At 45.2% G+C, this 1,146,598-nt stretch overlaps 30 protein-coding genes, 1 long non-coding RNA gene, 6 other non-coding genes and 5 pseudogenes across 90 annotated transcripts; 20 read left to right on the top strand and 22 right to left on the bottom strand.

Annotated features, from left to right (window-relative positions):
• The first annotated feature begins 19,096 nt into the window (after positions 1-19,096).
• Positions 19,097-53,017, top strand: LOC122699965 (olfactory receptor 7A17-like). 3 transcript variants are annotated; one of them, XM_043912464.1, is made up of 2 exons: positions 19,097-19,268; positions 31,141-33,616. In XM_043912464.1, exon 2 carries the CDS (start codon positions 31,154-31,156, stop codon positions 32,162-32,164), a length of 1,011 nt encoding a protein of 336 aa, XP_043768399.1. In that variant the 5' UTR covers positions 19,097-19,268; positions 31,141-31,153; the 3' UTR covers positions 32,165-33,616. The 3 variants fall into 3 exon arrangements, with proteins under 3 accessions (XP_043768399.1, XP_043768398.1, XP_043768400.1); XM_043912463.1 differs by having other exon boundaries at positions 31,138-33,616; XM_043912465.1 differs by lacking the exon at positions 31,141-33,616 and adding an exon at positions 52,033-53,017 and having other exon boundaries at positions 19,147-19,268.
• A 9,206-nt stretch (positions 53,018-62,223) lies between these two features.
• LOC122700750 (olfactory receptor 7A17-like) lies at positions 62,224-63,189 on the bottom strand. The gene has a single exon (XM_043913808.1). The coding sequence runs from the start codon at positions 63,187-63,189 to the stop codon at positions 62,224-62,226; it is 966 nt and encodes a 321-aa protein (XP_043769743.1).
• A 19,793-nt stretch (positions 63,190-82,982) lies between these two features.
• On the bottom strand, positions 82,983-89,895 carry LOC122700749 (vomeronasal type-2 receptor 116-like). Its single transcript, XM_043913807.1, is given in 5 exon segments — positions 82,983-83,156; positions 83,158-83,197; positions 83,199-83,901; positions 87,744-87,890; positions 89,772-89,895. Coding segments are annotated over 5 exon segments (1,188 nt in total).
• A 19,939-nt stretch (positions 89,896-109,834) lies between these two features.
• Positions 109,835-110,872, bottom strand: LOC122700748 (olfactory receptor 7A17-like). The gene has a single exon (XM_043913806.1). It carries the CDS (start codon positions 110,870-110,872, stop codon positions 109,835-109,837), a length of 1,038 nt encoding a protein of 345 aa, XP_043769741.1.
• Positions 110,873-125,859: 14,987 nt separating this feature from the next.
• On the top strand, positions 125,860-127,240 carry LOC122700937 (annotated as a pseudogene).
• Positions 127,241-132,207: 4,967 nt separating this feature from the next.
• PROP1 (PROP paired-like homeobox 1) lies at positions 132,208-136,196 on the bottom strand. Its single transcript, XM_043913961.1, has 4 exons — positions 135,700-136,196; positions 134,296-134,528; positions 132,984-133,343; positions 132,208-132,303 (listed from the first exon to the last, which is right to left on the bottom strand). Exons 1-3 carry the CDS (start codon positions 135,806-135,808, stop codon positions 133,005-133,007), a joined length of 681 nt encoding a protein of 226 aa, XP_043769896.1. The 5' UTR covers positions 135,809-136,196; the 3' UTR covers positions 132,208-132,303; positions 132,984-133,004.
• Positions 136,197-157,633: 21,437 nt separating this feature from the next.
• On the bottom strand, positions 157,634-157,952 carry LOC122699964 (small nuclear ribonucleoprotein E-like). Its single transcript, XM_043912462.1, has one exon. It carries the CDS (start codon positions 157,910-157,912, stop codon positions 157,634-157,636), a length of 279 nt encoding a protein of 92 aa, XP_043768397.1. The 5' UTR covers positions 157,913-157,952.
• A 9-nt stretch (positions 157,953-157,961) lies between these two features.
• LOC122701071 lies at positions 157,962-158,068 on the bottom strand. The gene has a single exon (XR_006342921.1). It is a non-coding gene; the product is annotated as a U6 spliceosomal RNA (small nuclear RNA).
• Positions 158,069-160,093: 2,025 nt separating this feature from the next.
• On the top strand, positions 160,094-184,833 carry ZNF354A (zinc finger protein 354A). 5 transcript variants are annotated; one of them, XM_043912459.1, is made up of 5 exons: positions 160,094-160,274; positions 161,287-161,374; positions 165,470-165,596; positions 166,534-166,629; positions 182,701-184,833. In XM_043912459.1, the coding sequence occupies exons 2-5, from the start codon at positions 161,342-161,344 to the stop codon at positions 184,263-184,265; spliced, it is 1,821 nt and encodes a 606-aa protein (XP_043768394.1). In that variant the 5' UTR covers positions 160,094-160,274; positions 161,287-161,341; the 3' UTR covers positions 184,266-184,833. The 5 variants fall into 5 exon arrangements, with proteins under 5 accessions (XP_043768394.1, XP_043768392.1, XP_043768395.1 ...); XM_043912457.1 differs by having other exon boundaries at positions 160,109-160,274; positions 160,521-161,374; XM_043912458.1 differs by lacking the exon at positions 160,094-160,274 and adding an exon at positions 160,281-160,706.
• Positions 184,834-193,811: 8,978 nt separating this feature from the next.
• On the top strand, positions 193,812-194,725 carry LOC122700747 (annotated as a pseudogene).
• A 20,495-nt stretch (positions 194,726-215,220) lies between these two features.
• On the top strand, positions 215,221-236,990 carry CLK4 (CDC like kinase 4). 4 transcript variants are annotated; one of them, XM_043912451.1, is made up of 14 exons: positions 215,227-215,385; positions 218,421-218,581; positions 219,382-219,448; positions 223,443-223,665; positions 224,758-224,848; positions 225,250-225,316; positions 228,706-228,822; positions 228,913-229,079; positions 229,283-229,377; positions 229,628-229,757; positions 232,539-232,621; positions 235,518-235,597; positions 236,313-236,403; positions 236,492-236,990. In XM_043912451.1, the coding sequence occupies exons 2-14, from the start codon at positions 218,479-218,481 to the stop codon at positions 236,630-236,632; spliced, it is 1,455 nt and encodes a 484-aa protein (XP_043768386.1). In that variant the 5' UTR covers positions 215,227-215,385; positions 218,421-218,478; the 3' UTR covers positions 236,633-236,990. The 4 variants fall into 4 exon arrangements, with proteins under 4 accessions (XP_043768388.1, XP_043768386.1, XP_043768389.1 ...); XM_043912453.1 differs by lacking the exon at positions 219,382-219,448 and having other exon boundaries at positions 215,221-215,385; XM_043912454.1 differs by lacking the exons at positions 215,227-215,385; positions 219,382-219,448 and adding an exon at positions 222,306-222,364 and having other exon boundaries at positions 218,443-218,581.
• Positions 219,760-219,831, bottom strand: TRNAA-UGC. Its single transcript has one exon. It is a non-coding gene; the product is annotated as a tRNA-Ala (tRNA).
• Positions 236,991-256,616: 19,626 nt separating the features above from the next.
• On the top strand, positions 256,617-639,233 carry COL23A1 (collagen type XXIII alpha 1 chain). Of its 2 annotated transcripts, XM_043912438.1 has the most exons (27): positions 256,617-257,109; positions 284,916-284,982; positions 570,429-570,473; positions 591,504-591,511; positions 593,134-593,160; positions 613,139-613,165; positions 614,585-614,611; positions 615,962-615,988; positions 620,083-620,199; positions 621,203-621,238; positions 621,649-621,675; positions 623,347-623,400; positions 624,360-624,404; positions 625,828-625,905; positions 627,963-628,016; positions 628,624-628,668; positions 629,499-629,588; positions 630,356-630,418; positions 630,715-630,771; positions 631,037-631,063; positions 632,002-632,064; positions 632,149-632,202; positions 632,385-632,411; positions 635,262-635,315; positions 635,585-635,671; positions 637,587-637,625; positions 638,066-639,233. In XM_043912438.1, the coding sequence occupies exons 1-27, from the start codon at positions 256,813-256,815 to the stop codon at positions 638,066-638,068; spliced, it is 1,545 nt and encodes a 514-aa protein (XP_043768373.1). In that variant the 5' UTR covers positions 256,617-256,812; the 3' UTR covers positions 638,069-639,233. The 2 variants fall into 2 exon arrangements, with proteins under 2 accessions (XP_043768373.1, XP_043768374.1); XM_043912439.1 differs by lacking the exon at positions 623,347-623,400.
• On the top strand, positions 417,205-417,311 carry LOC122701073. The gene has a single exon (XR_006342923.1). It is a non-coding gene; the product is annotated as a U6 spliceosomal RNA (small nuclear RNA).
• On the top strand, positions 419,416-420,477 carry LOC122699958 (EKC/KEOPS complex subunit TPRKB). Of its 2 annotated transcripts, XM_043912449.1 has the most exons (3): positions 419,416-419,521; positions 419,802-419,804; positions 419,887-420,477. In XM_043912449.1, exon 3 carries the CDS (start codon positions 419,906-419,908, stop codon positions 420,431-420,433), a length of 528 nt encoding a protein of 175 aa, XP_043768384.1. In that variant the 5' UTR covers positions 419,416-419,521; positions 419,802-419,804; positions 419,887-419,905; the 3' UTR covers positions 420,434-420,477. The 2 variants fall into 2 exon arrangements, with proteins under 2 accessions (XP_043768384.1, XP_043768385.1); XM_043912450.1 differs by lacking the exon at positions 419,802-419,804.
• A 290-nt stretch (positions 639,234-639,523) lies between the features above and the next one.
• Positions 639,524-639,595, top strand: TRNAE-UUC. Its single transcript has one exon. It is a non-coding gene; the product is annotated as a tRNA-Glu (tRNA).
• Positions 639,596-643,983: 4,388 nt separating this feature from the next.
• PHYKPL (5-phosphohydroxy-L-lysine phospho-lyase) lies at positions 643,984-669,215 on the top strand. Of its 6 annotated transcripts, none has more exons than XM_043912443.1 (14): positions 643,984-644,216; positions 644,405-644,509; positions 645,011-645,129; positions 646,431-646,590; positions 649,257-649,331; positions 649,976-650,063; positions 650,141-650,257; positions 651,747-651,829; positions 652,081-652,306; positions 665,368-665,522; positions 665,927-666,016; positions 667,825-667,874; positions 668,469-668,547; positions 668,979-669,215. In XM_043912443.1, the coding sequence occupies exons 1-13, from the start codon at positions 644,074-644,076 to the stop codon at positions 668,516-668,518; spliced, it is 1,461 nt and encodes a 486-aa protein (XP_043768378.1). In that variant the 5' UTR covers positions 643,984-644,073; the 3' UTR covers positions 668,519-668,547; positions 668,979-669,215. The 6 variants fall into 6 exon arrangements, with proteins under 6 accessions (XP_043768378.1, XP_043768377.1, XP_043768376.1 ...); XM_043912441.1 differs by having other exon boundaries at positions 644,008-644,216; positions 645,014-645,129; positions 667,744-667,874; XM_043912440.1 differs by having other exon boundaries at positions 644,011-644,216; positions 667,744-667,874.
• A 106-nt stretch (positions 669,216-669,321) lies between these two features.
• Positions 669,322-676,014, bottom strand: HNRNPAB (heterogeneous nuclear ribonucleoprotein A/B). 2 transcript variants are annotated; one of them, XM_043912446.1, is made up of 8 exons: positions 675,292-676,014; positions 674,986-675,216; positions 674,087-674,255; positions 673,242-673,400; positions 672,945-673,076; positions 670,990-671,107; positions 670,197-670,337; positions 669,322-669,932 (listed from the first exon to the last, which is right to left on the bottom strand). In XM_043912446.1, exons 2-8 carry the CDS (start codon positions 675,192-675,194, stop codon positions 669,862-669,864), a joined length of 999 nt encoding a protein of 332 aa, XP_043768381.1. In that variant the 5' UTR covers positions 675,195-675,216; positions 675,292-676,014; the 3' UTR covers positions 669,322-669,861. The 2 variants fall into 2 exon arrangements, with proteins under 2 accessions (XP_043768381.1, XP_043768383.1); XM_043912448.1 differs by lacking the exon at positions 670,197-670,337.
• Positions 676,015-691,628: 15,614 nt separating this feature from the next.
• Positions 691,629-705,955, bottom strand: LOC122699952. Of its 2 annotated transcripts, none has more exons than XR_006342708.1 (3): positions 705,499-705,955; positions 697,450-697,600; positions 691,629-692,059 (listed from the first exon to the last, which is right to left on the bottom strand). It is a non-coding gene; the product is annotated as an uncharacterized LOC122699952 (long non-coding RNA). The 2 variants fall into 2 exon arrangements; XR_006342707.1 differs by lacking the exon at positions 691,629-692,059 and adding an exon at positions 695,373-695,996.
• Positions 705,956-706,233: 278 nt separating this feature from the next.
• Positions 706,234-710,202, top strand: NHP2 (NHP2 ribonucleoprotein). 2 transcript variants are annotated; one of them, XM_043912435.1, is made up of 5 exons: positions 706,237-706,462; positions 706,546-706,615; positions 706,881-706,939; positions 709,098-709,203; positions 709,825-710,202. In XM_043912435.1, exons 1-5 carry the CDS (start codon positions 706,449-706,451, stop codon positions 709,948-709,950), a joined length of 375 nt encoding a protein of 124 aa, XP_043768370.1. In that variant the 5' UTR covers positions 706,237-706,448; the 3' UTR covers positions 709,951-710,202. The 2 variants fall into 2 exon arrangements, with proteins under 2 accessions (XP_043768369.1, XP_043768370.1); XM_043912434.1 differs by lacking the exon at positions 706,881-706,939 and having other exon boundaries at positions 706,234-706,462.
• Positions 710,203-711,081: 879 nt separating this feature from the next.
• RMND5B (required for meiotic nuclear division 5 homolog B) lies at positions 711,082-728,390 on the bottom strand. Of its 6 annotated transcripts, XM_043912429.1 has the most exons (11): positions 728,258-728,390; positions 727,982-728,102; positions 723,744-723,891; positions 717,051-717,196; positions 716,778-716,918; positions 714,475-714,575; positions 714,126-714,292; positions 713,466-713,631; positions 711,958-712,060; positions 711,712-711,866; positions 711,082-711,624 (listed from the first exon to the last, which is right to left on the bottom strand). In XM_043912429.1, exons 3-11 carry the CDS (start codon positions 723,880-723,882, stop codon positions 711,561-711,563), a joined length of 1,182 nt encoding a protein of 393 aa, XP_043768364.1. In that variant the 5' UTR covers positions 723,883-723,891; positions 727,982-728,102; positions 728,258-728,390; the 3' UTR covers positions 711,082-711,560. The 6 variants fall into 6 exon arrangements, with proteins under 6 accessions (XP_043768364.1, XP_043768365.1, XP_043768366.1 ...); XM_043912430.1 differs by lacking the exon at positions 727,982-728,102 and having other exon boundaries at positions 728,258-728,376; XM_043912431.1 differs by lacking the exon at positions 727,982-728,102 and having other exon boundaries at positions 728,228-728,292.
• On the bottom strand, positions 721,234-723,733 carry LOC122699951 (annotated as a pseudogene).
• A 3,095-nt stretch (positions 728,391-731,485) lies between the features above and the next one.
• N4BP3 (NEDD4 binding protein 3) lies at positions 731,486-743,531 on the bottom strand. 2 transcript variants are annotated; one of them, XM_043912425.1, is made up of 5 exons: positions 743,393-743,531; positions 737,605-737,955; positions 736,863-737,390; positions 736,162-736,416; positions 731,486-736,036 (listed from the first exon to the last, which is right to left on the bottom strand). In XM_043912425.1, the coding sequence occupies exons 2-5, from the start codon at positions 737,923-737,925 to the stop codon at positions 735,509-735,511; spliced, it is 1,632 nt and encodes a 543-aa protein (XP_043768360.1). In that variant the 5' UTR covers positions 737,926-737,955; positions 743,393-743,531; the 3' UTR covers positions 731,486-735,508. The 2 variants fall into 2 exon arrangements, with proteins under 2 accessions (XP_043768360.1, XP_043768362.1); XM_043912427.1 differs by having other exon boundaries at positions 737,605-737,952.
• A 73,087-nt stretch (positions 743,532-816,618) lies between these two features.
• B4GALT7 (beta-1,4-galactosyltransferase 7) lies at positions 816,619-825,430 on the bottom strand. 6 transcript variants are annotated; one of them, XM_043912419.1, is made up of 7 exons: positions 825,254-825,423; positions 823,355-823,510; positions 821,312-821,674; positions 819,420-819,663; positions 818,261-818,344; positions 817,903-818,007; positions 816,619-817,312 (listed from the first exon to the last, which is right to left on the bottom strand). In XM_043912419.1, exons 1-7 carry the CDS (start codon positions 825,301-825,303, stop codon positions 817,157-817,159), a joined length of 1,158 nt encoding a protein of 385 aa, XP_043768354.1. In that variant the 5' UTR covers positions 825,304-825,423; the 3' UTR covers positions 816,619-817,156. The 6 variants fall into 6 exon arrangements, with proteins under 6 accessions (XP_043768354.1, XP_043768355.1, XP_043768357.1 ...); XM_043912420.1 differs by having other exon boundaries at positions 819,420-819,645; positions 825,254-825,420; XM_043912422.1 differs by lacking the exon at positions 817,903-818,007 and having other exon boundaries at positions 825,254-825,427.
• A 5,110-nt stretch (positions 825,431-830,540) lies between these two features.
• On the bottom strand, positions 830,541-834,228 carry LOC122699944 (transmembrane emp24 domain-containing protein 9). Its single transcript, XM_043912418.1, has 5 exons — positions 834,011-834,228; positions 833,737-833,837; positions 832,839-832,964; positions 832,336-832,482; positions 830,541-831,367 (listed from the first exon to the last, which is right to left on the bottom strand). The coding sequence occupies exons 1-5, from the start codon at positions 834,192-834,194 to the stop codon at positions 831,218-831,220; spliced, it is 708 nt and encodes a 235-aa protein (XP_043768353.1). The 5' UTR covers positions 834,195-834,228; the 3' UTR covers positions 830,541-831,217.
• Positions 834,229-842,688: 8,460 nt separating this feature from the next.
• On the bottom strand, positions 842,689-843,698 carry LOC122700746 (annotated as a pseudogene).
• Positions 843,699-859,781: 16,083 nt separating this feature from the next.
• LOC122699942 (transmembrane emp24 domain-containing protein 9-like) lies at positions 859,782-863,179 on the top strand. Its single transcript, XM_043912416.1, has 5 exons — positions 859,782-860,039; positions 860,420-860,520; positions 860,878-861,003; positions 861,559-861,705; positions 861,836-863,179. Exons 2-5 carry the CDS (start codon positions 860,452-860,454, stop codon positions 861,983-861,985), a joined length of 492 nt encoding a protein of 163 aa, XP_043768351.1. The 5' UTR covers positions 859,782-860,039; positions 860,420-860,451; the 3' UTR covers positions 861,986-863,179.
• Positions 863,180-897,498: 34,319 nt separating this feature from the next.
• FAM193B (family with sequence similarity 193 member B) lies at positions 897,499-928,173 on the top strand. Of its 10 annotated transcripts, none has more exons than XM_043912409.1 (11): positions 897,663-897,800; positions 903,726-903,786; positions 911,439-912,025; positions 912,480-912,711; positions 913,799-914,186; positions 916,565-916,766; positions 917,681-917,920; positions 923,920-924,940; positions 925,091-925,166; positions 925,886-925,983; positions 927,780-928,173. In XM_043912409.1, the coding sequence occupies exons 3-10, from the start codon at positions 911,711-911,713 to the stop codon at positions 925,980-925,982; spliced, it is 2,571 nt and encodes an 856-aa protein (XP_043768344.1). In that variant the 5' UTR covers positions 897,663-897,800; positions 903,726-903,786; positions 911,439-911,710; the 3' UTR covers position 925,983; positions 927,780-928,173. The 10 variants fall into 10 exon arrangements, with proteins under 10 accessions (XP_043768342.1, XP_043768341.1, XP_043768348.1 ...); XM_043912411.1 differs by lacking the exon at positions 903,726-903,786 and adding an exon at positions 898,700-898,891 and having other exon boundaries at positions 897,674-897,800; positions 911,439-911,544; XM_043912408.1 differs by lacking the exon at positions 897,663-897,800 and adding an exon at positions 898,154-898,891.
• Positions 928,174-932,392: 4,219 nt separating this feature from the next.
• DDX41 (DEAD-box helicase 41) lies at positions 932,393-938,108 on the top strand. Its single transcript, XM_043912405.1, has 17 exons — positions 932,393-932,540; positions 932,623-932,733; positions 933,010-933,169; positions 933,250-933,324; positions 933,453-933,513; positions 933,637-933,773; positions 934,556-934,628; positions 934,731-934,884; positions 934,967-935,103; positions 935,911-936,073; positions 936,220-936,351; positions 936,601-936,672; positions 936,778-936,874; positions 937,012-937,161; positions 937,246-937,317; positions 937,432-937,542; positions 937,718-938,108. The coding sequence occupies exons 1-17, from the start codon at positions 932,514-932,516 to the stop codon at positions 937,852-937,854; spliced, it is 1,869 nt and encodes a 622-aa protein (XP_043768340.1). The 5' UTR covers positions 932,393-932,513; the 3' UTR covers positions 937,855-938,108.
• Positions 938,109-939,233: 1,125 nt separating this feature from the next.
• DOK3 (docking protein 3) lies at positions 939,234-944,959 on the top strand. 2 transcript variants are annotated; one of them, XM_043912404.1, is made up of 6 exons: positions 939,234-939,362; positions 940,058-940,169; positions 941,449-941,754; positions 943,606-943,705; positions 943,821-943,993; positions 944,094-944,959. In XM_043912404.1, exons 2-6 carry the CDS (start codon positions 940,104-940,106, stop codon positions 944,772-944,774), a joined length of 1,326 nt encoding a protein of 441 aa, XP_043768339.1. In that variant the 5' UTR covers positions 939,234-939,362; positions 940,058-940,103; the 3' UTR covers positions 944,775-944,959. The 2 variants fall into 2 exon arrangements, with proteins under 2 accessions (XP_043768339.1, XP_043768338.1); XM_043912403.1 differs by having other exon boundaries at positions 941,449-941,769.
• A 7,886-nt stretch (positions 944,960-952,845) lies between these two features.
• Positions 952,846-973,704, top strand: PDLIM7 (PDZ and LIM domain 7). 3 transcript variants are annotated; one of them, XM_043912399.1, is made up of 13 exons: positions 952,846-952,954; positions 953,922-954,027; positions 957,880-958,031; positions 958,113-958,143; positions 958,624-958,742; positions 959,389-959,525; positions 959,674-959,710; positions 960,647-960,708; positions 960,857-961,094; positions 962,173-962,353; positions 972,857-972,977; positions 973,094-973,209; positions 973,364-973,704. In XM_043912399.1, the coding sequence occupies exons 2-13, from the start codon at positions 953,932-953,934 to the stop codon at positions 973,448-973,450; spliced, it is 1,377 nt and encodes a 458-aa protein (XP_043768334.1). In that variant the 5' UTR covers positions 952,846-952,954; positions 953,922-953,931; the 3' UTR covers positions 973,451-973,704. The 3 variants fall into 3 exon arrangements, with proteins under 3 accessions (XP_043768334.1, XP_043768335.1, XP_043768336.1); XM_043912400.1 differs by lacking the exon at positions 958,624-958,742 and adding an exon at positions 959,114-959,130 and having other exon boundaries at positions 952,877-952,954; XM_043912401.1 differs by lacking the exons at positions 960,647-960,708; positions 960,857-961,094; positions 962,173-962,353; ... (1 more) ...; positions 973,094-973,209; positions 973,364-973,704 and adding an exon at positions 959,897-960,256 and having other exon boundaries at positions 952,877-952,954.
• Positions 965,265-965,841, bottom strand: LOC122699934 (annotated as a pseudogene).
• Positions 973,705-980,574: 6,870 nt separating the features above from the next.
• Positions 980,575-994,771, top strand: DBN1 (drebrin 1). Its single transcript, XM_043912394.1, has 14 exons — positions 980,575-980,823; positions 985,385-985,440; positions 986,023-986,135; positions 986,291-986,365; positions 986,446-986,592; positions 986,729-986,806; positions 987,011-987,162; positions 987,246-987,309; positions 990,609-990,668; positions 990,758-990,881; positions 992,108-992,278; positions 992,633-993,315; positions 993,618-993,720; positions 993,890-994,771. The coding sequence occupies exons 1-14, from the start codon at positions 980,738-980,740 to the stop codon at positions 993,958-993,960; spliced, it is 1,983 nt and encodes a 660-aa protein (XP_043768329.1). The 5' UTR covers positions 980,575-980,737; the 3' UTR covers positions 993,961-994,771.
• A 254-nt stretch (positions 994,772-995,025) lies between these two features.
• On the bottom strand, positions 995,026-1,005,157 carry PRR7 (proline rich 7, synaptic). 4 transcript variants are annotated; one of them, XM_043912395.1, is made up of 4 exons: positions 1,004,416-1,004,627; positions 1,002,979-1,003,095; positions 995,810-996,466; positions 995,026-995,596 (listed from the first exon to the last, which is right to left on the bottom strand). In XM_043912395.1, the coding sequence occupies exons 3-4, from the start codon at positions 996,219-996,221 to the stop codon at positions 995,199-995,201; spliced, it is 810 nt and encodes a 269-aa protein (XP_043768330.1). In that variant the 5' UTR covers positions 996,222-996,466; positions 1,002,979-1,003,095; positions 1,004,416-1,004,627; the 3' UTR covers positions 995,026-995,198. The 4 variants fall into 4 exon arrangements, with proteins under 4 accessions (XP_043768330.1, XP_043768333.1, XP_043768331.1 ...); XM_043912398.1 differs by lacking the exons at positions 1,002,979-1,003,095; positions 1,004,416-1,004,627 and adding an exon at positions 1,004,707-1,005,157; XM_043912396.1 differs by lacking the exon at positions 1,002,979-1,003,095.
• A 3,329-nt stretch (positions 1,005,158-1,008,486) lies between these two features.
• GRK6 (G protein-coupled receptor kinase 6) lies at positions 1,008,487-1,023,560 on the bottom strand. Of its 3 annotated transcripts, none has more exons than XM_043912391.1 (16): positions 1,023,326-1,023,560; positions 1,019,348-1,019,443; positions 1,018,299-1,018,411; positions 1,018,093-1,018,170; positions 1,017,708-1,017,808; positions 1,017,279-1,017,371; positions 1,017,110-1,017,173; positions 1,016,830-1,016,970; positions 1,016,353-1,016,543; positions 1,015,651-1,015,688; positions 1,015,471-1,015,560; positions 1,014,267-1,014,475; positions 1,014,032-1,014,169; positions 1,010,497-1,010,634; positions 1,010,276-1,010,410; positions 1,008,487-1,009,595 (listed from the first exon to the last, which is right to left on the bottom strand). In XM_043912391.1, the coding sequence occupies exons 1-16, from the start codon at positions 1,023,375-1,023,377 to the stop codon at positions 1,009,524-1,009,526; spliced, it is 1,749 nt and encodes a 582-aa protein (XP_043768326.1). In that variant the 5' UTR covers positions 1,023,378-1,023,560; the 3' UTR covers positions 1,008,487-1,009,523. The 3 variants fall into 3 exon arrangements, with proteins under 3 accessions (XP_043768326.1, XP_043768328.1, XP_043768327.1); XM_043912392.1 differs by lacking the exon at positions 1,008,487-1,009,595 and adding an exon at positions 1,009,604-1,010,084; XM_043912393.1 differs by lacking the exon at positions 1,023,326-1,023,560 and having other exon boundaries at positions 1,008,487-1,009,597; positions 1,018,299-1,018,517.
• A 198-nt stretch (positions 1,023,561-1,023,758) lies between these two features.
• Positions 1,023,759-1,045,305, top strand: F12 (coagulation factor XII). Of its 5 annotated transcripts, none has more exons than XM_043912386.1 (16): positions 1,023,880-1,023,895; positions 1,035,123-1,035,321; positions 1,036,899-1,037,027; positions 1,037,394-1,037,451; positions 1,040,558-1,040,657; positions 1,041,632-1,041,702; positions 1,041,987-1,042,097; positions 1,042,220-1,042,351; positions 1,042,501-1,042,605; positions 1,042,767-1,042,938; positions 1,043,040-1,043,224; positions 1,043,323-1,043,554; positions 1,043,805-1,043,941; positions 1,044,037-1,044,186; positions 1,044,745-1,044,890; positions 1,044,980-1,045,305. In XM_043912386.1, exons 3-16 carry the CDS (start codon positions 1,036,971-1,036,973, stop codon positions 1,045,145-1,045,147), a joined length of 1,824 nt encoding a protein of 607 aa, XP_043768321.1. In that variant the 5' UTR covers positions 1,023,880-1,023,895; positions 1,035,123-1,035,321; positions 1,036,899-1,036,970; the 3' UTR covers positions 1,045,148-1,045,305. The 5 variants fall into 5 exon arrangements, with proteins under 5 accessions (XP_043768322.1, XP_043768321.1, XP_043768320.1 ...); XM_043912385.1 differs by lacking the exon at positions 1,023,880-1,023,895 and adding an exon at positions 1,027,050-1,027,195; XM_043912387.1 differs by lacking the exon at positions 1,035,123-1,035,321 and having other exon boundaries at positions 1,023,759-1,023,895.
• Positions 1,045,306-1,047,760: 2,455 nt separating this feature from the next.
• Positions 1,047,761-1,048,571, top strand: PFN3 (profilin 3). Its single transcript, XM_043912384.1, has one exon. It carries the CDS (start codon positions 1,048,115-1,048,117, stop codon positions 1,048,526-1,048,528), a length of 414 nt encoding a protein of 137 aa, XP_043768319.1. The 5' UTR covers positions 1,047,761-1,048,114; the 3' UTR covers positions 1,048,529-1,048,571.
• A 1,215-nt stretch (positions 1,048,572-1,049,786) lies between these two features.
• On the bottom strand, positions 1,049,787-1,062,667 carry SLC34A1 (solute carrier family 34 member 1). Of its 2 annotated transcripts, XM_043912381.1 has the most exons (14): positions 1,062,598-1,062,667; positions 1,061,914-1,061,992; positions 1,061,541-1,061,669; positions 1,061,242-1,061,391; positions 1,061,029-1,061,157; positions 1,060,814-1,060,957; positions 1,059,770-1,059,881; positions 1,059,453-1,059,648; positions 1,059,275-1,059,370; positions 1,053,468-1,053,537; positions 1,053,044-1,053,211; positions 1,051,697-1,051,813; positions 1,051,473-1,051,597; positions 1,049,787-1,050,773 (listed from the first exon to the last, which is right to left on the bottom strand). In XM_043912381.1, the coding sequence occupies exons 3-14, from the start codon at positions 1,061,647-1,061,649 to the stop codon at positions 1,050,270-1,050,272; spliced, it is 1,920 nt and encodes a 639-aa protein (XP_043768316.1). In that variant the 5' UTR covers positions 1,061,650-1,061,669; positions 1,061,914-1,061,992; positions 1,062,598-1,062,667; the 3' UTR covers positions 1,049,787-1,050,269. The 2 variants fall into 2 exon arrangements, with proteins under 2 accessions (XP_043768316.1, XP_043768317.1); XM_043912382.1 differs by lacking the exon at positions 1,059,275-1,059,370.
• Positions 1,062,668-1,074,588: 11,921 nt separating this feature from the next.
• Positions 1,074,589-1,088,497, bottom strand: RGS14 (regulator of G protein signaling 14). 2 transcript variants are annotated; one of them, XM_043912379.1, is made up of 15 exons: positions 1,088,302-1,088,497; positions 1,081,084-1,081,105; positions 1,080,717-1,080,895; positions 1,080,282-1,080,374; positions 1,080,050-1,080,193; positions 1,079,546-1,079,689; positions 1,079,327-1,079,429; positions 1,078,865-1,078,977; positions 1,078,220-1,078,423; positions 1,076,443-1,076,519; positions 1,076,078-1,076,204; positions 1,075,919-1,076,000; positions 1,075,773-1,075,819; positions 1,075,580-1,075,694; positions 1,074,589-1,075,294 (listed from the first exon to the last, which is right to left on the bottom strand). In XM_043912379.1, the coding sequence occupies exons 1-15, from the start codon at positions 1,088,344-1,088,346 to the stop codon at positions 1,075,092-1,075,094; spliced, it is 1,698 nt and encodes a 565-aa protein (XP_043768314.1). In that variant the 5' UTR covers positions 1,088,347-1,088,497; the 3' UTR covers positions 1,074,589-1,075,091. The 2 variants fall into 2 exon arrangements, with proteins under 2 accessions (XP_043768314.1, XP_043768315.1); XM_043912380.1 differs by lacking the exon at positions 1,080,717-1,080,895 and having other exon boundaries at positions 1,088,302-1,088,491.
• On the bottom strand, positions 1,084,233-1,084,339 carry LOC122701097. The gene has a single exon (XR_006342946.1). It is a non-coding gene; the product is annotated as a U6 spliceosomal RNA (small nuclear RNA).
• A 5,902-nt stretch (positions 1,088,498-1,094,399) lies between the features above and the next one.
• LMAN2 (lectin, mannose binding 2) lies at positions 1,094,400-1,113,261 on the top strand. The gene is made up of 8 exons (XM_043912378.1): positions 1,094,400-1,094,801; positions 1,094,969-1,095,087; positions 1,107,390-1,107,507; positions 1,108,145-1,108,224; positions 1,108,368-1,108,529; positions 1,108,618-1,108,732; positions 1,111,294-1,111,413; positions 1,112,599-1,113,261. The coding sequence occupies exons 1-8, from the start codon at positions 1,094,597-1,094,599 to the stop codon at positions 1,112,757-1,112,759; spliced, it is 1,080 nt and encodes a 359-aa protein (XP_043768313.1). The 5' UTR covers positions 1,094,400-1,094,596; the 3' UTR covers positions 1,112,760-1,113,261.
• A 25,426-nt stretch (positions 1,113,262-1,138,687) lies between these two features.
• Positions 1,138,688-1,138,794, bottom strand: LOC122701112. Its single transcript, XR_006342960.1, has one exon. It is a non-coding gene; the product is annotated as a U6 spliceosomal RNA (small nuclear RNA).
• Between the last annotated feature and the right edge of the window lie 7,804 nt (positions 1,138,795-1,146,598).

The following is a 1,146,598-nucleotide window of genomic DNA, read 5'->3' as shown; positions in this document are numbered from 1 at the left end:
TCAGGGATGCCATGGGGATGTTGCTAGCGTGCACAGCTCTGTGCTTTTGTGTCATCATTTGTGTAGTTTTGTGGGTCTTTGTGAAGCACTGAGACACTTCCATAGTCAAGGCCAATAACCGGGCTCTCAGTTATGTCCTACTCATCTCCCTTCTCCTGTGTTTTCTCTGTTTACTACTCTTCATCGGCTGTCCCAACACAGCCACCTTTGACAAAGTGCGTTTGAAGATGTATGCACTATGGCTGTTGCCACTGCTTTAGCCAAAACTCTTATCATGATTCTGGCATTCAAGGTCATGAAACCAGGAAGAACCATGAGGCAGTTACTTGTCACAAAAGCTTCTAACTATGCCATTCCCATCTGCTCCCTTATCCAGGTGATTATATGTGGATTCTGGCTGGGAACTTCTCCACCTTTCATTGAGATAGACATGCTTTCTCATCCCAAGGAGCTCATTATTGTGTATATCAAGGGCTCAGTCACAGCCTTTCCCTGTGTGCTGGGATGCTTGGGTTCTGTAGCCCTGGGGAGCTTCTCCTTGGCTTTTCTGGCCTGGAACTTGCCCGACAGCTTCAGTGAAGCCAAGTTTCTGACTTTCAGCCTGCAGGTGTTCTGCTGTGTCTGGGTCACCTTCCTCCCTGTCTACCACAGCACTGAGGGCAAGGTCATGGTGGCTGCGGAGATTTTCTCCACTTTGGCCCCCAGTGCTGGGCTATTAGGTTGTATCTTTGTCCCAAAGTGCTACATTATTCTTATAAGACTTGATGAGAACTCTTTGAAAGCTTTAAGGAATAAAATGGTTTTTAAAGGAAATAGGCATTGAGATTTTTGTCCCATAAGTCTCTATCAGAGTTTTGGCTTTAAAACAAAAATAATATTATATGTCTATTTATTCAGATATTAGTAACTATCAAACTGCTCTATTTACAAAGGAATTCTGTCTTCTGTTTTTAGAAGTCTCTGTATTCCATGACCCTCAGTCATCATGACACATTTAGATATTCTCAGATTAACGGTTATTCTCAAAATTTTGCTATTGAATCCAGTCATTTCTTGGGCTTCCCTCATAGCTCAGTTGGTAAAGAATCTGCCTGCAATGCAGGAGACCAGGGTTCACTTCCTGGATGAGGAAGATCCCCTGGAGAAGGAAATGGCAACCCACTCCAGTATTCTTGCCTGGAGAATCCCATGGACAGAGGAACCTGGCAGGCTACAATCCATGAGGTCAAGAGTTGGACATGATTTAGCGACTAAACCACCATTTCTTCCATTGTTAAGTATACACTGAGCACATCCTTATTGTTTTAGCCAATTCTCTATTCCAGAAATCTTTTTTATAAATACATTTTTATAGTTTAATATATTTTTGTGGATTATTATATAATAGCTTGGAAGAGTGCCTGGTTACACCCATTCAAGCCAGAGTGCAGTGTGCATGCCCAGGGCTGCAAACACAATCAGAAAAGATCTGAGAAGACACTAGACTTACATTTCTGGCATATTTTGGGGTTCCATGCAACAAGGAGTGGAGTGTATGCAGCAGCTGCGGGTGGTCTGGCTTAGAGTTTAAGAGCACCCAAGTTTAGAAGCAAGCTGCAAAGACTAATAGAGTTAGTTTTTGGTGTGGTCATTGTTGTTGTTTAATGTGTTCTTTTGGGATCCTTGCATCCAAAGAAATCTCTCTCAGTCATTGACTGCTGTGATAATGAAAAAAGATATTTCAGTGATCATTCATCTCTAAGAACATAGTCTTTCTAAACAAACTTGAAAGTTCACTAAACCAAAGGACAATTGTGCTCATAAAAACTCCAAACAGCAAAAACCATGGAAGCAGAGGGTAATTCTAATGTTCACAATTTCCTCATTGTTGTATGCAAAATTCCAGTTTGCAACACAAAATTGCAAGCAATAGGAAGAGAGAAGAAAGCATAGCCTGTTTTTTTCTTTTATGAAGCAAAACAGAAATTGACAGAAACTCTCAGAGGTTAAAGCATCTGCCTGCAATGCGGGACACCTGGGTTCGATCCCTGGGTCGGGAAGATCCCCTGGAGAAGGAAATGGTAACCCACTCCAGTATTCTTGCCTGGAGAATCCCACGGACGGAGGAGCCTGGTGGGCTACATTAGTCCATGGGGTTGCAAAGAGTCGGACACGATTGAGTGACTTCACTTTCACATCCAAAAAGAAGTACACACATTGGACTATGAGACAAAGGCTTTAAAACAACTGTCTTATGTATGCTCAAAGTGCTAGAAGAAACCAAGGACAAAAAATTAGAAAAAATAAAGAGCCCTGCCTCTTGACCTGGGCCGTGGTAGGAGGCTTGGCTGTGGGGCTCTGAGCCACAGTCCCCACTCAGGTCAACATCCCACTGTCCTGATTGCTCTAGATTACAGTAAATTTTGGAATGAGAAAGTGTATATGATTTTGCAAGGTCCCATTCTGCTGAGGCTACTGTGTATGTGATCCCTGATGTTTAACTGAGCATTATCACAACCCTTGGAGCATATTGCCTGCTGGTGGAGAAAAGAGTCGCTCAAGGCAAGAAGACCCAGAGACAGCAAAGCAAAGGAGGTGCCTGTTCCCTAGAAGTGACAGCCCTGCCTGACTAATTGACTTGCAGTAAACCCAGTTGTCCAGAAACGTCTTGATGTATTCTGAATTACATTTTGTGTATGGTGTGAGAGATCAAGCCCTGAGCCTTTGGAGTGGGAGCACTGACTCCAAGACCCTAAACTACCAGAGAACTAACCCTCAGGAGTATCAGTTAGTGAAAACTCACACAAAAGAAACCACTTGAATACAAGACTCAACATCACCCAACCACCAATAGCACCCTGTGCAGAATGCCTCATCTAAACAACGAACAAGACAAAAGTACAAACCCAATCATCAGCATACATGATTACCACCTCACTCAGCCTTGCCCATCAGAGAAAAAACAAACAAACAAACAAAAACTCAGCACATATCTCACCCTATATGAAGTTTACACAAATCACTGGATCAAACTTAGGAGGGCAGAAATCAAAAGGAAGAAAGAATTCAACCTTGAAGCCTGGGAAAAGGAGACCTCAAACACAATAAGTTAAAAAAAAATAATGAAAAGGCAGAGAAATACCACACAAATGAAGGAACAAACTAGAAAGACAGAAGTCCAAATAAATGAAGAGGAAATAGGCAAACTACCTGAAAAAGAATTCAGAATAATGAGAGTAAAGATGATCAAAAACCTTGAAAACAAAATGGATAAAATGCAAGAATCAATTAATAAAAACATAGAAGTATTAAAGAATAAACATACAGAGACAAGCAACATAATTACTGAAATTACAAAATGCTCTAGAAGAAATTAATAGTAGAATATCTGAAGCAGAAAAACAAATCAGTGAGCTGGAAGATAAAATGGTGGAAATGACTTCATAAGAGCAGAATAAAGTAAAAAGAATGAAAAGAACTGAGGATAGCCTTAGAGACCTCAGGGACAATATCAAATGCACCAACATTCAAATTATAGGGGTCCCAGAAGAAGAGAAAAAGTAAGGGTATGAGAAAAATTTTGAAGAGATAATAGTTGAAAATTTCTCCAACATGGAAAAGGATAGTCAGTCAAGTCCAGGAGGCACAAAGAGTCCCATACAGGATAAACCCAAGGAGAAACACACCAAGACACATACTAATGAAACTAACAAAGACTAAGCACAAAGAAAGAATATTAAAAGCAGCAAGGGAGAAGCAACAAGTAACACACATGGGAAACCCCATATGCTTAACAGCTGATCTTTCAGCAGAAACTCTGCAGGCCAGAAGGGAATGGCAGGATACATTTAAAGTACTGAAAGGGAAAAATCTACAATGAAGATTACTGTTCCCGGCAAGGATCTCATTCAAAATTGATGGAGAAATAAAAAGCTTTTCAGACGAGCAAAAGTTAAGAGAATTCAGCACCACCAAACCAGCTTTACAACAAACGTTAAAGGGGCTTATACAGTCAAGAAATACAAGAGAAGGAAAAAGATCTACAAAATTAACCCCAAACTATTAAGAAAATGGCAATAGGAACATATATATCAATAGTTACTTTAAATGTTAATGGATTAAATGCTCCAACCAAAAGACACAGACTGGCTGAATGGATACAAAAACAAGACCCATATATATGCTGTCTACAAGAAACCCACTTCAGACCTCAAGACATGTACAGACTGAAAGTGAGAGGATGGGAAAATATATTCCCATGCAAATGGGAGGCAAAAGAAAGCTGGAGTGGCAATCCTCATATCAGACAAAATAGACCTTAAAATAAGGAAGATTACAGGAGAAGAACACTGCATAATGATCAGGGGGTCAATTCAAGAGGAAGATGTAAGAATTGTAAATATCTATGCACTCAACATAGGAGCACCTCAATACATAAGACAAACACTAACAGACAAAAAAGGAGAAATTGACAGCAACACAATAATAGTAGGTGACTTTAACACCCCACTCACACCCATGGACAGATCATCAAAGCAGAAAATTAACAAGGAAACACAAGTCTTAAATGATATATTAGATGAGATGGATCTTATTGATATCTTCAGGATATTCCAACCAAATGAAGAAGAATACACCTTCTTCTCAAGTGCACATGAAACATTCTCCAGGATAGACCATTTCTTGGGTCACAAATCAAACCTCAGTAAACTTAAGAGAATTGAAATAATATCAAGCATCTTCTCCAACCACAATGCTATGACACTAGGTATAAATTACATGGAAAAAAACCTGTAAGAAACACAAACACATGGAGATTAAACAACACATTTCTAAATAACCCATGGGTTACTGAAGAAATCAAAAGGAAAATCAAAAAATTTCTGGAAACAAATGAAAATGAAAACATGACAACTCAAAACCTTTGGTATGCAGCAAAAGAGGGAAGTTTAAAGTAATACCATCCTACCTGAAGAAACAAGAAAAACATTGAATAGACAACCTAACTTTACACCTAAAACAACTGGAAAAAGAAAAACAAAAAAAACCCCAAAATTAGTAGAAGGAAAGAAATCATAAAGATCCAAGCAGAAATAAATGAAAAAGAAATGAAAAAAATAGTAAAAATTAATAAAACTAAAAGCTTGTTGTTTGAGCAGATAAACAAAATTGACAAACTTTTAGCCAGACTCATCAGGGAAAAAAGAGAGAAGAATCAAATGAACAAAATTAGAAATGAAAAAGGAGACGTTACAGCAATGCAGAAATACAAAGGATTATAAGGGACTATTATGAACAACTATATGGCAATAAAATGGATAACCTGGAAGAAATGGACAGATTCTTAGAAAAGTTCAATCTTCCAAGAATGAACGAGGAACAAGTAGAAATTATGAACAACCCAATTACATCACCGAAACTGAAGCTGTGATCAAAAATCTCCCAAAACCAAATGTTTTGGGAGACATGTCCTGAGACATCTCCCAGGGCCAGATGTCTCCACAAGAGAATTCTATCAAACTTTTAGAGAAGAGCTAATGTCTATCCTTCTAAAACTCTTTCAAAAAATTTCAGAGGAAGGAACACTTCCAAACTCATTCTATGAGGCCACCATCACCGTGATACCAAAACCAGACAAAGAAAACACAAAAAAGGAAAGCTACAGGCCAATACCACTGATGAACATAGAAGCAAAAATCCTCAACAAAATTTTAGCAAACAGAATTCAGCAACACATCAAAAAGCTCATACACCATAATCAAGTTGGGTTTACTCCAGGAATGCAAGGATTCTTTAATATATACACAAAAATCAATCAATGTGATACACCATATTAACAAGTTGAAAGATAAAAATCATATGATCATCTCAATAAATACAGAAAAAACCTTTGACAAAATTCAGCACCCATTTATGATGAACACTCTACCAAAAATGGAAATGGAAGGAACCTAACTCAACATAGTAAAGGCCATATATGATAAGCCTACAGCAAATATTATTCTCAATGGTGAAAAACTGAAAGCATTCCCCCTAAGATCAGGAACAAGACAAGGGTGTCCACTTTCATCTCTGTTGTTCAACATAGTTCTGGAAGTCCTAGCTTCAGCAATCATTGAAGAAAAAGAAATAAAAGGAATCCAGATCAGAAAAGAAGTAAAGGCTCTCACTGTTTGCAGACGACATGATACTGTATATAGAAAACCCTAAAGGTAGTATCAGAAAATTACTAGAGCTAATCAGTGAATTTAGCAAAGCTGCAGGATACAAAATCAATACACAGAAGTCACTTGATTACTAACAATGAAAAATCAGAAAGAGAAATTAAAGGATAAATCCCATTCACCACTGCAACAAAAATAATTAAAAAGAATTAAATATCTAGGAATAAACTTACCTAAGGATGAGGGAGACTAAAGAACTGTACACAGAAATTTACAAGACACTAATGAGAGAAATCAAAGATGACATAAACAGATGGAGAGATATTCTATGTTCCTGGGTAGGAAGAATCAATATTGTGAAAATGACTATACTACCAAACATAATCTACAGATTCAATGAGATCCCGATCAAATTACCAATGGCATTTTTCACTAGAACTAGAATCAAAAATTTCACAATTCATATGGAAACACAAAAGACCCCGAATAGCCAAAGCAGTCTTGAGAAAGAAGAATGGAGCTGGAGGAATTAACCTTTCTGACTTCAGATTATACCACAAAGCTACAGTCATCAAGACAATATGGTACTGGCACAAAAACAGAACTATAGACAAATGGAACAAGACAGAAAGCCTGGAAATAAACCCATGCACCTATGGGTAACTTATTTTTGACAAAGGGGGCAAGAATATAAAATGGGGCAAAGACAGCCTCTTCAATAAATGGTGCTGGGAAGACTGGACAGCTACATGTAAAAGAATGAAATTAGAACACTTCCTAACACCGTACACAAAGATAAACTAAAAATGGATTAAAGACTTAAATGTAAGACTAGAAACTGTAAAACTCTTAGAGGAAAACATAGGCAGAACATTCAATGACATAAATCAAAGCAAGATCCTCTGTGACCACCTCTTAGAGTAATGGAAATAAAAAAAAAGTACACAAGTGGGACCTGCAGGTCAGGAAGCAACAGTTAGAACTGGACATGGAATAACAGACTGGTTCCAAATAGGAAAAGGAGTATGTCAAGGCTGTATGTTGTCACCCTGCTTATTTAACTTATATGCCGAGTACATCATGAGAAAAGCTGGGCTGGAGGAAGCACCAGCTGGAGTCAAGATTGCTGGGAGAAATATCAATAACCTCAGATATGCAGATGAAGCCACCCTTATGGCAGAAAGTGAAGAACTAAAGAGCCTCTTGATGAAAGTGAAAGAGGAGAGTGAAAAAGTTGGCTTAAAATTCAACATTCAGAAAACTAAGATCATGGTATCTGGTCCCATCACTTCATGGCAAATAGATGGGGAAACAGTGGAAACAGTGGCTGACTTTATTTTTCTGGGCTCCAAAATCACTGCAGATGGTGATTGCAGCCATGAAATTAAAAGACACTTACTCCTTGGAAGGAAAGTTATGACCAACCTAGATAGCATATTAGAAAGCAGAGACATTACTTAGCCAATAAAGGTCCGTCTAGTCAAGGCTATGGTTTTTCCAGTGGTCATGTATGGATGTGAGAGTTGGGCTATAAAGAAAGCTGAGTGCAGAAGTATTGATGCTTTTGAACCGTGGTGTTGGAGAAGACTCTTGATAGTCCCTTGGACTGGAAGGAGATCCAACCAGTCCATCCTAAAGGAGATCAGTCCTGGGTGTTCATTGGAAGGACTGATGTTGAAGCTGAAATTCCAATACTTTGGCCACCTGATGCGAAGAGCTGACTCATTGAAAAAGACTCTTATGCTGGGAAAGATTGAGGGCAGGAGGAGAATGGGACGACAGAAGATGAGATGGTTGGATGGCATCACCCATTCGATTGACGTGGATTTGGGTGGACTCCAGAAGTTGGTGATGGACAGGGTGGCCTGGCGTGCTGCGGTTCATAGGGTTGCAAAGAGTCAGACACGACTGAGTGACTGAACTGAACTGAACACAAGTGGGACCTGATTAAACTTACACGCTTTTGCACAGTAAAGGAAAAGACAACCCTCAGAATGGGAGAAAATAATAGCAAGTGAAACAATTAACAAATGATTAATTTCCAAGCTATACAAGCAGCTCATACAACTCAATACCAGAAAAACAAACAACCCAATAAAAATGTGGGGAAAAGACCTAAACAGACATTTCTCCAAAGAAGATGTGCAGACAGCTAATGAACACCTCAAAAGATGCTCAACATCACTCATTATTAGAGAAGTGCAAATCAAAACCACAATGAGATATCACCTCACACCAGTCAAAATAGCCATCATCAAAAAGTTTACAAACAGTAAACGCTGGAGGAGGTGTGGAGAAAAGGGAATGCTCTTGCACTATTGGTGAGAATGTAAATTGATAGAGCTACTATGGAAGATTGTATGGAGATTCCTTAAAAAACTAGGAATAAACCACCATATGACCCAGTAATCCCACTCCTAGGCATATACCCTGAGGAAATCAAAATTGAAAAAGACACAAGTATCCCATTGTTCATTGCAGCAGTATTTACAATATCTAGAACATGGAAGCAACCCAGATGTCCTTCGATAGATGAGTAGATAAAGAAGTTGTGGTACATAAACACAATGAAATAATACTCAGTCATAAAAAGAACACATCTAAGTCAGTTCTGATGAGGTGGATGAACCTAGAACCTGTTATATAGAGTGAAGTGAGTCAAAAAGAGAAAGATAAATATCATATTCTAACACATATATATGGAATCTAGAAGAATAGTACTGAAGAACTTATTTACAGGGCAGCAATGGAGAAACAGACATAGAGAATAGACTTATGGACCTGGGGAGAGGGTGAGATGTAGGGAAAGAGTAACATGGAAACTTACATTGCCATAAGTAAAATAGATAGCCAACAGGAATTTGCTGTGTGGCTTAGGAAACTCAAACAAGGGCTCTGTATCAACCTAGAGGAGTGGGATGGGGAGGGAGATGGGAGGTTCAAAAAGGAGGGGATATATGCATACCTATGGCTGATTCATGTTGAAGTTTGACAGAAAACAACAATATTCTGTAAAGTAATTATCCTTCAATTAAAAAAACAAATTAAAAAGAAAAAAACAGAAAAAAAATGCATCTTTTACAGGTAGCATATAGTTGAATATGACTTTTATACATAGTCTGACATTCTTTGCTGTTTAGTTGAAATAAATATTTCATTTACATTTTTTAAAAAAGAAAATAAAGAAAAATGATGTCAACGGTACTGAGAATATCTATGAAGAAACAAAAAAAGAAGAAACAAAAAGAAACAGAGTGTCACTTCTTCCTCCCACCTCCAGCCTTAAGCAATCACTAATCCACTTTCTGTCTCTACAGATTTGCTCTATTTAACATTTCATATAAATGGAATCATATAATATTGGATTTTTTTTACTAGCTTCTTTCACTTAGTCTATTGTCTTCAAGGTTCATCCATACTGCAGTGTTTGTCCCTTTATGTCTTTTATGAGTGAACAATATACAATGTACAGATATATCCCATTTTGTTTGCCCATTGTTTGAGCTGCTGTAGTCCACGTTTTGCTGGTTCCACTTTCACCTTCTCTGGACCAAGATCAGTGTCTCCTGTTCTCTCTCTTAATCACTGCCATCAAGTCCTCTCAGATCTGCTTAAAATGCCAACTCTTCTCAGTGGGATCCTTGACAAAACACCTACTAGGGGTCCTTAAAGCTGGCGTCTGCGTTCACCTAGACGGCAACTCCCTGTGGTCATCTAGCTGACTGCCAAGTCTAACATGCTTTGTGGCATCAACAACTATAAAATAAATTATTAGAGTAGAAGGGCTTCCCTGGTGGCTCAGATTGTAAAACATCTGCCTGCAATGCAGGAGACCTGAATTCAATCCCTGAGTTGGGAGATCCCCTGGAGGAGGGCACGGCAACCCATTCCAGTGTTCTTGCCTGGAGAATCCCCACAGACAGAGGAGCCTGGGTTCACAAAGAGTCAGACACAACTGAGCGACTAAGCACAGCACATTAGAGTGGAAATCCCAGGGCAGGTGGCATGCATGGTCTCCAGTGCTTCCTCTTTGTATAAGTTAAAGTATGCAGGGCCCTCTAGAACCTATCATCCACCCTTTCAGTTTCTCAGCTGCTGAGCCTCTATCTTATGTTTTAGGAGTTTCCCCACTTAATGGTCTTGGGAAGAAATAACACAATCTTCCCTGAAAATAGCAGATGCTTCCATTTGCAGCCTCCCCACTACACTTCTGGAATCAGATATACTCATACAGACTCTGAATCTGGACGTAGAAACAAGAAACTTGAAATCGAGCAACAGCTAATAGAATCTACCTCAGTGGGGCTCTGAGCTCAATTTCCTGTCCTCCTAAATGCTACAGGAGAGATTTTAAAAAAACAACAACAACCCTCTATTACACACAGCTAAGAACCTGAAATAACAGAGCCTTGTGTTGGTGTTGGAAGGCGCAAATGACCCTGTGCAGGCATCCATTTTGCATTCATGCCTTGGTTTGAGATGATGGAGGAATTTTCCCAGACTCCCACATCATTGGTCACTGTCATTCTCAATGGCCTTCCGCACGTTTTGAATCCCACAGGCTTAGTGAAAGTCGGATGCTACATCCGCTCCCTAACCCCACATGGTTCAGTCCCTGCTGGTGGACATCAGTGTGGACACAGCAAGGTGTTCAAACCTGGATGGTCCAGGGTTTCTCTGTCTAGTCAAGTGCTTGTATGTGAGCAGTGGTTGTTCAAATTCACTTCCTTTCATTGCTGTATCAGAATATACATTGCCAACATTGTGGCTATTACATTAAACTTTAAAAAAGTTTCCAATACGCTACATGAAAAAGGAATCTCTATGTTTTACTTCATATTTTTCTTCTCAGAAATGGATTTGGAAATTCTCTTATATTAAGAAAAGTGTTTATTTCCTATGAACCTTTTGTTCTTGGCATTTGCCCATTTTGTCAATGGTTTGTTGTTTTTTTCCTTCAGTTGGTAAAAGTGTGGTTGTAGCTGTTTAGGGCATCCAGAATTCATGGCTAGGATTGCCACAACTTAGAAGGTCTCCTTTCCCCCTTTATTTTGCTCATCTCCCCTCTCTACCCTTCTCCACCTTGTTTCTGGCTCCAACCTTCCTTTTCCACAAATGCCTATTTGAGCAGAAGATGTTCTTAGGGATATCTGAAAATGCAGCAGATCAGAAGGGTTTGCTGAGGCAGGAAATGCTGGGGGAGGGTTCATTTCCTGAGCTCCAGCGACTTCCTGGGGAATGGGAGCTTGAAGCATCTGCTGACTTGTCAAGACTGCTGTTGTCTTCCTTATTCTGAGCCTGGGGTCCTCAACATTTTACAGGGCAGGGAACAATTGGCTTGATGGGGCTTTATCTACTCACTTAAATTGAGGACAGACATATCCATATTGCAAGAGGAGGTTGAAGAGTTACCAGCTGGGGTTTAGCAGCTTTTTTGATAAAGGAGTTACCAAAGGGTCAGTCATCTCTTCTGTAGAGAAGGGCTTGATACACTTGCATCCTGGGCCTCATCCTCATTTATCTTGAAAGTTCTGCTTGCTGTTGCTTCTATTAACTCTTATTTTGTAAAAATGAGAAAGGAGGAGGTTTTCTGGGCATCTGTTTGACTCTTACGTTGGAGAACCTGTTGGGTTGCCTGTTGAGACTTTTGTGGGAGACTAGGAATATTCTTTGCTCAGGACACTCTAATATGTAGTCTTTGGAAGCCAAGGGAGGAAGCTGCAGTTTATGTTGGGTGAGAATGTGTGGCATTTGTGGGATGTCCTTTCTTCCTTATTGTGCAGGGGTTTTTAAGTTGATCTTTGGTATTTCCATCTTGTCTATTCTTGGAAGCCTATAGGCAATTGTTTACTGATTGTTCCAACATCTGATGGGACCAACAGTCTGGGATTCCTGTTTCCCTGGTACTGGACAATTCATTTCTGCCTGTTGCCCCCAGTTTTCAAGTGTTTTATAATTTTATATATGAAAAAGCTTATTGTAATGATAGAATTAGAATGGAATACAGAGGAAAAAAGAATACTAAATCTTAAGGTCAAAATATTGCAATCTACTACAAAAATATTATGTAACTGCATACTTGTATTTGATTGAATTTATTTGAAAAAATTCCAAAAAAGTTGTTTTCTGAATTTTAATAATTAAAAATATATATATTCATATACCTTCTCAAGGCTAAGCCATGAGTGAATATTTATTAGCATATAGCATTAGAGTTCACATTTGTCTTTCTTCATTGAATATTCCATTTAGTGAGAAAATAATATAAATTAAATTGATAGTAATACACACACAACTTGTTTGAGACTCTCTTCCTTTCCTACTTCAGACTGGGAAGTTTTCAGACAAGCATGGCAGGCTTCCTTGTGCTTCACTTTCTCCGAGGGTATGCTCAAATTCTTTTCCGCTGAGTTGGTGATGTTATCTAATCATCTCAATCTCTGCCACCCCTTTCTCATTTTGCCTTCAATCTTTCCCAGTATCAGGGTCTTTTCCAGTGAGTTGACTCTTCACTTCAGGTAGTCAAAGTATTGGAGCTTCAGCTTCAGCATCAGTCTTTCAAACGGATATTTACAGCTGATTTCCTTTAGGATGACTGGTTTGATCTCCTTGCCGTCCAAGGGACTCTCAGGAGTATTCTCCAGCACCACAATTCAAAAGCATCAATTCTTCAGTGCTCAGCCTTCTTTATGGTACAACTCCCATATCCTTACATGACTACTGGAAAAATCATAGCTTTGACTATACGGACCTTTGTCAGAAAAGTGATGTCCCTGACAAATGTTTAATATGCTTTCTAGGTTCATCATAACTTTTCCTTCAAGGAGGAAGAGTCTTAATTTTGTGGCTGCAGTCACCATCTACAGTGACTTTGGAGCCACACAAAATAAAATCTATCACTGTTTCCACTTTTTCCCTACAAATTTTCCATGAAGTGATGGAGCCAGATGTCATGATCTTAATTTTTTGAATGTTGAATTTTAAGCCAGTTTTTTTTTACTCATATCTTTCACCCTCATCAATAGGCTCTTTATTCCTCCTTGCTTTCTGCCATTAGAGTGGTACCATCTGCATATCTGAGGTTTTGATATTTCTCCCAGCAACCTTGATTCCATCTTGTGAGTTACCCAGCCTGACATTTTGCAGGATGTACCCTTCATGTCAGTTTAAAGAGCAGGTAGACAATATACAGCCTTGACATACTCCTTACCCAATTTGGAACCAGTTCACTGTTTCACATCCATTTCTAACTATTGCTTTTTGACTTGCATACAAGGTTTCTCAGGAGATGAGAAAAATGGTCTAGTATTCCCATCTCCTTAAGAATTTTCCACAATTTGTTGTGTTCCACACAGTCAAAGATTTTAGCTTAGTTAATGAAGCAGAAGTAGATGTTTTTTATCTTTCTCTTGCTTATTCTACTATCCAACAGATGTTGGCAATTTGATCCTTGGTTCCTCTGCATTTTCTAAATCCAGCTTGTACATCTGGAAGTTTTCAGTTCATCTACTTTGAAAACCTAGCTTGAAAGAATTTGAGCATTGCTTTGCTAGGATGTGAAATGAGCACAGTTGTATGGTAGTTTGAACATTCTTTGGCATTGCCTTTCTTTGAGATTGGAATGAAAACTGACTTTTCCAGTTCTGTGGCCACTGCTAAATTTCCCAAATTTTCTGGCATATTGGGTGCAGCACTTTAACAGCATCAACATTTAGGATTTTTCAATAGCTCAACTGGAATTCTATCACCTCCACTAGTTTTGTTCATAGTAAGATTTCCTCGTAATTCTTCCTAAGGCCCTCACACTCCTGGATGTCTGGCTCAAGGTGAGTGACCACACCATCATAGTTACCTGGACCTTTTTTATATAGTTCTGTGTATTCTTGCCACCACTTCTTAATCTCTCCTGTTTCTGTTAGGTCCTTACTGTTTCTGTCCTTTATGGTGCCCATCTTTGTGTGAAAGTTCCCTTGGTATCTCTAATTTTCTTAAAGAGATCTCTAGTCTTTCCCCTTTTATTGTTCTCCTTTACTTCTTTGCATTGTTTACTTAAGAAGACTTTCTTATCTCTCCTTGCTATTCTCTAGAACTCTATACCCATTGGAGTACATCTTTCCCTTTCTCCTTTGCCTTTTGCTTCTCTTTTTTTCTCAGCTATTTGTAAGGCCTCCTCAGACAACCAGTTTGCCTTCTTGTATTTATTTTTCTTGGGGATGGTTTTGGTCACCGCCTCCCATACAATGTTATGAACCACCATCCATAGCTCTTCAGGCACTCTATCAGATTTAATCCCTTGAATTGGTTTGTCTCCTTCACTGTATAGTCATAAGAGATTTGGTTTAGGTCATACCTGAATGGCCTAGTGGTTTTCCCTACTTTCTTCCATTTAAGCCTGAATTTTGCAACAAGGATCTCATGATCTGAGCCAGAGTCAGCTCCAGATCTTGTTTATGCTGACTGTATAGCACTTCATCTTCTGCTGCAAAGAGTAGAATCACTGTGATTTCGGTATTGACCATCTGGAGATGACCATGTGTAGAATTGTCTCTCGTGTTGTTAGAAAATGGTGTTTGCTATGACCAGTGTGTTCTCTCAACAAAACTCTGATAACCATTCCCCTGCTTCATTTTGTACTCCAGGCCAAACTTGTCTGATGCTCCAGGTATTTCTTGACTTCCTACTTTTGCATTCCAATCTCCTATGATGAAAATAATGTCTTTTTTTTTTTTTTTTTTGGTGTTAGTTCTAAAAGGTCTTGCAGGTCTTCATAGAACCATTCAACTTCAGTTTCTTCTGGATTAATGGTTGGAACATAGGCTTGGATTACTGTGATTTGGAATGGTTTGCCTTGGAAATGAACTGAGATCATGATGACATTTTTGAAGCTGTACCCAAGTAGTGCATTTCAGACTCTTTTGTTGTCTATGAGGGCTACTCCATTTCTTCTAAGGGATTCTTGCCCACAGTAGTAGATATAATGACATCTGAATTAAATTTGCCCTTTCCCATACATTTTAGTTCACTGATTCCTAAAATATATTAATATTTACTCTTGCTGTCTCTTGCTTGACCAAGTCCAATTTACCTTGATACATGAACCTAACATGCCAGGTTCCTATGCAATATTGTTCTTTACAACATCGAACTTTACTTTTACCACTAGACACATCCACAACTGAGTGTTTTTTTCTACTCTGATCCAGGCTGTTTATTTTTTCTGGGACTAATTCTCTGCCCCTCCCCAGTACCATATTGGATACCTACTGACCTGGGTGGCTAACCTTCCAGTGTCATATTGTTTTGCTTTTTTCATTCTATTCATGGTGTTCTTGGGGCGGTACTAAAGTGATTTTCCATTCCCTTCTGTAGTGGGCCACATTTTGCCAGAACTCTCCACCATGACCCATCTGTCTTGGTTCACCCTGCATGGAATGGTTCATAGCTTCATTGAGTTACACAAGGCTGTGACCCATGTGATCATTTTGGTTAACTTTCTGTGATTGTGCTTTTTATTCTGGAGGCTGTGGAATTATAGGACTTGCTTCTTCTGTCTGCCCTCTGATGGATGAGGATAAGAGCTTCCTGTGCAGGCTTCCTGATAGGAAGGATTGGTTGTGGGAAAAACTGAGTCTTGCTCTGGTGGGCAGGGCCATGCTCAGTAAATCTTTTATCCAATTATCTGCTGACTGGTGGGACTGTGCTTCTTTCCTGTTAGTTGTTTGTCCTGAGGCAATCCAATCCTGGAGTCTACAGGCTCTATGGTAGGGCTACTGGCGACCTCCAAAAGGACTTATGCCAACAATCATCTCCCAGGGCTGCTGCTGGCAATGCCCCTGTCCCCAAGGCGGCCAATGCCATCCCATGCTTCTGTAGGAGACCCTGAAACACTCACAGGTAGTCTTGCTCAGTCTCTTGTGGGGTGACTACTCCTTTCCCCTGGGTCCTGGTACACACAAGGTTTTGTTTGTGCCTTCTAAGAGTCTCTGTTTCCCCCAGTACTGTGGAAGTTCTATAATCAAATCCACTGTCCAGCAAAGCTACCATATGATCCAGCAATACCTCTTCTGGGCACATACCCTGACAAAACCATAATTCAAAAAGACACTTTTCGTTTCAGCACTATTTACAATAGCCAGGTCCTGGAAGAAACCTAGATATCCATATCCATTGACAGATGAATATAAAGAAGTTGTAATATATATATGGATACATATGTGTGTATATATACATATATGTATACACACAATAGAATATTACTCAGCCATATAAAGGAACACATTTGAGTCAGTTCTAATGAGGTGGGTGAGCCTAGATACTGTTACACAGGGTGAAGTAGGTCTGTGGGTAGCCTTTTGCTGATGATTGGTTGCGTGTTCTTGTTTTGCTTGTTGTTTGACTGAGGCATCCAGTGCTGGGTGTTTCAGGCAGTTGGGTGGTGCTAGAACTTGGATTCAGGCTGAGGACTTCATGGGATTTGTCACTGATTAATACTCCCTAGTATCAGAAGTCCTAGGTGATCTAATATCCTGGACTCAGCACTCCCACCCCAGAGGCTCATGTCTGACTTCTGGTCAGGGAACCAAGATCCCACAAGCTGTTTTTTATGGCAATAAAGGGGGTTGAAGCAAAAAACACTCCCTCCCCCCACCCCACAAAAGAAACAAACAACAACAACAAAAATAAGAAATAAGAAACGAACCTAGACAAATGGTAAAAGCAAAATCAGAGAAATAGAAACAAAAACAAAGGAATATACACATACACAAATACAAACAAAACCAAAACAGACCAAAGGAAACCAAGTCCAAGAGAGTGACCTGGCAAGAAAAGGAAACTAAACAATTAGTGAACCAATTAAAAGAAAAATAAAAAGAAAATAAGACCAGAGTCGAATTCCATATAAGGAATAAAGCAAAGAAAACAAAACAAATAAACACCCAAAAGCTCCACACCCTGTGCATGACACAACAGTAGCACCCTGCTTCCAAAGCTGCATGGCTTTCCTCCAAAGGCACTCACGGCCATGGACTTCCTCCCTCCCATTCCCCTGGGCTGTCTCCTCACAGTCAGCAGTAGTTCTAGCCCTATGTTTGCACTCCAATCACCAAGCTCCAGCTACCAGCCACCATCCTTTCTGATGGACTCACATCCCTGTCCAGGGTACACAGTTTCAGTTTTTAACATTGAATATAATGTTGGCTATGGTTTCATCATATATGGCTTTCATTATGTGAGGTGTCTTATACCTACTTTGTTGAGCATTTTCATTATAAATGTTTAGTTTTTCAAAAGTTTTTCTGCATCTATTCAGATGATCCTATGATTTTTATTCTTCCCTTTGTTAACTAGAAGTATCACATTTTTCCTTCCGTGGATATTTAACCATCCTTGTATCTCTGGGGTAAATCTCAGTTGGTCATGATGTACAATTCTTTTAACATGTTGTTGAATTTGTTTCAGTAGTATTTTGTTGAGGATTTTTGCATTTATTTTCATTGGTACAATTTATCTGTCATTTCCTTTTTTGTGGTGTCCTTGTCTGGTTGAATAATGAAGTTATAAAATTCTTAGAAATGAATGAATTAAAAATGATATGCAAACCTGAATTTTCACTAGAAGATCTAAAACTACCTCCATCTGACTTGCACAGGTCCACAGCCTTGCTACTCAAAAAGGGGTCCACAGGTTAAAACCTGTATCATCAACATCACCCAGGAAATTCTTTTGATTTTCAGAATAAGTGGGCCTTCCAGGTCCTGATGATTCAGAACCTGCATTGCAACTACAACCATGGGTGTTACCTATGCATGTTGAAATTGAACAAATTCTGGTTTTCTCACCTTCTCATGTTGACAGTTGGGACTAGATAGTTATTTGTATTAGGTATTGTTGGGGTTCAGCAGCATTCCTTCAAACACTGATGAATATCCCCAGGGGCAATATAATCTCTGATTGAGAACATTGGCCTGCAGTTTGGGCTTCCCAGGTGATGCTAGTGGTAAAGAACCTGCCTGCCAATGCAGGAGACAAAAAAAAAAAACGTGAGTTCAATCCCTAAGTCAGGAAGATCCCCTGGAGACGAGCATGGCAACTCACTCCAATAGTCTTGCTTGAAGAATCTTAGGGAGAGAGGAGCCTGGGGGCTAAAGTCCATAGGGTCGCAAAGAGTTGGACACAACTGATGCAACTTAGCACGTACACACGGCCTACAGCTTGAAAAATGGAAGTATCCAGACAGAATTCCAATTAAGGCCATTTCCTTACTCAGTTTGAACCTTTAGGTGGATCATTAAATTCCCTTAAACACATTATTGCAATGTGGGACATATAGGATAAACTTTTCTAAAAGTTATGTCAGGCAATGCCTGTAAGACACAACTCTCAGGTTAAATAGCATTGAAAGGTCTGCATATATTTTTATAATTAAGGAATATCTTATAGTGAGTGACTAAATGATGGCTCTTAACTTGTGATTTGGTATGAAATCCCTAGTTTTTTGAACAAATGTGTTAGGAAGCCATTGAATGTGATGCCAAGGTTAAATATCAGATGAACACAGTTCTCCCTCTTGTTGAAAAGGGAAGAATAATTTTCTGAAGCTAAAAAGGTTGTGTACCAACCACTAATTAGTCTTTAACAGATCTAAGAGACTTAGTCCTGATAGGTTCTTTAGTCTCATTCTTTGGAGAAAATACTAATTAAGGATTGAGATAAGGTGTTCATAGTTAGATCTGAAAAACAAAGACAAGCAGTAATAAAAACTGGATTCACTTGACCTCTAACCTGACCTCTTGGGATCAGAGAATCATTTGGAAAAAGTTGCCTTTTGGTTTTTTTCTAGAGGCCCAGAGGGAAAACAGGTACTTAGAAGTTGTAGTAACTGGAAGAAAATGTGCTTAATAAGCAGGCAAGGAGAGTTATTAATGTCTCCTTTGTTGCTTTCCCTTAGTGTTTGCATCCCTAAGCTGGAGAAGACATGATATTTGTTTCCTAAGTCTGGATCAGGATTCGGTGCTTTAATACTCTGCAGTCTTGTCTGGTGACAGAGCTTCGGTCTTCATCATCAACAATCCAAGAATTAATTCAACTTTCACAAGCAATCTGCCTCTCAGAAACCCCATCTAGGTAAGTCTGAGAACACAAGAAGTGCTCCATAAAAGATTCAGAGAAAAGGAAACTTGAGAACTTTTATCTAAAGTCAAATGAAAGCCTAATCAGCCTAGCCCAGAGATGAGATATTACTGTTTTTGTATTCATGATTAACTAATCATATATAATTGATTTATTTAATTTGTTAATAAGGATGTGTCTGTTTGACTCTACAATGCAAGCTGACAAGTGATGGGAACAGAGGTCCAATTCGATGACATTGTAAATAAGTGAGATAAAATAGTTCCAGTAAAATTAAAACATATATGAGTTCTACTGTTCAGAGAAGGAGGCAAGTGTAATATATGTAGAAGACTATGCAGCAAATTATGACTATTATTTTTTAGTTTCTAAGTTGGGAAACATGGGAAACATTTAAGCATGTTCTGTATTCACTTAAAAGATCCAGACCAAAAGAGGTAGATATTACTGCAACAGCAGTTTATGAGAATCTATTTCAGAGTATCTTCTCTCATGCTGTGTATTCATATGAAAAGACGTATTTAATAAGTCTGAGGAGGAATATTAAATACTTTTCCTTTGCAGTAATTTCATTACTAGCAAGTCTGCATTTTGGAGAAGGGATTGTTACTACATATTTACATTCTCTATTGCAAATGGAATGTTAAAGACATTTGCCCAGTTTATATACAAAGGTCTGAGTTTTTAAATACTGTTTTTTATTCCACATCTAAAGAAAAAAAACATTTTCCACTAACTTTGCTGTTTGACATCAATTCTTATATATATACACATGTGTATTGGGGTAATGTGTGAAAATATATATATTTTGTTTAATTAGCTCTATTAGTCAATCATGTCATATTCTCCCTTATTACATTTCATACAGGGAAACTTTTTCTATATCCTCTGTTGTAATAACAACCTCTATATATGTTACATTCTTATTTCACATCGGTTTTTCCATATTAGTAGCTTTTTGACTTTTGTGATTAGATGTTTTCATGATAGCAATCATCTTCTCCCCTCTTGTGGAAGACATTCTTTTGCATTCAGATAACTACTGCTTTTTTTTCATAAGCATATTGGAATTGCTTATCTTTTCACTGATAGGAAGTATAACTTTAGATACTGTTTCTTCTGCTTTTCAAAAATTGTACCTTTATATATATATTTCTTATTTGCAGGTCTTTGCCATTATAATCTTTAACTAGAGACCCATATGATGTGATTAAAATTTTATTTTATACATCTTATTCCATAAGTCAGTCTTAAGATTTTTATTAAATATCATTTAATACAATTGTGTGAAACCACTAGTCTTTTCCTGGTTGTATTTTCCTTGCAATTGTTTTTATTTTATGGATTTTTATTTCTTTAATATTTTTTCTGTATAAATGCACACACTTCAAAAACACAAAATGGAACAAAATATGAAGTCCCTGCTCATTTGGATCTTAAATCATAATGGAAAAGGCCTATTACAATAATCTAAATGAATGAATGTGATAGACTTTCCTCAGAGATAAATCATGTTTAAAAAGATAGATTTTCATGGCCTGTGTAGGAGGTGCATGATGTAGAGAGGCCTCTGCATGTTGGACAAGGAACAGAACCAGATCTAGAGTTTACACATCAGAAATAGCAAGAGATCAAAGCCAAAGTTCAGTAATAACACAGAAAATAATGTCACAAGGAAAAATGAAAGAAGGGTCAGCACATCTGCTATTGCACAATACTTTTAAAAATCTGTGGTCAAATAAGCATGGATAGATACAGGAATCACAGTTAGATCAGGAGAATGAGGCAGATCCCATGGTGAGGCAACTAAAGCAATAAAAGTTCAGACTGTTGTTTCTTGAGAGTGAGGTGATTTCAGTACCCACACGGCTACCTGTTCTTTCTGCAACCAGGCTCCTCCATCAGGCTTTTCATTCATGCGGCTTCCTCCTCATTAGCAGGACTTCCCTTTCAAGCTATTCTTGCCTTTACTGCAGGGGGTTCTAGACGTTTTTGACTATGTATCAAATCCATGCCTTTATATTGTGATCCAGAATGCGTGTGTGCTAAGTCACTTCAGTCATGTCTGACTCTTTGCGACCTATGGACCCTAGCCCACCAGGCTCCTCTATCCATGGGATTCTCCAGGCAAGAATACTGGGGTGGGTTGCCATGCCCTTCTCCAGGGAATCTTCCCAACCCAGGGATCAAACCAATGTCTCTTACATCTCCTGTATTGGAAGGCGGGTTCTTTACCACTGGGCTTCCCAAGTGAGCACCACCTGGAAAGCCCATGATCCAGGATGCACGTTCACAAAAACATTGAAGAATAAAACACAAGCACATACATGAACACTCACACACAACTGAACAATGCACCATGAAACAATTTTGCATGGAGTTTTACTATGTCTTCCCTGATAGCTCAGTTGGTAAAGAGTCTGCCTGCAATGCAGGAAACCAGGTTGAATCCCGCGGAAGGGAAGCTCCCCTGGAGAAGGAAATGGCAACCGACTCCAGTGTTCTTGCCTGGAGAATTCCTCGGACAGAGGAGCCTAGTGGGCTGCAGTTCATGGGGTTACAAAAAGTTGGACACAACTGAGTAACTAACACTTTCACTTACTATGTATAATGCTCCCTGAGTTTTTTACTCCATTCTATTGAATTCTTAGAAACCAGAGTCTGAAACCCTAATGGGTCTCAATGTTAGAATGTGGAAAACATTCCTCTGATGTATTCTGTACTCCTATGTTAGTACATTTGGCTCTCTGTATCTTTGGGTTCTACATCTGTGGATTCATCCAACTACAGATTAGAAATAGCCAAAAAACATCCAGAGAGTTCCAAAAAGTAAACATGAATTTGAGATACACCACTATGATAAACTTTGCTGTTCATTACATCCCAATGGACTATTTTATACAGCTGGAAGTTTGCACTTTTTAACTCCCTTACCCATTTTGCTCCTCAATCTTCTCTGGAGACCACCAATATTTTTTCTGTTTCTATCATTATGTTTTCTGTTTGTTTGGTCTGGGATTTTGTTGTTATTTTAAGATTCCACATGTAAATGATATTATGCAGTGTCTGTCTTTCTCTGTCTGACCTTTTCATTTAACATAAAACAGTCAAGGTCCATCCATGCTATCACAAAAAGCAATATTTCATTACTTTTTATGGCCAAATTAAAAAGGCATAGCTTCTTTATTCATTCATCCATTGATGAGAATTGTATTAAATCAGAAGGTTGTTTTGGGTAACAAACATTTTAATAATATTCATTATTTCAATTATAAGCAGGGTATGTCTTTCCATTTATTTGTGTCTTCTTCAATTTCTTTCATCAATGTCTTACACTTTTCGGAGTACAGGTATTATGCCTCCCCAGTTAAATTTATTCTTAGGTGGTTTTTTTTTTTTTGATGCAACTGTAAAAGGGATTATTTCTTAATTTCTATTTTGATAGTTTGTGATCAATGTATAGAAATGCAGCAGGTTTGCAACTGATTTTCTCTTCTGCATTTTGTTGAATTCATTTATGTTTAACAGTTTTTGGTGGCACCTAGAATTTTATAAACATAAAGTTATTTCATCTATAAATGATTACAATTTTATGTCTTCTTTCCAATTTAAAGGCATTTTATCTATTCCTTGCACTATTTCTTTGGTTGGAACTTCAAATACTATTTTGAATAAAAACAGCAAAAGAAAAGACAATATATAGGTTTGAAAAATTATAAAACTTAAATATAAGGGGTTAGTATAAAAATGCATAAAGAACTCATATAACCCAATAGATAAAAAATAATAACTTGGGCTTCCAGTTCAAGATGGTGGAGTAGAAGGACATGTGCTCATCTCCTCCTTCAAGAGCACCAAAATCACAACTAGCTGTTGAACAACCATCAACAGGAGGATGCTGGGACCTACCAAAAAAGATACCCCACATCCAAGGACAAAGAAGAAACCATAGTGAGATGGTAGGAGGGGCACAATCATGATAAAATCAAATTCCATACCCACCAGGTATACTGGAGAACAATAGTACCAAAGAAGTTCTCCCACTGTTGTGAAGATTCTGAACCACATGTCAGGCTTCCAGCCTCGGGATCCAACAAAGGGACTGGGACTTCCCAGGGAATCTGACCTTGAAGGCCAGTGGGATTTGATTACATGACTTTCACAGGACTGGGGGAAACAGAGACTCCAGTCTTGGAGGGCACAAATAAAACCTTGCATGCAGCAAGACTTAGAGGAAAGGAGCAGTGACTCCACAGGAGACTGAACCAAAACTATCTGCTGGGGTTGGAGGGTCTCCTGTGGAGGTGTGGTTCAGCAGGGGCTTACCGCAGGGATGCGGGCACGGGCAGCAGAAGTCTGGGAAGGCCCCGCTGGTGTAAACCATAGAGCCCATAGACCTGAGGACTGGGTAACCCCAGGTCAAAAAAGAACCAGGGAGGGTGTACAACCCACCCATCAGCAGATGATTGGATGTAAGTTTTACTGAACAAGGCCCTGCCCACCAGAGCAAGACCCAGTCTTTCCCACCACCAGTCCCTCCCATCAGGAAACTTACACAAGCTTCTTAACCTCCTCTATCAGAGGGCAGACAGAAGAAGCAAGAAGAAGCACAGTCCCACAGCAATTAAAACAAAAACCACATTGCAGAAAGTTATGTCCCAGATGAAGGGAAAAGATAAAACCCCAGAAAAACAACTAAATGAAGTGGAGATAGGCAACCTTCCAGTAAAAGAATTCAGAATAATGATAATGAAGATGATTCAAGATATCAGAAAAAGAATGGAGGCAAATATTGAGAAGATGCAAGAAATGTTTACCAAAGACCTAGAAGAACTAAAGAACAAACAAACAGAGATGAATAATACACTAGAAGGAATCAATAGCAGAATAACTGAGTCAGAAGAATGGATCAATGACATGGAGTACAGAATGGTGGAAATCACTGCCTCAGAACAGAATATAGAAAAAAGAATGAAAAGAAATAAAGACAGCCTAAGAGATTTTGGGGACAACATTAAATGCACCGACATTCACATTGTCAGTTTCTCAGAGGAGATGACAGAAAGAAAGGACCTGAGAAAATATTTGAAGAGATAGTAGCTGAAAACTTCCTGAACACGGGAAATGAAAGAGTCTACCAAGTCCAGGAAGCGCAGAGAGTCCCAGGAAGGATAAACCCAAGGAGGAACAACCTGAGACACATTGTAATCAAACTGGACAAAATTAAAGACAGATAAAATATTAAAAACACAAGGGAAAAATGACAAATAACATACAAGGGAACGTCCATCAGGCTATCAGAGCATTTCTCAACAGAAACTCTACAAGCCAGAAGGGAATGGCATGATATATTTAAAGTGATGAAAGGGAAGAAACTACAACCAAGAATACTCTACACAGCAAGACTCTCCTTCAGATTTCATGGAGAAATCAAAAGTTTGCAGAAGAGCAAAAGCTAAGAGAATTCTGTACCAGCAAACCAACTTTACAACAAATACTAAAAGAACTTCTCTGGGCAGGAAACAAGAGGAGGAAAAGACCTACCTACAGAAATAAACCAAAACAATTAAGAAAATGGTAATAGGATCATACATATTGATAATTACCTTAAATGGTAATTGGGTCAAATCAACCAAAAGATATAGACCGGCTGAGCAGATGAAAACGTGCATTTATGCACTTCCACTTACCTCATCACTCTGCTTGACTCCCCAAATTGTATGTAATTATTTTATATTGTTTTATGTTGTTAGGTTAATCATGTTCCTATTATGGCTTGCAACTGTAATTATCTTTTATTTTTTGTGAGGCTATTGATTGTGAAAACTGAGGAGCATCTTTCTTTATTATGATTGTGTAACTATTATTCATTTAATATCATTGTATCGTGATTGGTCAACAGAAAAATAACAGAATTCTTTATCACCAAAGCTACCATTTAATAGAAAAACCTGTAATCACTTTTTAAAATCCATATGTATATCAGAAATATCTTGGAAGTTTTTGAAAAATACAAATTCCCAGGGTATTGCTTTTTTTCTCCATATCTCCATATATATTGCTAATTAGCAGTCATGTTTAAAAATAGCTGGACTATATGAGGATCTTTTACTTTTATCTAGTTTGTTTCCCTTTTTCTATTTCATATTCAGTGCTCCCATTTAATTTATGTTTTCCAATTTCTCCATCTCTTTGTTTTTATATTTTTAGGTTCTTTCTCAAGACTATCAAGCATAATAGAAAAGGTTTTATATACATATATATATAATACATATAATATACATTTTTTAGAAAACATATGAATTTTTGCCTAACTAAAATATTTATGACATTTTTATTCCACTTGTTTGACTTAGTATGAATAGAATGCTAGATTTCTAATTTAAAAAAATATACAATAAACAACAAAGGTTTACTGTATAGCACAGGGAACTATAGTCCATACCTTGTAATACCCTATAATGGAAAACAATTTCAAAAATAATATATGTGTATATATATAACCAAGTCACACACACACACAAAAAAAACCCTCTACTTTTTGAAATTAAGTAACGTTTGTCTTTTTGCCAGTTTTTCTAAACATCCTGTGGGCATCTAATAACAATGTATGAGACACAAAATTTTAAAAATATTTGTATAGGATACAAGATAAATAGAAATAAAAATCTTTTGTATTTAAATTATTAATGACATCATTCAAGATGCTCCTGTTCTTATTTTTCTGTACTTGATAAAATATTCTCAGAGAAATGTGAATATGTCTCACTATGATTATATATTTTTTTCTTTTCCCTTGCATTTCTTCTAATTTTTGCTTTATTTATCTTTGTTTCTTTGTTGTTAGGTGTCTAATGGTTTATGATGTCTATTTTCTTTGTGAATTTTACCTTTTATCACTAAAAATATTCATCTTTGTTTCATTTTAAAATGAATAAATAAATTTAATTTTTAAATGTTATGAGGAATGGAGATACATTTTTGATGGAAAAATAGGACAAAAATTTGTCATGAAGTAAAACTGGTTATTTGAGAATGGGAAAAAGGAAAACCAGGACAAAATTATAGAGGAATTTGGAAAGGAAATCTTGGGGGAAAGTGTATGCTTTTTCAAATTGACTAAGATTAAAGTATACTTAGTTTTAAAATGTTGATAATCATAAGGTTTAATATCAAAAGTAAACTGATGCAATATTAGAATTTTATTTTCTCTGTTGGAAGAGCAAGTTTTGTTGGATTTTTTAATCTGTTCTTAATAAGAAACTGTAAACAAAAGTACTTTTTTTTGTTTTTTGCCTTTTAAGTGATGTCAAAAAACAAAAAATTCTGTGTTTTAGCAAAACAAAACTCAATTTTAAAATGGGCAAAGGACTTGATTAGACATTTTTCCAAGGAAGATATATGAAACTCCAAAAAGTACATGAAAAAATGTTCAACATCACTAGTTATTAGGGAAATTAAAACTCAGAGATAGCACCTCACATTGTTTTGAATGGTCATCTTCAAGAAAGTATAGTTTAAAAATGTGAGCTTGTGCGTGGGTTAAAGGGAACCCTTGTGCACCTTTAGTGAGACTGTAAATTCTAACAAGCACGATACTGTGGCAAACAGTGTGGAGGACCCTCAAAATATTAAAAGTAGAAATAATATATGATCCAGCAGCTCTAATCCTGGGAAAATATCTAAGGAAACAAAAACACTCTCCTAAAATAAATCTGCACCCTTATGTTCATGGCAACATTATTCACAATAGCCAAGACATGGAAAACAACCTGAGTGTCTATGGATGGATGAATAGATAAAGAGTTTGAGATGCATGTATACAGTGGAATACCACTTAGTCAGAAAAAACTAAGAAATTTGATGATTTATGTCAGCATGACTGGACCACAAAGTTATTATACTAAGTGAAAGAATTCAAACAGAGAAGACAAATACTGTATGATATTACTCATACATGGAAATGTAAAAAATTGAAAAAAACATAGAAAAAGAAAATAGACTTTTGGATATCAGAAGTAGAGGGTTGAGGCTGGGGAAAATGAAAAGGTTGTCAAAAGACACAAACTTCCAGATATGAGAAGTTATTGGCAGGTGGATTTTTTACCACTGAACTACAAGGGAAATCCCAGTTCCCAATACATGTAAACTAAATCTTCATGTTGTGCACCTTAAACTTATTCAGTGATGCATGTCAATTATTTTTCAATGAAACTAGAAAAAATGAACAGTTCTTACCATGAATTTTTTAAGTGGTGAGAGTAGACACCCTTGCTTTTCTTGTTCTTGATCATCATAAAAGAAAAGCTTTCTGTTTTTCTTCATTGAATATGGCATTAGCTGTGGGATTATGATATATGGCCTGTATTATGTTGAGGTTTGTTCTTTCTTTACCCAATTTGTTAAGAGTTTTTATAATAAAGGATGTTGAATTTTGTCAAATGCTCTTTCTGCATCAATTGATATGAACATAATGATTTTTAATCTTCACTTTATTAATATAGTTTATCACATTGATTGAGTCACAGATATTGAAACATGCTTGCATCCTTGGAATAAGTCCCATTTGATTATGATATATGGTCCTTTTTATGTGTTCTTGAATTAAGTTTGATAATATTATATTGAGTTTTTTTGCATCTATCTTCATCAGGGATATTGGTCTGTAATTTTCTTTTCTTGTGGATCACTTGTCTGGTTTTGGTATTAGGAAAAGTTGGCTTCATCAAGTAAGTTTAGAAGAGTTTTTTCCTCACCTATTTTTGAATACTTTGTGAAGATTCATATTAATTCTTTTTAATATGTGATAGAATTCACCAGTAAAGCCATCTTTTCCTGAGAAAATTTTTTGTTGGGAGATTATTTCTCACTGATTCAATCTCATTAGTAATTGACCTATTTCTCACTGATTCAATCTCCTTAGGAGTAACTGATCTCTTCAGATTTTTCCTTTCATAATGATTTAGTTTTGGTAAATTATATTTTTCTAAAAATTTATCTGCTTTTCTCTAGATTGTCCAGTTCGTTCACATATAATTGTTCATAAAGGTCTTTTATAATTCTTTGTATTTCTCTGGTATCAGTTATAATATCTCTTATTTCTGATTTTATTTATTTGAGTCCTAGGCATTCCCTCTGCCAAGCACACACAGACACACACACACATAAATTTTCATCTCCCTCCCTCCCTTACTTGAAGTCACTTTTCAAATATCATCTTGTTTTCAGGTCTTGCATAAATACCCATAAAAATTAACTGTACTATTCACTCACTCATGTTCACGTGCTTTCCCTTTCTTCATAACACCTATCCCATCTGAAATGGTACATACTTTTCTTATTTGCTTACCACTACCAGGTGGCTCAGGCGTCCCAGGTAGCTCAAATAGTAAAGAATCTGCCTGCAATGTAGGAGACCTAGGTTCAATTCCTGAGTAGGGAAAATCCCTTGAAGAAGGGCATGGCAACCCACTCCAGTATTCTTGCCTGGAGAATTCCAAGGACAGAGGAGCCTGGTGGGCTACAGTCCACGCGGTTGCAAACAGTCAGACAGAACTGAGCACACACACAACTTTATCATTTGTTTAAAAAATTTTTGTCCATTTTTCTCCATCATTGAAATGTAGGGATTTTTGCCTTTCAGCACACTAAGCTATTGCCTAGACAATAAGTTAAACATGGTCAGATCTCAGTTTACATCCCTGAAATGCACGAATAATTTCTCATTAAAACTACAGAATACATGACCTCTTAGGGGTGAAATGGAGGAACGCAAAGTCAATGTCCAAGGTGGCAGAGAAAATGCAATAAAAAAAGCAGATCCATATGCAAAATATTAAAACAATTTTCTTGACTACAAAACAACTGTAACATTTTAATTGTGTATGGAATACTGTCAGTCAGTCAGTTCAGTTGCTCAGTTGTGTCTGACACTTAGTGACCCCATAGGCTGCAGCACGCCAGGCCTCCCTGTCCATTACCAACTCCTGGAGCTTACTCAAACTCATGTCCATTGAGTTGGTAATACCATCCAACCGTCTCATCCTCTGTTGGCCCCTTCTTCTCCGGCCTTCAATCTTTCCCAACATCAGAGTCTTTTCTAATGAGTCAGCTCTTCACATGATGTGGCCAAAGTATCAGAGTTTCAGCTTCAGCATCAGTCCTTCCAATGAATATTCAGGACTGATTTCCTTTAGGATGGACTGGTAGGATCTCCTTGCAGTCCAAGGGACTCTCAAGAGTCTTCCCCAACACCACAGTTCAAAAGCATCAATTCTTTGGTGCTCAGCTTTCTTTATAGTCCAATTCTCAAATCCATACATGACTATTGAAAGAATCATAGCTTTGACTAGATGGACCTTTGTTGGCAAAGTAATGTCTCTGCTTTTTAACATGATGTCTAGGTTGGTCATAACTTTTCTTTCAGGGAGCAAGTGTCTTTTAATTTCATGGTTGCAGTCACCATCTGCAGTGATTTTGGAGCCCCCCGCCAAAAAAGTTTGTCACTGTTTCCATTGTTTCCCCACCTATTTGCCATGAAGTGATGGGACCGGATGCTATGATCTTAGTTTTGAATATTGGGTTTTAGACCAACTTTTCCCACTCTCCTCTTTCACTTTCATCAAGAGGCTTTAGTTCCTCTTCACTTTCTGCCATGAGGGTGGTGTCATCTGCATATCTGAGGTTATTGATATTTCTCCCAGCAATCTTGATTCTAGCTTGTGCCTCTTCCAGCCTGACATTTCACATGATGTACTCTGCATATAAGCGTCTTTTAATTTCATGGCTGCAATCACCATCTGCAGTGATTTTGGAGCCCAGAAAAATAAAGTCTGACACTGTTTCCACTGTTTCCCCATCGATTTGCCATGAAGTGATGGGACCAGATACCATGATCTTAGTTTTCTGAATGTTGAACTTTAAACCAACTTTTTCACTCACCTCTTTCACTTTCATCAAGAGGCTCTTTAGTTCTTCTTCCCTTTCTGCCATAAGGGTGGTTTCATCTGCCTATCTGAGGTTATTGATATTTCTCCTGGCAATCTTGATTCCAGCTTGTGCTTCCTCCAGCCCAGCGTTTCTCATGATGTACTCTGCATAGAAGTTAAATAAGCAGGGTGACAATATACAGCCTTGACATACTCCTTTCCCAATTTGGAACCAGTCTGTTGTTCCATGTCCAGTTCTAACTGTTGCTTCTTGGCCTGCATACAGATTTCTCAGGAGGCAGGTCAGGTGGTCTGGTATTCCCATCTCTTTCAGAATTTTCCACAGTTTTCTGTGATCCACAGTCAAAGGCTTTGGAGTAGTCAATAAAGCAGAAATAGATGTTTTTCTGTAATTCTCTTACTTTTTCTATGATCTAACAGATGTTGGCAACTTGATCTCTGGTTCCTCTGCCCTTTCTAAATCCAGCTTGAATATCTGGAAGTTCATGGTTCACGTACTGTTGAAGCCTGGCTTGGAGAATTTTGAGCATTACTTTACTAGCATGTGAGATGAGAGCAATTTTGTGGTAGTTTGGACATTCTTTGGGATTGACTTTCTTTGGGATTGGAATGAAAACTGACCTCTTCCAGTCCTGTGGCCACTGCTGAGTTTTCCAAGTTTGCTGGCATATTGACTGCAGCACTTTCACAGCATTATCTTTTAGGATTTGAAATATCTCAACTAGAATTCCATCACATCCACTAGCTTTATTCGTAGTGATGCTTCCTAAAGCCCACTTGACTTTGCATTCCAGAATGTCTGGCACACCATCATGGTTATCTGGTTCATGAAGATCTTTTTTTGTATAGATACAAGTAATTTATGTAATACAAGTTTGTGTGAATATTAGTAATATTGTTTCCTTCTTTCCTAGAAGTTGCTTCAACCACATGGAACCACGTAATGATACACAAATTTCAGAATTTCTCCTTCTGGGATTTTCAGAGGAACCAGAACTGCAGCCCCTCATATTTGGGCTTTTCCTCTCCATGTACCTGATCACTGTGTTTGGAAACCTGCTCATCATCCTGCTTGTCAGCTCAGACTCCCACCTCCACACCCCCATGTACTTCTTCCTCTCCAATCTGTCTTTTGTAGACATCTGCTTCACCTCCACCACCATCCCAAAGATGCTGTGGAACATCAAAACTCAGAGCAAAGTTATAACCTATGAAGGTTGCATCACACAAATTTATTTTTTCATACTCTCTGCAGTATTGGACATCTTTCTCTTGACTGTAATGGCCTATGACCGGTTTGTGGCCATCTGCCACCCCCTGTATTACACAGTCATTATGAACCCCCGGCTCTGTGTACTGCTGGTTGTGATGTCCTGGATAGTGTGTATATTGAATTCCTTGTTACAAAGTTTAATGTTGTTGAGGCTTTCCTTTTGCACAGATGTGAAAGTCCCCAACTTTTTTTGTGACCTCAGTCAAATGATCCAACTTGCCTGTTCTGACACATTTCTTAATAACATGGTGATGTATTTTGCAAGTGTCCTGTGGGGTGGTGGTCCCCTGGCTGGTATCATTTACTCTTACTCTAAGATAGTTTCCTCTATACATAAAATCTCATCATCTCAAGGGAAGTATAAAGCATTTACTACATGTGCATCTCACCTCTTAATTGTCTCCTTATTTTTTTGTACAAGCCTAGGAGTGTACCTTAGCTCTGCTGCTACCCACGGCTCACAGTCAAGTACAACAGCCTCCGTGATGTACACTGCAGTCACACCCATGCTGAACCCCTTCATCTATAGTCTGAGGAACAAAGACATAAAGGGGGCTATGAAGAGATTCTTTGTGATGGAAAGTCTTAAAAGGCCAATTATTCTGGGTCTGGAGAGGTGCCCATGGCTTAAGGGATCAAAGCTTCAGTCAGTAGTTGTGATTCTTTAACCAGATTGTGAAAGTAGATCTTCCTCTTATTAATTTTCTGGAATTTTCATTTTTTCAGCTATTCTATGTAATTTAGTTAGTCATTTTATTAAGCTACCTTCTCTCTCAGATATTCAACAGCTTTCCCCTCTTTTTTTCTAAAATATTCCCAAACTTTGATATTAAAAATTGGACGTTCCCATATTCCCATTTACTCATGCAACTACTTGGATTTACTAAGAACAATGTCTTATCAAATGACTAATATCACCCCATGTAATGTGTCTTTAGTTTTACTAAAAAAGGAATCATCAGATATCACTCCAAAGGAAAAACATGACAAACATGGAAGCTAAGCCATCTTTGTAAGATTATAGGAGAGAAAAATCTGAGATCATAGCTTTTCACTTCTGTGTCCAACATTCCTTGTATATCAGATCCTTAACTGGTATTCCTGATATTGTAGACTTTAAAATACAAGTGTGTTTTACAACAGGTCATTGGGTTTATTTTCCTAATTAGGATTTTGTCTTCTTATCAGCCTCTATGTCCACATTACCTACCATAGTCACTGGCAAAGCTGATTATTGCGTACACGTCTGCCAGTGTAGTCTACACAGAAACACAAATTGCAACACAAATTGATTTAAACACAAATTTACTTAATATCACCTTAGAGTCAGAAATGATCTTGAATATAACAAAGTAACTTTTAAAATATACTTTGTATTATTATTTATGACATTTGTTTTCAAGCTGTGCATCTACTCATTGCAGTCTGGAATACTAGTGTCAATGTATAAAGAGGGACCTACTCACTGAAATGAAGGATTGATTAATCTGCTTTATGTTTTATTATTGAATTATCTTACTCTTCCTACTTGAAAACTCAAGGTGAGCCTATAACTATGACTTTTCCCATTGGTCTTAATGAAACATCTCATCAATTCTAAATGTTGTCATAAACAAAAAGAGCAGTGAATGGACATCATCCACTATATATCTCTCATATACAAATGAATTTCTTCAATTTGCAAGATCAAAACTGATTCATAAGAACATGACTTCCTGCTTAGACCTAAGATTCAGGTTTGGCAATTTTTGTACACAAACACATATGTCCTTGCAAACTTTCCTGAATATTAGGAAAGGAACATCAATGAAGTCACTTTTTAATATATTTGTGTGGGAAAAAACAACTTGGATAAGAGAGTAATCAGAAATGCTTTCTTCAAATCTCAGAACATGTGTGAAAAAAAAATGGTGAAAAATAAGAAGCAGTAGATTATTAGCTTTGCCCTCAGTATCATTCACTTTGATTATTACATTTGCCAGCAGGCTTCATAACCAGTTACCCTACAATAAAATGGTAAAATATAATGCATTTATTATCAAATGAGATGGTATGTTTTGGAGTTGTTTCAAGTTCTACTAGGTTTCTCATGAGTCTGTAATTAGCTGTCAGTCTCTCTATATGTTTCTAAGGTTCATCTATGATCCAGTAGTTGGCTGTAGTGCTTTTGTATTTTAAACTAAATTGTGAACAGTTCATTCATTCCTCAGTTCAGTTCAGTCATTCAGTCATGTCTGACTCTTTCAACCCCATGGACTGCAGAACACTAGGCTTCCCTGTCCATTACAAACTCCCAGAAGTAAAAGTGAAGTGAAAGTGAAAGTCGTTCAGTCGTGTCTGACTCTTTGCAACCCCATGGACTATGCAGTTCATGGAATTCTCCAGACCAGAATATTGGAGTGGGTAGCCTTTCCCTTCTCCAGGGGTTCTTCCCAACCCAGGCATCAAACCCTGGTCTCCCTCATTGCAGGCGGATTCTTTACCAGCTGAGCCACCAGGGAAGCCCAAGAATACTCGTGTGGGTAGCCTATCCCTTCTCCAGGGGATCTTCCCAACCCAGGAATCTAACCCAAGTCTCCTGCATTGCAAGCAGATTCTTTACCAACTGAGCTATCAGGGAAGCCCACAAACTCCTGGAGCTTGCTCAAACTCATGTCCATTCAGTCAGTGATACCATTCAACCATCTCATCCTCTGTCATCCCCTTCTCCTGTCTTCAATCTTTCCCAGCATCAGGGTCTTTTCTATATCTAGGTTAATATAGTTTACAGAAGAAAATGAGTTTATCAAATGTAAATTGCCTTAATTTATTCCACTGCTCCTAGTCATTATAATGCTTTCCTTTCTTCCCAGTTAGAAGACATATCTCTCACATTTATTCAGGGTGACTCAGCTACCTGTACTCTAGGTCTGACCCTGAGTCATGCATCATTAGAGATTTTCTTTTTTTAACTATTTTATTGGGACTATAACAGGTAATAAATTGAATATATTAAAAATGCACAAGCAATAGAGGAAGTAGAGGGATTAATAAGATGGCAGTATAGAAATTTCCATGTCTGTCCCCTCTAAGAAACATCAAATAAAAAGAACTATCCATCCACCAAAATACCTTCACAGGAGCAAGGGATTCCAAGTGAGACATTACAGCACTTTGATGAAGCAAGATAATTTTTAAAAGATGCATTGAATAAGGTAGGAAGGAAGGACAATGTCACGTTACTGCTGTCACACATACCTCAAGTCTAGGCATCTCAGTATGGAGAGAGAAACCTCCAAGTGGGAAAAGAAGAGTGAAGTGAGCACCTGAATTCACCTCAGACTCATTTCAGGCACATCCTAGTGCCAGGCTACCTCCCCAAAGTCTAGATCTCAGACAAATCACTGCACTCACAAGTTCCCGGCTCACCCCAACACCCAGCTGGAGCACATGGTCTCAGTATCCACACAGGCTCCTGCAGACACAGTCCATGCAGGCTCCTAAAGACACAGGCTTGTGGCCCAACCAAGTAGCCTTGCCCCTGAGATCTAACTTTCAGTCTTGGCATGGCACCAACACAGCATATAGCTCCCTAGCCTTAGGCAAACTCCCTTGAACTAAAGAGCTTGCCTTCACCAGGACAAGGCCAGCCTCTACCTTCTAAGATGTCAAACCCTTCACATGAGTCCCTGGCACCTGGATGACACAACCTGTACCAAGAATCCATGCCCAGTCACACAGAACTATATGGTATGTTCATCACCACAGACTCAGGTGCCAAGACCACCTCAGTGATTCCAAGATCCAGACCTTGCTCCTTGTGGTTCAGACACTGTACCAGACCCCAGGGAACCAAGAACCAGGCCAACCACTTATTCAAGCTCCAAGCCTGCCCTCTCAAGGACTCCAGAAGCACCTTCACCTTTGGACACCACCAGAGAGCCCACACAGTATCTTTGGTAGGTTTGCTGTAGAAGTGCTTTGTATGCAGACTAAATTGTGAAGAAATGAAATATCTGAACCAACAAATAAAGAGTAAGGAAAATGAATCAGTGACCTAAACTTCTCAACAACAACAAAATTAAGGACCCAATGACTTCACTGGTGAATTCTACGAAAAATTTAAAGAACAATTAACACCAATTCTCAAGTTCTACTAAATGATTTAAGTGGAGGAAACACTCCCAAATTTATTTTACAAGGCCAGAATTACCCTTATACCAAAGCCAGATAAAGATACTACAGGGAGAAAAAATGACAAGCTAATATCCCTAATTAATAAAGATACATACATTATAAAAAAAAAGATACACACACTGAAACAACTAAGAGGCAAAATAAAAGCTAAAAGATAAAACAAACATGATAAGCTTAATAGATGCAGGAAAAAAACTGGCAAATTTAGCTTTCTGTCATGAAACAAACTCTCAATAAATTTTATATAGACGATTTATACCTCAAAATAACAAAGACCATATATGACAAGTCATAGTTAACATCACACTCAACAGCAAAAGGTTAAAAATTCTCTCTCTAAGATGAAGAATAAAACAAGGTTACTACTCCCACCACTCCACTTCAGCATAGCACTACAAGTCCTAGCTAGGCCAACCAGACAAGAAAAAGAATTAAAAGCTATCTGAAACCAAAAGGAAGGAATAAAGTTGTCTCTGATTGAAGATGATATCATCTTATATATAAATACCTAAATACTCCACCAAAAAGAACTGTTAGAAATAGTAAACAAACTAAGTTTTGTACACAAAGTTAACCTACAAAATCAGCTGCATTATGCACAGCAAAAGAAACAATCAACTAAATGAGGAGTCAACTGACAATAGAAGAAAATGTTTTTAAACCTTATATCTGATAATGAATTAATATTCAAAATATATCAGGAAATACCGCAACTCAGTGGAAAAATGCAATCCAGTTAGAAAAGATCTGAATAGACATTTTCCAAAAAATGACATACATGTGACAATAGGAACATGAAAAGATCTCAACTTTGCCAACTGTTAGGTAAATACAAATCAAAATCACTATGAGATATCACTTTACATCTTTTAGAATGGCTCTTATAAAAAAAGAGGAGATAAATATTGTTGGTGATGAGGTAGAGAAAAGTGAAGCCTTGTGCACTACTGATGGGAAGCAAAAGTGGTACAGTCACTATGAGAGTGAGTATGGTGTTCCACAAAACGTGAAAAAATAATACTACTATATGATCCTGCATAACGCTTTTGGGTATATATCCAAAGAAGATGTGATGAATACTGGGAGTTAGACCTATAAATGGATGGAGAGTTCATAGAAAAGGAGTAACAAAAACTGAATTGACTTTACATCTGAACTGGTCTCTTGGGAACAGAAAATCAATAAGGAAAATTTCCTTGCCATCCATACCACTGTCACTCAAGGAAGGCATGTACTTGTAAGTTGGAGTAACAAGAGGGAAATTGCCAAATAGACAGATATAAAGAGATAAATTCTCTGCTGAGATTGGACTGGATGAGACACTGTTGTTTCTTTTGGGGTTCTAAGCCTGACTTAAGGACCAGTTGAGTCAAAACTCCTTCCTTCTTTCCAGGGAAAGATTTCAACCTCCATTATCAACTATTCAGGGAGGAATTTGTGTTTTCTCCCAGAGGTTGTATTCTTAGAGGTCACAACCAGGTGGGTCTGAAAACCCATGAACACTGTAGGAGTAGGTCTGAATGAAATCCAAGAATGTTTCCTTGAGGTTACTTGAGAGTTATTCCTGATTAAACTGGAGCCTGAGAATTACTGTGGTTGTTTGCTTGCTTGCCTCACATATTAACTGATGTATTTATCTCTGATGTCCAAAGAGAACTGAATATTTTACTCAGCATTGCAGAGTCTGTGTTGAAAATTAAATGGACGCTAGATTAGAAGAGGTAATGGGAGGGGTGAAGTGATTCCAGTAAAAGTAGAACATAAATTCAAGGACCTTTGCAATTAACTGGAATAAAGAAATATCCTTATTAGCTAAGGAGAGATACACAGTGAAGTGATAAGATTTTTCAGTTTTAAGGTGGTATATATTTGACTGGTGCATACTTACATATTAATAAGGAAACCCAGACCAAGGAATGCTTGAAAATATACTCTTGCGACAGCATTTCTTGAGACACACCTCTCAAGACATACATCTCAGTGTGGGTGTTCACATCAAAGGAAATTATGTAGTATATGAAAAGATTCAAGGTAACAATGTCTACTTTCCAGTTATTTTGTTATCTGTGAAGCCAAATATAGTTATGGGTTTGTCAGATACATACTTTCTCCATTGTAAATTGTAAATAGGAGTACTTTCCTTTTATATAGTAAGATCATAGTGTTTTTATTCCCAAATTTTCCATTTATTAAAAAGATAAGAGCTTTTTGCTGTGTTGTTTAAGCCAACTGGCTGTTTTGCATTTGGTTAATTTATGTATGCAAGGGTTTCTTGTTGATGAAAGGAATACTAATTTTCTAGAGATATTGGGAGATATTCCTGTCACAAGTCAGTATTTTGGAAGTCCATGGGACCTAGTAAATACAGGTAATCAGTGTCAGGTTTGGAAGAAACATTAACTCAAGGTTTGGATAAGATGCAAGGAAGTGAGACCTGTGGAAGTCAAGAGAAGGCATGGAGAAGGAAGAATAAAGACTGGATTCACCTGACTTCTAATCTGCTCTTCTGGGAACAGAGAATCAACAGGAATCATTTTCTTTGTGTTCAGACCAGTGTTCCCACAGGGATTTGTGTGCTCAGAAGTGGGAATAACAATGGCAACAGTGCCTAATGAGCAGCCTAGGGAGCTATAACTACCTCCACTACAGCCCCAGTGTGTGAATCCCTGCTCCCGGTACTGGAAAGACAGATGCTGCATTTGGAGTCCTTATTGTGGCTCACACACCAATATTTTATTCCTTCCTACTGGCTTATTTGGGAACAGAACTTCAGTCTCCATCATCAAACACCCAGAGAGAATTTCAGACGTCCATACAGAGATTCTTCTGTTAGAGACAGTATCCAGGTATATCTGAGAACTCAGTAGATGTGTGAAGAAAGGTGCAGAAAGAAACGAACCTGAAAACTTTAACCTAAGGTCACCTGAGAGCCCAACAACCCTAGCCCTGAGATGAGAGACTGTGTCTTTTGCTAGGTAGGCTAATTAATCTACAATTAATGTATTTAATATGCCAAAAAGAGAAGTGTCTTTTGAACTCAGAAATACAAGGATCACTATTATACTTTAAATACAAGTATCACTGGGTTTTCCTGGTGGCTCAGATGGTAAATAATCTGCCTGCAATGCAGGAGACCTGGGTTTGATCCCTGGGTTGGGAAGATCCCCTGGAGGAGGGCATGGCAACCCACTCCAGTATTCTTGCCTGGAGAATCCCCTTGGACAGAGGAGCCTGGTGGGCTGCACTCCATAGGGTCACAAAGAGTCAAACACGACTGAGCGACTAAGCACAGTACCCCACAGCACAAGGGTCACTGTTATAACTAATTGTGGGGAATGAAGTTTAGTTAATGAGAATGAAGAAGGAATGGAAGCATAAACTGGTTCCAGTAAAATTAAAACATATCTGAGGAAGTTTGCAGTTAAGGGGAGTGGCAAACTAGAGTTTTAAGTTTGGAGACTTGTGCAGTGAACCGCATTTTTAAAATGTTTAAGATAGGATGAATTTGAGTCATATTTGTGTGTTTATTGGAAAGACTCAGACTAAGGGAGATGGATATTAGTTTGCAACATCAGTTCCAAAGACAAAGAATTCATGGTTGTCTCACATATTTGTTATTCATATGGGAAAAAAATTGTGCTTAATATGAAAAAGTGTTATGCTAACAAGCTTTACAATTATTTCACTGTTTAGAGGTGGGGAAGCAATGGTGACATTTGAAGGGTAGAAGAAAAAAATCAGGCACATCTCAGCAACAGTGATAACCTTTCATTTAATACCAGAAAGGAACTTTTCTGAGATTTTTACATACATTGAATAAATCTGTCAAGTGCCTCCAGACAATGGGTACTACTTTGCTTACTATTTAAAGGAAATTAGTCTACAGCAATACCATCCAAAATGCACCTGATCTCTTCTGATCTCAGAAGCTAAGCGGGGTCAGGACTGGTTAGTACTTGGATGATGGGAGACCACTTGGGAATACTGATTTCTATAGGCTTAAAAATGAATAAATAAAAGAGAATATTAGCACTTACAATGGTTCAGTTGGCTCCCTATGGACAAGCAACTAGTATGTGGTAGATTCAAAATTCAAAACTCAGTTTTCTGATGCCCAAAATTTTACCCATAATACCATTTAAAATCTTTCACGTTTTCATCTTTAAAAAATGTTCACTGGTTGTTATGTTTTATATATTTTCTGTTGTGAATTGAGAGTTTATTTTCTAATAGCGTTTATCTAATGGAAAGTTTAATCAGTAAAATGTCATAACATTCTAAAATATTGTTTCTCTAGATAATAAATTGTGAGTTTTTTCCCCCTTCTTTTATTAGGTATTCTGGACATTAAGGGGATATGGTTTGGTAATGGTTCCAAACTGAGTTTGGAATGCTGCCAGAACCAGAAAAGAGTCTATCTCATCATAATCTCGCAAAATTACCTTAGTATTCTAGATTATTTTATCCCTGATGTATAGATCTCTCCTCTTACTCTCCATTTAAATTTTTTTTTATGTTTCCTTAAATACTAGACATAAAATGGGCATATAAATACGGATCTTCATGTTTATACGTCCTTGAGAGAATTATCATTTGGTCAGTTCAGTTCAGTTCAGTCGCTCAGTTATATCTGACTCTTTGTGACTCCATGGACTGCAGCACGCCAGGCTTCCCTGTCCATCACCAACTCCCAAAGCTTGCTCAAACTCATGTCCATCAAGTCAATGATGCCATCCAACCATCTCATCCTCTGTTGTCCCCTTCTCCTCCTGCCTTCAATCTTCAATCAGTTGGTATTACTTGCTGTTTCCATGTAATTTTTAATTGAAATGATATTGATTTATCACATTATGAAGTATTCATATACAATATTTTATTTTGAGTTCTACAGCGTATTTACCACCAAAATGTTAGTTTCCAACCATAACCACATAGTTGTCCCTGTTTATCAAATTTACCTCCCCTCTCCCCCTCTAACTATTCTATTTCTCTATATCTGTTTCTTTTTATGTGAATTTTGTTTGCTTATTTATTTAAGGTTTTTTCTTTTTTATATACCACACATGACTAAAATCATAGGGTGTTTGTCTTTTTGCATCTGACTTATTTCCTTCCATCATAACCTTGAGGTCCAGATGGGCATTTGTCAAAAATGTTTTCTTCTTTTATTTTAGCCATGCCATATTCCATTGTAGATACATGCCACATTCTTTTTTCCTGTCTTATTTATTTATTTATTTTAAATTGAAGGATAATTGCTTTATAGCATTGTGTTGGTTTCTGCCAAATGTCAACATGAACCAGCCATAGGTATATCTATGCCCCGTCCTTTTGAACCTCCCTCCCCCATCCCCATCCCACCCATCTAGGTTATTATAGAGCCCCAGTTTGAGCTTCCTGTGTCTTACAGCAAATTCTCATTGGTTATCTATTTTATGTATGGTAATGTATGTTTCCATGTTAATCTCTTCATATGTCCAACCCTACCTTTCCTTCCCCGCCGTGTCCATAAAACTGTTCTCTATACCTGTGTCTCTACAGCCCCCCTACAAATAATTTCATCAGTACCGTTACTGGTTCCATATATATGCATTAGTATATGATACTTGTTTTCCCTTCTGACTTACTTCACTCTGTATAAAAGGCTCTAGGTTCATTTACCTCATTAGAACTGACTCAAATACATTCTTTTTTATAGCTGAGTAATATTCCATCGTGTATATGTACCACAGCTTCTTTATCCCTTCGTCTGTCAGTGGACATCTAAGTTGCTTCCATGTCCTAGCTATTGTAAATAGTTCTGCAATGAACATGGGGGTACATGCATTTTTTTTGTTTTGTTTAGTTTTTTCAATTTTGGTTTCCTCAGGGTATATGTTTCAGGGATTGCTGGGCCATAGGGTAGTTTTATTCCAAGTTTCTAAAGGAATCTTCATACTATCTTCTGTACTGGCTGCATCAATTTACATTCCCACCAACAGTATTAAAGGGTTCCCTTTTCTCCACACCCACTCCAGTATTTATTGTTTGTAGATTTTTTGAGGATGGCCATTCTGAACAGGTGCGAGGTGATATCTTATTGTTTTGATTTTCATTTCTCTATTAATAAGCCTGATACTGAGCATCTTTTCATATGTTTATTAGCCATCTGTATGTCTTTGGAGAAATGTCTGTTTAGGTCCTTTTCCCAATTTTAATTGGATTGTTTGTTTTTCTGGTATTGATTTGTATGAGCTGCTTGTATATTTTGGAAATTAATCCTTTGTCAATTGTTTCATTTGCTATTATTTTCTCTAACTCTGGGGGTTGTCTTTTCACCTTGTTTATAATTTTCTTTGCTGTGCAAAGCTTTTAAGTTTATTTTTGTTTTTATTTCCATTACTTTAGGAGGTGGGTCATAGAGAATCTTGCTTTGTTTTATGTCATTGAGTGTTCTGCATATGTTTTCCTCTAAGAATTTTATAGTTTCTAGTCTTACATTTAGGTCTTTAATCTATTTTTAGTTTATCTTTGTGTGTGGTGTTAAGAAGTGTTCTAATTTCATTCTTTTTCACGCAACTGTCCAGTTTTCCCAGCAGCACTTATCAAAGAGACTATCTTTGTCCCGTTGTATATTCTTTCCTCCTTTGTCAGAAATACGGTACCCACAGATGTGGGGGTTTATCTCTGGAATTTCTATCTTGTTCCATTGGTCTGTATCTTTGTTTTTGTGCCAGCACCATACTGTCTTGATGACTGTAACTTTGTAGCATAGTCTGAAATCTGGATGGTTGATGCTTCAAGTTCCACTCTTCTTTCTCAAGATTGCAATGGCTATTCTGGGTCTTTTGTGTTTTCATATGTACTGTGAGACTTTCTGTTCTAGTTCTGTGAAAAATGCCATCGGTAATTTGATAGGGACCACACTGAACCTGAAGATTGCATTTGGTCGTCATTTCACAATGTAGATTCTTCCAACCCAGGAATACGGCATATCTCTCCATTTGCTGATGTCTGCTTTGATTTCTTTCATCGGTGTGTTATAGTTTTCTGTACAAAGCTCTTTTGTCTCCTCAGGTTTATTCCTAGATATTTTACTCTTTTTATTGCAATGGTGAATGAGATTGATTCCTTAATTTCTCTTTCTTATTTTTCATTGTTAGTGTACAGGAATGCAAGTGATTTCTGTGTGTTGATTTGTATTCTCCAAATTTGCTAAATTCACTGATTAGCTCTAGTAATTTTCTGATAGTATCTTTAGGGTTTTCTATGTATAGTATCCTGTCATCTGCAAAGAGAGAGTTTTACTTCTTTTCCATTCTTAATTCCTTTTATTCCTTTTTCTTCTCTGATTGCCTTGCTAAGATTTCCAAAGCTATGTTGAACAATAGTGGTGAGAGTGGGCACTCTTGTCTTGTTCCTGATCTTAGAGAAAATGCTTTCAGCTTTTCACCATTGAGAATAATGTTTGCTGTGGATTTGTCCTATATGGCCTTTTTATTATGTTGAGGGAGTTTCCTTCTATGCCCATTCTGAAGAGTTGTTTTTATCATAAACTACCATACAATTGCACTCATCTCACATGCTAGTAAAGTAATGCTCAAAATTCTCCAAGCCAGGCTTCAGCAATACATGAACCATGAACTTCCAGATGTTCAAGTTGGTTTTAGAAAAGGCAGAGGAACCAGAGATCAAATTTTACAGAAGGCTTTTTCTACACCTATTGAGATTATCATATGGCTTTTATCTTTCACATCGATTTGCATATATTGAAAAATCTTTGCATTCTTGGGGTAAATCTGACTTGATCATGGTGTATGATCTTATGTGTTGTTGAATTCTGTTTGCTAGAAATTTGTTTTGGATTTTTGCATCTATGTTCTTCAGTGATATTGGCCTGTAATTTTCTTCTTCTGTGTTATCTTTGTCAGTTTTGTATTACAGTGTGGTGTCCTCATATAATGAGTTTGGAAGTGTTCCTTCCTCTGCAGTTTCTTAAGAGTTTTACAAGGACAGGCATTAGCTCTTCTCTAAATGTTTGATAGAATTCATCTGTGAAGCCATCTGGCCCTGGGCTTTTGTGGGTTTTTTTGGAGATTTTTTTATCACAGTTTTTATTTCACTGCTTGTAATTGGCTTGTTCATAATTTCTATTTCTTCCTGGTTCAGTCTTGGAAGATTAAACTTTTCTAAAAATCTGTCCATTTCTTCCAGGTTGTTCATTTTATTGGCATATAGTTGTTCATAATAATCTTTTATGATCCTTTGTATTTCTGTGTTGTCTGTTGTAGCCTCGCCTTTTTTATTTCTAACTTTATTGATTTGATTCTTCTCTTTTTTTCTTGATGAGTCTGGCTAAAGGTTTGTCAATTTTCTTTATCTTCTCAAAGAACCGGCTTTTAGTTTTATTAATCGTTACTATTGTTTCCTTCATTTCTTTTTCTTTTGTTTCTCCTTTAATATTTATGATTTCTTTCCATCTGCTAACTTTGGGATTTTTTTTGTTCCTCTTTTTCTAGTTGTTTTAGATGTAAAGTTAGGTTATACATTCAATGTTTTTCTTGTTTCTTGACAGGATTGTATTGCTATAAATGTCCCTCTTAGAACTGACTTTGCTGCATCCCATAGGATTTGAGTTGTGTTTTCATTGTTATTTTGTTTCCAGGATTTTTTAAATTTCCCTTTTGTTTTTTTTAGTAACCTATTCATTATTTGGAAACATATTGTTTAATCTCCATGTGTTTGTGTTTTTTACAGTTGTTTTCCCCTGTAATTGATACCTAGTCTCATAGTGTTGTGGTCAGAAAAGATGTTTGATACAATTTCAGTTTTCTTAAATTTACTGAGGTTTGATTTATGACCCAAGATGTGGTATATCATGGAGAATGTTCCATGTGCACTTGAAAATAAAGTGTATTCTTCTGCATTTGGGTGATATGTCCAGAAGATATCAATTAGATTCATCTGGTCTAATGTGTCATTTAATGCTTGTGTTTCCTTACTTTCTGTTTTGATGATCTATTCATTGATGTAAGTGAGGCATTAAAGTCCCCTACTATTATTGTGTTACTTTCAATTTCTCCTTTTATGTCTGTTAGTGTTAGTCTCATGTATTGAGGTACTCCTGTATTGGGTGCACAAATATTTATAATTTCTATGTCTTCCTCTTGGACTGATAGCTTGATCATTATGCAGTGTCCTTCCTTATCTCTTATAATATTATTTACTTTAAGGTCAGTTTTGTCTGATATGAAGATTGCTATTCCAGCTTTCTTTTGATTTCCATTTGCTTGTAATATCTTCTTTCATCCTCTCACATTCAGTCTGTATGTGTCTCTAGGTCTGAAGTGGGTCTCTTGTAGACAGCATATATCATATGTTCTTGTGTTTGTATCCATTCAGCCAGTTTTTGTCTTTTGGTTGGGCCATTTAATTCATTTACATTTAAAGTGATGGTTGACAAATATGTTATTATTGTCATTTTCTTAATTGTTTGGGGTTTATCTCTGTAGGTCTTTCCTTCTCTTGTGAATCCTGTCTATATGACTCCCTTCAACATTTGTTGTAAAGCTGGTTTGGTGGTACTAAATTCTCTTAACTTTTTCTTGTCTGTAAAGTTTTTTATTTCTTTATCAGTTATGAATGAGGTCCTTGCCAGATACAGTAATCTTGGTTGTAGATTTTCTCCTTTCGGTACTTTAAGTATATTTTTTCATTCTCTTTTGGCCAGCCAGTAGAATATCTGCTGAAAGATTTGCCATTAATCATATGGGGTTTCCCTTGTATGTTACATGTTGCTTTTCCCTTGCTGCTTTTAATATTCTTTCTTTGTGTTTAGTCTTTGCTAGTTTGATTAGTATGTGTTTTGGCATGTTTCTCCTTGAGTTTATCTTTATGGGACTCTCTATGCTTATTGGACTTGATTGGCTATTTCCTGTCCCATATTTGGGATATTTTTTACTATAATCACTTCAAAAATTTTCTCAGACCCTTTCTTTTCCTCTTCTTCTTCTGAACTCCTATAATTCAAATGTTGGTGCGTTTAATATAGTCCCAGAGGTCCCTGAGACTATCCACAGTTCTCTTCATTCTTTTTCCTTTATTCTGCTCTTTGGCAGTTATTCCCACCATTCTATCTTCCAGCTCACTTCTCTGTCCTTCTGCCTCAGATATTCTGCTATTTATCTTTTCCAGAGTACTTTCAATTTCAGTAACTGTATTTTCTGTCTGTTTATTTCTTCTAGGTCTTTGTTAAATGTGTTAATTGATCCTTGCATTTTCTCCATTCTATTTTTGAGGTTTTGGGTCACCCTTACTATCATTACTCTGAATTATTTTTCAGGTAGCCTCCCTGTTTCCTCTTTGTTTATTTGGTCTTGTGGGTTTCTAGCTTTTTCCTTCATTTGCACAATATTTCTCCGCCTGTTTTTTTTTTTAAACATTGCATTTGAGGTCTCCTTATCCCAGGCTTTGAGGCTGAATTTCTTCTACCTTTTGATTTCTGCCCTTGGTGGATAAGGGTGGTCCCTTGGTTTGTGTCGGCTTTGTGTTGGGTGTGACTTGTGCTTATGTTCTTGTGGGAGGAGGTGAGTTGTTGTTGGGTTTTGTTGTTTTGTTTTCCCCATCTGAGGGGCAGGGCTGTGTGAGGTGGTCATCCTGTCTGCTGATGACTGGGTTTGTGTTTTTATTTTGTTTGTTGTTTGGGTGAGGCATCCTGCAGGGAGTCCTGGTGGAAGTTGGATAATGCTGGTTCTTATATACAGGTGGAGGCCTTTGTGGGAATTTTCACTAATTAATACTCCCTGGGATTAGTAGTTCTCTGGCAGTCTAGGGTCTTGGAGTCACTCCTCTCACTCCAAAAACTCAGGGCCTGGCTTCTGGCCATGGAATGGAGATTCAACAGGTGGTTTGTTATGGCATTAAAGGGGATTAAAACAAACACACCAAAACAAAAACAAGAAACAAAAGATGAACCCCAGACAAATGGCAAATACTAAGTCAGGCAAATAATAACAGAAATAATGGAATATACACACATAAACAAAACCAAACAGTTAAAAAAATAAGAAGTACAACAGATTGACTTGGCAAGCAAAGGAAACCAAAATTGATATCAGCTAGTTAAAAACAAAACTAACTAAAGGACAAACTGGAAAACAAAACCAAAGCAGGTGCCAACTGGGGAATAAAGCAATGAAAACAAAAACTAACCAACATAGTGTGAAAAAGAAAGAAAAGGGAAAAAAGAAAGACTAGAAAAGCAAAATTAAATAGAGGTAGATAAAGAAAATGTGTATATATTAAGGAATAACTACAATGGGAAAGTAACAATAATAAAAGCAAACAAAAGAATAAATATAAAATAATAATAATAAATTTAAAATATTTAGAAATTTAAAAATAAAAACCCCATAGAACTGCAAAAGGCCAAGATAGAGGCAGAAGTATATAAAAGAAATAAAAAGTGTGACTAAAAAAGTTCTCAAAAGCTTAAATAGCTTTAATAGTACTAATAAAATAAACTACAGCAGCAGTGAGAAAAAAAAAATGAAAAAGGAAAGAAAACACCAGTAGCAACGACAGAACAAGTCAAAATATAATAATAGATGTTTTTCTTGAATCTCAGTTGTCAGCATCCTTTCCCTTGCTGTGAATCACAGTCCACCTCATCTCCCTCAATTGCCCTCCAATACTGGGCTGGTCTTGGACCAGTGTGGGGACAGCTCAGACTCTAATCTGGTTTTACTCCTGTGTGTTCTTGCCTCCAATGTTCACAGCTGCCAGAGCCAGTGCATTTTCTTTTGTGGAAACTGTCATTGTCCTTGTATGTATTCCATAGACAGAGTCTGCTTAGTCGACTGTGTGGATTGAATCTGCAGCTTATACAGCTGGTGGGAAGATTTAGGGTCATCTTGCTCAGCCACACTCCCCCTGGGTTTCAATTGTCATTTTATCTTCACCTCTGCAGGTGAGTTTTCCACAGGCTTTGCTTCTGAGGCTGCCCTGCTGGACCCCTGCCCCATGTGAGGACCAGGCATGGGGGTGGCACAGCTGTTTGGACTGCAGCAGCCCTGGCAGCACCAGGCACGCAGAGGAGCCAGCAGCTAGGGCAGCAGGAGTTACAGTGCTCTTAGGGTATTTCTAGCCTCTGGAATTTCTGCCCCAGTAGAGACCAAGCATAGAGGTGGTACGGTTGTTTGGATCATCAATGCCAGGTGTGCAAAGGCACAGGTGGCTTTGTCAAGGCACATTGTCAAGGAGATATGGCACTATTAGGGTGTTTTTGTGTGTGTGTGTGTGTGTGTGTGTGTGTGTGTGTGTTTTCCCCGCTAGCCTCTGGCAACTCTGCCCCAAGAGTGGAGGTGTTGTAGCTGCTTGGATCACGGGGACTCTGGCAGCGCTAAGCGTGCAGGGACACCAACTGCCTCAGCCACAGGAGCTATGGCCCTATCAGAGGATTTTTCTAGCCTCTGGCAGCTGGAAATCAGAGGGCCTCTTCGGCTGATCCTTCTTTGTTGCTAGGCCCATTCAGGGACTTAAAGTGTCCTTCTGTGGCTGGGGTTCTTATCAGCTGTTTGGCGCATCAGGCACTTAAATCCCCTCCCCCTGGGGGCCTTGTCTTTTGCTCTGGGGTCTTTCTCTATTGTTCAGCTGCTGGTGCTGGCCCAAAGGGGAGAAAGAGGCTACAGTGATGGCTCCACCCCCTACACATGACTCAGCAGTATCGCTTGACCTTCATGGCTGCTGGATTTTCCTCCAAAGATACTTCCCTCTGTGATCTCCTCCTTCACATCCCGTTGGGCCATCCACCCTGCAGTCAATAGCAGACGTCGCCCTGGGATTGCTCTCTGATCTGTACACTCCAGCTCCCAACCACTGTGCTTTCTAAGGGACTTGCATCCTTGTCTGAGGTAAGTACGGCTGCAACAAGGATGGTCTGTGTGATTCTCATTCCATTCAGACTGTCACAGAACAGCCGCTTCACTCTCCACCAGCCTCAAATGTTTCTCCTCCTTCCCAAACAGTTGCCACGATGTGGGGATCTGACCTCCTGCTTCAGTTCCCCCAACCCCCAGGTGCAGGTGCAGTTCTGCTCACTCTCCTCTTTTCCTCCCATTTCCTTCATCCTACCAAATTTTGTGTGGTGCTATGTATTCTTTTCTGGTGGTCAAGTATTCGTGCCCATTCTCAGCTGGTGTTCTGCAAGATCTTCTGTGTTTGAAGGTATATTCCTGATGTAACTGTGAAGAGAGATGTACTCCACCTCCACCTTCTCTGCCTTCTTGTTCTCTCATGTCACATCTTCTTTACCCATTCATCTATCAATACACACTTAGGCTGCTTCCATATCTTGGCTATTGTAATAATGCTATAACTAACATTGACATGCATATATCTTTTCAAATTAGTGTTTGAGGGTTTTTTTTTGAGGGATGGAGGGAGGCATAAATACCCAAAAATAGAATTGCTAAATGATATGGTAGCTTATTTTTAAAACCTGAGAAACCTCCATAACATTTTTATTGTGACACCACTGATTTACATTCCTGCCAGTAGTGCATAAGGTTTATCTTTTCTCCCCATTCTCTTCAGTACTTGTTATGTCTTGTCTTTTTGATAACAGCCATTCTCATGGGCCTGGAGTGATAGCCTGTGTTTTCTTCCAGAAGTTTTATGGTTTCTCAGGTCTAATTATAAAAATTTAATCCACTCTGAGTTGAATTTTTATACTTTTTGGTGCAATTTTAAATAGGATGATATTCTTAATTTATTTTCCTTTTAGTTCACAGTCACTGTATAGAAATACAATTTTATATATTGATTTTATATCCTCTAACTTCATTGTATTTATTTCTAATGGTTTTAGGGTTTTCTACACATAAAATCATGTTATCTGCAAATAGTGATGATTTTACATTTTCCTTTCTAATTCAAATGTCTTTTATTTATTTTATTGCTCGAGTGCTCTGGTCAGGATTCCAATACTATCCTGAATAAAATTGGGGAAAGTGGGCATGTTTGTTATGTTCCTGACCTAAGATAGCTAGCATTCAGTATTTCAACACTGATTCAGATGTTAGCAGTGGGTTTGTCATAAATGACTTTTATTATGTTGAGGTATATTCCTTCTATATTCACTTTATTGAAAGCTTTTATCATAAAAGGTTATTGAAATTTTAACACTCTTCTAACATCTGCATCTTTTCTGCATCAATATGGAGTTATATATGGTATTTATTCTTCATTAGTTTATCATGGATTTTCATGCTAACTACTTTTCAGATGTTAGACCATCCTTGCATCCCAGGAACAAATCCCACTTAATAATGGTGTGTGGTCCTTTTAATGTATGTTTTTATTCAGTTGCTAGTATTTTGTTGAGACTTTTTGCTCTACATTTATCAGAAATAATGGACTATAATTTTCTTGTTTTCCTTGTTGTCATGGTCTCATTTTGGTATCAGGATAAAGTTGGCCTCACAAAATTCATAAGGATGGTCTTCTCTCTTTTAACTTTTTGGAAGAATTGGGGGAGGATAGGTATTAAATCTTCTTTGAATGTTCTGTAGAATTCATGCCTGAAGCTGTCTCATCCTGGATCTTTCATTTGGGGGAACTTTTTGATTACTGCTTTAATAACTGTACTAATAATTGGTCTACTCAGATTTTCTCTACCTTCAGTCTATAGTTGTGTGATTCTAAAGATTTTGTTTATTTTTTCTAGGTTGCCTGATTTGTTGGCTTATAGTTGTTCATAATAGTCTCATAAACCTTTGTATTTCTACTGTATTTATTGCTATTTCTGCTCTTTTATCGCTGATTTTTTTAAAATATGGATCGTTTTTGAAGTCTTTATTGAATTTGTTACAATATTGATTCTGTTTTTATGTTTTGGTTTTTTCGCCACAAGGCATATGGGATCTTAACTCCATGACCAGGTATTTAGCCCATATCCTCTGCACAGGAAATCAAAATCTCAACCACTGGACCACCAAGGAAGTCCCTATTTCTGATTCTATTAATCAGAGACTTATTTTTTCTTTTTTGTTAGTTAGTCCAATAAAGCTTTTGTCAATTTTGTTTATCTTTTCAAAGACCCAGCTTGATTGAACCAAATCATTGATTTTTTCCCATCCTCTTTGTAGTTTTCATTTCATTTATTTCTGCTTTGATTTTTCTTATGTTCTTTCTTTTACTAACTTTTGGCTCTTTGCTCCTTTTCTATTTCCTTTAGATGTAAAGTTAGATTGTTTGTTTAGATCTTTCTTGTTTCTTTTGGTAGGTAAGGATTACTATACAGTTCTCTCTTATTACTAAGTTTGTTTTATCACAATGATTTAAGTATGTCATACATTCATTTTTATTTGTATACATAAATTTTATGACTCCTTTGATTTGTAATATTCCAATCATTAAGTAGCATGTTGTTTAATATACATATATTTATGATTTTTCCAACTTTTTCTTATAGTTGATTTATAGTTTCATACCATTGTGATCAGAAAATGCCTGATATAATTTCAACCTTCTAAATTTATTAAGACTTGTATTGTTTCCCAACACATGGTCTATTCTTGAGAAAGGTCCATTTGCACTTGAGAAGAATGTGTCCTTCAGACCCAATGTTTCATATAAGGCTACTATTTCCTATTGACTTTATGTTTCAAAGATCTATTCACTATGTAAGCAGGGTGTTAAAATCCACTACTCTTCTTGTGTTGCTGTCAGCTTTCTCCATTTAGATCTCAAAAACTGCCTTATACATGTCAGTTTCTCTGTTTTAGATGCAGATATATTAATAACTAACATTAGCTTTATAACTTTGTCTTCATCATTTTTAGGTCTTCCTGAGTTCTCAGTAATAAATAACACCCTCATTCACTCTTTTTATACCTGTTTTTCTATCTTCATGTATGTCACTATGTCACATGATATGCAATATTTATTTGCTTATATTTTTCAGTCATTGTATCATTTGCCTTTTGTTTCTCACAATCTTATGCCTAGAAAATGGCCAGTACTCACTATATGTTCCTCAAAGGCATAAAATATTTCTCATTGCAACTGTTTAATGCATGATTCCTCGGGAGAAAGTCTGAAAATTTTCTCCATATAACAATCTATCTAGGACTACTTTAGGACTTTAAATATCTTTTCCTATTCAGTCTGTATATTTCCTACTCAGTCTGTACAGACTTTCCTACAAGTCTGTATATTTCCTCCCTCTCTAACAGAATTCCTAGTCAGAGATGTTGCAAAACAGCTCTTAAATGTTTTATATGTATTTACTTTATATATACATGGTTTAAAATATACGTTGTAGCATTTTAAATAATAATACTTATTTGTGCAAAATTATGTATGTATTTTTTATTCGTAGTCATCAACACCAGCACATGGTACCAGGAAATGATACACAAAATTCAGGATTTCTTCTTCAGGGTTTATCGGTGGAACCAGAACTGCAACCATTCATATTTGGAATGTTCCTCTCCATGTATCTGATCACTGTGTTTGGAAATCTGCTCATCATCCTGGCTGTCAGTTCAGACTCTCATCTTCACACCCCCATGTACTTCTTCATCTCCAACTTGTCCTTTGTTGACATATGTTTCACTACCACAACAATCCTAAAGATGTTAATAAATATACAGATCCAGAGCAAAGTTATATCCTATGGAGGGTGCATCACCCAGATGTATTTTTACATGCTGTTTGCAGCACTGGATGATTTTCTGCTGACTGTGATGGCCTATGACCGCTTCTTGGCCATCTGCCACCCCCTGCACTACACGGTCATCATGAGCCCCCGACTCTGTGGACTGCTGGTGCTGGTGTGCTGGCTCATTAGTGCTCTGTTTTCCTTGTTAGAAAGCTTGCTGGTGTTACAGCTGTCCTTCTGTACAGACTTGGAAATCCCCCACTTTTTCTGTGAAATCAAACAGGTTGTACTACTTGCCTGTTGCGACACTTTCCTTAGTGATGTTTTTATGTATTTTACATCAGTGCTGTTGGGGGGTGGCCCCCTGGCTGGTATTCTTTACTCTTACTCTAAGATAGTGTTCTCCATACGTGGAATCTCATCACCTCAGGGGAAATATAAAGCGTTTTCCACCTGTGTATCGCACCTCTCAGTTGTCTTCTTATATTATTGTTCAAGCCTAGGAGTGTACCTTAGCTCTACTGGTGCCCACAGCTCATACTCAAGTGCAACAGCCTCGGTGATGTACACTGTGGTCACACCCATGCTGAACCCCTTCATCTACAGTCTAAGAAATAAAGACATAAAAAGCGCTCTGAAAAGATTCTTTCAGATGGCAGTTATAAAAAGGAAAATTGTTCTGGATCTGAAGAATCATCCTTGAAGAACGATGCAAAACCTTAAAACAAGGAATCCCTGTCGTTTGATCAGATTCTGTGTGCTGAACTTGCTGTTTGTATTAATTTCTTTAAATTTCCATTTCTTTGATTTGAACACTTTAGACAATTTGTATACTCACTATTTTAAGTTTCTGCCTCTATCTGCTGATTTTTTGTTCATTTTCTTTTGTCCATTTCCCTACTTTTCCATTTTTATTTGTGCATTTTCCTATGTTCACAAAGTTTTTTCTCAGCCTTGGAGAAGAAAAACTTGGAAATTTTGATTAATTTTGTGGTACAACATGGGTTAATTAAAGATTTTTCTCAAATGATATTTATTATCCTGAATGATTTTAGAAGAACTATAAAAGCTGGAAAATGAGTAATAAAATTTCAGTAAGTACATACATATCAATAGTTACTTTAAGTGACAATGAAATAAATGATTCAATAAAGAGACATAAGGTAGCTGAGTGGATAAAAAAGCAAAGCCCATCTATATGCTGGGCTTCCCAGGTGGTGCAGTAGTAAAGAAACTGCTTGCCAATACAGGAAATGTGGAAAATGTGAGTTCAATCCCTGGGTTGGGAAGATCACCTAGAGGAGGAAGTGGCAACCCACTCCAGTATTCTTGCCTAAAAAATTTCACGGCCAGAAGAGCCAGGCAGGCTGCAGTCCATGGGGTCACAAAGAGTCAGATATGACTGAGCGACTTAGCACACATGTATACTGCATACAAGAGACTAACTTCAGACTAAATTTTCACAAAGAATGAATGTAAGGGAATGGAATGTAAGGGAATGTAAGGGAATGGAAAAGGTATTTTATGTATATGAACATTATAAGAAAGGGGGGTTGCAATATTCATACCAGAAAAAATAGACTTTAAAGAAAATTTGTCTTTATTGCATAAGACAAAGGGCATTACATAATATGAAAGGAATCAACATAAGAAGAGTACATACTAAAAATATTTGCTAACATATATATACCTAGGGCTTCCCTTGTGGCTCAGCTGGTAAAGAATCTGCCTGCAATTCAGGAGACCTGGGTTTGATCCTTGGGTTGGGAAGATCCCCTGGAGAAGGGAAAGGCTACCCACTCCAGTATTCTGGCTTGGAGAATTCCATGGACTGTAAAGTCATGGGGATGCAAAGAGTGAGCGACTTTCACTTTGTATACCTAAGATAAGAGAAACTAAAGGATAAAGCAAATATTCACTTATATGAAGGGAAACAGCAATAATACAAGAACAACAGAAAATGTTAACAACTCCTCTTCATCAATGGACTGATCATCTAGACAGCAAATCACTAAGGAAACAGTGGTCTTAAATGACATTAGAATAGTTGTACTTAATAAATATATAAAGAACATTAAATAAAAAAAAACACATTTTTTTACAGTGCTTATGGAGTATACTCCAGGGTAGATCACATGATAACCCAGGTAACAAGTCTTCTTAATCTTAAAAGTATAGAAACTGCATTATGCATTTTTGGAGCACAGTGGTATGAAACCAGAAAGCAACTATAGGAAACAAAATGAGAAAAACACAAACCTATGGCAACTAAAAAGCATATAATTAAAAATCTAATGAGAAAATGAAGAAATCAAAGAGGAAATCAGGAAATATTTCTCCAAAAAAAAAAAAAACCTGAAAATGAGAGCACAAATTTCCAAAATATAAGTGATACAGCAAAAACTTATAAGAGTGATTTTAATACCAACACAAGTGTACCTCAAGGAATAAGGATATTCTCATATAAATCACCTAAGTTACCATCCAAAGGAATTAGGAAAAGTAGAACAAAGAAAGCTCAGAGTCAGTAGAAGGAAATAGTGGTAGAAACTAAATGAAATACAGACCAAAAATTGAAAAGATCAGTAAAATTGAGAGCTTGATTTTTATAAAGAATAACCAAAATTGGCAAGCCTTCAGCCAGGCTCAATAAGGGAAAAAAGAAATAGGGAAAAGAAGAAGTAAAACCATCACTGTTTGCAGATGCCATAATACTATACTACCAGAAAATGACTAGAATTTACCAAACAATGTGGTGATGCAAAGTTAATACACAGAAATATCTTGCATTCCTATATAATCCTTTACTTCAGAAGAAAAGAGAAAAAAAAAAGTAGCTGGAGGAATTGGGTTCTCTGATTTCAGAGTAGACTACAAAGCTACAGTAATCAAAAGAGTATGGTGGTATCACAAAACAGAAATATAGATCAATGAAGTGGGATTTAAAGCCTGAACCAGGTGCTTCTGGTAAACTAATCTATGAAAAAGGAAGCAAGAATATACAATGGAGAAAAGATGGTCTCTTCAAAAAGTCGTGCTGGGAAAACTGGACATCTTCATGTATAATTAGAAACATTACCTTGACACCCCAAGAATTCTTATTTTGAAGGTGATACTGGAAATATGGCTTCCCAGATGGCTCAGTGGTAAAGAATTTGCCTGCAATGCAGAAGACCTGTGTTCAATCCCTGGGCCTAGAAGATCCCCTGAAGAAGGAAATGGCAACTGGATCCAGTATTCTTGCCTGGAGAATCCCATAGATAGAGGAGCCTGGTGGGCTACAGTCCATGGGATCACAGGAGTCAGACATGACTTAGTGACTAAACCACCACCACCTAACACCATACACAAAAACAAACTATAAATAGGTTAAATACTTAAATGTAAGGCCAGATACTATAAAAAATCTTAGAGGGAAGCATAGGCAGAACACTCTCTGACATAAACCACAATAAGATCTTTTTAGATTCATCTTCTAGAGTAACGAAAATAAAAACAAAAATAAATAGGATCTAATTAAACTTTAAAACTTTTGAACATCAAAGGAGACCATAAAGAAAACAAAACAGCCAAGCTCAGAATGGGAGAAAATATTTACACACAAAGCAGTTTGTAAGGGATTAATCTCCAAAATATACAAAGAGCATATGCAGCTCAATTAAAAAAGAACCCAATCAAAAAATGGTCAGAAGACATAAATAGACATTTCTGCAATGAAGACAAACAGATGGCTAAAAAGCACATGAAAAAATGCTCAACATCACTAATTATTAGAGAAATGCAAATCAAAGCTACGATGAGATATCACCTCACACTGGTTGGAATGGCTATCATCAAAAAAATCTACAAACAGTAAATGATAGCGAGGGTGAGGAGAAAATGGAACCTTGCTATACCATAGGTGGGAATAGAAACTGATATAGGCAATATGAACTGTGTGAAGCTTCCCTGAAAAACTAAAAATATAACTATTGTATGACCCAGCAATCCCATTCATGGGTATATATCTGAAGAAAACCATGTTTCAAAAAGATATTTGTATCCAAAAGTTCATTGCAGCACTGTTTGCAATAGCCAGGACTTAAAAGTAACCTAAATGTCCATCAACGTGCTTCCCAGGTGGCACAGTGGTAAAGAATCAACCTGCCAATACAGGAGACATAAGAGACGTGTGTTCAGCTCCTTGGTTTGGAAGATCCCCTGGAGTAGGAAGTGGCAACACACTCCAGTATTCTTGCCTAAAAGGTTCCATGGTCAGAGGAGTCTGATGGCTACAGTCTATGGGGTCACAAAGAATCAGACATGACTAAGCAACTGAACACATACACATTGAAATGTTCATCAACAGAGGAATGGATAACAAAATTGGTACATGTATACATGGAATACTACTCAGCCAAAAAAGGAACAAATTTGAGTCAACTGTGGTGAGGTAGATGAGCTCAGATCTTGTTATATAGAATTAAGTAACTCAGAAAGACAAAAACAAATATCATATATTAATGCATATACATGGGATCTTAAGAAATGATATTGATGAACCTATCTGCAGGGAAGGAATGAAGATGCAGACATAGAGAATGGACTTGTGGACACAGTGGGGGTAGGAGAGGGTGGGGCAAATTGTGAATGTAGCACTGACATGCATACACTATTATGTGTAAAATAGATAGCTAGTGGGAAGATGCTACGCATATTTTTTGAAAATTTCCTTCCTGACAGGAAATGACTCTTTTAGGTCTCTTGTTCCTTATCTATAAATAGGGAAATTCCACCTATGTAATAGAATTGGTGTATTAAGTAAGAGTAGCTGTGACTAAGTCCCAGGTATGCATTTACTTAGCTCAATGTGACATCAGAGGACCCTAAGGCCAGCAAGTCCAGCATTGCCCTGCCACCAGGACAGGGAATTGTGATCTCTCAGGGACGTCTTCTCCCAGGAATCACACATGGAGAAGGATACTTGAGAATCCACTGATCTAGCCTGTGTTGTACTCAGGGACATACATTTGACACCTCACATCGCTGGATCATAGGAAAAGCAAGAAAGTTCCAGAAAAACATCTATTTCTGCTTTATTGACTATGCCAAAGCCTTTGACTGTGTGGATCACAATAAACTGTGGAAAATTCTGAAAGAGGTGGGAATACCAGACCACCTGACCTGACTCTTGAGAAACCTGTATGCAGGTCAGGAAGCAACAATCAGAACTGGACATGGAACAACAGACTGGAACAACAGACTGGTTCATGGGGTCACAGAGTTGGACACAACTGAGTGACTGAACTGAACTGAACTAATGTCAAAGAATGTTATGCTTATGTTCTCTTCTAGGATTTTGTGTGTGTGTGTGTGTGAGGGCTTACCTTTAGAACTTTAAGCTATTATGCGTTTGTTTTTGTATATGGTTTGAGGGAATGTTTTAATCTTATATTTTTACATGTCACTGTCCAGTTTTCCCAGCACCGTTTGTTGAAAAAAATTGTATTTTGTTATCTCCTTTGTCTTTAATTGAGTATAGATGTGTTGTTTTATTTCTGGACTCTTTATTCTGTTCTATGATATGTATCAGATTTGTTGGGTCAGTATCATGCTTTTAGATTTCTGTAGCTTTGTTGTAGTCTAGTCAGGAAGGGTGATAACCCCAGCTTTATTCTTTTTTCTCAGGATTGCTTCATCAATTCATTCTTTTGTGATCCCGTATGAATTTTAAGATTATTTTCCCTAGTTCTGTGAAAAACATACTGGATACTTTGATAGGGATTGCATTATATCTGGATATTCTTTAGGTTTTTTGACACTTTAATAATATTAATTCTTTCAATCCTTATCAAAATGCTCATGACATTCACAGAACTAGAACAAATAATTCTAAAATTTATGTGGAACTACAAAAGATACAGAAGCTGAATATCATTCAACCACTAGAAAGAATGAATATCTTACCACTTACAACAAAATGGGTGAATTTTAGGGCATTAAGCTAAGTGAAATTATCAGAGAGAAAAAGATATATACTATATGATCTCACTATTTAGTCAAATGAAAACAAAAACAAGACACCCAAGCATATGGAGTTACAGAACAGATTGTTGCCTGAGCTGGGAGGTAGAGATTGAGCAAACATGGATGAATATTGTCCAAAAAAAGTACAAATTTCAGTTATAAAATGAATAAGTCATGGAGATATAATGTACAACATGGGACTATAATTAATGTAATTGTACCTTATATTTTAATGTAGCCAGGAGAGGGAATCTTGCAAATTCTTATCATGTGAAAAAAATGTAACCATGTATGGTAATGACTGCTAACTTGATTTATTGTAGTGATTCAGTTCAGTTCAGTTCAGTCACTCAGTCATGTCCAACTCCTTGTGACGCCATGAACCACAGCACACCAGGCCTCCCTGTGCATCACCAACTCCCGGAGTCTACCCAAAGCCATGTCCATTGAGTTGGTGATGCCATCCAACCATCTCATCCTCTGTTGTCCCCTTCTCCTCCTGCCCTCAATCTTTCCCAGCATCAGGGTCTTTCCAAATGAGTCAGCTCTTCGCATCAAGTGGCCAAAGTATTGGAGTTTCAGCTTCATCATCAGTCCTTCCTACGAACACCCAGGACTGATCTCCTTTAGGATGGACTGGTTGGATCTCCTTGCAGTCCAAGGGACTCTCAAGAGTCTTCTCCAACACCATAGTTCAAAAGCATCAGTTCTTCGGTGCTCAGCTTTCTTTATAGTTCAGCTCTCACATCCATACATGACCACTGGAAAAACCATAGCCTTGACTAGACGGACCTTTGCTGACAAAGTGATGTCTCTGCCTTTTAATATGCTGTCTAGGTTGGTCATAACTTTCCTTCCAAGGAGGAAGCGTCTTTTAATCTCATGGCTTCAATCACCATCTGCAGTGATTTTGGAGCCCAGAAAAATAAAGTCAACCACTCTTTCCCCGTCTATTTGCCATGAAGTGATGGGACCAGATGCCATGATCTTAGTTTTCTGAATGTTGAGCTTTAAGCCAAACTTTTTCACTCTCCTCTTTCACTTTCATCAAGAGGCTCTTTAGTTCTTCTTCACTTTCTGCCATAAGGGTGGTGTCATCTGCATATCTGAGGTTATTGATATTTCTTCCAGCAACCTTGATTCCAGCTTGTGCTTCCTCCAGCCCAGCATTTCTCATGATGTACTCTGCATAGAAGTTAAATAAGCAAGGTGACAATATACAGCCTTGACATACTCCGTTTCCTATTTGGAACCAGTCTGTTGTTCCATGTCCAGTTCTAACTGTTGCTTCCTGACCTGCATACAGGTTTCTCAAGAGACAGGTCAGGTGGCCTGGTATGCCCATCTCTTTCAGAATTTTCCACAGTTTATTGTGATTCACACAGTCAAAGGCTTTGGCATAGTCAATAAAGCAGAAATAGATGTTTTTCTGGAACTCTCTTGCTTTTCGATGATCCAATGGATGTTGGCAATTTGATCTCCGGTTCCTCTGCCTTTTCTAAAACCAGCTTGAACATCTGGAAGTTCACGGTTCACGTATTGCTGAAGCCTGGCTTGGAGAATTTTAAGCATCACTTTACTAGCATGTGAGATGGGTGCAATTGTGTGGTAGTTTGAACATTCTTTGGCATTGCCTTTCTTTGGGATTGGAATGAAAACTGACCTTTTCCAGTCCTGTGGCCACTGCTGAGTTTTCCAAATTTGCTGCCATATGGAGTACTGCACTTTCACAGCATTATCTTTCAGGATTTGAAATAGCTCAACTGGAATTCCATCTCCTCCACTAGCTTTGTTCGAAGTGTTGCTTCGTAAGGGCCCATTTGACTTCACATTCCAGGATGTCTGACTCTAGATGAGTGATCAAACCATCATGATTATCTGGGTCATGAAGATCTTTTTGGTACAGTTCTTCTGTGTATTCTTGCCACCTCTTCTTAATATCTTCTGCTTCTATTAAGTCCCTACCATTTCTGTCCTTTATTGATCCCATCTTTGCATGAAATGTTCCCTTGGTATCTCTAATTTTCTTGAAGAGATCTCTAGTCTTTCCCATTTGATTGTTTTCCTCTATTTCTTGCATTGATCGCTGAGGAAGGCTTTCTTATCTCTCCTTGCTATTCTTTGGAACTCTGCATTCAAATGGGTATATCTTTCCTTTTTCTCCTTTGCTTTTCGCTTCTTTCCTTTTCACAGCTATTTGTAAGGCCTCCTCAGACAGCCATTTTGCTTTTTTGCATTTCTTTTTCTTGGGGATGGTCTTGATTCCTGTCTCTTGTACAATGTCACGAACCTCCGTCCATAGTCCATCAGGCACTCTGTCTATCAGATCTAGTCCCTTAAATCTATTTCTCACTTCCACTGTATGGTCACAAGGGATTTGATTTAGGTCATACCTGAATGGTCTAGTGGTTTTCTCCACTTTCTTCAATTTCAGTCTGAATTTGGCAATAAGGAGTTCATGATGTGAGCCATAGTCAGTTCCTGGTCTTGTTTTTGTTGACTGTATAGAGCTTCTCCATCTTTGGCTGAAAAGAATATAATCAATCTGATTTCAGTGTTGACCATCTGGTGATGTCCATGTGTAGAGTCTTCTCTTGTGTTGTTGGAAGAGGGTATTTGCTATGACCAGTGTGTTCTCTTGGCAGAACTCTATTAGCCTTTGCCCTGCTTCATTCCATACTCTAAGGCCAAATTTGCCTGTTACTCCAGGTGTTTCTTGACTTCCTACTTTTGCATTACAGTCCCCTATAATGAAAAGGACATCTTTTTTGGGTGTTTGTTCTAGAAGGTCTTGTAGATCTTCATAGAACCGTTCAACTTCACCTTCTTCAGCATTACTGGTAGTGATTAGTTTGTGATATATATGAATATCAAAAAATGACTATTGTATACCTGAAACTAATGTAATGTCATGTCATTTACATTTCAATTAAAACAACAAGTAGTACAACACAAGTGCTATTTCAGCCAAAACATTGTCTCAGATCAGAATCCCCAGACCAGAGGCAAGTTACCCAGGGTCTCCTAGCCTATAGCATCGTTGTCAGTAGGCTGATACTGAAAGGGGACCATGACACAGTTCCCATTATCTGAAAGAGCAGTTAAAGTAGTGATGTAAAGAGTAACAATCCCAAAGTGAAAAGTGTGGTTTCATATTTTCTCATGCAATATTACAGAAATTATTTATTTTTAAATTTTATTAGAGTATAGTTTCTTTACAATGTTGTGTTAGTTTTTGCTGTACAGCGAAGCAAATCAGCTATATGTAGACATGTATCCTCTCTTTTTTGAATTTCCTTACTATTTAGGCCACCACAGAGCATTGAGTAAGGTTTCCTGTGCTATACAGTAGGTTCTTCTCTATTTTATACATTGTAGTTTGTTATGTGTTTCAATCCCATTCTTCCAATTTATCCCACCCCCCATTCCTCCCTTGGTGTCCATGTGTTTGTTGTCCACATCTGTGTCTCGATTTCTATTTGCAAGGCATAAATGGTTTTAGATACCAAGTATAGTTTTATTTATATGAGAAAGATGACTCACAATTATTCTTTCAGGAAAGCTAGGAAAAACTGTGTGGCATGATATCTGTCATTTAAAAAAAATATTTTCAAAAAACCCACGTTGCTTCATGAGGATATGGAAATTTCCAAATATTTATAATCCAAAATTGAAAAAAAAAATTGAGAGTGGGATACATGAAAATAAAGCAAAAGAAAAGCTACCTATATATCAGACAGTGCAGAGAGCTTGATAAAGTGAGTTACTGAAACTGCATAGAAGAGTGGAATTAAAAAAAATAGAAATCCCAGGAAATATATGGAAGCAAATCCTATTCCACACTGATCAAAAACAAACAAACAAAAAAGTCAGTTTCTTGTTCCAAACACTTGAATCCTACAATCAAGGGCATTTCTTCACCTCTGGGACAGTTGTCCACTTTATACCTATTATTCTATACATTCTCTTCAGAGCCCCTTTTATGTCTTTGTTCCTCAGACTGTAGATGAAGGGGTTCAGCATGGGTGTGACAACACTGTACATCATCGAGGCTACTGCACTTGAATGTGAGCTGTGGGTAGCAGCAGAGATCAGGTACACTCCTAGGACTGAAGAATAAAACAGGGAGACAACTGAGAGGTGAGACGCACAGGTGGAAAATGCTTTATACTTACCCTGAGCCGATGAGATGCTACATATGGAGGACACTATCTTAGAGTATGAGTAGAGGATTCCAGCTAGGGGACCACCAGCCAGCAACCCGGTGGAAAAATACAGCACAGTGTCATTAAGGAAAGTGTCAGAACAGGCAAGTTTGACCATCTGATTGAGATCGCAGAAAAAATGGGGGATTTCCAAGTCTGTGTAGGACAGTCGCAACACCAGGAAGCTTTGTAATAAGGAATTTAAGACACTCAAGGTCCAGGACGCCAGCACCAGCTGTCCACAGAGCCGAGGGTTCATGATGACCATGTACTGCAGGGGGTGGCAAATAGCCAAAAAGCGATCATAGGCCATCACAGCCAGAAGAAAGTTGTCCCAGCCTCCAAAGAGTGTGGAAAAGTACATCTGGGTGATGCAATCTGCATAAGTTATAACATTGCTCTTTGTGTGTATATTCACCAGCATCTTTGGGATAGTAATGGAGGTGAAACAGATGTCTACAAAGGACAAGTTGGAGAGGAAGAAGTACATGGGGGTGTGGAGGTGGGAGTCTGAGCTGACAGCCAGGATGAGGAGCAGATTTCCAAACACAGTGATCAGGTACATGGATAGGAAAAGTCCAAATATGAGGGGCTGCAATTCTGGTTCATCTGATAATCCCAGAAGAAGAAAATTTGAAAACCGGGTATCATTCCCTGGTCCCATGTGATGATGGTGACAGCTAGGAATGAAAAATTTAAAATAACATAATTAAATGTTAGGAGACAGAGCATTTGTAACATGTTACAGTTAGAGTACTACATGAAGGGGAAGAGCAAGTATAAAAAAGAATGGGATGGGTGTGTTATATTAACTGGGAGCTCAGGAAGATCTAAAAACAAAGTGACATTTGAACAGAGACTTCAAGGCAAACTTGAGTGGAAGACAGGAGGTTATCTGGATAAGCATGTGCTCTGCAGTGGATGATCCAGTGCAAAAGTCCTGAGGAAGTTGCTTGTTTCAGATGTTCCAGGCTCAAAATGTTCCAGTGTGATGAGCAATGAGCAAGAAGCAGAGTGGTGAGAAAGGGGTCAGAGAGGGTTGGGGAAAGAGACAGCCTCCCATTTGCTACTGAGCCTTCAGGACACTGGCAGTCCCTTTTTTCATATTCTGTTCCTTACACTTTACTAATTTTGATTTCAAGGAATCTTATAAATATACATAGATCCCCTCCTTATCTTCATGTGTTGGATAGCATTATGTCATCTGCCTTTTAAGGGTCACTTTAGGATATATGTGGCTTCCCTGGTGGCTCAGAGGGCAAAGTGTCTGCCTACAATGCAGGAGACCAGGTTCCATCCCTGGGTCGGGAAGATCCTCTGGAGAAGGAAATGGCAACCCACTCCAGTACTCTTGCCTGGAAAATCCCATGGATGGAGAAGCCTGGTAGGCTACAGTCCATAGGGTCGCGAAGAGTCAGACATGACTGAGCGACTTTACGTTCTTACTTTTAGAATATATGGGGTCAAGTACCCAGCTCTCAGATCTGCTTATCACCCACATAACAGACACACACAAAACAGAACACACTGTGACCTTTTGGGAGCATGTTACTACTGGCCTCTTCTCACCCTCCAGGCACAAAATTAGCAAAGAAATGATATAAATCAAGCCTGCAACATCTAATTATCTTAACCCTAAAGAATAAAGAGTTCAAATTCCAGCTTGTGAACTTCCCCTGAACATGCGAATTTGGTGCTCTATTTTTAATATGACCGTTTTCTGTCCTGCATTTAAATAAGTGTAAAAAATGAATTTGGTGCTCAGGGCTGGTGCACTGGGAAGACCCAGAGGGATGGGATGGGGAGGGAGGTGGGAGGGGGGATCGCGATGGGGAACATATATAAATCCATGGCTGATTCATGTCAATGTATGGCAAAAACCACTACAATATTGTAAAGTAATTAGCCTCCAACTAATAAAAATAAATGGAAAAAAAATGAATTTAAAACAGAGACAATGGAAAGAAATGGATGTGGGATGGAAAAATCTGTGATTAGCTTAGGTGGGCCCTGAGAGGTTATAGAGAAGAGATAGCTTCCTTGATTCTAGCATCATTACAACCCCAGGTATACCTCCTTGATTCCCAGAATAACTAGTAAAGCAGCAAAAAGCAATTTACCCTAAAGAGGGAGGAATCATATTTACAGTGTCGAAACATCTTAATGAATGAACATCCACTCTAAATATAAGCAAATGAAATAAATGCACAATTTACAAAAGAAATACAAAACATATGAAAATACTGGAAATTTTAAAGATGACACATTAAAAGACTTTTCTGAATGATATTAAGTATAAGATTCTGGAACCAGTAACTAAATCCTGAAACTTGGATCTACCACATAATGGCTATTTGAAAACATTTAGGGAGACAACTGATCTATTCGAAATGTTTATGTTCTCATACAAATAGTTGGCATAATGATGTCCAACCTCCTCAAGTGGTTGATAGATTTAGTCAACATATGTAAAACGTTCAGCATAGGTCCTTCCTGTTAGTGTATGAATGGTAATAACTAGTGATTACTTTCTTTGCATAGTTGCTCATGTGTCCATATGAATAGTTGTGTGTTTGCATGTGCACACATGATTGACTATTACATAAAAAACATGTTTACTGTGGGACACGCTCAAAAAATTTGGAATCCAGCACATTAAAAGAAAAATCATAGCAAATGAAGAAACAGACAAAGGATTAATCTCAAAAATATACAAGCAACTCCTGCAGCTCAATTCCAGAAAAATAAATGACCCAATCAAAAAATGGGCCAGAGAACTAAACAGACATTTCTCCAAAGAAGACATACAGATAGCTAACAAACACATGAAAAGGTGCTCAACATCACTCATTATTAGAGAAATGCAAATCAAAACCACAATGAGGTACCATTACACACCAGTCAGGATGGCTGCTATCCAAAAGTCTACAAGCAATAAATGCTGGAGAGGCTGTGGAGAAAAGGGAACCCTCTTACACTGTTGGTGGGAATGCAAACTAGTACAGCCACTATGGAAAACAGTGTGGAGATTCCTTAAAAAACTGGAAATAGAACTGCCATATGACCCAGCAATACCACTTCTGGGCATACACACTGAGGAAACCAGATCTGAAAGAGACACATGCACCCCAATGTTCATCGCAGCACTGTTTATAATAGCCAGGACATGGAAGCAACCTAGATGCCCATCAGCAGATGAATGGATAAGGAAGCTGTGGTACATATACACCATGGAATTTTACTCAGCCGTCAAAAAGAATTCATTTGAACCAGTCCTAATGAGATGGATGAAACTGGAGCCCCTTATACAGAGTGAAGTAAGCCAGAAAGATAAAGAACATTACAGCATACTAACACATATATATGGAATTTAGAAAGATGGTAACGATAACCCTATATGCAAAATGGAAAAAGAGACACAGAAATACAGAACAGACTTTTGAACTCTGTGGGAGAAGGTGAGGGTGGGATGTTTCAAAAGAACAGCATGTATACTATCTATGGTGAAACAGATCACCAGCCTAGGTGGGATGCATGAGACAAGTGCTCCGGCCTGGTGCACTGGGAAGACCCAGAGGAATCGGGTGGAGAGGGAGATGGGAGGGGGGATCGGGATGGGGAATAAGTGTAAATCTATGGCTGATTCATATCAATGTATGACAAAACCCACTGAAATGTTGTGAAGTAATTAGCCTCCAACTAATAAAAAAATTAAAAAATAAAAAAAAAATAAATAAATAAAGTAGGGGATAAATAAATAAAAAAAAAAAGAAAAGAAAAATCAGTGTTAAAAGAAAGCCAGTTTTTGCTAATGAAGGAAATGCAATACGAATGAAGAGCCTGTCAAAAGAGGCAGGTTGCAAAGAGAAAGGCAGTCAGAGAATGTTAAAGTGACCTCAGACTCAGGGGACCACACACTGGCTGCTCCACTTGCTTCATCGCAGTATCCACCTCAGATCCTCAGTCTGACTGCTGTCCCTATACCTATTCTGTGTTCATCTGACCACTCTTCCTTTTTGTATGTCCCAGTAGTGGGTGAGCCTAGCTCTTCTCCCATTTTTCTTTGTAGGGTTCTTTCCTTTCTTATTTTGATGCTTGGGCTTTGATTCCATTTCTGATAAATCCAGTGGGTGCTAGTCCTTGTTCTGTTCCTCGTCCCACATGCAATGACTTCCCTAGACCGTACTCTATAAAATCCTGTGTATTCCTTGGCAATCTATCCCCTTTCTTTATGATATTTTTTTTCCTGTCTACCTTATGTCATACAATGCAAGCATTTACTTCATTGCTCTTTACTTTATCCATTGTAACATATTGTCTAAATAAGTAGGTACCTCACCCACATTGTTCACTTCTATGTTTTCACAAAGGTATGTATTTCTGTAGCAACAAATGTTAAGAAAATGAGAACTTATTTAATAAAAAGTATGGTCAGGAGAATAGAACTATGTAAATAATAGTACATTTAAATTTCTGTATTAAAAATACTGAGTAAATATCTAATACTAACATCTGAAATTGTATATATTAACAATAAATTACTCACACCAACATGGGTCTGTAATTTAAGATGAAATAAAATCTTGGAAATAAAAGAATAGGAAAATAACATTTTTAATACATAGTGGAGAAAGCAGTATCTAAAGTTACAGTTACATCCTACATATAAATGAACTCTATCGTGTTCATTTTAAAAAAATGAGATCATTAGTTGAATACAAAAGAATGTGTTCTGCATCCTGAGAGAAATGTATATATTTTCAGATATACATCTAATCACAAAACATGAAAGTATTGTGTTAGAGATAATTGTGAAATTAGATTGCAATATGCATAAAAACTATTCCTTACTACTTAGGATGCAGATAAACTTCAATGTTTAAAAACAATGAGAGGAATGCAATATGATTGACTGATAGATTTGACTACACATAATTTATAAACTTTCATACAACCCCACAGATATATCTATAAACACATACAATAATTAAATGGCATACAGCAAACTTGGTGGGAAATGCAAACATTATGAAATAATGTAATGAAAGAAACAGATTTCACAATACGAAAGCAAACTATTTGCAAAGACAATTGCATATACAAAGGAAATAGCTAACTAAGGCAAAATATATTTAGCCCCCCAGGTAATTAAATAATTGCAAAGAAATAGTCTTTGGTATACACTTCTGTGTATATTAAACATAGTTTTTCTGGCAATGTAAACCTAGGCGGCGATACTGTGAAATATGTCTCAAGAACTGCCATTGCAATATAGTATATACTTCCTTGGGGCTGGATCATCCTCATAAACAGGGAACATGTTCAAATACAGCCCATCTGTAAAAGCTTCACTGCCCACGCCTCCAAATCTGATGCTTTGTTTTCCTATTCCCCTAAACTGCAAAATTTCTCAGAATGTTCTAACTTTACTGGAACCACTTTATGCTTCCCATTCCTTCTTCATTCTCATCCAACTGGAATTGCATTCCCATCACTTAATTCTCAACAATGGTCCTTGTATTACTGACTCCTCAGACACTTCTCCTTTTAAAATATTAATATTAAACTTACCAATTTAAAATGTTAGTCAATTTAAAATGTGGCTATTTCTCAGCTCTGAATTAGGCTGGCTATGCTCTCAGGTGACTTTATGTAAAGTCATCCATTTACATTCTCTTGGAATTTTTCCTTAATTTTCTATAGGGCTGTCAAGCTCATCTGGATGGAGTCTCTGAGTGGAAGGTCTTAATGTAGAATTACCATTCCTCTTTGGATGACTGATGATTTTAAGACTGAAGCTCTGTCTTCAGGCAGAATAGCAGGAAGAAGTGAAGCATAGGTACTCGAGTCCAGTGGAGAAATTTACAACTCTCTCTGTCTCCTTATTAGTCACTGTTTCCATGGTTACTCCCACCACTGAGCACATCATTATCCTTCGGGACACAGATATGGACAGAAGAAAAATTTTTTTCTACTGAGTCTCTGTTCCCAGGAGATCAGGGCAGAAAGGTGAATCCGTGTTTCATTAATAATTCTCCATGTTCCTGTTTTCTAGAGGTCTAACTGCATTGCACCTTATCATAATCTCTAGTTAACTGTGTCCCCAAATCTAAGATTGAGGAACTTCTTTGAGTAGATCTCATGGGCGAGCAAAATATTTTTTTGGTGGGAACATCTCCTAAGTTCTCTAGAAAGTTGCTATTCTCCTTTTGGCAAGGGAGAGGGCTGTGTTCCTTTGCTATAAATACATGGGTCCCATAATCCTTGGCTTAATGAGGCTTTTGACAGTTCAACTAGGAAACTTATGCTTGGAATACTTATTAAAATTTGTCATTCAGTGCTCCATTTAAAAATGTTAAAGATGTATTTAGATCTTTTTACTCACTGTGCAGTGAGCTTAAATTAAACTCTTTATATAGATTGTCTTCATATTTTTTTCACAAAAGTTTATCATCTGATATCTATACTATTACATGGCAAGAATACACAGAAGAATTATACAAAAAAGATCTTCATGACACAGGTGACCATAATGGTCTGATCACTGGACTAGAGCCAGACATCTTAGAATGTGAAGCCAAGTAGGCCTTAGGAAGCATCACTATGAACAAAGCTAGCGGAGGTGATGGAATTCCAGTTGAGCTATTTCAAATCCTAAAAGATGATGCTGTGAAAGTGCTATACTCAATATGCCAGCAAATTTGGAAAACTCAGCAGTGGCCACAGGACTGGAAAAGTCAGTTTTCATTCCAATCCCAAAGAAAGGCAATGCCAAAGAATGCTCAAAATACTGCATAATTGCACTTATCTCACACATTAGCAAAGTAATGCTCAAAATTCTCCAAGCTGGGCTTCAACAGTACATGAACTGTGAACTTCCAGTTGTTCCAGCTGGCTTTAGAAAAGACAGAGGAACCAGAGATCAAATTTCCAACATCCATTGGATCATCAAGAAAGCAAGAGAGTTCCAGAAAATCATCTATTTCTGCTTTATTGACTACACCAAAGCCTTTGACTGTGTGGATCACAACAAACTGTGAAAAACTTTTCAAGAGATGGGAACACCAGGCCATCTGACCTGCCTCTTGAGAAATCTGTATGCAGATCAGGAAGCAACAGTTAGAACTGGACATGGAACAGTAGACTGGTTCCAAATTGGGAAAGGAGTATGTCAAGGCTATATATTGTCACCCTGCTTATTTAACTTATATGCAGAGTACATCATTCAAAATGCCAGGCTGGATGAATCACAAACTGGAATCAAGATTGCTGAGAGAAATATCAATAACCTCAGATATGCAAATGACACCACCCTTATGGCAGAAAGCGAAGAACTAAAGAGCTTGTTGATGAAGGTGAAAGAGGAGAGTGAAAAAGTTGACTTAAAGCTCAACATTCAGAAACCTAAGATCATGGCATGTGGTCCCATCACTTCATGGCAAATAGACAGGGAAACAATGGAAACAGTGAGAGACTTTATTTTGGGGGGCTCCAAAATCACTACAGATGGTAATTGCAGCCATGAAATTAAAAGACACTTGCTCCTTGGAAGAAAAGTTATGGCCAACCTAGACAGCATATTGAAAAGCAGAGACAACAGTTTGCCAACAAAGGTCTGTCTAGCCAAAGCTATGGTTTTTCCAGTAGTCATGTATGGATGTGAGAGTTGGACTATAAAGAAAGCTGAGCGCAGAAGTATTGATTTTTTTGAACTGTGGTGTTGGAGAAGACTCTTGAGAGTCCCTTGGACTGCAAGGAGATCCAACCAGTCCATCCTAAAGGAGATCAGTCCTGGGTGTTCATCGGAAGGTCTGATGCTGAAGCTGAAACTCCAATACTTTGGCCACCTGATGCGAAGAACTGACTCATTTGAAAAGACCCTGATGCTGGGAAAGATTGAAAGCAGGAGGAGAAGAGGACGAGGATGAGATGGTTGGGTGGCATCACCAACTCAATGGATGTGAGTTTAAGCAAGCTCCGGGAGTGAGGGAAGCCTGGCATGCTACAGTCCATTGGGTTGCAAAGAGTCGGACGTGACTGAGTGACTGAACTGAATTGATACTATTATGTACCTTATTCTACAGTTGCAGAAATGGGGCTTGGAAGGGGGAAGAGATCTGCCCAAAGTTATGAACTGAGTAAGGGATGAGCTTTGATTGCAACTCCATCCATGATTTTTCAGTTCTCATGCTCTTGGCCAGTGGGTCTCAGCCGGGCTGATTTTGCTTCTAAGGAGCACCCTCACTCTGGGGAGAGGCCGGGTGTCACAACTGGGGAGTGCTACTGCCACCTGGTGGGTGGGAGCCAGGGATGCTGCTAGTTCATTTCGGTTCAGGCCCTCAGTCATGTCCGACTCTTTGGACATGATTCCATACAAAATTTAGAATTGCTTTTTTTTATTTCTATGAACAGTGCTATTATAACTTTGATATGGATTGCATTGAAGCTATATATTCTTTGAGTAGTATGAATATTTAAACAATATTAATTCTTCTGATCATTGAACATATGACATTGTTCCATTTCTTTGAGCCTTCTTCAATATCTTTCATGAATGTCTCAAAGTTTTAAGAGTATATAAACTTCTGGATTAAAATGATTTCTAAGTGTATTTTCTTTGTTTTCTTAATTTATTTCTTAGATTGTTCATTGTTGGTGTATGCAAATACAACCAATTTCCACATATTGAATTTCTACCCTGCAACTTTATCAATTCTAATGATTTTTGAAGATACATTCAGGGTGTCCTGTATATAATACCATATCATCACAATCAGGGAAAATTTTACATCTTCATTTCCCAATATGCATGTCTTTATTTTATTGCTTAATTACCCTATGAATGTCAGTAATACGTTGAATAGGTGTAGTGGGAGTGGATATTCTTGTTTTATTTCTAATCATAAAGTAAAACCTTTCAATATTTCACTGTTCAGTATGATATTAGCTGTGGGCTTGTCATATATGGTCTTTTTAATGTTGAGGTACATTTTGTTGCTGTACTCACTTTGACAGAATTGTCAAGAAGGGATGCTGAATTTTGTCAAATATATATTAATGTTGCATATTACATTTATGGATTTGCTTATGTTAACCCATCCTTGTATAGAGATAAATCCCATGTGATCATGGCATATGATCATTTTAATGTGCTGTTGAATTCAGTTTAGCACTGTTGCATTTAGAATTTTATAGTGTATTTAATCAGGACATTGGCTTGTGGTTTTCTCTTGATTTTCTTCTTTAAATGTTAAAAATAGATTTATTGATAAGATAGATAAAGAAGGTTGGTAACTCCATGGATGGGTGGCCAGTTTTCTGCATCCACCCTGGAATGTGTCAAAGCCTGAGCCGAGTGGATGCTTCAGCCAAACTTCAAAGCTTGTCTGGAAGACACAGCAGAGGCTCAGACATGAAGCAGTGTCTAACTGGGGCCTTGGCACATATTACTGGTGCCTATATAGGCTTCACATCAGAAGCAACCCCAATCTCTGAATGCGACCAGACACCACAGACCACACCCTACCCATGCCAATATTCCACAGAGGTTCCACTTCTCTGGTTTTGCAACCCCACATCATGGCAAGAAGAGTAGACCTGATGTGAGAGATATAGGAGGCGCATACCCAAAGATGCTTCTGAGCAGGGTATTTACCATTAGTGGTACTTACACAGACGGCACATCAGAACACTGGATCTCAGGCAGAGTTCATGTACCAGTGCAGATCGATTGTCCCTCTTGCTCCAGCACTGCTCACCTCTGGGGACAATGTACTGGTTCTGGAAAGGATGGCATACACTTAAGGAGAACAGAGTCAGCTCGGAACTGACCCTCAGGGCTTCTCCTCCAGAAACTTGGAACCCAGCCCTGCCTTCTGTCCTATTAGACCAGTAGTGGCCACTAAGCAAAGAGAAGCCGTATCTCACACCTGTCTTCATCTCTAACCTCTTCACCTCCAGCTCCACCTCCTATCATAATGTTCACTACTGGAACAGCCTGAGGAAAGACATGAGTTGTGATAACATCAAATCCAGCTCTTTCACTAAAGCCAATGGGCACACAATAACTGTATATGGATACTCCCACAAAAGACCACTTCAAAACTGCAAGAAGTAACTGTGGAATATAATTTCATAAGGACAGAGAAAGTTAAGCAAAGTGAAAAGACAAGGAATTTAACTCAATTGCAACAGCAAGAGAATAGCCCTGAAAACAAAATTTTAAAAAACCTAATGAAACAGAAATGAACAATTTACTGGATCAAGAAATCAATGCATTAGTAGTAAAACTGCTAACTAATTAAGGAAATAACTTATGAACACAGTGATAATTTTACATACAACTAGAAAATACTGGAAATGAAACTAGTCAGGACTGAAAAATACAATAAATAAAATTAACAACAACAACTATTAAATTAACTTTTCAGGTAAAAATGCATAAGTTATCTGGAATATAGACTAATGAAAATCAACCATTCAGCTAGCAAAGAGAAAAGTAAATTAAAAATGATACTAGCTTGAGGGATCTATGGGACTACATTAAGAATACCAACATATACATAATTTGGTGGTCCCGTGAGGAGATGTGAGAGAGGGAAGGGGGAAGGGGGTCAAACTGTACTAATATTTGATAAAATTATGACTGAAAACATTCCAAAGGTAAATAAGGAAGCAGATATTCAGATACTGGAATCAAAGAGAGTCCCAAAACAATGACAGCAACCAGACGGACACCAAGATGTATCAATTGAAATGACAAAATTAAAGACATAGGTTTCTAAATACAAATATATATATAATTATTTGTATTTTTATATTTGTGTTTTTTATATTTGTGATATATATATATATATCAAGCTTCCCTGGTGGCTCAGATGGTAAATATGTGTATATATTTTGCAGAAATGTTGCACACAAGAAGGGGGTGGTATGATATGTTTAATGTGTTAAGAGGGAAAAACCTGGAACTAAACTAAAATTTACTCAGCAAGATTATCATGTAGAATTGAAGAAGAGATAAAAAAAATTTCAAACAAGCAAAGACTAAAAGAGTTTATCAATAGTAAATCTACCCTAAAAATAAATGTAAAACTGAAAGCATTTCCTCTAAAATCAGGAACATGATAAGGATGTCCACATTTGCCACTGTTATGCAACATAGATTTGGAAGTCCTAGCCACAGCAATAAGAGAAACAAAAGAAATAAAAGGAATCCAAATTGGAAAAGAAGTAAAACTGTCACTGTTTGCAGATGACATGATACTATACATAAAAAATCCTAAAGATGCCACCAGAAAACCACTAGAGCTAATCTATGAATCTGGTAAAGTTGTAGAAAAAAAAAATAATACACAGAAATCTCTTGCATTGCTATACACTAAGAACAAAAGATTAGAAAGAGAAATTAAGGAGACAATCCCATTTACTATTGCAACAAAAAGAATAAAATACCTGGGAATAAACCTACCTATGGAGACAAAAGAACTGTACTCAGAAAACTATAAGATACTGATGAAAGAAATCAAAGACAACACAAACAAACAGATATGCTATGTTCTTGGATTGGAAGAATTAGTATTGTGAACATGACTGTACTACCTAAAGCCATCTATATATTCAGTGCAATCCTTGTCAAATTACCAAATGGCATGTTTTCACAGAACTAGAAAAAAAATTGCAGTTTTTATGGAAAAACAAAATCAATATTGAGAAAGAAAAACAGAGGTGGAGAAATCAGGCTCCCTAATTTCAGACCACTCTATAAAGCTACAGTAATCGAGACAGCATGTAACTGGCATACAAAAAGAAATATAGATCAACAGAACGGGAAAGTCTAGCGATAAACCCAGACATCTTTGGTCACTTAACCCATGACAAAGGGTGCAAGAATATGCAATAGAGAAAAGACAGTCTCTTCAAAAAGTGGTGCTGGGAAAACTGGACAGCTACTTGAAAAAGAATAAAATTAGAACACTCCCTAATACCATACAGAAAACTAAACTCAAAATAGAGGCATAATATGAAAACATTTATTATTAAGATGAGTTTTAACACTGCAATATCTAACTTATACAAAATAAAAGTAAACAAAACTGGGAGCAAATATCATAATTTACTCCTTGCCATTCTAGGCAGTTATTTTGATATTTAAAGATGGTAGTCATGATTACTTTGTTTGTAAAGTTTATTTCGGATAATTATATTAAAATGCGATTGCATTGAGGTTCACATGCAGTAGGTAGGAGATTGGAAGACATATTTTTTTTGCATATGTTGTGACCCCGAATCACATGACAAAACAAATATTCAGGCTCTCTAGTGAACCTTTTATGATTGTGATGATATACACCATGAACAGCATGAAAAGGCAAAAAGATATGACACTGAAAGATGAAGCTCCCTACATCCCCAGATTTGTCAGTGTCCAATATGCTCCTGAAGAAGAGCAGAGAAATAGCTCCAAAAAGAATGAAGAGGCTGAGTCAAAGCAGAAATGACGTGCAGGTGTGGATGTGTCTGGTGGTGGAAGTAAAGTCCAATGCTGTAAAGAGAAAAACTGCATAAAAGCCTGGAATGCTAGGTGCATGAATCAAGATAAATTGGATGTGGTCAAACAGGAGATGGCAAGAGTGAACATCAACATTTTTAGGATTCAGTGAATTAAGATGGACAGGAATTGGAGAAATTAATTCAGATGACCATTATATTTACTATTGTGGGCAAGAATCCCTTAAAAGAAATGGAGTAGTCCTCATAGTCAACAAAAGAGTCCAAAATGCACTTCTTGGGAACAATCTCAAAACTGACAGAGTGATTTCAGTTCGTTTCCAAGGCAAACCATTCAATATCACAGTAATCCAAGTCTATGACCCAGCCACTAATGCTAAAGAAGTTGAAGGTGAACAGTGCTACAAGACCTTCTAGAACTAACATCAAAAAAAGATGTCCTTTTCATCAAACAGGACTGGAATGCAAACGTAGGATGTTAAGAGACAGAATGATTTCAGTTCGTTTCCAAGGCAAACCATTCAATATCACAGTAATCCAAGTCTATGACCCAGCCACTAATGCTAAAGAAGTTGAAGGTGAACAGACCTACAAAACCTTCTAGAACTAACATCAAAAAAAGATGTCCTTTTCATCAAACAGGACTGGAATGCAAACGTAGGATGTTAAGAGACACTTGGAGTAACAAGCAAGTCTGGCCTTAGACTACAAAATGAAGCAGGGCAAAGGCTAACAGAGTTTTGCAAAGAGAAGAGCAAACACCCTCTTCCAACAGCACAAGAGACAAATTTACACATGGACATCACCAGATTGATTATATTCTTTGCAACCAAAGATGGAGAAGCTCTATACAGTGAGCAAAAATGAGACCAGGAACTGAATGGCTCAGATCATGAGCTCCTTATTGCAAAATTCAAACTTAAATTTAAGAAAGTAGGGAAAATCACTAGGCCATTCAGGTATGACCTAAATCAAATGACTTATGATTATACAGTGGATATGACAAATATATATTTGACAAATATATATTTGACAAATATATATTAAATGACAAATATATTCAAGGGATTAGATCTGATAGATAGAGTGCCTGAAGAACTGTGGACAGAGGTTCGAGACACTGTACAGGAGGCAGTGACCAAAACCACCCCCGAGAAAAAGAAATGCAACAAGGAAAATGGCTGTCTGATGACAGCTGTTACAGATAACTAAGAAGACAGGCAAAAGGCAAAGGGAAAAAAGGAGAGATATACCAATCTGAATGCAGAGTTCCAAAGAATAGCAAGGAGAGATAAGAAAGGCTCCCTAAGTGAACAATGCAAAGAAATAGAGGAAAACAATAAAATGGAAAAAAAACTAGATACCTCTTCAAGTTAATTAGAGATACCAAGGGAAAATTTCATGCAAAAGTGGGCAAAATAAAGGACAGAAACTGCTTGGATGTAACAGAAACTTAAGATATTAAGGAGAGATGGCAAGAATACTCGGAAGAACTGTATAGAAAAAGGTCTTAATGACACAGATAAACACTATGGTGTGGTCACACACTTACAGCCAGATATCCTGGAGTATGAAGTCAAGTGGGCCCTAGGAAGCATTACTAGGAACAAAGCTAGTGTGGGTAATGGAATTCCTGCTGAGCTATTTCAATTCTTAAAAGATGATGTGGTTCAAGTGCTGCACTCAATATACCAGCAAATTTGGAAAACTCAACAGTGGCAACAGGACTGGAAAAGGTCAGTTTCCTTCCAATCTCAAAGAAGGGCAAGGTCAAAGAATGTTCAAATTACAACACAATTGAGTTCCTGTCACATGCTAGCAAGGTAATGCTCAAAATCCTTAAGCTAGGCTTCAACAATACTTGAGCCAAGATGTATGTACAAGCTGGATTTAGAACAGGCAAAAGGAACCAGATATCAAATTGTCAACATCCATTGGATCATAGAAAAAGCAAGAGAGTTCCAGATAAACTTCTGCTTCATTGACTATGCTAAAGCCTTTGACCGTGTGGATCACAACAAACTGTGGAAAATTCTTCAAGAGATGGGAATAAAAACCACTTTACCTGTCTCCTGAGAAACCTCTATGCAGGTCAAGAAGCAACAGTTAGAACCAGACATGAAACAACAGACTGGTTCCAAGTTGGAAAAAGAGTACGTCAAGGCTGTGTATTGTCACCCTGCTTATTTAATTTCTATGCAGGGTACATCATGCAAAATGCCAGGCTGGATGAAGCATAAGCTGGAATCAAGATTACTGGGAAAAATATCAATAACCTCAGATATGCAGATGAGACTGCCCTTACGGCAGAAAGCAAAGAGGAACTAAGGAGCCTCTTGATGAAGGTGAAGGTGGAGAGTGAAAAAGTTGGTTTAAAACTCAACACTCAAAAAACTAAGATCATGGCATCTGGTTTCATCACTTCATGACAATAGATGGGGAAAATATGGAAAGAGTGACAGACTTTATATTCTTGGGCTCCAAAATCACTGTATATGGGGTCTGCAAGCAGGAAATTAAAAGCTACTTGCTCCTGGGAGGAAAAGCTATGATGAAACTAGACAGGATGTTAAAAAGCAGAGACATCACTTTGCCTGCAAATGTCCATATAGTCAAAACTATGGTTTTTTCAGTAATCATATATGGATTTGAGAGTTGGTCCATAAAGAAGGCTGAGTGTCGAAGAATGGGTGCTTTTGAATTGTGGTGCTGGAGAAGATTCTTGAGAGTTCCATGGACAATAAGGAGATCAAACCAGTCAATCCTAAATGAAATCAACCTGAATATTCATTGAAAGGACTGATGTTGAAACTGAAACTCCAATACTCTGGCCACCTGATGCAAAGAGCTGACTTATTGGAAAAGACCCTGATGCTGGGAAAGACTGAAGGTAGGAAGAGAAGGGAGTGACAGGATGAGATGATTGGATGGCATCACCAACTCAGTGGACATGAATTTGTGCAAACTCTGGAAGATAGCGAAGGACAGAGAAGCTTGACATGCTGCAGTACGTGGGGTCACAAAGACACAGACTTGACTGAGCGATTGAATGACAAATACATATGTAGGTACATACAGACTTAACCCTTGAACAACACAAGGTTTAGGAAAACGGACTCTCTGCATAGTCAAAAACCCTCATGTAACTTTTGGTCATTTCTCTATATCCACTTATTCAGCCAAACCTATTAAAATAGTACAAACTTCCATAATTGTCATGTATGCTTTTATATGGGTAATGCAACTCATAGTTTTTCTTTTAGGAAAGCAAAAGAAAATTACTTGAGATAACATATGTTACTGAGAACTAATACTTTTAATAAATGAAGTTCTCATTAAAGAAATGGAATTTCCAAACGTTTCTAATCCAAAGTTAGGAAAATTCTGAAGCGTTATTCTTCAGTCACTTAGTCGTGTGACTTAGTTTTCTGCCTCTCATTTTCTGCCACTAGAGTGGTTGTGGTGTGACTTAGTTTTCTGCCTCTTCATTTGCTGCCACTAGAGTGGTTGTGGTCGTGGTTGTTGTGGTTGCTGTTGTTGCCGTCCAGTCCCTCAGTCGTGTCTGACTCCTTGCGACTCCATGATCAGCAGCAGGTCAGGCTTCTCTGTCTTTCCATTGTATGGATTCTATCAAACTGATGTTAAGACCGGACCTTGGTCACTTTGGTCTGTTCATGCCTAAGAATCACTATGCAAAGAATGAAATTTTTGCAGCTGAGGTAGTTGTCGTTACCAAAGGGAAATTGATCCAGATTCTGAAATAAACATGAGGAGGCCTACGTCTGCAATCAAGAGATTCCTGAGGACTTTCTTAGTATTAGCATGTCCTGTGACTAAAATCAATTGACATCTACAAGAAAACAATCCAAGCAGGACCACGAATGGTCAGACCCTCAGGAATAAAGTTTAGGGTTATCCAACCAGATGAAGAACCAGGACCAGCTGACAAGCTTGCTGAGGGTGAAGGGAATAGAAATGGGTAATAGAGATAAAGTAGTTATAAATACCAGTGAGAAAAGGTGACCACTGTATAAAACATGTATTTGGTTGTTATGAGTATTTCTTTTATTCTGTTTTGAATAAGTTAGAGTGCATTTATGATATACATGTATCTACTGATGTAGACCATTATCCTAAACATGGGGCCCTTCTTGTTGACTATCAGTGCATTTCGACAATTAAAAGTCCAAAGATGCAATAAATTGTCCCTCCTCTGCCATAGTTGTACCCACAAGACTTGGTCAATACAGCTTCGTGCCATCTCCACTCTCAAGGAGACTCTCAGTCCTTCAGGAAAGGTCCTTCAGATCCACTTTCTTCTCCTTGCTTTGGATTAGCCCAGGAACCTGGCATTCACTTTCCCTTTGGAGTGAAAGTGCTTCTTTACCAACTGCCCTTTAGCAAGCTACTGTCTTGGATATGGCTGGCTAAGTCAGGTAGGACCCGGGATGCTAGGAACTAGGGTGTCTCTTCAGCTGCTGACTATACTGAAAAGGCCTCCTTGGGAGAGTCCTGCCTGTTGTGTTTCTTATGATACAACCTTACAGGACAGTAAGGTCCTGTATGAGAACAGTGTGGAGTCAGTATTCACTTTGAACTTTGCCCCTAGGATTCCCCTAGAGAAATGACTGGTAAATGGAGACCTTTTGGGTAGAAGGGAGGACTCAGTCAAGTGAGCTGAGAATAGCTCATCCTCTCAGTAGAGTCTGTCCTTGTCCAGAGAATAAGAGCCCAGCTGGGTGATGCTGTGGATCTGTCTGCTCAGCTCATGGAACATCTGTTTTGTAGGCAGAAAGAATTGCTGGGAAGCTACCTATAGATGTAGAGGATGCCCACCCCTGTCTTCAAGCCATTTTCACTGACCTGGGTAAGGATATGTTGACCTTTGGGGATAAAGTCCACTTGGTACCTCTCCATCTTTGGTCACCGTGCACATCATGTCCTGTGTTTCAGCATTGTTAAACAGTTTTCACTTTCTCCACCTAGTCATATAGTCTCAGCCTGGGATCTCTGAACATGCAGTCACTTCTGTCTGAATGTTTCTCCTTCTCTCCTTATTTCGGTAATTTCTGATCATCCTTCACATCTCCACTTACATGCCTCCTACTGCTCCTCCTCCAAGAACTCTTTCAGCCTGGGTCAGGGGCCTATTCTGGTTCTCACAATGCCCCAAGCTTGTCCCATTATAGCCTTCGTTACTTTATTTGTGACCATGTATTATTTGTCCCTGTTTCCTCCACATGCTGATTCCATGAGGTCAGAGAATGGGACAATCTAGTTCATCATAGTCCTGTCCAACTCCTAGCACATAGTACATTGCTGGCTCCATGTAAAAACCAAAGTTCTAATGAATGGATAAGCCAAATGTGGTACCTCCTCAAAGTGAAACGTTTCCAGACTTTCAAAGACAGAAATTCAGACACATGCCACAATACAGGTGAACCTTGAGGACAATATGCTAAATGAAATAGACCATTCACAAAATAACAAATACAGGATAATTTGACCTTCCAAAAATACTCAAGTATCTAGACACCAGTAGTTAAATGATGGTTTCCAATATATGGGGATAGATGGAAATGGACAGCTGTTGTTTAATGGACACAGAATTTCAGTTTTACACTTTCTAGAGATAGGTTGCAAAATAATATGAATATATTTAACACTACTCAACTTTACATTTAAAAATAATTCCATTCATAAGTTTTATGTGACATATTTTATCACAATCTAAAAATTCAGTTCAGTTCAGTCGCTCAGTCGTGTCCGACTCTTTGCGACCCCATGCACTACATCACGCCAGACCTCCCTGTCCATCACAAACTCCCGGAGTCCACCCAAAGCCATGTCCATTGAGTCAGTGATACCATCCAACCATCTCATCCTCTGTTGGCCCCTGCTCCTCCTGCCCTCAATCTTTCCCAGCATCACGGTCTTTTCCAATGCGTCAGCTCTTCGCATCAGGTGGACAAAATATTGGAGTTTCAGCTTCAGCATCAGTCCTTCCAATGAACACCCAGGACTGATCTCCTTTAGGATGGACTGGTTGGATCTCCTTGCACTCCAAGGGACTCTCAAGAGTCTTCTCCAACACCACAGTTCAAAAGCATCAATTCTTCGGCACTCAAGTTTCTTTATAGTCCAACTCTCACATCCATACATGACTACTGGAAAAACCATAGCCTTGACTAGACGGACCTTTGTTGCTAAGTAATGTCTCTGCTTTTTAAAATGCTGTCTAGGTTGGTCATAACTTTTCTTCCAATGAGCAAGTGTCTTTTAATTTCATAGCTGAAGTCACCATCTGCAGTGATTTTAGAGCCCAGAAAAATAAAGTCTGACACTGTTTCCACCGTTTCCCCATCTATTTGCCATGAAGTGATGGGACCAGATACCATGATCTTAGTTTTCTGAATGTTGAACTTTAAACCAACTTTTTCACTCACCTCTTTCACTTTCATCAAGAGGCTCTTTAGTTCTTCTTCACTTTCTGCCATAAGGGTGGTGTCATTTGCATATCTGAGGTTATTGATATTTCTCCTGGCAATCTTGATTCCAGCTTGGGCTTCCTCCAGCCCAGCGTTTCTCATGATGTACTCTGCATAGAAGTTAAATAAGCAGGGTGACAATATACAGCCTTGACATACTCCTTTTCCTATTTGGAACCAGTCTGTTGTTCCATGTCTAGTTCTAACTATTGCTTCCTGACCTGCATATGGATTTCTCAAGAGGCAGCTCAGTTGGTCTGGTATTCCCATCTCCTTCAGAATTTTCCACAGTTTATTGTGATCCACCCAGTCAAAGGCTTTGGCATAGTCAATAAAGCAGAAATAGATGCTTTTCTGAAACTCTCTTGCTTTTTCGATGATCAAGCAGATGTTGACAATTTGATCTCTGGCTTCTCTGCCCTTTCTAAAACCAGCTTGAACACCTGGAAGTTCATGGCACAGTTCAGTTCATGTATTGCTGAAGCCTGGCTTGGAGAATTTTGAGCATTACTTTACTAGCATGTGAGATGAGTGCAATTGTGTAATAGTTTGAGCATTCTTTGGCATTGCCTTTCTTTGGGATTGGAATGAAAGGTGACCTTTTCCAGTCCTGTGCCCACTGCTGAGTTTTCCAAATTTGCTGGAAAATTGAGTGCAGCACTTTCACAGGATCATCTTTCAGGATTTGAAATAGCTCAACTGGAATTCCATCACCTCCCGCAGCTTTGTTCTTAGTGATGCTTCCTAAGGCCCACTTGACTTCACATTCTAGGATGTCTGGCTCTAGGTGAGTGATCACAATACTGAGGGGGTGAAAAAAGTTGTTCCAGAAACAAATTCATATATCCATAAAATTTGGTATATAGTGAAGTTACCAATTCAAGTAAGTTAGAAAAAGATGATTTAAAATGATGGAGAACCCATTTCAGTTTGCAAAAATTGACTACTGTATTCAGAAAAGAAATAAAATTAACCAAAATAAAATTGTAAACTATAAGATTTCAAATAAATCATGGGAAAGTCAAGTGTAGTGTAAATTATTTACCCAAGCATACTTTGACCCTTACTGCAAGTCTATAAACACAAACAGAAAAGACACAAGAAAGATTAATCTGAAATTTTCTTAGGTCTAAAAAGAGCTTTCTAAGGTACAGAATTGGCCTAAGTTACAAGGATATGCTTATTGTATACCTAATGATGAAGGAAATAGCTAGATTTAATAGCAAAAGCCTTGAAAACAGATAATAATTTGACACAGAACACTTATCTGTGAGTCTGGATGGCTGAGGGTAGTTTTACAAATATATTCTTAAAAACAGAGCGAATTCTTGAACAAATAGAAATAAGGCAATTTTGATGGTTCCTAATATCTGAATGAATAAACATATATTAATACTATTCTGTTTCTGACATTTTTGTTCAAAGACAAAATTGTGATAGAAACTTATGAGATAAAACCTCAGTGCCTATTTCTCTTAAAATCTACTTCATTCCTGAAACCTTTCAAAGAGTTCTTCTCAGGTCTTATAAGAATGATATAGCACTTTGGGACAAAGATACAGCTTAGAAGCCCAGCACTGGAGGCCAAGATGGAGAAGATCTCCACAGCCACCATGACCTTGCCCTTGGTGCTTGTGGTAGACTGGGAGAAAGGTGACCCAGATACTGCAGAACCAACAGGCTGAAAGTCAGGAACTTGGCTTCATTGAAGGTGTCAGGCAGGTTCCCGGCCAGAAAAGCCAAGGAGAAAGTCCCCAGGGCTAAGGAGCCCAGGTATCCCAGGACACAGTAGAAGGCAGTGACTGAGCCCTTCTTGCACATGATAGTGAGCTCTTTGGGGTCAGAATGAGTGTCCATCCCAAGGAATGGAGGAGAGGTTCCCAGCCAGGCTCCACAGATAATCACTCGGATCAGGGAGCACATGGGAATGACATAGTTAGAGGCTCCTGTTACCAGCAGTCGCCTCATGGTTCTTCCTGGTGTCCTGGCCTTAAATACCAGAATTATAGTCAAGGTTTTGGCCGGAACAGTAGCAACAGCTACAGTGAACACAGCTCTAAAGGTGATTTGTTGGAGGATGCAGGTGGCTGTGTTGGGACAGCCAATGAAGAGTAAGGAGCAGAAGAAGCACAGGAGGAGGGAGATGAGCAGGACATAGCTGAGAGCCCAGTTATTGGCCTTGACTATGGGAGTGTCTCGGTGCTTCACAAAGATCCACAAAACCTCAGCTGTGATGACACCAAAGCACAGAGCCATGCAGGCCAGTGACATCCCCAAGAAATCCTTGAAGGCCAGGAAGGTTAAAACTTTTGGGAGGCAGCGATTCCTCTCACTGTTTGGATACTCTTGAGCTGGACACTGGACACACTGCTCTGCATCTGGGGAGAAAGCAGACTCAGTATTTATTTTCAGAATTTGTTCTTTTTCCCCATCACCTTTCCTGTCACTATATGTGCTGGTAACCCCTGATGTTACTGTTAGACACCTGAAGTTTAGATTCTATTCCTGAGCAAGTCACAATGCTTTTGGGTGCAGATAAGGCCAAATTCATGTAAATTTAATCTTCAGCATGTGTAGAGGTCAGGATGGATGATCCGTGCTCAGTCAATGTCACCAAATTCCTTACTATTTTCTCTATTATCCCTAGTGTACAGGCAACAAAATTGAAAAATAACAGAAAAATTTCACTTCATCCAAATTAAAACTTTTGTGAGTCAAAATCCCACATCAAGGGAATGAAGGGGCAACAAAGCAAACGTAAGAAAATATGTGTAAATCTTCATTTAAGGGATTATATCCTCAATAAATGAAGAATTTCTATAACCTCACATAAATAACAAACAATACAAACCAATTAAAAATGAACACAGAACTTGTGTATACATGTCTCCAAAGAAGCTATATATACATGAAAGAATGTTCATCAATACTACATGTTACAAAATGCAAAGCAAAACAGTGAGACACCGTTCTGGACCCATTAGGATGACTATTATTTTAAAAATAATTTTCAAAATGTCAGGTGTTGAGCACTGTAGCCTTTGTACATTGCTGGTGGTAGTGTTAATGACGCAGCTGTAATGGAAAACTGTTGGGAGTTCCTCAGAAAACTAAACATGGGAGAGCATCAAGGTAGGGAAACAGAAGGAAGTGGAGCTCACTTGGACCTGTGAACACATCATGAATACATGTAAGATAGTTTTTATTGGAAACAAACTGGAAACAAGTAGAAAATATTCTTATAAAAGTAAAACTGCAAGAAAGACCCACACAGACTCAGAAGTGGAAGAGAAGCTATCAAGTCAGGCCAACAGTCCTAGAGCCAACAAGAAAGAAGAGGAGGATCACACAGGCTCAGAAATCCTCCCTGGGGAGTGAATAGGTCAAAGTACATCTTGGGTGTTCCAGTTCTGGAGTCCAACACTGGACTGGGGGCAAGTGTTCACTAGGCTGGTTGGAAAAGCAGTGAGACTGAGAGTGAGTCTGTAAGAAACCTAGATTCTGCTCATGAAGAGTGCGCTATATACACACACACTCTTCCAATCTCATGGAAAAAGGCAGAGGAAGCACGCTGAAATTTTCTGGGATTCTGGCTAGTTTCTCACAATTGTTCCACTGCTTCCAATCCCAACTCATGTGCCAGTTATGGCCCTTTTTGCTCCACAGTGCAGCTCCATTGTAGGATAAGACTGCTACAGATGTGGAAATGGGGAAAAACCAGCTTGAAACTGGCACAAAATCTAATCTGGATGATGCCACTAATTACAAATATTAATGGTAAGCAGCAGAGTGAAAGCATCAGGAACTGTGACCGGTCTTCCTGGACTGCAAGTGCACACACGCCTGAACACAATGGATACCTGTTTCATCCCTTTTTGTTTCAGCACCGCCCCTCTCAGGGGCAAAAGTGCCAACATGGAAAGAGGTAAGAGCAAACTTAGAGCAAACAGAATCACTTAGAATCAAACCTCAGTGCTTCTACTCCAGACATTTTGGCCTGACCCGATCCCCACTTGGGTAGTGTGGATCACTGAACAGAAAAGGAGACCCTGCTTATAAAGGACTCTATTTTTAATTCCTCAGTCTTCTGCCCCACCTCCTACAACAGTGAGAGCTGCCAGCATCCCCTGAGAAGAAGATAAGAATACTGCTCACTTCTGATCCAGTTCCTCCACCAAAGCCATTGGGTACATGTAGACTTCTATAGATGCTCTAATGCACAATGGCATCTGTTCAAGACAAGAATAGTCATCTGTTTCATCTAATTTCACATAGGCAGAGAAAGTTAAGCAACATGGGAATAGTCTCAAATAAAAGAACACCAACAACAAAAGAAACATTTGTTAAACTGACAAAGGAGCACTTAAATATATGAATCAAATATTAACATGCATCAAGGGAGAAATTGACAATGACAGTATATTAGGGGAACTGAACAACCTACGCACTTCAATGGAGAGATCATCCAGGTCAATAAGCAAATAATGCCCTTAAAAAACACATTGGATCAGACTTAAAATCTATCTACAGGACATTTCATCCAAAAACAAAAGAGTACACCTTCAATTTAAGTGTCCATAACATGTTTCTGGGCTTCCTGGGTGCCACTAGTGATAAAGAATCTGCCTGCCAACGCAGGAGATGCAAGAGACATGGGTTCAGTCCCTGGGTCTGGAAGATCCCCTGGAGGAGGAAATGGCAACCTGTTCCAGTATTCTTGTCTGGAATATTCCATGGTCAGAGGACACTGGCAGACTATAGTCCATGGGGTCGCAGAGAGTCAGACATGACCGAGCAACTAAGCACAAGCATGTTTCTGGACCAGATGACGTAATAGGCCACAAGTCTCAGCTATTTTAAGAGGATCAAAATTATGTCAAGGACTTTTTTGACCTCAATGGTATGGATCTACAAATCAGAAGGAAAAGATAGGGATCATGGATTAAAAGATATAAACTACTAAGTATAAAATAATCTACAAGAATATATTGCTCAACAAAGGGAATAACATAATCAATAATTTATATTGTTTATAAACTATATATATATATTTTTATATATATATAAACTATAATCAATAGTTTATAATAACTTAAATTGAGTATCATCTATAAAATAGTTAATCACTATATGGTATACCTGGAGCTAACATAACAATTATACATCAATTAAAAATGTAATAATCAGAAAAATTTTATCATAGAAATGCTATATAATTGAGCAAATCCCCTTCTCTGTCTATACTCAAAGGAACTGAAAGCAGTAACATGAATAGGTACTTAAACAATGTTCTTAGCACCAACACTTAAAATAGTCAAAAGATAAAAGCAATCCAAATGTCCTTAATGGACAAATGGATAAATAAAATGTGGTATATTCATGCAATGAACCATTGGTCAGTCTTAAAAAGAATGCATTTTCTGACACAGGCTACAATGTGGGTAAATCTTGAAAATATTAGCCTAAGTAAAAGAAGTCAGGCTACAAAGGGGAAATACAAAATGATCCTACCCAAGTGATGTAATTGGAGTCTTCAAGCTCATAGACCCTAGGAGAGGGGGTAAGTGAGAGTAACTGTTTCAAAGGAACAGAAATTAAGTTAGATATAATGAGTTCTCCAGAGGAATAGTGGAGATGATTGCACAACAATGCAAATGGATTTAAGGTCCCTCAATTGTAATCATAAGAATGCTTTGAATGTTAATTTTTAAAAGTATTTATTTGACTGTGCTGGGTCTTTTTTGCTGCCTGGGCCTTTCTCTATTTGTGGTGAGCAGGGTCTACTCTCTAGCTGTGGTGCATGGGCTTCTCATTGCAGCATCTTCTCTTATGGCGTAGCACAGGCTCTAGAGTGTTCAGACTTCAGTAGATGAGGTACAGGGGCTCAGTAGTTGTGGCTCCAGACTTTAGATCACGGGCTCAGTAGTTGTGATGCATACGTTTACTTGCCCCATGGTATGTAGGATTTTCCGAGACCAATGTCTTCTGCATTGACCTGTGTCTTCTGCATTGACAGGGGGATTTTTAGTCACTGATCCAGCAGGGAAGTTCCAGTAAATTTTATATTATGTATAGTATACCATAATAAAAACAAATAGTACAAAAGAATAAATAAATGTGTGAAGAGATTGGTTCATGACTCCTTTATCAATGCCTTCACTTTCCTTTTCACTGGAAAAAAAAAGTGGAGTTATCATAGGGTAATTAAACATTTTTATACCTGTGTGGTTGGAAATGTGTCTCTCTGGGCAAAAAGCACAAATACAGCAACAAAAAGGCCTTCCTTCTTGTGGAATTTTCCTATATCCTGAAATGCAACTCTGGCTACAGAAAGATTTAGGTATCTGAAAGGAAAAATAGAGAGTCACTGGTCATAATTCTGCACATGATTAGGTGCTATCAGAGGACATCTATATTTCTCCCAGAAGAAGAAAGGATGTCTCACTTTCTACTACATTGCTGTGTGTGCTCCCTCCTCCCTGCTTGGTTGATATCATCTAGACATCTAAGTGTGGGTTATGAGGTTTGTGTTACCTGTCTTTCTTTTGAAACATTTATGCAGATAGCCAAAATTTTATAAAATTATTTCATGGCTTTTATTTCATACACTCCTGGCAACATACCTTGTTTTCCTCTTGTTTAACCACCTCACCCCAAAATTCGATCAAGGCACATAGTCATGTTTTCATGATACTGAAAATTTATGTGCAGAAAAAATATTTTACTATACTCCCATACTTGGCTGCATAGAAGGCTGTAGGTTTGAGATAAAAGTACCTAATAATGTGAAAAGCTACCACCTTACTAAAAGTAGCTTCAAGAAACAATAAATGTATGGTATGAAGAGGCAAAGTTTTAGTATGTGTGGGGAAATGAAGATTATGATCCAATTCTGCATGCCTGATCCAAGTATTGCAGTTTTATCCAGAAATAACACATTACTCTAAAGGCATAAATCATTGCTTTATTAATCAACAAAATATTACTGTGGAATTTTCAACTAAAATGAAAGGAAATCATGTTCAAAGTTTTGATGTACATAATAGAATTGTTCAATGATCAAAGGACATGAAAATGACCTAAGGAATGCATGAAAGTGAAAGTGAAGTTGCTCAGTCGTGTCCGACTCTTTGCGACCCCATGGACTGTAGCCTACCAGGCTTCTCCGTCCATGGGATTTTCCAGGCAAGTGTACTGGAGTGGGTTGCCATTTCCTTCTCCAGAGGATCTTCCAGTCCCAGGGATCAAACCCAGGTCTCCCTCATTGTAGGCAGACACTTTTCCCTCTGAGCCAGCAGGGAATGCACAAATGGAATTTTAAAAAATAGTTGAATACTTAATCTACATGTGATTATTTAAACATAAGTAGGACTTTCACAATACATAAATAAGGCTCAGAGTTCCCACTACATCCACGACCTTTATTCATTGCACTCACTCAACTGCTGTATGAATACATATGCTGAAATTTGAAATAACCGTCTGTACAAACATGCTTATTTTAGACAGTGGCTCATATTGTGTGTAAGATTACTTAGTATGAAGTCTAGACATTGCATTCAAAGAGTAAATATAGGAAATTACGTTGTGTTTGCACACACAACCCACAGAGCTGAGGTGTCAGGCACAGTCATTGCCCACTAGGCACTCTGGTGTGAAGCAGTAGGCACAATGCCTCAGCATGGAGTACCCTGTGAATGAGTGAAACTAGATCAGGCACAAAGGCAAAAGATGAGAGAGGTGGCTGAAGATGGTGAAGAGGGATGGTGTTCACCTATCCTTATGAAAACACCAAAATCACAAATGACTGCTGAAAAATCATCAAAAAAAAAAAAAAAAAAAAAAAAAAGGAAAACCACTGGAACCTGCTAAAAAAGATACCTTACATCCAAAGCAAAAAAGAAGCCACAGCAAGATGCTAGGAGGAGCACAATTGTAAAATCTAATCCCATATCTGTTGGATGAACTACCCACAAACTGGAAAAGCATCGTACCACAGAAGTTCTCCCACAGGATTGAAACTCCTGAGCCCTATATCAGACTTTCCAGCCTGGGGATCTGGCAACGGGAGGAGAAGGCCAGAGAGAACCTGCCTTTGCCGGCCGGTGGGGTTTGATCACAGGAATTCCACAGGACTAGGAGAAACAGAGACTTTAGTCTTGAAGGATGCACACAAGGTTTTTGTGCACCTGAACCCAGAGTGGGGGTGGGTGGACAGTGAACTTGTAAGAGAATGGGCCAAACAGACCTGCTAGTATTGGCAAGTCTCCTGCAGAGGTGAGAGTAGCTATGGCTGATTGCAGGGACAAAGACCCCAGCAGCAGCAATTCTGATGAATACTCATTGGCATGAGCCCTCCCAGAGGCTGCCATTAGCTCCACCCAACCGTCTATATATTCCAGTGCTGAGATGCCCCAGCCAAATAATCAATAGGGCAGGAACACAGCTCCATCTTTCTTAAAGTCCTCCTAAGCATGACCCTGCCCACCAGAGGGACACAACCCAGCTCCACTCACCAGTGAAGTTTCTCCCCAGGAACCCAGCACAAACTTCTTAGATGGCTTCATCCAGCAGAGAGCAAACAGAAGCAAGAAGAAATAGTACCCTGAGACTTGCAGAATGGAAACTGGAGTCACAGGAAGACAAAATGAGATGGCAGAGAGATATGTGCCAGATGAAAGAACAAGATTGATAACCTACTGCAAAAAGAGTCCAGAATAATGATAGTGAAAGTAATCAGAGATTTCAACAAAAGAATGGAGGCAAGGATTGAGAAGATGCAAGAAATGTTCAATAATGACCTAAAAGAACTGACAAACAAAACAAACCAACAGAGTTGAACAGTAAGATAATAGAAATAAAAAATACACTAGAAAAAACCAATAGCACAAATATTAAGGGAGAATGGAAGGGTTACCTGGAAGACACTGCCACAGAACAGAAAAAAGAATGAAAACAAATGGGGACAGACTAAGAGACCTCTGAGACATTAAATGAACCAATATTTGCATTATAAAAGTCCCAGAAGGAAAACAGAGATAGAAAGGTCCAAAGAAAATATTTGAATAAATAATAGCTGAAAATTTCCTGAATATAGGAAAGGAAACATTCACCCAAGTCTAGGAGGCACAGAGAGAGTCCCGGGAAGGATAAGCTCAAGGAGCAACACATAGAGACACACAGGAATCAAACTGACAAAATTTAAAATCAATGAAAAAAATTTTAAAGTGACACAAAGAAGGCAGAAAATAACATACAAGGAAACTCACATAAGATAATCAGTTTATTTATCAGCAGAAACTATACATGGCAGAAGAGAATATTTAAAGACATGAAAGGGAAGAACCTACAACCAAGAATACTCTACTTAACAAGAATTTCTTTCAGATTCAACAGACAAATCAAAAGTGTTACAGACAAGCAAAAGCTAAAATAATTCAATGCCACCAGAACAGCATTGTAACAAATGCTAAAGAAAATTGTCTGAGCAAAAAAAACAAAAAAAAAGCCACACCTCGAAACAGGAAAATTAGTAAGGGAAAAACTTACAGGTAAAGGCAAACATGGGCTTCTCAGGTGGTTCAGTGTAAAGAATCTGTCTGCCAATACAAGAGATGCAGGCTCAATCCCTGGGTTGGGAAGATCCCCTGGAGAAAGAAATGGCAACCCACTCCAGTGTTCTTGCCTGGGAATCCCATGGACAGAGGAACCTGGCAGACTACACTCCATGAGGTTGCAAAAAGGTCAGATATGATTTGTGGACTAAACAACAAAGGCAAACATACAGTAATGGTAGGAAATCACTCTCAAATATGATATCAAAACCAGCAACTGTGAGAAGAGCACAAATACAGGGTGTTTAAAATGCATTTGAAATTAAAATACCAGCAATTTGAGAGTCTTGTTTAAACGTAGACTGCTATATCAAAACCAACTGGTAACAACAAAACTAAAATCTACAATAGATACAACACACACAAAAGAATAAAGAATCCAAGCATGATACTAAAGTTAGTTACCAAATACAAGAGCAGAGAATAAAACAGAAAGAGATGAAAAAAGGCTACGAAAGCAAATCCTAAATAATCACCAAAATGGCAATAGAAACATACATATCAATAATTATCTTTGGATTAAGTGCTCCATGCAAAAGAGGTAGACTGGCTGAATGGACCTGTATATGTGCTGTGAACAAGAGATGCATTTCCAATCTAGGGACATGTAAAGATTGAAAGTAAGGGGATGAAAAAGGCTATATAATGTAAATGGAAAACAAAAGAAAGCTGGAGTAGCAATACTCATATCTGATGAAACAGAATTTAGAATAGAGACTGCTAAAAGAGACAAAGACACTAAATAATGATCAAGGGATCAATGCAAGAACATATGACAATTGTAAATATATATGCACCCAACAAAAAAGCACCTTAATATATAAGGCAAATACTAATAGCCATAAAAAGGAGATATTGAAAACAGCACAACACTATTTGGGAACTTTAACACCCCATTTCTGCAATGGACAGGTCATCCAGACAGAAAATCAATAAGGGAACACAGGTTTTAAATGACACTCTACACCAGATGGACTTAACTGACATTTACTGAGCATTCCATCCAAAAGCAGCAGAATACATATTCTGCTCAGTGCACATGGAACATTCTCTCGGACTGATCCCATGATGAGACACAAAGTGAACTCACAGAAAATTTAAGAAATTGGAAATCATATCAAGTATCTTTTCTGAACACAACACTATGAGATACGAAATCAATTAAAAGCAAAAAATAGTAACAAACACATGGAGACTAAACAATATGCTACTAAACAACCAATGAATTACTGAAAAAATCAAAGAGAATATCAAAAATACCTACAGAAAGTTAATGTGATAGCACAGCTATTCAAATCTTATAAAACTCAGCAAAAGCAATTCCAAGAGGAAAGTTTATAACAATACCATCTTATCTCAGGAAACAAGAAAAGTCACAAACAACCTAACCTTACACCTCAAGCAACTCTACAAGAAGATCAAACAAAACCAAGTTAGCAGAAAGAAAGAAACTATAAATATCAGAGCAGAAGTAAATGAGATAGAGATGAAGAAAACAATAGAAAAGATGAATGAAACTGAAACCTGGTTCTTTGAAAAGATAACAAAACTGACAAACCTTTAGCCAAACTCATCAACAAAAAGGGGAGAAGGCTCAAAGCAATAAAATTAGTAATGAAAAAGAGAAGTTACAACAGACAACACAAAAATAAAAAAGATCATAGAGACTAATACAAGCAACTAAATGCCAATAAAATGGACAATCTGGAAGAAATGGACAACTTCTTAAAAGGTACAATCTTCCATGACTAAACCAGGAAAAAAATAGAAAATATGAACAGACCAATCACAAGTAATGAAGTTGAAAGAGGGATTAAAATTTTTTCAACAAACAAAAGTCCAGGGCCAGATGGCTTCACAGGTGAATTCTATCAAACATATAGAAAAGAGCTATTACCAACCTTTCTCAAACTCTTCCCTAAAATTCCAGAGGAAGGAATACTCCCAAGCTCATTCTATGAGGCTACCATACCAAACCATACCATACCAGGCTACCTGATACCAAAACTAGGCAAAAATGTCACACAAAAAGAAAATTATAAGCCAATATTTCTGATGGACACAGACACAGCAATATACTAACAAAATGAATGCAATGATACATTAAAAGGGTCATACACAATGATCAAGTGAAATTTATCTCAGAAATCAGGGATTCTTTGGTATATGCAAATAAATTAATGATATACCATATGAACAAAGTGAAGAATAGAGACTTTATAATCTCAATAAATGGAGAAAAAATATTTTGACATAATTACATCTGTTTATGCTTTTAAAAAACTCTCCAGAAAGTGGGGATAGAGGGAAGATTTTGTGTGTGTGTGCTCAGTTGTGTCCAACTTTTTGTGACTATGGACTGTAGTCTACCAGACTGCTCTGTTCATGGAATTTTCCAGACAAGAATACTAGAGTGTGTTGCCATACCCTCCTCCATGGGATCTTCCCAACCTAGGGATCAAATCTGTGTCTCCTGTGTCTACTGCTCTGGCAGGCAGATTCTTTACCATGGAGCCACCTGGGAAACCAGATGGAACATATCTCAATATAATAAAAGCCACATATGACAAACCTACAGCTAACATTATACTCAATGGTGAAAAGCTGAAATCATTTCCTTAATGATTAGGAATAAGACAAGGATGTCAACTCTCTTCCTTTTTTTCCAAAATAATTTTGGAAGTCCTAGCCACAGCAATCATAGAAGAAACAAAAAAAAAAAGTATTTCATATTGGAAAAGAAGAAATAAAACTGTCAATGATTGCAAATGACATGTAAAATACAAAAAAATATCCTAAAGATGCTACCAGAAAACTACTGGGGCTCATCAATGAATTTTGTAAAGTAGCAAGATGCAAATTAATACACAGAAGTCTGTTGTATTTCTAGATACTAGCAATGAAAGATCAGAAAGAGAAATTAAAGAAACAGTTACATTTATCACCTCATCAAGAAGAATGAAATATCTAAGAATAAAACTATCTTAGGATAGAAAATACCCATACTCAAAAATCTATAAGACACTAATGAAAGAAATAGAAAATGAAACAAACAGATGGAAAGATATACCATGTTCATGGATTGGAAGAATCAATATTATTAAAATGACTATATCACCCAAAGCAACATACAGTCAATGCATTTTCTATCAAATTGCCAATGATGTTTTCATAGTACTAGAACAAACAAATCTTAAAATTTGTATGGATATACAAAAGACACTGAATAGTCAAATCAATCTTGAGAAAGAAAAATGGAGCTGGAGGAATCAGGTTCTCTGACTTTAGACTCTATTGCAAAACTAATGTCATCAAAACAGTATGGTACTTTCACAAAAAGAGACAAGCATAGCAAATAAACAGAATAAAAAGACCAGAAATAAACCCACCTACCTATGCTCAATTCATCTACAATGAATGAGGCAAGACAATACAATGGAAGAAAGACAACCTCTACAATAAATAGTGTTGGAAATACTGGATGGCTATATGCAAAAAAAAAATTAAATTAGAACATTCATTAACACCATACACAAAAATAAACCCAAAATATATTAAGGACCTAAATATAAAACTGGATACTATAAAACTCTTAGAAGAGGGGCTTCTTTGTAGTCCGGGGGCTAAAACTTACATATGGGCCACAATGTATGGGGCCCAAGTTCAATCCCTAGTTGGGAAACTAGATCCCACATACTGCAACTGAAAATTCCACCTGTCACAGTTAAAAATCCCACATGTTGCAATGAAGATCAAAGATCCTATGTGCCACAACTAAAGATCCAGCATGGTGGATAATAAATAAATAAATAATTATAATAAACTTTTAGAGGATATCATAGGCAGACACACTTTGATATAAATCACAGCAATATCTTCTTCAATCTGTTTTCTAGAGTAATGAAAATTAAAACAGATACAAACCAGTCAGACCTAACAAAACTCAAAAGCTTTTGCACAGCAAATAAACCATAAACAAAACAAAAGGCAACCCACAGAATGAAAAAACAGTTGTAAATTATATGGACAAAAGGGATCACCCTCCAAAATTTACAAACAGCTCATGCAGCTCAATATCAAACCAAACAAACAATCCAGTCAAAAAGGGGACAAAAGACCTACATAGACATTTCTCCAAAGAAAAAGAACAGATGAGCAGAAAGTACATGGAAAAGGTGCTCAATGTTGCAAATTATTAGAGAAATGCAAATCAAAACTACAGGGATATATCACCTCACACCAGTCAGAATGGCCATCATTGAAAAACACGTAAATAGTAAATGCTGGAGAGCATGTATCTAAAAGAAAAGCCTTTTAAACAAATGGTGGGCATGTAAATTGGTAGAGCCACTATGGAGTATAGTACTGAAGTTCCTTATAAAACTAAAAATAGAGCTAACATATGATCCAGTAATTTCACTCCTACACATATATATGAAAAAAACATGGTTGCAAAGGATACATGGACCCTACTGTTCATTGCACCACTGTTTACAATAGCCAAGACATGGAATGAACATAAATGACCACTGAAAGATGAAAAGATAAACAAACTGTGGTACATATATAAAATAAAATATTGCTCAACCATTAAAAAGAATAAAACGATGGCATCTACACCAACATGGATGAACTTGGAGATTACCATACTAAGTAATGTAAATTCGACAAAGACAAATATCATAATATCACTCGTATGTGGAATCTAACAAATGATACAAATGAACATATTTACAGAACAGAAAAAAAAATACAAACTTTGAAAACAAATTTATGTTTACCAGGGGGAAGGGTGGAAGTGAGAGATAAATTGGGAGTTTTGGATGAAATGTTCCACTACTATCCTTGCAATTAATGAACAAGGACCTACTGTATAGCACAGGGAATTCTGCTCAATATTCTGTAATAACCCAAATGAGAAAATAATTTTAAAAAGGATACAGGTTTATGTATAACTGAATCACTTTAAATACCTGAAGTCAACACAATATTATTAATAAACTATATTATTAATAAACTATTAATAAACTATTATTAATAAAATATACAATAAACATTAAAAATTAAGAAATGTAAAATAAATTTTAAAAAAGAGTGAATTTAGTGCTCAGTTCAATTGATGCACACTTCATCTCATATGAGGATTCCATTCTAGTATATTTACAATGCAGAGTTCTAAAGAATAGCAAGGAGAGATAAGAAAGCCTTCCTCAGTGATCAATGCAAAGAAATAGAGGAAAACAATAGAATGGGAAAAACTAGAGATCTCTTCAAGAAAATTAGAGATACCAAGGGAACATTTCATGCAAAGATAGGTTCAATAAAGGACAGAAATTGTAGGGACCTAAAAGAAGCAGAAGAGATTAAGAAGAGGTGGCAAGAATACACAGAAGAACTGTACAAAAAAGATCTTCACAACCCAGATAATCACAATGGTATGATCACTCACACTCACCTAGAGCCAGACATCCTGGAATGTGAAGTCAAGTGGGCCTTAGGAAGCATCACTACAAACAAAGTTAGTGGAGATGACGGAATTCCAGTTGAGCTATTTCAAATCCTGAAAAATGATGCTGTGAAAGTGCTGCACTCAAAGTGCCAGCAAATTTGGAAAACTCAGCAGTGCCCACAGGACTGGAAAAGGTCAGGTTTCATTCCAATCCCCAAGAAAGGCAATCCCAAAGAATGCTCAAACTACCACATAATTGCACTCCTCTCACATGCTAGTAAAGTAATGCTCAAAATTCTCCAAGCCAGACTTCAGCAATACGTGAACCGTGAACTTCCAGATGTTCAAGCTGGTTTTAGAAAAGGCAGAGGAACCAGAGATCAAATTGCCAACATCCATTGGATCATCGAAAAAGCAAGAGAGTTCCAGAAAAACATCTACTTCTCTCCAACCAGTTCTCCTGAAGCTGGAAGAACCAGGACACAAAGTTGGATATTGAAAAATTGATTTCTGTTCCATTCCAGGAACAAATCTAAATGTATTCATTTTATGTAAATTTTAGCCAGTAGAATTAAACAAGGCTTTTGAAGACAAAAGAAGAGAAAAAGTATGATACGGTACTTGTCACAGCACTCAAAGGCAGAAAGAACAGAAAACTATAACTTCTCCAAAACATTTCAGCTAGAGATCAGATGAATTCTTTAAAAACTGTTCCAGGAAAAAGAAAAATATGTAATATTTTCTAAATCATTCTGTGCAGCTAGCATTACCTTAATAAAAATAAGACAAGAAAATTGGAAGAATATAATACTACAGACAAATGTCTTTTTATACATCTTCACATCGATTATATATACATATATATAGGTATATGTGTGTATATGCATGTAAACAGTATAATTTTCCTGAGATTATTCTAGAAATAAAAGGCTGTGCTACCACTGAAAAATCAACATAATTTACCATATTAGCAAAATAAAGCAAGAAAACCTGATCATCTGAATGCATGCAGATCAAGTGTGGCAAATACTCTCAAATCCTTAACTAATAAAACCTTAGCAAACTAGGAGCAGAGGGAACTACCTCAAATTGATAAACCACATCTTCTAAAGATTCCTTTCTTACATCCTATTTTATAGGAGTATGGTGATATACTAAGCAAATACTAACAGATAACAAGGGAGAAATAGACAACAAGTCAATGTCAATAGAGACATCAATATCCCATTTTCAACAGTGAATAGATCTTTCAGACAGATAATCCATTAGGAAACTAAGTAAAAGAAGCCACTCAAAAATATATTAATAATAACTATATATTACATAAATATTTATATGAAATACCAGAACAATAAAACACTTAGAGAGAGTAGGTTGCTGACCAGGATTGGGAGGAGAGGAATATGGGAATAGACTGATGATAAGTGTAGAATTTCATGTTGGGGTAATACTCATGTTCTAAGATAGTAGGGATGGATGCACAAATCTGTGAAAACAAAAAGCCAATGAATTGTACACTGTAAAAGGCTTAATTTTAAATTAGGGGAATTATATCTCAATAAAACATTGATTTAAAAATTCAATACAGATGTATACACATAAATTCTTGACTTTGATGAAACATGAAACAAAAGTAGAAAAATAAAAGATTTAACTACAAAAATGGGAGCATTTTCATAATTCTCCATTCCGCCCCAGGATTAAACGGCAAGAAAGAAACTGTGATAAATTACTGTGAAGGGCTCAGACAAGTACTACATAAAGCATTTTATAAATTAATAAGCAAAAGACCAGCACCTCAGTAGAGATTATTAAAGACAAAGGCTGTGAACAAACACATAATTTGACAAATGCGTTCAATAGTCTAAAATCAAAGGCAACAATACCGAGATTTTAACAAGCAAAAATGTGCACATTAATATGAAGGCCTTAGATTTTGTGCCTCGAAGGTGAAGCAGAGAGAATATTCAATTTGGCAAGAATGACGACCCTGCCCTCTGCTGGCTGCATTGTGAAGTGCTAGTTTCGCAGCAGGTTTCTTGATAACACATACATACCAAACGCTGTATGAAAGTGCATGGGTCTTGACCCAACAATTTGAACTTATTGAAATCACAGAACTGTTCCAAGTTTATTAGGAAGAATTAATAACCCCTTATTTATTATTGCATAAAATTAATGACAATGGCTTAATATTCCACATCTATATGAAATCACATTTGTAGATTTTAAACAATAATGTAAAAATCCATTTGCCCATGTTAAATAATGTTTATGATAATTTTTATGTTTAAGAAACAGTTTACAGAATCATGTTGACAGTATATACCCATGTAATAACCCACACAGTTTAGAAAAACATTCTAGAGTTGTCAATCACATGATACCTGTAGCTCTTAAGCCCAGAGTGGAAATGTGCAGAAAGATTCCTGCTTGCTGCTCAGAAGGAAGGCAGTAAAATTTGACCTCTAGCCTTGTGACATCACTAAAAACTCTCACCCCTCCCCGCCCGCCACAGACCTCATAGACAAAACAGGTTCCCTCTTCCCCCCACAATGCCTGAGATCAGAGAGTTTCCCTCATTCCTTGTTAGCCCTTCCTACCATCCTAACCCTGGTAGAGGGAAAAGAATCAGTAGCTTTCACAAAACTAGAAAATGTACACGCATGAAACAATTTCTATAAAACACTGCAATTCATGTTTTGGTACAAGATACAGAAGCACACCGAGAGGAAAGAAAACATGACATGAGACAGCTGGAAGGGACAAAGATGGGGCAGACAGAGGTCAACCCGCAGACGAGAGAAAAGGTCAGAGCCCTCCAGTGCAGGACACCTGCACAGATGATTGGGTTTAAGACAGTTCCAAAAAGAACTAGTAAGGAAGCATAGTACATAGGTTCTAAATACCTCCTCACTCTTCTGAGGACACAGGCATGTTGAGAAATGTCGCAGAAGCACTGTTTACCCTTTCACTCAACACATCATGAACAGAACACAGGCTGCTTGATGAAAACCACCTTTCAAGCTTCTGTATTATAAATCAACCACAGACATACATTTCACAAAAGTAGACAAAGTCCAGATTTTAAGGCAGTGGGTTTTTTTTTTTTTTTTTTTTTTTTTTGGAGAGGTTAAGGATATGTATAAAAATGAAGGGGTTTGACTCTCTCTGAAATATTAGTGAGTTTTCTACTCTTGGCTTTTCGAATAATGAGCTGAATATCACACTCCTGATGGGATTTGATTAATGATCTTTAGGGGAGTTCTATTTTTACGGTGGTGAATCCAAGACACTTAGGGTCTCTCTAGGACAGTACGTTTCAGCAGTGTCTGTTAATAGTGAGCATTCAGGCTGAGCCAGTTTCTCCTAAGTGTGGCCAGGGTGATCAGTGTCACAAAAGCATTGTGTGCCTCAGCCTAAGGGTCCTAACAATGGGAGGGGTTGGGGGTCAGCAGTCTCACTGATTCTAAGACCTCCAGGAACTAAACGTGGATATTCTGCTGATGGAATGAACAGGATAAATGCATAATTCACTTCTCTGTCTTGAACAGAGGAAGGAGGGAAAAAAATTTCACAGACAAAGAAGCAATAGAACACTCAGAATCCCATTGGTCTATATTTCTGCCACTTCTGTGCACCACTGAGATCATTTTCAAGGGGATGAAACACACACACATTTGTATGTGCAAACAAGAACTTACGTAATGGTTGTCACTTCTTCTGGTCTGAGCACAAAAGACAGCTGGAATATTTTTGCTTTCTGGCCTAAAGAATACAAGAGGAGAAACCCACCCACCATCAGATCCCCATCTCTGCAGACACTTGGCTTCTGGTGTTGTAAACACCTTCTTTATACGTCTCACAGGCAGTGTGTAAAGGGCTCAGGATTCAGAAAGCATGGCAGGGTCAGCCCAGCGGAGATAAAACCTGTGTCTAAACCAGCTGAGGAGAATCTGGATCACGGAGCAAGTCTGCAGGCTCTGCCCTCAGAACGGAACACTTTTCCTCACCAGCACCACAGCACATGCCCACTAACACTCGTCTCTGAGCCCGGGGAAACACTCCAGGACATGTGCGGGCTGACGTGTGGGACGGGGGCACAGTTAGAATCATAAAGGAGGTATTTACGAAGGAGTCACGGTGCTGACACCTCACCCCCAGTGTCACTGTGAGCGGAGCAGCCTGGCTTCCTCTTTTTACCGGTTCATATCAGCCTCATGGAGGACCACCGGGGAGGCCCCTGTCCTGGGGCTCTGCGCCTGTCGCCTCCAACCTGGTGGAAAACAATGAGCATAAACATGTCTTTCCTCTAACCTCTGTGATTTCATCATAGCGTGTGACTCTCAAACGTCACCGCTTAGGGGCAGAGAGTTAGGGCTGGAGCGAACAAGCCCATCCTGACACTGAGACTTTTGTCATCTTCTGTTCAGGACTGATTTCCTCACAAAGAGCCCATGGTTGTTGTGAAACCACTGCTTTAAGGGACTTGGCAGGGTTAGGAAAATCTGGTCTGGAATCAACGTGGAACTTTTTCGCATAATACTGATTTTTAGTAAAAGGTAAAATTAATCATCAATTTCAGATCATGATATATGTAACTAAGAAGCCACTTTATCTCAAATAAAATTTTATTTCAAATCTATCTTATAAACAACTTAATTTTACATGTTAAGAAATTATGAAAAATAAGGAAAACTAAATTCAGATCTATCACATACAGTGAAATAATATAGATTAGAGGGAGATAAAATAGAGGAGAGAAAAACAATATAAAAATCAATGAACGGTTCTTTGCAAAGATCCACAAGAATGACAAAACTTTAAATAGATTGCTAAGAAAAAAGGCAGAAGATTCAACTACTCAAAATAAGAAACGAATGTTGTGAGCATTACTGCTAAAATAATAGAAACAAAGAATTCAAAGAGAACATTTTGTACGACTGCACATCAGCAGATTAGATAATCCAGACAAAAGGAACGAATTCCTGAAATGTTCCAACCAAGACTGAATCAAGAAGAAATAGAAAATCTGAATAGATCTATAATTAGTAAGACAATTGAATCAGTAATCCAAAAATTCCAATAAAGAACAGTGCCACATAGTTTCACTGTTGCATTCTACTAAACATAAAAATTAGTTAATAATCATCATTCTCAAATGCTTCTCAAAAATTGAAGAGACGGGCACTCTCTCTAACTCACTTCATGAGGCCAGTATTACTCTTCTACCAAAACCAGAAGAAAACAATACGAAAAAATAAAACAATAGATGGATACACTCATGAATAATAATAGAAATATCTTCAGCACATACTAGCTAGCTGAATGCAGCAGCACATTAAATGGATTGTGAAAAATAACCAAATGAGATTTATTCCTGGAATATAAAGATGGTCAGATTGATTACATTCTTTGCATCTAAAGATGGAGAAGCTCTATACAGTCAGCAAAAACAAGACCAAGAGCTGACTGTGGCTCACATCATGAACCCCTTATTGCCAAATTCAGACTGAAATTGAAGAAAGTAGGGATAACCACTAGACCATTCAGGTATGACCTAAATCAAATCCCTAACAATTATACAGTGGAAGTGAGAAATGGATTTAAGGGACTAGATCTGATAGACAGAGTGCCTGATGAACTATGGACGGAGATTCATGACATTGTAAAGGAGACAGGGATCAAGACCATCCCCAAGAAAAAGAAATGCAAAAAGCAAAATGGCTGTCTGAGGAGGACTTACAAATAGCTGTGAAAAGAAGAGAAGCCAAAAGCAAAGGAGAAAAGGAAGGATATACCCATTTGAATGCAGAGTTCCAAAGAATAGCAAGGAGAGATAAGAAAGCCTTCCTCAGTGATCAATGCAAAGAAATAGAGGAAAACAATAGAATAGGAAAGACTAGAGATATCATCAAGAAAATTAGAGATACCAATGGAACATTTCATGCAAAGATGGGCTCAACAAAGGACAGAAATGGTATGGACCTAACAGAAGCAGAAGATATTAAGAAGAGGTGGCAAGAATACACAGAAGAACTGTACAAAAAAGATCTTCACGACCCAGATAATCACGATGGTGTGATCACTCACCTAGAGCCAGACATCCTGGAATGTGAATTCAATTGGGCCTTAGGAAGCATCACTACAAACAAAGCTAGTGGAGGTGATGGCTATTTGAAATAGCCAGTTGAGCTATTTCAAATCCTAAAAGATGATGCTGTGAAAGTGCTGCACTCAATATGTCAGCAAATTTGGAAAACTCAGCAGTGGCCACAGGACTGGAAAAGGTCCGTTTTCATTCCGATTCCTAAGAAAGTCAATGCCAAAGAATACTCAAACTACTGCACAATTGCACTCATCTCACACGATAGTAAAGTAATGCTCAAAATTCTTCAAGCCAGGCTTCAACAATACATGAACCACGAACTTCCAGATGTTCAAGCTGGTTTTAGAAAAGGCAGAGGAACCAGAGATCAAATTCCCAACATCCACTGGATCATTGAAAAATCAAGAGAGTTCCAGAAAAAAAAAATCTATTTTTGCTTTATTGATTATGCCAAAGCCTTTGACTGTGTGGATCACAATAACCTGTGGAAAATTCTGAAAGAAATGGGAATCCCAGACCACCTGACCTGCCTCTTGAGAAACCTATATACAGGTCAAGAAGCAACAGTTAGAACTGGACATGGAACAACAGACTGGTTCCAAATCGGGAAAGGAGTACGTCAAGGCTATATATTGTCGCCCTGCATATTTAACTTGTATGCAGAGTACATCATGAGAAATGCTGGGCTGGATGAAGCACAAGCTGGAATCAAGATTGCCGGGAGAAATATCAATAACCTCAGATATGCAGATGACACCACCCTTATGGCAGAAAGTGAAGAAGAACTAAAGAGCCTCTTGATGAAAGTGAAAGAGGAGAGTGAAAAAGTTGGCTTAAAGCTCAACATTCAGAAAACTAAGATCATGGCATCTGGTCCCATCACTTCATGGCAAATAGATGGAGAAACAGTGGAAACAGTGGCAGACTTTATTTTGGGGGCTCCAAAATCACTGCAGATAGTGACTGCAGCCATGAAATAAAAAGACGCTTCCTCCTTGGAAGAAAAGTTATGACCAACCTAGACAGCATATTAAAAAGCAGAGACATTACTTTGTCAACAAAGGTCTGCGTAGTCATGGCTATGGTTTTTCCAGTAGTCATGTATGGATGTGAGAGGTGGACTATAAAGAAAGCTGAGTGCCGAAGAATTGACGCTTTTGAACTGTGGTGTTGGAGAAGACTCTTTTTTTTTTTTTTTTTCATTTATTTTTATTAGTTGGAGGCTAATTACTTTACAATATTGTGATGGTTTTTGCCATACGAGAGCCCTTGGACTGCAAGGAGATCCAACTAGTCCATCCTAAAGGAGATCAGTCCTGGGTGTTCATTGGAAGGGCTGATGTTGAAGCTGAAACTCCAATACTTTGGCCACCTGATCGAAGAACTGACTCATTGGAAAAGACCCCAATGCTGGGGGAAATTGAAGGCAGGAGGAGAAGGGGACGACAGAGGATGAGATGATTGGATGGCATCACCGACTCAATGGACATGGGTCTGACTAAACTCCGGGAGTTGGTGACAGACAGGGAAGCCTGGCGTGCTGCAGTCCATGGGGTCACAAAGAATCGGACACGACTAAGCGACTGAACTGAACTGAAAGATGGTCCAATATATGGAAAGAAATAAATGTAATAGCTAAGAGTAAAACACTGATGCCCTTTCAGAGAAAGATGCCTGCTTTTGCCATTTCTACTCCACATAGTGTAGGAGGACCCTGCTAGAGAAAATAGACAAGAAAAAAGATATGAAAAAAACTATATTAAAAAAGAAGCAAAAAATGATCCCCGTTCACAGATGAAATGGTTTAACATGTAGAAACCCTCAGATTACACACAGACACAGACAGAGACACACAATAACCAATGCACACATTTTGACTTACTGGGGAAATTCAGCAAAGTTGCACAATACAAAATCAATACACCTAAGTTATTGTGCTTCTACTTGCTCATGAAGAACAGTTCAAAAAGGAATAAAAGTTCTTAGCAATAAACTTAAGCAGTGAGGCAAAACTGTACTATCATTCAATGTGGAAGGGACAGACTTTTTTCAACAAATTACATTGAGTAAAGTGAAAAGTGAAGGTAAGATAGGTATTTTTAATTCAAAATGAGATCCAAGACGGAGTCCTTTCCTTGGGATGAGAACAATCCCTGGGATGATCAGTCCTTTCAATTTGGCCAATGAAAGGGCAGTGTTTTGTTTTCTCTGGGAGAGACATTCATCCTGGATACAGATTTCCATTTCCTGCATGCGATGCTTCCAGGTGTGTTAACAGTCGTCATGGTGTCCCAAACACACTGCACAGGAAATGAAGTGTGACAGTGAGCACCTGCTCATGAAATTCACTGGTCCTTCCCTTTTCCAACCATCCTGAAGCAGGTGGCCCAACACAACAGTGGAATGGGCTTTTGAGGACAGAGAGTCTGTGTCCCCTGGGTGGAGATTCCCTGTAGGGATGGTGCACTGTTCTTTGGGGAGGTGCAAAATTTCTAAATCATCATCCTTTATAAGGCCCTGATTTCTCCCATAACCAGGACTCAAGGGTCCAGGACACAAACAACGAGTCTGTCCCATTACAGACATGGTTACCTTTGTGAACATATATTATTTGTCCCTGTTCTCTCCACATGCTGACCTACACAAAGTCAGGAAATCTAGTTCACCTTTGTCCTAATGTACCCCAGCAGCTAGCATATTGCCTGCTCTGTGTAAAAACCAAAGTTCTAATGAATGGGTAAACCAAATGTGGTACATCCACACAGTGGAATGTTTCTAGGCTTTCAAAGAAGGAAATTCAGATACATGCCACAATAAAGATGAACCTTAAGGATATTATACTAAGTGAAATAGGCTAGTCACAAAATAACAAATACAGATAACTTCGTTTATATGGCCTACCCAGAATAATCAAGTATTTAGAGACAGAAAGCAGAATGGAGGCTTCCAGCATTTGGGGGGTTTTTATGGAAATAGAGAGCTGTTGCTTAATGGACATAAAATTTCAGTTTTGCACATTCTCAAGATTGGTTGCACAACAATGTGAATATATTTAACACTACTGAACTGTACACTTAAAAATATTTCCAATTATGAGTTTTACTTGACCTATATTTTACCATAATTTAAAACTCAACTTCCCCCAAGACTCTCCTTGATGTAGACCTGCTGATTGTCTGGAATCTCATCTCCTCTCTCTCTTGCCCTCTCTTGGCTCAGCCACACTAGCTTTCTCACTGCTAATTGAACATATCAAGCTCATTCCCATGCCAGGATCTTTACCCATGCTGTTCACTCTGTCTAGAATAATTTTCATGCCCAAATCCTTATTGCCAAACTGGGACACAGGGCAGAGGTCACCTGCACAAAGGGGTACCCCAGACCTCTGGGTAAAGCTGCTTTTCCCATCTCTCTTTATTGATGCTCTTACTGCTTTTGAAATCACTTTATTTAGACATTTATTCTCCTGTAAGGTGTCTGCTGTCCATGCTAGAATAGGGTAGCGGCACTGCCTGATTTGTCATTGTTGATTCCTACCACCTGTGTCAACTGAATGAAAATATAAATGGAAAAGTGCTTCACAAATAAAAACAGTTCACACACTGACTGGGAGAAGTGAAACTCAGTGGGTACAGACTTTCTGCTCAGGGTGATAAAAAGTTTTGGAACTGGTGATGAGGGGGCTTCCCAGGCAGCTATAGTAGTAAAGAACCCACCTGCCAATGCAGGAGATATAAGAGACCAGGTTCAATCTCTGAGTCAGGAAGATCCCCTGGAGGAGAGCACGACAACCCACCCACTTCAGTACTCTTGCCTGGAGAATCCCGTGGGCAGAGGAGCCAGATGTCATGATTTTAGTTTTTTTAATATTGAGCTTTAAGCTGACTTTTTCACTCTTTTTTTTTCTTTTTATTTTTTTATTGAAAAATAATTGCTTTACAGAATTTTTCTGTTTTCTGTCAAACCTCAACATAAATCAGCCATAGGTATACATATGTCTCCTTCCCTTTGAACCTCCCTCCCACCTCCCTCCCCCTCCCACCCCTCTGGGTTGATACAGAGCCCCTGTTTGAGTTTCCTGAGCCATACAGCAAATTCCTGTTGGCTATCTATTTTACATATGGTAGTGTAAGCTTCCGTGTTACTCTTTCCATATATCTCATCTTCTCCTCCCCTCTCCCCATGTCCATAAATCTATTCTCTATGCCTGTTTCTCCATTGCTGCTCTGTAAATAAGTTCTTCAGTACCATTCTTCTAGATTCCATATATATATGTTAGAATACAATATTTATCTTTCTCTTTCTGATACACTTCACTCTGTATAATAGGTTCTAGATTCAACCACCTCATCAGAACTGACTCAAATGTGTTCCTTTTTATGGCTGAGTAATAATTCTTTGCATATATATACCACAACCTATTTATCCATTCATCTGTCAATGGACATCTAGGTTGCTTCCATGTTATAGCTATTGTAAATAGTGCTGCAATGAACAATAGGATACATGTGTCTTTTTCAATTTTGGTTTCCTCAGGGTATATGCCTGAGGAGTGGGATTGCTGGATCATATGTTGGTCTTATTCCTAGCTTTTTAAGGAATCTCCATACCATTTTCCACAGTGGCTGTATCAATTTACATTCCCACCAATAGTGCAAGAGTGTTCCCTTTCCTCCACACCCTCTTCAGCATTTATTGTTTGTAGACTTTTTGATGATGGCCATTCTGACTTATTTAATTTATATGCAGACTACATCATGAGAAACACTGGGCTGGATGAAGCACAAGCTGGAATCAAGATTGCTGGGAGAAATATCAATAACCTCAGATATGCAGATGACACCACCCTTATGGCAGAAAGCAAAGAAGAACTAAAGAGCCTCTTGATGAAAGTAAAAGAGGAGAGTGAAAAAGTTGGCTTAAAACTCAACATTCAGAAAACTAAGATCAAAGCATCTGGTCTCATCACTTCACGGCAAATAGATGCGGAAACAGTGGAAACAGTGATAGACTTTATTTTTGGGGCTCCAAAATCACTGCAGATGGTGACTTCAGCTATGAAATTAAAAGACACTTGCTCATTGGAAGAAAAGTTATGACTAACCTAGACAGCATATTAAAAAGTAGAGACATTACTTTGCCAACAAAGGTCTGTCTAGTCAAGGCTATGGTTTTTCCAGTAGTCATGTATGGAAGTGAGAGTTGGACTATAAAGAAAGCTGAGTGCCGGAGAATTGATGCTTTTGAACTGCAGTGTTGGAGAAGACTCTTGAAAGTCCCTTGGACTGCAATGCTAAATCCCCTGGACCAGTCCATCCTAAAGGAAATCAGTCCTGAATATTCGTTAAAAGGACTGATATTGAAGCTGAAACTCCAATACTTTGGCCACCTAATGCAAAGAACCGACTCATTTGAAAACACCCTGATGCTGGGAAATACTGAAGGCGGGAGGAGAAGGGGATGACAGAAGATGAGATGGTTGGATGGCAACAATGACTCAATGGACATGAGTTTGAGTAAACTCTGGGAGTTGGTGATGGACAGGGAGGCCTGGCGTGCTGTGGTCCAAGGGGCTGCAGAGTCGGACACAACTGAGCAACTGAACTGAACTGACTGAGACCTGTGTTGGTATTAAAAAAACTCATAACAGTTTTGTTGCACCCTATAGATTTTGGGAAGTTGTGCTCTCATTTTAATTTTTTTAACTATTTCCTGATTTCCTCTTTGCTTTCTTCATTTACTCATTAGTTTGGGTTTTTATGGTGTTGTTACTTAGTTATATGGTGTTTTTTTAGTTATATGTTTGTGTTTTTCTCATTTTATTTCCTATAATTGATTTCTGGTTTCATACCTTTGTGCTCCAAAAATGTAAAAAGCAATTTCTATACTTTTAAATTTGAGGCTTGTTTATTGGGCTATCATGTGATCTACCCTGGAGTATATATTCCATGTACACTATAAAAATATGTGTCATGTTATTTTTCTGAATTGAATCTCCTGTATGTATTTATTAAGTACAACTATTCTAATGTATCATTCAAGGCCACTGTTGATCTTCTGTCTAGATGATCAGTCCATTGATATAAATGGGATGTTAACATTTCCTGTTGTTTTTGTATTATTGTCAATGTCTCCCTTTATATAAGTCAATATTTGCTTTATCCTTTAGTTTCTCTTATCCTAGGCACATATATACTAGCAAATATATATATATATTAGTTTATACTCTTCTTGTGTTGATTCCTTTCACATTATATAATACCCTTGTTTGTCTCATGTAATAAAGATAAATTTGTTTTGAAGTCTATTTTGTTTGATATGGATACTGAAACCCCTCTTTTTTATAATATTCATATGCATAAAATATATTTTTGCAGTCCCTTACATTTATTCTTTGTGAAAAATTCAGCTCTGAAGTTAGTCTCTTATATAAAGCATATATGTGTGGGCTCAGTCACTCAGTAATGTCTAACTCTTTGCAACCCCATGAACTTTTTAGCGCACCAGGCTCTTTTGTCCATGAATTTTTCTGACAAGAATCCTGGAGCAGGTTGCCATTTCCTTTTCCAGTTGATTTTCCCAACCCAGGGATCTAAGCCACATCTCTTACATTTCCTGCGTTGGCAGGTGGATTCTTTACCTCTGCACCACTTGAGAAGCCCCAGCATTTATATGGGTTTTGTTTTCTTATCCTCTCAGCCACCCCGTGTCTCCTTATTGAATCATTTACTCCATTGGCAATTAAAGAAATTATTGATACATATGTAATTTTAAACATTTTATTACTCACTTTTCAGTTTTTTGGATAACATATGTCATTTGAGAAAAATTATTTTTAAGTAATCCATGTTGTACCAATTAATCAAAATTTCCAAGTCTTTCTTCTCTAAGGCTGGGAACAACTTTGTGAAAGTAGGAAAATATACAAATGAAAATGGAAAAATAGGGAAATGGACAAAAGAAATGAACAGAAAAAAATTCATTAGAGAGGAAAACTTCAACAGGTGAGTATACAAATTGTTTAAAGTGTTGAAGTCAAAGAAATGGAAATTTTAAGAAATTAACAGAAGGAGCAAATTCAACATTCAGAATCTGATCACAGAATAGGAATCTCTTGTTTTAAGGCTTTGAGTCCTTCTTCAAGGACACTTCTGCAGACTCAGAATGATTTTCCTTTTTTTAACTGCCATCTGAATGAACCCTTTCAGAGCCCTCTTTATGTCCTTATTTCTCAGGCTGTAGATGAAGGGGTTCAGCATGGGTGTGACCACAGTGTACATCACCGAGGCTGTTGCACTTGAGTGGGAGCTGTGGGTAGCAGCAGAGCTAAGGTACACGCCTAGGCTTGAGCAATAATATAAGAAGACAACTAAAAGGTGAGACACACAGGTGGAAAACGCTTTATATTTCCCCTGAGGTGATGAGATTCCACGTGTGGAGAACAGTATCTTAGAGTAAGAGTAAAGAATACCAGCCAGGGGAGCAGCACCCAACAGCACTGATGTAAAATACATAAAAACATCACTAAGGAAAGTGTCGCAACAGGCAAGTAGTACAACCTGTTTGATTTCACAGAAAAAGTGGGGGATTTCCAAGTCTGTACAGAAGGACAGCTGTAACACCAGTAAGCTTTCTAACAAGGAAAGCAGGGCACTAATGAGCCAGCACACCAGCACCAGCAGTCCACAGAGCCGGGGGCTCATGATGACCGTGTAGTGCAGGGGGTGGCAGATGGCCAAGAAGCGGTCATAGGCCATCACAGTCAGCAGAAAATCATCCAGTGCTGCAAAGAGTATGTAAAAATACATCTGGGTGATGCACCCTCCATAGGATATAGCTTTATTCTGGATCTGTATATTTATTAACATCTTTAGGATTGTTGTGGTAGTGAAACAGATGTCAACAAAGGACAAGTTGGAGATGAAGAAGTACATGGGGGTGTGAAGATGAGAGTCTGAACTGACAGCCAGGATGATGGGCAGATTTCCAAACACAGTGATCAGATACATGGAGAGGAACATTCCAAATATGAATGGTTGCAGTTCTGGTTCCACTGATAAACCCTGAAGAAGAAATCCTGAATTTTGTGTATCATTTCCTGGTACCATGTGCTGGTGTTGATGACTAGGAATAAAAAAAAATGCATATATGAATTTGCACAGATGGATATTATTCATTTGAAATGCTACAATGTATAAAGTAAGTATATGTATATGCATATAATATATATACACATACATACATGTATTGTCTGACTCCTCATATTTAATGGATGTTCTGTGACATCTCTGACTAGGAATTCTGTTAAAAAGAGGGGAAATATATAGACTTGAGTGGGAAAAAATATCTAAAGTTCTCAGGTGATCCTGGATTATTATGTGGAGAAATGTTTCAGACTTTCTCTCAAGGAATCATGCATTAAACAATTTTAATGAGAAATATTTTCATGCATTTGAGGAACATATGGTGAGTACTGACCATTTTCTAGGTTTAAGATGCTGAGAAACAGAAGCCAAAAGATATAAGGACAGTGAAAATGTATAAGAAAATAAGTATCATATATCATGTGACATAGTGACATATGTGAAGAAAGAAAAACAAGTATAAAAACAATGGATGAGGGTTTATCTATTACTGAGAGTTCAGGAAGATCTAAATATGATGAAGACAAAATTACAAAGTTGATAACAGTTATTAATATATATGCATCTAAAATAGAGGAACTGACATGTATAGTGCAGTTATTGAGACCTAATGGAGAAAAGCGACAGCAACACAATCATAGTAGAGGATTTTAATACCCTGCTGGCCACAATGAATAGATCATTGGAACATAAAGTTAACAGGAAACAATAGTCTTATATGAAACATTGGATCTGAAGGACATGATAGATTTTGTACAGAACATTCCATCCAAATACACATTCTTCTCAGGTGCAAAGCTTGGAAACTAGGCTTCTCAAGAAGCTTCCAAGTCTACTCTTGGAAGCTTCTCAAGAGTAGACCATATGTTGGAAAACACTACAAATCTTAACACATTTAGACAACTGAAATTATATCAAGCATTTTCTGATCATGATGGTATGAGACTACAAATCAACTATAAGGAAAAGCTGGAAATATATATGCACATGAAACAACATGCTACTTAACAGCATTTAGAATATTACAAATCAAACAAGTCATAATATTTATGCATATAAATGAAAATATGACATACTTAAATCTTTTTGATAAAAGTAGTAATAAGAGGGAATGTTACAGTAATTCCTACCTACCTCAAGAAACAAGGAAGATCTAAACAATCAAACTTTACATCTAAAGGCAATAGAAAAAGAAGAACAAAGAACCAAAAGTCAGTGAAAGAAAGAACATAGTAAAAGTCAGAACAGAAATACATGAAATGAAAATGAGTAAGATGATGGGGAAAAATCAATGATTTGGTTCAATCAAGCTGGTTCTTTGGAAAGATAAACAAAGGCAGACAAAACTTTACTAGATTCATTAAGAGAAAAGAAAAAAAAAAGAGTCTCTGATTAAAATCAGAAATAGGGACTTCCCTAGTGGTCCAGTGGTAGAGACTTTCCCTTCCTGTGCAGAGGGTACAGATTCAATGCTTGGTCATGGAACTAAGATCCCATATGCTTTGTGGCCAAAAAAACAAAACATAAAAACAGAAGCAATATTGTAACAAATTCAATAAAAACTTTAAAAACAATCTGCATCAAAAAAATCAGAAATAAAAGAACAGAAATAGCAATAAATACACTATAAGTACAAAGGATTATGAGACTATTATGAACAGCTATAAGCCAACAAATTGGGCAAACTAGAAAAAATAAGATCTTAGACTCACACAACTATAAACTGAAGGTATATAAAGTTTGAATAGACCAATTATTAGTACAGGTATTAAAGCAGTAATCAAAAAGCTCCTTAAAAATGAAAGGTTTAGGATAATAATTTCAAGGGTGAATTCTACAAAACATTCAAAGATTTAATACTTATCCTCACCAAATTCTTCCCAAAAAATTAAAGGAGAGAAGATCATCCTTACTAATTTTATGAGGCCAAATTTACCCTTTTGCAAAACCGGACCATGAAAACAAGGAAAATACGAAAATTATAGTCCACTATATCTGATAAATGTAGAGCCAAAAGTCTCAACAAAATATTAGTAACTGAATACAACAATACCTTTAAAGGACTAAACACCATATCAAGTGAGGTTTGTTCCTGGGATGCAAGGACAGTATAACATCTTAAAGGTAATCAACATGAAAAACCATGAGAAACTAATGAAAAACAAATATCATATGATCAACTCAACAGATGCAGAAAAGATGATGATGTTGAAAGGGTGTTCAAAAATTCAATACCCCTTTATGATAAAAACTCTCAATAAAGTGAATATAGAAAGAATGTACCTCAGCATAATAAAAGTCATCTATGACAAACCCACTGCTAACATCAGAATCAATGCTGAAGTACTAAGTGCTGGTTCCCTAAGGTCAGGAAGGTGACAAAAATGCCCACTCTCCCCATCTTTATTCAGGATAGTCTTGGAGTCCTAATCAGAGCACTCAGCAAAAAAATAAATAAAAGACAACTGAATTAGGAAGGAAAAAGTAAAACTATCACTATTTGCAGATAACATGATTTTATTTGTAGAAAACCCTAAAACCATTAGAAATAATAAATATGGTGACATTATGGCGTATAAAATCAACATATAAAATTTTGTTTCTATACACTAACTGTGAACTAAAAGGAAAATAAATTAAGAATACCATCCTATTTAAAACTGCAACAAAATGTTATAAAAAATAAACTCAGAATAGATTAAATTCTTGAATATTAGACATGATAAACCATAAAACTTCTGGAAGAAAACACAGACTATCACCTCAGGTCCATTAGAATGGCTATTACCAAAAAAAAAAAACAAGAAATAACAAGTTTTGAAAAGACTGGGGAGAAAAGGTAAACCTTATACAGTATTGGTGGGAATGTAAATTGGTGGTGCCACTATGAAAAATAGCATGGAGGTTTCTCAAATTTTAAAAATAAAACTACCGCATCATTTAGCAATTCTACTTCTGGATATTTATGCCCCTCCTCCCCAAAAAACCCTCAAACACTAATTTGAAAAGATATATGCATGCCAATATTAACTACAGCATTATTTACAATAGCCAAGATATGGAAGCAACCTGAGTGTGTATTGACAGATGAATGGATAAAAAAAATGTGGTATGTATCTACAATGGAGTATTGCTTGGCTAAAATAAAAGAAAAACTACTGACATTTTTTTTTACAAAGGTCCATCTAGACCTCGAGGGTATGATGGAAGGAAATAAGTCAGAGGCAAAAAGACAGATACCATATGATTTCAGCCATGTGTGGTATATAAGAAAAAAAAATTAAATAAGTGAACAAACCAATTCACATAAAAAGAAACACTTAGATATAGAGAACAGAATAGTTCCCAGAGGAGAGAGGAGGGGGAGGTAAAATGAATAAAGATGAACAACTATGTGGTGATAGTTGGGAACTAATATTTTGGTAGTGAATACAGTGTAGTAGAACTCGAAATATAATGTTGTATATGTAAAAACTACATAATGTTATAAACCAATGTCACTTCAATTAAAAAAGAATGTAGAAATAGTACACAATTCCAATTGATAATTCTCTCAAGGACATGTCAACATGAAGATCTATATTTATATGCCCATTTTATGTCTAGTATTTAAGGAAACATAAAAAAGATTCAAAAATGGAAAGTGAAAGAAGAGATCTACACATCAGAGATAAAATGATCTAGAATGCTCAGGTAGTTTCTGAGAGATTATGATGAGAGTTACTCTTTTCTGGTTCTGGCAGCATTCCAAACTATATCCCCTAAATGCATAGAAGACCTAATAAAAGGAGGAAAAAAACTCACAATTTATTCTTCAGAGAAACAAGGAATATTTTATAACGTTATGACCTTTTATTGATTAAATATTCTGTTAGATAAATTCACCTAGGAAATAAATTCTCAATTTACAGCAGAAAATATACAAGGTAAAATAACTATTGAACATTTTTAAAGATGAAAGATGAAAATATGAGAGATTTTTTAAATGGTATTATATGCAAATTTGGGGTATCAGAAAACTGAGCGTTGAATCCTGGATCTACCACATGCTAATTGCTTTTCCATGAGAAGCCAACTGAACCACTGTAAGTGTTGATATTTTCTTTTCTTTATTTACTTTTAAGCCTACAGCACCCAGTATTCCCAGGTGGTTTCCCATCATCCAAGTACCAACCAGTCCTAACCCTGCTTAGCTTCTGAGATCATAAAAGGTCAGGTGCATTTCGTATGGTATTGCTGTTGACTAACAATTCTCTTTCAAATAGTAAGCAGAACAATATTTGACTTTCTGTTAAACTTCTTACACTCTCAGGAAACTTAACCATAAAATACTCCTGTGTACAGCCCAACCCTGAACACTGCTGTTTCGATTATGAGTATTATATCTTTGACCAAAGAGTTTGGTGGTTTTGAGTTCACATATTTACCTAAATGATATATTAATGATCACTTATGCAAAACACATTCTGTATGCTAACATTATAAAATAAAGTTCCATTAAAAATATAGATTTGGGGCTTCCCTGATGGCTCAGGGGTAAAGAATCTGCTTGCCAATGCAGAAGACACAGTTTCAATCCCTCGTCTGGGAAGACATCCCACATGCCATGGAGCAACTAAACCTATGCCCACAACTATTGAGCCTGTGCTCTAGAGCTCAGAAACCGCAACTGCTCAGGCCATGAGCTGCGACTACCGAAGCCTGCGGGCCCTGGAGCCAGTGCTCTGCAACAAGAGAACTCACTGCAGTGAGAAGCCCGCATACCCGCAGTTAGAGAGTAGCCCCTGCTCACCACAACTGGAGAAAAGCCCGCACAGCAATGAGGAACCATAAATAGTGAGCAGAGTAGTATCCATTGTCTGGAGGTGCTTGACATATGTATTCAATGTACGTAAAAATCTCAGAATAGTTCCCTTCTGGCAATAAATGAAAGGTATTCAACTGTTGATGAGATGGGCCTGATTTTTTTCTTCTGCCTTTCAAATGTCACCATTGCTTCCCCACCTCTAGACAGTGAAATGATTGTAAAGCTTGTTAGCATACCACTTTTTTTCATATTAAGTACAATTTGTTTCCCATATGAATAACTAATTTTTGGGTGCTCCAAAATCACTGCATATGGTGACTGAAGCCATGAAATTAAAAGACACTTGCTCCTTGGAAGAAAAGTTATGACCAACCTAGACAGCATATTTAAAAGCAGAGATGTTACTTTGCCAACAAAGGTCCATCTAGTCGAAGCTGTGGTTTTTCCAGTAGTCATGTATGGATGTGAGAGTTGGACTATAAAGAAAACTGAGCACTGAAGAATTGATGCTACTGAACTGTGGCATTGGAGAAGACTCTTGAGAGTCCCTTGGACTGACAGGAGATCCAACCGTTCAATCCTAAAGGAATTAAGTCGTGAATATTCAGTCCTGAATATTCACTAATGCTGGAGCTGAAGCTACAATACTTTGGCCACCTGATGTGAAGAACTGACTCATTGGAAAAGATCATGATGCTGGGAAAGATTGAAGGCAGGAGGAGAAGGGGCCGACAGAAGATGAGATGGCTGGATGGCATCACTGAGTCAATGGACATGAGTATGAGCAAGCTCTGGGAGTTGGTGATGGACAGGGAAGCCTGGCGTGCTGCAGTCCATGGGGTAGCAAAGAGTTGGACACAACTGAGCAACTAAACTAAACTGAACTGAACTGAGACAACTGTGAATTCTTTGCCTTAGGAACTGATGTTGCAAACTACTTCATCTCCCTTAGTCTGAGTCTTTCTAATAAACACACAAACATATTCAATTTCATCCCATCTTAAATATTTAAAAAGTGACTTCAATACAGTGCACAAGTCTTCAAACTTAATACTCTAGTTTATAATTCCCCTTAACTGTAAACCTCCTCAACTGTGTTCTAATTTTACTGGAACCATTTTATGCTTCCTTTCCTTCTTCATCCTCATTAAACTGAACTTCCTTCCCAGCTATTAGTTATAACAGTGACCCTCATATTTCTGAGTTGAAAAGACATTTCTTTTTTAGGTATATATACATACATATACATATATAGATATATATATATATGTATATATATAGATATATATATATATATAAATTAATTGTAGATGAATTAGTCTACCTAACAAAGAAACATGACAATCTCTCATCTCAGGGCTAGGGTTGTTTGGGTCTCAGGTGAACTTAGGTAAAAATTTTCAGGTCCACTTCCCTCTGAACCTTTCTTCACATACCTACTGAGTTCTCAGATGTACCTGGGTAATGTCTGTAACAGGAGAATCTCTGTGCAGATGTCTGAATTACTCTCTGGGTAATTAATGATGGAAGTTGAAGCTCTGTTCCCAAACAGGCCAATAGGAAGGACTAAAACATTGGTTTCTGAGCTGCAATAGGGACTCCAAATGCAACAACCAAGTCCTTCCAGTACCACGGATTTACACATTGTGGGGCTGTAGTAGAAATAGTTATAGCTCCCTAGGATGCTCATTAGGCACTGTTTCCATTGTTACTCCCATCTCCGAGCACATGAATTCCCTGTGGAAACACTGGTGTGAACGCAAAGAAAATGATTCCTGTTCATTCTCTGTTCCCAGGAGATCAGATTAGAAGTCAGGTGAATCTAGTCTTTATTCTTCCTTCTCCATGAACTCTCCTGCATTCCACAGGTTTCAGCTCTTTACAGCTTATTGAGAGAATTAATTCGTATGTAGATTGATAAGGAGTCTGGCACCCTCGAGGAGTTGAAAGGGGTCCAGCGGAGATAAGAACAAACTTTTTTTCTACATTTCTGCCTCTTAGTCACACAAGACATTTTTTTCTTAAACTCTGAGTTGTTATGGCAACAAACTACTTCTTCTAAAACTAACTTTCTTTAAGCCCAGAGCTATTGATTATACAACAAAATAACTCATCTTGCTCAGTTCAGTTCAGTCGCTCAGTCGTGTCCAACTCTTTGTGACCCCATGAATCACATCACGCCGGGCCTCCCTGTCCATCACCAACTCCCGGAGTTTACTCAAACTCATGTTCATCGAGTCGGTGATGCCATCCAGCCATCTCATCGTCCCCTTCTCCTCCTGCCCCCAATCCCTCCCAGCATCATGGTCTTTTCCAATGAGTTAACTCTTCTCATGAGGTGGCCAAAATATTGGAGTTTCAGCTTCAGCATCAGTCCTTCCAATGAACACCCAGGACTGATCTCCTTTAGGATGGACTGGTTGGATCTTCTTGCAGTCCAATGGACTCTCAAGAGTCTTCTCCAACACCACAGTTCAAAAGCATCAATTCTTTGGCACTCAGCTTTCTTCACAGTCCAACTCTCACATTCATACATGACCACTGGAAAAACCATAGCCTTGACTAGACAGACCTTTGTTGGCAAAGTAATGTCTCTGCTTTTTAATATGCTATCTAGGTTGGTCATAACTTTCCTTCCAAGAGTAAGCGTTTTTTCATTTCATGGCTGCAATCACCATCTGCAGTGATTTTGGAGCCTCAAAAAGTAAAGTCTGACACTGCTTCCACTGTTTCCCATGTATTTGCCATGAAGTGATGGGACCAGATGCCATGATCTTAGTTTTCTGAATGTTGAGCTTTAAGCCAACTTTTTCACTCCCCTCTTTCACTTTCATCATGGGTATGTTTTTTCTTAAGCTGCATACTAATGATTATATAACAACAATGTATCTTGCTTGAGAACATGTTTCTCCTTAAGAACCTTCTGACTAATTCTGTTACCTTAAAATGTATGTCCTGGGTGTGGGTCTGGTAAGACCTTGCCAACCTTGAGGCATTCTTTTGATCTATTGTTAGTAACCAATTAAAAAAACTATATAGCTCCCTTGCTAAAGACTAGTGATGGGGCACTCTGCCCTCTTCTGATGTCTATGTTAGAAGCATTCTCTATCCCTTCTTCACTAGTAAAGCTTTTGCCATATGAAGCTCTGAGTGACTGAAGCCTCGTCTCTGGTCCTGTAGCAAAATTCTCTCCTTTGCAGATCACAAATCTGACACAATTCACCATTATCATTATCCCAACCTTCAGTTACTGTTTCTTCCAAATCCGAGACTGATGACCTGTGTTTACTAGGTCCCATGAACTTCCAAAATATTGACTTGTGACAGGGATATCTCGCAATATCTCTAGAAAATTAGTATTCCTCTCCTCAACAAGAAACCTATGCGCACATAAATTAACCAAATATAAAACACCCAGTTGGTTAAAACAATAAAACAAAAAACTCTTTATCTTTTTAACAAATGGAAAAATGGGAATAAAAACACTATGACCTCACTATACAAAAGGAAAGGACTCCTAGAGACAATTTACAGTGGAGAAAATATGTATCTAACAAACCCAAAAATACATTCAGCTTCACAGATAACAAAATAAATGGAAAGTAAACATATTATACAATTTCCTTTCATGTGAACACCCACAATGAGATGTGTGTCTTGAGAGGTGTGTCTCAAGAACTGTTGTTGCAAGAATACATTTTCAGGCATTCCTTGGACTGGGTTTTCCTCGTTAATATGTAAACAGTCAAATATGCGCTGTCTTAAAGCTAAAAAGAAATCTCATCACTTCACTGTGTATCTCTCCTCAGCTAAAAGGATATTTCTCTATTCCAGTTAATTGCAAATGTCCTTGAACTTATATTCTACTTTTACTGAAATCACTGCACCCCTACCATTCACTCTTCTAATCCGGCTTCCATTCAACTTTCAACATTGACCCTGCATTGCAGAGGAAAATATTCCATTCTCTTTGGGCATAATAAATAAATATATTAGTTAATTAATGAGGCAATCAAGCAAAAAGCCACAATAATTTTCATGCTCGAGGTTAGGCAGGAATGGATCTCAAATGACCTCAGGTAAACATTCTTGGATATCATTTTCTCTGACCCAGTCCTATAGCATCTATGGGCTCTCGGACTCACCTGGTAAGCAGAGACTTGACTTTGCTGACAAAGGTCTGTGTAGTCAAAGCTATGGCTTTTCCAGTAGTCATGTACGGATATGAGAGTTGGACCATAAACAAGGCTGAGCACCAAAGAACTGATGCTTTCAAACTGTGATGTTGGAGAAGACTTCTGAGAGTCCCTTGGGTTCCAAGGAGATCAAACCAGTTTCCTAAAGGAAATCAACCCTAAATATTCATTGGAAGGACTGATGCTAAAGCTGAAGTGCCAATACTTTGGCCACCTGATGCAAATAGCTGACTCATTGGAAGAGACCCTGATGCTGGGAAAGATTGAAGGCAGGAGGAGAAGGGGACGACAGAGGACAAGATGGCTGTTTGGTGTTACCAACTTGATGGACATGAGTTTGAGCAAACTTTGGGAGATGGTGAAGGACAGAGAAGCCTGGTATGCTGCAGCCCATGAGGTCTGCAAAAAGTTGCACACGACTGTGCAACTGAATAACAGCAACACACTTTTTATTAATCTGTTATTCTTAAGGTTTACAAATTTTCCTTCCATATATTGTCTTTTCTCTTGCTGCTTTTATTCAAAATAGTATTGGAAGTTCTAGTCAGAGAAATGGTGCAAGGAAAAGATAAAATATCTTTAAATTGGAAGGAAGAAGTAAAACTGTAACCAGGTATAGATAACATAATTTTATGTTTAGAAAATGCTAGATACCACCAAAAAATTGTTAAACATGAATGAAGTCAACAATGTGCAGAACAGAAAATCAGTTGCAAACCTGTTGCACTTCTATACATTAGCTACAAACTATCAAAATAGAAATTAAGAAATAATCCCTTTTACAATTACATCAAAAAAATTAAATACCTAGGAATATATTTAACTGGGGAGGCATAAGATTTGTACAATAAAATTATAAGATATTGATGAATGAAATTGAAGGAGACACAAATTAATGGAAAGATATACCCTGCTCATAGCTGAAAGAATGAATACTATTTAAATGTCCATATTACCCAAAGAGCAATGGGCGATATGAGATCTCTAGTCTGCCTGTTTATGTTTATGTACACATTGTATATGAGTTATCTCTACTTCTAAAAAGTAATATCAAAATTAAGACCACAGAAAGAGAAAAGTGTGGCCACAATATCCTTTAGACCCCAGAGAAAATTGGCTAAGACAAAATTTCTTTTGCAATTACAAACCAGTTCTTTTTGCATATGCAATTAAAAACAGCTAGCTTGTTGAAAACATGCCTAGAAAAAAACCTTAACATTAACTCTTATGATGTCCTTAAGATACACAGCCCACCTTGCCTGATATTTAAACATCCCGCCAAAAAACAGAGGAAGTAGGTCTGGCTTACAGGTGACTGTTTTTGAATGGAAAAAGATACAGAAAGTTAAAAAAAAGGGGGGGGGGCTTGTGAAAAGTGGAACCCAAAGGAAAGAATTTTGTCCATGGTACAAGTTTTCTTGAGATGTTGAACTTTGCCTGTGAAACCTTCCATTGTTATTTTGGCTAAGTGAATAACATTTAAATCAAACAGTCAAGGCTATGGGAGATCCAAGACAGCTACTTGGCTTTTCCCAGCCCCCTGACAAACCTCATTTTTATTTGATGGGATAAAGCCTTCCCTGATCAAGAGGTTAACACCCTCACAATAAAAAAAAATTTTTTTTACTCATGTTCAGGCCACTATTGATATAACAAGATGAGGTCCCCTCATGTTATCAATCAATAATACCTGCCCTAACCTTGGCCATAAAAAATATTTTCCACTATTACTCAAGTTCAATCAGAGCAACAAACAAAATTTCAACCAAGGAGTAAAATCTCCCACAGTTATGGGATGGATTTAGTTAACATTAGGCTATAGTAATTTAAACTTAAAGGCTCTTCTATACTGGGAACAAATCATACTAAGGATAATCAGTCTAGTAACACTAGAAAATAGTGTGGGTGCCTTATGGACAATACCAATATATAGTTTCCCTAAGAAATAAGGATTGGTATAGAACAAACTAAGTCAGATGACTTGGGTATATACTGGAATATACTGGGCTACACCTAATGGAAGTTCTTTATGGAAGTTCTTTACTTATGACCTTACTATTACTGCTAGCTACATATATTGCCTGTTTCATAAAGGGTTGTCCCTTACCTTATCAAGTGTGTGACTGAGCCACTGATAAAATGATAATATACAATTAATATGAGATCAATGATTGTAACAGTGTAACTCTAGATATGAGAAGAAACAACAAAAGGGAATATCTTCCTGGACCACAAGAGACCAGTAAGTACAAGCAGTCCAGAGAATTTTGAATACTCTTTTATGGCCTATTCTAGTAACAGCACATTGAGTGGCCTGTCAATGAAATCTTCACAAGACCTGGGAATGACCATTCCTAGCACCATGGGACAAAATGGTCATGTAATGCCCCCAAGCCAATGCCCCCATCAGATTCATGACCTTGAAGGGGCTCTGCCAATTAGAAATCAGCACTTGCCATCTGTCTTTACAAAGTTTAAATCATGGCCACTGAAGCAGCTCACCTTCAGTACTCCCTGAAAGGAATTCAGTGTGGAAATTAGGAATGAGGCACTCTGTGCTCTGGAAAAACTGCCTGAAAAGGTCTTCAGATAGTTAGACACTTTCAGGAGATTTTTATGAGCCCTGATTCTTGCATCTTCTCATACCTAGAGAGACACTAACATCGTCGACAGGGACAGTTGTTTTGGCTACTAAGGAAAAATCACAATTAAAGTCAAAATAGAGTAGCTATGAAAATCAGTAGGTGACACTATGGTGTGATTTCAGACAAGTCCTTGTTTTGTTAAGAACTTGAGTTTTCTGAGCTGTGTCAGACTTAAGATGCCATCAGACATTCTAAAAACAAAATCTGCCAGCAGCAGGTGACTACAACCTTATTTTTAAAAGGTCTTTTCTTGTAACTGTTATATATTTTAACAATGAAATTGCTCTAGATCATATGTTGGGGGGAAAAATGCATAATGACCCATAGCCACATTAAAGGTTAAGACCTACTTAGATAAACCTAGATAACTGGCTACCTGGCTACAAGTCTTCTCCAAGTGTTAAATATAAATTAAGATTCAGACTTAAATCTTAGGCTTAACTTTCTCTATTTTGTCTATTAATGTTCAGGTTGCCATTCCTTCAATTACTTCTGAGTCCAAATGGCTCCATTCCTTTGGAGAGGATGACCCAAGCACTGACCCTACCTGGACCACAATCAAAATTGTCACCAAACATAACTTGGTTCTTATTCTCTCTTTGACCCCTAGTTACAATAACTCTTTTACTGATTTATAACCTCTGTTTTTTAAAAAATATCTGTTAAGTTTTATCTCCCTCAGATGACAACACATTTACATCAAGATAATCATGATGCAGAAAGAAAATCCATGCCCCCAAAAGATTACAGCTATTCCTCTGAACAGATCCTGCAGGAATATCCACAAAAGTCACTCTGGGAACCCTTAATAAAACAAGGTGAAAGCTCTGTGACCCTAACTAAGTAGGGTCTATGAGCAGAAGACTGTCCATCTGTCTTTCATAACCTCAATTAAGATTTCTTGGGGTTCACGTCTCTCAAGGAATACTTGAAGTAGGAGATAGATGGGCCAGTGGGCTGAACTGCTGGTGATTGTCAAACAAAGCAAAACTGAAGTTTTGTCCTCAGACAGATAAGAACAACACCTAGTTCCCTTCCTCCAGTGATAATGGAGGGAATACACTGACAGGGGGGATTTTGCTGCAGTGAAAAGGGAAAAAGAGGAATGAGTTTTTCCCTTTCCTGAGAACAAAGAAGATAAAGAGAACAGTAAGCAGGCCTGAACATTCCCCGTGTTTTACTTACCTACTCCTAATTCTGAATGTCTGTAACTAAGCTTGCTTTTCTGCCCCTTAACTCTGCGGAAGCTACAGTTCACATTTTTCCCTTTAACTGTGTGCTAAATACATCCCCTATCTGGTGTTTACCTTTACAACACCCTTCCCCTTGTAGTTACATATCAGAAAGAAGGCCTCAAAGCTACTAAATGGCCACACTCAATTACTGGGTTACTGACACCAGTTTATGACTGTCTTTGAAACAATGCAAGAGGAAGAAATCAAGATCCTATCACCTTTATTCCCCATCACAGACTCCTGACTGCAAGTCCTTGCCTTATATAAGCCCTTAGACTCCTCATGAAGGTGGGGGTGGGGGGCACAGTTCTTGAGGCAAGAGCCTACTGTGTTCCCCTGTCTGCCAGTTGAGAATTAAAGCCACCTTTCTGTTTCCTCCAAACTTTGTCTCTGTATTTTTTCATTCGGCTTCAGTGGGCAGAGAAGGCCAAGATTTTGGTCAGTGACAATTTCTGAAGAAGAAATTTGGAAAACCCTGAAGCTAACTGACAAAATTCAAAAGAGATAGAGTCTTGGAGCTTCTCTTGTTACTGGGACTTTGATTTCAGCTATTGTTTCTAGTGTAGAAAAGAGTGAGCATTTTAATCACAGGAGAATTTGAAAAAAAAAAAAAAACCTGACAAATAGCAGGAGGATTTGGCTAGGAGGAGCCCCTGTGGGGAAAATCCACCCAGTACAGTCTTAGAGCCTGGCACTGGGACCCCTACTCTGGACCCAATGCTTTGAGGGCCCTCTTTGGTCCTCATCCAACTGCTCCTGTCTCCACCAGGTGAGAAGCTCTTGAGGTCCATGGAGCTTGCCACGTTGAGCCCTGGCTCCTTCTCCCTTAGATGCCATACCTAGGTCCCCTGTACCATGATTCCCTGCCCTAATGGCACTGATCTTGCTTCCTGGGTCTACAAGAGCTATTCCTAGATGTTATCCTCTGAAGTGCAGCTGAGCCAAAACAGGGAGATGTTGACTGAAAGAGGACGCTGTTTGCTCTGGTGGATGGTGGAGACTGCACCTAGATGTGCAGTATGGGAACTTGACTGAACTGGAGAAGTCTCTCATACAGGAGGGAATAGGGTCTAGGTGGAGACAGCACAAGCTGTAATCAAGATTTCTGGGAGAAATATCAATAACCTCCAATATTCAGATGACACCACTTTTATAGCAGAAAGCAAGGAGGAACTAAAGAGACTCTTGATGAAGGTGAAAGAGGAGAGTGAAAAAGCTGGCTTGAAACTCAACATTCAGAAAATGAAGATCATGGCATCCAGTCCCATCATTTCAAGACAAATAGATGGGGAAAGAATGGAAATAGTGACAGACTTTATTTTCTGGGGCCCCCAAATCACTGTGGATGGTGACTGTGTTACTGAGTCCAGGCTTGCTCTATTCACTGCAAGACAGGCCAGTGAATCCAAGGGATGAGGTGTTGAGGCAAGGAAAATGACTTGAATCAAGAAGCTAGCAGACCAAGACAGCAGGTTAGTGCCTCAAAATAACCATCTTATTGGGGTCTGGATGCCAGGTTCTTTTATGCCAGAGAGAAAGAAGCAATGAGGAAGTAAAGTCAAAAGGCAGAATAGAGAGTGAGAGGCCGTGGGGAAGTAAACTGAAAGGGTCTTCAGTCTTCCAAAACATCTCCAAGAGAATGGCCAGCCTTTGGAAGGGGTGTGTTCATCTCTCCTGTTCACAGGTGGGCAGGGACAAACTATCTCTCCATGAGCTGAGCAGTGGCATTTTAGTTTACAGTCAAGCAGAGAGGCAGAGTCCTCCAGACAAGCCATTGATGGTGACCTGGAGAGAACTGTTTCTGTGTTGGGGGTGGGAGGGTTGGTATGGTGCGAGGGGAGGAGCCAGGTTATATAGAAGCTTGCAAAAAAGGGCATGTAATCCGAATATTAAAAGATTAATTAAGAAAAACTATAACTGGGAAGGGTTTTGAATTCATCCTGGCTTTGCTTCTGTGACTTTATCCCTTAGCTTGTCGCTTTTATTACTGTAGGCATACAAAACGGCCTACCTCAGGGAGATAGCCTGACCCTGCCTACCTGGGGTTTCCCAGGTGACTCTGTGGTAAAGAATCCACCTACCAGCTTTTTCTCAAGGACACAGGTGTTGTGAAAACCATCATTAAACCTAAGTGAAAATGGGAAAGGAAAAGACCCACATCAACATCACTGTCATTGGGCACGTAGATTCAGGGAAGTCTACCACGACTGGCCATCTGATCTACAGATGTGGCGGGATCGACAAGAGAACAATTGAAACGTTCGAGAAGGAGGCTGCCGAGATGGGAAAGGTTCTTCAAGTATGCCTGGGTCTTGGAGAAACTGAAAGCTAAACGTGAGCATGGTATCACCACTGATATATGCCTGTGGAAATCTGAGACCAGCAAGTACCATGCTACCATCTTTGATGCCCCAGGACACAGAGACTTCATCAAAAACATGATTACAGGCACATCCCAGGCTGACTGTGCTCTCCTGATTGTTGCTGCTGAGGTTGGTGAATTTGAAGCCAGTATCTCCAAGAACGGGCAGACCCACGAGCATGCCCTTCTGGCTTATACTCTGGGTGTGAAACAACTAATTGTTGGAGTTAACAAAATGGATTCCACGGAGCCACCCTACAGCCAGAAGAGATACAAGGAAATTGTCAAGGAAGTCAGCGCCTACATTAAGAAAATGGGCTACAACCCTGACACAGTAGCATTTGTGCCAATTTCTGGCTGGAATGGTGACAACATGCTGGAGCCAAGTGTTAACATGTGTGGTTCAAGGGATGGAAATTCACCCATAAGGACAGCATTGCTAGTGGAACCACCCTGCTTGAAGCTCTGGATTGCATCCTCCCACCAATTCAACCAGCTGACAAATCCTTGTGTTTGCCCTCCCAGGATGTGTATAAAATTGGTGGTATTGGTACTGTCCTTGTGGGTCGAGTGGAGACTGGTGTTCTCAAACCTGGCATGGTGGTCACCTTTGCTCCAGTCAATGTAACAACCAAAGTGAAGTCTGTAGAAATGCACCATGAAGCATTGAGAGAAGCCCTTCCTGGGGACAATGTGGGCTTCAATGTCAAGGACGTGTCTGTCAAAGATGTTCATCGTGACAAAGTGGCTGGTGACAGCAAAAAGGGACCCACCAATGGAAGCAGCTGGCTTCACAGCTCAGATGATTATTTTGAACCATCCAGGCCAAATCAGTGCTGGGTATGCACCTGTGCTGGATTGTCACACAGCTCACATTGCTTGCAAGTTTGCTGAGCTGAAGGAGAAGATTGACCATCATTCTGGGAAAAAGCCGGAAGATGGCCCTAATTCTTGAAATCTGGTGTTGCTGCCATCATTGATATGGTTCCTGGTAAGCCCATGTGTGTCAAGACCTTCTCTAACTATCCTCTTCCGGGCTGTTTTGCTGTGCGTGACATGAGAGATGGTCGCTGTGGGTGTCATCAAAGCAGTGGACAAGAAGGCAGCTGGAGCTGGCAAAGTCACCAATTCTACCCAGAAAGCTCAGGTTAAATGAGTATTATCCCCAATACCTGCCACCCCAGTCTTAATCAATGGTGGAAGAACAGTCTCAGAACTGTTTGTCTCAATTGGCCATTTAAGTTTAATAGTAAAATACTGGTTAATTATAACAATGCATCTTCCTTCAGAAGGAAAGGAGAATGTTTTGTGCACTGTATGTTTTGTGTGTGGCAGTTTATTAGTTTTTAAAATCAGTGCTTTCTAAAGAAAACAACTTGATCAAAAATCTGTCACAGAATTTGAGACCCATTAAAAAATGTATGAGGAAAAAAAATCCACCTACCAAAGCAGGAAACACAGGAGATGTGGGTTCAGTCCCCGGGTTGGGAAGATCCCCTTGGAGAAGGATATGGCAACCCACTCCAGTATTCTTGCCTGGAAAATCCCATGGACAGAGGAGACTGGCAGACTGCAGTCCATGGGGTCTCAAACAGTCAGAGACAACTGAGCATGCCTGTTCAACTCAGCCCACCAGTGAACAAAATAAAACTAACATATCCCCCTGCCTGAGGCTTGCAGCTCTAGAAGATACTTGCAAGAATTGAATGGTCTTTTTACTTTGTTTCCTCACCTCCTCTATCTCTGATCCATAAAAGAACCTGGCATCCAGGCCCCAACAAGGTGGGTTTTTTGAGCCTTATTTTGAGCCACTAGCCTGCCGTCTTCTTGGTCAACCAGTTCCCAGAATAAAGTGCCTTCTTTATCTCAACACCTCGTCCCTAGGATTTATTGGTCTATCCTGGGGTGAGCAAAGCAAACTTGGACTCAGTAACAAAACCAGATCTCTCGTGTTAAGGGATTTAGCACTCTGATGCTTAAGCTGAAGCTCCAATACTTTGGCCACATGATGCGAAGAGCCGACTCATTAGCAAAGACCCTGATGCTGGGAAAGATTGAGGGCAGGAGGAGAAGGGGACAGCAGAGGATGAGATGTTTGAATGGCATCACCAATTCAATGGACATGAGTTTGAGTAAGCTCTGGGAGATGGTGAAGGACAGGGAAGTCTGGCATGCTGCAGTCACAGAGAGTTGGACACAACTAAACGTATGGGAAAATGCAAGTGTCCAGGTTTACTGAAATCATTTCTTTCATATGTATCTCAGCTATCTGGAACCAAGTCCTGCTTTTTGATTGTTCTCATCCTTAATTCCTCATTTACCATAAGGGGTAGTGGGCATGGCAGTTGGCTGCCTCTTATGTTTCTCACACCCTACCCTAGGTCCTCAGCCCTGGCTGATGGCTGCCAGATAGCTGGTATTGTTTCACCTGGGCTCAGAAATTTACATTTGGAAGGCTGGAATCCCTGATGACTGTGGCATGGCTTTTTTATTAGTATAGCAGAAAATATTTTATTTCACAAAAATATTTCATTTCACAACCAGCAAGAGGCGAAAAGTGAGGGGGACCCCAGGTACATGCCAATGCTTGTATGATCCTGGAAAGCTACCAAGAGACCCAACTCTGGAGTACAGAACCAAGAATAGATTTTAAAACCATCAGTTCAGTTCAGTTCAGTTCAGTTGCTCAGTCCTGTCTGACTCTGTGACCCCATGGACTGTAGCACACCAGGCTTCCCTGTCCATCATCAACTCCCGGAGCTTGCTCAAACTCGTGTCCATCAAGTCAGTGATGCCATCCAACTATCTCATCCTCTCTCAGCCCCTTATCCTCCCACCTTCTATCTTTCCCAGCATCAGGGTCTTTTCCATTGAGTCAGTTCTTTGCATCAGGTGGCCAAAGTATTGGAGTTTCAGCTTCAGCATCAGTCCTTCCAATGAATATTCAGGACTGATTTCCTTTAGGATGGACTGGTTGGGTCTCCAAGGGCCTCTCAAGAGTCTTCTCCAATACCACAGTTCAAAAGTATCAATTCTTCAGCGCTCAGCTTTCTTTACAGTCCAACTCTCATTTCCATACATGACCACTTTACTGACTAGATGGACCTTTGTCAGTAAAGTAAGGTCCCTGCTTTTTGGTATGCTGTCATAGCTCTTCTTCCAAGGAGCAAGCACCTTTTAATTTCATGGCTGCAGTCACCATCTGCAGTGATTTTGGAGTCCAAGAAAATAAAGTCTGTCACTGTTTCCATTGTTTCCCCATTTATTTTCCATGAAGTAATGGGACCGGGTGCCATGATCTTAGTTTTTTGAATGTTTCTTATAGACATGTACATAAATCCCATCCCCTAGAGGGTCAGTTGACTTTCCTCCTCAACCAGGAGACAATTTTGCCTCCATTTACACATTGATTTCACTATTTCTTATCTATAATTATGTTTGTTCTTTGTCCTATGAATTGGCTTTGACATCTTTGTTATTCTTTGCCTTATTAACAATGAGTCAAATAAAATTTTCATATCTATGAGAGTCATGATTTTACCTTTTTTTTGAGAATTATCTTTTAATGAGACAACTGCAGTGACGTTTGTGGTGATAAAACAAAACAAAGTATCAAATCAACTGTGAGTCTCAAATGACAGGTGAGTGGTTAAGTGGCTCATAAAACTGCCAGTTAATGGAATGAAAACAGTAAAATCTATGTGATCCACTTGAAAGATGTTTTTATATCTATATCCACTTGTGGTAGGATCTCATTTTTATTTTTAAAAAGGAAAAAATTAGTGTGTGTATATCTATGTATTTTTCTATGAGTAAATTAAGTTGTGGACAGAAACACACTACTAATGTTGTTTATCTCATGTTGAGTTGAGTTTGCTTAACATGAGGCTTTGTGATTAATCCAGTTAATATATATAAATATATATTCAAGGTAATATATATTCATATATATAATATATATGTCTTATATATATATAAATCTTTCGAGTTAACTGTTACAAACAGCATACTTAACTTTTGTAATTTATAAAACTCCTACTCAGGTTCTTTTTATGGTATATGGGATCCAGAAAAATGGTACTGATGAAACTATTTGCAGGACAAGAATAGAGACTCAGACATAGAGAACAGACTTATGGACACAGATGGGGAAAGAGGGTGGGACAAATTGAGAGACTAGCTTTGAAATATGTAAATTACCATATGTAAAATAGATAGATGATGGGAGGTTGCTCTACAGCACAGGGAGATCAATCTGGTGTCTGTGACAAACTCGAGGGGTGTGGTGGGCTAGGAGGTGGGAGGGAGGTTTAAGAGGGAAGGAACATATGTACACCTATGGCTGGTCCATGTTGATGTCTGGCAGAGCCCAACACAACATTTTAAAGCACTTATCCTCCAGTTAAAAATAAATAAGTAAATAAAAAGATTTGTTTTATGAAAAAATACCCAGAAGTTTCCTGAGGGACATAAGAAAAGGCTGGAAAAAAATGACAAGATTCACCTTGTATTTGAATAAGAAAATTTAACATTTTAGAGATATCAATAATCCTTACAATGTTTGATAATTAAGACGCTATGTAACTGATACCAGAATAGAGAAGCTAATTGGTGGAAAAGAATTAGGAGTCTACAACTGCCCCATATGAGAACTTAGTATGTGGAAAAACATTTTTACAAACCTGTGTTAGACTATTAAATAAATTATTTTGGAAAAACCAGTTAGCTGATTGAGGGGAAGTTAGATGACTATTTTACTGCACAAACTAAAATAAATTTAAGATGATTCAAGGCATAATATTTTGATCCAAATAATGAGGAAAATATGGGTGAAGCCAGGAAAAATAAGGGGAGATCTCTCACCTGTGGTTCCTGAAACACTAATAAAAGATGACTAGATCAGTACACAAATATACAAATAACTCAGAGAAGCAATGCAGAAGAGAAAAAAAAAGTAAATTGTCAATAAACATGAAACTATATTCAATTTTCACTAGCAATTGATTAATGAAAACTGAAAAAAATAACCAGCAAGGAAACATCACTGTCAGGGAACAAATTTTCCAAAATGATCAATATCAATCATTTTTGATACTGATACTGATATTTTGAGAGGCATGCAAATCAGCATTATCTTTCTGGAAGGCAGTCTGGCCCAAGGGGATAATTACATGGAAATGGAATTGTACATCACAGAGGTTTTGACATTTTTTGTGTAATATCAATACATATAAAAAACTGTAAAAAAAAAATCCCTAGAGGCTTGTTTACTCAGAATTCTTCTATGGACCTACCAATAAGTGAGGTAGGCCTACATTTAAATAAATTATGAGTATAATAAGTACCTTATAAGCAATAAGGTATGTAAATGACATCACCAACTAGACCACACCATGTTTCTGTTGGGAGAGCTCAGACTAAAGCAATTCACCGGGAATGACCTCTTATGAGCCTCAAGACTCATGGATTGCTAATGGAAAAGTTTGCCCTTAATCAAATTGTTCCTTCTCTATCAGAAGCTGAAACTGACCCTCTCTAAAACTGAGTTCCTTTTTGTGAGTTTGTGATTAATCTCTCTATTCAAAACTTTATTTACTTTTATTCTGACCTCAGTCGTGTGTCAACCAAACACTAATCAATCAGAATCAGACAACTAAAATTGATGTTGTTTATAACATTGTTAATGTACTAAAATTGCTGTTGTAGGTATTACTATTAACACACAAACTCAGGTTTGTTTCTCCAGAGCAGGATAAGCTCACAAATGCCCCAGGCATGGACCACCTGACTAGAGAATCATAAACTAGAGATACTCTTATTTCCACAACTATGATTAAGAGATGTCACAGAAATGTCACAAGATGATGATTAATCTCAACTTATTTGTTCTTCTCCTTTAAAAACACCCCAAACTCAAAGACCAAGTTGGAGTGGATCTGACTTGCCTTCCATTCTCTTGCTTGGAGCCCTGCAATAAAACCTTACTTTGCTGTAAAAATTCACTGTCAGAGTTTGGCTTTCTGTGCCACAAGAGCCTTTGTTCAATAACAAAACCACATGCAATTGACTTAAAAGCTAGGTTGAAAGTAACATTGAAGACTGTTACAGGCTAAGTATGTGTTATATCAGTTATTATTTATTTATTGTTTATAACACATTGGATAGCTATTCTTGTATTATCAGATGTGCAAGGCCTGTTGGAAGTGGGAAAGACTGGACCTAAGGGAACCAAGAAGGAGGATTAATTAGAAAATGTGGGCCAGTAAAAGCAAAGTGTCTGCTGAAATAGAAAGGAGAGGAATAAATTCAGGAGCTATTTTCAGAATGAGTGCGTGCTAAGTCCCTTCAGTCATGTCTGACTCTGCAACCCCATGGACTGTAGCCTACCAGGCTCTTCTATCAATGGGTTTCTCCAGGCAAGAATACTGAAGTGGGTTGCCTTTCCCTTCTCCAGGATTTTCAGAATAGAATGAACAAACGTTAATGACAGCTTTGGGTGGTAGTGATGGGGAAGGGATGTATAAGTAGACTTATACGTCAAATGCCTTACTGAAATCAGCTAGAAACAACAGGGATAAAGGTTCTCAGCTGTGATCTCAATGAGTGAAACCCACAAAGTTCTATATCCTACAACCATTTCCATTCATCAGCAGCAACCGTTGCTTCCCTCAATTCCACCCTTCCACTAGTCACCTACACTGGGGTTTTTTACCTACATCTTCCAGTAGTTTCACCTCCTTAAATTTACTCAGTCACCTCAGTGAGACTTCATCATAATCTCCCATTCCTACATTCCCAATCTATGTACTGCCCCTCACCATATTTTTACTTCACCCTTAGAAGGAAAAGAAATCACCCAGTTTTCTCTGTTTTGTGAGGGTCACAGATTGGGAAATTACCTTATCAGTACTTGTTTAACTTTAGTTCCAGGACTTTGGTGGCTCAAGGTTGAGGGGAAGCATGGGTGGGGCTGGAGGGCAGGGCAGATGACCAGCAGGGGTTGGGTGCAAGTTGGGGTACCAGTCTTCAGACTGGTAGGGTCGAGGAAAGGAACTACCTGTGGAGGGCTGAGATGGAAGAGCATGGTTGTAGGGGTGAGGGAAGCAGGTCATTGGGGGAGGTGGTGTTGGGTAGGAGTAGGGACAAGAAGGGGGCTCGGGCAAGAAACCAGAGAAGGTGGCAGGAGACAGGTGGGCCAGTGGCTGGAGCAGTGACCGCTCTTGCTTCCTCTGCTTAGCTCTGCGGTTCTGGAACCAGACCTGAAGAGGGGGAAGAAGAGCCACATCAGAGCCTCTCTCTCAAACAGGTGGCATTATCACATGCACCCTCTCTCCTTGAAGTCTGAAGGTACAGAGCATAAAATTCCCCCACATTCCCAGAGGAGGCAAAGCTCTTGCAAAAGGTATAACTGAGCCAGGCCTAGTGACAAAGTGAGACCACACCATTCCTCCAGTCCATGTCTAAATTTGCCCTGCTTCAATTTTGGGTGAGTAAGAAATGTCAACTTCCAACAGGAAAGAGACAAACATGACAAAATGACATTTCCCTTCCCCAGAGAATGGGAAACTTCCTCTAGGGTTATTCGAGTTTAAGACTATGGATGAGTTTAATTGTCATAGACCAGGTTGGCTTTAGGATATAGTTTATTCTAAAATTAAGATTCCTAAGATATGGTTTCCCTGGTGGCTCAGATGGTAAATGATCTGCCTGCATTGCAGAAGACCTGGGTTCAATCTCAGGGTCAAGAAGATCCACTGGAGAAGGAAATGGCAACCCACTCCAGTATTCTTGCCTGGAGAATGCCATGGATGGGCTACAGTCCATAGGGTTGCAAGGAGTCAGACACAGCTGAGCAACTAACACACATACTCAAGATATGGTTAGAAATAAGGGAATATCAGGCTGATCAAGTTTCAAGGCCATGGTTAGAGACAAGGTTACATATGTGTAGGAATGGTTAGGACTGAAATTCTACTATTCAGATCACTATTAAGGTTGGGGGTCGATACTGGGGGTTGATGTTGGAATTCAAGTTAGATTAGGTTAGTGCCAGGGTTAAACTCAAGTGACATTCCTGGTACAGATGAGGTTACCTTGCCTGTTGGATAAGACTCTGTTATAATGCCCTGAGAATTTATGCCCCAGTAGTTCCCAAGCACTGAATCTGCATTTCTTCCTGGGGGGTGGAGGCGCGGAATTCTGGGCCATCACCTGGATTCTGGCCTCACTGAGGCCCGTGTCCTGAGCGAGACTTTCTCGTGCCCAAATGTCAGGGTACTGGTTCCTCCCAAAAGCTGACTCCAGCTGTTCCAACTGCCCTGGACTGAAGGTGGTGCGGTGACGGCGCCGGGAGTGTGGCCGACCCCTCTGTCCTCCTTGTGGGGAAAGCTTTGGTCTTCCCACTCTTAGACTAGAGAGGTTCCGGTAAGGCCGAGTGTTCATGTCTGAGGAGGAGAGGGGAGGGAGAGGTTGCTGCCGCAGAGCCCCATCCATCCATCCCAGACCACATATGCTGGAATCCCCAGAGTCTACTCGAGCCCAGTGTGTTGCTCATACACTCTGCCCCAACCAGAAATTCTTCAGCTTTCAGAAGCAGCTGAATCTATCTCAGCCTTGGCTCCACTTTGTTTCTGAGTCCCCTAACTCAGGCTGCCATCTCCAGATGAGGTCCACACCTCAGATTTATTTGTCCTGGGCATTCACGCTCTTTCTGCCTCACTTCTGCACCCTATGCCCCCTTCCTATTACATTCCCCCAGATGTGCCCGGATATAACGCATGCCCCTCCACAGCCTTCCACCTCTCTGAGTATACATACCACCTTCCTGGATCTTACCCTATGTACCTTATGTTCACTTTGACACCCTAACAAATTGCCCAGGTCTCTAAGACCCCTATTACTTGCTCCCTGCTCTCATGGCTCACATGCAACTTAAAACTTTATATTGTTCCCGTCCTATACCCTTCACTTGGGAAGATGAAACATCCCTCCCCCTTCTGCTCAGATGCACCCTCCCCGTTCATGCATTTCATCTTCTCCCCTATCCCAGTCCTGGCCCGGCCACCAGGCTGCAGGAACCTGAGCTCGTGGGAAAGGCTTGCCTCTTCTCCCTACAGGCTTACTAAGCCCCCACACTAATTAGTCTGAGAGCCAGTCAGGGAAGAGAGAACAGGAGCAAAAGGAAACACCTGGAAGGCACTCACTGAAAAAAAGATGTCTGGAGTGAAGATCCCATCCCCGTGGGGATCCAGGAGGTGGTCCCCACCTGGTGCTCAATGTCCACCTCAGCCCCCTACTCTACTCAGATCCAAAGCTCTGGTCCCTCCAGCTCTCTTCCTCAGAGAAGGCTATGCAGTCGGTGAACTCCAAGGTCAGGAATGAGGAGACATATTTCAGTTCTGCCTCTGCCTCCTCCTCAGGGCAGGACCTCAGTGACCCGACTCTGTAAAGCGTAAAGTTGTACCTCCCCGTGTCTTCTAAGGTTCCCTTATTTTTAACATTCTAGGATTCTGGTTTTCTATTTCTCCTCTTCATCTTCCTCATGGCAAACAGTTACCCCATGGAGCCCACACACCAGCTGCTTCCTCAGGAACACCACCCAAAAGATTCACTCACCCACTGAGGAGGTCACAGTCTCAGCGGCTGGGTAGCCCTCAGGCCACAGGCTGCTGCAAACTTGCTCCTTCGTTTGCTTACCCTGCTCACTTCTCCCTTCTGCATCCATGGCTCACAAAAGAGACTAAAGACAGTCCAGTCCTGTGTCCTCAAGTCTCTGATTCTGAATCAGTCTTTCTAAGTTTCTGTTCCCCTCTATGCCTGGTATCTTAATTGTTCTCCCTCTATTTATACCTCTTTCTGTATCTCTCTCCCTAGGTAAATATAAACATAGATATAGATAGATATCTCTGTCTTTCTCCCTCTCTCCTTTTTTCTAACTTTTGTTTCTAATTTTCCATTCCCTCACTTAAGTATGATCTCATTCTCTCTGTCTTGCCCTCACTCTTTTTTCTGTTTTAGTCTCCACTTTTCTCTCCCTACCCTTTCTCTCTGGGATGCCGTTCTCTCCCTTTGCTCTCAGCTGCCTACTTTCCCAGCTTGCAATCCCACACTACCTCTTTTCTCCCTGAGTCTTGGAGGAGTGACCTCCTCCTCACCCCTGTGGGCCCATCCAATCACTGCCTGGTCACCAAAACCCCCATCATCAAGGGAGGATCACAAGCCGGATGAGAGAAGGTGCTCTGTTGGAGGGTCCAGGGACTGGGGCCAAGAGCTCATATTCCCAGAAGGCCAAATTCTTTTGTCCTTTTAAATCCCCTCCTGGGAGCAGACAGGGGAAGAAGGAGAAAATGCATTTTGCCTGAGACCCCTCCTCAGAACCCCATCATGAGAAGGGAGAGGGGGTACAAATGGGGGCCAGGAGTAGGGCCTGCCTGGTATCTCATTATGCAGGTGATTCCCAAAGACTTCTTTCTAGGAAACTAAAAAGTTAAAAGACACAAGCACATTCTGATCCCTCCTAGATAACTTGATTCTCGGAATACTCTGGACACCCCCTCAGAACAACGTAAAGCATAGAATGAGTCTTCTGGCCAACCATAGTTCTCAAGTAGTCTCTGCTTTCCTTTCCCATATGTCACCTCCTTATTCACCCAGAACCCCCCAGGACTCCCTTAACTTCCAAGGTTGCCCAGAACTTCAGAGTACCCTGACCCTGAAGAGCGTCTGAATTCCAGGTACATCCTGATTCTCCCAGACCCCAAAACTCTGCAGAAGGCTGACATTCTGATTCTTCAAGGAAACCCTGACACACCCAGCCTCCCTGAACAGTCAGGACACCCTGACACCTGCAATAGTCTGCTTCTTGAGATTACTTAGCTCCGGGAAGTACATTCTGACATCCCTAGGACATTCTGACCCTTTAAAGACGACTCTAGGGTCCTCTAGGACACACTGAAGCCTAGAACATTTCACCTCTAGTAGGAGATAATCCCTGTCACCCGCCATGAAGTTTCGAAATCTCAGTATAGACTGAATCCATGAGAATACCTTATTAGTCTTGGAACACACTGTACCCATAGGATCCCCAATGTCATGCTAATCCTCCAAGCATATCCTTTAAAATCACAATTCAATTCAGAAAACATGGTAATCTTCTAGGATCCTTAAGATTACAATATGATCCAGGGATCAGAATAATAAGCAGCACACGAAAGCTTGTTAGAAATGCAAATTCGGGAACCCCACTTGAGTCCTACTGAATCAGAATCTTCACTGTAACAAGATCCCCAGGAGAACTGACTGTACAATTGTCTTCATTAGCTCTGGCTGCCATAACAAAATACCAAAAGATGGTGGTTAAAACAATAGATTTCCATTTCTCACATTTCCAGAGTCTGAGAAATCCAAGACTAAGGTGCTAGCTGATTCAGGTCCTGAGAGCCCTTTTCCTGGATTGCAGACAGCCACTTTCTGTATCTTCACAAGATGGAAAACTCAGTCCTGGTTTCCCTTCTTCTTCTTATAAAGATACTTATCTCATCTTGTGGTCTCACCCTCATGATCTCTCTCAACCCTAATCACCTCCCATAGGCCCACCTCCCAATATCATTATACCATATTGGGTTTAGGGCTTTAATATAAGAGCTGACTGCTGGGAGAAATATCAATAACCTTAGATATGCAGATGATACCACCCTTATGGAAGAAGGTGAAGAAGAACTAAAGAGCCTCTTGATTAAAGTGAAAGAGGAGAGTGAAAATGTTGACTTAAAACTCAACATTCAGAAAACTAAAATCACAGCATCTGGTCCCATCACTTCATGGCAAATAGATGGGGAAACAATGGAAACAGTGAGAGATTTTATTTTGGGGGGCTCCAAAATTACTGCAGATGGTGACTGTAGCCATGAAATTAAAAAATGCTTGCTCCTTGGAAGAAAAGTTATGACCAACCTAGACAGCATATTGAAAAGCAGAGACATTACTTTGCCAACAAAGGTCTGTCTAGTCAAGGCTATGGTTTTCCCAGTGGTCATGTATGGATGTGAGAGTTGGACTGCGAAGAAAGCTGAGCACCGAAGAATTGACGCTTTTGAACTGTGGTGTTGGAGAAGACTCTTGAGAGTCCCTTGGACTGCAAGGAGATCCAACCAGTCCATCCTAAAGGAGATCAGTCCTGGGTGTTCATTGGAGGGACTGATGCTGAAGCTGAAACTCCAATACTTTGACCACCTGATGTGAAGAACTGACTCCTTGGAAAAGACCCTGATGCTGGGAAAGATTGAAGGCAGAAGGAGAAGGGGACAACAGAGGATAAGACGGTTGGATGGCATTACTGACTCAAAGGACATGAGTTTGAGTAAACTCCAGGAGTTGGTGATGGACAGGGAGGCCATGTGGTTGCAAAGAGTTGGACACAACTGAGCAACTGAACTGAACTGAACTGAACTGAGAGGAGACACAAACATTCAACTCATAACAACATGATAGTCGAGAAGCAGTGGTCCAAGATGTGAAACTTCTCCCCCAACCCCAGAATATACTATGACCTCCTAGAGAAACCTGAGCCCCATGGCAGCTGAACCTCCCAAGATTCTTGTAGCTAACTTGGACCCACAAGCGGACACTGAATTCCGATACTCTCGCTGCCTCAAGAGACCCTAATCTTATAAGGAAACTCAGATTAGCCATACAGAGCAGCCTGATGATCCCAGGATACTCAGATGTTACAAAGAAATGCTACTACCCTGTTTCCCAAGGACACTGAGACATTACAGGTTTGACAACCAGAATACCATTATCTCTTAAGAGGCTGGGATGCCGAGAAGAGTTGGTTTTCCAGGGCATACTGTTTCTACTTCCAACCCTGACCTTCAAGGAAGACTGATACCCAGGATACTCTCACCGTACAAGAGGCAGGATGGTGTGATGGGGAAGAATACAGGTACTGGAGCCAGACTGCCCCAAGTTCTAATATTTACTAGCTATGTGATCCCAGGCTAGGCTCATTCCTTATATCTCTGCACCTCAGCTTTATCATCTAGGATTAATAATACAATCAATTCTCTTTATGAGAGGTAGTTATATTCAATGAAGTCATGATAAACACTTAATCAGTGAATACTGAACCACTGCTATTAGGAGAAATAGGTTCCTATGAACCTCTGCTTACACTGTTATTGGTCAACCAATCAATACATAACCTTGTTGTATGTGTGTTTCTGTTTAAAGACACCTTACTTAATATATATTTTGTAAATTCATTAACATTGAGCTGACAGCCAACAGCACTGTACCTGGTGCCTGAACAAACATTATTTTCTCCATTAAACACATCATGGCCTTCCTGCACTTAGGAACAGTAGATATCATTGCAACACCATGCTTGGGAGCCATTTTGAATCGAAAAAGTGAGAGACTTCCAGAAAAACATCTGTTTCTGATTTACTGACTACGCCAAAGCCTTTGACTGTGTGGATCACAATAAACTGTGGAAAATTCTGAAAGAGATGGGAATAACAGACCACCTGACCTGCCCCTTGAGAAACCTGTATGCAGGTCAGGAAGCAACATTTAGAACTGGACATGGAACAACTGACTGGTTCCAAATAGGAAAAGAAGTACGTCAAGGCTATATATTGTCACCCTGCATATTTAACTTCTATGCAGAGTACATCATGAGAAATGCTGGGCTGGATGAAGCACAAGCTGGAATCAAGATTGCTGGGAGAAATATCAATAACCTCAGATATGCAGATGAAACCACCCTTATGGCAGAAAGTGAAGAAGAACTAAAGAGCCTCTTGATGAAAGTGAAAGAGGAGAGTGAAAAAATTGGCTTAAAGTTCAACATTCAGAAAACTAAGATCATGGCATCTGGTCCCATCACTTCATGGCAAATAGATGGGGAAACGTGGCTGACTTTATTTTGGGGGCTCCAAAAGCACTGCAGATGGTGATTGCAGCAATGAAACTAAAAGACGCTTACTCCTCGGAAGGAAAGTTATGACCAACCTAGACAGCATTTTAAAAAGCAGAGACATTACTTTGTCAACAAAGGTCCGTCTAGTCAAGGCTATGGTTTTTCCAGTGGTCATGTATGGATGTGAGAGTTGTACTATAAAGAAAGCTGAGCGCCGAAGAATTGATGCTTTTGAACTGTGGTGTTGGAGAAGACTCCTGAGAGTCCATTGGACTGCAAGGAGATCCAACCAGTCCATCCTAAAGGAGATCAGTCCTGGGTGTTCATTGGAAGGACTGATGCTGAAGCTGAAACTCCAATACTTTGGCCACCTGATGGGAAGAGCTGACTCATTTGGAAAGACCCTGATGCTGGGAAAGATTGAGGGCAGGAGGAGAAGGGGACAACAGAGGATGAAATGGTTGGATGGCATCACCGACTCAATAGACATGAGTTTGAGTGGACTCCAGGAGTTGGTGATGGACAGGGAGGCCATGCCACAGTTCATGGGGTTGCAAAGAGTTGGACATGACTGACTGACTGAACTGAACTGTAGCCTGTAGTGTTTTCTAGAGAAATCAGCTGATAGTCTTATAGGGGTTCACTTGTAATTAACTGTCTAATTTTCTCTTGCTGCCTTTAGGATTCTTTCTTTAATAGTTAGTTACCTTTATTACACATATTGTATCCTGGTGTAGGTCTTTTGGGGTTCATCTTGTTTGGGACCCTATGTGCTTCCTGTATTTGGATATGTTCCTTCTTTAGGTCTGGGAAACTTTTAGTCATAAAATCTTTAAATATATTTTCAATCCCCTTTTCTCTTTATTCTCCTTCTGGAATTCCTATTATGCTTAGCTTGGCTTGTTTTATATTATCCCATAGGTCTCTTACATTGCTTTTGTGTTTTCTTTTTTTAAAATTTGGCTCTCTGCTTCTTTGATTAGGCAATTTCCATTAGCCTATCTTCCAGGTCTCTTATCCTTTCTTCTGCATTGTTCATTCGGCTATTCATTGCTTTGAGCTCAGTTTTCATCTTGGAAAATGAATTTTCTAATTTTTTTGGCTTCCTCTTACAGTTTCTAGTTCCTTTTTTACAGTAATCTGCATTTTTTTTCAATAGCCTTTCTTAATTCCTTCAGGATTTTCATTACCTCTCCTTAGGAGTGTTTGTTAGACTGTCAGTGTTTGTTAGACTGAGTTTGTTAGACAGTGTTTGTCAGTGTTTGTTAGACTGAAGAGTTCTGTTTCACTGCTCGGGGAATTTTCTTGATCTTTTGACTGAGAGTGCATCCTCTGCTTCTTCATTTTGTTTGTATTTCTCTTATTGTGTGAGTTTAGGAGAAACAACTAGCTACTGAAATCTTGGAGGGCTATTTATAAGTGAGAGCATCCCTGTGTGGCTGGTGTGGGTCTAATATTTTTTTGGCATGAGGGCTGTTTTTGGTTTGGACACTTGCTGTGTCTTGCCTCAGCATGTGCTGGCTGATATCCCCTCAATAGGGGGCATGCAGGTATGAAGGCATACAGCTTATGCAGGTTCTCAGGAAGGGAGGGGCTGAGGCTGGCTCCCAGGCATGAGTCACTCTGCAGCAGCAGTGGTAGTGGTGGCAGATCACGCATGTGGTTGGCACCAGGCTGCAGGGCCCGTGGCAGCAGTGACAGGCCGTGTTGGCTCCCAGGAAGGTGGGGCAGTGGCCTGCAACACTCATAGGAGCCTTGGTAGTGGCACTGGCAGTGATCCACATCCACCTCTGGAGCTAAGATGGCACCTGCTCCTGAAGCACATGTTGGCATGCCCTGCCACCTGCAAGCAACTGGAGAAAATGGCTCTTATGGCAGGCCCACCCCTACTTGAGAGTCCCTCAATGGTCCCTTGTCTCCCTGGCCAGGCCCAGGCTTCTCCCCATACTCCCTCAGCTGTGGTGCATGACACCCTAGCTCCCTCAGGCTGTTTTCATGTACCTAACCCCAGTCTACTCCCCAGGGTTTGAGCTCCAAAGCCCAAGCCTCAATATCCAGTCCCCACCCAGCGCAGTGAGCCAGCGGACAAGTGTCTCAGAGTAATGAGTGTCGGTTGGCACTGACCCTTTGTGTAAATCTCTCTCTGCTTTGCCCTCTGCACACTTGTTTCTGTGCTCTTCGCTGAGGCTCCAAAACTCCCCCTCCATTCCTTATTCTCACCAGTGAGGGGACTTCTCAATGTGTGGAAACCTTTCCTCTTTTACAACTCCCTCCCAGAGAGGCATTTTGCTGTGAAACTAACACTGATCTAAAAAAACCAAGATCTATTAAAAACATTGGTAAAATTAACACTAAAGCTAACTAAAAAAACAAACAAAAAAAATGTTGGTTTGGACAAGAAGATGAAATATCCAATTTAAAACATACTAAGTTTGAGGCAAAAAACAAAACAAAACTAACACAGCACCAAAATCCACTCTCACCTTGTCTACTGCTTAAAGAGATCAAGCCCTGAGCCTTTGGAGTGGGAGCACTGACTCCAAGACCCTAGACTACCAGAGAACTAACCCTAGTGAGTATCAAGTACTGAGGATTCACACAAAGAAAGCCACTTGAATACTACACCTGGCATCACCCAAAGACCAGTAGCACCCTTTCCAGGACACCTACTCTAAACAACAAACAAAACAAAAAATACAAACCCAATCATCAGCAGGCAGGATTACCACTTCGCTTAGCCTTGCCCATCAGAGGAAAAACAAACAAAAACTCAGCACAAATCTCATCCTATATGAAACTTACACAAACCACTGGATCAACCTTAGGAGGGCAGAAATCAAAAGAAAGAAAGGGTTCAACGTTGAAACCTGGGAAAAGGAGACCTCAAACACAATAAGTTAAAAAAAAAAAACAACAAAAGGCAGAGAAATACTACACAAATGAAGGAACAAAGTAGAAAGACAGAAGTCCAAATAAATGAAGAGAAAATAGGCAAACTACCTGAAAAAGAATTCAGAATAATGAGAGTAAAGATGATCAAAAACCTTGAAAACAAAATGGAGAAAATTCAAGAATCAATTAACAAAGACCTAGAAGAATTAAAGAATAAACATACAGAGACAAACAACACAATTACTGAAATTAAAAATACTCCAGAAGGAATCAATAGTGGAATATCTGAAGCAGAAGAATGAATCAGTGAGCTGGAAGAAAAAATGATGGAAATAACTTCAGAAGAGCAGAATAAAGTAAAAAGAATGAAAAGAACTGAGGATCATCTCAGAGACCTCTGGGACAATATCAAATGCACCAACATTATGAGAAAATTTCTGAAGCGATTATAGTTGAAAATTTCACAACATGGAAAGGGAAATAGTCAATCAAGTCCAAGAAACACAAAAAGTCCCATACAGGATAAACCCAAGGAGAAACATGCCAAGACACATACTAATCAAACTAACAAAGACTAAACACAAAGAAAGAATACTAAAAGCAGCAAGGGAGAAGCAACAAGTAACATACAAGGGAAACGCCATACACTTAACAGCTGATCTTTCAGCAGAAACTCCACAGACCAGAAGGGAATGGCAGGACATATTTAAAGTACTGAAAGGGAAAAACCTACAACCAAGATTATTGTACCCGACAATGATCTCATTCAAAATTGATGGAGAAATAAGCTTTTCAGACAAGCAAAAGTTAAGAGAATTCAGCACCACCAAGCCAGCTTTACAGCAAATGTTAAAGGGGCTTATATAGTCAAGAAATACAAGAGAAGGAAAAAGATCTACAAAATCAACCCCAAACAATTAAGAAAATGGCAATAGGAACATATATATCAATAATTACTTTAAATGTAAATGGATTAAATGCCTCAACCAAAAGACACAGACTGGCTGAATGGATAAAAAACAAGATCCATATATATGCTGTTTGCAAGAAGCCCACTTCAGACCTAAAGACACATATAGACTGAAAGTGAGAGGATGAAAAAATACATTCTATGCAAATGGGAAGCAAAAGAAAGCCAGAGTAGCAATCCTCATTCAGACAAAATAGGGCTTAAAATAAAGAAGATTACAAGAGATGAGGAAGGACACTACATAATGATCAAGGGATCAATCCAAGAGGAAGACACAAAATTGTAAATATCTATGTACCCAACATAGGAGCCCCTTTATACATAAGACAAACACTAACAGACATAAAAAGGGAAATTGACAGTAACACAATAATAGTAGGAGACTTTACCACCCCACTCACAGCAATGGACAGATCATCAAAACAGAAAATTAATAAGGAAACACAAGTCTTAAATGAGGCATTAGATGAGATGGATCTCACTAGTATCTTCAAGACATTACATCCAAATGCAGAAGAATACACCTTCCTCTCAAGTGCACATGGAACATTTTCCAGGATGGACAACATCTTGGGTCACAAATCAAACCTGAGTAAATTTAAGAAAATTGAAATCATATCAAGCATCTTCTCTGACCACAACACTATGAGACTAGGTATCAGTTACAAGAAAAAAACTGTAAGAAACACAAACACATGGAGATTAAACAACATGTTTATAAACAACCAACAGGATATTGAAGAAATAAAAAGGGAAATAAAAAAATTTCTAGAAACAAATGACAATGGAAACACGACAACTCAAAACCTATGGGATGCAGCAAAAGCAGTTCTAAGAAGGAAGTTTATAGCAATACAATCGTACCTCAAGAAATAAGAAAAACAACCTAACTTTACACCTAAAACAACTAGAAAAAGAAGAAGAAAAACAATAGCAAGAAACACCAAAATTAGTAGAAGGAAAGAAATCATAAAGATCTGAGCAGAGATAAATGAAAAAGAAATGAAAGAAACAATAGTAAAGACTAATAAAACTAAAAGCTGTTACTTTGAGAAGATAAACAAAATAGGCAAATCTTTAGCCAAACTCATCAAGAAAAAAGAGAGAAGAATCAAATCAACAAAATTAGAAATGAACAAGGAGAGGTTACAACAGTCAAAGCAGAAATACAAAGGATTATAAGAGACCCAGAGGAATCGGGTGGAGAGGGAGGTGGGAGCAGGGATCGGTATGGGGAATACGTGTAAATCCATGGCTGATTCATATCAATGTATGACAAAACCCACTGAAATGTAAAAAAAAAAAAAGAGAGAGAGACTATTATGAACAACTGTATGGCAATAAAATGGATAACCTGGAAGAAATGGACAGATTCTTAGAAAAGTTCAATCTTATGAGACTTAACTAGGAAAAAATGGAAATTATGGAAAAACCCAATTACAAGCTCTGAAATTGAAGCTGTGATCAAAAATCTCCCCAAAAACAAAAGCCTAGGACCAGACGGCTTCACGGGAGAATTCTGTCAAACACTTAGAGTAGAGCTAATGCCTCTCCTTCTAAAATTCTTTCAAAAAATTGCAGAGGAAAGAACACTTCCAAATACTTCCCCATTCTATGAGGCCACCATCACCCTGATACCAAAACCAAATACAACACAAAAAAGAAAACTACAGGCCAATATCATTGATGAACATAGATGCAAAAATCCTCAACAAAATTTTATCAAATGGAATTCAGCAACAAATCAGAAAACGCATACACCATGATTAAACTGGGTTTATTCCAAGAATGCAAGGATTCTTCAATATATGCAAATCAATCCATGTGATACATCATATTAACAAATTGTAAGATAAAAACCATATGATAATCTCAATAGATGCAGAAAAAGCCTTTGACAAAATTCAGCACCCATTTCTGATTAAAACTCTTCAAAAAAATGGGGAAGGAACCTACCTCAACATAGTAAAGGCCATATATGATAAGCCTACCACAAACATTATTTTCAATGGTGAAATACTGAAAGCATTCCCCTAAGATCAGGAACAAGACAAGGGTGTTCACGTTCACCACTGTTATTCAACATAGTTCTGAAAGTACTAGCTACAGCAATCAGAGAAGAAAAAGAAATAAAAGGAATCCAGATCATAAAAGAAATAAAGCTATCACTGTTTGCAGGTGACACGATACTGTACATAGAAAACCCTAAAGACAGCATCAGAAAATTACTAGAGCTAATCAGTGAATTTAGCAAAGTTTCAGGATACAAAATCAATACACAGAAATCACTTGCACCTCTATATACTAACAATGAAAAATCAGAAAGAGAAATTAAAGAATCAATCCATTCACCATTGCAATAAAGACAATTAAATATCTAGGAATATGGCTTCTCTGATAGCTCAGTTGGTAAAGAATCCGCCTGCAATGCAGGAGACCTGGGTTTGATCTCTGGGTTGGGAACGGCTACCCGCTCCAGTATTATGGCCTGGAGAATTCCATCGACTGTATAGTCCATGGGGTCACAAATAGTTGGACATGACTAAGTGACTTACTCACTTAAACTTACCTAAGGAGACAAAAGAACTGTACACAGAAAATTATAAGACACTGATGAAAGAAATCAAAGACAACATAAACAGATGGATAGATATTCTATGTTCCTGGGTAGGAAGAATCAATATTGTGAAAATGACTATACTACCAAATGCAATCTACAGAGTCAATGCAATCACTATCAAATTACCAATGGCATTTTCACAGAACTAGAACAAAAAATTTCACAATTCATATGGAAACACAAAAGACCCCAAATAGCCAAAGCAGTCTTGAGAAAGAAGAATGGAGCTGGAGGAATCAACCTTCCTGACTTCAGGTTGTACTGCAAAGCTAATGTCATCAAGGCAGCATGGTACTGGCACAAAAGCAGAAATATAGAGTAATGGAACAAGATAGAAAGCCCAGAAATAAACCTATGCATCTATGGGTACCTTATTTTTGACAAAGGAGGCAAGAATATACAGTGGGGGAAAGACAGCCTCTTCAATAAACGGTGCTGGGAAAACTGGACAGCTATGTGTAAAAGAATGAAATTAGAACACTTCCTAACACCATACACAAAGATAAACTGAAAATGGATTAAAGGCCCAAATGTAAGACCAGAAACTATAAAACTCTTAGAGGAAAACATATGCAGAACACTCAATGACATAAATCAAAACAAGATCCTCTATGACCCACCTCCTAGAGTAACAGAAATAAAAACAAAAGTAAACAAGTGGGACCTGGTTAAACTTAAAAACTTTTGCACAGCAAAGGAAAAGACAACCCTCAGAATGGGAGAAAATAATAGCAAGTGAAACAACTGACAAAGGATTAATTTCCAAAATATACAAGCAGCTCATACAACTCAATGCCAGAAAAACAAACAACCCAATCAAAAACTGGGTAGAAGACCTAAACAGACAGTTCTCCAATAGAGACCTACAGATGGCTAATAAACACATGAAAAGATACTGAACATCACTCATTAATAGAGAAAGGCAAATCAAAGCTACAATGAGATATCACCTAACACCAGTAAGAGTGGCCATCATCAAAAAGTCTACAAATGATAAATACTGGAGAGGATGTGAAGAAAAGGGAACCCTCTTGCACTGTTGGTGGGAATGTAAATTGATACAGCCACAGTGGAAGACGGTATGGAGATTCCTTAAAAAACTAGGAATAAAACCACCATATGACCCAGCAATCCCACTCCTAATCATATACTATGAGGAAACCAAATTTGAAAAAGACACATGTATCCCATTGTTCATTGCAGCACTATTTACAATAGCTAGAACATGGAAGCAACCTAGATGTCCATCGACAGATGAATGGATAAAGAAGTTGTGATATGTATACACAATGGAATATTACTCATAAAAAGGAACACATTTGAGTCAGTTCTGATGAGGTTGATGAACCTAGAACCTATTATACAGTATGAAGTGAGTCAGAAAGAGAAGGATAAATATCATATTCTAATGCACATATACAGAATATAGAAAAATGGTACTGAAGAATTTATTTGCATGGAAGCAGTGGAGAAACAGACATAGAGAATAGACTTATGGACATGGGAAGGGGGGAGGGGAGGATGAGATGTATGGAAAGAGTAACATGGAAACTTACATTACCATATGTAAAATAGATAGCCAAAGGGAATTTGCTGTATGGCTCAAGAAACTCAAACAGGAGCTCTGTATCAACCTAGAGGGGTGGGATAGGGAGGGAGACAGGAGGGGATTACAAAAAAGAGGGGATATATGTATACCTATGGCTGATTCATGTTGTGGTTTGACAGAAAACAACAAAATTCTATAAAGCAATTATCCCTCAGTTAAAAAAAAAATTTTTTTTAATTACTGAGTTTGAGATACCTAAAAGAGACACTTGTTGAAGGATGAAAATGATACTGATAATTCTGTCAATTAACATTGTGTTTGGTGTGTTAAATACTGTTATACTATTATTTGCTAGAAATTTTCCTATAAAAATATTATGGATACTAAATATTATTTTGATTAAAAAATCACCTAATTATTTAATAAGTAAATTGGTTGTCAGTGGCTCATTTTACAGTATAAGTCCTGCTAACCAAGTATATACTAACTTGTCTTCTTTTCTGTATTAAAAAAGCTAACAAGCGCATTATTGTACTTTTGTAAGTTTTGTAAGATGTTGACACTGGTGAAACATTAAAGTATACACAGGACCTCTGTGTGATATTTCTGATAATTGCATGTGAATCAATAATTATCTCAAAGCACAGTTTAATTATAAAAACAACCAAAGAATTAGGGGATAGGTTATAGGTAATAAGCTCAGGGAATCTTTTCTCTTTCTCTGATGAAGGAATTTGACCTTGGATTAGCATTCTATTAATAGCTCTATTCCCCTGGTAACCAACCAAGAAGTATGTCTACTGTTTCTTTCTAATCAATCTTTTTTTTTTTCTAATCAATCTTATTTATGGTTCTGATTGCCTTGGTAACCTGTTCAAAAGAGTCATCAGTTGAATAATGAGGCAACATTGCTTAAGATAAAAATGACTCTTGATTGGCAAAGTGTATTTAGATTAGGTAAGTCTCTTGCAGGATCCCTGGAAACTAAGCTATGCTCATAGGTTGTTACAAGATACATTCGATTTGATGGGGCCTAGGGCTTCAAAGCCATCATGAGTCTTGCTTCCTTGTACTTGAGCTATCCCCTGAAACATCCAAGGAGACAGTTACTGAACAGCTGTATGCACTTTGAAAAGACTATTCCCACTGAATGGAAATGTCTGACAAATACCAGCTGGCACATTCTGCTCCTTGTATCTATTCAAAACATATGTGGAACAATAAAGTGGTGTGAAGTCAGCTGAAATTATGGCTGCTGGGCCAGAAGAGGTGTCTGGATACTTGGTCAGGATAATGGCCCTAAAATTACACCTATCTAACCTTAACTATATATTCTTGGATAGAAGATATAAGATCTAAACTTTTCTGTATGTTAAGCTGTATGGGTACATTTACTAATCATAATTATCAACCTTTCCTATTGGGATAGAGAATGCTCACTTCAGCCAAGAGACTGTTTCTCAGATTTGTCCTTCTGTGTGGGCTCATTTTTACCTGGTGTCTGGAGGCCTTTAGAACACACAGAATCACATGCCTTATGAGCATACTGCTTTGGGCACAGGAAGAAATCTGTAAAGGGTATCTTGAAATCTTTACAAAATATATGCTATGGTACCAAGAGATTAACATGCCACAGTTTGCTGCTACTTGATGTTTGCTAAACAAGTTATTGTCACTTGATTTTTGTTAATGAAGGGAACTCAGACTCTATGAATTTTTCTTCTTTAAAATATTATTCTTGTATCAAAAAAAGGTAGCTAAGGTTTCAACAAACGCTGCCACTCATAGGTTACTAGAGGTGATTTAAGACTAGAATTGTTAGTTGATTTTGCACCACTAAGTCACATTTCTTGGGCTGGTGTATTGCTGAGCTGAGAAATGAAAGAAAGTATTAATGTAATGTCATCAATAACCTGAATGAGAACAGAAAAAGTGTGGATTACTTGTCAGAACTTGATCAAGTGTAAATGTTTCAAAATATGTGCACCTTAAACCAACCAATAATTTTTGCTGAAGCTCCAGTATTTTGGTCATCTATGCGAACAGCTGACTCACTAGAAAAGTCCCTGATGCTGGAAAAGCTTGAGGGCAAAAGGCAAAGAGGGTGTCAGAGAATGAGATGGCTGGATGGCATCACCAATACAATGGACATGAACTTGAGTAAACTTTGGGAGATGGTGAGGGACAGAGAGGCCTGGTGTGCTGCAGTCCATGGGGTCATGAAGAGTCAGACATAACTGGGTGACAACAACAACAATAGGACAAGATTAGATTTGTATTTCAAAGTTATTAACTGGTATAGGTATAAGGCAGAAAGCAAAGAGGAACTAAAGAGCCTCTTGATGAAGGTGAAAGAGAAAAGGTGAAAAAATTCGCTTAAAACTCAACGTTCAAAAAAACTAAGATCATGGCATCCAGTCCCATCACTTCATGGCAAATAGATGGGGAAACAATGGAAACAGTGACAACTCTATTTTCTTGGGCTGCAAAATCACCATGGATGGTGACTGCAGCCATGAAATTAAAAGACACTTTCCCTTTGGAAGAAAAGTTATGACAAATCTAGACAGCATATTAAAAAGCAGAGACATCACTTTGCCAAAAAAGGTTCGTCTAGTAAAACTATGGTTTTTCCAGTAGTCATGTACGGATGTGAGAGTTGGACCATAAAGAAGGCTGAATGACAAAAAAACTGATGCTTTCAAACTGTGGTGTTGAAGAAGACTCTGGAGAGTCCCTTGGACTTCAAGGAGATCAAACCAGACAATCCTAAAGAAAATCCAGTCTGAATATCCATTGGAAGGACTGATGCTGAAGCTGAAGCTCCAGTACTTTGGCCACCTGATGCCAAGAGCCAACTCATTTGAAAAGACCCTGATGCTGGGAAAGATTGAAGGCAGGAGGAGAAGGGGATGACAGAGGTTGAGGTGGTTGGGTGGCATCACCAACTAAATGGACATGAGTTTGAGCAAGCTCCAGATGATGAAGAAGAGGGAAGCCTGGTGTACTGCAGTCCATGGGGTCACAAAGAGCCAGACAGGACTGAGTGACTGAACAACAATAGGTATAATGATATACAGTACTGATTACAGATATATGTTGTTATGTTATAGGCAATTCAATAATTAAACCTTATATAGAAAAATTTTAAAGATGATGCAAGGATTGGAACCATGAGGATGATGGGCAGTGTGATCCCTAAAGTCTACTGATAGAATGAGCAGGGTGCTGCCAACTGGGGTCATCTGAAGACACAGGCTATGCTCAGGCACACAGCTGAGCAATGATGAACATAGCATATAATGAGAATGTAGAGTCTCTGCTCAGGATAAATTTCTTAACACCATGAAATAACTGAACTGAGTTGATAAGTTTTGATATCAATTTTTATCAATCTGAGTTAGAAACAATTCAGCCAGGCCTTTCAGAGGAATTCCCTACCTACATAACCATTGTTTGACACAACTAAATTTACCAGGGGAAGTTTAAGAGCAGCTAAATTAAGTTAATGTGATCAAAAGACTAAGGGACAGTTTATGTTTATACAGCATCTAGAGGTTTAATAAAATTTAATTTATGGCTGGGAAAATAAGAAAAATAGCTCTAATGGAGCACATTCCACATCACTGCAATTCCTATCTCCCCTCAGACCTGCTTGTATCCTTTGGTACCAAATAAATCATATTTCACAAAGTCCTTGAAAACTGCGATTGTGACTTCAAAGAGACTTGAGCAGATATTTCACAAAAGAACATATAAAAATGGCCCATGAGCACCTGAAAAGGGGCTCAAATCATAAGTCTTCAGGGAAATGCAAATTACAAATACAATGAGATGCCATTAATACTCAATAAAAAGGCAAAAACAAAAGAGATGACAGTACCAAGCATTGGTGAACTTGTGGGACAAGTGGAACTCTCCTACATTGCTCCTGGATGTATAAAATGATACAATCACTTTAGGAAAATATTTAATAGTTTGTTTTAAAGTTAAACATTCCCTATTGTTATATTCTAAATGTCTATGTCCCCCCCAAATTCATATGTTGAAGTCCTAACCCCAATGGGATGGGATTTGAAGATGAAGCCTTTGGGAAGTAATTAGGGTTTAGATGAAGTCATGAGGGTGGGGCCCTCATGATGGGATTAGAGCTTTTATAAGAAAAGACACTAGACAGCTTGCTCTCTTTCTCTTTCCTACACTCACAAAGAAGAGGTCACATGGCAACAGCCCTCAAGCCACGAGAAGAGGCCTCAGAATAAATCCACCATGCTAATGCCTCAATCTTAGACTTCTCAGATCAGAACTCCCCAGGACTTTGTAGCCTCCAGAACTGTAAGAAATAAATTTCTGTTTTTTAAAGCACTCAGTCTGTGGTATTTTGTTATGGCAGCCCAAACACAGTAATACCCCTACCCCACAATCAGTTGTTCTGGTCTTAGGTATTTACTCAAGAGAAATAAAAGAATGCCCACCAAAATATCTGTGATCCAATGTTCATGGCAGCTTTATTCATAATAAGTTGTTATTGTTGCTGTTCAGTCACTAAGTTGTGTCTGACTCTTTGTGAACACCAGGGCTGTATCTCGCCAGGCTCCTCTGTCCTCCAGTATGTCCCAGTTCAGTTCAGTTCAGTTCAGTCGCTCAGTCGTGTCTGACTCTTTGAAACCCCATGAACTGCAGCACACCAGGCTTCCCTGTCCATCACCAACTCCCGGAGTCCACCCAAACCCATGTCCATCAAGTCGGTAATGTCATCCAACCATCTCATCCACTGTTGTCCCCTTCTCCTCCTGCCCTCAATCTTTCCCAGCATCAGGGTCTTTTCTAATGAGTCAGCTCTACCAATCAGGTGGCCAAAGTACTGGAGTTTTAGCTTCAACATCAGTCCTTCCAATGAACACCCAGGACTCATCTCCTTTAGGGTGGACTGGTTGGATCTCCTTGCACTCCAAGGGACTCTCAAGAGTCTTCTCCAACACCACAGTTCAAAAGCATCAATTCTTCAGTGCTCAGCTTTCTTTATAGTCCAACTCTCACATCCATACATGACCACTGGAAAAACCATAGCCTTGACTAGATGGACCTTTATTGGCTAAGTAATGTTTCTGCTTTTTAATATGCTATCTAGGTTGGTCACAACTTTCCTTTCAAGGAGTAAGTGCCTTTTAGTTTCATTGCTGCAATCACCATCTACAGTGATTTTGGAGCCCAGAAAAATAAAGTCAGCCAATGTTTCCCTATCTATTTGCCAAGAAGTGATGGGACCAGATGCCATGATCTTAGTTTTCTGAATGTTGAGCTTTAAGCCAATTTTTTCACTCTCCTCTTTCACTTTCATCAAGAGGCTCTTTAGTTCTTCTTCACTTTCTGCCATAAGGGTGGTTTCATCTGCATATCTGACGTTATTGACATTTCTCCCTGCAATCTTGATTCCAGCTTGTGCTTCATCCAGCCCAGCATTTCTCATGATGTACTCTGCATAGAAGTTAAATAAGCAGGGTGACAATATACAGCCTTGACGTACTTCTTTTCCTATTTGGAACCAGTCAGTTGTTCCATGTCCAGTTCTAAATGTTGCTTCCTGACCTGCATATAGGTTTCTCAAGGGGCAGGTCAGCTGGTCTTGTATTCCCATCTCTTTCAGAATTTTCCACAGTTTATTGTGAACCACACAATCAAGGCTTTGGCATAGCCAATAATGTCTATGTGTATGTCCCAGAGTTTGCTCAAATTTACATCCACTGAGTCAGTGGTGCTACCTAACCATCTCATCCTCTGCCACTCCCTTCTCCTTCTGCCTTCAATCTTGCCAAGCATCAGGGTCTTTTCCATTGAGTCGGCTCTTTGCTTCAGGGGGCCAAAGTACTGGAACTTCAGCTTCAGCATAAAGCCTTCCAATGAATATTCAAGGCTGATTTCCTTTAGGATTGACTGGTTTGATCTCCCTGCAGTCCAAGGGACTTTCAAGAGTCTTCTCCAGCACCACAATCTGAAAGCAATCCAAATGTCCATCAACAGATGAATGAATAAACATTGTACATTTGTGCAATAAAATACTATACACTAATAAAAAGAAATATCAATACACAGACAAAATTATACAAAAGAATTAAATTCAAATTAATTAAATAAAATTAATACAAAAGAATTAATTTCATAAATATCATGTTGAGGGAAAGAAATTAGACACAAAAAAGTACATACTACATGGTTCCATTTATATCAAGTTTTAGAACTGGCAAGACTAATTTACAGCAAAAGATATCAGAACAGTGTTTGCTTCTGGGTGGGTCATTTTGAGTGGGAAGTAGTTTGAAGGAACTTCCTGGGATGATGAGAATGTTCTATGTTTTACCTGGGGTCAAACAAATTTATCAACATTTATGAAAATGTACATGTAAAAATCTGCATTTAAAAAAGAGAACAGATAAACTAAGAAGTATCATTAACATGACTGCTGAAAGTTGCTGCTTTGGCTAGTTTGTGATATTGTGATTTATAAAACAAATATATATATACACATGATCTTCTTCCATTTTCCCAAAACCCTTAGGATTTCCTAAGTGATAAGAGTGATAATCAAATCCCGCTGACCTTCAAAGTCAGATTCACTGGGGATTCCCAGTCTCTTTCCCAGATCCCCAGGTTGGGAAGTCTGTTGTGGGGCCTAGAACTTTCCCAGCAGTGCAAGAACCTCTTTGGTATAACTGTTCTCCAGTTTGTGGATCATCTGCCTGGCGGCTCTACAGTAGGGCTAATGACGAACTCCCCCAAGAGGAGTTATGCGAGAACACCACACCTCCCAGGATTGCTGCTGTCCGTGTCTCTGTCCCCACAGCAGGCCACTGCTGACCCATGCCTCCACAGGAGACCCTCAAACACTCACAGGCAGGTCTGGTTCAATTTCTCGTGGGGGTCACCTCTCCTTTCCCCGGATCCTGGTGTGCACAAGGTTTTGTTTTTGCCTCCAAGAGTCTCTGGCAGGTATGAGGGTTGATTTTAACAGGACTGTGCCCCTCCCACAGTCTCATTTCGGCTTCTCCTTTGTCCTTGGATGTGGAGTGTCTTTTTTTTCAGTGGGTTCCAACATCCTCCTGTCAATAGTTGTGTTGCAGGGAGGAAGCCAATTCTGACTCCATGTTGGAAATTGTTTCTTTGACTTGCTTTTCACTGCTTTTATTATTATAGTTCATATTCAATGGCTTGCCTGGAGGCCCCTGCCTCTCTGCTTGACTGTAAACTAAAGTTCAGCTCATGGAGACAGTTTGTCCCTGACCACCTATGAATACAGGAGATTAACACACCCCTTCCAAAGGCTGGACATTCCCTTGGAGATGTTTTGGAAGACTGAAGACCATTTCACTTTACTTCCCCCACTGCCTCTCCCTCTCTATTTTCCCTTTTGACTCCAGTTCCTCATTGCTTCTTTCTCTCTGATCTATAAAAGAACCTGGTATCCAGACCCCAATAAGATGGTTATTTTGAGGTGCTAGCCTGCCATCTTCTCAGTCTGCCAGCTCCCCGACTAAAGTCATTTTCCTTGCCTCAGCACCTCCTCGCTCAGATTCACTGGCCTGTCATGCAGCAAGCAGAGTGAGCTTGGACTCAGTAACAGCTGTTCAGTAGCTAGTTGCGATTTTGGTGTTCTTGCAGAGAAGATGAGCACACATCCTTCTACTCCTCATACTGTGGACAGTGACTCCAGCCACGAAATTAAAAGTGGTGTTGCAGAAGACCTTTCAGAGTTCCTTGGACTGCAAAGAGATCCAACCAGTCAATCCTAAAAGAAATCAATCCTGAATATTCATTGGAAGGGCTGATATTAAAGCTGAAGTTCCAACACTTTGGCCACCTGATGTGAAGAGCCGACTCATTGGAAAAGACCATGATACTGGGAAAGATTGAAGGCAGGAGGAGAAGGGGGTGACAGAGGATGAAATGGTTGGATGGCATCACTGACTCAATGGACATGAGTTTGAGAAAACTTCGGGAGACAGTGAAGGACAGGGGAGCCTGGTGTGCTGCAGTCCATGGGGTGGAAAAGAGTCAGACATGACTGAGTGAGTGAACAGCAACAACAAAAAAGAGTGATAAATGTGTCTTTTGATAGCCATAACACCCCCTTTTCAACCACACCAGACTTTATGTTCTGGTGCTTCTCTGGTGGTTCAGATGATAAAGAATCTGCCTGCAATGTGGGAGACCCAGGTTTGATCCCTGGGTTGGGAAGATCCCCTAGAGAAGGAAATGGCAACCCACTCTAGTATTCTTGCCTGGAAAACCCCAAGGACAGAGTAGCCTGGTGGGCTATAGTCCATGGGGTTGTAAAGAGTCAGACACAACTGAGCAACAGCAGCAGACCTTATGTTAATGAGGTAATTTCTGGAAAACACCTAAGGATGGGGGCTAACTGCCAGAGAACAAAACGCTATTAGAGGGTTGAAAGTAGCCCCACCCCATTCTCAGGGGAGGGAAGAGGGGCTGGAGATTGAGTTCAATCACCAATGACCAATGATTCAATCAATTATGCCTATGGAATGAAAGCTCTGTAACATCTCAAAATGACTAGGGTTCAGAGAGTGAATCTGTGGAGGTGCTGGAAAAGTGGTCCTCAGAGACAGCAAGAAATCTCTGCATCCTTTCCCCATACCTCATCCTATGAATCTCTCCCATCAGGCTGTTTCTGAGTAATACCCTTTTATAATAAACCAGTTAGTAAGTAAAATGGCTTTCCCAAATTCTGTGAGCTGCTCTAGCAAATTAATCAAACTGGAGGAGGGGGCGAAGAAACTTCTGATTTACAGCCAGTATGTTAGAGCCACAAATAACAACCTAAACTTGAGATTAGTGTCTGAATTGGGGCTGGGGCTTGGGATGTGGGACAGTGTTGTGGGACTGAAGCCTTAACTTGTGGCATCTGATGCCATCTCCTGGTAAATTCAGTTCAGTTCAGTCGCTCAGTCATGTCCGACTCTTTGCAACTGAACTGCAGGACTCCAGGCTTCCCTATGCATCACCAACTCCCGGAGCTTGCTCAAAACCAGATCTATCAAGTCGGTGATGCCATCCAGCCATCTCATCCTCTGTCGTCCCCTTCTCCTCCTGCCTTGAACCTTTCCCAGCATCAATGTCTTTTCCAAGGAGTCAGTTCTTCACATCAGCTGGCCAAAGTATTGGAGTTTCAGCGTCAACATTAGTCCTTCCAATGAATATTCAGGACTGATTTCCTTTGGGATGGACTGGTTGGATCGCCTTGCAGTCCAAGGGACTCTCAAGAGTCTTCTCCAACACCACAGTTCAAAAGCATCAGTTCTTTGGCACTCATCTTTCTTTATAGTCCAACTCTCACTTCCAGACATGACTACTGGAAAAACCATAGCTTTGACTAGACAGAACTTTGTTGGTAAAGTAATGTCTCTGCTTTTTATTTATTTATTTATTTTGATAAAAACAGTCCCACAGCATTTATTGCCATCTGGTAATAACATAAGGGTGAGCAGAACAATATGAATACAAGTTTTAGAACTACATCTCTAACAAAAGACACCTAAAAAACGCAACGGTATTGCCAATTTCTCACTTCATCTATCACTTCTAGTTGGAGACACTTTGGAGCAGAATGATGTTATCTCCTTTTAGCATGATCCGACCCAGTTGTTTTCTTGACTTTGTTTTAGAATGAATCTCTTCTGCATCATCTAATACAAGGTTCATATACTCATCAAAACCAATGATACAGCCTTCTATCCGCATAGTCACTTGCTCATAAAGCCACATCTGAATCCGTGATCTATTTTGCAAGTATCTGAAGATGAGATTGATGGGCTGCACCATCACCTTCTGCACCTTCTGGCCCTGGCCCCGGTACGCCATGCTGGACACTCAGAAGCACCACACTACTCCACACTGTCTCTCAGAAAGCAAAAATATGGAACGCTTCACGAATTTGCGTGTCATCCTTGCGCGGGGGCCATGCTAATCTTCTCTGTATCGTTCCAATTTTAGTATATGTGCTGCCGAAGCGAGCACTGTCTCTGCTTTTTAATATGCTGTCTAGGTTGGTCCTAGCTTTTCTTCCAAGGAGCAAGCGTCTTTTAATTTCATGGCTGCAGTCACCATCTGCAGTGATTCTGGAGCCCAAGAAAATAAAGTCTGTCAGTGTTTTCATTGTTTCTCCATCTATTTGCCATGGAGTGATGGCACTGGACATCATGATCTTAGTTTTTTGAATGCTGAGTTTTAAGCCATCTTTTCACCCGCCTCTTCCACATTCATCAAGAGGTTCTTTGGTTCCTCTTCACTTTCTGCCATAAGCATAGTGTCATCTGTGTATCTGAGGTTATTGATATTTCTCCCAGCAATCTTGATTCCAGCTTGTGCTTCATCCAGCCCAGCATTTCTCATGATGTACTCTACAGACTCTTTGTGACCCCATGGACTGTAGCCTTCCAGGCTCCTCTGTTGATTGAGTTTACAGCTTGGTGGGTGTTATTAAAAAAAAAAAAAGACAGGTCTGACATTTAACTTCCTCTCCTGTAGATGAATATTGAGCAGAGCTGAAGACAAAGTTGACATCAATGAGTAAGCTCATTATGGTTCTCTGGTTGGCATACATTTAGAAATATTTTTCACATCATCTCTTGCAGAAGAACAATGCTTGCTTTTAAAAAAAAAACTGGGTATGTGCCATTTTAAGCACTCAATATTGTCTTTATCAGAGCCCTCATTGTTTTGTTCTCACCATTCACTCTTTCCCAAAAGCAGTGCATTATTCGACAGTTTGTTGGCTAGATGAAAAGTGAAGTGAGGTGAAAGTTGCCCAGTCATATCCGACTCTTTATGACCCCATGGACTATACAGTCCATGGAATTCTCCAGGCCAGAATACTGGAGTGGGTAGCCTTTCCCTTCTCCAGGGGATCTTCCCAACCTGGGGATCAAATCCAGGTTTCCCACATTGCAGGCGGATTCTTTACCAGCTGAGCCACAAAAGAAGCCCAAGAATACTGGAGTGGGTAGCCTATTCCCTTCTCCAGTAGATCTTCCTGACCTAGGAATTGAACCAGGGTCTCCTGAATTGCAGGTGGATTCTTTACCAACTGAGCTATCAGGGAAGCCCCAACTAGATGAGAAGGCACTATTGAATTACCACCATTACCAAACTGTTGAAGTATCTGGTTCCAGAGCCTGCTTAGGGCCTGCTGCTGCTGCTGCTAAGCCACTTCAGTTGTGTCCGACTCTGTGCAACCGCACAGACGGCAGCCCACCAGGTTCCTCCGTCCCTAGGATTCTCCAGGCAAGAACACTGGAGTGGGTTGCCATTTCCTTCTCCAATGCATGAAAGCGAAAAGTGAAAGTGAAGTCGCTCAGTCATGTCCGACTCTTAGGGACCCCATGGACTGCAGCCTACCAGGCTCCTCCATCCATGGGATTTTCCAGGCAAGAGTACTGGAGTGGGGTGCCATCACCTTCTCCTGCTTAAGACCTGTAAACCCCGTTTTTAAGAGAAACATGACTGAAGACAGGGAAGTCCCATATGTAGGATCTTTCAGTAATCAGGGAAGAAGTCTTCCTAGAAAAGATTCATTTCAGTATTCCTAGATTGTGGAACTCCAGAGAGTTTAACACCATTGGGCACTGCATAATTTTAAGAGTCCTCTAGTGACTGGGAAGAGGGCTGTTTGAAGAGAATTAAAAGAGAAGAGGACCTTCCTTGCTCAGGAGAACAATGGAAACTGCAGCCTAGACATTAATTCCCTTACAGCTAATTAAATAGGTTTGTTCTTTGCGGTGGTCTACTTGACCTGACTATCATTTACACAGATGCAGAGCTACAAGACACTGTCCTCGATGAACGTCCGTTTCCTCTCAGAAGAACAAGGAACCCAGGAGTCAGCAGCCCATAGAGCGCGACGACGAATAGGGGTCTGGGTCTGGGCGAGTGAGGAGCTCAACGGGGCCTCTCCTCGCAGACAAGGGCAGCGAACTACACGTCCCAGCATCCTTGGGTTCTCGCGTGAACTACATTTCCCAGAGGGGTATAGCGACAGCCCCTGCCCCGCCCCTCCTGTACCTACTTGGGGTGCCTGGCTTCTGCAGCTGGCGTGAGCAGCCGCCTGGCCTGAGGTTGGCCCAGGCAGCACCTCGGGCGAGTCCAAACCCGAAGCTGCTGTCAGGCTGTGGCAATTCCGGAGCCTCCCGCCTGCAGCCCACGGAACCCCAGAGGCCTCGGTGAGGTGAGCGGCGGAGGGTCGGCGGGATGCGGGAGGGAAGACCCGGCCTCGGGAGGATGCGGCGTCGGGGCGCCAGACACAGGCCCAGCATGAGCGAGCTGGGCCTTTGTGGGCGCCAGCGGGCCGAGGGCCGGGCATCCGGGCTCCGTCCACCTCACGCCACCGCCTCCCACAGACGTGCCCTGAACGCCACAAGTCGGACACTTCTTCCCTTTTGGCCGGGCTCAGCCATCCTTCTGCTTCCTCCAGATAGGTTCCCAGCGCGCTACCTGCCTGGCTCCTTCCGGCGTTTGAATTGCTCTGGGCCGGCAGTGAACGTGAGAAAATAATTTCCTTCCCCTACCGTCGCCGCTGCTCTCCCTAGTGACAGGCTTGTTTTGCCTGAGAAGTGAATCGCCGGCTTCCCCCAGTGGCAGAATCAGGACTGGAATCCAGGTCTCTGGTTGTCTGTACCTCGTTTCTCAAGACAGCAGCCTCCTCCGCTATAGGAGAACTGATACTTTCCCTTTCCAAAGCAGTTTTCTCTAAAAATCTGGACATTGTTTCCTTGCAAGGAGGAGGACGAATTGGGTGGGAAGACTCGAAGTGCAGAAAAGTTGTCACATATGCACGCAGGGAGTTTAGAGCAGATGCCAGCCTCCCTGGCTGTGTGGACTGGGGCAAGTTGCTCCCACTCTGCCCTCAGTTTCCTGATCCATAAAATGGGGGCTGACAGTGTCAACCGTGCTCAGTAATGCACGTAGTGCCTGGCACTTAATGAGGCTCAAGGAGTTGCTGCTGCTGCTGCTGCTGACTGAATCCTAGGACGTTTTTCACTGAGCCAGGGAAAGAGCTGGGCCTGGAACAGGATGACCCAGCCCTTCTGTCTGGTCCTGTCTACCCCTGGCTGCTTCTGACTTCCTTCTCTGAGGGCACTTGGCATCATTCTCAGGGAGTGTAAATGATTCAGAGCTGCTGATTCAGAGGGGTGGAAAACAGAAGGGGCTTCCTCCTGGCTCGCTTTGTCTTCCCTCAGATCTGGCCTCTGGAGACTTCACCCATCCTCAGGGGACACTACCCAGAAAGAAGACATGGCTACTGAACAGAGGGAAGCAAGGTCTCAGGTGAGTTCATTGTCCTCTCAAGTCTTAGGGACAGGTGGGGTTTTTCACCCTCAAAGTAAAATTCTGTACCCAGTACAGTTTTCGCCAGGATTTGGAGCTCAAGTCCTTTTCTCTTGAAAGAACTCTTACACTGGTGGATGATGGGTTCTGTAGAGAATATTTGCCTTCCCGCTCCCCACCCCACCCTCCCCCCTCCATGTCTAGTGTTTCTCTTTTTTTTTTACCCCTAATAGGTGCTCTTTTAGTCATTAACCTCAACTTACTGTATGATTACTGGTTTGAGAAGTAAGATACCACATGTCTTACACCACTTGGGGTCAGAACAAACAAACATACACCCTTGGCAGAGTTCCTTCCTGACATACTGCCTTTGCTCACTCATGTCCCCCTCCCTACCCTTGGCCAGAATGCTTTTCTTTTTCTTTCCACCCCTGAGAATCCTCATGATACTTTCCAAGGCTTTGCCCAGTCCATAGTTTTTCATTTTTTCTCCTTCTTAACTTTCTGGATCATGTAGCTTGTTTCCATCACTGCCTTGAAAACTGCTCTTGACCTGCCGTTTTCATCTTTATGCTGTGAAAGTGAGAGTGGGACCCCATCCCGCTGAGCTAGTGTGCAAATAAAGGATAACCATGTGGGAGGGGACGTAGATGAAGTAGTCTCTTGACTCCAAGAGTAGAGAGAAGACTCCTCAGGAAGCAGCAGTGAGAGTTCCATAGGATATTGGTAGTGGAGAGCAGGGTATACAGTGATTACTGAGTGGTTCTTTTGAGCCGGATGGCCAGGTTTGTGCCCATCTTCTCTGTTGCTGTTAATGTGCCTCAGTTTCTTCACCTGTGTAAAGAAAACATCCATGCCTACCTCCTAGCATAGATGAGAGGATCCTGGGAATTAGTGCGTGGAAAAAGTTTTGATCAGGGCCAGGCGCATAGTAGATATTCAGTATGTGATGGTTGTGGCGGCTGAATGATATTAATATAATATATGATACTATTATTGTTGGTAGATAGAAATGACTGTACAGTGTTCGTCTTTTACTCATCCTCATCTAACCATAATAGGTAATGTTACTAGGGAATATGCCGAGGGCTTTAGCTTTATTCTCACTGTTATAGCAAAGTAGAAGTTATTACCGGGGTTGCCACTGAGGCTCAACAAAGTCAGGTAATCTGAAATCAAACCCAGGTTCTAAGTTTTCATGTTGGTTATCGTCCAGTCATTCCTCTTTTACCTCTTTTCAGAACACAGGGCAAGCCTAACCCCCAAGTTACCAGAGCTGTCTGCAATGGGATATTGTATATTTTCTGAACCCATGAAATGTGGTGGTTGATCTTCTGCAGCTATGGCTAGTACCTGCCTTTGCACATTTGGGTTGCTTTCTTCTAAGGCTTTCACATTCCATTCCAGTAAAGCCAAGCTGCTCTCTTGCCCCAAATCTTCTCTGTCCCTGTGTATGAGTCCTATATGACATTTCTCCCTGACCTCACCTGCTGTATGTACATCAGTCCTGTGTGGACATGTGTATAAAATTCAGTGACAGGACGTTTAAGACTAGAGAGTGAATATACCCACCAAGTGCTGGGTTAAAAGACAACTTCAGTTACTGTCTTGTCTCTGCCATGGATAAAGTAGTATGTGCCCTGGATCTTATGTTCCTCATCTCTAAAATGAGGATTAAACTAGGAAATGGTATATAGTCTTGTCCAGCAACACTTTTTTCTTTCATTGCTCAAATTATTCATGCATTTTTCCTGTCTACCAATTGGATTGTTACTTCTTTTGAGGGCAGAGATCATTTCTTATATCCCTCCCCTGTGCCAATAAATTATCTTATTATATGGCACTGCATGTTAATGTTAAAAAATTCAGAAAATAAAAAATACATATATAAAAAAGAAAGTAAAATCACTCTTACGCCAGCATCCCCTGGACAAAATAATGGTCATTCCTTTGGTATGCAGCCTTCAGAATAATTTTCTATATACCTTTATTTATTTATTATTTATGTACGTATATATGTGTGTATTTTTCTTTTCTTTGCATTGTTCACTTAAGAAGACTTTCTTTTCTCTCCTTGCTATTCTCTGGACTTCTGCATTCAGCTGGGTATATTTTTCGCTTTCTCCTTTGCCTTTCACTTCTCTTCTTTTCTCACATTTGTAAGGCCTCCTCAGACAACCACTTTGCCTTCTTGCATTTCTTTTTCTCGGGGATGGTTTTAGTCGCCCCCTCCTGTACAATGTTATGAACCTCCGTCCATAGTTCTTCAGGCACTATCTACCAGATCTAATCTCTTTTAGTTTTTCATTGTGATAATATATACATAAGATTAAATTTACCACTTTAACCATTTTTGAGTATATAATTCATTGACATTAAATAACATTCACATTGTTGTGTTACATCATTACTGTTTATCTTCACTGTATGGATTATCTCATTTATTTCTTAACCCTGTGAGGTAGGCTTTGAGAGGAAGTTTTGCAGAGTGGTTAAGTATGAAGCCTTTGATGTTCCCTGGATTGGAATTCTATCTCTACCACTGACCAGCTGTGATATTGTGACTTATAATATGAAGTATATATTAGGTCTTTGTCCTTGTTTCTGGCACATAATTTCCCAAACCCTTGTGATTTTCTAAGTGATTAGTAATAAATGATTTTTATCCCTGAAATTACTTCAGAGCAATGAAGGCAAAATGGATGTGCTTTGTTATTCATAACAAGGCCTTTCATTCACACCAGAGTTAATTTGGTGACTTTTGGACCCCACCTAAAGATGGGGACTCGTTGCCAGGGAAGCTTGATTAAAGGGTTGGAGCTTTCAGTCCTGCCCCCTATACCCATGTTACCCACCCACCACCACCCTAAGAGATGAAAGTTGAATCAGTTGCTAATGGTCAGTTATTTAATCAATCATGCCTATGTAATGAACCCTCATAAAAATCCAAAAGGGTTCAGAGTTCTTCCAGGCTGGTGAACATTTAACGAGTCAGAGAGAATGGCAAATCCATAGTGCACCCCTTTCCTGTACATCTCTTTCATCTACCAGTTCCTGAGTTACATTCTTTTTATCATAAACCAGTAATCTAGTAAGTAAATGTTTTCCTGAGTTCTGTGAGCCACTCTGGCAAATTAATCAAACCTTAGGAGAGGGCTGTGGAAACCTCCAGTTTATAGCCAGTCATTCAGAAACACGGGTAACAACCTGGACTTGTGATTGACATGGAAGGGGGGCCAGTGTTGTGGTACTGAGCCTTTAAGCTGTGGATCTGACACTACCCTCAGTGTCAGAATTGAGTACCAGCAGGTGTTGCACAATTGCCTGGTGTATGGAAAACCCCCCACATCTGGTGTCAAAAGTGAAATAGTACTGTGTTAAGGGTCAAAGAGACTTACAAGAGGAGTGATTTTGCCTTCATACCAGCTGTGTGACTTGGATAAATTTCTCCTTTGCTTTCTCATGTGTAAAGGGGAGATAATTTCATAGGGTTGTTGTGAAGACAAAGATTTACACTAAAGATTAATATAAAGCTCTAAGAATAGTACTTGGCCTGAAAAAAGCTTTCGATAAATGATAGGTGTTTTACTTTCCATTGTTACTGTCTTCAAATTTCAGGGAGCACAAATATAGCGCCTTAAGTTATGTAAACTAATCCCTCTCAGTGATTATTTCTGTTTCCATTTCTTTGCTGTTAGTAGGACGATGATAAACATCCATTTATGTACATTTTTGTCCACTGTTCATTATCAAACAAATACAGTAATTGGAGCATTAAAGAATATGCACATTTTAAAGCTTGTAATGTGTGTTATCAAATCGCCATCAGAAAGATTATTCTAATTAACACTCCCACTAATGGCATTAATACCTCCACACATCTTTTGTAGTGGTTAACAGGGCCTGGTTCATACTTCATGCTACTCAGTATATATTTGTCACAGGTCAGTTGTTCATTGAACAAATGACCTGGAAGTTTCACAACCCAGAATAGTATAGAAGCATTTCATGGTAGCGCATCTACTACCCACTGCCACCTTTTTCACCCTGTGTGATGGGTGGTCCTGGCTGAGCTGGGATGGCTTGTCTCTACAGGTGTCAGTGACGTTCGAAGATGTGGCTGTGCTCTTTACACGGGATGAGTGGAGAAAGCTGGCTCCTCCTCAGAGAAACTTGTACCAAGATGTGATGCTGGAGAATTATAGTAATCTTGTCTCATTGGGTAAGGAAATTTCCCCTGTAGATACAGAATTCAGAAATCTGGATACCTCAGTACCTGATTCCCTGGATAAAAGCCCTGGGTCATTTAAAAACTTTATCTGAGTTTTTTTTTTTTGTCTTTTTGCCTTAGCACTGTACAAACTGGATCTCCATAAATAAATCAGAAAAACTTTTTCCCCCTCATAGGCATGGAATTGCCCCATGGATGGGACAGTCTACAGAGCTGCACATTAGAAATTCCCTCATTATAGGCACTTCCCTCATTTTCCCTCTAAGACTGAGCTATGATGTGTTTGCTCATCTCTTAACAGAGCATCCCTCAACCCTCTTCTTTGACCCAACACTTGCTTTTCTCAATTATCTTTTACGGGGGTCAGCAAACTTTTTCTTTAAAGGGCCAAGGAGTAAGTATTTTAGGTTTTGTGGGCCATATATGGTCTCTGTAACATACTCTTTTTTTTTTTCAACCGTTCTTTGCTCAAGAACCATACATAAACAGATGGTAGTCTAGACTTGGCATATGAGACCCATAGTTTGCTGATTGCTGCCATCTTTCAAAGGGGTCAGATAGTGTTTTCTCATTTTAAACAAGCTTCTTGATACATAATCCTTTGCATAGATGCCTGTTACAAATGTTAATTTAGTCTGTATATGTAACATGCATTTAACAGTGTATGCATATTCCCTCTTGTATAGGAAACTGTTTTTCCGTATTAATCAAGGCTGCACATTTATCACGCCTCACTGACATACAACTAAATGTTGCATTGTCCCTTGCCTTTACCCTAACATACCCCCTCACATCATGGGGTCACAATTTAAGCACCCCACAGAAGTTCTTTGTATCATCCTTTGAGTTTTCTACTCAGATTTCAGATTCTTTTTTGCGTCAAGGCAAAATCAAGTCTTTCTGTTTTCTTTTTTTGCTCTATGAGCAGGACTCCTATTTCCCAAACCCAAAGTGATCTCCCTGTTGCAGCAAGGAGAAGATCCCTGGAAGGTAGAGAAAGAAAGCCCTGGAGGCACCTCTCTAGGTGAGTGGGTGGGGAATCTCTGCAGGCAGCAGTCTGGTAAATGAGTGGGTGTGTGACGAAGATGTTGGTCAGGGAAGTTTTTCTGGCTTCTCAGTGCTCAAGAAGTGGTAGAGAAGGGATGCTAAGGCCCCCATTTGCAAGCTTCCTCTTTTTCTCTGATACTTCACAGGTGACTCTCTCAGGATCTTTTTTCTTACTCTTTCCTGTTGGTTCAGAGGAGAGCTGCATTTTCAAGTATTCATTCAGCAAGCTTAGTGTATTGAAGGAACTGCAGCAGATTCATTCTGACCGAAGCCCAGGGTCATGGGAAAAGAAAGAGATGAGGAAGGAAATAGATTAGAAAGCCAGGTGGGGGTCACACTATGAAGCGCTTTGGTTCAGTTCTTAGGGATGGGAGCTGTCCATGGTTGACTGGAAAAAACTCAAGGATTTTAAACTGAAGAATTATATGGTCCTTGATATTCTAGAAAACATGGCCTCAGTCTGAGATACTATAGATAACCTTCAGTAAAATCATACCTAAAGAAGCCAAGCACACCTACACTGACAACACCACAGTCATAAAGAAGGAGCACTGGTGGAGGCAGAGCTCCAAGGCATGTAAGGGACTAAAAAGCAAATTGTGGAGCACGATTATGACATGTCACCATTTATGTCTAGAGAAACTTACATGTATGTTTGTTGGTATGCATACTAGGTGTGTAAGTCCTGAGAGAAAAGTCAGGGGACACCTAACCTGGTAACCAGTTCCATTTGGATTAGGATTGAGAATGGGCATGATGAAAAGTGACTTTATTTACATGTAATATAATTAAAGTTTTCACAGAGAATGTATTAATTAAGTCCTTATTTTGTAATTTGAATTTAATAAGAATAGTCACTTCAAAAACATTGTTGGGCTTAGATTTCAAGTGAGGAGAAACTAGAGGTGGGAACCTTCTGGAGATTATTGCATAATGTAAGCAAGACATTACCTAGAAGGCACATGCAGTGGGTTCGGAAGGAAAAAATAGGGGCCCCTTTTTTTAAAGATATAGGACAAGTTTGGTGTGGGATGGGTTTCACTTGAGATGTGAGCAAAATATGGGTACAGGCTACCCGTAAACAGCTGTAGAAGAATTTATGGGTTGGAACTGAACAGGGAGGTCAGGGAGGCGTCAGTGCAAAGGTGGCATTTGAAGCCTTGAGCTGAGCAGATAAAGGAATAGAGGAGCAGACAAGAGTCCCAGGAACCCTCAGTGTTTATGAGATGGATTAAGAGGGAAGAATCTGTGATTGAGCCTGAGAAGAAGTCACCAGCAGATGGACTGCAGGACAGGCCATATCCATCCCTAAAGCCCACACACCTTTAGGAGAATGCTTTCTTCCTAAGGTGAGATCATACAAGGTGAGATCTTTTGAGGTGGAGACCACACTTTTTCTTTGTTTATATTTTTTAACTGTCATTTGGGAGAAATACACTAATTTTGTCGGAATTTCTGGAGACCACCACAGAGTAAACAGAGAACTCAGGCAGCGAGAAACCAGTGGAGAGTTAGGAAGAATGTCAGTCCCTCTGTCAGGTATGGGCTGAGTCTGGCATGAAAGGTCAGAGGAAGAAAAGGAAGAATTGTTCCCTTTCCCTTCACCTCAGGAGACTCTGATCCATGAGTCCCCCTTCCTGAGTGAAGTATTAGTTGGATTAAACTGAATAGAAAGTATGACTGGAGTCCAGAGCTGTCCAGAGAGACCCCAAGGCCACCTAGCAGAGATGTGGCGTCCTTCTCAGGTTTGGGAAATTGAAGGAAAACGCTGGGTGTCTGGAGGAAGTAAAGACGTCAGAGCCAACCAGCGTGTGCATTTCTCTTGACGCAGTGAACTTCCTCTCTTTGGTCGAAGGTGACAGTCAGACGGGGTGTCCTGGGGGTGCTGGCATGCGCTGTGTCCTCCTGCACCCCTGGCGAATCCCCCATCTTCCTGGGCTAAACTACCCTCGGAACAATTTCATTCCAAGAGGAACTCACTTCCCAGTGTGCTCAGGTGAAGGACCTGGATGTTCTTGGAAGCACTTCGATTATTAACTCTAGACCAGAGCCAAAAACCAACCCTTTAAACAACCAGTGACAGAAAAGCTTATGCTTCCAAGGTAGGACTCCTAGGATCTTTAATTGCCTCCAAATATGTTTTTTAAAATATTATTTCCACTTCAAAACTACTCACAAATAGGAAAAACAAACAAAAAGGGAAAACAAACTGTCATCCCTAGATCCATATGTTTTATATTGAGAGATAGGAGGGAATGGCTCAAAAGGTACACAACTCATCTGAGTCTCGTACTTAAGAAATGAGTCCAAAGTCTATAATCAGTTTTCTGGAATATTATGTATATTATATGTGTGTATATGTATATAATTGTTCAGTTGCTCAGTCGTGTCTGACTCTCTGTGACTTCATGGTCTGCAGCATACCAGGCTCCTCTGTCCTCCACTATCTCCCAGAGTTTCCTCAAACTCATGTCCATTGAATCAGTGATGCCATCCAACCGTCTCATCCTCTGCCACCCCCTTCTCCTATCCCTGCAGTCTTTCTCAGCATCAGGGTCTTTTCCATTGAGTCAGCTCTTTGCATCAGGTGGCCAAAGTATTGGAGCTTCAGCTTCAGCATCAATCCTTCCAGTGAATATTCAGGGTTGATTTACTTTAGGATTGACTAGTTTGATCTCCTTGCAGTCCAAGGGACTCTGAAGAGTTTTCTCCAACACCACAGTTTGAAAGCATTAATTCTTTGGTGCTCAGCCTTCTTTATGGTCCAACTTTCACATCCATACATGACTACTGGAAAAACCGTAGCTTTGACTATATGGGCTCTTTTGGGGAAAGATATCTCTGTTTTCTAGGTTTGTCATAGCTTTCCTTTCAGGGAGCAGTCTCATTAGATTGTTGCTTTAGCATGCAGTGGTTTATATGGCATGCATATCGTTTATAAATATATATATATAAACCAGGAATAATGTGATTAAATCAACTTGAACATCTCATGAGTTTGGTTTACACCCAATGTAAAAACATTCTTTAATTCAAAAATTTAAAAACCCAATGATGATTTGGGTAAACAATTCCCTCCAGTGAGAAAGTGCTTTTCTTTGTCTTTCTCTCTTCCTTTGTTGTATTTATGCGAGAATTCAGGGCAGACTGAACCTGGCAGGATGGTCAGCTGAGCAGTCACTTGTGGGCTGCCTTCAACTTGCTGAGATTTGTTGGAGCTGCATCTGCACAGAGAGTAGGGATCTTTTTCTAATTTGCAGAGAAGTGCTGTAGGGGATATACCAGCAATCTAATGAAATAGCATGCAGTAGTTTTAAACAGCAGATTTCTTACAAGGTGAAATGTGTTTAACATGTTTAAGTTAGTCTTGTTCTTTCCCCCTGCCTTCCCCTCCTGCCACCAACATCTTTTTTTCCTTGTAGCTGCTAGAATGGTCTATTTAAAATGTAGATCAGGTTATCTCACTCTGATGCCCAAAGCCTCTAGTGGCTTCTGCCACATGGAACACAATATAAAGCCCCCAGCATGGCCCTCAGAGGCCTTTGTGGTCTGGTTCTGGCTACCTTTTCACCTTCATCTCTTTCCTCTCTGCCCTTTATTGGAGAACTCTAATCACCCTGGTCTCCTTATAGTTTGTCAGGCAGGCCAAATAGGCTCCCACCGCAGGGCCTCTGCACTTGCTTTTTCCTCTCCTGGACCATTTTTCTTCCTGGCAGCCAGGAGCCCATATGACTCACTTCCTTGCACTATACAGGTTTCTGCTCAGTTGGCACTTTATCAATTAGTCACAGCTCATCTGGACATGGTCTTTTGTCCTCCACATTCTTTATTCCTTCACCATGCTTTATTTTCTCTGAGTACTCGTCACTGCAAAATAGTACATATTTATTTATTATCTGCTCTTACTCTGGATTGTAAGTTCCCTTATGCTGGATTGTCTGTTTATTTGTTCCCACCTCCTCAGTACCTAAAGTAGTGCTTGGTTAGAGTGAGCTTCCAGTTAGTGAATGCATGAGTGACTTGGTCAGGTAGTGGTGACAGAGCTAGAAAAAAGGGAACCAATTTCAGAGGTATTTGGCAGATGAAAGCAGCAGGACTTAGAGATGGATCAGATATAGAAGATAGAAGAGATGGAGTTGTCAAGGATGCTTCACTTGGTTTGTGGCCTGTTCTGAGATGGACAATGATATCATTCACTGAGATAGTGGTGCTAGGAGATCAGATTTGGGGGTTAGTATAAATATGGTTTTAGATGAATTAAATTGAATTGTCTTTTGGTTGATCCAGTTATTCAAGTGAAGATGTCAAATAGCCTGTTAGGTTTAGAGTTCCATCCCTCACAATATAAACTGAGCATTAAATGTGAAGACTCTGTCACTAAAAGATAGTTGAAGCATTGCTTGAGTTTGAGTTAACCTGTAGAGTGGATTCAGGGTACAGCAAGAGCAAGAAAGAGGACAGGACTCAATCCAGAGAAACTCTGGCGTTTCATGGCTAGGTAGAGAGAAATGAACCTGTAGGGATGCTAAAGTGTACTACAGACTAGTGTCATTGAAGTCAAGGCTTATAAAGGACGGTATCAGTAGGGTAGGGAAAATTAAATGAATTTGAGACTTACTTAGATGTTAGAAGAAACAAGCCTTGGTAATCGATTAACTGAGAGAGAAGTATGAAGGGTGCCTTTTAAAGTTTTGATTCAGAACTGGTGCCATTTATAGGTTATACAGGTTGGAGGGAGGGAATAGTCATAAATTCAGTTTTAGGCATGTTGAATTTGAGCTGTCTTTGAGACATCTAATTGCTGTTTTGAGTTGGAAGTTGTATAATTAGGTATGGAGAGTAGCGAAGTCTTGCCTAGAATGTTTGTAGATGAACCTGGCCTGTGGAAAGGGTACCGAGTGGAAAGAATTGGGGGCCTAGGACTGAACCCTGCAGAACTCCAAGGATTAAAGATCAGGTAGAGGAGAAGGAGTGCACAAAGGAGACTGAAAAGCTGCAAAGGAAATTGAGGCTGGTGGACCATGAGAAGAATGTGGAGGCGAGCTCAGGCAGAGAACTCCAGCAGCTGCTTACTGTAGCTTAGGCAAAGAACTTCTCAATGAAAAGGAGGAGTCACTATTGGATGCTGCTAAAATGTAAGTTAGGCGAGGACTGAAGAGCACATCTTGGTTTTATCACATGGAGGTCATCGTTGCCTTAAAGAGAGTGGTGGTAAGAATAGAAGCCAAAAATGAGCCCGTGAGAGGTGCATGAGGAAATGAACACATGTGGGATACTGTAGAAGGTGAGATGTGATGAGAAGGCAGCAGCAGCAGCTGGCAGAGCTCTTATTTGCAAATATAAATACATATTTCTTTTTTTCCTTTGTCCACTCCAATTATATTATACAGCATACGTTATTCTACCCGTTTCACTTGGTATATATTGAAGCTCTGTGCATGTCATTTCATAGAGAGCTTTCTCACTTAAGGAATAGTTCTGTGGTCTTCAGCTGACTCTCTTCCAGGCAGAAGAGGTGGTTTTGGATTGTATGTGGCTTTGTGTAATGTTAACCCAGTTAATCCAACTGTCCATCAGAGAAATCTGCTTTAATAAACTGGGTACATTCTCACCAAGAAATTCTTTGCAACTGTAAAAAGGAATGAGGGGAGATCTCTGTAAATTCCATTGTGAGATGATAATATTACTAAGCAAGGAAAAGTGCAGATAGCAAAGAAAAGAGGAGATACCAAAAAAGAAAAAGTGTGTATTTGCTTGTATTTAAAAAAAAAAAAAGAAAAGCCAAAAAAAAAAAAAAATGAAAGCAGATCAATAAAGAACCCAGCTGCCAATGGGTTGGGAAGATCCCCTGGAGGAAGGCATGGCAACCCACTCCAGTATCTTGCCTGGAAAATCCTATGGACCAAGGAGCCTGGCGAGCTACAGTTCATAGGGTTGCAACAAGTCAGACATGACTGAAGTTACTTAGGATGCACACACATATCAATAGAAAAGGTTACCTGTAAGGTGAAAGAAGAAAAACAAAAAGGATTAAGAGAATGCTGCTGCTGCTGCTAAGTCACTTCAGTCGTGTCCGACTCTGTGTGACCCCATAGACGGCAGCCCACCAGGCTCCCCTGTCCCTGGGATTCTCCAGGCAAAAACACTGGAGTGGTTTGCCATTTCCTTCTCCAATGCATGAAAGTGAAAAGTGAAAGTGAAGTCGCTCAGTCGTGTCCGACTCTTAGCGACCCCATGGACTGCAGCCTACTGGGCTGCTCCGTCAATGGGATTTTCCAGGCAAGAGTACTGGAGTGGGATGCCATTGCCCTCTCCAGATTAAGAGAATAAGGATAGAATTAAATAAAACTGGAAAAGTGTTCCATAAATATTGAAAGCAAAATGAAACAAATGACCCTAATAGTATATCATATTGTTGGCTTAGTCACATAGAAAAGAATTATCTCAATTGCCTTTAAATCACAGCAGTTTAAATAAAGATCCTTAGTGGTTTAGATCAATATTATGATTTATAATAAAAAATATATATTTGGTGCATGAGTGCTCAGTTGTGTCCAAAACCCCATGGACTGCAGCACACCATACTCCTCTATCCATGGAATTTTCCAGGCAAGAATACTAGAGTGGGTTGCCTTTTCCTACTCCAGGGGATCTTCCTGACCCAGGGATCAAACCTGTGTCTTCTGCATTGTCAGGAGGATTCTTTACCCCTGATCCTCCTGAGTACAGTTCTTAAAATCCATGGCTGATTCATATCAATGTATGGCAAAAACCACTACAATCTTGTAAAGTAATTAGCCTCCAACTAATATAAATAAATGAAAAAAATAAACAATTTTTTAAAAAAAAATGGTCTATAAGTTATTCTATGACACACCTTAGCTTTTTTGTTCTTGAGGCTTTTTGTTGCTAAATAACATGGGATGTGGGAAGAAAAGAGGCAAGCGGATGGTCTCTTGGTGTGGTCCCAATTGTGTCGACTGTATTCCTGGTAGGGAGCTTTGTAGTTTCTGTTACGATGTCCTTCAAAATAAATCAAGCTTAATATCTGTTGGGTCCAGATGGTACCTGTAAAAATAATCTTGTTTTCAATTCTGACTTAATTTTTAATAAAAGTTCAATAGGAATGCCATCTGTCTCAAAATTAAAAAAAAAAAAAAAACCCTGGGAAATCCTAGGTGATGAGAGCCCCAAAGGTGTCTTTGTTATGTTAATGATGTTTCTCTTGGACCCTGCCTTACAATGGGATTTGGTTTCCAGGACCAGTCATGTGATGAAAGGGTTGAAACTTTTAATACCACACCAGGGAGGGGAGGGGGCCTAGAGGTTGAACTGGTTGCCAGTGGCCAATGATTTAATTAATCATGCCCATGTAATAAAGCCTCCATAAAACCTCAAAAGGACAGATTCAGAAAGCTCCTGAGTTTCTGAACATGTGGAGATTTGGGGAGAGTGATTCACTTGGGGAGGGCCTAGAAATTTCATGCCCTTTCCCCATACATTGCCCTGTACATCTGTTCCATCTGGTTTTTCTCAAGGTATATCCTCTTATAATTAACTGGTGATCTAGTAAGCAAAAGTGAGTTATGAGCCACTATAGCAAATTAATCAAACCTAAGAAGGGGGTCATGGGAACTTTTGATTTGTAGCCAATTGATCAGAAGTATAGATGATAACCTGGGCTTGTGACAGATGTCTAAACGAGGCAGGGGGAAGTCTTATAGAACTGAGCCCATAACCTGTGGGATGTGATACTATCTCTAGTTTTTAGTAGAAAATGTCAACTCACTCCAGTATTCCTGCCTGGGAAATTCCATGGACAGAGGAGCCTGGTGGGCTATGGCCCATGGGGTCACAAAGAGTTGGATATGACTAAGCATGCATACTAGGTATTACAGATAATGTTAGAGTTGGATTGTAGGACACCCAGTTGGTATCCAAGAATTGCTTATTGATGTTTTAACCATCCCTGAGAAGCACATTGGAACTGAGTGAGGAACATTTACTATCTTACAGGCAAAAATAAGTTCAAACAATTATGTTGATTTTGGTGGATATAGTAAAAGTATGTGGTTGTGTTTACAAGTGGAATTTTATATTTGATAAATGTGTTCTGAAATATTGATAAAATGATATAATAGGGCATTAGCATACTTTAGCATACTCTAATGGAAGAGATATAAGGGAGTTATTTTGGGTTTGCCAAAAAGTTCATTTGAGCTTTTCCATAACATCTTACAGAAAAACCTGAGTGAACTTTTTGGCTTTCTCAGCCTGTTCCAACAAAGTACCACAATTGTGTGGCTTTAAGCAAAGAAATTTATTGTCTCACAGTTTCGTGGGACCATGCTTTCTCTGAAACTCCAGATAGGGTTCTTCCTTGCCTCTCCCTACCTTCTCGTGGTGACGAGCAGTCCTTGTTCCTTGGGTTACAGCTGCATCACTCCAGTCTATGCTTCTGTTGTTATTTGGTGTTCCCAGGGGTATCTTGACATGATCTTTGTGTGCTTGCCTGTGTCCAGATTTCCCTATTATAAAGACACCAGTCATGTTAGATCCCACCGTAATCACCTCATCTTAACTTGATTGAATCTGTGAAGTTACTATTACCAAATAAGGTCATATTCTGAGTTACTGGGAATTAGGACTTCAACACATCTTTTTGGTGATACAATTCAACCCATAACAAGGTAATAAATGTAACAGCATTAGTAATTGTTGATGCTGGCTTGGCCATTCATTGTACAACTCACTCTACTTTTGTACATGTTAAACATTTTCTGTAATACGAAGCTTTAAAAATTAGAATTACAAACACAAAATTTTTAAAACAGCATTTCTCTTTTTCATCAACATATAATCATTATGGAATACATTTTCAGGTGTGTAGTTCTATCCCCATTGTGGTGTTATGTATAATTCTCAGCAAATAGCTCCCTCAGTTCTCTGACTGTGGAAAGTCTTGAGACTGCAAATGCATGTGACATTTTTATAGGAATAATTTTGAATCTGACCACCTGTAGAATAAGGCGGGAAAGGATATAGGTCTGAAAAGTTGACTTGGGTTCAAAGATTTTAATGCTGCCTTTAGTCTTCACACTACCCTATCCATCTAATCTATGGCTAAGCCTTTAAAATCCCATTTTAGACATTTCTTCCCCAAACTTTTGACCACACCTGTATGCCTTCCCTCCTTGCGCTCACTACTATCTGAGGGTAGTTTGGATGCTGTTCTAAGCCCACATTTGTATCCATTTCTGTCTTGTGTTTTTGTTGTATAAATTATCACATTGCAATGTGATTGCCTACTCCTTTTTTCTCTCTAATGCAAAACAGTGAACTCCTTAAAGAAGTTAACTGTTTCTTTTCATTACCAGATCTGGAATGTCTTGTGGATCATGTAACTAGGATAGAGCCTAACATATTGTAGGTGCCTTTTAAATATTTGAAGAATGAGTTAAATACAGTACAATCAATGCTTTTTGAAATAAGAGTTCTGTATAGAAAGAAGGTTAAATTTGGTAGGAAGTAATATTGGAAAGGTGAGAAACAGATCAAAGGATTAAATTGAAGGTCAATAGCAATAGTCACTATAGAGTAAGAAGGTCCCGAACTTGGATGTATTAATGATGGTTGTTAGAAACATCTTAGTGATACAATTTAAGGGAATTTGATGACTGACTAGACATGGAATGCAGGAGAGAGAAGGTTCTGAGATCAAACTAAGAATTTATGGCAAAGGAGCTGAGGAGGTTATGATATAATTCAGAGCTAGGAAACACAGAAAGAAAAGTTTGAAAGAAATGTACTGGTTTCAGATTTGGACAAACTGAATTTGAAGAAAAATACACAAATGGAAAATCTAGCAGGCAACTGGAAATAACTCTCTAAAGTGTTTTAAGAGTTAGTATAGTCATTGACATCGGAGGTATGGGAGTGGATGAAATCACGTGGGAAGAGAAGATTGAAGAGAGACTCACAGAGATTCATAAGCACCGAGAGAAGAGAATCTAGACCTAACGACAGGTTTTAGTTGGGGTGGTAGTCATTGACAAAATCACCTGGTCTCTAAACTTCTGACTGAAGTTATAGCCTTGTTTATGACATAACTCAGGCTCAGGCTTGATTCTGAGAAGAGCAAAAGTTGAACTGCACTTATGGAGACACCTCTGTGGACTTACCAGAAACTTTAAACAGATCACAGGGAAGAGTTAGGATGTCCACAATCCGGGACTCATGTCCCCTTCAACACGCAACATGAATTTTGGACTACGCTATTGGCACTTGAAGTAGAGTGAAATGAGTTTCCCGTTATTGGTATGGAACCTTGTAGCTGTAATTACTTCCATTAAAAAATTAAAACTGCCCAAATCCTGTTTCTCTATTCTCCTTTAAACAAAACTTTTCAAAAGCATTTCTATACTTGATGTTTCTCCCAGTGTTTCTGTGCACTCCAGTGGGGCTTTATTCCTGTTCCATGAAAAGTAGTTCCATGAAAAGTCTCCATCTTGGCACAATCAGGGTTAAGTTTTTAGTTCTCAACAAACACAGTCCACTAGCAATTCCAGTTCTGTTAATAGGTGATAAGAATGCAGTCACCATATACTTCTACCTTCTTTCTCACCTACTTAACTACAGGAACCTCATAATCTTCCCTGTTTCCTGCTTCTACTTGTGTGTCAACACTGTTCTCTACACAGTAGCCAACTTGAGTGAGGATGTAATTGCCTGTGACTTCCCAGCATACACAGAATAAAATTCCAGAGTCCTTACATGACCTGTTAGGCCTTATATGACTTGCCTCTACCTATTGCTTCAATATTATTTACCATTTTCTCTCTTGCTCAATGCACTCTAGTAGCCACACAGCCTCTTTGCTGTATCTCAGAAGTCACCACACTTTGATATTTGCTGTTTCCTTCACCTAGGAAGCTCTTGCTTCACACATCCATATGGTTGTTATTTATTTACTTATTATTTGTTACACCTTCCCATGCACACACACACACACACAAACACAAAACCAAGGTAAAAGCTCCTTAAAGACTGAAATTCTTAGTCATCACATTCTCTACATTCCCTAGAACTTTACCTGGCCCCTAGTAGGCACTTAAGTATTTGGGAATGGAAAGGATGTCTGCAGCATATGCAAAGATAACACACACACACACAAAAACAAAAATGTAGGGCTCTGGAAATTGCATATAGTTCAGCATACCTGGCAGGAAGCCAGGGAAAGGAGATGAGTTCCAAGCTGAACAAAGGTTAGATCATCACATACTTTGTTCACCCTGTTAAGTACTCTATACCTTATAAGTTGAAGATAAGTTGGACAATCTTAAGTTTGCAGCATGGTAAAATGAGAATTTTAGAAAGATTAGTCTGTTACAGTGTGGAGACTGAATTGGCAGAGAGCAAGACTATACAAAAAAATCTTCATGAACCAGATAACCATGATGCTATAATCACTCACCTAGAGCCAGACATCCTGGAATGAGAATTCAAGTGGGCCTTAGGAAGCATCACTACAAACAAAGCTACTGGATGTGATGGAATCTCAACTGAGCTATTTCAAATCCTAAAAGATGATGCTGTGAAAGTGCTGCACTCAATATGCCAGCAAATGTAGAAAACTCAGCAGTGGCCACAGGACTGGAAAAGGTCAGTTTTCATTCCAGTCCCTATGAACAGCATTGCCAAAGAATGTTCACACTACCACACAATTACACTCATCTCACACGCCAGCAAAGTAATGCTCAAAATTCTCCAAGCCAGACTTCAACAGTATGTGAACCATGAGCTTCCAGATGTTCAAGCTGGATTTTAGAAAAGGCAGAGGAACAAGAGATCAAATTGTCAACATCAGGTGGCTCATCGAAAAAGCAAGAGAGTTCCAGAAAAACATCTATTTCTGCTTTATTTACTACATCAAAGCCTTTGACTGTGTGGATCACAACAAACTGTGGAAAGTTCTTCAAGAGATGGGCATACCAGATCACCTTACCTGCCTCCTGAGAAATCTGTATGCAGGTCAAGAAGCAACAGTACCAGACATGGAACAATGAACTGGTTCCAAATTGGGAAAGGAGTACGTCAAGGCTGTATATTGTCACCCTGCTGATTTAACTTATATGCAGAGTACATCATGTGAAATGCTGGGCTGGATGAAGCACAAGCTCGAGTCAAGATTGCCAGGAGAAATATCAATAACCTCAGATACACAGATGACACCACCCTTATGGCAGAAAGAGAAGAAGAATGAAAGTGAAAGAGGAGAATGAAAAAGTTGGCTTAAAACTCAGCATTCTAAAAACCAAGATCATGGCATCCAGTCCCATCACTTCATGGCAAATAGATGGGGAAACAATGGAAACGGTGAGAGACTTCATTTTGGGGGGCTCCAAAATCACTGCAGGAGGAGAAGGGGACGACAGAGGATGAGATGGCTGGATGGCATCACCGACTCGATGGACATGAGTTTGAGTAAACTCCGGGAGTTGGTGATGGACAGGGAGGCCTGGCGTGCTGCGATTCATGGGGTCACAAAGAGTTGGACACGACTGAGTGACTGAACTGAACTGAACTGAACTGAAAATCACTGCAGATGGTGACTGCAGCCATGAAATTAAAAGATGCTTGCTTCTTCGAAGAAAAGCTGTGACCAACCTAGACAGCATATTAAAAAGCAGAGACCTTTGCTGACAAAGGTTTGTCTAGTCAAAGCTATGGTTTTTCTAATAGTCATGTATGGATGTGAGAGTTGGACTCTAAAGAAAGCTGAGCCCTGAAGAATTGATGCTTTTGAACTGTGGTGTTGGAGAAGACTCTTGAGAGTCCCTTGGACTGCAAGGAGATCCAACCAGTCCATCCTAAAGGAGATCAGTCCTGGGTGTTCATTGGAAGGACTGATGCGGAAGCTGAAACTCCAATACTTTGGCCACCTGATGGGAAGAACTGACTCATTAGAAAAGACCCTGATGCTGGGGAAGATTGAAGGCAGGAGGAGAAGGGGACAACAGAGGATGAGACGGGTGAATGGCATCACCAACTCAATGGACATGAGTTTGAGCAAGCTCCAGGAGTTGGTGATGGACAGGGAAGCCTGGTGTGCTGCAGTCCACAGAATCACACAGAGTTGGACACGACTGAGCGACTGAACTGACTGAAGTCTAGAGGTGGTGATAGTTGTTGTTAAGTTGACCAATTGTGTCCAACTCTTTTGCAACCCCATGGACTGTAGCCTGTCAGGATCCTCTGTCCAAGGGATTTCCCAGGCAAAAATACTGAAGTAGGTTGCCATTTCCTCCAGAGGATCTTCCCAACCCAGGGATCGAACCCACATCTCCTGTATTAGCAGGCGGACTCTTTACCACTGAGCCACCAGAATTAGGAGACTATGGTAGAACATTAAAGCGTGAGAAGCAGAGTACCATTTAGGTACCCGAGTTCAGTGCTCAAGAGCTCTAGTAAACTTGTCGGTCATAAAACAGCAGTCTTTACATACAGGCCTACATAAAGGTATAGGTCTCTAGCGAAGGCAGGATCTCTAACTTTACATTATAACTGACAATCCACAATTTTGGAATCTTTCTTTTTCCCGGCACATGTAGCCTGCAACCAATGACTGGTGTTCACAGGGAAAGTACTCCAGTTTTATGACTGCCTCCCACTCTTCTACCCAAATAATGTTATTGTAAGTTGATCATTTAGTGAGATTTAGATGGACAAGGAACTTGGAAGGTATTAACAGAAAATTTTAAAAAAAACAAAAAAACAAAAAACCTCCTCTTTCCGTAACAGTAAATAGGAAAGATGAGAGAGATTTTGAAACAGCATAAAGATTTTGTGATTGGCTAAGTGAAAAGAAGCTATTACACTAAATACACACTGTGTGCTTTTCCAGAAGATGTGGTCCCTAATTGAATGAATGATTTATTGATATTTAGTTTTTTTTTTTTTAATGAGTGTTATTCTCACTTGCCCTGCATGGCAAATACCAGTGCCTTGAAAAATAGGAAAAGAAATAGTAAAGATGGGTGCATATAAAATTAGTCAAAGAGAATGTGTAGAGTGAAGGGAAAAAATCCCAAACTCTAGAGAAAGCAATTTTTAAAGGGGGAATAGAAGAAGTTACCCATGAAGGAAACTGAGAAGTTAACTCTGGTAGAAGAAAAGACAAAAGCAAAATATATTATGTTCACCAAGCAGAGACAATCTGTACACAGATTATGAATGTCAAGTAGAAATGTCAAAATACAGTAAGATGCAGAGGAACCCTTAAAATGGTTACTGTAACTCAGGAGAAAATAAATAACTATATGTATACTTGTTCCCCTGGCAAATTTTAATATTCAATTAATTGCATCCTTACCCAATTAAAATTTATTTAACTTAATGCTGTTCTTTACCATGTTATCATGTTAGCCCTTTTTACCTTTTTTATATTTGATCTTTGACTCTTTTATATGTTGCTTGCATAGCCTCTCTTGCTTGATGCATTAGCAAGGTTACTTTCCTATCTTGCAACCTTTGGTTTCAGGCCTACCTGTTGTTACCTCAGTAGATTAATCTAATTCCTTCCTGTTTGAAGTGGCTCTGAGACTCCTCATTACTTGTGTAATGTACTGTCCTGGAGGCAACTGCTACAAGTGTTTGAATCATGTGTGTGTGTGTGTGTGTGAAATTAATATATAAGTAATTGAAAGTATTTGACATTGTTCAAAAATTTATATATAAATTGTTGAGGAAGATTAGTAAAACATTTTGTATATAATTCAGATGCCATTAGGAGGATCTTCAGGTTAAAAGGGCATGCTGTCTGCTTGCAAAGAATATTTAGGATAGAAAAGAAAAGTGAAATATATTTAGATATAGGTAGATAGATAGGTGTAATTACATGTGTAGAATATATATATATGTTTTTTAATACTGTGATGAGTGCCTATAATAAGAGGAATGGACTGTGTAAACTCACAGTACCCCTGTGTTCACTATTTACAATAGCTCGGACATGGAAGCAACCTAGATATCCATCGACAGATGAATGGATAAAGAAGTTGTGGTACATATACATAATGAAATACTACTCAGCCATAAAAGGAATGCATTTGAGTTTGTTCTTATGAGGTGGATGAACCTAGAGCCTATTATACAGAATGAAGTAAATCTGAAAGGAAAAACAAATTTCATAATTAATGCATATATATGGAATCTAGAAAAATGATACTAATGAACCTATTGTCAAGGCAAGAAGAGAGATGCAGACATAGAGAACAGACTTTGGACACAGCAGGGGAAGGAGAAGGTGGGACAAATTGAGAGAGTAGCATTAACATATGTAAATTACCATGTGTAAAATAGCCAGTGGGAAGTTGCTGTAGGCACAGGGAGCTCAACCTGGTGCTCTGACAACCTAGAGGAGTGGGATGGGGTGGGAGTTGGGGAGGAGGTTCAAGAGGGAGGGGACATGTGGGTACTTACGGCTGATTCATGTTGTTGTATGGCAGAAGCCAACACTATTGTAAAGCAGTTATACTCCAATTAAAAATAAATATTATTATTTTCTACAAAACAATTAGAAACACTCAGTTAACTTTTGAATGGATTCTGAATGATACAAAGGAATTTGGCATGAGGGAAAAGGGATGAAGACTTTCCAGATTATGAATGATTATACAAATAAGAGAAATGTCAAGAAGATAATTTAAAATTCTGTCATGGGCTTTGGACTCTCATCCCAGACTGCCATTTTCAATTTATGGTTCCTCTTTTAATCCTTCTTCTCCATTTTTCCATTAACTGATTCTCCTGGTCACTCTTACACTCACCCTCTTTAAATGGGTTTGTTTAATCTTTTCTCCACTCTCTTGTTCTCAGCTTGTGTTGTCTTATTTCTCTGTACTGCTTAATTAAATCTCCTAAGTTTTTCTTATTATCTTTTGGCCAAATAATGAGACCTTATTTGAATACCATAAATATTCAGTCTATACATTTAGTAGCCAAATGCTGTATCACATGAAACATTTTCAGTTTTTTCTTTCCTCTCCAGGATGGAAGAACAGTTATAAAACCACAAAGTCAACTCAAACACAAGGTCACTCATTTCAGGAACTGATAATGAAAAGATCCAAAAGGAGTGGACCCGGGGACTTCAAATCAGAAAAACCCTGCAGATATGAAGGCAGATTAGAGAAAAAGCAGGAGAAAAAAGAAAGTTTACAGATAGTTTCAGTCACTCACAAAAAAATCCTCACTATAGAGAGGAAACATAAAAATACTCAATTTGGCCAAAATTTGAGCCCAAAGTCAGTCTTTTTTAGGCAACAGGTGATCCCAAGAGAAAAAACCCCAACAAAATGTGAAATACAAGAAAAGAGCTTCAAACAAAATTTCAGTTTATTTAATCAACAAAAAACCAACACAGCTGGGAAACGTTATAAATGTAGTATGTGTGAGAAAACTTTCATTAATACTTCATCCCTTCGTAAACATGAGAAAAACCACAGTGGAGAGAAATTATTTAAATGTAAAGACTGTTCAAAAGCCTTTAACCAAAGTTCAGCACTTATTCAACATCAAATAACTCATACTGGAGAGAAACCCTATATATGTAAAGAATGTGGGAAAGCCTTCACTCTCAGTACCTCCCTTTATAAACACTTAAGAACACATACTGTGGAGAAATCCTATAGATGTAAAGAATGTGGTAAATCCTTCAGCAGAAGATCAGGCCTTTTTATACATCAGAAAATCCATGCTGGAGAAAACCCCTATAAATATAATCCAGGTAGGAAGGCATCTAGTTGCGGTACATCCCTTCCTGGATGTCAGAGAATTCATTCCAGAAAAAAGTCCTACTTATGTAATGAATGTGGTAATACCTTTAAGTCTAGCTCATCCCTTCGTTATCATCAGAGAATTCACACAGGAGAGAAACCTTTTAAATGTAGTGAGTGTGGGAGAGCCTTCAGTCAGAGTGCATCTCTTATTCAACATGAAAGAATTCACACTGGAGAAAAGCCTTACAGATGTAATGAATGTGGAAAAGGCTTCACTTCTATTTCACGACTTAATAGACACCGAATAATTCATACTGGTGAGAAGTTTTATAATTGTAATGAATGTGGTAAAGCCTTAAGTTCCCACTCAACACTTATTATTCATGAAAGAATTCATACTGGAGAGAAACCATGTAAATGTAAAGTGTGTGGGAAAGCCTTCAGACAAAGTTCAGCTCTCATTCAACATCAGAGAATGCACACTGGAGAAAGACCCTATAAATGCAATGAGTGTGGAAAAACATTCAGATGTAACTCATCCCTTAGTAATCATCAGAGAATTCACACAGGAGAGAAACCATATCGATGTGAAGAATGTGGGATATCTTTTGGCCAAAGTTCAGCTCTTATTCAGCATCGGCGGATTCATACAGGAGAGAAACCCTTCAAATGTAATACATGTGGGAAAACTTTTAGACAAAGCTCATCACGTATTGCCCATCAGAGAATTCATACTGGAGAGAAACCCTATGAATGTAATACATGCGGGAAACTTTTCAATCACAGATCATCCCTTACTAATCATTATAAAATTCATATTGAAGAGAACCCCTAGGAAGTAGATATGCATGTGTGAAGTTCTGAAACCAAAGCTCACCAGAATACATGAGAGTGATGTAATAAATGTAATGGATATGAAAAGCCTTTCTATAGTTTAGTCCTCATCAGATAATAAATCCTAAGGACAAACCTATGTAATGCATATTGAGGAAGCCTGTCAGACAGTAGTAATAACCTAAAATGAAGAATCCCTGACTGGAGACATTGACTTTGGGCATTTGTAAACTAATTGTTCTCTCTACAGCAGTGTAGACTACCTGTCATATGTAATTGTTACAAGCATCTGGGTGATGAGGGGAGGTGTGCACTGGATTTCCCATTGAAATAAATGTTAATGCTTTTTTAAATAACTTGACATTGTTATGTATGCTATTATATGTAATAGCATATAACAGATGTGGTTAAAGAAATTATACATTTTTAGAAAAAAGGACCAAATAAAAGATAAAAATGAACTGTAAACTACCTCTCAATTTCTGGGGTTAGTCCTTTTCCTGAGTTGCTGTCAAACTTTGTGCATGGATTTCATTTAAAAATAGAAATAAAAGTCTGTTCTCTTCTTCTTTTGTTCTTCTAGTAATTGCTATAAATTTCAAATTTTCTACTCAGAATTTTTTTTCTTTTTTTGCTCTGAATTAATTTATTACGAAAGTATACTTGCTAAATACTGTGAGCTGTAATCTTAGGGATATTAAATGGAAAAATGAGCAGTTTTCAAAGCTATTTAAAGTATTTAATACAGTATTGAAAAAAAAAAGTAATACAGTATTGAAAGTTATTAAATGTTTAATATATATGTATTTAATAATATAGATTCTAATATCACACCAGAAAGGCCTGTCAAAAGTAGTTTAATGAATCTAGCATATATGCCAAAATGTTGAAAGGTACATTGATCACGTCATGAAATAGAGTATGTTTTTCCTTCTTGGTGTTTTTAGTATCAAAACAATTTCAGGAAAACAAAAGGAATAATTATGAACAACTCAGTGGTTTGTTTTTCTCCTAGCCTTGGGGCAGGTACTGTATTGCACACTGGAAACTTCAATAAAAAAGTCACAGACCTTTAAGAAGCTATGAATGAAGTAAAGGGAATAGAGTTGAGGAGCTATCAGATGAGTAAAGCAAATTATGTCAGTGTATACAAGTGTGGTTGTTTTAGCAGGCAAATAGATTGTGAAAATATTTTGCAGTGCAAGAACATTGTAGCAATTTGGACATGAAGAAAGAGATTGAACCTAACTAAGGAAGCCTGATTACATCAGAGAAAGTTTTCCAGAAGCAACGATCCCTGAGTCAGGTTTTGAAAGAATAATAAGAGCTCTCCAGAGGTTGAGATAAGCCTTCCAAATAAGAGGAAAGGTAGAGGTGGTTAATACTGTGACATCTCTCTGGAAATTGAAGTATAAAACTAATGATCAGGAGAATGGCAGATGTTAGTTTGAGTAGAAGGCAAGAGACCAGATAACAAAAGCCCTATTTGCCATGCAAGGAAGTTTAGATTTTATCCTGAAACTGATAGTCAGTTAAAAATGTTAAGCAAGGGACATTGTTTTGGCAACAGTGTGTGGAGAATGTATTTAGAATTTATTAAAGCTGTGTAGACTGATGCCTGGAAATCTGAGCTATGATAATTCAAGTGATAGATAAATCAAGAGTCCAAACTAAAACAGGAACAGCTCATTTGGAGAATAGGATACAATATAGTAAAACAAATAAGATGGTCTTCAGAAGCAAATAAATGAGGTTGGTGAGTGAGAAGAAGGCTAAGAAGACAAGTAAGTTTGACAGGTATCCTGTATATAGTGAATATGTCTTGTATGGACTGATTTTGAATTGCATCTTGTGTTGATTTTTTTTAAGTTGCCCTTAATGTAATTAAGTTGCATTTTTTTTCCTGGTAATGAAAATTGAGCAGTTAGAGCTGTATTTCTGTTTCAATAATTGGCATTTAAATTACTTAAATAGCAATGCTAGCTGAAAACTGTACCTCCCCAGATCTGAACAATTCTTTATAGTCTCTCCTATATTTTTGGCTGAGAAAAGACCAAAGTTGGAGGGTTAGGTGTTGGGGGTGGGGTATGTGCTAAGCTTAGTCACATCTGACTCTTTGCAACCCCATGGATTGTAGTCCACCAGGCTCCTCTGTCCATGGGGATTCTCCAGACAAGAATACTGCAGTGGATTGCCATACCCTCCTTCAGGGGTCTTCCCAGCCCAGGGATCAAATCCAGGTCTCCCACATTGCAGGCGGATTCTTTACTGTCTGAGCCGCCAGGGAAGCCCGGGGGGTGGGGTGGGAGAAGGTAACTGAGAATTGAAAGTCTTCTTTTCCATGTTAAAGAAAAGACGTTTTTTGGTCATGGTCTCAAGTTGTAAGCAAGTAATCACCATTAATTAGAGATTACTTTAGATCAGTACACATCCTCTAAAAAGCAGCAGCAGTGACCCCTGCATCTGACAGTTAGCAAGTTAATGAGACTCCAGCTTCTGAAAGTCAGCCTATCATTTACTATCCCATGCCTCTAAACAAGTCAGTCATCAAATGCCTCAGTTCAGTAACTATATTTCTAAAAGTATGCCAGTCAATAACAGCTTTATTCTAGTGATCACACTAACACAACTGAAAGACTGTCATTCCATAAACACTCCTGCTTCTGAAAATCCACCAGTCCTTGGACCAAGCTTCCCAAAACCTTGTATAAGATCAGCTGTGGCTTTCATTGAGAGGTTGTTCCTTGCAGATACAGCTCTCCCTTGCAGCCATACATGAAGTTCATTTTTTCTGCAGCACATACCAAAGTTCAGTTTATTGTTAGGTTGCAACTACTTCAACAGTTCAACCCCAATTTACTGTTACAAATTTAGCTTCATGAGTGACAAATACATTAATGATGCTATGAGACTATCAAATTCAATATTTTCAATTTCTGTGGTGTTTGCTAGCATATATTTTTTATTTGTGTATTTGAATCTTGAATGCAAATATAGATTTGTGATTAACTTTCAGAGCATTGGTTATCTATTAAATGAGAGAAAAGTCCTTTTGAAACTTTTTTTGCAGTATGAAACTGTTCATTCAATACAAAAAAATGATAGAAAGTCAGTTATAAACCAGTATCTATTAACAGCTAAACCTAAGAGATATGTGGTTCCTCAGCTATTAAAAAAAATACATTTTCTAATTAAAACAAATTCAGATGAAAATAATCACAGCAGAAGTTGTAAGATTGTTCACATTGTGTATCATCATGATCATCCTTTTTAGCACAGATAACTGGTCAAACATACCAGGAATATTTTCTGATTCTAAAATTGAAAGGAAATTTTAAGTGCCAGGATAAAATGCTACAATAATAAAAAATGTAATAGCTCTATTTACTATTACAGAGATTATTAAAGATCTAAAATACCTCATTTTTTAAAAACATAGCCCAAGGTGCAGGTAATCACAATATCAGAAAAAAATTCCCTTTCGTTGTATGTTTTTCCTCATGAAAAAGCCTTGCTTAGAAGGCTGCTGCTCACTTAATGAGTTAATGAGAAGTGTACTGCTTTCCTAGCGATAATACAAATGCAAATTTCGGTGTATATGCAGAAGTGCAAACAATTTAAAGTTGAATCAAAGTGTAGTGGATTCTATGCAAGGTGTTGGCTATTCTGCACACAATTCTGCACTTTTGCATAATTCTGCACAGACAACATCTGACATTCTATTGACCGCAGAGTAATTATTGTGAAACTGTTGCATTACTTGAGCATTTGAGGAGTTAAAGAATTTTTGTGACTTTGCTTGTATTTTATAATCTTCAATTTTCTGGCATTCAGAAACTTGTTTGGTCTTGCTTTTTCAGCTTCTATGCTGTGAACAGTTTGAAAATGATTACTCACATTCTTACAAGAAGAATAAGTTGGACAGGCTGAAAACCAATGACTTTCCTTTTATCTTCCTGAGAACTGAGGTTGCTGGGCAAATTGCAACACTCGTATGCAAATCTGGTATGACAGGCATACTTGTATTCCAGAGAAATACAGCCAAGATCTGCTTACCTGGAACAGAAACTACAGGAACCACAAAATGTTAGAAATATTAATTGCTTATTTTGATAAATTGCCGGGTCTCCCGCATTGTAGAGCCACCAGGGAAGTCCAAATGTGGACTGTCTTGAGAGTGAGAAATTCCTTGGGGGCTACAGTCTTAGGATGTCATCCACATTTCCACTGCCATTAGATTCAGAAACTCTGATGGATTTGCATGGTGGAGACCTGAGAAATACTCCCTCAGTGCTCTAAGAGATGAAGGATAACCATTGTGAAACACATCTAGAGTTCACCAAAAATGTCTACTCTCCTGGGGAAAAAAGTTTACCAGAGTCTTATGCTAGCTGAGATAAGGTCATTCCTCCTACTTTAGCCCCATCGAACCTTGCTGTCTCACTAAGGAGGAGAAAAAAACAAACAAACATGGAGTTGGGGGTGGGGGGGTTATTCGAGGAAAAATATTAGGAATGATGCAATCAGAGGAGAGAGCACAGGGCAAGGAGCTTGGGAGAAAGCTGTAGCACTGGATAAATATTTGTCCTAGATAGTCCCACTAAGACTGAGATTTAATTGGAAAATTATAGACTCCTCCACTACACCCTGACCCCCACCCCAGAACTTGCCGCCACACCAGCAACTCTAGATTACAGCAGAAAGAGCTACAAGATACAGACTCTCTTTGAGGAGTGTTCCGCTTATAATGTGGGAGACCTGGGTCCAACCCCTGGGTTGGGAAGATCCCCTGGAGAAGGAAAAGGCTACCCACTCCAGTATTCTGGCCTGGAGAATTCCATGGACTATATAGTCCACGGGGTCACAAAGAGTCGGACATAGCTGAGCGACTTTCACTTTCACTTCAGGAGTGTTCAGTGTTTTGTCAATAGTGGAGACAAAGACAAGGATACTAGAGGAATTTGAAGACTCTGGCAGCTATGGTTGCCCAACTCCTAGCCAGGAAGTGAAGTGAAGTCGCTCAGTCATGTCCGACTCTTTGTGACCCCATGGACTGTAGCCTACCAGGCTCCTCCATCCATGGGATTTTCCAGGCAAGAATACTGGAGTGGGTTGCCATTTCCTTCTCCAGGGGATCTTCCTGACCCAGGGATCGAACCCAGGTCTCCCACACTGTGGGCAGATGCTTTAACCTCTGAGCCACCAGGGACCAAGTTAACATAAATCTGGGATAAAAAACTATGACCATGTGGGATTTATCCCAGAAATTGAGGATATGTACAACATAAGAAAATCAATCAATATAATGCACTGCACTAGTAGAATGAAGGCAACACACACACACACACAACCATCTTGATGCGGGAAAAACATTTCACAAAATTCAGTAACCTTTCATGATAAAATTACTGAGCAAACCAGGAATAGAAGGAAATTTCCTTAACATTATAAAGTACTTTAATGAAAAATCCACAGCTAATCTCATATTGAAGAGTGAAAAACTGACAGCTTTCCCCCTAAGATTAGGAACAAACAAGGATGCTTGATTTTGCCACTTTTATTCAAGACTGTACTGGAAGTTGTAGTCAGAGCAATTAGGCAAGGAAAAGAAATGAAAGGCATTCAAACTATAAAGCAAGAATTTTCTCAATTTTCAAATGACAGAGCTTTATATATAGAAATCCAAACAACCATCAAAAATCAGTTAGAACTTTTATGGAGAAGGAAATGGCAACCCACTCCAGTATTCTTGCCTGGAAAAGTCCATGGACAGAGGAGCCTGGCGGGCTGCAGTCCATGGGGTCACATGACTGAGCATGTGTGCACGAGGGTGGAGGGAGATGGGTTGGTAGCAATAAACTGATAGAACTAAAAAAAAAAAAAAACAGAATTTTTTAATGAGTTTACAGTGTTTCAGGATACAAGACCAGCATGTAAAAATCAGTTTTATTTCTACATGCAAGTAATAGAAAATATAAAAGGAAAATTCATGTACAATAGCATCAAAGAGGATAATGTATTTAAGGAGAAATTTAACCAAGTAAGTCCAAGACTTATACAATGAAAACTACAAAGCATTGCTGAAATATATTAAAGAAGGCCTAGATGTAAATAAATGGAAAGAACATTTGATATTCATGAACAAGAAGACATAATATTGTTAAAATAACAATACTACCAAAATGATCTACAAATTCAATGCAATCATTATCAAAATTCCAATAGCCTTTCTGCAGAAGTAGAAAAGCAGATCCTAAAATTCATGTGCAATTGCAAGGGATCCCGTACAGTGGAAACAATCTGGAAGAAGAACACATCTAGAAGAACATTTCCCAGGTTCAAAACTTACTACAAGGCTACAGTATCAAAACAGTGTGGTATTGGCATGTAGAAATATATATAGTTTAATGGAATCAAATTGAGAGTCTACAAAAAAAATTGTAAAATTGATTTTTTACAAGAGTAAAAAGACTGTTCAGTGGGGAAAATAATCTCATCAATGGCTAATGCTGAGACTACTGAATATCCACATGCAAAAAAAAAAATTGATTCTGGACACCTACTTCACACAACATACAAAAACTAACTCTGAATGAATCAAAACCTAAATGTAGTGCTAAAAGTATTTTTAAAAACTATAAAATTCTTAGAAGAAAACATAGGTGAAAATCTGCATGACCTCGAATTAGGCAACATTTTCTTAGATATGACACAAAACACAAGCAAAGAAAATGTCAATAAATTGAACATCATTGAAATTAAGACGTGTATCGAAAGACACTAGCAAGAGAATTAAAAGGGCATCTCATAGAATGGAAGAGGATATTTGCAAATATTTTCTAAAAGCCTCAAGTCTGAAATTTTTTTTAAAAAATTCATAATGCAACACAATTCAATTAAAAAACACAATGCAATTAAAAGGGGGGCAAAGTAATTGAATAGACATTTCCCTAAGGAAAATATACAAACAGCCAATAACCAAATGAAAAGATGTTCAACATCATTAATCATAATGCAAGAAATGCAAGTCAAAACCACAACGAGATATATCAGATCCATTATGTGATATAATAAATCCAAAAATACCACATGGCTATTTTTTAATAACAGATGTTGGTAAGGATGTGAAGAAATTGAACCCTTGTGCATAAATGATGGAATGTTAAATGGTGCTGCTGCTGTTGAAAACAGTTTAGTGATGTTAAATACAGAATTACCATAGACCAAGAAATTCAACTCCTAAGTATATACCCAAGAAAACTGAAAACAATTGTTTACACAAAAACCTGTTCACAATATTGTTCAAAGAAGCACTATTCACAATAGCCAAAAGATGGAAACAACTCAAGTATCTATCACTCGGTGAATGGATAAATAAAATGTAGTATATCCATACAGTGAAATATTATTCAGCAATAAAAAGGAATAAAATGTAGATATAAGCCAACACATGGATGAACCTTGTAAACAGTATGCTAAGTGAAGGAAGTCAGACACAAAGGTTGTGCATTGTATGACTCCATTTATGCAAAATATCCACAATAGGCAAGCCAAGAGACAGTAAATTACTGGTTTCCATGGGCTGGAGAACAGATGAATGGGGAGTGACTGCTTAATGGGTACAAGATTTTCTTTGGGGGATGATAAAAATGTTCTGAAGCTAAGTAATGGTGAGGGTTGCACAAAAGTGGTTGTACTAAATATCACTGAATTGTATGGACTAAAAACTAATAGACTGCCAGTTATTTCACCACAAAAATTGAGTTTATTCAACAGAGAATTACAATTCAGGGTCTGCAAGCACGGCAAATCACAGGCAAGTCCCCCAAACAGCAAAAGAAGTAGAACTCAAACATTGTCTGCTTCAGTTCTGAGAAATCTTTACTTTCAGGTCACCTAATGATATGCAGGTCCAGTTAGGGTAGGAATTTTAGAGTCTCCAGTAAGACTGGGTTGTTGTTTGGTCCAAGCCAGAGCATTCTCTCTTTTTTTTTTAATTAATTTTTAATTAAAGAATAATTGCTTTACAATATTGTGTTCATTTCTGCCATACAACAATGTGGATCAGCCATAAGTATACATAAATCCCCTCCCTCTTAAGCTTCTCTCCCGTGCTCCCCTCCCCAACCCCCAGGACATCACAGAGCACTGGGCTGAGCAGAGCATTCTTTTTTTATCAAAACAATTATTGAATTTCCAATCTTGTTTTTCCTTTCCTGAGGCCAATTGTTGAACTTCTCTGGGCCAGTTTTCCTAAGTTATCATTTGGGGAAATACCCTTTTGGACCATGACAGAGGTTCAGCTGCTATCGGTCCCTTTAAGAGAAGCATTCCTTGTGGAAATGTCAATAAGATAAATTTCCCTTAGCTTCTAGAGCATTAAGTTTAGAATGACCCGAAATCCTAAGAGCTAAATTGGCAGGTAAAAGTATTGCATCTAATAACACCTAAACATAAGGGCCATTTCAAATTTTACTTCAGCTAGAAGTAAGCCATGACACATTTACAACATTCCAAAATAATAAGCTACAAAAACATACAGAAGTTTGTCTATATGAGAGAAACTTGAAATACATTTTCAGCAGAAGCTGACTAATCTGAGAAAACCTTGCAATTAATGTTTGTTTGGGGTTTGGGGATACTTAAGGACACCATAAAACCTATCTGGAACTAGGTATAGCTTTTGTTCTGATATCAGATGCCCTAAATATCAAACCTGGGTTTGGGCAAACTACAATTTTCCTTGACAACCTCGTGTCCCTTTAATGCTAAAAGCTCCAGCAAGTGGATACTGTCTTCCTGTGACGAGGCCTGAGGACAGCAAAAAGCAAATCATCCACATACTGCAACAAAATAGAATTTCTGGGAACTTTATATTATCTAGATCAGCCTTGAGGATTTGTGAGAAATAAGAACTCTCAGTAAAACCCTGAGGCATTACTGTACAGGTGAACTGGTTTTGTACCAAGGTGAAGGCAAAAATGATACACAATAGTCCATCAACTGAAATACTAAAAAATGCACTACATAAATTGAATTACAGTGGAACATTTATATCCAGTGGGAATGGATGTTAGTAAAGTATGAGGGTTAAGAACAACAGGGTGTGGAGGGATAACGACATTGTTTTTTGTTCTGAGGTCCCCAGCAAACCTCCACCCTCAGCCCTCAGGTTTTCTCATTAGTAAAATAGGGGTATTACAGGAACTATTGCAAGAAATGGGTCTTTGAGACTTGTAATGTCCTATCATGGGCTTTATGCCATGAAAGGATTCTTTACTTATAGGATATTGATTAATTCTGGGGAGAGGTTTTAAGGGATCTATTTGCTCCTCCGTCCATGGGATTATCCAGGCAAGAATACTGGAGTGGGTTGCCATTTCCTTCTCCAGGGGATCTTCCCAACCCAGGGATCGAACCCAGGTCTCCCGCATTGCAGGCAGACGCTTTAACCTCTGAGCCACCAGGGAAGCCCAATTTGAATCAATGGCTAGTACACTGTGAATTTTGTCAATATCAATTAGTGATTTTGTCTATAAGGAGGGTAGTAGTTGGTTTAATAAAGATAAATGATCAGTGTTTCCAGAATCAGCTCAGAGACAGAGCTGATAAAAGATGTCAAAAAGGAGAGCCAGCGGGTGGTGGCCCTTGCTGGGGACCCGCCAGTGACCCAAGGGGACAGAAGTGGCTCTTAGTCCAGCACATGCATATTGAGGCAAGTTAAAGGATTTAATATGAAGCTTAGAAGCAGATAATGCCAGAAAGCAAGCAGTAGTTGGTATACATTTAGTGAGTGGGGCAGCATTTCCTTCTCCCACTGCTGCTGAGATGGCAGAAATTAGTCGAATTCAGTAGGAAATGGAATACACCAAAGGTCAGTAAGTGAGGGTCCTGGAAAAATGAACGATAGCACCAACAAATGCTGACCTGGAACAAGGATTCCAAGAAGGAGTTTCAAATGCTAGTGTGATTATGCAGGTTCCAGAGAGAACTGTAGCAGGAAATAATGAACATTCCATTTTCAAGACCAGCAGATTTCAAGACCAGACCTTACACAGTCAACTCCCTTTAAGCCTATGGCACTAAAAACACCACCTCCCGGGCTTACCCTAAGTGAAAGACCACTAGATTTTCTGGGTAGAGAAGGACCTCCTCTATCCCCTCAAAATGAAGAAATCCATGCAGTTGTCAGGCTAAAAATAAAGCTCTCTATGAGTGAAAATGCTATTCACCAAAATGGACAGCTGGTTAGAACTGACTACATGTATGGCTTTTCAAATATATATGCAATGATTGAAGGTACTTAAGGAGCCATGACAGTTGTCGATACAGCATCAATAAGACTACAGATAAACTAAATAGACGTCTGCAGCTTCTGGAAGAGGAGAACGAAGAACATGCTAAAAAGAAATGGCCATGTATTCAATTACTGTAGCATTCTGGCTCTGGTTTTGCCACTAGAGGTAACCTCAACTCAGAAATGTTGTCTCAATAGCTGGAAATATAAAGAATTTGCAGACTTTAAAAAAAAAAAAAAAAAAAACAGATGTCAAAGAGTCACTTAATTCATCTGGTTGGCTGCTTTGATGACTATTGTCAAATTCCAGAATTATTTTCCCTTTTCAGAAGAAAGCAGTTTCAGCATGATATTACTTTAAGAAGAATTATCAGCGTAATATATGAAAGCGGGCAGAGGAACTAAGGAGAAAAGAGTGTGTGTCTCTCAAAGGGCCCAAACAAAAGGGAATCAGTTTACAGACAGGAATCTCTTGTGAATATCATTAGAGATCCCCATTATTTGAACTCAAGGCAGGGACTGCTTTATAGTAGTGGGGTTGAGCATCAAGAGTGGCTCAGATGGACTAGGAGAGATCCATCTCAAATGTGGAGGAATGGTTCTCCAAGCTGATTAAGAGGGAGGATTGAGAAAAGCCCCTACAGTTCCCTGGAGCCCCACAACTGGGAATTGGGAAGAAGTTAGAAAGCCCAGTTAGAGGGCTGATGGTGACTGAAGTGCTTGAGTCTGTTAACAATCTCTTTTCCAGTGTCCTCTTTGCACTAATAACAGAAGCTAGGAAGGTTTTTGTTTCTTTTAGTAAGCTTTTTTTGCTGAAATTTAAGATTAAGAATTTAGGCAGTTTTCCTTTTAGGTGACTCATCCAGAGTGTGAGAGAGCTAGTTTATCAGATTAACTAAATCTGGAGTGGACAGTTTCCCATTACACCCTGTTCCTTTTTACTAGATCCTTGTTCAGACCATTAATAATCAGAGTTAAGTGAAAAAGCATCACCAGTGTTATGAAGAGGATGATGAAGCAAGATCTATAAAAACCTTGATGTCAGACCCTGAATTTTCGTTTACTGCCTCTGTGCCCTGATTCAGGTCATTTTAAGCTTTTGAATCCACATTTCCTCACCCCTAAAATGGTATAAACTCTCACCCTCCAAAACATATAGTGCTGTCATAAGGATTAAGTGAAGTAATATAATACAACATGAGGTTACTAAAAAGTGCCACACAGATGTATTACACTTTCTTTTGAATGTATTTTTCATAAAGTTTTCCCAAAAAGCAAAAAGGACGAAAAATCCTGCAACTTATTGCCTGCATTTCTTCAGTGCCTTGCCTAGTGCTAATAGATGTGGTGAGTTATTAATGTGGAGGGAGATTTAATGTGAAATTTTTATATTAAAACATTAAACTTTTGTAATGATGACATTTTAAAAAAAGAAGAACTTGGCAGTGTTTGTATTGATAATAGACATTCTGAGCTGTGTCTATTCATTAAAATAAAATTTTCCAAGAAAAAAAAAAATCAGAGTTAAATCTACATGAGTGGGATCAACATCTGAAAGAAGACCAGAATTTTCTTTAAAAATAACCCAAAGTTGATTATAATAGCAATGAACAGACTCATCAGATGTTTGTATGTAAGCATGAGTTTTGTTCCTTTATTCCAATCATTAAGCTTTGGAAAAGTGCTAGGAATTGCCCAATGAAGTCATCTAGGGATTTCTTGGGCCTGATGGTACAAGTTAGAAGGTTGCTCTCCTGGTTTAATTCTAGAGACCTTTCAGGACTTTCCCAATCAGAAATTTTCATTCAATGCTGGAAATGGCCTTCACCAACAAGCATGGAGTCGCTAAGAGTCTGACATGACTGAGCAACTTCACTTTCACTTTTCATTTCATGCGTTGGAGAAGGAAATGGCAACCCAGTCCAGTGTTCTTGCCTGGATAATCCCAGGGACAGGGGAGCCTGGTGGGCTTCCATCTATGGGGTCGCACAGAGTTGGACACGACTAAAGCGACTTAGCAGGAGCAGCAGCAGCAACAAGCTTATGATCTAACTGATATAGATCAAAGAAACAAGATTGATTGGTAAGATTGATATATTAAATTCCTTAGCAAATCTGCAAGGATCTTTGTTTACTTTGGGAAATACTTTGAATAATGCTTGCAGTTCAGTTTTAGTCCAAAGAATATAAAAATTTAAGAGTTTTGCCTCTGGATTCTCAGAAGGCTTACTTGATTCAAAGGGACAGGTTCTGAGGGGTTCAGAAGAAAATGGGATGAGGAGAGCTTCAGGAGGAAAGGGAAGCTCATTGAGAGAATTAGTGTGGGGAAACTGAGGGTACAGAGGAGGAATAGGCAGTGTAAAGGGGGAAGGAAAAAGGTGACTCTGGAGGCAGGGTCTGAGCACAAGTGCCCAGAAGAGGGGAGCAAGATAGTACTAGAGGCAGAGCCTGAGACAAAGAGGCTGGGGAAGAACGTGAGTCTTCAGGAGCTATTTTATCGTTCTTTAATCATTTGTTTGCCTCAGTTGATCTTAAAAATCTTATTTCGCAGAGAGGCAATTTCAGAACACCTGATCACCACCCTACGCTGAGTCACTTGCCCCTTCCAACATAAACACAAGGCTCTATCATTTCAGGTTCTTAGCTGTGTGCAATAGAGGGTTGCACTTTGTTTGTTTGTTTTCATCTCTCCTGTAGCATTTAGGAGGACAGGAAATTGAGCTCAGAGCCCCACTGAGGTAGATTCTATTAGCTGTTGCTCGATTTCAAGTTTCTTGTTTCTATGTCCAGATTCAGAGTCTACATGAGTATATCTGATTCCAGAAGTGCAGTGAAGAGGCTGCAAATGGAAGCATCTGTTATTTTCTGGAAGATTTTGTATTATTTCTTCCCAAGACCATAAAGTGCATAAACTCCTAAAACATAAGATAAAGGCCCAGACATCAGAAACTGAAAGGATGGATGATGGGTTCCAGAGGGCCCTGCATACTTCAACTTATACAAAGAGGAGTCACTAGAGACCATGCATGCCATCTGCCCTGGGATTTCCACTCTAATGTGCTGTACTTATTCGCTCAGTTGTGTCTGACTCTTTGTGAACCCATGGACTGTAGCCTACCAGGCTCGGCTCCTCTGTCCATGGGGATTCTCCAGGCAAGAACACTGGAATGGGTTGCCGTGCCCTCCTCCAGGGGATCTCCCAACCCAGGGATTGAACTCAGGTCTCCTGCATTGCAGGCAGATGTTTTACAATCTGAGCCACCAGGGAAGCCCTTCCACTCTAATAGTTTATTTTACAGTTGTTGATGCCACAAAGCATGTGTTCGACTCGACAGTCAGCTAGATGACCACAGGGAGTTGCCGTCTAGGTGAAAGCAGACGCCAGCTTTAAGGGCCCCTAGTAGGTGTTTTGTCAAGGATCCCACTGAGAAGAGTTGGCATTTTAAGCAGATCTGAGAGGACTGGATGGCAGTGAATAAGACAGAGAACAGGAGACATTGATCTTGGTCCAGAGAAGGTGAAAGTGGAACCAGCAAAACGTGGACTACAGCAGCTTAAACGATGGGTAAACAAAATGTGATATATCCATACATTGTATATTGTTCACTCATAAAAGACATAAAGGGACAAACACTGCAGTATGGTTGAACCTTGAAGACATTAGGCTAAGTGAAAGAAGCTAGTCAAAAATAATCCAATATTATATGATTCCATTTATATGAAATGTTAAATAGAGCAAATCTGTAGAGACAGAAAGTGGATTAGTGATTGTTTAAGGCTGGAGGTGGGAGAAAGAAGTGACACTCCATTTCTTTCTTTTTGTTTTTTGTTTCTTTATAGATATTCTCAGTATGTTAAGTATCATTTTTCATTTTTTTAATGTAAATGAAATATTTATTTCAACTAAACAGCAAAGAATGTCAGACTACATATAAAAGCCATATTCAACTATATGCTACCAATAAAAGATGCACTTTTTTCTTTTTATTTTTTATTGAAGGATAACTGCTTTACAGAATTTTGTTGTTTTCTGTCAAACCTCAGTATGAGTCAGCCATAGGTATACATATATCCCCTCCCCTTTGAACCTCCCTCCCGTCTCCCTCCCCATCCCCCTCCTCTAGGTTGATACAGAGCCCCTGTTTGAGTTTCCTGAGCCATACAGCAAATTCCTGTTGGCTGTCTATTTCACATACGGTAATGTAAGTTTCCATGTTACTCTTTCCCTACATCTCACCCTCTCCTCCCCACTCCCCATGTCCACAAATCTATTCTCTATGTCTGTTTCTCCACTGCTGCCCTGTAAACAGATTCTTCAGTACCATTTTTAGGATTCTGTATATATGCGTTAGAATATGATATTTATCTTTCTTTCTGACTTACTTCACTCCGTGTAATAGATTCTAGGTTTATCCACCTCATTAGAACTGACTCAAAGGTGTTTCGTTTTGTGGCTGAGTAATATTCTATTGTGTTTATGTACCACAGCTTCTTTATCATTCATCTGTCGATGGACATCTAGGTTGCTTCCATGTCCTAGCTATTGTAAATAGTGTTGCAATGAACAATGGGATACATGTGTCTCTTCCAGTTTTGGTTTCCTCACAGGGTATATGCCTAGGAGTGGAATTGCTGGGTCATATGGTGGTTTTATTCCTAGTTTTTAAAGGAATCTCCATACCATCTTCCATAGTGGCTGTATCAATTTATATTCCCACCAACAGTGCAAGAGCATTCCCTTTTCTCCAGGGAAGTTTAAATCATTTGTAAGAGGGCAGTCTTCCATGTCTTTGTTTTTCTCTGCCCAATCAACCTGCTTTGTTCTTTGACTCAGGGCCCTTCCCTCTGTGCTTGCACATCCTTTAGCCAAGAAGGATTTTCGCACAAGGGCCTTTGGGAAGTTAGTAAAACTTATTATGGTTTGGCATCCCCTCCCTTTTTGACCCCACAGAACCTTTCTGCACATGTACAGTCAAGGTCTCCCTAACCCCAAAGATGAGAAATACGTGACCTCTTGATCTTTTACCCAGGCAGTGCTTAATCCCTCTCTGTCCCTGTCATTATTGTTATCTTAAAGTGTCCACAGGAGACAAAGTCCAGCTATTTACCCTGTTCTTGTTGTTATTTCTATCCTGAAGTATAAACAGGAGGTTGGCTGTAAACTTCTGATCTGGAGCCCATCTATACCCTGCCTCAAGAAATATGAAAAGGAGGCTAGTTGTAAATGTCTGGCCTGGAGCCCATCTATCTCCTGCCTCAAATCTACACAGACATGCACATGAGGAAGGACCACAGTTTTAAAACATAAAATCCAGGGTCCCTGTGGTTGAGGGGGGCAGGGGCAAATGCTCCTTCAAAATATTTAGATAACTGGGATCCTATTTCCCAGAAGTTTTTCTCTAGAGTAGAAGGACAATTTACAAAAAGCCCTAACAGCTCAAAAACCCTGCAGGCATTAACACCAGCCAGTTTCAAGGGCACAGCCCAGTCCTGAAAGACTCAGGCTGAAAGCTTAACAGCACAGATCAAATAGAAGAGTCCCTGTTCCAAAAGGAATCAAGCTGAAAGTGAGGGAATTCCAGTTGGAACAGCTTGATTTCAAGTCAGGTCAATGTGCCAAAAGAGTACTTGAAGATGAACAAGGCTTTAATCAGAAAAGATAAAACCTTAATATAGATTCTGAATAAAACCTGGAGATCTGCAAAGCAAAGGGGGCAACTCAGATCCAGGAGAAAGACTTAACCTTCAAACCCCAGGGTCCCTAAGAAAAGCATCAAGCATCAGTGAGCTCATTATTGGTATCACACCTGTTTGAGCACCCACCTTCCAGTTGTTGGAGGTCTCCTCTGGATCCCTATGTGGGCCAAAAATGCTGACCTTAAATAGACTGACAGTTATTTCTCCAGCAAAAATGGGTTTGTTCATGATCATCAAAGAATTGCAATTTGGCATCAGCAACCACGGCAAGCCACATGCAATCTTTTGCAATAAAGAGAGAACTTATTTATGGGGATAGGGAGTGAAGGAAAGAGTTCAAACTATAGTAGCTTCTCATTGATTGCACTGTAACCATCTTTCATTGACTGAGCTCTTGCCAGGAAGAAAGTCTTTCTTCACCTTCCACTATGGTTGTAGGGTGTTAGGGCTCCCCCTTCTGGCCTCCTGGCTCCATTTTTATCAACAGTTGAGATTTCTGTGTATTAATTTTTACAGGCATCATCTTTTGATTGAGCATTACTAGGTCTTCTCAATCCTGAACCGGTCAGTTGTTCTATACAAGGTTCTAACTGTTGCTTCCTGACCCGCATACAAAAACTAAAGAACCTCTTGATGAGGGTGAAGGAGGAGAGTGGAAAAAGCTGGCTTAAAACTCAACATTCAAAAAACTGAGATCATGGCATCTGGTCCCATCACTTCATAGCAGATAGAAGGGGAAACGGTGGAAGCAATGACAGATTTCCTCTTCTTTGGCTCTAAAATCACTTTGGAATAGTGACTGCAGCCATGAAATTAGAAGACCATTGCTTCCTGGAAGGAAAGTTATAACAAACTTAGACAGTGTGTTAAAAAGCAGACATCACTTTGCTGACAAAGGTCCATGTAGTCAAGGCTATGGTCTTTCCAGTAGTCATATACAGATATGAGAGCTGGGCCATAAAGAAGGCAGAGCACCAAAGAATTGATGCTTTCGAACTGTGGTGCTGGAGAAGACTCTTAAAAGTCCCTTGGACAGTAAGGAGATCAAACCAGTCAATCTTAAAGGAAATCAACCCTGAATACTCTTCGGAAGGACTGATGCTGAAGCTGAAGCTCCAGTACTTTGGCCACCTGATGTGAAGAGCCAACTCGCTGGAAAAGACCCTGCTGCTGGGAAAGGTTGAAGGCAGAAGGAAAAGATGGCATCAGAGGATGAGATGGTTGGATGGCATCACCGATTCAAGGGACATGAACTGGGGCAAAGTCCTGGGAGATGGTGAGAGAGAGGGAAGCCTGGTGCACTGCAGTCCATGAGGCCTCAAAGAATCGGAAAAGACTCAGCAACTGAACAACAACTGTTCCTCCTGGCAAATTTGCAGCAGGTGTTCCTTCCTTCACAGTTTCTTTGACAATATAACATAGATACATGTTAGTATCTCTATGTCTCTTTCATCACTTTCTGCACATGTCCTAGGAGATATTTATCAGAAAGAAAGCACTTCTCCTCTGTGCAGACACTACTTTCACAAGTCTTCACCTTAAGCAACTTTTACATTATTCACACATATGCGCGCACGCATACACACACATCACTTTATTTTCACTTCTCTAGTAATAAAAATACAAGGCAAAAAATATGAGAATTGCGTCCCTTGTCCAATATTGCTTTCTAGGAGGAGATTATGAGTTTTGTGAGAACTCATTTGACTGTGTGGCCAACTTAGGGCTCCATTCACTAGTCCTTAAGGTGAAATATCCTTCAAGAATGTCAAGACCTTTGGGCTTGTTTGGGAAACCCCAGGTGATGCATGGGGCTCTGCCAGACCCCTTGGTTGTGCGCTAAGGACATGCTGGTAGGCCACTTGGGCAGGTGTGGTCACTGGCATCACATCAAGATGTGACTGCAGCACTCCCGCCTGGGCTCAGTGGCCTTCCCCATGGGACCTACTCATTGTGCCCTGAAGATGCCCAGGGGCTCCAGATGTCCCAAAGGTGCCGCGTCCTTCAGCGGCTCTCCAGAGATCAGGCGGAAGAAGCAGACCCAAACTCATCAAGGGCTCTAGGGGCTGGCCCTGGGGTTTTCATCTAAGGGCAGGGGGCTTCCTGAGGTGGAGTGACCCTAACCCTCATTAATCCTCTCTCCATCCCCCATCTGCCACAGGATGCTAGCAATAACATCGCACTGTGTTATTATATGTTATAGCACTATGTTATAGCAATAACATCGCATAGAAGTCTCCAGGAGTCTCAGTGGAATACCATGATGCTCTGTTTGCATGGTGACCCAGAGGTCAAGGGCATCTGTCACCCCACATTCCCCCCAGAAACTAATCAGAGGAGTCAGTGTGTCCCAGCTTTTAGAATGTGCTCAGGAGCATCTGACTTATGCGCATAATTTCCTCTGACTATCTCGTACAAAGGAAAGAGTATATTTATAACTGACATATAAGGCCCTTGGTCAACAGTGTCTTCTCTGGATATGCTTCTATTGATCAATTTACTCTTGTTTTGTTGGGACTGAAGTATTTCGCTTTTGAACTAAGGCAAATGCTGTCAACTTTTTTTAAAATTTGTATATTATAACTCATAGGAAGAAGGTTATCACCCCCAAAATAACCACTGAATTTGGGGAAAGAATTTACTCGTCCATTTTTTTTTTAACTAATTTCAGGGAAAAAAATAAGACAGGACTATAATTTTTTTAATCTTCATTGCACTTTTGCCTCTAAATTTCTTCCTATACATCAACAGGGCATCTTCATTCCACCTCAGGATCTAAGCATATAATATCCCCTGTCCTTGGAATGTTCTCCAAAAAGAAAGTTTTGGGGGGTCAACTTGTTTGTTTTTTTAAATTTTTACTCGAGTGTGGTCAGGAAGATGCCCTGGAGGAGGAAATGGCAACCCACTGCAGTATTCTTGCCTGGAGAATCCCACGGACAGAGGAGCCTGGCGGGCTACAGTCCATAGGGTCCCAAAGAGTCGGACATGACTGAAGCGTCTTAGCACACATGCAGTTGATTTACAATGTTGTGTTAGTTTCAGGTGTACAACAAAGTGAGTCATTTATACATATATCCATTTATTGTTTAGATTATTTTCCTATATACTCCCATTACAGAGTATCGAGTAGAGTTCTCTGTGCTATGCACTAGGTCCTTATTAGTTATCTATTTTATGTAATGTAGTGTGTATTTTTCAATCCCAGTTTCCCAAATTACCCCTCCCCCACCCTTGGTGACCAAAGTTTGTTTCTACATCTGTGACTCTATTTCTGCTTTGTAAATAAGTTCTTTTGTAACATATTTTAGATTCCACATATAAACAGTACCACATGATATTTGTCTTGCTCTGTCTGACTTACTTCACTCAGTATGACAATCTCTAGGGGCATCCATCAGAGAAGGCAATGGCACCCCACTCCAGTACCCTTGCCTGGAAAATCTCATGGACAGAGGAGCCTGGTAGGCTGCAGCCCATGGGGTTGCTGAGTCAGACACGACTGAGCGACTTCACTTTCACTTTTCACTTTCATGCATTGGAGAAGGAAATGGCAACCCACTCCAGTGTTCTTGCCTGGAGAATCCCAGGGACGGCAGAGCCTGGCAGGCTGCCATCTATGGGGTTGCAGAGTCGGACACGACTGAAGCGACTTAGCAGCAGCAGCAACAGCAGCAGGGGCATCCATGTTGCTGCAAATGGCATTATTTCAATCTTTTCATGTCTGAATATTAATAATATTAAAATGTACCAATTTACATTCCCTCCAACAGCATAGGAGGATTCCCTCCTCTCCACATCCTCCTCAGGATTTATTGTTTGTGGATTTTTTGATGATATCCATTTTGACTGGTGTGAGGTGATATCTCGTTGTAGTTTTGATTTGCATTTCTCTAATAATTAGTGATGCTGAGCATCTTTTCATGTGACTTTGGCCTTCTCTATGGCTTCTTTGGAGAAATGTCTATTTAGGTTTTCCACCCATTTTTTCATTGGGTTGTTTGTTTTCATGATGTTAAGTCTCATAAGCTGTTTGTAAATTTTGGAGTCACATCAGTTCAGTTCAGTTCAATTGCTCAGTCAAGTCTGACTCTTTGTGACCCCATGGACTGAAGCATGCCAGCCTTCTCGGTCCATCACCAACTCCCAGAGCCTGCTCAAACTCATGTCCATCAAGTCAGTGATGCCATTCAACCATCTCATCCTCTGTTGTCCCCTTCTCCTGCCTTCAATCTTTCCCAGCATAAGGGTCTTATCAAGTGAGTTGGTTCTTCACATCAGGTGGCCAAAGTATTGGAGTTTCAGCTTCAGCATCAGTCCTTCCAATGAATATTCAGGACTGATCTCCTTTAGGATGGACTGGTTGGGTCTCCTTGCAATCCAAGGGACTCTCAAGAGTCTTCTCCAACACCACAGTTCAAAAGCATCAGTTCTTCAGTGCTCAGCTTTCTTTATGGTCCAACTCTCACATCCATACATGAAACACTGGATAAACTATAGCTTTGACTAGACTGACCTTTGTTGGCAAAGTAATGTCTCTGCTTTTTGATATGCTGTCTAGGTTCATCATAGCTTTTCTTCCAAGGAACAAACATCTTTTAAAGAATTTCATGGCTGCAGTCACCATCTGCAGTGATTTTGGAGCCCAAGAAAATAAAATCTGTCACTGTTTCTAGTCACATCATTTGAAATTATTTTCTTCCAGTCTGTGGGTTGTCTTTTCATTTTGTTTAGTTTCCTTTGCTGTGCAAAAGCTTTTGAGTTTAAGTAGATCCTATTTGTTTATTTTTGTTTTTATTTCCACTATTCTGGGAGAAAGATTGAAAAGCATATTGCTGCGAACTATGTCAGAGAGTGTTGTGCCTATGTTTTCCTCTAGGAGTTTTATAGTGTCCCGTCTCACATATAAGTCTTTAATCTAGTTGAAGCTTATTTTTGTGTAAGCTGTTAAAGAATGATCTAATATCATTTTTTACATGTAGCTGTTCAATTTTGCCAGCACCGTTTGTTGAAGAGACGATCTCCAATATTGTGTAGTCTTGCCTTCCTGTCCTAATTTAATTGGCCATAGAGCATGGATTTATTTCTGAGCTTTCTATCCTGTTCCATCAATCTATATTTGTTTTTGTGCCAGTACTATACTGTTTTGACAGTCTCTTCAACAAGAGGTGCTGTGAAAACTGGACAGCTACATGGAAAAGAATGAACTTAGAACACTTTGTGACACCACACACAAAGGTAAACTCAAAATGGATTCAAGATCTAAATGTAAGACCAGAAACTATAAAACTCTTAGAGGAAAACATAAGCAGAACACTCTCTGACATAAATCACAGCAATATCCTCTATGATCCACCTCCTAAAGAAATTAAAAAATAAACATATGGGACCTAATTAAACTTAAAAGCTTTTGCACAACTAAGGAAACTATAAGAAAAGTGAGAAGACAACTCTCAGAATGGGAGAAAATAATAGCAAATGAAACAACTGACAAAGAATTAATCTTCAAAATACATAAGCAGCTCAATATCAGAAAAACAATCAAAAAGTGGGCAGAAGACCTAAACGACATTTCTCCAGAGAAGACATACAGATGGCTAATAAATACATGGAAAGATGCTCAACATTATTAGAGAAATGCAAATCAAAATCACAATGAGGTATCATCTTACAGTGGTCAGAATGGCCGTCATCAAAAAGTCAACAAACAATAAATGCTGGATAGCGAGTGGAGAAAAGGGAACCCTCTTACACTGTTGGTAGGAATGCACACTGATACAGCCACTATGGAGAACAGTGTGGAGATTTTTTAAAAACTAGGAATAAAACTCCCATGTGACCCAGCAATCCCCTACTGGACATATACCCTGAGGAAACCAGAATTGAAAAAAGACACATGTACCCCAGTGTTCATTGCAGCACTATTTACAATAGCTAGGACATGGAAGCAACCTAGATGTCCATTGGCAGATGAATGGATAAGGAAGTTGTGGTGCATATATACAATAGGGTATTACGTAGCTATAAAAAATGAATGCATTTGAGTCAGTTCTAAGGAGGTGGATGAACCTAGAGCCTATTATACAGAGTGAAGTAAGTCAGAAAGAGAAACACAAATATCATATATTAATGCATATATGTGGAATCTAGAAAGATGGTACTTATGATCCAACATGCAGGACAGCAAAGAAGACACAAGCATTAAGAATAGACTTTTGGACACAATGGGAGAAGGAGAGGGTGGGATGATTTGAGAGAACAGTATTGAAGCATATGCATTACCATATGTAAAACAGATAGCCAGTGGGAGTCTGACATATGACCTACTGAACCCAAAGCTGGTGCTGGGTGACAACCTGGAGCGTGGGGTGGAGAGAGAGGTGAGAGGGGTGTTCAGGAGGGAAGGGACACTTGTATGCCTGTGACTGATTCATGTTGATGTATAGCAAAAACCATTACAATACTGTAAAGTAATTATCCTCCAATTAAAGTAAATAAAATTCTAAAAATTATATAGCTTAAAATATTCAAGAAAAAAAAAATAGTGAGGAGAATAGGTCAAGTGCCAAGGTCTCAGATGCCAGCCAAGAGCCAACCCGAAAGTAGGTCCTTCTGAAAAGAGCAGCTTCAGGCCTGCTATGTTAACACTTTTTTGCACATTGGTCTACTTAGTTTTCTATTACTGAGCTTGTTTTAATAGTTTATATTTATCTGGAAAATAATCTTTGGCTTGGACTTTTATGTTAACTGTTATATTGTTGTCCGTTAAATTCCATTTTTGCTCCTCATGTTGTATGTGTCTCATTCCTAAAAATCACTCCAGTGTAAAGCTTACTTGTTAGTCTTTCCAAAGAAAAAGATCTTAGTTTTATTCTTTGACTTAATTTTTTGTTTTTCTTTAACCTGTGCTTTGTCTGTATTGATTACTTCGTGTTTTACTTTGCTAGTTCTCTCTCTTATACAGTTGAACACTAAATTGAAATAAATACAAAACTGTAAAACCCATTAACGACTTTTACAGCAAAAAAAATTTTTTTAAAGAGCTGTCCTCTCATTGATGACATTGTTAAAAAAAACAAAAACAATGAAGTCACCAAAAAAAAGCCCAAAAAAGTACTGTTAAATACACTGTGAAAAAGGCACTTCTTTATAGTATGCAAGCTGGAACAAGAAGGCAGAGCATTGCCTTGCTTGACTTCAGGTGGGAATGTACACATTGATAGAGAAATCTTTTTGCTGCTGTGCTCACGTCCATGAATGAGCGTGAAGGCACAATGAAGATTGATTTGGGAGGAGAAGGGGGCGACAGAGGATAAGATGGTTGGATGGCATCATTGACTCAATGGACATGAGTTTGAGCAAACTCCCAGAGATAGTGAAGGACAGGGAACCCTGCCATGTTGTAATCCACAGGATCGCAAAGAGTCAGACATGACTGAGCAACTGAAAAATAACAACAAATAAATTTTAATGAGAAGCAAAGCTTGCAAATGCATAATCCCCACAAATAATGAGGATTGGTTATATACAAATATTTATTGGTATTTATTGGACATTTCCCCACAGTATACTGCAAAGAAAAGTTACAACATGAAACAAATAAAACTGGAACTTTGTTGCTTTACAAACAGGAATAAAGCAAAGATGTCCCTTATCATTCCTTCCTAGAAAGAGGAAGTGGTGAAATAGAACAAAGAACACAGCCCTTGGATCTAGGAAAAAACTCTCACTGGTGGTGAATTCAGATGAGATTCAAATAAGAGGTCAAACACTAGCTTATGCAGTAGCAGGAAGCACTTGAATAGTATAGGGGCAATAGCAATTATAAGAATTATTGAGTTATCTGCCTTTGGCTTCCCTGATGGCTCAGAGGGTAAAGAATCTGCCTGCAATGCCAGAGACCTGGGATCAATCCCTGGGTTAGAAAGATCCAGGGAGAAGGAAAATGACTACCCACTCCAGTATTCTTGCCTGGAGAATTCTATGGACAGAGGAGCCTAGCAGGCTACCTTCCAAAGAATCACAAAGAGTCAGATACAACTGAGTGACTAACACAACAAAATGACTTTGGTTAGCTGTTTTAAAAGCTTTAAAAAAGGAAAACGACAAGGTCAGCTAGCTGTCAACTATAGAGTCAGCTGCCTCCTGTAGCCACAGGGAAGATTGTGTTGAAAATTAGACACAGGATCTAATTTTAAGGGCAACAAAGCTACAGAGTAAATTGAGTGCATAGCCTAAATGGTCTTCGACTCTAAAGATCAGAATTCTGAGAAGCACATCTCTAGTGTATTTAATACATTGCCCTTCCAATCTGTTCTCAAATCTTTATTTAAATATATATGTATCCTTGAAAATATGTAGTGTGGTTGGTGTTTTTAAAAATCTGCCTAAATGGGATTGTGTTATAAATTACATTTTCTTCTTCACTCAACATTAAGTTTTTAGGTCTATTTGTAAATCAAGTTCACTGCTTTTAACTAATACACAGTATACATCCATTTTACTTATCTATTCCCCTAGTAATGGACATCTACATTGTTTCCAATTTTTTCTGCCTATCACAAAATGTCAAAATATCTTCACATACATGTCCGTATGGGGTTAAATGAGACTTCCAGTGGAGTTCTGGCTCATCTTCACGTGACCAACTTCTCTTCTTTCAGTTCAGTTCAGTCGCTCAGTCATGTCCGACTCTTTGCAACCCCATAAATCACAGCACGCCAGGCCTCCCTGTCCATCACCAACTCCTGGAGTTTACTCAAACCCATGTCCATCGAGTCGGTGATACCATCCAGCCATCTCATCCTCTGTTGTCCCCTTCTCCTCCTGCCCCCAATCCCTCCCAGCATCAGGGTCTTTTCCAATGAGTCAACTCTTTGCATGAGGTGGACAAAGTACTGGAGTTTCAGCTTCAGCATCAGTCCTTCCAAAGATCACCCAGGACTCATCCCCTTTAGGATGGACTGGTTGGATCTCCTTGCAGTCCAAGGGACTCTCAAGAGTCTTCTCCAACACCACAGTTTAAAAGTATCAATTTTTTGGCGCTCAGCTTTCTTCACAGTCCAACTCTCACATTCATACATGACCACTGGAAAAACCATAACCTTGACTAGATGGACCTTTGTTGGCAAAGTAACGTCTTTGCTTTTTAATATGCTGTCTAGGTTGGTCATAAGTTTCCTTCCAAGGAGTAAGCGTCTTTTAATTTCATGGCTGCAATCACCATCTGCAGTGATTTTGGAGCCCCCAAAAATGAAGTCTGACACTGTTTCCACTGTTTCCCCATCTATTTCCCATGAAGTGATGGGACCAGATGCCATGATGTTAGAATGTGGAGCTTTAAGCCAACTTTTTCACTCTCCTCTTTCACTTTCATCAAGAGGCTTTTTAGTTCCTCCTCAGTTTCTGCCATAAGGGTGGTGCCATCTGCATATCTGAAGTTATTGATATTTCTCCTGGCAATCCTGATTCCAGCTTGTGCTTCTTCCAGCCCAGCTTTTCTCATGATGTACTCTGCATATAAGTTAAATAAGCAGGGTGACAATATACAACTTTGATGTACACCTTTTCCTATTTGGAATCAGTCTGTTGTTCCCCGTCCAGTTCTAACTGTTGCTTCCTGACCTGCATACAGGTTTCTCTTCTTTAGCCCTAAACTAAATGTCATATCTGCCAAGAACACCTCTCTTACCATCCTACGTCTAGCAAGCCCTTCTCAGATATTCTTTTGGTTTCTAGTTTGTTTTCTTCATAAGAAATATAAAGTGTTGAAATATTTGTTTCCTTTTATTTTTTTTTCTTTCCCCAGTGGAACCTGAACTCTAAAAAGGCAGTTACTTTGATCTTGTGTGCTTTTTGCATCCTCAGCACCTAGGACAGTATTTGGTATAAGTCGGTGCCCAATAAACATTTTATGAATGAATGAAGGCAGAAAGAATGACTAGAAAAAGGGAGAACACTCTTGAGAGAAAATGTGAGGATGATCCTAAGGAACTTGGCCAGTTGAGTCCTAAGGAGCTAAAAGCCAATAAGAAATTATCTGTGATGAGAAATGATTGGCACCTTCAGAACTAACTGAATTCTGATACTAAAATGTAAGTTCTTTTTGTTTCTGCACTGTACCTACCCAAGTATCCTCAAAATTTTAAGCCTATTCCTCATAAAAGCTACATAGTCTTTAGAAAACCAAGAAGAGGAGGTCTGTGTCAATACTTGGTACAAAATGTTATGAAGCAACGATAGCTACTGCAGATAATATAGTATACAGGAACTGAGGGATAGAGCCAGGAATGGGAATTTAGAGAGGTGACAGGAAGCTCCAGAGAAGTTAACACCCTCTCTAGAAATCATCAGAATACTCTGAAGGATACTATACTTCCTACAATTACATAAAATAGGAACTTGATACTCATACACTAAAATAAAAGATAAACCCAGAAGATTTGGAAACAAATATATGTATTACATGTTTTCATATACTTGTATAGGATTCTACAGTATTCTTAAGAAGTTTAGAATGTAAGTAAGTGTATTTTCCCTTCAATGGTTTCCCTGGATAGTTGACAGTTGAGACTATTGGTAGCATGTGTTGACAAACTAATTTACTAACTTAGGTCCAAAGCCCTTTCATATAGAAGTAGTGAAAACTGACAATAAGATTGGAAAGATCAGTCCATCCTATTTCTAACACAACCTCTGAATTAAATCATTCCTAGCACTCCTCCATTCCACACCTCATATACACACTGCAAAGTGCACTGTGTATCGGGGGATGTTTCTGACAGTGTTTGATGGGGCTGGATCCTGCTTCACAGTGTGCTGTGTGAATATCCTCACAACCAATCTCAGGAAATATTGGAGAAACCTGGGATGTTATCCATCTTCAGCAGCATGGGATGCACGGGAGACCCTTTGTGACCTGCTGCTGAACTGTGACTATGGCACCCTGAGATCTTTGATGACCTTGATGTGCGGATGATAAACTCACTCATTGTTTCATCATGAGGAGCCTTCGATGATATATCATCTTGAAAGGTATTTTTTTAAGGCAAACTCCCTTGGTCTCGCTGAAAGATGGACTCAGCCAGTTTTCCCTAATGGCTAAGTAAAGTAAGTTGCTATGTATCAATACTTTGCTATATGATTTGAAGCAGTCAGTAGAATGGGTTAAACACAAGAGCTTTGGAGCAAGTAAAGCCTGAGATTGAACCTTGGTTCTGGTACTTGATAACTGTGAATGCAAGCCTGTAACCAATGATCACTTTATAGAGCTATTAAGGTTATTAAATGAGATCATGTATACCAAGTGGTTAGCACATAAATGAGTATAAACGATAGCTAAAAGCACACAAAAATGTATAATTAAATATAAATTATCAGTAATAACAACTTAGAAATTATAAACCCATAAAGGTTTACACCTTTGAAAAGGTTTCTCCAAAAAAATGACAAGCTTTTGTTAAACTTAATTTACATTACAACACAGACTTTTACTCTGGAATTCTGCTTTCAGAGATGACTTTTACTCTAGAACTCTGCTTTTCCTATGCCTGAAGTTAAACCTGTAGAATATCTATGCTAGAATATACAATAAGAATATTCCTCTGGTTGCTCTTCAAAACTAAGATTTTCTTTACATATGGCTTACCTTAAGGTTTTCTTAAGACATACTTGTTCTTGTATTGAGATGAAGATACCAGATTAGACAGTTTTTTCTGGTATTAGTAGTCGTTGGTATTTAGTCGCCAAATCATGACTGACTCTCTTGTGACCCCATGGACTGTAAGCCCACCAAAGGCCTCTGTCCATGGGATTTCCGAGGCAAAAATACTGGAGCGGGTTGCCATTCTCCAGGGGACCTTCCCAACCCAGGAATTGAACCTGTGTCTCTTGCATTAGCATGCAGATTCTTTACCACCAAGCCACCAGGGACACCCTGGTGTTTGTAGTAGATTCCGAGAAATTTAGACAGATTTTTGTCATTAATTCCTCTAACTCAAGGTGTTCATTTTCCAGGAAACTGACTTAATACAAAGAGTTAAGATGTCACATAAGATTATTAAGTCAACTAGCACAGGAATTTGGGGAATTTCAAACTTTGATTTAATTCAACTTAACTCAGTTGAGCAAAACAGTCAAAAGCAGCTTTCATAAGCAACCTACAAATATGTACCAAGTTGTAGCCACTAAGACACCAAAGATAATATAAATTAGGTTTCTATCTCCATTCAAAGCACATAAGCTGCAGAGAGTAACTAGGAGCACCATGCATGTAATAAGAGAAATGCTACTCACTGGACATTCTCAGCCTCCTCCTGATCACAACACACTTTCAAATATTAGGCCTTAATATTTAAGTGGCACACAAATTTAAATACTCAAAATGACACTAAAGCAAGACAGCAACAACTACAAAACACAATCTACTACTGGGTAATGTTTTGTGAGGTCTATTTATCACTCTGTTGGTGTCCTTCCCACTTGGCTGTCTTTTAACTTCATATTGCTGTTTGAGCAAAACTGTGCACTTTCCTGATCCTCATGAGACAAAGATCTTTCATGCTCCAGCAAAAACAGGAAGTTTTCTTTGCTGCCAGCTTAATTTATGCCTCTGTATGCCTCAAGCTGAGTCCGACTTTACCTTGCAAGATGGCCCAGTCTACTCAGCTAAGCATCCTAACTGATAGATGTTCTTGAAACAGTAAGTATAATCAGTTGTAGAACCAATACATTTCACTCTATGCGCAAAACTGGTCAGCATATTTTGATGGCTCCAGGCACACCAGTGTGCCTTGGCCAACTGTTTGAGGGCTTCATCTATAACTGGAGTAGTCAAGAAGAGGGAGATGAGTGGGAACTAATGCAGTCGGGGACAGCATCTTAGAGACAGACATCGAAGGATGGCTGGGATTTAAAATTGTAAACGCAGAAATGGTGGCTATTCCAGGTGAGGAGAATAAAGTTGTCTGTTTCATTCTACAGCATAGCAAATTTTCACTTCCAATTTTCCAATTGTCTTTTCAACTTCACTTCTTCACTTCTTGACATGGGATACAATCTCCATAACAATTCAGTTTATCCAAAGTGGGTGGCACGTTTTCTATGATATTAGATCATGAAATGACAGTGCCCTCCTTTCACCTAACAAGGTACAAACCCATGTTCTATTTGGTTTAAGCCCACCACAGTCCCAACTCTGCCCTCTCAAATTTGATTTCTGACTTTTTCTTTTATTCATCTGTTTGTCAGAACACAAAATCGTCTTGACACTTTTCAGCACCAACCCTTCCTGCCGCTTCTCTAGCCTCTGTCACTGTCAGTCTTTTTCTCATTTAACCCCTTCTCTCCTTTAATCTGGGCTTCCTGGACTTCCCACGTGGTGCTGGTGGAAAAAACCTGCCTGCCAATGCAGAAGATGTAAGAGACAGGCGTTTGATCCCTGGATTGGGAAGAGCCCCTGGAGGAGTTGTTCAGTCACTAAGTTAGTTGTGTCTGACTCTTTGTGACCCCGTGGACTGCAACATGCCAGGCTACCCTCTCCTTCACTATCTCCTGGAGTTTGCTCTATTTCACATCTGTTGAGTCGGTGATGCTATCTAACCATCTCATCCTCTGCCACCCCCTTATCCTTTTGCCTTCAATCCTTCCCAGCATCAGGGTCTTTTCCAATAAGTTGGCTCTTCCAATCAGGTGGCCAAAGTACTGAAGCTTCAGCTTCAGCATCAGTCCTTCTAATGAATACTGGAGTAGGAAATGGCAACCCACTCCAGTACTCTTGCCTGGAAAACCCCATGGACAGAAGACTCTGTCAGGCTACAGTCCATGGAGTTGCAAAGAGTCAGACACCACTTAGCGACTGAGCACACATATCCTTACTCCTACCCGTTCTTACTACCTTACTCTGACACCAAGCTCTTGGTTCTCTCCTTCTGATCATTCCTTTTCAGGCTTTTTTCATGTCCCATAAGTGCTCCCCGGGGCTCAAATTTTGACTCTCTCTTTTTTTTCTCTCGCTCTTCTTACTTAAAGCTCACAATGGGAAACTGTCCAGGGATTCTTACAACTGTGAAATCCCTTATTTTAACTGGGCTCACTAGCTCTTATACATTATTTTGCCTTGGTTGAATAAAACCCACAGGGGTAAATAAGAAAAACTTTGTTAGGGAAACTTCAGTTACCAAATCTGCTCAGGAAGCAGCTAAGAAGTCTCAACTGAAACTTCTCTTTTTGTTGCTGTTTCTCTCAGGCGTACAGGCCTTAAAAAGATAAGCACCTCTGAGCTTATTTCCTAGGCTATCCTCTAAACTATCGGAATCCATTTTTAGACAAGAAGTTGCAAGCAGGCTCAACTACACTATCCCCAGCACCAGTCTGGACCTGGTAGAGAGCCGATTTGGGGCTTGTCTCTTGCGTGATGATTGTGCCTGAGTTGAGGGATTGAGGGCGGGAGGAGAAGGGGACGACAGAGGATGAGACGGTTGGATGGCATCACCGATTCAATGGACATGAGTTTGAGTAAACTTCGGGAGTTGGTGATGGACAGGGAGGCCTGGCGTGCTGCGATTCATGGGGTCGCAAAGAGTCGGACACGACTGAGCGACTGAACTGAACTGAACTGAACTGAGGTCCTCCAGTAGGCGGAAGGCAGGCAGCCAAAGTGCCATGGTGCAGCCCACTTGGGCAGAAGGGCAGGAAACGGAGCCATCGTTGGCTCTGCTGAGAGGTGCTGCATTCAGAATAACTCCTCCCATAGCTGCAGACAGGCGCCACAAGCTTAGGGCGTTTCCTCCCAGTTTGACCCAGGTGCTCCCAGAACGAAAACAATCTAGGGCGCAGCCTCAACCAAAGCAGGTCTCGGGGCGGGGACTGCTTGGCCGGGACAACTGCGTAGTGGAGGGCGGGGCCAGCCCTGACGACATGTGGAACCCCGCCCTCAGGGGTGGGGCGGGAGCGCGCGAGCTCTGTCACGCAGGCGCGTTCGCCTGGTGTGGGCGGTGCTAGAGGTTGCGGGGGGTTGTAGGGAGACGGCGCTGCCGCCATTTTGTGGGGTGTTTGTCGCAGCTACTGGAGAGAGAAGACGGCGGTTTGCCGACAGTTCTCGGCCAAAGGGCCTTTTGTTTTTGCGGAGGTAAGGCTTCGGGCAGTGTGTTCTGGGCTGGGCGGCTTCCCAGTTTTGTAAGTCTCGAAGCCAGGTGTGGGAAAAACGACGGGATTCGGGGCCTCGGCGACCGGGGTGGGTTTGGGACACAGCTCTGCTTGTGACATTTAAAACCTAAAGTTGCCCAGGCGTCATAGTAGATTTAAAATATAAGGGATAAAAGGCCTCGGCTCTGCCGCTAGCTTTTTTCAGAGAACCCAGGCCTCTCGCATCATGGCTACTTAGGCCGTGCTTCGTCCGCCGGTCAGAGTGAGGACCTGTCTGGAACCCTTCTAGAACCGCCTGTAGCAAGTGTACTCCTAGGTCAAGCCTTCCTCAGGATGCCTGGCCTCAGCTGTTTGTAGCATTCGGGGATTTTCCGGGGTCAAATCTCTTGAGTGCGCCAAAGGCCCTGGCCAGGTGCCCTGGCGGATAGGCTGGGGCTGTGGACTGGGCGTCCGAGGAACTGCAAGTCTGCGAGTCCAGGTGGTGGGATTTAGCTCGTGCTTATGAGGTTTAAATACGGAGAGATCCATCCTTTGTGCAGACTGTTTTTAAAGTGGAGCATGTCATTACTGGAGCAGATCTGCATTTCTGATGCTTTTGAATCACACTGTCCTTGATTACTGAAGCAACCGTGATATGCTTATCCTGTCCTTAGGAAACAACACTCCAGACTGACCGGGTCAATCTCCTGGTCTCATTTTTTAGATATCTTTGCTGGTGCTCCATACATAAACCTTCAGGCTTCTTGTTATCAGGTACAGCCCTCTTGGAGCCATCTAATCATAACTTTAACCTTTATAGGTATTTTAAAGCCATATATATAGATATAAAATTGTTGGGTAAAATAGAGTGTTAAAAGGCAGTAGAGAATCAGGTTTCCAAGACGGATATAAGCATATCTGATGTTTTTTGTATTTGGTGTTTTTATTGGAAGCTGTCTGATGATTCTAACATGTAGAATTCTTTATTAATTATAGAGGTAATGCAATAATTCTAGGGGGTGGGTTTTTTTTTTTGGTGTGTGTGTATGTGAAGGAACTTAATTTGTGTAACCTGGGTCTGGGATTCTTTTCTTGGCCTCCTGAGAAAATTTTTCTGAACAGTAGTGAAGGAGGGCTTCCTAACAGATGAATTAAAATGAAAGTAGTGAACTTGGCTAGAGAAATAAAAAACTTTGGCTCTCCCAAGACTCTTATTTTAATATTTGCACACTGATAACTGGTTATATAAGAATTGTTTTGTTCACAGGTGAGCTAGTTATGGGTGGCTGACAGTAGAAGGAAAAAAGCTGAAGCAGACATGTTTTGCAAAAACTATGTATTAGTCATAATAATAAGCATCAATCATCAGATGGGATTTTGCTTGGTATGATTTAAGAATGCTTAACTAAGCAATTTTAAAGTTACTATGTGATTAAAATACAATTGGGGGGTAATCAAAAGGTCAGAAGAATTCCACTAGAAATACAATTCTTTTTATGGCTTTTCTGATGGTCATTTTTGCTCCTTAATTTGTACTTTGGTTTATGTCAGTTTCCCATAATCAAATGACCTATGAATATGTCATAGGTCATATTCGAATGCTCACTTAACCAATTTCCAGTACCTTGACTAATGTTTGAGTTTTTGTTTGACTTAACCAGTGCCTTTGTCTTCCTTTTTTAAAGCATGCTAAAAGAGAAGCTACATATGAGAAGTATGTTTGATGGGCATAGCGTTAGAATCAGCAAGAGAAGGGAGTTAAAAGATCTGGATATTAGTGGCTTCAGGCTCTGATGGCATGTTACTTATATTTTCTTAGGGAATACCTCTCAGGAGATGCCTCATTTCAAAATCTTTTTTAAACCATTTGAAATCATGTAGGTTTTGTTACTTGAATTCATTTCTTGTTACTGAGCCATCTGGTCAAACTGAGGGAGGTTAACTAAGCTGGCTTTGCTCCAGTTTACCTTTTTTGCAGCTCCTTGCTGGGTTGTGAAACTCACGGCCTTCAACACATTTTGGACACCTGTTAAAAACGAAGCTGCTTTGTGAAAGAGCTAAGATGTGGAGAGGCAGATAGGGATGACTTGTTAGAACACAGATCCTGAAAAACCTAATGAAGTTTGTAGGTTGCTGTCGGATTTCGGTGTGACCATATTCATCCTTACAGGTTCATTTTCTTAGTCACGCCAGATCTACAACAGATAACATTTAATTTTAAGAAGGCTGCAGGATGATCTGAAAATAAACTTGTGGTTAGAGGAAATGAGTTCATAAAATGACTTTTTATTGCTCTTCAGGTTCTCAGTTGAATACTGTGTTCTATTCACACCCTGAGTTCTATTCAAAGCTGAGAGTCATTCTCTCAAGATTTAGAGAATGGAACTCTTGAGTGTTTGAGAAAAAGGATCTTCATTAGTGGTTCTTTACCTTTAAAACAAAGTCACCTCCTATGTTAGTATCCCTAAGTATTTCTCTGACTGCAGTTATTTGTGTTACAATGTTTTGCTAAAGGTGCGTGATACTTGGTGATACTTGTTTTAAACTAGCTCACCTTTAAAGTTAACATCAATAACTTATAGTTTGATAATAGCAGTAATTTAAGGGGTTAGTAGTAATTTACCATAGGAAAAAGGTAAGCTTCCCAGGTGGCGCAGTGGTAAAGAATCCGCCTGCCAAGACAGGAGACACGAGAAATACTCCAAGCCTGAATCCTGACTCTTTATTTTTAAAATAGCAGTTGGCGAATGTTAGTTGAAGACATGCACCAAACTGAGAATTTATCCAGAAGAATTGAATTAAGGTCTCACAGTGTTATCATTTAGTACCAGGATCTGTGTGCCACTTAGAACCTATCATCTGACAGACCGGTGGGATAGTGCCCCCATGCCTTGGGAAACATTATCTGCAAACATTTTAGAACCTCTACGACCCAATGTCTTGGGTGTTTTTGTATTTAATCAATATTAATGTAAAGTACTGTATTTACTAAACAAGCCATCTGTGATTCCACAGCTCACTTTTCATTTCCATTAACAGATGCGGCATTCCAAAAGAACTCACTGCCCTGATTGGGATAGCAGAGAAAGCTGGGGACATGAAAGCTACAATGGAAGTCACAAACGGAAGAGGAGATCCCACAGCAGTACGCAAGAGAACAGATATTGTAAACCACATCACCAGTTTAAAGAATCTGATTGGTAAATTACTCTTGAACTAGTACCATTTTAACACAAAGAGTTTAAATGATTTGCCATTAGCTTGTATAGCTTTCATCTGTCAAATTGTTTTTATAAATCCGTCAACAAATACTCATTCAGAAAACATTTCCTGAGTGCCTGTTATATGCTAGACATTACTGTGAGTAGAACAGAGTTTCTGCCTCATGTATCCATTTGGGACCTGTGGGAGATAGTTGACCGAGTCTTGCTGCCAGGAAGGTAGTTGTGTGAAACGAGACACCAAAGTGGTAATAGGACACACACGAGTGAAGTGAGTGATTAAAGGACCAGCAGGTGCCTTCAGTTTGTATGTGAATACTAGGCAGATGTGTACATTGGGCACTTATTAGAGCTCCACAAATGAGAGAGAGTGAAGGGTGGGGAGAGTTATCCAGATTAGAAAAATAGTGTGCCCTATGAGAATGTTAACATGCTTTGGGGATTAGTTGCTTATACTCTATTGAAGATAAGACCAGGGAATATATTTGGGATTTTTCAAAGCTTGGCTGTTTTAAGAACCATTCCTTTGCGTAGGCAGTAGCCAGTAATTTAGGGAAGGGCCGCAATAAAAATTCCAGATGGCATGTGTTCTGTTTTAGTGTATTTTTACCAGTGTAAAATTTGGAGGTAATACATTTATGTAGAATTGGAGGAATTTTGTAAAGTTCCTAAACGATTAAACAAAGCCTAGGTGAGTAGTTTCTTTCATTTTGTCCTCCATTAATTTCCCTTTCTCATTTGTTTTTGTTGGTTCTATGTTTTCTCCTTGTTTTGTGCAGATGTTCCATTGGGACTGTTTGCCAGATTGCTTTCTAAATTAGCCAGCTGGGGTTACTTTAAAAAACAGTATGTAATTTTTTTCCTTTTCCATGCTAAAACAGACTTGTTCTGCAGAACAGTGAGCTTGTTGGTAATCAGTGCAGACTAATCATTCTTAACATGCTATTGTATGAAGAGAAAAGAGAATCTCTGCCAGGATTTCAATGACCTGAGCTAAATTAATGTACTATAGAGGATATTTGTATCCTATATTAAAATAAATACAAAATACTCTGTAAGGCATAATGTCATAATACTAATTATTCATAAGTTTATTATGCATTGTATAGGTGAAAAAGAACTCGTATGATTGACGAACAGTTCATTTATGTTATAAAAGGAGATGCCGGGGAGCGAACCCGGGGCCTCATACATGCAAAGCATGTGCTCTGCCATTGAGCTACATCCCCAGCCCTTTATTATGCATTGTGTAGGTAAAAAAGAACTCTTATGATTGATGAACAGTTCATTTATGTTATAATTAACTGTATAAACATGATTGTCCAATAACCGCTAGACTAATAGTTTCTTCTTGGCACCAGAGATGTCTGGTGGTAATTACTCCCTATAATCTGGAGTAGTCTAATAGTCTTTTTAAGATTCAAAACTTTACGAGTGTTTTTTAATAAAAATATTGAAAAAATGAAAAATACAGAAGCATATAAAGGTAATCTTGGTAGGATGCTAATCTCCCATTATTTGGAAGTAAAATTATTTCTGATTATTTTTAAAAATACCTATGGGTACAAATCTTTGCCTCTGATATTTCTTGGAAATAGATTCTAAGAAGAGGCAGGACAGTTTAGAGTGTGAACTCTTAGAAGACTCTTGCTACATATTCATTTATTTTTCCAGAAAGTTTGTACCAAGTTATATTCCCTACAACTTGTTTCTTCATTCTCTCATCAGTCTTGGTTATTTTGAAATGCCAAGAATAGTGTTTTGTTATAATTTGAATTTTTAAATTTCTGTTGAGTTTGTCCTCTGTCATATATTTACTGACCACTTGAACATTACTTTTTTTGATTGTAGTTCATTTTGAACATTATTTTGGTATTCTTAGCCTTTTTTTCTATAAAAGTGTATTTTCCTTACTGATTTATAAGCAGTTTTATTGTATATGAGTTATCGTACCTTTTTTCACATATATTGTGAAGTGTCTTATTTTCCTGATTTGTAAGTAGCCTGTGAATTGCCCATTTTCTACAGGCTTGATAGGTTAATTATGCACAGGAAAATTGATGTAGCTGTGAACGCTGACTTTGTATCCTTAAATGTCTTCCTGTAACATAGAGCTGTCGTCGTGTAGTCGCTAAATTGTGTCTGCACTCTTCTGACTGCAGCCCTCCAGGCCCCTCTGTCCATGGTATTTCCCAGGCAGGAATACTGGAGGGGTTGCCATTTCCTTCTCCAGGGTATCTTCCCAACTTGGGGATCGAACCTGTGTCTCCTGCATTGGCAGAGGGATTCTTTATTGCTGAGCCTCCAGGGAAGTCCCTATAACCTAAGAGTATCAAGCCTTACACGAGTGATTCTCAAACTGTAGTGTGAATAGGATCACCTTGGAGGTATGTTTAAAATGCATATTACCAGCTTATTCAGTGAGCCTCACCTGAGACCAGAGATCTTCATTTTTAATAATTCAGTATTTTGATATTGTTAATAAACAAACCATCCTCTGAGAACACTGTTTTAAGCTCTTCAGGCTGGCATGCAAGATTCTGGATGATCTGTTCCCGGCTTATTTGCTTATGCATCCCTATTTGAAAATTGGTCTTGCTGAAATTATTTCCTAAGTAGTATGTAGACAAACTCATCTCTGAGCCACTGTGGTGAAAGTGCTCTATAAATATAAGATGGTAATATGCCATTTTTCTCCCCTCTCATTTCTTCTACTTTTTACTTTGTCCAAATTCTGATTTCCCTTTAAGATGCAACTCTTCCCTTTTTCCTGAGATTTTCCATGACCATTTTAAGCATTTTGAGATTTTTTTTCCCCTCTGTGACCCTAAGCACTCATATACAGGCTTTTGGCATTTCTTGCATTGTTGAGTCATTATTTGTTGGCAGAGATTTTTGCCTCATATATATTTTTTATCTCCCACAGGACCTGTGTGGAAATAAAAAGGAATGAGCATAGCCTCATTAGTCTTGACTATTTTGAAGAACTGTAGTGAAATATTCACTGGGTGATTAGTGAATATTTTTAAAAATGAAATCAAATCTATTCATCCTGTTCACTCTGTCCATGTAGCCTTTATAATTCTGTAGATTTTGTTCATGTAATCTTTCTAAGCTTTGGTTGTTACAGGTTGAAGAAGTCCTCAGCTTTTTGGTTTATTCTCATGGTATTACTTCACCCTGTGTTTGTTATTCTGAAGATTATGGTTATCAGCAGCTCTAATCTCATGCACCAGTCCAGCTAAAGATAATTAGTGTTAGTTTTTTTCTGATAAATTTTAGCCTTTTATGGGAAGGATGCCTTCCAGAATTAAACAGGTGCCCTTCAGAGTATAGTAATGTCTAGCTTGATGTAAATCCCATATGGTTCCAAGCAACTGATAGATCTAAAGTCTTACCCTAACATCCTGAGTTGTTTCTCCAGTGGCTAGAACTTAAGGCTGACACTGGAGAAAGGGGAAAAGGGGTTTCTGCATCTCCCCAGCCTGGATTTGATGCCAGCCCTGTTGAGTAGGAGTTTTAGAGATGCTTCTCCTTCTACTTCTGCCTAAACCAGCTCCCCTGTGAAAAAGAATGACAGCATATTCTGGGGAAAAGAAACCTATTGGTGAGGGCAATCTAGTCAACATCTGTCACTCCATTGCTTGTTAGGATTATTTTAGCTGATGTGTCTGACTGGGCAGGTGTCCCCTCTCTCCCTCAGTGCTCCATGTGCATCCCTCTTGAAGCTTCACACTCTGTTGAAGAGGACTCTCATCCCAGGTAGAGGGGGGTCGGGAAACTGGGCCAATTGAATGTGTGTCTTTTTCTTTCCATCAGATCAAGGCTGCTTAACTGAAATCCATTGACTTCCTGAGGTCCATGGCCTCTGAAATTTCTCACCAAGTTTTGTTTATGCATTTTTGCATTTCTTATGGGACAGGGTCCATATCTTTTATCAGATTTTCAAAGGGATCTGTAGATTCGGAAGTTAAGCACTGTGGTACCAGGTGATGCTATTTTCCCTGAATTATTGTTTATTTCTCAAGCAGGAATGACAGGAAATTCGAAATGCACAGGGAAGTAGGGGGTTGGGTAAAACCAAGGCAAGCAATTACAAGATCTTTTCCCCATTTACGAGGAATATATTTTAGATATCTTTGGCACATGAAGCAGCCTTCAAAAACTGTGTTGTCTATTTCTCAGAGGATATAGGAAGCTCGAAATAAAGAGGAGAGATGGGATAGGTGAGGTGTAAAATTGGCTCACACAATAGTATTTACAATGTGCTCTTCAACCATAGCAAATTATTTCCCTTCTAGGGATCTCAGTTTAGCCATGTAATATGAAAGAACTGAAATATATTTGATTCCTTTTATCTCTGATTCAGCTTTCTTGAGAGAATTCTCTGTGCCAGAGAAATCTAAAATTCACTTACATTAAGAAAAGAATCCTTTTTTGCCTGTCTCATATTGTGTGTAGTTCTGAAAAAAGGAAGAGAGCTTAGTTACAGATGTGTATATCCTAAGATTGATGAATTTCAGAAGAGCAGTTTTGTGAATTTTCTATGGTCTTGTCTTTGACCAGAAGATAAAGGGACTCTTTAAGTAAGCACTGAATATGTTGAATGATTTGACTCCAACTTTATTTCTTGATAGCAGTATATAGTAGTAGAAATATATGAACACATTTACTTGTTGGTTAAAGTAAAATTATTTAGGTTTTATGAATTAAGTATAAATCGATCCATCAGTTTGTACTTTTTTCTTTTATTGAGTTAGCTGTTTAAACCAGCAATACTTTTTAACCATATTATTCTAGAATGAAGAGTGTAATTTTTAATACTTTAATGTGTTTGCAGTCATTATTTAGAAGCAAGGTCCTTGAATGAGAGAGATTATCGGGACCGGAGATACATTGATGAATACAGAAATGACTACTGCGAAAGATATGTTCCTAGACATTATCACAGAGACGTTGAAAGCAGTTATCGAATCCACTGCAGTAAATCTTCAGTCCGAAGCAGGAGAAGCAGTCCTAAAAGGAAGCGTAATAGACACTGTTCAAGTCATCAGTCACATTCGGTATGATTAATTTTGTTTTTATTTTGGGTGGATACTTAACTTGTGTGTAAAAGCTCTTACTGGGCCAGTAAGTTTGGAAAAGTTTATAATACTGTATGAATATAATTGTGTTTAAATTACTTGAATCCTTAAAGGAAGTATCAAAATTCTTACAACTAATCTGTATTTATTGATAGTTAGCTCTCATTTACCTACATTTACTCATTTTCTGTAGACCAGATCATGAGTTTCTTCATATTAATATTAAAAGTATTTTTATGCTTTATAACAATCTTATGAAAAGAAAAGGCACCCATCTTTTCTTTCATCGCAAATTTTTTTTCTAAAAGAAACCTGTTTCCCAATACTTGGAAACAAATGTAGACAGTTGCACTGGTGGATACTTAATCCTGAATATAACACAGTCCCATAGCACAGTGCATCATCCTTGCAACTAGTTACCTTGGAGTTCTGAAAGTGGGTGCCGAATGGGAAATTAAGTGTCCAAAAAGCCCGTTCTTTTTTTTTAATTCACATATCTTCACTTGTTTGATAAGTAAATTGAGTTAATTATTTTCCTTCCCTAATTTTCTTCAATAGAACTAGCATTGATTAGATTGAACATTGAAATTAACTAGCCTTTATTTTCCCCTTATATTTTAATCATGTATGTTTAAAAATAAGTTAAATAATAAATTTGTTGAACTAATATTGACATTTCAAAACATTTTTCTGACAAACTAGACATCCCAACTCACAGCATATGCTGTTTTATAACGAGATTAATAGATCATGACATTTGCATTCTTTAAATTTCAGACTTCAATTAAGTCAGTATTTTAAAGAGACAATTGTGTTGTTTTTTTCTATTGCCACTTTAAGTATCTTATCTGAAAATCTGTTCCTTGCCATGTTTTTCTTCTGTAACATAAACTGTGCCCTGTGAATTTCTGGGGACTGAATTTGAAATTGCTCCTGCCAACTGTTCGTGGCCTGGTGCTTATCTGAATGCCTGAATATCTCCCCGCTGAATGAATTGCGTATTCTGCCCTGAATTCACTCTGATATATTGATTGGCTGGACGATCTTGGTGCTGCCCACTTGCCGTTCCAGAAGAGCCACCGAAGGAAAAGATCCAGGAGTATAGAGGATGATGAGGAGGGTCACCTGATCTGTCAAAGTGGAGACGTTCTAAGAGCAAGATGTATAGAATATTTTTCAACACTTTTTAAACTTTGCAGACAGAATAATCTTTTTAAGAATAGTTTGTCAGCGGGGGGCTAAAGAACTCTTCATTGCTTTTTTGTTTTGTTTTTCGTGGGTTTGTTTGTTGTTCTTTTGTATTTCTTCTTTTCTATAGAGTTTAAATATTTCTACTCTAAAGTTCCAAAATAATCAGTGGAATTTGAGATTAGAGCAAGAAAGATAGCTCTGTCTGAATTGTTTTTGTAACAGCTGAAAATAAAATAATTTTGAGTGCTGAAACCTTAGTTATGCTTTGATAGAGATCATTTGAAAATATTCCACACTTAAGCATTCATTGTTTGAATAACTGATAATTTGTACTCAGGTACTTATACTTCTTTCTCCCCCCCCTCACTTTAGATGAAATCGTGGACACTTTGGGTGAAGGGGCCTTTGGCAAAGTTGTAGAATGCATTGATCATGGCATGTAAGTTTGTTGTTTTTTCTTTTTGGAATATTCTAATATTTTTGGTGGGGAAGGATCATAATTTGGATGAAATTGAATTTAACTGGTAGCTGTGTGTTTCCTGGGAGGTGTAAGTATTCAAAATTTCTTTAACTGTGTATGATTTATTTACCATGAATGTGAATTTTGATCAGGAATGTTGAAAATTTTTATCAGATGGAGTCGATTGAAATTAAAGTGTGTTCCAGTGAAGAGTTTCTCAGAACGTAGGCCCTTAGCTTTCTAAAAAAGATATGGAGTGCTTTACCCTACTTCTGAATTGCAGAGACAATAAACCATGGCTAATCTTGGTTCAAAAACCTTTATTTCCAAAAGATATTTGCACGTTACGGTCAGCTTCTTAAACTATGAAGAAATTACTTAAAGCCTACAGAATAAAGTTCAGATTGAGTTATACTAACCTTTTTGTTACTTGATCCTCTCTGCTTCACTTTTCATGTTTTGCTCTAAAATCTCTATTCTGTGGTTGCAAGTTTTTTTGTAAGTGAAACTCTTAAAACTATTGAGTGAAAAGTGCACATTTTAAAATTGACATCTAACTTTGTCATCATAAAATAGTTGAGGGTATAATTTCCAGCTTATTGTAAGGGTTGATTTTTCTTTTTTTAGTAAACATGTATCCTTATGTTTAGGGGAATGTAAGTGCAATAGCTTCATACTTCCTGTCATCCACGAACAAACTTTTCTTGACTACTTAGAAATGCTTTTTCCTTGAACTTATTTTTACTCCACTTTTCATAAAGAACATATTCCTAAATGTCTTGTTTTATTACCCTTTTCTCTCTACCACAAAAATGTGAACATAAAGTAACATTTTAAGATATTTTGAAATACTTTGACTTAGTGAAAGTGTTAGTCACTCAGTTGTGTCCGACTGTTTGTGACCCAGTGGAGTGTAACCCACCAGGCTCCTCTGTCCCTGGAATTCTCCAGGTCAGGAATACTGGAGTGGGTATCCTTTCTCTTCTCCAGAGGCTCTTCCCAGGGATCCAACCCAAGTCTCCTGCATTGCAGACCAATTCTTTACCATCTAAGCCATCGGGGAAACCCCACTTTGACTTATCAAGGTTGCTAAAATAGTCCAAAGAATTCCCATGTATTCTTCACCCAGATTGCACAAATGTTAACATTTTATAGTATTTTTTATTCTCTATATTTTCATATTATATGTATTTTCAAATTTTGTCTACTAATTTGCAGGTTAGATTCAGATTTCACTAGTTGTCCCATTAAAATTTTCTTAAAATATCTTGAGATTCCAAGACTTAAGTATTTGAGACATTCCAATTAATAGTATTCAATTTGATCAAGTACACAAATATCTGTTACAAATTTTGATACTAGACCTAAAATGGGTTTCATAAGGTGTCTCAGTGGTAAAGAATCTGCCTGCAATACAGGAGACCTGGGTTTGATCCTTGGGAGGGGAAGATCCCCTGGAGGAGGAAATGGCAACCCACTCCAGTATTCTTGCCTGGAAAATCCCATGGACAGAGGAGCCTGGCGGGCTATAGTCCATGGGGTTGCAAAGAGACAGACACAGCTAAGCAGTCACCACGCATGGTTACTATAGTAACATTAGCTAACACTGTTACCCATCTTTCATTTTTATAGCTATTAGCCCTTAGAAAACTTGGCTGTACAATTAAACAGATGAGACAAGAAGTTTTGTCACAGCAGTTTTATAGTAATTCTTTTTTTTAATTCATTTATTTTTAATTGACGGATAATTGCATTACAATGTTGTGTCGGTTTCTTCCATACATCATCATGGATCAACCATAAGTATATATAATGTCTTTTCCCTCTTGAACGTCCCTCCCCATCCCACCCTCCTAGGTTGTCACAGAGATCCCGCTCTGAGTTCCCTGGGTCACACAGCAAATTCCCTCTGGCTCTCTGTTTTACATATGGTAGTGTATATGTTTCCATGCTAAATACAGTAATTCTTTTCAGCCTTGAGATATATGCCATGCATCATAGGTTTTATGATCATCAAAATAATTTTTGAATGATTTACCAGCCTATAACTTCATTGCGGCCTTCTTAAGCGAATTGGAAAGATTTGCTATCCAGCCACTAGAAAAATTTGTTTGCCTCAAAGGTTTTGTTTTTTTTTTTTTTTGGACAGCCTAGGGCACATACCTTGCCATATTAATTTTCACATCCATGAGGTTTTCTTTTCTAACATGAAAAGGCTATAGTGAAGAAAACAGGTTTGAATGCTTGCTTGTCTTCAAGAAGCTCAGCTTTAGGAAAGAGGACAAAAGGAAGTTTCATATTTGGAAACCTTTTTCCTGAAAATCATTCAGAGCTGTATCTTTTGGTGGGGTGGGTGGGCCTCCTCACGTGGCTTGTAAGATCTCAGTTCATCATCAGGAATCATACCTGAATCCACAGCAGTAAAAGCCTGTGTCTTAACCAGTTGACCACCACTTCCCTCTAGACTTTGTAGGAAGTATCCCTTGGTGGCTCAGTTGGTAAAGAATCTGCCTGCAGTGTAGGAGACTGTTTGCAGTGCAGACCTGGTTCAGTCCCTCGGTCAGGAAGATCCCCTGCAGGAGGGCATGGCAACCCATTCCAGTATTCTTGCCTGGAGAATCCCGTGAACAGAGGAGCTTGATGGGCTCTGGTCCATAGGGTCACAAAGAGTTGGACACGACTGAAGCAACCTAGCACACGCATGCACATGGAAGCCCCAGTCTAAAGCACACTGCCCTGGATTGTAGCTGTTCCTACCTGGCGGCATCCGTGAATGAACTAAACATGTTTTCCGCTTCACGGCTTAACGATGGTGTCGCCTCTGCTGGGATTTTCTCCCAAATCTAATGGATAGACAGTTGTCTCTCAGGGCTCAGTTGTGTGTCTCCTCTTTTCTGAAGATGTCTCAACCCCCCTAACCCCAGTCATTAGGTTCTTTGTTCTGTCTACTCCATATCAAGCACTTTTAACCTTCAGAATATGTTGTTTGTGTCTGTCTTTTCCATTAAACTGAGATACATAGGACAAGCCCTTTTTAATCACTAATATCTGTGCACCACCTGTCACAGTCAGTCTATCTTAGTGAATGACCAAATGCTTTCAGCAGTAGAATACTCTATTCAAGGTTTATATTTTTATCTTTCTTCTCCAAAAGGGGAAAAAAATCTCAGTAAATTTAAACTTTTGGAAACAAATATTAGCATTCACACGTATTAAGAGAATCATCACTCCACATAAAGTGAATTTTGTTAAAAATGTTTTGAAAAAATATTAATATAGAGCTGCTATAATATGCCCTGTAAGATTATTTTAGGACACATGTCTTCAACCACATCCTCTACATTTATCATTTTCATTTTATTTTTAAGGGATGGCATACATGTAGCAGTGAAAATTGTAAAAAACGTGGGACGATATCGTGAAGCAGCTCGTTCAGAAATTCAAGTGTTAGAGCATTTAAATAGTACTGATCCCAATAGTGTCTTGTAAGTATAAACTTGGAACTGTGGTCATCACGTTACATGAAATAATCAGAGTTCTACAAACTGAATCATTTTTATTTTGATCTGTTGTAGCCGATGTGTCCAGATGCTAGAATGGTTTGATCATCATGGTCATGTTTGTATTGTGTTTGAACTTTTGGGACTTAGTACCTATGATTTCATTAAGGAAAATAGCTTTCTGCCATTTCAAATTGACCACATCAGGCAAATGGCATATCAGATCTGCCAGTCAATAAATTGTAAGTACACTTTGTTAAATTTTTAAATACCAATAAAAGTTTTTATTATATAAGTAACATCAAAGCATTGTCACTAAAACTGCACGTATTACAAGTAAAGATGAAACCGCTTTTGGTTCCTACGTCTATCACCAATCCTCCCTTCCCCCAGTATAGATTAAATTTGTCAGTGAAACTAATAATGTCTTTTTGTTCTTTTGTAGTTTTGCATCATAATAAATTAACCCATACAGATCTGAAGCCTGAAAATATTTTATTTGTGAAGTCTGACTATGTAGTCAAATACAATTCTAAAATGGTAAGTTAAAGACTTGTTTTAATTTTGGTAGTTATCTTTAAAATTAATTTAGCTTGATATGATGCTTGGATGAGAAATTTTACCTCTAAGACTTATTATATCCTGGTGTTTAACCCAAAAAGGGTAATCCTTTGCCTTTCTCATGGGGTTATATTGAAAATCAAAAAGGCAGTTCTTTGGCAAGCCTTTTGGAATAGTGCTGTAAAGTATTTTATATATTGATCTTTGTGTTTACTCAACTGTTTTCTAGAAACGTGATGAACGCACACTGAAAAACACAGATATCAAAGTTGTTGACTTTGGAAGTGCAACATACGATGATGAACATCATAGTACTTTGGTATCTACACGCCATTACAGAGCTCCAGAGGTCATTTTGGGTCAGTAGACACCAGACTTCCTAATACTTGAATTGAAAAAGATATTTTTGTTCTCTGTAGCTTCTATTGTAGGGGGCCAGGTAGTGGGTGGATAGCTGTGATTTTCTTAGCAGTGTACAGAAAATGTTTTCTGTTTCCATAAAAGCTGTCTGGTCATTGCTATAATTATTTTTCCTGAGTGGGAATAATATGATACCATCTGTAAAGGTATTCCAAGTGGTCGTTATTTTTGAACAAGTCAGTCTTACGTGATCATAAGAGAACAAGTTCTGTTGGCTTAATTACATCGTAGTGTCTTTTTTGAACTGATGTGAACACCTATTTTTGTCTCATCACTAAAGCTTGGTGCTGATGAAAATGCTGAAGAGCTAGTGGGCAGACATTTGTATGCAGGGTGGATGATAAGAGGGAGCTTAGGGAAAGAGCATCTTGTGCCTCAAAATTTAGAAGTTAGCCACCAGGTCATGTTGATAGAGCAGGGAAGTCAAAGACGGCTTTGAGGGGCTTGGAGACAGTGGGAAAATTCAGATCGGGTGATACTGGGAGACATAATAGTTAAATGGAATAACCATAATACATGGCTGAATGTAAGTTTCAACTGAGGTTGGATAGTAAAAACATTTTCATGGAATCAGTCTTTTCCACTTTTTACGTTTTTGTCCAAGAAGACTGGTAGTTCAGAATAGGAGTATGAAATCAAACTAATGATGTTTATCTAGAGTAGAGGATTGCTAAAAGGGTAAGGAAATTAAGAATGTTCTATAGTACTAGCCAGTAGAACGTTCCATGATGATAGAAGTGTTTTATCCGCACTGTCCAATATGGTAGCCGTTAGTAGCTATAAGTAGACTACTGTGTACTTTAGAGTATGGCCAATTAATTTAAATTTTAGATTTAAATAGCCACGTGTAGTTAGTGGCTACTACATAGGACAGTGCAGGTTTAGAGCATGTCTTCAAATTGAGGTTGATGTTACTAGGATTTCTGCCTAGTGTGGTCTGAAAGAATCTGCTTCTGTTGCAGTAGTTCAGAAAGTATGTTTATGGTTGAGGACTGAAGGCTGCAATGAAGGTAAGAGAAAAGAGTGTGGAAAGAGATGTGGATGGAGAGGTATTTTGAGAGCTTAAAAAGAGTAAACTTGCTGGAACTTCCCCAGCGGTCCAGTGGTTAAGATTCTGCTCTTCTACCGCAATGGGTGTAGGAAACTAAGATCTTGCGTGCTGTGCAGTGCAGCCAAAAAAATTAAGAGAGATAACTTGCTGTGTTTTATCAATTTTAAGAAGCAGATTTTCTCCCACATGTTAAAATGTGGGAGAACATAAAACAATGGCATTTTTTTCTTTGTTATTGGTACGTAAAACGGCAGTGTATCTTACACTCAGTTAATGGCCTTTTCCTAGGTTGGGTAAGATATAGTGATTCTTGGTATTAATACAGTCCCATGGGTTGCCAGGCTGGAAATAGTTGATATAAATCCGAAACCGGGGTTCTTGGTCTTTAGGAGAAGAAATGAAGAGATGGGAAGATTAGAAGCATTCATTATGTGTTTGTGTGAAGTGTTACTCCTGAAGATAAAGGCAGAATTAGGTTGAAGAGGAAGATGTAAGAGGAAGACAGTTGATCTTACGTCTTGGGTGTTGGTAATAAACAGAAGTTGGGAAATTCCAGTAAAACTGAATGATGTGAAATTCCAAAGAGTGTTGGAGCTAACCCATAACAGAATGAGATGATGTACAGTGGTATGCTACAGAAGGTTACAGTCATTTGCGAGAAAGCTGAACTGGGAGAAAGGAGTGGTTGGAAAAGAAAACTTTCATCTTAGGTTGAAGCTCTTAATCATTTGCAAATTTTTTATGTGTTACTGTAAGTAGAAACAGGCTCCATCTTCCATTTGTTCAAATGATACGCCCTGTGAGGGTTAACAAAAATGACTAAATCATAAGTTCCTTGCATATATCGTTTCTTCCTTTGTCTTTAAATTCAGTGATATTACTGGAAGAAATTGAAATGTCTTTTAAAGTAGGTTTTCTTTGTACATTATTGTTGTATTAAATATTTAAACTTTGAAAGATTAAAACATCTGTGTGGTTTCCTCTTTTCTAATTAAATATAGACTTAAGGCTAGGTGTCTTTTTCTTTTTTGAATAATATTACTATTGAGAGTTCTGAAGGAGAAAGTATAATATAGATCATGTATAAACAATCTGAAAGTACATATATAAATAGCTCTGTGTGAACTTTTAAATATGTAATTCTGCTTATAGGTGCTTAGAATATCTAATATCTATTATATCTGTATCTATTATACTGTCTTACAATTCCTACATAATTTATGTGGTACAATATTTCTTTTAATGGAAACAAGAAACTCAGATATCAAGCTGACAATTGATAGGGGGTTAGTAATTATATTCTGAGGATAATTGTTGATCTGTATTTGTGTTAATAAAATGTAAAATTTCATAGAACAGCCATGAACTGGATATAACAGAGTTCCTCTTTGCACAAGCAATTAAAAAGACTGTGAAACATTTCCTAGTCCCTCTTGTTTTACATAGAAAGCCTCTTCCCCTAGGTTAAAATACTCTAATTTGATAACGAGGATATGGAGGACTCAAAGGATACTGAATATGTTTGATATAAAACTAAAAACTTAAGCTGTGGATTTACTATCATTCTTCTAAATAGGCTATATAAAGAGAGCACCCACATAGGAAAGGATTTAGTGTATTGACAGTTAAATTGTTGCATAATAAAATGTTTGGTTTTGTTTTTAAATAGCTTTAGGTTGGTCTCAGCCTTGTGATGTTTGGAGCATAGGTTGCATTCTTATTGAATATTACCTTGGTTTCACAGTCTTTCAGGTATGTATTTACTAAATGTTATTTACTAATTCTTTGCTTTATGTATATATGTATGTATTTTTGGCTGCACTGGGTCTTCATTGCTATGCACAGGCTTTCTCTAGTTATGGTGAGCAAGGGTTCCTCTCGTTCCACTGCACTATAAGGAGCTTTAAATGTTACAGGCCTATTGAAGTTTTGGTTTCTCTTTTGAAAAGTTGCCATTGTGTGTCATTATTTTTAAGATTAAAATTTGCATATGCAAAATAGTCATCCTTTAAAACCATAATGGAATGAAATACTACTCTCAGTGAATGGTCATAATTCATTCTGCGTGTGATTGAAGATTTTAAACATATGGTTCGTATTGAATATGAAAAACATGGTTCATGTGAATGTAATCCATTTTTGTGTGTGTGTGACATGCTTTCATGAATTTATATTAGTGTAACTATGGTCAGTTTTCATTCAGTTCTGGTTATGTTGCACTTGTTTTTTAAAGGAATTCAGAAACAGTATGTTGTATTAAGCATCTGTGACACTTTTAGGCACATTTCTAAGCACTACGTGTACAAAAATGAAAAGACAGTATCGCTGTCCTCAAGGAAGTCATACACAAGATAGATAATGCGAGAACTGTTAAGAGTATAATGTGATATTTGTTAAAATGGAACAGTGTAAAAAGTGTGGTGGAAACCCAGAAACAGTGAACAGTTAAGTTTCCTTAGAGAAGGCATCACTGAGGAGTAGAGAATTTAATCCATGGCATAAGGAGGAGGAGAAGTTTGTCATAAAGTTAGAGTGTGTGTGTGATGGCCATATCAGGAAGAAGAAATTGTGTTCATAAATGCAGCGGGCATACAGGAAGGTACTCTAGTTGAAGAAGAATGAATAGTGCTATTAAGTGTTTTGGATAAGTAGAAAACTAGTGTCAGTAGGCAAGTGCTGACACTTGCAGTGTACTTGTTTGCCATTTGTTTTATCCTACAAGTCGGTTCAGTCCCTCAGTCATGTCCAACTCTGCAACCCCATGGACTGCAGCATGCCAGACTTCCCTGCCTTCCTGAAGCTTATTCAAATCCATGTGTATTGAGTCGGTGATAGAATTCAACCATCTCATCCTTTATTGTCCCCTTCTGCCTCCAGTCTTTCCCAGTATCAGGGTCTTTTCCAGTGAGTCAGTGCTTCACTGATCCTACAAGTCAGTGGTTTCCAGATACAGACTGGTCTAAAATGAAAATGATTTTGTAGAGTTGCCATTCTGGCTTTCAAGTAGAAATTATCCCTCCTTGTTTTTTGTTGTTTGGTTTTTTGTGGGTTTTTTTAGAATTAAAATGTCCCTTTTATGAGATGATAATAGTTATTTATTTTTTAAAAAATAAAAGTCCTCACTTGGCAAAGTAAAAGGGTGAAAATGTTATTTAGGTCTCCACATTTTTTCCTCATAATTTTACTTAATGTCTGAAAGCTCAAACTCTTGAAAGCTTCAAGTGGTGTAACCATTGAAGAACTTGAAATAGGGTTGTAATATGATCAAAGTATGTTCTGGGCAGGGTGAGGGCTGTTAGGGAGTTCCTGGCTAATTCTGTCAAGGTTGATTTGAGGTTATGACAGTGCAGGATGAGGAGGAAACTGTGATGAATTAAGTCATTTAGGTGGCTGTTGCAGAATGCATGTGTTTACTACTGTGGGACACCTCATGCTCTTGTCCGATCTGTAGCGATCTTGTTAAAAGTACTCTAGATAAGTTTGATTTCTAGGAAGTAGCTATTGCATCATTCCTAGGAGGTGGTATCTGATTTTGTGGTAGTAAGCTGTAGGGTCAAGGAAGAAGTTGAGCACAGTGCATGCTTTCTTCATTCTGACACAAAAAATTTTTCAAATGGTTTTATGATTATAAATCACTGGGATCTTAAGCATGGATTATTAGCTTTGGTTTGACATTCGGTTTATATTTGGATATCACCCTCCAAAATGTCTTCAGCTAAGGTGCTTTGTGAAGATATGGAGCTTGTATTATTTATTCCTGTCATGAATTAAGAATATCATTTTGAAAGCAGTGTGCTAGGCACAGTAGTTAATGGGTTTAAAAAGCATTGTTCACAGACTGCTCTCCAGAGCAGAGGTTGGCAAACTGTATCCTGCCTGATGCCTGTTTTAAACAATGAAAAAGAATATGTGATAAAGACCATTTTGTGACCATCCAAGCCTAAAATATTTGCTTTCTGGTCCTTTATAGAAAAATTGCCAGCCTCTGCTCAAGGAGTGTATGATTTCAGCTGTCAGTTTAACAGTTTATTCTACTTTAGCAAAAACTCTTACTAGGTAATTTAAAAATAAAACATTTTCACTTGGGTTCATAGCTCAAGTTTCCTCATTTATGAACTACATAATATTGAGCTAGTATCTTAACCTCTCTGAAAGTCATGTTCCAACATACTTAGCTCTGGGTTGTAAGAATTACTGGGATGGTCTAGGATTAGGAAGTGTTAACAGGGGCGCTGTCCACTCAGTAAATGGAGGTTAGTTAAGCAACTGATAAAATGGGACAGATTTTTGGTAATCTTCCCCACGCATCTTAAACACTGCAATAAATATAAATAAGGAAAAACTGTTCAGTTTTACATTAAACAAATTATTCAAACTTTGTAAGTCAACTCTACGTCAATAAAATACATTTTAAAAACCTGTTCAGCATCTGCTATACAGCCCTTACTGATCCAATTCGGAAAGACTTCAATTTTACTGGGTTTGCATTAAATAACACAGCTCATTGAGTTACAGTCCTCTGAAGTGAAGTGTACTATAAGTTGTATAATTGTCTAACCTGGTCCTTTTATGGAAGCACTGTTTTGTTTCCCTTTGTTGCATGTAGAGAAATGGAAAGTGCTAAGTTTCTTTTTCCTACTTTTTTTAGACTCATGATAGTAAAGAGCACCTGGCAATGATGGAACGAATATTAGGACCCATACCAACACACATGATTCAGAAAACAAGGTATGTTTTTTTAAGATTAAAGCCCTTGGGTACGTACAATGGCCTTATTCAAACTACAGAAAATCCATCTTTGTTTATTATCGCTTATTCCAAAAACTTGTAGATTGTGGGTTTTTTTCATGAAGTTTTTTGAAAAGTAATGCAGTGTTTACTTTGTGATCTAGTTAATAAAATGGTGTTTTTATACTCAGGCTAAACTTTTCATAAATGTTTTCCTAGGTCAATACAAAAATAATACATAGCGTAGTAAAAAGACCTTGATTTTGGAGTCATGTCAGTCTTAAGTTTGAATTCCACACTTTTGCTAACTAGCTGTATGTCTTTGGACAAGATACTATATAAGAGGTTTCAAAACAGCTTTACCACAAGTCACCCATGGAATTGTTAAAGATTTGCAGCCTCATTCCAGATCTAATGACATTAGAATTTACACAAATGGTTATAAGAACCTGTTTTTAAAGCTGGCATTGTTATATGTGTGGTTATTTGGGACAACTTAGGTGGGATACTAAAACCTTATAGGGTACAAGATAAGAAAGATACCATTCAAGATATCTGATAAGTAATTTTTGTTGAGATTTTTAGAAATTGTGTGCTTAAGTACATATAGAGAGCTGCTTATGGTTCAAGTTTCTGTCTGTTACCCCTGTTCTCTGGTGAGGACAGGGTAAGCATGTGAATCTTTTAAACTAACTGAGACTTCTCTTTCCTATAGAAAACGCAAGTATTTTCATCATAATCAGCTAGATTGGGATGAACATAGTTCTGCTGGTAGATATGTTAGGAGACGCTGTAAACCGTTGAAGGTAAGAAAAAAAAGAATTAAGTTTTTTTTTTTTTTTTAACTTTTAACTATTTTTTAATGTCCTTCTTTAACATCATTTTTCTCCTCAGGAATTTATGCTTTGTCATGATGAAGAACATGAGAAACTGTTTGACCTAGTTCGAAGAATGTTAGAATATGATCCAGTGAAAAGAATTACTTTGGATGAAGCATTGCAGCATCCTTTCTTTGACTTATTAAAAAAGAAATGAAATGGAAATCAGTGGTCTTACTATACTTCTCTAGAAGAGATTACTTAAGACTGTGTCAGTCAACTCAACATTCTAATATTTTTGTAAACATTAAATTATTTTGTACATTTAAGTGTAAATACTGTATGTTTTGTATCAATAGCATAATTACCTTATTAAGCAAACATGGTCTTGATAATGAAATATAAAAGCTAAAATTAATTTTCCTTTTTTGAGATTAATTACCATTTTTAAAAACTTTTGGAATACCCTTTGTGTCCAGTGATAATTGTGATTGATCTTGTGTTTTGTACATGAAAGTTGACTCTTTGAAGTGATTTTTTTTTTTTCTGAGTAAAAGGAACTCTTGACTACTTCATTCTTAAATGACTTTACCTCACACTTTTAATTTTTTTTTCTGTAGTATTGAACAGGTAATAAGTGTTGTTAACTCTAGGTAGGCAGGCATTAGAAACCAGATCCCATAGGAAATGTTCGCTGTTGAAATTTCATTAAATTTTAAGTACTGTGTTCTGTTTCCTTGGGTGATGTCAGTGGTGGTAAGTAGCATGGAAAGATAACAACTTGTGCATTGTGATAGGTTAAGGAAAGCACAACACACTTCAGTTAAGATTAAATGGGAAGTTAGCCTGGAAAGCCCTATTTTCCAATGGCTATATCACAAACATAGTAATAGACTTTCTGATTACTGAGGTTTTCAATGCCAAATCTTCAGGTGTTGAAATTGTCTAGTATCTATTTCCTTATCATATGAAGTATAAATACTTACACCTCAGCCTATGAGACTTTAAGGTTATTATTAAGCAGCTTATATTTATGTTAATCTTCATTGGAAAAAAGATGATTTGAATGGAAAACACTTGGATAAGAAAACTGCAGTTTTCAGACCCTCATTGGCTAATATGACCTTTTTGTTTGCCTGGAAGTATTTTTCCTTATTATTACCTATTTCACACTAAAAACTATATGGTAAATGTTAGTTTTTAAAAAAAAAAGCTGTTGATCAGTCTGCAAGGCAAAAATGTTTTTTGTTGTAGAATTCATGATTGATTATCTGGATACAGGTTTTTTGTTAAAGGTATCCCCATTTCTGAAGTGCATTACCAAAGATTTGAGTTTTATCGCTTTTGAACATCAAGTGCATGTAAGTTTTAGCATGACAAATAGTGAAACCAAGGTGGGTTTCTGTATGGAATCCCCTGGCAGCATTTGCACATACAGTAGAGATAAGTTCCTGAAGTTGGCTAGAAATTTTAAAGTGCTGAAATAAATTTTGGCAAAGCATCACTGCATAAGTTATGTTAAGTCCTCTGATGCAGTCCACATGTAATTGAACTATGTCATATGTAATAAGGTTTCTTAAAGGTGCATTTGATGAAAAGGTTTTTCCTGAACACAGTTATAGAGATTAAGGAGTCAGCCATCCTTTATTTTCCTCTCCATTTCCATACTGCTTATGCCGGTGAACTACCTAAGCATCCAACCTTTCCCTACAAGTACTTCCAAGTTCCCAAATTAATGTTTACATTCTCCCCTATCAGAAACTCAAATTTATTTAGCTGATACCAGGATATAGGAGGGAAGGGAAAAAATCGCATTATTTCTTACTAATAAGTTAATGATTGCTAATTCCTTTCCTTTCTGAAAAACGTTTGCATTCTTTACTAAAGGGTACTTGCTAGTGTCTAGGCCTAATTCATGGAAGTTTAGGAATTAAAGTGAAACTTCAGTGAATTAGGTAGAAAAAGTTAAGTGGTGTGAGGATGGTACTTTTATTACATGAGTGTCTACTAATTTTTCCTGTCTTCTGGAAACTTTCCTTTTTTTTTTTTTGGCTTTGCTGAGTCTTTTTTGTGGTGCATCGTGTGGGGTATTGCTGCCAAGGTAGCTCAGTGATAAAGAATCCATCTGCCAATGCAGGAGACGCAAGTTCAGTCCCTGGGTCAGAAAGATCCACTGGAAGAGGAAACAGCAACCCACTCCAGTATTCTTGCCAGGAAAATCCTATGGATAGAGGAGCCTGATGGACTACAGTCCATGGGGTCACCAGAGTCAGACATGACTTGGTGACTGAGCACACACATGTGGGATCTTACTAGGTTGGTGCAAACTTAGTTTCAGACCATGAATTGTAAATCTTTTTAACTAGGTTCAAACACATCATTATTAATCAAAATAGAAACCATTATTATCAACATGTTTTTACCAATGAGAAATAAGTTTGTTTATTCCTATAAAGTAAAGATCCATGCTTTGGCATTCAGTAAATTTTTGGAACGCATTTTCCCTGCAAAAAGCTGTTGAGATGCTTAAGTCATTTGGCAAGAGGTCAGGTGAATGTGGTGGGTGAGGCAAACTTGGTGACCCAGTTTGTTTAACTTTTTGAAAATGTTGGTTATGTGATGTGCAGTCGGGTGTTGTCATGGAGAAGAACTGGACCTGTTGACCAGTACCTGCTGCAGGCATTGCGGTTTTCAGTGCCTCTCAATTTGCTTAGCATGCTTCTCAGGTATAATGGTTTCACCGGGATTCAGAAAGCTGTAGTGGGTCAAATGGACAACAGAGCACCAAACAGTGACCATGACCATTTTTTGGTGCAAGTTTGGCTTTGGGAAGTGCTTTGGAGCTTCTTGGTCCCAACTACTGAGCTGGTCATCGCTGGTTGTTGGGTGTATAAAATCCACTTTTCATTGCACATAACGATATAAATGAGAAATGGTCCTTTGTTCATACGATAAGAATTTTTTTGACTTTCTTGTCAGCTAGAGAGGCACCCACTTAACAGTTTTTTCACTTTTCCAATTTGTTCAGATTCTGAACAACCACAGAATGGTTGACTTTGAGTTCTTTGACAGCTTCTCATGTAATTGAGAATCAATTTTGAGCATCAGCTTTGCTGATTGCTGTCAGTTGGTCATTGTCAACTTGCAATGGCTGGCCACTGCACTCCTCATCTTCAAGGTTCTTGTCTTTGCAAATGATGTTGCAAGTTGTCTCAGCTGTTTTATGACCCATTTTGAACTCGAATAAGAGAATTACTCAATTTTCCTTTTTGTCTAACATCTCCCTAGTCTAAATATAAACAGCAAGTATTGTCATTAGAAAAACAAAGCGACGACTGCACATTAAAATGATGTATAGCATAACCCTATTTAAGAATGTATTTCAGTATCAAAGCAAAGATCAACAATGCAAAACCACAATTACTTTTGCACCAACCCAACAGTTCCCCGGCCAGAGATCCCATGTTCCCAGTATTAGAAGGTGGATTACCACGTTCCTACTCTTAATTGCCTTTTTCCTTGTACTTCTGAACTCATTTTCCGAAAGCACCAGGTTTTTATTTGAAAGTGTTGGGAGCGTCAGGACTAATGGGAGAGGTTTAGAGAATGGCCAGTGTATAAATATGCATCTTTTGTAAAAGCATTTTCCCTAATGATTTGATGTCTCATAATTTAGTATTTCTAGAAATCTCATTGACATCAAACTTGGCTTTAAAAGTGCAGTGAAATATTTTATTTCCATTGTTAAATGTGCTACTGCTTATTTTCTGAGGTCTTGCCCACAGTTAGATACTGTGGTCACCTGAATTAAATTCACCCATTCCTATCCATTTTAGTTCTCTGATTTCTAAAATGTCAATGCTCAGTCTTGCCATCTCCTGTTTGACCACATCCAGATTACCTTGATTGATGAACCTAACATTTCAGGTTCCTAAGCAATATTGTTCCTTATTTCACTGGACTTTACCTTCACGACCAGACAACATCCACAACTGGGCGTTGTTCCCGCTTTGACTCATCCTCTTCATTCTGGAGATACTAGTAATTGCCCTCCACTCTTCCCCAGTAGTATATTGGACACCTACTGACCTGGGGTGCTCATCTTTGAGTGTTGTATCTTTTTGCCTTTTCATACTGTTCATGGGGTTCTCAAAGCAAGAATACTGAAGTTGTTTGCCATTCCCTTCTCCAGTGGACCACATTTTGTCAGGCCCTGACTAGCAGGCACATGTCCTTCAGCTGCTCCACATAGCTGGATGACATGTCTGGCATCCTGGGTGTCCCACTGTTGGTCCTTGTTGAGTGTGTAAACCTTCACCAGCTGTTGGATGTTGATCACTGTGCTGCCTGGGGGCTGAGGCAGAGGCCCTGCTGGAGTCACAGGGAAGGGGGTCCAGGGAAGTCTCAAGCTGGTGTTGGAGGATGCCCAGGAGTGGACGGTCCCTGCCATCACTGCTGCCACTGGCCACCCTGGGGCCGATATGCTGCCCAGGACAGAGGGTGCCCTGGCCTCTCCACTGCCCATACTCTGCATTTAAGTTAAATAGAGAAACAATATACAGCTTTGACATACTCCTTTCCTAATTTTGAAACAGTCTGTTGTTCCATGTCCGGTTCTAACTGTTGCTTCTTGGTGTGCATATAAGCTTCTCAGATGATAGGTAAAGTGATCTTGTATTCACATGCCTTTGAGAAGTTTCCTCAGTTTTTTGTGATCCAAACAGTGCAAGGCTTTAGCGTAGTCAATGAAGCAGATGTAGATGTTTTTCTGGAATTCCCTTGCCTTTTCTATGATACATGTGTTGGCAGTTTGACCTCTGGTTCCTCTGCCTTTTCTAAACCCAGTTTGTACATCTGGAAGTTCTCGGTTCACATACTGCTGAAGTCTAGCCTGAAGGATTTTGAGCATTACTTTGCTAGCATGTGAAATGAACACAACAGTACAATAGTTTGAAGATTCTTTGGCATTGCCCTTTGGGATTGGGATGAAAACAGCTTTTCAAGTCCTGTGGTCATTGCTGAGTTTTCCCGATTGCTGGCATATTGATTGCAGCACTTTAACCATCATCTTTTAGGATTTTAAATAGCTTAGCTGGAATTCTATCACCTCCACTAGCTTTGTTCTAAGTGATGATTCCTATGGCCCACTTGTTTTCTCACTCCAGAATGTCTGGCTCTAGGTGAGTGATAACACCATCATGGTTATCTGGGTTATTAAGATGTTTTTTGTATGGTTCTTCTGTATAATCTTGCCACCTCTTGTTAATCTCTTCTGCTTCTGTTGGTTCAGTCGCTCAGTTGTGTCCGACTCTTTGCGACCCCATGAATTGCAGCACGCCAGGCCTCCTTGTCCATCACCAACTCCCGGAGTTTACTCAAACTCATGCCCATCGAGTCGGTGATGCCATTCAGCCATCTCATCCTCTGTTGTCCCCTTCTCTGCCCCCAATCCCTCCCAGCATCAGGGTCTTTTCCAATGAGTCAACTGTTTGCATCAGGTGGCCAAAGTACTGGAGTTTCAGCTTCAACATCAGTCCTTCCAATGAACACCCAGGACTGATCTCCTTTAGGATGGACTGGTTGGATCTCCTTGCAGTCCAAGGGACTCTCAAGAGTCTTCTCCAACACCACGGTTCAAAAGCACCGATTTTTCAGCACTCAGCTTTCTTTATAGTTCAACTCTCACATCCATACATGACCACTGGAAAAACCATAGCCATGACTAGATGAACCTTTGTTGGCAAAGTAATGTCTCTGCTTTTTAATGTGCTGTCTAGGTTGGTCATAACTTTCCTTCCTGCTTCTGTTAGGTCCTTGCCATTTCTCCCCTTTATTGTGCCCATCTTTGTATGAAATGCTCTCTTGGTATCTCTATTTTTTTTTTTTTTTTTTTGAAGTGGTCTAGGTTTTCCTATTCTTTCTCTTTGCATTGTTCACTTAGGAAGGCTTTTTTATCTCTCTTTGCTGTTCTTTGGAACTGTGCATTTATCTGTGTATATCTTTCCCTTTCTCCTTTGCTCTTTGCTTCTCCTTTTTTCTAAGCCATGTGTAAGGCCTCCTCAGACATCTGTTTTTCATTTTTCATTTTTCTTTGGGATAGTTCTGGTCACCACCTTCTGTACATTGTTACCAATCTCTGTCCATAGTTCTTCAGGCACTCTATCAGATCTAATCCCTTGAATATATTTGTCACTTCCACTGTATCATCATAAGGAATTTTACTTAGGACCTGAATGGCCTAGTGGTTTTCCCTACTTTCTTCAATTTAAGTCTGAATTTTGCAATAGGAGCTCATGACCTGAGCCACCGTCATCTCCAGGTCTTGTTTTTGCTGACTGTGTAGAGTTTCTCCATCTTCAACTGCAAAGAATATAATCAATCTGATTTTGGTGTTGACCATCTGGTACTCTCCATGTGTAGAGTCATCTAGAAGAGGGTGTTTGCTGTGATTAATGTGTTCTTAGCAAAACTCTGTTAGCCTTTGCCCTGCTTCTTTATGTATTCCAAGGCCAAACTTAACCTGTTAACTCCAGGTATCTCTTTACTTCCTACTTTTGCATTCCAATCCCCTATGATGTAAAGGACATCTTTTTTTGTTGTTAATTCTAGAAGGTCTTGTAGATTTCATAGCATCATTCAACTTCAGCTTCTTTGGCATTAGTGGCTGGGGTATATAGACTTGGATTACTGTGATGTTGAATTATTTTCATTGGAAATGAATTGAGATCATTCTGTCATTTTTGAGACTGCACCCAGGTACTGCATTTTGGACTCTGTTGACTGTGGCAGCTACTCCATTTCTGTGGCAAAGGGATTCTTTGCCACAGTAGTAGATATAATCATCTAAATTAAATTCACCCATTCCCATTCATTTTAGTTCACTGATTCCTAAAGTGTCGATATTCAGTCTTCCCATTTCCTGTTTGACTACATCCAATTTACCTTGATTCATGGACCTAACATAACATTTCAGGTCCTATGCATCAGACTTTCACCAGCAGACACATCCACAACTGGGCATCGTTTCTGCATTGGCTCATCCTCTTCATTCTTTCTAGAGTTATTTCTCTGCTCTTTCCCTGTAGTATATTGGACACCTACCTACCTTTGGGGCTCATCTTCCACTGTCAAATCTTTTTGCCTTTTCATACCGTTCGTGGGGTCTTCAAGGTAAGAATACTGAAGTGGTTTGCCATTCCCTTCTCCAGTTGACCACATTTTGTCAGAACTCTTCACCATGTCCTTGCCATCTTGGGTAGCCCTGCAAGGCATAGCTCATAGTTTCACTGAATTACATGGTGCTGTGATCCAAGTGATCATGTGTCTCTTGTAGCAGTCTTTATTTTAAGGTCTATTTTAGCTGATAGGGGTATTGCTACTCTTATCTTTCTTTTGATTTCCATTTGCATGGAATCTTTTTCTTGCCCCTCACTTTTAGTCTGTATGTATCCCTAGATGTGAACTGGCTCTCTTCTAGATAGCATATATACGGTTCTTGTTTCACATCCATTCAGCCAGTCTGTGTCTTTTGGTTGGAGCATTAATCCATTTTCATTTAAGGTAATTATTGTTATGTATTGGAACTTCTTAGATGTCACTAGCAGTAAAGAACCCGCCTGCCAATGCTGGAGATGTAAAAGATGCGGGTTTGATCACAGGGTTGGGGAGATCCCCTGCAGGAGGGCATGGCAACCCACTCCATTATTCTTGCCTGGAGAATCCCATGGTCAGAGGAAAGTGACGGGCTACAGTCCATAGGGTCGCAAAGAGCCAGACACAGATGAAGTGACTTAGCATGCACGCCTGCATACTGATATCTATTATCCTATTACCATTTCTTACTGTTTCAGGTTTGTTTTTGTAGGTCTTTTCCTTACCTTGTATTTCCTGCCTAGAGAAGTTCCTTTAACATTTGTTGTAAAGCTGGTTTGGTGATACTAAATTCTCTTAACTTTTGCTTGCCTGTAAAGCTTTTAATTTCTCTGTTGAATCTGAATGATATCCTTGCTAGGTAGAGTAATCTTTGTAGTAGGTTTTTTCGTTTCATCACTTTAAATATATCCTGCCTCTGCCTTCTGGCCTGCAGAGTTTCTGCTGAAAAATCAACTGATAACCTTATGAGTAGTCCCTTGTAAGTTATTTATTGCTTTCCCCTTGCTGCTTTTAATGTTTTTTCTTTGTGTTTAATTTTTGTTAGTTTGATTAATACGTGTCTTGGCGTGTTTCTCCTTGGGTTTATCCTATGTGAGACTCTCTGGACTTCCTGAACTTGGATGGGTATTTCTGTTCCCATGGTAGGGAAGTTTTCATCTATGATCTCCTCAAATATCTTCTAATATACTTTTTCTTTTCTCCTCCTGGGATCCCTATTATTTGAATGTTGGTGTGCTTACTGTTGTCCCAGAGGTCTCCAAGAGTATTTTCATTTCTTTTCATTTTTGTCCCTTTATTCTGCTCTGCTTTTTTCCACCATTCTTATCCTTTCTTCTGCCTCAGTTATTCTGCTAATGCATTTTGCTAGTGTATTTCTGCCTCAGTTATTTTGCTAGTGTATTCCTCTAGTGTATTTTTTTTATTTCAGTTATTGTGGTGTTCATTGCTGATTGTTTGTTCTTTAGTTTTTCAAGGTCTTTGTTAAAAATTTGTTGTATCTTCTTGATCCAGGCCTCCATTTTCTTTATCTCTGCCTCCATTCTATTTCTGATATTTGGGATCATCTTTACTATCATTACTCCGAATTCTTTTTCAGGTAGACTGCCTATTTCCCCTTATTTGCTTGGGGTTGTGGGGTTTTACCCTGTTCCTTCATCTGCTGCATATTTCTCTATCTTCTCATTTTGTTTGGGGTCTCATTTCTGCAGGCTGCAGGGTTATGGTTCTTACTTGTGTCTGCCCCCTGTGGGTGTGGTTGTACCATTGCCTTCTTTAGACTTCCTGGTGGGGGGACTGTGCCTCTCTTGTGGTGGGTGGAGCTGGATCTTATCCCTCTGATGATCAGTGCTGGATCCAGTGGTGTGTTTTTGGCTGTCTGTGAACCTAGTATGGCTTTAGGCAGCTTGTCTGCTAATGGGTGGGTTTGTGTTATTGTTTTACTAGTTGTTTGGCATGAGTCATCCAGCACTGGCGCTTGCTGGCCATTTGGTGGAGCCAGGTCTTAGTGTAGCGATGGAAGCCTCTGGGAGAGCACTCACAAATATTCCAAGAGGTCTGGAGTTCTCTGGTGGTTCAAAGCCCTGGACTCAGGTCTCCCACCTCAGTGGCTCAGGCCCAACCCCTGCCTGGAGCATCAAGACCCCACAAGCCACATGGCACAGAAGGAGAGGAAAAAAAGAAAAAAACAAAAACCAACCAACCAACAAGAAACGGACAAAACTCTGACAAATGGTGAAAGCAAAATTAAACATACAAAAACACATAAAGAAAGGCAATTTCACACTCACAAAAAAGAAAAAAGAGGCAACAAAAAAGAGAGCAATCAAATCAACAAACAAACCCATAAATGAAAACAAACACAAAACCAAGAGCAAATCAAATGCAGAAAGCAAACTAGAAAAAGGCAAAGAAAGCATAGGCTGTGGGGATACTGGTCGGCACTGATCTCTTTGCAGAATTCTCTCTGCTTTGCCTTCTGCATACCTGTTGCTACAGTCTCCAAACTCTCCACTGTTCCTGCCAGTGAGGGGGCTTCCTAGTGTGGGGAAAATTTTCCTCCTTCACAGCTCCTTCCCAAAAGCACAAATCTTGTCCCAATTCCTTCCTATCTTGTTATGTGGACATGAGCTTGCCTTTTTGGAAGTCTGAGGTCTGCCAGAGCTCAGTAGGTGTTCTGTAGGACTTGTTCCACTTGCAGATGTATTTTTGATGTATTTGTGGGGAGGAAGGTGATCACGTCTTACTCCTCTGCCATTTTGAAGGGACCCCTAAGTTACTTTAAAGTAATTGTGCTTCCTTACTTGGAATTACTTAGGGGTAGTATCTATGTTACAGGGTGATTAAAAACATCTAGAAGATTACCTGGCTTTTAGTAGTCTCACTAGTAAATAGCAGTTATGTACTTTGTTTTATGCTTTAACCCAGGTTACTTCATTAAAAAAAAAAAATTCCCAATAATGTTGGTTGTTCCTCTTTGTGGCACCAGGTATGACAAAGCTATCAAGAATTCTGCTTTTGACTCCCTAGTATAGTTGTTTTTATTGTGACATTCCATTGAAATTGAAGGGGGAATAGAATTTTCAAAGAAAAAAATTTTTAACCCATCAAGAATGTCTACTATTCAGATACATTTTCTAACATTCACTCCTTACGTGGATTCAGTTTGTTTTTAAATGTAGTTCTGGAGAGAAGTTATATATAATTAAAGACTTTAATGTAGGTTTAATTATAAAGAGCTGAAACCACCCTAAATATCCTTTGAGGCAGGCACCTCATAGCCTAGATCCTATTAACAGCAGTTACATGTAATGAGGTTAGTTAAAGATTAACTGTAGATCTGGAGGAGTTCCCATGCATAGCCCCCCTTAGTGATTTTAAATGTTTCCCATTACAAATATAAGTGAAAAAAGTTTTTTAACTTAAAAAATCAGTGCTACTTTTTAAAATCATGAGGTTTGAAATTTATTTTTATTGAAGTATGGTTGGTTTACGAGTGTGTTAGTTTCAAGTACACAGCAAAATGATTTGGCAATATATGTATGGGTATATGTTTTATTTTCAGATTCTCTTCCATTATAGATTATTATAAGATATCAAATGTAGTTCCCAGTGCTATACAGTAGGTCCTTGTTGTTTATTGTATATGCAGTAGTTTGTATCTGTTAATCCCAAAGTTCTAGTTTATCCCTACCTCCCTTTCCCCTTTGGTAATCATAAGTTTGTTTTCTATGTCTGTGAGTCTATTTCTGTTTTGTACATAAGTTCATTTGTATCATCTTTTTAGATTCCACATGTGATATATTCGTCTTTGCCTGAGTTAGTCAATAATCTCTAGATCCATCCACATTGCTGCCAATGGCACTGTTTCATTCCCTTTTTATGGCTGAGTAATATTCCATTGTGGACATATGCGTATGTGTGTGTGTATCTTTATCCACTCATCTATTGATGTACACTCAGGTTGCTTTCATGTTTGGGCTATTGTAGATAGTGCCACTATGAACATTGGGGTGCCTGTATCTTTTTTAATTAGAATTATAATTTTCGTTGTTCCTTCATATTTGCCCAGGAGTGAATGGGATTGCTGGATCAAATGGTAGTTCTATTTTTACTTTTTTGAGAAACTTTGATATGTTTTTCATAGTGGCTACACCAAATTACATTCCTAGCAGCAGTGTAGGAGGGTTCCTTTTTCTCCACACCCTCTCCAGCATTTATTTTTTGTAAACTTTTTGATGATGGCCGTTCTAAATGGGGGAGCTGATAAATCAGTAGTTTTGATTTGTGTTTCTCTACTAATTAGCAATATTGAACATTTTTTGTATGCCTGTTGAACATCTGGATATCTTCTTTGGAAAAATGTCTCTTTAGGTCTTCTGCCCAGTTTTTGACTGTTTAAAAAAAAATATATATATATATATATAGAGAGAGAGAGAGAGAGAGAGAGCACTGTATGAACTATTTGTACATTTTGGAAATTAAGCTTTTGTTAATCACATTGTTTGTAAACATTTTCTCCCAGGCTGTATGTTGTTCTTTCATTTTTTAATAGTTTCCTTTGCTGTGAAAATGCTTATAAGCTTGATTAGGTCCCATTTGTTTATTTGTGCTTTTATTTCTTTTGCCTTAGGAGGCTGACTAATGCTATTATTCCTGTAAAAGAACATTTTGCCTGTGTTCTCTTCTAGGAGTTCTATGGTGCCATGCCTTATATTTAAGTCCTTAAGCTATTTTGAGTTCATTATTGTGTATGATGTGAGGGAGTGTTCTAACTTCATTAATTTACATGTGGCTGACTGTCCAGCTTTTCAATACTACTTACTAAAGAGACTGTCTTTTCTCCCTTGTAAACTCTTCTCTCCTTTGTGAAAGGTTAATTGAAAAGTTCAGTTCAGTTCAGTCGCTCGGTTGTGTCCTGCTCTTTGCGACTCCATGAATTGCAGCATGCCAGGCCTCCCTGTCCACCAACTCCCGGAGTTTACTCAAACCCATGTCCATCGAGTCGGTGATGCCATCCAACCATCTCATCCTCTGTTGTCCCCTTCTCCTCCTGCCCCCAAATCCCTCCCAGCATCAGGGTCTTTTCTAATGAGTCAACTCTTTGCATCAGGTGGCCAAAGTACTGGAGTTTCAGCTTCAGCATCAGTCCTTCCAATGAACACCCAGGACTGATCTCCTTTAGGACGGACTGGTTGGATCTCCTTGCAGTCCAAGGGACTCTCAAGAGTCTTCTCCAACATCAACATCCAATTGATGTTCAAAAGCATCAATTTTTTGGCCATAAGTGGGTTTATTTCTGGATTCTCTATTCTGTTCCATTGATCCATATGTCTTTTTGTGCCACGACCACACTATTTTGATTACTGTAATTTTGTATTATTGTCTGAATTCTGGGAGGGTTTATTTTTTTTTATTCAGGATGCTTTGGCAAGTCTGTGTCTTTTATGGTTCTATCTAAATTTTAGGATCATTTGTTCTACTTCTGTGAAAAATGTCATGGGTAATCTGAAAGGGATTGCATTAAATCTATAAATTGGTTTGGATAGTATGGCCATTTTAATGATATTAATTCTTCCAATTCAAGAACATGAGATATATTTCCATGTCTCTGAATCCTTCAATTTTTTTTATCATTTACATAGTTCACAGAGAATAAGTCTTTCACCTCTTTGGTCAGATTTATTCCTAGGTTTTTTTTTTTATGTGATTATAAAACATTATTTTTACTTACTTTTCTGATATGTCAACCCTAGTGTAAAGAAATGCAATAAATTTCTGTATGTTAATCATATATCCCGTTACATTGCTGAATTAGTTCATCAGTTCTAATAATTTTTGTGTGGCATTTTTATGGTTTTCTATATAGAATATCATGCTACCTGCTTATAATGAAAATTTTACCTCTTCCTTTCCAATTTGGATGCCTTTTTAAAAAGAAATCCAGTGCTTTTAAAAACTGCTGGATTTACTCTTGACTAAAGGCAGCATAGGTAGGTACAGTTTTGAGAATAAGAACAAGCCTAAATGATTAGAGTGTGTCATTAATAGAGAAGTTTTAATTTTAAAAGATGTTGCTATTTTTTATGTTTTTCAATTTTTTTAGAAACATTCAAATTATTTTGTGTATCCTCTATAGTCATAGTTCAGTTCAGTTCAGTTCACTCACTCAGTCGTGTCCAACTCTTTGCAACCCCATGGACTGTAGCACACCAGGCCTCCCTGTCCATCACCAACTCCCAGAGTTTACTCAAACTCATGTCCATTGAGTCGGTGATGCCATCCAACCATCTCATCCTCTGTTGTCCCCTTCTCCTCCTGCCCTCAATCTTTCCCAGCATCAGGATCTTTTCAAATGAGTCAGCTCTTCACATCAGGTGGCCAAAGTATTGGAGTTTCAGCTTCAACATCAGTCCTTCCAATGAACATTCAAGACTGATCTCCTTTAGAATGGACTGGTTGGATCTCCTTGCAGTCCAAGGGACTCTCAAGAGTCTTCTCTAATACCACAGTTCAAAAGCATCAATTCTTCAGTGCTCAGCTTTCTTTATAGTCCAACTCTCACATCCATACATGACTGTTGGAAAAACCATAGCCTTGACTAGACGGACCTTTGTTGGCAAAGTAATAGTAATATAGCCATAGTAATCCAAGTCTATGCCCCAAACACTAATGCCAAAGAAGCTGAAGATGACCATTTCTATGAAGACCTATAACACCTTCCAGAACTAACACCCCAAAAAAAAAAAAAAATGTCCATTCATCATAGGGGATTTTCCAATTTGCTGTCATATTGACTGCAGCACTTTAACAGCATCATCTTTTAGGATTTTAAATAGCTCAGCTGGAATTCCATCATCTCCATTAGCTTTGTTTGCAGTAATGCTTGTAAGGCCCACTTGACTTCATACTCCAGGATGTCTGACTCAGGTGAGTGACCCCACCATCGTGGTTATCTGGGTCATTAAAACCTTTTTTGTATAGTTCTTCTGTGTATTCTTGACAGCTCTTCTTAGTCTCTTCTGCTTCTGTTAGGTCCCTACCATTTCTGTCCTTTATTGTGCTGCCCAGCCTTGCATGAAATGTTCCTTTGATATCTCCAATTTTCTTGAAGAGGTCTCTAGGTTTTCCCATTCTATTGCTTTCCTCTATTTCTTTGCATTGTTCATTGAAAAGGTCATTTTATCTCTCCTTGCTATTCTCTGGAACTCTGCATTCAGGTGGGTACATCTTTCGCTTCCTCCCTTGCCTTTTCTTCTTTTCTCTGCTATTTAAAAAGCCTGCTCAAAAAAAAAAAAAAAAAAAAAAGCCTGCTCAGACAACCACTTTGCCTTCTTGAATTTATTTTTCTTTGGGATGGTTTTGGTCACTGCCTTCTCTCCAGTGTTACAAACCTCCATCCCTAATTCTTTCAGGCACTCTGTCTACCAGATCGAATCCCTGAATCTATTCATCACCTCTACTGTAAAATCATGGGATTTGATTTAGGTCATATCTGAATGGCCTAGTATTTTTTCCTACTTTCTTCAAATTAAGCCTGAATTTTGCAAACAGGATCTCATGATCTCAGTTACAGTCAGCTCCAGGTCTTATTTTTGCTTACTGTATAGAGCTTCTCCATCTTTGGTCACAAAGAATATAATCAGTCTGATTTCGGTATTGACCGTCTGGTGCTGTCCGTGTGTAGAATCGTCTCTCGTGTTGTGGAGGAGGATGTTTGCTATGATCAGTATGTTCCCTTGACAAAACTATTAGCTCTTCCCTGCTTCATTTTGTGCTCTAAGGCCAGACTTGCCTGTTATTCCAGGTTATTCCGTTATTATTCTCTTGACTTCCTACTTTTGCATTCCTGTTCCTATCCTGGGCTTTATACTATTTTTGCCATACATTTTACTTGGCCATACGTTAAAACCCCACAATACATTGCTATTTTGCCTTAAGCCTTCTATTATTTTTTAAAGAGATAATAGATGTTCTTTTTTTTTTCTCATTTTTCAGTCTTTTTCCTCTGTTTCATTTTGGATAGTTTCTATTGTTATAGTTTCAAGTTCATTAATCTTCTGCAGTGTCTGCTCTGCCTTTAATCCCATTCAGTTTATTTTTCACGTCAAGTGTTGTCATTTTAACCTCTAAATTAGATCTTTTAACAAAAATCTTTTGTGTCTCCTAAACATCTTCAATCTCTCCTATTTCCTTGAACATATGGAATACTGATATAACTTTTAATATCCTTGCTATCATCTTTTCATTTCTGAGCTTGCATTGCTTTTTATCATATCATGGGTCATATTTTCTTGCTTATTTGTGTGCCTGGTGATTGTGGCTTTTTGTTTTACCTCCTTGGATGCTGGGTATTTTTATATTTACTTGAGCTTTATTATGCAACATGATTAAATTACTTGAATCATTTTGATCCTTTCAGGTTTGTGGCCTGAGCTCTGTTAGACAGGATCAGAGCAGCGTTTAGTCTAAGGCTAGTTTATCCCCACTATTGATGCAAAATCTTTTGAGTACTTTACCCATTGCCCTCTGAATTGTCAGGTTTCCCATGCTGGTTGGTGAGAAGAAGAGCTATTCCTGGCCAGTGTGAGCTGTAGGGTTTGCTTCCTCTCTAATTAGAGTCTCATCCTTCTTCGTGGTTCTGTCCTGGCCCCAGTAGTTTCCTCACAAATGTGATGATCTCAGATGGAGACTTCTCTGTCTACAGCTCTGCTCTCCAGTCTTTTACCCTGCAAATTCTGACTGCCTCCGCGTCTCTGGACTTGCAGCTCTTTCACCTTAGAGTGACTGTGCCTAACTTCCCCTCCCTGCACTGTCACCTGAGAGCATCTCTCCAGACAGTAAGCTGGGACAATCCTTGGGCTCACTTCACTTTCCACCCCCATCTCCCAAGGATCACTGTCCTTCATTGTGGTCACTGTCCAGTATCTTGAAAACTGCCATTTCATACAGTTTCTCTAGTTTTCTAGTTTCAGATAGAGTAAATTTAGTCCTGGTTGGTATATCCATTTTACAAACTAGAAAATTGAAGGTCTGAAACACTAAGTAGCTGTGAGCTATTAGTGGAGCCAGAACTGGAATCTAGGCATTATAAGGCATTATACACCAAGACCTGGTGCTTTTCCCACAATGTCGTGCTGCCTTTTCTAAGTAGCAATTTCCTTATGTAATTGAAGTTTACCCCTTTAAGCCTTAAAGTTTAAGCTAAGCCATTTTTTGTTGGAAAAAATTAAAAAATGATTAAGTATTCCCTGCCTTCTTAAACCTCTTCCAAGGTGGCGCTAGTGGTAAAGAACCCACCTGCCAATGCAGAAGACCCAAGAGGTTCTGGTTCGATTCCTGGGTTGGGAAGATCTCCTGGAAAAGGGCATAGCAACCCACTCCAGTATTCATGCCCGGAGAATCCCATGGACAGAGGAGCCTTCTTAAAAAGAGCATTTTGAACATATTTGAATCTCTACATTATTAATATTAGTTACAATTTTCTGTCATGGTTATCAACCCTATCCGACCTAAGCAATCCCTTTTTAATGAAATAGTTAATTGGTTTAATAGTTAATCCCTTTTATCCTGAAGCATCTGGACCCTTGACAATCACCAGGCTGGGACTGCTGCACTTGCTGCAATTGTGATGGGCAAAGAAGTGCTAGCAGGTCCCTCACTTCCCCGACTGTACTAAAATGGCCCTCCTCTCCCTGCTGATGAGGGTCAGTTACCCCTGTGTTCAGGTCCCTGGACACAGAGTTCAAAGTGCCCTGGGGGGCAGCCATAGCTTATAGTTGAATGGACTCTCGCTGTGGGCCCTGGCAAGTGTAACCCTCTTGAGAAGTAGGACCTTCAACCCCGTAGGGCCCAGCTTTGTGAGGACAGCAAGGGTAACCCCACCACCACCACTGTGAGTCATGGGGAGTAACAGTGAATGGGGCTACTCTTGCTTCTATCCCTTGGTTCCTAGACCCACATATTATTGAGAAAGAAGCATCATGAGAGGTCCCTCATTTAACGCATATCCCACATTCTGAAAAATGGCAGTGCAGTCTTTTAGTGTATTGACTCTGAATACTATGAGTTGGTGCTTCACTTGTGCCTTCAAAAGGTACTTCTGGTGTTCTGTGAGGCTGGCTGCTTCTGGCTGGTGCAGGATGTAACATATAATATAACTAGTGGGTTCCATGGTAATGGGCTCACTCCCACACTTACTTTGCCGTAAAGTGTGTTTCCTGGTTGGATGCTATGTTATATAGGATACTTGTGGATTGCGGAGTCTATATAGATAGTAGTGCTGGCTGAGGCTCTGCAAACAGGGAACACAAGCCCTTACCTAGAAGAGCTATCCATCCCTGTGAGGAACAAATTGCTGGCCCTTTTGGGATGAAGGGAGTCTGAAGTACTTGATTTGCCACCAAGTAGCCAGTTGGTCTCTCTGAGGATTAGTGCCTATCGCTGACAGGTTAGCCATTTCAGAGGCAAGAGTAGCTAGACTGACCTTGGTAATCTATATGCACGTTAGGGAATGCAGTGGATTCCCATCCCCCAGATCTTCCCTCCACCACTCTGACTCAGCTCTCTGCCCTTAGGAGGCTGACCTCTTTGTCACCGCATCATCTGGGCTCCCCTGCCCTGTAGGTTTGATCACTGGGAGGCCCAGCAGATCAGAGAGTAAGAGGAGAGATTATCTCCTAGCTTCTTATCTTCCAAGTCTTGGTTTTGCAGACCTGTCAAAGGACACACCTCCTCTTGAGCAGACCTTTGTTTAGCTCTGAGCATTCACAGGATTCCAACAACAGTTCCCTCTTCTCACTTCAGCGAGAAATAGTCATGGCCTCCAACTGTTTATACTCCAGAATGCTTCTTTCACATCCCCTGTCGGCTTCACTTAATCTGCCCCACCATATAAACAGTCTCTACAATCAAACTATCTTCAGTTTGAATACTGTCTCTTCCTTCCAGGGTCCTAACTGACATAAGATAGAGTATTTTCTTCCTTACCTTTTAAAATGATGTGTAGACAGTAAACATATTTTCACCTTTCCTTAATTCACTTGACAAATATTTGCCAGATCCTGCACTGTTCTTTGAGAAAACAGTGGCGAACAAGACAAAGGGGCAACTTTGTCTTGTTAATAGAGGTAACTTCAAACAGTGATAAATGATTCCCCTGAGTAATCCTTCTGAAGACTGTGAGTGAAGCTTCCTTAGATTGGACAATGTGGATAGGTCTTTCGGAGATAATAAGGTTTAAGGACCTGAGGACCTTATCCTAAAGGAGGAGCTTGCTCAAAGATCCTAGAGCAGGGTATTCCAGAAAGTGAGGCAGTAGGCAAGGACAAAGGCCAAAGGAACCAATGAGCTTGGCTTTTTTGATACACAGAAGCTTCTGGAATATAGTGAACAATACATGCAGGTGATGGGCAATTTGCCTATGTGTTTGTAGCAAGAACGAAGTGCCAACTTATAATATGGTGTTGACCTCTTTTCAAAGAAGACAGTCCAGTTTGCTGAGCAAATACTTTTCAGGCTACTTATTGGGCATATACTAGATTTTAGCAAGACCTCTGTCGAACGACTCAACTGTAACCCCAAGTCACCTAAGGTCACAGCTATGAAGTTGCAGGGGTGAGGTGCCAACCATTTTTGTTTTACTCCAATCTCAGAGGTACTTTTCTCCTCCAAGTTAAGGGAGTAAGGAGGAACATGTCAGCTGAAGGTCCTCAGCAGTTTTAAGAGCTTTGTAATGTGTCCAAAGAAGCTAATAAATCCGAAGATACCCAGAGAGGGAGCAGGAAGATACAGAGGTCCTTTTTTTGTTTTTTTCCAAAAACCACTGTGTATTTGCCCAAATTACAAAGATCCAAGTTAGTCTGTTGTTTTTATTTGAGTATTACTGGAGTCAGTGGGAGACTATGTAGGACCCATTTTAGGATATAATATGCCAAGTAGGAATTTGAGCCAGCAGAGAATGCGCCTGACTTCAGTCTTGCCCCCCTTTCTTAAAAAAGACTGTTCCAGCGGCTTGGTTATCATTCAGGTTTTCCTACTTTAACCACGTGTTAAATAATATACAGAATCACAGTATGGCTTAAATGTGGTACATATTAGATGATTATTTTTGGCCATATTGTGTTTCCATTGGGCTTCACTGGTGGCTCAGATAGTAAAAAATCTGCCAGCAATGCTGGAGACTTGGGTTCAATCCCTGGGTTGGGAAGAACCCCTGGAGAAGGACATGGCAACCCACGCCAGTATTCTTGCCTGGAGAACTCCATGGACAGAGGAACCTGGTGGGCTACCAGTCCGTGGGACCGCAGAGGCGGACACGACTGAGCGACTAACGCGTTCTTGTGCTTCCATTACAGAATGAAGCTATCAGCTCATCAAAAGTTGGAATTCTTTTCCCCTATCTTTTGCACTTGTTAAAAGTCTCAATTTTCTCAAAGGAAAGCCTTTACCTAGGTCAGTAATTGTAAGCCTTATTACAATGGTCTGGCACATAATAAATGGTGAGGGTATTAAAGATTCTTAGACTCACTCCTCCGCCAGACGCAATCCCGATTAACTGCGTCTGTGTGAATGCACAAGAGGTCCCTTTCCGCCACCAAACGGCGCTAGGACACCATCCAGAAACGATTCACCAAGTTAGCCCTAGGGTTTAAAGTTTTGAACTCTTTAAAAAAGTGTCAGATAGGTTAATTCACAAGTTGAGGGGAATCTTCCCAAGAAATTAGTGATGACGCAGCCAGCGGTGGGCTGCTGAAGGCGCTCTCAGCCTCCGGGTGCATCTCAGACCTCTTGGAATTTTGCAGCTGGAACTCGGGCTGGGGAGTCGCAGACGTGCGGGAGCGGCAGTGGGTGCAGCCCGACGGCGAGAGCAGGTAAGGGCAGAGGTGCGTGCTGAGCGCCCTGGGCTCGCCGGGCGCGCTCGGGGGGTGCTCGGAGTAGCGGGCTTCCTTCCCGCCCCCGCCCCCTCGCCGCGCCGGGCCGCCGGGGCCGCTCCTCCCCTGGGTGGGTCCCGGCTCCTTTTCTGGCAGGGTCTATTTGCATAGAGGAAACTGCCCAAAGTGGCCGCTGTGGAGGAGCTGGCAGCGGGGAAGGGGGTGTGCGCCGCGGTCCAGCAGCTGCCCAGAGGCCGCGTCCCGCGCCCGGCCGACCTCGTGCCTCGGGCTCTCCCGACAGTTCCCACACGCTCAGCCCGCGTCCCCGGGCTCTGTGCACCGCCGGTTCCGAGAGCTCACGCCTGACGAACGCGCCATGAGTCCAGGCCGGCGCGCCTGCGAGGACGAGCGGAACGGAGAGCCGGCTGGCGGCGGCGGCGGCGGCGGACCGGTGAGCCCGGCGACTGGAGCGCGGGCCTGGGCGGTGAGCGCGCTGTGCCTGCTGCTCTCCGCGAGTTCGGCGGTCGCCTGCCTGCTGCTGGGCGTCCAGGCGGCCGCGCTGCAGGGCCGGGTGGCGGCCCTCGAGGAAGAGCGGGAGCTGCTGTGGCGCGCGGGGACCCCCGACGCCTTGGCCGCCTGGGCCGAGCCGCGGCTGGAGCGCCTGTTGCGTGAGGTAGGGCGCGGCGTGCCGGCCGGGAGCCGTGGCGCTGGGGAGGGGTCGCCCGCCAGCGGTGAGCGCCCGAGTGCGTCCCGGCAGGCTGCACGGGGAAGGGTCGGAGGCGACCGAGGCTGGGGTGCAGGCGGCCGAGTGATCGGTCCTACAGTTCCCGCCCCAGCCTCAGGGTCGGCTTGCGGGAAAAACAAGCTTAGAAGGACTGTTTCGGGGACAAGCAGGGGGAGGAAGAGGAAAGACTGCGGACTTTGAAGTAACAGATCTAGGGGCGAGTTTCCACGGGTGTGCGCGCTTGGACCGATGGCTTCCCGTCTGCGTTAAGCGCCTGCCCTCTTACCTGTGCCGGGATAATGAAGATGTCTGGTGACTCTTGTCACTGGTAGCAGCTGCTGTCCCCAGCGCTGATATATTTGCAGAGGTGTGGGGCCTCCAGCAGACCAGAGGTCTCCTGGTGGCGGGAAACCTGTGTCAGACCCGGGCCAGGGTCCTTGGAGGGACATGGTCAATTCAGCCTGCCCTGTCCACCCTCTGACCCGTCAGCAAAGTGTTTCGGAGCAGCTCCATCTTGGGGGTGCTGTGCTGTGCCTGGGGCTCCTTGAGCTCTGTGCGCACTCAGCGCAATGGAGACTTGTGGGGACGCCAGCCTCAGCTTGGCAGGGTGGGAGGAAGGAAAAACAGGGCCAGAAAACCCAGATTCTAGTTTGGGTTGACTCCATCTGGGCGATGCCACCTGGGCATTGTGGACACAGCAGATCTTGAGTTTCCTTGCTAGAAGTATGATATGAGATTCTGTGACACTTCTGTTAGGGTTGCTGCTATACTCTTCAAAGCAGAAGTCACATTTGGGACTTCAAACTTGCACCCATCATGTTGATCAAAACCACCTTCTGTGCAGCGGGGCACCTCCCAAAAGAATGGTGGTGATAGACTGGCTGGCGCACCCCTGGCTGTGCTGTCTTCCGTTGCCCGAGCCAGCCTCTACTTCCTAGGAAAGGCAGCTAACCGGATATCCCCAGCATACTCCCCAAAGTGTTAGTTGCTCAGCCCTGTCCCACTCTTTGTGACCCCATGGACTGTAGCCTGCTAGGTTCCTCTGTCCTTGAGATTTCCCAGTCAAGAATACTGAAGTGGGTTGCCATGTCTTTCTCCAGGGCATCTTACCCACCCAGGGATCAAACCCTGGTCTCCCACATTGCAGGCAGATTCTTTACCATCTGAGCCACCGAGGAAGCCCTCAAAGGACATCCTTAACTATAGTGTGAAAAGCACTACAAAGTTTCAAGGTAGAGGAGAGGAAGGGTAGGCTTGTTACTGTGGAGTCCCCTGAATTGTGCTCAGCTGTGATCTTTATTAATGAGCTGTGTATCCATTGTTGAGTTGATTCGAGTTCTTTAAAGAGAGCGGGAGAAGACTGCAGCATGCCTTCTTGATCACCATACCTATTTCTTAGTCATTTTAAGCCAGTATTACATCTCTTCTAGCTTGGTTTTGGACAAAATTGCTCCTTCATGAAATGATTTTCTACGTTTCTCCTGAAAGTGCCTGTAGACTTCAGAAATCTTTCTGGAGCACTGCTGGCAACTCCTGGCGTTGGTTTCATAGTTGCAGCCCATTATCTTTTAGCAAATCCTTAGAGACCAGGGTTTTGAACTGATTTATGGAAGGCTAGTAAAATTTCTACCTGTTAATGCAATAATCATGGCTGTTCTTTCGAATAGGGGGCCCCTCTCACTTAGTAAAAAATAAGCTATTAAGTTTGATTGAGTACATCAGAAATCCCGGTAAAACTTTTTATGAGGAACTTGCAAATTCTGTCCATTCCAACAGGGAGGAGGGTCCTAGGAAAGCAGCCACCGCTGAGAAGTGTGGATTCTTAAGTCCTGAACTACACAGATCATAGGAAAGACTGTAGTTGTTCCATCCTGCTTCCAAGGAGTTATGGGCAGAGTATTCCATCTCTGCCTCTCTCCACCACCACCCCCTTTTCTCTTCTTCAATAGTAAGGTGAAGGAAAAATTTCAAATCCTGGGATTTTCCGTTGAAATTTGCTATTCCATTCTGCAGGCTATGCCTTTAGTATAGGACACATCTCAACTAACCAGACTTGATGTGGAGGAGTCTCTACTTGGAGCATCTGAGATGCCATACTACGAGTGTAGTCGGGGTTGAGCTTCTGGCTGTTTGTGTGTCCCTGTGAAACGGGATCTCTTTCCCAGGGCACCAGGCTATTCCTTCTAGCCATTCTTCTCACAGATGTCGCTGGATGGGAAATGTACACAGCCTGGACAGTGACCCTGAGAGCCCCTGGCTGAGATGAGGGGACTGTGGGAAGTGCATAGTGGGAGTTGGTAATTGGCTTTAAATAGATCTGAATATAACTTAAAAAAAAAAAACTGTTCAATATGAAGGACAAATAAATGATGAACTGAAAAATCTCTTAAAGAAAGCACATTTGTACTTGAATATGTTTTTCAGTTCTAATTGTTCTCAGGAAGCATCCTTTCAGCCTGTGCTGAAGTGGTTGTGTATGTGAGGGTGCCTGCAGCTTGTCCTTTTACCAACAAGCTTGTTTTCAGAGAAGAGAAATCCTTGCCAACTATACACAACTTTCATGTCAGAAAAATAAAAATAAGCCGCCAAAGCCACTGTTAACATGGAACCCACTGTCTTTGTTCCCTTGGGAACGGAACCCTGAAATAACTTCTTTGGGACTGATTGATGTGCCTGATAACATAAATACAGAAGCTACAAAAAAGAATATTCATGATAACTCATGATTATTAAAGACCCTTCCCATGGTATGAAATAAATGGTTTTCAGAAAATAAGCAAGACTTTGGAGCAAGAGTCCTTAACAGTGTATCTTCAGTATGACCCCAAAATATAAATGCAAAACAAGCATCTGATATGATGCTTTTTAAGTGCTTTAAATAGCTTGCCTCAGTAATCAAACCGTCCCATTAGTTATACCTAAAGTATTACAAAAGCTTAAATTTTAGAGTAAATAAAACAGCTGCTGCTATACCACAGTAAAAATCTTAATGCAAGGATTAAAGAAACATTTAGTATTACAAGAAACTATTCCCAGCTTACAATGGATTTGTTGTTGGCTCTTGGTCTTCCCTTGTCCAGACCAATCAGTTTGAGAATAAGAAAAACCCAAAGACTCAGGGTAAAATTCAAGCCCTTTCCTTCACTACCCTCAACTATATATATATATATTAGTAAAGTTAGCATAAAACCCAGAATCAAATGGAGCTTTTTGGCCTCTGTGGCAGCTTATCACTTGTCAGGATTGCTCTGTGGTACACACTTAAAAATGCCAGTTTTTAAATCCCATGGGTCAACTGGAAATGGTATATAAATCATAGCTACATTTATTTCCTTGACATTTCCTGGTTTCCAAACCAAAAAAAGTTTCTTTCCACTTACTTCCTGGCATGTTCATTTTATCTCTCCACTTTTTTTTTTTTCCCCTTTTTGCAACAGTTTAGGAGAGCTTTATAATAACAGCAGCTTGTTTAGAACAAGCCAACTGTCAGGGTATTCCTTTCACAAAAATATTTTGAAATTGTTGAACTGGACTTTTATACATTGGCTTTAAAGATTTACAGCATCACTCCTGAAGTTGGGGATCTATAAGCTGAATGAATTTATACCAGCAGGCCGAGAAGGGTAGATGATAAATGGGATTTCAGTCCCACAATTTACTAGTCCTGGCATCTAACCTCTTCAACTTCCTGAGCTCCAGCTTCCTCTTTCCTAATATGATGGCCACAACTACCTATGCAGTGATGCGCAAATAAGGTAATGTAAAGTGTTGGTCAGTAAGCCTTTTGATGGCAAGTACCAGAATACCCTTGTGGCTCAGCTGGTAAAGAATCCGCCTGCGATGAGGGAGACCTGGGTTTGATCCCTGGGTTGGGAAGATCCCCTGGAGAAGGGAAAGGCTACCCACTACGGTATTCTGGCTGGAGAATTCCATGGACTGTATAGTCCATGGGGGTCGAAAGGAGCTGGACATGACTGAGCGACTTTCACTTTCACCAAAATACCGAAGTGTGATCCCTTAAATAATACAGTTGTTGAATTCGCTTGCATAACCAGAGGAGCCTGAAAGTCAGGCTTCAGACCTTGGGTCAGTTCCATGACCTGGCCATGCCTGGGTTCTAGGTTATTATCTGCCATTCTCTTGGCCTTTCTTCATGGTCACAAGATGGCTGCTGCAGCCCCAAGCATGTGTCTTCACAAAAGAACAGCCAAGGTAGAAGGGAAGAGAGCAAGAAAAAGCCATCTTCTCAAGAGACTTTCTCCTTTATTTGAGTCAGGGAAATTTCCTTATAGCCACCAGCCAGAATCGGGACCAGTGACCACCATCATCCTGTCAAGGGTAATGGGGTTGCCACAGGAGACTTTGGCCAAGTTTGGTACATCCTCTGAGTCTGGGCATGTTGCCAGTGGAAGAAAATTGTAGCTTTGTGTGGAAGGGAGCCTAGGACTGGCGATTAGGGAGCAACTAACAGTGGCAGGTGGGTGCTCTAGACTGTTGCCCTAGAGGAGGACAAGAGTGGGGGTAGGGGAGGGGAAAGTCATCAAACTGCGGTACCGCAGTTTTCGTAACCATGTCCTCTTCACTGCTGCACACTTTGGGAACACTCTCCAGCCGCAAAATTTCTGTTTCCTTCAAGGTCCTGCTTTCCAGCTCTGCCTCTAGCCATAGTCAAAGGCAAGGTTGATAGTTTGGGATTCTCTCTGGCACAGTCCTATGCTTTGTAGTTTGTGATCTTGAATCCTCAAGCGCCTGCTGTTCTGATCCCAAAATGACTGGCTGGAGTGGCTGGGGATGGCACTCTAGGGTCCTGCTTTCCAACTCTTTCCACATCATGGCACACACAAAAAATGATGACACCTGCACATTACCGGGCAGTTAGTGGAAGAGGTTCCTCGGGCTGGAGGGAACTGTCCTAGCAGCTCTGAGGACCGAGGAGATCAGTAAACCTGAATCCATATGTGGTGCCTTGTACCCATCAGGTATGCCCAGACAGCTCTGCTTCCCCTCCTCACCCCAACCCCAACTATAGGCCCCCTTAGTTTTTTTCAACATCCATATCTCACCATGACCTCCAGATCCCCTTCTAAAGTGTGTACAGTTACAATCATGGTCCCCAGAGCAGGATGTTTCTTTACCTTCACTGAGCATCATCTCATTAGGTTCCACCTTTCTAGTTGTCTTGGATCCTTATTCTATCAAATGGCAATGTGACAGGACCCTGACTCTCAATTAAAAAGGGAATTCATTGGCTGGAGTAACTGAAATGTCCAGGAAATGTCTGCTCAGGCACAGTAAGAGGTGCCTTGATTTTGTGTTTCTCTGTGTTGGCTCTGTATTTGTCAGAGATGCCCTTACTCTTCCCATGAAATGGCAGAGCAGCTGTCAGCAGCTCCAAGTCCATGTCCTCAGTGTTAGAGTTTCTCTTTCCCAATAGTTCCCCTGAATCACTCCAGTGGTCAATATGGTTTGCCTGAACTGGTCACTGAGATGAGCCAGGCAGCCTCTCTGATCACAGGGTCTGGGGGTGGGGGGATGGGATGTGCACCCGTGCACATCTGTGTATACTCCACTGGAGCTGAAAGGACTGGGGGTGGAGGATGGTCCCTAAAGGACAATTTGGAGTGTTGTTATTAGAAGAAGAGGAAGAAGGCATGGGGCCAGTCAGATCAAGTAGATGATCATCCAAGGAATAACAAGAGAGGGGCTTGGGCAACAAGCTGGAGCCACATACTGGAGAAATTCTTCCTCAATTACTTGACATCCAGCTAAAGGATTTTCGATCAAATGGGATAGGCTGTAGGTTGGTAGTTATTTGTTCTGTAGGTGTTTATGTATATTGATAAATTGGGGTTTATCTATGGTTGTATCAAAATCTGTGTATCTCTGAATATAGTATGCTTACAAAATGTGAGCTTAACAAGTTATAGGATAACTTTAAATCTTAAAACTTCCCCCACAACAGCATCATGAGTTTTGGAAGGCAGAGGTTATTGTCCTTGTTTTACAAGGGAGGAATGTCACTGAGAGGAAGGCCAGGACCTGTTCTGGGCACACCGGCCAGGCCTAGGCTCTCTTAGGGCAGCAGAAGTCTTTGGCAGGAGGAGTGATGAGGGAGGGTGCATCTTCTCCGCCCTTGGTATGAGGTTCATGTCCAGCTGAGGGCAGTCAGGACCACCTGCTCCCAGGGCCCACCTTCCTCAGCCCACTTCCATCCGCTTCCCAGGGAGTATTCTTCCCATAGGAGTGTACATGTGAGGAAGGAGGCTGCTCTCTGTCCTGGTTGAGGAGTGTTGGGGTGCCCTGAGTCTCGGTGACCTGGAGCAGTGAGGCCAGGAGGTTGCTCAGCTTTGCCTGGTGCTGTGGGTGATGGTGGCCTTGAGGGGCCTGAGTCTGAAGAGGAGGTACTCTGGACAAGAAATCAGAAGTCCAGTGTCTTTCATATGTTCAAGCTGCTGTTACAAAACTGGATGGCTTAAACAACAGATACTTATTTCTCACAGTTGCGGAGGCTAGGAAGTCCAGAATCAAGGTATCAGCAGGTTTGGTGTCTGGTGAGGACCTGCTTCCTGGTTCATAGATAGCTGTCTTCTCACTTTGTCCTCTTAGGGCAGACAGAAGGGCTGAGGGAGCTCTCTAGGGTCTCTTTTTTTGTTGTTTTTCGGTCGATAAGTTGTGTCTGACTCTTTGCAACCCTGTAGACTGTAGCCCTTGCTTGCAAGGTCCAATGCTGTAAAGAGCAATATTGCTTAGGAACCTGGAATGTTAGGTCCATGAATCAAGGCAAATTGGAAGTGATCAAACAGGAGATGGCAAGAGTGAATGTCGGCATTCTAGGAATCAGCGAACTAAAATGGACTGGAATGGGTGAATTTAACTCAGATGACCATTATACCTACTACTGTGGGCAGGAATCCCTTAGAAGAAATGGAATAGCCATCATAGTCAACAAAAGAGTCCAAAATGCAGTACTTGGATGCAATCTCAAAAACGACAGAATGATCTCTGTTCGTTTCTAAGGCAAACCATTCAATATCACAGTAATCCAAGCCTATGCCCCAACCAGTAATGCTGAAGAAGCCGAAGTTGAACGGTTCTATGAAGACCTACAAAACCTTTTAGAACTAACACCCAAAAAAGATGTCCTTTTCATTATGGGGGACTGGAATGCAAAAGTAGTATGTCAAGAAACACCTAGAGTAACAGGCAAATTTGGCCTTGGAGTACAGAATGAAGCGGGGCAAAGGCTAATAGAGTTTTGCCAAGAGAACACACTGGTCATAGCAAACACCCTCTTCCAACAACACAAGAGAAGACTCTACACATGGACATCACCAGATGGGCAACACCGAAATCAGATTGATTATATTCTTTGCAGCCAAAGATAGAGAAGCTCTATACAGTCAGCAAAAACAAGGCCAGGAGTTGACTGTGGCTCAGATCATGAACTCCTTATTGCCAAATTCAGACCTAAACTGAAGAGAGTAGGGATAACCACTAGACCATTCAGGTATGACCTAAATCAAATCCCTTATGAATATACAGTGGAAGTGAGAAATAGATTTAAGGGACTAGATCTGATAGACAGAGAGCCTGATGAACTATGGACGGAGGTTTGTGACATTGTACAGGAGACAGGGATCAAGACAATCCCCATGGAAAAGAAATGCAAAAAGGCAAAATGGTTGTCTTAGGAGGCCTTACAAATAGCTGTGAAAAGAAGAGAAGCAAAAAGCAAAGGAGAAAAGGAAAGATATTCCCATTTGAATGCAGAGTTCCAAAGAATAGCCAGGAGAGATAAGAAAGCCTTCCTCAGCGATCAATGCAAAGAAATAGAGGAAAACAACAGAATGGGAAAGACTAGAGATCTCTTTAAGAAAATTAGAGATACCAAGGGAACATTTCATTCAAAAATGGGTTCAATAAAGGACAGAAATGGTATGGACCTAACAGAAGCAGAAGATATTAAGAAGAGGTGGCAAGAATATACAGAAGAACTGTACAAAAAAGATCTTCATGACCCAGATAATCACAATGGTATGATCACTCACCTAGAGCCAGACATCCTGGAATGTGAAGTCAAGTGGGTCTTAGAAAGCATCACTACGAACAAAGCTAGTGGATGTGATGGAATTCCAGTTGAGCTATTTCAAATCCTGAAAGATGATGCTGTGAAAGTGCTGCACTCAATATGCCAGCAAATTTGAAAAACTTAGCAGTGGCCACAGGACTGAAAAAGGTCCGTTTTCATTCCAATCCCTAAGAAAGGCAATCCCAAAGAATGCTCAGACTACTGCACAATTGCACTTATCTCACACGCTAGTAAAGTAATGCTCAAAATTCTCCAAGCCAGGCTTCAGCAATACATGAACCGAGAACTTCCAGATGTTCAAGCTGGTTTTAGAAAAGGCAGAGGAACCAGAGAGCAAATTGCCAATATCTGCTGGATCATCGAAAAAGCAAAAGAGTTCCAGAAAAACATCTATTTCTGCTTTATTGACTACGCCAAAGCCTTCGACTGTGTGGATCACAATAAACTGTGGAAAATTCTGTAGGAGATGGGAATACCAGATCACCTGACCTGCCTCTTGAGAAACCTGTATGCAGGTCAGGAAGCAACAGTTAGAACAGAACATGGAACAACAGACTGGTTCCAAATAGGAAAAAGAGTACGTCAAGGCTGTATATTGTCACCCTGCTTATTTAACTTCTATGCAGAGTACATCATGAGAAACGCTGGGCTGGAAGAAGCACAAGCTGGAATTGAGATTGCTGGGAGAAATATCAATAACCTCAGATATGCAGATGAAACCACCCTTATGGCAGAAAGTGAAGAGGAATTAAAAAGCCTCTTGATGAAAGTGAAAGAGGAGAGTTAAAAAGTTGGCTTAAAGCTCAACATTCAGAAAACCAAGATCATGGCATCTGGTCCCATCGCCTCATGGGAAATAGATGGGGAGACAGTGGAAACAGTGTCAGACTTTATTTTTGGGGGCTCCAAAATCACTGCAAATGGTGAGTGCAGCCATGAAATTAAAAGACGCTTACTCCTTGGAAGGAAAGTTATGACCAACCTAGATAGCATTTTAAAAAGCAGAGACATTACTTTGCCAACAAAGGTCCGTCTAGTCAAGGCTATGGTTTTTCCAGTGGTCATGTATGGATGTGAGAGTTGGACTGTGAAGAAAGCTGAGCACCGAAAACTTGATGCTTTTGAACTATGGTGTTGGAGAAGACTCTTGAGAGTCCCTTGGACTGCAAGGAGATCCAACCAGTCCGTCCTAAAGGAGATAAGTCCTGGGTGTTCATTGGAAGGACTGATGCTGAAGCTGAAACTCCAATACTTTGGCCACCTGATACGAAGAGTTGACTCATTTGAAAAGATCCTGATGCTGGGAGGGATTGGGGGCAGGAGGAGAAGGGGACGACAGAGGATGAGATGGCTGGATGGCATCACCGACTTGATGGGCATGAGTTTGAGTAAACTCCGGGAGTTTGTGATGGAAGGGAGGCCTGGCATGCTGTGATTCATGGGGTTGCAAAGAGTCGGACATGACTGAGCGACTGAACTGAACTGAACTGAGACTGTAGCCCACCAGGCTCCTCTGTCCATGGGATTCTCCAGGCAAGAATACTGCAGTGGGTGGCCATTTCCTACTCCAGGGGATCCTCCTGACTCAGGAATGGAAGCTGCATCTTCTGTATTGGCAGACTGATTCTTTACCACTGAGACACCTGGGATGCTGGTGTCTCTTTTATAAGCATACTAATTCCATTTGTAAGGGCTCCACTCCCATGTCCTAACCCCCTCTCAAAGCCCCCATCTCCTAATACCATCATATTGGGGATTAGGTTTCAACACATGAATTGCAGGGAGTGAGGGGCACAAACATTCAGTTTATAGCAGCCTCTACCACCTGCTGGCTGTGTGGCCCAGGCTGCTCCAGAATCTCAGTTCTCTACGCATGAGGTGGGGCTGAGAGCACTGCTCAAACTGTGGGGAGGGGCCATGGTGATTCAGGGAGAGAAGGGAGGGCTGGACAGAATATTTTGTGCAGCCCAGGGTGAGCTCTGAGCCTTGAATCTCACTGTTCTTACATGTCAAGGCCCCACAGAGCTTTGGTGTAATCCTGTACCTTCAGGGAGCCTTCTTTTTCACCACAGATTTCTACACATTTCCCCCTTTTCCCCTATAATTCTGACTCCTGACCCCCACTAGAAATTGTTAGGTATTGGTGGGAGATATGGTTCTTTCATACCCTTTTCTCTTTGCTCAGGAACTTCTCAACTCATCCTCCCTTAGGATGTTAGACCCAGTGTTGGGAATTAGCATGCTTGCTTGGCAACCCTTCCCCTTTCTCCTTTTTTAAAAAATTTAAATAACCAAGGTGTATGCTAGTCTAACATGGTTAATATTATTGATGATCCCACCACCCTAAAACAAGGACTATGTAACCTTTTGCGTGATTTTCTCCAGCCTTGTTTGGATGTACAGATTCATAGATCTCTAAGTGTGCACACCATTTACACCTTGCCTCTGTGTATTTCAACCTTTTTATCAAAAACGTTTTTCCAAGTGCTATGCAGTCCTTGTGGTCATGTTTCATGACCACATAGGATTTCATAGGTGGAATCTGCATCCCTCTATTAACACGACATCTAGGGCAGTTCACACCTTTGTTGGTACAGTACGGCTGATGGTTTTGTGGGGAAGACTTCTTACTTCTATTGTTTTTCATGATACAGAGCAACTGCCTAAAAAGGATCATTTTTAGGGCTTTGTATTTTGTCTTGATTTTGGAACATCCAAGTTTGTCCACGACATACATGTTTATCCTCCTATGGAATTCCCAAACTGTTAAATGATTTTGTTATATCAAATTTAAATCAAATTGTTAAATCAGGCTTTGAGTTTTAGGATGGGAAAAGTGGATTCAATCTCTCTTTCGGTTGAGCTTTTATGTCAGTTAGGTCTGTTGTTGAAAGCAAAAGCAAAAAGCAAATGATAAAGAAGTCTGAAAATAAGATTTGGAAGAACTCTGAAGATTTCATTTCAGAATTAGGCTCATTTGTTGATTTGGTGCAGAATCCTCCTTAAGCAGTTTTGTGGAGCCGAGCACTGCACTCCGTCTGCAATGCAATTTCTAGTTCTGTGAACAAATGTAACAGTGTCAACTTCTCCATAGGCCACACAGGACCTCCAGCTCTTCTCCAATAGATTTTCTTTATGTGTAGGATCAGGATTAATCTTTAACTGTTGACACAGGCATTTAGAAAGCAGCCCCTTCATCATTTCTGGAAACATATTTCAGTACTAAGCACCAACCATTGGGAGAAAAAAATAAGTTTGCAGATATAATTTTTAAAAAATACGATGTCTGCCCTACCAGATTTTATTTTATCTTATTATTTATTTTGGCTCAGATGATAAAGAATCCACCTGCAATGTGGAAGACCTAGGTTTGATCCCTGGGTCGGGAAGATCCCCGGAGGAGGGCATGGCAACCCACTCCAGTATTCTTGCCTGGAGAATCCCATGAACAGAGAAGCCTGGTGAGCTACAGTCTATGGGATTGCAAAGAGCTGGACACAACTGAGTGACTAAGCACAGATTATTTATTTTTGGCCATACTGCGTGACTTGTGGGATCTTAGTTCCCTGACCAGGATTGAACCCAGACCCTCAGTGATGAAAGCTCAGAGTCCTAACCACTGGACTGCCAGAGAATTCCTTGCAGATATAGTTTTAAAGAAAGGCATGTCTGTGTACTCCTGAGGCTACAGGGGAAATGGTTAAGGGCCTTCCGGTATACACCTTGGACCGAAGTTCACATATCTGTTCTTGTGGTATTTCTTTTTATTTTATTTATTTATTTTTTTTTTTTTCTTGTGGTATTTCTTAACAACCCCATCCCAACCCCTGCTAGACAGGCTTCACTCTCCCAGAAGGGGCAGTGACCAGCCCGAGGTGGGGCTGGCAGTGTACACCCAAGCCTGGATGACCTGACTGAGTCCCAGCTCTGCAGCCTCACGGCAGCCCCCCATGGAAACAGTACCTTAGCTTTTCCTGTCAGTGTGGACATCCTCTGCAGGTGTTTGATGTGTAGAGCGGCAGGGAATACTTCAGCTTTAAGCAGAACTGGGTTCACATCTGAGTTCTGCCATTTCCCAGCTGTGTTGTTGTTGTTTAGTCTCTGAGTTGTATCCAACTCTTTTGCAACCCCATGGACTGTAGCCCATCTGGCTCCTCTGTCCATGGGATTTCCCAGGCAAGAATATTGGAATGGGTTGCCATTTCCTTCTCCCGGGGCTCTTCCTGACCCAAGGATCAAACCAGCATGTCCTGCTGTGGCAGGCAGACACCTTACCACTGAGCCGCCAGGGAAGCCCCCCAGATGTGCAGACTTGGGTAAATGGTTGTTTTTCCAAACCTCAGCTTGCTCATCTACTAAATGGGGATTATTGTATTTGCCTCATAAGGTTTCTGTGGGGATTAAACCAGTTGATATGTCTGAAGAGCTCAACACATCATATACATCCTGAAAATGGTTCTTTTCGTTGGAATACTTTCTTTGACTGAATCCAGAAGGAATGTCTTTGTCTGCTAATTGAACAGGAGGTCCTGTGGTTACAAGCATGATCTTAAGATCTTTTTACCACTGGGGTTCTGCCATCCTGTTAAGGACACACAGAAGAGAAAAAGGTATCAACATGTCCAGTCTCTGAGTCAGTGATGTGAAATGTGACTTGGTTGTTGAAGAAAAGCAGACTGCATTAGTTTCATAGCCCCATTTTTTTTGTCTCTCATTTGAGCAAAATGAGATTTTTCCATTTAAATTAAAAATTTCAGTTTTTATCACAATAAAAATATAATGATTGATGAAAATTATTAGATGGATTTTCATTGTGAAAGGACTCTCAAGTAGCCAATAAGTTTGCTTTAATTAATTAGTTAGTTGCTTTAGTTAGTAAGTCTGCTTTCATGAATATGCAGTATGGCACAAGTACTCCAAATGCTCATGATTAAACCAATGAGTTAAGAGGCCTCACACATATCTGTTTCAATTCATATTGGTAAATGAGAAAACCTTTATTTTTCTGATGTAGCCACAAAATTGGAGACGCAGGAGTACCATCCAATAGGTAATGTGAACTTTTAAAACAGAATTTGCTTCCAACTTTATGTTGTGAAATAAATCATAAAGTAGTTGGAAAGAATTCTGGTGTTTTCAGAAGACAATTTAAATACATTGTATCGATACTTAACTAGGGCCTCCAAGGAGGATCATCATGCAAAAACCAGGGTCTGTCCATTTACTTAACTGTGCTTTTTTGTGTGATGTATGGGGTGTTAGCATCTTGTGTTCACACCCATCTTTTGGTTCAGATGAATGAAGGACAAGTTTACGCAGCACTGGGATTAGTGTGTGTGTGTGTGTGTGTGTGTGTGTGAGGGTGAGTGTGTGTGTGTGTGTGAGGGCGAGCCAGTGCAGACTGGGAGAGCCTGAGAGTGTGCATGCATATGGGTGTGTATGTGTGTATGAGCAAGTATGCACACATGTGAGCATGAGGCCTGTGTGTGTATACATGTGAGTACACATATGTACCTAAGTATGTACATGAATGTGAGTGTGTGCATGTGTGGGGGTATGTATGAGCGTGTGTATACACATATGCAGATGTTATGTTGTCTCACTGATCATGCCTACTACGCCAGTTTTCTTGCGATATCTCACTGTGCACACTGTTCGCTGAACCCAGGGTAGGCAAGGTGAGAACAGGGAAGCTGGAAGAAAACTCGAAGAGCCGTAGGAACTGCAGGCATGTTTATTTTCTCTGGGTTGGCAAAGCAGTCGTAGCAGCAGATATAACATGACCTCTCATAACATAACCTCTTCTAAAACAACATCCCCAGGGCTTTCCAGGTGGAACTTATATATGCTTACAGAACAAAAGTGGCCAAGCAAGTATCTCATATCACACGTGTAGTGCTATAAATCATCTCATCTGTTACATAATCATTATTCACAAAACACGGGGCAAGAGCAAGAGGATGTGGGGCGAGAGAGCCTGACCACGCCATCTTGGCTCATTTGCTTTTTTCCTACATATGTGTGCACGGGAGCTGGGAAGGAAGTGGGAAGGACGAGACCAACTTAACCTCTTGCCTCCCCACAGAAGTCGTCCCACCTGGAAGCCTGGCACAACTCAAGCCATTGCTTCAGAGCTGGGAGACCTGGGTTTGAGCCTGGAGCTACCTCTAAACTGACCACAGTGTCCTGGGACAAATTAGTCAACCTTTCCAAGCCTCAGCTTCCTCCTCTGGAAAAAGGGTGATGGTGTCTGCTTCACTACATTTCTAGGAGAATGCAGTAAGGCCCCTTCCCCGGACTTCCCTGGGTGGCGAGGGGCCAGCCCTGCCCTCCTTACCTACTCCCCGCATGGCTGATCCTGGCCACAGGGCTGCCAGGACTGCTAACATCAGTGTCACATCCTTCCTGGGGACAGTTCCTCCTCCTCCTTCCAGCTCCTGTGATGAAGCTCACACCTTAGGAGTGGCCAGGAATGAGTTGAGCCGGAAGGAGCACCATAGTATCCCTCACTCAGCCCAGCCAATCCAGGTTCTGCTGCGGATGTCTTCGTGGGCTTTTGTTTAATTAGTGCTCCCTGAGTCCATGCTCCAGACGGGTCTGGCTACTGATCATTCTGCCCATTCCTCTTCTTGAATATGCTCAAAGGTGTCTCCCTTCCCTCACCCCCATCAGCCCTCAGTGCCTCTCACGCCTGTGGGCTCCTAAGGTGAAAACGTCTCAATCTGCCTGGCAGTCAGTCCCTTTCAGCCTACTCACCGCCTCCTCTCACTGCAGTGCCCTTGGGGACAGTGAGGAAGTGGGGTGGGGTAGGGGCAGGGGTAAGTGAGGGGACCCCATCTGTTTTAGTGTACTGGGCGCTGCCCTAACAAATTACCACAGCCAGGGTGGCTGAAACAACAGATGTTTCTTTTTTCATCATTCTGAAGGCTAGAAGTCTGAGATCCACGTGTCAGCAGGCTAGTTCGTCCTGAGGCCTCTCTCCTTGGATGGCCATCTTCTCCCTGGTCCTCACACGGTCCTCCTTCTGTGTGTATATGTGTCTGAATCTCCTCTTCTTAAGAGGACACCGGTCATATTGGATCAGGGCCCACTATAATAACCTCATTTTAACTTATCTCTTTAAAAACCCCATCACAAATGCAGACACACTCTGAAGGACTGGGGGTTAGGACTGCAGCACATGAACTTTGGCAGGGGACATGATTCAACCCACCATCTAATTAGACTTAACACATCAAGAAATGCCAGATGTTCACTGTGGACAGGATCAAGAGGGCAGGGGTCAGCAAGAACAGGTGGAACCCAGTGTGGGGATTAAAGCAGGCCTGACATGGAGCTGGCCTGTGGTGTGGAGAAGGCTTGGAGGCCCCACATGGGAGCAGCCTGAGTGCTCTCTTCAACATGTCAGAAGCCATGATGGAGGGAATTCCCTGGTTCAGTGGCTAGGACTCCACATTCTCACTGCCAAGGGCCCAGGTTCGTTCCCTGGTTGGGGAACTAAAGACTCCACAAGTCACACAGTGTGGCTAGAAAGAAAAAGAAAAAGAAAGCCATGATGGAAATTGTTCATCCCCTTCACATAGCTCACATAGTTGGTGGGATTTCTTTCTGTCACGCTGGTGTAATGAACCTTAGAAGAGGGGTTCTGATGGGAAGTGATGTGTGTGTCTTTGAAAAATATTGAATGGGAACATGAATTAACGACTACTGGAGACTTGCATTTTGTTTGCAGACCACACCTTTCAAAACACACTTACGCATTTTGGGACTGAACAAGGACCCTTAAGGAAATGTTTGCCGATGTGGTTTATAAGAGTCATTCAGCATGCCAATGGAAGTCACCCATTAAACTCACATTCTTTAGAGAAAAGTTTCTGAGCTCCTGCCAAATGCCTGGGTTGGGCTAGATGTTCTCATTTTCTTTACCTGGCTCTGCTGGGATGTTTACCTGGCACTGTGGTGGAAGCTGAGGCTCGGGGTGGTGAACGGATGCCTCCTGAGCCCAGGATTCCTGCCCCGCCAGCCAGCCAAGCCCACGGGAGCCAAGGGCCTGGGCATCCTTGTCCTCTGGCCTTTGTTAGGTTATATGTGACATATAATGAACTTCATATATTTGAAATGTGTAATTTGCTACATTTTGACACATGTGTACACCTGTACATCTCCACAGTCAAGATAGTGAACATGCCCAAGCCCGTGACCCTCAAAACTTTTTCCTCTTTCTTCCTTGAATTCTGTCCCTTCCATTCTTTCCCACCTGCCACCCAGGTATTGCTGATTTCTTTTCACAATTGATTAGTTTTCCTTTTTGTAAGATTTTTATATGAATGGAATCATACAGTATGCATTCTTTGGGGGTGGGGAGGGAAATCTGGTTTCTTTCACTCAGTATGATTATTGACTCTTGGATACTTTTGCATACATTGTTTGTTCATTCTTTTCCGTTAACTATTATTATATGGATTTACCACAACTTTTTAATCCTTTCACCTGTGAGTGCATATTTGGATTATTTCACTTGGAGGCTGTTACAAATAAAGCAGCTATGAACATTCATGTACAGGTCTTTGTATGGAGTATACGTTAATTTCTCTTGGGTATAAATACCTTGGAGTAGAATGGTTCATTGTCTGATAGATGTGTGATTAACTTTTTAAGAAACTACCAAACTCTTGTTCAAAACCATCTTGTCATTTTACATTCCTACCAGCAGTATATGTAAGTTTCATTTGTTCATATAGTATGTCTTTTCTGGGGGGTGCTTTTAAGACTCTTTTTATCCCTGGTTTTAAGGAATCCAATTATGTGATGCCTTAGTGTCTTTTCCTTCATGTCTGTTTTGCCTAAGTTTCATTAAGATTCTTGAATCTGTGAGTTTATAGTTTTCATCAAAATTTGAAAAATTTCTTCGCCATTTCTTCTTCAGATGCTTTTTTCTCCTCTACTTTATGGAACTCCAATTACACACATATAAGGCCACTTGAATCCAAAAGTTCACTGACATACTTTCTTTTTAAAATAATTCTTTCTCTCTGTGTTCACTTTGGATAGTTTCTATTACTGTTTACTAATATTTTCCTCTGCAATGTTTAATCTTCCATTAATCCTTTCTGTCTTCTTTTCCATCTCAGACTTCATAGTGTTCATCTCTAGAATTTCAGTTTAGGTTGTTTATTATCTTTGATGTCTCCACTTAACTTTTTGAACATAGACCACACAGTTCCAATCCTTGTTTTAAGGTCTTTGTGTGCTATGGCAGTTGTGGGTCATTCTCAATTAACTGATTTTTTTCTCCTTACTATGGGGCCTGTTTTTCCTGCTGAAAATTTATTATATGCCAGACATTATGAGTTTTACCTGTCTAGGTGCTGGATATTTTTATTTTTCTATCAATATTCATGAGCTTTGTTAGGTCATAATTGTTACTTGGAAATAGTTGAATCTTTGGGGGTTTTGTTTTTAAGATCCATTAGGTGGAGTCAGAGCTATATTTAGTGTAGAGTTGATTATCCCTTACCCCTGAGGCAGGACCCTTCTTGGTACCCTGCTCAATGGCATAACTGGTGCTCTTCCCAGCCCCGTGTGAGAGCTGGGCACTGTTCCCGCTAATCCTTTCCTTGCCTCAGGTTGTTTCTTCACACACATGTGCCCTCTGCTGAATACCCAGTGAAGATGCTTGATGGCTTCCATGGTTTTCTGTATGCAGCTCTCACCTACCAGGCCCTTTGTTCTGCAAACTCTAGCTACCTTGGTATCCCTGGACTCCTAGCTGCCAGCTTCCACCTGTATCTCTTCTTCTTGTGCCACAGCCTAGAAAACTCTTTCCAGGCAGGAAGCCAGAGTAGTTTTTTTTTCCTGTGTCTTTGAGGATCATTCGCCTTCCTTGCTTTATGTTAATATCTTCAAAACCATTGCTTCATTTTTTTGTTTGTGGGATTTTTTTCTATTGTTGTTGTTTGGATTTTTGACATTGGTTTAGGCAGGAAGGTAAATCTAATCATTCCTACTCCATCTTGCCTAGAAGAAGAAAACCGTGATATAGCCTTAAAGATTTTTTAGAATAATTTTAGATTGTGTGTAGAAACATTGTGGGCTTCCCTGATAGCTCAGTTGGTCATCTGCCTGCAATGCAGGAGACCTGGGTTCAACTTCTGGGTCAGGAGGATCCCCTGGAGAAGGAAATAGCAACCCATTCCAGTATTCTTGCCTGGAGAATCCCATGGACAGAGGAGCATGGCAGGCTATAGTCCACAGGATTACAAGAGTTGGACACGACTTAGTGACTAAACCACCACCAGAAACATTGTACGTGCATACATAACCACAGTGCATGCATGCTAAGTCACTTTAGTTGTGTCCGACTCTGCAACCCTATGGATTGTAGCCCACCAAGCTCCTCTCTCCATGAGATTCTCCAGGCAAGAATACTGGAGTGGGTTGCCATGCCCTCCTCCAGGGGATCTTCTCAACCCAGAGACTGAACCCACATCTTTTATGTCTCCTCCATTGGCAGGTGGTTTCTTTATCACTAGCACTACTTGGAAATCCCACATAACCATAGTACATTTGTCAAAAGTAAAAAATTAAATGTGATGCAATACTCTGGAAGGCAGAATTCTAAGATTGCTCCTAAGATTACCATTCCTTGTTGTACGCACTTTGTATAATTCCCTCCCCAGGAGTGTAGGCAGAACCTGTGATTATGATGATAAAATTGAGTTACTCAACCTATGATTGAGTTACTAATCAGTTAACTGGGTTAATTTAAAAGTTTATCCTTGGTGGGTCTGAGTTAATTTAATTAGGTGAGTCCTTAAAAAAGATTGGACCCTTCCCTAAAGCATGAGAGGGTTTGTGGACAGGACCACATGGCAAGAACTAGCAGCAAGGACTGGAGGCCTCAGATCACAAGGAACCACATGAACTTGAAAGAGGACCCAGAGGTGCAGAAACACTGAGATGGCACATTGATTTTAGCCTTTTGAGACCCTGAGCGGAGAACCAAGTTCATCTGTGTCTAGACTTCTGATCTCATAAACTATTAAGATAGTAAATTTTTGTTGTTTCAAAAACTTCTGATTTGGTGGAAATTTGTTATGCAACCATGGAAAATGAATATGATTGCTATTAACTAAAAAGAACCAGATCAAATTCATGAGTAACAATAACCTACTATTCATCTAGAAAGATCTCAATAAAAACGAATGTGAAAAATGAAAGACTCATGTGAGGGCCAGCATGAAGCCATGGACCTCTCCCATCACCTCCAGTTGTCAGGGTGCTTGTCACACTCTCATACTGTGGTTCAGTTGGAGATAGTTAGAATTCTGATCAAGAATGGATTGATTTTATGAGAATATATTTGCAAATCATATATATGATGAGGATATAGTATCCAAATATGTAAAGAACTCTTATAGCTAAACAATAGACAAACAACCCAATTTAAAAATGGACAAGCAGCTTGAACAGACATTTCTTCAAACAAGATATGCAGATAGTCATCAAGCACATGGAAAGGTGCTCAGCATCATTAGTCATTAGGGAAATGAAAAGTCAAACCCATAATGAGATACCATTTCACATCCATTAGGATCTGTTAGTGAGGACGGATCTTCATACACCGCTGGTGGGAATGTCAACTGGTTCAACCACTGTGGAAAATTTTGGTGGGTCTTCAAATTGTTAAATATGGAGTTACTATATGACCCAGCAATTCCACTCTTAGATATACACGCAAAAGAATTTTAAAGGATTCAAACAGTATATGCACATAAATTTATGTTCAGAGCAGCACTTCTGACAATAGCCAGAAGGTAGAAACAGCCTACATGATCATCACAGAATATGTGGGTAAACAAACTGTGGTATGTATATACAAATGTAGTACTATAGTACTATTAAGCTGTAAAAGGAATGAAGTACTGACACATGATACAAAGTGAATGAATCTGAAAAACGTTTTGGTAAGTGAAAGAAGCCAGACACAAGAGGTTATGTGTTGTGTGATTCTGTTTATGTGAAATATCAAAATTAGGTCAGTCCATAGACATGGAAAGCAGATTGGTGACTAAGAGGAGGGAGGAAAGGGAAGCTACTGCTTGATGGGTACAGGATTTCCTTTTGGAGTAATGGTAATATGTTGGAACTAGATGGAACTCCATAAAAGGGGTGGTGGCCCAACATCATGAATTCCCTAAAGGCTACTTAATTTTTCACTTTAAAATGGTTAACTTTATGCTATGTGAGTTTTGTCTTAATTTTTAAAAAAGAATAATCTGTTATAGAAAATAGCAAAGTTATATTCTAATCAGTGGTGAGTGAAAGTCGCTCAGTTGTGTCCAACTCTTTGTGACCCCATGGACTATACAGCCCATGGAGTTCTCCAGGCCAGAATACTGGAGTCGGTAGCCATTCCCTTCTCCAGGGGATCTTCCCAACCCAAGGATTGAACCCAAGTCTCCCACACTGCAGGTGGATTCTTTACCAGCTGAGCCGTAATCAGTGGCAAGTGACTGTAATTCTGCTACCCATTTTTTTAAAAGTCTTTATTGAATTTGTTACAATATTGCTTCTATTGTTAACATTCTGTTTTTTGGCCCTGAGGCATGTGGGATCTTAGAATCTTAGCTCCCCGACCAGGGAGTCAACCTGCACCTCCTGTATTGCAAGATGAAGTCTTAACCACTGGACCACCAAGGATCAGTACCCATTTTTTAAGTGAACCACAGATTGCATTTAGATCTTCTCACCAGTTGTTCTTCTAATGTTCTTTTCCTATTCCAGGATCTCATCCAGGAGACCACGTTGCATTTAGTTGTCTTATCTTTTCTGATCTATGACACCTGCTCAGTCTTTTCTTGCTTTTTATGACTTTGACAATTTGAAGGCATATCGGTCAGGTATTGTGTAGAATGTTGCTCAGTTTGGGCTAGTGTGATGCTTCTCATGATTGGACTGAGTTCTCAGTGTTTGGGGAAATACCAATCGGGTGGATTGCCACTGTCATGACATCATGTCAGTGGCCTGTGATGTCAACATGACCCATCACTGTTGACATTAACCTTGATCACTTGATTAAAGTGGTATATGCTAGATTTCTCCATTATAAAGTTACTGTTTTCCTTTTCCTACTCTACGTTTTGGACGTAAGTTCCTAAGTCCAGGCCATACTCAAGGAGAGGAGAATTTAGCTCTACCTCCTGGGGACAGAAGTATCTACATATATTACTTAGAATTCTTCTGTAAGAAAGATTTGTCTCTTTCCCCTATTTGTTTATTTATCCAGTCATTTATATCAGTATGGACTCATGGGTATTTAATTTTTTATTTAGATTTTAATTCAATACTACGTCATTTATTTTGTGGCTTAACTTGTTCCAGCTTTGGCCATTCTGAATTCTTTCACTTTCTCTTGTTTCTTTGATGTACCTGCCCTACCCACCCTTAAAGCATTTCCTTATTTTTTGATACTACAAGATACTCCAGGCTTATCTTATATTTTTCCTGCCCTGGCTCTAGAAACAGTCTCCAAGGAGACTCCAAGGAGTCATGGTTCTTTTCATTGGAGAATGGTGTTTAGAAACCAAGATCTGGGTGCTGAATGTGCTTATTGCTACTAGGGTGTCATTGGTTGTAGGTCTTCTCTGCAGACAGCAAAGGCACAAAGAATACATGTATACTCTTTTATATTCACATAACTGTAATTATTTCTCTATGCATCTGTGTGCATAACATAAGCATGACCTCATAGTGATGTCTCTGACTAATCCAGCACCACACCGTTCATTTTAGCTTTCCCCCTTTGCTTATTTATAACTTCTTTCTCGGACAGTGAGAAACCTGACTCTCATTACCCATAGTTTACTTATTTGCTCAACTCCAATATATATGCATAGTGATTTCAAAATTGCCACCCTATACCCCTGTGTGAAACAATTATACCTACCAGAGTATTGCCTTTATGGGCAGTTCCTTTGGTCTTCAGCCCATAGTTCTCAATTGAAACACTGTTTTGCAAAGTGACTTAGGTCAGCTGCACGTTTTTCCCAATGACTTTCAGTGAGGTTATATCATGTAATTTTAATATAGTTACATTAATTTGTCTCAGCCTGCATTCCATCCTGGACTTTTTCAACATCCTAGTCAATTTTTTAAAAATTTGTATCCATTAAAGTTTCCTCTTTGTGATGTATGGTCCAATAGTTTTTGACAAATGCATGGAGTATATCCGTCATCCCAGCACCATACAGAACAGTTCTCTCACCTCACAGCTCCTCCATGAGTCTCTTTGTGCTTCATTCCTCCTGCTCCCTCAACCTTTGGCAACTATTGACCTAGTTTCTGTCTCTGTCATTTTGTATGGCTTGGATTTTTTATAGAAACTCTTTTTTACTAGACATGAAAAGTGCTTGTAAACAGAGGTTGTCTTACTTTGTGATTGAAGTTAGTTGATACCAGGAGTCAAGTCCAGTCCTGACGCCTACATTCCTCTGAGTCTTAATTTTCTCATCTGTAAATGAGTCTAAAACTTGTCCTATCTTCATGGGGTTCTTGGGAGGACTCAGTAAGATAACAGTTGTAGGGCACAGTACCTGGCACATAATAAGTAATCAATAAACTTGATGGTAATAATACTTTATATTTGTTACCTTATCATCACCAAAATCATCATGACCATGGTGGAATGTTAAAAAAGACTGTTAAAGAGGCCAGGATATGCTGCTGTCTTGAGTTGCTGGTGGTTATAAGAATGTACCCATGGGCCCTTCCCTACAGGGGTGGAAGGAAGGCAGAGAGGATGTGACTATAGCAGGGCATTGATCTTCTGCAAGCCTTCCTCTGGTGTTTGTGGAGCCTGTGTGTTTTATCAGGGTTGATCCTGAAATTAGGGCTTCCTGAGAAGACGGAATCATGTCTGTCACTCAAAAATTGCCCTAGGCAAGCAAATTTTAGGGCTTCGTTTTGGCTTTTCTCCTCCCCAGGATTTTTTTTTTTTCCACTTAGAAGATATTACAACGTGGAAAAAACTTTTTAAAAAGTAAATCACCGTGATCCTTACACCCAAGTGGGTAGATGTTTTGGTAGTTGCTGCCGTCCCATGGCTGCATTTTTACACAGATGTAAACATTATTTATTGTATCATGAACATTTTTCTGTGTTGCTACATAGTCTTCCTAATGATTTTTCATGAAGATATGACAGTTTCATGAAGGGGATTCATCATCCTTCACTAAAATATACCCACTGTTTTGCAGTGCAGCAAATCATGAATATAATTTTTTTGCTCCTAATGATTAATTTCCTTGGGATATACTTCCTAGAGTAGGAATTTTCTGTCAAAGGATAGGAATGCCTTTGTGGCTTTATTTGTAGCATTTTGCAGAAATAAATCATGTAATCCCTTTTGTATATTAATCTTTATTTCATCAAAAGGCAGCTGTTCAGGGGTGTGATCAAATAACTGATGAAGTGTTTGAGACTAATGCTTCAATAGATCACCGATAAATTTTACCATCTGAAAATTTGGAAACCATGATTTTCCCTGATTAGTTTTCTCCCAACTCTCACCACCCCTTCCCCCAACGCCAAGTTGTCCTCAGTTCTTTTGGAGGGAACTCCCAAAGTCTTGAGTCTTTTCTCAGAAATTCATTCTTTATTTACTTTTGGAGTTAGGACTTGTTTGCATATGTAAAACCAAGACCATATTGTTGGCAGATGCTGGGGTACATATAAAAAGTTGAGGCTTTTGAGTCATTTTTACAAAACAGGACACAAAAGATTTTCTCAGGAATTTTAAAAAAAGGTATTGAAATAAAGATTATGGGATTGGGTTTCTAATACAGACATTTCACTTTTATGTTCCTAGTCAGGTTGTTTCAACTCCAGAATTAGGGACTCTAAAATGAGGAAAGAGTAGAGGACTAAGAGATAAAATTTTGCAGATTCATCATCTAATCCAGAAAAACAAATACACAGAAGGAGTTAGAAAAAATAACAAAACAAAAACTCAATCAGTTATTTATGATCCCATCTACTAGCCTTAACAATACATTTTTCCCCCCTCTCTTCAATAGGCTTCTGTTTAGTTTTTGTCTGAAGATAAGAGTAGCTTAAAAGAAATTGTGTTTCCTATCAGCATTTGATAAAGTCTCCTTCCCGTTGGGGAGCTGCCCAGATGTGATGGCACTTGTTGAAAGCGAATTGTGTTTTAGCATTAAATGCTTTTGTTACTGGAAAAAAAAAAAAGAAACTGGTGTAATTTCTAGTCTTTCTAGAAATGATAAAAACAGATGAGAGCTTCTGGTTCAAATTGAGTTTAGCTTAAACTAAAAGGCTGGATTATTTATCCAAGTGAATTTTGAAATCTGTAATAGTACCTGCAAGTACAGTGAGGGGAAAGTGAGTTCTGAGGTCCTGATCTTGTGCCTGCATCAGGGCAGCTTCTGTAGCATTCCAGTTCAGTGAGGATGGGCGTGGCCGGGATGCTTCGGAGTCCAGGGCACGTGGTGAGCTGGGGGTGGGAGTGGCATCTGCTGCTGCTGGTGGTGTCGCTTACCTGGTAGGAGACTGTGACAGCCTTGGGGAGACCTCTTTAGGTTCTCCGCCACCCCGGGCTGCTCTTAGGGTGGCTCTGAGCCAGGTGGGCGGTTCTAGGCAGAGGGCCTCAGGTTTGAGCAGGAGTGAGTGACAGGCGGGAGTCTGGAGCTGAGAACCTGGGGCTAAGAGGCCTAGCCAAGTTCCGATTTCTGGGATAAGCCAAGGCCTTTGGTTGGTGGCAGGGAGGGGATGGCACTTAAAAAGGTGTGGGGATGATAGAGAAGTGTTGTCGTGGTACTGCTTTCACAAACACCTCTATCATGGGGTTCATAATCGTACATCCTCCAGTTCTCTAAAACCTTGACCTTAACTCCAGCTCTTGCCAGTCAGTCTTTGTGGCCCATCTGGAAAGTGAGGGCGAGGCTAGTATGTTAGAGTGGAGGTGGAACTTGAAAAGTGCTTTGTAGCAACCAGAGCCTACCCTGATTATGTTTTTTATCTCAGGCTCCTGGTGCTGGCCTGTTCAGCCCCATTTATTGATTGACTGATGGCTGTGCCACATGGCTTGCAGCATCTTAGTTCCCTAACCAGGGACTGAACCCAAGCCCTCAGCAGTGAAAGTGAGGAGTCCTAACTGCTGGACTTTCAGGGAGTTCCCTGTTTAGCCCCTTCTTATGTGAAATTTCCAGGCCTGGTGGTCAAGGGCTCAAGACTGAGAGTGCCTTTCTTACTTCCTCTAAAACAGTGGTTTAAAAATTACATTTTAGTTTGTGTGCTGTGCTATTTTCCAGGTCTTTGTACTTGCATTTTTTAATTTTTTTTTTTTTTTTTTGCATTTTTTAATTTTTATTGTTGAGAAAAATTACATTTTAAGGTCTGAACCTTCAGTAACCCTTTTAGTGGTGGTATGCATTTTTAACTCAAGTTAACAATTTGGAATTTGCTTTGCTTTATGTTTAGGAAGTTATTTTGTTTTGTTTTGTTTTCTCCCCAAGAAAAAGGTTAATACTTTGTATATTCTTGTCAAGACTCAAGTCTTGGCTAGTTTTGGGATTATGAGTCAATTGCTTCACTCCCCTAAATCCAGATATGGGATTGGGGATTAATTTCTTAATTTTTTCAAGCTTGTGTCGCCTGTCTGTGAAGCAGGGACAATAATTCAGTCCTCACACCAGGTGATGATTAAGCCAGGGCTGTACTGTGAGTTGTCATAGTAGCAGAGCTGTGACTTTTGACTACATGTCTATGGTAATTCTTTTCCCTTCAGCCAAATCTAGCACAGGGCTGGGCGTGTGTAGAGATTCTTATTAAACTGTACTAAACCAGATTTCCTAGGCCAAGGTAAGAAAGAAGGAAAATATCATCAGGTTGCATTGAGCCTAAGCCAGTGGGTCTGAAGCCTATGGGCTAGAGGGGCTGCAGCCAAGGGGGCTCTGGGGCTCCTTGAGGTTCAATAGGGGTGGTCTCTCGATCAGAGATAGCTATTAGGAGTAAGCTTTTTTAAAATTTATTTATTTTTAGCTGAAGGATAATTGCTTTACAATATTGTATTGGTTTCTGCCATAAAGCAACATGAATCAGTCATGGGTACACATATGTCCCCTCACTCATGAAACTCCCTCCCACCCCCTTTCACCCCCCTAGGGTGTTACAGAGCCTGGTTTGAGTTCCTTGCGTCATACAGCGAATTCCCATTGGCTGTCTCTTTTCCATAGGGTAGTGTATATGTTTCCATACTCTCTCCATTCATCCCACCCTCTCCTTCCTCTCCACGTCCCGCATCCATAAGTCTGTTCTCTATGTTGCGTTTCCACTGCTACCCTGCGAATAGGTTCATCAGTACTATCTTTCTAGATTCCATATATATGCATTAATATACAACATTTGTTTTTCTCTTTCTATCTTACTTCACCCTGTATAATAGGCTATAGGCTCATCCATCTCATTAGAACTGACTCAGATGTGTTCCCTTTAATGGCTGGGTAATATTCCATCATATATATGTATCATAGCTTCCTTATCCATTCATCTGTCGATGGACATCTAGGTTGCTTCCATATCCTAGCTATTGTAAATAGTTCTGCAATGAACATTGGGGTACATGTGTCTTTTTCAATTTTAGTTTCCTCAGCGTATATGCCTAGTAGTGGGATTGCTGGGTCATATGGTAGTTTTATTCGTACTTTTTAAAGGAGTCTTCATATGGTCTTCCATAGTGGCTGTATCAATTTACATTTCCACCAAGAATCAATATTGAAAATGACTCTAATACTAAATGCAATCTACAGATTCAGTGCAATCCCTATCAAATTACCAATGGCATTTTTCACAGAACTAGAACAACAAATTTCACAGTTAGTATGGAAACACAAGAGACCCTGAATTGCCAAAGCAATCTTGAGAAAGAAGAATGGAGCTGGAGGAATCAACCTTCCTGACTTCAGACTATACTACAAAGCTACAGTCATCAAGATAGTATGGTATTAGCACAAAAGCAAAAATATAGGCCAATGGAACAAGATAGAAAGTCCAGAGATAAATCTGTACACCTGTGGGTACCTTATCTTTGATAAAGGAGACAAGAATATACAATGCAGAAAAGATAGTCTCTTCAGTAAGTGGTGCTGGGAGAACTAGACAGCTTTGGTGTAAAAGAATGAAATTAGAACACTTCCTAATACCATACACAAAGATACCCTAAAAGTGGATTAATTAAGGTGAATGAATTTAGATTAAGACTTAATGTAAGACCAGAAACTATAAAACTCTTACAGAAGTAAGCTTTGATTGGCCCTACCTGGCCTCCCTCTGCTCTGCCCTCCTGTCTTCATACCAGGGACTGCAGGTCCCTTTGTCATTCCCAGATTTATATTTGAAAATGTTACAAAGCAGAAACCTGCCACTTTCTATTCAAGGACTCCCAAGTAATTGCTCAGTGTTTATTTCTGTTTCTCCTCCCATTCTAAACCTGCCTATAGAATTTAATGATCCTTTAAAAACCGTTCTTGAGAGCACCAGCACCAACATTATAGATCTTTCACATATTGGCTTTTGCTGATTTTTCCACTTCTACCCCATGTCGTCCGAAACTCATCCTTATTTTTCCCCCCTTTTCTTCCTGATTCAGAAGTTGGAGGGACCAGTCAAGCTCCGGACAGTTCGAGAAGCACCAACAGACTGTGTCTGCCCCCCAGGTAAGTGGATGTTCAATCCTTGCTGGCTCCTGACTTCTAGAGACATGGCCTTCTCTCTCCTGTCTGCTCAAAACTGCCAAAGCCATGGTCAAGAGAATCATCTCAGGTTTCAAGCTATCTATGGTACCTTGTGGATCATCCTTTCTTCCTATATCTTCAGTGGTAGGTGTGTCATAAATATTCAGGCAAAATTAACTGACTTGGGTAGATAAGGACAGTGGTATTGGTGGAGGAGCTAAAACTCTTTGAGATGACTAATATTAAAGGCTCAAATGCTGGGAAAGTAGCAGCTATCCCTCTTTAAAGATGGAGGAAAAAAAGATGGAGAAACAAGCATGAACCATCCACACAGTGTTAACGTTGTGTTTTTGGCTCTGTTTCAAACATAAGGGGGAAGACAGATGGAATAATGGTACAGGAAGAGGAAAGGAGCTGTGAACATGATCTGATTTGTTCAAATAATCATGTCTCTTGGATTTTGGTGGTATAGACCAGGGTGGCTGTGACTAGAATTGAGATTTGTTGGTTCTTAGTCCATGTGACTCAAATCCCGATCCATATTGGGTCTTCTGGTTGTCCTCAGTAGAGCTCTGTACATATTATGATTGAGAATTTAGGGTGTAGTCTCAGCCCCGCTGTTTTTAGGGCTTAAACTTACCCTCTCATAGAACAGTGTATAATGCTAGTGAGTGAGTGAAAAATCATAACATTTCCCAGACATCTCACCATGCCGGACAAGGTGAGAGAACACAGGAGCTGAACCCAGGCGCCCTGTTCCTTGCTATCATGCCTTCCATTAAACAAATTGCCAGGCATTTCTGAAGCCATTTCACCTGGTCCAGAAACTAAGCTTACTGATGGTTGTTATCTCCAGGTTGGGAGATGCCCTGAGATTTGTACAAAGGTGGACCTGTGCTGTGGAAATTCAGTCTCTGGGGACCCAGTGGGAGTTGAGCTTGAGCTAGCCTTTGATAGGAACTCTGAGAAGGAAATGGCAATCCACTCCAGTATTCTTGCCTGGAAAATCCCGTGGACAGAGGAGCCTTTCAGGCTACAGTCCATGGGGTCTCAAAGAGTCAGACACCACTGAGCGACTTCACTTTCACTTTCTTTCTGTGGTTTTAATAGGATGGAAAAGGACATGATAAGTAATGACATCATGAGCAGATCAGGAAGTCAGAAGTTGCAATTCAGTGGGGGAAAAGACTTCAGTTCCATCAATGAATTTCTGGCTGATCTGCAAAATGTATAAAATAATCCCTTTTGTTCCTTCCCTGTTCTGAGTATTGTATGGATGTGAAATCATGTGAATTATGTAGATGAGATTTTTAAAAACTAGGAGTCACTGGGAATTCCCTGGTGATCCAGTGGTTAAGACTCAGCACTCTTACTGCTAAGGGCCTAGGTTCAATCCCTGGTTGGGGAACTAAAAGCTCACAAGCTGAGCAGTGTGGCCGAAAACAAACAAACAAACCTGGGAGTCACAATGCATTTATGAAACATGAAATCAGTTATGTGGGTTGTAGCCAGTGTTCTGAAATTTTGAACTAGCAGAGATTGGAATAAAAATATTGAAGTTTTTGTTTCAGCTATTTATATTTGCAGTTGCCAATGTTAAATGGGTTCCTTGCTGTGGGTTGCTGACTCAAAGTTTGAAAATCATCGATACAGATGCTAGATGGAGAGGGAGAAGGGAGGCAGTGAGGGGACTTGGAGCGCCCAAATATATCCAAACCAGGTCCAAATCTTGGTCAGCCATTCACTGTTTGTATTAGCAAATGATTCCAATACTGGAGTGGGCTCTGCAGGCTTTTTTGATGTTGTGGAGGAAATACAGGTCAAAGGCCAGGACGTGGAGACAGTCTTGTGTCCTGTCTTGCCTCAGGGCTCCTGACCCATCAGGAAGGTCTCTTGTATGAGCATGGAGGCTGAAAGCCTGGTCAGAACCGTAGTGACCTGCCCTCTCCGGTCATCACTGTTCTGTCATTCACTGTCCGAGGGGCTTGTGTCTATAACCAGGCCATCCTGGCCGGTGAGGTCAGCACAGCCCAGGGGGTGTGGCATCACAGCCTGTGTCAGGCCCCAGTGCACACCCATGTCCACATCTGCTTTTTCTCTCCTGTCATCTTGAGCTGGAGGATTGATCTGAGCCCTTCAGACTAGAACCTTTTATCAGTGTGAAACCCCATAGGCTAGCACATTCTCCTCTGCCATAAGAAGCACAAAGACTGTTTCCTCCAGTACCAGAAGCTTAACTCATTCCCTTTCTCTCTGGCTCTGATCTGCCCTCCAGAATTTTGGCATCTGGACGCGGAGACCACCCTCTGTAACTTGGATCCCCATCTCATTTGAGATGCCCACGGATCCCCCGGGCCCAGTTCCTTCCCACGGCCCAGGGGACAGTGTAGTCTTTTGTCAGATCCTAGGATGCAGCAGGCAGATAAGCCAGACCAGAGAAGGGGGCGGCTCTTCTGTGTGTATTGCCCATTGTGAAGTGGGTGCTCGGGGAGCTCTGAGGCTGAAAGGAGGGGTAGGCTTTGGGCTGGAAGGTCAAGATTCTTCTCTTACTGGAGTCAGTGGTGGGATGAGAGGCTGAACTGTGCTCTGAACTAGCCCTGTGACCTCAGGCAAGTAAGAGGCCCTTGAACTCTTTGTCTATAAAACAATATAGCTAAGGTTGAATTGTGTCCCCCCAGAAGATATGTCCCAATCCTAACCCCTGATCCTTGTAAATGCGACCTTACATGGAAATAGGGTCATTGCAGACCTAATTAAGGATCTTGGGATGAGGTCATCCAGGATTTAGAGTAGGCCCCCAAACCAATGACGCGTGTTCTTATAAGACACAGAGATTTAAGCGATTTGAGACACAGAAACACCCAGAGGAGAAGTCCATGGGAAGATGGAGGCAGAGGCCAGAGTGATGCTTCTGCAAGCCCAGGAAAACCCAGGATTGTCAGCAGCCACAGAAACTGGAGAGAAGCATGGATGCAGTTCTCCCTCAGAGCTTTCAGAAGGAAATAGCCCTGCCAACACCCTGGTTTTAGACTTCTGACCTCCAGAACTGTGAGAGAATAGGTTTCTGTCATATTAAGTCATCTCGTTTGTGGTCATTAGTTGCGGCAGCCTCAGGAAACTAAAATAAATGGGACTATTAATCACTCTAATTATGAAGTTGCTGAGATGATCAAAATGTAAGGGACACAGGAGCTTCCTGCACCACCAGGTGTGAATCAGGTGTGTGGGGCTGCATCAGGAGCCCCCTGATGCTGCTGTTTCTCATACACCTGCCCCAGAAGAGACTTCTCTTCCTTCAGCAGAGAGTGCCAAGCTGTAGATTCATGTGGCTTACCCGTGTCCCTGGGGATTCCAGTATCTTCTTTTCTTATATTACTTATGTACTTAAATGTTTTCAAATGTGTTTAAAGTTTTAAAATATTCATTTTTGAATAGGAAAATAATATGTGTACTACAAGTACTACAAAAGATTACATGTGAAAAATAATTCTCCTCCCCCTTTCTGCCCTGTTTCTCCTGCTCCCCTTTCCAGGGACCCATTACCCATTTGCTGAGGTCCTTTTGAGCAGTCCTTTCCAATAGAACTTTCTGTGATGATGGAAATGTTCTTTCTCTCTGCTAATATAGCAGCTACTGCTAGCCACGTGGGGCTATCAAACACCTGAAATGTGGCTACTATAAACGAACTGAATTTAAAATTTTTGTTTTAGAATGGATAAACAAGGTCCTAATGTATAGCATTATAAATAAGCCATGATGGAAAAGAATATAAAAAAAGAATGTATGTGTGTGTGTAACTGAGTCACTTTACTATACAATAGAGATGAGCACAACATTGTAAATCGATTGTACTTAAATTTTACAAAAGCTTGTTTAATCTTAAGTTGCCATGTGTGACTGGTTGCTATAGAGTTGGACAGCTCAGTTTTTGAGGTCATTTAGATCCATTGCCATGAGTAGCTCCCCTCTTGGCTTCACGCAAATATGTTGTGTGTTGCCTTCTCGGTTTGCAGCTTCCCTCTGAGATGGTCTGAATCAGTCAGTCCATGGATCAGAGAGCAGTGCTGCCCATGCTGGGTTGAATGAGGAATCCTGTCAGGCTGTTGGGCAGTCCTGTGAGGTACCTGGCCTGTCCTCCACCCCAAGGACATTTGAGTTGTTTCCCATCCTGTGTTCTTACAGACCGCCCTTCAAGGAAGTGTTGGTGGGAAGGAGGCCTGTTGTCTTGCCCTGTCCCCTACCTTCCTCTCGCTCTGTACTGAAAAGCCATCACAAGAGAGGAACTGCTCCAGGGCTTTAGGTCGCGGGGCTGAAAGGACAGGAGCCCTCAGTCTGTTCTGGGAGCTCCCTTCCCAGAGCAGCAATTCTGGAATGTTGCAGGAAGGGCAGTGGCAAGGGGTGGCCCCAGAGTCGGCTCTGTGGGAGACTTGGGCACCACCTGGCCCCCACTGTGCTGTGAACACGTGAGCATCCCAACGGATGGGTCGGGACTGGCACCCTAGAGCCTGAGAGGCCCGGATTTGACCCTAGACTCTGCCACTTCAACGGCTGCCCTGTGGGTATGGCCTGCACCTCCTGGACATATGGGCCATACTGGTGTAAAAGCTCCTTGCATTAACTAACTCTTTTAATTATGTTTAAAATGAAGAAACAAAGAGGAAACATATTAGCTCATACGACTGGAATGGAGAGGTTAGAGATAGAGTAGAGGTCAGGTATATCTGGGTTCAGGGGTTTCTCTCCATCTCTCAGCTCTTCCCTGTGTCATTTTCAGACACCATCTCCTTGGGGTGAGAAGGTGGCCACTAGTGGCCCTGGCGGTGGATCAGACCTTCTGAGCAACCCCAGCAGGTAGAGCACTCCCCATTCTCAAAGATGGCAGTGTTGAGGAATGGGAAGTGTTATGGGCTGAATTGTATCCTCCTCAAATTCATATGTTCAAGTGCTTACCCCCCCAACCACCCCCCAACAGTACCTCTTAAAATATGACTGGATTTGAGATGGCGGTCTTTAAAGAAGCAGATAAGATAAAGTGCGGCCATTAGGGTGGGCCCTCATCCACTAGGACTGGTGTCCCTGTAAGAAGAGGTTGGGGCACAGACATTTGCAGAAGGAAGATGACAGGAAGTCAGGGAGAAGATAGCCATCTACAAGCCAAGGAGAGAAGCCTCAGCAGAAACCAACCGTGCTGACTCCTTAATGTCTGACTTAAAACTTTCAGAATTGTGAGAAAATAGATTTCTGTGGTTTAAGTCACCCAAACTGTGGTACTTAGTTTTGATAGCCCAAGCAGACTAATACAGGGAGTTATTGTTGCTGACTGGGCTTCCCAGGTGGAGACAGTGGTAAAGAACCCACGCCTGCCAATGCAGGAGATGGAAGAGTGGCAGGTTCAGTCCCTGGGTCAGGAAGACCCCTGCTGGAGGAGGGCAAAGCAACCCACTCCAGTGTTCTTGCCTGGAGAATCCTATGGACAGAGGAGCTGGTGGGCTATGGTTCATGGGGTCACAAAGAGTCAGACACGACTGAAGTGACTTAGCATGCATTGTTGCTGGGTATGGAGTTTACATTTGGAAAGATGGAAAAGTTCTGGAAAATGGATAGTGGTGATGGTTATACAACACTGTGAATGCATTAAATGCCATGAAATTGTGCACTTTTAAGTGGTTAAAATAGTTATTTAAACTTTGTCTATACTTTACCATGATTAAAGAAAGAAGTCCCAGAGTTGATCCTGATTTGCTGGCCTGGGGCAGAGGCCTCTCCCTGAACTAATGCTGTGCCTGGAGAATGGGACACATTGATTGGCCAGGTGTGGGTCATGTGACCTTTCTTTGACCTGGGGGCAGACTGGTGTGGGGGAGGGTTGACACTACCACAGTCATGTGGGCGAAACTGGGAAAGGGTGGTTACCTCAAGGAGAATTAGGGTGCTGTTCTCAGAAAAAGAGAAAAGGGGTGTAGCTGGGTAGACACAAGTAATAGATAACCACATTAGTCCTGCTTCTGGGGGCAGCTGGCCAGACGTGTCCAGGAGCTCCTCAGCAGGGACCCTAGGTCTGACAAGGGATTTGCCTCTCCTTCAAGCACGTGAGTCTTGTCCCTCTGTTGAACTGGTCCAACAAACAGTGAGGCTCAGTGATCAAACACTTGAATTTTGGACCCAGACTGCCTGATGTAAATTCTTTGTCCCTTACCAACTCCATGACTTCCTGTTGCTTCAGTTTTTCATTCTGTGAAGTGGGGTTTCTAATAGTACCTACCTCATGGAATCATGCAGGACTGAATGAGCTTGTAGAGAGTTTGTAACAGAGCCTGGCACTGCTTCCTGAAAGTGAGTTGGTGGTTAGGAATCCAGATCCCTTACCCCCAGGCCAGGCCAGATCCACTGTGTGCAGACTCTTACCTTCCTGATTTTCACTGAAGTCAGTCAGGACTGAAAGATAGGGAGAAGGCGATTCAGAGTTGGCGGTTGGCTGGGAATATTCTAGAGGGAAACAACAAAGGCCTGGCAGACTTTCTTGGCATGTCCTTCTGAGACACAGTGAGAAAATGCTAGTGACAGAGCCCAGAAGTAGGGAACTGGAAAGGAAAAGAAAACCTGTAGCCCATGAACTCTTGTCAGCCACTAATGGCGTATGAAAGACCTCATCGTGCCAAACATGGAGCTCTGTACAGTTTGCACTGGTTTTTAACTGGGCTCAACCTGCCCTGGAGAGTGTTAGGAACTTTTCAGAAAAACAGTTAATAGTTTTCATTTCCTTTTTGTGCCTTTTTGTGTCCTTGCATAATATCCCAAAGATATAGCATGTGGTTTCCAAATGACAGGCACTGCTTTTGTAGTGTACGGTGACTTTCCAGAAATTAATAAGCAGATTAATCAGAGTTAGAAATTGGCTGGTCTGTGAAAATGTTTGGAAGTTTGAGCAGAGGAATGAAACTGCTTAGGAGAGCATGAAGTTCAATGGGGAAGTGATACAAAACCTGATACATTTTATGGCAAATGTCACATAGCGGAACATAAATGGTCAGAGTTACTCTGTTCAGCCTGTTTACTATATTAGTTGCTTTAGGAATTTGCTTATTGTACTTTGAAGCAAAAAGTTGCTATCCCCTTTGAGTTATTTATTATTTGTAGAATTTTAAAAATGATACTTTTTTTAACTTCTTAAATCCTCATTGACTTGTGTTTATGGTAAAACTAAGTAGCTTAATGGCAGTTTATCCCACTATTCACACTGTACAAAGTTGAAGAAGATAATTTGTGTGTCTGATTTTTTTTTTTTCGCCAGAATTCCCTGGAGAATTCATTCATTTGTTCATTCATTCATCTCTCTCTACCCCCAATTTTGTGTTTGTCCTATGGATGATATTGACTGAGATTGTTAGAGGGCTTGCAGACCCAGTTGTTAGAGGAAAAAAGTCCCAGAAAAAAGAAGGGAGAGATCACCTCAGATCAAGGAGACCTGGGGGAGAGACGAGAGTTGGGCAGGGTTTTGAAGACTTGTTGGCATCTTAGCCATCTCGGATTGGGGACACATTCCACAAGGTCTGGCACCTGAGCAGAGGCAGAGGGGAGCTCTGGGAGTGTCAGGGAACTCTGGTTGGAAGGTAGTGAGGGTGGGTCTTGATTATGGAGGGATATGGGCTTCGTTCCATGGGAGACAGTTGAAGGTGTGTCAGTAGAGTCCAACTTTAAGAGGAGGACTATAGAAACAGCATGGTGGATGAACTGGATTGCATCACCCACTGAGAGGGTGCTCAGGATGAGGCTGGTCTTGTCTTGCTGCCTAACGCATCCCCTGAGCCTAGAACAGTGCTGGAGTATGAAAGAGGGATGATAAATATCTGCTGAATGACTCCCCTGGAGGAGAGGTCATGAGAACTTGAATGAGGGCCATGAGAGTTGATGACAGGGAACAGCTGTGAGAGGCACTGGGCCATGTGGTGGACAGAGCTCACAAGCAGGATGGATGGGCACTGGAGGGAACAAAGATACCCAAAGCCTCAAGCCCGGGGGAGGGAGATATCCTGAACAGAAACAGGAAATCCCCAAAGAGGGATTTAGAAGGGAAGATGATAACTGTAGTTTTAGACAGTGATCTTATGAAACCAATCTGTCAACCCACTGATGGATGGAAGAAAATAATTAGAAGTCTTCTCTTAAGGCATTGTCTAGCCACTTTGAACCTATTAATTATAAAATATACTGTGTCCTATAAATAAAGGTCTTGAGGTCTAGCTATGTATTGACCATTGGGATTTGAAGATTTTTCTGTGACCACTAGAGGGAGCCCACTATATTCATTAAATTCTATAGAAATCTAATAGGATTTTTTAGAAGGATAATTAATGTTTTAAAAAATATATTAGAAAGTACACAAAACTCAAACCAAGGACAGTGAAATGCAAAGTTAACCTTTCATTCTGGTGTCTTTTTCCTACTAAAATGGAAGATCGTTGAGAATTTTCCAGATTCCAGAATTGAATGGTGTGTTGTTGATTTCAGGTGATGTTGATTATGTAAGTGGTAAAATAGCCACTAGCAGACATATTCCTGAAATAGTTGTCCCATTCACCCAACATTTATTGAACACGTCTTGTTTAAACCCAGTAGAGACTTGCTGAAGCTGTGGGAAGATGAGCCTGCACGTGTCTTGGCCATCTTGGTCAACTCCATGCCAACTGTTGGGTGACAGGTGCAACTCTTCACTCTGTGAGGTGTCATATAACTTTGTACATTTGGGATTATTAAATGTCTCACATATCAAGAGCTACACACATGGTGGGACTGCCTTTTCCCAGGGGTAAGTTGAATGCAGTCATAATATTTCATTTCTTAGCTGTCTTCTTATGCCAAAGTATATTCCACATGGATTGAAGACTTAACTGTGAAAAATAAAACCATGGAGGGCAAGACAAAAATACAGTGGGTCACTTTTAAAAATTGTGAAGTGGAACTAGACTTTATAAGCACGGTCCTGAAGTCAGAAACCACAAAGCAGCAGTTTTCAACCAGGGACGACTTAGCCTTTGGAGGATTTTGACAGTGTTTAGAGACATTTTTTTATTTGTCTCAACTTGAAGGGTGTTTCTGGCATCTAGTGGGTAGAGGACAGGGAGGCTGCTGAACATTCTACAATGTACTGGAGAGCCCCCAACACAAAGAATTATCCCACCCAAATGTCAGTGCTTCCAATGTGGAAAAACTCTGCTATAGAATAAATGTTTTCTTAAATGTTTTAAGCTTAAAAGCTTAAATTTTCTGTCTAGAAAGAAGATTCCACCTTAAAGTTTAAAGATAAATGGTAAGTTGAAAAAAAATCAGCTTATATAACAGACACATTGTTACTATTCATGAGCTATAAAGTGCTTTTGCAAAAGAATAAGGAAAAGCCAAATATCTTAGTGGAAAAATGGACAAAGGATATGAGTAGGGAGTTCCTAGTAGGAAAAATACAAATGCTGGCACTTTCCTTCAGTGACTGCTTCTGGAGAACGTGTTCTGCCCTGGGCCCTGGAAAAGATGGTCCACACCATGAATAATTGAGGAAATATATAGTAAAATGAGACGTTAGTTTTCACTGATCAGATTGATAATGTTTATTTGTTTCAATCTTTCTGGAGGACAGTTTGGCATATAAATGACATTTTTAAAAGCACAAACTTTTCCCAAGCATTTCCACTTCTAGTTTCAGTATATAAACTGACCCCTGTGCACAGGTGATGTTTATCAGAGCATCACTTATGGTAGCAAAAATGTAGAGAATAACATACATAGCCCTTTATAGGGGAAAGATACCCACAATATTTCAAGAATGGGGAGAAAACTGATAATATCACAGTGTGAGCAGTGATGATCATTGAGTGATTAGATTTGAGCATCCATTATAATCATAATCATCCAGCATAATCAGGAACAAAAAGCAAAACAGCTGAAAGGTATTCATTCAAAAAGCAAAAACAGAGTTTGTTTCTGGCCCTGGGCTAGTCACAGGCCTGTCCAAATGTGTTACTGGGTCACACCCATCCTGCCTACCTCATCGTGTGCTGCGGTTGTCTCCTCGACCCAGGGACTGAACCCAGGTCTCCTGCATTGCTGGCGGATTCTTACCAGCTGAGCCACCAGGGAAGCCTAAGAATACTGGAGTGGGTAGCCTATCCCTTCTCCAGGGGATCTTCCCGACCCAGGACTTGAATTGAGGTCTCCTGCATTGCAGGCAGATTCTTTACTGGTTGAGCTACCAGGGAAGCACCCTGGGAGAGCAGCCCCTGTCTTAATTAATGTCTATGGTCCACACAGCAAGATACCTGGAATATCACAGGTGCACCAGTGGTGTTTGTGTTTAATAAATATTATATTACTAAAGGATCTATTAAAGCTGAAAAGTGTGCGTAGACACTGGTTAATATAGACACACATGGGGAGTGATGCACAGTTCCTCTTCTGGTGTGAGACAGATTTGGAGCTGAGTCCTGGATCTGCCATTTAGTTCTGAATGACCTTGGGCATGTTATTTAAACTCTCTGTGCTTCAGTTAGCCACTTTTTCATATTGATACCATAATCCTAAACTTAGAAGGTCGTTATTTGTTATTTTATTTATTCTTCATTCAAATGTACTTACCATGTTAGATTTTGAGGACACAGCGGTGAGCAAGACAAAGTCTGTGCCACATAAAATTTACATCCCAAGTGTCATGGATGGGGTGGAGGAGACAGACAAATGGAAACAGATAAACTTACAGATGAATGAGATAATTCTGAATTGTGATGAGAGCTATGGAGGCATGGACCAGGTGCTTTAGTAGAGGGTGCAGGTGGGTGCTGGTGTTGAGATTTTCTACTTTAGAAAGGGAGGTCAGGGAGGCCTCTCTGAGGAGGGAACATTGATGCCAAGATCTGCATAAGGAGAAGAAGCCAGGCATCCTAAGATATCCCAAGGCCCTAAGAACAGTGATTTGGTTCTTAAGTATCCAAAAGTTTGGGGTGTCTTCTGGGGATAGGGAGGGGGTCAGTGTTTGAAGCAGGCAGGGATGGGCATGGTGAGATAATGCAGTAGATGTGTCTGACCCTCTTGGCCACAGAGAGTGTATATTTCATCCAAAAAGAGTGGGAAATCATTGCTGGGTTGAAATAGAGAAGGGACATTGTGCAGTTTATGTTTTGAAAAGCTCAGGCTGATACAGAAGGGAGAATGGTCTTGGAGGCGTGCCTGTGAGGAAAGTAGGAGCAGAGGAAGTGGGGAACCTACAGGGAAGTTATTGCAATTGTCCAGACCAGATGAGGGCACAGTGGTGGTGATGGGAAGACACAGATGGAGTTGATGTGGATTTTGGAGACTACACTGACAGGACTCAGTAAGGGGGAGTGATTGGATGACTCCCAGCTTTTGGATGACACCCGAAATTTTTGGTCAACTCAGTGGTGCCATTTGCTTTAAAAGGGGTGATCAGAATGAGGACTCTGTTCAGATCTGTTCACTTTGATGTGACTAGTGGACACCTTAGAGGAGATGCACAGTCAGCTCCTGGATTAAATGACACAACAACGGTGGAGGCAGCAGCAGAGGGCCTCACTTTGAGTGGGCATGTGTCACGGTGTTTTGACTCTGAGCACACATGTATACATGTGAAGATGGCCTGGGCTGCAGTGTTGTCTTGGCCTGAAGTCTGGAAGATGTCTTTATTCCTTACTGTATTAGTCAGGGTTCTCCTAGGAAACAGAACCAATAGGAGATGTATATCTATCTATCTGTTTACTGGCCTGCCTACCTACCTACCTATGTAAAGAGACTTGTGTGTTGTTTTTTTTTTTTAATTTATTTTTAATGGAAGGATAATTGCTTTACAATATTGTGTTGGGTTCTGCCATACATCAACATGAGTCAGCCATAAGTATACATGTGTCCCCTCCCTCTTGACCCTCCCTCCCCGCTCCCACCCCTTCTCACCCCTCTAGGTTGTTACAGAGCCCTGGTTTGAGTTCCCTGAGTCATATAGCAAATTCCCATTGACTATCTGTTTTATATAGTGTAGTGTATATGTTACTATGCTCCTCTCTCCATTCGTCCCACCCTCTGCTTCCTCCCCACAGCCCGTGTTCACAAGTCTATTCTCTATGTCTGCAGAGAGACTTAAGTAACTGGTTTATATGATTATAGAGGTTGCCAAGTCCAAAATCTCTAGGGTAAGTTAGCAAGCTGGAGGCTCAGGAGAGCTGATGTTCCAGTTAGAATCCTAAGGATTCTCTCTTCTTTGAGAATTCTCTCTTTTAGTTCCATTCAGACCTTCACCTGGTCAAATGAGACCCACTCACATTATGGAGGGCAATCTGCTTTACTCTAAGTCCTCTTGTTTGAATGTTTATATCATCCAAAACTATCCTCATGGAGAAACACCCAGAATAATGTTTGGTCACATATCTAGGCACTGTGCATTCTTCCTCTTCTCTCTCTCTAGCCAATTAGTTCACTTATCCTGCTTCCCATGCATTTAGGATCAAGTATGCAATCCATAACTTGGCATTTGTGAATCTGATTCTTGCTTCCCTCTCTAGACCCATCTCTCAAATTGTATCACCTTCCTAAGCCTGTCTCTAAATCATGTCATTCACTTGGAACCTGCTTATCATTCCTTTGCTTGAAATGTCTCCCCTCCTAGCTTTTTACTGGAAGAATCCATATTCATTCCTCATGGACCAGCTTTGATCTTCCCTCTTCTGGGAACCTTCTTCATCTTCTAAGCAGAATTAATTGCCCCCTCCTCATGCGAAGTGTTGACTCTTTGGAAAAGACCCTGATGCTGGGAGGGATTGGGGGCAGGAGGAGAAGGGGACAACAGAGGATGAGATGGCTGGATGGCATCACCGACTCGATGGGCTTCAGTTTGAGCAAACTCCGGGAGTTTGTGATGGACAGGGAGGCCTAGCGTGCTGCAATTCATGGGGTCGCAAAGAGTCGGACACGACTGAACGACTGAACTAACTAACTAACTAACTGTGATGTGACCATACTCTGGGGACCCCCTCAAACAATTCCATATTGTAGTTGGGGTCGCTTCACTTACCTGTCACCACTGCTGCCCCAGCCTGTGAAACTCTAAAAGGTGCTATATTCCATCTTCCCCTCACTCCTGCTACCCCCAAGATCATAATAGATCTTCCACTGAGTGTTAGATGGGGGTGGGGGAGGGGAGGAAGGCCAGACGCTGCTTTTACTATGGGAACATACAGAATTCAGCTCATATTATAAATACATTTAGGTGATTTGTGGAGTGACAGCAACAAGTCTGTTAGAGAACTGTTACAGAGAAGGGGTAATAAAAATCTATAAATAAAGCTGCCGCAGCCAACAATATCCTTCTTGAATTCCTCACTGTCCAGGAACCAGGCCATCCTGTCTCAGTGTCTGTGGGGAAGCCCATTGATGGGATGTCCACCCTCTTCTTATTTGTAGACTTTATCCTGACTCTCTTTCAGTTTTTCTCATGCTTTCACCACGTGACTTTTTATCTTGCTTATCTTAGGCTTAACTCTAGCCAGGGTGCTCTGCTGAGTTCTGAGTTGGCCCCAGGGGCCAATGATTGGATGACTAAAGTTATCTGCATTTTGGTTGGGTGCTGGCCAGTGTCCCTTACCCCTGAGTCAGATCCGGTCCTGCCGGCTTGCCTTGGGTACTTGCCATTCTGTGTTAGAAATCTATTCCCTACAGGGAAAGAGTTCGAGAATCTCCCTGAGAAGCTAACGTTCCTTGTACATTCTGTCCCAATCCCCAGATTGCCTAAATAGAGCAAGCTTTGGAAACTGTGTAGACTCAGGCATTCCCAGCCTCCTCCCAAGGTTGGAAGGCCTAACCTCTGAACACATATGTCTCCATGAATTTCTTCTCTGTCCTTTGGCCACTGAGCCTCTCCCCTTTCCCTCTTGTGGCTTCACCCTAGCTTGGAACCCCACTCCCCCATGTACCATCCTAAAGCTCGGACATACACAGCCTTCTGGAGGTAACACAGGCATGCTCTGCCATGAACCTGGCACCGGTTGGCCTCAGCTTGCCTTCCGTCCTGGTGGGGCTGATTGAAGTGGGTGGCATGGACAGAAAGAACCACCCTTGCTGAATTGTACAAATAGGATTAGCTGTGGCTGAAACCCATGGAAATGTTCCTCTTTCCCTTGGTCTCTTAGTTTGGCTCGCTCTGTCCCACTCTGCTGCTTGCATCCTTATTTCTGTCCCTTTATAAACTTGTCTCAGGAGCTGGGCCCTGGGGTGAGCCCCCAGACCTGACCGACCGTGGGAGAGGCAGCTTCAGAGGGTAAATAACCAGCCTTGCAGGGTCTGTGCCGTTCTGGGGAATAGAGATGGGGGACGGAGGCTGGATGGGTGGTGAAAGAGATCGTGTTCTCTGATCAGTAGCAACAGAAATCAACACAAACAGATCCAAAAAGAAAGTATCGGAAGAAGGGCAGGAGCTCACAGAAATGAAATGTGTGCTGAGGAAGGAGGCTGGGAAAGGACAGGATTCAGGGCAGCTCTGGGAATCCAGCCAGCGGGAACAGAGGGGCAGGACCCTGGGGAGTAAGAGGTGTCTTGGATGTGTCTGTATCGACTGTCTTTTTGGTTTATCACAATGCCTGAGGTTCAGGGTCTCAGGATAGAGAGCCCTCCTGGGCAGCCCTGACTCCTGTGTCCAGCCCTCTACCTGGGGCTTCCAGATCAGGGTTGAGAGGTGAGGGCACCTCCCCAAAGGTGCCAGCGTGCTGCACAGAGTAGGGGCGGGGAGTCTGGGTTTGATGCAGGTAGACTTGGCTGTGAATGCCAGCTGTGGCCGCCCACTGCCTCTGTGAACTCAGGTAAGTGATCTGATTCTTCAAACTCTCCATCTCCTTGTGTGTAAGATGGGGGAAATCTCAGGTACCTCGGGGGTTTGTGCTGAGGCTATACCGAGACAAGTGTATGTGGGCGTGCTTGGCATACCCTAGGCATCTCGTCATGTCTGTTCATCTATCCCTAGGGAAAGGAGTCTGTGGTCCCCAGGGGGTGAGAGGCAGACACAGACCGTTATTATAGGGCAGGGGGCACTTAGTAAGTAAAGCCAGCTCTTTCCTTTTGTTGTTTCCTCCACAAAAAAGAAAGACATTTTTGCTTAGATTCCTGGTTCATTTAGTGTCAGAATCCTCCAGCAAACCATCTGCTCAAAGATGGAGGAAGAACAACTCCTGGCTCCTCCAGGAGCCCTTGCACTTGGGGTTCCTTCTGTTGCCTTGTAGATGGTCAGCAGGCGTCTTGGTAAAGTCTTTTTCTCTTGGCTGGCCCTAAGTTTCCTTCCCGATCCACCAAAGGCTCTTCTTCCCTGCTCCACTGTTCCTTTTTCTTTTCTTTTTATTCACTGTTCTTTTTCATTTTTGTTTTGTCCTGCTTTTAGAAATAGGATGAAGGCTTCTCACAAGGTGGTGATTTTCTTGACACGATCACACTTGAGGTGCCTGTTGTCTGGTCATTTCTTTAGAAGTAGGCTGTATGGTCCACTAGCAGGGGAGCACAGGAAGGAGTTCAGAGCACTGGAGGCTGAGGCTCTGAAGGCAATGGGGACTCTAAGGAGCAGCCCAGAAAACAAAGGACGGTGTTGAGGAAGGGCTGACTCCCCCATCGGAAGTACACACTCCTCCCTTCGTGGGGCATTGTGAAAAATGTACTTTTAAAATGCAGAGATGAGACCATATGTGTCCTTGGGTGGGTGGGGGCAGTGGATGACCTGTAGGCAGAGCAGAGAACGGGCTGTGCCACCCTCAGAAGGACTGGACGGTGACTTTACCCCTGGGTGTCACCCCCATCCTTGTCACTGCCTGCCCCACAGGTGGGGGTAAAGACGGACTGTGTCTTTACCCAAGTGCTTGCAGAAGGGTCAGCTGTGCCTGGGAGCAGAGGATTTATTAGCTATGACCGTGGGCTCACAGTGCCCTGTGGGAAGGGGGCATGATCTAGCCATGGATCTTGATACTTTCTCTCTGTGTGTGGAAGGGTGGGAGGCTCTAAGAGGACAGGGGACTGCCTCTGAGAAAGGCCAGGAGCAGCTGCCCAAGAGCGACCTCCCCCTCCCCTACATGACCCCCAAGGCAGAACTTGGGCTTAATTTCTAGGAGGTCAAGGTAGTACCTTCAGATCACCCCATGGCTGTTTGCTCCCTAAAGTGCACACCCTCTCCTCTTGCCCCCACCGCCACCCCCTTGGGATCCAGGAGCTCCATCAGGAGCTGGAGGTGGAGGGTCTGTGAGGGTCTAGTTCTGCTACCTTGGGCACTCACCCTTCACTGCTGGGGGTGGTGTGTAAAGAGCAGGGAGGTCTGTGTGTGAAGAGGGTGGGGCTTGGGGGTGAGGTGATAGACTCAGGAGGATTATTGAGAAAAGCTCATTTCCTACCTAGAACATACCATTTTCTTCTTCCTGAAGGTCCTCACCTCCCCAAAGAGGCCGCCTTCTAGGCTTCTTTCATTTTTTAAAAATTATTATTATACAAGCAAGCTACCTTTTTAAAATTTACAAGCAAGCTACCTTTTTAAAATTATCCTATTCTCTCCCTCCCCCAGAAAAGTCTCTCTTGTATCCCCATCTCACTACCCTATCCAATCCCAAGCCCTATATGTATATGTTTGACCAGTTTAGTTTGCATTCTGGAGACCTTTTTCTGTGCTTCAACAAATAACATACATTTAAATTCTTACAGAAATAAAATAATGTGAGGTATTCTGTACATTTTTTAACTTCACGTTATGAGGGTACCATTCCCTATTGGTCCAACCTGAATGGGCTCCAGGGGTCCACAGACCATTCTTCATGGAGACCCATTCAACCAAACACCAGGATGAGACTCAAGGTGCCTGCTGTGGTTCTCAGCCCACTCCTCCCACTCTTCACCTGAGCTCTGATCTTTTTTTTTTTCCCCTCCCTCTGCCTTTCTGGCCTTTTTACACATTTCCTTTCATACCAATTGTTTTCACTCTTTCCTGTGTAAAAGTCTCTCTGTATGTTTCCCGCTGCTCCTGGCCTTTCTGTCGTTTCTCCCGGTCAGTTCACCTGAAGCTATGGTCACAAGCGGGCAAGCGCAGGAGCTTCTGCGGGAGGTGCTAGAAAGGTAGTGAATCCCCTCACATTTAATACTGTGTCCCTGCAACCATTAAGAGCTTTTGTTACTATAACATCAACATGTCTGTACATCTGATGTCTGCCTCATTATTTGTTTTAACTTTTTGTCAAATAGAAGTTACTACAGGCTCGAGCGCATAGCCTGGAGCTTGATGAATTTCCACAGCCAAAACTTATCTGTGTCCAGGTCCACAAATATGATCTGTTCTCCAGAGATCCCCAGCTACCTGTTTCTCACATAATAGACTAGCTTTGCCTACTTTTGAATTTTATGTGGATAGAATCACACGTTGTAGATTCTTTTGTGTCTTTAGTTGAGCGTTATAAGGTTTATCTATGTTGCTGCATGTAGTGGTGGATTGCTCATTTATTTATTCATTGTATTATTGTTGGGCATTTGGGTTTGTTTCCAGTTTGGGGCTATTATGGGCAGTGCTGTTTTGAGCAATAGTGTGTGTGTTTTGGGGGAACATATGTATGCATTTCTGTTGCCTGGCATCTTATAGTGGCATTGCTGGGCATAAAGTATACAGATGTTAAATTTTAGTAACTAGTTCCACGTCATTTTCCAAAGAAGGTGATCGTTCTGCCAAGGGTGTTTGAGAATTCCTGAATTCCAGGTGAGCGACTGAATAGCAATAACCGCTACATCCTTGCCAACACTTAGCATTTTCTGTTTTGTTTCAGCTATCCTGGTGGCTGTGCATGTCTGGATCTGAACTGCCTTTTCTGTTCCATTATCCTGTTTGTCTATCCATGAGTAGTTAACACCTTATTTTAACTACCAGCGTTTTGCTGTTGGTATCAGGTGGTATTTTGTGCAGAACTGCCTTTGCTGTTCTTGTTGCTCAGTCGCTAAATCATGTCCTACTCTTTGTGTCCCCATGGGCTGCAGCACACCAGGCTCCTCTATCCTTCACCATCTCCCAGAGTTTGCTCAAATTCATGTCCATTGAGTCAGTGATGCTATCTAACCATCTCATCCTCTGCCGCCTTCTCCTTTCGCCTTCAATCTTTCCCAGCATCAGGGTTTTTTCAAATGAGCTGGCTCTTCATATCAGGTGCCCAAAGTATTGGAGCTTCAGCATCAGCATTTGTTATTTTTAGGCCTTTGCATTTTCATATAAGTTTTACAACCCGTTTGTGACTTTGTGTTAAAACAATGACAATAAAAACCCCAACCCTGCGGTAGCTTTGAATGAGATTCATTGAATCTTGATAATAATTTAGAAAGAAATGACATCTTCACAATAACAAGGCCTTCAATTTATGAGCATAGTGTATTGTTCTGTGTATTTGGTCTTTAATTTTATTTGACAGTATTTTCAAGTTTTTAGTGTAGAGGTCTTGTACATATTTTATTAGCTTTATTCCTAGGAATTTAATGGTTTTTCTAGATGCTATTTTAAAAAATAATATTTTAAGATTTGCTTTTCATGTTCTCTTATTTTCAGTGTTCTTGCCACTTCAGTTTTTAACTCTGATAGTTTAATAGTCTTTGAGATTTTCTGTGTATTTTCTGTTATGTCATCAATAAGTAGAATTTTATTTTTATTCCTATTCTTATATCTTTATTTACTTTACTCATTGCTTTGGCTAGGACCTTCAGTGTGCTGAAGAGAATTATTACCAATTCCATTGCAGTCATCCTGGTTTTATAACTGAAGTCAGAAGAAGCATTAAGTATGACCATTGCTTTAGGTTTTTGTAGATATTGATCAAATCAAAGAAATTCTCTTAGTTTGCTGAGAGGTTATTTTTTAAACGTTATGATTTGATATTAAGACTTGTCAGGTGGTATTTCTATATTCAGGAGACAATCTTATGATATTTTCTCTCTATTTTCTATCAAAACACTGAATTACAATGATTGATTTTAGAATGTTAACTGCCTTTGCATTCCCAGAATAAACCCCACATAGATGGTCTCTATTATTTTCATATGTTGCTGGATTCAACATTTTGTTTAGAGATTTTTGCATCTGTCTTCATAGAGAGATGGTCTGTGATTTTCCTTTCAGGTTGTCAGGTTTGGCTATCAAGGTTATGCTGGTCTCATAAAATGAGTTAGAAAATGTTACCATATTACCTGAAAGAATTTGTGTAAGATTTAGTGTTGCTTCTCTTTTCAATGTTTAGAAGAAATTACTAGTGAAAAATCCAGACCTAGGATTTTTGTTAGGTTTTAAATAATTTAATTAAATTGTTTTAATAGCTATAGGACTCTGCTTTATTTTTTTTAAAGAACATTCTTTATAAACAATATTTATTTCTTTCTTTGGCTGCATTGGACCTTAGTTGTGGCACGCAGGGTCTTTGTTGTGTCAGGCAAGCTCAGTAGTCATGGTGCACGGGCTTAGGTGCTCCTGTGGCATGTGGAATCTTAGTTCCCTGACCAGGGATCGAACGTGCATCCCTGGCATAGCAAGGGGGATTCTTAACCACTGGACCACCAGGGAAATCCTCTGCTTCATTTTTAATAACAAGTTTACTAAGATATAATTTATATACTGTATGATTTGTGTATTTAAAGTGTACAATTCAGTGATCTTTTTAGTATATGCACAGAATTGTGCAAATATCACCACAATCATTTTTAGAATCATTTTTGGAGCATTACTCCACTTGTAAATCCAGTTTCCTTTAGCCATCATGTTCTAATCCCTCTATCAGTCCTAGCCCCTGGCAACCTCTCATCTACTTTCTCTCTCTTTCTATTTGCCTACTTTAGGCATTTCGTATAAATGTGGCCTTTTATGTCTGGCTTCTTTCACTTTGCATATTGATTTCCAGGTTTACCCAGTGGCGTGTGTCAGTACTTCGTTACTTTTTATGGCTGAGTAATACTCTGTTGTATGGATATACTGCATTTTGTTTATCCATTCATCTACTGATGGACTTTGGATTACCACTGTTTGGCTATTGCGAATAAAACTGGTATGAACATTTGTGAACAAGATTTTGTGGGTACACATGTTTTCGTTTCTCTTGGTTATATACTTAGGAGTGGAACTGGTGACTCATGTGCTTCATTATATTTTATTGCTAAACCATAATATGGAGATACCAAAGTATATTTAGCAACTACTTTATTGATGGTCATTTAGATGTTTTCATTTTGCTGTTAATCAGTGCTTCAGGCAATGTTACTCAAAATGTGGTTTGTGGATGGGTGCCAGCCTTTGAAATGTTAGTTACAGATCTGTAACAAGATTTGGCTAGAAACTGAGAATGTTTGGAAACTTTTATTGTCTTTTAACCAGTAATTTTATGTCAGTTGAATCTAAAAATTTAAAAAATGGCCAATACTTTTATGGGTTTGGTTTTTAAATTTTTATTTTGTACATCATTTTTATCATATTTCACAAAAGTACTCAGTCAGTTCAGTCACTCAGTTGTGTTCGACTCCTTACAACCCCATGGATTGCAGCACACCAGGCCTCCATGTTCATCACCAACTCCCAGAGTTTACTCAAACTCATGTCCATTGAGTCGGTGATACCATCCAACCATCTCATCCTCTGTCATCCCCTTCTCCTCTCACCTTCAATCTTTCCCAGCATCAGGGTCTTTTCAAATGAGTCAGTTCTTCCCATCAGGTGGCCAAAGTATTGGAATTTCAGCTTCAGCATCAGTCCTTCCAATGAATATTCAGGACTGATTTCCTTTAGGATAGACTGGTTGGATCTCCTTGCTGTCCAAGGGACTCTCAAGTCTTCTCCAACACTGCAGTTCCAAAGCATCAATTCTTCAGTGCTCAGCTTTCTTTATAGTCCAACTCTCACATCCATACATGACTACTGGAAAGGTAATAGCTTTCACTAGACAGACCTTTGTTGGCAAAGTAATGTCTCTTCTTTTTAATATACTGTCTAGGTTGGTCATAACTTTTCTTCCAAGAAGCAAGTGTCTTTTAATTTCACGGCTGCGTCACCATCTGCAGTGATTTTGGAGCCGCAAAAAAAAAAAAAAAAATAGTCTGTCACTGCTTCCACTGGTGTTCCATCTATTTGCCATGAAGCGATGGTAACAGATGCCGTGATCTTAGCTTTCTGAATGTTGAGTTTTAAGCCAACTTTTTCACTTTCCTCTTTCACTTTCATCAAGAGGCTCTTTAGTTCTTCGCTCTCTGCCGTAAGGGTGGTGTCATCTGCATATCTGAGTTTATTGATACTTCTCCCAGCAATCTTGATTCCAGCTTGTGCTTCATCCACCCCAGCGTTTCTCATGATGTACTCTGCATATAAGTTAAATAAGCAGGGTGACAATATACAGCCTTGATGTACTCCTTTCCCTATTTGGAACCAGTCTGTTGTTCCATGTCCAGTTCCAACTGTTTCTTCCTGACCTACATACAGATTTCTCAAGAAGCAGATCAGGTGATCTGGTATTCCTGTCTCTTGAAGAATTTTCGACAGTTTGTTGTGATCCACACAGTCAAAGGCTTTGGCATAGTCAATAAAGCAGAAGTAGATGTTTTTCTGGAACTCTCTTGCTTTTTTCAATGATCCAGTGGATATTGGTAATTTGATATCTGGTTCCTCTGCCTTTTCTAAATCCAGCTTGAACATCTGGAATTTTATGGTTCATGTACTGTTGAAGCCTGGCTTGGAGAATTTTGAGCATTACTTTGCTAGCTTGTGAGATGAGTGCAATTGTGTGGTAGTTTGAGCATTCTTTGGCATTGCCTTTTTTGGGGGGTTGGAATGAAAACTGACCTTTTCCCATCCTGTGACCACTGCTGAGTTTTCCAAATTTGCTGGCATAATGAGTGTAACACTTTCACAGCATCATCTTTTAAAGATTTGAAATAGCTCAGCTGGAATTCCATCACCTCCACTATCTTTGTTCATGGTGATGCTTCCTAAGGCCCACTTGACTTCACATACCAGGATGTTTGGCCCTAAGTGAGTTATACCATCGTGATTATCTGGGTCATGAAGATCTTTTTTGTATAGTTCTTCTGTGTATTCTTGCCACCTCTTCTTAATATCTTCTGCTTCTGTTAGGTCCATACCATTTCTGTCCTTTATTGAGCCCATCTTTGAATGAAATGTTCCCTTGGTATTTCTAATTTTCTTGAAGAGATCTCTAGTCTTTCCTATTCTATTGTTTTTCTCTGTTTCTCTGCATTGGTCACTGAGGAAGTCTTTTATCTCTCCTTGCTATTCTTTGGAACTCTGCATTCAAATGGGCACATCTTTCCTTTTCTCCTTTGCCTTTCACTTCTCTTCTTTTCACAGCTATTTGTAAGGCCCCTTCAGACAACCATTTTGTCTTTTTGCATTTCTTTTTGTCTTGGTGATGGTCTTGATCCCTGCCTCCTGTACAGTGTCACGAACCTCCATCCGTAGTTCTTCAGGGACTCTATCAGATCTAATCCCTTGAATGTATTTCTCACTTCCACTGTATATTCATAAGGGATTTGATTTAGGTCATACCTGAATGATATGGTTTTCCCTAGTGGTTTCCCTAGTGGTTTTCCCTACTTTCTTCCATTTAAGTCTGAATTTGGCAATAAGGAGTTCATGATCTCAGTATTGGTCCCTGACAAACTGGAAGTTAGAATAAAAAACACAGCTGGCCCTCTACCACAGGTGGAAGGTACACCTGCTTATCCATGTATGTTTCTGTTGGAATGATGGGCTGAGGCTACAATGAGAAGAACAAGCTCTCTGGGATTCATTTGTGAGGAGGAAGGGGAGCTCCTCACCTCAGTTCCTCTGCGTGAGTGAGGATGATAAATTGTAAAAACAGATAAATAGATAAACAAAATGTAGCATATACATGTGATGCAATAGTATTCGAGTTAAAGAGAAAGGAAATTCTGATGTGTGCTACCACGTGGATGAACCTGGAGGACATTACACTAATAAGGTAAGCCAGCCACAATAGGACAAATACTATGATTCCACCTAAATAAGGTCCCTATAGCAGGCAAAGTTATAGAGGCAGAGAGTAGAATGTTGGGTTCCAGGGGTTGGCACAGGGGAGGAGGAGGGAAAATGACAAGTTGTTTAATGCAGCGGTCCCCAACCTTTTTGGCACCAAGGACCAGTTTCATGGAGGAGAGTTTGTCCATAGACCGAGGTGGAGGGTATGGTTTCAGGATGATTCAAGCACATTGCATTTATTGTGCACTTTATTTCTATTATTATTATATCACAACTGTACCTCAGATCATCAGGCATTAGATCCCAGAGGTTGGGGAACCCCAGTTTAATGGATACAGAGTTTCAGTTTGGGATGATGAAAGAGTTCTGAAGATGGATGGTGGTGATGGTTACATAACAGTGTAAATGTATGCAATGCCCCTGAAGTATACACTTAAAAATAGTAAGTTTCCCATTACATATATTTTCATACTATGACAAAAAAATGTTTTATTTTTATGGGCTCTGAGCCTCTTAGTTCTTCAATCACCATGATAGTCACTGTAGGATAAGGGAGTTAGAGAAGGTGAGGTTCAGAAAAAGAATGAGACCAGCCTTTACAGGAACAGATCACCTTTAATGTGGCAAGAAGGGGCAGCAGTCAGATTAGTGAGCTGCTGCACTAACCCAAGAAGAGAGTAAGTGTATATAGGCATGTATGTGGAAATCTACTGTCTTAAGGGGGCCTGTTCTTCTCCAAGGTTGTTTGGATTAGTTATCTCTTAAATGGCTGGGGCAAGGAATTCTGGAGATCGGCCAGAGGCTGGCACCAGCTGGGAGCTGGGCGTAATCAACCTTAATGCCCATTTTTTCCTTCCGGTGAGAGCTCTTTGTTTTGCATAGAATGGTGGGGAGGACCCAGAGGGGAGTTTTAACTCCAGGTTATTTTGAACCGTGTAACTTTCCTTCAGTCACAATCTCATTTACCCTTACAACTCCTAATGAGGTGGGAATTTCCCCATTTACAGACAGGAAAAATTAGTTTCAGAGTGGGTAAGTGATTTGCTCCAGTGATGCAGGGGTAAGTGAGAGAGTACCAGAAAGGCTTCTAACCTGTTACCTCATTGTCTTGGTCTGCTCAGGCTGCAGTGACAAAGTACCATAGACTGGGTGGCTTAAAAAACATAAATCTACTTCTCACAGTTCTGAAAGTCCAAAATCAGAGTACCAGTATGGTCGAGTTCTGGTGAAGACCCTCATCCTGGCTTGCAGACAGCTGCCTTGCTATGTGCTCACATGGTGGAGAGAGAGAGAGAGAGAGTTCAGTCCCTTCCTCTTCTTTTAAGGGCACTAATCCCATAATGAGGGTCCCACCCTCTTGAACTCATCTAAAGGTAATCACCTCCCAAAGGCTCCACTTCTGTATACCATCCCACATTGAAGGTTAGGGCTTCAACATATAAATTTGGGGGAGATACAAACATTCAGTCCACAATACCTACTCACTTGTGTGTGGCCCTGGGCAAGTCCCTGCAATGCCTTGAGCCTCAGTTTTCCCATCTGTAAAATGGGGACGGTAGTAGCCAGACCACTCTTATGGGGGTCACCACATGACTCAAGTGAAGTGACAGGTGCAGCTTTGTAAAGTGCAGCCTGAGGAGCTTAGACTTGTCTGAGATCAGCTTGAGTTTGTGTTTCCAGAGCTTTTTTCTCAGAACACCTTGGAGGCCCTGTTAGCTGAATGCATGTGGCACAAGGTGCTCTTGCTTCTCCATCTCTATAAGGCCACTCCTAAAATGGGCCCTTTCCATTCCCATGTTTTTTAGATTAAGGCAGTCACAAAGTAAGCCATCTCCCAGGGCTCCAGACATTGGAGTTTCCTGTTAATGACTGATTATTTTTGAAGAGATAATATTAAATCACAGCCAGGTAAATAGCTTCAGCCAAAAATGTGCCTGCTGTAAAACCCCCAGTCAAAACTCTCAGCTTTTTAATTCCACATGGAGTGATCTCCGGCCTTGACTGGGGCAGGACCTGCAATGGGGGTCTCTCTCTGAGTGAGCCCACCCATGTCAGCAGCCGACTATGTGCATGGTCATGGGTGTGTGGGGTGTGGCAACACTTATTGGGAGCCTCCCTATTCTGTTTGTTAGTTCAGGTCTGTGTAATCTGTCCAGTCACATCTCTGAGGGCTTTGGCAGCCCAGGTCAGTCTGGTGTTGTAGCACAATGACTGCATGACTAAGAAGCAGCAGGCACCTTTTTTTTTTTTAATTCTTCTCTGGCCAGAGGGAGTGTGTAGAATGCCAGGAAAGGCTTGGCTCAGCTTAGAAGGCTGAGGGTGAGTGAGGGCCAGCTTGCTGTGAATAGAGGAGCATTTCTGGCAGCAAGTAGGGTAGTAGGGAGCTCTCAACTTAACCCCTTGACTTACAGCTCAGCTACAGAGTTTTTGGCAACAGTAGCAAAATAAGTTGGAAGCACCACAGTAGCAATTTTCAATCCAGTGGAGTTCGAAAGCCAATGTTATCAGTTAGGCATGCATTTGGCTGCAGATAACAGAAATCCTCACTTAAATGCCTGAGGATTTATTTTCCTTGTGTGATAATTCCGGAGGCAGGCAGTCCAGGGCTAGTGTGGCTCCTCAGGGATGTTTCCGGAACCCAGGCTCATTTTATCCCTCCATCCCTCCATCCTTCGTGGCAGGCCTTCATCTTCACAGAGAGGTCAGGGAGAGGAGTCGGAATGGGTATTGTGTCAGCCCTGGGCTGACAGTGCAAAGAGCACTCTACTTGCAATCCAGAGAGCTGGGCCCATGTCCTAACCTGGTCACCTTGGGTCTTCTGGGCACTTTCATCTTCTGGACTTTTTCCCCCTTTTAAGATGGACAAGTTGAACTATATTACCTCTCAAGTCTCGTCCATCTTGTTCCAGTTATCTATCTGTGGCTTTTATAAGCCACCTCAAAACCTTACAGCTTACGATGTCTATTTTGCTCATGAATCTTCAGTTTAGGTAGGGCTCAGCAAGGACAGATGACCTCTGCTCCACTCAGTGCTGGCCAGGGGTGTCTGTCAGAAGTACTGAGTATTGTCTGGGACCGCAGCTGGAGCTTGGCCAAATCATCTGCTCCTGGCCTTCCAAGTGGCTGCTTGGCTTCATCACCACATGGTTACTGGATTCTAAGGATGAGTGTCCTGAGAAAGAAGCCAGGAGAGGCTGAGTGGCTTTTTCTAACTGGCCCGGAAAGTCATGGAAAATCACTTCTGCATTCTCTTCTTCAGAGGTAAATCACTAAGGGCAACCCCTGTTCAAGAGATGTAGAAGTAGACAGAAGTCTACAGATTTAAAACCATCATGCACCTGTAGGTTTCAGATTCAGTGTTCCTCTTTTTTTGTGTGTGCTTACTCTCACTATTCTAGAATACAAGAGAGGATGCTTCTCAGTGCAAGGATGGCAGGTAAACTCTCAAAAGGTTTTGCTAGTCTTGGACCACTTTGAAAAGCCCTGGCCTGACCCCACTGGGACCAAGACTTGGACTTCCATCAATCTTAAAAGTAAATGATACCTGGTTCATTTGGAGAGTTCCAAAAAGACCATCCCAGTTGACTCCTGGAAACAGAAGTCTTGAGAATACTTATCCAGCAGCATTTGAAAGTGAATAGTATGATAACAGTTCATCAACTCACTTTCACTGACCATTTCTCAAGTGCCCAGCACTCAGGCCTGAGAGCTAGCCCCATCCCTTGCAAATTTGTAGTTTTGTTGGGGTGACAGACCTCTAGGGACTCCTCCATGTAGCTAAGTCAGCTATATCTGCTTTCAGTTTGTGTCCCCAGTGTCTACCCTGGGCTTACCATAGAGGTGGCATGGGTTACAGTATTGGTCAGTGGCAGAAACCTGACTCAGAATTGTAGTTAAACAACAAAAACAAGAATTTTGTTTGTTTTTTGGGGGTTTGTATAACTGGAGAGACTAGAGTAGATCTCTGACTTCAGGCATATATGGCTCCCAGGACTACAGTGATGACGTTAAAAACCTTTCCTCTTAAAACAAAAAACAAAAAACACCTTTCTAACCTGTGTATTAGACAGTTACTCTGGTGGCTCCCAGTGAACCAAGTTTCCTAATATTCATGCTATGTGTAGCTCCCTCCAACACTCAGTCTGAGCTTGGATATGCAGTTTGTTTTGGCCAATTGGACGTTAGCAGGTGTAGTACAAGTAGAAGCTTAATGAACTGCTTGCACACTGGGGCTGAGCTTCTTGGAACCTAGCCACCTAGCTGTGAAGAAGCTCAAGGCTAGACTATTGAAGGATGAAGGGCCACGTGGAAAGAGACCTTGAAGGATGAGGCCATCACAGACATTCTAGCCATCTCAGACAGGCTCTCAACTGAATGCAGCCTCATCAGTGACCTCAGCTGTCACTGTGGTAACAAAACTGCTCATCTCAACCCAGTTAATCCAGAGAATCATGAGAAATAATAAACAATGTATTAGGATACTAAGTTTGGGATCATGTTGTTATGTGGCCATAGGTAAAACTATTACATCCTAAGTGTTGGCAAGACAGCTGCCAACAGCCCCAGGCTCATAAGTCCCAGTGGACCTAGAGTACCTCTTTTCCGTGGGATTGACTTATTTAACTAATAGAAGTTGCTGCTTATCTTGGAACCAGTCACTTTGGCCAGGAGGTGAAGACCAGGCCACAGATATGTACCCATCCTTGTACCAAGTGGAGGGTTGGGTCAGTCCTACCCAACCCATGAGCTGGGATAAGGTAGGGAAGGGAGAAAAGTGAGGCTGTTGTAACTAGAAAGTGGGAGAGTTGAGACTTAATAGTCAGAAACCTCCACAGGGAGTGCATTAAATTGGTGAAGAGGTGAATAAATAATCATGAGTGTGGCTTTAGTTGATGAAGAATTTTAAAAAATTTTTTATTTGGAGGAAGATTGCTTTACATTATTGTGTTGATTTCTGTTGTACAACAACATGAATCAGCCACACATGCATGCATATTAAGTTGCTTCAGTCATGTCCAACTCTTTGCGACCCTGTGGATTGTAGCCCAACAGGCTCCTCTGTCCTTGGGACTTCCCAGGCAAGAACACTGAAGTGGGTTGCCATTTCCTCCTCCATGGGATCTTCCCAACCCAGGGATCAAACCCACATCTCTTTTGTCTCCTGCTTTGGCAAGCAGGTTCTTGGACCACTAGTGCCACCTGGGAAGCCTGAATCAGCCATAAGGATACATATATCCCCTCCCTCTTGAACCTCCCTCCCACCCACCTCCCCCATCCCACCCCTCTAGGTTGTCACAGAGCACTGGGCCGAGCTCTCTGTGTTATACAACAACTTCCCACTAGCTATCTGTTTTACATGCGGTAATATATATTTTCAATGCTACTCTCTCAGTTCATCCTACCCTCTCCTTCCCCTGCTGTGTCCATGAGCCTATTTTCTATGTCTGCATCTCTATTCCTACCCTGCAAACAGGTTCATCAGTACCATTTTTCTAGACTCTGTTTATATGTGTTGTGTTTCTCTTTCTGACTTCACTCTGTATAACAGGTTCTAGGTTCATCCACCTCAGTTCAACTGACTCGAATTCATTCATTTTTATGGCTGAGTAATATTCCATTATATACATGTACCACATCTTTATCCATTCATCTGTCAATGGACATCTAGCTTGTTTCCATGTCCTGTTGTAAGGACATGGAAATAGTGCTGCAATGAACATTGGGGTACATGTGTCTTTTTGAACTATGGTTTCCTCAGGGTATGTGCCTGTTAGTGGGATTGATGGGTCATATGTTAATTTTATTCCTAGTTTTTTAAGGAATCTCCATACTGTTCTCCATAGTGGCTGTGTCACTTTACATTCCCACCAACAACGCAAAAGGGTTCCCTTTTCTCCACATTCTCTCCAGCATTTATTGTTTGTAGATTTTTTGATGATGGCCATTCTGACTCGTATGAGGCGATACCTCACTGTGGTTTTGATTTATATTTCTCTATTAATGAGCATTATTGAGCAACTTTTCATGTGTTTATTGGCAACCTGTATGTCCTTTTTGGTGAAATATCTATTTAGGTCTTCTGCCTATTTTTTGATTGGGCTGTTTGTTTTTCTGATAATAAGCTGCATGAGCTGCTTGTGTATTTTGGAGATTAATCCTTTGTCAGTTATTTCATTTGCAGTTATTTTCTCCCATTCTGAGAGTTGTCTTTTCATCTTGTTACAGTTTCCTTTGCTTTGAAATTGCTTTTAAGTTTAATTAGGTCTCATTTGTTTATTTTTGTTTTTATTTCCATTACTCTAGGAGGTGGGTCAAAGAATGTTCTGCCTATGTTTTCCTCTAAAAGTTTTATATTTCTGGCCTTACATTTAGGTCTTTAATCCATTTTGAGTTTATCTTTGTGCGTGGTGTTAAGAAGTATTTTAAGTTCACTCTTTTTCATATAAATGTCCAGTTTTCCCAGAACCACTTTTTGAAGAGGCTATCTTTTCTCTATTGTATATTCTTGTCTCTGATAAGGTACCCATAGGTACATGGGTTTACCTCTGGGCTTTCTGTCTTGTTACATTGATCTATATTTCTGTTTTTGTGCCAGTACCATACTGTCTTGGTGACTGTAGCTTTGTAGTATAGTATAAAGTCGAGAAAATTTATTCTTCCAGCTTCATTTTTCTTTCTCAAGATTGCTCTGGCTATTCAGGGTCTTTTGTGTTTCCTTACAAATTTTGAAATCTGTTGTTCTTATTCTGTGAAAAATGCCATTGGTCATTTGATTGGGATTGCATTGAATCTGTAGATTGCTTTGGGTAGTATAGTCATTTTCACAGTATTCATTCTTTCAATCCAAGAACATGGTGTATCTCTCTATCTGCTTGTGTCATCTTTGATTTCTTTCATCAGTGGCCTATAGTTTTCTGCATACAGGTCTTTTTTCTCTTTAGGTAGGTTTATTTCTAGGCATTTTATTCTTTTTGTTGCACTGGTGAAAGGGATTGTTTCCTTAATTTCTCTTTCTGATTTTTTCCTTGTTCATGTATAGATTTGCAAGGGATTTCTCTTTATTCATTATGTAGGGGAGGAATTTTTTTTTTCATTTATTTTTATTAGTTGGAGGCTAATTACTTTACAATATTGTAGTGGTTTTTGCCCTACATTGACATGAATCAGCCATGGATTTACATGTGTTCCCCATCCTGAACCCCCCTCCCACCTCCCTCCCCATCCCATCCCTCTGGGTCATCCCAGTGCACCAGCCCTGAGCACTTGTTTCATGCATCCAGCCTGGACTGGCGATCTGTTTCACACTTGATAATATATATGTTTCGATGCTGTTCTCTCAGATCATCCCACCCTCGCCTTCTCCCATAGAGTCCAAATGTCTGTTCTATACATCTGTGTCTCTTTTTCTGTCTTGCATATAGGGTTATCGTTACCAACTTTCCAAATTCCATATATATGCGTTAGTATACTGTATTGGTGTTTATCTTTCTGGCTTACTTCACTCTGTATAATGGGCTCCAGTTTCATCCATCTCATTAGAACTGATTCAAATGAATTCTTTTTAATGGCTGAGTAATAGTCCATTGGGTATATGTACCACAACTTTCTTATCCATTCGTCTGCCAATGGACATCTAGGTTGCTTCCATGTCCTGGCTATTATAAACAGTGCTGTGATGAACATTGAGGTGCACGTGTCTCTTACAGATCTAGTTTCCTCGGTGTGTATGCCCAGGAGTGGTATTGCTGGGTCATATGGCAGTTCTAATTCCAGTTTTTTAAGAAATCTCCAAACTGTTCTCCATAGTGGCTGTACTAGTTTGCATTCCCACCAACAGTGTAAGAGGGTTCCCTTTTCTCCACACCCTCTCCAGCATTTATTGCTTGTAGACTTTTGCATGGCAGCCATTCTGACTGGCGTGTAATGGTACCTCATTGTGGTTTTGATTTGCATTTCTCCGATAATGAGTGATGTTGAGCATCTTTTCATGTGCAAGGGTTTCTAAGTGGTAGGCAAGCTGAGAGGTAGAACAGGAGGTAAAAAAAGGCCCAGAGTAGGAATTAAAGCTCTGGGTAAGTGACAGCTGGATGGATGCCGGACAAATCATGCACTGCCCACTGAGCTGACCGGATGTCTTAGCTGAAAGCTGTTGTGTTTGCTGAGACTTCAAATATGTCATAGACTTTTCCTCCTGAATGGAAACTTCACTTGTATTTTAAGAAAAAAAGTGTCCAGGTGTTTCTGATTTATTTACACCTAAATCATTTGTGTGTGTGTGTGTATGTGTGTGTGTGTGGTGTGAATGTGGGGAGCTATTTAATGTCCAAGAACTCCTAAAAATGTTTAGTTTTGGCACTTGCCATTTCAGACTGTTTATCTGAGGAGTGAGAGGCTACATTTGACTGGGATCAAGCTTCCTTCAGCTGTCCCAGGCTTGCGGCAGGAACCTGCTTGAGGTCTCAGTGTCCAGGCTGCCCAAGAGGCCGAGCAGGGGCTCTGAGCAACAGCTTGCAGCTAGCAGGCAGCTGGCCCCAGGAGAGACCTCCGAGAGTGCCCTAAAGCAGGTTGCAGCCTACTGAGGGGACACAGCTGTCTCAGCTCTTCAGAGACTGGGCAACCCCGCCCCCCACCTCAGCCCAGCTGGTCACCAGAGAATGAGGACAGTTTGTACCCAGTGATGTGCCCAGCGTTAAGTTTGTTACATACCATCCGGCCAGGCCAGCCGCCTCCCGGAAATAGAAACGAGCAGGATCTGTTCTTATAGAAGGTAGAGGTGCACCCCAGGGGCCTGTTAGAGCTGGCAGGCACCCAGGAACAGGAGAGGAGGGGTCGGGTACTTATCTCAGGAGAGTTGGACCCATGGAGAGGGCCACGGCTGCTCCTCATAACGGGAGCCAGGAGGATGGGAGAGACCGATGCCAAGAGACACATCTCAGGGCGAGTGACATTCAGATCAGTGCTGGGGCTTCCTCCTGGCTGCTGTTGCTTATCTTGCCCACACCCCCCACCACTGTACTTGCCCCCTGTTCCCTGACCCTGCTGTCCATACCCCTCTGGCTGCACCTCTGATGACCAACACCCCCACCTTTTCCAATTTGGCTTTGACCCTGCAACTCTAGAGGCCCTTGGCATGGCTCAGCTTCTGGACCCAGTCCCTCCCTCTCTGCCTGGCCCTCAATGTCCCTAGCAGTCTCTGCATGCTGGGGAACTCAGATGAACAAGGCCAGTTTTCTGGATGACAGCAATGTGAGGATGATTGATGATTTTAATTATTTAATACAATAAATTAAATACATTATTTAATACAATAAACAGAGTCCAGGAAGCAGCAGAACGGAATCTTTCTTGAACTCTCACAGCACCCATTTATCCACCAGGCATCTAGGCAGCAGAGGCATGTGGCTGAGGGAGCACTGGACAGCCGCTCTGAGTCTGAGCCCACATTTTGGGGTTCAAGCCCTTTGTGGCCAGCCTGACACCCCTGTATCAAAGTCCCCCAAGCTCAGCAATGGAAGCACCCCATCGAAGACTCATCAGCTGGTCCCTCACTGTCCCCCAAACCTCCATGCTTGCATCAGGACTCCTTTTATTGCAGCTGATGGGAGCATAGCTCAAAGTGGCTTAAGCCTCAAAGGAACGGTTGGGAGCTCTAGGGGATTCTGGATTCAGGAGCAGTTGATATCCTTGTGGTGGGTTTGCCTGTCTTTCTGCTCTGTGTTCCCATGTTGGGTTCATTCTCAGGTGGTCTCTTCTCCTGTGAGGGTGGAAACAGCCCCTGCCAGCTCCCGCATCGTACTAGCTCTTCTGCTCCAGTGATGCAAAGGACTTCCCCTGGTCTAGCCACAGCTGTGTGTCCCCCAGATCTGTTACTGTAGTTGAGAGAATGTGGAGATTTTCTTAGTCAGGTCTGGATCATATGCCCACCCTCGAGTCAGGGATAGGATCAGTATCACCTACACCCATGTGGGCTGAGTGCGGCAAAGGGTTGGCTTTCCAGAGGAACTTGGGATGCTAGTAAAAGAATGAGAGGGACACTGGGAAGGCAAAAGCCACAGATGCCCAAACCCAGACTCCAATGCCCAAACCCATCTGGGTACCTTTCTTTCCCATCCCCCAGCCCTGAATCTGCCCTCTACCCCTTCTCCTCTAGGTTCTCCCAAGCTCACCCCCTCTAGGAAGTCATCTCTGATTTATAGATTGAATAGGCAGTGTATATGAAAATGATGCCTAGCAGAGTGCTGGACTCACAAACATCAACCAAATATGAGTCAGTGAATGAATGCATGAATGGTCAGTTAGTTCCTGAGCCACACAACTTGTAGGTCTCTAGACAAGGAAATCCTGTGAGAAAAGAAAACCCTATTTCATGGTATGGAGGAAGCCTCAGCATAGACAGCTGGACCAGAGCCAGCCCATGGCTACATGCCCTAGGCTAGGAAGTCTAGAAGGTGGGAAGTTCTGCAAAAGGATCAGCAAGTATGGTCAGCAATCCGCTGATGGTCAGGTAGCCCCATCTTGTGGAGAGGAGAAGTCTGGTAGGGTCTGTGAGCTGATCAGGTCAAGGCCAACCATCATGTTGATGTTTGCCTGTGCTGGGCAGCACCGCATCTGTCCCCTCTTCTTATGGTGAGAGAATCCTGGTTTTCCTGGGGCAAACGCCCTTCTCTAGTCCCAGGCTATGGCTTGAGGGTAGGCTGACCCCACCATCTGGTAATTAGCACATGACCCACTCACCCCCGAAGAGGCAGATTTCAGACTTTTTCTGCACACTTTGGCATAGAGAGTGTCTTTTCCTGCTGAGGTTGCATAGGTGGTAGAATGCAGTCCTGGAGCCACAGGGGGCCACAGTATGGATAGCACACACACATGCCTGCCATAAATAAAGCCAACATAAAGAAACTAGAGCTGAGAGATGGGGAAGGAAAGTCCTGTTGAAGTCACTGGAGCACCTGGATCCTGCTGTACCTATATCTTTGTCGATTTTTTCAGTTAAAAAGAAGCAATGTGTTCTTTGTTTTTAAAGTTAATTTGATCCTATTCTGACCTTTGACAATAAAAGTCCTGACCGCTATACTACCCTACTGAAAGAAATTGTTCTGCAGAGATCCCAGCCATATGACACAGAATCAGTTTCCATATTGATATTCACTTCCATGAGTAGTTGTGTTTTGAGGTCCTTGTTGGAGGTCATGCAAAGAAATGGTCATAGAGGGGAAAGTAGGCGAGGTTCTCAGGAAATCGATAATACAGTGAATGAAAGCTGTGTTCAGAGCCCACGTACCAGAAACTGTCTCATTCTCAGTAACAGCACAGTGTCCTGTTGTGGCTCGGTCCCAGCGGCATCGGAATCTGGAACGTGTGTTGACCACATTGAGAAAAGTTTCCTTCCCATTATTCATCATTCAGGGTCTCATTTTGTTTTTTTCTGGGTATGCTCGTGCATATTTCACATGAGCTGTTGGTTCAGTAATGGAAATAATTACATGCACTGATAAAGCATGGCAGCAAATGAAAGAGAATGATATAAAAGCACCGCCCTCATGCTTCCATGGACCCAGAAGATGAGACTTTCCATCCGTGGTTAAACAGGAACAGAGCTTTGGAGCTGCTCTTCTCAGGCCACTTCCAGGGACACATCTTCAGCTCTGGGTCACATAGATTGCTGGGGACTTGCCCACACCATGCAGTTTTTTTCTAATTCATGTCTGGACCTAGATAGGAAGCTGTCCTAAGGATATTCAATATAGGGCAGGGGTTCACAGCTCATTAAGGAAACTGTGCCAGGATTGTAATGTACTTGTGTCCAAGGGTTCAAGATGGACCTTCTTATTCTCAGAAGAGAGTAGGGGTCGGGGTGGAGGCTGCAGAATAAGAGGAAGGAGGCCGTTTGGCAGAAGTAATCAGTGGTCCCTGTGAACCGACTCTGGTCACCGGACAGTGAGCATGTATCAGTGTTTAGTGCCTGCCTGGATGCTGCCTTGTGGTGTCCGCGATGTCATCAAAAGCCCCATCCTGCTCTCCAGCACTGCCCCCTTGTCCTCAAATATTAACTCATCACCTCCCTTTGGGTACATTCTTTCTCCAAAGACTCCTGGACACAGCTCATGGCCTGAGATGGCTCAGAGTCATCCATCCCTGCTGGATGACTGAGGTTCGGATTTGTTCAGCCTTCAAACCATCTCTCAGACACCTGGTGAAGGTGGCGAGGGCTTTCTTGGTCCTGGTGTAGACTACTGAGACCAAACTGCTATCCCTGTTACAATACGTCCAACTGGAATTCATGTGGGCTAGATAAATACATCTTAATTTATGATGAGGAAAAACCTATTCCATGTTTGATTGTTTTCCAAACGCAGTAACTTGCCTGGTTACTTTTTCTCTTTCTCTTCTCTCTTGATCCCAAATTACAGAAAGAAAATATCCAGGTCATGTTTCCAAATTTCATTTCATAACTGGAAACACATTTTAGGTCTCAAAAGGCAAAAGACACCTTCATCTAGTTAACTCTGAGACTTTTAAATGTTTATACAACAGGAAGCCATGTAACTGTTTTCTTTTTTATAAGCAAAGTAGGAGAATTGTTACTTGCCAAGATTTCCTATTCTTTTTTAAAAAAAATTCTTTTACTGAAGTAAAACACATTTTTCACTTTAACAATTTCAAGGTCTACAATTCAGCAGCATTAATTATAATGGTGTGAAGCCATCACCACGTTTTATTCCCAAAACTTTCTCATTACGCCAAGCAGAATCTTTGTAACTGTTTAGCAATAACTCTCCATTTCCTTCCATCCCAGGTCCTGGTATAACTACTTTCTTTCTCTGTGAATTTGCCTAGTCTCTCTATTTCATATAAATGGCCTTTTGCATCTGGCTTTTTTCACTTAGTGTTTCCAAGGTTCAGCCATGTTTGAGAATGAGTCAGTACTTCATTCCTTTTTATGACAGAGTAATATTCCATTGTACGTATATACCACATTTTGTATATGCATTCATCAATCAATGGACATTTGAACCTCATCATTCTTAAGTTTTGGTCTTAAACAGTTATGAGGAGTAAATTTAATATCAACATTTTATTACTATAAAGTCTTCATTCATAATACCACTTGGACTGTTGTATAGAATTAAATGGAACTAACATTTGTTGATTGCCTTCTCTAAACCAGTCTCTGTGCAGGGCCATGCACATAGTGTCATCTCATTTAATCCTCACAAACAAGGTATGAAGGAGATGTTATCACCCCATTTTGAAGATGAAAACACTGAAGCCCAGAGATGATAAGGGACTTCTTAAGGTCATGTAGCTAGTGGGTGGCTGAGCTGAACTTTGAGTTGGTTCCCCTCACTCCCTGCTGTTAAAGTGATGCTTTCAATATGCCTGCAAATTTGGAAAACTCAGCAGTGGCCACAGGACTGGAAAAGATCAGTTTTCATTCCAACTCCAAAGAAGGGTAATGCCAAAGAATGTTCAAACTACTGCACAATTGCACTCATCTCACAGACTAGCAAAGTAATGCTCAAAATTCTTCAAGGTAGGCTTCAACAGTACGTGGACTGAGAACTTCCAGATGTTCAAGTTGGATTTAGAAAAGGCAGAGGAACCAGAGATTAAATTGCCAACATCTGCTGGATCATAGAAAAAGCAAGAGAATTCCAGAAAAACATCTACATCTGCTTCATTGAATATGCTAAAGCCTTTGACTATGTGGATCACAACAAACTGTGGAACATTCTTAGAGATATGGGAATACCAGACCATCTTAGTTGCCTCCTGAGAAATCTGTAGGCAGGTCAAGAAGCAATAGTTAGAACCGGACATGGAACAATAGACTGGTTCCAAACCGGGAAAGGAGTATATCAAGGCTGTATATTGTCACCTTGCTTATTTAACTTCTGTGCAGAGTACATCATGCAAAATGCTGGACTAAATGAAGCACAAGCTGGAATCAAGATTGCCGGGAGAAATATCAGTAACCTCAGATATGGAGATGACACCACCCTTATGGCAGAAAGTTAAGAGGAACTAAAGAGACTGTTGATGAAAGTGAAAGAGGAGAGGGAAAAAGTTGGCTTAAAACTCAACATTCAAAAAACTAATATCATGGCATCCAGTCCTATCACTTCATGGCAAATAGATGGGGAAAAAGTAGAAACAGTGACAGACTTTATTTCCTTGGGCTTCAAAATCACTACAGATGGTGATTGCAGCCATGAAATTAAAAGACACTTGTTCCTTGGATGAAATGCTATGACAAACCTAGACAGCATATTAAAAAACAGAGACATTACTTTACTGACAAAGGTCTGTCTAGTCAAGGCTATGGTTTTTCCAGTAGTCATGTATGGATGTGAGAGCTGGACCACAAAGAAAGCTGAGCACCAAAGAATTGGTGCTTTTGAATTGTGGTGTTGGAGAACTCTTGAGAGTCCCTGGGACAACAAGGAGATCCAACCGGTCCATCCTAAAGGAAATCAGTCCTGAATATTCATTGGAAGGACAGATGCTGAAGCTGAAACTCCAATACTTTGGCCACCTGATGTGAAAAGCCTACTTATTGGAAAAGACCCTGATGCTGGGATAGATTGAAGGCAGGAGGAGAAGGGGACGATAGAGGATGAGATGGTTGGATGGCATCACTGATTCAATGGACACGACTTTGAGCAAGCTCTGGGAGTTGGTGATGGACAGGGAAGCCTGGCATGCTGCAGTCCATGAAGTCACAAAGAGTCAGACATGACTGAGCGACTGAACTGAACTGAATTCTTCTCACTCCTAAATCCACATATTCCCATCCTGTCTGTCCTTTTTTATTAACCATGGGTACAAATTGGTTCATGCCATTTTTTCACACTTAGAGATGTGACAAAGGTGCCTTCTTCCCAAATGCATCAACAGAACCTCAAGCCCTGGTCGAAAATGACCCAGATTTTTCCTTTGGCCTTAGAGTTTCCCTTATCAGCTCTTAGTGATGAAGGAGAATATGTAGGAATCACATAAATACTGTTGTTAGGGAGGTGTTGGGGGAGTTTGGAGGGGACCTTTGAGTAACTAATATATCTATTTGCATTGCAATTGGGGAACCAAAGACCAGCTACCTCACTGAGCTCTCTGATCTGGTAGAAAAATCAAGGACTATCCAAGTCAACAAATCAAGGACTTGTTGGTCACACATCAATTCTCTCCCTTTCCTTTTCTCCCTCTCTTCCCATTACCCATCTATCCACCCATCCACCCATCTGTGAATCCATGCATTTATCCATCTACCCATCCACCCACCCCTCCATCCATACATACATCCAGTCATCTATCCATTCATCTCTTCACTTATCCATCCATCTATCCACTTATCCATCCATTCATCTAGATAATATTTGTTGTAGGCCTGATAGATGCTAGCTGCTGTTCTAGGTTCTTGGATATAGCAGTGGATAGTACCAATAACCAATGAGATAAACATACTTCAATAGAGGATGGATCCAACTAGTGTATGACAGAAACCAACACAACATTGTAAAGCAATTGTCCTCCAATTAAAAATAAATTTTAAAAAGGTCAGGAAACTTTATTTTAAAATCCCGATTCCTGACTACGCTTGGAAAAAATGCAAGACCAGGCTGCCCTAGGGCCCAATTTGCTATATTGCAAGTGCCGACCAGAGCTATGTAGCCCTGTGTAGAGCATTGACCTCTCGTTCATCACAGCCCTGGCTACTGCCTGTTGCCTTGTACCTGGATAATAGTGCGTGCCTGACCTGAGAGGGCTTTGGGTCTGTGCCCCCAACTAGAACTGGATTTGCAGCAGCCGCTGCCTTGCTTCACAGTCTGCCCTAGCCTGAGACCTGGGCTTTGTTCCAACACATTCTGCCCCTGAACTTGCCATCCCCTCATCTGAAAACTAAGGGTTGAGGGGGGTTGGTGAAGATGATAAAGGATCTGTAGACTGTAACATGCTGTTTAAAAGAATGGGCTGCTGTTGCTGAGAGCCTGAGCCTCTGGAAGAGAGGGAGAGAAAGGAACCTGGTTAACAGGCTGGGTGTTGGACTTAACAGGCTCTCTTGTTAGTTGAGGTAAACCACTGGTTGGCATCCTTCCTGCACATTGCTTATTGCTGTCAGCGGTGGGCACGTGGTCCTGTTGCTCCTTCCAGACCCACGTATGGACAGGCCTCAGGGAGCTTCTCACCCTTCCCACTGAGTCTTTGATTCTGAGATGTTGGCATTTGTCACTCCTTTCCCACTGGCAAAGGGTGCAGGTTTGCTTTTATCCACTCACTCATTCATACTGCAAATCTCTATTAAGCACTTATTCTAGACATAAGAATAAGATGGGCAGTAGTGGAATAAGATTGACAACTATTAAAGGGCTTACCTTTCCCCAGGAAGAAATGACTGTACATCCTGCCATGCCCCGCTGCACTTCTCTAGCTGTTCTTTGGCTGGGGGGTTAGATGGATAGATGGGACAGTGGGGGTGTTGCTGAAGCTCTCCATCAACTGGAATCTCTGCCCCAGGTGGGTCCTGGCCCCAGGCTCAACTGCTTGCCATCACGGCCTCCTTAAGTTATGAGCATTGATGAGGGGACACGCCCACTAGAGCCGTGCCTGGAGGCTCCTCTGTGCACAGTACTAGATTGTTTGCAGATGCACAGCCGGGATGTTTCAGCTTTGTGTACAGGAAGACCCCCCTCATCAATTACACAGCACGTCATAATCCCTCATTCTTCTACTTAATGCTAATATTTAGCCCTGGCTTAAGTTTGAAGTGTAGGGACACCTGGAGGGCATGATAGGCATGTCCCTGACCTCATGGAACATTTAGGGAAGACTGGAGGAACATTCAATCCAGGCCTGAGGTGCCAGGGCGCTTTTGAAGGGAAGTGACGCCTAAGTTAAGAAGCATAAGTAGGAATTGGGAAAGTAGACCATAAAAGTCTTCTCTAACCTGGAGTGTTCAAGGATATGAGTTCAGTCAGTATGGTTAGAAAGTGGAGTTTGTATATATGAAGGTTGGGGGAGGTGGGGGCAAGAAGACAGGCAGGAGCAGTGATGCTTGAAAGGAATGAGACTAGAAAGAGGGTTAATCGGCATTTAGATTATTTAGTGTTTGTACCATGTTCAGGAGGTTTGAACTTATCCTAGAAGCTAGGGAGACCCATGGGAGTTGTCAGTCGGAATGCGTTGAGCTCTTTGGCATTCTAATTGGGTGAGGATGGATTTGAGGGCCCAGACCTTGGGCAGCAGCTGGTGGGTGAGCTGGGAAGCTGCTCAGGAGTATGGGGTGAGAAGAGTAGATAGTAGCTGATTCTTCTCCTGGTGCTTAGGAGTAGAATTGCTTGGGGCTTGAGCTTCATTAGCTGTGAGAGGGGAGGGAGGGAGGAGCATGGGCAGGCTCTTGAGTTGCTGGTCTGAGTGGCTGTAAGGAACAGGAAGTTGGAACAGGTTGGGTGGAGAGAGGCTTGTCCAGGTGGAACATCACAGTGGAGGTGCCCAGGATCTGTTTCTCAGGCTCTGGATTGACAAAAAAAAAATCAGGGAGGAGGTGGGATCTCTCAAGAGGGCTCTACAGAGAGAGAAGAGGAGAGGGCTTGTCATGCAGCCTGTGGAGTGCACCCAGATGAAGGGAAAGATATAGGAAGAGAGGAGGCAGCAGACAGAAGCAGGGTGGCACCACGCTCCAAAGTGTGGCCACTGGGTTCAGCAACAGAGAGATCATTTTAGAACTTGGTGGGTTATTTTGGGGGGCAGTGGACTGAGGAATGAGTGGGAGGTACAGAGGAGAGGAGGAGGTGAGACCAAATGGGCAGCACCTGGGAGGGGCATGGGGCACTGGGAGGTGCTCCCCGAGGGAAGGGGTGTTAGCGTGGTGGACAGCAGAGCAGCCAGGAGAGCATGGGAGACCAGAGGGTTGAAGCGAGTACAGTATTGAGGACCCTGAAGAGGTAGGAGGAGGTGGGGATCAAGACCAGGAGGAAGGACAGGTGAGGGTTGGAAGACTGAGAATGTTGCCCCTGTGGCTTCTGTTTCCTTGATGAAGGGGGAGGTGTGCTGAATGCCTCAGAATGAGGAAGAGTCACAAAGTTGAGGAGACTGGAGCTGAATGTATGAGGAGAGTGGATTCTAGGCGTTCAAGGGCTGTGGATGATTTGTGGGTCTGGTGTGCCTTCCTTCACCACCGCCTCCTAGTCTGGCTGCTTAGGGCTCCCCACCCCTGAAAAGAAAAGCAATGATTCTGGACCAGAGCTGCTCCTGGGCTGACCCTGCCTAGCAGGGTCACAGCAGGTATTGACTTGAGCGTGGTCCCATCCCCACCCAGGTAGGCAAGCTGCAGAAGGAGCCTGTGTGGGCCTGAAGGCTAGAAACTGGGGGCTGTTGCCGGGCACATAGAGAAGCGGAAGAGGCCATGAGCAATGTGGCTTCCAGAGGAAAGTCCCCTGTAGCAGATGTGCCCAGGAGGGCTGGCTGGGAGCTGAGCCTGGCCGTTCCTCCTCCACATCTGCAGCTCAGCTGCTCCAAGAAGCTTGAGCAGCACATAGCTCTCGGGTATCCATTAGAATAGGCAGCAACTTTCTTCTGCATGGAGAAGTTTTGCTCAAAGAGAATGATTTTATTTTCATTGGACTCTGGGGGGGAATAAATCTAAAAATTAGCCTTGGCAGAAAACACAAATGGAAATTGGTCCTTTTACTCAGCTTTGTGCCTAATTATTAAGCCATGCTCTGAAAATCCTAAGCAATAATTGAATTTATAGCCAGTGTTATGCATTTGTAGGTGAGAGTAACCTGTGCCCTGTGAGGAACTGGGATTCTGAGGCTGGGAAAATGTGACCAGTCCCTAGAATGTGATGTTTTTCCTCCCATACGTGTCAATGACAAATGTGGATTTTCTGTGTTGGCCCACACCTTGAATTCCCAAAGTGTCCCCTTTGTATGTTGCTGGGAGTAGCAGGCTGCTGTGTCAGCCTCCCCACTGGGCTGAGTCCCAGGTCGTTTCATGTCGTGGCTTCAGGCCTTATGGGCCCAGGATGTGGCACTGAGTGTGGTGGTGGATTTGGGATCAGTGGATCATTGGATGAACTAATGAACATATTAAAAAAAAAATCTCTGGGCCCCTCAAAGAGAACCACAGACTACAGGGTTTGTTTCATGCCGGCTTCCAACCCCTCAGTCTACGCCGTGTGCTGTCACCAGAATAGTCTTCCCAATGAAACCCTGCCTTCAGAGCTTCTTCCTTTCCTCAGAACCTTCAGTGCCTCCTTGTTTCTTCAGCATCAAGTCGATGGGTCTCAGCCTGGCACACCTCTGGAGCCTCTGGGCCAGCCAGGATGGGTTCCACCCTGCCCTCCAAACACACCTGCTTCCTCTACCTCTGTGTCTTTATCCCCAGGTCCTTGTACCCAGACCACCCTTACTCAGACAGCATGGAATTAAAGGCATAGGCTGTGCGTGAAGAATATCTGCATTCAGAATGTAAAATGGTGCAGCTGCTCTGGAAAACAGTATGGAGGTTCTTCAAAGAATGAAAAACACAACAACCTTATGATCCAGTAATTCCACTTCTGGCAGTTCCATATACCCACAAAAGATTGAAAGCAGAGACATGAAGAGATATTTGTACCCTGGTGTTCAGAGCAGTGTTTTTCACAATAGCCTAAGGGTGAAAGCAACCCAAGTGTCCATGTATGGATGAATGGATATGCAATGGAATACTATTCAGCTTTCAAGAAAGTTCTGAAGATGCCACAATGTGATGAACCTTGAGTACACTATGTTGAGTGAAATAAGCCAGTCACAGAAGGACAAATACTGTGTGATTCCTTTTATATGAGGTTCCTAGAGTAGTCACATTCTTTGAGAAAAAATGTAGAAAGCTGATTGCCAGGAAGTGGGGAAGAAAAAAATAGAGAGTTATTGTTTGAGTATAGAGTTTCACTTTTGCAAGATGAAAAGAATTCTGGAAACGGGTAGTGGTGCTGGTTTCACAATAGTATGAATGCTACTGAACTGTATACTTTAAACTCGCTAAAATTTTTTGTTATATATATTGTTACCTCGATTTACAAGAATAACTTTTGCAAAAAAAATGGAAGACGATTGAGAAAGGTAAGTCAGAGATGCGCACTATGAAAAGGACTCCACCGCTGGTGCTGGCTTTGAAAATGGAGGAAGGAGACTCTGAGCCCAGGAATGCAGCAGCCTCTGGAGGCTGGGATCCACCCTCGTTTCACATCCAGAGAGAAAGAAATGGAGGACCTCAGTCCTATACCCACTGGAACTCAATTTTGCCAACAACCCGAATGATCAGAAAGGAGATTCTCCTCTAGAGCCTCCAGGAGGGAACCTAGCTTTCTGACATCTTGGGTTTAGTCTGATGAGACCTGTACTTGACTTCTGACCTACAGAACTCTTAGGGTAATTAGTTTGTGTTGTTTTAAGCCAGATAGGGGCAGGGGGAGACTATTTGGGTTGGAATCATGGCTCTATCACTTTCCAGCTGTGTGGTCTTGGTCGTTTCTTAAGCGCTGTGCTTCAGATTCTTTATGGGATAGGGATACCTAAGAGTACTGGGAAATTTAAATGAGTTAATAGAGGTAGTGCTTAGTGCAGTGCCTGGCATCACAGTAAACCAACACATGTTGCTGTTGTTATTGTTGCCACCACAGTCATCAACTCCCTTGGGTTCTGTCAATTGCTTCCATTCTTCATGGTTAACCTATGCCCATCTTGCCCTCTGAAATGAGGGAGTTTACTACATACTGGCATCTTGTCTTCTTTCTTTCTCTCTGTCCCTCTTGGGTATGCAGTTCCTCTCCAGCTTGAACTCCTGAAGCACAGTGTACTCTTTTTCCATCCTCTTTACACTGGATGTGGTGCAGGGCAGTGAGCACTGAGCTCCAAGTACTAACCCAGATCTGCCTTCGACCGGCTATATGGAGGGAAACATGAATCAAGAATGGGGGGAATGGATGAGAAAATTCATGTGATCATGACATGAACAGAGCAGGCACAGGTCAATCAATGTTAGTCCCATCAGATCTGGGTGCAGGTACTCAATGAGTGCTCAGCTATCCCAGCGGAAGCCCCACAGCCTGCTGGAGCTGTGGTGAAGGGGAGAAGGAGGCATCTCCGTGGGGGTTTGCAGCTGCAGCAGAGCTAAGAGTAACCCCTTTGCTCCTCTCCAGTCACAAGACTTCTCATCCTCTCTGAGCTGAGACACTGTGTGAGGGATTGCCACCTCCCCCACCCCCCTGCCCCTAGCAGTTCATTTTAGAGCCTGGGCCAGGCTGCTACACCTTTGGTGCATACTGGCATGTTCCAGGAGTCTTTATGTTGATCCCTTTCCCCTGCCAATCTTTGTGCATAGGTCTCTCCCCTCAGGGATAGGAGACGTGTTAATTCGCCATTTATACCCAGGAAGTACTGGGTTAAGAAAAGTCCACAAATAATATTCTCTTTCTCCAACTGGATATCCTATACATGGTACGTGCATATCTTTATCTAGCTATATAGTCTTTCCTCACAAAGCAGAATCATACAGTAAATATTATTGCTTAAATATTGATAGCTCAGTATTCCATGACCATATCTTTATGTGATTGAGTATACTTCTACAGCTTTATTATTGCTGAGTAAGATTCCATTGCAAGCCTGTGTGAAAACTTATGTACCAGTCTTCTACCATTGAACACTTAGGCTTTTTCCAGTTTCCCTCTTATAACTCATACCTGAACATCCCTGTACATTCACATTTGCTCTTCTATCTAAATTCCTTTTGACAGATTCCCCCAAATGGATTTGCTGGGTCAAATGATATGCCAATTTTTATAGCTTCTGTTACACAAAATTGAGCTATCACTGGCCATGTCAGTATAGACTCCCACTAGGATATATGAGTGTCCATCTTCATCGATCAATGAATGGCATCAATTTAAATTTGTTCTCGTTTTAAAAATTGGTAGGATAGGGCAGAGTGGAAGGATGTGTGCTCATCTTCTCTTGCAAGAGCACCAAAATTAACTAGCTGTTAAACAATCATTGACAGGAAGACACTGGAACCCACATAAAAAAGATACCCCACATCCAGAGACAAAGAGGAAGCCACAATGAGATGAGAAAGGGCACAAAGATGATAAAATCAAATCCCATACCTTCTGGGTGGGTGATCCACAATCTGGAGAACAATAATACTAAAGAAGTTCTCCCACTGTTGTGAAGGTTCTGAGCCTCATGTCAGGCTTCCCAGGCTGGGGATCTGGCAAAGGGACTGGGAATCCCCAGGGAACTTGACTTTGGAGTCCAGTGGGATTTGATTGCAAGACTTTCACAGGACTAGGGGAAACAGAGACTCCACTCTTGGAGGGCACAAACAAAATCTTCTATGTGCCAAGACCCAGGGGAAAGGATCAGTGGCCCCACAAGAGACTGAGCCAGCCCTACCTGCTAGTGTTGGAGGGTCTCCTGTGGAGGTGAGGGTTGGCAGTGGCTTGCCATGGGTACAAGGTTACTGGGAGCAGTTGTGCTGGTGGGGCCCCTTGGTGTAAGTCCTCTTGGAGGTTACCAGTAACCCTACCATAGAGCCTGTAGACCCCAGGGCTGGGTCACCTCAGGCCAAACAACTAACAGCGAGGGAACACAGCCCCACCTACTGGCAGATAACTGGATTAAAGTGTTGCTGAGCATGGCCTTGCCCACCAGAGGAAGACCCAGTTTTTCTGACCACCAGTCCTTCCAGCAGAAAGCTTATATAGGCCTCTTAGATAGCCTCTTCCACCAGAGGGCAGACAGAAGAAGCAAGAAGAACTACAATCCAACAGTCACCAGTACAAAACCCACAATCACAGAAAGTTAAACACAATGAAAAGGCAAAGGATTACATCCCCGATGAAGGAACAAAATAAAACCCCAGAAAAACAACTAAATGAAGTGGAGATAGGCAACCTTCCAGAAAAAGAATTTAGAATAGTGATAGTGAAGATGATCCAGGATCTTGGAAAAAGAATGGAGGAGATGCAAGAAATGTTTTCCAAGGACCTAGAAGAACTAAAAAACAAAAAGAGATGAACAACACACTAGAAGGTCTCAACAGCAAAATAACTGAGGCAGAAGAACGGATAAGTGATCTGGAGGACAGAATGGTGGAAACCACTGCTGCAGAAGAGAGTATAGAAAAAATAATGATTAAAAATGAAGATAACCTAAAAAAAAAAAAAAAATGAAGATAACCTAAGAGACCTCTGGGACAACATTAAATACACCAACATTCACATTATAAGGGTCCCAGAGGAGAAGAGAAGGAGAAATGACCCGAGAAAATATTTGAATAAATAATAGTTGAAAACTTTCCTAACATGGGAAAGGAAATAGTCAACCAAGTTCAGGAAGCACAGAGTCCCAGGCAGGATAAACCCAAGGAGAAACATACTGAGACACATACTAATCAAAATGATGAAAACTAAAGACAAAGATAAAATATTAAAAGCAACAAGGGAAGAATGACAGATGACATACAAGGGAATTCCCGTAAGGTTATCAGCTGATTTCTCAACAGAAACTCTACAAGCCAGAGGAAATGGCACCATATATTTAGAGTGATGAAAGGAAAGAACCTACAACCAAGAATACTCTACCCAGCAAGATTTCCATTCAGACTTCAGAAATCAAAAGTTTTCCAGATAAGCAAAAGTTAAAAGAATTCAGCACCACCAAACCAGCTTTACAATAAATATTAAAGGAATGTCTCTGCAGTAGGTAGGAAACACAATGGAAGGAAAAGACCTACAAAAATAACCCCAAACAGTTAAGAACCGGTAATAGGATCATACATATCAATAATTACCTTAAATGTAAATGGATTAAATGCACCAACCAAAAGACATAGACTGGCTGGGTGGATGAGAACCTGTGCATATATGTACTTCCACTTACCACATCACTCTACTTACTTAACCTCCCAAATTGTATGTAATTATATTGTTAGATTAATCATGTTTCCATTATGGCTTACAATTGTAATTACCTTTTATTTTTTATCTGGTTATTGACTGTGAAAACTGATAAACATCTTTTATGATTGTGATTGTTGTTGTTCAGTCATTCAGTTGTGTCTGACCCTTTGTGACCCCATGGACTGCAGCACACCAGGCTTCCCTATCCTTCACCATCTCCCGGAATTTGCTCAAACTCATGTCCATCAAGTCAGTGTTGCCATCCAACCATCTCATCCTCTGTCGTCCCCTTCTCCTTTTGCCTTCAATCTTTCCCAGCATCAGGGTCTTTTCCAGTGAGTTGGCTCTTCGCATCAGGTGGCCAAAGTATTGGAGCTTCAGCTTTAGCATCAGTTCTTCCAGTGAATATTCAGGACTGATTTCCTTTAGGATGGACTGGTTTGATTTCCTTTCAGGCCAAAGGACTCTCAAGAGTCTTCTCCAACACCACAGTTCAAAAGCACCAATTCTTCAGTGCTCAGACTTCTTTATGGTTCAACTATTGTGATTTTGAAACTATTGTTCACTTAATAACATTGTATCATAATTAGTCAACAGAAAATAACAGAATTCTATATTACTAAAACTATCATTTAATAGAAAAACTTGCAGTCACTTTTTAAAATCCAGATGCGTAACAATTATCTTGGAATTTTTTGAAAAATACAAATGCCCAGGTATTGCTGTTCTTATCCAAAGCTCCAGATATGTTTCTAATGAACAACCATGTTTTAATTTAAAATCAACTGGACTAAATGATGATCTTTTACTTTTATCTAGTTTGTTTCCCTTTTTTATTTCATATTCAGTCCTCCATTTCATTTAGTTTATGTTTTCCAATTTCTCTGTCTCTTATTATTGTTGTTTCTCAGGCCTTTATCAACCATAGTAGAAACTCTTTTCTATACATATGTGTGTGTATGTGTGTATGTGTGTGTGGTGGGGGGGCGGATAGGACTTCTCTGGTGTCTCAGATGGTGAAGAATCTGCCTGCAATGCAGGAGATCCAGGTTCCATCCCTGGGTTGAAAAGATCCCCTGGAGAAGGAGAAAGTGGGGCTACCCACCCCAGTATTCTTGCCTAGAGAATTCCAGACAGAGGAGCCTGGCAGGCTACATTCCAGGGGGTCGCAAAGAGTCAAACATAACTGAGTGACTAACAGTTTCACTTTTATATATATACATATACATACATATATATATAGAGAGAGAGAATGTATAATAAAATATATATATTTAAGAAAATTTATGAATTCTTGCCTACCCAAAAAAATTATGATATTTTGATCCCACTTGTTGATTTAATATGAATAGAATGTTAGATTTCTAATTTATATTCACTCTAAACTTGATGTAGTTTCATGTATTTTGGCATCTAGTATTACTGCTAAAAGTCTAGAAAATTTATTATCTTAGTGATTTTAAAAAAATTTGAATGAGGTTTGAAACTTCTAATCTAAGTCTGAGGATATAATGAAATACTATGTTATAAAAAAAATCAGGCAATTAACAAGTGACTGCAAGGAGATCCAACTAGTCAATCCTGAAGGAAATCAGTCCTGAATATTCATTGGAAGGACTGATGCTGAAGCTGAAACTCCAATACTTCGGCCACCTGAGGCGAAGAACTGAGTCACTGGAAAAGACCCTGATGCTGGGAAAGATTGAAGGTGGGAGGAGAAGGGGACAACAAAGGATAGGATGGTTGGATGGCATCACCGACTCAGTGGACATGAGTTTGAGTAAGCTCCGGAAGTTGGTGATGGACAGGGAAGCCTGGCATGCTGCAGTCCACAGGGTCACAAAGAGTTGGACACGACTGAGTGACTGAACTGACCTGACAGTATTAATTAAAGTACAGATTTTGTTCGAATTGCACAAAATTTTATGCTAGTGTCCATTACTTGTTTTTATATCTTATTCAAGACTCCATATTGTATTTAATTGCATCGAGCAGCTTCAGCTGCATGCAACAAATTCTGGGAAATTGTCTTTTCATTTTTTTCTATTACAAATATTTTCTAATTTTCTTCTTAAATAGACCCAGCATTTAAAACTGGACATTTAACTTCCATAAACATGGGATTTTGTTTAAGTATCTCTAATATTAATTTCTAATTTTGATACTAAACTCTCACTTAAATGCTTTCTTCTCTGCAGTCACCCTCTGTGTTTTTCTCAGTCTAACTTTATTGAGACTTTCAGTGGCTAAGTTGAAGATCTCTCTTGTTAAATGTCACATTGCATTTGAAAATATGTGGGTTATTTTCAAATATCTTTTGATATTGCTTTCTAACACAATTCTGCAGTATAGAACAGACTCTGCATATTTTCAATACTTTTTGACCATGAAATTTTTGCATCTTGTTTTATATCCCTGGGTGTATTCCAGTGTCTCCTGGTTTATGGGAACTTGAATAGAACTTGTATCCTACTGTTATGTGAAAATTGTATAAGTCTTAATTATGTTGAATTGGTTCACAGTGCTTTTCAGGTCTGTTATATCCTTCTGCTTCTCTATATATTCATTCTATTAATTTTTGAGTTTGCTATTGAAACTCCTAAAAATCTTAATTTATCTACTTAAAAAATAATTGGTGCACTGGGAAGACCCAGAGGAGTCGGGTGGAGAGGGAGGTGGGAGGGGGGATCAGGATGGGGAATAAGTGTAAATCTATGGCTGATTCATATCAATGTACGAAAAAACCCACTGAAATGTTGTAAAGTAATTAGCCTCCAACTAATAAAAATATTTAAAAAAATAAATAAATAAAAAAAATAATTGTAATATATAGTGGAATTATGTGTAACCTTGTTCTGTATTTTCCAAGTCTCCTGTAAATATGTTATCATACTTAAATAATTTTAAAAAATAAAAATTAAAAAATTGATAGGATATAGTCAATGTCTGAGATAACATATTTTTTTAAAACATTTTATTTTGTATTGGAATATAGCCAGTTAGCGATGTTGTGCTAGTTTGAGGTGAACGGCAAAGGGACTCAGCCATACATATACATGTATCCATTCTCCCCCAAACTCATCTCCCATCCAGGCTGCCACATAGCATTGAGCAGAGTTCCAGGTGCAATACAATAGGTCTTAGTTAGTTATCCATTAAAATATAGTAGTGTGTACATGTCCATCCCAAACTCCCTAACCCTCCCTTCCCCACATCCTTCCCTGGCAACCATAAGTTCATTCTACATAAGTCTGTGAGTCTGTTTCTGCTTTTAGTGGTCTGTTTTAGATCTTTCTTGTCTACTGCTGTGTCCCAGGTGCTTAGGAGAGTGTCCAGCACATAGAAGGTCCCAGTGTTTGTTGTTGTTCAGTCACTGAGTCATGTCTGACTCTTTGTGACCCCATGGACTATACAGTCCATGGAATTCTCCAGGCCAGAATACTGGAGTGGGTAGCCTTTCCCTTCTCCAGGGATCTTTCCAACTCAGGGGTCGAACCCAGGTCTCCCACATTGCAGGCAGACTCTTTACCCACTGAGCCACAGGGGAAGCCCAAGAATACTGGAGTGGGTAGCCTATCCCTTCTCCAGCGGATCTTCCCAACCCTGCATTGCAGATGGACTCTTTACCAACTGAGCTATCAGGGAAGCCCTGTGGACATTTAGGTTGCTTCTAAATCTTGGCTATAAACACTGCTTCAGTGAATGTTGGGGTGCACATATCTTTCAGACCATAGTTTTCTCTGGATATATGCCCAAGAGTGGGATTGCAGGGTCATATGGTAGCACTATATTTAGTTTTTTGAGGAACCTCCATATTATTCTCCGTAGTGGCTGCACCAATTTACATTCCCACCATCAGTGCAGGAGGGTTCCCTTCTCTCCACACCCTCTCTAGCATTTATTGTTTGTGGATTTTTTGATGATGGCCATTCTGACTGTTGTGAGGTGATCTCATTGTAGTTTTGATTTTCATTTCTCTAATTGTTAGTGAGATTTCTCCTAGCGGTCTTGATTCCATCTTGTGCTTCATCCAGCCTGGCATTTCGCCTGATGTACTCTGCATATGAGTTAAATAAGCAGAGTGACAATATACAGCCTTGACTTACTCTTTTCCAAATTTTGAACCAGTCCATTGGTCCATGTCTGGTTCTGTTGCTTCCTGACCTGCAAATGATCCTATTAGGTTAGGGTTAGGGTAATGATCCTATTACCATTTTCTTATTTGTTTTGGGTTTATTTTTGTAGGTCTTTTCTTTCTCTTATGTTTCCTGCCCAAAGAAGTTCCTTTAGCATTTGTTATAAAGCTGGTTTGGTGGTGCTGAATCTCTTTTAACTTTTGCTTACCTATAAAGCTTTTGATTTCTCATCAAATCTGAACAAGAGTCTTGCTGGGTAGAGTATTCTTGGTTGTAGGTTCTTCCCTTTCATCACTTTAAATATATCATGGCATTCCCTTCTGACATGTAGCTTCTGTTAAGAAATCAGCTGATAACCTTATGGGAGTTTGCTTGTATGTTATTTGTCATTTTTCCCTTGTTGCTTTTGATAGTTTGTCTTTGTCTTTAATTTTTGTCCGTTTGATTACTATGCCTCTCAGTGTGTTCCTCCTTAGGTTTATACTGCCTGGAACTCTCTGTGCTTCCTGGACTTGGTTGACTATTTCCTTTCCCATGCTGAGAAGGTTTCAATTATTATCTCTTCAAATATTTTCTTGAGTACTTTCTCTCTTCTTCTTCTGGGGCCCCATATTGGGAATGTTGATGTGTTTAATGTTATCCCAGAGGTCTCTTAGGTGATTTTCATTTCTTTTCATTCTTTTTCTATATTCTGTTTTGTGGCAGTGATCTCCATCTGTCTCCCAGGTCACTTACCTGTTCTTCTGTCTCAGTTATTCTGTTAGTTATTCCTCCTAGTGTATTGTTCATCTCTGTTTGTTTGTCATTTAGTTCTTCTAGGTCTTTGGGAAACATTTCTTGCATCTTTTCCTTTCTTTTTCCAAGATCATGGATAGTCTTCACTACCATTATTCTGAATTCTTTTTCTGGAAGGTTACCTGTCCCCATTTCATTTAGTTGTTTTTCTGGGGTTTTATCTTGTTCCTTCATCAGGGATATAATCCTTTGCCTTTTCATTGTGGTTAACTTTCTGTGATTGTGGTTTTTGTACTGGTGGCTGCTGGATTGTAGTTCTTGCTTTTTCTGTCTGCCCTCTGGTGGACGAGGCTAAGAGGTTTGTATAAGCTTGCTGCTGGAAGGGACTGGTGGTCAGAAAAACTGGGTCTTTCTCTGGTGGGCAAGGCTGTGCTTAGTAAAACTTTAATCTGATTGTCTTCTAATAGTGGGACTGCGCTCCCTCCCTGTTAGCTGTTTGGCCTGAGGTGACCCAGCCCTGGAGTTTACAGGCTCTATGATAGGGCTAATGACATCCTTCAGTAGGGCTCATGCCAATGGGCACATCCCAGAACTCCCGGGTGTGCCCTAGACCCTACAATGGACCACTGCCTCTCCAGCCCTCTGCAGGGACCTGCCAACACGAGGAGGTAGGTTTGGTTCAGTCTCTTATGAGGTCACTTCTCCTTTCCCCTACGCCCTGATACACACAAGATTTTTTGTCCGCCTTCTAAAAGTGGAGTCTCTGTTTCCTCCTATCCTGTGGCACTCCTGCAGTCAAATCCTGCTGGCCTTCAAAGTCAGATTCCTTGGGAATCCCTAGTCCCCTTTTGCTGGATCCCCAGCCGGCAAGCCTGATGTGGGACTCAGAACCTTTACAAAACTGGGAGAAGTTCTCTGGTATTATTGTTCTCCTATCTGTGGGTCACCCACCCAGGGAGTATGGGATTTGATTTTATCGTGACTGTACCCCCTGCTACCATCCCATTGTGGTTTCTCCTTTGTATTTGGGTGTGGCACATCTTTGGTGAGTTCCAGCATCCTCCCGTTGGTGGTGGTTCAACAGCAAATTGCAGTTTCTGGTCTGTCACAGGAGATGCGCACATGTCTTTCTACTCTGCCATCTTGAACCAATTCACCAGTGATAACATATATTCATCATTGCCCTATCACAGGAACCTTCAAAAATTTTCTCCCCTCATTTAATTTCTCCCTATGAGGAAAGCATGAATATCCCCATTATAGGCTCAGGGAGGAGGCTCAGGAACCTCTCAGGGAGCATGTAGATTGGGGTCACTGTAGATCAGGGGACAATGGGTCACCAGCCTGGATAACTGGGCCCCAGGACTTACTACTACTATCAGCATATGAGGGAAGTGAACTGGGGCTCCCTATGAGTGAAGTGTGAAAGAAAGGGTTGGTACATGGGCTAAAAAAATTTTTTAATCTTTTCATCCTTTAATGAGTACACATTTCACTGGCAGTGTACAAATAGAGTTTTATTTTAGTGGGGATTGAGGGAAGAATGAATGATAACCTCGTTCAAGATGGTAATTTTCAGCCTTGAGATCTTTTGCTCTGTAGCTACTGAGAATTTCTTGATGCTGAGGCTTTGGTTATTAATTCTGATATGCATCACTGTCAGATTCCACATAATGGCATTGTGGATGAACCTGCAAAGAAAAGTTGAGCTTTGATCTATTCCTGAGTGAATCCTTCCACAGTGATCTTGATGTCACTATAAGAAGCTCATTTTTTTATTTAATGAAAAGTTGCCAGAATGAAAAATTTTGGAAAAAAATGAGTACAGGAAATTAAACCCATTCTCACCATCTTAAAATACCATTTCTAATTTTTTGTTCCTTCCTTTTTCATTCTTATTTGCATATATTAGTTATAATCAATAGCATATGTTATTTTCTATTCCAGTTTTCTTACCTAATATTGAATAAACATTTCCCTATGTTTGAAAACAGCCTTCCTAATTATTTTAAATGGCTCAATGGTAGTTCATCAAATGGAGATATACCAATTATCTAATGTTTGACTTTTATATATCATGTCCCAGTTTTGCTCTCATTTTTTGCTTTCTTACAAATAAACTCTTGCTTTTGCTTTATTAAAATAAAGGAGTGGGTTTTCTGAAAACATCATTTTGCTCCATAATATATATTGCCAATATGTTTTCTGTAAAGACTGTGTCATTGTAAACTACAAAGTTTACATTGTAGTGTGTGAGTACCAGTTGTAGCACTATCTCTTCACCATTGAGTATTGTTATTTAAAATAAAAAAAAAAGTTTCCTTTTTAATATCTCAGAAAAAATATAGGCTTATTTATGCTCATTTTAAAGATTGATAACTATAGTATATTCTCATTACTAATTGTAGGGACTTGAAAGCTATACTTAGAGCACATTCTTGGTGAAAATGATTATGTATTTAAGTCTCTCCTATGTGTAGGGAACCAAATGATGAACAATAAAGCATGTGGAAGTCATGGTCTTTGCTCTCTAGGAACTTTCCAGGAGCTGTCTACATCCTCAGTTTCTGAAAAGATATTCAGTTCAATAAAAAAGTTCAATAAGAATACATGATACATGGTTTAAACAGTGGCCCAAGAAGAAAACAGGCAAGCTGTCACTAAGCCGATGATAAATCATCTTGCTAATGCTCTAGAGATGGGTCATTTAAGGCATTCAGAGGGTGGTTCAGGTTGTAGTGGTCAAAGAAAACAGTATGCTTGGGATGGAGTGGGACATGGTGGGATTGTGCTGCTCCTTAAATAATGGTTAGTATCCTGTGGCCAGAGTAGAAAGGTCAGAGCATTTCAGCAGTGGTCTGAAGGTGGGAAAGTGCAAGATAAGTAAAGTCAGGGCTGACAGTGGGCTTAAAGGTCACCCAGAGCACCACTTCTCAAGCTTCCTTCAGCCATACTCAGCTGAGGGTCTTGTTAAAATGCAGGTTCTGATTCAGTATGTTACAGGGAAGGGCCAATATTGACTCCATGTTGGGTCTGTTTCTTTGACTTTAACCTTTGGTTTTCTTTGTTTTTCTTATTATAATCATTCATAATGGACCTTCCTCAAAGAACCCTGCCCCTCTGCCTGAATGTTAGATGAAAGTGCCTTTGTTCAGCTCTCAGAGAGACAATCTGACCCTACCTACCTGTGAATGGTTGCTGAAAAGAAGAAATTAGCATATCCCCTCCCCAAGGCTAGCCATTCCAGGAGATATTTGCAAAATTTATGACCTTTTTACTTGACTTCTTCACCTTCTCCTCCTCTCTGTTCTATAAAAGAACCTGGTATCCAAAACTGGAAAGATAGTTATTTTTCAGACACTAGTCTGCATTTTCTCAGTCAACCAGCTTTCCAAATAAAGTTGTATTCCTTGTCTCAACACCTTGTCTCTCAGATTTATTGGCATGTCATGCAACGAGCAGAGTGACCTTGGACTCAGTAACAAGTAAGTTGAGCATGGTGTCAGATTCTGCATTATTCACAAGCTCCCAGGGACTGCTACAGCCCATCCATTGAGCACCAGTGATCTACACCAATCCTTTTCTTTTAAAGATGGAGAAACTGAGTCCAACTGCAACAAGATTATAAACAATTTGAGCTAGAACTCAGGATTTATTTAGGAAATATTAGGATGTAATGTTGGAACTGATTAAGAAAAATAAAGGTTATTTATAGCATATGTTCTCAATGCCATGTACTTGACAGACTTTTATCTCACTTTCTCCTCATGACACTTTTACATAATAAATAGTTTGGTTTTTATTTTCAAGAAAGAAAACTGAGCTTTTGACAGCCAAAACAGTTTGCCCAAAGTCAAATTAGTATCCTTTCAGATCATTCCAGCACTACATCCATGACCTTTTATTAGCACCTTCACTGCCATCAAAGGTATTAAAGTATTTGCATCAGGCACTGTGACTATTTTACTTTGGCTCCACTTTACCATTTGAAACATTATTCATTTATTTATTTATTTTTATTGATGTATAGTTGATTTACAATGTTGTATTATTTTCTGGTATAAGCAAAGTGACTCATATATATTTTTTTCATATCCTTTTCCATTATGGTTTATTACAGGATATTGAATATAGTTTCCTGTGCTATACAGTAAGGTCTTGTTGTTTATCCATTTTATATGTAATAGTTTGTATCTGCCAACCCAAAACTCCCAATCTATCCCTCACCTACCTACTTCCCCCTTGGCAACCACAAGTCTGTTCTCTGTGTCTGTGAGACTGTTCTGTGAAACATTTTAAAGTAACTTTCATTTATGGAAAGATGAAGGAGAGATACTTTTTCCTATTCTTCCTGCTAAGAACAACTAAAAGCCATGGACATTAAATAAGAAGCCAACATAAGATGACTGGTATGGTGGCAAGAAGATGGGACCTCAGGACACAATAAATGATAGTGGAGAACTCCCAATAAAAGCCTACTTCTACTAGCCAGAGGAACAGGAAAGTCGCAGCCTTGCAAGAGAGAAAAGTTTAGATGATAACTGCTGGATTCCAGCCAATTGATGTCAGTGGAGGCTCCCTGAGGAGAAGCCCCACCCAGCCAGAATGGGATCAGTAGAAGCTGAATGGGGAGATGAAACTCCCACTCCCAACCCACAAGTACCAAGGAGACTATCCCCGCTTCAGGTCTCAACAGAGGGCAGGTGAGGAACCTGGAGTCTACTCCCTCCTGGCAGTAATGAAAAGGTATCTCTTCTCCTGCTAGAGTGCTATCAGAGGAGTCAGCTGAAACAGAAGATTTACATATCTAACTCATGTAGAATGTTTTGTAAAGAATCTCATTTACATAGGATCTCATAATTCTATGTAAGATTTACATAGAATCTCATAATATAATACTCAAAATATATGGTTTTCAGTGGCAATGACTCATCATAACAGTGGAGCAGGAAATGGCTACCTACTCCAGTGTTTTTGCCTGTAGAGTCCTGTGGACGGAGGAGCCTGCTGGGCTGCTGTCCATGGGGTCGCATAGAGTCAGACACGACTGAAGCAACTTAGCATGCATGTATGAATTGGAGAAGGAAATGGCAACCCAGTCCAGTATTCTTGCCTGAAGATTCCCAGGGACAGAGAAGCCTGGTGGGCTGCCATCTATGGGGTTGCACAGAGTCAGACATGACTGAAGCGACTTAGAAAGCAGCAGCAGCATAACAAAAGAAGGAAAATTATAACCTAAATAGAAAAAGCCAATCAATGCTCACAAGTATAAAGATGGCAGAGATGTTAGAATTATCTGCAATGACTACTAAAGCAGCCATCATAAAAATGCTTCAGTGAGCAGTTATGCTTGAAACAAAGGGAAAAAAATAGAGTTTCAAAAAAAAAAAAAATAGAAGAGATAAAGAAAAACAAAATGGAGATTTTAGAACTGAAGATTCAGAAACCAAAATAAAAAACTCAGTCGATGGTATCAACAGCAGGATGGGGCTAACAGAAGAAAGAATCAGTGAACAGGGAGATAGAGTAATAGAAAGTGCACAACCTAAACATCAGAGAAAACAGAGCAAAACAAAAGTGAACAGAGCTTTAGGGACTTGTGAAATTACCACAAAAGATCTATCATTTGTGTTTTTGGAGTCCCTGAAGGAGAGGGGAAAGAGGGCAAGTTGAAAATTACTCAACAAAATAATGCCTGAAAACTTCCAAATTTGGCAAAAGACATAAATCCACAGTTTCAAGAAACTAAGCAAATCCCAAATAGGATAAACCCATAGAAATCCACACCAAGACACGATTTTCTGAAATCTCATGAAAGAAACAATCTTGAAAGCAATCAGGGAGAAGCAACACCTTACCTAAAGGAAGAATACAATTTGAATGACAGTATATTTCTCATCAGAAACCATGGAGGCTAGAAGCAGGTGGCATAATAATTTCCAAGTGCTGAAATAAAAGCATTGTTTTAACCCAGAACCTGTGAAGGGGAATCAAGATGTTCTCAGATGAAATGAAAACTAAGAGAATTTGTCACCAGCAGACCTACCCTAAATGTATAGCTAAAGGAAAATTTCTTAAAGGAAAGAAAGGAAATATTAAAAGAGGAATCTTGGAACATCAGGAAAGAAGACCAACAGAATGAGTAAAAATATTTTTCTTCTCCTCTTGTATTTTCTAAGTGTGATAGTTGAAACAAAAATATTACACTGTTTGATGTGGTTTTAAATGTGTGTAGGGGAAATAATTAAGGTAATTATAAGTGGAGGAGGGTAAAGGAACTTAACAGGATGTAAGGTTTCTAACTATATGTCATCAAACTGCTTAATGATAACTGTAATAAGTTATGTTTGTATGATGTCATACCTAGAACAACCACTAAAAAAAAACTATACAAATTGACATATCAAAACCAGTAGAGATATATCAAAATGGAATTCCAAAAAGGTGTTCACAAGAAGACAGGAAAGTAAAACAGAGTGATTAAAATTAAAAAACTATACAAATTGACATATCAAAACCAGTAGAGATATATCAAAATGGAATTCCAAAAAGGTGTCCAAAAGAAGACAGGAAAGTAAAACAGAGTGATTAAAATTAAAAGTACACACTTAAACCCTAACAAAAAAAGATCTTCATGACCCAGATAATCACGATGGTGTGATCACTCACCTAGAGCCAGACATCCTGGAATGTGAAGTCAAGTGGGTCTTGGGAAGCATCACTATGAACAAAGCTAGTGGAGGTGATGGAATTCCAGTTGAGCTACTTCAAATCCTGAAAAATGACACTGTGAAAGTGCTGCACTCAATATGCCAGCAAATATGGAAAACTCATCAGTGGCCACAGGACTGGAAAAGATCAGTTTTCATTCCAATCCCAAAGAAAGACAATGCCAAAGAATGCTCAAACTACCGCACAATTGCACTCATCTCACATGCTAGTAAAGTAATGCTTAAAATTCTCCAAGTGAGGCTTCAGCAATACATGAACCATGAACTTTCAGATGTTCAAGCTGGTTTTAAAAAAGGTAGAGGAACCAGAGATCAAATCGCCAACATCTGATGGATCATCGAAAAAGCAAGAGAGTTCCAGAAAAACATCTATTTCTGCTTTATTGACTATGCCAAAGTCTTTGACTGTGTGGATCACAATAAACTGTGGAAAATTCTGAAAGAGACGGGAATACCAGATCATCTGACCCACTTCTTGAGAAATCTGTATGCAGATCAGGAAGCAACAGTTAGAACTGGACATGGAACAACAGACTGGTTCCAAATAGGAAAAGGAGTACGTCAAGGCTGTCACCCTGCTTATTTAACTTATATTCAGAGTACATCATGAGAAACGCTGGGCTGACAGTGTAGTATTTTTGTTTCAACTATCACACTTAGAAAATACAAGCTGGAATCAAGATTTCCGGGAAAAATATCAATAACCTCAGATATGCAGATGACACCACCCTTATGGCAGAAAGTGAAGAGGAACTAAAGAGCCTCTTGATGAAAGTGAAAGAGGAAAGTGAAAAAGTTGGCTTAAAGCTCAACATTCAGAAAACTAAGATCATGGCATCTGGTCCCATCACTTCATGGCAAATAGATGGGGAAACAGTGGAAACAGTGACTGGCTTTATTTTTCTGTGCTTCAAAATCACTGCAGATGGTGACTGCAGCCATGAAATTAAAAGACGCTTACTCCTTGGAAGAAAAGTTATCACCAAACTAGACAGCATATTAAAAAGCAGAGACATTACTTTGCCAACAAAGGTCCATCTAGTCAAGGCTATGGTTTTTCCAGTGGTCATGTATGGAAGTGAGAGTTGGACTATAACGAAAGCTGAGCACCGAAGAATTGATGCTTTTGAACTGTGGTGTTGGAGAAGACTCTTGAGAGTCCCTTGGACTGCAAGGAGATCCAACCAGTCCATCCTAAAGGAAATCAGTCCTGGGTGTTCATTGGAAGGACTGATGTTGAAGCTGAAACTCCAATACTTTGGCCACCTCATGCGAAGAGCTGACTCATTGGAAAAGACCCTGATGCTGGGAAAGATTGAGGTCAGGAGAAGCAGGGGACAACAGAGGATGAGGTGGTTGGATGACATCATCAATTCGATGGCCATGGGTTTGGGTGGACTCTGGGAGTTGGTGATGGACAGAGAGACCTGGTGTGCTGCAGTTCATGGGGTCTCAAGGAGTCAGACACGACTGAGCAACTGAACTGAACTGAAGCCCTAACATAAGTAATTACACTAAATATAAATGTAAATATTCTAAATACACCAATCTCTTTTAAGAGATTATCAGAGTGGATTAAAAAAAAGTATGATCGAACTCTAAGCCACCTACATAAATTCTCTTAAAATATATGAGGATAGGTAGGTTGAAAGCAAAAGGATGGGAAAATATATGTCATGTAAACATTGATCAAAAGAAAGCATTAACTATATAAATATTAGATAAAGTTCCAAAGGAAATTATCAGAGACAAAGAGAGACATTATATAATGATAAAAGGGTTTATCGACCAAAAAGAGCCAAAAAATCCTGAATATGTATTCTCCAAAGACTAGAGCTAGTTTTTGTGAAGCAAAAACTAAGAACTGAAAGGAGAGCTAGACCAGTCTACACTTACTGTTGTAGAGGGGTAGTGTGAGGAAGATCCTTATGATGACGAAACATTTCTGTATTTTGAGTGCAGTGATAGCAACACTAATCCACATCTGTGATAAAATGACAAAGAAGTGTACACACACAGTGCATCAATGTCAACTTCTTGGCTTTGATATTGCACTATAGTTAAGAGTAAAAAGCTTCACTTGTAGCTCAGTTGGTAAAGAGTTTGCCTGCAATGCAGGAGACCCGGGTTCAATCCCTGGGTCGGGAAGATTCCCCTGGAGAAGGAAATGGCAACCCACTCCAGTATTCTTGCTTGGAGAATCCCATGGACAGAGGAGCCTGGAAGACTACAGTCTATGGGGTCACAAGAATCAGACATGACTGAGCGACTCACTGCACACATAGTTAAAGGCTTTAGGGTAGTCAGTGAAGCAGAAGTAAATATTTTATGGGCTTCCCTGATAGCTCAGTTGGTAAAGAACATGCCTACAATGCAGGAGACCGTGGTTTGATTCCTGGGTCAGGAAGATCTGCTGCAGAAGGGATAGGCTGCCCACTCCAGTATTCTTGGGCTTCAGAAACCAAAGTGACAATGTAACAGGCAGGACTGTGGAGGGAAGTGGAGGCCTCAGGATAAAAGGCAAATAAATGCTGGTTAAGGCTGCACTTGGCAATGGAGCATTGCCTGTGATGGTCATGGACAGTGTTCCCCAACTTGCATCTGGGGAGGCTCCGATACCACCACCAACTCATTTGCATGCTGTTATCTGATTTCTGACATCACCTGGCTGACAGTTGTCCAAGTGAGATTCCCAGCCCTTCCTCAAGATCTAGAACTCAGCCTTCTAGTTTGGAAGTTGGGTTTGCTCTGATGATGGATGTCAGCCCACAGATGACCTTCCTTTAGTTAAAGCTACAAAAGAGGCTACATTTCCTTAGAATCTTCCCACACGATTTTCTCTCTCCTGGAGAGTCTTTCCTCATCCCTCTAGTAACTAAGCCTCAGGCATCAGGCCTCCTCTGTCTATCTGGCGTTCTTAATGTAAATGAGAACCCAATTCAAACTTGCCTAGTCAGAAAAGGACTTTTTTTCAGCCCACTTAACTGAAATCCCCAGTGTCCAAGAGACAATGTTGAGAATCTGTCCTTCTCCACCTCTTAGCTCTGATTTCTTCACATTCTCCCTTGCCATGTATTGGCCCCTGGCAGTTCCAGGCTTACATTCAATGAGATTGACATTCTGGTGGAAACGGAGAGAGCCTCTTTTCTAATAGTTCCTGGTGAGCTCTAGGGCTGACCCTCATTGGTTGTGCTGGGTCTTGTGCCTATTCTTGAGTCAATCATTGAGACCCTGGAAGGTCAGGCCTGGATCATGTGCTAACCTAGGAGACAGGGTTTGTTGCAACTCCATGTGTTGAGAAAGGAAGCCTGGGTTGTGGTTTCCATAGGAAAGGGGTGGGTGGGATGGGCAAACCAGCTATCATGGACAGCCTTTCTGATCTCCACTATTGTCCAGTAACACTTGTTCTTATACCTCTGGTAGCACTCAATGCATTAGGCAGCTAAAAATTTACATTTCTCTATCTTCTTCCAGACAGTGAACTTTTAAAGCCCTAGACTACAAGCAATTAAAACAGAATAGAACAAAAGGAACAGCAAACATTTATTGACTGTTCACTAAGTGCGAGGCTCTGTGCTGGGTATTTTAAATCATGTTGACTCATTTTGAACTGTGAGCTAGATACTATTATTATTCCCATTTTACAGATGAGGAGCCTGAGGTTTGGAATATTAAGTGACCCTCTCGCTGATGAGAGACAGAGGGTTCAAAATTGAGCCTTTTAAAAAGAATGAAGTCATACATGAACAAGGCTATAATTTGCAACACTGTTTGCAAAGCTGAAGGTGGGGAATCTCCCAAGAAGTCCCCCAAAGGGAACTGATTGGACCAGCTGTGGTACATCTGCACAGAGGTGTAGTGTAGAGCTGTGAGAGGTAATGAGGGGGTCTGTGTCGCTGTGAAGGTATTGTCAGGATACGTTGCTAGCTGACCAGGAAAAGACAGGATATAGAAGTGTGTATATAGTATGCTGCCTTTCATATAAGCAAAAGGGAGATAAATATGTATATGGGCTTCCCTGGTAGCTCACCTGTTAAAGAATCCGTCTGCAATGCAGGAGACCTTGGTTCGATTCCTGGGTCGGGAAGAGAAGGGATAGGCTATTCATCCCAGTATTCTTGGGTTCCCCTGGTGGCTCAGACGGTAAAGAATCCGCCTGCATTACGGGAGACCTGGGTTCAATCCCTGGTTTGGGAAAATCACCTGGAGGAGGGCATGACAACCCACTGCAGTATTCTTGCCTGATCCCCATGGACAGAGGAGCCTGAGGGGATTACAGTCCATGGGGTCGCAACGAGTTGGACATGACTGAGTGACTAAGCACAGTCCAGCACACACACACACACACACACACACACATGTATACACACACACATATATACATATTTGCTTGTATTTTGAAATAGAAGCAATAGAAGAACAACCCACAGTTTTACAAACCAAGCAAGGTACGATGCTTCATAAGTTGGCTTTGGAGCCATGTAAACATTTTACATAACTGAAAACTAAATGAAACCAAAAGAGAATGAAAACCATCCCTTAACATCAAAAACACATTGAGACAAATGATCCTGATAGCATAACTTCACAGAGAATTGTTTCAAGTGACTTTGAAACACAGTAGTTTGTGTATTACAAGTGGGACAAAGAGACAAAAAGAACCACAAACACACACACAAAACCTGCATTCTATGTCTTGCTGTTGGTAATAAAAATGGTATTGTTTTTTGAAGCTATTATATATACAAATATACGTATTTTAACCTTAAGTAATTATATTAATGTCTTGGGGAACCAAGGCATTTGTTGTAAGAGAAGGGATGCAAAAATCTTGGAAATTAAGTAAAGTCTTGTCGTCATAATAAGATTTAGAAACAGCAGTGTGAAGTACTTTCTGTATTCCATAAGTAATTGTGTTAATGTCTTCAGGAGCAGCTGCAGCCCCACACAAGGCCTCCTGCCTGAATCAGACCTTCCTTGCAGCTGAGCCTCATTTCTCCCACAGGCCTATGCATTTATCGTCATTCATGATTGTTTGGGCCAATGTTCACTGGATGGACGGGAGTGAAAATTTCCATGGCTTCTGTGGCTCTAAAGTCTGTTTGGAGGACGTGCCGTGGGGCCCTTGGATTTCCTGATGAAGTCCCCTGAGTATAGGCACCAGCTGCCCCTCTTGTGTGGAGGCTGCAGTGGTGTGGGGCACCCAGGAACCTGTGGCCTCAAAGAGCTGTCAGGAAACCACAGGCTGGAAACCACCCTCACCAAGGACTGGAAACACACCCAGGTTGAGCCTTGACTGCCAGGACAGGCTTCAGCCCTGAGGAGTGGCAGACCTGGTCAAGGAGTTGTTGCTGTTTTCTTTATCTTTCTTTGTTTATTTACTTGTTCAATCTGATTTCTCAAATCCTTCAGCAGATCTGGCTTTCTGGGTGCAGTGCTGGTGGGTATGTCCCATCAGAAGCCTCACTCAGGGTCTGAAGGCCCTGGCAGCCATGGATTTGACGGGCTGGCTTACCTGTGGTTACTCAGCACTGTGGAGACTTAGGACAGGGTCACAGCCTGCCAGGCTTCCTGGCCTCTTGTATTCTTCTCTCAGCAGGTGCCCATGCCCTTGTTGGCAAACTCAGTCTGGCATAGATCCTTCTATGGCTCTCGTTCCAATGATTGGACACCCCATCCCTGAGTCCTGGCCCCACCCTGAGCCCCACTCTGGTTGTAGCATGACGCTCCTGGGCCTCAGTCACTGTTTAGATCATCTGCTGATTACCCTAGTGTTATATGTTGACCTGTGTCCTCCTTTGGGATTAACGTGTTGAAATCTTAATCCTCAGACCCATAAATGGGACCTTATTTAGAAATAGGGCCTTTGTAGGTGATCAAGATGAGGTCAATAGGGTGGGCCCTAATGTATGTATGCCTGTGTCCTTATAGAAGGGGAGAAATTTGGACTCACACACACACAGGGAGAACATCATGTGAAGGTGAAGGCAGAGATCAGGGTGACTCATCTACAAGCCGAGAAGCACCAAAGCTCACTGCAGCTGACCACCAGAAGCTGGGAGGGAAGCCCAGGACAGAGTCAACTCACAGAAGGACCCACCCCTGCTAACAGGGTGATCTTGGATTCCAGCCTCCAGGACTCTGAGAGAAGACACTTTTTGTTGTTTAAGCCACCCAGTCAGTGGTACTTTGTTATGACAGCCCAAGAAAGTGAATAAACTTAGTAAGGAGATCACCAAATGGTGGCCATCACATATTCATGAGGCCTGCTTCTTGTTTTAGAAAGCTTTGAGCCAACACTTATAAATCTGTCAATCTCACATAATATTCAGTTTCCCTTGAAAAATCAGAGCAACTCTGGCCATTCTGATTCAAAAAATCTGTCAAGTCTAGGCCATTCCTGCTTAGTCACAGCTCACTGGACAGAGTCCCCCTTGGTCGGCCACAGATCCTACAGTCAACTCAATGCGTGTTGGCGCACATGTGTAATATAGACAAGGCGTTTCAGCCCCACCCCCTGGATGCGTTTGCTTCACTCAGCAGGTGACTGGCCTGGCCGCATGAAATATCTTGAGTTTCTGATCTTTGCTCCAGTACCTCCAGGACAGGGACTGCACCTCCTCCTTTTCCCACCCCCGCCCCCAGTCCACTTCTCTGTAGGAGAAATGGCAGCTATCACTGCCACCCACTGAGATTCCAGCCTATCGCCTATGCCCGCACCCCCTAACCCTGTACTTTTTGCTCCATCTGGGAGGCAACCCTTCTCCCTGCATGGACCCCACCCAGTGCTGTCCCCATCCCCCCAGCTCCTGTGTCCCTGCTGCTCCTGGGAGCTGCCCCACCACGGGTAGCCTGTTGGCTTACAGGTCAGCGCTCATGGCCCCACACCACTGTGGGTGGTCATGTGGGCCTACTGTGTCCCAGACCCAACAGTTGGTCCTTTCACCAAAGGGAGATTTGTAAACATTCTTTTAAAACTCAAGAGTAGTAAACTGACCTGTCTGTCCAACTTAGCAATTTCTCTTACACTTTTACTCTTCCTGCTCCAACCCAAAACTATCTGAAGGGAGGGATAGGATGGGAAGTTGTAGAATACATAAATCAAAGAAAGATATGAATCGTTTTATCCTTCCAATGAAAAGATTCTAGGTATCAAGTATATATTCAGCACTCCAGTCAGTATCATCCTGAAATGTCTTTGCTGAGATGAGATGTTTTATTTTTTTATCTTTTCAATTGTGATGTTTGATTGCATGCAAATGACAATGCCTGCATTATAAAGCATAGTTATAAAGCGTAATAATATAATTAACACCTGAGAACCTGTTTCCTACATCAAGAGTCAGAGCACAAAGGAACCCCCTTTGTGCTAGCCCATTCCTGCCCAGCCTACCTCAGGCAGTTGTTATCCTGAATTTTACCATTCCCTGTTCCCTTCTTTTTCTGAACTCCTTATTTTGGAAATAATTTCACATTTCCAGAAAATTTAAGAAAGTAAAAAGAGTACAAAGAACACCATTAGCCTATACCCTTGATTCACCTATCATTAACATTTTACCCTGTTTTCTTTATCATTTGATCTCATTCTCTTTCTCCTTACCTGTCCCCCCTCCCAACACACACACACACACACACACACACACACACACAGTTTTTGCGGGGAACCATTTGAGACTATCACATTATGTCACTCTGAAATACTTCAGTGTGTATTTGTTTTCCAACAGTAAGAATATTCTATTACTTAAACATTGCAGTTTTATTAACCTCATAGCATTTTTCGCCTCCAGTACTAGATGTACAATAGCTGTGTCTCCTCAGCATTGTTTAAACAGGAAACATTTCCTCAGACTTTCTTTTGTTACTGTGGACCATGTTGCTGGGAACATCCCTGGACATCTGTTGGCACATGTGTGAGAATTTCTTTAGAGTTTACCTGGAAGTGGAGTTGCTAGATCATCAACTGTGGAATGTTCAGCTTTTCAAGAAAATTTCAAGCTGTTTTCCAAAGTGGATGTGGTCACTGATGCTGTACTGTCAATGAGTAAGAGTTCCTGTAGACTTTTAATTTTTTGGTCATGTAGTGTATACAGTGTGTGTGAATTTGTTTTAATTAGCACTTTTCTGATTACTAATGGTGTTGAGCATTTTTTCATATTTTTCGAGCATATGTGTGCCATTTCCTGTGAAATAGCAACAATACCACCACTTGTTTACAACTTTCAAGGAACAACAAAAAGCCCTGGGCCTTGTATATAAAACAATTCTAAAGAAAATTTAAGAGAGACTATTTTAAGCAAACACATAATTTAATCATAAAGCAGCCTAGTGAAATAGGTGCTATTTTCTATAAAAATAGGTATTTAAAATAGGTATTCTCTTTTCTGGGCTTTCCTGGTGGCTCAGTGGTATAGAATCTGCAATGTGGGAGATACAGGAGACACTGGTTCAATTCCTGGGTCAGGAAGATCCCCTGGAGGAGGGAATGGCAACCCACTCCAGTATTCTTGCCTGAAGCAACCCATGGACAGAGGAGCCTGTCGAGCTACAGTCCATGAGGTCGCAAAGAGTCAGACACAACGGAAGCAACTGAACACGCAAGCATTTTCTTTTCTCTTCATGTATTTTTGCCCATTTTCCCGTCAGGTTGTTTGTTTTATAATCCTTGATTCCTTTTTCACTTCTGTTTTAGCTGACTTTCTCTGACACCGCCCGGGCAGGGGAAGGGGAGTAAAGTTGGAAGACAGACACCCCCCTCCTCTGCCTCTCTTGACACTCCAGGGGTCTCCCTCTGACTGCTGGGCTCAGTGGGAGTTCCAGTGCCCAATGTGGGCTCCAGCAATACCCCTGGTGGGGCTCGTCACTGATCTGCTCGGGTGAATGTCCTGGTTCCCCTCTTGGCCTTCTCTGCCTCCACGCCTGCAGCGGTGTCAGTGCGTTCTCACACGGAGCCTTTTGAGGCTTGAATCTAGGCTCCGCACTCAGCCCTCAACGGCAGCGGTAAGCGTAGTCAGTTTTTCCTGTGTGGTTTGGCTGAAGTAGAGAGGAGTTGTCTAAAAGTCTTGACAGAATGCCCTTTTCCTGGTCCTTTGGCTGCAGAGAGCAGGTTTCTGTTTGAGGCTCTTTTGACCTGTGCCCCTTGCTGGCATCTCCAGTTCCAAGTCTGGGATCTATGAGACAAAAAGAAAACTCACCAGCATGTCGTTCCTTGGGTCTTCCTTCTTCTTTTCACTGTTAGAGACGTCTTGTGTTTTCTCTAGAACTGTTTTATATATAAGGCCCAGGGCTTTTTGTTGTTCTTTCTGGAAGAAATAGTAAAAACCATATCCACTCCATCTTCCTAGAAGTGGAATCCTTATTAACTTGCAAGGGTTCTTTATGTATTCTGAATACTGATTCTTAGTCGAGGAGTTTGACACTCCTTCTTTATTGAAAATATTTTCTCAGTTTGTGGGCTTTTTAAAACATTTCTTTATGATGCTATTGGCATCTGTTTTGTCAGATGTCCTTGATTTCAGTGTAATTTCACTTATCAATCTTTTCTTTGTTGTTTTTAGGTTAGTATTTTGTTTCTTGTTTAAGAAATAATACTTATCCCAAATTTAGAAAGATAATCTTTCATAGTGCCTTATAAACTTCTTAATGTTTTTATTTCTCATTTAAACTCTTAATCCACCTGGAATTGGTTTTGGTATATGTATGTTTTGGGGTAAGGACCCAATTTCACATTTTTAAACAGCCTCATTGAAGTATAAACTGATGTACAATAAAGAACGCATATTTAAAGTGTACATTTGAATACGTTTTGATATATATACATGAACACTGTGAAACCATCTCCACAATGGAGAAAATGAACATATCCATCACTCCAGAAGTTTTTTCCTGCCCCTTTATAATCCTTTCTCTCTCTACCTTCCCATCTTTCCTCTAGCCCTAGGCAATTTCTGACTGGCTTTCTTTTACTCTAAATTAGAATGAATTTGTGAGGTTTTTATATAAATGTAGCCATACAGTCCATACTATTTTTGTTTGGTTCGGTTTCTTTCATTCAGTATAATTATCTTCTTATAAGGTATCAATAGTTCTTTTTTTATTGATGAGTACTATTCTATTGTATGTCTGTAATACACTTTGTTTATCCATCCACTTGTTGATGGACATTCTGAGACTGTTTCAAATCTGCTGTGTACATTTGTATACAAGTCTTTATATGGAATATGCTTTCCTTTCTGTAAGGTGTAAGTATCTTGGAGTAGAACAGCTAGTCATATGAAAGACGTATGATTAACTTTTTAAGAAACTACAAAACTGTTTTCCAAAGTTTTGCATTTCTACCAGCAGTGTATGAAAGTTCCATTTGCTCCACTCTTTTCTCATTTTAGCCATTCTAACAGTGGTGCAGTGATATCCCACTGTTAGTTTAGTTTGCATTTCCCTAATGACTAATGATACTGAACATCTTTCTATGTACTTTTATATAATTTTCACTTAAATCAATATTTAATGTTATTAAATCTGTTCCAGTGTTGTTTATAGTTCAGAATGTGTTCTGGTTTCTTTTTGTTTTGCTTGAAGTTAATATTTGCTTGGGGTTTGTATTTGCTTCATTTGTGTGTGTGTTTATTCCTAATTCTTCCCACATTGTTACCCGATGGCATTCCCTTTTTGTCTTATTCTTTGAGTCTCATGTCTTTTTATTTTTGCTCTTATTTCCTTGCTTTGGTGGAGCATATCCTCCAGGAGTTTCATCAGGTTAAATAGTGGTATGGTGGTGAGAAGCATAACAATGAACACATCTCATAACACTGTTCCAGTCTGGACTGATTGCCCTTTATGTTTGGTAACTCTCATTATCTCCAGATGCTTTGTCTTTAATTTGGAGAGTTACTTATTTTTTTCTGTGTTACATTTTCTATTTTCTGTATTTCATGTCTATGTCCTTCTTAATTTACCCTCTTATTTTGGTGGAGATTAACCTTCATACAGCAGGATCCTCTATGACCCACCTCCCAGAATATTGGAAATAAAAGCAAAACTAAACAAATGGGACCTAATGAAACTTAAAAGCTTTTGCACAACAAAGGAAACTATAAGCAAGGTGAAAAGACAGCCCTCAGACTGGGAGAAAATAATAGCAAATGAAGCAACAGACAAAGGATTAATCTCAAAAATATACAAGCAACTCCTGAAGCTCAATTCCAGAAAAATAAATGACCCAATCAAAAAATGGGCCAAAGAACTAAACAGACATTTCTCCAAAGAAGACATACAGATGGCTAACAAACACATGAAAAGATGCTCAACATCACTCATTATCAGAGAAATGCAAATCAAAACCACAATGAGGTACCATTACACGCCAGTCAGGATGGCTGCTATCCAAAAGTCTACAAGCAATAAATGCTGGAGAGGGTGTGGAGGAAAGGGAACCCTCTTACACTGTTGGTGGGAATGCAAACTAGTACAGCCACTATGGAGAACAGTGTGGAGATTTCTTAAAAAACTGGAAATAGAACTGCCACATGACCCAGCAATCCCACTTCTGGGCATACACACTGAGGAAACCAGATCTGAAAGAGACACGTGCACCCCAATGTTCATCGCAGCACTGTTTATAATAGCCAGGACATGGAAGCAACCTAGATGTCCATCAGCAGACGAATGGATAAGGAAGCTGTGGTACATATACACCATGGAATATTACTCAGCCATTAAAAAGAATTCATTTGAATCAGTTCTAATGAGATGGATGAAACTGGAGCCCATTATACAGAGTGAAGTAAGCCAGAAAGATAAAGACCAATACAGTATACTAACGCATATATATGGAATTTAGAAAGATGGTAACGATAACCCTATATGCAAAACAGAAAAAGAGACACAGAAGTACAGAACAGACTTTTGGACTCTGTGGGAGAAGGCGAGGGTGGGATATTTTGAGAGAACAGCATCGAAACATGTATATTATCTAGGGTGAAACAGATTGCCAGTCCAGGTTGGATGCATGAGACAAGTGCTCGGGCCTGGTGCACTGGGAAGACCCAGAGGAATTGGGTGGAGAGGGAGGTGGGAGGGGGGATCGGGATGGGGAATACATGTAAATCCATGGCTGATTCATGTCAATGTATGACAGAAACCACTACAATATTGTAATTAGCCTCCAACTAATAAAAATAAATGGGAAAAAAAAGTAAAAATATTTGACATCTCTTATGTCTGCAAATATTATTTTATTTTGACATTTCATGGGTAATTTGACTGGATATAGAATTCTAGACTAGAAAGCATATGCCTTCAGAATTTTGAATGAATCACTTCATACCTTCTTGCTTTCAGTGTTGTTGAGAAATTTAAACTTGCGTGGTTTTCTCTCTTTCCTCAGTGTTCTAAAAGGGCTTATTATGCTGGGTACTTAGTGGATTGGAAATTTGTGTTTTTTGGTTCTGGGATTTTATTTTATTTTATTTTAGAGGATGACTTCCTCTTCCCCTTGTTTCTCTCTCTCTCTTTTTTCTTGAACTCTTATTATTTGGATGTTAGACTGCCTTCTAAGTTGCTTATCTTTACTATTCTACTTTCAATATCTTTTTATTTTTGCTTTATTTTCTAGGATGTTAACTCTATCTTTCAACACTTTTAATGAGTTTTTTTTTACTGTCAATTTAGATGTCTTAAAATTTTTTTTACTGGAATATAATTGCTTTCCAATATTGTTAGTTTCTGCTGTAGTGTTGTAAATCAGCCATGTGTATACATGCATGCCCCTTTTGAGCCTCCCTCCTTCCCCCCATTCCTCCCATCCAGGTCTCAGGGAGCACTCAGCCGATCTCCCTGTGCTGTGATATGCAGCAGCTTTTCATCGTCTGTCTGACACGTGGGAGTGTGTATATGTGTCAGTGCTGCTCTCAGTTTGTCCCCCCGCCCTCTCCTGCTGTGTCCACGGGTCCCTTCTCTACATCCACACCTCTATTCCCGCCCTGCAAATAGGCTTATCAGTACCACTTTTCTAGATTCCACATATATACAATAACATAGGGTATTTGTTTTTCTTTTTCTGACTTATTTCACTCTGTATGACAGGCTCTAGGTTCATCCACATCAACTGACTCAATTTCATCCCTTTTTATGGCTGAATAATATTCCATGGTACCGTATCTTCTTTATCCACTCATCTGTTGATGACATCTAGGCATCTTCTATGTCCCAGCTATTGTAAACAGTGCTGCTATGAACATTGGGATACATGTGCCTTTTTGAGGTGTGATTTTCTCAGGGTATATGCACAGTAGTGGGATTGCTGGGTCATATGGTAGTTTTATTCCTAGTTTTTAAAGGAATCTCCATACTCTTCTCCATAGTGGCTCTACCAATTGACATTCCCACCAACAGTGTAAGAAGGTTCCCTTTTCTCCACACCTTCTCCAGCATTTACTGTAGATTTTTTTGATAATGGCCATTCTGGCCAGTGTGAAGTGATACCTCACTGTAGTTTTGATTTGCATGTCTCTGATAATTAGTGATGTTGAGCATCTTTTCATGTGCCTCTTAGCCATGTGTATATCTTTTTTGGAGAGATGTCTATCTAGATCTTCTGCCCATTTTTTGATTGGATTATTTGGTTTTTTGATATTGAGCTCCATAAGCTGCTTGTATATTTTGGAGATTAATCAAAGAGTGTTTTCCTCTAAGAGTTTTTCATCCCCTTACATTTAGGTCTTTAATCCATTTTGAGTTTATTTTTGTGTATGGTGTTAGGTAGTGCCCTAATTCATTTGTTTTAATTCTATTTATGCTTTTAATTTTAAAAAGCTCTTTTTATTATAAACATTTTAATTTTCAAATAGATTATAGCTTACAGAAAAATTGCAAAGATAGTATAGAGAGTTCCCATATACCCCACACATAGTTTACCCTATTTTAACATCTTACATTACAAGGGTACATTTGTTCACTTAATGAACCAATACTGATACATTATTAATTAAATTCCAATCTTTATTCACATTTCCTTAATTTTTACCTAATGGCCTTTTTCTGTTACAGGATCCCCTGCAGGATACCATATTACAGGGGTCTACAACCCCTGAACCAAGGACCGGTACCTATTAGGAACCGGGCCACACAGCAGGAGGTGAGGGTAGATTACTGAGCAAAGTTTCATCTGTATTTACAGCCACTCCCCGTCACTCGCATTACATCTGAGCTCTACCTCCTGTCAGGTCAGCGGCAGGATTAGATTCTCTTAGGACTGGGAACTCTACTGTGAACTGCACATGTGAGGGATCTAGGTTGCATGCTCCTAATGAGAATTTAATGCCTGGTCACCTAAGGTAGAGCTGAGGAGATGATGCTTGCACTAGGGAGTGACTGCAAATACAGATTATCATTAACAGAGAGGTTTGATTGCACAGAGACCATTATAAATCAGTCACTTGCAGACTCATATCAAAACCTGGTCAATGAGTGGCAAGTGGAAATTAAGCTGCATCCAGTGGCAGGCTTTGTAGTGGCAAGTGAGTTGATGTACTTCAATTGTACAGGCATCTGGTATAGGTGCATCAGGTGTCAGAATCCGACACTTATTTTGGCCCATTCAAGTTCCACCCATTATTTTATTGACCTCTTCTATCTGTGCCTCTGTCCCACTCCATGCACTTGTCTCAGTCACAGTAAGTTAACCTGTGGTAAGCCCACAGGTTAACCCTAGACAAAATAAGTAAGAAATAAATGTCCCTGGGGAGCTTCTTTGAAAAGGGGGTAAGACCCAGTGAGACAGCAGAAGACTCCCCAAGACTGCCAACAAAAAGAAAGCTGCATTGAAAAGAAAATACTGACTCCTGCTTAAACTATGGCTTCACTGCAACAGGTGATTCACATTCTTCTTCATGCCAGTTTTGTATATTATGTGGCAACCAGCTATCCAATGAAGCAATGAAACCTTCAAATTGCTTCGCCACATGGAGACTAAGCACCCTGCATTAAAAGACAAGCTTTTAGAGTTTTTAAAAAAAAAAAAAAAAACCATGAAGAACAGAGCAGTTATTGAAGACCACTACTTCATCAAATATGTATGCACTGAGAGCATTGTTCTTAATGGCTAACAACATTGCTAATGCTAAAAAAGCCCTTTTCTATTGGTGAAGAGTTGATCCTGTCTGCTACTTAAAATTTGTCGTGAACTTTTAGGAGAGACTGCAGTTCAAAGGGTGGCACGTGTTCCTCTTTCGGCTAGCACCGTAACTAGATAAATTGTTGAAATAGCAGAGGATATTGAGGCACGGTTAGGATTAATGAGCCACCACGGTACACAATCCAGGTTGACAAGTCTACCAGTGTTGACAGCAAAGCAACAGTGCTTGTTTTTGTGTGATCTATTTTTCAAGAAGATGTGCATGAGGATGCGTTATGTGCACTTTTATTGCCAACCAGCACCACAGTTGCAGAACTGTTCAAGTCATTGAATGATTACATATCAGGAAAACTGGGCTGGTCATTTTGTGTTGTATTTACATGGACAAAGCAGCTACCATGACTGGACTAATGAGGTCAAAGACATTGCTTCTCTGTTAATATATGATATTTGTTTTTCTCTTCCTGACAAATTGAGAAAGTAGCATTGACATATATATACTATCATATGTAAAATAGATAACTAATGGGAAGCAGGTATATAACACAGGGGGCCCAGCCTGGCACTCTATGATAACCTGGATGCATGGAATGGGGCGGGGGTGGGGGGTGGGGAGGGAGGCTCAGGAAGGAGGGCATATATATGTATAATTGTGACTGATTGAGGTATGAAAGAGACCACCACAACATTGTAAAGCAATTATCCTCCAATTAAAAAATAGAGATCACTTCTGTATGTTAGTCTACACATTATGTCATCCATAAATGTTGGCTAATAAAAAAAAAAATGCCACCTGAACTTAACAACGTTTTGCAGGATGTAATTAAAATTATCAACTACATTAGTGTACATGCCCTTAACTCACATCTGTTCTCTCAGCTCTGTGAGAAGATGGATGCAGAGCACACATGTCTCCTCTTATACACAGAAGTAAGATGGCCTTCTAAAGTAGATCACTAACCAGAGTTTGAGTTATGAGAGCCACTCCAGAGATTTCTTCTAGAAAAAGTCACCACTAGCAGCACATTTCAGTGACACAGAGTGCATCACAGAACTTGCTTACTTGTGTGACATATTCAACCCCCTCAGTAAACTCAGGGTGTCATTTCAGAGAATGACAGCTATGTACAAGTCAGCAAATAAACTGGCTGCATTCAAAGGCAAACTGGAGTAATGGGGGCTATGAACGAACTTTGGGATTTTTGACATGTTTCAAGCATTAGCAGAGATTTTGAAAGACACTGAGTCATGGCATTCTTTTCCTAGCTGGTGCATGATCATCTATCTAAGCTTTCAAAAGAGTTTGAGCATTACTTGCCAACCACAAAAGACACCCCAACTGGAAAGGAATAGATCGGCAACCCATCTGTGAAGAAGCCAGGTGAATTGACTTTGTCCATGCTGGAAGAGGTCCAACTGCTTGAGATTGCAAATGACAGTGGCCTTAAAAGTGTGTCTGACACGACTTCAAATCTCCATACGTTCTGGAGTACAGTCAAGGTGGAATATCCTGAGATTGCCACAAAAGCACTGAAAAGCCGGCTTCCATTTCCAAAATACTGTCTTTGTGAAGCAGTGACAGTGACCAAAATGAGATTATGAGATTACGGAATAGACTGGACATAAACAGCACACTTTGGCTGTCACTGTCTTCCCATCACCCCCAAATGGGACAGTCTAGTTGGAGGAAAACAAGCTCAGGGCTCCCACTGATTCTGCATTATGGTTAGTTGTATAATTACTTCATTATATATCACAATGTAATGATAATAGAAATAAGGTGCACAGTAAACGTAATGTGCTTGAATCATCCTGAAACCATCCTCCCCAACCGGTCCATGGGAAAACTGTCTTCCATGAAACTGGTCTCTGGTGCCAAAAAGGTTGGGGACAGCTGCTGTGTTATATTCAGCTGTCATGTCACCTCAGGCTCCTCTTGTCTGTGACAGTTTCTTAGACTTTCCTCATTTTTGATGACTTTGAAAGTTTTGAAGAGTAATGGTCATGTATTTTATAGAATGTCCCTCAACTTGGATTTGTTTGTTTTCCTAATGGTTGGACTTGGGTTATGGATTTTTAGAAGGGAGACCACAGAGGTAAAGTTCCATTCTCATCACATTATATCAAGGGTACATGCTATTGATATAACTTCTTTTTGTTAATCTTGATTATTTGTTTGAGGCAATGTGTCTGGCTTACCCACTGCAACGTTATTCTTTTTTCCCCTTTCCATAGAAAGAGCTCTCTTTATTCCATAATTTTAAAAATAGCATCTTGTCCCTGTTTTGTGGACATTTTTCTTATCTCTCTGAGAGTGTTGATGTTTGTTTTGAAGTGTTTTGTTGTTGTTTTGTTAGTATTTGTCAAATATCTTTTCCCAGTTTTTTGCTTTTAATGTTTCCATGTCCTTATGTTTTAGGCAATATATGTTTTCTCAGTTTTTTGCTTTTAATATTTCCATGTCCTTATGTTTTCAGCATGTCTCTTATAAACAGAACATATTAATTAGTTGGATTTTTTATTATCCAGCTATCCATCTGTTTCTTTTAACTAATGAGTTTTGTCTACTTATTTACATAGTGATTTTTTATATAATTGGACTTGTTTCTTTGATCTTCTTAAAAGTTTTCTAATTGTTTCCCTTTTTCTAGACTTTTTTTTCCTTTTTCTAGATTTTTTTATTTCTCACGTTTTGTTTCATTATTTGTTTTGTTGTCTATATTCTCTTTTTTTATATGTTTCCTTTCTATCAGTCTATAACATGCACACTCTACTACTGTGCTTCTCATTTTTCTTATCAAAGTAAACTTAATAAGTAGTAAGATGCACATATTTTAAGTATATGGCTTGATATTTTTACTGAACACACAATTTTAGACCATCATTTTTTTTTTAACACTTCGAAGATATTTCATTGGCTGGCTTCCAATGTTTGTGTTGAAAATTTTTTCTGCTGTCACTCTATTAGTCATTCTTTTAAAGGTGAATTGCCTTTCCTATGCAGATACTTTTGAGATCTTCTCTTGCCTTTGGTCTTGTGTAGTTTCAATGTACCTAGGTGTGGATCTCTTTTTATTTGCCTTTACTTGGAATATGTTTTATATCCTAGAGTTGTGGATTTTTTTTTCCTATTGGACCCTAGGAAATTCATAGACATTATCTTTTTTTTTTTATTAACATTATCTTTTAAAAATAGAAGAAGTGAAACTCTCACTGTTTGCAGATGACATGATCTTCTACATAGAAAACCCTAAAGACTCTACCAGAAAATTACTAGAGCTAATCAATGAATATAGTAAAGTTGCAGGATATAAAATTAACACACAGAAATCCCTTGCATTCCTATATACTAACAATGAAAAAACAGAAAGAGAAATTAAAGAAACAATACCATTCACCATTGAAACAAAAAGAATAAAATACTTAGGAGTATATCTACCTAAAGAAACAAAAGACCTATACATAGGAAACTATAAAACACTGATGAAAGAAATCAAAGAGGACACAAACAGATGGAGAAACATACCGTGTTCATGGATTGGAAGAATCAATATTGTCAAAATGGCTATTCTACCTAAAGCAATCTATAGATTCAATGCAATCCCTATCAAGTTACCAACGGTATTTTTCACAGAACTAGACCAAAGAATTTCACAATTTGTATGGAAATACAAAAAACCTCGAATAGCCAAAGTAATCTTGAGAAAGAAGAATGGAACTGGAGGAATCAACCTGCCTGACTTCAGACTCTACTACAAAGCCACAGTCATCAAGACAGTATGGTACTGGCACAGAGACAGAAATATAGATCAATGGAACAGAATAGAAAGCCCAGAGATAAATCCACGGACCTATGGACACCTTATCTTTGACAAAGGAGGCAAGGATATACAATGGAAAAAAGACAACCTCTTTAACAAGTGGTGCTGGGATAACTGGTCAACCACTTGTAAAAGAATGAAACTAGAACACTTTCTAACACCATACACAAAAATAAACTCAAAATGGATTAAAGATCTAAATGTAAGACCAGAAACTATAAAACTCCTAGAGGAGAACATAGGCAAAACACTCTCTGACATAAATCACAGCAAGATCCTCTATGACCCACCTCCCAGAATATTGGAAATAAAAGCAAAACTAAACAAATGGGACCTAATGAAACTTAAAAGCTTTTGCACTACAAAGGAAACTATAAGTAAGGTGAAAAGACAGCCCTCAGATTGGGAGAAAATAATAGCAAATGAAGAAACAGACAAAGGATTAATCTCAAAAATATACAAGCAACTCCTGCAGCTCAATTCCAGAAAAATAAATGACCCAATCAAAAAATGGGCCAAAGAACTAAACAGACATTTCTCCAAAGAAGACATACAGATGGCTAACAAACACATGAAAAGACGCTCAACATCACTCATTATTAGAGAAATGCAAATCAAAACCACAATGAGGTACCATTACACGCCAGTCAGGATGGCTGCTATCCAAAAGTCTACAAGCAATAAATGCTGGAGAGGCTGTGGAGAAAAGGGAACCCTCTTACACTGTTGGTGGGAATGCAAACTAGTACAGCCGCTATGGAAAACAGTGTGGAGATTTCTTAAAAAACTGGAAATAGAACTGCCACATGACCCAGCAATCCCACTTCTGGGCATACACACTGAGGAAACCAGATCTGAAAGAGACACGTGCACCCCAATGTTCATCACAGCACTATTTATAATAGCCAGGACATGGAAGCAACCTAGATGTCCATCAGCAGATGAATGGATAAGGAAGCTGTGGTACATATACACCATGGAATATTACTCAGCCATTAAAAAGAATTCATTTGAATCAGTTCTAATGAGATGGATGAAACTGGAGCCCATTATACAGAGTGAAGTAAGCCAGAAAGATAAAGAACATTACAGCATACTAACACATATATATGGAATTTAGAAAGATGGTAACGATAACCCTATATGCAAAACAGAAAAAGAGACACAGAAATACAGAACAGACTTTTGAACTCTGTGGGAGAATATGAGGGTGGGATATTTCAAAAGAACAGCATGTATACTATTTATGGTGAAACAGATCACCAGCCCAGGTGGGATGCATGAGACAAGTGCTCGGGCCTGGTGCACTGGGAAGACCCAGAGGAATCGGGTGGAGAGGGAGGTGGGAGGGGGGATCGGGATGGGGAATACGTGTAAATCTATGGCTGATTCATATCAATGTATGACAAAAAATATATATATATATATATATATGGTACTTCCCTGACAAAAAAAAAAAAATATTTTCTCTTCTCCATTTTTTCTGTTCTTTCTTTTGAGGATTCATTCTGTTCTCCACATCTCTTAATTTCTCATTTGTACTCAAAGCCTGTCTTACTCTGTTGCATTCTTGGTGGTGTATTTTGTATGTATTCCAGTTTATTAATTCTCTCTTCAAAAGCATCTTTGACGTATCTATTGAATTTTTTATTACAACCATTATATTTTCATATGTAGAAGCTACACTCCCCCCTACAATTTCTGTTAATTCCTCATAGTCTTGATGCCAAAAGCTCAGCTTCTCTGTACACTGATGCTGAACTAAATCTCAGAAACAGAGTTTTGAGGAAAGTAGAAAAGGGTAGCTTTATTACTTTGCCAGGCAGAGGGGGACACAGAGGGCTCCTGCCTTGAAAAACTATATGTCCCCCAACCCAGGAGGATTTGATAAGGAGTTTTATAACAATACTTCCCAAAGGTGAGATTACTGGCAAGATTAGGGTGTGTACAGAGTCTCAGGATCTCCTAATCCTTTTTTTTTTCTTTTTAATATTTATTATTATTTTTATTTATTTTTTTGCCTATGCCAGGTCTCAGTTGCGGGACACAGGATCTTCAGTCTTTGTTGCAGCATGCTGGATCTTTAGTTGCAGCATGTGGATCCTAGTTCCCTGACTAGGGATTAAACCCAGGCCCCCTGCTTTGGGAGCATGGTGCCTTAGCCAGTGGACTACCAGGGAAGACCCAGGGTCCCCTGATCTTGATGAGCTTCTCTAGTCTTTTTAATCTTGCTTCAAGTGGTTTCTTAACTGCTTCTCTCTTAATTAGCAACTGTTTGAATCTACCCTTTGAACTCAGGGAAGGTCGCGGAGGCTGGAGTATTGCCTACAAGAAAATGGGGGATAAAAAAAAATAGGCCTCCATACCCAGGAACCTCACAGGGCCCCACTTGGTTTCACTGTTTCCCCCTTTGCCTGGCAAAGTAATGAAGCTATCCTTTTCTACTTCACTCAAAACTCTGTCTCTGAGATTCTGAAACTGTGCAACTCAGATTGGGACTTAAGCCAATGTTTAAATTGATATGACACACATGGTCTCAGGACTTAATGAAGCTCAGGTTCTTGATGGTCTCATTGCAGAAAGAATTCAGTGAGAGACGAAGTGATAGGTAAGAAGTGGATTTATTTAGAGAAGACCACACTCCACAGGCAGAGTGTGGGCCATCCCAGAAGGTGAGAGGAACTGAAATATGGTGTGGTTAGTTTTTATGGTCTGGGTAATTTCATAGGCTCCCTTCGTGGATCATAGCAATGTTGTGGTGAAGGTGCTTGAGTAATTCAATCAAGCTGTTAAAATAAGCCATGCCATGCCGGGCCACCCAAGACAGACAGGATCACGGTGAAGAGTGGTGATGAAACGTGGTCCACTGAAAGAGGAAATGGCGAACCACTGGAGAACCCCATGAACAGTAAGAAAAGACAAAAAATACAACACTGGAAAATGAGCATCCCAGGTCAGAAGGCATCCAATATGCTACTGGGAAAGAGCTGAGGGCAATTACTTATAGCTCCAAGCAGCTGGGCCAAAGCGAAAATGATGCTCAGTTGCGGATGTGTCAGATGGTGAAAGTTAAGTTTGATGCTATAGAACAGTATTGCATAGGAACCTGGAATGTTGGGTCCATGAATCAAGGTAAATTGGACGTAATCAAGCAGGAGATGGCAAAATTGAACAATGATATTTTAGGAATCAGTGAGCTAAAATGGACAGAAATGGGTGAATTTAATTCAGATGACCACTATATCTACTACTGTGGGCAAGAATTCCTTAGAAGAAATGGAGCAGCCCTCATAGTTAACAGAAGAGTCTAAAATGCAATATTAGATGCAACCTCAAAAATGACAGAATGATCTCAATTTGTTTCCAAGGCAAACCACCATTCAACATCACAGTAATCCAAGTCTATGCCCTAACCACTGATGCCACAGAAGCCAAAGTTGACTGGTTCTATGAAGACCTACAAGACCTGCTAGAATTAACACCAAAAAAGATGTCCTTTTCATCATAGGAGATTGAAATGCAGAAGTAGGAAGTCAGGTGATACCTGGGGATAAAAGGCAAGTTTGGCCTTGGAGTACAAAATGAAGCAGGGCAAAGGCTAAACAAGTTGTGTCAAAGGAAAATGCTGGTCAAATCAAACACCCTTTTCTAACAACACAAGCATGGACATCACCAGATGGTCAATACCGAAATCAGATTGATAATATTCTTTGCAGTCAAAGATGGAGAAGCTCTATTCAGTCAGCAAAAAACAAGACCTAGAGCTGACTGTGGCTCAGATCATGAGCTCCTTATTGAAAAATTAAAGTTTAAATTGAAGAAAGTAGGGAAAACCACTAGACCATTCAGGTATGACCTAAATCAAATCCTATATGATTATACAGTGGAGGTGATAAATAGATTCAAGGGATTAGATCGGATAGACAGAGTGCCTGAAGAACTATGGATGGAGGTTTGTGACATTGTACAGAAGGCAGTGAGCAAAACCATCCCAAAGAAAAAGAAATGCAAAAAGACAAAGTGATTGTCTAAGGAGGCTTTACAAATAGCTGAGAAAAGAGGAGATGCAAAAGGCAAAGGAGAAAGGGAAATATATACCCAACTGAGTGCAGAGTTTCAGAGAATAGCAAGGAGAGATAAGATAGCTTTCTTAAATTAACAATGTAAAGAAATAGAGGAAATCAATAGAATGGGAAAGACTAGAGTTCTCTTCAAGAAAACTGAAGATATCAAGGGAACATTTCATTTAAATTTGGGCATAATAAAGGACAGAAACGGTATGGACCTAACAGAAGCAGAAGATGTTAAGAAGCGGTGGCAAGAATACACAGAAGAGCTATACAAAAAGTGTTTGAATAACTAAGATAACCACAATAGTGTGGTCACTCACCTAGAGCCAGAATCCTGGAGTGTGAAGTCAAGTGGACCTTAGGAAGCATTACTATGATCAAAGCTGGTGGAAGTGATGAAATTCCAGCCAAGCCATTTAAAATCCTAAAAGATGATGCTGTGAAAGTGCTGCACTCAATATGTCAGCAAATTTGGAAAACTTGGCAGTGGCCATAGGACTGGAAAAAGTCATTTTTCATTCTAATCCCAAACAAGGGCAAAGACAAAGAATGTCCAAACTACTGTACAGTTGCACCCATCTCATATGCTAGCAAGGTAATGCTCAAAATCCTCAAGCTAGGCTTCAGCAATATGTGAATCAAGAACTTCCAGATGTACAAGCTGGAACCAGAGGTCAAATTACCAACATCTGTTGGATCATAGAAAAAGTCAAGAGAATTCCAGAAAAACATCTACTTCTGCTTCATTGACTATGCTAAAGCCTTTGACTGTGTGGATCCCAACAAACTATGGAAAATTCTTAAAAAGATAGGAATACCAGACCATCTTACCTGCCTCCTGAGAAACCTGTATGCAAGTCAAGAAGCAACAGTTAGAACCGGACATGGAACAATGGACTGGTTCAAAATTGGGAAACAAGTACGACAAGGCTGTATATTGTCACCCTGCTGATTAACTTATATGCAGAGTACATCATGTGAAATGCCCGGCTGGATGAATCATAGCTGAAATCAAGCTGCCCAGAGATATAGCAACAACCTCACATATGCAGATGATACCACTCTAATGACAGAAAGTGGAGAGTAGCTAAGGAGCCTCTTGGTGAGGATGAAAGAAGAGAGTGAAAAAACTGGCTTAAAGCTCAACATTCAAAAAACAAAGATCATGGCATCTGGTCCCATCACTTCATGGCTCATAGATGGGGAAAGAATGGAAACAGTGACAGACTTTGTTTTCTTAAAGGGTTCCAAAATCACTGCAGACAGTGACTGCAGCCATGAAATTAAAAGATGCTTGCTCCTTGGAAGGAAAGCTATGACAAACCTAGACAGCATATTAAAAAATAGAGACATCACTTTGCCATATAATCAAAGCCATGATTTTTCCAGTAGTCATGTACAGATTAAGAGTTGGACCATAAAGAAGACTGAGCACTGAAGAATTGATGCTTTTGAGCTGTGGTGCTAAGGAGACTCTTGAGAGTCCCTTGGACTGCAAGGAAATCAAACCAATCGATCCTGAAGGAAATCAATGCTGAATATTCATTGGAAAGACTGTCGCTGAAGCTGAAGCCCAATACTTTGGCCACCTGATATGAAGAGCCAACTCAATGGGCATTAGCTGGAGCAAACTCCAGGAGATAGTGAAGTACAGGGAAGCCTGGCATGCTGCAGTCCATGGGGTTGTAAAGAGTCGGACATGACTTAGCAACTGAACAATGAACAGTAGCAACCAATATGATATTGTTGGAATTTTAGGAATCCATTTTTATATAGTTCAAAACTTTTTTGAAGGTCCAATTACCAGAGGCCTATGGTAAATTCTGTATCACCTGCCAAAGTCCTCTTCACCCATTTCATTTATTTACACATGTCTGTTGGATGTTCATTTGAGCCAACTCATTGGAAAAGACCCTGATGCTGGGAAAGATTGAGGGCAGGAGGAGAAGAGGGCGATGGAGGATGAGATAATTGGATGACATCATCAAAACAATGGACATGAGTTTGAGCAAAGGCAATAGCAAAGGACAGGGAAGACTGGCTTGCTGCAGTCCATTGGGTCACAGAATGTCAGACACCACTGAGTGACTGAACAACAATTGGTTGCTCACTGTTCTTACTTTGCTAAGGGCTGTGGATCCATGGGGTCAATGTTTGACATCTTAAAGATACCCCATTTATTACAGACTCTTTACAAATACATTCTGTCACCCATTGAAAAGAAATAAAGCATCACTTCTGGCCCCCTGATGCTTGGACTTTGAGAAGCTAGACATATAAGCAGCCATAATGTCACATGGTCATTATTAGTAGTCTCCTGCAAAAGGTCCATGGGATGGGAGGCAAGAAGCTTTGCCTACGTTAGGAAGGACTTCACAGAGAGGAATCCGGAGCTGACCTGGAGTGAGAACTGGTCCTTGTTCCTTTGATAAAGTCCTCTTCTTTTGTTTGGTGTTTTTGCTTTGCTTTAATATAGTTTTCATTATATTAAACAGAATGAAAACAAGCTCCCTTTGAAAATCTCTTACCTAGCACAGGATTGTGCCAGGATATAAAGTGTTCTGTAATACAAGGAAGCAAGTGGGCATTGCTGAGTCTGTAATCTTTTTCCTTTTGTGTGCATACTGACTGCAGTATAAAAGTTTCCTTTTAAAGGCAAGCCCCATTGCTCAGTGCTGCTTACCACTTTGTGGAGTAGATGGTCAAGTTGGAATTGAAACCCACAAACAAATCAAACTGAACCTAATATTGGAAAGAGAGACCCAAACCAAAACAAAATCAGAGGAAAATAAAACAAGCAAGGGAGGGATCTGTATGCATAGAGATAAAAGCTAAACTTTTCTGAATATGCCTTGTGGTTTTTAGATTTGACTTTGGAAACATGTAAATATTTAAACATATAAAAAGCTAAATGATTTTTGAAAACCAGACCTCATACTTCTTATTTTTTCACATGTGTCTTCCCACTTTAAGTGGTAGTCAATCAAGCTACCAGAGGGGGAGATATGAACAGAGAGAATCTACAAGTTCCTTGTCTTGAGATAGTTTATTCCTGTGCAGCCCCTTGTTCCTTGGAGCTGAATTTCAGTAGCATCTCACTGGGGATGCTGTCCAAGCACATGGTCCCACCCTTTGGAGAGTCTTTTTATTAAAAAAAAATAATTTTTGTTTCATGGGACAGTTAATACCTTTGCTAATAAATTCCTATAAAATTATCTCCCTAATAATACATTTTGAAGGAGAATTATGTTAAATAACATGTAAATGAGTAACTCTAAGTGTCTTGATAGCTCAGAATTGATACTTTACAAGCCTTACCAATGTGCCAAAATGGTTATTAGTGACCTGTTTATTGGCCCTATTCACTTTTTTGTGTGTATGGTAGAATGTACATAACACACAAGAGACCTAAGAGATGTGGATTCAACCCCTAGGTCAGGAACATCCTCTGGAGGAGGACATGGCAACTCACTCCAATGTTCTTGCCTGGAGAATCTCATGGATACAGGAGCCTGGTGGGCTACAGTCCATAGGGTTGTGCAGAGTCGGTCACAACTGATGCGACTCAGCATGCATGCACACATGTACATAACATAAAATTTACCTTTTTAACCATTTTTAAGTGTACAGTTCAGTGGCATCAAGTACATGTACATTGTGCAACTATCCCCACTATCCATGTCTAGAACTTTCTCATGTTCCCCAACTGAAACTCTGAATCCACTAAATAATAGCTTCCTCATTCTCTCCCAGGCCCTGACAACCACTATCCTACTTTCTGTGTCTTTGAATTTGACTACTCTATGTACTTCATGTAAGTGGAATCATACAGTATCTGGGTTATTTTGTAAGCACATTAGCATAGTGTCTTCAAGGTTCAATCATATTGTAGATGTATCAGAATTTCGTTCCTTTTTATGGCGATATAATATCCCATTCTATGTACTATAAATTGAATGTTTGTGTCCTCCTAAAATTCTTATGTTGAAATTCTAATCCCCAAGGTGATGGTATTGGAAGTGGAGCCTTTGGGAGGTGATTGGGTCATGAGGGCAGAGCCCTCATGAATGGGATTAGTGCTCTCATAAAAGAGGTTAGAGCTCTCTCTTGCCTCTTCTGCCATATGAGGATATAAGAAGTCAGCAGTCTACAACACAAGGAGGACTCTCACCAGAACCTGATCGTGTAAGCACCTTGATCTGGAACTCTGAGCAGTAAATTTCTGCTAATTATAAGCCACTCAGAATGAACTAAGTGATGTTCATATAGCATCCTAAATGGACTAAAACAACATGTATATACAACATTTTATTTATCCATTCATATTTTGAGATTGTTTCCACCTTTTGACTATTGTGAATAATGCTGCCATGAACATTGGTGTAAATGTGTCTGTTTTGAGTCCCTGTTTCCTTTGCTATATAGCTAAGAATGGAATTTCTGGGTCATGTGGTAATTCTACGTTTAACTTTTTGAGTAACTGCCAAACTGTTTTCCACAGTAGCTGCATTGCTTTTTACATTCCGAGCAGTTCTGATTTCCCCATATCTACACCAATACTTGTTATTTTCCTTTTTTAAACAAAAAATCATAGCCACACTAACAAGTGTGACATGGTATCTCATTGTGATTTTGATTTGCGTTTCACTAGTGACTAATGATTTTGAGCATCATTTCATGTGCCTAACAGAACATTTGTATATCTTCTTTGGAGAAATACCTATTCAGGTCTTGTGCATTTTACCTTGTGTTTCTTGTTAAGTTTTAGGATTTCTTTATACATTGTGGATATTAATCACTTATCAAATATATTATTTGCAAATATTTTCTCATATTAATAAGGTTGTCTTTTCACTGTATTGACTGTATCCTCTGATGCACAGAAATTTTTCATTTTGATGAAATCTGGTTAATTTTTTCGTTTCTTGCCTCTGCTGTTGGTGTTATATCCAAGAAATCATTACCAAACCCAATGTCATGAAAAATTTCCTGTGCATTCTTCTAAGAGTTTTATACTTTTAACTCTTATTCTTAGGTCTTTGATCCGTATTGAGTTAATTTTTGTATAGCGGTCACATGCACTTTTGATGTTAAGAATGTTTATGAATATCCCTGGCATCTTATACAAGATGAAATTACACATTCACATCATTGTTGCTAGACACCAGGATGTTATCTGTGATAAATAGAAACTTTGACTTTTACCTTGGGAATTTCCACTGTGAAATTACCTTTTGCATTTGAATGCATTTGTTGAATGCAAAATAACTGAGACCCTGCTGCTGATTGCATTGCAGAACTGATTGCATTGCAGTACAAAGACGTACCATTCAAAGCAGGAGACTGAAAATCCCTGAAGAGTGTTCACAGTGTTTTTATTTATTTATTTTTTTTTACAGAACAGACTTTTGGACCGGGTGTTTTTAAATGAGTTGCAGTGGTGTGGCAGGGGTCTTGGAATGGAGTGGTGTACATCCAGTTCAGGAGCTCCGGAAACGGGGCTGTGGGCCAGGGTCCAGCTGGTTGAGCATTCCCTCAGCCTCCTGGGGAAACTACAGTGAGGGGCCTGGGGTGGCCAGTGGACCCAGGACAACAGGAATCATTCTGGAACCTGCCCCATCTGAGATAGTGAAAGTCACTCAGTCGTGTCTGACTCTGCGACCCCACAGACTATATAGTTCCTGTAATTCTCCAGGCAAGAATACTGGAGTGGGTAGCCTTTCCTTTTTCCAGGGGATGTTCCCGACCCAGGGATCGAACCCAGGTCTCCCACATTGCAGGCAGATTCTTTACCAGCTGAGCTACAAGGGAAGCCCAAGAATACTGGAGTGGGTAGCCTATCCCTTCTCTAGCAGATCTTCCTGACCCAGGAATCGAACCAGTAAATACAGTTTAATTTGGTTTAGAGAATAATCTTAGAATCCCCTGATCAAGCCACCCCTCTAGCTTCAACAATTATCATCAATTTGATCTGGCTTCATCTATCATCTCTACCTGTTTCTTTCTGGAGTATTTTAAGCAAATCCCAGACACCTTATATTTCACTTGCAGGTACTTCATTGTGCATTTCTCAAGATTGGAATTTTTCCCCCTTATAACCACAATACCATTATCACACCTAAAATTAACATGAATCTTGAATATCATATAATTTCAATCCAAGTTCAGATTTCTCTACTTTTCCTAAATGATATATCATCAGACTCCCTCTGGATACTTCCTAGGAACTGGTTTCACATCCTCTGGCCTGAAGGAGCCAGAATTCTTCCTGTAGTGTAATAGAGTTGAAAGTGAAAGTGAAAGTCACTTAGTCGTGTCCAACTCTTTGCAGCTCCATGGACTATACAGTCCATGGAATTCTCCAGGCCAGAATACTGGAGTGGGTAGGCTTTCCCATCTCCAGGGGGTCTTCCCAACCCAGGAATTGAACCCAGGTCTCCCACATTGCAGGCAGATTATTTACCAGCTGAGCCACAGGGGAAGACCTATGAGTTGAAGACATCTGTTTTATGTTGTATGAAACATACATATTGTATGTTGTATGAAAACACCTATTATTTGTTGTTGTGTGTTGGGGGGAGATGGCCATGGGGTAAACTGGTGTCCCCAGTGATAGGACAAGTGAGGCTACCTGTAGGGGAACAAAGAAGAAAGGGGAGCCGGCAGTCAGCTGCTGTTGCTGCTGAGTCGCTTCAGTCGTGTCCAACTCTGTGCGACCCCATAGACGGCAGCCCACCAGGCTCCGCCGTCCCTGGGATTCTCCAGGCAAGAACACTGGAGTGGGTTGCCATTGCCTTCTCTGAGCAGCTAGCTAGACGTGTGTATGTCTGTGGTTAGGAGCAAGGGCTTGGGATAAAACAACCTGTGTTCAGGTCCTGGCACCCATCCCCAACACCTGTTTGACCTTGGGCAGGTGGTTTTATCTCTATGAACCTCCATTTCTTCAGTTATAAAATAGGGATAATGAGTACTTGCTTCATCCTAAATAAAGCGCGTAAAGGACCTGGACAGTGCTGTTAAAGAATTCAGTGCAGGTTGATTGTTGTCATCAACAGTGCCATCACTGTCATCCTTATTGGGGTGATCATTATTATCCTGGTGAAGATCATGGGCCACTAAAGTTCCCCTACCATGGCCCAGGAAAACCAGGGTTACAAGGAAGCCCAGGGTTTTGAAGAGTGGTCCCTCTTGGAAGACCAGTGGCATTTTGATGCCCAGAATGGTGTCCACATCCAGAAATTCTGGCAGAGTCTCTGTGCCAGCTTGCATTTTGGGACCCTGGCATCTCTATGCTCTTGTTCTCTGGGGAAGGCTCTTAAAGTCTTTTCCACATCAAGGGGACAAAATGGAAGGCACTGATATCTTCAAAGGGTCATGTTACCTTCTTTTGTAGCTATTTCTCTTTCAACCCAAGTATATCTAGCTTCAAAGATAAAACAACTGGCCTTGGCTCTCCTTCCCAAATATTAATTAAAAATATTTATTTGGTTCTTCCAAACAGTCTCTCCATGGACATAGGAAGGGAGGGAATTGGCACAGGAAATATTTGCCACCCAGACAGGACCCATGCTGGGACATCCCACCCAGATACTCCCCGTGCAGTGGGACTTGATGCTGGTATGGAGGATACTAGAAAGAAAGAGCAACTTCCAAGTAAAACGGACCAGAGCTAGGAAAAAACAGATAATAAATAAATAGTATGTAGATTATATAAGAAACAACAGCTATTGTTCTGAATCTGGAAGCCATTCCTCCTGCAGTAGTCAGACACATAGCCCAGGGGAACAATTGTTCCAGTTAGCCTAGAATAATCCTGGTTTGTTTCCCTCATGTCCCAAACCTTCACTGAATTCTCCTGACCCCCTCAGGCACTTGGCAACCACTGGTTCTTCTGGCTAAACCCTGGGATCTTCCCATCTCACATGTACACTTCCTGAACAGGGCTCAGAAATAGCTTTCATCTTTAACGCCCCAGTGTGGTTCAGTGGGGCCTGCCAGGGTGCCCAAGGCACCATCTGGCCCTACTGGGTTGAACCCTACCAGATTCCCAGCCCTGGCTGCTTTCCCGAACCTGCTCCCCCCAAGGCTAGAGCCTCTTCTCTTCAGCTCCATGCCCTGTGTGCCCAGTTATGTTCTTACTCTGAGGCCTCCCAACCAAAATGAGGTGGCTCCCCTCGTAATTGTCACCTACCTTCTTGTGTTTAGTTCTCTCTGGGCCTCAGTTTCCTCATCTGTGAAATGGGGATGGTCATTCCTGTCTCAGAGTACTGCCATGAGCTTCAGCGTGGCAAGCTTCACCCTATAGAATCAATATCCATAACAGTCCTACTGTGTAAAGCAAATTTCTTGTCTTGTTGTACTTCAAAACATTTTTCTCCACCGTATTTTATGTTCTTTTGGGAAGAGATGGAAGAAAGGAGGGATATGTTGACAGTTGTAAACATACATGTTTTCACTTGAAGAGGGTTCAAGCTGTTTTGCATTTCTCAGAGGAGCCTTCAGATGATGCATGTCCTTCAAGGTCTTTGCTTCCCAATTAGGCAACACACACAGTGATTTACCACCCCTCCTTTTGAGGCCAAATTGTCTAAAAGACCCAGTGGCGCCTAATGAGGAGCATAAGAGATACTCCTTTGAGAACAGTTCTGCTTACACTGTCTGCTTTTCATTTAAACAAGTCATTTGTTTGCAGGCAAGATGGATTGCTGGGTTACAGGGGTGACTCAGTACCCTGCGTGAGTATTGGTAACACTGGAAGATTCTACTCATTTGTGTTTGCTTTGAGCTTGCCCAGCCATTCTGCTTCTGCCAAAGAATTGATGCCTTTCCTCAAGCCCCAGTCACTGTTTCTCCTGCTCAGAGCTTTATTATCAAAGATGACTTCATGGTTTGGCTGTTTTCTGAAACTTTGGGTTGCCTAGAAAACAATTTCTTCCAGTAAATGAAAGTAAAAGTGCTTAAAAGTAATGTCAACAGCCACGGTCACTCAGCCTTTTTTGGCCTTTGCTATTTAGAAGGTGCAGTTGCTTAGAGAATTATTGCTTAGAAAATCCAAACACTAGTCCTGATAGGAAAGAGGCACAGATATTTTGTTAACTTCACTATAGCAAATGAAAGTCACTCAGTTGTGCCCAACTCTTTGTAACCCCATGGACTATAGCCTCCCAGGTTCCTCTGTCCGTGGAATTCTCCAGGTCAAAATACTGGAGTGGGTTGCCATTCCCTTCTCCAGGGGATCTTCCCAACCCAGGGATCGAACCCAGGTCTCCCACATTGCAGGTGGATTCTTTATTGTCTGAGCCACCAGGGAAGCCTGCTATATGGAAGGGCAGACTGAGACTCAGAGGAGTTGGGTGACACAGATAGAAAGTAACAAAGCTAGAACTAGAATCCTGACTTTTTGATTGGTGGTTTAGTCACTAAGTTGTGTCTATCTAACTCTTGCAATCCCATGTACTGTAGCCCACCAGGCTCCTCTGTCCATGGGATTTTCCAGGCAAGAATACTGGAGTGGTTTGCCATTTCTGGGCTTCCCTGGTGGCTCAGATGGTAAAGAATCCACCTGGAATGTAGGAGACCTGTGTTCAATCCCTGGGTTGGGAAGATCCCCTGAAGAAGGGATAGGCTACCGATTCCAGTATTCTGGCCTGGAGAAAAATGATACAGAAGACTTTTTAATACCTTGAGTTCAAATCCTGGTCCTATCTTGGTATTTAGGACCTTAGAGAAATAGTCATTTGAACTCTAGTTTCCTAATCTGTTTAACAGAGAAATTAATAATGCCAGCATTGAAAGGAGGTTTAGATGTTGTACATACAAAGTTCCTAGAATGGCTGGCACAACCACATGGGCCCTGCCCCTCTGCCTTTTTTCTTGCTAAGTCGGTGGCAAAGAGGCAACCCTGCTCAGCTTGTTGACAGGTGCACACTAGGCACAAACGAAGCATTCTTGCAATTTACTGGTAGTTACAGTACTGGGAGTAGAATATGGGTGGGGCAGGAAGAATCCTAAAATAGCCCCAAGAGTCCCACCTCTGGTGTAAAGCTCTTTATCCTCTGCTGTTGAGTGTGGGCAGAAACTGTAAGTATGATGGGATATTACTCCTGGGATTATGCCACATTAAGATCAGTTCAGTTCAGTTCAGTCCTCAGTCGTGTCCAACTCCTTGCGACCCCATGAATCGCAGCACTCTAGGCCTCCCTGTCCATCACCAGCTCCCGAAGTTTACTCAAACTCATGCCCATCGAGTCGGTGATGCCATCCAGCCATCTCATCCTCTGTTGTCCCCTTCTCCTCCTGCCCCCAATCCCTCCCAGCATCAGGGTCTTTTCCAATGAGTGAACTCTTTGCATGAGGTGGCCAAAGTACTGGAGTTTCAGCTTCAGCATCAGGACTATTGCAGATGTGATTAAGGTTACTAATAAACTGAGTTTGAATTAATCAAAAGGGAGATTATCCAAGTGCATCTGACCTAATCACAGACTTCTTCAATTTGGATCTAGAAGTCAGAGACAGAAGTCAGGGGATTTGAAGTAGGAGAGACTTTCGTAGAGGCCACATGGCTAGGAACTGTGTGTGGCCTCTAGCAACAGCAGTGGATCCTGGCCAACAACAAATGACAAATGAGGACCTCTACCCTACAACTTCAAGGAACTGATATCTGCCAACATCAGCATGAGCTTGAAAGAGGCCCTCAAGCTCCAAAAAGGAACATAACCCTACCAGCACTGTGATGTCAACCCTCCCAGAGCTTGCAGATCCTGAACATAGTGCCCTGAACATATCAATGACCTGCAGAGAGCAGCAATGGAGACAGACATTGAGAACAGACTTTATGGACACAGCTGTGATGGGGAGAAGGAGAGGGTGGGAGGTATGGAGAAAGTACATGGAAACGTGTATTTCCATATGTAAAGTAGATAGCCAAGGGGAATTTGCTATATGCCTCAGAGAACTCAAGCCAGTGCTCTGTGACAACCTAGAAGGGTGGGATGGGGAGGCAGGTGGGAGGGGTGTTCAAGTGGGAGGGGACGTGGGTAAACCTATGGTTAATTCATGTTGATGTTTGGTAGAAACCAGTGCGATACTGTAAAGCAATTATCTTTCAATTAAAAATAAATAAATCAAAAAAGAAAAAAAATGATCTGCAGAAACTGTGAGTTAAAGTTTTAAGTTGTCAAGTATGTGGTAATTTGTTTTCAGTAATGGAAAAGTAATACTACAGGCAAGGCTGCTGCAGGGTGACCATATTAGTTATCTGTGGATGCAAACAAATTACCACAAAACTTTAGTGGCTTAAACCACAAACATTTATTATCTCACAGTTTCTGAGAGTTAGGAATGCAGGTTAATTGGGTGTCTCTGCCTCAAGGTCCCAGATGTCTTCTGGCTCATTCTTTCACTTCATTTATGTCTCTGCTCCAATGACACTTCCTTCAAGAGACCTTCCCCAACTTGCCAGCGCCCGTCACTCTCTGTCTCCCATATAGTCACATAACTTTTTTCATGATACTTGTTGTAGGATAAATTGTATTCCCCATATATATGTGTTAGTATATGATAGTTTTTATCTTTCTTACTTCACTTTGTATAACAGACTCTAGGTTTGTCCACCTCAGTTCCACTGACTCAAATTCAGTCCCTTTTATGGCTGAGTAATAGTCCATTATAAATACGTACCACAACTTCTTTATCCATTCATCTGTCGATGGACATCTAGGTTGCTTCCATGTCCTGGATGTTGTAAACAGTGCTGCAGTGAACATCAGGGTACATGGCCACCGCAAGGGAGGGAAAGGGTGGGATGAATTGAGAGAGCAGCATTGAAATATATACACTACCAGATGTGAAATAGATAGATAGTGGGAAGTTGCTACGTAACACAGGGAGCTCAGCCTGGTGCTCTGTGACAACCTAGAGGAGTGGGACAGAGGCTCAAGAGGGAGGGGATATATGTATATTTATATCTGATTCACATTGTTGTGGGCTTTCCTGGTGGCTCAGTGATAAAGAATCGTCTGCACTGTGGGAGCTGCAGGAGATGCAGATTCGATCCCTGTGTTAGGAAGATCCCCTGGAGGAGGGCATGGCAACCCACTGCAGTATTCTTGCCCGGAGAATCCCATGGACAGACAAGCTTGGCAGGTCAGACCATAGGATCGCAAAGTCAGACACAACTGAAGTGACTTAGCACACACACTCGCATGTTGTTCTATGATAGAAACCGATACAACATTGTAAAGCAACTATCCTCCAATTAAAAGAATTTATATCCCCCGCTACAAAGATATGTTGGAGCCCTAGCTGAGAATGTGTCCTTATTTGGAAACAGCATCTTTGTGGATGTAAGCAAGTTACGAGGTCATGTTGGGTTGCGTTAGGATAGGCCCTAACCTTAAGACTGGTGTCCATACAAAAGGAGGGAATCTTAAACACACGAGCACATGGGGAAAACATCATGTGGCAAGTGAGGCAGAGATTGAAATGGTGCATCTACAGGTCAAGGAGTGCCAAGGGTTGTTGGCAACCACCAGACGCGAGGAGGGAGGCAAGGAATGATTCTCCTCTAGGGTTTTCAGAAGGCCCTACTGACCCCCTGATTTTAGGCTTCTGGCCTCCAGAGCTCTGAGACAATAAATCTCTGTTATTTTAGCCATCAAACTGCGGGTATCTGTTACAGCAGCCACAGGATATTAATATAGTGCTCATCATTATTTTCTATCTATCTGTCTATCTAGTTTATGGTTTATAGTTTATAGCCTATATTCCCCACTGGCATGTAGTTTCTTGGGAGCAGTTGACTTTCTTTTGTCCCAGTGGAATCCCTCTGGACCTAAATCAGAATTTAATAAAAATGTGCTGAGTGAACTGATGAATACTTATTTAGTTAAAAAAAAAAATAGTGTCTATGATATAAATCCTCTCTATGCCACATTCTTCTACAGTTAGAAAGATTAAGAAAGATCAGTGGCAAGTTCCATTGATCTGTTTCAATATGAATATTCTATTTTTTACTTCTCACAGGGGAAGAGAAGATACTGAATCTTTAAGAAAAAGAATATTTTCAATAAAAACATCAGACATGAAATCCAATAAAACAATCATTTATTATGAATAAGATAAAGGAATAGAACCATTTAGAATTTATTTTTTGTGTAGTCTACTGTAATATTACCATAAACATTTTATAAACTAAATTTCACTGCCTGCTTTTAGAGCAGGTCATAGTTTCATTGAAAATAAGAAAAAGGAAGAGTAACTCTTAAAGTTAATTAGGAAAGAAATTAAAACAAAATTCTGACTTTTGAGGGGGCTCCTTTGAAAATCTGATGAAAGCTAAGGCCTTAGACAAAAGTGCCCATTCATGTAAAATCTCACATGTAATTTCAGGGTTTGAGAATTTGCTGAAGCCAAGTTCTGAAGAATTTATCAAAGCAAGTTCATGTTCTTGACTGGAACTGACTCCAATCCTTTTGCTGAGGTCCAGTTTCCTTTGGCCGGGGGTGAGATGGGGCTGGTGCCTACACATCAAAGCTGAGCATCATTTCTTTAAGTGCTAGTGAAATAAAAGTGATTAGATCTCATTAAGGAAATGAAGTTATTTAAATGCAAAATGAATGAGTAACCTTGTGTGGCTGTTCAGCATCTTTCTTTCAAAGCTCTCAAGGCACTTATTTTTTTAAACAATTATAAAACAAAACCCTGTAAGGGATGCTGAATAACACTGTAAGGGTCATGAGAGGGCCACTCAGTGAGGTTTTGGGACGGGCAAGGGTATTTTTAATCAGTTGCAGGCTTGATCCTTCAGAGGTGAGTGTCAGAAAGCACAGGAAAAACAATACCAGTTTTTGGGTCAGACTCCAAATCGCAGCTCTCCCATTGACTAGCTGTGTGCCCTCAAATGAGTTATTTAAGCACCCTGAGCCTCCTTTTTTCCATCTATATAAGGTGAGAATAACACTTACTGTAAGGGCTGTGGTGGAAATTAGGAGTTATACATTACAAGCACCTGCTCTGTGAATGGTAGCTATTACTGCTGCTACTGTTATTAATATTGACAAATACCTTACATTTTGTGATGTATATCCCGTATCTGGCTGTGTATCAGAAATATCTATGAAGCATTTAGGAAAAATTCCCAGGCCCCACCCAAGAACTATTGATTGAATGAGACTTTCTTAGGTTAGTGCTCAGGGTAGGCAAGCTGAGTAAGTTTAAGATTGCCTGGTTTGAATAATTTTGGCAGGCTCTGGGCTAAAGGGATGATCCTGGCCCTCTAGTACCTGGCCGTGAGGTGATTTAGGGCAGGGGAAATATTGGCTTAGTGTGTGAGCCAATAAGAGGTGGTAACAGGTATGGCCTTTAGATTGGTTGGTTTGCATATGAGAAGTATGCTGGAGGCAAGCTGTTTGCTATCTTTGGGAATTAGCAAACACTGAGAGGGGTAGTCTCTCCCTATTCAGCAAAGCATCAGATGTCACAGCATCATAAAATATCAAAAAAAAAAAATAAGTAAGTCTATGTGGAAGGAAGATGTGGGGACAGCTGCAGCATGGTACAGCTGGGAATGAATGGAACTATAGGCTTTGAGGGTGTGAGGAGGGGCTCTTGGGCTTTCCCAGGCATTGACTGCAGACCTCAGACTGGCTTCTCCTAGATGGGTTTTTGGATTGGGCAGCTACTCCAGGAGGTCCCAGAGCAGAGGCTCAGCTCCTTAGAATGGGGGTGTCTAGGTCCAGTGTTCTGAGGGAAGAACCACTTTCTTTCAGTGAGAATTCTGTGAGAATCCAGATGATTCCAGGCAGTAGGTACCCAGGAACACTGGGGACATTTCTGGATTTTCTGCCAAGTGGGGTGGTTCTGTAGCATGAGCCAGACCTTGTCTTTGATCCACATTGCGGTGTCTATCCTCCTCCCTGTCTTGCTAATCCATGTTCTTTTTTCCCCTCTGGTCTATCAATGAGCTTAGATTTAGACCTTCCCCATCCTTCCCCCAGCGTCCCCTGCTGTTCCATACTCTGGGCTTGCTCTGACTTCCGGATTCTGGCTCTGGGTGGGAAGCTGGAGCCTTGATGGCCTGGGCACAGGGGTAGGGGTGGGGGTGGGTGGGGCTGCCCAGATCTGTGGTTTTGCATGACTCTTCTAGGCAGGCTCTAGAGTCAGGAAGACAGTACTAATTAATGGGCTGGCTTTGCAGGGATCCATAATCACAGGAGCCCAAGCCCTCTTGGCTGGCCCGTGAACACTGGCTCCTGGCTAAAGAAGAGAGGTGAGGCTAGGTAAGAGCTAAGAGGTCCAAAATAGCTGCGCTAGAGGAGGAAGGATTGTGAAAGCCTGGATTGTCAGCTCAAAGCAAGCTACGGTACTGAAGAGAGGACTGAGGAAGGGCTGAGCCAGCAGTTGATCAACCAAGTATGCATGCGTGCTAAGTCACTTCAGTCGTGTCCGACTTATTGCAACCTCATGGACTGTAGCCCACCAGGATCCTCTGTCCATGGGATTCTCCAGGCAAGAATACTGCAGTGGGTACCATGCCCTCTTCTGAGGGATCTTCCCTACCCAGGGATCAAACCTGCACCTTTTACATCTGCATTGGCGGGCAGGTTCTTTACCACTAGGACCACCTGGGAAGCCCTGATCAACCAAGACTTCCTGTTAATTTATGAGTGTGGCCTGACAACTGCTGTGTGTTTGTCAGGCAGATGTCCCATGCCAAACCTCCAGTCTCTTGAAGTGGAGGGGTTGAAGTCTTTGGCATGTGAAGGGTAAGTTTCAGAGTGGTTCAGCTGCTTGGAGTAACCACTTGCCCTATTACACAAACTGGGCGAGGTGGGGGGGCACATTTTTAAATGAATGGCCCTTATTGTGGTGATTGCTATCAGAAAGGCCAGTGAGAGGAGATACCTAAGAAAAATAAAACCATGTTAGTGTGATGAAAGCCCCATTTGGACCTCTGCATAAGGGGCTGGGAGGACGAAATGCTGGTGGCCCATCCTTGCTTTTAGGACTAGAAGGCCCTGTCCATCCTAGGACTTTCAGGAGGGGACATGCCCTCTCTTCCGTGACTCTGTCTGCTTATCACCAGTTTCCACCAGTGTGGCTAGGAGACTCCTTGACTGGGCATCTTGACTGCTATGTTGACAAGCAGGGGCTCTCTGAAGAGGGCAGCAGATGACAGGATACTCCAGGTCTATTAGAGATGCTGACAGACACAATCGTGAGTCCCAGCTACCTGCCTCACACTCTCCTCCCTCAGGGGCATGGAGCTAACTGGAGCCTTTCTCAAGGATCTGGAGTACCGAGTGTCCCATTTCCTATTCCTGGAACTGATGCTCCTTCAGAATGTATGTATAGAATGTATTCAATGTGTAGAATGTGATAGGGCTTGTGAAACAAGATCTCAGAGAAAGGCATGAATACTGCCCAGGCAGACTAGGCTGGGATCAAAGAGGGATGGGCAGAATGGAGGGAGCCTGCTCCTGAGCAGTGTCCCAAAGATAAGGGCCTTTCTGATCATGTTTAAGCTGAGAATGTATCCGCTTCTGGGCATACGCTCAAAGGACTTAAAAGCAGGAACTCAAACAGATGCTTGTACACCCATACTCACAGCAGCGTTATTCACAACAGCCAAAAGGTGGAAACAACCCGTGTCCATCGAGGGATGAGTGGATAAGCAAAAGGTGATCTATTCATACAATGTAAAATATTTAACCTTAAAACAGGAAGGAAACTTCAGCATATGCCACAACATGGATAAACCTTGAAGACATTACCTTAAGTTAAATAAGCTGGTCACAAAAGGACAAGCATTGTATGAGTCCACTTATATGAGGTCCCTGGAGTAGTCAAATTAATAGAGACAGAAAGTAGAATGAGGTTGCCAGGGGTGGGAGTGGAGAGAGAAAGGGGAGTTACTGTTTAATGGGGACAGAGTTTCAGTTTTGCAAGATGAAAAGATTCAAGATGCTGGTGATAGTTGCCCAACAATGTAAATATACTTAACATCATCAAACTGCGCTTAATAATGGTTAGAATGGTAACTTTTATGTTCTGTATATTTTTACCATGATAACAATGTTTTTTAAGTTGGGAATTTATAAATTAAACATCAGGTCCTGTCCCCAGGCACACCTTGAATGGGTACTGTAGGCTCCACTACCCCTGCCCTTCCCTCTGAGCTGCCTCCCAGGCAGAGGGGTCAGGTCTGTCTGGGCTGCAGAGGAGCCTGGAGACCTGAGGGGGTTGAGCATGGGCGCTGATAAGCTCTTACCTCTGCGCCCAGCCCCACAGTCAGCATCTCCGCCTCATCTGGTCCTGCTGGCCACCCCAGCTTCCCAACTCAGGGGGTCAGCGGTGGTAGGGGTATGGTGCATGAGGTGAATCAAGTTCAAGGACAGTTTTGGAGGCTTTCACAGAGGAGGGGGGCAGCGTGGGAAACAGTCTTTGAAGCTTGAGGCCAAGAACTACAAGGTCTCTCACAGTCAGGTAATACTATTCCTCTCCCACCTTGTCTCTTGCTGTTGAGGCCAGGAAAGGATTAAAGTGAGATGATGCTCTCAAGTCCTGAGGGCAGTGCCTGACCCCCAGGAAGCCTTCGGTAAAGGGGAGTTGCGGTTGTCTTTGGTATCCTTGCACTCACCATCATCTGCACCGGTTTCCCCCTCACCCCTTGAGCTCTGTCCATTTCCTCCACAAACACACAGTCACTCCTGCAGGCCCCCACCTTTGCCAGCTATAGCAACTTCTCCCAAAACAAGGGTTGTGCACTCCCGGGAGAGGATGTGATGGGATGCACACACAGGGCATTAGGTAACATCATCTCACTTTGGAGAATGTTGCCCTGCTCTGCTTCTTTCTAGAGGATGTTGAGGAGAAAGGCTCATGCTGGTGCTGGTGTATCCTCGACACCTCACGAGCTCTCACTGGTTCCCTTTTGTCCCAAATGAAGAGCGTGGGCCTCAGACTCTGAGACTCCAGCAAGCTGCAGTGTCTGGTTATAATTTAATAACTTCCTTTCCTTGTATTTACTTTTAGGGTTTCTCTCTTATTTTGGCAAATGGAACTGGTTTTCTATTTACTGTAGTATATAACATTTACTTTTAAAATATTTTTGAGTGGGGAAAAAAAAGCATGTATCAGATTAAAGAGAAATATTAAATCAGTAATAGAAGAAGCTTGTAACTCTGGCAGGAATGGGGGGTTGCAGAGCGGGGGGCACCCTAGGGAGTTTCTATATCTCCTCCCAGTGCTTGCTCAAAGGTAACCTCTTTCCTCTGTAGTTTTCCCTGATGTTCTACCCTCCCTACAAGTAAGACAGTGCAAATAGCAGCCGATGTTCATGGCACATGCCACACTATATGGAACTTGAGTCTTTGCAGGTGTAAAGAATACACTTCCTAAGACAGGGAACGTGGCAGGGCCATCACTGGGTCCTCAGCCTCCAGCTCAGAGCCGGCCCAGAGCAGACGTAAGAGAGTGTTTGTCACTTCAAGACTCCCGGCTGACAGGGGTGGAAGGGTCTCCTTGTAGGAACAGGGACCTGTCAGACCCCTGTGTTTCTGTAAGGTGAGATCAGCATTCCCAGACCTCTCTCTTTTTCCCAAAGACTCTCTTGGTCCAGGCAACAGAAATCCCTGTTCGTGACTCTAAAGACATCAGTTTAAGAAGGGAACAAGGAGTTCCCTGTGAGAGTGAGGTAACTGAAACTCAAGGAAAGGACTCCAACTCAGTCTCCAAATCAGGATTACTTTAGTCCTTTAGTCCTTGTGTCTCAACTCACCTTTTTGTGCACTTCTTCTACTTAATCTTATAGTAACAACAGTAGTATGATCCTATGCCATTTTCTGTTTTATAGATATATTTTGCATGTATTTTTAAATTTTTCTTCCAAATAAGCCCCTGATGGAGGGAATGTTATCCCCATTTTACAGCTGGGAAAGCTGAGGCTAGCTTGCCACACTGTCGTGCAGCTAGAAAAGGGACCCACTCTGCCTTCCTCCAATTCCCACCCTTGTTCATCCTGCTCCCCGGCCTCCAGGAGCTATGTTATCAGCTAACCTTCCAACAACGCTGCACCATACCTGGCCTCGGCTAGTGGGGTTACAGTTGTTCTGGCGGCCCCTCTCAGGTAGCAGAAATTGTTATGGACTCCATACAGACACACACTCAGTTCCAAATGAATGATGGTGGTGGCTCTGACTTTTTCCAGTGTGGCCAAGAGGCAGCAGGTGCAGGGTTACCACTCCCAGCTGCAAGGACCCAGGAAACAGCAAAGTGCCCTTGGACTGTGGCAGGATCCAGAATGAGGGGCCCCTGACATCTGGGCCAGGGACAAGGGTGTGGCTTCATCATGCCAGAGGCCCCTGGAAAGCACGAAGCCTGGCACACCCCGGCCAGTCTTGGTTTTCCGCAGCTGTGTTTGAAAGTACTGGGATGCTCAGAGTGATCATACAAAGAAAGGTCAGCTCTTTCTTTTGTGGAAGCTATAGAAAAAGAAAAAAACTCAGCTTTAAAAAGCAAGCTACTGCAACAGCTGCTCCTCCTCCCACTAACAGCCAGCATACTGACATGTCCGCTCATCTCACCTCCACAGCAGCCCACGTGTCCTATTCATATTCTATTTAGTTGCTCAATCATGTCTGACTCTTTGCAAGCCCATGGACTATAGCCCTCCAGGCTCCTCTGTCCATGGAATTCTCTAGGCAAGAATACTGAAGTGGGCTTCCATTCTCTTCTTCAGGGCATCTTCCCAATCTGGGATTGAACCCAGGTCTTCTGCATTACAGGCAAGCTCTTTACCATTTGAACCACCAGGGAAGCCATTCATGTTGTATTTTAGAAATGTGGACACAGGCAAAGCAAGAGAAGAGATGGAGAGGAGTTTAGAAGGAGGGCCAGGCAGCCCTTGGGGACAGTTGATGATGGTAGTGACTTCATGGCTTGAAACTCGTCGCTTGGAAGGCAGATGAGTTTCATCTTTGAGATAGGGGCCACAGTGGAGCAACTGGGAGGCCTGAGAAGTGGGTTGGTGTGGACTTGTAAGAGCCTTTCTCCAAGATTTTCTGGTGTTTTGTTTTTTGAAGTGTGCATCGCACATGAAGGTCTGTCTGGAGTTGATCAGGAAGCTGGACTGTTTCCAAGGTCACCACGGTACCCATGTTAGTCACTGGTTAATATTTAATATCACACAGGGGGACAAATCCTACGTGATCCCATTTGTATTAGGAATCTAAAATAGTCAAACTCATCAAAGCACAGAGTGGTTGGCAGGAGCTAGAAGGAGGGGGAAATGAGGAGGTGATGGCTGAAAAGTGTGAAGTTACAGTTATGCAAGGTAACTTACAGTTATGCAAGCTAAGTAAGTTCTGGAGATCTACTGCCCCACACAGTGCCTGTAGCTCAGTACCATGTGGTATACTGTAATTGTGCTAGGTAGGTAGATCATGTGTTCAGTGTTCTTATCTCTCACACACTAATAATAAAGAGAGCAAGAGGAGACTTTTGGAGGTGTCGCATCTTCTTTTGGCATAGTTGTCGTGGTTTCACAGATGTTAAGTGATAGTCACTCAGTCGTGTCTGACTCTCTGCGACCCCATGGACTGTAGCCCACCAGGCTCCTCTGTCCATGGAGATTCTCCAGGCAAGAATACTGAAGTGGGTTGTCATTCCCTTCTCCAGAGGATCTTCCCGACCCAGGGATCGAACCTGAGTCTCCTGCCCTGAAGGCAGATTCTTTACTGTCTGAGCTACCAGGAAAGCCCTACGTATGCTCACCTCCAAAATCAATTTACACGTTAAATATACACAGCTTTTTGTATATCATTTATATCTACAAAATGTGGCTTTAAAAATATATTTACTATCACAGGTCTCCCTACTTTCAACACTCCAAATCCCCCATAACACTCCCTAGATAAATGTTCGATGTTATCACATTGCCCTCTTCCACCCATTTCCTGTGAGAATGTGGACTCCAGGAGGGCAAGACTCCCTGCGGTTTTGTTCACTGCTGTGTCCCCAGCACGAAGGGGCTCAGAACCTGTGAGAATATGCTACAGGGTCCAGAAGGCGCACCCAGGCCAAAGCAGGCCTCTTCTCCAGCCCCAGGTGGACTGTGTGGAGCCGTACCCACAGGCCGGGCTCGGCCCTGGAGCACAGCAGGCTTGCTAGGAGCCCGGTGTCGGGGGTTATCTGCAGCTGTGTGAAGAATGCTTTTAAACCTGTGCCTGGGTTCCTGACCTTTTAAGAGAGAAAACAGATGCATTGTTTAACCCCTTCTTGCACGTGAAGGGCCCTATCATCTGGGGTTTTAGGAAGTGGGGTCAAGCTAGAGAATCTCTGGCCTCTGGGCCCCAAGGATTAATGAGAGCCTGGTGTTCCCAGGACCTGAATCGGGTGAGTCTCAGCGCTCTCAGCAGGATTTCTGAGGCCAGTCTCCTCAGAAGCCTGCGGCCTATCAGGGTCCTGATTAACAGAAGGCAATGCTTGTTTCCTGATGGATTCAAGGTACACATTGTGCAAGGTCGTAAAGGTGGGAGTAGTGTTTTCTTTTCATTTTTATTGGAGTGTAGTTGATTTACAATGTTGTGTTAGTTTCAGGTGGAAAGCTAAGTGAATCAGTTATGTGTTTATATATATTCACTTTTTTAAAAAGATACTTTCCCCGTATAGGCCATTACAGAATATTGAGTAGAGTTCCCTGTGCTATACAGTAGGTTCTTATTAGTTATCTGTTTTATACAGAGTAATATATATATATATATGGGCTTTCCAGGTGGCATTAATTGGTAAAGAATCCACCTGCCAATGCAGGCAGAGACCCAAGAGACGTGGGTTCAATCCCTGGGTCAGGAAGATCCTCTGAAGGAGGAAATGGCAATCTACTCCAGTATTCTTGCCTGGAGAATTCCATGGACAGAGGAGCCTGGCAGGCGACAGTCCATGGAGTCACAAAGAGTCGGACACAGCTGAGTGACTGAGCACATTGTACTTAAGTCAATCCCAGTCTCACAGTTTATTCTGTCCCTCTTTCTTATACCTGGTGACCTTAGGTTTGTTTTCTACATCCATGACTGTACTTCTGTTTTGTAAATAAGTTCATTTGTACCCTATTTTTAGATTCAAAATATAAGCTATATCACATGATATTTGTGTTTCTGTGTCTGACGTTTCACTCAGTATGAAGGTCTCTAGGCCCATCCCTGTTGCTGCAAATGGTGTTATTTTGTTCTTTCTTATGGCTAAGTAATATTCCATTGTATATATGCACCACATCGTCTTTGTCCATTCCTCATGTTGATGGGCATTTCCATGTCCTGGCTATTGGAAAGAAGAGATGTTTTCTTTTGCCACCAGGAGGTCAGATGCACTCCATACCACCTGTGTCCGGGCTTTGGATATGCTTTCCAAATCTCATTAACATTTAGGACTCTATTCAGAGTCACTTCTTCACTCATGTTAACAATAATGCATTAAATATGTGGCCCACACTGTCATTTATGAAGCATTTTCACAGGGGAAATGCAACACATGGTGTTTTGGAAGGAGATTGAGGTTAGAGCTGAAGACTTTTCCTCAAATACTGGTGCTGCTGTGTGACCTTGGTCTGTTCTCTTAACCTCTCTGAGCTATGCTTCCTCGTCTATAAAACTTGCTGCACAGAGTTGCTATAATGTCTTGGTCACATGGGGGATCTACAGGACATGGTGTTTTAAAGCACTGGAAGTAACAGTTTAAAAATATGGGAGATTTCCCTTAAAAATCCCATTTGCTATGTCCTTCAATAAGTGGGAGGCTCTAGCAGCACAGCCGATACTCCCGCTTTTCCACAGTTAAGGCTGAGTGACAACCAAAGCCTTCACATATAACCCAGGAGGAACAGTGCCTTGTAACTGGTGATGTGGTGTAATCACACATTACACTGAGAAGATACTAGTTCTGAAAAGGATACATGAACATGGAAGCAACCCAGTGTTCCTCGGTGGATGAATGGATAAACAAAATACGGTCTGTGCAGACAACGGAGGGTTGTGTGTGTGTGCTCACTCGTGTCTGACTCTTTGTGACCCCGTGGACTGTAGCCTGCTAGGCTCCTCTGTCCATGGAATTTCCCAGGCAAGAATACAGGAGTGGGTTGCCATTGCCTCCTCTATGGATTTTCCCCACCCAGGGATCAAACTCATGTCTCCTGCGTTTCCTGCATTGCAGGCAGATTCTTTACTGCTGAGCCATCGGGGAAGCCCACAATGGAATATTGTTCAGCCTTAAAAAGAAGGAAATTCTAACACATTCTACAACACAGATGAACCTACAGGACAACGTGTGAAGTGAAATAAACCAGTCACAAAAAAACTGGTATCATGTAATCCCACTTATATGAGGTACCTGGTTGTCAAACTCATGGAGACAAAAAATAGAATGGTGGTTCCCAGGGGCTAGGGGAGGGGCAAAAGGGAGTTATTGCTTAATGGGTAAGGAGTTTCACTTTGAGATGATGAAAAAGTTCTGGAGATGGATGGTGGTGAGGGTTGCAGAACAGTGTAAATGTACCCAGTGCCGCTGAGCTGTGCACTTAAAATGGTTAAGATGGTCAATTTTATGTTATGTGTATGTTCCCACAATAGAAGATGGGGGGATACTTGAACATGATTTGTTAGTTGATGCCCTTAGACTGGGATGTCACTTTCAGCTCCTCAGCCTGCAGCCTTGCCCAGGCCAGTTGTTGGAAACCCTGTGCAACTACAGACATGCTTCTCTCCCTGACCTCTCCATAACCAGGCTGGTTTCCCAACGAGCGAGGCCTCCTGCTATTTATGCCACGTGGCCCAGGCAGGCCAAAGGGCCCGTACCTGCACAGTGTCCAAGGCCGCACGGGAAGGACCAGATGTTTGAGCTCTTCCTTGTTTATAAACGAAATGTCTGTTCTCATCCAGACCCTCTGTGTTTACACGACAGTAGGGGTTGGGGGTAGCTGTGTGCATTTGGGAAGCATCTCTGGGCAAGTGCTCCAAGGCACTCACCGCTCACTGTTTAGCTGTGGAACCTTATAGGAATTCATCCCATAGAGAAGGGAATGGCTACCCGCTCCAGTATTCTTTTTTTTTTTTTCCTTTCATTTATTTTAATTAGTTGGAGGCTAATTACTTTACAATATTGTAGTGGTTTTTGTCATACACTGACATGAATCAGCCATGGATTTACATGTATTCCCCATCCCGACCCCCCCTCCCACCTCCCTCTCCATCCCATCCCCAGTGCACCAGACCCGAGCACTTGTCTCATGCATCCAACCTGGGCTGGTGATCTGTTTCACCCTAGATAATATACATGTTTCGATGCTGTTCTCTCGAAACATCCCACCCTGGCCTTCTCCCACAGAGTCCAAAAGTCTGTTCTGTACATCTGTGTCTCTTTTTCTGTTTTGCATATAGGGTTATTGTTACCATCTTTCTAAATTCCATATATATGCGTTAGTATGCTGTATTGGTCTTTATCTTTCTGGCTTACTATTCTTGCATAGAGAATCCCCATGGACAGAGAAGCCTGGCGGGCTGCAGCCCATGGGGTCACAAAGAGTCAGACATGACTGAGCGACTAACGCACAGAGGAGTTCATGTCTTCTCTTACCTGTTTCTTCATCTGTGAAACAGAGAAACTGACCTCAGAGGGCACTGTCTCAGGGAACGTTTGCAAAGCACTGATAACAGCAGGCAGCAGGAAGCTCTCAGGACATGTTCATTAGTGTTATTCCGCCCCCTCTTTTCCTGACTTTTTTCCCTTCTTGTTTCTGCTGCCTCTTTCCAAACACAATAGCAGTTTTACTCAGCCTCCGGCAACAGTTCAGGAAAAGAAAGCCAAATCCGTGGACATCTTGGGCTCTGTGAGAAAATAAACTCATCTGTACACATTTAATGAATAGCAGAGTTTTTAAAAACACTTAGAATTCAGAATGTTTGTTTATTCTTCGGTGGTGCAGAAAGAAATCTGTCTTTCCCTCACATATTACCTAGCCTGCTGTAAAAAAAATCCTTGTCATGACTAAAAGGTGTGTGGCTCTCAAAATCACTGGAATCCCCACAGCAAAACAGCCCATCAGAGCGGCTAAAGTTCAATTACACTTAAAAAAATATTTCCCTTTATTTAGCTGTGCAGTGAGGCATGAAATTGCACCTAACCATTCACTTGCTAGGCCTTTTGAACATTTCATTCTTCCTAGCATTTGGGCAAGGTATTTGGGACTAGCCTTCAGCTGGTTCTGCTTTGCTAGTTATTCCAAATAAATAGCAAATGCTCCTTCCTTTTTCTCTCCTTTTTCTGCAGTTGTCTACTGTTCATAAATGTTCACTAATTTTCACACCAATTTCCATTTTGGCTCTAGTTATGAAGAGGGATCCGTGGGGATGTTTGTTAATGAAAAATCTGGGAAATTTGATTTGGGAACCATTCTTTTTATATAAGCATTTAATTGTTGAAAGGATCTGACGTGTAATTTGTAGTTAAATTTGTTAAATCCTGCAAGGTTTTGATTTTTGTTTTTGCTGTTCCAGTAAGGCAGAGTCAAAATTAAGTTAAAAAATTTTCCAACTTTGTGTTTGGCTTGGTTTTATGTTTTCATCAGCTGTTATGGATGGGGGATATTGAATAGCACAACAATAGTAATTTAGGGATTTCAGAGCTCGATGGGGATGATTTATAGAAACCTAAAGTTCTTAACATAATATTTTGTTAAAAATGTTTCCTCTTATTGTGCCTGATTTAATACAGATTCTTCTCTTTTGTTCTCTATGTCTTTAAATGGCTGAAATAAGTTAAATGCATACAGGTTTATCTTACCCTCAAATGCAAAGATAAAAGGAATCAATATGAAAAACTCCCTGTAAGTTATATCAATGACAGAAGAATGTTGAATTTTCATTACTGACCCGGGTAAATGCCTCAGCTGCTTTTGTTTAAAAGCTTTGCTGGGGATTGGACCTGATTGCTGCGGGGGAAACCTCTGACTTAACCTCCTGGAGACCCAATGCCATCTGTGAAATGGTAGTAATAAAAGGAGAGTTAAATTATGTGGAAATGTTTACCGTGCCTGGCAGAGAGCAAGTGTTGGATAGATGACTGCTTTTATCATAATTCCTTCCATAATGTTGAATAAGCTCCTACTATGTTCCTGGAGCTACGCTAGGTGCCAGGAATATAGTGCTGAGCAAACTCACCCATTCAAAACTCAATTTGTAGGACTGTGTCTGATTGCTTAGGCAGGAACTTTTGGAGCAACTTCTTCTTTCTTTTTAACTGGAGGATAATTGCATTACAATATTGTGTTAGTTTCCGCAGTTCAACAACCTGAATCATGTAAATGTATCCCCTCTCTGTTGAGCCTCCCGCAGCGCTAGGTCATCACAAAGCACCGAAAGTTTCTTTCAAATATAACTTGTCCATATCTCCCCCTGAGGTTTCTCCTGAAGTCCTGCCTTGACTGGTTTAGAATTCTCTCTGTGTGTTTTCTAGTTTGCATTCCTGCTATCCTGAATAGGAAAAAAAAGGACAACAAATATCCTAGTGCTTATTGAGACCACGCAGTGTGGTGGTTGCGGAGACTGCTTCACACTCATACCCTTATTGCTTCCTCTCACAAACTGCCTATGAGGAAAATACCATTGTCTTCCTCAAGTTACCAAAGTGGTGAAGCGATTGCCCGAGCTTGAAGGAATTTCTGGATGGGGCACCTCTGTATAAACTTTTGCAGGTGGCTACTCAGGTGTCTCCAAAGTAGAGAAATGGTTTAAAATATCCCAAAGCATTCCCACAGTTGTCCGAGCTAGTAAAAGTTGGTTCATGTTTTTCCGGAGAGCAGTACTCATTCACCTTGCCACCAAACAGCCCCTTCCCTGGGTGGAATCCAGGCCCAGTGCCTGCTAGAGCCCGGCTGGGGAAAGCAAGAGGCACAGAGTTGTGGCTTGCCCCTTGGCCCCTTCCACCCAGACCCTCTTCTCTGCCCTGGGAGCTTTGCCACTGCTGCCCCTTGTGGTGTAAAGTCATTACAGTCAGGAGAGGTGACCAGGAGATGGCCTGCCCATTTCTCAACAGTGACCAGCCTGAAAACACACGCTGCACCTCTCTGGAGGGTCCTTTTGGCTGTCGTGTCAGGGAAAGTGACCGGCCCCCTAGGGGCAAGGCAGCACCAGGAATTCAGCTCTGGGCAGCAGCCAGTTCCCACCCTGCACAGTCACACAGAAGGTACCCGGCCCTGCTGCCAAGACGGTGAAGTGGCTTGTTTCTGCTTGCCAGCCTTCGTTAAAGAAGGGCTCTCTTAAAGGTGATACCATTCGGACTTTCCCATGAGAATTTCTCCTGTTTATTTCCTGAAGTTTAAAAAAAAAGTGCTGGTATGAACGGAGATGTCCCACCCACAGGCCCCCAAAAACTCAAATATCCCAAAATAGAGGGAAGGATTCCAGGAGCTCTTGTGTATCTGTCTCCAGTGCCAGTGGACTGCAAACATACCCACAAGGTCTGGGATTTACTTTTCATCCCCCATAGGTCCTAAACACATATGGCTGGTAAAGCTGATAAGACCTTTTTTAAAATATGAAGGACAAAAAAATTTTTCCCAGGCGAGCAAAAGTATAAGGCCAGAAAAAGAAAATGGGTTTTATGGATATGTCTATTTCCATTGGAACACAAGGCAGCTAGGTAGGGGGTAGATATTTGTTAGACTAGATGGCAGAGCATTTTGGAAACTAGGCTTTTGCAACATTTTGAATCTTCAAGTGGGGAGATCAGCCACACACAATGAACATCCTTTACTGTGTCACCCTCTCACAGAGCCTCTTCTGATGCCTCAAATTATGTTTTCTCCTTGGAATTAGCAGGTTATTAGAGTTGGTTTTTTTCATTGAACAGAACTTTCCTTACAGGTTTTGTGCGTGTTAGCATGGACCTACTGCCTGGTGCTGTTCTGTCCCTGTGGGCGTCAGGCCCCTGCTGGGCCCCGGGCTGGGGCCAGCTCTCCCCTGCTGGGAGGGGCACTGCTATGCTCATCTTTGTAAAGGATTTTTTTCTGCTTGGCTAGTTTTCCCTTGATGTAAAAAATTGTGGGCTCTGTAAAACCTTCTCAGCCTGAGAAAGGTGCTTCTGTATTAGGTCTGCTGTACAATGTTTATGTTATTAAGTCTGGGATTCTCTCTCTGCACAGAAAAAAATCTCTGGGTTCATGGCAGTTCCAGAGACTGTTGGAATTGGTTAGGCCAAAGCAGAAATAAACACCCTATGAACATAATAAATTTGCTTTCCCAGATAAATTCCAAGTTAAATGCTTTTAAAAATATATTTCTATAATTATAAAGGAAGGCCTCCTGACTGCAGAAAACTGAAAATATAAGGAAGTAAAAACCACCCATTACATCACTATAAAGAGAGAAGACTTGTTATTAACTTTATGTTGAATTTTTTTCTTCTTGCTTCCGAATTCTTTATGTGTGACAACACTGTTAGTTCTGTGGGTTTGTCCATCATATCATGAGCATTTCTCCATGTCACTAAATCATTTTGAGAAAAATCTCATTTAAAATGTTTCTTAAATCTTTTATTTTAGAAAATTTCAAACATTTTACATATGTAGAGAAACTAGTATGAACCCCCAGGTGCCAATCAGCTGGTTTCGGCAATTATAAAATCATAATCAGTCTTGTTTCATCTAGACCTATGAACCACTTGGGATGTTTGGAAGCAAATTGCAGGCATCATATCATTTTCTGGGTATCTTGGTATAAATATTTAAAAGTCAAGGGCATTTTTAAAAAACAGAACCAAAATACTATTCATTATACCTAAAAATTTCTTAAGTTAAAAGTGCTTAAAACCAATTAAATATCCAATTGGTGTTCAAGTTTCCACAATTGTTTCATAGTTTTTTAATAGTTTGACTCGGGATCCAAATAAGTTTCATCTATTGTGAGTGGTTAATGACTCTAAGTCTCTTTTAGTCTATAGGATCTGCCTTCTCTTTCATTTATTCCTTTCAATTTATTATTGAAGGAATTGGTCATTTGTCCTGTAGTTTCCCACTGTCAGGATTTTGATGGTTGCATTCCTGCAGTATCATTTAAAATGTTCCTTTGCCCCTGTATTTCCTGTAAATTGATGAGTAGATCTAGAGGCTCGATAGGATTCGGGTTTGTTTTGAGGTAAGAATACTAAGTGGTGCTGTGTGCTCCCACCAAGAAGCATTGGGTGAATGTGTTTCTTTTGTGATGTGAATAGTCATTGGTGATTATTGCCTAGATCTATTATTTTGTTAGGGACGTGTAAAATGGTAATATTCTAATTCTGCTATTTTTCTTTATTATCCAGAATACTTCTATGAAGACAAACTGCTTGATTACACTGTGGTAGAGTTCACTTAACAACAGGATGTTTTATTTTTTCCCAGTTGCTTACCAGTTTTCATAATATTGAGTTGGTTCCCTAGCGCCCTCCAAAGGTGACCACTGAATTTTATTTTCAGTCCAATATGACCACATGCACTTAAGCATAATTGGTGTATTTTAATCCATTGCACTTTTTTTTTTTGCACTAAAAAACTCAGCCTATTATTCTATTCTTTTTTTTTTTTTATTGTAGCAGTTTTTGCCATATATTGACATGAATCAGCCATGGATTTACATGTATTCCCCATCCCGATCCCCCCTCCCACCTCCCTCTCCACCCGATTCCTCTGGGTCTTCCCAGTGCACCAGGCCCGAGCACTTGTCTCATGCATCCAGCCTGGGCTGGTGATCTGTTTCACCCTAGATAATATACATGTTTCGATGCTGTTCTCTCAAAACATCCCACCCTCGCCTTCTCCCACAGAGTCCAAAAGTCTGTTCTGTACTTCTGTGTCTCTTTTTCTGTTTTGCATATAGGGTTATCGTTACCATCTTTCTAAATTCCATATATATGCGTTAGTATGCTGTATTGGTCTTTATCTTTCTGGCTTACTTCCTTCTGTATGCTGGGCTCCAGTTTCATCCATCTCATTAGAACTGATTCAAATGAATTCTTTTTAATGGCTGAGTAATATTCCATGGTGTATATGTACCACAGCTTCCTTATCCATTCGTCTGCTGATGGGCATCTAGGTTGCTTCCATGTCCTGGCTAGTATAACCAGTGCTGCGATGAACATTGGGGTGCACGTGTCTCTTTCAGATCTGGTTTCCTCGGTGTGTATGCCCAGAAGTGGGATTGCTGGGTCATATGGCAGTTCTATTTCCAGTTTTTTAAGAAATCTCCACACTGTTTTCCATAGCGGCTGTACTAGTTAGCATTCCCACCAACAGTGTAAGAGGGTTCCCTTTTCTCCACACCCTCTTCAGCATTTATTGCTTGTAGACTTTTGGATAGCAACCATCCTGACTGGCGTGTAATGGTACCTCATTGTGGTTTTGATTTGCATTTCTCTGATAATGAGTGATGTGGAGCATCTTTTCATGTGTTTGTTAGCCATCTGTATGTCTTCTTTGGAGAAATGTCTGTTTAGTTCTTTGGCCCATTTTTTGATTGGGTCATTTATTTTTCTGGAATTGAGCTGCAGGAGTTGCTTGTATATTTTTGAGATTAATCCTTTGTCTGTTGCTTCATTTGCTATTATTTTCTCCCAATCTGAGGGCTGTCTTTTCACCTTACTTATAGTTTCCTTTGTTGTGCAAAAGCTTTTAAGTTTCATTAGGTCCCATTTGTTTATTTTTGCTTTTATTTCCAATATTCTGGGAGGTGAGTCATAGAGGATCCTGCTGTGATTTATGTCGGAGAGTATTTTGCCTATGTTCTCCTCTAGGAGTTTTATAGTCTCTGGTCTTACATTTAGATCTTTAATCCATTTTGAGTTTATTTTTGTGTATGGTGTTAGAAAGTGTTCTAGTTTCATTCTTTTACAAGTGGTTGACCAGTTTTCCCAGCACCACTTGTTAAAGAGGTTGTCTTTTCTCCATTGTATATTCTTGCCTCCTTTGTCAAAGATAAGGTGTCCATAGGTTCGTGGATTTATCTCTGGGTTTTCTATTCTGTTCCATTGATCTATATTTCTGTCTTTGTGCCAATACCATACTGTCTTGATGACTACATTGGACTTATTTTTATTGATGCCTGATGGGACCCTATCTTTAGTCAAAGGGAAGCTCTTCAAGTTGAGTCATGAATCCTTTTGTTATGACCCTTATAGTTTCTGATAGTTTATTTGCTCTTACTGTGACCGTGCCCAGACTCATCTTATATATTCCTTTGATTAGGAAATATATAGAGATCATAATCTGGGTGTTGTGAGTAGCTATTGATTAGTCGTTTCTTTTTAGGCCTTGTCAGTGGAAAGAGCTAGAAAATGTTTATCTGTTTCTAAGATAAAATGTACCCTGAGCACATGTTGCTAATTCCAGTTTAAATTCAGGGCTAAAAGTTTGTATTTATTTAAATTTATTTTTTATTGAGGTAACATTGATTTACAACATTACAAAAATTTTCTTGTGCATTATATTTCTACTTCTGTATACACTACAGTGTGCTCACCACCAAAAATTCAGTCACCATTGTCACCATACAATTGATCTCTTTTCCCATTTTGCCCTCCTCCTTCCCTTACCCTGTGGTAGCCACTACTCTCTTCTCTGTATCTACATTGTTTGTTTTTGTTTGGTTTGGTTTGTTCATTCATTTGGGTTTTGTTTGTTTATTTATTAAATATGATCTTCTTCTTATGCTGAAAAATCTGCCTCTCAACAACACACACCAAATTCACTTGTTTATCCTATGATACACATACCAATATACATACAATACATACACATAGAACAGTCTCAGAATTACAGTGTCACACTGCCTCCAACAATAGGATTACTAAACACATTTTTTAGCATCTCTTTTGGACCTTAAGGAAAATCTTTCTGATGGGGGCATGGTAGTTCGTATTTGATGTAGAAATTTCTCTCCTTGTGGACATTAGGCTTGCCTTCAAATTTTTGCTACTATAAAGAATGCTGTGATAAACATCCTTGCCTTTGTCTTTTATTTCTAATCAGTTCTTTAGGCCAGACTTTAAGGAGTGACATGAGACAGTCAAGGGTAGTGGACATGTCTAAGCGCCCCCTGCCCTGCCCTCCACCTCCCTGGCCACATAGTTCCCAGAGCCTTTTTCAAAACCATCTGTGCTTGGAAGAACCTGCATCCCTGCACCCTGATCAACATTTTTCATTACTATTAATAACTAATGTTATTATTATTTACCAAACAGATCAAAAACAGGGTACCTTGTGGTTAATGGTTTTTTTACTATTATCAGTCATATATTTATTTCACAGCTATAGTTCTATTTTGATTTGTCTTTGGGGTGAGAAGTCCAGTTTAAGTGTTTTTTTCCCTATTGATTTGCAACATTTTGGGGGGACCCACACCGCATGGCATGTGGTATCTTAGTTCCCCGGCCAGGGACTGAACCCTCACCCCTGCATCGGAAGCACAGGGTCAACCACTGGACCTCCAGGGAAGTCCCAATTTGCAAGGTATTTTTAATATCTTAAGGACAACTATCCTTTGCTGTTTGTGACAAATATTCTTCTCACTTGACATTTGACTTTCAATTTTACGGGGAGGGTTGATGTTATAAAATTTGAAAATCTTAAAAAAAAAAAAATTTGAAAATCTTAAGTAACCAAATTTGTTGATCTGTTTCTTCCACTGCTTTTATACTTAGAGAGTCCCACCTGATATTAGTTAACTATTTACCTCTTTTTCCTTCAAGTTTATGTAATACTTCATGTATTTTTCCACCTTTATTGTTTCTTTCCCCTTATTTTAAAAGGAATACTTGTTTACTATAAAGGACGGGATGGGATGGGAGGGAGGCCCCTCAAAGAGGGAGGGGATAATATATATATGCCTGTGGGTGAGTCACTTCATTATACAGCAGAAACTAACACACTATTGTAAAGCAGTTATATCCCAGTAAAATTTTTTTTTTAATTTTTAAAAAAGGAAATAAAGAAGGTGTGGTCTCTGCACCTGAAAAAAAAGCTTATGGGAAATATGGAAGTCTTATTTATTTTTATTCTTAACTACTTTTTAAATCTGTAATTTATTATGGTACACAATGTGAGGAGAAGATCTACCTTGAGGATCTTCCCAATAACTAGTTATCTCAAAGCCATTTGCTGAGCAGCCTGTTTTTCTCTTGAATTGTACAAGAAATTATTTGGTACATGAACACCTTTTTTTCCAAAATATGTACCCCTTCCAATTTGTTTTAATTCCTATGGTTAGGTAATATTCCTTAACAGTTCATATCACTTTATTGTTATTTTTCTTTTTCAAAAACACTTTAGCCAATTCTTGTCTGTTTATTCTTTTAAATACACATGAAATTATTTTTGTCAAGTTATACCAATGACAAACTGATTGGAATGGCTTTAAATGGGGTTTGGGCTTTCTTCTGATGGGTGTGCTGAACTGGGGTGAGTTTCGGACAAGGGAGTGATGTTGGGGTCTGTTTCCCATGGCTCCTCTGATCTGACACTCTGTGGGGCATGGGCAGGAGGTGCCACAGCTTTCCAGGAGAAAGATGCTAGTCTGGAATGACACAGAGGAAGTACCTTAAAGAGATAATAAGGAGCGGGATGACATTGTGCTTGGGTGTGAAGACTGGAGCAGAAGGAAACCTAGGATTATCCCTTAATCTCCCATTTGGTCAACTGGGTAAATCATGGTGCTTTTTACCAAGACAGAATTAATGGCTCTAAGTTTCTGCACTTTTGCTACTTGAGAAAAAATGGACTACGTGCTCTGGGCATGTGTATGTGTCGGTGTTTATCCAGATAGTGAAGTGATATTATTCTTTTCACTTAGGAGGAACTGAGGCTCACGTTGGTAAATGACATACTCTTGGTCAGACAGGGTGTATGTGGTGGTCCTGAGATTCACACCCTATTGGATCTGCCAAAGTTGAGGCTGATCCTCATACACAGAGTAAACATTGTCTGGCCCCTCCCAGCATCTCTCTGTGCCAGACTCTCTTTTACCCAAAGAGACACTAAGCAGAAAAGGTCTAGAGCAAGCGCTTGGTCTTCTTTGTCACCCTTACATCGATGGACTCAATAAAGGATTGCTCAGTCTGGATTGTGCATCCCCAACAGATTTCTTAAAGTCCTAACCCTCCCTACTTCAGAATGTGACCTTATTTGGAAATAGAGCCATTGTTGATGTACTGTAATTGGTTAAGATGAGGTCATAATGAAGTAGGTGGACCTTTAGTCCACTATGACTGATGTCCTTCTAATAAGAGAGATGACAGCCAGGGAGAATGCCTTGTGATGACAGAGGCAGATACCGGAGTGATTCCTGCCTTCATAGGAGGGAGGATGTGTTGTCTATAGTTATCCTGTGAGTTGGGAAGAAGGGAATTCTGATGCTGAGTCCCTGCTGGGAGCCAGCTTCTTAGTCCTTAGCAAGTTTGCTCATCTGAGCCTCACCATTCTGTAAAAAGGGTATTATTATCTCCATTTTACAGATGAGGAAACTGAGGCCTACAGACATTAAATGTCTCACCCAAAGGCCAGCCTTCTACTTCTTCCTGGCTACACTCAGCTGAGTACCTCTGCCCATCTGTCATTGCTGGGGGGCTGTGGGGATCCGGCTGTCACACAGGTGTGTTTCAGCTGACAACGTGCAGGCCTATGGGCTAGGTTATTAGTACATTTGATAATCATAAAGAAAGTGGTCATTTTGTTCACTTTTTGATCTGAGCTGCTTTTTATAGGCTTTTAAATTTAGAAATTGGTTTGAATGAAGTACTATCATGAGCTTTTTAATTTCATGTCAGTAATTCTCAAACATTGCCTGAGTTTGTTAACCCAGTATTTGAGGTGGGATGGGTGTGGGGGGAGAGGAGAGGAAGGGGGGAGGGCTGTGTGTAGAAAAAAAAAAAAGCCCTTTCAACTTCATCTGTGATCACTTTTCAGGGCTGCTACTTAACTACCCAAATGTTGAGTCTGAATGTAATAATTACTGTGCTCCATTTTGTGAAGAGAGAAAGAAAGCTTGCAAAAGCAAAAATAAATGTCTCCTTATTCTGAGAGTGTGATACTTGAACTCTATGAAATGACTTTATTCTGTATTTACCTGGGCACAAATAGTTACTATACCCCCATTCCTAAACAGAAGCTCCTGAAATATTGGGGGTGATTTTTTCTTTTATTTTAATATCTTTCATTCAACACACGCATGACAGGGAGTGGCCTCCGAGCGTCAGTATGGAATCATGGTGAGAGACAAGACAGACTCCTTGGATCTAAATCCCTACTCTGGCACTACCAGAGGAAAAGAAAGTGGCTGTGGGCAAATCATTTCCCTTCACTGTGCCTCAGTTTCATCATCTGTGAAATGGGAATAAAATCAGTCAGCAGCAGCATCTTGAGGCTGAACTTTCATCTTCATCATGGCCAACTGGTTGAAAAAATGAACTGGTCTCTAATAAATATATTGTGGACCACTCTTAAGAATCCTCTTAGCTCTGTGCTCTGGGATTCTATCAAAGTTGAAATTTTTTAATTAAGGAGCGGATTTTACGTCCAACTAGAACTTGGGTGCCTGAGGATGAATATTGCAATTAACAAACAATTGGAAAAAGATTCCAGATCCACATAGCACTTATAACAGTACCATGTACATAAAAAGTACCCAGAAAGTGAGTGGTTCAGTGAGATAAGAAAAGAAGTGCTACAGTATGTTTGTTTTTTAATGGCTGAAAAAATTTAGTAGGTCAAAAAATGTTGAGGTATGTAGGATGTACTGTGTATGGTGTTGTCCAGGTGTGTGGTTATCTTCCCCACAGAACACTGGTGCTTTAGTTTTATTGTATATGCCTCCAGAGATATTTTACACATATAAAAGCATATATTAGTATGTATCTCTTTTCCCACTTTTCTGCAACATGGGAACACATAGCTCATGCTGCTCTGCACCTGTTTCCTTCATTTAACAATATTGGAGATATTTCTCTACTAGTATGTAAAGAGCTTCCTCATTCAGTTTTCTAACTGTATAGTATTTCTTTGCATGGATGTGCCCTACTAGCTTTAGCCAGTCCCCTATTTATAGATGTTTAAGTGTGTCTGCTTGCTTGCTTTTACAAAAAATACCTTGAAATAAATTCATGTATCCATCGTTTCCCATTCATAATATATGCATCTGAGTAATTTTAGTGGATATCAGGGGTCAAGGACACACACATATTACTGATCTTGCTGGATGTTAATAAGTTGCCTATTATCAAGGATGCACCATTTTACACTCCTGGTTTTACCCTTGCTTCAGTGTATTATCAGTGTGCTATGAATCTGGGCCATTCTCAAGAGTTAAAACTAGTATCTCAGGGAAGTTTTTTTTTTTTTTTTTTTTTTTTTTTTTTTTCAGGGAAGTTTTAATTTGCAGCACTCTTATTTTGGGTGAAGTTGAACATCATTTCCTTTCTGTAAATTGTGTCATTGTAGCTTTTGTTTCTATTAGATTATTGGGCTTTTTCCTAACAATTTGTGGGAGGTCTTTGTGGATGAGGGAAATAAGCTCTTTGTTAAATGAGTTGAATATATTTCTTCTCTGTGTGTCATTACTATTTTGATTTTGCTTATGTTAGTATTTTGGTCTCTAAACATTCTTATTTTTATAAACAGTCATCCTACTTTATCCCCAGGTTCTCTTTACATGATTTCAGTTACCTGAGGACTTCCAAAGTCTGAAATATTAAATGGAAACTTCCACAAATAAACAATTTATAAGTTTTATGTTGTGTGCTGTTGTGAACAGCATGATGAAATCACACTGTCCCATTCCATCCCATCCAGGACGTGAATCATCCTTCTGTCCAGCATATCCCACCTATTAGTCACTCAGTAGCCACTTATCAGATCAGATCTCACTATCACAGTGCATGAGTTCAACTAACCCTTATTTTACTTATTTATGGCCCCAAAGTACAAGAGTTGTGATGCTGATAATTTAGATATACCAAAGAATAGTTGTAAAGTACTTCCTTTGAGTGAAAGGTGAAAACTTCTCAATTTAAGAAGGAAAGCAAAAAATGTATGATTGTATCCTGAGATTGCTGAGATCTACAGTAAGAATGAATCTTTTATCCATGAAATTGTGAAGAAGAAAAAAGAAATTTGTGCTAGTTTTGCTTTCGCACCTCAGACTACAAAAGTTATGATCACTGTGTCTGCTAAATGCCTCGTTTAAGATGGAAAAGGCATTAAATTTGTACATGAAGATATTTGGGGAGAGAAAGAGACCATATTCACATAAGTTTCATTACAGTAATTATTGTAATTGTTCTATTTTATTATAAGTTATTGTTGTTAGCTTCTTATTATGCTTAATTCATAAAGTAAACTTTATTGTAGATATGCATATATAGGGAAAAATATGGATACACAGTTTGGTACCATCCTAGGTTTCAGGCACCCACTGTGGGTCTTGAAATTTATCCTGCACAGAAATAACAAGGGGAAAACTATAGTCCATTTTATAAATTCTATTTTTTATATTTTTATTGTATTCCATTGATCTTTCTATTCGTGTGTCAATGCTAGATTTAATTATCATGATTTTATTATACATTTTAATATATGATGGGATGGTGCTCATGTGCTTAGTTGCTCAGCATTGTCTGACTCTTTGCAACCCCATGAGCTACAGCCCACCAGGCTCCTCTGTCCGTGGGGCTTCTGCAGTGGTTCAAGTCTTCTTTTGTATCTCTTAGAAGATTTAAGATTCTTCATGTACATATTGTAAATTTCTTATTAAATCTATTCCTAGGTATCTTGTATTTTCAAATAGGATGGGATAGAATAGAATAGAATTAAGATCTTTTCTGTCATTATCTCTTCTAACTTGGTTATTTTAACATAGGAAAGCTATTTCAGTTCAGTTCAGTTCAGTCGCTCAGTCGTGTCCGACTCTTTGCGACCCCATGAATCTCAGCACACCAGGCCTCTCTGTCCATCACAAACTCCTGGAGTTTACTCAAACTCATGCCCATCGAGTCAGTGATGCCTTCCAGCCATCTCATCCTCTGTCGTCCCCTTCTCCTCCTGCCCCCAATCCCTCCCAGCATCAGGGTCTTTTCCAATGAGTCAACTCTTAGCATGAGGTGGCCAAAGTATTGGAGTTTCAGCTTCAGCATCAGTCCCTCCAATGAACACCAGGACTGATCTCCTTAAGGATGGACTGGTTGGATTTCCTCGCAGTTTTATATTAAATTTCTATGTCACCATATTATTGGATTCTTTCATTGTTTCTGATTCTCTTGGGATTTCTAAATAAGCAATTATATTGAGAATCAGAGTTTTGAACTAAAACTTGGATAGTGAAGGAAAATAGATACGAATTATACTGATTTAACAAGAAAATTGGAATTTGGGAATTACGTGAACTGATGTTTCTCCTTTGGGAGAGTGTATTTTGAAAACACCAATTCTTAAAACATAAATAGCCATTCAATAGATTTAAAGGTTTCCCTTTTTTCTTCTTTTTAATAGAAAACCTTGGTTTGAAAATGAAGTCAATGTAGAAGTTGAAATTTCAGTTCTGATAGGATTTAGTTTTAATCAAATAGAGATCTATAATTCCTTATACTATTTGTGGCTCAGAAATTCTGACCTTGAAGTGGTATGCTCTTAAAAATAACCAGGTAGAGAGAAAAAATAACTCACTTAGAGCAAGTGAGTACCCAGCACAGGGTAATAGGAAGAGCCCAAAATTGAAAGTTTAAACACTTGAGTTCACGCCATGGCTCTGTCAACAGTTCATTGCAGTGTTGTCCACCTCGTTGGGCGTCAGTTTCCTAATCTATTAAATAGGACTGATGATAACTGTCTAATAGAGTTATTGTGAAAGAGCAGATGAAATCATGTATATTGAGAGCATCTAGCACACTGCATGGCATATGTCTTATATACAACAAATGGTGGCTATTATTAATAATACATATATTAAAGTCATCCTTGATGTGTTAAAGATACAGATCAGGCTGCTACAACATAGACTACTAAATACTATAGTTATGAAAATGTGTTTTCTGCTTGTGTAACAACACGAGCAATGGTACATTGGCACCAAGGTACTGTGCACCCAGGTTCTCATTGTACTGAGCCTCTACCACTCTCCACACATGGTGTCATCCCACGGTCCCAGAAGACTGCTGCAGCTCTCATCATGCCTGATCACTCAGCCTGCAGGAAGTGAGAACGAGAAGGCCGGGTGCACACACTTCCTCTTTAAGATCATGCCCAGGGAACTGCTCACGTGACTTCTGCTCACATGCCATTGGCCATACACTAATCACATGGCCACTCCTAACTGCAAGGGAAACTGGGAAATGTAGGGTTTATGCCCTTCTAAAATAAACACTGGGGACAACTAGCAATTGGAGCCATACTTGGTATATGAAAATGACACTTCCCACATATCACCAGATATCCCTGTGTCTGAGCCCATTTGTGACCTACTTTGGTGTTGGGGTGGGGGCTGGTAACAGGTGCGAAAAGGCTCAGGATCTGGTGTCATGCCTTATTTAACTGTAGGGTCATGAAGGTATATAACTACCATATCCAAATCAGCCTTGCCTATTCTCTGGGACTTGCTTTGGGACGTTGCCTTTTCATGGTAAGTGGATCTTATAGTGATGAGGCAAAACCTAGACTCAGCATCTTTTTTTTAAATAAACTTTATTTTGTTTGGTTTCTTTGGTTGTGCTGGGTCTTCATCACTGTGCAGGGCTTTCTCTTGTTGCAGAGAGCAGGGGCTACTCTCTAGTTGCGGTGCGCAGGCTTCTCATTGCAGTGGCTCCCCTTGTTGCAGAGCACAGGCTCTAGGGCCCGAGGGCTTCAGTAGTTGCAGCTCCTGGGCTGTTGAGCACAGGCTCAATAGTTGTGGCTCACCAGCTTAGTTGCTTCACAGCATGTGGGATCTTCCTGGACCAGAGATCGAACCCATGTCTCCTGCATTGGCAGGTGGATTCTTTACCACTGAGCCACCAGGAAAGTGCTCAGTCATCTTCATATTTGCTAAGATGTGGTAGACACTATTGGTAGAGGTTGAACCTTGATTGTTTTTGCTACCATCTCAGTGCATGGACAGTGCCAGACACACAGTAGAGGCCTGTACATGTTGATTGATGACAACTAGGCTGATTCTAATGAAAGGATCATTTGGACACAAACAATGCACCTCGGTTCACATTATTTGCTTAATAGCTCTGGATGTGATCATGTGCCAATGCTTTTATCTCAGGAGTTGTAGAAGAGAGTGCTTTATGTATCAATTTTCTTATTAAGACCAGACAACAAAACCTTCCCTGTCTCTCAGACCACTTCTCTAATTAGGAAAAGTAGTAACTAAAAAGATGAGGAGGAGTGGGGGAGGTAAGGCATCTTTCCACTTTGAAAGCTGTATTTAGACTGGGACCGTTGTGCCTGTAATTATCCTGTCTGAGCTGACTTTAATAAGCATTATTTTTAATGCTTTCCTCTCAAAGGGAAAAAAGTGATTTTTGCATCCAAGTATATAAAACAGCTTTATTCACTAAGCTTGAAAGACATAGTCATCACTGTTCGATCTGTAGAGACTCTGAGCCAGAAACCTCGTATCAGAGCCTTGGCCAGAAGGTAAGAGTTGATTGCTTTCAAGGAATCACAGGATTCAGGCTGGCTCAGGTCCTCCTCCTCTTCCCATGACCATCTCCCAGTGGTAGACATGTGGGAAAACAGTGCTGGGTTCAAGGCAGGCAGGATCAGCCTCTTGAGAACCTGACATATAAACCATGTCCTCTTTCTGGGTTTAAGGCATCACCATCTGCTCACTGCCCCAGCTAGAAACCTGGGTCAATCCCTTTAACCCTGCATTCCAAGGGTCCCTACCAGGCTAATCAACACCCTCCCTACCTTACTTCAGACCCTTCACATTCTCCTGCTTCCATCACATTTTCTATCTTGCCACCTAACTTACCTCTTCTTTTTCTTCTCTTCAATAAACAGTTTTGTAAAAAGAATAAAAGTAATATGACTACATTTGAAAAACAGAGAAAAGTAAGAAACAATCTTGTATAATACTACATCATAAAAGCTATCATCAACTTTTATAACATTTCCTTGTAGTATTTTATTTATTTATTTAAACCACACTGTGACATGTAGGATCTTAGTTCCCCACCCAGGGATCAAACCCACACCGTCCTGCATTGGAAGCAGAGTCTTAACCACTGGACCACCATGGAAGTCCCTATTTCTAGTATTTTTTAATCATAAGCATAATTATTCTTATAATTTTAATTATAGTTTATAAACAGCCTTTTATCTCAATGGGTTCCAAAGCCTTTTCCACAAACTTCTAGCCAATTCTCTAGACATATCATTTTTTATTTTATGACTCTCCTATTATGAGATACTTTGGTGGGCTTCTAATTTTTCATATTTACAAATAGCTCTGCAGTGAACATTTTTATTTGCATATGCATAACCTTTTCAGTGTTTGAATTATTTATTTGTGATAGATTCACCAGTTCAAAGGAAATGAAGTTTTTAATATTGCAGAATTGATGTTCAGAAGTTGTACACCAATTTGTAATGCCATAAACAGTGTTTAAAAACTTTTAATACCTATGAGTATCATGATTTTCTGAATTTTTGTTGTTGTAAAAAAAGGTAAAATTATCCATGGAAAAAATTTGTTTTATTCTTATTGGAAAAAGTAATACATAGTTGTATAAAATGAGAGAAGCCAAAAGAAAACTAAACTCAGCTATAATTTTTCCCTCAGTGAACCATAAACACTGGTAATATTATGGTCTGTATTCTATCTGAAGTTTTAAGCAAATGTGTATATGATTTCTTTTGCTTTCATTCTTTCTTTTCATTTCCCTTTTTTTACATTAACTAGAAATATTTTCCACATAGCAGTTTTATGCTATGTTAACTTTTTAGGACATTAAATATTGTTTTCACACAATTCCCCATTTTTGGAAATGTATATTATTTTCAATTTTCTGCCATCTTAAATAATATTGTATGACCATATTTATAACTGAATCTTTACACATTTTAAACAAATGAATAGATAAAGAAGTTGTGGGCATTTATACAATGGAATATTACTCGGCCATAAAAAGGAACAAATTTGAGTCAGGTTGCAGTGAGGTGGATGAACCTAGAGCCTCTTATACAGAGTGAAGTAAGTCAGAAAGAGAAAAGCAAGTATCATATATTCATGCATATATGTGGAATCTAGAAAAGTAGTATCGATGAACATAGTAGAGAATGGACTTGTGGACACAGTTGTGGAAGCTGAGGGTGGGACGAATTAAAGTACCATTGACATATACACACTATCATATGTAAAACAGATAGTGGGGAGTTGCTAAATAACACAGGAAGCCCAGCCTGTGATGACCTAGAGGGGTGGGATGCGGGGGGAAGGGAGGGAGGTTCAGGAGGAAAGGACTATATACATATATACATACATATATATATGTAATATATTTATAAATATATAATTATGACTGATTTCTGTTGTTGTACAGCAGAAACAAACATAAAATTGTAAAGCGCTTTTCCACCAATTAAAAAATAAATAATTTTTTTTTTAATGGAAAAAAAGACTCTTGTTTGTAAGTACTCTGTCTGACTTGTGTCTTCTGCACTGGATATTTATTACAATGTTAACAAAGATATACACTGGAAAACTTTTAGGTAAAAACCTGTCTTGTTTGACTTGTAATTCATGTAATTAAAGAGGCAAAGTCTTTTTCATATGTTTATTGGACAGTTGTACTTCCTTTGGAATTGTTTATTTGTTACTTTCTTAAATTTTCCACCGGATATTTTAACTCTTTCTTATTTTGCAAAATAATTTTCAATTTTTAAACCGCCTTCCAATTTTATTTATTCTGGTTTAACTTTTTTGTTTATTTGTGGGGTTTTTTTAATTTTAAATCTTGTTCTTCATGACACCTAAGTTTATTGTCATATCCTGGAAAGGTCTTTTGCCTCTCAACATCACAAATATTTTCTTCTAGTACTTCAAAATTTTAATTTTTTACACTTAAATCTTTAAACTCTCTATACTTCATCTAGCCAGATGCTGAATGTGGATTATAATCTTTTCTTCTCCAAATAGGTAGTGAGGCGTTCCAAATGGTAATGTCATAGAGGTCAATAGCTGGTTACTTTAAATGTCATCTCTTTTCAAATTAATATGTACATTTTGTATAATTTCCATCAATCTTAATGAGATATTTTGGGAATTTGACAAAATGAGTCTAAATTTTATCTAGGAGAATAAATATTTTAAGAACAACCAAGAAAATTTTAAAAGGAAAAAGTTTCAAAAGGAGGGATTTTAGGTTATCAGATAGTAATTTATATTATAAAGATATAATAATGAAAATGAAAGTGTGTAATCAGTATAAGAACAGTCAAATCAATGAAACAATAGAAATTTCAGAAACTCAAGAACATAGAATTTAGTATAATTTAGTATAGCGTATCATTAAGAGTGGGACATCCCTGATGGATCAGATGGTAAAGAATCTATCTGCAATGTAGGAGACCTGGATTCGATACCTGGGTTGGAAAAATCCCCTGTAGAAGGGAATGGCTACCTACTCCAGTATTCTTGCCCAGAGAATTCCACGGACTGGCAGGACTACAGCCCATGGAGTTGCAAAGAGTCAGACATGACTTAGCAAGTAACATTTTCACTTTTCACTTTAATCATTAGAGTAAAATAGTTCAGATCAGCGAGAAAAGAAAGGATTGCTTTCATATTGAAACTTCATCCTTACAATTCTAGAATGAATAAGATTTGGACACCATGTATTATTCTTTTAGTCTGTGTTTAAATTGGATAGTCGATGTTTTATTTAGGACATTAGGTGCCACTAATAAGTGACACTGATCCATATAGCTATAAAGTTTGGGTGTCAGAACTGAACCTGATATTGCTAATCATCCTCCTCCCTCCCCCACTTGCCAGGAATCCAGACTCATTATATCTCCTGCATTTCACAAAGCTATCTGTGCCCTCATTTTCCACTGCACTTCCCTGGGCTCCCCACTTCCACTTAGACTTCTGCCCCACCTATTGTCCTAATAGCCACATGGACTTTTTTTTACATAAAATGTCTATTGAGTTTTAGAATCAGAAGTGTAAGTTGCTTAATTAGCTCTTAAAATATTAATATTGAGGTGAAATACACACAAAAGCTACCGCTGTAACTGTTTTAAAGTGTACGATTCAGTGGCATTAAGTATATCCACAATATTGTGCAACCATCACCATTATCTAGTTCCAGAACTTTTTTAATACCCCAAATGGAGATTGCATGCTTATGAAGCAGTCACTTCCCATTCTCCCCTACCTCCAGCCTCTGTAACCACTCATCTGCTCTTTGTCCCTATGGATCTGATCCACTCTGGATAGTTCATATAAATGGAATCATACAGTACACAGTCTTGTGTGACTAGCTTATTATTTAGCATAATGTTTGCAAGATTCATCCATGCTATAGCATATATCTGTACTTCATTCTTTTATGACTGAATAATATCCCATTGTATGCATATATCACATTTTCTTTATCCATTCATCCATCAGTGAATGTTTGGGTTAATTCTACTTTTTGGCTATTGTGATAAAGCTGCTATGGACATTTGTGTACAAGTATTTGCTTGAGTATCTGTTTTCAAACAGTGGATCTGTTTTTGATGGAAGAATGGAGTTGCTGAGTCATTGGTAATTTTATATTTAGCTTATTGAGGAACTGCCAAACTATTTTTCAAAGCAGCGGATTCATTTTACATTCCTACCATCAATGTGTGTATGAATGTTCCAGTTGACTCTACATCTTTTTCAACACTTACTATTTTCCTTTTAAAAAAATTATGGTCACCCCAGTGGTTTTGAAGTGATATCTCATTCTTTGGATTTGTATTTCACTGATGACTAATAATGTTGAGCAGTTTTTCATGTTTTTTTTGACAATTTGTATATCTTCTTTGGAGATAATCAAATTCTTTGCCTATCTTTTAATTGGGTTATTTTTCTTTTTTTGTTGAGTTGTGAAAGTTTTTTATACATTCTGAATACTACACTCTTACAAGACAAATGATTTACAAATATTCTCTCTCATTCTGTGGGTTGTGTTTTCACTCTCTTGACAGTATCCTTTGATGCACAAAAGTCTTAATTTTGATGAAGTCTAATTCATCTATTTTTTTCTTTGGTTACTCATTCTTTAGATGTCATATTTAAGAAGCCACTGCCAGATTCAAATAGTTACTGTTTAGAGGAGTGACGGAATGCAGAAACAATGAAAAGGTAGTCAAGAAACAATGGTGCAATGATGGGAAGGGTCCTGGTTCCTCCTCAAGGGATATACATAACAATCTGATACAAATTTCTGAGTTCTTCTACAGGACCTAAGGCCCCCACTTAGGTGGAGGATGGTAACTTCAGGCTGAGCACAAGCACTTGGACCCCAGACTATTTGGTACCACAGGCTGATGATTGAGATTCCTGTTATTTCCCTACCAACCAATCAGAGGAAGGTCACACACCCTGCAGACCTCACCTCAGATTTTGCCTATAAAACTCATTCCCTGAAAATGATCAGAGAGTTTGGGTTTTTTGAACATTAGCTGCCCTGGCCTCCTTGTCTGGTGCCTTACAATAAACACTGCACATTCCTTCAAAAAAAAAGAAACCTTTGCCAAATCCAAGGTTTAAAAAATCTCCCCTGTTTTCTGCTAAATTTAGCTCTTAAATTTAAATCTTTGATCCTTTTTGAGTTAATTTTTGCATATGATGTGAGGTAAGGGTGCAGAAGGAAATGACAACCCACTTCAGTATTCTTGCCTGGGAAATCCCATGGACAGAGGAGCCTGGCGGTCTGCAGTCCATGGGTCCACAAAGAGTCAGACATGATTGAAGTGACTAAGCATGCATATGTGAGGTAAGAGTCCAGCTTCATTCTTTTGCTTGTGTATATCCAGTTCATCTGCTCCATAGGCAGAATGTGGTCCATCTCAAAAAGTGAGAGCAGCCCTAAAATATGGGGTGGTTAGTTTTTATGAGCTCAGTAATTTTATAGGCTAATACATGGAAGGATTATTCTAGCTATTTTGGAGAAGGGGCAAGGATTTCCATGATTTGGGCTACCACACACTTTTTGACCTTTTATAGTTAGCCTCAGAACTGTCATGGTACCTATGGGATGTCATTTAGCTTGTTAATGTATTAAAATGAGCTTATAATAAGGCTCGAAGTCTGCTGAAAGTCTAATCTTCTACCATCTTGGGTGTAATCAGTTGTGTTTTATCCACAGTGGTTCTACCATTCTTCTAAAGGTTGTGCCCTACCCATTTCCTTCCTGTTTCAACTTGAGGTCTCCTCAAGCCCATAGAACTCTTTATTGCCCCAGGGCCTTTGCACATGCTCTTCCCTCCACCTCCCATATCTCTTCTTGTTGCATGTCAGCTAGTTAAGTGTGACTCATCTGTTGGGGAGCCTTACCTAAATCATCAACCTACATATAGTAGTTAGGTTTCCTCTGGTTATTCTCTTTCATAGTTCTTTGAAGTTTCTTGATAGAAGTGACCTCTGTTATAACTAATTATTGATGTGGAGCCCAGCTGGCTCCTACCGGGGCCTTGGGGAGGAGTAGCCTGGTGTGCTGCAGTCCATGGGGTTGCAAAGAGTCAGACACGACGGAGAGACTGAACAACAACAAGGGTGTTGTAACTAATTATTGATATGACTTTTGGTTTATTCTTGCTTTTCCCATGGACTTTTGGTATCATGATGGTAGGTGCCATGTCTGTCTTTAGTTCACCACTAAAACCTCTGCCTGGCCAGGTGTCTTTCACATGATAGACATTTGGTCAATATTTACCAAAAGTATGAAGGATGATAGTAGCTAGTACATAGAACTAGGAAGATTTCTATATTTCTTAAGATGTAAGAAAGGTTAGAGTAATTTAAAATTGTCTATTCCTTAAATGGCTTAAGCAACATGCTTAAAACCTTAATTGAACCCCAGACTGGCCAATTTTCATAATACTTATTTTTCTTTTAAAAATGTTTTTTAAATGCTGGAGAGGGTATGGAGAAAAGGGAATGTTTATGGGAATGTAAGTTGGTGCAGTCACTGTGGAAAACAGTATGGAGGTTCCTCAGGAAACGAAAAATAGAATTACCATATGATCTAGCAATCCCGTATCCAGACAAAACTGTAAGTCAAAGATACATGCACCCCTGTATTCATAGCAGCACTATTCATGATAGCCAAGATAGGAAACAACCTAAATGCCCATTGACGGATGAAATGGATAAAGAAGACGTGGTACATATATACAGTGAAGCTTTACTCAGCCATAAAAAGTAACGGAATAATGCCATTTGCAGCAACATGAATAAAACTAGAGATGATCATACTAAGTGAAGTAAATCAGAAAGAGAAAGACAAATATCACATGGTATCACTTATATGTGGAATGTAAAATATGACACAAATGAACCTATCTATGGAACAGAAACAGAATCAGGGACATAGAAAATAGACTGGTGGTTACCGAGAAGGAGGGAGTTGGATTGGGAGAGGGTTGGACTGGGAGTTTGGAATTCGCAGATGCAAGGTGTTGTATAAAGGATGGATAAACAACAACGTCCTACTGTATAGCACAGGGAGCTATATTTAGTATCCTGTGATAAACCATAATGGAAAGGAATATGAAAAAGAATGTGTGTGTATATATATATAACTGAGTCACTTTGCTGTACAGTTGTAATTAACACAACATTGTAATTCAGTTATACTTTAATAAAAAATAAATTTTAAAAAATGGTTTTTGAGTTGTATGTGGTATTCTACATTTTCCTGTCTCTCATACCTCTAACTTTCACTGTTAAGTATAGTGATTTTACTCTGTTTATTCTTAAATAGGCTTTCCAAATATATATATGGTTTATTTATGTGCAATTGAAGCTTTGATTTTTCTTTTGGACCTAAGCATTTTAATAGGTTTTTTTAAAATTATAAACTCTTTTTACATTTAAACTTTTACTATTTACTTTTAGTTGTAGAGCCTAATGGTCAGCCTATATCCTTTCTGATATTGGAGCTATATTGTAACTTAATATATGGCCACCTATAAAAAATACATTATGTTCAGATACGGAGAAATATCAATTCATTAGTTTTCTGAAAATCTCAAGATAGATCTCTTATTAATTTTACCTGGTTCTCAGTGAGACTTTTTGAGTTTAAGACTCAATTTCTTTCATAGTTATTTTCCTATGTTCTTTCCTGAAATTTCTATTTTGAATCTGTGTAGGCAATACATTTTCTCTCCATGTCTCTTTTTTTTTTAAATAAGAGGCAAATAAGATGAGGCAGTAAGACATTACAGTTTACTGAACGTAAGGCAAATTATTTAAGCTCTCTGCCCAATTCTCCATCTGTAACATCGGGATAGAAGAGTACCTACATCATGTGAGGATTAAAGGAGATAAAGTATCATTTGTGGTTTGTCTCCGAGAAGCAGCCATACTTGGCTGGTGCTTGTATCTCCAATTCAAAGCAAGAGTCATATGGGCCTGGGACCCAGAGTGGAGACCAACATTTCATGAAACTGAAATATCTTCATGTCCTCTCTGACTAAACTGAGTTCAGCTGGTGAAGAAGGTGGGATGGAGATATGGTTGTTGGGTAGATGTTTGAACTTGGTTGGCAGTCTTTTTCAGAAGGCACCTTATATATCTAGTATATATGGGTATCATGAGAGACTTTTTCACCTGACTATTAATTCATCATCAGTCCAGATGTGATAAATAAGGGACATTCTGCTTATACTACGCCCATGACATTCACCTCACTGTTGAGAAACAAGACATGGGTAGTTTGTAATGATTTGTCCTTAAGGATGCACAGCACTTCCAGGACTCACCACTGTCTGGCTTCAGGAGTTTTGTGTCTGCTGGGTTTGTTCACTTTGCAACCCACCCAGCCATCTCTAGCTGTATATCCTCCTTCCTCAGCATCACCTATGAGTCAAGAGTAGAGATAAATGATGAAGCCTGTGAGTGGAGTTGCTCTTTTCTTAGAGACCCAATAGGTAAAAAACTTGCTACTCTCATGTTCTTGTTCTGGGGCTAGGTCACTGGAAGTTAGTTTTAGTGGTAAGTTTCCTGGATGATGTATAAGAAAGCCCATGACTACGCTGAAACCTGGCAAGAGGAATTTTTTACAACTGGTGCACATGCAGAGAAGCACGATCATTTGTTTGACTGATTCATTGTTGGCTTTTTGCTGTGTGCCATCACCATGCTGAACTTGGTGTGGGTTAAAAGATAAATTAGAGACTGCTACTGAAGCAGGGGGAATACTGGATATGAAGTTAGGAGACCTAGGTGGGAGGAAGATAAGCCTCTTAATTTTTCTACCCTCTAGTTTTCTTTACTGTAAAATGAGAATAATAATATCTACTTTCTCATGCTGTTGTGAAAATTAGATAAGATGATGTATATGAACTTGAATGGTGCCTGGAATTTAGTGGGCATTCAGAACACCTGAGTTGATTGAATAAAAAGAAACCCAAACCCTCATGGGGAGATAGCACACATTTGGACAACTTTATTACATGGTAGAAAGTAGATGCTGTGCTTAAAAATTTCTGACCATGTAAGATTGGTTCAGTGTGCTAAAATCAATCAATGAAATCCACTATGTTAACAACTAAATAAGAAAAATCACAATTTTATCAATGGATGCAGAAACAGAATTTTATAAAATTCAACATTCATTCACAATAAAAACTCTTAACAAACTAGAAGAGAAGTAGAAAGAGACTCTCAGAAATAGAAATGCCTTTAACCTGAAACCAGAGGTAGATCTCAAAAGCTGTTATTCCATTTGCATGTCATTCTGGAAAAGGCAAAACTTGTAATGATAGATCAGTGGTCTTCAGGGTTAGGGATCAGGGGCTAGAATAACTGATAAAGAGCATCTGCCAAAATCTGCAACTAACATCATACCACATGGTGAAAAGTTGAATGCTTTCTCCTATAATCAGACAGAGAGCATTCCTATTCATTATTGTACTGAAAGTCCTAGCAAGTGCAATAAAGTAAGAAAGAGTAATTGGAAGCATTCAAGCTGGAAAGGAGGAAATAAATTTATCTATACTCATATAAGACATGATTGGCTACGTAGAAAATCTAAAGAACTATCAATAAAAAGCTCTTGGAACTAATAAATGAGCTATACTATGGGATATAAGGTAAACACTAAAAAAAAATTGGAAACTGAAATTTAACATGCGGCCCACTTATAATACTGTCTCCTATTTTAGACATAAATATAACAAAATATCTGCTGAAAACTATAAAATGTTAATGAAATAAGTCAAAGAAAGACTAAATAAGTGGGGAGACTTACCTGATTCATAAACTGAAAGATTCAGTATTCGCTATCAATTCTCCCCCAATTGATCTATAGATATAATGTAATCCCGATCAAAATCCAATTAAGATTCCTTATAGTGCTCGCTTCGGCAGCACATATACTAAAATTGGAATGATACAGAGAAGATTAGTATGGCCCCTGCGCAAGGATGACACGCAAATTCGTGAAGCGTTCCATATTTTTACCAGAAACTTTTATAAAACTCCTAGAGGAGAACATAGGCAAAACACTCTCCGACATAAATCACAGCAAGATCCTCTATGACCCACCTCCCAGAATATTGGAAATAAAAGCAAAACTAAACAAATGGGACCTAATGAAACTTAAAAGCTTTTGCACTACAAAGGAAACTATAAGCAAGGTGAAAAGACAGCCCTCAGATTGGGAGAAAATAATAGCAAATGAAGAAACAGACAAAGGATTAATCTCAAAAATATACAAGCAACTCCTGAAGCTCAATTCCAGAAAAATAAATGACCCAATTCAAAAATGGGCCAAAGAACTAAACAGACATTTCTCCAAAGAAGACATACAGATGGCTAACAAACACATGAAAAGATGCTCAACGTCACTCATTATCAGAGAAATGCAAATCAAAACCACAATGAGGTACCATTACACGCCAGTCAGGATGGCTGCCATGCAAAAGTCTACAAGCAATAAATGCTGGAGAGGGTGTGGAGAAAAGGGAACCCTCTTACACTGTTGGTGGGAATGCAAACTAGTACAGCCGCTATGGAAAACAGTGTGGAGATTTCTTAAAAAACTGGAAATAGAACTGCCATATGACCCAGCAATCCCACTTCTGGGCATACACACTGAGGAAACCAGATCTGAAAGAGACACGTGCACCCCAATGTTCATCGCAGCACTGTTTATAATAGCCAGGACATGGAAGCAACCTAGATGCCCATCAGCAGATGAATGGATAAGGAAGCTGTGGTACATATACACCATGGAATATTACTCAGCCATTAAAAAGAATTCATTTGAACCAGTCCTAATGAGATGGATGAAACTGGAGCCCCTTATACAGAGTGAAGTAAGCCAGAAAGATAAAGAACATTACAGCATACTAACGCATATATATGGAATTTAGAAAGATGGTAACGATAACCCTATATGCAAAACAGAAAAAGAGACACAGAAATACAGAACAGACTTTTGAACTCTGTGGGAGAATGGGAGGGTGGGATATTTCAAAAGAACAGCATGTATACTATCTATCGTGAAAGAGATCCCCAGCCCAGGTGGGATGCATGAGACAAGTGCTCGGGCCTGGTGCACTGGGAAGACCCAGAGGAATCGGGTGGAGAGGGAGGTGGGAGGGGGGATCGGGATGGGGAATACGTGTAAATCTATGGCTGATTCATATCAATGTATGACAAAACCCACTGAAATGTTGTGAAGTAATTAGCCTCCAACTAATAAAAAATTAAAAAAAAAAAGATTCCTTATAGATATCAAAATCTGTATTCTAAAATTCATATGGGAAGGCAAAGGAACTAGAATAGTGAAAACAGTTTTGAAAAAGAAGGACAAATTTGGAGGAAACCAATCACGACAAGGTAATATTGGCAAAAGGATAGTCACATTGATCAATGGAAGAGCATAGAGAACCCAGAGACAGACTCAGGCAAATAGAGGTAACAAATTTTTGGCAAAAGGACAAAGGCAATTCTTTGAAGCAAGGACAGTGGTTTCAATAGTGGTTCTGGAATAGTTGAACTTACATATGCAAAAAAAGTGCCTCCCATACTAAACCTCAGACCATATCCAAATATTAAAATGGATCAGAGGTATAAATACCAAGCGTAAAACTTAAAACTCTGAGAAGAAACCATCAGAGAAAATCTTCACGATCTTGGATTAGGCAGAGAGCTCTTAGAGATGACAAAAGTGCAATCCGTTTTTTAAAAAACAGTAAATTGAACATAAGCCAAATGTAAAACTTCTGTTCTGCGAAAATGAAAGTCGCTCCGTCGTGTCTGACTCTTTGTGACCCCCTGGACTATACAGTCCATGGAATTCTCCAGGCCAGAATACTGGAGTGGATAGCCTTTCCCTTCTCCAGGGGATCTTCCCAACCCAGGGATCAAACCCAGTCTCCTGCACTGCAGGCAGATTCCTTTCCAGCTGAGCCACCAGGGAAGCCCTCTGTTCTGTGAAGAACTTCCTAAATAGAATGAGAGGACAGCCCAAACACTGGGAGAAAATACCTGCAAATCATATAATGAACAAAGGCGTTGTATCCAGACTATTCAAAGTACTCTCAAAATTTGAGTACTCCCGGCGCCACAGCGCTGGCCGGGTCGGGTGGGAACTGGAGAGCAGTGGTTTTCCAGATGATACCTGTGATTCCCCGCGCCCTCCTTTATCGAGCGTTTGCCAAGGTCGGGTCCGGGGATGCAGCCCGGCAGTGATCGGCTCAGCCTCCCTTCGAGGGCGGACGATGAGCCTGAGACTCGCCAAAGTTGTAACAGAGAAGCTCGTAGAATAGGAGACTAGTCCTGGGGTCCTGGGAGCGCTGCAGGGCAAGACTTGGTGTACATTTTGAAAAGATCGCTTTGACTCCCGGGTGGAGGTTGGATGACAGGAGGGAAGGAATTGTGAGGCGACTTCTTCTAGGAGGTCACCGCTGTTGAGAGAAGGTGGCCAACGGCGGTGGCAGAGTAGGTATGGGAGAGAATTGGACCCTTCAAAATGATACTTAAAAATTGAAAAGAGTTTTGCTTAAGATATGGGATTTGAGCGGGAGCATCCTGCTTATCTATGAAATGCAGTTAACACATCAGCTGGACCTATTTCCTGAATACAGCGTGACCCTTCTGTTATTTAAAGATGTAAAAAATGCTGCGGGCTTGAGAAAAAAGGCCATGGAAGGTGCCATTGATGGCTCATTAATAAACCCTACAGTGATTGTTGATCCATTTCAGATAATTGTGGCCGCAAACAAAGCAGTTCACCTCTACAAACTGGGGAAGATGAAGACAAGAACTCTATCCACTGAAGTTATTTTCAATCTTTCCCCAAATAACAATATTTCAGAGGCCTTGAAAAAATTTGGTATCTCAGCAAATGATACTTCAGTTTTGATTGCTTATATTGAAGAGGGTGAAAAACAAATAAATCAAGAATACCTAATATCTCAGGTAGAAGGTCATCAGGTTCCTCTGAAAAATCTCCCTGAAATAACAAATATTACAGAAGTCAAAAAGGTATATAAACTATCTAAACAAGAAGAAAGTATTGGAACATTATTGGATGGTATAATTTGTAGAATGTCAACAAAAGATGTTTTGTGAAATGACAAATATTAAAAAATTTTCAGCTTTTATAAAAAAAAAAAAAAAGTACTCTCAAAATTCAACAATAAGAGAACAAAGAACCTGATTAAAAATAGGCAAAAGTTGTTAATCCCTGGAAGTCCAGTAGTTGAGACTCTGAGCTCTCACTGCTGAGGGCCTGGGTTCAATCTCTGGTTGGGGAACTAAAATCCCACAAGCCTCATGGAGCAGTCAATAAATAAATAAGCAAAAGTTATATGGAAGACAAATAAACCCATGGAAAGATGCTTGACATCATAAGTCATAAGGAAAATTCAAATTAAGACCACATTAGATACCACTATACACCTATTAGAGTAGCTAGAAAAATACCAACAACGCCAAGTGGACAAGGATGTACAGCACCTAGAATTCTCCTGCTTTGCTAATGAGAATGATAATGGTTGAAAGTTTCTTAGGGAGGTAAACTTATTCTTGGCAAATGATTTAGCAATACTACTCCCGGGCATTTATCCCAAAGAAATGAAAACATATGCTTACACAAAATCCTACATATGAATATGTACAATAGCATTATCTATAATCACCAAAAATTGGGAAAAAACTCAAATGTCCTTCAGTGGGTGAATGGATTAAAAAAAAACAAAAAACTTGTACATTCAAATAATGGTATATTACTCAGCAATGAAAAAGGAACAAACTATTAATGCATGTAATAACTTGGATGAATCTTAAATATACTAAGTGAAGGAAACTAGTTTCAAAAGGTTATATACTGTATGATTTCATTTATTAATATGTCACATCCGGCAAAAGGAAAATGGTAGTAATGGGGAACAGACCAGTGGTCACCAGGAGTTAGGGGTAAGGGATGGTCTGACTGCAAAAGAATTGCGTGAGGGAATTTTGGGGTTTTGATGGAAATGATCGTCCTTTGTCCTATGTGTTAGTCGCTCAGTCATGTCCAACTCTGCAACCCCATGGACTGTAGCCCACCACGCTCCTCTGTCCATGGAATTCTCCAGGCAAGAATACTAGAGTGAGTAGCCATTCCCTTCTCCAGGGGATCTTTCTGACCCAGGAGTCGAACTCGGGTCTCCTGCATTGCAGGCAGATTCTTTACCACTGAGCCACCTGGGAAGCCCTCCTTTATCCTAGAGTGAAGTCACTCAGTCATGTCCGATTCTTTGCAACCCTATTGCCTGTAGCCTGCCAGGCTCCTCCACCCATGAGATTTTCCAGGCAAGAATACTGGAGTGGGTTGCCATTTCCTTCTGCAGGGGATCTTCCCAACCCAGGGATCGAACCCACACTGCAGGCAGCCTCTTTACCGTCTGAGCCACCAGGGAAGCCCCCCTTTATCCTATAAGCAGTAGCAATTACTTACAAGAATTACAAGAATCAATGCATGTCTTAAAATTCATAGAACTGTACAGTCAAAAGTTTTTATTGTGTTTTAACTTTTTAAAACTCTGGCCAGAATCTGAACAAAGAGAAGGCAGGTGGCCATAGAGCATTGGCCCCTACGTGTCTGGTGTTGAATCACCTTCCTTAGGAAGGGGGTTCAAGTTTGGTAGCATGCTCAAGACTCTCAAATTTCAGCTCCCTTTAAATGCAGGGTTCGTTTGCTACCTCGAACCAAAATGGCTCATGGTAAGTGTTTTCACATGGGTACCATTTCTGTGCCTCTGATGGGTTTCAGGGAAACGCTGTAGGTGGGTTGGGGTGCAGACATGCAGATGAGCTTTCTCTGACTGAGGACTGCAGGCCACACAGGCCTGAGTGAATGCAGTGGCACAGATGGGACTGCACTGGGACCACACAGATGCACAACCTGCTTCAAATCTTTCAGAGCCAGAAATTCCCGGCAACTAAGAGGAAACAGAGAGGCAGCCTGGGGTGCTGGAAATATCACTGGCCTGGAGACAAGGGAAGGTTTGGTGAGACAGTGGGCTGGGTAACGAAAGGGATGCAGGAAGTCAGGCCTAGGTTCCCTGTGCCCAGTAACGGCCAGAGCTGTTCCACTATGATTCTTTTATAGACTGGACCTCTGCAAGATGTCTTCTATTTAAAGAGCAGCTCTCTACTGCTTTAAACAAGGTTTAATCACTACAGGGGGCTTCCCTGGTAGCTCAGCTGGTAAAGAATCTGCCTTCAATGCAGGAGACCTGGGTTCGATCCCCAGGTTGGGAAGATCTCCTGGAGGAGGACATGGCAACCCACTCCAGGATTCTTGCCTGGAGAATCCCCATGGGCAGAGGAGTCTGGTGGCTACAGTAGGACATGACTGAGTGATTAAGCATAATCACTGCAGGACCAAATGGTCTCTAAGATTCCTTAGTCGACTGAGTGACTAAGCACAATCACTACAGGACCAGATGATCTCTAAGATTCCTTAGTCGACTGAGTGACTAAGCACAATCACTACAGGACCAGATGATCTCTAAGATTCCTTAGTCGACTGAGTGACTAAGCACAATCACTACAGGACCAGATGATCTCTAAGATTCCTTAGGTGCCTTATGATTCCCTGTGCCAGCAAGAAGTGAGCTGTGGCTCCCCCCGCTGTGGGCGGTGGCCCCAGCTCCTAATGAGGGAGAGATACAGGCCTAGGAATTCCAGATTCATGAGAGCTTCACTCTGGAAAATTGCTTTTGATGTGCCTGGGGGTAGGAAGTATCTCGAATGAAGCTCCAAATAATTTAAATGTGATGACATTTTAAGTTGTGTGGAGGGGAGGGTAATCTTAAAGAATGTTCCCATCCAAGTTTGCAAACCTGTTGTACAAACAAGTCAAATGCAATTTTCTTCATGGAATTACCAGCACATAGTACCTTATACTTTTGTGCTTGAGATAAGCTTCTTCCTCTTTTCTGACCACACACAGCCCCCAGGCTTTCATAAGACAAAGACAGACTGAGTTCAGACTCTTTTCCCATTAATTTTGGGGGTTTGGGCCAAGGAGAAGAGAGAAAGCAAGGGCCAACCTGGGTGGATGGATGAGGCTGCAGGACTTGCCATCAGTTGGATGACCCTGAAGACAGGCCAATAGGTGGGGTGGTGGGGGCGAGGGAGTCAGGTTGAAAGTCAAAGACCTGGCCAAACAGGTGGGGATTCAGGACAGAGAAACTGAGGCATGAGCTTATTGATGGACCCTCTGCCTAGTCATGCTCTGGCTACAAAGTCCACTTTCTTTTGTGAAGCCCAAATCCTTCCATTATGGATGATTTGGGGCCCCTGTCAAACATTTGATGGGTTTCCTTTGTCACTGCCATGCACTGGGGCAGGTTGACGCCCAAAATCTGGGCAAAGAGTGTCACATGTTAAACCTAAGGACAGGGAAGAAGACTTTGTGACAATGCTGAATCTGCCAGCCCTGTATTATCAGTTAGAGGTTCCTTGGCAATTTTTTGGTTTGTTTCTAAAGCATTTTTGAACCCTCTATACATCAGGAGTTAAATGAGATCTTCTGTGCCCCACACCATTAAGACCAAGAGGAAGCACTTATAAACTCCCCCTCACCCCAGGTCTCATGAGGTCTTTGTGAGCTAGGGTCAGAGCTCACTTTCATGGGTGAGACCTTGTGACCCTGCTCTCAGAGGGCCCCCTCTTTGGTGTAATGCTCTGTTATCATTAAATTCATAAGAGTTTTTGAATGAGGGGACCCAAATTTTCATTTTGCACCAGACTCTGCAAATTAGGTAGCCAGTGTTGCCAGGCGTTTTAGGTCTGAATTATTGCTATTACATTTTAATTTTTATGTTGTATGTCTTAACTGTCAAAAGTGTACTTGAAAATTATAGTCAGTCTTACAACTCAGATGTACAGTGATTATTTGAACTTCTTACCTAACTTGCTGCCTAACTATAGGAGAAGGTGTACTGTGAGCTAACAAATAACTTTTAAAAATCCATGTGTGGGTTGTGGTCATGGAAAAAAATATAAGACACAAATGGATATATAATTGAGTTTGGGGGAGATTTTTACATTCACACGAAACCACTCTTTCGTTGAGCAGACACTAGATTGGGTGACTTTTGGGTTCCAACCCCGTGCTGAAGAAGGGACTACAGAGAGACATAGCGCAACGCCTGCCCTCAAGGAACTCCCTGTCTAATTAAGCGTTTTTCAGACTTTTTAAACATCAACAGAGAGTATGGAAAAGCCAGGTAGTCCACATTCAGAAAAGGTGAAACAATAGTTTCATAGGGCTTACTACTCACAGTGCATTCTATTTTTTATTCTGTTTCTTTTTTTTTTTTAAATGCTGGTTGTACCACATGAAGTTGATTTCACAACCCATTAGCCTAAGTTTTAAAAGCATTGCTGTGGGACTTCGCTGGTGGTCCAGTAGTTAAGACTCCATGCTTCAGATGCAGGGGGTGTGGAGAACTAAGATCCGCATGCCATGTGGTGCGGCAAAAAAGTTCTTTAATTTTTAATAAAAATAAAAAATAAAAGCACTGCCATAATGGGAAAGATTAATGTGTAAGCAAATATTTTGATAATAGGTAAGGGTGATGTGGACTTCTCAAATGAGTGTTATTTGCTCTGAGTCCTGAAGGATAAGGAGTTTTCCAGGGTGAGAAGGTGGCTGTGGAAATGAGAAATTCCAGACCCAGGGGCCATGTCTGTGACTGAAGAAAGGTAAGCATTCCACGGGGCGTGAGTACCTGGGAGTTGTCCTGGAAAGGAGCGTATAGGGAGGCTCAGCATGCCAGGCAAGGAGCTCCTCCACTATCCTGTGTAAGCTATCGGAAGACTTTTAAAAACAGTTTTATTTGAAGTATCATTTATACATCATAAAATTCACCCATTCTAAGTGTACAGTTTCTTGATTTTTAGTAAATTTATACAGCTGTGCAGCCACCTCCATGATCCAGTTTTAAGACCTTTCCATCAGTCCAGAGATTTCCCTTGCTCCCATTTCCAGTCAATCCCCAATCCTACCTCCAACCCCAGGCACCACTGATCTGCTTTTTGTCTCTATAGATCTATCTTTTCTAGAAATTTCATACAAATTCATACATTACATGATGTTTTGTGTCTAGTTTCTTTCCCATGACATCATGTTTCTGAGATTTATCTGTGTTGTTGTATGTATTAGCATTCCACTGATGGGATATACTGCAGTTTATCCATCGGCCAATTGATGGACATTCGGATTGCTTCCAGTTTGGGGCACTGTGAGCCTTTGCATCCAAGTCTTTGTGTGGACATTTGTTTTCATTTCTCTGGGGCAATCCTAGGAGTTGAATTATTGCCACAATGGCTTCTGCAGTGGCTGCACCATTTCACATTCCCATCAGCAACCTCCACGGGTTCCAAGAGTCTCCATGTCTGCTGGGGGTTGTGAGCAGAGAAGAGAAAGGATGGGGATTGCATTTAAAGAGATTGCTCCAGCTGCAGGGTGGTGGTTAACTGGGAGGGAGAGGGAGGGGGCTGAGGCAGAGGCAAAGGGAGAAATCAAGGACTTGGGCTCAAACTAAGGCTGTGGGTGCTTAGAGAGGAGAGATGCACCTGATGGGGCCAGGAGTCAAAAGGACAGGAGCCACAGAGCACTTCTCCTACTGGCTCCATGTCACACAGTTAATAAGAGGGAGAGAGAAGGTAGTGACCTGAAAGCGAAATTTGCAACTAGACTGAAACGATGGTGCTGAAGCCCATCTCAGGTTCCATCAAGAAAGTTGGGCTCAGCAGTCACATCCCTCAGGACTGTTCACAAATCCTTTGAAGGAAGTGGTTTCCAGCCCTGGATTCCATCTGAATCACCTGGGAAACTCTAAAATCTGCTGACTGGTCCTGGTGATCGTCATGGGTGCAGCCAGGACATAGAAAAGTTTAAAGATCCCAGGTGAGCGCAGTGTGGACCTGAGTGAGCACCACCCTCCAAGGCAAGTTCACCGACTCTGGTACACATGCTGTTAACCCCGGGGAGTTTCACAAGCTGCAGATGCCTGGGTCTTATCCAGAACTTTTGGTATAATTGGCAAAGGGTGACCACCAGAACTTAAAAATCTCCACAGGTGATCATATTGTGAGGCCACGTTTGAGAACCGCTGCTCAAGGCAGTTTGTTTGGAACCAAGAGTCAATTCCGAGCAGATGCTTCAATGCCAGCATTTCCTATGTGTGTTCTTGATTCTCTTGGATTTCAGAAGTAGATCAAGAAATCTTTTTTTTTTTCTTTTGAAATGCACAGATCACTTTTCCAAAGCAATTTTATAGTACATGTTGTTAAAAAAATAAAATCAGATTCCAGTGTACATGTTCTATAAATCCATCTGGTTTACATATTATAGTTACAAATACAGTTACCAAAAGAATTTAAAGATGTCTGTGGGTAAGGAACCATCATGTTAGCTATGTATTGCCTGCTCTGTGCTCTATACAGCACATGTATACATAAACACACATCAGACGCTTATGATGAACTGAGTAACTATAGGTAAAACAGTTTATTTTGCCAGGATCCCAGATCATAATGGAAAGCTCATTTATGCATACTTTTCTGGCCTAAGTATTTTCAGACAGTAAATTAAATAAACAAAAATGATGGCTTGTACCTTTTAGTTCCTCCAGGTGTTTGGCACTTGTGCATTTCTACCCATGAAACTCAAGTATCTTTTAACTCTTAACAGCAGTAACTTAATAAAGAGGCTGGTTTTATTTTTTTAAGCTGGGGTGTTTTACCAAATGCCCTGCATATTAAGTTCTCTGGGTACTGTTTGCAGTCTTCAAACTTAATGCCTTAATCCCTTGGTGTGGTCCAGAGCAGAGTCTCAGGGGGAGGCAAGTGCCACAGAGGAGCCTTGCCTCTGCTTCTTTTCGGCCCTGGGATTATGACACACAGGCTAAGGTTTTTTGAGTCCTGACCAGAAGCCTTGGGTCAATTTTAGGTCAACTTCAGTGTTTATTCCCTGTGGCCATCAGGGACCTCTAAGCCTATAGTGGGCACATAGACCTGTTCCCCCAGGCATAAGCGGAGGCCTACCCCACCATTCTCCCTCTCCCTGGGTCCACTTTCTCTGTGACCTCAGGTCTACGTCAGTTTCTTGACTTCTGCATCTTGAACAATGGAAATGATCCTGAGCCTGGCCTCAGAGGGGGCTGATGAGTAATGGAGAGCACAGGGTCTCTGCTAGGGGGACCCAAATGGGACAGTGGCATCCTCAGGGCCTGTTTCCTTGGAACTCAGAGCAGCACCAGGGCTATAGGCTCAGAGGATGGATTCCCTAATCAGGGGCTGGCCCCCACCGCCACCCTACCACACCTTTACTCCTCCACTAGGCAGTCTCACGGGTGGGGCCTGTACCGGATCCAGGCTGACATGGATGAGGACCAGCTGATGGTGCCCTCCAGCTCCTGTGCTCCTTTCCTCTCACCGCTCCCCTCTGCCCAGGCCTGTTTCACCCAAAGTAGAGCATAAAAAGTCAGAAGGTGATTCTGATCACACCACCACCCCACCTCCTACCAGGAATGAGATGAAAGACCAAGAGTGTGGTCCACTGACGTGGCGGCGATTGTACTGTCTCAACATTGTACCTGGAGACAAACATCCCAAGTTCAAGTACCCTTTCTATCACTTCAGAGCTCTGTGATTCTTGGGGGGCAGACAGCTGGGAAAAATTGGAGTTTTCATGGCGATGAGGCTCCAAGAGTACTGTCAACTGCATAGGCTAGACTGACCCTGATTCTACTACCTTCTGCTATGCAGCTTTGACTGACAAAGTGTATACTTCCTTTGCAAAATGGGGGTATCTCCCCTCAAATATTAAATGAGTGGAACCCATCAGGAGTTTAGCACACTTTCCAGACAGTTAAGCACCTGATCATGTGAGCTGTTGGTTCTGTGCCCTATACAGTGCCCTGTGAGGTGAGCAGGGCTCATCTCTGGGTTCCCACCCTCTTAGCTCAGTATGGACGGCTTAACTGTGTCACCAGAGGCCGCACAATGACACCATGAGAAAAGCAGCAGCTCACCCACCATCCTGATGCTTTTGTTCTGAGGCATTCCTGGTGAAACCTTGATTGTGGTACAATTTGGGGAAAGCACGTGGGGCGTTTCCAGGTGGTTTTCAGCTGAGATGGTGTTCTGTGCATCCTGTGAAACAGCATCACCACCCCGCCTGCCCCTCTGCCCCTGCTCTTCCTGCCCTTCCAGCCACCCTGATCCCCCCGGTCTTCTGTCCTCAGTCTCCCTGCCTCAGCCTTGGCCTCGGGCGTCTCTGGCAGACTCCCAGTTTACCACCCTGCCTCTGTCTCCGTCTCTCCACACTGTCGACACGGCTAAACACCAGGCACGTGAGTTTGGGACTCAGAATCCCCCTCCTGAGATGGCATTCAAGGCCATTGGCTTCCTCACCTGGTTTCTTTGCTGGATGCTCTTGGTGCCCTCTCTTTCCACTCTTGCCAACCTCTGAATGCCCTGCCCTGAGCCCTGGTGTGTCCACTGAGGCTCAGTTAAAATGTTACCAGTTACCAGCTCTATGAAGTCAACCCTGGATGCCCAGGAAGAATTAAACTGGCCCTCTCTGCCCTCCCATAATGCTTGGCACATTGTGATGCTGTGATAATGGCCAGTATGGCTGCCTCTCCCGCTGTTTTGTGAACCTACCCAGTATCCTGTTATTAACAAATACAACAATAAAAAGAATGACAGTCAGCATATTCCATGCTAACTAGGTGGCATTGTGCTAAGCGATTTTCATACGAGATCTGATGAATTCCCCTGAAGCAAGGCCAGGAAGTTGCGGGAGGCTAAGGGGAGCCTTTTCTATGGCCACCCCCAAAACATACCATCTAAGTAAAAACAGTGCTCTTCCATGCAACTGAGACTTCAAAAACAGCTCCCACCTCACCACCCTGAAACCAGATTGCCTCCCTTCCCTATGCTTTTCCTAATGAGAAATTCTGGAATGCCAGGGCCTAGGCGATAGGTCCTATTATTGTCCAGTCTTAGAGATGAGGAAACTGAGTCTTAGAGAGCTGAAATCCCCGCCCCCAGGTCACAAGGCAGAGCCAGAACTGGAATCCCACGTGTCAGCCACCATAAACCTGTAGTTAAAATCAGGGGCCTCAACTGCCTTTCTGTGTGCCCAGCTCTGGGCTCGGCTCCAGGCATAGCTTTGCTGAGTTGAGGTTTGAACTTGGGACTCCTGAACCATCTCACATACAGTTGAAGGTCACTTCTGGTCCCAGTGGAGACCCTCTGTTCCCTGGGCTCCATGTATGCAAATGACCGATTCAGAGTGAACTTTGGCCAAGGAGGTAATTCAGCTCCAATCTCTTGTCCTTACCCCTTTCCACTTCATCTGCTGATTACAAGGGAAGAGGAAAAAAATATAATACATGCCTCCCCTAGGGGTCCAGAGCTGCAGGATCTGGTTCCAGAAAGAGAAAGTTTATTAGCTGTCAAAGAAATTTCTCTGTGACCCCAAAGTAATTTCCCCAGAGAGACACAAATCTCCAGAAGCCAAGAAGAGATGAAAAGATTATCGCTCATCCTGCTGGGCTAGCGGCCCCTGATTCCGGCGCCATTCAGAGTCTGGATTGGTGCCTACCCCCTCCCTCAACCTCAGAGGCTCCTGGGAAACTTGGGTTCTACAGAGCCAGCTGCAGGGTCAGTTGTGGGGTGCCCTGTGTGAGCCTTACTTTGAGCGCAGAGACAGACATGACAGGTCGGGCAGGGCACTCTGCACTTCAGAAGGGAATCATGGCCTCTCAGGAAGGGCTTGGAGCTTCGAATTCAGACTGGGTTTGATTCCACCTCTATTAAATTCTAACTCCGTGGTCCTGAGAAAATTATATCCACTCTCCACCATCAGCCCAGGCCTCAGTTTCCTGGGCTGTGAAATGGACATGTGGGAGAGGTGCCCGGTCTCTCTGGGAGCACAATTCTCCTTCTCAACAGCACCGTCACCGAAGTCCCCTGCCCAGAACTGCCCACATGATGGACAAGGTGAGGTCACCAGACTGAGGTCCTGGGACATGTCCCCAGAGGGAGCAGTTACTCCAGGCTGAGGCTCAGCCCAGGCTGGTCTCTGGGCTTGGCAGCCTCCGCTACCCTTGGCCAGCCTCACCATTTTACAGATGAGGAGTGAAGTTCCATTCCCACCAGACACACAGCCACGACATGTTCCAAGTCAGGTCCAATCATTTCTCCCAACCCCACTGCGGGGTCTATCTTGGTGGGACCACGTGTGGCCACAGCATCTGTCTAGAGAGGAGCCACTTGGGGCCACTGAGAGTGTGTTGAGGAGATGCCAGAAAAGCAGCAGAGTAGGCAGATCATGTTCCACCACTTTCCTGTGGTGTAGCTTAGAGCATGAGTGCTTGACCTTGGGCACAGTGCTTAGCCTCTGTCAACCTTGATTTCCCCATCTGTAAAGTTTCCCTGGTGGCTCAGATGGTAAAGAATCCGCCTGCAATGTGGGACACCTGGGTTTAATCACTGGGTTGGGAAGATACCCTGGAGAAAGGAATAGCAACCCACTCCAGTATTCTTGCCAGAAGAATCCCATGGACAGAGGAGCCTGGCAGGCTACATACAGTCCAGGGGGTCGCAAAGAGTCGGACACAACTGAGCAACTAACACTTTCTTTTCACTTTCAAAGCAGAGATAATAATATTACCTGCCTCCTGGGGGTGTTGGGAGGGTGTATTTGTATACTCGGGCTGCCGTAACAAAATAGCACAGACTGGGTGGCTCAAACAACATAAATTTATTATATCGCAGCTCTAGAGGCTGGGCATCCAAGATCAAGGTGTTAGCAGGTTCAGTTCCTTCTGAGGCCTCTCTCTTTGCCTGAAGATGGCCACCTTCTCCCTGTGATTTCACATGGTGTTCCCTCTGTGATTGTCTGTGTCCTGATCTCCACTTCTTATAAGAACAACAGTCATTGGATGAAGGACCACCTTAATAACCTCATTTTAACGATTGCCTCTTGATTGGCCCTATCTCCGAATACAGTCAAATTCTGAAGTTCTAAGGGGTGGGATTATCACTGTATGAATTTGGGGCAACACAGTTCAGCCCATAACAAAGGGTTAAAAGAGGGACAGTATGGTATGTGAAAAATAAATAGGTGGTCTTTGTCCCTGGTTCCTGGTACACAGCTCTTAAAACCCTTGGAATATCCAGTGTTAAAAGTCTTTTGTGGGACTTCCCTGAAGTTCAAAGGGTGAAGAATCTGCCTGCAATGCAGGAGACCAGGGTTCAATCCCTGAGTTGGAAGATCCCCTGGAGAAGGGAATGGCAATCCACTCCAGTATTCTTGCCTGGAGAATCCCATGGACAGAGAAGCCTGGCAGGCTACAGTATGTGAGGTCACAAAGAGACACGACTGAGTGATTAACGTGTGCACACACACTCGTGCACACACACACACATACACGTCTTCTATATGCTAATAAGATGATTGGTGGATGAGGGGGCCCTTCCCTAGCTTTGGGATGGAGACCGGTAGCTCCAAAGCCCAAACCAGGATTACAGGTTTGGAATTTCAACTTAGCACTTCCTTCACCTCTGGGGAGGGGAGAGGGGGCCGGAAGTTGTGTGCAGTCAACTTGATCAATCTGGCCTGTGTAATGAAACCTAAACTACAAACCAAGGCTGTTTCAGGTTCAGAGAGCCTCTGGATTGGTGAACGTATCTACGTGCCAGGAGAGTGGTACACCCCAACTGCATGGGACAGAAGCTCCTGCACTCAGGCCTTCCCAGACCCTTCCACATGTATAACCTCTTCATCTGGCTATTCATGCAGACCCTTATGGTAAACCAGTGAACATAAGTAAAGTGGCTTCCTGAATTCTGTAAGCCACTCTAGCAAATCATCAAAGCTTGAGGGTGGGTCATGGGGACCCCCAGTTTATAGCCAGTCAGCCAGAAGTACGGGTGGCCCAGTACTTATGACTGGTGTCTGAAGAGGGGGCAGTCTTGTGGATCAGAGCCTTTGAACCTGTGGGGTCTGTGTGCTAACTGCAGTTCAAGTTCATGTCTGAATTTGATTGAGTTGAATTGTGGTACACCCAGTTGATGTTGGAAAGTTAGAGAAGAATTAGAAAAGACACCATAGTTTTGGTGTCAGAAGGGCAAAAACCTCTCAGTAAAAGAAAAACCAGTAAGCTTGAGTTTTGATGGTCTCAGCAGTTCAGAGCTCTAGTGGGGGTTGGAGGGTGATGGTCCTTAAGGTTTGAGTTGGCTGGTGAAGGTGAGGGGAGCTCTGAGGGGCACTCGCAACCAGTGCAAAGAGGGTAAGGGCCCTAAACAGAGCAACTGAATAGCTGCAATGGGAGTCTGTGCCTGGGACAGAGCTGGCAGAGCAGGAGAGAAGCTAGGTGCACACAGCCAGGAGAGTTGCTCAGGCCTCAGATCTGCCAGTGGGATGGAGGCACTTGCTGTCCCCTGTCCACAAGACTTGCCTGCTCTCTTCTTGCTGCTTCTGCCCAGCATCCCCTCCTTCCCGGCATGAATCTCTTTAGTGGGAGGGTGACACGGGCATCACTGGGTCCAAATCTATGGACCCAGCTCTGGGTGTTGGAGACTCAGTACATGACTGTGCCTGTTTACAGTCAGCCTGTTCCTTCTCTGCTCTGATCATAGAATGACTGGGCCCTGAAGACTGTGTTCCCCTGCCTCTGGGGTCTTCTGAATTCCTGCTAGGCTTGGCCAAAGAGAGTGCAGGAAGAAGGTTAGAGGATGGGAGAAGAGAAACCGCCTGCCTCCCTCCCCGCCATGGGCTGCACTGCCTGCTGCAGCTCCAGCTTTTGTTGGCGACCTCAGTCCCTGGGCTCCAGTAACACACACCCCTCTCATTTGTCATGCTCATTTAGGGGTGCTAGTAGCTTCCCGCTGTAAACTTTGGGTTATTTTAAATGTCGTCTCTTTGGCTTCTCCACTTCTCTAACACCTGTGTAACTGGCTCCGTGCATTGTATTCCCTCTGTTGTAAATACTTGTACTGGGTTTCACTTTTCTTCATTAGATCCTGTCTACATAAGTATCAGAACTTTGTTCTGAAGCCTTCAGAATAAAAGGAAAGTGTTCTAGAAGTTGCTTTGAACGTATTAACAGTGATTAATGGCAACCGGAGTCCTAAACACTCAAGGAAATGCCAGTTTTTTATTCCGTGACCTTAAAAGCACATTGTAAAAACCCCTTTCTTTTTCAGCAGGACTTTTAACTTCTTATGTTTCTAATCAGAATTTGTAAATCATTTCTTATTTCTTATGGATTCCTGATTGATTTCTGTTCTCTCCCTAGAGAAAGTTTAGGTAAAAGATTTTTCTCCCCATCCCATGTTTATTTTACTTAGCTGAGGTTATCACAGACAACTTTGATATAATCCTTCTCAAAGTGAGATGTTTTCATGGCTGGCAACTTGCAGCAATTCAAGAAGGGTCTGTATAAGTTTTCTGTGGTTGCTGTCATGAATTACCACAAACTTGGTGGCTTCAAACATCATACATTTATTCTCTTAAAGTTGTGGAGGCCAGAAGTTCAAAATGAGTCTTACCCTAAAATCAAGGGTCAGAAGAACTGGTTCCTTCTACAAGGGACAATCTGTTCCTTGTTTATCCTAGCTTCTGGGGGCCACCAGCATTCCCTGGCTTGTGACCACATTAGTTCGGTCTCTGCTCTGTGGTCATATCGCCTTCTCCTCTTCCAAGTCTAATTTCTCTTTGCTCCCTTCTTATAAGCACACTTGTAGCTCATGTGTGTGTGACCCACAACCTGGATCTCACAGCCTGGCACAGAGCAGACAGTCGGGGAACATGAATTGTTTTGACTCAACCAAGCAGATAACCTTGTTCTCATTTCATCAGAATACCCTAGTTCCCAAGTTGCCATTCAAAAGAATCATGTAAATTATGTTGGTTTTCTTTCTCAACATCCTACCTGGTGGTTGAGAATGAGCCCCAGTATTCCCTGCACACTCACATGTGTGTGTGTTTATTACATGTGTACACACATGGACCTTTCCTACAAGGTGGACTAGTCAGGGGGTTGACAGCTCCCAGGAATAAAGTTTACCTTTTTAAACTTCTAATATTTATTTATCTATTGGCCACACAATGAAGCTTTCAGGGTCTGAGTTCCTGAACCAGGGGTTGAACCGGGACCCAGCACTGGAAGCTTGGAGTCCTAACCACTGGACCACCAGGGAACTCCCAAGTTCACCTTTTGAGAAAACAAAACTACTCTTCTTTCCCTCATCTTCCCAGGGCCATTTTGTCCTTTCCAGGGAACAACCATTCACATCCTTGGGAAATCAGAACCCACTTCTGGAATTCTTGGCAACCGGTGGCAGAATTCCAGTGGGTGGAGGTCATGAAACTTTGGCCCGTGGGGATATCACCTGTGTGATATCACCTGTGTCTTTGTTAACAGCTTGCAAGGAAGAAATTCCTCATGGGGTGTGATTACTTATTCCCAGCAGGAGGAGAATTAAGACACAAGCTCTCAGGAGATAGGAAATGAATGTACAGTTGAGATAATGCAGTACACTTTGGATTAAGCAACCTACATTCAGACTTCAGGATTCAAAGTGACCGTTCTACCAATGAATATTTAACTCTTTTAAAATTCAGCATGGTGGCAAACCATTGCACACATGTCTTTCTGGGTAGAGGTCTAACCTTTCTGTGGAGAGGCCTGACCTCTGGCTGACCTCCCTGACTGAACAACACCTAGGAGAGGACACAAGGTATGAAAGCTGACTCTCTAGCCTGCCTGGACAAGGAATGTGGAAGGGCAATACCAGCAGAAGGAAGGGCATGGCCAGTGGGGACAGACTGAACCTGAGCTCTTGCTGTGCCTTGGAAGGGCCAAGCGGGTAGTAGTGTTAGAGCCAGGCCACAGGCCACAAGGAAGAAGTAGAACCACCCCTCCCAGTGAAACCCTCTCACAAGAGGCTGAGACACTTAGCTCCCAGAAGGAGCCATGGGGAGCCATGGCAGATAGAGTAGGGAGGAAGGGACAAGGTCAGGGCCCCAAGCTCAAAAAGTCCCTCTGTCATCAGTTTAGAAACATGCTGGGGGAGACAGTTAGGGGTCTTTGCGGGGTCCAGTCAAGAGACCATATGGCCTCACCAAGAAGATGGAGCCTTCGATAGGAACTCTGGGTCACCCCTCACATAAGTGCCCCATGGGCCTGGATTACCATGAAACTCAGATCAAGGGGGGCTTCACTGGTGGCTCAGTGATAAAGAATCCGCCTGTCAATTCTAGAGACACAGGTTCAGTTCCTGGGTCAGGAAGATCCCCTGGAGAAGGAAACAGCAACTAACTCCAGTATTCTTACCTGGGAAATCCCCTGGACAGAGGAGCCTGACAGGCTACAGTTCATGGAACTGCAAAGAGTCCAATATGAATGAACGACAACAGCAGATCAAGGGAGCAGAGGAAAAGAGAGAAAAAGAGAGGAAAGGCACTGTACTCTTGGGGTGTTGAAGTGGGGAGCTGTGGTGTGGTGGCAGGAGTGTGGGCCTAAGACAAGCAGACCTAGTCACCCAGCTGCCCTTTGTTTTCTGAGATGCATCACTATGCCTTCCTTATCTTCCCTGGTGGCTCAGATGCTAAAGAATCTGCCTGCAATGTGGGAGACCCAGGTTCGATCTCTAGGTTGGGAAGATCCCCTGGAGAAGGAAATGGCAACCCACTCCAGTATTCTTGCCTGGAAAATCCCATTGACAAAGGAGCCTGGTGAGCTACAATCCGTGGGGTCACAAAGAGTCAGACACAACTGAGCAACTAACACACACACGTGCGCGTGCACACATACACACACTCTGCCTTCTGGCGGGGCTTAGACCCACCCACCTACCCACACCCCACCGTCTCTAGAGTGGGGATGACACCCACCTCCCAAGGCTGTAATTGGCAGGTGTCCGGTCCAGGCCAATGCTCCTGCATATTTGCTTGTTCCTCTCAGTCTCCCTCCCACACCAGGGTCAGGAAGCAAGGTTGTGCACCTCGACAAATACCAGTGAGAAGGATGCTGGCCTGTGTGGGAGTAGGGTGCAGCAGGGTCTCAGGAAGCCAACCAAGGGGCTGCTGCACATACATGCTGGCCCTCGAGAGCCCTGGATGAGGGAAAGGAGTTGGTTGGGCAGCGACGCAGATGCAGCAGCAACCCCCTCCCTCACCAGAACACCTGAGGCCTGGAGCTGATGGGCTTATGGCTTCTGCTTCCACAGCCCCCATCTTGGCAGCAGAAGGGTTAAAATCCAGATGCTGGGCCTTGTTTAGGAACAAAAATGTGGCACTGAAGTGAACTGCTGCAGGCACAGAGAGTGACAGTGTCCTGGAGGAACAAGAGACAGCCTGTCCTCAGCCCAGCTCAGCCCTCACACACAATCCGGGTGCTGACATAAGGAGATCAGGAGAAATAGCTGCTGTCCTGGTTCAAGGCCTGCTGCCAGCCTCGAGAAACCATCCAGTAGGCCAGGCTGTGGTGTTCAGCTGTAGGTCCAGTTTTGTGTTCAGCTTTTATATTATTGCTCCATGTAATTAGGTTTGATTGCTTTATGTTTTGGAAAAATAATGAGAAACATGCAGTCTTACGAGACTCATCTCGTCCTGGTCCCACAGTGTCCGACTGGTTAAAGTGGTTTTTGTTTTATAATTTTATTTATTTATTTCTGGCTATGCCGGATTTTCTCTAGTTGTGGCAAGTGAGAGCTACTCTCTAGTTGTGGTACACGGGCTTCTTTTTGCCATGGCTTCTCTTGTTGCAGAGTACAGACTCTAGGGTGCATGGGCCTCAGTAGTTGGGGCTTCCAGGCTCTAGAGCACAGACTCAATAGTTGCAGCACACGGGTTTCGTTGCTCTGTGGTTTGTGGGATCTTCCTGGATCAGGGATCAAACCTGTGTCTGCTGCATTGGCAGACGGATTCTTTACCACTGAGCAACCAGGAAAGCCATGGTTGAGATTTTTAAGAAAAGTATTTTAAATGTTTTTGGTTGAGGATGGCTTCTTAACATTCTTCTTCTTTCAATTTAAAAAGCAGAAGAGCTGGCACAGGTTCCCTCAGCTTTTGGCCGAGGTGGCCAGCCTTGGCAGCTGCCCAGGCACCTTCTTGCTTGGATGGAAGTTGGGTTGGGCAGTCAGAGGCCTCCCTCCCATCAATGCCTCAAGGAGCCAGGAGTGGAAGACTTGGTCACTTTGCCAGCTCAGCGTTGTTCACTTGAAGATCTGGTTGTGCCTTCCTGAAAGGTTTGCAGTGACACTTCCCCTCCTCACCAAAATCATTCCTCTGAGCCTTGAGGCTACAGGACCTTCAGCCTTGCTTGCTCTGATGTCTGGTTCTGATGAGGACAGTACTTCCCTCTCTCTGGTGATGGGGTCAAGAGGAAAGGGCCCTGGATTGGAGTCACAATGTCTGAGTTCAGTTCTCTTATTAATCAGTTGTGATGCAGATCACTACCTGGAGTGATCCAGGTAATGATCCAGCTACCCCTGCCCTTAGCCTCTTTTTTGGGCTTCCCTGGTGGCTCGGATGGTAAAGAATCTACCTGCAATGCAGGAGACCCAGGTTCAATCCCTGAGTTGGGAAGAGCCTCTGGAGTAGGAAATGACAACCCACTCCAGTATTCTTGCCCGGAGAATTCCCTGGGGCAAGTAGCCTGGCAGGCTACAGTCTATAGGGTCACAAAAAGTCAGACACGACCAAGCGTCTAACACTTTTACTTTTTAGTCTGTTTACCGGAAAAATGAACTCAATGGCACAACTCCATGGGGCACCTAGAGGATGCAAATAATTTAGTGAAAACACAGGTAGGGACCTCCCTCCATGCTGGTCCCTCATCCCCCTAGCACGATGGGACTTGATTGCACTGTGCGGGGTACCACGTCCTGTCTTTGGTCCCGGTGGTTCTGGGGCAAACTCCAGAGGAAACAGGGCTTGAGGAGGCCGCAGGAAGGTCTTGGAGCAGACTACTTTGGGATGTTCAGCTCCCAGCATACAGCAAGGGTGGCCGTGTAAATGTTAGCACAGTGTTGGTGGTGGTCTGGATTTCAGCCATTCTAATCGGTGTGCAATGATTTCTCGTTTTAATTTGCATTCCCCTGCTTATATATGATGTGGAACATCGTTTTATGTGCTTATTTGTCATTTAGTGTATCTTCCTTGAAGTGTCTATTAAGGTCTTTGCCTGCTTGCTTAGTCAGTCGTGTTCGACTCGGTGACCCTTCGGAACGTAGCCCACCAGGCTCCCCTGCCCGTGAGATTTCACAGGCAAGAATACTGGAATGGGTTGCCATATCCTTCTCCAGTTAAGATCTTTACCCATCTTTTAATTGGATTGTTTGTTTTCTTACTGTTGAGTTTTAAGAGGGGTTTGTAGATTTGGGGTAACAGTGTTTTTCTTTTTAATTTTTTTTTTGTCTTCACTCGGTCGTCATTGCTTTTGCTTGGACTTCCCCTAGTTTGCTCTTCCTTGCAATGCATGAGCTTCTCATTTCAGTGGCTTCTGTTGCAGATCGCAAGCTCTAGGTACATGGGCTTTAAGAGTTGCAGGATGTGAGCTTAGTAGCTTTGGCACACAAGCTTAGTTGCCCGGCAGCATGTGGTATCTTCCTGGACCAGGGATCAAGCCAATGTCCCCTGCATTGGCAGGTAGATTCTTATCCGCTGTGCCACCGGGGAAGTCTGGTAACAGTGTTTTATCCAAGGTGTCTTGCAAATATTTTCTCCCAGTTTGTGGCTTGTCTGACAGTCTAAATCGTTGTTTTAGATCCTGCCCAGTAGAGAAACTGACAGAGTCACATGCTGACCGCTTTTGACAGTGGGCAAAAGTAAGGGATGTGTCCGAGCAAGACCAGGATCTGTGCCCTGATTTCAGCACTGAGTGTGACAGGAAATGCAAGCCAGGTCAGTGCTCAACAGAGTGTTCTTAGGGTGGGCACATGAGAACACCACGGCCCCAGGCATTTCTCACAGGGAAGCTATTAAAACTGGTATTTATGAAGATGAGGACACAATGTGGGAAAATGTGAGTCACCAGATAATGTAGCAGAGAACACAGGCCCCAGAAAGGCATGAGCTGCAATGAAAACTCCAGGAGTTATGTGCGTGAGATCATAGACTAGAAGGGAAAGCACCAAGAGTTCTGTTGGGTCCATGGACTTGAAGGTGAATTTTTCTCTTTTCCATTTTCCAAAGGAAGGATAATGGTCTAATATCATTGTTTATAACAATAACTTTTAATGAATATCTATTTATTTTTAATTGGAAGATAATTGCTTTACAATGTTGTGTTACTTCTGCCATATAATAAATAACATGAATCAGCCATAAGTATACATATTTTTCCTCCCTCTTGAGCCTCCCTCACAGCCACCCCAACCCCCATCCCACACCTCTAGGTCATCACAGAGCACAAGGCTGAGCTCCCTGTGTTATACAGAAACTTCTCACTAGCTATCTGATTTACACATGGTAGTGTATATATGTCAATGCTACACTCTTGATTTGTTCCCCCCTCTTCCCCAGCTATGTCCACAAGTCCATTCTCTAAGCTGCATCTCTATTCTTGCCCTGCAAATAGGTTCATCAGTACCATTTTTCTAGATTCCATATATATATATGTATATGTATATATATACACACACATATATATCTGTGTGTTAATATATGATATTTATTTTTCCCTTTTTGACTTACTTCACTCTGTATAACAGGTTCTGGGTTCATCCACCTCAGGTCCTCTTTGGAGAAATGTCTCTTTAGGTCTTTCAACCATTTTTTGATTGGCTTGTTTGTTTTTCTGATATTGAGCTGTATGAGCTGCTTATACAGTTTGGAGATTAATCCTTTGTCAATTGTTTCATTTGCAATTATTTTATCACATTCTGAAGGTTATATTTTCATCTTGTTTATTGTTTCCTTTGCTATGCAAAATCTTTTAAGTTTAATTAGGTTGCATTTGTTTATTTTTATTTCCATTATTCTAGAGATGGTCAAAGAGGATCTTGCTGTGATTTATGTCAAGAGTGTTCTGCCTGTGTTTTCCTCTAAGAGGTTTATAGTTTCTGGCCTTATATTTAGGTCTTTAATCCATTTTGAGTTTATTTTTGTGTATGGTGTTAGGAAGTATTCTAATTTCATTCTTTTATATATAACTGTCTACTTTTCCCAGCACCACTTACTAAAGAGGCTGTCTTTTCTCTCCATTGTATATTCTTGCCTCCTTTGTCAAAGAAAAGCTGCCCATAGGTGTGTGGGTTTATTTCTGGGCTTTCTTTCTTGTTCCATTGATTTATATTTCTGTTTTTGTGCAAGTGCTATACTGACTTGATTACCGTAGTTTTATAGTATAGTCTGAAGTCAGGAAGGTTGATTTCTCCAGCTCTGTTTTTCTTTCTCAAGATTGCTTTGGCTAGTCAGAGTCTTTTGTGTTTCCATACAAATTATAAAATTTTTTGTTCTAGTTCTGTGAAAAATGCCATTAGTTATTTGACAGGGATTGCACTGAATCTGTAGATTGCTTTGGGTAGAATAGTCATTTTCCCAATATTGACTCTTCAAATCCAAGAACATGGTATATTTCTCCATCTATATGTGTTGTCTTTGATTTCTTTCATCAGTGTCTTATTGTTTTCTGCATACAGGTCTTTTGTCTCCTTAGATAGGTTTATTCTAGATATTTTATTCTTTTTGTTGCAATGGTGAATAGATTTGTTTTCTTAATTTCACTTTCTGATTTTTCATTGTTACTGTATAGGAATGCAAGGGATTTCTGTTTATTAATTTTCTATCCTGCAACTTTACTAAATTCATTAATTAGCTCTAGAAATTTTCTGGTGATATCTTTAGGGTTTTCTATGTATAAGATTATCTGCAAACAGTGAGGTTTTACTTCTTTTCCAAACTGGATTACTTTTATTTCTTTTTCTTCTCAGATTGCCATGGCTAGGACTTCCAAAAGTATGTTGAATAATAGTGGTGAGTATGGGCACTTTGTCTTGTTCCTGATCTCAGAGGAGATGCTTTCAGTCTTTACCATTGAGAATAACGTTTGCTGTGAATTTGCTGTATATGGCCTTTATTATGTTGAGGTAGGTTCCTTCTGTGCCCATTTTCTGGAGAGGTTTTGGGTTTTTTTTTAATATCATAAATGAGTGTTGAATTTTGTCAAAAGATTTTCTGCATCTATTGAGTATATCATATAGTTTCTAACTTTCAATTTGTTAATATGGTGCATCACATTAATTCGAATGTTGGTACATTTACTATGGTCCCAGAGGTCTCTTGAGACTGGCCTCAACTCTTTTCATCCTTTTTTCTTTATTGTGCTCTTCAGCAGTTATCTTCCAGCTCAATTATCCATTTTCTGCCTCAGTTATTCTGCTATTGATTTCTTCTGGATTATTTTTAATTTCAGTAATTGTGTTGTTTGTCACTGCTTGTTTATTCTGTATTTCTTCTAGGTCCTTGTTAAATGTTTTAAATGATGTTTGCATTTTCCCCTTACTATTTTCAAGATTTGGGATCATTTTTAACATAATTACTCTGAATTCTCTTTCAGGTAGCTTGCCTATTTTCTCTTTGTTTATTCGGTCTTGTGGTTTTTACCTTGTTCCTTTGTCTGCATGATATTTCTCTGACATTTCATTTTTGTCTAACTTACTGTGTTTGAGGTTTCCTTTCACCAGGCTGTAGGGTTGCAGTTCTTGCTTCTGGTCTCTGCCCCTAGTGGGTGAGGCTGGTCTTGTGACTTGTGTAGGCTTCATGTTGGGAGGGGCTAGTGCCTGCATTCTGGTGGGAGAAAGTGAGTTTTTTTCCTTCTGGTGGCCAAGGCCGTGTAAGGTGGTGTATTTTGTGGTGTCTGTGGGCAGCCTGACTGCAGATGGTTGGGTCTGTGTTCCTGTCTGGCTTGTTGGGTGGTGTATCCAGCACTGGGTGCTGTAGACAGTTGGGTGATGCTGGGTCCTGGATTTGGGTGGACGCCTTTGTGGGAGTTCACATTGATTAATACTCTCCCAGGGTCAGGAGTTCTCTGGCGGTCTAGCATCTGGACTCTGTGCTCCCATTCCAGAGGCTCAGGCCCAACTTCTGGTTGGGGAACCAAGACCCGCCCTCTGAAGCCATTTGTCATGGCAATAAAGAGGGATTAAAACAAACACACACATGCACACACAAAAAAATGAAACCCAGACAAATGGTAAAAGCAAAATCAGGCAAGCAGAAACAAAACAAAGGAACATACATACACATTCATACAAACACACTAAAGAAACCAGAACAGACTAAAGAAAACAAAGTACAAGAGTGACCCAGTGAACAAAAGAAACCAAAAAAATGATATCAACCAGTTAAAGCAAACTAACTAAAAGAGAAAACAAAACCAAAGGAGAGTGCTGAGGAATAAAGCAATGAAAACAAAACAAACAAAAATGGTGGAAAAGTTAGAAAAGTAAAGTTAAAATAGAAGTACATTAAAAAGATCTATATATATTGAAAAACAACAAAAAAGAACCAAAAATTTTTAAAAAAACAAAACAAAGGATAAAAAACACAAACCAGCAGAAAGTCAAATAAAAGTATTAATAGAAATATATAAAAAATTAAAAAGTGTGATTTTAAAAATCCCCAATGCCTAAATAGAAATTTATGATAATAAATACAATAACTACAACTGAGAAAAAAAGAGAAAAGGAAAAGAAAAAAACAGAACAAAATAAACATAAAAAAATAATAACAAATATTTTCCTGCAGTATCAACTGTCAGTGTCCTTGCCCCCACTGTGAGCTACAGTCCACCTCCACCTGCCTCGGAGGCCCTCCAGTGCTGGGGAGGGCTGGTGTCGGGACCTGCTGTAGGGACAGCTCAGACTCTAATCTGGCCCTACTCCTGCATGTGCTTACCTCCCATGTCCACAACTTCCAGAGCTAAAGTGTTTTCATTTGTGGGTACATTGATAGTCCTTTTATACATTCCATAGACCCAGAGCCTACCTAGTTGATCATGTGGACTTAATCTGCAGCTTGTGCAGCTGATGGAAGATTTTCGATCCTCTTCCTTAGTTGCTGTGACCCTGGAGCTTAACTGTGGTTTTATTCCCACCTCTGTGTAGGGGCCTTCCACAGGAGTCTCCTCTGGAGGCTGCCCTGGAGGACGTGGGTCTGCCTCAGTAAGGACAGGACATGGAGGTGGCAGGGCTGCTTGGATCATGGGGACGCTGGTGGCACGTGGTGCACAGGGAAGCCGGTGGCCACGAGCCGGGAAATATGGCTCTATTAGAGTCTTTTCTAGCCTCTGGCGGTTGGCACTCAAAGGGCCACCCTGGCTGGTCCTTCTCTATTATGTATCTGCCAGTCCCAGCACGTGAGGAGAGAAAGGCTACGATGGTGAGTCCATCCCCTGTATGTGACTCAGCAGTAGCACCCCGCTTCCTTGCTGAGTTTTCCTCCAAAGGCATTCCCTGCTGTGAATTTCCTCACTCCTGTTCCCTCGAGCCGTCTCCTGCAGTCAACAGCAGTCTTTCCCCAGAATTGCTCTCCAGTCTCCACGCTCCATGGAGAAGGAAATGGTAACCCACTCCAGTATTCTTGGCTGGAGAATGCCATGGATGGAGGAGCCTGGTGGGCTGCCATCTATGGGGTCACACAGAGTCGTACATGACTGAAGCGACTTAGCAGCAGCAACAGCAGCTCCACGCTCCTGCTCCCAGCTACCCTGCACATCAGTGGACACGTATCACTGTCCAGGGTATGTAGGGCCTTGGCACGGATTGTCTGTGTGGTTCTCACTCTATTCAGACTATCACAGATCAGCTGCCTCACCCTCCGACAGCCTCAGATGCTTCCCTTCCATCCCAACCAATTTCACCAGATGCAGGAATCTCTCCCCTCCTCCAGCCCCCCAACACCTGGGCACAGGTCTGGTCCTGCTGGCTCTCCTCCTCCTTCTCCCTTCCTTCTTTCGTCCTACCCAATTACGCGTGGATTCATATAATCCTTTCCAGTGGTCAGGGACTTCTGCCAGTATTTAGCCGGTGTTCTGTGAGAGCTGTTGTATCTGTACATGTATTCTTGATGCATTTGTGGGGAGAGATATGCTCCACATCCGCCTACTTTTCCACCACCTTGTCTGAAGTCACATCAGTCCTGTCCGACTCTCTGCAACCTTCTGAACCATAGCTCTCCAAGCTCTTCTGTCCATGGGATTTTCCAGGCAAAAATACTGGAGTGGGTTGCCATTTCCTTCTCCAGGGGATCTTCCCAACCCAGGGATCAAACCTGCATCTCTTAAGTCTTGGGCATTGGTGGGCAGATTCTTTACCACTAGCACCACCTGGAAAGCCCCCGGGACAACTATTTATTTAAAACAACTGATTCCTGAAGCTTCTGCTGCCATTCTTGACCACGCTAACCATGAGTTCTACAGTGGCATTGAGGGAAGAGCCAGGAATGGGAGCTCCCCCTAGCTGTAACCCCATGCTCTGGAAAGAATAGAGAAAGGAATTCCTGCCCTTGAACTGTGGGGCCTCCCTGGGGGTGTATTCAGGGAAACAGGAAGTAGGTGGGGGGAGCTGGTTTCTTGCCCTCTGTCACCTGTGACCACTGTGACACTGTGCTTTCAGGGCAGAAATGTCTCATGCTTTCTCAGTTGGCTGATATCAAAGCATCTTTCCAAATAAAAGCTGAGGCCAGATAACAAACCAGTAATTGGAGGCATGCACTGATGGTGGCTCCTGTGTTTTTTAAAATTGAAGATGACCCCCCCCCACGCAATAATTCAGTGTGTTTCATCTCAGCTCCTCCAAGGCTGCCTACAGACCCACACTCTACATTAATTGAGCACCCATTGCATGCCAGACACATGCTAACTGTTTCCACGGCTGTCATATCATTTGATTTCCACCCATCTCAAAACAGCCTGTGGTGTCAATGTGAATATCGCTATTTTACAAATGAGGAAATTGAAACAAGCAGTAAGACTGGAAAAGACTACCCCTTTGCACAGCTTTAAACTTTACAGAGAGCTTCATTTTTTTCTCTCCTGGTTTTCTCAATGATCCTGCCAGAAATTCATTGGAATCCCTACTCTACAAAGGAGGAAACTGAGGATTAGAAAGAAGGGGCCCCAAGGCAAATAAGTAGTAAGTAAAGATAGACTCCAGAGAAGGGCATGGCAACTCACCCCAGTATTCTTGCCGGGAGAATCGCATGGACAGAGGAGCCTGGCAGGCTGCAGTCCATGGGGTCACAAAGAGTCAGACACGACTGAAGTGACTTAGCACACACACACGAAGACAGACTCACACCGCCCCAGTTGGTTTCCATTTCTGCTTCTTTCTACCCTGACACTACTTCCTGAGAAGGAAGTAAAGGCAGGACCCCTCTTTGGTTTCCTCAAATGAGAAGGGTACCTTAGGTTGTTTGCTGAAGCCTTCGCACTGTACATTTTTACACCTCAGTTCTCATTGACTCCTCGAGATGACCTGTGAGAGTGGACCAGGGAAGAGACTACAATCTGTGTTTTACAGATGTTGTGTCTGAAACTCAGAGGATACATAACTTGCATCTAGCTGGCAGTATTAGAACCAGACCCATAACTATAACCACTCAGATTTAACTGAGGAATTATTATTTTAAGGAAGAAATTCAAGGACCCTTAATCCTGACCTGTAGAACACCAAGTGACTACAACCACCTAGATAGTTCAGTTCCGAGAGTTATTAGAATGTCTTGTCCTTGCCCTAACACTGACTCCAGAGAAGAACATTAAATGTTCTCTCTCCAATTGATGTGTACTGCCTCTTCCAAGGCAGTGACAAAGCAGAGAACACAACTGGGACCTGGATCAAAGGGTTTTCCCTGAAGCCTCGCTGTTCTGTCTGTGTCCAGTGGAACAAGCACTCACCATGGGCGAGCGGGCCAGATTTTAGATTCACAGGACATTTCCTGCCCAGTGCAGTGAAGCTGCTTTAACAAGCAGTTTCATGGCCTTTGTCTTGGAGAGGATTGTAGAATTGCTTTGGCATGTAACACAGGGGAAGCCACTGTGAGTGAATCAATGAATGCACGATGCTGAAACTAACATTTGTTTGCCTGCAGTGAGGCTGCGTGATTTAGTTCCAGGCCACCACCTTGCAGCAGAGAGTGAGCAGGACATTCCTCCAACTATGATGTCATCACTGCTGCAGACAGGAGAAGGCTGTGGTTTCTGATATTTAGCTGTGTGATGGGTTAAGGAAGCCACTGAGCTCTGCCAAGCCTCAGTGCTGCTGCTGCTGCTAAGTCGCTTCAGTCGTGTCCGATTCTGTGCGACCCCATAGATGGCAGCCCACCAGGCTCCCCTGTCCCTGGAATTCTCCAGGCAAGAACACTGGAGTGGGTTGCCATTGCCCTCTCCGGCCAAGCCTCAGTGTCCTCATGTAAAATGGGCTTTTCCCACCTCTTGGTCCTCAGCCCTCCTAATTATCTGCTCGATCAGGAGGGTGGGAGCGCCAGCTACACCCTTCCCTGAATCTCAGTCTCTGCCGTTCACAGACATCTCTGCTCGGAAGGAACGAGCATCCTGACCTTAATATCCTGAGCGTGATCGTGATACATAGAGCCAGGTGCCCACCCTGCTGGCAGCCTTCACTGCCCCAGTCTCTTTGTGGTACAATAAGGACAGTAAATGTCCCTAAAGGATCACTGTACTAGGTGAGCACCAAATGAAGGGAGGGAACATGCTAGGGCTTTCATGTGTTTATGGTTGCATTTTTATGTAGAATCATCATTTAATTATAAATACTACAAGTGCTGTTTCATGTCATGATGACATACTCAGGCAAGGGCTGAAGGACAAAGAGCAAACACACCTAGAAATGCAGAAAGTCCATATTCCCAGCATCTTGGTAACCATTAGGGTGATGACAAGACACACAAGCTTGTCAGGGATGAGTTAGCGGGATTTGCGGGGGGTGTTAACACGTCCTGCTCAACCACCTCCCAGGAGCTGTGACTTGGTATGCCTACCAGGTGGGCCACACTTGGGCACAGCCAGCCTCTGAATGGTCCATGTGGCCACTGCCTGCTGGCTATTCTGTCCCTAGGTTCCCAGAGCTGAATGTCTCCTCCAACTTGATTTTTGCCTCTAGTTGCTTAGGAGACTGTTGCTCTCAAGCCTGTTTTTTTGTTTGTTTGTTTGTTTGCTTGTTTTTGTTTTTGTTCTTTCGGCCTTTTTTTAGCAAAAGTTGATACCGCTTTGGAGCAAGTGCAGCTGGGAAGTAATGTTTCCATGGGGGAGGGGAGACCTTTGTACCTGGAAGATGTCTAGTGTTTGACAGTCCCTTCAGACAGCGCTGTTCTTCACAGAGCTGGGAACTGTCCCCCCCTTGGAGCACCAGCAGCTCACATGTTACACAAATGCTGTATGCTTCTAAATCTTGGTGGAGACGTGGGGATGGGGTTAGCTAGCTTTTTATACAAACTTAGGACTGGGGAGCGTGGAGAGCCCTGAGATCAAGCCCAGGTCCTTATTGTACAAGAGAGACAGACCTGGAGGGAAGGGGTGAGTCCACAGTCACCTACAAGGAGCTGTCTGCTCAAGACAAGCCCCTGGCAGCCCCTGCACCATCTTTGTGCTGTCTCTCCACTGTCCTCAGCTTCAGACTTGCCCCCAGTCTGTCCCACTAATGCAGTGAGCCTCACATCCTACTAACCAAGGGCAGCTGGGGGGGGCCTCTGCAGAAGCCTGTGACACCAGGGGAGGGGTCATCTCATGCTGAGACTTTAATTCATCATCAAATTCAGCTCCCAGAGCAGATGTAACTATCTGCATTTTATAGAGGAGGAAGCAAAGCTCAGAAAGACTGAGTGATCTAAGCTAGACCACACAGCTAGTAAAGGCTTGGGAATCCAGACCCTTCCAATGTCCATTCAGCCGACTCTCCAACATGTTTATTCTTCTATAGAAAAACATTTTCCTCATGGAACATACTCATTAGTCAGGCAGTATCTGTAAGATCATGACTGTTGTTACTGAACACTGTGGAAATTTTTAACACTTACAGAACCTTTTTCTCAGCCTAAACTACTTATTCAGCAGATAGTGTTTTCAGCTTCCCAGTAAACAAAGAACACTAGTTATCGTCTCCTGGGTTGAGAGTCTGTGACTGCCCTCTGGGGGAGGGGAATTCTGTTTTTATTTCTGCTTCCATGGGGCTTTTTCCTTGAGACTGGAATTCTGTCTCATGTCCTAAAAATAAAGTGAAAACAGCGAGGGCCCTCTGAGTTCAGCCCTCCCCACAGGGGGCATGACAACCCCCAGAAGAGCCCAGTGTTTCCCATTTTGGGGGACGTTCTTTGCCCTTTTGAGGCCCAGAGCCCACGTTCCCCTTGTGCTGTAGCCAAACAGGAAGTAACATCTCACAGCAGGAAAGAAGGAATTAGGACCTGTTCTGTACGAAGCTGTATGCTTCTTGTTTAATCTGCACCACAGCCCCATATACATACATACATACATACATTCTGTCACTTCAGTCATGTCCGACTCTTGCAACCCCATGGACTGTAGCCCACCAGGCTCCTCTGTCCATGGGATTCTCCAGACAAGAACACTGGAGTGGGTAGCCATGCCCTTCTCCAGGGGATCCTCCCAACCCAGGGATCTAACTCACATCTCTTATGCCTCTGAATTGGCAGGCAGGTACTTTACCAGTAGCGCCACCTGGGACAGCCCCACAGAAGTGCTTTATTATCCCTGTTTCACAGAGAAGGAAACTGAGAAATATGACATTATTCCCCTCCAGTAGAGCGGCTGTAAGTGATGGACTGGGACATACACTCAACCTTGCTGACAGTTGGACTCTTTGTTGAGCCCTTCCCTGAGTCTGCAAGCAAGGCAGGGAGAAAGGGCTGAGACCCTCCAACCCCGGGGATCCGGCCGGTGCATTGAGGGAGGCAGCAGAGCACCAGAGGCAGTGCTGAGTCTGGGTCCTGCTGCCTGGGTTCAAATCTAGCTCTGCAATTTACAGCCCTGTTCTTGGCCTGTTGCTTATCTCCTGATACTTTCCTTCTCAACCTACAATAATAGTAATAATAATACTTACCTCATAGATTAAAAGAGATAACTCAGGTTAATGGTGCCTAGCACAGTGCCTGGCACAGAACAGATTTTCAGTAATTATTTATGTGTTAGGATCAATGACTTAAAGAGATGAGAATACCAGACCACCTTACCTGCCTCCTTCAAAACCTGTATGCAGGTCAAGAAGCAACAGTTAGAACTGGACATGGAACAATGGGCTGGTTCCAAATTGGGAAAGGAGTACAGCAAGGCTGTATATTGTCACCTTGCTTATATAACTTATATGCAGAGTACATCATGCGAAATGCCAGACTGGATGAAGCACAAGCTGGAATCAAGATTGCCGGGAGAAATATCAATAACCTCATATATACAGATGACACCACCCTTATGGCAGAAAGTGAACAGGAACTAAAGAGCCTCTTAATGAAGGTGAGAAAGGAAAGTGAAAAAACTAGCTTAAAACTCAGCATTCAAAAAACGAAGATCATGGCATCAGGTCCCATCACTTCATGGCAAATAGATGGGGAATCAATGAAACGGTGAGAGACTTTATTTTCTTGGGCTCCAAAATCACTGCAGATAGTGACTGCAGCCATGAAATTAAAAGACGCTTGCTCGTTGGAAGAAAAGATATGACAAACCTAGGCAGCATATTAAAGAGCAGAGACTTTAACTTTGCCAAGAAAGGTCCATCTAGTCAAAGCTATGGTTTTTTCACTAGTCATGTACAGATGTGAGAGTTGGACCATAAGGAAAGCTGAGTGCTGAAGAATTGATGCTTTTGAACTGTGGTGTTGGAGAAGACTCTTGAGAGTCCCTTGGCCTGCAAGGAGATCAAACCAGTCAATTCTAAAGGAAATCAGTCCTGAATATTCATTGGAGGGTCTGCTGCTGAGACTGAAGCATACTTCGGCCACCTGATGTGAAGAGCCGACTCACTGGAAAAGACCCTGATGCTGGGAAAGATTGTAGGCAGGAGGAGAAGGAGACGACAGTGGATGAGACGGTTGGATGGCATCACCGACTCAATGGACATGAGTTTGAGCAAGCTCTGGGAGATGGTGAAGGACAGGGAAGCCTGGCATGCTACAAAAAGTCGGACATGACTGAGTGAGTGAACAGCAACAACGAATCAGTGACTTCAGCCTTGGCATTGAATGGTTGGAAACTTGCCTCACTCAGCTCTGCTGGTCTCCCCTTGTCCTGGGGCAGTGGCCCATGGTGTGGCCTTGGCCAAGTTGAACACCACAGGCATTGCCACTCACTTTAAAAACTAATGCTGAGACCTGGATGGAAGGAGTCAAAGATCACGCAGTGTGGGGGCAACTGTGTTCTCTTCTGTCCTTTTACATTTTCTTGAGCATCTACTATGGGTCAGACATCATTCTGACCACTAAGTAGTAAATGAGGCAACAGGGTCTTTGCTCTCCTGAGCTTACATCCTAGAGAGAAGAGGCAGGGTATAAATCTACAGTTTCATGATCTAGTCTTTGCAGAATACCTGGGTCTCTACAGTCCTGCTAAAACTGAAGCCGTGTGGTTTCCTGTCTCTGACCAAAGATTCAGGGCCTGGCTGCCTCCAGACCCAGATAAGAAAAGACTGATAAATGTGTCTGAGGCTTGTTTTCAGATTCTTTCTCTGATTTTCTCATCTCCATCCTACTGCCCCCAGAAGGCCTGAGTGGGACATGAGGTTAGAATCAGCATTAAAAGTGAGTCTTTGTGGGGCTGGAGGACTGGCTGAAGAGTTAGCTAGCTGACCAGTATCCCAGCCGCAGTGGGTTTAAGTAGAGTTAAGGGTTGAAGTAGGAGGCCTTGCCTAGGGGCAGCAGGTTGGACCAGGCAACCAGGGGCAAGACCACTCAGACTGGAGGCGTATGGCTGAAATGTGCACAGGGGCTAATTCCAGTTTCTCGTTAAAGGGGCCACAAGGTCAGTCTGACCAGGAGGGCAAAATTTAGGTAAGGGCTCTAGTCCATGGAGGAACTTTAACAGGGCAAGAAAGTTAAGACTGGAGCTCAGACAAGAAAATTGAGCTAACTTAATAATTATCATGATCATGATGTTAGTAATAATAATAGCCAACCCTTACTAAATGCATAAGACCCTCGTACTTTATGTGTTCTAGCTCATCTAGTCGTCACAACCCTCTGAGTACATGCTATCATTGTTCACAGTTTTCAAAGTATGACATAAAGACACAGAGAAGTTAAGTAACTTAACCGAGTCACACAGCTTCCTGACTGACAGAGCTAAGACTCTAACCCAGTGAGGACATGGGGGCCAGGCCCTCCAGACACTGGGTCCTCCACACAGGACTGACTTCCTGCAGTCCTACTTGCTGGCAGCCTAAGCCTGTTTCCCTGGGGCTGATTCTAGTATTAGAGAGCAGCCTTGACAGAGAAACCCAAGACTGAAACATGAAGCCAAATAAATAACAGGACCTGAATAAATGTTTGTTAATTGAACTGGAAGGGGAAAATGCCATTTTCTTTGGGCCCCAGTCAGATGTTGTTGCTGCAGCCCAGGTTCAGAATGTCCTTGTTTCTGCGGGTAGTTTGTTATCTTTATCCTTAGGGTAGAGAAAAGCCACATCTGTTCCGCTAATGAACCCAGTCTCCTTGGCCTGGATGAGGGGGGCAGCAAAGGGGCAGGGGCCTAACTCCCTATAAAAACCATCTAATCAAAAAAAAAAAAGAAACCATCTAATCAGATGCTGGTGTTTCTGGGCATCCTTTCAAATGTCCCTTTATCATCGAGGCTTCGATTTCCCTCTGATACAGACCCCATGGTTTTCTGCTGTATAAGGATATCTCACTGGGGGAATGTAGGGTAGAGTGAGGGAGCAGTGCTATGGTTTTCTCCCAGATGAAGAATCCAGAAAGTTGCGTGCCTGGTTTGAAAGTGCTAGTCACTCAGCCATGTCTTGATTCTTTGCAACCCTATGAACTGTAACCTACCAGACTCCTCTGTTCATGGCATTCTCCAGGCAAGAATACTGGAGTGGGTAGCCATTTCCTTCTCCAACAGATCTTCCTGACCCAGGGATCGAAGCTGGGTCTCCTGCATTGCAGGCAGATTCTTTATCGACTGAGCCACCAGGGAAACCCATAAAAATATTGGCAGTAACTAAAAGGTTTTCATAGCAAGGAGACAGAATTTCTCAGCATTGATCCAAAGGCAACAGTTAGTAGGATCAAGCCCTCATAGTTAGATTGTGCATGTGTATGTGTGTGTCTTTGTGTTGTGTGCATCTGTGTATATGTGTCTGTCTGCACTCTCTTATGGGCTTCCCAGGTGGTGCTAGTGGTAAAGAACCCACCTGCCAATGCAGGAGAAATGAGAGATGCAAGTTCGCTCGCTGGGTCAGGAAGATCCCCTGGAGGAGGGCATGGCAACTCATTCCCGTGTTCTTGCCTGGAGAATCCCATGGACAGAGGAGCCTGGTGGGCTACAGTCCATAGGGTCACAAAGAGTCAGACGTGACTGAGCACGCACACACATACTCTCTTATGGTGTACAGGTGCCATGGGTATGATTGTATTTAGGCTGTTTGTGTGCATCCATGTCTTATGAACCACTGAGCAACTGAACAACAACAATTTATATTCAGTGAGCGAATGAATGCATGAATGAGTAAATCGGGGGGGGGCGTCTAGACTGAGTGGGGAGAATGGCATCAAGGCACCTGATGCTTAATTCCATGACCTGGCAAATTGCCTCTGAACCTCTATTCACAGTCCACAGCTGAGGGACCTTGGTATACCCTGTTTCCTTGCCACCCTTCCACCCACCTGTTGGCTGTGACATCCCCCACTCCCTGAAATTTCACTCTGGCCCTGTCTAGCACCCTTGTCTCTGCAGCAGGGCCCGCCTCTTGCAGTCCTGCCTTTGAGGAGCTCACAGTCTAATTGTCCCTCAGAAGTTTTGGCACAGATGTGGCATCATGGCGTCTGCTGACTGGCCACCTCACTGACCACCCACAAGGCCCCTCTCTCTTTGTGGAGACAGAGATGGGTTCAGAATGGAACTATCTTTAAATTTTCACCCCAAGACCTTCCCAGCAGCAGTGAACACACCTCATGCAAGCAGTGGATTTGTTTACAGTGTGTCTGAGAGGAATATGCATCCTCCTGGCTGTAGAGACTTTAGCTGAGAGTAGAGATGTTTGTGGAGGTAAGATCTAAACAGAGCAGGTGCCTCATGGAAGGAGGGGGAAGGCAGGACAGGTGGTGATCCAGAAGAGATTGGCCCTGAGCGGGGCAGAGCTGAGTAAGCCTGCAGCCTGAACGCTGAGTCTGTGGGACACATGACTGCTTGTAGACATGCACCTCATTTGGAACCCTGAATATTCATTGGAAGGACTGATGTTGAAGCTCCAATACTCTGGTCACCTGATGCCAAGTGCCTACTCACTGGAAAAGACTCTGATGCTGGGAAAGATTGAAAGGCAGGAGGAGAAGGGGATGACAGAGGATGAGATGGTTGGATGGCACCACTGACTCAATGGACATGAATGTGAGCAAACTCCAGGAGATGGTGAAGGACAGGGAAGCCTGGCATGCTGCAGTCCATGGGGTCGCAAAGAGTTGGACATCACTGAGCAACTAAACAATAGCAACTGGTTCAGCACCATGGACTTGGGGTCTTCAGCCCCCCACTGCCGACACAAACCACGTCACTCACCCTGCAAGGAAAGCTCATACTCCCCGCCCCGACCTACATACCACATAACCAACTAAATGAGGACCTCAATCAGGGAAAAGTGTGTATAACTGTTCCAAGCAGATGTCAGCATCACTGACCGGATTTTAACTTCTTCCGAGAGGGTCAGAGGCTGAATCCAAGTAGCTCTGCTCCCTGCGGGGGAGCAGAGAAAGTGGGCAGATTCTTCAACCACCAGCCCTCATCTTTTCTTGGGAGCCAAGAAACAAATCAGCCACATCTGAATTTTGGATTCCAGAAGGCTGACCCTCCCCTCACACACCACGCCACGTGGGTGGGCTCAGTAATGTTGTTTGTCTTCAGGCAGGGTCGTGGGCTATGGATTGCAGCTGCCTTAGCTGTGTTGGGGGTGTCTGAGAAGTGGACCCAAAACAGGGGGTTCTGTGTTTCTGATTCCCTGTTTCCACGTAGACATTTACCTGCCATTTGAGGAAGCAGGAAGTTGGAAGGGAAATTGTCTAGTTCTGCTTCTTCTTTTTTTTAAGAGTGTGTGTGTGTGTGTGTGTGTGTGTGTGTGTGTTATTCGTTCAGTCATGTCTGACTCTCTGCAGTCCCTTGGGCTGTAACCCACCAGGCTCCTCTGTCCACGGGATTCTCCAGGCAAGAATACTGGAGTGAGTTGCCATTCATTCCCTTCTCCGAGGGATCTTCCCGACCCAGGGATAGTTAGTAGTTAATGTCAGAGTCTGAGCACTCTCCCAGGCCCCCTCCTGGGTGGTGGTGTTGCAGAGCATAGTTCCTGCCCTCGGAGAGCTCACGCTCCCGTAGATAAATCACATGGTCGATGCTCATCTGATAGCAGTGCTGTGGCTGTGGGGGTAGCCAAAGCCACGTGATGCTGGCCCAGCACAGGAAGGTTGTCTCCACACATGAAATCCACAGAGACATCCGTGTGGCAGCCGGAGGCCCAGGACCCCTACCTCAGTACAAGTGGTGTCTTCCCATTATCTGGCCCAGGCCCGCATGTTCAGTGCCCTCCTAGTTACCCCAGTTTGAACTCCAGGCTCAGAGCAGACATAGAAAAGCTGTCACAAATACAAGTGGAATAGGATGGGATCTAAGGAGTTCCTACACATATTGTCTGTTGGTGGAAACAACCTAGATCAACTAAAGAGGAAATCCCCACCCCAACCCCCATAATAAAGCAATAGTATAGAGTTTATACAACAACAGGGCTTCCCAGGTGGCACTAGTGATAAAGAACTCACCTGCCAAATGCAGGAGACATAAGGGACATGAGTTCGATCCCTGGGTCGGGAAGATCCCCCGGAAGAGGGCTTGGTAACCCACTCCAATATTCTTGCCTGGAAAATCCCCTGGACAGAGGAGCCTGGCGAGCTACAGTCCATGGGGTCACAAAGAGTCGGACACAACTGAAGCCACTTAGCTTGCTCGCACACTTAACATGCTTTAAATTTCTTGTTGGGCTACGGTTGACTCATTACTCGTCTTTTTCAGAATTATCAAAGCTATTTTATGTGTTTTCTCCACACAAACCCTAATATTATTTTAAGTTACAAAGTAAGATTATAGATATGGTTGCTGATACCTTATCAATTTTATAGATTAATTTAAGGAGCATAAGCATCTTTCCATATTGAGTATCTGTTTAGCTCTCTAAGTCCAAGAATGCTTTCCATCATGCTTGCATTGTCAATATCCCTCAGTAGAGTCATTTTAGGTTTTCTTCCTATAGATCCTTTGAGTTCTTGTTGAGTTTAGTCTCCAGTGTTTTATCCTTTTCTTGTAGCTGTTATATAAATGGAACACTTTTCCATTATGCCTTCTAACTGGCTATTATTTGTATATGGGAATGCCATTCATTTTTTCAATATATTCTATTTATTTTTATGAAGTATAGTTGATTTACAGTGTCATGTTAGTTTCTGAGGTATAGCACAGTGATTCAATTTTACATATATATTATATATCTATTTATATATATATAATTTTTTAGATTATTTTCTCATGAGTTATTTTAAGATACTGGATATAGTTCCCTGTGCTATACAGTAGGTCCTCATTGGTTATCTGTTTTATATACAGCAGTGTGTAATAGTTAATCCCAACCTCCTAATTTATCCCTAGCCCTGCCTTCCCCTTTGGTAACCATAAGCTTATTTTCTATGTCTATGAGTCTATTTCTGTTTTGTAGATAAGTTCATTTGTATCTTTTCTTTTTAGATTTCACATATAAGTGATATCGTAAGATTTGTCTTTCTCTGCCATTCATTTTTATGTATTAAACATATATCCATCTACTTTAGTATACTCTATCAGTATTTCTAGCGGTTTTTAGTTTGTTGTCATGCACCTGAGGTATCAAAGCATACCATGTGTAAATAATTGTATTTTTCGTGCTCTACTCCAACATAGCATCCCTTCCTTTCTTGTGGCCTTCCAGAAAGCTGTTCAGTACAAGTGGAGGTGGCGTGTCCTCGCCTCGTTCCTCACTTTAATGGGGGTGCCTTGAGTGTTTCAGCATTAGGTGTGGTAACATGGTGGACTGTAGTTTGTGACACTATTTTTTTTTAATATCACAGGGGAAAGGACTCATCTGTTTCTATCTTTATCACAATGTAATAAGCCAGGCATGAATAACAAAAGTGTTTAGACATATAAAAACTTTGCCATCTGGAGATGTTAAAACACTCTCTTAAATAACTATTGGGTCAGAAAGAAAATACAAAAATTGAATCACAGTGTGTTTAGAGAGTAATCTAAACAAGAATGGAGCTGTATTAATCAGAAGTCTTAGAACATGTAACAACTTAAACTAGCTTGAGTAAAAGGGGGAATTTACTGACTCACAAAACCAAGTAGCAGGAACATCAGGGTGCAGGTGGCTTCAGAGTATGGCTGTGATTCATCCGTCATGATTTTCCAGAACAAACACAGAACCGAATATGCCGCAGACCGTACAAGCCCTTCTGGCCCCAGGGCTGCTGGTGGCCTGCGGTGCCTGTGAGGGAGGTCGAGACAGGCTCTCAGGGATGCTCGAGTGTTGAGCTGTGAGCGGGACCGCTGAGACAGAGGTATCTGGTGCAGGAGCAGCGTGGGGGATGTGGTATCAGTCAATAGTGGAAGGACCAGGCTTTGTGAATGATTTCCTTTTCTTTTCTAAACGAAAGCAAAATCAAGGGTAGCAGCATAGTGGCCTCATTCTCACACCCGCCTCGTCCTTCTATGTTTTCCTGAGTAGGAGAGGGAGGAGAGAGTTATAGCCGGTGCCCGCAGGGGAATGCAGAGGGTGTGGGCCCAGGTCGGCATGTGAACCCCGAGAGCCTCCCCGCCCTCAATGTCATGTGAGCATCTGCCTCTCTGTGGGACAGAGGAAGCCAAGGGTCTTGTTCCCAGTGATCTCCGTGTCCCTTGTAGCATCAATTTATTAAGTGCTTACTGTGTGCAGTAGGGATCAGGGATCACGGGAGTCAATGGAGGGGCCAGTCTGGGCTCACTTCATGGCCCTTCCTTTACCCCATACTCCCACCATAAATAATGACTTGTATTTCCCCAAACAATTCTTGTTATTTCATACCTCAGTGCCTTTGTATATGTTGTTCTTTCTACCTGAAATGACCTTTTCTTCCTGGCAAACCCCTCCTCCTCACAGACTAAGCTGAAGAGTCTCTTCTTCCATGAAGTGTACCATATCTCCCAAAGCTGATTTCTCTCTCCTGCGGCCACCACGGACCTGGTGCCCATCTCTACTCACTGCCCACACTGCAGCCACCTCCATGTCCCTTACTGGACCATGGCCCTTCCTTGTTAAGTGGAATAAATGAATGAATGATGATGGTGATCATTATGACCTAGCTCATTACGAAGGTGCCAACACCCAGCAGTGTGGCCACTCCTTCTGATGGGCATGGTATCCCAGGGGGTGTCTGGGAGAGAACCCCAGAACTGGAGGTGGACCTTGCTTGGCACACAGTAGGCTCTCAGTGAATGACTGCTATATCTTTCAGTTCTGACTGCTTAGCAAGCGAATGGTGGCAAGGTGAGTAGAGGGCCTTGAGAAGACACAGTACAGACACCCCAATCTGAGCCTCTGTCTTCTTTGCCTTTCTGTCTCCTGGAATCTCACCAAAGGCAAGAAAAGACCCTTTGAATTTCCCTTTAGGAAATTCTCTTGTTCTTTGAGACTTTCATTGTGAGAAGTAGCACAAGCCTGTGGTTTCAAGGCCTCAATGGCAGCCTCCCACATCTGTCACTTTCTGAGTTGCCCCAAAAGGCTGGAAGGCACCTTCAGATCTGTGCATTTTTCCACAGAAGTGTTTGTTCTTTTCTTTCCCTCGCCCTCACATTGTCTTTCCTGGAAAATGTTGCAGATGTTGGGCAAAGTTGGCACAAGGAAGGATCTTCAAACAATGACTGCACATTTCAGAGGCATCCCAGCCAGGAATCAGAGGGACCACTAGGGCCCTAAGGCTTCTCTGTCTTGGCTTTTGTTTCCAGTGGGCATACCTGATGCTCAGGCCTTGTGTCTGAAAGTAGCATTTTGCTCACTGTGAATATGGCGTACTGTGAAAAGCTGTTGGGCCTCTGGAAGCAGATGACCCAGACTCCAGGGCCTGTGCCTCTCACTGGTGAGTGAACCTCACCTATAAAATGGGAAGGATAATCCTACTCTCAAAGGGATGTTGCAAATGGGGACAGTGCATTTAAACTCTCCAAGGGGAGGAGGGAGAAGCTATATTTGTTAGCACCCATCTGTATATAAGGGAGGCACATGACGTGGTAGGTCAGAGCCTGGGTTCAGTGTGGCTCAGCCATTACTAGCTGAGAGACCTTGGGCAAGTGATTTCTCCACTCTGGGTATAAGTGTCCTCCTCACTATGTTGGGGGTAACATAAGGATTAAGTGAGATAATACTTAAAAAGCTGTGAAGACCATGTCTGGCACACAGTAATAGTTTGATGTGTCTCTGATTTATAGAAGATCTAAGTTATAGTTTTCATTCATTCACTCACTTCCTACTATTGTAATTATTCTATTACTTAGGACTGGCAATTAGTGGATACTTAATGGATTTAAAAAACAAAGGCAACTGACAATTGCAAGTTTAGCAAGGATGTGGACCACCTAGAACTCTCATAGACTGCCAGTGGGGATGCACAATATTTGGGGGATGCAAAATAGTTCAGCTACTTTGGAAAAGAGTTTTGGAAGGCAGTGTCTCACAAAGATAAACTTCCACTTCTCATATGACTCCACAATCCTACACTTAAGTATTTACCCAAGAAGAATAAAAGTTTATGTTCACACAGAAATCTGTATGAAAACATTTGTAGCATATTACTCATAATCATCCAAAATTAGAAATGACCCAAATGCCCCTCAAATGAAAACTGGAAAAACAAACTGTGGTATATCCATATAATGGAATCTCATCCAGCAATAAAAAAGGAACACACTATTGGTACATGCAATATTATCAGTTTAGTTCAGTCACTCAGTTGTGTCCGACTCTTTGTGACCCCATGGACTGCATCACACCAGGCCTCCCTGTCCATCACCAGTTCCCGGAGTTTACTCAAACTCATGTCCATCGAGTCGGTGATGCCATCCAACCATCTCATCCTCTATCGTCCCCTTCTCTTCCTACCTTCAATCTTTCCCATTAGGGTCTTTTCTAATGAGTCAGTTCTTCCCATCACATGACCAAAGTATTGGAGTTTCAGCTTCTGCATCAGTCCTTCCAATATTCAGGACTGATTTCCTTTAGGAAGGACTGGTTGGATCTCCTTGCAGTCCAAGGGACTCTCCAAGAGTCTTCTCCAACACCACAGTTCAAAAGCATCAATTCTTCAGCGCTCAGCTTTCTTTATAGTCCAACTCTCACATCCATACATGACTACTGAGAAAACCATAGCCTTGACTAGATGGACATTTGTTGGCAAAGTAATGTCTCTGTTTTTTAATATGCTGTCTAGGTTGGTCATAAGTTTTCTTCCAAGAAGAAAGTGTCTTTTAATTTCATGGCTGTAGTCACCATCTGCAGTGATTTTGGAGCCCAGAAAAATAAAGTCTGCCACTGTTTCCACTGTTCCTCCATCTATTTGCCATGAAGTGATGGAACCAGATGCCATGATCTTTGTTTTCTGAATGTTGAGCTTTAAGCCAACTTCTTCACTCTCCTCTTTCACTTTCATCAAGAGGCTCTTTAGTTCTTCTTCACTTCTGCCATAAAGGTTGTGTCATCTGCATATCTGAGGTTACTGATATTTCTCCCAGCCATCTTGATTCCAGCTTGTGCTTCCTCCAGCCCAGCATTTCTCATGATGTACTCTGCATATAAGTTAAATCAGCACGGTGACAATATACAGCCTTGATGTACTCCTTTCCTATTTGGAACCAGTCTGTTGTTCCATGTCCAGTTCTAACTGTTCTAATGCAACATTATGGCTAATCTCAAATACACTATGCTAAAATAAGGAAGCTGGACTCAGGAAGGAGAGGATGGAATGTATGGAGAGAGTAACATGGAAACTTACATTACCATATGAATAATAGATAGCCAATGGGAATTTGTTCTATGACTCAGGGAATGCAAACCAGGGCTATGTAACAATGTAGAGGGGTGGGATGGGGAGGGACGTGGGAGGGAGGTTCAAGAGGAAGAGGACATGTGTATACCTATGGCTGATTCATGTTGATATTAAGCAGAAACCAACACACACAATTCTGTAAAGCAATTATCATGCAATTTAAAAATAAGTAAATGTTTAAAAAATAAAATAAAATCCTACAGACTATGTCCTGTATGCTTCCATTTATATGACATTCTATAAAAGGCAGATGGTAGGGACATAATTGAAAGTAGGGACTCAAACAGATACTTGTTCACCCATGTTCATAGCAGCATGACTTATAATATTGAAAAGGTGGAAACAATCCAGATGTCCACCAATAAATGAATGGATTGACAAAATGTGGTCTATCATTACAACAGAATATTACTCAGCCTTTAAAAGGAAGGAAATTCTGACACATGCTACAACATGGATGAACCTTAATGATATTCTATGAAACAAGCCAGACACAAAAAGACAATCACTGTATGACTCCACTTGATGAAGGTGAAAGAGGAGAGTGAAAAAGCTGGCTTAAAACTCAACATTCAAAAAATGAAGATCACGGCATCCAGTCCCATCACTTCATGGCAAATAGATAGGGAAGCAATGGAAACAGTGACAGGCTTTCTTTTCTTGGGCTCCAAAATCACTGCAGATGGTGACTGAAACCACAAAATTAAAAGACGCTTGCTCCTTGGAAGAAAAGATATGCCCAAGCTACACAGCATATTAAAAACAGAGACATTACTTTGCCGACAAAGTTGTGTCTAGTCAAAACTATGGTTTTTCCAGTAGTCATGTATGAACATGAGAGTTGGACCATAAAGAAGGCTGAATGTGGAAGAATTGATGCTTTTGAACTGTGGTGTTGGAAAAGACTTTTGAGAGTCCCTTGGACTGCAAGGAGATCAAACCAGTCCATCCTAAAGGAAATCAGTCCTGAATATTCACTGGAAGGACTGATGCTGAAGCTGAAACTCCAATACTTCGGCTACTTGATGCAAAGAACTAATTCATTGGAAAAGACCTTACTGCTGGGAAAGATTGAAGACGGGAGGAGAAGGGGATGACATAGGATGAGATGGTTGGATGGCATCACCAACTCAATGGACATGAGTTTAAGCAAGCTCCAGGAGTTGGTGATGGACAGGGAAGCCTGGTGTGCTGCAGTCCATGGGATCACAAAGTGTCAGACACGACTGAGCAGCTGAACTGAACTGTATGATTCTACTTATATAAAGTTCCTAGAAGAGTCAAATTCATAGAGACAATTCCTGGCGGTTGCCAGAAGCTGAAGAGTAGGAATGAGGAGTTATTGTTTAATAGGAACAGAATTTCTGTGTGGGTTGATGAAAATGTTCTGGAAATAGGCTATAGTAATGGTTACACAGCATTATGAATATACTTAATGCCATTGAATTATACACTTAAAAACAGTTAAAATGGTAAGTTCTATGTTATGCATATTTTACCAGTTTAAAAAAAAAAAAAAGGGATGGAGAGGGAGGTGGGAGGGGGGATCGGGATGGGGAACACATGTAAATCCATGGCTGATTCATGTCAATGTATGGCAAAAACCACTACAATATTGTAAAGTAATTAGCCTCCAACTGATAAAAATAAATGGAAAAAAAGAAAAATTTTTAAAAAGAAAAAAAAAAAACTAGGGACAGAGAACACTGGTGATTGCCAGGGATTAAGGGCGAGAGGTAGGGTAGGATAAGGGAATTTGGGGGATGATGGAGGTATTTTGTGCCTTTACTGTCATTGTGGTCATGTGACTGTTCATTAGTCAAGAGAACTGTACACCAAAAGAATGAATTTTACTCCATGTAAATTTAAAATTAAATTTTAAAGAAGACCAGAGTCCTGCCAACTGAGCTCTGGCTCTTCATGCTGGTTCATTCAGCAAGCAAACATTTAGTAACTCCACCTGTGCCTTGGCAGAGCGCTAGGAACATGTGTCCCCTGAACCCCAGGGATGGGCGTGGAGCCCTACCCCTAGGGGTAGATCCTGAGACAGCTGAGCAGGAAGAGATGAGAACAATGCATCTTAGTATCATTTTGATAAAAATCACACCACTAAGTTTTCCCCTGGAGGCCAGTTCTGAAATCTGGTGGCCCTGCATGTTTTACTATCATTTTTTAGATAAGTATGTTTATACAGCCGCCCTTCACATCTGCCTCCTTTTGACGCTCTAGTTTTAAAAACCATCTCTGGCTTTTGTTTGGATTTGTTTTTTTAAAACTAGGAAAACAGCCCATGTTTTGGGGGCTTTCCATGAGCCTCCTGGACCTTTCCCAAGGCAAAGGCTGAGGTTTTGTCCCCCAGGCCACTGTGTTCAGCCTGCTGTCAGCTGCTCCCTCCCATGTTCCCAGAGATCAGATAAAAGAGAGAGTTCAATTACAAGTGAGGGAGGCTGGCTTCAACAAAACAGAGAAAGTGCTGACTCATGAAACTTAAAGGCCCAGGCTGGGCTAGCTTCAGTCATGGCTGGATCCAGTAGATAATTAGTGTCTTTAGGATTCTCTGTCTCTGTCTTTTCCTCCTTCTCTCTCCCAGAGTCCTGGCCCTTCCTTTAACTCCCAGCCTCTTTCCTCTGTACCGACCACTCACAGCCACAGCTCCTCAGTTAGGCTCTAGGGAAACTGACCGCACTCCCTGTGGTCATTTTCCTTTCATGATTTTCCTCATGAGAAGCGATTTGTCAGGGTCTGTTTGGATGTCGGCATCCATGCACATAACAAGGGAACATGTCCGCCTGCTTATGCCTAGTGTGTGTCCATCACTTGCACAAGGACCTCCCTTCCTCTTCAAAGTCTCAGCCCAGCATAGCACTAAATTAAATCCACAAGCACCAGAGCCCCCATGCCACCCTGTGGAGACCGTCCAAGCCCACTTCTTCAGATCCTGAACAACATTCCAGAGAGTGACACAGAAATTGTGTCTCCATTTCTTTTTCATCCATCTATTTAACAGACCTTGCAGGAATGTCCACTATATTCCAGGCTGCGTGGGACCCAGGAGTGAAGGTGAAAAGGTTACTCCCTGCCCTGAGACCATGGTCTAAAGAGAGACAGATCTGCAGAAAAAAGCATGTTCAGGAGATCCTATTATGTAAGGACACTGGGGCCCAGAAAAAGGCCTTTTATTTCCATAGAAAAAAGTGAAATAGAAAGCCGAAATAAATTCATTTTTATAATATCTCATATTTAACTATGTTGAAGTTATAATTTCAACTGTTTGAGAATTTTTTAATGAGAAAAGAATTTTTTCTTTTTGGTTGAGTTTTACCAAAAAAGTTACATGAAAGCACAGTAAGTTTTTTTTGCAATTGAATGTCACAGCATGTCAATAAAGAGAATCACTCCCAAATCAGTCTTCAAGGGCTGCTATAATCAGTTTTCCCATAAGTCTTTCTCAATTTTCTTTTTACCTGAATCTCGCTCTTTTGAAGCGGCCATCATGTCCTTTTCCTTGGCTTGTTTCTCTGCTTCGGTCATTACCAGGCTGACTTGTCCAGAGCCAGCCCCGTCTGTGGACGTGTGATCCCAGCAGTCCTCCAACATCATGGCCATCAACTCCATGAAAGTCTGCACCTTTTAACAAGGTTTGCATTTCCTCTTGCAATGTACTTACATCGTATGATTTACAGTCACAGATAACCACTTCAAACAGCAGGTACATTTACAGCAAATAGACATCGCCCAGACACAGCCTAACAAAGACAGAGACAGAATGAGTGGGCCCAGGAGCTGGTGCTACCAGGCAGGTGTGCCTGACAGGGGATGAGCTTATAAGTGATCTGCACGGTTCTCACTGTTCCTGTGTTGTGGTATTTCGGCTTCTGTCTGTGAAGCCGCAGATATTGGATGGTCATGTGAGGACCTGCACAGTGCCTGAGAATGTTTTTTCTCCTGCAACATAAATCTGATCCACTGCAGCCTTTAGCTACTTACACCCCTGCCCAATCTCAATTCTCTAAGACCCGTTCAGTGAGGCCCCAAGGCAAGTGTGAGCTCCTAGCACAGCCCACAAGCCTTCCATAAGCTGCCCAACTTGGCCAGTCCTGTTTCTTACTGTTTCCCCATTTGGTTTATGGTGGTTCACATCTCAGTGGTTTCAGTCACACGTTCCCCTCTCCTTGAACACCGCCCCCCTTGACTCCTTTGACAGTCTTCTCCTCCTTCCAGATCCCCCCACCAAGGATCTCTTCCTCCATGAATCCTCCCTGCCCACCCTGGCAGGGCTGATTCTTCCTTCCTGTGGTTCCCACAGGCCTGGTTGTCACCACTGCCCTTGAAGGACATCTTCCTCCTTCACCAGACTCCTTGTGCCCAGGGCAAAATGCAGAATATTTATTCAATTAAAATGAAAACAGGGAGAAGTAAAAATATTCATATTTTGTACCCATGAATAGGTTTAGCATTTGAGCCTTAAAGTCTTTCCCAGGGGCCAGAGCAATAAGGGTCAGTGGGTCCCCTCTTCCCCCATGGGGTGTTGTGGTCTCCAGCCTAGGGTGCCCATACCTATGTGAACATCAGCGTCACCAGGAGCCAGTAAAACGCAGGTCCCTGGACACCTCTCCTAAAGGTTGTCCTTCAACCTGTCTGGGGTGGGGCTTAGGAGTCTGCATTTCTTGTTTTCTTTTTCTTAAATTAAGGTATAGTTGATAATGTACATGTTTCATTGCTATTCTCTCAAATCATCCCACCCTCGCCTTCTCCCACTGAGTCCAAAAATCTGTGTCTCCTATGCTGCCCTGAATGTGGGATCATCAATATCATCTTTCTAAATTCCATATGTATTTTTCTTTCTCTTTCTGATTTATTTCACTCTGTATAATAGACTCCAGGTTCAGCCACCTCATTAGAACTGACTCAAACATGTTCCTGTTTCTAACAGAGTAATATCCCATTGAAATATGTACATTACCATATGTAAAGTAGATGACCAGTGCAAGTTCAGTGTGTGAAGCAGGGCGCCCAAGCCAGTGCTCGGGGACAACCCAGAGAGGGAGGTGGGAGTGGGGTTCATGATGTGGGGGACACATGTATACCTATGGCCAATTCATGTTGATGTGTTGCAAAAACCATCAGAATACTGTAAAGTAATTATTCTCCAATTAAAATAAATTAATTAAAAATACTTTTTAAAAGATATAGTAGATTTTTCAGTATTATGTAAGTTTCAAGTGTACAACATAATTGATTCACAATTTTTAAAGGTTATACTCCATTTATAGTTATTATAAAATATATTGGCTGTATCCCCTGTGCTATTCAGTATATCCTTGTAGCTTATTTATTTTACACATAGTAGTTTATACCTTTTAATCCTCCATCCCTGTCTTGCCTCTCCCCGCTTCCCTTTCCCTACTGGTTAACACTAGTTTGCTTTCTATATCTGTGAGTCTGTTTCTTTTTTTTTATATTCACTAGTTGTTTTATTTTTTAGATTCCACGTGTAAGTGATAACATACAGTATTTATCTTTCTCTGTGTGACTTATTTCACTAGGATAATATCGTCCAGGCCCATCCATGTTGTTGCAAATGGCAAAATTTCATTCTTTTTATAGCTGAGTAATATTCAAAATATTCCAAAACAAATTAGAAATTAGCATTTCATATACCACATCTTCTTTATCCATTTGTCTATTGGATACTTAGTTTGCTTCCATATCTTTACTATTGTAAATAATTCTGCTATGAACATTGGGATGCATGTATCTTTTTGAACTAGGGTTTCTATTTTTTTCTGCTGTATACTCAGGAGTGAAATTGCTGGATCATATGGTAGTTCTATTTTTAGTTTTTAAGAAACCTCCACACTTTTCCACAGTGGCTGTGTCAAATTACATTCCTACAAGCACCATGGAAGGGTTCCCTTTTCTTCCACATCCTCCCCAAATTTGTTATTTGTGGTCTCTTTGATGATAGCCATTCTAACAGGTGTGAGGTGATATCTCATTGTGGTTTTTATTTGCGTTTCTTTGATGATTAGCAATGTGGAGCATTTTTCATGTGCCTGTTGGCCATCTTCTATGGAAAAATATCTGTTCAGATCTTCTACCCATTTTTAATCAGTTTTTTAAAAATATTGAGTTGTATGAGCTATTTATGTAATTTGGATATTAATCCCTTAATCAGTCATGTCATTTGCAATATTTTCTCCCATTCAGTGGGTTGTCTCTTCATTTGGTTGATGGTTTCCTTTGCCTTGCAAAGCTTTTAAGTTTGATTAGATCCAATTTGTTCATTTTTGCTTTTGTTTCCTATGCCATAGAAGACAGATGCAAAAAAATACTGTTCAATTTATATCAAAGAATGTTCCACCTATGTTCTCTTCTAGGGGGTTTTATGGTTTCCATTCTTACATTTAGGTCTTTAATCCATTTTGAGTTTATTTTTGTATATGTTATAAGAAAATATTCTAATTTCATTCTTTTATATGAAACCCCTCACAAGGGTTTCCCTTGTGGTTTCCCTTGTTGGTAAAGAATCTGCCTGCAATGCGGGAGACCGGAGTTCGATCCCTGGGTTGGGAAGATCCCCTGGAGAAGGGAAAGGCTACCCACTCCATTATTCTGGCCTGGAGTTCTTACATTTAGGTCTTTAATCCATTTTGAGTTTATTTTTGTATATGTCATAAGGAAATGTTCTAATTTCATCCTTTTATATTTAGCTATTCAGTTTACCCAACACGTATTAAAGAGACTATCTTTCCTCATGGTATATTCTTGCCTCTTTTGTCATGATTAATTAACCATAAATGTGTAGGTTTATCTCTGGGTTCACTGTGCTGTTCCATTGGTCTATGGGTCTGTTTTTGTGCCAGTACCATGCTGTTTTGATGACTGTAGCTTTGTAATACAGTCTAGGAGTCTGCACTTCTTAATAAACCATGCCAAGAGGTGAAGCAACTTAATCTGGTTTAGACCTATCAGGGTGAGTCAGTGGCCTCCAGTGTACGCTAGTACTGTCGAGTGACTTAACTGTGCTCATTTCCTGGAGCTGCTGAAACAAATTGCCATAAACTTGATGGCTTAAAACAAGGCAAATTTATTCTCTTGCAGTTCTAAAGGGTTAGACAGGCCTTGAGGGGTTAAAATCAAGGTGTCAGCAGGACTGGTTCCTTCTGGGGGCTCTAGAGGAGAATTTTAGAAGCTGCCTGCATTCCTTGGCCTATGGCTTCATCACCTCAGTCTTGACTCTGTCCTCATATCACCTTCTCCTTTCTGACCTCCTGCTTCCTTCTCATAAGGACCCTTGTGATTACACTGGGTCCACTTGGATAATCCAGCATATATTGGTGGATCATGGTGTCATGATATTTAATTTAATCACACCTGCAAAGTCCCTGTAGGTATTTTTGTAGGTATTCCTTTCTCAGTACTGCCACAACAAAGTACCACAAACTTGGTGGCTCAAAACAGCAAAAAGGTGTTTTCTCCACTCTTGAGACCAGAAGTCTGAAATCAAGCTATAGGCAGGGCCATGTTCCCTCCAAAGGCTCCTGGGAAGAATCCTCCCTGGCCTCTTCCTAGCTTCTAGTAGTTGCTAGCAATCTTTAGCTTTCCTGGTTTGTCACTCTTCACGTGAAAAACTGAGATTCAGAGATAGTCCTTGATCTGCCCAGGGTCATGTTCTATGAATGGCCAAACCCTGTCTTGAACTGGGTCTTGAGTCCCTAGGTGGTCCTGCCAGCGGGACCATGTGCTGCAGAAGCTCTGCCCACTCCTTCCTGGTGCCTGCGTGTGCAGCTGGCTGGGGCAGGGCGGGCTGGTCTCACAAATTCTCCACTCATGTGACAGGTGGCCCCAAGGGCTGTTCGCTGAGTGAACACCAGAGAAACCCCAGATGCTCAGCTGTCCTGGTTCTTTGAAATCCACGCCAAACCACATTGAGGGGAGAGAGCCTCGCAGGGGAGCCTGGGAGGTGGAGCTGAGAGCTCAGCGCAGCCTGGTGGGCTTCAGTCCTGCTGACTCGCTCAGCCCTTGCCCAGCACCCAGGGGCTTGAAATTCAAGCCCTACTGCTGTGCAGCTTGCAATGCAGGGAATCCCTTCTTCTCTCCAGGTTGTAGCCTGAGAGAGTAATGCTGCCAGCACTCCCCTCTTCTTGTCAAGATGGGCACAGGAAACTGGAGCTGACCTTTGAGCAAGAAACTCTAGTTCAGGTTCATTTCTGGTTTCCCTAAAGATGTGACCCTTCAGGCCACATGGACACCTGTGGCCTTGAACAACCTGGACACCACATTCAGGACAGCACACCAAGGCTTTGGAAATGAATTAATTTATTGGGGTATAATATCAACCAGTCTTTTAAATAGTTTTATTAGCTGGAGATCTTTGGGAACTGGAGCTAGGAGAGGGTGAGTAGAAGCCAGCCTTGGCCTTCCCAGGGGCAGAGAAGCATGCAACAGAATACAGATTTGCTATAGGCAGTTGACTCAGCAGCATGTGCCAGGTGCCTGTTCTGTGCCAGCCCTGAGCTAAGCACAGGGCACAGGGTGAACCCTGCACAGGGCCTGTCTCTGGGCATCTCCGAGCCTCGCAGTTCAGAAGACATGGCCAGGTAGTGGTTGTAGACTCTTGCGGGCGTCAGAAGGCTTGGGCCACCTCCCTGTCTGTCTCAGCCCTGGGGATATCCTTGTCCTCAAGCAGATCCTACCCCTTCTCTGTTCCAACCTTGGAGTCCCCACTCCTACCTTCCAAGACTTGGATGTCTTTCACTCCAAGTGTTAATGAGCTGTGGCCATACCATGCACCTGCTGCCTTGGAATAAAGGGGTTATGTTCTGTCCCTCCTTCCTCACTGACCATAGTGGGCAGGATGATGATGGGTCCTCCCCACTCCTCAGTGCCCGGGAGACAGTGGTTAAAAAAAGGAAGAAAGTCTTAATTGATAATTGTTATCAATTCACTTCCCCACACATTGCACTTCATCATTGGTTGGTGCCAGGACTTCTTTTGAGCCAAATGTTTTATGCACATCCAGCAAGTCATTGAACAATATCGTTTGAATTAGAGGACCATGAATTTGAGCTGTTTTCCATCATATGCCTACTGTGGGTGGGTGCTCAGGCTCCTCTCCTCTCTGAGCCTTGATTTCCTCTGTAAAACACAGATGCCTCAGCAGATGATTTCAAGCATCTCATGCCACGAGAGGATGGAGGACAAGGCACTGGAAAACCTTCTGGATGGCCTACCAGGAGGAGGTGGGGGTGGGGTGGGGGGCTGTTACACTTGTAGCATGGTGCCCAGACTCTCTGGAAGTGGTTTTCTTGTGTTCAGACACTGCTGGCACTCACTTAACCCACATCTGCATTTCCTTTCTTGCATGAACACATGGTTGTTCTCCCGGGGCCTCTTCATCAGAGATGGCATCTTCTACTGAACCATCCATGCAGCTGTGTGTGAGAGGTCGCTCACTAACATGCAGATGCAAATATAAAAAGCTGCAGGTGGGTGACCTGGCCTGGGAGCTGCTGTTGGGCTGAGATGGCTGCAGGTGAGAATGCCCTGGCATGCTGCTATCCTGGGTGTGCACACTCTTTACCCCTCTGTGGTCCAGTTCACTTTGCACCAGCTCACCCTGGGCTCCTGTGCTTATCGACAGCTTCTCCATGCAGCTTCTTATCAGCCGTATTATTCCGTTAGAAGCTATCTTGACTTCTGATCTGGAGTGTGCTGAGGCCACACTGCTTTGAGCCAGGCCATGCTTCCATTAGAACTTCCCTCATAGCTCAGTTGGTAAAGAGTCTGCCTGCAATGCAGGAGACCTGGGTTCAATTCCTGGGTGAGGAAGATCCTCTGGAGAAGAAAATGGCAATCCACTCCAGTATTCTTGCCTGGAAAATCCCATGGACAGAGGAGCCTAGCAGGCTGCAGTCCATGGGATCACAAGAGTCAGACATGACTTCGCAACTAAACCACCACCATTGAAGCTGAAACTCCAATACTTTGGCCACCTGATGCGAAGAACTGACTCCTTGGAAAAGTCCCTGATGCTGGGAAAGATTGAAGGCAGGAGGAGAAGGGGACAACAGAGGATGAGATGGTTGGATGGCATCACTGACTCTATGGACATGAGTTTGAGTAAGCTCCAGGAGTTGGTGATGGACAGGGAGGCCTGGCGTGCTGCAGTCCATGGGGTCGCAAAGAGTCAGACACGACTAAGTGACTGAACTGAACTGATGCTTCCTTTGCCAAATCGGTATCACTTTAGTTCTCTGAGACTAAAGCTCTCCAAATACAACTTTTTCTCCAAACCTTACTCATTTGCAGCAGGAAACCTTTTTCAAAAAAGTATCTAGGTCCAGGATGGCCTTCCTGAAATAAATGAAAAGCCAAATAATCAGGCACAGGACCTCAGTCCTCTGTCCCAGTACAGACAGGCAGATCCCCATGGATCACCCTGTCTCATGAGGACAGTGGTTCCTTAGTCCTGCCCGGGGCCATATCTTGGCAGTCATCCTCTTATGGGCTAAGTGATCTGGTTCCAGGGACAGGTGGGAGAAGCAGGTGATCTGCTTCTTAAATGCATGGGGATCAGGGATGGAGGTCCTGAATGGGGTGATTTGGCTTCTCCCCACTTTTTTCAGGAAGGCCAGCCAGAACTGCTCTGACTGTGCTAGTATCAGCTGTGCTGTCTGACCCGTGCTCCATCATCCTATGCTCATGTATCACAGTAAGAAGGCAGAGAACATGTAGTTTCCATTCCTTTGTGCTTCTGCCTGTATTTGTTTATGTTCTGACAATCATCGATGGCCTCTGCCTGTGAGCAATCCCGTCTGGGGTTTGTTTGTTTGCTGTAAGATGTGTCCCATAGATGTAGTTTCTTCCATATTTTACAATAAGGATGGAAATGCAGGAGGTTTGCTCTTGGAAATATAGAAGATGAATGTGCCTTGAGACTCCTGAGGGGCAGAGCATGATGCCATCTCCATGCTGGCCTAGCGTTTCGGGTAGGTTTTGTCGTGTGACAACCTTATAGAGATTTATTTTACTTACTATAAAATTCACCACTGAAAGTATACACTTTAGTGGTTTTTAGTATATTCAGAGAGTTGTGTATCCATCACCACAATAAATTTTAGAACAGCTCATCAATTTGAGGGAAAATCCCCTGGAAGAGGGCATGGCAATTCACTCCAGTATTCTTGCCTAGAGAATCCCATGGACAGAGGAGCCTGGCGGGCTACAGTCCATGGGGTCGCAAAGAGTCAGACGTGATTGAAGCAACTTAGCATCAACTTGAAAAGAAAGCCCATACCCATTAGTTGTCACCCACCATTTTCCCAGAAACCCCTTAGCCGTAGGCAATCACTGTTCTTTATAGATCTCTCTGCTCTGAACTTTCATGTGAATGGAATCATATCATCAAAGGTCTTTGTGACTGGCTCCTTTCCCTTAGTGTGTTTTCAGAGATAATCCATGTTATAGTGTGTATCAGTACTTATTCCTTTTTATTTCCAAATAATAATCCATTGTATGGGTAGACCACCTTTTATTTATCCATTCATCATTTGATGGACATTTGGCTTGATCCTACATTTTGACTATTATGAGTAATGTTGCTTTTTGTGTACAGGTTTTTGTAAGTACATATGTTTCATTTCTCTTGGGTAATTACCTAGGAGTGGAATTGCTGGATCATGTAGCAGTCTATTTTTAACCATTTGAGAAATTACCATACTGTTCTGAGAAGTTGCTGCACCATTTTACATTCTCACAAGCAGTATCTGAGGGCTCCAATTTCTCGCCAACATTTGTTATTATCTTTCTTTTTGATTCTAGCCATCCTGGTGGTTTTGAAGTGGTGTCCTTTGATTTGCATTTTCCTGATGACTGATAATTTGAACATCTTTAATATGCTTATTGGCCATTTGTTTATCTTCTTTAGAGAAATGTCTGTTCAGGTCTTTAGCCCATTTTTTAATTGAGCTATTTGTGTTTTTACTGAGTTGTATGGGTTCTTTATATATAATCAATATAGGTTAGTGTGTTGCTTTTTCACTTTCTTGATGCTATTTTTTTTTAATAACACCAAAAACATTTTGTCTTGGGGCATAGCCAATTAACAATATTGTGATAGTTTCAGATGAACAGTGAAGGGACTCAGCCGTACATATACATGCATGCATTCTCCCCCACACCCCACCTCCCATCCAGGCTGGCACATAACATTGAACAGGGTTCCATGTGCTATACAATAGATATTCATTGGTTATCCATTTTAAATATAGCAGTGGGTACATGACCTTTCCAAAGTCCATAACTATTCTTTCCCTACTGGCAACTATGAGTTCGTTTTCTAATTGCCTAATCCAAGGTCATAAAAAATTGTGCCTGTTTTATAATAGGATTTGTATACTTTTAGCTCTCATATTTAGGTCTCTGATCCATTATGAGTTACTATTCTGCATGTTTTGTGAGGTGGGTGTCTTTTGCATTTGGATATCTGGTTGTACCAGGCTCGTTTGTTGAAAAAATGGCTTTTCCCCATTTGATTTTCTTGGCACACTTCTCAGAACAAACAGGTTTTAAGAGCCTTATTGAGTGTAGAATGGCAGCCACCACGACATGGCCCGTGGGCAGCCTGGTGTCCGCGTAGCACTGGGAGACCTTACAGGGCCCTCTGATGAGCTGTCTCTGCCTCATTAAGACCTTTACACTTCGGGGTGGGAGCAGAGTGGGGTCTGGGCTGGAGGAAGACCCTTGGGAGGGGAGTTAGTTAGAATGGATGGTGTCATGTTGTCTCTGACATGGCTACACCTTTGTGCCTGGAAAGGACACACTTGGTGACCAGGGAATGCCGCACCATGCCTAAAGAGCACCAACAGGTGGCCTGCTGCAGAGCTGGTGCCTCATTGCTCCTCACCACCCTCCTTAAGCTGGTCATAGCTAAAATGACCATGTGCTATATATATATATATATACACACTATACTGGGACAGTCCCAATTTATGCCTATTCTTCCCAAATAATGATTAATCACTCTTTTTCTCTTAAAATACCTTGGTTTGAATGATAAACTATACAGTCACCCTAGTCATAGAGCAAGGGCTTCTAGTGCAAATGCCTTTGTGATTAACCCAGATAGACAGCTTACCGGTGTCCTGGCCCAGGCTGTTGGCTCTGCTTCAGAAAGTATGTACCTGGAACCCAAGATTGGCCTTTGTATCCTCTAGTAGCACCAACAGGGAGAACTGTGAGCTTGCACCTCAAAGTCTGCAAAGTCTCAGCAGATGTGGTCTGGATCCCACATATCTACCCATGAGTACAAAGGCTAGCAGGACTGACAGCCTCTGCAGGCTCCTGCAGCTGAGAAGCCTTCTCTGGGAGCGTTCAAGATTAACCCAGATGCAGAGCTTACCGATGTCCTGATCCAGGCTGCTGGCTTGGCATCAGAAAGCATCAGAAGGGCCAAATATGGCTGTCCCTGCCCACGCCACCTGTGTGTGCCCGACCCATCCTTGCAGGTGTGGTTTGCTTTGTTTATTCACACCTTCCTTGGGTTCCCCATGGCTTCAAGGAGAAGACACATGTCTTGAAGCTCTGTGTCACTCACCTGTCCCTAAATGATGAATAAGACACCTTGGGAGGAACCCTCAGACTAAGATGGGAAGGACACTTGCACATAGGAGGGAATGTGGTTTTTGTTTGTTTGCTTTTTCACTAGGTCGACTCTTTTATTTTACTTTATTTTCATTTTCTTAATGAATTTTTTAATTGATATATAGTTGACATATAGCATTGTACTAGTTTTAGTGTATAGCATGATTTGATATGTGTATATATTGTGAAGTGATTTCTACAGTAAGTTTAGTTAATATCACCACACACAGTTACAAAAAAATTTTCGTGTGTGTGATGAGAACTTTTAAGATCTACTCTCTTAAAACTTTCCAATAGCCAATACAGTATGGTTAACTATAGTCACCATGCACATTACTTGTACATTACATCCCTAGGATTTATTTATTTTATAACTGGAAGTTTGTACCTTTTGAAACCTTTTACCCATTTTGCCCACTCCCCACCCCCCAGAATACTGTTGTATACACACACTTAACTGATGCAAACTCAGACATAACTAAGCAAAAAGGAAAAAAGTGCAGATGGAGTAGGGAAAAAATAGAGGCAAGTAATTTAAGCACTGCTAGCAGGTCCCTTTTGTGGGGAAGGATGAGAATCTACAGTCCACACAAGGGACATCAGCTCCTTGGACCCCATGTGAACATCTGACCATCTGAATGAACGCTAAAGTTGTCATACAGCTTGTCCTTTAAATGCAGATTAAAGAGTCACTGTGACTGCAAGCAAATGTCACTGCGAGCCCTGACTCTGTGTAACTGTCACACTGGGAGAAAGTGTAGCAAAATCCCAATACAGAAAGGGAGTGGGGAAGGGCTTCCTGAAGGACATGACCAGGGAGCTCTGTTGGGAGGAGGAGTGGAAAGGAGGAGGGAGGGAGCCTGGTGGAGCTTTCAGGCAGCAGAAATATCCTAAAGCAAGTACTGAAGTTGTGCAGGAGTGGTGGGGGGGCGGGGGGTGGGAAAGGTGAGACCAGGCTATGCAGACTTCAATTGCCTTTATAAGAAATGTGAGTTTTAGCCTTTATTAGTTAGTGATTCCCAAATCAGTGTCCTTGGAACACATATGCTGCTGGGACAAAGGATTCCACTGTCACACACGTTTGGGAAATCTCACATACAACCCCCCCCACCTACCCAAATCCCCACCTTGGAGAGTTGCAAGGAATGTTAGCGTACTAAAGAACCTGAGAAGTCTTGCAGTAAACACTCTTTTTGACTGATTACTCAGGACTTCCTTTAAACCATCCTGTAGCCTTTGTGCTCCAAAGGAAGTACAGCTCAGGCAGTAGGGAGCCAGTGCAGATTTCAGCGCAAGGGCGTGACAAGATCAGATGCCAGTGACGGGGGTGGATGGCTGGTTTGTGCTGTAGGCAGAGAGAACCCTGGGCGCTAGTCGCTGGTTAAGTCAGAGGTTCATCTCAGTAGCTACCTCAGTGTCTGGGAAAGACCCAGAAAGAGTCAACCACAGAGAGCGGCAGAGACAAACAAGAAGGCAGAAGCCACCTTCCAGGCACCGCTGATGCCTCCCTCCTCATGCAGCTTCAGCGGCCACAGCCCCCTGCAATCTTCGGAGGACGTGGAAAGAACAGTTGAAGACTTTCTACAGCCGATGTGTGTTTATGTTCCACAAGTGCAGGTCATGTATCCTGAGCTCTTCTCCTGAAGTTTCCAGGGAACACCTGTTCCCAACAGGGCGCATCTGCCTTTCTTCACTTTTCAAGAATAGGGAAAACATAGGATCAAAAGTGATACATACCCGTGCCACCCCAAGTCCTAAAAATTCTTTTTTTTTAATGTATTTTTTAATTGGAGGAAAATTGCCTTACAGTGTTGTGTTAGTGTTTGCCATCCAACAATGCAAATCAGCCATAATTATACATCTATCACCTCCTTCTTGGGCCTCCATCCCCTCCCCACATCCCACCCCTCTGGATCATCAGAGTGCCAGGTTAGACTCCCTGTGTTATATAGCAACTTCTAACCAGCTGTCTATCTAACACATAGAAGTGGATATATGTCGATATTACTTTCTCCATTCGTCCCAATCTTTCCTTCCCCTACAAGTCGATTCTGTATGTCTGCATCTCCATTCCTCTCCTGCAAATAAATTCATCAATACCATTTTTCTACATTCCATATATAAGGTTAACGTACTATATTTGTTTTTCTGTTTCTGAATTACTTCACTCTGTATAACAGGCTTTAGGTTCATCCATTTCACTACAACTGGCTCAGACTCGTTCTTTTTTATGGCTGAGTAATATTCCATTGTATATATGTACCACATCTTCTTTATCCATTCATCTGTTAATGGACATCTAGGTTGCTTTCATGTCCTAGCAATTGTAAATAGTACTGCTATGAATGTTGGGGTGCATTGTGCTAAGTCACTTCAGTCATGTCTGACTCTCTGCAACCCTGTGGATTGTAGCCTGCCAGGCTCCTCTGTCCATGGGATTCTCCAGGCACGAATACTGAAGTGGATTGCCATGCCATCCTCAGTGATCAAACCCATGATGCTTCAGTCTCCTGCATTGGCAAGGGGTTTCTTTTCAACTAACACCACCTGGAAAGCCAAATATTGGGGTACACATGTCTTTTTCAATTATGGTTTTCTCAGGGTATATGCCCAGTAGTGGGATTGTTGGGTCATATGATAGTTTTAGAAGCTTCCCAGGTGGTGCTAGTGGTAAAGAACCCACCTGCCAGTGCAGAAGATGGGGAGATGTGGGTTCAATCCCTGGGTTGGGAAGATCCCTGGAGAAGGGTATGGCAACCCACTCTAGTATTCTTGCCTGGAGAATCCCATGGACAGAGGAGCCTTGTGGGCTACAGTTCATAGCATCACAAAAAATTGAACATGACTGGAGTGACTTAGCACACACGCATGTACACATGATAGTTTTATTTCTAGTTTGGTTTTTTTTTTTTTGATTCCTAGTTTTTTAAGGAATCTCCATACTGTTCTCCATAGTAGCTGTATAAATTTACATTCCCACCCACAATGCAACCTTTCTCCACAGACTCTCCAGCATTTATTGTTTGTAGATTTTTTTGATGATGACCATTCTGACTGGTGTAAGGCGTTACCTCATTGTAGTTTTAATTTGCATTTCTCTAATAATGAGCAATGTTGAGCATCTTTTCATGTGTTTATTAGCCATCTCTATGTCTTCTTTGGAGAAATATTGTTTAGGTCTTCTGCCTATTTTTTGATTGGGTTGTTTGTTTTTCTGATATTGAGCTATGTGAGCTGCTTATACACTTTGGAGATTAATTCTTTGTCAGTTGTTTCATTTGCAATTATTTTCTCCTATTCTGAAGGTTGTCTTTTCATCTTTATTGCTTCCTTTGCTGTGCAAAATTATTTAAGTTTAATTAGGTCCCATTTGTTTGTTTTTATTTCCATTACTCTAGGAGATGAGTCAAAGAGGATCTTGCTGTCATTTATGTCAAAGAGTATACTGTTTATATTTTCCTCTAAAAGTTTTATAGTTTCTGGCTTTACATTTAGGTCTTTAATCTGTTTTGAGTTTATTTTTGTGTATGGTGTTAGGAAGTGTTCTAGCTTCATTCTTTTACATGTTGCTGTCCAGTTTTCCCAGCACCACTTATTGAAGAGGCTGTCTTTTCTCCATTGTATATTCTTGCCTCATTTGTCAAAGATAAGGTACCTATAAGTGCGTGGGTTTATCTCTGGGCTTTCTATCTTGTTCCATTGGTCTGTATTTCTGTTTTTGTGCCAGTACCATACTATCTCAATGACTGTAGCTTTGTAGTATATATAGTCTGAAGTCAGAAGGGTTGATTCCTCCAACTCCATTTTTCTTTCTCAAGATTGCTTTGGCTATTTGGGGTCTTTTGTGTTTTGATATAAATTTTGAAATTTGTTGTTCTAGTTCTGTGAAAAATACCATTGGTAGTTTAATAGGGATTGCATTAAATCTGTAGATTGCTTTGAGTAGTATAGTCGTTTTCACAATATTGATTCTTCCAACCCAAGAACATGATATATCTCTCCATCTGTTTGTGTTGTCTTTGATCTCTTTCATCAGTGTCTTATAGTTTTCTGCATATAGGTCTTTTGTCTCCTTAGATAGGTTTATTCCCAGACATTTTAAATGTCTTTTTTTGCAATGGTGAATGGGATTGTTTTCTTAACCTCTCTTTCTGATTTTTCATTGTTAGTGTATAGGGATGCAAGGAATTTCTATTAATTTTATATCCTGTGACTTTACTATGCTCATTGATTAACTCTAGTAATTTTCTGCTGGCATTTTTAAGGTTTTCTATATATAGTATCATGTCATCTGCAAACAATGAGAGTTTTACTTCTTCTTTTCCAATCTGGATTCTTTTTTATGTCTTTTTCTTCTCTGATTGCTGTGGCTAGGACTTCCAAAACTATGTTGAATAACACTAGTGATTACCATGTTAACAAACTGAAAGATTAAAAAAAAAAAATGATCATCTCGATAGATACATCAAAAGCTTTTGACAAAATTCAACACCCATTTATGATTTTTTAAAAAACTCTCCAGAAAGTAGACCTAGAAGGAACATACCTCAAAATAATAAACCCATATATGATAAACCCACAGCAAACATTATTCTCAACAATGAAAAACTGAAAACATTTCCTCTAAGATCAGGAACGAGACAAGGGTGCCCACTCTAGCCCTTAAATTCTTATGTGGAGTGGAGAACTGAACTTCCCATGGGATTATCAGAACACTAAAAATACTTCTTGCATTTTAACTAGACATGCCTGTTGGCAGGCGACTCACATTTCAGAAATAATTGCCCATAAGACATGTTTCAAGCCAGGGAACATGTGAGCCTTTGAGACAGGGAATGGAATATTCAGTTGTAACTTACAGATCCTCACAAGCTGCCTCATAGAGGTTTGTACCATGCAGAGAAGTGGGTTTGGTAGGAGGGTGGGAGTGCGCAGAATAAAGGTGTGGGTGGGGGTGGGTGAGACCACGAAGAGGCTTTATACATTATTCTGCTTCCATTTAATGTTTTCTGTTCACAATCATGGCAATTTTTGTCAATGCTGCTCTGGCTCTGAAATCCCAGGAGAAATCCTTAAAGGCAGTTTGCTTACAGCTCATTGTTTTCTATTTTTCTGTTTCTACAAGGCCTCCAAGGGTCTCCACAGATCTGCTTTCTTCCCTGGGTGTGAAAACAGGGAGAGAGAGGGGCAGGACACTCAGCTGGAATGCCACAGGGCTGGGATGGTTCCACATGGCCGGCAGGGAGAACTCAGACTCACTCCCCCATTCAGTCATTCACCACGTGTGTATCGAATGTGACATTTGGCCTGAATTTTGTATTTATGTTTGTGATAAAAGAACAGTGATGGGCCTCTGGGAGTCCTTGGTCCAGGAGGGGAGTCTGATGAGTAAGCCTCAAGATACAGTCCATGCGAGGAGCTGCACGACAGGACTGTGTGCCCAGGGCACTGAGCATAGCAGGCGATTCCTGATCCCACCTGGGGAGGTCGTGGGCAATAGGCAGAGCAGGGCTGATTCTGGAACTGAGATTTGAGGAGAGAGGTAGGAGTGTGCGTGGGCAGGCTTTGATGGGAGTGTTCGAGGTAGAGGAATCTGGGTGTGCAAATGCATGCAAATTTAGATGAGCACAGTGTCTAGGGGTGCTGTGAGTGGTTTGGTTTGACCAGAGCTTGAAATGTGAAGGTTATGTGAAAGATGATTTGGGGAGTCTGGGCCCAGGGAGTTGGGGGCTTGATGACCAGACTAAGGAGTGTGGCTTTTGTCCAGGAGGCTGTCTATGGAGAGCCATTAAAGGTTTTTGAGTGGGGTGGTCATGACTATCAGTGTCAAGCTGGATAAAACGAAAGAGAAAAGAGGAACTAGGGTGATGCCGGCTCCAAAAAGGGAAAGGGGAAGCCTCCACTATAAGCGGAGGAATCAGGATAATGTGGAAGCCTTGGCAGCAGGAGGTTCGGAGCAGAGATGGGCACCAGAGCTAAAGTTTAAGGGCAAAACCAAGGTCACATGGGAACATTTTGATGGTGTAATAATGAAAGCTACTTCGATGTCTGAAGGGGGAATGGCCAAGTAAATTATAAGGGGAAGTATGGAGCTGTTAAATGTTATGCAAAAGAAGGCTGTCTCAAAAAAATTTTTTTTAATAAACTTAAATTTTTGGTGGTGTGCACACTGTAGTGCATACAGTACAAATTAAAATTAAAGAGAAAAAAAAAACCACAATCCTACATGCAGGACAGCAAAGAAGACACAGATGTAAAGAAAGACTTTTGGACTCAGTGGGGGAAGGCAAGGGTGGGACAATTTGACAGAATAGCATTGAAACATGTGCATTACCATATGTAAAACAGACGACCAGTACAAGTTCCATTCATGAAGCAGGGGACCCAAAGCCAGTGCTCTGAAACAACCCAGAGGGACAGGACGGAGAGGGAGATGGAAAGGGGTTCAGGATGGGGGGGACACATATACCTATGGCCGATTCATGTTAATGTATGGCTAAAACCATCACAATATTGTAAAGTAATTATTCTCCAATTAAAATAATTAATTTTAAAACATTAAAATAAAACAAACAAGAACAAGGCTGTCTCATTCACAGCCGTATGGACTGTGGGTCTCACTGTCTCCTGGGCTGTCCCCACCCAGGAACTGAGCCACAGCCCCTCCTTCTCCTGGAGCCCATGGTTTCCTCCCAGAGTCTTCTGATGGCTCAGGAGTTGGGGGAGATGGCACAGTCTTCTGCCCCACTGATGCTTTCCTTCCCTGGGGCATGGGTGCCCCAGGCCTCAGTGAACTGTGAAGGCAGGAATTTCAGGACAGGAATCAGATCCCCACTTTATCAAACATCATTCCTCCATGCATGCCCATAGGTCTTCATGTCAACAGGCTGGAAACAGATATCCAAAAATGGAAATATTTATGCTAGGTTGATGGGATTGTGGGTAGGTCTTATTTTTAAAATTTCCTGGAATTGATGAGATTGTGGGTAGGTCTTATTCTTAAAATTTCCTGGAATAGTATATTGCCTTTTCAATAATAGTATTGAAAAAAAATTCACATATACAAAAAGTCCTGGATGGGTACAAATGCAGATTTGTACAAATTACATACCCACCCACACAAGCTTTCATTTTTCCAGCTGTCATTAATGTAGCTATGAAGTTGTAAATAATGCATGTCTTGCTTTGATACTAGATGGTCAGGACACATGGATTTTCATTTCCCAAGAAAAGTCAGGTTTATTATGAATGTAGGAGAAATTGATAAGATATTATATGCAATCCAGGCTGAAATGGACTGAGTACATCTCTTAAAAATCTTGGCAGCTGACGCAGACATTCTGAGCCTGCATTCCCAGTTTTATCATCCATACCATTGAAGGCGGGTGTGGTGAGCCAGGCTCTGGCCTCTGGGAAGTGGTCACATTGGGTTTGCTGTTCCCTCCATCAGTTTACTCTGGGAACACAGGTGTGAACCAAGAAGTTACAGCAGATTCTTTGTGTAGAGTCCACAGATAGCAGACCACCCATCTGTGGAAAGCTTCAAAGGAAGGGCCAAAGAGTAACTTCCCAGTTGGAATGCTGTGGAGTGGGCCCATACTGCTCTCAAAAGGGCAGGAAGAACGTGGCCATCCAGGCTTTGTGACCACCATTAGGGTGGAGGCAGGCAAGCCTCCTGGAGGCCCAAGAGCCTGGGACTCATGCCCCTCAGAGGAGTAACTGAGGCAGAACTAGCACAAATATTTCCATTTTTGATCATCTGCTTCCAGCCTGTTGACATGAAGATGTATGGGCATGGGCAGAGGGATGATGGTTGATGATGTGGGGGTCTGCTTCTCACCCTGATCTTGCTGCGCTCTCTAGGTCACCAAGACCTGAAGCACCTATGCCCCAGGGAAGGGAGGCTTCAGCAGCGCAGATGGGTCCCCCATCACCTCCCACCCAGTTCTTGGGTAGGGAAACCCTTGGGAGAGTGGGACCCACACTCCGTAAGGTCGTGGGTGAAACAGGAGCTGCTGCTGTGAAGGTCTTCAGGGAAGACCCCCGCCCCATCTCGACCAGTTGTTGCCAAGCTATGGGCACATGTCCAGCCACCAGCAGACTGTCCCAGAGGTCCCACCCCTGTCAGAACCTGCTTTAGTCTCTAGGGGTGGAACCTCTGTCAGAGGATGAGGTGGACACGTCAGTCATCCTGGTTTCATTTGGGGCTCAGAGCCATCCATGTGGCCTCCATTAGGCTGAGGGCTTAGGGGACCAAGAGAGGTTGAAATTGGTCTTTGAAAAGCTGTGGCCTTGTTTATGACCTGGACAAACATCTCTAGGATTTCCTGAGGCTTCATCTCATGTCAAGATGGAGGAGCCACAAGCTCATGAAAGTTGTTTTATGAGAGAACAGCCAGGTCAGGCGGAGGTAGTAAGGGGGCTGAGTTTGAAGACACATGAAATGGTTAACATGGTAGGTCTGCAATCATGAGCTTGGTGTCTTTGATGTGTCCAAGTTGACACCCCTCTCGTCACTAATAATGACTGTTATTTCTAAAAAAATAAACACCTTCCTCTCAACCCTGGCCTCTGGGTCTTCTCACTGGTCAGCCTCATTTTATGAATCACTCCCTTTTGGAAATGAAGAGCATCTGCAGAGAGGTGAGATCTTCCCCTGGGGACATCTTAAAGTGGCATTTAATACATTCACAGAGTTGTACAACCATCACCACTACATTGTTCCAGACCTTTTTCATCTCCCTGAAGGGAAATTCAGCTCTTACTTCCCATGCCCACCCCCACCCCCCAGCCCCCGGGAGCCACTACTGTGCCTTTGTCTCTGTGGATTTATCTATTCTGGACATTTAATATAAATGGATTCATACAATACGTGACCCTTCGTGTCTGTCTCCTTTCACCTAGCATAATGTTTTGGAGGTTCATCCATGGTATAGCCTGAATGAACACCTCATTCCTTTTTATAGCTGAACAATATTCTACTGGATGAACAGACCACATTTTGTTTGTCCACTCATCAATTGAGAGACATTGGGTTATTTCTACTTCTTGGCTCTTGTGAGTAATGCTGCAGTGATCATTCATCTACAATGTTTTTTGTTCTCGGTTTGTTTTTCAAAGATAACAGTTTATGAAGCAGTAAATGGATTTACAAGGTTTCCTTGGTGGCTCAGTGGTAGACTCTGCCTGCCAATATAGGAGACGTGGGTTCAATCCCTGGGTCGGGAAGAATCCCCTGGAGAAGGAAATGGCAAGCCACTCCAGTGTTCTTGCCTGAGAAATCCAGCCTGGTGGGCTACGGTCCATGGGGTCACAAAAGAGTCAGACACAACTTAGCAACTACACAACAACAACAAAAATGGATTTACACAGATGATTTCATTTAACCTCAGGGAACCCTACCAGGTAGGTCCCATAATGATCTCCATTGTACAATGAGAAAACTAAAGTACAAAGAAATTAAATTAAGTTGTCCAAGATCACATGGCTGACGGGCAAGACATCAGTACTGAAGTGAGGTTGGTCCCAGCACCTCCTACCACTGAGGCCTTTAATTCATGGCTCCAATGCGCCAACAGTTTGGGGGTTGCCCCCACGTCACATGTACAGCATGCCTCAGCCTGAGAGTGGTCCAAGCTGACCTCTCCTCTGACCCAGAAGAGCAACCAGGAGATGTGAAAGACTCTACCAAATCCTTCCTCGAGAAGTCAGGGGTGGATTCATGTGGCCACTCACCCTCACCCAAGCTGTGAGGAGAAAGCCTTGTTCTACCTCCAGGCTGAAGGCCCAGGTTTCCACAGAAAGTCCTGGGGCCCAAGGTCACAGCTGAGTGAGAACTTCTGAAATCCCCAGCCCACCTCCCAAGAAAGAACAGGAGCTGACAGAGTCCCTGGAGGACAAGGTAGCCACCAGCCCATGCAGAGTCTTGGGCCTGCAGAGACAGGGCAGGGAGCAGCTGAAGCTAGGGAACAAACCAGGCTTGAGCCCTCTATGTGACTTTGTCCTGGGTTTACTGACACAGACAAAAATGAGGTTAGGACTGGGCCCTTGTTTGGGAAATTCTAATCGGATGGGACAGGGGTGAGGCATGACCGGTCCCTATGGGACAAGCTGGTTCCAGCTGGAGCAGAGCATCAGGCCTAGAGCATGCGTGTGTGCTAAGTCGCTTCAGTCACGTCCGACTCTGTGCGACCCTATGGACTGTAGCCTGCCAGGCTTCTCTGTCCATGGAGTTCTAGAGCAGTAGTTCTCAGTGTGGTCCTCAGGCCAATGGCAGCAGCAACATTGCCTGGGAAGGTTCCAAAAATTAGAAATGGAAATTATCAGGCTCCATCCAGACGTAGCTTGGAGGTGGGGGTTGGGTTGAGGGAGCAGCAATGTGTCTGTGAACAAGCTGCCACGTGACGCTGCTGACACGTCTCAAGTCTGAGAACCCTGCACCAGAGGCCAATGGTCCTGATGACAGAGACCCTCCCTGCCCCTGCCAGTTTTTCAGGGGCCAGGCCAGAGACTGAGGCCAGCTGTCTGCTCTCAGCTCACCACTTCCCACGTCTGCACTTAGGGGTGCCTCTATCTCCTCCCCTTCAGCTTCCCTCCCCCACTCCTTGCAGACCCTAATTGCTGACTGGATTCACTTTACTTCCCAACCAGCAGAAGAGTAAGGCTGTCCTAAATCACAGCTGGACTGGAGTAGCTACGGGTTAGGGGGGCTTTTAGAAGGGGTCAGTGGGAAGAGTGTGGTCACAACAGTAGAAGCCAGGCTGGACTTCTCCATCTGCAGTCCCACCTGAGTCCTTGGGTCTGGGCTCTGGTTTCCACATCCCTGTGGCTTAAGAACACGCTGGTACCTTGGATGGGGGTAGTTCCCTTGAACTCAGTGAAGCCCAGAGAATACTGGCAAAGCCCCTCCCCACAGTCTCCCTTCCTATAGTCACCAGTGGAGCATCTGTGCCCCTGCCTCCCCCAGAGGTCAGGTCCTCCTCAGGGTCCTGACCTCCTCAGGGTCAGGTCTTCCCCGACCCCCTGCTCCTGTTAGGCCCTATCATGTGAGAGGAGGCAGAAGATGGGTTCCCAACTCTACCCTTGTTCTACTGTTATGACATAAACTTGAGGCCTGTACAGGATTCCCAAAAGAACCAATTTGAAAACAAACCTGGAAGTTGACCTTTTTTTTTTCCTGAGCTTTTCATCCCCACCCTAATAACCTGACTTTCCCTCTAGACAATGTAGATGCCTTTGATCAGGAGGCAGGGTGCTCTCTGGCCCCAAACGGCTGATGCTGTGGCTCTGTCCCTGCCAGCTCTGTGACTTTGAGCAGACAGCCCAGTCTCTCTGGGCTTCAGCCTCTCACTTTAGAAATCACAGTCCCACAGGGACTGTGCCAGAACCATCTTCTCCAGAAAGACTCCAGGGTAGTGTGAAGCCCCAAAATAGACATTTCTATGTTGGTCAGACCATGTCATGAGGAGAGTCAGGGTCAAGACTGCTGCTCTTAGGAAGTCCCTGGTTTCTTTATAGGAGAGAATATGCCAATTTAATCAAAGCAATCCAGGCCAGGGCACCCTTCTTTTGGTTAGTGCTGGACAGATGTAATACCATGGTCATTGCACTTTCTGGGCAGTATAAGGAACTTTCCAGGTAATTATTAACCCAGCCACTCCCTTCATATACCCCTTTAGGTGCTAATTTCCCAGTAGGAGGGCCTTCACCATGTCTTTCTGGGGGCAGCCAGGGGAGCCTGCTGGGTGCCCTTCCTGCCTACCTAGAGGAGGTGGGGACAGAGTGAGCTGGCAGCTCCCACTTCATGCAGCCTCCATACTTCCCTAAGTCCTGGCGAGAGCTGAGTGTTGACTTTACTGTCTTCTCCCTGGAGATGAAAGGAGCCTGTGAAAGCCACTTGCTATTTCTTCTCCTTCATGGATCACAGCTTTGTCGTGGTGAAGGGGCTTGTGTAACTCAATGAAGCTATGAGCCATGCCATGCAGGGTAATCCAAGATGGACAGGTCATAGTGAAGAGTTCTGACAAAAAGTGGTCCACTGGAGTAGCAGATAGAAACCCACTCCAGTATTGTTGCCTGGAGAATCCCATGGACAGAGGAGCCTGGTGGGCTACAGTTCATGGGGTTGCAAAGAGTCAGTCATGACTGAGCATGCATGCACACATATACATATTATTTTATATTTTATACACATAGACACATAAATATACACATATATACATTTTATTCAATACACTTTGGCAATGAATGTCAAAGTCCACCTTTATGCTTCCGTGATCTCTGTCCCCTCAGGTTCCACTATTACCAGATTTGTGTGGGTGCAGTGCAGGCCTTTTCCTATACATTTATATACACATGTGTGCACAGTGCGTGTAGAGAGCTTTATTTAGTATTTTTCCACTTTTTTCACTTTTCTAATGTCAGTGCCTAGAAAAGTGCCTAACTTACTAGATACTTTGCAATTTTTTTGTTACACAATTAAATTATTTTTTTTTAACTTACCTCTATGTCTTTGAGATCTTTCTGTGTTTTGTTTTTGACTGCCAGACAGATGTACAGTAATTTAATCAAACTTACCCTAGTACAGTTCACAATCTGTTATCGCACCCCTTGGGACTTGATGTGTCAGAATTCAAAACCGTTCTACAATAGAAGGTGGTGTCAGACATGTTCGAGGCAGTCCCCGTAACCAGATACATTAACATTTCTGCAATGAAATGAATAAATATGCCCCCAAAGTGGAATAAATTAAGTCTCTAAACAGCCTCACATAAAGTCAGACTTAGCTCTAGATCAATCTGCAACTGACGATAGTCCCTCTGCTTAAAGCTTCTGGGACTCAAAGTAGGACAAGGAGTGTGGGCTTTGGCACGGAGGCCCTTGTTGGGCAAACACAGCTGAGACAGGATGCCACTCACCTCCCACTCCTTGGTCTCACGGTCTCTGTTCTCCCGGCCTCTGGGAGCTGGCAGTGAGGGGAGGGCAGGGAGGGGAGTGCAGTGTGGGGGCTGGAGAGGACAGCTACTGCAGGCCTCTCCCAGCCCCACCCCGCCCCAAGACAGATTTGCTTACTCTCATCTTCTACACAGGGACTTCTCCATCTCCATGACTGCCTTTTCCCTCCTGGATTGCCATTAACTTCAGCTTTAACCCTTTCTTTGGCACTGTTCTTACCACTTGGATCTGGCAGGAATTTACCAAAAACCTTTGCGTTATCACAGGGTGTTTCCCAGACCCCCACTTCTTGTGCTCTGCCTCTGCTCAGCCATCTTCCACATGCTTCTCAGACACAGGTACAAAGGTGGTCTTTTCCTACTCGATGAGACTCACTTACCATGGGGCAGCAACAGCGCCATTCAGGGGCAGATGAATACCCTGAAACTGGAGCAGATAGGCTGTTTGGATACAGGTACGCATTCTGGGAGAGGGGATGCTCCATGGAATTAGTTAACCCCTTGGAGGGTTAACATCGAGGATACTGGGTAAAGCCCTTCTCACTTGATCCTAGCCTGCCTCTCCAGTGTCTTCTCTGGCCCCGTGTGATGGGCCCCGTGTGATGGGCCCGGGACTCCTGCTACGTGCACAGCATCGCTCACCATCCCCTAGAACCATCCTCTCCTCTCTGCAGTGTGCTCAGTCGCTCAGTCATGTCCGACTCTTTGAAACCCCGTGGACTGTAGCCCACCAGGCTCCTTTGTCCATGGAATTTTCCAGACAAGACACTGGAGTGGGTTGCCACACCCTCCTCCAGAGCTCTTCCTATCCCAGGGATTGAACCAGCGTCTCCTGTGTCTCCTACATTGGCAAGCAAATTCTTTACCACTGTGCCACCTGGGAAGCCCCCTCTCCTCTCCACCTTTGCATAGATGATTTCCTCAGCTCTGGCTGCCCTTCCTCCTGTTCTGCCCGCCTGCCCTCCGTCCATCCCTACCATAGCTGCATCAGAGTCTCTCTCCCATCACAGGATGGGATCTGCTGCCAGTGAGAGATGAACAGCATGGGGACTGCTGTCTCCAGGAGACTGGTGGCCTGGCCTTGGAGAATGTAAGGCTGCTGTGGAGGTGGGGTGTGTTGGGGAAATGTACTCCGGGAAGTAAGGTGGTAGAATCCTAGGCCCAGATGGTGGGTTTCAGGTGAAGGAGAGGAGGGTATCTAAGAACGGGGATTTCTGGCTTCACTGTGACTTGCCTTGAGCAAGTGTGGTTAAACCGACTTCAAGACTGCCCAGTGGGTGCTTTGGGGTTCCTTCTCAGCAACTATGGGGTAAGTCATTTGGAGATAGGGCAGGACAGAATTTGGCTTCTTAAACACCATGAGGTCCATCCCCTCCACGCTAGAAGCTAACCAGGCCAAGTGTTGAGTCTGGCAGATATAAAACAGTAGCCCGTTACAGGACACTGTTTATTCACATTACAGTGATAGCAACTCTACTGTAGGACCGATACACCATCGTCCTGCCCTGCCCAATGCTGACGCAGACGTCACCCTGGGAAGGCGCCCGCGTCTTACCATCAGTCCTGTTCAGCTTCCTTCCAGATCCCATAAAATAGGCTTTGGGACAGTTGAGTGTGTCCTTGAGCCATCCCACCTCGAGTGACCCCCATCCGAGGACTGATTAGATAGTCAGGTTACTGCAACTCTTGGCCTGCCAGATGGAGCAAGGGCCCTTTCCACAGCGTGATGGCTTCTACAGGGAAGATAAAAGTGGCGGGTTTGCTTTGAGGATGTCCTGAGAGAGTGCCCGTTGATGTTTCCCTACCACTCCCCATCCTGGGAAGTCCTAATTTAGCTTCCTGCGCACTCTTTTCATCCATGGGTGCTTATCTCGTAGAAGTAAACAGGACGTGACTTATACATTGGGAGGAGGGGAGGGGCTCAGTTGCATCTATAAGGCTGGAAACCCCTTTCTATAAATAAACATTCACTAGCCACAGGCCCTTGAGCAAGTCCCACAACCTTTCTGAGCCTCCATCTCCTTTCTATTAAGTGGAAATAAAAGGCCAAACATGCAGAATCACTTCAAAGTAGTGAAGGGGTAATGAAAGTATGTAATGAAAGCATCTAACTCAATGCCTGTTTCATAAAGAGCAGCTGTCATCTCGTCTCTGCTTTTAGGAGTCCAGTGGCACCTCTGCAACATAGAGGGGGGTCAGTCCTTGCACAGGCAGCCCTGGACTCCTCCCCAATGCCCTTTGCCAGCTGGGAGGGTGGGGTGGGACTGGGAGGGGGGGGGGGGCTAGGGAGGTTATTTCACCTCTTCCAGCCTTTGTTTCCTCATCTGAGAAGTGGGAATAATAAAACCTACTTCTTGGAGATGTCGTGAAAACAAAACTCTCTGCTTTTCACCAAATGTTTATCAAGTGCCTGCCAATTCAGCAAGAGGATACATAAATTAACAAAACAAATAAAAATCCCTGACCTGGTGGAGCTCCCATTTAGCAGGAAAGTGAAAATGTAGTCACTCAGTCGTGTCCAACTCTTTGTGACCCTCATGGACTATGGCCCTCCAGGCTCCTCTGTTCATGGAATTCTCCAGGCAAGAATACTGGAGTGGGTAGCCATTCCCTTCTCCAGAGGATCTTCCCGACCCAGAGATCGAACCCAGGTCACCCACATGGCAGGCAGCTTCTTTACAATCTGAGCCACCAGGGAAGCCCATGCAGACAATAAATAAGCACTAGAATGAGTTCATTGCGTAGTATTTTAGAAGATGACATGTGCTATGGAAAAGAGCAGATAGAGGAAGGCAAGCGGGACGTGGAACATACATTTCCCACCAACAGGATGTGTCGTCCATTTCTCCGTAAGCCACCAATGCTTGTTATTATCTGACGTCTTGGTTCTAGCCACCCTAGGGCTGGGGGTGGTACCCACTGTGGGTTCACCTAACAGGTTTTCAGTGCTTGCTAAGGCCAGAGGCTGTCAACACCTTCAGTGCCTTCACCCACCCAGCCCTGCAAGGAGATGCTTCTCCCAGCCCCACCTTCCAGATGAGGAAACTGAGGCATAGATCAGTCACAGGGGGAAGAGCTGGGATGCAAACCCAGGAGGTCTGGTTCTGGCCATGCCCAGAAACCTCACAGTGCAGTGGGAAGCATGTCACGAACTGCTGGCCACAGGGTAACTCCATAGGTGCCCTGGCACAGGAATGCAGGAAAACCTGAGCGGACAATGAGACATCAAGGGAGAAAAGGGGTGATGGTGGAAGTGGGCCTGGAAGGGCGAGTAGGAGTGTGTCCAGTGGAGAGAGGTGACTGGAAGAAGACTGCAGGAGCAGAGGGGTGTGCAGAGACTGGGAAGAGCAGAGGTCTGGTTCAGGTGATCAGGTGGCGAGACCCTGGCCACCTCCTCCTTACAGCCCTTACTAGTCTGTCCTCCACTTCAGCAGAATATCTTTAGATCAAATATTTCAGTTCTGGTAGAAGCCAGTGTGTGCTGGAAAATTACAGCCTCCAGGGCCCACTTGATTAAAGTTAAGTGAACAAATTATTTGAAGACCTCCTGGCATGTGGCATAACAGCTACCATGGTGGCTCAGGTGGTAAAGAGTCTGCCTGCCGTGTGGGAGACCTGGGTTCGATCCCTGGATCGGGAAGATCCCCTGGAGAGGGGAATGGCAACCCACTCCAGTATTCTTGCCTGGAGAATCCCCATGGACAGAGGAAGCTGGCAGGCTACAGTCCGTGGGATCACAGAGAGTCTGGCATGACTTAGCGACTGCACTTGAATTGACTTGGCATATGGAGGGCTCAAACATGCAAATCCAACCTAAGCTAACCCCTCCGTATTGCAACCAACAGAAAATCAAGACAGATGGTATCTAGCGCTGGCGTTCTAACCACCCTCCTGCCCCAAAGTGCTTCCGTAGTCCCTGGAGTGAGTGAGGGCGAGAAGGAGGGGATTCACCCCTACGTGAGCAACAGATCAGCCCCGAGCAGGCCATGCCTCTTCCCAGCTGAGCGTGCTGCTCGGGCATGTTTGAAGGTAACTCTGACTGCTCTGCTTTTACCCCAAGTGGTGACTTTAGTACTCACCCATCCTGTGGGAGGGCCCCCAGCAGAACAAGGTAAGAAATATTTGTGGGGATTGTGCCTTGAAATGGATTTTGTCCCAATTGATCTCATATGACCAAACTATGGAGCTTAATACCTACAGGGCTACCTCCAGTGGGTGGCAGTTGTGTTGGGACTCGCAGACTCAGGTCTACCACACCCAGGTGCAGAGTGAGGGTCCCGCCCCTGAGAAGTGGCCTGAGTCCTACTGCTCAGGTGCAGGCAGGCTTTCACATCAGGCTTTCATCTCATCCCCACAGCAACCCCATGCATTCATCTCATGCCCACAGCATCCCCTGTCTAGTTGTTGTTGCTGTGCTCATTTTATAACTGAGAAAACCAAGACTAGGAGAGATGCCCAACCCACCCCATCTCCACCCCTGGGGGTGGTGGTGCCTGAGAGTACAAAGCCAGCTGATGAGTGGTAGCCCTGATGTTCCAATTGAGACAGAAGTTTAGAGGATCTTTAAAGCCTTCATTTCTTTCCAAGGAGGTTGATTTCTTGCTGCTACGGTAGTCTTCAGTTCTCCTAAGAAATCCGAAGTTCCTTGCAGTCCTCGTAGCTCCTGTTTCCCATCCCATCCTCTCCACCAGCCCACCCCCCACCAAACTCACCACTGATCTTTTACTCCTGTAGATGCTGCTCTGGTTTCTTAGTCACATTTTCCCCCTTTGGCATCATTTGTCCTTCCTCCTTCATTTCCTCTTGGCTGTATATTTCTGTTTAATAAGGCCAGGGCTAACTCTGGCACCAGAATCAGCAACTAAACCCTTTGCCTAAAAGCTTTAATTAGAAACAGAAAACTGGAGGAAATCGCTCTCCTGCCAAGTCTGTAAATTACACCAGGGCTCACAGCCAAATCAGGTTTGTGCTGGGAACTTGGAATGTTCAGCGCTACTTCTCTCGGGAGCCACACTCACCCTCAATGCTTCCTGGGCCTGGTGGAGCCACCCCCTCCTCCCCAGTACCCACCTTCACCCTCCTGAATCAGTCCCCATCCTCAGAGGGTTAGCCTCTGCTGCCTCATCAACTTATTTCTTAAAGAGGAACCAGAAATCCTGAGCTGTATGCAAAATTGCCTTTTAACTCTGGGCAATGAATTCACATGTTTTTAAAACTCTCTGCAGGCCAGACAAAAATATGTCTGTGTGCTATCACTGCACAACTTCTAATCAAAAAATTTTACTGGATTTCCTAGTGTAAAGTTGGTCAGATTTATGTTTGTTTTTTTCCCCAAAATCCTTCCTAACCAACATATTAGATCTTCAAAACTATAGTTATAGAGTTTAAGCTAAATCAGAAGGATTTAACCCTGGTTAATAATAGCTATAAAATTAACACTTAGAAGTATTTTCGGGCTCAGACTCACAGTTGGATATAATGGTGTGAGACTCCATGGTGTGCTGGGGTGGAGTGGGAGCTGGCTTTGTGTGGAGAGGACATTAGAGGTTCAGCTGGGGGCCAGGAGATGGGCTCAGAGATGAGAGGCAGGGAAGATGTTTCCACTTTGGTAGAAAATCGACCACCCAAAAGGGACCCCGGAATTCGGGCTCTCCCTTGAGAGGCAAGTGGGTAACAGAGCACTGAGTCCGGCCAAGGTGGGGATGCCAGGGTCAGCCCATCCTGAAAGCCAGGGATGGTGCCTCAGTAGGAGGCTTGAGCTACTCGTGTAGCCCAGGGTCAGCCTGGTCAGGCTGATGTCACCGAACTCAGCCAAGGAGCTGGGCAGCTGAATCCCTGGAGACCCACCTGCAGGTAGAAAAATAAGGCCCACAACTCATGTCTCTTTCACCTGTCCTCCCTGCTCGGCATCCCTTAATATAAAGGTCTTAGAGTACATGGACCGGTGATGCAGACTTGGGCACATCATTTTGCCCATCTCAGCCTATAAACAGGAGATGTGGCACCTGTCTTGGTTTGGGGGCTGCTGGCTGGTGATGCTGCTTCAACCCACTTAGGATAAGGAAGTACAGACACTGGGATATGTGTTTCAGGTTCTGACTCCTCCTCATTAAGTCTGCACAGAGCATTGCCTTTGAGACTTTAAACATGAAGAGAAAAAAATCATGCTCAGGGTCTAAAGCCTGCTTCTACACACTCCTGTGGGGCGGGTGGGGTGGGGGTGGTGGTGATGGGGATGTCTTTTTAGCATTTTCCTGTGCACCCTTCATGATTCCTTTAGCTCAGCGCTGCCCAACAGATGAGAACTGTGCCCAAGGGTCACTGTGTTCATCACAGGGATGTCGATACAGGATCCTACTGTGGGGACAGTTGGCTTCAATTTGGTCCCGGCCTCAGGGCTAGGACTAGCTGTGCTAGGTTGCTGGCTGGTTTTTCTGCTATGTATGTTGTAAATGGTTTCAAGTGCTGAGTTTCCATATCGACTTCACTCTGTAAATTGGGACCCGTGTCTCAAAAGGGTAATCCTTACAGAACCACAGCACATGAGCAGTCCTTCGTTTCCCTTTCTTCTCCCCACTCCCACCCATCTGTGTTACCACTCCCAACGCCAGGTTGTACCAGTCTGGGTTTGCTGCACTGAAGAGCAGTCCCTGTGTGCCGGGGGGAACGTGTGTCTGCCAGCAGGAATCTGTTAGCAGGCAAGGCCACGTCAGAGGAGAAGCATGTTCATGACCTTACAGCCCAGGAACAATAAAAAAGAATCTAGTATCCAAATAAACAGGTCCAATGCACCAGGTCTCCCTGGAGGAACTTCATCACCTCCGTGATGCTTGCTGGTTGCACTCCTTCAGAGGAGTATGGCTTCTGACGGCCCAGCCTGGTCCTGCTGCTCCCCTGCGCAAAACACTAGACCCTCTCTGCCCAGCCTGTGGGATTACCCCTCCTTAGCCTGCTATCCTGGCAAGGTACATTTGATTTCCCATCCTGCCTTTTTCACACCACAAGTTATAGACAAAAATGAGTTGATCCAGCCTTACCTGCTTCTGTGTGTGTGTGTGTGCTCAGTCATGTCCAGCTCATTGCAATCCCACCAGCTGAAGCCCACCACGCTCCTGTGTCCATGGGATTTTCCAGGCAAGAATACTGAAGTGGCTTGCCGTCTCCTCCTCCAGGGGATCTTCCCAACCCAGGGATCAAACTGGTATCTCCTGTGTCTCCTGCACTGCAGGCAGATTCTTTACCACCAAGCCACCAGGGAAGCCCCACCTGCTTCCATATCTTGTCTCCAACTGTCTCTATGGCTGCTCTTTGCCTACCCTCTCAGCAAATCTAAGACTTTCTCACCCTCAAAGCCCTGCTCCAGTATTGTCTTCTTGATAAAGCCTTCCCTGAGCCCCTCTGTGCAAAAACAAAGCCCGCTGACCCCATGAATTTCCTTGGCACATTGTGGCATCTCCCTCAGAGCAGTTCTCCTACATGCACAGCCCGCCGCCTGGCCTGGCCCTGAGCTCCTCGGAGCTGGGAGTGCCTGGCTCTCGCCCATCTCACTCCCTGCAGTGCCCAGGTCAGCTGAGGCCCCAGGAGGGTGGTGAGTGTACCCCTGAGAAGCCCTGAAGCCCTGAAGACTAGCATTCAGGTGTACCTCTACCTGCAGGTGCCCCAGAATGGCTTCTAAATTGGGGAACAAGAAGTCCCCCAAAGTGGGAAAAGGAGGCATTTGGATAAGGCGAAAGAAAGGAAAGACATGGTTGTGTGATGACAGCCTACATTTGTTCAGAGCCAGGATAGGATGAGTCCTCTGGAGCCTGCTGGGCCCCCAACCCCCCAACACTTGGGGGCTTCCAGCTTGTGTTATACAGAAAGATCTCATATCCAGCTCTGAGTCTCCTCCCTTCCACGTGGTGGTGAGACCAGGTGCACTAGCCCACAAAGGAGCACACCTCATCTACAGTGGGCTCAGAGCTCAATGTGCGTGTGCAGAAAACTTGATTTCAAAGTATAGACTGCTTCAGGAAAATGGGGGTCAGCTCATGTTTTCTGTGATCTGGCTGATAAGCCCACCATGCCCCCTCCCTGCTACAGAGGAGAAGCAAGGCACACAGAGGGGTGACCTGCTCAAGGCCAAGCGCCCCTGTGAGACTCGGAGCTCCTGTCAGCTCAGTTACAGAAAATGCACTGCAGTGCCGCAGCCCACATCTGGACATCATCAAGCAACTTGGAGCCAATGCCATCGGTCGTTTCCAAGCAGATGGAGATAGTGCTGATTTATATTCCAGCGGTACCCTCGGATAATGATTTGGCCATAGGAAAAAATTTGACCTGACCACAACTGAATTTTGTCTAATAGCAAATGGCCAGTTCAACAGTCAGACTGGGCTTCCCTGGTGGCTCAGCGGTAAAACAATCTGCCTAAAAAAAAAATAAAATAACACAATAATTAAAACAATCTGCCTACAATGCAGGAGATGCAGGTTTGATCCCTGGGTTGAGAAGATCCCCTAGTGCAGGGCATAGCAACCCACTCCAATATTCTTGCCTGGCGAATCCCATGGACAGAGGAGCCTGGCGGGCTGCAATCCCTCGGGTCACAAAGAGTCAGACTTGACTGAAGTGACTTAACACGCACATATGCACAGCAGTCAGACTAAAACTATTCTGAGAAGGGTCTTAAACACACACTGTGTAAAATTCAGTTTCAGCAAACAGTCGCCAAGTGCCCATTCCATTCCAGACATGGATGAGATGCTTTCTGGTCTGGAAAGCATGGCTCAGCTTTGGCCAGGAAAGCTGGCACACAAAGTATGGATGCAAATTGGATCTCCTAGGCTGTGGAGGAGGGTGAGATCTGCTCCCTAGTTGGAGGAAAGAGCCAGAAAAGTCTTTATGGAAGGCATGATTTCTGCTCTGAGCCTAAACAATAGATATGATGTTGACAAGTACAGAGATGGGCAAGGAGGAGGGAAGTGCTTCCAGGAAGGTGGGAGCAGCTCTGAGTGGCCACACTGTGGGTCAGGGCAGGATGCTGTTCAGTTCTAGGTGAAGCTGAAGTGGTTGGGGGTCAGCTAGAGAGATATGGGCACTTGTTCTAGTTGCAGTGTTGGGTTTTTGAGGAGGGGTGCTCTGAAAGCACTCTCCTGAGGGCAGGGTGGAAAGTGGCTGAAGGGTTCAGATGGGTTGCGAGTACAGAGGAGGCTGTGGACAAAAGTATATGTGACAAAAGATGGGGCCAAGTGGGGCCAACTCAGTAGGTGAGGAGGAGGGCCAGCAGAGGGGTGGAAGCTGGATGGAGCTGAATGAGCTCAGAGTAGAGGTGACCTCGTGCCTTAGAGGATGGAGGAGGTGATATCAGTCTGTCACAAGGTGCTGAGGAAACCCTGGGCACAGGCAGGAACTTCCCTCTTCTCCAGACAGTTGGGCTGGGTTGGGAGCAGCCCCTGCAGCCAGCAGAGCCCCTGAGTGACCATCTGGGCCCAGATGGGAAGGAAGAGATAAATCAGGCCCAGCTCTGTTGTGGGGACTCACAGGGAAGATGAGTCTTCAACAGATGGGCTACCCACTCTGGGGCTTCCCAAGTGGCCCAGTGATAAAGAATCCACCTGCCAAGGCAGGAGACAAAAGAGACATGGGTTCTACCCCTGCTTCAGGAAGACCCCCTGGAGAAGGGGTAGGCTACCCATTCCAGTATTCTTGGCCTTCCGTGGTGGTTCAGATGGTAAAGAATCTGCCTGCAATGTGGAAGACCTGTGTTCGATCCCTGAGTTGGAAAGATCCCCTGGAGGAGAACATAGCAACTCTCCAGTATTCTTGCCTGGAGAATCCCCGTGGACTGGTAGGTTACAGTCCATGGGATCACAAAGAGTCAGACACAACTGAGTGACTAAGCATGCACACACGTACCCAGTATTTTCCAGTATTCTTGCCTGGAAAATTCCACAGAGGAGCCTGGTGGTCTGTGATCTCAAAGAGTCAGTCACAACTGAGTGACTGAGCATGGGTGCACACACAAACACACACACCACACACACACACTGATGGAAGGAGGGAAAACAGTGCCAGATGATGCCTGTCACTGAAAGGATCATCTTGCAGGCTTTAAGGAATGACCCAGCTGGTGAGAGTGTGGGCAGGGTTTGAACCCAGTGCGTCTGCCTCCAAAGCTCTTGCTGCCCTGACCACTGCCCTTCTTGCCTCGGTCCTTGACCCAGCCTGAGAGGACCCAGGCTCTGCCCTCAGTGAGCTCCCAGTGTGGCAGGAAGACCATTACCAGGCAGAGTGGGGAGAAGGTGATGTCAGAGCTGGGCTCAGAGAATAAGGAAGAGAAAGGGTCAGGAAACAGAAGGGTCTATTGCTGTCAGGCAGGGAAAAGATCACCAAATACTCCGGTGGGCCGAACTCAGGTCATGTGGTAGAGTCTGGGAAGCAGTTAGGTGGGCCCAAGACAGTCCTTAATACCTCCCAAGAGACATGTATGGGCTTTCCTGGTAGCTCAACTGGTAAAGAATCTGCCTGCAATGCAGGAGACCTTGGTTCAGTTCCTGGGCTGGGAAGATCCCCCGGAGAAGGGGTAGGTTCCCACCCCAGTATTCTGGGGCTTCCCTGGCGGTTCAGACAGGAAAGAGGCTGAAATGCCGGAGACCTGGGTACCATTCAGATGGTAAAGAGCCTGCAGTGAGGGAGACCTGGGTTCAATCCCTTGGTCAGGAAGATCCCCTGGAGAAGGGCATGGCAACCCACTCCGGTATTCTTACCTGGAGAATCCCCATGGACAGAGGAGCCTGGCGGGCTGCCATCCATACAAGTCACAAAAAGAGTCAGACGTGACTCTTAGACACGACTAAGAGCCTAAGACACGTGCTTAGACATGACTGAGCGACTAAGCACAGCACAGCACAAGAGGCATGTATGTGGTCAAGAGGACACAGGAGGGCTTGGGTGAAGAGGAAGGCACCATGTGAGTATGAGGGGAAGAAGGGGGCCAGTGGGAAGCTAAGCCAGAGATGGTGAAGCCTGGGCCTCTCAGGAAGGCCCCCAGGATGCCCCCACACTACACATCAAAGTATAGCCTCCTTCGCCCACACTCTCTGCTTGCACAGGGTTTCCTGTGAGCAGCTGGGGCTGGATCTTGGATGAAGTCCCAAGAAAACAATTTTGCTTATTGAAACAACAACACAGTAACATTGCAAAGCCCACCCCCAAAGAGAAATTGTAAAAAGATCATTATGGCCCCTACTGTTTATTGCTTCATTGATTTATCTGTTTATACATATGTTTATTGGCCTGACTGGATGGTCCCTGTTGCTTAATAAGCCCAGGCTGTATTTACGAGGGTTGTGGAAGTAAAGCAGCCCCTAGCTCAGGCTCCCAAGCCCTTAGTCAGCACAAGGTAATGGAAATACTAGGCTGGGCCCCTGGGCACGCTCTATGAGCTTACCCTGGAACCCTAGCGGTTGGTGCCTTGTGCCAGGTGCCAACTACCCTGTGGGGGTGGGGGGCTCCCAATGAGGCTCATCATCAGAATCTTAGCACCTGGGGGTTCTTTTTATAGATACAAGTGCCTGAGATCCACCCCAAACCTCATGGCTCAGTCTCTGGGATGGAGACAGGAAAAGCCCTCCAGGTGATGCTGCCAGTTAAGGTGCAACCGCTGGACTGGGTGATTTCCAAGGCTCCCCTTTCTAGAACCAGAATCTAGCATTTCTCAGTGTTGGAGATGGAAGGGCTGGATGAAGGAGACATAGACTGTGAGGAACCACCCTGACCCTTAGCACTGCCAGGTGAAGGGGCCCTTGCATTTCAGGGGCAAGGCTGTGGTCTCTCCACACAGGGAGCGCCCTTGTGAGCTTCCTTCACCGTTAGCTCACCATCCTGGGGACCTGGAGCTGCTGTCCCACAAACCAAAAGATTCATATCCTGCAAATTAGGAAAGTCGATGTCAAGATGTTTGAAGGAGAAAAAAAAAGAGCTTCTCCCACGGGATGGAGGATGCACGAACTTACTTCTCAGACTTAGAAAGGGTGTGTGTGTATAGACAGGAGGAAGAGGAGCAGGGCCAGGGCCCAGGAAAAAACAGGCCCAGGGATGGCAAAAATGTGCAGAAGAGCACGCTTGGCTTTTTAAAATCTGTTCGGCATAAGGAGAAGAAAGGGGAGCCAGACATGTGGCCAGAACGCCACGATGTGGCTTTAACAGGCAGCAGTGAGAGCAAATGATGGCTCGGGTCCTGTGTTCCTGCTTCTACTCCAGGTAGAGTGAGGGGGGCAGTTGTACGAAGCTCTGTCACATATCACATGCCAAAAGCATTTGCTGGGTCTCATTGCATGAATTTGAGTCTCTAGATCCAGGCGAATTGTGCCTGGAGCACAGGCAGAACTTGCCAGTGTGATTGTAGAAATATGGCCTTGGCTTTAAGGGAGAATAGAAGACAGGATGTAACATCGGAACTGTCCTGTTTTCAGAAGGGGGATTTCTAGAAAGCCCAGGTGGCTGAGCCAGACAGGGACCTGGGGCTGCTGTCTCAAGCAGATGAGGAAGCAAAGGGCCCATGAGCCCTGTGGCCAGTGGACAGTGAGCCTCAGTGCCCACCAGGTACAAGCCATTCACCGAGCTAGTCTTCTGCACGACCTCAGGTCAGGGGAGTGTTTAATTTCGGTGCCTTTGGACTTCAGATGGGTTGACAAAATGCCCAGTCTTTTTATCTGAGAACTAGTCATTCGGATTAGAGTCAAGCTAGGAGTGTAGCTGGTTGGTTAATAGTCACAGTAGTCTAATCAGAACATGAGTTGTCCATAAGAGGACTCAATAAATGCTGAATGAATGAATGAATGAGTGGGCCACTGTCAACCAGGAGGCAGTTTTCTTCTTTTGGACTATAGCTTCATACTTAGGCCTAAACTGTTCATGGTTTTTGATAACTTGGAAACATAAAATGTGTCCAGTGACCACATTTGCAGATGACAGGAGAATGATAGTAACTATAGCAGAGGACAGAATTAAAATTTACTAAAGCCTTGATAAACTATAAATGGTAGTTCAGTTCAGTCATGTACAACTCTTTGCGATCCCATGGACTACAGCATGCCAGGCTTCACTGACCATCACCAACTCCCAGAGTTTGCTCAAACTCATGTCCATCAAGTCGATAATGCCATCCAACCATCTCATCCTCTTGACACCCCCTTCTCCTCCTGCCTTCAATCTTTCCCAGCATCACGGTCTTTTCTAAAGAGTCAGTTCGTCTCATCAGGTGGCCAAAGTATTAGAGCTTCAGCTTCAGCATCAGTCCTTCCAGTGAATATTCAGGACTGATTTACTTTAGGATTGACTGGTTTGATCTCCTTGCAGGCCAAAGGACTCTCAAGAGTTTTCTCCAACACCACAGCTCAAAACATCAATTCTTCGACACTCAACTTTCTTTATGGCCCAACTCTCACATCCAAACATGACTACTGGGAAAACCATAGCTTTGACTAGACACACCTTTGTCGGCAAAGTAATGTCTCTGCTTTTTAATATGCTGTCTAGGTTGGTCATAGCTTTTCTTCCAAGGAGCAAGTGTCTATTAATTTCATGGCTGCAGTCACCATCTGCAGTGATTTTGGAGCCCAAGAAAATAAAGTCTGTCACTGTTTCCATTGTTTCCCCATCTATTTGCCATGAAGTGATGGGACTGGATCTTAGTTTTCTGAATGTTGAGTTTTAAGCCAACTTTTCCGCTATTCTCTTTCACTTTCATCAAGAGGCTCTTTAGTTCCTCTTCACTTTCTGCCATAAGGGTGGTCATCTGCATATCTGAAGTTATTGATATTTCTCTAGCTTGTGCTTCATCCAGCCCAGCATTTCTCATGAAGTACTCTGCATAGAAGTTAAATAAGCTGAGTGACAATATACAGCCTTGACATACTCCTTTCCCAATTTGGAACCAGTCTGTTGTTCCATGTCCAGTTCTAACTGTTGCTTCTTGACCTGCATACAGGTTTCTCAGGAGGCAGGTATGATGGTCTGGTATTCTCATCTCTTTAAGAATTTTCCACAGTTTGTTGTGATCCACACAGTCAAAGGCTTTAGCACAGTCAGTGAAGCAGAAGATGTTTTTCCGGAATTCTCTACCTTTTTATATGATCCAGTGAATGTTGGCAATTTGATCTCTGGTTCCTCTGCCTTTACTAAAACCAGCTTGAACATCTGGAAGTTCTCAGTTCATGTACTGTTGAAGCATAGCTTGGAAAATTTTGAGCATTACTTTGCTAGCGTGAGCATTACTTTGCTAGAGATGAGTGCAATCATGCAATGGTTTGAACATAATGGTTTGTATCATAATGGTAGGTAATGGACTAATTTTGTTTATGAATGTGAGACAGTTGTGCCATGTGGGCCCCCCTAAAACTCCACCTACCTATTAGGATATGTTTTGTGGCCTGTCACAATAAATCTGACTCAAACTGGTTTAAGCCAAGAGAGAAAAAGAAGATGCATCACTGGTTTGACTTCAGTAGGATGGGTCTGGGTGCTCCCCTGGTGACATCAGAATGCCTTTGTCTCCAGTGCTTGGGTCGGTTTTGCTCTGTGCTGGCTTCTTCTTCAGAAAGTGGGGCCCTCAAAGCTCACTCCTCACTCCTTTCTTGTAGCTCAACCAAAGAGAGTCTCTTTCCCAACAGCAGAAGTCCCATGACTAAGTCTCCTTGGTGGCAAGTCCATCTCTGAGTCAATCACTGCGGCCAGAAAGACAAGAATGTGCTGATAGACCAAGCCACAGTTACATACCAGAAGCCAGGGTACCTGTCGGGGGTCAAGACTTACCAAACCCACTGAACTGAGAGGAGGGAAGAGGGATGGTTCTCCAAGGAAAATTGAGATGCTAAAGGCAAAAGAAGAGAGAAAAGCAGACCAGGCAGCCCCTTGTGAGGTTATCCAGGGCTTAACCTGGATTCTGTGGGCTCAGGTTTCAGTGGGTACTCCCACCTCAGGTTTACCTTCAGGTTGGGACCCCATCACTGAGGCTTCCTATCCTCTTTCTGGCCCTGGGTCGATGGTTAAGCTGGGATTCAAGCCCTTATCCATCTGTCTCCAAATTCAGGTTCCCTCCATTCCCTTAGTCTCTGGATAGGAAAGGGACAGGTGTGTTCCTACCTGCTGGCCCCCAGTCGGGGACAGGGGGATCAGCTCTGAGGCTCGCCCAGAGACTCCTGGCTGGCAGGTGTAGAAGGGGCACTCAGGCATGCTTCCTGCCACATGTCCCTGCAAACCTGCCGTGTGTCAACCGGAAGAAGCTGGACCTAGGAGCTTCCTCACTGTCAGTAATAATGGCCTCACATCCTAAGGGAGGAAGAGAGAAACCTTTGTGTAAATATCAAAACTCCTTTATCTCCCACTCAGTATTTTCTAGGCAGTGCCTGTGGCCCTCTGTCTTATTTCAGCCTGTGGTTTGCAGAGAGAGGTCCAGAGTGATGCAGGGGGAAGACTTCAGAGGGAGGGCAGGAGTCAGGATATGGCACCTGCCTGGCTGTCAGCCAGCTGTGGGACCCATACCGGTCAGCTAGTCTCTCTGGACCTCACTGTCCTCATCTGTAGAAGGGGACAGTAAGAGCTTGTGCATAAGCGTGAACATACATACATATGTGAAAGCGTCTGTCTTTGAGGTGACTGTGTGCCTGAAGAGGATGAAGGTCCCGCACAGAATGGGTGACCCTAGGAACGGAGAGAGGAGCAGCTTGGAGAGATAGCAGAAACAGGCATGCTCAGCGTGGAGTTTCCAGAGGAGGCTGCAGGAAGAAATAGGCCTTGCAGGCAGGTGTGTGAGGGAGACGAGGATGAGGGGCCAAGGTTTGGGTTGAGGGCGGAGATGGGGAGAAGAGCCTCAGAGGAGGGAGACAGAACCTGTAGAGGAGTGGCAAGGACATGTAAGATGAATGAGAAACCAAGGATATTTGTTTATACATCCCTCAGGCCATGTGCTGTGCTGTGCTTAGTCACTCAGTCACGTCCAACTCTTACAACCCCATGGACTGGAGCCCGCTAGTGCCATCTGGGCTTCCCAGGTGGCGCTAGTGGTAAAGAAACCACCTGCCGATACAGGAGACGTAACAGATACAGGTTCTATCCCTGTGTTGGGAAGATCTCCTGCCCACTCCAGTATTCTTGCCTGGAGAATTCCCGTGGACAGAGGAGCCTGGTGGGCTACAGTCCATGAGGTCACAAAGAGTTGGACACGACTGAAACGACTGATCACATGGGCCATGTGTGCGCAGGTTTACACCAGGGCATTTTCAGGGCAAGTTTTGCTGAGCAGGGGCACAAGAGCATTATTAATTCAGTATCAAAGGCACCAACTCTGTATCAGAAAGCCCTTCTTCAAATCTTGCAGTCCTTCCAGTTGGCCCAAGAGTTTGGTCAGTTTGGTCCTACTGTATCTTTAACATCCCTTTAACACTTGTTAATCTCCCTTTTTGCAGAGAACAGACTTCAGGCTAAGTGCTTTCAGGCAAGGGTTTTGGCTAAAATGTGTTGCACTGTGTAGCTTTCATTGTATTTTTTTTTTAACTGTAACCATTCTATGGCATGGGAGACTGGTTTTCCTTTTGTGGAAGAGATAGAATTTCATTTCCAAATCTACTTGCTTAAATAAGAATAATTAGTGTAAAAAATAAGGTAAAAAAGATGGCGCAAGAATGATGAAAGATCTAGAAACAGTCTCTCACAGAAGCTCGCAGCAGTCTTTGCTTGGATATGGCAAAAATGGGACCAAATTATGTCCTGGAGAGGTTCAGTGCCAGTCTTGTTTACGGACTCTGAAGCTGAATGTCAGAAACTCATTCCATTGTCCTTGACTAGCTTGTTGACCTAATAAAGACCATAGAACTTGTTCTTGCTCAAGCCCCCAAGTGCATGTTTTTTCTCTCATCATATTTGCTCTGGTGGCCAATTTCCAGCCCACGGACCTAGAACATCTGTAGCGCTTTGAGGTTACTGGTTCCCCCAAAGGATTTCACTGCAGAAACCCAGCAGTCAATGGAAACACCTACCCTCAGTATGACGAGGACACCATTTCCTGAACAGCTCCATGGATCGGGCACTGAGTGCCAATTTCTAATATGTTTCTCATTTGATCCTCTCGACAACCCAGCTAGGTAGGTATTATCATTATGCCCATTTTTAGGGTCGGAAAACTGAAGCTCAGAGAGGTGCTTATCTGGAGTTACAGAGCTAGCACACTGTGTGAGGGATTCCGGTTTTGCAGGCATCCTCACGCTCTTTGCCTGGCGGTGTGTAGCCTTTGCCCAAGGCTCACTCCACGCAGGACCTCAGCCCTGCTAAGTGAGGCCCAGCCAGGCTCCGTAGGAGGGCATGTTTTCACAGGTGGAAGAATCTGTGTGTTCGTCATCCCTTCGTAACTGCCAGCACTTTAAACTGACCTGTCCCCACTGAGGAAGATTTTGCAACCTGATAAAGAAATGTATAGTAGTAATGTTAGTTGCTCAGTTGTCTTGGACTCTTTGGGACCCCAAGAACTGTAACCTGCCAGGCTCCTCTGTCCATGGGATTCTCCTGGCAAGAATACTGGAGTGGGTTGCCATTTCCCCCTCCAGAGGATCTTCCCCACCCAGGGATCAAACCCAAGTCTCCTGCATTACAGGCAGATTCTTCCCTGAGCCACCAGGGGAAGTGGCAACCCACTCCAGCATTCTTGCCTGGAGAATCCCAGGGACGGGGGAGCCTGGTGGGCTGCTGTCTATGGAGTCGCACAGAGTCAGACACGACTGAAGCGACTTAGCAGCGGCAGCAGCATCCTTGTTCCACCGTCCATGAAGTCCACAATGATTGACATTTCCTAACCAGAAATACCTACTCTTGGTCTAACAAAGAATTTGAGGCCATTTTTGGCAGAATGGGGGCTTCTCTGGTGGCTCAGACAGTAAAGCGTCTGCCTGCAATGCAGGAGACCTGGGTTCGATCCCTGGGTTGGAGAAGGAAATGGCAACCCACTCCAGTACTCTTGCCTGGAAAATTCTGTGGATGGAGGAGCCTGACAGTCACAAAGACTCATGACTGAGCGACTTCACTTTCTTTCTTTCTGGCAGGATGGGCTCTCAGGGAGTCGTGATTTGCATGTCAGAGGGCTGGCATCCCAGGGCATTTGGGCAGTTTATGAGGACCACCAAAGAGAACTGTGGAACTGGAGCTGTCGCCGTAGCCCTGTGATCTTGAAGGCATGCCTGCATGTCTCACAGGAGGCCCCAGTCTCACAAAAAGCTCTTCTGCTTCCATAACTTCACCCTTAACCCCACCCCTGCTCCCTGAGATCCTTCTCTTCAGCCCACCTGCTCTTCCTCCAGCTCCCCTGCTCCCGCTCCCTCCACCCCTTGAGGAAAAAGCTTCATTTCTGCAAAGCATTCTAGCCCTGTTCCGTGTTCTCTCCAGAAATCAGCTGAGCCACTGGTGGAAGCTGAGGCTTACAGAGGTTAAGTGGTTACCCAAGGTCACACTAATAATTACTGCAGTGTCAGCATCAAAGCCAGGTCTGACCTAGAAAACCCACACTTCTCTACCTGCCCACAGCTACACCCTCTGCACCATCTGTCCCTTCAGTCTTCCAGACCAGATCAGAAGTCTTTATTAGAACGATATGACATCTCTCCTGGAACAAAACACAGTGAATTTTAAACATAGTTATATAAAGATAATGAAATCATAAATTATTTTCTCCCTTTATTTAAAATTTTTTTTACTGGAATTTTATAAAGAAGCATTTTAAAATATATTATACATGTAGCTCTTTTATATGTGTGTGGGTTTTTACACATATATTAAGTTTGACATGGGTGTGTCATGTTTCAACATACACACATTCACATATTTTAAACTTGACGTGGTATTTAGCAAAATAAAAACTAAGAATTTCAGCGGATGGGTAGATTATTTTATGTTGGGGGCTAACATTTTGAAACTGAGGGGAATATTTACCATTAGCAGAACTCTAGCCTAAAGTCAAGGGCGGCCTCTGAAAGGTGCCTGCCCTTGTGGTATCATTCAGAGAAAATTCCAAAATATATCTTCCTTTAAAGAACTCGCTAAAGAGTTTCCTCAGCAGACAGTTAAAACCTCAAAGGCACACAGTTCCTCAGAGTGTGGGATTCCCAGCAAGACCACCATCTCTCCCTGGCCTGAGCCTGCCTGACCTCGTTTCATTGTAAATGCTCTCAGAGACAGTCTGCAGCCACACCGCCCAGCGCCTGGGGGCACGGGCCTGCTTCTGCCCCCTCCAAGCTCAGAAGTGGTCAATCTTTTATAAAAAGCATAGACAAGGCATTCTTCCAAGGGCCAGGCCGGGCCAGATGAGGAAGCCTGTGAGAAGGGAAGGTCACATCAGAGGGGACATGTCACCTGGGACTTCAGAGAGTGGATTTCTCCGCAGGCAGACCTCCCAACCAGGGAGGGAACTCGAGCTTAATGCAATCAGGGACTGGAATAGCAAAAGGGAACGGGCAGTGTCTTGAAAAGGGAATTAAATCATTTCCTTCATTCAGACAATAATTTGATTCAAAGCATTAAAAAAAAAAATTAACAAACCCAACCTGTTTTATCAAGCACTTACTAGCGTCAAGTTCAATGCTAGTTTTTTAAATTATTTTATTTATTTTTGGTTATGCTGGGTTTCTGTTGCTATGCAGGCTTTTCTGTAGTTACAGCAACCAGGGGCTACTCTCCATTTGTGGTGTGCAGGCTTCTCATTGCAGTGGCTTCTCTTGTTGCGAAGCACAGGCTCTAGGACATGCGGGCTTCAGTTGCAGCATGTGGGCTGAGTAGTTGTGGCTCATGGGCTTAGCTTCTCCATGGCAAGTGGCATTTTCCTGGATCAGGGATCAAACCCGAGTCCCCTGCATTGGCAGGCTGATTATTCACCACTGAGCCACCAGGGAAGCCCTAGATTGTTTTCTATACACAGTATCTCGGATTAGCTGAAGAAGCAAGCACAAGTATCCTGGTTTGGCCAGAACTGAAAGAGATACACATACCCCAATGTTCATCGCAGCACTGTTTACAACAGCTAGGACGTGGAAGCAACCTAGATGTCCATCGGCAGATGAATGGATAAGGAAGTTGTGTACATATACACAGTGGAATATTACTTAGCCACAAAAAGGAACGTTTTGAGTCAGTTCTAATGAGGTGGATACAGAGTGAAGTAAGTCAGAAAAAGAAAGACAAATACTGTATATTAACACATATATATGAAATTTAGAAAGACAGTACCAATGATCCTACAGGCAGGGCAGCAAAGGAGATACAGATGTAAAGAACAGACTTTTGGAGAAGGCAAGGGTGGAGTGATTTGAGAGAATAGCACTGAAAAATGTGCATCACCATGTGTAAAATAGATGACCAGTGCAAGTTCCATGCATGCAACAGGGCACCCAAAGCCAGTGCTCTAGGACAACCCAGAGGGATAGGGTGGGGAGGAAGGTGAGGGGGGAGTTCAGGATGGTGGGCCACATGTATACCTGTGGCCGATTCATGTTGATGTGTGGCAAAAAGATTCACAATATTGTAAAGTAATTATCCTCCAATTAAAATAAATTAATTTTTTAAAATAAAATTTTTTTAAAGTATCCTGGTTTGAAAACGGAGGCTCAGAGAGGCTAGGTGGACAGAGGACTGGGCCTTAGCCAGCACCAGAACCTGAGGCTGGAAGCCCAAGCTCTTTCTCCTGCTCTGTAGCCAGTCCACAGGCCAGGCACAGTTCTGGAGGCTGAGATCACAAGGTGAGGGAGGTGAGTTCCTGATTTACTACAGACCTTTCTCCATAAGAAGACAAAAAGAAACATTTTTTAAAAAATTGTTTTTAACAAAAAGAGAAATTGGTTTTGTCTGACTTTGGACTTAAACAGTCAGCTGTCAGTACCCTGTGTGAAAGGCTAAATAGAAGTTTGGGTCAGCAAAGTAAACTTCTTGAGTGTCTCAAACAGACCCTGAAGGCAGTATACCACTCTCTCAGCTCTAAGCTGAAGGAAACAGCCTTAAGGCAAGTGTCCAACTCTGACTGGATGTGCAGTGTGAGCTCAGCCATGTCATTTCTCTTTCTAGACCTCTGTTTCCCCAACTAGAAAATGAAGGGAGCAAATAGTCCAAATGTTCCATTAGGTGGAATGTGATTTCTAGCCAGGTGGTGAGTTCCCCAGCATAAGAAGTAAGCAAAAATAGGCTGAAGAGCCATGATGGAAAGGAAGTTGTATTAGACTCCATTAAACTGGCCTCATGAATGGGGCCAATTCTGAAGTGTATCTCTGGCACAAAGTCTGCTGTTTGACAACATGTGTGTATGTGTTAGTCGCTCAGTCGTGTCCGACTCTTTGCAACCCCATGGACACAAAGTCTCCTCTGTCCATGGAATTCTCCAGGCAGGAACTCGGAAGTGGGTTGCCATTCCTTTCTCCAGGGGATCTTCCTGACCAAGAGATCGAACACAGATCTCGAACTGCAGACAGTTTCTTTACCATCTGAGCTACAAGGGAAGCCTGACAACATAATAGATGCTAAGTAAACGTTGGATGAATAGACACACTTCCTGCTTAGTGGGAGGTTGACACTAGATGGCCATGAAGGTCCTTCCCGCCTGAGATCGCTGACTTCCTTGCCATTCTCCCAGAAGTCCTGACTCACACAGCTTCTCCCTAATATCTTAAAGTGGAGGCTTGGACTGGAAACACTGGGCTCCATGTGAGATGTTCCCAAGACTTGTCATGAAGGCTTGGAGGTGAACTTCCTGAAGATTAAACAAGGCAGTGGGTACCAAGTGTCAGGCATGTAGTAATCACTGGGGAGTTTTAGCTGCCACTGCTCATGTTGCAGGAGGTAGAGGGAAGTGGGGGAGGTGAAGGTGATGATGGGGAGGGAGGAAGAAGATGATGGTGGGGACCATGGCTCACGCACGCTCTGATGGGAGGCAGGTAGCCCAGTTCTCTTTCTGGTGGTCTCCATGTCAGGGCCTGTACCTGAAGGAGCAGGGCATGTACTTGTTACTGAATTGCTCCTCTGCACCCTGTGAATGCCTGCAAACTTGAAGGGCAGCTTCAGTGGAATGGACACTTGAGCTCTGAGTCTGTAGATTTGTGTTGCATGCTGGGTCAGCACTGACTTTTTGGTGTGACTTGAGCAAAGTCATCTAACCTCCCTGACCTTCTATTGTCTGCACCCAGTTATTATCAGCTTTATTGCAGGAGCCTAGAGGGGAGGCCTGCAACTCTAGACTATACACTATACCATGCCTGAGACAGCAAATAAAGCCCCATCTTTAACACTGCTGGAAAAGGCCCTCATCATTTGGAACCTTAACTGGGCACACCTTTCCTCCATGGTTCGTATCACTGCAGTCCGTCTCTAGACTCAGTGGGGCTCACAGAGCCTGTGGAAAGTGGCCGCCTTCTCTGCTACAGGATCACCCACTCATGTATTTCCTACATGCACACCAAACCACACAGAAAAATGCCCCTCTTTCAGAAAAGCTATGTGTGCTTTACATACTGTTCTGCACCTGGACTTTTAAAAAAATGGCTTTATTAAGACATAATTCACATACCATACAATCCACTCAAAATGTACCATCAACTCAAAGTGCATGGATTTTAGTCTATTCACACAATTGTGCAACACATAACCACAGTCAATTTTAGAACTTTTCATCACCCCAAAAAGAAGGCCTGGACCCATTAGTCACTGCCCACCCCCACCTTTAGGAAACCCCTAATCCACTTTCTATCTCTATAGATTTGCTAGTTCTGGACACTTCATATAATCATAATCACACAATATGTAGAGTTTTGTGCTGCTCCTTTCATCCAGCATGTTTTCAAAGTTAATCCATGTTGTAGTATGTTCAGGTACCTTGCTGTTAATACTTCAGGGTAAGTTGGAAACATCCCTTATCAGAACATATAAATCTGCCTCATTCTTTTGATTTTATTGTAGTAATTTTCGTAGGCAAGATATTTATAATTCAAGATTCCAATGGTATAAAAAGGTATTCAGGGAGGAAAGTCCTTATACCTCTGTCCTATAGCAACCCTTCCCTACTCATTTCTCATGTATTCTGTTAAAGGTGTTTTTGACCCATCTAAACAAACACATGTATAAATACAGTCTTTTCCAGGTCTTTTTTAACTCAGTGGTAATAACAAAACACACATTGTTTTGTCCCTTGTTTCTACTTAATAGAATATCTGAGATGTTTTTGTCTCTTAGAGCTTCCTCATTCTTGGTTGATTATTTCCTTTCCCATGTTAGGGATGGCTCAGTGACCTTCCCAGGTGGTTCAATGCATAAAGAATCAGTCTGCAAATGCAAGAGACTCAAGAGATGTGGGTTCAGTCCCTGGAACAGGAAGATCCTCTGGAGGAGGAAATCGCAACCCATTCCAGTATTCTTGCCTGGAGACTCCCATGGACTGAGGAGCCTGGCAGGCTGTGGCCCATAGGGTCTCAAAGAGGCAGACAACTGAGCATGCATGCCTGTTAGGGAAGTTTTCAGCTATTATCTCTTCCAATATTTCCTCAGGTCCTTTCTCTCTCTATTCTCTTTCTGGGACCCCAATAATGTGACTATTCATGCATTTAATGTCCCAGAGGTCTCTTAGGCTGTCTTCAGTTCTTTTCATTCTTTTTTCTATATTCTATTCTGTGACCGTGATTTCCACTATTCTGTCTCCAGGTCGTTTATCCATGCTTCTGCATCAGTTATTCTGCTGTGGATTCCTTCTAGTGTACTATTCATCTCTGTTTGTTTGTTCCTTAGTTCTTGTAGGTCTTTGGTAAACATTTCTTGCAATCTACTCAGTCTTTGCCTCCATTCTGTTTCCGAGATCCTTAATTATATTTACTATCATTATTCTGAATTCGTCTTCTGGAAAGTTGCCTATCTCCACATCATTTAGTTGTTTTTCTGGGATTTTTATCTTGTTCCTTCATCTGGGACTTAACTTTGTGCTTTTTCACGCTGATTAACTTTCTGTAACATGGTTTTGTTTTATTCACTGTGGGACTGTGGTTCTTTTTGCTTCTTCTGTCTGCCCTCTAATGGAGGAGGCTAAGAGGCTTGTGTAAGCTTTCTGATGAGAGGGACTGGTGGTGGGAAAAACTGGGTCTTCCTCTGGTGGGTAGAGCCTTGCTCACTAAAACTTTAATTCAATTATCTGCTGATGGTTGAACTCCCTCCCTGGTAGTTTTTTGGCTTGAGGCGACCCAGCCCTACAAGATCTCTATGGTCTACAAGGGCTCTATGGTCTGGTTAATGGCGACCTCCAAGAGGGTTTATGCCAAAGGGAATGTTCTCAGACAACTGCTGCCAAACCCCCATCCCTGTGGTGAGACTCTGCTGACCCACACCTCCAAGGAGACCCTCCAACACTAGCAGGTAGTTTTGGTTCAGTTTCCTGTGCAGTCAACTTCTCCTATCATCTGAGTCAAGGTTTTGTTTGTGCTCTCCAAGACTGAAGTCTGTTCCCCTAGTCCTGTGGAAATCTTGTAATCAAATTCTGGCCTTGAAGGTCAGATTCCCCGGGGATTTCTTGTCCCTTTGTCCGGCTCCCAGTCCCTTTTCCCAGGCTGGGAAGCCTGATATGGGGTCCCAAACCTTCACAACAATGGGAGGACTGCTTTGGTTTTATTGTTTCCAGTTCGTGGGTCACCCATCCAGCAGTTAAGGGATTTGATTTTATTGTGATTGTGTCCCTCCTGCTGAAACCTTTACCACAACAGATTGGGACTTGAACCCATGTGCTGGGACTCAAAACTAGCCAAAACCCAGTTTGGGACTTGAACCCATGTAGCTGAGACTCGAACCCAGCCAAAACCCTGCTTGTTACTTGAACCCACGTGGCTGGGACTCAAACCCAGCCAAAACCCATGGTGCCTGGTTTCATGAACTAGTGAAGCTCAGGTTCTTGATGTCTCATCACAGAAAAACTACAGTGAGACAAAGTGATAGGTAAAAAGTGGATTTATTCAGATTCAGAGAGAAGCGCACTCCACAGAGTGTGGGCCATTGCAGAGGGCAAGTGCGGCTGCAGAATGTGGCGTGGTGAGTTGTTATAGGCTGGGTAATTTCATATGCTAATGAGTGGGAGGATTACTCCAACTATTTGGGGGAGTGAAAGTGACGGTGAAAATCACTCAGTTATGTCCAACTCTTTGCGAACCCATAGACTATATGGTCCATGGAATTCTCCATTTTCTCCATAGTGGAGTGGGTAGCCTTTCCCTTCTCCAGGGAGTATTCCCAACCCAGGAATCGAACCCAGGTCTCCCACATTGCAGGCGGATTCTTTACCAGCTGAGCCACAAGGGAAGCCCAAGAATACTGGAGTGGGTAGCCTATCCCTTCTCCAGGGGATCTTCCTGACCCAGGAATTGAACCACAGTCTCCTGCATTGCAGATAGATTCTTTACCAACTGAGCTATCAGGAAAGCCCTGATTTTGGGGAAGGGGTGGAGATTTCCAGGATTTGGGCCACCACCCACCCCTTGGTCTTTTGACAGTGCTTTGGAACTGTCATGGCACCTCTGGGTGTGTCATTTCACTTGCTGATTGAAGATCAAGGTCTAGTCTTGTCTGCCATCTTGGTCCCATTTGATTCTAATCAGCTTATGTTGTGTCCTCGGGCTATGTCATTCTTTCAGAAGTTGTGCCTTGCCTCTTTCCCTTCTGTTACACTACCATCTCACTGTGGCTTCTTCTTTGTCTTTGGATGTAGGGTATCTTTTTTTGATAGGTTGATGGTTATTTGACAGCTAGTTAGGATTTTGGTGCTCTCACAGGAGGAGATGAGTGACCATCCTTCTACTCCGCCATCTTGAACCCACAGAGCTTCCTCATTCTTTTGAATGCCTGCATTCAACAGTGTGCATGCTGGTGACTATATTTGAGCAATTAATTCCTAGAAGTGGGATTGCTGGATTAAAATGTTTTGAAGAGAGTGCTGATCCACTTCAGCATCCACCCCCTTCTTTCTCATTGCTTCTCCAGGCCCTACCAGCCTGCTACTGTTTCACTGTATGTCATTCTAAGAGATGAGAAACAACATCCCAATAGAGTTTTAATATGCAATTCTCTTTGAGGGTTGAGCATTTTTTTCATATGTTTCAAAGAAACTTCTGTTTCATTCTCAATGAATGGCCTGATCCTATCCTGGATCCATTTTTCTGTTGAGTTGGTTCATCTTATTGATTAGCTTTAAGGAAATTTTCATATGAGTTGGAAATATTTTCTCAGTTTTATACTATTTCTTTGTGTTTGTTTTTTCATTTTCCTTTTGTGTCATGCAAAAAAATTTTAATGTAGTCAAATTTATCAGCTTTCTATTGTATGGCTTCTAAAGATTGTGTCGTATGCAAGAGTCTTCTCAAATCAGAGAAGATAAAAGAAATTTATGGCTCCTTTTAGTACTTCTATGGCTTCATTTCACTTCATTCTTTTTAAAGGCTACATGGAGTTTCAGTGTATGAGTATGTCATAATTTACTTCACCATTCTTCTGTTATTGGGCATGTGGCTTGTTTCCAATCTTTTCCTATTAAACGTGATGCTGCTGTGAATCCCCTCCTACATCATACTCTGGTGCACATGTGGAATATCTGAGGAGGCATTCCTAAAAGTAGAATTGCTAGATCAAAGAGTATATGCATTTTAGATTTTGAAACATATTGCCAAATTACTTTCCAAAGAGACTGTCCTGTATTCCTTCTTTCAGTTGTTTAGGAGAGGGACTTGCCGCTCTTTTTCTTAATGGGAAACATCTTCGTTTATTTTCTTCTCAAAATATTCAGTGCAGGGATGATGGACAAGGAGACATGCTGGAATGTTCAGAGACCTTCCTCAGCAGGCTGCACTAGTGAGTGTGTTTGTCTTATCCTGATGCCTGCTGGGCAGCCTGTGGCTCAAAAAAAAAAAAAAAGCCAAATATATACATGTCTTAAAACAATTATCCTTCGATTAAAAATACGTACATTTAAAAGAAGAAGAAAAAATAGTCTTTAAAAGATTTTAGCATAAATTGTCTATTTTTGGGGGGGGGGGGTTGGTTCAGGATGGGGAACACATGTAAATCCATGGCTGATTCATGTCAATGTATGGCAAAAACCACTACAATATTGTAAAGTAATTAGCCTCCAACTAATAAAAATAAATGGAAAAAAATAAAAAATTGTCTATTGGGCCACAAGAAACTCCATGCTCCTTCTCTCTTAGCTGGATGCTGCCTTCCTCTCTTTCTGGAAGAGAAAGTTAAGAGGTTTATCTTCATACTGTATTGAAGACAGAAGTTTGAAAGAGTTGCGCATCCATGTTTTAACTTTAATTAAAAGCCTTCTTGGTATCGAATTAGTATTCATTATTTACATTTTAAGAACAATCATTCTAAATACTTGAGGCCATTAGGGTTTTGTCTCATCCCCTCCTCCTTCATCTTCAGTCTCTTTAGCATAACCTGTTGTGTCATTTCAGTTCAGTTCAGTTCAGTTCAGTTGCTCAGTCATGTCCGACTCTTTGCGACCCCGTGAATCGCAGCATGCCAGGCCTCTCTGTCCATCACCAACTCCCAGAGTTTACCCAAACTCATGTCCATCGAGTCAGTGATGCCATCCAGCCATCTCATCCTCTGTCATCCCCTTCTCCTCCTGCCCCCAATCCCTCCCAGCATCAGGGTCTTTTCCAATGAGTCAACTCTTCGCATGAGGTGGCCAAAGTGTTGGAGTTTCAGCTTCAGCATCAGTCCTTCCAATGAACACCCAGGATTGATCTCCTTTAGGATGGACTGGTTGGATCTCCTTGCAGTCCAAGGGACTCTCAAGAGTCTTCTCCAACACCACAGTTCAAAAGCATCAATTCTTCAGTGCTCAGCTTTCTTCATTGTCCAACTCTCACATCCATACATGACCACTGGAAAAACCATAGCCTTGACTAGATGGACCTTTGTTGGCAAAGTAATGTCTCTGCTTTTTAATATGCTATCTAGGTTGGTCATAACTTTCCTTCCAAGGAGTGAGCATCTTTTAATTTCATTAAAAGAAATGTTGGGTTATTAGCTGATGTCTATTTTTATTTGTTAAATTTGAATAATAGCATTTCCATCTTGCTAATTGAAAAGGTAGCCACTGTCTCTCTTTTCATTTAAGAGAGAAACAACCCAAAGCAAGAAGGTGTTTTTACAGCTGTGCTCCTAGCTCTGCAAACTTGATCAAGTCATCAAAGTCCTTTGGCTTCTTTGCTCAGAGTGAGGATGGTGAAGATGATGGGCTGCCTGGAAAGTGAGAGGGAAAGCGTGGGTGAAAGTATCTAACTTAGGGCCCACGTTATCAGTCTGCTCAGGCTGCCATTCCAAAATACCACAGACTGAGGGCTTAAATGCAGAAATTTATTTTTTCACATTCTAGAGGCTAGAAATCCAAGAACAAGATGTCATCAGAGTTGGGGCCTGCTGAGAGCACCTTCTTGCTGGGTCCTCATGTGATGGAGAAAGAGAGAGAGATCTGTTATCTCTGTCTCTTTTTATATGCACACCAGTTTTATCAGATTAGGGTCCCACCTTTATGACCTCCAGTAACCTTAATTTGGGCTTCCCTGGTGGCTCAGTAGGTAAAGAATCTGCCTGTAATGCAGGAGACCAGGGTTCAATCCCTGGGTCGGAAAAATCCCCTGGGGGAAGAAATGGGAACCCACTCCAGTATTCTTGCCTGGAGAATCCCATGGACAGAGGAGCCTGTCCATAGGGTCGCAAAGAGTCAGACACGACTCAGTGACTAACACTTTGAACCTTAATTACCTCCCTGAAGGCCCACTGGGGTAAGGCTTCAATGTATAAATTGGGGGATGGAGTAGGGGACACAATTTTTTCCCTAACATCCTGGGACACAAAATGCAGCCCACAGGCTGAGCATCATGAAATCAGCATCTCCCCCACTGAGATAAAATCCACAGTCCCCATAATGAGCCCAAGTCTGGCTCCTGACTGTGCTGCCAGCCTCATGCCTCCCCTACGCTGTGAATACACCACTTTCTCTCAGATGCACCCTCAGACCACGTGCTCCCCTGCTTTGGGCTCCTACATGTATCCCTCACCTCCATATCCTCTCATCATCCAAACCCTACACAGTCTTCCTGACCCCCGAGACCTGGTCAGGCCCCAGGCTACCCACCTTGAGAGCCCCATGCACGTCCTCCTGAGCCCCACTTGTATCATCTGGAATGGCTTTCCACTGAGCTAAGTTCCCTGAGCAGAAGCCTGCTAAGATGTCTCCAGCAATCCACAGAGGCTGGCGCAAAGTAGACACTCAGGCTGTGCTTGCTGTCAGACCACCTGCTCTGTATACAGACGTTATTGCTCATTTAAAGACTCACTTCGCTGATGGCAGAAATCGTAGTTCTTCCCCCCTCGTCTTAAACTGCTGGTTAACTGTTGGCACCAGAGCTGAGAGCTGTCCTTCCTCAGTCCTTATCACACTTTGTTTCTCCTCCCCTCCTTCTTTGCCTGGAGTCAGACGCCTCCTTGTCCCACCTCTGCAGCCGACTGTGTGGCTCTCTCTTGGTTTGTTACTAAGCAATACAACGCCACACAGGCAGCTGGTTCCTGAGACTCCAGCCTGGTGAGACAAGAGGTCACTTCTACACCAAACCGTCAGACAGGTGATGGAGTGTCAAAGCACCTTGGTCCTCTTGGCACCCCAGAGGACATCCCCAGCTGGCTTTGTCACAGTCTGGAGAGGAGGCTCCTGCCCCTGTGGTGTGATTGTGAAAGGGGCTACTGTGGCCACTCACATGTTTTTAAAAAATGCAGGATGGACACAACTGAGCCCATGGCCAAGGAGTACAGCTTGAGTGCCGGAGGAAAGGCCTGAGCCCTGGGCAGGTGCCCTCGGACAAGAAATGAGCCACCCTCGGTCAAAGTCACAGAGCCAGAGCGGGCAGGCTATGCACAGGCCAAGGGAGAAAGGGATGGCAGGTGGCCCACCCAGCTCTCCCTCTCTACATCCAGTCATGTTTTCTGCCTGTTCCATCCCACCCCGTGCTGGGTGCTAGGACACTGTGCTGGCCACGATCCTCTTTCACACATCAGCCCAGCAAATCTGTGAGTACTTGCTGTGTGCCAGATACTGTGATGGTTCTGAGCTCCCAGGAGCTCTCCCTGGGGGAGCCAGTGATATCCAAACATCAAGGACTGTGATGGAGAAATAGCCTTCAGAGCAAGGTCGGTCCAGGAACAAGGAGGAACAGAGGGGCAGGACCAGGAAGGCTTCCTGGAGGAGGTGACATGAGCACTCTGCCCTGAGGCATGGGTCAAAGCCAGCTAAGTGAGGAAGTTCTCATGGTCACTGTAGGCAGGGGAATAATGGGGCCCAGACCTAGTCTCTGGGGGTTCAGCCAGCTCTGCTTATGGAGAGCTTAAGTTAGCTCTGCTAACCTGATCGTGGAGGTGCCTGGGGAGGAGGATCAGAGAGCCTGAGGACCAAGAAGGCCAAGAGACGAGCTTAGAACCATGTCCCTGTGTACGCATACTTCACTGGGCTGTGGAAGCCTTTCCCAACTTACACTCTCTCCAGCTCTGAAAGAGAGAAAAACCCAGGGGGAAGTGGAGGCTTACCCCCATCAGGGCCCCTGCAAGGGGCTTGTCTCCACCACGCCACACCCACTAGTGAGACACCCCAACCAAAGAGGAGGAACCAGGTGTCCAGGTTGGGGCTGGAAAGGCAGGAGAAGGACTCAGTCACTCATTCATGCATGCAGTCAACAATCCCGCATCCCTGTGAGGCTTGCCTGCTACAGCAGAGAGATTGAAATAAAAAAAAACAGCCTCTAGTGACATCTGATGCCCATGGTGCTGGGGAGAAAAATAAGGGCAAGAGAGAGAGAGGAAATGGCAGACCAGGCGTGGAGTGAGAGGTTGGGGTGATAAGGGCTGCTAGGTACCACTTTTTTTTTGCTGCCAGTTCCATCATGACCTTAATAAAGTGAGAAAGGAAGCCAGTCCCAGCATCTCCATCATCACTGGTTAGTCGCCTACTGGGCCTTTGTCTCCCACTAGCTCAGCTGGTAAAGAATCTGCTTGCAATGCGGGAGACCTGGGTTCGATTTCTGGGTTGGGAAGATCTCCTGGAGGAAGGGCATGACAACCTACTCCAGTATTCCTGCCTGGAGAATCCCACGGACAGAGAAGCCTGGTGGGCTATGGTCCATGGGGTCGCAAAGAGTCGGACACGACTGCATGACTAAGCACAGCACAGTCCCAAAGAGTGAGAGACTTCCCTCCACCCCAGCCCGTCTTTTGGTCTGGTTGCCCCCAGCTCCCCCCAGCCCCACCACCACCCAACTGCCTGTCCCCTCTGCTGTTTCTCTGCTCCCAACTCATCATGGATTTTTACCTTGGGAAAAAAAAAAAAAAAAACCCAAGCATGGAAATCTCTTAATACAAACCAGATGAAGGGAGCTGGTAAAAATGTTTTTCTCCGCATCAATCACTCTGGCCCTTGCTGTGCTGAGAATTTGGTAAACCCTCATCAGAGCTCCTACCAAGAATCCCTTCCAGACTTTGCCTGACGAGACACCAGAAACAATGCCGCCTTCTGTGAGTTCAGGGCAGCACCTTTGCACGCGTGCTCACCCCCACTCCCACTTGGATCCAGGTAGGATTTGGGGGTCAGCCTGTCCTACTGGTGATGTCACGGGAGGGAGCTGACCCTCTGCAGAGGAGAGCTGCAGCGTGGAGTTGGGCCTCCCTCCCACCCGCAGTTGGTGACCCCATGGTCGCTCCCCTCACCCTCAAGCCCTATGCAGTGCCTGATAAGGGGTCAGAGATATGAAAGGCTGGGTTTAGGGCAGGTGGCCAGCAGGTCCTGGGATCTCTAGGAAGCCCTTCCTCAGTTAAGCCTAGGAGTGCAGGAGCCGTCAAGCATCCACAAGGGCTGGTCCTGGAAGGGGAGCCTGCAGACCTTCTCCCACTGTTCTCTCCTAGGGCAGAGAGCTCAGCCCAGAAGCCAAGAAGCCATATTTTTTAAAATGAGATATAATTCACACAACATAAAATTCACCATTTTAAAGTGTTACGATTCAGTGGGTTTCAGTGTACTTACAGTGCTTGCTACCATCTCCAGCCTGATTCTAGAACATGTCCATCACCACAAATAGAAACCCTAGCAGTCACTTCCAACCCCTCTTCCTATGACTCCCAGCAACCACTGTTTCTGTCTTTGTAAATCCAGAGTCCTATTCTGGACATTTCATATAGATGGAATCATGCAATGTGTGGCCTTTTATGCCTGGTTTCTTTCACTTAGCTTAATGTTTCCAAGTCTCATCCATGGCTACTTTAATTAAAGTTCAATGAAATTTAAAGTGTAGTTCTTTAGCTGAGTTGGCCACAGTTCAAGTGCTAAATAGCCAACATGTGGCTTTTGGCTTCCACATGGGGCAAACATGTTTGGCAAACGTGTCCGTCATCACAGAAAGTTCTCTGGGGCCGCGCTGCTCCATGGTGCCCTCAGCAGACAGTGAAGACAGTGAGGAGCAACCGGGGATGTGAACAAGATCCACCTCTCAGGTCCCTAAAGGTCACAGTGGGATCCACCAATGAATTTTGCTTTATTTCAAAAACTGATGAAAATCATGCCTTACAGGGAAGCAGCTCTCAAGCCAATCCAACACTATTTTTCTTGGCTTTCTGCCAGAGTTCTATCAGCCCAATGTGGGAGTCTGCCTATCTGAAGCCATCAGAGGCTCTGACTGGCCGCTGCAAATGACTGATTAATAATGATGGGAAAACAAGTTAACTGTTACTATGTAAACGCAACTTGGGACACATGATCTTTTGGAGGGGAAGGAGAATAATAAAAAGGACCCTTGTGTGATTTTACCATCTAGAGGCAAACATTATTAGCATTCTAGTTAATGGTCTCAAGATTCAGATTTAGGGGAGCATGTGAGGGTATACACATAGACATATGCATAAATGTATGATATTAAAATGTGTATATATTTGTGTTTCATTTTAAAAGGTCAATTTGTATACACAATTTAAACACACAAAACACTCCTGCCAACTTACAATGATCTTTCTAAGTAGAAATTTAGGGCATTTCCAGATGCAATACTATATCATTACCCAATAAAACCAATTCCTCCAAGTTCATTTCTATTTAACCATTTCTGAAAGCTCAAGTGATGACACAGGGCAAATAAAAGCAATTCATAGCTGTTTTGAACTTTTGGAGAAGAGAGAAATCTTGGTCAAAAACATGCTTTTTAAAAAAAAAAAAAAAGCATTTTGTAATGGAAAAACTCAAATGTTTGCAAAAGTAGACAGGAATAGCATAATGAACTCCCACGGACCAAATCCAGCTCCAATGAATTTCAGATCTACCCCATCCATCCCCTTCTCTTCATTACTTCAATTTATGGCTTAACTGTCTGTCTTGTAAAAAGCCTTAGCTGGATTTTGTATTTTATCCAATCAGCTGTCTGCCATTTTTACTGAGAAGTTTATGGTTTCAGCTTGCCTCTGCTTTTTCTATGCTTCTTTGTTAATCCTTTCTTTTTCCTAAATAAAAATTGTAATCCATATGTGCCTCTGTCAAGACAAAAACTTTCCTGCACCCTCATGTCCCCGATGTCCCCTCCACCTAATTCCCATCATGTTGTGATTCCTCTGTTTTTGTTCTTGGTCTTAGCTAATTAGGTAGCAGGGTGGGGGGACCAGCAGACTTTAGGGGATCTGACCACCCCTTAGTCACCTTCCTTGGGTTTGTCTCTTGTCTGAGTTCTTCCTCCAGTATGTTTTCCCATGAGGGCCTTTGTGTGACAGACCATCTAGGGCCTTCTGTGTTTGAGACTGCCCTGGTCATCTTCTCAAACTTGGATGCTAGTTTGACTGGATGTAAAATTTCCAGGTTCAAAGTTCAGTACTTAGAGCTTCGATACTCATGGCGATTCCCAAAACCATTGATCCTTTATCATCTTACCGGCAATGCCGCTCTCGGAAAACAGGGTGCCAGTCTCTGTTTTGTCCCTTTATCACTCGCTCTGCTCTCTCTGGAGAATTTTAGGCCTCTCTCTGTCTCTAATAGTCTCCAGTTTCTGGAGACTGCCACAAGTTGAAGCATGAATTTTCTCTTAACTCTATTTAGTGTTCTGTGGACTTTTGCAATTCGAGCGCTTTCATCTTTAATTCTGGAAATCTATCTCTATTACTTCCCCTCTGTTTTAATCATTTCCTCCTACAGCTACTATTGGTGGTCTATATATTATATATTAATAAAAATTGATTTCTTATTTAATAAGAGTACATATAAATGGAAAGGGGCTTGCAAAGAAAGGGTCGAGAAATGTTGGTATATCACAGCCATCTTCTCTTTTTAAAATAAATAAATGTTCCCAAGAGCCTGGTCTATCCTCACCTTGTGCTGGCTCTGTGTGGGGCTTTTCTCATTATCACTCTCATGAGCCTCTCACAGTAGGTCCTGCTTTGCAGACAAAGAGAATACAACACTAGGAGGTGAAGGGCCTGTCTAAGGTCACACAGTTGGACATGGGCAGTGTTGGGGAAATACCTCTATCTCTGACTCCATCAGCAGAGCTCTTTGATCGGCAGGGGACTGTCAGAGTTGCTGAACTGCTTCTGCTGAAGGCTGCTGGGTATCATTCTGGTTCCCCCATGACCCAAAATGAAGGGACATTTGCAAGAGAGCAGTGACTCTCACCTGGAGCTCTGTGGCAGGTCTGGGATGAGGCATACTCTCTCTCTAACCAGGTTACAGCTCACTTTGTGAAATCTCTGACAGCAAGGACCCTGCTCCTTGGGCCACACGACCTCTCCAATATTTGTCCCCCTGAGCCTGTTTCTCCTGGTCTCACCATCCTTGTCCCAACTGGTGAGCAGGTGGCCTCCCAGGATGACATGCATCTCTGCCGCATTTCTGATCATGCCAGCCCAGGCCCATTCAGCCTGGCAGGGCATGCAGGCCTCCTTGTATGTCTGCAAGTGCCCTGGGCAGAGGCACAGATTGCTGCTCTAGGTTGAGTGATGCTGCCTTGCCCGTGTGCCACTGGCTGGAGAATCTGAGGCTACCTGCTGGGCTTGTCCACTTACTCTACCCAAGCTTTTGCAAGTAAAGACACAATGCAATGAAACTGCACATTAAACTTTTAATGTGGGAACTACCACCCCCTCCCCAGACCTCTTCTGTCCCAGATCAGCTGCTCCTGTTGGACATACTTGGCACCACACCACACGTGTTGCATGGGGCACATTATGTGCTCACACCCTCTGGCTCATATATCTGGTTCATAAACCTCAGCTCCCAGAGGCAACCATGTGGGCATCATAGGCCAGTGTTGGTTTTTGTGTCTTTTTTTTTTTCAATTTATTTATTTTTAATTGGAGGATAATCACTTTACAATATTGTATTGGTCTCTGCCATACATCAGCAAGAATCAGCCATAGGTATACATGTGTCCCCTCCCTCCTGAACCTTCTTGCCACCTCCCACCCCATCCCACCCCTCTAGGTTGTCACAGAGCCCCTGATTGTAACTCCCTGCATCACACAGGAGATTTCCACTGCCTATCTATTTTACATATGGTAATGTATATGTTTCCATGCTACTCCCTCAATTCATCCATCTGTTTTCTGTGTCTATGTCTTCTTTCCTTTCCTGCAAATAGGTTTATCAGTACCATCTTTCTAGATTCCCTATATATGCATTAATATATTTGTTTTCTCTTTCTAACTTACTTCACTCTGTACAACAGGCTCTAGGTTCCTCCCCCTCATTAGGACTGACTCAAATGTGTTCTTTTTTATAGCTGAGCGATATTCTTTTGTGTATATGTACCACAATTTCTTTATCCATTCATCTGTCAATGGACATCTATTAATAGGTTGCTTCCATGTCCCAGCTGTTGTAAATAGTGCTGCAACGAACATGGGTTACATGTGTCTCTTTCAATTATGGTTTTCTCAGGGTATATGCCAACAAATAGGATTGTTGAATCATATGGAGATTAATCCTTTGTCAGTTGTTTCATTTGCAATTATTTTCTTCCATTCTGAGGATTGTCTTTTCATCTTGTTTATTGTTTCCTTTGCTGTGCAAAAACTTTTATGTTAAATTAAGTCCCATTTATTTTTGTTTTTATTTCCATTACTTTAGGAGGGAGGTAAGTCAAAGAAGACCTTGCTGTGATGTACGTCAAATAGTGTACAGCCTATGTTTTCTTCTAAGAGCTTTATAGTTTCTGGTCTTACATTTAAGTATTTTATCCATTTTGAGTTTATTTTGTGTATGGTGTTAAGAAGTGTTCTAGTTTCATTTTTTATATATAACTGTCCAATTTTCCCAGCACCACTTAGTGAAGAGGCTGTCTTTTCTCCACTGTCTATACTTGCCTCATTTGTCACAGATAAGATGCCCATGGGTGTGTGGGTTTATCTCTGAACTTTCTATCTTGTTCCACTGGTCTATATTTCTGTTTTAGTGCCAGAACTGTACTGTCTTGAGGACTGTAGCTTTGTAGTATAATCTGAAGTCAGGAAGGTTGATTCCTCCAGCTCAATTTTTCTTTCTCAAGACTGCTTTGGCTATTCCAGGTCTTTTGTGTTTCCATGCAAATTATGAAATTTTTTGTTCTAGTTCTGTGAAAAATACCATTAGTAGTGTAATAGGGATTGCATTGAATCTGTAGATTCCTTTGGTTATATAGTCATTTTCACAGTATTGATTCTTCCAACCCAAGAACTTGGTCTATCTCTCCATCTGTTTGTGTCATCTTTGATTTCCTTCATCAGTGTCTTACAGTTTTCTGCATACAGGTCTTTTGTCTCTTTAGGTAGGTTTATTCCTAGGTATTTTATTCTTTTTGTTGCAGTGGTGAATGGGATTGTTTCATTAACTTCTCTCTGATTTTTCATTGTTAGCATATAGGAATGCCAGGGATTTCTGTGTATTAATTTTATATCCTGCAACTTTACTGTATTCACTGATTAGCTCTAGTAATTTTCTGGTGGCATCTTTAAGGTTTTCTGTGTTTATTATCATGTCATCTGCAAACAGTGAGACTTTTACTTCCTCTTTTCTAATCTAGATTCTTTTTATTTCTTTTTCTTCTCTGCTTGCCGTGACTAGGACTTTGAAAACTATGTTGAATAATAATGGTGAGCACCCTTGGCTGCTTCTTGATCTTAGAGGAAATGCTTTCAGTTTTTCACTGTTGAGAATAATGTTTGCTGTGGGTGAAGTGAAGTCACTCAGTTGTGTCCGACTCTTTGTGACCCCGTGGACTGTAGCCCACCAGGCTCCTCCATCCATGGGATTCTCCAGGTGAGAATACTGGAGTGGATTGCCATTTCCTTCTCCGGATCTTCCCGACCCAGGGATTGAACCCAGGTCTCCCGCATTGCAAGCAGATGCTTTAACCTCTGAGCCACCAGGGAAGCCCGTGGATTGTCATATATGGCCTTTATTATGCTGAAGTAGGTCCTTCTGTGTCAGGCCTGTATTGTTAACCAATACTGATTAGGCGCCTACTGTGTGCTGGGCACAGGTCTGAGCCCTGGGGAAATAATAACAAAACAGATAGCAATCCTTGCAGTATTCTGTTGGGGAAGATAGGGAGTCAAGAAGATTTCAATATGCCAGAAAGTTGGTGCGTTATAAAAAAAAAAAAAGAAAGAAAGAAAGAGCAGCCTGGAGTGTTGGGGTGGCAGAGTAAGGAAGATGTGACAGTTTTCAATGAGAAGAGTGACATTTGAGAAAAGAAGTGAAGGAAGTGATGGAGTTTTCCAGGTGACCGTCTAGAAGAAAAATATTCCAGGCAGCAGGAGCACTGAGTGCAGAGATCATGAGGTAGGAGATGATGCCTTGTTTGGAAGAGCCGCACAGAAACTAATGTGCTAGAGGTGAGTGAGACAGGAAGCAAATGGTGGCAGATGACGTCAGGGGATAACAGAGGCCCAGACCACTCAGGAGTTCAAATGGAGAGGGATTGGCCTGTGGTCACTCAGGCAAGCCACATGTGGGGACCCAGCATCAATACTCCTGATCTCCCCCAGCCTCCACTACCAAGAGCCTGGAGCAAAGCCCAAGGCACAGCTTTGCATGAAAAAACTTGTCTTTGTCAGCTGTCTTGTGTTTACGTGCAGATTTTGAAAACCAAATGCGGGCTCTGTGGCACAGGAAGGCAGAGGCTTGTAAGTGCTCTATAGCACTGATTCAAACAGGAGCCTGGGAGAGGGGTCAATGGTCCTTGAGCAACTGCAAGGGCCCGCAGGAGGTCTCGACTCAGGGCAGATAAGGGCTGTTTTCAGGGGGAAGCAGGAATTGTCTTCTGTCCTCTCTGGAAAGATCAGCATGGAACAAGGAGTAGAGAGATGGGATCGGCCCTGCGCACCATCCATGTGGCCTGAGGGAGCACAGCCCAAGTATCTCAGCACAAGGGACTTAGCTTCCTTGTCATCAGAATGAAGGAAAAGAGCTGTTTGGTGTTTGGTGAGAGGTCTAGTGTGACCTGAATCCAGACTTTCATCTCAGCTCCCCTGACCAGTGCACATTAACTCTGGGTGCTTTATTTCACAGTCCTTTTCCAAAAAAAGAACAATGATGGTGTGACTTTTTAAACAGAAGATGGGAGCATCATGTAGGAAAAGCTGGGCCTGTCCACCTCTGTCCTGGAGACCAGACTCACTCCATTCACCTGGGTGAGACTCACAATTATACCATGCTGTTTGTCAGGCCAGGAACCTTGTAGATAGTCCCTGTGCTCTTGGCCACACACATCAGCTCCTCCTAGGAGAATCTGCAGCCTTGCCCCAGATCTCTGCCCCTAGACCTGTATTATAACAAGATCCCCAGGTGAGTTTGAGAAGCCATGACCTAAAGGATGGGGAAGGGGAGGGGGAGCAACCCTGACTGCAGCCAAAAGCTGACCTATTGCTAGAGTTGGATGTATTGAGTGGGCTTCTTCCTGCCTCCAAGCCAAAAGTGGGAGTGAAAGTTAACTGCCCAGATGACCAGCTTTCATTACCTATTGTATTACTTCCGCTCTAGAGACACCAATAAGGCTGTTCTGACACACACACACCTTTTGGAAAGCTGTCTGTTATTCTCATGTGGGTGTATTTTGGTGATGCTGGTCAGAGAGGTGTCCTAATTCTCAACCAGGCCCATCCTCGCCTCAAGCTCCAATCCCATCTTCTCCCACCCATCCATTCATCTTGCATCCATGCAGCCAGGCCTTCTCCTGAGACATCCCAGTGACTAGACTGTGCCCTAGGGATATGAGTAACCAAAATATATGACCTCTGCCTTCCCAGGGGGCAGGTACAAAGTAAGTCATTGTTACAAAGTCATGTTTTAGGTGGGATCTTTATTCTAAAGTCATTACAGAAGGCAAAAATTATGCATAGTCCAAATTCTTCTGAAAATCCCTCAGGCTACCCATAAGAAGCTAGAATGCACCTCTCTCCGAAACTCTACAGAGCCAAGTGTTCGCTCCAGTGCTAGGGGAAAAAAATGATAAAAACTTTTTAAAAAAAGAACAGCTTGAACTTGCATTCAGGAGCCCTTGAGTACTAGAAAGTCCTTAGCCACCAAACTCAGGACCGGAGCACATACCTCACCCCACACAAGGCCCACAAAGGAGCAGGCAGACTCACATCCCCAGCTTGTGTTGACTCCAGGGCATAAGTGAAGCTTTGGTATTTAAATCATTACATCTCTTGTCTATCCCCAAACATGCCTAGTTGGCTGTGAATCAGTGAGAATGCTGTCCGTGGCACAACCAGGGACACCGAGCCAGGGACATCATTCACATAGCCTGCACCTTCCATTCTTACCTCCGTACCAGATCAGCTGGACAGACTAGGTAGACCTGTGCACACTTTACATATGTGGGAGCTGAGGCCCAGAGAGGGCAACATCAAGGCTTGGCTGAGAAACTCATCATGGCATTGACCGCCTATGTGTCAGGGCAGGATCTGAGACTGTATTAACAGGAGCATAATACCTTCAACAAGGAAGGGGGTTATTCTGCTCCCCTGTGAAGCTTGCCCTGAGGACTCAATTCTGGGAGCCATGGTGTAGAGGGAAGGATGCTATTCGATGGGGCAGGGCTAGAAGAAGGCTTCCAGGATGGCAGAGGGTTAAGGAACGCACATCTCCTAGAGATGCAGAACTAGGGTTGTGGCTTTGCATGTCAATTCGCAGCCTTTGCGAGGGGTGGTTGAGTTCGTTCTGGATGATCCCTAGGGATCATCTAGGATTTAAACGCATGGTTTCCACTAGACACAAGCGACTGTTTCATCTGGTGTTGGTGCACACTCCGGAGCAACCGGCTCTGGAAGGAGCAAGCCTATTGCTCTGTCTCCTTAAGGGGTTGAATGCTGCTTCAAGCAGTACATCTTCCTCAGGCTTTCCAAGAGGATTTCAGCCCTGGCTGGTTTGGCCTGACTCGCTACCTCTGGACCTAGGCCACTGCACTGCGCCGTTCAGGGAAGCCCACCCTTGGTGTGAGTAACAGGCTGGAGGTGGGAGGACAGTGCCTCTGTGTCTGAGGCACATCTGGATGCTGGATTCACCTTTCTTATCTCCCTGCACCTCCCAGTGTCATAGAAATTCAGCTCAGAGTGACCAGCTGAGGTCTCACTGACCCCTGGGGTGAGTCTGACTTTCTCCCTGTGTTCTCTGTACTATCCAGCTGCCTCCAGGGTGGGGTGCAAAGAAGCTTTGGGAGTACTGAGGGTTCAGGGTGTAGAAAGTCATAGTTAAGAGCATGGCCCCTGGAGAGAGACTGCCTGGGTGGAACCCCATCCCTCCCCTGTTCACCTCTACCTGGAATAGCCAGACATACACCTGGACCACACACCTGCAGACTTTGAGCCCAAGGTACAGGACCCCGAGTACTTCATTCAATCTCCCCAACCCTCAGTTTCCTCGATGATAACAGGGGGATAATGGTTCCTACTTGGAATTGTCTCGAAGCCTGCATGCAGTGATCCACACAAAGCACCTAGCATGATGCCCGCCATGTGGTATCTGCTCAATGAATACCAGGTACCCTAATTATCATTGTTATTATTTTGACCCCTCCACGACCCCATGAACCTCTTTTCATCACGGAAAACTAATGGTCAACAGTGAATGATGCTTTTGTCCCCAGAGGAAGCAGGTTGGTGAAGCAGCCCCCCCCCCTGCTCAGAGAAGGCACCTCCAATTCTCGGGTGCTGCGGATAGCCCTGCAGTGCCCCCTACCCCAGAACACCCCCACACCCCAGTGCCATTCCCACCCTACAGAGCCCACGTATCTCAGAGTGGAGACTCATGGTTCTGGAAGGAGGCAACTCCGCTCCCTCTCATTCTGGAGCTTGGAGAGCCTGGCAGCCAGCCCAGCTTGTGGAAGGGTCTCACATGTTTGAATTCACTTCGTTTTATGGAACTAATTTTAAAAATGGGGAGAGGTGATGTCTGGGCTTTGCCATTAGAGCCTGCCTCCAGTTTGAAAAAGTGGGAGAAACCTGTTCACATACAAAACACGCCTCCTGGGGGCTGGCAGGGAGTCAGGTGGTCAGGGAGCCCTTTTCCCCACACACCCATCTCTCCACACTCAGACCCCTCTGAGAAGGGCAGCCCCCCACAGGCTGCACCCAGCAAGCTGCTGATTTCCCGATGTTCTCTGAGCCTCCCTCCCTGGAAAATCGAGCTCCTCTCTGTCTGAACCAGGACAGAGGGAAGAGATCTGAGTTCTTCCTGTATCTGCTGTTCTGAGCCACTGGCTTTCCTGGAGAAGCATTTTTATTCTTTACAAGTGAAAACCATCCCTCAGGAAAACAGAGGGATTGGAAAACCAGCTGCACCAAAGCTGCACTTGTTTTGACTTTGCTTTTTTTCCCCTTCTACCCTCTTAGCCTAACCAGTTCCCCACTTCTCCCTGTTTAATTCTGGTTTATTTTTAAAAGCATCATTAGAGATGAAACAGAGGCTGTACTGCCAGAAGCAAGATGATCTATTAGCTGGATTCTCTCTTTTTAACATTAAAGTGAAATTCACCTAACCCAGAATCAGCCAATTTAAGTGAATAATTCAGTAGGATTTAGTAAAATCAATGTCATGTAACTATCATTCCTATTCAGTTCAAAAACATTTCAGCACTCCAAAAGGAAATCCTATACCTGTTAACAATCGCTCCTCACCCCCCATTCCCACTCTCTGGCCAATACTAATCTACTTTCCATCTTTAGATTTGCCTATTCTGGGTATTTCATGTAAGGGAAATCATACAATATGTGGCCATTTGTGTCTGGCTTCAGCAAGCTCTTTTCAAGGTTCATCCACATTGTACTATGTATTGGTACTTCATTCCTATAGCTGAATAATATCCCATTGTGGATTTGTAACATTTTATCCATTCATCCATTGATAGACATTTGGATTTTTTTCACCTTTTGGCTATTGTGAATAATACTGCTATGAACATTCGTGTAGAAACAGTTATTTGAATGCTAGTTTTAAGTTATTTCAGCTTCCCTGGTGGCTCAGAGGTTAAAGTATCTGCCTGCAATGTGGGAGACCTGGGTTCGATCCCTGGGTCGGGAAGATCCCCTGGAGAAGGAAATGGCAACCCACTCCAGTACTCTTGCCTGGAGAATCCCATGGATGGAGGAGCCTGGAGAGCTACATTAGTCCATGGGTTTGCAAAGAGTCGGACATGACTGAGCAACTTCACTTCGCTTTCACTTTCACTTTCAGTTATTTGGTCTATATACCTAGGAATGAAATTGCTGGGTTTTATGGTTACTCTATGTTTAACTTTTTTAGGAACAGCTGGATTATTTTAGATGTTACTGAACACCTAGTGTGCATTCTAGCCTGCTGTTGGCTGAATGTATTATGTCCCCTCAGAATTCATATGTTGAAATCCTAACCTCCAAAGTAATGGTATTAGAATGTGGGGCCTTTGGGAAGCAATTAGGTGGTGGGGGTGACGCCCTCATAAGTGGGATTAGTGCCCTTATAGGAGAGCCTAGAGAGCTTCCTCACCCCTTCTGTCTGCCCTGTGAAGACACAGCAGAAGACAGCTGTCTGTGAACCAGGAAGGAAGCTCTCACCAACACTCAATCTGCTAGCACTTTGGTCCTGAACTTCCCAGCCTTCAGACCATGAGAAACAAATTTCTGTTGTTTATGAGCCACCTAATCTATGATATCTTTCTTATAACAGTTCAAACAGACTAAAACACAGCCTGTATCAAGCCCTGACTTCCCCTTCCCCTCCTCAGAGCACCAAGACTCTGTGCCTCTCTGTTTATCCTACTCATGTCACAGAGCGCTTTTTTCCTCATTAACCTACCAGCTCATATAGGGCAACACAAAACCCGAAACCAGGCGCCAGGCACAGCCACCTAAGAAGCTAGCAATAGATCAAAGTTAGTTGCACACCCTGAATCATTTGGAATTCTTTGCAAAGACATGGTGGATTAATTATAACTCACATATGATGTGCAAACTAGCATTTTGCAATAACTTTGCAAATTACCACAGTGTCCAAACATTGATTCTAAGCCCTCTTTGCTTCTTGCAGACCCTCCCTCCTGATTTGTCAGTCTGTACTGACAACAGGCTGAGCAGAAACTCCTTTTTGAGCTTACTTCTTCCCTCTAGGGAGATACTGAAGCTGCCATTTCATATATGGCTGGAAGCTTTGGCAAATTCTGGCATGAGGGCCTCTATACGTTAAATGTAGACCTTACCATTTGTCCTGGCTCAGAGGTTCAGGAGGGCATAACCAGTGTGTGCTCAAGTATATCCAGCTCATGCAATAAGCACGAGTCATGATCAGCAGCTGCTGCTGCCTTTATTTTTGTCTTCCTTGGTCCTTACATCTGCTCAAGGGGAACGTTCTCCCCCAGGCACTGGATGAAACCTCCATTATGCCCCCACAAAATTCCTAGTCACCAAGGGGTAGCAGAAAGTTCTTCCGTCGCTTTAAGTCTAACAGCACAGTTTTGATTTGGAAATTATGCTATCTCTTTAAAATAATTATGAATTTTATTCAAAGGTCTGAGTGGGTAAGAGGTTCAAAATGGGGCATTCCTGTGAAATCCGACCTTGTGTTTAATTAGAAAACTTTTTGCTTCTGGAAGCCCCTTTTGGTTGGTGCACAGTGGCTGGCCTTCAACAATCAGAAACCTTGCCTTTTCATCTCACTCCATCTGTCTTTAGTCGTGACCAGCTCTAGGTTTGGCACAGGGCCTTCCCACCAGCCAAGTCCCCTTGCCTTAGGGGCCACCATCTCCATCTATTGAGGGAACAATTTTTGCCTTGAAGAAAATTGGGACTGTGCCCAGGCTGATCCAGGCCCAGGGTGTGGGGAAGGAAGTCCACTGCCCTGGGAGTCCCAGCACCATCTCTTACTACATGTGTGACCTCAAGACAGCCTCGTCTTTGGGCTCCATCTCCTTATCTGAAAATGAATAATAAATTAGTGATAGTATCTGCACCTCCTAAGAGTTTGAAAGACCACAGGAGACAGCATATGAAATACCAGCACTGCCATAGATGCTCGGTTCCTGTCATCCATGAGGTTCATTGTTGTCCAAGTATAGAGGAGGGTTAAGGTCGAGGGCCAGTAGTGCTTTTCTAGGGCAGTTCCCCCCCGCCCCTACCTTCAGATTTCCCACTTTCAAGAGAAAGCTCAACATAGGAAAAGCACTCCCAGGGCGCCATGTATGTAGTGCTCCCCAGCTATAGGCTCTCGTGTGCAGGTGGCAATCACGAAGCCACATCCCATGAAATGCTGAGCTGGACGTGTTCCCAGGAGCTTGACTCTATTCAGGGCAGGATATGTGGAAAGTGGGCCAGTCCTCCTGATGGCTACCCTCTGGCCCCACAGCCAAGAGTCATTTCTCTTGGAAAGAGGGCAGGACAGGCATCAGGGCCATGGCCAAGCACACACCTTAGGGAGGTCACTTCACCACTCTGAGCCTGGGTTTCTGTAAAATGGGCATGAGACCAACATCAGGCATCATTGTGAGGCTTCCCTGAGATATGGGCACACCCTGCACTCTTCCAGGCAAAAAGCTGGAGCTTCGTAACTGTGAGGTGAACCTAGTTAGAGTTGGATGAACTGAAATGCATCGCCCCACTCAGGAGGACAGGAGGAAGGCAAATCTGCAGTTAGAGAGGGAGGCGAGGGATGGAACAAGGCCACCCATACTGCAGCCTGAAGGCGTGCAGTGGAGGACAGGCACAGGCCATGTGCTTGCCCAGCTCCTCCCCAGAGGAGAAAGGGAAACTCTCTCCTCAAAGTGTGCATATGTTTCCAAGCTCTGGAAGGAGGGCTGGCCAGGGGCTCACTCATTGGACAGTGAAGCCAGTTGAACCCCACACACCCCATTTCACTAGGATGGAGACGCCCTGAGACCTGAGAATCAGCCCATCTCCTTAGGGGACCACACAGGCTTCCTCTAAAGGTGGACAAGCTCCTGGCACTGGTCTAGGGACACAGAGGCCCTGGTGATTCTCTTGGAGTGAGAAACTTCAGTATGAAAGGACATAGAAGCCTTTCATCATCTGAAAGCTCCCACTTTCAGAAGTGGGAGCCCCAAGACTGAATATCTGGGATTCAAGAGATGGGAATACATTTCACAAAGGATTGACCATTGGGATGATCTTAGAGGATATGTAGGTGTTTTGTCAGGTGGGAGAATAAGGAAAGAAATGAGGCATAGGGTAAGGGGTCTGTGCATGCAGCTGTGGGGGAGGGCAGGAAAGGAGTGGGTGGGAGGAAATGAGGTTGGATTTATGTAAAATGCCATAATAAAGAGCTGAAGCTTGATCCTATGGTCACAAAGGGGCAACCACAGGCCAAACTCACATTGAAAGGTGTTGTTTCTGTGGCTTTTTTGTTTTTGACTCTCATTGTGTTTGCAAAATGATTAAAGATATGGGACGTCCTAATTGCAGCCTTCTCTTAGAAAATGGAAGGATCTAGAAACAGTCTGTTGTGACTACATAGTAGTCACCCCCTTAGAGAATACTTTCTCCCGTGTGCCCCAGTCCCCACTACCTCTTCTTGAGCTCAGGCCCTGCAGTTGACTGTCAGTCCCCACTTATTCTGTAGCTTGCACTTTCTTTTCTCGTAGTAAAGAAAGCCTTCTTTGAATCAAACATAAACCAAAATGGCAGCCTTGTGATATTTGCTACATGAGTTCTATTTAATCTGTATAACCTGCTTATTCTGTAGGCAGAAGATTTTGAAACTCTGCCAGGGAGTCCTTGGAGGAGTTTGTCAGGATTCGTGGTTGCAGACAACAGAATCCACTCCCAGCTAATTTAAGAAGAAAGGAAAAAGATTTATTAAGGGATACAAAGCCCTAGGTGCAGGAGCTTCTGAGAATGGGTCCCTGCATCACTTCTCTGAACCAGCCTACCAGGAGCACTCCCAGCAGATCAGGAAGCTTCCTCAAGGCTGCTGGCTTAGAATCACACTACTTCTACCTGAAGATTGGAAGCCCTGATCCCTGCTTCCATCTTCACCTAACTCAGCTCTGAGTCAAGTGGATCTGAGTGTAGAATGTAGATGTCACCTACCCTTAGCCCTAAGAAAGCAGAGAAGTTTCCGATCAATGTTGGAAAGTTGGGTTTATGTTCTGGAAAAGCATCTAAATATGAGGAGGTGACCAGAAGGTTTAGAGCAGCCACAAATGACCATTGACCACTCCAGGCTCTGGGGAAGGGGGTAGCTTTGGTATCTGGGAGGTCACCCAACTGGGACCTAGCCAACCCACCCCTCTTGCATCATGGGGTGGTCTTGGAACTTCACACCACTTTGGCTCCTGGGTTCCCAAACACAAAGGCACTCTTCAAAGAGATGACTCCTTCCAGCCTTCTGACGTTCCAGAGTCCAGGGTGGTCCCTGGCAGGCCAACTGGTTAGCCTCCTGGCAGCTGTACCCACCCTCCTGGCCAAGTGCCTTTGCCTGGCTTTCACATGCCTTCTTCTAGCCTAGTCCTGCCCCTGCCAGTCAGGCAACTGTGTCACCCTCTCAGAACTCTTTGTTCTCTTCATGGATTCAGAGAAGGATTCTGACAGCTTGGAGCCTGGCTCTGCTCTTCCTAGCAGCTGATAACAGATGAGATTAAAAGATGAAAAACCATGCAAATGTCTGAAATTGCAAAACCAAGTGTATTTGTCCACACTTCTGAGCCTGTGGCATTTGTGCCCACATGCCCTCCTGCTGGCAGCTGTCTCTGTCCTCAGAGCCCTGCCTTGATGATCCTGCCCAATGTGGTGGCACCATAACCTGCTCCAGAAGACGCTGATTCCTGCAGGCTGCTTGTAGAGCCTGGGGGGCACATTGAGCTCCACATCTCAGCCCCTGGCAGGCAGAGCAACATTTTCACTTTCATCACCAAGTGCCAGGCCTGTGCTCAGTGTACAGTACTCCAGGTCTTGCACAAGCTTCACAAGTTAAGAAGGTAGGTGCCATGTAATCCCGGGTTTACAGACGGGAAACTGAGCCTCAGGGAGAATAGGTGACCTACCCAGGGCCACTCAGCTTGTGAGTGGCAGAACTAGGATTCAGTCCAGGTTTGCTTGGCTTCAAAGTCTCCACCCACAACTACTGCACTTTGTTCTACAACCACTATCTCTGCAAGATAAGCCCAGAAGCAGCATTTCTGCCTTTCACAAGGTTCTTTTGACCAGGAAACATTCATCAGAGTTCTTAGCCACACAGAGTTACCCCAAGCTGGCCAAGCCAGTACCAGACCTGTATCCAGGCCTGATAGGCCTCTGTCAGCTTGTGATGTGGGGCGAGTTACTTCTCTGCAGGCTTCCATTTTCTTATTTCATTCACACAACTAATGTTTCTGAATTCTACTCTATGCCAAGCACTAGGAAATAAGAGAGACAAGATCTGTCCTGTGGAGGAACTTACATTCTGGCAGGAAGAAGGTCTGTGTGGTTAATTGGGGGTAGGGGGATTTGAAATGAGGTCAAAGATGTGGTGACCACCAGCAGATCTGACAGTGTGCTTAGGCCAGGGCAGGGTGGCGGGTTTTGACCCCAGTGCAGAGGAGGACTTGGGGCACTTGAGCAGGAGAAGAACATGCCCTAAGTGACGCAAAAGGCGTGAATAACACTGCACAAGGTGGCTCTGAGGATTGAAGAAATAGAAGATCAAAGCTCTCAGAAATACACAGGGGGTGGGTGGGGGAGGTCAATGCTTCATAAATGAGAGGTGGGCCTTTAAAAATGGGCAGGAAGTCAGGAGTCCCTAGGCCCTTCTCCCACAGGCCCTGCTGAAAGAGGACAGCTGTACTTGGGTCCCAGAGTCTCTGCAATGCTTGCAGGAACCATATCTCCCATCAAACACTTGCCTTCCTGGAACTAACCAGCAGGAGGAATTGCACAGGCCTCAAGTTCCTGGAACTCACCATGTCACATGTGGGCAGCCTTTCATTTGAGCCTCAAAAGTGTTAATTGTTCAGTCATATCCGACTCTTTGCAACCCTAGGGACTGTAGCCCACCAGGCTCCTCCGTCCATGGGATTCTCCAGGTAAAAATACTAAAGTGGGTTGCCATGCCCTCCTCCATGGGATCTTCTGACCCAGGGATCAAACCCGGGGTCTCCTACATTGCAAGCAGATTCTTTACCATTCGAGTTACCAGGGAAGCCAAGCCCCATTTGAGCCTCATCCTGTGTCCAAATGTGAGTGGACTAAGATTGAAAGGGACAGGGAAGGTCTCCGGGGGCAGGCATGACTCAGGGTCAATGAAGGCCTCATGTGGTGCCTTTTTGGACTTTTGTTGGCTCTTATCATGGCCACAAAATAGCAGCCTCTCCCAGTAGGGAACTGGGGAGGCTTGGCTGCTTTGCGGGGTACGCTGTTGACTCCCTCCTTGCTGTCAGGAGGAGCCTAAAGCCTGGAGGGGCCAAGGCTGGCTCGCTCCATCTGTTGAGATTCAGCTGGAATTGAGGCTTCGTTCAGTTGTCTTAGAAATGGAAGCTGACTCTGATGGATTCTAAAGTCAGACACAGCAGATTTCCATCTTGGCTGAGTCATCCACAGAAGAAATCAAATAGAGTAGTTTTCACCTGGGAATAAATTTATTTCACAAAATTCAGAAATCATCTTGGCAGTGAACCTTCAGGCAGGTTTGAGGAGACTAGGAACAGAAAATCCAACTGACACTTAAAACCTGAAATTGGCCACCTGGAGGAGGGCTTTCCAACTGACGAAAAAGCTGACAGTGCTTGTTGGCTGGGAAGCCTGAAATCTGATCCGGGACCCCCAAGACCAGAGTCTCCAGGCTCCTACATACTCTTTGGCTCTTGTTGTCCTCAAGCCATATTCAGGCCCACCTGTCTGCCTTGCAAAACCATCCTGCTCTTTCCAACTGAGTCTCTTACCAGGGTTAGTGAGGCCCCATCCTCTACCCACTGCTTTGCTGCAGGAGGTGCCTGCCTATCCCCCTGCTCCCAGCCCTCTAGTGGCCTCTGAACATGAGCATCCAAGTCAATACTCATTGTCAGGCCCTGCACAGCCCAAGGTGGGTGAGCACCTGGAAGTTTGTAAGCTCAGCCAGTGCCCAGATGATTCTCCCATTTGAGAACCACTAGCCTGAAGAATCGTAGAAGGCAATGGCACCCCGCTCCAGTACTCTTGCCTGGAAAATCCCCTGGATGGAGGAGCCTGGTGGGCTGTAGTCCATGAGGTCGCCAAGAGTCGGACACGACTGAGCGACTTCACTTTCACTTTTCACTTTCATGCACTGGAGAAGGAAATGGCAACCCACTCCAGTGTTCTTGCCTGGAAAATCCCAGGGACAGGGGAGCCTGCTGGGCTGCCATCTATGGGGTCGCATAGAGTCGGACACGACTGAAGCGACTTAGCAGCAGCAGCAGCAGAAGCAGCCTGAAAAATAAAATACAGATTCCTTCTGATTGGGCTCTGCAGATATTTACATCAGTGCTTCTCAGACTGTGGTTTTAGAACAACAGCATCAGCATCACTTGGGGATTTTTAGAATTTCAAATTCTCAAACTTACTAAATCAGAGATTCTGAGGGTAAGACCCAGCCATCTGTTATAAGATCTCTTAAGGTGATTCCAATGGGGGTGCAGAGTTGAGGCCCTGTTACCTCCCCTCACTGCAGACCCTTTGTACCTGCTGTTCCTCCAGCCTGAAATGTTTTCCACTCTGCCCAGTCAACTCTGAGCATCCCTCTGACCTTATCTCAAGGAGAGGTTTCTCAAAGAAGCCCAGACCTTCCAGACCAGATCGTGTTCTCTTATCATGTACTGTAAGAGGTCCCTGTACTTTTCCTGCATAGCAATTGTTGTTCAATAGCTAACTCGTATCCGACTCTTTGTGACCCCATGGACTGCAGCATGCCAGGCTTCCCTGTCCTTCACTATCTCCCTGAGTTTGCTCAAACTCACGTCCATTGAGTCAGTGATACCATCCAACAATCTCATCTTCTGTTGTCCCCTTCTCCTGCCCTCAATCTTTTCCAGGATCAGGGTCTTTTCCAATCAGTCTGCTCTTCACATCAGGTGGCCAAAGTATTGGAGCTTCAGCTTCAGCATCAGTCCTTCCAGTGAATATTCAGGGTTTATTTCCTTTAGGATTGACTGGTTTGATCTCCTTCCAGTCCAAGGGACTGTCAAGAGTCTTCTCATAGCACTTACCAGTTTGTAATTTTGTATATTATTTGACCAGTGCCTGTCTCTCTTACTAGTCTAATGATGGTAGAGACTGTGCTATCTTATTTCCATTTTATGCCCAGTTCCTGGCATAGCACCTGGCCAATAGTGGGGTTCTGTTGGTAATTATCACCTTCCTCTAAATAACTTGAGTATCCTGCAACTTCTTGATATTTCAGTTTTAGGCATTATCTATTAGAAATCCAAAGTTTTCCTCTTTTTTCAGTCCTTTCTGTGAAACCTGCTATTTCTCTCCCAGTATTTTCAGAATCATCTGTTGAACCTCAGAGTTTTGAAATTTCCTTTGTATGAAACCTGCTATTTCTCTGTGGGCGTTTTCAGAATCATCTGTTGAATCTCAGAGTTTTGACATTTCAAGATGAAGTACCTTAGCAAGGTCTATTTTCTTTTTTATTATTAATAATTTTATTGGACTATAATTGTTTTACAATGTTGTGTTGGAGTCAGTGATGCTGTTTAATCATCTCACTGTGCCCCCTTCTCCTCCTGCCTTCAATCTTTCCCAGCATCAGGGTCTTTTCCAGTGAACTGGCTCTTCACATCAGGTGGCCAAAATATTGGAGCTTCAGCTTCAGCATCAGTCCTTCCAATGAATATTCAGGGTTGATTTCCTTTAAGACTAACAGGTTTGATCTCCTTGCAGTCCAAGGGACTCTCAAAAGCACAATTCAAAATTATCAATTCTTCAGCTCTCAGCCTTCTTTATGGTCCAACTCTCACATCTCTACATGACTATAGCTTTGACTATATGGACCTTTGTCGGCAAAGTGATGTCTCTGCTTTTTAATACACTGTCTAGGTTTGTCATAGCTTTCCTTCCAAAGAGCAAGCATCCTTTCATTTCATGGCTGCAATCACTGTCCACAGTGATTTTGGAGCCCAAGAAAATAAAATCTGTCACTGCCTCCACTTTTTCCCCTTTTATTTGCCATGAAGTGATGGGCCCAGATGCCATGATCTTAATTTTTTGAATGCTGAGTTTTAAGCCAGCTTTTTCACTCTCTCCTTTCACCCTCAACAGGAGGCTCTTGGTTCCTCTTCCCTTTTTGCCATTAGAGTTTCCACTGTACAGCAGAGTGAATCAGCTGTATGTTTACATATATCCCCTTTTTTGGATTTCCTTCCCGTTTAGCTCACCGCGGAGCATTGAGTTCCCTATGCTATACAGTAGGTTCTCCTTAGTTATCTATTTTATGTATCATATCAACAGTGTATATATGTCAGTCCCAATCTCCCAATTCATCCCACCCTCCCCTTCCCCTGCCCCTGGATCCATTTATTTGTTCTCTATGTCTGTCTTTCTATTTCTGCTTTGCAAATAAGATCATCTATATCATTTTTCTAGATTCTCCATATATGATTTAATATGCAATATTCGTTTTTCTCTTTCTGTTTTACTTCACTCTGTGTGACAGTATCTCTAGGTCCATGCACGTCTCTACAAATGGCATGATTTTGTTCCTTTTTTGGCTGAGTATCAGTCCATTGTATATAGGTACCACATCTTCTTATCCATTTCTCTGTTGATGAACATTTAGGTTGCTTCCATGTCCTGGCTGGGCTTCCCAGGTGGCTCAGTGATAAAGAATCCACCTGTCAATGCAGCAGCTACAGGAGACTCACGTTTGATCCCTGGGTTGAGAAGATCCCCTGGAGTAGGCAATAGCAACACTCCAGCATTTTTGTCTGGAGAATCCCGTGGACAGAGGAGCCTGGCGGGCTACAGTCCTTGGGTCGCAAAGAGTCAGACAGACACCACTGAGCATGCATGCCATGTCCTGTCTATTGTAAATAGTGCTGCAGTAAACACAGGAGCACAGGTATCTTTCAGAATTATGATTTTTTTCAGGGTATATGCCCAAGAGTGGGATTGCTGGGTCATATGATAGTTCTATTTTTAGTTTTTTAAGGAACCTCCAAACTCTTCTCCATAGTGGCTATAACAATTTACACCAAGAGTGTAAAAGTGTTCTCTTTTTCCACACCCTCTCCAGCATTTATTGTTTGTAGATTTTTTGATATTGGCCATTCTGACTGGTTTAAGGTGATACCTCATTGCAGTTTGGATTCACATTTCTCTAATAATTAGTGATGTTGATCATCTTTTCATGTGTTTCTTGGTCATCTGTAGATCTTCTTTGGAAAAATGACTATTAGGTCTTCCGCCCATTTTTTGATTGGGTTGTTGTATATATATATATATAGTATATATATATATGTATATATATGTTCTGCATATATATATGTTGTGTATATATATTGTTCTGCATATATATATGTTGTGTATATATATGTTCTGCATATATATATGTTGTGTATATATATTGTATATATATATAGAGAGAGAGAGAGTACACACATAGAGAGAGCTGCATGAGCTATTTATATATGTTGGAGATTATTCCCTTATCAGTTGCTTTGTTTGCAATTATTTTCTCACATTCTGAGGTTTGTCTTTTTAAGGTTTCCTTTGCTATGCAAAATGTTTTAAGTTTACAGGTCCCATTTGTTTATTTTTGTTTTTGTTTTCATTTGTATAGGAAGTCAGTCAAAAAAGATCCTGCTATGATTTATGTAAAAGAATGTTTTCCTCTAAAAGTCTGGCCTTACATTTAAGTCATTAATCAATTTTGAGTTTATTTTTGTGTATAGTATTAGGAAGTGTTCTAGTTTCATTATTTTACATGTATCTGTCCAGTTTCCCCAGCACCACTTATTGAAGAGACTGTCTTTTCTCCATTATATATTCTTGCTTCATTTGTCATAGATTAGGTGAGCATAGGTGGGTTTATTTCTGGGCTTTCTATTCTATTCCAATGATCTACATTTATGTTTTTGTGCCAGTACTATACTGTCTTGATTACTGTTGCTTTGTAGTAGAGTCTGAAGTCAGGGAGCCTAATCCCTCCAGCTCTGTTATTTTTTAAGATTGCTTTGGCTATTCAGAGTTTTTAGTGTTTCCATACAACTTGTAAAAATTCTTAATCCTAATTCTTTGGAAAATGCCATTGGTAATTCAATAGGGATTGCATTGAATTTGTAGATTGCTTTGGGTGGTATATTTTCACAGTATTGATTCTTCCAATCCAAGAACATGGTATATCTCTCCATTTGTTTATGTCATCTTTGATTTCTTTCATCATTATCTTATAGTTTTCTGTATACAAATCTTTTGTCTCCTTGGAAAAAAAAAAGTGTTAATCAGCCAGTTGTGTCCATCTCTTTGTGACACCATGGACTGTAGCCCCCCAGGCTCCTCTGTCCATGGAATTCTCCAGGCAAGAATACTGGAGTGAGTAGCCATCCCTTTCTCCAGGGGATCTTCCCAACCCAGGGATCCAACCCAGGCCTCCTGCTTTGCAGGCAGATTCTTTACCATCTGAACCACCAGGGAAGCCCTTTGTCTTCTTAGATAGGTTTATTCCTCAGTATTTTATTCTTTTTGATGCAATGGTAAATGAGACTGTTTCCTTAATTTCTCTTTCTGATCTTTTGTTGTTAGTATATAGGAATGCAAGAGATTTCTGTGTTAATTTTACAACCTGCAGCTTTAATAAATTCATTGATTAGCTCTAGTAGTGTCCTGGTGGAATCTTTGGTATTTTCTATGTATAATATCATGCCATGTGCAAACAGGGACAGTTTTACTTCTGCTTTTCTAATTAAGATTTCTTTTTCTTCTCTGATTGCTATGGCTAGAACTTCCAAAACTATGTTGAATAATAGTGGCAAGAGTGGACACCCTTGTTTTGTTCCCTATCTTAGAGGAAATGCTTTCAGTTTTCCACTATCCAGAATGATGTTTACTGTGGGTTTTTTATGTATAGCTTTTTTGTATGGTTCTAATTTATTTATTTTTTAATTGAAGGATAATTACTTTACAGAATTTTGTTGTTTTCTGCCAACCATCAACAAGAATCAGTCATAGGTATACATATGTCCCCTCCCTCCTGAACCTCCCTCCCATCTCCCTCCCCATCCATCCCAACCCTCTAGGTTGTTACAGAGCCCGTGTTCCAGTTCCCTGAGCCATACAGCAAATTCCCATTGGCTATCTATTTTACATATGGTATTGTAAGTTTCCATGTTACTCTCTCCATACACCTCGCCCTCTCCTCCCCTCTCCCCATGTGTCTGTTTTTCCATTGCTACCCTTCAAATAAATTCATCAGTACCATCTTTCTAGATCCATATATGTGTTAGTATACGATATTTACATTTCTCTTTCTGTCTTACTTCACTCCATGTAATAGGCTCTAGGTTCGTCCACCTCATTAGAACTGACTCAAATGCATTCCTTTTTAGGTAATGTTCCTTTGTATACATGTACCACAGCTTCTTTATCCATTCATCTGTCGATGGATGTCTAGGTTGCTTCCAAGTTCTATCTATTGTAAATAGTGCTGTAATGAACAATGGGGTACATGTGCCTTTTTCCATTTTGGTTTCCTCAGGGTATATGCCTAGTAGTGGGATTGCTGGGCCATATTGTGGCTTTATTCCTAGTTTTTTAAGGAATCTTCATACCATCTTCCATGGTGGCTGTATCAATTTACCTTCCCATCAGCAATGCAAGAGAGTTCCCTTTTCTCCACACCCTCTTCAGCATTTATTGTTTGTAGACTTTTTGATGATGGCCATTCTGACTGGTGTGAGGTGGTATCTCATTATAGTTTTGATTTGCATTTCTCTAATTATGAGCGATGTTGAGCATCTTTTCATGTGTTTGTTAACCATCTATTGTCTTCTTTGGAGAAATGTCTGTTTAGGTCTTTTTCCCACTCTTTGATTGGGCTGTTTGCTTTTCTGGTATAGAATTGTATGAGCTGCTTATATGTTTTAGAAATTAATTCTTTGTCAGTGTTTCCTTTGCTATTATTTTCTCCCATTCTGGAGGTAGTCTTTTTACCTTGTTTATTGTTTCCTTTGCTGGGCAAAGGCTTTTAAGTTTAATTAGGTCCCATTTGTTTATTTTTGTTTTTATTTCCATTATCTAGGAGGTGGGTCATAGAGGATCTTGCTTTGATTTATGTCATCGAGTGTTCTGCCTATGTTTTCCTCTAAGAGTTTTATTGTTTCTAGTCTTACATTTAGGTCTTTAATCCATTTTGAGTTTATCTTTGTGTATGCTGTTAAGAAGTGTTCTAATTTCATTCTTTAACATGTATCTGTCCAGTTTTTCACAGCACCACTTATTGAAAAGGCTATCTTTGCCTCATTGTATGATTCTTGCCTTGTTTATCAAAAATAAGGTACCCATAAGTGTGTGGGTTTATCTCTGGGCTCTCTATCTTGTTCCATTGATATACATAGTTTTATTATGTTGAGGTAGGTTTCTTGTGTCCCCATTTTCTGGAGCATTATCATCATAAATTGATGTTGAATTTTGCCAGAAGCTTTTTCCTGCATCTATTGAGATTTTCTATTGAGATTTTCCTGCATCTATTGAGATACAGTTTTTATTCTTCAGTTTGTTAATATGGTATATCACATTGATTGATTTCTGTTTATTAAAGAATCCTTGCATCCCTAGGACAAACCCACTTGATCATGGTGTATGATCCTTTTAATATGTTGTTGAATTCTGTTTGCTAGTATTTTGTTGATGATTTTTGCATCTTTGTGCATCAACGATATTGGCCTGTAATTTTCCTTTTCTGTGATATCTTTGTCTGGTTTTGGTATCAGGGTGATGATGGCCTCTTAGAATGCATTTGGGAGTGTTCCTCCCTCTGCGATTTTTTGAAGAGTTTGAGAAGGATAAGTGTTAGCTCTTCTCTAAATATTTGATAAAATTCACCTGTGAAGCCATCAATCTGGTCCTGGACATTTATTTATTGGAAGATTTCTAATCACAGTTTTAATTTCATTGCTTGTGATTGGTCAGTTCGTATTTTCTATTTCTTCCTGGTTCAGTCTTGGAAGTTTGTACTTTTCTAAGAATTTTCCCATTTCTTCCAGGTTTTCCATTTTATTGGCATATAGTTGCTTATAGTAGTCTCTTATGATTCTTTGTTGAAATGGTTGGATGGCATCACCGACTCTATGGACATGAGTTTGAGTAGACTCCGGGAGTTGGTGATGGACAGGGAGGCCTGGTGTGAGGTCTCAAACAGTCGGACTTCACTGAGCAACTGAACTGACTGATGATCCTTTGTATTCTGCGATGTCTGTTGTAACTTCCTATTTTTCATTTACAATTTTATTGATTTGAGTCCTCACCCTTTCCTTCTTGATGAGTCTGGCTAATCATTTAACTATTTTGTCTATCTTCTCAAAGAACCAGCTTTTAGTTTCATTGACCTTTGCTATTGTTTTCTTTGTTTCTATTTCATTTATTTCTGCTCTGACATTTATGATTTCTTTCCTTCTACTGACTTCTTTCTCTAGTTTGCTTGTTCTTTTTTCTCTAGTTGCTTTAGGTGTAAGATTAGGTTATTTGATGTTTTTCCCATTCTTGAGGTAGGATTGTATTGCAATAAATTGCTCTTAGAACTAATTTTGCTGCATCCCATAGGTTTTTGAGTTGTCACATTTTTGCTGTAATTTGTTTCTAGGTATTTTTTTATTTCCTCTTTGATTTCTTCACTGATCTCTTGCTTATTTAGTAGCATGTTGTTTAGCCTATATGTGTTTGTATTTTTTACAGGTTCTTTTTCCCCTGTTATTGATTTCTAATCTCATAGCATTGTGGTTGGAAAAGATGCTCGATATGGTTTTAGTTTTCTTAAATTTATCAAGGCTTGATTTGTGACCCAAGATGTGATCTGTTCTGGAGAATGTTCCATGTGCACTTAAGAAGAAAGTATCTTCTGCTGCTTTTGGATGGAATGTCCTATAAATATCAATTAAGTCTATCTGGTCTAACGTGTAATTTAAGGTTTGTGTTTTCTTATTAATTTTCTGTCTGGATGATCTATCTATTGGTATAAGTGAAGTGTTAAAGTCCCCACTATTATTGTGTTACTTTCAATTTCCCCATTTATGGCTGTTAACATTTTTTTTTCATTTATCTTTATTAGTTGGAGGCTAATTACTTTACAATATTGTAGTGGTTTTTGCCATACATTGACATGAATCAGCCATGGATTTACATGTGTTCCCCATCCTGAACCCCCCTCCCACCTCCCTCCCCATCCCATCCCTCTGGGTCATCCCAGTGCACCAGCCCTGAGTGCTTGTCTCATGCATCCAACCTGGACTGGCGATCTGTTTCACACTTGATAATATACATGTTTCAATGCTGTTCTCTCAGGTCATCCCACCCTCGCCTTCTCCCACAGAGTCCAAAAGTCTGTTCTATACATCTGTGTCTCTTTTTCTGTCTTGCATATAGGGTTATCATTACCATCTTTCTTAATTCCATATATATGCATTAGTATACTGTATTGGTCTTTATCTTTCTGGCTTACTTCACTCTGTATAATGGGCTCCAGTTTCATCCATCCCATTAGAACTGATTCAAATGTATTCTTTTTAATGGCTGAGTAATATTCCATTGTGTACATGTACCACAGCTTCCTTATCCATTCGTCTGCTGGTGGGCATCTAGGTTGCTTCCATGTCCTGGCTATTAGAAACAGTGCTGTGATGAACATTGGGGTACACGTGTCTCTTTCAGTTCTGGTTTCCTCGGTGTGTATGCCCAGGAGTGTGGCTGTTAACGTTTGCCTTTTGTAGTGATGTGCTCCTGTGTTTGGTGCATGAATACCTACAGTTGTTATATCTTCTTCTTGGATTGATCCCTTGGTCATTATTACTGAGCCTTATCTCCAGTAATTATCTTTATCTTAAAGTCCTTTTTGTCCCATATGAGTATTACTACTCTGGCTTTCTTTTGATTTCCAGTCTCATGAAGTATGTTTTTTTCCATATCCTCTCTTTCAATGTATACGTGTCCCTAGGTGTGAAATGGGTCTCGTATAGACAACATATATAGGGCCTTATTTTGGTATCAGCCAGTCTGTGTCTTTTGGATGGAACACTTAACCCGTTTATATTTAAGGTAATTATTCATATGTATGTTCCTATTAACCATTTTTTTAATTGTTTTGGGTTTGTTTTTGTACATCCTTTTCTTCTCTTGTGTTTCCCATCTAGAGAAGTACCTTTTTTGTTGTTCTGTTGTTCCGTTGCTAAGTCATGTCTGATGCTTTGTGACCCCATAGACTACAGCACACCAGGCTCTTCTGTCCTTCACTGTCTCCCAGAATTTGCTCAAATTCATGGCCACTGAGTCAGTGATGCTATCTAACCATCTCATCCTCTGCCACCCCCTTCTCCTTTTGCCTTCAGTCTTTCCCAGCATCAGGGTGTTTTCCAAAGAATCAGCTCTTTGCATCAGGGATCCAAGTATTGTAGCTCAGCTTCAGCCATCAGTCCTTCCAGTGAATATTCAGAATTGATTTCCTTTAGAACTGACTGGTTCTATCTCCTTGCAGTCCAAGGGACTCTCAAGAGTCTTCTCCAGCACCACAATTCAAAAGCATCAATTCTTCAGCACTCAGCCTTCTTTATGGTCGAATGCTCACATCCATAAATGACTACCATAGCTTTGACTATACAGACTTTTGTCAGCAACATGATGTCTCTGCTTTTTAATACACTGCCTAGGTTTGTCATAGCTTTCCTTCCAAAGATTGTGTCTTTAATTTTGTGGCTACAGTCACTGTCCACAGTGATTTTTGGAGGCCAAGAAAATAAAATCTGTCCCTGCTTCTACTTTTTCCCCTTTTATTTGCCATGAAGTTGTGGGACTGGATGCCATGATCTTAGTTTTTTGAATGTTGAGTTTCAAGCCAGCTTTTTCACTCTTCTCTTTTACTCTCATCAAGAGGCTCTTTAGTTCCTCTTCAGTTTCTGGCATTAGCGTGTTATCAACTGCATATCTGAGGTTGTTGATATTTCTCCTGGCAATCTTGATTCCAGCTTATGATTCATCCAGCATTTCACATGATGTACTCTGCGTGGAAGCTAAACAAGCAGGGTGACAACATACAGCCTTGTACTCCTTTCCCGAGTGAACTTTCCCAGGCCTGTGGCCATTGCTGAGTTTTCCAAATACAGGAAAAACCTAAGGAGAAACATGCCAAGACACATATTAATCAAACTAACAAAAATTAAACACAAAGATGTAGAAGAACTAAAGAACCAACAAACGGTGATTAACAACACAATAACTGAAATGAAAAATACACTCGAAGGAATCAGGGAGTTTTTTACTTTGCTCCTTCATCTGTAACATATTTCTCTGTTGTCTCATCCTGTCTAACTTAGTTTTGTTTGCTTGTTTTGGATTCTCTTGTCTAATTTCTTGTTTATGGTCTCCTTTCTGCCAGCTACACTGTAGTAGTTTTTCTTGCTTCTGTTGTCTGCCCCCTGGTGGTTGAGGTTGGTCCCAGGGCTTGTGTAGGCTTTCTGGTGGGAGACTGGTGCCTGCCCTCTCCTGGGTGGGGCTCAGCCTTTTCCCTCTGATGAGCAGGGTTGCATCAGGCGGTGTGTTTTATGGTGGTATCTCTGAGCTTAGTATGACTTTAGGCAACCTGTCTGCTGATGGGTAGGGCTGTCTGTGTTCCTACCTTGTTGGTTGTTTGGCTTGAGATGTCCAGCACTGGAGCCTGCAGGCAGCTGGGCAGAGCCAAGTCTTGATGTCAAGATAGATACTTTGTGGTACCTTCCACAGACCATCTGCTGTGTTCTCCTTTGATCCCCCAAAGTTCCCTTTCTGCCTCAGCTAGTTTACCCACTCTAGATGTTAAAAAAAAAAAAAAAGGCAGGGGTTGGTTTCTGAGTGCAGGAAACTCTCCTCATGTCCAGCTTCCTGCCAGGGTTCAGTCAGTCAGTCAGTTCAGTCATTCAGTCATGTCTGACTCTTTGCGACCCTGTGGACTGCAGCACACCAGGCTTCCCTGTCCATCACCAACTCCCGGAACTTACTCAAACTCATGTCTATCGAGTCAGTGATGCCATCCAACCATCTCATCCTCTGTTGTCCCCTTCTCCCCCTGCCTTCAATCTTTCCCAGCATCAGGGTCTTTTCAAACGAGTCATTTCTTCGCATCAGGTGGCCAAAGTATTGGAGTTTGAGCTTTAGCATCAATCCTTCCAATGAGTATTCAGGACTGAGTTCCTTTAGGATTGACTGCAGTTTAAGATTGGATCTCCTTGCAGTCCAAGGGACTCTCAAGAGTCTTCTCCAACACCACAATTCAAAAGCATCAATTCTTTGGCACTCAGCTTTCTTTATAGTCCAACTCTCACATCCATACATGACTACTGGATAAACTATAGCTTTGACAAGATGGACCTTTGATGGCAAGGTAATGTCTCTGCTTTTTAATATGCTATCTAGGTTGGTCATAACTTTTCTTCCAAGGAGTAAGCATCTTTTAATTCCATGGCTGCAGTCACCATCTGCAGTGATTTTGGAGCCCCCAAAACTAAAATCTGTCACTGTTTCCATTATTTCCCCATCTATTTGCAATGAAGTGATGGGACCGGATGCCATGATCTTAGTTTTCTGAATGTTGAGTTTTAAGCCAACTTTTTCACTCTCCTCTTTCACTTTCATCAAGAGGCTCTTTAGTTCTTCTTCACTTTCTGCCATAAGTGTGGTGTCATCTGCATATCTGAGGTTATTGATATTTCTCCCAGCAATCTTCATTCCAGTTTGTGCTTCATCCAGCCCAGCATTTCTCATGATGTACTCTGCATGTAAGTTAGATAAGCAGGGTGACAATATACAGCCTTGACATACTCCTTTCTCAATTTGGAACCAGTGTATTGTTCCTTGTCCAGTTCTAACTCTTGCTTCTTGACGTGCATACAGATTTCTTAGGAGGCAGGTCAGGTGGTCTGGTATTCACATCTCTTGGAGAATTTTCCACAGTTTGTTGTGATCCAAACAGTCAAAGGCTTTGGCGTAGTCAATAAGACAGAAGTAGATGCTTTTCTGGAACTCTTTTGCTTTTTCGATGATCCTATGGATGTTGGCAATTTGATCTCTGGTTCCTTCTCCTCATGTCCAGCTTCCTCCCAGGGTTGCTGGACCCTCTTTTGATTCCTCTTTTCTCTTTTTCTTTCTTCTTTATACCTTGTTGTGAGGGAATTTTTCTTGCCCTTTCAGGTGTCTGAAGTCTTCTGTTAAGGTACAGCAGTTTTTCTCTGAGAATTGTTCCATTTGTAGATGTATTCTTGATGTACTCATGAGGAGAGAAAAATTCTTCATCCTACATTTCCACTATCTTGACTCGCTCCCCCACCCTCCCCCCGCCACGGCCAACAAGGTCTGCTGTCTTTTACTGAGCTGGGCTCTCAGAAAACCAAATTTCTTGAATTTTTTTAACAATTTCTTCTCCATATTTCTCAGTTCCCTCTTTCTGAAGTTTTTTGTTTGTTTGACTCAGTGGTTGGATGGGAGTCTGTTTTTGTATTTTTGCTTTGTAAGATTGTTTTTTATTGAGGGGCAAAGAAACAGGGGGCAGTCCGTTGTCAAATCATGATTTCCTGGACTGATTTTCTTATCTCCTCTTTCCAATTATCTGCATCTGTTTGTCTTGTTCTCCTTTCTTGATGACTTCCCCCAACCTTTCTCTCACAACTCTTTCTCATGGAATTTCAATCTTTGCTGTCATGTTTTTAATTTGAAAGAATTTGTGTGCAAATGTTCTCTGAGTATTCCTTTTTAATAGCATCCTGATCTTGTTTCATGTAAATTATATCCACTATTATCTCTGAGCTTATTATTTATGGATTTTTTAAGTTTTATGTTTTTGAAAGCCAGTTTCCTCTGAGTTACTTTCTCCATTTGTTTTGCCCTCTGTAAGAGGTGTCCAGTACCTTAGACTTGTTTTTCAGCCTAAACAGCTGGCTGGCAGCTCCACTGACCCAGATGGAACTGCTTATTATGGCTCCACAGGAGCATGAGGTGGTTGAGTCTTTCTCCTGGGTTGATCACATTCCCAAGGAAGAGCCTTCCCACCTCCCACCTGGCAGCAAAGGAAGGGATCTGTGTCGAGAAGGAGAGATATGTGGGTCTCCATATTCTGTGTGTAAATATTCACTTAATGGTAACCCTCCCTTGTTTGTGCCTGGTTTCCTGAATGTGCTATAGCCTTTCCTCTTTCCTCTGTCTGGAAAATAAACCCCCAAGCTTCTGCACAGTTTGAAGAATGGCATCTGCCAGATCAGAGACTAATACAATCTCCATCGCAACTACTTAACTCTACCTTTGTAGCATAAAAACAGCCATGCTACTGCTGCTGCTAAGTCGCTTCACTTGTGTCCGACTCTGCGACCCCATAGACGGCAGCCCACCAGGCTCCCCCATCCCTGGGATTCTCCAGGCAAGAACACTGAAGTGGGTTGCCACTTCCTTCTCCAGTGCATGAAAATGAAAAGTGAGAGTGAAGTTGCTCAGTCTTGTCCTACTCTTAGAGACCCCATGGACTGCAGCCTACCAAGCTCCTCCATCCGTGGGATTTTCCAGGCAAGAGTAATAGAGTGGGGTGCCATTGCTTCTCCAAAAAACAGCCATTGGTAGTTCATTAAAAAAAAAAAAAATGAACATGGCTATGTCCTAATAAAGTTTTATTTACAAATATAGAGGGTGAGCAAAATTTGGCCTGTGAGCCATGGCTTGAGACTCCTGGTCTAGATTCTAGCTCATCAGCTGTACGGTGCTTCCAGTTTCTGGGCTTTGGGTATTTGTTTTGGTTGCTTTTGAGGTGTCCTGAATCCTGGCTTAAAATACTGGTTGTCCCATTTCTGCATTTCTCTCATTTGTCTACTCCCCAGCTTCCTAAATATTGTTGCTTGTGTTTCCTCTCCTGACCTATTTTGTCCTTGGAACTCAGGTTTCTGGAAGTAGTAGAAATAAATTCCATCTCCCATCCTTAAATTCCTGGATTCTTTTATTTTTTTTAAATAGATACCTAGGGTTACCTCTTTAAGCATCTAGAAAGAAAGTGAAAGTGGTAGTTGCTCAGTCGTGTCCAACTCTTTGAGACCCCATGGACTGTAGCCCGCCAGAATCTTCTTTCCATGGGATACTGGAATGAATACTCCAAACAAGAATACTGGAGTGGGTTGCCATTCCCTTCTCCAGGATCTTCCCCATCCGGAGATCGAACCCAGGTCTCCTTCATTGCAGGCAGATTCCTTACATTCTGAGCCACCAGGGAAGCCTCTAGAACTAATGTTAATTAGGAATGGTTTAGGTTGTGTGTTTTTACCAAATGGTATTTTGTTGCTATTTTTTAAATAAACTAATTGGGCATATACCACATGAAACAAAAGGCTTCTCTAAAGACTTGAATATAAAATGACTCTTTCCTTTCTGAGGCATTGTTTTGGGAAAAAGCTTTCCTCTATATTGCAGCCATAATTCTAACAAAAACTGCTTTGTGAGAAAGGTATTAATATGCCCACTTTATAGATGGGGAAAATGAGGCCCAGACTTACCTGAGCTTGCTGGACAGAGCAGAATTTGAACACATAACTCTTTTAATGATCCTACTTCTATGTTAAGGAAGTGGCCATTGGCTTTGATGTTCTCCTAAGGAGGAGTGACATGGCTAGATTTAGAAAGGTGCCTTGGATGGGGAAATCAGGGAAGACACTGGATAGGAGAAACAAGCCTGGGGAAAGGGAGGTCCATGAGGAGGCTGCTATAGATGGTTGAAAGCAGTGAGGCTGAGAGGGCCCATTTGACAGGGATTACAGAGACCATGGGCAGGGCTTATAACTGAACCAGGGTATGTGGACAAGGGAGGCATGGAAGATGACCCTGTGATGAAGGGGATACACTCAACCAGAGAAGGCAGGGGGACTGCCTTACCCAGTGGAGGGAACACCCTGCCATCCTCACACAGGCAAGGCAATGTTGGTCAGTCCAGCACCCACAATGCTTGTTGAACCATAGCCATTCTCTGCAGGTTCCAGAGCCTAAGGCTTGGCCAGAGCCTAGAGTTTGAGAGGCATGGTCCCTGCTCTGCAAGCAAGATCCTTGTTGTCAGCCCTTGGCATGGGACCAGGAGAAGGGAGGCGCTGAAATGTCAGGATTTGAGGGGTCCTTTGAGCACTCTGCTTCCCAGAGAGGGACCACAACTTACCTGCCAGGAATTTCTAGTTAGCTCTGGGACAAATGGGGTACAGAGAGAGCCCGGATCCCAAGCAACAGGGCCCGAGTCCCAAGCACTCTGGAAGTTTTCAAATTGGGAGTATATAAGCCAGAGGTTGGTGTTGTCCTGAGGGCTAACCACTGGCCGATGGCTGCAGCAGTCTGCAGGGGCTCACCACCTGTCCTCAGACTCTGATATGAAGGTTCTGCTGATTGTTTCTGCCTATCCCTCCTCCTGAGCCCTGGTTTGTCCTCTGCAGAATGGGAATGCAGGATCACTAGAGAGGACATCTGAGTGGGCCTCATCAAGAAGTGTGTTTCTGACAGTAAATGTCTGCAAGGCAGAAGTGGAATGGCTTTGGAGAGACTGTTGACTCCATTCACCCCAAGTTGCCACCCCATTAGTTCTAGGAGATAGGGAAGGCGGGCTCTATATCCCCTTCTGTACTGGAACTGCTCCCAGGCATCCACGCCCCTTCCCCAGGCCTCCCCCCAGCACCTGCACATCTAAGATCACTTCCCACGCTGTGCTGTAATTGACTGTTTGCATATCATACCCCAGAAACTTGTGAGCTGCTTAAGAACAGAACCAGATGTATTTCTTTGAGTATCCCCAGAGCCTGGCACAGAGTGGGTTAATGTTGGATGGATGGAAAGACAGACGAATGATTGAATGGATGGATGGGTGGATGGGTGATCAACAGGAAGAATAAGCAGGGATTAATAACTTAACAGCTGGATGAATAGATGAACAAATATTTAGGTGGATATTTGATTGTCTAGATGAACAGAGTCTTTCATTCATTCAGAACTATGTAGTGAGTAGTTTTTCTACAGCGGGATATATGGATGAGCACATGACTAGAAGGAAGGAAAGGGAAATTAGGATGGAGGGAGAAATAGCATAGCAGGTGAATAAACTGAGGAGGAACTAGAGAAATGCCTGGGCAAAGAGATGGCCCATGTTCACCCATTCCCATTCTCCTCTGAGGGTGTCAGTGTCTGTGAGCCGAAGGAGTTGTTCCCAAGGTCTCAAAGGGGAGGGGTTAGGAGAAAGAATTCACAAACACTCTCTTTCTGTCTACTAAAAATTTTTTTTTCTCTAAATAAACTTTGAGTCCACTTCCAAGTATGTTTAGAAAGACCAGTGGTGGCTTTCATGAAGGATGAATTATAAGTGCTTCATTCGGAGCTATGTTTAGGGACCCTCAGAAATACATATAGTCACCAAAGCGAGTGCTAAAATGCGTATGAGACAAGAAACATATGCCGGGTGTGATGATGTCAGGCAGGCTTACTGCAAGCATATGTGCTGTACTGTTGATGGAATACTCAGCAAGTGTTCCAGAAAGAGGCCTTTCCTGAAAGGGAGGTCAATGAGAATACTCCTTCTTCTCATAAATCTTTGGGGGAAAAACAGGCCTGTCTCCCACACACATGCAGCTAATTATCTGGGGGCTCAAGGATTTCCCCAGAGAGTGGTTTACCAGGGCTAAATCTGCCCCAAGTGATTTCCAACAGCCCCGGCTAAAAGACCATGGCAGCTGGCCGTTGGTTCATCACTGGGCATCTTCCTACCCCAGTGGACAGAATGGGTCAAGCCCAGGTGCTCAATAATTAAAGAGAAAAACTTACATCTTTTCCTTTTCCAACCCCCAGCAAAGATCAGACCCTGAGACAAGCTGCTGATGGACACCCTAAAGTCCAGAGCATTTTTGCATGGCTGCTGGTGACCATCCACCTTAGTCCAGTTTAACTGGATTTGACCTGAGCCAGGGCCAGGCTCTTGGAGGACCAAGGCAAATTGAATGTGGCCTCCACTTTGTGAGGCTCACAGTCTAGCAGACAGACAGAGAGCGAGCTGGGCAGACAGCCTCATCCCAGTGCAATAAGTGTTGAATATCCCTGGCCCAAGAGTGGCAGCCAGGAAGGCTTCCCAGGGAAGGGTCCATGTCTTAGCTGGGTCTTGAAGGATGAATAGGAATTATTCTGGCTGGTATTTGAGAAAGGACATGCAGCTCAGGGGCCTTGGTGTGTTCTGGGCCAGGAGTAATATATGGAGGACAAGTAGGAGATGGGCCGCGCAGGCCAAAGTCTGGCTCAACATGGAAGGACCTTGGCCAAAGCTCAGGCTATGGCCCAAGGTCAGAGGGGAGCCTGTGAAAGGCTTTAAAGGAAGCGGCATGATCAGGTTTGTGGTTTAGAAGGACTGTACTGACTGTGGGACAGAGAATGAAAGCAAACATGGGAGCCAGGGACGAGGCTGTGACCATTGACCCAGGGAGAGATGCTGGTACCAGACTCAGTAGGAACAGAGAGGGGCAGACTCTGGTTCTTTCTCTTCTGACTCTGTCATCTGGTGCATGTTCTTTAACCTCTTGGTGCTATAAAATTGGCATAATAGCCCCCACCACATGGAGTTGTTGTGTGGTTCACAGTAATACACATAAAATTCCAGGACAAGGCCAAGACCTGGTCAGCTGCTCAGGAAGTGTGAGTGGGATGGATCCACCCACATTCCTGAGGGCTCCTGGGTAAATGGTAATACTGTTCACAGAGACTGGGAATTCAGATAGAGAATTGGGGTGGGGTTGGGGTAAGAACTTTGATTTAGGCCATTCCACCAGCTTCCACGAGGATTCATAAGGGGCTTCTGCCCCACCTCACCTAATCCTGAAACAGAATAGCCTGTGGCTCAGAGCATGATCTCTGGCACCAGACCACCTGGTCAAGTCCTGACCTTGCCACTGATAGTGACCTCAAGCCAGTGACTTGTTCTCTCTGGGTCCAGTTTTCTCCTCAGTAGAATGAGGTTTAGGGTTCAGTTCCATTCAGTTGCTCAGTCATGTCTGACTCTTTGCAACCCCATGGACTGTAGCACGCCAGGCTTCCCTGTCCATCACCAACTCCCAGAGTTTACTCAAACTCATTTCCATTGAGTCAGTGATACCATCCAACCATCTTATCCTCTATCTTCCCCTTCTCCTCCCACCTTCAATCTTTCCCAGCATCAGGGTCTTTTCAAATGAGTCGGTTTTAGCATCAGGTGGCCAGAGTATTGGAGTTTCAGCTTCAGCATCAGTCCTTCCAATGAATATTCAGGACTGATTTCCTTTAGGATTGACTGGTTGGATCTCCTTGCAGTCCAAGGGACTCTCAAAAGAGTCTTCTCCAACTCCACAGTTCAAAAGCATCAATTCTTTGATGCTCAGCTTTCTTTATAGTCCAACTCTTACATCCATAGAGTGGCTATGAAAATTACAGGAAGACTGATATGACAGAGCTCAGAACAGTACCCAGGACACAGTAAATTCTGAGTGTACACTGCAGTAATCCTGGTGGTGGTGGTTGTAGAAATAATGGCTGGTGGTTTATGAACCCAGAACTGGTGTCCCTTGGGTATTATAAACTCAAAACTTGGTTCCAACCTCCCCATCCCCTGAGCACTAAAAAAGGAATGAATAAGCCAGGTAGAGGTAAGTGACTGTAAGAAAATAAAACAAGAAAACATGCCAGAGATGGTGACCAGTGAAGGTGTCCAGGAAGCTCAACAAAGAGTCAACCATGCAGAGATACCCCAGCCATGTGAGGAGAGCCCCAGACAGACGGAACACAGGCCCTGAGAAAGGACAAGGCCTGGCTGGCTTGAGAAGCAGAAGCAAGACCACATAGCAGGAGGTGTAGGTGTGGAGTGAAGGGAGACAGTGGGAGATGGGACTGTGTGGAGAGCCTAATTCCTCACAGGCTGCCCGCTGAAGTGACCAACCATCTGGTTTGCCTGGGCCTGTCCCACTTTTAAAACTGAAAGGCCCAGAAAACTTCTTAGTCCTGAGCACACTGGGGTGGCTGGTCGCTTGATTGCTCACTTGCTGCCCTCACTTCCTGGATGTGGACGTTAAAGCACCCCAGGCCTTTCTGGGGGCTGGCATGCCCTTCCCTCAGGAGAACTCTGTTCTCCTGTCCCCAGGAGTGGGAGGCCTAGGTCCAAGGCCATTTAGAGTCAAATTACCTCAGAGCAGGGTGGGGCAAGCTGAGTGGCCAGCTTTTTCCTGTGGGTCGCTTCCTAAGTCCATGACCACCAGCATGTTGGCCATGCTCTGAAGGCCTCACTTGCTCTTTTCTAGGACTTTCTGACTGGACTTTTAACATGTAGGTTAGGAGGAATTCTCTTGGAAATCAAAGCTCACATGGGTGGCTTTTAAGTTTAAAAAAAACAATAAAAGCTTTTCATTCTCTGAAAGCAATAAATCCTGGCCTTCATTAAGTTTGAGGGGATACACTGGCCCATGTGTCAGTGATTAAGGCTTTGGGGTGAATGGAGAACTGAGGAATTTGGTGTCTTTGGGGTGTGCTTGTTTCTGTGTTGCTTCTCTGGAGTCTGTTTTCCAACTGGAAACAGAATCCCAGGAGATGATAGGCTCTGGGAAGAAGCCAATTCTCACTAGCACAGATCTGCGTCTGACTGAGCCTCAGAGACCTGCCCTCGGCTCTCCCACTCACTGCTGACCTCCCAACACCGACCCCTCACAGCCAATGGCCCGGACACCCTCGCCGCCTGCACAAGAACCAGCAGTCAGGAGCCACAGTTTCTTTACATGCCTTTCTTAGCCTGGGCACCAGCTCTTTCCACATTCAGGTTAACCTGACTCTACCTTCACCCTTGAGGAGCTCAAGAAAGTCCTTCTCCCTTTCCTGGAACTTCCCACTTAGCCCTTCCAGTCCAAGTCAACTGGCCAATCAGGGCCTCTCTAGTCCTGGAGATGTACTCATGGCCTTGAGCCCAAGAGAAAAGATGGGCCATTGTCTCTCTCTTTCCCTCTGAGGGGCTTCTCACTCTTCATGCAAGTTTACTTAGCCCTCCCTTCAGCTGCCTGAGCCAAGGGTTGTGACTTACCCATCTGTCACTTAAAAGAACCCCTTCAAATAGTCCCTTGAAATCTCCACTCTAAGGCACAGAGGCCCTTTCCTGAAAGCCCTTCCATGATCCCTGTTGCTCTGACCCAGAAACCAGGTACTAATACCTCATCCCCTCCACTTGTATTCTGCTTCTCTCCGGATCCTCTGGGTGAGGCAGTCCATTTCTTTAGCTCTGGTGCCTATACCATGGTCCATTTTCCCAAAAAGGAGACACTTAGGAGTGTCGTGCTAGTGGCAACAAGAGCTCTGGTCCAGCTCCTGGCTCCTGACCAGCCCTGACTTGAACAGGTCACCTCACCTTGGGCCTCGGTTTCTTTGCTGTGAGCAAACCCATTACATCCACATCTCAGAGTTGCCAGCAGAATTAAAGAGACAGTAAAATCACCCAGGATATAGCCTGCATTGGCTCAGCATGTGTCAGCCGCCCCACTGCCCCGCCCAGGCCTGCTGCACCCCGTCTTCTGAGTCCCCTCCCACCGGGACCCTGGGGACCCTCAGGAGTTGGCTCTTGGGTCTGGGGTGCTGCCAGCGTAAGTAATGGGCCTGGACTCCTTGATCCCATTTTAAATGCCTTTTTATGATGTATGGCAGGAACCAACACCACATGGGAAAGCAATTCTCCTCCAATTTAATTTTTTTTTAAAAGAGAGGAAAAAAATAAAAAACAAAATGCCTTATTAAAGTTGCTCCTGACTTGGGAGAGAAACCAGCCTGGAAACAATAGATATTTCTGATGGGCATGCCAAAAGCAGGCCAGAGTCTGCTTCAGTGTTGGCAGCATGTGGTCTTTTATTTCAGTATTTAATTCACAGACTTCTAAGAACCACCTCTGGGCCCCTTCCATTTTGTGTGGTTCACAGTATATTTTTTAAAAAATAATAACAACAAATGCCAAGAACTGGGTATAAAAACTGTGACCCCACTCTACCTGCCCACCTTCCACAAGCATCTTCTGCAAGAGGCCAGTGGCAGGGTTGGGATGCCAGGGCTCAGGATCTCAATGCTCAGCAGCCCCGTCCACACCAGCTGTCTAACCTCAGAGCTCAGTTAATCTCTCTGTGCCTCAGTTTCTCCAACTATGAGATACAGATCATAATAGTAGCTTTCCTCCAAGGTTAGATGTGAAGAATATGAGTTAGTACCATGGAATGGAGGTTAGTGCCACGTGTAAACAATGGTACCACCTGTCTCTAGTTTTTCTTTTTTTTTTTTTAAATTTTAGATATAATTTTATTTTAACTATGTTGATATTTATTCTATATGAATTTATTTTGGAGATATTTTCCCAAATATTTTCTTTTTTTTTTTTTTTATTAGTTGGAGGCTAATTACTTCACAACATTTCAGTGGGTTTTGTCATACATTGATATGAATCAGCCATAGATTTACACGTATTCCCCATCCCGATCCCCCCTCCCACCTCCCTCTCCACCCGATTCCTCTGGGTCTTCCCAGTGCACCAGGCCCGAGCACTTGTCTCATGCATCCCACCTGGGCTGGTGATCTGTTTCACCATAGATAGTATACATGCTGTTCTTTTGAAATATCCCACCCTCACATTCTCCCACAGAGTTCAAAAGTCTGTTCTGTATTTCTGTGTCTCTTTTTCTGTTTTGCATATGGGGTTGTCGTTACCATCTTTCTAAATTCCATATATATGTGTTAGTATGCTGTAATGTTCTTTATCTTTCTGGCTTACTTCACTCTGTATAAGGGGCTCCAGTTTCATCCATCTCATTAGGACTGATTCAAATGAATTCTTTTTAACAGCTGAGTAATATTCCATGGTGTATATGTACCACAGCTTCCTTATCCATTCGTCTGCTGATGGGCATCTAGGTTGCTTCCATGTCCTGGCTATTATAAACAGTGCTGTGATGAACATTGGGGTGCACGTGTCTCTTTCAGATCTGATTTCCTCGGTGTGTGTGCCCAGAAGTGGGATTGCTGGGTCATATGGTAGTTCTATTTCCAGTTTTTTAAGAAATCTCCACACTGTTTTCCATAGCGGCTGTACTAGTTTGCATTCCCACCAACAGTGTAAGAGGGTTCCCTTTTCTCCACACCCTCTCCAGCATTTATTGCTTGTAGACTTTTGGATAGCAGCCATCCTGACTGGCGTGTAATGATACCTCATAGTGGTTTTGATTTGCATTTCTCTAATAATGAGTGATGTGGAGCATCTTTTCATGTGTTTGTTAGCCATCTGTATGTCTTCTTTGGAGAAATGTCTGTTTAGTTCTTTGGCCCATTTTTTGATTGGGTCATTTATTTTTCTGGAATTGAGCTGTAGGAGTTGCTTGTATATTTTTGAGATTAATCCTTTGTCTGTTGCTTCATTTGCTATTATTTTCTCCCAATCTGAGGGCTGTCTTTTCACCTTACTTATAGTTTCCTTTGTAGTGCAAAAGCTTTTAAGTTTCATTAGGTCCCATTTGTTTAGTTTTGCTTTTATTTCCAATATTCTGGGAGGTGGGTCATAGAGGATCTTGCTGTGATTTATGTCGGAGAGTGTTTTGCCTATGTTCTCCTCTAGGAGTTTTATAGTTTCTGGTCTTGCATTTAGATCTTTAATCCATTTTGAGTTTATTTTTGTGTATGGTGTTAGAAAGTGTTCTAGTTTCATTCTTTCACAAGTGGTTGACCAGTTTTCCCAGCACCACTTGTTAAAGAGGTTGTCTTTTTTCCATTGTATATCCTTGCCTCCTTTGTCAAAGATAAGGTGTCCATAGGTTTGTGGATTTATCTCTGGGCTTTCTATTCTGCTCCATTGATCTATATTTCTGTCTTTGTGCCAGTACCATACTGTCTTGATGACTGTGGCTTTGTAGTAGAGTCTGAAGTCAGGCAGGTTGATTCCTCCAGTTCCATTCTTCTTTCTCAAGATTACTTTGGCTATTCGAGGTTTTTTGTATTTTTTTCTTGAACAGAGTGTCTGTCCAAAACTGTCCACTCCTTTGGAGGAAGCATCAGCATTCATATCTGAGGCCCTTGGTGAATGTGAGTTTGGGGCCATCCACCAGCCCTAGCCCAGCCCCCCACCCAAGGTGGCCTCTGCTACTTTGACATGATGTTCAAGCAGGCTAACCAGGTCTGATCACTGGGGCAGTAGGGGTCTTCATTCACCTGGACAACCATCATAGTTCCAAACAAACCTTTGCCTTACAACCCCAGCAGCCTGAGGCATTGCTTCTCCAAACTGCTTTGGGACCTTACAACAAGCCGTTGGGCTTACAAGTGTGATGGATGGTGAAGGATGAGCCTGCAGGACCTAAATGCCTTGAAGTGAGCTGTACTTGCTGAGCAAGAGACTGTGATTTTAATTCCTGGAGGACAGCGTGACCTCTGGAACCCAAACAGCCTGCCAGCTAGCCAGCCTCTCCCAGGGTCAGTGTCCCCTCCCAGAGTGCAGTGTCCCCCAGGCCATCCCAGAGGCATTCACAGGGTACACTGCCTCCCTCCTCCGAGGGACAGAGGGCCCTGTGAGGCCAGGCTGGAGACGAGCATGGTGGAAGTTTCCAGCTCCGAGGTTGGTCTGAAACTTGTAAAACAAATGATCTAGGGAGATGTTTTAATGATGTGGTCATAGAAGCTCAAATCCAGGAATTCCCCCTGCCTTCTACCCCCACAATGGCCCTGGGGCCCTGGGCAATCTTAGGGAACTCCAGGCTGAATGTCTAGGGGATTCAGAACCACTCTCTTCCTGGAGTCCTGGGAAGAAGGTCAGATAAAGGGGCCTCCAATGCCAGAGGACCGGGTCTGAAGACCTCGGAGGAGGTGGACACATTTGGGGACAGCCTTAATCACAGTAGCCAAGGAGTTTGGAGGACGGGCCCTGGAGTCACACAGACCTGCCACCTCCTTGCTATGTACCCTGGGGGACAACACCACTGTCCCGCATGACCACACAGTTCCAGGCTCTCAGCAGATGCTCAGTGGTATCGTGATAACTGTGCTGCCAGCAGCATTACCATGGTCTCCACTAGGCTGACCTGAGTTCACATTTCACTCTGGCCCTTGGTGCCTGAGAACCCAGGGAGCATTTCTTTTCTTTTGTTTTTAATTGTGGTAAAATACACATAATTTAAAATTTACAATTTTTAAGTATATAATTTAAGGGTATAAGGTACATTCGCATCATTGGGCAACCATCCATCTACAGAACTTGTTTCATCTTCCAAACCAAAACTCTGTCCCCATTAAACACTAATTCCCCATTCTCCTCACCCCACCCCTCCAGCCCCTGGCAATCACCGTTCTTTCTGTCTCTATGAATCTGACTACTCCAGATAACTCACATAAGTGGAATCATACAGTATTTTTCCTTTCGTGATTGGTTTATTTCACTCAGTATAATGTCATCAAAGTCCATCCATGTTGCAGTATGTGCAGGAATTTCGTTCCTTTTTAAGACTGAATAAAATTCCATCACACATATATATTGTAATAAATTTTGTTTATTCATTCACCCATGGATGGGCATTTAAGCTGCTTCCACCTTTTGCTGTTGCATCTGGGAAACTTTCTTGATTTCTCTGAGCCTCGGTTTTCCCAATATTTAGAGAAGAAAGAGTGGAGAGGATTTAAAACATTTTCAAAACTGAGTATAGATTCAATTAGATAAGTTACACAACAGCTCCTACCCTTAGGGACTTGCAGGTGGGAAGAGTGGGGGCTGGGTGGGGGAGGGTGGCTTAGTAACTGTTGGATCCAGGGGAAGCAAGAGAGGGAGAGGCCTGGGCAGGCTGGCCCTGGGTTGGCCCCAGGGTTGTGAGAGGACAGCAATAAGGCAGGCATTGCTGGAGGAGGCGTGCTCAGCGGAGGGAGGTGCCCAGAAGGATTGAGGGAGACCAGCAGGTCCTCAGTGCTCAGGCCTCCCTGGAGCCTGTCAGGGTTCAGGCCCCCTTTGAAGTGGGTCAGTGACACGAGTTCTCAAGTCCAACCAGAGGTCAGATTTTTATCAGTTAGAAACGATTCCACTTTGGCCTCAAAGGGTGCTTGAGAAAAGCATCATCCTCCCTGGAGTTACTTAACATGCAGATGGTTGTCACAAGCAGAGCCCTCACTAGCCCATGCTATGCCTGAAACCTCAGGATTTGTTTCAGAAATCTCGTTTCCAGACCATTCTACCCATGCATCCTGATCCCCGGGTCCGCAGACCCACTGTAATCAGGTACATGGAAAGGCTCCAGACTGGCCCTGCTCTTGTGGGCTCAAGATCAGGGTGTAATTGAGGGTTCAGCCAGCCTCTGGACTCAAACCCTGCCCACTACCCCATACTTGAGCTAAACTGAAATATAGCTACCCTGTCTCAGGCTTTACGCACCTTGGGAAGCATGTAATCCAGTTACATCAAATACCCAGATGCTAATGCACCAGAGGCCCCTGTGTTATTTCTTTCAATCCCAAATAAGTCCCTCTTTTGTGCCCCCATGCTGGTGTGTCTGCTATCAACTCATCTGTTGAATAGTTCTGCAAGGCAGGCGTGGTTGCCATCGCCCCTAAACTTTTATCCTTGTGGATTGGGAACCCAAAGCGCAGAGAGGTTAAACAGCTTCTTGTCAGTCATGTTTTTTCCCTTTCTGCACCAGCATCACCTGTGGGTGTCTGTTGCGCAAAGCCTCTGGAAAGAAGCTTTGCAGATGCCACCACAGCAGCACCCACTGTGAAACACCAGGGTCCCCCACGACCACCAGCCCCTGATCCAGAGCTGTGTGGGTCACACAGAGGTGAGGACAGACTGAGTTGGTCTTCATCACCTGGAGACTCTCCAGCCAGGACTATTCTTACAGAAGCATCCTTGGGCAAGACCTTATATTCTCCATCTGTACATCAACAAGTTGATCAAGACAGATTCCCAGGTGCCTTCCAGGGCAGCCTGAGTGTCTGAGTCTGTGCCAGCAGAGGGAAACATTGTCCTACTGTGGAAATGAAGGAACAGAGGAAAACCAACAAGTGGAAACTCTGGGGCACACTGCTGGGCCGGAAGCCTGGTTTTGCTTGTTTGGAGAACATCTGAGCTGCAACCAGCTGGCCCAGCTTTCCCTGGGAGCCCAGGACAACATGCTGTAGGCCCGCCCAGATGCCGGGGGGTGGCCTATCTGCCCTGTTGCTCACCCCAGGGTGGCCACCCCTTCTGTTGCCAAGGCTGCCTGCCTGGGGGGTTGACATATCTGGCACAACTGCCCTTACACCTTAGGAATCACAGACTGATGATGAAGGGCTCCCCAAAGCACCAGCTGCGTGGCCTTGTATGCAGGCATATGTGCCAAGTCGCTTCAGTTGTGTCCAACTCTTTGTGACCCCATGGCCTATAGCCCACCAGGCTTTTCCATCCATGAGATTCTCCAGGCAAGAATACTGGAATGGGTTGCCATGCCATACTCCTCCAGAGTATCTTCCCGACCCAGGGATCGAACTCACGTCTCTTACATCCCCTGCATTGGCAGGTCATTCTTTACCACTAGCGCCACTTGGGAAGCCCATGTGGCCTTAGGTAGGCAAGTCCTTTAGCCTCACTTAGCCTCAGAGTTCCCCTCTGTACAAGGCATACGAGAGGGATGAGCAGGGAATAGTTGAGCTCCTTGGATGAGCCACAGGAGACCCCGAGCACAAAGGGTTCCAAGTTTATGTTTGCTAGATAAGTAACTGAAGTGGTGCCTAGTAGATGCTGAACCAGGACTTCTGCCCCTGACCAGCCCTCAGCACCTGACAATCCAGAAATTCATGAAGGGCCGTGCTTCCTGCCGTTCCACCCCACCACTGCCCCCACAACTGCAGGTTTCACCATGCAAGCTTCTTGTGTGCAAGGCCTGTCTGTTTGCAAAAGAAGCAGATCGGGAGACTAGTAGTCAGCATGAGGCTCAGCTCTGGCACTCCCCGCTCCCAGGGCCTCTATTTATCAAGCATGGCAGGCCTTAGCACCTGCATCTCCTGCCATGGGAAGAAAGGAGGAGGAAAAAGTATCCCTCATCTCAACAACCCTGGACATCAAATTAGGTCATCTTGCATCTCTTCTAAGCCATGGATCTCATTGGATTTGACAGTCTTTTAAAGAGAATGCCAAGAAATTGTGAGGAGGCAACTTAGGCTACACACAATGCAGACTGCAGGCTGCAGTGGACTATCTTCTGTTAGGGGGAGAACAAGCAAGGTATGGCAGGAAGGGTAGGTGGGAGAGGCTAGGTGTGGGGGCAGCCTTTGCCTGATGCCAATGAGGAAGAGGTCTCAGGTGTGGGGAAAGGAGGATGCTACAGACGGCTTCCATGTGATTTTTGGCTTGGCTTCATGGATACTGGTGATCCCCACACTTAGGTGAGAAGAGAACCCTGTCAGGGAGCACATGGAGAATTAGGAGGTGATTTTGGCTTTGGACATGTTGCCTTTCAATAGAATTATCCCGGAGGCAGTTGAACGTTTGAGTGTGAATTTCAGAAGAGAGGGTCAACCAGCTGTCTATTTGTGAGCTGTTCACACAGAGGCTGCCGGGATCTGATTCGGACTGGCTGCAGAGGGTTCACAAGCAGCAGCCTCAGTCTCCTTCTTCACTTAGGCCATTTCAGTTGGGAGTCCTTTCCAGCCTGTCAGGCCTACAGCCCCACAGGCCACGTGCACTCATCAGTACCCACGTTCCTCACCCACTCCAGGCCTGCTGGGAGCTTCCCCCAAAGGCCCTGGGAAGCGGAGGCACCCCACCATGCCTGGACAGCTGCCTACCCACTTAACATCCTCCTTATTGGGCCTTCTGCCTAACTATGCCACCCAGAAGAACCACCCAGGAAAATCCGTTAGTTCAGCTCCCTCAGCAACAACAAATGTCTTCTTCATCTGGCTTGAGTTACCAGACAGAGAATATTGCAGTCATACCCCATAATGACCATCAGAAAACCATGGTGCTGCTTTAGCTTTCAGATCCAGGAAGAGCATGGCTTACTCTCCTACTCTTGGGCCCCTTTCCTGCTATGCCCCACACCTCAGTCTGAGGCCCAGGAGAGCCAAGCAGCCTTGTGGAGCCAATCACAGGCCAGCTATATTCTGGTGAGAGCAGAGAATCCGGGGGTCAGTTTGCTGGGCCTCTTCCCTCATACAGCCAGGGGAGCATGACCCCAGGTGTGCTGGTGGAGTTCCTGTTCCCACACCCTCACTCACCCTCCAGCACAGAGGATGCCCGGAAAGAACAGGCTAAACACCGACCAGCCTCACAGAGTTCCCAGGCACTGTCAGCCCCACAAAGGAGCTGGGAGGAGAGCAGGATGTATGTTCAGCCATGAGAGGTCTGAGGTGTTGGTGAGACACCCGCGTATAGGTGTTGGAGGCGGTTGGACGTGCAGTGTGATGTTCCAGGCCTTGGCTGAGATCATGGACCTGGAGGCTGCTTACACTGTTTACACTGCTGTGAGGGGCTGTTGTCAGTTATGGGGTGCCAGAATCTTAGCCTTGACGGTCAGTACAGTCCTGGGCCATTCCAGCAAGAAACTCAAGGTCTCTGTCTGGTATCAGGAAAGCTCAAGGGCCTCAAGGGCTGTGTAACTGGTATGAATCTCTACTCTCCAAACTCAGGGGTGGGACTTCCCTGATGGTCCAGTGGTTAAAGAATCTGCCTGCCAGTGCAGAGGACACAGGTTCAATCCCTGGTCTGGGAAGATTCCATATGCCTTGAGGCAGCTAAGCCCATATACCACAGCTACTTAGAGTCCCATGCTCCAGAGTCCAAGAGCTGCAACTACTAAAGCCTGTATACCCTAGAGCCTGTGCTCTGCCACAAGACAGTAGTAGCCCCCACTCACTGCAACTAGAGAAAGTCCATGCACATCAATTAAGACCCAGCGCAGCCAAAAATAAATAAATAAATCTTTATTTAAAAAAAAAAAACTCAGGGTTGCATCATTTTTATGGTCAGATGGTTTTAGACAAAGGTGCCAAGGCTACACAATGGGGAAAAGATAATCTCTTCAACAAATGCTATCAAGAAAAACTGGATATCCACATGCAAAAGAATGAAGTTGGGCCCTTACCGTATATTATACATAAAAATTAGCACAAAAGGTTAAAAGTTAAAATTAACTTAATGGTCAAATAGGTAAAAATGGACAAATTGGGCTACATCAAACTTTGAAACTTCTGGGACTTCCCTGGTGGTCCAGTGATTAAGAATTCACCTGACAATGCAAGGGACATGGGTTCAATCCCTGGTCTAGGAAGATTCCACATGCCGAGAGACAACTAAACCCATGCACCACAGCTGCTGAACCCACACTCTAGAGCCCATGGTCTGCAAGAAAAGAAGCCACCACAATGAGAAGCCCATGTGCCACAACTGGAGAAAGCCCAAGCACAGCAACAAAAACCCAGTTCAGCCAAAAATAAAATGAAATACATAAGTAAAATTTTAAGGAAACTTAAAACAGCAAAGGAAATTATCAACAGAGACAAAAGGCAACCTACAGAATGGGTGAAAATATTTGCAAACTCTATACCTAAAAATGGGTTAAAATCCAGAATATATATAAAGAACCCCAAAACAGCAATAGAGACTGAGACATAGAGAACAGACTTATGGACACAGTGGGCGAAGGAGAGGGTGGAGAAAATTGAGAGAGCAGCATTGAAATATACGTATTACCATATGTAAAATAAATAGCCAGTGGAAATTTGCTGTATGATGCAGGGAGCTCAATCCAGCGCTCCGTGACAATCTACTGGAGTGGGATGGGGTGGGAGGTGGGAGGAAGGTTGAAGAGGGAGGGAACATAGGTATACCTATGGCCGATTCATATTGATGTATGGCAGAACCCAACACAACATTTTAAAGCAATTATCCTTCAACTAAAAATAAATAAATAGAAAACCCCTACAACTCAGCAACAAAAGAACAATTCAATTTAAAACTGGGCAAAAGATCTGAATAGACATTTCTTCAAAGAAGATATACAAATGGCTAACAGGTACACAACATCACTAATTATTAGAGAAATGCAAGTCAAAACTACAAGATATCACCTCATACCCATTAGGATGGCCACTATCAAAAAAAAAAAAAAACAAGACAGAAAGTAACAAGTGTTGGCAAGGATGTAGAGAAATAACAAAACACATGTGCACTGTTGGTGGGGGATATAAAATAGTGTAGCCACTATAGAAAACAGAATAGCATTTCCTCAAAAAATTAAAAATAGAATTACCATATGATCCAGCAATTCTACTTGTGGGTGTGTATCCCAACCAGTTGAAAAAGGATCTTGAAGAGATACTTGCACACCCATGTTATTGCAGCGTTGTTCACAAGAGGTAGAAGAAACCCAAGTTCCATCAACTGATAAGATGAATGGTTGAAGACAGGACTTCCCTGGTGGTCCAGTGTTTAAAAATCTACCTTCTAATGCAGGGGATGAGGGTTCAATCTCTGGTCAGGGATCTAAGATCCCATATGCCCATGGGGCAACTGAGCCTACACACCACAGTTAGAGAGCCCATGTACCACAGTGAAGACCCAGAAAAGCAAAAAAAAAACGATGAATGGATGAAGAAAATATGGCAGACACATACAACGGGCTATTGTTCAGTTGCTCTGTCCTGTCTGACTCTTGGCGATCCCATGGACTGCAGCATGCCAGGCTTCCCCGTCCTTCACTATTTCCCAGAGTTTGCTCAAATTCATCTCCATTGAGTTGAAGATGTCATCCAACCATCTCATCCTCTGTGGCCCCTTCACCTCCTGCCCTCAGTATTTCCCAGCCTCAGGGTCTTTTCCATCGAGTCAGCTCTTCACATCAGGTGACCAAAGTATTGGGGCTTCAGCTTCAGCATTAGTTCTTCCAAAGAATACCCAGGGTTGATTTCCTTTAGGACTGACTGGTTTGATCTCCTTGCTGTCCAAGGGACATTGAAGAGTCTTCTCCAACACCACAGTTCAAAAGCATCAATTCTTCTGCGCTTAGCCTTCTTTATAGTCCAACTCTCACATCCATACATGACTACTAGAAAAACCATAGCTTTGACTATACCAACCATTATTCAGCCTTAAAAAGGAAGAAGGACTTCCCTGGTGGTACAGTGGAGAAGAATCTGTCTGCCAATACAGGGGACACGTATTCGATCCTGTTCCAGGAAGATCCCACGTGCCACAGAGTAACGAAGCCTGTGCCGCACACCTCCTGATCCCACACTCTGGATCCCCATGCTCTGCAGCAACAGAAGCCACCGCAATGAGAAGCCCACACACCACAGCTGGAGAGTAGCCTCCCCTCACTGCAGCTAGAGAAAGCCCACGCGCCACAATGAAGACTCAGCGCCGGCAAAGATAAATAAAGTGTTGGTTGCTCAGTAGTGGCTGCCTCTTTGTCATCCTATGGACTGTAGCCCACCAGGCTCCTCTGTCCACGGGATTCTCCAGGCAAGAATACTGGAGTGGATTGCCATTCTCTTCTCCAGGGGATCTTCCTGACCCAGGGATCAAACCCGGGTCTCCTGCATTGCAGACAGATGCTTTACCATTTGAGCTATCCAGGAAGCCCACAAATGGGAGCGACTACCTGCTTAAAAATGAAGAGAACAGTAAAGGGAAACACACACAGGCACGCTAATTTCTCAGGGAGCCCTCCTACCGCAGACCTGCTTCATGGCTAGTCTCTGCCTCTGCTCTGGTTGTTCCAGGAATTTTTGAGGGGGTTTAAAGTTGGCTTTTTTTTTTTAAGTATTTTTTTGATGGGGACCATTTCTAAAGTTTATTGAATTTGTTATAATATTGCGTCTGTTCTATGTTTTAGTTTTTTGGCCCTGAGGCATGTGGGATCTTAGCTCCCCTATGAGGGATCAAACCTAAAACCCCTGCATTGGAAAGCAAAGTCCTGACCACTGGAACATCAGGGAAATCCCCTTAAAGTTTTACAGGAAAGTGAAGTTGCGCAGTCGTGTCCGACTCTTTGTGACCTCATAGACTGTAGCCCGACCAGGCTCCTCTGTCCATGGGGATTTCCCAGCAAGAATACTGGAGTGGGTTGCCATGCCCTCCTCCAGGTTTACAGGAAAGGACAGTGCTTATGACACAGGCTGTTCCTCAGTTGCCTCCGGGCCCAGCCCAGAGCTGGGGGCGCAGTGGGGGGCAGGAGGAAGAGAGGTATAAATTACAATCTAGTGCCTGCGTCTTCATTTCTGCACACCTTCTCCAGCACCGGAGAAAACAGGAGAAAGAACCAGGGGGAGTTAGACTAACGAGGAGTGAAAACAGACAGGGAGGGGAAGGCAAGGAGGCATGAGTCCCGCCCTCCACTCCAAGGCCAGCTGAGCTATTCTCTGAGCCCTGCCGCCTGTTCCGGTACCCAGAGCCCTCTTCCTCTTCAGCATCTCGGTCACTCTGGTCTTGGGGGCTGATGTAGGCCCAGGGACAGAAGGCGAAGGCAGGATGGTCTACATCAGATTCGGAAAGTGCAAAAACATGTGGATGAGACTGGATACCAAAAAGCACATGCATCAGTGTGCACATTATGTGCAATAAATCACAAGAACTTTATGTGTCTCCCTAGAGCTGTGAGGAAGGGCAGGGAGGTGCCAAAGCATTTAGCGAACAGAGGAAGGAGGTAGGTGGATAGGATAGAGCCTGTTATCACTGAGTTTAAGCATCTGAGATGCCATGATAGTGTCTTTTGGAGAAGAGCATCAGATGGTAAAGAATCACCTGCGATGCGGAAGACCTGGGTTTGATCCCTGGGTTGGGAAGATCCCCTGGAGGAAGGCAAGGCAACCCACTCCAGTATTCTTGCCTGGAGAATGTCATGGACAGAGAAGCCTGGTGGGCTACAGTCCATGAGGTTGCAAAGAGTCAGACATGACAGAAGCAACTGAGCATGTACACTTGATAGTGTTTTTATGTGGTGTGCTGTCTCTGTTGTTTTATTTTAGTGAATATTAAAAAGCATTTGTCCAGGCTTTCGTAAGATAACTGCCATCCTCAGCCTTATTTTTCTTGTAAGTCTGAAGTTTCTCAGTGGCAGTCTCCTGCCTCAAGGGTTTCTAGGCAGTGTACATTTTTTAATGGGAAAGAACTTGTGAATGAAATAATAAACAGATAATTGAATAACTAAATGAATGAGTGGGGGATGAGAATGCAACCAGTAAGGACAATCCAGGGAGCAGAGTAAGGGAGGGGCAGGAGACAGAGCTTTCTTCACACTCCTCTCCACTCTCCCAGCCAGCAAGGTGGTGGGCAGGCTGTCCCCACGGCTGCTGCAATGCGTGTGAGTTGGGGGCAGCTGGCAGCAGGCAGGCTGTACCCAAGCCCACTGGCTTCCCATCTTAAAGAGTCCATCCTTGTTTTCCTGTCTAGGCCCCCCTGGACGGCGTGGCAAGCCCGGAAGAAGAGGTGATCCCGGTGAGTCCCAGGTTTTCTAGTTCCCAAACCTTGACCTGGAAGTCTGCCCTTGACCTGGAACCTGGCTGGAGGTGCCAGTCCCTGCACCAGCCCATAACTAAGGACCAGGTCTCTGTCTCCCCCTCCAATTCCAGCCACTGTCCCCAGAGCCTCAGTGGCCAGTGCTGCCTTCTTGGCTTCTTGACATCATTCCAGTGTTCCAATTCCAGTGACAGTCCCCTCTATGCTCTTGGCCACTCCCTGAAGCTCATTATCAGCCTCAGAAATTGTAATCCCCCATCTCCCACTCTGAAACGACCTCCTGTCTTTGTGGGAATAGATGGTGATCCCACACCCAGGGTGGCTACCCTGGGTTCTTTGACATAAGATGATTCTCCTCTGTGTCCCCATCCCTCCCCAGACCTGGCTGGTCCTTCCCTTGGCAGAGCCACCAGGAGAAGACCCCTTCACTTTCCTGCCATACAACCTGCAGACTCTCCTGCCCTTGCTGCCAGCCTCCCTCCTGCCATCTTCCTTCCACCCAAAATGCACTCTCTGCTCATACCCTTTTCCCAACTCACCATGAAGCTTCCCTCAGAGGCTGTACACCCCTGTCGGGCTCCCATCTCCTCCACCTTGCCTCTTCTCACTGCCACTCCACTCACATCATTTTGGCCAAAGGTTACCACTGACCTCCAGGTGGCCACACGGGCAGACGCAAGTGCACTGCTGTCTCTCTTTCTGAGCCTCATGTTGGCTGTTCCCCCGGGCCCCCCGCTGACTCTTGCCTGTGTTTTCTCCCACATCTCTGACCCCTTCTCATATACCTTTCCTATGGGACCCCACTTGCCTCTTAAATGGATTTAGCCTTCTTTCTCTCCCACCCCTTGGCTCTGGCACCCCCATAATGCTGATAATGCCCCTCTTCCTTCCTCTTGCCAAGTCATCCTCTCTGGACCCAGAGGTTGAACCTGGCCCCACTGAACGCAGCACCTCCCCTAGCCTGCTCTCATCCAGCTCCCCATTGCAGGGAGGGGATCTCCAGCCACCTGCTTCCCTATGCAGACATCCCTATGCAGACAAGGGGCATCCTCTGTGATCCCTCCCTCCCCACTCCCACACCAGACCTCCCATCTGTCCTCCTCAGTCTGTCTCAGCACAGTTCTCACCACTACTCCTCCCATGCCCCCTGCCTCCGGCTATGTCCAGGGTCCTCCCCTTCTGAACCTACACGCATATCCTCCCCCATCCAGATCTCTCCTCCTGTACGTGGACTGTTACCCCAAGTTCACTATTCTTTGTCCTTTTGGCCTAGCTCAAGCATCTCCTCCAAAAAGTCTTATCTAATCCCTCTGGCTGGGGATAACACCCCAAGTCTACAGCATGCAGTTAACAGCCTGGTGCAGAGGAGGCTCCAGGGAATGGAAATGCACAGAACAGTGAATGAATGAATGCACACGTGCTCAGCCCCTAGGCACCTTCATAAGGAGAGCATGGTGGTAACCATGCTCCACCATCAGGAGGACCCCAGGCAGACTGAATCTGGGAGAAACAAGGCAGGCTCTCTGTGAAGCTCAGATTCTTCTTCCTGGCCCTGGGCGTGGGCCTCTTGTCCCCTCCATTTGCTGCATGCTTACACCCGATCTAGTTCCTTACTAGATAAACTCCCCAGAGTTCACTGGCAGGAAATGCCTTTCATGGTACTCTGTTTGCTTTGACTTCCAGAAGCTGGAGACTATTTTGCATTTGATTACAATGGATTTTCTGTGTAATCACCCCCCCTGCACCACTGCCTGCCAAATACACACTTCATCACTCAGTTCTCATTGCTGCCCTCATAAAAGATTTTATTGCCTTTTATTGTAAGCTCCTGATGTCCCTTTTGGAAGAAAAAGAGGAATAGATAGTGACTTTTTTTAGGACAAAGCATATTACTCAACTTAAAAACTCATTAGAATTATGACTCCAGTTCATAACTGATCTAAAAGTCAAGGGAAAATCAAGGACTCAATGGACCCCTGACCCCGTGCTGTGTCCTCTCAAGTCCTTCATCTCATGTGATCCACACAGAGCTCTGCAAAAGATAAGAATTTGTTATTATCCCCATTTTGTTGATAAGGAAACTGATGCTTCAAGGGAAGAAAAGTCTTGTCTAAGGTCAGCTGCTGGGCAAGGGGTGGGCAGCAGCTCCTCCCCTTCACTGCCCTTTCCCACACGATGCCCTGATGGTCTGCCTGTCATAGAATGGTGTGAATAGCACAGAGCAGATGTCCCTCTCTGATTAACTTTGGCTGGGCCTCGTGTTTATTTCTAGATAGTTTCACATACATGCAGCTCTTGGCTTTGGGTCCTTCCCCTGTACAAACCAGGCTTTTCTTGAGCCCCAGGGAGATAGGTTTTTGTTTGTTTGTTTGTTTGCCTGGTGGGACAATATCTGGTTGAGAGGGTTTTTCGCTGCTGCTGCAGACAGAACTGACCCAACCCACCTGTGGAGATGGGGCCTCTCCATCTCCCAGTGGGAGCCTTTGCCTGGAATATACTTCACAGGTCCTTCAGTGTTTTTGTATGTTTATCATAATAGAACGGATTTTTCGTCTCCCCAGTAGCCTATTTCTCAGCTGGGAAAGCCCAGCAGTATCCTTGGGATCCTCTTTCTAGGGAACTTAAGCAGGATTTTTTTCTCCTTCCGGATTCCCCTTTCTCCATGAGCATCGATCAGTCTTTTCCTGGCTCCCCCAGCCCTAGATCCCTCCCTCGGTCCCAGAACTCCCTGAAGTGCTGGTGGTCTGCTCTGCAAACATGTCCTTCTCCACCAAAGTATGGGCTCCTCAGAGCAGGAGTTTGACCCCAGGCACTAAAGAGATGGCCAATAAATGCTTATTGACAGGAAATAGGGAGGAAAGGGAGGAGAGAGAGAGACAAAGAGGGACTGATGGGCAAATGAAGGAAAAAGGGTTAGGAGGCAGGAAGGGACAAGGATGAAATTTTGCTTGGCTGTGCTAAACCTACAGAGACAGATGGAGCCACTCACCAGATCTCTGCAGGTGCCAGCCTTAGATCAGCAGTTTTAGTGTTAGGGTTTTCTATCCACCCTGGTCCTAAGAAACCCTTTCTAAAAATACAGCAGAAGCACTGCCAGAATGGTAGAGTAAGGACCTCTGAAAATCAAGTCCTCCATAAAAGCCGCAAGAACTCTAGGAAGAAAGTGACCTTTTCCGAATTCTGAAAATCAATGTCTGGTAACAACCTAAGAAATGTTAATTTTATAAAAAAGGTCTGAACCTTGCTGAGAGCAGTGAGGTTTGTAGCTTTTTAATTTACCCATCTCCCCAGCCCCATGGTAACCCTAAAACCATCACCGCCTCACAGTCACAGTACCTGTGAAAACGAGCAGCCACTGGAGGTGGCAGAACAAGTTTGAAGCTCCTCAAATGCTCATTCTCCAAAAATTGTCACTGTCAGCTCCCTGGAAAAGCCCATACACATGACTTATCTTTTTTTTGAACTGATGCAGAGCTCACTCACTGGGAAAAGCCATAGCCTAAGAGTGTTTGCCAGAAACACTCAGCAACAATCGTTTAACATTGCAGCTGCCTAAGGTGGCAATACAAGTTGGAGCAAACAAGAAGCTGACACGGCAACTTAAATGAAAATCAAGGGGATGAACTGTCCAAAGAAGCTTTAAAATGCTCCAACATATACCTGGGGATCTAGAATACACATGCCTGTGTAGGGAAAGACCTAAAAGAACCCCAGTCTCTCATCTCTCGCTGACCTTGAGGCTCCATTCAAGCAAAAAGTGAAGGCAAAGGCAGAATTGTAACCTGATAGAGTGTTGAAATTATGCTCAATACACACAAAGAGTCCCTTGGCACAAAATGGGAGATCTACCAGTTCAAGGCATTAAAGAAAACCTCTGTCTTAAGCTGACAATTAAGCAAACCAAGCAGAGAATTCAGTAACTGCCATGACAAAGAGTACACATTTCAGAGAATTAGCTCAGAAAAGCCCCTGAACAAACAACAACAACAAACTCTGGAAAGCAGAAGGAGTATCTAGTTTCTAGAGTGGCCATATCAGACTATTTGAAGTGCTGTTTTTAACAAAAATTATGAGACACACAAAGATATAAGAAAGTGTGGCAAGGAGGGGGAAAAGGGGAAAAAAGCAGTTAAACTGTCAGTGAGTAAGCCCAGATGAACTTACTAGACAAAGATTTTATAATGGCTATTACAAATATGTTCAAAGAACTAAATGAAATCATGTCTAAATAATTAAAAGAAACTATAAAAAGTATGTACTGCCAAATTTATCAATATAAAGAAAGTATTTTTAAAGGAACAAAATAGAAATTCTGAAGCTGTAAAGTACAATACTAAAATGATTAATTCACTAATGGGGCTCAAAAGTAGATTTGGGCTGGCAGAAGAACCAGCAAACTTGAAGATACATCAATTGAGATGATCCTGTCTAAGGAAGAGTGCTTTCTCCATACACACATGAAAGAAAGAATCTTAAAAGCAGTGAAAGAACAATGACTCATCACAGAAACGGAATCCTTGATAAGATTAATAGCTGATTTCTTATCAGAAACCACAAAAGTCAAAAGGTAGTTGGTATGACATACTCGAAGTGATGGGAAAAAAGAAAAAATTGTCAACAAAGAGCTCTATAACAAGAAAAGCTATTCTTGTAAAGTGAAAGAGAAAATAAGACATGCCCAGGAAAGCAAAAATGAAGAGAATTCATCACTAGCAGTCTGCTGTACAAGAAATATTAAAGGGATTCCTTAAGTCTAAAATTAAGGGACATTAGACAGTAATTTAAATCCACACACAGAATTAAAGAGTTTCAATGTGATAACAGATAAATATGAAAGACAATATAATTTTTTTTTTCATTTTTCACTGCACTGTGTGGCATATGGGATCTTAGTTCCTCAACCAGGGATCAAACCCACACCCCCTGCAGCGGACCCAGGTTCAATCCCTTGCGAAAAATTAAGACCCCACATGCTGCATCATGCAGGCAAAAAAAAAAGATATAAGACATATAGAAATTAAGTAGTAAATTGATACACATAAGTCCTACCTTCTAAGAAATTATACTAAACATAAATAGATTTTTCTGTAGATCTAAGAAACAGACCCAGACATATTACAGCAAAATACTGAAGGTCAAAGAGGGAGTCTTGAAAGCAGCAAGAGAGAAATGACTCATCCATACAAAAGAACTTCAGTAACATTAAAACCCTGACTTCCCACCAGAAATAGTAGAGGCTAGAAGGCAATGGGATGACCTGACCTATTCAAATGACTAAAAAAAAACCCATCAACCTAGAAGCTTATGTCCAGCAAAACTGTCTTTCAAAAATGAAAGGTAGGGCTTCCCCAGTGGCTCAGCAGGAAGAATCATTCTGCCAATGCAGGAGACTTGGGTGTGATCCCTGATCCAGGAAGATCCCACATGCCACAGAGCAACTAAGCCTGTGCACCACAACTATTGGGCCTGTGTCTAAAGCCTGGGAGCCACAACTGCTGAACCCCATTCGCGCTAGAGCCTGTGCTCCACCTCAATGAGAAGCCCACACACCACAACTAGAGAGTAGCCCCTGCTTGCTGCATCTAGAGAAAACTCCTCAGAGCAATGAAGACCCAGCACAACCAAAAATAAAAATAAATACATACATACATAAAATTATTTTTAAAAGACACATTCTGCCAGTCAGAATGGTTGCTATCCAAAAGTCTACAAGCAATAAATGCTGGGGAGAGTGTGGCGGAAAGGGAACCCTCTTACACTGTTGGTGGGAATGAAAACTAGTACAGCCACTATGGAGAACAGTTTGGAGATTCCTTAAAAAACTGGAAATAGAACTGCCATATGGCCCAGCAATCCCACTCCTGCACATACACGCCAAGGAAACCAGAACTGAAAGAGACACATGTAGCCCAGTGTTCATCACAGCACTGTTTATAATAGCCAGGACATGGAAGCAACCTAGATGCCCATCAGCAGACGAATGGATAAGAAAGCTGTGGTACATATACACAATGGAATATTACTCAGCCATTAAAAGGAATACATTTGAATCAGTTCTAATGAGATGGATGAAACTGGAGCTCATTATACAGAGTGAAGTAAGCCAGAAAGATAAAGACCAATACAGAATACTAATGCATATATACGGGATTTAGAAAGATGATAATGATAACCCTATATGCAAGACAGAAAAAGAGACACAGATGTATAGAACAGACTTTTGGACACTATGGGAGAAGGCGAGGGTGGGATGACCTGAGAGAACAGCATTGAAACATGTATATTATCTAGGGTGAAACAGATCGCCAGTCCAGGTTGGATGCATGAGACAAGTGCTCGGGGCTGGTGCACTGGGATGACCCAGAGGGATGGGATGGGGAGGGTAGTGGGAGGGGGGTTCAGGATGGGGAACACATGTAAATCCATGGCTGATTCATGTCAATGTATGGCAAAAACCACTACAATATTGTAAATTAATTAGCCTCCAACTAATAAAAATAAATGAAAAAAAAAAAAGACACATTCTGTTTTTTTAAAATATGAAGGATAAGGAAAATTTTGCTTTATTGACTACACCAAAGCCTTTGACTGTGTAGATCACAACAAACTGTGGAAAATTCTTAAAGAGATGGGAATACCAGACCACCTGATCTGCTTCCTGAGAAATCTATATGCAGGTCAAGAAGCAACAGTTAGAACTGGACATGGAACAATGGACTGGTTCCAAATTGGGAAAGGAGTACATCAAGGCTGTATATTGTCACCCTGCTTATTTAACTTATATGCAGAGTACATCATGTGAAATGCTGGGCTGGATGAAGCACAAGCTGGAATCAAGACTGCTGGCAGATATATCAATAACCTCAGATATGCAGATGGCACCACCCTTATGGCAGAAAGCGAAGAACTAAAGAGCCTCTTGATGAAAGTGAAAGAGGAGAGTGAAAAAGTTGGCTTAAAACTCAACATTCAGAAAACAAAGATCATGGCATCCAGTCCCATCACTTCATGGCAAATAGATGGGGAAACAATATGACAAACTTTATGTTTTGTCACATTTTATGTTTTATATAAATATAAACTTTATATTTTATATAAATGGGGAAATAAAGTGACAAACTTTATATTTTGAAGCTCCAAAATCACTGCAGATGGTGACTGCAGCCATGAAATTCAGACGCTTGCTCCTTGGAAGAAAAGTTATGACCAACCTAGACAGCATATTAAAAAGCAGTATCATTACTTTACCAGCAAAGGTCCATCTAGTCATAGCTATGGTTTTCCAGTAGTCATGTATGGATGTGAGAGTTGGACTATAAAAAAAGCTGAGTGCCAAAGAATTGATGCTTTTGAACTGTGGTGTTGGAGAAGACTCTTGAGAGTCCCTTGGACTGCAAGGAGATCCAACCAGTCATTCCTAAAGGAACTGAGTCCTGAATATTCATTGGAAGGACTGATGCTAAAGCTGAAACTCCAATACTTTGGCCACCTGATGTGAAGAACCAACTCATTGGAAAATACCCTGATGCTGGGAAAGATTGAAGGCGGGAGGAGAAGGGGACGACAGAGGATGAGATGGTTGGATGGCATCACTGACTCGATGGACCTGAGTTTGATTAAGCTCTAGGAGTTGGTGATGGACAGGGAAGCCTGGTGTGCTGCAGTCCATGGGGTTGCAAAGAGTCAGACATGACTGAGCGACTGAACTGAACTGAAGACTAGTTTCTTTTTTTCTTTAATCCGATGAGTTTACTTTTCACTTAGACTTCTAATTCGCATGACTGCCTTTCCTGCACAGAGTCTGAATAGGGTGATTGCCAGAGCAAACCTCCATGCCAAAATGCTGGAGACCCATCTCAGGTGCCGTTTCAAAACGAGACTCTTCAAACCTGTTGTGCAGTCAGTGTTTGTTCGACAACATGAGCCAAACAATGGAAAACCACCATCTGTGTTTCTCTTCTTTCTGTGTGTCTGCGTGTGTGTCTTCATAGAATGCCTATGTGTGTTAGAAAGAGAAAGAATGCTGTAATGTAATTGCAGCCAGCATTGGGTTTTGGTGCCTCCTCTGTGCCACTGTTGTCCTGGGTACTTTATGTACACACAGTATCTTACTCAGTCCTCCTAGCAGTCCAGAGAAGCAGGAATTGTTACTCCCCATGTTTCTCCCAAGCAGACTTGGTTCAAGGTCTAGAGCTCATGAGCTGGAGAGCCAAGTTCTAAGGCCTCCACACTCCCTGGCAGTAGTGGCCTGATTAAATCCAGGGCCTGAGGCCTGACCTAAGTGCTTGGCTTGCTGACTCAGTACTGGCTCTGGATTTGCCAGCGTCCAAGCCTCATTTCATCTACCTGCAAACTCGGTTCAAAAGCCTTGGACCACTCTGCTCCCCTGGGGAAAGCCCCAGAGAAGCATGGCTGAAGGTCATTTCCTCATGGGTCAGTGGGCTTCCAAGAGTAAAGAGCCAGGCCCTGTAACCCGAGCTTCTGAGTGGGAAGAGGCAGAGGGCTGGATAGGAGCCAGAGCCTGTTGGGCAGAGTGGGAGTCAGTAGTCCAGGCACAGGCCAGAGGGGCAGGTGTGGGTTGTGAGCAGGGACAGTGACCCCAGCAGCCTTATGCACTAAGGCCAGCCCCACCTCCAAGTGTGCAGGCCACGTACGTGCCAGACTGTGGGAATTCTTCCCAGTTTGCTTTTCTGGGAATACAGCCTTTGGGTAACACTCAGGAAATAATCATCCCCAGAAGGGCTAAGAGCTCTAGGTAGGTAGGCGTTGTAGGCCGCAAGCCCTCTGCCCACCTCTGCTTGGCTGTTAAAGAGCAGTTCCTGAACCCTTCTAACCCCAAGGTATGAGAAGACTTGGCTCCCCCTCTGGGAAACCTTGTCCCTGTCCGGCTGTATTGGTTCAGTTAAAGAGGCTCCAAAACCATTGAACCCTCTGCTCCCTCAGACCCATTTTATTCCCCACATTATCTGGCTCCCGTTAATTGCTCCCACATTCCCAGTAGCAAATAAAGCGTTCAGCCAATGCCTGAAACACATACTTGAAAACTGTGTGCAGAGTGGGGCCAGGCCCTGGCCGGACCACCTCATGGCCTCCTGGAGACCCTGCAGCCAGCCTCACTTTCTAAGCAGGGAAGCCCCTGGACAGCCCGAGCCAAGCCTTCCACCCCACATGTGACTCTTGACTGGCCAGCAAGTCCATCTCCAGAGGCTGCTGGCAGCCACTGCACAAATCCTGTACAGTTTGCCCTCCATGGAGTTAACCAACCACGTATCAGAATTTTAATTTCCAGAAGGTTTCAAAAGGCAAAACTTGAATTTCCTGTGCGTCAGCAACTATTTACATAGTATTTACACTGTGTTTACATTGTGTGAGGTTTGACAAGTAATCTAGAAATGCTGTCAAATATACAAGAGGATTGCGTAGGTTATATGCAACTATAACTATTTTATACAAGGGATTTGAGCATCCTTGGATTTGGGTATCTTGGGGAGTCATGGAACCATTCCCAACCTTAGATATCACGATTGACTATACAATGAAGTCAGGAGTCGAGGGCTCGGCTCTCCTGACCTTCTCCCCTCTCATCCATTCAGCATGTATTTACAAAGTGCTTGTGTCTGCCAGGCCCTGTTCTAGGCCTCAGGGAAATGGTGGGAAGCCAGATACACAGAGTCCCAGCTCTCAGGGAGCTGCCTTGCTGGTGGGGCTGACAGACAATAAACAAAACACACATAAGTGGATTTCAGGAGTAAAGACTGTGATAAGGGCTTGGAAGAAAATAGCAGGCAGCTGTGATGGAAACACGAGCCAAAGGTGAGGAGATGTCTTCAGTTTCACGGTTGTGAAGGCAGGCGTGAATGTCCTGGGGCTGAAGAGAGCTGGGTCCTCGGTGAACTGAGAGACAAGTGAGACCCAGTGCGTAGCTAAGCGTGATAGAGCAAGTACCAGGGCCGCACCGGCGTGCTGAGTCTCCTGAGAGTCTAACTGTTGTTATTCCATGTGAATGGGAAGCCCTGGGAAGGCGTGAGCATTTTTAAAAGCCCCTCTGGGTTTCCCTGGTGGCTCAGATGGTAAAGAATCTGCCTGCAATGCAGGAGGCCTGGGTTCAGTCCCTGGATGGGGACGATTCCCTGGAGGAGGACATGGCAACCCACTCCAGTATTCTTGCCTGGAGAATTCCGTGGACAGAGGAGTCTGGTGGGCTACAGTCCATGGGGTCAAAGAGAGTCAGACACAACTGAGCGACTACGCGCTGGTTGGTGGGATTGAGGTGCCCAGAAGAATGAGGTTGTAATGCTAGTGCCAGTGCTGAGTGATGGTGACTGGTGATGTGGTGCCAGAAGGGCTCATGAGAGGTGATGGTGTGTTTAAAGTCTCTCAGCTGGCTAGAGGGTTTCCCTGATAATTCAGATGGTAAAGAATCCTTCTGCAATGCAGGAGACCCAGTTAGATTCCTGGGTCAAGAAGATCCCTTGGAGACGGGATGGGCTGCCCACTCCAGTATTTCTGGGCTTCCCTTGTGGCTCAGCTGGTAAAGAATCCGCCTGCAGTGCAGGAGACCTGGGTTCGATCCCTGGGTTGGGAAGATCCCCTGGAGAAGGGAAAAGCTACCCACTCCAGTATTCTGGCCTGGAGAATTCCATGGACTGTATAGTCCATGGGGTCACAAAGAGCGGGACACCACTGAGTGGCTTTCACTTCACTTCACTTCAGCTGGGCTAGATGTGTCCTGTCCCACCAGTGATGGGACCGGTCTCTGGAATGCTGCCATTTCCACCCTGGCCACTCTTCTGGGGATGGTGGGAGGTGCTGTGGGTTTGGGGTCCCACAGCTCTGCTTCCAGCCTGAACTGCTCCGCACTAGCTAAGTGACTTCAGACATGCCACACACCCTCTCAGGGACCTCAGGGGACATTCGGTGAATGTAAGAGCTCTTCCTGCTGAAATAGTTTGCCCTTTGTTAGACTTGAAGTCAGGCTGCCTGGATCATGCTGGGTTCCAGCAGGCCATGACCAAGGTATAATAACCTTTCTGAGCCTCAGTTTTTTCACCTGTAAAATGTGCAAGTGTAGTGGCAGCAGGGGTTAAATGAGATGTTTGAGGAAAGGAGATAGTGGAGTTCCCAGAGCATGATAAGCCCTAAGTGACTGATGGATACTTTTTCTTTTTTTTTCTTATTTTTGAGAGAATTCATTTTTAAGCTTTTGTTTTATATCAAAGTATAGCCAATTAACAATGTGGTGATAGTTTCGGGTGGGCAGCATAGAGACTCAGCCATGCATATACATGTATCCATTCTCTCCCAAACTCCCCTCCCATCCAGCCTGCCACATAACATTGCACAGAGCGCCCTGTGCTACCCAGCAGGACCCTGCTGGTCATCCATCCTAAATATAGCAGTGTGTGCATGTTATCCCAAACTCCCTGACCATCCCTTCCCCCATTCTTCCCACTTAGCAAGTTTGTTCTCTAAGTCTGTGAGTATTTCTGTTTTAAGGATAAGTTCATCTGTATCATTTCTTTATAGATTCCACATATAAAGGATAGCATACGATATTTCTCCGTCCCTGTCTGACTTACTTCACTCAATATGACAGTCTCTAGGTTCATCCATGTTGCTACAAATGGCATTGTCTCATTCTTTATAATGGCTGAGTAATATTCAGTTGTATATATCTTCTTTATCCATTCCTCTGTTGATGGACATTTAGGTTCCCTCCATGTCTTGTGCTGTGCTTAGTCGCTCAGTCATGTCCGATTCTTTGTGACCCCATGGACTGTAGCCTTCCAGGCTCCTCTGTCCATGGGGATTCGCCAGACAAGAGTACTGGAGTGGGTTGCCATGCCCTCCTCCAGAGGATCTTCCCAACCCAGGGATCGAACCCAGGTCTCCCGCACTATAGGCAGATTCTTTACCATCTAAGCCACCAGGGAAGCCCATTGTAAACTGTGCTGCAATAAACATTAGGGTGCATGTATCCTTTTGGACCGTGGCCTTTTCTGTATGTATGCCCAGAAGTGGGATTGCTGGATCTTATGGTAGCTCTAGCTTTTAGGAGCCTCCACACTGTTCTCCATAGTGACTATACCAAATTACATCTCCACCAAGCAGTGTGGGAGGGTTCCCTTCTCTCCACACCCTCTCCAGCATTTATTGTTTGTGGATTTTTTTTTTATTTTATCATAGCTATTCTGACCAGTGTGAGGTGATATCTCATTGTAGTTTTGATTTGCATTTCTCTAATAACTAGAGAAATGTTGAACTTCTTTTATATGCATATTGGCCATCTGTATGTCTTCTTTGGAGAAATGTCTATTTAGGTCTTCTGCCTATTTTTGATTGGGTTGTTTGTTTTGATGATGAGCTGTTTGTAAATTCTGGAGACTAATCCCTTGTCAGCCGCATCATTTGCAAATATTTTCTCCCAGCCTGTGTGTTGTCTTTTCATTTTGTTTATTATTTCCTTTGCTGAGCAAAAGCTTTTGAGTTTAAGTAGGTCCTATTTGTTTATTTTTTTTCTCTTATTTCCATTTTTCTGGGAGATGAATTGAAAAAGATCTTGCTGCGATTAATGTCAGAGAGTGTTCTGCCTATGTTTTCCTCTGAGAGTTTTATAGTCTCCAGCCTGTGTAGTTGGATACAAAAGTATTCTTACAGATCAACTCTGAAAACATCAATAATCTAATAGAAAAATGGTCAAAAGACATGAAGAGAGAATACACAGAAAATACAGCCCTTAAGTATGCAAAGAGCTGTTGAGGTCTTTAATAGTGATGGTCACTCTTGCAGCTCCTCCTTCATCTCCTGAGCTGCACCTTACGCCAGGCCACAGGCTCCGATCTCAGGCGCCCAGGCCCTCAGAATGATCATCACAGTCTGAGCTTCATTGAAGGTTGCTTAGGAGTGAGTGTGAGGAAAGGCAGCAAAAGCTGGAGAACCAGACAAAAACACAAGAGCTGAATCCAGCCATTTTTAAGTTAAAGTTACTGCTTTGTCTGACTTGGGAGCTACACATGTATATCCAATGGCATCAGAGAGTCCGTGGTGAAAAGATGTCTCTCGCCACCTCTCCTTTTCTCCCAACTATTCCCCTACCCGGAAGCAACTTGATGACCAAATTCTCCTGACCACATGGAGATGTTCCACATTTATACAAACAAAAGTCTACCAATTTTTTTAGTATAAATGGCTACCTATTAATATAATGTTACATGCCTTTTTAAAAAAATGTAACAATATACCATGTCAGAACATACAGAATTACTTTAGTCTTTTTCAAAGTTGCTTAGTATCCCACTTTCATAATCATCCTATCATTTCTTTTTTTTTTATTTATTTTTATTAGTTGGAGGCTAATTACTTTCCATCATTTCTTTAAGCCATTCCACTTGTGCTGTTTCTCATGTCTTTACTATCTCAACCACTTCTGCAGTGAGTATTCTTATACACCTATCATCTTATACATATGTTTATATATTTATGGAATTCATTTCTAGGAGGATCATTGTAGCAACTGGTACAAAAATTTTACATCTTAATTAGTACTGCCAACTCATTCTCTGCAGTTCAGTTCAGTTCAGTCTCTCAGTCGTGTCCGAGTCTTTGAGACTCCATGAACCACAGCACATCAGGCCGCCCTGTCCATCACCAACTCCCAGAGTCCACCCAAACCCATGTCCATTGAGTGGATGATGCCATCCAACCATCTCATCCTCTGTTGTCCCCTCCTCCCGCCCTCAATCTTTCCCAGCATCAGGGTCTTTTCCAATGAGTCAGCTCTTCGCATCAGGTAGCCAAAGTATTGGAGTTTCAGCTTCAGCATCAGTCCTTCCAATGAACACCCAGGACCTATCTCCTTTAGGATGGACTGGTTGGATCTCCTTGCAGTCCAAGGGACTCTCAAGAGTCTTCTCCAACACTGCAGTTCAAAAGCATCAATTCTTCAGCACTCAGCTTTCTTTATAGTCCAACTCTCACATCCATACATGACTACTGGAAAAACCATAGCTTTGACTAGATGGACCTTTGTTGGTGAAGTAATGTCTCTGCTTTTTAATATGCTGTCTATGTTGGTCATAACTTTTCTTCCAAGGAGTAGGTGTCTTTTAATTTCAAGGCTGCAGTCACCATCTGCAGAGAATGTACCAATTTATCCTCTCAACCAATGTGTGAGGTGGCTGTCCTCATTTCCCTTGACATAATAAGCCATCAGATTTTTTCACTTTTTCTCATCTGATATGATATAGTTTTAACTTTCATTTCTTTTATTGAGAATAAAGATTTCTTGTTTCACATACTTAAGGGCTGTATTTTCTGTGTACTCTCTGTTCATATCTTTTGACCATTTTTCTGTTAGGTTATTGATATTTTTAGAGTTGATTTTTAGGAATACTTTTATACCCAACTATCCAGCCTTTGTGACATGAGTTGGAAATGTTTCCACTCTGGCTTTTGACTTTCTGCCTTGTAGACATTTTTGCTTTTATATGGTTGGATCTGACTTTATGGCATAGCTTCTAAATTATGAACTGTACTTGGGAAAGCTTGCTCCTCTCCGTGGTTAGAAAGAAATTTCCCCACATTTTTCTTTAGGATTTTTATGATTTTTTTTTTGAAGCTTGTAAATCTTTGATCCTTTTGGAATTTATCCTGATTCATGCAGCAGTATGAATCCAACGTGACTTAGTCCCAATAACCACTAGCCTGCCCACCACCTTCTATTAATAACAGCTCTCATGCCAGTAGTTCGACGGGCTCAGGTGAAGAGGCATGGGCAGCCCCCAGCGAGGACAGGGCTTTGGATTTGAGCCTCTGTCTTAAGGACAATGGGAAAGTGAGGAGTGGAGGGACGGGCCCTGATCAGATTTGCATCTAGCCTCTGAATGGAGACTGGAGAACATGAGGTCTACATATTTGAGGCTGCCTCTGATCCCAGGCACATCACTTTCACAGCTACTGGATTTCAGGTCCTGGGTCTCCAGTCCTCTTTCCAACACCACTTCTAGGTGAACTCCTGGGCATCTTGATAACCTCATAGAAGCCCCTCACACCCTCAGCCACTTAATCCTCACTCGTGACTCACGGCCTCAGTTCCTCCTTCACTGGCACAGTTGGGGCAGTTGGGAGAGAACTTCCACAAATCCCACCTGCACGGCCACACACCTGCACGCTCTCCCCCCCTGCCCATCTCCACAGGTGGACTGTCCAGGCTGCCACCACAGCTGTGCCAGTCCCAGTCCCTCTTGCCTCCTCAAGGGCATCGTTCCAGGAATCCCCCTTTCTCCAACACGTCAGGTCTTCCCTTCCTGCTGAGGACTTCCATTGTGCAAACGTGCTGCTGTACTTCTCTTCCTGGAGAAATACCCTGTCCCACTGCTTCTCTCTTTCCATGACACTGTCCTCTTCCAGGTGATGTACCATTGATTATTGTATCTCAGCTGTCCCCTCACTAGCAGGGATGCTCCTTAGGACAGGGATGCTTGTCACTTTCACTGCTGTATCCCACTTTACCAGAGGAGTGTCTGAAACGGTGGGCACTCAGTGAATGTCTGTGGGATGAGTGAAGTGGGAGGTGGGAGAAGAAGCTATTGCAACAGTCAGGAGATGCTGGTAACATGGATGAGGTTGTGGTACTGGGGAGAGACCCAAGTGGATGAGCTCCAGAGCAACAAACAGGCAATGTACCAAATAGATCATGTCAAGGAGGACTCCTCATTTTCCTGTTCACCAGCTGGGAAGGAAGGGATGACATCCGCTGAGTTCAGGAGCTGGAGAGGACCATGTTTGAGGGCAGAAAATCATGAGCATGACTGCGCATTCTGGTTTAAGGAATCATGGGATTATCCAAGGGGAAATCAAGCAAGCAGCTCAAAAAGGGAGCCTGGACTTTGAGGTATGGTCAGCACTGGAGATATACACTTGGTACACTTCCATCTAGTGTAGCCATGAGTGTGAAAGAGCTGTTTGGGGAAGATGGAGAGAGGAGACTGATGAGCAGAGAACTGAAGAAAAGAAAGCTTAGCCTTGAACCTTGAGGAGCCTCAGCATGTTGGGCTGGGAGAGGAGACTGAGTCAGCTGAACAGTCAAGGAGGTGGAAGGACATGTCATCTTGGAAGCCAAAGAAGGAGAGCGCTTCTAGAAGGAGGTAGAAGATAAGTTCAAGGAGAAGAAATCCTTGTCAGGATTATTGATTGGAGGAGGTTCTTGGAAATTTGGTGAATGCCATTTTGATGGAGAAATAGGAATGAAATCCAAATCGGAGGGTTAGAAGGTGAATGGAAGGTGAGTGAGAGGAGACCCCTCTTTCTAGCAGTGCATCTGTGAGGGAGAGAGGAGCTGGGGCAGGAACAAAGGCGGACGTGCAGTGAAGGGTGGTTTCTCATGTTCAGATCTGTGGGGAAGGATGTGCTTGAAAGTCAGGCTTGACAGTGACTGGGGGAGCGTGGGGGCAGCAGGGTCCCAGGAAAGAGGAGATGGGTCAGCTCCTCTGAGTTGTCCACAAAAATAATCAGTAAACAAGTCTATAAAAGGAATAGAAAAGAGTTAATTTGAGCAAAAGTGAGGACGGTAGCCTGGAAGCCAGCCTCCCAGATAATTCTGAGAGACTGCCTCAGAGAAGCATGGTTTTCAGCACACTTTTCTGTCATGTCTGAACAAAGAACCTCCATTAAAAGAACAATTGTAATGAGAGCTTATTTGTAGCCACTGAGCTACCAGGGAAGTCCCAAGATGATTTTTTCAATTGTCATTTTTGTACAAATGTCAACTAAATGTATGCATTGAGGTGTGTCCATATGCCTCAGGTTTTTTAGTTTGCAATATTAGTGGTTACTATTCCTGAAGAATGTGTTTATTCTAACCTGATAATAGAGTTAAGTAATGCTATAGAGTTAAGTTAACTATAATGGTGATTATTTTAGTATTCTTTTAAAAATTTTTGCACATGCATAAGTAAAATACTTATGCATGTTTATATATTTGTCTATTGCTACATGACAATCTAAAAATGCAAATGTGAATTATTGAATAGAAAGTTGTCTGGGAAAACATAGCAAAATTTTACTGTTTATTAATAGATCAGAAAAGAAGGGACTGCTGCTATTTTCTGCCTTTAGAATTTTTAAAGCAACATATAAACAACAGTGGGTGTTTTAAAGATACAATCATTTTGTGTGCCTGTCTTCTTCATTACCTATTGACATCTTGGAAGTGTTGGGCTATTGTATCCAACTCTGTACTCCCAGTGACTGTTATGAATAGTTTTTGAGTGATCCTGAAGAGCCTGTGACTTAGATACTAGTGCAGCAGAGAATTGTACACGGTGAAACAAGAGTACTTGATTATCCACAGAAAGAAGGGAGAAGATGGGATTTGAGGTGAACATGGTGAAAGAAAGACCTAAATAACTTGAGGATATCTGTCATCATCAGGAACATTCTTCTCCCTTTGGAGTTCCTTAATGTATAAAGCTCAACTGTAAACCACAGGGAGATGACAGTTCCAAGAAAATATGCTTTTGTCTTCTTTGTTTCTAATCTCAACAATTGGTACCACCAGACCTGATGCAGTATTCCTCATTCCAAGTGTTCTTCACTCCCACCTCTGGGCCCAGGAGAACCCACTTGGTGATAATGATTGTTTTGACTAAATAGGAAAGCTGATGCCATTGCTTCTACCACCATATTCAGTAAAGCCAAAGACAGTCTTCATAAAGTATGGAGATTCCTCATCAATGTGTTACAATAGACACTCCCTGTAGATCAGAAAAACAGGCTGAGAAGGCTCAAGTTTGAAAGTGACCTAAAGGGTGATACTGGAGAGAATAGTAACCAGGCAAGCTGACTGTTTTATTGCTGCCATTGGACTATATCTCAGGAGCTTGAATGATGGAGATATTGTTATACTGCTCAGGATGGTGTAATTTCTAGGCTTCATTTCAATGCTCCTGTAACTGCATATATTTAAATTTTTAACTCATCACAGGGAAATTAAAAATTAATTCATAAAAAATCATCTTTTTCAAGCTTTCAAAGGATATGGCAATTTGTGAAGTGTAATATTTTACTTATTAAATGGCTTTTTTCCTCCTCTAATTCTGCCACCTCTATCTGTGTTATCTACTATTAATGAAATCTTGTGCACATCCTTTTGGATTTATTGATAAATTAATATGCATGTCATTTTGGGGGTATGTATATTAGCTACAAATTTTCTATGTGGTAAACATGGTTTATATAGATTAAATTTATCTGACTAATTTGTAGAAATAATTTCAATAAATTGAAACTGCTAGGACTAAGGATACCCAAATTTTATAATTTTGAGTGCACACTCAGAATTTGGACTGAGTTTGAACTTAGAATTATAGATTATATAATTAAATTATAATATATTTTTCCCCACTATATATATATAGTTGGGACTTCATCAGTCTTATCCCCCAGTGTTTATATAGGTATGTTTCCTGAAACTGCACAAATGTCATATTTTTAATCTTTGGCAATGTGATATTACAAAGAAATTGCTTTTCTTCTGTTTTCATTCAGCTCAGTAATCTTCATATGTGCTTAATCCTTACTAGTCACTTGTGTTATTTCATTTTCTTCTTTTATTTTTTTTTTTCATTTTCCTTGGTATATCAGTGTCTTTGTTACTGGTTTCTAAGAACTCATAACTAGGGATGTTAGCTATTTTCATGCAATGCATTTCCATCGGTTTACTATAGTGTTTTGTATTTTGGTTGTATATTCAAATATAATCATGTTGTGTTTTTAAAAAAAGAACAAAGAACTTCAAACAAATCAGGGATACATTCTTTCAATGTTTAAAAATAAAACAATTCATCAGGTACCTGATGAGTCAGTATGGCCTTGGCACCTGGGAAGCTGTCTTATCAAAAGAGTACCAGCATTGGCATTCCAGGAAGGGATGCATTTGCTCTTTATTTTTAACATGAACAGTCTTTACTTCTGGTCAATGCATCCTTTTCTTTAATAATTAAAGCAGAGGTACAGTGTACTTTGATTGGCCATAAATAGGATGTTTTAGTTAGCAGAAAATCCAGGTTAACTCACATATAAGCCAGAATGATGTCCCCATACCTCACCATGTGAACATGTCTTCTATCAGAGTTAACCGAACATGGAGTGGGCCAGGTGCAGGTGAAGGTGCGGGCAGGTGTGTGCGTGTGGCATCAGAAGGTGATAGTGAGTCCATCTGGTGGCTTTTCTCTTTGTGGTAAAACGGGGTGGGGCAGTTGTCTGAAAGTGAGATACCAGCAGTACAGATGTCCACATGGCCAACAACCACCCTGCCCCTAGTCTAGACTTAGGGTATGCACAGAACGCACCCCCATCAGGTTACATTCTCAGACATTAGCACCTCATGCATCAATTTTTGAAGCAAAAAATCTTCATCTCATCTCTCTCCTTCATCTATCCCATCACCTCTTCACTCACCCTCCACCATTAAATCCATGACCAAGTTCTGTCTGTCCTCACTGGCAAGTCCATCGACTCACTTTTCTTCATCTCCTCTGCCAGTCCCCAAGTCCAGGCCACTGTCACCTACAGGGGGACAACTGCAACACATCCTCAAGCCCACTTTCACCCCTGGAATCACTCCTCTGTGCAGAAGCCTTCAGTGGCCCCACTGTCCTCAGATCACGCCCCCCACCCCCAGATGATGACATGGGAACAAGACACTGTGGTCTGGCTGACTTGCCTCTCCCCAGGTCTCCGCCTCCCGCAGCCTGCTCGGCTTCGCCTGAACCCTCGATGCCCAATGACTTGGTGTGTTTGGAGCTTTTCGCTCCCTCTTCCTCTGCCAGATAACCATGCCTCACCCTCTGGACTCAGCCTCGCCTCCCATCCCAAGTCAGCCCAATCTGGCTCTGGTCTCTCATGATGTGCTGGGAGCTTCTTGTGCTTCCTTCCTGTGTCGTTGTTTTCTCAAGTATCAATCCATCCGAGGAAAATTCTGTGAGTCAGAGATCTTGGCCTCTTTCACCCCTGGTCCCACTACCTGCACCCAACGCTGATCCATCAAAATGTGGGGGTGGCTGACTGCCGAGGGCTGCCTCTGTGTTCTGGCCTCACCCTCCAGGCTGAGGTCTGGGCTTGGAGAGGAGCAAGCAGACGAGTGACTGGTTTGGCAGCACTGTGGTTTTTAGTGGAATATGTGTAGGATCTCAGAGTCGGGAGACTTCCTCCAGGCGTAAGTTCCATCCCTAACCAACAATGTGTCCTTAGACAAGTCACTTCTTTCTCTCTGAGCCTCTGTGTTGTCATCTGCCACATGGGCATGTTTGTCATACCTCAAAGATTACTGAGTAGGTCAAATGCTGTCATGGATGTGCAATGTGGTTTGTACACTCTAAGGTGAGGAACACCTGCATGTTCTCCATGGGGCAAGTCTCAGCTTGCTGCACCAGCTTTACTGAAGCTGCCACCTGTGCTTCTAGACTGGCCACCTTCAAATTTCCATACACACAGCCAGGCTCAGCACCGCTAACCTCAGAGCTGGGCTATGGGCCCCCTCTACCTCCTTACACATCTGTTCAGCCACACAAGCACATGTCCAATGCCTCTTAGGAGTATTCTCCCCTCTGCCCAAAATGTTTCCTTTCTCAAGTATTTCCCTTTCCACAGAAATGAACCAACCCCCATTGAGCTCCAAAATGTATTCTTCAAGAAGGAACAGATCTGATTCCTACCCTGCCTGCCAAAGCCCAACATGGGTGTGCCCCAAGCAGGAAGCAACAGCAGCCTCATGTCATGAATGCACGAACCAAAACTTCCTGGATTGTCATAACCACACACATGCCCATCCAGTCCCTCCAAGGACAGAGGTGCTCCCTCTGCCCTGACACTTGACTTTGGGGCTGACGACAACATCAGAGCCTTGCAAAGAGGGGTGACCAGGAGCTGTGCAAGGAAGGGGCTGGCCGGGATGAGGGGACCCTCTCTCCCTTTGATACTTACTGTGGCTTCTCTGCTTGTGTTTTGCAGGTCCTCCTGTAAGTGTCCTGGATTATGTTCTCTGCTCCTGAAAGATAAGATATTTTGTTTTCCCTGTTGTTTCTCTGTTGTAGCACTTCTATGAAAAGAATATTTGATTAGAGAGGTGTATTCTTAAAAAAAAAATTCAGTCCCAGCCAGAGGACATGTTCTTTTGGCATTTGTAGATGAATGCAAGCACAGGATTCCATGTGCTTGACTTGCCCAGTGAAGGATCCTGTGACCATTTTCCTTCCAAGAGAGCTGGCACGAGCCTGGCTGCTCCTCATCAAAATCTCTGGCTCAAATTTTTTAACTTGATACACAGAAGCGCAAGCACCATGCCTTGTATTTCCTAACCCTTCTGCAGCAGTTGATCTGCGTAAATATTTTCATCTCACATGCTTTGGCAGAAAGGACTCTGGAGTCAGGCAATTATGTCAAGAATAAGTGGGGCTTAACCACTAGATTCTGGGGTCTGTTTTCCTTCTTTGCCAAAATGTTTGACTCTCTTGGCTAGGCAGCAGAGACCTCGAGAGTACAGCTGGCCAGTAAGGGCGCTGAGTTGGAGAAGGGTGTGAGGGAGGGGGTGGCTACTGGATCCACAGCAGCCCCAGAAATCCCATTCCTTCTCCAAGACCCATGACAAGTCCACCTTTGATTCATCTTGGCAGTTTTTCAGAGCCTGATAAATCCCAATGAATTCATTCAAGAAACACAATGACGGTCTGCTTGAGCCAAAATTAACCTCCTAAAGGGATTCCTTTCAGATGAGCAGCTTCATTTTTACTTCCACTTAACCATGATTCATTTCCCAATCCGCACCCTTCAGAATCTGAACGTCTTGGTGCATGTAGCAGCACCCCGATGAGAAAGAAAGCTGGAATGTGTAGATTTATGGGCCAGAAGCAGTTTTACACAGTTGAGTCATTCCTGTCATGTGGAGGCTAGCCTGTGTGAACTCGCCAAAGTGCAGGACGCAGAGGGCTATGGAGCGAATTTGTCTTGTTGTGTGTATGTTTGTGTTTTTTAACTTGGCTGTAAAATGACTAAGTGAATTAAACAAATGCAGAATTCTCAAACTGCACATGGCAAAGACCCCATGGGATTCTGGAAGGTGGCTCCGTAGCTCCCACGGCGACCTGAAGTGGAGGCCGATGTGTGGTCCAGTGTCTGGGCAGCCACTACTGCAAGCACATGGGGTCAGAGAAGCATCCGGTAGCAGTCAACGTGTCCCCATACCTCTGACTTCCAAAGGCTGTCTTCCTCGGGTCACCCCATTCCCAGGAACAGACAGGAAACCTGTGAGGCCCATGAAGGAGCGTTGTCCGTGGTAGCTAGGACGCCACCCCCTAGAACTCCACAAGGTCCTTGCCATGTGCCTTGGCTGACGTGAGGAAGACACTGTGGTGTGTGCCCCGGCGACCCCTCCAGCCAGGTCAATGAGGTGGGGACTAGGTGCTCCATCCCCCAGGCCCGCTGCAGCCTTGCATTCCCCCTTGAAGGAGTCCATCAGCAGCCTCTGCTGCAAACTCCGCAGACACAGGGGTGGCGGGATCTGGGGCCCTGATTGAGTTCTAAGTGTTGCCATATGGTTTTTCTACTGAAGGTCTAATTATTAACGACATATTAATTACCACAGGGGCAATCGGGACGAGATGGCTACCCGGTAATTTGCCATTTATTTTTTTCTCTCTCTTTGCCCTTTACTCTCTAGCCAATCTTCTTCCTCTGTGCCTTTATTTAACTGTCTGCACCCCCTCCTCCCCACCTCCACCTCTGCTCCTCAGAGGCCGCAGTCTGTCTGTGGATGGATTAGTGTTAGTTCTGTGGAGATACAAAATGTGCAGGTCTGCAAGGCCCTGGCCTGGCAGGAACCGTCTGCCCCTCCAGCAGCCCTGCAGACATATCAAATAGCCTTCAAGAGTCTCATGGGCATGCTGAGACCACCCAACACTGCTCTTCCCAGCCAGAGTGTCAGCCCTGAGCCCAGGGTCCAGGCCTTGACCGTGGAGTGAGTGCTCCCCCACAGGCTTGGATGTCGTCCTCTTCCCAGGGAACAGGAGACTCCCTGTCCCAGCTCCCCATCTGCTGTTGCCACTCCAGACCGGAGACTGATTGGTTCCTGTTTGGCCTCTTTGGTGTATTACTTCTCAGATCTTTTACAGTTAAACCTAAAAGCTAGATTATACCTGGAACGGACGACCCCAGCCTGGGCCGAGTGAGCGCCACAGCAGAAGCATGGTGACATGAGGCTGTGCCGCTGTCTGGTCCAGCCCGTGACAGCAGCTTCCAGAAGTCCTGATAAAGAAAGAGCAGGGGGTGAGCCCAGTGAAGGGGAGCACAACAGGACCATCCTGTCGGGAGACGCTTTTGTTCTGTGCCTCAGGCCAGGAGGATGCAGGAAGGGTAAATGTCCATAGATTCAGGGGCAGAAGGTGGATCCCCCAGTCTTGCAGGAGTCACCTTTCAAGGAGGCTGTGGAGGGCACTCCAGCCCCAGGCATCAGGGAGACCTGAGCATGGGTTCCAACACTGCTGTCTCATATATGGATGACCTTGGGGAAGACTCTGGCCCTCTGTGAGCTTCAGTTTCCTGCTGTGTGACCCGGGGTGATTCAAAGCCTCCCTTACAGCATTGGAGCTGGGATTAATTAAGACAGAGGAGGTGATAGCTGCAAAAATGTGTCACAAACCTAGCCTACAAACTTGGTGGAAATTTAGGGGGCATTTCCCTCATGTCTGGAGTGGTCCATTCGAAGTCTGGAGTGGAGTTTGGAACCTCCTGGCTGGCCAGGGCAGCTCCCCCAGCAGCAAGCAGCCTGGACCCTCAGATTAGAAACACCCAGCTCTACGTGGGTTAAGAATGAAATGTGAAGCCAGCCATGATCCACCCTCATCCCACTGGAGCACACAGCGGGTCAGGGCGCCACCACCTCCCCAGCAGCTTTTCTTGACGAGGGAGGAAGGAGTCAGGCCTCACATTCCCAGACATGGCAGCTAGGGTCTTGGGGAACTAGAAGCTTTTGCTAGAATGTTTCCCCTTCATGTCTTGGGCCTACCCACTTTGCTAGCCCAGGAGCTCTGGAAAGTGTCCAACAGAACCACTCCTGGCATGACCTTGTTACGTTTTACACTCCAGGGTTACTTCTCTTTTCCTTTTTTTTTTTTTTTTGGCTGTGCTGGATCTTCGTTGCTTCGCGGGCTTTTCTCTGGTTGTGAAGAGCGGGGGCTACTCTTTGTTGACATGTGCAGGCTTCTCACTGTGGTGACCTCTCTTGTTAAGGAGCACAGGCTCTAGGGCCTGCGGGTTTCAGTAGCTGCTGCACGCAGGCTCAATCGTTGTGGTTCCCGGAGTCTAGAGCACAGACTCAGTAATGTGGCACATGGGCTTAAGTGCTCCGAGGCATGTGGGACCTTCCCGGACCAGGGATCAAACCCATGTCTCCTGCATTGGCAGGCAGATTCTTTACCACTGAGCCACCAGGGAAGCTCCAGGGGAGTGAGTGGTGGCGCTTCCCCCATTACTGTCTCCTCTGAGCGCATGGCACCCAGAGGTTCTTTCTCCCTGGCTGTGAGCATCAGAGAGGCTGCTGGCTGACTGTGGGAGTCATTTAGCCCGGGTAAGGGGCAGTGAGCTCTACACCAGCTGCCAGAGGGTCCAGTCTACCCCCCATAGAGCCTCAATTCCCTCTGCCACCATCCCTGCCCTTCCTCCCAGGATGGAGCAGGCTGTGGGGGTGGTCAGCAGGCTCTGTGGGTGACGGGCCAGAGTCCCCCTACAGAGTTCGGCAGCTGGGAATTGAATCCCACTCACTACTGTGAAGCAGGGGCAAGCCCCCCAGCAGCACTAAGAACTGTTTCCTTCCATGTGAAGAAGAGAGCTGGGATTAGGTAAAGTGAGATCACAATAAACGGTGGCCAAGTGAGTGGGGCTGTTATAGGGCTGGCAGGAAATTAAGCCTGGGGTCTGGGGCTTCCCTGGAAGCTCAGCTGGTAAAGAATCTGCCTGCAATGGAGGAGACCTGGGTTTGATTCCTGGGTTGGGAAGATCCCCCGGAGGAAGGCATGGTAACCCACTCCAGTATTCTTGCCTGGAGAATCCCCATGAACAGAGGAGTCTGCCGGGCTGCTGTCTATGGGGTGCCAGAATTGGACACGACTGAGCAACTAAGTATATAGTGTGTGAGGTTTTTGGTGCTGAGCCCAGGTCAGAGATAGGGTCTGTGAATTTCAGATGGGGAGGCCAAAGGAGGGATGTGTTCACCCGGTATGAAGTTGGGAACTTTCTGGAAAGGAAGCAGGTTAGAGCCCAGCAAGCCTTCCCCACTGCCTGTTTGCAGGCAATGCTGGCAGCCTGTGCCCTTGGCCCCTTAGGTTCCTTGTCTCTGGGCAGCGCCGAGCAGACTGGGCCAGGTGAGAAGCTGGTATCACACCCATGGTTACCCCAGGGCTGCGTTGCTTCTTTTCCTGAGGTCACCCAGCCCCAGTTTGCATGCACCTCCTCCCTTCGGACTTCCCATGTGGCACTAGTGATAAAGAACCCGCCTGCCAATACAGGAAACATGAGAGACACAGGTTGGATCCCTGGGTCAGGAAGATCCCCTGGAGGAGGAAATGGCAACCCACTCCGGTATTCTTGCCTGAAGGATCCCATGGACAGAGGAGCCTGGCAGGCTGCAGTTCACGCGATCACAAAGAGTCGGACAAGCTGAAGTGACTTAGCATGCATGCACCATTCCACACAGATCTGGGCATCTTCCCTGGGTGGGCTGGCCTTGCTTGCTGCTGAGTTCAAGGTGTTCATGCCTCCAGCGCAGGGAGCCAGTCAGCTCACCCAGCTGTGTGCTTCTGAGCACCCTTGTTCCAGCAGGCCTCAGAGGCTGTCCCTTTGGTGGGCCCCCAGGGTGAAGGTGACACCCTGCCTGGCTTCCCCCCATAGGAGGGAAGCAGACCCATGTGGGCGGGGGGAGGTTGGAAGGGAATTCTGCAGGCTCAGGGGTCCATGTGTTTTAGGCTGAAATTCGGACCTCTCAGCTGATAGAGGCCCTGGCTCCCAGCCTGGGCTCTGCTTACAGATGGTTCCATGTGGTCACCCAGGGGTAAGGTGACCTCTGCAGCGCAAGGGGCCTGTCTGCCCGAGAGGCACCTCATGTGCTGACTATTCACAGGCTTTGAATCTGTCTGACCCAAGTCCCATCCTGGCTCAGCTGGGCGAACTGGGGTACTTGGAACCTGGGAAAATCACATCAACAGAGTTAAAGGTTTAAATGGGAGAATACACACGGAGCCCAAGTGTAGGATGTCAGGTGGCTGCCCCTCAATAATACCTCTATCTTCCTCACCTCACACATCCTTGATGCAAAGAAAGACAGGCTTAGGAAATTTATCCACCAACACACATTGGCAGCATTTAGAAAGGAAAATGGCTTTGAGAGCAGTCAGTTTTCTTTCTTTATTTCTTTTTTTTCTTTTTTTTTTTTTTGCAGTGAGGAAGTTTACTGGAAGGAAACAGAAAAGGCTTCTGACATAGACATCGGAAGAGAGGAAAGGAGATTACCCCCATCGTTACCTTGAGCAGAGCTTTATATACCTTCTAGCGGGCTACCAACAATAGGTTAAATAAGCATTTCAGAGTTGTAAAAGTTTTACCGAGACCCTGAAAATGGTCAGTTTTAGAAAAAGTTTTAGGGGCTTTTTCCTGCAATTTAGTAAACTTCAAGACCAGCCTCAGGGAGGTTTTTCTTTTCCTTTGTGCTAAAAACATGTCACTTCCTAAAGGGAAGTAAGCGCAGGAAAAGAGTTAAGCAGGGTGGCTGCGCTGCAGATTGCGCCAACTGCGTGTTCTGGGTTAATCCAGGGGGCCCCTCCCCAACCCGTGAGGAGAGCAGCTGAAACCAAGTCCATATGTGGACCCAACAGGGGCAGCAGAGGGACAGGGGCATAGAAGCTAAGTATGTGCATGGGGCAGGCTGTGGGCCGAAAAGGGCCTGAGGTCACCTTGTCCACAGTCTCCCTAACAGAGGCCAGCCTGTCCTTTTCTACTGCAAAGATTCATGAGTAGCTCTCTGCTGATGACGAAAGAAGCATGTTTTTTATAAAAACCTTCCCAAAATAGAAAAAAGCACAGAAAGAAAAAAGCAATTATCTGTAATCCTACCACCCACAGATAAGTCCTCTCAATATTTTGGTGTTTGTTCTTCCCATACTTTTTGTGTACAAGTTTGTTTTTATTTTTATTATTATAAAAATGAGATTACAGTGGACATAATTTTTTGTGACCTATTTTTTTCACTTAATATAGAATGAGACTTTCCTACATCATTAAGAAATTTTTATAGAAAGTAAATAGCTGCATAGCATTTTGCCATATATGTAATTGATTTAACCAATCTCCAAGTCATATTATTTATTTTGACAATCTTTCACTCTTGTAGTCAACATCATGGGAATAAATCTAGGCTTATTTGCATAATTATCTCCTTAAAATAAAAGTCTAGAAGTTGACTTTCTGGCCCAAAGGGTTTGCACATGTTTAAGGCTTTTGATGTGTACTGCCAAATTGCCCTCCCGGAGACTGTGCTAATTTATATTCCCACCAACAGCACATGAATGCTACATGTTTCCCAAAGCCCTGGACAATCAAGGGTATTATACTTTTAAATCTATGCCAATATGATAAGTAAAAATTTATGGATGTATGTGTAAGTATGTATCTTGTTTTAATTTCGGGTATATTTTCATTAGAAGCAATCACAGATGAAAGTAGTTTTGATAAAATTTCTGTAATCCTAACTGCCATCTGGTGGTAGAACTTGAAATTGCAGGTGTAGAATTTCAAGAGGTCACCAGGCATTTAAGAATTTTCAAATTTCAATTGATCCAGGGACAGCAGACATCATGAAATGAGCAGCACAGGGGGAATTTTAAACTCAGGACATTGTCATTCCAAGGTGGGACCTGCAGAGGAGCCCTTGACATAGCACTCTTACATTTAGGAGGAGTAGTCAGCATTGATGTTGATAAAGTGAGTTTGTCATCTCATAAATAGCAGAATTGGCCCTGCTCAACAAATCCAAGAGGTGTGTTGTATATGAGGGTAGCATGAAGAGAATCAGACCCAGTTGCAGTCTTTGGGGAACTATGGGGAGGGTAGCCAACAGCCAGTTTACCATCGGATAGATAGAGAGGACGGGACAACTAGGGGTCACTGTGGCCTTCCTGGAGGTTTCTTATCACAAACTCTCCTCTTTCCTCTCCAAACTGTAGCTTCTCTCTAGGACAAAAAGATTTGTTCCTCATGCAAGGCTCAGTAGTGTCTACACCTTGACTTTGGCATAGAAAAATTCTCACCATCTATTATTTACAACATCAAAATCCTCACATTTCCTCTTTTTTTTTTTTTTTAGTATTTGGACTTTTAGACTCTTAACATTGAGCTTTAATGACTTTTGGGTTTGTTTTACGCCTTCAGAACACAATTTAAATAGTTCTTGAAAATGTGTATTTAGTAAATTTTCCAGAGCTTAAGATTTGTGTATTTGAATGTATGAGGAGAGTGATAGGCTGTGGGGCCAGAGACACATAGAAATGATGAAGCCCATTGAGGGCCAGTGGCGCAGAGTCCCTGGAATAGGGGAGCGTGCCCACTTCAGAAACACCATCGGCCGTCGTCTCTACGCCAGTTTCCTGGGCCTTTGGACTAGCTCCCAACAGGAGTGCCAAGGCCCCTCCCTGCAGTGATGAGGGGAGAAACAAAGTGAAGAAGCCAACAAAGCAGTAAAAGGTCCTAGACAGAGAATAAAGCAGGGAGCATGATGAGAGCGCTGACTGGGTGGGATAATGTGGATTAAGTAATCCAAAAGCTCTCGGGGAAGATGACATTTGAACTGAAAAGATGTCACAGTTTGGGGAGGTGGTGAGAAATGCTCCTGGCAGAGGAACAAGCGCACAGGTCAGGAGGCTGGAACAAGTGTCGTGTGTCCAGAGTATATGTAAGGCCAATACGGCTGGAGTGAGTGCGCAAGGGCCAGGAAATGGTAGAAGGGGGAGTTGGAAGGGTCTCCAGGGCTGCATGGAGTAGAGTCTTGTAGGTCACAGCGAGAGGCTGACCCAGGCAGGAGGCCAAGAAAACTTGGCTCTATGTTTACTGAAACCACCTGTCCACAGGGGCAGGCTGCCTTGACAAGCTGGAAGATACTCTCCTTCCAGTGCTTAGTCGCTCAGTCATGACCAACTGTTTGTGACCCTTCGGACTATAGCCTGCCAGGCTCCTCTGTCCATAGGATTTTTCAGCAAGAATACTGGAGAGGGTTGCCATTTCCTCCTCCGGGGGATCTTCCCAACCCAGGGATGGAACCTGCATCTCCTGGGTCTTCTGCACTGGCAGGTGTGTTCCTTACCGGCTGAGCTATAGGACTGTCCACTCCCATCCCCCCAGAGGCTTTTCCAACATGCCAGGGACTGTAAGGACTGTAAGTGCATGGGCTGAGTGTTTGCTGGAGGCATGCTGGCCCGTGTTCACACCCTGAGAGATTGATGGTCTTGGCCTTGCTGCACAGAGGAGGAAGCTGGGCTCAGTCCATGATAGGACTTGGCTGAGACACCAGGCCCACCCTCATGGCAAAGCCTGAATTAGCACAAAGCCTGCAGACTCTCCGTCACACCAGCCACCCTATCAGTAAACTGGCTACGGCAGCAAATCAGGGTTCAGACTGTCTGTGCACTGGCAGAAGGGTCTTTCTCCTCTCATCACCCAGAGAAACAGATATTTAGAGTGAATGTTCTCCTTCTCATCCCTGTTTCTATCCGGCCCTGGGATTCTTACCCCATTCCACACCACCACCACCGCCCCCCATTATCAAATTGTTAGGACCCTTTCCTGCTTTCCATTAAAAAAAACAAAACAGAAAACCAGGTCTAACTTAAAGAAGAAAATTTCTTCATTCCATCTTCTCTCCTATTCCTCATCCATATGTCTGTCAAACCCCTACTCATCCCTCAAAACAGGCCCCAATTTTTAGAAATTGGTGGTGGCAAGAGGGGGGAAATCTTCCTCATGGTGAAATGTCTAATTCCATTTCCCTGGCCAGGAGCAGCTGAGGGAAGCAGGGAGACCACAGCCATCATTGACCCCCTCCCCACCCCTGCCCCTAGGCATGCACTTAGCCCTTCTGTCCACATTTGCAGTGTGAGACTCGGCCTGGATGAAACCAGGAGGGATCGGATCTGTGCAGCACTTCACAGTTTCGGAGTACATCCTATCCCTGGACACCACGACTTGTGCCCATTTTGTGGACTGAAAAAACTGAAGCTTAGAGTGGCCGTGCCACTTTGCCAGATCTCACAGTGGCAAGCACGAGGGGCCCGGCTTCCCCCTGAAGGCTCTCTAGACCTTCCCACACAGTGATCTTTATGGCACAGTGGGTAAGGCTGCAATGCAGCCAGACAAAGCCCTGGACCTCACAGAGGAAGGAGGAGCGAACTCCTCCTGGGACAGGGGAGGCCTCACAGAAGAGGGACAGTTGGAGCCTGTTTTGAGGGATGAGTAGGAGTTTGATAGGGGGACAAGGTAGGTAGGCATTCCATGCAGCATCAACACAGGCACAATGAAAATGGCAGGGGCCAAAGTGTGGTCCGTGTGCCAGTGGACAGTGACTCTGTGGAAGGGCAGGAAAAGGCAGGAGGATGACACTGAATGAAGGCCCCCATTCACCCAGAGGGATGAAGACAGATGTATATATTGGAAGGGCTTCCCTGGCTACAGGGCAGAGACAGGGGCAGGGTGTGTGTGGGGGTGGGGGGTGGTATCCAGACAGAAGGTGGCTATCAATATCAAGCAGCTGAAACAAGTCCCAGTAAGGATGAAATGAAAGAGGGAAGACTGGAGAAGAGAGGGCTGGCAGGAGTTGCAGCCTGACTCTGACAGGTGAGAGACCAAAACCAGAGCTCCTCATGCTTGGCAGCAGCCAGTTCCCCAAGCATCCTCTAACCGGGGCAGGGGTGAAGGGCAGGCAGAGCTGCCCATCGCATGCAGAGTCAGTCATGGAGGGCATCGACAGCCTAGGCCCCAGGAGACCAGCACAAGCCCTGAGCTGAAATGTAGGATAGAAGACAGGGCCTCTGCCTGGGACCAATTTTGAAACGAATAACTCAGTTAGACTGTTTGGGATTAATCAAGTGAACAAAAAAAGGACCACGAGGCACCATGCATGCATGGGCTTCTTTGCACCCTCATAGTTCAAAAACAGCTTTGATTGTAAAAATGTAATTAGTTAAATGATTCATCTGTAATATCCCAAATTCATCTGTTTTTAGACTTCAGCATCCTACATCTCATTTTCATCTGACCCCTGCAGGGCTTCTCCCCAGTTCTCCAGATTCCAGGTGGAGCAAATGAAAGCAGATTTCCTGAGCAGCCCCTGCTAATGGTCCCCAGATTGAAACCTTGGGGAGCCACAGTTGGGCCCCAGGGAAAAGGCCACCATGCTGACTTTCCCTTCCTCTTCCCTAGGGTCGCCTCAAAAGCCCAGTACAAAAAAAAAAAAAGCCCAGTACAGGCGCTCCTGGACCTGGGCTCCTTGCCTTGGGCCCATGTCCCTCAAGTATCACATGTGGAGCAACCAAAAGAACAGAGGGTTGAGCTGCTGCTCCTGCCCCTGGTCTCTAGAAGCCCTACTTACTGGGAAGCATTTTGCGTCTTCCCAGCAGTGGCCCAGGAGCCCTCTGCTACTATTACAAACCTCCAGGGGAGGTACCATCTTCCCATCTTGTCTAGTTCTGGGATTAGGCAGGGGCAGCCCATGGGAGGCCAGCAGAGATTTGTCCGGCTCTTTGCAGCACCTTTGCAGAGTGATGCCCTCCAGGCTGGTCTCTGACCCCCTTTCCCCCCAGGCAGCGAGGCACGCTCACCCCATTGCCGGGAAGAGCATGTTCACAGACCTGCACTAGGTCACTGGGGCAAACTCAGGTCTTCCAAGTAAGTAGACTTGAAAGAAAGCAGTTATTTGGAGTATGAAGCTGGTCCACACAGTATCCTCCTGAAATCAAGGACTGGCCCTCTGTCCTGCCCATGCAGTGGAGAGAGAGTGGGCTTTGGGGCTCCACAGACCATGTGACCCCTCTTCAGGCATTTGGGGAGCCAGTTAACTCACCCCATGAGAGCCCTAGCACTGGACATACAAATTGGGTTCAGTGAGTGCCAGTTCCTGCAACCACAGTGATCACCGGCCCCAGCAGGGGGAGCCCTTGAGGCTGAAGGAGCCCCTCCCAAGCCAGTGTCCCCAGCCCCCAAGATGTGGCCCAGAAGGGCAGGCGTCAGCTGGTGCCCATGACAGCCTTTGACAGGTCAGGAGCGCCCTCTGGTGCTCCCAGGCCAAGCACTGGTGCCAGTAGGGAACTTTATAGAAGAATTCACTTGGCAATTGGTTCACTCAACAAATAATTATTGTGTCCTCACTTTGTTTGATATTTGGGATACAACTAGTGAGACATACATCCAGGGCCCCTCCCCTCATGGAGGCTGGGATTGAGTGGGAGAGAGAATCAAACGTCAGGGCTGAGAAGGTGCAGGTTGCTACAAGTGTCTGTGACCCAGACCGGGCGTGGTGGGGGTCAGGGCAGGAAGAGAGGTGTGAGCCGAGTTTGGAAAGCCAAGGAGGGGCTGACAGATGGGATCTTCAAGGATAATGTCCAGGGAGAGGGTGCACCCAAGACAGGCCAGGCTGGGAGGGAACAGGAGAGGAGGGTCAAGGCCAGCAGGCCTGGAGCACTCAGCTTCATTGACAAGTCGGTTGCCTCCGTAAAGGGGGCACAAGGTGGAGAGAACTTGCAATAGCATCCAACCTGGGAAGGTCCAGGCTTAACAGAAACCTTGCAAATCCATCAGGTTGCCCAGGAAGCAGTGAGTTCCTTGTCACTGGAGGTATGCAAGCCTGTGCTATATAACCACCCTTCAGGAGGGGCTTCTAGGGAGAGATTGGCCCCAGTGGGTCATCTCCCTACAAAGGCAGGTCCTTCTACTCATGTGAGTGCTAAGTCGCTTCGGTCGTGTCCGACTCTTTACAAAGTAGCCCGTGAGACTCCTCTGTCCGTGGGATTCTCCAGGCAAGAACACTGGAGTGGGTTGCCATTTCCTCCTTCAGGGGGATCTTCCCGACCCAGAGATCGAACCCACATCTCTTAGATCTTCTGCATTGGTGGGCAGGTTCTTTACCACTAGTACCACCTGGGAAGCCTTTTTGGGCTACTCAGGCCCAAACTCGGTGGGACAGGATGGAGCAAGCCCATCTGGAGAAGGGAGCCCTTCAAATAGTCACAGACACCCTTCAGAGGCAGGCCTCTGGTGGGCACTGGATCCTCAGGGGGAGTCACAGTGGGGAGGGGAGGTGGCGGGAAGACAGTGCAGTGGGTCAGTTACTGAGGAACTGTGTGGACTGAGGAAAAGGAGAGGAGACTTCTCAGAGGTGGCATGTGGGTCTGGAAGGAGGATCGTGGGGGCAGACAGGGGGTCCTTGAATGTCAGGGCAAGGGGAGCTGCAGCTCTGCCCTGAGGGTGGGGGTGAGGCCATACCACGTGCAGCCAGAGAGATGGTGAGGTGGGAAGCATACAGGGTTTAAGCAGGAAATTCAGGCTTGGGTCCCAGGCCAAACTGGCTATGCCTGGCCTCACCAAGCTTCAGTTTCTTCATCGGCTGAATGGAGGTACTAACGGTACCTGCCCAACAGGGCTATGCTTAGGGTCAATGACTTCCAGGTGAGAAGGCAAAGGTGTGTGTGTGTCTTTTAGCTCTGCCCCATTTCCTGGATTTGTACACTGAAACTGGCCCAGCACATTACAGTCACACTCGTTCAACCCCCTGGGTGCCCAGCTCTAGTCTGGACACTGTCACCTATAGGAAATCATTCCATCCACACCACACCTACTTTACAGAAGAGGAAACAAGCTCCAGGGAAGTTAAGCAGCTCACTCCAAGGCCTGCAGGGTAAAAGCAGAACAATGGGGATGACTCCCCGCTGCTTCACTGTAGGAAGAATGGGCACTGGGGATAGGAGGCAGGGAGGCTGGTGGAGACCGTTCCAGGAGAGAGGCCAAGTCCTAGGCAGGGTAAGTGGAGGACTGGACATATACGTGGTTCGGAGAGACAGTTCAGAGCTAGAATTGCAAGCTTGCAAGCTCATTGGTGCATTCCAGGGGCCAGCCAGGTGACAAAATAGGGGAGATCGGCTGGGTGCAAGGGAGTGGAGGGAACAGTGGGCCTTGACTGAACTGGGAGGACACATGCCCCATCTAAGGGGGTCGTGTAGCTCAGCCCAAGCAGGTTGATCATTACCACATCTTCTAACATTTCAAGAGAAGCTGGAAGTACAGGTTTTTATATGAAATCTTTGGATTCTTAAGGATTCCAACCAACTTGTTAATTCTTGTGACTCTTTGCAACCCCATGGACTGTATCCCACCAGGCTCCTATGTCTATGGAATTCTCCAAGCAAGAATACTGGATGGGTTGCCATGCCCTTCTCAGGAAATCTTCCCAACCCAGGGATCAAACCCAGGTCTCTTGCATCGCAGGCAGACTCTTTACCATCTGGGCCACCAGGGAAGCCCAATCAACAGTGGGTGACAACTGTGTAACCCATGGAAACCAGGGAGGGCTTACCTCAAAGCCCAAGGTCTCAGAGAGGCTGAGGGTTCAAGTAGGGCTTACCTCAAAGCCCAAGGTTTCAGAGAGGCTGGGGGTTCAAACATGAGTGAGGATGGGAGGAAGCAGGCAAGTGGCCCTGCAGACTACGGCTCAGGGCAACAGGGCAGATCAGGTGTGTAGCCTAGGCTGTTGGGGTCCCTGCAGCCTCAGCGTCTGCTGTGAGCACTGTCAGTCACTCTTGTCCCCTGGTGTCCTGGAGATGCTGTGTCTCAGACCTGCCAGCTGAGCTGTGCTGTTCTAGGCAGGCCACTACCCATCGTATAGTTTCAGCCACACTGGGACCATCACCCTCTGATCTTCACCCCCTCTGCTAGGTCTTCATCGCACCACCAAATGGGTGCCTCAGCTGGCCTGCCATCCCCACTGCCTTCCATCAGACCAGCCCCACGTGCCTGAGCTGGAAACACCAGGCTAGAGGCAGCTCTCAGCAGATAAGCTCAGTTCACTGATCCAGCTTCCATCCTTCCCTACCCAGTGGGAGTCAGGTCTGTCACTCCCCTTCACCCCACCCTGAAACAATTTTTCCTGATATCTGACAGGGTAATGATGTAACAGGCAAATGTGTAATTTAGGCAGGCATTTTGGGATCTGTTCAAAGGCATAGCACCCCTTCTTCTAGCCCTGATGTGTAATGGACATACATGTAATTGCTTCCAGGGCACACAGCGTGTTCACTGATCATGTCTTCTCCCCAAAATAGAAGCCAGCTGGCTTTCCGGCCTCACAGAATCACAGAGCTAAAGGGACCAATGGGTTTTCTAGGCCAAGGGTCACAAAGCCAGATGCCCCTACAGAGCTGGCAGGTCACTTCAGCAGGACAGTAGGCCAGTGGTGAGGCACTGGGAACTGCCCTGGACCCAGCAGCCACTGCCAGGCACAAGTGAACCCAGGGTGCCAGGTCTTCAGGTTTTCAGTAAAAGTCCACACTCCAGATATTTATGTGAAATGTTGCAACTAATTTGGTTATGTTTTACTTTTTTTTTTTAACTGCATGGACTAAACCAAACCTGGCTCCAGGCCAGCCCTACCCTCCCTTGCCCAGACAAGGAGTGAGAGGGGGCAGCATGGGAGGGCCAAGGAGCAAGTGAAGGGCAGGGCTCCGACCTTGACAGGCTCCGAGGTCCCCACACAGCTGGAGTCCCCACAGCTCGCTCTGAGTTAGGTGTAGTAGGTGACTGCAGAGACCACTTTACAAAGGGCCCGAGGTCCCAGGAAGGGGTTCCCCAGAAGAAGCCACATGCCACCACCAAGACACAAGCTGCAGCCAGCCTGGATGTAAGAATGGGGGTCCTTTCTTCCCTTACCCTACAGTGGAATTCAAGTCTGGGAAATCGCTAAGCCCGGACAGTCGTGCTGTGGCCCGTGTGTATGCAAACAGCCTGACCTGAGAAATCAGAACCACATGGTGCTGACCTGCCCGAGGGCGCTGCCCATCCACCGCCTTGCCCACTGGACAGCCCTAATGAGAGAGCCTTTGCACAGGAAAGCATACGTCCCAGGCTGGGACTCTGGGCCCCAACAGCCTTGTAATTTGATGAATTGTCAACATCTGGGCCATAATTACTGGACTCTGGACTGATAATCCTGGTAAGCCCCCCATCCAGGGGCCCTGTTCTGGTGCATTTGGGGGGCCTCCATTCCCCGACAGGAGCTGTCAGCATTAATTACAACCAGAAAGCAAGATAGTCACCCAGCTCCGGCTGGTCTGAGCATTTACTCCTGTCTCCGTCTAAACACAGCCAGTGTATTGATTCAATTCCGTACAACAGATACTCTCGCCAGTTGGGAGGCCTGAGCCACAGCTAACAGGGAGGAACAGAGCCAGCCTCACACAGAGGAAACAGTCTGCACAATTTCTTTGCCTCGGGGTCCCTCCAAGGCTTTGTTCCCTGGCCACATTGAGAAGCTCCAGTGATAGAGTTGGCATACTCCATGGCCCAAACTTACTTCACCAAGAAACCTCCTCTCTTTTGCCATACTTGCTAGTATTTTTTTTGAAAGATGGCTCCATGGAACCCTGCTTAGGAAATACCCAAGGGATGAGGGCAGGAGCAAACCCCCAAAGGTAAGAGATGTCAGCAGTGGCACAGCCTGCATCTCACTGCCAGCCACTCGGAAGCCACACAAATGTCCCTCCCCAGCACTGCCCACCCCAGGGCCAGTGCAGGCTCCACTCCATGTCTGCTTGCCTATAGGTCTCACAACTTGGGTTGATCTGAAAGAGGAGACCAAGGAGACTATCTTGGGACCCATGTTGAACTTGTCATTTAAGAGAACAGCGTGACCTCCATTTTACAGATAAGGAAACTGAGGTTCCAGGCTGCTCAGGTTGTTGAGCGAGGCAAGGGGATGGGCCAGCACAGGGGCTCTGTCCTCCTGGCCCGAGATTCAGCACAGCACAAGTTTCTGTTTGCTTCTACACATCCAGGATCGCCCTGGAGCTCAGCTGATCTGCACCAGGGAGGAATGATTTAAAGCATAACCCAGGCTTGTAAACAGCTGTCTAGCTTCATGGAGGGCAGAAAGAGTTGAAAACCTCTGGTGAATTCCACGGCTTTGATCAGGCAGGGGAAGGAGCCAGCAGGGACTGAGCGCCTCCAGGCACAGTGCTGTGGCATCTGACCCTCAGGATCACCCGTTCTGTGGAAGCTGAGGCTCAGAGAGGGGATCTGAACCCAGGGAAGGCCCAAGTCCTGCCTTCACTCTGTCGGCTGCCCAGTGTCATTCCTTCGGCTCTTCTGGTGGGAGATGCAGGGAGAGAAGCAGCCGGAACTGCCGATAGTCGGGGAAGGGAGGGCTGTCTGGATAGGATAAGACCCCCTGCCACCACCCCATCTGGGGCTCTGCTCTTCCAGATGGCCTGGCTTCCCAGTACATTCCCCTCCTGCTCAAAATCAGCTTGTCAGCAGCTGGGGCACTCAGCCTGGACTTGGTCCAACCTTGGTCCAGCCCACCTACTAGATCTACCCTTCCCCAGAATGTTTACCTCCTCACAGAGCACTCAGGGCCAGGCTTGGACCTCCCTCCAACTCATGGAAACACCAGGTTCATCCACACAGACTGCCATCAGAGTTGCTTTGCACAGATCCAGCCAGGCCCTGAAACAAGGGATCCAGTGAGGCTGGGAACATTGCCTTCTGGGAGACCCACAAGCAGAATGATGGCTCAGACAAGTCTTGCAGGAAAGAAACCTATTTCACAGGGTATAACTCCTTACTTCACTGCAGATGGTGACTGCAGTCATGAAGTTAGAAAACGATTGCTTCTTGGCAGGATAGCTATGACAAACCTAGACAGTGTATTAAAAAAGCAAAGAAATCACTTTACCAACAAAGGTCCGTATATTCAAGGCTATGGTCTTTCCAGTAGTTGTGTACAAATACGAGAGTTGGACAGTAAAGAAGGCAGAACGCTGAAGAATTGATGCTTTCTAACTATGGTTCAAAAAAGTCTTCTATGGAGAAGACTCTTAAGAGTCCCTTGGAAAGTAAGGAGATCAAACCAGTCAATCTTAAAGGAAATCAACTCTGAATACTCTTTGGAAGGACTGATGCTGAAACTGAAGCTCCAATACTTTGGCCACCTGAAGCAAACAGTTGACTCATTGGAAAAGACCCTGATGCTGGAAAAGATTGAAGACAGGAGAAGAGGGCCACAGAGGATGAGATGGTTGGATGGCATCACCGGTTCAATGGACATGAACTTAGACAAACTCCAAGAGACAGTGAGGGACAGGGAAGCCTGGAGTGCTGCAGTCCCTGGAGTCTCAAAGAGCTGGACACAACTTGGTAACTCACCAACAACTCCTTACTTGACCATAGAATTCCTTACCACCAGGCAAACCCTGCAAGACACCAGTGTTCCATGGACACCAGTTTGGTAAAAGCAGTATTAGGGTGACTGTGGGCAGGGCCCATCCTCTAAGGGTCACAGCCCAGGCCGCAGCCTCTCCCAGGATAAGAGGGGTCAGAATCATGCCCCAAAGCTGAGCAAGTCCATCTGACTCCAAAGCCAAGCTGTTTCCTCCTCCACCCCACCCTTCTGTGAGTTCCCTCAGTGACTTCCAGTGATCCATGGTCACCGAGCAGCCTCTCCAAGCACCAGCTATTTCCCCAGACAGAGAATTCAAGGGCCTTGGCATAACGTTCCTGCCTTGGTGTCATCAGAGATGAGCCCAGAGCCACCTCCACAGACCAAAGCCATGGCTGTGGGTCAGCTGCATCCCCGAAGTCAGGCCAGCATCCTCTGATCTCTAAATATCTGCACATCACCATTCTATGTTTGCCTAGGGAATCTTCTTGGCATCATATATAACCACGTGCATGCTACGTCATTTCACTCATGTCCGACTTTGTGACCCAATGAACTGTAGCCCGCCAGGCTCCTCTGTCCAAGGGATTCTCCACATACAGCTCCAGCTTTGAGTCCCTGAGGAACTCGAAACTTTCCTTCAGCCTCACCGTGGGCATTTCCAAGGTTGCTGCTCTTCGTGCCCTCTCTGCCATTATTCTGAAACTACAAACTTTATCAAGTCCCAGGAGCCAAAGGCCCTGTGACCCCAAATACAGGCAGGACCCCAGATTGAAAACTTGGTTTTCTGCCACGTAGGGGGCTTCTCACAAACTAGTAAGCTGGGAACCAAGGCTGCACTGTCAGTGACCCACTGGGACAGTCTTAGAGGTGGCAGGGGGGAGCATCCTGCCTAGAAGGCAAGAGGTCGCTGGTCCCTCTTAGGAGGGGCTGCTGAGGTCTGGCCTTCAGAATGCTCTCAGAGACAGGTGGTGGCACTGAGCTTTCCCCTCTGCGGTTGAAGCCAAGGGAACATCCCCAGGCTCCCTTCTGTAGCAGGCATTTCTAGAAAAGCAGGGCACCATGGCACTGCATGCCTCACGCCAACTGGGACAGGGCCTGGCAGAGGCTCAAAGTGAAAGAGGGTCCAGAGAGCCCTTCCCCAGGGACAGTCTCCTCACTCAGGGAGTCAGAGGTACCAGAAATCCTGGCAGGAAGGCAAAGCCTATGAGCCTTCTCCCCAGATTCCCTGGATAGCCATCTGTCACTCCTGCTACCCTGTGCTGCCGGAGAGAGAGAGCGTTCCATAGAGAGTAGGGCCTATTTCAAGCCCTTGGACAATCCCACTGGTTCAGCTTCTTCATCTGTAGGAAGGGACATGGCACCAGTCTCCCAGAGCTGTGGCAAGGGCAGATCCTGTGAAGGAAATGGAGTCAAGTCCCAAAGCAAGCCCTGCTCTGTGTCCTGGCCTTTATCAGGAGTGTCTTGAACTCATCATGCAATCTAGTTCCAAGGCCCGCTCATGTCACCAGCTGCTGCTGGTGACTTAGCAGTGAGGTCTGCTGTGTTCTGCCCCTGGCATTTGAAGAAAAGAGCTTCATTTAGTTCTAAGCTATACCTTAGTCTCTGTTTTGTTTTGTTTCTTGTGATGAAGACTTTGGAGATCCACCCTCTTAGTAACTTTCAAGTATACAATACAGTATTGTTAACTAGAGTCATCATTGCTGTATGTTACATTCCTAGAGCTTATTTATCTTGTAACTTGAAGGTTGTACCTTTTGACCCTTTCTTCCATTTCACCCACCCCCCTACTTCTGGCAACCGTCAGTCTGTTCTATCTATAAGCTTGTTTTTTGGGTTGTTGTTTGGTGTTAGACTCCACACATAAAAAGAGGGCTTCCCTCATAGCTCAGTTGGTAAAGAATCTGCCTGCAATGCAGGAGACCCCAGTTCAATTCCTGGGTTGGGAAGATCCCCCAGAGAAGGGAAAGGCTACCCATTCCAGTATCATGGCCTGGAGAATTCCATCGACTATAGTCCATGGGTTCGCAAAGAGTCAGACACAACTGAGTGACTTCCACTCACTCACTCACTCATAAATGAGATCATGTGGTATTTGTCTTTTTCTGCCTGACTTTTTCACTAACATAATGCATTTCACAGTCCAGCCATGTTGTTGAAAAGGCAAGCTCCTCTCATTCTTTTTATAGTTGAATAGTATTTCTCTGTGTGTGTGTGTGTGTGTGTGTGTGTGTGTGTGTACCACATCTTCCTTATCAATTTATCCATCAGTGGACACTTAGGTTGTTCCTCTGTTCATTATTGTGAAAAATGCTGCAGTGGAGGTGCAGGTATCTTTTTGAGTTATTGTTTTCATTTTTTTTGGATAAATACCCTGACGTGGAATTGCCAGATCATAAGGTGGTTCTGTTTTTTATTATTTAAGGAACCTGCATACTGTTTTCCCTAGTGGCTACACAATTTACTCCCATCAATAACACACAGGGCTTCCTTTTTCTCTACATCCTCGCCTTCTTATATCTTGAAAAGGAAAGAATGTTACTTAGTTCTAAGCTGCATCTTCATCTCTTTTTAATTTCCATCTGCATTATGACTTTTTAAAACCATGCAGAATAAAGAGGGGCAACGGGTGCACTATGTTTGGGCTCAGGTCGGCAGGATGGACAGACACACTCAGGGCCTGGGCACAGAGTCTGCCCTGGCAACCACTCTGGACAAGGTGACTGGGGGTCCAGGGACAGGCAAGATCCAATGGGCAATGGGATAGAGCAAGGGAGGTTTGAACAGAGGAATACAAGGGCAGACAAGAGGGGGAGAGAGTGGCCAGAGGCCAGGTGAGACCACTGCCAGGGCTTGAGTGCAGTATGGGCTTCTGTGTCCACACAGAATTGAAGTCCCTGCCATCTGGGCACCAGTCCCCACTTCTTCTGGCTGCCTGGCCTGGGGCAATGCCTTCCCCTCACTGGGCCTCAGCTTCCTCCTCTGTAAGATGGGAATGATAACACCTGCCTTACACAGGGCTTCTGTTACGATTCAGGCAGAGCATGGAGGCCACTGATAGCCCCCGAAGAGACCCAGGATGGGACTGGGCCCTCTGTGTTATGGCAGCTGAGAAGCCAGGCCAGGGTGAGGGGTCTCAGGTAGAGATGCCCAGAAGGACATGGCCCTATGAGGGCCGGAGCCCATGGTGGGTAGATGCAGGCGAGGCCCACTCTTAGTGCACTGCTGAAGAGAAGAGCCCTTTCATACAGATCCAGGTCAAGATGGGCAGGAGCTGGCCCGAGGAGACAGGCCAGCTCGTGCAGCTCCTGCCGAGCTGCAGATGGCAGGGACTGAAATTGCACCTCACCAGGAGACCCCAGGGCCTGGGCCCTTGAAATGGCCCCATTCCCCCTGCTCCTGGGACCCCAGCTGCCCCCAGGCCATTGCCCTGACATCCAGACCCTTGACTGAATGTGAAGCGAGTGGCCGGAAGCACTTAGGGGACCAGCTTTAAGAACTGCCCTGATTTCCTTCCTGGAGTGAGGCCCTTCAGCAAGGGCGCCAAGAGGTAGCTATTGTCGCCGCACCTGGGGAACTGGCGGATGACTGTCTGCCAGGGCAGTCTGGAGACCCAGCCGGGGAAACTGACTGTTTACAGCTAGACCCCGCGGGCAAGGGCTGGTCAAGACCAGGCAGACCCAGTCCATGGCACCCCCATTGGATTCCTCTGTTCCCCCACAAGGAGGCGGAGCTCAGCAAGGCTTTGTCAGATGTGTAGACAGGTGACGGGGAGGTAGTGGAGGCCTCTGTGCAGTGGGCACTGGCCATCTGCAGACACCACAAAGCTAAAGCTCCACCATTCAGAGTCTCAGGCGTGACACTCATTCCTGAGCCACTCAGCCTGGCGGAGGGAATGTGGTCACATGCCCAGATCCTGTGGGGTGATGGAGGTGGGTGGCTTTGAAGGAGAAATGGGCTCTGTTTTCGGAGGAGGGGGTTCTGGGCAACAAACCCAGAGAGTCCGTGCGAAATGTACCCAAGACCATGAACTCAGGGCAGGCTTTGGTCTCTCGTCACTCAGTGACTCTGGGTCATAAAACACAGAAGAGATATAACCTCTGTGCTCTCTCTGTCTCTCTTTCTCGTTTTCCAGGGGCCACTGGGTCTGGATGGAAAGCCTGTAAGTGATAACAGGGCAGTTGTAGGTGTCCTGGGGTGGGGCTGCCCCTGGGGTTGGGAATGACCATGGACGCCAGAGGGAGGAGCCACTGAGAATGTGGTTCAACATGGAGAGAAGCCATTTGACTGTCAGAGTTGAGTTCAAATCCAGCCCCACCCCCTACTGACTGCAACCTTGTGGAGGCCTTTTCACCTCCCAAGCCTGAGGCTTCTTTTTTTGTCAAACAGTCATATTACCTCTCTCCATAGGGATGCTGGGAGTGCAAAAAACTGTCAACAACACTGTCCCTGATGTCCAGTCAGCCCTCAAAATGCCTGCCCTCCCAGTAGGCCCTCAGCACATAGCATCCCCTCACTTACAGTCTCAGGAGTTGGATGGCAGACACCACACTGAAGAGTGTTCCACACCTGGGTCAGAGGTGGTCCATGGGCGTCCTTAGCAGAATAAATAAGATACACACAGATAGCATAATTAAATTAATAATTGGATATGGATGGAAGAAAGGAAGGACAGATGGACGGATGAGTGGATGGATGAGTGGGTGGATGGAAGGACAGTCAAGTGAGGTGATGAATCAAACACTGTACAGACAGTTGGATGCAAGCAAGAGTAGATGAGTTTGTGGATGTATACATGCATGATGGTTGGGCAGACAATTGAGTGAAAAATGAATGGATTAACAAATGATTGGAGAGCTGACTGATGCTGGGTGCATTATTGAAGGATGGGAGATAAGAACCCAGTACCTAGATGGATGAGTTGTTGAAAGAGTGAATGGGCGAATCCATTACTAGCTGAAGAGAACATGATTTGGGATGGAGTGATCCATCCCAGGGATCGAGGCCCCTGACCTAGAGTGTGAACGCCCAACTGGCCCCACTGCAGCCTAGCCCCCACCTCAGGGTCTCTGAGCCCCACAGCCAGTGCCTTGTGTGTGACCTGACCTGCTTCCCTAGAAGTCCTGGTGTTAATAACTTGGCAAGACTGAAACAGACATATTTCCTGCAGCCAGAGGGTGATGGCAACCACCGTGGCCTGCCAGGAGCCACCTCCAGCTTCTCATACCTCCAGACCCAGAAGTCAGTGACTCCTCACTGGTGTCTGGGCCCAGCAAGGGCTGAGCGGGGAGAGCTCTGTTCTCTGGGGGGAGTGACTAGCACATTTGCCCCCGTTCAGAGAGGACGCCAGTGACTGCCCCAGTGCCCTGTCTTCCTCATGGTGAGGACTGAGGTGCAGAGCTTCCTTGGGGCCAGCACGGGCAGCTCAAGGCTGATAGGTTCCCATGTCTTTTCACTCAGCCACTCACAGCTCTGCTCAGCCTCACAGGCCTTTCTGCCCTCAGAGCCTCAGGGAAACCAGAAGGGGGTCAGCCTAGTCCTCTTTACTCACCCATGTTCTTTCTCTGTCTCCCTTCTCCAGGGACTTCCAGGCCCCAAAGGGGAAAAGGTAAGTGATGCTGGAGGCTGTCCAGATGTGGTAGGCTGAAAAAGGAGGCCAGAAACCTGCCTTCAAACCCCAGTCCCAGGGTGTGATCTTGGGCAAGGCACATCCCCTCCCGGAGCCTCAGTTTCTTCATCTGTGAAGTGGGGTTAGTGGTGCCTACCTCCTAAAATGGTTACAAGGCTTACATGTGACAAGTTAAAGTACCTGGAGGGTTGAATCTGAGTTCTTCTGGCACCAGAGTGTAACAAAAGTCAAAGCATAGTCTGTCCAAAATGACGGGTTTCCAAAATTATCAAACCTGAAAAGAGGAAGGTACCAGAAAAGCCCAGGGAATTGAACACTGTTGATGGCATTCTTTGTGGGGAGAACACCTCCCAGGAAAACAAATGATAGAGAGCTAGCCCCAGGATATTTGTAGCCCTTTGTGAGAAGGACTTCCCTGGCATTTGGGCACTAAATGTCACAGTCAGACTCCTGGAGGGCTGGGACTCCAGGTGCCTTGTAGGGGAGCAAGAGAGAGGAGAGACCTGTGTGTCCCACAGTGGAGTCAGGAGCCAGAACAGCCCTGGGTGTGGTAGAACCAACAGACACTTCTTAAGCAGGACAGGGCCAGGCTGTGCTGCGCCACCCACAACGCCCACTGCCATATGCCCTGTGTGGGTCAGAATAGCCAGGGTTCCCGTCCACCATCAGGGCTGAGCAAGGCACAGGATCTGGTGTTTGGAGCCTCAGGTGTGCATTCCAGCTCCACTGCAACTGTGTCATCTTTGGCAAGTTACTCCATCTGTAAATTAAAACCAACTTCTCATGCAGAAGACTGCGCAAGGTAACGGACTAAGTGTTCTTTGTAGATGAACAAAGAATAGGCACCAGCTGGTAGGTGGAGTGGTTACCTTCATGCCAGTTCTGGCTAATGCCACTGAGTCGTAGAAATGAGGAAGGCAGGGAGACCTCTCTCTTGAAATCAGAGAGAAATTGTTGTCTTGGCATCTACCGCTACATAGCACACTGCTCCAAAGCTTGGTGACTTCAAGCGGTGAATCAGTTCTCATCCATCATTATCTGGAAGTTCGAGGGTTCTATTCCGCTGTGTCCAGAGGCTGGCAATAGATAGAGGACCGCCTCACTCCAAGCCCCGGCTCTGCTAGCTGTGTGACCTTGGGCAAGTTACTTAGCCTTTCTGTGCCTCAGTTTCCTCAATGGAAATGGAGATAACATAGAGCATGTCTGTTATATTTGTTGGAATTGGAGTGAGACCATGTATGTGAATCACTGAGCACAGAGCAGATCCTCCACACATGTGTAGAAGTAATAGAAGTAGTGGTGATGTATCATCCTGTTTTTTGTTCCTAGGGTGCACCAGGAGACTTTGGCCCCCAGGTAAGAACCAAGCAAGACCCTCCCCTGGCCCCACGTGGTTTGTTTTATATCATAATAAGTGTTTCTTCTGGGTCCCTTTGCTTATCACAGAAAGAAGTGAGTGACAGCCCCCTCCCCACCCGTGATCTATCTTGCTGCCTGTTTTTATTTAAGCAGCCATCGGGTAGAAGCCCGAAGCACCTTGATTTGGCCAAAGCTTCCATTCTCTGCACAGACAAGCAGACATCCTGGTCACCCTTATCACCATAGATAGGCAGAAAGTGGGGCTGGCACCGGGCCCAGACTAGAGACTGATCTTCCTGAGAGCAGCCTGCACCCAGGAAGAGGGAAGGCTGTGGTTGGAGCCAGATGCCCTGAGCCCAGAGTTCAATTCTGTCGCTTACCAGCCGAGTGACATGAAGTGAATCACCTCCTCCTCTGAGACTCAGTTTCTCCCACTGTGAGTGGGGGTGACGTCCTATATCCCAAGCCCCTGAAATGAAGGTTCATGGCAATCAGGAAAGTGGGTACCCAGCTGAGTGGGAACAGTAGATCAGAGTCTCCTCTAGCCCTCCATGCCCCCTGGGCCTGGGTACCCAGAAGTGCCTCCTGCCAAACCAGGGGTCTCCTCAACAGAGTCTGAAGCAGAGCGAGGACTCCCGCTGGATGGGCTCCATGGACTCCACAAAACATGTCTTGGCAATTCATGTGGCTATTGGTGGGGAGCTCAGCCGGAGATGCCCGCTCATGGATCTCTGTGTGGCTCAGGCCTCTCCCAGCCTGGTGGGAGAAGGGCCGTCCCAAGAGCAGCATTCCAAGAGGCGGGAGGCCAGTTAAGAGCCACCTCCAGAAGGGACACAGCATCGTGTCCACAGCATTCTGTTGGTCACAGAAGTCACAGGACCCATCCAAGTCAAGAGGGTGAAGAAATGGACTCCAGCTCTTAAGGGAGGGCGAGGTCCCTTTGCAGAAGAACCCGAGGGATGGGATCAAGCATAGCAGCCCTCTTTGGAGACTGTTAAAAGGTTATTGCTGAACCACGAAAGATGCAGGGGTTCTTGGCCTCTGGAGGAGAAGAATTCAATCGGGGGCCAGTGAAGGGGCTTGATCACTCAGAGCTTTTGTGTAATAAAGTTTTATTAAACTATAAAAGTGATAGAGAAAGCTTCTGACATAGACATCAGAAGGGGGCAGAAAGAGTGCCCCCCTGCTAGCCTTTAGCAGTATGTTATATCCCTATCAGCGAGCTGTTAATTAGAGAAAGGAGGTGTCTCAAAACTCAGAGTGGCACCAGGCCCCTCAGCTACAACATGCATTTTGAGATAATATTGGCACCAGGTGAGTCATCCCAGACCATAAAAGGATTGACATGAATCTTGAAGAATGGGAAGTTTCCAAGTAAATATATAGTTTCATTAACATAGATTAGGAGAACAATGTATGAGTAAAACAGGTTTGTTGAGCCCTTATTGGTTCTGAGTCTTAAGCAGAACCAACTTGAAGAAAGACAGAGTCTAGGGTAAATACATAGTTCATTAACATAGCTGAAGACAAACATATCCATTAGAAAAACACCTCGGTTAGCTCAAGGTTTGAGAAAAGTTAAGTTCAGGTGGAGCCAGGTGTCATCATCGCAACACAAAATTTTAAGAGAAACCTCTTTTTAAATTTGTATAGAGAAGGAAAAAAATCTGACACTTGTTTGTTTCCTCCTGACGCTTAAGAGAAAGATAAAAAATGTCTGACACTTGCAGCCTATTTCCTCCATTTGGAGACCCCTGGCCTTCCTGCCTGTAACCCTCTCACTGTGGACCGTCACTTCCAATGCCCTTCCTCTCTCCAGGCTGGGTTAAGTGGTTTTGCCTCCAGAAATAGCCTGGTGGTTTCCAAATCACTCTCCTGCCTTTCTCATCAAACACCTGTTTGCTGACTAGATGGTCTTCCCGAGGCTCAGTCCGGACTTTATAAGTAGAGACCATCACGTGTACGGTCGCCGCATCCTCAAGGTAGACTGGCCGAGTCTGGGCTGCTGATGTGCACGCTCCCCTCGACTCATCCCGCGTTCCTAGGGGGAGACCTCAGCCATCCGATCCTGGGGGGGAAGGGTGTCCAGCCTCATTCCAAGTACCTCACAAGTTAAACACCCTCTAGAACATGCTCGAGTGTCGACATTCATTTTCTGCCTTGATAAGGAGAGTCCAGATCAATGGTTCCCACCCTGAGCCTTTGAATTGTTTAGCAACTGATCCCTAACACAGGGTAAAATGAGACAGGAATCACCCACCACCACTGCCCCTCTCATTGGGTAACATTTTCAAACTCTGTTGTCTTTTGGCTGGAGTTCTATTCTCTTGGTGAGGACCCTGGCTAAGTCAGACTGGTCAGAAGATCTGTGTGGTGGACATTGAGAACTTCAGTTAATTTTTTAATTGGGAAGACAAGTGAGCTATGTCATATGTGCTCTGGTCTAGAGAGGCAAATTTTCTCATATCGTGGGGTCCACAGATTGAAAAAAACTGTCTAAAAGAGACTCTCGCCTCAGTGGCCAGAAGAGACACTCCCTTTCCTAACTCTGTAACCCTGGGTAAATTATTACATTCTCTGACCCCTGGCTTCCTCATCTGTTAAAAAAGTAGCAGTGCCCTGGCCAGGTGGTCACAGGGTTGGGTGAGACAACCTCACCCCTCGGCGCTGGACACGCAGCAGGGGCCGGATCTACAAAAGCCTTCTTCCTTTCTTGGCAAGAGGTGGGTTGGGAGTTGTTGGCGCTGTGAGCCAGGGATGCCCCATTACTGTGCCCTGAGCCAGTACTGGGCAGGCGCCCCCAAGAGCGGCAGAAAGTGCCAGGGGCTCTGCAGTCTCCTCCTCGCGGGGACCTGCCACAAGGTGAGGGCTCTGGCTGCCTGAGGTCTAACCCGTTACTAACATAGCCGAGAGTCAGAGATTGGGTGCTGCGAGAGAGACATGGTGTGGCCCTTTGTCGCTTTTTTGTTTTTTTAAGATAATTATAGATTCACATGCAGTTGTAATAAATAATACCCCCTGTACCCATCATCCAGCTTCCCTCAATGGTGACATCTTACATTGCTATAGTACAATCCCATGACCAGGAAACTGACATAGATGTAATACACCAACCTTATTCCAATTTCACCCATTTTACTTATTTGTGCATCTGTGTATTTCCATGCAATTTTATCACTCTTGAGATTTGTGCAACCACCACACCAAAAGCCTTCCTGCTCTCCATCCATAGCTGTAATTATCTCCTTTCCAGCCCCCATCCCTAACCCCTGGCAACTGCTGATCGGTGCTCCGTCTCCATAAATTTGCATTCCAAGAGTCTCGCGTAGATGCAGTCATCTAGTAGCCATCTTTAAGGCTGGCTTTTTTCACTCCGCATGAATCTCCTGAGACGCATCCATGCTGTTGCGTGTGTCAGTGCTCTGGTTCTTTTTATTTATTGCTGAGCAGTGTTCCGTGATATGGATGGACCCCAGCTGGTTAACCATTAACCATTGAAGGACATCTGGATTGTTTCTCGTGAGGCGCTATTGTGAATAAAGCTGCTGTGAACGTTCACGTATGGGTTTTTGTGTGGACATGTTTCTAATTTTCAATATTTTCAGTGTTTCTCTGGGACCAATGCCCGAGAGTGTGCCTCTAGCACTTAATAAAGCAGGAGCTGAGCGACCAGGAAGGTCTTTCAGGAGGCAAACAGTCCCCTCCCTTCCAAGAGGAAGGGAGCTGTTTGGGCACATGTGTTTTGTCCCACACCTGATATGTCTCATCTCTCACCTAAACTCCATAGCTGGGCTTCAGGCACTGACAGCTGGAGCAATGATGCATACCGTGGAGGGTACGAGATCCTATTGGCCTCTTATGCAGAGGTGTAGGTCATGTCCCTTTATATACCAAGGGACCTGTCCTGTCCCTTTGTATACCAAGAAGTAGCAAGAGGCCCAGTAACAAGGCCCTTCCCTCCAAGCTGGCCACACGCTGGGAAGGCGAAGGCATCTGGCCGCCCCTATGAGGAGGCCTCTCTCTCTCCTCTCTCTGGAGGCCAGAACTCCCTCTGCCCACCCTCAGAGTCATGCTGGCCCCATCTCTTTCAGGGAGATCCTGGGCAAGATGGAGCTGCTGGGCCTCCAGGGCCCCCAGGACCGCCTGGGGCCCGGGGCCCTCCTGGCGACACTGGGAAAGATGGCCCCAGGGGAGCACCAGGCCCAGTGGTAAGAGCGAGCGTGGAGCTGGACCACACGGGATGTGGTAAACCTCCCAACCCTGATCCCAGAACCAACCCCCACCCTATCCTGTCCCCAGCCCCAGCCCAGACTCCTATTCCAATCACACGTTAATCTAACACAAGCCAGGTCCTTGACCCCAACGTAGGCCTTGATCCCAAGTGAAAGAGAAAGTGTTAGTTGCTCAGTCATGTCAGATTCTTTGTGACCCCATGGACTGTAGCCCTCTAGGCTCCTCTCCTCTGTCCATGGGATTTCCCAGCCAAGAATACTGGAGTGGGTTGCCATTTCCTTCTCCAGGAGATCTTCCCAACCCAGGAATCAAACCCAGGTCTGACCCCAAACTCATTTCCAAATCCAGATCCACACCCCCAGTTCAGACTGTTATCCAAACCCTAACTCACGCCTACAGACTCTGATCCAACTCTTAACCCCACTCTCTAACTGCACATAGATTCTGACCTTGGTTATAATCTCAGTCCCAATCCTGACCCTGAGATCCTGTCTCTGCAGCTCTCTACCAACCTCTTCTCCCTCTCTCTCTCTTTTCTTTCCATCTCTCTCTGTCTTTCTCCCTAGTATGAAGCCACTGTTGTCCTCCCTTAGTCCTAACCCAAACAGCGGGGTCAGACCCCATTGTGCCGCCCCCTTTCCTTCCCCCAGGGGCTCAGGTTGGACCATGCTTCCCCTCCAGTGCAGAGCTGGCACCTCCCCTAGACTGCCTCCAGGGTTCCCTATCAGGGCAACTACTCAACGGGCTCACCGATTCCTTGTCGTGCTGGGCACATAACTCCCTGGGCCTCAGCTTTCTCATCTGTGAGGTGAGGACAATGACACCCACTTTTCAGAGGTTTGGTGAGGACGAAAATGTACTTGCATGAGAGAATGTACTTGCAGCCCCAGCCCAGGGTCTGGCAGGAGATGCAGGCTCAGGCAACTGTGACACCCCCACCCCACGCCACCTCAGTGCTCTTCTCTTATGCCTCCTCAGGGTCCCAAAGGAGAAGCTGGACAAGATGGTGCAACGGTCAGTATCCAGGGCATTTCAGAGGCCTGGACAGGCAGGACCATGGTTCAAGGCCCGGAAGCTCCTCTCCCCTGCACACCCACAGCGGGACTGGGCATGCAGCCCAGCATGCACACCTGGGCTCCTGCCCCCCCCCACCACTGGGGAGCAGATGGGCCAGGACCCCAACCCCAGCAAAATTCTCACAACCCCACACCCCTGGGAGAGAGCCTGCAGTCCACTCATCACGGCTTGGGGTCTAATGCAGATTTCTGTCCAAGATACGAACAGGTGGCTCAGCTGGGTTCCGGAGACAGCTCTGCCACCCTCTGGGACTTGATGTCACCCTTTATAAAACAAGGATGTTAAGGAAGACAACCCAGGTGCAGCCTCTGGGATGATGTCTAACACCCCTTCTTCTCTTGTTCCAGGGCCCAAGTGGACCCCCAGGGCCCAAGGTAAGTGCCTCTCACTCCTGTCTCAGGCCTGGGCATAGGGGACTCCTTCAGCCCACCACTTTCTCCTCCTCCTCCCCCACTGAAGCCAAAGCAGCAGGGTTAGAAGACCAAGTTCTATAACCTTGAACAAGTAACTTCATCTCCTCTCTGGGCCTCAGTTTACTTCTCTGTCAAATGAGGTTATGATAGATTTTTCCTACCTTACCTTCACAGCAGGTTGTGAGGATTGAATAATAAAACCCATTAGCTTATCAGCTGTCTTTTCTTCCTTCCTTGAGCAGCACCTGCCAGGGTGGAAGGCAGGCTATGGTCCTCCTCCAGGAGCCAGGGCCCCTGGACTGGGCAGGAGAGAAAGTGGGGGGGAAGGAGCTATCTTTAGTGAGCATCTTCTGGGAGCTGAGGGCCTTCAATGCATTCCCTCTAATCTCGCAACCACCTTCTGAGACTGGGGGCATCACAGCCCCCATGAGCATTAACTTGCCCAGGATCACTCAGCTTGGGAAGGACCAGGTCAGGGTCAGAGTGGAGTCCAGGACTATCAGCCCCATCACCTGTGTGAATCTCTCCGAGGAGCTCAGGGTCTATGGGCTATGCTGGGTGGAGGTCATCAGAGTCACTTCTACCAGTGGAGGAGGAGCCTGGTGTCCAGGTGGATCTGACCAGGGTGAGCCCAGTGTTTCTGGGAAGAAGATGGGGGCGGCTGTGGAGGGCCTTCTTGGCAGGGATGTGGGAAGTGGCTGGAGATAAAAGCAGGGGCTGGGCACAGTGGGACCAAACCCAAGTCCTCACTGTGGGTGGCTACTCTTACCTATCTCAGAAGTCAGGATCACATTCATTCGTTCATTCATTCATTCACTCATTCTTAGAGAAATACATCAAACACATAGAATTACTCAGGCACATCATTCGTTCCCACATCAAATTGGTTCTCAAAGTGTGATCCCTGGACCAGCAGTATCATCATCATCATTGGGCCTCATTAGACCCGCGTGTTTGGGGCCCAAAGGCACTGAGTCAGAGACACTAGACGTGGGCATGCTCTGTTCAAGCAGCCCTCAGGTGCTAACGTGCACTCGGGTTTGGGAACCACTGACCCTGATTGATATTCCCCCATTGTTTCCCATGGACGGGCCTCCTCCTCCTCATACTGTTCTCAGCAAAGCTGTGCCCTCCTCCGAAGGGCCATCCCCAGCCATCTACTGAAGCCCACACTCCCCCTGAGTCCCTCTCTATCCCGCCATTCCTTTATATTCTCTTCCTGGCACATCCACTACCCAACATGAGGCTATGAATTTATCTGGATATTTCCTGGCCCTTGGTCTCCTCTGACCCATTGAGCAGGAATATTGTCTGCCTGGCCTGCAGAGGGTGCTCAGAGATGTTTGTTGACGGAGGGAATGAATTACCTCTCCTTCAGCCAATCCATTCCTTTTGCACACACCTACTCAGCTTGTGGGGACAGGGGACAGAAGCAGGTCTTACCCCACCCCTGCCCTCGAGGGACAAGGAGGGGAGGGAGCACTGCCCTGCTGACCCAGTGTGATCAGTGCCACTACCAGGAGTGGACTGGTGTGCTAGGAAGTGCAGAGCGGGGATGGCCAGCTGACTGCCAGAGGACCCAGCCAATGCATCCAAGTCTGAAGGCTGCAACCTCCACTGTTCTCTCTTCAGGGGGATGACGGGATACCAGGCCAACCAGGGCTCTCCGGACCCCCAGGGCCCAAGGTAGGTACACATCCCTCCTCCAGTGGTCCCCCTGCCTCCCATCTCCCCAGTTCCCACCTGCCTGGTGAAGCGCCTACCCAACCCTTTTACATCACAGGCACGTGGGCTGATGACTAGGGCAGGCCAGAGGGAGGCCAGCAGGAAGGCCAGGGTCCCACTCACCAACAGGCCTGGCAAATCATCCAGACCACTGGCCTCCCCTTATGCCCTCAAGTCCTCTGGCTCCCATCTCAAGTGGCCCCACTCTGCCCTTCCCCCGAGCCAGGAACTGGCTGTGTTCCCTGGTCCCTCATCCCCTTAAGACAACAGCCAAATCCTGGCCAGGCTTCTTCTAACCTGACTGAGCCCCTGAGCTTCTCCAACCAAACCAGAGGGGGCCTGGGGCCTGAGTCCATGGGGCTGTACTGAATTCACCACCCCCACCCCAGGGCGGGCTCGGGCAGGTTCTCAGGACCTCCTCTGGAAGCCTGCAGAGCCTGGAAGCTCCACAGCAGACGCCTCTGTTGCAGGGCCAGTCAGGGAGCAAGGGGACCTCAGGTAGAGAATGGCACAGACAGAGCCCTGGGGCCCAAGGAGACATCATGTGAGCTGCTCTGGTTCCCGAAGGCCCATCCTGGGGGAGACTGGTTTCACCTCCAATCTACCCTTTTAAGCTGGGAGTCCAGAAGGTCCCTGGCCCAAGGGTCTGGGCCCTGGCAATCAGAGGCTGGCCTGGAGTCAGGTGGTCTCAAGTAGTGACAAGGCCTTCACCGTGTAGCCTTGGGCCCCTGGGCCTCAGTGGCCCATCTTGTCTACACAACAAGGGGTCAGAGGAGGGTCCCACAGTTCCTCCCTCAACTTGGGAGATGCCAGTCACAGCCATTCAGCCCTGTGCTCTTTGGGGAAGAGGGGACTGGAGGGGGCAGGGGAACTTTTAGCTTCAGCCATACACACCTGGCTGCAGCCACGTGTCTCCACAGGGGGAGCCCGGCCACCCAGGCACTGATGGAGCCGCGGGGCAGCGGGTAAGCAGTCCCCCACCCCAGCCACACCAGTGAGATCCAGGGACCTGATTCCTTCCGAAGTCCCCGTCCCCAGATACCCCAGAGGAGCACTGGTGCTCCAAGAACTTGGAGTCTTTTTTTTTTTAATACTAATATTTCATTAGTGGATTGGGTTGGTTTTTTTTTTTTTTTTTTTTTTTTTTGCTGTTTAATCCTTAATACATGCTTTGGGTAAAATGTTCAGTTGTGGATGTGAAAAGAAGAGTCCCATCCTCCTCCCTCTTCTCCTCCTCCCCAGGCAAGTGTCTGCCCTCCTAGACTCTTTTCCTTGGCACATTCAACATAGACTTCAATATGTCATGGATGGCGTTATCCTACATGACGTATGGGGGCCTTGCCTTTCCCCCACCCCACTTCACAGTTCACCTCTGTCGCTGGAGCACAGCCACCACAACTGGTCCCAGATCTTTCGTGATGAGCCCCTATCAGCACACCTTGTTCTTGGCCCTGTGATCTCGAGCAATCACATCCCCCTCATGCTCCCACAGGCTGCCTCCCTCCTCCAAGACAAAGGTCTAAGCTGGCAGCCTGGTGGTGCAGATGGCCGGGGAGTTGGGTTAAACACTGAGGGTGGCAGTTCAGTGTACACCTTACGGTTCCATACAGGCCATGACTATGGAGGCAGCTGGCAAATGAGGCCCTGGCCAGGTCTCTTCTCTGGTGCAGCCGGCCTCAAGCCTGACCAGAGTGCTCACGTCCCCTGCTGCTCTAGCAGAGAAGAGTCCAGGGGCGAGGGGAGGTTCAGAGGGGAAAGGTGAGGCCGACAGCAGGGCACACGTCTGTGCCTGTGTCGACAAGTGCGTGTGCAGACACATACGTGTGGACATGCGCGTGGGTGGGTGTGGACTCAGAACTGGGAGTGAATGGGAGTGTCAGCGCCTAATGCGTGCAGCCTCCCCCCGAGGTTAAGAAACTGAGGTACGAGGGCAGCCTCCAGCTGCAGGTCTGTAGTTGGCCTGCACGGTGTTTGGGAGGGTTTGGGTGTTTTTGTTTGCCAACATTTAAAAATCTGAAGCACTTCACATCAAAGTCAGGCTCTCCGTTTTCTCTCAAGGACGAGCCTCAGTGGGCTTCGGTTCTCACGCAAAGGCAAATCACAGCCACCTCCAGACGTGGTGGAGGTGTGCTCCTCAGCCGGCCCCAGGCCTCCCCTCTCCCTCATGTAACCCCCTGCCTGGCCTGCAGAATGCTCACTCAGTGAGCCAGGGTGCCAGTTCCTGAGAGAATTCGAGAAGACACCATGCTGGGGGCTGCCCAGGGTCTAGCTGAGACCTGGCCCACAGTTCACAGGCCTGTATGCAGCCCCAGTTACTAGGTTCTCGGGGCAAAACAAAAATGCCCACCATGCTCTTCCCTGAAATTCTTCCTCTTCTTCCTGCCTCAGGGTCCCCCAGGCCTCAAGGGTGAACAAGGAGACACAGTGGTAATTGACTACGATGGCAGGATCTTGGACGCACTTAAGGTAGCGTTCCTGGTGGACCCCTAGCATTTCTTTCCTGGGGGAATATCCACTCACTTTGCACACTTTTTTACACAAGGGACCAGGGGTAGCTTAACACAGAGACTTAACACATATTAGGTAACTTCACCAGGTACCTAATATGGAAATCAGTACTGTGTGGAGTCCCACACAGTGCTGAGAGAGCCACTGTAAATGGGCCCATGTGGCCCTGGGCTCCTCAGAGGCCGAGGCAAAAAAGGGCAGCCCGCCCTTCAGAAGCAAGAGGCAGGGCCTCTCGGGGCCTTTCTAGGAACCAGAGGCTGGAAGGCTGGATCTCCTAACAACCCCTGGGTGAGAAAGAAGAGTGTGGCAAGGCCTGCTCCAGGAGACTCGGGAGTTGTGTGGCCTCAGCCCTGTCCCAGCACTAGGCAAACCCGCGACCCATCACCAGTTGGAGAGAAGGGTAGGGGGCCAGCTGCTCAGAGGTACTGGAGAGAGGAGCTGGGATGGGGGGAGATGGTCCTCAAAGACTGGGGGTCAGCACCGAATCCCACCTGGGCTTCAATTTCAGCTATCTCCCACAGGCCTCAGGGATGCCCAGGCTGATGGTAGTGGTGCCCACCCCAGGCCTGCACGGCGTGGTGTGGTGTGACGTGGCCCAGGGGTGTGCCTGTGCGTGGTTGTGCCAGAGCCGCAAGGAGAAGCCCTAAGAGTGCAGAGAAGGGGGGAGGTGGGTTGTGGATGCCAGGCGGGGAGGATGACTGGATTCGTTGGGCAGACATAGAGGGGTGAAGTCAAAAAACACACTGAGGGGCAGGCTAGCTGGGGAATGGTGCGGAAGGTGGAGTCACTGGAGGCAGAGAGGCCACCGGGAAAGCAGGTGCTGGGCCTGAATCTGGAGGAGGGTGGGTGGAATGCAGGAAGGAGTAAGACCAGGGCATCTCAATGGAGGCACCGACAGGAAGGGGCAGGTTGCAAGTTATGGAAGAACCTTAGCATCCATCAACAGATGAATGGATAAAGATGTGTACACACACACACACACACACTGGAATACTACTCAGCTATTAAAAAAATTGCCATTTGCAGCAGTATGGATGGATTTGGAGAGATTTATGCTAAGTGAAATAAATCAGACAAAGACAAATACTATATGATATCACTTATATGTGAAATCTAAAAAAATACAACAAACTAGTGAATATAACAACAACAAAAAAAATAAGCAGATGCACAGATATGGAGAACAAACTAGTGAGGACCAGTGGGGAGAGGGAAGGGGGAAGGGATGATAGAGGGAAGGGATTAAGAGGTACAAACTATTATGTATAAAATAAGCTATGAGGATATGTTGAACAACACAGGGAATATAACCAATATTTTATAATAACTATAAATGAGTATAACCTTGGACAGTGATTTGAAGCACTATATTATAGTGATTATAATATTGTATGTCATATATAATATTGCATATCAACTATACTTCAATTTTTTAAAAGGAGGAGGCGGGTAGGTGAGAGGAGGTGAAGGGAAGAGGCCTGGGGCTTGCCGGACTGGGAGCTGGGTGACAGCAGCCTTTGTGAGGGGGCATGGGGGCGGGTGGGGGCGATGATGGGCAGGTGGCCTGAGGGAAGCCTGGGCAGGGACAGGAGCTCGGGACTGAAGATACGGTCCCCTCCCCGTGAAACCAAGGGATGCCCGGGAGCAGCGCACAGCACCAGAGTTCACAGGAGAGGCAGAGAGCACAGTGCTGGGCCTCTGCTGGGATATGATTTGGGGCTGGCTTTGAGTGCCAGCAGGGGTTGGATTTACATTTGCTTGTAGAGGCAGTGCAGAGCTATCATGGGATTGAGCAGGAGTGTATTGTGATGAAATGTATACTGAGGGCAGAGGGGTAGACACTGTGCTGTCTTACCCGATACCTGGTGCCATCTGCCTGGCCTCCCCCAAGACATAGGCCTGACCTGACTAGGTGGGAAGGGGGCTATATGATCTGCGGCCTCAAGATGGAGAGGTGGGTGGGCAGTGATGGGGAGGCCCCACCTAAACACTGACCCCTTGACTTTCACACACAGGGTCCTCCTGGGCCACAGGGGCCCCCAGGGCCACCAGGGATCCCCGGAGCCAAGGTCAGTGCAGACGTAACTGTGTGGTCCCCCCAGGTCTCTGTCTCCAGGGCCCGCCTCCAGGGTCTCCTCTCTGCCTCTGCCTCTCTCCCAGCACCTTGGCCTGGCCTCTAGGGCTCAGAGGAAGTGGCCCTACTCCTTCCTGCAGGGTACCTTCTTCCTGGCCCTAGCTTCTCCCTGCAATGCCTCATTCACACATATAATCCATAAATGGGCCCCCTGTGATGTTACAAAGTCCTGAGGTTACAGAGCCATTCCTATGGCCTGTGTGTATCGTTCACACCTGCCCACTTGGCTCAGGAGAAGGAGCCCAACTTTAAAATCAGGCAAGATCTGGTCCCGGCCATTATCCCTGGGCTATGTGGCCTGGACCCTCGGCTTCCACCTACTACAGCCATGGCCACACCTGCCCATAGGGACTGAGGAAATGGAGAAGGGGGTGGCTTGTGCCTGGCACTGTGCTAAGCACGCAGTGAGCTTCTTCCTGAAGGTTCAACCTCAGGGACCCAACCCAGGGCCAGTGTGCTGGTCAGAGGAGGCAGGCTGGCCACAAATCCCTGCCACGGGCCGGGGCACCATAACCCCCGCCTTGCTGTCTGTTCCCTTCCAGGGCGAACTCGGATTGCCTGGTGCTCCTGGAATCGATGGAGAAAAGGTCTCTGGGCCTTTCGTTTCCTTGGTGATGCTGTGCCTGATGCTGTGTCGCTGAGTGTGTGCGTGTGTGTGTGTCTGCATGCGTGCGTGCAGAGTTCTAGAAAACAGAACATTTGCTCTGGAGCCTGTGTGCAAATCCCGGTTCTGCCCATGGACCTCAGGCAAGCTACTCACTTTCTGGCAGCCCCGGTTCCTTGGTCCCTCCATTCCTGAAGATGGTAAAAGGGCTGAGGGTTAAATAACGGCACATGGAACACACTCGAGAGTAGTGCCTGGCATATAATAGCAAAGAGTCATCTCACTGTCATTATTAGTATTAGTGTAAGTACACACGCATGTGTATGATAATGCCTAGACAGGACAGTGTCCGTGGGTATCACTTAACATTCGTGGATCTGCCTTTAGCGCTGGGTCCCTGGTGTGTGGCATAGAGTGGACATTATACAGTCAGTTGAATGAAGGACTGCAGCAGCAGCAGCAGCTGGTTGGGTAACTGAGGGATGGTTGTTTGTATATGGGGTTGGGGGCTCTCACCATTGGCTCCTGAGATGTGAGCACAGGGTTGGCCCTGACCCCATATGCACCCCCTCAGTAGCTACCCAGTCCTACTTGCTCTACCCCCTCTGCCCCCTACCCCACCCTGCAGCCCTGCTTGCAGTAAGACAGGCGGGGACTGCCCCTCTGTGTTGCCAGCCAGGCCCCTCTGTTCATCCATCACTTGGTCTGCAGGAGAGGACCCACAAGGAAGAAGGGAGGGTCTGGCCTGGCTTAGAATAAGCTCTGCATGGGGGGAGGGAAAGTGCCTATTGTATCTTGTTCTGTGATTTTCAGGGTCTCAAAGGACAGAAAGGAGACCCAGGAGAAGCTGGACCAGCAGGACCCAAAGGGGAAGCAGGAGAAATGGGCTTGTCAGGCCTCCCGGTAGGTAGCTGGGTAATCCCCACTGCTACTTGCCCGATGTGAGGGTCCCAAGGTGAATGCATGCCCCCCACGGTGGCTGCCAGGGGCTGGGACTCTGCAATCCTAGTCTCAGCCCAGTCTCAGCCCCAGCCCACTGGGCCTTTGAAGAGAACCGCTGGGATGCCCTGACTCGGAGCCCCCAGTTCCTCCCCTGCAGACAGACCTACCACTTACATCGAGAGGCCTCCTTAAGGTGAAATAAGGAGGCCCCGCTTAATGGCAGATGACTAGACGGGGAGCTCTGACAGCCCAAGTTTGCATCCTGCTCCATCTCACTGACTCTGGAACCCAGCACAAGTGACCTAACCTCCCTGGGCCTCAGTTTCCTCAGCTCTAAAATGGGAGCAATACCCTCCCCCTCCCACAAAGGGACACACAGCCAGGGCTGAGAATAGCGACCCACTGTCATCATCATTTTTATCATTGCTTTTGTCACGCGTGGCCAGATGCGAAGAGCTGCCACCACATCACGTCCATTGTCCATCCACGAGGCTCACTCGGCTAGAGAGCTGGTGCCAGGATTTGAACCCCGGGTCTTTGCTCCTAGAGCTCCTGGCTGCCCCACAGGAAGCAACTTATACTGCTGTTAAGGTGCTCTCTGAATGCCCACTGATTTAGGGAAAGCTCCTGAAGATGCACTGCTTGATGGAGGAAGGAAGGGGAGGTGCTGAGCCCAGTGGGTGGCAATTTTGGTGACAGAAAGGGCTCAAGGCCATCCTGTCCTGCAGGGTGCCAACGGCCCCAAGGGAGAGAAGGGAGAGTCGGCATCTGACAAGCTACAGGAGAGCCTGGTAAGGGGGCTGCTGAAGGTCTCTGCTGAGGGCTGGCTGGGGCCCTGAGCCTTGGGTCACAGGGCCACCTGGCCTGACCAAGCTCAGGGCAGTGGGGGAGGGGGAGGGGAGGCCTCAGGCCCATCTTTGGACCCAAGGCCAGCACTGGGCCTCCCACCACAGTGCCTCCTGGGGGCAGTGTGGAGCTCAGGGCCCAGCACCCAGGGAGTGCTCCTCTAATGTCTGATGAGCTCAAGTGTGGGTGAGTGAGGGGTGGTGGGGCAATGGACAACTAATCCACCTCTGACCCTTCCTAGGCCCAGATCATAGCAGAACCAGGGCCCCCAGGCCCTCCTGGTCCCCCAGGCCCCATGGTAAGAAAGTTTGGCTTGAAGCAGCTGGGATGTGGAGAGGGTGGCGGGCTTAGGCCCAGAGGACAACAGGATACCCCAGGGGGGAGGAGACACATCAAGGCAAGCCGAGCAGAGTCCAGGTCTGGGCTTGGGAGGCCAGAGTTCAGGGCCACAGGGCCAGTGAGTGGCCTGGAAGCTTCCGTGGCTGCTGCAAGAGGGCCTGGCTGGGAGGTCTGGACCCAGCCTCATGGCGTTTCTAATCTGGGGCTTTCTCGTCCTCCTCCAGGGCCTTCAGGGGATGCAGGGTCCCAAGGTGAGTTCTGAAACATGGATGAGAGCCCAGCCCCCTGCTTGCTGCAGGCTCACAGCCTGGCTGGTTCCCCCAAATTCTTGCTCATAGGCAAAGTGACGGCCCTACACTCGGCCCCGGACCAGCCCCGCGTCTTCCCATGGCCTGGCCATTCCCAAGCCCCTGCCAGCGTCTTCAGAGCTGGTGCTCCCCAGCCCACACTCAGCCTCTCTGTTCCCTGCCCCCTCCCCTCTTCACCCCTCAAGCGCACATCTGTCTCTCAACTGCCCACAGCCTGGATACAAAGTCCTGGCTTTGGTGTATATTACATAACGTTGTGTCCTCTGCTCTCCAATTAAAACTGTGAGTGTGGTCTGCCCGTGTCCCTCACCCAGGGAGGCCAGCTGGCCTCACTGCATCTCCCTCGTTTACCCTGGGGGAGCCCACATCTCCGTACCCCCAGCTCAGAGGCCAAGCGGGGCCTCAGAGTCATGAAATCCCAGAGCTGAGTGGGGCCGAGCATGTAGCTTGAGCAGATGTGTGGCTTCTGGTTCTGTTTTATTCCGAGGCCTCCCCAGATCATGTTTAGAATAAACAGCTGCTGTCAGGGATGAGGTCCAAGACGGGGACTCAGAAACCCGGTGGCTGCTCAGCCCTGCCACTTCCTGCCTGTGCAAGTGGGCCTGTCCCTGCCCATCTCTGTACCTCTCTTTCCTCATCTGTGAAATGCATGTGACCATAACCCACCATCCAGGATTACTGAAAAAGCCCATGTGTAAGAAAAGATAAAACATGCACACCCACATTCTGATATTTGCACAAGAAGGAAGTCGGGGCTAGGCCTGTCAGAGCCTGGAGTCTGTCCCTCTGCCCTGCACACCTCACCTCCCGGTCAGGCCCCAGGCTTTCCTGTCCTGCCATCTCTCTGGCCCCCTTAACTGGTATTTCCCCTTTGCTTCCAGGGCTTGGATGGAGCAAAGGGAGAGAAGGGCTCGTCGGGTGAGAGAGGACCCAGCGGCCTGCCTGTGAGTGTCATGAGCCTTGATCATCCTTAGCGGGGCTAACTTCTGTAACAATCATGACTCTTGACACATTCCTTTTCCACCCAGGGGCCAGCTGGCCCACCAGGCCTTATTGGGCTGCCAGGAACCAAAGGAGAGAAGGTAACCACCTTCCTTTAATGCCCCCCAACTATGGTATCACTCAGTCCTGGGGGCTCAACCCCTGCGCTTCACTGGTCCCTGGGGCCAGAGTTCAGGTTCTGTGGACAATTCGCAGGACTGTGAATTGTGTTCCCAACACCTCCTTCTCAGCCTCCTCACATCTCCTCTTTGTCTCTTCTCAGGGCAGACCCGGGGAGCCAGGACTAGATGTAAGTAGCTCACCACCCACTGTGGCTGGGTCTCTCCCATGTGTAACTTTTGCCCTCATGCTGCCCATACAGAAACTTGATCTGGATGGCTTGGATGTGTCCCCATTCCCCATGGCTGGGACTACAACTGACTGGTTCCACCCATGTCCACAGTGCCAAATCCAACACATAGCCCAGAGTAGGTGCCTTCTTGATGGATGGATGGGTGGTTGAGTGGATGGTGGATGACGGATAGAGTAGGGAGGATGGGTGGGTGGAGGGATGGGTAGAGGAAGGATGGGTGGATGGTATGTAAATGAGTGATGGATGTAAGCGAATGATGGATGATGGATGGTGGATGGATGGATGATAGCTGGACAGATGACAGATCGAGGATGATCGAGGATGGAGAGTGGATCCATTGGAGTAGGGAGGTAGGAAGAGCAATGAGGAGCATGTTGCAATATCCTGGTGAGAGATGATAAGGCTTCAGCTATGGCAGTACTGCGAGAAGGAGGGGAGGAGAAGTATTAATCCAGTGTTGATTGGATCAAGTATATTTTGGTTGCAAGAGACGGGAAACACAAGTTAAACTGGTTTAAACTAACTCATAACTGAAAAACCCATATGTGTGACGTATAGATCCAGGGCTCAAGTATGTCAACACACCCCAACCTCTATCCTCTCTTGTCTCTTCTTCCTCTTGAATCATTCGAATTTCCACCTGATGATGAGATGGAGCCAAGGACTCCAAACTTGCATCCCTCTAAGTCCAAATCCTGGAGAAAGGCATTTGCCTCACTCTCTACTCTTTGAGAAAAAAATCTCATCAACGGTCATCAGCCCCAGCTGGGCCAATGCTGAAGTGTCACTTGGCCATAAGAATGCGGTTCCCTAACTGGCCAGACCTGCTCATAATGCTCCATCCTGGATCTGGGGGTAGAGTTGGTGAATTGTGAGAAGGGAGAGTGGTTCCCAGGAAAATCAGATAGCTATTTCAAGGGAAATGGTGACCAGATGCAGGTAGGGCTGCAAGGACTCTGGTGCCTACCCTAAACTTTAGGGAGAAAGTGTCACCCTACACTCACCTGTTCTTCCTATTACAGACAGGAAGAGGAAGAACTCTAGGCTGAGTTTCTGACTGGAGGGTTCCATTGATGTTCCAGGAGAAGAAGACACTACTGAATCCAGCTCAGGCTGTGGACCCAGAGAGGCAGTAGTGGTGGAGAAAAGGGACTCTATGCCCCCAATACTGTGGCCACTGTGGTCCAGTGGTTAAGACTGCATACTTCAATCAGGGGGCAGGGGTTTGATCCTGATCCCTGGTCAGGGAACTAAGATCTCACATGCCACATGGTGAGGCCAGAGTAAAAAGTCAACCCACTCCAATGGGCCCAGCTGAAATGGGGAGTCTGCTTGGAAGCCTTTCCTGACCTCACACCTGGACAGAAGAGCCCCTCTTCCTGATACCCCATGGTGTCTGGTTCAGATCTCTATCACTGAGTATTGATCATCATCTTCTGCACCCCACTGCCCGTCATGTTAAGCTCTGTACCTTTGTACCTGCGGGGTTCTAACTTATGGAAGTGACTTAGTGATGACACAGGTCAAATGCCTTTGAAAGAAGAGCTTATTGCTTACAGTTCTCAAGGAAAGGGCATGCCCCACATGGGACCACATGGAGACATAGTAGTTTTGGTTGACAGGCGGAAAGGAGTGGGGGAGAAACTTAGGGCAGGGATTTTACTGGCATTTCTCTAGGGATAGCAAGGCAAAGCAGAGTCAACAGTTTAGGATTGGCTTGTTTGAATAATCCTGGCAGGCTTTGGGCTCTGAGGGTGGTCTCTAGTTGCCTGCTACCTGGCCCTGGGATGATTTGGGGCAGGGAAAATATTGACTTGGTATGTAAGTTAGATGGAGGAGGTTGTTCCAGGATTGGTTGGTTTACATCTGAAAAGCATGCTCCCTGCCTAGCTCTTTGCTATATCTAAGGGTTGGCTACCTCTAGGAGAGGCAGCCTCTCCCCAGCCAGCAAGATTTTGATGATATCAATACATCAGAAGATACAGAAAATAAACAGCATAATAAATATAAGAGTGTGCATGCTAAAGTTGCTTCAATCATGTCTGACTATTTGCGACCCCAGGGACTGTAACCCACCAGGCTTCTCTGTCCATGGGATTCTCTAGGCAAGAATACTGAAATAGGTTGCCATGCCCTTCTCCAGGGGATCTTCCCAATCCAGGGATCGAACCCAGGTCTCTTATGTCTCCTGTATTAGCAGACGGGTTCTTTACCACTAGTGCCGCCTAAGAGGGAACTCATCAAATCTGGTTTTCTGCCCTCAGCAGTCAGCCTAAAGCCCAATTCCTAGTGGATGCTTAGAAATGTTGACTGGGAAGAGGGAGAGATGAACAAATGAATGGATGGGTAGGTCGGTGCATAAGAGTTTCAGCCAAGCGCAGAGAACAGAGAGCACCATCTCTTGGCCTGCTAAAGATGGTGATATAAACTTCCATGGGCTTCCTGTGTCTCAGTCCCCAGCCAAGCCTGGGCTAGTGTCTGCTGCACCTGACTTGACCTAAAACAAAGCTCTTTGCTAGCAGTTCTGCCTGAGGGCTTCCACCCGGAAACAGCAGTGGTGTTCTACTTTGGAGGAAGCCGTGCCAGTGTCCTGAAACCAGGCTTTTCTCTGCATCATCCTCGTACCCAGCATCTGTGTCCCCTAGGAGCCAGGGATGGTCCAGCTTGTACCATGGATATGTGTGGAGGGAAGGGGCAGAGGTGGGTGAGAGAGGTAGAGAGATGAAGAGATAACCAGAGCACACCTCAAACTTCATTGTCAGGTTTAACCTTTAATCTTTTTGACAGGGTTTCCCTGGACCTCGAGGAGAAAAAGGAGACCGGAGTGAGCGTGGAGAGAAGGTGGGGGAGGTGGAGAGAAAGTGAGGGGCAGGAGGAGAGAAGGAGGGAGGCAAGCAAAGAGAAGGAGGGAGCAGGTGGAAAGGAAAGGACATGGAGGCAGGAAGCCAGCAGAGAGAAGGCGGGGGTGGGTGGGGAGAGGAAGGCTGGAGAGGCTGGTCTGTGGGCAGCAGGGCAGGGGGCTGCCGGCCCGAGGCCCATCTCTCTGAGGGACATTGGAGGCGCCCTGGGCCTGGCAGCCGCCATCACACCCCATCTTCCTTCTTGCCCAGGGGGATCGCGGTGTCCCGGGTCGGAAAGGAATGAAAGGCCAGAAGGGCGAGCCGGGACCCCCAGGCCTGGACCAGCCATGTCCTGTGGTACGTGTTGGTGAGACATAGGAGGCCCCAACCCAGGTCTTTGCAGTCCTCGGAGCTCAGCTGCAAGTCCCAGAGGCCCCGTGGGCCCTGCTCTGGGGTGTCCACACTGCTGGGGCTACCCTCTAATCTCTACCATCCCTCTCGCTCTGGTCGTAACCCCTCCATGGGCAAGGCCCAGGGACCCACCCCGTCTAGAAGATGGAAGCCCGGTCAAGGATGGAGTCTGATTGCCACGTCACTGCTCCTCTTTACTCAGCTTCCTTGGACCTAAAGGGAGATGGAACCACCCTTCCCTCTCTGAGGGTCTGTCCTGTCCCAGAGGAGGCTTGTGCTGGTCTGGGTAGCTGCACATTCACCCGTTGCATCTCCTCCGCGTGTTCCAAAGCCCTTTCCCCTCACAGCCTTTCTCCTTTCCTGCTTTTTTACCACAGCTTCTTGTGGCCCCCCAGACCTGATATCTGAGATAACCAAAGTTTAGTCCTCCTCTTCTAGAAGGCAGGGAAGGTTTCCATGTCAAACTCTTCCAGTGGAACTCAGAAAAGACAGGAAAAACAACTGAGTTTCCATATTGAACCTCACCAGTTACTCACATCCCCCCATCTCTGCTGGGGTTGTGGGGAGGGGGGAGGAGCCATGTTGTGTATCCCCTTCCAGAGGGGCAGGGCCAGGGACCCCCAAAGTCCAATCTTCTGACCTCAAATGGGTCATTTAGCCCTCTGTTCCTTAGTCTCCTTATCCATGCAACGGGGGTTCTAATCCCTACCTCCAGATGGCTTGGAGGAGGCAATGGGAAAAAACAGGAAGAGCAGGGGGGAGGCAAGCGCACACTAAAAGGACCAGGGACAGCAGGGGGACAGGGCGGCCCAGGCCCCAAGCCCCAGGCCCTGGGTCAAGACTTCCCTCCAAGTCATTAAGCCTTTGTCTCTGAAACAGGAGAATCTTAAATGCCGAGGCAGGCGAGGGGCGCCAGGTTCCAGGGGCCTGGCCAGGGGCGGTGGAGCCTGCCCTGCGGTACGCAGCCTGGCCTGCTGTGTGCTGTGTGTTCTGCTGTGCTGGGCCTTCTTTGCTGCCTGTGCCCGCGGCCCTGCCCTGCCTTCCTTTCCATTCTGTCCCTCCTCCCCACTTCCCCTTGGGTCCCAGCCTCAGCCCCCAGGGATGCATGAGAGTGCTGGGGCGGGGCGGGGGGTGGTGGGCGTGCTCCCCCGTGTCCATGGTCTGCCTCTGTGCTTCAGAACAGAGTGAAGTCTTGTCCACTATGGCGTCCACCAGGGATGCTAGGCTGACTGACGGGTCAGCCTTGGTCCATCACCAGCTCTCCACCTCCAGGCCACCTGCTTGTGTCTGATGCCTCCAGACTATCCGCACTCCAACCACCCCCACACACACACACACCTCCCCACCCTACCCCAGTGTCCACCCTGACCTCAGCCCATCCTGTCTGCTACTCAGATCCAAACACAGGGACCAGGACAGGCCAAAAGGCAATCCCATTTCCTGGACTGTCCTTCAGATATTCCTGGACACATGTCTGAAAGCTCTCAGGACCACAGGGTGAGCTGCCAGAACCACCATCACAGCTGCCAGACAAAAAGACATACAGGTGCTCAGTGAGGCCAGGGCCAGGCCTGCTTCTGGCCTGGGGATGTCTAGCACGATGCCCTATACTCCGTGGTGTCCTGGTTCCGTCCACAGCTACTCGTGTCCCAGCAAAGTCCATGGGGGCATGCTTAGAAGAAGCACCAAGGGGGGCTATCATGTCCCATGACCTGACTACCCCGGTGGACAGGGCAGGCATTCAGGCCCTGCTTCAGTGGGGTCCAGTGGCCTCAGCTCCTCCCGGGGCAGGAGTGTGTGGAGCACAGGGAGGTGCCGACCAGCCCTGCCTCCTTGTCACTGAAACCTTCTTCCTTTCCAGGGCCCCGATGGACTGCCTGTGCCTGGCTGCTGGCATAAGGTAACTTTCAGGGACGAGTCTCCAGGGCAAGCTAGGAGGAGTGGGGGAGCCAAGGGAACCCTGGGGCTGTGTTCCTGCCGCTCCCTACATCGTGAGGGAACAGCCAGGTCTCCCCGAGTGACCCTAGATTTGACTCTTCCATCGTGTGCCCCAAGGCCCGGGGTTGTGATCCTGGTGGTGAGCAAACCACCCTCTTGGTCATACAGGGCTCACTCAAGCCCTGGCCCAGCCAGGGCAAAGCCATCAGCCCCTGGGACTTTGTCCATACTGTCCCTCCCCCGCCCCAAGAGAGGGTGGAATTCAGGAGGTTGGGATGAGAGGACTGGGGGGCCATACCTCTTCCGGAGGAAATAGGCAGGACAGGGATACCCAGATCAGAGGCAGGGCTTCTGGGGCCCCCCAGTTCCCTCCTCACCTTTAGTCTTTCTCCCTTTTTCTAGTGATCCTGAGCACGCAGTTTACAACCTGTATAGATCCATATGGACATTTTTAATTTTTGTAAAAACAAAACAGTAATATATTGATCTTTTTTCACGGGATGCATCACCGATACCTTTTAACATCGGAGCCTTTTAACATCGGAGAGTGTGCCCAGCCTAGCCCCAGGACAATCAGTGTGTGAAGCTGGCAGGAAAGCGGACAGGCCCCCTGGGGGCGCTGTGTACTTCTGGGGCTCCCTCGGGGCTTGGCTTTCCCAGGAAGGAGATGAGATGAAGGTAAATTGCCTGGCTCAGGAGAGGCTGCAGAGAGGCCAGGTTGGGCTTTCGACCGAAAGCAGAGACTGAGAGCAGAGACTCCGGGTGTTTTGCTGCCCTGCAACAGCCTGCCCTCTGAAGCTCTGGAGACCCGGAGCCATGCCATCCACAAAGGCTCGTGGCATGAATAGCAGACACAACTGATCTTGGCCTCTCTGGCCTCTGCACTCAGCCACAGCCAGCTGCCCACCACTCTGGGCCCCCTTGGGCCCTGGCTTCACCAGGGCAGGACTCCCACCCAACACTCATAGCTGGAGCTGTGGGAAGCAACCTAAGCGGGCTGAGCTCCCATCGAGTGTCGCAGGCCTCAGGAACCAGCCTGCCTGCTGTGAGAACAGGTGTCCTCTGGCCAGGAGTGAAGGCCAGGCTCTGTGATCAGCACCACGTGGACCCGGCAGCAGGGAGCCCTGTGATCCTCGAAGGCGGAGGTCCCAGGCTGGAATGTCTACTGTTTCCTGTTTTTCACCGCACCCCCACCACATGAGGGACGTGATGGGATTGCCAGCCTGAGCAGATGGACCGCCAACTCAGAGTCTGGGCCTCGATGACCCCAAGTCTCCCCACCCAGGGGATCTCTGGTCAGCCTGCCAAAAATGGGTCCTCTGAGTGAGCTATGCAAATGAAAAGAGCCTCAGGGCTTCTTCCACGCCTGTCTGAGTAGGCAGCCTGTGCCCTCAGCCGGTGACGCTCTGAGAAGAGGTTCCCCCCCCTCTGACAAGGGGCCCCAGCCACCAGCTCCAGACCGACTAGTTGCCTCCCCTCTCTGTGTAGATGGATGTTGTTGTATGTAATAAATCACAAATGTGTGTCTGGGTATGTCTGTCCTTGCAGACTGCCCCTAGGGCCATCCCTAGGTGAGGTTTCAGCTTGGTCATTGCTGTGTGGGGAGGGATAAGAGAACTCTCCCTGGGCCAGAGCCACCTCCAGAAACCAGAATAAGTATTTCAGGCTCAAGGCAAAGATGGGGTTTGGAGTGAGGAAGACACAGACTCAAGGCCCAGCCCTGCTAACATACCAGCTGAGCCCTCTGTCCAGTCACCCATGTCACTGAGCCCCTGTGTGTTCTCTGATCTGATGAGCCATGACTACTGCATAACAAATCACCCCAAAATCTGTTGCCTTAAAATAATGATCCTTGGGAATTCCCTGGTGGTCCAGTGGTGAGGACTTGGCACTTTCACTGCTGAGGCCTGGGTTCAATTCCTGGTTGGGGATCTAAGATCCCGTAAGTCACGTAGCATGGCCAAAAACAAACAAACAAACCAAGAAAAAAAAAAAAGATTCTTTCTATTTCCGTCTTATAGTTCTGGGAGTAATGGGCTCAATTCAGCAGCTGTCACTCAGGCTCTCCCACATCTGGTAGTTGATGTTGGCTGGCCTCTGATGGCCAGCACACCTCTGTGTGTTCTGGGCTTCCTCACCATAAGGCTGTTGGATTCCCAAGGTGAATGTCCCAGGCGGGCCAGATGGAGTCTGTGTCACCTTTTGCAACCAAGCCTCAGAAGTCATACGGTATTACTTCCTGCCAGAATCAGAGGTTCACCCTAATTCAAGGGAAAACTGTCGATGTCATATTTTAAAGAGAAAATGTGGGATAGGAGATCTTGTTTCAGCCATCTTAGAAAATTCTACATCCCAATTGGTCCTTAATCCTGAGAGAGGGGTCCAGCAAGTGTACCCATTTCTCAAGTGGCAAAACCAGGCACATGACGGGGCCTGCCATGATGGTATCCCAGCCTTCTCCCTCCAAGAACTGAGGCCTAAGGAGGCCATGGTATGAGCAGTACCCTCAGGCCCCACCATGTAGCCTCCTAACTAACAAAACAGGTCCAACCACATGCTGGCTGAGGAGAAGGAATAAGTCAAATCTCTGCCCCTGCTTCCCTCAGTTGCTGGGAATAAATGGCAGGCCATGCTGCTCAGCCAGTCGTGTGGGTCACCAGGGAAGTCAGTAACATGAAAACACAGAGGGGCTGTGATGACTGACGGAGACCATTGGACATCCAGGTGTCCTTTGGAGCTCCAGCATCACTGCACACATCTCTGTCAGTCATCCCTCCAGTATTCTTGGGCTTCCCTGGTGGCTCAGACAGTAAAAAAATCTGCCTACAATGAGGGAGACCTGGATTCGATCCCTGAGTTGAGAAGATCCCCTGGAGGAAAGCATGGCAACCCACTCCAGTGTTCTTGCCTGGAGAATCCCATGGACACAGGAGCCTGGCTGGCTACAGTCCATGGGGTCACAAAGAGTTGGACACGACTAAGCGATTAAACACAGTATATCACACCACCCAGGTAACTCACTGGATCCCCTCACCAACCTGTAAAGGGCGTATGTGGTTGGTATCACTATTTCTGCCTTACATGTGGGGAAAGTGGGGTTCCAAGGAGTTAGTCCCCTACCCAGGGATGCACAGTCAGGACGCGGTAGCAGGCTTGGGGCATCAAACCAAGGTTCTTGGATGTCTTCCAGTTTCTTTCCAAAACTGTTTGGCAGAGCATGGAGTCTATGGGGAGCACCATGATGCTGGGTGGGCAGAACCTCATGAGAGTAGAAGCCACATGTTCCCCCTTCCCCACATACCTGGCGGGTGGGGGGGTGGGGGGCCGGAGGTGGGGGGTCTTTCCTGCTCTTTTGGGCAGGACAGGGCCATTCATGGTCCATTGCTGCCCTCTTCTGGCCTTGTGCTGTATATTCTCAGGTTTTGCAAACTTCAAAATGGAGAGGCTGCAGAGTCCTCCAAGAGCTTGGGGTAGGGGCAACAGACTATACAAGAGTGATTGACTTGCTGCGGTCCCAGCAGAGACACAAGGAGCACGCTGCCTTAAAACTGAGGCTTCAGGACTGGGGACCTCATGTTCCCCTGCCAAGAAGGGCAGCTGTGCCTCCAACTACCCCTTCCAAAAGCAAAAGAACACATTTTTGGAGCCCCACTGTGTGCCATAGCATATAAACTAGTCACAAAAATGACTTCCCCCTTTTGCAGATGAAGCTGAGGCCAGAGAGGAGTGGGCTTACCCCAGTCTCCGTCCTCCTGATCCCTAGAATACTACCAGAAATGCATGGTTTGCTTTTGGTTACCACAATGATTGGGGGACACTCCTGGCATTAGTGGGTAGGGCCAGGCACATCAAACATCTGAAATGCAAGGGACAGTCCGGCCCATTGATGAACCATCTCAGTGAGAATGCCAATGCTGCCTGCGTTGAGAAACACATGCCCTAGCTTCAAATCTTAACCCAGCTACTTCCTCTCTTTCCCTGCCCCACTGGCCTCCAATGCCACCTCAAAGGTCGGACATGAGAGAATGGGCACAGGAGTGCTTAGTATGGGGCCAGAGGAAGAAAAGAGTGGGCTTTTCTGAGCAGGAAGAGGGGAGGCTTCCTTGTGTTGTCCTGCCCCTCTTGTAGATACTTTCAGCCCAGGAAATGGCCAGTCCTGGTCTGACTTCCACCCTCCTGATTCTGGACATCCCAGGAGTGGGTGAGATGTGAGCTGGGCCTGATTGTGGCCTTCTCGCCCTCTTCCTCAAAGCTGGAAAAGTTCCTGAGGTAACCTGACTTCTCTGAGCTGTCCTGAGTCACAAGACAGGCTTATGTTTGGGCTCAAGACAGGGCCAAAGACAGGCCCTCACAAGACTCTCAGACTCCCTCTGCCACACAAACACGTACACACTAGCATACTCCTGCCAACCCGCTAAGTCGCTTCAGTCGTGTCTCTGCAACCCCATGGACTGTAGCCCACAGGCTCCTCTATCCATGGGATTCTCCAGGGAAGAATACTGGAGTAGGTTCTCATGCCCTCTTCCAGGGACATCTTCCCAACCCAGGGATCAAACCCACTTCTTTTATGTCTCCTGTATCAGCAGGTGGGTTCTTTACCACTAGCACCACTTGGGAAGCCCACAAGCATACACATTACATATACAAAGCTGGAACTGCATGATGTACAGACATCTATGGGTCTCTCTACCAAAGAAGAGGATCAGATCCATTGAGAAAACCAGTGACCACATTTCACATACAGGGAGGGGGGTTTGGCCCTCAGAAAAAAAGTACACGCCATAAGCAAACTTCCTTGGTTAATCTGGGAGGAATTTTTTTCAAGAATCATACCTAAAGTTTAATTCAGCTTTACATTTAAAAGTAAGAAACTTCATTCTGTGTGTGAATATGAAAAAGTTCTGGAGATGGATGGTGGTCCTGGATGCACCTGAGTGTATGCCGTTAATGCCATTGAACTTGTACACTTAAAAATGTTAAAATGGGGACTTCTCTGGTGGCCGAATGGTTAGAATCTACCTTCCACCACAAGAGATGCGGGTTCGATCCCTGGTGGGGGAACTAAGATCCTGCATGCCACAGGGCAACTAAGCCCTCACGCCTCAACTAGAGAGCCTGTGTGCTGCAACTAAGACCCAACATAGCCAAAAATAAAATATTTTTTAAATGTTAAAATGGTAAATTTTGTTGTGTATATGTTACCACAATAATGAAACTCCAAATATTCTTTAATAAATGCTTTAAGTAGGAATTCCTTGGCAGTCCACTGGTTAGGACTCAGCACTTCACTGCTGGGACCCAAGTTCAAGCTCTGGTTGGGGAAATAAGATCCCACAAGCTGCACAGTTCAGCCAAAAAAAAAAAAAAGCTTTAAGTCTTGGAGAAGAAATGAAGAAATCAGCAATGAGGGGGTGAAGCAGAAGGCTGAGACTTGTGAAGAGGTGACAAGAAGGACAGCAGGAGCCTCCCCTTTCTCCAGCCTGCTCAGGCCACCCAGCTCAGGCTGCAGCCTCCTGCCCTGGTTCTAGGCTTCACCAGGGCAGAAAGTTCCCGGAGGGGATATCTCTCTGTATCCTGCTTTCCAGTATCTTAGGGGCGTTCTCCTCTCACTCCCTGGAGTTGGGAGTCCAGCCTCCGCTTCACTCTTGCTAAGTGTTTAAGAACAGCCGTTTCCCTGTCTGAGCCTGCGTCTCCTGGCCGTGCATAAGGCTCAAGAGGCCTCCTACCTCTCCTTCCACCTAAACACTGTAAGATTCTCACAGTGGTTCTATAGCTCGGGTTCACCCTGCCTGGATTCCAGCAGGAGCCCCAGAGGTCACACCCAGGACCTCCTCGGCCAGCCCCAGCAAGTGGCCCTGTGCTCTCCTTCTGCCCTTTCTGCTGCTCCTTCACAGGGCTGTTCAGTGGCGCCCTTTCCGCTGCTCCTTCACAGGGCTGTTCAGCGGCGCCCTTTCCGCTGCTCCTGGACTTCGCCTGCCTTGAGACCCGAACCAGGCCGGGTGCCTGTCACACGTTCCCAGGGCAAGCTTACGGCGCATCCCATTTTATGCTCGGGGAGGGAAGGCAACTCAAGGACTGAGCCTGAGGCCCCAGGTGAGGCCTCTCGAAGCGCAGAGCCCCCTCGGGTGCAGGCGCAGCGGCGGGATCACCAAGGTACACTTCCCGAGGAAGGAAACCACAGCGGTCGGGAGGGCGAGGTCAGTGATTTGGTGATTTGTCCGGAAACCAAAGCTGGGGCAGCACTAGGCAAGGCGAGCACAAACCCGGCTTCCGCTCGGCACTGTCTATGGAACTTCGCTGGGGTGAGGAGCCCACCAGACTCTAGCCTAATTAATTAAGGAACAAACGCCTAATAGACCGCCTGGGGGCGGGTCCGTGGGGCAAACCGAAGCCCTGAGTCGCGCTTTACAATGGGCGGGGCCTCTGCTGGGCGTGGCTTTGGGCGGAGCCCGGACGCTCCGCCCCGAGTCCCCCAGCGACTGCTCGCGAGCGCTATGGCGGCGGATCAGCGTGGGAAGGCCGCGACTCTGGCCCTGAGGCGGCGGCTGCTCAGGTACAGAGACAGCGACGTGGGGGCGGCGCGTACGATGTACGCACGTCCGGCGCGGAGCCTGCAGGGCTCCCCTCCGCCCGGCCTCGTCCGGCTCCCGAGCCTACGGCCCCTGAGACCCTGCGGCGTTCAGCCTGTGGCAGGCGGTCGCTTCCTGCGCCTCCCCCGCAGCGTCTTATCCACCCCCGCAGCTGCAGCCGGGCGCCTGGGAAGACCTCGCCCAGTGGTGGCCCGCTCTCCGGACCTGGGGCCGGCCAGACAGTGACCCAGGAAGGGACTGAAAGTCCAGACGAAAGGTGGGGGTGGGGGCAGTCGGCTCACAGGCAGCCTTAGAGAAAGTCTACCCTTGACCTGTGTCTGAGGGGCTCTTGGTGGGACGTGGAGTGTGAGGCAGCCTTGGGCTAGAGCTTGGGCCTGCAAGCAAGGACCACTAGGGCCGAGAGTCAGCCCTCTTCACACTCCCAGCAAAGAGACACTGCTCTAGGGAGCCCGTGGGTCTGGAGCAGCCCCCTTTTGCCAGGACCCAAGGGACTCTGGGCACATTCATTCAGATATGTATGAAGCCACATAGTCTTCAAATGACTTAAACAATTTAAGTTTTAGCAACTTCTTAACCCATCCTTCACCTTTCCAGCCCCCTGTGGAGTGGGGGAACTGGAGGCAGGGACACAGCACCTTGCCCTTCAAGCTTTTGTCCTTTCCAGAAACTGGGAAGATGTTGGGGGAGGCCTGTGATGGGTGGATTTCTTCCTTCACATCTTCAGACATGGCTGTCCATTTGTTGCCTGTCCCTACAGCAGTTCCTGCAGACTCTTTTTTCCTGAGGATCCTATTAAGATTGTCCGGGGCCAAGGGCAGTACATGTATGATGAACAGGGGGCAGAATACATCGATTGCATCAACAATGTGGCTCACGGTCAGTATCATACTTCAAGATGGGGCAGGAGAGGATGCCAAGACAGAACCTAGTTCAGGGGTAATCTTCAGGTTGCAGAGAGGTGCAGGGAACTCAGGTTCAACTTAGCCAGCATCCATGTGCAGAGGAGGCCCAGTCTTTCTATGGAAACTGTGGAAACATCCAAACACTAGCTGTGCTAAAATGCTTCCCTGGTGGCTCAGATGGTAAAATGTCTGTTTGCAGTGCAGGAGACCCGGGTTCAATCCCTGGGTTGGGAGGACCCCCTGAAAGAGGAAATAGCAACCTACTCCAGTATCCTTGCCTGGGAAATCCCATGGATGGAGGAGCCTGGTGGGCCACAGTCCATGGGGTCACAAAGAGTAAGACATGACTGAGTGACTTAACACCACTAAAGCTGTACTAAACCAGCAGGAGTCAAAGACCTAAGTCTAGCAGTTCAGTTCCACTTGGATCTGATGGTGAGCTCAGAGAACAGCAATCAGCCTAGCCATGATCAGCAACCCAACAGGACCCTGGCCAGGCCCTGGCAGTCACAGCAAGGCTTTAGCCCTGGTAACCATTTCAGGTCCTGGACGAGGAAACTTAAGTAGGAATCCAGTTGACTAGATGAGGCCACCAGAGCTGATGGAAGGAAAGGGAGTCCAGTGACGCAGTAGGGAAATTGGAAGTTAGTAGAGCTGAAAGCAGGGGCTTTGGTTTCGGGCTTCCTGCGTTCATATCCCTGTCCTCCACTTACTCCCTTTGTGGTCTTGGGCAAGCTTCAGTCTCTGTTCGGTTTGCTCATTTGCAGAATGGACATGATGATCCTAGATACACACTTCCAGACATTTGGAGGGATTGAGTTAATTCATGTAACTTGCTTTGAGTGTGCCTGACACTTGGTGAGCCACCAGTAATCTTCATTCTCTGGTTATAAGCCTTGGCTGTTGGCAATCATTACCTCCAGCCTCCCTAACTGGTAAAGTCAAGCAGACACCCCGATGCCATCTTCATCCCCGAAATCCCACCCCACCCCCATCTTTGTCAAGAAGAAGACCTCAAGAAGCTTCCTTAAGAACATGAGTTTTCTAGATCAGGTTTCTGCCAGAGAACTTTGCCTTCTGCCAGAATCTCAGGGACTCCTTTCTAGGGCTTCCTTTCCAGACTGGCACCTCTGTCTTCAGACTCCCCTCTTTCCTCTGTACCTCTCCCTCCATAACTGCATCTCCTCTAGTTGGGTTTACAGATTGGGGCTGGGGGTGGCCTGGAGGGATTGGCTGAGCAGAGCCAGCCGTATGATAGAGGTGGCCCTCTTGCAGTTGGGCACTGCCACCCTCTCGTGGTCCAAGCAGCACACGAACAGAACCAGTTGCTCAACACCAACAGCCGATACCTGCACGACAACATTGTGGATTACGCACAGAGGCTGTCAAAGACCCTGCCAGAGAAGCTCTGTGTGTTTTATTTCCTGAATTCTGGGTAAGTGCACTATGGTATGGCCAGCCCCCAGCAAAAGGATGAGGCAGCGATTTGCTCACATGGGCAAAGCATAGTGTAACTGACTGAGTTGGGGGAGAGGCAGCCCTCAGTGTGTTGGGCACTCCCAGCTGCAGGCCCTGCTGCTTCTCTGTCAGATCCAGTTTCCTGTTCTCTTTGTAAGGGGTGTCATTACCTCCCTTCTAGGATTGTTGTTGGGGCTTACCAAGGTAATATGTTCCTTTGTCTGCTCTAAGAATATAGGGGCATGGTGCTGGGAGCTACAGCCAAAATTGGCTCCATAAGCTCCATAAGAAACAGAAACATCCAAGGTTCTTCAAAGAAATACAAAATGCCAAAGAGGAGTCTTGGTCTAGAGGAAAAATACAGAGAATAGTGAGGCATAGAAGCAGTTGGGGGGCCTGGCCTCCTCTGAGAGGGTTGGGGAAGACCTCCCTGAAGAAGTGATGTTAGGCTAAGCGTTGACTGGGGGCTAGATGGATGATGAGGAAGAAAGGTTGCTGCCAGCTCCTTTTGCAGTATTCTTGTCAAGGTTGGTTACCACACATAACAGCCTGTGCAAAGGTCCTGTGGCAGGACAAGTATTTGCACCCCAGCACAGTTGAACTGAAAGGCAGCCATTGAGGGAGGGCAGAGGGTGGGAGGAGACACTGGGGAGGGAGGCAGGGCCCATCACTCAGGGTTTCTTTAGTCAAGTAAGGTACTTGTTTATCCTAAGAGCATTGGGAAGCCATCAGAGGGCTTTAATCAGGTAAGTGATGTCATCAGGGCTGGAGGAGAGCAAGAATGGACACCATTAGGCACCAGTTTAGTGACTGAGTGACAGAAGATGCTACGCTGGGAGTAGCGGTGGCAGCCGAAATGGCAGGTGAAGGCATGTACACAGAACCTACCCAGTGTGCCCTGGAGAGAAGAGTACAGAGAATAATGAGGCATAGGAGTGGGGAGACCTGGTCTCTTTGCTGCCCTTGTCTTCCTATGTCTCAGTAATATTGATAGTTACCACTCTCTGGAAATGCTTTCTGGTCTTGCTTCCAGAACATTTCACGCTTCTGGTTTTCTGCCAACTTCTGGCCACTTCTCTGTCTCCTTTGCCGATTCCTCCCCTTCCATTCCTCAGGACTGGTCTTCTCTGAGCCCCTCTCCCTTCCTGACCTCATCCATTCCCGTGTATTATATATTGTCCACATGCTGCTGACTCCCACATTTGTATCTTAGACCCAGATGTCCCCATGTGTTTCTGCCTCAAGGTTCTAACCACCCACCGTGTCTAACATCACCTGTCCAAAAGAAACAAGAGTTAATCGATTTCACTAACACCTGTCATGGGACCGTGGCATTGGCTCTTCCTGACATTCTCAGGCAGCCTCCCCAGACCTTCCCAAGAAGACCGGCTGTCCCTCACCACCACCACCACCCTCTCTCTCCTGGCAAATGACAGTGGCATGTGCACCTCTGCTCAAGTTAGAAACGCGCCCTCCTTCCAGTCCTGCATTAAGCCTATCACATCTGTCTCCATGTTGTCTCCTAACTCCATCCGTCTCTCTCCATCTACATGGCCACCACCTGCTCTCATCTTTGTGTCCTTCTAGTTCTCCTCACTTGCACCTTAATTGCTTTCTACTCCATTAGATACACAGAGAGGCTTCCTCCTCATATGGGCGCTGAATCATGTCCCTTCTCTGATTAAAACTTTACAGTGGCTTCCTCTGGCACTGAGAAGAAAATCCAGGCCCCTTCTGCAGCCCTACCTGTCTTCCCCACTTCCTCACTCAGGTTTCTCCTGGCCTTCTTTGTCGTCTTGTGGTTTCCTGAGCTCTTTTCCTTCACAAGGTCTTTGTGTGCTGCTCACTCTGCATAGGAACTTTACCCTCAAGACTCTACAGGTATGGCCTTAGTCAGCTCTGGCTGCCATAGTAAAAACACTGCGTACAAGGTGGCTTAAACAAATGTATTGTCTCATAGTTCTGGAAGTCATAATCCAAGATCAAGGTGCTGGCAGGTTTGGTTTCTTTGAGGCCTCTCACCTTGATTTCAGCTGGCAACCTTCTCACTGTCTTCACATGGCCTTTTTCCAATCATGCACAATCTTTGATGTCTCTCTGTATGTCCAAATGTCTTCTTACAAAGACACCAGTCATATTGGTTTAGGGCCACACAGATGGCCTCATATTAAGTTAATCGCCTCTTGAAAGGCCCTGTCTCCAAATACAATCACTTTCTGAGATATTAGGAGTTAGGGCTTCAACACATGAATTTTGGGGGACATGATTCAAGCCCCTAACACCCCTTATCAAAGGTAGAGCCCCTTCTAGTTCTTGACACCCTGAGTCCATTGTAGCACTTACCAAGTGATCATTCTGTCTTCGTTTTTGGGCTTTTGTGACACATACTAGAACGTAAGTTCCAAGAGGGCCAGGGCCTGCCTGTCTTACTTAATATTTTTGCCCCCAGCTCCTAGCACATTGAAGGCATTGATATATATTTATTGAATGAATAAGTGAATGACTAATGAATGGTGTCCTAAGAATCTTCTTGCTGCTAGAAGGGTTCCTCCTTTCCCCTCCAGGTTTCTCTGTAGGAAGCAGTTATCCAGGAGGGAAAGCCCTGGACAGCTGTTCAAGAAGTACCCGCCTTTTCTGTCATAGGTCAGAAGCCAATGACCTGGCCCTGAGGCTGGCACGCCAGTACACGGGACACTGGGATGTGGTGGTATTAGATCAGTAAGTGCCATTTCCAGGAGCGTGGGCCTGCCACTTTTTGGGAATCAGTGAGGCTCTGACTTTAGGTGCCTTGGGCAGGAAAGATGAGAGGCCTGGGCCTGGAGAGGATCATGAGGACCTGGCCACAAAGACAGTCCCCATGCGGATACCCAGTGTCTTTTCCCCCCGGCATCTCTTCCATAATGGCAGCTTCTGGGGAGCAGAGAATGCTTTATAAGGTGATGAGAGCTGGTCCCACATTTTAGGTATTAAAACTGTAACTCCCAATGTATTGATTATCTGCTATGTGCAGGACCCAGGCCCAGGGTTAGAGCATTATCACATTTAAAATCACAACCACAAAAGAGAAAGAGCACCTCGCCCCAAAAAAAATAAAAAATAAAAAAAAGAGCACCTTGCCCCAACTTTACAGAGGAGAGAACTGAACCCAAAGATTTTAACAGTTAGCTACTGTTACATAGCTAAATAGTGGCCTTGCAGGAAGGCTTGCTGACTCCAAGACCTGTGTTCATTCCTGGCCCCAGGACTTGGGGGCTGTGTCAGAAAGCTTGGTCTTGCCTGACTGTTTCCTGAGATGGATGGACAGTTGTCAAGGCCAGGCCAGGAAGTACGAGCCTAAGTCCTCTCTCCTTTCTCCTCCCCAGTGCTTATCACGGTCATCTGAGCTCCCTGATCGACATCAGCCCCTACAAGTTCCGGGACCTGGATGGCCAGAAGGAGTGGGTCCACGTGGTATGCACTGCTCAAGTGGGCGACAGGTCGGTGCTTGCGCTCCAGCCTGGATGACGTGGCGCTGTCACTCCCCACAGGCACCTCTTCCAGATACCTACCGGGGCCCCTACCGGGAAGACCACCCCAATCCAGCTGTGGCCTACGCCAGTGAGGTGAAACGTGTGGTCAGCAGCGCACAGGAGAAGGGCAGGAAGGTAACCACATCCATGCAGGTCTGGTCCAGCAAGCCCCAAATGTTGCTTGCCCTGGACTGGATCTTAGGAACCCTGAGAGAAATTGGAACCAGGGCCTGCCCTTTGGGAATCTAGGAGGGGGGTTAATTGTTCAACTGAGAGTTTAGGTAGAGATATATCCTAGACATTACTGGGGTCCAGGGGTCCAGGCTGGACTGGTGTGGGTGTGAAGGTGGGCCTGTCAGGGGAGAAGCGGGTACTGACTAATTTTAGTAACAGAAGGTAAGTAGGCATTAGCCACTCAGGCAGGGTAGGAGGTACACAAGGAAAGACATCTTCAACAGACCAGTGGCCTGTGCAGAAACCATGTGAGTGCAGGGTCAGGCTGTGCAGGCAGAAGATAAACCTAGAGAGGCAGGTGGGACCATAGGTCAGAGGACTGCAGGTGCCCTTCTAGCTGAGGGCTAGAGGCTATGAGGTACCTTTACAGAGTTTTAAGAGAGAAGGTAATGGGACCAGGGGATGGGACCAGACACTATTCAAGGGTGTCAGTCTGACATGGTGCCCTGCAAAGGCCCTGTTGGCCTGAGCAGTGGGGAGACAAGAGATTGTCTTACCCTGGAAGAGCAGCAGCCACAGCAACAGTAGAAGGGAGGCAGCTAGCAACTGGTGTGAAGGCTCTCTAGAAGACTTGCTGAAAGAGTGGCAACTGAACACAGATTATACAGAAAAGACAGGCCAAAAAGGTTGGCAGAATCAGAGCTGGGAAGCTTGGCTTATGCATTTCAGATGCTCTGCACCTCCTTCTGTTAAATCAAAAAAGAGATTGCTCTGAAGGTTAGCATGGGTGGGTGGCCAGTTTCCCACCCCACTGGTCCTTTCTTTATCCCAGCAGTAGTCTCTGAAACGGCTCCAAGGCAGAGCAGAGTTTGGAAGTCGTTGTCATAAGCAAAAGGGTCGGTGATGGGTTTTAAATAGGACATTGAGGAGCTCAGTGTCTGGGTTGAGGCTTTACCCTGGTGGCCAGTGAAGGATGGACTGGAAGAGATGTCCAGTTAGAAAGCAGCTGCAGGAGGGCAAGGTAGAAACTAGCAGATCTGCCCAGGAGCGGAAAGGAGGGTACAAAGATGTTACAGGGATAAGAGTCAGAGGCTGTGCCATCTGATGGGTGAAGGAGGAGGCTGGATCAAGGATGGGCCCAGATTTCTGTCTTAATTAGGAGGAATGGGATTCACCATATGGGGGGAGGGAAGGAACAGGTTTATGGGGGAGAAGTCAGTAAATTTCACCTGGAACACACTAAGTACAGGGGTCTTACCTCCAGGTGGTAAGAATTGATTTGAGGCCTGAAAAATCTACATTGCAGATACTCAAATACGATGTGGACCCCAAAGTGGGGGCATGGTGATAATAGTAACTCATGTTTGGAGCCAGCACTGAGCCAGCATCAGCAGGATGCACCAGCTTGCCACTCAGCCCCACCACAGTGCCATTCCCTTCTCCTCCACAGATTGCAGCATTCTTTGCTGAATCCCTGCCCAGTGTGGGAGGGCAGATCATTCCCCCTGCTGGCTACTTCCCAGAAGTGGCAGGGTGAGTAGGTGGGAGAGGCTGCCTGAGGGTGGGGTCTCCCAGCCTTGCTTCCAAATTCCAACCTCAGCCTGGCCTATTGCCAGAGTTGTCAAAGTCCCTGAAGAAATAGTGGCTCCCAAAAGGCCAGATAACTGCCTCGGGACTCCACCTTATTTTTGGCAACACCAGGATTCAGAGTCCCAGGACATCTCAGCTCCTGGTTTGCTCCCTCTCACCACAGTCTCCCATCAGCCATGTGTCCTCTGCCACAGGCACATCCGCAGGGCCGGAGGGGTCTTTGTTGCAGACGAGATTCAAGTGGGCTTTGGCCGAGTAGGCAAGCACTTCTGGGCCTTCCAGCTGCAGGGGGAAGACTTCGTCCCCGACATTGTCACCATGGGCAAGTCCATAGGCAATGGCCACCCTGTAGCCTGTGTGGCCACAACACAAGCTGTGGCCAGGGCATTTGAAGCCACCGGCGTCGAGTACTTCAACACGGTGAGTAAAACCTCCAGACCAGGAAGCACCATGGTAGCTTCTGTGCACACAAACTCACTGCTGCTCACTAATTTTTTTGTAAATATAATTATTTTTTCATCAATATTAATAGATATAACCCATATAAACAAAACCTTTTCAGCTTCCTCACAAATTTGGGGGCGTATAGAAGGTTCTAAGACCAAAAGTGTGAGAACCACTGCATTATCATTCAATTCTAGTTTTTTCAAATCTTTTTATTAACTTCTGACTTGTTGCCGCTTTTTCTTTTGATACTTTTTCTGTAAAATATTGTGAGGTGATCTGGTATTTGATTGTTCTACATGTCCTTAGGAAATTGTGGGTTCTCTAAGTGTTGTTTGTCAGACTCTCTGAATGTCTTTTGAGTCACACTTGTTAATTATGTTCTTTGAATCATCTATATTCTTGCTGGATTTTTTTTTCTACTTAATCTATTAATAATTAAGGACTGTTTAAATATCACACTATGATGAAAAATGATCAACTTTTTCTCATAATACTATTAATGTTTACTTCAGATATTATGAACCTATTAAGTGTGTGTGTGGGTGTGTATATTTTTAGGGGGTGTCATGCCACTTGGCTTGAGGGATCTTAGTTCCTCTGCCAAGGATTGAACCTGTGCCCTTAGCAGTGAGAGCACAGAGCCCTAACCACTGGACTGCCAGGGAATTCCCAGTATATGTATATTTTTGTTTTTGTATGTTCAGTGGGTTTTGAATCTTTTTCTTGATTGAGTTATAATTGACATTTGTTTCAGATGTACAACATAGTGATTCAGTACTTGTATGAAAGTAGTGAAAGTGTTAGTCACTGATGTCTGACTCTTTGCAACCCCTTGGACTGTAGCCTGCCAGGCTCTTCTGTCCATGGAATTCTCCAGGCAAGAATACTGGATTGGGTAGCCATTCCCTTCTCCAGGGGATCTTCCCGACCCAGGAATCAAACTAGGGTCTCCTGCATTGCAGACAGATTCTTTACCAGCTGAGCTACCAGGGAAGTCCATTGTACAGGCATGACCACTGTCTTAGTTTTCGTTATTATACATTTTCAATCACCCCCCAAAGCATCCCCATACCCATTAGCAGTCACTTCCTGTTGCTTTCTTTCTGCAAGTCCTAGCAATCACTAGCTTACTTTCTGTCTCCGTAGATTTGCCTGTTCTTGACATTTCACATAAGTGGAATCACACAATATGTGCCTTTTTCTGTCTGACTTCTGTCACATAGCACAATATTTTCAAGGTTCATCCATTGTCATAGCATGAGTCAGTTCTTCATTCCTTTTTATGAGTGAATAATGTTTCATTGTATGAGCATATCTTGTTTCGTTTATCTGTTCTTCAGTTAACATTTTAGCTATTTTCCTTCCTTGGTTATTATGAATAATACTTCAGTTGACCATTCAGTGTGAATGTTTTGGCATGGACATACGCTTTCAATTCTTTTGAGCATATACCTATGAATGAAATTGCTGGGTAACATGGCAACTCTAAGTTTAACTTTGCAAGGAATGAAAGACTTTTTCCAAGCGGCTATACCACTTTACATGCAATGTATGAGGGTTCCAATTTTTCTGTATACTCTCCAGCATTTATTTTCTATCTTTTATCATAGCCATACTAGTGAGTGTGAAGTGAGTGTGATTTGCATTTGCCTGATGGCCAGTGGTGTTGAGAATCTTATGTGCTTATTGACCATACACACACACACACACACACACACATATTCCAATGTATATGACATATATATTCCAATATGATGTTGTCTTGTTCAGTTGCTAAGTTGTGTCCAACTCTTTGCGACCCCATGGACTGCAGCATGCCAGGCTCTTCTGTCCTCTACTCTCTCCTAGAGTTTGCTCAGATTCATTTCCATTGAGTTGATGATGCTACCTAACCATCTTATTCTCTGCCACTCACTTTTCCTTTGGCCTACTGTCTTTCCCAGCATCAGGTCTTTCCCAATAAGTAGACTCTTCACATGAAGAGTCTAAAGTATTGGAGCTTAAGTTTCAGCATCAGTCCTTCCAGTGAGTATTCAGGGTTGATTTCCTTTAGGATTGACTGGTTTGATCTCCTTGCAGTCCAGAGGACTCTCAAGAGTCTTCTTCAGCACCACAATTCAGAAGCATCAGTTCCTCAGCACTCAGCCTTCTTTATGGTCCCAACTCTCACATCCATACATGACTGCTAGAAAAACCGTAGCTTTGACTATACAGATCTTTGTCAGCCAAGTGATGTCTCTGGTTTTTAATATGCTGTCTAGGTTTGTCATAGCTTTCCTTCCAAGGAGCAAGTATCTTTTATTTCATGGCTGTGGTCACAGTCTGCAGTGATTTTGGAGCCCAAGAAAATAAATCTGTCGCTGCTTCCACTTTTTCCCTTCTATTTGCCATGAAGTGATGGGACCACATGTCATGATCTTAGTTTTTTAAATGTTGAGTTTCAAGCCAGCTTTTTCACTCTTCTTTTTCACCCTCATCAAGAGGTTGTTTAGTTCCTCTTCACTTTCTCCAATTAGAGTGGTATCATCTTCATATCTGAGGTTGTTGATATTTCCCCTGGCAATCTTGATTCCATCTTGTGATTCATCCAACCCAGCATTTCTCTGATGTACTCTGCATATAAGTTAAATAAACAAGGTGACAATATACAGCCTTGACGTACTCCTTTCCCACTTTTGAACCAGTCTGTTGTTCCATGTGTGGCTTTAATTGTTGCTTCTTGACCTGTATACAGGTTTCTCAGGAGACAAGTCAGGTGCTCTGATATTCCCATTTCTTTTAAGAATTTTCCACAGTTTGTTGTGGGCTACACAGTCAAAGCCTTTAGAATAGACAATGAAGCAGAAGTAGATGTTTTTCTGGAATTCCCTTGCTTTCTCTATGATCCAACAAATACAGGCAGTTTGATCTCTGGTTCTTCTGCCTCTTTGAAACCTAGCTTGTATATCTGGAGGTTCTCGGTTCACATACTGCTGAAGCCTAGCCTTGAAACTTCCCTGGTAGCTCAGGCTGTAAAGCTTTCCACATACTGCTGAAGCCTAGCCTAAAAGATTCTGAGCATAAGTTTGCTAGCATGTGAAATGAGCACAGTTGTTTAGTAATTTGAACGTTCTTTTGTATTGCCTTTCTTTGGGATTAGAATGAAAAGTGACCTTTTCCAGTCCTGTGGCCACTGCTGAGTTTCTCAAATTTGCTGACATATTGAATGCAGCACTTGAACAACTTTGTCTTTTAGGATTTGAAATAGCCCAGCTGGAGTTCTGTCACCTCCACCAGTTTTTCTCATAGTAATACTTCCTAAGGCCCACTTGACTTCACACTCCAAAATGTCCAGCTCTAGGTGAGTGACCACACCATCATGATTATCTGGGCCATTAAGACCTATTTTGTATTTTGTACCTATTACTGTACAAAATAGTAAATTCTTGCCACCTCTTCTTAATCTTGTCTGCTTCTGTTAGATCCTTACTGTTTCTGTCCTTTATAATGCCTGTCCTTGCGTGAATGTTCCCTTGATGTCTCCAGGTTTCTTGAAGTGATCCCTAGTCTTTCCCATTCTATTGTTTTCCTCTGTTTCTTTGCATTGTTCATTTAAGAAGGCCTTCTATTTTTTTTCCTAAGAAGGCCTTCTTATCTCTCCTTGCTATTCTCTTCAACTCTGCATTCAGTTGGGTGTTTCTTTCCCTTTTTCCCTTGCCTTTCACTTCTCTTCTTTCCTCAGCTATGTGTAAAACCTCCTCAGACAACCACTTTGCCTTCTTGCATTTATTTTTCTTGGAATGGTTTTGGTCACTGCCTCCTGTTCAGTGTTACAAACCTCCATCCATAGTTCTTCAGGCAGTTTGTCTACCAGATCTAATCCCTTGAATTTATTCATTACCTCCACTGTATAATCATACGGAATTTTTTTTTTTTAGGTCATACCTGAATGGCCTAGTGGTTTTCCCTACATCCTCCAACTTAAACCTGAATTTTGCAATAAGGAGTTGATGATCTGAGCTACAGTTAGCTTCAGGTCTTGTTTTTGCTGCCTGTATAGAGCTTCTCCATCTTTGGCTGCAAAGAACATAATCAGTCTGATTTCAGAGACTGAGTCATCTCTTGGATTGTTCGAAAAGGGTGTTTCCTATGACCAGCATGTTCTTTTGACAAAACTCTGTTAGCCTTTGCCCAGCTTCATTTTGTACTCCAAGGCCAAACTTGCCTGTTATTCCAGGTATCTCTTGACTTCCTACTTTAGCATTCCAATCTCTTATGATGAAAAGGACATCTTTTTTTGGTGTTAGTGCTAGAAGGTGTTGTAGGTCAACTGGTCAACTTCTTTGGCATCAGTGGTTGGGCACAGACTTGGATTACTGTGATGTTGAATGATTTGCCTTGGAAACAAACCAGGATCATTCTCTTGTTTTTGAATTTACACTCAAGTGCTACATTTCAGACTCTTTGGTTGACTATGAGGGCTACTCCATTTCTTCTAAGGGATTCTTGCCCATAGTAGTAGATATAATGGTCATCTGAATTAAATTTGCCCATTCTCATCCATTTTAGCTCACTGATTCCTAAGATGTCAGCATTCATTCTTCCCATCTCCTTCTTGACCATGTCCAATTTACCTTGATTCATGGACCTAACATTCCAGGTTCCTGTGCAATCATTCTTTATAGCATCAGACTTTACTTTCACCACCAGAAACATCCATGACTGAGTGTCATTTCCACTTTGGCGCAGCTGCTTCATTCCTTCTGGAACTATTAGTAATTAGTAAATTTGTAATTAGTAAAGAGCCCTCTGCTCTTCCCAGTAGCATATTGGACACCTTCCAGCCTGGGGGCCTCATCTTCCAGTGTCATATCTTTTTGCCTTTTCATGCTGTTCATGAGGTTCTCATGACAAGAATACTGGAGTGGGTTGCCATTTCCTCCTCCAGTGGACCACGTTTTGTCAGAACTGTTCACTATGACCTGTCTCTCTTGGGTGGCCTTACAAGGTGTGGGGCCATAGCTTTATTGAGTTACACAAGCCCCTTTGCCATGACAAGGATGTGATTCATGAAGGAGATTCCAATATATGTGACATATATATTTGAAAAAATATATCCTTTGCACATTTTTCAATTGGATTACTTATCTCTTTTTTTTTGGCTGAGTTTAAGAGTTCTTTATGTATCCTAAATACTGGATTCTTATCAAACATAAAATATTTCTCCCTTTGAGTTGTCTTCTTTTGAACCACAAAAGTTTTTAATTTTGATGAAGTCCAGTTTATTTTTTCTGATTGCTTGTACTTTGGAGTCATAGCTAACAAACCATTACCTAATCAAAGATCAAGAGGATTTACACCTATATTTTCCTCTAAGAATTTTCTAGTTTTAGTTCTTATATTTAGGTCTTGGATCCACTTTGAACTAATTTTCAGATGGTATGAGCTGGAGTTACTTGACTTTGCATCCAGTTGTCCCAGTACCTTTTTACTGAAAAGACTATTCTCTGTTATATTTTACCCCATTAAGTGGTCTTAGCACCCTTGTCAGGAGTCAATCAATCATAAATATATGGATTTAATGGTTTCTTTAGGAACTTTCAGTTCTGTTCTGTTGATCTGTATATCTACCCTCTTGCCAGTTGCACACAGTCTAGACTACTATACTTTATAGTATGTTTTAAAATCAAGAACTGTTAGTCCTCCAGTCTTTGTTCTTTTTGAAGATTGTTTTGTCTATTCTGGGTCCCTTGCATTTCATTGTGCATTTTCAGAATCAGCCTGTCAATTTCCACTAAAAAAAGCAGCTTGAAGTTTGATAAGCGATTGCATTGAAGCTGTAGACCAATTTGGAGAGTATTGCCATCTTAGCAGTATTAAGTCTTCTAATCTATAAACATATCTGTCCATTTATGTAGGTCTTTGATTTTTTTTCAGTTATGTTCATAATTTTCTTCATAAAATGATGAAAAAAAATTTTTGGCCGCACTACACAGCATGCAGGATCTTAGTTCCCTGACCTGATATCAAACTCGCACCTCCTGTAGTGGAAGCATGGAGTCTTAACCATTGGATTGCAGGGAACTCCCTGTAAAAGCCTTGAACTACTTTCATTAAATTTACTCCTATTATTTTTCATGGCTTTATAAATGGAATTGTTTTCTTCATCTTACTTTAAGATTCTTCATTTATGGTATATAGAAATATAGATGATTTTTGGATATCAGTCTTATATCATGCAAACTTACTGAATGCATTTATTAGCTCTAATAGTTTTTTACAGATTCTTTAGAATTTTCTATGTACAGAGTCATGTCATCTGTGAATAGAAATAGTTTACTTGTACCTTTCCATTCTGAATGCCTTTAATTTCTTTTTCTTCCCTAATTGCCCTAGAATCTCCAGTATAATGTTGACTAGAAATAGCAAGGGTAGACATCTTGTCTTGTTCCTAATCTTAGGGAAATACATTCAGTCTTTCACCATCAGGTATAATATCAGCTGTGAGTTTTTCATAGAAGCCTTTTATCAGGTTGAAGAAGTTCCTTTTTTTTTTCCTTTTTTCCCTAATTTGTTGAGAGCTTTTATAATGAAAGGCTGGGTTTTTTGTTGTTTTTTTTTTGGCTATATTGGATCTTAGTTGTGATCCACAGGTTTTTCTAGGGCACAGGCTTCTCTATAGTTGTAGAGTGCAGGCTCCAGAGCATACAGGCTTAGTAGTTGTAGCACACATGCTTAGTTGCCCCACAGCATGTGAGATCTTAGTTCCCCAACCAGGAAGCAAACCCATGCTCCCTGCTTTGGAGGGCAAATTCTTAACCCCTGGACCACCAGGGAAATCTGGAAAAACTGTTGTTTTGTCAAATTCTCTTTCTTCATTTATTGTAATGATACATGTGATTTTTTTTGTCCTTCATCCTATTAATATGGTTAATATTTACATTTCTGAGATTAAGCCCACATGATCATGATGTATAATCCTTTTTATATGTTGCCAGATTCAGTTTGTTATTATACTTTTGGAGGATTTTACATCAAGTTCTTAAGAGATATTGATCTATAGTTTTCTTGGGATGTCTTTGTCTGGTTTTGGTATCAGAGTAATACTGGTTTCAAAAAATGAGGCAAGAAGTGGTCATGCCTCGTCTCTCTTCTGGAAGACTTTCTGAAAGATTGGTGGTAATTCTTTAAACATTTTGGTAGAATTCACCAGTGAAACCATCTGGTTCTAGGCTTTGCTTTGTGGGATTTTTTAAATTACTAATTAGTTGCTTTTACTTGCTTCATGTCTTTTCAGATTTTCTATTTCTTCTCAAAGCAGTGTTAATACTTTTTATCTTTCTGGGAATTTGTCTATTTCATTGAAGTTATCTAGCTTGTTGACATATGTTCATATTATTCCCTATACTCCTTTTTACTTGTATAAGATTGGCAGTGATATGTCCTCGTTCATTCCTGATCTTCATAATTTGACTCATTTTTATCTTGGTCAGTCTAACTGATGTCTGTCAATTTTGTTGATTTTCTCAAGGAATCAGTTTTTGGTTTTGTTGATTTTTTTTTCTGTTGTTTTTCTGTATTTCTGTTTATTTCCACTATATAGTCTTTATGATTTCCTTTCTTTTTGCTTTGGGTTTAGTTTGCTCTTCTCTTTTGTACTTTCTTAAAGTGGAAGTGTTCATTTGAGTTTTTTTAAGAAAAGTATTTACAGATACCAAGTTTTCTGTAAGCAGTACTTTTATTGCATCCCATGAGTTTAGGTATGTTGTGCTTTTTTCCTTTATCTCTAAATATTTCCTAATCTTCCTATGACTTCTTTGACCCATTGCTTAAGTTAATTTCTACATATTTTTTAGTTTTTCAGTGTTCTTTGTTTCTAGTTTCATTCTGCTGTGGTGAGAAAAGATGCATTCTAGGATTTCAGACTTTTAAAATATATTAACACTTGTTTTATGGCCTAATATATATAGTCTATCATGGAGAATGTTCCATGTGCACTTGAGAAGAGTATTTATGCTGCTTTTTTGAAGTGGAGTGGTCTATATATATCTGTTAGATCTAATTGGCTTATAGTGTTGTTCAGGCTTATTTCCTGGTTGATCTTCTGTCTAGTTTATTATTGAAAATGAGAGATTGAACTCCAGCTATTTTTGTTGAGTTCTGTATTTCTCCTTTCAGTTCAGTTTTTGTTTTATGTATTTGGGGGCTCTTTTATCATTATAAAATGTTTTTCTATGTTGCTAATAGCAGTTTTAATCTTGCAAGTCTTTTATGTCTGATATTACTATAACCACCCCAACTCTCTTGGTTTCTGTTTGCATGGCATACATTTACTCTCACTTTAAACCTACTTGTGGATTTGAGTTACTGTCTGATGTCCTTACACTGAAGAAATACTGTTAGTATTTCATGTAAAGTAGATCTGCTGCTGACAAACTTTTTCAGTTTTTTGCTTATCTAGAATTATCTTAGTTTCTCCTTTATCTGTTTTGAAATTTTTTTCCCACACCATGAGGCTTGCGGGATGTAGGCTGTTAGTTTCCCTACAGGGATTGAACTCAGGCCCTTGGCAGTGAGAACACAGAACTTCTAACCACGTGAGAACTCCTAACCATGGGACCGCCAGGGAGTTCCCATCTCCTTTATATTTGATGGATACTTTTACTTTATATAGAATTCTGGACTGAATATTTTTCTTTCATCACTTTGAATAGGTCATCCCACTGTCTTCTGGCCTTTAGGGTTTCCAAAGGGCTTCCCTGGTAGCTCGGTAGTAAAGAATCTGCTTGCCAATGCAGGAGACGCAAGTTTGATCCCTGGGTTGAGAAGATCCCCTGGAGAAGGAAATGGCAACCCACTCCAGTATTCTTGCCTGAGAAAGCCCATGGACAGAGGAACCTGGCGGGCTACAGTCCACGGAATCACAAAATTTTGAGTCAGACATGACTTTGTGACTAAAAAACAACGGTGAGGAATCAGCTATTAATCTTGTTGAGGATCTCTTGTACGAGATGAGTTGCTTCTCTCTTGATAATTTCAATATTCTTTTTTTTTTTGAGGTATAATTGACATACATCATATTAGTTTCAGGTGTACCATATTATGATTCAACATTTGTGTATGTTGCAAGATGATAACCACAGTAAGTCTACTTAACATCCCTCACCAAAAAGTTAGTGTTTTTTCCTTGTAATGAGAACTCTTAAGGTCTGTTCTCTTAGCAGCTTTCAAGTATACAGTACAGTATATTACTTATTTGTCTGCCTGTTTGCTTGTTTTGGCCACACCCCGGGCATGTGTGATCTTAGTTCCCCAACCAGGGGAACTGCAGTGAAAGTGCAGTCTTAACCACTAGACTGCCAGGAAAGTCCCCAGTATTGTTAACTATAGTCGCCATGCTGTACGTTACATCCCTATGATTTATGTATTTTATAACCCATTTCACCCATCCTCTTTGTTTTTGTCTTTCAGTAGTTTGGTTATGTTGTGTCCAGGTATGGAATATTCTACTTGGAGTTCATCGAGTTCCTTGGATGTTTAAATAGTTGTTGGGGTTTGGTTTTTTTTTAAGTCAAATTTAGTAAGTTTTTACCATTGTTTCTTCAAATAATCTTTTCGCTCCTTTCTCTCCCTCTCCTTTCCTTCTGGGATTCTCCTTTGCATATGTTAGAATGTTTGTGTCCCACGGGTCTCTGAGGCTCTGTTCATTTTCTTGTCATTCTTTTTTCTGATTTTTAGACCTGACATATCTTCAAGTTTACTGATTCTTTCATCTGCCTGATCATATCTGCTGTTGACCTCTTAGTGAATTTTTCATTTCAGCTACTATGCTTTTCTATTGAGTTTCTTTATAAATTGTTTCTTTATTGATATTCTAAATTTGGCAGGACACTATATTCATGCTTAGCTTTTTAGTTCTTTAGACATGATTTCCTCTAGTGTTTAAGCATATTTTTAACATCTGATTTAAAGTCTTTGTCTAAAAAAAGAAAAAAAGTCTTTGTCTAATGAGGCCATCATTGAGCTTCCTCTAGAACAGTTTCTATTGATTCTACCTGCCCCACCACTACCACTGCCCCATATATGGGCCATGCTTTCATGATTCACAATTTTCTATTGAAAATTAGACACTTAAAATAATATAATGTAGGAAATCATTTTTCCTCCTCATGGTTTGTTGTTGTTTGTATATTGCCTTTTCTGAATTAGTTCTGTAAGTCTGTGTTGTCGTGCATCATCACTATAGTTTCTGCTTGGTTAGATTTGTGATCATCGAATGACTAGACAGACGGAGAAGGCAATGGCACCCCACTCCAGTACTCTTGCCTGGAAAATCACATGGATGGAGGAGCCTGGTAGGCTGCAGTCCATGGGGTCGCTAAGAGTCGGACACAACTGAGCGACTTCACTTTCATTTTTCACTTTCATGCATTGGAGAAGGAAATGGCAACCCACTCCAGTGTTCTTGCCTGGAGAATCCCAGGGACGGTGAAGCCTGGTGGGCTGCTGTCTATGGGGTCGCACAGAGTCGGACACGACTGAAGTGACTTAGCAGCAGCAATGACTAGACAGACATCTCCTTACATTCCTGAAACCAAGAGTTGTGTCAGTCTTTGACAAGGGGCCCTATGTGTGTGTTGGTACATGCCTTCAACACTCAGCCAAGCAGTTGACAACTCTGCCTTAGCCTTTTATTTCCTTCTGTAAACCCTCAAGTTAGCTGGTGGTGAGAGCTTAGAGATTTTCCAGGCTTCCTGAACATACACGTAGTATGGGGTATGAACGTATCCCTACACATCTGCATGGCTTTCTAAATGCCCAGGACTATGGGCATTTAGAAAAAAGCCTGAACATACACGTAGCATGGGGTATGAACATATCCCTGCACATCTGCATGGCTTTTTAAATGCCCAGGACTATGGGCATTTAGGAAAAAGCCCAGGGCTTTTTTCATTTTCCTTCTGTTGTTCCTCTGTGGTGATCTTGTGGAAAAGACCCATCTGTTATGCTAGTTCAGCATGTTGACCAGGCCACAATTCTAAACCAAAGATGCTGTGGGTCTAGTGCTTAAGACTTCACCTTACAATGCTCTCTGGTCAGGGAGCTAAGATATCCCGCATTCTTCTAAGCGAGAAAACCAAAACATAAAACAGAAGCAGTACCGTAACAAATTCAGTAAAGACTTTAAAATTGCCCACATCAAAAAAAAACACCACCACCACTATGAGTGGAACATACCACCTTGTAATGAGTTCACAGTTGGTAATAATATACAATTAGTAACCTCAATTCATCCCCTGTGTCTATTCCACATATAACTTGTTGTGACATTATCAGTAAGCTGCTTCATAGCAGAATCACCTAGGAAGGTGTTTATGATCTCAGGTATGAGATTCTGCATACAAATTTCCAAGGTGGTCTACAGGATACCACTACATACCCATTAGAATGGCTGCAATTAAAAATGCCACAATTCCAAATGTTTTTGAGGATGTGGAGCTACTGGGATTTCATAGACTAATGGTACAAGTGTAATATGGTAACAACCACTTTGGAAAACAGTTTCACATTTTTTATAAAGTTAAATATACATTTATCAAGCAGTCTAGCAGTGCCATTCCTAGGTATTTACCTAAGAGAAATGAAACCATATGTTAACAAAAAGACTTTATTATAAATTCATAACAGTTTTATTCATAAATAGACAGAAATCAAAATAAGCCGAGTCTATCAATAGGAATTTGGATAAACAAATTGTAGTATGTCTGTACAATGGAATACTATACAGCCATAAAATGAACAAACTACCAATACACACATTATGGATAAGTTTTTAAAAACATTGAGCAAAAGCTAAGCACAAAAGTGTTCATATTTTGTGATTCTATTCATATAACATTCCAGAAAAGGCAAAACTGTGGTGAGAAAGCAGGTCAGTGGTTACCTGGGCCAGTAGTGGAGGGACCACAAGGAAGTTTGGGGAATGGTGGAAAGGTTTTGTATCTTCATGGTAGTGGAGTTTCTACAAGTATATACACTTGTCATATGAGTCAGACACAACTGAGCAACTAAGCATAGATTTGTCAAGTCACACTGAACTATATACACTTAAAATATATGCAGTTTATTGTATGTACATGCTAAGTTGCTTCAGCCATGTCCAGCTCTTTGCGACCCTGTGGACTCTAGCCCACCAGGCCCTTCTGTTACGGAATTCTCCAGGCAAGAATACTGGAGTGCGTTGCCAGGCCCTCCTCCAGGGGATCTCCCTAACCCAGGGCTCTCATGTCTCCTGCATTGGCAGGTGGGTCCTTTACCAATAGCACCATCTGGGTATGTATACTATACCTCAGTAAAGGTTTTAAGATACACTTTAAAAAAAAAAAAGGTCTGTAGGAGGTCCCCTAGCCAGATAGGCTAGGTTTGTTTTAAGTCAGACATAACATATTTTTATGTGAAGTCCCTTCTTTTAAGACATTAGTACCTAATTCAAAACCTTTAATTATGTCACACAAGCTGAACAGAATGAACCCTCAGGCTCCATGCGGCTCACAGGCAGCCGGCTTGTGGCCTGCGCCCTAAAATCTGCCTTGAGCTCAGCCAGTAAAGCTGTGAGCTGAAATTACACAGAGTGACTTTTCCTGGGTGTGGCTCTGGCATGTTGCTCTTCATTCTCCTTGAAAGAGGTAAAATGAAGTGGGTCTGGGTCCAGTCCACGAGATGGGACCCGGAAACCTTTTGACAAAAACCAGCTCTTTGGGAATGCCCAGAACACCCTCTGTTCTGATTTTTGCATCTTCCTGGGGATCCTACTGCATCCCTGGCTTTCTTACTGGATCCCTGCTAATGCATCTCCATCGTCCTAGAAAGGCAGGACGATCCATGGGGGCCTCAAGAGAACTCCATATACTGCCCAGAACACTTGAGTCCTTATGGGTTCATACCTGTCCTCATCTGTCTTTGGAATGTGTGTGGCAGTTTTGCTGCCCTTCACGCTCCCTGGGGCATGGCCCACTCTGCTGGGCACCTGAACTGCCCTTTGTCCCCTGGCTCAGTTTGGGGGCAGCCCAGTGTCCTGTGCTGTGGGGCTGGCCGTCCTGGATGTCTTGGAGAAGGAGCAACTGCAGGCTCACGCAGCCTGTGTGGGCAGCTTCCTGATGGAGCTCCTCGGACAGCAGAAAGCCAAACATCCCATTCTTGGGGACGTCAGGTGAGGCTAAGAACAGCAGTCGTTATCTGCCAGGGGCCTGGTATGGTTCCTTCATTCACCTTGTCACCCCCACCTGGGATGGTGGCAACTTTTATCTCCACAGAGAAGGAACTGAAGCACCTGTAGGTGCTGTTGCCCAAGATGGCACCTGGCGGGAGGTGGGGTGGTGAAGCCAGAATCAAACTTTACTCTGTCCACACTGAGGGTTCCTCCCTATCAGTTAGCTCCTGGAACTGTTTCACCACCCTCCGAGGGTTCCTGCAACTCTCAGCCTCCCTGGGAGGTAGAGGTGTGGGCCCTGGTCAGCTTTCTGACAGGGGCTTGGCTGAGACCCAGGCAGAGGGTGAAAGCAAGGACCTTGGTCCCTCAAGCCCTGTCTCCTGAGATGTCACCTTCTGCTCCAGGGGTGTTGGGCTCTTCATTGGTGTGGATCTGATAAAAGATGAGGCCACAAGAATGCCAGCAACCGAAGAGGCTGACTACGTGGTGTCCAGGTATTTTTTCCTTGAAACAAGTTGCCTTTGTAGTGTCTACTGCTCTGACTAGGAAAGAGCTCCCCCCTTGCCTCTCCTTTTTGACCCTTGCCCCCAGACATGCTGGGCCCACAGAGTGCAGGCCATTCCCAGCCTGAGCAGCCACTTCAAACAAGACAACGCCAAGCTGCTGGAGCTCTCAAACCCAGGCAGCCACAACCCTGCGTTTCACAGCCCCAGGCTGCCTGAGAGAAGCAGCTTCTCCAGAGCCATAGCTGGGACTGTGGCAGAACCAGACTCCCTGTTACTAGAGGTTTTCAGGTAGACTCCTGCTCCTCATCTGGGTGGGGAGTGTCTAGAGGACTCGGCATCTCAAGACTCAGAAGCCCTCACTCCCAGCCCTGGTTTGCATGTTCACTTGAGCCCCAGGACCCTTTCCTTGTTTAGTTATCCCCTTTTTTCTTCCATTCTTCACTCCTACCCACTTCCCCCAACCTTGGAAAATCCATCTACTGTTTGATGTGTATTCTTATTCAAGTTGTAAAATGTGCATCCTTCTGTTTTCAATTCATACAAACTGTATGGATGTAAAAATCTCTCCACATGGTTTTGGAGGCTGACCCCTCCTGCATGGCCACCCAGCCCCTGCCTTCTTTCTGCTGGTGAGCACATCCACCAGCTTGCCCATCGATTCTCTCAGGGAGCCTCAGGACTCAGGAATTCAGAATGATCTCTGGGAAGGAAAGAGCCAGCTCTTCAGCCAAGCCTAACTGCCTCCATCTTACAACCACCCCTCTCTGCATCCCACCCCAGCCCAGCCCAGCCCAATGTAGTTTCTCCAGCTGAGTGAGTGAAAGCAGTGCCAGTGTTTCACTGGCAGTCACCCTGCTAGTAGGAGCCAGAGTTGGATTTGAAGTCAGAACCTCATCTTTCAAGCATGGCTGTTGTCAGTGCCAGGAAGACTGGGATGGGATAAGGGAGCCAGAGGCAGGCTGAGGACACTGCTCCTAACAAGACTTACATAAAAGTAATAAATTTAAAAAATGAGCAGGGGTCAGAGAATGTAAATCCAGTCATATCACACCCCTTCTCTGAGAGGCCAAAATACTTTCCTGGGTTAAAAGTATAAATGTGGACTATTAAAAGTTATTACTAGGTACCAGTGATAATGCTGAACAGTAAAGCCATCTTCTAAAAAGAACTGGAAATTAAAACTGAATAGTCCAGTCTGGAGTTAGAAGATAATCTGGGGGCAGGGTAGAGAAGGGGTTGGCAGGAGTTAATGAAGCTCGGCTACATGAATTCACTGCACTCTTCTATTTGTGAATGCTGGACCCTTCCTATAAAAAAAGGTAAAACCATGCATGACAAACCATATATCAAAATGGAAAAAGCAGGGGATCTTGACATCCACATTGTAGTCCCGTGGCCATTCTGTTTGGCTTACAGTGGGCCTCTAGGGATGATGAAGCAAGCCCCCTCCTGCTCTGGGTGGGGGTGGCAGCAGGCTCAGGGCCAGGTACAGGGCACCTCAGATGGGGGTGCTGTGCTTGTCTTTGATGCTGGGCCATAAAGTTGGGTAGGAATCTGGGTGGGTGTTGGCCAGTGCTGTTATTTTGGTGGGAACTGGCTTATGGTGGGTTCTGAGAGCAGCATGGCTGCCAATACCAGGCTGAGAAGTCTGGAAGACCTGTATGACGTGCCCTTGGCCGGTGGGCAGCAGGTCCTGCTGTGTCCTACCTTTACAGGCTTAAGGAAAACTACATTTTGTTGAGCACCGACGGGCCTGGGAGGAATGTCCTAAAGTTTAAGCCCCCGATGTGTTTCAGCTTGGACAACGCACGACACGTGGTAGCAAAGCTAGATGCCATCCTGACAGGTGAGCCTGGAGCCAAGCGGCAGCTGATAATGCTCTAGAATCTAGCCTGGAGTCACAACTTCCCAGTATGCCCAGGGACAGGGGTCTAATAGCTGAACCAGATGTTTTCTGAGCAGTGCAAGGAGTGGGGAGCTGGAGTTGAAGTGGAGGCCTATCCCTGCCTGTGCCCGGGCAGGCACCCCGTGTGGCATGCAGGACAAGGGAAAGCAGGGCTGGACCCATCAGAACCACAGTGAGAGGTTTCCATTATATCTTAGAGCTTCTTAGACCATCATAGCTTCCCTGAGACAGGTGGCAGCAGCTTTGTTTTTCAGCTAAGTGGCTAAAATGAGATATGTGCTCAGGACTGATTCAATGCGAAATCCCTTTCCACATTGCTAATCATTTAGGAAAATAAAGGTCTCCCCTGTAGACTCCCCTACAGCCCAGGGACAACCACCCCACCATCCCTGACCAGATTACTTTACTACTGTACTGCCTGCCCCAGCCAGGTCTCCCTAGTAGAGACATTTGGAGGTGGAACAGGACCTGCTGGGTGAAGGGAATGTATTTTTGAAGGTGGACCATTTTGAGTGGTCCTGTGTTATTTTTCAGACATGGAAGAGAAAGTGAGAAGTTGTGAGACCCTGAGGCTCCACTCCTGAGGCAGCCCTGCTGAGGTGTCTTTCTCTAGGTAAGTGGCCTTGCTTCTTGTTCCCAGAAGACCCAGAACTGGCTTCCTTATCATCCATCAGCAGCTCCTAAGTTTGTTCCAAGTGGTGTACCTTTCCCACAGGTTAATTGCAACACTGGGAGGCTCTGGGTGCCTTGAGCTCCATATCCCTCACCCCTGAAAATCTTGAGTCCTTAAGTTTGCATTTGATAGCTCTTTCCTTCCCCAGCCAGTTCCTCTCTAAGATACAGAATTTTTGCGAGGCTTTATCCAGCTGGCCCCAGACAAGTGCTGCATCTTAAAACCAGCTCTTAGGTCTCAAGTCACTAGACTCGGGGTGCTCCAGCCAAGCCAGCAAATACCACTGCCAGATGGGGCTGTTACAGGACAACCAGGAGGGACACTGTTGCCCAGATCCAGCTGGTCCTTTGTGTATCCCCTCTTGTCTTTAGGTTTCACAACTTTGCTGGGAGAGAATCCCATTTTCAATGGCAAGTCAAGACAGGTGTTCCAGGGTGCTCCAGACTCCAACTGGCCTGGGCCAGCATCCCCACTGAAGGTGGTAACCCTCACTGTACTGTCTTCACCTCTTTGAACAACTGCCTCAAACTTCTGCCACTCCACTTTCTTTAAAGCTACCCAAGTCCTAAGCAGGGCCAAGTCATTAAAGGAAACTAATCGAAGATGTAGACAGTGTGTGGTTATGCCTGACAGGATGCTTTAGGAGGTCGTGGAGGATACTGGAGCTCTGGAGCACCTGCCCCCCCCTTCAGTGTACCCCACACTCACCCAGGCTTGGGGGTTTTTAAATTTTTATTTCAAAAGCTTGGATAGCTTCAATATCCAGGTCGTGGCAAAATCAGGACACGTGTAAAATACCTTACAATACATTAGATTCCCGAAAGGTACCAAAAAGTACAGTAAAATTAACACTTCCATTATAGGAAATGTATGACACAAATAATATAAAACTAAAAGGTGAAAAAAAGGTGACACTGGTTTTCTAAAGTACAATTTACTCTTTACAACCAGGGTCCACAGGTCCAGGCTGCAGAGCGGCAGCAGGAAGCAGACCCTCCAATCTGGTTCTGGGTAACCCGGTAATAAAAATCAGCCCATAATGCCGCTCTGGCCTCTTGAGAAACCACACGCTGCCTAAACAACTAGAGCTCTGGAAATATTAAACAAGAGAGTGATTTCCAGGGGGGAAATTTTAAATAAGATGCACATGGGACAGGCCATAGAAAGTTTTCCAAGTTAAATTTGGTACATAATTGTGTTCACTCGATATCCAAACAAAGCGTGTGTGGTCAGTCAGGCACTCCTGCTGAAGCCTCAGTATGGCTTGTAGTTATTCTGATGGCCACCGCGTCGCTGGCTCTTCCCGTAATTTGTACTACCCTGACCTAGGGACAAGAACAACAATGAAAGTAGCTACAACTTGCTGAACATTTACCCCTGTGCCAGGCGCTTGATATGCATCCTCACCAGAACCAACAACTCTGTTGGTAGGATGTCACCCCACCTTCCTGAAACCCAAAAGCTCAAAATCCACTCAGACAAAAGCCCAGCCTGTCCGACTCCAAAGCCCCTGCTGCCAATGGCCCCTGCACTGTCTTTCCTGCCTCCCGGGGTGGGCGAGTGGATGGGGGCCTCCCTCTCCTACTTACTGTAGTCGTAGCCGGGGCCGTAGCCGTAATAGCCATAGGGCGAGTAGTCGTAGCCGCCATAGCCGGGCCCGTAGCCCTGCTGGTAGCCGTAGCCCTGGTTCCAGTAGCTGCCGTAGCCCTGATTCCAACTCTGACTCTGACCTGTGGGGGGAGCAGGGCACAGGGGCCCATGGACCATTTAGCACACGCAGGAGCTAGGATAGAGGAAATCCTGCCCTTTGGGTGGCGAGGTTACTATGGCAACTCAGAAAAGCCAAGGGGCTGCTGTCCTGGTGTAGAGGGCCTGAGAGACCCAAGCTAGAGCTAAGAAGGCCAGGCCAGAACACTAACTTCACTGGGGCAACCAAGGCAGCTCACTTTCATTCACATCACCCACTGATCACCCCCACCCTTCCTGGCAGCTTGGCCTTAAAAAGGATGGAGTTCAGGCTTTGGAGTCAGAGGGGCCTGGGATGAATGGAGGATAAGCGCCTGGCACAGCATTGCCCTATCCTTCAGCCCGCCCACCCACGGGTGTACCAAGACTCAGGACAGCCACAGAGCTGAGCACACTCCCACCTTGCCCCCTCAAAACTTGTGGAGTGTGATGCAGAGGCCCCCTCTGCCCTGGGGCCCCAGGCCACATGAGAAAGATGGGCTCTTCCAATCCAAGCCAGCAGCATAGCATCAACTCAGGAGCCATCCCGGGTCTCACCCACCCTGCTGCAACGAGCACCAGAGAACCCCCAAGACAAACACAGAAGCTCCATGCAGGCAGGGAAACAGGACCCATCTTCATCTGGGTTCTACTCACCTCCACTTCCGCCACCGCCACCACTGCCTCGGTTCCCTCGATTGCGATTCCCACGGCCCCCAGAGCCATACTGCTGCTGTTGATAAACCTCTTTGGGCTGAGCCACCTTGATTTCACACTAAAAGTCAAGAAAACAGTGGGTCATGCCAATAGGACAAGCCCTAAACAGGGAGTGTACACAAAAGCCTTCAATGACAAACATTAAGGTGGTAGATCTTGTCTATCTGCTCAAGACATGCTGGAGTAGGAAACCATACTTGGACTAGCTCAGAACTTCCAACTAAAACTCAGACCAAGATTCACACTGGCCTTTTTTGCTCAAACCTTTTCCCAGACTGCTTGAAAAACAATGAGACACACCCGCAGGTCTGCTGATGGTCACCCTTGGCCACTCTATACCTTAATAAGTGGGAGGAGAGGGACAGCTGAGCCAGTGCCAGTCCAGTGTAGCAAGATACCACCTTGAGCAAGTCAGAGAAGGCTTCCCAGGTAAGGGAGCCTAGAGAAAGCAGGTTCCTTCCCACCCCCTCCCCACCCCAAGAAGAAATAAAACATTCCACTCAAATACACAATTGAGGTGGCAACCCTGACCTCCATCCTACAGAGGAAAAAAGCCACTGGGGCTCAGGACAGCATTCCTTAAGGCCATCCCGCTGCGCCTTCCTCCTCCAAACACTCATTTACAATTGGGATGGGCCAGGTGTATCTCCCCTGCTAGGACATAAAAGTCAATTTCCTTTTTGCTCAAAACTCTGCCTACTGTGAGTGGAAACGCCAAGGACTTTCCTGTGCTCCTGATTCCAAGTTTATTTTTAAAATAAACTTCAACATTGGTCTCCCATTAAGACCAATTAAAAAACCATTCTATAAGACATCCTCATCCAAGCATAGTCAAAATTTGGCAGGTTACCACCAAGTGATGCAATCTCATGTTTTCTATCCTACTAGGTTAAAGCTGAATACAACCACCTAAATTACACTTATTTCACAACCAACCATCAGCAGTCTGACTAACAGCACCGTAAAACGGGCACTTCATGCCCATTTCACATCATGGCACAGAGAAAAAGGCCTCTTTCCATGTCAGTGTCCACTAGGGTAACAATGGCTCTCACCCAACAGCCCCCTGTGATCCTCTCTTACATAAAATTTAAGGGCCCAATCCCAAGTCCAATCTTTCAAATTCCCAGCCAGGATTGAGACTTCCAGGAGCCCCACCCTACCTGTCCCAGCTTATCTGGCTGCCACTCCTGCTCAGGCAAAGCCTACCACACCCTGCCAGTGGGTCACACCCTCAACTCCCAACTGCCTCAACACTTAAAGCATGAACTACCTACCCTTTCTCTTGTCCAGAGTTCAGGAGAAAGAGTTGCCCCTCACTGCAAAGGACTCTGCTCTTTTGAAGTCAAAACTGGCCTTGGGTTTAAGGTGGCCAGGACCCTGGAAGCTCTTTGGAAAGGATCTTTGGACCAGGGGTTAATTTAGCCAGCGACCAAAGGGGATGGAAATGAAGAGATGTGGTTGTGGCTGGAAACAGATAAGAGAAAAGCTCTGCAACAATGTCCATAGCAGGAGAGACTTCACCACAGAAATCACTAAACAGCAATTTTAGATTCTTCTGAGACCTTAACTGCAGGACTTATACACACTGCATTCTAGGTCCAAAACACCTTGACTTCTAACTTTAGGTCAGGAATTGAAGAGACTACTCAGCACACTACCTATCCCATGGGAGCCTCCCATCCTCCAGTATTCTGCCTCCCTCACATCCTGTCCTACCAGCCTAGGAGCTCTGAAGGACAGAACCACTTGTCCCTATCAGGACAGCAGACACTGCACAGAAACAGTAACGTCCACCCTGGAGAACTCTTGGAGGTAGTTCAACCCGTAGTCCACACCTGCAAAGGCCAGTTCCAGCAGAAGGCTAAGTGCACACACAGCTGGGGGCACCTTACCTTACTTCCACTGATAGTATGGAACTTTTTCTCCAGCACTTTCTTCACAGGTTCTTCTTCTTTAAAGGTGATGAAAACAAAGCCTCGTCTTTTGTTCGACTTTGGATCCATTGGAAGCTCAATGGCTTCAATCTGCAAACATAGGCAAAGCTCTACCTCAGAGCCTATAGGGAACTCATAGGAAAAGGCCCACAAACACCACAGTGGAAAAAAGTTCCAATGAGCCAAGGTGTCAAGAACCAGTAAGAAGGCAACATCACTGCAGCTGGCAGACCATTGTGGGGGCCACACACTCACCTCCCCAAACTCGCCAAAGTACTCCCTTATCTTCTCCTCAGTGGCTTCAGGATTTAGACCCCCTACAAAAATTTTCTTTACTGGGTCTTTCTTCATGGCCATGGCTTTTTTGGGGTCAATGACACGGCCATCCAGCCTGTGCTCCTTCTGGTCTAGAACCTGTTCCAACAGAAGGGAGTTGGGTTCTAACTCAGCAGCATGACCCAAGACAAGGACCTTCTTTCTCTCAGCCATAAGACTCCCAACACAGGCACACAAAATTGCTTCATCTCCTCCAAACTCTACCCCCAACCTGACTTCCCAACCCAATCTCCAAACTTCACCTGGTTTACCTAAACACTTATAAATCTATCCTCAACCCATCCCCAAGTCTTTTGACCATGCCCTGCACCCCTCTTCTTGCCCAGCCAGTCCCAATTTAAGGCAGTAAAGCAACAGAAACTTAAAAGCACAAGCTTAAAGCACTGCTAGGGCTGGAATCCTCACAATCCACCCTTTACTGGCTATCTGATCTCTTCTCCTTAACCTTCTGCTTTTTCGCAAAATGAAGTTAAAGTAACACCTATCTCCTAGCAACTGTGGGCTCTCTTCTAATGTGCTCAGTGAAATGTTTGCTTTAGCAAGGTCCAGAATAGGCACAAGATAATAAATAGTCCACGATAAACCTTCCTTGATCACCCTAGCCCATACTCACTCCTCCACTTAATCTCTACTTTTAATCCCTTGGAAAAGGATAGGATAAATTCTCAACCTCTCTGCTCTTCCCAAACCCATTCGCCAATCATGGTCTGAGAATGGTGTCTTAGAACATACTGAGACTCCCGACTGTGAACTACCCAGCTTACCTTCTCCACACTGGCTGCATCTTTGAAGAGGATAAATCCAAACCCTCTTGACCGGCCAGTGTTGGGATCCATTTTTATTGTACAGTCAACGACCTCTCCAAATTTGGTAAAATAATCTTTTAGATCCTTTTTGCTGGTATCCCAGCTCAGGCCACCAACGAACATTTTTCTGAAAGAGTGGGGTGAAACATACGGCAACAAGCCTTATAACCAAGCTGTGATTTTGGAAGGATAGACCCTGACAAAGCTCTCACCAAAAGGATTATAAATAAAGCCACCATTCGGAACAGGGCTCTACCTCTGGAAAAGGATAACGAGTCTCCCGTACCCCTCCAAACTCAACCTTGACCCTAATAAAGCCTCAGGTGTCTCCGTACCCTAAGTTGGTTGAGGAAAGAAAGCACAACCTGGCCGGGGAGCTAGGACCTGAGGTCTCACAACCGGAAGAAATCTAATTTGTCTTATCAATTATGTATCAAAACACTACGGTCCCTGCCACCTCCTATCACTTCAAGGAACTCGAGGCTTCCGGGGCCGAGTCAGAGTTCAGACCGAGACTCCGCCCTCGGCAGGAGCCGGAGGAGGGAGGCCCGGGTGCGCGCCAACTCCGCCCACGCAGCCTAGGCAGCCCGCGACCCGCCAGGCTCCTGCTCCGAGCTCACTCCCCTTCCGGGCCGCTTGCCGCACGTCCCCGCGCCAGCGGCCCCGGGGCGGCGCCAAAGTCGACCCAACAAACTCTTGCAAACTCCAGCGCGCGCCGTAAGCGGGCGGCACGGAGTTGCCGGTCTGCGGGCCGCGAGCAGGCCCCGGCCGCCCGCCCCTCCCCCCGCCGCGTGGCGCCAACAAAAGGCGGCCCCGGAACAAAGGCGGCGCCCCCATCGGCCCGCAGCAGCACTTACCCCGCGTCCTCCTCATTCTTGCTGGCGTTGATCTGGTCGCCCTCGGCGCCGTTCTGGTTGCCGGCCTGGGGCGCCGCGCTCCCGCCTCCGGCCCCCGCCGCAACGCCGGTACCAGTCCCGGCCGGCGACTCGCCTTCGGGGGCAGCCTCATGTCCGTTCTCGGTGGCTCCCGTCGTCTCCATGGGCTGCTCTTCACCCGCTTCCGACATACTGGGCCGAGGCGCGCGGCTCCTGCAAGAGCAGCCACAGCGCGTCAGGCCGGCGCCAGTCCCGCCCAGGCTCCCGCCCGCGGGCCCAGCCGCTCACCTCGCCGCCGATGACGCCGCGGGGCCCGCTCGTCCCCACCCGCCGAGAAGACACCGCGGGCTCGGCCGCGCTCACGCTCGCGCTGCCGGGCCTCTCCCCTGTCTACCGACGGAACCGCTACGACCTCGCGCTCTCCTATTCCGCCTCCGCAGCCACACGAACCACCGACTCAAAAGCTCGCCCCGGCCGCGCGGTGCCGCCGCCTGACAATGCCGACTCGTGGCGCTCTTTATAATGCCGGAGCCGAGGGCACCTCGCAACAAGGTGCATGCTCATTGGCTTCGCCGGTCTGTCACTCAGCCCCGTGCCGGCTTCCCATTGGCCGCAGCGGCGCGCGCACGGTAGTTCCGGGCGGGCTTTGTCCTCATCTTAGAATCCGCGCGAGCTGGGGCCTTGCGGAGGTTCGCCGGCTCTGTTGGCTTGCCAGCCCTGTCCCGATCGGCCGGCGGTCTGAGCCCAGCACCTCAGAGGCGCAAGACTGACCCTTCGCCTTCTGAGGCCGTAGACCCTGGTCCCCATGCGCCCTAAACCAGCACTGGCAGCCTTGGCCATTCCATTTCCCAAAGAGGAAACTGGACTCCAGGAAGTCTCGGAAACCAAGGTCGCCCGGCTGGAAGTGCAGAACCCGGCCTTCGGAGATTGGGCGCGTAGTGTCCTCCAAGCCCCAAGAAAATGGGACGAGACCCGCTGTCCCCCTTGACCTTGGTGCCGTCAAAGCCACTCGCTCCAGTCCCTTCTGCCGCCTCCCCCCGACGCGAGAAGCGAGGAGGGGGCGGAGTTCGCCGGGTGGCCAATGGTGCTCCACGCGGGAGAAACGGTGGGACTGCGGGGTTCCCCACTCTTAGGTCGCTTGGCACCACCTTGACGATTAGCATCACATTTTTACTTTTGATTACTTAATATCTTCAATTCGTTTATTTTTGCTGAAATTATTTTTTAAAAGAATACACCATTTCCTTAAAATCATGCAGTTTTGGGGAAGGGAAGAATAGTTCTCTTTTTCTAATGTACAAAACCCCTTAATACTTATTTATCTCTTTGACCAAGCTTGAAAGGCCTGTATAGTCATGATTCCTTTTAACCATATGGGTGAGAAATACCAAATGAAGGAGGATTAAAACTTCTGAAGCTTGGGGATTGCAAAATAACAGCAGAACACAAGTAACTGACATCTCCCACTGGAATTCTGTGGCCAGGCCCAGTGTGGTGGGCTGGGCATTCTGTTTTCTCATCTGGTCTCTTAACAACCCTATGGAAGTTGACAACCAGTTTATAAATGAGGAAACAACCCCAGAGCCCTGGTCTCGCTTCCTAAGCCATCCTGCTCAGTCGTGCCGGCAACCCGATGGTCCCAAAGAGCCTGACTGTAGTCACTTACAGTCTCCTCTGTCCATGGAATTCACCAGGCAAGAATACTGGAGTGGGTAGCCAATCCCTTCTCCACGGGATCTTCCCAACCCAGGGATCGAACTCAGGTCTCCTGCATTGCTAGCAGATTCTTTACCATCTGAGCCACCAGGGAAGCCCAGTGAAGTTGCCGTGAGAATGTAAAATGTCACAATTTCACATTTGGAAAAAAATAAATTTAAAAAAATCTTAAGGTTTAGCCACACAATGCTGCATCTCCCCCAAGTGAGCAAATGGTTCATCCCAAGGCTCACCTGACCATTTCACTTTCAGGCTAGATTCACATATCTCTATAAAACCTTGGTCACTCCATAAAACCTTGGTGGTAAGGCTTGCAGGGAAGTCCCTAACAAGCTCTCCAACCCAGTCTTTGCTCACCTACAGAAATAAGAACCGGGGTTTTTGGTCACAAGCAATGATGGGCACAACTGACCAAGCAGTGAAGAAAATTCAGGTAATCAAGATCAAGTGTAGCTGCAGGACGTAACCACTGAGGGCATGTGTGTGTTAGTCACTCAGTTGTGTCCAACTCTGCAGACCCATGGACTGTAGCCCACCAGGCTACTCTGTCCATGGGATTTTCCAGGCAAGAATACTGGAATGGGTTGCCAGTTCTTTCTCTAGGGCATTTTCCCGACCCAGGGATCGAACCCGGGTCTCCCACATTGCAGGCAGATTCTTTACCGTCTGAACCACTAGGGAAATCGGCTCTTGTCCAGTTGGATTCCATTAGCACAATTTGGGAAACGCTTTCAATGGCATGTCAAGCCTGAAGGATGACAACATTTGGATGGTGCTTCACAGTTTGCAAAATACCTTCACCGACCTTGTTTTTTTAGAGCTTCAAAATAACTTTGTATGCAATTATCCATAGTTTATACACAAAAACACTGAAATGACACAGCTAAAATCTTAGCCACAAAGTCAAGACTTCCAACTCTACATTGTTTCCAATGCTCCTAACTACTGCAGGACAAGGGGGCTCTGAGCTTCTGAGTTCTTTGGTCTAAATTAGATCTCAGATTCGCAGAAGGCAATGGCACCCCTCTCTGGTACTCTTGCCTGGAAAATCCCATGGATGGAGGAGCCTGGCAGGCTGCAGTCCATGAGGTCACTGAGAATCGGACACGACTGAGCGACTTCACTTTCACTTTTCACTTTCATGCATTGGAGAAGGAAATGGCAACCCACTCCAATATGCTTGCCTGCAGAATCCCAGGGATGGGGGAGCCTGGTGGTCTGCCGTCTATGGGGTCGCACGGAGTCGGACACAACTGAAGGGACCTAGCAGCAGCAGCAGATCTCAAATTAAGTGATTTTGAGGCTCAAAGGAAACATACTTTACAAAGAACTGCAGACAAATGGGGGTCAGTCTCAATACAGAATGTTTTTATATTCTACTCAAGAGTGCTTCTGACAAAGGCAGGTCACCAGGCTGTTTGGAACCAGCAGGAAGTCCCTTTGACACAAGAGACTCTTGTTATTTGGTCTGAATTACAGACCTGAGTTGAGGGCATCTTCTAAAACAATGAGGTTCTCAAATCAGCAAGGAGCCCAGTAACAACAGCGTAAAATAGAGACGATAGACACAAAGTGAATTTTGAAAGTTGTTTAAATCGCATGAATTTTTCTATTTATTTATTGCGTCTGGGCCTACAAGGTGGAAACTGCAAAAGTTAATTGCAAATATGTTGACTGTTGTGGCTGACTCCCGTATGGGCCACTTCCTTCACCACAGCTCCATGGGCTGCAGCTCCTTTGCTTCTGGGTTGACTCTGGATCCAGCTGGAGAAGACTTCCTAAAACACCAGTCAGATCTTGTCACACTCTGCATGAAAACTCTGGCTGACTCCCCAGTACTCTAAGGATGAAGTCTTAACCCTGAATACGGGTAAGAGAGACAGCTGAGGCTCACAGAAATCCTTGCCCTCCTCCCTCCAACCTCTCTTCATCTTGAGTAGAAGAGTCAGCTGAGACATCTCCTGTCAGTTGGGCACCTCCCCCAGGCCTCTCTTTTCCTGGACACCGTGTGTTCTGCATGGTAGAGCTACATTATAGAGAAGAGCTGTTTAACCCACGTCAGACTTGATGTAAGAAATGAACCTGTACTGGGTCAAGCCAGTGAGATCTCTAATTGCAGCCTAGTCACACCTGACCATTCCACATGGCTTGAGCCACCCCAGTCACATCTCATGCTCACCTCTCCATGCTAGCCGGTGCTGATTTCTTTTATTTCCTGGAACTCATCTGCACTCTTCTCTTTCCACATGCTGTTCCCTCTACCTGAAATACTCTTCCACAGATTTCACCTGCCTACCCTGCATATCTGTTTTGGGTTGAATTGTATCACCACAAAAAATCTGTTCAGTTCCCATCCTGTCGTACCTGTGCCTGTGACCTTATTTGGCACTAGGGTTTTGCAGATGTAATCCAGTTAAGATGAGGTCAGACTGAAGTAGGTGGCCCCTTAATTCAATAAGACTGGTGCCTTATAAGAAGAGAAGACACAAAAACAGACACAAGGAAAACACTGTGTGACAACGGAGACAGAGACTGGAGTGATAAGTCTACAAACCAAGTGCCTTGGTCAATTTAGGCTGCTATAACAAAATACTATGGTCTGGGTGCCTTAAACAACAAACTTATTTCTCACAGTTCTAGAAGCTGAGAAGTCCAAGATCAAGATGTCTGATGAGGACCTGCTTCCTAGTTTGCAAATGGCTATCTTCTTCTTGTACCTTCACAAGGCAGAAAGCACAGAGAGAAGCAAGCTCTTTCATACCTCTTCTTAAAAGGGCGCTACTTACATCATGAGGACCCCACCGTCATGACCTCATCTAAACCTAATTGCCTCCCAAAGGCCCCACTTCCAAATATGATCACAATGGGAATTAGGATCTCTGCATATGAATTTGGAGGAACACAAACATTCAGTCCATAACACAAAGGGATACCAAGGATTACTAGCAGCACGAGAAGCTAGGAGAGGGGCATGAAGCAGATTCCCCCCTAGAGCCTTCAGAGCAAGTGTGGCTCTGCCAACACCTTGATTTTGATCTTCTAGCCTCAGAACTGTGAGTCAATAAATTTCTATTGTTGATACATCCCTCAGCCTGTAGTGCTTTGTTATAGCAGCCCTAACCGACTAATCCAACATACATCAGAATTCAGCTTCCTCCAGAAAGTGCTCTGTCAGGCCCCAGGGAAGGGAGCCTCTCAGAACACAGACCACATGGTATTGACACTGAGCATGAGCTCAATGAGATCCTGCCCCAGGGCTGTCTCCTTCACCTTGACACCTGCAGTGGGTACCACAATACTTGCAGAATGAATAAAAGAATCTCCTAACCCAAATTGACACATGGATTCCTAATGGGCTGAATCTGACTGTCAGTTGTGCTTGCTTGCCTATACAATGTCTTGAATCTTGTAAAAAATATATATATTTGCCAACGTTTATAAAGCATATTTCTACAAAATGTTACATTTCCAGGTACTTTGGAAAAGTTTTAGATGAAGTCACACTGGGCCACAGTCTCACATGTCCACACTCAGCAGGAGCTGAGTCATACTGCCCCTCAGCAGGTGGAGCAGGTGCTGTCCAGCTCATTCCAGCCCCTACAAGGGCCCGGTGTCTTGCTCCTGGGCCCTCTAAACTCATCTCATCAACTGAAACCATTAGGGGTGCCAATCCCTAGCTAGGCCTCCATGAAACTCATCTTCTTCATCTGTAAAACAAGGATGACAACACCTGCCTCTCAGCACTCCTGCAGGGATCAGGGACTGTCTGCCAAGAGTTTAGTATAGTGCCAGTAGGTATAACTGTCATTGTTAGTTCTAGGACTGCTGACAATAATAATATTAGCTCTCAGGGACAACTCCTTCACTTGAGGAGCTCCCCATCACAATAGAATCTTCAAAACAGGAGTGGAAGACCTGGAGAAGCTCTACTAGCCAGCATCCCCCACCTGCTAAGATCACATTCTTGCAACAGCCACCTGTGCCTAGTTCGTGTCTCAGAGGCAGCCTCTGACTAGCAGAGACCAATCAGAATTGCCTAGGACACCCTTCTGGAGTCAGAACTTAATGGAATATGTGGTTCACGTACAGACCTAACCCTCCCTATCTCCTCTGAGCTCGCAAGGCTGCATTAGTGACTACAGCATGCAGAGGGGCCCAGCCTGGCTTCATGTCACAGATCTCCTGTGTAGCTTCTAAGACTACTGCTATTTAGAGCCATAAGGTGGAAGGGACACCCCTGTGGAAGAGCACCGCTTCTCTAGCCTGAATACCACCTGGGACTGTTATCTCTAAGAAAGGGAACCACGTCCCTTCCATCTTGTGGCCCTAAATCCAGGCCCCTGTGGCTAGATTCTCACTTTTTACAGTATTCTGGGCACAGACCACTGGACAGGGATGGATTCAGGACACAGTGCTGCTGACCAGGTCAGGAAAAACCTTATGAAACCAGGAAATGCCCATCTCCGCTCTGAAAGGCAGCAACACCTACTCATCAGAGCAGCCTTGGAGGCTCTTGTGTGTGTGTGTGTGTGTGTGTGGTTTATCCCTGCCACTAATTCAGGGTGGCCCCAGGGGTCTCTCCATTTGAACTTTAGTATCTGATTACACAACAATTCATATATTCATTCATTTACTAACAGCTCGGGCTTCAACTGCCATCAACGTGCCCCTCAGGACAGATCTGTGTTTTGAAGCTGTAAACCCACATGAGTCACTATCCCTCAACATCTCTCCTGAAATGTCCCCAAGGGCCCTCCATTTCAGCGTGTCTAAAAGAGAATACATGGCGCTCCCCTGAGCCCAGACCCTCTGCCAGTGCTCTTGGCCGCAAAGAATGCCTCTGCCACCCACCTGTGCAGGCCAGGAACCTGGCTGGACCAGCCTTGATGCCCCTTTCCCCACTCCTCCCCTATCCAATCCATCACCTAGACCCCAGTGTGCCTTTATGACTGTCACCTGCACTAAGGTTTGCATATGGGAATATCAGTCAGGGCAGGATACCCTGTGTACCAAATACATCTAAAAGCCATGGAAGATTTTCTTACAGATAACAGTCCCAGGTGGTATTCAAACTAGAGAAGCGGCTCTCTTCCACAGGGTCACTGAGGGACCCATGCCCCTTCCATCTTATGGCTCCACCAGCCCCTCAGGCCTTGTCTTCGCAAGCAGCTGGCAGAAGGAAACTCACAGAGAGGAACTGGTGTGAAGCTTGATGGCCCAGGCCTGGAAGTGGCACATGTGGCTCTCACTCACTCTCCACTGGCTGGAACTGTTTGTGGCCTTGCGTTACCGCAAAGGGCACTGAGAAATAAGTGCAGGGGAGGCAAGGATAGAATGGGTGCCCGGTTTTTCACACTAGGCTTCAACAGCTGCATGTTAGTGACAGTGAACGGAGACTAGAGGAAAGCTTTCCGTCAGTCAGCCTGCCTTTCAGGGACCGTCATCAAGTGTCACAACTATGAGAGGCCACCCCTGCCCTTGTCCTGGGAGCAGGTCTACTTTCTACATGGTAAGATGAACACCGTATCGGGGAAGCACAGGAGGACAGGGACACACAGGAGACATGAACCAAGCCCTGGAAGTGGGCAGGAAGGACACGGCTTTTCACAGGAGCAGATGCTGGGCTGTGCCATGGAGACTGAATGGTGTTTCTTCAGACAGGGATCGGGGAGAAGGGGTGCAAGGCAGAGGAGACCAACTGAGCAAAGGCTCAGCATTCGAGAAAGGAGACTGTTTAGAGAACTGCAAGTAGCCCTACATGACAGAGAGGAGTTGAGACTGTGTTACTGGGCAGTTTTACAAGCCATGACAAAGGGTTTCATTTATCTACAGGAAACAGGAAGTCAGTGAGTTCTGTGATGGCAATGGTCCATGGAAGGAGGGGGTGATGAGAGACATTAAGGAGGGTATGTGGCTACAATCCTGACTCCATGCATAGGGGTGAGATGGGAAGTAAGGATGGAAAGTTGGACCAGAACCACCAGGTGGAGGGCCTTGAATGCCAGGCCTGATAAGGAAGGCAGAGGGCAAGCACTGTCTGCCTCTCTCAAGGAGAAAACCATCCCACCATAGGTGATGACCCCCTCGCTTCCTTCCTACGCCAGCCTCCAGCAGCACAGTCTATTTGTCCATTTCTTCTAGTACATCAGTCCCTAATGGCTAGGAAAGGATCAAGAGATGACCCATTTCAAAGATCAAGTTCAAATCACTCATTACCAGGGAAGAAAACCAAAGGTCAGGGAAGGGAGTCTCTCAGTCCATTCAAGCTGCTATAGCAAACTGGTTCAAAATTGGGAAAGGAGTATGTCAAGGCTGTATATTGTCACCCTGCTTATTTAACTTATATGCAGAGTATATCATGTGAAGTGCTGGGCTGGATGAAGCATAAGCTGGAATCAAGATTGCCGAGAGAAATAGCAATAATCTCAGACATGCAGATGACACTACCCTAATAGCAAAAAGTGAAGAGAAACTAAAGAGCCTCTTGATGAAGGTGAAAGAGGAAAGTGAAAAAGCTAGCTTAAACTCAACATTCAAAAAATGAAGATCATGGCATCTGGTCCCATCACTTCATGGCAAACAGATGGGGAAACAATGGAAACAGTGAGAGAGTTTATTTTCTTGGGCTCCAAAATCACTGTGGATGGTGACTGCAGCCATGCAATTAAAAGGCACTTATTCCTTGAAAGATAAGCTATGACAAACCTAGACAGTGTATTAAAAAGCAGAGATAGCACGTTGCCAACAAAAGTCTGTATAGTCAAAGCTATAGTTTTTCCAGTAGTCATGTACGGATGTGAGAATTAGACCATGAAGAAGGCTGAGCACCAAAGAGCTGATGCTTTTGAACTGTGGTATTGGAGAAGATTCTTGAGAGTCCCTTGGACTGCAAGGAGATCAAACCAGTCAAAATTAAATCAACCCTAAATATTCACTGGAAGGACTGATGCTGAAGCTGAAGCTCCAATACTTGGAACACCTAATGCAAAGAGCTGACTCGTTGGAAAAGACCCTGATGCTGGGAAAGATTGAAGGCAGGAGAAGGGGACGACAGAGGATGAGATGGTTGGGTGGCATCATCAGCTCAATGGACATGAGTTTGAGCAAGCTCCAGGAAATGGTGAAGGACAGGGAAGCTGGTGAGCTGCAGTCCATGGGATTGCAAAGAGTTGGACACAACTGAGCAACTGAAGAACAATAGACTACATGACCTATAAATAACAGAAATTTATTTCTTATGGTTCTGGAGGCTGAGAAGTCCAAGATGAAGCACCAACAGACTGGATGTCTGGCAAAACCCACTTCCTGGCTCTCAGATGGCTGTCTTCTCCCTCTTACTCCTTTCTCAACTGGCAGAAAGGGTAAGAGAGCCCTGCGGAGTCTCTTTTATAAGGGCAGTAATCCCATTCTAGATAGTTCTACCCTCATGATCTAATAACCTCCCAGGCCCTACCTCTTACCACCATCACCTTGGGGAGGGGCTGTGTTAGGGTTTCAAGATATCAGTTGGTGGGGAGCACAAACATTCAGTCTATAGCAGGGAGTAACATGTCCAGTGGCACCAGGCCTAGAAGCCAGGCCTCCGTGTGGCGTGTTCTCTCAGCTTCTCTAGCACCCTCCCAAGCTCCAAGCACTTGAGAAACAAGATACCAGAGGCATGCTGAGGATTTCATCCTGTCACTTCAAGTGCTGAGTGTAAGAGACCACAGATATGAACAGAGAAACCCCACCTTTCTCCTACAAGCTAAGAAACAGGAAATCCACAGACGGGTACCATCTCCTTGGTACCTCCCACCCTCTTTCCTTCCAGAGGACATGGCCAAGCTAGCTCCTGGGTGTGAACACCAGGTGAATAGAGCCATATTTCTGACAGTCATGTCTGCTCCCAGCACAAGGCCAGCGTAGGCAGGACTGCCAATGCTGGGCAGAGCGGCTGAGGAAAGAGGAATGATCTCTAGCCATGAGACTCTCCTGATGTGAAAAGCAAGGATTTGGGGGTAGATGCTGCCACTTAACATCCTGTTTCCACATTCTGCCAGTGAACTGGCCAAACCACTTCTCCAAATAGGGGACACCATCTAGGCTCAGAACAGAAGATAAGAGCATGCTGTCTCCTGATCCAGGGGATTTGAGGGATGGAAGCTCCTCAAGGGGGGGTCTTCATTCCGCACTCCCTCTCCTGGCTGACTGCTCTGGAACCTCTTGCATCTCAGAAGCTGTCTTGCCCTCTAACTGCTCATGGCTGCCCCCTAAACAACTCAATCCCACTGCTCAATCCCACTGCAGCCCCCTGACCACCACCAACCTAGGCCCACAGAAGCCTCCTAGGTCTGCATATCCATTTCACCCTGGCCTTCCACCTCTCCTTAATGAAATCCATGTCCCCACATAGCCCCACACACCACTCCTGAATGCCTCCTCTCACTTCCCTCAACATGTGGAGGAAGGGGCCACCTCACCCTCCACTCCCCAGTCTCATTCCTTGAGCAGCACTACAGTACAGAAATACGATGCACACCACAAATGCAAAAGCATGGACAATTTAACACTTTCTAATAGCCACATTAAAAGACTATTACAAAATTAGTAAGATAGTAAAAAAGCAAGAGGTGAAATTAATTTTTAATAATATATTTAATGTAGACTAATGTACACAAAATATTATAATTTCAATATGTAATCAGCATAAAAAATTATTGAGATATTTTGCTTGTTTTTTTAGATTGCCTGAAATCCAGTGTGTATTTTACACTTACAGTGCACCTTAGTTCAGACTACATACTTTTCAGGTGTTCAGTAGACACATGGGGCCAGGGGCCACTATACTAGACAGCATAGATCTAGACCAGGGGTTGGCAAACCAAGGCCCACAGCCTAGATCCAGCTGGCTTACTGTCTGATTTTGTATGACTCTTGAACAAAAAGTGATTTTTGGTGCGGGGAGGGCACACCTCAAATCTTGTAGAATCTTAGTTCCCTGACCAGGGATAGAACCTAGGTCCCCTGCAATGGAAGCATGGAGTTCTAAGCACTGGATTGCCAGAGAATGCTCAAGAGTGATTTTTTTAATATTTTTAAATGAATGAAAAAAATCAAAAGAATAATACTTCATGACACAAATTCTATGAAACCCAAAGTTAGTATTTATAAGTAATGTTTTAAATTCTGTCAACAAAAATGTATGGAAGTATGCTTCATCTCTTCTTATATATTTTACTTATCTACATAATATCCTTTAAATTTTCCTCTTGGCCCACATAGCAGAAAATATTTACTATCTGATCCTATACAGAGAAATGCTTTCCCAATTCTATCCTAGGCCATTCTCCTACTCCCTAGACTCCAATACAGGAGCTACAGATCTGGCTTTGAAATCAAAAGGCCCAGCTCAAATCCCAGCTCCCCTGTATCCCAACTCTGGGATTTAGAACAAGTCATTTCCCCTTTTGGGGCCTCCATTTTCTTCATTTGAAAGTCAGGTCAGCACTCAAGTGGGTATAAAGAGGGTGAAAACAAACCCATCGCCAGCCACAGAGCAGGTCACTCATTCACTTGTTTCCGGTCCTCCAGTCTCTTCCAGTTTCCAGTCTTCACACCTGTCTACCAAGGCCCCCCTCACCTCACTCAGTACCTCATCCAGGTGACAACTGCACCAGTCACCTTCTCCCAGCATCCTCAGCAATCTCTGCCTCCACTGGCAAAAGCCCCATTTTGTTGGCTTTTGAATCATTCTGGTGGCACCAACCTCTGTCTACCAAAGAGCCTCCCATCTCCCTCACCAAATTCTGTTTCCTCCTAGGTAACACCCCCGACACCCCAGCAGTGCCCTTTGGCTCACAGCTCTGCCCCTCTATGGGCTTTACTTCACCATGCCTGAGAGGTGATCTGGCTTGCACACAGCTGTGTTCTTCCAGGTGAGGACCAATTCCGGGCCCAACCCAGGCCAGCCCTCGGCACACACAAGGGTCTCAACAAATGCTTTAGACTGGCCTAGTGAGGCATGGGTCGGATTTCCAGGGCCATGTCCTTCCTTTCCCCTCTAGCTCCATGACAAAAATCTCATCAACTCTGACATCCGACATGATAATCCTGGCTGCTCCCTGTTTCAACAGAGCTTCCTCCCAGGGACACCCTTACCAATCTTGCCCAGTCCTAACGGCTTCTGCTTTTCTAGAACCAGCTCCAGTTATGCTCTCTCGCCAACCAATGTCAGTCTGATCACCAGCTTGTGTTAGGCTAGTGTGGGCTCTAGCTCAGGGCCCACCAGTCCTCCTTTGTCAAATCCTGCCAGTAAATCTTTTCCTGCTAGGGATGTGTTTCTTCTAAAACTGACTCTCCCTTTAACTGTTAGGTCAGAACTCCTTCTAGCAATAAAGAACAATGGCCTAGAATTGAACTTATTGCCAACAAGTACTCTTGGCCCCAATTAATGTTCCTCCATTTGGCCAAAAAGGTAAGAACTAGCCTCCCACTGGTGGGGCTTTGAGCCCTGACCCATGATGGGATCAGCTTCCTCATGCCAATCACCAGATTTTCCTTCTACCGCTAGCCACCTCTCAGTTTCCTTTTCTCCCCTACATTTTTCATTGAGATATAATTACATATCATAAAGTCCACCCACTGACAGTGTACAAGTCACTGGTTTTAGCATATTCAGAGTGGGGCGGGCAATGGTCACTATACTCTCAGCTTAGCATGCTTTCATCACCTAGAAAAGAAACCCTTTACGGGTCTTCACCCTTTACCCTTTAACTCTTTACCCTTACCATCCTCTCTCTCCCCTAGCCCTCACAACCACTAACCTACTTTCTGTCTTTATAGATTTGCATATTCTGGACATTTTATATAAATGGAATCACATAATATGTGGCTTTTTGCGTCCGGTCTCTTTCATTTAGCATAATCTTTTCAATGTTCATCCATATGATAGTGTGTGTCAGTACCTCATTCCTCTTTATTGCCAAATAATTTTCCACTTCTTTTGCCAGTTCCCTGGCAGAGGCTGAGTCTCAAAATGCTGAAGCACCCCAAGGCTCAATCCTCTTCCCCTCTTTGTCCCTATCTCCTCAGTTCCTGGCTGATCTCATTCAATCTCTTGACACAAAATAACACCTATGTGCAAATGACTCACAAATCTCTCTATCCAGCCCTTTTCCATGAGTTCCAGACACACAGGTCCCACAGCCTCTTTCATATCTCCACTTGGTCATCCCAGGCATGAGGTTTGACACAACCAATTCAAGAAAACTACAGTCTGAGGTCAGTTTTGAGTGGTGATGGAAAAATGCTAGTAAGGTTTAGATGATAAAGAATTCGCCTGCAATGCAGGAGACTTGGGTTTGATCCCTGGGTCGGGAGGATCCCCTGAAGAAGGGAATGTCTACCCACTCCAATATTCTTGCCAGGAGAGTTCCATGGACAGGGGAGGCTGGAGGGCTACAGTCCATGGGGTCGCAAAGAGTCAGACATGACTGAACGACTAACACTTTCATTTCCACACTTCATTTCATAAGCAAACATGCTCTAACAGCACATTAACAATATTCAACGAAGGTTTACTCCAAAAAGACAAGGATTATTTAATATTAGGAACTCTGTTAATGTAAACTACCATGTTATTAGATAAAATAAGAAAGAAGTCTCAATATATGTTAACAAGGCAATTGATAAAATTCAACATATACTTTTAGAAAACATTCTTGATAAAAATATTGATAGAATAAGGTAAGTATTTATAAAAAAAACAACCCAAACAATCATCTTCCAGAAGCACTTTCATTAAACTAAGAAGAAACACAAGTTGTCTTCTTCTGTTCATTATTTAACCTTTTTGGGGGATACAACAAAAGCAGTTCAATAAGAGAAAGAAACTAGAGGTATAAAAACAGGAAAAGAGTAGATAACCCCATCATCATTTGCAGATAATATGAAAACATAGAAAACCCAAAACCCAGGACACTATTCCAAACTATAAAAGAAGTCAATATGGTGGCTTTTATATACGCCAACAACACTCGAAGCTATAAAAGAAGGACCTAAAACACCTAGGAATACACTTAACAAGATAAAGATGAAGAAAATTTGAAATACTGAGCACACAAAAGATCTGAGCAAATAGGAAGATTCAACATTAGGAAGATGTCAACCTCTTGTAAACATTTGATGAAGTAATCTGCTAATGCTATCCTGATAAAAAATACCAAAATGTAATAGGAACAATCTCCTACTGAAAACAGCAAGATGCAAAATGCTATGCATAGCATGCTATCATTTCTATAAAAAGGGGACAGCATTTGTATATAGATAAGATATGGAGTATCTATAGAAGGTGAAGAAGGAAATGGGTCTCATTGGTTGCTTTTGGTTAGTAAAATGGGTAACTGAAATAGGGGTAGGAGGGACACTTTTCACTGTATACCTTTTGGGTAAAATTTTGAACAATGTGAATATATTACTTATTCAAATTTTTTAAAAACTGAAAACAATATTGCTATTTTTTAAAATATTTTAATGGCTTTGTGTTGCCAGCAAGTGATTTAGGTATCTAAAACCTTCCATTCTTGGACTCATGGAGTCATGGAGTTACGGATGATAACGAGGAGGTGAGGATAGGAGAAGCCACCACCACCATCATCATCCAAATCAAGAAACTACAGTGAGCTACAGCCCATGTACCAAATGTAGCCCACTGTCTTTTTTTCATAAATAAAGTTTTATTATAAACTCTACATCCATTTGTTTACATACTGTCCATGCTGCTTTCATCCTGTAACGGCAGAGTTGAACACTTGCAACAGAGATTGTGTAGCCTGCAGAGCTTTAACAGAAACATTTGCTGACTCCTCATCTAAATCAAAAAGACTCTGACACCCAAGGTCTCCCTATCAAGCCCCAAACACTCTTAACCCAGTTTCTTCCCCAGTCTGCTCCACTTCAGCCTATCTTCCCTCCTCTCGTGAAGAAAGAAAAAAATAGATTTCTCCATCCACGTGCAGAAAAGGAAGGCCTGGACAGAAACTGAGTCTGGTCGGGTTTCTGTTCCTCCTCAGTGATACTGGGGGCTGAGGAATAGGAACACAGGACTAGGAAGGGGACCACCTGCTGCTCTCTGAATCCCACCTCTCTCCAATCCCAGCTAAAGACTGACTGAGGAAGGAAGGGAAGCCTGGCCCCTGGTTTGCTCTGTGGTCTGGGGAAAGTCCCTTCCTCCTCAAGCCTCATCAAGCCTCAAGCCTCATCAAGCCTCTGTTACTGAAGGAGAGGGAATAGATAAGTCCCAAAGATGCTTCCAGTTTTCACATTCTAGCAGTAAGACCATGACCTCCATGTCCCCCTCCAAAGGCAAAGTAAGAAACCAGCTCTCAGCGGAGCACAGGAATATAAAGCTCATAAGCCAGAGACAGCCACAACCAATCTCGGTAATTCCTCACTGCTTTAGAGGGTAGGTGTAAACTCAAAGGAGAGGAGGTGTGAGCCCAGTCAGAGAGGACTGGGATCAGCCCACTTGACAGACCCCAAGCGCAGGGGATGCAGCAGAGCTTGTCCCCTGCTTTCTCCATCCTATCTCATGGAATCAACGACTCTGAGATAGGCTTGGTCTCTGAAAGCAGCAGCCCTTCTCCTGCAACTCCCAGATCTCCACCTACATCTAGGACCCAGGTCTCCCTGCAGTTCCAGCCACACCTCCGGTGGCCAACATGTATCCAGCACTTACTTTCTGTGCATTTGATCCTTTCCACAACCTGATGAGGTGGGGGTGATTATTGTCAACTCCAAGTCCTCCTGGGCCTCTTTTATCTGCTGGCCTGTCCTGACCTGCCCCTTCACGTGTGTGAATGTACCCAGCAGTTGGTGTGTTCACTTTCCACTGTTATTGTAACATCAGACCACTTGGGCTTCCCTCCTGGCTCAGCTGGTAAAGACTCTGCCTGCAGTGCAGGAGACCTGGGTTTGATCCCTGGTTTGGGAAGATACTCTGGTGAAGGGAAAGGCTACCCACTTCAGCATTCTGGCCTGACGAACCCCATAGACTGTATAGTCCATGGGGTCACAAAGAGTTGGACACGACTGAGCAACTTTCACTGCATGACCACTTAGTGTCTTAAAACAATATCCTTTTATTCTCTCCCAGGTCTGCAGGTTAGAAGTCCAGGATAGCATGATTGGGTTCTTTGAGCAATGCTTACAAGAGTAAAATCAAAGTTTCCAGCTGTTGTGATCTCCTCTGGCATTTGGGATCCTCTTCCTAGTTCATTACTGCTGTTGGCAGGTTTCAGCTCCTTGTGGTTGTAGGGCTGGGATCCTCATTTCCTGTTGGCCAGGGATCCTTCTCAGCTCCTTGCGGCTACTCTTTGTTCCTTCAAGGTGGCCTCCTCCATCTTCAGGTGCCAGGTTCAAATCTGAGTCCCCTTCAGTCACCAGCAGAGGAAGCTCCTCAGACATACTGTCCATTCTCCTGTTTTCCCACAGTTGCCTAAATGATCTTCCAAAAGCATAAAACTAACCAGGTTAGCCTCCACTGAAACTCAAGTCCCCAGTAGCATCAAGATCTAAACAAAATTCTGTAAATTTCATTCACTCAAATGTTTTCTAAGCACTGACTCCCTGCCACATGCCAGATCCACAGACAGTCTCTGGCCTCTTGGAATTTTGAGTGCTGTGAGACAGAGGGACCCCAACAATGAATATGGCTGTGGTAAGTGTTAGTGGGCCCACCAGGCTGTCTTCACCCTTGCCCTCCCCTTTCCATACCTCCAGGCTTTCCCAGCACCACCCCCACCCATTCCATAAATCTCAGTAGGAAGGAGCTTTTCCCCAGATCCCTTCCTAGGTTCCAGTTCAATACTCTTAGAGTTCCTGATGCTTCCCCATCATGGAACACAGTAGTGGAGTTCATATGGAACCTCTGGGGAGGCAAGGACTTTCTCCAGCTCACTAGTACTTCCTCCAATGCCTGGCACAGTGTTTGACACATACCAAATGCTCAGTGCGTTTTTTGGAATGAATGAAGAGTCTGATAGGCAAATGGTGGAGATGCAAAGCTCCTCAGCATCCTCTCTACTCCTGATGGTTTGTCAACTCCACAGAAAATGCTGGCAACAAAAACTCTAGCCACTCAGCTCTAGTCCATGGGTGCCTATGCTGGCATCCTCCGTCCTACCTGTAAATTGCAGCTGGAATCCCAGTTGGGATCAACTATTTAAGGACCAGAGCTCATTCCATGGCATGAAATCTGGCAGGCATACCAGTGTTGATTCCAAAGAGGCCAAGGGAAGAGGATGAGATTTTCTGGGCCCATCAAGCTCAAGGATCTTGTTAAGCAGTGGGAGGCAGGATGGTGCTGTGAAGACAGGGCAGGTTTTACATGCACGGACTTGCACACAGAAGTACACACAGACATCAACACACCGCCAGCTTCTATCAAAACAGCAAAGAAAACAGCAGAGTCTCTAACAGAGGGGAAATTTCCCTGATTTTTGAGAGCATGCAAAGCCAATGGAAGAGGATAACAGATGAAGCAGGTGGTGAGAGCTGCAGCCCAGGGGAGTCTTCAGGGGGGTGGCAGGGATACTGCAGAGGAAACTTGCCTCAAGTGGCACCCACAGGCTTCAGGATGGTGTGAATAGGAGTCAGACATGAACAGTAGTAGCATAAGCACCCACTGCCTCCTCCTCCTTCCAGGCAGCCCCAGAAGAAATTCCATCTGGAAAAGCACGGGCTTTCAGCAGGTGTTGGTGGTCTTTAGTAGCATTTGCCTGAGGTTGCAACTGGGGGTCCAGGGTCAGGTGGACTCAGCGGCCACCCTCTCCCTCTCTCCACCACCAGCTGGAGCCACAGTCCATGCCCCATGGCAGCTGCATTGGCACAAAGAGCCTGACCAGAACACCAAGCATCTCGCTGGACTGCCTCAGCTCCCATCTATTAAATGTCCAGATGAGGTGGTCCCTAGGGCCCCTTGGATTTCTAAAAATATCATCCTCCCCACTAATTTTATCTCTGTCAGAAATCAAAGCCACATGCTACTGCCCACTCCAGGTCACTGGCTGGAAAAGCAGGAGGAGAGGGAGAGAAGTGCTGATGCCTTGCATTAACCCTAACCCTAACCCTACTAAGAGGCAGTGTTACCCGTGTTATGAGTGAAACTGTGTCCCCCCAAACGATCTGTTCAATTGCTAACCCTGGTACCTATGCACGTAACCTTATTTGGAAAGAGGATTTTATAGATGTAATCAAGTAAAGATGAGCTCTTTAAGGGTGGGCCCTAATACAATAGGGCTGGTGTCCTTATAAGAAGGGGAAAATGGGGAGGGGGGATCAGGATGGGGAACACATGTAAATCCATGGCTGATTCATGTCAATGTATGGCAAAAACCACTACAATACTGTAAAGTAATTAGCCTCCAACTAATAAAAATAAATGGAAAAAAAAAAGAAAGGGAAAATGCCATGTGATGACAGAGGCAGAGATTAGAACAATATGTCTCCAAGCCAAGGAACACCAGGGAAGGCAGTGACACCAGAAGCTAAGAGAAAGGCACAGAAGAGATTCTCCCCTAGAACCTGCAGAAAAAGCACAGCCCTGTGGATATCTTGATTTTGGACTTCTAGCCTCCAGGATGGAGAAGGAAATGGCACCCCACTCCAGTACTCTTGCCTGGAAAATCCCATGGACAGAGGAGCCTGGTAGGCTGCAGTCCATGGGGTCACTAAGAGTCGGACACGACTGAGCGACTTCGCTTTCACTTTTCACTTTCATGCATTGGAGAAGGAAATGGCAACCCACTCCAGTGTTCTTGCCTGCAGAATCCCAGGGATGGGGGAGCCTGGTGGTCTGCCGTCTATGGGGTCACACAGAGTCGGACACGACTGAAGCAACTTAGCAGCAGCAGCAGCAGCAGCCTCCAGGATTGTGAGACAATAAATTTATGTTGTTTTAAGCCACCCAGCTTGCAGTACTTTATTAGTGCACCCCTTGGAAACTAATATACCCAGCCAGTCCCCAGGACCTGCTTACTGAACATGTGAATACATCTCCTCCCCAACCCACCCCAGGCTATCCTCATGAGGGAAAGGAGAGGAAGCAGGCCCAACCTTCACATGGGAAGGATTCAGGGCAAGAGTATAGATGGAGTTCCAGTCCCTCCTTTTCTATTTCCACCCATCCCACTCTGTTCTGTATAGTGAGGGGACCATAGGCACATATGTGGACACCCCAAGGCAAACGCCCACACTCTGTCCACACGCCACCCACACACATCTTGGCCACCCTTCAGTGACACTTCTCTCTGAAGAACAGATCAAGGGAGAGGGCTGGGCAGTCTGTAGTAATGGACTCAGGGCCGACTGGGTAGGGAATTACTGCACTCGGAGGACTCACATCCCCTTGATCTTGCGCATGTCTCACCCCTGCTCAGGCCCTGGCAGTGCCTGGTGGCCCAGAAGGCAACAGCCTGGCATCCAGCATGTGCCTAAGAGAACCAGGAGGTACTTCCCCAGCAGCATCTCATCTCAACCCTCATTCTATTTTAAAGGTGAACATAACTGAAGCACAGTAAAGTTGAAGAATTTGTCCATGGCTAAAAAGCTGACAAAGTACATTTCTGGGATCAAATCATGATCTGTTTGACTCCCAATTTTTTTTCTTCATATAACCTGCTTTTCCCTAGACATGACTTAATTGGTAAACTGCCAAAACCATATAAAATAGATTAATAACAAACAGATTTCTAAAAAACAAGCAGTACAGCCATCAAAGTAACTTAATACTAGAGAAGAATAGAGAGGCTGGAAATAGACCCGAACACATATTAGAATCTGGTATATCACAAAGGCATTTAAAATGAATGGATAGAAAGAGAAAGAATTCAATAAACGGTATCAGGACAATGGCAAGCCATCTGGAAGAAAGCAAAGCTGGAGCCCTGCCTTGTTCCTCACACAGTAAAACCGATGATCAAAAATTTTCCTGTAAACAGTAAAACCACAAAAGCACTAGAAAATTTCCTTAAAATACAAAAAGCTTTTCTAAAGCACTAAGAGACAATTCTATAGAAAAACTGGACCAGAGAAGAACAGAAAATTCACAGAAAAGAAACATAAATGACCTATAAAAATATAAGATATCAGTCTCTTTCTGAACTAAAGAAATGTAAATGAAAATAGACATTATTTCTCCCTATTAGATCATCACCAGTGCTCTTTTCTCTGAAAAAAAAAAGAAAGTTTGCAAAAACCCAGTCTTCCAAAAGAGACACTATTAGGACAACTTTAAACCACACCTCTTTAGAAGGCAATTGAACCACACTGCATCCATCAAAACATAAGAGTTACGGATTTATCCTTGAAGAGACTTACAAAAGTACCAAAGATAGAGCACAAGAGTCATTGCAAACTTATTCAAAATCGTAAAAACACTAACAACAAACTAAAGTATTTCAGTAAGGGTTGGTTAAATATACAACATGATATGGCAATGTATTAAAAGAATAAGACTTATCTTTATGATGAAAATAGAAAAATTTCCCAAGATATATTGAGAAGTGGAAACAAATTGTCAGAACAATGTATTATATTATTTAATGTATGTAAACGAATACATGGTATATATTTGCATATATACACACACAAATTTAATAGTGAATATTTCCGGAGAACATTTAAATGAGGGGATAGGTGTTAGGGGAGAAGGATGTTTAACTTTTGCTTTATACTCTTCTGTATTATCTGAAAATGTTTTTAACATAAATATCATCACAATGCTACATTTTAAATTCCAAAGCCAAAATCCTGACCTTAAAGAAACCTAGCGTTCTGAAGTGTCAACCTGATTTTTCTAAGCTCTGAGCTTACACTGAGTCAGGTGTGTCCTAAGCAGCTGTGTCTGAGGAAGGCTCCATCCTCTGGAATCCCACCTGATGGTCCCTCTCCCCTTAGCCTCTGTTCCAAAATCTCAGGCTTCACTTCTGGGGAGACACTAATTGCCACTAAGGCAACTGAACTTCTAATTGAACTTCAGCTCCTAGAGTAAACATCTAGCTCGACAAATAAAAAGTCAATTAAAACCTCATCCTTAATTTTAAATGGTAAAAGAGTTCATATTTCATATTAAATGGAGAAGAGTTCATATTTCAGGCCAGAAGCTGTGCATCCCAAGTTTCGGGGCTGAAAGATGGAGGACAAGATGTGCTCATTTCCAACAGGAAGCTCTGTGCCCCATGTTTCCAGGTTGATATACTGACGAGTTCATATTTTGGGCCAGAAACTCTGTGGACTGAAAGCTGGAAAAAAATCCATTTGACATTATACTATTCCTGAAAGTTATACTCTTTTCAGGAAAATGTATTTACATATTCTCATTAGGCAAGGTTGTCAGAAACACAGAGAAAACTGCCATAGGAAATCACATTTAATTTCCATCTAAAATAAAACTCAAATTCACCTATCTACGAAGCAGAAAACTGAAAGTGAAAGTGAAGTAGCTCAGTCGTGTCCGACTCTTTGTGACCCCATGGACTGTAGCCTAACAGGCTCCTCCATCCATGGAATTTTCCAGGCAAGAATACTGGAGACTCACAAATCCAGAAACTAATGGATACCTGTGGGGATTTTGTTGTGGGTGTTGCCAGACTGAAGTAGAAATTAAGAGATAAAAATCACTATGTATAATGTAAGAAAAATAATAGGATGTAGCATGCAAAGAGAGAAATATAACCATGATTTTGAAATATCTTTAAATGGTGTATATTCCATTAAAATGTTGAATCACTATGTTGTATCCTAAAGCAAATAGAGTAATGTGAATCAACTATACCTCAACTGAAAAAGAAAGAGTAGATGGATAGCTACAAACACAAGAAATAATCAATAATGAGGGTTAGCAAAATAAAAATGGGAAAAGTTGAGGAATAGAAGCTCCCATCAAGAAATTAATTTGGATGGGATTACTAAAAATCTCCATTTGTTCATCCACTGGAGAGAACAGTATGGAGGATCTTTAGAAAATGGAACATGGGAGTGTGTGAGGAAACAGCAATCATGTGCCTGGGATTAATCTAAAATAATCACGTGCCTGTACTAATCTATACGTCAGGGAAAAGGGACACTTTAGAAGACAAGGGTGCCCATGCCATCCCTGCCGGCCCAACTTCCAAAGGAAAGACACTGCTGCAACCTGAGTGTACAAGGACATGAAAATGAGTAAAGAAAATGGGTTCTATACATACAATGGTATATGACTCAGCCATAAGGAAGAATGAAAAATGACATGTTCAGGCATAGGCAAGAAGGTAGAGATGATCGTAGCAAGTGATAGAATACGATGTCACTTCTAGGTGGAATCTAAAAATGGATACATAGGAGCTCTTTGAGCCAAGATAAACAGTTCACAGACTTAGGAAAAAACTCTTCTCACTTACTATTAGCAGAGAAGAAAGGTGTTGCACACATAGAAATAAGCTACTTGACTAACATGTGCACACTATTTAGAAAATAAGCCACAAGGACCTACTGAGTAACACTAGGAATGATACTCCACTTTCTGTAATAATCTATATAGGGACAGTCCCTGAAATATAACATATACACATCTATGTGTGAGTAAATCAAGTGACTGAATTAAAAACAAAAAACAAAAAACACCCACTGCCTTGTAGTTCAAAGTTCAAAGAAGTGAATAAACACAATAAATATAGAAACATATGCTGACTCTATTCCCCCTCATCCTATGGTTACCTTGGCTGGTATCACATCTCTGAAGACTGGGCAGGCTAGGGTCCCAAGGCTGGGTTGTTTTGGGGCTCAGGGTCCTGGGAGGGTGTGACAGGCAGTGTGATCCCACGATGTTCCTGGAGTGCCTCTTGCCCTCTGCAAGAGCCCTCAATCTCTAGGTACAGGTGAAGTAAATTAAGAGATTTGAATTAATGTAAACACACATATATGTATCCAGTAGATGATCCAAAACGACCTACTGAATAGCAGGTGGAAGTTTACTGAACACACCGTAATCACCTAGGTGAGAATGAGGACCTGAAAGAAAATAGATAAATGGTCATCCATTAATGTGTCAAGTTCCTGTACATCTGAAACACACATAAAATCAGAAATCACCTCTATTCCAATATCACATCACACAGAAATGATGGGGGGTGTGGGTAGGGAATGTGTGGGCTGAATAATGCTGCTGTCTTGTGGCCATTTTCTGTAACAACAGCTTGAAAAGCTGTGCTGATGGGCATTGAGCAGTCTGAAGGCCAAAGGGTCTCCAAGTCAAAAACAGCTGATCTCAACAAACGTCCTAGGGGTGTTCGTCAGAAAAGAATTCAAAACAGGGCCAAGTTATAGGAAGCTGAATCATGAGGTAACGGGAACTTACCTTTGAAAAGAAATCGCATGAAAAGAGGTCAATTTCACTAAACATTAGAAATGCAAATCAAAACCACAGGAAGGAATCACCTCAGCATTCAGAATGGCCATTGTCAGAAACTTGACAAAGACTAACTGATGGAGGTGTGGAGGAAAGGGAATATTCCTCCCCTGATTCTGGGAATATACACTGGTAAGGGACACTATGAAGGATCGTGCGAGGCTTATTAAAACAAAGAAAATGAGAATGAGGTTAGAACACTCTCTAACCCCATACATGAGATTAACTCCAAATCATTAATATCTAAAGGTCAGGAGGGATTCTATGAAAGTCTTAAGGAAAACATAGGAAGGAGACGTGATGATATAAACTACAACATCTTTTTGGATTTGGATGACATCATTGCAAGGTCTTTTGGAATCCATCTCCTAGAGCAATGAGAAATAAACCAAAACCAGGGAAATGTGATCTACTTCAATTTCAAAGCAGGTGCCCAAAAAAGGAAATCTTAAGGAATGAAGAAGGCAACCCAGAATGCAAAGAAATATTTGCAAACCAAACAAAAAAAAAGTTTGCAAACCAAGATACCCAAAAGCAATTCATCTCCAAAACTAACAAACAGCTCACAGTTTGGTAATATTTAAATAAAGTCGATTCCATAAAAATATTGCATTACTATGTTGTATCACAACACAAATATAGTTATGTTAATCAAATGTACTTCAATTACCAAAAAAATGGGATATATAGCTACAAACACAAAAGAAAACAAGAAAAAAGGAACAAAATGAAAATGGGAAATTTTGTACAATAGAAAAACCAATTGAGAAATTCCTTTGGATGAGATTATTAAAAATCACACAAACGAGATTTACCATTTCAATCTTTGCTTCAAAAACAACTGATTAGTCAAAGGAGGCCAATGAACCTACAAGCGAGAGAGATACAGACAAGAAAGCCATGCAAAAGTCACATTTTACCAGGCCCATGTTCTGACAACAAGTACCATCAAATAATACGTAAAAGTTCTGATGATTTTTTCAAAAACTATTCAAAAGGTGTTAGCTCTGAAGATGTGTTTCCCATATTTTCATCTGTGCCCAAGTTTCCGTGCTGAAATATGGAGAAGTTTAGATTTTAGGCTGGAAGCTATGCACCCCAAATTTCCGGGCTGAAATATGGAAAAGAGTCAACATGTTCCCAAAGGTATGCAAAAAGCCATTAAGCACATGAAAAATTGTTCAGCATCATTAGTCATCAGGAAAACACAAATCAAAACCACAGTGAGATACTACTTCATACACACTTGGATCACTATAGTGAAAAAGTCAGATAACAGCAAGTATTGATAAGAATGAGGAGAAATTGCAACACTTACACATTGCTGATAGAAATGTGAAATGGTATAGCCACTTTGGAAAACAGCCAGGCATTTCCCCCAAAAGTTAGAGCTATCACTGACACAGCAATTCTATTTCTAGGTGCATACCCAAGAGAAGAATCAAAAACATATACCCACAAGAAAACTTGTACATATATGTCCACAGTAGCACAATAGCCAAAAGGTGGTAACAACCCTGTCCATCAACTTATAAATGGATAAAATGCAGTATATCCATACAATGGAATGTTATTTAATAATGGAACACTGACTCATGCTACAATATAGACAAACCTTGAAAACATGCTAAGTGAAAGGAGCCAGACACAAGAGGCCACATATTTTATGATTCCATTTCTGTGCAATGTCTATAACAGGGACATCTATAGAGACAAAGCGTAGATTAGTGGTTACTTAGGTCCAAGGAGGATAAGGGGGTAAGATGTGATAGCTAAAGTGTGCAAGGGCTCTCTTTGAAGTTAATAAAAATGTCCTAATTAATTTTGATGATAGCTGCACAACTCAGTGAATACGCTAAAGCCACTGAATCGTACACTGTAAATGGGTGAATTGTATGATATGGGAATTATGTCTCAATTTGTTAATTTAAAAAAATACTTAAAAAAAAAACTTTATTTATTTATCTGGCTGCACTGGGTTGTAGCTGCAGCATGCAGGATCTTTTTTCGTTTTAGTTGCAGCATGTGGGATCTTCCTTTCCCAACCAGGAATCGAACCCAGGCCCTTGAATGCAGGCCCCCTGCACTGGGAACGCAGAATTTTAGCCACTGGACCACCAGGGAAGTCCCATGCCTCCAACTGAAAAAAAATCATCCTCCCAGGTTTTTTTAAAAAAACAGATCTTTAGTCCATCAAGGTCTAACTTTCTCATTTTCTAGATGAGGCACTGAAGCCCAGAGAGGTTAAAATGACTTGCCCAAATTCTTTTGCCATTTAAAATCCTGATGGCCTGACTACCCATTAGCAGTTATATCCTCACCCATTTTACCCTACTTCAAGTGCACATGAGTGGCCATTCACAAAAAATCAGTGAAGTCACACAAACCACCTTAGGTCTAGCACAGAGCTCCAGACTGGTGTTAGAAATATATACAGAGTTGTTTACACAGAGTTGTTTACTGAGGACAGGTTTGTTCTTGGCATTTCATTGTCTTAGAGCTCAAAAAGATGACACTTGTGACCTAGACAAGCCAAGATGCACACACTTTCATTATCCAGCCATGTTTCATCACCTTTGAACTAAAGTTGAATATCAAGTCCACAGGAAATGAGCAGAGCATGAGTTTGGACACTAGTGGACAGGATTCAAACTCAGCTTTGTGTGAACTGTATGAAGCTATTACCTTTATGAGCTTAAGGAAATTGTGAATAATAGAGGTATTCTTTGTGAGCTATTACATATAATGTGCTTGGCACATGCACTTTAATTCCTCTTTCCACATAAGAACTGAGAGGTCTTCATACCTGAGACCTTGGTGAGGTCAGTCAAGCACATTTGCTTGAATTGGGTTTCGGTGGGGATGAAATTCTCTGCTGAGTTAATCATGCCCAGTGCACACATCTGGGAACACCTTTCCCCTTTGCAACCCTGATACATTGTCACCCAACCAACAAGTTTGAAAGAGGAATAGAAAACCACTTGGGGAGCCAGCCAGCTGTGAGCTCAGAGGAGCACTGCTTTCATGGTCTCATGTGCCATTTGGGGAGGGCTCTCCAGGGAAGGCCAGAACTTCTACTGCAAGACCTATAGGGAGGAAGGCAGGGGAGGGTTTGGGGTGAGAAATGGTGTAGCAAAGTGGTAGACAGTAAGGCAAATCTGACAGTAGCCACCAGTCCTAAAGCTCAGGACAGGTTATCTTTACTTAAGAAATTACACAGTAAAAACATTTGAAAGATCAATTTTTTATTACATTGTGCATACAAACTTTATTTTCAAATTATATTTTTTCAATTGATATATTTTTCTTTTTTCTTTTTTTTTTTTTTACCCGCCCCCTCCCGATATATTTTCCTATTTGTGAAATTATTTGGGGTCTAAGGTTGGAATGGATTACATCCTACTTTTCCTATTAAAATACTAAGTTTCAAAAAACTACTTGTTTTGGGATAGTATAGTCATTTTGTTAATATTGATTCTTTCAATCCACAAACATGGTACACCTTTCCATCTGTTTATGTCTTGATTTCTTTCTTAAGCAGCTTATAGTGTTCAGAGTACAGTTCTTTTGTCTCCTTAGGTAGGCTCATTCCTAGGTTCTTTTTTTATGTGATGGTAAATGGAGTTGCTTCTTGAATTTCTCTTTCTGATCTTTTATTGTTAAGTGTATAGAAATGCAACAGATTTCCATGTATTAATTTTGTAACCTGTGACTTTGCCAAATTCATTGCCAAGTCCTAGTATTTTTCTGGTAGTATCTTTAGGATCTTCTGTGTATAGTATCATGTCATCTGCAAACAGTGACAGTTTAATTTCTTCTTTTCCAATTTGGATTCCCTTTATTTCTTTTTCTCTGATTGTTGTAGCTAGGACTTTCAAAACTATGTTGAATAAAGTGGTGAGAATGGACATCCTTGTCTTATCCCTGATCTGAGAGGGAATGCTTTCAACTTTTCACCATATGATGCCAGCTGTAGGTTTGTCATATATGGCCTTTATTATGCTGAGATATGTACCCTCTATGCCCACTTTCTGGAGAGTTTTTTTTAAATCATAAATAGGTGCTGAATTTTGAATTTTGTCAAAAGGTTTTTCTGCATCTATTTAGATGATCATATGGTTTATATTCTTCAATATGTTGATGTGGTGTATCACATTGATTTGCAGATGTTGAAAAGTCCTTGCATCCCTGGGATGAATCCCTCTTGATCATCAGAGAGGTTTACTAATGACAGATTTATTCTTGGCATTTCATTGTCTTATGACTCAAAAAGCTGACAGTTTGTATGATTTTTTTAATGTATTGTTGGATATGGATTGCTAGTATTTTGCTGAGGACTATTTGCATCTATATTCATCAGTGATATTAGCCTGTAATTTTCTTTTTTGTGCGTGTGATATCTTTGTCTGGTTTTGGTATTAGAGTGATGGTGGCCTCATAAAATGAGTTTAGAAGCTTCCTTCCTCTGTAACTTTTTGGAATAGTTTCAGAAAGATAGGCAATCTACAGATTCAATGCAACACCTATCAAATTACCAATGGCATTTTTTGCAGAATTGGAATTTAAAATCTCAATATTTAAAATGTATGGAGACCCAAGACTCCAAATAGCCAAAGCAATCTTTAAAAAGAAAAACAGAGCTGGAGGAATCAGGCTCTCTGACTTCAGACTATATTACAAAGCTACGGTCATCAAAACAGTATAGTACTGGCACAAAAATAGAAACATACATCAATGGAACAGTATAGAAAACCCAGAAATAAGTGCAAGCACCTATGGTCAATTAATCTATGATAAAGGAGGCAAGACTACACAATGTTGGAAAGACAGCCTCTTCAACAAAAGGTGCTGGGAAAACTCAACAGCCACCTGTAGAAAAAAATGAAATTAGATCATTCCTTAACTCTACTCACAAAAATAAACTCAAAATGGATTAGAGACCTAAATGTGACACCAGACACTATAAAACTTATAGAGGAAAACATAGGCAGAACACTCTCTCATAAAAATCACAGCAACAACAACAAAAAAAACAGCAAAAGTCAAAATCTTTTTTGACTCATCTCTCTGAATAATGGAAATAAAAACAAAAATAAACAAATGGAACCTACTTAAACTCAAAAGTTTTTGCACAGCAAAGGAAACAATAAACAAAATGAAAAGACAATTCAGATTGGGAGAAAATATTTGCAAATGACATTACTGATAAGGGCTTAGTCTCCAAAATTTACAAATAGCTTATGACACTTAACAGCATAAAAAAACAACCCATTCAAAAAATGCGCAGAGGACCTGAATAGGCATTTCTCCAAAGAGGACATACAGATGGCCAGTAATAGGTACATGAAAAGATGTTCAACATCGCTAGTTATTAGAGAAATGCACATCAAAACTATAATGAGACATCACCTCATACTGGTCAGGATGGCTATCATCAAAAAACCTACAAACAACAAATGCTGGAAAGGGTGTGGAGAGAAGGGAACCCTCCTACACTGTTGGTGGGAATGTAAATTGGTATAGCCACTATGGAGAACAGTATAGGGAGGTTCCTTAAAAAACTAAAAATAGAGCTATCCTATGACTCGGCAATCCCACTTGTGGGCATATATCTGGAAAAAAAACATGATTTGGAAGGACAGATGCACTCCAGTGTTCATTACAGCACTGTTCACAATAGCCAAGACATGGAAGCAACCTAAATGTCCATCAACAGAGGAACGGATAAAGAAGATATGATAATATATATGATGGAATATTACTCAGCCATTGAAAAGAATGAAATAATGCCATTTGTAGCAACATGGATGGACCAAAAGAGTGTAATACTGAGTGAAGTAAGTCAGACAGAGAAGGAGAAATATCATATGACATCCCTTATATGTGGATTCAAAAAAGAAACTATACAAATAAACTTACAAAACAGAAAGACACTCACAAACTCAGAAAACGACTTATGGTTGCCAGAGGGAAGGGATAGTTAGGGATTTCGGGAAGGTCAGGTACACATTGCTATATTTAAAATGGATAACCAACAAGGAACTATTGTGTAGCACAAGGAACTCTGTTCAATGTTATGTGACAGCCTGGACGGGAGGGGGGGGGGTTAGGGGAGAATGGATTCCATGTGTATGTATGGCTGAGTTCCTTCCCTGTTCACCAGAAACTACCACAACATTTTTAACCAGCTATATCCCAATACAAAATAAAATGTTTAAAGTCTGAAAACAAGAGTACTTGTTTTTTATGTAACGGCTGCACTTGGTTACAGGGTTAAAAGTTCAGGTTTTCAGTTGTCCCCTGCTGTCAAGGCCACCTGCAGACTTTTAAAGTTCCATTTTATGGCCTGTTCCACTACCACAAAAATGGCCCGCCTACCACCACATAATCAAAGGCAATTGATTTATAGCAATGATTTGCTTCCCTGGTGGCTCAGTGGTAAAGAATCTGCCTGCTAATACAGGAGACGCCTGTTTGATCCCTGGGTTGGGAAGATTCCCTAGAGAAAGAAAGGGCAATTCAATCCAGTATTCTTGCCTGGGAAATCCCATGGACAGAGCAGGCTGGTGGGCTACATCCATGGGGTCACAAAAGAGTCAGACACGACTTAGCAACTAAATAACAACAAATATTCATCCAACGTTCCAAGACAGAGTGCAAGAAATAAGTCAGAGGTACAAGATCCACCCCGGTCTAGGCCTGCTCACCTCCCCAGCATTGTTATGTGTGTGTTAGTCGCTCAGTTGTGTCCGCCTCTTTGCTATCTCCATTGACTGTAGCCTTCCAGGCTCCTCTGTCCATGGGATTCACCAGGCAAGAATACTGGAGTGGAGCGGGTTGCTATTTCCTTCTTCAAGGGATCTTCCCAACTCAGGGATCGAACCCGGGTCTCTCTCATTGCCTGCAGATTCTTTACCATCTGAGCCACCAGGGTAGCCCAATTAATCCTCTAGAGTTAACTGCAAACGCGCCGCCTACTCAGCGCACTTCCCCACCCTCAAGTCTCAGCCCGTGTTCACATTGTCTTCCCTCAGCTCCCACCAGCGGTCTCCGTCATGCCTTCTGTGGGTGTGATGCCAGGCGGCGGCGGGAACTACGAAGACAACAAGAGGGTTAGAGGATGCCGGCGGGAGGTCGGCAGAGAACTTTAATTTTAGGTACGTTGGTCAGGAGAATCTTTCCCGTGATTAACAGCTGAGCAGATTTCTGCGGGAAGGGTGGTACCCAGTTCTCCGAAGAAAAGCGGTCTAGACCGAAGCGCTTAGTGAGTGAATGGTTCCATCCCTCGCCAGGAAAGAGAAAGCAGAGTGTGAGAACCGTGATAGAACGAAGAAATCGCAAGTAGTGGCAGGCTTTACCTTAACCTTGGCACCTAGGGTACACCACCCAGGAGCAACTCAGGACCTGGGACCAGATGGGACTGGGCAGATCGGAACTGCCCAAGTGAGGGATCAGATTCTAAGGAGGTTTGGAATCACACTTAAGACTTCCATTCCACAACCCTGGTCGCAGACCCCGCCCTTTAGGCAAGGCTCCGGTCCACTTAGATGCGGCCATGCCCCTACAGGTACGGCTTCCTCCTCGCATCGCCTACACTTGTGACACTGAACTCTCACACAAACCCAAGCTGGGGTCTTAGCCCCTCTTCGCCTCCTCCAGGGCCCGCCTCCCTCCGGCCTTCGCCCCTCGCCTCATAGGCCCTCCGTTGTTGTTGTTCAGTCGCGAAGTTGTGTGCGATTCTTTGCGACTCAATGGACTGTAGCACGCTAGGCTCCTCTATCCTTCACTATCTCCCCGAGTTTGCCCAAATTCACAGCTTGCCTTTCTTTCTTTTTTTTTTTTTTTCACTTTACCACAGTATTATTATTTCAATTTCCCTTGGGGTCTATGTATCACAGCTTGCCTTTCAACTCCTGCCCTAAACCGCTTCCGCCCCGCCTGCGTTTTGGGAGTGGCCCCGCCCCTACGTCCAAGACTCCACCCCTCGGCGCTCCGTGTTTGAAGACCTGAGCTTCAAGGATTGGCCAGTGGCGGAGACATGGGTTCCTAATTGGTTATGTCGTGCAGCCTCTTCCCGCAGAGCAGCATGACCCGGAAGTGATTTCTGAAGTGCCGGCCGCGTGGATTTGTGCCTTGCGTGCTGGATTGCCACAGTCGCTGCCATGACCAAAATAAAGGCAGATCCAGACGGGCCGGAGGCTCAGGCGGACGCGTGCTGCGCGGAGCGCACTTACCATGAACTGCTAGTGAATCTGAACCCCATCGCGCAGCCTCTGGCGTCTCGCCGCCTCACGCGGAAGCTCTACAAATGCATCAAGAAAGGTGCGGTGGACGCCGGGCGGGGCCGGGGCGGGACGCGGGTGGCAGGCCGAGGGCCCCCCTGACTGACTGTTCTGTCGTTGTAGCCGTGAAGCAGAAGCAGATTCGGCGCGGGGTGAAGGAGGTTCAGAAATTTATCAACAAAGGCGAGAAAGGGTAAGAATCCCCCCTACCCCCCGCCGGCGTTCGGGGATGGTATCCTGCTACTTAACAGGTAGTTGGTAAAAGTGCTCCGACTTGGGTCGTATGCAGAAGGTACATTCCCTTCCGTACAGATGTCGATACCACGTACAAGAGCTCAAAGGGACACCTTGGGGAAGGTGAATTCCAGGGGAACCAAATCGTATAAGCCAACTTACTTAGGGTTGATCCCAGCTTCATTCACTTAGCGACTATTTACCGAGTGTCTACTGTTTTTCAGGCACTGTGCTATGGGGAGACAATGGCAGTAATCAAATACAAAATTACAAGTTGTCATGGGTAAGCATGAAGGAAGAGTACAGGGTGCAGTGAGAATGACTTCATTATCCTAAAGCTTTCCTTTTTTGGCATTTTTCAGAATCTGAAAATTATTTGCGTTTTTATTCCCTGTCTCTCTCACTCAGGCCAGAAAGTAAGCTCTTTGAGAACAGAATAAAGCCTCTCACTGCTTTATTTTCATAAGTGCCTGGTACATTGTAGGTGCTCAAGAGCTAAATAATGCTGGGAGGATTTGGTGCTCTATGGAGTCTGACCTAGGTGGGGTAGCTGAGGTCTGAAGATATAGGATTCATTTGTGGCTTCCAGGTTTGGGGGGCATTCTGCCAGAAGAAAGTAGATTCCAGGGCAGGAGAGGGTAGTAGTGGATAGAAGTGCTACCTTCTCATGGGACTCTATAAGCCATTGTAAGTTTACTTTTTGTACTCCGGAATTTTGGAAGCCAATGAGTGTTAAAGTGAGGGGGTGACATAATTAGACTTCCCATTCCACACCTTTAGAAGGTTTTTCTGGCAACTTTGGAAAAGATCAGAGATGGAAGAATAGATGGAGAAATTGAGATAGGTGGCTACTCTGGTGCAGAAGAGATGAGAACAATTTTGACTGGGTTATTGATGGCAGAGATGGAGAGAATTAAAGTGGATGGATGAGAGGACTTTTGCATACAGAGTGAGGCAGTGTGGGCTCCAGGCAGATGAACAGAGGGCCCATTCACTGAGACAGTGAACAGTGAGGGAGCCAGGTTTGTATGAGATCACGAGTCTGGTTTTAGACAAGTTTTCAAGGTGCCTTTTAAACATGGGATCCCGCTCCCTAGCAGAACTGTCAAATAGGCAGGTGACTATATGGGTGTTCAGTTTGGGAGAGGGTTGGGTTGGAGAGAATAGATTTGGGAGTTGTCAGTAGAGAGTTGGCACTTGAAGCCTTGGTTACAGATGGGGTCAGCTGAGAGAACGTACTGACAGAGCAGAAAGACCAGGCTGTGGGAATACCAGCATTGAAAGGCTTCTCAGGAATTTCCTGGCAGTCCAGCGGTTAGGACTCCATGCTTCCACTGCAGGCGGGCCAGGGTTCCATCCTTGGTTGGGGAACTAACATCCCACAAGCTGCACAGCACGGCCAAACACAATAGAGGCTACTCAAAGGAAGCGGAGCCTGCAGAGGAGGAGAGTCTATGAGCCAAAGGAAAACTAAGGAGTGTGGATGTAGTGCTTTGAACCCAAGAGCTCTTTCCTTGTGTTTTCCTCTCCCCAGAACAGGCTCTTCCTTCTGTCATCAGGGCTCCTGAGGCCCTTGTTGCAGAACCCCATCACCTTGCCAGCTAGAACAGTTATAGATTCTCTGGCAAGCTTTCCTTGGTTCCCTATCACTCTTAGGAATGAGCCTTGAAGCACTCAAGACCCTTACACGTGACTAGTTTTTCTAGCCTTCTTATCAGCCTCATCTCCCCATCCTGGACTCCAAAGCCATCCCTGGCTCCCAACAACAGCCATCCCCTGTGTATCTGGTATCTTTCTGATTCTCTCAACCTTAAATGCTTTCCCTGCCCCCAGCCCCTCTATGGGCTTCCCTGGTAGTTCAGTGGTAAACAATCTGCCTGCCAAGGCAGGAGATGCAGGTTCAATCCCTGATCTGGGAAGATCCCCTGGAGAAGGAAATGGCAACCCATTCCAGTATTCTTGCCTGGAAAAACCCCATGGACAGAGGAGCCTGGCAGGCTACCATCCATGGGATCACAAAGAGTAGGACATGATTTAGTGACTGACAGCAACAAAGCCCCTCCATGGGCACCTGACAGATGTTCATCATTCAGCTTTCCTCTCGTGTTGCTTCCTGATTCCTTTCTTGACTGTCCAAGGAGAGCTGAGCTCTTACTCCTTGGCATCTCTCATACTTCATCTGTCCCAGTACAGTACCTTTTGTCACACTTGGTGGCATTTACTTCTTGCCAGGCAACAGAGATCACCTCCCCAGAGGAATGCACTCACCAAACAAATCTTAATGCGTTTCTTGAGTTTGGGAGACATACATGATGGGGCTCCTTGAGGGCAGGGGCCAGTTTACCCATCTCTATATCCCCCAAGACCCAGCTCAGTGGCCTCCCGTATGACTGAAAAGGGAACCAGCAAGCTGGGAATGACATTGGTTTCTCTTATTTCAGGATTATGGTTTTGGCAGGAGACACGTTACCCATTGAGGTATACTGCCATCTCCCAGTTATGTGTGAAGATCGGAATTTGCCATATGTCTATATCCCCTCTAAGACGGTAAGGAGCACCTGAGCCCCTGATCTTGGTCAGCACAGAAGAGGGTCTGGGATCAGGTTGGTGGCAGCAGGCCATAGTGGCAAGCAGCATGAGCTTTGGAGCTAAAGACAGGGCTGGATGGATTCTTGGCTCTGCTGCTTCCCAGATGAGGGAATGCAGATAAATCACCTCTCTGTATTATTACTTTCTTGTAAAATGGGACTGTGGGAATGAAACAGGTGAACTTGAATGTGTCAGTCCTGTTAGGTGGGTGCAGTGTTCAGAAGGGATGTTCTAGGGACCTGCAGCTGTCCTTACCCTTACATAGCAGAGGCCAGGTCTGGGCTCCAAGGGGTGGGGAATAGCAGGGTCCTGGAAAGCATAGGCCCTGCTTAAGGGGACAGCCCCTACTGAGCTGGAGCCCTTTCACAGTTGCCACAAGGAACTGTAGGCCCAGTGTCACTGGACCACAGCTTGAAAGTCTGCTAAGTTTAAATGGTGGCAACCAATTCAAAATATTAACAGTGATTGACTAGCTCATGTCTGTGGGCTGGATTAGGCTGGTGGATCATCAGTGCGTGACTCCTTGGTGCACAGGTTCTGTGGCCTTTGTTCCAAACAGCCTTTTTCCCTTCTGTGCAGGACCTGGGTGCAGCCGCTGGCTCTAAGCGCCCCACCTGTGTGATAATGGTCAAGCCCCACGAGGAATACCAGGAGGCCTATGACGAGTGCCTGGAGGAGGTGCAAGCCCTGCCCCCACCCATGTGAAGGACTTAGGCACAACCTGGGCACCTGCTCCAAAAACAGTTGGCTTGGTGGCAGGCCAGTTGGCTGCCCTCCTGCTGCCCACATTCAGGCATCTCCGTGGTCCCCTGAGGCACGTATTCTTCCTAAGCAGCTCCAACAGTGACTTCACAACGGCAGAGCCAGCATCTTCTCCATCAGCGCTGTTTCCTGCTGAACTTCAGTGAAGATAGTTCCAAGAATGTGATGTGGGGGAAGTAAATCCTAAAACTAAAATGTGGTGAGTCTGTGGGTGTTTTTTTTAAGCAGCAACTACTGGTGGGGCCCAAGTTGGTGGTGGGAAGGAAAGAGCAAAAGTAACCTTTCTCACCAGATGACCCCAGGACTTCAATAATGCTCAGTGTGAATGTTTGGCCACCTGGGTTAGTGCTGGACTCAAGCTGAGAACGGACCCTGCTACCACCCTCAGCTTTCCACTCTACTTCTAGAGTAGCTGGGAGCTGCAGGCAAGCCAGCTGAGCCCAGAGCCCACTTCATGGAGCCTGTAGTTCCTATGTTGGGGACACCCCCATTCCTCTTTTCTTTTTCCCCCAAGAGCCTTAAATGCCACTGGGAAGCTGACAGACACAATTTACCCACCCACACAGTAAATTTTAAGTAGGTACATGAAAGTTAAATGCAGAATCCCAGGCCATCTCTCCTACTTTGCCATTATGGCCCTGGTAACCTCATCTCTTCAAACATTTTAGACTTACAGTGCCTTCCTGCTCTCAGAGGCCCAGCACAGACTCAGTACACACAGCAGCCAAGCTTCAGGAACCCTGCAATAAACTGGAAGGACCTTGGGCTTGAGGGTTGGAACTGGTTTAAACTCCAAGCTCTCTTCCTGATAAGTTGTGAGCCCTTCTGGGCAAGTCATTTTATCTTTCTACATCCCTTCACACTCGTTTCTAACAAAGAGGTAATACAATTATGTGTATGTAAAAGCATCTTGCCCAGGGTTTGCCAGCTTCTAGTGTTTTCTCCCAATCACATGCAGGTTGGGTTCCTTCCAACTGCACTCTGTGGCTGCCATGCTCCCAGCCGGCATGCCCAGAACCTGTGCACAGGGGGCACATGGTAATTCTTTGCCAGTGAAGCTAAAGGCAGGCAAAGTAAGGAGAAGGCCTGTGCATATATTTGCTCAGTTATAAAACAACGGCATTCAGTTCTATCCCAGACTACAGTGGGGAATCGACACATAGAGCTGTAAGGCTATACAATGGGAGGAGTGGACACAAGCCTTGATGGGGCAGGAAGAGACCTGGCTTGAGGGCAGGGATGGAAGACATCTGCTGTGCCCACCAAGTCCTTTGCTATTCTGTCAGTTGCCACTTAAGTCAACCGCAAATATAAAGAGCAGGAGTACAAGACGCCAGAGTTTCCCTGCCGTTACAGTCAAGAAGCCAGTTGCCTGCTGTAGGCTGTCTCATCTCCCTCCTTGGCCTCTGCCAGAGGGCCAGCCCTGCTTGTGGTGGCAGTTCTCAGCTGCTCTGAAATGAACCACAGTTCATGGAAGCCAACCACCCCCACCGAGACGGACCAAGGCTTGTGGGTGAAAAACCTCTTGCAACAAAGTTCCTCCCCAGCAGGAATCAGAATATGATGCGTTTCCCATCTGCTGGGTTCTGCTCCATGGGACAGTAGGGACACTTCAGCCTACAAAGGGAGAAAAACCAAGAATGTCTCAGGTGGCCAGCCAGCAGAACAATCAGCCTAAGGTGGAACAGAACACCAGGAACTTACTTTCCTCCGTTAATGAGCTTGTTGAGTGCATCTCGGGAGATGACATGGCCACAGATGAGCTTGATGGGAGGGTTGGAATCCGATGTCTGCTGGCGGAGGATGGGGCAGGCGAACACTGAGTGGTACCAGCACTTCATGCCGAGTTCAATCTCAATCTGGGGAGGCCAACAGTGGGGTGAGTCCCACTTCCTGTGGCGGCTGTCCTCCCCAGTGCTTCATGCTGTACCTCCCCCTGCTGGGCCTCACCGGTAACTCGTCCTTGTGACTCCAGACCCCAGAGCACTGCCTCTGCTCCATCACAGCTTTGATATTCATCAGCACAGGCAGCGCCACACAGCCAGAGGCAAAGCTGCAGAACAGAGAGCAGAGGCTGGAGTGACCAGCCTGACCAAGAGCCCAGCAGACAGACAAAAGGACCAGCACACTGTGAGTGCGTGACTCAGGACAGGGTTTCAAAGTGGCACTTGATCAAACCAGTCCTTAAAAATCTCTCAGGTCACACATAAAGCTACATATGTGGTTCTGTGTCTTAACTCTAGAAAGTCATTCTAATGCACCCCAAAATTTGGACAAAAGGAATATCCAGGGGACAGATCCCTGCTCATCCAGTGACAAGTCCTTGGTGTGACAGGGACACTCATGTCTGGAAGGGCCTCCTCCTGCCTGTGTCCCCTTCTGTCATCACAGCGCACCTCTGTAACGGGTTATCACCCAGGGCACTTAGAAATGAGAAACAGTAGATTCAGTTTTCACTAGGATTGGGGCGGGGATGGAGAACCAACTGACTGGAGCCTGGGGTGCCAAACCCCTACAATACGCAGAGCAGGTGTGCAAACCAAACTGTCCTAAGGTGCCCGTGTTCGTGCTGGGGAAGACTGTTCTGTAACCAGAGTCCATGGGAACAAACTGGAGGATGGAGCCTCTCACGACCAGGCAGGCAAATGTGCCCCATGTGATTCCACAGCCAGCCTAAGTAAAATACACCACTGTGGTGCAATATGTGGTGGGGTCAGATCCAGGTGACCTTCATTCCCTGTGAGGCCCTAGGAGCCTCTGTTTCTTCCTGGAAAATGAGGGTAACAGTACCTGTAACTCTTCGGTTGGTCTGAAGCCATGAGGAGAATATTACTGTAAAGAAGCCTTCCAAGTGAAAGCTCTCAGCACCTGTGACTCAGCTACTCAGTCTCCCTGAGGGAAGTGGTGTTTGAGACATGAGGTGGCCAGAAGGCTGGGCTGTCAGAGGGTCCTGTGATTACCCAGAGGTGAGATGCAGGAGGCACAGACTTCATTCAAGAGACCTTACAAAATGGGAACCTTGACTCTGCCGCTGACCTTGTGGTGACCCCAGGCCACAACTCAATCTGGTCTCCAACTGTAGTGTGTGCTGAGTCACCTCAGCCATGTCCGACTCTTTGTGACCCCATGGGCTGTAACCCACCAGGCTCCTTTGTCCATGAGAATCTCCAGGCAAGAATACTGGAGTGGGTTGCCATTTCCTCCTCCAAGAGATCTTGCCTACCCAGGGACTGAACCCACGTCCCTTATGTCTCCTGCATAGCAGGCAGGTTTTTTACCACTAGCACCACCTGGGAGGGGTGCTAGAAAGAAAGGTGATTCCTATTTAGAAGAGTGACTGAGCAGCCAGTTTAGGTCTGTGAAGGCACCGAACACCATCCCTGGACAGGGCAGGGCCTTGACAAGTTGGGTTTCCCTCAGCCCTCCCACTTGGACTGCCCCCACAGGGCTGACTATACCTGACACTGAGGGGTGACTCCACAGAAAGGCCCAACAGGGAACAAGCATCACGTGTAAAGGTCTCACAGATCTCGGCCCAATGGCTGTTGTCCAGGAGATGGCAGTAGGGTGACTTCTCCAAACCCAGCTGCAGGTACACTAGACTGCCCATCATCACCTGGATCTCTACAAGGCAAAGGGGAATCAGGGTGCAGGAGGCAGCCTTTCTCCCAGCTCTGCCTCCAGCTCTCGGGTGGCAGGGCTGCAGAGACAGTATTGGGAGCAGGCTGTGCCCCATAGCTCCCAGGCCCATGACCTGGCCAATCGAGGATTAAAATGTCCTCTGGCTGTAATTAGCCTCCAACTAATAAAAATAAATGAAAAAAATAAAAAATAAAATGCCCTCTGGCAAAGCCAGTTTTCCCTAAAATCCAGTGAGGAAGTAAGGTCTCGGGGCTGTTTCTGTGGCAAGCATGACCCCACAACATGAAGTAGGGAGGGGTTTCAGTTTCTTCCCCATCCTTCCAGCTGCATCAAGGAGCGGGTCTCAGGCTCCTGTCCCTCTGTTCCAGTACTAGCTAATCTTTTTTTTTGGGGGGGTGGGGCATGCCATATAGCATGTGAGGCAGCAGCTAAGGGCATGCATGTTGTAGGGGCCACCCCAGCACCCGGGCACGTACCCCGCTGGTGCACGTGAGCAAAGGGCTGGAAGTGCCGGGCGTAGCTGAGGGCCTCCAGCTGCTTCTCAGGGCCACCTGCCAGGAGACGGATGAACTGCAGTCGGTGCAGCTTGAACTCCAGGGAGCTATTGAGCTCCAGCAGGCGCTGCCTGTGGGAGACAGCCCATCTGGGAAGAAAGGGGCCAGCTGAGTGGGAGCTAGTAAGGCAAGCGAAGGGGGGCCTGGCAGGGCCTCCAAAATCTTATGTGAGGCCCGTGAGACAGGGCTGGAGGTGTGTGAAGTATGCTGGGTGATGTGAAGAGCACAGACAAGCCCTGTCCCCTGTGGGACCACCCAAAGGCCAACGTACTCCAATGCTGGCCCCAGGTCTTGTTCATGCAGAGCTTCCAGGATACGATTCAACTCCAGGAAAGGCTGCTTGAAATCCAAGTCCACATTCAGTGTTGATTCCTAGAGGGAGAGAGAGCCATCTACCACTGGAGGACTATGTTTCCAAACTTCTCTGCTCCACACCTAGTAAAGCCTCATCCACCAAAGACAAGCTAGAGAGGGGCCATGGTCTCTTGCCAGTCCCTTGGACTCCTCTTTTTCCCAGTTCAGGTTCTGGGAGGCTGAGTGCTACATGCTGAGTAGCATGGAGAGAAAATTACTCTTTTTCAATCCCCCTAATTACATTAAGGGAAAGCATCCTTTACTTTCACTGCCAGGGTGTCGTTTAACACCTAACAAGTGCAACTCTGTCATTTTACTAGTCTTCCCTTTTAAGATTACCAGGCACTGAGAACTCTGGTGGACAACCAAATCTAGCTAAAAATTAATAATTTCACTTTTTATTGTATATATTTTGTAGCTACTTTCCATTGATGGCAGGGGCACTGATTTCTAAAATAAATTTATTTTAAGAAGTAACAAAAGCAAAACAAACAAGTAGGACTACGTCAAACTAAATTTAAAGCTTCTGCAACAGTAAAGGAAACCATCAACAAAATGAAAAGGCAACCTACAGAATAGGAAAAAATATCTGCAGATTGTGTTATCTAAGGGACTAATATCCAAAATATATAAAAACTCAATAGCAAAAAAAAAAAATTCTTATAAAAAATGGAGCGAATATCTGAAGAGACATTTTTTCAAAGAAGACATCAAAATGGCCAACAGGCACATGAAAAGATGCTCTACATCATTAATCATCAGGGCAATGCAAATCAACACCACAACGAGCCATCACCTCACTCCTGTCAGAATGGCTGTTATCAAAAAAGACAAGCAATAACTGCTGGCAAGCATGTGGAGAAAGGGGAACCCTCATGCACCTTTGGTGGGAATGTAAACTGGTGCCGCCACTATGGATAACACTATGGAAGTTCCTCAGAAAATTAAAATATAGCTACCATATGATCTAGCAATCCCACTTTTCCAAAGAAAAATGAAAGCACTAACTTGAAGATATCTGCACCCCACCCCGATATTCACTGCAGCATTATTTACAGTAGCCAAGATAAGGAAACAACCTAAGTGTCCGTTTGTGGATGAACAGATAAAGAAAATGTGGTGTGTATGTATGTGTATGTATATATATATATACATATATATATATATGTATATATATATAAAATAAATACACAGTCACTCAGTCATGTCTGACTCTGCAACCCAATCAACTGTATCCCACTGTCCTTGTGTCCATGGCTCCTCTGTCCATGGAATTCTCCAGAAGAGAATACCGGAATGGGTAGCCATTCCCTTCCCAGGCATCAAACCCGGGTCTCCTGCATTGCAGGCAGATTCTTTACCATCTAAATATATATATGTATATATATAATGAAATATTGTTTCCCAGATGGCACTGGCGGTAAAGAACCTGCCTGCCAATGCAGGAGACATAAGACACTTGGGTTCAATCCCTGGGTCAGAAAATCCCCTAGAGTAAGAAATGGCAACCCACTCCAATATTCTTGCCTGGAAAATCCCACGCACAGAGAAGCCTGGTGGGCTCCAGTCCGTGGGGGTGCAAGAGTCAGACACGACGCGACTGAGCACGCACGCATTCAGCCATTAAGAAAAGTGGGGGGAGAAAAAAAAAAGAAAAGTGGGAAAATCCTGTCATTTGCGATAATATGGATGGGAGCATTATGCTAAATGAAATGTTCCAGACAAAGACAGCTACTGTATGATCTCACTTATATGTGGAATCTAAAAAGTTTTTAAGAAAACCAAGCTCATAAATACAAAGAACAGATTGGTGCTTAAAAGAAGTGGAGGGTAGGGTGTGGGAGCAATGGATGAACTATTTTCGTTGTTTTTCATTTTAATAAATTAAATGCAATTTTCAAAATAGAGATTAAGTCATTTAAGGAAAGACTGCATCAGTGGAAACAGGTAAAGGCAGGCAGTCTTGAAGGACACCTTGGACTTCCCATGTGCAGTCCAGAGGGGAGGATGCCCTGCAGGCCAACTGTCCACGGGAAACGGGTCTCTGGGAACAGGCATTCCCATCAGACAATCAGAGACTGATGACACACACGTCTGAGTCATGTAAATAAACTGACCTGTCTGGATATAAAAAAATAATAATGGGGTCCTAATGTAAAGAACGCTACCAAGCAGAAAGCAGAACAGGCAGGCCCAGCACCTCCCCGGTGAGCCCGTTACCTGACACAACTCCTCAGCGACGCTGAGCATGCCCTGCTGATACAAGTGCTCCAGGATGGCCATCTGCAGGGTCTGCTGCTGCTTTTCCCGCGAGTCCCACACTGCGTCGGAGACCACACCGCAAATCTCAGAGTCAAAGTTCTGACAAGGACGGGAGACAGGGCCCTGTGACTCAGGCCTGCCCTTCTCACACGGGCTTCCCGAGGAGCCCTGCTACATACGCGCCGGCCACAGGTATTCCCGCCCCCAGTCTGGAGCTGCCCACATGCTCACCCTGTCAATGGCTTTGCCCACTCGGGAAACACTGCTGTGAATGTCCTTGTGGTCCGAAGCCAGTTTCTGCACGGTGTCTTTTATCTTCCGGCAGCATTGTGACATAACCAGGGAGAGGGTGGCTGACAGAGGGGTTCCCTGGACGGCTGCAGAGAAACAATGGTAATGCATCAGGACTTGGACACAGAGGAGCAGACCTTGTCTCAGCTTCCCTATTCTAAATGCCAGCATGGAGGCCTGGGAAGCAGCCCTAAACTCCAGAGTGAAAGACTCAGCTTCTATTCCGGGTCCCGCCACTTTTTAACTGTATGACTTGGAATTAGCCAAGTGGGACAAGCCAATTCATTGCCTGGAGTCTTCATTTCATCATCTATAAAACAGAGGTGATAGCACTGGCCGTGGAGGCTGCTGTGAAATGAAGACGTTCTGGCACTTACTGTGGGTCAGCACTTGGTTTCAGCTCATTTAATCCTCACTACCATTCTGTGCAGGGCACTGTTAGCAGCCTATACTCCAGCTGAGGAAGCTGAGGCAGTAACTTGCCAGAGCTCACAGCAGTGCCAGATCTGAAGCCCTGGCTCCTCACCACCACACCAGAAGGTTCCTTAACATCTCAAGGGAGACACTGTGTGGGAAGGCTTTGAATTGTAAAGTATTATCCCCACATTAATGCCTCTAACCCAGAGGACAGCAGGCAGGCCAGGGTCCATCAGGGAAGCACAAGGACATTTCTGTCTCACAATACAGTGCTTTCCACCCCCATGGCTGGGTGAACCGCATGAACTACCAGAAGCGTGTGGGGCTTGGAATAGGGAAGAGCAGACAGGTCCCTTCTTCCAGCCAGCATCTCTGCCCCTTCTTTAGATGGTAGCCTCTGGGTTCAGGGAGGAAAATATGACCCAGGGAAGATAACATGACCCATGAGGACCAGGGAGTGTCTCAGCTCCGAGACCAGAAGCCCTGGAAGAGAAATGCATTCTGCCAGCTTGCTAAGCAAACAAAATGTGAAACTCCTGGAGTTGCTGGAGCACCATGGCCACCTCCAGAGAGCACTACTCTAAAAATGAAGTCAGTGTAGATTGAAGGCATCACATGAGCACCCAGATCCAACTGGGCTGGACCTTTCAGTTACTTGAGACTATAAATCCAGCAGCCCAACCCCCCACTTTGTGTTTGTTTAAGCTAGTCTGACCTAGGTGGCTGTCACATTTAACTGAATGAATCCTGACAAATACAAACAGAAGGTGGTGGCTGGGCCTACTCCTACTAGGATGGCTATAACCAAAAAAAAAAAAAAAACACCAGGTAAAAACAAGTGTTGGTGAGGATGTGGGAAAATTGGAACTCTCATACATTGTTGATGGGAATACAAAAAGTTGCAGTTACTTTGGAAAACAGTGTGCCAGCTCTTCAAAAAGTTGAACAGAGAGTTACCATATGACCCAGCACATAAAAAAGAATGAAGTAATGATTCATGGTACAATAGGGATGGACCCTGAAAACACACTACGTGAAAGAATATAAAAGGTCACATATTACATGATTCCATTTATATGAAGTATCCAGAACAGTCCACAGAAAGTAGGTTAGTGGTTGCCAGGGGCTGGAGGAGAAGCAGAAATGGAGTTATAAGGTAGGAAGTTAGACATGAGCAACCAGGGGAGGCCTGGCTGAAAGGGATGCAAGCTGATCTCTAAACTTCATCCCAGATACACCCAGAAGAGCTCACAGATGTGCTACAAAAATAGCCAGAGATGTTTCCAACTCCTGCACATGCATCCCAGACACACAGTGGATATAAACTAACCACAGGGGCTTCTCCAAGTAACCTCAGGTAGCTAGGAGCCCATTAAGGGTTCATAAATAGTCTGTCTATATATATATAATTATATACATATATGATTATATGCATATATGATTATATGCATGTATGATTATATGCATATATGATTATAAATATGATTATAACATGTATATATGTATGTATGTCTACATGATTATCATCAGAGTGAATTATGGGAAGACATAAACAACAGAGCCTGCTTTTATATAACTTGCAATTGTCAATCAGCCTTGAGCATACACTGAAGGATCTTCCCAACCCAGGGATCGAACCCAGGTCTCCCTCACTGCAGGCAGATTCTTTACCAGCTAAGCCACAGGAAGCCCAAGAATACTGGAGTGGGTAGCCTATCTCTTCTCCAGTGGATCTTCCTGACCCAGGAATTTAACTGGGGTCTCCTGCATTGCAGGTGGATTCTTTACCAACTGAGCTATCAGAGAAGCCCCTATATATATATATTATAACATGTATATATGATTATGACAGACTGAATTATGGGAAGACATAAACAACAGGGCCTGCTGTTATAGAACTTGCAATTGTCAATCGGCCTTGAGCATACACCCATTTGCATTCCCTTTCATTGATTATTGGTGGGTACAAGCCCTATTCTGCACAGGGCATAACCAATAGGAGGCGACAGGAAATATAAAACGGGGGAAGCCAAGAGGGAAGGGGAGGACAACTCCTTTGGGGTCGGCCTGCTCCCATGTCTTTTGAGTGTCTGTCTTATAAAAGATCTGCTGCTTGAGCTGAACTGAGCTCTTAACTTGTCTGTTGTTTTAAACCCTTTAGTTCATTGTTCTAAATGTTTATTGTGACAGACAAGAACTGAGGAAGAGAGATAAACCGACCTGACAGAGTGTTTATTAATGGGTGGGGGATTCTTTTTAGAGAAATGAAAATGTTCTGTAATTAGTGGTAACGATTGTACAATTCTGGAAATATACTAAAATCCACTGAATTGTATACTTTAAAAGGGTAAGTTTTAATGTGAGTTATAGCTCAATAAAAAAAAAAAAGACATAGGAAATAGGGGTTACCTCTGGTCAAATCTTAGACAACTTGATGGTAACAGTAATGGATTGTAACCCATTGAATAAACTAAGAATTTATGAGCATGAACTTAAGTAAAGAAGATGGGCAAGCTTCTTTCTTATGTTAAATGTCTATTAACAAGTGTATAGGAAATGATAGAGCAGGAAAAACCACCTACGTTGAAACTAACTCTGTAATGATTTGTTCAGGGAAGAATTGTCAAGCGATGTGAAAACCAATGAGGCAGAGCCTGAAGAAGCACAGCAAATGTATATAGTCTCAAAGTATCTCCCCACAAATTACTTATTAACTCTAAAGAAAGAAATATTAACATTATTAGGGTGTAGGAACCCTGCAGACACCATCTTAACCAAGTGATCAAAGTTAACATCACCCATAATGGAACAAGCTGATACCTTGTACCTCCTGATGTGATGCACTGAGAAACACATCAGTTCTGAAGTAATCCTGCCCAAAATGCAAAAAAAAAAAAAAAAAAAGATGAGGAAACAGCAAACAAATTCAAATTAAGAGACATTCTGCAAAATCACTGACCTTAATGTTCCCCAAATGTCAATGTCCTGAAAGACAAAAGCACGTGGTAGAAATGTCCCAGACTAAAAAAACTGAAGATTAGACACAAGAAACTATGTGCAGTGCTTGATCTTAGATCAGAGCCTGGACTGGGAAATAAAATGCTTTATGAAAATTACTAGGTAATGGCAAATTGAAATATGAGCTATATTCATTAGCTATATTCACTTAATTTTTTATCTTAACATTTACTTCTCTCATAAAGAAGTTACTTTTTAAAAAACTACAATGTAGAGGGGATGAAGGTGAAAAAAGGAGTTTTTGAAATAACTATGAATGTTCTTCTACTTCAAAAACTGTCTGACATCTGCATCAGAAGACTTTCTGCATCTATCAGATGCATCTGTCTACATTTGTCTTTCTGCGTCTTCCTCTTCATGTGCCACAGAAAGAGTTTACAAAATCCATTACATTGAAGACCATTTCCCATGTCTGCTACCATAAACCAAGAAATCCATTTATTCCAGGTTACTTATGGAGAATTAGTCACATGGAAAAATTTAACACTTCTTTTTCAAAAATTAAAGTACTTTACTGTACTTGGCATTCCTATACATAATGATGTGAACTCAAAGACTGAAAGCATTGGGACTTCCCTAGTGGTTCAGTGGCTAAGAATCTGCACTCCTAATGCAGGGGGTGTGGATTTGATCCCTGGTCCGGGAACCAGATTCCACATGCCACAACTAAAAACGTCCTACAAGCTGAAACTAAGACCCAGTGCTGCCAAATACATAAATTTTAAAAAAAGAAAAAAAAAGACTGAAAGCATTAATGATATATAATTAAAGTTCATGGGCTTAGTTAGATATTTTAAAAGTTTTAATATTTAGAATACTCTAACAAATATTGCAGAACAATAAATCAGAATATAAACACAATGTACTCTCCTTTGGGTTTCTCCTCTGCTTAACTGGTGGCAGTACATAACATACAAAGTTGTTCCAAAATAATTGTACATACTTGCTGTAGCCTCAGAAACAAATAAAAAGAAATCTGAAAAAGTAAGGCCAAAAGAATAATGGGCATGACGCATAAGGACGACCAAAAACTCATGAATTCCTCCATTTCTAAGGGTTTCTGAAACCTACCTTCCTAATTTCAAGGGAAATTTTACTCAAAAGAGAAAAATAAAAAACACATCCCACACATTTACAGCTTTACTGATAGGGTATAGCCATTATGTCAAATTCAGCCATCAGTGTACAACCTCATTTCCCATTTAAATTTAACAAGAATATATTTTATTTTAAATGGGACACAGTGGCAAAGTTGGAGAAGGAAATGGCAACCCACTCCGGTAATCTTGCCTGGAAAGTTCCATGGACAGAGGAGCCTGGTGGGCCACAGTCCATGTTGTCGCAGAGTTGAACACGACTGAGTGACTAGCAAGTGGCAAACTGCCGTGACTTGAAGAATAACCTTAAAGTTCATGTACACTCTGATTCTCTCCAATTCCTGCTTTTCATACTTCAAATATCACAAAAATCATTAATTCCTCAAATCATGAAAGCACAATGAAATAACGGCACAGAAAAAAATGGACATTTAAGTCATTTCATTCTTTCTTAATACTGTATAGTGAAAACATGTATTTATAACTTCAGCATACTTCATAAAATCATTATTCATCAAAAATAGACAAAATGTTTACAAAGAACATTTAACATAAATTTCATAATTGCTTATAAAATGACACTTGAAAGAGTGACCTAATAACATAAGTCTGATCAAGAGACAGTAAACTATAAATACAAAATATACCACAATGTTGTTTGGGGTACACGTGTATACATTGCTATATTTAAAAAGCATAACCAACAAGGACCTACGGTATACCACGTGGAACTCTGCTCAGTACCATGTGGCAGCCTGGATGGGAGGGGAGCCCTGGGGAGAACGGGATACATGCACATGTATGGCTGAGTCCCTTCACTGCTCACAGGAAACCATCGCAACACTGTTAATCGGCTATACCCCAATACAAAATAAAAAGCTCAAAAATATATATATACCACAATGTTAAAAACCTCATAGTGTTCTATAAGAAAATCAATAAAGGCAGCAATCTTACTGAGGAAAAAAGTATTCAGCATTACACATTTAAAATGCAAGTTTTATACATGAATTCAATAAAGGATACATTTAAACCTTACAATACCACATAATCATCATCTATTTTGTGGAAAACAATAAAAATTATGTACTTTTTAATAAGTGTACATCAAAATCGAAAGGTTAATTTTTACTTTTTCCTTTATTGGCAACTTTGGATGCATTATTAGGTTTTGGATCCCAGAGGGTATTTTTTTACAAATCTTAAAGCTGCACCGCTGTCCAACTTGCTAGTCTTTTTCTTGCCTGTTATTTCTTTGACTCTGTTCATGTACACTCTGATTCTCTCCAATTCCTGCTTTACTGGATGTTCCTTAGGACTGACTCCACAAGTTGCCAAATAAACCCCAAACATTGAATTTAATATGTAAGCCAGAGACTAAATCCACTTTACCTATTCCGGTGGGTTCAACTTCTGCAACATCTCATTTCTAGAAACAGACATCTTGGTCTTCAGCATCTCATCCACACCACCAATTGAGTTCTCAAAGGTTGATAAATATTCATGAATTTCTACTGGATAGTCCTCATTAATTTCCTCACCTGCCATTACCATCAATTGGCAGACCGTCTACTGCTGCCTCCCAGAAAGTAGTCAGTGGCTTGTTTAACTTCTTGATTTTAATAATTACACTGAACTTATGTAAAAGAATGCCCTTGACCTTTATGTCATACCTAGCTGTATAATATCTGCAGCTTACTTTCTAGTGGTTTAAAAAGTAATAAGAATATGTGAGAAAACTGATAAAAGAAATACGGCAACATATTAGCAGCTGGTGAATCTAGGTAAAGGCGTAAATATGAGCTCTTTATACTGTTCTTAGAACTTTTCTGTAAATTTGAAATCATCTTAAAATGTCTTAAACATTCAAAATAGAAAAGTAAATCGAAAACTAAACGTAACTGATCTCAGGTAAATTAACAATTTCTGTTGGGTTTTCTGAAATAGCTCAGAGACTTCCATTGTCCCCTGCTGAAGAGGCCTAAGGACCCATGTTATCCATGCCCTAACCACCATCCTTCCAGAACTGTCATCAAGCAGCCTTGGGGCCTCCGGGGCCCCTGGGGAGGCAGACGTGGGACTCCCATGAGGGGACACCCACCTGTGCTGGACAGCTCGGCCCGCAGCTGGCCCACGTGATGCAGTAGCTCCTCCAGGCTCTGCTCACAGCGCTGCCCGTAGGTCAGGAACCTCTGCAGGACCCTGTCCACCTCTCTCTCCACGCTTGCACACTGCTCCATGGCCGCCACCTGGGTCAGAGGGGCAGTGAAGAGGGCTTCCAGACCCCACCCCACCATGCCCATAGCACATGTCAATGCTCAGAAATCCCCAGCCTAACATATATGTGCACAGCTTCCATAACCCCCAGCCAGGGTGCCCACTGGAGGGTGCAGGGAGACACGAGGACAGGGGTTTTCTGGATCATGGTAAGAAAATTACTCCTGTTTTCATTGTTTTCAGCTCTTCATCAGAATCTTCATTCCTCTCTCTTCCTTTTTTTGGCTGATCCCAGCATGCAGGGATCTTAGTTCCCCGACCAGGGATCGAACCTGTGACCCCTGTAGTGGAATCATGAAGTCTTAACCACTGTACCACCAGGGGATTCCCTTCATCTCTTTTTTAAATCAAAATGGAGAGCAGGCCTTGCAGAGCCCTCAGTAGGCAATACTATCTAAACTCCATCACAGCTCCATGCCTTGGTATGGTCTTTATCACCCTTCACCTCCTCAACTGCTGGAGAAGATGGCCCATCAGAGGTCATCTTCTGCAGCTATCCCTAGGCTGCTCCCACCTGGCTCCCTCCACTCTCACTTGGCACCCTTCTATTTCAGTTTTGATCACTGGGTAATGATCTGTTTGAGGGCCCGCCTCCCCCACTAGACTAGAAAATCTCTTGTTGTAACACAGCTTTCCTTCTCATTATACCACTGAAAGAGAGTTGACTTTTCTTGTCCTACCTTTCCTACCACTGAGGTCCCACTGCTAAACCCCTTCAACACTGGGCCACCGCTCCCTTCCATTTCAGAGCAGCCTGTGATACTGAACACACAGACAATCCTTAAAATGTTAGTGACAGAGTTGATTTCACTCCTCATCCCTCCATCTACAGGATTTAAAGTGAAAGTCATTCAGTTGTGTCCAACTCTTTGCGACCCCATGGACTGCAGCCTGCCAGGCCCCTCTGTCCATGGAATTCTCCAGGCCAGAATACTGGAGTGGGTAGCCATTCCTTTTTCCAGGGGATCTTCCCAACCCAGGGATTGAACCCACGTCTCCCACATTGCAGGCGGATTCTTTACTGTCTGAGCCGCCAGGGAAGCCCTCCCCCCAAACAAGTGAGAGGGTTCTGTCAAATGCACCTCTCAAATGATCAAATCTAGCCAGTTGTTCTCTCTCTCAAAGAAGGATACAGAGTAACACCACAAAGAGAGTTCTGTGTCCGAAGTGACCATTGGGATTCTCCCAGTTTCACCAGACTCTGTTCCCATTCCCACCAGCACTGTCAGTTCTGGCCCCATCATCTCAGCCCAACCTGCAACCAATGTCACCTTATCAAACAGGTGATGAGTGATGGAGAAACAGTACGCAGGGCCTTGAGATGTATTCATGTCCTCCCTCCTTATGGTTGACACTATCACACTAGAATTTGTTCATCATTGTGTCTAGAAAATGTGCCCCCGTTTTCATGCTCCCTGAAGAAATACCCTATAACTGGATATGAACCATTACAAGCGAAATATAATAGGGATACCTGTTGGAAATAATATACTATAATTATTACTATTAATAGTTAATATTTCATAGGGGCTTATTATGTGATAGGAACTATTCTAATGACTTGGCATTAATTAATTTACTTAATTCTTACAATTGCGCTATGAGGCAGGTACAATTATGAGACCCACTTTACAGAACACAAAATAAAATTCAGATTAAATAAACTGCTCAAGGTCACATAGCTGCAAAGTAGAGGATCTCGAACTAAAGCTGGGCAGTCTGGCTCCAGAGCCCCTCTCTGAAGCATTCTGCATCACAGTCCTCTCTGGACCAGCTTAACAGGCCACCATCTCACCAGGAAAGGAACAAAGCCAATATTTGTGGTTGGAATGAGTATACAGCAATGATTCATGATGACAAGAAACCGGAAAGTAACCTTACAGCCTATGAGATGATCAACTACGAAAGACGGCAGTACAAAAGAGTATTTGCCAAAAGCGTCTGGGAACCAGAATCACAATTTACCAAAAATAAACACAGCTCAAGAAAGGTTAGGACCTCACCAACATCAAAGAGTATGACCCTGTCAGACAGCAACTAATACCAGGATTATTAAAGGGAAGCCCAAGTCAGCAACTTGAAACTGAATTAAAAAGCTAAGGAAGGAGATGGAATTTTTATCCCAGGGCTGTGTGTCGTGGCAGGGAGCTTGAGACAGCTCAAGAGCCTAGAGGAAGTTGTAAGTCAAGGAAGTAAAATCTGGGAGATGCATCTGTGGAAACTGGGGTAGCACTGAGAAACCACAGCAACATCAGTAAGATCCCAAAACATGGTACTGAAAGAAAAAAAGAAACAAAATTAAGTCCAGGCAGAATACCATTTATGCACTTTTAAAATATAGGTATACAACCAAGGGCACACACAAATAAAAGGATATGTACCAAACACATGAGAGTGGCTTTCTGCAGTCAGGGCAGAGGTGAAGGGAATGGAAGGAGGAATAGGGATAAAAGGGAAATATGTAAACAAATGCCAAGGAGAAAAATGGCCTGTGTGGACCAGTTAAATGTACCATGAACTGACAAGTGTGATTACCTCAATAAAAATTTTTTTAATGAATGAGATGGGAAAATAGAACTGCATGCAGGTATTCCGTCTGAAAAGCCCAAGAGGCCAATTCAGTGTGTCCAGGGTAAGCCACTCTGTCTTAGTCACAGTCGGTCATCTTCACCAGGCACAAGGATGGATGAGTGGGAGTCTGTCTTCAGAATCAATCCAGGGAATTTCACTTCCATTGTCCTAAGCCCTCCTCCCCAAGGTCTCCATGGACAGAAATTATCTACCGGGGTATTTACCCCAAAACATCAGATCCTGTCACCCCTTTACTCATCACTGCCATTGTTTGACACAAAAGCCCTTTGCGACTGTACATGCATTCACTTCCTTTGCATGAGCTGTTCCTACGTCTAGAGTGCCACTCTTCCTATGTCTAGAGTGTTCTCTGCAAGAACACAAGATGACATTTAATCGTCAGCTCCCCCATGAAGCCCTCAATGAAATCTCCCTGCCTCCTCCCCTGCTTCACAAACCAAACCTCTATCAAGGGTGCCCCATACCACAGACATCTGAGTTCTCAGCACTTTAGCACAGTAACTGCCCATTCACACGTCTGTCTCCCCACACTAGACTGTGAGCTGCTCAGGGCTGGAGTCCAATCTCGTCTTCTCTCCCCAGGCCTACAGCCTGGTCTACAGTGGGTACATGCACTTCCTAATTAGGGGACCAGGACTCAAACTTGTCCTGTTTGGGCAGGAAGAGACATGAGTGGAATAATGAAATCCCCACCAAGGCGTGTGCACAGGGGTCTTGTCCTCAGTCTTCAGTATCCCAACACAAGAGGGGCACCTTCTAGGGTGAGCGGGTAAGGGGAGAAGTTTGTGCAAATCAGAGAAAGTCCCCTTCGCTTGACGCAGAACTGAACAGCCTCCGCTGGCCCAACACTTAACCTTTTTTTTTTTTAACACTTAACCTTTTACACCCCCCCACCTCTATCCATTCTTCACCTTATACATCACTCCTCTGCTTAAAACCCAATAGAGTGGACTTTCCTGGGAGTACAGTGGATTAGAATCTGCCTGCCAATGCAGGGTTCAATCCCTGATCTGGGAAGATTCCACATGCTGTGGAGCAACTAAAGCCCATGTGCCACAACTGAGTCTGTGCCCCAGCTAAGGAAGCCTGCATGCCTAGAGCTCAGGCTCTACAAGAGAAGCCTTTGCAATGAGAAACCTGTGCACCACAATGAAAAGTAGCCCCTGCTTGCTCCAACTAGAGGAAGCCAATGAGCAGCCACAAACACCTAGCTCAACAACAAAAAGATAAAGAATTAAAAAAAAAAAAAAAAGATTTACATGTACTTAAAAACCACCCTTGTTTTTATGGTCTACAAGGTTCTATGTGACTCCAAACCACCTCTCCCACCTCATCGCCTACCACTGTCCCTCTCAATGGCCATATTCCAATCACACTAGTTTTCTGTTTCTCGAACATCAGCTTATTTCTACCTCAGGGTTTTTCCCACTGCCTAGAACACTTCTCCCAGGTCTCCCTATGACGGGTTACCTCCAACTCGGCCGGGTCGCAATTGGATGGGACGTGTCGGTTCGAGGGACTTCCCCAGTAGGGGCGGCTCCTCAAATTTCTCTGAGAATGCAAGGGTCCAACTCCCTGCCCGGGCCGAGCTCTGCGGAGAAAACAAACCCGAGGGAGGACTGGAGAAGGGCGCTTAGTCCCGAAGCTTGGAAGACGATCCGCGGCCTGGGAGCCTGGCGGAGCAGCCGCCCACCGCGCCACGCCCTTGAGCCTCACCTCCCCGCCCGGAGGCCGGCGGGATCTCACCTGGTCCTGCAGCCGGGTCTCTGGTTTCCGGTGCAGCTGTCAACGGAACCGGAAGCCGCGGCAGTTGCTCAGCAGCTCCGGACTCGCCCACTCACGGCTTCGCGGAGGGGTGGCCGAGCCTCCCCCTCCCGCGCACTAAGAATGAAGTCGGCCACAGGATCTGGGCGGCGGCTAGAAATTACACCTTAGATGTTTGCTGCGGCTGTGATGGGGCTCCCCTGGGCAGCCCGTGGGGGAAGGGGCTCCAGCCGCCGACGCCGCCGGCTGGGCCCCGACTTTCCACGTGTGCGGGAAGGAATCGGAGAGCAACCCACTCACTGGCCAGCAAGGGTACGCGGGGCGGCTCAGCAGTAAGAAGCTCTAGACTAGAAATGACTGTGCCGCCCCAGCTCCCAGCCCTCCACTCTCATTCAAAGTAAAGAGAATAGCACACAATACGATGCACGTAAGGTCCGACAGTTAGGCTTTCCCGCGATGGCGCCTGACACTGGGCAATTAAATTCAGCTGTGAGGGACTCAGCCCTGCCCTGTTGCCCTCCATTGGTCGCCCTCTTTGCAGAATGAAGACACAGGGGTTGCACAACCGCCCTGAGGCGGAACGGTAAGAGTTAGGAAGGAGCAGAGAGTAGGCGGTGACCCTAAAGACTGAATTCATAACCCTCCCAGGCACTCTTGCTTTGCAGGGAAGGGGTAGAGAAGCCCCTCCCGACCCACCCCCTCCAAAGGCTTCGGGGACTTGGACTAGAAACATCTCGAGAGAAAAGACTCGGTCTCTTTTTCCCTGACTTCCTGCTTCCTTTCAGGGCCAGTCTCATTCTAAGGCCTCTTGCCTTCCAACCTTCCGTACCTCTTACCCATCCCAACAGAACACCCTTGCACAATCTTGGTTTGTTTTCTCTATAGCACTTGCACAATCCAGTCCTGTTTTCTTTATAATCTTTGACTTTTAAATTGTCTTGAGCGTTTATTTGTTCATTCTGGTTTCCTGCCCCTAACTCTCCCCACCCTTCCTTTCAGGATAAAAGCTCCACTGGGGCCAGCAGTTGGTACTCATCGCTGTTGTATCCCCAACACCCTGTGCTTGGATCAGTGGAGGTGCTCAGAAATAGTCTAAAGTAGCCAATATCCTGTTTATGAATGAGGAAACCTTGGCTACAAACCTGATGAAACTTGCAGGGAAGAGGGCGGTCAACAGCCCCTCCAGGAACCTACAGAGGTGTCAGAGAAGCTTATCTGCACCAGGAGCCTGGGTGGTCCTGGCCCAGGTGGGAGTTGTAGGGGTCAGAGGGTTGAGTGAACCTTGCCTGGGGCCACTGATCTGAAGCTGAGTTCACTCCAGCAGGACCTCACAGGCTTTCGCAAACACACGCCCCAGGCTTCCCCACTTTGGAGGAACCTGCTTCTCATCCACACTGGAGTGTGAGCAAAGCCTACCTTCTGCCAGTACTTAGAATGCCCAGCTCACGTGTCAGGCTCCTTCACCTCTCTGTCATGATGGTTTTGTCACTTTTCAGGGCGCAACATGTCTTCTTACCTAGCTAATTTTGTCAATCTTTCCTCGTTGGGACTGTGTGATTTTATTTCGTTTTATTGGAGCATGGCTGCTTCAAAGCAGAAAAACTTAGCTGTTCTCCACTAACTCATTAACAGTCTGTTTCACCTTTTGCTTGTTTCCTAGGATTTTATTTTTAAAATGTAATTCCATTTTATTTTGCAGGGAATGGTGCAAAGTATGACTTATTTTTCCCCACACTTCTGTCTAGTTATCCCAGAACTGCTTATAAAATAATCCTTCCTTCCCTTCTCATTTTGGAAGCCCATTACCATAATACCAAGATTTTTCTTCAAAATGAAGTCTATTTCTAGTTCTTCATTCTTTCCACTGAGGTGTAGTTTTATTTTTACACCAATGTCATATTGTTTTGGGCTTCCCAGGTGGCTCAGTGGGTAAAGAATCCACCTGCAATGCAAGAGACACAGGAAATGCGTGTTTGATCCCTGGTCAGGAAAATCCCCTGGAGGACATGGCAACCCACTCCAGTATTCTTGCCTAGAAAATCCCATGGACAGAGGAGCCTGGTGGGGTCATAAAGAGCTTGAAGAGACTGAGCATGCACGCACCCTTGCATATTGTTTTACGCACTACTTTGAAATCGGGATTAAACACTGCTCACAAAAAGAAAAACACAAGGTTATTGAGAAATCAGATCACTGGGTGCCTGAGGGTGCAGCAGAAGGGTAAAGGGACCCAGGAGGGGGGTGGGATTTGGGAGGATGATGAAACCATATTGTATCTTGGCTTAGGGCTGGTTGTACAATCCTCTGTATTGTCAAAACACTGAATTTTTCTCTCTGTAAATTATACTTTTAATATGGCAGGGGGCAGGGAGACCACTACACAAAAAGCACACCAGATAAATCTTTAAGAAGAAAGAAAGGTTGGTCCTTGACAGGGAGCACAAGCCTTGGAATTCTGTCCTGAAAACACAGTCTTCCTTGCCTCCCAGAGTGTGTCCAGGAAGGCCAGGTTAGAAAAAGATAAACCTGCCCCTGATAGCTGATGGGCTAGTGGGCAACAGCAGGTGGGACCACCACTGCCTGCTCTCTGCAGAACCTGGGAGCATCAGGGCTCAGCCTATGGAGCTCAAGTTGCCTGCTCAGGCCCTGTTCTTCCTTCCACCCTTCAGGTGGCTCCCAACCAGTCTCCTGTTTCTCCCTGTCCCTGCCCTTCCTTGCAAAGCTTTGGTTCAGGCCAGAAGCAGCTGTGTCATTTGCAGGCCCCAGAACAAAATGAAAATGTGACACCCCTTGTTCAAACATCATTAAGTTCCAGATAGTGTCAGTAGGGCACTGCACCAAGCCTAGACCCTTCTGAGTGTGAGGCCTTGGTGACTGACTGCACAGGTCACACACACAAAGTTGGTCCCAATTCTGGCCCTTTCCTTCGGCTACCTAAGGGATCCACCCAGAGTCCCAGGACGTGAAGTTATGTGCCAGCTTGCCAGGCTGCCCAGTTATCTGTCTTGCCTCCTCTCATCCCTTTCCAGACAAGACCCTCTGCAGACCTGCCCCACATTTCCCCATGCCGAAATCCAGGCCCATCCTGGAATGCCCTCATCCCACCCTACTCCACAGGAAATATCCCCCCACCCCTCCACCCGCAGCAACTTCTCCTCCTCAGGGAAGCTTGCCTCTGTTAAAGAAAAAAGAAAAAAAATCTCCATGACGTGTGTTGAAGAGTGGTAAGGAAGACTTTATTCAGTGGGGGCTACTGGAATGGGATTTTATGTAAGGGTCAGAGAGTGGCCTCAATTCCAAATACAAGGAAAAGTATATTTCATAGTCAAGGTGCAGGGTGGAGGTCAGTGGATGAAAAATTACTAAGAGGAAAAATCAGGGGGCAGGGGGAACTGGCTAAACGACCGCAGAGAATTCTCAATGAAGGCAAGCCAGAGTGACCAGACATAATGTGGGAGATGGTGGAGGTGGAGGAACCAGATTGGAATATGGAGGGTGTTTAGACATAGAAGATGGGAGACTCTGGCTAACCTAACTTAGCAGGATTCTTGCTAGAACTGGGCTGCACAAGGAAGCACACAGAAAGGCACAGTCAGAAAGCTTGGATGTGCCTGCCCAAAGTTTGGTCAACCTTTATCCCCTCGCCCCACCCCACCACCTGGAGTGATAAGTGAGCCAGCTCTCCTCTGAACTCCCATGGCATTCAAACTTCACCTCTCATAACATATTTCACTTTTTGTTTTTGCTGCATTATTTCATATTTCTTGTTTTTTCTACAAGAAAGAGCACGTTATCTTTTCTGAATCCAATATAGAGGGCTCAGCCTCCACCTACTAGAATGGTGGGTTATTGCCATCTGAATTGTCACTGTGGGGCCTACACCCTCCTTGGGAAAGGTTTCCCTAATACCCACAGCCAACCAGTCTCAAAGAAATCTACTCTCAGTCCCCCAGATGGACTCCCTCTGCCTTCTGCGTGCTCTGCTGACCTCCTCACCACTGTGCAGGTGCCTTTGTTGTCCTCACCTCTGTAATGTTGGCACTCTTCTGGCCCAGTCACTGTTGTGGACCCGTATGTGTTGTCTCCTTCCCTCTCCTCTGGAAAGGACCATAGGGGCAAAGGCCTTGACCACCTCAGCTTCCTCCCCGAAGTTGGCACTCAATACATCACTGTGCAGTGGATGGTGGTGCTTGACACAGACCTGGTCGGACCAGGTGGCATGAACGGTGAATGAACGCTTGGCATTTGAGCCTTTGCCACCACCCCCTACCACCTCTAGCTTGAACCCATGCCAGTCAGGGAAGGGGTCTGGTCTCTCTTGACTCCAAAGCCCCCCCAGTGCTTTCTGGGCCGGAACCACAGCAGGCGCTGGGGATGAAAACAGAAGATGTGGCCCACAGCCCAGTGGGAAACAAAGGCAAACTGACCATTCCAACAGAACAGATAGAGCTGGTGGAGAGAAACAGGGGCTGCAGGCATAGGGAGAAAGGAATTGCCTGGATAGGGTGTGAGTTCAGCGAGGGCTTCCCTAAGGAGGGAAAATCTGAGCATCATGGTCGGGGAGTGGCGGGGAGACTGCCTGGAGAACGAGGGCCCAGAGGGCTGTTGGGATTAGGAGGGGTGCCACCATCAGTGATCCTGGAGGCAAGACTGTTGGAAGCCTCAAGTGACAGGCTAAGGGACCCAAGGAGCCACTGGAGGACGCACACTATCGAGTTGAGAACAAGAGGGACCAAAGGAGGGAGTCCAGTGCAGGGAGCTAGTCTCAGTTCTGGAAAGAATCAGCTCTTGGGCCTAGTCTGCTGGGAAAGGGGGTCAGAGGACAGCTGGGGTGCTGAGGGATCCACTGGGGGCAGGATGGAGGGGCTGCCCCAAGGGGTAGCCACTACAGTGGCACCTGTGATCAGCTGGCCCCAGAGCTGCCCAGCCGGCTTGGGGACAGGGAACTGGTTTTCCTGGCAGCGATGAGCTAACAGGAGCCGGTTCCCTCTGTGCCGCCCCAGCTTCAGCTCTCTCGCGCCCTCCCCTACGTTTGGGCCTGGCCCTGGTTTCTGGCACAGATGCCAAGTTTTGGTACCGCCCACCCACTCCCTGCTGGCTGTGCTGGCCGGCCCGGCTCCCTAATTGCTGGGTGGGGAGCTCTTCTGCAGAGCTGGGACACCACCAAGTAGACCCCAGCCACCGTGGACCACATGGGTAGCCAGCCTGACCAGCTCCAGCCCATGGGGTGAGCCAGGCTTCAGGCTAGCACTGAACTCTGGAGGGACCTTTGGAGGAACCATTGACCCAGAAAGCTTGATTGGGTGGGGTGTGTACAATGGGTATCAAGGCCTGTGAAGAATAGGCCTGCCTAACCCAGGTGTCCCTACTTTCCCTCCCCAGGCAGAGGGCCTGGCTCAGGGGTGAGCCCAGATAGCTCTCAGCAAGGCCCAGGGGTCTGACCTGGCCACAAGCTCTAGTCAAGCCTGGCCAGGACTAAAAGGGGCTGAGAAGGGTGGGAAAGAATGGAACAGAGGGAGGAGCCCCAACCTAGCCTCCAACCCAGGAGGCCCAAACACACCCCCTTAGACACACCCACCACCCACAGCACATCTCTGCTGAACACACCTGCCACTCACACAGACATAAACACATTATCCCCACAGCAGACAGCACACACACCCCACTCTCCGCCCTAAAAAGGCGGGGCCCACTGGCTCACACTCCACAGCTGTGTCCATACCCCTGCACACCACTCCACCATCAGGGCCCACCTGAGGGGGCTGCCAGGTGTGGCCAGGGAAGGAGCAGAGCACAGCCACAGGGAGCAAACTGGGGGTGTCTGCAGAGATCTGAGGTGGCCCCTGCCCCATCAGGCAGCCTTGGAGGGAGATGTCTGTGTATTGATTCCCCTGCAGCAGGAAGCACATCTCATTCAACCCTGAGCCCCCAGGCCCCAGACAGCCTAATGCAGCACCAGGCAGACAGGAAGTGCTCCATGTGTGGCAGAAGATACACTAATGCATCTGTAAGGACACCAAGCTTCACAGCAAGGGCTGGGGAGATGCCACTTGCATAGCCTGACTGGTTCTGTGCTCTAGGTAACCCACCAGGAGGGAGCAAGGGTCCAGGGAGGATGGGAGTGGGTTTTAGGGGCAAGGACCAGCAAGCCTTGGCTAAGAGCAAGGATCAGGCAATGCAGGGCCAGGTACAGAGGTGCTTCCTCCCAGGATAGAACTTTCCAGAAAACAGATCACACCTCACACTCCTGCTCAAGAATACCCCATGGCCCCATATCCCTATGGGGAAATGTCCGCATTCCCTGCTGCGGTTCTAGTCCTTTATCGAACTTTCTCTGCCTCATTTCCTGCATCTTTCCTGGCTCTCATCCCAATGGAGGGAGGGGTACACCAGCCAGAGAGAAAGGTGGGAGGCAAGTTCTGGGAGGGGCAGACTACTGGAGGCATAAGGCTCTCCAGCAGAAGCTGTCTTAGGCTGGCCCCACATCCAGCCGGGCCTGGGACCTGGGAGCCCAGACTTTTTACCAAGAGGACATTTCATATTCTAGCAATGGCTTGGTTGACTTGTCCCTTTGTTTTCTTGGGTTCCCTGGCATTGTTCCCTATTAAAAGTCTCACTGATGCTAAAGAAAGGAATTTCAGCTCACATGGCAGCTAAGAAACTTTGTGGTGCCAGGGCAAGGATCCCTCCACTCCCGAACATGCCTGTCCAGCAGCTGCACACAGAGGTGCCGGATACACCCTGCCCACCGATCATGGACATGGCGGAGCTACAGTCCAGGCCAACAGCCCCAACCCGGACCTTCCACAGTCCTCTGCACTCAGGCCAGGGACAGGCCTGACGTTATCACCTAGTAATTCCTCGTAGAAAATGTGATTTTATTCTGGGGAGGCCAAAGTTCCCATCTCAGCCTCCCCTCCTCACGCTGGCCCTTTTTGCCTCACAGGGCTCTTCACTTGCAAACCTCCTTTCCTGGGCCACCCCTACTCCAGGGCTGGGCTCTGCCTGGAGACTCCTCAGCCAGGGGGATCTTGCCCTGGCTCCTCCTGCTACTGACACCCCATCCAGCCCACAGCCCCACTGGATCCCTCCTCTCGGCCAGCCTCTCCATCCCTGGCTGGTCTCAGCAGCTTCCATCCCAGACCAATGTAAGCAAGGAGCTGGCCGTCTCAGGGTGGGCTTGTCCAAGCCATCTTCTGACAGTGCCTCTGCTGTCAGCTTGCTCCGAGGGCCTCAGATCTTGGAGGACTCAAGTCGAGGGCTCCAGGGCTCCGGGGGCTCGCGCAGCGCCCGCAGCTCCTGTTCCAACACCTGGTTGCGGCGATACATGTCCATGTAGCCGCCCTGGATCTCCCGCTGGTAGCGCAGCACCCGCTCCTTTTCCTCCTGCCACGTCCGCCGCTCCTGCTCAAAGCGCAGCGCCTGCTCCTGGCCTCGGAGCCGCTCCTGCAGGAGCTCGGCCCGCAGCTGCTCAGCCCCATCTCTGGCCTCAGCGCCTCCCGCCTCCCCCAGCAGCCCCCTGCTCTTGCAGTCATCGGTCTCACAGCTGCCCGGGGCCTCCTCCCGAGGGGCCTGCTCCTGCAGGCTCCGCACGGCCTCCCGCAGCCGGGCCAGCTCTGCATCCTGGGCCTGGGCCTGTGCCCGGCTGCCCCGAAGTTGTGTCTTCAGGCTGAAGATCTCAGCTAGCTTCTGAGCCAGTTCCGCCTGGGCTTCCCGCAGCTGCTGCTTCAGGAGGCTGATCTCTGCTGTTTTCTGGCACACCTGAAGGGGGACAGGGACGGGCAAGAGCCAAGCCAAGCAGGTTAAGGGGGGGAGCGGTCAGAGGGCAGGCAGAGGATGGCACGACAGCAGTGGGGGCAGGAGTCTCTGAATGCCGGGTCGCTCACCTCCCAGCGGGCTTCCTCCTCTGCTCGGGCACTAGGATCGGCCTCTGGGAGGCTGCCTGGTGGCCGGGGCTCCGGGCCCAGGCCCCGCTGTGCTAGCAGCTCCTTGCGTAGGCGCCGCTGCTCCTGCTGGGCCATGAACAGCTGCAGCTGGAGGTTGCGCTCACTACGCTCGGCCTTCTGGGTCACCTCGTGCAGTCGCTCCAGGTAGAGGCGCTTCAGCTCAGACAGCCACAGCCGCTGGCGCTCTTCCAGCACCTGCCCAGGGGAAAGAGCAATTGCCAGGGCCCAAGATTCACACACCGCCCTGCCACCCCTGGATGCCAACGGCCTGCACTCCCATGGCTGGCCTGCTGCTCCAATTCTCCAGCTGCTTCTGATATCCTGTCTCAATACCACGGGGTCCAGGGTGCAATGCTTTGGGCACACATGTGCCCCAACCCAGGATGTGTCCTCTGGAGGTGAAGTGTCCCCAGCACGCGGCCCTCCCAGGGAGTCTCCCTCCCTCACAGCTTCCTGCAAGGACCACCAATGACATGACATCCCCACCATGTGGGGCGTGGGGAGAGATGCAAACTCATCTCTCTCTTCCTTACCCTCCTATACCCGGAGCCCTGCAGGAGAGCTGGCAGGTGACCCTCTGCCTGCCCTGTACACTAATGCCAGGGGTCAGAACAGGTGGCCAAGGCAACAGCTGCTCTCACCTGTGTGAAGGGACTGGCGCCATCCTCCTCACCCAGGCCCCTCTTGAGCTCCTCACAGGTGTCCGGCAACACAGCCACCATGTCCTCGGCGGCGGGGCAGGAGAATTCGTAGGGGGGCGGTGGTTCAGGCAGGCAGTTCAGCAGAGCCAGTGGCCCAACCTCCTTGGAACCCCGTGAGGCCCGGTCCAGGGAGCCCCCAAGATGGTTAATGTGGCCCAGGGAGGAGCTGAAGGGGCCGGGGCCAGTGCTGGGACTGTGGCCAAAGCTGCCCCCGCTGGAGGAATCGGACAGACTGGGCTCGGGCTCGGGGCCGCCCTCATCCAGGCTGAGGGCGTGCAGCAGCTGGGCACGGGCCTGGGCCTGGCTGGCCCGGGGCCCAGGGCTCAGGGGCGGGTGGCAGGCCAGGGTGTGCAGGCTGCCATTGCTGCGCCACAGCTTCTGGCCCTTGTGGGCCGCCAGGCTCTGCATGGACAGGAAGCCTTTCCCGGTGCCCGAGGCCGGCTTGAATACTGATGGGCGAATGCGACACTGCCAGAAAGAGAGGGCAGGGATGAGGCTCTGGGCTGACTGCTCTCTGGTGCTCCCTCCCGAAGCCCCTGGGAATCCTCTTTGAGAACAGGGGGTACATGTCACCAGGCCAGCCCACAGCAAGACTTCCATGTCCTATCCCAGCCTCGGGGTCTTCAAGGAGGGCCCCCCTCCCTGCCCTGCCACAGTGGGGAGGGGAGGAGCCGAGGCACACCTTGTCAAAACGCCCCCGTTCAGGCAGCGAGGTCTTGCTGAAGTCACCAGCCCGAGGGTGCTCCCGGTAGTAGAAGCTGGCATAGTCGGCAGGCTCATTCCGAGGGGCCCGCTTGGTGGTCTTGCCATCCTTCTTGGGAAGGTGCAGGTAGCTGAGGAGCTCGCGCTGGCCCAAGCCTTTCCGGAGGAGCCCATCAGGCTGCCGGGAACCCCGAGACCCTGCGAGTGCCGCCCGTAGCTCTTCAGGGGAAAAGTCCTGCCGTTCCAACAGGCTGCCCACGCTGCCCATGGCAATGCCAGCAGGGCCTGGGGCTGTGGCCATGAAGCTTCACCAGGGCACAGGCGGCTGCTTCTGGGGGTTGGGAGGCTCCATCAGGGGCAGGCATGCACGTGCTGCCCAGCTCCCCACCCCAGCCCACCCAGGAGTGGCAGATGTGGGTTCCAGAGAGAATCCGGAACAGGACCCCTAGAGAAAGCAGTAGACGTCCCAAGGCTACCTGTCTAGCACCCTAGTTCCGACGAGGGGCCAGTGTGTGACTGGGGTCACAGGGGTCCGGGACCTGAAGCAGTAGGATAGGGGCCCCTCCCAGGACTGAGCTGGCAGAATCCATCTCTGACTCTAACTTTGTTCATTCTCCTGCCAGGCACCCAACATGGTGGGTGGGCGGAGGGCACAGGGAACCAAGACCAGTGGCCTCAGAAGCTCCAATCCTTCTTCTTCCCTTGGGAGGGGGGAAAAAACCTCATTCAACCCCTCTTCCTGCAAAGGGTCAGAGTTTTCCCAAGGGAAGCACCTGGCACGGGTGGGGTCAGGGGCTCCAGCGGGACAGATACAAACAGGAAGGGCCCAGGGGAAGGAAGGATGGCAGGAACAATGGCCACAGTTTCCGGAACAGGTGCTCATGTTGGGGCAGTGGTAGGAGGCAGGGAGACGGGGCAGCCAGAGCCCCTGCCAGTCCCTCTAATATGCTGCCACTTCAAAGCCCACCGCCAGGCATCAGGGCCCCATTCCTGACCCAGTGTGTGGAACCAATCAGCGTGTGGGCCCTGGCTTCCTCATCTGGACAATGACTATGTCAACTCTTATCACTCATGGATGCTGGGAGGGCTGGCTAAGATTAGAGGATAAAATGCCCAGTCCATGGCCTGGCCCACAGCCAGGGTCAACACAGGCTAGCTGAAGCTGAGCTTAGCTGGTAGACACACTAACACCATCGGCAAGTGCCCGAGTGACGGGGTTATGGGTTACCTCCCACCTGTGCAGGACCACACTGTGACCACACCTGTCCCCAGTGCCCCGCTGGATCCCCTGTGTCCATCCCAGCACTTCGCACACAGTAAGTGCTCAGAAAGGAGCTGCCAAATGAACGAATGCCACCTTCTCTGCCTGTGTGCTACGCTTAGACACAGTCATGTCCGACTCTTTGTGACTCCATGAACTGTAGCCGCCAGGCTCCTTTGTCCAGGGGGATTCTCCAGCAAGAATACTGGAGTGGGCTGCCATGCCCTCCTCCAGGGAATCTTCCCAACCCAGGGATCGTAGCAGGGTCTCCCGCACTGCAGGTGGATTCTTTACCATCTGAGCCACCAGGGAAGCCCAAGACTACTGGAGTGGGTATCCTCTCCAAAGGATCTTCCCGACCCAGGAATCGAACCAGGCTCTCCTGCATTGCAGGTGGATTCTTTACCAGCTGAGCCACCAGAGAAGCCCCCTTCTCTGCCTCCTACCCGCTAGTCCCATTCCTGAACAGACACCCAGCAGGCACGATGCAGCTACAAGTCTGACGTGCCCCGCCCCAACTGCCCCAATCCAATATCCTTCCGGGACACAGACTGCCCCAAACAATGGTTAGGAGGTTCCATCTTCCTCAACCATTTCCAGGTTTTGTGTTTGTAGAAGACAAAGCTCTCAGCGAGGAGGGAGGGAGAGGGGTGGAAGGCACGGCCCTGCTCCTACACCCTGCGATCCTCAACCTTACCTTGGGCAAAAGAAACCTTCCCAAGCTTCCCTTTCCAGTCCCCAGACAGCTCAACCCCTCTGGGGGTGCCACAAGCCACACAGGTTAGGGGAGTCATCTAGATAAGGGATGACAGGTGCTGGGCACCTACAGTGATGCGGCCCTGCGTAGGGGTCTCACAGAGTCCTGGCACATGGTTAACTGTGTTTTTTAGGTAAGGGCAGTGGGGCTCCAAAAGGTGAAGTGGCCTGCCCAAGGTCACAGAGCTGGTCAGAGTGAGGTGCTGGGCTGTGATTACAGTACAATGACTCGAAATGTCTAGTAGGAACCGACAATGTCACCCACAACCCAAGAGTTGGAATCGAAGCATCTTGCCTCCCACTCTGACACCCCTTCACCATGACAAGCCCACCGAGCAAAAGACAAGCCCACTGAACTCCTGTGACTGCTTCCTGGGGAGGTAGACAGCAGAGAATCTGGTCTCCAGTCCACCCTTACATTATCTCTCCATGGGACACCTCCCTTGACCATGCCTCAGTTTCCCCCAAATGGGAAAGACTCTACTTTCTCTGCCTTCCTGTAGGGTTGCCGTTGACAGCCAGCACAGGGATAGGGAGGTGAAAGGGCTCCTGAGCTGCAAGCCTGGTGAGAGCCTGGGGGCAGGGATGGTGGCAGGGGGAGCCAAACAAGCCCACTTCATCCCAAACACACACTGCTTCACGTTCCCCTGGCCACAGCCTCATTTCCTGTCTCAGGGAGCAATAATCAACACCCCATAACCCCCACAGAGGGTCTCAGATCCAGGGGAGAAGCAGTCATGGGCCGAAACACACACACCACGTACATACTGCAGTCCGGTCGGTGCCACCAGCGGCCCAGAAGCTCCTCCGTGAGAGGATACAGTGAGGCTCACAAACACTCAAGGTCATCCACGCAGCACTGAGCACCTTCCACACACAAATACCCAGCTGTCCTTCCTAGCCCCGAGACTGCTAGATGTAGGCAAGTGTGTGTGTGTGTGTGTGTGTGTGTGTGTGTGTGTGTGTGTGTGTGTGGCAAGGAGAGCATGGGATCGGCTTCTCTTCACACTTGAGTTGAGCAATTTGAAATAATTCCGGAGCGACACAGAGGGGCACCAACAGCGCTTCCCTTTGTCTTTATCTAAGGCCCCCACCCTCCCCACTCCTCTCTCCACCCCTCCTAGATAACTTCTCAAGCTGTATTATTAGCTCCTCCCCCTTGGGCCAAGACCCCTGGCTTTCAGGAGGCTCTACCCTGACCAGGTCTCAATCTGGGGACAGTCCTTTTTCCTAAGACTCCATCCACCTCCCCTGCCTTCCCCACATCCCCCAATACACACATTCCTTCTCGTTGCTTGGAAGCCCAGGGACTGGCCCAGGGCAGCTGTGCAGGAGAGGATGTGGTGGGGGAGGAGAGAGGGAGAGACAGCAAGTGCCTTGCAGCCCCACTGGGGAAAACAGGGCCTCCTCCTCCAAGTGCCTGGGCTTCTCTACCCAGAACTCATGACGTGCCTGGGGCCCAGAGTTCTGCACAGAGCAGAATCTCGCTGCCGCCACCCCACTGCTCTGCCAGCAAGCTTTCAGCTGGTCACGTAGGCCCTATTCTGCACAGGTCCTGGTTGGTCCCAACAGGGTCCTTTTACTCCTGCTTCCACCTTCCCCTCCACCCACTCCAAGATCAGACAGCCTGGACACTGGGAGCATCTCTCTGGACCAATTCTTGGTGGAGACCAGAGAATGGGGCTGGAATAAGGCCCTGGCTGTGAAGTAGAAAAAGACAGGACACTCAGGGAGGCATCCTGGTGTCCCTTAGTGGGTGCTTCGCTGGGTCACCCTGATGCTGGGCCTGGCTCATGCTCACAACACACATGGGAGGGGAAGAGTGTCATCCCCCACTTCCGAGGAGAAAACTGAGGCCCAGGAGGTAAAATAAGGTGCCTAAGGTCATGTTCAGCTGCACAGGAAAAAGTCCATAGGCTCTATACATTTAGAAGCCTGCCATGACCCCATTGTGCCATCTCCTCTGGAGTGCACCCAAAGCACTTGGGTAGGTAGCTCCCAGTCCCACCTCGACTGCCTTTAGCCCCTCGTGAGCCCTGGCCCCAGGGAGGGTCCCACCACCTGCTGGAGGATCAGCTTTGCTGAGGGGAGTGACTGCAGCTGCTGCCCCTGAGGAATGGGACTGGAATGTCCCAGCTCCAAACGAGGGGGCAGTGGGTAAGAGGGGCCCAGGGAGGAGACGGGAGAGGCTGGCATTCCATAGCCCCATTTCAACTCATGAAGAGGCAGAGTCCTGCTGGAGTGATTCTTAGCATCACTAAGTCACTTGCACTCTACAGTTTTTATCAACCCTTTCATCATCTGATCTCCGCGACAGCTTCGTGGAGGCAGGCAAGACAGTAGTTACCCTTACCCCATCCTTCAGCTAGGTAAACTGAGGTCCAAAAAGAAGTGAGCTGCCCATGATTTCACATGGCCAGCAATCCCAACTCCCCAGGCAAGGCCCTCTCTTCTGCCCCAGGTTGTCCCAGCCAGGAGTTACCAGCTGCCCTCCCTGGGTTCACACACTGCTGTGGATTATGTCTGCTCAGCTCCCCACACCTGCTTCTCCCAAGGGTACCTGCAACCAGGTTGGTTTGGATCCCAGTCCCCTCAGCCTGGAATACCCACTGCCTGCCCCTGGGTCAGGTAGAAATAGTGGAAACACCGCTGCATGGGCACTGTGAGACCTGGAAGCTGCTAGTTCCATAGTCGCTGGCGTGAGCAGACTGGCCGCTCTCTTTCAGTCTGGCACATACACACCCACACACAGCCAGTCGGCAGGAGAGGAGCCCTGCCCAGGAGGGCTCTGGGAGGAGGCAGATCACCGGTTCCAGGACAGCCTCCTGCCTCTCTCCTTCCCGGGGCCGGCCAGGGAGAGAGCACCACGGCCGCGGGACAGGCTAAGACCCCGGTGCAAGCCAGGAGAGACCCGGTCTGCTCGTGGAGGCGGGAGGGAGGGGATTGCCGCGTCGGAGACGACAGGTCCCGGTCCTTTTTTCCGGACGCAGTCACGGCCCCGATTTCCGCCCGGCTCCAGACGGGCCCTCACTTTGGCCGAAGGTAGTGGCCATACTGGGATGGTGCTCAGGATCTGGGAGCGTCCGCTCTTCACGGGACCCCTGACAGCAGGCTGGCAGCTGCCGTTCATACAGGGCTCATATAGTGGAGAAAGGGGTATCCCGGAGGGGGCAGGAGAAGACAGGAAGCTGTCTCTTGGGGAAGGTGGAGGTTGGTATCTCCATGGAATTTCCTCGCGGAAGGATGTGGCAGAGGCGAGGGCTCCCCCAGAAGTGGGGGAGGTCCCCAAGCTACCTGAGGGTTGGGAGGGGATGTCTCTCCCAGGCTTCTCTCTAAGACTTACCCCAAACGGATGGGCTGTGGGCGCGGAAGTCGAGGTCAGACTCCCGCGCCAAGGGCACCTGCCCCACCCCAGTGGTGGTTCAGGGGTCCCAGGAACTCCTCCAAGGAAAGCGCGTTTTGCATGGGTTACGGAGAGCGTAACCAGTCGCCTGCCCTTTCAGCACAGCTTCCCTGCCCGCGGACGGTCCCCAATCCCGCACCTCGGTGCTTCGGTGTCTGGAAGTAAGGGGTACCTGGGCGCACACCTCACCTTGCCATCCCTGCCCACTTCTCAGACGGGAACCTCGCCCGCGCAGGGCTGCGGGCTTGGCCAAGGTCGCCGGGAAAGCTAGACCTCGGCGGCGGCCAGCCCCACCCCCCGAGGCCAGCCCCGGGCCGCAGCTCCAGCCCTCCGGTGCGCCCTACTCACCATGCTGGCGCCCATCCGCACCCCTCGCGCGCTGCAGCTCCCTTGCGCGCGGATTTGAACCCTTCCTCCAGGGCGCCAGCTCCGGCCGAGACTGCGAACCAGGCTGGAGCGGCCAGGCGGCAGGCGCCGGGAAAACGCGGGCGGGCGGGCTCCGGAGCCGGATTGGCGAGGGAGGGACGCGTTCGGCCGCGCTCGCTAGCCTGCCCCAGAGGCGGAGGGAAAACCCGGCCTGACTCACCGGCGTGCGGCCGACCCACAGCCCGGCCCGGGCCCCCGGATGTGGGGGGCGGGGACGGGGGCCACCCCCCGCCCACCGCGTGCCAACCTGCGCCCCGCCCGGGCTAGCGACTCCAGCCTAGCCCAGCCCGCCGAGACGTCGCGAGCCGGTGGCGCCCAAGCCCCCTGCCGGTTGCGCACTGTGCGGCGGACGCCCGGACGCGCCGGCTCGGACCCGGGCCGGTCTGCAACCCGAAGTGCGGCCTATGCTCCCAGAGGGCGTCCAGCCCGCCCCGCTCCTCCGCCGCCTCCTCCTGTTCTAGCCTAGCCCGTCCGGCTCGGTTTCCAGAACCCGGCAGCTTCCGAAGAGGCGCATTCCGTCCATCATCTCCCTGATTCTTGCCGCCTCCTCTTAGGTAAGCAGCATTATTCCCTGGCGAGGCTGAGCTAAATAGTACTCCGAGAGGTGTGGAGAGATTTGCCCAAGATCTCGGGCTCCTTAGTAGTTGAATTGGGCGCTATGTTTTTGTGGAGGTTTTTTGGTGCCAAAGACTTATAAGGGGAGCAAATTCAGATGTCTTTAGTTCAGTTCAGTCGCTCAGTCGTGTCGGACTCTTTGTTACCCCATGAACTGCAGCACGCCAGGCTTCCCTGTCCATCACCAACTCCCAGAGCTTACTCAAACTCGTGTCCATCTAGTCGGTGATGCCATCCAACCATCTCATCCTCTGTCGTCCCCTTCTCCTCCCGCCTTCAATTTTTCCCAGCATCAGGGTCTTTTCTAGTGAGTCAGTTCTTCTCAGCCTGTGGCCAAAGTATTGGGAGTTTCATCTTCAGCATCCGTTCTTCCAGTGAATATTCAGGACTTATTTCCTTCAGGATAGACTGGTTGGATCTCCTTGCAGTCCAAGGGACTCTCAAGAGTCTTCTCCAGTAACACAGTTCAGAAGCATCAGTTCTTCGGTGCTCAGCTTTCTTCACCGTCCAACTCTCACATCCATACATGAATACTGGAAAAACCATGGCTTTGACTATACGGATCTTTGTTGGCAAAGTAATGTCTCTGCTTTTTAATATGCTGTCTAGATTGATCATAGCTTTCCTTCCAAGGAGCAAGCATCTTTTAATTTCATGGTTGCAGTCACTGTCTGCAGATGTCTTCAGGGGCCAGACAAATAGTGTGAGTCAGACTGGCAGGTGTAAGACAATAGAAGAGATGGAAACCGAGACAGAGGTGGACACCCAGAGGCATTCAGGTTCAAATATGAAAACAACTCGTCTTCCAAAAAAGGTTATAAATATATAGTGAGGTATGATCCAGCAATTCCGCTCCTAGATATATACTCTGAAGAATTGAAAACAGGAATTCAAACAGACACTAGTGCACGGATGTTTGTAGCAAGACTAGTCACAGTAGCCCAAAGAGGGAAACAACCCACTTGTCCATCGACAGATGAATGGCCACACAGAATGCGGTGTGTCCAGAGATGGAATATTATTCAACCATAAAAGGGCGGTTTGGATGATCCGCCAGTTTTGCTGAACCAGACACTAAAGACTGCATGTGGTATGGTTCCACTTACATGAAGCAGATAAATCCGGCAGAAGGCAGATTAGGTCTAGATGCTGTGGGGAGGGAAGAATGAAGAGTGACTGCTTGATGGTGTAAAATGGACTGATTCCTGCCATATCAGTAAATAAGGATGTCAGCGATTTCAAGGCCTCCGAGAGTGAATTTCTGAGCCCGGAGGGGCCCGAAAGGGAGAACAATGCCTGCGATCCAGCAGCTGTCAGCTGCCATCTTTCCCTATGTCACTCCCAGCAGTGAACAGGGAACTAAGGATGTAAAAAAAAAGCAAGAAGCAAGATGCTGGCCCCAGATAGCTGAGATGTGTATGAAAGGAAAGATTCCAGTGAGCCCAGAGCTTGCATCTTCCTATACATAGAAAAGGGCTAGATTCTTTAACTTGAGATATCTGGTTTTCCTTAATTAACAATAATCTTTGATGTTCAGTCTACCTGCTCCCTTTATTGCAAACTTCTGTATAACCTGACTCCTTCCCCTGCTGCCTCGGAACAGTTCTTTCAAAGTTACTTGAGATGCCGTCCTCTGGGCTTGAAGTCCTAAACATTCCCACCAAATAAAACAACTTTTCACTTTCAGGTTATGACTATATTTTTTAAGTCGACAACAGATGTGGGGTTTCCTTTTGCAATGAGGAAAATGTTTCGGCACCACATAGGAATGGTGGTTGCACGATTTAAAAATGGTTTGTTTTATATGATGTGAATTTTACCTCAATTTAAAATAAGAGAGACATCAGGACTTCCCTGGTGGCACAGTGGATAAGAATCTGCCTGCCAATGCAGGGGACATGAATTCAATCCCTGGTCTGGAAAGATTCCACACTCCACGGAGCAGCTAACCCCCCATACCACAACTACTGAGTCTGTGCTCTAGAGCCCACATGTTAAAACTCCTGAGCCCACGTGCTGCAAGAGCTTGTGTTCCGCTACGAGAGAAGCCACCATAATGAGAAGCCAGCTCACCACAGCTAGAGAGTAGCCCCCGCTCCCCACAATTAAAGAAAGCCCGCTCAAAGCAACGAAGACCCAGTGCAGCCAAAAATAAATAAATAATTAAACAAACAAAAAGACATCATGTTACCCTTGAATCAGATTTGGCCCACAGGCCACCAGTTTGCAACCCCTGTCTTCTATGCTGTCCTTACCAGTCTTCTAACAGTGGAAGTGCTAGAATTCAGAGGACTTCTCTAATTAAGAAAACTCATTAATAAGTATTTGGGGTTTCAGCTCTTGGGGAGCCCCTAGTCTGATAGGGTTACATATGAAGCTTTAGCACAAGTACACACTTTACCTTTGGGGGGACCTGAAAGAAGGCCTCATTGGGAAGTGGCTTTTGAGATGGTACTTGAAGGGTGGGAGGCATTTCCATGGAGGAGGGTGCTTATGATGAAACGAGAGCCTGTGGCTGGAGAAAGCAGCACGTGGTCAGTGAAGGCAGAGCCTTCACCTTACTAGTGAACCCAGAAAGCTTACTAGTGAGCCCAGTGCCAAGGGGTAGGAAAGGTCAGTGTGGGAAATGGAGCACAGGTGGCACATTTGAGCAGACTCAGAAAGGCCAGATGATGGGAGCCTCAGAGGTGTTGAGAGAGGGGAGTGGGAGGACCAAGCTGGACTTCGGGGCATGTACACAGGTCCTGTGAGGTGATTGAGGAAGGCAGGATGGATTAGAGGAGTGTTAAGGAATAGAAACAGGGCTACGGAGGGAAAGGGAAGTGAGGAGAGGAAGAGAGGAAGGATGTTCATGAGATGGTCTGAGAGAATTGACTTGTCTTGGCAAGAAATTCCGTGGGGAGGAGAGGGAAGGGATCAATGGTAAGTGACTTATCCAAAATCTTCTGATCATCCCCCTAACCCCCAGTCTGTTTTTTCCCAGCCAGAGGGAGGTAGGAGGGGAAGGGTGTTCAATATCTTAGAACATTCCAGGAGGAGGAAAAGAAATCAGATGATATTCTGGAGCCCAGAGATATAAAAACAGGGCAGGGAGGAGAGAGGGGCGAGAGAGTCTCCACTGAATGGAATACCAGGAAAGTGGCTGCAACCAGAGACAGCAGCTGGTGGTGGGAGGCTGGCGGACCCTTGGCTGCTGGGCACCACGATGCAGAGTGCAGTGGGTTGGGGCAGGAGTAGAGAGCAGCCTGACTCCGTCTCTCCAGCAGAGCTGTCATGAACCAAAACAGAGCTCAGGTCTGTGGCCCCATGTAGCCTGGACTGGGCTACTGGTCCCAATCTGCACAGGCTCTGGTCTCTATACTGCTAAGAGCACCCCATCACTTCCCCTCAGAAGTTGAGGAGCTGGCCTCGCAGATGTTCCTTCCTGCCTGGCTTCTTGGAGCCCTCTGATGATGTCCGTGTCACCTGGATGGGGAGTGCAAGGCTAAGGGGACCAGCTGTCTTCAGCACTAATCTAGAAAGTGCCTCCTCCTCCTCCTCCTCCATAGCCATTCACCCTTACATCTCCCCATGCATATTCAGAAGCTTAACGGTTGTTCAGTTGCTACATCGTGCCCAACTCTTTGTGACCCTAGGGACCACAACACACCAGGCTTCCCTGTCCTTCACTATCACCATCCTGGAGTTTGCTCAAATTCATGTCCGTTGAATTGGTGATGCTATCTAACCGCCTCATCCACTGCTCCCCTCTTCTCCTTTTGCCTTCAGTCTTTCCCACCATCAGGGTCTTTTCCAGTGAGTTGGCTGTCAGCATGAGGTGGGCCAAAATATTGGGGCTTCCAGCATCAGTCCTTCCAATGAATATTTAGGCTTGATTTCCTTTAGGATTGACTGGTTTGATCCCATTGCAGTCCAAGGGACTCCCAAGAGACTTCTCCAGCACTACAATTCTAACGCATCAGTTCTTTGGTGCTCAGTCCATCTCTCACATCCGTACATGACTACTGGGAAAACCGTAGCATTGACTATATGGACTTCTGTTGGCAAAATGATGTCTTTGCTTTTTAATATGCTGTCTAGGTTTGTCATAGCTTTCCTTCCAAGGAGCAAACATCTTTTAATTTCATGGCTGCAGTCACCATCCACAGAGATTTTGGAGCCCAAGAAAATGAAATCTGTCACTGCTTCCACTTTTCTGCCTTCTATTTGCCATGAAATGATGGGACCAGATGCCGTGATCTTAGTTTTTGAATGTTGAGTTTCAAGCCAGTTTTTTCACTCTCTTTCACCCTTATCAAGAGGCTCTTTAGTTCCTCTTCACTTTCTGCTGTTAAAGTGGTATTATCTTCATATCTGAGGTAGCTGATATTTTTCCCAGCAATCTTTTCTTGTTCTCTCTTTTTCTCCAAGCAGTCTTGATTCCAGCTTGTGATTCATCCAGCTTGGCATTTTTCATGATGTACTCTGCCTAGAAGTTAAATAAGCAGGGTGACAATATACAGTCTTGTCATACTTCTTTCCCCATTTTGAACCAGTCAGTTTTTCCATGTCCGGTCCTAACTGTTACTTCTTGACCTGCATACAGGTTTCTCAGGAGACAAGTAAGGTGGTCTGGTATTCCCATCTCTTTAAAAATTTTCCACAGTTTGTTGTGATTCACACAGTGAAAGGCTTTCGCATAGTTAATGAAGCAGAAGTGGATGTTGGGGAGGGAAATCCCTTGCTTTTTCTATGAGCCAATGGATGTTGGCAATTTGATCTTTGGTTCCTCTGTCTTTTCTAAACCCAGCTTGTACATCTGGAAGTTCTTGGTTCACGTACTGCTGAAGTCTAGCTTGAAGGATTTTGAGCATAACTTTACTGACATGGGAAATGAGCACGATTGTTTAGTAGTTTGAACATTCTTTGGTACTACCCTTCTTTGGGATTGGAATTAAAACTGACATTTTCCAGTTCTGTGGCCACTGCTGTGTTTTCCAAATTTGCTGACATTGAGTACAGCACTTTAACAGCATCATCTTTTAGGATTTTAAATAACTCACCTGGAATTCCATCACTTCCACTAACTTTGCTTGTAGTAATGCTTTCAAAGACCCACTTGACTTCACACTCCAGGATGTCAGGCTGTATGTGAATGACTACACCATCGTGGTTATCCTGGACATTAAGACCTTTTTTATATAGTTTTTCTGTGTATTCTTGCCACCTCTTCTACCGCTGTTGGGTTCTTACCATTTCTGTCCTTTATCATGCCCATCCTTGCATGAAATGTTCCCTTCATCTCTCCAATTTTCTTGAAGAGATCTCTAGTCTTTCCCATTCTATTGTTTTCCTCTACTTCTTTGCATTGTTCATTGAAGAAGGCCTTCTTCCCTTAGGGCATTAACCTGAGAGCATGACAATGAACCCTTTGGGTGACCTCATTCCAGCCACCTCTGATGGAAAAACTAAGGTCCAGAGAAGTCACATGACTTACTCCCCAAAATATGTTTCAGAGCTAGCTCCTGAGAGCTGGACATGAAAGCTGGAAGTCTAGCCACCTAACAGTTCAACTATTCTCCTTCCCTGATGCAGACTGCCTCTTGTTCTTACCTCTGTCCCCTTGGCCTTTAACCTCTGATCTGCCTTTCTGAGGCCTTTAAGAAGGTGGGCTGGCAAAGTGTTATTTCATTCCAAGTGAATGAAATACAGGATAATACAATGAAATCCAAGAAAATACACCTTGGGATATTATCTACTCTAATAAGTAAATAAGGAGGAATTATAATTAAGATAGAAGTTCCTCATAGATTAATATACTTCATTTCTATAATGTCTAATGGTTTTTGGAAACTGAAAAATAGTTAAAGTATTTTCCTTTTAAATATATTAGAATTAACATTAGTAATAGTATATTCACTGTATAAAGCTTTCATTCCTTGGTGGCTCAGATGGTAAAGAATCTGCCTGCAATGAGGCAGACCCAGCTTTAATCCCTGGGTCAGGAAAATCCCCTGGAGAAGGAAATGACAAACCACTCCAGTATTCTTGCCTGGAGAATTTCATGGACAGAGGAGCCTGGCAGGCTGCAATCCATAGATCACAGAGAATCAGACACGACTGAGCGACTAACACTTTCTATAAAGTAATGGACTGTTTCTGTTATATTTGTATTATAAAAAGGCAAATCAACTTAATTTTGACTATTGTTTAATAGTCAAATGTAATTTTATTATTTGTTTAATATTTGGCCGTGCTAGGTCTGTGTTGTGGCACGTGAGATCTAGTTCCCTGACCAGGGATCAAACCCAGCCCCCTTGTTTTGGGGGTGCAGAGTCTTAGCCCCTGGATCACCAGGGAAGTCCCTAGGCATGGATTCTTTTTTTTTTTTTCCATTTATTTTTATTAGTTGGAGGCTAATTACTTTACAATATTGTAGTGGTTTTTGTCATACATTGACATGAATCAGCCATGGATTTACATGTGTTCCCCATCCCGATCCCCTCTCCCACCTCCCTCTCCACCTGATTCCTCTGGGTCTTCCCAGTGCACCAGGCCCGAGGATTCTTAAAAACAGGCATGGATTCTTAAAAACAATTATCTCAGTTTCTCATATAAAGCTTCCTGAAAATTGCCTCATAAAAATTTAGACATGGAGGGCTTCCCTGGTGGCTCAGTGGTAAAGAATTTGCCTGCCAGTGCAGGAGATATGGGTTTGATCCCTGATCCAGGAAGATCCCACATGCTGCAGAGCAACAAAGCCCATGCACCACAACTGTTGGGCCTGTGCTGCAGCGCCCGGGAGCCACAGCTGCTGAAGCCACGTCCTCTAGAGCCCGTGCTCCACGGCCGGAGAAGACACTGCAGCGAGAAGTCTGTGCGCCACAGCTGGAGTGGGCCCTGCTCCCCACAGCTAGAGAAAGTCCCAGGTAGCAACGAAGACCCAGCAGAGTCAAAAACAAAAATAAATAAAATTATAAAATAATTTAGACAAGGATATGTTGGCAAATCCGAGGATACTGATTCTTTAAAATTAGAGAATATAATAATATAACCCCAAATGACATGAAGCAAAAATGCATATAATTGAACAGAGAAATAGAAAGTTGAACAATAGTCGGAGATTTCAATACCCCACTTTCCATAGCGGATATAACAGCTAGTCAAAGAAAACAAGGAAATATAAGACTTGAACAACACTATAACCCAAGCATTCCAAACCTAACATTCCATCTAAAAGCAGCAGAAGGTGCCTTTTTCTCAAGTGCACGTGGAGCATTCTCCAGGATAGGCCATGTGCTAGGCCATACGACAAGCCTCAATAAGTTGAAAAGGATTGAAATCATACAAGTTATGTTCTCTGGCAATGGAATGAAATTAGATATCAACAACAAAATTAATTTGGGGAATTCACAAATATGTGCAAATTAAACAGTACTCTTCTACGTAACCAGTGGGTCAAAGAAGAATCACAAAGAAAATCAGAATATACATTGAGATGCATTAAAATGACAGAAGTTTATTGGATGCAGCTAAAACAGTCCTTAGAGGGAAGTTTTTAGCTATAAATATTATTTGACTGTAAAAAGGAATGAAGTACTGATACCTATTACAACATGAATAAATGTTAAAACCACTGTGCCGAGGGAAAGAGACCAGTCTCAAAAGGCCACATATTATATGATTCCATTTATATAAAATGTCTAGAATAGGCAAATCAATAGACAGTTGATTAATGGTTTCCTAGGGTTGGGGATTTGGGAGAAATGGGGAGTTACTGCTAACAGTCATGAGGTTTCTTTTTTGGATGATTAAAGTATTCTAAAATTGATAGAGGTGACAGCACCACTAGAAATCACTAAATTATACATTTAAATGAATTAATTAAATGGTATGTGAATTATATTTCAGTAAAGCTATATTTCCAAAACAAGTTAAATTTGAAAGTTGAAAATATCCTTGAAATACAGCACAAAAGTGAAATTCTTTATGTTAATTTGATGTTCTTCTTTATTTTAACCTAACTGGGGTCACCTTCAGTTTTGTAAAATATTCTACTTATTGTGTTTGCTTTTCCACCTTCTTTCTCCTGTACATTCCATGAATTATCACATTCTCAGACACAACAACCACCACATTTAGTCAAATTTGTGTATCATAGAGTTGATGTGGTTTCAATCATAAACAATAAATGCCAACAGCTTCAGAGAATGAAATAAAAAAAAAAAAAAAGAAGGGCTGAGCAGAAACCAGGCCTCTGTCCCCCTCCACATGCTTACCTGGACAGCATGGGAGAGGCCAGACTGGGCAGCGGTGGGGGTTGAATGCAGTGAACTCTGCTCAGCCTCCTGGGCTCACCAGGCAGACACCCTTGCCTGGGCACCTGCCCCCAGATTTGGCATCCCTGTGGAGTTGACTCAGGAGCCACACAATGCCCAGATGCCAAGGGGCGAGGCACAGAGGACCTGGGGCCAGGGGAATGGAAAGGGGCTCCCTGGATGCACCTGCTTCCTGAATTGTCTGGCCTTGGACAATTTCATTTCTTTCTCTACACCTTGGTTTTCTTTTTTTTTTTTTTTCACCTTGGTTTTCTTTTCTCAAAAAGGGGATCATAATTTGGCTGGGAGGATTAAATGAAGTATCATCTGTGAAGCATGTGCCCACCACCGTATCTGGCAAATAATAGACATCTGTAAATGTCAGTTTGTCCTTTTCCTGCTCCTTATGGGGAAAGTTTATCAGAAGGTCAAAATGCTTGCCACAGAGTCTATCTTGAGGCAGCTGGACTCCCACCTAGCATGCACTCACGTTGTCTTGGGTCAGTTTCTCTGGGCTGGGTGGTACATGCATCCATGCTGCTTGCAAGTGAAACCCTGGAGCCACCCATGGAGACTTGGGGTTTTTGCTTTCTCTCTGGCTGCCACCTCTGCCCTCATCACTTTTCTCCTTGACTGTTGCATCAGCCTGCTTGGGCTCCCTGCTGCCTACCCTTGGCCTTTGCCCACTCTGCCCCAGAGGGCACTTTCCAGCCTACGCATTGTGAATCTACCGTCCTCTTTTTGAGAGATGGCATCCCATCTTCAGGACTGGTCCCATAGCTCCTCCAGGCCCAGCTCTGGCCCCTGCCTCCCCCGCCTCTGCGCTGGGGACCGCGTCCATGTCCTCATCTGTAAGTGCTTGTTGTTGGGAGAATCCACTTAAGGCACCCACCGTGCCCATGGCCCCTCCTCTTACCCCCAAGGCAAAACTGCTCCCCCATTCTCTGCCACTGGGGCAGCACTTGATGCAGTGCATTGGCACCTGTGGTTCATTTGGCTGGAGACATCTGATGAGTTCTGAGCCCCCAGTCCACATCCCCCAGTGCCTCCCCAAACCTGATGGTTGGCCGTGCTCAGCTCCAACCCACCACCTGCAAAAAAAGCCTCTTCATGACTGCTTTCTAACCAGTAGGAGGAGGATGAAGAAAGGTGGCCCTGGCTGTAATCCCCAGTCTAAAACTTCCTGGTGACCTCTCTGAGCCTTCATTTCTTCATTTGTCAACAGGCAGAACAGGTCATGGGCTTCAGCCATGGGAAGGAACTGGCACATACAGGGACTTGAGAGCTGTGTGTCCCCCACCTGCTCTTCACTCCTTGTCCTCTTTTGTCCCTTCTCGTCCTCTGGGGCCAGGCCCTAGCCTGAAGGAGGAAGGAAGAGGGAGAAGTACTGGGCGTTCCCAGAGAGGCAGCAACTGAGAATTTCAGACCACGGCAAGAGCAGGCTAACAGGTAACTCTTGGTACCCACTCTAGTTGCTGCCAGCTCCAAGATTATTCTAAATGCAAGAGCTGTGTCACGGCCGGGGCATTGTGGCTGTCAGGGTAGAGACAGAAGGACCCCGCTCACCCTCCCGCACACCACACCCTGGGATGAAAGTGGACTCCTGAGATCTGGACTGCCCTCCTTGAGTCACCGTGCTGGGGAGGAGCCTGAGTCCACCTCTGCTACCGTCCCTGTGACCAGCCTCCTCTGGTGACCTTGACCCGGGGCAACCTCAGGCCGCAGGTGGAGGGGGAAGCTGAGGGCTGCCTGAACTTGTTCAGTTGCCTGCCCAGGGGCAGAGAGCTCAGCTCTGCAGGAGCCAGCAGGACTGCATTGTGAAAGTTGCCCAGAAGTCCGGGCCACTTGGCCAGCCCACTGGCGCCACAGCCAGGCTGGGCCCAGCTGCCAGCCAGGGTGGTAGCAGGGAACCTGCCCTGAAACCAGCGAGACCTGGGCTCTGGCCCTTGGCTGTAGTGACTTATGGGCAGTGGGCAGTTGGGGAGGCTGGGTGTGGGGGTGAGGGAAGATTGAGAGGAGTCTGGGAAGTCTATGGCAAGATGAAAGGGTTGTGGACATTGGAGGCCTGATAGGTGGCTCAGGCAGTAAAGAATCTGCCTGCGATGCAGGAGACCTGGGTTCAATCCCTGGGTTGGGACCATCCCCTGGAGGAGGGCATGGCAACCCACTCCAGTATTCTTGTCTGGACAATTTCCATGGACAGAGGAGCCTGGTGGGCTGCAGTCCATGGAGTCGCAAAGAGTTGGACATGACTAGGTGACTAAGCACAGCACAATACTTGAAGATGGTAAATTGTGTGACGTGTATTTTACCACAATTAGAAATTTTTTAACAGAAAAAAACTACACTGAAGTGAACTTGGATTCACATATTCCAGTGTTCACTAAAAGGTGCTATTAAGGGTATTTTTTTAAAAACAAAGATTTACCTAGATTACTTTCAAAGCTTAATCATGGATGTTTCCCAGCATGCACAAAGGTAAAGAGAAGAGTAAAAAACTTCTCAGGTACCCATCACCCCATCATCTGATTTTATTCATCTCTATATAAACCCTCCCCCACGCCCTCAGCTCCTCCTCCACTCCAGGTTATTTTAAAGCAAATTCCAGACATGGTATTTCATCCGTCAATACTTCAGTGTCGACAAGCATTTAAAGTTATAATACGCATTTATTCTAGGCTGAGTAATTTCACAGGTATGAAGGGTTCGGACTCCTCAGGGTCTGCCGGGTAGGGCCGTCTGGTGGTCTCTTTGCCCTCTACCCCCACCGGGGTGACCTGCTCACTGACACTGCTTTCCTGAGACAGAACGAGGAAGCTCATTCCTCTCTCTTGCCCTCTAAAGAGGGCCAGGGGGAAAGACCTTGAGGTCACCCGTAGGACCCCTGCATGTGTCTAAAAGATGGCTGATGTGCTCAGGTGCAGGCTGGAGTGCTGAGACAAAGATGCTTCCTACAGTGAGTGGGAGCCATAGGCCTGACCAGTTAGGTCCTGGTCTTGGAGCTTGGCTACCTGGCCACCCTGGTCCCCTCGCTCACATATCTACCCTGTGAGCACCTCACCTGCCCTTCCATTTATCCATGCCCCAGGCCCTGGCACATGAAAGGCCACAGGCCTTGGGGGTCTAGAAGTCAGCCCTCTCCCCTGTGGCTTCTGCTCAGGCCCCTGGTTTGTTCCCCTTCCTCAGCCCACTGAGTAGATATGCCCGACACAGCCTATCTGGCTTCCATCCCCAACTCATGGCAGGCTTGACTCAGGCTAAGAGGCTTGTGTCGGCTGCTGCCCATTCCCAAACAATCATCTGACCCCACCCAGAAGAGCCAGACAGGCTGACTCACACCCTTGCCCGCCTGCCTGTCACGCCCCCACCCCACCCTCCAACCAAACCTCCCCAGGGAAGACATTCTCCACCCACTGCTCCACCTCCTCTGAAATCCAGGCCACATGTAGATATTCACGTGGTCCTCAAGGTCTTTCAAGCAGGAGTTGGTGGCACCCCATCCGGTCCGATGGCAGGACGGGCACAGGATTGTGTGTGGGTATGGACATCAGGGAGGTGGGGCCAGCCCCGTACCCTGCACACAGCTGTCAGTTTCCGGGGGCTTACCAGGCTGACAGGGACAAACACCACCTCACCCTCTGTCCCTGGGTTAGTTCACCCGCAGGAGCCAGTGGGAAGGTCCACAGACGTACTGAACAGTCTATTGCAGGTCCATCCTCTGGGCAGCAGATGCTGAGATGGAAAGGCAGAAGGGGAGAGTTTGTTGGGGGAACATCTATGAAAGAAAAGGGAGCAGGATTGGGTAGAGGGCACCATGAGGCAAGACAGACTCCAACAACTCTGCCCAGTGAGGGGCTCCAGACCTAACTGCCTGTTGGAGAATCCCTCATCTGTTAAGTATAAGGTCCTTCTACCACCACCATGCTGGCTTCCGGAGAAGAGTGTGACCTCCATCTGAAAGCCTAGCTGGACTCAGAAGATGCTGATAGCCGGGCTCTGTCATCCAGGCACACTCTTTGCAGCTGAGCAACGAGTCCTTCCTTGAAGGGACATGTCACCTTGTCCTACCCAGTCATAGGACAGGCTGTGTGACTGGAGGCCCGGGGCTGCAGGCGTAAAACCTTTAGCGGGGAAGCAGTTTAATGGTGGGATCATGGTCTTCTAGACTGTCTCCACCTCCAGGAGGTGCAGGGTGTGGTTGAACACATGTGTAAACAAGTAGATGAACATACTCCTCAAGAATCAGATTTTAGTGCAATTCTGGAATTCAGCATCAGGAAACCTGCGCTCACCTTCAGTCTGTGCCTTTATTAGCTATACGACCTTTAACCTGTTCTAGACCTTGATTTCTTTATTTGTAAAATGAGAGTGATGATGCCTGTTGTAAGACTTAAACATGGTAACATCTCTGAAAGCCTGGTGTAGAATAAAATCATATGTCTGACGTGATCGATCTTATATGAAGCATAAAACATCACCCCGTAAGATAAGGAACAGGCAGAAAATACACCAGAAATGTTAACACTCGGTGTTTCTGGGTGACTTTTTTTAAGATTTAATTTTGAAATAGTTTTAGTCTTAGAGAAAAATTACAAAAATAGTGGAGTTTTCTTACACCCTTGCCTCGGCTTCCACCCATGTTAATATCAACCATAATCAAGCACAGTAATGACAACTGAGAAGTTAACAGTGGTTCAATACTGTAAATTGTGGACTTCATTTGCATTCAACCAGTTTTTCTACTAACACCCCCTGTCTGGTTCAGCACCAGACAGCACCCCACAAGGCATTTAGTTGTCATGTCTTCTTAGTCCCCTCCACTCTGACATTTCTTCAGTCCTTCCCCATCTTTCATGACTTCACTCTCTGAAGAGCACTGGTATTGTAAAATACCCTCAACTTATGTTTGTCTGAGGCTGGGCAGCATGGGGAAGGGAACTACGGAGATGTGTGCCATCTCAGCACACACCAGGGGCCAGGATATGAGTGTATTTCCTCTCTGGTGCTAAGATCTTACAAAACTTAAATTCCAGTCACTACCCTTTGATTTCTGAGATACTGTTGTCTGTATAACTTTAAAGACTTTATTATTGTTCTTTCATGCAGCCAATCTTTAGCTCGATTGACCCACGTATATAACAGGATTTTTGTCCATTCCTTCCTGCATCCATGATCTGCCATATCAGATAATTTTCCTTCTCTGCAAAACAGTCTTTAGAATTCCTTTAATGTATTATTGTTTCCTGGTGGCATATTCTCTCAGTTTTTTGTGACAGTGTGTTTATTTAGCATTTCTCCTTAAAGGATAATGTCTCTGTGTATAGAAGTCTAAGTTGGCACTAATTTTCTTTTAGTACATTGATGCTATTGTTCAACCATCCATTTCCGTTTTTGCTGTTGAGGATCCAGATATAGTTGAATTTTGTGATTCAGTCACGTTTTGCTAGAGTATGCTGCAGTAACAAACAGCCCCCGAGTCTCCTTGGTTTGTAACAACAAAGGTTTGTAACAACAAAGGTTTGTTTCTAGCTTTCTTTCCATGTGCTGCATGAGTTGGCTGCAGCTCCTGCCTGAGACATGCTAATCTCCTAGCAGAGGGAAAAGAACCATGGCAAAATCATGTGATGGTTTGTAAAGCTTTTGCTGAGAAGTGGTGGTAGATATCACTTATGCACACATGTTATTGGCCAAAGCCTGACAGTAGGTTGGAAAATTAGCCTCCCATGAAGACTGGTGGCAAATACAATTGGCCTTCCATATCCAAGGATTTTGCATCTGTGGATTCAACCAACCATGATATTTCAATCAAAAATATTTGAAAAAAATTCCAGGAAGTTCCCACAAGCCAAACTTGAATCTGCTTTGCACCCAGCTAACTATTTTTTTTCATTTACATTGTATTAAGTACTATAAGTAATCTAGAGATGATTTAAAGTATATGGGAGGATGTGTGTAGGTTATATGCAAATATGACACCAATTTACATAAGGGACTTGAGCATCCTAGCATCGATCAATGCCCTGTGGATCCTGAGGGATGACTAATTGGGAACAATAGTGCTATCACACTGTGGCTCCTTTGAAGAGTTCTATAGCACTTAGGTGTGTTGTTGTTCAGCCACTAAGTCCTGTCTGACTCTCTGCGACCCCATGGACTGCAACACACCAGGCCTCCCTGTCCTTCACTGTCTCCTAGAGTTTGCTCAAAATCATGTCCATTGAATCAGTGGTGTCATCCAACCATCTCATCCTCTGTCGCCCCCTTCTCCTTCTGCCCTCAATTTTTCCCAGCATCAGGGTCTTTTATAGTGAGTCGGCTCTTGGCATCAGATGGCCAAAGTATTGGAGCTTCAGCTTCAGCATCAGTCCTTCCAATGAATATTTAGGGTTGATTTCCTTTATGATTGATGAATTTGATTTCCTTTCATTCCAAGGGACTCTCAAGAGTCTTCTCCAGCACCACACTTTGAAAGCATAAGTTCTTCAACGGTCAGCCTTCTTTATGGTTTGTAAAGCTTTTGCTGCAGACAGTGACTGCAGCCATGAAATTAAAAGACCGCTACTTCTCAATAAAAGTTTTACAAACAATCACATGATTTTGCCATGGTTCTTTTTCCCTCTGCTAGGAGATTAGCATGTCTCAGGCAGGAGCTGCAGCCAACTCATGCAGCACATGGAAAGAAAGCTAGAAATAAACCTTTGTTGTTACAAACCAAAGATATTCAGGGGCTGTTTGTTACTGCAGCATACTCTAGCAAAACCTGACTGATTCACAGAATTCAACTATATCTGGCTCCTCAACAGCAAAATCGAGAACTCTCACATCTGTACATGACTATTGGAAAAAACCATAGCTTTGAGTATACAGACCTTAGTCAACAAAGTGATGTCTCTACTTTTCAGTATGCTGTCTAGGTTTGTCATAGCTTTTCTTCCAAGAAGCAAGCATCTTTTAGTTTCATGACTGAAGTCACCATCTACAGTGATTTTGGAGTCCAAGGAAATAAAATCTGCCACTGTTTCCATTTTTTTCTGCATCTATTTGCCACAAAGTGGTGGGACCAGATACCATGATCTTAGTTTTTTTAATGTTGAATTTCAAGCCAGCTTTTTACTCTCCTCTTCCACCTTCATCAAGAGGCTCTTTAGTTCCTCTTCACTAGGGTACACTTTGCGTACACCCAGAAAAATATAAATTATGTTAGTTTTATCAAACAAAGGAGATATAATATACAAGATGAGTTGTTTACACATACTTTTGAAGGCGGCAAGAGCAAAAGAGGATGCTGAGTTCACCCAGATATCAGTAATTACAGGAAGCAGCTGCCATCCCTTGGCCTAGAAGGATAAAAGGGAAGAGATAGGGTAGCAGGACCTAGGGGCTTGCAGAAGGACCTGCAGCAGCTGGATGGACCATAGGAAGGGCCCTGCTGGCTTGCGCTATTACCTGGGAGTGGGTTTTGTGTGACTTGTCCTGGGAGCATTGAAAGGAGCTAGAGGCTCCTAAAGTGAAGTGGACAGGAAGGAATCACCTTCTCCCACATGTTGATCTCCTTTTTAGTGCCTCCCATTGGCAGAACTGTATAGAAAGACAGCTGGCAAGGGGGCCTGGGAAATATGGCTTTCAACCCCTCGCCCCTAACATCACAGAGCTCGTTATGGAAGGGTGGGCTAAGACCTGAGAGAAAAGAAGTAAATAACCAGCATTATTACCTATTTTCCTCTGGATGTGTTTACCATTTTTCTCTTTGATATTCTACAGTTTCACTATGATGGATCGAGGCATGGGTTTCTTTTTATTTGCTCTGGTGGGATCAGTTTGAGTTCTCAAATCTGTAGATTAATGTCTTCTATCCGTTCTGGAATGTTCTCAACCCATCTTTTGAATGTTGATTCTGTTCTGGTCTCTCTTTCTTCTTTCCTTCTGGAACTACAATTAGAAATATGTCAGATCTTATTATAACTTTCTTAGCTTCTGTATTTTCCATCCTTTTGTCTTTCCATACTTCTTTCTGGTTCATTTCTTCTGACCAACCTTCCTGTTCAGCGATGCATTCTTCAGTCATGTCAAATATGCTGTTAAGCCATCCATTCAGTTTGTAATTTGAGCTTTGAGTTTTTATTTATTCTGTTTTTGCATATGCTATATAATTTTATGGAGTTCCTAGTTCCTTGCTGAAGTTTCCAGTTTTAGTATTTAATTTCTTAAACATAGTAAATGTAATTTGTTTTATAGACTGGAGTTCCTCGGGTTCTGTTTCTATTGATTATTATTTCCGAAGGGTTTTGCTCAAGGAATCTTACTTCCTCCTGTGTCTGGTTATTTTTGTATGTTGAATATTGTGTTTGTGAAATTATTTGTAGAGAATAATTTGATATGAGGTGATTTTGTCATTCACCAAGGAGGATTTTCTGTTGCTCTTGCCAGGTGCCTGGAGGGATTAGCGAACTGAGATCATGTTAGTTCATACTTAGGGCATGATGTTTTCTGGGGCACCTGAATGACTCAGAGCTTGACTACCATTCAGGGAAGGGCAGTTTTGCTTTCAGTTCATTTTTACTTCTGGGGTGCAGTTCTTTGGGGCTGAGCCCAATGTTGAGCTGGTTTGTCAGTCCACTACCCTTGGTAGGCCCCTGACTGATTTTTTAAACTTTTTATAAACTGGGTCTTCATTGCTGTGCAGTCTTTTCTCTAGTTTCAGTGAGCAGCAGGGCTACTGTCTAATTGTGGTGAATGGGCTTCTCAATGCAGTGGCTTCTTTTGTTGCAGAGTATGGACTCTAGGGCCTGCAGGCTTCAGTGATTGTGGCTTGCCTTGCTGGCTCTAGAGCACAGGCTCAGTAGTTGTGATGCATGGGCTTAGTTACTCCAAAGCATGTGGGATCTTCCTGGACCAGGGATCGAACACTTGTCTCCCTTGACAGGTGGATTCTTTACCACTGAGCCACCAGGGAAGCCCCCTGACTCTGATTTTTGTTTCCAGCCATGCAAGGCCACTAGAAGTGAGCTTGGCCTCTCAGCCACTTCTTTGCACTTGGCAAAAGCTTCTGAGGACAACCATAGCATCAAGTATCAGGATCATCTCACCATAGCATCAAGTATCAGTATCACCTCTTTGGAATCCTGTCCTCTCCAGGACCTTGGCACAGCAGTTCCTCACTGTCTTGTTAGCTCCTCGATGTTTTTAAGAGTGAGTGAGTGTGTGTGTGTGTGTGTGTGTGTGTGTGCGTGTCTGTGTCTGTGTGTGAATTCTCTGGCTGTCTAGTGTTAGGATTCCAGGCTTTCACTGCCTGGGGCCAGGGATCTATCCCGGGTCAGAGAACTAAGATCTTGCAAGCCATACTGCGCTCCCCCCACCCCCCGCCAAAAAAAGGTGTGTGTGTGAATTTTATGAACATTTGGCCATCTCTTTTAGCTGTCTTCAGCAGGAGGTCGTGCCCAAAGTATCTAGACTGCCTTTACTGTAAGAAAGGTCCTGGTTTGCCTCTCTCTTTTTTTGGCCTTGCTGCAAGATTTGCAAGATCTTAGTCTTCCAACCAGGGATTGAACCCCACCCCAGCAGCGAAAGTGCTGAGTCCTAACCACTGGACTGCCAGGGAATTCCCCTGGTTGCCTTTTAAACTAATAAACTACCAATGTGGAGGATACATCAGAGAGTACAAGAGTGGTTTTGGGGAGGCCAGTTATGTTCATCTATGTGGAAGATGCTGTAAGCTTTGATAGGGCATTGGAAGTAGAGCTGGAAAGAGGACAGATTTTGAGAGCTACTCTGGATATTGACATGATGGATTTTGTTTTTTAATGTGTTTGGCATGAGTAACTGAATGGGTAATAGATTCCCAGTCTCAGAGATAGTTGTCTGAGAGGAAGAACAATTTGGGAACAGAAGATCAGCAGTTTGGTTTTGGGTGTATATATTTGATGAGGCTTTGGGCTATCCAAGAGAAAGAATGTTCCATGGGCAATGGCATATTTGAGTCTGGAGTTCAGGCAGTGATAGATAAAATTGCGAGTCTTCAATAGAAAGACTTGACCTTTGACCCTGTGGTTTTCTTGAATGGAAATATTTTAACTATAATTTTTGTCAACACTGATGATTTTTTCTTGGGTTGATAAAGCATTTTTTTTTTAAAACAAATTGCATTAAAGCAAATAATTTTGCTGAAAAAGTTTAAATATGGCACAGTCAAACTGTTTATCTTTTGCATTTAAAGTTTATTTTGCAAAAATTATTTTATCACTGCTTTTCAATTTAACTTTATTCAATCTAATTTTAAAATAAAATCAGTTTCTCCATGAGTCAGTTTGCATTTCCTCTTGCAACTGTTATTTCTGTGAAGTCCAGTTTTCTGGATCAGGTTTTGCAGATCTAAGTTATGTCAAGAAGATTTGAATTTTTCTACCTTTTAAAGCCAAACAGGTTCAGCTGCTGTCAGTTTTATTTGGTGGTATTCAGTGGAAGGGGCTTCCCTGGTAGCTCAGTTCGTCAAGAATCCGCCTGCAATGCAGGAGACCTGGGTTCAGTCCCTGGGTTGGGAAGATCCCGTGGAGGAGGGCATGGCAACCCACTCCAGTATTCTTGCCTGGAGAATCCCCATGGACAGAGGAGCTTGGCGGGCTCCTACAGTCCCTGGGGTCCCAAAAAGTCGGACACCACTGATGGACTAAGCACAGCACATATTCAGTGGACGAGTGATAGTTTGTCTGTTTCTTAGGGAGTCCAGGAGACATTTTTGAGCAGTTTTGTGATCAAGACAAATGGAGAGCAAGAGAACAGAATAGTTGAGGATTATCGGGAGGTGGGGAGAGAGGGAAAGAAGACAGGAGAAAGGACAGAGTGGGGGCAGAAAGAGACAGGGGAGGCAGAGATGGAGAAGGGAGGGGGATGCGGGGAGAGGATGCAGGGTACAGCAGATCAGAATACCCTTGGGGTTTAAACAGGGAAGGTGAAAAATGCCACCCTGTCACTCTCTGCATATTACTGAAGCTCTGAGGTTCAGATCCTCTGGAGAGAGAACTAGGTTCAAAGTCAAGGCTGGTGGGACTGATAGGTGTGAAGGCAGGTCCAGGAGGATGAGGAGCGGGCAAGACCCGCAGAGAGAAAGCTGGGGGAAAGCTGGCGCGGACCCCGCCTGTCCGCTGGGTTCAGCGAAGAGCAGGTCCTGCCAGGGTCTGGCTGCGCCCAGGTACGCATGCGCTGCCCTGCCCGCCAGAGCAGCGGGTCTGGGAGGTGCGGTGATCGGTGATGGTGGAGAGGCTCAGTGATAGGGAACCCCGCTCAGCTGACCTGATGGAAAGACGTGGGGCGGGGAGTGCTTTGTTGTGCTGCAGGGAGAGACCCCTGGGAGAACGGGGTCTGCCTGTTCCTCCTCAACTCCAGGGGCTTCGGATCTCCTGACTGTTCCTGAGCCCAGCCTAAGGGTCAGCCTGCAGAGACTGGACAGAGCAAGGAAACAGGAGCGCACGCCTCTGGGATTCTACCAGCTCTTTGATCCAGTCTGGTGGCGCGGGTCTGGGTTCATAAGGCCGAGCTGTTCTCACCAGGCCCCTAGCTGCCCTGCCCTGAGCCACCTAGGACGCTCCCCAGGTTGGTTAGTACTTTATCTAATGTTCTCAGCTCCATAGCCCATAATCTGCAAGATGATCAGGTTTAGCAAATAAAAACACAGCACTCCTAGGCAAATTGAAAATTTAGGTAAACAGTGAGTTATCTGTTATACCACTTTTTAGTATGAAAAAAATAATTTGTTACTCCGAAACATTGGAATTTAACTGGGGGTTTCAGTGTTTTGTCTGGCAACCTTACCCTGCCCCAGCTCTCCTCTCCTTTCCGTCCTCACTCCTCACTCAAGCCCACCTGAACTACTGTAGCCTGCTCCAATCCTCTGCAGCCGCTTCTACTCCTGGCCCTCCCTGGGCCTTGTTCCACACCAGTCTCCAGCTTACGAGGCCAACACACATCTCTGATCTTGCCACCTAAAATTCTGCCCCAGAGACCGCAAACTCAAGACCCATAAACAGGTTTGGTGGCGGTGGTGGTGGTGTTTTCCATCAGAACATTTCACTATAAAGACTGGATTTCTGGCTTCTCTTTTTTTAAAAGGTGGCTACAGCAGCCTGAGCCCAGATTTCAACCTTTGGGTCCATCACAGGGAGCCAAGAGTGCCTCCCCCTTTAGGAAGGCCCTGGTCTGCACTCCCCTGTGTCTTCTGGGCCACATTCGTCTCCTTAATCTGCCCTTGTTCCATCGAGCTTTTGACCCCTGGCCTGCTAAGTTCAGATACCCCAGCTTGACATTCAAGACTTTTCCAACTCAGGGGACATGTCCTCTCTCCCACCTTCTTTCTCTGTCCATTCCTTTTCTTGCCTTATTCTCCCCATGGAACACTGGATGGCTCCTTAGCATGTCCCATGATTCTGGCCATACTGTGCCTGCATCTGTCTGCCTAACAGGTGGTCCTCCTTCCTGTGGTCACATCCTGCTCATTCATCCAGGCCCAGGCCACAGGGACAGCCTCCCTGAGACTCTCTGTCATCTCAGCATTGAAGGGTGCTCTCTGCTTTTCTTCTCTGGCCATCTGTGAAACCATTTATGTTCATTACAAGCTTCTTTCTCAACACACACACAAACAGATCCCCATGGTTGAGCATCCATTCTGTAGATGTCAGGGAAACGAAAGAAAAATGACCTTCGAGAGCTCCCAGGTGAGTGTGGCAAAGCTCATGGGCAGGGCTGAGAACAGATTCTCCTATAGATGAAACATTCAGCTGCCTCTAACTTGAAAGGGGAATTTCCCAGCCTGAAGAAACAACCAGGAAATTCAGGAAACTAAGTCTAAGGGGGTGGCCTATCTGGAGCCCTTCGGAACACCTTCCTGTGAAAGTGGGGAGGTGCTGGAAGGGAGTGGAGCCAGCTGTGAGCTCAAAAACCAAGCTCAAGATTTGACTCTAGCATAAGTTATTGAAGACCAATGAGCTTTTAAAGCAAATAAATTAGGTAATGGGTTACTAGAGTTATTAGAATAATAATCCCATGAGGGGCAGGGATTCTGGTCTGTTTCACTTTTTAGAAGGCTGGTAATTACTGAATAAATATTATAATGCATGAATGAGTGAATGAATGAATGTGTTGCACAAAGGTTATTCCGGCAGCAGTGAGAGGACTGACAGGAGTGGGTGGAGCCTGGAAGAGAAGTCAGGAGGTATGGGAATACAGGGTCCCAGGTGAGGGTGGAGGGCCAGTGAGGCCACCTCTAAGGTGACTTAAACCTTTACTCTGATGGTTGGGTCCTCATATTTGCAGTAACTCTGCATGGTGTCTGGCCCAGAGTGGCTGCTAAAGAACCATTTGTTGAACTTTCTTAGGTCTACCCAAAGATGGGACCACCTGCCCTTCATTCCAGCAGTATTGTGGCTGGTCTGGAATTTCATCCTCCAGAAACTGGTCATTCTTACAGCGTTTCTTCCCAGTTTACTTAGAGCATTTGCAGACATTGCCTCATTTGATCCTTATCACAATCCTGAGAAGTAGGAGCCATTAGCTCCATTTCACAGATGCAGAGACAGAGGCCAAGAGAGGTTGTGTGACTTCACCAGGGTAAAATGTGGGAGAGATGGAATTTAGTCCCAGGTCAGCCAGTGTGCACGTCCAGGCTTCTTTCATCATTTAGGTAGAAAGATGTGAGCAGCAAATGTGAAAAAGCACAAGACAGCCTGTGAATTCAGTGCTAGGCTTAACTTGCTCAGTGATGTCTGACTCTTTGCAACCCTATGGACAGTAGCCTGCCAGGCTCTTCTGTCCACTGATTCTCCAGGCAAGAATACTGGAGTGGGTAGCCATTTCCTTCTCCAGGGGATCTTCCTGGCTCAGGGGGTGAACCCGAGTCTCCTGCATTAGAGGCAAATTCTTTACCATCTGAGCCACCAGGAAAGCCCCTATGGATTCGATGGTAAGTGGGTATTAATAGTCACAGTTCGTGTTCATTGAATGCTTCCTGTGTGCCCGGTACTGCTCCAAGCAGGTGACATGTGTCACTCATTTATTCCTCAAACACTCTTTGAATTGGGTCTGTCATTCTCCCCATATTACAGATGTGACAAAGTATAAGAGGCAGAGAAGGGCTCACACTGCCAGGAAAGACCTTAGGAAGAGATAAGCCTGTGGGTCGGGGAGGAGGAAGGCATTCTTGGAGGGAGGCCTGGTTTGAATAAACATGTGGAGGATTGGGCAAAAGAGGGGGGGACTTCTATCAGAAGAGGAGGGGGAGGCTGAGGGAGCATGTCAACATGCTCTCCAGAAGGAAGCAGACCTGGCTGATTGAGGTCTGGCCACAGTAGGTCCTAGGACAGGGACCGGGGTGATGGGCATGCCCTCCACAGTGGTGAGGAGGACGCAGGAGAGGGAGAGATGGCTGCTGGTCAGGATACTACAGACCCGGTCCTGATGAGAGATGTTGAAATAGTAGACATTGAGAGAGAGGGAAAACGCTTTTCCAAGGAAGGAGGGATGGGATAGGTCAGTGGCCATCTCTGAGTGTCACATTCAGTTTTAGGTGGCACATTTTTAGATGCCTGTAGACCAAACGTTGGCCTTCCCTGGTGGTGCAGTGGTAAAGAACCTGCCTGCTAATGCAGGAGACACAGTTTCAATCCCCAGGTCAGGAAGATTCCCTAGAGAAGGAAATGGCAACCCACTCCAGGATTCTTGCCTGGGGAATCCCATGGACAGAGGAGCCTCACGGGCTACAGTCAATGGGGTCGCAAAAGTGTTAAGACATGACTTGGCAACTACAGACAGAAATTGCATACTGGTGCCCATGGGTTTTTGTTTTGCTGCACAGTATTGACACATACAGTGTTTTGTTTCATTTAATTACCAATTTAAAAAAATCAGGACATTTCAAATAAAATCCAGATTTCCTGTTTCTATTGGAAAGTGAGAGATCTGGCAAAACTGGGGCCCCACTTCCGAGTGGTGACAACTGGCTGAAACGGAAATGATTGTTTCCAGTAACCAGGGCAACCACTCTCTTTGCTGCAGTCCCTGCCACTCCCTATTGTGCTCCACCCATCTTACCCACTGATGTCACTGGCTTTTGGCGCCCGTAAGCACTGCCTGCAACACCTGATTTGGATAAATTGGAGCATGTCTGGAGGAGAGGCCAGACCAGTTAGTGACTTGAAATATGTTATAGGAAGACTAGCTGGAGTGATGGAGGATATTTACCCTCTGGAGTCGTGATCATAGCCTTAATGCTCATAGGACTAAGATACAGGCAGAGGAGGGAGGTCTGTCCTGTGAAAACCCAGAAAAAAGTTAGGAACAGTGAAAACGTATGTGTGGGAAGCAATGGGGAGGCAATTTTCAGCTCAACCTAAGTCCGCTTTTCAACATCATAACTGTTTCAAGATGTAACAGGCAATGTTAGGAAGTGACCAGCTCCCTGGTGTGGAGGTAGGTCAGCCTGAGCCTGGGCAACAGTTTTGCCCCGGCCATTCAGAGGGAATCCAAGTGTTGCGTGGGCAGCTGAATTGCATGCACTTCATGGTTTCTTCAGCCCTTCAGGGCTGGATTCTGTGCCCATAGGCTGGATGCCAGGGTGAGGGAGAGGGAAGAGCTAAACTGGCTCCTGTGTGGCTGGTCTGGAAGCCTGAATGCTGCTGCGGCTGCTGCTGCTGGGAGAAGTGGGGAACTTAAGATGCAGCTGAGTGGCAGGAGAGGCAGGATAGTATGTTTTCTGTGGTGCAGCATGAAAATCTTTGGGTCAGACCAGTTGGATCCGTAAGAGAGGCATGTTGGATGACCTCCAGGGACCCTGCCTGCTGAGGCCACCCAATGCCCTAATGGGAACCTGGACAGCCAGGCTCTGTCCAAGAGGGACAGGGTAGGGGTTGGAATACCTGGTGTGGGGGGCTCCTGGAGACAGCTGCTGTAAATATACTTCCTAAATGGGAAAGGGGGCAGTAATGTAGTGATTTAAAAATGATAAATATATATTTAGTCTTCTTGTTTCGGCACAGAGCTCCTTGGAAAACCCTTGAAATTTCCTCAGTGATAAGAGCAACCTAAGGTGTCTTTTATTATGTTAATGAGGTGACTTTTGGACCCACTTAAGAATAAAGACTATGGTGCTGGAGAAGACTCTTGAGTCCCTTGGACTGCAAGGAGATCAAACCAATGATTCCTAAATGAAATCAACCCTATTCACTGGAAGGACTGATACTGAAGCTGAAACTCCAGTACTTTGGCCACCTGATGCAAAGAGCTGACTCATTGGAAAAGACCCTGATGCTGGGAAAGATTGAGGGCAGGAGGAGAAGGGGATGACAGAGGACAAAATGGTTGGACAGCATCACTGACTCAATGGACGTGACTTTGAGCAGGCTCTGGGAGATAGTGAAGGACAGGGAAGCCTGGTGTGCTGCAGTCCATGGGGTTGCAAAGAGTCTTACATGACCGAGCGACTGAAAACAAAAGGATGAGGACTGTTTGCCTGGAGAATCAACCAGATGATTAGAGGCTTGGAACTTTCAGTCTCACCCCCTTCCTCTGGAAGGGGGAGAGGGACTGGAGGTTCAATCAGTTGCACTCGTCAGTGATTTCCTCCATCATGCCTTGATAGTGAAGCCTCCATAAAAACCCTAAAGGATGGGGTTTGGAGAGCTCCTGAGTTGGTGAACACCTGGAGATTGGGGAGCGTGTCCTGCTCAGAAAGGATGGGAAAGCCCCAAGCTCCTTCCCCATACTTTGCTCTGTGCGTCTCTTCCATCTGGCTGTTCCTGAGTTAAATCCTTTTCAAACCTACGTAAATGTTTCCTCTGAGTTCTGTGAGCCACAATCAAACCCAAGGAGAAGATCTTGGGAATCTCTGATATAGCCAGCAGTGAAACCAAGCACCTCCAAAACCAAATTCTCCTGCTGAGTTTATGATTAACTTTTCTCTCCAAAACTTGATTCCCATTCTTGTCCCACCCCTGATTCTGATGGTGAAAGCTCAACTTCTCTGTGCACAGGTGCCAAATCCAATCTCAGAGACAGAGTTTTGGGTGAAGTAGAAAAGGATAGCTTTACTGCTTTGCCTGGCAGAGGGGGACATAGCGGGCTAATGCCCTCAAGACCAAGTGTCCCAACTTGGGGAAGATAGTTTTATAGTAAAAGTAGGGGGTGATCAGCTCGCGAACATTCTTCTGATGGGCTGGATGGTGAGATAAGTAGGAGTCAGCATCATCAACTTTCAGGTCCAACTGTCTGGGGTCCACATACTTGTGGGCAGCGTACCATCATTAATCATTAACTTCTCCCACCTGGAGGGGGTTTCAGTATCTGCAAAATAGTTCAAAGATATTATGTATCCATTGATGGGGAATCAGGACCTTGCCCAAAGGCTGCTCTTGACTGTTTGTCCCTGGTCTCCCATTCCCTCCCTTCCCTAATTAAAAACTGCTTAAATCTGCTCATTGGAACTCAGAGAAGGTCATGAAGGCTGAACGAAGACCCTTTCCTATAATCAAAGAAATGGGGGATACGGAAAGGCCTTGTGCCCAGGAGCCCCACTGGGACCTGCACGGTATCATTGCCTTCAGGATTGAGTAGGATCAAAGAATAGGTAGGATCAAAACCAAGCAGGACCCTACAGGGCCCTCCAGGGTACAAAAATCACTCTTTGTTCCCCTGTTTCTTATTTGTAGGGAAAGGCTTTAGTCTCCTAGGTTTCCCTGAGTTCCAAAGAGCAGACTCAGTTACTAATTAGGGAAGTGAGGGAATGCGGAAACAAAGCAAAAACTGTCAAACAAGAAAAGTAAACATAGCTAAAACAATTGTTCAGCCCCAAAGCATAGTCCTAGCTCCTCTTCAAGGGATATACATAACAAACTGACACATATCTTTGAGCCATTCTGCAGAAACTAAGATCACCACCAGCACCCCACACACACACCCAGGTGGACGGATGGCGACCATCTGCTGACCCCAAACTGGTTGGAACCAGAAGACTGATGATTAAGATTCTGGAACCGTCACCCTGTTACCTCATCACCAGCCAATCAGAAGAAAGTCCGTGAGCTGACACCTTCTTCAGTGCAACTTTACATCTTGTCAGAAAACTAAATAAGTCAGGTGTACATTTCTTCAAGGTTTTTTTAAAAAGCCAGACCAGCACATACACAAGAAGTCAGGATATCCTTAGCATCTGGAAAGGAAGTCTTATCATTAAAGGAGTACGAGAATTGGCATCCCAGAATGGGAGGCACTTAATCTTTATTTTTAACGTGAACAATTCTTTATTTCTGGTCAATGTGCCCTTTTCTTTAATAGTTAAAGCAGATGTACAATGTGTGTTTGATAGGCCACAAACAGGTTGTTCCAGTTAGCATAAAATTCAAGTTAATTCATGTATAATCCAGCATGACTTCCTCATACCTCAGTATGTGAGCATTTCTTTTGTCAATTGCATGGTGATGTGGGGGGGCGCGGGGAAACCCACATGTTAGAATCAGGGTGCAGAATCAAAGGAGCATATACTTCTGTGAGTTCACCTGTATGTTACAGGAAGGGGGACCCCTTCCAGGGCCTGAGAGTGGGCTCTTGTCTAACACTTGTAAATGAATTGTCTGAGAAGACACGCACGTTGACAAAGCAAGAGACTTTATTGTGAAGGAGCGCCTGGGAGACAGCAGCAGGGTAAGTGAGCCCAGGAGCACTGCTCTGCCATGCGACTCACAGTCTTGGGTTTTATGATGGGGTTAGTTTCCGGGTTGTCTCTGGCCAGATGTTTTGCCTTAGGGTCCTTCCTGGTGGCACATGCAGAACAGAATCAGAATTCCCCATATCTCAAGGCAGAATGGCCATCACAAGTCACAGCACAGAACACAAAGTATAAAACAAATAGGCAAAGCTGTCCTAATCAGACACTCCCTTAAAGACAAGATTGCAGTCTCTCAGAAAATCTTCTACTTCCACAGAGACATAGGACTTCAGATCCAAACACTGACAGAGTAAAGTGAAATATCTCGGGTCTTCAAAGATTTCAAAGGAAGGAAAGGAGGCCAGGTTGAACTAAGAGGGGAAGGACAAGGGGCCAAAGGGTGGCCTTGCAGACATCTGCTGCCTGAAGATGCTCAGGCATTATGGAACTTTTCCCTGGGCTTCCAGAAAGGACAGGAACTTGGCCCAACCAGAAACTAGAAACCAGGTGCCAAACACTAGATGGGAATTCGAGTTTTCTGCCCTGTGGAAGAGATCAGGCTCCAACCCTCAGATCAGGCTGAGGCCCTTCAACCAGACTCCTGTGTCCAGAACCAGACTAGAAGGAAAGTGGGTAGGATAGGAGGGGTTGAAAAGAGGAAAGGGAGAGGGAAGAAGCGGAAAGAGATCAACAAAGTCTCTTGTTCCTTACTCAGTCACGTCAATCTGGCCAGCTGTCTGTGCAAGGAGGAGAACAGAGACAAAAGGATCCCAGTTGTGGCTGCTGGGCCTAGTCCGTCTGCAGGTGAACTGGTCCCCAAGCACCCCGGGTGGTCAGGATGTCAGTCATAACAAAGAGGAGGTCCCACTTGAGTTGCCATTTGTTGCAGGAAGGGGCCTTGAGTGGACTCTTGTCCAACACTTGGAAATGAATTGTCTGAGGAGACACACGTGCTGACAAAGCAAGAGACTTTACCAAGACAAGACATCTGGATGGAGAGGAGGAAGGTAAAGGAACTGAGGAGAACTGCTTGCCATCTCAGGTTTTATGGTAATGGGGTTAGTTTCCAGGTTGTCTCTGACCAATTGTTCTTACTCAGGGTCCTTCCTGGTGATGCGTGTATTACTCAACCAAGATGGATTTCAGTGAGAATTCTGGGAGGTTGGTAGGACACATGGACTGGCATCTCCTCTCTCGTTTTTTTCCTCCCTCCTTTTGACCTTCCCTGAGTTCTTCCAGTCGGTGGTAGTTTGTTAGTTCCGCGTCCAACCTCCTAAGATAACTCATGCAAGTGGTTACTATCAGGCCTGGCTGGGGCAGGCAGTTTTGATCAGTGTTTGCCTAACATTTTAATATAGTTTTGGTTTCTGAATCATGGAAATATTTTACATATTCAAAAAGCAAAGTTTAACAGAAAAAAACATTTTTTAAGGAAGCACACCTTAAACAGAAAGCAGAGAGAAATTATAGCCAATTACATATAACATAACAAACCACACTCGCTTATGTAACTTTGAATCCAATAATGGGACATTTTCCAAGATTAAAAAGAAGTGACCAGAAACCCTGACCTTTGCTTGGGAGTCTTGCTGAAAGCGGGGGTTGGGGGTGGTATTTCTGAAAGGTATTTCTGTCTGTGTAGGATACAGATATCTGGGTAGATATTATCTTGTGATTTTAAAGGAGTGTTATTTGTTTGAGCTCTCTGGGACTGTTTACAGCAAAGCACACATTTTAATAAGTGGATGCACACCAAATGACATAGCATCTAGGGTTGCCTCAGGTTGTGAAAACAGCGCCTTCCCCACCTCCACCCCCAAGGCAGTTGCAGGTCCCCGAGTGGAAAGCACCCCCTGCAGGACAATATTTGCCGAGCTCTTGTCGCCCCAACACCCTCTTGTGTGTATTATTTAGATTGGTGCAAAAGTAATTGTGTTTTTGCATCATTGAAATTTGCCGTCTGATATTGGAATATGTTATTTTTAAAAGTTTATTTTTTTATTGAAGGATGATTGCTTGACAGATTTTTGTTTTTTCTATCAAACCTCAATGTGAATCAGCCATAGGTATACATATATCCCCTCCCTCCTGGACCCCCCTCTCCTCTCCCTCCCCATCCCACCTCTCCAGGTTTACGCAGAGCCCCTCTTTGAGTTTCCTGAGCCCTACAGCAAATTCCTGTCAGCCATCGATTTTACACATGGTAATGTAAGTTTCCATGTTACTCTTTCCATACATCTCACCCTCTTGTCCCCTCTCCCCATGTCCTTAAGTCTATTCTCTATGTCTGTTTCTCCATTGCTGCCCTGTAAATAAATTCTTCAGTACCATTCTTCTAGATTCCGTATATATGCAGGAGAATACGATCTTATCTTTCTCTTTCTGACTTACTTCACTCTGTATAATAGGTTCTAGGTTCATCCACTTCATTAGAACTGACTCAAAGGCGTTCCTTTTTAAGGCTGAGTAATATTCCATTGTGTATATGTACCACAACTTCTTTATCCATCCATCTGTTGATGGGCATTTAGGTTGCTTTCATGTCCTAGCTATTGTAAATAGTGCTGCAGTGAACAATGGGATACATGTGTCTTTTTCAATTTTGGTTTCCTCAGCGTGGGAAATACCTAAGAGTGGGATTGCTGGGTCATATGGTGGTTTTATTCCTAGTTTTTTAAGGAATCTCCATACCATCTTCCATTGTGGCTGTATCAATTTAGATTCCCACCAACAGTGCAAGAGTGTTCCCTTTTCTCCACACCCTCTCCAGCATTTATTGTTTGTAGACTTCTTGATGATGGCCATTCTGACCAGTGTGAGGTGATATCTCATTGTAGTTTTGATTTGCATTTTTCTAATAATGAGCAGTGTTGAGCATCTTTTCATGTGTTTGTTAGCCATCTGTATGTCTTCTTTGGAGAAATGTCTATTTAGGTCTTTTTCCCAGTTTTTGATTGGGTTGTTTGTTTTTCTGGTATTGAGTTGTATGAGCTACTTGAATATTTTGGAAATTAATCCTTTGTCAGTTGTTTCATTTGCTATTGTTTTCTCCCGTTCTGAGGGTTGTCTTTTCACCTTGCTTATAGTTTCCTTTGCTGTGCAAAAGCTTTTAAGTTTAATCAGGTCCCACTTGTTTACTTTTGCTTTTATTTCCATTACTCTAGGAAGTGGGTCATAGAGGATCTTGCTTTGATTTATGTCATTGAGTATTCTGCCTATGTTTTCCTCTAAGAGATTTATAGTTTTATAGTTTCTGGTCTTACATTTAGGTCTTTAATCCATTTTGAGTTTATCTTTGTGTATGGTGTTAGGAAGTGCTCTGATTTCATTCTTTTACATGTAACTGTCCAGTTTTCCCAGCACCACTTATTGTCTTTGCCCCATTGTATATTTTTGCCTCCTTTGTCAAAAATAAGGTACCCATAGGTGCATGGGTTTATTTCTGGGCTTTCTATCTTGTAGCACTGGTCTGTATTTCTGTTTTTGTGCCAGTACCATACTGTCTTGATGACCGTAGTTTTGTAGTATAATCTGAAGTCAGGAAGGTGGATTCCTCCAGCTCCATTCTTCTTTCTCAAGACTGCTTTGGCTATTTGGGGTCTTTTGTGTTTCCATATGAACTGTGAAGTTTTTTGTTCTAGTTCTGTGAAAAATGTCATTGGCAATTTGATAGGGATCACACTGAATATACTTTTCCATCCTCTCACTTTCAGTCTATATGTGTCTTTAGGTCTGAAGTGGGTTTCTTGTAGACAGCATATATATCGGTCTTGTTTTTGTATCCATTCAGCCAGTCTGTGTCTTTTGGTTGGGGCATTTAATCCATTTACATTTAAAGTAATTATTGATATATATGTTCCTATTGCCATTTTCTTAATTGTTTGGGGTTGATTTTGTAGATCTTTTTCCTTCTCTTGTATTTCTTGATTATGTAAGTCCCTTTAACATTTGTTGTAAAGCTAGTTTGGTGGTACAGAATTCTCTTAACTTCTCCTTGTCTGAAAAGCTTTTTATTTCTCCGTCAATTGTGAATGAGATCCTTGTTAGGTACAGTAATCTTGGTTGTAGATTTTTCCTTTTCAGTACTTAAAATATATCCTGCCATTCCCTTCTGGCCTGCAGAGCTTCTGCTGAAAAGTTAGCTGTTAAACATATGGGGTTTCTCTTGTATGTTACTTGTTGCTTTTCCCTTGATGCTTTTAATATTCTTTCTTTGTGTTTAGTCTTTATTAGTTTGATTAGTATGTGTTTTGGCTTGTTTCTCCTTGTGTTTATCCTGTGTGGAACTCTTTGTGCCTCTTGGACTGGATTGACTATTTTCTTTTCCATGTTGGGGAAGTTTTCAACTATAATCTCTTCAAAACATTTCTCATACCCTTTCTTTTTCTCTTCCTCTTCTGGGGCCCCTATAATTCAAGTGTTGGTGTGTTTGATATGGTCCCAGAGGTCTCTGAGACGATCCTCAGTTTTTTTCATTCTTTTTACTTTATTCTGCCCTTCAGAAGTTATTTTCACCATTTATCTTCCAGCTCACTGATTCGTTCTTCTGCTTCAGATATTCTGCTTTTGATTCCTTTCAGAGTATTTTTAATTCAGTAATTGTGTTGTTTGTCTGTGTATGTTTATTCTTTAATTCTTTAGGTCTTTGTTCATTGGTTCTTGCATTTTCTCCATTTTGTTTTCAAGGTTTTTAATGATCTTTACTATCATTATTCTGAATTCTTTTTCAGGTAGTTTGCCCATTTCCTCTTCATTTATTTGGACTTCTGTGTTTCTAATTTGTTCCTTCATTTGTGTAGTATTTCTCCACCTTTTCATTATTTTTTTTTTAACTTATTGTATTTGAGGTCTCCTTTCCCCAGGCTTCAAGGTTGAATTCTTTCTTCCTTTTGGTTTCTGCCCTCCTAAGTTTGGTCCAGTGGTTTGTGTAAACTTAATATAGGGTGAGATTTGTGCTGAGTTTTTTGTTTGTTTCTCCTCTGATGGGCAAGGCTGAGTGAGGTGGTAATCCTGTCTGCTGATGATTGGGTTTGTATTTTTGTTTTGTTTGTTGTTTAGATGAGGTGTCCTACACAGGGTGCTACTGGTGGTTGGGTGATGCCAGGTCTTGTATTCAAGTGATTTCCTTTGTGTGAGTTCTCACTATTTTATACTCCCTAGGGTTAGTTTATCCAAAGAATGCTCAAACTACCGCACAATTGCACTCATGTCACACGCTAGTAAAGTAATGCTCAAAATTCTCCAAGCCAGGCTTCAGCAATATGTGAATCGAGAACTTCCAGATGTTGAAGCTGGTTTTAGAAAAGGCAGAGGAACCAGAGATCAAATTGCCAATATCTGCTGGATCATCGAAAAAGCAAGAGAGTTCCAGAAAAACATCTATTTCTGCTTTATTGACTATGCCAAAGCCTTCGACTGTGTGGATCACAATAAACTGGAAAATTCTTAATGAGATGGGAATACCAGACCACCTGACCTGCCTCTTAAGAAACCTGTATGCAGGTCAGGAAGCAACAGTTAGAACTGGACATGGAACAACAGACTGGTTCCGAATAGGAAAAAGAGTACGTCAAGGCTGTATATTGTCACCCTGCTTATTTAACTTATATGCAGAGTACATCATGAGAAATGCTGGGCTGGAAGAAGCACAAGCTGGAATCAAGATTGCCGGGAGAAATATCAATAACCTCAGATATGCAGATGACACCACCCTTATGGCAGAAAGTGAAGAGGAACTAAAAAGCCTCTCGATGAAAGTGAAAGAGGAGAGTGAAAAAGTTGGCTTAAAACTTAACATTCAGAAAACTAAGATCATAGCATCTGGTCCCATCACCTCATGGGAAATAGATGGGGAGACAGTGGAAACAGTGTCAGACTTTATTTTGGGGGGCTCCAAAATCACTGCAGATGGTGATTGCAGCCATGAAATTAAAAGACTCTTACTCCTTGGAAGGAAAGTTATGACCAACCTAGACAGCATATTAAAAAGCAGAGACATTACTTTGCCAACAAAGGTCCATCTGGTCAAGGCTATGGTTTTTCCAGTGGTCATGTATGGATGTGAGAGTTGGACTGTGAACAAAGCTGAGCACCAAAGAATTCATGCTTTTGAACTATGGTGTTGGAGAAGACTTTTGAGAGTCCCTTGGACTGCAAGGAGATCCAACCAGTCCATCCTGAAGGAGATCAGTCCTAGGCGTTCATTGGAAGGACTGATGCTGAAGCTGAAACTCCAGTACTTTGGCCACCTCATGCAAAGAGTTGACTGATTGGAAAAGACCCTGATGCTGGGAGGGATTGGGGGCAGGAGGAGAAGGGGACGACAGAGGATGAAATGTCTGGATGGCGTCACCGACTCGATGGGCATGAGTTTGAATAAACTCCGGGAGTTTGTGATGGACAGAGAGGCCTGGTGTGCTGCGATTCATGGGGTCGCAAAGAGTTGGACACGACTGAGTGACTGAACTGAACTGAGGGTTAGTTCTCTGGAAGTCTAGGGTCTTGGAGTCAGTGCTCCCACTCCAAAGGCTCAGGGCTTGATCTCTTGTCAGGAGCAATGATTCCACAAGTGGTTTGTTATGGCATTAAGTGAGCTTAAAACAAATACCCAAAAGTGAGAACCCAAAGATGAACCCCAGACAAATGCAAGTTACAAAATCAGGCAAATAATAATTAAAATACTGTAATATACGCATATGCATATACACCCATAAGCAAAGTCAAAACAGTCCAACCAAAATAAAGTACAACAGATTGACTTGGTGAACAAAGGAAACCAAAACTTATATCTACCAGTTAAGAATAAAACTAACTAAAGCACAAACTGGAAAACAAAACTAAAGCAAGGTGCCAACTGGGGAATAAAGCAATGAAAATAAAACTCACAAATATGTTGAGAGGAAAGGAAAGAAAGACTAGATATGCTAGGTTAAATAGAGGTAGATAAAGAAAATTTATATACAGTAAAGATTAACTGCGAGGGGAAAAGAACTGTAGGAAAAGCAAACAAAGGAATAAATGTAGAAAAAAAAATAATGGGTTTAAAAAATTAAAAAGAGAAAAAAGGAAAACTCCACAGAACTTCAAAGCCCAACATAGAGGCAGAGGTTTATAACAACAATAAAAAATATGACAAGAAGAAGAAAGCTCAAAAGCTTAATTAGATTTCATAGTGCCAATAAAATTGACAACTACAACGCGGGGGGAAGGGGGGGAAATCCAAAAGAATCTACAGAACAAGTCAAAACATAGGAATAATAAATGCTTTTCTTGAGTCATTGCTGTCAGAGTCCTTTCCCTCGCTGGGAGTCACAGTCCACCTCACCTCCCTAGGATGCCCTCCAACACTGTGCTGGTCTCTGGACCTGCTGTGGGGGCAGCTCAGATTCTATTCTGGTCCTACTCCTGTGTGTTCTTGCTTTCAACATCCATAGCTATCAGAACTAGTGCATTTTCTTTTGTGGGAGCTCTCAGTGGCCTTTTATATATTCCATAGACACAGAGTCTGCCTAGTAGTTGATCCTGTGGATTTAATCTGCAGCTTGTAAGGCTGTTGGGAAGGTTTTGGGTCTTCTTCCTTAGCCACACCGCCCCTGGGTTTCAATTGTGGTTTTATGTCCACCTCTGCATGTGGGTCATCCACTGGGGTTTGTTCCTGAGGCTGCCCTGGAGGACTTGGGTTTGGTCCAGGTTTGCCCTGGAGGACTTGGCCCCTCTGAGGGCCAGGTGTGGAAGTGGTGCAGTTGCTTGGGTCGCAGGGGTTCTGGCAACACCAGGTACTCAAGGGAGTTGGCGGCTAGGGCAGCAGGAAATACAAGGCTCTAGAAGGGTATGGCAACCAGTATTGGCCAATACACTCCAGCGTTCCTGCCTGGAGAATCCCCCTGACAGAGGAGCCTGGCAGGCCACAGTCTACAGGGTTGGAAGGAGTTGGACAGGACTGAAGCGACCCCGCGTGCATAGACACAAGATATTTTTTTTTTGCCTGTGGCAGCTCTGCCCCAGTGAGAGTTGAGCATGGAGGTGGTGCAGCTGCTTGGCTTCTGGGGACCCTGGGGGCACTGAGCGGGCAGGGACACAGACTGCCTCTGCGCCTGCAGACACAGACTGCAGGAGTTATGGTCCTCTCAGTCTTTTTTCGAGCCTTCTTTAGCTGGCCATCAGAAGGCCTCTTTGGCCAGTCTTTCTCCGTAGTTCCACCTGTTCAGGCACTTAGGGGGCTCCCTTGCCTGGGGTCCTTCTCTGCTGTTCGGCACATCAGGCACTTAGCGGGGCTCCCCCTGGCTGGGGGCCTACTCTAGATCAGTGCAGCAGGCACTTAAAGGGGCACCCTGGGTGGGGTCCAACTCTGTGGTTCAGCGCATCAGACGTTTGATGGGCCAGCCTCTCTATTGTTCAGCTGCTGATCCTGGCATTTGGGGCGAGAGAGGCTATGGTGATGGCTCCACCCTCTATGCATGACTCAGCAGTATCGCCTTGCTTCCATCCCTGCCCAGCTTTCCTTCACAGGCATTTCCCACCACAATCTCCTCCCTCACATCCCTTCAATCCGTCTCTCTGCAGTCAACAGCAGCCTTCACCCTGGGATTGCTCCTCAATTGCTAAACTCCAGCTCCCAGCCACTGTCCCTTCCAGAGGACCCTCATCCCTGTCCAGGGTATGTATGGCTGTGGCAAGGACTGTCTGATTCTCATTCCATTTAGGCTGCCACAGATCAGCTGTTTCACTCTCAGCCTTAAATGTTTCTCCTCTGACTCAGACAATTGCCCTGACGTGGGGATCAAACCGCTGCTTCAGTTCCCCCACCTGCCAAGGGCAGGTCCAGTCCTACTAACACTCCTGTTTTTCCCCCCAGCTCCTTCCTCCTACTGAGTTTTGCGTGGTTCTATATACTCTTTTCTGCTGGTCAGGCACTCCTGTCCGCTCTCAGCTGGTGTTCTGCATGCACTTCTGTGTCTGAAGGTGTATTCCTGATGTATCCGTGGAGAGAGATGTACTCCACGTCCACCTACTCGTCTGCCATCTTTAAATCTCCCCTGGAATGCATTCTTAAGTAAATGTGGTTATATTATGCATCATTTTAATTCACATTTCTTGCTTTATGTTTTTTTGCTAATGACATTACTTGCTGTTTATTTTGTTTATTTTAGACTATAGGAATGATGTTAGACAAGAAGCAAATTTGAGTGATTTTTAAATTCAAGTTCAAAAATGGGTCATAAAGCAGAGGAGACAACTCACAACAACAACAATGCATTTGGCCGAAGAACTGCTAACGAAACATACAGTGCAGTGGTGGCCCAAGAAGTTCTGCAAAGGAGACGAGAGCCTCCAAGATGAGGAGCGCAGTAGCTGGCCATTGGAAGTTGACAATGACCAGCTAAGACTAACATTGAAGCTGATCATCTTACAACTACATAAAAAGTTGCGGAAGAACTCAACATCGACCATTCTACGGTCTTTGGCATTTGAAGCAAATTAGAAAGGTGAAAAAGCTCGATAAGTGAAGGCCTCATGAGCTGACCACAAATCAAAAAAAATCATCATTTTGAAGTGTCATCTCTTATTCTATGCAACAATGAACCATTTCTCAATGGGTTTGGGCCATTGAAACAAAAAGTAAATTTGCACAATCAGCTCAGTGGTTGGACCGAGAAGAACCTCCAAAGCACTTCCCAAAGCCAAACTTGCACCAATTTTGGTGATCTGCTGCCTGTCTGATCCATTACAGCTTTCTGAGTCCCAGCATAACCATTACATCTGAGAAGTATGCTAAGCAAATTGATGAGATGTACCAAAAACTGCAACATCTGCAACCAGCAGTGATCAATAGAAAGGGCCCAATTCTTCTCCACAACCAATGCTTCAAAAGTTGAATAAATTGGGTTATGAAGTTTTGCCTCATCTGTCATAGTCAACTGATCTCTCACCAACTGATTACCACTTCTTCAAGCATCTTGACAACTTTTTGCAGGGAAAACGCTTCCACAACCAGCTGCTGCTGCTGCTAAGTCGCATCAGTCGTGTCTGACTCTGTGCGACCCCATAGGCGGCAGCCCACCAGGCTCCTCCTTTAGTTTATTTTGTAAACTAATAAGTTTTACATTGCTGTACCTGACTCAGGGCTGAAATTTTGAAATGGGAGCTATGAGGCCACAGTATTTGTGTGTTCCTATGTATCTGTATATGTGTTGTAGTTGTATAGCGTTGGCAAAAATTAATTTGTAAAAGAACTCAATCGTTCTGGTTCAAGATGGTGAAGTAGAAAGACATGACTCATCTCCTCCTGCAAGAACACCAAAATTGCAACTAGCTATTGAATAACCATTGACAGGAGGACACTGGAGCCCACCAAAAAAAGATACCCTATGTCCAAAGACAAAGAAGAAGCCGATGCGAGATGGTAGGAGGGGCCTAAAATCGAATAAAATCAAATCCCATACCCTTCTGGTGGGTGACCCACAAACTGAAGAAGAATAATACCAAAGAAATTCCACTTTTGTGAAGGTTCTGAACCACACATCAGGCTTCCCAGCTGGGGGATCTGACAAAGGAACTGGGAATACCGAGGGAATCTGGCCTTGAAGGCCAGCAGGATTTGATTACAGAACATCCACAGGACTGGGGGAAACAGAGACTTAGTCTTGGAGGGCACAAGCAAATTCTTGTATACACCAAGATCCAGGGAAAAGGCGCAATGACCCTATAGGCAATTGAACCAAAACTACCTGCTCGTGTTAGAGGGTCTCCTGTGGAGTGTGGGTCAGCAGGGGCTCACCACAGGGACGGGGGCACTGGCAGCACCAGGTCCGAAAGGTGCCCTTTGGCATAAGCCCTCTTGGAGGTCACCATTAATCCTACCATAGAGCCTGTACACCCCAGGGCTGGGTCACCTCAGGCCAAACAACTACCAGGGAGGGAGTGCAACCCCACCCATCAGCAGATAATTAGGTTAAAGATTTACTGGGCAAGGCCTTGCCCACCAGAGCAAGACCAAGTTTTTCCCATGCCAGTCCCTCCCACCAGGAAGCTTACACAAGGCTCTTAGCCTCATCCATCAGAGGGCAGACAGAAGAAGCAAGAAGAAGCACATCCCACAGTCCTAAAACAAAAATGTATTACCAAAATTTAATCATGATGAGAAAGCAGAAAGTTATATCCCAGATGAAGGGACAAGATAAAACCCCAGAAAAACAACTAAATGAAGTGGAGATAGGCAAACTTCCAGAAAAAAAAGAGTGCAGAAAAATGATAGTGAAGATGATCCAGGATCTCAGGAAAACAATGGAGAAGATGTAAGAAAAGGCTACCTAACACCTGGAAGAATTGAACTAATGAACAGAGATGTATAATACACTGATGATGGTGCTTTAGACGCTAAATTGTTTCTGACTCTTGTGACCCCATGGACTGGGAACCTACCAGGCTCCTCTATCCATGGGATTCTTCAGGCAAGAATACGGGAGTGAGTTGCCATTTCCTTCTCCAGAGGATCTTCCCAACCCAGGAATCAAACCCAGGTCTCCTGCATTGCAGGCAGATTCTTTACTGACTGAGCTACAAGGGAAGCCCGTATAATACACTAGAAGGAATCAATAGCACAATAACTGAGGCAGAAGCACAGATAAATGATCTGGAGGACAGAATGGTGGAAATCACTGCCACAGAACAGAATATAGAAAAAAGAATGAAGAGAAGTGAAGACAGTCTAAGAGACCTCTGGGACAACATTAAAGGCACTAACATTAGCATTATAGGGGTCCCAGAAAGAGAAGAGAGAGAGAAAGAATCTGAGAAGATATTTGAAGAGCCAGTAGCTGAAAACTCCCATGATATAGGAATGGAAATAGTCAACCAAGTCCAGGAAGCACAGAGTCCCAGGCAGGATGAACCCAAGGAGGAACACACTGAGACACATAGTAATCAAACTGACAAAAATTAAAGACAGAGATAAAATATTAAAAACAACAAGGGACAAACAACAAATAACATACAAGTGATCTCCCATCAGGCTATCTGCTGATTTCTCAACAGAAGCTCTACAAACCAGAAGGGAATGGCATGATATAGTTAAAGTGATGAAAGGTAAGAACCTACAACCAAGAACACTCTACCTCTCCTTCAGATTTGATGAGAAATCAAAAGCTTTCCAGACAAACAAAAGTTAAGAGAATTTAACACCACCAAACCAGCTTTACAACAAATGCTAAAGGAATTTCTCTAGGTAGGAAACACAAGAGAAGGAAAAGACCTACAGAAAATAATCCCAAAACAATTTAGAAAATGGTAATAGGATCATACATATCAATAATTACCTTAAATACAAATGGATTAAATGCACCAACCAAAAGACATAGACTGGCTGGGTGGATGAAAACATGTGCATGTATGCACTTCCACTTACCACATCACTTTGCTTGACCTCCCCAATTGCATGTAATTATTTTATATCATTAAATTAATCATGTTTCCATTATGACTTGCAATTGTAATTATCTTTTATTTTTTGTCTGGCTATTGATCGTGAAAACTGATAAACATCTTTCACTATTGGGATTATGTAACTATTACTTGCTTAACACCATTATATTATGATTGGTTAATGGAAAAATAATAAAATTCTTTATTACCAAAACTGCCACTTAATAGAAAAACCTGTAATCACTTTTTAAAATCCAGATGCATATCAGAATTATCTTGGTATTTTTTGAAAAATACAAATGCCCAGATACTGCTTTTTTCCTCCAAAGTTCCAGATATGTTTCTAATGAGCAGCCATGTTTAAAAACAACTGGACTACGTGATTATCTTTTACTTTTATCTAGTTTGTTTCACTTTTTCTATTTCATATTCAGTGTTTCCATTTCATTTACTTTATGTTTTCCAATTTCCCAACCTCTTTTTTTTTATGTTCTTTCTCAAGCCTCTATCAAGCATAGTAGAAAACTTTTTGTATACATAGATATAAATACTATGTATGTATTTCAGAAAAATTATGAGCTTCTGCCTAACTATAATTTTTTAATAATATGAATAGACTGCTAGATTTCTAATTAAAAATTTCTAATTAAAAAAATCTCTAATTTGATTTAGTATGAATAGAGTGCTAGATTTCTAATTAAAAATAGATATGCAACAAGCAACAAAGGCTTACTGTATAGCACAGGGAACTGTAGTCAGTATCTCATAATAACCTATAATGGCAAATAATCTGAATAATAACATGTGTATATGTATAACTGAATCACCTTTTTGTGCATCTGAAACATTGTTAAGTCAACTATGAAAGTGAAAAGTGAAAGTGAAGTCGCTCAGTCGTGTCTGACTCTTTGCGACTCCACGGGCTGACTATAGCCTACCCGGCTCCTCCATCCTTGGGATTTTCCAGGCAAGAATACTGGAGTGGGTTGCCATTCCCTTCTCCAGGAGATCTTCCCGACCCAGGGATTGAACCCGGGTCTCCCGCATTGTAGGCAGACGCTTTACCGTCTGAGCCACCGGGGAAGTCAACTATATTTCAATAAAATATATTTAAGCAAAAAAAAAGAACTCTAGTTGACTTAAAGGAAATTAAGTGCTTATATAAATACTCAGAAATAGAAAATAATCTGCCAAAATGAATTTCAAGTTCATGTCATCTGAAAAATATTCAGTGCTAAACTGATAGGACTTCCCTACTGGCTCAGATAGTAAAGAAACTGCCTGCAATGTAGGAGACCCAGGTTTGATCCCTAGGTCAGGAAGATCCCCCGGAGAAGGGAATGGCAACCCACTCCTGTATTCTTGCCTGGAGAATTCCATAGACAGAAGAGCTTGGCGGGCTATATCCCAACCTGATGGGGTCACAAAGAGTTGGACACAACAAGTGACTAACACTTTCAGTTTCAAACTGATATCTGATATTTAAGATGACTTAAGCTTGTTGGTTTGATTAATACAGACATTTCTTTAGACTCATCAATGTTAAGTATAGTACTTCTGTCGTACCTAGGTTTCAGTTCAGTTCAGTCGCTCTTTGTGACCCTATGGACTGCAGCACGCTAGACGTCCCAGTCCATCACCAACTCCCAGAGCTTGCTCAAACTCATGTCCCTCAAGTCAGTGATGCCATCCAACCATCTCATCCTCTGTTGTCCCCTTCTCCTCCTGCCTTCAATCTTTCCCAGCATCAGGCTCTTTTCCAATGAGTCAGTTCTTCGAAACAGATGGCCAAAGTATTGGAGTTCCAGCATCAGTCCTTCCAATGAATATTCAGGACTGATTTCCTTTAGGATTGACTGGTTTGATCTCCTTGCAGTCCAAAGGACTCTCAAGAGTCTTCTCCAACACCACAGTTCAAAAGCATCAATTCTTTGGTGCTCAGCTTTCTTTATATTCCAACTCTCACATCCATACATGACTGCTGGAAAAAACATAGCTTTGACTAGATGGACCTTTACCTAGGTTTACTAGATGTACCTAAAAAATAAGGTGTGAGGAAGAAAAAAATACTGAGAAGAGTTATCCATGATCAGGATTTTCTAAGATTGCATTAAATCTAGTTGGGTGAATGGATTTTGTTCCTAATGGGCTAGGAAAAGACTGGATTTGGTTTCTCCCTCCAAAATATTCCTGAAATGCTGCTTTTGACAATAGATTGTGTGTGTTTGTTTGCCTTTAAGTGATTTGTATTTGCTTTTGAGATCTCTGGTAACTTTGGTTGAGAAATAAGTATTGTCAGTGATCTATGATCTTACTTGACTAAATGTTTCAGAACTTCTCATATATAAAATTTTAATTAAAGTTCTTTTGATTTCCAGCTAATTTGGGGATACTTTAGGTGGCTCCTGAGGCTTCTCAGAGAAATATTTAGCTAGAATTATTTGATATGTTGAGTTGAAAGTAATCATTTGTAATTCTAGTTATTGTAACTAAGTTTCTTTATAGATTACACTGTAATCAGATGTTTAACCTTGCTCTTTAAGTCTTTTGTTATTTATAGATAGTTATTTTTGTACTTGGATGCTTTTACAAAAAGTGCTTCATTATCAAGGAGATTCATAGAAAAGCTATGGAAGCAGTTACAACAGTTCCACATCAAGATGATGGCTGTACAAGGATTTCCAGCCCATATTGACTTAAAACAAGGAGCTGTCCTCCCCTGGGGCCCCTAGATCAGGCATCCAGAGATTTCTACTCCCTGACAGGCAGAGTCAACACCCCTACTCAGACTTGAAGCAGTTACAGAAGACAGACTATCAAGGGCTGCTTCCCATACGAATATGGAAGTAAAGTCTCTAAGGGGGAAATGAAACAGGAGGGAAGGGGGCAGGGCACAAACTTTAAAAAAATGACATAGCCTGAGGACACAACATAAACTGATTAGAACCAAATAGGTCCAAAATGGTAGTTAACTTCCACTATATCTTGAGCCTCATCATATGCTCATTAAACATATCAGCAAGCTAATTGACACACCCACCATGACAGTGACCTACCAGGAAAGATAAAAAAGTGGATGGTGGACCAATTTCTGGAAATCTCCACTCCTTCCCCAAAGCAGCTGGAATACACCTCCCACTCATAAGCCTATGAAATTACCCATCCCTATAAAAGCTTGACAGCTCCCTACCCTGGGGCCTTTCACCTTCTCAGATGGCCCACATTCTGTGGAGTGTGTTTCTCTCTAAATAAATCCACTTCTTACCTGTCACTTTGTCTCTCACTGAATTCTTTCTGCAATGAGACATCAAGAAATTGAGCTTCATTAAGTCCTAAGACTAGATGTGATCTCAGTTAAAAAGATCATGTGTTCAAGTCCCAATCTGAGTTACATGGTTTCATCTGGAGGGGCATCATTTTTTACAGGAATTACTGAGCTTCCTTTACCCACATAGAGGCAGGGAATACTTTCCTGATCCCCTTTCCCTATAGCCATCTCATGAAGTTTCTTATTTATTTATTAGGCTGTGCTGGTCTTTGTTGCTATGCGTGGGCTTTCTGTAGTTGCAGCGAGTGGGGACTACGCTTCATTGCAGTGCACCAGCTTCTCTTAACTGAACTTACTGAACTGAACTCTTGTTGCCGAGCAGGGGCTCTAGGCGCGTGGGCTTCGGTAGTTGCAGTACGTGGGCTCAAGAGTTGTGGTACACAGGCTTAGTTACTCTGTGGCATGTGGGATCTTCCCAGACCAGGGATCAAACCCATATACCCTGCAGTCGCGGGTGGATTCTTAACCACTGGACCCACCAGGGAAATCCTCATGAAGTTTCTGTCTCCCCCAATTTTTGTTTTAAACATTTTCAACCAGTAAAGGTTTTAAAAAGCAAAGAGTGAATTCCCTGGCAGTCCAGTTAAGACTTGGTGCTTTCACTGTCATGGGCCCAGGTTCGATCCCGAGTCAGGGAACTAAGATCCCAGAAACAGCAGGGCATGGTCAAAGAAAAAGAAGAAGAAAAGAAATGGTCTGGAAGACACTCATGTTCCTATTTGCTTTGGAAGAAAGTTTTCTCACTACTAAACGAAATATCTGTCCCTTAGTGAAGATAAACCCAATGCAAGGTTTGCAGGGAATTGACTTGCCAGTGTGGATGGGAAACCTATATTTCAAGGTTGCAGGATTGCGTGCTAAGTTGCTTCAATTTTGTCCAACTCTGCGACCGCAAGACTGTAGCCCGCCAGCCTCCTCTGTCTGTGGGATTTCCCAGGCAAGAATACTGGAATGGGTTGCCATTTCCTCCTCCAGGGGATCTTTCCGACCAGGGATTGAACCAGCATCTCTTTTGTCTCCTGCGTTGGCAGGCGGTTCTTTACCACTAGCGCCACCTGGAAAACTGGGATTGTCTACAGTAAGCAAATGACCACAAGGGGGCGGTAAAAACCAGTGGATGAATGGCGAGCTCTTTCTGGGAGTGGGAATGAACAGCCCCCGTTCAGCGCCTGGAGTTTCCCTTTAAGTTTCCCTTTGCTTATAACACAGGGACCCACCCTCTTAACGTTTATCATGGCATTTCTATAGTGAGATGTCTCCTTGTCTATATTGGTTGGGCAAGTAGAACAGGGGGTGAACAGGAACTAATCAGCAAAGATTATCCCTACCCAGTCTTTGCCCTTTCCAGGAGGAGGCAGAGGCCTAGGGTGGGCATGGGGTGCTGCCAGGCTCTTGTTAAATCTGAGCTCCTTCTCAAGGGCTGTCAGGCTGTGCCAGAAGGAGTGAAATTAAAATGTTTGCTCTTTTTCAAGAGGATCTGAGGGAGGAGATAGATGGGCCCCAGGCTGAGCAGCTAGAATCTGTCCACTGTGGACAGATACTCCAAAATGAAGATAATAGCAGGAGCGAGAGAGGAGCTGCGCCAGATGAATGATACTGAGACCACATATTTCTCACTCTCGAGGTCAAGGAGACCTTCCCAACTACACATGAGGCTCCTTGGGAGCCAAAATGGAGGGGTGCCATCCCATAGTAGGTAATGTCAACCTACCCATAGGCCTCTTCACTAGAATCCATCTTGGCTAAGAGATGTGCGCACACTTAAGGGAAAACCCCGAGATAAACCGATTATGGACTCAGAATCAAGCAAAGCAAGATGACTGACCAGAGGAAACCTGGAAGAAATGCTCCATGTAAGTGATTCAAACTACCACCAGGGCATGACTCTTCCCCTGAGCCCACACATGTGTCTACCCACACGTACCCTTTTCCCTCCTAATAAACACTTTACCTATTTCACTACTTCCCATTTTTTGTAGAAATGGGAATTCATTTCTACAAAGACGGTGGGCCTGTGCCTCATCACTGGCCACTGGCCCTGCTGGTCTGGTGGCTAGTATTCAGTGCTCTTGGCCTGACTTTAGTCTCGGGGGTACCTGACTTTAGGCTCTGGTACCAGAATCCTGCTTCTAGGCACTGCAGGCCGAGGCCAACTAAACTCAGAACTGCTGTGGTATTTCAGGAGGTTAAAAAAAGGGAAGTGGCTCACTTCTTGTGCATGGCTTCCCGGGACTGAGAAGGGCCAAAGTCGTGAAACCCACGAGGGTTGGCCACCTGGGCCTGCTCAGACCATGCATTCTGACACAGCAGCCCCAGCAGAAAAGTGAAATGGCATAGAGTGCAAGACTGTCCTCCTCTGAGACTCTCTGTGGCCAGTGATGTTATCTCCTGCAGGGGGGCAGCAGAAACCATCCACCGAGCTGGGCTCTTGCTCTGAGAGATACAAGGCATTGTTCAGAGGCTCTCCCTTCCTACTTTCTCCCTCCCTCTTCCTCTCCCATCTTTCCCTTCTCCATGGAAAATTTAGCACAGACATGAGAAGGACAAAGAGATCCAGGTACCCTTGTACCTACCAGTCAGCTACAGTGAGCATCTCATAACCACTCTTATTTCATCTTTATCCCTCCCCCTCCACTCCCACCACTGGATTATTTCACAGCAAATTCTAGCTATTATAACATTTTCCCCAGATGTTTTAGGCTTCATCTCTAAAGGGCAAAAGTTGTTTTTTAAATCCAAGCACAGTTCCATTATCATACCTTGATATCTTTTAATACCCAATCCCTACTCACATTTTCCTTATTTTATCAAGAATATACTTTTATAGTTGATTGGTTCAATTCAGAAGTGAAAGAAAGGAGTAATCACTCAGTTGTGTCCAACTCTTTGCAACCCCATGGACTGTAGCCCCCCCAAGCTCTTCTCCATGGAATTCTTCAGGCAGGAATACTGGAGTGGGTTGCCATTCCCTTCTCCAGGGGATCTTCCCAACCCAGGGATCGAACCTGGGTCTCCCTTTACTCTCTGAGACACCACCAAAGGATCCACCTAAAATCCACACTTCACATTTGGTGGATGGGTCTCGTAGGTCTCTCTCTCTTTTTAAAAAGTATTTTACTATTTTAATATAATTTTATTATTTTAATATTTAAAGTGTTTCCAAAGACTTGTTCTTTTTAAAAAATTTAATATAGCTGGACAACTCAGTCATTTGTCACATTTAGCTCTCCAACTACCATACAAGATACTTGGTTGAGGTCAAAGTGCAAATTTTTTTGATCATCTTTTTGTATTTCTTGTCTATCTAGAAAGAAGGTGAGTAAAGATTTGTTTATAGTTAATCTCTATTTTAATGTTCACCATTCAAATATTTGAATTCAATTGATTCATTTTGATTCCCTTTAAGTAATAAAAAATTGATAGTGTCCTAGCTAAGCTTCGGAGAAGGCAATGACACCCCACTCCAGTACTCTTGCCTGGAAAATCCCATGGATGGAGCAGCCTGGTAGGTTGCAGTCCATGGGGTCACTAAGAGTCGGACACGACTGAGGGACTTCACTTTCATTTTTCACTTTCATGCATTGGAGAAGGAAATGGCAACCCACTCCAGTATTCTTGCCTGGAGAATCCCAGGGACGGTGAAGCCTGGTGGGCTGTCGTCTATGGGGTCGCACAGAGTCGGACACGACTGAAGTGACTTAGCAGGAGCAGTAGCTAAGCTTGTTGTTCATTTCTGTTTATCTTGGGACAAGCAGTGGTGACAGCAGCCATCCCTGAGAGCACAGGATCCTTTTGTTAATAGATCCCATCAGCAAAACTTCCGAGAGCGAAAAGAGGGTGCATACGAGGATGCTGAGACCAAAGTCATAAATTGCATGTGTGCTTACCCTGGCTCTCACAGAGCATTGACAAAAGTGTCTTCGTTGCTTATAACTACTATAGATATCAATAGTCTTATTTCTCTTTTGATTAAAATTTTTATTGGAAGATTATATATTTCATCAGTACAAAACATACATATGTTTAAATGTGTATATAAGGTATAAAAATAGTAAAGTGAGCCCTTATGTGCCCAACATCCAGCTTAAGAAATGGAACTCAGGAGGGAAGTTCAAGAGGGAGGAGACACATGTATACCTATGGCTGACTCATGTTGACGTATGGCAGAAACCAACACAATATTGTAAAGCAATTACCCTCCAATAAAACTAAGTTAAAAAACAGAAATGGAGCTCTAAGAGTATCCTTGAAGCTTCTCCCTCCTCACCCACCATGGTAAACCTGCCTTGAATTTTTATCAATCCTTGCTTTCCTTTATATTTTACCACATATGTATGTATGTGTGTTGTCAGAGACCATATTGTTTTTTCTTTTTGTGGGTGTGTGTGTTGTTTTTTTCTTTTATCTATAATTTCACTTGTTTATTTTGCTAGGTCTTCATTGCTGTGCAGAGTTCTCTAGTTGTGGTGAGCGAGGGCTGCTGCAGTTGGGGCTTCGCATTGTGGTGGCTTCTCTCTCTGCGGAGCGTGGGCTCTCGGGCACAGAGGCTTCAGTAGTCGTGGCCTGTGTGCCCAGAAGCTGTGGTTCCTGGGCGCCAGAGCACAGGCTCAAGAGTTCTGGTGCATGGGCTTTAGTTGCTCCACAGCATGTGGGATCTTCCCAGACCAGGGATTGAACCCGTATCTCCTGCATTGGCAGACAGATTCTTTACCACTGAGCCACCAGGGAAGCCCGAATATAGAGTTTACTTCTGCTTGTTTTTGAACTTTTCAAAAGGTATTATTTTATTTTTTGTATTTTTCTGTGATTTGCCTTTTTCACTCAACCTTATGTTTGCAGGATTCATTTATATTGATGCAAATAGTACATTTGCACAGCTAATGTCATCTCATTGTCTATCACAATTACTAATCCATTGCTCCATCAGACATTTGGCTTATTTCCAGTTTTTGTTTTAGTTTTTTTAAATTACAGGCAAGTTTACCTTCAGTCTTCTTACTCCCTGCTCTGGTGTGCACGAATAAGAGTTTATACTTGGCTAAATGGTGCCAGAACAATTGATGAATTTACACTCTTACAAGCAGTGCTTGAGACTTAGCAACACAGCTTTTAATTTGTGTCAATCTGATAAAGATAAACTAGTATCTAATTGTGTTTTTTTTCTTTTCTATTTAGTTTTATTTATTTATCTGACTGCTCCAAGTCTTAGTTGTGGCATGTGGAATCTAGTTCCCTGACCAGGAATTGAACCCAGGCACCCTGCATTGGAAAGACAGAGTCTTAGCCACTGGACCACCATGGAAGTCCCTAACTGTGCTTTTGATTTGCATTTTTCTGACTACTATAAGTCAGAAATTTTTTTCAGATTTTTTGGTCTTATATTTCCTTCTCCAGGAAGCAGATTATTTGTCTATTGTTGACACGGAGGTTTTTGTTTCCTTTAAATATATGTTACAGTTTCTTTTTTTAAAAGATATATGTGTATATATATATATATATATATATATATATATATATAGTTCATTCATTCATTTATGTTTGCTGTGCCTGGTCTTAGTTGCATGTGGAGTCTAGTTCCCTGACCTGGGATTGAACCCAGGCTCCTTGCATTCAGATATCTGAGTCTTAGCCACTGGACCACCAGGGAAGTCCTGTGTTATAGATTCAAATCCTGCATCACTTATATGCATAGCACAATTCTTCTACAGATTTGTAGCTTATCTCTTCATTTTCATTGTGGTGTGTGTGTGTTTACACTGAAAAATGCTTATTATGGAGGATTTTGGATGTACAAAAACGTAAACTAATACAGCCCAGTGTACCCATCATAAAGACGCACCAAACTTCCCACCCTTGGCTCATCCTGCCTTGCCACACATCTATTTCTTCCTGTGTTATTTGGAGACAAATCTTGGACATCATATATATTCATGCGCACATTTGTACATTTGGAAGGACGTGCATCCTGTCTGGATGCTCCCCCACTTCCTCTGTGCTCTAACACCCTCTTCAGGCTGCTGCCCCTGTACCGCTTCCCTGCGCATGCTCTCTGGCCTCTGATACGTCTCCTCTGCAGCTGCCTCCATTCTCCTTGGCCTCTGATGCTCCCTCTGAGCCACCCTTGTTCTCCCTTCACCCTCCAATGTGACAAAATACTTGACTTGTCCTCACCTAATTTTTCAGTACTGAATGTTTCAGGAAGGGAAGGGAAGGGAAGGAGGGAATGGGAGGAAGTGGGAAGAAGGAGAAAAGGAAGAAAATGAAAACATATGGCACCTTTTGATGAATTAGATATTTCTAATTTTAATATAACCAAATTTATCAAACTTTCCGTTTGCAGTTTTCACTTTTTGTATCTTGCTTACTGAATCATGTCCTACCTTAAGATCTTAAAGATATTCCTCCATATTGGCTTTTAAAATTTGCCTTTCCCTTTAAATCTTTAAGCTAGCTGTAATTTATTTTTATATAGTATGTGAGATACAGATCCAGTTTCATTAATTCCATATGAAACCAAACAATTTTATTTATTTATTATGTTGGTTTCTGCCATATACCAACATGAACAGCTGTAGGTGTATATATATCCGCTCCCTCTTGAATCTCCCTCCCACCTTCCACACCATCCCACCCCTCTAGGTTGTCACAGAGCCCCAGTTTGAGTTCCCTGAGTCATATAGCAAATTCCCACTGGCTATCTATTTTACATATGATAGTGTATGTGATTCCATGCTACTCTTTCCATTTGTCCCACTGTCTCCTTCCTTCCCCTGTGTCCTCAAGTCTATTCTCTACGTCTGTGTCTCCATTGCTGCCCTGCAAACAGGTTCATGAGTAGTATCTTTCTAGATCCCATGTATATGCATTAATATACAATATTTGTCCTTCTCTTTCTGACTTACTTCACTCTCTATAATAAGCTCTAGGTTCATCCATCTCATTAGAACTCACTCAAATGTGTTCCTTTTTATCACTGAGTAATAGTCCATCGTATGTATGTACCACAGCTTCTCTATCCATTCATCTGTGGATGGACATCTAGATTGCTTTCATGTTTAGCTATTGTCAATAGTGCTGCAATGATCATTGGGATATATGTGTCTTTTTAAACTATGGTTTCCTCAGGATATATGCCCAGTAGTGGGATTATTGAGTCATATGGTAGGGTTTTTTTTTTTTAATATGGTAGTTTTATTTGTAGTTTTTAAAGGAAGCTCTATAATGGCTGTATCAATTTACATTCACTAATTTACACTAATAGTGCAAGAGGTTTCCTTTTTCTCCACATCCTCTCCAGCATTTATTATTTGTAGATGTTTTGATGATGGCCGTTCTGACTAGTGTGAGGTGATATCTCATTGTAGTTTTGATTTGCATCTCTCTAATAATGAGTGTTGTCGAGCATCTTTTCATGTGTTTATTAGCTATCTGTATGTCTTCTTTGGAGAAATGTCTGTTTAGGTCTTCTGCCCACTCTTTGATTGGGTTGTTTCTTTTCTGGTATTGAGTTGCATAAGTTGCTTGTATATTTGTATATTTGTTTTGTTTGCTTGTATATTTTGGAAATTAATCCTTTGTCAGTTATTTCATTTGCTGTTATTTTCTCCCATTCTGAGGGTTGTCTTTTCACCTTGTTTATAATTTCCTTTGCTGTGCAAAAGCTGTTAGGTTTAATTAGGCCCTATTTGTTTATTTTTGCTTTTATTTCTATTACTGTAACAGGTGGGTCATAGAGGATCTTGTGATTTATGTCAAAGAGTGTTCTGCCTATGTTTTCCTCTAAGACTTTTATAGTTTCTGGTCTTACATTTATATCTTTAATCCGTTTTGAGTTTATTTTTGTATATGGTGTTAGAAAGTATTCTAATTTTGTTATTTTACATGTGGCTTTTCCCAGCACCACTTATTGAAGAGACTATCTTTTCTGCATTATATATTCTTGCCTCTTTTGTTAGAGATAAGATGCTGATAGGTGCATGGGTTTATGACTGGGCTTTCTATCTTGTTTCATTCATCTGTATTCCTGTTTTTGTGACAGTATGGTGCTATCTTGATGACTGTAGCTTTGTAGTATAGTCTGAAGTCAGGAAGGTTGAATCCTCTAGCTCCATTCTTCTTTTTCAAGACTGCTTTGGCTTTTTGGGTCTTTGTGTTTCCATACGAATTGTGAAATTTTTTGTTCTAGTTCTGTGAAAAATGCCATTGGCAATTTGATAGGGATTGCACTGAATCAGTAGGTTGCATTTGGTAGTATAGTCATTTTCACACTATTGATTCTTCCAACCCTGGAACATGGAATATCTCTCCGTATGTTTATGTCATCTTTGATTTCTTTCATCAGTGCCTTATAATTTTCTGTATACAGCTATTTTGTCACCTTAGGTAAGCTTGTTCCTAGCTATTTTATTCTTTTTGTTGCAATGGTAAATGGGAATAATTCTGTAACTTCTCTTTCTGATTTTTTTGTTGTTAATGTATAGGAATGCAAGTGATTTCTGTGTATTGATTTTTGTATCCTGATACTTTACCAAATTCACTGATTAGCTCTAGTAATTTTCTGATAGTATCTTTAGGATTTTCTATGTATTGTATCATGTCGTCTGCAAACAGTGAGTTTTACTTCTTTTCCAGTCTGGATTCCTTTTCTTTTTCTTCTCTGATTGCCATAGATAAGACTTTGAAAACTATGTTGAATAATATTGGCAAGAGTGGGCACCCTTGTCTTGTTCCTGATCTTGGAGGAAATGCTTTCAGCTTTTCACCACTGAGAATAATGTCTGCTGTGGGTTTATCATGTTGCTGTTTTTCAGTTGCCCGGTCATGTCCAACTCATTGAGACCCCATGGACTGCAGCACACCAGGCCTCTCTTTCCCTCACCATCTCCAGGAGTTTGGCCAAGATCATGTTCACTGCATCAGTGATGCCATCCAACCATCTCATCCTCTGATGCCCTCTTCTCCTTCTGCCTCTGATCTTTTCCAGTGTCAGAGACTTTTCCAATGAGTTATCTGTTCACATCAGATGACCAAAATAATGGGAGTTTCAGCTTCAACGTCAGCCCTTACAGTGAATATTCAGGGCTGCTCTCCCTTAAGATTGACTGGTTTGATCTCCTTGGTGTCCAAGGGACTTTCAGGAGTCTGCTCCAGCACCACAGTTCAAAGGCATCAATTCTTTGGTGTTCTGCCTTTTTTATGGTCCAGGTCTCACAACCATACGTGACCACTGGAAAGACCATAGCCTTGACTACATGAACCTTTGTCAGCAGAGTAATGTCTCTGCTTTTCAACCCACTGTCTAGGTTTGTCATCGCTTTCCTGCTAAGAAACAATCATCTTCTGATTTCATGGCTGCAATCACCATCTGCAGTGATTTTGGAGCCCAAGAAAAGGAAATCTGTCACTACTTCCACCTTTTCCCATCTATTTGTCATGCAGAAAGGGGCTGGATGCCATGCTCTTAGTTTTTTGTTTTTTAGTTTTTTTTAATATTTAGTCTTAAACCAGCTCTTTCACTCTCCTCCTTCACCTTCATCAAGAAGCTCTTTAGTTCCTCTTTGCTTTCTGCCATTAGAGTGGTATCATCTGCATATCTGAGGTTGTTGATGTTTCTCCTGCCTAACTAGATTCCAGCTGGTAACTTATCCAGCCCAGAATTTCTCATGATGTGCTCAGCATATAGCTTAAGCAAACAGGGTGACAGCAGACACCCCTGTCATACCCCTTTCTCAATCTTGAACCAATCAGTTGTTCCATACAGGGTTCTAACTGTTGCTTCTTGACCTGCATACAGGTTTCTCAGGAGACAGGTGAGATAGTCTGGTATTCCCATCTCTCTAAGAGCTTTTCACAATCTGTCATGATCCACACAGTCAAAGGCTTTATCATAGTCGATGAAACAGAAATAAATGCTTTTCTGAAATTCCCTTGCTTTCTCTATAATTCAGCGAATGTTAGCAATTTGATCTCTAGTTCTCTTCCTTTTCTAAACCCAGCTTGGACATCTGGAAGTTCTTGGTTCACCATTATCCTGAAGCCTAGCATGCAAGATTTTAAGCATGACCTTACGAGCATGGGAGATGAGTGGAGTTGTCTGATGGTTAGCACATTCTTTGGTACTACCCGTTTTGAGAATTGGGATGAGGATTGACCTTTCCCAGTCTTGTGGCTATTGCTGGGTCTTCCAGATTTGCTGACATAATGAATGCAAAACCTTATGGCATCATCCTTTAGGAATTTGAATAGTTCTTCTGGAATTTTATTGCATCCACTAGCTTTATTAACAGCAGTGCTTCTTAAGGCCCGCTTGACTTTGCACTCCAGAATGACTGGCTCTTGGTTGACTAACCACACCATCATAGTAATCCAGTTCATTTGGATCTTTTCTGTACAGTTCTTCTATGTATTCTTTCCATCTCCTCTTGATCTCTTCTGAGTCTACTAACATGTGAAAGTCACTCAGTCATGTCTGACCCTTTGAGACCCCATGGACTATACAGTCAGTCTATGGAATTCTCCAGGCCAGAATACTAAAGTGGGTAGTCGTTCCCTTCTCCAGGGTATCTTCCCAACCCAGGGACAGAACCCAGGTCTCCCACATTGCAGGTGGATTCTCTACCATCTGAGCCACCGGGGAAGCCCTCAGAGTCTACTAGGTCTCTACACTTTTTATCCTTTATTGTGCCCATCTTTGGGCAGAATGCTCCCTTGATGTTTGCAATTTTCCGGAACAGATCTCTAATCTTTCCCCTTTTGTTGTTTTCTTCTATTATTAAGCACTGTTCATTGAAGAGGGCCTTCTAGTTATTTCTAGTTATAGTCTCTTCTAGTTATTTTTTGCAACTCTGCATTTAATTGGATGTACTTTTCCCTCTCTTCCTCGCTTTCCACTTCTCTTCGTTTACCATATATGGCCTTTATTATGTTGAGGTAAGTTCTGTCTATGCCCATTTTTGGAAAAGTTTTTACCATAAATGACTGCTGAATTTTGTCAAAAGCTTTTCCTGCATCTATCGAGATTATCATATGTGTTTTTATCTTCCAATTTGTTAATATGCTGTATTATTACACATTGACTGATTTGTGTGTACTGAGGAATCCTTGTATCCCTGGGATAAACTTGACTTGATCATGGTGTGCATGCATGCATGCTCAGTTACTTCAGTCATGTCCAACTCTTTGTGACCGTATGGACTATAGCCTCCCAGGCTCCTCTGTCCATAGGATTCTCCAGGCCAGAATACTAGAGTGGGTTGCCATGCCCTCCTCTAGGGGATCTTCCCAACCCAGGGATCGAACCTGTGTCCTGCAGCTACTGCACTGCAGGTGGATTCTTTACTGCTGAGCCACCAGGAAGGCCCTGATCATGGTGTATGGTCTTTTCAATGTGTTCTTGAATTCTGTTTCATAGAATTTTGTTGAAGATTTTTGCATCTATGTTCATCAGTGATATTGGCCTGTAATTTTCTTTTTTATGCTGTCTTTATCTGTTTTTAACTTCCCTAGTAGCTCAGATGGTCAAGAATGTGCCTGCAATGCGGGAGACCTGGATTCAATTTCTGAGTCAGGAAGATCCCCTGGAGAAGAGCATGGCAACCCACTCCAGTATTCTTGCCTGGAGAATCCCATGGACAGAGGAGCCTGGGGGTGTCTACAGTCCATGGGATTGCAAAGAGCCGGACACAATGGAGCAGCTAACACTTTACTATCTGGTTTTGGTATCAGGGTGATGGTGGCCTTGTAGAATGAGTTTCTAAGTGTTCCTTCCTCTGAAGTTTTTTGAAAGAGTTTCAGATGGATTGGCATTAGCTCTTCTCTAAATGTTTGATAGAATTCACCTGTGAAGCTATCTGGCCCTGGGGTTTTGAGGTTTTTTTTTTCTTTTGGAGATTTTTGATCACAGTTTTAATTTCAATGCTTGTGATTGGCTTGTTCATAACTTCTAGTTCTTCCTGATTCAGCCTAGAAATACTGAACTTTTCTAAGAATCTGTCCATTTCTTCCAGGTTGTCCATTTTATTGGCATATAGTTACTCATAATAGTCTCTTCTGATCCTTTGTATTTCTGCATTGTCTGTTGTAACCTCTCCTTTTTCATTTCTAATTTTATTGATTTGATTCTTCTCCCTTTTTTCTTGGCAAATCTGGCTAATAGCTTGTCAATTTTATCTTCTCAAAGAACCAGCTTTTAATTTTATTAATCTTTACTATTGTTTCCTTCATTTCTTTTTCATTTATTTCTGCTCTGATATTTGTGATTTCTTTCCTTCTACTAACTTTGGGTGTTTTTTTGTTGCTGTTCTTGTTGTTGTTCTTTTTTTCTAATTGTTTTAGTTGTAAAGTTAGGTTGTCTATTCTGTTTTTCTTGTTTCTTGAAGTGGAATTGTATTGCTATAAACTTCTCTCTTAGAACCAGTTTTGCTGCATCCCATAGGTTTTGGGTTATCATATTTTCATAGTCATTTGTTTCTATGAATTTTTTAAATTTCCATTTTTATTTCTTTAGTAATTTGTGTGTTTTAGAAATGTATTGTTTAATCTCCATGTGTTTGTGTTCTTTATAGTCTTTTTCCTGTAATTGATGTCATTCTATTGCACTTATACATCTTATAGCACTGTGGTCAGAAAAGATGCATGATATAATTTCAGTTTTCTTACATTCACTGAGGCTTGATTTGTGACCCAAATCCTGGAGAATGTTCCATGTACTCTTGAGAAGAAAGTGTGTTCTTCTGCATTTGGTTAGAATATCCTGAAAATATCAATTAGATATATCTGGTCTAATATGTCATTTAAGGCTTATATTACTTATTAATTTTCTGTTTTGATGATCTGTCCATTGGTGTAAGTGGGGTGTTAAAGTCCCCTACTATTATTGTGTTGCCATCAATTTCCCCTTTTATGTCTGTTAGTGTTCGCCTTATGTATTGAAGTGCTTCTATGTTGGGTACATAAATATTCACAGTTGTTATGTCTTCCTCTTGGATTGATCCCTTGATCATTATGTAGTGTCCTTCCTTGTCTCTTGTAATATTTTTTATTTTAACATCTATTTTGTCTGATATGGAAATTGTTACTCTGGCTTTCTTTTGATTTCCACTTGCATGGAATATATTTTTCCATCCTCTCACTTTCAGTCTATATGTTTCTCTAGGTCTGAAGTGGGTCTCTTGTAAAGAGCATATATATGGGTCTTGTGTTTGTATCTATTCAGCCAATCTGTGTCTTTTGGTTGGAGCATTTAATCCATTCACTTAAAGTAATTGTTGATCTGTATGTTCCTATTGACATTTTCTTAACTGTTTTGGGTTTGTTTTTGTGGGTCTTTTCCTTCTCTTATGTTTCCTGCCCATAGAAGTCCCTTTAATATTTGTTTTAAATCTGGTTTGGTGGTGCTAAATTCTCTTAGTTTTGCTTGTCTGTAAAGCTTTTGACTTCTCCATCAATTTTGAATGAGATCCTTGCAGGTAAAATAATCTTGGTTGTAAAATGACATCCTTCAGATACTTGGTGGCTTTTCAGATATATACTCCCCTTAATGGCCTAGGGATTTTCAGGACTGTTGTCCATATGCTAGATTCTCAAGCAATTCTCTGGTAGTTGTATCCGAATATACAAATCCTTAGTCAAAGTGCTCACTATATCTCTTAGGTGCTTGCTCAGTTGTACCCGACTCTTTGTGACTCCATGGACTGTGGCCCGCCAGGATCCTCTGTCTGTGGGATTTTCCAGGCAAGAATACTGAAGTGGCTTGCCATTGCCTTCTCCAAGGGATCTTCCCATCCCAGGGATCGAACCCAAGTCTCTTGCATCTCCTGCATTGGCAGGCAGATTCTTTACTACTTTGCCATGACTCAGCAGGTATAGAATCCACCTGCAAAACAGGAGACATGGGATTGATCCCTGGGTCAGGAAGACTCCTAGAGAAGGAGGTGGCAGCCACTCCAGTATTCTTGCCTGGAAAATCTTATGGACAGAGGAGCCTGGTGGGCTACAGTCCATAGGGCTGCAAAGAGTTGGACACGATTTAGCAACTGACCACCCACGCACAAGCACCACCTGGGAAGCTCCCTATATACTTTGGTCATCAGACTAAAAGGCAGCTGCTCAGAATCTATCTTCACAAATGGCAGTGAATTTTTAATGTTAATTTAAAAACTGAAGCAATGTACTGTTTTGGTAGGACTACATTTCACCCTAGCATTGCATTCTATTAGATATTGTTGTATAGTGGTGCATGTGCTGGGTATATGTGTCATTTCCAATACTGCACTAATGAAAATGTATGCATTGATTTATATTGAAATGCTGTATCTTGGACATACCAAGTTATGTAAGACATATTATTAAAATGAGTTTCAACTGTGCCTTTATATACTTTTCAATGTGACTACTAAATTTTTTTAATTACATAAGTGTCTCATTTTATGTTTATTATGAGAGCATACTGACATACATTTTAAGAATTCAGTCCAGAATGTTTGAGATTTTCTAAGCAATAGAAGCACTTTCTTACTTAAAAAAAAAGTGTAGTGATCATTTAACGATCATTATGTCCACAATCATTTCCCCCAGAATGGTTGATAACATCAGTAGAAGCTTCCACAGGAAGTAAATACAAACCAAACACTACAATGAAAATTTCTTCTTTTTAATATTGCAGTTGAGAGAATATCCTCATTTTGGATTCAGGGCCAAATTTATTCTATATGTTTCTGTGCCAACAATCTGTTGACCCTTTTCCCATTCATTCTCAGCACCGGTAAAGCAGCCCCCCTTTCATTAATTGTCGGCAATTTGGAGATTACCACCTGTCCTTTGGGGGCTTCCCTTTTGGCCCAGTGGCTAAGAATCCACTTGCAATGCAGGAGATACACAGGAGATGCAGGTTTTGATCCCTGGGTGGGAAGATCCCCTGGAGAAGGTAAAGGCTACCCACTCCAGTATTCTTGCATGGAGAATCCCATGGACAGAGGAGCCTGGCAGGACACAGTCCATTGAGTCACAAAGAGTTGGACATGCACTCACGCATCTATCCTTTGGGAAGGCCATTTTAATCTACCATTTTTGACTTCTACGAGTTGCAGCTGTTGCTGCTCATTTTTTTCTTGTCACAGTAGAAAAAGAGTAACTGGAAACAAATCAGCTTGTCTCTATGGCCCCCTTCAATCCAAATTATTAGCTCTTAGTGAGTGCATTGGCCAGATCTGACTACTGATCATTTCTTGAGCTTTTATGAGATCTTTGTTCTAGTCCAGTCCACTGACTTCTGACTTGAATATTTTTCCTTTTTTTTCTAACCAGTCAGCATCATAGAGGATTCTGAAAGAAATACTGGAACACCAAAGAAGAACTTCTTGGACTTCCAGCATCCCACCCAAGCAACATTCCAAGACACCCTGACGACTTCTGCCAGACAGCTCGCCCGCATTTCAAAGTCCAACCCAACCTTCCCTCCTTCCCTTGCCCTGCCAACTCCCGTGGAACCCCCAGACTTGGTGAGGGGAGTGATCCCATCTCCTAAAAAGGCCCTAAAGTGTTCAAGGGAGAGGGAAGCCCAGGACTGGAGCTTTTCTGAGACCAAGGCAACAAAGCAGTCCAGGAGAACATGCTGCCCAGTGCCCCTCCAGGGCCCTTCCTCCCTGGGCGCCCCTTCTCCAGGGCCCCTCTGGATGTACAGCGGGGCATGAACGCCACTAAGCTATGCCATGGCCCTCCACGATTGCTACCAGTCTTGCCTTCACTGTTTAGGCTTTTTGTCTGGAGCCATGACATTTCCTACTTTAACTAAACTTGGTCACTTCCATTCCTGGGTAAAGACTGGCCCTTATACACATGTTACCAAAAGGTATGTGTGGGAGGGTCTGGCTGCTTGCCGCCCCAAAGCCAATAAACAGGCCAGGTTGGTGGAAAGGAAAGTTTGCTTTATTTCAGATGCCAGCAACTGGGGGGAGAGGATGGCAGACATCTGTCCAAAGGCTGATTTCCCACCCCCAACAAGCAGGGGGTGAGAGCTTTTATAGACAGACGGTGGGGGGATCACATGCAGAAACAGCACAGTCATCTCCAACAGTCATCTTCAAATTGGTCATCAGTGGTCTGACCAGCATCTCTTGATTGTTTTAGGGACAGTTAATCTTCAGTTCCAGAGTCTACTCGTTCCTATTTCTTTGCAGTCAACTCTCAGAATTGTGGCAGCTCAAGTCCTGGGTACAGTCTGATCATCATGTAGCTAACTTCTCCACCTGGGGTTTTGGTATCTATAAGACAGCTCACAGGATGTGGCTCAGAATATTATCTACAGCCCTTGAGAAAGAACTAAAGGTCCTTGACTATGCTTAATGACTGCATTATTATTATTTAGTCTCCTTTGTTTCCACATTTCTCACTTCTCTAATTTTCTTTTGTTTCCACATTTCTCACTTCTCTAATTAAACTTATTCTTTGATTAAAGTTTTCCACAGACAAAAGGCAGGCAGAAGACATGGGGGGAAGGATCACAGGTCCTGCTGTTTCACACACAACTAACCTGTCTTCTGAAATGTGCACTATTTCCCTAGAGGAGGAAGCTCGTCCTTGCCCTGTCCCACCTGCTACAAACCTTTGTAAATTTGTTCCTGGACCAAAGAAACTGAGCCCTAGAATACCCTAGACCTGGGATTCTCAACTATGGCTGCTCATTGGAATTACCTGGGGAGATTTTAAATCCTGGAGACCCAGGTACTATGCCAACCAACTCAGTCAGAAGCCCTGGAGGTGGTCCCAGGCACCATCATTTAGTGTTCCATAGGTGCTTCTAGTGGGTGGCCAGGGTGAGGGTCGTTGCTCTAGTTTGGGAATCTAGAATGTGTTCTAGATCATTCTCCTTAGACAGTTTACTTTCTTAATGCAATACTTAAGTCTAAGCCCTACATTTTTCTTGCCATCAACTTTCCTTTGCACCAGAAAGCCACCTCCATGTCAACTCCCAGATAGAGACGACATAGGAGGAGACACACTCTGAAACCTATAAGGTTGGGACACAGCCCCCGTTCTCTGTGCCACATTCTCAGAGCCCTGAAAACACATTTCTTTCTTTGTTGTTGTGGAGGGTTTGCTTTTGTTTTGCTTTTTAATCTAGACCAATACAAATGTTATATGGAGGACAGTCTAGCTAATAGCATTTAGTTTAAAAAGTCAGTGAGTTCCTGATTTCCCTGGTGGTCCAGTGGTTAAGAATCTGCCTTGCAATTCAGGAGACATGAGTTCAATCTTTGGTCAGGAAACTAATATCCCACATGCCACAGGGCAGCAAAGCCTGAACACCACAAATAGTGAGAAGCCCACATACTGCAACTAAAACCCCATGCAGCCCAAAATAGGTAAATACTAGAAACTTTGTTTTTAAAAAAAGTCAGTGAGTTCAAGGTCTGAGGCCAAGTCCCTCTTGTGTAGTTGTGGAAATGGCCTGTATCTCTCTACAAGGCCTATCTGTGAGGTCCTCCCAATCCTCAGCGAGTTCCAGTAAACTTTTAGGTTAGAATTGTTGACATAATGAGGTAATGTGATGCTCTCTGAACTAAGATAAAAGTGGTCTCCAATCCAAAAAGAAAGCAAAAAGTTTACTTTAAAAGTTTTAATATTTTGTCTTTCATCACTCTAATGTGTCATCCAAATGCATGTTAGTAATAGATTTATTGACATATATTTCACCCATCACATCAGTTCAGTTCAGTCGCTCAGTCGTGTCCTACTCTTTGCGACCCCATGGACTGCAGCATGCCAGGCTTCCATGTCCATCACCAACTCCCAGAGCTTACTTGAACTCATGTCCATTGAGTCGGGATGCCATCCAACCATCTCATCCTCTGTCATCCCTTTCTCCTCACACCCCCAATCTTTCCCAGCACCAGAGTCTTTTCAAATGAGTCAGTTCTTCGCATCAAGTGGCCAAAGTAATTCACCTACTTAATGGATATAATTCAATGACTTTTAAGCATATCCACGGAGTTATGATATCATCACTACAATCAGATTTACAACATTTTCATCATCCCCAAGAGAAACTATATCCATCAGCAATCACCCTCCATTCCCTCTCCCCGCTGTTGCTGGCCACCACTTTCTGTCTCTGTAGATGTACCTATTCTGGGGATTTCACATAGTCACATAATTAAAAAAAAAGATAAAGGTGACCTCATTCACTGTTTCGAAGCCTTTCAATGGTAATGAAAGCTACTATTTATTGGGTACTCCTTATGTATCAAATACCATGTACTATACCAGATACTGATGTTATCGCGTTTACTCTCAGCAGCCAGGTATTAAAGGTTCTACTTTAGAAATGTGCAAACCAAGGCTCCAAGAGATTCAGCGACTTGCCTGTGGTTGCAGCGAATTAAGGGTGGAGGTGGGACTCAGACCCCATCTCGCTGAGGCCAGAGTTCGTGCTATGACCCTGGCTGACCCAGCCCCAGGAATTGCGCCTCTTCCAGGTGAGTCTCCTGGGCCCTTTTGCTTCTGCCTCCCCCACTTCCTGCTTTGGTTTCATTTCTGTGAAAACCAAGAGGAATTAAATGTGCCAATGAGTTTTCTGCAGCACAAAAGTGAGAGGAGGATGTGAAAATGTGCTTAGCAGAGTCTGGTCTCCTCATGCTGAGATGAGATTCTAGAACACTACACAAAAGGGTAGTTCTGGTTGGGCAAAAATTCATGTCGTTGAGGCCTTCTGGTTTTGCCTGCTGTTAGGGTGAAATGAAAATATTCCCTGGGGCAAGGACACTGCTCCCAAGCTTCCTTCTCACTTCAATTTCCCCTCATCCTGGGTTGTAGCCCTCAGGACAGTCTGAGGTCTAAAGCCCCTGCAGTGAGGACATGGGGTGTGTCCTAGCTGTGAGGGAGGAAAGCTCACCTCAGGGGGCAGGTCAGCTCCTACAGCACTTTGGACTTCCCATCTTCTTAAATTCAGAATTTTCACAGAATGTTCTACCAACCACAAGCCCGGTAGGATCTGAGCATATCTGAGTCTCTCTAGGCTTGCTCCTGTCCTGCAGAGGGCTTCCCGGGAAATACCTGCTGTTGGGCCTGGGAACGGGGCTCTGCTCCAGCTAGTTCCCAGAGGGGAGAAAACTGCCATTTCAGGGGTGCCTCCTCTACAAGGCTCCGGGCTAATTAGGAAAAGGGAACTGGGCCTCCCAGAACAGGTGCTGCTCTTCAGGGGAGTGCTTTAAAAGGAAATTGGTACAAATGAGCTTAAATGAAGCAGAATTAAGGCTGGCAAGGAGCACGGCAGCTGCTGGTAGACAGGTGGAAAGAGCCAGTGAACAAAGAGGGAGCCCAGGTTTGGGGGAAGAGTGGTGCTAGGTCTTCAGGGCAGGACAGGAGAACAAGACACCAGCCTTCAGGGCAGAGGAGGCCCCCCAAAAACAGTGGCTGAACCTGGGGGCTGGAACCCACACCAGGAAACTTCAATTCCATAAAAACTACAAGGCAGCAGGCACCGTCCTGGGCACTGAGGCTGTAACAGTGCCACCTCAGCTCTGAACCCAGGAGGATGGTGTTCTAGAGGGATGGGGGGAGGGGAGAGACAATAAACAGGGCTTCAGCGTAGGTGTCCGTACACATGCCTGTGAACTTTAGAAAAGGAGTCAGGGAGGCCTCTATGACGCAGGGACACTGGGGGCAGTTATCAAGGACAAACTTCTTCCTCCCTTCCTAGGTGAGCAAATGCTCAGTGCTGAACTATCAGACAACCAAATAGTGACCTTTCTATTAAATAAAACAATACCTCTTTCTTTCCAATATCACAGCTTGGGGAGTCCACAACCAAACCTTATTTGTGGGTGAGGGGCCATGGCTCAGGCAGATGCAGTAGCCAGAGGCAGTTCTCAGTTCTGTCCGCCTCAATGGTAGGGCAGGATTCTGTCACTTATGGAGCAACTACTACATCACTCATTTGTAACATCTTTAATTTTTTTCCCTTTGGGAATATTGTAGATTTTTAGGAAAATTATAAAGATATTATAGAAAGTTTCTATAGACTCCTTGCCCACCTCCCCCTGAGGTTAATGTCTTACACAACCATGGTGCCTTTATCAAAATTAAGTTGACAACAGTAGTACAGCACTTGTAGCTAAATCTATAGGCTGAGTTTGTGTCCCCCTCCTCCAAAATTCGTATATTGAAATCCTAACCCCCCATGTGATGGTACTAGGAGACGGTGGCCTTTGGGAGGTGATTAGGTTATGAGAGTGGAACCCTGAATAATGGGATTAGTGCCCATATAAAAGAGGGCCCAGTGAGCTCCCTTGTCCCTCTGACATGTGAGGGCACAGCCAGAAGATAACAACCTATGAACCAGGAAGAGGGCCCTCACCAGAAAGCAAATCTGCTGACACCTTGATCTTGATCTTTCCAGCCTCTAGAACTGTGAGAAATAAATGTTTGTTGGTTAAGCTTTACTACGTATTAAAGCTCTTGACTGCATGGATCACAGCAAACTGAAAAATTCTTAAAGAAATGGAAATGCCAGACCACCTCATCTGTCTCCTGAGAAACCTGTATGCAGGTCAAGAAGCAACTGTTAGAACTGGACATGGAACAATGGACTGATTCAAAATTGGGAAAGGAGTACATCAAGACTGTATATTGTCACCCTGCTTATTTAACTTATATGCAGGGTACATCATGTGAAGTGCCAGGCTGGATGAATCCCAAGCTAGAATCAAGCTTGCCAAGAGAAATATCAACAACCTCAGATATGCAGATGATACCACCCTAATGGCAGAAAGTGAAGAGGAACTAAAGAGTCTTGATGAAAGTGAAAGAGGAGAGTGAAAAAGCTGGCTTAAAACTCAACATTCAAAAAATGAAGATCCCATCAGTTCATGGCAAATAGATGAGGAAATGATGGAAACAGTGACAGACTTTATTTTCTTGGGCTCCAAAATCACTACAAATGGTGACTGCCACCATGAAATTAAAAGACGCTTGCTCCTTGGAAGAAACGCCATGAGAAACCTAGATAGCATATTAAAAATCAGATACCCCTTTGCCAACAAAGGTCCGTCTAGTCAAAGCTATGGTTTTTCCAGTAGTGATGTACGGATGTGAGAGTTGGACCATAAAGAAGACTGAGTGCTGAAGAATTGATGCTTTTGAACTGTGGTGCTGGAGAAGATTCTTGAGAGTCCCTTGGACTGCAAGGAGATCAAACCAGTCAATCCTAAAGGACATTAACCCTGTATATTCACTGAAAGGGCTGATGCTGAAGCTGAAGCTCCAATACTTTGGCCACCTAATGGGAAGAGCCGACTGGTTAGAAAAGACCCTGATGCTGGGAAAGACTGAGGGCAGGAGGAGAAGAGGGCGAGAGAGGATGAGATGGTTGGATGACATCACTGACTCAATGAACATGAGTTTGAGCAAACCCTGGGAGATGGTGAAGGACAGGGAAACCCAGTGTGCTGCAGTCCATGGGGTCACAAGAAGTCAGACAGGACTTAGCGACTGAACAACAAAAAAATTATGATCTTTTTGTTATTGCAGCCCAAATAGACTAAGATATTAAATTACAGAAGGAAATTGGGATTTCAAGTTTCTTATCTTTTAATATCTTATTTAATCATTCAACAACTCTGGCCAAACTGAAGTTCAGAGACGTTGTGACTGAAATAAGATGATACACAGCAAGTAAGTGGGGGAAGTTCAGGTTGCAATCCAGGTCTGTCTGACTCTGAAATGTGTGCTCTTTCTAGATAATGCTGCCTCTTTGAAGGAGGAGAAGTTGGTGTGTCAGTCTAGATCCTTGGACAAGTGGACACTAAGAGATGATTAACTGCACAATTATTTTATTGGGGGAACTGCCTGAAATAGGGAGGGAGCCAGAAGAGGTAGGGAGAGTTGTCATATTTCCACGAAAGTCTGACCACAAGTGAGAGGGAGAGAGATGTTTGGGTGCCAAAAAAGGGGTCCTTTCTGAGTGGAGGACTAGAGCAACCCACAGGAGGTGTGCTCTCAGTAAAGCATATGATGGGTTTTAAGTGTGGCAGCTGGGGCCTTCAGTCAGTTAAGGACTCTGATAGTAGGAATTTGAGCAAAGTACAATATCATGGCTGCCAGAGTCAAAAGTGCAGAGAAACTTTGTATTTCCTTTCAGGTCTGCTCAAGCAAGAGAGATTGCTGATGAGTAGGGTGAGGTCCAAGAAGGTGGACAAGGCACCTTGCCTTACTAGATCCACCAGTTCTCTGGCAGAGCTGGTAGCTCAGGAATCCCAAAGTGACAGTTAATTTTATGGGTTGACCTGATCTAGGCCATAGGGAGCCCAGACATTCTGGTCAAACATCATTCTGGGTGTGTTTGTGAGAGTGTTTTTAGATGAGATTAATATTTATATTGGTAGACTGATCAAGCGGGAGAAGGTAATGGCAACCCACTCCAGAATTCTTGCCTGGAGAATCCCAGGGACGGAGGAGCCTGGTGGGCTGCCGTCTGTGGGGTCACACAGAGTAGGACATGACTGAAGTGACTTAGCAGCAGTAGCAGCAGACTGATCAAGCAGATTGCCCTCCCTAATATGGGTGAGCTGCATCCAATCAGTTGAAGGCCTGAATCTAACAGAAAGTTCTCCCCCTAGTAAGGGAGAATTCCTCTTGCTTGACTACTTTTGAATTGGGACACCTGTTTTTCCTGCCTGCAGACTTGAACTGAAACACTGGCTCTTCCTGTATCTTGAGCCTGCCAGCCTTTGGACTGGAACTCCAACACTGGCTCGCTGGTTCTCAGGCCTTGGAACTCAGAACGAAATAAAAACATCAGCTCTCCTGGGTCTCCAGCTTGCTGACTCACCCTTCAGATCTTGGGACTTGCCTGCCTCCAGAATTACATGAGTCAATTTCACATATATATAATATATCTCCTACTAGTTCTGTTTCTCTGGCTTAACCCAGACATTGCACCTGGTTGTTACACCTGATATACTCAATGTCAGGGCTGACCACAGTGTCTCATATGGTTCCTTTTCCTCTTCTGCCATCAAACTCCACTACGCACTTGAATTGCATGCTGGATGGAGAAAGTTTCCCAGAAGAGCATGGGAAGGTCCAGAAGAACAGTTCAATCCAGGGCTAAGCCTCCAACCTCCTTCTGGGTGCATAGGAGACCTGCTCTCTCACAGCCATGGCCTGAGGTGATGGGACTTGTGACGTGGCCTCAAGGAGTCCCTGCAGCTGGCAACTGGCTCTCTAGTGAAAGTAACAAACCCAACAGATACTCAAGAACAGACCCACCATCTCATCTCTATGGTTTGTGGATCCTGGGAGATTCTGCCATCTCAAACTTGCCTGGCTGCTCTTCCTAAAGAGTCCTTAACCTCTGGCAGGACTGGTACTGGCCCTGCTCCAGACCCAAAGTAACAAGATTTCTTCTCAAAGTGGAGTAGTCCTGTCCTGTAGCCCTTGGATGCTCTGCCAGTGTCCACAGGTTAGCCATTTCTGCTGGCCCCCAGTACTCCTTGCTTTGTGTCTTGTCTGAAGCTTCTGGGCTCTCCTGTTGCAGCTTATTCCTAGAAGCCTCCTGTGCTTCATCCTGAAATTCTGGAACCAAACATCACCCATGTGAGTAATCCAATTAGATAGTCTCACTTAAATGGAGAAAAAAAAATGATAGTCTCTCTTTTTTTACTTAGCCGCTGTCCCTTCTACCCTAAGGCCAGGGAGGACCCCTCTGATTTGGAAGTATCTGCACTGAGGAAGCCCAGCATCCATACAGGACTACTGGAAAAACCATAACTTTGACTAGATGGACCTTTGTTGGCAAAGTGATGTCTCTGATTTTTAATATGCTGTCTAGGTTTCTCATGGCATTTCTTCCAAGGAGCAAGCGTCTTTTAATTTCATGGCGGCAGTCACCATTTGCAGTGATTTTGGAGCTCAAGAAAATAAAATCTGTCACTGTTTCCATTGTTTCCTCATCTATTTGCCATGAAGTGATGGGATCTTCGTTTTTTGAACGTTGAGTTTTAAGCCAGCTTTTTCACTCTCCTATTTCACTTTCATCAAGACTCTTTAGTTCCTCTTCACTTTCTGCCATTAGGGTGGTATCATCTAGATATCTGAGGTTGTTATTTCTCTTGGCAAGCTTGATTCCAGTTTGGGATTCATCCAGCCTAGCATTTCACATGATGTACTCTGTATATAAATTAAATAAGCAAGGTGACAATATACAGCCTTGACATACTCCTTTTCCAATTTTGAACCAGTCCATTGTTCCATGTCCAGTTCTAACTGTTGCTTTTTGTCCTGCAAACAGGTTTCTCAGAAGACAGGTAAACTGGTCTGGTACTCCCATCTCTCATAGAACTTGAGGCTGGGTAATTATTTGTTGGGGGTGGGGTTGTCCTGTAGGATGTTGGACAACATTGATGGCCTCTTACTAACTACATGCCTGTTATCATCTCAGTTGTGACAACCGAAAATGTCTTTAGATGCCAAACATCTCCCGCCCCAACCTGAAGCCTCTCTGTTTGAACTCTAGAGTCACAGGAGAACCTGGGCTGGAACTGAGGACTAGACAGGCAAGTAGAGGAAACCAGTAGGAGGAAAGCATGTGCCTTCGAAACTACCCCTGCTCAACTTCCATGAACCAGGGTTACTTAGACTTCAGCTTTTCAAAAGCTGCCTCCTCTTGGCTCCCCCCACATAGCTTTGTTTCCCCTTTTTTGAAAAAAGACTATTTTAAAGAACATTTTTAGATTTACAGAAAAATTGCAAAGATATTATTGCGTGCCCATCTACCTGCACCTATTATCAACAACTTCGATTAGTATGGTATGTTTATTACACTGCAATTCCTGAACCAATACTAATACATTATTTTTAACTAAAATAAAACTATTTTATTCAGATTTCTGTTTTTACCTAATGTCCTCTTTCTGCTCCAAGACCTCACTGAAGATACCATATTACATTTATAGTCATGTTTCTTAGGCTCCCCTTGGTTGTGACAGTTTCTCCAACTTTTCTTGTATGTGATGACCTCACAAATTTGAGAAGCATTGGTCAGGTGTTTTCTAAGATACACTCTATTGGAATTTGCTATTTAAAAAATTTTTTTATAAAATATATCAGCTATGTGTTGGTTACTTCTTTCTTCCTCTCTTTCTCTCTTACTTTTTTTTGGCTGTGCTGGGTCTTTTCTGCTTTTTGTGGGCTTTCTCTAGTTGCGGCAAGCTCAGGGCTACTCTCTAGTTGTGGTGTATGGGCTTCTTATTGCGGTGGCTTCTCTTGTTAAAGCGCACAGGTTCTAGAGTGATTGGGTTTCAGCAACTGTGCCACATGGGCCTAGTTGCTCTGTGGCATGTGGAATCTTATTGGACCAGGGTTCAAACCTGTGTGCCCTGCATTGGCAGGCAGATTTCCAACTACTGGACCACCAGGGAAGTCCCGCTGATTTCCTTATGCCTAGACTCGGATTATGGATTTGGGGAAGGAAGACCACTGACATAAAGTATCATTTTCCTTACAATATATCAAGGGTAATACTTGATAAGTGATCAAGATCACTTATCACTCTCAGTGGTGTCCTTGATCACCTGGCTGGGGTAGTGTTTGTCATGTTTTTCCATTCTAGAGTTATTCTCCCACATACACTCATTTCCACACTGGACTCTTTGGAAGTCACTATCAGCAGTCAACAGCTTAAAGAATGGGTAGTCATGCTCTCTTTCCTTGAGGGCAGAACATCTACATAACTTACCTGGAATAATTCTGCGTAAGATGCTTCTCTCTTCTCCCATTTATCGGTATATGTATTATATACATTGGGTCATAACCCCATATTCCTTTTTTTTTTTTGGCTTCAGTTGTCCCAGTTTGTGCCATTGAGAGCCCTCTAAGTTGGCTCTAAGCCCTCTAAGTTGTGTTCCTTTGACAATACCCTGAATTTTAAAAAAAATTTTTTTTATTTTAGAATTTTTATGTGGACCATTTATGAAGTCTTTATTGAATTTGTTACAATATTGCTTCTGTTTTATGTTTTGGTTTTTTGGCCATGAGGCATGTGGTTTCTTAGCTCCCTGATGAGGGATTGAACCTGCACCCCCTCCATTAATGGGAAGGTGAAATCTTAACCATGGATCACCAGGGAAGCAACCACTCACCCCCATCAATTTAAAAAAAAAACATTTCCTTACTCTCTGAAACTAAAAGATGCTCCAGGCTCATCTTATAGGTTTTCCACCCTAGCCTTTGACTCAACCATTTATCCAAGCAGCCGTGGTTCCTTTTCACTGGAGAATGAAACCATGATGTGAGCGCTAGTTGTGTGCTCATTTCTACTGGAGTGCCATTGCTTCCAGGTCCTCTCAGCTGACAGAACAAGGAAATTTACGTGTGTGATACCTGTGTATACACAGACATCTATAGATATTTCTATGTATAATTAAGTTTAATGCAAATTCATACTGATTTATTCAACTCTAATCCATCATCACATGAATCATTCTAGCATTCTGCTCTTTGCTAAAAACTTCCTACTCCACAGTAAGAAAACTGGCTCCCACCATCCATTTACTTAATTCTCCAACCCTAATTTGCAGAATTGTTATACCATACCCCAAACCTCCAGGGCTTCTCAGGTGGCACTCGTGGTAAAGAACCCACCCAACAGTGCAGGAGACATGAGACACAGATTTGATCCCTGAGTTGGGAAGAGTCCCTGGAGGAAGGCATGCCAACCCACTCTCCAGTATTCTTGCCTGGAGAATCCCATGGACAGAGGAGCCTGGTGGGCTACAGTCCATAGGATCACAGAGTCAAGTCATGACTGAAGCGACTTAGCAAGCGTACCATGTCTCTGTGGGAAACCACCAGAGGCTCCTGCACACACGCACTTCTTGACTTTAGTCTTACAGATCGCGTATTTCCAGTGTTACTCAGGTCAGCACCCTCTCCCCTATCCTCTTCAGTGAGGCTGTTTTGTAATGTAAGGCAGTTGGATTTTCTTGCCATAGTGTGCATTTCTTCCTGCGATCCTCTTACCTCCTAAATTTTTTTAAAATTTGCACACATTAAGGCTTTTTTTTCCCCTTATTGCGCCACAAAAGGGCTTGTAGGATCTTAGTTCCCAAATCGGAGATCATATCTATGCCCCCTGCAGTGGAAGCCCAGAGTCCTAACCACTGGACCACCAGGGAATTCTCTATATACCTTTCCTAGACTGGTTTCTTTCACTCAGCCACATTTATGGTTCTTCCGTGTCTTTTTGTGACTTGGTAGCTCATTTCTTTTCAGTGCTGCATAATACTCCATTGTATAAATGTGCCACTAGTTTTTTATCCATTCACATATTGAAGGAAATCTTGGTCATTTTTTGTACTTAGTGATTACAAATAAATCTGCCATAAAGCATTCACATGTAGGTTTTTGTGAGGACACAACTTTTCAGTCAGTTGGGAGAGTACCTAGCAGTGAGCTCACTGAATCATATGGTAAGATTATGCTCAGCTTTGTATGAAGCTACCATACCATCTTCCAGAGTGAGCTTATCATTTTGCATTCTCACCTGCAACAGTGAGAATGTTTCCCATTGCTCCAAATCCTCACCAGCATTTGATAGTCAGTTTTTTGGGTTTTAGGCATTCTAACAGGTAATGTCTCATGGTTTTTTTTTTTTCTTCATTGTTGTTTTAAATTTGCAATTCCCTAGTGACAAATTATGTTGAGCATCTTTTCATATGCTTATTTTCCATTGTATATCTGTCGATAAAGTGTCTGTTGAGATCTTTTGCGTTTTTCACTTGGGTTTTTCTTATCTTACTGCTGAATTTTAAAACTCATTGTATATTTTGGGTACAAGTCCTTTATCAGGTGTTTTACAACTTTTTTTTCTAGTTTATGGCTTGTATTTTCATTCTCTTAACAGTTGCTTTCACAGAGCAGAAGTCTAACATCCACTATTTCTTTCATGGGTCATATTTTTGGTATTGTATCTAAAAATTCACTGCCAAACCAAAATCACCTAGATCTTCTCCAGTTTTTTTCCTGCTCAGAAGACAGGTTCCAGGGATCCGAATCCCAAGCTCCACTACTTACCAGCCTTGCGACCCTGGGCAAGTTTCTTACCTCTCTGTGCTCCACCATCCTCATCTATAAAACAAGTTAACAAAACAGGGCCTGGCTCCTAGGTGAAGACCTACGTGAAATAACTCAGCGTACTAAATTTTGTATATGAGAATGCTCAGTAAGTGCCGGCTGTCATTAGAATCACAGTGGCGAAGCACGTGCCAGGTGCTCCTATATCCTGGGTTCACATCATTCACATACTGACCAGCAAGACTGGGACATCTGTTCCACTCGAGAGAGGAGCTGCCAAGGTGCTGAGGAGGCCGAAGAGCTCTCTGCTTCTTCTCATTACTGACCACCTCTTAGCCTTCTCCCACTCTCCCAGAAAGGTTTAGGGGAGGCCCAGGTTGGGGAGTGAGGGTGAGGGCTGAAGATTAGAGCTGCATCAGGCCTGGCCCAGGGTGCCTTCTGGTGTCTGCATCATGGAGGTGGTAGTGGTGGTCGTGAGTGTGGGAGTGCAGGGTTAGAGATGCACCCAGCCCAGGCTGAGCTGGCTGATCCTGCTTTTCTCCTGCTCATCCCACCTGTCAGGGCAGGTGGGAAGCAAGGAGTCCCCTATCTTTTTTTGTCTTATCTGCCAGGTGAGTACAGAGCTGGGGGCACTGTCACACCTACTCCCACCAACTCCAAAAGGCTTCGTGTTACACAAGTCCAAGATGACATAGTCAGGGTTGTCCAGGGGACCAGCATACAGAAAGTGCACCATTCCCCTCCCCTGGGCCTCAAGTCAAGAAAGTCCCTTGACTACCCTTGCACTGTCATCAAGGTCTGTTTGCCCTTCACTGTAGTAAGTAAAGCTGAATTGCTGGCTGAGGTCAATTTAGAATCCCAAGGACCCTCTCTTTTATGTCTCAACGGTTACACGGAACCTGAAGTTCTTCACTCCCTCCTCTTTGCTTAAATCTCTTGGTTCATGCTCAGGTTGTACAGTGCACAACCCACACAACTGCACAAGATAACCCTAAGATCGCCCTTGGAGGAGGAGCCTTTTTGGAGCAGAGATGCTGAATCTACCCTCCTGTATTTGGAGACCTCAATCTTTCCTCTTGCACTTCAGGTGTCCTGTTTATTGTTAAACAAACTAACCTTAACTGGTCCCAGTCTCTTCCAACTTCTGCCCCAAATCTTTTTGCAGTCAAATGCCCTGAAGGAGTAATTTACCTTTCAGGGTCCCTCATTTTCCTCTCATTGGCCCTGGGCTTCCCTCCAGATGGTTCCACCATCTCCCTTGGCTCCCCTCCCTCCCTCTTGTTGCTTTTGATGACCATCACTAATCTCTCCTCACAAGGTGGGAACACTCCAGGGATTCTCCTACTTCTCATCTTCCTCCCGCCTCAGGAACATGGTCCTCCCTTCCCAAGCCATGACCGAGTGAGTCTCCACAATGTAGCCTGACTACCCTCAGTCCAGTCTTGTGATCTACTTCTGTCCATTTTCGTGAGACAGGATGAAGCACCCTTGGGCTGAGGGAGGGAACAGGGACCTTGTGCCTTGGGCCTCTCTCCCACCTGAGCATCCTCTTGCCTCATCGTCCCCAGCCCTGCCCCAGCTCCTTGCCAGCTTTTAACTAAGAAAAATGTCTTCTTTTGCCCCATTCCCTTCCCCCTCAGCCACAGGTTTGGCCTGCCATACTTTTTAAAAGTTTGAATTAGTTGCTATCATTTAAAAATTAACCAATTTTAAAAAATTAACCAATTTCACTCAAGAATCCAGAATTCTAGTTTCTTTTGAAAAATCAGAAGACCTGGTAACACTAGGCCCACACTCCTGCATGGTGACAACCAGCCAGAGCTGGGCTCAGCTGCTCCCTCTGTAGGGCTTGCACACTGGTCTCTGCAGTTTTAACCCTCCTGATGGCCCTAGCCACCCACATCAGTGGCCTGGCTTCTGAACTGTATCTCTGCATGAGGCAGTCCAAAGGGAGGAGCTTGCAGATCTCAGCACACAGAAGAGGGCAGGGCAGGGCAGGGCAAGCAGTAAGGCAGGGTGGAGAGTCCCAGTTGGGAGCCATGTCCCAGCCTCTCTCCATCACTGTTTATTGCTGGTAGCATCCCAGGCACCCTTTGTGTGTCCTGTCCTGGCTCAAGCCTGCCTTTGGGAGCCAGGCTGCTGCAAACGTGTGGCTGGCTGGCCACTGCTTCAGGCCACTCCATGTCCTACTGGAGCTGGGCCTGGGCCAAGGCTTTGTCCTGGGCTTGAGTAGCAGCGTGGCCTATAGGCACAAGCCTCCTTACTGTCCAGCCAACTCAGCTGAACGTGCACCACGGAGTGGCGGCCTTGTCACAGTCCAACAGGATGTTGAGCACAGTGCAGGGGGCCCCGCCCACAGAAAGGGCTGTACGGGAATCCACGCGGTACTTCACAGTGCTCAGGCCTCCCTCCCGGTCCACCTTGAACTGCTCCTGAGAAGGAAGGGGGGAGAGAGCATGTACTCAGGGTTTGGTAGGTGCCAACTGTCCACTGATCCCCCATGATCTCGTCATCAGAGGTCCTATGATCCCCACAGAGGGGAAAGGGAAGCTGAGAGACAGAAAGTCTACTGCCCATGGCTCCACATCCCCATCAGCAGGAGAGCAGGGGTTTTCTAGTTCAACTAATCTGGCTCTGAGAGAAGAGGCTATGGGAGAGATGCTGACTCCTGTGTCCCAGGTCTGCCTGGGATTCTGGCACCTTCAGTTGAGTCTTGTCCCCGCCTCACCTGACACACATAGCCCAAATGGCCTCTGATGTCTTGGCTGACCCACAAGGCCCGGGGCCATGGCAGCCACCAGAGAAGGGCCCTGTGCCCAAGCAGCATGCCCACAATGACCTGGGCCACACAGGGGAGGATGGGACCATTTGGGCACGATGAGAACTTGCTGAAAAGCCTGGGCCCGCTGGTTCCCTATATACCACATACCTACCCTGATCAAGGGACTGGCCAGCACCTGTCCACCCCTGATCAATGGACCGACCAGCACCTGTCCACTCTGATCAAGAGATCAGCCATCACCTGTTTTTGAGCCGCAATGCGCTTCTGGTCTCTCTTCCTCCAGGCTGGGTCGTGCAGGTGGCGGAATGTCTTGTACCCAGTTGTGATACCCGAAGGGCGGAAAAGCTAAGGAGGCCAAAGGAAGCTGGATCAGGCTGCCTCTCCTGGAGCCCTGGCCCTCACCATGAGGCGACAGCCCATAGGCAGGGGCCTGTATTTCCATTCTTTAAGAGGTGTGTGCTAGTCGGGGGCAGGGCTGGGATTGGAACCAGGGGTGCCATCTCCCAGTCCCAGGAACTTCATCTGAGGGCAGAGAGGAACCTCAAGACTGCCATGATGGCCGAGGAAGTGGTGGGTTGGGGGGTGGGGGGAGCATTACCTGGAGTCCAGCTCCTTTGATGCGCCGGTAGAACTCGTCGTCTTCTCGGCCCCAGCCCCAGAAGCGGTTGGACATCCCGTTGCACTGACGCAAAGACAGGTAGTGTCATTTGCCCCATCCTCCCAGGGATGCTCTTTGGTCTTCTACTTGGGGGTCCCAAGTCCAAGTGGGGCCAGGACAGGCCCCCTTTCCTCCTCCTCCCCCAAAGCTATGAATGGACACTCAGATGCTTTTGGTTCTTACAACCTCTGTGGTACCAGTGGGAAACAGTCAGCATACCCCAGTTCCTCTGCCTGTTCTAATGGGGCCTTGGATTTGTGTGAGATGAACAGTTTCTCAAAAATGTCTGACTGCTGGGAGGGGACCTCTGAAGAGCTGATGATGGGCACAGTGCCAGCTCCTGCTCTATTTCTGCCTGGTCCCCTACTCCCATTTCTCCTGAGCGTCTCTCTGCCCTTGTCTCTTCCTCTGTATGGGAGAGAGACGGTGTCTGAAGTCAGAGGGCAGACATTTATTTTTGCCATGACTTCTGGCTTCATTCACATTAAGCTGGCTTCAGCCACAGATTGAACAGAGGAGCAAGAGATGGGGGTCTAAGCCACTCAGTTCTTCCCACCCCACCATCCCACTCCCACCCCTACCACAGTGACGGATTCAGGGATTAGCCATGACCCAAGGCAGGACAATCAAGAGCCAGCGTGCAGCTGCTGTGGGACTGCTGTCTGGGCTGTTGGAAAAGGGAGCTCCATTTTCCACTGGACTTGGGCCTAGACAGATGCAGGTTGCAGCGACAGCCACTACATTGCATCCCAAATGTCTGAAAGTAAATCCAGTCTAGAGAAGGCAGAGCTGAGAGATGGAAAGTGAAATGGTGTTCTGTCTGATAGGCTGAGCAGACTTTTCCATTTTGAGAAGCAAAGAACAGGGCTTCTGAAGCTAGTTCACATGGAGGGGTTCTGTTACTGAGGCAGAAACCCTCCCTAACTGGCTTGCTTGGTCCTGCTCCTCTTTCATGCCTCTGGCTAGCCCTGGGCTCCCCTGCTGGCCCTAGGAAAGATACTCCATCTACTGGGCCCCAGAACTGCCACTCCTCTGGCCAAAGCCCCCATCCAGGTAGGTGTTGCCTGACTCTGAGCAGAGCAGGCATGCCAGGCCTCACCAGCTGGTAGTGCTGCTTGGAAAGCAGCAGGATGCCACCAACGTAGGTCTTGTAGTGGTAGAGTGGGTGGAGCTCCGGGGAGGCCACGTGGAAGGGCCCAGCCTCTGGGAAGCCATAGTCCAGTTCCTCATTGAGAGGGAGCAGGTCCACATCGTGCATGGCAATGTAGTCTGTGCTGTTGCCGCTTTCCAGGAAGCCCACGTTGATGAGTGCTGCCCGGTTGAACCTGTGCAGGGCGCCAAAGCTGGGCATGGGGGCAGTGAGCTTGCTCTCCCCCAGCTTCTACGTGAGAGCCTGTCCTCCACAGCAACCAGCCCCAGTACTCATGCTGCCCTCCAGCCCGAGGCCAACTTCACTACAGGGCTGCCCAGCTGCCCCTCCACTCATCTAACGAATGTTTACTGAGCACCTACTATGTCCCAGAAACTGTTCAGAGCACGTGAGAAATCAAAGCCCTGCCCTCAAGGCGCTGACATTCTAATAAGACAAAAAAGAAAACTTGAGTAAACATGCAACAAGCCAGTGACTGGTAAATGTTGAGAAGAATAGTAAAGCAATGTGAGAAGAATAAAACACACTGGCAGGCAGGGGCTGTCCTTTTAGAAGAAGTGGTCAAGGAGAGCCAGTGTAACAGAGTGATATGTGAGCAGAAGCCTGAAGGCCTGAGGGAATGAGCCCTGTGGAAATCAGGGGAATGGGGCTCTAAGCAGAGGGGAAAATGACTCCCAAGGCTGGAGGCTGGAGCAGTCAGCAATGTGGTCAAGCAGAGTGAGCAAGGTTTTAGGGAATGAGGTCAGAGGGTGACAGGTCTCTGAAGGACATGGGCTTGGCCCTAGATGAGATGGTGAACCACTGAAGGGCTAAGAGTGAAGGCATCATGTGCAGTGGCTCAGTGTTTAATAGGCTCACTCTAGCTGGTATGATGAGAAGAGCCTGGAAGGTGAGGGGTGGAAGCAGGGAGACAGGTTAAGAGGCTGCTCTAGTAATTTAGGCATGAACTGATGATGCCTTAACTCAGGTAGCAGTGGGGATGACAGGAGGGCAGATGCTAGCCGCACTGTGCTGGTGGACTAGACGTGTTGTGTGAGGGAGCAGGAGTGGAGCCAGCACCTTCTGGCCTGAGCAGCTGGGAGTGTGGAGTTTCCATCTCCTAAAATGAGGAAGAGGGCAGGAGAAGCAGGTCAGGGGTGGGTGGGAAATCAGGGATTCAGCTGTAGTCAAGTCAGGTCAGGAGAAAGTAGAGGTCAGGTCAGGAGGAAGGCAGAGAACACTGGGAGGATCGTGGACTAAAGGACCTGGCGGGTTCCAAGAACTGCTGGAGTGTGTTCCCCAGTGGGAGCAAGCTGGAGGAAAAGGAGGTGGGGGTGGGCTGTGCAATGCATGGATTGTGATCATAGAGGGGAGCAGTTTTTGGTGAGGGCAAGGATTTTAAACTAATGCCAGATTTTGAACAACCTTAAAGCCATGCCCTTGACCCTTCTCTTTCCCTAATCCCTGCAGCTAATCCACCAGCAAGCCCTGTCTGCACTTCCTCCACAATGCTTCTCTCCACCGTGTCTGCCACGATGGCAGTGAGGGCAACGCCCGCCCAACAGGTCTCTCGCTCCCCTTCTTGTCCTGCTACGGCCTAGTACACAAATAGCAGCCACAGGGACCTTTGTAAAATGGAAACCAGATCCAATGCCTTCCCAGTCCCAAACTCTCCCCCCAAATTCCCATCACACCCAGTGAGAGGGGTCGAGCACCTCCCACCCTTCCACTGCTGCCTGGGTGGCCTTTCACGGGCCTGGGCTACCTGGTACTGGACTGCTGTCGGGAAAGGGAGCAGGCAAGGGAGACCAGGGCGAGGTGAGGCCCAGGTGAGCCGGTGCCAGCCTGGAGGTGGTCCCTACCTGAAATGATCCACCTGGTTGAGCACGTAGATGTGGTGCTGGATCTTCTTCCTGCTCAAGAAGCGGTGCATGTGGGGCACAAAGACCAGGAGCTCCTCGAAGCGTTCTCGAAAGGGCACCAGCACTGCCAGGCGGTGGGGGCCCCACGACTCATCTTCTTCCCAGTGCTCACGAGGTGGCTCTGGCAGGCAGGCCCGGGATGGGCCTGGGGTCTCCTGTCCTTGTCCCCTGGCTGCCCAGGCTACGTCCCCAGAGCAGCTGAGCTGCAGCCAGAGCAGGGAGAGGAAGCCCAGTAAGAGACAGCCAACAAAGAGGTGGAAGACGGAACATTTCCGGGGGAGGCCACTGGGAATCAACCTGGACCTGGGACAAGAACAAGGAGCGGGTCAGAAGGGCAAGGTGAGCCAAGGTCCTGTAACACACCCTTCTCTGGCTTCCCCCAAGTAAGGCACATGTGACTGGTCGGCCCCAAGCGCTTCGGAATTAGTGCAGAAGCAACTTTAGTGCTTTTGTTTGTGCTGCTACCATGCATCAGAATCCTGCTTACAGCTCTAGGTTCAGCCTGAGTCACCCCACCTCCAGGAGGCCCTCCAAACACTCGCAGGTCTCGGAGCTGCCCCACCTGCCTGATGCTCTCTTACTTTTTGTGCCTGAGTCCAGATAAGACCAAGAGCTGCTTGAGGACAGGGAAGAGACTCCTTGTCCCTTGCACTTGCCCCTCCCCAAGACAACATTTCATGTTCAGAGCCGAAGGTGGAAGCCCACCTTAGAGACCCTACGCACTGCCTTCTACCTGTTTCCCTGCAGGTTCACCCTCATCAGAAAGCTTGGCTTCATCCTACTTCTCAGACCAGAAAGCTCCCCCAAAGAAAGAAGCTGTCAGTGAAAAGACCACTGTTTACTCTGGGAAGAACAGGTCTGTCCTCAAACCAACGTGAGGCCCAAACCAGCAAAGGCAATTCACAGAATGCATCTCAAAGCTTCAGTCCAGGGCAGCTCATGTGACAAAAGATGAGAAACAGAAGAGGGAAAGAAAACTGAGGGCCGGGAACAGCACCCAGGCACCTTTTAGAAGCTGGAAGACCAGCAGAATGTCTTACACTCTGGGGTAGTGCTGGGAAAAACAAAGAAATGAATGGAATTCATCTGGTTTTTTTGCTCCTCTCTCTGGAAGTTCCTGAGGGCAGTGAAGGAACTAAGGAATCCAAGAAAATCGCAGCTTCCTGTCTTCTGAAATAATCAGCAAAGCAATTTACTTTATAACCTCTGAGAATTATCAATTAGCTACCAGAGCATATAGATTCTACCTCCTAAGTACCCTTCGTTCTTCCCTCACACACTGCCTATCTTTTAGTTCAAGTTTCACCTGGTCCTTGCCCTGTTCAGACCCCTTCATATCTCATGGATGATCTTCCTGTTTACAAGATAATGGGCAAACTCTGTGATCTGACAGTCAAATCCCTCTGTAACCTGGCCCCATCTCCAGTTGCTCCCTGCCACTCACCCAGTGCTACACACTGAGCAATTCAGCTTCTCCACTCACCGTATTCCTTCCGGCTCTAGCCCTCACAGAGTCTGCTGCTTCTGCCTAAAATGACTTTCCTTATTTCATCTGCCTGGAAGCACCCCATTGATCCTTCAAGGCCAAACTCCAATGCCATGGCCAGCACTGTCCCCCCTACTCCCACATACACAACAGACTGAGATACATACTCCCTCCTTTGTGTTCCTGGAGTACCTGGTACTGCCCTCCTTGAAGCAATTAAGAGTTTTGAAATCACCTGTGTCCCTGCCTGTCTTCACAGGTAATCAGATTCATAGCCGTGTACTTAGCACAATTCATACAGCAGAGGGCTTGCTAAGTGAGTTACAGGAAGGGATCAAGCATTCAGGGCATGCTGGTCACACACTAAAGCCAGACCAACTCCTGTCTCTCTCCAGAGGCACAACTGCCAACTGGAAGCAACCCTGAAGCCAGGCCCAGGTCCCACACACAGCAGAGAGGGAGTGTGGCAAGACAACCTTGCAGGACTTCTGACTTACCCCCCATTGTCATGTGGTGGGGGTTTCCGCTGGGGAGGAGCAGAGGCCAATCCTGCTATTGGCCTGGGAAGGCTGGAACCTCTATAGATTCTCCCTCTGGGCTCTTGCTGGGGGCGGGGTAGAGACCGGGGAGATGGACATGAGGAAATATCCCACCTTGGGGAGAAGAAGCAGTGACCGTTATCCAGGGGTGTGGCATGGATTGGGCCCTCCATGCACTTTCACCTTCTGTCCCCTCGGTCCAGCTTTCCCTTCCTACTAGGATCACATTCCCACAGACACTCTCTTCCTGTGCTGCAAGGGCCCAAATCACTGAACAACTGAATTCAGAACTGAATCCCATTTCCTCAGGACAGTGAACACTGACAATTGCTCCTGGTGACACCTGGTGGTAAGTTCCAGATCTGCAGTCTCAGCAGCTACCAGGCCCAGGGCACCCTGTTTCTGGTGGTGGGGAGGCAGAGTAGATGAGGTTTTGTCTCCTTCACCAATATGTGTCCAAGGCTAATAAGAGGGTGATTCAAACCCAGACAGGCTGCTTCCAGAGCCAACACTCTTAATTGCTACCTCAGTATGCATCTGTTGCATGGATCTTTGTACCCCTGTGTCAAAAGCATGAAGTGATACCAGTGAAGTTTTGTGGAATATGGCTGTCTTCCTAAAATTCTTAGGAAGAAATTAGGAAATGGAAATTCTCCATAACCTTTCCTTTCTTCCCTCACACAAACCTTAGTGACAGGTTTGAATACTCAGCTGCTCTGATTACAGCACCTCCAAACTGCAAAAGTAACTGGAAGATAACTGGCACCTTCTCTGTGCCAAGCATAGTGTCAAGATGTCAATATATGTGTAATCTCCTTTATATCTTCATATAGGCCTGCAGAATAGATATGATGATCCCTGTTTCAGAGATGGAAGAGCTGAGGAGGAAGATTAAGTTGGCTCTGGTCACAAGGCTATTAAAGAGGATCCCATCCAGGCCTAAATCCAGAGTCTAGGCTTTCTACTATATTCCTGTCTTCTTACTTCAACACCAAGTCTGAAAAATTCCCAAAGATAAAAGAGTTGTGCCCACTATATACCAGTCTTTGGGCACCTTTGGGCAAACTTGACAGACATACAGGGAAAGAGGTGTCATTCACCAGGTGTAGAGCCACTACCATGTGTTCTGAGAAGACTTGAGGGTACACCTCAAGACTGAAGTCTGGGCGTCCCTTCCAATCTTAATGGCCAAACAGCTCATCCCCATTCTGCTTTAGTGACAACCACTAACTAAGGTCTGGGTCAACCCCACACCTAACACACGGGGCAGGCCACATTCAAGTACAGCTGCACCGGAAATGAACTAATGCTAAGTCTGAGGAGAACTCAGTCCCAGTCAGGCAGTGGGCAGCAAGGCAGAGCACAGAGCTTCTGTCTGGTGTATTCTTCTGGGGGGTCAGCAAAGAATGGGGAAGCACAAGTGTAGGGTCTGAGTCTACAGGCATGTGATGGGGGAGGCAGAGGCCAGAGAAACGAAACACAGACCTTCTGAAACCAGGGACAGACAAGAGATCCACTGAGAAAGGTCAACGGACTCTAAGACCCGCATAACAACTGAAGTCAGTGGAAAAACACAGAGACTCATAACGAGAGAGACTCGCACTGAGGGACAGAAACTCACAAAGGGAAATCAAAGGAGAAATACAGACCTGCTGAGTGACGGAGACTGGTAGAACCAGAGACGCAGAGAGAAACAGAAACCCAAATACAGAGAGAGACCCCCAAGGAGAAACACAGACCCTCAAAGAGCCCCGCAGAAACGGAGTCACAACGGCCTCGGGCTCCTAGATTCCTCGCGGTGGCCCGGAAAGAACTGGCACCCGGGAGGACGAGGACCGGGCCAGCCGCCGAGCTCACCTGCCGTCCTCCCAGGGCAGTTGCGCCGCTTTCCTCCGGGAGGGGAACATCGTTGGAGGCGGCGGCGGCACATGGGGACAGAGCTCCCAAGCCGGGCCAGCCCGGCCTCCCTGGCCTACGCGGCGCCTCCGCCTCCCGCCCCGCCTAAGCCCGTCCGCCCCGCCCCTTGGTCCGTTGAGTCCGTTGCTCCGTCTACGCCGTCTGCTCCCCGAAGCTGTGGTGTCAAAGGTTCCGCATCCGAAGGAAGACGTGAACGCGCAACCGCCTGAACTGGTAACTTCCTTCCGGGGATCGCTGGAGGTCTCAAGAGGTTGAGGCCCCGGAGAGCGCTCAAGTCAACAGGCTGGGACTGGATTTAAACTCCAGACTTCCAAACCAGCGCCCTGGGATAATCCGCATCTTCCTCCTCTTCCCAAGGGAAGGCGGGGAGCGCGTCTGAGTAGTCCTGCCGTCACCCCAAGTGCATTCTTTGTCCGCAACAAGCTTGGAGGTGGGCAGGGCCAAGCTCAAGGCTGTCTTGCGTTCAGCCTACTACCCCAAGTAGTAGTTTGGAGACTGGTATTAAAGACAGATTGGCTGGATTTGAAACCTGACTCTCCTAGTTTGGTTGTGTTTTGGGGCAAGACACAATCAGCTTATGTTTCCTCACCTGAGTATATCAATGGTTCCTGATATATATGATTGCTGTGAGGATTAAATGGGAAATGCACACACTTGGTACAGTGATGGACACAATAATCAATGCTATATAAATGACAGCTGTCATCCAGGGGAGGAGTATTCGTGGAGCTGAGTTGAGAACTGAAGAAGGGAGTAAAATTGATCTTCCCATATTGGCCTTATCAACAGTGGGATCTTAGCCCCTGCCTGGGCCAGCTTTCCACCTAGGAAAAGAGAATGGGAAAGTTATTAGACTTGATCTCCTCTGTTCTTCCAGGCAAACGTTAAGGTTTCTAATAAATAGCTAATAACATCCATTGAGTTCTTACTATGTGCCAGTCATTTTTCCAAATTCTTTACTACTGCTATCTCTGTCTTTATGTGTATTGTACTTATTCCCTCTTTAACAAGTGAACTAAGGCATGAAGAGGTAGTTCAGAATATAAGACCAGATAGTTTGGTTGCACAGTCTTTGATCTCAACTACTATTTCTGAGAGGACTTCACTATGTGTAGGAAATTAATCGTTCCCAGCAGCCCCTTTTCTCCCTTTAACCTAGCATACAACCCACTGGTCCCTCCCTTCTGAGCTCGCCCAGCTCACCATCAGTTCACTCAGTCGTGTCCGACTCTTTGCAACCCCATGAATCGCAGCATGCCAAGCCTCCCTGTCCATCACAAACTCCCGGAGTTTACTCAAACTCATGCCCATCGAGTTGGTGATGCCGTTCAGCCATCTCATCCTCTGTCATCCCCTTCTCCTCCTGCCCCTAACCCCTCCCAGCATCAGGATCTTTTCCAACGAGTCAGCTCATTGCATGAGGTGGCTAAAGTATTGGAGTTTCAGCTTCAGCATCAGTCCTTCCAATGAACACCCAGGACTTATCTCCTTCAGGATGGACTGGTTGGATCTCCTTGCAGTCCAAGGGACTCTCAAGAGTCTTCTCCAACACCATAGTTCAAAAGCATCAATTTTTCGGCACTCAGCTTTCTTCACAGTCCAATTCTCACATCCATACATGACCACTGGAAAAACCATAGCCTTGACCAGATGGACCTTTGTTGGCAAAGTAATGTCTCTGCTTTTTAATATGCTATCTAGGTTGGTCATAACTTTCCTTTCAAGGAGTAAGCATCTTTTAATTTCATGGCTGCAATCACCATCTGCAGTGATTTTGGAGCCCCAAAAAATAAAGTCTGACACTGTTTCCACTGTCTCTCCATCTATTTCCCATGAGGTAATGGGACCAGATGCCATGATCTTAGTTTTCTGAATGTTAAGCTTTAAGCCAACTTTTTCACTCTCCTCTTTCACGTTCACCAAGAGGCTTTTTAGTTCCTCTTCTCTTTCTGCCATAAGGGTGGTGTCATCTGCATATCTGAAGTTACTGATATTTCTCCCAACAATCTTGATTCCAGCTTGTGCTTCTTCCAGCCCAGCATTTCTCATGATGTACTTTGCATATAAGTTAAATAAGCAGGGTGACAATATATAGCCTTGACCTACTCCTTTTCCTATTTGGAACTAGTCTGTTGTTCCATGTCCAGTTCTAACTGTTGCTTCCTGACCTGCATACAGGTTTCTCAAGAGGCAGGTCAGGTGGTCTGGTATTCCCATTTCTTTCAGAATTTTCCACAGTTTATTGTGATCCACACAGTCGAAGGCTTTGGCATAGTCAATAAAGCAGAAATAGATGTTTTTCTCTTGCTTTTTCAATGATCCAGCGGATATTGGCAATTTGATCTCTGGTTCCTCTGCCTTTTCTAAAACCAGCTTGAACATCTGGAAGTTCTCGGTTCACGTATTGCTGAAGCCTGGCTTGGAGAATTTTGAGCATTACCTTACTAGCGTGTGAGATGAATGCAATTGTGCGGTAGTTTGCGCATTCTTTGGGATTGCTTTTCTTAGGAATTGGAATGAAAACTGACCTTTTCAAGTCCTGTGGCCACTGCTGAGTTTTCCAAATTTGCTGGCATATTGAGTGCAGCACTTTCACAGCATCATCTTTCAGGATTTGAAATAGCTCAACTGGAATTCCATCATCTCCACTAGCTTTGTTCGTAGTGAAGCTTTCTAAGGCCCACTTGACTTCACATTCCAGGACGTCTGGCTCTAGGTGAGTGATCACACCATGGTGATTATCTGGGTCGTGAAAATCTTTTTTGTACAGTTCTTCTGTGTATTCTTGCCACCTCTTCTTAATATCTTCTGCTTCTGTTAAGTCCATACCATTTCTGTCCTTTATTGAGCCCATTTTTGCATGAAATGTTCCCTTGGTATCTCTAATTTTCTTGAAGAGATCTCTAGTCTTTCCCATTCTGTTGTTTTCCTCTATTTCTTTGCATTGATCACTGAGGAAGGCTTTCTTATCTCTCCTGGCTATTCTTTGGAACTCTGCATTCAAATGGGAATATCTTTCCTTTTCTCCTTTGCTTTTCACTTCTCTTCGTTTCACAGCTATTTGTAAGGCCTGCTCAGACAACCATTTTGCCTTTTTGCATTTCTTTTCCATGGGGATGGTCTTGATCCCTGTCTCCTGTACAATGTCACGAACCTCTGTAAAACCTTGACAAATCCAGCCTTGATTTAGCTGATGACAAAGGCAAGGGTGATCCCTGCAGAAACCAATCAGGTAAGGCCAATGATGGAAACTGGGAGATGGGACCGGCTTGGAAAGCACAAGCTCACCTTAAGGGGACTGTTCAATCCAGCTAATTGTTGTCATCTCAGAATGAAGGCCCTCTAGTATCAGATGTACCTCAAGAAATCAGATTTCATGTAAAAATCCAAATTAATAATTTTTTTAATAATTTTATTTTTTGACTGTGTTGGGCCTTTGTTGTTCTTTGACCTGTCATCTGGTTGCTATAATAAGCGGGAGCTACTCTAGCTCTCATTGCAGTGGCCTCTCTTGTTCTGAGCACAGGCTCTAGGGCTCCTGGGCTCTAGGGTACAGGCTGAATAGTTGTAGCACATGGGGTTAGTTGCTCCTTGGCAAGTGGAACCTTCCCAGATCAGGGGTCAAACCCATGTTTCTTGTATTGACAGGCAAATTCTTCACCACTGAGCCACAGGGAAGCCCCTTAACTAATTTTAAACTATGACATCCAGTCATGTTGATAATTAGGACCCTTAATATGATGGGATGAGAATGACACTTTCTGTGCTCTTTTAAAAACCCAGGGCCCCAGTCTAATCATGAGAAAAACATCAGAGCAATTGCAATTCAGAGAAATTCTACAAAATACCTGACCAGTACTCCTGAAAACTGTGAGGTCAATAAACAAGGAAAGTCTGAGAAACTGTCACAGCCAAGAATGACCCAAGGAGAAAAGACAACTAAATGTAACAATGGTATCTCCTGAGTTCTTGGAACAAAAAAGACACAAGTTAACAACTAAGGAAATCTGCATGAAGCATGGACTATCCCTATTGGTTCACCCTAGAGAAATGGCAACCCACTCCAGTATTCTTGCCTGGGAAATCCCTGGTGGTCTTATATAACTGTAATGACTGAGCACACCCCTTTTGGTTACTTCATTTTTAACAAACATACCATACTACTGCATGATGTTAATAAAAAGGTTAACTATCATCACAGTTTTTCAGTCATTTAAAACTGTTCTTAAATTTTTTTTTCCCCTAAATGTGGTCTAGGTGGCAGTATGTGTTCAGACTACATTCTCCTGGCAGTTCTAGTCCCCAAACTTGCCTTCCCACCCGTCTCATTACACACTGTTAAGATTGTTGTCATTTAGTCACTAAGTCATGTCTGACTCTGCAAACCCATGGACTGTACCCTGCCAGGCTCCTCTGTTCATGGGATTTCCCAGCCAAAAAGTGGGTGCCATTTCCTTCTCCAGGGGATTTGCCCAACCAAGGGATCGAACTCAGGTCTCCTGCATTGGCAGGATTCTTTATGGCTGAGCCACAAGGAAATTAACCTTCCTCATATTTATTTTCACAGGGTTCTAATACTCAAAACTTTGTTGAACACTTGGCAATGTCCAAACCTCTTACCTGGGAATCAACTTTCTAATACTAACCAACTTTCCTTTCCAGCTTTCTCATTGGCCCCTCAACTCTAGCTGAAACAATGCCCATCTATCTCTACACCAGCTGTTTGCCTCTGTTCCCTTCAATTACCCCTGTCCGCCTTCTTTTATCAGAATCCTTCCTCTCCTTCAAGGTCTTTGTTGAAATGCCATGCTATCAGTTAAGCCCATCAGTACCTTCCTCTTGACCCCAGCCCAGGGCTTCCTGTTCCTCCCACACGTGTTGCACTCCTCTGATCAATGCACACTACCTTCACTAACTGGGCACTTTTTTGAAGCACCAAACAATTCTGTCCACCTGCTTTGGACAGGCAAGTGAGACGGCAAATGCATAGAAGAAATGGTGTGGATCTTAGCACCAACGGCACAACTTACTTGTTGCATGATTTTGGGCAAAATGACCACCCACTTCCACTAGAAGGTATGGAGAGGATGAAAGCAATGAAGTCCACAGGTGGGTACTTGTCTTAGAACGTGAAGTGCTTTCCCCACTGGAAAAACTTGACATTCCCTCAAGCACCCTACAGTGCTACGCCCACTGGCAGTAGAATAACTTTACACTGGACAAGAAGTCAATTTTTTTTTTTTATTGGGAAACCAATGTAACAAACCTAGACTTATTGAAAATGAAATCAGTAACTAAGACTCTGCAGGCCCCATCCCCAACCAGCACCAAGGCCTCTGCTTGGCCTGACCCCAGCTTCTTTAGTCCCCAAAAGAACAACCACGTGAAGAACCTGGGGTCAACCTCAGGGCTACTTTCCCACACTGCAACTCCCCATACCCCACCCTCAATTGACACACCCCAGATCAGCAGGCTGGGTCTAGGCCCAAGGAGGGAATAGTGAGGTTTCCTGGGTAGCAGGGAATCACAGCTAAGCCCCAACCTGGTCAAAATTCCAAGTTAGCAAAGGAAGACAGAAGGAAGACTGGCTTGCCCACCCGCTCCCCTCCCCTCATTCATCCCAGACAACAGGCTCACATCCCTGATCAGTAACACTGTGATTCTGAGGTGTCAGTAGGGCTCCCAGTGGCTTCACCAGATTACTGCAAAGGGTCCAGGGGAGGAGGCAGGCATTTATCCAACCATCTGCTCAGTATTAGCCAGCCAAGCTGCTGCCCTCGCCTTGGGCTGTGGCCCCTCTCCCCTCCAAATACCCATGGCTAGGAACCAGTTCTCCTGCCAGAGAGAAGTCAGTCCAGGAGGCCCTTTCTTCCCCAGCCAGGGAGGAAGGCTGGCCTGGGATGGCTACACCAGCTTCTTGGCTTCAAAGAAGCTCTTGAGGTGCCTCATCTGCCAGACACCGATGGCTACGAGGATGAGGGTCTGCAGGATGGACCACCACAGCACCCTTTGGTTGGTGCTCTCGCTGGTCTGCCGGAAGCGTTCCTCTCGCCACTGTGGGGAGGGAAAACAGACGAGAAGCCTGAGTTGCCTGGGCCTCATCTGGGCCACTGGAACCACTGGGTTCCCTCCCCAGAGGATGCCCCAGGACCAACTAACTGCCCAGGTTCCATTTGCAAGTGTCTGAAAAGAACCACCCCACCTGGGAATGAACTGTCTTCATCCTCACCAGCCATATGCCCCTGGGTAACCCACTCATTTCTCCCAGGTTCACTGGCTCATCTGTCAGGTACAGCCCTCACCTGGTCCTACCCTGATGCCTGGAGGAGTGGTAAAGTGGCCGTAGCATTACTCTATCAGACAGAGCTATCCTGGGATGCTCAGAAATGGATTTGCTCTGAGCCCTCTGCCTGGGTCTCCCAAACTGCTCCTTGCATACTGTGTGCACAGGTTGCAAACTAGTGGTCCAGGGGCTGAATTGAGCCCACACATGTATTTTATAGACTCACACAATGTTTAGACAACATTTAAAACTCAGAATTTTTTACATAAAAAAAAAGCCAAAAACCCAGACCTCTAGGTATCTCTCAAAACCCTGGGTGAGCAAGTCTGCAATGCTGTCCTCAGTTGACAACAGCAGCTGTTCCCATTTAGATAGGTTGCTATTCTACCAGTCCTTATGGTCACAGATCCATTCACGGTACAGGCCTGGCTCTGGGACACAAGTGAGTTTGAAACCCCTAATCCTGGGAGCACTGGGAACCATGGAAAGAACACCCAAGGTGTTGGTATCAATTCCTTCTCTGTCACTTTGTGTGGCTCCTCATAAGACAATGACAGCCTCTTAAGAGACTGTCTTCTCAATTACAAAGTACAGTTAGTAATACCCATCCCACCTTTTAGGCTGGCAGTGCAGCACAGACACAGAAGTCCCTTGGATTCATAATGAATCTGATGTGCAACTCCCGGCTAAGACAGTGGGCAGCCTCTGGGAAGAGGCCCACTGCTCCTCAGCCACTCACCCGCTGGTAGTTCTGCTCTTTCTGGATCTGCTCCACTTGCTCAACCAGCTGTCGCACTCGTAGCTGCAGCTCACTTAACTTGTCTTTGGCAGCAATTTCTGCATAGTCGTTGGCATGTTCACCTACCTGGATGTCCAGGTGAACTCTCTGGAGACAGACAAGACCAGGAAGGTTGAAAGAATCAGGTAGCCCTGCTCTGTCTTCCTGCCAGGGCCTAACAGCTGGTCCTCCCACCTTTCTTCATTTGTTCATTTAGCCAACACTGACTGAGGCGTCCTCAGTGTCTGGCCCTATGGGGCTCTAGGCCCAAAGGCAAGAATAAGCCTTGGCTGATGCTCTCACCAATGCATATACAAAAAGTTTTTCAATCACCCGCTTAATGTTCTCTGGAAACCCAGTTGTACTAAAGACACAAAATCTGACATAGTCACCTACAGTACCACCAGTTAGTTCCTAGTCTTGATGAGCTATAGGTTGAAAGAATCCAGCATGGGTCCACTTACCAGCATGCCTCCAGCAAAGAGAGAGAACTTGGTGGAATTGGAGTGAAGACAGATCTGATGCTCACCAGGGGTATGGGAGGTGAAGGTGAATCTGCCTTCAGAGCCATACTGCCGGGCCAGGATAACCTGGAGAGCAGAGACTTCAATGAGCATTACAGTAAGGATAAGGCTGAATGGTGCTTAAGGCTCTAAGTGCCTTAAAAGTTGACAAGCAGAGACATCCCACAACACTAAAAGTTCCAATGCTGCTTAGTAGCAGTTGCCAAAAACCTGCCTTTGAGCTATCTGGAGAAAGGGTGAAGAGACTGATATGAAGTTGGCATGTGGCCACTCTTGGAAAAGTCTTTACTTAATTCATAACTCATGCCCTTTCAACTCTTTCACTGTGATTCTTATAAGTGAAAGGTGACTGCGAAACGGTTTTGTTTGGTTGGTTTGGGATGTGGTTTAATATCCTTATTTGTCAAATTAAAAGCTGCTCATTCTTTTTGGAAACTACCCTGTTCCCTGATACCCTAAAGTCTATATGCCACAGCTTTAGAGTCAACAAAACTCTTTGGTTTCCAGTACCACAATTAATCCACCCATCACATCTGTTAAGATGGATGAATTTCTATTTCACAGACCTAGAAAAATGGCTCAGGAAAAGCAACTGACTTGAATTTCACAGTGAGATCAGTAACAAGTTGACAGAAGCAGCTAGCACTGAAACAGCCCAAGGTTAAACTGGAGTAAAAACGCAGGTTCTTCCCATAGTACCAACTGCTTTTTTTTTTTTTTTTTTTTTTTTACCAGTTTAGCAGATGCGGAAACTATGAGAGGAAGTACCAGCGCCTGCTTGATCTGGCGCCCAAGTGCAGAGCGGGGTGGGGGGTGCGAGGCTGAGGGGCCGACTCACTTTATCCTCTGGGTCTTTAACCTCCACGAACATGCCAAGTCCAGGGGTGGCCGGCTGGTACTCCTCTCGCTGCTTGTCATACAGCTGCGTCCGGTAGTTTCCTGGAGGGAAGCGGGGCGAGCCCAGTCTGAGGAGTGCGAGGTGGCGCCGGGTCCACGGTGGCCAGGGCACTGCGAGGCAGCCTGCTCCCGGCTCTGAAGACATGACCCTTCCGCACTCCCCCCACCCCCACCCCAAGACCGCGGTCTTGAAAACTCTCTCCCTTCCCCCGTACCTATAACCATGGTCTCGTCCGGAATCTCCTCAATAAAGCACTTTTTTTCCGTCTCCCCAATGTGGAAGTATAGCGCGCCTCCGCGGGCCGCAAACCACAGCAGTAGGAGGAGGACCCGAACGACCCTACCCAACCGGGAGCCAGGGCAGAGCCCGACGACCCACAAGCTCCGCTCAGCAGCCATCTTGCCCCACCTGCCCGCGCAGGCGCAGCGTGCCGCGCCACGTAGCCCTGCCGCCGCCGCGGAACCTGCCGGGACAGCGAGTTCCGCCGGCTGGACTACAAGTCCCAGAAGCTCCGAGGCCGCGGCGCGGCAGTACCTGATTGGGGCGTCGCTTCTATCTAGGGCCGAATTAGAGCTGCAGAATTGGATTTTTTTCCCCTTTAACTCTCATCGCCGCCCAGTGACTGGTGTTGATTATCAGTTTGTTTTGTTTTGTTGTACAGATGGTGAAACTAACGTACTTGGAGTTGGCAAGCGAATTATAAGGGGCAGGAGACTAACCTAGGATGCTTGACTTCCCTGGGCATAGGCTCTGCCGCTCTGGGCTTGCTTCTGCTTGTGTTTTCCTCTGTGGTGTTTTAAGTACAGGCTATATCACTGCTGTTGTAACCACCACTTAGAATTAACAAATAATTACAGAATTAACAAATGATAACATTTTATGATAATACTTTCAGGTATTTTTAAAGTTAAACTTTTTAGAGACATCCCGATCTTCCCTGATAGCTCAGCTGGTAAAGAATCCGCCTGCAATGCAAGAGGTCGGGAGGAGCTGCTGGAAAAGGGATAGGCTACCCACTCCAGAGTTCTGGCCTGGAGAATTCCATGGACTCTATGGTCCATTGAGCTATATATATATATATATATATATACATATATATATGCCATGGACACGTATATCCTATGGGGGTCACAAGGAGTCGAACACAACTGAGTGACTTTCGCTGAGGTATCAACATTTGATATAAGTTCCCATCAGGAAGCTTCCATAAGACTCTATCCTTGTCCATCAGAGGGCAGACAGACTGGAAACCACAATCACAGAAAACTAACCAAACTGATCACATGCATGACGGCCTTGTCTAATTTAGTGAAGCTATGAGGCATGCCATCTAGGGCCACCCAGGATGGACAGGTCATGGTGGAGAGTTCTGACAAAATGTGGCCCACTGGAGAAGGGAATGGCAAACCACTTCAGTATTCTTGCCTTGAGAACCCCATGAACAGTATGAAAAGGCAAAAAGAACACTGAAAGATGAACTCCCAGGTCGGTAGGTGCCCAATATGCTACTGGAGATCAGTGGAGAAATAACTCCAGAAAGAATGCAGAGATGGAGCCAAAGCAAAAACAACGCCCAGTTGTGGATGTGACTGGTGATGGAAGTAAAGTCTAATGTTGTAAAGAGCAATATTGCATAGGAACCTGGAATGTTAGGTCCATGAGTCAAAGCAAATTTGAAGAGGTCAAACAGGAGATGGCAAGAGTGAACATCGACATTTTCGAAATCAGTGAACTAAAATGGACTGGAATGGGTGAATTTAACTCAGATGACAATTATATCTACTACTATGGGCAAGAATACTTTGGCTACCTGATGCAAAGAACTGACTCTTTTGAAAAGACCCTGATGCTGGGAAAGATTCAGGGTGGGAGGAGAAGGGGACAGAGGATGAGATGGTTGGATGGTGTCACCGACTCAATGGTCATGAGTTTGGGTAAAATCTCAGAGTTGGTGATGGACAGGGAGGCCTGGCGTGCTGCAGTTCATGGGGTCACAAAGAATTGGACAAGACTGAGCAACTGAACTGAACTGAACTGTGGGCAAGAATCCCTTAGAAGAAATGGAGTAGCCATGATGGTCAACAAAAGAGTCTGAAATGCAGTACTTGGATGCAATCTCAAGCACAACGGAATGATTTCTGCTCGTTTCCAAGGCAAACCATTCAATATCACAGTAATCCAAGTCTATGCCCCGACAAGTAATGCTGAAGAAGCTGAAGTTGAACAGTTCTGTGAAGAACTACAAGAACTTCTAGAACTAGCACCCAAAGAAGATGTCCTTTTCATTATAGGGGACTGGAATGCAAAAGTAGGAAGTCAAGAAATACTTGGAGTAGCAGGCAAATTTGACCTTGGGGTACAAAATGAAGCAGGTCAAAGGCTCATAGAGCTTTGACAAGAGAACGCATTGGTCATAGCAAACACCCTCTTACAACAACACACAAGAAGACTCTACACATGGACATCACCAGATGGTCAACACCAAAATCAGATTGATTATATTCTTTGCAGCGAAAGATGAAGAAGCTCTATACAGTCAGCAAAAACAAGACCAGGAGCTGAATGTGGCTCAGATCATGGACTCCTTATTGCCAAATTCAGACTTAAATTGAAGAAAGTAGGGAAAACCACTAGACCATTCAGGTATGACCTAAATCAAATCCCTTATGATTATACAGTGGAAGTGACAAATAGATTCAAGGGATTAGATCTGATAGACAGAGTCCCTGAAGAACTATGGATGGAGGTTTGTGATATTGTACAAGAGGCAGCGATCAATACCATCCCCAAGAAAAAGAAATGCAAAAAGGCAAAATGGTTGTCTGAGGAGGCCTTACAAATAGCTGAGAAAAGAAGAGAAGCTAAAGGCAAAGGAGAAAAGGAAAGATATACCCATCTGAGTGCAGAGTTCCAAAGAATAGCAAGGAGAGATAAGAAAGCCTTCCTCAGTGATCAATGCAAAGACATAGAGGAAAACAATAGAATGAGAAAGACTAGAAATCTTTTCAAGAAAATTAGAGATACCAAGGGAACATTTCATGCAAAAATGGGCTCAATAAAGGACAGAAATGTTATGGACCTGACAGAAGAAGAAGATGGACCTAACAGAGCAGAACAGATGCAGAAGAAGAGGAGCCAAGAATACACAGAAGAACTGTACAAAAAAGATCTTCATGACCCAGGTAATCACGATGGTGTGATCACTCACCTAGAGCCAGACATCCTGGATTGTGATGTCAAGTGGGCCTTAGGAAGCATAACTATGAACAAAGCTAGTGTAGGTGATGGAATTCCAGTTGAGTTATTTCAAATCCTGAAAGATGGATGATGCTGTGAAAGTGCTGCACTCAATATGCCAGCAAATTTGGAAAACTCAGCAATGGCCACAGGACTGGAAAAGGTCAGTTTTCATTCCAATCCCAAAGAAAGGCAATGCTAAAGAATGGTCAAATTACTGCACAGTGGCACACATCTCACATGCTAGCAAAGTAATGCTCAAAATTCTCCTAGCCAGGCTTCAACAGTATGTTATCCGTGAACTTCCAGATGTTCAAGCTGGATTTAGAAAAGGCAGAGGAACTAGAGATCAAATTGCCAACATCCATTAGATCATCGAAAAAGCAAGAGAGTTCCAGAAAAACATCTATTCTGCTTCATTGACTACGCCAAAGTCTTTGACTCTGTGGATTACAACAAACTGTGGAAAGCTCTTAAAGAGATGGGAATACCAGACCACCTGACCTGCCTCCTGAGAAATCTGTATGCAGGTCAAGAAACAACAGTTACAACTGGACATGGAACAACAGACTGATTCCAAATCGAGAAAGGAGTATGTCAAGGCTGTATATTGTCACCCTGCTTATTTAACTTATATGGAGAGTACATCATGCGAAATGCCAGGCCAGATGAAGCACAAGCTGGAATCAAGACTGCTGGGAGAAATATCAATAACCTCAGATATGCAGATGACACCACCCTTATGGCAGAAAGTGAAGAAGAACTAAAGAGCCTCTTCATGATAGTGAAAGAGGAGAGTGAAAAATTTGGCTTGAAACTCAACATTCAGAAAACTAAGATCATGGCATCTTGTCCCATCACCTCTTGGCAAATAGATGGGGAAGCAGTGGAAACAGTGACAAACTTTATTTTCTTGGGCTCCAAAATCACTGCAGATGGTGACTGCAGCTATGAAATTAAAAGACGCTTGCTCCTTGGAAGAAAAGCTATGACAAACCTAGACAGAATATTAAAAAGCAAAGACATTAATTTGCCAACAAAGGTCTGTCTAGTCAAAGCTATGGTTTTTCCATAGTCATGTATGGATGTGAGAGTTGGACTATAAAGAAAGTTGAGCACCGAAGAATTGATGCTTTTGAACTGTGGTGTTGGAGAAGACTCTTGAGAGTCCCTTGGACTGCAAGGAGATCCAACCAGTCCATCCTAAAGGAACTGAGTCCTGAATATTCATTGGAAGGACTGATGCTGAAGCTGAAACTCCAACACTTTGGCTGCCTGATGTGAAGAACTGACTCATTGGAAAAGACCCTGATGCTGGGAAAGATTGAAGGTGGGAGGAGAAGGGGATGACAGAGGATGAGATGGCTGGATTTCATCACCAACTCGATGGGCATGAGTTTGAGTAAACTCCAGGAGTTTGTGATGGACAGGGAGGCTTGGCATGCTTCGATTCATGGGGTTGCAAAGAGTCGGACACGACTGAGCTACTGAACTGAGGGACATCCCTGGTGGTACAGTGGCTGGGAATCTGCCTGCCAATGCAGGAGATGTAAGTTGGATCCCTGGTCTGGGAAGATTCCACTTGCCAGGGAACAACTAAGCCTGTTCTGCCCGTAGTCCGAGTCCCCGGTCGGGAAAGAAGACTCTTCAAAACAATGCAACTCGCAATAGGGGAATTTATTACTGACTCGAGCCAGGGCCTCCCGCCCTCACCAGGTGTGTGAGGACGAAAGGCCCCGAGCCCCAGTTCTCTCGGGTATTTATTAGGTCAAAATAAGCAGCAGGTAGTTGGCGCAATCGGATTGATGCCACAGTGGGTAGTTGGCGTAAATGGATTGGTTACACAGTTGCAAGGTAATTTTTGTTGGCCCAACGTGGGGCTTTCAGCTTTCCCCTGATAGGTTCCCTTTTTTCTGGCTAGGCATATGTTGATTGGCTGGCTCCAGGAGGCCTGATAATTATGTTACCCCGGGAAAACAGGCCTACTCCTAATCTAGGCTGCCCGCCATGGTGTTAGCCGTGACAGCCTCACAAGCCTCTGCATGCTGCAACTGGTGAGTAGGATGTCACAAGTACTGGAGCCCATGTGGGGTAACTACATAAGCCCGAGCCCCTAGAGCCTGTGCTCCCCAAGAGGAGAAGCCACTGCAAAGAGAAGCTCCAACAGGGCAACCGAAGAGTAGCCCGAGCTCACTGCAACTAGAAAAAGCCACATCAATGAAGATACAGTGCAAACAAAAATAAATAAATAAATATTTTTAAAATTAAAGTTTTTATATTGAGATAATTATAGATTAACATGAAATTGTAAGAAGCAACTCAGAGATCCAGAGTGCCCATTACTCAGTTTCCCCCAGTGGTATCATCTTGCCCAAGTATAACACAATATCACAACTAGGATATTGACATTGATACAGTCCAGACACAGTAGTTCCATCACCACAAGGATATTTCATGTTGTCCTTCTATAGCCACACCCACTGCCCTACCCTTTCACCCTACCCCTAACTCCCTCTTACCTCAGACAACCACTAACCTGTTTTCCATTTCTATAACTTTGTCATTTCAAGAATGTTATATAAATGGAATCATACAGTATGTAACTTTCTGAGATTGGCTTTTTTCACTCAGCATAATTTTTGAGATTTATTCAGCTTATTACATGCACCAACTGTTAGTTTCTTTTTATAGTAAAAAAATAACCATTACAATGTATAAAGATAAAATTTTGTAATAAACAACTGAAAGGGGTGAGAAAAGAGCTGTTAAAGGAGCAGAGTTTTTATATGTTATCGAAGGTAAGCTGACATAAATTCAAATTAGAGTGTTATAACTTTAGGATGTTAAATATAATCTCCATGGTAACCACAAAGAAAATAGCTAAAGAATATACACAAGGGACTTTGCTGGCAGTGGTTAAGACGCCACGCTTCCACTGCATGAGACACAGCCTCAATCCTTCACTGGGGAATTAAGATCCCTGTGTATGGCAAGGTATGGCAAAAAAAAAGAATGTACACAAAAAGAAACGAGAAAGGAATTTTAATGTTTCACTACAAAAAGTTATGCAAAAGAAGTAAACACAAGAAATGAGGAACAAAAAGCTGTAAGGGAAATAGAAAAAAATTGCAAAATGACAGAAGTAAGTCCCTCCTAATAAATAATTATTTTAAATGTAATTTATTAAATGTAAATAGATTAAACTCTCCAGTCAAGCCAAAGATTGGCAGGATGGGTAAAAAACACAACCCAACTACACACTATTTGCAAGAGGCTCATTTTATTTCATTTTACTTTTTAAAAATTTTATTGGAAAAAAAATTTATTTTGGAAGAACACACTACATCAGGTGACAAAATTCCAAAATCAAATTGCATGAAAATAGACATCACAATTTCTTTTACAATAGGTGAGAAAAAGATCTGCAGTATAGAATAGAGGCAAAGGAATATGAAGAAGGAGAAGTGTTTGAGGGTAAACAGCATTTTAAATAGCAAACATAGAAGTTAAGTAGAAAGCTATAGCTGTGCATTCTTTATTCATCCAGACTTCACATTGGGTAACTGAAGGGCAAAAATAAAACCAAATTTTGTATTGTTTGGGGTAAATTTTAATAATTTTAAATCTGAATTGAATTTAGAACCAACTCTTCTTTGTTCTTGGGGATAATGGCTGAAAAGTGCTCTCAACAACAAAAAATGTTATTACTATGTCCAATCCAAGAGATGGGTGCAAATAAATATAAAAGGAATAAAGCACCTGGTGAGGACCACTCCTCTGAAGTCATCATTAAAGATCAAGTACTTGTGACTTCCCTGGTGGTTCAAAGGTTGGGACTCCGGGCTTCCACTGCAGGGGGCGGGTTTGATCCTGGCCAGGGAAACAAAAATCCTACATGCCAGGTGGCACAGCCAAAAAAAAAAAACAAAAAAAATCAAGTAACTGCTTATTGAGTAGTTCAGTATTTGAACTAAATGATTTGAAAATTTCCTGACATACAGAAGAGATAAGAGCAAAGGAGAGTGTGTCAAAACAAAGAAGATACAAAAGTTTAGTAAGTGAAAAGAGTTTAATGAAGCCTGGATGGTTTAAAGGAAATTAATACATGCTGATTTTGTTTGAAAATATTTATTATATAACAAAACATAGATATTCTGGAAAAAAATCAGATGAATGCACTTGAAAAGTTTTTGGATTACTTATTATAATTTATAGACCTGTGGTTTTTCCCCAACCATTTGTACAGGTAATCAAGAAGTTGATAATAATACTCCTAAAATTGAGATACTATAAACCAAAATAGAATCATTAGGGTTTTTTGCATTAATTTGTGAAATAGTTTTCTTTCATCCCACCTACTAGTAGGTAATTTGGAGTAGGTAGTATTGTAACACTTTACAAATGACTTTCTCTAGTCTAAACACCAAATGTTAAGAAATATCATTGATTAATGTTCAGAAACAGGTCCTGAGAAATATAAATAAATCAACATGCAATTAGGAGAAAGTAACTCCAGCTCCTTTGAGAAGATATTCTCTCAGTGCCTGACTTGGGCATTGTGGGTAAAACCGTGATGATGATGCTTCATAGCAGTGATTGGTCCACATGTTTGAATTTTTATTATGTTTAAGATGGAAACATATTATGTTAAGATGTTTAAGTGATTTCTTTAAGTGATTTTGGGCTCCAAAATCACTGCAGATGGTGACCACAGCCATGAAATTAAAAGACGCTTGCTCCTTGGGAGAAAAGTAATGACCAACATAGACAGCATATTAAAAAGCAGACACATCACTTTGCCAACAAAGGTCCATCTAATCAAGGCTATCGTTTTTCCAGTAGTCATGTATGGATGTGAGAGTTGGATTATAAAGAAACCTGAGTGCCGAAGAATTGATGCTTTTGAACTGTGGTGTTGGAAAAGACTCTTGAGGGTCCCTTGAACTGTAAGAAGATCCAACCAGTCCATCCTAAAGGAAATCAGTCCTGAATATTCATTGGAAGGACTGATGCTGAAGCTGAAACACCAATACTTTGGCCACCTGATGCGAAGAACTAACTCATTGGAAAAGACCCTGATGCTGGGAAAGATTAAAGGCGGGAGGAGAATGGGACGACAGTGGATGAGATGGTTGGATGGCATCACCAACTCGATGGACATGAGTTTGAGTAAACTCCAGGAGTTGGTGATAGACAGGGAGGCCTGGCGTTCTGTAGTCCACGGGGTCGCAAAGAGTCGGACACGACTGAGTGACTGAACTGAACTGAAGATGGAAACATTAAAAAATATGTGCTTTAATTATAGACATGGAAATAATTATTTCTCTGCCGGATCCATCATCCTGCCAAGGCTGAGATTTTTGTAACTACTGCTTTGTCCAATGCGTTTGTAAACAGACATGCCACAATTCTGCTAGAACCATTTTCAAGTTAACTACTGTAGATGATTTGTCTCAAAAAATATTAAAGAAATACTCCCATACATTTAAAAAAAAAAGGAAATTAGATGGAAACTTTTAGTCCTAATTGCTTTTCATCTGACTTGCTTTAAGGAATCTTTTAAAACTGGTAAGAAACAATAGGGAAAGAAAACCTGCTAAAATCTTTCAGAATTTACGTGATTCTTATTCTACTACAAGAAAACATTATCTGGTGCAAGGTATATTTGTGGATGTACATAAACATATGTATAGTACTATCTGGATCATATTGTGCTATGTACAAGTCTTTACAATTCTTCCTGAAGGTTAAAGCAGTTCATTAGAATTTGAAATGCATAATTACCTGTAAGTTGGCACTTTTTAGGCTCTTGTCAACATTGATACTGGCATGTTTTTTTGCAGCCTAGTTCTAGCCTTATTTGCCAACTTGTTACAACAGAAGTCCAGCAATAGGTGAGTAGAGTGCAAGGGAACTAGTGCCATGTGTCTCAACTGCAGTCCCTGAAAAAAGTGAAGTTACAGCTGTTGAATAAATGTCACTCAAAAGCAGTCTCTTGGCTTTTCCTCACACAGCAAGCAACTTTCCTTTTTTGTTAATTAATTCATTTTACTGTTTCAGGCCTTAGTTGTGGCATGCGGGATCAAGTTCCCTGACCAGGGATCAAACCCGGGCCTCCTGAAGTGAAAGCATGGAGTATTAGCCGCTGGGCCACCAGGAAAGTCCCCCAACATTCCATTTTAATTCACCATTTCTGTCTTCACTCTTTCACAGCATCAATATTAGCAGATGAGTCTCCACTAGGGTCTACCAGCATAGGAATGACACTAATCATGATGGTTTCCACAGTGGGAATAGGCAACCAGCGTTCCTCAGGTTTTTCATAGCCATATTTATCTTTTTCAGGCTTGTGAAGAATAGAAATGCATGTTTCACCATTTTTATCAACACTTGGGTGCCAGATTTCGATAATGAATTTTATTTTAGGAAGAAGGATAGTAAGGATTGCCCATTGATAGAGATCATAGTCATCTATCAAACCTGCTGAAAAGCCTTCCACTGGATTTTTGTTGAGTTCTACCAACTGTCTTTGCCAAGAGTCTGGGTTGGCACGGGGGCTTTGGAAGGACTGAGGACAGGCTCTGGGGCTGCCGGAGCTGGGTGTGCTGAGGAATCAGGGTCCCCACCACCGGCAGGTCTAAACTGAGGGAGGCTGGCCGGGGCATCGGTACAGGATTTTGCTCGCTCTCTGTTCCTTCAACTGGCCTAGTGGGGCCCACCTGTGCCTCCCCCTGCCACTGCCTAACTCAAGAGAATATTTTATTTTATTATGACTCTTTTGGGCCACACCACAAACTTAGTTTCCCTACCAGGATTGAACCCTGACCCATGGCAGTGAAAGCGCCAGGTCCTAACCACTGGTGTGCTGTGCTTCGTTGCTCAGTTGTGTCTGACTCTTTGCAACCCCATGGACTGTAGCCCATCAGGCACCTCTGTCCATGGGGATTCTCCAGGCCAGAATACTGGAGTGGATAGCCTTTCCCTTCTCCAGGGAATCTTCCCAACCCAAGTATCCTACATTGCAGGCAGATTCTTTACCATCTGAGCCACCAGGAAAGCCCAAGAATACTAGAGTGGGTAGCCTATCCCTTCTCCAGGGGAACTTCCTGACCCAGAAATCAAACCAGGGTCTCCTGGATTGCAGGCGGTTCTTTACCAGCTAATTAACCACTGGACTGCCAGGGAATTCCCAAGAGACTCGTTTTAGCTACAAAGACAGAAACAGACTTGAAAGCGAAAGAACTGAAAAGGATAGTCCAGGCAAATAGTTACCAGGAGAGAGCAAGAGTGGCTAAACTAGTATCAAACAAAATAGATTTTAAGCTTAAAAAAGTACAAGAAACAAAGGACATTATATATTAATAAAAGGTTCAATACAGCAAGAAGATAAAATGATTATAAATATTTACATACCTAATAATAGATCATAAAAATTCTGAAGCAAAAAAAAAAAAAAAAATTCTGAAGCAAAAATTGACAGAATTGGTGACTTTGTCAGTCTAGGTTAAGACTTCCAATGCAGGGGACAAAGTTTCAATCCCTGGTTGGGGAACCAGATTCCACATTCTGCTTGGCCAAAAAATAAAAATTTTTTAAAAAATGGACAGAATTGAAAGGAAAACAAGACAGTTCTACAATTATAGCTAGAGTCTTTAATATCCAACTCTCAAGTGGGTGGTTTAGTTACTAAGTCATGTTTGACCCTTGTGACCCCATGGACTGTAGCCCACCAGGCTCCTCTGTCCATGGGATTTTCCAGGCCAGAATACTGGAGTGGTTTGCCATTTCCTTCTCCAGAGGACTTTCCCTACCCAGGGATCAAACCCGGGTCTCCTGCATTGCAGGCATATTCTTTACCAACTGAACTACCAGGGGAGCCGCCAACTCTCAATAATGGATAGAAGAAAAAAAAAAAAAAAAAAAACAGAAGACAAGTAAGGAAACAGAGGACTTGAACAACCCAATGAGCCAACCAGATTTAATAGACATACAAAACACTCTAGCTAACAATAACAGAATACACATTCTTCTCAAGTGCACATGGAACATTTCTCAGAATAGAGAAAATATTAAGCATATATTGAGATAAAGTGTCACAATAAATTTTAAAAACTAGACAGCATACAATGTATGTTCTCTGACAACAGTAGGATGAAGTTAAAAATCATTAACAGAAGGAAAACTGGAAAAAATCACAAATGTGTGGAAATTAAACAATAGATTTTTGTGTGATTAGAGCTATTCATTTATTTAACCACTATGATGTGAGCACCTGTTTTGTGCCAAGTCCTAATTTTGGTATTAGATATATGTTGGTGACTCAAAAATAGACACGTTCTCTGGCCATATGGTACTTACTGTCTAGTAAAGGGGATTGAATGATTTTAATTATAAACTTTTTTCTTTTTAAACAACCAGTGGATCAAGAAGAAATCACACGGTATTTCTAAAAATACACTTAGAGATGACTGACAACAAAAACAATATACCAAAACTTATGGGACACAGAGAAAGCGGTGCTAAGGGGCACAGTTACAGCTATAAATGCTTCTGTGAATAAATAAGACCTCAAATCAACAACCTCACTTTACAGTTTAAAGAACTAGTAAAAGAAGAACAAACTAAACCCCAAACTAGCAGAATGAAGAAAATTATAGCTTAGAGCAGAGATAAATAAAACAAGGAACAGAAAATTGACAAATCTTTAACTAGATGGATTCAAACAATACTCAGATGACTAATATCAGAAATGAAAGTGAGGACAATTCTAGAGAAATAAAAATTATTACAAGACAGTACTATAAGAAAGAGCGTCCCAGGTGACATTAGTGGTAAAGAACCCACCTGCCAATGCAAGACGCATAAGAGGTGCGGGTTCAATCCCTGGGTTGGGAAGATCCCTTGGAGGAGAGCATGGCAACCCACTCCAGTCTTCTTGCTTGGAGAATCCCCATGGACAGAGGAACCTGGAGGGCTACAGTCCATAGGGTCGCAAAAAGTCAGACATGACAGAAGCGACTTAGCACACACGCACTCTAAGAAATTGTATGCCAACAAATTGGATAACCTAGTTGAGTCAGACAAATTCCTAGAATCTCAAAACCTACCAAGACTGAACTACAAAGAAACATAAGTAAGGAGAGTGAATCAGTAATCTAAAAATCTCCCAACGGGAAAAAAAAGCCATCAGTTGTTGTCTTCACTGGTGAATTCTACCAAACATTTAAAGAAGAGCCAACACTAAACTTTTCAAAAAGTTAAAGTGGAACGTTTTCTAATTCATTTATAATTCTTTCATTCAGGGTAAATCAGCATTACTCAGATACTAAGTTCAGTTCAGTTACTCAGTTGTGTCCGACTCTTTGCAACCCCGTGAATCGCGGCATACCAGGCCTCCCTGTCCATCACAAACTCCCAGAGTTTACCCAAACTCACGTCCATTGAGTCGGTGACGCCGTCCAACCATCTCATCCTCTGTCGTCCCCTTCTCCTCCTGCCCCCAATCTCTCCCAGCATCAGGATCTTTTCCGAGTCAACTCTTCACATGAGATGGCCGAAGTATTGGAGTTTCAGCTTCAACATCAGTCCTTCCAATGAACACCCAGGACTGATCTCCTTTAGGATGGACTGGTTGGATCTCCTTGCAGTCCAAGGGACTCTCAAGAGTCTTCTCCAACACCATAGTTCAAAAGCATCAATTTCTCAGCACTCAGCTTTCTTCACAGTCCAACTCTCACATCCATACATGACCACTGGAAGAATCATAGCCTTGACCAGATGGACCTTTGTTGGCAAAGTAATGTCTCTGCTTTTTAATATGCTATCTAGATTGGTCATAACTTTCCTTCCAAGGAGTAAGCATCTTTTAATTTCATGGCTGCCATCACCATCTGCAGTGATTTTGGAGCCCCCAAAAATAAAGTCTGACCCTGTTTCCACTGTCTCTCCATCTACTTGCCATGAAGTGATGGGACCAGATGCCATGATCTTAGTTTTCTGAGTGTTGAGCTTTAAGCCAACTTTTTCACTCTCCTCTTTCACTTTCATCAAGAGGCTTTTTAGTTCCTCTTCACTTTCTGCCATAAGGGTGGTGTCATCTGCATATCTGAGGTTATTGATATTTCTCCCAGCAATCTTGATTCCATCTTGTGCTTCTTCCAGCCCAGCGTTTTTCATGATGTACTCTGCATAGAAGTTAAATAAGCAGGGTGACAATATGCAGCCTTTATGTACTCCTTTTCCTATTTGGAACCAGTCTGTTGTTCCAAGTCCAGTTCTAACTGTTGCTTCCTGACCTGCATACAGGTTTCTCAAGAGGCAGGTCAGGTGGTCTGGTATTCCCATCTCTTTCAGAATTTTCCACAGTTTATTGTGATTCACACAGTCAAAGGCTTTGGCATAGTCAATAAAGCAGAAATAGATGTTTTTCTGGAACTCTCTTGCTTTTTCGATGATCCAGCAGATGTTGGATACTCTGATACTAAAGCCAGGCAAAAACACTACAAGAAAAGAAACCACAGACCAGTATTCCTTATGAACATTGAATCAAAATTCAACAAAGTACTAGCAGACCAAATTCAGCTGCATATTAAAAGGATTTTACACCATAATCAAGTGAGATTTATCCCTGGAATGCAAAGATGGTTGAACATACAAAAATTCATCAGTGTAATGCACCATGTTAAGAAAAAAAAGAAAAGCACATTATCATCTCAATTGATGAAGAAAAAGCATTTGTCAAAATTTAATACCCATTATGATAAAAGCAAACAAGAAACTAGGCATAGAAGGAAACTACCTCAATATAATAAAAGCCATATGTGAAAAATCCACAATGAGCATCATACTCATAGTGACAGACTGAAATTTTTTCTTCTAACGTTAGAAAAAAAACAAAGATGTCCACTTTTGCCACTTATACTTCACATAGTGCTAGAAGACTTAGACAAAACAATTACACAAGAAAAAATAGAAGTTATCTAAATTGAGAATGAAAAAGTAAAATTATATTTGTTCACAGATAATATGGTCTGTGTAGAAATCCTAAAAATTCCAAACATACACACACACACACTCAAACCCGTTAGACATAATAAACAAATTCAGCAAAATAGCAGGATACAAAGTCAAGACAAAAAATCAGTTGCATTTCTATTCCCAGAGGCAAGCTGGAAAAAAAAGTTAATTTTTAAATCCCATTTACAATAGTACAAAAAAAAATTTAGGAATCAACTTATTGGAAGAATTGAAAGACTTGTACAATGAAAACTACAAAAAATTTCTGGAAGAAATTGTAGAAGACATAAATAAATAGAAAGACACCCTATGTGTCTTTGGATTGGAAAAATTAATAATTTATGATGTCAGTACTACCCAAAGCAAACTACAGATTTAACGCAATCTCTATCAAAATCCCAGTGACTTTTTTTGCACCCATCCTAAAATTCATATAGAATATCAAGGCACAAAATAGGCAAAACAATCTTGAAAAAGAATCAAGTTTTTTATTTCAAAACTTACTACATTAATAAAAACAGTGTAGTACTGGCATAAATTACAGACAGATAGGTTAATGGAACAGACTAGAGAGTGCAGAAATAAGCCCTCACAAAAACAGTCAAGTTATTTTCAACAAGGGTGCCAAGACAATTCAATAGGGAAAAGACCGTCTTTTCAAAACATGGTGGGAAAATTCAGTATCTACATGCAAAAGAATGAAGTTTCATTGTTACCACCATATACAAAATGAACTCAAAATGGACTCAAGACTTAAATATAAGGCCTAAAACTATAAAAACCCTTAGAAGAAAGCATGGCCAAAGTTTCATGACACTGGACTTGGCCGTTGTTTTGTGAATATAATACCGAAAGCACAGGAAACAAAAGACAAAATAGACAAATTGGACTTTATGAAAAAAATTTTTAATGTGGATCAAAAGACACTATCAACAAAGTAAAAAGGCAACCCACAAAATAGGAGAAAACATTTGCAAATCATACATTAGATAAAGGATCAATATCTAGAATATACAGAACTCCTAAAACTCAACAACAAACAAAAAAACAAACTCAATTCAAAAATAGGTAAAGGACTTGAATAGACATTTCTCCAAAAAGATATATACAAATAGTCATAAGCATATGAAAAGATTCTCAACATTTCCAAAAAAAAAAAAGATTCTCAACATTTCCTTCTCTAGGGCATCTTCCTGACCCAGGGATCAAACCCACGTCTCCCACATTGTAGGCAGACGCTTTTACCATCTGAGCCACTAGGGAAGTCCTAATTAGCTATTAGAGAAATGCAAACCAAAAGTACAATGAGATAGTACCTCCATCCTCCAAAATAAAAAATAAGTGTTGGCAAGAATGTAGAGAAATTGGAACCCTTGGGCACTGTTGATGGGAATATAAAAAAAATATTTAAAATAAAATTACCATATAATCCAGCAACTCCACTTCTAGGTATACACACAAAAGAATTGAAAGGAGCTTACATTGAGTCCCATCTGAGAAATGCTGTTTCAACTCCACAGTGGTTTTAATTTGCATTTTCTTAATGGCTGATGTTGAACATCTTTCCATGCAATTATTTGTATCTCTATTTCTTCTTTAATTAGATGTCTCTTCATGTCTTTGCCCATTTTCTATTTGAATTTTTACTTTTGAGTGATGGAAGTTCTTTACATATATTCTGTATAGTAGACTTTTGTCAAATACATGGCTTGCAAATATTTTCTGTCACTTTGTAGCTTATCTTTTCATTCTGTTAACAAGATTTTTTACAAAGCAAAATTTCAAAATTTTGATGAGGTTCAGATTATTGATTTTTCCCCCCTATGGATTTTACATTTTACATTTAAACCTGTGGTCTATTTTAAGTTAATTTTTGTATAAGGTATGAGACAAGCCAACACTTTTTTCTTTTCTTTCTTTTTTATAAGTTTTTGTCTAAAGATGGCAAATTTCTGTAGCATCACTTGGTGAAAAGGCTATCTTGAAAAGAATAAAAGTCAAGCCATATATTGGGAGAAAATGTTTACAAAAGACATCTGAGAAAGGGCTGCTACCCAAAATATACACAGAACTCTTGAAATTCAACAATAAGAAAATGAACCACCCAAATTAAAAATGGGCAAAAGACCTGGACAGACATTTTGACGAAGAAGACATATAAATGGCAAATAAGCACATGAAAACCTAATCATTGTCAGAAGTCATTAGGTAATTTCAAATTAAAACACCAGTGAAATAAATGAAATAGCACCATACACCTCTGAAAGTGAAAGTCACTCAGTCGTGTCCGACTCTTTGTGACCCCATGGTCACTATGTAGTCTATGGCATTCTCCAGACCAGAATACTGGATACTTTCCCTTCACCAGGGGAATCTTCCCAACCCAGGGATTGAACCCAGGTCTCCTGCATTGCAAGCAGATTCCTTACCAACTGAGTTAAAGGGAGATCTTATATACACCTCTCAGAGCAGCCAAAATCTAGAACACGACAGCACCACACACAGATGAGGATGTTGTACAGGAGGAACTCTCAGGCATTGCTGATGGGACTGCAAAGTGGTACAGCCACTTTGGAATTCAGTTTGGCAGTGTCTTACAAAACTAAAATACTCTTAGCATGTGATCCAGCAGTGACGTGCTTTGGTATTTACCCAAAGGAGTTGAAACGTAAGTCCACACAAAACATGCACACTGACATTTATGGTGGTTTTATTCATAATTGCCCAAACCTGGAAGTAACCGAGATGTCCTTCAGCAGAAAAATGGATAAAATATAGTTCATGCAGCCAATAGAGTATTGGTTAGCAACAAGAGAACATGAGCTAAAAAGCCATGAAAAGACATGAAGGACCAAAAGTGTATATTTCCAAGTGAAAGAAGGCAAACTGAAAAGGCCACATACTGTATGATGCTAGAAGTGAAGTGAAGCCGCTCAGTCGTGTCCGACTCTTTGCGACCCTGTAGACTGTAGCCTCCCAGGCTCCTCTGTCCACAGGATTTTCCAAGCAAGGGTACTGGAGTGGGTTGCCATTTCCTTCTGAAGGGGATCTTCCCAACCCAGGGATCAAACCCAGGTCACCCGCATTATAGGCAGACGCTTTACTGTCTGAGCCACTAGGGAAATGATGTTAACCATTTGCCATTCTGGTGAGACAGCCAATTCCTAGGAAGGTTAATCAGAAGTCTGGTGTTCCTGAGGAGGAGAGAAGGGTCTGGGCTCTCAAGGAGGAGATAGGGGTCTGGAATTCTCAAGGAGGAGGAAAGGACAAACTCTTTTTTCTACATTCCTTAGTCTTAGTAAGGATTATGTAACAACAATGTATCTTGTTCGAGGATATGTTTCTCCTTAACAAGAACCTTTAGACTAATCCTGTTATCTTAAAATGTATGACAAAAACCACTACACTATTGTAAAGTAATTAGCCTCCAACTAATAAAAATAAATGGAAAAAAAAATGTATGTTGTGAGAGTAGGTCTGATAAAAGTATCTAGGGCCTTGCTAAGACTAGCAAGGGGGCACTCTCATCCCCCTTCTGATGTCTATGTCAGAAGCTTTCTCTGTCCCTTTCAGGCTTTAATAAAACTCTGTTACACAAAAGCTCTTGAGTGATCAAGAGCTGGTCCCAAAGTTAAATCTTCTTCTTTGGAGATCATGAATCTGACATCGTTCACCATAAACTATCACTGGAGAAGGGAAGACTGAAGACAATAAAGAGATCGGTGGTTGTGGACCTCCTGGTGGTCCAGGGGCTAAGACTCTGTGCCCCTAACACCGGGGGCCTGGGTTCAAACCCTGGTCAGGGAGCTAGATCCCACATGCTGCAACTAAGAACCAGCACAGCCAAATAAATAAATATTAAAAAAAGAAAAAGAAAAAAGATCAATGGTTGTTAGGAGTGAGGTGCAGGGTGGAGGAGGGATAAATAGGCAGAGCACAGAGAATTCTTAGAGCATTGAATCTATTCTGTGTGATACTATGATGATGGATACATGTCATCATACATTTGTCCAAAATCATAGAATGCATAATTCCAATAGTGACACCTAATGTAAACTATAGACTGTGGGTGGTAATGGTGTGTCGATGTACTTTAGTTGATTATAACAAACATACTACTTTTGTGCAGGATGTTGACAGTGGGGAGGCTGTGCATGCTCTGTGCAAGGAACTTTCTGTACTTTTGGTTCAATTTTGCTGTGAACCTAAAACTGCATTAAAAAATGAAGTCCTTTAAAAAAAACTGATATCTTTCTTCCATCGAACTGCTTTGTATCTTTGTCAAAAGCCAGAATGGCTTCTGTTGGTCTGTTTCTGGGTTCTCTGTTCTGTCCCATTGAGCTATTTGCCTATCTTTCTACCAATACCACATGGCCTTTATTACTGTCATCTTGATTGTTGTTTTTGTTTAGCTGATAAGTCGTGTCCTACTCTTTACAACCCCATGGACTTCAGCCTGCTGGGCTCCTCTGTCCATGGTATTTCCCAGGCAAGAATACTGGAGTGGGTTGCCATTTCCTTCTTCAGGAGATATTAATAGGAATTGTGTTAAACCTGAATATTAATTTGGAAAGAATTGCCATCTTTACTATGCTGAGTGTTCCAGTACACAAATACAGTGTGTCTCTACATTTATTTGGGTCTTCTTTGATTTCTATCATCAGGATTTTGTAACTTTTGGCAAACAGATCCTGTACATGGTTTGTTTAGATCTTACCGGAGTAAGATTACCTTTGGCATGATTGTAAATGGTATTACATTTTAAATTTTGGTTTCTTTATTATTAATACATAGCAATGTGCTTGATTTCTTTGTGTTGCTCTTATATTTTGCAGATTGCTAAACTCATTTGTTAGTTCTGGGAGTTTTTGGTAGATTCCTTGAGATTTTCCATCTATACAATCAAGTCATCTACAAATAGGATTTGTTTTATTTCTTCCTTTCCAATCTGCATGCTTTTCATTTCTTCTTTCAGCCTTATTGCAGCTGTTACAGCTTCTGATGTGCTGCTGAATAAGGTGGTGAGAATAGACATTTTGCCTTGTTGCTGATTCTAGGAGATCTTTCAATCTTTTACCATGGTTAAATTTAAGTTTTCAGTTTTGCTAAAGCGCTGTTGCAGGAAGTTTCTTGAGAGATGAGGAAAGGGCTATCTCTACATCTCACACACATGTCATATTTCCTAAGCTATCCTGTCACCAGGCCCTGTGCTTTAGTCTGACACACTCTCTGGTATGTTCCATTGGTTTCCTCTGAGTTTTTAAGTCAGAGTCTTCACATTAAGAACTGGACTATCAAGAAGTAGACAACTCTTGGCACATTCTGTTTCTGTAGCAGTGTAGAAAAAGAAAGCAGTTTCTCTCCAGACCTTTATCAGTCTTGCTGGAAATCTTCCCCACTGACCATTGACATAGTCAAAGCAGAAGATAGGCTTCATGTTCCAAACAGTTTTCCTAAATCCAGGGCTATAGCTTGGAGAACACTCAGAGATGGGAATCTGAACAGTAACAAGGAAAACGTTCATAAGGGATTAAATAATACAGGGAAAGTAAAGATGGCAGCAGTAGGAGAATATGAATGTTCAACTATGTCTATAGAAGGACTTCCCTGCTGGTCCAGTGGTTAAGACTCCATGCTCCCATGCATGCATGCACGATAAGTCACTTCAGTCATATTCAACTCTGTGCACCTCTATGGACTGTAGCCTGCCAGGCTCCTCTGTCCAAGGGATTCTCCAGGCAAAAAATACTGGAGTGAGTTGTCATGCCCTCCCCCAGGGGATCTTACCAATGGAAACTTCAATCCCTGGGCAGGGAAATAGATCCCACTTGCCACAACTAAGTGTTCACAAGCTAAGACTAAAGATCCCGTATGCTGCAACAAAGATCAAAATCCTGCGTGCTGCAACTAAGACCCAGTTCCACCACATACATTTTTTTTTTTAAATATGTATATCCAATGTGTGTGTGTGTGAGAGAGAGAGAGAGAGATTTGGGACACAAGTATGGGGTTTATTCTTGACATACATTCAAGGGAACAGGGAAACTAGAGATCAAATAACATCAATCAGTGTTAATGGTAACTGAAGAACTTACTTCGCTTTAATTCCATCCAACTATTCTTAAGGCAGAAACGCCCCCAGGAGGAGGAAGCAAACACCAGCGCCACCTCTCCCACACTCAGGGAGCAGTCCTGGGGCTCCCTTTCTCCTCTCCAGTGGTGGCAGAGCCCATTCAACCAGCAAGGATCCTCACACTTGGAACTGTAGGATAGAGTGATTGACACAAGCCCCTGAGAGGCAGAGAGTTCTGCAACATGGACCAGCAAGCAGCACAGTGGCTGAGCCCTCATCTGGATCAGCCCTAGGGGCAGGAAAATCTGGGCACCAGAGAAGGGAAGCAAGGTACAAGTTCATATAATCAACTAATGAGAGCTAGTCCAGAATCTTGAATCCTAGTTTTAAGGATGGGGATGGGGAAGGATGGAGACCAGAACCCATCTTAGGTCATTTGAACTTGTTATTCAAAGCTAGAAACATGATCGGGGCTTACCAGATTGGGTATAACTGGGACTTACCAGGTTTGGTATAGCAGTATTCTGGCTGTGGCAGCAGCAGAAACCCAATTGTCTTACTTTCCTCTTAACCTCAGCCCCAATCCGCTCCACTCCAGTCCAAGAGAAGACAGGACTGTAACCCACCTTTCTATTCTTGCCTTCCCACTCTGACCCCCATCGCCTGGTTTGTAAAGCCTTCAGTGTAGCTGGGATGAGAATGCTGCCATGACCTTTTGGAGACCCAGTGGTGCAGACTCTGGTTGGGAGTGTATTAACCGTATTTTCTTATTTTCTGTGGTCCTGGTGCTCTGGCATCTGGGCCCTCATTGCCCCTCCCAGGGTAAGCCAGTTCTTAGAAATAGCAAAGAACTCCACTCAGAGGGTATCTTTCAGATGCAAAAGAACCAATCCAAAGCACTTATCACTACCACCACCACCCACCCTCAACCACCATCTTTATTGAACTCTCATGTGCCAAACTAGTATTTCTCCTGCCCTAATCACCCCATGGTCAGATACCAGACAACCAAGGAAAGCCAAAACACCACAGAGACTGCTGAAATTATTCAAACTAACCAATCACCTACTCCTTCCAATGGAAACCACAATAAAGGCTTTTACCCATGATTTCCCCTCACTCCTGCCTCGTAATCAACCCTGGTATTTCCCCATGTGGCCCTGCATAATGTGGTGTAACCAGTCCTCTTGAGAATTGTGAGTAAGAAACTATCTTTTCTTTCTTTCTTTCATCCTTATTCTTTTTCTTTTTTTTTTTTGCCGCACCATGCTCCATGAGGGATCTTAGTTCCCCAATCAGGAATTGAACCTGCAAGACCTATTGAGGAAGCACGGAGTCTTAACCACTGGACTGCCAGGGAAGTCCCCAAACTATCTTTTCAATAGCAACCATCTCCTATCTTTAGGCCTCACCATGCCTAAATAATAGTAAAACCTGCATTTTAAAAACAGGAGAGGTGGGAGGTGTTATGGGACAGAGGGGAAGGAATAGAGGAGAGGGAAGGGGGAGAAAGTGGAAGTAAGGAAGTGTCACTGTCTGCATTTGCCGTCTTCCTCCTCTCTCCTCCCTCCACCTTTCCCCTGGGCTCTATCTCATTATAGACAATGAATGATCTTTGAACGTACAGAATGGGGTTTCCCATTTGTATGAAAGACTGGAGAGGAAGTCTTCAGTTAAGGGCAGGAGTGGTTACCAGTTAAGGAACTTGGCAGAAAGAGTTATGAGCAGTAGATGATGTCTGAGAAAGCTGCATCCCATGTCCAGGTTCATTTATACAACCTCAGGCATGAGGGAAAAGGGTTTGCCCTTGGTTAAAACAGAGCCCAGAGAGAAGTCCTGGTGCAGTCCTGGTGCCTCAGCCAAGTCTGTGCATTTCTTTAATCATCCAGAAAAGATGTTTGGAAGATGGTGGAGAACTTTGAGGATGCTGCAAACATTTTACTGTGGGAAAGTATAATGACATTTTGGCTGGAGTAGAGCTGAGACTTAAGTGTGTTATTTAAGTATATTGTTTTTGGCACACTACCCCTAGTAGTCTTCTGAATCCTGGAATCAATGGCTACCTGATTCTCAGGGACTGAGACATGGCCCAGCTACTCCCTTTGATTTGCCCTCATTATGGGAACCCCTGCAGTGCAGAAAGGAGGGAGGACCAAGCCAGGCACATACCTGTGAGATGGATTGCCCGAAGCCCTGAGGAAAGATGGACTGGAAAGGAAGACAGTGAGAAAACTCACCAGGAGTAGAAGAATTCTGTCAGAGGGATCAATGTCAGCCTGGGAGCAGGAGGTATCTGAATCAAGAAGTGTAGTTGATTCCAGATCCAGAGTGATACTGTTCTTATACACGCCCTTCAGTGCCTAGGTGTTCTGGGGCAGAAAGCACAGGGAAAGAACATGCATAGGAAATACCTTTGTGGAGATGGTCACAAAGAATATTTTTCTACAGGCCAGGGAGGAAGACAAATGTAGAGGCCAAAGGACCAGAAGAAAGGACAGTGGCACTGTGGTATCCTGGGGATGAAGTGGAGGTCACCAGCAAACCAACAGAATCCACCCAGCACCAGAGCAGAATTGCACATGGAAGCTCTGCTTTTAGCTGCAGGACATTGTAACCCTGATAAGCCTCCACCCCCATCATCCTCAGCTTGAGATGCCTAATGGGAATAATGAGGAGGGGGCATCACAAGAAGAGCCAGGCACCAGGTATGGAGATTTTGGCTTTTCTGGTGCTTATGACTCACCATTACTCTTCTTCTTTCTTTCTCTCCCTTTTCCCAATTCCTTCATCCTTTCTTTCTTCTTTCCCCCTTCATCCTTTCCCTCTTCTCTCTTTCTCTCTCCAATTTCTTTCTTTTTCCTCTCTCTATTTCCCTTCCTTTCTCTCCATACTTTTCTTCTTTCTCTCCTTCATCTCTCTTCCCTTTCTCTAACCAAACATCCATCGCACAATCATGCTGTTCCTGGATTTTTGTTAGGCTTTGGTGAGCACAGAGATAAATTTGTGGCAGAAACTTGTCTTTATCCCTTCTAGCCATCAGCCCCAAGGGACTTGAGTGTGAATGGACAACTGTAATTCAACACAGTTAATACAGGCCCCAAGGAACCCAGGATTAGAAACACCTAAGAAAGTGTCACTGCACTTGAGACTTGAAAGGGTGAATAGGAATTAGGCAAGTGGAAAAGAGGGCAGCAATGGGGGTTTGGAACATCCCTTAAAAAGGGCACAGCACGTAGTAGAGGCCTGCAGAGACTAGATCTTGGGGGAACCCCAGACAGGGCAAGTAGATGTAGTTCCCCCAATATCTCCTTTGAATCTCACAGATGACACCCAGGTACAGTGGTCTTGGCAGTGTGGAATGAGATCACTGTCAAGTGGGAGAATCCCTCTCTGTTCTTATATTCTCAACCCTGTCATCACTTAAAAACAGGTTTTATCATCAAAACAACACTTTTGCCACTTGGAAACCACATCACCATTCCCAACATCTGAATTCTTGATTTTGAAATCTTGCTGGTATGCTGTCTTCTTACATGCATGTCTCTGCAGCCCCTAATAATTTTACACTTTTGTCCCTTTAGAAGATTTCTGTGGGCAGTCTGACCACTGGCTATGAAACAGTACTATTCACTGTAGGCCAGTGTTGGTCCATGAGCATTTGTTATAGATCTTCAAAGAGATAAAGTACAGAAATTGGGTGTTTAGAAACTTTTGTAAAAATTTAACATTGATGTGACATCCAAGCACATAATGTTTCATTTTTTAAAATTTTGTTTTACAAAAGCATTGGCTCATGAGGGATTGGAAATTTTATATAAAAACAATAACAAAAACAAAAACCAAACCAGTCCTTTAACGCAGCAGTGGCACTGTCAATCACCATTCAGGACCGTGGACAGCACCTCACTCAGTCGCCCAAACCCCGAGTCATCATCCCTGCTCCCAGCTCCTGGTGAATGCCCTTTGTGAACAACTAGTTTCCTAATCCAACTGATGCTTTTCAGTTGTTGTCTTAATTGACCTTTCTAAAGTGTCTGCCTTTGTTAACACTTGCATCTGCCATTTTTGTTAAAGACCATTTCCAATGAAGGAACAAAAACGTTCCCCTAGAATTATCAATGGGCCACACTGCTAAAGAGAGGGGACCATTTCTGGTAACTGAAAGATATCATTAATCTTAAAATACTGTATTGACATTGATCCTTTGCTTTTCAGTGGGCTCTTAGAGGGAAGGAGACAGGTTTCATTCATCTTTTTGTCCAATATGCATCGTAAGGTCTTGTCCAGAGCTTGTGTGAGCAAATGTCTGCTGCTTATCAGCTGGATGACCTTGGGCAAGTATTACTCAACTTTTCTTTGCCACTGCTTCTCCACCTGTTAAACTGGAATCCCATTAGAGTCTACCTTATAAAGTTTTAAAAACATTAATTTAGTTAGTACACTTAAAAGTGCTTAAAACAGTGGCTGGCACAGAAGAATAAAAGAATATTATTATTTTCATCATCATTATTTTATATTGCTGAATAAACCAATGAGTATATATTATTACCAAGTACGAGATGGTGGAGGACTTCATCCCACCACCTGGATAGAATACTGCTTTATAATGATGCTTGGGTCTACACTGCCTATTTAGGGTGCTGTGAGCTTTGGAATTCTTGAGATTTGCTATTCCTGGGTCCCTATCTTGTCATGTTGACCCCATTCTCCCACACCTTTCAGTTGTATATTCCCTGTCCTTTCCTAGTTGCATTCCTGCTGCCTTCTTTCACTCTCCAGGCTCACCTACGATCTCTTCTTTTGGTCCCACTGGATTAAGGGTCCCACCAGTGCAGGTGGGCCTGGCAGCTCCTGCCCCCTCAGTGATTTGGCCCAATTTACCTCCCCCCTCCCATAAACTTTCTAGTACCTTAACTGTCCCACTGCTGCTAGGTAATTCTAGGTCTTTCCACCGAAGTGGTTCTTGCTCCCTCGCTGCTCAGGGAGATTCAACCATTTTTCAGAGCTTGAGTCAAACTTGGGTGTTTGCAAAGTCTCTTCAGTCATGGCCGATTCTTTGCGGCCCTGTGGACTGTAGCCCACCAGGCGCCTCTCCGTGGGATTCTCCAGGCTAGACTACTGGAGTGGGTTGCCACGTCCTCCTCCAGGGGATCTTCCTGACCCAGAGATTGAATCCGTGTCTCCTCCCTCTCCTTCAATGGCAGGCAGATTCTTTACCGCTAGCTCCACCTGCGAAGCCCTGAGTCAAACTTACCCCTTCCATAAAAGGGACATTTCTCCCTCCCTTTCCTGAACTACTATCCCAGCCTCTGAACTCCACGGGGCTTGTATGCAGTTCTCATTCTGTCTCACCATTCCGTCCACCGAGGTTTAGGTCCAGCCACCCATCTCTGGCAACTGCTCTGCAAGTTTCAGTGGGCAATCCCCTTCCTTCCTCTCTCTGAGGCTCAGTTACCACATCAACAAGATGGCGCTAAGAGCACCTGCCTCCTTGGGTTTCCGCGAGCATTAAGCGAAGTAAGGCAAGGAAAGCGTTCTAGAGCGCCTCGCTGGCGGGCTGGGAGCTCGCGTGGCCCGTCCGCAACGCGGGTTCGCGGGAACGCGCCTGGGGCGGGGCCGCGCTGGCGCTCCTGGGATTTGTAGTCTGTGCGCTAGTTCGCAGTCTCCGCAGGCGGGGTGCAGAGGCCCTCCGGCTCGCCTGGGAAAGTGGCGGGGGCCTGCGGGACACGAGGCCCTGGGCCCCGGGCCGGTCCCCGGCTGGGATGGGGCCGAGCGAGGGCAGCCGGATTGGCCCTGCCGCTGCTGCTGGGGCAGCTGCTGGCGCTGGCGGGCGGCGGCGGAGCCTTCTACCTCGAGGTCCGTGAGCTGGAGGAGAAGTGCTTCATTCAGGAGATCCCTGATGGCACCGTGGTCATAGGTGCGCGCGCCCCGCCAGTCCCGGCCCTGCCCTACCCACATCCGGAGCCCTGAGAGGGAGTGGGAGATGGGGCCCGCGGGATCAGCCCCGGGGAGGGCACGGGTGGGAAACAGGTGGACGGCTGTGTGGTCAAAGCACCCTCTCCATTGCCTGTGCAGGGGTTGGGAACACGGAGGAAGCAAGAGTGATCCGGATCCGGATAAGAGCAGAAAAGCAGGGCTGGAGAGGGGAAGAGAGAGGCAGAGGGCTGTGGTCAGACCCCACAACCAGACCAAATCTTCCTGTTCCTCCACCCACCACCACCCCTGTGACCAAAAGTCCGTGGTGGGCTCTTGGTCATGACTGTGGATGGAGATGCATCCAGGCTGCTTCTCCATTAGGTAACTACAAGACCGAGCTATACGACCCTGCTATGGAAAAGTACCAGCCCTCTCCACAGTGGATCAATTTGTTCGTGTTTGTGAAGGACCCTGAGAACAAGGTGAGGCAGGCCTTGACTCCCTGCAGCCCCGCCCCCGTCACCCGACCCCTGCCCAGATCCGCAGTCTCGAGCGTCAATGCCTAGTCCTCCCTAGCCCTCCTTTTCTTAGACGACGGACCATCTCCTCACAGGCAGGAGGGATCAAGGAAGGCCACGCTCTTTGCAAACTGTAGAGTACTGTGTTTTGGCAGTGCTGGGATCTGAGATTTTCGAACCTGGATGGATGCCAATTTCTCTCACACCCTCCTTCCTGGTCTGGCCAGTGGGGGTCAGAACCTGGGATACCCCCAGAGTTCCTCTCTTAGAAGCAGGTTTCTGGTCCATTTCTCTGTGCTCACCAGAAGCTGTTTCTGCTAGAATCTGCTGGCCCGCCAATATGGCCCTCGGGGCAGCTTCACCTTCACCTCCCAGTCTCCAGGAGAGCACCAGGTCTGCCTTCACCTCAAGTCCATCCGGTTCGCCCTCTTCTATGATGGTAAACTGGTGAGTATGGAGGGGAACGTCACCCGTCCTCAATGTCTCAATCCCTGGGGTGAGAAGTGTTCTGCAGGTGGTGCCTCTTGATGAGGGCTGGGCTTTCCATGAAGTAAGCCTACAGAGAACAGGTCCTGAAGAATGAGAGGGGACCCAGGAGGGAGTCATTTGGACTTAAAACCATCCTTAGGCCCCCTGCCATCTCTAGAATGAAGCCCAAGCTTCTAATGTGAGATTCAGAGCTGTCTGGCAGCTGAATGCTCCCAGGCTCTTCGTTACCACCTCCCACTGACACAGATCTCCTAGAAGCTGGCTGTCTCAAACACTGAGTCACACCTTGGTTTCTCTGCACATTTTGTTCTGTCCCGTCTGTCTTTTGGACTTGGAAGTCCATGCAAGCAGGGCCTTGATTTGGGATTCTGGCACCTGGAGCAGGGCTGTTCCCACATTACTGAGTGTGAGGAAATGAACTGCTCAGTTCAGTCAGGCCCAGACTAGTGTGTGGAAGCTGGGTTTCCTGCAGGTGCTCCCTGACCTCCAACCCTTGACTCCTCTGCTCCCCAGGCCATTCACTTGGACATGCAGTTGGGTGAACACACCAATGATTATATGGAACTTGAGGCCAATGACAAGCTGACCCTGCTGCATCTGCGGATACAGCAGCTGGTGGAGCAGGTTGAGAAGATCCAGAAGGAACAGGAATACCAGAGGGTGAGGGGCTGGGCTGGGCCCAGTTGGGACAGCAGACGTGTACCCTGCCAGGGAGTGGCTCTTTCAGCTTTTCCCCTGGAGGTCAGTTCCGTTCTAGCCACATGCCTTCCTCCTTCTCCCCTTCCCACAGTGGCGAGAGGAGCGCTTCCGGCAGACCAGTGAGAGCACCAATCAGAGGGTGCTGTGGTGGTCCATCCTGCAGACCCTCATCCTTGTGGCCACCAGCATCTGGCAGATGCAGCACCTCAAGAGCTTCTTTAAAGCCAAGAAATTGGTGTAGATCAGCCTCAGAGACCAGAGGCCTGGCCTCCAGTCAATCCCCTGCTGCTGAATGATGGGAAGTGGTCTGGCCTGGTCTGTCTCCTGACTTCTCCCATCCTTCCCAACCCTGAGGGATTTCCTAGTTAACTGGCAGGGGGAGAGGACCTCGTTCAACTGGTTTTCTTAGTTGGGATTTGGGAGAGAATGAGTTTCCAGCTGGAGATGGCATGGGTGGGAGGAGCAAGAGGGTGGTGAGTGTTATCCCTACCCCCATGTTAATTAGAATGAGTGAACTATCCCAAGATGGAGAAATAGGAGTGAATATAAATTATAACTGTCCAATTTTCTGAGCTAAACATTTATTGCCTCCTATGCTACAATTCATTCTATAAGGCCAATCAGATGTTTAACATGTGAGGCTTTGGTGGGAGATTGATCCCGAAGTGGATGAGGTGAAGAATGCTTTTATCCCAGAAGCATTAGCAACATGTGGAACCTTTTCTAGAAAAGTCCAACTTGGACCCCTCTTTTGGGTAACCTGAGTGCTGGTGGTAATTGTGTGCCCATTGCACCTTCTCTCTCTGGGCTCTATTCAGGCTCATGTGCTACCTTATTCCAATTACTTGGACTTCTGGGTTCTTCAAGGAATCTGATGTGCCCCTCTGTGGTCCTGCTTTTTTTCAGTTGACCTCTGTCTCTCTGTGATTCCATTGGCTTGTCTTTTCAGGAGATGCCTGAAGTTCCAAGTCACTGTTTCCATTATATTCAGCATCTCCCGTAACTCAGCCTTCACAAGTGCACACAGGTATGCATGTGTTCGTGCTAAGTCGCTTCAGTCATGTCCAACTCTTTGCAACCCTATGGACTGCAGACTGCCAGGCTCCTCTGTCCATGGGGATTCTCCAGGCAAGAATACTGGAGTGGGTTGTCATGTGCTCCTCCAGGGGGTATTTCTGACCCAGGGACAGAACCCATGTCTCTTATGTCTATCTGCATTGGCAGGCAGGTTCTTTACCACTGGCACCACCTGGGAAGCCCTGGTACACAGGTATAGATGCCCCCCATTGCTTCTGCCTGATCTAATCCACATTTTACCAAATTCTATGCTGGCGGCCCTGTTGGATTATAGTCATCTCTCATGTGAATTTGACATTTTCTGTTATAAGGAAATTCACTGGTTAGCATTTCAATAAATTCACATCCAAGTTGTCAAGGCCAGGAGTATTAATAAGAGAGACTTCCCATGGGGAGGGGCAGCTGTGACAGCCCTGGCTTCTGACAGAGACTCATTCTCCCCTGGGATAATCCTGAGGGTGACTGCAAGCCTCAGGGTTGTTGCTCACTTGTGCGTCTAGCCACAGTTGGCCTCAGAAAATATGAATGAGGCTTAACCGAAGGCTGGGGGCAAGGACCACTGGAGAATAACCTCTAACCATAGAATGTGACCTTAGGCTCACTTCCCTCATCTGAAGCTGGTGGGGGTGGGGAGGGGGAGGGTGCTCTACTCTCTGCTGCAGAGGAAGGAAAGTGACCTAGTTGGGCACATTCTTGCCCATGGAACATGCAGTATAACACCAAATGAGTCAGGATATTGAACAAGATGTAACAGTGACACATGCTTCTGAGGAGGAGGACGTTGGGCTAAGGGCAGTATTTCAAGGGTCCTGGTCTAATCTAGTTAGTCACAGAAGGGTGCTTTTCAGAACTCAGACTCAGGATAGACATTAGCTGGGGAAAGAATGTTCTGGCTAGAAAGAATAGCAAATACAGAAGCCTAAAACAAAAAAGAACATGGCTATTTGGGGAAACTGAAAGGAGGCCACTATATCAAAATCCCAACTCCAGAGAGGCTGCCTGCAGCTTGCTTTCCAAATTATGATTTCATGTCTAGGACTTGCCTCTTCCTCATGATTAACCCTAGAATGACCACACACTTTTCAGAGGGACTCTGTCCTCTCCCCACATAGGAGAGACCTTATCCTGTCACTTCGATAGAGAAACAAGTCACAAAACAGCAACAGTGAGTGAGTACATGGAAGAGCTGCACACACAGTAGAAGGGGGTTTCTTCGTGTCAACCCCCCTATCCATTCCCACGTGGAAACTTCACAGTCAGTCTCTGGAGGAAATGGCACATGTCCCTGATTTACAGAAGAGAGCCAGCTAGTAAGGGATGGGTCATTCTGAAATGGGGCGAATTCAACTCAGTTCTTGGTGTTTTGTTTTTTTTTCTGTTTTGGCTTCTCTGTTCTCACTACTTTTCTCCAAGTAGAGGAAAGATCCCATACAAAGAGGTAAGAGCTGGTCATTTGAATTTCTAGTTTCTTGTGGCTGCCTTAACAAATTACCACCAACAACAAAAGTCTATTGTCTCACAGTTCCAGAGGCCAGAAGTACAGAATCAAGGTGTCAGCAGGGCTACACTCCTTCCAAAGGCTCTAGAAGAGACTCCTTCATCCTTTTCCAGCTACAGGTGGCTCTAGGCATTCCTTAGCTTGTATGTGCCTTCGTCTCCTCCTCTTGTGTCTCCTCTTCTGTGTCTTCTAAGGACATTTGTCATTTGATTTAGGACCTACCAAGGTAATCCAGGATGATCTCTTTTCAAGGTCCTTGAATTAATTATATCAGCAAAGAATTTTTTCCATATAAGCTCATATTCACAGGGTCCAGGGATTAGGACATAGGCATGTCTTCTGTGGAGTCACCATTTAACCCACAAAAGAGAGCAAGACATGCACATATGATAAGATTCCAGGTGATCTAACAAATGGGGTACACAGAGCTCTCAGAATTCAGTATGGGGTGAGACCTGGGTGGATGGATGGATGAATAGGAAGAGGGATGCCAAGATCTTTATAATGGAAACAGTACATAGGAAAACATTGAAAGATAAATGGTTTGAACATGGGAAGAATAGGGAAGGAATTTCAGCTTGGGGCAATGAAGCCTATAAAGATGCAAATGTACAAAGAATTTCAATGTAATTTAACATATAATCCAATACCCATTATTACATAACACTGTAAGACAGAGACTTTGAAAAAGAAAGGAATTGGGAAGAAAAGTGTAGCATGGTGAAAACAGGAAGAAAGTTAGATCAAACAACAGATGAAAGTGAATATATTTTTCTGTTCAGTCACCAAGTCTTGTCCAACTCTTTGTGACGCAGTGGACTGTAGTACACCAGGCTACCCTATCCCTCACCATCTCCTAAAGTTTGCTCAAATTCATGTCCATTGAGTTGGTGATGTCATCCAACCATCTCATCCTCTGTTGCTCCCTTCTCCTCCTGTCCTCAATCTTTCCCAGCATCAGGGTCTTTTCCAATGAGTCAGCTGTTTGCATCAGGCAGCAAAAATATTGGAGCTTCAGCATCAGTCCTTCCAATGAGTATTCAGGGTTGATTTCCTTTAAGATTGACTGGTTTGATGTCCTTGCTGTCCAAAGGACTCTCAAGAGTCTTCCCCAGCACCACAATTCGAAAACATCAGTTCTTCAGTGCTCAACCTTCTTTATGGTCCAGCTTTCACATCCGTACATGACTACTGGAAAGACCATAGCCTTGACTATATGGACTTTTGCTGGCAAACTGATGTCTTTGCTTTTTAATACACTGTCTAGGTTTGTCATAGCTTTCCTGCCAAGAAGCAACTGTCTTCTAATTTCTTAATTGCAGTCACCATCCACAGTGATTTTAGAGCCCAAGAAGAGGAAATCTGTCAATGCTTCCACCTTTCCCCCTTCTATTTGCTATGAAGTGATGGGACCGGATGCCATGAGCTTAGTTTTTTTAAGATTGAGTTTTAAGCCGGCTTTTTTACCCTCCTCTTTCACCTTCATCAAGAGGCTCTTTAGTTCCTCTTTGCTTTCTGCTATAAAGAGGTATCACCTGCATATCTGAGGTTGCTGATATTTCTCCCGGCAATCTTGATTCCAGCTTGTAACTCATCCAGTCTAACATCTTGAGTGGTGTACTCTGCATTTAAGTTAAATAAACAGAGTGACACTATACAGCCTTGTTGTACTCCTTTCTCAATTTTGAATCAGCCAGTGGTTCCATATAAGGTTCTAATTGTTGCTTCTTGACCTGAAAACAGGTTTCTCAGGATGCAGGTAAAAGTGGTCTGGTATTCCCATTTCTTTAAGAGTTTTCCACAGTTTGTTATGATCCACACAGTCAAAGGCTTTAGCTAGTTAATGAAACAGAAATAGATATTTTTCTGGAACTCCCTTGCTTTCTCTGATCCAGCAGATGTTGGCAATTTGATCTCTGAGGTTCCTCTGCCTTTTCTAAACCCAGCTTGAACATCTGGAAGCTCTCAGTTCATGTACCTCTGAAGCCTAGCTTGAAGGATTTTTGAGCATAACCTTACTAGCATGAGCTGCTGCTGCTGCTAAGTTGCTTCAGTTGTGTCTGACTCTGTGCAACCCCATAGACGGCAACCCACCAGGCTCCCCCGTCCCTGGGATACTCCAGGCAAGAATAGTGGAGTGGGTTGCCATTTCCTCCTCCAATGCATGAAAGTGAAAAGTGAAAGTGAAGTCACTCAGTCGTGTCTGACTTGTAGCAACCCCATGGACTGCAGTCCACCAGGTTCCTCCGCCCATGGAATTTTCCAGGCAAGAGTACTGGAGTGGGGTGCTGTTGCCTTCTCTGACTAGCATGGGAGATGAGTGCAATTTTACAGTAGTTTGAACATTCTTTAATACTGCCTTTCTTGGGAATTGGGATGAAGATTGACCTTTTCCAGTCCTGTGGCCACTGGCTGGATTTTCCAAATTTGCTGACATGTTGAGTGCAGTACTTTGATAGCTTCATCTTTTAGGATTTGAAATTGCTCTGCGGAATTCCATCTCCTCCACTAGCTTTATTGGCAGCAGTGCTTCCTAAGGCCCACTTGACTTCGCATTCCAGGATGTCTGGCTCTGGGTGAGTGACCATACCATCATGATTATCTGGGTCATTAAGATCTTTGTTGTATAGTTCTTCTGTGTATTCTTGCCATCTCTTCTTGAGCTCTTCTGCTTCTATTATGTCTTTACCATTTCTGTCCTTTATTGTGCCCATCTTTGGATGAAATATTCCTTTGACATTTCCAGTTTTTTTGAAGAGATTGCTAGTCTTTCCCCTTCTGTTGTTTTCCTGTATTTCTTTGCATTGTTCATTGAAGAAGGCCTTCTCATCTCTCCTTGCTATTCTCTGGAACTCTGAATTTAGTTGAGTGTACCTTTCCCTTTTTCCTTTGCTTTACACTTCTCCTTTCCTCAGCTATTTCTAAAGCCTCCTCAGACAACCACTTTTGCATTTCTTTTCCTTTGGGATGATTTTGTTCACTGCCTCCTGTACAATAAATATTACGAACTTCTGTCATTGTTCTTCAGGCACTCTGTGTACTAGATCTAATCCCTTGAATCTATTTGTTGCCTCCACTGTATATTCATAGGGGATTTAATTTAAGTCATACCTGACTGGCCTAATGGTTTTCCCCACTTTTGTTAGTTTAAGCCTGAATTCTGTTATAAGGAACTCATGATCTGAGCCACAGTCAACTCCAGATCTTGTTTTTGCTGACTGTATACAACTTCCCCATCTTCAGCTACAAAGAATATAATCAACCTGATTTTGGTGATGTCCATGTGTAAAGTCATCTCTTGTGTTGTTGAAAAGTGGTGTTATGCTATGACCAGTGCATTCTCTTGGCAGAATTCTGTTAGCCTTTGCCCTGCTTCATTTTGTACTCCAAGGCCAAATTTGCCTGTTACTCCAAGTATCTCTTAACTTCCTATTTTTGTATTCCAATCCCATTGATGAATAGGGTATCTCTTTTTGGTGTTAGTTCTGGGAGGTCTTGTAGGTCTTCATGGAACTAATCAACTTCAGCTTCTTCAGCCTTGGTGATTGGGGCATAGACTTGGATTACTGTGATGTTGAGTGGTTTGCCTTGGAAATGAACAGAAATCATTCTGTCATTTTTGATGTTGTACCCAAGTACTGCATTTCTGACTCTTTTATTGATTATGAGAGCTATTCCATTTCTTCTACATGATTCTTGTCCACAGTAGTAGATATAATGGTTATCTGAATTAAATTCACCCATTCCCATCCATTTTAATTCACTGATTCCTAAGATGTCAGTGTTTACTCTTGCCATTTCCTGCTTGACCACATCCAATTTACCTTGATTTGTGGACCTAACATTCCAGGTTCCTATGCAATACTGTTCTTTTCAGCATTCAGTTTTTCTTTCATCACCAGACACCCACAACTGAGCGTCATTTCCTTTTTGGCCCAGCTGCTTCATTCTTTTTGGAACTATTAGTGGTTGTCCTCTGCTCTTCCCCATTACATATTGGACACCCTCAAACCTTGGGGGCTCATCTTTCAGTGTCATATCTTTTTGCCTTTTTCTGCCGTTCATGGGGTTTTCACGGCAAATATACAGGAGTGGTTTGCCATTCCCTTCTCCAGTGGATCACATTCTGTCAGAGCTCTCCACTATGACCTGTCTGTCTTGGGTGGCCCTACACGGCATGGCTCATAGCTTCACTGAGTTATGCAAGCCCCTTTGCCACAACAAGGCAGTGATCCATGAAGGGGGAATATACTTACTACAAGTTAGACAGCTAGAAGTAGGCTGTTATCAGAGGCTGCAGATGGGTGACCTGAAAATATATTGTTTATCTTTTTTTGGTTAATTTTTTCCAAGTTATTTGACAACAGTAACAGTATCACATTTTCTGTAATATAAATTTTGGGATATATTGGATAGGCAAACTGGTTGGATGAAGGAGCTTGGAGCTGTTTTGTAACACTTGACTTGACATAAATGTGAGAAAATGACAGTTGTGCATATCCAGGAAGCACGATAAAGATGATGAGGAAGGAGTGGACCTCTCTCCCTGAAGAACACTGTCTTAGACAAGCACTCATAGATATGAGAGGTTTTGTGGAAGTCCAGGTTTCCAGAAGAGAAATTCCAGCACATAGTTGGAGCATAAAAATATACATTTGAACACACTGGAGAGGCTAAGAGGAACAGTTTGACTGTACCTGCATCACTTGTCCTCCAAACTGACATACCTCAGTGCCAAGGAATCATTTTCTTGGCCAGTGATTTCTCCTGCAGGGTAAAGTTAGAGTGTGTGAATGAGCACCTAACTTCCCCAGCTCTGTGGGATCATGCCAAAGAAGCCATTTCTCTCTTGTTCCATCCAGAGTACTGAGTTGTGAGCTACATGACTGGGGGTGGAAAGAGGCTGGGAGAGAGCAGAGCAGAGGACATTAAAGGGACATGGATCCTGCTGAATGTCACAAACTCCATTTAGAAGTCTGCCCACAGCTGCTGAGGACACACTCCCTCCAAATGACTTACAGGTACTGCCAATGCTCCATGCGCCTCATCTACACACCTCCACCCTGTGTCTTACCTCCCTGCATGCACTCCTGATGGTGATGAGAATAAGCTCAGGCAGAAAATGGTGGGCATGTGTAGAAAGCTTGGCTAAATATGCTGGCCAGGGAGAGATCACAAACTTGAGCTTTAGCTCTACCCTTCAGAAAGCAAAAGGGAGTCTGTCAGCCTCTGGTCTGGTGCCTTGCAGGATGCCTTAAGATTTCTGCCACAAGAGGGAACAAGGAATGTTCCCTATGGACTAGGCATATCCATAGTAGGTCTGAGGAAACCTCAGAATTCCCAACAGGGCTGACAGAAGGTATTTCTCTCCTCAAGTCAATGTATAAAGACTGGAGGAAGTTACTGTTACTTCAAAGGTGAAGACAGCATCATGAGACTTCAAGGAATATGAAAATTCAAGGACATATCATACCACCAAAGGATCCCAAAGTCTTTTGGTAACTGATACCAAAGACATGAAGACCTACAATTTACCCAATAAAGATGTCAAAATAGTTGTTTTAAGGAAGCTCAATGAGCTGCAAGAAAACATAGAAAGATAACTGAACAAATCAGGAAAATGATGCACAAAATGAGAACTTTAACAAAGAGAAATCATACAAAAGAACCAAACCAAAATTCAATACAAAGAATACAAATGAGTGAAATGAAAAGTGCAGTAGAGAGTATCAACATCAGAATGGATCGAGAAGAAAGAATCTGGAATTAGAAGGCAAGACCTTTGAAATTATCCAGTCAGAAGAAACAAAAAAAAAAAAACAAAACAAAAGAATAAAGAAAGCATGTGTCATCCATGGGACAATATAAAAAGAAACAACCTGCAAATTATTGAAATCTCAGAATAAGAAGGTGGGGGCAGAGCAGAAAACTTACTTAAAAAAAATAATGGCTAAGAACTTCCTAAATCTGGAGAGAGATTTAGCTATACAGGTTCATGAAGCTCATAGGTTACCAAACAATTTAATGAGATCTTCTCTAGGACATATTATAGTAAAATTGTCAAAAGTCAATTTTTTTAAGACGAAAAATATTATAAGGTGCAAAAAAAAATCTTGTAACTTATAAAGGAATCCTCATAAGACTCTCAAAGGATTTCTCAGTAGAAACGTAGCAGGTCAGGAGAGAGGGAGGTGATATTTTCAAAGGGCTGGAAGGATGAAACTGCCAAATGAGAATACTCAATATGGCAAAGTTGTCCTTCAGAGATGAAGAAGAGGTAAAGACCTTCCCAGACAAAGCTGAGGGAGTTTATCACCACTAGACCTGTCTTGCAAGAAATGCTGAGATGAATTCTTCAAGTAAAATGAAAGGACACTAATTAGCAACATGAACATATACAACATACTGATAAAGACAAGTATATAGCCATGGGATCTCCCTGGTGGTCCAGTGGTTAAGACTCTGCTCTTCCAATGCAGGGGGTGTGGTTCTGATCTCTGGTTGGGGAACTAAACTCCCACATGGTGCACAGTGCAGCCAAAAATTTTTTAAGTACATAGTCAAATTCAGAATACTCTAATACTGTAATATGGTGATATAGTAACCACTTTACTATACAGGTTAAAGGACAAAATATTAAAATAACTGTAGCTATAATAACTTATTAATGAATATGTAGTATTAAAACATTTAAATTATGACATCAAAAACATAAAAGGAGGGGAGAAAAATAGAGTAGAATTTTTATATGTGATTTAAGTTATTATCAGCATAAAATAGACTGTAACATCTATAAGATGTTTTATGTAAGGTTAATGGTAACCACAAAGCAAAATCTATAGTAGATATATGAAAGGTAAGTATAAGGAAATCAAAGCATATCAGTACAAAAATTTAATTCACAAAGAAAGGCAGCAATAGAGGAATAAGGGAACAACAAAACATTTAGAAAACAATAAGATGGCATTAGTATTAAATTCTCCAATCAAAAGGCATAGAGCAGCTAATGGATAAAAAGAACAAGACTCAAACACATGCTGCCTATCGGAGGTTCATATCAGCTTTAAGGACATACATAGGCTCAAAGGCAAGAAATGGAAAAAGACACTCCTTGCAAGTGGAAATGAAAAGAGCAGAAGTAGGTATACTTATATAATACAAAATATACTTTAAAACAAAAGCTATAACAAAAGATGAAGAAAGTCATTATATAATGGTGATGGTGTCAATTCATCAAGAACATATAACAACAATAAATGTATATGCATCCATCACTGAAGCACCTAAATATATTCAGCAACCACTGATAGGTCTGAAGGGACAGATAGACAACAGTACAATAAAAGTAGGGGACTTCAATATCCTACTTTCAATGATGGATAGATCATCTAGACAGAAAATCAACAAGGAAATATCGGACTTGAACTACACTTTATACCATATGAACCTAAGAGACATATATAGAACATTCTACCCAACAGAAAAGAGTACACATTCTTCTCAAGTGCACATGGAACCTTCTTCAAGATAGATCAGGGTAGGCCACAAAACAAGTCTTAGTGATATAAAAAAAATTGAAATAACACCAAGTATCTTTTTCCTTGAAGCTTACAATGGAATGAAACTAGAAATCAATAATAGGAGGAAAGCTGGAAAATTAACAGATATGTAAAAGTGAAACAACACACTCCTGAACAACCAATGAGTTAAAGAAGAAAACAAAAAAATTAAAAATAATTAAAAAAAGAAACCAAAAGGGAAGTTGTAAAAAAAAATCTTGAAATAAACAAAAATGGAAAAACAGTATACTGAAATTTATAGAATCAACAAAAGCATTTCTAGGAGGGAGGTCTATAGTGACAAACACCTATATTTAAAAAAAGAAAAATCTCAAATAAACTGCCTAACTTTACACCTCAAGGATCTGGAAAAAGAAAAGACTAAGCCCAAAGTTAGCAGAAGTTAGAAAATAACAGAGATCAGAGATGAAATAGAGACCAGAACAATAAAAAGATCAACAAAACTAAGAGCTGTTTGTTTTTAAAAGATGAATAAAATTAACAAAGCTTTCGCTAAACTAAGAAGAGAAGATAAAAATAGATGAAATCAGTAATATAATGAAAGAAGAGACATTACAACTAATACCACAGAAATACAGAGGATCGAGGAGGCTACTATGAACATTTACATGGAAAAATTGGACAATCTAGAAGAAATGATTAAACACCAAGAAACATACAGCCTACCAAGATAGAATCTTATGAAAGTAGAAAATCTGAACAGAATGATAACAAGTAAGGAGAGTGAATCAGAATCAAAATTCTCCTAACAAAGTAAAGCTCAGGACCAGATGGTTTCCCTGGCAAATTCTACCAAACATTTAGGGAAGAGTTGATATCAATCCTTCCAAATTCTTCCAATAAATTGAAAACGAAGAGGAGGGAACACTTCCAAATTCAATTTACGAGGCCAGCATTACCCTCATACCAAAGCCAGATAAGGACACTACAAGAAACCAGTATCCTTCATGAATATAGATGCAAAATTCCCCCCAAAAATATTAAAAAATTGAATTCAACAGCTCATTAAAAGGATCATGCATCAAGTTCAAGTGGAGGATGCAAGGATGGTTCATCATATGTAAATCAACAAATATGATACACCACGTTAATAGGATGAAAGGTAAAAATCATATGATTACCTCAATAGATGCAGAAAAATTTTACAAAATATAACATTATTTCATGATAAAAACTCTCAATTAAAAAAATTCTCAATAAATTGGGTATAGAAGGAGCATATCTCAACATAATAAAGTCTCTATAGGAGAAGCCCAGGGTCAACATCACACTCAGTGGTCACAGGCTGAAAGCTTTTCCTCTAAGATCAGGAATAAGACAAGGGTTCCCCACTCACTTGGAAAAGGAAATGGCAACCCACTCCAGTATTCTTGCTTGGAGAATCCCATGAACAGAGGAGCCTGGCAGGCTACAGTCCATAGGGTCACAAAGAGTAGGACATGACTGAGCGACAGTACACACACACGCCCCTCTCACTACTCTTGTTCAACATAGTACTGGAAGTCTTAGCCAGAGCAATCAGGCAAGAAAAAGAAAAGGCGTCCACACTGAAAAGGAAGGAGTAAAATCACCTTTGTTTGCAAATGATATGATCATGCGTGCATGCATGCTCATTGCTCAGTCAAGGTCTGGGGATCCAAACCAGGGATCGAACCCAGGGATCGAAACCAGGTCTCCTGCATTGGAGGCAAATTCTTTACCATCTGAACCATGAGAGAAGCCCTGATATAATCATATATATATATATGCTAAAGATTTCACACACATGCATACAAACTGTTAGAACTAACTGATGATTTAGTACAACTGCAGGATACAAAGTTCACATACAGAAATCAGTTGTCTTTCTATACACTAAGTGAAATATCGAAAAAGAAATAAAGAAAACAATCCCATTCACAATAAAATAAAATATTTAGGAGTAAATTTAACCAAGAAGGTAAAATATCTGTATGCCAAAAATTATAAGACTGATGAAAGAAATTGAAGAAGACACAAATAAATGGAAAACTTCCCCAATTTCATGGATCAGAAAAATTAATTTTGTTAAAATTTTCATACTACCCAAAGCCATTTATAGATTCAATACAACATCTATCAAAATTCCAAAGACATCACAGAAATGGGGAAAAAAATCCTGAAATTTGTATGGAACTACAAAAGACTGAATAATCTAAGCAATTCTGAGAAAGAAGGACAAAGCTAGAGGTACCACACATCCTGGTTTTAAACTATAACTACAAAGCTATAGTAATCAAAACAGTATGATACTCTCATAGACCAGTGGAACATAACTCAGAAACACACCCACACATATACATTCATCTAATATTTGACAAGAGAGCCAGGAATACTCAGTGGGAAAAAAGCTGTCTTTTCAATAAATAGTGATAGAAAAACTGGACAGTCACAAGCAGAAGAATGAAATTGCAACACTGCTTTATACCATTCAGAAAAATTAACTTGAAATGGACTAAAGATTTAAACATAAGACCTGAAACTGTAACACTCCTAGAAGGAAAAAGTTCTTGACATTGGTCTTAACGTTTTTTTTTTTAATATCACTTCAAAAGCATACGCAATAGAAACAAAAATGAATAAGTAGGAGTACATAAAACTAAAAATCTCCTGCACAGCAAAAGAATCAATCAACAAAATGAAAAAGCAATTCATGGAATGGGAGAAAGTATTTGTAAGTCATGCATCTGATAAGGAATTAATATAAAAATATATAATAAATTCAAACAACTCAAGAAAAATTGGATTTAAAAATAGGCAGAGGACCTGAAAAGACATTTTTCGAAGCCAACAGATACATGAAAAGATGCTCAACATCACTAATTATCACAGAAATGAAAATCAAAACCATGATGAGATATTACCTCACACCTGTTAGAATGACTACAATTAAAAAGATAAAAGATAACAAGTGCTGGAGAGGATGTGGAGAAAAAGGATCCTTATGCACTGTTGGTAGGAATGTAAACTGGTACAGTCACTATTCGAAAGAATATTGAGGTTCCTCAAAAAATTAAAAATAGAAATACCATATGATCCAGCAATTCCACCTTTGGATACATATTTAAAGGGAATAGAATTACCATCTTGAAAAGATATCCACACACACACCCTCCATGTACACTGCAGCATTATTCACAAAATCAAACACATGGAAACAACCTTAAAGGTCAGTCTCCAGATGAATGGATAAAGAAGGTGATAAGGACTGACGCTAGTGGCTCAGTCAGTAAAGAGTCTGCCTGCAACGTTGGAGACCAAGGCTCAATCCCTAGGTTGGAAAGATCCCCCTGCAGGAGGAAACAGCAACCCACTCCAGTACTCTTGCCTGGAGAATTCCATGGACAGAGGAGCCTGGTGAGCTACAGTCCATGGGGTCACAAAGAGTCGGACATGCCTGAGCAACTAACACTAGATGGATTGACACACAAATACTATGTACTCATAAAAAATAAAGGAATTCTGTCATTTGCAACAACATGGATGACCTTGAGGTACTATGCTAAGTGAATTAAGTCATACAGAGAAAGACAAATACTGTATGATCTTACTAAAATGTGGAATCAAAAAACACTGAACTTACTGAAACAGAGTAACCAGAGATTGTGGAATGAGGAGATTTGACATGTTGGTCAAATGATACAAATTTGCAATTAGAAGAAGAAAAAGTTCTGGGAATCTAATGTATAGCATAGCTACAATAATTTACAATACTATATTGTGTACTTGAAATTTGCTAAGAGAATAGACCCTTAAATGTTCTCACCATACACAAACACACACACACACACAAATGATAGGTATATGAGGTGATGGATGTGTCAATTAACAGTAATATGGTTACCATTTCATAACATATATATATATCAAATCATCACACTTGCACTTTAAACTTATACAATATTACACAATGTTATCTGTCAATATATCTTAATAGGTGGGGTTGGAGGTGTTTTTAACTTTTATACATCAAAGGATACCATTAAGACAGCCTGGAGTCTAGTCTGGATAGAACTTATAAAGAATTCTTACAATTCCACAACAAAGAACAAGCAATTCAATAAAAATTAAAATGAGCAAAGGATCTGAGTAGAAATTTCTCCAAAGATATACAATAGCCGATAAGCACATGAAAAGAGGTCCAATATTATTAGCATTGCTGCTGCTGCTGCTGCTGCTAAGTCACTTCAATCGTGTCCGACTCTGTGCGACCCCGTAGACGGCAGCCCACCAGGCTCCCCCATCCCTGGGATTCTCCAGGCAAGAACACTGGAGTGGGTTGCCATTTCCTTCTCCAATGCATGAAAGTGGAAAGTGAAAGTGAAGTCACTCAGTCGTGTCTGACTCTTAGCGACCCCATGGACTGCAGCCTACCAGGCTCCTCCGTCCATGGGATTTTCCAGGCGAGAGTACTGGAGTGGGCTGCCATTGCCTTCTCCCAGGGACATGCAAATCATAACCACATGAGATACCACTTACACTCATCAGAGTGGCGATAATTTTTTAAATGGTAAAGCAACAAATATTGATGAAGGTGTGGAGAAACTGGAACCCTCAACATTGCTGGTGAAAATGTAAACAGAGCAGAGGCTGTGGAAAACATCTCCTTAAAAACGTAACATAGAGGAAAAAAAAAAGGTAACATAGAGTTACCATATGGCCAAAAATTCTACTTCTAGACAATTTAAAAGAAATGTTCACACAGAAACTTGTACCTCAATGTTCATAGCAGAATTATTCCTAATAGCCAAAAATAATAGGAAACAACCCAAATATCCATCACCTGATTAATGGGTAAACAAAATGTGAAATATCTGTACCATGTAATATTAGTCAGTAGTGAATGAATAATAATGAAGAACTGATACATGTTACCACATGGATGAAATTTGAAAACATTAAGCCAAGGGAAAGAAGCCAGACACAAAAGGCCACATATTGTATGATTCCATTTATATGAAATGTCCAGAATAAGCAAATTCATAGAAACAGGAAGTAGATTGATGGGTTCCAGGCGCTGGGGCTGAGGAGTCATGAGGACTAACAGCTTAATGGGTGGGGTTGCTTTTAGGTAATAAAATGTTCTAGAATTAGATAGTGATGATGGTTGCACAATTTTGTGAATATACTAAAAACCTTTGAATTGCATTCTTTTAAAAGTTTTAAATGGTTACTTTTATGTTATATGAATTTTATCTCAATCTTTAAAAACCTATACGTTTTTATGATACTGGAATACACAATGACATGAGTAATAATGGTAATAGAATCAGGAAACAAAGGACATCACCTCTTTACTGAGCATTGGTAATCATCAGGAAAGAAACTAATCTTTCCTGAATAAATTGCATTCCAGGACAACCAAATAGCTTTCATTGATAAAGGAAAGTTCTTCCCTATAGAAATGTTGCAGGTAATAAATGTGGAAGAAAGGAATTAGAAAAAGAATTAGAAAAGTTATCTCCTTGCCACCCCTACTGCAGTAACTGAATAAGGGAATAATTGATGGATGAAGCATTTGGTTGAGAGATTGATGGGTAACTTCACAATGGAGGGATCAGACTGAACACATTGATTCCCTATGCCTCCAGGTTACAATATGCTGACCAGACCTCTGATGAGGTTATCTTGCTATAAAGAGTCGAACCTGGTTCTAATTAGGCTTTAAGAGGGTATTTCCATTTGTAGGTATTCAAGAAATCAAAGTAAAAGTTAAGTCACACTCTAAGGAAGAAAATAGGTCTCCCAGGAGCAGAGTTTGACCCTAGGATTATCTTTTTGAGAGCAAGTGCTCTCAAAAGAAACCTGCAGGGAAGTGAGGGAGGCAGAGGAGAACAGGGGGAAGAAAGGGCTTCCCTGGTGGCTCAGATGGTAAAGCATCTGCCCACAATGCGGGCGACCCAGGTTGGATCCCCGGGTCGGGAAGATCCCCTGGTGAAGGAAATGGCAACCCACTCCAGTACTCTTGCCTAGAAAATTCCATGGATGGAGGAGCCTGGTGGGCTACAGTCCATGGGGTCGAAAAGAGTCAGACACGACTGAGCGACTTTTCAATTCACTTCACTTCAACCAAGGAAACCAGAATTGAAGGAGACACATGTACATCAGGGCTCATTGCAGCACTGTTTACAGTAGCTAGGACATGGAAGCAACCTAGATGTCCCTTGGCAGACGAATGGATAAGGAAGTTGTGGTACATACACACAATGGAATATTACTCAGCTAAGAAAAGGATCGCATTTGAGTCAATTCTAATGAGGTGGATGAAACTGGAGTCTACTATACAGAGTGAAATAAGTCAGAAAGAGAAACGCCAATACAATATATGAACACATATGTATGGAATTTAGAAAGACGTTAATGATGACCCTAAATGCCAGACAGCAAAAGAGATACAGATGTAAAGAACAGATTCGGTTTATGTGGGAGAAGGTGAGGGTGGGATCATTTGAGGGAATAGCATTGAAACATGTATATTACCATATGTGAAATAGATGACCAGTGCAAGTTCAATGTATGAAGCAGGCATTGAGAGCCGGTGCTCTGGGACAACCCAGGGGGATGGGGTGGAGAGAGAGGTGGGAGGGGGATTCAGGGTGGGGACACACATGTGTACCCATGGCTGATTCACGTCGATGTATGGCAAAAACCACCACAGTGTTATAAAGTAATTATCCTCCAATTAAAATAAATTGATTTTTTAGAAAAAGGAAAAGTGCTTTCAGCTGAAGCCAAGGCTCTGCCTAGTCCCCTGGAAAGCTCTAGAACATGAGCACCACTACAGTACTGTCCCACCTCGGGTCAAGGAAGTTAGGTTTCAGTTGTTGCTGTTGCTTTGCCGCTAAGTTCTTTCCAGGTCTTTTGCAAACCCATGGACTGTAGCCCGCCAGGCTCCTCTGTCCACGAGACTTCCCATGCAAAAACACTGGCGTGGGTTGCTGTTTCTTTCCCCAAGGGATCTTCCTGACCCAGGAAGAGAACCCGTGTCTCCTGCATTGGCAGGTGGATTCCGTACCACTGAGCTACCTAGGAAGCCCAGGCTTCAGTACCCCTGTCAGTCATTGTCTGCGAGCCATGAGGAGAGTGAGCTCAGGTTGATCAATTTCTAGAAGCAGTTCCCTTGAGTAGAAGGCACCTGTGAGCCCTTAGCATCCCACATTCACTGTAGCCCTGTAGCCAAAAGTTGGGTGTGCCAGTAAAGAGAATCTGGGCGAGGCAGCAAAACCATCAACTATACAGACAAACAGATTGCGAGCCATGGACAGGGTCGTGGCGGTACAGGACAGCCAGTGTCAGCAACACTGGTCACCGACCCAGAATAAAAGCGAGAGCACTGTCCATCAAAACAGACTTACAGAGATATCACAACCAAATGGTGGGCCTTACACACCAAACAGTAGCAAAAAAGTACACCAAGGAGATTCAACTATGAACTAATACTTGTTGATACCAAAGAACCATTGTTAATTTTGTTAAGTATGATTATGGCACTATGGTATGAAAGTAACTGTCATATTTTTGACATACCAAGGTACTTAGAGGTAAGATGACAAAAATGTCTGAGATTCACCTTAAAATACTTCAGCAAAAAAAAAAAAAAAAGTGACAGAGTACATACAGCACAGTCTTAATAATTATTCAATCTAGAGAATGGGTACATGTGAGTCTGAAGGAGGAAACAGAACAGGCTCTATCTTGAAAGCAAGGCTCCATCTTGGGCCAGACTGTGAACTTTGAGCGATATGCCCAATATCTATGGAAATGACATAGCAACTGGAAAAGCAGGCACTTTTCCTGGAAAAGCAGGAAGGAAGAGCCCCAGGGCTCTCTGTTGCTAAAAGAATACCCTAATTATCTGTATAACTGAATAGAATCATACAGTTCTATTATGATTATTGGGGTATGACCACAGGCCTATTGATAATTGTCCACTGTTAACAACCTAGGCTTAAGGCATATGCTGCTGCTGCTGCTAAGTAGCGTCAGTCGTGTCCGATTCTGTGCGACCCCATAGACGGCAGCTCACCAGGCTCCTCTGTCCCTGGGATTTCCCAGGCAGGAGTACTGGAGTGGGTTGCCATTGCCTTCCCCATAAGGCATATGAATCATGGGTTAACTTTGATTGTCAGGGAATTTGGGGAGGTGGGTTTGTGCGTGTACACTTAGGGTGTATAAGGTTCTCACAAAAACTGGTCGGGGTCCTTGGCTAAGAGGAGACTCTGCCTTGGGCCCGCCGGTGTAATAAACTGCACTCCACTATCTGCATTGTCCTTCTGAGTGAGTTTGTTTCCCAGAACATGTGGCTACAAGTCCACTGTTATATGTCTTTACTTGTGTATGTTTTCAGGGATAAATGAATCAGACCTGATTAAACACAACTCTTCGACCACCACCCACTCTTTTCCAGTCCCAGGAAAATTCCCAGATAATCTGCTCCCTCTGTCTGTGACTTTGGGACTGGGAGAACTGACAGCAGGCAGTCATGAACCCCTCCATAGAGGGAATCCCAACCTGGGCTCTCAAGGCTCCCTCTCCAGCTCTTCCCAGGCCCCTGCTTGGCCTCCTTCCTCCTTGGGCCCCAAAGAGCCTCTCACCAAAGGAGAGGCAAGACACCTCACTACCTCAGGAGCCTCATCCCTTCCCTGCCCACCTGAGGCTTCCTTCGCACAGCAGGTACCTACCTTGAGTCAATAGTCAAATCCTTTGCTGAAGGCTGCAGAGCAAGGCTCGGGGCTCAGCACCAAAGCACCCTTACCTAATCTCACCTAAGCCTCCCAGACCCACCTAGGCACTGAGGGAGGCAAGAACACCCTGCCCAGCTCAGAGGGAGCCTGTCCTTGACCTGCCACAGGCCATGCAGGCCTCCGGTCTCCATCCCTAAACAGAAAGGAAAAGTAGAACTGGAAGCAGGCCTGGAGGACTAGTCCTGGAAGTTGAGGGTTATGGAGGGAGGAAGGAGGAGCAAGGAAGTGGGATGGGCAGATGGAGAAAGGCTTCCAGCTTGGAGAAAAGGCACGATGAACTGCAAGAGAGGAGAGCAGAGCCTGTGCTTCCTTCTCTATGTCCCTACCTTCTAGTCTTTTGTTTATGCTTAAAACAGACTAGCGCTGAACAAGAAGCTGCCCCTAATTTTGACAACGGGGTACAGATGACTAAGACTCTCTCTTAGGAGAAGAGCTTCTGGGGGCTTGGAGAGACAATCACATAAACAGAACTATGCCCAGGAGTCAGTGCCATATTGGGGGGTGACTGGTGTGCTCTGGGCACCCAGAGGAGGCACGAAAGTAACCCTTCACTGTAGGGTGGGCCTGGAAATTTCCCAGGCATACAGCAGAAGGTAAAAGCCACAGCCCTAGAACTTCCAAAGTGATGGTGAGTGGTGATAAGCCCAAACAGGATTGCCACGGGGCAACATGGCAGAGTTGCACGGTGGGACAGAAGCACTAGGACACGCCGATGTAAGCTCTGCACCGAGGCTCAGGCTAAGGGAGAATGAAGAGCAAAAGGGGAGGGGAGCCAGGTTACAGCGAAGCAGGGGGCAGGGGGAGGCTGTGCAAAGGCTGCGGTGAGGACAGCAGTAGCTGTTTCACAGGTGCAGGTGGGTGGACACCAAACAGGAGACCAGACGGCCTGGAGAACTGGCTCTGCTGAACTGGAAAACACAAGGCTGAGAGCCCTGGGCATTGTGACTTCAGGTATTATTGTTGCAGAGGAGCCAATTCTGACTCCGTGTTGGAACTGTTTCTTTGACTTGCTTTTCATTGCTTTTGTTACCATAATCATACAGAATGGTTTGCCTCAGATAATTCTGCCCCTCTGCCTGACTCTTGACTAAAGTGCCTTTGTTCAGAATCCTGTCCACCTGTGGCAGGAAGGCAGAAATGAACACATCCCCTGCCTGAGGCTTGCCATTCTAGGAGATGTTTGTAAGATTAATGGCCTTTTTACTTGGCTTCCTCACCTCCCGGCCATCTCTGATCCATAAAAGAATCTGGCATCCAACCCCCATAAGGTAGGTTATTTTGGAGCTTCCCTGGTGGCTCAGACAGTAAAGAATTTGCCAGCAATGTGGGAGACCTGGGTTCAGTTCCTGGGTTGGGAAGATCCTGTGGAGAAGGGAACAGTTACCCAGTCCAGTATTCTTGCATGGAGAATTCCATGGGCAGAGGAGCCTGGCAGGCTACAGTCCATGGGGTCGCAAAGAGTCGGAGACGACAGAATGACTTTCACTTCACTTTAGCCTGCCATCTGCTTGGTCAGCCAGCTCCCCGAATTGTCTCTTTCTTGCCCCAACCCCTCGTGTCTTGGATTCATTGGCCTGTTGTGCGGTGAACAGACGACCTTGGACTCGTAACATTACCAGCCTCTAGCAGCCTCTCAAAGAACTCTGGTCCCCTCCAGGTCATAGTGCTCCAGAGAGAGGGGGCCCAGGCCACCGGCAGTTAGACAGACCTGCAGGGACCAACAACAGCAGCACCAGGTGGGAGATGAGTGTCCCAGTGACTAAGGGCCCAGTCCTGATGAAGAGCTCCGTTCCTCCCACAACAGTATCACCCCAGTTATAACTGAGAAGGAGATGAGGCAGAGAGAAGAGCCCGATGTTGATTTCAGATAGGCACAAACACTGTGACAAGTGTTTTACACCCATTGCTCCTTTATGTAAAGTAGTATTTCTGCCTTGCTGTAAGATAACTGTTTGCTACCATGTTATGGAGATGGCTGACTTTTCTCCAAATGCAGAGCGATGTTTGGCATAGTTTGACTTGAAATATGAGCTATAGAATACAGTTAAAATTTGGTTTTAGAGGCATCAAGACGTTTATTTTTACTATCATAAGAGTGGGTGGGTGGGGGATACCTCTGTAAAGATTTTGAGCTGAATACAGAAATTTACATGTATTCGAGTTTGCCTGCATTTTATAGTAAGGAAGAGTGTGCTAATCTTCATTATTTTTTCCCAAGCATTTACTTTGGGTCATTCTTTTATTGAAATTACATATAAGAAATTATTCCTCGACTTCCTATCTGCCTCTTTCTCCCAAACCCATCAAAAGTAGCAAAGAAAATGAGAAACAGCAGTTTTCTGTCTTTGATTAAATGAAGAAAACCTCAAACTCCAAACTCTAAAATAACTGAGAAAAATTGCCGAGGGCAGAGAACAGTGGGCCATCCAGGGAGACCTTTATAGCAGGGCCAGTGTGGGACTGACCCATGCAGGTGGGTGGCCTACCTGGGATGAGGGTTGGGACAAAACAAGAACATTGGATACAGTAAAGTAGAAGGAGAAGGTGCTTAGAGAAATAGGAGGTTACATGAAGGACCTGGCAAAGGGCTGCCTCGGTGACATGGGGAGCAGGAAGGGCTCAAGGGGAGACAGTAGCCTGGCAGCTGCCATTCTTGGTCAGCTTAGCGGGGAAAAGGTCAGCAGCCTCAGTCACATGCACTTGTCTTATGAGACATCCCATGAAATAATGCAAATACCCTGGGCCCTCCCCAACACCACCCTTATGAAAACAGCTCCTCCAAGAAGTCAACCACAAAATGAATAGGCAAAGAGTCTATACTGCAGGGGAAAACAGAAAAAAAGTGGAAAAATAAAGAAACAAGTGAAGAACATCTCTCAGACCTACTGAACCTGAGTCTTATGATTTCCAGGTGAATCTTAAGAACATAAAAGTTGGAAAAGCTCTGTTCTTAAAAGACCATTTTCAGCCAAAGAGGAACAGAAAAACTAGTAACGACAGCAACAAAGTGACTGCTGAATGCATTCACATGTACAACTGAGCCACAAACAACTGCAGCAATTTTAGTTCCAGAAAATAGACTTAGAAATAATCGAAGAAATTGTCTTCAGTAGAGTCGGTAAAGGAGAAGCAGAAATGGTAACAGATAGTACAAATATGTTGATTTTCTCATTTTTACCAACACAATAGTAACTAGATACTATCTTAAGCTAATAAACAATAAAGAATATATTTAAAGGAATAAGATAGGGTGGCAATACCAAAAACATATAAACGCTGAAGGCAGGAGCCTAGAGGGCTCCTCACTGGGGAATCTGACCCCCAACAATTGGCTCATGTCATTGCCCACTGTGAACCTCCCAGTTGGCAAGGCCCACCATGATCTCGAAGACCCCAGTTAGTCCCCATTCTTAATCATGAGCAGGGAGTCATAAATTGCTAGACATCTGAGAAAAATGTTGAACACACTTAAGAGAAAAAAAGCAATCTGGAGGAAACACACTATACAGGGAGAATTTTATGTATGTGTTAAAACTCTTCAGGGGACTTCCCTGGTGGCCCAGGGGTTAAGACTTCACCTTCCAATGCAGGGGGTGCAGGTTCCATCCCCAGTCAGGGAGCTAGGATCTCACATGCCTCCCAGCCAAAACATAAAACAGAAGCAATTTTGTAATATATTCAATAAAGACTTCAAAAAAAACCTTCAAATTACACACCCCAAATAGTGAATACTACCACACGTAAATTTTTAAATTAAGATTTTAAAAACTATCACTGAAATCTTTAAAAAAAAATTAAATACCCTTAAAACGGTAACAATGCTATTTCTAAAAAGAAGGATGGAAGGAAAGGAGGGAGAGAGGGATGGAGGAAAAAAAAGAAGGAAGGAATGAAGATTCAGAAGAACACAAAAATAGGTCTTGGAAATTAAAAATCTGATAGCATAAATGGAAAATATGTAAAGTAAGAGTTGGATGGTAATTTGAGAAACTTTACCAACAAGGAGGGCAAAGAAAAGGGATGGAAAAGATGGGGAAAATAAGAGATTTTCCAGGAGTTCAACCATCTAAATGAGAAAATAGAGGGGAAAAACAGTCAATGATCCCCCAAAATAATTTTAGAAATGTTGCCAGAACTGAAGACCTTGACTTTTAAATGTTGGAAGAACCCTTGAAAAAACCTATAGACCCACAACAAGGAAAGTTACTGTGAAGTTCCAGAACACTGAGGACAAATAAAAAATTCCATAGGCTAGAAAAGAGGAAAAAAACAAGACACACAGAGCGATCAAGGATTACAATGGCTTTAGATTTATCAACAACCATTCCGGAGGCAAGTGGACAAGAGAGTAATCATTTCAAAATATTGAAAGAAAATTATTCCCATCCTAGAATTTCATATTCAAGACAAACCAGTAACCAAGTAAGATTTCCCTGGTAGCTCAGATGGTAAAGAATCTGCCTGCAATGCAGAACTGGGTCCAATTCCTAGGTTAGGAAGATCCCCTGGAGAAGGAAATGGCAACCCACTCCAGCATTCTTGCCTGAAGAATTCCATGGACAGACCATGAGGTGAGAAAGAGTCGGACATGACTGAGTGAATAACACTTTCAACACTTCAGTAATTAAGTGGGAAGGTTGAATAGGGATATTTTCAGGCATGCAAAGTCTGAAAAATTGACCCCTAAGTACCTTTCCTTGAAAGGTTACCACGGTGTTCTCCACAAAAACAAAAGAGATAAACAAGAAAGGGGAAGAGATGGGTGAGAAGAACTGGAAGATCCAACAAGGAGAGAAGTGATGGAAATCCCCAAGAGAACATTGAAAGAGAATCCCTGGGTGCCTCTCATTGCACCACCTTTGTAACTGGAAGACACGCGGCCTGCTGAGCTGGTCGTGAGTCTCGTCTGTACTTGTTTACATAGGAGGCACTCCTGCTCTTTTCCATGCCCTGCTGCTTGCATCAGTGGCGGATGCTCAGCCCACCACACAGAAACAGCCCCTTCCTCCTATCCCATGCTGCCAGATGCACAGCTCCTGCAAACCCCAGAGACCTGTGGGATTTCCCAGCTGGGATTTCTCTCTCTGGGAAATTCTACCCATGATCTTGCCCACCAACTTCCCTGAATGGGGCCCCAGAGACTCTTAAGGAAACTGAAGCCAAGGGTATGCCTCAGAACCTCTGTTCAGTATATCCTCTGGAGCTTCATCAAACAGTGGTCATACTGCCCTTTCCTTCCACAGATGGGTTTCAGTTCAGATCGGTTCGGTTGCTCAGTTGTGTCTGACTCTTTGTGACCCCATGGACTGTAGCACGCCAGGCCTCCCGGTCCATCACCAACTCCCAGAGTTTACTCAAACTCATGTCCATCAAGTTGGTGATGCTGTCCAAGCATCTCATCGTCTGTCATCCCCTTCTTCTCCCTCCTTCAATCTTTCCCAGCATCAGGGTCTTTCCCAATGAGTCAGTTCTTCGCATCAGGTAGCCAAAGTGTTGGAGTTTCAGCTTCAGCATCAGTCCTTCCAATGAATATTCAGGACTGATTTCCTTTAGGATGGACTGGTTGGATCTCCTTGCTGTCCAAGGGACTCACAAGAGTCTTCGCTAACATCACAGTTCAAAAGCATCAACTCTTAGGCACTCAGCTTTCTTTACAGTCCAGCTCTCACATCCATACATGACTACTGGAAAAACCATAGCCTTGACTAGACAGATCTTTGTTGGCAAAGTAATGTCTCTGTTTTTTAATAGAGACATTAAAATGCAGAGACCTAGATTGGTCATAATTTTTCTTCCAAGGAGCAAGCATCTTTTAATTTCATGGTTGCAGTCACCATGTGCAGTGATTTTGGAGCCCAAAAAAATAAAGTCTGTCACTGTTTCCACTGTTTCCCCATCTATTTGCCATAAAGAGATGGGACCGGATGCCATAGTCTTAGTTTTCTGAATGTTGGGTTTTAGGCCAACTTTTTCACTCTCCTCTTTCACTTTCATGAAGAGGCTCTTTAGTTCTTCTTCACTTTCTGCCTTAAGGGTGGTGTCATCTGCATATCTGAGGTTATTGATATTTCTCCCAGAAATCTTGATTCTAGCTTGTGCTTCATCCAGTCCAGCATTTCTCATGATGTACTCTGCGTATAAGTTAAATAAGTAGGGTGACAATATACGGCCTTGATGTACTCCTTTCCCAATTTGGAACCAGTCTGTTGTTCCATGTCCAGTTCTAACTGTTGCTTCTTGACCTGCATACAGTTTTCTCAAGAGGCAGGTCAGGTGGTCTGGTATTCCCATCTCTTTAAGAATTTTCCACAGTTTGTTGTGATCCACACAGTCAAAGTTTTGGCATAGTCAATAAAGCAGAAGTAGATGTTTTTCTGGAACTCTCTTGCTTTTTCGATGATCCAGTGGATGTTGGCAATTTGATCTCTGGTTCGTCTGGTTTTCAAAGCTGTACAATGCATTCTTTAGGAGTACATAAGTAAGGAGTAAAACCACAAAGGAAAGCAAGGAGGACATATGTAAGTGAGGCTAGGAGAAGGTTAGGGACCTTGAGTGGTTTGTGGGGGAGGACACACGGAAGAGTAGTTATGGTTCTGGTAACAGTCTATTTCCCAACCTGAGAGATGAGTATGTGGCTATTTATTATTTCCTCTTTCAACTGAAAATGTACCTTTGCTATATTCTTCTCTATGTATGTTGCATTTCACAATAAAGTGTTTTAATTTTTACATACATGTATACAGATATTCCTTGCATATTTTTGCCCCAAAATTATAACTCAAAAATTTAAAAAAGGCACCTGGCAGATGATAGCTGTTGTTTCCTTGTAAAAGGCCACGCAAATAAGCAGACACTGCTCTTAACTTTCAAATACAAGCGCCCATTGAAGTTGATGGGGAGTTTGGGGCTCAAAAAGAATTAGAGCCCAAGCCTCCAGATGTTGAGTTTGCACTCCCTGATGAAATGACAGCAACAAACTGGACAAGGATCAATTCCACCACAATACCTCCCCATCCAGAGCCTCATTTCAAACCCCGTACTCTCATACTACCTGCCAGCTAGACTCACACCCTTCAGTCACTCACCATAAACAGTGGAAGAAAGCACACACCTCTCCTACAAGACCATTCTCATCTCCATGCTCAGACTTCATGGGGCTTTATAGTGAGATATTATTCAAGAAACATCAAATACCCTTTCAAACTTTGAACACCCTTTCAAACTTTTCCAGTGGTAATTCCCTCTGACTGAAGAGTTATCCAGCCCCCACCCCCATCAGTATGACAAAATCCTACACACCCTTGAAAGTGAAAAGTGAAGGTGTTAGTTGCTCAGTCATGTCCAACTCTTTGCAACCCCATGGACTGTAGCCTGCCAAGTTCCTCTGTCCATGGAATTCTCCAGGCAAAAATACTGGAGTGGGTACCCATTCTCTTCTCCAGGGGATCTTCCCAACCCAGGGATCGAACCTGGGTCTGCTACATGGCAGGCATATTCTTTATCATCTGAGCCACTAAGGAAGCCCACACACCCTTGAAGGCTCACTTTGAAGTTCTCTCCCTCACAAAATCTTCCCAGGCCCTCTGGACTCCCATATCAACAAGTGATCTGAATGTCAGTCTCTATCACACTGCACTCAATGGCCTTGTCTCTCTGTGCTCCCTTTTCTAAACCAAGAGCTCCTCAACCAAGAACAGTATCTTTTTCTTCTAAATTTTTACCCATCACCAAGTCAAGTTATGACATGGAGTGCTAACAAAGGCCTAATGAATAAACAAATTATTTTTCAATAGGACAAACTGGAAACACACAGATGCTCTCTTATCTGAGTGATCCATTTAAATCAAAGAAAATCAAGTGGAAGCTGGAAGAACCCTCATGGGGAACCTAATATCCCCGGTGAAGCCAGTTCTATAGATAAGCTTGGCCCAGGAAATGTCAAACAACCGTTATGCGATGGTCTAGGGCTATGGCTTCCAAAAGGGCAGTATTACATTTCCAGGAAGAATACTCTTTCCTTCAAGGAGACAGTTTTGTCAACTGCAAGAAAATTAATGCTTCCTTAGCAAGGTGAGCTTCCTTTTCAGGTAAATTACTAAAAAAGACTGTGATCCACACAGTCAAAGGCTTTGGCGTAGTCAATAAAGCAAAAGTAGACATTTTTCTGGAACACTCTTGCTTTTTCTATGATCCAGCAGATATTGGCAATTTGATCTCTGGTTCCTCTGCTTTTTGAGGAGATGCAAAGAATGGGATCAAGAAATCCATTCCTGAAAATACCTAACTATCCAAAGACCTGTTCCAGCAGTTTCCCTGGAGCACAGAGTACCTCACTCTCCACCCTGAGTTTCCTTTAGGGGTTGCTGAAGGTCAACAACTGCAGCAGCACAAGGTTCAATCTCTGCAGAGGCAGATGGCAAATGCCCTTGTTGTTCAGTCGCTCAGTGTCCGACTCTTTGTGACCCAATGGACTGCACCACGCCAGCCTTCCCAGTCTTCACCATCTCCCAGAGCTTGCTCAAACTCATGTCTATTGAGTCGGTGATGCTATCCAACCATCTCTGTCATCCCCTTCTCTTCCTGTCTTCGATTTTCCCAGCATCACGGTCTTTTCTAATGAGTCAGTTCTCTGCATCAGGTGGCCAAAGTACTGGAGCTTCAGCCTCAGCATCAGTCCTTCCAATGAATATTCAGGGTTGATTTCCTTTAGGATTGACTGGTTTGATCTCCTTGTAGTCCAAGGGACTCTCAAGAGTCTTCTCCAACACTACAGTTAAAAAGTACCAATTCTTCAGTGTTCAGCTTTCTTTATGGTCCAACTCTCATGTCCGTACATGACTACTGGAAAAACCATAGCTTTGACTATATGGACCTTTGTCAGCAAAGTGATGTGTGTGCTTTTTAATATGCAGTCTAGGTTTGTCATAGCTTTTCTTCCAAGGAGCAAGTCTCTTTTAATTTCATGGCTGTAGTCACCATCTGCAGTGATTTTGGAGCCCAAGAAAATAAAGCCCATCCCTGTTTCCACATTTATTTGCCATGAAGTGATGGGACCAGATGCCATGATCTTAGTTTTTGGAATGTTGAGTTTTAAGCCAGCTTTTTCACTCTCCTCCTTCACTTTCATCAGGAGGCTCTTTAATTCCTCTTCGCTTTCTGCTGTAAGGGTGGTGTCATCTGCATATCTGAGGGTATTGATCTTTCTCCCAGCAATCTTGATTCCAGCTTGTGCTTCATCCAGCCCGGCATTTCACATGATGGACTCTGCATATAAGTGAAATAAGCAGGATGACAATATTACAGCCTTGACATACTCCTTTCCCAATTTTAAACTAGTCTGTTGTTCCATGTCCGGTTCTAACTGTTGCTTCTGGACCTGCATACAGGTTTCACGGGAGGCAGGAAAGGTGGTCTGGTATTCCCATCTCTAAGAATTTTCCACAGTTTGTTGGCAAGCCCCAGTTTGTAACTGACAGGTCCTTAACAGACATGTGAGTGAGAACACGCAGCCAAAGGGGATCAATGACACCACCATGAGCACCTGCGTGAATGGATGCCCTGGAGAAGTAGGTTCAACCCGCAACCATGCATGCACACACACTCTCTCTCTCACTCACACCTGAGTACTAGATAAGGCTCCAGGGCCTTAAACACATCCCCAGGGAAAGGGTAAAACCCTCAATTAGCCAAGCTTAGGTTTTGCCACCCCAGCAGAATGGGAGTTCAAAGCAGAAATTGAGTTATAGAAAACTTTAATTACTTTTTTTTGGCTATGCTGGGTCTTCGTTGGCTGTGTACAGGCTTTCTCTAGTTGTCACGAGTGGGGCTACTCTCTTGCTGTGGCGCGTGGACTTCTCATTGCAGCGTCTCCTCTTGTTGCCCAGCACTGGCCCTAAGGCAACATGGGCCCTAGGGCAGCAAAGTCTCAGTTGCCTCACGGTATGTTGGATCAGAGTTCCTGGACCAGGGACCATGTTTGCTGAATTGGCAGGTGGATTCTTAACCACTGGACTACCAGGGAAGTCCATAATTATATTTCTTGCACAGATGAATTTATGAACAGTTTCCTCCTTGCTGCAGTAAATATTTTGGAGGCAGACTCAACAAGACTTGGAAGCCTGATGTATGATGCAGTGGTGGGGAAAAAATCTCTGTCCCCTCTGAGATACCTGTCTCTCAAATGCCCCAGGCAAATTCAGGTCTTCAATTCTGTCTGCAAAGTTTTCCTTCCTTGCTTTGATGTTCTTCTCTCACAGCCTATAACATAGGTTCCACTGCTCTTGCCCAGTTAATTAATGATCAGGAGCTATTACTGGTTACTCTAATAAAGCAATGTATTTACTAGCAATTTACTATTTACTTCCTAGAAAAAGTATCTGAAAATTGCCCCATTCAAACTTCTGCACAATAGTCACTTAAATTAGTCCATAAGGCCTGGAAGAGGTCAGGGCAAATTCTCAAATGCTCTGCCTCCATGAGTATCTCATCTGGACCTTCCTGTTTCATTCTTTTCCTGTGCTTAAGCTCCACTACCCTCACAGAAGGTCCAGTCCTCACCCTGGTATTTGAGATTATTTCCCACTGGATCCCATCTCTCGTCCTCTCAGCCTTATGTCCTTTCCTCTAAACCTCTCTTCCTCTCTGGGGAGGTGGGAAGGGTTTGTCCCAGGCCTTCCTGCCCAAGAGTGAAAAGGCACTTTTCAAGTGAAGAGGGAGGAGAATTGAAGGAAAGGAAAGGAGAATTAGTTACCTCCCTCAAAAAGGGTTCATAAATTCCTTAGGTGGGCAAGGCCCAACTCCAGGACTCAAGGAGAGGAAGGCACCCTGATCTGACAAATTCCTCCCAGAATACAGCCCCAGAATGAGGGTGGCAAGCTGGATGGGGCTCAGGAACTGCACTGGGGCTCCCTGAAGCACGCACCTGTGTGAGGCCCATGATGCCCAACCTCACCTGTGCAGACGGGGACACTATGCTGAGACGGTAATCTGGTTGGCATCATCCTTATCATTTCCCCTTTCCTCCTCTCCACTCAAGCAGCTGGTTCTGTAACTATTGCCTTGAAGTAGGAATAAAGTACTACTTTATTGGAAAGTGGAAAGTAGAACTTATAAACCATCCTGGATTTTGTGTTCCGAAAGTCCAAGCTCTTACAGACTTGATGGTTGAGGTTAGTGGCCTGCAAACTTTTGCTTCCCGCTTGCTTCCTGCTCCCCAAAAGCAGTTTTCAAAACTACACGCCTTTTCACACAGGACTAGCTACATAAACTGGAGTACCTAGAACAAAATGAGAATGTGGGCCCCTTGCTTAAACATTATTAGGAATTTCAAAGGACTTCCCTGGTGGTCTAGTGGTTACTTACAACTCTGTGCTTCCACTGCAGGGAGCCCAGGATCCATCCCTGATCAGAGAACTGAGATCCCACATGCCCTGCAATGTGGCTGGGGGCGGGGAGGTGGGGATAGGAAGCAATTCAAGAAGTGATGGCAGACTGCTAAGCCAAGCTCAGAGTCCTTCTGAATTAGCGGTCTTGAGTGACTGTGCAGGTTACACCTCCAAGAAGCTGGCTCTGCTCTCAAACATTCTTAAGTTAGTGTATAAATACATATGTATAACTTTAAGCAGTGGCAAAAGATGTGATTTTAGTATCCTGCATACTTGCTTTAAAAATATTTTCTTCCTGGGACTTCCCTGGTGGTTCAGTGGTTAAGACTCTGTCTCGCCAATCCTGCCGACTATGCCAATTGTCTTGCTGTATCTCACTGTGTACACGGTTCGTTGAACCCATGGTAGGTAAAGCATGAGTGGGGAAGCTGGAAGAAAACTCAGGAGCCATAGGAACTGCAGACATGTTTATTCTCTCCAGATTGGCACAGCAGCCGTAGCAGCATCAGACATGCTGCAATCTGCATTCTCATGCTTGACGCAGTGGACACAACCATAACACGACCCTACCACCATAACACAGCCATAAGGTAGCTGCAAGGGCTTTTTCAGGTGGAATTTATGTGTGCTTACAGAACAAAAGTAGCTTGTGGCCAAGGGAGTATCTTGTGAGGCACATGCGCAGTGCTATAAGTGATCTTAGCTATTACATAATCATTATTTACAAAACAGGGGCGAGAGCGAGAAGGCGTGGGGTGAGAGAGCCTGACCACCACCATCTGGGCTGATTTGCTGTTTCCCTACAGACTCTGTGCTCCCAATGCAAAGGATGCAGGTTTGATACCCGGCTGGGGAAGACTCCCATATGCCATATGGGGCAGTCAAAAAAAAAAAAAAGGAAGAAAAAATTTTTTCTTTCAGTTCTCAGAGCAGTATAATAAGTTAATTCAATGTATGAGAAAGATCTGTCATGACTATTCATCGATGTTGAATGAATAAACAAACTGTGGTACTTCTATACAAGGGAGTACTACTTAGTATTAAGAAGGAATGAGCTATGGGTACATGCTACAACATGGATAATTTGCAAAATAATTATGCTGAGGGAAAGAGGTCAAACAAAACAAAGTGTATGCTATATGAAAATGCAAAACACGCATTAGAGACACATCGTGGTTGCCTGGGGAGAGGGAAGGAGTGGGAGGGAAAGATTACAGTTAGGTGGAGCCATGTGGCTGAAATCTCCCCAACAGAATAAGGGAAAATGATATATAGTCATTAATGGGTATTGCTCATAAAAACAGCCCATGCAACCGTTGTTCTACCTTCTTTCCCATCCTCTCATTGAATGGAGAGAACCTAGATGAGGGCAGAGCCACAAGACAGAGAGAGTAGACCCCTAAACGACAGTGTGAAGCAAAGTCCCCTTCATCCAGCATTGGACTGTGACATGAACAAGAACCAAGTTATTAGTTCTTGACATGTTGGAGTCGGTTGTTACAGCAGTTAGCCAACACTCACTAATACAGAGTCTAATGTAAGCTCCCTGCCAGGAGATAGCAAGCTGGTTCCCTCAAAGTAAGGTTCTGCCTGGGGGCTCAGGCTGGTTCCCCAAGGCTTGCAAATTGGGCTCAGCACTGAGAGTAGGTCAGCTGAGGGAGGGAGCATTTCGTAATACTCGGCCAGTTTGCTCATAAACCCATTGAGCCAGTCCTGATATGGCTAGGGAAGGAGCCAAACTGCCCACCAACCTGCTAAGAAGTTCTTCTGTAGTAAGACCCTTTGGTGACTATTCATCTGGCATACAAATAACCCTAGGCTCTGAAGCCATTCTGGGCAGTTTATCCACATTTATCTTCCTCAAAACTTCTCATCACTAAGCCTTTAGTCTGGTTCCTTTCAAGTCCCTGACCAACAGACCATACCATTAACCAATGGCCAGGAATCAGTGCATCTTCACTTTGGGGCCTCTGGGCACACTTCCCTTTTCTAGGTCCCTCAGGCCTTCTCGGAGGAAGACTAGAAGACCCTAGCAATCCACTTTAGCAGGAGCCAAAATAATGTACAAAGCCATTTATAAACAAGGCTTTAGGTTTTTCTTCCTTAATCAACCCATCACAAACAACTCTTTAGGAGCAGAATATCAGTTGCAGAAGAGGAAACAACTTGCTCAGGCAACTTACTTGTGCCTTTAAAGGCTGCGGGATCTCAGCCATATATGTCATGTCCTCTTCATGAAGGAGTGAGGCCTGGTCATCCCTAGTTCTATATCTAGGTAGATCAGATACCACAGTAGCTCAGGTCATGTGGTCACCTGCTGTGCCATGATCAGGCATCCAATTTCTACAGACTCCTGGAGCAAGGCAGAAGATGTTTCTCAAAAGGAAAATAACTGTTGCAGGAGGTCATAACTTTGCTCCAAAATCCAATGCCCAAACATAATAGGTCAAAGGCAGAACCATCTCCCCTACAGCCTGATCCAGTAAGAAAACCATCTCTACTTGTATGGCCCCCCTTAAAGTTGATAGTTTTCAAGTGATCCAGTAATAGGTAAAAATAATATACCTAAATTTGGTATATTTTATACTGAAGTCTAAAGCTAAAGAAATCCACAAAGTAGTATACCTCTTTTTAATGGTCAGGAGTGTGGTGTTCAGCAACTTGTCCTTTATTTGGCGCAGAATATTACAATACACCCCAGAACCCGAGATAGTTCACTGAGTAGACAGACCCTATGTATTTATGGGATTTGTTATCTGCCCTCCGGCACACATTTGTGTGCTTACCAAATTATCTAGGGTATCCGCCACTTCCTGTTCTCAAGCTCCATCTGGATACTGTCATCAATATCGCAGTACATTAGCCTGATATCCCCTGGAATGGTGATCTGGTCAAAAATTCCTGTAAACTGAGTATATCCAGACAGTGACACACCCCTGAAGCGAGACAGTAAAGGTCTATTGCTGTCCCTGCTGCTGCTACTGCTGCTGCTGAGTCACCTCAGTAGTATCCAACTCTGTGCGACCCCATAGACATCAGCCCATCATGCTGCCCCTGAGAGAGGAATACAAACTATTCCCGAGCTTTGGTATGGAGTAAAAAGCATTGACCTGACCTATCACTGTGGGCCAACAACTGTGCTGGTTTGCTCCAAGAATGACTACTCTGAAAAAGTCCCTCAGTCGGGTTCCCTACCAGAATGAGTTTATCATAATGCTCAATCATTTTTTTTTTTAAGTCCTACCACTTTATTGCTGCCAACCCATCTCCCTCCACCCTCGTGTACACATGCTCAGTCATGTGACCCCATGGACTGCAGCCCGCCAGGCTCCTCCGTCCACGGACTTTTCCAGGCAAGAATACTGGAGTGGGCTGCCATTTCCTTCTCCATCGATCAGTTTTTAAGACCATCTATCTTCTCTGCTGAAGTATGAATGGATAAAGAAAATGTGATATAGACAGACAGATGTCTGTATATATATAAAGAAATATATAAGTATATGCTATATATATATGAGTATATATATAAGGAATATACAAAAAGTATATATAATAAATATAAAAGAATATTATTTGGCCTTAAAAAAAGAATAGAATTCTGCCATTTGCACATGTATGAAACTTGAAAGACATTTTAAATGAAACAAGCCAGTCACAAAAAGACAAACACTGCATGATCTCACTTACATGTGGAATACTTTTTTTAAAAAAAGCTAAACTCATAGGGCTTCCCTGGTGGCTCAGTGGTAAAGAATCTGCCTGCTAATGCAAGAGTCAGGGGTTAAATCCCTGGTCTTCGAAGATCGCACATGCCTCGGAGCAACTAAGCCCTTGTGCTACAACCATTGAGCCTGTGCTCTAGAGTCCAGGAGCTGCAACTACTGAAGCCTGCACGCTGGAGAGCCGGTGCTCTGGAACAAGAGAAGCCACTGCAATGAGACGCTCACACAGCAGCGAAGACCCAGCACAGCCAAATAAATAAACAAATATTTTTTTAAAAAGCTAAACTCATTAAAAAGAGAGTAGAACAATGGTTACCAGACGCAGCAGTGTAGGGAAAAGGGAAAGGTTTTTTGTGTTTTTTTTAAAGCAGAATGCTGGTTGCCAAGGGCTGTAAGGATAGGCGAATGGGACCTTATTTAATGAGTATAGAGTTTCAGTTTAGCAAGAAAAGAGTTTTGGCGATGGAGGGTGGTGATGGCTGCACAATCATTTGAGTGTATTTAATACAAATGAACTGTACACTTAAAAATGGTTAACACAGTTAAGTTTTATGTAACACATATTTTACCACAATGAAAATAAATGGAGAAAAAATGCCATCTATCTTCCGTTCTGGCCAAACTGAAGAGTTAATGTTGATATAGTGGGAATCACCCTGAATCTTTCAAATCTTTGACGGTGGTGCTAATCCCTATAACGGACATGAAGTATTATTTTTTCATTCCGTAGTTAGGGAGAGCTCCAGGGCCTTCCATTTAGCCCTTCTCAAAATAGCCCTTACTCCCTGAGTCAGGCCAATGTCAAAATTGTGCCCTTGATGGAACAACAGCAGCTCTACATATAACCACCATAAGGTTTCAGGATACCAAATAACCACCATAAGGTTTCAGGATACCACTGACCCTTGCATGAGAAAAGTTGCACTCAAAGCTATTTTTTAAAAATTTGTTCTACGTGCATGTCACATATTCAAAAAAGAGTAAATATTCCATTTTTAACAATTAAATACATAATCATTACACTTTTTAAATGTTCTTTTGTGTATCACTCAGAATCCTCTCACATACACATATACTTTTTTGAAAACACTGACCCAGTATGTGCCCCAGTCATCTCATCTTCATCTTGGCCAGTGTGAATAAATATTGTAGGACTTGTAATTGTGTATTTCAGAGTCCACTCTTCCCACCAGGCTGAGGAGCTGAGCCTCCCTGCCCCAAGCACCAAACGCTGGACTCCCCGTGGACCATACACTGAAAATAAGCATCTAGACAATCCCTTCGCCCCATTCAGCACAGGCTGTCCACAAGCCCATGAGTTCTGGCTGGCTGATGCTGAGCAACCGTTTCACCTTTTGTAGCCCCCGTTTTCTCCGCTGCAAAATAGAAGCTCTCGCACCTGTCAGGTCGTGCAGGTACGAGAAGTCAAGTCACGGCTGTGAAAGTAGCGGAGCACTACAGAAATTATTAACATTACTAACATTCACTCATCCATTTAACAGCCAGTTTTGAAGCGCCCAGGGCCGTGCACCACGGTTACAACAGCGCACACCCACTCCTTGCGCACGTCTCATCCCCGGAATCCCGAAATGAGGAGGGCGTTTCCTCACCAGGTTTACTCTCCGGCGGAACTCCGGGTAGTGACCTTATGCAAAATGGCGCAGGCGGCCTCGGGGGCTAGTGCGGCGGCGCGGACTCCGCGTGCCCTCTGACCTGCTGGCAGCGGCGGAGGGGGAGCCGGGCGCCGCCATATTGGCTGTTGTCCTGTGTGGGGAGCGGCGGTGGCGGTGCGAGTGGAGCAAGGGAGCGGCGCGAGAAGCAGCATGACTCGGAGGCGGAGCAGGCCGAGCGGCGGCGCGGGCCGGCGCGAGCGGGCGCGGGCCACGGGGCCGCAGAAGCCCCAGGCGCCGGAGCCCCCACCGCCGCCGAGCCTGGAAGCGGGAGCGGGTGCAGGGCCCCCGGAGGCGCCGGCGGAGCCCTACCGCGACGGCCCCAGGGAGGAGGACGAGCCCAAGCTGGCGCCCGGCCCCCAGGTAGGAGCGAGCGAGGCGAGTCTGGCTGCTCGGGTGCTTTTATCTCCCCGGAATGGCGCTGGGACGGGCTTGGGGATGGACCATCCCCGGCTGGGACCAGAACCTTAACCCTCAGGGCCAGGGCTGAGGCTTTCTCCCCCAAGGCGGGAGTGAGCCTGGACCCTTTGGTCCAAAGCCGAGGCACGGCCCGTCCGGTTCTGAGTGAGACCAGCCTCCCTGCCCTCTCCCGCCGGCTCTGGGATACATTCTGGTCGCACACCCACTAGAACCGCTCTCCAGTCTTAAGGCCACAGCTTAGCTCTGTGCCCTTCACCTTCCCTGGGCCCACCTGCTCCCCTCCCACCCACCCACAGGCCACGTCGGGGCTCTGGGGCCTGGAAAGCTGCAGCCTGTTCCCTCTCCACCCCCTCGGGAGCAGCTCCACCTCTTCCCTTCGCTGCTCCCTCAGCAGCTGTGCCCCCAGCATCTGTCTCCCGGGCGCCCTCCCCCTCACCCCCCGCCTTGCCCAGCTGAGCAGTGGAAGCAGACAGCCAGGCTGCCTAGAAGACTTATTTGGTGGGGCTTCTGACTGAGTTGGAAACCCAGCAAAGCCTGCCCTTTCTCCCCGCTACACCCTCGACCTACGGGGCAGCCCACCCAGATCCTCAGATCCCTGGGTTTGGCAAATCCTGCTGAAAGTGAGCAGTAGGAGGACTCTCCAAGGCTTCCAGCTTGCCACCTGGAAGAAGGTCACTTTCTTTTGAGCAAAGGAGATAATAGGAGGTACCCTGCCAGTGTTCACTGTGACGCTGGGGTGGCATGAGCCACAGTTGCTCTGGGAGGGTTGTGGCACCTGGGGCTGGGTGGCTCGCCCTAAGCTTGCTCTGACAAAAGAGTTTTGAGTTGGTTTTTTGGATGAGTCTGCCGAGGAAGGCAGGCTCCTGCAGGAGTCTTGGAGGGTCGGATGCAGCGCCGGATGAGGATGAGGCGTGGCGGAAGATGCGTTTGGCTCTGCAGACACTGCATCGGGCAGCAGGGGACTCTGGGAGGCTGGTGCAGCCAGAAGGCATGGCTCTTGACAGCCTTCTAGTAGAATCTCTGGAATTGTGCATGTGAGTGGGGATGCTGTTTGGGGTACCATTCCCAGAAAGCCTTTCCTGACCTCCCCAGCTGTGTGAGGTGCCCCCTCTGTCCCACAGCCCCCATGCTCTCCTCTGGTAGCACTCCCTGTTCTACAGTGACATAGTCTGTTGATGTGTCTGTTCCCCCCACTGAACTGTGAACTCCGCAGGGCCACAAATCATGCCGTCTGGCTCCAGCCCTCCACACCTAGCCCTGGGCCTTGCTGACACAGAGTAGGAATAATTAGGTGAATGAGAGAGAATGAATCCTTTGAGAACCTGAAATTACTGTAACCCAGTTTTTATACTGTCTCCTTTGTATCTTAGATCATAGTAAAATATTTAATTAATGAAGATGTCACCACTTAGTGTGAGAAGCGCCCCCTTCATCCCTATCCCCTACCCTGGGCTGAGACTGTTTCCAAAGGACTCCTCAAGTTGAGAACACAAGTTGGACCCCACCCTTGCCTAGTCTAACTTCCCACCCTGAAGCTGTTTCCCCCTCTAGCCTCCTCTGGACCCCTGGGAGTGCTGTTCTCCCGAAGAGGAAGGTAGAGGAAGGGAGGGTCAGGGAGCTGTTGTCTTCTCTGGTTTACCATTCGGGTTCCCCTGCCACTTAACCAGCCTGTAGTATTCATGGCGAGAAAGTTTGGTTGATGGCATAACCATTCAGCTTTTATTTAGGTCGCAGTTTTAACATGATAGATTCCTACCTACTCCACTGCTTGACCTTTCAGTTCATTCATTCATTCATGCTAGGCATTTTACATACCTTCCCACCACCCCGTGTTCTCCTCAGCATTTAGCGTGAATGTGATGAGTTAACCATTGATATAATTATTCGTCTGCTTTTGTTTTGTAAACTCCTGAGAGTGTAGGAACCAAGTCAGTCACTATTGTACCACTAAGCCTGGTGATTGATAAATTCTAATGAATGAAGATATAAATACTATTAATCCCATTTTTCAGATGAAGAAACGGAAACTCAGAGAAACTAAACATTTGCCCAAATAACTCCTACTATAGGTACACCTACCACCACCCCATAAAGTACCTTCTTGTGTACTGTGGGGTATTTAGCAAGACTTTTTTTTTAAACTCTAGCTGTAATAGGTGAAACAAATGGACAAACTTCTGATTGAGCCCCATTTTTGCTGGGGAAGGGGGTTCTGGGTGCCAGAAGCAGGCCTTTGTGCCTTGGTGAAAAGCACCTGCTGAAAGAATTGGGATCAGTCCTTGCTCTGCCCGCAGGCATACCTTTGGCGAGGACCTCTGGCTCCCACCACCACTTAGTCCCCTGTCTTAAGTACTTAGAGTGGGTAAGTAAGGTGAAAGTCAATGTCGAATGCCACACTGAAGCCAAAGCTGGAGAATGGGATCACTTTCAGTCCACACACAGGGTTTAATGCCCCAAGTCACATGTTTTGTTTCTTTTTTTGTTTTCATTTGAGTCAGTATTTTTAAAAATCAGTTTCCCACAAAACTGGATTTGTGCCATCTGCTGCTAAAAATCTGGTGCTGCTAGGCCCACATTTCCAGAAGGTAGTCATCTGCAGTCTCTGGGAAGTGTCTGCCCTCTTCATCATATGAAAGACACCTGATCTGTGCCAGTCCCTGGGCTAGCTGGAATACAGAAGTGAATCAACTGTGGACCCTCTTCACAAGGGGCTCATTTGGTCTAGAAAACATGTACATAGTAGTCATGGTAAGGTTAGAAGAGCATTGCTTTCTCTGAGTTAAGGCTCATAGGCCTCTCTGGTTCCATCCAATCTCCTTTGCTTGACCTTGAACTTAATTGGAATCCCAAAAGCCCTTTCTTCTAATTGTTTAGGCCCCTAAACAACATTGATATATTCACTAAAAACCCAAATCCTTGTTTGTTTGGGTTTTTCCCCCCACGAGAAGACTAAAACAGTTGTAGCCGCCTTAGTGAAGGGTGGGGGGTTGGGGGGGGGGGGCGACGAATTACAAAGCAGTTGAAGGAGGCAGAGAGACATAGTATTTAATCTTACAGACTTGGGGTGAACTTCCTGCTCAGTCCCCTAGCTCTAGGCATGTCTATTCCCATCTTTAAGACTCTATACAGCTTCACAAGAGAATGTGGAGCAACCCACAAGGCATCTAGTGCTCCTCATGCCAGAGCTAGAATTGGATGTGGCATGTGGCAGGAGCCATTTGGCCACCCAAAGCCTGAGTGTTCTCACCTGCCAACTCCGCTGGCTATTCCTAGTTCTCTTGGACCACTCAGCTGGTAGTCCAGGTGCACACACACTCAGTAAACCCCCAGGAGACTCGCTAGACTGTAGACTGGCATTGGTAGGGGTTGAGTGCATCCTGTCCTTCCCGTCTCTCCTCTGCAGCTTCCCATGGGACTTTGCCCAGCCTAGTTTAAAGGAACTCTAGAGACCTGGCTCTACCACTGCTCAGAGTTAAACCTACTCCCTCATGGGACAGGAGCAGATGACAGTCAGTATCTTTATTAAAATCATCTCATTATATTTAATCCACTCAGCAAGTATTAATAACCTCTGTGCCAAGGCCTTTATTCAGAGCACACAGATGAATGAGATAATCCCTGTACCCTGACACTTCCCCCTTAAAATCACTGCCCACCTAGCCATTTTAAATGCAGGTAGGAGGAGATAATGCTGAGTAGAGATCCCTGTCACCTCTGGTCCTTTGTAAACCAGTAGGGCTTCACCATGTAGAAATGCCGAAAGACCTTTGAAGATTAAAACTTAATTCCTAAAATTGTAAATTTCCTTAAAATTTCCCAGAACTAAGTTTAATATATGTTAGATGTACTATTAATATCCTAACACCTTCACTTACTAAGTAGCCTAGAATCTTGTGAGCTTGGGCTATGTTTTTAATTCATTTCTGGAGTATTTATTGCACATTGTCCTTATGTGCTCAATGAGTGGCTCTTAAACTATAATAAAAGAAAAGTTAGGTTTCTGGCACCTTATTCTTACTGCCTGCACTGCTAGGCCAGGCTGGCAGTCACTCATTCATTTAGGCCCATTACACACGCACTATGCCCAGCCTTCCTTTCACCTAACCTGGTGTTCACTTATTCTACCAACACTAATAGACTCCTGATCTATGCTGGGTCCTGGGCTAGCTGGTAATATAGAAGTGAATCAGACATGGTCTCTGCCCACAGGGGCTCATGGTCTAAAGAACATGCATGTAATAATTACAGTTAAGCTAGAGGAGCATCACTTCCTCTAAGCTGAGTCAAATTCTAGTTCCTGGTACACACCTTGAGAAGTGTTTCAGCCTTTTGTTTGGCTTTCTGTGTATAAAATGACAGTGATACTGGACTCAGACTAGGGTTCAACAGGCACTGCGTGTCAAGCACTGAACACATGTAGTAGCTATGATTAGTATAGATGCTTTGTTTTGAGGATGCACAGATTTAATAGCCTAGAAAAGGCTTCTTGGAGCTGAGGCTTCAAGGTCAAGTAGAAAGTCCTCCAGAGAAGGGCAGGCAAAGCATCTAGGCAAAGCAAGCAGCGTAGACAAAGATCCAGAGTCCAGAACTGCCCAACTCTTGGAGAGTGGCGAGAAGTCTGATAGGAGAGTTTAGTAGGTTTGGGCTTTATCCTGTAGGCTATGAGGTGTCAACAAAAGATGTGGAAAAGTGAATGAGAGTGTGGGAGGAAGTAATTTTCAGTAGAAGAAGCAACTGTGATTGCTTGATTCTACCTCTCTCTCACCCCAACCTAACTAATGATCAGATCCCCTGTGCCTTGCTAGACCCTATCCCAGACCTAGAGTCTCTAGATCTGGAGACCAGGAACCTGTTCTTAAATTGCCCTAGATGATTTCTGATGTGTGGCTGGGTCTGGGAACTATTTAACTGAGGGTGCCATGGGGATCTCTGTAGAGGCCTAGAGTATTCTTTAAAGAATGGAGCTTCCTGGGGAAGGAGAGAGCTTTTCCCTAAGCAGAAGAAGAAGCAGCCTTAGTTTTTAAAGAAAAAAAAAAAAAAGCAAACTTTTTCAGGTTCGCCATTTGTCCATATTCTCCAACTGCTAATCTTTCTTTGTGTATCAAAACACGTGCTGCCATCTCTGCTGAACAACTGGGATGCAGTGACTCATGGGAGACAGGCCCTGCCCTTGAAAAGCTCACAGTGCTATGGAGAAGACAGATTTTGACAATCGGGGTACACGTGATAACCTCTGTTCAGGAGACATGTAAAAAAAGTGTTAGGGCATCCCCTAACACAGAGCAAAGCACAGTTTATTTAGCCTGTAGACTTAGGAGAATGTAATACCCAAACTGAGCCTCAATAGGGAGAGGCAGAGAGGACAGTGTGAGTGGAGATACGCTTTATGAATTGGGGAAAGGGAATGAATATTGTGGAAAGGAGTGGTTCATGGTTCTTCGTGGCAGAATATGCAGAGCAGAAAAGAACTGAGGAGAAGAATGCTTGTGTCCTCGGGAGGACCCTGTGTTTGCACCTTTCAGTTCTGTGCCCATGTTCCCACCCTCATCCTTCCAAGTGCAAGATGGATGAACATGGTGCTGTCCTATAGGCCACCTCTCCTTTATTCCCTCCCCAAGACTCTTAGCTACCCAGCTCCCTTCATGGTTTCTCCCGCCATTCTGAAGTGAGTAGATATAGAGTAATTAAGGCAGAAAGAAGGGCCTGGAAAATATTGAAGGTTCTTATTGTGAAGTTGCAGCCAGAGAACATGGGCTGGGGGGTTAGAGGCCTTGAAGGTCATCTGTCTAGTCTTCTGTCCAGTGCTTCAAGTCATAACTTTGGATTGGGCAAGTCTCACTTAGTAAGTTTCCCTGTCATTTCTTCCAGGACAGAAGAGGAAAGAAACTAACGGGTATTGAGCACCTACTGTGTGCCAGGCCCAGGCCAGGTACTTTACATAATTTATTTCCTTCTGTCCTCACGACTCTGTGAAGTATGGTTTTATTCTCATTTCATAAATGAGGAAATTGAGGCTCAAAGAAATTCAGTAATCATCCAAGATCATACTGAAAATGGCAAAACTTGGATTTGAACTCAACAGTCTGTCTTCAAAGGTCATTCTCTTCCACCCGTGAGAACTCCGTTGCCATTACAGAGTCATAAGGTTTGCCTGAGGTTCCAGGTAAATAAGCAGGAGCTTAGGCCTTCCCATGACTGATTGCACCCAGGAAACAGGTTCAACAGGTGAACTAGCTTTCGCAGGTAGAGGGCCACTGGGGTCAGAGAGACTCACTGCTCTATCCCTGACTCAGCCTGTACAGCCAGAGAGAATTCTCCACAGACTGACTTTATGTTGTGAAACTACCGTCCTATCTCCTGGAGGGACCTGAGCCAACAGCCTGAGTGGGAGTTTGGGTGAAAATTCAGGGCGCAGAGGTGTGGTTGTATTGGCTCCCTAAGAATTAACTACACCTCTGATGGCCAGCATTAGAATGGTCTGAAATTCTTAGCACTGATGCCTTTCCATTGGTGACCTGGAGTGACGCAGCCATTTCTTTTCAGCATAGTATGTTGGGCTAGTTGGGCTGTGTTTTAGTTCCTATCCTTTGTGTAGAGCATCTGAGACATAAGCCAGATGGCTTAAACATTCCTTCATTTATTCAGTGAATGCCTGCTATGTGCCAGGCCCAAGCCCAGCCTAGTTCCTGGACTCATTTAAATGGCCAGGGTCCACTCCCTGCCCCCAAAGAGCTCCCATTCTACAGGGGTTTGGGAGTGGGCAGAGGATATGTGTCTATGGTACAATACGATAGACGCTATACTAAAGGAATTCTGCTTAGGCTGGTCCAGCAAAAGGTTCATCAACCTTTGACCAAGATCTTAGGGGATGAGTAGGAATTTCCTGAGGAGCAAAGCTGAGGTTTGATGGGGCATGGTGTATCTGAGGGATAATACAAATAGAACCTATGGCTCAGGGTGTTAAGTGTGGAAACGGAATATGGAGAGATCAGCTGGGGCCATGTTATGAATGCCACACGCCAAAGAGTGTCATAGTGAGAGTAGTGAGCTCCACCCAGAAGGAGCCTAGAGATGAAAAGAGACCAAGGTAGGAAAGAGGAGGTAAACAAAAGAAATCCTCAGACTGGATAGATCAGTGAGAAGGCACGTTATCAGCTTAACCTTAAGGAGAGAATCCCACGGTCCTAATTGGTTGTTTTAAATTTATATTTATTATTTTGTTTATGGATTGTAATTGTATATTATTTTAATACGTGTTCCTGCCTGATTCTCCAAAATGAATATGAGGCATCCTGGGAGTTTGGGAGCATTGACAGCCCGAGCATGAACCTGCCTGCTTTTACGCGTGTGTTAAGGCAGGAACTCTTGTTTCCCAGCACCTAGCACAATGGTTGGCACCAGGTAGAGGCTCTGAGAATGTTTGTTGAATGAGGGAATGAATGGGTGAACGGAAGAGTGAGTGGTCATGACTGGGCTGACTAAGTTTTTCTAGGCTGGGGAACTAATCACTTTCTCTGCTTTTGGAAGGGAATTTTAACTGTTGCCCTCTGCCTGCCTCGGTGACAAGGAGGCTTTTGGAGTTGGGCCATTTCTGAATAGAATTTAGAAACTGTCCTAGGGCTCCTGGGTAGATACAGCACTGTGTCTTGGGGGAATCCTCTATAAACATACACTAACTCTTGGGAATAAAAGGATCCCATGAAAGAAATGAGAGCAGGTTTGGTTTTGGAAATTAGATCCAGCTTCAAGAGCAGTCCTTGATAGCCATCTGGCCTAGTGACACGTAATTCCCAAACTGTGGCCAGAAAGGCTGTGGTGCAGCTTTTTCTCATGACCCCAAATGGCTCTTGAGGTACACCGTGAACTGCTCTGTGATTGCGAATGGTCACTGTTGCTGACAGCACACCCACTGGCTGACAGGCACTCTTAGATACTGTACATCAGCTGTTCTCAAAGGGTTTGGTCTTGGGACCCTTTTACATTTCCAAAAATTTTTGAGGACCCAGAAGGGCTTTGTTGGTTAAACTATTGAAATTTACCAAATTAAGTATTAAATTTGAGAAAGTTTAAAAATAATTTGGTCACTCATTTCAGAATAACAGTATTAGATTTATCTATCATATTAACATAAATAACAATTTTTAAATTAGAGATAACAGTTTTCCCAAAAAGTGAGAAAAATGGTCTTGTTTTCACTTTTGCAAATTTATGTCTATCTTAATAGGAAAAGTTTAGATTCTCTTACATGCTTCTGGGGCTTCCCAGGTGGTGCCCATGTAAAGAATCCACTTGCTAATGCAGGAGATATAGGGACGTGGGTTCAATCCCTGGATCAGGCAGATCCCCTGGAGAAGGAAACAGCAACCCACTCCAGTATTTCTTGCCTAGAAAATTCCATGGCTAGAAAAGCCTGGTGGGCTACAGTCCATGGGATCGCAAAGAGTCGGACACAGCTGAGTATGTACACACACATGTGCTTCTGTATTCAGTCTGTTGGCAGTACATTGTTTTGATGGAATTATGTTTTTTAAAAAAAATCAACTTCACACAGATACATAGTTGGAAAAGAGAAAGGTATTTTGATAGCCTTTTCAGATGATTTGTTGGTATTATTCTTTGCAATATGGAATCTGAGAACATACCAATAAAGTCTTTATACTCATTTACGTTAAAATCTGTTGGTTCATCTAACACTTTGGGTGGACTTTATACCAGTGCATGACTCTGTGGCATCATGCTTTGATCATTTGGAAAAATAGGTTCACTGAGTTACATAGATCTTCCAGATGTTTTCCTGTTCCATTTTATAATATCAAAAAATAACATTTGTTAATATCACCATCAATTTCATCATAAAGTCTTTTAAGTATTGGGAAGCTGTCAAGCTCATGGTTGTGGATGCAACTTTTTCAAAATTCTAATTTTCGTCTAAAACTTGAATTTTTATCATTGACCACAAATACAGAATAGTTTTCCTTGGGGGTGATAGGCTTGTTTTGTTCATTTTCTGAGAAATGTCTGCCAATACCCAAGTTTGAATAACCATAGTTTGTCAGTTAGTCATTCTTTGAAGTAAAAATGCTCCGTGAAAAATTGGCTTTCCCTTTCTTTGACTTTATCTCTTTTTTCCCAGGAAAAACTAGAAAGTCCTAGCATAATGCTCTCAGACAAAAACAGAAAAGTCTTGGGCCTGGTCAGATGAGGGCTCAGGTACTAGTTTTAATGGGTGTGCATGGCAGCCCCCTGGGCTGGGAGTGGCCACAGTCTAGGGTCTTGGCTCCTTGAGAGCTCTAGGGATGTGCCTATAGTACAAATACCCTGTGTGAGTAACTCCACACGTCCAGAGATTTGGGGTTTGCCCAGAGAATGAAGCAGAACTATCTTGGAGCTTTTTTAGCAGATCCCAAATCTAGAGAACTGCTAGAACCTTTCCATTCACTCCTCCATCTTTTACCTAAGGCTAAACTGGAATCTGGAGAGGCTCTGAATTTAACCTGAGGTAAGAAGGAATAATTAGCTGCTGCCCAGGGTCGCTGGGTTGAAGTATCAGTTCCAACAGCCTTTCTGATGAAGAAACATGGTTGGAATTTTCATTCATTCGGTAAACATGTATTGATCATGTTCTTCATGTGAGATTACTGTAAAATTGTGCTAGCTGCTAAAAAGTACAGCTTGAGAGCAGCTAGTTGAAAGCCTGAATTGACTACAGGGCATACAAGGTCACGATTTCCAATAATTTGGAAAGTGGCAGGAGATTGCAGTCAAAGGGAACTATAAACCAAGAGCTTTTCTGCCAAAGCAAAAATTTGATAGTATTAACTGTATATAATATCACCAGGGCTTGGGATTCTCAACACCCTCTGGCAATTAAAGTAGAGATGAAAATGTCAGAGAGAACAGTCCACAGGCTCCACTGGGAATTTTACCCAGAGGTAGGCACCAAGGCTTAGAGTTAGCTTTGAGGATGGCCCCCTAAAACTTCCTGGGCCTAGAAATAAAGAATCCAATATACCAAACTCAAGACAGCTAGTTTCCAGTGTAGACTTACTTAAGAACAGACCAAAAAAAATAAAGACCAGCCCAGGAGCCTAGATAATAGATTGAGCACATCCTGTATGGATCCTTTGAGCTAAGTGCTTTGCATCTCTAATGTCACTTAATCCTCTGGGCAACCTTATGCAACATAGGTGGTATCATCCCTGCTTCAGTTTGTACTTAATTAGCTTCCCAGGCCTTGTGTTTCTTCCTTTAACTAGAAAGACAGCCTGCCCTGTAAATTCACTTCCTTTGATGGCTAATCTTATTTATCATGTGTACCATTTCAGCTCTAGGGAAAGTCATGTTATTTCCATTAATAAGCAGTCTCATAATCCCTGAGGAATACAGTCTTCCAGCCATCTTCCACTGTTCCACACTTGCGATTGGAACCATTTGGTTGGAGGTCCAGGGTGGGAAGACGACCTTTTTCTATGGGAAACAACAATTTCAAGCCATGTCTCACCAAACTGCCTGCCAGGTGTATTACCATGGGGATACTTAACAAGTCTGACTTGGCCACTGGATGCCCAGCTGAGCCCATGCCCTGTGCTGTACCATGAGGGGTCCAGACAAGAATCAGACCTGGTACTTGCCCTCTAGGAGCACGACCTAATAGAAGGGACAGAAGATACAGGTAAATAAGTTAAGTAGAAGGCACAAATCTTGTCACCAAGGCCCAATGTGCTGTGGGGGTATGGAAATGGGAAAGAGAGGTGAATTGTAAGAGGGAATCTCTAGGAAAGCTTTGGTGAGATTGGATCTAGGCTGGGCTTTAAGCCCTGCTCATCTACCTATTGGTAAAGGTGGGGAGGTAGAGGGGTTTAGGCAGAGGATCCCCTTTAGCAAAGGTGTGACTTAGGAGAGCACAAGAAGTATTTGGGGAACTTAAGGAGTTCCTTAGTGGAGTGAGGACAGGGATTAAGACGCCTGAATGTCACCTTCACTTCATTATATATGAGAGACTCTCATTCTCATAAAACACAGTGACTGTATATTCTATGTTTTCAACCCTAGTCCCGATTTTAAATATTTTTCCTATTGCTCCCATCATGTTCATAGTTAGTGCCATCTGTTGAGTAGCATATATGCCTGGCACTGGGCTAGGTGCTTTATCACAGTGCTCACAGCCAACTCTACAGGTCAGAACTTAACCCCATTTTATAGATGAGGAGGCACAGAATAAATAGAACTTGCCCAACATTATACAGTTGGTAAGTGATGGAGGCCCAGGATTAATGCCAAAGCCAGTATTGTTTCTTCTACACCCCAGCACCTCCCACAAATATTTTAGCATCAAGTACAGTCACACAGGTCATATATTTACCTTATAAGAATTGTTTCACTTTTAAAAGAAAACAGCAAATAACACTACACATTGTCATTTACATTGTACATTTGCGTTCTTGGTTGTTCCTATAAAACCATATATACTGTACTTTACAGGCCACATTAAAAATTTCAAGAATTATTTTACTCACCCAAGATTTTTGTCTTCTGTAATAACTCTAGAACCTAACACTGGAAAATGAAGCTCCCTTGTAGTAAAATTGCACATCCTGGTGTTTGCCTAAAAAATACAGTCACTTTACTCTTTCTCACAGGGAAAAGGACTTGGGCATTGGTCTCACCTCCTCCTCCTGGAGTTATTAATACTATGGCATCTTGTAGCTATGGAAAGTTTCCTGGGTGCATGTCTCCTTTACCTTAACTTCTCTATCAGCCTTTCACCCTTACCATGAGATACTCACCACAAATGGGTTCTAGAATGCAATTTTCTTTTGTAGCTGCCACTAAGCAGCTGACTTGCTCACTGAACTGTCCTCTTGGCACAGACTTTAGGCAGCATCTCACGTGAGTTCCATATGTAAGATTTCTCTCTCTTTCTCTCTGATATTCTTTCCCAAGGTCCTTGTAATTCCCCACATGTTTCAGTATGCTACTGGTGGCGCTAGTGATAACGAATCTCCCTGCCAGTGAGGGAGATGCAGGAGACCCAAGAGATGTGGTTCAATCCCTGGGTCAGGAAGATCTCCTAGAGGAGGAAATGGCAACCCACTCCAGTATTCTTGCCTGGAAAATTCCATGGACAGAGGAGCCTGGTGGGCTACAGTCCATGGGGTCGCACAGAGTCGGACACGACTGAGTGGCTGAGCACCCATGCACAGGCTCAAACACGCATGCTTCTGATGCTGCTGTGTGTTTTCTTTCTTTTTCTAGAAACCAGGGACCCAGGTCAGTGTAATTGTAACATTACAAATTTAAGGATACCCTGATGCCAACTTATTGTGAGAAGGTGATTTTATTTGAAAAAGATGACCCATTTATTTTATTGGTAGGATGAAAGTGATACTTGTATTATTCCTTTGCTTAGGTCTCTGCAAATATGTCTTGCCTAGTGGTGGGTAAGTTTGGAAGTTATATCAGTTAACTATTATGTGCAACAAACCACCCCAAAACTTAGTGGCTTAAAACAATACCATTTATTATTTGTCATGAGTCTCTCGGTTGACTGGGTGTTTCTGCTGATTGGGGCCTACTTGGCTGATCTCAGGAATCCTCATGTATCTGATCTACTGGCCAGTCAGCTGGGAAGACTCAGATTTACCCACAGGCCTCTCACATCCCTCCAGCAGCTAGCCTGGTCATGCTTATGTGGCATGGCAGAGGTGCAGGAGCGAGCAAGTCCAGCCATGCAAGGGAGCAAGTAGAAATGCATACACACTTTTCAAGCTCATGCTGGTAGCATGTTTGCTGACATTCCGTTGGCCAAAGAAAGTGATCTGACTGTCAGAGTGAGAACGGACTGCAGTGCAAAGTTGCAGGATATAGGAAAGCCATTGATGGGGTCATTAGACACAATCAGTCTCTCAAGTCACTACCCCTCAGTGTGACAGAAAACCTATAGACTTATATTTCTAGGTCAGGTTTGTCCTAGAAGGAAAAGGAAAAAAATAATAGCAATAATGGCTGTATGCTGGGACTGTACTATGGACATGCACAGGGCTAGGCACTTGCCTTGTTTATGCACCCCCTCATAACAGCTCTGCGCAGTAGGTAGGAAAGCAGAAGTTTAATAACTTGCTCAAGGTCACCCAGCTCATGTGTGGTCAAGGAGGGATTAGAACTCATGTCAGTCTGACACCTGAAACCCAGTGGTTTTCCACCACACCTCCCTGCCTCTCAGAAGCCCCTGGGTCTGCCTTACCCTCCAGCTGGAGACGTTGGGGCGCTAGGGCATTTGAGCATGAGCTTTGGAGTCAGCCTCACTGGGGTTCAAATCCTATAGGGTTCAACCACTCACTAACTCTGTAACCTTGGGCAACTTATTTGACTTCTTGAAATGTTTCTTCTTTAAAAAAAAAAAATAAAAAGATGAGAATAATAACACATTTTGCAGAGCTGTTTACAAGGACTAAAATTGGGTAAATAAAGTGCCTAACCCAGTGCCTGGCACATAATAAGTGATGTCATCAGTATTGTTAATATTGTTTCTAAGCAGAGCCTTTCCCCTTCTGGGAAACCCTGTTTCTGTCTGTTGGACAGGTTCCCCCTACCACCAGCCAGTCTGTGCAGACTTGCTGCCTGCTGTGTCACCGGGAACGCAAAGGCTGGGAAGAAGGCCCTTCCCAGAACGGACTGGTGTTGCAGGGTGAGAAGCTGCCCCCTGACTTCATGCCAAAGCTCGTCAAGAATCTCCTAGGCGAGATGCCTCTGTGGGTCTGCCAGAGTTGCCGAAAGAGCATGGAGGAAGATGAAAGGCAGACAGGTCGAGAACATGCAGTGGCGGTAGGTAACCGCTGAGAAGGGGTCCCCGAATGCAGGAGCGCTGCCTGCCCAGAGAAGTCAGGCTGTTGAGCTGTGGCTGCCTTGTGCTCAAGTGGCTGTCCTCAGGTAGCACCTCCGCCCAGGTGCCAAAGAGGCTGCACCTATGCAGCATTAGCAGCTTGTGGCCCACATTTGGGGGAAGAAAAGAGAGGTTTCAGGCAGCCCACCAGCCCCCAAGGACAGTGCACCGTGTGATGGCCGGCTTGGAGGCACTGGTAGATCGAGATCCTGACCCTCCCTGTGACTGTGCTGCCTTCAGCTCTGTGGCAGCTCAAAAACCAACCAGTGTGACATGGAAGGCAAAGGTCAGTTTGAGGGTCTGCAATGCCTCTGTTAGAAGGCTTCCAAGATGCCCGGGAGCCATCTAACTGCCATCTCCTGAATCACAGAGGTCAGACTCCTCATTTCTCATTCCCCTCAGTCCCTCTCTGTAACCCAGAATCAGTTCAGCTTCGGGATTCCTGACTTAAAGACCTTTTTCCTCTCCTTGGCAGCTCTCAGGACTCCCCAAAGGCCACAGTTGACAGACAGTCTCTGCCACTACCAGAATCTTTCATCACATCCACATATTTCACTTCATGGGGAGCATCACAGCCCCTCTTGGCAAAGGCCTGGCCCATGTTTGCCCTTGCACCTGGAGTTGTGGGAACTGTGCCATGGCATGGGGACCTGGAGGAGGAGGTGCCCCTGGGGAAGCCAAGGCAGCAGCGGGTCAGCCCTGATGTTTACTGTTTTACCATGAGCCTTTTTCTCCCCCAGATCTCCTTGTCACACACATCCTGCAAATCACAGTCTTGTGGGGGTGATTCTCATTCCTCTTCGTCCTCCTCTTCGTCGTCCTCTTCCTCATCCTCCTCCTGCCACGGGAACTCAGGGGACTGGGATCCTAGTTCGTTCCTGTCAGCACATAAGCTCTCGGGCCTCTGGAACTCCCCGCACTCCAGCGGGGCCCTGCCAGGTGGCTCGCTCGGGAGCCCTCCTACAATCCCTGGTGAGTCTCCAAGCTCAGAAGAGAGCTCTCTCCATAAATGGAGAGAGTTGTGTTTTCCTAACCATTTTGTTCAAACAAATCAGATCGGTTATTAAATAAAAGTGGAGCTGTTCTGGTGGAAGCCAAGTAGGGAATCTAGCCCTTGACTATCTTGGTAGAAATCCTTTCCCCAAAACTCTGAACTTGAAAAATACTGCTGGCATTGGCTCTGATAACTGTTCCCATTGGATCCAAGAGGGGACCTGGTAAGCATCGGCTGAAGAGAAAGTAAAGTCTGCAAGGGCCTTGAAGGAATTAGGACTCAGATCACCTGACTGCTGCAGCAGCACAGAGGGCCTGGGTGTCTCCTCTTCTCTATCCAAGGGATGGGCGCTTTTATAAAAGCACTGCCGTTCCATCTGCAGTTGGCAGTGTGAGCTGCATTGATTATTAGCCAGTTACGCAGCTGTGTAAGCCTTTTTTAGACCTTGGGATAATGCTTAGCAACCTAAAGAAAAAATCTTGAGTTATTGCTGTACTTTGTAAATATGAATTACTGTCTACTTTTAAATGGAGGACCTGAGTTCTTCAAAGGGGTGCTACCCCCAGAACTGTGAGTGGAGCGATACATAATTCCAGTTACTTTGGTGCATGAATCAGAGAGAGTCATCAAAGTGCTTTCCCACTTGTCCTCTGAAATTTGGGGCCACCCGAAAGTCTGGCATATCCTGGCTGCCTTGATGCACGTGGCCCAGAAGCAGAGCCTTGTCAGACAGGTTCTACAAAAGCACTCAGAGATAGAACATACAACCCCTGTTTATGCCCAGCAGAGGTTTTATGACCTTGCATGGGGCTGGCCTTCCTGGTGCCTTCTCCCTCAGGCCTGGCCATCTTCAGCCTGTCCAGCTGCTGCCTGCAGAGAAATCTCTCCAGCCCAAGGTACTGCTAGGCTTTTCCAAAAGCTCATGGGTCCACCATGCTGAGAGACTGTGCCCAGGCATGTTGCCTCTGGTCACAGTAAGCAGGCTGCTGCAGCAGTGAGCCCTTGGGCCTCCTTCCCAGGATCTGGGCTCCCACTCTGACACCTCTCTCCCCCATCCACCCACAGGTGAGGTTTTCCCCATCTCGGAGCACCACCGGCACTCAGACCTCACTGCTCCACCTAACAGCCCCACCGGCCACCACCCCCAGCCAGCGCCGCTGATCCCATCTCACCCCGGATCCTTTGGCTCACCACCCCACCCGCACCTGCTGCCCACCACCCCAGCAGTGCATTTCCCTGCCCAGGTTTCAGAATGCCCTGTTGCTGTGGCTGCTGCCCCCCACACCCCAGGGCCATGTCAGAGCCCCCACCTTCCCTCCACCAGCATGCCGCTCCTGAAGATGCCTCCTCCATTCTCGGGTTGCAGCCACCCCTGTAGTGGTCACTGCAGCGGGCACTGCAGCGGGCCCCTCCTCCCACCACCCAGCTCTCAGCAGCTCCCTAGCACGCACAGGTGAGTGGCACAAAGAGCAAACTCCCTGACAACTTGAACTTAAGAGTTTGGGGGAAACTTTGGGGTGAAAATTAAAGGGTATACTCTGTTTATGTTTTTTCTATAGTTTTTCCAGATATGAAAGAAATATGTTTGTTTTTTTAAAAACTTGGGAAAATTTATAAATGTATAAAAATTTTAAATACATAAAAAAAGAAAAAAATTCCTGGCAACCTAAAGATAAACTTTAGCACAACAGCATATTTTCTTTTTTTGATGTTTCTCTATATCCATAACAAAATGAGGTCCACATCCTGTATCATTTTCGTTTGGTTACTTTTTAACATTATACCATCATCATTTCCCTAGTTAAAATTCTTCAAAAACTTTGTCAGTGGCCACATGTTTTATTATACAGCTGTGGCATAATTTATTTTATCATTACCTATTCCTGGATATTCAGGCACTTGTAGATTTTTTTGTAGACTGTAATAAGCATCCTTGCACCTAAATGTCAGGAGTTCTGTCCTTAAAGTAGATTCCTAGAATTAACTCTTAAGTCCTGAGAAAGTTTGTTTTAATATATATTTGAAAGATACAGTTTTTTGGAGAAGATCTGTCTCTTTATAAGTCAGCTGTGTGTGGATGATGTGTTTCTGTTTGCCCACTCTAAAATCCCACCACCCCGATACAGCACTCCTAGCAGTGTTCTCTTGAGTAGCTTTCCCGTGTGGTAGTGGTGGTGTCCGTGTGGTTTTTCGTCGTCCAGTTTCACTTAGCGCTGTTAGGTTCCCACATGGCTTCTGAACCTCAGCTTTCGGCTGGGAAATGCTTCGCTCTTCTCCAGTTGCTGAACATTTAGGTCATCCCAACATTTAACATTATAAATAATGTCTCTTAACGGTGTCTTTGCCTAAAGCTTTTCACTCTTGGATTTTTCTCCTTGGAATAGATCTCTCAGGGTGAAAAGTTCTCAGTTTAAAAGATATGAGGGATTTTTTGCTTTTATTTTATTGAGAAGGACTCTTAATACATATTGATAAATTGCTTTCCAAAGGGGTCTCCAAATTGATGTAACCACCAGTATTAAAGCACTAGGAATTTTTAACTGTGCTAATATAGTAGATGAATAATGGTCAGTTGGGGTTAAGCTTCTCTAAGCACTTTCTTATTTTGCACCACCCAATATGCAGGATCTTAGTTCCCAACCTGGGACTGAATCCATGCCCCTTGTAGTGGAAGTGTGAAGTCTTAACCACTGGGCCACCAGGAAAAGTCCTCTAAGCATTTTGATAATGATTCCTGCCCCAGGGAACCTCCTTAGCTGCTCCTTGCCCCGCCCTTCCTCCTGGCTCTCTCTGGCTTCAGCCCTGGAGCACTCCCACTGCTGATGGCCAACCCAGGACTCTGACTCCTCTAGCGTGAATTCTGGGACCTTTCAGACCTGTCTCTTCCTTACCCTGGGAAATTAGTCCATATTACAGGATGCTTCCTGAAATCCAGAAGCAGAGCAGTGCAGTGGGAGGGTGAGTCCTAGCTGCTCCTTGGGCAAGACAGTGAAGCACCCTGAGCCTCAGTCTCTTCTGTTGCAGCGTGGGGATGGCAAAACATGTTTTGCAGGATTTGGGGGATTGTTAGAAATAATTTGCTGTATACAATACCTGGCACAAACAGTAGCTCAAAATATGGCCCACAAGGCACATTTGCTTTCCTAACCTCAAGACACCATGGCTAAGGCAGCTCTGTGCAGTGGTGCGATCTCAATCAGAAGGACCTTTGAGCATGATCCACTGTCACTTCCACTGTCAGGGGCCCAGATTCAATCCCTGGTCAGGGAACTAAGATCCCAGAAGCCACACGGTGTGGCCAAAAACAAAACCATAGTGTCAGGGTGAGGGGAACCAATAGAGAATGAAAGGACATTGACCTCCTTTAGATGTTCCAAGGAACCATCAGCCCACTAATCTGTTCAGACACCTACTTCCTGAGCACTTACTGTGTATAGGCTTGTGATGGTACACACTGGGACCCAAAAATAGAAGTGGCATAGTCCATATCTTCAGGGAATGCACACTCTGGTCTGGAAGACAGATGGTAAACAGACCGTCACTGTAGTGTGTGATAGAGGAATACTTGGTGTCCTCAGAGTCCAGAAGGCTCACATGGTAGACGTGGGGAGGGGAGGCACGGGGAACTTTCCAGAACAGTGCCATTGAGGGGGGCCCTGAGGAACAGCGAGGTTTGCCTTGTTCTTACAAGGGGCTCATTCTGTCTGTCTGCCTTGGTCTTTGTGGGATGAGGCAGATGAAGGCGATGGTGCGGCTGCTCCCCAGGCTCCTCACAGCATGCTCCTGCCCTGCCTTTCCTCACCTTTGGGCCTGTCTTTTCTCCCAATTCAGCAGGGACCCTGGGTGCAAGGGGCACAAGTTTACCCACAGTGGCCTGACGTGCCAGCTTCCCCAGCCATGCGAGGCAGACGAGGGGCTGGGCGAGGAAGAGGACAGCAGCTCGGAGCGTAGCTCCTGCACCTCATCCTCCACCCACCAGCGAGATGGGAAGTTCTGTGACTGCTGCTACTGTGAGTTCTTCGGCCACAATGCGGTGAGTGAGCCTTCCCAGGCCAGAGCAGGCTGGGGGCCAGCCGAGGGGAGCCAGGGGAACACCTTGCTCTTCCCAGGGCCCCCCTTGCTCATGGAGCTAATAATTGTGCTTGGACCCTGTGAGTCCTCACCAGCGTCTGCTTGCTAGATCCTCACGGCATATGGGTGAGATAGAGATTTTTCAACAATTTGCTACCTTTGCTCTTCTCATGGTTTCTCTTAAGATTGACTTTTTTTCCTTAGGCAAAAAGAAAGGAAGTGGCAGAGGAAAGCTATGACTCTGATGAGTATGTATACGTAACGTGCGTAATCACAGAGAAGTGAAGGCTTGTGCGTGAGGAAGGCAGTGGAGGCCAAGGCTCTCAGTCCTCAGTGTGGGAGCCAGCCACGGGACAGGCAGTGAGCACAGATGGCACCAGGAAGGAGGCTCAGAGCAGAGTTCAGGCTGTCTCTGGACAGGGGGAGAAAGCAGTTCAGAAGTCTCATAGGGTGAAGAGGAAAGGGCTTCTGGCTAGGGGAGAGCAGTTGAGGACAGAAGAAATTCAAGCAGTTATGTTGCTGGTCACCTTTGAGCTAGAAGTTGTTATCCTCATTTTAGAGATGACAAAATCGAGGCTCACAAAGACTCAGTGAACCTGCCCAAGGTCATACAGCTTCCGAGTGACGAAGCCTGGGCTCAGACCTGCGCTCCTGGCTCCCAAGTCAGCGTGCTCGCAGCACTGCTGCATACCTCCCACTCCTCCGCCCCCTGCTGCCTTGGCTCCGAGCCTGCCTGAGGGTGAAGCCATTTGGCCTCTGTGGCTGTGGTAGAAAGAACAGTTGTCTTGCTTCTCACCACATGCTTGGTGCCCGCGGGTGGGAGTGCTCCGGGCTTCCCAGGCCCAGGGTGTAACGTCAGCACCTCCCCTCCCCCAGCCACCCGCTGCCCCGACGAGTCGGAATTATACCGAGATCCGAGAGAAGCTTCGCTCAAGGCTGACCAGGCGCAAAGAGGAGCTGCCCATGAAGGGGGGCGCCCTGGGCGGGATCCCTGGGGAGCCCGCCGTGGACCATCGAGATGTGGATGAGCTGCTGGAATTCATCAACAGCACGGAGCCCAAAGTCCCCAACAGCGCCAGGGCTGCCAAGCGGGCCCGGCACAAGCTGAAAAAGAAGGTGGGTGTGGGGGGAGCACAGCTCTACCACCTCTTTTCCCCCGAGGAATCCCTCACCCCCAACCCCCAGGACTTCTCGGGCATGAATAGTACTGGCTGCCAAAGGCCTTGGCAGGGCTCTCTTCTCTGAGAAGGTCTGAATGAGTTTGGGAGGCATCGGGGTAAGGGAGCCAGGGGACCAGTGATTGGAGGAAAAACAAGTCCTGGCGTCAGAAGCCGCTTACTGGATTCCTCAAATCTTAGGACTTGCTTCAGTCAGTCAGTCATATGTTCATTCAGCAAACACTTCTGCAAATACTTGGAGCCAAATATGATGTAGTTAGGTTCTTACCCTAGAAAAGCTTTGTCCAGTGGAGAAACAACACTGGACAAGCACATTAGTGTGCAACAAGTGCTGGGGTGAGGGAAGCCCCCATCCTGCCTGAGGCACTGGAAATGGCTGGACCCCCAGGCTGCCCAGGGAGCCGTGTTGTAGAGAGTGAGTACAGATTCATCAGGAGGACCCTCCTGGCAACGGGCATAGCACATCCACAGCAGTTTTTTAAGTCAGAGCTCACACCCAGGAGAAGGCAGACAAATAGAAGTGAGAGAATGTACTGCTCAAGAGCTCTGACTTGATCCTGCAGCTGAGGGGGGCTCACCCAAGGGCTTTAATCACACAATGCACTCACCAGATGTGCTTCCCAAGATGACTGTGTAGCAATATGGAAGGTAGCCTGAAGGAGTGATACTCCGGGCCAGAGAACCAAGAGCCAGGGGAGAGGTGATTGATAATGGGCCTGGAGCAGTTTTCAGAGGAGGCAGGTGATCTCTTGATTACAGGACAAGGAGATGATAGAGTCAGGGATACCTCCTAGGAGTTTGCCAGGGTGGCTGGCAGGATGGGATACCTTAGTGAGCACAGGTGGAATTGGCAGAAGACAGGGAATTCAGTTGGGGCACAGTGACTCGGAGATTCTCATGAGAGGTCCGAGTGGAGATGGCGATGTGGGGCTGGGAGTTGCTGGCATGGAGATGTAATTGAAGCCATGGGAATGACCCATCCTGAGGACTGAGTGAACTCCTCCCAGAAGGCCGAGGACAGAACCAGGGGAACTGTTCCTGGCAGCCCTGCCACCAGGCAAGCAGCAGAGCTTGATGGCTCGTCCCCTGCCACCTCATTACCTCTTAGCCTGCCTGCCCCCAACTGTGTCTGCACAGTTCCACACTCGGGAGCTCAGCAGCTGAAGAGAATGGGTTTGACAGCCAGCTAGCTCCAGGTCCTGGGTGGTCAAACAGCCCTGGTGCTCTGGAAAACAGCAGTGCTTCTCCATCTTTTTCCAGCCCAAAGGACAAATCAGGACCCCTTCCCTGCACCTGAAGTAGTAAACCAAAGGGTCTCAACCACTGCCTTCAGAAAATGGTCGGCATTTGCTGTCTCCCTGCCAGCTTTGCCTGGCCAGGAGTGTGCAGTGGGCAGAAGTGGTCTCTCTGGCCTTTCCTGGCCTCCCAAGGCTGTGGTTCCCAGTTAGGTCCCAGGGAACACACTCACCGTTCCCAGGCCTGGTATGTTTTTCATAAATTTCTGCCTGGATATCCTTTCTCCTCAACCTCTGCCCCCTCCTTTTCCTTCTAAAAACCTCCTCCCAAGCCCAGTTCAGATGTTTCCTCCTCCGCAGTCTTCCTCGGTGACATCCAGTGTGCTGTGGCTGCACCTCGCATGTCTCTCTGGTCTGCCATTTATCACTCTCTGCTCGCAGTTCAGAAACTGCCTGCACACTCCCACCTGCCCCACCCAGGACAGAGGCCAGGATACAACACAGAGTAGGCAGTTCTGATGTCCTGTAACTATCGATCATGTCATTATCTGTTTATACATCAGCCTCCTCCACAGTACCCCTCCGTCACCTCCCAGGCTTAACTACAACCCCCAAAAACACAGCTTCCACCACGAAAGCCATCTACCTACTGCCCACCTGGGGAGACAGATAAAGCTGGGTATTTTTCTGTTCCCTCATACCATTTCTGGACCCTGACTCTTTAATGTCCTAACCCTTGCTCCGTTGAAACCGACCCTGGGCCTGTCATCTGTAACCTCCCATCACTACTCCTCTTCATCCACTGAAGACTGTCACCTGTCTTCCTTCTTTTCTCAGACCAGTTGAGATCCCTTGAGTATCATTCATTCACTCTCCTACCAATCCTCTCAGTTCCTCATTGTCCTTCCATTATACCCACTTAGAAAAACCACAGTCCTGGCTTCAGCCCGAGCCTGCCTCTCTCCTACACCTTGAGGAAGGTGCTAGATTGAATCTGCCTTTGGCACCCCGGCCAAATGGTCTCCCACCTGCCTGAGCCCCCACTTGGCTGTTCTCTAGTCTTCTGACTCCTCATCATTTCCATTCACCCCAGCCCCTTTGTTAGACCTCCATTCTGCTCCAGCTGCCAGACTCTCCCCACTCCCACCTTACTTTTTGGCAGATAACTCACTTCCTGTTTCAACAAGGATTAAAAACCAGTGGAGAGGCACTGTCCTGCAGAGTTCCTTCTTGCATGAAGGAGGAGTTAGTCCTTTTCCTACCTAAAGCCTGTGCTGTCCTTCCTGCCTCCTCTGTCTAATACCACTTCCTGCTGGGTGGCTCCAGCCTCTCACTGTGCCCAGTACTCTGTTTTTTGAAAGCAAACTGTCATTTGAGCGTACAGCCTCTTTTAACCACCCTGGTCTCGTTCCTGACCACACAAAAATGTCATCTGCATTTACTCCTGTCAGCTCACTGCAGATTGTCTTCTACCTCCACTCCTCCATAGAGCCACTAGTGACTTCTTTGTTGCCAAATCATTTTCTCCTGTTCCATCTTCTTTTCCACTAGGCAGCATCTCACCCTTTGTTCTCTTTTTCAAACACTGTTTTCTTTGGCCCCTCCAACCTTATTCAAGTGGGGGCAGGGAAGGGGAAAGGGGAGGCCACATTCTGTACATTTCTCACTTCCTCTCTGCCCTCTGTCCTATCTCCTTTGTGAGCACCTCTTCCTCTGCCTGGCCCTCCCCCTTCAAGACAGCTGCCTGGGAGAGAGCCATCTAGATAGTGTTTCCTCCCAGGTCATTATGTCTCCGTTTCCCCCTGCGCTTCACAGTAACATATCCTACCACTGGTGGGTACCTCCACACAGACATTCTACAGGTACCCAAACTCAGCGTATCCCAAACTGAGCTTGTCACCTTTCTCCGAAAGAGCCCACTCTTGCTTCTCCGTTGTCTGTCTAGTTAATAGCACCACCATTCACCCAGTTGCCTCAACCAGAACCCCAGATGCCATCTGGGGAGGACCGCATCATGGTGATGGAGAGCAGCAGGCCTTGCAATTGGACCAGTTTGAACCCGGCTCTGCTGTACTTGCTGTATGACCTTGGGCAAATCACTTAACCTCTAAGCCTCAGTTTCTTCCTCCATAAAATGAGAATAACGTAGAACCTAATTCATGGCTTTCGCAAGAATGAAATGGAGTGATGCACAGAAAGGTTGGGCAGAGTGAACAGAGTAGTTGCTGCAGAAACAGTAGTGATGGTTGATGATGTTTTCCTGACTCATCTTGTTCTCTCCACCACCCGTCACCGAACAGTCCTGGTCATGTGACACCCTCCAGTAGCTCACACCATCCACTTCTTTCCACCCTACTGACACTGTTTAAAAAGCCTTCAGTGACTGAACATTGCCTATAGGCGCAAATCTAGGATCAGATATGGCCTGTGGGGCTCTTGAGGATCTAGCCCCTGCTTAGGTTGCCAACTTCATCTCTCAGTCTGCCCCTGTGGCTTTCCTGCCCACTCTACTCCACCCAAAAGAGATCTGTGCTCCAGCTGTCCTTCTAAGTATTTGCATTCCCTAAATATTCTACATTTTCCCATTTCCCAGCCTTTCTTCTACTTTTTGTCTAGAATATGTTTGTCTCACACCTCCCAGGATAATCCCACTTACCCTTCAGTGCTCAGTGAAATACTGCCTCCTCTGGGAAGCACCTCCTGATGGCCCAGTCTGGGTCCCCAGAGCACCCCGTGCTTTTTCCCCTGTTGCTTTTCACACTGTCACTCAGAATTAAACAGCCTGTTTGCACATCCATCTCCCTCAGCAGACTCAAGTCAGTGAACAGAGACTGTCTATGCACAGCTGAGTTCCCAGAGCCCAGCCCAGTGCCTCATATAAGAGTCACAGGTCAAGAAGTGATTGTCAAATGATACTTAAAAACATGAAGATCACCCCTGGGTATGCTGTCCTGACTCACCACTTAACTAGCATGTAATCTTGGGTCAGTTCCTTAACTCTTTCCAGTCAAGTTTCCTCATCTATAAACTGAGGATAATGACACAGCAAGGGCAGTTGTGGGGATTAAATGAGGCAACGTGGGAAGGTACCACGCTTATGGTACATAGCAAAAATGTGTGGTTCCATGCTTTTTCCTTCTCTCATTACAAAACTATACACGATTCCACATCATTCCCTCTACACCAGTTGTTTCACACTTGTATAGCAGAAGTCCTTTCTGCAATTGAAACTGTCCTCAGGCCCTCAATTCCTAACAAATGAAAGCAGAGCTGTTCTGACACAGAGGAAGAGCAGAGTGAAGGGCCTTCCGGTTCTTTGTCCATCACCATGGCCTCAGCTCTGCCTGTAGCCTTGAACTCCACGGCTTACAGCTGCTCCAGACCTGAGTTCCTTTCTCACCTGAGCACCACTGTGCCAGGGCACAGCCTGATTATTGCCCAGGGAAGGGGACACACACCCACTGAGGTGTCCTCATGGTGATCTGTTACATATATAGGTTGGTTGGTTTTCTCCCAAATTTATAAATGGAGATCGTAAGGTTCAGGGAGAGTAAGTGATTTGTCCAAGGTCCCACAGTTGTGGTCCTAGTCAGCTATAGAACCAGCCTGTTAAAAAGATGAGAGAATAAATGTATGCCCCCTGGGGCAGAGGGTCACCCTCTTAAGTTGACATTGTGGTGGCAAGCCCTCTTCTCACATAACTTTTCCTGTTCCTCCCCCTCCATTCCCAAATCAGCTGTAAACAGGTGAGATAGTGAAGTCATCTGGCCCCTAGCACATCACTACCACCTCATTCCCATTGGCTTTTGAAAACTGTCTCCTGTCTCCCTCTAAAGACCTCCTCAACCTGCTGGTGCCTTGAGGCTGGGGCAGAGCTGGTGCCAGAGGTTAGGGGTGGGGTGACTCAGAGCCCACAGACTTGCTTTCACTTTCCCGATCTGACTGTCAATGCTGAGTGGCAGAGTCCAGCCTTCCTCAGCCTCCTGGTCCTCACCTGGGCAAAGGGGCTGCTTTTATCTCTTGCTGTGGGGCCTCTTGTCTGCCACTGGGCATGCTTTAGGTGTGCCTTTGATTCCTTGAGGCCAACTAAGCAGTGAGTGGCCTTCCTGTGGGAACTTGGCCCTCTCCAATAGCACCCATAGGCAGCCTCAGGAGGGCACACACATTTCCCAGCCACCCAGAACAGTCTGATCTACCATGGTATCTCACAGCCCCACATCTTCCTTCTTGGAAGACCTACATGTTGTCATGGCTTTTTTTCTCCTGCCACCTGCAGAATTGAAGAGAATGCCTCCATAATACTAATCTTCCTTACACATATCCCCACTTTGGTCTTCACTCCAGAATTACTGTCCCCATTTTGCAGATGAGTCCACTGCTACTCAGCAAGTGAGTAAATTGCTTAAGCTTATGCCTGGGAGGGAGATCCTATAACCCTTTTAGGCCCTAGGACTGATTCTAGGGCCCTGGACGAACAAGATGTAAAAACCCTACCCTCTGTTGGTGTAAATGCCTCCATCCCCACACATGTACCTGTTGGATTGCATTTCATCCTTGTTATTGTAGGGTGAGCAGGCCAGGATTGCCAGGCCCTGCTTCTAGCCAGTTAGTGGCAAAGCTGTGCTGGAAGCAGACGTGTTGGGTATCATACTGTGCCTGGCAGCTGCCAAGCCCCTGCTGAAACTGCCTCTTGTCTTGGCAGGAGAAGGAGAAGGCCCAGTTGGCAGCGGAAGCTCTGAAGCAAGCAAATCGTAGTGTTTCTGGAAGCCGGGAGCTGAGGCCTGCCAGGGAGAGTCTTTTGGGGTGGCCCGACCGGGAGCTGGATCGGGTCAACAGCTTTCTGAACAGCCGTCTACAGGAGATCAAGAACACTGTCAAGGACTCCATCTGTGCCAGCTTCAGTATGTGTGAGCTCAGCGTGGACAGCAATGGCTTCTCTAAGGAAGGGGCCACTGAGCCAAAACCTCAGAGTCTAGCCCCCTCAAACCCCAGTGGCTCCTCAGAACAAAGGCCTGACATTAACCTTGACCTGTCCCCTTTGACTTTGGGCTCTCCTCAGAACCACATGTTGCAAGCTCCAGGAGAGCCAGCCCCACCATGGGCAGAAATGAGAAGTCCCCACCCACCATGGACAGAAGTGAAGGGCCCCCCTCCTGGTATCCCTGAGAATGGGCTAGTGAGGAGGCTCAACACTGTGCCCAACCTGTCCCGGATGATCTGGGTCAAGACACCCAAGCCAGGTAACCCTGGCTCTGAGGAGCCAAGCATAAAGGAGGCCCCTGGTTGCAAGCAGGAGCTGTCTGAGCCTGTGGCCTCAGGTGGGAAGCCACGGAAGGGCAGGAGACAGGGTAGTCAGGCCAAGAAGAACGAGGTGAGCCCAGCTTCCCAGCCCCCAGCCTGCCTTGAGACTCCCAGTGCCAAGGGCCAGGCCCCTAGCCCCAAGCAGCCAAGCAAGGCCCCAGAGCCTCCCAGAGTGGACAGCGGTGCTGAAGCTGGAGAAGGGAGCCAGGGGGCCCGACCAGGACCAGGCTGGGCTGACAGCCCCAAAGCTGACAAGGAGAAGGGCAGCTCCTGGCGAAACTGGCCAGGTGAAGCCAAGGCACGGCCTCTGGAGCAGGAGTCTGGACACCCCCCAGGCCCAGCAAGGCCGCAGAGCTTGCAACAGGGCAAGGGCCGCAGCCGCCGGAGCCGCAACAAGCAGGAGAAGTCCGCCGCCTCCTTGGGTGAGTGCACCAGGAACTGACTGACTGATCGGCCCCCACCCAGCCAGGCCACGGGGTGGAGGGCAGCCCTTACCTGTGAGCAGCAGTGCCCCAGGAGCATGACCCAGAGGCTGCTGTGAGCACTGAGCCCTCCTGGCTATGTCTTCCTAGACGATGTGTTCCTGCCCAAGGACATGGATGGGGTGGAGATGGATGAGACTGACCGGGAGGTGGAGTACTTCAAGAGGTAGGTGTGAGGCTGCCTGCTCTCCCACTCATCTCCCCCGCCCCAGGTAGGGACACAGGTAGCCAGGATGGATCATCTGGGAAGGTGCAAGGGACTGGGAGCAGGAGGGATGTCAGGCCCCAAGAACAAGGGCTTTCTCCAGTTTTATTCACCTGCATTTCTCTGCTCTTGCCTGGGTTGAGTTTTGGGGGCAGTCTTATCTAGGTTGGAGGAGAAAGCCATATACATACAATCCAGTGATAAGAGCTATTAGAGGAGTAAAGACATGGGGCTAGAGCCTAGGAATGGCGAAGCTGAAGGATGGGGTGGCCAGGGCAGCCCTCCCCAAAGAGGTGGTAACCAGACTGAAACTTGAGGAATAGGAATCAGTGGGCCAGGCAAAATGAAAAGGGTTTGAGGGCAGGAGAAATACATCATCCTGGGAGAAACAGAAGGCATCCCAGTTTAGCTAGAGTAAAATCCAGGGTGAGGAGGCTGGCTGTATGCTAAGGCAGGTCACTCTGTTCACACACTGCCCCTTAGGCGTGTGCGTACCTCACCCGGACAGCCCCTTACTGTTAGACCGAAACACCTGGGTCCGAGGGGTTGTACAGAGCTGACCTGGTTTCCCTAGTGGCCAGGGCTCACAGGTCTGGAAGCAGGTCCAGTGGGGAGAAGAGAGAACTTCTGGATTGTGCCCCCACCCCACCCCCTGCCTGGGCATCTCCCAAACCCAACAGGTTCTGTCTGGATTCTGCAAAGCAGACGCGTCAGAAAGTTGCTGTGAATTGGACCAACTTCAGCCTCAAGAAAACCACTCCCAGCACAGCTCAGTGAGGTATCGAGACCCCTCAAGTGTTTTGTGCACCCCTTCCTCCCATGCTCTGCCACCTTTTGTGCCGCTGCCAGGCCATTTCATGCTCTGGAGCACAGGGAGTTGGACTAGGTGCTTTGGCGGCCCCATCTCCTCTCCTGAGGGCCCTCCTGTCAGGCCCTTCCAACACTGCCATCCCCTGGGGTGTCGCTGCCAGGCCTCTAGCTTCCCTCACCAGCTGCCTGCCAAAGTGCCCAGGGGGCCATGGGCCTTAGAGGGCGGCCCCCACCCTGACATTATTGGCCTCTGGGTTGAATCTCATTGGCCTGGCCTGGCTCCTCCATGCAGGCTACCAAGGTGCTTCCCAGCTGAAGCCACGCAAAATGGACCCAGCCCCAAGAGAACAGTGAAAGGGCAGTCCCGCTAGACCAAGGCCTTGGAGGTCATTTAGGCGTAGAGGCTAGGTCGGCCCTCTTCCTCAAACAGGATGGGTTCCATGAGGAAACCGGTACTGAAGCTCCCTCCTGGAAGAAGAGCCTGGCCCCCAGCTGGGCTCTGGTCTCCCCTCCCAGCCACCTGCATAGGTCTTTTTATCTGAAATATTGACATATCAGATGTTGTTCCAGGCTAAAAACAGAAAATTGAGAAGGCAGTGGGCTGGGAACCCCCAGGGCATAAGAGAAGACTGACTGGCAGGCCTTTGTCCTGGGCTTGGGGCTTAATAGCTGTAGAGTGCCATAGTTCACCCTCAGATGTGTGCCCGTGGCCGGGCCTCTTCAGGCTGGCAAGCATACAGCTGCCTTTGAGGCAGTAGGGAGCTGGGGCAGGTGGGCTGAGCTCACCCCTCAGGAGAATGTCCTCTCTTGTCTCTTCCTCCTTTTCCCAGTGCCAGGGCAGCAGACTTCTTGGACCCTTGACTGAGTCCCTGAGTCCCCTTTTGAGTCAGGATCCTTGACACTAGTCTCTGCTTCCCGGGGGCAGCCTTCAGGGCTGGGCTCCCTGTAGGCTGGTCACGTTGGCACTAACCCAGGGTCAGGGCAGTCATCGGGCTCGCCTCAGCTCTGCTGCTCTGTGGGCCTGGGCTCCCTGGTCCTTTGGCATGGTATGTCCGCACCCCCCAGGAGCTGCTGCCAGGGTCAGGGTGCCATCCTGCCTTTCTTCACCACCTCCACAGGAGCCAGGGGCTACCAGAACCCCAGGCACCTTCATCTGTTGCCCTTTTTGAGAGAAAACAAGTCACACTGCCTCCCCCAGCCCAGTGCCTCTGTTACGTAGGAAACCTCATCCATCTAAACCCCATCCATCCACCAGCCATCTTCTCTCCCTCCCTCTTGACTGGTCTCTTTCTCAAGACGGGGGTGCTCCCCACCAATAAATGCCCTCCAACTCTGACCTTCTCCACCCTTCTCGTAGCCTTGCTTGTGAGCCCGAGTGTTGAGGGAGCACTGCTGGTGCAGGCTGGGGGCCAGGCACCTGGAGCCTGAGGCAGGGGTCAGCACAGCTGACCTCTCCACGGTCAGCGGGAGAGGCCGGGCTCCTCCTCCACCCTCGCCTACAGCGGGGGGCTCTGCGTTCCTCTAGTGTTGTCCTCAAGTCCTTGAGATTGAGGATGATGTTCAGTGGGGTGGGGGTTCTGTCTTAACCTTCGTCCTCTGCTGGAGGTGATGGGGAAAGTCTGTTCACTGCTTTCAGCCCAGCGGACAGAAATAGCAGGCAACTGTTCCTGCCTCCATGGGGACCTGTGGAGACTCGGAGCCAGCACAGGGAGGCTGCCTTGGGGCTATTTCTCACCATGTGGCTGTACTCTTCTGTTTTCTCAGCCCCTGCCAGAACCAGCTTCTTAAGGGTGTCCTGAGACCCCAACTGCCAGCCGAAGGTCTACAGTTTTCTCCATCACATCCCCACCTACCTGCCCAAGACCCCACTCCCCGGGGCTCCACCATCCTGGACCAACCAAAAGCTGAATAGATGCTGTTCATGCTGGGGCCCCTCAGGACCTCTGCAGAGCCGCTTCCTGGTGCTACGCAGCCCCCACACTCAAGAGCCCGGGGGCTGGGCTGGCCTGTGGGCTTGGGGGCTGATGGTACTGCTGGCCCAACACTGCTCTTTTTGTGTTTGGTTGTTTTGTTTTTGTTTTACTTGTTTTTCAATTCTTTACTTTTGATACTGTGAAAATCTTTCCTGCCGAAAGATAAAGCAACATTTGGACACAGAGTCGGTGTGTTGATTGATGGTTTACTCATCTGGGTGGGGCGTGAGGGTGAAGGATGTACTCCACAGAGGCATTGCAGTCTGCCTTAGTCATTAACCTTCCTAAGCACATGCTACCACAAGAGGTTGGCATCGATTCCACTTAATTCTGTCAGCAATGCTAAGTGGAACTATTAGCCCATTTTATGGATGACGAATTAAAGCCAAGACAGCAAAGAGACTCCACTGAGCTCAGTTTGGCCAACTAGGATCCCAGGTGGTGCAGTGGTAAAGACTCTGCCTGCCGATGCAGGAGACGCAAGAGACTCAGGTTCGATCCCTGGGTCAGGAAGATCCCTGGAGTAGGAAGTGGCAACCTGTTCCAGTATTCTTTTTTTTAATCGAAGGATAATTGCTTTACAGACTTTTGTTGTTTTCTGTCAAAGAGCGACATGATCCAGCATTCTATAACTGGAAAATTCCATGGATAGAGCAGCCTGGTGGGTTACAGTCCATTGGGTCTCAAAGAGTCAGACATGACAGCACACACACACAGGATTAAAGCGTAGGTCTGTATGACAGTAGCATCTGTGCCATGCCCTCCTGTTAACAGGACGCCAGTGTGGAAACCCGGAGCAACCCCTTCCCCACACTGTGTCTCAGTTTCCCTGCCTCCAAGATGGGTGAGTTGGAGGGGTAGAACTTGGTCTCTGTGCAGCTGATGCGAGAAGCTATCAGGAAGTCTTGAGGCCTTTGTGGATTGTGTGTGTACCTATAGCCTGGATGACAGAAGTTGGCAGGGAAAGTGGGTAAAAGTAAAGGTGGAGTTTTATCAGTTGGATCTGAGTTTACAGTGGGCATGGATGTGTTGCCAAAGTACTTGAGTGTTAAGAATGAACTCTTGTGTAAAGCAAACTACCTCATCCCCTGCTCCCCACCACAGATCTTGTTTGTGAATTCAGATTTTAATGTAACAGTTTTGCCAGAAATGCCTCACACACACTTTTGCCCCAAATCCTCACCTCCAATGCCATTTTCTCTGCTAGAACAGCTCTTAGCTTGTGCTCATGTGGGGAGTGACAATGGCAGCAGCTACACCTTGACTAACAGGTGTCTGTGGAGTGTTGGGACCAGGATCCAAAACCACTCCCTCCTTCCCCACCAGGTTGAACCCTTCCCCACCCTGCAACACACACACACACACACACTGGGCTGGCAGGACCACTTCTTCCAAAGAGGTGAAACAGCATTGACCACAGGCTCACAATTCTTGATCCCTTGGCCAGTCCTCAAGGAAGTGTGGCCACTTTTCTCTGAAACCTTTCTCTGTATATTTATTAACCTGTGCTTCTCGCCTTCAACTCTTACACTGGGATCCTGCTCAGCAATTGAATTGTCACAGCTATGAAGAATTCTGCTTCATCTGCAGAGTTGCAGATCTGATCAAGCAGCTGCTTTACCCACAGAAAGTGAAAGTCACTCAGTCATTTCCGACTCTTTCCGACCCCATGGACTATACAGTCCATGGAATTCTCCAGGCCAGAATACTGGAGTGGGTAGCCTTTCCTTTCTCCAGGGGATCTTCCCAACCCAGGTCTCCCACATTGCAGGCAGATTCTTTACCAGCTGAGCCACAAGGGAAGTCCAAGAATACCGGAGTGGGTAGCCTATCCTCCACTGGATCTTCCCGACTCAGGAATTGAACCGGGGTCTCCTGCATTGCAGGTAGACTCTTTACCAACTGAGCTATCAGAGAAGCCCTTTCCCACAGAAAAAGAGCTCTATGAATGGTGTTCAGGGTCGTTCAAGTCTGGCTCCTGCCTCTGGCACACTCCAGCCACACCTGATGACCTGTCTCCAGCTAGGTCTGGCACCCTCAGGGCTCCTGACTTTTGTTCACTTGTTTCCCTCTTCTGAAATAACACTTTCTTACGAATACCACCTAATCCTTCACATTCCAGCTGAGAAGCCACTTTTTTACAGTTTACCCTGTGTGTGTTAGTTGCTCAGTCGTGTCCAACTCTGCGACCCCATGGACTGTAGCCTGACAGGTTCTTCTGTTTACGAAATTCTCCAGGCAAGAATACTGGAGTGGGTTGCCATTTCCTTGCCTTTATGCTAATTCCAAAAGGGATACTTTGTGTGTCTTAGGAGAGTTCTTAAGATCAGTTTATCTCCACCTAATCTCTTTGGGCTTAGATGGTAAAGAATCTGCCTGTAATACAGGAGACCTGGGTTCAATCCCTGGGTCGGGAAGTTCCCCGAAGAAAATGGCAACCCACTCCATATTCTTGCCTGGAGAATTGCACGGACAGAGGAGCGTGGAGGGTTACAGCCCGCGATATTGCAAAGAGGCGGATATGACTGAGCGACTAACACGTTCTCACTGTGCACAATGTCCAGTACACACTCTATCATACAAAGGAAGAAAAAAACAGCACTAACCTATCCTCTTTAAAAGTTGAAATTATCCTGACAGTCAGCCCTGCACATTCATTCTGGGTCTACCTTTCTAGCCTTAACTCTGCATTATCCTATCCTACACAGGCCACATCTCTTTGTTCACTAAGAAACTTGGGCATGGCCAGAACTTAACTCCTGCTAGACCCTCTATCTAGTTGAATGGTTATCAGGCCTGAGTGGTCTGGCTGTCCAGACAGGGCACCTTTCTTTTTGTTTTTAAACTCATGTATGCAGAGTACATCATGAGAAAGCCTGGGCTGGAAGAAGCACAAGCTGGAATCAACATTGCCGGGAGAAATACTAATAACCTCAGATATGCAGATGACACCACCCTTATGGCAGAGAGTGAAGAGGAACTAAAAAGCCTCTTGATGAAAGTGAAAGAGGAGAGTGAAAAAGTTGGTTTAAAGCTTAACATTCAGAAAACTAAGATCATGGCATCTGGTCCCATCACCTCATGGGAAATAGATGGGGAGACAGTGGAAACAGTGTCAGACTTTATTTTTGGGGGCTCCAAAATCACTGCGGATGGTGACTGCAGCCATGAAATTAAAATACGCTTACTCCTTGGAAGGAAAGTTATGACCAACCTAGATAGCATATTAAAAAGCAGAGACATTACTTTGCCAACAAAGGTCCGTCTGGTCTAGGCTATGGTTTTTCCAGTGGTCATGTATGGATGTGAGAGTTGGACTGTGAAGAAAGCTGAGTGCCGAAAAATTGATGCTTTGGAACTATGGTGTTGGAGAAGACTCTTGAGAGTCCCTTGGACTGCAAGAAGATCCAACCAGTCCATCCTAAAGGAGATCAGTCCTGGGTGTTCGTTGGAAGGACTGATGCTGAAGCTGAAACTCCAATACTTTGACCACCTGATGCAAAGCGTTGACTCATTGGAAAAGATCCTGATGCTGGGAGGGATTGGGGGCAGGAGGAGAAGGGGAAGACAGAGGATGAGATGGCTGGATGGCATCACCGACTCGGTGGGCATGAGTTTGAGTAAACTCCGGGAGTTGGTGATGGACAGGGAGGCCTGGCGTGCTGCGATTTCATGGAGTCGCAAAGAGTCGGACACGACTGAGTGACTGAACTGAACTGACTGAGACCCTCTATCAGGAAGCCTCTCCCTCTTCTGCTCTCCCAGCAGCTCTGAGATTCCTCACTTCCCTATAACTTCAGATCCAGGTCTCCTCAAAGTCTTCTTTGGTTCCCCAGTTACTCTCGCAGCTCTATTATGGCATTTAGAATGAAAACCGTTTGCGTACATATACAGGCCCTCAGTTTAAAACCACAGTCATCATTTTGTTTATCCCTCGCCACTCTGAACATAGGTGTTTCACACAGATAACACCACCAGTATTCTCACCAGTCAGCGGCAGCGTGTGTGTTGAGTCACTTACTCTGCAAGCCCCATCCTGCCCTGCCTGCCTTGGCCGGTGCGGGTTAATAGGAGCCGGATAGAGTCCAGGCCGGCATCCCAGCTAGCCTGGTCTCTGAGCTCCCCGGCCACGAGAGGACGCAGTGTCCACTAGCGAGGGCGTGCCGAGTGACGTCACGCCCTGGGCGAGGCTGGGCCGCCGGCAGGCCGCCCTCTTTGGGAACGGCGGTTTTCACGCTTCTACCCGGCTCGGCTTGAGCTTTTAGCGCGTGCTCGAAATCCTACAGAGTCACACAATGCCTTGCCTGACGCTTTCGCCCTCAGCCCCGGCAACAGCTGCGTAGCCGCCTACAGTGGGCGGGGACACCGCACCGCACGACCGACGCTTAGGAGAAAGTTTGTCCTTCTGCGCGATCCGGCACTCAGAGGTCGTTGCTAGGTGCCGACGTCCGCTTCCTTATATCTGATTGGGTCTCATCATAGGTGGGGCGGAGCTTTACTGTGGTGCGCATGCGTGCAGCAAAGGATGGCGGAATCCGAACCTGAGCGGAAGGTGGGAGAGAGGTTGGGGTCCGCGCGGGTGGAGAGCGAAGGTAAAGGCTGGGGGTCCGGGTCTGACTCGTGTGTGTTTGCAGCGGGCTCGCACCGACGAGGCGACTGCCACAGGAAGCCGCTCCGAGGCAGAGGATGAGGACGACGAGGACTATGTGCCGTACGTGCCGTTGCGACAGCGCCGGCAACTACTGGTGAGGGCCCTGGGTCGCGGGAGGAGTGAGGGCAGGAGATGGTGGTTTAGCGATGCGATGGAGGGTGGCCCTTGGTCCGCGGAGTGAGGTGTCAGTACGCGGGAGCGTGGTCCCCAGGCAGACGAGGAACTGGCAATCTCGTCTGAGGAGTGGGGCAGCTCTGCGCCTCCGAGCACAGGACACTCTCCCAAAAGCCAGGATCCTGACGCAGGTCCCCGGGCCCGATGCCCCACTTTGCGTTGGGCTTGGCTCTGAGGGGCACTGGTGGAACCTCAGCTCCAGAAGCTGCTGCAGCGAAGGCGCAAGGGAGCTGCGGAAGAGGAGCAGCAGGACAGCGGCAGTGAGCCCCGAGGAGATGAGGACGACATCCCGTTGGGTCCTCAATCCAAAGTCAGCCTCTTGGATCAGCACCAGCATCTCAAAGAGAAGGCTGAAGGTGGGCTGGGCAGCAGGCCGGAGGCTCAGCATGGCGCCCGGCTTTGGTGTCTCTCCGACACCTCCTGCTTCTTTTGTCAGCCCGCAAGGAGTCTGCCAAAGAGAAGCAGCTGAAGGAAGAGGAGAAGATCCTAGAGAGTGTGGCCGAAGGTCGAGGTATGACTGTAGCCAGGGCAGAGAGGAGGTGAACTGAGCCTCCTCCCTCAACCCCAGGCATGTTCCATTTCAAGGGGCCTGGCCTCTGGGAAGCAGGAGCCAACCTTGAGCCACATCTGTTTCCTCAGCTTTGATGTCAGTAAAGGAGATGGCTAAGGGAATCACATATGACGATCCAATCAAAACTAGGTACGTCTTTCCTGTCTGCCGTTGGTTCCTCTTACTTGGGATGGTAGGTGGCTGAGACTGGAAGGGACACCCCAAAGCCAGGTGTGCCCAGGGGCTGTCTTGACCCTTGTCACCCACCCACAGTTGGACACCACCCCGTTACGTCCTGAGTATGTCTGAAGAGCGGCATGAACGTGTCCGGAAGAAGTACCACATCTTGGTGGAAGGCGATAGCATCCCACCGCCCATTAAGAGCTTCAAGGAAATGAAATTTCCTGCAGGTACCTGGGAGCCGGAAGCACCAGCACATTATATGCAACAGGCTGTGCTGGGTCTTTTGTTCTGTGCACAGGCTTTCTCTGGTTGGAGCTCGCAGGGGCTACTCTTTGTTGCAATGCACAGGCTTCTCATTGTGGAGCTTCTCTTGTTGTGGAGCATAGGCTCTAGGCACTCAGGCTTCAGTAGTTGCAGCACACAGGCTCAGAAGTTGCGGCGTGCGGGCTTCACTGGTTGTGGCACGCAGGCTCAGTAGTTGTGGCACACAGGCTTTAGTTGTTCCACAGCATGTGGAATCTTCCCACACCAGGGGTCGAACCCGAGTCCCCTGCATCAGCAGGCAGATTTTTATCCACTGTACCCCAGGGAAGTCTGCAGTACCACATTGTGATCATGAAACATGCACCACATTTTGATAGTGAAGCATCTGTGAGGTTGCATCCTAGGCCCCCACCGAAATCCAGAAGCTGCTGCATCAGGTCTAGTCAGTGGAGAAGGAGGAATTCATCTTTATGCTTCTTTTTCAGTCATTCAGCTGTTCATATTTCGTAACTTCTGCCATTAGGGAGCTTTGGTGGGCAAGTGATGATGGCCTTAAACAGAACTGGGTGTGAATCCTGCCTCCACTTAGCCTAGAAGCCTTGGACAAGTTTGTGTGTCTGTCTTTCTGTCTGTCTTAGTTTCATCGTTTGTAACGTGAGGGGCATAGTATCAATTTTATAGGCATTAGGGGCCTGTGTCGCTTATCCTGTGAAACACAAAAATGAAGCCAGGTTGTTTTCTGTAGCCATCCTGAGAGGCCTGAAGAAGAAGGGCATCCACCACCCAACACCCATTCAGATCCAGGGAATTCCCACCATGTGAGTGTGAACCTGACAGTCCTGGGGAGGAGCAGTCAGTGGATGAGAAGCAGTCTTTGTTTTCCACCAAGACTGACCCTCCGGCCTCTCTTCTCTCACCAGTCTGTCTGGCCGTGACATGATAGGCATAGCCTTTACCGGTTCAGGCAAGACACTGGTGTTCACTTTGCCTGTCATCATGTTCTGCCTGGAACAAGAGAAAAGGTTACCTTTCTCTAAGCGTGAAGGGCCCTATGGACTCATTATCTGCCCTTCGGTAAGAGAGGCTGGCCTGGAGGGCAGGGTGCAAGAGGGAGGGAGCCACCTTCTGGTGCCAGCCACGGCCCCTGTACCTGCAGCGGGAGCTGGCCCGACAGACCCACGGCATCCTGGAGTACTACTGCCGCCTGCTGCAGGAAGACAGCTCACCGCTCCTGCGCTGCGCCCTCTGCATCGGGGGCATGTCCGTCAAAGAGCAGATGGAGACCATCCGACAGTGAGTCTAAGTAATCCTGCCCCAAGGGTTTCCTCAGAACCCCTTGACACGCCAAAAGACCCTTTGCTTTAGCTACTCAGCAGAGCCTTGCAGAGGCCGCCCATGGGCTCAGCCCTCAAGGAGCCCCCAGTCTAATGGGGAGGTGGGTTGGGACAGAGGAAGGTGCTAAAGTACTCTGGGACCACAGCAGATGGAACAGGGGCATCTGGGAGGTAAGGGAGTCAGGGCATTCCAGGCAGAAGGCAGAGAGGTGGAGGGCCTGGGGTGTCCAGGACGATCAGGTTGTCCAGTGTGATCTATGAAGGAGGCTGAGGCTCTGGGGTGTGGCTGGGCCTGTGCCCTTTACACACAGTGCAGTTCCCGACAGACAGCACATCACTACCTGTCCAGGGTTGCAGACAGGCCAAACCCAGTCCCTGTTTCATAGGCATTGCTAGTCAGGGAAGATGCAACCATGGAAAAGATGAGTTCAGTGTACCAGGAAGGTGATCCCGCTGAGGCCTACAGAGGGAGCTGTGGATGCACAACTGAAACTATCTGAAGATTCAGCCCTCCTAGGGACAGAGGGGTGATCAGGGGACGGGTGTGCGAGGCAGAGGTGACCACATGGCTGGGGTCTAGCAAAGAAGGCTGTAGTGCTCTCCAGGAGAGCCTTGTTCTGTTCAGAGAGCAAGGTGGTGGCAGTGACAAGGAGGGACAAGCAAGGAGAAACAGGAAGGAAACTGGAAGGCAGAACAAGGCGAGCTGCCGGCCTCTAGGTAAGGTCGAGCAGGTGGCTCTGCCTTAGTGTCTCTTCTTGGTCCCCAGTGGTGTGCACATGATGGTGGCCACCCCTGGGCGCCTCATGGATCTGCTGCAGAAGAAGATGGTCAGCCTGGACATCTGTCGTTATCTGGCCCTGGATGAGGCTGACCGCATGATCGACATGGGCTTCGAGGGCGACATCCGCACCATCTTCTCCTACTTCAAGGTGCCCTTCCCCACCTGGCCAGGACGTTCCCCCACCGTTCCCCCCACCACACACACCACATTCAACTCCGAAGGGCCCTGAGGCCCACCCACTGTCCCAGCTGCTCAGCCTCCCTCCCCACCCCGACATGTCCTCTTCTTTCTCAGGGCCAGCGACAGACCCTCCTCTTCAGCGCCACCATGCCCAAGAAGATTCAGAACTTTGCCAAAAGCGCCCTGGTAAAGCCTGTCACGATCAACGTGGGGCGTGCTGGGGCCGCCAGCTTGGATGTCATCCAGGTACCTGCTAGGCAGTCTCGCCTGGGAGGGCGGGGTCTTCCAAGACTCCTGGGAACTGATCAGAGCCGGGTGGGTACCAGGGGTTTCATTCACAGCCTTGGCCCTTAGCAGGAAGCCTTATAGTGACCTGCCCTTGGCAAGAGGCTTCTGGTCACCTCCCAGCCAGGACTGGGGACCCATTCTCTGTGGCAGGGCCAGGGCTGGTGAGCCTGTTCTCAGGACCACCTGACCTGATCCCGGTGGTGACAGGAAGTGGAATACGTGAAGGAGGAAGCCAAGATGGTGTACCTGCTTGAGTGCCTGCAGAAGACTCCGCCGCCCGTGAGTGCTGCCAGCCAGGCTGGCCGGGGGCAGCATGCAGGGGGAAGGTCACAGGGGGCACCCAGGAGTCAGCCCCTGTGACCAGAGTTGGCTTTTTGCGGACAGGTGCTCATCTTTGCAGAGAAGAAAGCGGATGTGGACGCCATCCATGAGTACTTGCTGCTCAAGGGAGTGGAGGCTGTTGCCATCCATGGGGGCAAAGGTCAGGGTGGGATGTCCTAGGCAGGGACCCCACTGCCATAGCAGCCCCTCATCTTATCCCTTCCCCACCTGGACAGCCTGCCACTCCTCCCCAGACCACTGCTCTCGCCCTAACAGTTCCTGCCTGACCCTTTCCAGACCAGGAGGAACGGACCAAGGCTATCGAGGCATTCCGGGAGGGCAAGAAGGATGTCCTTGTGGCCACGGATGTAGCCTCCAAGGGCTTGGACTTCCCTGCCATCCAGCACGTCATCAATTATGACATGCCTGAGGAGATCGAGAACTATGGTGGGGTATTTGGGAGGCTGGGGTTGAGGGCTCAGCCCTAGCCCCTGGAGAGGGGGCCACATGCTCTGTTCCCTCTCTCTGCAGTGCACCGTATTGGCCGAACTGGGCGCTCAGGAAACACGGGCATCGCCACCACCTTCATCAACAAGGCCTGTGGTGAGTCTGCCACCGAGGCCACCAAGGCTGTTCCTGGGTCCTCCACCTGTGACCTCTCAGGTTCTGGCTGCAGGGCCCAGGGTTGGACCTGAAGGCTCCCCACTATCCCCACAGATGAGTCAGTGCTGATGGATCTCAAAGCCCTGCTGCTGGAGGCCAAGCAGAAGGTTCCACCCGTCCTGCAAGTCCTGCACTGTGGGGACGAGTCCATGCTGGTCATCGGAGGTGACGCGGGGTGGAAGGACCCTAGTCCAGTGGGGACAGCCGAGAGCCCCATGGAACAAGTGCATGCTGCCCCTTGGTGGACTGGGGGTCTGATGGGGGCGCCCACGGTCTGGGGTATGGAGGCTGGCCCCATCAGCGTGCTGACCATCCCTCCCCTGGTCCCCTATTCCCACAGAAGAGCGTGGCTGCGCCTTCTGTGGGGGCCTGGGCCATCGGATCACGGACTGCCCCAAGCTCGAAGCCATGCAGACGAAGCAGGTTAGCAACATCGGCCGCAAGGACTACCTGGCCCACAGCTCCATGGACTTCTGAGCTGGCTGCCACCCCTCCTTCTTGCGAGGGGCCTCTGTCCCTAGAGCTCCAGCCATCACCACCACCCCCTCCCCCCCGCCAACACACACACACACACACACCTGCCCCGTGGACAAGAAGACAGCAACCTTGGCTCAGCTGGTCTGGGTTGGGCCTGGCTGGACCTGGCTGCCTGCTCGCTGTGCCCCCCAGAATTACTATTTTTGCTCCCCTTTATCCTAGCTGCCATTAAAGCACAAGCCTTTCTGGTCTCAGCCTCTGTGTTTCACCTTGTCTGCCCCGTGCTCCCGGGGCAGGCCTCACCCTCTGACCTCCAGCGCCCCCTCTGAGGTGGGACCTTGGTATCTCCCACCACCACTGCCAAAACCTGCTGGTACTGAGCTGTGGAAGGAGCTGATTGCCTAGGGCCTCCTTTGGAGGCTTAGGGTAAATTTCCTCTATTGTGACTCAGAGAAGGACCACCCCAATAGACCAGAGGGAAATGTTTGGTTGGGGTTTCCGGTCTTTCTGGTTGGCTGTTAGAACCTCCAGCCCTGCCCCAGCCTCCCTCTTCCTGTCAGTGGGTCAAGTTCCCCGGGGCTTCTCCTAAGGCCCTTTGGAGACATCCTGCCTCAGGCCCCTGCCCACACAGGCTCCCAGTAGGGAGGCCTCTGCTGTTTGCCAAGCGGGCAGCAAACGCCATAGGACTGCCACATGCATCCAGGCCACATGCACCCACTGACCCAGCTATGTGCTGGGCTCAGGGCCTAGGTGAGCCAGACAGATGCCCTCTGGGAAGTTCACAAGTGAGTGGGACAGAAGATTCGCCGTGAATAAATGCAGGCCGCAGTCACAGGACTGCTAGCAAATGGGCCAGGATTTCAGCATCTTGCTACGGGTAGAAAGAAAAAAAAGCCCAGGTGGCAGCTCCTCTGTGCCAGGCACTGCCTGTACAAGGCCACATGCTTATCCCAGCAGGACAGCAGTTGTTTGCGTCATGCTTGTCACTTGGTGTGTGGCCTTGGGCAAGTTACTTAATGTTTCTGAGTCTTGATTTCCTCATCGGTGAAATGGCAATGAGAATGCAAAGGACATGGTGTCAGGCTGCTGGGGCCATAACGGGGCCAAAGCCGGGTGAACGAGGCCCTGGATTTCCTGCCTGAGAAGCTGCACAGCCCACATGTGGCCCCCAAACAGTATTTGGCCTGTTGACACATTCCTTCGTAGAAGTGGCACAGGATAAGTGACACGAGGCTGTCTCCAGAATTCAGATTCATAAGCAGAGCTCAGATAACTGGCCTCCAGCAAGGAAAGGCTTAGAAAGAGCCCCAGCAAGAAGCAAAGCTTAAAAAAAAAAAAGCATGTGAGCTCTCCAGGGAACTCGGCAGGGGCGTGCCACCCTCACTCACGTGGCTGGGGCTGTGCTGTGAGGGCTGGGGCCTTTGTGCTCTCAAGATAGTGTGGGGTGGTCCAGGGAGACCTGAAGGAAGAAGGCCAGAGGAAGGAGGCCCAGTGCCCTGAGGAGCACGGTGAGAGGCGCCCTGAAGGGGCCAGGCGTGGCGAGGTGGAGGAGAGAATACTCTTCGAGTGCTGGGCCCAGGAGTCCAAGCTAGACCTGAGGGCACTGGGAGCCAGGCAGCGTTTAGGAAGGGGAGGGATGGGTTGGTTTGGGGATGGCAGAAAGGGCCGGATGGGCCCAGGTGGGGGCCATGGTTCAATGGGAAGATGCCAAGGCTGGCAATAGACAGGAGCTGTGAAATGGAGAGGATCAAGTGATTGTTAGAACTGTTTTCCAGCATAAAGACAGGCCGACCAACTAGGACTCTTGAATGGGAAAGCAAGGAGTTTGCCCATCTGGCTAAAGGTCCTGGGATGGGACCAGGCTGTGGGCATGCCAGGCCCCAGGGTACACAACTGCCCCAGGATGGGGGAGGAGTCAGAGCTCATGACTCGGGAGCCAGCCTGCGGTCAGAGGCTCACACCCAGCTGGCCGGGACAGGCAGGGATCATCTGCCCTCAGGTGGCCTGAGGCCCCTGCCTGGCTCTAGTGGGGTACCTGGAACCCCAGGGGAGAAATGTGGGATGCCCTCCCCAAACCATTCTATCTCTTTTACGGTAGGCAGGGCTCCCCTCCCCCAGGCCTTGCAGCTGCCTCTCTGGACAGAGGGAGGGGGAAGTGGCCAGAAGGGGAAGTGTGAGGAGTTCCCCTCCTGCCCGTCATCAGTCTCCTCAGGTCCTCGGAGTGGCGGCCCTGGGGCCCGGCCGCGGCCATGGAGCCTCTGGAGACCCCCGTCAAGGACGGCATCCTCTACCAGCAGCACATCAAGTTCGGCAAGGTGGGGACCCTGGCTGCCAGGCGGCCGCCTAGGACAGGTGGTGGGCCTCTGCCCCAGACTCGAACAGGTCACTAGGACTGGGAGAAAGCGGGTAGGCATCAGGGTGGGGAATCCAACCTGGGTGTGGAGTTCAGCCTCAGCGAGACCCTGCCTCATTTACAGGTGGGAAGCCAAGAGCAGGGAGCCAGTAATGCCACCCTTGGGGCAGAGCAGAGGTGAGGGACCGGCTAATCCAACAGCCTTCCATCCCATCTCCTAGTGGCACTGTGGCCCCTGAGAGAGCTGGGGGCTGAGCTGGAGGAGCCCCTAAAAGTGGAGCTCCATCCTGCCAAAGAAGGCTCGACTCTTCCCAGGCCTGTCCTGAGATCCCTGGCCCTGCACACCCATAGCTCAGCTGCAGCTGCTGCCCAGGCAGATAAACCGTCTGTTTCCTTTGCTCGGAATTATTTGCATGTTTCCTTCCTTGCCATCATGAGACCGAGGCCTCCCTCCCACCCCAGCCCTTGCCCTAGCCTAACTGACCTTTTCTTTGCAGGTGGTGGGGGCACCGACAAAGCAGGGGTGTCGGGTGGTCTGCTCCAGCCACTAGATATCCAGTAGAAGCCCCAACCTCATGCGGTCTCACAACCTTTTGTTTTTTAAGTATTTTATTGTATTATTTATCTGGCCATGCTGGGTCTCAGTGGTGGCGTGCAGGATGTTTTGCTTGCCACATGTGGGATCCAGTTCCCCGACCAGGGATCAGACCCAGGCCCCTGCATTGGGAGCATGGAGTCCTAGCCGCTGGACCACCAGGGAAGTCCCCCCTCATGACCTTTGAGAGACAAAGCTACTAGTGCTTATGGGGGTCACAGTTGGGAAAGCGTGGGGGTAGATGTGAACCTAGGGCTGACTGACTCCAAATACAGACTATCCCCCTTGCCAGGCCAGCTCTGGCAATGTGTCCTGGGCTTCCCTGGTGGCTCAGACGGTAAAGAATCTGCCTGCAGTGCAGGAGACCCGGGTTCAATCCCTAGGCCAGGAAGATCCCCTGGAGAAGGAAAGGGCAACCCACTCCAGTATTCTTGCCTAGAAAATCCCATGGCCAGAGGAGGCTGGTGGGCTACAGTCCATAGGGTCACAGAGTCAGACACAACTGGGCGACACTTCACTTTCACATGGCCTGAAGAGTAGGGAGGTGGAGTGGCCAGGAGCACTGGCTGACTGGCTTGTGTGGGGTTGAGCTGCAGGTTGAGAACTGCCAGTTGAGGGCCATCTCCCCCATTTTTATCATCTGCAGAAGTGCTGGCGGAAGGTATGGGGTCTACTCTATGCAGGAGGCCCCTCGGGCGTGGCCCGGCTAGAGAGCTGGGAGGTCCGGGATGGTGGCCTGGGGCCAGCAGGTGACAGGTCGGCGGGGCCTGGCCGGCGGGGAGAACGGCGGATCATCCGCCTGGCTGACTGCGTGTCCGTGCTACCGGCTGATGGCGAGAGCTGCCCCCGGGACACTGGTGCCTTCCTGCTCACCACCACGGAGCGAAGCCACCTGCTGGCTGCAGAGCACCGCCAGGCATGGATGGGCCCCATCTGTCAGCTGGCCTTCCCGGTGAGCACAGGGCAGGTGGGTAAGGCATCTAGGGGCGGGCCGGGGAGACCATTTCACCACACCTTGTTCATCCCCATGCTCATCCACATCCCATCACTCAGCAAGCACCTAGAAGCCTGGGATACAGCCCAGAAGCCCACAGAACAAATCTCAGATGGCCATGCATGCTATGGAGAATATGAGAGGCTGAGTGGGACCATGAATGAGTAGAGGGATGTTAGACAGGATAGTCCAGGAAGGCTTCTCAGGAGAGGACAAATAACCCACCAGGCAAAGATCTGAGAAAAGAGTGTCCTAAACACCAGTCTGAGAAGGCTCCTGAAAAGAGGGAGCAGCGTGGGCAAGGGACCTGAGGCAGGGAAAAGCTTGATGTTCAAGGAGCAGAAAGGCCAGTGTGGCCACAGGGTAAGGAGGGAGAGGGGACCCAGGAGGAGGCAACAGTGGAGAACTTAGTGGGAGCCAACTAAAACTGCCCAGGGCCACTCGTGGAGTCTGGGCTTTTATTCTGAGCAAGAGGGGAAGCCTCTGGGGAGTTGGACCCAGAAACTGAGTGTTTTAAAGCTTTGCAGGGTCTCTGATGGACCAAAAGGAAATGAGTGGCAGTTCCTCAAAAATTAAACAAAGTTAACATATGACCTAGCAATTCTCCTCCTAGGCGTAGACCCAAGAGAACTGAAACAGGTGTTCAAACAAAACTTGCATGAGAATCTTTAGTGCAGCATTGTTCACAGTAGCCCAAAGATGCAAACCACCCACATGTCCATCAACGGATGAATGGATAAACTGAACGTAGTCTATCCATACAACAGAACATTACTTAAAAAAGAATGAAGCACTGGTACACGCTACAACATGGGTGGACACTGGAAACATGCTAAGTCAGAACAGCTAGACATGAAAGGCCACACACTGTGTGATTCCATTTACATGAAATACCCAGAATAGACAAATCCAGAGTTACAGAAAGCAGCTTACGGGTTGCCAGGGCTGAGGAGAGAAGGGAATAGAAAGCAAAGACTTAATGGGTACAGGATTTCCATTTGGAGTAATGAAAAAGTTCTGAATTACATCTCCATCCACTTTAAAATGGTTAAAATGGTCAGTTTTATGTTGTGTATTTTACCACAATTCTTTTGATTTAAAAAAAAAAAAAGGTAAAAAGGAGCAAAGAGACCAGTGGGAAGCCATTGCATTTGACCCTGGCTATGGTATCTTGGGGCTTCCCTGGTGGCTCTGATGGTAAAGAAGGCAGAAGACCCGGGTTCAATCCCTGGGTTGGGAAGATCCCCAAAGGAGGGCATGGCAACCCTTCTCCAGTATTCTTGCCTGGAGAATCCCACAAACCGAGGAGCCTGGTGGGCTATGGTCCATAGAGTCACAGTCAGACACTGAAGTGACTTAGCGTGGCATGGCACATGGTATCATGGGCCAAGGTGGTCATGATGGAGATGCTAAGGGTCAGAGCCTGAAGAATGTCGGGGAAGATGGGGAGAGGTCAAAGATGGGAGGAACAGCGGCCATTCACTCGTGGGGCCCACCCTTGAAGCTTCCACCCCTTTACTGCTCCAAGGTGTCAGGCACACAGACAGACTGGCCCAGTCCCTGGCCAACCTCAGGGGCGATGGAGGACATCTTCATGTGTGCCCTTCGCTTTACAGCTCTCAGCACCCTAAAGGGGCAGCCGGTGGGGAAATAGGCTCAGAGTGGGGCCCAGGGCCATGCACTGTGTCACGGGCAGAACGGGGACTGACACTCAGGTCGCTGGGTGCCCCTGCTTGTCACAGACCCCAGGGAAAGGATATGGGAATGGGGAGGAGGGGCACTAACCTCTGACCTTGTCCCATTCCCTAGGGCACAGGGGAGAGTTCCTCGGGATCTGGGGAGGTGGAGGCTCGGCAGAGGAGCCTAGTCCCCATGGAGGAGAACTCCATCTACTCTTCCTGGCAGGAAGGTAAGTCGCGGAGATTACAGGGGCAGCCTTAGCCCCAGCACAGCCGGGGCGGGAAGCTTTCTGGGACCCCAACCCGGGAGTCTGTGCTTGTGGCCCTCACGGCCGGTGCTTGCAGTGGGCGAGTTCCCGGTGGTGGTGCAGAGGACGGAGGCAGCCACCCGCTGCCAGCTGAAGGGGCCCTACCTCCTGCGGCTGGGACAGGACGCTCTCCAGCTGAGCGAACCGGCCAGCCCGCAGGCGCTCTACACCTGGCCCTACTGCTTCCTGCGAAAGTTCGGCGCCGACAAGGTGAGATGCTGGGCCGCCGTCCCGCTGGTCCCGCAGGGAAGGGTGGCGGGTGGCGCCCGGCCCCTCAAACCGCTGACTCCTCGTGCCGCCCCCTGCCCAGGGCGTGTTCTCCTTTGAAGCCGGCCGCCGCTGCGACTCGGGCGAGGGCCTCTTCGCCTTCAGCAGCGCCCGCGCCCGCGACCTGTGCGGAGCCTTGGCCGCAGCCATCGCCCGCCAGCGGGAGCGGCTCCCGGGGCCCCGGCCCTGCCCTCTGCCGCGGGCCACCTCGCTGCCCTCGCTGGAGCCTCCAGGCGAGCTGCGGGAGGGGCCCCCGCGGCCCGAAGCGCCCGGCTCGCGGAAGATGCGCGCGGCCGAGCCCGGGCCACAGAGTCTGCCGCCGCTGCTGGGCCCCGCGGTCTCCGAGGAGCCGCCGGCATTGCTCTACGCGTCCGTGTGCAAGCGGGCCAGCGGGCCCCCGAGCGCCGCCGCGGAACACCTGTACGAGAACTTGTTCGCGCCCGACGCCAGCTGCCGGGAGCTGGTGCGCGAGGGCCCGGGCGGCGGCAGCCCCCCGGCCAGCCCCATCTACCACAACAGCCAGGACCTGGGCTGGCCCGGCGCGGCCCACGACAGCAGCCTGGAGGCCCAGTACCGGCGGTTGCTGGAGCTGGAGCTGGCGGATAACGGCGACGAGGCGGCGGGGTCTGGCCGCCCCGGCGCGCACTCAGGCTTCAAGGCCAAGCTGGTGACGTTGCTGAGCCGAGAGCGGAAGAAGGGCCCGGCCCCCTGCGACCGGCCCTGAACCACTTAGCGTGGCCGCCCTAGGAGAGGAGGGCGCTCTCCCTGGGACAAGAAGGCAGGGAGGACCACGGACATCTGGGGACGCAACCCTCACACGCACTCCAGCCTGGAGGGACAAGGCGGGAGGCCCCCCCGGTGTATAGTGTACAGATTTGCTGGTAATAAAGCCTTTGTAGTTCTCCTCTCTGTCCAGCCTCCTGGCCCACAGCGCTATCTCCTCCCTAAGGGTTTCCCTGGTGGCTCAGATGGTAAAGAATCCACCTGCAATGCCGGATTCCTGAGTTTGATCCCTGGGTCGGGAAGATCCCCTGGAGGAGGGCATGGCCACCCACTCCAGTATCCTTGCGTGGAGAATCCCATGGACAGAGGAGCCTAGCGGGCTACAGTCCATGGGGTGGAAAAGAGTCACACGACTGAGCGACTAAACACAGCAAGGCTCCCGGCAGCGGTATGCCCAGGTCCACACAGATCCTCAAACACAGGTGTTGCAGCAAACGCCAGTGCCCGGTGCTGGGTTCCAGGGACATACGTGACCTAGCGCCAACCTCTGCCACCAGTAGGTTCTGGTCCACTGGAGCAGGCAAGTGGAATGCAGATAATTATGGCTCCATGTGGTCCTTGCAGTGGAAGTGACTCAGACAGTAGTAGGGCAGAGGGAGAAATAAGGCTTGCTGATGGGCGATGTACCCTCTGAATTGAGCGTAAAGGGGAGGCAGGGCTTCCCCAGGCTGGCACTGAGCCCTGGAGCTTTCCACGCTGAAGGTAGGCATGGTGGTTGCAGAGAGCAAGGGAAGAGCATGCACCAGAGGACTCCTAGGGGCTTGAGGTTGAGTTGGCCGCTCATGAGAGAGGCCTGATCATCCTACAAGGAGCTGGGTCTCATCCTCAGTGGAGGGACACAGTCAGACCAGGGAAAGTTGTGTGAAGGCTGATTTTGAGGGACCGGAAAGCCTGAGCTGGGGAGGAGTGGGAGTGGGGGAGAGGCAGGGGGCAGGGACTTCAAAGATGTGCACACCTAACAGTCTCCGCTGAGACTCAAAAATGCACAGACTAAAAAAAAAAAAAAATGCGCAGACACTCCTGGGAAGTCTCTGGCCTCAGTCTCTTCCCTAGCTGTCAAGGATAAAGATCAGATTATACACCAGACATGCATTCATTCGAGTCTCACCAGTGCCTACTTTGTGCCAGGCACTGAGGACCCATGGCCATGTTCATGACAGCCGCAGTACTGTTTTCAAGGAGGCCACATTCCAGAAGGAGATAAGGAGTCTCTTGAAGACTTCATTGCCTGCCTTACTGTCCTCCCCTTACCGCTACTCCTGTCACCATCCCTGGGTCTCCATGCATACAAGCATCAATGCCCCCGAAGATCCAGCCTCCTGGCCCCTTGAGCTCAGCACCACCTCAGCTGCTCACCCCTTTGACACATCCCGAACTTCATCTTTATGATGGTGACGCTCCATCGTCACTTCACAGTGATGCTGTCTCATTTCAAGTGTCTGCCTCTGGCTACCTGCTCTCCTTCCGGCCCACTTCCTCTAGTGTTGCCTATGTGGCTGCTCGCCCTTCTCACTGACCTGCACTGACCCTTTTCTCATTATCTGCACTACTCCAGTCCGTAATCCCATCCTTGCACTACTTGGATTCTGCCTTCTGCTCCCCTCTCCTTCCATCCTATTTTTGGGGCACAGTCCCCAGCCTCAGGTGAACCCAATTCTCTATGCCACCATATGAGAAATTCCCATAACCAGGCTGACTGCATTCTCTTTAACAATGTGATCTCAAACCTCAAAGAGATAGGCTCTCCTTGCTGCCCAGAGATCCTGCGCCCCACAGTGGCTGCTTTTCTCCTCCCCAAGGCTCTCATAGCTTCTGCTCTCCATCCCCGACCATTCTCACATTTCTACTTAGGAAATGGCAGCCAACAGAAGCGAGCATCCTTGACCTCCCATTGCTTCATCTACAAGAGCAGCTGTATCTGCACCAGTCTCCCTCCTGCCCTACAACGAAGAGTGTCTGCTCCCGTCTCCTCTCACTTCCCCATGGCTTGGCAAATGGAGCCCTACCCTCTCTCCTTGACCTGTTAATTCCATCATCATCATCATCATTTCCAGCCACACACAAATATGCTCTATAATTTCTTTAAAACAAACCTCCCCTCGACCTCTTATTCTCCTTCAGCCACCTCCCCATTTCTCTCTTCCTCTTCACAGAGAAATTCCTCAAAAGAGTTGTTGATTACTCTCATTTCCACTTTCTCACCTCCCATTCTCCCTTCAACCAAATCCAATCTCCTGGTGGTCTCCACAACTCCATTCCATCGCTCTTATTAGGATCACCAACCTCCTTTTTCCCCAAACAAAAGCAACTTGGACTCTCTTTGTGATCTAGACGCTCCTTACTTCTCAGCAGCATTCCACACCCCTTCTTGGAATGCGGTCTTCACTTGGTTTTCCTCCTCCTTACAGGTCTCTCCTTCCCAGACTCTTCTGTCACCTTCCCTGCCTGAGTTCTGTGCGGAACTTTGGCATCAGACACAGTGTAGTTCAACCCTAGCTGCATACGTAATCACCTATTGTTGTTCAGTTGCTCAGTCATGTCTGATTTTTTTCAACCCCCTGGACTACAACACACCAGGCTTCCCTGTCCTTCACCACCTCCCAAAGTTTGCTCAAACTCATGTCCATTGAGTCGGTGATGCCATCCAACCATCTCATCCTCTATCGACCCCTTCTCCTCCTGCCTTCAATCTTTCCCAGCATCAGGGTCTTTTGCAGTCAAGTTGGCTCTTCGCATCAGGTGGCCAAAAGATTGGAGCTTCAGCTTCAGCATCAATCTTTTCAATGCAAATTCAGGATTTATTTCCTTTAGGATTGACTGGTTTGATCTCCTTGCTGTCCAAAGGACTCTCAAGAGTCTTCAACACCACGGTTTGAAGGCATCAATTCTTTGGCACTCAGCCTTCTGTATGGTCCAGCTTCCACACCTGTACATAACTACTGGAAAAACCATAGCTTTGACTACACAGATCTTTCTTGGCAAAGTAATGTCTCTGCTTTAAAGTAAATGTCTCTGCTGTTTAGGTTGGTCATAGCTTTTCTTCCAAGGAACAAGCATCTTTTAATTTCATGGCTGCAGTCACCATCTGCAGTGATTTTGGAGCCCAAGAAAATAAAGTCTATCACTGTTTCCATTGTTTCCCCATCTATTTGCTATGAAATGATGGGACCAGATGCCATGATCTTAGTTTTCTGAATGTTGAGTTTTAAGCCAACTTTTTCACTCTCCTCTTTCACTTTCATCAAGAGGCTCTTTAGTTCCTCTTCGCTTTCTGCCATAAGGGTGATGTCATCTTCATATCTGAGGTTATTTCTCAGATTTCTCCTGGCAATCTTGATTCCAGCTTGTGTTTCATCCAGCCTGGCATTTTGCATGATGTACCTGCATATAAGTTAAATAAGCAGGGCGACAATATACAGCATTGACGTACTGCTTTCATAATTTGGAACCAGTCCATTGTTCCATGTCTGGCTCTACTGTTGCTTCTTGACCTGCATACAGGTTTCTCGGAGGCAGGTAAGGTGGTCTGGTATTCCCATCTCTTTAGGAATTTTCCACCGTTTGTTGTGATCCACACAGTCAAAGGGTTTAGCATAGTCAATGAAACAGAAGTAGATCTTTTTCTGGAATTCTCTAGCTTTTTCTATGATCCAACAGATGTTGGCAATTTGATCTCTGATTCCTCTGCCTTTTCTAAATCCAGCTTGTACATCTGGAAGTTCTTGGTTCACTTACTGTTGAAGCTTGAAGTAGAGCCTTTTTAAAATGCTGATGCCTCGGCCCATACATATGGTCTCAAATTTCATCTGTCAAGGCAGGCCTTGGGCACCACTTTTTCAGCTCCCCAGATAATTGTAGTATGCACCCAAGGCTGAGAACCACAGTCCTAAGTGGGTCAAGGTGGTCTCCAGATCTCACAGGCCATCTAAATATTGATGACTCCTAATGTATATCTTCAGCATAGATCTCGCCCCTGAGACCCAGATTTAAGATTCCAACTGCACACAAGAGTTCTAGGTGTCTAAAAGGCATCTCCAAATGTAGTGTATGAAGGGAGGTTGTAGGGAGGTGCATTCTGTGCTATCCCATGGTGTTTGTGCCCACACAGGACAAAACCCAGAAAAATGTTGGAAACACTGAGAGGCAGATTTCAGCCCTACTTACAGACAGTCCTCCTGACAGGCAAAGTCTTCCCATGATTGATCAGGCTGCTTGCAACAGAGCAAGCTGAGGCTAGGAGGTGTCAGTGTACCTTCAGCAAGGACCTCTTGGCCCCACAGTGGCAGGTCAGCTCCTGCCACCTCACAGAATGCCAGGACACACTGGAGGTTATCTAGAGAGTCAATATCTTGGCCAGAACTGGAATCCAGGATTCTGGGTCCTTGGTCTGGCATGCTTCTTTTTAAAACTGTCTTCTAATACTTTTATAATTTTACTTGTAAAAGTAGATTTTACTTTATTTTCCCAAATATTTATTTTTACTTATCTATTTGATGGCACTGGTCTTTAGTTGTAGCATGTGGAATCTAGTTCCCTGACCAGGAATCGAACCCAGGCCCCCTGCACTGGGAGCGAGGAGTTTTAGCTACTGGACCACTAGTGAAGTACCATAAAAGTCGATTTTAATCTATATGTGATATATTTTTATATATGGTATGAGGTGGAGCCTTGTTTTTTTAAGACAATAACCAATTGTTCCAACACAATGTACAGAATGGTTTTTCTTTCTATTTTAAGCAATTGAATGTTCTTTTAAAATTTATTTTCAGTGTATATTCATTTTTAAATTGAAGTGTAAAAAAATAAAATAAGTTGAAGTGTAGTTGATTTGATTTATAATGTTTCAACTATACAGCAAAATGATTCAGTTATACATATATACATATGTATGCATACATAAATGTGTTCTTTTTCAAATTCTTTTCCATTATGGGTTATTACAAGATATTGAATATAAATTTCTGTGTTATATGGTAGGTTCTTGTTGCTTTGGCATGCTTTCTTATTACAAATCTAAACCTTTTTGTTTCATGGCAATTTTTCTGGGGTTCCAATCAGACAGTAGAAGAGAAAGTCTTTGGAAGCATCTAGGGACCTGGCCCTGCAGCTACAGGTATCCTGACCACCAGGGGGCACTGTGACCTAGCCCACGGCCTGTTCCTCCCTACCCAGGGGCTGCCTGTGCAGGGAGTTGGTGGCTCCACCTAGGTCTGAGCCCTGCAGGAACCCAAGGAATGGGATCTCTGGCCCTCCCTGTTGGAGGACTGCCTGGAGCCCCAGGCTGCCACTTCGCCCTTTTCTCATTTACTGTTTCACTTTCTCAATCCTTCCTTCATCTGTTTATTCATATCCACTGTGTGCAGTCACTGGGGAGACGGTGAACAAGACAGACAAGCCCCTGTTCTCATAGGACTGACTTTCTGATGCAGACAAAGGGCAATGAAGAAACAAACACTTAATATAATGTCAAACGGTGGTAAGTGCTATAGGGAAAAAATAAGGCAGGATAAGGAACTAGTGCAGTATGCAGGTGAGGTGTCAGGGGCTGCTGTTTTAGATAGGATGATCAAGAAAGGAGGAGGTAACATCTGAGCAGAAACCTGAACACAGTGAGAGAGCCTGTTTTGATATCTGGAAGAAAGTGTTTGAAGCAGAAGGAGTCGCAAATACAAAGGCCCTGAGGCAGGAATACCTTTTCTGTGTTGGAGGAACACTGAGGAGGCCAAGTGACTGGAGTGGATGGAGTGAACGAGGAGGGGAGTGACCCAGTTTATTGTGTCATGGTGGATGAAGTTTATTAGTGTCATGTACATCTGAAACACTTTACTTTCAAGTGTGATACCAGCCCACTGGAATGCTAAAAGCTGAGGGTGATTTGATGTGATCTCTGCTTTAGGGGGACTTTGGCTGCTGCATTGAGAGAACTCTGGACTGGGTAAGAGTAGTAGCAGAGAGCTCTATTAGGAGACCGTTAAAATGTCCAGACATGAGAGAAGTTGCAGGGACATACATGGAAGCCAAATGTGGAACAAATTCTGAAGGTGGAATTTGCAGAATCTGAAGTATGAGACAGAAAATAAAGGAAGGAAAACATAACTTTTACTGGACCAGGCAGATGAATAATGCTGCTCTTTTAAAAAAATTTTTTTTTCTTTTTTTACTTTACCAAAGTGAGGAAGGAGTTAGGGAGGTGGAGAAATAGCAAGTTTAAATTGACTGATGCTGAAGCTCCAATACTTTGGCCACCTGATGCGAAGAGCTGACTCATTGCAAAAAAACCCTGATACTAGGAGAGATTGAAGGCAGGAGGAGAAGGGGACGACAGAGGATGAGATGGTTGGATGGCATCACCGACTCAATGGACATGAGTTTGAGCAAACTTTGGGAGGTGGTGAAGGACAGGGAAGCCTGATGTGTTGTAGTCCATAGGGTCACAAAGAGTTGGACATGATTGAGCGATTGAACAACAACAGTGATAATCTGAGATACACATCCTAGGTTTGACAGACTGTTGGATATTGGAGTCTGGGTTTGTTGGAGAAGGCCAGATCCGGACATATAAGTTGGGAGTCCTTGGCATATAGGTGTTATTGATAATCACAGAACAGAATGTGGTCCCAGAGAGTGAAAGTAGAGAGGGAAGTGCTGATGGCCATGTTGGAAAGCAAATGAGGAGCTTCGAAAAGAGGTGGAGAAGGAGAATTCAGTAGGGCAGGAGAAAGGATGGTGGAGAAGAAGCAGTCAGTGGGACAGCATGAAGTCACGGAGAAAAGGGAGTGTACCCTGACCAGAGCTGTTTCTAGGTAGGGAAAGAGGAAAGCTGAGAAATCACCATTGGTTGAATAACCTGGAAATCATTAGAGACCTTTTGAAGAGGGAATTAATTCAAAGGACTGGTGGGGACAAGAGCTTGACTGAGTGGGTTCAGGCGAGAATGGGAGGAACAACGGGGAGGAAGGGTGATAGACAACTCCAAGAAATTTTACCCTCAAGGAGAGTAGAATAAAAGAATAAAAGAGAGATTGCTGAAAAGTGATGTGAGATCAAGAGAAAATTTCTTTAAAGATGAGAACTCTTACATCAGTTGATGTAGTGAGGGGAATGATGCAGAAGAGGATGAAATATGATAATAGTGGAATGGGGAGAATAGTATTGGCCATGCCCTGAGGCGTGGACATCTATCTGTTCACTGGCAAACTTGGGTCCCTGCTCAGTTTCCCCTGCTGCCTGAGCTAGCCGCCTGGGCTGAGCACTGGGTCAAAGTGGGGACTCTGACATCCTCATTGGGGTCGCTGCCGGCTCTGGAGCGGGTAGCAGGACATAGTCCATCAGGACAGTCAGCACTTAGGTGGGGTCGCTGGGCTGCTGGCCGCTGACTGCAGGGGGTCGGCGGTAGGAATTGGTCAGGATTGAGAAACGATTGGGGCCAGAGCCAAGGGTCCCTCCACCTGTGTCGGTTGTCATTATTTTCTGCCTTCAGTGGAATGTTCTGCAAACTTAGCTTCATGCTCCCCTGTGTCCTCCTCAACTAAGCCCACCTCGAGCCCCCCCCCCCCCCTCAAACTCTCTACCAAATCCGTCCGATTTAGAAATTCTGGAGCCACCGATGGCTGTGCCTTACGGCAAACTGTGCCTATCTTCACGACGGCCCTGTGAAGCGAGTATTATTGTCCCATTTTTCCGAGTTGGAAACTAAGGTTCACAAGCCGACTCAGATCCAGATCTGTCTGGTTCCCAAGTAGACTTTCTTTTCGCTCCGCCAGCTGGAGGCGCAAAGGGCCAGGAACGCGGAGGGTTAGGCTCCCAAACTAGGTGTCCAGCAGCCGAGACCCGGCCCAGACTCCGCCCAGGCCCCGCCCCACCAACGCGACGAAGGAGGGCTGTGTCTTAGAGCTCAAAGCGAGATGGGACCTGATGATTGGGTGGGGCGGAAGGATTGGGTGGGGCTTCCCACTGCCCGGGCGACCGCGACTTTGAAGGGGGCGGGGCATCTGGCTCCGCCCCCCTACGCGGGCTCAAAGCGGATGGCAGCGGCGGGGGCGGGGTCAGAACTCGGGCGGCGGATCCCAGCCCGGCTCTTTGGAGCCCGCCGCGGAGCAGCGCCCCGGCGGGGCCCAGGAGGTACTTGCGACAGCGCGGGGTGTCTCGGGCCGGATCAGGTTGGGGGCAGAGGCCTAATGGGGACCACAGAGGGGGCTGGGGGTCGTAGCCAGCTCTGCACGTCCTCCGGTGGGCCGTCGCCCCTACCCCCGCCCCCGCCTTCCTGCGGCGAAGCCGGCTGCGGCGGGGCTGATTGGCGCCTGGGCCGCTTCCTGCGCCTGGGACTCGGCCAGTGCTTGGGGCCCAGACTAGGGCCCGGGGGAAACTGAGTCACGTTGGGACGGTAGCAGTCGTGTGTGGGAGGCAACACCCCCGCAGGGGTGCAGGATAAATCCGCTTCCTGGCCATGCTTTGGAATCCCAGCCCCCACCATTCCCCCCGGGGGCCGCGCCCCCGCCCAGAACCCAGAGCTCCCAGGGGTCCTGCCCTGGCTCTCGGTAGCTTCGACTGGGCTTGGAATGGCTAGGATTCGCTCCAGCCGCCTCCCTCCACCCCTCTCCACCCCTCCCCCTCGCGGCCCAAGCCCCCGTGTTCTCTCCACACAGTGTCAGTTTACACGCCTTATATAGTCCGAGCAGGCTCCAGCCGAGGCCTGCCTGTCGGGACCTGGGGGCGGGGGAGAGGAGCGCCGGCCCTGGACTGGCATTGCTGTCCAGACCAAGGCTCAAGACTGGCTGGGAAGGAGGTCATGCCAGAGTAGTCCTGTGGTCCACTCCTGGATGAGAGGAACCTGAAGACTGGATGCGGGCTCCCTTCACCGCCCCCCTCCCCCACCCCAGTCCTTTGGGGAAGGGGGGTTGCCCCTGTCTTTCCAAAGTGAGTCTGCCAGCTAGCAGTCCAGCCCGACCTAACAGGGTGCCCGCCTACCCTCCCCCTGGGTGTGCTCAGCGTCTGCCAGTGCTTGCCTGGCGCTAGTCCAAGGCTGGTGTCCAGAGTCGGGCCTTCCTGTGCACCCACCATGCATCACTCACCTTTTCTCTCCTCTCAGGAGCAGCACTATGGATTCCTTCAAGGTGGTGCTGGAGGGGCCAGCACCTTGGGGCTTCCGGCTACAGGGGGGCAAGGACTTCAATGTACCTCTCTCCATCTCCCGGGTGAGCCTAGATTGAGGGAAGGGTTCCCCTAGGGGTCTCTGGGTGCGCAGATCTCCAGTGGGTGGCAGGAGGAGTCTGAGCAGGAATGAGACCAGGAGGTGTCCAGGTCCAGAGCTGTGGGCACCTGCCACAAGGACTCCCAACTCGGTAGATACTGGGAAAGGAGCCCTCAGACTTCCACAGCACTGCGCCGCACCTTCTAGGCTCAGGAGTGTGCCCATTCTTCAGGAGGTGAGCCTGAGGTCTCCAAGAAGTGTCTGTAAACTGCTTGAGGAGCAATGCTTGGTGCTCGGCCTCTGGGAGGGCACTCTGACTGCAGGAGCTCACTTCATCCTCATTGCCACCTAAGGGATAGCAACTATCATCCTGTTTATTCAGATGAGATAACTCAAGACTCATTGAAGGGACTCTTTCATCAGTTCCATGGCAAAGCAGGCATGGGGCTTCAAACACAGGGTTGGCCTGCAGTTTTTGTGGGTGGATAAGCTTCTCCCCAGCCCAGGTGAGGACTTTTATCCCATTCACTGGTCCCATTCAGGATGCAGTGCTCTTTGGGTCTCTAGGGCTCTGACTTCCAACTCCTGAGAGCCTGTCCTGGTGGGGGTGGAGCTGGAGGCTGGCTCCTCCCTTGTGGCAGGGGGATTGCCTTATAAGCCCAAGAATGCAGCCCCATGCTGGGATAGCCAACTGGTGGCTGGAGTCTGCAGAGCTAAAGAAGGCTGGCCTAGGCCTGGAACTCTGAACCCCATCAGTGGGCCCCTCAGCCCATCACCAGGCTGTGGCTCTGACTGTGGGATCAGTTGTGGGACACAGGGAACAAAGTATCTGCCCTGAGAGAGTGAGGCCAGCCCTTGGGTTGGTGTCTCTTGACTGTAGTCTGGGGGTCAGGAGAGGGCGGGGACTTCCTGTCCCCATATCCGCTTGTCCAGAGAGGCCCACCCAGGCTCCTGGTCGGCAGGCAGCTATTGGCATGAAGCCCAGGGCAGGCACAGCCTGGAGGGGTCTAGAGAGCCCAGCTCGAGAGGGGCCCAAGGTAGAGTCTGTTGTAGTTGGGCTTGGTGGCCAGGACCTGCAGGCAGTCGCTGTTCCCAGGGACCCTTCCGCGCGGTTTCCTGGAAGCTGCTTTGCCAGCAAGGTAGCTAAGGGCACTGGTCTCCCTACTACATACCCCCAGCCCGTACATAATACTCAAGCCTTGCCAGCCCTGGGAACCCATCCTATACTCCCCTTCCTGGGAAAGTGCTGGTCAGTGTGGCTGGGAGCTTGGCTGACCTCTGAGCCTCAGTTTCTTCATTGGTGGGGATGGGCAACAAAGCAGCCTAAGGGATGGACTTTCAGATGTGGCCTGTTGGGGGCAGTCTGAGCTCGGGCTCTGTTAGCAGCCCCAGCATGTGGGTGGGGCCACCAGCTGAGCCCAGCCCTGGAGTTGGACCTAGGCCCTGGTGGGTGGGAGCGAGGGTGGTCTTTTCTGAGCTGGGCTGGGTCCCCTCCCTCTCTCCTGACCCTAGCATGGAGGAGGAGAGGGAGGGGCTAGGGCTGGCTGTAGGCCCAGGCCTGGGAGATGAGGTAACGTCTGGGACTTGGGGGTTGGGCTGCTCAGTGGAGCCCTCAGGCTGACTCACCCCCTACTCCGTGTAGTGTCCAGCCCCCTGGCTTTTTCTCTCCTTGGTCCCTTGGGCCTGCTTGCTTTTCTCTCCAGACACACCCCACCCCCCATCCCCAGGTCTCTTCTGTTCCTGTCTCCACCTCTGACCACTCCTCTGTCCCTCCTGTGTCCTCCTGTCCTCCCCATCCCAGAGAAGGAAGTAGTTGCCAGTTCCCCATCCCCTTTCTGGGAGCCAACAGCTCCAGCTCAACCGGAGACCCCCACCTCCGTGGGCTTAGCCCACACATCCTGGGAGCCAGCCTGTGTGGGTAGGGAGTGGCCAGACCAGGTTTCCCTTCTACTGACTCACTGTGACCTTGAATAAGTCACTTCCCCTCAAGGGCATCACTTCCCCATGCCTATTATAAGGGGTTGGATTGAACTAGAAGTAAGATAGGGGATCCAAGCCCCAAACCCAGCTTGAGGATCAGATAATCTTTCCATTCAGAGGGCTGTCCTCTGAGCCCCAGCTCTCAACAATTCCCTGGTGGCTCAGATGGTAAAGAATCTGCCTACAATGCAGGATACCTGGGTTTGATCCCTGGGTTGGGAAGACCCCCCTGGAGAAGGAAATGGCAACCCACTCCAGTATTCTTGCCTGCAGAATTTCATGGACAGAGGAGCTACAGTCCATGAGTTAACAAAGAGTCAGACACAACTGAGGGACTAACACTTTCACTTTACTTTTCTCAACAGAGGTGGCCTAATAGGGTGGAGCCTTAGAGTCAGGGTCCTGGCCGTGCCTCTTGAGTTGCTAGCTAGGCAACTAGAGGCAAGTTACTTAACCTCTCTGTTTTCCCATGTATAACATAGGTATATTCCCAGACTCTCCTCCACAGGATTTTTGGAGGATTCAGTATGTGGTAATACTAGGTACTTGATAAATGTAAACTGCTGTTAGTACTTAGCAAGTAAAGAAGGGGCCACCCAGCTGTCTTACCCTTCTGACTTCCTGAAGCGTGAGGTCGAGCCATCAAACTGAGCTCTCCCTTCTTACCCTAGTTCGATCAGTCTCGGTCTAATCCCTCTGCCACCTCTCTGGAACCTCTTACCTCCTCTCCCTGCCTGAGCTCCTGAGTATTGGCCCACCTGAGGAGCCTTATGGGGTCACAGGCAGCCTGTACTCTGCAAACCTCCCCGACTTGTGAAGTGTGATTCTGCTTCCCAGTACTTCCCCACAAGCCAGCTCAAGGCCAAGCCCGTTGCCAGATGGCCAGGCAGCCCTGTGGGCTTAGACTTATGAACCGCAGTGCTACTTCTGCCTGTGTTGTTGCCACTAGACTAGAGGACTAGGAGGGCCCAGTTGGGTTCTTCAGGGTCACCTATATCAAGACCCTGGGAAATACCCACCCTGGGCCTTAAAACTGGTGCTACCTAACCTTGAGAACAATTCTTTCAGCACTTGAGGTCTTCATCAGTATTGGATTCTCTCACACCCTACACAGCCCATTCCACTCTGTTTTCGCCAAAGCCCACCACTTCCCAGAAGTCATCTTCATGGTCTCAGCTCATGCTGCTGGCCGTTCCTTCCAGCCTATTACTCAGTTGCCACGGGAACCAGGGATTCCCAACGTGGAGCGCAAAGGATTGTGGGGAGAGGCTGATGTGGCAGTCGAGGGCTTGGGGTTGACACCCATATTTACAGCCCGTGAAGCCCCCAGCTGACACTCGGCCCTGTCTGGGCACTGATCACTGGGAACCTAGAGGTGATGGGGGGTATTTCTAGTGCTCCAAGGGTCCTGGTGGATCCCTGCAAATGGCACCAAGGCTGGGTGCTAGGAGTGTAAGAGGTGAGTGAGGGCTCGGGAGGAACTTGCCACATGCACAAGCCAGAGGGCAGGTCTGGTGGGTGGAATGACCTGGGCAAGAGGCCAGCAGAGACCTCAGAAGCTTCAGTTAGAGCGGAAACACTTGTGTTTTAGCCTGAAGGTGGCTGCATATTGATGTCAGCAGCTTCTGAACCGTGAGGAGGGTCCTTGGAGGTGAATGAATGTGTAAGCGGAGTGCTTGAGGTGATGGTGAAGCTCAAGCGAGCTCCACCCCCTCTCAGATGGCTTTAGTATCCAACAGTAGTCCAGAAACACGTTGAATGAAGAAACCCCTGGGTTCTGTGAGTGGGGCAGCTGAGGAAAGGCAGGGTTGGCTGCTATTTGCCTGAGTTTGGTCAGCAGAGTCTTGGTCCTCCATGACCCTCCATCTCTCCATAGCTCACCCCTGGGGGTAAAGCTGCACAGGCCGGCGTGGCCGTGGGTGACTGGGTGCTGAGTATTGATGGCGAGAACGCGGGGGGCCTCACACACATCGAAGCCCAGAACAAGATCCGTGCCTGCGGGGAGCGCCTTAGCCTCAGCCTCAGCAGGTAAGCCTGAGCTGAGCAGCCCTGACAGGTGGGCGTGCCCTTGGGCGTGGCCCATCATCAACGCTTCCCCTTCTCTTCTAGAGCTCAGCCGGCTCAGAGCAAACAGCAGAAGGTAGGGGATGGGCTTGGGATATGTGGGCAGCAGGAGGGGTGGGACTGGACATCCAGGCTCACCTGCCCTCCCTGGTGCAACCTTGGACTCCCCCCATCCCTGGCCGGGAGTAGAGGGTGGAGGCCAGAGCTGGGGAGTCTGGGAACTGGGAGTTGGGCCAGGGACTGCCGCACGGTCAGAGCACCATGCATGTCTGCCTGTCGGTCCATCCGTCTGCCTGCCTGCCTCCTTCCCTCTCTCCCGCCGGCCTGTGCTGCAAGCTGCACTAGCCCACCCGCCCTCGGACTGCGTGGGCTGAGATCATTGCTCCCAAATGGGTTCCTTGAAACCTGAGTCTCCCCCTCCCCGGAGCCTCAGGCCAGATGTGTGGGGGTAGGGCTGGAGTACCGCTGGCCTCTTCGTGCCAGGGGACGCCCCACTCTGGCCAGATCCCCCGCCTCCTCCCGCCCTGCCCGCCCTCCCCGCTCTGTCTCTGCCCAGGCCCTGGCCCCCGCCGCGGACCCCCCGCGGTACACCTTTGCACCCAGCGCCTCCCTCAACAAGACGGCCCGGCCTTTCGGGGCGAACCCGTCCGCAGACAGCACCCCGCAGCAGAATGGGTACGTCTGTCCTGCCCGTCCACGCTATGTCTCCACCTCCGCACGCCCGCCGGCTGCCCGCTGCTGCTCTGTCTGTGCTGCGCCCCAGCCTGGCCCGAACCGTGCGACAGCGACCCCTGGTGGCTGGGGCGGGTACTGCAGGCACAGGGATGTGGCTCCTGCCTTGGGCCGGCCCCCCTGGGGGCTGTGAGCAAGGCAGCGCCGCCCCCTACGCGGTGGTCGCCTGGGGTTGGGATTTGATGTTGGCCGACTGAGCCCAGATACTCAGTGCAGCCTTGCCCCTGGCTATTCTGACCCCTTGCCATCTTTCTTCCTCCCCTTGTCTATCTCTTTGTACCTTTATCTGTCCATCTGTCTTATTTCCTTCACAGGTGCAGACCCCTGACAAGTCAGTGAGCCCCCTCTGCCTGTCCCTCTCTTCCTTCCTTTTGGCACTCTGGGTGGTGGCCCCTCCCCACTCTGGCTGCCGTCCTTTAACCTTGATTGCCCTCCTGCCCTCTCACTTCCCTACCCCACCCCTCACCCAGCAGGGCCCTGGCCTTGCCCACCCCTCTTCCCGTCACTCGCCCACCTGTATCAAGTCCGGGGAGGGGCCGCCCCTGCTGCCCGTCCAGGCACGAGGTTCTGAGCCCCACCCTCCCCACAGACAGCCGCTCCGACCGCTGGTCCCAGATGCCAGCAAGCAGCGGCTGATGGAGGACACAGAGGACTGGCGGCCGAGGCCTGGGACAGGCCAGTCCCGTTCCTTCCGCATCCTCGCCCACCTCACGGGCACCGAGTTCAGTAAGTGCCAGCCCAGGGAAGGGCGGACTCCCCTCCTGGTCCCCCAGCCCGGGCCCGGGCTTCCGGCACCCTGTGACCCTCTACCAGGGCTCAGGGCTGGGGTGGCCTTCTGTCTGCTCTTGGTCAATGCCTGCCTCTGCCCTGTCAGTGCAAGACCCGGATGAGGAGCACATGAAGAAATCAAGGTAACAGGACCAGCTCCAGCCCCTCTTTCTCATTTCCGGCCTCTCCCATTCCAGCCCTGTCTGCTCCTGGCCATCCCTAGCCAGGGCTAGCCATTCTCCTTCCTTCCTTCCTTCGGGCCTCCCTCCCTGCCTCCCTTCCATCTCTCCTTCCTTCCACTTCCTCCTCCTTCTCTCTCTACCCCTCAGGGAAAAGTATGTCCTGGAGCTGCAGAGCCCACGCTACACCCGCCTCCGGGACTGGCATCACCAGCGCTCTGCCCATGTGCTCAACGTGCAGTCGTAGCCTGGTCCTCGCCGGCCGGCTGCCCTCTCTGCCTCTTTCTTGCTGTTCCTCCGCCCCAGGGCACCTCCCCTTGGCGCCTCCAGCTTCTGCCTACCTCACCCATCCCTTTTCTGCCCCTGGACTGAGCCTCCTGCTGGCCTGGCCCCAGCTGCCCTCCTGGCACAGGGCCCGGCTCCATCTGACACTGCTGCCTTCACTCTTTGCCCCTTCCTGCCAGGTCTGTGCTGGCTTTTTGGGCACGGAAATAAACATTCTCAGCCCTGCTTTCTCTGCCTCTCTTCTCTATCTTCGTGGACTTGGTTTGCATTTGGGGTCGGGGGTGTTAGATGGTTCAGATCCAGTGTGGGCCCTGCCAGTCTGGGTCTCAGTGGGTGGGGGTACCCAGCAAAAGGGGGCTCTGCCAGCAGAGAGACCCTCGTGAACGGCCCCAGAAGCGAGAGCCCTGCTTCACCTCCCAGCCCTGTGCGACAGACCAGCCAGCTGGAACCTGGCCAGGAGAAGTTGCCCTACCCATCCCTGCCCTGGGGGGACCTGGAGTCCTCTGCTCTCCTGCACCCAGGCATCTCTCATGGGGCCAGCAGGACCAAGCTTGGGGGGGTGGGGCCATGCCAGGAGCCTCGGCCGTGCAGGGCCTTGAATGACAGATCTTACAGCCAGGTGCCCAGGATGGAAGCCCCAACCCCAGCCTCAGCTACACCCCAGGAACCCTGGCCTGGTGAGAGAGCGTGGGCTTGGGCTTGGGGAAGGGTGGGTAACTACCAGAGGCATGGGGGGCGGGCCCCTCCAAGCTGCCCCGGGCTCTCCCCGCTGTTCTGCGGTGTCCCCGGGCACCCCCATGGAGCCACTTTTCCTGGCCTTGGCAGGCCCTGCCACCCCCAGTCCCACGAGCCGCCCACCCTGGGCTGTGGACCCTGCATTTGCTGAGCGCTATGCCCCGGACAAGACCAGCACGGTGCTGACCCGACACACGCAGCCAGCCACACCCACGCCTATGCAGAACCGCACCTCCATCGTGCAGGCCGCCGCTGGAGGGGGCCATGGCGGGGGCGGTGGCGGCGACGGCAAGACTCCCGTGTGCCACCAGTGCCACAGGGTCATCCGGTGGGTGGCCCCGTCCCTTCCCACCCCGGTCTTTTCCTGAACTGGAACTCCAGCCCTGGTGTCTTTCCGACCGCTGCTCCTCCCATCTGTCTCCCTACTCATCTCAGCTGCCCCCTGCTCAGCTTCTCTCCAACATTTGCCCTGGTGAAATGGAGGGGGTGCCAACGACACAGCCAAGCTGCAGCCCTAGACTCGCTGTTCTCTGGCCAGGAAGGGCCTCCCTGCTCCCAGCCCCCTCTGCCTTTCTCCTTCCTGCTCACTTGGTCTCTCTCTGCTAAGCCTCTTAAGTCCCTCCCTCTCTGCACTGCTCCCCAGGGACCAGCAGTCCCACAGCCCCCAGAATCAGATCTGTGTCAGGCCCCAGAGCCTTCCTAGTTCTCATCCCAGGCTCTGCCCTGCTCTCAACTCCTCTCAGCTCTTAACCTCTGGAAGGCACCCCCTCGTTCAGACATCCCCATTTATCTGGGACGGCCAGGTCCCTCTCCAGGCCAACGGGACGCAGTGGGCACCAGGCTCAGCTCAAGTGCCCACTGGCTTTCAGGGCTCACAGGTACTCCAGGCCTGCTGTCTCCCAGGACACCAACCCCTTGGGTTCAACTTATTAGGCTCAAGTCAGCAGTCCTCACCCAGTGTCACCTTCCTCCCTTTTCTGATGCTTCCCTTCTCCCACACCTCCTGTCATCAAAACAGTGCAGCTTTTAAAAATATTTATTTGGCTGCATCTGATCTTAGTTGCAGCACATGGAATCTTAGTCGCAGTGCATGGGCTCAGTTGCCCTGAGGCATGGGGGGATGTTAGTTCCCCAACTAGGGATTGAACCCGTGTCCCCTGCCTTGGGAGGCAAATTGTTAACCATTGCACCACCAGGGAAGTCCCATAACAGTCAGCTTTGTCTTGCTGTGTGATCTTAGGCAAGTCACCTTTCAAGCCTGTCTCTTCCCTATTTGGAGATGAAGAGAATGAACATTCCCTCCAAGGTTTCATAATAGGTGTGGGGTAAACCCTGTGGGGTGCTGGCCAGGAACCCCGACTTCATTTGCAGCCACTCCTGCTCATTGCCCTCGCTTTCCCCTGCAGGGGCCGCTACCTGGTGGCGCTGGGCCACGCATACCACCCTGAGGAGTTTGTGTGCAGCCAGTGTGGGAAGGTTCTGGAAGAGGGTGGCTTCTTCGAGGAGAAGGGGGCCATCTTCTGCCCACCCTGCTACGATGTGCGCTATGCACCCAGTTGTGCCAAGTGCAAGAAGAAGATCACCGGCGTGAGTGGGGCTGGCGGCTGGCGGGGGACTGGGAAGGCAAGCCTGACTCTTCAGCATTGAGGAGTGTTGAGCAGCAACTGGGCTGGGGGGCTGTCCCTGCAGGACCCCGTTGGAACCTTACTAGCCTCACAATCAGGCTACTGTATCGATCTCACTTTACATTAGCCAGGACTGTCTTAACAGGTGACCTAAATCCTAACTTTTAGGGGCTCAAGCAGGAGAGAATTGGCGCCAATAATCAGAAAGGCTGAGGGATGCTAACTTCTGGCCAAGTTGAATGCAGATCCTGAGGTTGTCAGGAGTCTTTTCTGCCACTTGCCTCTGGTTTCATCTGTGTTGGCTTTGATCCCAGCATGCTTTTCCCTAGAAAGCGGCAAAGGTGCTGCTACATCAATGGCTCCAGGGTTAAATCTCCCCAGGTTAGCACCACAGAGAGAAAGAGAGCAGCTCTGTGCCATCGAGTCCCAGTGCTGATGCTCATTGGCCTGGCTGGCTTCACATGCCCATCTCTGAACCAAGCCCTGTGACTCTAGTTGGCCAGGCCCAGGTGACGCTCACCCCTGGAACAGGGTCTGGTGACCTTGCCTGAACCATAGGACTGGTTCCTTGAACATAAAACCAGGGTGACATTACCCCAAGGTGAGTGCTAGTCAGGCCAAAACAAGAGATGGCTACTGTGTTAGGATTGCATTCAGCTTCAGTAATAGAAAAAACTCCAGTATAGAGATTGAAACAGAAGGGGTAATGTTTACTTCAGTTGCAAGAATTCCAGGGGTGGAAGAGCAGCTCATGGATGGCTTTAGGCTTTTCCTGTGTTTTAGTTCTGAAATCCTTAGCCTCTAGGCCTTTGTCCTCAAGTTTATGGATGCCAGATGACTGCTCAAGCCCCAGGCTCACATTCTTGTTGCAGGTGGGAATCCGAGGGAAGGAGCAGGAGTCTTCTTTTAATGAGGTTTTGCCTCTTGGCTCTGGAAGAAAAACCAGGAACTTGCATCTTTATCTCAGTTGTTGGAATTGTTATTGTATGGGCACCTGGGCCAGTGAGGGAAGCTGGCAAATCCAGTATTTTAGCTACTGTCCTCTATAAGAGAGGAAGGCAAAAGAGGGGGTTGCGACTGGCTTTTGAGAGGCTAATGCAATCTGCTGCCCTGAATGCGAATGCGTATGAAAAACGGAGTCTCTGAAGATAGGCTTGAAGGACACAGAACTATTGATTTGCAAAGGCAGAAATTTAGGTTCAAAAACTTGTGATTCAAAATCCTATTCTTGGTGATTTCCTGATGGTCCAGTGGCTAAGACTCTGTGCTCCCAATGCAGGGGGCCTGGGTTCGATTCCTGGTCAGGGAACTATATCCCCTGTGCCACAACTAAGACCCCATGCAGCCAAATAAATAAATACATATGTTAAAAACCTATTCTTTAAAAAAAGTCCTGTTCTTCCTACTGAGTCTAAATATGTAGCAGAGCCTGGCCTGGTCTCCTGGAGGGCAACCTAGCTGCCACCTGGAGCTGGGCCTGGGACTTGGGTCAGCACATGTTATGGGCTGAGAGTGATGCCCTGTCTACCATCTCCCATTCATTGTGGACAGTGCCCCACATTGGGAATGCCCTGTGAAAAGACAGGCATGGTCCTGCCCCCAGGAACTCACACAGAGGAAGGGGACTCCAAGAGTGTCGAGGGTGAGCAGCCTAAGGAAGGAGGAGCGTAACAGGCAGGGTGACAAGTTGAGGGGGGTTCAGCTGTGCCTGTGTGGAAGCTGAAGTGCAGAGAGAGGCAGAAACTGCCCAAGGCTACAGAGCATGAGGGCCAAACCGGAGCAGCACCAGGCACTGCGGACTTCCAGCACTCATGCGTCTCCCTATTTTTGGATCCATGGGCAGAGCTTCCGGATGTGGCCAGAGAGCTCTGTGCATGTGTGTGTGCTAAGTCGCTTCAGTCGGGTCTGACTCTGTGACCCTATGGGCTGTAGCCCGCCAGGCTCCTCTGTCCATGGAGACTCTCCAGGCAAGAATACTGAAGTGGGTTGCCATGCCTTCCTCCAGGGGATTTTCCCAACCCAGGGATCGAACCTGCGTCTCTTACATCTCCTGCATTGGCAGGAGGGTTCTTTACCACTAGCACTACCTGGGAAGCCCAGAGAGCTCCGTAGTAATGGTCATATTAGTGATAACTGCCTTGACCACAAGTGACAGAAAAAATAATGACAGCTGTTTCTCACCTAAGGAAGTGGAGAGGTGGGCAGTCTGGGACATGTAGGCAGATCCAGGCTCCTGTCTCTTGTTTCTCCAACATCTTAGCATTGACTTACTTACCACTCATAGTCCAAGATACGTCTTGAGCTTCAGGCAAAATTTCCACGCTCCAGTCGGCTTGCTGTTCAGTTGCTTAGTGGTGTCAAACTCTTTACAACCCCATGGACTGCAGCACGCCAGGTTTTCCTGTCCTTCACTATCTCCCAGAGTTTGCTCAAACTCAGGTCCATTGAGTTGGTGATGCCGTCCAACCATCTCGTCCTCTGTCGTCCGCTTCTCCTCCTGCCTTCAATCTTTCTGAGCATCAGGGTCTTTTCCAATGAGTCAGCTCTTCATATCAGGTGGCCAGAGTACTGGAGCTTCAGCTTTAGCATCAATCCTTCCAATGAATATTCAAGGTTGATTTCCTTTAGGATTGACCGGTTTGATCCCCTTGCAGTCCAAGGGACTCTCAAGAGTCTTCTCCAGCACCACAGCTCAAAAGCATCTATTCTTTAGCGTTCAGCCTTCTTTATGGTCTAATTCTTACACCTGTACATGACTGTTGGAAAACTATAGCTTTGGTTATACAGACCTTTGTCAGGAAAGTGATGTCTCTGCTTTTTATTTTATTTTATTTTATTTTTTTACTTTTATTTGCATTTATTTCCTGCGGCATTTATTCCCGGGCCATAAGTTTTTGTCTTTTTCAGTTTCTTCTGGGATATCTTTTTCTTCTGTGCAGCCTCCTCTTCTGGTTTAGGAACAATCTGTTTTTCAGTAAGGATCATCTCGATGTGGCAGGGAGAGCTCGTGTAGGGGTTGATCTGACCGTGAGCTCTGTAAGTCCTGCGCCGCATCCTGGGGGCTTTGTTCACTTGGATGTGCTCAATGACCAGAGAATCTACATCTAAGCCCTTAAGCTCAGCATTACTCTCTGCATTTTTGAGCATGTGTAGTAAAAATTCAGCACTCTTTTTGGGCCACCGACCCTGCGTCCAGCCCCACTGTTTGGCCTGTGCACACCTACCAACTCCACCATTGTAACGACGGAATGGCACACATTGCTTCTTTAAAGTGACGTCTTTCAGATACTTGGTGGCTTTTCGAATATGCATACCCTTTATGGCCTGGGCAGTTTCACGAGTATTCTTAAAGTGAACACGAAGATTTGAACCTCTTGATTTGCATGATTTTGTGGGGTTTTCTGGGTCGAGTGAATAGTGCACCATTTTTAGGGGTCAGCCGCTTACCGGAAAAGCGATGTCTCTGCTTTTTAATATGCTGTCTAAGTTCATCATAGCTTTTCTACCAAGGAACAAGCACCTACCTGTCTTCTAACAAGCACCTGGCTGCCGTCACTGTCCACAGTGATTCTGGAGCCCAAGAAATAAAGTCTGTCACTGTTTCCATTTTTTTCCCAGTCTATTTGCCATGAAATGGTGGGACTGCATGCCATGATCTTAGTTTTTTGAATGTTGAGTTTTAAGCCAGCTTTTTCATTTTCCTCTTTCTCTTTCATCAAGAGGCTCTTTAATTCCTTCTTGCCTTCTGCCATTAGGGTGGTATCATCTGTATATCTGAGGTTGTTGATATTTCTCTCAGCAAGCTTGATTTCAGCTTGTGATTTATCCAGCCTGGTATTTTGCATCATGTACTCTGCATTTAAGTTAAATAAGCAGGGTGACAATATGCAACCTTGACGTACTTCTTTCCCAATTTTGAGCCAGTCCATTGTTCCATGTATGGTTCTAACTGTCGCTTCTTGACCTGCATACAGATTTCTCAGGAGGCAGGTCAGGTGGTCTGGTATTCCCATCTCTTTAAGAATTTTCCACAGTTTGTTGTGATTCACACAGTCAAAGGCTTTAGCATAGTCAATGAAGCAGAAGCTTTTCTGGAATTTTCTTGCTTTTTCTATGCTCCAACGGATGTTGGCAATTTGATCACTGGTTCCTCTACTTTTCTAATCCACCTTGTACATCTGGAAGTTCTTGGTTCACATACTGTTGAAGCCTAGCTTGAGGGATTTTGAGCATTACCTTGCTAGCGTGTGAAATGAGCACAATTATGTGGTAGTTTGAACATTCTTTGGCATTGCCCTTTGGAATTAGAATGAAAACTGACCTTTTCCAGTCCTCTGGTCACTGCTGCATTTTCCAAATTTGTTGACATATTGAGTGCAGCACGTTAATAGCATCATCTTTTAGGATTTGAAATAGCTCAGCTGGAATTCCATTACCTCCATTAGCTTTGTTCATAGAAATGCTTCCTAAGGCCTACTTGACTATACTCCAGGATGTCTAGCTCTAGGTAAGTGACCACACCGTCATGGTTATCCGAGTCATTAAAACCTTTTTGTACAGTTTGTATATTCTTGCCACCTCTTCTTAATCTCTTCTGCTTCTGTTAGGTCCTTGCCGTTTCTGTCCTTTATTGTGCCCATCTTCACATGAAATATTCCCTTGCTATCTCTTAATTTTCTTGAAGAGATTTCTAGTCCCATTCTATTGTTTTCCTCTATTTCTTTGCACTGTTCACTTAAGAAGGCTTTCTTATCTCTTCCTGCTAGTCTTTGGAACTCTGCATTCAGTTGGGTGTATTTTTCTCCTTTGCCTTTCATTTCTCTTCTTTTCTCAGCAGGAAATTGGAAAAGGAAGAAGGAGTGGAAGGTTCTTAGGAGCCATCTTTAGAAGATGAGTTCACTTCAGTCGCTCAGTCGTGTCCATCTCTTTGCGACCCCATAGACTACAGCACGCCAGTGAAGGACAGGGAACTGTCCTTCAGCTCCTGGAGCTTGCTCAAACCCATGTCCATCGAGTCGGTGATGCCATCCAACCATCTCATTCTCTGCTGTCCCCTTCTCTTCCTGCCCTCAATCTTTTCCAGCATCAGGGTCTTTTCCAATGAGTCAGTTCTTCGCATCAGGTCACCAAAGTACTGGAGTTTCAGCTTTGGCATCAGTCCTTCCAATGAATATTCAGAACTGATTTCCTTTTGGATTGGGCTGTGGGTGCCATCCAACCCTTCTGCTTCCATCCCATAGCCCAGAACTCAGTCACATGACATTACTGAGCTGCAAGGGAGGCTGGGAAATGTAGTCTGTTTGGTACAGCTGTGTGCCCAGCAAAAAGTGAGGATTCCATCAGTAGACTGGAAGGGGAGAAAGGATGTCATCACAGTTTTGTGTTGTGGGTCATTTTCTATGTGTGGGCATCCAGCTTGACAATTATAGTATGAAGTCAGTTTGATTATTCTCATCTTACAGATGAGGAAATTTTGCCCAAGATTACAGTCATTTCCCCACCAGCCTAACTGATAGCGTGTTGGACTGTTCTATCAGAATGGGCTGGCACCCAGGACCTTTCATTTTTAAATTTTATTTATTTTTGGCTGCACTAAGTCTTCCATTGCTGTGCAGGGTTTTCTCTATTTGCAGCAAGCAGGGGCTACTCTCTAGTTGTGGTGTATGAGCTTCTCATCGAGGTGGCTTCTCTTGTTGCGGAGCACAGGCTCACTAGTAATGGCACACAGGCTTAGGTGGCCCATGGCATGCGGGATCTTCCCTGACCGGGGACTGAACCAGTGTCCCCTGCATTGGCAGGCAGACACTCAACCACTGGACCACCAGGGAAGTCCCCCCAGGACCTTTCTTAAGCTGGCATCTGGATTTGCTTCCCACAGATCAAGGCCCTTATGTTCTGTTCACTGACAGCCCCGCCTGCATTACATCGCACTCTCGTCCTGCCCTGCCCCAGTTCTAGGTGGACAAAGTTATTGCCCAGGCTGCAGCTACAGAGGCAAGGCTGACGGAGCCTGACTAGCTCCTGGGTCCTAGAGTATGCCCAGAGTGAGGTGGTGAGCCCTGCTCCTGTCCCAGCCCAGTGGTTCCACATGTGGCCCAGGGGCACTCAGCTTCCCCTCTTGCAGGGGCTGACAGACCACACCCTCCAGCGGGGTCGGTGGTGGGGTGTGTGCGGGGGGATGGGCAGGAACCTACCTGTCCCAGTTTACCAAGGGCTTCAGGCTCTTAGAGCTCAGAGCATGGGGAAGCACAGGACCATCTGGTTGATTCAGCAGACTTGGAGGGGAGCTCTGGGGGATGGGATGGACACTTTAGAGGGGACGTGTCCTAGTCTGGGGACCCTCTGGAAGACTGTTGTCAAGCCTTACCACTCACCACCAGCCCCCGTCACTCCGGTGCTTCACCGACACAGGCAGCTCCATCTTGCCAATGCAATGTTACCTTCACCGCAGGGCCTTTGCACGGGCTGTACTCTGCTAGAAATACCCTTTAGCACTCTCTTTACCTCATTCCTTCTCATCTGCGATTCAAATAACACTTCCTCAGGGGCACTTCCCCTGATACCCACCCTTCCCACCTGGCCAGGCTCCGCACTGTTTGCTTACTACCCTCCAATCCTTTTGTCCCATCCCTTCTCCAGTGTGAAATTCATGGGCCGGGACCAGGGCTCTTTTGCTTATGTGTAATGCTGTACCTCATGTATAGGAAGGGCTTCCCTGATGGCTCAGATGGTAAAGAGTCTGCCTGCAATGCATGAGACCTGGGTTTGATCCCTGGGTCAGGAAGATTCCCTGGAGGAGGGCATGACAACCCACTCCAGTATTCTTGCCTGGAGAATTCTATGGACAGAGGAGCCTGGCGGGCTACAGTCCATGGGGTCGCAAAGAGTAGGACGTGACTGAGTGACTAACACACTAACACATGTATAGAAAGTGGTCACTTAATACTCGAAGGAGTGAATGCAAGTGGCCTCTAAGCTGAACTTAATCATCAGTAAGCATTAGCTTGGACAAGGGTCAGGAGAGAATGCTCCAAGCAGAGGGAACAGCTTGTGTCACAAGGCAACACCCGGGGAGGGTGTGAGACGGGGTGGAATTCAGGGCAGGGCCATGTTAGGGGTTCCGGAGATGGGGACTGCTGAGGTCAGATGTGCCTCAGTGTGCTTCCCCTGGGGCAGGGGGAGACAACTGGAGGAGGGGGATGGAACCGCTAGGCCTGGGTTAGGGTGATGGGACGGCAGGGGCAGACAGATGTAGGAAGCTTTGGGCATAAGGTAGACATGGAGAACTGGCTCAGAGACCTGCCTCCCTGCCCACACGCCCACTGGGCCCAGCTCTGGGCTCCCCATGCTCCTGCCGAGACTCTGTCCTGTTGACCCACAGCTAAGTTCCTTCCCCCAGCCCTTGTCTTCTCCTTGCAAAGAGGCAACACCAGGCAATGGGAAGAGCCAACTTTGGAGTGAGCCAGACTTGGGCTTGAAACACATTTCCGTCATCTATTGACTGTGTCCACTTTCTCTGGACCTTGCTAAAATGGGAGTGGCAGTAACTTCCTGGCCAGGCTGGTTGTGAGGTATATGTGAGAAATGACAGGTTTTTTTTTGGACTGTGCCACACGCCTTGTGGCATTTTAGTTGCCCAACCACGGATTGAACCTGCACCTTCAGCAGTGAGAGTGGTGAATCCGAACAACTGGACCACCGGGGAATTCCCGAGACAGTCTCTGTAGTGGGCGCAGACAGGCCAGCTGAGAGCTAGGTGCTCCCCATACTTAGGTCTTGCTTTGTCCACTCTGTCTCTTTCCTTATTATTTTTTTTTAATAGTTTCTACTTAAAACTTATTAATTTTTGGCTGTGCTGGGTCTTCATTGCTGCTCGAGAGCCTCCTCTAGTTGCTATAAGCAGGGGCTACTCTTCGTTGTGGTGCATGGGCCTCTTCCTGTGTCGGTTTCTCTTGCTGCAGAGCAAGGGCTCTGGGGCACAGTCTCAGTAGTTGGAGGTGTATGGGTCTGGCTACCTCTGCAGCAGGTGGAATTTTCCCTGACCAGGGATTGAACCTGTGTCTCCTGCATTGGCAGGTGGATTCTTAACCACTGGACCACCAGGGAAGTCTTTTTTCCAAGACTGGTTTATTTATTTATTTTTGGCTGCTCTGGGTCTTCGCTGCTGCGCACAGGCTTTCTCTAGCTGCGGTGAGTGGGGGCTGCTCTCTGGCTGTGGTGCGCAGGCTTCTTGTTGCGGTTCTTCTCCTGTGGTGGCACGTGGGCTCTAGGGCACACAGGCTTCAGTGGTGGCAGTTTGAGGGCTCAGTAGTTGTGGCGCACAGTCTTGGTTGTCCCTCGGCATATGGGATCTTCCTGGTCCAGGGATCCAACTTGTGTCCTCTGCATTGGCAGGCAGACTCCTAACCAGACCATGAGAGAAGCCTCTGTTTCATTTTTAAGGTAATAGCCAATATTGAAAAATTGGATTTGACTTTAACACCTGGATTTCAACCTGAGCCTTGTAGGCATTCCTGAATGAAAGCGGTCAGCACCACCCCTGCACATGGACCACGTGCTCTCCCATGACACAGTCCCCACCTTGTCCCACTGTGTATGCCACCTGGCCTTGGCAGGCATTGGGTCTGGTACCCCTGGCCTCAGATGTGGGACCATCCTTACGGCAACCCGGCAAAGCTGGGATCAGGCTCCCAGTTCAGCAGTGAAGGAGCCAAGTGTCATGAGGAGGTAAAGCTGTTGGGCAAGCCACCCAGCTAAGATCTGGCTGAACCCACGATCTGACATCCCCTGGGGCTCCACACTGCCTTCTGCCTGCCCCAGGAGTGAGTGCTGCTCACCCGGTTGGCCCCAGGGAGAGCTCAGCCCACCTGTGGCCTCTGCTCTGTCAGGCCTCCAGTAGAGCAGGTTAACTTAGCTCACAAGCACTCATGATGCCTACCCATGGGCCAGGCACTGTTGGGATACACCAGCTAACAGAAACGTTAATAGTTCAAGCCCTCCGGGACCTCATACTAGATCGGGAAGAAGGCGGTGGGGAGCAGACAATAAGCAAGAGACATAAGAGGTAAATTACCTGGTGGTATGCTAGTGTGGGGGGCTTCCCTAATGGCTCAGATGGTAAAGAATCCGCCTGCAATGCAGAGACCCAGGTTCGCATGGGTCAGGAAGATCACCTGGAGAAGGGAATGGCAACCCACTCCAGTATCCTTGCCTGGAGAATTCCATGGACAGAGGAGCCTGGCGGGCTATAGTCCACAGGGTCGCAAAGAGTCAGACATGACTGAGTGGCTAACACACACGCACACACGTTAGTATGGGAAGAAAGTGCAGGGTTCAAGCTATTGGAAGCATGACTTTGGGAAGCGGGGTTGGCATATGAGCTAATCGTGTCAGCGTGGGCCTCAAGGAGAAGGTGATCTTTGGGCAGAATCTTGAAGGGGGTGAGGGCTGAGCCTAGCACATATCTGGGCCAAGCAGTCCAGGTAGAGGGGGCAGCTGGTAGGAAGCCCTAAGATGGTGTGCCCAGTGCATCAGCCGTGGACAAGAGGTCACATGGGGAGAGCAGAGGGACGGAAGCCAGTCTTGCTGGCCTCTGGGCCTTTCCCCGGGCTTTGCCCTTTGCTCAGAGCAATGCAGACCAGGCAGGGATTCAAGCAGAGGAGAAGCTGGCCGAGCACAGGTTGATATCAGGCTGTCGGGCAGAGGAAGGAGCACAGAAGCCAGTTTTGTGCACTTATCCAGGTCAGAGGTGCCCAAGGCTCACATTCCACATCAGGGAGGCTGTGAGAAGTGGCCAGTATCTGGATGCATCTTGAAGGAGAGCCCGGCCGGATTTCGGAGTGGATCCGAAATAAGGGACAAAGCAAGGAATTTGTCCCATGCAGATGGAGTCACCATCCATTGAGACAGAGACGCTGTGGGAATGTGCAAGGCCTAGCGTGTGGAGATTGGGAGCAGAACTTCAGATGCAGCATAGTGAACAACCACCAGGCTTCCCTCGTAACTCAACTGGCAAAGAATCCTCCTGCAATGCAGGAGATCCCCAGTTCGATTCCTGGGTTGGGAAGATCACCTGGAGAAGAGATAGGCTGCCCACTCCAGTATTCATGGGCTTCCCGGGTGGCTCAGATGGTAAAGAATCCTCCTGCAATGAGGGAGACCTAGGTTCGATCCCTGGGTTGGGACAATCCCCTGGAGGAGGGCGTGGCAACCCACTTCAGTGTTCTTGCCTGGAGAATCCCCATGGACGGAGGAGCCTGGCAGGCTACAGTCCATGGGGTTGCAAAGAGTCAGACATGACTAAGCACAGCACAGCACAGTGGATGCCTCGGGGTTGGAGAGAGAAAGTGGGAGCAGTGGATGTGCAGATAAATCATTTATCTGGAAAGAAAGAGGGCCCCAGCCAGCCTGCCTATGTCCTGGACTCTGGAGAGGAGGGTGCCAAGTGACTGTTGCTTCCTCATAGGAAATCATGCACGCCCTGAAGATGACCTGGCACGTGCATTGCTTCACCTGTGCGGCCTGCAAGACACCCATTCGGAACAGGGCCTTCTATATGGAGGAAGGGGCTCCCTACTGCGAGCGAGGTATGGGCTGGGACAGGTGAGAAGGTGGTGCTGGGTGAGGGGGCGGGGTGTGGGCAGGGGAGAACCCAAGTCCCCCCCCCCCCCCCGCCCCACTTTTCTTCTCTCTGTGTCTCCAGACTATGAGAAGATGTTTGGCACAAAATGCCGAGGCTGTGACTTCAAGATTGATGCTGGGGACCGCTTCCTGGAGGCGCTGGGCTTCAGCTGGCATGATACGTGCTTCGTGTGCGCAGTAAGTACCCCTCTTCGGACTCAGGCCCTGTCCCCAGAGCCTCGTGTTCTTCACCTGCCTCCCTCCCACCCCTGCCTCTGGGATTCCTAAGAGGTTGGGAAGGGCCCTCTCCTGCTTCCCCCACCCCTTGTAACTGCACCTTGGCCGTTCCCAGATATGTCAGATCAACCTGGAAGGAAAGACTTTCTACTCCAAGAAGGACAAGCCCCTTTGCAAGAGCCACGCCTTCTCCCATGTGTGAGCCCCTCCCACTCTTTGCTGCCCACCCCAGCCTAGCCAACCCGAGGGGTTTGCTGATTCTGGAACCATTGCCCCAGATTTCTGGGTAGGGCTAGCAAAAGTTGCCCCGACCCCAACTCCTGGCCTGAGCCTGGGGTCCCCTGGGCCCCACCCCCATCACCTCCCCCCACTCCCTCCACCACCTCCGCACACTGGTGCTGGCCACACCGGCCCCCGCTCACGTCCAGTGCTACAATAAATCTGTCTCCAGCTGCGTCTGGTGTGTGCCTCCCCCTGTGCATCAAGAAAGGTGGGATCTGAGGCCTGTAGCAGGGGTGGAGATTAAATTCTCCAGGGCTGACCATCCTGGTGGTCCCATGATGGGGACAGGGAGGACTCATGGTCAGCAGGAGAAGGCAAAGGGGAATCTCACGTGCTGGGCCCAGGACCCACAGAAGTTGGGGGTGCCTGGTCTGGCTTGGCTTGGCAGTCAGAGAAGAGGAGTTGGAGGGGCATCCTCAGGGGTGTAACGTGGAAAGTGGTACACCCAAGTGAGGGTCCACAGGGGCTGCTGCCATCGTATGCTGCAGGCAAAGAAAGGGGGCTGGAGAAGGCAGCCTCCCAGTTCTGGAAATGCCAGGATGCCTGGAAGTGCCAGGATGAGGAGCTGGGACTGCTTCCTGAGGGCATGGTGGGGAGAGCCAGGCAAGAATGTTCAGATCTGTGTTGTAGAAAGAGCCCCTGGAAGCCATGAGCAGAGCAGAAGGAGGGAGCCTGGGAGGAGGGGCAGGGCTCAGGGGAAGGAAGGCGCAACAAGCCACATGGCAGCGACTGGTCCAGGCCTGGAGCAGAGACGTGGGGGATGAGAGGTGAGAAGAGGAAGGACGGCACCGGAGTATACCAGTCATTCCTCCCGTTGTCTCACGCAGCAACCCTGTGGGGTGTCTGCACGTAGTCTCACCTTATAGATGAAAGCTTAGGAGACCTGACCAGAGCTGCACTGCCCCTGAGCACACGAGCCAGGCCTGAAGCTGGGCACACCGTCCTGAGACTGGCTGGCGCTGAGCGCCACACTCCTGGGATGCCTCTGCAGAGCTCGCCTCTGCTTGCTGCCTCCAACGCTGGAGGCTCTGGCGGTGGCCCCATCTTTCCCTGGGGCCTCCTGCATCCCACTGGTGCCCTCCACTACCCCAAGGGGACTGTCATCAATCCTACTCCAGGCCTGAACTGGAGGGGGACTGAGGAGAGGCCCCAGACTAGACCAGGAGAACATGGTGCGCCCATAGCCACCTGTCCTCCAGGGCTCGCTGGCATGAGGAACTTTATAGCACATCTGAAGTTGTTGGCGTTCTTAGCAGGTACCCAGGCCTGTTTCCTTTAAGAGAAGAGCAGGGCCTCTGTGCCGTGTCTTCTCAAGGACCCCTGGAGCAGGAGTGCGGGACTTTGCGTGTCACTTTCCTGATATCTTACCAGCGTCTAAAACTGCCTAGAACACAGTGGATGCCCAATGAATGTTTGTTGAATGACTGAATGAGGTGCCTACAAGACATTTAGGAGACAAATCCAGGAAGCAACTGAAGATTCGAGTCTAGATACACCTTGGATTAAATTTGGGAGTGAGTTCAGGGCAGTTATCGCAGATATTCATCCTTTATCACAGATGTTCAGAGAGGGGCCCCGGCAGGTCACATGAGTAAAGCAGGTAGGATGTGGTTTTCTTTCAACATAGACATTCCTAGCATATTCAGTGAAGAGTATCTCACTTCCACAAGGAAGTGTACTCTCTCCCTTTTCTCTTGAACCGTGAAGACCTCCCAGTCCATCCTTGGTTTCCATGGATACAAGCCAGCAAGAGCACAAGGGCGGATGGTTAAGTGCTGGTCTGTGGGGAGCCTTCTGGGGGCAGCCGTGTGGGAATGCTGAACTGTGGCCAGACCTGCCAGCTTACCAACAACATCCAGAGATCGACACTTTTATGTGAAATTTGGTTTGTCAATGTTGGCAACTAAGAGATTTTTTAAAATCTTATTTAAAAAAATATATAACGTGGACCAAACCCAGTGTGATGATAGGCCCCAGCCTGGAGAAGATAGGCGAGATGGGGAAGCAGCAGCATCACAGGGCAGGGCAGAGAAAGCAAAAGGAGCCGCCAGAAGTGGAGGACCACAGCCTCTGGAGGGAGGGAGTTTGGGGCAGGGAAGCCCGGGTGGGCAGGAGTGTTTTTAGAAGTGTCAGCCAGGCAGATAAGGCCAAGGAGTCCCCATGGCATTTTGCAACAAGGTGATGTTTGCCATCATATCACTTTTGCTGAGAGCTGGGGCCAGTGCCAGGATTGGAGGAAGAAGGGGAGGGTGTAGAGAGTGAGTCGACGAGAGAGTGTGGACAGCTGTCTTAAAAGGCTTCACTGTGGTGGGCCCTGAGGACCTCTAGCAGCTGTGGTCAGCTGAACTGCCAGGAGGGGTGGAGGAGGCAGCTGGAAGGCCCCTGCCAAGGGGAGGTGGTTGAAGAAGCTGGAGGGCAGATGTAAGGGGAGAGTAAAGGGGAGAGCAGAGAGCTGGGGACTGAAGCTCTGGAAAGCGGAGCTTTTTAGGTGGAAGTCAAGCATGGGGCACTTGCTCTGAACAGCTACCTCTCTGCTGGAAGCACAGAGCAATCGCTTAGATGTCACTTAATCATTAAAACATGCTTAAAAGAGATGTCATTAAAGGCACGTTTCAGAGGAGGGACCTGAAGCTCAGAAAGGGGAAGTGACCTCTCCGGAGCCAGCCAGCGGCCCAGGTCCAGTCCATGCTTCCCAGATTAAAGGCGGAGCTGCTTCCCACTGCACCTCCCAGCTCCCCACCCCTCTCCAGCACTGAGCTGCAGGGATCACTGTGTTCTCAAGTTTCAGGTGCAAGGCTATACAGGTGGAGGCCAAGGGTACTGGGAAATGTCTTTGTACCAGGCACGGGAGGCCATTAGCTCCCCGGGAGTGTGCAGTCCCCCCAACCGAGGGGGCAGAGCCCTTGGCAGGGGGCTGAGTGGGCAACTGGAGAGACAGCAGGCCAGGGAGGGGCTTTTTCCAGTTCTGAGCGGCTTGCACTCATTTGAAATCAGCAGGGAGACAGGCGGTGGAGAACAGGGTACACAGGCAAGGACTGATGATTCTCGATTCCGGTGCAGCTTTTCTGTGCTGGGCCCCACGTGGGCCTTGGAACACTCACACGGTACACAGGGTCCTGCTACGGGAAGGGAGCTGAGGCCAGGGACTACGGGGCCTAGCCCCATGGCACACACATGGAGCAGCCACGAGGTTGGGATTTGAGCCTGAGTTGGCCTGAATCCAAAGCCAAACCTGAAACTGGAGGAAGAGATCCTCCCCAGCTAGGACCTAAAGTGGGGCAAGGAAGGGGGTTCTGGGGGCTACTGGTGGGGCAAGAGGCAGCTTTCTGGGAACCTGCAGAGAACTCAGGAGGCTGGGGCCAGCCCTGAATAGCCAAGGAAGGTCCCAGGACCAGCCTAAGTTCTCCCACTCAGGACCTGGGGGCACTAGAAAGTCAACTTTGTTTTCATCCTTGTCTCTTGCCGCTAACAAAGATGACTATTACTTGGAGACTGGTCAACTAGGAAGGACTCTCAGCTGCAATTCAAACTAGTCTAAGCAAAAAAGAAGGGTAATTTGTCTCATTTAACTGAAACGGTCAGTGGCTTCAGACACAGCAGGATCCAGTACCCATGGATGTCAGGATGTTTTCAGGAGTCTGAGTCCCCGCCTTCCGCCTTTTCTCAGTTCTGGCTTTAGTCTCAGGCAACTCATCCCATTATCAGCCAAAATGCCCCTCAACCAGCTCTAGGCCCACATCCTGCCAGCTCAGCAGCCCATCAGAGACTATTGATGGTTCCAGCAAAAAGTCCCAGGGCTGATACCCATTGGACTTAATGGGATCATGTGTCCACTTCTGAAGCAGCCACTGGTTCTGACCCACTGGCCTGAATCACATGCTGTTCTCTAGAGCCTGCATTGGAAAATCAACTGGAAGACAGGCAGGGATGGCTGACCATGGATGTCCACTGCACTGGGCAGACATCTCACTCTCCACACTCAGGATCCCTGCCCCCCAGACTCCTTCCCTTGGCCCCACAACTGTAGCCTCAGGAACTACTTCTGACCAAATTCCAGGCCAGGCTAGCCCCTGGATGTAGAAATAGGGGTGCTAGAAGGAGAAGCAGGGAGAGTGTGTGCTATGCTGAAAGGATGCAGGACAGACAGGTTTCTATACGGACTTTCCCACTCTGTGCCTTACAGGGCGAGTCACTGCCCCTCTTTGAGCCTTGGTTCTCCCATTTGTGAAACAGAAATGATAGCCAGCATGTCAATAGCACCTACTATGTGCAGCTGCTGTTTTAAATGCTTTCTAGATACTTACTTCTTAAATCCTCAGCAGACCCTATGATGTGGATACCATCAGTATCATCCCCATTTTACAGCAAGACAAGAAAGGTCAAGCAGAAGAGTCTAAAGTCCCACTGTAGCAAGGTCTGTGCGGCTCAGGAGCAGAGCTAAGTGGTGAAAGTGGCTGGGCCCATGCCAGGGGCAAGATCTGAAAAGTGATGGGAGCATTGTAATGATTAGCGCGAAACTTCTGAAGGTATGCTTGATAGGAACCTGCAAGAGACAGGGTGAGGGCAGAGAAGGCTCCAGGCGCTGAAAAAGTCCTGAAACCTACCTGTCAGCCTTGAAGCCTTATCTGAGAGGTGTGGGGGAGCAACGAGCAGGAAGGTGGGCGTGGGAGGGTGGGGCTGCAAGGAGGAAGGGGAAGGGGTTTTTGCTTTCTAAGCCTTCACCCTGTCACATTTTAGCCTCACAACACGTTATCAAAGAGGAAACTTAGGGAAAGCATTTTACTCAAGGTCAGACAGCAAGTGACCAGCCTAGGGACGTGAATCCTTCTTTCTTAGCTTTTCCACTCTGGGGACTGAGAAGCCATTGGACAAGCGTCCCAATGCTGGAGGGGGCAGGGGGCGCAGCTGGGAGAGGGGACAAGCTCAGGATCTTGGGGAGGGAGAGACTTGGAGGGTGATCAGTGCTGGGAGTGGTAGACATAAAAGCCTGGTGGGAGAGCCTCCAAGGAGGCACCCAGCATCCACCCACCATGGCTGAGCATGTGGGTTTCAGGGCTTTGCAGAGGAGGGCGTGATCATTAGTCACCCTGTTCCCACTGGTTGAGGAAACTGAGGACTACAACGGGGCCACTGAATTTGTCAATTTAGGGGTCCCTGGTGACCTCAGCCAGAGAAGTGCCAGAGACCATGTGGGAAGGAGGCAGAGTACAGATAAATTATAGGATGATGATGATGTGAAGGGTGGGCTCCAGGGAATATGAGCAGGGAACCTCCCTGCTCCTCTGAAAATAGAGAAAACTGGGCATGGGGCATATGGGGACTCTCTGCACTATCTTTGTAATTTTTCTGTGAATTTCAAGCTGTTCTAAAATTAAAAGTTTATTTAAAAATATAGATGGCAAAGAGGTAAGAGTGGGTGTGGCTAGAATTTGTAGGTGGCTGGGGGAGGCGGGAATTTGAGAAAGAGAGCCCGCAGGTGCAGGTAGGGCTTCTGTGTTTTGGATGTGAAACTGAGCAGGAGGCTGGGGAGGGGGCTTTGGGATGGGGAAATGAAAGCTGGGAAAAGTCAAAGGAAGCAGGAAGGGACTGAGGCCTGAGATCCCTCGACCTACCTTTCCCAGGCACCCTTCAGCCCCGCTATAGGGTCTTCCTCTCCCCCTAGAATCCCACGGACTCTGCTTGGGCCTTGCCCCAAGTGGGGGCCCTGGAGAAACTGACAGGGCCAGGGGTCCAGGGGTATAGTGCTGAGAATTCCCCAGGTGGGGGCCTGTGGAATCTTTTGAATTTTAAGGGGTTCTTCATACTCTAAAATGCTGGGGTCCACTGCTGGAGATCAATGTGCATACTTCTTTCCTCTTCTTGGTCCAGTTAGTTGGTTACCCAGCTCAGAATTTGGAGGCCCAGCCCCACCACCTCCCAGATTGGACCAGAAAAAGTTTGCTCAGGTTCTGCCACCTCCTCTGGGAAGACAGGGGTGGGAGGCTTTGCAGGTGGTGGTCAAGGCTTCTGAGAGCTGCAGAGGGTTTCAGGAGCCCAGCTTAGGAGCAGAGTTGCTCCAGGAGGCCCTGGCAGTGGTGCACACTTCTCTGCAAGAGACTCCTCTGAGGAGTTTTCTGTGTTCAGAGCTTTGGGAAGTAAAGGTGCCAGGGGACTGGCCCTAGAGAGTCCTTGGAGAAGCCCTGCCCTGGGAGTCTGGGGTTAAATGCTGCTTCCGGAACTCTACTTGGGATTCCTCTAGGAGACCCGAGGCTTGGGAGAGAAGGCAAAGGATTTCCTAGGCTGGCCTCACTGGAGAGGGCTCAGGGGGCAGCTGGTGGGGGAGGGGTGCTCAGTATAGAGCGGGGCGGAGATGAGTTAGAGGTTGGGAATGTCGGAGTAGGAAGCCGAGAATGGTCTAGGAGGCAGGGGTGGAGGAGTGTGGTTGGAACAAAGATCAGAATAAGAACAGCATAGGCTGGAATAAGGGAGGTGCAGCTAGGGATGGGGTCTGACGAATGGGTAGGGGTTTGCGCCAAGCATACGGTTGGGAGTGGGGCTAGGTACTAGGAGGGGAAAGAAATGAGGATGGGCTACAGATGGGCCAGGGGTTGGGAATGGAGGGTGGTTTGGACCAGGGATGGGGGTGAGGCTGGGGTGGAGGGAGACAAGTGAAGGACAGAGTGGGCCTGGGCCGGATTGGAATGGAATGGATTTGCGATTGGGACGGAGTTGGGAAGAAGAGGGCTGAAGTTGGGCCTGGATAGGGCTTGGTGAGGTGGGGATGGGGAGAGGGGGATCAAGGCGGGGGGCGGGAACGGAGGCCCTAAGGTTTGTGGCTGGGGACGCCACAGGGGAGAACTGGGACGTGGAAAGAACGAACGGCCCCAGGGTGCGGGTGCGGAGAGGTAGAGCCGCCTGGGCGCGGCGCGCAGGGGCTGGGGGCGAGGGGCGTGAGGGCGCCCCGGGGCAGGCCGGGAAGGGGGGGCGGGCCTCCCCCTGGGCCGGGCCGGGGCGGCGCTAGGACCGAGCGCGCGGAGGGAGCGAGCCGGGCGGAGCCAGCGCCCCCCGCCCCCCGCCGGCCGGCTCCCCTCCCCCGGCCGCTGGCTCGCTCGGCTCGCAACGCTGCAGAGGCTCTGAGGCGGCGGCGCGGCGACTCCGTCTTTCCCTCCCTCCTTCTCCGTCCGTCCGTCCGTGCGTCTGTCCGTTCGGCCTCGGTCCGGCCCGCAGCATGGCCGGCGTGAGCTTCAGTGGCCACCGCCTGGAGCTGCTGGCGGCGTACGAAGAGGTGATTCGGGAGGAGAGCACGGCCGACTGGTGAGCCCCCCGCCCCCGCCCCTCAGCCCCTTTGTCCCCGCGCCGCCGCCGCCGCCGCGCCTTTGTTTCCACCCGGCCCCGCCGCCCCGTAGCCGGGAGGGAGGAGGAGACCCCGAAATGCTGCAGCGGCCCGGGAGGGCCAGGGAGGAGCTGCCTTTGTGCGCGCCGGGGGAGGGGCCGGGCCGGGCCAGGCGGGGCACCCGCGGTCCCCGAGCACCCGGAGGCGGCCCCAGCTGCGCGGTGGGAACGCTGGTGGCTGGACGCAGGCTGGAGAGACGCAGGGTCCAGATGTGTGGCCTGGGGCTTCCTGGCCTTGCAGAACTCCTCCACCCCCTCCTCTTCGCCTTGGGCCCCTGTGGGGGGGACAGGTGTGCACCGGGAGGCCAAGGGCACCTTCTACACCTTTGGGCGGGCGGGGACCGAACCGGCAGAGCCAGAGCTGTCTACCCGGCCCAGCCCAGCCGGCCACCGCACAAAGGAAAAGCTAGGGCGGGGGAGGAGCGGCGCGGAGCGGGCTGGGGGCCGGGGCGCCCCGCCCACCGGGGGGCCTCTCGGAGTTGGGGTGTGATGAAAAGACGTTCGCTGCCACACGGCCACCGCCGCCGAGTGCCTCCTGTTCCCCTCAGGGGTCGAGGAGGCAGGGCTAAGTCTCCTCCCCGAGGCGAAGAGGGTTGCAGGGACTGGGCACCCAGGCTGGGACGTGCCAAAGAAACTGAACTGCCTGCCTAGGGTGCCAAGTGGGGTCCCCGGGAGGGAGCCCCCAGGCGGACCATTGTGGAGAGAGTGGAGGGAGTTTTCTGAGAAGAATGAGGGGTGAGGAGATCCACGGAGCCCCTGGCCTGCTGGCCCAGTGGCGAGGGGCTCTCAGCTACTGCGGGGATGGGGAGGAGCTGGGCTGCCCTCTCTCCCTCTCCAGCTGTTGTCTCCCCCTAGGTGGTGGGTGGCGACGGACCACCTGCTCTGGGGCTGGAGTCCCCAGAGTGGCAGAAAAGCCAAGGGGTTCCACACTGCCCCATCAGGAACCATCATCTCCCCGAAATATTCTTCTCTTGGGGCAAGTGCCCATTCTCTTCCCTAGGCCTTTTCTCCCCTTGGCAAGCAGGAAACACAAAATTGATGTAAGATCTGAGGGGCCACACTTGGGCTGGCCTCACCCTCATGCTGGGAAGATACTGACCTGGGGGCTGGAGGAGGGGACAAGATGGCCAGGCATCCATGCCACAGTACTGCAGCACTGGCGGGCGGCCAGGCCTGGAGGGATGGACGAGGCAGACAAGCAAGCTCTCGTGTCCTGCGGGTCAGTCACAGGAGAGGCCAAGACGGGCTAAGCAGGCAGGCAGCCCACCCTCTGTCCCAGCCCTGTCCCAGGGGGGGCTGAGATCATGGGAGGAGTTGAGGGCAAGTGGCCGGCTTGGCCTGGTGGAGGAGCTGGCCATGGGATATGGGCCGTGCCTGGAGAGAGGCACAGCCCACCTCAGAATGCTCTTCAGTCTGGGGGTGCTGCCTATCACCACCCCATTTCCCCCCACCTTCCAAAAAGCGGAGCTCCCACAACCACTGCTGGCCCGCATCCTGCTCAGCGGAGGCCTGGGCTCCCACCACCCAGCAGCATCCATGTGGCTCAAGCGAGTTATTATTCATCACTGGCGTGCGTCAGCCCCCCCCCACCCCGCCCCGATCTGGGTTGTGTGTGGGACACTCACAGATGTACACATGCACCCTCGCACATACACACATTTGCTCACTCCCAAGGGCCCAGATAAACATTTGGTATAAAGGATGTGAGAATCATCAGGGACATGAGGGCCCCTAGCACCCAGCATAGAGCCAGGGTACAGTGGGGTCTTCAGACTCAGGAGCAGACTCTGCACTGAGGCTCGAGGAGGGTCTTGGATAAAATCACCGTCTGGGCAAAGGGGGCTTGGCACTGCCCTCCTCTGAATAGGGAGTAAGGGCGGGGGGAGATCACACCCAGGTGGCTTATTCTGGAATAAACTGCTACCTGATGCTGGGAGCAGGGGACCATGGAACTCAGATTGTGCAGTGAGAAGAACTGGTGTTACCCTGGACGTGACCTGACTCACTGTATGACCACACAAGTCCCTGCTCCTGTTGACAAGCAGGAGAGGGATTTGGGCTCAACCATACCCAGGATGCTCAAGGCCCTTTCAGTTCTAATATCCTGAGAGTGTAGTTGTCCTGAGGAATCCACCTGCCCTGCAGCCCCCATCCTCAGCTCAACCCAGAATCTCCCTGGAGCTGCTACATTCCATCTCCCACTCATCCCAGTCCACTTTTTGTGGCTGAGATGGTTGCTAGATGGCAGATACCAACTAGAACTGCTCTGTGCTGTCTTGAAAGTCTGAGTTAAGTGTGCCACCTTCACGAAGCTTACGATTTGGAACGGTGTCTATCTCCAGGGGTTGGAGGTGTAGATTCCTGCCCCTCTCCCCCGCCAAAGATTCCTTTCGGTTTCACCAGCTCCAGCCCACCCGAAGCTCAGGTCACCTCTTAATGAGTTTGAGAAGCACAGGTCTAGTGAGATCCCAGGCAGCTTCAGGTGCCTCTTCCCATCCTTGCTGGGGTGTGGTCAGCACCCCAGGGAGGGAGGTGCAGTGCAGGGCAGGGCTTCCTGGGGAGCTGGCATTGGGTCCCCGAGGGGTTTCAGTCAGGGGTGGGCCTGGGATGGAGAAGCAGATCTGGCCTTCCTGTGAAGGCATGCACACCATGCAAAGGCTCTAGGGTGAGAAATGCCCAGAACTGTGCTGGACATCAGGGAGCCATCCAGTGTGATCCAAGTGTATGGTACGGATTCGGAGGTCTGGCTGGAAAGGCAGGTGGGGTGGAGCTCAGGGATGAAGGCCTGCTGAAATCTTTGAACTTAGCTGTGGTTTTCACCAGGTAAGGGCCAGGGCCGCAGCACAGAAAGGTGACTGAAGGTGGGTAGACAAGGAGCGAAGAGTGGAAGGGGCAGGACACGTGTTCTTGGGAAGAGCCACAGAGAGCCTGGGAGAGTCTGACAAGTCACGCTGGGGAACTGTGACTTTATGGCTAGCGCAGTGTCTGGGAACCAGAGTTGTGGAGTCCTGCCTCAGTTTCCCAGCTGCGGGGTGCAAAGGGGCAGATCCTTCTTCTCTGAGGGCCTTTTGTTTCCCGTGGCAGCTTAGGGCAGCCAGACAGGTGGTGGGACAGCTGTGTGGAGAAGGCAGCTGCCAGGGTTGGGGCCCAGGCAACAGTTGGACGGGGAGTTTCTGGCCCCACAGCCCACCTGTGTCCCTTTTAGGAGGGAGGAGATCCTGAGACGCGGGGAAGGGCTGGGGGCCCATTTGGCAGTGACTTGTGCTGACCTCATGGGGCTGGGCCTAGACCAGGCACTCCTTCCGCCCTCCCTCCCTCCTTTCTCCCTCTTCTCTCCTCCCTCTTTCCTTCCCACCCCTTTCCCTCCCCGCCTCCTTCGTTTTCTCTTCATCCCTTCACGCCCCTCCCTTCCCTTGTCTTCTGTTTCTGCCTCCTCTCCTCGCTCGCTTTCTGTTCTGCATCTCGCTGGTCTCCTCCCTCCTAGCACCCTGCCTTGGCAGTCGGGAAAAGGGAGCTTGAGGGAGGGGCTGAGCCTCCTTGCCCCTCTGGCCTTTCTTCCCGGCCCCAAGCCTGTCTTCCTCCAAGTGGGTCCTGGGAAAGAGACATTTCTCTCTTCCCTTGTGTAAAATGGATGTTGAGCCACTCCTACCTGTGGAGAAAAAGCTAGGGAGGAGGAAGGCTGCTGGGTCAGCTCTCTGCCAGAGCTGAGAGGGAAGGAAAGGCCAGCAGTCCCCGGAGACCAGAACCTCAGCTAGGGCAGAGGCAGCCTAGGGCTGGAAGGCCAAAAAAGCGCCGCCGCCCAGAGGCCAGAGTCCAGGCAAGAGTGGCCATGGTGACCTCATCCCCATTTCAGAGAGTCTGAGATTGAGGATGAGGGTGTGTCCCCGGGGTCCTTTGTGTTCAGGAGAATGCAGCTGGGTGGGCTAGTCGTGTGCCAATTGCTGGGTTGCCATGGTTACCAGGGGGATGCCCAGAGCTGAACAGCACCAGGTTCTCTCTCCCTGCCCCCCCTTGTGGTGGGGGGAGGGGCAGTGGGTACCGAGGCACGCGCCAGGTAGGTTCCTGGCAACCACCAATGGGGGATGAGGAGCTGTAGCCAGGGAACGGTAACCAAGGAACCCGTCGCCTTGGAATCTCCATCTCACACCACTGGCTGGGTTGCAGGCTGCTAGGGCCAGGGCTCCGAGGACACAACACATTGGCTTACTGGAAGCGAGCCACTGGCCAGCAATTCCTTCCCCCTTGCCTGCTTTCCACCTGATCCAGGCCTCCCTCCATCAAATCCCAAACTGTCCCCCACTGAGTTCCAGCCTGAAATGGTGCTTAGCTCTGTTGTCATGGTGATAAGGCTTAAGTGCTAGGCTGGAATCCCCCCTCCTGTCCTGCCCCCTCTGTGTCCCTCCTACCCTCCCAGAGCCATCTCCACCCAAAATTGGCTGCCTGGGCCCTGACAGTTCTCCGAGCCACCCCTCCCTCTCCCCAGGGCTCTGTACACATATGAGGATGGCTCAGATGACCTCAAGCTTGCTGCATCAGGAGGTAAGAATTCCAGCCATTCCTTTGTCTTCCTCCCCACCCCCTCCTCCGGTTGTTTTCTTCCCCACCCGTCTGGCTCCAGGCCACTTCGATGCTTGCTTGCCTGCGTCCAGCAGACCATTATTTGTCTGGCAAGTGTCCTTCCTCCAATCATCCCTAAGATCCCCAGGGTGGGGAGGGAGGGAGACTGGTTTCCTGTTTGATTATGAAAAGACAGAGCCAGAGAAGGAGTGTGACTTGCCCAAAGTCACACAGCTAGGCGGGAAGGGGCCTGACAGGGATGGCCTGGATCACCCCACTTTCTCCAGAGCCCAAAAAGGTTTTAATTTACCTCAGTGGGTGCTAGCACCGCGTGAGACTTGATGTGTGAAGAACACATCCTCAGTTCTCTAAGGTCCTGGGGGATTAAAAGGCAAAACTCACACCTGCCTGCTGCCTCTTTCACACCAGCACAGAACTCTGGGACTTGTAGATCTCTGGGGGTATCTGCAGAGCCCACAAGAGGAGTCTTTGCTTTGGATTCCAGACCCTTTGTTGGGGAGGGGTTCAGGAGATTGGGCCTGACAACCGTCCTGATTCCCCCAGATGGGGGCTTGCAGGAGCTCTCCGGCCACTTTGAGAACCAGAGGGTGATGTATGGCTTCTGCAGCGTCAAGGACTCCCAGGCTGCTCTGCCAAAATACGTGCTCATCAACTGGGTATGCACCAGTGGACTGGGGAGGGGAGCTGAGGGCCCCAGAACAGTTCTCCTCCATCCCACTCTACTCACTGATGCTGTGGGAAGAGAGCTCCAGGCTTCAGCCTGCCTCCAACTCTTGTCTTTTCCCTATCCCCCTTTGCTGTGACTTTGCAGGTTGGTGAGGATGTACCTGATGCCCGCAAATGTGCTTGTGCCAGCCATGTGGCTAAGGTGGCCGAGTTCTTCCAGGTGCGCGTGGGGTCAGGGCTCTCGGGGGTTGGCGAGGGCACGAGGACTGGCTGCCTGAACCTGCCGTCTTCCTGCGGCAGGGCGTCGACGTGATCGTGAATGCCAGTAGCGTGGAAGACATCGATGCAGGGGCCATCGGGCAGCGGCTCTCCAATGGGCTGGCTCGGCTCTCCAGCCCTGTGCTGCACCGACTGCGGCTCCGAGAAGACGAGAATGCCGAGCCGGTGGTCAGTGTGCGGGCCCTGCCGAGCGCTCCGCTGGCCAGTCCCCTCTCGGTCCTCCCTGTTTCCTGGGAGGGCAGAGGGGTGCTCCCGAGCACTTGGCCTGTGGGCTACCCTCACACCAGGCCCCTTGACTCTGCAGGGCACCACCTATCAGAAGACTGATGCGGCTGTGGAGATGAAGCGGATTAACCGCGAGCAGTTCTGGGAGCAGGCCAAGGTGCAGACCCCGACCCTGGCCTGCTGTCTGGGTGGCTCCTCTCCTAAAGTCCCTCCTTTCAACAGCAGGGCCCATCCCATGTGCTCCCCACACTGAAAGCCCCTGAATTCACAACCCTGGGTCAGGGATGGGGATGGGGTGGGGTAGGGTAGGGTGGGCCACGAGCTCAGGGCCTGCACTGCCTTGGCATGGGGGGTACTGCAGAAGGAAGAAGAACTGAGGAAGGAGGAGGAGAGGAAGAAGGCCCTGGATGAGAGACTCAGATTTGAGCAAGAGCGGATGGAGCAGGAGCGGCAGGAGCAAGAGGAGCGGGAGCGCCGATATCGGGAGCGAGAGCAGCAGATTGAGGAACACAGGTGTGCCCGCGGCTCCACCCCCACCTTGGGCCGCGGCCGCACGTCGGCCAGTCCTAAGGGCTCGCCTGCACCTTTCATTCCAGGAGGAAACAACAGACTTTAGAGGCTGAGGAGGCCAAGAGGCGGTTGAAGGAGCAATCTATCTTTGTAAGTTCTTAGCCCACGGTTTCTCTCTACTGGTCAGGGAAGTGGGGATGGTTCCTGAATTACTGGGCCCCTTGGGGGATAGAGTCTTGGGGACAGTGCTGAGCATTCAGGGTACCCCTGCATCAGCATGGCATGTCCTGCCATGTCAGGCCTGACCCCTGATCATGTGGGGTTCTGTCCCCTGGCTGTGGGTAGAGACCTCTTTGGAGAAGTTTATACTCTAGACTGAAAGAGAAAATCTACATTGACCCAAACCCTCACTGACCAGGCTCCTCCTGCCCCCTTCCAGCAGGACTTGAGGGGCTCAAGGTAGATGAGCCGTGCTTCCTGTACTTACTGGGACCTGAAGCCTGGTCCCCATTGTAGTAATACTCTAGAGCCTCTGAGAGAATCTGGGCTGGTGCTCTGAACATCTGTATACAAGTATGTGGAGTGTCTCCTTTAGGGCAGGCACTTATTCCAGGGGTACTTGGCTGAACCTCCAAACATTGGGATGGCCCTAGGATCATCATGGATTGACCCTTTCACAACCACAGTGGAGACAGATCTTCATGCTTTGAATTGAATTTTACTTTTGGGAAATATCGAAGATCATTCAGTGCTGAGCATGGTACAGTTTGAGACAGGAGGTAGGCAATAGTTGTCTGGACTGAGACTATGGTGGGTAGCTGTTGAGCCATGGGGACTCAAGCAGACTTCAAGGTCACACCCACAGGAGGCTGGGAGGGAGGTGGCAGGACAGTCCTGCAGGCACTGGCATTAATGGCTATCATAGATCATTCCACTCACATTAGCCCCTAGAGGGTGGAAAGAATGTGTGGGTAGTAAGCTCCAAAGTCATTCATTCAACAAACCTTTGCCACCTCCCATGTGCTGGTGTTGGAAATATGGTGGAGAGCAAGATGAGCAAGGCTCTTTTACAATTAGCTGATGAAATTAACTGCAGCAAAAGCTGCATAACATAAAAGGTACCATCTTTACCGCTTTTAAGTGTGTTGTTCCATGGCGTTAAGTGTATTTATTTTATACAGCTGTCACCACTGTTTATCTCGAGTTTTCTTCATCTTCCCATACTGAACGTTGTATCCATTAAACACTAACTCCCCATTGTCGCCTTTCTCAGCCCCTGGACTGCTCTCTGTGTCTGTGATGTGACTAAGTACCTCATATGAGGGGAATCACGCAGTTATTTTACCATTTATGACTGGCTTATTTCACTTAGCATAGCATAGCATAGCATTTCACTTAGCATATGTATACCAGATATTGTTTATCCATTCAGAGCAAGGTCTTTTGGGGGAAAAAAATTTATTTTTATGGAAAATTTCACATACACGCGCACACAAAAAGTAGAAAGAATAGTGAACCTTTGACTTGATCGCTTATCTTCACCAATTACCAATGTTTCAGGCAAAGATTTACAGTGTGATACCATTATTTTACAGTCTCATCTGGCCCTTCAAGTATGGTTCATATGACAGTGATAGTAGGTATTTTAACAGGTCACTGTGGTGACCCTGCAACTTCAGGTCCCCTGAGGAAGGTCCCACACAAGAAACTTTGGAATTTACAACCGTAAAATGCTTTCTTTTGACTTAAGGAGGTACTCTGCTTTCTCCCTTCTGATAAGAATTGCCTTCCTTATGTGAGTTCCCTTTTTGCCTGGGATACTAGGAGTTTTCCTTTATCTGAAGATTCTGAAGCACAGCAGCACCATTGTCCTTTCCAGTTACTGTGTTGATGTCTCTCCTACCCCCAGCTCTTGATTTGTTCTCATGCTTCTCACAGTATTGGTAGTTAAGGCTTTTGTGGTAAGCTGCCTCTGGTCCTTTTTTTTTGAATGAGGCAGAGGAACCTAGTCCTGTGACACTAGACAGGGGTGGCATAGCAGCAGAGGCTGGTGGGATGTATGTTTTGAGGGAAGGCAAAGAGCTTGACTGGAGTCCCTTGGAAAGTTGGAGGAGACAGCGAGGTCAGAGGAGGAGTTCAGACTTCCTTCTGGGAGACAAGAAGTGGTGGTGAGGGTGACAGCCCTTGAGGCTGTTGGTGCAGTGAGGTCAATTGAGGAAACAGGTGCCATTGAACATCAGGCAGAGCGCTCACACACATACATAAGTTCTCATCCTGTGTCACCCACAGAGGGTGGGGAGATAATCCAGAAACAGGAAATTATGACACAGTGTAATCGGTGTGTGGCTGGAACACCTCATGGGGGCCCAGGGAAGGAAATGACCTGAATAGGCCAAGGGCCCCTTCCCCAGGAGGCTGTGCTGAAGCTGAGGCCGGAAGCAAGAAGAGCTGGACCCAGGGTGGGGGTCAGGCACATGGGCAGAGAGATTCATTTCCTCTGCCAAGGCCCAGAGTTGGGAAGTTGTATGCATGTTACAGGACCTACAACTCCATTGTGCTGAGGACTTGCTGCCTCTCACAGGGTGTGGGCGAGTCAGGGCAGGAGGGGAGTGTTGGGAGAGATGATGGGCTGGATCAGACAGGGAGAGGGGAGGCCCAACCAAGGACCCCCACCTATCTTTACTCCTGGGGCTGCAGTCCCAAAAGAACGTGGGCATGTGAAGGGCAGTAGGGAGTGGTGGGGACTGGCAAACAGGCCGCTGCACTGCAGTTCTAGTTGAAAGCTGCTTTGGGGCACACAGGCCTGTGTTGCCAGGGCTGCTGGCATTTTCAAGAGAAACTGAAGACCCTGATTTCAGTAAGAAACTTGATTTTTGAGTGAGTGAGTGATAGTTGCTCAGTCTTGTCCGACTGTTTGCTTCCCCGCGGACTGAAGCCCGCCAGGTTCCTTTGTTCATGAAATTCTCCAGGCAAGACTACTGGAGTGGGTTGCTATTTCCTTCTCCAGGGGGTCTTCCGGATCTGGGGATTGAACAGAGATCTCCTGCATTGCAGGTAGATTCATGATTTTTAAGTGATGGCAATTAATTAAGGTTTTGGAAAGATCCTTTCAGGGTCTATAGAGAAAGAAATAGGGGGAAAGAGCAAGGAGGCAGGGGACTAGTGAAGCCTCAGTCATGATACCAAGATTCAGGCTGCACAGATGGCCAGGTCCTGGGGTAAGAGGTTTGAGAAAAGTTAGCTACAAAGCTGGGAGTGTTCCTGGATGGCCCTGGGTGCCCAGGGGCCTGTCTGGACTGGAGATGAGGCAGCTGAGGACCTTGCAGATGAAAGGTGCTATGGGAATGGTTCATAAAAGTGATTTCTGGTAGTGAAAGAAGTGGGCTGTAAGAAAGCCCAGAGTTCCTGTGGGGGTAGAGTGCTGAGAACACCATCCCTTTGGTTTCCAGGGTGACCAGCGGGATGAGGAGGAAGAGACTCGGATGAAGAAGTCAGAATCAGAGGTAGAGGTGAGCACTGTGGGGGGGACCAGGCATCTGAGTTTGGCCCGGCAGCCTCAATCCGGCCCCGCCTGGCCTGACTCCCCGTGTGCCCCCAGGAGGCAGCAGCCATCATTGCCCAGCGACCTGATAATCCACGGGAGTTCTTTAAGCAGCAGGAAAGAGTCGCATCGGCCTCCGCAGGCAGCTGCGATGTGCCCTCACCCTTCAACCACCGACCAGGTAGTCCCAGCTCCCACACCCTTACCCAACCCCCACTCCTCAGGTTTTGGTCTTGAGCCTCTTTGGGACCTTCCTCGGAAGGGAAACCTTGCCCAAGGACCCCCTGGAGAAGCCAAGGCCGAGCATCACGTGTGCTTCCACCCACCGCCTCCAGGTGGCAGGGCTGAGAAGGGCTCGAGCAGGGCCTGGTCTGAGCAATGGGTGGTGCTAGAGGCCATGGGGGGCTGAGGGATCCCCCTGGCTGCTGTGAGTGGCCCTGCTGGGATTGAACTTGTCTTATCTGAAGAACTGTAGGTGCATGGGGAGTGGGGCCTCGTCTTGTCCTGAGATTGAACAGCCTGGAGCTGTACTCCGGGTTCCCTGTTTGGATTCTCCCTGGATGGCTTCCAGCTCTCCTTGAAGCACCTTTCTGCTCCTTGTCTGCTGGCCTGCTTGCCCCTTCTGTGTGCTTGGCTCAAGTGCTAGGGCTCTAGGGGTGGGGCAGGCTGTTCCTGGGTGCGGGCGGCCCAGAGGCTGGGGGGCTGGCTGCATCGTGATGTGTCAGGCTCTCTACTGTGTGTGGCTGTTGCTGGTGGCAGTGGTCTGATGGCTTGAGGCTCTGGTCCAGCTTGGCTGAATGTGCGCCCTGGCTGAAGGCAGCGTGGACATCCAGGGCCGGCCTGGGGGTGGGTGAGGCCTCAGGATGGGGGTGGGGGAGACTGACCCTCTCTTGTCCTCTGTCTCTCTCTCTCTGTCTGTCTCTCTTGGCAGGTCGTCCGTACTGCCCTTTCATAAAGGCATCGGACAGTGGGCCTTCCTCCTCCTCCTCTTCCTCTTCCTCCCCTCCACGGACTCCCTTTCCCTATATCACCTGTCACCGCACCCCAAACCTCTCTTCCTCCCTCCCATGTAGGTAGCAGTCCCAGGCCTCTGCGGGAGGGGGTAAGGAGGGCCCCGCTTCCCAGCAGCCCCCCTGCCCTCCCCAAGCCTGATCGCTGATCTCTGGTGTTTATCCCCAGAGCAGGTACTGCCTGCTTCTTTCCCCTGGCCCTGAAGGGGCACTGGCCCTCCGGGGGCCTGGCTTACAAGGTCTGGAGCTGTGGTCTGGCCCCTGGGGGGCCTGGGGAGCTCCCAGCCCCCACCCAGACTCCAGAGAGGAGGGGCTGGCCAGGCCCCAAGTTGGACAGTCCTGTTTCTATCTGGCTCCTTGGCCCTCACTGATCAGCCTGGGGTTTTCTGTCCCACAGGCAGCCACCTGGACAGCCACCGGAGGATGATACCTACCCCGCTCCCTGCCCGGAGCCCCTCTGACTCTAGCACGGCCTCCACCCCTGTTGCTGAGCAGATCGAGCGGGCCCTGGATGAGGTCACGTCCTCTCAGCCTCCACCACTGCCGCCACCACCCCCAGCAGCCCAAGGTATGTGAGGGGGCCCTAGCCCCTGGACTGGGAACTCCAAGTGGCCGCTCTACGGCCCTGAAAGTGGCTGGGGCAGGGACGAGCCCTGGTCAGACCTGCCTTCTCTGGACCTCGGTGTCTCCCTGGAGTGGGGACTGGGCCTTCCTCCCAGGGCTGCTGAGCAGTTTAAAGACTACGGGTACAGGGGCAGCAGGGGCCAGTGGGTGTTAAAAGGCACTCTGCATGGAAGTCTTAGTGGAGGCCTTCTTTCCTGAACTCTTCAGTGGGTAAGCAGGGTACTCTCAGGTGGCTGCCCAGGGCCCGCCTCCTTTCCTGGGAGCTGATCACATGTCTCCTCTGTCTTTTTTTCGACAGAGACCCAGGAGCCCAGCCTCAGCCTGGATAGTGAAGAGACCAGCAAGGAAGCCAGAGCAGCAGTCCCTCAGGCCAGGGCTGGCCCCCTGGAGGAGTCCCCTCAGGCCTCGGAACCTCCCGAGGGCCAAGGCAGCCCCATGGAGGAGAACTTGATGTTCATGGCATCTACAGAGCAGGCAGACCTGGCTGCCGCTCTAGAGCCTGCCGTGGCTGGAGCCTCTGCAGCCGACAGCCCAGCAGCTGATGCCATTGAAACCGACACTGCCGCTGCTGACACTGCTGTTGCTAACACCGTCGCCCCTGCCGCTGCCAGCCTCATTGACCTATGGCCAGGCAATGGGGAAGGGGCCTCTGCACCCCAGGCTGAGCCTCGGGCCCCCACACCACCTTCAGGTGCCGAAGTCTTGCTGGCGGAGGTGCCCCTGCTGGATGAGGTGGCTCAGGAGCCACTGCTGCCAGCAGGAGAAGGCAGTGCCAATCTTCTCAGTTTTGATGAGCTGCCTGAGCCGCCAGCCACCTTCTGTGACCCAGGGGAGGAAGTAGAAGGGGAGCCCCTGGCTGCCCCCCAGGCTCCAACTCTGCCCTCAGCTCTAGAAGAGCTGGATCAGAAGCTGGAGCCAGAGCTGGAACCAGAGCCCCACCTGCTGACCAATGGCGAGACCACCCAGAAGGAGGGGACCCAGGTGGGGCTGGGGCTACCTGATGGGAGGGGAAGTAGTCAGGGCTGGAGCAGGGGGCTGACCCTTGATTCCTCAGGCTTGCAACAGTACCCTGCCACCTTTTTCTGTGACCCACATTGTTGGGGGGAAGCTATTTCATTTCCCCTCCATGGGCCAGCTCTGCTTTTATTCCCAGGGTAGGCATCTGTGTTTCCCTGGCAACCACTGATGGACTCACTGGTTGCTGGGGAAACGAGCTCAGGCCTGGTAGGTCAGCCCTAGTCCTGCTGGGTGGGGCCCAGTGACTTGGAGCTTTTCTCCTGCAGGCCAGTGAGGGGTACTTCAGCCAATCACAGGAGGAGGAGTTTGTCCAATCAGAAGAGCTATGTGCAAAGGCTCCGCCTCCTGTGTTCTACAACAAGCCTCCAGGTAGTGCTGGGATGGATGATGGAGAGGAATTTGGGTGGGGGTGCTGCGTTCAAGTGTGGCCAGGCAGCCCTTCCCCCATACACAGCTGGGACAGCTCGCTGGGGTTGGGATGGACACAGGCATGGATCTGCTGAGCCATCCTAACTCCCTTCCCTTCCCCACATCATAGAAATCGACATCACCTGCTGGGATGCAGACCCAGTACCGGAAGAGGAGGAGGGCTTCGAGGGTGGTGACTAGTCGTGGTGCCTGCCCTTAGGCTGCTCTCGCCAAGGCCGCCCACCTGCCCCGTCTCTGGCCAGATGGTCCACAGTGCCTGCACTCGCAGCAGCTCCGCCTGGCACCCACTCTGGATTCTGGCCCTGGCTGGGAACTTGGCCGCATCCCTACCCACAGGGCCCTACTTTTACAGCTTTTCTCTTTTTTTTTTTTTTAAAAGTTGATAGGAGACTTGTACAGTTGACTGGTTTTCCTCCCGTTGGTAGTTAAGACGCTGTTGCAAATTCCACCCCCTTCCCACCCGGTCCAGATTGTAGCTCTTAGTCCTTCCTGCTCACTCACCTGGCCGGGGTGGAGGCCTCACCTGGCGTGGGGGGGAAGTTCTGGTGGGAAAATGTTCCCCCCACCTCTTTTCCTAGTTTTCTGTTTCTTGGAAAAAATATCACTTTGTATTCTCTGTCCAGGGCTTCAGATATTTTGCACGAATTTTAAAACATGGCAATAAATGGCTCGTGGGCTCTGGCTCCCTGGGACACCCCTCCCCGCCCTTCTCTTGACCCCTCCCCACCTGGCCCAAAGGAAGAGAAGCAGGCCTAGCTGGGGCCTCTCAGCTTCCCGGCCCTTTCCTGCCCCCTCCTGCTGGGCAGGTCCCAGGCTGGAGGCCCTAGGCGTGATTCAGGTCAGGGCTATGGGTGGCCCCTCTCCACCTCCTCCCTCTTTGCTTGGGTTCCTTTTTCACGTTCAGTAACTGTTTTTTGGAAAGCACAAACTTCTGTAACAGGTCGTGCTCATGTCTGTTAATAAAGAAATCCAGATCCCTTCAGGCCTGCTGCTCCGGGCCTCCAGGGGCTGATCTGTGGTGGGCCGCCTGCCCCGACCCCATTCCCAACTCATTACTTCTAAAGCTGTGAGGGCATCCTCACCAAGGCCCCCAAGGAAAGTGGGGTATGAGACTCTCAGGGGAACCAACCAAAGGTCTGGAGCAGGCTGACCTCAGCTTTAGCTCTACAGCTTGTTTTGGGCCGATGAGACCGGCCACACCTGGCCACCAGAACCTTGGCCGCAAGCAGTGGGCGCCCCCTCCGCTTGTACCAAACCAGATCACACACCTTTATTATCCTCAAAATGTAACAAACGGGGTAAGAAATCCCTCCCTCCCGCCCCACCCTCCCACCCCCCCGCAGTCCAAGGGAAGCATTTAAAAAGCCCCGCAATCAGGCCAGGAGTCCGCGGGTGGGGCTCGGGACGCCGGGCGCCCTCTATACGGCTGTAGTCCTCCCGAACAAGGGGATGGAGACCGGCAGGCGCCAAGCTCCGTGCTCCAGTGGCTCTCGGCTGCTTAGCTCTGAGTCGGTCCAGCTGGGGAAGACCCGGCGGCCGCGGTCCGCCTGCAGACAGAGCGCAGGGCAGGGCGGCGCGGGCCGCGGGGCGCTGGGCAGGTGCAGAGCCGACGTGTAGCCCCGATCCAAGAAGAGCGGCTTGTAGCTGGGTGGCGGCTGCTCCTGTTTCTCCGCGCTGTCGCGGCGGCTCAGAAATGGCGTAACGATCTTGCGGTAGAGGCCGCGCGTGTCCGTGAGCACCTCGCTGTAGGGCGGCGGCGGCTCGGCCATCATCACCGCCTCTTCGTAGCACGGTGGCTTGGACATGTCCGATTCCGCTGTGAAGTGGGAAAGCAGTCCGCGGGTTTGAGGCCGACTCAGCCTCCCGCAGAGGCCTCGGCCAGCCCCAGCCCACTCCCTCTAACTAGGTTCGCTGGAGAGGCTTTCCCGTGGAAGCCCCGCAGGAGAGCAGCGAGCCCTCCTCTCTCCGCCTGCCGAGGCCTCGCCCACCCTAATGAGCCCGGCCACCCCCTGGCGCACGCGGTACTTACCTTGGCGGGGGTAGCTCCAGGGCCGCGGCGGCACGGAGAGGTGCGGCGGCGGCGGGTGCGGAAGCGCGTGGTGGTGTGCGTGCGGGTGCGCGTGTGGCTGCGCGGGCCCGTGGTGCAGCAGCGGGTGCACGTGCACGTGCTGGTGGGCGTGCGCCGGCGCCTCAAGACGGCCGCGGTGAGGGGGTGGCGGGGGCGCCAGGCCCGGGGGACTCCCTGCCAGGCTGCCCTCAAGCTCAAGGGGCTCCAGCTCAAGGGCGCGCAGGTTCTGCTCACGCAGCCGCTCCTCCTGGCGCCGTTTGAGGCGGCGGCGCAGGAAGCTGCAAAAGCAGCAGAGTAGGACGATGAGACCCCAGATGAGCCAGAAACCGGCAAAGCACGTGAGGAACGTGTAGGTGCCCTGGGACATAACCATGGCGGCGGCGCGGGCGGCGGGTCCTCGGCTGCTTCACTGGACAATGGGTTCCTCGACGTGGCCCCGGGCCCGCGCCAAGCTCCCAGACGCCGCCAGCGTCACTCGAGGACCCGCGGCCGGGGGCTGCCCGCAGCTGGGCTCAAGTCGTGCGCGCGCCGGCGGGGAGCAGCAGCAGCAGCGGCGCCCGTTCCTTCCCATGGCGCCGGCAGGCGCGCTGGAGGGCCTCACCCGGGACCGCGTGGAACCTGTGGGACAGACAGGGCGCGGTGAAGGCGCGCTGCAGCCCCCGACGACTTCCTTGCCCACGCAGGTGCCCTGCGCATTCCCGGGGAAGCCTCCTCTGCGGAACCCCCGCACTCCGCGGGGGCCCGGTGACGTCACCAGGGATGACGTCACGCCCGAGGTTTCCCCGGTAGGGCTTTCCCGTATCTGAGACCGGGCTGCCGCCACCGCCGCCTCCCATCCGAGGTGATTCCAGGCCGGCCAGCAGGGGGCGGGCGAAGGCCAGGTTCAGCTTCAGTGTTCCTGAGAGATTCTCCATCCGCATCTCGCGGGTGCAGGGTACCCCAGCTCCGAAAGGGCTTCAGTCTGCCCATAGGCAGACACCCAGGGCGCTGAAGGGGAGCCACTGCGCGGTTGCTTTGCGGCGGGGAAAAGGTGGTTCACCTCCTAGGCCCCACGAGCAACCCGCTGGGGCCCAGCTTCAGCCTGTGCATACGCACCTGGTAACGTCTGGCGTCTTAGACCTTGTTCCCGCTCCCAAACCTGGCTGCCCAGAGCTTGGAACATTCCGGCCCGCACCGCGGCCTCCTGGTTGTCTCAGCTCTTGTAGGGGGGATCAGGCGGACGGTTCTTAGTGGCTACTGCGTGCTACCAGCTTGTCTTTGTCTGAGCCGAACATGCCGCCGAGCGTGGGCCGTTCCCTCTTTTCCTTTCCTCTAGGCGCCTCCGCTCGCTGAATCCCATCTCCGTCTCCGCTTCCCGAGCCTCCTACCCATGCGCAGCCCGACTTGGCCCTGCCCTTCTAGCTCCAGGCCGCCATGTCCCTTCCCCCAACTCCTTTCCCTCTCTGCAGAGGGTAGGGAAACTAGCTCAAGTAATTGGTACCGCCTGGGCCCACATCACTTCAGATGGGCACTTCCAGTTCCACTTCCTCTCCACAGTCAGGGTTGAGAGGGGAAGCTTGCATCGTAAGAGGTATGTAGGAGGGGAGCCCTGACTTTGGAGGGACAGTGGCAGGCAACTGTTCACCACCCCCTCAGAACAGGAATGAGCTCTTCTTGAATGCCTCACATCCAAGGCGTTTCACATACAGTAACCTTTTGGGGTAACGAATTATTCCTGTTTTACAGATTTTACACAGTTAGCAGCTGTGTGGATGGCAGGTGATGGTTCTATAATTTGAATCCAAGCCTGGCCACAAAACCCTAGCCTGGGGTGTTAGTGCTGCCTCCTGAGCTATTTTGTGGGTCTCTTTGGACTCCCCGTCCCCCATCCTCAGCATGCCCAGCCAAGGCACACATATATTCAGCTCTGGGCATCACAGTGGGCTTGAGCCCCAAGCTGAGGACCCCACATTAAACTTAGACTGGTCTGAGAGCAAGCTGGGGGGAAGCCAGGCCGCCCAGTATACCCCACACTTCTCCCCAGATGGCTCCTGTCTGACTCCGCGGCTGCTCTGTGCCATGTGCCACTTGGTGCCCATGCCAGTCCCTTTCTCCTGGGCCTCCATTCCAGAACAGACAATGGCAGGAACAATAGCTCCACCCGTCCCCTTCACAACCCCACCATGAGGCTGCCATGGCGACGCAGCCCAGATAAAAACACGATGCTGCCAGTCATTGGGGGTTAATTAAATCTGTTCTCCTTTTCCTGAGCCCACAGGAATTTTCAGGAATGCTCTGAGGAAGCTGGCACTAACTAGGTGCCTCCTTGGCTTGCAGGGCCGGAACAGCTCTGGGTCACAGAAGCACTTCTGGGGCTGGAGGTGATGCAGTTTAGCTGACTCCAACGCCAAGGACTGTCTGCTGTGTGAAGCCTTGTTTTAGAATCCTTCCATGCAGAATAATCTTATGTAATCAATACCACCTTCCTACTGTGGGGGTCATGCCCATCTGATGGACGAGACAGGCTTAGAAAAGGAAATGACTTGCCCAAGGTCACACAGCTAATAAGGCGAAGAGCTAGGATTTAGCCTGACTCTGAATCCAAAGTCTGTGTTGAAACACTTTCCCCTAAATGATGAGTGTGATATTTAAATAAGTATGTGTGAACACTCAGCACAGGAGATTTGGTACCTGTGGGGGCACTGGCCAGGTTGGCCAGCCTGTAGTCAAAATGCACCTTCCTGCACCTTTTCACCAAAACTTGGTGCTTCTGCCGACCAGCCCTCAGTTCAAGAGTGGGAAAAGGCTACAGGGTGAAGGAGAGGTGGAATGGCAGCTCTAGGGTTAATAAGGAACAAAGGACAGGGACTCTGCCCTGAGGGGTCTAGCTCAGCTCGTTGGGCATTAGGGGGACAGACAGGCCAAACCCAAGACCCGCTGGGTGCCACTGTCGACTCTCTAGTCTACCAAATGGATGTGATCCCCAGCGAGAAGGTGGTGTTGAAGATCATGTTAAGACGTGATCATCAACGTATGATCATGTAAGATCATAGAAGAGGCATAGAACAAGGCCTGACACACAGTAGACAGGCCTTGGTGGGTATTTTTATTTCTATTTAGCTAAATACCAGCCAAGTGACGGAACTATTGCTGAATTGTACAGACTTGGCCACCGTGGTTCTGAGAGAGAAAGTCTGCATACAGTCTCAGCTGAGTTGGCCCTCTGGCCTCACACTGACTCCAGTGCCTAATGTGGAGGGGAGCAATGACAAATGCCTCTGGGGCTGCTGCTTCATCCTGGTGGTCCAGCAGGCCCAGATGGCAGGAATCCTGCCTGAGCCTCCCTCCTGATCTGGAGGGAGTTGCTCAGTAACATCTCATCTAATTCACAGTAGATGCCCACTATATAAATGTCAAGGGATTCATTCAGACTTTTCCAAGGGCTTTTCCTAAGCCAAGTTTCTCAAAGCCTTTCCAAAGTATTATTCCTTTACCCCTTCACGCCTCGTGCATGCTCCTGGCAGGTCTGGAAAGCCCTTCAGATGCAGACCCTCTGCCTGTTGCTTACAGCAGCTCATCTTCTCCATCCCCTGCAGACACATGCCTGGTCCTTAGTAAATACCAACTCCAGCTGTGTGCTGGGAGCAGAGCCTTCAGCCAGGCTTATCCTTAAGACTGCTGTTTTATGCTTTGTTTTCTGTTTGTTTCCTCCTCATTCTCTTTACTTACCTTCTTGTGGGTTATTTAGACATTTTTCAGGGTTCCATCTTGATTTCTTTGTGGAGTTTCCGAGTATATCGCTTTGTAGGGTTTTCTTAGGCCATGCCCTCACTGGGAGCACGGCGGGGGGTGGGACTGAGACCTGGGGAGGGTTATGTTGTCTCAGTTTCCTCATCAGTGGAGAAGAGTGAGCTAATCCATGCAAAGGGCTTAGAGACACCCCAAAACATGAGCACTGCTGCCCACAGTTTCAGAGCTGGGGGTGCAGACGTGTGTGCCCCAGGGCTGGATGCCGCAGAGTTTTCTCTCAGTCACCTTATAAACTAGGTGAGCATTCTGCCCATCTGACAGATAAGAACACTGCTCAGACAGATTAATGGTCTCTGGGGCCTGGTACACTGCTGTGTGTACCTCCCACACTGTTCCTCTGCATAAAGCATTCTAGCACCCTAACCTTAGACCCCAAAGATCTGCTGCTGGGTCTTTTATCTCCGCAAAGAGCCCACCATTTACACCATCTGCCAAGTCCTGTTGTTTTTAGCCCTCAGAGTTATGTGTCTTCATCTGTCCACTTTCTTTTGTCCACCTGTCACTGCTGGCTTGGCCAAGCCACTGTCCTCTCTCACCTGGGCTTCCATGACCATTGCGACCACTTTCTCTGCTTCCACACGGTGCTCCTGCTTGGCCTGCCATTCTCCACACTGCCTGTTTCCCCCAGGCCTTCTATGAACCCAGCTGCAACACGGCCTCACTGCTCTGGCCCCAGCACTTGCTCCTCAGCCTTTCGGTCTCACCTGTCACCTCCCTGGACGTGTCAGTTTCCAGCTCCCTCACTGCCCCCCAGGGCTGGCTGAGAAGTCCAGCAATATTGATCACAGTGTTCTGTAGTCACTTGTGTCCAACACGAGGGCTACGTCTGTCTTCATCATCTGGCATATAGTAGCTCAAAAACCACTTGTTGAAGGAGTAACTGGAGGTGTTCAGTTACCTGTTTGGTCTTTTACCTGTCTGACAAGGAACGTCTCAAAAGCTAGGTCTGCATCTAGTTCATTCCTGGGACATGTTGCCCATTCACCAAAACATCACTGATAACCAAGCTATCACCAGCTCTCAGCCCTCACAGGGAGGTTTATAAACAAGCTGAGGATACATACATCTACGTGAATAAAAGGAAAAGTCTATGTGGAGATTAAGATGTGTACCAGGGGCTCTGAGGTGGAAAGAGGAAAGGGGTTCTGGGTCACAAGAGGAAGCCCTGGACATGAGCCCAGAGCTGCTAGTCCTGTGAAGGAAGAGGAATTCAGGCCAGGGGACAGAGGAGAGAGGGGGGAGAGTGGTGTATAGAATGAGGGTGGGGTAGGAAAGGTGACCACTCACCTGTCCTGCGTGCCCTCCCTGCATATGCCAAGTCCCTTGCTAACCTCTTTACATTCATTGCCTCAGGCAGGAGGGTGCTCAGTCACTCAGTCCAACTCTTTGCAACCCCATGGACTACAGCCTCTGTCCATTGAAATTTCCTCTGTCTATAGGATGTTCCTCTGTCCATAGAATTTTCCAGGCAAGAATACTAAAGTGGGTTGTCATTTCCTACTCCAGGGGATCTTTCCTGGCCCAGGGATCAAATCCGAGTCTCCTGCATTGGCATGCAGATTCTTTACCACTGCATCACCTTGGGAGGTAAAGTTTGCATGCGTGCATGCTAAGTCGCTTCAGTCCAACTCTTTGTGACCCCATGGACTGTAGCCCGTCAGGCTCCTCTGTCTATGGGATTTTCCAGGCAAGAATACTGGAGTCGGTTGCCATTTCCTTCTCCAAGGCAGGAGGGAGATGCTGTCATCCCCACTCTACAGGCAGGGAGCTGGGGCCACTTCAGGCCCACGTGGCCTGTGGGCTTATGAAATCCAGGGAACTGTAGAATCTGGCAGGAAGGTCATTTCAGGGAAGCACTGGTGACATTTTTACACTCCTCTCACACCAAGACAAATGAACTGAAACCAGAGAAAAGTGACAGGAACCGTCCCAGCTGCCACCATCAGGCAGGCATGGAGCTGGCCAGAACCTTATTCCCAGCGAGGCCAAGGTACTGGCTTGACACACTTCACCTGCTGGCATCTCTGTGATCCAACCTCAGCACCAGGCCAGGAACCCAGGGCTTGGGAAACTGCAAATGGGACAAAAGATGGGGGCCCTAGGGCGTTGGTGTCTACTCAGATCTGCCCCTCCAAGGGAGGTGGCCACAGCTTGGGGTGGGGGGGGTAGGGGGAAAGCAGAGGGGATTATACCCTCCTTTGAGGGGCTGCCTGGTGAACACACAGAGCACTGAGCAGGGAGACCTGGGTTCAAATCCTCCTTCTGCCCAGCTGTGTAAACCCATCCCAGCTATTCCCATGCCTGAACTGAATTTTCTTCACCTATAAGACAGAAATGATGAGACCAGCCTGGCAGTGCCAAGGGAGGAGCAGAATTGATGTGGGATGTGAAAATACTTCAAGACCAGCATACACAGCTGCACTTGACAAACGAAACTGCCAGCACCTTGCAGCCTTAATAGTTCAAATGTGTTAACTGGCCATGGTGCCACATCTACACAAGCCTGGAGGTAGTCCAGCAAAAACTGCCTTCACTTTCTCATGGGTCAGAGGTCTCAGCCTTGTGACTCAGGCTGGACACTGTTTGTGGACATGGTTTGTTGACCCATAATCATTTTTTAAAAAAATATTATGATTAGTTGTCAACATTTAAAAATTAGGAGATTTTTACATAAACGTCTGGATTTTTGGTTCACCTTGAAAATTGGACAACTTGGTCATACCAAGTCCACATTCTGACATGGTGACCTAGACTGCAGCTGATTAGTGCTCTAGTCCACCTGGGTCCTGAAGCCATTTGGGTTTCCAACCCCTGAGCTAGACTGAGCACCCAGGGGCCAGCAGTGCATGGGCCTATTATTGCTAAATTCCTTCTGCTACCGCCAAGGTTACAAGCTGACCAGGCCACAGAGCCCACAAACCAAGGAATGAAGCCTCAGGGATTTCCAGGGGACTGAGGTAGCCCTCACTGCTCAACTTCTACTAGAGAGAGGGAGGGAAGGAGGCAGCCCGGCAGTAGCTGGTCCTATAGAGCATCTGGAGGAGCAAGAATCTGGCTGCTATTGCCAGAAAAAGGAAAGGGGTACCAAGACCTAAAACACAGGGAATATCCTCACTGGAGGAATGTGGAAGAAGGTTAAGAAAGCTCCTCTAGAAGACTCTACAGTTCTTTTCTGCCTGGGTCACAAGAGATGTATGAAGCAATACCACAGCAGAGAGGGGCCATGCCAGTAGAGAAACTAACCTAGCTCCACCACTTACTGATTGCGCAGCCTTGGACAAGTCACTTCACTTCCCTGAGCCTTGGAGTCATCATCTCTAAAGTGGGGATCATAAACTTACCTTGCACAATGTTGTAAGGACTAAGGAGATCATGGATGCAGAGCGCTCAACACAGGTCTCCGACAAAGCAGGAACAGAATGAAAGGAGCCTGTGAGTAATTCCAAAGGCACTCCTGCCTGTGGGAGATTCAGGCCTGACTTAGGACACCACCCATCTAAGGGCATCTTTGCCTCAAATGCCTAGCTAATGGTCACCTGTGATACCCAGGACACCTCCCTGGATGGGAAAGGAGACCCCAGGATGGTTGTGATCACTGGGATATTGGGTCCAAGGCCTGCAGTCGGGGCTGGCATCTGCTGAGTCAGGCCTAGGAGAGCTGGCAGGAGGGCCCTTTCTCTCCCCCAGCAAGCTGCCCACTGAGGGGAGGTTGGGAGGGGAGCCAGAGGTCATTTCCTCTGACTCAGCAGCCATTCTGCCCTCAGAGGAGCTCCCCTGGAGGACAGGGCATCTCCATGTGGCGCTGGCCTGCCTGCTGGCCAACCTGCATGCCACCCAGCACAGTCTGGGCTTTGTGCTCAGACAAGAAAGGGACACTTGTGATCCAGACAATGGGCTGGGTGCTCCCATTTGGCCTGGGCTTCAGCTTCCCTGGATCAGCTGTGTCCTTCGCTCCTGCCTACGCTGCTCCTACCCCTCCCTGGAGAATGTGGCTTGAGAAGAGGAGCAGAGAGACCCACCGTGGGCCCAAGCTACCATTTGGCACATGCTCTGGCCATGAGGAGGAGGGAGGTGAGCATCTTTCCTCTTCCCTGGTAGGGACCGTCGCCTCTCAAGCGCCCAACTCATGGCAGGCCATTTCGCTGGCGGTGGGTGCGGTAGGGTAGGGGGATCGGGGAGGGGGTGGGAGGTTGGTGTGGCGGGGTACGGACCCCGGACCCTTGCCTCCTCCTCCCATGGCAGGCCCAGTGGCTGGGCCGCCCCCACGTTTGCTGCCACCCCAGGAGCCCTGCTGCGACGACTGTAGCCACGTGGGAGCCAGCTCGTGCCCACGGGGCCGATCGCCCCCCACCCCCACCCTCGACGGCTGTGGAGGCAGGCACATCCTGACAGGGCCAGAGGGGCGAAGTTCCCCCCACCGCGAGAGGGAGAGTCCCCCTCTCCCTGCGCCCCTGGGATGCGGCCCCTCGTGAGGTGGGGGAGGGGGCGTCGCCGCCCTGCAGCCGCGTTGCCGGGGAGCGCAACCCCGTTGCTGTGGCAACCGTTTCCAAGCGAACTGGCGGCGGCTCGCGCCCCGCTCCTCGGCTCACTGGCGCCCTCCCTCTCCCCTCCCTCCCTCCCTCCCTCCGCTGTGGGCTGGGGGAGGGGCTGGCCGAGGCGGGGGTCCGAGGCGGCGACCCGGGGCCAGGGAGCGGAGGCGCCCGCGGGGAGGGGCTCAGCCCCGGGACCATCTTTTGCCTGCGCTCCGGACCCGATCGGCCCGCCGCCGCTGTACTCACGGGCCCAGGCATCCTCCTTGAGCTCTTCCTCCTGGCTCAGGGCGAGCGGCGCCGGCCCCGCGGATACAGCCCCAGACCCGGGGGAGGCGGCGGCCCCAGGGAGCTGACTGTGGCAGCGAAGGCGGCTCCGAGCGCTGGGCTGGAGCCGCGGGGCGCGCGCACGGGCGCGTACACGGCGCGTACCGAGTCCGGCGTGCGCGCGCGCGGCAGCCAGCAGAGTGCCCCCCACCCCCGTCCCTCGCTGCCGAGGAGGCTGTCCCGGGAGCGAAAGGCGGAGGACCCGAAACCCACCTGCCGCATCCGAGACTCAGCAGGAAGGGCGCCAGGCTCACCCTGCACAGGGAATGCTCACCCCACGCCACACAACTGGCAACAGGCTGTCTGGACCTGGCACACGCTGGCAGACCCCGTGCAGGCCGTCGTCCGCCGAACACACAGTATGCTGAGACAAGCAGCTGAGATGGAATACCCTGACACACACACAGTCACACACACACAGCTGAGATGGAGAACCCTCTCTCTCACACACACACACACACACACACAGCTCAACGCGGAGAGCACACACGTGTCCTGGCCCCGGTCACGTCCTGACAGGCACCGCACACACCACACGCATTGGGCAGGAGTTGGAGCAGGCGGGCACCCCACTGAATCTCCAACTTATAAATACATGGTCCACTCCCAACTCACATCAGTCCTTCCAGTGAATCAAGCCTGAATTTGCATTGAAAGGACTGATGCTGAAGCTGAAGCTCCAATCCTTTGGCCACCTGATGGGAAAAGCCGACTCATTGGAAAAGACCTTGATGCTGGGAAAGATTGAAGGCAGGGGAAGGGGACAACAGATGAGAGCTTGGATGGCATCACTGACTCAATGGACATGAGTTTGAGCAAACTCAGGGAGATGATGAAGGACAAGGAAGCCTGGTGTGCTGCAGTCCACAGGGTCGCAGAGTCAGACTCTACTGAGCAACTGAACAACAGCCCAACTCACAGCCCTCCCCACTGTGTTCCCCGCACACACTAGGACATGTCTAGTAAGAAGTAGCACATGGAGTACTAGTGCTAGATCTGTACATCTGGCCTCCAAGGGCTCTGTTCATCTTCAGGGAACAGAGGTGAGCTCTAGTCAGGGCCGCCACTGCCTAGGCTGAGTCTGATCCTGACTGTCCACCAGCCTCTTAATTGGGTTCTTTGTTTCCAGTCCAAATTCTCCTCCACACTTAGGGTGGTCTTCCAAAAAACATCCTGTACTCTCATGTTGGCCAGAACATTTTGGGTTGCAAGTGACAAAACCTCAAAATAAATAGGCTTGAGGCCTATTTGTGTAATGTAACTTTCCCGGTAACTAGACTGTCCAGGGGATTTTAAGCTATGGTTACAATTGGTTCCAGGTGTTCTAGCAATGCAATGAGGCATTTATCTGTTCTCTCCACTCAGCTTTCTTCTGTTTGCATCATTTTCAGGTAAATCTGCCTCCATGTGGTGGTGATGTTGACCCCACAGCTCTAGACGTAAGCCATCCATCCCTAGAGATGGATGAGAACACTGTCCATCAGTAGTTCAGGCAACCCCCCAGGCTCCTTTTGGATTTGTTTTGGCCAAGTGTACATAGGTGAACCAATCCAGGTATGGGTGAAGGGATATGTGTTCAGTCACCCAGTATCCATTCCCTTTTCTTTGAGCACCCTTATTTCACTATGGGACTCACCACACCCCCATCACTGGGGTACAGTACATCACACTGTACCCCTGATGTACAGTGGGTAGGTTCCCAGCCTGATCATTTGGACTCCTTCGATTTGAAGCTCGGTAGTGCAGACATAAACATGGCTGTAGCATCTTGCTTCTGGGGGTTGTGCTACCTGATGAACTGCCTAAGTCCTGGTTCTCTCAGCTCCTCTGTATCATTTTAACACGTTCTAAGTTAGCTATAGGACAGCTGTCACTTGCAACCAAAGACCCCTGACAGTGCCCCCGGGTCACATGCTCTAAGTGTATGTGTATAGAGAAAGTGCCAGCCCAGTCCCATCTGAACCATGACGACTAAGGGGAGTTTGCCCAAAGGAAACATGGGGTGCTTTTGTACATGTTAGGCAGACACCCTAACACAACCACCTAAAACCCTTCAGGACTGCCCCCACCTTCCAGATGAGACCCCACATCCTAACACAGCTTTCAAAACCCAGCATGGCAGTCTCCTTGATCTTGGCTCCAGCCACTGACCCACTAGAGGCTCTAGATCATTCATCTGACTCCTTTTCTGGGAACATCTGATTTTGTATCCTGGAGGGTCCCAACTGGACAAGTTTGTGACAAGGGGCCTCCTCCCTTGCTTTGTGTTGGCCCTCAGTCTCAGCCCTGTGGCAGCCCCAGCAGTTCTAGAATCATCTCTGCTATAGTGCTGATCACACTGGGTCCTACTGTTCCCACGTCTGCTTGCCTACCAGACTGAGTTCCAAGCTGGCAGGGGGGCCTCATCTCCATCTGGGTTCCCAGCTCTGATCACAATGCTGGATGGGGAGGAGATGAACTTGGGGAAGACTTGTTAGTAAGTAAATTCTGGAAGTTTCCTCTGCCAAGGATCCACTGTGGTAAGAACTTTAAAGTGGGTTGAACCCTTGCCAGGAAGTTCCCTGTGTGCCTACCTAGCCTAAGGGGAGTCTGGTGGAAGGTTTGCATGCATGCATGCTCAGTTGTGTCTTTGCGACCCTTTGGACTGTAGCGCTCCAGGCTCCTCTGTCCATGGGATTTCCCAGGCAAGAATACTGGAGTGGGTAGCCATTCTCCTCCCCAGGGGATCGTCCTGACCCAGGGATCGAACCAGCATGTCCTGCATTGGCAGGCAGATTCTTTCCCACTAGCACCATCAGGAGGTATGGACCTACCCGTCTACCTGGCATTCATTCACCCTCACACACCTGCCCAGAGCTGGGCTGCAGCCTCTGTACACTAATGCCTACCTACCCCGTCCTCAACCACCACAACAGAATTTGCTGTGCCTCAGGCCCCTACCTCTCACCTCCAGTTTCTTCACCTTCAGTTGGCTTCCTCTCAACCCTGCAATGGCCACTCACCAGCTGGAAGACCTAGGCAAAGCCCTCTCCCTACCCCACTGCCCTCAAATCAACAGAAGCAGTGGTGCATACTGCACATGCTGTCAAGAGCTGGGCTGCCGGTGACCCAAGGGCTCAGGAGGGTGACTGGCTACTTAAGTGAATTCGCACAGATGCTCTGCGAGGCAATGGGAAATCACACCCATCTTTCCAGACAAGGGTAGGGTCTATGCAAATACAGCTTGACAAGTGGCCAGGCTGGGACTTGAACCCAGAGCTGTCCAACTGCAAAGCTCAAGTGGCCTCTGTGGCTCTGGGTACCTGGCCCAAAGGCCAGGCACAAACCATTATAGGTGGTTGTAGCAGGGGCTGGAGTCATTGGGAGGCTACAGGAACAGGTCTGTGTAGTCTGGGACAGACTTGTGGTCAACAGGCTGTCAGTCCCGTCTCTGCGCAGGTCTCCTTCTAGGCCCAGTTCAACTGCTACCTTCAGAGAATTCTCCCTGATGCCCACATGGCTGGTCCACACCTGCCTCTGCCATGACCTAACTTGCAGCATCACCGGTGTGCATTTCTGCCCAGCCACATTTCCTGCTTCAGAAGCAGAGCAGAGGAATGGCTCTAATGCATGTGTACCGGCCCTGGGCAAATCATGGAGGTGTCCAGACAAGACAGACTGAGCAGGTGTTCCCCACAGGAGCTCCCACCCTACTCCACAGGTGGCTCCAAACCCACAGCTGGTGGCCAGGCCGCCTTGGTCTTGGAGGATACTGCCAGCTAAGCCTGCCTCTTCAGCACAGGCGGGGTCAGACCCATACCCTAGCGGGGACCCAAAGGCCACCAGAGCTTGGAGAGGTTACCCCAAGATCAGTCCTGAGGCCTTTAGGCCTTGGTGGAAGGGCAGCCTCCACCAGCCCCACTTCCAACCCCTTCCCCCTTCCAGCAGGGCCAGGGAAGCGAGGAGATCCCTGGACCACCAGGGCCAAGAAAGAGGCAGGCAGGGGCAGCTAGCCAGGTTTGTGCTCGGACTGTATTCACACAGAGACACGTGGCAGCTTACATTGGACAAAATGAGTAATAAAAATCGGCCTTAAATATGGAAAAACTGGGGCCCTGTATCCCACATTACCATTAACACTGGGACCAAGAGGGCCATCAGTCTGGGAAGGGCTGGGGCTGGGATGCAGGCACACAGCCTCAGCCTGCCCCCTTCTTTCTCTCTCTCTCTCTCACACACACACACAGGGAGGGGCAGATTATTGCTGGGCACATGTGTCTGTTTCGAGGGGAGTCTGGAATGTTTGAGGGTTGGTCAGTGTCACCCCCACCCCTTCCCTTCCTGTGGCCTGGGCTGTTCTGCAAGAGGTGACTCCAGGACAGGGCCCAGCACAAGGGACGAGGTGTCCCGGGAGCTGGAAGGCAGAGGCAGACCCGTCTGGGACAGCCTGGGCAGTGGACTGAGGGGTCCCAGGGGCAGCCCAGTCTCTGGTCACACTTTGGCACAGGCCTAGGGGACCCAGTGGTCCCAGATCCAGCTCTGACAGGCGCTGAGAAGGGACGGTATTGGGCCCCAGAGGTGGCGGCCTAAACCCAGGGTGGCAGCGGCAGGCACGAGTCTCACTCGGAGGTCGGCGGTGGCAAGCACAGTGCTGAGGGCCCAGGGGCCTGGCCTGGCCTGGCCCAACTTTGCCCATCCAAGCTGGGCCTGAGGTGCCTGGAGTGTGCGGCAGCAGCCCTTCTGCCGGCTCCAGGGTGAGTCTTAAGAATGCTCTGGTTGCTATATACATTCATACAAAGACATAAATACAGAAAGCCCCGAGCTCCACAGACAAGAGCTGAAGGGACGCACCTTTGTCCCAGGGGACAGCCCAGGCCTTGACCACTCAGCCAGACCAGGGGCTCCGGGGCAGAGGGCACTGGGGACAGCTCCGACTTTGTCTCCCAGGCCATGACTTGAGTGGACAATGGGGAAGACCACTGTGCAAAACTGTAAACAGCGTTCGCAGTAGCTGCTACCGCCAACCGCCCGGGGGGGCCTCAGGCTGGGGGCTAGAGGCGGGTGGGGAGCTCGAGGCGGGCGGGAAGCTCTTCCTCACTGTCGCTGCAGTTTCCACAGCAGTCCTGCAGGGCAGGGGAGACACGGAGGGAGAGAGGCAGAGCGCGCGCAGTTAGCCACCAGGGCCTTTACCTGGCCCGGCCCTGCCAGGGCCAACCAGGAGCTGACCAGGGCTGTGCTCCATGGAGGGGGTTCCCCACGAGGGGCCCAGAGCAGCAGCTCAGGCTGGACACGTGTGGACACCAGTGCAGAGGCTGCTGGCAATAGGCTGAAGTTAAGAGGGACCAGGTGGATCCCAGGCTCTGCCAGGGCCCTCTATCTGGGGCTGGTGGATGCAGGGCACGGGGAGACAACACGGCTAAGCAAGGCTTGCTGCTTGCAGGTGCCAGGTGCAGGGCACGACAGGGGAGGGGGAAGTGGGAGGGGAAGGGTGGGTAGGGAGCGGGCACCAGACTTCTTTCGCCCACATGTCGCCTCTGCCATGGAAGGGCTGTCTGTGGCTCCCCGGGGCCGGGCAGCAAGGCCAACCCACGGGAAGCCCACACTGCTCACCTCTGGAAAGAGAAAAGAGGCCATGAGCCCAGCCAGGGGTGGGGGACAGGCGGGAATGAGGCCAGAGACCCTGGGCACCGCTGACACGACCGGAGGTTGCCCACTCCCCCACATACGGGCACCAGCTCTGCCTCCCACCCGCCGTCCCCAGGAGCTGGGCTGGGGGCCAAGGTAGGACACTGCTGGGGATTACCTGGCGACTGAAGAGTCTCTGCAGCAGTCCCTTTTTGGGGGGTGCTGGCGGCTGGCCCTTCCAGTCTAGGTCTGGGGGAACCGAGCCATCCAGCCCGAAGACGTTCAGCTCCTGGAAGCACTCGGTCTCCACCATCTGCCACAGAACAGGCAGCTGTGAGCGCTGACCCAGAGGTCACCCCCCACCCGAGACCACCCCCCACCAGCCGGGCAGGTCCCCACCTCATTCTGCCAGGGGATGGGCACACTGCCCGTGGCAAATTTCTGGTAGAAGTCCTGGTCAGTGGGCTCTAGCTCCACACCCTTAACTGTGGAGAACTGTTCAATGTCCAGAACATCTTTGCAGTAAATGGCCTGGGGCTGGGGGAACAGAGGCAGTGGTCAGACAGGAAGACCCCACAGGAGACCAACTCAGCCCTGAGCTGGGGCTGGGTGTGCCCTGACCCTTGCAGCTTCCTGGTGCCCCAGTGTTCACAGCAGCACTGTTCACAATAGATAACATATGGACACAGTCTAAATGTCTGTCTGATAGATGTCTGTCTGATAAATGTCTGATAAAGAAGATGTGGTATGTTTGGGTGTGTGTATATATATAATGGAATATTACTCAGCTATAAAAAAGAATGAAATAATGCCATTTGCAGCAACATTGATGGACCTACAGATCATCATACTAAGTGAAGTAAGTCATACAAAGATAAATATAGTGACATCACATGTGGAATCTAGAAAAATAGATTCAAATGAACTTATTTACAAAACAGACATCGAAAACAAACTTACAGTTACCAAAGAGGAAGGGGAGAGGACAAATAAGGAGTTTGGGATTAGCAGATACACATGACTATATATTACATAAATAAACAACACAGTCACACTATACAGTGTGAGGAGCTATATTCAATACCTTGTAATAAACTACAATGGAAAGAATCTGAAAGAAGTATGTATACACATGGACATAAACACGTACATATATCTTATCTGAATCACCTTGCTGTCTAGCAGAAACTAACACACAATACTGTAAATCAACTTTACTTCAAAAACAAAAGTGCCCCATGCACTTCCTGAGCATGACAGTCCCTCCTGAGGCCCAAGTTTCCCTCTAAACTGGGGATGATTACCCCTCTCTGCTCACGGACTGATGAGGCTGCATAGCTGACCCGTGACAGTCCATCAGTCCCCACAGTGCCATATGGAATCAATAATAGGGAGCCCCCCCCGCCCCCCGCCTGTACACAGCTGTCTGGGGGTAACTGGTAAGGGGAGAGCAGGCTGAATCTCAGCTGGCCCCTTCAGCTGGATACCCCATGCAGGGCTTGGAGCTGATGGGTCCCTCTGTCCTGGGATGTCCAATGGCATACTCCATCTCCTTCTGCTTCACAGCCAACAGTCCCTGTGCCCCCAGCCCCCCGCCAGGAGCCCACCTCATTCCAGAAAGCCACTTCTTTTTTCATCTTTACGTTGTTGTTTTCTAAATCCTACTGTTAAGGATGTCAAAACATCATCATGTAAAATCATACAGCTGCTTTTCAGAAAAGTCAGCAGTTCTCCCAAGGTTAAACATGTTACCATATGAGCCAGCATTCAACTCTTAGGTATATGTCCCAGAGAAATGAAAACATATGTCCCCACAAAAACTTGTATGTGAATGTTCAAAACAGCATTATTCATCATAGCCCCATAATGAAAAACAACCCTAATGTCCATCGATGGATGAATAAACAGAAGGTGCAATATTCATAGAATGGAATATTATTCAGTCATAAAAAAGGAATGCAGGACCAGGAAGAACTACAACACGGGTGAACCTGGAAAACATTATGCAAACTGCAAGAAGCCAGTCACAAAGCACCACATATTATATAATCCCGTCAACATGAAATGTCCAGAACAGGCAAATATAGAGAGACATAAAGTAGATTAGTGGCTGCTAAGGGGAAGGGGAATGAGGAGTGACTGCTAATGAGTAGGGTGTATTTGGAGGGGAGGGGTGATGAAAATGTTCTAAGATTGATTTTGGTGATGGTTGCATCTTTATGCTAAAAGTCATTTAATTATATGCTTAAAAGAAGTGAGTTGTATGGTATATGAACTCAATAAAGCTGTTAAAAACTGTATCACCATCAAGAACACTTTGCTTCTAAAAAAGTTAAACTCCAGGGCACTGATTTTCAAGATTAACTGAGATGATGTGCAGGGAACCTGGAGTAAAGTTGAGTGGGACAGCCAGCTCTAAGGCAGGCTGCAGAAGTCAGGCTTGCAGTTCAACTGCCCATGGCAAGGCCAACACCTCGGGGCGCTGGTGAGCCCCACCTATAAGATGCAGTCCTCTGGAGGCAGGGGCCTCCCACTCCCACTTCCCAGCTCTATGGCCCCACCACCCGTCCCCACCCCTCAACACTCCTGCTCCACATTCCCTCTTTCCCTGTCCACACCCACTCCAGCCACACTGGCCTCCACTGCTGCTCCACCTCTCAAGGTTGGTCCCTGGACTAGGACCTCAATGCCTGGCTGCTCCTTCCTGGAATGGTCATGCCCCAAATCCTGGCACAGTTCTCTCCTACACATATTTTAGGTTTCTACTGATACTTATCCATCAGCTACTCAGAGGCCATCCTGTCCAAAAATACTCCCACCCCTCCACCACTTCTTTTTCACTTACTGGTTTATTTTTCTGTCTTTCCACTAGACCATGAAGGTAGGACTGTGTCCTACTGACCCTATGAATTCTGAGATCTGGCACATACTGGCACTCAGATATTTTGTTGAATGTGTAAACAATCACATGCATGATTGACAGCCACCAATCTGGCCTGCCCATCATCACCCTCCTTCTTCCCCTGTGTTCCTGGTGAACTGTCAATCACAGGACTCAGTCCTCTTACACATGACGTGAGGGCAAGCACATGACTTAATCTTGGCCAATCAGAACCTTCCCTATGACTTTATACTGAGAAGCTTGAATTCAGTGGGAGAACAGTCAACAGGTGACAAGCAGTGGCAAGAGGTGGAGTCCTGGCAACACAGTGTGAAACACTGATGCTGGTCCTACTCTGGGACTTCCTGGCCAAATGAACCAAAAAGCTCCATGCTGGGCCTAAGTTTGAGTTGGACTTTTCCCACTGAGAATCTGATGACTCCAGGATGTTTCTGCCAGCAGATGCTTGATCCACTGAGAAGCTCAGTAAATGAATGACACTATGCAGAGGGCAGTGTTCTGCTCACAGATGGGAGGTCAGCATTGCCAGGTGTAGGGGGAAGTGGATGTTTTGCCAGTCCAGTGGCCTTTCTCCCTGCTGGCAAGGAATCTTGGTTTCCCTTTGGGAAACCAATCTTCCCCACTTGAGTGGCTCGGGTGGGCACGTGGTCCTGATGTGGCTGCTGAGGGGCCTCCGAATAATCAGGCAATGAGCAAAGAGGCACTCTTTGTCTACCAGGGTGGCTGAGTTATTAGGATGAAGGCCTGATACCCAGGGGACAGCTGCCCAAGTGAGAAGCCTGCACACAGCCAGTAGTGGGGAAGAGCAGGAATACAGAATCCCTACAGCACTGCTGGAGCCCCGGATCCAGTGTGCCAAAAGCCAGGCCTATTCTGGGGCCTTTCATTTTTAGGAGCCTGGTGAATTATTTGGTTGGTTAACCCACTTGAGTTTTCTAATGCTTGCACCGAGAAGGTCCCAATCAATGCTCCAAGAGCCCCCAGCTCTGCTTGGGCTTGGCCCTGCCTTCAGCAGGAGTGGGTGGCACTCACATCAGGCTTGAAGGGTGGTTCCAGCATGCCAGCTCCCAGCCGCTTGAAGTTCAGCTTCTTGAAGAGGGGGTGCTCCTTCACTTCTTGGGCGCCGCCCCCACCACACCCCAGGCGTTCAGAGGGGTCCTTGCAAAGGAGCTGCAGCAGGGCAGGAGCGGTTAGGGCATCCTTGGGAGAGGTACCCCCAGCCCCAGCCCCAGCCCCGGCTGGTTGGGCCTCCTTCTGGCGGCCATACCTGGGAGCAGAGTGAGCGGGCCTGTGGGGAGAAGTGCTCAGAGTACTCCTCGGGCACCTCCTTTACCAGCCGCTCCACTTCCTCCCGCTTGATCTTCTTTTTCCTCTGCTGGAAGGGCGACTGGCCTGCGATCATCTCATACAGGAGGCAGCCGAGTGCCCACCAGTCCGGGCTAAAGGTGTACCGTTCGTTCTTTACCACCTCTGGGGCTGGGAGGGACAGCAGGAATTAAGGCTGGGCGGGAGGCAGAATTAAGCCCTGGGGCCCTGGGAATGCCCAGCTCGCACGTCAAGCCCAGGGATCAGTTCAAACACCCACTGGCACCAACCAGCCAGGCAGGAACCATCAGCAGCCTGGTGGGGACTGCGGGGAGTAGGGCAGCACACAGCCACCAGGGGCAGCTGGTATGGTCTTGCAGGGTGGGGTGGGGGTGGGGGGTCAGGTCTTCTGAGCTTTCAAGAGAAGTCAGAAATCATGTTTTTAACGTGAAGCCATCTGGGTTACCAAATGCTGGTGACCACGTCAGTTGTTTGAAAAACAATTTGATTTAAACACAGATGGAGGCCAAATGAGACCCAGTGTGGCTACCAGTTTGCAACCTCTAGCTTCAATGTCAAAGAGAGGAAAGGAGATGGCAACTCATTTGCTGGGTGTCTACTGCCTGCTAGAGCGGGCAGGTGGGGGGTACCTCTACTGCCTCTTCATCTTCAGGGCAGTCCTGGGAGCAGGCTGCAGTCAGGGAAAGTGAGGCCGAGAGAAGCAGAGTGTGGCCCTTGGACACATAAGGAGACGGTGGAGTGCGTAGCTGGAGCTCTGTCTACTGTGTCAAGTGCTCTCAAGGGGAATTCAGGGCCTCATCATGGCCCCTACCATAGATGGGCACTCCCTCTCCTATCACGGGCAGGTTGGGGCAGTGGAGGACCAGGGCTATGGAAAACCGGTGTGAGGCCCTTGTCTTTCCCTGGTAGCCACCTTCAGGCCCAGTCGGTAGGAGGGGCTCAATGACTATGCAAGTGCGTGAACGCTGTGGATTCACAGTGTTTGGGGCCCTGGCTGAGTCTTGGTCTCCTCATCTATAAAAGAGGAACATCAGCTCTTTCTGTTCCGTGAGGTACAGGAGATTTCCCAACAGAAGTGGTGGGACAGGACACATGACAACAAGAGGACCCAGGAGGCTGGCGGGTCAGGGGGAAGGCAGACTCACCCATGTAGCCCACGGTGCCCACACGGCCTTTGATCGTCTGGCCTTCGGGTACGTGCACAGCCAGCCCCAGGTCAGAGATGCGGATGTGACCTGAATGTGGGTGGAGAAGCAGGGAGGCCCATTAGGCAGATGGGCACACCTCTCCCATCCTTCCCCCGCCCCTAGGGGCCCCTCACCCACCATGGTCATCTAGGAGGATGTTCTCTGGCTTTAGGTCCCTGTAAGGAGAGAACGGCAGGGTCAGACGCTGCTCAGCGGGCCGGCCAGCCAACGGGGCCACCCCCTGCTGCTGTGCTTAGTCGCCTGGTCATGTCTGACTCTTTGCGACCCCATGGACTGTAGCCCGCCAGGCTCCTCTGTCCATGGGATTCTCTAGGCAGGAATACTGGAGTGGGTTGCCATGCCCTCCTCCAGGGGATCTTCTCAACCCAGGGATCGAACCCAGGTCTCCCACATTGCAGGAGGATTCTTTACCAGATGAGCTATCTGGGAAGCCTGAAATCATTACTAGTAATAGTACTAGGCAGAGCTCCCCACTACCATGTTGTGTGTACTTTCCAGCATTATCTCATTCATTCTCTACAAGCTGCGGGGCTTGTAGGAATTAGGATCTTTGCCTCCCAGAAAAAAAAAAATGTTGTGAGCAGGGAGTTGACTGGCCAAGGCCACATAGGGATTCACACATGGGTTAACCAGACCCCAGAGCCTGGGTTCTGAGCCATGCTGAGCCTAGTAGCCTAGTGAGCGTGGGTGAGTGCAGAGCCCAAGCTAAGGTCCGACAGACTTGTGCCCGCAACAGCGGTGCCAGCACCCCAACATCCCCCTGTAGCCTCTACCCCAGCCTAGCTGCGGCCCCTGGCCGGGAGGGCCATGCCCCTGCACCTGTACACAATACGTTCCCGGTGCAGGTCCTCCAGGCCACAGCAGATCTCTGCCGCATAGAAGACAGCCCGAGCCTCAGGGAAGCCAGCCTGGCCCATGTGGTAGATGTGGAACTTGAGGTCACCTCCATTCATCAGCGTCAGCACCAGGCAGAGTGCGTCCTTGGTCTCATAGGCATAGGCCAAGCTCACCTGTGACCAAGGGGACACGACCCCTGAAGCAGAGGTTGTGGGATGCCTGGTGGCGGGGCTAGCGCCAGCCACCCAAAAACTATTCTTAGTGCCACTCCCTGGGGCCATCCTGCTTCCCAGGCTGGGTGTCAACATCCCAAACCCGCCCCTCCCAGGCATCTCTGAGGGCAGGAGAGGTAGCGGTGCCTGGAGGGGACGGGTCAGGGAGGGAAGAGGTCTCAGTCCAGTGAGTGGGGAGGGCCAGTGTGGCCGCGGGGGAAAGGAGGGATCTCCTGTCTGTACTTACTACAAACCTACTGTTCACTTTCTCCAGGATCTGCTTCTCATTGAGTGCCATGGCTTCCCCTTTCCGCTTCTTGATCCGCTTCTTCTCCAGCTTCTTGCAGGCGTACATCTTGCCTGTGGCCCGCACCTGGCAGGCGCATACCTGTAGCCAGGATAGATGGGGCAAATGGGGACCAGCTGTGGCCTTCCTGGGGGTTACAGGCTCAGAGAGGGTAAAGGGATGGTCAGGGTCCCCTCTACCCCACCCCTGCACTCTGCTGGGCTCTGGCCTGGCCACTCACCTCCCCAAAGCCGCCTTTGCCCAGGACTCGGTACTGCCTGAAGGTGTTTTTGGTCACTGGCTGCCTGTGGACAAGGGGTTGGGAAGCAAACACTAGCTGAGCAGGGGCCTGAGACCCATGAGAACCCCTTCAACCCGGCCCACCTGGGGCCAGCCTTCAAGGAGCTCACCTTTCCAGCCACTTCCACTGCAGAAAACGGTTGAAGTAGATGCTGTCGAGGTAGTCGGCAAAAGGGGCCACGCTCAGGTACTCGTGGGTCAACCTGTCGAGAAGGCCCAGCCTCTGGTCAGCACCTGACACCCCCCCATCCTCCCCTCGATGGCCCAGGCCCCCTGTTATGTGTATGCTCAGCCTAAAAGGCAGAATCCTTGGCCAACCCTCCTGCTAGCCCACCTGTGGGGGAGACGGATATCCGATGCTAAAGCCCAGGATGCCACAGAGAGGGGAGGCAACCTGATCAGGGTCACAGAGCAGGGGCAAGGCTGGGATGAGACACTGAGTTTGCTCGCCACCTGCTGCACTGTTTATAGCCCTCTGGGTCTGCAGAAACCCCCTCCTCAGGACACAGTTCTCAGCCTGAGGGCAGGGAGAGGCTTACCGAGTCAGCTCCTGGAAGAGGTCTTTGCAGGGTCCCTCCTCCAGCCGCTGGGCACAGTTTGTCACCAGTTGCCGGGGGACCTCAGGGATGAGGTCGGGACCCTGGGGACAGGCCACAGACAGGTCAATGCAGGGACCTGCCCACTGCCAGGGCAGAGATCTCGGGCTTGTGCTGGGTGGCCAGGGGTGCACAGCCTGCTTAGTGGCTGAATTCTGCAGCTCTCCTTGAGGCATGGTGAAGCAGAGCTGCTGGGCTCCCTGCCCACGGTGCCGCCTGGTGAGCCTGGAGTAGCTCCAGGGGCACTCTCTGCACAGGCAGTGGTCATTCCTCTCACCATCACTGAGCTCTGTCCACGACCCTCATCCCTGCACCAGTGCTAACTCACCGTGTGGCTCAGAAAATTCTGCATGAGCCGCAGCCCACACGCCTTCCTCTTCTCATCAGGGGTCACTTCATACTCGGCCTGCGGGGGTGGTGGGGGGAGGCAGAGAAGGCTTGGGGTTTGGATGGAGTAACAGGTGTGAGGAGACGGGACACACATGTGGCCCGGGACCTCTGCCCACCCTCGGTGTGGGGCTGGGCCGCACTCACCACCCCGTCCAGGAAGGCAGTGCAGCGAGTCAGCTCAGGCCTCGTGGCGCAGAACTCTCGGAACAGAAGGCGCCCAATGGGCTGCCGCTCACACAGGCTGTGGTAGTCACGCCCTGCAGGCAGAGGTGGGAGCTGCTGGATTCCTGGATTTGGAGCCTGCCGGCCAGGCACTCCTGTCCGCACCGCCAGGCCCGGAGCCCCCGCCAACAGCTTCCAGCCCTGCAGTATGGCAGCCACTGTCTCCTTTAGAACCCTCGCCACAGCACTGACGCAACACCACTGTTACTGCCATCGGGAGGCTGAGTAATTAGCCCAAGGTCACACAAGCAGGAGTGTGGCTCCAGAGCTGGGGTCCTCACTTCCGGCTGCTGACTTCCGGTTCACACTACTTGTACATACGTCATGGTTGGGGCTGGGTGTGGTCTGTGTGGTTCCGGCCCGGCTCTGGCCCAGCCCACACCTGCTGCCTGCCTGGCGAAAGTGTGGGAGGAAGCTGTGGCTTCCGGCAAGTTCGAGGCTAGGCCTCCTTCCCAGCAGTGGAAGCAGCCATGGTGTACTCCTGGCTCACGTGCAGGCCGTCAGAGGGGGCTTGGGCCCTGCTGGTCAAAGCTCTGTTGGGCACCCCCAGGGCCAGGCTGGGTAGGGCTGCGCACAGGCCTGGGTTCCACCACCCCACCGCCCCAGACTGTCAGTGTGTGAGCTGACTCCAGCCCCCTCTGCACATTCTGCTCTGTCCTCCGAGCCCTGCTCAGCCGAGGCCTGGTCCTCCCTTCTGCAGCTTCCCTCAGACCGCCCCCAAATCTGACTTGGGGCTTCTCCCCCCACCTACCCCCACCGCCCACTGCTGTCCTGTGTGCTGTCTGCCCTCCACCCAGCCTGGACCCAGGAACTGAAACTCAGCTGGGTGGTGCAGCCTCCATCTCTCTGCTCCCCGAAACCCCAACAACCTTCTGCCCAGAGGCAAGGTCTCAGGGGAGGCTCCCCTGGCACACCAGGACTCTCTTGCCTCTGTACCCCACCCCACCCCACGGTCTCAACCAAGGCCTCACCGAGGCTGAGCCGCAGCTCTTCGCACTGGCTGATATGGGGAAACTGTAGCATCTGCCGCCATTTCTTGCTTTTGCCTTTACGATTCCCGCCGCCACCTGTGGAAGCAAACAGGCACTAGTTCTTGAGTCCTGCCATTGCCGGCCTCCCTGCAACCCTCAGCGTGGTGCAGAGGCTTTCAGGGTCCAGCCTAGGCCCAGTCCACTCTGAGAGGCCCCGTGGGCCTTCCTTCTGCCTGCAGGATGCTCTTGCTGGGTTTCAGGACACACATGGGCCCCAGGCCCTCCTGCTAGGGGCTCCTAGGCTGGAAGAGCCAAGAAGGGTGGAACAACCAAGAAGGGCATGAGGCCAGGCCACGGCGGGGGTGCGGGTGGGAGGTGGGGTTTCCAGTTAGCTTCAGCAAGCCTCAGCTGCTTCCAAGCAGGTAGGAGTTTCCCTCCCAAATGAAGAGAAGGACACAATAGTGGGGGGAACTGTGTTAAGTCCAGGCCCAGAAGCGAGACGTCCTGGGACATGCCTGAGAGATGGCAGAGGGCAGCTGAGCCACGAGGGAGGCTCCAGGCCCCTATGATGGGACCCTGCATCAGAGGCAAAAGAGGTGGTGGCAGGAGGCCTGGCACTCAGAATTCTTACTCCTACTTTCCTGGTCCTGACACCCACCTCATTCTACCTAGCTGATCCCTCATCTGCAGCCGCTGGGCAGCAGCTCAAATGCCTACAGAATCAGACAGGTGCGGTAAATAGGGACCAGATCGGAGACAACAGTGAGTGGTGGGGAGTGTGGGAACCGGCCCCTCAAACGGAGACAGCTGCAGTACAACTGCAGCTGACTGCTTGATCCTGACTAGGCAGGAATGCCAGCTCAGTGCGGCCAGCTCTTCAGACTTTTCAAAGTCAGCCGAGAATCTGGACTGTTACACGAAATACCGGTTCCTGTATTATTAAAAAAAAAAAAAAAAAAAAACCACTGCAGCCAAATACATAAAACATGTTAGAAAGCTAGACAGGTGTGGCCTGTGGGTCCTGAGGTTGAACATGGTGGAAGGGGCCTGAGTCTTGGCATCTTACAGATTTGGGTTTGAATCGGCCCTTTACACTTCAGACTGTAACTTGCTCTCTTGTGTTAGTCGCTCAGTCGTGTCCAACTCTTTGTGACCCCTTGATCTGTCCATGGAATTCTCTAGGCAAGAATACTGGAGTGGGTTGCTATTCCCTTCTCCAGGAGATCTTCCCAACCCAGGAATCAAACCTAGGTCTCCTGCATTGCAGGCAGATTCTTTACCAGCTGAGCTGCCAGGGAAGCCCCTAACTTGCTCTCTAGGAACCTCAGTTTCTCCATGTGGACTTCAGGTCCTCCAGAAGTATTGTGAGGATGACTAACAGAGTCTGTGTCCAGTACTCAGTAGAGGTGTGGCAAGGGGTGGGTCCCAGCTCCAACAAGTCAGTGGCAATCTCCGGCCATCACTTTCCCTCACCTGGCCTCAGTTTCCCCCATGGCTTATGCAGCTTTGTTTCTGTCTAGCCTGGTTGAAGGCAGGTAGAAGGGGCCGCCTTCCAGGGAGGGGGCAAGGCTGGGTCCTCTAGTGGGCTGCCTGACCTAAGCTGCCTAGAGGAGGAAGTGTTGCAGGGTACCCCATTGGGAAACCTGGTAGCAGCCCTCCCGCAGCCTGAACCCAGCACACCCCATAGTCATTGCTCCACTGTGAGTGAGCAACAGACCCCCACCGTCAACCTAGGGCAAGGCCTCCCCAGAAGGGGAACTCCTCCCCCACCCCCGCAAGTCCCTCACCCAACCCTCCATCCGCCTGCTACCCCCACCAGTTACTTCCTCCTCCCCCTCCTCTCAGCCACATCAAGGCAGCGGCAAAGAGTCACATGCAAATATCCTGTCCTGGAACTGCCACCAGAGTCAGCGGGGCTCCTCCCACCCCCACCCCAGCCTGGACCCTTTCCCATGTCTCTGGGGGTCTGGGGAAGCGAGGAGGATTAAGTGAGGGTTCACACCCCCCAATGCTGTCCCACTTCATTCTCACAGCAACTCTGACAGACCTGGCTCAATTTTATGAGAAAGCTGAAGCCCTGAAATGGGGAATCAATTTGTCCAAGATTACAAAGCCTGGAGGTCCCAGAGTCAGGATTCGAACCCAGCTCTCTAGGACCCCAGGTCAAGCTCTTTTCCAAACCCAAACAAGCCCGGCATCTATCAGGTGTCAACTGAATACATGCAATTCCAAATCACTCAGGGCCTCAGATCACTTGGGAAACTGGCAAAAACCTAGGGCCAAACTGTCAATCAGTTCATGAAGGGATTCCAATGCACTCAGTCTATAGACCAGGGTTCAGAACTCAGTGACAACTGGGATTTCCTTTAGTTTTCAATGTCCCATCCTCAACCATGCCACAAAAAGAGTTACTGAAGTTCAGAGAGAGAAGACTTGTCTAGAGTCATCAAGGTGGGAGGGACAGGGCCAGGTTGGAGTAAGGATTCTCCAGTGAAGGAACTGGTCCTAGTCTGGTCATAACTTCCTATGCCTCGCCAATGGCCTAAGGAAGCCTGTCAGAAGGTGCCTATATCCTCTGGCCAGGCAAGGCAGTGTTCTCAGCAGGCCTGAGGCCTGAACTGGCTACAGCCCTATGGAGGGAGGCCTGGCCAGGCTCTCCCCTCCCCTCCTCCCTGGCTGGCTGGATGACGAGGCAGAACAGAATCGGCAGATGCCCCCAGAGGCTGGGAGGAAGGCCTAGCCCCAGGACTCAATAAGGGACAGGAGATAAAGAAGGCTCTGGGCACCGAGGACCCAGCCTGCCATGCCTATTTCCAGGCAGCACCTCCCCGGGGTCAACATGCATAGGGCAGGCAGGGGGCACCAGATGCTGAGCCAGAAAGCATCTGTTTCCTACAGGCTGCACCGGGGACATGCTGTGTCCTAGGCCTGAGTCAACCCATCTTGCTGGGTCCTGGGGGCCAGTTCCTGATCTGAGCCTCAGTTTCCCACTTGTAAAAGAGGTCAGGGAGGCAATGCAGATGGCTCTACCTGCCTGAAAGCCCAGCAAAGAGTCCTGACCTCCCTGCCCTAGCGTTTCAAAGAGAAATGTCTTCTTCTTTACTGGTCCCCAGCACCCTGGACAGGACAGGGTACAGAGTAGGTGTTTGGTGATTATGTTACTGAGGTGAACAATGGCAGGTGAGGGGTAGACAGGGTCTGGTCCTTATGCATCCCCAGGGCCCTCATAGAGCAGGTGTCTGGTAACATAGGCACTCAGTAACACCAGGTTCACTAGACAGGCTCCCTCTGCCAGGCCTTGCACTTAGCAGTCCTACCAGCCTGGCATGCTCCCTTCCTTCAAAACTCAGCTTCCAGTTATTTCTGTGCCATCTGCCCCACTAGTCCTGACAGCAGAAACTGTTACCCATTCCCCTCTGTCCCCAGTGTCCTGAAGTTCCAAGCAAGTGGCAGTCATGCAGGTAGCATAAATGACCAGCAGTTTCCCAGCCTCAGGTGGGCTCTGCTACGGCAGAGCCTCGGTTAATTCATTCTCCAAACCTTTTACCCTGCACCAACTTTGCGCCGGCCAAGGCTGGGCGCAACCCAGGCTGAATCTGGGCCCGGGCACGTGGGGTAGGCTGGCTGCCCCTTCCCCTTCCCGAGGCATCTTCTTAACCTCTCACCTGGGAGAGGCCTCAGAGAGGCTCTCCCCGGGCTGAGGTCCCACCCTTCCCTCTTCCTTCCTGTCTCCTTCTCATACCCTCTCACCACCACCACCACCCTACTCGCCGCGAGGGCGGCGGCCTGACCCCCGCCCCTTCCTGGGCTCCGGCTCCCGGAGGGCAGGTGCGGAGGAAAAGGACCACAAGCCGGAAGCGCTCGTGTCCGCGAGAGGTGCGGGGCATGGAGCTAGCTGCCCTAGGGGATCAGGCGGCTGAGACACCCCGCCGAGCTCGGAGGCCGCGCGCCCGCTTTCTCTGCACCCGACAGCCTCACCTTCCCGGGCCTTGAGTAGCACCGTGTTCGCTACGATGTTCTCGAGCTCCATGGGCTGCGGCGCCGCCGGGCCCGCCGGGCCGCGCCGCCGGCTAGGACTGCGCGAGGGGGCCGGGGCCGGATGGCGATCGGCGCGGCTCGGATCGGCTCGCAGTGACCGCACCGCGGCCTCCGGGGCCTCCCGGGCCGCCGCCGCCGCCCGCCGCTCACTCTCCGCCCCCTCCCGGGGGCCACCCGGGCTCCGGCACTCCCCGCCCCGGCCCGCCTTCTGTTTACTTTACTTGGCCAATAACTAGGCGAGCGCTCCCCGCGCCGTCTTCCCATTAGACAACCCCTTAATCATCCCCCGCCCCCGGAGCTAGGGATTCGTTCAAAGGAACAGGGCGGGCAGGACCTAAAACGTCACCTCTTCCTGGTTGGTCTGCGGTGGGGTTCAGCCCCTACGTTCGAATTTCAGCACCTTCGTAGGATACCGAACTGCCAATTAGGGTCGAGCCCTCCTCGGGGACAGCAGAGGTGGGATCTCTGGATCACGCCCCAGACACCTGGCATTTGATTGGATGAACGAAGGTCAGTCATTCTCAGCAGTGCACTCTGATTGGACCACTCGGTGTGGGTGTGGTCCCGTTGGTTCACCCTGGCTTTTCCAGGGTTTAAAGGGGATGTGTTTGGCATTCTAGGCCTTCTGCGGGCCGGCCTTCTGCGGGCCGGCCTCAAGCGAGTTCGGTCAGTATGTCCGTCAGTATGCTTTTGGGTTGGCCCATCCTGGAGGGCGCACATCGGAGTCAAGGAGAGGCCTAGAGGAGGCTGGCGGCCTTCCTAGTTGCGACCCGACCTCCGGCCTGCCCACTGCGGGCGCCCCCGCCCTGCCCCCACAGCCGGATGTTGTGATTTCTCTCCACCCACGCGGCTTCGCCCGCCCTCGGCCTCTGCTGCCTTATAAGGCAGCGCTACCACCCCAAGCCGCAGGCAGGAGCTCACACCCATTATACAGGTGGGGAGCTGAGGTCCAGTGGCTGGCTTCAGGCCTAAGACTAGGAAGAAAACAAGGTTGAAATTTTACAGCTAATCAACACCTTCTAGTTCAACATCCTACTCCCTCCACCCTCACTTCACACACCAGGAAACGGAGGCTTGCCCAAACTTGCAAGTAAAGCAAAGCCAGATTCAACTAGGCTTCTCTGGTTCCTATCCATTCATTCATCCAAAAATGCAGAGCACATATTTCGTGCCAGGCACCGAGCCAGGAGCTTGGGAATACAGTAGTGCTAGCAAGATAGTCAGTCTCTCTGCCTACCTGCAAGGAGGATCAAGATGGTAATCCTATGAGTAAACAAATAATTGGGGTGGTCTGAGAGAATGATAAATGCTATTAAGACAGTAAGACAAAATAGTGAAGGGAATTGGTCTCAGGGTGTGACATTTGAGCAGATCCAACCACCCAAAGATCTAGAACAGTTTCAAGCAGAGACAATAGCAAGTGCAAAGCTCTGAGCCTAGAGTCAGTTTGCTATGTTCAGGGAACAGGAAGAAGGCCTGTGTAGCTTCTGAGCCCAAAAGTCTGATATGAAATGAAAGAGCAGGGATTTAAGTAGAACCTGGAAGGCTTTGCAAACCATGGAGAAGAGTTTGTTTTTCTTAAGTGAAATGTGAAGCCTTTGAAAGATTTCAAAGCCTTTTAGAAGATTACTCTAGCTAGTAGACTTTCAAGGGGACAAGAATGGAGACAGAACAAGCAGTTGGGAGGCTCTAGAATTCCAGGAGACAGGGGATGATGACTTGGACTAAGAAGGTGGCAGTGGAGATGTGGGGAAATGCATGGATCTAGGATACTTTGGGGACTAAAGATAAGTACCTTGAAAGAAGGAAAACCAGTGGTCAGTAGGACAAAGGACAGGTACCTCACCCACTGAAGGCTGTCATGTCCAAGTGAGACCGGAGAGTTAAGTGAGAATGTGCAGTTTTCAGAGGTAACTGGTGTGGGAAGGAAAGAGCTCTGGCAAGAGGCAGTACATGTTCAGAGTTCTATCGAGGAAGGTGGTGAGAGCTCATACATTTGGCCCCTGAGGGCAGAGCACTGAACTAGAGTTTCAGGTGCACATTGGGGTATGCATGATGAGGGGTGGGGGCAAGAAATGAGGCTCAGGCCTTCAAAAGAGGCCTGAATTAGGGAGCTTCTTGGAAGCTCAGCAAGTTTAGACTTCATTTTGAGGGTAGTGGGGAACTGTCCAGAGTGTGTTAAACCAGGAAGTAGTTTGATCTTATTTGCTTACTGTGTGCCATGCTAGGGGTGGGGTGAAGGGTCAGGAGAGAGAGGCTTAGGCTGTCTTGTAAACACCTATTATTTTGGTGCCCAGCATCTGAATACCCCTCCACTTTAGGAGGAAACCTATAAAATGCAGAGGCAGACCCTGTTCTCCACTAGGGAAATCAGAGAAGAGGCAAAATTTCCTCTCCAAGGTCCCTAGTACCTGGAGCATGTTTCCAATGTTTGCAAGCAGGTCTTGGAAATCCAAAGCAAGTGATTCATATCAGACATTAGAGGACCATTGAGGGTTCATTGTGGTGACAGTAGAAGAAGAAGGGGAGGAGGTCGAGCCAGGCCTTAGGAGGGTAGGTGGATTCAACAAAGCACCCAGTCAGTTCCTTGTCTGCCTCAGTTACCCAGAATTGGCTTCATTGTTGAGAATCACGTATCCTGAGTAAGGGCTTTCCTCATAGCTCAGTCGGAGAAGGCAATGGCAACCCACTGTAGTACTCTTGCCTGGGAAATCCCATGGACAGAGGAGCCCAGTAGGCTACAGTCCATGGGGTCGCTAAGAGTCGGACACGACTGAGTGACTTCACTTTCATGCACTGGAGAAGGAAATGGCAACCCACTCCAGTATTCTTGCCTGGAGAATCCCATGGACGGAGGAGCCTGGTGGGCTGCAGTCCATGGGGTCACAAGAGTTGGACATGACTTAGCAACTAAACCACCACCACCATCCTAAGTAAGACAGGCAGGAGGTCCTTTTAAGAGGAACTATTAGAGAGAGGAATGATACCCTGTGCTGGGGAGGTGGCCAGGGGGTGCAGAGAAGTGATCATATTGAGAGCTATCATGGAGATGGGATGAATAAGACCTGGCGACTGATAAGAGATAAGGACAGGAAGGTATCTCACACAACTCCCAGAATCTGACTCTTCAACCCATTCTCTGCTGCTGCTGCTGCTAAGTCGCTTCAGTCATGTCCGACTCTGTGCTACCCCATAGACGGCAGCCCACCAGGCTCCACCATCCCTGGGATTCTCCAGGCACAACCCATTCTCTATCTATGGCCAAAATGATCTTTTTATTTATTTATTTTTCAAAATGATTTTTAAAAAGGGAGATCAGGGGACTTCCGTAGTGATCCAGTGGTTAAGAATTTGCCTTACAGTACAGGGGAGTCAGGTTCAATCCCTGGTCAGGGAACTAAGATCCCACATGCCACGAAGCAACTAAGCCCTAAAAGCAGCTATTGAGCCCAAGTGCCACAACCACTGAAGCCTGTGTGCCTAGGTCCGTGCTCCACAAGAGAAACCACCACAATGAGAAGCACACAGACTGCAACAAAGAGTAGCCCTTGCTTGCGGCAACTAGAGAAAGCCTGCATGTAACAACAAAGACCCAGCACAACCCAAAACAGGAAAAGACAAATGCAGTGAAAGTGACGAAAGATAATGAAATGTCATCCTCAAGTCACTGACCTGTGTCAAGGCCTACATGATTGGGAACTGAAGTCTCTGGCCAACCATCAAGAAGAACCTGAAGTCAGTAGCTTTATGAATGAACTTGGAAATGGACCCTCCCCCAGTTGCACTATCTTTGAAGTGCCATAAAGTGAGGTATGCCTGTAAATGTTTGTAATTTAAGTTGCTAAATTTGGGAGCAATTTGCATCTCTTATTAGCTTCAGTAGATAACTAATTCACTTCCCATTACACTTATAAATAAAACCCAAACTGTTCCCCATGACATATTAGGGCCCAACTTGATCTGGGCCCATGTAGCTTTCCAACAATATTTCATACACCTTTCTCTCCTGTCACACTGTGGAGCTGTGTTGTCCAATACAGTAGCCACTGGCCACGTGTGCTATTTAAACTTAATTAATGAAAATCCAGTTCCTCAGTCACACTAGCCAGTTTTCAAATGTTCAATAGCCACATTTGACTAATGGCTATAGAATGTTTCCATCATCACAGAAGTTCTGATAGGCAGCACTCGTCTGGAGGAAGGAGAGGCTTCCATTTGTACAAAGGTTCCATGGTGACAGCCTGAACAACTGGGAGAAAAATGATGCCACTAAGTAAGGAGGAATGAAGGATGGTGGGCTGGGTACCTTCTGACCCCCTAAACTTGTCTTTGAATAGGTAGGTCTGCCACTTCTTGAAATCTTCCTTCCAAGTCCCTGCTATGAAGAAGGGCTGTCTATGTGTGTCTGTGTGGATCCAAGCCCTTGTGAGCAGGAACTTGATAGTTTCTCCCTTCTGATCCCGTAGATGCTACAGCTGTGGGAAGACAGAAACCTGAGTACCTTTCTGCTCTGATCCAAAGCAGATGATAAGGGACCCAGATGTTCAGGAGGAGCTGGGCATGTGTGTAGAAACTGCTAAAGTGGGGGTAGAGGTGTCCACATGGAAAAGTTTCTTTCTTTTTTTTTTCTTTAAAAATTTTTCTTTCTTTTTTTTTTTCTTGTTTCTCTTTTATATTCTTTCTAGGGAAAGTTTCTTTGTAAACTCCTATAGACTGAGCCCCAATCATATGCCAGCTTGGCCCTTTCACATGAATTCCCATTCAAGCATCTCAACAAGCCATGCTTGTTGGTCTGAGTGCCATTCCCTCCCTAAAGAGGTATGGTAATCAAGGTTCAGGAAAGCTGAGCACCTGACCCAGTGATCACACTGGGGGTCAGTGGCCAAGATGGGATTTGAAGTTTTCCTGATTCAAGTTCACTGCTATTTTTTCCCTCCAGTCCCTACTTCTAAGATCATTGTCCTATTCTTTAGGGTACTGACTTACAGAGCTGATCACTAGGGGTTTTGTTTTCTTTTGTTTTAGGAACTTGATGGTAACAACGTATAAATTCCTGCTTGCATCAGTTAGGAGTTTTTAATTGCAACTAAAACTGGCCAAGGTAAAAAAAAAAAAAAAAAAAAAAAGAAATTTATTGATTTAAGTAATTTAAAAGTATAAGTCGTGGTTCTGATTACAAGTGTCATTGCATCTCAGGTCTCAAATTGCGTCACTCAAAATTTGTCTTTCCCATACCCTGACTCAGCTTTTAAAGTGTTATCTTTATCTCAGCCCGTTCCTGAGATGTTAATGGCTGCCAGCAGCTTCAAGCTCACTTCCTACCAACAGGGCTACTTTTATAGAAAGAGAAAGACTCTATCTTGATTCTAGCAAAAAATCCTGGGATTGCCTCTCATTGGTTTGATTTGGGTCAGGTGTTCCCTTTGAACCAATCACTGAGGACAGAAAGAGGCAGTGTTCTTTTTTTAAATTGTGATAAAGTCTTTATTTTAAGAAAAAAATTAAGTTAAGAAAAAATTTAATGTTTCATTTTACAAAATACACCTGAAAGAAAATCACAGTATAAAGAAAGTTTTAAATCAAGGCGTCGCCAATTCCTACAGTATTAGTAATGTGTCTCAATTTCCAAAAGTAACTTCTAAAGAGCTTAAATTTAACCAAAAAAAAATTTTAAATGAAAATAAACTAGAATGAATAAACATGAGAAACATTCTTCTCTGAATTAAGGATCTAAGCATCTTGAGTTTTCCAAAAGAGGCACTGTTCTAGTTGGCCAGGCCTGGATCACATGTCCACTCCACCCTCAGCTGAGGGAAAGGGTAAGCTTTCTTCAGTCCACTTGATGGAAGGGGGAATGGGCCCCTCCCCAAAGGAACATTGAGGGCTCTTGCTAGATAAAGGGAGAATGGATGCTAAAGAAGGGAAATGACAGATGTCCACCAGAGGTTCTCAAATTATGTTCCAGCACTGTTGATACCTTGATTTTTCTGGAAGTCAAAGAAAGAGGCAGTAGGAACGGAGAGAAGTGGAGGATTTTGAGAAATATGTGGGTAGTGTAATGAACAGAACTTGAAGCCTGGTTAGACTTGAGGGATAAGGGAGAGTGAAAGCTTTTGTCTAGAAGCACTGGAATATGACTCTAGCTACTTATACAAAAGGGAATTTATATCATGGGAATGCCCTCAACGGTTCATAGCATCAGCTAGAAGGAATACACTTGGAAATAAGTAGGAATAAAGGACCACTAGAGGACCAGAATGTAGGAATTACAACTGTGATTGTCTACCTAATGTCTATTTCTTCCTCTTTTGCAGAGTCCTAATTCTGTTCCTGTGGCCACATGACCTGCATGTCTCTGACTTGGCTCCAGGGTTGATTGGCCTAAGAGAGTTATAGAGAACCCCTTACCCTTGCTAGAGATTGGTTAGGAGTAGCAGATAACCCAGTTGTGGCCACTGAGCCACGAGAGGAGGTCTGCTTCGGAATTTTGGGGAGGGAACTTTCCTCATTTATAAGAATGATCTAATGGAAGGGAAGGTCCTTCTTCACTGGAGTTTAGACATGATTCTTGGAGCTGTGGTAGTCATTTGGTGGCCATGAGGGAATCAGCTTGAAGTATGCACACTGAGGACCATAGTAAACAAAAGAAAAAAGAACTTGGGTTCTTTCTTTCTTTTTTTTTTTTTGAGTATAATTGCTTTACAATGTTAGGTTAGTTTCTGCTGCACAAGAGTGTGAATCAGCCAAGAACATGGACTCTTGATGACATTGTTAAACCACTGAAAGCTCTGTTCCTGGAGCCCTTCCACTCTAGAGCTCTTATGATATGAAATGATAAATTTAAATTTCCTTGCTACTTAAGCTTGGGTTTTGGAAGGCATCCTGACTTATACCATGGAGCAGGGACAGTCTGGCCAGGGTACAGTTGGTGAAATGGCATACCTCCAACCCTGGCACTTTTCACCACCCTTGCTTGTGTGGCCTGTTCAGGATTCAGAATCCTGGGAGTGAGAGCCTGTTGGCCCAGTTTAGGTCTCTCTGATTACCTTAATGTAGGGAGAGGGTGATCTAGCCCGTTAGGCTTCCATAGTGGGAAGTGGTCACTGGAAATTACCCTTCCCCCACACAATAGGGAAGTTGTTGTTGTTCAGTTGCTAAGCTGTGAAGAACAACTCCCTTATTGTGTAAGGGAAGGGTAATTTCCAGTGACCACCTCCCACTATGGAAGCCTAATGGACTAGATCACTCTCTCCCTACACTAACATAGTCAGAGAGACCTAAACTCAATCAATGGGTGCTCTCTCCCAGGATTCTGACTCTTTGCAACTCCATGGGCTCCTCTTTCCTCCACTGTCTCCTGGAGTTTGCTCAAACTAATGTCCATTGAGTTGGTGATGCTATCTAGCCATCTCATCCTCTGCCGCCCCCATCTCCTTTTGCCTTCAATCTTACCTAGAAGCAGGGTCTTTTCCAATGAGTTGGCTCCTTGCATCAGGTGGCCAAAGTATTAGAGCTTCAGCAACGGTTCTTCCAATGAATATTCAGGGTTGATTTCCTTTAGGATTGACTGGTTTGATCTTGCAATCCAAGAGACTCTCAAGAGTCTTCTCCAACACCACAATTTGAAAGTATCCATTCTTTAGTGATCAGCCTTCTTTATGGTTCAACTCACATGTTCATACATGACTACTAGAAAAAACATAGCTTTCACTATATGGACCTTTGTTGGCAAATGATTTCTTTGCTTTTTAATATGCTGTCTATGTTTGTTGTAGCTTTCCTTTCAAGGAGCAAGCACCTTTTAATTTCATGGCTGTAGTTACTGCCTGCAATGATTTTGGAGCCCAAGAAAATCAAATCTGTCACTGTTTCCACTGTTTCCCCATCTATTTGCCATGAAGTGATGGGACCAGATGCCATAATCTTCGATTTTTGAGTGCTGAGTGAAAGACAGCCAGCCTTTTTGCTCTCTTCTCTCACCCTCATCAACAGGTTCTTTAGTTCCTCTTCATCTTCTGCCATTAGAGTAGTATTGTCTGCATATTTGAGGATGTTGATATTTCTTCCAGCAGTCTTGATTCCAGCTTGTGATTCATCCAGCCTGGCATTTCCCATGATGTCTTCTGCACAGAAGTGAAATAAACAGAATAACAATATACAGCCTTGTTGTATTCCTTTCCCAACTTTGATACATGTCCTGTTCTAACTATTACTTCTTGACCCAAGTATAGGTTTCTCGGGAGACAGGTAAGGAAGTCGATACTCTCATCTCTAAGCATTTTCCACAGTTTGTTGTCATCCACACAGTCAAAGGCTTTAGCATGGTCAATGAAACAGAAGTAGATGTTTTTTGGAATTCCCTTGCTTTCTCCATGATTCAGTGAATGTTGGCAATTTGATCTCTGGTTTCTCTGCCTCTTCAAAACCCAGCTTGTACATCTAGAAGTTCATGGTTCACATACTAGGCTAAAACCTAGCTTGAAGGATTTTGAGCATAATGTTGCTATCATGTAAAATGAGTGCAATTGTACAGTAGTTTGAATGTTCTTTGGCATTGCCCTTCTTTGGGACTGGAATGAAAACTGACCTTTTCAGTCCTGTCACCACTGCTGGGTTTTCCAAATTTGCTGGCATATTGAGTGCAGCACTTCAACAGCATCATCTTTTACAATTTGAAATAGCTCAGCTGGAATTCCATCACCTTCACTAGCTTTGTTTGTGGTAATGCTTCCTAAGGCCCACTTGACTTCACATTCCAGGATATCTGACTTTAAGTGAGTAACCACACCCTCATGGTTATCCAGGTCACTAAGACCTTTCTTGTATAGTTCTTCTGTGTATTTTTGCCACCCCATCTTAATCTCTCCTGCTTCTGTTAGGTCCTTGTGGTTTCTGTCCTTTACTGTGCCCATCCTTGCATGAAATTTTCCCTTGATATCTCTCATTTTGTTGAAGAAATCTGTCTTTCACATTCTAATGTTTTCCTATATTTCTTTGCATTGTTCATTTAAGAAGGCCTTCTTATCTCTTCTTGCTGTTCTCTGGAACTCTGCATTCAGTTGGGTATATCTTTCCCTCTCTCCCTTGCATTTTGCTTCTCTTCTTTCCTCAGCTATTTGTAAAGACTTCTCAGACAACCACTTAGCCTTCTTGCCTTTCTATTTCTTTGGGATGGTTTTGGTCACTGCTTCTTGTACAGCATTATGAACTTCCATCCATAGTTCTTCAGGCACTCTGTCTAGCAGATCTAATCCCTTGAATATATTCATCACCTCTACTGTATAATCATAAGAGATTTTATTTAGGTCATACCTGAATGGCCTAGTGGTTTTCCCTACTTTCTTTAAGGTAAGCCTTAATTTTGCAATAAGGCACTCATGATCTAAGCCACAGTCAGCTCCAGGCCTTGTTTTTCCTGACTGTATAGTACTTCTCCATCTTTGGCTGCAAAGAGCATAATCAATCTGATTTTGGTATCACTCTCTGGTTGTGTCCATGTCCATGTGTAGAGTTGTCTCTTGCGTTGTTGGAAGAGGGTGTTTGCTATGACCAGTGTGCCGTGCTTCATTTTGTACTCCAAGGCCAAACTTGCCTTTTTTTCCCAGGTATCTCTTGACTTCCTACTTTTGCATTCCAATCCTCTATGATGAAAAGAACATTTTGTATGTGTGTGTGTGTGTGTGTGTTAGATCTACAAGGTGTTGTAGGTCTGCATAGAACCAGTCAACTTAAGCTTCTTCAGCATCAGTAGTTGGGGCATAGACTTGGATTACTGTTATGTTGAATGGTTTGCCTTGGAAAAGAACTGAGATTATTCTGTTGTTTTTGAGACTGCACCCAAGTATGGCATTTCAGACTCTTTTGTTGACTATGAGGGCTATTCCCTTTCTTCTGAGGGACTCTTGTCTACAGTAGTAGATATAATGATCATCTGAATTCAATTTGACCATTCCTGTCCATTTTAGTTCACTGATTCCTAAGATGTCAATGTTCAGTCTTGCCATCTCCTGCCTGACCACATCCAATTTACCTCGATTCATGGACCTAACATTCCAGGTTCATATGCAATATTGTTCTTTACAGAATCAGACTGTACTCTCACCACCAGACACATCCACAACTGAGCATCGTCTCTACTTTAGCCCAGCTGCTTCATTCTTTCTAGAGCTATTGTTAATTGCCCTCTGCTCTTCCCCAGTAGCATATTGGATCACAGGCTTGTCACGGCAAAGGGACTTGTGTAACTCAGTGAAGCTATGAGCCATGCTGCGCAGGGCCACTCAAGATGGATGTATCATAGTGAAGAGTTCTGAAAAAATGTGGTCCACTGGAGGAGGGAATGGCAAACCACTCCAGTATTCTTGCCTGGGTAACCCTGTGGACAGTATGAAAAGGCAAAAAAGACATCATGCTGGAAGATAAACCTCCCCAGTTGGAATGTGTCCTATATATCCTGGGGGAAGAGTAGATGGCAATAGGGGTGGGTTGACCCCAAATATGAGCTTCCCAGGTGGCACTAGTGGTAAAGAACCTGCCTGCCAGTGCAGGAAATTTAAGAGACATGGGTTCAGCCCTTGGGTCGGGAAGATCCCCTGGAGGAGCACATGGCAACCCACTCTGGTATTCTTGTCTGGAGAATCCCATGGACAGAGGAGCCTGGTGAGCTACAGTCCGTGGGGTTGCAAAGAGTCAGACACAACTGAAGCAACTTAGCATGCACACACAACCCCAAATAGAAACTAGCAGACTAGAAGAGGAGGGGGGAACAGATGTTGAACATCCAAATACTCATGAATATCCACCTCTGGTCCCAGCAGACTGGTTGTCTCATCTCACATTCCATATAAAGCAACCAGTGCTTACCGTATTCTCCATCTGCCATGCCACATTCAGGCTTCTGTGAAGCTGTAGTACTTGCCTGCCTGGAAGCCCTTCTCTCCCTTTCCCACCTGCAACTTCCTATTCTTTGTGACGATGTGTTTAAAAGGCCCCTTCCATTTGGAGGGAGAGCTGGTACATCAGATGGAAGGAGCCAGTATGGGACCAGTTCTAGGCCACAGACTGTATTCAGGAACTGAAATCAAGACCTGATGAAGGTGCTTTCACCTTAATGAGTCGTCTATACATCTCACGGTTTCACTTTCATCATGGTCTTATTAGCCATTACTTCCACTTTTGAAAACAATTGTTGAAGTGGTGCCTCTACTCCCGCCTTCCTGTTGCTGTGTTTCTGTCCCAGGAAATCTTCCATGACCTGCCTCTCTTCCATCAGAATCAAGAATTTGCTATATTCTGTCTTCACTTCATTTCCCACAAATTACTTTGGACCAGTCAGGACTTCTTTGATTGAAAATGATGGAAGTCCATTCAAATTGATTTTAATTGGTACATGTAACTGAGAGTTCTTGAGGCTATCTCTAGTTTTAGGATCCAGATTCTCAAACAAAATAATCAATAATCACTCTACCTGTGTTATCAAATGCTGGGTAGCAAATAATCCTAAAATTTATGGTTTAAAACAACAAAAGTCAATGAGGATTTTCACAACTTCAGAGGTTCAAGAATTTAGGAGCTGTCTAGCTGGATGGTCTGGCTTGAGGTCTCTAATGAGGTTGCAGGCCAGATGCTCGTTGGGGCTGCAATATCCATGTCAAAAGTGTTCATTCACATGACTGTCCAATTGGTGTTGATTGTTGGCTGAAGACTTTACTTTCTTCCCTCATGGGCCTCCCTGAAGGGCTACTTGAGTGTCCTCGCAGCATGGCAGCTGGCCTCCCCCAGAGTGAGTGATCCATGAGACCAAGACTGAAACTGCAATCCCTTTTATGACCTGGGCTCACAAGTCAAACATTATCATTTCTGCCATATTCTACTGGATACAGAAGAGCTCTGACCCAGTGTAGGAAGAGACTATTCAAGGTCATGAATTCCAGGAGGTGAGGGTCTATGGGTACCATCTAGGAGCTTGCTTCCTATAGCATTCTTCCATCCTCCCTTCCCTGTTTGCTCTGCTACTCCTATATGCTTCATTCTCAGGCAGGCATATGTATGCCTCCCCAGGCAGTGATAGAGATGGCCATCAGCATCTCCAGGATTGCATTCTTAGGGACTCCAAGAGGAAGAAAGTACTTGTATCCTAAAAGTTCTGGTGAAAAGTCCCAAGGCTGACTCCAATTGGCCAAACTTGTGTATGGCTTATCCCTGAACCAATCCCTGTGGTCTAGAAATACCATACTCTGATTGGCCAGACCTAGGCCACACCCCCAGCCCTAGAACTGAAGGTAGAGTGGGCAGCACTAGAGACTCATGGAGGGGATGAAGGAGGAATGATTTTCAAAGGAAAAATCAGGGTATCCTTACTGAACCAAGATAAATGGCTGTTAGGAAGGAAAAATAATACATGCTGAACACATCTCCCTTCCTTGTGCTCCAATTGCATATTTTAGCACTTCTTGGTTTAGTAATTTTGGTATTTTTTCCATGGGATCATTTACCTACTTTGTAGGTAGAACTCTAAGATGGCCCCCAAGACCCTGGTGTAAGCATACCTTCTCCCAGTTATTTAATCAAATTCTAATCTAGAGGCTTCTGTACAAGAATGCTATGAATATAAGTAAGGTCCTAAATCACTTGACCTTAAGAGAGGGAGATTTTCCTTAGTGGGTCTGACCTAATCAGATGAATCCTTAAAAGGGACAGGGTTCTTCCTAACAGAGGAAATTCAAAGGGTGAGAAAGAGTCAACATGGCAGAGATTCTCTGTTGTTGGCTTGGAAAATTGAAGGGACTCTATGGCAAGAAATGCAGGAAGCTTCTAGCAGTTGAGGGCAGCCCCTAGCTGATGGCTTGCAAGGAAACAGGGACCTCACTTTTTATAAATGCAAAAAACTGAATTCTGCCAATGACCTGAATGACCTTGGAAGGGAATTTTTCCCCAGAGCCTCCAGAGAACTCAGCCTTGAACTCAGTTTTGTGAAACTGAGCAGAAAACTGAGTCACGCAGTGTAGGACTTTAGACCCAGAGATTTGTGAACTAACTATGGGTATTATTTTAATCTGCAAAGTTTGTAGTTAATTTTAGACAGCAATAGAAAATGAATACATTTCCCCATTGGAGAAGGAAATGGCAACCCACTCCAGTGTTCTTGCCTGGGATATCCCATGGACAGAGGAGCCTGGTGGACTACAGTCCATGGGGTCGCAAAAGAGTTGAACGTGACTTGGCAACAAAACAACAAGATACTTCCCCATGGACTCTCAGATTCCCAAAGTAGGGAGCTTCTTTTGGATTTCCTTACCCTCCTCATCCCCAGTAGGCCTGGAAATGAGGCAACCTCTCTTCCTGCTTCCAGTTCTACTATCTGAGAAAGATGGGGGGAGCCCCACTCCTTATTATTCTACTGCCATCCACTAGCTCCCGGCTTTACCATCCTTAGGGGTTCATCAGGGAAACTCTTTGCTTGACTTCCCATAAACAGCCTAGAAGGGCAGCTCAGCCAATCTCTGCTCCCCAGGCCTCAGGGACCTTTGACCAGTTCTATTGATCTGGACTCCTGGTCAAGTGGTTGGACCAACAGAGAGACGCCATGAGGGCTCTGCTGCTCCTGGGGGCCCTGCTGGTGAGCCTGGAGTCAACGGTTTCGGTGAGGACTGTGGGAACCAGGAGGGTTATACTGGGATGGCCCTGGTGGGTTCCTGTCACAGCTTTGGCCTCTGACCATGACCTTTTGGCCCAGGAGACTGGAAGTCCTGTTTGGAAAGACGAGGCAAACCCATAAGGCCCAAGTAGAGGAGAGAGAGAATAGACAGACTGGTGGCTATCAGAATGTGGCCTGCATTTCTGGGGGAGAGGGAAATTGAGGAGACAACAGGAGGAGTGAAGAGGGGTCCAGGCCTTTGGAGGAAATCTCTGCAATTCGGGGCTGTAAGAGGAAGCTGGGGACTAGCATGGGACGGGAGCAGGCAATGACTTTCTGGCAAAATTCCCTCTCTTCTTCTCTCCCCTGTAGACTCCACCTTGGAAAGGCCCCAAGAAGCATAAACTCACAGAGAGTGAGCACACAGTGGGTAAGTAGCCTGGGACCACCTCCAGAGAGAGCCTCGGACAGGGATGAGTCATGGTAGGGGTGTGCAGATTGTTAGTCTCTGGCCCTTGGAGTAGGAGGGAGGATCCTGGGCACTCTTCACTCTTACCCCCGGAGTTGTCTGGCTGGCATTCAGACCTGGGTGCATGCTATGTGTCGAGTCTTGTGCAAGTGGGTGTTGCAGACCCAGAGTGATAGTGAGCTGTGTGCTCCTTGAGGGCAGGTCGGGGCTGTATCTGAGTGCCTGGCCCAGCCCCTGCTCTTCTTCCTCAGCTTCCCAGGCCTGTCTCATCCTTTCCTCTTCTAGATGTATCTCACAGGCATCAGGCAGGCCACACAAAGGCCAGGGCCCTTGACAGACAAGAAAGGACTGAGAGCAGGGCCTTAGAGCCCAAATGCTTCTGAATCCCAGCTTCATCACTCATGGGCTGGGTGGCTCTGGGTCAGTGACTTGACTTCTCCAAGCTTAAATTTCCCCACCTGTAAAACCAGGCTGGTAATGGTAAAACTCTTAAGGTTGCTGAGAAGAAGAAATGAGTCATTTATCCTAGTGAGACATTCAGCCCACATTTTGGTGCATGGTAAATGCTTAAAATATATTGACTTTTATTATCAAGTTTCCTTTTAGATGGGGGATATCTGCCATCTCCCCCTAGCTCCCTATTGTCTTTATTCTTCTAGACACTAAATATTTACCTAGAGTTGCAAACTAGAGCTTGCTCTGGTAAGCCTGGCCTGGTGGGATGAGACACAGTCCCTCAGCATGGCCCTGAGGCCCAGCCCAGCCAACCCTGACTACCTCATCTCCTCTCTTCAGCACTTCGCACCCAGCCAAATGGCTCTCCTCCCTCTAGCCTGACCCAACCTAGCTGCTCTGTCCTTGCCTAACCACCAACTTAAGGTTCTCCATTCCATCTGGGCTTCCCTTGTGGCTCAGCTGGTAAAGAATCTGCCTGCAATGCAGGAGACCTGGGTTCAATCCCTGGGTTGGGAAGATCCCCTGGAGAAGGGAAAGGCTACCCACTCCAGTATTCTGGCCTGGAGAATTCCATGGACTATACAGTCAAAAAGAGTTGGACACAACTGAGCAATTTTCACTTGCTGTTTTTTCATTCCATTTGCATCTTAAAGATCTATCTCAAATGCTTCTCCCTCTTTCTTTATTATCCTGTCCGTGATTTGGCCCTCAGCACAAGTACCACTATACCTTTAAGAACAAAATATGAGCTGATGTATATCAAACACAGACTCTCAATGTTTTACAGACACAATCTCATTTAAGTTTCACAACACTCATTTGAAGTATATACAGTCAATTCTCATTATTCCTAGCAGTCGTGTTCTATAAAGTCACCATGAATACTGAATTAGCAAAAACCAAACCATTACTCCTAGAGGAAATATAGGGTTAGGTTCCTGTGAGCTCTGGTTACATTTTCATCAACCATCAATACATAACCTTGCCTTATATGTGATTTTGTTTAAAGACACTTTACTTAATAGATGTTGTTGATTCATTGATATTGAGCTCAGGGCCAGCGGCACTATTAGCTCACACCTGGATGAAGCTTATCTAGTCCGAAAATGTCCTCTGTAATATACATCACAGCCCTCTTGTGCTGTAGGAACACTGGACCACACTCCAGCACTCTACTTGGCAGCCATTTTCAAGCAAAATCATTTACCAAAAGCACAAAATTTGAAAATGTGGCACTAAATAGAGTGTGAAAAGGACCCTTATTTTCAGTAGGAGCTGAATAAGAAGCAGAACATCACTTCGTTTGACCTTAGCTGGGAATGTGCACTTCGGGTGACTCAAATTGGTCACCACTCTGTACATGTCTACAAATGATTGTGAAAGCACCTTGAGTATTGGTTTGAGGTTACAGATAAGTTTTAGTGAGACATGTAGATAAGCAAACACAGAAGCTGAATAATGAAGCTCAACTGTACTATTTTTTAAAAATTATGATAGCAATATTTTTATTGTAAAAACTACAGAAGTTACAGAAATAGAAGAGAAGGAAAAGTTACCCACAATCCACTATCTTCCAAAAACCACTTTTACAAATTTTGGAGATATCCTTCTAGATTTATTTTTTTATGCATATGTAAAAATACTTGTAAAAAATAGGACATGCTGTTTTTTACTTACTTTGTTTAAAATTATGAATATCTTTCTGTACAAATAGACCTATATTGTTTTTTTTTTATTGTGGTAAAATACACATAACATAAAATGCTCTACCTCAGCTATTTATTTCTTTGGCTGCACTGGGTCTTTGTTGAGGCACATTGGGACCTCCCTAGTTGCAAAACCTATGACTTAGAGCACAGGTTCAGTAGTTGCAGCACTCAGGACTTAATTGCCCCACAGCTTGTGGGATCTTAGTTCCCTGATCGGGGATCGAACCCACATCCCCTGCATTGACAGGTGGACTCCTAACCACTGGATCACTAGGGAAGTCCCTATCTCAACCATTTTTAAGTCGAGTTCAGTGGTATTAAGTATGATAGTATTGTTGTGCAATCCTTACCACCATCCATCTCTACAATTCTTTTCATCTTGCAAAACCTAAACCCTTCATCTTAACTATGTATTATTTTTGCCATTTTAGACATGAGGCAAGTAAGGCTCAGAATGGTCAAGTAACTTCAACATTCAGCAAGTATTTATTAAGTGCCTGCTTTGTGGCAAGCAGTCTTCTAGGCCTGGGGGCTGCAGATTTGTCCGAAGTCACCCAGTTAGTAGTTGGTGGAGTCAGGAGTCCACTCCAGCTGTCAGACTCCAGACCCCAACTCTTAAGCAGGATGTGGTCTTGAAGGTAGGGCTTCCCAGGTGGTACTAGTGGTAAAGAACTTGCTCGCCAATACAGGAGACATAAGAGACACAGGTTCAATCCCTGGATCCTCTGGAGAAGGGCATGGCATCCCATTCCAGTATTCCTGCCTGGATAATCCCCATAGCGTGCACGCATGGTCTTGAAGGTCTTTTCAAAGGTCTATCCTTCTTCCAACCAGACTCTGAGGGTGGTCCTTGGTCAATGGGGGCACAGGGAAAGGCATTAAGGAGTGTGTTATCCTTACAGTTCTCACTGTCACCGGGGAACCCTGCCACTTCCCCTTCCAGTACCACCGGCAGCTGTATCATAAATGCATCCACAGAGGCCGGCCAGGCCCCCGACCTTGGTAAGACTACCCACAAAGGGCTGGAGCAGGGGCCTTCTGTGGACTCTGCCCAGCCTTCTGTCCAGGGAACCCTGCTTGAAGAGAGGGGGTTGTGATAGGGGAGGTGAGCTTAGCCTCTTGGGCAGAGCAAGGAAGCCTCATCTCTTTCTTTTATTTATTGAAGTATAGTTGATTGACAATGTTGTGTTGGTTCCAGGTATGCTGCAAAAGGATTCAGTTATATATATATATATACGTATACATGGGCTTCCCTAGTGGCTTAGCTGGTAAAGAATCCGCCTGCAATGCAGGAGCCTGGGTTCAGTCCTTGGGTTGGGAAGATCCCCTAGAGAAGGGAAAGGCTACCCACTCCAGCATTCTGGCCTGGAGAATACATGTGTGTGTGTGTGTGTGTGTGTGTATGTTATTATAAGACGTTGAAAATAATTACTTGTGGATGGGGAACACATGTAAATCCATGGCTGATTCATGTCAATGTATGGCAAAAACCACTACAATATTGTAAAGTAATTAGCCTCCAACTAATAAAAATAATTGGGAAAAATAAAAAATAAAAAAATAAAATAATTACTTGTGTTATACAGTAAATCCTTGTTGCTTATCTATTTCATGTATAGTAGTTTCTCTCCATTAATCTCATATTCCTAATTTATCCCCTCCCTTTCCACTTTGGGAACTGTAAGTTTGTTTTCTATGTCTGGGAGTCTGTTTCTATTTTGTACATAGATTCACATGTATTATTGTTTAGATTCCACATGTAAGTGATAGCATATAATATTTATCTTTATCTGACTTGCTTCACTTAGTATACTAATTCCCTAGGTCCATCCATGTTGCTGCAAATGGCAATATTTTATTCTTTTGTTATGGCTGAGTAATATTCCATTGTGTATGTACCACCTCTTCTTAAACCAATCATCTGTTGATAGGCACTTGGGTCACTTCCACATCTTAAGTTTCCTCTCTTTCTACAGGTGTGCTACCACCCCCAACTTTGAGAAGGACCAACGATGGGCATACTGCCTGGAACCCAAGAAAGTGAAAGGTGCCATACAACCTCTGGAGTGACCCAGGGCCCTCTCCCCACCCCTAGCTCCTCTCCTGGGTATCATCAGACCCAAAATACATGGGATTCTGGGCCCACCTATCTCCTTCTCCCCCAGAGGGAGAAGTTCTAAGAGTGGGTAGCCTCATTTTGCAGGTGGGTAAACTAAGGCTTGGAAACTTGGAGGGCCAAGGTCAAAAGACAAGCATGTTTGGGTAGGGACTTGGCCCCCATCTGTCCGACTCCGGCTCCCTGCTCTTTCTCCCTCTGTGTCCATCTCTCAGACCACTGCAGCAAACACAATCCCTGCCAGAAGGGAGGGACCTGTATGAACATGCCCGATGGCCCACACTGCATCTGTGCAGATCACCTCACTGGGAAGCACTGCCAGAAAGGTGAGGAGATGCTGAGGCCAGGGATGGGGGCACTGGGCAACAGGGGCAGCCTCAGACCCACTGGAGAAGTCCTGTGGATTCCCGGAGACTTGGCATGGTTCCTCTTCTCCTTTTGTCCCCAGAGAAGTGCTTTGAGCCCCAGTTTTTCCAGTTCTTCCACGAGAATGAAATATGGCATAGGCTTGAGCCAGCAGGTGTGGTCAAGTGCCAATGCAAGGGTCCGAATGCCCAATGCAAGCCACTGGCCAGCCAGGGTGAGTAGACTGGCTGGGAGCTGGGCAGGGACCAGAGTGCACGGTGAGGAAGAAAGGCTGGCAGGAGGCCAGGTGGTGTGCCACTGTAAGAGGGAGCTCTCTGAGCCCTCTTTGGGCCTAGGGATGACTCAGAGTGCTCCTTCTCCCAGTCTGCCGCACCAACCCGTGTCTCAACGGGGGCAGCTGCCTACAGGCGGAGGGCCACCGCCTGTGCCGTTGCCCTGCTAGCTTCGCGGGACGTTTGTGCGATGTAGGTGAGTTAAGGTCTCTAGGAAGCGGAAGCCCCACCCCACGTGGGAAGGACTTGCAGAGAGGGAGGAGGGGGAGTGGCGCCGTGGGTGCGAGGGCGGCTGGGGGCAGGGGGGAGGGGCCAAATCATCACCTAGCGGCGGCGGGGAGCCTCCTCTCTCCCCAGACCTCAAGGCGAGTTGCTACGACGACCGCGATCGCGGACTCAGCTACCGCGGCACGGCCAGGACCACGCTGTCCGGAGTACCCTGTCAGTCGTGGGCCTCCGAGGCCACCTACTGGAATGTGACCGCAGAGCAAGTGCTGAACTGGGGACTGGGCGACCACGCCTTCTGCCGGTGCGCGCGTGGGACGCGGCTGGAAGTCCCCTTCCGCCCCAGGGCCCTTCTAGGGCTTCTCACGTTCAAAACAGCGCCTCCACCTCACCTCGTGGTTACAGGAACCCCGACAACGACACCCGCCCGTGGTGCTTCATTTGGAAAGGCGACCAACTGAGCTGGAATTACTGCCGCCTGGCACCTTGCCAGGCCGCAGCTGGGCACGAGGTCTTCCCCTTGCCCTCGCCGTCGGCTTTGCAGAAACCTGAGTCCACGACCCAGACCCCGCTTCCATCCCTGACTTCAGGTAGTCGGAAGGGGTCGAGCGGAGAGGGCGCGGGACGAGCTATATTCCAACCGATCGACCGTGGGTCTCCAGGTCCTCAGCCTGGGCTCTTCCCACAGGCTGGCACTCACCGCCCGAACAGCCGACTCTTCTGGCCGGCGCAGGCCCCGGGGGCTGTGGACAGCGGCTCCGCAAATGGCTGTCCTCGCTGAACCGCGTCGTCGGAGGACTGGTGGCGCTCCCCGGGGCGCACCCCTACATCGCCGCGCTGTACTGGGGCCAACATTTCTGCGCCGGCAGCCTCATCGCTCCCTGTTGGGTGCTGACTGCGGCTCACTGCCTGCAGAACCGGCGAGTGTCCTCGAGCTCAGCTCCCCGCCCGGGACCCCCCTAGCGTCTCTCTCCTCTGCGCCCAGCTTCCGCGCGACACCTGAACTCGTGCCCTACCTCTCTGCGTCCCCGCCCACCTTTGCCCCCTTCTCCCTTTCAAAGCTTCCCAGGAGGAAGCCAAAACCTATTTGGGGGTTCGGAAGAAGGGGGCTCCCGCAGGATGCCTGTGGCCCGCTCTGAGCGCGCTTTCTTTTTCCGACGCTGTCCCCAGACCTGCGCCGGAGGAGCTGACCGTGGTGCTCGGCCAGGACCGCCACAACCAGAGCTGTGAGCAGTGCCAGACGCTGGCAGTGCGGGACTACCGCCTGCATGAGGCCTTCTCGCCCATCACCTACCAGCACGACCTGGGTGCGTGGAGGAACGCCCGCGGGGATCAGGGAAAAGGGTGTGCAGAGCTCGAAGTCCGGGCGTCCCGGTCTTACGCTTCTCCCCGCGCGGGTTAGCTCTGGTGCGCTTGCAGGAGAACGCGGACGGCTGCTGCGCGCATCCGTCGCCTTTCGTTCAGCCAGTGTGCCTGCCGAGTAGCGCCGCCCGCCCCGCCGAATCCGAAGCCGCAGTCTGCGAGGTGGCCGGCTGGGGTCACCAGTTCGAGGGTAGGCAGAACGGCTGGAAGCAGGAGGGAGGCTTCTGGCCACCGGGGTAGGCAAGAGAAGCCTGCAGGTAGACAGGTGGGGCCTACCTGGTGGATTGTGGGGACGTGCAGGGCCCCTGTCTCTGCAGTCTGCTTCTCCAAGGGCTTGAAATTCACTGTTGGGGGAGTGGGGGAGTCCCCAGAACTCCTGTGGCGAAGCGGGAGAGCCGCACGTTCTCTGGGTTCCCTCTGGGCACTGGGCTGCAAGGGCTACTAGAACGCTGACCCGCGTTGGAGCCTCAGGTGGGTTGGATGGGGAGCAAGGTTTTGAGCCACTGGATGGGAAGTGGGGGTGGGGTTCAGAAGCAGTCCTGTTTCCTCCTGGTCGGTTCTCATCACAGCTCCTCTCTGGCTTCCTGTCTATGAAATAGGTGTTAAAGGCAATTCATTCCCTCCCGGGCTTGCTGCGAGGAAGACAGGAGATTATAGCGGGTTTGAAAGAGCCTGGTAAAGCCAGGTCCATGGTCTGGGCGTCAAGCGGACTCTGGAGGGGTGTGAGGAGGGTGCTCTCGGTTCGCAGGTGGGGAATATTCCAGCTTCCTGCAGGAGGCTCAGGTGCCGCTCATCGACCCGGAGCGCTGCTCCGCCCCCGACGTGCACGGAGCAGCCTTCACCCGCGGCATGCTCTGCGCTGGCTTCCTCGAGGGCGGCACTGATGCGTGCCAGGTGAGCCTGGGGCCCGCTTGGCGCCCTTCCCCAACCCAGTCAAGGGCGGACACCAGCCAAGGACGCTGAGCCGCGTGTTCCCAACCCAGGGTGACTCCGGAGGCCCTCTGGTGTGTGAGGATGAGACCCCTGAGCGCCAGCTCATCCTGCGAGGCATAGTCAGCTGGGGCTCAGGTTGCGGCAACCGCTTGAAGCCGGGTGTGTACACTGACGTGGCCAACTACCTAGCCTGGATTCGGGAGCACACGGCTTCCTGACAGCCCGGCGACTGTCTTTCCCTTCTGAGCAGTTCTGGAATGGAAGCGTGGCTGACGCGGGGGATTATGGATAGCCAAGATTGTTTTCCATTCTCCCCAGCGCTTCCAGCCCAGGGCCGGGCATGGCATAGGCACTCAATAAAGTGCTTTTGAAGATGCTTGAAAGGTTCAGGTCTTCAAGGTCCTGCTGGGAAACGCCAAGACAGTTTGTGCCCTATGCTTAGTTGCTCAGTCTTGTCCGACTCTTTTGCAACCCCATGGACTGTAACCTGTCAGGCTCCTCTGTCCTTGGAGATTCTCCAGGCAAGAATATTGGAGTGGGTTGCCATGCCCTCCTCCAGGAGATTTTCCCAACCCAGGGATCGAACCCAGGTCTCCCGCATTGCAGGCGGATTCTTTACCCAAAACAGTATACCGGTACTCAACTTCTTCAGACCCAGAGTACAGAATCTATTGAGATCTGATGCAAGATTTAAATCCATGTCCAGCTGATATTTACTAAGTCACACTGTGTACCAAACCAGTGCGAGGTGATTCCATGAATATGAAACTAATATTTTAAGTTTACAGGAGTTCTCAACCTTGACTGTACATCAAATCACCTTGGGGAGCTTTTTGAACCTATGCCCAACATCCACCTCAGGTCAACTAAATCAATATTTCTAGGGATGGGGGTGGGTGGCCGGATGTTTTTTAAAACTCCCCAGGTGATTCTATCTGGAGTGGAGGTTGAGAACCATGGTTAGAGGTACTTAATATTAGGGAGTTCCCTGGCAGTTCAGTGGTTGAGACTCCATGCTTCCAATACAGGGGGTGCAATCCCTGGTAGGGAAACTAAGATCCTACATGCTGCTACCAAAAGATATATATATATATTTTTTTTTCACACACATATATATAAAGTACTCAACATTAAAACAGTGGTGTGAGCTCTTAAGGCTGCTGGCGTGGAAGCCCCTTCTGCTGCTTCTGCTGCTAAGTCGCTTCAGTCGTGTCAGACTCTGTGCGACCCCATAGATGGCAGCCCACCAGGCTCCGCCGTCCCTGGGATTCTACAGGCAAGAACACTGGAGTGGGTTGCCATTTCCTTCTCCAATGTAGGAAAGTGAAAAGTGAAAGAAGTCACTCAGTTGTGTCCGACTCTTAGCGACCCCATGGATTGCAGCCTACCAGGCTCCTCCGTCCATGAGATTTTCCAGGCAAGAGCACTGGAGTGGGTTGTCATTGCAAGGAAGCCCCTTACCCCTGCCCCAGTTCTCACTAGGGCAGTGGATCTCGAAGTGTGGTTCCTGGACCGTCAGCAGGGAACTTGTTAGACACACATTTTCTCTGGCTACATCCCACAGTACAGGATGAGAGAAAATCTGAGTTGGGACCCAGCAATCTATTTAACAGCTTTCCAGGAGATTCTGATACTCCTCATGTCTGAGAACCACATTCTTTAGGATTGAATGGTTATCAGGCCTGAGCGGTCTGGCTGTCCAGACAGGGCACCTTTCTTTTTGTTTTTAAAGTCATGTATGCAGAGTACATCATGAGAAATGCTGGGCTGGAAGAAGCACAAGCTGGAATCAAAATTGCTGGGAGAAATATCAATAACCTCAGATATGCAGATGACACCACCCTTATGGCAGAAAGTGAAGATGAACTAAAAAGCCTCTTGATGAAAGTGAAAGAGGAGAGTGAAAAAGTTGGCTTAAAGCTTAACATTCAGAAAACTAAGATCATGGCATCTGGTCCCATCACTTCATGGCAAGTAGATGGAGAGACAGTGGAAACAGTGTCAGACTTTATTTTTTTGGGCTCCAAAATCACTGCAGATGGTGATTGCAGCCATGGAATTAAAAGATGCTTACTCCTTGGAAGGAAAGTTATGACCAACCTGGATAGCATATTAAAAAGCAGAGACATTACTTTGCCAACAAAGGTCCATCTGGTCAAGGCTATGGTTTTTCCAGTGGTCATGTATGGATGTGAGAGTTGGACTGTGAAGAAAGCTGAGTGCCGAAAAATTGATGCTTTAGAACTGTGGTGTTGGAGAAGACTCTTGAGAGTCCCTTGGACTGCAAGGAGATCCAACCAGTCCATCCTAAAGGAGATCAGTCCTGGGTGTTCATTGGAAGGACTGATGCTGAAGCTGAAACTCCAGTACTTTGGCCACCTCATGTGAAGAGTTGACTCATTGGAAAAGACCCTGATGCTGGGAGGGATTGGGGGCAGGAGAAGGGGACGACAGAGGATGAGATGGTTGGACAGCATCACTGACTCAATGGACATGAATTTGAGTAAACTCTGGGAGTCGGTGATGGATAGGGAGGCCTGGTGTGCTGCGATTCATGGGGTCGCAAAGAGTCAGACATGACTGAGCGACTGAACTGAACTGATGCTGTTCTTGAGGAGAAGGCAGTGGCAACCCACTCCAGTACTCTTGCCTGGAAAATCCCATGGCCGGAGGGGCCTGGTAGGCTGCAGTCCACGGGGTCGCTAACAGTTGGACACTACTCAGCGACTTCACTTTCACTTTTCACTTTCCTGCATTGGAGAAGGAAATGGCAACCCACTCCAGTGTTCTTGCCTGGAGAATCCCAGGGACGGGGGAGCCCGGTGGGCTGCCGTCTATGGGGTCGCACAGAGTCTGACACGACTGAAGCGACTTAGCAGCAGCAGCAGCAGCATGCTGTTCTTGATGGATCATTTAAGCGCTTTGTTGTTGTTTGATAGCTAGACTGCTGTGCAGTTCCCTCCTTCAGGCCAACTTTAAAACTTCATCAGGCAATAGGTACGAACGCGGCCCCACCCCCACCCTCACCCTATTCTCCAGCGTAGGCAGCCCCTGTGTGATGTCACGGTTGCCTCAACGTCGTAGCCACGCCCCTGAATACGTCATAGTGTCCTGGGCATTCGAGGCACGTGGTGCCGCTGGACAACCCTGGAAAGTGCGAAGCGAGGGGCGCGCTCTGAGCCGGAATGGGCGACTGGAAAGGTTACATCAGTGCAGTGCTTCGGGACCAGCGCATCGACGACGTGGCCATCGTGGGCCACTCGGACAATCGCTGCGTGTGGGCCTCGCGGCCTGGGGGCCTGCTGGCGGCCATCTCACCGCAGGAGGTGGGTGTGCTCACTGGGCCAGACCGGAGCACTTTCCTGCAGGCGGGGCTGTGCGTGGCGGGCCGCCGTTGCTGCGTCATCCGAGACCACTTGCTGGCCGAGGGCGACGGAGTGCTGGACGCGCGCACCAAGGGTCTGGACGGGCGCGCCATCTGCGTGGGCCACACGCCTCGGGCGCTTCTCGTGCTCATGGGCCGGCGGGGCGTGCACGGGGGCATTCTCAACAAGACGATGCACGAGCTGATCCATGGGCTGCGCTCGCAGGGCACCTAGCAGGACAGCCGGCCAATCCAGAATAAAGTCTGACCTGGGCGTGTTAGATCACACTCCAGTTGTGAGGGGGAGTAGGGGGAATTGCCGATGAGGAAGGTACTTTACTAGATCCTTGCAGAAGGTGTCTGATGAGGTTGGTATTATGAGTCCAGAGGCTTCCCAGCCTTCCAGGCTCTATCTCAGGACCTCCCATGGGTGCCCTGCCTCTGGACAACTCCCTAGGCCAGAGTCTGAAGGCCTTGGTGCCTCCCCAGGGTCCCTAGGGACACCCAAGCTAAGGAGGGGGTAGCCTCAAATGCTCCAACTCAGACCTGAGTATCCTTTCCCATAAAACTTCCACAAGTCTGTGTGGGACAGACTCTAAAGGAAGTCCCCTCCCCACCCTCCCACACCACTCCCTAAGCTGGGGCCAGTGCAATTCTCACCTTCACCTAGCAAGAAGAAGCACTAGCAAGGGCTGTGGGTGGGTAACATGATGGGGTTGGTAGCTTGGAGAACAGCTCTGGGGCTTCCAGTCCCTTGCATCCCCCCACAATTCTTCAAAGGGGGTGGATGTAGGGGTGGGGAGGCAAGTGTTGTAGACCATCACAACTAGATACTGGGCCCCACAGTCTTCCTGCCACTTTGAGGTCCAAAGGCCCCAGAGATGTCCCTGGACTAGAGGGAGGAGCTTTGGCATTGCCCAGCCTTTGTCTCTCCTTCTGCAGACCTCTGCTCAGGGGGTCCCATGGGGGAGGAGGAATTGAAAAACTTGGGTGGGCTTAAATGAAGCCTGGTTTACTGCCCAAAGGCAGAGTATAAAGATGGGAGGGAAAGTGACTGGTCTCTGCCCGCTGCGCACTGGGGCCCAGGGCATGGCTTCTCTTGCCCATCTCCACCCTCCCTCTCCTTCCTCCAGGAGCCCTGACGGGGCCCCACCTGTCACTGGGTTTCTGGAGAACTGATTTTATCCCAGAGTAGGGGAGGGAGACAGGTAGAGAGCAGAGGTCAGCCTGCTGGGGTTGGGGGATAGAGGTGCACGGAGCCCTCCTTCCACTTGCCTTAAGGTAGCCCTCACGGGGGTTCCAGGGAGTTTGAATTGTGGATTGGACTCATTAGGCAGGGTCAAGAAGATTGTTGGGGAGAGCTTGTTGGCTGGCTTTTCCAGGGCACAGCAGGCTCTCTTTGGGAGGGGAGACAGTACTGCTGAGCCCCAAACCATGATCTGTTCCTCCCCTCCAGATGGAGAGCAAGCAGATTTCCAAGTGCACAATGAGAGTTTCATTTCTTTCTTTTCTTTTTAATCAGACAGTGTTAGGAAGGGGCTTGTAGTGGAGATGCAGGAACCCTGGGTGAGAATGAGGAGAATGGTATCATGGAGGAAGGAAAGTGGCAGGGAGGGGGTGAGAATTCAGGCGGTGACTCAGGCACCCACATCTTTGCCCCAGCAAACAGCTGTAGGTCACATACATGGACTCACCCTCACTCCCACCCAGCCCAGTCAGAGTTGCATGTACACAGGGACACAAGTTCAGGCTTCCAGATACATATGCAAAGGACTCACAATCATACCCAGATACCTTGCAGTTGGCATGCGGTGTCCCCACATGTGCACATACACTGACTCTCAGCTGCGTCAGCCGAGACCTCCCAGGACCTGTAGAAGCACTGGCGCATGCCCAGATGCACCCCTCTGCCCTTGCACCCTGGGCATCTCAGACACAGGCCCCTTCTGGCTCCAGGCAGCTGTCTGGGCTGGAGCCTAGAGACGGGTGGCGTTGTGGTGATGGGGCATGGCAAGGCGGGGGGAGGGTGTGGCAGGGGGCAGTTCCTCCAGGAAGACCCTGGCGGGCAGTGGGGGTGAGCGGGGCTCGGGCCTGGCGCAGCACAGGGTGGCGCGGGTGATGAGGCGGTCCAGGGGCTTCAGGGAGTGCATCCATGGGGGCAGGAAGTCCCACGTCTGCAGCCACTTGGGCAGGCACCCGGGGCTGCGACTCTGCAGCGCGCTGACAAGCACCACGAAGGCCAGCAGGGCCCCAAAGGGTGCGCCCACACCTACCATCGCCCGCCAGCCTGCCATGGAGAGCCCAAACACCATCGAGGGCAGCAGCAGGAAGCACAGGAGGAGGTAGAGGACGGCGAACCAGCGATACTTGGCCGTGCGTTTGCCCAACGCCTTGGCCATGCGGATAGGCAGGCGCGTGCAGGGCACGGGGTACCACAGCAGGATGCCAGAGATGTTGAAGAAGAAGTGGCAGAGGGCAATCTGCAGGGGAGAGGGCAGAGGGGTGGAGGCGGGCACGGGCCCTAGCTCCCGAGTCAGGATTAGATCACAGGGGACCACCAGCTCTGGGCAGCAGGAAAGTCAGCACTCAGGGCTAGCATGCCCCCAGTGAAACACTGGTACACTTCTGGACCAGTGGGTACATAACTGCTGCCCTAAACCCTCCACATTTCCCCTCACTAACCCCTCTCTCAGGAGTTCCCCAGCAGATCCCATTCGGATCCAGGAGCTGAAAGATTCATACTGATTTCTGGTTCAGAAGCTCTGGCCTCCTGAGTGAGCAACATCCTGGCTTATCCGTTACTCCTTTGCTCCTAGAAGAGCAGCCTCTTTGCTGTCTGCCCCTCAGTCCTTGATCCCCCAGATGGAGCCAGGCCCCCTCTTAACAGCACCCCTTCCTTAGAAGGTGAATCCCGCTGACTCTTGTTCATTGATTGGCATGTGTGCATGCGCACACGTCAGTCGCGTCTGACCCTGTGTTCTCAGTAATGTCTCCCTTGTTAGACTCTAAGGTCTTGACGGTGGCATGAGGTATACTTTACCCATATGATTTCCATAGAGTCTGGCATAGCAGGTGCCCCCTACTAGGCAATCAAAAACTGTTTGGTACATACTGTCTACATTGGGTCAGGCTTCCGGTGCCTGTCTTAGCCCTGTCCTTGGGAGAGGTCCCAAGCTCACCTGGAAAGCGCTGGACAGCTTCTCCCGGGGGCTGGCCAGGGCAGCCAGTATGGCCGTGGTGGTGGTACCGATGTTGGAGCCCAGTGTGAGCGGGTAGGCGCGCTCAATGCTGATCACACCGAGGCCTGGGGGCAGAGGAGAGGACACGGGCTCCCCAGCTCCCTCCTTTAGCCTTTCCCTGCCGGCCCCACCCCACCTGACCCTGCCTCCGTGTGAGGACTCACCAATGAGTGGGGTGATGGCTGAGGTGAACACAGAACTGCTCTGGACGACAAAGGTCATGCTGGCCCCTACCACCATGGCAAAGTAGCCTGTGGCCCAGGTGAAGGGGCTGGGAAAGTCTGCGAGGAAACCATCAGACATCAGAGTAGGATCAGGGGGAGGGGATTGAGAGGGGCGGGGACGTTTCTTGGGGAGGAGGTCTCCGATGCCAGCTTCCAAGTGGCACCTTGTCAGTCTCCTGCTCAACTGCGGCAGCTTCTCCTGGTCCTCCTTGATCTTGGATTAAAGACCCTTCTTAGCCTGCTTCCATCATACTTTTGCTCCCTTGTTCCTGCTGCCTGGGATAGCTTCCTCACTCCTAAATATTCATGCTTAGGACTCAGCGTGGATATCACTGCCGCTGGAGAGCCCTCCCTGACCCCAGCTCCCAGGCAGACTTTGCTTCTCCTTCCTCTGAACTCCCACAGATCCACAAATGCCCCTATTCCAGCATTTGTCATATGGCCTCTGCCCATGCCAGGTGGGGTCCCCAAAGCTCAACATGAGTCCTAAGTGAAAGTCAGATAGTGTCACTGCCCAAAGCCCCAAGTGCCCCCATCGCCCTGGATCAAGTCCAGGCTCTAAGTGCAGCCTGCAGGGCCCTGTTACCTCGCTGACCTCTTCCTGCCTCTGTCCACCTCACTCACCGAGCTCCCACTGCAGGGCTGGCCACCTATCTGTGCCACAAGCCTGCCCAGCCAAGTCCTGCCTCAGAGCCTTTGCATGTACTGTTCCCTCCACTCAAAAAGCTCTTCGGCCACGTCTGACTGCTTCATATTTAGGTCCCTGCTCAAATGTCACCTCTGCGCAGAAACCACTGACTCCCTATCAAAAGCAACTCTTCCATACTCTATTTGCTGTTTTTGCTTTCTGTTTGGCAGTTCCTGTTCCCTTTCATCTGAATTTATCCCTCCTCGATCTTTTTTTTTTTTTTTTTTTTTGCTGTCTTCCCGTGTGTGCTGTGAGCCCCCTGAGGACAAGAGGCATCTCTGTGAGGCTCACCTCTGTATCCCTCACACCACTCTCTGCTTGGTACACAGAGGGGACTTGATGACTATTTGTTAATTGAATCAAACAATGGCCTCTGGGAATCCCTTTGGAGCCACCTGCTAAAACGGAAGCAGCCACAGATTCCCAGCTTGTCAGCATCTCAGGGACCTCATATATCACCCAGTCCAACCTCTTCTTTGTTCACATGGGGAAACTGAGGCTCAAAGGTGGTACCCAGATCACACAGGACGGCAGTGGAAGGATTAACAAGATCCAGAAGGCCCATCCTGGGGCCTGCCCACCCACTGCTCGGGGCTCACCAGTGTTGATAACCTTCTGAATGACCTTGGCCACCTGGCCCTTGAGCAGAGAGTTCAGCATCTTGACAAGGAGGATGAGACAGGTGCACAGGAGGGCCAGGGAGCCAGCCAGCAGGATGAGCCCCACAGCCAGGTCAGGCAGCCCCGTGTCCACGAAGATGTGGTTGCCTGTGGGGTGGGGGAGTGGTATCAAGCTGCTGCCCCCTCAGTCCAGCTCCCAGCCCCCAACCTTTGCCACCCTCTTGGACTCAGAGCCTTGTGTTCCTTCAACCTCTACATGAGAGCCTGACCCCAGCCCAGGAGCTAGGCTGGCCAACAGCTGTCCTTCTGGGCTGGAAGCAGCAGTGGCCAGGTGGAAGATGGCCCTGCCTCTGCCAGGCTCTTCCCTGCTGGGCTGGACATCTCGCATACTGGGGGTACTCACACTTCTCCAGGGTGGCATTTCTGACCATCCGGCTGGTGTTGGCCTCTGCCCTGGGCATAGGAGTGGGAACCTAGATTAAGAGAAGAGGTCAGTTCAGTTCGGTTGCACAGTCATATCTGACTCTTTGCGACCCCATGGACTGCAGCACGCCAGGCTTCCCTGTCCATCACCGACTCCCAGAGCTTGCTCAAATTCATGTCCATCGAGTCGGGGATGCCATCCAATCATCTCATTCTCTGTCGTCCCCTTCTCCTCCTGCCTTCAATCTTTCCCAGCATCAGAGTCTTTTCTAAGGAATCAGTTCTTCGAATCAGGTGGCTAAAATATTGGAGCTGCAGCTTCTGCATCAGTCCTTCCAATGAACACTCAGGACTGGTTTCCTTTGGGATTGAATAGTTTGATCTCCTTGCAGCCCAAGGGACTCTCAAGAATCTTCTCCAGCACCTCAGTTCTATAGCATCAGTTCTTCGGCACTCAATTTTCTTTATGGCCCAACTCTCGATCCATACATGACTACTGGAAAAACTGTAACTTTGACTAGATGGACCTTTGTCAGCAAACTAATGTCCCTGCTTTTTGATACGCTGTCAAGGTTGGTCATAGCTTTTCTTCCAAGGAGCAAGCATCTTAATTTCATGGCTGAGATTGACATAGCAAGTTTAGGAACATGTGTTCTGTGACTGGGGCTAAAATGGGGGTTAGGGAGAGATGGGGGATGGAGAGGATACAGGTGGTCCCTGTGACTACCTGCCCCTGGATGCTTTGCCTGCCCTGTGCTTCCTCTGATGGTGAAATGGGGGTGAAACATCTGCCACAGGAGAGTCTGGCTGCAGTTGGCCCTCAGAATACTCTACTCCATCAGCTCACTGATCTGGCTCTCACCGGGGCCTGCAGGGGCCTCCTGATCAGAGGGTGTCTTGTCCATGTTTCTCCCACCTCTCCTGGGCCCTGGATGCTGCTGACCATAGCCCACTTCTGAAAACTCTCCCTTTCCCATCATTTATTATCAATCCCTGCCTCAGTGTACCCCTCTTCCCTGGTACCCTTGCCTCATCCTCTCCCCTCAGGCATCTTGCCCAAGTTCTGGAGTTTTCCTCAAATCCTTGTCCAGAGAGGATGGAGCAGAGGGCCCAGGCCCCATATTTCTTCCCTCCCCCACTAATGTCAGTGAAGAGGAGCGGGTTCCTGGGGAGGTTTCTTTACTCAGAGGGCCCAAGGCCAGGCAGGTAGCCTAGACGAGGGGCTCAGGCTGTGTGTGGAGGTGTTGGGAAGCATGTTGACCCTAAAGGGGCCTCAGCTGCTGAGCTCCAGACCACTGTCACTGTCTAGAGATGTAGCCCAGCTCAGCCAAAGGGCCTGCTTTTACAAGAGAAACCACAACTCTAAACATGTAGATAAAATCTCCCAATCTGTAAATGTTGGCAACCGCTTCAAGATGTACTTTACAATTCTGTGAAGGCCAGTCTGGCCTGGGGACCACTCCTTTGTAGCCTTCTTGAGTTAGGAATTTTTTTTTTTTCCCTGGCACAGCTTGTGGGATCTTAGTTCCCTGACCAGGGATCAAACACAGGCCCTTGACAGTGAAAGTGTGGAGTCCTAGTCCCTGGACTGCCAGGGAATTCCCTAAGGAGTTCTTTTTTAAAAATGCAACCTAAGGCTCCTTACCTTTCCCCCAGGATCCTGTCAGTGAAAGGGGAAAGTGGGCCAGGCTTGGCTTCAGAAAAGCCATGTCACAAAGGACAACTTGGGTCCTGGAAAGGGGTAGTGACTCCTTGGGCCCCCAGCAAAATGCAAGAACCACAGCGTCCGTCACCACATTCTGCCACCTGTGGGAGCTGATATAGACCCTGGTCCCATTCTCCCTAGGGGGTCAGCAGCTCACACCCCTCTGACCTCCCTGGGTGCTGGGGGGAGGGGCTCAAGTGGGGTATGGCACTTGGGTTTACAGCTCTTTTATGTTTTATTTTAAATTGTGTCATGTAAAGATGTTAGAGATGGGCTTCCCTGGTGGCTCAGAAGAGAAAGAATCTGCCTGCAACGTGGGAGACCAGGGTTTAATCCCTGGGTTGGAAAGATCCCCTAGAGAAGGAATTGGCAACCCACTCCGGTATTCTTATCTGGAGAATTCCATGAACAGAAGAGCCTGGTGGGCTAGAGTCCATGCTGTTTGCAAAGAGTCAGAGTGAGTGACTGAGTGACCAACACACACTTCTTAGAGATAAGAACTATTTCTGGCACATGACTTTGAGTCGGGGCTTATTTTAGCGGCATGTACTCCCCTGAGTGGGGCAGCACACTCATTTGTGCACCCATACCAGAGCCCTGGAGCACCTTCAAGCCTCGGCCATAATCACAGGCTGAGAAATCAGAGAAAATGGTCTCTGATGGGCTTGATTGCAAAAGCCTGCTGGGAAAGCAATGGTAACTGGGAGGGAGCCAGGTGTTTGCTATCAGGCAGATCTGAGTTCAGTCCTGCTTTTTATCCCAACTACCTTGCGCAGGTCATGCCACCTCACTGAGCCTGTTTTCTCTAAAGCGGGATAAGAAAAGAGCTGTGCTCAAACTCCAGCTGAGCACTCCCTGCTGTGTGACACTGGACCAAACTTGAAACCTCTCTGAGCCTCTGTTTCCTTGTCTGCAGCGTGCAGTCCATAATGTAGCCCACTTCTCCCCAGGGGCTAGTTGTGAGAAATCTGGAAAAAGAAAGTGTGGAATTTATGTGCCTGAAGAGACAACCCAAACTAAGGAGACCTCTGGCAACTGAAAATGTGAAAGCGTTAGCTGTCAGTCATGTCTAACTCTTTGTGAGCTCATGGACTGTGGCCCTCCAGGCTCCTCTGTCCACGGGATTCTCCAGGCAAGAATACTGGAATGGGTTGCCATTTCCTTCTCCAGAGGATCTTCCCAACCCAGGGATTGAACCCAGGTCTCCTGCATTGCAGGCAGACTCTTGGCCATCTGAGCCACCAGATTAAGCTCACAGAGGGATGTGAGCTCCAAGAATTCCCCCCCGCCCCGGCAGGAGGTGGGGCGGGGAAATAGCGCAGTGTTCAGGCCTGTACTGCAGCCTCTCCTCCAGGAGAAAGGGGTGTTCTAGGGTCTTTGCTTTTCTGGAAGCAGAGCGTGAGTGCTGTGCTAGTGGCGCCATCTGGTGGCGAAGAGGAGAATTCACTTTTACAGCCCTACCTATCACCCCGGAGGGTCTCCAAGTGGCTGTGGTCACCTCGTGGCATTCATGCCTGATAGGCAGAGTGGGCAATGGACACATAGGGTGGGATATACATCTGGAAGAGAAGTCGAAATGGAGAGTCAGGAGTGTGGGGTGTAGTTTCTGCCAGGACTTTGGCCCCCCCTCAGTTGCATAGACTTGGACAAACCTGTCTGAGCCTATTTAAAATGGGGTTGTGAGGGACTTCCTGTTGGTCCAGTGGTTAGGAATCTGCCTGCCAAGGCACGGGAAACAGATTGGGTCCCTGGTCCTGGAACTAAGATCCCATGTGCTGCAGAGCAACTAAGCTTCTGCATCACAACTACTGAGCCATCGAGCTACAACTACTGAGGCCCGGCGCACCCAGAGCCCGTGCCCTGCAACAAGAGAAGCCACCACAGTAAGAAGCCCACACACCACAATTAGAGCGTAGCCCCCGCTCACCGCAACTAGAAAGAGCCCACGTGCAGCAGCGAAGACCCACCGCAGCCAAAAAGTAAATAAACTTTTTAAAATGGGGTTGTGATAATCCCTGCCTCCCAGGTTGCAAGTCTTTGGAAGAAGCTTCTTTCATCCATGCATGTAGGGCTGACAATCCACAGGGTGACCACACAAGAAGGTAATTCCCAGGACAGCGTCAGGACCCCCTGAGCATCAAGAGTTGTTGGAATACTAATACCACCTCTGGCTTTTTCTTTCACCATCTGGAGAATCCCAGACTGCCAATCAGATAGGTGCCCTGGAGGCTGGCTCAGGCGAGGTTGGGCCTGGCTTGGTGAAAGCTGGAGGCAGTGAGAACAGGTCAGAAGGGAACAGGGAGACTCAGCGGCCAAAGGAAAAATGTGCAGGAGAAGCCGCCAGGGTACATGATTGTGAGCCACTTTCCTGAGGGGACTCAGAGAGAGGGCCAGAACCGGGAGCTTACCTCCCACCCCCTGCTACTCTCCAGGCCAAGGAAATTGTATCTGGACCCTGCTGTCAAGGAAAGGTTTCCCCAGGAGGGCTGGGGTGAGAAACCAGTGAGCGGGCGAGTGGTAGCAGGAGCCACAGAAGAACGTGTGAAGACAAGGAACAGGGCAGCTTGCTTCTGGTCGCTGGACCTCAGGTTCCAGGTGGATCATGTCCGCCTCACCAGCATCACTGAGGGTTCCATCAGGTGAGGGCCCCGTTTGCATCCTGCAAAGGGAGGCTGGCCGAATGCAGCTGCAGGCAGGCGGTGGGGATTTCAGTAGGCGAGGATCACCACGGCTGAGGAACTCCTTTCCACAGCTCGCTTTTTGATCAAAGTGTGTGACTCTGGTCTTTCAGGGTTTGCAGTGAAGCAGAGGGGATTTTAGTGATTCAGAGCTCTCGGAGAGTGCCCAGGGTGCTTGTGAGAAGGAGAGACGTGTTAGTGGGGTCATAAAGCCACTGTAAAAGCTGTCCGCATGCGCTTTTTGATCTCAAACTGCCTCAACACTCAGCACTGAGTTGGAGCTGTGTGCCACTCAGATGCAAAGGAAGCTTGCAGGGCCGGTTGAAAGAATGTTCTCTGTTCACGCTGGGATAAAGTCCGGGAACATCAAGTAGGGAGGGAAGAAGCTGTGCTGTTTCCTCGTCTTTCGTTTTCAATGGTGTTACTTCTTGTATGTCACAATCAAGGGGAAGTAGATACTGTGGATTATGGTTTTGATGAAGCATTTTCCTTGTTTGATGGCTGAATGAGAAAGTGCGGTAATTGCCTGCTTCCTTGTTAGCCTGGTATGATGGCTGGTCAATGAGTGTCCAACTGATCCAAACGGAGCCTCATCCCAGGCGTAAGAAGCCAGGAAACAGCAGGAAGAACACACAGGACAAGGGGACACAGGCCTGCGGCAGTCTCCGGCAGAAGGAACCCAGTATCAGTACCAGTGTCTCCAGTGAGGTCTCCATAGCCTGCTTGTCCTGCTCCTGGGCTGGTTCCCTGTTGGTCTTGGTTTTCTCAGGCATCCTTGTAGCACTCTCTCCCTACCCTTCTCTGCACATTACCTGGGCCCCCAAACACGACAGAGCTGTCACTAAGCAACTCCCTAGATCCCAATGGGGAGAGACAGCCCTAGACTGCAAGACCCACGCTCGGGGCCTTGAAGCAGTAAAATAAGCTCTAAAGGGTTTTCTAGCCTCTTGGAGCCTATTTCTTTACCTGTGAAACCACAGAGTTGAGCCAGATCAGTGGTTCTCCAACTAGTGGGCTTGTTGAAATGTAGACTCCTGGGCGCCACCAGATCTTTTTTTTGTTCTAATTTAGTGGGTCTAGGAAAGGGCCAGATACTTTGTGTCTCTAGTGGGTTCCCAGGTGATAGGTGTGCCATTGGCCCACATTTTGAGAACTGATATCTGGGCTAATTCAATGATATGCTAACTCTAATTGATTAGCAATGGCTGCCTAAAGCTGGTGTGAGGCTGGGAGGGTGTAGCAATATCCACCACAGGTGCAGTATCCCAGCAAAAGTGCCCCCTGCCTGTCCTCCCAAGCTAAAGAATTGCCAAGGTCTCTACGGAGCTTTTAAACAGACCATGACTCTAGCAGTCAGCTGTCTGAAGAGGGAGTCTTCTCACCGAGGCTGGACCCGGTACTCACCTCTGTGGGGTCTGGGTAACACCAGACCCGGATGAGGCTATGATTTCTCAGGGACTCGTCCCCCGAGGCAAGGCTGGTAATCACAGACTTGTCCAGCTGTGGGCAGTGTGGGCGATGGGTGTGAGGGTGAGGTCCTACGATCCCCCAGGGCCCCACCCCACGCCCGCCCTGCCTCTACCTGGATGATGAGCTTAGTGAAGGGCTCCGTGATGATCTTGAGCAGGTCAGGGGCATCACGGCCACCGCGGATGTTGAAGGAGGCCACCACAAGTCGAGTGATGTGGTGCAGGTACCCCGTGGCAGCCTCCAGGGGCAGCAGCACCAGAACTGACAACCAGTTAAAGCAGTCGTGTATGGTGGCCCCCGCGAAAGCCCTGGGCAGGGAGACCACATTGAAGGGCAGGCTGGAGCCAGGAGACGCTCCAACTAGGGGCTCCTGGCATGGGGGACCACCCTCCCCCAACAAGGACAGGCCCCTCACCACTCCCCCCTCACCGCCGGAAGTCAGTTCTGTCCCCCGCCTGCATCAGGGCCACGATGGTGTTGGTGACGGAGGTGCCGATGTTGGAGCCCATGATGATGGGGATGGCAGAGCTCACCTCCAGCACTGGTAGAAGAAGGCAGAAACTGGGAGGGGCTGCCACCCAACTCCTGCCCCCACAGTTCCTCCTGTCAGACCCGTGGCCCACAGTCCCACCCCAGCAGGCATTCCTGCCACGCCGCTGACTCTGCTCAGCTTTGGCATCACAGGTACGAGGGGCATGTGCTGTGTGCATGCATGTAAACTGACGTTCACGTATGCGTACTGCCCCTGCGACTATGTGAATGTGTGTGTGGGTACGTGTCCATGAGGACACGGGTCCTATATGCAATTGTGCCTCTGTGCTTGTGTGTGCACATATGTACCTGAGTGTGATGTCAGTTTCATGTATCAGCTTGGCTAGTACCCAGTTACTCAATGCAACTCTGATCTAGATGTTGCTGTGATTTCCCTCAACCATCAGTTGACCTTAAGGAAAAGAGATTAACCTCAGTAATCTGGGTGGGCCTCATCCAGTGAGATGAAAGGCCCCAAGAGCAAAACTGAGGCTTCCCCGAGAGGAAATTCCACCTGTGCCCTGCAGTATCGGCTTTTGCCTATGAGTTCTGGCCTGCCCTTCCCCGTGGCCTGCCCAGCCTGCCTCGCAATCACAATAGTCAGCTCCTGGAGATAAATCGTAGATGTCTCTATACCTCCTGCAGGTTCTGTTTCTCTGATTCCTCTGGTTCTGTCCCCCCAACTGATGGAATGAGTGACTGTGTGGCGATATGAAGGTGAGCCTTCCTGGGCCTGTACTCCCCATTTGCCATCCTTCCTGGCTCCTGGGCACCCCGCCTGGCTGAGACTCGAGGCCACGCTTTGGAGAATAGAGTGGGAGATGCCAGAGCTGCCCATTGTCCTCTGCCCCTGTCTCCTGCTATTCCCACCCAGAGCCCCAGGTCCAGGATCGAACCACCCTCACCCCCTGCACTCTCCCTGACCCTGGTGGGCCAACTCACAGCCAGAGGAAACCATGCTGACCACGATGGACGTGGAGGTGCTGGAGCTCTGTACCAGCACAGTCACCAGGATCCCCACCACCAGGCCTGCCACCGGGTTGGACAGGATGGCGTTGTCCTTGAAGATGTCACCAGCCACCTTCCCTGGGGAACATAAGCCAGCATTGTCCGAGACGCTTCGGGCCCCTTCCCTGGCCCCCTTCCCTCCGCCCTACCTCCAGCCAGCTGGAAGGCCGAGCTGAGCACGTCCAGGGAGCAGACGAAGAGATAGAGGAAGCAAAGCATCAGCGGAACCTTGAGGAGCGTCACGCCAGCCCGGCGCAGTTTCTGGACCAGTCCAGGTTCTGGAGATGGGCGGTCGTGAGCACAGGGGCTACAGCGTTCTGCCAATGACCGTCAACACCCCCGCCACCCCAACCCAGGCCCACCTGGCTTCCGCTCATCCTCCAGGGCCAGCTTGGCAGGCAGTGGGTCGTGGCACTCCACAACCTCCCCGTAGGGGCAGCCATGCTCTGGGAGGGCCACGGGGCCCATGCTGGGGAAGCCATAGGCTGAGGTCCCTGGAATCCTGTGCAAGACTGGGGAACGAGGCTGATCAGGATTTCCCTGAGGCCCCATTTCCCAGAGAGGGTTGGAGGGGTTGGGCGGAGGGCTAGAGTCCTCCCTCCGGGGTGGGGACGTATGCAACAGAGGGCAAACAGGGTCCAGGGGTGGGAGTAGCACTCACCCTGTGGGCTGGGCACGTAGGCAAAGGCCGCTCCATGCATCACGTGCCCCCCACGAACGGGGAGTGGGGAGACAGCCCGGCCCCCCAGCTTCTCTCTGTAAGACATCATCTCAGGTGCACGCTGTGGGCCTGTGTGTCAGAGGCATGGCAACACTGAGTGATGACTGCTGTGTCCTGGAAACTGACACACACTCACACACTCATCCCCCTACATCCACACCCATGCACTCGCACAAACGCCCGTGGTGTGTGATCCCGAACACACCCCCAGCGAAGCATACCTTCCACCACCACACACACCCAGAGAGGCACACAGGTGCTCAGCACAGATTTGGGGATTCATTCATTCAGCAAGTATTTATTGAGCACCTACTCTTTCTAAGGCACTGGGCTCGATGCTGGAGTACAGCTAGCTAAACAGGTACAGCTTCTGCCCCCAGGAAGCTCCAAGTCTAGCAGAGAAACAGATGTCAATGAAATAATCCCTCAGATGGATGGAACGTGGCAACAGGAGCAAGCATTCTCATGACAGAGGAAGGTACCACCAGAGGTGTCCCAGAGGTACAGGGGTTCACCCTCACAAGTGCACCTCTTTCCCTATCCATCCCTACCCTCCCCCGCCCCAGCAATAAACAAACACTGACGGGACTTTCTGCCATGTATGAGGCTCAAACCAGGACTGGTTTAGTTAGGGAGGGTCCCCACCCTGACCCCAAGTCTGGGAAGTCTCCAATTTGCTTTAGGACCCCTGGAACTGCCCCAGGAGTTCTAGGTGGCTGTTGGGGTGGGAGTACCCCCGTCTACTTCAGCACCCCCACCCTCCACCCCCAACCTTATTCCAAGGGTCCTGACTGTTGGGGCTGGGGACCATGCAGAGCTGAACTCCAAGCCCTGGAAGAGCATGAGTCCATTCTACAGACTCTGAGGCAGTGAGCCAGGCTGGGCTGGGACCGAGATGTTACAGGGAACGGGAATGGGAGCACAGTAAGGACAGAGGTGAGGGGCCCATTTTCTGCTGAGATGGGGATGGGATTGGGATGGGGGACTCTGGACTCACCTTGGTGTTCTGTGTTTCAGCTCCTGCCCAGCAGCTCAGGGAAGCCCTAGGAGCCTGAGGAGAAGCTGGGACCTTCTCTTTATACCTTTGGGTCAAGGGCAAAGTCCCTAGAATCCTAGCTTCCCTCCCTCTGTTCCCCAATTAACTTCATCCCGGAGATTCCTCCTGGTTAATTGCTAATCGTCAGCTCTGCAGGGGGAGTCTGTGAATAGGCTCTTTCCTCTCCCACAGATACCCAGCCTGAACTGTGACTTAACCAGCAAGGAGGGCACAGATGATCCCGTGTCCCTAGGCAGAGATCCTGATGCCACTCAGGCACCTCACTCCCAGAGTCCCCAGAGATGCCATGGCTCTGGCCTCTTTCCCTCATTCTTGGCCTGACAGTACTCCCCAGGAGGTAACCCAAACATACTTTATACTTGCTTTGCCTCTGGGTGTCCTTAGGGACGTTTAAAGGAGAGAGACTGTGTGATGGAGGAAACAACAGAAGACAAACTCCAAGGGGCTGTGTAGTGCTCAATCGTGGGGGGTCCACGACCCCAGATCTGAGATATGACCCAAGAGAATGTGAAGCCGCTACCTGGATGGGGCTTTTAGAACGGTCCTGGGTGTGGGAGGGTTGGCATGAGGCAAGGGGAGTGAGTCTGGAAGCAGAGAGAGCAGGTAAGAGGGTGATAAGATGGTCCAGGTGAGAGAGGATGAGGTCTGAATCTAACTGGGAAGAAAAGGAACAGAGAGGAGAATGTGCGCTCCTGGGATGCTTTTTATTGAAATTTGAAATTGTTAGGCCCTAGTTGTATACTTTGTGACCCCATGGAATATACAGTCCATGGAATTCTCCAGGCAAGAATACTGAAGTGGGTAGCCATTCCATTCTCCAGGGGATCATTCCCGACCCAGGGATCGAACTCAGGTCTCCCGCTTTGCAGAGGATTCTTTATTGTCTGCCCAAGCAGTTGTTATGTTTGGGCAGAACAACTGGTGTTGGGGAGGTGGGTGGGAGGGGAGGTATATCACAGCTGGGTTTCTGGATCAAGAAGCTGATGATGACCTGAGGTCTCTTGAGGAGTCCCTGAAATGCAGGGAGTCTTTGAAAGTTTCTTTCCCTTTTATAGGACCTTGAAGCCTGAGTTGGGGGCCCATATTCACATAGGGACATGTGATTCTCTTCTAAGGGATTTAGATTTTATCAGATCCAGGACTGGTGAATTTCATTCAAGATCTAGCTTGGGCAACTGTCTGAGCAACCTAACTTCCACCCAGTCAGCTACGTGTCTATCCATTCATTTCTAAGAACAGTATTTGAGTTCTTATCCCATGCTGAGCCAAGAGCTAGCTTCTCTCTTGATCCAAGAAACAGTCCATTCCCTGAGTGGTCCTGGGATCCTAAGTCCTCACCTCTCTGAGTCCTAGTTCCTTCACTTATAAAATGGCCATGAGTATGGATTTGTCTGGGAGCTGTAGGACTCAATGAGCTAAATGACCCATCTCAGTGCCTAGAACAAAGAACCTCAGCATGTGTGTTCTCTTCATGCTCTCATGCCCTTTTCACTGTTTCTAGGATGGTTGAAGTGTCCCTGCCAAAAAAATGGTCCCAACTTCTCTAGATTCTCAGCCCTGTTTCAGGTCAACAGCTCTTGGCTCAACAGCCCTCTGATTGCTCAACATCTTACACATCTTAGGTGACACAGACCCAGTGTTTTCCTTCAAGGAGGATGGACATTTTTGTCCACTTCCCTCTTTAATATTAGTGCTTTATTTGCAGAGCTCTGTGGAATTATCCACTGCATAGAGTTCACAATAGGCTATTGAAGTGCCTAAGAACAAGGAAACAGGCCAACCTGCGTTTGGATCCTAGCACAGCCACACTGCGGCCATGGTAGTTCAGGCCACGAAACCCACGAGGGTGAGGGGGATGGAGGCGTGGCTGGGACTGCTTTTGAGTAGAGTGATCATGAATCCCGGTTTGCCCAGCCACGTCTGATTTATGACTGTTGGCCCAGAGTCCCCTTTCATTTTACAAAGTGCCCTGGTTTGGAGGATAAGCCATATGGCTTGTTCTGAAAGATTCAGAGGAACTAAGGCAGGGAATCAGCCACCAGGTGCTTACTAGAAGGGTCTCCATTCAGAGTAAAAGGAAAATAAAAGCAATCCTGTTACCCAGAAACATCCCTGTGGTGTCTAAGACATTGCCTTTCATCTTTTTCCCTGTGCCTATTTTGGATTATCTCTAGAAGACTGCATCTTGCTTTCTTTCATCTAACATTCTAACACAAGCCTTTTCCTCTGTCTTTACACTCAGCACACATACTGTTTTTAGTGATTGCATCACATTCAGTCATGAACCCTAATTTACATGTTGAACCTATGGGTGTTCTAGAACCTCTCTTACTTGGAGGAAGTGATTTGGGTAAGATTGGGGTTCATGCACAGGTGGAAGGGGTGTTGCTTATCCAGGGAAACGCAGTTAGAGTCATCCTTAAGCTCAGAGGCCCTGATGGGTTTGGAGGTTGTCTGGGTACAAACATCCCCACCCACAGTGGTTCCAGGGAACCCCACCCACAGGCGTGGTCCTCTCTCCTGCCTGGTCCAGTCAGGCTCCGGGCAGGAGCAGCGGTATCCAGGGTGCTCCTTATGAACTGGAGGCACGTCTCCTTTTTAAGAAGGTTTGGATTGTTGACAGTTTTGAAGCCTACCTCCCCTGCCCTCAGGGAGCTCAGGGTTTAGCAGGGGGAGGCAGTTATTAATGAAATGGCTCACAGGAGATACAATTACAAAATGCTGTGGACATCCATCAATTCCAAAAATATTTTGGGGGGGAATGGGGCTCCTTGGGTCTTCCCCGGTGGCTCAGAGCTAAAGAATCCGCCTGCCAGTGCAGGAGATGCAGGAGACGCAGCTTCAATCCCTGGGTCGGGAAGATCTTCTGGAGGATGGCATGGCAACCCACTGCAGGATTCTTACCTGGAGAATCCCATGGACAGAGGAGCCTGGTGGGCTACAGTCCATGGGCTCACAAAGAGTCAGACATGACTGAAGTGACTGAGCCCACACGCATGGGGCTGCCACAGCCCTAGCAAAAGCATAGAGGTGATCAGAACTGCCTTTGGGACTTTTGAGAACAGTGGAGAAGGTGGCCACACCCCAGCCCCTAAGCCTCTCAGCCCCTCTGCTCATCTCAGCTTCTGCTCACAGCCTGCCTCCTCCCTGTCTGTGACAGACTCTGTGTGTTCCCTGAATGGTGAGTCACGCCCTGTCTGCTCACCTCTACTCCAGCCACGGCCTCCCCCAGACCTCTGGACCTGTTGCCTGGGTGGTTAGCGGTGTCTCACTGAGAAAAGGCACCCAGGAGGAGCAGTTTTAGAGGGAAGATGCCAAGATCTGTCTGTTCTGAACTGTACTGCTGTGTCTGAGATGTCTCTGGTGCAAGCAGTTGGAGTTGCCGGTCTGAAGCACATGGCGTGCTCCAACCCCCACATGGGGCCTCCTGCATGTTCTGACCGCAGTGAGCAGCACATGGGCCAGACACAGACCCAGACCTGGAGCAGGCATCTTTTTTTTTTAATATGTATTTATTTATTTGGCTGCACCAGCTCTTAGTTGCAAGCATGTGGGATTAGTTCCCTGACCGGGGCTTGAACCCAGGCCCTCTGCATTGGGAGTGTGGAGGCTTAGCCACCGTACCACCAGGGAAATCCCCAGGAGCAGGCATCTTTGACACATGTTCTCCGCCACCTCCTGGTCTCAGATCCATCCCCCTATTTTCCCAATTTTCCTTTTCCAGGAGTTCCCTAATCCTTCTGCCACCTCCCTGTCCTAGCCACCATTTCTTAGCTGGCTTACTGCAATAGGCTTTCTGTCCGATGGCTCCCCACAGTCCAATCTCCAGAAAAACTGCCAGCCACCTTTCAAAAGACAAATCTCACCATGTCACCCCTGTTGCTCTGAAATCCTGTCCCTGCTAGCCTTTAGACCAGCATCCGGTCACAGCTCGGGGGCCCAGTGTGACTTGACTTACTGCCTGCATGGTCTCAGGTGAAGCTGCCCCCAGGGAGAGTGGGCACAGTGAGGAGACCCCCAGCTGAGCACCCGCATTTGAGGGAGGACACAGGACGAGGTACAGGAGGAACCGGGAGGAAGAGCAGAAAAGCAGGTGCCCCAGAAGCCAGGATGGCCCACGTTTTGAAAGAGACACCCTGGTCAGCATGATCAAATACTGCTGAGATGTCAGGAGAGGTGAGAACAGGGCAGACTGAGTGACCTGGGAGAGCTGAGCCGGGGCAGTGCTGGGCAGGGGCAGGTAGGTAGGAGCAGAGACAGTGTAGCTAACGTGAATGGGGCAGGTGACAGACTTGGAATTTCATCCCGTGGATGACAAGGGCCTCTCGAGGAGGCACATAATTGCTGAATGGAGTGGAGAATGGTACCAAGAGCCAGTGTGTGGATCAGAAAGAATGCGAGCCTTGGGATCCGGCACAGCCAGCTCTATTTCTGCAGTTCTCTGTTGAGATTCATTTTCTCATTAAATACGCACTGTTTGCTTCACATGAGTTTTCTGTGGGACCTAAAGTTTGACAATAATCAAAGGAGGAACAACTAACATTCCAGTCCATGGGGTCGCAAAGAGTCGGACACGACTGAGGGACTAAACGCTGCACCACACTGGGTCTTCATTGCAGCTCGGGCTTTTCTCTACTTGCGGCAAGCCGGGGTTACTTGCTCATTGCTGTGGCCTGGCTTCTTACTGTGGTGGCTTCTCTTGTTGTGGAGCACGGGCTCTGGGGCACACGGGATTCAGTAGTTGCGGCTCCCAGACTCAAGAGCACAGGCTCAGTAGTTGTGGCGCATTGGCTTAGTTGCTCCACGGCATATGGGATCTTCCCAGATCAGGGATCGAAACGTGTCTCGATCATCGGCAGGAGGATTCTTTACCACTGAGCCACCAGGGAAGCCCTGAACCGGACTTTTTGAGGGGATCTGGTTAATGACCACAACAGGGTTTCCCATCAGCACAGTTTGGGGAACTTGTGCCTCTTCTCATCCACATTGATTCATTCAACCAACATATAAGCCCCACAGAGGCAGTGCAGAGCTGGACACTGGGAATACGGGCGTCAACATTCCGACCCAGCATGTGGCCAGCCAGACTGCACACTGACCCAGCATGAGTGTGCATTGCACACATGGATGCCTCATTTCTGTATCTGTGGTCAAGGCAGCCACTCTTACCAGCAGGCTGAGTGACACAGTAGAGGTCACCTGTCACCTCCCTCTGGGAACAGAGTGGTCCCTCCCTCCCCGGTCCTCTTGACGGTCCTCTCGTAGAGAGCTGGATTTTGATCTGAGTTGACCGGCACAGAGCAGGCAGAGCCCAGAGATGTTGTTCCATCTGAGCCCCACTTTCCAGAGTGGGGCCAAGACTGTGTTAGATCCTCTGTGTCTAGGGCAGGGGTGTCTGGCCTGAGGATGCTGTGTCCTTGTTTGGGGGATTTGTGCTCCGTATAATGATTAATCCTGGTGGCGCAGTCACCAGTCACTTATTGACTGACGAGGCCAAAGTCTGTGGCCGAAAGAGCTGAGGCCGCTTTGGGCTTTTCTCAGAAATCACCTCTTCCCCTGCAGCTCTGTTCCTTATGTGTCCCCAGCTCAATGCCCTTCCTGCTGGCCTCAGGAGTAGGCCTGAATGGGAGGCTGTGAACTCACAGCTGGTGGTCCCAGCCTCTGGCTTCTGGATTCCAGACCTGAAGCTCGGGGGTTGGCTTCAGACTTCGGGTCCTGGCCTCCATGGTCTGGATGTGGAGCTTGTCTCCAATTTCTGGGGTCGCCACTCTGGTTCTGGCCTCCAAGTGGGCTCTGGGATCTGAGTTCTGGTCTCCGGCTCCAGTTTTAGGTATCAGATGTCAAGCTCCGGGCTCTGGTTCTTGGCTCTGGACTCCAGGTTCTGAGTCCTCATCTCCAATTTCAGATCCAGATGCCAGGTTCAGCTTTCCGCTCTTGGCTCCCTGTTCTGGGTCGGAGCTTCAGTTCCCAGATCCAGGCTTTGTGCTCCAGATCCCAAGTTCTAGTTCCACCGTCCAAGCTTCAGGTTTGGGGTCTAGGTTCTGTGTTCCTTCGGCGCCTCGGCAACGGGGCAGGAAGATGTGGCCTCCTCCTCTGCTGGTGGGGTTACCTCGACACATCCACCTTAGTTGGCTGCTTCCTCCTGGCAACTGGCACTTCGGGTCAGCCTGGAGGTCGGATGCTCAGTGGGGCTTTTCCTTGGCTTTCTGTCCCTCTCTACACACAAGCCAGTTCTTCGGAGATAGGAGCTGAGACGGTCACAGAGCACGCCTCGCTCAGCCCCTGCAGGAGTCACTGGACACACACACATGTCCATGTCCCTTCTTCTCGGACCCTCAGGACCATGGTGGACATGAACGGCATCCCCTGCAGTTGTGCAGGGCTAGGGTCCTGTGCCCAGATCTGGTTGCATTTGATTCAGTGTAACCAACCATGTATGTTCTTCCCTATCTGGACCTTCGTTTCCCTGTGGAAGCTGAATTCCAGCCTTTAATCCCCCAGAAGTCCCAGTCACCTGACCACCAGGCCAGGCCCCCTGCCGGGTGTACCCTGCACTGCCCTTGGGGGTGGGGTGGCTGTCCCCGGAGCACCAGACCGCGGCCACGTCAGCACTTGCAGCCCAGCTCCAGGTGAGCAGCCAGGGCCTCTACCCTGCCCCCACCCTGGCTCAGAACCAAGGTCCCTGTGTCCATCCCGTACTCCAAGGCTGTTAAGGCGAGTAGGGGGACAAGAGACAGATTCTCTCTTAGAGGCTTGGAGCCCCATGGGCCAGGGCCCCTGCGTATCCCTGAGGAAGTCACACCTGCCCTCTCAGCCTATGAAGGCTGTAGAATGGGGGTGGTGGAGGCTGCAGAGGGGTCAGACGTGTACTCTCTCGCTGCCTTCACCCTGGGCACTGGGTGAACAGGCCGACTGCCCCCAGGGCTGCCCCGCTGGTAGCATGAGGACAAGCAGCTCTGTGACTTCTGTCACCCACCCAGCAGTCTGTGCAGTGGTTTTGAAGCATGGTCCCAGGGCTTGACCAGCAGTTGCTCCTTGCACGCATCTATCTGTAGATGGGGCTTGGCCAGGCTGAGATGGACGATGAGGGCTCAGGACTGCCTCTAGGGGTGTGATGGGGAGGGGAGCATGAGGGGACTGTGGCAGAGGGACACACCCAGCTGGTTAAAATGGGCTGAGGGGGCAGAAGACCCCTGGGCTGAAGACCCTAAAGGAAGAGTTTGGTACCACTCTTTGAGAAAGAGATGGCAGGCCAGCAGTGACAAAGAAGTGGTCTTGAGTGCTTTGTGATAGTATAATTATTTTTAATTGTGTTCTTTAAAAGCAAATTAAAGGCAAAAGTCTCCTTTGACTACTATTCCATCATGGTATTCTTCCCAGCTCCTTGTCAGTTTGATATGCATCCTTCTAGAACATTCCTCTCCTGTCTGTACACTTATAAGTGCCTAGTGTGTTTGTGGTTTATATAAAGGTATTGTGCCATGTTCATTGCTCTGCTTTTTTCCTTTTTTTTTTTCAACCAAACAATAATGTGTCTTGGAGAACTTTCTGTAGCAGGCTGTACCCAATTCTTTATCTGCTGTGTGGTATTGAGAGCACGTGTTGTGTAACCCCCACCCCCGCACCCCATCCACTTTTCCCAGTTTTCAGGCAATAGACCACCCTGCAGGGATGGGCCTCTTTGTGTCCATAAGTGAGGGATTCTCTAGGGGCATTGCTAGAATCACACACTGCGTGTTTTTAAGTTTTAACAGAAATTCTCAAAATGCCCCCCAGAGTAGCCATATCAATACATCCTCTTCTGAGAGGGCCAAGGCTCCCCAACGGGGGTCCTACAGTATCCAGGCCCTCCTTGGTGTGTGTCCCTGAATCAGACAGAGTGCGTGCTGGTGACACCCCAGCAACAATTCCCTGTGTGATCCTTGGACTAGTCACTTGGCCTCCTGCAGCCCGGATGTCATCCACACCAGTCTGTTTTGTTGTGAGAACAAAATGAGATTAAAGGATGAAGTATTTCTAGCTCGGGGACCTTGGTAGATGTGAAGTCTTCCTCCTGCAGGGCTGACCTTTACGGAGGCTTTTCTGCCTGGCCCATGATCCCCTTTCTAATGGGATAATCTTGTTGGTCCCTAAGAGTAAGAGGCATCATCTCTGGGAGTGGGGATGGAAGTCTGTAGGAGAGTGGGCTTGGCTTGCAGGATATTCCAACTTTGGGAAGATACCCCATCTCTCACCTGGTGTCCCCACCTCTCTATCCCGGGGCATGTGGAAGAATGCCACAAGGGAGAAGCTCCAGGTCCTGGGACGTATGAGCAAGGTTCTGCAGCTGATCAGGGAAGGGATAAAGCTTGCCTCCCTGCCTCCATGTCTGGCCCCAGACTGACCCTGGTGTATGTGGTCCCCTGCCCGGCGCCCCCACTGCCCTGCTGTCCTGAATTCTTCACTGGGACTAGATCTGTGGGCTGTGGCATTATCTGTCAGCCCACTAGGCCAAGCAGACACAGCAGTGACTAAGATGGACAAGGTTCCTGCTGACATATATCATTCTGTCAGCAAAGTATAAATAAGTAAACAAGGTCATTACAGACTGGGCTGAGTGCCGTGAGGGAAGAAAAATGGATAAAATGGTAGAGAACAGAGTTAGGAAGCACTTGGGACTTTTCTGGTGGTCCAGTGGTTAAGACTCTGTGCTCCCAATGTATGGGGCCCAGGTTCAACCCCTGATCCGGGAACTAGATCCCACATGCCACAACTAAGACCTGGTACAGCCGACACACGCACACACACACACACACAAAGTTGGGAAGCACTTCATATAGACTATCATAGTCTGTTTGGACAGCTCTAACAAAAAAAAAAACCCAGCAACTGGGGGGCTTGTAAACCACAAAAATTTATTTCTCACAGTTCCAGAGGTCGGAAGTCTAAGATCAGGGTGCAAATACGGTGGAGTTCTGGTGAGGACCTCTTTCAGGTCGTAGACAGTCAATTTCTGTGTCCTCTTATGATGGAAGGGGTCAGGGAGCTCTCTGGGGTCACATTGTAAGGGCACTAGGGCACTAATCTCACTCATGAGGACTCCATTCTCATGACCTAATCACCTCCCAAAACCCCACCTCCACATACCATCACCTTGGGGATTGGGATTTCAACACATGAATTCAAGGAGACATAAATGTTTAGACCATAGCACAATGTGGTCAGAAAGGCTCTTCTGAGGTGTGGAAGCTGAGACCCTCAGTGAAGCGGGACTCTATGGTTGTAAGTCTTAGAAACTCACTCAGAGTCACGAACACACACGACCAGTCACGACCATTGGCTTGCCTAATGAGGAAGTCTAGAAGTGGCTGGGTGAATTTAGGAGTTTAGATCCTTTTCATCAAGAATCGCCATCCATCAGACCTACTTTCTTGTGCTGGTTTCATTTGCACCCATGTTCTCTCCCTGAATGTCTTTTCTGCAAATCCCCCAAAGGACAGTAGAAAATGACCAGGATCGGGATTCTGACTGGGGTCAGAGGATCATTCCTGAACCACACTCAGTAGCCAAGCCTGGCTCATGAGACGACCCCAACAGCCAAACAAAATGGGCTGAGAGGGGCAGAGGGCTGAAGGCCCCAAGAGGAAGGCCTGTACTCAACTTCTAGAGTTGCTGTTCAGTCACTCAGTCATATCCAACTCATGCACTGCAGCATGCCAGGCTTCCCTATCCTCACCATCTCCCAGAGTTTGCTCAAACTCATGTCCATTGAGTCTTTCTGCCATCCAACCATGTTGTCCTCTGTCGTCCTCTCCTCCTGCCTTCAATCTTTCCCAGCATCAGGGTCTTTTTCAATGAGTCAGCCTTCGCATCAGTGGCCAAAATATTGGAGCTTCAGCTTCAGCATCAGTCCTTCCAATGAATATTCAAGATTGATTTCCTTTAGGATTGACTGGTTTGATTTCCTTGCATCCAAGGGACTCTCAAGAGTCTTATCCAACAGTTCAAAAGCATCAATTCTTCAGCACTCAGACTTCTTTATGGTCCAACTTTCACATCCATATATGACTACCGGAAAGTGAAGAGGAACTAAAGAGCCTCTTGATGAAGGTGAAAGAGGAGAGTGAAAATACTGTCTTAAAACTCAACATGCAAAAAACTAAGATCATGGCATTCAACTTCTAGAGAAAGGCCAGCAAACCGCACTCATCTCTTCCAGGAATTTCAAGGGTAAAAAGTCAGTTACAAGATAGGGGGCAGGTATGGGGAGCCCCTGGCAGAGGGTGGACAACTGGAGTTGGGAGGAGAGCTCAGCCTGTTAGCGGTAGTCACGAGCGCCCCTCACTCCTCCCAGTGCCTTTTCAGGCCTCCTGTGTCTCCTTGTTTCTCTATCACAGAACACTGGGATTGAATCTGGCTTCTCTGCCTGAAGGCTGGGGCTCTCCTTCCTGGGTTCTCCCTGATTCCAGATTACAGGAGGCTAAACAGACATGATGATTAAATGTGATACCTGGCCCTAGACTGAATCCTATATTAGAGGGGGAAAATGCTATAAGAGACTATTAGGTCATTTTGTAAACTGGAATATAGATTGCAGAGTAGATAAAAGTATCTGTCAATTTCATGTTGATAACTACTGTGGTTATGTAAGAGAATATCCTTATTCTTCAGAAGTACACACTAGAGTTTTGCACATAACTTACCCTCAAAAGCTCTAAAAAAAACAGGCACTCACACTCACATGGATACACACTCAGAGTAAATGCTAGAACAAACAGGTATATGGATGCTCCTTGTACTATTTTTATTTTTGCAACTTTTTACAAATTTGAAATTGCTTTAATAAAAAGTAAAATTAAAGTGTGCCAGTGGAAAAAAGAGACATGATTCCCCTCATTTGCAGATGATATTGAATATCTATAAAACCCTAAGAGGATCTAGTTAAAAACGAAAACGAATAAAAACCACCCCACCCAGAATTAATAAGAGAACTTGGCTGTATACAAGATAAATATATAACAATCAATCTCAGATTATTCTCCATCATATATTATTATAAGATTTGAATATAGTTCTCTGTGTTATATAGTAAATCTTTGTTGCTTATCTATCTTAAGCAGCTTGTACCTGTTAATCCCATTCTCATAATTTATCTCATAAGCTGAAAACAAAACAAAACAAAACAAAACGGAATCACTTCTGGTTTGTGTTCTCTTCATGATAATTCAAGTTATATAGTTGTGACTTCTCTTCTGTATGTTTGCCATACCTCAGTTAAACTTAAAACGGAATCACTTTGCTGTAGACCTGAAACTAATATAATGTTATCAATCAACCATACTTCAATTAAACAAGAGTGTGTCTCTCCCCAAAAGAATCACAGAATGTTAAAAGAGATCGTTGCTTCTCCTCCTGGGTGGGCTCTGGGCTTCCCTGGCTGCCTGGAGAGAGGGAAAACCAAACAGCCAAAGCAGGTAGGGCCAGAACCTGCCCTTGCCACAACAGCCAGTGTCCTCCCTGAGGCCTTCAAGGAATCCAAAGGAGCCCAGTGCCATGTCTACAGAGACATGTTCAGTTTCCACTAGAAAAGGAGTTGAGTGACCAGACACTGTACTCAGATTCAGAGACCTAGGAACAGCACAAGGACACCAGCAGAGGCACAGCTCCCCAGAGGGGTCTAGCCTCCCTTCCCTTCCCCCTCTTCTCCCCTTCCTCCCTCCCCCACTTCCTCTGTCCCTTCCTCCCTCTCTCTGGCTGTCTCTGTCTCTCTCTCACACTCATACCCTATACTCCCATGCAATCAGGAAGAGAGGCTCTGACAACAGGAAGTCAGAGGGTACATCCTGAGGCCCCCAAGAACTTCCTGGCACTGACCTTAGTGACAAAGGCAATGCAATTTTTGGGTGGGGGCGGCGCACAGTGTAGACTGGCACACAAGGAAGACACCTCATGGCAGAATAATAATTATTATAATAACAATATCATACATCCAGGACAAACCCAGCCGCCCCAAGCCAACCGCACAGTCCAAGTCTCTGGGTAGAGGGAGGGGCTGCCTGCCTGCACCCCCAGGCCTTACTCAGACCATCTACTGGAAGAGGGGCCAGCCCCTCCTCCTGCTCCCTGCTGAGGCCTGGCACACGGTGGGGAGGCTGGCACTGCCAATGCCTCCCCTCCGCGCTGGGCACACCTGCACTGGGGGCTAGGCCCACCTCCCCCTGGTGGCCTGGCAGCGAGGGCTGGATGAGCAAGCCCGTTAAGGGACCAAGAGGTACCAGCTGTGGGGTGTCACTCCTCTGAGTCTCCTCTCTGCCCCTCCCACCTCTTCCTGCGGGCCTGCCCGTGGCAGGAAGGGGCCAGGGACACTCACGGCACAGACAGGGCATGCAGAGCGGGCCCATGGCATGCTTGGCCCGCCAGGTGCCATGCAGCCAGCCTGGACTGTTGGGTAGCTGTCAGAGGGCAGAGTGGACAGTGGAGTCCGAGGCGCTCCCCTTGGGCTGGGCTGCTGATTCCACTTGGGGTGGAGGCTGCTGGGAGTTGGGTCCTTGGGCAGGCAGCTGCAGAAATTCTGGAAGCACTAGGTCCTCTTTGCGCAGAAGGCCCCTCTGGTCATGGGCTCCACAGCTCTGCACTCGGTTCAGCAGCTCCACCAGGCCTGGGAGTGGTGGCAGAGTCAAGGGGCCCGTGGATGCAGACCTACCTATGCTGGCCCACCACAGACCCACTGCCCTTACTATGGCCACAGTCTCCCTAAACCCAGCACTAACGCTCCCTCCCTGCCCCCATCCTGGCCTTTCTGATTCCTCAATTCCAGGGGACCCTGTTCCAACCTCAGTGACATCCAGGCCCCTGCCTCAGCTCAAGGCTCTCTGAGGCTACCAACCAACCCTCAATAGTCCTCAACCATTCTGGTCCCTAGCCGCCACTGCTCCCAACGTACCTTCAATGTCACAGGTCTGCCGCTTTCCAGTGATACTACTGGGCACTTGGGCCAGTGAGTTCAGGGACGGTGGAGGGAGGTTGGTGGCCTTGTCCTGGATTCTAGGCGGTCCACCCTGCAAGAACGTGGGGTTGAAGCCATAACCAGGAGGGGAGACTGATGGGCAAAGGAGGGCACCCTGACCCTGGCTCACCTGGCTGTGGCAGGGGGGTACGTCGCCAGCCTCAGGGATCTTCACACCTGCAGCAGAGAGCGCCACCATTCCTGTTTGTCTCCTGCCTGGACCTCTTGGGCCAGAGGTATTCTGGGGGACCAAGCCATGGGGCCAACATCCCTTACCTGGGAGAGTGTCCAAAACCAATCTCTGGGAGGCCACCGAACTCACTAGCTTCTCCAGATCCAGCGGCTGCTTCTCGCCTGGCTGAAGGGACAGGTCAGTAGCCCGCGGGACCAGCAGCCCGCCCCGCTCCGCCCGGGTCCCTCGGCCCGGCGGCTTACCAGGCGCAGCGCCACCTGATGCGGGCTCAGGCCGTGCTTTGTCAGGATGGGCTGCAGCGCCTCCTGCAGCCGCTTGGTGGGCTTGGCCGAGATCCGCACCAGGCGCTCCAGCGCCGACACCTCGAGCCTGCGCGGGACCCTAGAGCTGCGGAAGGGTGGAGAGCCCGCCGCGCCTCTCCCCCAACCCCCCACGGACTGGCCCGAGAGGGGGCGGAGCCTGAACTGGGGTGGGACCGATGGGAGGTGGGGCCTCAGCCTAGGGGGCGGGTTAGTACAGGGGCCGGACTTAGAAGGACAACAGCAGCCCGAACTAAACTGGGACCCCAGTGAGTGCTGGGACCTGGGCTGCGGTGACAGACACTTACTCGAGGGTGATTCTGTTCTCCAGCCGCACTTCCTGGTCTGCCAGCACGGTGCAGTCCTGATCCAGGACTAGGGCCTTCTGCAGACGCAGAGGGGCAGAGTCTCAGAATTCCTTCTCCTTCCCCCTCCCTCCACCCCAGGTCATCTTCACGTCCTTCCATGACCACTCTGGAGGCTTCCTAAGGGTCAGAGGGAAGGGCTGATGGTCGGGTGAGCCACAGAGATGCGGACAGAGTAAGAGACCAGGCTGGATCAGAGCCTAGAATGGCCCAGACCAAGGAGAAGGGTGGCAAGAATGCTGGAAAGACTTGGAAAAGGAGCAGAGTTATGGGGAAAATGGAGGTGAGGTAAGCAGGAACTAGTAATGGGGCTGCTTGGTAAAAAGGGTCGGCTTAAGGGCTGGAAAAAACTACCTTTTCCTGAGCCAGGTGAGGATCTGCCCCCTGGACAGCTGCCCTTTGTCCCTCAGGCATGTGAAACTTAACCAGGCCAGCTGGACACATTTCCTCCCTCACCACCCACCTTTGGTCAGCCACCCAGGCCTTGTCCTTATTTTTTTACACTTGTCCATTTCTCTCCATTCCCACCTACTAAGGACACTTCTTGTTTCCTCACTGCAAAAAAAGAGCTTGTCCCTCCAAGACACCTGTGAGGCCAGAAGGGTGTGAAGTATCTTACACAGTGCCTGACACACAGTAGGTACATAAAAGTAGTGGTAGTGATCACCACCTGGCGACCTGCACCAGCCCAGGGCTGGGAGGCAGCCTCTCCCAGGGAATAGGCCTGTGCTGTCTGCAGGGACAGGTGGAGTGTGGGTGGGGAAGTTATATTTAGCAGATATGAGAACACATCTGGGTTGTGGAGGCTGCCTGGGTGGCCAAGAGATGGGCAGAGTTTCTCCCACTGTGGCCCTCACACTCCTGTGCCCCAGGCCTCTTAATGTACCCAGCACTTCTTAGATCCCCCTATGCCCTAATGTCCTCCCCCCACAGCTCTGCCAGGAGAACTCATCCTCATCAACCACCACCTCTTCCCTGAAGCCTCCTGGGACCACCCAGAAATGCCTACCTTGCCCCAGAAACACTCTGGAGGGTCAACTCCTCCTCCCTGATCACATTCTGCCTGGCTCACCTCCAGCCTTTGGACCTGGAAGACCCTGGGTCCCTCTGCTCACTCACCTGGCAGGGCCTTAGGACTGTCTACTGGGTGAATGATATTCTGACAGTTCTCCCTGGGATATAGCATCCTTCCTAGATTCCCCCTTACTGGATGGTTTAGTTTAAGTTTAAAGCTATGCTAGTTTGTACCAAAAGGAAAATTTTTCATAGGTTGGATGAAGTTGGACTTTCCTGGAGGAAGTGAGGGGTCTCCAAATGGCCATTTCAGGAATGGACAATCTGAAGTCTGGGGGTGACAAGGAAAAACCCAGCTCCAGCAGTGGTTTTCCCCCACTCTTGCTCCCAGAGACTATCATAGTCTCTGGATATGGACGAAGCTAGAAACCAGGATGGGAATGGGATGGGGCCAGGATTTTTGTGGGGTAAGAGTAGATACCTGAATTTGAGTGAGGAGTTGGTGCTGGATTGATTTGAAGTTGGGCATGGGGCTGAAAGTTGTAGCGAGGGCTGGAGTCAGGAAGGGGATAGGGATGGGAGATGGGGTTAAAGTTAAAAATGGAACTGGTGTTGGGTCACGGCTGAGCAGAGACAGGAATGGGGGCGGGGGGGCAGTTCAGGATCAGGAAGGGATTTAGAGTTGGAGACCAGGCCAGATTCACACCTGCTCATTGCCCACCAGGTAGACCTTGATGTCAGGTAGAGAGAGGCCTCGTTTTTCACAGATGCCTGCCAGCATGTCACGGATGGTGAGGCCGGGTCGGGCCAGGGCCAAGGAGGCTGTGCCATCAGGCAGGTATACGCAGCAGTACTTCCCTGGTCGGCTTTCATTCTCACCTTCTGAGCTCCCAAGGCTCTTTCGGTGGCTCTGATCCAGAGCAGATGTCAAGGGAAGTGATGTGTACACATGCAAGGACACAAAGACAGGTACACAGGTGAGCTCACTGGGGCACACACGTGCCCAAGGGCACACTTGCAGGCAGGCAGGATGCATCCTCCTATGGGAATACATGTATGCTCACCCAAGCCTATGGGCACCCGAGGGACTGGTCTACCCACCGACTGCTACACACACGCTGTATACACCTGGTCACCCACACATGCACACACAGGCTGAAGAGTTCACCCCTAATATGCATGGGGCCCAATGCAGTGAGGACAGGAAGAAAGTAAGGAGGCTGAGATGTTGGCCACATGGATCAAGTAGGGGATGAAGTGGGGCTGGTGACGGAGAATGATGGTGGCCACTCAAAGGGGTAAGAGTCAGTGACCTGGGTCCACACCTAGTCTCCCCTAGCAGTTGGCTTACCTCAGATTTGCTGCTGGCAAAGGCAAGGTAGCCCAGGTCCAGACTGGCGGAGGAATTGAGCGATCCCTGGGACTCACGGCGCAAGGCTGAGTTGGCCGTCCCGCCGGCTAGTTCTAGAGGAGAGAAAGACTGAGAGGAGGACAGGCCCCCTCTCCTCAACCCTCTGCTGAGCCTTCTCCGCACCCGAGCAGACCCTGTTGGAGCCCTTTTGCAGGGGTCTAACGGAGTTTGGGTTCTGGGAGGCTTCTCTACTGACAGGGGCTCCCCAAACTTCTGGGCTCTAGCGTGGGAACCGAACCACCAGGGGAACGTAGCGGGGTGGGGGTGGGGGGTCCAGAGGGCCCTGCATTTCGATTTTCACTGACTTAAACTGCGGGACCAGTAGGAGGAAGGGAATGTTTGTTCTCCAGACTTGCCCAGATTCCTGCCCTCGCTATTTCTGCGGCCCGCTTCTGCCCTCACCCCTGCGGAAGGACTTGCGGAGCTGGCGGCCCTCAGCAGGTGGCAGCTGCCCCAGCTCCTCAACGCCCAGCGGCAGCGACTTCCCGGGCTTCAGCTTCGGCTTCTGCAAGACACACGCAAGGCACTGGCACTGCGCGGGGCGCCAGCCCGCAGGCCGACCGTGGGCGCCCCCCGCAGATCTGCACCGAGACACCGCCCCCCACAACCCCCCGTGCTCACCTTTCTCGTGGTGTCTGGGCTGCCGGGGCGCCAGGAGCCAGGTTCCCGCAGAGGACGACCCTCGGCCTCCGCCAGGAGGCACTCGCGGTACAGAGGGGATTTGACGAAGCGCGCATAGCTGTCGAACTTCATCAAGTTGAAGATCTGCGGAGGCGGCGCCGGGCGGTGAGCTGCGGGGAGCACTCAGCGAGCCGCCAGGGTTCCAGACCCGGCCCTCGGGCTTGGTTGAATCGCCAACTTCGGGGGCAAGCCGCGAGCCCCTCCTTGCCCCAGGCGCCGCCCCTCAGCCCTTCCTTTACAGTAGATTCTCGTCTTCCCTCTGACCCACGCCCTGCCCCTACCTTTAGCCGAATGCCAGCATCCAGATCTGCTCTCTTCCCCACCCCACCCCCACCATCTCTGCCGCTCAGGCTCCGCCCCTGGATCTGCCCCCGCCTCTGCTCCGCCCAGCCCTCTGCAGAGGCGACGCCCCTTACCCAGGCCCCGCCCCCTGGGACCAATCACCTGAAGCTGCTGGGCGCGGAACATGTCCGGTCGCGGCTCTGCCAGCACCTCCTCGCCGAGCCAGGCCTGCCGGTCGATGTTCACGGGGCTCAGCGCCTGGCTGGACAGGAACTCCTGGTAGATGTTGCGGGCCTCCTGAGCTAACTGGGGCAGGGATGGACAGGAGAAGGTCAGGGGCGTGGCTCAGGGCTTGGTCCCATCTCTCGCAGCCTCAGCTCCCCCTTCTCCGCACCTGCTGGGTGTCGCTGGCCGGGATCTGCTGGAAGCGCTCGCAGGCCTTCCAGAAAGTCACATTCTCAGCACTGAACTCCTTCTTCAGGAACTCCTGGGGGTGGGGAGAAGGAGAGGCAGGTGGAGACCCAGAGGCCTAGTCAGGAGATGTGGTCAAAGAGATTGGGATAGAAAGAGGGCCCAGAGGCCAAGCCAGACAGACAGATGGGATCAGATCCAGAGGCACAGAGAGGAAAAAGAGGCAGAGAGAAGGAAACTTCCCAGTTGGGAGAAGAGCAATGAGTGCCAAAAAAAGGCTGGATGAGGAAGCCGACAGAGGAGTCCAAATCTGGCCAGCCTGAAACTCTAGCCATGCCCTCTCCCATGCCCCACCCCCCGCCCTTCCCCCCATGGTGGCCACTGCCATCCGCCCTCCCTATCCCACCCCAGGGCTTACAGTGAAGTAAGCCAGGCCCAGTGGGTCCTGTAGCAGCCGCTCGAAGGACAGGCCCCAGCTGGCCACAGGCTGCTCCTCGGTGGGGAAGGGGCTGCTGGGGCCACTGGGGAGGCTGTGGATGCTGAGGGAGCTGCCTCGGCCCTCGCCCTGGCCCTGGGGCCCAGTCGTGCTGCTCAGCTCTGCAGGGGGATGGACAAGTGCAGGTGAGCCTTGCGGCCTTCCCCAGCCCCTGGCCCAATCCCATCTCAGGTACTTTCCCTGGAAAGACAGCAAATGGCAGGGGTATCCCCACCCTTTCTCCAAATACACCCCCTTAACCCCTACCCCCAACTCCAGCCAGGCTTTCTCTATACACTTTCTCACTTACCTCCATCGGAGACAGCCAGAACCTACAAGAAACCCAAGGCAGAAAGTCAGAGGAGAGCCCCAGGTGGATTCTCAAGGGACAGTTTGAGGCCCAGCCCCTGGGACTGAAAAGCTGTGTTCTCATCTGCCTGGAGGGCCACGCTGGGCATCCTCAGCCAGGTCACTGCTTGCTCAGGGTTTTGCTCAGGCTGCCCTGGGCTCCCCTTCCATCACGTGCCAACCACTTTGTGTGCTAGGACTTATGCCAGGTACCCTCCAGTCACTCATGGTTGACCCCTAGCTCCCACTGGGTGAGCCTGGGTGTTGAGCATGGTGGGTAGGAGCATAAAGTTTGAATCTTGCTTCTGTTACTTCCTAGCTGTGTGACTTTGGGCAAGCTACTTGTTTGTCTCCATCTGTAAGTGAGGGGGGATGAAAATAATAGTGACTTACTTCCTGTCCCTGCCATTGAGGGTCAAATCAGCTTAATATATTCCCAGCATCTACAACAGTGGCCAGCATGTGGCAAGTGATATATGGATGTTTGCTGTTTTCTTTGAGAAAGGAGAGATTACCTGTGTAACTGATGATCTCCTTATTGTAACTGTTTCTTCTTGGAAATACCCTACCTTGGGCAGGGCATGGGGTTCTATTTTATAGTAGAGAGCAGTGGTTCTCAAATTTTAGTGTGCATTAGAATGATGGAGGGGCACCTCTGGAGCTTCAGGCTCTCCATTTCTACCATCTGAGCCACCAGGGAATCCCCCAAGGCTCTCCATTTCTAACAAATCCCAGGCAATGTTGATGTGGCTAGTTATGAACCTCACCGTGAGTAGCTACAGAGGTCAATCCCATCCTCTGTGCCCCCTCCCTCACTCTCCACCCCGGGTGCACAATTCTGACTTCTCTGGGAATCCCAGCCATTAGTGAAACAGAAAAACCCTCCTTTCAAAATGACTCTTGCAGTGGTTTCCCTTGGTCTTCCTACCTTCCTAGCAGCTCCTCCAGCTTCCTCATTATCTATACATGCAAGGTGGCCTTTACCCTTCTCTGACTCTGTTCTGGGCCCTTTCTCCCTCCCACATCTCCCCAGCTTCAAATACACATATAGCCAACTTCCTGCTGACATCTCCACCCGAATGCCCCATAAGCCCCTCCAGCTCAGCCAGTCCCAAATGGAAGCCACTTCCTGCCACCACCAATGCAGGGCAGGGAACCAGCTTCTCTGCGTCTGGTTTTCTTCCCGTCACCGGGGTTTGACTAATCCCTGGTTCCTTCCTCCATCGGCCCTGCTGCATTTTCACCAGGTCCTGTCACAGGAGCTTCCACCACCTGCCCCTTCACTCCCTCCCTACTGGAAACACCTCTGCAGATGTCTCCTCCCCAGGAAGCCTCCCCCTGCCCTCCTGGCTGGAATCTCCCTCTTTGTCCCCCACTTGTACCTGGGAGCACCCGGGTCACACATCTGTGGGCCAGAGCTGGCCTGCAAACAGGTAGGATGTTATTAATATCAGAATGTTCTTTTTTTAACTTTAAAGGGGTTTCCCACATTTAAAAGTCAGGCATTTTACATGAAACCCCAGTTTCTGCCCTAGCTACCCTGAGCTTCTTCCCAGCATGGCAACCCTGGCTGTTCCTCAGCAACAACTGGTTCCTCTAGAAGGAGTTCACACTCTCCTCAGAGGACTCTGGGGCCAGTCTGATGCATTTCTGTTACTTACAGAAGCAGGTCCCAGACAACCTGAGTTCGAGTTTGTGCTCTGTGACCTTGGACAGGATACTTCATCTCTCTGTGCCTCACATTCTCCCTCTGTACGTGCTAAGTCGCTTCAGTCAACGTCCGACTCTGTGCGACCCTATGGACTGTGGCCTGCCAGGCTCCTCTGTCCACGGGACTCTCCAGGCAAGAATACTGGAGTGGGTTGTCATGCCCTCCTCCAGAGGATCTTCCCGACCCAGGGATTGAATCCTCCTGTCTTATATCTCCTCTGGGACAGGCAGGTTCTTTACCACTGGTGCCACCAGACTGGGCAAATAATGGTCCTGACTTCAAAGGCTTGCTGTAATTAAAGAAATTAAATATACACAGAGAGAACTCAGAGTACCACCTGGCATGTGGTAAATGTTCAAGGAACATAACTATCATTGTTGTTGCACTAGTATTGGTGTCTGACCCTGCTTCAACTTTCAGCTTTGCCAAGCCCTGCTGCAGAGGGAAAAGCCCGGTACTAGGTCTGTTGGACCCAGATTCAAATCCTAGCCCTGTCCTCTTCTAGCTTTACCACTTTGGCCCCTCCCTGAGCCTGTCTCCAAGCTGGAGTGTGGGGATAAGACGTTGCTGAGGAGGAAGGAAAGTTTGTGTAGAGGGAAGCTGGGCGTAGAACCAAGCCAGGTGCCCTCGCCTGGCCACCCTAGCCTTCGCCCAGCTGCCTCTGCACTCTCCCATCTGACAGCTTCATCAGATTTCTCCCCTGGGGCTGCGGGACAAACTCCTGGGGTGTGTGAAATGGACAAGCTGAAGCTCAAGATTCCTTCCAGCTGTTCTTTCCCTTTCCTGGCAGCTGCCCTCATGGGCAGGGCTTCCCAGGTGGCACTAGTGGTAAAGAAATCGCCTACCAGTGCAGGAGACCTAAGAGACACGGGTTCGATCCCTGGATGGGGAAGATCCCCTAGAGGAGGGCATGGCAACCCACTCCAATGTTCTTGCCTGGAGAATCCCATAGACAGAGGAGCCTGGTGGGCTACAGTCCATAGGACAGCAAAGAGTCAGACCCAACTGAAACGACTTAGCACAGACTCGCACCCTCGTGGACACCTGCCTGCCCCGAGTTCTTCCTCCCCAGGCTGCTCTGTGGCTGTTTCCAGCCTTGGCCACCAAGTCAGGTCTCCAGGAACCATCCTGACTTTCCCCTCCTCGTCCACAGTGGCCATCTGGCCCTCCCTCCTCCCACACCCAACATCCACCAGCCTCTCTCTGGCCCGCCCTCCAACCTGGACTCAGCCTCTCCCTTGCTCAGCGCTCTCCACTGCACTCTCCCCTGGTTTGGGGGTGGAGTAGCAGGATGCTCATGGGCAAGCCAGGACCCTAGGACCCCAGCCTAGAGGGGCCTGGGCTGGCTTACACATCCAAGCTGAAAGTTGGATGGACTGTGTCTTTATTTATTTATTTTTCTAAATATGGAACGCTTCACGAATTTGCGTGTCATCTTTGTGCAGGGGCCAGGCTAATCTTCTCTGTATCGTTCCAATTTTAGTATATGTGCTGCCGAAGCGAGCACTGGACTGTGTCTTTAGATGGGGCTGGCTCCCAGGTCCTCTTCTGGTCCCACTCCATCTGGGAGGCAGAGCAGTTGCTGGGTTACAGCTGAAGCTCTGCCCCGGGCCTGACTAATGAACCTCTTCAGCCTCCCCCATGGCCTCCCCCTCACCTCCACCCTCTGCTTTATCAGACTTTTATTTTCCCCACACCCCTTCACACTCCTGCTTCCTGCTTTGCTGTTTCCTCTGCCTGGTATCTGCTCCTGCTCCCGCTGCCCTACCGCCCTCCAGTCTCTGCCTGTTGACATCGGTTATCCCTAAACACCAGCTGCCCTGACCCCCTGTCCAATGCACGCTGCCTGTTTATGTCTGGACCGCTCCTCTTCCATCCTGTAGCTCCTGGAAGGCAGGCCTGTGCTACAGGAGAGAATTGGCCTGAACGCCCTCCATAAGGAGCACTAGCCCAAATGCTCCCGAGCAGCCATGGGGGCCCACATAGCCCTCCTCTGCCATTGCAGGAGGCACTGGCACCCCTCCATCAGGGATGCTGTGGCTCCGGAGCCCCCATCTCTGTGGCCTGCAGTTCTTCCTGGCCTTCTCTTGCCCCACTAGATGTTAACCCCATAGAGCTGGGGCTGAGACAGGAGGTGGCAGGGAGTGGGGACGGAGTCCAATTCCAGATCCACCATTCCAGGGCAAGGCACTTCCCTTCTCTGGGCCTCAGTTTCCCCCAGGGTAGTCTGAGGCTCAGCACTCGCATCCTCCGGGGTTTCCAGGAAGGGATGTGGTGGGCGTGCAGCGAGGAGAGTGGCTGCTGCTGCTACTCAGGGCTCTGACCTGTCCAGGCTCCTGGGCCTGGGGAAGTTGTGCTGAGCCAGGCTGGCCTTGCCCCACCCTGGCCTGCCTGAGGAGAAGTGGTGAGTGAATGGGAGAAAAGGGGAAGAAGGGATGAGGAAGGGTGTGGTGGCCAGTGGCGCCCCTGACCCATGATGTGGCTTGTTTGCCATAGCTTTTTCCTTGGAAATGGGCGCTGGGGGAGTCACTGGTGTCTGAGAATACCCAGGTGAGAGTGGCCCGATGTTTCCTATGCCCTCTCCGACAGCAACAGCACACAGCCACGTTCTCCCTCCATCCTCACCTGGGGTGGTAGGTGTTATGGCTTCCGTTTTACAGATGAAACCCAAAGAAACTACACAGCCAGGGAGCACCCGAGTTGAAATTAGGGCCCCAGTGTGCCTGCCTCGGGAGCCTGAGGTCTCACCTCCATAGAGTTTCCTCCCTGCGTGCACAGGAGACGTACCAGGGAGATGAGATCAGCCCCTGGGGTGTAGTTGGGCAAGGTTGATTGGGGTAAACAGCTCAGGGGCTCCTGGATGAACTCTGCCCTCTGGAGGCGGTCAGACTTCAAAAGGAAGGCTGATTTACTGAGCAACTTCTGAACCAGGCCCTCTATACCAGCATCTCATTTCATCCTGGCTTGGGGTGACTAGGCCCCAAGGTCCTCTCTGGGAAGACCCACGGCTGCCCAGCTCTGCAGCCTGAGTCAGCCCAGTGGAGCTGACCCCTAGCCCTGAGCTGGATTCCAAGGTGCAGTGGGCTCTGCCTTGCAGGTCTTCCCCAGCAGGAAGACTAACTGGATGCTCTGAGAGTGACAAGACTCAGCAACTCCAGGCTTTAGGCTCACCAGCCCCTAGGCCTGGTCCGTGTGCCCACATCCTGTTTCCCCGAGTCTAGGCATTTCCCCAAGCTACTCCCCGCTCTGGCTGGCACATCCTTTCAGGACACCTTCCGCACCAACAATGCATGAGGCGACTAGAAAAGTTGGTTCTCCCTCCCAGGTCCTCCTCAAGCTTTCTCTCTTCCTGACCCACGCTCTTACCCAAGCCTGCATTTTATCCCAGCATTTCTGCTCGTGCCTTCTGTGCTTTGCCAGACCAGGAGCTGTTTGAAGGCAGGGGCTCGGGCAGTGGGCCTGGGTCCTGATGCCTGGGACAGGGCCAGCACTGAGCAGGCCCGAAGGAGGGGTTGTTGAATGAATGTGTGAGTGAACAAATGAAGCAGCAGCTGGGACTGTGTGAAGGCCTCTCTGGGAGGGGGCTGGGAGCCATCTCTAAGTGACAGGTTGCATTGCAAGCGCCTGACAAGCTGAGTGGCAGAAAGATGAGGCTGACAATTGAAGCTGCCTCAGCAGGGAATGACAGGTGGGGGTGGCGGCAGGGGGAGGTAGGGGAGGACGAACCAGGCAATTCTGGGAGGCGGAGGAGTCCTGGCATCGAGTCAGATCGGCCAGGTTCACAGGCAGGTCCCTCTACCTGCCAGCTGCCTTTAGCACATCATGTCCTCCTCTGAGCCTCCCTCAGGAGATAACTCATGGAAGGAGGCTGACAGCTGGACCACATCTGTGGATATCTGAATCTGATGCCTGCCTGTCCCTCTCCATTTCAGCTGAGCATGGCTGCAGAAGCCTGCCTGAGGGCCAGTGAATGGCTGATCTGTGACCCTCAGGATGCCAAGAGGTAGCACAGAGATTCAGGATGGAGTTGGGGAAGGGCAAAGATAAACCTGAGTGTGAAAGTTTCTGAGAGGAGCTGGGGTGTCCATGGACTTAAAGAAGCTCTGGGTTGACATGCGATGGGCAGAAGCTGGGTGTCTCAGCCCCCCAGCTGCCCTGCAATTCTGGGCTCAGAAGCATCAAGTCAGCTACCTCTGGGGTGGGCGTGGGAGTGGTCATGTTCCTCCTTGGCGTGGATGCCCTAGGAGGCATGACCCAAGCCCCATGCCTCCAGGGAGTGCGAGGCCCCTGCATGCTCAAACTTTCAAAGTTAGGTTGATGGTAGATAGTGAGGTGGGGGACTGGGCCAGCCTGGAGGGGTTTGCCTCTCTCCTGCCCAACAAAGAGATCCTGGAGGAAGAGGTGTGGAGATGGGTCTTGGGAATTAGTAGGAGTAGGGGTGGGGAGTGGCTCAGCTTCTTGGTGAGGCAGGAGATCCTTGAAGAGGGGCTGAAAATGAGGGGGGCATTGTGCTGACATTTAATGGAGACTCCCCAGTGGGTCAAGGACCTCAGATTCATTATTCCACTTAATCATCTCAAGTGGAGGGAACTGAGGGTCAGTCCCTAGTCAGGGACAACAGAGCTGAGATGAGAACCCAGGTCTCTGTGGACAGTACTAGGCTGGGGCTGGGTCAGAGACTAGGGCACTGTCTGGACTTTTTGGAGTTTTTAGGAGGAGCAGGGTCTCTGCCAAGTGGGCTGGTGTCCAGGGGAAGAGACGAGAAGAGAGCCTGTCCCATCTGCTGAATGAATAAAGAAGCTGTCTCTCCAAGGGCATCTCTAACCTGGACGCCAAGCCACCAGAGGATTTAAGGGGTGGGGCAGTGGCAACAGCCAGGGCCATCCCAGGGCTCAGCTCCCCCCCCAGCCTTCCTAGCAGCCCAGGAGTAGAACAGACAGGAGTTGCAGGGACCTAGCATGATCCTGCTGACCCACCCCAGGCTGCCCAAGGACTGCTAGCTGTGGCAGGAAGCCTCTGGAGCAGGTCTCGGTGAGGGTGGTGACCCCGTAGGAGCTGCCCCTCACCTGATCGTGGGCATCAGGATACCAGGTGAGGGAGGGGGCTGAGGCTAAGTGAGGTACGGGGGTTCAGGTCCCCATGGGGGTCTACAGGGGGCAAAGGGCATGCCAAGTCTGCCTGCTCCCCTTCGAAGCCGGCAGCCCCAGATGGTGCCTAAGTAGCAGGTGAGAGAGCAGCGGGGACTGGGCCAGAAGCCTCCGGCTGTTCTCCTGCACTCCCATCCCCAAGGTGGCCCCAGGTCCCCATCAGAGCCATCTGGAAGGTCCTGGAGTGAGGGCAGCAGGTTCCACCACCTGCTGCTGTCTGTCCACAACTTCTCTAGCCCAGCCTTGCCGGGTGTGCCTGTTGGGCTCCACCCTGGGTGTGCCTACCCCCTCCCCGTGGGCCTGGCCCAGAGCCCGCACTCACCATGCGTCCGTTGGGGACACCCAGGTGCTTGGGCTTCCCTGGCATGCCGCTGCTCTTCACGGGTCCCCGCCGCGGGGGGCGCCCACCATGGGGACTGCGGGCAGCTCCGGCCAGAGCTTGCACGATGACGGGCAGATGACAGAGAGAACCCAGGTCTGCTCCTGCGGGCCCTCACATCCTGAAACACCAGCTCACTACCTCTTTTCTCTGCCACAGGAAGTGTCTCTATAGAAACCGAACCACAGAAAGAAGCAAGGTCTAAGAGAGCGAATGTTTCTTCCTACACACACACACACACACACACACACACACACATACACACGCAGGCGCGCGCACACATTCACGCGCACACACACATGCCGCCAACGCACCCTTGGCAGTGCCCCACGCAGGCACCAACACACAGCAGAGGCCTCTGTGTGCCCAGTGAGGAGCCCAGCCCAGTCTGGCCCATCTGTGGAGTTCCACGGGCACGTCTGGGCACTCAGAAGTACATGTTCACACACCTGGGCGCCTTTGTACAAGCTGCAGGGGCTCCCGTGGACACGAGGACGTATGTACTGTGATCTGAGTGTCCACGTGTGTTCCTCACTTGGCACACACCTATCCCACACCTGCCGTGTGCTGGACGTGTGCACACTCAGCGTCTTTCCCCCTGGCAGTTGTATACATACAGTTACCACCTCTGTCCTGAGACAGCTCCAGGCTGTCCTTCCCGGGCCTGTTACTGTGTGTGCAGAGAAATGTCCGCATTGCAGGTGTGGTCACGCACACACACCTTTAGGTATGTGGGGCAGAGACTCGCAGGTTCTTCTTCATCAGGAATATCTGGGCGTTCAGTCATGTGAATGCACAGTCCCTTGGACATGTGCGTGTGACAGTCACACATGTGCACAGGCACCTGTGAATTCAGGCACCCCAGTGACAGACACATACAATCAGGTATGCACACACTCACCCACCTGGGCAGGGAACAGGTCAGGTTCCCAAAGACACCCGTGCATTCAAGTCACATGAGAGTCTCACCTTCATGGAGTATTGTCGACTGAAGAAGGGCACCCTGCCTCCACGGCCTGGCCCAGGCCCAGATGAACTCAGGAACTTCAGAGTCTTCGGTTGGCCTCTTTTTATATGTGCGTGTATCCAGCATGGGACTTGTATTTTACCTCAGTGTGGGCTTACTTGGGACTTCCCTGGTGGCTTATCAGTAAAGAATCTGCCTGCAATGCAGGAGATGCGGGTTCTATCCTTGGCTTGGGAAGATCCCCTGGAGGAGAGCATGGCAACTCACTCCAGTATTTTTGCCTAGAGAATCCCATGGACAGAGGAGCCTGGTGGGCTGCAGACCACGGGGTTGCAGAGTCGGACACGACTGAAGTGACGGAGCATGTACACACACATGGGCTTATTAGAGCTCTCAAGTCGCTTGCCACTCCAGTTTGGGCCCCTCTTTCTACAAGGATAAGGTGACACCCCCTCTTTCATACTATACCCTCTACTCTATTGCCCGCTTCTAGGGCCATGACCTGAAAACTTCAAAGGCAGAAACCAAGTGACTCTTCATGACAGATTTATGTCCTCTTCTTCGGCACACGGCTAAGCTTTAGTTTCCCAGGCTCCCTCACAGTCAGGTGTGGCCCTGCACCAACTAGTTCCCATCAGCTGAATGTGGGTGCAGTGGAGGGTACCAAGGCTTTTACGTCCCGTGTGTCTTCCACATTCTTTCCTTTCTCTTTAGCTGACTGTATACAGAGATGATGAAGCCCTAGGGGCTTGTGGAACCACAAGAAGGAAGGAGCCTAGGTCTCCACGTTAATGTAAGAAAGTAAGCCACCAGTCAACCAGGAACACCAGCTTTGGACTGTTCAGAGAGAGAGAGAGATCAACTTCCTCGAGCTGCTATACACATGGGGTGTATTTGCTATAGTAGCTAGCATTATCCTAGTTAATACACCTCTTTGCCCAGTTCTAACTCACTTTTTTCCAGACGGCTTGCTCCAGGCCACCAGATTGTCGTTGCTCAGTCACTCAGTTGTGTCCAACTCTTTGCAACCCCATTGGACTGCAGCATGCCAGGTTTCCATGTTCTTCACTATCTCCTGGAGTTTGTTCAATGCTCAATCTCATGTCTATTGAGTCGATGATGCTATCCAACCATCTCATCCTCTGTTGCCCCCTTCTCCTCCTGCCTTCAGTAAGTCATACTTGGTGTGTGTATTGGACGTTGCATCTGGAGCATTGTCAATGGTGGTCTTAAGTTCTGTGACAATGTCAGTATATCTGTGACAGGGGGTGGTAGGGTGTGTGATGTGAGTGGCAGCTGCCTGCCTGTCCGCTGTGCCATGGATCTGGGCCCAGATTCATAAGGCTTTAAAGTTTACAAAGTCTTCCCCCAACATGACCTCCTTTGATCCTCACAACCTGCTTGTGAATGATGCTCATTGAATAATCCTACAGTCAGGAAACTGAGATTCAGAAGTGAGTTGCTGGGCTTCCCTGGTGGCCTAGTGATTAAGAATCCACCTGCCAATGTAGGGGATGTGAGTTTGACCCATGGTCCAGGAAGATCCCACATGTTAAGCAACCAAGCCCATGCTCCACAATTATTGAGCCCACATACAGCAGCTGCTGAAGCCCGAGTGCCCTAGAGCCTGAGTAACAAGAGAAGCCACTGAAGTGAGAAGCCAATGGTTTGCAACAAAGAGTAGCGCCTGCTCAACACAACTAGAGGAAGCCCGCCCGCAGCAAGGTTACATATCAAGGTAGAACTCTGCTGAGCTGTGGGTGTGTGTGCTTGAGGCACTAGGAGCTGGCCCTGGGCCACTGCTGGTCCAGGTTCCAACAGCTCATCTTCTTCCCGCAAAGACTAATCACCCAGGTCCTGCCTGGAACCCCCACCTCCCCGCAAGCACATCCCCCCTTGCTGCTGCAGAGATATGTCTTCCTACCACTACCACAATGGATGCCAGTTTTGGCACAGACTGAATCTTCACCCCAGGGACCTCTAGCCAACCCTGGGACTTCCCACCTCTCAGCCCTTGTTTAGTTTTCTCCCTTCCATAATTATGGTGATACTTTGACGTCACAAAACACACTTCTCAACTTTTCTTGCCCTGTCTTCCCATAGGGGATTTGCTACTGACATCTAGTTTCCCTGTGGACTTCTGTTCCCCCTTCCCTGTGGAAACCTTCCTGGCTCAGGCCCACCCTCTCTCATCTGGTCATAACACCTTACTTCACCTGTAACCTCCCTCCAGTCTCTCTTGCTGTAGCCAAAGAAACTCATGATTGGTCACCCCCATGCTTAAAACCATCCCATTGCCTTCTACTCCATAGCTGGAATTGAAGGCTCTTTGAGTTCTGGCCTCAGCCATACTCTTTCCCCTACCAGTCCTCAGCCATTCCAAACTGTAATTCCTTTTGCCTTCAGGGATCTTTCCTGGTCTTTACATTTCCTGTTCCCTTTGCTAAGGATGCCTTTCTGGTAAACTCCGACTCATTCGTCAGGGTCTCTTTCCAGATTCTAGACCAAATATCCATTCTTTTACCAATTACTTATTAATCACCTTCTGTGTGCCAAGCACTTTTCTAGATGCTGGGGATTCAGTAGTGACAACAGCTGATAAAAACCCCAACCCTCATCGAGGTCCAAGTGTATGCATATGTCCTTGTTTGCATGTGTTTGCTGTGCATAGTCGCTCAGTTGTGTCCGACTGTTTAAATATGGATATTTCTTTGGGAGCGTATACCTCTTGGAAGAGGACTTTTGTTGTATATACGTCTGATGCTGTTGTTTAGTCGCTAAGTCATGTCTGACTTTTGTGCCACCACATGGACTATTGCCCACCAGGCTCCTCTGTCCATGGGATTTCCCAGTCAAGGATACTGGAGTGGGTTGGCACTTCCTTCTCCAAGGGATCTTCCCGACCCAGGGATTGAGCCCACATCTCCTGCATTGGCAGGTGGATTCTTTACCACTGAGCCACCAGAGAAGCCCCATATAATTTTAAAAAGATGTCTTACTACTTAATCCTGAAGAAGTTCATTCATTCAAAAAGGCAACTTCTTGAGACTTCCCTGGTGGTCCTGACCTCAGGGAGGCAGCCGTGAGTGGTGGCATGAAGTGAGATCTAAATTCCCTACCCAGTAATCGAACCTGGGTAGCCTGGGTACCAGGAATCTTAATTGCCAGACCAGCAAGGGCTAGAGGCTAGAAGCTATTTTTCCCTGGATCTTTGCCCCCAGTGAAAAATGCACGTATCACAGAGGCAAAAACTGTAAATGCAGGTACAGAGTTTATTATTGGAGACATAGCACAACAACAAGTGGGAGAGCAAACAGAGAAATGCTTTGTTAAGATAGAAGCAAGGCAGAGATACACGCTGGAGAGAAAGGGTGTGGGTGTCCCCATCAGTGAAGAGGAACACAACAAACAGGCAGTTAAGTCATTTATATAGGGCAGTTCTTCCAGGTCTTTGTCTTCCTTCAGGCCAATTATCTGGTTTCTTTTTTCACACCTGGCCTACCCTGGGATACTCCCCTGGGTGTGTTTGCACCCTTCAGCCAAAATGGATCTCTAAGTGAAGACTTCTGACAGGAGCAAGACTCACTATGGCCTGGCGTTATCCCCTGGTTTTTGACCCACAAGCAGCCTTTCTGCACAGGTGTAACATCTCCCTTGTCCCAAAAGAGGGGGGAATGGAGATCCTTTAATCCTTTACTCAAACAGGGTTTTGTTCCTCTTTGTCCTTGCCACGACTGTTACCTTAAGGTGTTTACAAGAGGAAAACACTGGTTATTTACCCTGTTTCTGCTGTTACTTCCGTTTTGGAGGGCAAACAGGAAGCTGGTTGTAAATGCCTTAACTGGAGTCCACCTATCTCTTGTCTCAAGAAGTGCTAACAGTTGTTAGTATCCAGCCTGAAGCCCACTTCTTCATGCCCTATGAAATGCAATTGTATTGTAATGCAGTTGTAAATGTCTAACCTGGAGCCCATCTATCTCCTACATTGGTCCAGTGGCTAAGACTCTGTCCTCCTAATACAGGGGGCCTGGGATCCATCCCTGGTCAGAGAACTAGGTCCTGCCAACTAAGAGTTCACATGCTGCAACTAAAAAAAATTCCCACATGCTACCACTAAAGATTGAAGATCCTGTGTGCTGCAATTAAGACCTGGAGCAGGCAAACAGTTTTTTTTTTTTTTTTTTTTTAAAAGATGTGTTGTTGAGGCAGAGAACAGCAATTTAAAAGAGAGGGGGACCAACTTTTTAAAGGAGCAAGCAACCAAGGATTCCACCCTGTGATCTATAACAGGGGTTATTAATTCAAGTGTCTAGGGGGCCAGGCAGGTGCTGTAAATTAGTGGCCAGAGTGGACAGGAGCTTTGAAAAATAAGGCATTTTTAGCAGGGCATCCCCATGACCCAAATGTGGTTGGGTCTTCTGATTTTTCCTGAGAAGCTGGAAATTTGGATTTTTAATAATGATTTATCTCATGATTTAAAATATTAGTAGTTGAGCCATTTACTGAAATAGCATCAGTAACAGCTCTGTTTAGCTGTGGGCCACCTGTTTCCCACCTTTGGTCCAGTCAGCATCTCTGGATCTTTCACGGAGGGGACCCGCTACAATCATTTGGATATGAATGGGCCCCAGCCATCACAGGGATGGGACTTCGGGCCTCCTCCTTCTGCTGAAATCCAATTGGGCCTGACGAGCTGGGAATAGTGGATGCCAACAAATAACAGAATTCTAAGTTTGCAAAGGCTTGGAGCCACAGACGAAAAAGCCCCGCCTGAGACCTAGACGGCGCAGAAGTTGGAATTCAGGCCTCCACCTTCAATTTACAACTCCTTTCTCCTCTGACTGGGAAAGATTACCCCACAAAACTGACCAGTGGCCAGAGGTCAAGTGTTCTAGGGGCCCATAAAAACTACAAGTTCCAGCATGCCCCGCTTCACAGACGACCCCGCGCAGCCGGCCTACACAAATCATCCTTCCGCTCCCCGTTGGCCCGCAAACCGAACGTGCTGTTCCGTGATTGGTTGCTGCTCTTGTCGCTCCTAAGAACCCATTGCTGAGGCTGGTTGACAGGTGTCTCGCAGTCGCCAAGGCACTCGACCAGGATAGGGGGCTGCTTAGCAAATAAAGCCGTCGTCCACTCGGCAGCGAGCCTTTGCTTTTGCTGGGAGTTCCCAGGTGACACTAGGGTTGGTGGGTTTCGGGCCGGAGGCTATTAGATGGAACACCCGGAAGGCGGAAGTCCTAGGACGGAAGTGGCCGAGAGGGACAGAGAATGGCGGCGGCGGCGGCAGCAGGCTGGATTTGGCTCTGGGGCTGGGGCCGGCGGTGCCCAGGGAGGTCTGGGCTTCGCGGCCCCGGCCCAGGCCCCACTATACTTCTGCTTTTCCTCTTGTTGCTGGGGCCGGTGGCTGCGGATATAACTGACGGCAACAGTGAACATCTCAAGCGGGAGCATTCGCTTATCAAGCCCTACCATGGTGAGGCCTGTTGCGGGAATGAGTTTAGGGTAAGGTCGAGGCTGGACGGGGTTGGGGAAGGGATGCTCTTTCTTCTGATCAGGGCAGCCCTGTGGGTTCCCTGCCTCGGCAAAGCTAGTCCTGGCCCGGCCTCTTAGGCAGCTGTCTGTCCTTGTCTCTGTCCGCAGGGATCGGTTCCAGCTCCACGCTCCTCTGGGACTTCCAAGGAAGCACGATGCTCACGAGCCAGTATGTGCGTCTGACCCCTGACGAGCGCAGCAAAGAGGGCTCTATCTGGAACCACCTGGTGAGTGGTTCCTAAGAGGGGAGGCAGACCATGAAGTAAGCCACTGCAGTTAGTCTTCAGCAGGCCTGAGCTTGATTTGAAGGCCCCCCTGCTCCCCCGCCCCCTTGGTCCCTTGCCTTAGTACTTGCCAGTAGTAACAGGTGATGGCTGTTGAAGTTACCACATGTCAGGAGCTGGTCTTGACACTTTGTGCACCTGTCTTTTTATTCCTTCAAAAGCCATGTAAAGTAACTGATGTTATCTCCTTTTCGCTGGCTGAAGAAGCTAAGACTCAGAGTTGAAAGTGCCTTGCTCAAAGTCACATAGCCAGCAAATAGTGGAGCTGCTTCAACTGAACCCTCTCATTCGTGGGATAAAGGGAAGGAGTGGGGTCTTTATTGGGTATTTTGTGTGTGTTAGGCACTGACTTTAACGTGCCTTATTGCACTTAGTTCTCAGACTGGTATAGATGGCTTTCATGACTCCGCATAAGCAGAGCAAACACAGACAATGAATGGCTATAAACAACATTTAAATTCTGTCTCATCTCCAAGTCCAGCCATTCACTTGCTACACTTGACCGCAGCCTGGATGGTGGAGGAACCCCTTAAAAATCCTTGCAGACATTAGTCCTCCTTTTCAGTGCTTGATTGAGGGTCTGGCCATCAGTGGACTCATGGGCAGTTTTAGTTTCTGTGACCTTTGCTGCAGAGGTTACGGACTTTCAGGGGTTGCAGGCATGTCATACATAAGCAGTGGCCAAGATCTGCTGCTGCACAGACGCCACACCAGGGAAGGTCAGGAAGGGGTGCAAGGGGAATAACTGGGGGCAGAACCTACTCCTCCCTTCGACCTGTCTGATCCCAACCGTTTCCATGGCCTAAGCAGTTGGCCAGTGTCCTAGTTTTCTCCATCACCCCACTCTTTGGTCTCTCTGAATGACTTCCCCATGTAGTTCTGAGAGCCCACACCGTCCTTGTGTTGCCTCGTCTGTGTGTGACTTCTCTTCCTCCTCTCTTTCCTGTTTGGGGGATCTGGAGATACTTTGCTTAGCTTTCACTCTGATCCTCAGAGCCTGGGGTCTCCTGTGAACGGATAAACATGCACTGTGTCTGCACGATCTGGCCCCTAGTGCCTCGCATCTCCAGTCATCCTCTCGGTTAATATTCTTCCAACTTCTCTGGCTGCCATTTTGCCTCATGACCTTCGCACTTGTAGCTTCTGTCTGGAACACCATCTCCTGGCTCTTCCTGCTTGCTTGGTTTCTCCTCATTTGTTAAGTTTTAGTTCGAGTGCCACCCACTCAGAGAGTACTTCAGTAACTACCCTGTTTCCCCTGGAGTCACATTCTCTCACTTTATTCTGTCATATAACTTTAAAAATTTTCATTTTATGTTTGTTTGGCTGTGCCAGGTCTTCCGTTTAGGTACAGAGGTCTTTGATCTTGCGATATGCAGCATCTTCCCTGACCAAGGATCGATTGATCCTGAACCCCCTGACTTGGGAGCGTAGAGTCTTAGCCACTAGACCCCCAGGGAAGCCCCTAATTTCATTTTATGTTATGGCTGATTTACAGTATTGTGTTAGTTTCAAGTATACAGCAAAGTGATTCGTTTATACATATATCCATTTTGTTTTCAAATTCTTTTCCCATATAGGTTATTACAGAATATTGAGTAAAGTTCCCTGTGCTGTATTGTAGGTCCTTGTTGATTGTCTATTTTATATATAGTAGTGTGTATTTATTAAGCCCCAACTCCCAATGTTTCCCTCCCCCTACTACTTATCCCCTTTGGTAACCAAAAGTTTGTTTTCCAAGTCTGTGAGTCTGTTTGTTTTGTAAATAAGTTCATTTGTATCTTTTTTTTTTCCCTTAGATTTCATATAGAAGTGGTATCATATGATATTTGACTTTTGATGTCTGGCTTACTTCACTTAGTATGATCTCTAGGTTCATTTATGTTGCTGCAAATGGCATTATTTCAATTCTTTTTATGGTTGAGTAATATTCCACTGTATATATGTACATTTTCTTTATCCATTTCTCTGCTGATGGACATTTAGGATGCTTCCATGTCTTGGCTATCGTAAATATCACTGTGATGAACATTGGGGTGCATGTGTCTTTTTGAACTATGATTTTCTCCAAATATTTCCAGGAGTGGGATTATTGGATCATATTGTAGTTCTATTTTTAGTTTTTTAAGGAATCTCCATGCTGTTCTCCATAGTGGCTATTCCAGTTTACATTCCCACCAGCAGCATAGGAGGGTTCCCTTTTCTCCGCACCCTCTGCAGCATTTATTATTTTTAGATTTTTTTTGGTGATGTCCATTCTAACTGGTGTGAGGTGATGATACCTCATTGTAGTTTTTTTTTTTAATCCTTAGGTAGCTTTTTATTATATCCTCCAAAAGATCATATGATAAGAGTCAGAGCAGTGGTATAAAGTGGTAAAGAAGTTCAGGAGAGACTTGACTTATTGTCTTCAGGCTGGGGTGGATGTGGCTTCACGAAAGAGGTAGCAGTTAAACAGAAGGAGGTTCCTTCTTTCCCAAGAAACCAAAACCCCTTTTGCTTTCTCCCATACGTACATCCATTAAGAGTACTCTTCTTTGCCAAAAGTAAAGTTTGAAGTCATCTGAGGCCATCAAGGAATTACAGGGCAAAAATCATGATAGGCTTCCAGTTTTCTTCAGCATGCAGGGTTATCTGCTCCTTCACGGAAGCTTCACTAGTGGTGGCTGTGCTCTCAGGCTCCACACCTGGGCCAGTGGAGGCAGTTTCCTGGCAGGTCAGTGGTCGTCCCTCCTCCCCCAAGGGGGCCTGCTCAGGAACTGGCGTTCCTCTCCCCAGGTAGGCAGCAGCCAGCGTCGCTCTGGGGACCTGGAACATCACTGCCACTGCACCCAGAAAAGCTAGAAAAATGATACCTACCCCTCCCTCCCCAACCTGCCCCCTGCCCCGAAGCGGCTCTTTGACTGCCCTTGGTGGTGATGGCAGTGGCGGTGGCTAACTTGCCCCTCTGCCCCTTGCCCATGGCGCCATCTCCACACTGGCATTAGCGAGGACTCAGCCCCAAGCCCCCTCTACTGCTCAGGCTGCGCTGCCCGCAGGGCCCTCGTTGTAGTTCTGATTTGTATGTCTCTAATAATGAGCGATGCCGAGCATCTTTTCATGTGCTTTTTGGCCATCTGTCTGTCTTCTTTGGAGAAATGTCTATTTAGATCTTCTGCCCTTTTTTTTTGATGGGTGGTTTTTTTGATACTGAGCTGAATGAGCTGTTTGTATATTTTGGAGATTAATCCTTTGTGGGTTGCTTCATTTGCAAATGTTTTCTCCCCTTCTGTGGATTGTCTTTTTGTTTATGGTTTCCTTTGCTGTGCAAAAGCATTTAAGTTTCACTAGGTCTCAATTTGTTTTTGGATAACTTTTTTTTCTTTTTTTTTGCTGCACGGCATGTGGAATCTTAGTTGCCCAACCCGGGCCCCCTGTGGTGGAAGCACGGTGTCCCAATGGCTGGACTGCCAGGGGGCTCCCATGCTTTCGGATAACTTTTATTTTATTTTTTTTTAAAAAGTTTATTTATTTTTAATTGATTGATGATTCCTTTACAACATTGCTTTGATTTCTGTCATACATCAGCATGAATTAACCATAGGTGTACATGTGTCTCCTCCGTCTTGAATCTCCCTCCTCCCTCCAGCCCATTCCCACCCCTCTAGGTTATTGTGCAGTGCTTAGTTGATTAGTTGTGTCCAGCTCTTTTCGAACCCCATGGACTGTAGCGCCCCAGGCTCCTCTATCCCTGGGGATTCTCCAGGCAAGAATACTGGGGTGGGTTGCTGTGTCCTCCAGGGGAGTCTCCCCGACCCGGGGGTGAACCCCGGTGACTACAGAGCCCCAGTCTGAGTTCTCCGAGTCATATAGCGAATCCCACTGGCCGTCTACTTGTATATGTGGTGTACCTGCTTCCGCGCTGCTCTCTCCTCGGATGGCTTCTAGTAACGAACTATAGAAATGATCCCTGCAAGTATAGTCTTTGGATAACTTCTAAGAATGATATTTTTCAAGGAAGTGAGTTCAGCATAGCGTACTTTTTTTTTTTTTTTAAGTGAGGTGCAAATTGTGCTGAAACTGCTAGAAATTGGTTCACTCACAAGTAACTTAATTACGATTGGAGGTCACTGGTGGTTGGTAGTGTCACAGGGATGAGAGAATTCTGCACTTGCCATCGTCAGATTTTCAATCTGGAATATAATTGTCTTATCTTCCTGTCGAGTGGAATCTAAATATTGCAATTTGAGATCCACTCTTTTAAACACTGTGTGCGTGTGCTAAGTCACTTCAGTTGTGTCCCATCTCTTTGCAACTCTATGGTCTGTAGCCTGCCAGGCTCCTCTATCCATGGGATTCTCCAGGCAAGAATACTGGAGTGGGTTGCCACGCCCTCCTCCAGGGGATCTTCCTGATCCAACCCATGGCTCCTGGATTGCAGGCAGGAGCTGAGCCACCGGGGAAGCCCTTTAAACATGATTAATAAGCCCAAATTGTATGTCATTTTTTAAAATTGAACTTATATTTTCATTTCATATCCCACACAGAATTTTATCCTAATGCAGTGTATATAATGCTTGAAAATCTTATTGATTAGCCTATCATGTTCTTCTGTGACTAAGTGTAATAATTTAAGCCTTTTAACTTTGTTGGGACCTTGAAATTAAGTTTTAATATTTTCTTTGGGATTATTATAGTTACCACTGGTATACAATTGATCGAAAGAAATGCCTTTCACATTACACAATTTTTGAGTAATTATTACACCAAGTAAACACTTTTTGAAATGCATCTCATTGAGCTGTCATCTCCCCATTCCCATTTGATTGAATGTCATTGTCAGAATGAGAAGCTTAAGCATGACTTCTGCTTTTTGTTCACGTGAATGCTGAAAATTTATGTTCACTTAAGTAGTAGATGGAGATTCAAGGAGTTTTGTTATAGCAGGGGTCATTCAATATTTTGAACTCCTTTGATTTATAAACCCCAAATGTAGTGATCTTTCGTCTTTGATTTATAAACCCCAAATGTAGTGGGGTTTATCACTTTCATCAGAAATTTTAATGGAAAAAAATGTTAATGATGTATCAGCTGACTCTTAGATTAGGTCTGCCTTTCACTTTGTTGCAAGCCAAGACATAGAAACCACCTAGCTGTAAAATGGTTCCTGACTGCCAAGTGATTGATTCTGATTTAGTTGGCCTGGGGGAGGACCAGGGCATTAAGATTTCTCAGCTCCCCACATGGCTTAGCTGGGATCGAGGGCCATGACCATGTCATGTTCTGCCCCCCAAAGCAGCTTTACATTAGTTCCAGCCCATACCTCATCTGCTTAAAAACCTTCTTTGTACTGTCTTTATCACAGTATTCTATCTGATGATCTGCAGTCTTACCTGTAGTATGGGGAGACTTTCCAATGCTTGGATAGTCTTGGAGGTATCAGTTTCTAGGTCCTCAAATTCTGTGTGTGTGTGCTTTTTCCTAGAACTGATCCCCCTTGCAGGCATGCTGGGGACGGGAGGGGAGGTCTTCCTTTCCCGTCCTCCGGTGCACAGTGGCCCTTCTCAGAGGCACACCTCCTGCTCGCTCGGGGTCTTACCTCAGTGCCTTGTTCCCGGGCACAGAAACTCCTGGGCACCAAAGAGGCCATTTGAAATACTGGCTTCTGGGCTGACTTTTGTGTATGTAAGTTACATTTTTACATTTTTTTTCAAATATATAAGTGCTTTTCTAGTTGTCTTTATTTTTTAAGTTGTTATTATTGAAATCTAGTTTAATTTCTTCATGGTCAAGAAACGGATTCTGTGATTTCAATCCTTGGACATCTGTTGAGACTTGCAGATGGTCCTTCAAGTGATCAGGGTTTGGGGGACACATTCATGTGTGCTTGCTAAAGATGTAGATTCTCTGCTGGTTGAGTGAAGTGTGCCATTTAGATCTTTAGGTCTGTTTGCTGACTGGGCTCAAATTTCTATATCTTTCTGACATTTTGCTTGTTTTTATCAGTTATTAGAAGAGGTGTATTAAAATGTCTATGTGTGTATTTGCCTTCATCTTTATAGTCTGTCGGTTTCTACTTCCTGTATTTTGAGACCAACATTTTCCTGGTAAATGGAGTCCTTTGTCATGGAGAAGAGTCCTCTTCTAAACTTGGTTATCGGCACAGCTGCACAAGCTTGCTTTTGCTTAGCATTTGCATGTGCTGTCTTTTTTTGTCCTTTTCTTTTCCCAGCCTCTTTTAGAGTTGTCTCTTGTAAACAGCATATAACCAGGCTTTTGGGTGGTTATCCATTTATTTTTATTATGATAAAACACAGTAACATAACAATTTGCCATTTAACCTTTCTTAAAAAGTAGTTTATTTATTGGTCTTTGCCTAGACTTAGCTGCAACATGAGGGATCTTTGGTCCTTAGTTGCAGCATGTGGATCTTTAGTTGTGGCATGCGAATCTTAGTTGAGGCAGATGCTGTCTAGTTGCCTGACCAGGGATTGAACCCAGGCCCCTGCATTGGGAGCCTGGAGCCTTAGCCACTGGACTACCAGGGAAGTCCCCCATTTAACCTTTTATTGTTTTTTATTTTTAAACAGTTTAATTTTTCAAACCATTCTCTTCTGCATTATACTTAATGGCACTGAGACAGTTTTTAAAAGTGCAAATGGTTACCACACAGGAGGTAAGAGTATGCAGTGGGAAAAAGACAATCTCTTCAGCAAGTGGTGTTGGAGAGTTGGACAGACTCATGTAAATCAGTGAAGTTAAAACACGTGCTCACACCACACACAAAAATAAACTCAAGATGGCTTAAAGACTTATATGAGAAGCCAGTTATTAGAGAAATGCAAATCAAAACTTGAGTGAGGTTCCACCTCACACTGGTCAGAATGGCCATCATTAAAAAATCTACCGACTATAAGTGGTGGAAAGGGTGTGGAAAAAAGGAGCCCTGTTACACTGTTGATGGGAATGTTAATTGGTACAGCCAGTGGGGAGAGCCCTCAGAAAACTAAAAATAGAGTTGTCATATGATCCAGCAGTCCCACTCTTGGACATATACTTAGAACTCTTAATTTGAAAAGATACATGCATCCCTATGTTCATTAAAGCACTATTTACAATAACCAAGACATCGAAACAGCCTAAATGTCTGTCAGCAGATGAATGGATCAAGATGTATGTGTGTGTGTGTGTGTGTGTGTGTAAACACATATACACACAAATGGAATAGTACTCAGCCACAAAAAAGAACAATGCCACTTGCAGCAACATGGATGGACTGAGGGGGTTTCTCAGGTGGCACTAGTGGTAAAGAACCTACCTGCTGGTGCAGGTAAACATAAGAGATGCGGGTTTGATCCCTGGGTCAGGAAGATCCCCTGGAGGAGGGCATGGCAACCTACTCCAGTATTCTTGTCTGTAGAATCCCATGGACAGAGAAGCCATAGGGTTGCAGAGTCAGACACGACTGAAGTGACTTAGCATGCATGCATGGATGGACCTAGAGATTACCATGCTAGGTGAAGTTAGAGAAAGACAGGTATCTTATGATATCACTTACGTGGAATCTAAAACATGACACAAATGAACATATATACAAAACAGACTCACAGACATGGAGAACAGACTTGTGGTTGCCAAGTTGTCAGGGAGTTGGGGAGGGAAGGATTGGAAGTTTGGGATTAGCAGACACAAACTATTCATATAGGATGAATAAACAACAAAACCCCCCTACTGTATAGCACAGGGAACTACATTCAGTATCCTGTGATAATCCGTAATGGAAAATATGAAAAAGACTATGTATGTATAACTGAGTTGCTTTCCTGTATAGCAGAAATTAACACAATATTGTAAATCAGTCTACAGTAAAATTTTTTAAAGTGTACTGTCTACCAACAAAAAATTAGTTTCAGTTACTATAAATATGTATCTACATGAAAAAGAAAATATAAAAATTTCTCAAATTTTTTTATTGTAAAGTATACATGACATAAAATTGACCATTTTAACCATTTTTAAGTGTACAGTTTAGTGGCATTAAGTACATTCATTTTGTTGTGCAGCTATCACCACCATCCATCTCCAGAACTTTTTAATCATTGGAAGCTGAAACTGTACTCCTTAAACACTAACTCCCTGTTTTCTGCCTCTCTGCAGCCCCTGGTAGCCACTATTCTACTTTCTGGTTTTGAATTTGACTCTTCTAGGTACCTCACATAAATGGAATCATAGAATATTTGTCTGTATCTGACTTATTTCACTTAGCATAATACAGGCAAAGTGCATCCATGTTGTAGCATGTATTAGTATTTCATTCTTTTCATGGCTAAATAGTACCCCTGTGTGTCTGTGTGTGTGTGCACCACGCTTTGTCCGTCCATTCACCTGTGGGCGGGCAATGGGTCGTTTGCGCCTTTTGGCTCTTGTGCTGCTGTGTACGTGGGTGTACAAAGGTGGCTACTGGAGTGCCTGCTTTTGCTGTTCTTGGTAAAGACCTAGGAAGTGGAATTGCTGGGTTATATGGTAACTCTTTGTTAAACTTTTTGAGGACCACCAAACTGTTTTCCACAGCAACCACACCATTTTACAGTCCCACCAGCAATGCACCAGGGTTCCAGTTTCTCCATATCTTTATAATACTGTATTTTCCATTTTTTTTAATAATAGTCATCCAAACGAGTGTGAAGTGGTATCTGGTTTTGATTTACATTTCTCTAATGATTAATGATGTTGAGCATCTTTTATATGCTTTTCATATACAAATTATTATCTTTGAAAAACATGTCTATCTAAATCCTTTGTCTAGTTTTGGGTTGTTTTTTGTTGTTGAGTTTTAGGATTCTTTATGTATTCTGGACACTAAGAGTTTTATACTTTTAGCTCTTTAGTTTAAATCTTTGATCTATTATTTATTTTTAAAATTAAACTTAATTGTAGATTCACATGTAGTTGTAAGAAAAAATAAAGAGATTAAGAAGTACGGAATTCCAGTTGTAAAATTAAATCATGGGAATGTAATGTATAGTGTAGGAAATGTGGTCAATAATATTGCAATAATAATAGTCTTACAGTAACTTTCTTTGGTGATGGATATTACTAGACTTGTGGTGATGAATTTGTAATGTATGTAACCATCAAATCTCTATGTGGTCCACCTGAAACTGATATTGTATGTCAACTATGTTTCATTTAAAAAAAAAAAAGAAAAGAATACAGGGAGATCCTGGGTACCCTCACCAGCATTTAGTCTATCTACATTTTGTAAAGTCATTGATACATTTGGATTTAATCTACCATCTTACTCTTTACTTTCTGTTTGTATTGGCTGTCCTCTGTTCACTTTTCTCTCTGGTCTTGGCTTCTTTTGAGTTGGTTAATTTTTATTCCACTTTTATTCTTCTGTTAGCTTGAAAGTTCTGTGCTTATTTTCCAAGATTTTGGTGATTACTCTGGAGTTTAAACACAGATCATGTTTTACCAAAGAGTACTGATAAGGTGTACTTCTAACTCCTTCCAGGGTGATGATGGGCTTTTAGGACGCTTTAACTTCTTTTACCTTGTTGTTATTAATCTTTCTGTTTTAAATCACACAAAACATTGTTTTATACAGCTAAATATTTATTTGTATTTTTAGTCTCATACTTAATCTAGTTATTGGTCTTCATTCCTTCTTGAATCTTTGACTTCATGTCTGGATCTGGATCACATTTCTCCCTGAAGAATGAAAGATAGTTTTAGTGTTTTTGTCAGAAGATGTCTTAATTTCACTTTTTTTTGTTTTTAAAGGGGATTACATAAGTTGATCTATTTATTACAGGCTAGCAGTGGTGGTGCTTCTGCTGGTCCTGCAGTTCCTTCGTCTGAGGCCTGCCCTTCCTGTGATGGCAGAAGTGGCGATGTTGGTTCAGGCCCCACCAGCTACTGCTCTCATGCAGGAACCGCAGTGGCAGATCCCCACAGCTTGTCTCTTCATCTTGGTTTTGTCACAGGAGCAAGTGTACTTGGGCTGGCTGCTTTCCAGCAAGTGTACTTGGGCTGGCTGCTTTCCATTCTCTTCACCATTTTCCTGAGGGAAATAGCAGATCCCACATTTACTGAATATTCTTAGTGTGTTTAGCTCTATTGCCAAAAATTAGGTCCAAGGCCAAAGAGCACCTTCATTCTTGAAGGATACATGTGCTAAGTATAGAATCCTATGTTGATTGTTATTTTCCTTCAACTCCAAATATATCAGTTTGTTGTCTTATTACTCCTAGTGTTTCTGTTGAAAATTCTAGTATCAGGCTAATTATAGCTCCTTTGAAGTTAATCTTTTTTTTCCTTCTGGTTACTTTTAAGGGTCCCTGGGATGGTGATGGCAGTCGTTGTTCTCTCTCCCTCCTTGCCTTTCTCTGTGTTTTGTTCTTATCTTGTCCCTTCATGTGCCTGGTATTTTTGGTTGTGTCCCAGATACTGTGTTTGTACAATGTTTTGTTAAAAGTTTGAGGCCTGAGTGAGTCTGTTTAGTCTAATTTCAGGGACTGTGAGAACTCATAGCTGAGCTGCAGCCCCTGGGAGCTCTTTCTCATTTGTTCTTACTTTTCAGTTGTGATTTTTGTCACCTCTATCCAAAGCAAGACTGATTTACCAGTCCTTCCAACCTCCTCAGCAGGTCTTGGACTCAGATTCCTTGCACATCTGTCATGGAGACCTGCTTTTTATCACCTCACAGTTGCCCAAATCCAGAATCTGCAGGGTCTCCCACAGCCAGTGAACTGTCAGAAACTGGGAGGGCTGACTTCACACTGTGTCAGACTGTCGTGCAGGTGCCTGCTAACCCTGTATTCTCAAGGGCCGAGTCTTCTCACCTGAGCTCCTGGTGCCCAGGCCCAGAACAGTGCCTGGTGAATCAGTGATGCACAAGCCACGATGGGACATAGGGTTTTTTATTTTTTATTTGAGTTTTTATGATTACAGAAGTAATATGTTCAGTATAGAAGATTGAAGTGTAGAAAGTAAACATTCCCCTCCCAGAGTTAGCTTTCATTAATGTTGGTCATATTTCTTTCATTTCCTTCTTTCTCTGCACAGAGACTAATATATATATATTTTTTAAGTGGGCACATAGCGCTGATACTATTTTCAGCTTATCTTTCCTCTTACTATCTTTGACATCTTGATCTTGACTTGTAAGAGCTTATGGATCTCCCTCATTTTGTTAAAAAGCTGCAACAGCCAGATTGCTCCCAAGAAAATGGGAGCATCCGCGGTCCTCTGGATTTAGGCCGTTTCTCTTCATTCTTGTCTGCATTGCTGCTCATGATCTCTTTAAGCCTTGCCAATCTGATAAGTCAGCAATATCTTGTCTTTGCCTTTCAGCTGGGCCTTTGTTTAATTACTTGCTCACACACCCATCTGCAGACTTTCTCTAAGCAGATTCTTGTTAGAGTGTCAATACCATAGTTTTCATATGCAGCTTCCTGGTAGGCAAAGCCAGGCTGGTGTCCTTGCTGTGGGCCCAGCTTTGCACCTTCCTGACTGCTGGGAAGTACTTCCTTCCCTCACATCACAGTAGCCCAGAGGCCCCAGAGCTGCCCTTCCAGCCCCCAGGCCCGATACCAGCATAACCACCCTCAGGCTGGGCTGAGACCGCAAGAGGCAGGTGGTGTGCTGGCTGAGAGTCCAGGGCTTCGAGTCTGCCAGACCTGGGTGTGGGTCCCTCCGTTTGAAGGAACACAGTGGGGATGAAAGCCAGAAAGGAGTTGGTGCAGCTTGTGTTACAGGCCTGAAGGCCATGGCAGCTGTAGGCAACAGCAGAAGTTTCCGAGTCAGACAGTCCTGGGCGTGAGTCAGGACATCCACTTACCTACTGTGGAGAAGTTATTTCGACTCTGAATGTGTTTTCCTTTTATAAAATATGTGACTCAAATAGGGATAGTAATCCTTCCACAAGATCCCAGGGGACAGGAACAGTGGGGATGGAGAAGAAACAGGGCTAACAGGTTTGGCTGATATCAAGAAAAGTGAGTCAAGGTGTGAGAACCAACCCAGGAGAAGACTGGGGCCAGGGTGGGTGGAGTCTGGGCCTCAGCAGCCTTGGGACAGTCTGTGGCCTCCCTCTCCCTCCCTCCTGAGACGCTTGGGGATCTGTTCACCAGTGATACTTGGGATCCTGCTGCCTGGCCCTGTTCTGAGTGTCCCGACTCGCTCTAGGGTCTGTGCTGGGTCACTCCCAGTGAGTAGGCAAGCCTGGGGAGCTCTGACAGCCCTCTCTGCTCTCCCTCTAGCCTTGCTTCCTCAAGGACTGGGAGATGCATGTTCACTTCAAAGTTCATGGCGCAGGAAAGAAAAATCTCCATGGAGACGGCATTGCCTTGTGGTACACCCGGGACCGCCTGGTGCCAGGTAGGGTGGTGCTAGCACAGGTGGGCTGTCTGTGGCCAGGAATCCTCCACTCTGCACTCCTGTTAGGGTGCTGCTGCTCCCCTTTGAGGAAACATGGGGCCTGGGGAGTAGCTGGAGGGAGCGTCCTGTAGAAGATGACCCCATGGTTAACTCTGTGCCCAGTGTGGCCTGGTCTTCTCCACCAGCTAAGAGGGTTTTACCATCCTATCATTTTAAGAAGGAAAAAACAAGGAAGACTGTGACAGAGACCATCTGTGGCCCACAAAGCCTAAAATCTTTGCTCTCTGGCCTTGGACAGAAAGTTGGTGACCCCTGGATTCAGGGATGGTCCTTACTGCATGACCACCTGGTTTTTTACAGATTAGGTATCCTCTTGCCCCCGACACCTCAGAGCACATAGACAGGTGCTGTTCCTTCACAGTTCAGACTTCAAACTAGAGTCCTTTCTGCCACATGCCTGAGACTATCCTTCCACCCCCCGCCCCACCCCACTTAGAGAGCCCTTCTTTTTCCTGGGAGCATGTCCGTGGGCTAACCTCTTTTGACCCCATCCACGCTGGCGTTGCTCTGTCCTTCAGGTACCCATCGGGCAACTCCCAATTTCTCCCATCACAGGAGCATCTCCTTCTAATTCTAGGGCCTGTGTTTGGAAGCAAAGACAACTTCCATGGCTTAGCCATCTTCCTGGACACGTACCCCAATGATGAGACCACAGAGGTAGGCCCTTGCTCTCCTGCAGAGCAGGACGGGACTTGTCCCTGGGCCCTGCGTGGGAGCAGCCTCCAGGGATCAGGGTGGTGGGTTCCCTGCGGCCTCCCACTGGCTGGGCTGCCCTCGGAGTGACCGGTGTCTTGTCTTAGCGCGTGTTCCCGTACATCTCCGTGATGGTGAACAATGGCTCCCTGTCCTACGACCACAGCAAGGACGGCCGCTGGACCGAGCTGGCAGGCTGCACGGCTGACTTCCGCAACCGCGATCACGACACCTTCCTGGCAGTGCGCTACTCCCGGGGTCGCCTGACGGTGAGCAGGCAGGAGGGGCGGCTCTGCGGGGCTTGGGAAGGCAGGCAGGCCGGCCCTGGGCCGCCCTTGACCTGCTGGCTGGCTGCAGGTGATGACTGACCTGGAGGACAAGAATGAGTGGAAGAACTGCATTGACATCACGGGAGTGCGCCTGCCCACCGGCTACTACTTTGGAGCCTCTGCTGGTACCGGCGACCTGTCCGGTGAGTGTGCGGGCAGTGCAGGGCATCCAGTCTCAGTCTGACCTTCCCTGCTTTCGGGAGCTTGTGACACGGCAGGTCCCTTTCCTCCTCGACCTGTCTTCATTTGGTTCCACACGTGCCTGGTTTTCTTCCCCCTCTTCCCGTGTGTGTGCAGTCCTTCAGCCATCTTCCCTCTCTGTCACCTGTGAGCTGGGGGGGAGCTGAATCTGGTGAACCCAGAGATGGACCCCCACATGTCCCTCTCCAGACCTGAGTCACCAGCCACGTGCCCAGCAGGCCTCTCAGCCTTCACACGCCCACAGCCAGAGACAAACGAACCTCTGTTCTAGTGGTTACCTGGGTCAGAGCACCTTGGTGATATTCCAGCCTCTGCTTTTTCTCTCACCTGCCACCTCCCACTTGTTGGCGTGTCCTGCTGGCTGTGTCTTCTTTTCACCCTGCAGCAGACCACTCTTCTCCCTTCCTTTACTGCAGGCAGGTCTGGGCCACCGTCCTCTCTTGCCTGGACAATTGCAGGAGCCTCCCGAGTGTCCCCTCATCCCAGCACCACAGCCGAGCTACTCCTTCCACCTCACTCAGAGCTGAGGATGCTGCCCTCCCAGCAGTGGTCCTATTGCCTTCCACCACATTCCCTCTGCCCCGTCCTCTCTGCTGACACTGCCCCTAGCCACTCTTCAGACCCACCCCTGCCCTCCTGCCTGGGGCCTTTGTGCCTGCGTCTCTCCAGGTCTTGCTCAGATATCTCTTTCCCAGTGAGGCCATCCCTGATTCCCTCATTTAAAGTCACACACACACAGACCCCAGTCGCCTGCACACTTCCTGTCGCCTTTTCTAGCTTTATTTTTCTTCATAGCATTTAACCTGGTTTCCACTGTGTCATTCATTTCATTGTCATGTCCCCCTCACTGAATTGTGAGCTCCATGGAGTCAGGGCTCTGTCTTGTTTGGCCCACGGTCAGTGCTGTAATCTTTGGGGTGCTCCCTGCCTGTACAGGCCTCTTGGGACCACCAGGCCTGGGTGGCGCTTGTTGGTGGCCCCTGGCGCTGGTCCCTTCTCAGGGCCCTTGGGAGGCACCATACCTGGGGTCAGCTCTTGTTGACCAGAGCTGAGAACAATGTGGCAGACCAGACAGAGGCTTGTTTGTTGTCAGGATAGATGTTTCCAGGGCCTATGAGCCAGCCACTGTCCAAGAGCGTCCCGGTCACCATGGAAGTGTCTGGGTCCATTTGCTTCCCGGAGTGTCTATTGTTTTAAGGTTTCTAATATGGAAATTCCAATTGTATACCCACAAGAGGGAAGATGGTGTGATAAGCCCCTTACTGCTGTTACCCAGCTGCAGTAATTACCAGCTCACGGCCTGTCTTGTGTCTTTTGTGGACCCAGTACAACCCTTCCCTGGGTTACCTGCAATTCCATCTGACAGTGTTTCAGCAGGTGTCATGAGAAAGTTCTGGAAACAGAGCCGGGTCTCTGACAGGGGTTATTCTCTGAGTCTGTCTGGAGAGGCCCTGGGAAGGGCGATGGAGGGGCCTTGCCTGTGGTAGTGTGTGACCCTTAGGCAGAGGGGCGTGCATGCCAGCCTCCCGCCAGGTGTCTCATGGCTGTTCTTAGGTAGGTCAGTCTCTTTCCCCTTTTGTACAGCTGAGACCATTGGGCATTTGGGAGTTGGAGGGAGGTGAATGTCAAGTTCAGGCACCCAGGAAGTGACAGAGCTCAAATGGGACCTGCTGTCTGACTCCAGGGTCTCTGCGTGTCCCTGGGCTTCCAGGGCTGCACACACTGGGTGTCTGGTACACTGGTCTCTGCCTGACCTGGCCGCAGGGTCCTTGCTCTTTACGCTTTCCCCCTTTTCCTGGCCTTTATTCAGATTCCAGTCAGTTAGCTGAGCTGATAGCTGGTGGCAGGCTGCCTGGGACCCTCGTCTCAGCTCTGAGCCTCAACCTCTACATCTCAAAACGGGATTGTCAGTTACTGTCAGTGTCAGGCAGAGGTCCTCTCCTGCCCACACTAGTGGACCGGGGCCTGCCTCACGTCTCCCCAGGTGCAATCAGTGACTGTCGCAGCCGAGCTGTCAGCACTTGGGTCTCTGTGACAGAGCGTCTGGTGGCTGCCCGCCCCCGGGAGGGTCAGGCTTCTCAGCCAGCCATGCAGCAGTGTGTGGGTCTTTATCCGGTTCTGTTTTCAAGGACATACTACCTCTAGGCAGTATACCTTTGGCCCTGTGTGTGCTTTCTCGTTTACATGCCTCAGTAACCGCAAGATGGAGATTACCACCCCCATTTACAAATGAGACAGCCTCAAAGAGGGTAGCAGAGCCAGGATCAGACCCAGCGATGCTGATTGTAAAACCTGTGCTTTTTCCTCTCTGCTCTGCTGCTTCCCAGGTTTCTTATTGCTGAGTTTGGAGTATTCCAGCCCCTGGAATACTGCTTGCTGGAGGCTGCTGGGTTCTCTGCAGGGGACCTGGCCACTCTGTGTGGTGGGGGGCGGGAGAGGGTTGAGCCACGTGTGCCAGAGTGGCTCCATGCCCCTTAGAAGCTAACTCTCATCATGATTGCAGACAATCATGACATCATCTCCATGAAGCTGTTCCAGCTGATGGTGGAGCACACACCAGACGAGGAGAGCATCGACTGGACCAAGATCGAGCCCAGCGTCAACTTCCTCAAGTCGCCCAAAGGTATGCTCGCACAGCCCCTCCCGGTGGGGCCCGGGCTGGCTTAGGAGCTGCTCGGGGTCCATCTGCCCTTCCCTGGACCAGCTCAGCCCTTGAGTCAGCAGCTAGTGCTGGTGGACAGGTGTGTGAGCCCCTGGCATCTGCATCGTCCTGCACTCAGTGCTGGGATAACGGCCAGTGAAGCCAGAGGGGCTGTTTGCTGGTGCAGGCGCGCTGATACCCCAGTGCGGGGCCCCAGCGAACAGCCTGCAGTAGGTCCTACAACTGCTAGGGGAGCTGATCCTTAGGCTTCCTCAGCTAGAAAGAGGTAAAATGGCGGGATGCAAACTTGAGTTTTGGCAAACCTCCAGGTCTGAGCCCTTTGCAGGGTAGCCGTCAGCCACCACTCCATCCTCACAGAGAGAGGGTTTTCAGGATGGATGGGGAGTGAGGTCCCTGTGTGTGTGTGTGTGTGTGTGTGTTGTGAGCTCTACTTCAGGAGCCCCAGAGTCGTGCGTGTGGGCCCAGCGGGAGATGGAGTACCACTGGAACCCAAAATTTTATGTGACATTTCACTTTTTAAAGATGGAAGTTGCTTTTAAATGTTTGGGGGCCAAACAACCCCTGCCATAGACCACTGATTCACAACCTTCTGTTGAAGGCTTCCTGCTGCCGAGGCTTTTGGACACATCCGCTGCAGCCCACCCAGCAACCTATGCAGCTGGCCTGGCAGGGGTTGATTCCTTGTCAGACAAGTGGGCCCACTGGGCTAGAAGGTCAAAGCAAAAGGACGGAGGTTGGGGGTCAGGGCCCTGGGAGCATACCCAGGAGGCACCGAATGCGTCCACATGTGAGGGAGGGCAGCCTGTGGCCAGGGCCATGTTTCTTCAGCTGGGGACCTCAGACCACTGCACTGGACTGGGGGCGGTCTTGGGAAAACAGGTCCTGGGCCCGCCTAGGCAGACTCAGGCTGTCAGGGAGATCCCAGGTGTTCAGTGTTCACCAGCTTCCTGCAGCAGAAGGCACCTCAGCCTGGATCCCAGGGAACCTTGGTCCCAGTGAGACTGTCGCTCTGTGCATACTCCTGCCTCTCGCTGGAGCCGTGCGAGCAGGCCACAGCTGCTGCCTCGAGGGTGGGGTGGGGGGCCTTATCACGCTGTCTCCAGGGAGCCCATTCGACCTCTCATTTCCCCGTCTCTCCTCCCTCAGACAATGTGGACGACCCAACGGGGAACTTCCGCAGCGGCCCCCTGACGGGGTGGCGGGTGTTTCTGCTGCTGCTGTGCGCGCTCCTGGGCATCATCGTGTGTGCCGTGGTGGGGGCCGTGGTGTTTCAGAAGCGGCAGGAACGGAACAAGCGTTTCTACTGAGCAGCCAGCCCGTGGCTTGGGGAAGGGCCCTGGCGCTAATGTGAACTTTTTTTTTACTAGGATTGTAAAAGGAAAATAAGATGACCTTATTTCTTAACCATTTCAAAGAAATAATTAAAGTATTTTCATATATTTTGCTTCTTGCCCAATGGGGAGTAAGGCTGCAGGGCTGGGGAATAAGGGTTTTCCATGCCCACAGCTGGGGGCAGAGGCCCCGGCCCTGTGCAGGCCTCTCAGGAGCAGGGGGTCTGTGCCTGCTGCTGGGCCGAGAGCCTGGCAGGTGGCTGTGAACACTGGAGGGCCCCCCAGGCCACACTGGGGTGGGCGCCTGAGGACACAAGCAGTGATCTTGTTCTGTGCTGTGTGGTATGTGTGGCAGAAGAGGAGGCCAACTGGGGAGCCTGGGTCTTCACGCTCCGAGCTTCTTCCCAAGGCAGACCCTCGGGTGAGGCTGGAGGAGCAGTTTGGTGGTTTGCTAAATAAAGTGAAATAACCAACCTCAGTTGTGTGGCTGCCCTAAGAGGTCTGCTTTTCCTTTCTTCGAATGACTTCCGGTGCTTTCCAGCTTCAAGCCTCATCCCCTCAGGCGTGGCATGGCCCCAGGAGGCAGGTGCTGTGTTCTCCATTTCCCAGTTGGGGAATCAGTTGTTGGAGGTAAGCAAAACTTGCCGGGTGATACACAGCCGCTGGCAACATGGGGTGGGGCCTCCACTCTCTCCACGCACCCTGGGCCTCTGTGAAAGCACCCACTGAGGGGAGGATGTGGTTCCCACACGGAGGATGTGACTTCCCACCCAAGGGCTTGTGGGTCAGCAGTGGTGTTCCCATTGGTGTCATGGTTGGTCAAAGGTAGTTTATGACGTGAAGAAAGCCCACAGTGGTAAGTGCCACATGTGGCAGCCTCTGAGGCTCACTCCCAGTGCAGCTGGCTGCTGCATCCGGTCTCGCCTGACCCCCGCCTGCCACGGGATGGGTCCCCTTCCAGCCCAGCGCCTTCCCACTCACAGTTAAACATTTCAGCCACCACTGACTTCCTCATAATGTTCGTTTTCCACAAAGAGAGTCATGGGACCTCCGATAAATTGAGAGTGTTTCTTCACAATCTCCTTTACTCTTTCCTCCAAGGACTTGGTTAGGTCTTTCAGACATGGAATAGCCTTTGTTCTTCAGCCTTTAGGTTTGCCTCTGTTAGTCCTAACTGGACGATCCTCCTACAGAAGGCTATAGTGGTGATAATGGCCACTTTCAGTAGCCAAATAGGTAGAATAAAACCCAGCACCAAACTGTTCTGTCACAGAGAGCTCTGTAGCAGCCTGCAAAGCCTCCATGAGTGCCTTGGTCCCAGACTTGGGAAAGCACCAGGGTTATCGATCAGCACATCCTTGGTTGTCCCCATTTTGGTGTCCATAGCCTTGAGGGTTTGATTTTACTCATCTGGAATGAGATTAATGTGCAGCTCTTACCCACATTTTAGTTTACTGGTGTCTCAATCTTTCACATCATAATTTTGTCCAGAGCATCTGATGATTTAGAAGAAAGCTCCCTCGGAGCTCTCTATTCGAGTGGTAATTATTGCTGCTCAGTAACGTCAACTGGGTAATTGCTTCCTGAAAGGCAGACATCTCAACCTCCTCCTCTGTCGGCTGGTCTGGGGTCTGGGTTTTCTCAAACATCTTGGCTAAAGAACCACACGGATTTTTTTAGCATCAGTGCGGCATCAGGACACAGAAGCAATTGAACCTCCATCTTAAAGCAAGCGCAACCCTTGCTTCTAGGTGTGGGCAGGCTTTTTGTAATTGATGTTATCAGACTTTCATTGTAGAATAGGTAATGTAAAAGTAGATGAGGTGAAGAGTGAGAACTTATTTTCTCAGTCTTTCAGGCTCACTCCCAGAGCTCTTTGTTGGTCTACTCTTAACCATCTCCTGTCCCTCTCGATGTTTCCTGCGTGTATGGCTTAGGTGTCGAGAGATTGTTCACACGCTTGACTTTGAGAGGTCTGAGCTGTGTTTCTGTCATATGGGTTTGGGAGCTTGTTCATGAAGCCATAAGAGTAAACATGCTCCTCCTTACTGAAACATTTTATTAAGCATTTACCTCAAAATGGTTTCTTTACTCGAAAAGTCGTTAACATGGAGTGCGCACTGTGTGCCCAAGGGTTTGGTTCTAAGCAGTTGACATGAGTTAACTCCCTGCACTCCATGCCCTTATGGATGCAGGAAATCTGTAGGGAGAGCTCACTGAGGCAGAGCCTCATTGAGCATTTCCCTCGTGGAGGGGAGCGCCATGACCACACTGACATGCACAGCCGAGGCCTGGAGTCTGGACGCCCCTCCATGCCCGCAGCAGCCATGTCATCTGCAGCCCACTCGCCGTACTCGGTGTCCCCTGAATTCCTGATAGGCAAGTTGGCACCTGGTACCCTATAATTCTCACCCTTGACCACATGTTAAAGTCACCTAGAAAAGGAAAGTGAGCCTGCCTTCTTCTCCAGCTCTGGTGTAAGAAGGTGGGGCCTGGGCAAGGGCAGGCTTTTTTGGTTTTGTTCTTTAAATATATATGTATGTTTTAGTAATTTTATGTATTTAATTTTTGGTGGTGCTGGGTCTTCATTGCTGCAGGCTCTTCTCTAGTTACAGAGTGGGGGCTGCTCTCCAGTTGCGGTGCTCAGGCTTCTCTTGTTGCGGAGCACGGGCTTCAGGAGTTGCAGCTCCTGGGCTCTAGAGCACAGGTAAGTAGTTGTGCATGGGCTCAGCCACTCTGTGGCGTGTGGGACCCTCCTGGACCAGGGATTGAACCCATGAATCCTGCATTGGCAGGTGGATTCTTTGCCACCGAGCCAGCAGGGAAGCCCAAGGGCAGTTTTAAAAGCACTCCCTCCCCGCCCGGGCGGTTCTGATGAGAATCCAGGCTTGAGAAGCAGCAGGTGTCAGGTCACTGATTTGAAGGCAGAGCGTAAAGGGATGGTGTTGGTTTTTGCTTGACTGTCAGGATCTTGTTTATATTCCTCTCAAAAGTCACACTCAGGGGTGCTTCCTCAGAAAATTAGATGGTTAGATGTATGTTCTTAATCTGTCTTTTCATACCCGTGGGATCATGATACTGTAATCATCATGATGTTTTTGCCAAGTGTGTTTAAAAATTGAGTTATTTGGTCATCTCAAAGTTATATATAAATGCATATCCCTGGACCTGCTATGCAGTGTGAGAAAAACATTTCAAAATGTTTGCATACCTCTTCATCCTCTGCCCTAAATCTGTGCCCTCCCCTCAGATGTGACCACTGCTGGTTCTGACTTTTTATGTGTTTCTAAAAAATTTTACCATGGAAGTGTGTATCCTTTAGTACATAGTATTATTTTGCATTTTAAAAAATATAAATGGTACACAGATGTATTCCTCAATGTCTATTTGTTTATTTCTGGCCTCACCACTTGGTTTGCAGGATCCCCATTCCCTGACCAGGAGTTAAACCCTGGCCTGTGGCAGTGAAAGCGTGGAGTCCTGACCCCTGGACCACCAGGGAATTCCCTTCCTCAGTGTTTAAAATTCAGCGTTGTTTGTGAGCCTTTGGACTACATGTAGCTCAAGACGTGGCCGAGCAGGCTCCAGTCCCATTCTGCACTGCTGGACATGTAGGCGGTTTCCAGGTTTTGCCCTTAGAGCTCTGCTCTGCACAATTCATGAGCAGTCTTCACGCACAAGTGTACAGGAGCTACTGTTGTAACCCACATGATTTCAGTTTTATTACAGGTCAGGGTGCTCTCCAAAAGGGGTTGCATCCATTCCACACCCACGTTGGCTGCCAGCCCACTGCGACTTCTCAGCACTTGATGTTGTTAAAGTGCTTAATTTTTGGTAGTCTGATGAGTATACAGAAGTCTTCATTTGTGTTTCTCTTCTTGTCAGTGGAAGACCTTTATATCCTCAAAGAGGCATTAAGAATTTGGGGTGCCCTTTGGTTGGGGCTCAGGTCTTCTCTTCCAGTCTCCATCCAGGACTTCCCAAGAGCAGAACCCAGCAGGAGGCTGACTGGCTAAGGAACGTGACAAGCATAGTTTACAGAGTTCCAGACACAGCACCACAAAACAGTATAAAAATGTGGGCTTGTGGCTTAGAGACGATGACTAACCCACAGACAGCAGGCTGCTGGGCACGCGGCTGCTTGAAGGGTGGCCCACCAGTGTCCCTGGACCCGCCACTGCTTCAGGGGGCATTCACAGGGAGAGAAGTCAAACTTGCATGCATATGTAGTTTCCTTGTACTCATGGTTGAAATTAATTCTAACTCATGCAAGTGTGATCAGAAGGAGAATCTAATATGTAGAAGGAGGAATGATGTTAAATGGCTAAGTTGCTAAATTTAGTAGAAACTTCACTTGTCACTGAGAATGTGGGAGGGAGTGGATCTTGTGGTGAGGGGGTGTTAGGAGGGGAGTGGGCAAACCCTGCTCTGCCTTGCTTGAAGCCTTGTGGAGGAGACAGCGATTCATAATAAACTGGGTGGCTTGAGGCAGACGCTCCCAGTCTCAGCTGATACACTCAGACAGCACTGCTTGGCTGAGCACTCCAGAAATCTCAGTGCCTGAACCGGGGTCCCCTCTATCCTGTGGTACTAATCTTAAGTAGTCAGCATTAAACCGGCATTCTGGGCAAGGGGCAGAACAGGAAACCAACAGAAATTGTTTGGGATTTTGGTTATAAATGGCTATTTTAAAAATATGCACTGACTTGCCTTCCTGGTGTCTCTGCTCTCCAATTCTTGTGTTCCAGGTCCTTTTGCATTTTGTTTTGTGGCATATGCCTATTAGATACTCTGTTAGAGTCGGTTCATGGGAAGTTATCATTCTGAATTCTCTGTCTGAAAACAGGTTTATTTTGATCTTATACTTGTGTTTAGTGTGGTCAACTATTAAGTCTGATGTCATCTTCTGATTCTTGCTCTTCTCTGATTCTTCTTTCCAGAAGTTTTTAGGAGTAGTTCTGTTTGATGGTTTGAAACATGGCCAGGATGTGTCTGGGTCTGAATCTTTTTGCTTTTTTTCTCCTCCTTGGCACTAGGGATCTCCTTTCAGTTTGACACTTGTGTCTTTATTTCTCTCTGGGAAGTTTCCTTCTGTTACTATCGTTTATCATGGACTCTTCTGATGACTTGCTGTGTTTGTTTTATAGCACTGCCCGAAGTTCTTTCATGTTTCTCCACTCAAGAGGCAGGGTCCACGCTCTGTCTCCCTGCTCCTTGCATCTGGTGGGTTTCTGTTTGCTTCCGTAAGCAGAATGTGGCAGAGGTGAGGTGCTGTGACTTCTGAGGCCAGCCTTAAAGGCCAGGCAGCTTCACCTGCTTGCCTGGGACACTGGCCCTGGGAACCCTGAGCCACTATGGAAGCAGGCCTCCGGTCCCAGCCAGTCCCGTTCCTCAGCCTCCAGGTGCTGACATGTGAGGGAAGAAGCCATCCGGGCTCCTGCATCAGCTGGTCAGGTCCTCCAGCAGAAGCCCCAGATGTTGTGGCCTGGATGTGGAGCAATTCCTTTTGTTCCTTCCATATCCCTGGACAACAGAGTCCTAAAGGGATTGCTGGGACTTACCTGGTGGTCCAGTGGTTGGAACTCTATACTTCTACTGCAGGGAGCATGGGTTCAATCCTTGGTAGGGGAATTAAGATCCTGTGCATGCCATGTGGTACAGCCAAAAGAAAAAGAAATATTCTGGACGTCCATCAGTAAGTGAATGAATAAACAAATTGTTAACAACAACAAAAAGAGATTGCTATTTTACATCACCAAGTTTCAGGGTGGCTTTTTATGCAGCAGTGGATAATTGGACCATGCACACACCCCCACCACCGCTCCTCACCATCTCCTGGTTCTCTCCTTCTGAGCTCCACTTGAGAGGAAAGGACGCTGAAGTGCCTTGGCCTTGATCACCCTGCTGGCCTGGGCTCTCGGTCATCCAGTTGTTGGAAGACAGTCATTTCCCCCAGCAGATGTGAACCTCTTGCCAGTGCCTTATGTTGACTCTGCAGTCCAGATGGGCGATGTTTGGCCTGACATGTGCCAACCCTTAGGGACATCACTCCCGGCCTCCTCCCACTTCTGGCGGTGGGCAAGGGCAGTCCCTGCACATACAGGGCCACAGGGTGACTGTCGGGTTAAGTGGCTGCTGACTTCCTCCACCTGCTTTAACATACCGTAGGCATGCTTGCAGCTAGTAAAGGAGAAGTTCATCAGAGCACTGGGTGCCAAAGCCCAGGTCTTTGAGGACCCTAAGTGTTCCCCTTTCCCGTCTTGGGAGGGCTGGGTGCAGACATCCAAGTATCAGCATAAGGTAGACCATGGCTCTCAGAGTGGGGTCCGGGGGGCCCCAGGCCAACTGACCCAAACTGCTGAGGGGCAGAGCCTGGGAATATGCATTTTTTAAAAAAGACGAGGCCTGTGCACACCATAGGTGCGGGGTCAGCTGTCCATGTTAGCATTCTCTGGTGACTTCCACAAACTCACTACAAAGCAGTCTGAAAACCTAAGATAACAGTAAAACAGTCCAATAGAAATATTGCTTTATCTAGAACTGGGGAAACTTCAATATTCATCATCTTGAACACAAAATCCATTTGGTAATAGTACTTCCTACTCTCCCCCAGCAAGCAGACAAGCACAGCATTGTAACTCTAGAGCCCAAGCATCCATCTCCTTAACCAGTCTCCATTTAAGGGTGAGTGCAAGGAATAGGGTCAGGACAAGCCCCAGAAAGCACCCCTTGGCAGCTCATTCCTGCTAACACTCCAGTCAAATATTACCTAGTAAGAAAATTCCCAAACTTAGGATGGAATCATTAGAATTTTACTCTCATATTCTCTCTCTTGGAGAGAGTTCCCTCAGTTTCAAAGAGCATGGCCTCCCTTGAAGGGAACTTCATTTGAGGGAAAGCCTCCACTTTTTCTGGGGCTGGTGTTTGAAGTCCCAGGTTTGTGGTCTGGAGCGATGTTTTGCGGCAGCTCTGCAGCCTTGAGCGTTCTGATTCAGAATTTTGATAAGGAGACTCTAAAATCTACTTACAGAAATTTAAACCTGGAATGCAAAAATAAACGCTTTTAGGATGCAGCCTAATTATTAACATTGCTTGAATTGCTTATGTTTCTGTTCATCCATGCACATCATCTGAGAACAAAGTTAATGTCATGCAGAGTGTGCACCGCAATACAAGTTCCCTTAAATAAGCCAGCTCACCGTCTAAGTAAGAAGGTGTCACCTCCCTGACAGACTCTAGAGAATCACGCCCCAGAAACATTTATGACTAAGAAAGGAAGAGACCCCCTCAAAGCAGAAACTTTATCAATCACATCAGGAACTGAAGTTTTTACCAAGGAGAGAAAAGACTTTGCTAAAAACAAACAATTACATGGGTTAATTGAAATAACAGGTAGTATCAATTCTGTTGTGTGTTTATTTTAAAACACATCAAATAGGGACTTCCTTGGTGGTCCAGTGAAGACTTTCCCTTCTAGTGCAGGGGATACAGGTTCGTTCCCTGGTTGGGGAGCAAAGATCCCAAATGCCTCTCAGCCCAAAACCCAAAAACAAAGCAGAAGCAATTATTGTAACAAATTCAATAAAGACTAAAAATGGTCTACATCAAAAACAAAAATAAAACCCACATCTAATAATACATGCAATGATTTAAAAATCAAATATATCAAAGACTATATAGCAGCGGCAACAAAAATGACCACACTCCATGATCCCCACTTCTGCTCTCCAGGGGCAGTGGTTTTCAACTCTTTTAGCTCTTTTTCCTGGCAGTTACTTTTGTGTTTCTAAATGATATGCCTGTTTTGTCTGAATATCTAAGTGTTCAGCATTATGTATTCACTTCCTTGTATGATACTTGAGGTTCAGCTCTTTTACATCCGCCTTCTCCCCAGCCTCCAAATGTGATTATGTCCCTATTTTTAGCTAAATAAGTGATCATTATCACGATGCAAATGTATTCTACTTTCAAGCCAGGTAGAGCCACCCCAGTTACAGTGCCTGACTGCAGCTTTGAGCTTTTCCTTGCATTGTCACTTGCCTCGTTTTTAACTTGCAGTGTTTCCCATGTACAAATCCTCAGGTCTTCCTACAGCTCCTCCACATTGTCTCCGCCTCCTTTCCCAGTCGTTCCCCCTCCAGCCCGGGTGCCCCATGCCTAGGTTCTTTGCCCTCCTGAGTTGGAGCTCCTTCTGGGCTTCATTCTCTTTCTTCCTAGGCACAAGTTGCCTACGTTTGCTAAAATCTAAACTCTGACCCCTGGTGTGACCTTGGGTTGTCTTTCTCCTCCGGGCTCTAGAGAAACCACAGACAGAATTTCAATCAAGTGTCCACCTCAGCCTGTTACATGCATCCAGCAGCTCCAGACCCCTCCTTCCGAACATACCATAAAGACAGTACCTTGACCCACATGTTACATGTCAATTGTACCTCAGCAAAGCTGGGGGGAATTATGTGAAATTTTAGATTGAAATAGTGACAGGTGCAGTGGTTGTAGATTTCTGGCTGTTTGAATACTTCCTTCACCCTTGCACCTTGAGAGGAACAAGTTCAACTCCTGTGTCTCTGTGTCAGCTTCATAGGGGGTCAGGTCCGTCTGCCTCAGGACTGCCGAGAGCAACACATGCGTGAACCCGTTACATGGAGTAATGTCTATCTGCCAAGACAGGGCCCCCGGTAACTGTTACTATTAATACAAATTATGCTGCTCTTTCCTTCCATTTTGTAACATGCACTCTCTGGCTGTGGAAATTAGTTTTATGTCCCTCAGTGAAGCGGGTAGCTTTCTGTCTAAAAATTCCTATTTCTCATGACTTTTATTCTAATTATTTTATTGTATGTTAAACTCAATCTAGTTTATCAAATTTTTTCTAATATATTTCCTGATCCCTCTTTTAAAAAATAAGCAATTTTAATTTTGAGCTAATTGGAATCCAATAGCTTTTTTTTTTTAACTTTCTAATCATATCACCCTCAAACCATAAAAGATTTTCTAGATCTTAAAAATGAAAAATACCCAGAGGCTTCACACACTCAGCTGGGTGATGCTGTCTTGCGGATGTGTGATGTCTCCTTCACGCCTGTCAAAACCTAGATTTAATCCAGGGTGACCTTTTCCAGCTCTGTTGCTGGTGGTGGTTGGAAGTTAGTGGGAGTCATCAAGTGGTGCTTCCAGAATGTTCTTTGAAGGGGCTGGCTCAGCCTGAAGCTCACCCTTCTGCCCCTGCCCCTGCTCCTTCCTGGGATGTCCACCTAATGTTTGTAAGTGCAGTGGCCATCCAGGAGGTGAACCCCAGGACAGTATCCCGTGTCACAGCAGAAAGGCAGAAGGAGTTGCTGGCTGCAGCAGTCCTGCCCACCCTGCATACCTGATGCTGAACACTTTGTTTTCTGAGAGAAAAGCGAAATATAACAGAAACAGACTGGGACTTTTCTGGCAGTCCAGTGGTTAAGACTCCACACCTCCACTGCAGTGGGGCTTGGGATCCCAGGTCAGAGAACCAAGACCCCGCAAACTGCTCATTGTGCACCCCCAAAACCAAACAGAATCAGACTCACAGACACAGAAAACAAACTACTGGTCACCACAGGGTGGGGGTAGGGGCAGGGGTAGCATCAATGAAGGGGATGAAGAGGTACAAAGTACTATGTATAAAATGAATAAGATGCAAGGATATAATGTACAGCACAGGGAATATAATCAATGTTATCATAACTTTGTACAGTATGCAATTTATAAAAATATCAAATCACTATATTGTACACCTGAAACTAATATAGTTTAAGTCAGCCATACATCACTTAAAGACAATTAAAAGCTCTATGGGATTAAGCCACAGGTTGGCCTCTCACTGGCAGCCTAACCCAGTTTCTAATGGCATCACTGACTCGATGGACATGAGTTTGAGTAAGCTCCTGGAGTTGGTGATGGACAGGGAAGCCTGACGTGCTGCAGTCCCTGGGGTCGCAAAGAGTTGGACTGAACTGAATGGATTCATGAGAGACTCCAACTATTTACTGAAAAGACTGCTTTCCCTAAAGGATGATTCTGAAGAGTCGCAGTTAACTGTGAAGTGACGTACGTTTACACAAGAATGTGTCTGGGACCTAATTCTTCACTCGGGTTCACTCCCTGTTTGTTGTTTATTTATTTTTATTGAAGTATGTTGATCTACATGCTGTGTTAGTGTCTGCTCTACAGCTAAGTGATTCAGTTATATATATATATATATATTACCTATTTATATGTAATATATAAATATATATAAATTCTTTATGTGTGTGTGTGTGTGCATGCTAAGTCACTTCAGTCATGTCTGACTCTTTGCAACCCTATGGACTGTAGCTTGCCAGGCTCCTCTGTCCCTGGGATTCTCCAGGCAAGAATATTGGAGTGGGTTACATATATATATATGTAAATTCTTTATTCTTTTTTTTAAATCTTTTCCATTATGGCCTATCATAGGATATTAAATATAGTTCTCTGTGCTATATACAATAGGATCAAGCCGTATTTGAAAGTAGAAAAGGAAGAGCTGCATTTTCATGAAAAAATGTTTATGATTCTGCTGTCATCTCTCGTGTGCTGTGAGTCTCACCTAAAGGCTCACGTTTACTCAGCTGTTTCTGCTTCTGTTTCCTGTTCCCTGAAGTTTTTCGGTTCTTTCTAAAGCTCTCTACTCCCCCGAATGTTTATACTCAACCTACTCTGGTCTGCTCCAGGATCTGCTCACTATTTGTAGAGGAAATTACATGCCCACCTCCCCAGACCAGACAGATGGAAACCAGTGTCTTACTTTAGTCCTCTTTCCTTGAGTGCTGTCCACCCGAGTCGCTTCCTACTTGTTCTCCTTGGCGTTGTGCTTAACCTCTGAATAGTCTCATCCTGTGGGTTTGGGGCTTTTTTTGGTGCTTTCATTTTTCTGTGAGTCTGTACTGAACTTCTATAAATTTCTCTCGAAGTTATGGGATGTGTGTTTTCTAATGACGTTAATGGGGTTTTTGGAGAGGAGAGAAGTAGACGCATGTGCCTTCGCTTGGGATCTGGTCTGTATTCTTCTGGCAATGAGTTGAGCTTTTCTTTGTGGTGTAAAATGTAGATTAGCTTTTGCATTGTGATCCTACAGTTAGTTTTCAGAGGTGAAGTTTGATCTGTGTTAGATCAGCCTTGTTCTATTCCTCAGATGCTCTGTATTTTTCCTTTTTGGTTTGTGTGATGAAAAATGAGAAAAACCAACTGAGGTCATTTGTTTTAGAATACTGTTGGTATTTCTGATAACTTTTTATTCATGCATGAACATAGGGGTATTTTTTTTAATGTTCTTTTTTCTGAGCAGCATATGAGGAAGAACTTGACCTTTTTTCTTGTCTATCTTTAGTCTTTAGCTTACCAGGCTGTGCTTGTACAAACTAGAATGAAGCAGTCTGTGAGTGATATATTGTTCCTACTGAATGAGAACAGTCAGTACTAAGGAAAAATATCCACTGGGAGAGCATGTTGATTATAGGCTAATAATCAGAGATCTTAATAAGATATTGATGCTTTGAAAATAGGACATATTGACTTGGCTTTATCTCTAAAACTACCCAAGTTTGTGGTCAGTACTAAGTCACTTTACTTTTATAAAAATTTTTAATAAAATGTACATAACAGTAACCATTTTAACCATTTTTCAGTATACAGCTCGGTGGCATGAAGTTGTTCGTTCACAGTATTATGCAACCATCACCATCGTCCATCTCCAGAACTTTTCCTTCATCCCAAACGGAAACTCTACCCGTTAAATAGTAGCTCCTCTTTCCCCCACCTCTGCCCCTGGGAACCTCTGTTCTACCTTCCGTCTCTGAATTTGCCTATTGTAGATTCCACATTTAGTCAATCATGTAATATTTATCCTTTCGGTTCTGGCTTATTTCATTTCACATGTTTTCAAGGTTTGGATTAGGGCTTCAAAGTTGACAAGTATCAGGGGGACTTCCCTGGCGATTCAGTGGCTAAGATTCTGAGCTCCCAATGCAGGGAGCCTGGGTTGAATCCCTGGTCAGGGAACTAGATCACACATGCTGCAATGAAGATCAAAGATTGAGTGTGCCATGACCAAGAACTGGCACAGCCAAATAAATATTTTTTTTAAGGTTAATAAGTATCAGAAATGATGACCAAATAATGTTCCATTATATGGATATACCACATTTTATTTATTTTTTCATCTGCTGATGGACATTCGGGTGGCTTGCAGCTTCTGACTATCGTGAGTAAGACTGCTGTGAGGCGTCCCCGGTGACTCATTGGTAAAGAATCCGCCTGCCAATGCAAGAGAGGTGACTCAGGCCCTGGTCTAGGAGGTCCCACATGCCACAGGGCAACTGAGCCCTTGCTGCTGAAGGGCCAGGGAGCCACAACCCCTGAGCCCACGGGCCTCACGCTCTCGAGCCCGTGCTCACAAGAGAAGCCACCGCAGTGAGGAACCTGAGCACCGCAGCTGGAGCAGCCCCCACTCACCGCAACTAGAGAAAGCCCAGGCAGCAGCGAAGACCCAGCACAGCCAAATAAATTAAAACCAAAAAGACTACTGTGAATGTGGGTGGACCAGTGTTTCTGTTTGAGCCTCTGCTTTCAGTTCTTTTGCGTATAAACCTAGGGGTAGCATTGCTGGGTTTTATAGTAATTCTGTGTTAACTTTGATTTAGCCTGACTTCGCATGGTGCTGTAATCTTTGGCAGAGGCCCAGCCAAGCTGCCTTCCTACTGCTGGATAGACTGGACTTGCGACTGTGACTCACTCAGCCGTGTCCCACTCACTCAGGGCTGGCTGCCCTCCAGGGAGCACATGTGGAAAAGATACCTGCAGAGTATTTCAGGAAGCTGACCTGCTGCTGGTTTAATGGCCTGCGCAGTCCCAGTCTACAGGCAGTAAGGAGGTCACTTCCTGGCAGGTCAGACGTGTTGGCGAACTTGGGATCTCAAGAAAGATGATACCCCTCTAGTTAAAGGTTATGCCCGTGAAACATGGTAGAGGCTAGTTGTGACAGCCCTTGGTTCCTGAACTCAAAGTGGAGGAACTGATGAGAACCTTAGATAATACTTCTGGCTTTATGGAAATTGTAGAAACTATGGCTGTGGGGGCTTTAGCAAGCCCCGTACTCAGTGCCAGGGTGGAGTTTTGGCAGCTTCCTAAGGAGGCTCTAAGTATTAAAGCACAGCTCTTACCCTGTAGGAAAGGATGCCAAATAGCCCTGCACATCCAGGTTATTATACACATTCAAAACATGGTGAAGGTTCCCACCTCACTGGTGGAATTCTTGGTTCCCTGGTGTGGTGTCAGGATGAACAGGTTGGCTTTTCCAAGGAACAGTGGTGTTGGTGATCAAGTTGTAATAGTCTGAGGTACTTGCATGTGTATTGTGATTTTGTATCACAATATCTTATTGAGCAAATACTACTCAGTCTGAGCCTTTGCCTCGACAAGCACACGGTCGGTCCGAGGACAGACGGAAACCAAGCAACCCTCCATGCCAGATGCCCAGGGGTACCCCATCCTCTTGACCACTTTGAACCTCAGTGACCTACCGAGGTTACCAGGTCCCTGAAACCCCCTTGTATTTGTTGACTTCCTTGCCTCTCGCTATCGTTTCCTTGGTCCATTTCTGTTTATTTGGATTGTTTATCAAAATAACCTAAGTCGCACACAAGCCCTGGTGGCAACCACAGCTTTCTTTTTTTTTTCATTTATTTTTATTAGTTGGAGGCTAATTAGTTTACAGTATTGTAGTGGGTTTTGTCATACATTGACATGAATCAGCCATTGAACCACAGCTTTCAAGGAGAGGAATTACGAGCCTAGAAACCCATCTAGTCCAACCTAAACACTGACACCTAATACTTGTTCCCATACCTGCCAAGTGCAGAATATGGCCAAAAGGAAACCCGAGGAAGGCCCTGACCACAGTAAATGTTGGACTCTGTCTTTGTTTGGTTCCTTGCTCTGGGTTGGCTTTGCCACCATCAGCAGAGGACAGGCAACAAATGGGCACAGCTCCCAGAAAAAACAAAATGTCGTAAACTGGATAAACCAACACAGTCTTTTGGAAAACCGCAAGTTCACAGATTAGTAACCAGCCCAACCCAACCAGTCCTGAATGGACCACCCACAGGCTTCACTAAATGGACCATCCAGTCTTGTGCAGATTGTGGTTTTTGATCTTTGGGGCTTTGTAAGCTTTGCCCTTGTGCTTTGTTCAGGAGAAAGTCTTAAAGAGAGGCTGTTCCCTCTGGCATGAAAAACACTAGTTCTATGGTCCCCACCCTCCCAGGGAACAACTTTTTAAACTCTTCTAGTTGTTTCTTCCAACCCAGGAGAATAGCAGTGGGCGGACACAGGCCCACAGAGAGGCAGAGGCTTAAGAAGCACCTGCCCCGGATGAGAGCAGAATGACACAGGACTCGGGGTGGGAGTAGATCTTGGGGGTGGCAGCATCATATCCTGGGGACAGAATATCTGAGAAGAGAAATGTATTAGGTTAAGAAAAGTGCACATGAAATATATTGGGCTTTAGGGTTTATTAAGGTGTATGTATGTGATAAGATGGGCTTGGAAATAGTCTATGATATGCCAGGAGAAACAGAATTAATGGATTCATGAGCACCTAGCTTGGTTCCTGTGCTAGTTTTCTATTGCTGCTCTAACAAATGCCTGCAAATGTAGTGACTTAAACAACACAGGTTTATTTCTTACAGTTCTGTTGGTCAGAAGCTCAAGGTGAACCTCAACCAATTGAAATCGAGGTGTCATCAAGGCCCTGATTCTTTTTGGAGGTTCTAAAAGAGAATGGTGTGCTTGCTTATTCAGGTTGTTGCCGGGATTCACTTCCTTGCAGACATAGGGCTGAGTCCCTGCTTTCTTGCTGGCTGTCAGCTTAGGGTCATCCCCTGCTTCTGCTTCTGGAGGCCAGCCACATTCCTTGGGTCATGACCTGCTTTCTCCATCTTCAAAGCCCTCGACAGTGGACCAGTCCCTCTACACTTTGAATCTCTTCCATCATTGCATCTCTCCATCTTCTGCTGCTGCCTTTAAGAGCCCATGTCATTACATTGGGCCAACATGGAAAATCCAGGATAATCATCCTGTTTTAAAGTCAGCTGATCTGCCACTCTTAATTCCCCTTTTGCGATGTAGCATTAAGATATTCACATGTGTGATGCCAAGGGTTAGGATATGGGCATCCTTGGGGGCCATCGTTCTTTCTACCATGGTCCCTAAGCTGAGAACAGGGTAAAGCAGACAGAATGGACTGCTGAGGATTTCTATTCAACATCTGCTGGGAGGGCAGAAGCCTGAAACTCAGAGCAGCTACCCTAAGCAGAGGGTCCCCCCGGTCTGAGCTGCACAAATATCAGGGCTTTTCCTACTGTCTGGATTTTTCTTCCACCATAGACTAGTCTTGCCTCCTTTAGAACTTCTTCTCAATGGAGTCATCCAGTATAATTTTTTGTGTTTTCACTCAGAATAATGTTCTTGAGATCCGTCTCAGTTATGGTGTGTCTTAGCAGCAACATGTCACAGATTGGGAGATGGTATTCACACATACCTGTCAAAGAACTTGATCTAGGATTTCCCTGGTCGTCCAGTGGTTAAGAATCTGCCTGCCAGTGCAGGGGACGTGAGTGATCCCTGGTTCGGGAAGATTCCACATGCTGCAGGACAACTAGGCTGTGCACCACAACTACTGAAGCTTGCATGCTCTAGGGCCTGAGTGCTGCAACTACTGAGGCCTGAGTGCCTACGACCAGTGCTCTGCAACAAGAGAAGCCACCACAACAAGAAGTCCCTGTTCACCCCCACTAGAGAAAGCCCATGCACAGCAACGAAGACCCAGAGCAGCCAAAAATAATAAATAAATTAAATAAAAAAAGAACTTGATCTAGAGCATATAAAGAACTCGTAACACTCAGTGATAATAGTGTTTTTTCTTAGGTAAATGAATCTATGTGCATTGTTTATTGCTAGCTTTGTATACTTAATGTTAGATTATGGGAGTTGTAGGCTGATTAATGGCTTCCCCAAAGATGTCCACATCCTAATACCTAAAACCTGTGGATATGTTACTTTAGAGGAATTTGGCAGTTGTGATTAAATAAAGGATCTTTGGATGGGAAGGCTGTACTGGTTACTTAGTTGGGCCCAAGGTAATCACAGTGACCTTAGAAGAGGGAGACAAGAAGGTCAGAGTCGGAGGAAAACAGATTTTTGAGGATGTTACATTCTTGGCTTTGAAGATGGAGGAACAGGTTACAAGTCAAAGAACACGGGTGGGTTTGGAAGGTGGAAACGGCATGGAAATAATGATCCTCTAGTCTTTAGGGGGATCCCAGCCCTGCTGTCCCCTTGATGTTAGCCCAATGAGATTTCTGATCTACCTGACTATAAGATAATAAGTTTATGTTAAGTCAATAAAACTTCACACAAAAGGCAGTAATAAGACAATTGATCCAGTATTACAAGTGCAAAAGATTTGAAAATACACTTCACAAAAGAAGACATACATATTGCCAGTAAGCACATGAAAAATACTTAGTATCATTGGCCCTGCCTGCTTCTCTGGACCTTTCTCTCCTAGGAAAAATACTTAATCTTCTGGGTTTCCTTTCACTTTATTTAGGGTGTCCTTCACAAGTTTTACATTTTTAAAAAATAAAAGTTTAATTTTAGAAGAGTTTTACAGGAAAATTACAAAGATAGTACAAAGAATTCCCATGTACTACACCCAGGTTCCCATGTTATTAACATCTTACATTGATATGGCACAGTTGTTACAATTAATGAACCAATACAGATACTTTATTCAGACTTCTTCAGTTTTTACCTGATGCTCTGCTTCTGAGCCAGGACCCCATCCAGGGCAAAACGTCACGTTTAGTCATCATGTCTCCTTAGGCTCCTCTGGGTGGACAATTTCTCAGACTTTCCTTATTCTTGATGACCTTGACAGTTTTGAGGAGTACAGGTTAGGAGTTTCTTTTTAGGGTGTTCTTTAGTTTGAGTTTATCTGGTGTATTTTTCTGTTTTATTTTTAATTGATATGTCTCTCTTAATTAAACTGGAGTTATGTCCACACTATGTGCAGCCTCCGTTCAAGGACTGTGGAGTTATGCCGACTCCTTGAGGGCAGAGAAGCCATATACATTATTTAGAATTCTTTTGCATGGGTGACTTGTCTCTTCTCATTTATTTAGTCAGTCATTTATCTATGTCAGTATAGGCTCGGTGGCATTTTTTTTTTACATTTATTTTTATACACCGTGACAACTTTATTTTGTTGCTCAAATTGTTCCAACCCTGCTTTGAGTTGGTCCTGGGTTCCTCTGACATTTTCCCATCACTATGCGTGTGTGTGTGTGTGTGTGTGTGTGTGTGTGTGTGTAACAGTTCTTTACTTTCTGGCACTATAAGATGTTTCAGTCTCATCTTATATAATTCCTGCCTGGTCCTAGAATCAGCCATTTCTCCAAGGAGCCCTGGTTCCTTTCATTGGAGAATGGTATTTGAAATCAAGATCTCTAGTTCATCAAGTACTGACGTATTCAAAGTTTTTAATTTTTATGAAGTTCAGTTTATCTGTGTTGTGTGTGTGTGTGTGTGTCTTTGATGTCTTTGAAGCCTCTAAAGAGGCTTCGCCTGACCCAGGGTCACAAAGGTTTACTTGTACAGTTTAAGAGTTTTATAGTGTTAGCTCATTCATCTAGGCCCACAATCCATTTTGAGTTCATTTTTGTGCATGGTATATGAAAGAGGTCCAGCTTCATTGTTTTCTACATAGGTATCCAGTCGTCCTGGCACCATTGTTGAAAAGACTTTTTTCCCATTGAATTGTCTTGGCACCCCTGTCAAAAATCAATGGATATTTCTTTTAAAAAAGTTTATTTATTTTTGATCGCACTGGGTCCTCATTGCTATGCATGGGCTTTCTCTAGTTGCAGAGAGCAGGGGCTACTCTCTAGTTGCAGTGCGTGGGCCTCTCGTTGCAGTGGCTTCTCTTGTTGCAGAGCGCAGGCTCTCGGGCCCGAGGCCTTCAGTAGTTGTGGCTCTCGAGCACAGGCTCAATAGTTGTGGCTCATGGGCTTAGTTGCTCCATGATATGTGGGATCTTCCCGAACCAGGGATTGAATCCATGCCCCTTGCATTGGCCAGTGGTCTCTTAACTGCTGGATGGGAAGTCCCTTAATTGATATTTCTTCAATTATTGAATGTATAATTGGAAAAGACATACCTGGCAACTGGAGGAATGCTGACGTTGGTTCCCTACCCCTTGGAGTGAAAGCTCCAGAAGCTGCTCCTCTGTACCAAAATAGGAACCTGGAAACAAGACTGCCTCCCGAGGGGAGTTGCAGAGCTTAATGCCACACCCCCACTTCACTCAGCTGTTGGCTGCTGGTGACTCAGATTGCAGCAGCTGTCCCAGCCGTCACTGGAGCCTGTCACTGGAGCAGTTCAGCACACCTCCTGACAGTTGGTAGCTGTTGATCTAGCTAATGCCTTTTTCTCTATACCGATTTGTAAGGCTCTCCAAAGACGGTGTTTTTTGTTTTTCCCACCTACTGGGGTCAGCAACTTGCCTTCGGTCTTACCTCAGGGATGTGTCAGCTCTCCTGCTCGGCTATAATATAATCCATAGACCACTCGACCACCTTGCCGTTCCAGAAAACCTGGTGCTGATCCTCTGCGTTGATGTGATGTTGACTGGCCTGATGAACAAGAAAGAGCAGATACTTTTGATGTCTTAATAAGATGCACACAAGTCATATGGTGAGCAGTATGAACCTCATAAAACCTCATAAAATTTCAGAGGTCCACCATTTCCTCATTTGGCTAGTCTGATGGTCTGGAATGTACCTCTTCTCTGATAAAAGACAAATGCACCTTCCACAACCTACCACCAAAAAAGAGAGGCACAGTTCTTGGTGAGTCCTTTCAGAGCAGAGACAACACGCACCATGTCTGTGTCTGATCCTTTTCCCAATGAGAGCTACCTGGAAAGCCACCTGTTTTTATTATTATTATTTATTTATTTGGCTGTATCAGGTCTCAGTTACAACACTCTTTAGTTGCAGAATGCAGAATCTTTTAGTTGAGGCATGTGGGGTCTGTTTCCCTGACCAGGGATCAAACCTGGACCCTTTGTGTTAGGAGCTTGGAGTCTTAGCTACTGGACCACCAGGGAAGTCCCAGCCACCTGGGTTTGAGAGGAGACCAGAACAAGGGCAGTCTGTGCCACAGTAAGAGCTTCCCCAACACTTGGGCCTCATGATCCAGCAGAACCAATGACACTCGCTGTGTCTGTGACAAATAGGAGCGCTGTGCAGAGCTTCTGGAAAGCACCAAGAGAATACAGCATAATCCTCAGGATTTTAGAGCAAATTCATCCCCTCCTTTGCATATAGAACCATTCTCCCTTTGAGAAATATTTTCTGGCTTTGGGTTGGAAAGGCCTAACCATGGGACATCAGGTGAAGATGCAGCCTGAGTTGCCCACAACAAAGTTGGCATTGCTGTCCTTATACTGCCCTTTGGTGCCCGCAGCAGCAGCAGAGCACCAGTGGCAGACTAGAGACCGAGCCTGGGCATGTCCAAAGGTGCATATAGGCTACACCAGCGGCTGGCTTGGACTCCTTTGCTGCCACCTCCTGTGTTTGCCTCTTGCCATCAGTCCAGGCCTGTGACCTCATGGGGAGCCTTCTTGGCCAGCTGACGGAGAGAGAAAGAACTTGAGCCTGGTTTCCAGATGGTCTGCATGAGAAGCTTTTGACATTCAGAAGTGGACAGCTCCAGTGGGCAGCCCTCCTGTAGGTCAGAAATCTCACTGGCTAAATTGAGGGGACAGAAGGGCTGGGTTCCTTCTAGACACTCTAGGGGGCATCTATTTCCTTGCCTTGTCCAGCTTCTAGAAGCCATCAGCATTATTTGACTTAGAACCTCTCTCTCCATCTTCCAAGCCAATTGTATAACATCTTTAAATCTGTTTTCCCCTGACTCTGACCCTCCTGAATTGGGGTCAGAGGTGAAGAGAAATCCTCTGGGCAGCGCATCTGGCTGTGCACTTTGTCTGGAGTGAGAAATGCCTGGAAGAATGAGTGTACCATGATTTATGGGCAGTGGCTGATTATTTGGCTGGATTGCCAAGGTCTTAAGAGGATCAAAATTGGAAAATTAATAATGAGAACGTCTGGAGAAGAATATGTGTGGACCTCTTGGAAGGGAGCAGACTGTGAAGTTTTTTGTGTTCTGTGTGGATGCCCACCAAAGAGCATCTATGCAGAGGAGGCTCTTCATAACTAGGTGGACAAAATAACACCTGTAGGTGTCCATCAGCCTTTTCCCAGGCACAGCAGGCTCAGTGGACCCATGAGCAAAGTGGCCTTGGTGACGGCAGTGGAGCCTGTGCACGGTTCAGTACCATGGACTTCTCCCGACCACATCTGACCAGGGCCATGCCGCCGCTGAGTGAGCCGTATGACAGCTCCAGAGACCAGCCCTGAGCCCCTCGTGAAGGAAGAGTAGCCACTTTCCTGGTTTCTGGTTGATTATATTCTCTTTTCCATCATGGAGGGGTAAGAAATTCACTCTTACAGAAATAGACACAGACCCTTGAGCTAGATCTGAATGTAGATTTGTCTTCCTTGGCATATCTTTGGGCTTCCCTGGTGGCTCAGACGGTAAAGAGTCTGCCTGCAATGCAGGAGACCCGGGTTTGATCCCTGGGTCAGGAAGATCCCCTGGAGAAGGGAATGGCTACCCACCCCAGTATTCTTGCCTGGAGAACTCCATGGACAGAGGAGCCTGGTGGGCTACAGTCCATGGGGTCGCAAAGAGTCGGACACAAGTGAAGTGACTGCCACTTTCACTTCACTTGATCTAGATCTGAGACTAGATTTGGCTTCCTTGCCTCTGATGCTTCTCTTAGCTCCACCATTCTGGACTCACACAGTGATCTACCTGCTGTCATGGTACTCTGCACAGTGTTCCTTCTGACCAAGAAATTAATTCCACTGCAAAGAAGCAGCATTGGGCACATGTTAATGGCATTAACTGGTCTTGTTACTGAGTCCAAGCTCCTACTCCTCCCTGCATATTATTGTTTAGTTACAAATTTGTGTCCGACTCTTTTTGGCAACCCCAGGGACTATAGCCTGCCAGGCTCATCTGTCCATGGGATTTCCCAGGTAAGAGTACTGGAGTGGGTTACCATTTCCTTCTCCAGAGGATCTTCCCCACCCAGGTATTGAACCCGCGTCTCCTGCATTGCAATCTCCTGGATTCTTTACCTCGAGCCACAAGGGAAGCCCCAGGTCCCAGCATGACAGGCCAATAAACCAAGAGACAAGGTGTTGATACAAGGAATAACGACTTTGTTCAGGAAGCCAGCAGACCAAGAAGATGATGGACTAGTGTTCCAAAGAACCATTTTACCTGAGTTAGAATTCAGGCTTTTTTTGTACTAAAAGGGGAGGAGGTGTAACTGGCTGTTGCAGACTTCTTGCTTCTTTAATCCTTTGTTCTCGCAGCTCTCTGCATAGATCTGCTCACATATAATCTTCCAACAAGACAGTTGTTACTTTCTGTTCTACAACGTTTATCTCTATTTGAATGGAAAAGTGTTATACTTTTAAAGCCTGTGAGGCAGAGCATTGAGAAGGAGTTGTATGTATATTTCAGGCTGCAAGGAATATTCTTTTACAGATGTTCAGAACCAGCATAACCAGGCACAGGTAACAGAGCGCAGAGGTTACAGCTAAAGGAATAGATCCAATGTGCAGTCAGGTTTATTCTTCTCTGTCATAGTCTTACCACATAGTCTGTCATCCAGAAGTGGCTGACTCAATGGAAATGTGGAATGGCTCTCTGAAGACTCAGCTATGGTACCTTCTTGGAGACGGCACCTCGAAAGAATGGGATTCTGTCTTGCCAAATTCTGAGCACTGCAATGAAGAGGAGGCCCCCTTGCTGCAACTAGAGAAAAGCCTGAGCAGCAACAAAGACCCAGCATAGCCAAAAATAAAATAAGCATAAATAAATAAATAAAATTAAGAAATAGTATTTTTAAAAAGAAACAGTGTATGAGAGGGTAAACCAATGGCTTTTATATGCAGACAAGTAATCCTTTAAGTATTAAGATGCTAGAAAAAAAACAGCTTTAAAAATATAGAAACAGGGAATACCCATTCACAGGTCGTTTGAGGATGAAATTTATCCAAAAAGGAGATGATTTGAGAAACTGGCAAAAAGCTCTTGATGCCTGGAATATGTTATCTGTGGGTCAAACTATAAAACAAAGATAGGAAAAAGGGTGGAGAAAATGTACGTAAACCTTGTATGTGCTAAGAGTGGCTGAACAGTGGGGGATGGGGAGAGCGCGGGGAAAACACTGGGAGCTCACTGACTCTCACAGAGAGAACAGGTCAGCATCCAAGGACGGCACTCAGAGCTGGCAAATAAAATAGCAGAAACCTGAATAAGGACAAAGGCCTGAGGACCTCATAGAAGTAATTAACCGAAAAATAACCACCAACCGGAAATACAAAGCTCCTCAGTTCCAAAAGAAATACAAAAGCAAAAGCAAACAAATCAGACAGAGAATTTGTTGCTGTTTTAGTCACTTCAGTACTGTCCGACTCTTTGCAACTCCATGGACTATACTTTGCCGGGTTCTGCTGTCCATGGGATTCTCCAGGCAAGAATACTGGAGTGGGTTGCCATTTCCTTCTCCAGGCGATCTTCCCGACCCAGGAATCAGACTTGGGTCTCCTGCATTGCAGGCTGATTTTTTACCACTGAGCCACCTGGGAAGCCCTGAAAATAAAACAATACAGAGTGAATATGACATGGTACAAGAGAGATGACACCAAAGTATCAGTTATATCAGTAAACGTAGATGAATTGAACTTACGTAACAGAAGATTATATATAATAGGGAAAATGAAGTTAAGCATTTCAGTTGCAGTCATTTGACCTTGAGTGATCTCAGGGCTTGCAGACAGAATAGATGAGTCACAGGAGTGAGAGCAGAGAGGAAGCTAGGAGTGAATCACACAGTACGTCTCATAGAAAACGACTTTTGTGGGGCATCCCAGGTGGCGCTAGCAGTAAAGACATCCGCCTGCCAATGTACTTAAGAGACCTGGGTTAGATCCCTGGGTCAGGAGGATCCCCTGAAGGAGGACATGGCAACCCACTCCAGGATTCTTGCCTGGAGAATCCCATGGACAGAGGAGCTTGGCGGGCTATGGTCCATGGGTTGCAAAGAGTCAGACAGGACTGAAGCGATTTAGCACACACACAGGCACACACACACACACACACACCTGGCGGGGGTGCGTGGAGAGGGGGTGAGAAAATGCAAAATGATGGGGCCAAAACGTACCTGAGAGGCCCTCAGCCCTGAGGTGTAGTCTCCCCCACAGTAGGTTCACCATCAGGGCAGATGGGACTATGGGTCCTCCGGGGATCTGAGACTTGCAGGAACTGCAAAGAAGAAATGGAACAACTTGTACTAGTGAAGCCGACTGCGTAGACCTGCCAGCAAGGATTTCCTCAGACCCAGGACGCTCCTGAACATGAAGAAAGAACAAGCAGTTAGAAAGAACCCACTGGAGATGTGGGGCCTGAAACGTGTCATTGTTGACATAAGGAACTCAGGAGATGGGTTGAGCAACAAAGATCCAGTCAAAGAAGTGTGGATGAAAAAAAAAAAAAAGAAGTGTGGATGAAAACAATAAGCAATCTATAATAGGAATAGAAACGAGTTTTATTTGAGCCAAACTGAGGGCTATAGCCCAGAAGACAGCCTCTCAGATTACTCTGAGGGACTGCTCCAGAGAAACATGGTTTATAGCACAGTTTTATGTCTGGTCAGAGCAAAGAACATAAAAAAGTCAGGGATACATTCCTTCAGGATTTTGTTTTTTTTTTTTTAAAAATCAGATCAGCACATATACATTGAATCAGTATGACCTTGGCGTGTGAAACATAGTCTTATCATCTAAGGGTACAGCATTGGTGTCCCAGGAAGGGAGAGACACTTCAGTTCAGTCACTCAGTCGTATCCGACTATTTGCTGCCCCACGGATTGCAGCACGCCAGGCTTCCCTGTCCATCACCAACTCCCAGAACTTGCTCAATCTCATGTCCATAGTCTGTGATGCCATTCAACCATCTCATCCTCTGTTATCCCCTTCTCCTCCTCCCTTTAATCTTTCCCAGTATCAGGGTCTTTTCAAATGAGTCAGTTCTTCACATCAGGTGGCCAAAGTATTGGAGTTTCAGCTTCAGCCTCAGTCCTTCCAGTGAATATTCAGGATTGATTTCCTTTAGGGTTGACTGGTTGTATCTCCTTGCAGTCCAAGGGACTCTCAAGAGTCTTCTCCAACACCACAGTTCAAAAGCATCAATTCTTCGGCTCTCAGCTTTCTTTATGGTCCAACTCTCACATCCATACATGACTGGAAAAACCATAGCTTTGACTAGATGGACCTGTGTTGGCAACGTAATGTCTCTGCTTTCTAATATGCTGTTTAGGTTGGTCAAAGCTTTTCTTCCAAGGAGCAAGTGTCTTTTAATTTCATGGCTGCCGTCACCACCTGCAGTGATTTTGGAGCCCAAGAAAAGAAAGTCTGTCACTTTCCATTGTTTCCCCATCTATTTGCCATGAAGTGATGGGACCAGATGCCATGATCTTAGTTTTTTGAATGTTGAGTTTTAAGCCAGTGTTGAGTTTTTCACTCCACTCTTTCACTTTCATCAAGAGTTTCTTTAGTTGCTCTTTCTACCATAATGGTGGTCATCTGCATATCTGAGCTTATTGATGTTTCTCCTGGCAATCTTGATTCCAGCTTGTGCTTCATCCAGCCCGGCATTTTGCATGATGTACTCTGCATATAAGTTAAATAAGCAGGGTGACAATATACAGCCTTGACATACTCCTTTCCCAATTTGGAATCAGTCCATTGTTCCATGTCCGGTTCTAACTGTTGCTTCTTGACATGCATACAGATTTCTGGGGAGGCAGATAAGGTGATCTGGTATTCATATGCCTTGGGGCAGCTCAGCCTGTGCTCCACAACAACTGAGCCAGCTGTTTAGAGCCCATGTGCCCTAACTACTGAGCCTGCAAGTCCTGGAGCCTGTGCTCCACAACAAGAGAAGCCACTGCGAGAAGTCCACACACCGCAACAAAGTATAGCCCCTGCTCACACAGCAACTAGAGAAAGCCCAGGCACAGCAACAAAGACCCAGTGCAGCCAAAAATAAATAGGTAAAAAATTTAAATATATATTAAAAAAACCAGAAATAGAATTTAGAAATGATAGAATCTATTCCCACAGAGTTGGTTCACTGGATGCATAATGAAATCAAAAGTAACAAGAAATAAGCAAAAAAATACACTCTGCCTTGGTTATTATCTGTAATTGCTAAAATGAAAGCAAAAGAGTATTGCAGATTCTGAGACTGGACCAAGCTTGTATTACAGCTGGTCTGAGCTACAGGCAGTAGTATCAGGGCCACTATTGAAGGGAGAAATGATACTGGAACCACAGTGAAGATATGTATATATTATATATGTTACATTATGGGCTTCCCAGGTGGCGCTAGTAGTAAAGAGCCCACCTGCCAATGCAGGAGACATAAGAAATGTGGGTTCAATCCCTGGGTTGGGAAGATCCCCTGGAGGGATGGCATGGCAGCCCACTCCAGTATTCTTGCCTGGAGAATCCTATGGATAGAGGAGCCTGATTGGCTACAGTCCATAGGGTCACAAAGAGTTGGACACAACTGAAGTGACTTCATACACACACACACACACACACACAGGCACACACACACATGTTATATAAGTTATATATATATATATATATTTAAACTTGGAACACTTTACAAATTTGCATGTCATTCTTGCACAGGGGCCATGTTAATCTTCTCTGTATCATTCCAATTTTAGTGTATGTGCTGCTGAAGTGAACACAAGCTCTGATAGTGAAGGGCCCTAAATAAGTCTGCTTTATTTATTCTTTGTGGAGGAATTTTTAAAGCTGGAAGACAAAGATGGCTAGAGGCCTCCAATTATCTGGGGCAATGGCCCTGCAATATAATCAAGATAAGAACTGACCCCTGCTGGAGACTCAAGGCCATATGAACTTGAGTGAGTAAAATGGTCAGAGGATGGAGAAGAGACTTTTTCTGGGACTCCTTGATATGGGAGCCCCGTGAACTGTGATTCCAAAATCACAGTGAAGTCCTAACGGAGCTATAGCTAAATTGGGAGGGTAGAAGGGATAAAGGTGAAAGTTTGGATGAAAATCGAAGGTATGAACAGACTATATGAAGTGGTTGCATCCACTTTGTTTTTGTTTAGTCACTCAATCGTACCCGGCTCTGTGACCCCATGGACTGTAGCCCACCAGGCTCCTCTGTCCATGGGATTTCCCCAGGCAAGAATACTGGAGTGGGTTGCCATTTCCTACTCTGGGGAATCTTCCTGACCCAGGGATTGAACCCACATCAAGACTGTATGAAGTGGTTGCATCTTCTTTACCTGAATGTATTATGAGGATAGATACTGTGTCTGACTGGGGAAGGCTTCCCCTACCAGCATTGTAAAACAGAAGGCATGGAAATCTACCCTTCCTCCAATATTGATTGGAAACAGTAAATGGGAACCTGTGAGGGTGTCTGAGCCCACACAGGTTGTTGCTTTGCAATTCCAAAGCCCAATGTGCAGTGTAGACTGGAGTTTATAGCAAAAGCCTGTGAGTGCCACCTAGTGGCAATTTCTGGGATTTGGGACCAGAACATTCACATTTGAGAGAAAATTATTACTAAAAGACTTGGACACGACTGAGCCTCTAAGCACACACACACAGCTTGCTATTGGGCTTTGAGATTTCCCCTATGACTGAGAGACATAAAATAACCTTGAACCTGAAACACTCATTATGCCTTGGGTGATGATGGAGAAATACTCTAGTGGGGAGGGCAATGCCCAGGAGTGTTCCATCATACAATGGAAGTGTTTCATACAGGAACATGCCACAGAATGCCAGGTGATACTTACTCTTTTCCTCTAGGGCTGACTCGGAACCACCTAAAGAGCTGCTGAATTATCAAAAAATCCACAAACAACAAATGCTGGTGAGGGTAGGGAGAGAAGGGAACCTTCCTACACAGTTGGCAGGAATGTAAATTGGTACAGCCATTGTGTACCAGGTGGTGCTAATGGTAAAGAGCCTGCCTGCTAATGCAGGAGACACAAGAGATGTGGATTTAATCCTCAGGTCAGGAAGATTCCCTAGAGGAGGGCATGACAACCTACTCTAGTATTCTTGCCTGGAGAATCCCATGGATAGATGAGCCTGGTGGGTTACAGTCCACGGGGTCACAAAGAGTTGGACACAACTGACCAACTTTGTGCACAGCCGCTGTGGAGAACAGTATGGAGGTTCCTTAAAAAACTAAAAATAGAGCTACCATATGACCCAGCAATCCCACTCCTGGATATATATCTGGAGAAAACTATGATCAGAAAGGATACACGCACCCCAGTGTTCATTGAAGCACTTTTTTTTTTTTTTTACAATACCCAAGACATGGAAGCAACCTAAATGTCCATCAACAGACAGATGGATAAAGAAGATGTGGTAAATATATACAATGGACTATTACTCGGCCATTAACAAGAAGGAAAGCATGCCATTTGCAGCAAAATGGATGGACCTAGAGAGTCATACTGAATGAAGTAAGTCAGACAGAGAAGGAAAAATATTGTAGACATCTCTTATATGTGGAATCTAAAAATAAATGATGCAAATGAACTTAGAAAACAGAAAAAGACTCATAGGCTTAGAAAACAAACATGATTGCCTGGGGGAAGGGGTGGTTAGGAAGTTTGGGAAGGTTGTGTCACGCTGCTATATTCAAAATGGATAACCAACAAGGGCCTAGTATATAGCACATGGAACTCTGCTCAGTGTTATGTGCCAGCCTGGATAGGAGGGGGCTTTGGGGGAGAATGGATACATGTACGCATGTGTGCTAAGTTGCAAGTCATTTCAGTCGTGTCTACATCTGTCTATTTATGGACTGTAGCCCGCCAGACTCCTCTGTCCATGGGATTTTTCAGGCAAGAATATTGGAGCAGTTTGCCATTTCCTCCTCCAGGGGGATCTTCCCTACCCAGGGATTGAACCTGCGTCTCCAGTGACTTCTGCATTGCAATGGATTCTCTACTGAGCCACCAGGGAAGCCTGGATCCATGTATATGTATGGTGGAGTCCCTTCACTATTGACCTGAAACTACAACATTGTTAATCGGCTATACCCCAATACAAAATAAAAAGTTTGAAATTTGAAAAAAAAGAAAAGAGCTGCTGGATCCTATGGCTACAGGCTACCTGGGCAGTGCCCTGGGGGCTGCCGTCCACTGGCCAACAAAGAGCTGTGTGGTTTGTGGGCAGAAGCTCCACAGTGAGTGGACACCTTCCTGTTTGGCAGGCTACCACTCTGATAGAAGAAAATCAAAGCAACTCAACTCAGGGGGCCGGTTTGCATTTTTCCTAGCAGTGGTGGAAGGACTGAACTGTAGTAAAAAGACCCTATATTTGAGTTTTTACTGACTCACAGGCAGGGGCCAATGGCCTGGCCATATGGTCAGGCAGAGGGCGATGGAAAACTGGCCCGTTAACCGGATGACCATATGGGGTGCATAGGACATGTGATGCCCAACAGAAGAACACCTTCCAGATTTGGAAGATGATTTGATTTAACAAATAGGTTTCCTAGGGTGCTCATTTGAAATGGCCACCTGGGTCCATGAAGTAGATGGACAGAGAGATGTCATCCTGAGTAAGTTTGATGGAGAAATGAACAATGGAAACTTCTTGTAAATTGAAGTATAGTTGATTTACAATGTTGTGTTAGTTTCAGCTGTACAGAAAAGTCTTCCAATTATATGTATAATTGTATATAACTATATAATTATATATCATATATACATTATTTTTTAGATTATTTTCCATTAGAGGTTATTACAAAATATTGAATGCAGTTCCCTGTGCCATACAGTAAGACCTTGTTGCTTGTCTATTTTATATAACATGCTGTGCTTAGTCGCTCGGTCGTGTCCGACTCTTGTGACCCCACAGACAGTAGCCCGTCAGGCTCCTCTGTCCATGGGATTCTCCAGGCAAGAGTATTGGAGTGGGTTGCCATTTTCTTCTCCAATATAACATGGTGTGTATCTCTTAATCCCAAACTCCTTATTTAACCCCACACCACCCCCTTTTCTCCTTTGATAACTGTAAGTTTATTTTCTATGTCTGTGAGTCTGCTTCTATTTTGTAAACAGGATCATTTGTAAAATTTTAAAAAATAACTTTATTGACTTATTATGGGCCTTCACTGCTGCGTGCGCACTTTCTCTAGCTGCGGCTAGCGGGGTCGTCGTGGCGCTTCTCTTGTGGAGCGCAGGCTCTAGGCCAGCGGCCTTCCGTTGTTGCAGCACACAGGCTCAACAGTTGTGGCTCCAGGGCCCTAGAGCGCACAGGTTCAGTAGTTGGGCGCATGGGCTTCGTTGCTCAGTGGCATGTGGGATCCTCCCAGACCAGGGAGCGAATCTGCGTCCCCTCCACTGGCAGGCAGATTCCCATTCACTGTACCACCAGGGAAGTCCCATTTGTATCATTTTTCAAGATGCCACATATAAGTGATACCATATGCTATTTGTCTTTCTCTGACTTACTTCACTTAGTATGATAAACTCCAAGTCTATCCTTGTTGCTGTAAATGATGTTATTTCATTCTTTTTATGGCTGAGTAATATCCTATCATATGTCTTCTTTATCCATTCATCTGTCAATGGGCACTTAGGTTGCTCCCATGTCTTGGCTATTGTAAATAGTGCTGCGGGCATATGCACAGAAAGGGGCTTTCTGGATCATATGGCAACTCTATTTTTAGTTTTTTAAGGAACTTCCATACTGTTTTCCATAGTGGCTGCACCAATTTACATTCCCGCCAAGAGTGTAAGAACGTTCCCTTTTCTCCAACATTTATAGACTTTTTGGGATGGCCATTCTGACTGGTGTGAGGTGATACCTCATTGTAGCTTTGACTTCCATTTCACTAATCATTAGCAATGTAGAACTATTTCAGAGGTCTAAAACATGGGGAAATAAAGGCATAAACGGCTGGCTTACACACCATTATGAGTGTGCACTTACACACAACAAGTGGCTGGGGCAAGGGATAGTCCCCCCTAGTTAGATTCCTCTGCTCTTGGGGGGATGGTATTTGGGAAAGCGGAGGTGGGAAAGATGGCGGTGTAATTATTTTTCTTTTTTCCTCGCGTCACTTCCACCTCTTTTGTCCTACCTGATGCAGTGGTCCAGGACCAGGGCTGCAACCGCAGGCGCTGAACCCAGGGATGACCCCTAAGAAACTGTAACTATGCCTTTACATTTTTATGTCAGATTCTTAAGGGTCTGATGGGGTGGGTTGTGCCTTCACCCAACTTGGCAAAATTGGGGCTGAGGGTGAATACCGTTGTATTGCTTAGCGGTTGGGATAGCCCACCAGTTCTGCTCCATTTTAACCCTACCCACAGGAATGAGAGTGGCTTTGGGGAGGGTAGGTGCTAGACTAGATTTGTATTGCTGCTGGCAGTCTGGACCAGCACAGTGGCCACCGCTAACAACCCTCTCCCAAAGTGGGAACCTTCGGGTTTGAATGGAGAGGAGGAAGAGGAATGGAGTGTGTGTGTGTTTTGGTCTCTCGGTAGTGTCTGATTATTTGTGACCTCATAGACCCACCAGGCTCCTCTGGCCATAGAATTCTCCAGGCAAGAATACTGGAGTGGGGAACCATTCTCTTCTCCAGGGGATCCTCCTGACCCAGGGATTGAACCTGGACCTCCCGCATTGCAGGAAGTTTCTTTACCATCTGAGCCACCAGGAAAGCCCATAAGGAATGGTAGCTGAACATAAAGTTTAATGATTTATGCAGTTAACTTTGGTACCTCGAGAGAGGCTCAGAGAAAGATGCTATTGTCTCTTAGCTCAGTTACACCAGATGCCTGAAAGGATGATGACATGTTGCTGAGACCACTCCTGCTTTTACAGCCTGAAACGACTGAATGGAAGTCGCAAACCTGAGTGACATCCATCACTCTGGGAGACATTTCCATCACTGAACTCATTCTTACTGACTGAGGGGGACTCTGGTCATGTGCCAGAGGCTTTTCGGGGCATGTCTGCTGCCACACTGTGCTAGTCCGCAACACTGGCCTTGTTATAATACTTATATTCATAGTCACATGTATTGGGGAAATTCAGTTAAAGCCCCTTGAGGAAGTCAAATAGGTGGAAATTGACCGGTCTCAGGAAGAAATGGATTTACCTAACTATTAGCTAATTTCTAAGGTAAATAGTTCTGTACCACTTTGTCATAAGATACAAAGGGGACAATGAATAATTGAATTAGTACAAAAATATGAAAATGCTTGTAGGACAGATGAGTTGTTTGTTTATCCCCTCTCTGACAGGGACACTTGACCCTGTATTCAGGTCAAGAAGCAACAGTTAGAGCCAGACATGGAATATCTGACTGGTTCCAAATTGGGAAAGGAGTACAACAAGGCTGTATATTGTCACCCTGCTATGCAGAGTACATCATGCAAAATGCCAGGCTAGATGAATCACAAGCTGGAATCAAAACTGCTGGGAGAAATATCGAGAAACTCAGATATACAGATGAATACCACTCTGATGGCAGAAAATGAAGAGGAACTAAGGAACCTCTTGATAAGGGTGAAAGAAGAGGGTGAAAAAACTTTTTTGAAACTCAACATTCAGAAAACTAAGATCATGGCATCAGATCCCATTGCTTCATGGCAAATAGAAAGGGGGAAAATGGAAGCAGTGACAGATTTTATTTTCTTGGGCTCCAAAGTCACTGCAGATGGTGACTGCAGCTGTGAAATTAAACTGTGCTTGCTTCCTTGGAAGGAAAGCTATGATAAAACTAGATGGCATATTAAGAAGCAAAGACATCACTTTGCCAACAAGAAGGGTCCGTCTAGTCAAAGCTATGGTTTTTCCAGTAGTCACGTATGGATGTGAAAGTTGAGCCATAAAGAAGGCTGAGCACCGAAGAATTGATGCTTTCGAATTGTGGTGCTAGAAACTCTTAAGAGTCCCTTGGATAGCAAGGAAACCAAACCAGTCAATCAATCCTTAAGGAAATCAACCCTGAATATTCTTTGGAGGGACTGATTCTGAAAGTGAAGCTCAATACTTTGGCCACCTGATGCAAAGAACAGACTTAATGAAAAAGACCCTGATGCTGGGAAAGATTGAGGGCAAAAGGAGAAGAGGGCCACAGAGGATGAGATGGTTAGATAGCATCACCAACTCAGTGAACACAAATTTGAGCAGACTCTGGGAGATAGTGGAGGACAGGGAAGCCTGGCATGCTGCAGTCCATGGGGTCACAAATCATTGGACATGACTTAGTGACTGAACAACAACAATAACCTCAATACTGGCCCCCCAACTGTTAGGCAATATGATGATTTTGCTGTCAGAGCCTTGGGCAAAGACAAAGGTTGTCCTGTGTCTTAAAGAATTTAACTATCCCAAAAGAGGTCTGGATTTTGCCCTCAGGTCCTGGGAGATACCTTTGTTTTCCCTATATTATGCTTTATTTTCTGGGAGTGTTGGGCTCAGTTCAGTTCAGTTGCTCAGTCATGTCTGACTCTTTGTTACCCCCACGGATTGCAGCATGCCAGGCCTCCCTGTCCATCACCAACTCCCAGAACTTGCTCAAACTCATGTCCATAGAGTTGGTGATGCCATCAAACCATCTCATCCTCTGTCATCCCCTTCTCCTCCCACCTTTAATCTTTCCCAGCATCAGGGTCTTTTCAAATGAGTCAGTTCTTCACATTGGGTGGCCAAAGTATTGGAGTTTCAGCTTCAGCTTCAGTCATTCCAGTGAATATTCAGGATTGATTTCCTTTAGGGTTGACTGGTTGTATCTCCTTGCAGTCCAAGGGACTCTCAAGAGTCTTCTCCAACACCACAGTGCAAAAGCATCAGTTCTTTGGCACTCAGCTTTCTTTGTATCCAGCTCTCAGTCCATACATGACTGCTGGAAAAACCATAGCTTTGACTAGATGGACCTTTGTTGGCAAAGTAATGTCTCTGATTTTAATTTGCTGTGTAGGTTGGTCATAACTTTTCTTCCAAGGAGTGTTGGGCTAGCCAGAGAAAAAGACATGAATTAGGGTGGGTGCTGACCACACCTCAGGGTGGGGACTGCTCACACCAGAAAGACCACACAGGTGATTTAGGGTCACAAGGTGTCAGTTGATCTGCAGACTGAGATCAACCAATCAATGCCTTACCTAAGTAACTCAGGACAGCCTCCCTATTGCACAGTACACTGTGTATATATGTCTTGGCTACACAGAAGGAGCAGACGTCCCACATTTTTCACTTCTGTAGACTCATGAATTCTTTACTTTGTCTATCTTAATCTGTATCCCTTCCCTGTAAGAAACTGTATAATACAGTGTATATAGGGAGTATAATAGCATTGAGAAGGTTCTATGATTCCTTGAAAATTGCCATTCCCAACAGTACTTTGGTGAAACCCCTGAATTTGCAATTAGGGTCTGAAGTGATGGTGGTCTCATGTGAGTGTGACCCTTCTCATCTCTAACCTGTACAGTTTGCTAATATTCTCACAAAGCTTAGTAGGAATCTGAATGATGA

Source organism: Cervus elaphus, chromosome 9 (assembly GCF_910594005.1).
Source record: "Cervus elaphus chromosome 9, mCerEla1.1, whole genome shotgun sequence".
Lineage (NCBI taxonomy): Eukaryota > Metazoa > Chordata > Mammalia > Artiodactyla > Cervidae > Cervus > Cervus elaphus.
This window is presented reverse-complemented; position numbering and strand designations above follow the sequence as displayed.

Bases quoted from the DNA above. Each gene is read 5' to 3' on its own strand.
- ZNF354A (XM_043912459.1), top strand. From the start codon at position 161,342: ATGGCTACTGAACAGAGGGAAGCAAGGTCTCAG. The intron at 165,597-166,533 runs GTAAGGAAATTT...CTCTATGAGCAG, and splicing joins TAGTAATCTTGTCTCATTGG to GACTCCTATTTCCCAAACCC. The intron at 166,630-182,700 runs GTGAGTGGGTGG...TTTCCTCTCCAG, and splicing joins CCCTGGAGGCACCTCTCTAG to GATGGAAGAACAGTTATAAA.
- LOC122699964 (XM_043912462.1), bottom strand. From the start codon at position 157,912: ATGGCGTACCGGGGCCAGGGCCAGAAGGTGCAGAAGGTGATGGTGCAG.
- NHP2 (XM_043912434.1), top strand. From the start codon at position 706,303: ATGACCAAAATAAAGGCAGATCCAGACGGGCCGGAGGCTCAGGCGGAC. The intron at 706,463-706,545 runs GTGCGGTGGACG...CTGTCGTTGTAG, and splicing joins CTACAAATGCATCAAGAAAG to CCGTGAAGCAGAAGCAGATT. The intron at 709,204-709,824 runs GTAAGGAGCACC...CCTTCTGTGCAG, and splicing joins TCTATATCCCCTCTAAGACG to GACCTGGGTGCAGCCGCTGG.
- LOC122700750 (XM_043913808.1), bottom strand. From the start codon at position 63,189: ATGGGACCAGGGAATGATACCCGGTTTTCAAATTTTCTTCTTCTGGGA.
- LOC122699942 (XM_043912416.1), top strand. From the start codon at position 860,452: ATGGAAAAGTACCAGCCCTCTCCACAGTGGATCAATTTGTTCGTGTTT. The intron at 861,004-861,558 runs GTGAGTATGGAG...TCTGCTCCCCAG, and splicing joins TCTTCTATGATGGTAAACTG to GCCATTCACTTGGACATGCA. The intron at 861,706-861,835 runs GTGAGGGGCTGG...CCCTTCCCACAG, and splicing joins AGGAACAGGAATACCAGAGG to TGGCGAGAGGAGCGCTTCCG.
- CLK4 (XM_043912451.1), top strand. From the start codon at position 218,479: ATGAAAGCTACAATGGAAGTCACAAACGGAAGAGGAGATCCCACAGCA. The intron at 224,849-225,249 runs GTATAGAATATT...CCCTCACTTTAG, and splicing joins AGACGTTCTAAGAGCAAGAT to ATGAAATCGTGGACACTTTG. The intron at 232,622-235,517 runs GTATGTATTTAC...TACTTTTTTTAG, and splicing joins TTGGTTTCACAGTCTTTCAG to ACTCATGATAGTAAAGAGCA.
- GRK6 (XM_043912391.1), bottom strand. From the start codon at position 1,023,377: ATGGAGCTCGAGAACATCGTAGCGAACACGGTGCTACTCAAGGCCCGG. The intron at 1,018,171-1,018,298 runs GTGAGTGCGGCC...CCACCCCCGCAG, and splicing joins CTGCCTTCCTGGACGGGGTG to GCCGAGTATGAAGTGACCCC. The intron at 1,017,174-1,017,278 runs GTGAGCTCCTTG...CCTTGTCCACAG, and splicing joins CAGTGGAAGTGGCTGGAAAG to GCAGCCAGTGACCAAAAACA.
- COL23A1 (XM_043912438.1), top strand. From the start codon at position 256,813: ATGAGTCCAGGCCGGCGCGCCTGCGAGGACGAGCGGAACGGAGAGCCG. The intron at 257,110-284,915 runs GTAGGGCGCGGC...TTCCTGATTCAG, and splicing joins TGGAGCGCCTGTTGCGTGAG to AAGTTGGAGGGACCAGTCAA. The intron at 624,405-625,827 runs GTAAGCAGTCCC...TTCCTGCCTCAG, and splicing joins ATGGAGCCGCGGGGCAGCGG to GGTCCCCCAGGCCTCAAGGG.
- LOC122699944 (XM_043912418.1), bottom strand. From the start codon at position 834,194: ATGGCTGCTGAGCGGAGCTTGTGGGTCGTCGGGCTCTGCCCTGGCTCC. The intron at 832,483-832,838 runs GTAAGTGGACCC...GTCTGTCTCCAG, and splicing joins TCTTTGCTGGAGGCATGCTG to AGAGTTCACCTGGACATCCA. The intron at 831,368-832,335 runs GTGAGTGGCTGA...CCCTCCCCACAG, and splicing joins AAGAGCAGAACTACCAGCGG to TGGCGAGAGGAACGCTTCCG.
- DOK3 (XM_043912403.1), top strand. From the start codon at position 940,104: ATGGAGCCTCTGGAGACCCCCGTCAAGGACGGCATCCTCTACCAGCAG. The intron at 940,170-941,448 runs GTGGGGACCCTG...TATCATCTGCAG, and splicing joins AGCACATCAAGTTCGGCAAG to AAGTGCTGGCGGAAGGTATG. The intron at 941,770-943,605 runs GTGGGTAAGGCA...CCCATTCCCTAG, and splicing joins TCCCGGTGAGCACAGGGCAG to GGCACAGGGGAGAGTTCCTC.
- PFN3 (XM_043912384.1), top strand. From the start codon at position 1,048,115: ATGGGCGACTGGAAAGGTTACATCAGTGCAGTGCTTCGGGACCAGCGC.
- FAM193B (XM_043912406.1), top strand. From the start codon at position 897,591: ATGACTCGGAGGCGGAGCAGGCCGAGCGGCGGCGCGGGCCGGCGCGAG. The intron at 914,187-916,564 runs GTGAGTGGCACA...CTCCCAATTCAG, and splicing joins CAGCTCCCTAGCACGCACAG to CAGGGACCCTGGGTGCAAGG. The intron at 924,941-925,090 runs GTGAGTGCACCA...ATGTCTTCCTAG, and splicing joins GAAGTCCGCCGCCTCCTTGG to ACGATGTGTTCCTGCCCAAG.
- PRR7 (XM_043912398.1), bottom strand. From the start codon at position 996,221: ATGGTTATGTCCCAGGGCACCTACACGTTCCTCACGTGCTTTGCCGGT. The intron at 995,597-995,809 runs GTAAGTACCGCG...CCCACTTCACAG, and splicing joins CTGGAGCTACCCCCGCCAAG to CGGAATCGGACATGTCCAAG.
- DBN1 (XM_043912394.1), top strand. From the start codon at position 980,738: ATGGCCGGCGTGAGCTTCAGTGGCCACCGCCTGGAGCTGCTGGCGGCG. The intron at 980,824-985,384 runs GTGAGCCCCCCG...CCCTCTCCCCAG, and splicing joins GAGGAGAGCACGGCCGACTG to GGCTCTGTACACATATGAGG. The intron at 986,807-987,010 runs GTGCAGACCCCG...GGGGTACTGCAG, and splicing joins AGTTCTGGGAGCAGGCCAAG to AAGGAAGAAGAACTGAGGAA.
- HNRNPAB (XM_043912446.1), bottom strand. From the start codon at position 675,194: ATGTCGGAAGCGGGTGAAGAGCAGCCCATGGAGACGACGGGAGCCACC. The intron at 673,401-674,086 runs GTAAGCTGGGTA...CTGTTGGAACAG, and splicing joins ATGCAGCCAGTGTGGAGAAG to GTTCTAGACCAGAAGGAGCA. The intron at 673,077-673,241 runs GTGAGTGTGTGG...CTATGTTTGCAG, and splicing joins ACTTTGGCGAGTTTGGGGAG to ATTGAAGCCATTGAGCTTCC.
- PDLIM7 (XM_043912399.1), top strand. From the start codon at position 953,932: ATGGATTCCTTCAAGGTGGTGCTGGAGGGGCCAGCACCTTGGGGCTTC. The intron at 959,526-959,673 runs GTAAGTGCCAGC...CTGCCCTGTCAG, and splicing joins CCTCACGGGCACCGAGTTCA to TGCAAGACCCGGATGAGGAG. The intron at 972,978-973,093 runs GTATGGGCTGGG...CTGTGTCTCCAG, and splicing joins GGCTCCCTACTGCGAGCGAG to ACTATGAGAAGATGTTTGGC.
- LOC122699958 (XM_043912450.1), top strand. From the start codon at position 419,906: ATGCAGTTAACACATCAGCTGGACCTATTTCCTGAATACAGCGTGACC.
- F12 (XM_043912387.1), top strand. From the start codon at position 1,036,971: ATGAGGGCTCTGCTGCTCCTGGGGGCCCTGCTGGTGAGCCTGGAGTCA. The intron at 1,043,942-1,044,036 runs GTGCGTGGAGGA...CGCGCGGGTTAG, and splicing joins CACCTACCAGCACGACCTGG to CTCTGGTGCGCTTGCAGGAG. The intron at 1,044,891-1,044,979 runs GTGAGCCTGGGG...TTCCCAACCCAG, and splicing joins GCGGCACTGATGCGTGCCAG to GGTGACTCCGGAGGCCCTCT.
- SLC34A1 (XM_043912381.1), bottom strand. From the start codon at position 1,061,649: ATGATGTCTTACAGAGAGAAGCTGGGGGGCCGGGCTGTCTCCCCACTC. The intron at 1,059,371-1,059,452 runs GTAGAGGCAGGG...CACTGCCCACAG, and splicing joins TCACTAAGCTCATCATCCAG to CTGGACAAGTCTGTGATTAC. The intron at 1,051,598-1,051,696 runs GTGAGTCCTCAC...CTCTGCCCCCAG, and splicing joins AGCCATCACCCCACTCATTG to GCCTCGGTGTGATCAGCATT.
- RMND5B (XM_043912429.1), bottom strand. From the start codon at position 723,882: ATGGAGCAGTGTGCAAGCGTGGAGAGAGAGGTGGACAGGGTCCTGCAG. The intron at 714,293-714,474 runs GTACGTTGGCCT...CTTTCTTCCCAG, and splicing joins GACCTGGGGCCAGCATTGGA to ATGGGCTGTCTCCCACAGGC. The intron at 712,061-713,465 runs GTATAGTCAGCC...TCTGTTCTGCAG, and splicing joins GAGTCACCCCTCAGTGTCAG to CTTTGCCTCTGGCTGTGTGG.
- LOC122699965 (XM_043912464.1), top strand. From the start codon at position 31,154: ATGGAACCACGTAATGATACACAAATTTCAGAATTTCTCCTTCTGGGA.
- PROP1 (XM_043913961.1), bottom strand. From the start codon at position 135,808: ATGGATGCAGAAGGGAGAAGTGAGCAGGGTAAGCAAACGAAGGAGCAA. The intron at 134,529-135,699 runs GTGAGTGAATCT...TCTCCTCCTCAG, and splicing joins GACTGTGACCTCCTCAGTGG to ACATGAACACTCGGCCTTAC. The intron at 133,344-134,295 runs GTGATGGCCCAG...CCCCCTCTTCAG, and splicing joins TCAGTGAGGCCAGAATCCAG to GTCTGGTTCCAGAACCGCAG.
- B4GALT7 (XM_043912419.1), bottom strand. From the start codon at position 825,303: ATGTTCCCCTCCCGGAGGAAAGCGGCGCAACTGCCCTGGGAGGACGGC. The intron at 819,664-821,311 runs GTAGGGACCACC...CCCCATGCCCAG, and splicing joins AACCAGGTGGATCATTTCAG to CTTTGGCGCCCTGCACAGGT. The intron at 818,008-818,260 runs GTAATGCTCCCC...TGGCCTCCTTAG, and splicing joins TCAAAGGAGCTGGACTCCAG to CTTTTCCGCCCTTCGGGTAT.
- LOC122700748 (XM_043913806.1), bottom strand. From the start codon at position 110,872: ATGAATAATATCCATCTGTGCAAATTCATATATGCATTTTTTTTTATT.
- PHYKPL (XM_043912440.1), top strand. From the start codon at position 644,074: ATGGGCGGGGCCTCTGCTGGGCGTGGCTTTGGGCGGAGCCCGGACGCT. The intron at 646,591-649,256 runs GTAAGTGCACTA...TTTCTGTCATAG, and splicing joins TTTTATTTCCTGAATTCTGG to GTCAGAAGCCAATGACCTGG. The intron at 650,258-651,746 runs GTAACCACATCC...TCTCCTCCACAG, and splicing joins CACAGGAGAAGGGCAGGAAG to ATTGCAGCATTCTTTGCTGA.
- LMAN2 (XM_043912378.1), top strand. From the start codon at position 1,094,597: ATGGCGGCGGCGGCGGCAGCAGGCTGGATTTGGCTCTGGGGCTGGGGC. The intron at 1,094,802-1,094,968 runs GTGAGGCCTGTT...CTCTGTCCGCAG, and splicing joins GCTTATCAAGCCCTACCATG to GGATCGGTTCCAGCTCCACG. The intron at 1,095,088-1,107,389 runs GTGAGTGGTTCC...CTCTCCCTCTAG, and splicing joins GCTCTATCTGGAACCACCTG to CCTTGCTTCCTCAAGGACTG.
- N4BP3 (XM_043912425.1), bottom strand. From the start codon at position 737,925: ATGGCCACAGCCCCAGGCCCTGCTGGCATTGCCATGGGCAGCGTGGGC. The intron at 737,391-737,604 runs GTGTGCCTCGGC...TCTTTCTGGCAG, and splicing joins AACGGGGGCGTTTTGACAAG to TGTCGCATTCGCCCATCAGT. The intron at 736,417-736,862 runs GTGAGAGCAGCT...TCCCCTGGGCAG, and splicing joins GCGCCAGTCCCTTCACACAG to GTGCTGGAAGAGCGCCAGCG.
- DDX41 (XM_043912405.1), top strand. From the start codon at position 932,514: ATGGCGGAATCCGAACCTGAGCGGAAG. The intron at 936,074-936,219 runs GTGCCCTTCCCC...CTTCTTTCTCAG, and splicing joins CCATCTTCTCCTACTTCAAG to GGCCAGCGACAGACCCTCCT. The intron at 937,162-937,245 runs GTGGGGTATTTG...CTCTCTCTGCAG, and splicing joins TGAGGAGATCGAGAACTATG to TGCACCGTATTGGCCGAACT.
- RGS14 (XM_043912379.1), bottom strand. From the start codon at position 1,088,346: ATGCCAGGGAAGCCCAAGCACCTGGGTGTCCCCAACGGACGCATG. The intron at 1,080,375-1,080,716 runs GTAAGCCCTGGG...CCCCACCCCCAG, and splicing joins TGGGCCTGGCTTACTTCACT to GAGTTCCTGAAGAAGGAGTT. The intron at 1,076,520-1,078,219 runs GTGTGAATCTGG...CTGCGTCTGCAG, and splicing joins ACCTGGTGGGCAATGAGCAG to AAGGCCCTAGTCCTGGATCA.